Below are 1153433 nucleotides of genomic sequence, written 5' to 3'. Positions count from 1 at the left end.
AACTATTATGTCGTGTCCCTTTAGCACAATTAAAAACTAATGTACATTAAGAAAATAAAAGACTTCTAAATTCAGGACTATTCGGTATACCATGCATTGCTGTGAAGTGAGGGGAATACAAAATAATTGATAGATGATTCTATCAAACTTAGATGAACATTTTCAGGTTGCTAATAATAGTGAACATTTTTTGAGGGCTTCTTACATGAAGCACTTAAATGCACCCACCAACTCCTTCAGCTTGCAGTCCAGAAGAAATGAGTTATATTAGTACCCCAAGTCTACAGCCAGGGAAACTAAATTATAGAGCCTAACCGAGGTCATACCTGTCAGTGGTTGAAAACGGATTTGCACACAAAACCATTCACTTCTCCATCCCAAAACAAATTCTGATTTACTCAGGTAACTGGGTTTTTTTTCAAGTATAGGGTAATACATACAATTCCTTTAAAATTTATACCAAATCTTCCGTGAGAGTTGTGTGTGTGCGTGCATGTGCATGTGCGTGTGTGTGTATTTAGAAGCACATAAGAATCCTGTTCTCTATTATGCATGTCACTGACAAGTACAAATTTGGAAATGCAGCATTGCTAATCCAATATTGGGACTAGCAATCTGGTGGCTTGAGTGATTGATATTCCTGCTTTTGTTGCCGACATTACAGCTTTGGACATCATGGAGTCTTAAACTTTTCACTAGTAATATGGGATAAATTTAAATTTTCACTCACAGTGTGGTGTATTGGAAAGTACACTGATACCAAACCAAATCAAAAGATTTGGTTTTAACAGATGTTACTTAGTTATGTCACTTTGGAAATATCACTTCTTTAAGTCTAGTTATGTGTTCTTCAAAAGTGCATGTTCATAACTCTATTACAAGGAAAACATAAAGATTAATAATATTAGCTTCTTATCTTGAGTTCCTTGAATATGGTACTCAATTAGTATACTCAACATTTGAAAATTAACATTTAGGTATAAAATTATAAACTATAAGCGTGCATATCTGAACAAATACTGCTTTCCAAAGTAAAAATAACTAGACCAAATTGTTTTTTAACAAGAATTGCTTCTTTATTCTAACTTTAGGAATACCACCAAGAGAGGGAAAGAATTCATTACCATAGTATTTACTTTCTCTCTTCTCTTCTTGCACACTGCGATGACCCTCCTTACTCCATCATTCTATCATCATCTTGACAGTCCCCAAGCAATATTTCATCCTTCCCTTTTCATCACCATCTTTATTCTGTACATTCCTTCAAGAAGCAAAAACAACTCTCTCCTCTCATCACAAATAATTTAAGAAATCCCTATACATATGTAAAGACAGCCTGTTCAAGTTCTCTCCATAACATCTTCCATTTCCATGCAGTTCTGTTTCAGTTGTTGAATGTGGGAACTTTGGTTTCAACCTATTTCAGAATATCATTTTATACATGGTTATTCATCATCTGCTTTCAGGGAACATGATATTCTCTAATCAGTGAAGAAACATTAAACTATGTAGGGATGGTCCATTTAAGTCTTTATAGGTCAACAACACACTCCTTAGAGAGCTAGTCAAAATATCATGGTGGTTAAGATGAAAGTATCATTTGGGTAGACTCTTTAGATTTGCAAATATCAAATTCAGTTCAATGTGTTGAATATGTTTCCTGACTACTTCCAGTTTTCTCTGTATGGTCCATGGCTTTCTTCAGGCTACTTTTTTAACCAATATAACCCTAGTTCAACTTTTTGACTAATACTACCCATTACATAAATTAAATACCTTGAGTTGACATTAAAAAATAAAACAAACAAAACTTCTCCCTAATAAAACCATTCTCTTAAAACTGTTATATACACTTTTTCATCAAATCTAACAGTTTATGCTGGGCATCTGCTTACACAAATTGAAAAGTACATTTTGGAGGCAAAATTTTAAATGGTGAGTAGACCTAGTGAAAAATGAGAAGGCACTGTGGTGATTCCTCCTATCCAGAAAAATATTACTGACTGGTGGAGTGAGCTATTGTAACATGTTATGTGGCCCTGCACCGTTACATAAGAAGGGATCCCTGGCATTCTTAATTTTCTTTGCAAATTTCTCTCCCACAAAAGAATGAGATAGCTAGAAATTTTCTTTCTTCAAAGAAGGAAATGGTGGTCCTATGGCTTCAACTACTCTGCCAAATGTTTCTTCTAGGGTGTCTATCACCAAATTCTCAATTTTGGGAAATGCATGTGAGTGGTTAAGTTAGAGAATTCATTATTCATTCAACTCATTAAAGCAAGGTAGGAAGCAGTTTGACAAGATTTTATATTACACCTTATATTTTTCTGTGGTAAAACTGGAAAAAGCATTTGCATATTTATATTTACTGGACTAAGAATGATTGCATGAGTGAAATCCAAACAAAACAGCCTCTAACATTCTGTCTCCTTTAAAAAGAAAGCTAAGCCAGGGTGCCTGGGTGCCTGCCCTTAGTTCTAGCTCAGGTCATGACCTCAGGGTCATGAGATCAAGCCCGAGTCAGGCTCTATGCTTGGTGTAGAGTCTGCCTGAGATTCTTTCTCTCTCTCCCTCTGCCCTCCTGGCTTGCACTCTCTCTTTCTCTCAAATAGATAAGAAAATCTTTTAAAAAGAGAGAGAGGGAGCACTAAGCATATCAGCGAAACTGGCAAACACATAAGGATGTTCTTTAATCTTTGAATATTATAAAAATGTCCACAATGTCATCAATGTGAGGGTTCAAAAAAAAAGAGAACTCCAGAATTGGCAATGTTGGTCTTTAAGAGGTACCGTGTTATTATTTTCTTTCATTTCATCGTAGGTTTTCATTTGTAAGGTTTTGTAAAAGATGTATATGGAAGAATCCACAGGTACGTTCAGCAAAAAAAAAAAAAAGTAATAATAATAACCTTAATAAAAATAAATGAAGACATCTATCTGACAAGAGTCTGTACAATGTCTCCAATTAAGCAAATCTTCTCTTTACAACTCTATTCTTTACAACCTATTATAGTCACTTAGTAATTGTTATCAAAACAGGCCTCTTGATTAATTTATCTGGAAGAGTGGTTCTTATCTTCTTTTGGAAACATAGTACTTCATGTTTTAACTTTTCTCAAGGACTGTAACTCTCAGCAATTTTTCACTAAATCATCTGCAAAGGACTCTACAAGAAACTCCAGATAGGAATTCTAAGCAGATTAAGCCTTTTAATTAATTATTTTTCTTTCAGTGGCTATTAGCTAAGGGATACGGCTTCCAAATATTTTAGTCTGATTTCCTCAAAGCCAGGATACTTACTTTAAGATGAGGAAAAACAAACACTTAACACATAAATTACAGAAATGCTAGCTATGAATCACTATATCTTTCTTTCTGCCTGGTCTAAATATCACATTTTCAACTAGCAATTTTAAGCACTTGAGTACAAAATACAGAAGTAATTGTTCCTTGTGCTTCCCATCTGCAAACTTTTTCACATACTGAAGGGTTTTGTTGCTCGGTTTTACTGAATTTACTTTTTTCATTCACCTTGGCAGAGACCCCATAACCATCAGCAGATCCATTATTAGTGTTTTCCTAATTGACACTCAGTTTCCCATTTAGGTTTATGAAATAATTTCTCTGCATGGTTCCTAAAGAAAGTCCTATTTCTGTACAAACTCCAAACGGTATTTATCAGAGAATTATGTAGAAAGAGTATTTGTTTTCTTGTTATATAAATAACTTGAGAACTAAAAATATAATCCATTACATAGGTAAAGATGGCTTAAGAGCAATTGTTTTCTGAGAACACACTGCATCTTCTGTAAGTTCTTTGATGGCCTCCAGTCTCCGTCTGGGTGGGTTGCATTCCACTGCTCATGTACTCAGGTTTTGTATTTAATTCAAATGTCACCATTAGGGATGTTGATTTTTCAGTGTTTTAGTATTGGAGGCCCAACAAATCCACAGCCAATGAAAACTCATTCTTTTAGTTTCGTGCCCAAAATATATCATCATGTAACTTTAAAAGATCATAGTTTTTATTGCAATATCAGATGGGCTAAAGTTTATTACCCAGCACCCCCCACCCCCGGCAGATTAGCCTCCAAGTCCGTACCAATTCATTAAACATGCACATCAGTCACCAGACTGCAGCATAATTTATTGCAATTAAGCACTTCTGTGTTGGGGAACCAAAATAAGATTGTCCATTATCAGTGCTGTTAATGGTTTGCTGAACACTTGCCAGTTCATTCACCCCACCCACCCTTCAATAATAAAATAATTTTGACAAAGGGTCCATGTTTCAACATTTTTAATAAAAACAAAATAGAAAAACCATCAGTAACTGAGCAGTAAAGTTTCCTCTCTCTTTCTTCCTTGCCAAAACTAACAGAAAGGAAAATGTCACTCTGGCATTTTGCCAAAAAAAGAGGAAATTGAATGGTCTCAGTTCTTATTCTTTGACTAGTAGCATTGTGTACATAGAATGCTTGGCTCTTGGGCTCATTTTGACAGAACTGAAACACAGATAAGAAGTTTTGAGGACTCCATTCTGCAATTTATAGACCTTGATTCTGTTTAAGATCTTTCAATACCACATAACAAATCAATGTGATTTAGAAAATAATGTTGTTTCTGCCACTGACATAAGCCATATGTGAACTGCTAAGCTACTATACAAGCCACAGCTATAAATTTTGGTCACTTGCAGGAGATACCTTATTATTTGGGGGCCCAAAATAATTCAAACCATTATCATCATCTTGAGTGATGTCTCCCTAAACTGCTGCCTGGTAATGAGCTGAATGAAAGGTCTCTCACACTAAAGGCAGATAGAGCTGTTCTTAAATAAACTTCCCAGGTAATTCATTCAGAATAATAGGACAGTAGCCTCTGACAGACTTTGGTACATCAAATCATTAATGTCCTTTTCACAGATACCACGAATGTAATCTACGGAATTCATATATCTGACGTAGACAATGTTTGATCCAGATAGCAGGGCAATTAGTTAAGAAAAAACCTCAAAAACAAAAAACAAAAAACAGTATGGCAATTTGTCTTCCTGCAGGGAACAAGATGTGTTCTTGCTACTCCATTAAACAGTCTGAATGTCTTACTGAGAAGGAGTTGGAGCGCTCATCATTTTTCCTGGAAATAGCTGTATTAATATATGTGGTGAAAAGGATAGATGAAATAATAAATTTTCCTTCCCTAGGATGGAAAATTTTCTGCTTTGTTATCCTTTTTTTATAGTACATACAAAGCATGGTAATGGGATTCCTTAGTCATTATGGATATAATCTCACATTAAAAAAAATGTAAACTACTAAGACCCTCTTCACACAGAGTCAATTATTCTATTTCATGTATACATACATTACAAAAAATAAAACTACTCAGAATCAGAAAGTATTTTTTAAACATCAAATTCCCTACTAAGCTTCATTTGTAGGGGAAAAATCTATCTGACAAATCAGATGAGATTGGATTAATATCTCTAAAACAAGTTTTCAAAGACTACTTGGGGGTTATAGAGTCTTAAAAGCAGTCTTTAAGAGCATTCTGATATCTTTGCTTTTCTTCTTCTCTTCTCTTAAATATTCATTTTTACCTAAATATGGCCTCTTATTCTACCTATGCACAGAGAGCCATTCACCTGCTTAGCCCATTCCTAAAATGAACTCAAATTCTTCTTTGTAATAATTATATGAAATATACTTAATCACTTTTAATCATTTAATCATTTTAAGCCTTCCAAATTCTAGAAATGTTGTGTTCAAAACACATATCCAATCAATCTTAAATTTCCCTGTATTCTTAAAGTTAAGAATATTTGATATATTAATTATATTATTAATAATATTAACTATTAAATTTACCAAATTAATTATTTTAAAACATATTCATTCTTCAGAACTAAGTATTTTGAGATGGTTGGCCATCTCAAAATATCTGCTTTATTTAAAATGATGCCACAAGAAAACTGTAAGGAGATGATAGATTCTAGGTGTAAAAAAATAAATATTTTTTTAAATTAACCCTATGAAATACAAAATATTTATTGAACTAAGACTTTAAATTAACACCTATCTTCTTATCTTAAAGATACCACTTTTCAAGTCAAAGAAAGGCAGAGAAACAGAGTTCAAAAGTGTCATTTGCTTGAGTTTGCAAATAAAAGATGAAAAAAACTAATTATTATTAATTTTATGAACACATGACATGAAAGATATATAATGTAATAAATAAAAATATATATAATCATGCATATAATACCTTGTATAAGGAACTAAGAGAGAAACAAAAAAAAGTCTAAGATAGATCATTGGATTAAAGTGATCAATTAACATAATTAAAACAATAAAAGAAATATTTGTTAAGGGACATTGTGACATTGCTCATAGCAGGAAGCTGTTAAGGTTTTTTTGTGGATTGAATTTGTCATGGATGGAATTTGAAAGACAAAGATTTGAATGTCAAATGTAGCACAGTTCCCTGGAGTGGAATGTGCAGAATGAGAGTATAAGGCTTGAAGGTGCACCTTATGGGTACAAGGGAGAGAAGCCAAAGAGAGCAGTCATTAAGGTAAAAACTAGGTCAAATCACTTATAAAGAGAAGTTGAAATAAAACCTGATTGTGAAGCAATAGCTTTCTGATTATAAATATGCTTGGCTAGAACATAGGGGGTGAACTGGCAGGAAAAGGCTAACATTAATTTTGGTGGATGTGTTGTAATATGGAGTAGTTCTAAGGAGTGTAGAAAGTCACTATACATTAGAGTATAATGTATATAATGCAACCAACTAAAGATGAGGAAGTGGCACATGATTGCTGCGGTTTACATCATCATCTTGTTTTAGAAGGAATGGTCCTATGTTAATGTTGAGTTTGGGAATCAAGGTGGAAAGTGGAAACCATGCTTGGTTCATTTCCATCCTGGAGAAGGAAATACAAAGGGTGCTGAATTTAGTTTCAAGAGACTCTTGCGTGGCTGAGAACAACACATCAGTCAAAAAACAATAACAAAAGAAAGGATCCCCTTCATAGATGAACGGCAGTTTAAAGCTGATTATCTGGGGCGCCTGGGTGGCTCAGTGGGTTAAGCCGCTGCCTTCGGCTCAGGTCATGATCTCAGGGTCCTGGGATCGAGTCCCGCATCGGGCTCTCTGCTCGGCAGGGAGCCTGCTTCCTCCTCTCTCTCTCTGCCTGCCTCTCTGCCCACTTGTAATCTCTCTCTGTCAAATAAATAAATAAAATCTTTAAAAAAAATAAAATAAAATAAAGCTGATTATCTAAGGATGGGTAGTGATTGTATGTCCTCTCTCATATATATACCTCAATGGTTAAGTTTATGTGAGATATGACTACAGGTTGGGAGATTTAATTAGAATAAGGGAAACATAATACTATGATTAGGTAGGACCTCACATAACACTACCCTTCACCCATTATGCCTCTGGAAACAGAAAAAGAGTTGAGCCTCCTGAACTCTGGTTTTCCAACCTAATCTGACCACTTCCTAAGCATAAGAGTAATATAACATAAATCCTAAGAGAATGATACTTACTAAGACCTGCTATAGAGCTGGGGGAAGAAGCTGGCAGGATAGACGGGCTTCAGGGAATGTATGGGTATGTCTGGAAGTTAGCTGACAGGAAGAGGACTTTCCAGAGAACCAAAACTGCAGGAGAAATTAAATAGATGCTTACCTGCATTTCTTCTTCCTCCCTCCCGTCTACTTCTGAAAGGTGAAGTTCATAGAACTCCCAAGATCTTGCCAGGAAACGACCTGGAGTTGCTGACACTGAAACACCCTCAGATTCTCCCCCAGCCCTTCAGTCTACTGTAAGTGAACTAACCAACACTTTTCTCATGATCAAATGAGGAAACCCAAACAATGTCAATGGCATCATGGTTTTACCCTTTCAATGAATTTTAACATATCTTCAACACAAGTGGGACAACACCCTGTATAACTAACTAGAGAACTTGAACATTGCCCTGTCTTTAAACACAGAGGTTCAGGCCAAGGACACCAGGGTGGATCTGAGGTCTTTACAACATCCATGAAATCACTAATACACTGTAGAACCAATGGGATCTCACAAACTAAACTGTGCGGAACTCAATTTATCTGCCTCAGAGGAATTAAGAGTAGAGCTCAGTCTGGCAGGATTTAGAACTCTGGTTCCATGAAGTCTAGGTACTAAAGACATTGGGCTGAGCCATCCCCCCAGCTATTATTATGCAAGCCATGTATGGCAGGAAAATGTAATTAAAATCAGAAAATATTTTTTATCATAATTTTATTTTATTGGTGCATAACTTTATGAGAAAAAAATGCTCTGGTGTGTCTAAAATTTTCTTCTCTGGCATTACACACTTCTTTAAAAACACTTGGATAAATAGTGGGTCAGCTCCTTCAGAATTAGGATTGTATGAAAATATTACAAAATAATTTTAGAAGTTAACATTATTATTCTCAAATAGAACTCTGTATTACTAAAATGTCTCACATCTTCCAGGTTAAAATATTTCCCTTGAAAAGTTATGGCAGTGTTTTCTTGTTACTAGACAATTTTAACTTTAAAAAAAAAAAAAGGAGGAACGTAAGCATTTTAAATGAGAATATGGAAGAAAATAAGTAACTCATAAACTATTAACCTGAAAACTTTGCTCCAGAGAAACATTCTTTCCTGCATTCTGTAAATTCTGTATGTGCATGCTTCCTTTCTCCAATTTAATTATAATTCCATGATCCCAACACTGATGTGGAAAGTATCACTGTCCATGACACCTGGAACAATACACTACAAGGGTAGGACCTCAACAAATAGTAGTGATCATCTAAATCCAGGAAGATGTCATTCTTTCCTTAAATTACATATCATTTCTAAATTAACTGCAATGTTAATAAGCTAGAGAATACTCACAGATGTGAAAATATGAACTTAAAACATATGGGAAATACTGTACTCAGATTTTTTTCATCAGTTTTGTTTGTAGATATCAAGCAAATAAACCACATAATTAATTACAAAGAAAAACTGTAATGTCTCCTAAAACAGTAAATAACTGTTGGTCCTTTGTATCAGTGTGAGACAAGAGAAGGGTGAGCAATCCAAGCTGACAGATCCTCCTCCTCAGAAAGCCTGTGCTTTGTCTCAAGTGATTGTGTTTTTACACTGACATCTGACTAAGATGGCATCTGCTCCTCTGGGGATCCACTCCAAGGGAAATAATAACGTCCTACTGTAACGACACCACACAGGAGGCTCAATAAAGTTGTTCAGTTTCTTCAACCTTTTCCCTTCTTCACATTCCACCCCATGCTGGGCGTATATCATTGTAGGACAGATTCATGTAAAACCCCCTCTTTCCCTTTTCCCCCAAAGGACTGCAAGTGGTTCAGTTTTCAAGTTTAAAAAAATCTTTTGCGAAAAGCTGAGGCAGAAATGACAACAAAAATGCTGATCAAACACACAATACACAGTTAACAATTTTTGCCTGACAAGTCACATAGTGAATATAGGGGTCAGCTGGGATTGTGATGCAGATAGTTATTCCAGATAATAAGAGATATGAGTGTGTGTCCTAGACTTGGATGTTCACTGAAGTATTTTTATTGTCCCCAGATCCTTCTTTTGGAAAGAGTATTTCACAACCCTATATCACATTAAAAAGAAAATCATAAAGGTTTTGCTTATTATTAGTGGACTTAATAATCACAGAAATTGTAAGTAATTAAAGATATTTTTCTCAATAAAATTAAACTATGTTCCAAAACTCTTAGCAGCCTCTGAAATATAACAAAGAAACTTTGTTCATTATAATTGCATTCATAAAAATAGAAATTTAATTAATCCCATAGAAATAGGATCACCTTTTAAATCTGATACTTCAACCTGTACTATTTAGACCAGTGTGCTACAGACGTGCAAAGTAAAATCAGAATGAATCAACCAAGAACAAAGTACAAATACCAAGAAGAAGGCAGATGACACCTCTGTTCACTTCTCTCCACACCTAGAACATCTAATGAACCTAAATCTCTCTTTATAAAGTACTTATGACATGAATGAATACTCTACAAACATATTACTAGACTTTTCACTCAGAAGAGGGATGAGATGAAGGGAGTTAAGAATTCTTAAGACCCTCTCCCAATATTAAATTATTCTACCAGATCTAAAGCCAATTTCAAGAATCCTAAACTAATCTGCACTGGAGAGTGTATGTTTCTAAGAGAGAGAGAGAGAGAGACCCAGTCACAACTTCTCACCCTCATCTCAGGGGCGGGGAACAGATGTTATTCATTGTTGGGTATATTATTCTCCTCACAACACACATACACAGATATAGGCTGTAATACGGACCATCTTATAAAATAAAAGAAGCAAACAAAAAATTTTCCTAGGCCTAAATACTCCCTAGGAAACTTCCCTATTTCTCTGTTTTCCTTTCTAGCAAAGCTCTTCAAAATACCTGCCTATATTCACGGAGCAGTGTGTGGCATATTATAGGGCTCAAAAAATACTTGTTCAACAAAAGAATGAAGAATAGCACCGTACTTAAGATGTAGTATCAGTGCTCGCTTCGGAAGCACATATACTAAAATTGGAAGATGTAGTATCAATATATCCCTAACTTACATACTCAATATAAATGTTTTGACATCTGTCACCTATGATGGCAATATTCCGAGCTTAGTGCAACATGAACACGTAGTTGTGGTAGGGAAAGGAAGTATATCCCAACATTATAGTCCTCAAAGAACTTACAGTTTATATGCACAAAATTTAACTACAACACAAGACAGTTTTTGGTAAATGCAACACATATATTTGTTTGTTCATTCCTTCAACAAATATCTGTTGAGCATATCCAAAGAGCCTGCACTAGGAAAAGCAACAACAAGTGGATGGAAATAAAAAGCAAAGAGAGACCATAGGGAATAAGCGGCAGTATTCTAGATAAATTTAAGACTTGTGTAAGTGGCAGATTAAACTGGACTTAAGAAAGTTAATGAGACTATAAAAGAAGGAGGATTTTAGTATATTTAGAAAAATAAGAAGAAATAAAAATGTAATATGTGACATTTCTAAGCAAGAGCACCTGAAAAAGAGCAGGCAGTAAAATATCCCATGTAAAGAAGCGTTTGCTTCAGTCACTCCCTAGAGAAGAAAGATATTTTTGTTCTGAATCCATAGTATGTAGCAAAGACACAGACTCCAGAAAATTTATTTCAGGCATGACAGGAAAAAAGCCAAATACCAAGAAAAATATGTTCCAGACTATGACGATCAGATCAAATCATATTTTTATGAAATACTATGTGGGAGCATCCTGCATGGCTTTTTATCCTAAATTTTTTAAAGGCCAAACTAGCCAAGTTTTCATATGGAATTACTGCCCTGTTTTGAGCCTGTAATGGTAGATATTATAGAATTGTCAAAAGAGGTTAACTTCAATTTTAGACCATTTACATTCTTATGAATTTTAAGAATTGCTCAACAGGAATATCTAACATTAACTCTGCAAAGCTTTTCACTTGAGAAAAGTGTTAGATATCTTGTAAAACTACATGGTTTATTACTTGTGACTGCAATTGAAATGCTGCGTTTAGTTTTTTTTTTTTTCCATGAGGAATGTTTGTTTGTTTGAATGTTTCCTAACATGGTAACCCTATGGGTCTGGTAAATTACCTGATTCTCAAATGCTTCTGAAGATTTTATTTAGATCAATACTTGTGTTTAAAAATAAATATGCAGATAATTATCAAGCCAAAGAATTGGTTCAAAATTAACTAAAACATTCAGGAAAAAAAAATGTAAGGAAATGGTGTGTCTTTTTTTCAAGTACATGGACAAATTAAGGGTCACATTAGTAAGCTCTGAGAAATGGTCAGCCTGGGGCTTTGGCTCCTCCTAATTCATCTGAGCCCTAGTGTGGCTGCATTGGTTTGCTATGATGTCTGTAACACTTGCAGTATCTTCAGAACACATTCTCAAATTCATTATCTCAGAAAGAAAGAAAAGGAGGGAGGGAGGGATGAAAGAGAGGGAGGGAAGAAGGAAGGAGAGGGGAGGGGTGGTGGAAGGGAGGGGGAGGGAGAGAGGGAGGGAGGGAAGAAGGAAGGAAGGAAAGAAGGTAGGAAGGGAGGGAGGAAGGAAGGAAAGAAAATAAAGGGTTGGGGGGGGGGGGACACAGCACTTCTCTGTAGTGAGGAAGGATTAGGAAGGGCTGGTCCTAACAGACAGAGAGAGTGGGCTGAGAAGCAGAACACCTATAAATTCACATTTTATTAGCCTGGTTCACATCCTGCTCGACTCCTCCCTCACCCCGCAAGAGAAAATTCCTGTTTACATGTACAACCTCCTTGGGACCATGGAGGAGTATGAATTGTGCTCTATGAAAAGAACTACAGTCATATGTGGGGAAAGTAGGCTTAATATGACCTGTGAGAGCTGTACATCTCCTAATCTAAATTCCTCTTAAGAGATCTACCATCATCAGTCCAGTGAACTCAAACAGGAACCTCCTGTGAGCATCAGTTACTTTCAAAAGTTCTACAGTTAATAAACCAATAAAACTGATAGTTGGGTATGACTGACATTCTTATTGAAAAAAATGAAGACAGACTAGCATGACTAGAGAATAAAGATAGCTCTATATTCTTAATGGAGCTGGATCTTTGAAACTTATATACTGAGTGATTTTTTAATCCCTTTTGTTACATAAGGAAACATTCCTGTTCATATGTATTCTGTACTATAGGAGACTGAAATTAAATGACTTTCCACAGTAACCTAACAGGAAAAAAATGCAAAACTAACATACGCGTCAAAATGTTCCATCCAATCTGTTATCCATTGTGAAGATTCTTAGACCCAGTGACAAAAATGTGAGGTTCGTAAAGATGCAAGTGGTGGAATTCAAATAAGATGTCACGAAGATATCATGCAACTCTACCTCTTGTTGCTTAACTTCTGGTTTCAGGTAAACGGTTTCATTTGAACCACCCTCTACTGACATGAGAAGCCTTAAGGACAGCAACCCATGAGGACAGGGGTAGGAATCTGAAGATGGTTCAAAAGAGAATTTTCTAGAGCCCGTTTTGAAGACCTTTCAAGAAAATAGCAGGCAGTTACCTAACATTGTTGTTTTATATTTGATGTGACTTTAAGGCAGACGGGTTTAGAGTACTTGACTTCTTTAAATCTCTTCTAGCACTTATTATTTTATTTATTTCATTAATGAATATATAGCCTGCCTTGTTCCCAAAGTACTTGCAGTTGCTTAGAAAAATCTACATGGTAAAACAAAATTTTAAATTAGGGAAACCAGGAAATAGAGAAATGAGCACATCTATTACAAAAAAGCCAGAGAATAAGAACTCAGAAACAAATATATACATTTCTGCAAAAGAATTAAAAGGTGAACCATAAATTCAGTTCCAAGTCCTCTACCAGACAAAATAAAGTGAGAAATATAAGTTATAAAATTATCATCGTGCGAAAGATAAAAACATATCAACCTTCCCAGAGAAACACATCTTCCTACACTGAAGTCCACACAAAATTCTCTTACAGTATCTCTTAGAGGGAACACCGAAGAACTCCAGAAACATCACCCTCAGTAATAACCCTACATCACATAGCTCCACAGAGCTGTTTCTTACTGTGGCTGCCTACCATGTTCACGGGAAATTCACGCCAAAGCACAATTTCCTATACGTGGTTTCAAAGGATTGCCAAAACCACACAATCTATGCACAGAGCCTTCTGTTTCCCTCATTTTATCCAGGGGTAAACTTGAATGCCATTTAGCATAATAGATGGACTAGAATCCTTCAGGCAATCTTTTAATATCACTTCTCAAAAACCAAGTTGTGACAAGGGTTACAGTCTCTGACAATACCTTGGAGTGGCTGATCCTAACTGACCGTTTATCCAATCCAGTTCCAAAATCACTTCTACTGGAAATACAAGATACTGGTCTGAATCTTTCCACTCCAACTCCACTGATATGTATACAAAGGCAGTATCTTCAGATGAGGCCCATATTATTTTAGCAAATTATTCTGGTTGGGCTACTAACATACCCATCGAAATGTAGTACACATAAAACTAGAATTTAAACTCCTCAAAAGTGGGGATCTTTGTCCATTTTCTTTAATGCCATCTCCCCAGTGACTAGAAATAACATCTGACATATAGATGATCCTTAACAAGAATTTTTTGTTGTTGTTAGTAACTTGCTAGGAAAATGATAAAAAATAAAGCTCCTAAGAATCAGTGCTACTTAATAATTGAACTTACATTTTATTATTCACAAAGCTTATACTTAGATTTAATAAACAGTAGTCTGTGACATCTTTATTATCTACAGATAATGTTTTATAAATATTTGTACTCAAGGATGCCTTATATTAACTTGGATGTTATCTGGGAACTCATTATCATAGGTGGGAAGCACTGAGTAACAGCTTTGCTTTTATTATTTGGGCCTTAAAATTCATGTCAGAGGATTTCTCAAATTGCCTACCAGAGCTGTGGAGAAATGGTGTGGTTAAAACCAGTCAGTAGGATATCATCTCCACAGACCCACATCTCAGTCATAACTCCACCATGTTCTAGCTGAATGGCCTTAGGAAATCACTTTGCATCTCTGAAGTCTCTGAAAAGAGCATTATTATATGTGCATCAACCAAGTGTTGTAAGGAAAAATGAAATAATGTATGTAAAGAGCTTCGCACATACTAAGAGTCCTTTTGTTAAGTGCCCTTGACTTTCCAACAGACGTTAGCTGGATATCAAAATTGTAATTCATGAGACTGCTCTTGGTTCTTTATAAGAAATCCATTTCATTAGCATCTTTTTCTGTTCTCTATATCAAGAGGACCTATAGTCAGAACATTTGAAATCACCATCTGATTTGCCGGGGGATTTTCTATGGACTCTGACTCTTACAGTGTCCTTAAGATTCCAATTCTAAGTAAATTTAATATCTGGATTTCTCACATAATGCTCATGAAAGCTCATCCCATAAGCAATGCTCTGAACCTAAGGGTATAAAGCAAAGGAAGAATGAATAAAAGACTTTCTATAGTTGTCACAGTTTCCCTTAAATATTAGATACTTAGTATCTACTACTCTACTAGACCATAAAGACAAATAGCATCCTTGACGCTTTCCTGGTAAAGTACTGATAAGCAACATGACACTAACAAATGAGCGTTGCTTTAATATTTTTACCTAATATTTTGTTTAGAAATATGACAATCTAAATAATCAATGACCCTTTAGTGTCTCTGTAACAGGGATTACGATCTCTTTCATCTTTTCCTTTTCTTGCAGCACCAGACAATAGTCTCTTTACTGTAGTTATTAGTACATTAATGCAAATATATCTGACAAGTGGAAAATCTCCTTGTAATTAAATTTCTATTGGACTTTAATGTTCTGTTTTTCCCTAAAGAAAGTTCCTGTTAACAGATTTCAAGCTGTGATAATAGTATTTTCCTCCTATGTTATCAAAAATCGTAATCTGTTTTCTTTCTTGGACAGTACTCAAATAGCTGCAAGATTTAAGAAAACCAGAAAATATACTTTTTTCAAAGCTTGGGTGAATTGTTCTTGAATATCAACTTAGAGTTTTGGTAGAATGAAGAACACTAGCAAACATAATGTAGTAACTTTGAGCTGGAAACTAGTCTCAACAAATGTTACAGTCTAGAAACTGCTGACCTTTCAGAGGTGGATGGGGAAAAAAGGGGAGAGGTAAATTAAAGAAATGGAATTTATATGTGCTTTTAGATCCATAGCCCTTGTAATTTAAGTCATAACTTTTGAATATGATACAAATAAATTCTGAAAATAATCTCATTGAGCTCAACTTGTTTTTGTTTTGACTATTTTACTTAAGCACAAATAGCCTAACCTAGCTTAAATTTGAAATAGCTAATTAACACATTTGTAAGCATAAAATGTAAGCTTCCCCCAGATAACTCCATGTAAGCCAACTGTGTATGATATCCAGTTCCTTCATAAATAAGACCAAGTTCATGACAGATAAAAGTCAATTTTTAAATTCTTATATTTCATATTCTAACACACCTATTTTTTTTAATATTTTATTTATTTATTTGACACAAGCAGGCAAAGAGGCAGGCAGAGAGTGAAGGAGAAGCAGGCTCCCCGCTGAGCAGAGAGCCCAATGCGGGGCTCGATCCCCGGACCCTGAGATCATGACCTGAGCCAAAGGCAGAGGCTTTAACCCAGTGAGCCACCCAAGCACCCCTCTAACACACCTATTTTCAGCCTTTTGCGCTTTTGATTTTTTTGAAAATGGAGCCTCTCAAATAAAACCAGTTTTCTTCAATTCCAGCCAAATAACAATATGTAAAATGTTTGTAGAAAAAAAGTCTCTTGTCCCCTCTGCACCACTCAATACTTGTAAAACTCAGATGTGATAATAAAAAGTGTTGTCAAAACAACTGAAGCCACAGCAGTTGCATAAACTTTAGACTTCATCTAGTATTGCTAACCAAACCGAAAATTCATTTCATAGGCTTTATTAATTTGGCAAGTACTCACACCAACAGGGATGACAATGGACACATTTCTGGTCTCAAACAAACCTGGGGTGGAGAAATGACATTCATTGAGTTGGGGCAAAGAGAAAAATTTAGAATTCGAGGTTTGTGTTTAACAAATGAGAAGAATGGCCCCAGAGAAGTTAAATGGCTCTATCAAGGTGTTAAGTTAGTTTGTCATTATACTGGAACAACAGCCTAACGACGGTTGTTGACTTCCAGACCGTTCTTCAATAGACATTTCTCTTTTTTTTTTTTAAGATTTTATTTATTTATTTGACAGACAGAGACCACAAGTAGGCAGAGAGGCAGGCAGAGAGAGAGGAGGCGAGGAGGAAGGAGGCTCCCCACTGAGCAGAGAGCCAGATTCGGGGCTCGATCCCAGGACCCTGGGATCATGACCTGAGCTAAAGGCAGAGGCTTTAACCCACTGAGCCACCCAGGTGCCCTCAATAGACATCTCTTGCTAGGACATTTTTTTTTTTTTCCTGTCTCCTTTTTTTTTTTTTTTTTAAGGAGGCTCCAGGACCCTGAGATCAAGAGTCACATGTGCTACTGACTGAGCCTGCCAGACACCCCTAGAACATTTTTATTCATAGTTGTTTTACAGTTGTGTAAATAGAGAATCCAAACTGCCCAGATGGAAATCAAGTTTTTTTAAGTATTGGCAAATCTTTCTTCTACTGCATCTGCAAAACTAAATCACAGTCCCTGCAGAGATAAGCTATCAACTCAACATGGACGTCAGGAAAATGTATCTGCAGGACATTTGATGAAAGAAGGATTTATAGTTTATCAAAGCCACTTAAATGGCCAAGTGGTAGGACAGTTCAGAGACTTCTGGTTTTCATTAATAGATAAACTTATAAAACTTGCTCCCATTTCAGAGATGAACTGCCTATTTGTAATCCTTAAACAAATAAAAATAACCAGGAAAGAGACTCAGGTTCAATAGACTTCAATGGACCTGCTTGGGTTATTAGCACTGTAACCAACAGGATGTGCCCCTCAATGAAGACAGAAAATGAACATCATGGAAGGTTCCCGATAAACTTGAAACAAGAATCAACATGGTCTTTGTGACAAATACTTGGCAAATTTTGCCACCACAGTTATTAATAATTGACATATCAAGGAAATATTTCCATGTCTTCACCACTAATATTTCACTCTGCTAGTTCTCATTTCTAGGCTTTTAGTGATCCTCTTTGAAACAACAATTTAAATTCCCAATCTGCTAATGCCATCAGAGAGAGAATGGGCCCTCCTAAAGAATGACTTCCGTGTGCTTCCAACCAGTTACTTCCAGTCAGAAAGCCCAACTCCTAAATTATCAAACTGAATGATGGTCTGCAGCTAAAGACTTGTTTCTGGTACTATATACCCCTTCCATAGAGCTTTCAAGAAAAAATTGCCAGGATAAGGAGATCATATTCAGCAGGATTCAGCATCCCCTGGTCCTGTGAAGAATTAACTTTCTCTGCAATCCCTTCTCCCTTACCCATTCCACACACACACACACACATTTGTTGGTTGGTAGCCTTTAGCAAACTGGGAAAAGATGAGGAACAACCGATATTCAGTGACTTCTAATGGCAGAAATTAATCTCTCAGTGGCAGAATTAAACAAGAAATTTGTGGCCATCAACAGTATAGCTTTACACCAAATGCATGAAAATTCCTTGTTTCCTAAGTGGTTTGTTTAGCAAGCATGTAGAGCTCAAGGCTTTTAATTATAGTCATACCACTTACGATGTAACATCCGGGTAATTACTTAAGGTTTGGGGCTTCATTTTTCTCATCAGTAAAACAGGGATAAAAATAGTACCTACATATAAGGTTATTATACGAGCACAAATGAAATTATATATATTTACTGCTTAGCACAGTGCTCAATAAACATTAGCATTCTTACTAGATTTCTTTTCTTTTTTAAAAAAATTTAAATGATATTGCAAATACTGTGTTTGAGAGCACATTTACAAATCAGACACAAGAACAGAAAATCTCTGTGGCTCTCTAGACCATGCTTCTTAGAATGCATGTTCTTAATGTAGTAGAAGTTATAAGTACTCTTAGGGTATATGTTTATGATATTAAATATGCAGTTACATATACAAATCTTGTTACAGAATAGGTATCTAAAATCATATAATGTAACTAACCTAAGAGTAAGGAAATACAAGGGCATGGAGAAAAAAAGGTTAATACATGAAAAGAAAACTTTAAGTCCACTGAACTTTTTAGAAGTGGGGCATGGATTTGGCTCAGTTTTCTAGCAGCCAGTGCAAAGAAGATAATGTTATTATTACATGAACCACAATGTTTATTTTTTTTTAATTTTATTTATTTATTTGACAGAGCGAGAGCACAAGTAAGCAGAGCAGCAGGCAGAGGGAGAGAGAGAAGCAGGCTCTCTGCTAAGCAGGGAGCCTGATGCGGGGCTCGATCCCAGAACCCTGGAATCATGACCTGAGCCGAAGGCTGCTTAACCAACTGAGCCACCCAGGCACCCCCACAATGTTTAAATGATAGAAACACACTAGATGCTATGGATAGGAAAAGGGGTTTTTTGTTTGTTTGTTTGTTTGAGCCAACACTAGTGATTACTATAACTCTACTAATAGATTTGATCCTAATGATAAACTGTAAAACTGTGTAAGGACAGCAACAAATAATACAATGAATTTATCCATGAATAAATGAGAAGATATTTAGGAAAAGAAACTATATTGTGGAATTTGATGAAGCAACATATTTCTCAGCACTATTAACTAGCATATATTTAAATCTAATATTAAGTACTGCACCTCAGTATTTTGAACACTGGGTATCTTCTTTCCTTATAACTCATGCCTAATATTTAACTCATGTTATATGCATTTAATCAGTACATTGAAATAAGACTTCTAACATTTTGGTAAATTCTCATTTTAGTCTATGCATACCACATTATGTCATGTTCTTCACAAAGCATTCTCTAACAGAGCAATTTCTGAGAAGTGAATGATTTAGGGATTTCCTTAGAGAAAATACATTCTTAAGTTCTCTATCTCTATCTCACTCCAGTTTCCAGTTAAAACTGGATTCTAAAATCTAGAATTTACTCTACTGATATATAAATGTAGAAGATAGTTACTAAAACCTTTAGGAATCTTGCTGGCTTTGTAATATCTAACAACATAATGATCATATTATAATGACATGATAACTCTAAAGATATCTTTAATATAATACTATACACAAAAAGAAGCAAGCTAAAAAAAAAGCAAATTATGTATATTCTGAGGTTTTCCATTATAGATAAGTATATCAGTAAAACAAGCTATAAATATTTTTCTTTGCAGCTGAAGTAGAGCAATAGAGAGTTTTTCCATCATTTTAAATCTAAATTCACACGAGAAATTGTCAATATCTATGAGTTACTGCAACTAAATTCTCTGTTACCTTAAATAGAACATAACATTGGAGATATTTACTGAGAATTCATCTTTTCATCACGTAGCTCCTTCTTTAATGCTTGTTTAGGTTTTGACCAATCAGGATAACTTCAGGACATCTCAGAATAGAGATACTGTTCCTTGATCTTTTACTGCCCAAACTCTCCTTTTATTTACTTATTTTGAGTGAGGGGTTTGGAGAAAAGGACTAATCATTGCTAATGAATTTGGTGCTGGTGAAAAATGCCAGATGGGCAGTCACAGAGACTGAAGTTCTTTTATTCACAGGCTAAAGCAGAGCATTCTCCCTGCTATACACTGCTTTCAGATGGAACTTGGAGTACAAAGTTATCTTGCATTCCCAGACCTGTACAATTTCTTCTTCATTAATCAGCATTTTCACATTTCATCAGGTATCATTTCCGATAGGCATATTCCGGCTACACAGAGATCACCATTTCTCATTACTCATTTCTCAGATAGCTTTGGAAAAATAGGGATTCTACATTAGTGATGCCAAAAGCAGGAAGGTTATATAGTGTTGAAGGAAATATAATTTAGGGAAAACAAAATAACATATACAATGGTCTGTTTTATTCCTTCAGTCGTCTAATTTAGAGCAGATTTATGCCAAACCAGGAGATGGTTTTGTATGTACAGAGCCAATCTGCTCAACATAGGTCATTCCTGATTTAAAAAAAAAAAAAAGAAAGAAAAAGAAAATTCATATCAGCTTATAACAGTGTTCCTGATTTTATGACGAGAGAAATGTTCAATTACAGTGAAATGACAATTGAGATGCCACAACTTTTTATAACTGTTATTTCTTCGGAATGGACATTTTAACTGTGTCTGCAAAGTACTAGCCCCAAAGTCTGAAGGATAGGTTTTTATTTCTTTTAAAAACTAAAACCACCATGGACTTAGACAACTTGCCTGAAGTTACCCAGATAATAAACATAAAGAATCATAATGAACTTGAATCTGCATAAAGTCTATTCCATACAATTCCTCTGTCATCAAATCTGTATTTCCAGACCAAATCTCTAGTCTCATGTGTACAACTATCTTTGAGATATTTTAATTCACTGTATGTCCAAAATTGAATTTAATATTCACTCACTACTCAGTTCCCATTCTGTTATTTATACCACTGTTAAAAATATATTTGGAGTCACACTTAATTTTTTTATCATTTTATCAACCTTAGTATTCAGGCATTCAATTTTCCATATTTTTTCTACAAAACTCTTTTTGGTTTTTAGCAGCTATGGGAATTGTTAAGAAATATACTATTTCAAGAAAAATTTTAAATTACATACCTCTTTAAGTACCATAGTGTCAAAATACATATGGCATTCAAGACTAGAAGGGCATACTCTAAAATAAAAATTCTTGGGGCGCCTGGGTGGCTCGGTGGGTTAGGCCGCTGCCTTCGGCTCGGGTCATGATCTCGGGGTCCTGAGATCGAGTCCCGCATTGGGCTCTCTGCTCAGCAGGGAGCCTGCTTCCTCCTCTCTCTCTCTCTGCCTGCCTCTCTGCCTACTTGTGATCTCTCTGTCAAATGAATAAATTAAAAAAAATAATAAATAAATAAAATAAAATAAAATAAAAATTCTTGTATTTGAGTAGAACAATTAAAGCAGTATTTCTCCTTTTTCCAAAACAACCTTTAATAGTATATATTGCAAAAATGTGAAAAATACCAAGTGGTGTCACAGAAAGTGTCAGCGCTTCCTCTTTCTATTGTCACTACCTCTTCAGGCCCTTCTCACTCAGGTTTGCTACATACTCTGTTCCCTCTCCAACAAGTCATTTTGCAAAGCTTCACGCACTTGACCCTCTTTAAACAAATCTTTTGAAGACTAGCTCCTATCTAAAAAACTTCAGCAGTTGTTCCGAGTCTAAAACACTGCTGGAAAACAAAGACTCTCCATAACCTTGGCTTACCTTCTGTTTCCAGAGTCATCGCTTCTGTGAGCACTCCCCTCCCGCTAGCTATCACAAGTTGCTTACTCCCATCTTTTATGTCTGGAAAGCTGTTGCCACCTTTCAATAACCCCTTTCACTGAGCATTTAGTTAACATGCCAGGTCCTTTATAAGCCCTTCTCCAAGCCTTACTTTCTGCTTCCTTCATGTCTTAAGAATAAAGTTTATACCACATATTTAAACCAAGTTTATAGCACATATTAAACACTTTACTCAGTGCTGTCTTATATCAGTCTCTTTTTATTTTGGGGTATGTTTTCTTGAGACCAGGAAGTGGGTCTTACCACCCTTCTCTTGAGCATTTGAGAGCATACAAGAACATTCAATAAATAGAGCAAGATTAATAAACTGATTTATTGATGGAGATTAATGCTGCCTCCTATAGCAGACATTTATTTTAAACACAAAGAAGTGACTTTTCAAAGATTTCATGAATTTTTTTTTTTTTCAATTCAAATATCAGCGTATTAGGGGCGCCTGGATGGCTCAGCGGGTTAAAGCCTCTGCCTTCGGCCCAGGTCATGATCCCAGGGTCCTGGGATCAAGCCCCGCATTGGGCTCTCTGCTCAGTGCAGAGCCTGTTTCTCTCTCTCTCTCTGCCTGCCTCTCTGCCTACTTGTGTTCTCTGTCAAATAAATAAATAAAATCTTTAAAAAAAAAATATCAGCGTATTAGAAAATTTAAAAACTGCCCAGGATTGAATAAAGTGTGAGTTCTTAATCTTACTAAGTTAGGCCCTGGATTTGGAAATATTACAGTAATTTCCTATCCAGACAACTTCTATGGCTAAAAATATATATATATTTATATTTTAGTCTTAATAAAACAAAACCTCAGTAATTAAACTGGTGTTTATATGTTACTTAAAAGAAATTTGAAATCCTATTGTTAAATTTTCCCAGAATCATGGGCTCTTAAAAACCTTATATTACCATTTAAATAATTGTTAAAAAATATTCACTGCATGATAAAGACTAATACTGTTCCGTACATTGACTAACTTTATGACAATCTACTGACATCAAGATTTTTTTAAATTTATCACCAAATATTAGCACTTCACATATACCTAGCAAGGTTTGCAACACTATGAGAAAAGGAAATGAGCATATGAAAATACAAAAACATGAAAAATGAGCCAAAACAAATCTAAGTTTTCACAAACATTATAAAAAGCATCATTTTTTTTTTTTTTTTACCTGAGTCTTATTGCCTGAATCTCTGTTCTGGACTACAAAAGTTTTAATAAAGTAATATATAAAACAATAAATAAAGGAGATAAAATACCTGACGTTTATATAAGCAGATAGTTCAAATCTAATTCTATCATTAATAGATATGTACCTTGGACAAGTTCATTAACATCACTGAATTTTCAGTTCTTTAATCAAAAAAAAAGAGAAATAATTCTTATCTGCAATCATGATAAGAATTAAATATGATAGTATGTGTGAAGTGTCTAGAGCACTGAATTGATGCACCTGAAACACTGATATTTTTATTGTCCTTATCAGATCAATAAGATCTTGAAATAATCAATGATCTAAAACTGGGGTTGATCTTCTACCACTTCAGACTTCCCTATTAGATATTTTTATACACTTTCCTGAACTCATTGTTCAGCTCTGTAGCTGAACCCTACTAGAAGTATGAGTATTATTTCTAAGTGGCAAGAACATGGCATCTGTTTCCAGGTTATTCTTCACCTGCCGAAGCAAACCTCCTTGCCTATTAGTAAAGACTTCCTCACCAGATTAACTCTGGGTTCCCCAGTCCTCAGTGCTTAACTCTCCGGTGTCCTCAAACTGTTTGTCTGCACTTGTTTTCTCTCCAGTATGATAAATCCATCTCCCAGAGCCCCACTTGGGTCCATTAGACTTGGAACTCGACTTGACCTTTATCCATACAATGCCACAAGCTTTTATTATCTGCACTGCAATTTACCACTTTTTAAGTGACCGATTCCATATAATTTAGAGCTCCTTTTCTCTCTTATCTTCCATGGCAGGGCTGCAGGGATTAAAAGACAAAAGAAAGGTAACCAGATTCTGTAGATCTCCAGGAGTTTGAACACATTATTCCACCTCCTGGATGTACAATCATCTGGATATCTGTTCTACTTGAAAAATCAATAATCACAAAAAATAGATAAAAGAACTTAAACTATATCACAGTGAATATTAGATTCACCTAGGGAGATTTATAAAATGCTTCTGCTTGATCCTAGCCCAAAAGAGTAAAATAAGAATCATTTGGGAGCCAGTGTCCAGAAAGAAAGAGAACATGAGCATATCTGCTTACTGAGGGTTTCATGCATTCTTACTGACATGGCCACTAACCAGCTTCCATCTGAGCAGACTGAGGTTTCAGGTTCTTGCTATCTGAATAGACTGAACAGTTCCTGGGCAATGCCATTACACATGCGTGTTTTCAGGGCTCTGAGGGAAACTCCTTGGCAGGGGCTGTGACAGATGCTAGGAGAAGAGGTAATATAAAACCCTGCAAGTTTGATTGGCTTTTATTTTAAGACAAACTAAGTCAACAAAATGCATTTGGGAAGATTAATTTAGTCCATGTTTTGTTCCTTGTGATTAAAAAAAAAACCTTATCTGAGAATTGCTGTGAAACTTTCATGAGTCCCTTTGACCATTTTGAGACTTCAGTAAAGTAGAAAACGAGACCATTTATTTACCAGAGTGATAAAACATGGACACTTCACATGCAGTCTCCATACAGTTTTTCTTTAAACCGCCTAATGGTTTCTTTAAGGTGCAATTTAAGGAACTGATACCAATTCAAGTTATTTGAGCCGTGTTTATATTAAGACTTGGTTTCCTTTCTTAAGTACTTTAAACATAGTAGGTTCAATGGCGCGCAGAGCATGCAGACACCCAATAAATGCTTTTTGATGATGATAATGATGAAGTTGATTTTAACTTGGGTGTTCCTTCGCTTTACTTAACACTGAACGTCTTACTGAAGATCAGACCATAGATTGTCTTATCAGTTCTATTTTTTCCTCAAAATTACACAATGTGGCTGTTACATAAGTCTAATTTGTTCTTCATCTTCATTTTCTCAGTGCCAAATTTAAAAAGGCTGGGATGGTGCCTTTTCTTAATCCAAGCTGAAATCTTCTATCAGTAAGACAGGTAATACATCCTTTTAGGCTCTCTGCCTTGTTTTTCTTTTCCTCACTCCCCTGATCTAACTAAATAGCTGCTCTTCTGTTTAGAAGCAGTGTTCCCACAGGTAGTGCTATGAAAGGGGGCTTGGGAGTCAGAGGTCAAAGGACTTGCTTTCATGTATGTAGCTCTAACTGTAACCCAATGCATCCCTTTCGCCTGAGCAAAGCATTTGTCTTCCCAGCATGAATTGTCTACATGCAGAACAGAGTGGGACCCTGCATAATGCTGGAAGATCCACATTTGGAGAGTCAAAACTCACACTTGAGATTTAACTGTATTACAGTTGATGAGAAAACAAATATTGAGTCATGCTAGTACTGCATTATACTTTGAAAATACTAATTGTCTTAAGTTCCAAAGAGTGGATCTCAAACGATCTTACTTGGCTACAGACTGCAAGCAAGAATGAGCTATGTGCAGCTAGCTGTTGCAGTGGCTTCCCTATAAAACAAAGAATAGCCAAAAACACTACACAGACCCCTTCCAATCAAAGAGCCTAAGCTTTAAAAGTTAACTTTACTGCCTGATTCTGAAGTTTTCATTTTCCTTGCCAGACAGGTTCAAAAAGAATGTCTGTTTTCATTTCATCAAGCTTAATCCATACATAACATCCTTTCCCACTATTTACTAGACTACAGCTATCAAATGAAGATATGATGTCTGTGTTTGGGTTAGTTACTTTAAATTCTAATGACCATGATGTAATCACTGTAATCAAGAAAAGCTTGTCTGTCTTTAGATTTAGGTCCTTTGCCATTGGCCTGGCACACTTTTGAGCCCTTTCATTAAGCTAACCACAATTTTGCCTAATTTGTAATTATCAGTGAGCTTGCTTTACACAGTCTTGTGGCCCCAAATTAAAGTTTGTTCCATTGGTTTTGTTGTGGTGGTTGTCATTCTGGCAAAACACTTTACAAATATTTGGATAAGAAAACTTTATCAGCAGTACATTTTTTACTATACTGATGTGTTTGTGCAACTTTGAGCTTTTTTTTCAAATTATGCATTTTTTTACAATTATATCTCAAGCAGAGATTCTCCTCAGCCTCAGTAAATGTTTAGAAAAACCTGGACATTTAGAAAGAAGTAAGTTGAACAAAAGATGAAAACTGTAATGAGTATATACATGAATGTAAAATGTCTTCCTTAAAATCTTCATTTCTTCGTGTTTTTTAAACAATTAAAGTTTTCGTAAATAAAATGGAAATCATATACATTTTCCTAGTACAAAGAAAGTATAGCTGTTGTAAAGAAAACCGATGGCCCTATTCTAGGTACCAACTTTCAAGAATTATAAGATTATTCCTTTGGTTGCTCACTAAAAAAGAAACATAAGACCCTCTTTCTCCTTTTTCCAGAGGAAAAAGGTACTTGCTAATGAATTTGGAAATCAAAGGCCATTAAATGATTTTGATACAAATAACTATACAGTTGATAAAATTTTGCTATTCAAATCCACTTAAAGCTCATTTCATCAGTAATACCCTAGATGGCATCACCATTTAGCTACTTTCCTGACATGTCCCTAAACCTATGAAAATCAGTCCCTATAATTATTTTGAACACATGGGATAGATTCTTTCTTTTCTTTTCTTTTTTTTTTTTTTTTTTTGTCTTCTAGGTTGCAAGGTGAGTAGACCAAAAAGGGAAGGAGAGAATGATTTAGCTGCTAAGCAACAGATTGGCAAGGACCAGGGATTTTTCTTTTTTTTTTTTTTTTAAAGATTTTATTTATTTATTTGACAGAGAGAGATTACAAGTAGGCAGAGAGGCAGGCAGAGAGAGAGGAGGAGGAAGCAGGCTCCCTGCTGAGCAGAGAGCCCGATGCGGGACTCGATCCCAGGACCCTGAGATCATGACCTGAGCCGAAGGCAGCGGCTTAACCCACTGAGCCACCCAGGCGCCCGAGGACCAGGGATTTTTCAACTAAGGCCTGATAAGCTTTCAGTAGTGTCCTGGGAATGTGATAGAGAGAGGGAGTATTCTTGAACTCCCCTGTGCCTTTTATTCCACTTCTTTTAAACTGAAAGCTGTGGAGCTATTCAAATAGGAACATGAACAGTTTTTCTTCACAGTATGTAAATATGACTGTGGAAGACTCTAAACCTTCCAGTTTCCTGTGATGCCTTTACTCCTTTGCCTCAGCAATGGCAGAATTATGGATAAGTGTTCATCACTAACCCTCATAGGATACCATCCAGCAAGGTTAAGTAATCAACCCACATTAATTAATCACTAGGTTGGTTGAAATAAATGGATTGCCAAGTATACTCTAGTACAATAACCTCTTGGTAGATGCAGCTTCATTTTCCCCAATTAAAGTAATTCATGAAATCGGAAAAAAGGAAGAGACAGCAGCATTTATTCAGCCTATTTAAACTAAATTCTCTTTAGAACTGATTTCATAACTCGTTTTAATTACGTAATACTTTAAATGCCTGATGTGAATGGCACCAATAGAGATAACTAATTTCAGAATGGCAACCGTGGCTTAGTCCCAGGAATCTGAGGGGACCAACAATTTTCCTAGGTGGGAATGGTGGAAACTGAAATAAAATACAGCCAAATATGATGGATATAATAGAGTGTTTAGGTTAATAGGTGTGGTGCATGTCTATTATAAAAAGTTGTTGTTGAAGCCATGCCTGTTAACCTTTAGCCCTGGGGCCTTATTTAGCAGTTAACTTGCTTACCAGCAGGATATCTTTGTGATTTCTTAACTAGGTCTAGGCAGAAAGAAGTTAGTCCTCACAGTGTGACAGGAAAAGAGAAAAAACAATTTCTCATGTTTCCTAGAACATATTTCACATGGCAATAAGTTCTTCTAGAAGAATTCCGGTAAACTGAGAAAAATACCATGTTTTTAATTTATACTATGTGATAAGAAAACAACTCTATCTGTTTCAACATTATCAAGTTTTAAAATGCAAAATTTTGAAGAACCACAGAAGACCAAGAAATTCAAAGAATCATGAAATTTAAGTGTATGCTTTAGGGTTTATTAACCTCTGCTAAATGTTCATTATGTGTTTTTATGTGTGTATACATGCATGAAACTGAGGTGTAAATTGATACAAATTGCATTTGTGCTTAGATTTTGTTTTCAATTTAAATGAATAATTTTTTAAATTGACATTTCAGTGATACCCTTGAAAGAAATGGAGCTATTCTTCTCTGACACAGATCCAGGATTCTGATTCCCTGACCTAAGGAGATACAGATGATGTGGGTAACTCGGACAGATTTCTGGGGCGCCACAGGGTTATACCACATCATCATATCTTCTCCATTATTCTAGTGATCTGTTACTTAATGCCCCAGATGTTTAATTTAATTTATATGTGTTTACACGTTGTACTCCTCAAGATGATGTTATCTTCTCATGGGAATGGATCTCAGGGGCATCCAACACAATGCCCTGGGTATAGTGGCATCGTAAGGAAATACCTGTGGTCTTGGTTTGACTTAACTCTTGCACTCTAAGGGTTTTGTGAGGCTCTGAAGAGACTGGGAGTATTCGTGTGTGTGATTTGCAGGCAAAGGACCTCGAACATCATGAGGAAAGGAATGGGATCAGGCAAACACAAGTGAAGAAATTGTAGCTGTGTTTGAAGAGGAGGAAACTTAGAAGATAATGAAAGGTGAGGCAGAAAATATGGGTTCAGTGGCAACTGTGGGAGGCTGGGGTATAAGATTAAAGCACATATTTATTCTTTGGATGCAGCACTCACAAATCCAATGCCAAAGAGTACCACGGAGCTACAGGTAATGATTGAAGCCAGCCTGGCAGAGACAGAAGTATGGAAAAGTGGAGTATATCACCCACAAAACAGGCACGCGATAGTCAGCTCTAGCAATTAGTGACATTTAGGAATCCAGAAACCACATTGCCAGACTTCCAAATCTTTTCAATAGTAGCCAGAACTCCATTATCTTGTGAAATATTCTAATTTTTAAAGATTACCTTCATTAAAAAAAAAACCTTATAGGTCAAATAAAACATTATCTATAAGCTTGACACAATTCATGGACTATTAGTTTGTAAGTTCCAATGTCTGCAAAGAGGAGTTATGGAAAAAAATTATTATTTTGGTTTTTAAAAGCATAAGGAATGAATTTTTTACTGCCACTTTCCCACAGAGTAAATAAAGGACACAACAGGACATCCCATGACACATGTGGCATCTCAGGTATAGTGATGCTGCTCAAAAGACAACCAGCAAATTTAGCAACTTGCCCAGACCATTGCTCAAAGCACAGATGGCTGGACAGTAGTCCCGGAACATGCTGAGGACATGCAGCTGCTTTACCGAGCCTTTAATTAAGCTGATATTCTTCCAAGCTCCCACCTGCTTGTTGAGGGTATCGCGGGGGAATTAAACTCTGGCTTTATCCAGATTAAAATCCAATCTGATGCACATATATAAACAGTCTCTTTGAGTGGTAGTTGCCATCTTATATGATTCCTGGGCTCCACCTCTCCTGAACCCTATATACTGCCTACATCCACTTATTTTTAGGATAATGTTCCCAGTCCACCTGGTTTCTGGGCACCCTGCTGGCTTCTGTCTCTAAACATCAAAGCTGACTAGCTCTCTGTCCATACTTTGGGCCAAACGGATTCCCCCTGGGAACACGGGCCACTTGAACTTTGTTGATTTTTCTCCTCAGTTAAAACAAGTTTCAGGGGCACCTGGGTGGCTCAGTTGGCTAATCATCTGCCTTACACTCAGGTCATGATCCCAGGGTCCTGGGACTGAGCCCCGCATCAGGCTCCCTGCTCAGCTGAGAGCTAGCTTCTCCCTCTCCCTCTGCCTGCCACTCTGCCTACTTGTGCGCTCTCTCTGGCAAATAAATAAATAAATCTTAAATTAACTAATTAATTAAAAAAAACAGATTTCATACCCAGATGTCTGCAAGTCTCCAGCCAGACCCTGGTGTGATGGTCCATTTCAGCCCCTGAATAGCTTGCCTCATCCCTCCTAAAAGGCCCACTGGATCTCACTTCATCAACCACATCAATCTCCTTCCTTCTCACACTTCCCTGAAGCCAGACAAAAGAGGTTTTCTTTTTATTTCTTTATGTCATATCTGTTTTCCACCATAGAAGTGCCCTGTTTGGGCAAGAAGAAGGAGCATCCTATCTATATCAAGCTCTAAATCCATGTATGGATACTCCAGCCTGAACCTCTGATACCTAATGTGAGCTAAAGAGAAAGGGTTCCCCCCAAACCTGATTCAAGCCTATCACCTTCATGCAAAAAGTCAGCTAAATATTGTCTAAGCCTCTCTTTTTAGAAATATGTCTAACCGTTACACCACCCTTCAACGAAGCCCAAACTGCAGAGACAGGGAAATGTCCAAGCGCCATTGGCATCAAAGTCGTGCATTTAGAAATACAAAAGGGAAAATCATACCACAAATTCCAAAACTTAACCGGTATTCCCTGAGTTGAGTGGGGAACTATAAAAATCAAAATTAAGTGAAGCCACATTCTCTTCATCCCAAATTTACCAAACTCCTTTCACAAATCCTGTTTCTCCAGTTTCTTCTCAAGGCAACTTTTAAACACTCAGGGCTTATACACTGCGGGTCTGATATAAATATGCCATGAACTTTTTCTGATACCAGGAACATGGGTTCTGAGGCTTTTAGACATATTGAACGACTTATCTTTTCACTCCAACTAACTTCTACTCTCTGAATCTAGAAGGCACTCAAAACACAAAATGATTTAATACAAGTGATGTAATGCCATGTATATATTTTAGGCTTTTCCCTGCCAAAGGTCCATTTAAAAAAAAAAGAAGAAGAAGAAAGAAAAAGAAACGATTCTCAGAAGACACTGCACGCGATGAAAGCTATTTATATCCCAACACCACTCCCCCTTCGCTCAAAACGAAAACCTCCTCTTAAAAGCTTGTCAACAAACGTCTCAGAATGATAGAGTAAAGAATCCTTGTTTTTAATGTGTCACAGTTAATAACAATGCTTGCATTTATTGCCTCCATAAAAAACAAATATTCCCTGATCATGTAAACAAAATCAACATTTGAAACCCCAGTGTGTTTATGTTGTTTCAGGAATATACCAGCAAACCAAGATTATGTGTTGAAGGATTTGAGGTTAATGGAGTTAACTCAAGTCCATTCACCTACAGATTTTGAGTGGGTGGAGAAATGAGTGTATAATTTATACTAATTTAAGGACATGGATATATCTTCAGAGTGGTATGTGAAGTCAGTTTCATTCTTAAAGGAAAAAAAGAAAACATACAAAATTTTGCTCAATATTAATCCCTCCCTCAAATTAACAAACTGTTATTGAAATGAAAACTGTGATATTACGAAGAATTGCAACTAATGAATGGACATAAAAATAGCAAACAGCAACGTTTAAGACGTTTGCTGTTCTTATTTTAGAAGATGACTGCACAAAGCCAGCCTAAAGAGGGGGATAAGATTTCACATTTTATTGGCGTTTAGGGAAACTTTATACTCTGTCTCTGGAAAATCAGAAAGGGAAGTGGTTATAAGGAATCCACATAATAATGTATGGGAAAGCCAACTAGAATTTACAAGGGAGGGGACTCTGCTGGTGAATCAAAGAGCTGCCAAGTCACATGGTGCACAATTTATTAATCGTGGGCTGCTCCACCAGCCAGCAGTTTCTCCATTTTCTCCTCATTTATGACTCTATTCCCACTAAGCCAGTAAATTATTTTTGGTGCAAAATATGTGTTATGAGTGAAAACACAACACGGGACAAAATGAGAAGAAAGTAAACATTTGGCAGCTTTCAAAAGCAGATGGAGCAGGTCCAAGACTGTACATTGTCTACATTTTGAGATTTTGATTTTGGCCAGGGAATAGTATTTTGTTGTTAAATGCTACACAAATCTCAGTTTGGTCTTCAAGGAACAAGGACTCAGCATCGTTTTGAAGTCCAATTACTGGGATCTGCTGGCACTAAGAAATGGTATGTGCCCTTGACCCTGCTCCAGTTTCCCACTGTGACTGCAAGTAAAAGAGGTTTATAGACAACTACTGACAGAAAAGATTTTTCCAACAGTCCTCTTGAAGATTCTCTTTAATCACTTCGATAAAGCCAAACATATACGTATTGCCACTATTATGTTCTACCTAGGCAAGAATTTCTAATTAAAAAAAATATAAGGTTATCTATATAAGCTCTTTCTTCAAGAAAAAAAATAAGATCTTTATGCACAGCTAATATTTTAAGGCACTGTATGTCTAAACGCATGAGATTTTCTAAACTTGCATATTATCGTGCTCACTTCGGCAGCACATATACTAAACCTGCATATTATCAAACAAGAGGTTTGCCTTAGGGCTTCTCACCCTGGATGTCATTTTACCCTCAATCCAAAGCTAAGACACTGCTGACTATGGTGATTTGGGCTAAGCTGGTGGTGGAGATGAAAATCCTAAGAATTTATGTAATACTTGTTGCTGTAAATGAAATGCAATGGATTGAAGAAACAGTATTTCCCTTCCAAACTATATCTAATGCTTTTTCCCAGTGACGAGCCTACATGCCCCAAGGCTCCACAGCCTCAATGAATCTCACTGGAAGAGGGCTACAGAAAAGTACCTCTATCTATACCTACACTCACCAGAAAAATAGTCTTTTTTTTTTTTAAACATTCTGAATGAGCACTGTCTGCCCAAGTAAATAATACAGAGTTCTTGCAAAGAGCCGCAAAGTAGTGTACGGCCTCGTGGCTGTTGGGCAATTTTCAGTGCATCTCCTCTTGTCAGTTGTGTTTCTGAGAGCAAGTACTTGCAGATGTTCCGCAGACTGCTCCAGTTCCCTCTCCATATCCCTTCGCACCCCCAAAAGGAGTTTGATTCTCCAGTCACATACACTCTCAAATCCCTTCTGTAACCCTCCTCTATCTTCACCCACTTTCTCCTTCCTCATGGCTGCTGTGGACTTGTGCCAACTCTCCCCGGGGACTGTCCCCATCTCCACTTTCACTCTCATCCCTTCCCCCTTCTTGAGGAGTCCTGCTCTATCCTTTTCACTTCTCTTTCACTTCTGCACTATCTCTACTCCTTGTGGACTCCTGCCCTTAAGTTACAAATGCAATCAAACCATCCTTACACACAACACCTCTATTTACCCACTCCCCAATCTCTTCAAAAGTTTGCAATATTCACAGAATCTTAGACTTCCGGAACATTAGAGTTGGAAAGAAACATGAAGATTTTTATTCTAATTAAATTATATTACAAATAAAGGGAAAATCCCATGTCCTTGTTAGTCTTTCCTCTATGCTCACAATTTTAACAAATCCTTTCAAAGGTAATGAATGATTCACAATTATTTTTACTTAGTCTTTTCTGGTTTTGCTATTTTTAGTAATTGTTTCTTCTCATTTCCTCCTGATTACCCAGAAAAGTATATTTATTCCAACACAGAGTCATCTAGGATCATCCCAGATCCACACAGCTATCACCAGCCTTCCCATCAAATTTCTACCCCAAATTCTTAGAACCATCTATGATTCCCTTCTTCCTTTCATTTTGTTATAAAAATAACAAGAAATGTATCCATTCTGTCCTTCTTTACTGCCCTTATGGCTTTCGCTTTCTCTTTATGAACTGCTCTAACAGGCTCCTAAACAGGATCTTCATAGTTGTTTTCTATCCTCCCCAGTGAAAATCTGATATTGTCACTTTACCCCTCAAACCATTCTTAAGCATAAAGCTCCAACTCCCAGTGCAGTTGCCAACTAAATACACTATAACACCTAGCATTCAAAGCCCTTCTGCATCTGGTCCCAATTTTTATTTCAAGTTCATCATTCACTGGTGGGTTTTTTTTTTAATAAATAACTTAAATTGTTGTCAAAATGAGGGACTAGATGTTCTATAAATATACCCCATGATTCCTACCCATATACCATGCCCCTCTCTATTACATCCATTTCTAGTTTCCTGTACTTCTTTCCTTCACCATCATCCCTGTTAACTAAAAGATTCATGCTCTGGCAAGGTGAACCTCAAGGAGCATCTCACTTGTGTAGCCCATCCTGATCATTCAAAGAGAATAGAGCTTTCTCTCTTTGGAAAGTCATAGCACTGCACATTCCAGCTGATGCCATCTAGGATATTCTGTCTTATCTTTGAGATACTTGGTCCTTGCATCATTCCTTTCCTGAGAGTAAAACTGAGCCTCAAAATTGATTTTGTTCCTTCCAGAATTCTTAGCACAGTGTGTTGTGTTTAGATAATCAGCTGGGTTTAGGTGTTGTCTTACAGGTTCTAGAAAACTCAACATGTTTTAGACTAAACATTCTTCCCACACCCCAACTTGATCCCTCATGAAAATTTCTCTTTACATGAAATACCTAGACGGGGCTAATGGTTTCACCAGTCATTTGGTAATCCATCCCAAAAAGCTGAAAGTCTTCTTAAATTTCTTACCTTTCAGCATAATTCCCACCAATCATTCACACTGGTAAACAAGTTTTGTTGATGTTCTATTCAAAATTCCTTATTTTTTTTAATATTTTATTTATTTATTTGACAGAGAGAGAGATCACAAGTAGGCAGAGAGGCAGGCAGAGAGAGAGAGAGGAGGAAGCAGGCTCCCTGCTGAGCAGAGAGCCCGATGCGGGACTCGATCCCAGGACCCTGAGATCATGACCTGAGCCGAAGGCAGCGGCTTAACCCACTGAGCCACCATATTCAAAATTCCTTATTAATCTCTCACTTTTTTTCCGTCAGTGCCCCTCTTAGATCAACGCCTCAGTATTTCTTACCTTGACTATTGCCATAATCTGGAAACTATGTCTAACATCTCCTTTGTAACCTGTCTTCCAAGCTGCTACTAGGGTAATTTTTCTGAATAACATAACTGTTTTGTCCTTCCTCAAATCTTTCCAGGCTCCCTATAATCTAGAGAGGAGTATTCAAATTCTTTGAATGGCTTACAAAGTCTTTCACAATCTGGCCTCTGCCTTCCTTTCCAACATCTTTCTATTTTATGCCACGAGTTTACATATATCATGCAAACATAAAAAAATCCTGGGATGCCAGACACCCTTGCTTAAGTAAATCTTATTCATTCTTCAAGACTCCACTCAATCCTCCTTGTGATGCACATCATAAAAGTACACAACATAGGGGGAAAAAAAGTACATAATATATTCCTTCTCTGTCAAATCACATAGTAACAGTAAGTTTACTTGCCTATTTTCACCATAGACAGAATCCCCCCAGAGGGGAATATTGTCCAATTTTAGTTCATATATACAGAATCTAACAAAATACCTGGAATATAATATAATATCTGTAGAAATAAAAATGTATGAATTAAAAGCAAGCACATAGTAATTCAGTTCTGATTTATGTCAAACTACATGTACTTACAATAGCCTGTTTATGAGTTCAAAAACAAGTAAAATTAAATAAGGTATTGTTTAGGCATACCTATTTAAGCTAAAAGTAAAAAATAAACAAGAATACAATAGGGGTGTCTGAGTGGCTCAGTTGGTTAAATGTCCAGCTCTTGGTTTGGGCTCAGGTCATGATCTCAGGGTCAGGAGATCAAGCCCCACCTCTGGCTCAAGGCCCAGCATGGAATTGACTTGAGATTTTCTTCCTCTCCCTCTGCTCCTCCCTCTCTCTCTCTCTCAAATAAAATGAACAAAATCTTTTTTTAAAATGTGCCCATTCATGTACCAACAATGATAGAGTGTCATGAGCCCAGGACTGTGATTAATCTAATTTATGGGGGTGTTCGGAAACCATGTTAGGCATCAGATTTCTTTGGCTAATAATCAACAAAAAAACTGAAGTAGTTATTTTAATATTTAGAGCATAATAATCATGTTTATTTAAAAGGTGATGTTTTTATAGGAAGATGTACTTTTTTACTACATTCTTTTTGCTCAATAGTGCCATTGGGAAAAAATATGAAAATATGACAGAACAGACAGACCACTACAAATGTGACCATGTAGGAAAATATATTTACCCTCAAGTTCAAATTTGTATGTGGACATTTACCTATGAAATGGATCGCTTCTCTGAGGAAAAATTACAAGAGAAAGAATAATCACAATTTAGTGTTTGCCTGGATATGCTATTTAGATTTATTTGGTTAGTCATCAAGCACTTAACTGAGAAACAGCTATATTCCAGGATACATTAGATGCTGGGGATACAAAAATAAATAAAACAGGACTTCTATCAACAAAGAGCATACACAGGCTAAAGCTTTCTTTTGTGTCACATTTGTATCTTGGAAAATAGGCAACTTGATAGAGTGTAATTCATAGAAATAATTTTCTCTTTGGTCCAATTCAAGTGAAATTCCAGAAAATTTCTGAAATGTTCTTTAAACCAATTGAACAGAATGAATTGTTAATGATACCTTAATTCCCAGCATACAAATGTTTTTTCTTTAATTCTCTAACACAGAATCTGATAATTTTTAAACTATCATTATAGGCTGATTCTTAGAAAATTAATAATAACTGCAGCAATAGTAATTAAATCTTTAAATTATATCTTTTAAGTCTTATTATTCAGTGATTTATAAAAGGGAGATTTATATAATTTATTTAAAATGGAATATTAACTTTGGTCCATTTCACAGTGATTTTGCAAACATTGTTTAATATAATGTGAATCAAATTGTAAGTACTGATTTCTTATTTTCAAAATTTTTTATAGGCTTTTTTTGAGATATACACAGTACACAGCCATTAATTGTTTATTATTGATATCATACATAAGAAATAAAAAGTGATATAAAACTTCACTCAAATGACAGCAGAATAAAATATATGGCTTTTGAAGACCAGAAATGTGAAAAAATATAATAAAACTCCCTAAGATTTTATACCAAGTAATATTAACCTCTGGGTAATATGCATGGGGGGAAATATTATATGTTGTGTCCAGTAAAGTGAATAGCATAAATGAGTTAAAGATTCAGCTCAGCATTGTTTTATGTAAGTAAAGAAAGTGAAGGATACAGTGACAAAGTACAAAAGTTGGGATTAAGGTAAATGATAAATGGTCTGAATCTTTTTACTTTTATTTTACTAGTATTTAACATGTATTTCACAATTACCATATGATTCACAGGTGACATGCTCTGGAGGGGGAATCCATGCTTAGGAGATGAAAAACTACATTTATATAAAATAACTCTTAGAAGTGGCATGTATAGCTTAAGTCACCTAAGTCATCAAAACTTCATAAAAAGAAAAGAAAAATAAAAAGAGAGAAGAAAGGAATGATAGTTTTGTTGTAAGGATAAGCCTATGAGATTTCAGTGATTTATCATAATGGAAAGGCAGTGAGTAAAGAGAGAAAAATGAGAGCCTTAGCAGAAAGTACTTAGCATAAAACTTCAAAGAGACTTTCCATAATGTCTATGATCCTAGTTATAAAGAAAAAAGAAAAGAAAATATCCATCTACTTAAATCTAAAACAAATGGTCATTTATATGGCATAAGTACTCTTTGTCCAGGCAGGAGGGTCAAACCTTAGAAAAGAAAGAAGATAACGATTCCCTCTTTAGAGCACAAAGAAAACTTGATTTCATGGTTACACTTTCTAATGTTAGGGATGCAATATCTGAGCTTCATTATTCTAAATTCTCTGTGTTCTCAGTTTTGAGAACTGAACAAGCCAAATCCATACACATCCTTATGATTTACATGGGTACATTTGTTTTTATTCCCAACCATAATATATCACTAATTCTTAAGACATCAGGAGGTAAGAGAATATAGTTTTGATTTCTCTCAATACCTTCATGGGCTTTTGACCACAAAAAGTGACTTGTGATGACTTATAAAGAGTTGGATATTATTTTTTTTAGTTGAATATTATTTTAAATGTGAACTGGTGAATTCAGCATCCTTATTGCACCTTAATTTTTCAGAACATATAATATATATCAGTCATTTAATCATCTTGGCAATGTGGTGACATGCTTTGTTATATTACAAATAAAAACACGATGACAAAAAAAACATTAAAAGACTGACCTAAGAATTCAAACATGTCAAAGATGAATGTGCCAAAGAAGCCAGGCTCTATTTGACCAAAAAGTACATTTTGAAAAGACTTGAAAGCTTCTCCCATTACTGTCAGGGGTAATTCAGATGACCATTCAGACTCATGTCACTAATTTAGGAGACCTGTCTTGGGAGGTCACCTCTATCTTCATATTGTGAGTCAGTGTCATGTAACACTGACCTAGTATTTGTGTTCTCCCTCATGCTAGCATCAGATGATCACACACCAATGAAAATTACACAAATAGTATGTATTGACTCTGGAAAGATGAAAGGCAAGATAGATTGAGTCATGATGCCTAAAATATACTTGAAACACCTCAGTATAAAAAATGGGATATAGTGCATACATAAGGGCTCAGCAAGAAAGCATATTTGCAAAGTGGTCAAGAACACCCAGTCTTAACACAGAAAGATGCAGCATATTATGAGAATGGGCCAAAGCCAAGAGGTAGCTACGCATCCCTCCTAAAATTTCTGTCTTTGATCAATAGCCAAAGTTTGGCTAATTTGATTCCTGAATATCTAAAATGACTTTTCATTGGTGAAACTAGTGACATATCTTGTTAATCTGAGTGATGAAATGAGCATTCATTAGTGAAATTAGAGGTAATCTAGATGTATGAATTGCCTAACATAATTTATAGTTTTGCTACTAAAAGTGGGGTCCAGTGTCCAGCAGCATAAACATCACCTGGGAGCTTATCAAAAATATAAAATTTCAGGTTCCACTCTAGGCTTGCCATATCAGAATCTGCATTTTAACAAGATCCTCAGGTGATTGACATATACTAGTTTAAAAAGCATTCTCCACCCTTTATGAGCCAGCTAAAAATGAACTCAAAGAAGGCCTATAATTTATACCCTTAGGAATACTGCCTTAAGCTCAAAACTAAGGGGTCTGTTCAGTCATAACTTTGGCCTCTGTTGACCAAAAGAACCACATAATGCTGTTCTGGAATTTTGTGTCTGCCTTAAGTAAATCTTACATTCAGAATGCTAAACAGACTATATAACAGGGCAGGGACTGTGATTCATGAAACTAAAAAATGAGCTAACTACACATCCAGGAAAGACTTACTTTATGCGTATTATCTCAGTCTAATTAATTGACCCTTGAACAACACAAGCTTGAACTGCATGGATCCACTTATACATGGATTTTTTTCTATAAATACAGTACAGGGTTGTAAATATATTTTCTTTACACAAGATTATCTTAATAATATTTTTTTCCCTAAATTAGTTTATTGTAAGAATATAATATATAATACCCTTAATGTAGAAAATCAGAGTTAAAAGACTACTTAGGTATTTGGTAAGACAGTCAATAGTAGGCCATTAATAGTTAAGTCTTGGGAGAGTCAAAGTTATATGCGGATTTTCAACTGCACCCTTAACCTAGGTTTTCAAGGGTCAATTTTATAATAATGCCCCATTTCACTCTCAAAGATTTCTGGGTTTACATGATAAGTCATGTGATCAATCTTACTATCCGGTCATAAGAATTTTCACTTTTGTGCTTGATTCTTAATAATAGGCTCCCACATTGATAGTTTTTATTATGGACCTGTGGGGTAGGAGATGGGGAACTTTTCCTTTTGGACCTCTAGCATCTATAATGTCTCAAAATTATCAGTTTGTTCTGCTATCCTGATATGTCATCCTATCAAAAAGAATTATCAAATACGGTGAAGGTAAACCCTAGTAGGTAGGTTTAAGAATATAAAAGAAACCAAATGTACTTTCAAATTTATGGTCTGCTCCCGTAACTCCTTGAGTCAGTTTGTCTACAGAATGTTTTGTAAATTTAAAAATAAGATGGCATAGCATTTCCTTTCAATTTGTAATTTGTTCAGTTTTCTAAGAGCTTTTTAAAAAAAAATTATAGGGGCGCCTGGGTGGCTCAGTGGGTTAAGCCGCTGCCTTCGGCTCAGGTCATGATCTCAGGGTCCTGGGATCGAGTCCCTGCTCAGCAGGGAGCCTGCTTTCCTCTCTCTCTCTCTGCCTGCCTCTCCATCTACTTGTGATTTCTCTCTGTCAAATAAATAAATAAAATCTTTAAAAAAAAAATTATAAATAGAAAAAAAAAATAAGATGGGATAGAGGATGCTCTAGTTCCAAAATAAATGTGTTGATGTGGAAGTAAATCAAGATTAAATTTTAAAATGTCTTAACCAAAAAATCTTATTCCAAAAAAAATCTAAAATACTTATTTATCCAGCCACATATATGTTAGTATTAAAACAACCACTAGAATCACATACATTTTAGCCAATATTAAACCTTAAGCAATGTTTTGAATCTCTATCATAATGTCTTACAATAGTTAAATTGATGGAATTAAATTCTTCTTAAGTACAAAATTCTTAACAAAAAATTTAACCATATTATCTAAGCGAAAATGCAAATTCAAGGCCAATATTCTAAATTTTTGTTTTCTGAAGTAAATAAAATGGTTTGGAGCTCTCATTTAAATAGATTCTAGATCTGTGGTACAGTTTTGGCAATGATAAGTTTTCTTGGTACATCAATGTTACCATAATGGTTAAGGAACTTATGAACATAGCATTTGTGGTAGCCAGTTTACAATTGAGAATCGAAAGATGCATTTTCAGAATCATAAATAAAGCTAAATACCCTCTTATTCAAGAGAAGGAATATCCAAAACCTGACCAATTGTACAAGGATCCCAATTAACGAAGACATTTCTTACTAGTGTGCAGGCCACTATGTGATTACCATACAATTGTGGTAACAGATCTCTGTAGACTTACTATCTTAGACAATGCCCTTTTAATCTCAGTGAGTTTCAACCATTTTCACATTAAACGTGGCAAATTAACTTGAACATTAAGCAAATAACCCACAAATTTATTTATGAGACAGGCTTACCAACAACAAAATGGTAAGCTGATTGAAATACTGTATTGACTGGTCATAGAACTTTATCAAAAAGATTACATTCCTGTGAATACTGAGAAGTCAGGAGAAAAAGCTCACAACACACTGAGTTACAAAGCTGCAACTGAATAAAATGCAAAGAACCGTCGGTTTCTCATTCCAACTCATGGCATACTCATCTCTGAATGGTTCTATATTAGTTTCTATTGGAAATGTATAAAGCACTGCTGTCAGAGCACGGATAATTGTTTATAACTGATGAAAAATGGCCATGAAACACCACAAAACAAATCCATCTAGACAACTCTGCAGTTGTACCAAAATGTAAAAAGAAAGGAATACAAAGAACTGGAAAATATAATCACTTAAGATTCTTTGCCTCATCAGCAATTAATGCACAGTTTAAGAGATAAAGAAATGAATGACAGTTAATTTCTCACCACTCCCATTATAAGCGCCATATCAAACATACTGAAGATTAAGTTGCTAGGAATGCCTTTCAAATCCCAGATTTATGAATATAAATTACTTTGCCCTTCAATTTAGCGAGGGAAACTAATGCACATCAATAATATATATTTAAAATCTGCAAGAAATGGATACCCAGTAAAGAGCACTAAATCACAAGTTAGGAGATATCATAGGAGTCTCACCTCTACTCAATTATTCTCATTTTATTCTTTTTTTTAAGATTTTATTTATTTATTTGACAGACAGAGATCACAAGGAGGAGAGAGGCATAAGCAGGCCCCCTGCCGAGCAGAGAGCCCGATGTGGGGCTCAATCCCAGGACCCTGAGATCATGACCCCAGCTGAAGGCAGAGGCTTTAACCCACTGAGCCACCCAGGCGCCCCTCTCATTTTATTCTTAACCATGGGAAGACTAGGCTGTAAGTAAGTTCATAACCTAAATGACGACTTACCGATCATATGATCTCAGGCAAGTTACTCACCCTCCCTCTGCCTCACACTGCTCATTTGTTATATGGGCATGACATATAATAGTTTTGATCTGAATAGTTAAGTGTGTTCATTCATACAATGAGATTTAAAACAATGCCTTGGCACACAGAATATTTAATAAATACTATTAGTATATCTTTGACTCTGTAATGTACTTTGTTTTATAAAAATTTTAAGACAAGTGTTTCATAACAAGTATAGACTAAGTTTCCCCCTCCCTCTACAAGCTCCCTTGAGTAGATCTGACTTCTATGGTCCTTAAACTCCAAAGAATATATAAATTCATCTAAACTTCTGAAAATCACAGATAACAAGACAGTCATCTTCAAACCTTCTATCTTAACATTGCATGGTTGAAGCAATCATAAAGTAGTCCTATTTAAACTAGTTATTTTGGGGGATGCCTGGGTGGCTCAGTTGGCTGTCTGCCTTCCTCTTGGGTCATGATCTCAGGGTCCTGGGACGGAGCCCCGTGTCAGGCTCTCTGCTCAGTGGGGAGTCTGCTTCTCCTCTGACTTTCCCTTTGTGCCCCTCCTTCTCTCTCTCTCTCAAATAAATAAAATCTTTAAAAAAATAAACTTCAATCTTTTCAAACAGAAAATGTATCTACAAAGAAATACCAAAGGAATATATGATGCTACAAAATAGCTGTAACATATCTAGGTACAAGTATAATCATATAAAAAATTGAGGGGCTATAGAAAAGCAAATCAAAAATTAAATAATTGAAACAAACAGAACTCTGAAGTAGAAAACAGAGGTCACTACACTTTAAAGTAAAGCATGATAGAGATACTTCAATAGAATGATTTGAGAATCACTACTCAAATGATAAAAAAAGGGTGGCTTTTTTAACATTTATATCTCCATGATCTGTGTGAATAAACTTAGCCCATGGATTCTACCAGTGACGTGGCTGTTGACTTGATTTAAGTCAACTCTGGCACTGGAGGCTGAGAAATTCCAGCTGTCATTCTTGACAAACTGCTTCTTTTGTTGAGAGGTTCTTCTCTAAACTTGCCTTTATGATAGTTGAGACATAGCAATTTTATTATAACCAAAGACTCAAGTTCACAGGTTTTTGTAAAGCCATCTAAATATGCATCAGTTTTATCTTTGTGAAAAAAATTGCTACTAACACTATGTACTTAAGAAAGCTCACAGTGGTTTTGCCCAAGAGGAAAACATTGCTTTTGTCACCACACTGAAAGCAAAAATACCTTTAAAAGACCTTAAAACAAAATGTCATCCATCAAATTCATCTTACTTAATTAGAAGCTAGTCATAGCTGTCTGGCAATGTGAATGTCTAAACTGATACGCATGAGATTTTCTTATATAAGAATTTTGTATAAAATATAATCATATTAAAACAAACAAAGACTTCTTATAAAGGAAAATCTTGGTCTGCAGAATTATGGAGATAAATCAAACTTCAAGTGGTAAGCAGAAGTAAGAGCTCACAAAAGTTTCAACCCATCTATAGGTCAAGAATCTGATGACTAGAATTCTACTGTTGGTATGGATTCAGGAGATGAGAAACATGATGTGCACATCATCTTTAATACAGCCTGAAAATCTACTTCCTCCTTGAAAAAAGAACACACAGCTGTTGAACCAGATCTAGAGCGGGTTCTAAAAACTAAAAAAAAAAAAAAAACATAAAAAAAAAAAAAGAAAAAGATAAGAAGCAGATAAACCAAAATTCCAGGGAGGGATCAAGCATGAGAATATAATCCAAAAGTACATTATTTTGTTTTCATCTTGTTTTTATTGTTCTTGTACAGCTTTCTTTTTTTAAAGTACAAATCCTTGGGCGCCCAGATGGCTTAGTTGGTTAGGTGACTGGCTCTTGATTTCAGCTTGGGTCATGATCTCAGGATCCTGGGATCCAGCCCCCTATTTGTCTCTGCTCTCAGTGGGGAGCTCCTTAAGGAGTCTCTCTCTGCCCTTCCCCTGCTCACGCTCACAATCCCTCTCTCCCTCTCACCTTCCTTCTAAAATAAGTAAATAAATCTTTAAAAAGAAAAAAAAGAAACTACAAACCTTTTTAATTCAAATTGTTAAAACTACTTTTTCCTAAAATTGTAACTAAAGATGAAAAGAATTGTATATTTTATTTTGAATTTTACTCCTCACTACTATATTCCCCAACAGAACCATTTGATAAGAATAAACTCAGAAGGAAGAAGTGGCATGCAATGATGAAGAAATAAATTATTATTAAATATTATTAAATTTATTATTAAATTAAAATTATTAAATAATTATTAAATTATTAAAATGTTACTAAATCTAAATAAGTATTCACTGATAATAAGAATAATCATAAAAATAATAATAGTAACTTATTTGGAATAACTTAAATACAAGGCATAATGCACAGAAAGACTTACGAATAAACAATTTTTTAATTCCCATGGTTGCCTTTAAGTAAAACTAGAACCAAAACTTAATGGTGAGCTTGCTCCTTACTTGTACATTCAACATACACATAACAGAATCACCAGAAACACCAGCAACTATGACAATACTTTATTACAACAATTTTTTTTTTTTTAGATTTTATTTATTTATTTGACAGGCAGAGACCACAAGTAGGCAGAGAGGTAGGCAAAGAGAGAGGAGGAAGCAGGCTTGCCACCGAGCAAAGAGCCCTATATGGGGCTCGATCCCAGGACCCCGGGATCATGACCCGAGCCGAAGGCAGAAGCTTTAACCCACTGAGCCACCCAGGTGCCCCTATTACAACAATTTTAAATTAAAAGGAAAATAATGTGGATAAATATTAAGTCACTTCAGTAGCAAAGGCTCTTAAAAACACAGATTTAATTTAAAAGGCAGCAGAAGAGTTGTATGTGACTCAAAAGAACACTGAAGTCAAGTTAATTTGCAATTTTCTACAAGGTTATTAAAATGACCCAGAAAGAAGGTTTTTGGTACACATTATTTTGCTAATACAAGCAAAAAAAAAAGAAAAACCTGTCTATATACCTATTTAACATTCATGTGTATATATTTTATTTTTAAAGAAAGCTTTACCTTTTTATTTTTTTTATTTTTTTTTTAAAGATTTTATTTATTTATTTGTCAGAGAGAGAGCAAGCGAGAGCGAGCACAGGCAGACAGAGTGGAAGGCAGAGTCAGAGGGAGAAGCAGGCTCCCTGCGGAGCAAGGAGCCCGATGTGGGACTCGATCCCAGGACGCTGGGATCATGACCTGAGCCGAAGGTAGCTGCTTAACCAACTGAGCCACCCAGGCGTCCCAGAAAGCTTTACCTTTTTAAAAAAAGATTTTATTTATTTATTTGAGAAAGAGATACTGAGGGAATGAGTGGGAGGAGGGGCACGGAGAGAAGCGATCTCCCTGAAGAGCAGGGAACCCAACTCGGGATTCAATTCCAGGGCCCTGGAATCATGACCTGAGCCAAAGGCAAACACTTAAAACTGACTGAGCCACCCAGCCACCCTGGATCACCCTTTTAAACTCAGAGCAGATGTCTATGATTTGTCTATAGGTATACATAAATATTTGCTGCATGAAAAAACATATAAATATTTGCCTATGGACTCCAGGAAATAAACTGAGGGTTTTAGAAGGGAGGGATCTGGGGGAATTTGTGAGCCTGGTGATGGGTATTAAGGAGGGCATGGATTGCATGGAGCACTGGGTGTTATATGCAAACAATGAATTATGGAACACTACATCAAAAACTAACAATGTACCATATGGTGACTAACATAACATAATAAAAAATTTTTTAAAAAAAATTTTCCATAATTTTAAAATAAATAATAAATAAAAGTAAGGGGAAACTAATACACTTGAAAAAAATAGTAGAAAATAGGAGGAGGAAAGTAGAGTAAAGGCATTCTTGAGTTCTTTTACTGTAACAGAGAAGGATTAAAATGTGGACTAGGGGCATCTGGGTGGCTCAGTGGGTTAAAGCCTCTGCCTTCGGCTCGGGTCATGATCCCAGGGTCCTGGGATCGAGCCCCATATAGGGCTCTCTGCTCAGTGGGGAGCCTGCTTCCCTTCCTCTCTCTCTGCCTGTCTCTCTGCTCACTTGTATTCTCTGTCAAATAAATAAATAAAATCTTTAAAAAAAAATAAAATGTGGACTAAATTCAGGCTTCTTGAGTCATATACAAATATTTAATTCTATAACACTAGATAGAAATAAAAGGTAGGGAGATATCATGAGAAGAAAGCAGAAACTACAATAAAAATAGTTGAAATTATTACAAACATCTCAGCAATTATAAGTATTAAAAAGTCACTTATCCATTAAGAGAGAAATAATTTTAGTCTAGATTTAAAAAAAAAGAAAATCCGTGTATATTCTGTTGACAAGAGTTTTGCAAAAATGAATGGCCAACACACATAAATTAAATAGAAACATACAGAATGGAAAAGAAAAAACTAGTAAGTGTTACTTTTTACACAAATCTGATTTCATAAGAGATGAATAAGCATCTATACAGAAATTATTTAACCACAGGAAAGTTCAGCAAGGTTTCTGAATTAAAGGTTAACATGCAAAAATCAACTGCGCTGCTATACAGGAGCAACAAATAATTGGAAAAGGACCATTTTAAAAATATGTAAAGTCTCTAAAAAATTTAATCTGAGATTTCTCTATTCAAAAATAATAGAAGAAAGGATAGACATATTATTTGAATAACTATAAAGTTTTTTACTATGTTCATATGTTTCCATATATTCTCTGATGGAAAAATTCAGAGATTCAGTATGTTAAAGATACTGATTCTACCCAAATTAATCTGTAAGTCCAGTGAATTTCAGTTATAATTACAAAAAGGTGTGTGTATGTGTGTGTGTGTGTGTGTGTGCGCGCGTGCATGTGTGTGTATACAACATAATAAGCTTTTCTTAAATTATTTTGGAAAAGTACAGGGCAAAAATAATCAAGAAAAGTTTAAAGAAGTAAAACAAAAGTGACTTGCCCTACTAGATAACAAACCTCATTATAAAGTTAATTTTTTTTTTATTTGACAGAGAGAGAAAGAGATCACAAGTAGGCAGAGAGGCAGGCAGAGAGAGAGGAGGAAGCAGGCTCCCCGCTGAGCAGAGAGCCCCATGTGGACTCCGAGATCATGAAGCGAGCTGAAGGCAGAGGCTTAACCCACTGAGCCACTCAGACGTCCCTCATTATAAAGTTAAAACAAAATTTAAATGCCTGATAATAATTTATGTTTTAGACAAATCAGTCAGAACAGAGGACAGATACTTATACATTACATAAGAACATATTAAATCACAGAGGAAATACAATTATAAATGAAAAGGAAAGGGTATGATGGATAAGTAAGTAATGGTAGAGAAGTCTGCTATCATAGAGAAAAAAGTTAGATTCTGAATGTATACCATCCATAAATGTAAACTCCAGATAATCTGAATATAAATCTCAATATGAAAAACAGAACATCAAAATTTCTAAGAAAATATAAGAGGATATATTTATGACCTCAGTATCAGAAACATTTAATACCATAAAAACTAAAATTCATAAAGACATATTTTGGCAAAAATGATCTATCGCAACTTTATCAAGATAAAAAGCTTCTGTATAGTGAAGGAAACAATCAATAAAACCAAAAGACAGCCTATGGAATGGGAGAAGATATTTGCAAATATCACGTCTGATAAAGGGTTAGTACCCAAAATCTATAAAAAACTTATCAAACTCAACATCCAAAAAAATCAAATAATCCAGTTAAGAAATGAACAAAAGACATGAACAGACATTTTTCCAAAGAATACATACAGATAGCTAACAGGCACATGAAAAGATACTTAACTTCAGTCACATCAGGGAAACAGAAATCAAAACCTCAATGAGATATCACCTCACACCTGTCAGAATGGCTATAATTAACAACAAAATAAATAATAGGTGTTGTTGGGTGTGCAGAAAAAGGGGAACACTCTTGTACTGCTCATGGGGATGCAAACTGGTACAGCCAATCTGAAAAATAGTATGGAAGTTCCTTAAAAAGTTAAAAAAAGAACTACCCCATGACTCAGCAATTCTATTACTAGGTATTTACCGTGTGTGTGTGTGTGTGTGTGTGTGTGTATACACAACATCTTCTTTATCCATTCATCAGTTGATGGACCTTTGGGCTCTCTCCATACTAAATACCTAGTAATACAAAATACAAAGAAAACAAAAATATAGATTTGGAGGGGTACATGCCCCTGATATTTATAGCACCATCATGGATAACACACAAACTATGGAGAGAGCCCAAAGGTCCATCAACTGATGAATGGATAAAGAAGATGTTGTGTGTACACACACACACACACACACACACACACACAGAGTGGAATATTACTCAGCCTTCAAAAAGAAGGAAATCTACCATTTGCAATGACGTGAATGGAGTTACAGTGTACTATGCTAAGCAAAATAAGGCAGTCAGAGAAAGATAAGTACCATATGATTTCACTCATATGTGGAATTTAAGAAACAAAACAAATGAACATGTGGCAGGGGTAAAGATAGAAAGGGTAACAAAATATAAGAGACTCTTATTGACAGAGAACAGAGAGTTGATGGAGGAAAGTGGGTTAAATGGGTGATGGGTATTAAGGAGGGCACTTGCTATAATGAGCACTGGGTGTTATATGTAAGTGATAAATCACTGAATTCTACTCCTGAAACCAATGTTGTATAGTATGTTAACTAACTAGAATTTAAATAAAAATAAAAAGAAATATTTTGAGCATACAGTAAGTATTATACTAACTACCTATGAAGTAGGTATACTGTTATCGCCATCATACAAATGAGGCCCAGAGGAGTTAAGTTGCCTAAGGTCTTAGGATTTACATGCAACCAGGACTTGATCCAAAGCCCATGTTCTTCATAATCATTTTATTTTCCCTACTTGACAGTTAAAATGAAAAGCTTCAGTATGCCATAAACTTAATTTAAACATAATCCAAAAACTGAGAGAAAACTATCAACCCCTAACCCACAAATGAAGACTATAAAAAACACAAAGAAACCTCACAAATTAATTAGAATAATGTTTCTGTAAAGGTAGTCAGATATAACAGTAATCATAGATATCAAATTAAAGCCACAGGGACATACTATGTTGGCAAAAATTTTTAAGTATACCAAAGCAAGTATTCGTGAAGAGGTGAAGAGACAATTTCATAGACTGCTGATAACAGTAAAACAAAAGAACTCTTTTACAGTAATCTGGCATGCAGAAATACTGCAGGTCTAATGATTTATAGCTTTAAGGAATTCAGGATATTCCTTATTTTTTTTTAATTTTTTATTTTTTATAAACATATATTTTTATCCCCAGGGGTACAGGTCTGTGAATTGCCAGGTTTACAGCACTCACCAAAGCACATACCCTCCCCAGTGTCCATAACCCCACCCCCTTCTCCCAACCCCCCTCCCCCCAGGAATTCAGGATATTTCTTACTCAAGTGGATGTATACAAAGATTTTTACCAGATCACTTATAATATCAAAACTTTTGAAAGTTAAGTCTATCAACACAAGAAAAGATAAAAAATGCAGTTTATCATACACAGAATGCTAAATAACAATTAAAAATAATGCATAGTTAGTGAACACAAATTCATCTAGAGTATATAATGTTGAGTGAAAGACTGCTGGAAAAAATATAGTATATCTGCATTAGTTTTTAATAAAAATTAAAATACACTAAAAACACTGTATTTGTAAAACACACAAATATGTTTTGATTTATGATATTTAGTATGGTATTTATGATAAATAAACATGGTATTTATGATAAAAATACAAAAACCAAAAAGATGGTTGGGAGGAAAACAAACAACTTCAGGATGTTCATTATATCTGGAAGAAAAGGGCAAAGAACAGGTTCAGAAGAAATACAAAGGGTGCTTCTACTTATCTCTGATACCTAAACTTTAAGCATAAAAGGTTCGAAGCAAATAGGACCAAAAATGTTAGCATTTAAGAAATGCATGGGGTGCCTGGGTGGCTCAGTGGGTTAAAGCCTCTGCTTTCGGCTCAGGTTATGATCCCGGGTCCTGGGATCGAGCCCCATTTCGGGCTCTCTGCTCAGCAGGGAGCCTGCTTCCTCCTCTCTCACTCTCTGCCTGCCTCTTTGCCTACTTGTATCTGTCAAATAAATAAATAAAATCTTTTAAAAAAAAGAAAAGAAATGCATGTATGGGGCTGCCTGGGTGGCTCAGTGGGTTAAGCTTCTGCCTTCAGCTCAGATCATGATCTTAGGGTCCTGGGATCGAGTCCTGCTTCGGGCTCTCTGCTAGGCAGGGAGCCTTCTTCCTCCTCTCTCTCTCTGCTTGCCTCTCTGCCTACTTATGATCTCTCTCTGCCAAATAAATAAAACCTTTAAAAAAAAAAAAAAAAGAAATGCATGTGTGGTTGAATAATGATTTTCTCATTCTCTGAAATGTCCTATATAACTAAATTATTTCATAATTAACTTAAGTTGGTTTTAAGAAGAAATGTGAAGGAGAAACAGAACACCTTTAAGTTCCAATAAGAAAATCATATAAAATTATTTTTAAAAGTCACAAGAAAGAGACATTTAAGCCACCTAAAAGTTAGAGAAGTAGAATGGATGAAAGTCACACCTTTCAAGTAATTCTCCATAAATATAATTTCCATTTTTCTTTAGATAGACCCTTTGATTACTATTAGACTGCAAAGGTCCCAAGGTTTTACTCTGTGACAAGATAAGAAATATAGATCAACTTTGCTGCCAGTCAAAGGGAGATCTCTAGGATTTAAAAGGAGACCATATCAATATTCTCTTAAACAAAGTGAAGCTTAAGAGGTACATTAGTCATTAGTCTTCATCCCCATTAACACCCTCAGGAAATAATTTGGAGTTAACTTCAAAGCATGAAACAATGGAGAATAAAGTATCAAATGGTTCTATATCATAAAATATAGATATGTATATTTTAGCCTATATAATTCAATAGAAATCAAAGTTACCAAACTATCATTGTAGACATTCTTTTAAATGAGAAGTCTGAAGAAATTCTGACAAAAAATTATAATAATTATAAAAACATTATATATAAAATAATTAAATAAAATTTTAAAATAAGGGGCACCGCGTGGCTCAGTGGGTTAAGCCTCTGCCTTCAGCTCAGGTCATGATCTCAGGATCCTGGGATCGAGCCCCACAACAGGCTCTCTGCTCAGAAGGGATCCTGCTTCCTCCTCTCTCTCTGCCTGCCTCTCTGTCTACTTGTGACCTCTCTCTCTGTCAAATAAATAAAATATTTTTTAAAAAATTTAAAATAAAAAATAAATGATAAAATAATAATAAATAAATAATAAAATTAAACTAAGTTAAATTATGTAATAATATAATAATAACCTGGGCAATGAGATCAGTATTTTACTCTAAAGTATCCACATTTAAACAATTTTAAGTCCTTGTGCATTTTTTCATACAAATAAATAAAATGTGCTCTTAGATATAAAAAATAAATGCACATCTCTAGTGAACTTCATAGATCCTAAAGGCAGTTAATTTCTGAAGGATAATGAGTAACTATGGTGATTAGGTTTAAGTTTGGAAGTTTATCTTAAGATATATCTTTAAGATAACTCATTTTTTAAGTTATTCCAGGTTCATTTTAATAAATTATTGTTGTCAGTATTATATCAGGAATACTCCCTCTTGATTTCTCAATAGTGGGCAAGAAAGAGAGGAGGAAGGCTTGAATTCAGTTCACCTGCAAGCTGCAGTTAGTGATTTAATTTAAAAAGAAGTGGAACGGGGCGCCTGGGTGGCTCAGTGGGTTAAAGCCTCTGCCTTCGGCTTGGGTCATGATCCCAGGGTCCTGGGATGGAGCCTCACATCGGGCTCTCTGCTCAGCAGGGAGCCTGCTTCCACCTCTCTCTCTGTCTGCCTCTCTGCCTCCTTGTGATTTCTGTCTGTCAAATAAATAAATAAATCTTTAAAAAAAAAAAAAGAAGTGGAACTGCAACATAGCTATGTTTTATTCCATTGGAAAATATTGCCTCATTCATCAAAGAAATCTTCCAACCTGTGCTGACAACCACTGCAGCATGATGGTGCAGGTTGTTTTAAGAATCACTAACCACTGTTCTATATAAGCTCAGAAAGTTTAGTTTAGTGTTTCTCAAAGTGTCCTTGAACCACCAGCACCAGAACCATCTAGCAGAGTTGTCAGAAATGCTAATACTTGCACATAACACCACATATTTTGAATAGGAATCTCTGGAGAGCTTAGGGGAAATCTGCATATTTTATACATTTTTTAAATGAGTTTTTATTTGAAAAAATGAATTTAAGAACTGATCTATTGGCGGAGGGGTGGGAGGTTGGGGTACCAGGTGGTGGGTATTATAGAGGGCACGGCTTGCATGGAGCACTGGGTGTGGTGAAAAAATAATGAATAATGTTTTTCTGAAAATAAATAAATTGGAAAAAAAAAGAACTGATCTATAATTAGCATCTAATTAATAAATAATCTGTAATTAGTATCAGAGAAAAGAAATTGATGTTCATCCCATTAAACCAAAGTCTTGGAAGTAAAGTAAGAAAAAGAGATATGTAGTTTTTGTTAGGAGGACAGGGGTGTTTTCCATTTAAGAAACTTCTAATTTACTAAAGTACTGTTGCTTCCACCTGAGCAAAGGTACTTCTCTATGAATAAAAATAAGCATATTTTAAAAAGAAAATTTTATAAATTTGCAACTATTAGACCATTCTCCGAGGGCCCTGTATGATGAGTATTTTGTAATCATGAAGTGTTTTGTATTACCACTTCTGTAATACTATAAGATAATTATTTTTATATTATGTACCCTAATACAATATAAATGTTAGGATCACAACCTTCAGAGAGAAAAAAAGAATAAGCCAATAGTAATTAAGGTCTATGACAGTTATCTAAATTGGTAAGAGCATGAGAATAAGAAAACAAAATTAAAAACTTCATCTGATCCACTAACTTTGAACAATGTCTTAAAAATACAATTCTTTATATTTATTGCAACATTATTTACAATAGCCAAGATATGGAAGCAACCTAACTGCCCATCATTAGATGAATGGATGAAGAAGATATGGTATATATTATAATTATGCTAAATGAAATAAGTCAGAGACAAATACCAGATTTCACTTATATGTGGAATCTAAAAAATAAAACAAATGAACAAACAAATAAAAAAATACAGAAGCAGACCGATGAATACAGAGAACTGGTGATTACCAGAAGAGAGAACTGATGTTTTACTTATTAATTACATTTCTGTACTCTATGTTTTCCATTTAGCAAATAATGGAAATGTCTTAAAAGGCACAATACCTTCATATACGGGCAGGAAATAGAGGGGAGTAACTTTTATTAAAAGAAAGATTTTCATAGAACATTTCCCAACCTCATTACAAGTAGAGCATGCCAAAAAAAGGGGGGGGAAGGCGAATGTGAAAGAAGATACATATCTATAGAAAATGAAACAAAAAAGATAAAAAATACATCAAAGTAATGAGTAAACTAAATAGTATATATGTAATATATATAAATACACAGTAGATCCTCTCCTCTTACTATCACTTTATATTTAAAGAAGGTTCTCTGGGAAGAACATGAAGTTGCTTCTTGTTTATGTCCAATTTGGAAATCTCTGCCTTTTAAGTGGAATGTACAGAACAATTACATTTAGTGTATATACTGAAATGGTTGGAAAATTACTAGTTGTTTTATATTTGTTTTATCTACTCTTTGTTATTTCTTTCCCTCTTTTCCTATCTTCCTTTAGATTAATTGAAAAAAATTCATGTCTGATTACATTTTATCATCACTATTTGCTTTTTATCTAAACTCTATTTCTTTAATGGTTGCTCTAAGGATTACATCATACACATTTATTATGGTCTACCACTAAATATCATACCATTTCATATATATTGAAAGAATCTTAATACAATTCCATTTATTTTCTCCCATCCTTCATTTTATTATTGTCATGTATTTCATTTTTTAAAAAGATTTTTATTTATTATTTGACAGAGAGAGAGATCACAAGTAGGCAGAGAGACAGACGGGGGCGGGGGGTGGGGGAAGCAGGCTCCCTGCTGAGCAGAGATGTGGGGCTTGATCCCAGGATCCTGGGATCATGACCTGAGCTGAAGGCAGAGGTTTAGCCCACTGAGCTATTATATACTAAAATCAAGTATATAATATAGACAAGAACATGACTTAAAGTTTTGTTTTTTTCTTTTTAAATTCAGTCTCTATTAAAATCTATACGGAGGTGCCTGGGTGGCTCAGTTGGTTAAGTGCCTGCCTTTGACTCAGGTCATGATCCTAGGGTTGTGGGAATGAGTCCCACATCAGGCTTCCTGCTCTGCAGGCAGTCTGCTTCTCCATCTGTCCCTCCCCTGCTCATGCTGTTCCTTGCTCTCTTTCAGAGAGAAATAAAATCTTAAAACAAACAAACAAACAAACCTAGAAGACAGTGACCCATCATTTTAAAATCTACATTTTTTATTGAAGGATAATTAACATACAATGTTATATTAGCTTCAGTTATACAGTATAATGATTCAATAATTCTACACATTATTCAGTGCTCATCAAGATAAGTATACTCTGATCCTTTGTAACTATTTCATCCCTTCCCACACCCTCTTCCTCTCTGGTAAACCAGTTTGTTCTCTGTATTTAAGAATTTGGGTTTTTTGTTTGTCTCTTTTGTTTATTTGTTTCTTAAGTTCAACATACGAGGAAAATCATACGGTATTTGTATTTCTCTGACTGACTTAATTCACTTAGCATAATACACTTCAGTCCCATCCATGTCATTGCAAGTGCCAAGAGTTCATTCTTTTTGATGGCAGAGAAATATTCCATTGCATATACTTTTAACATTTCTTACGGTACAGTTCTGCTGACAATGAGTTCTTTCTGGTTTTGTCTGAAATGGTCTTTATTTTTCCCTCATTCCTGGAAGATATTTTTCTGCATATAATTCTAGAATGACAGGAGGTTTTTTTTGTTTGTTTTAGTGTTTTAAGAAGTTGCTCTGCTGTCTTCTCACTTGCATAGTTCATGACAAGAATTCTGATGTCATATTTGTATTTGTTCCATGTGTATAATGCCTTTTTTTCTCTGTCTACTCATAAGCTATCTCTTCATTATTTTTTTTAAGATTTTATTTATTTATTTATTTGACAGAGAAAGCAGGCAGAGGAGAAGGAGAGGGAGAAGCAGGCTCCCCACTGAGCAAGGAGCCTGATGCAGAGCTTGATGCCAGGACCCTGGGATCATGACCTGAGCTGAAGGCAGACGCTCAACAACTGAGCCACCCAGGCGCCCCTCTTCATTACTTCTTTATCAGGTATTTGTTTATGATGTGACCTGGTGGGGTTTTCTTCATCTATCTTCTTCTTGGAGTTCACTGAGTCTTTGGAACTATGGTTTTACAGTTTTCAACAAATTTGGAAAATTTTTGGTCATTATTTCTTTTATAATTTGTTCCCCTACAGCACTTCCTTCTGAATCTTTAAAATTACATGCATTAAAATACTTAATACATCCCAAGGTCAATTTTGCACTATTATTTTTACAGATTATTTTTCTTTGTAATTTAATTTGTATATTTTTCATTGCTGTGTCTTCAATTTGAAAGAAGTTTCCTACAAGGCTGACTTCAGTATTCTTCAAGGCCTTTGGGTATATTTTTCATTTCAAGTATTATATTTTTCATCTCTAGAAATTCATTTGAGTTTCTTCATATCTGTTTCTTTCTTCTTTATATTCTTTTCTTTACCTTCTTGAATATATGTAGTGTATTTATAATAGCTGTTTTTCCATCTTTCCCTGTGACTTCTGTCATCTGGGTCATTTCTGGGTCTATTTCTATGGATTAACTCTTCTAGTCCTTCTAGACCATATTTCCCAGCTTATTTGCATGCCTGGTTAATTTTTAATTTGGTTCCAGGCATTGTGAAATTTACCTGTTGGGATTTTTGTTGTATTCCTTTAAATATTATTTGATTTTAATTTAAGGATGTAGTTAACTTCAATAGAATCATTTTAACCTTTGAGACCTGCTTTAATCTTTTTAGAATAATTTGAGAAAGGCCTCTATTTGAGTGTAATTTTATTTTGCTACTAATTCTCACTTCTGAGAATTCTACCCAATGTCCTATATATTAGGACATTTATTCTACCCAATGTCCTATATATTAGGACAATTAGGAATATTTTCCCACTTTGGTTGGTAGCAATGTGGATTATTTCCAGTCTTGTGAGAGTTCCAGAGATTGCCTTGTCTACTTCTTCCTGTTCATTTCTTACTTTCATGTATTTTACTCACAAATTCGTGCAGAACGGTGCTCAGCTAGAACCTCTAAAGGATCCCATGCATATATTTGGAGTTCTGGTCTGTCCTGCTCCCTCATATTTGCTATTTTGCTCCACAAATTCTAGGTGACCTGAGCTCTTCAAATTCTCTCTCCCCAGCTTCATAGGCCTTCTAAACATTGTTGAGGTTTCTCTTAACACAGCACCCCAAGAATCAACGCCATGAGTTAAGGAATTTGTAAGATTCCCATACTTTGTTTTCCATCTCCTAAGGATCAGTATTCTGTGATACCTTTTGGCCACTGCCTGAAAACAAATGTTTCATCTATTTTGTCTGGTTTTATACTTGTTTAGTGTGAGAGAGTAAATCTGACCCCATTATTCCATCATACTGGAAAAAGGAAGTCTATACTGTTTCTTTTTCTGTGTAAGGCACTGAATGTTTTTAAAAAGTATAACTTTTAAATGAAAGGAATAAAAGGTATGGATAGGAAATATAGACAGTGGTATTGTAATGGTGCTGTATAATAACAGATGGTAGCTACACTTGTGAGCATAAATAGCATAACATATAAACTTATTGAATCACTGTGCTGCATACCTAAAATTAATTTATGTAACATAATGTAACACTGTGTGCCAACTATACTTCAATTTTTTTAAGTATAACATTAAATTTTAAGTTTTTTATTTCTATTTAAGTTCTTATCAATGTACAATAAATTTTCAAATAAGATCTGCGAGAAAAACAAATGTATTTTGAAGCTTATTGTCATTGCATATTTAAATCTTAATATGTCTTAATATGTAGTCAAAATGTTATACAAGACTGGTTTTCTTTTAGAGTCAAAAGGTATTCTTAAGTTCAATTGTATTTTCCATTTCCAGTGGAAACTGAGTTATTCAAATTCCAAAGGTATTTTCAATAATTCCCTTTTCCTAAAATGCAAGCAGAATTGGACATAATGCTGACCTCTAAAAAGAACTCCCCTATAAAGGATGACATTTTTAAAATTCCATATCTACTGTGGACTCTTCAAAGTTTTCATCTTTGTTTTTTCATTAATTATATGACAAAGTCATAGAGAAAAAGAGGAGCAATGACTACCTATGTTGGGTCTTTCTATTGTTGGTTCGTCATAAATAAGGGATAAAAGAATTTTCCATTCATCTCAGGGCTTAAGAGTAAGAGAAGTTAAATGTCATCAAATGTCATAGGTGAAAAGGAGATGTTTTTGTGTAGAAAGGTTTATTTCCAAATAAAACTATATCTGCTTGGGCTTTTCAATCTCCACTGCAAATACAGAGATAGCTATGTAATTTCCAGTTTGTACCAGCAAAATATAAAATAGAAGCTACTTGTGGTATCCTATTCAAAGGAGGATCATCTCATCATGCTTGCTTATTTCACCTTGTTTTGTTTTGTTTTCACTTTTGAGGCTTTTTTTAAAACAAGCATGAAACATTGTCTTTGTCCAGAAAATTGGAATGAATCCACTGAGTCATCCAAAAAGTTGAAAAAAAGAAATGAACTGAGGTAGACCCAAGATGATTGATCCCTTGATTTTAAATTCCCACAGCTCAATCTAGGTCAGCTAAACCTTAATCTTTCATTTACAGAGTAAGTGCTTTTGAAACACATGTACTAAGAAAAGATTGTCTGGCAGAGAATGGCGTGTTCAGCGGTTGTGTAATATGCTATAATGACATTTTGATTGTGTACTACACAAAACTGTTATGTCATTACGAAAACACTAGGCAACATTTGTCAAATCTAAGAGAAGGAGAAATTTCAAAGTTGCACCTATAATTAGTGCAGTGTGAAATTTAAAATACTTTCATTTTTATTCCCAGACCAGATTTTGAAAGTGGTCAGTAGGACTCTTCCAAGACTTTGGATTAAATTAGAGGGCACAAACATTTTTTCTTCATCTTTAAATGACAGGAAAGGGAAACAACTTCTCAATTAGGACAGACCTTAGGTATTGACTAGTGACGATGGTTACAAGACTGTTAGCTGCTACTCCCAGTTATTGTTAAGTCCCTTGATATAAGACTTTACTAAAATTATAGGAGACCCATGGCATCTGAGTAATTGATCTTTCCAATTTAAACTATTAGTAAAACAAAACAAAATGAATCTTTAAAAATTCCCAAAAGGCTATGAAACTAAGGTATATTTTTCTGAGTTATAATTTGAATCACTTGGACTTAGAGGCTGGTGTATTAGTGAGTCTTGGTGTCCACCCAAAGTTTCTATACCTCACTTCAGTTTACTGATTTTAAGGTTTCATTCCTATCCCTTCTCCAATAGTCTTGTGAAATGAATAAAGTATTGTTCTGTGGAAAATCCCAAAGAATAAAGAGCTAGCCCTGTTGATAGAAATTAAAAGAAAATGGAGGGGTCTAAAAAGCAACAGTTCCTAAGCCAGAAAATTAAATCATAGATAAATTAGAACACACAAATGAAATGTGATGGTTATATGAATAAGTTCACCATATATTATGTACGTTATTAAGTACTAAAAAAAAAAAAAGAAAAGAAAAGAAAAACTAAGGAAACTACTTTAGCAATTACTTCTTCCAGTACAAAAAATGGTCATTAAATGAGATAAAACTTTAAAAGAAAACTTGTGGTGTGAGGTTATACACAGGCCATACATAATTCTAAATGGAAATGTAATTGAGGAAAAAGCCAGAAGCCTATATAAGCACCCTATAAAATAATGGGTGGCATAGGGCGTGTATGTTTTAGAGATGTAAGGAATTAGAGACTGTCCCTAAAGTCAAGATTAGCTGATATGGAAATAAAATGTTTTTGCTTACATGAATCCCTCCAGTGCTTAACCCAGGAACCATCAACACCAGCCAGAGTTACTATTTTAATTATGCATATTCAGGTAAGTTCATGATTAATGTTTCTTCAGAAATGGTGTATTTTATTGGCATTTATTGCAAAAGTATTTGTAAATGACGTCAGTGCTTTATTTATGGCAACATTATGCTTCTGAGGAGGTTCCTTATATTTTTCAGTTTTATGTTGCTGTTTTTTATGGAGGAGATTATAAGGTAGAGTATTATTTTCAGATTTTTCTTTACTAAATATGATGGGATAAGTTCTGTAGAAATAGCTAGGTTTTGTGGCACACTTAAAATTTTAAAATAATTTTTAAATAAAACCGGTGATTAAGATTTGAATATTTGTAGCTATGATTTATATTATGTATTCAACAGCTCAACTTAATATGCAGAATTTGAAAAGTAATATACATGAAGATTTCATTTCTATGATTAAATTCATAAATAGTTTTGAAGAAATATAATAACAAACTAAAGACAATTCCACTCAAATACAATCAGTTTTACAGAAAGTCAGGGGAAAAAAAAAACGCTATCTCAGTCCCAATATCTAAGACGGATTAACACCTAGAGAGCCATTCAGAATGATGTTAAATAATAGCTTGTTGATGAACATCAGTAACATGTGTAACACATGTAGCCCAGATGTCAACTGTCATCCACTCACGTCTTAAGATCTCAGCTAGATTATTTGACTACTCACTCATTCCACGTCCTTTAGATGAGTAATACCTTTCCAAACCTCTGGTCTTTCTGAGCAGCTGCTTTCACAGAATGAACTCAGTTTTGGATTACCTGAATGTTCTGAGTGTTCTGTACCTGTCTACACTACTTCAACCCAGATGGTAAATCCAGGGCATTCTGTAATTTCTTTTTCTTTTCTTTTCTTTTCTTTTTTTTTTTAAGATTTTATTTGAGAGAGAGAAAGAGAGAAAAAAATGAGCAGAGGGGAGGGACAGAAGGCGAGAGACTGAGAAGCAGACTCCCCGCTGAGCAGGGAGCCCCTTGCGTTGCTCATTCTCAAGGACACAGAGATCATGACCTGAGACAAAGGCAAACGCTTAACCAACTCAGGCACCCAGATACCCCAACATTCTGTGATTTCTAAGAAGTCAAAACAAAAGCCACTCGTTCAAAATATGGGTCTGTCCTCACAGGAATATTTCCTCAAGAGAGGGAAAAGTTTACATTACAACCATGTAGATAACTTCAAATAGAAAATTAGACACAACTGTTTTCTTAAAGGCTCCATCCACCTATTTCTCAGAAAGTATCCCATTCAACACTTGTCTCTTTACTCAACCATAGGAAATTTGGAAATTTGGGAAGAGTTCAGCTAAATGATTCTGACTCGGGCTGTGGTTTCAGACAGACAGCAACTGGGGCTGCAAGCAGGGAGGACTGCCCATACATTTCTCTGTTTTCTTGAAGTCTCAGTGCTTCCTTGTGCAGTTTTTCCACATAGGCCAGTGGGTACTTCCTCACAGCATGAGAAGAGTTTCACTCTGAGAAACAGGGTGTCACTCTGAGTGTGCAAGGCATTGAGGTAGAATCTGCACCACCTTTTATGACTAGCCTCAAAAGTTACAGAAAAGTCACTTCCGTATAGTCACAAGTCCCTCTAAGTTCAAGATGAAGTAATACAGACTCCCTTCTTGAAATCACAATGTAAAACCAAAGCATAGGATAGGAGATACTGTGGCCATCTTTGGAAAACACCATGTGCCACAAACATTTAATTATTTATCCTAAATTCTTACTCAATTCTTCTAAACATACAGTATCAAATATAATAAAGTAATATTTACATATAAATATGTTAATCTAACATTTTATTAACATTATGAGTTGAGTTCTTTTAATCACTAATGGAATATTTAAAGATCTGTAGAACAAACAAGAGCATATGTCTTGTACAAAATTAATAGCATCATTAACCTGTCTACGGGGTAAGACTGGTTCAGCTGCTAGAGCTTTAGTTAAAAGCATGTTAAAGTCACTAGGCATACAGAACCTAGAATTAGATCTACCAGTAGAGGATAATGGCCTAAATTCCACTGTAAGCTCTGTGTCCTGAGGAAGATGTTTAACCTTTCTGGAACTTTTGGTTTGAGCCTTGCTAAAATATGCTTTTTAAATAAGTTTATAATGTTTTCTCCTTCTTTCACTGCATATAGGCATCATTCATTATCTCTTTCATGGATGAGGCAATAAAACTCAAGGAGATAAACTATCTGTCTAAAACTTAAATCAGTATCAAAAGTAAGACCAAAACTGGGCTCCAAGTTCACTACTCTCAAGCATACAACCTATTTGATCAAAACAACAAATACCAACAGGTGAATACATTATATTAGGTTGTATCCAGAATAAAATTAGAGTGGCTACAAAATTGAATGTACATTTATATCTGCTTTATTGATAAAGTCATTAATTACTACATTTCAGCCACACTGAAAATAAGTCAGTGCAGGCCTGAATCTGCCTGGATTTGTGTCTGAAGCACGCCGGCAGACCCATCTAGAAAGTTGTATCTGTCTCTGTATATATCAAACTAGACTGACACAGTCAACCCTATGTATTTTTGGCATATTCTAAAGGGTATTCTCCGTACACACTTAATCTGTTCTTTCCCCATCAGCCTGATAATATATGTATATTTGTTTACAGAGTATATTAACTGCAGTTATTATGTTATATTTGGATGATGATGTACCAATACATAATGTAAAAGATGTGCTCAAATGCCAAAAAGGTAGTAAGTTTGAATGGATTTGGCAGTCTTTGCATACAATAGCCTTCTTAAGAATAAAAAAGATATCCTTTGGATAGAATTAACAATTAATACTACTTATTGTCTTCTCATTTTAAAATATGACATAACTTTAAAAGTTAATTAATTAATTAAGAAAAGAGAACTTTTGAAATCCCCTCTGTCACCTATGCACGTCACTCTAAGGGCAGAGCTATGTACACTGCAGCTCTTTCTTGAAACAAAAATTCGCAAGGGCTCTTCAGTGTAATTAAGGAGGAAAAAAAGTAGATCAACATTAACCCAAAGAAAAACAGAAAACTCGGAGAGACATCAATGATGGAGAAGGCTGCAAAATGTATTAACTAACCATTTGCACAAAAGACTTCAAAGATACAAAGTTCTACCAGTGACCTCTTTAGAAATGCAAGAAACATTTAATGTTTTGTTATGAAACTCTCTTGGGCTTTCTCAGTACATAACTTCAAATACTAAATTGTTTTTTCCTTTTTAAGAAAGGGGAACCCTCCTACACTGTTGGTGGGAATGCAAGCTGGTACAACCACTCTGGAAAACGACATGGAGGTTCCTCAAAATGTTGAAAATAGAACTACCCTATGACCAGCAATTGCACTACTGGGTATTTACCCTAAAGATACAAACGAAGGGGCACATGCACCCGAATGTTTATAGCAGCAATGTCCACAATAGCTAAACTATGGAAAGAACCTAGATGTCCATCAACAGATGAGTGGATAAAGAAGATGTGGTATATATACACAATGGAATACTATGCAGCCATCAAAAGAAAAGAAATCTTGCCATTTGCGACGACGTGGATGGAACTAGAGAGTATCACGCTTAGCAAAATAAGTCAAGCAGAGAAAGACAACTATCTTATGATCTCCCTGATATGAGGAAGTGGTGATGCAACATGGGGGCTTAAGGGGGTAGGAGAAGAATAAATGAAACAAGATGGGATCGGGAGGGAGACGAACCATAAGTGACTCTTAATCTCACAAAACAAACTGAGGGTTGCTGGGGGAAGGGGGGTTGGAGAAGGGGGTGGGGTTATGGACATTGGGGAGGGTATGTGCTTTGGTGAGTGCTGTGAAGTGTGTAAACCTGGCGATTCACAGACCTGTACCCTTGGGGATAAAAATACATGTTTATAAAAAATTTAAAAAATTTTTAAAAAATTAAAAAAAAATAAATTGTTTTTTCCTTTTTAAAAAAGGTAGTCTGGATATTCATTACAACTATGGTTACTGGAGTCAGACAGACCTGTTTTTGCATGTCAGCTCTACCATGTATGAGATGTGTAACTCTGGTCAATTAATTTGACCTCCCAAGTCACAGTCACCTCATCACCAAAATTAGAGTAATAGAAATAATGTATTAAATAAAATAATTCACACAAATTTCTAATAGCACTTGACACTTGGTGTCAGTAGATACCAAGTACTGTTCTTGCTCATAACAATACTCATAAATATAATATTGCCTAACTGGATATTCTGAATAATTCTAAAAGATATAAAATGGAAATAAAAGATATAATTAGAAGAGAAAAAATTAAGTGACTATGCTTATTGACCATTATATAATTTATGTAACTGGAATTCCAAGAGAACTGAACATATCCTAGAATTATGAAAGATTAGAAAAGTGGCCAGGTCAATGAAGAAGTCAAACTCTCTCTCTTCGTAGATGACATGACTCTTTATATGGAAAACTCAAAAGACTCCACCCCCAAACTACTAGAACTCATACAGCAATTCAGTAACATGGCAGGATACAAAGTCAATGTACAGAAATCAGTGGCTTTCTTATACACTAACAATGAAAGTACAGAAAGGGAAATTAGAGAATCGATTCCATTTACTATAGCACCAAGAACCATAAGATACCTCGGAATAAACCTAACCAAAGAGGTAAAGGATCTGTACTCGAGGAACTACAGAACACTCATGAAAGAAATTGAAGACACAAAAAGATGGAAGACAATTCCATGCTCTTGGATCAGAAGGATAAACATTGTTAAAATGTCTCTACTGCCTAGAACAATCTATACTTTTAATGTCATTCCAATCAAAATTCCACAGGTATTTTTCAAAGAGCTGGAGCAAACAATCCTAAAATTTGTATGGAATCAGAAGAGATCCCGAATCACTAAGGAAATGTTGAAAAACAAAAACAAAACTGGGGGCATCACGTTACCTGATTTCAAGCTTTACTACAAAGCTATGATCACCAAGACAGCATGGTACTGGCATAAAAACAGACAAATAGACCAGTGGAACAGAGTCGAGAGCCCAGATATGGACCCTCAACTCTATGGTCAAATAATCTTCAACAAAACAGGAAAAAATATACAGTGGAAAAAAGACAGCCTCTTCAATAAATGATGCTGGGAAAACTGGGCAGCTATATGTAGAAGAATGAAACTCGACCATTCTCTTACACCATACACAAAGATAAACTCAAAATGGATAAAAGACCTCAATGTGAGACAGGAATCCATTAGAATCCTAGAGGAGAACATAGGCAGTAATCTCTTTTGATATCAGCCACAGCAACTCCTTTCAAGATATGTCTCCAAAGACAAAGGAAACAAAAGCGAAAATGAACTTTGGGGACTTCATCAAGATCAAAACCTTCTGCCCAGCAAAGGAAACAGTCAACAAAACAAAGAGGCAGCCCACGGAATGGGAAAGATAGTCGCAAATGACAGTACAAAGGGCTGATATCCAGGATCTATAAAGAACTCCTCAAACTCAACACACACAAAACAGACAATCATATAAAAAAATGGGCAGAAGATATGAACAGACACTTCTCCAATGAAGACATACAAATGGCTATCAGACACATGAAAAAATGTTCATCATCACTAGCCATCAGGGAGATTCAAATTAAAACCACATTGAGATACCACCTTACACCAGTTAGAACTGTCAAAATTAGCAAGACAGGAAACAACATGTGTTGGAGGGGATGTGGAGAAAGGGGAACCCTCTTATGCTATTGGTGGGAATGCAAGTTGGTGCAGCCACTTTGGAGAACAGTGTGGAGATTCCTCAAGAAATTAAAAATAGAGTTTCCCTATGACCCTGCAATTGCACTACTGGGTATTTATCCCAAAGATACAGATGTAGTGAAAAGAAGGGCCATCTGTACCCCAATGTTCATAGCAGCAATGGCCATGGTCACCAAATTGTGGAAAGAACCAAGATGCCCTTCAATGGACAAATGGATAAGGAAGATGTGGTCCATATACACTATGGAGTATTATGTCTCCATCAGAAAGGATGAATACCCAACTTTTGTACAACATGGACGGGACTGGAAGAGATTATGTTGAGTGAAATAAGTCAAGCAGAGAGAGTCAATTATCATATGGTTTCACTTATTTGTGGAGCATAACAAATAACATGGAGGACAAGGGGAGATGGACAGGAGAAGGGAGTTGAGGGAAATTGGAAGGGGAGGTGAACCATGAGAGACTATGGACTCTGAAAAACAATCTGAGGGTTTTGAAGGGGCGGGGGGTGGAAGGTTGGGGGAACCATGTGGTGGGTATTAGGGAGGGCACGGATTGCATGGAGCACTGGGTATGGTGCAAAAACAATGAATTCTGTTACACTTAAAAGAAATAAAAAATTTAAAAATAAAAAATAAAACAAAAACAAACAAACAAAAAAGAAAAGTGGCCAGGTATAAGAGAAATGGATAAAAATAACAGCTTTTCTTAATAAGTTAGAATAGTTATTATAAAAATATTTCATTCATAAAGGCAACAAAATTTCCCCAGAAGAATAAATGGAAGAATACAGATACAAATTTGGAAAGAAGAAGAAAGGGAAATTGATCTTAATATAAGGATGGTAATAAAGTTGTTTTAACAACTGACAGAAACTATTATCAGAAAATCTCAGTCTAGGAATACATACTTTCAATCACATTTATGAGTTTAATATATGACAAAACAAATATGAAAAAATCAGTAGCGAAAGGACAGAGCACCAATACTTGTGAGGAAAGCTATTTCAGAAATAATCAATTGAGGTCTTCATCTGTGTAATGACCACAAGCCCATTAACTGCCTCTGCAGCTCAAAATATCTCCCCTTTCCTGGTAACTACCATTCTCCTGGTTCTTTGATATGGAATCTGATCCACAGAGAATGAGCTCCTCGAAGCCAGGGTTCATCCAATGCGCCCTTGTTTCGGGGCAAACTGAAGTACCATATCCAAACTAGAAAAATAGGGTCACTTTAGTAGAATTTGGGTTGGGAGTATAGAGTTAGTCTTTCTCTGGATGATTCACTGGGAGAAGGAAGTAGAGAGAACACATGAGGAAGATGAGGAAACACAATGAGAGCACAGGCCAGAGAAGAAAAACAGCAGAATCCCAATGGCATGCCTACCCTGGATCCCTGTCTCTGCCTGAAGTGTGACTGCATCCCAAATGTGGGTTCTGTGAAACACCCCACTATTAATAAGAAGCAATCTAACTTTTGAAAGCTCTAAAATTCTTGTGACTTGCATCCAAATATTCATAAATAAAACTACCTTATCTACCAAAATAAATTCCAAAAGAAATACACACTAAATTTTAGAATGAAGCATAAGACAACCATAAAAATATTCCTCTTGGGAAGGTAAAGGACATTCTAAACATAAAAATTCTACAAAAACAACAACAACAAAAAAAAAAAACTTCATACTTGGTCTTTCATACATATGCAATATTACTATGATTATAATCAAATAATGAACACGGAAATTACCTGCAGCAAATATGATACAACTATACAGAAGATTTTTTATATTTCTGATGTAAAAAGAGCTCTAAAATATGGAAAAATATACTAACATCCAAAACTAAAAGCAGGCAAATTAGAGATGAACAGACAAATCAGAGAAGAAATATGAAAGATCATTAAACACAAGATCATTAAACACATGAAAGATATTCTAGAAATGAAAAGGAATGCTTTCACACTTAAAATGCGTATTAGCGCTGGTTTCTCTTCAGATCATATAAATCTTTTGCCTTTTTAAAACGCATATTACTGTGTTAATATTGATATACAGAAATAAGTTCTCCATGGCTTGTAGTACTGTCAGAAAGTAAATGGCTATATCCACGTGGACAGAACTAGAGGGTATTATGCCAAGTGAAATAAGTCAATCAGACAAAGACAATTATCATATGGTTTTACTCATAGGTGAAATACAAGAAGCAGTGCAGAGAATCATAGGGGAAGGGAGGGAAACCTGAATGCGAAGTCATCAGAGAAAAGAAACTCTTTTTCTTTTTTCTTTTTTTTACATAAAATGTATTATTTGTTTCGGGGGTACAGGTCTGTGATTCATCAGTCTTATACAATTCACAGCACTCACCATAGCATATACCCTCCCCATTGTCTGTCACCCAACCACCCCTTCCCCCCAACCCTCCTCTCCTCCAGCAACCCTCAGTTTGTTTCCTGAGATTAAAAGTCTCTTATGGTTTGTCTCCCTCTCTGGTTTTGTCTTGTTTCATTTTTCCCTCTCTTCCCCTAGGATCTTCCATCTTGTTTCTCAAATTCCTCATATCGGTGAGTTTATATGATAATTGTCTTTCTCTGATAGACTTACTTTGCTTAGCATAATACCTCATTGCAAATGGCAAGATTCTGGCATTTTTTGAAGGCTGCATAGTATTCCATTGTATATATGTGCCACATCTTCTTTATTCATTCTTCTGTTGATGGACGGCTAGGCTCTTTGCATAGTTTGGCTATTGTGGACATTACTGCTATAAACTGGTATGCATATGCCCCTTCAAATCACTATTTTTATATCTTTTGGATAAATACCTAAGTGCAAATACTGGGTTGCAGGATAGTTCAATTTTTTGAGGAAACGCCATACTATTTTCCAGAGTGGCTGCACCAGCTTACATTCTCACCAACAGTGTAAGAAGTTCCCTATCTCCACATCCTCACCAACATCTGTCATTTCCTGACTTGTTAATTTTAGCCATTCTAACTGGTGCTGTGGCCAATGTCGAAGAGGTTACTGCCTGTGTTCTCCTTGAGTATTTTGATGGATTCCTGTTTCACACTGAGATCTTTCATTCATTTTGAGTCTATTTTTGTGTGTGGTATAAGGAGATGGTCCAGTTTCATTCATCTGCATGTGGCTGTCCAATTTTCCCAACACCATTTGTTGAAGAGACTGTCTGTTTTCCACTGGACATTCTTTCCCGCTTTGTTGGCCATAGAGTTTCAGGTCCATTTCTGGGCTCTCTGTTCTGTCCCATTGACCTATTTGCCTGTTTCTGTGCTAGTACCATACTGTCTTGATGATTACAGCTTTGTAATAGAGCTGGGAGTCCAGAATTGTGAAGCCAACAGCACTGGTTTTCTTTTCCAACATTCCTCTGGCTATTCAGGTTTTTTTTTTATGGTTCCATACAAATTTTAGGATTATTTGTTCCATTTCTTTGAAAAAAGTTGATGGTATATTTTATTGCAGTAAATGTGTAGATTGCTCTAGGCAGCATAAACATTTTCACAATATTTGTTCTTCCAATCTATGACCACGGAACGTTTCTCCATTCGTTTGTGTCTTCCTCAATCTCTTTCATGAGTACTTTATAGTTTTCTGAGTACAGATTCCTTGCCTCTTTGTTAGATTTACTTCTAGGTACCTTATGGTTTTGGGTGCAACTATAAATGGGATTGAATCCTTAATTTTTCATTCTTCTGTCTTGCTGTTGGTGTATGGAAAGGCAACTGATTTCTGTGCATTGATTTTATATCTTGACACTTTACTGAATTCCTGTATGAGTTCTAGCAGTTTGGGGGTGCATGCTGGTTAACGTCTTTATTACCTAACCCTGAGCACCACTTGAAATATTTGAACTTTAGTATCTACATCAGCCAAGTGGGAATAATTACATCTGCTCTGCACCCCTCACATGACTATTATGAAAAACAAATAGCATAAGTCAAAGCACCTTTTATAAAGTGCTATAAACGCAGATCGCTACTAGTGCCTGGCACGCAGAAGGCACTTAACAAATGTAAGTTTTCTGTCCACTTTTCTTATACCCTATATATTCCCTCATTTGTAAAGTGTGCAATGGGATAAATATGCAGGGTGGAGAGGAGAGTTGATATCCAAGAATCTTCCCCCACCTTCCAGTTTGCATTTTTCCATGAAAGCCAAATCTCTTTTGCAGAACAGGGCAGTGGATTATGCAGTACAAATAGCCAAACCAGTAGCTTGACCGATTCAATGCTTACTACCTGGAGCAAGCGAGGCAGGTGTCACAGGACACAGTACTGCCCCACCTGTGTGCTGAGAGGGTAGTTATGCTTACATAAAGAACTCCTGGGAATTTAGAGCCTCCAACATACCTCTGCCCAGCTTGCTCCCCTAAGAAAACTGGAACCTTAAATACACAGGGATTTCAGATGGACCCAGAGTGAGGTATAATACTACCTGCTGTACTCCCATAGGTTTCCAAATGTCCAAATTTAACTCAATAAAAAGGGGCCAAGGAATGATAAACTACTTGAGAAAGGCACAGGACCTTCTCAATTTAAAAACTGTATTGTTCCCTCTTTTGTCATGCAGTTCGGAATATCCCTGACTCTGTCCCACTCCTCCTCACCACCTAACCTCTGCCCCCTCCTTCTCCCGCAGCCCTTGGGGAAGCATATGCAGAGTACAAGTTCACCAGTGCCCACACTTCCCGTGCTCTGGCCTTGACCCTATAGCAATTCTTCAAGACTCAAGACAAGAGCCTGTTTCTTTATCCAAATTACTAGAGCCTGCTTAAAACGTTGGGCAGCTGAGAATGTAGCCTGTCCCCACAGGGTAGGAATGTATTAACCACCCTATAAAAGTTATTTTTAAAATTATATTTAAGGAACAGCAGCTGGAGAATAAAGAAAAGAAAGGCAAAACACAATTCCTTTATACCCGGACTGCTGTCCCTCTCACACCAATCTCCCATGGCTCTCTGTGGGAAATGCATCCATGAAAATGCTTTAAGTCTGGCCTCCCAAACTGGAAACTGGAGAAACTAAAAATAAAACAAACAGGAAATGCAAAAATCCTTTTTGATCAGATTCTTGTAGTTATGTTGCTTAATTATATTAAGCAAGTTTGACAACAGGCTTAGAATTCTTTCTTTGGATTTGGAGGGAATTACCAAAAAATTAAAGAGATATTAAAATACCACCATATATAATGAGCTCACTGCCATTGGGGAATTGTTTCCTATCAACAAACTGTAGATGTTAATATGGAAGATTTTCCAGGAACTCCTATCCTATGGATAAGAGAGTAATCACTTGAGTGAAGCGAAAAAGAAATTTAGCGAACTACAAAGCCATGAAATAAGTGAATATTAATGTAGTCTGTGTTTCATTAATCTCTAAATTGTGAGAAAAATAATTCTGCCTCTCACTGCTTTTTTACTAACACTGTATTTGCAATATATGATGGCAATTTGTTTGTTTTTAAGAAAACAATGGACTGCCAGTTTGGAATTCACCTCAATTCGACAAGATTTATTGAGAGCACCGACTGTGTGTGAAAAACAGTTCCCACTTCAAGGAATCTACACAATTATAGGAAGAAAACATATGCATGCACACAGGGAAATAAATACACAAGATGCAAAGTGGTATGAGCTGGGAAAGGGAAAAACACCACATCCAACTGGAGATCACCTTGAGGAATGGGTAGACTTCTGACAGAATAGGAGAAAACAGTAGAAGCAAGGGCAACAGTGGGAAAGGAGTGTGCATGTCCAGAAAAAAATAATAAGTCAACTCTCGGCAGCATGAGAAAGGGAGTCAAGATTTCAAAGGAAATTTCTTCAAAGAAAGGAAGGAGGGAAGGGAGGGAGAGAGGGATGGAGAGAGGAGAGAAAGAAAGAGAGAGAGAAAGAAAGGAAAGGAAAAAAGAAAAGAAAAGAGAAACAAACTGATAGAAGAGAGTGGCACTGGTCTAACAGAATAGAAGAGGATAGAAAATAAGAAATTCTGTTGGGGTTATTGTATATGGTTATCATTCATCTTTAAGATTTCAGTTTCAGTAGAGGGTTTAGAGGGGAAAGCTAGATTATAAATTGAAAACAATAAACCTGTGAGGTCCTAGAGCAACAATTTAGTGTGTTCCTACCTCATGTCAGTGTATGAAGCAAAGAATTAAGGAAAAAATAGTTTAATGTACATGAGTGTTAAGGTTAAATGAGTTTTATTGCATTTATTTAGGTTATTTATTCTTATGGAATGGATAACATGAAAGCAAAAAGAAACCAGAAAGAAAGAAGAAGGTATAGGATGACGGCAAAAGAAAAGTCATGTCTTAGTGGTAGCAAACTGAATCTAGAGGATTGTTAGTCTTAATTGACAAGGAGATACATCTCGTCTTGAGTCAAAAGTGTTGCGGTTGGTGGAGATACACAGATTTCTTGAGAGGGAGAGGATAATAGCTAAGAAAGGTCATGGCAGAAAGCACCCATCTCCTGAGCAGGGTTCCATGAGTGATTCCTATTAATGCTTGACACCCTGGAAGTAGGAGTGTTACCAATAGTGAAGGATCCCCAAGTACTAGAGAAAGCCCTGTGAAAATGACTGATCATGGGGCCAACAAAGCACATGGAGACAGAACAAGGGTAAAAGACCAAGAGGATTTTGAGTCCACAGAGTGAAGCCTTAAAAGATCCGTGACTAGAGGGTACAAATGTAGATGGCAAAACACTGAGATTAAGATGATTTAGAGTTTAAAGAGAGTTTTGGTTGGGCCCTCCCTTACTGCAAGGGGCGGAGTGTTAACACAGTGGGAAGGTCTACAGTGGATGGTGACATTCTTCTCATCTGAGGCTTCAGGGAGAAGCTAACTAACACCAAGGGATTAGAGAGAAGGCCAGCTAATGAACCGGGGGTAAGGGATGGCCTAAACTTGGATACCAAATGCAAATACTGAATGCAGAGGAGTAAGCCAGCATTCAGAGAGCCAATGAAGTAAGACCCTAGTGGGTAAGAAGCATTCCTGAGGACATGCTTGGAGGAACAATCAGTTACAGCACAACAGGAACAGAGGCCCACCAAAGAGGCAAAGTAGACTCAACAAAAACTTTTCTGTGCTCTAAAGAGGCTGAAGTAGGATGAAGGGAAAGGGTTTAAGTAGGCAAAAAGCTGTAAGATCAGAATGCTAGAAAGTTCACTGATATAGGCCTTATGACATCTCCAAAGATGATAACTGAGGCATAGCGGAGAGACTATTTTAGCAGACTTAACAAAAAAATAGATTTGAAAGAGCAAGGTTCCAGGGTGCCTGGCTGGCTCAGTCAGAGTAGTATGTGACTCCTGACCTCCAGTTCATGAATTCAAGCCCCACACTGGGCATGGAGCCCACTTAGAAAATAAATAAATTTAAAATTAAAATGATAAAAGTAGTGCTTCAATAAATATTCTTATTTTAAAAAAAGAGAGCTAGCTTGTGAATTTGAAAAAAGAAAAGAAAAAGAATGGTCACAGTAGAATAAAAATTATTTAGGTATCTCTATTTATAACAGGGTATTATATAATTATACACTATAAAATGTATTTTACATAACAATGTTTCTCTACAGTTACTGACATATCTATAAAATAATTAAGAAATAATGTTACTGTGAATTGCATAAATGAGGAGTGCCTGGGTGGCTCAATCAGTTCAGCATTCTACAGCTTAGATCATGATCTCAGTGGTAAGAGATGAAGCACTGCATGAGCTCCATGCTGGACATGGAGTCTGCTTAAGATTCTCTCCCTCCCCCTCTGCCCCACCTCACCCCTCCTCCCTTTCTAAATAAATAAATAAATAAGTAAGTAAATGTAGTCATATTTGATGATGCTAAGAGAAAATAAAATGCTGTCATTCCAAGAAAAACAGTAATTTCAAACAAAAAAATTTTGAATTGTGACTGAATTATTTTGATTAAAACATAGAAAGCAATTATTCACATTTTCTGGGAACTAAAGAATGATTGCTTTTTTTTTTTTTTTTAAGATTTTATTTATTTATTGGACAGACAGAGATCACAAGTAGGCAGAGAGGCAGGCAGAGAGGGAGGTGGAGGCAGGCTCCCTGCTGAGCAGAGAGCCCGATGCGGGGCTTGATCTCAGGACCCTGGGATCATGACCTGAGCTGAAGGCAGAGGCTTAACCCACTGAGCCACCCAGGCACCCCAAAGAATGATTGCTTTTATTGATTTACTTTTTTAAAGAAAATAATTTGTCTTCCTGAAGATATAATATCCAAAGGTATAATATCTTCCTAAAGGTATAATGTAGGCTGGAATGATTTTCAAAAATTGAACAGTTTTATATTTTATAAATTATACAAGATAAAATGTGGGTTATATGAATTATATAGCATACATACATTCAAAAATTAAAATGTAGGGCACCTGGGTGGCTCAGTGGGTTAAGCCTCTGCCTTTGGCTCAGGTCATGATCCCAGGGTCCTGGGATCGAGCCCCACATTGGGCTCTCTGCTTGACGGGGAGCCTGCTTCCCTCCTCTCTCTCTCTCTCTCTCTACTTGCGATCTGTCTGTCAAATAAATAAATAAAATCTTTAAAAAAAAAAAAAAAGAATGGGGAAGGAATGAAAGGAACAGAGTGCTAAAGAAAGAAATCCGCATACTCAAAGGTCAGAAACTGAACTGGGGACTCACACTTTTTTTTTTTTTTTTTTAAATGCTGTAAGAGATTGAGTTCAAAGAGATTATTCTGGCAGAAGTGGCTTATGAGTTCAGCCTTGAAAGACTTGGGTTTTTCACAGTAAGAGACAGTGAAAGAGCTTTCTAGGCAATAGGAGTGTAGGTACAAAGGCAAAATGCTCCATTGCTGAAGAAAGTTCAGGCTGCCTATGCACAGGGCTGGGGAATGAAAGGTCAAGGTGGGCATTGAGCCCAGGCTGCCAGATCCGGATGCTAGGCTAAGGGCTCCAGGTTCAAATGGGGACAGAAAGGACCTGGGTTTTTGGTCTCAGATCCATCTAGCCTTAGCTGTAAAGCAGCCTCATCTGGAGTACAATTTTTACTATCCTCACCTGGGTATAAAAATAGTGCCTACCCAGGGCACCTGGGTGGCTCAGTCAGTTATGCGTCTGCCTTCGGCTCAGGTCATGATCCTGGGATCGGGCCCCACATCAGGCTCTCTACTCAGCAGGGAGCCTGTTTCCCCCTCCCTCTCTCTGCCTGCTTCTCTGCCTACTTGTGATCTCTTTCTGTGTGTCAAATAAATAAAATCTTTAAAAAAAATTAAACTGTAATTATCAAAGTGTTTCAGGTAATAATACTTGGAACATTTGCACATAATAACTCATCTCATCTCCATTGTGGTTAATGTTGAAGTGCTTATACTGTTTTGTAGCTGTTTCTCTTCCCTAGAAAAGCAGCCACAGAAGTGCAAATGACAACCTATGGGCATGATGCACTATTCTCCAAGACTTAATGAATTTTTATAGTTATTGAATAAAACACATACTTCTACATATTTACTAAGTGCTACTGATTATATACTAGAAGTACCTTCCATGTTTCTGTTAAGAATAGGCTGAATTATCTGTACCCCAATGTTTACAGCAGCAATGGCCACGGTCGCCAAACTGTGGAAAGAACCAAGATGCCCTTCAACGGATGAATGGATAAGGAAGATGTGGTCCATATACATTATGGAGTATTATGCCTCCATCAGAAAGGATGAATACCCGACTTTTGTAGCAACATGACGGGACTGGAAGAGATTATGCTGAGTGAAATAAGTCAAGCAGAGAGAGTCAATTATCATATGGTTTCACTTATTTGTGGAGCATAACAAATAGCATGGAGGCTATGGGGAGATAGAGAGGAGAAGGGAGTTGGGGTAAATTGGAAGGGGAGGTGAACCACGAGAGACTATGGACTCTGAAAAACAATCTGAGGGGTTGGAAGTGGCGGGGGGTGGGTGGGAGATTGGGGTACCAGGTGGTGGGTATTATAGAGGGCACGGATTGCATGGAGCACTGGGTGTGGTGAAAAAATAATGAATACTGTTTTTCTGAAAATAAATAAATTAAAAAAAAAGAATAGGCTGAATTGAATTTTTTGAATTATTTTAAACTCTGCTGTTCAGAAATTATCAATAGAAATGAAATGTTACAAACTGTCATAATAGAACATGTGCATTGGAATTAGCAGAATAGAACTAATGAGGGTAAAAACACATGTCCAGTTTAATAAGTAGAATCTGGAAATAACACACATACTGACAGGCTCCAATAATTATCAAACATCAAATCTATACTAGATAGGCAGCCTGGTAAGCCAGTGGGTCCAGAAGATAAGAGAGACCACAAGAACATTACTACAAAACAAAGTCAGTGAGTTATAATCCACTGACAGTAATTATTTCCTTCTTGATCTGCTCTATCTTATTGTAATAAGGGAGTGAAATAGCCACAACGATGACAGAATACATAAACAAAATCTGCCTCAGTGTTGCACACATTTCCAAGTGATATGAAGATCTTCATCAGAACCTAAAGAATTCTAATAGCCAATCATTGAGGCTTCTTTTCATCCATCTTTCAGCTTGACATTTGACATCAGCAATCACTCCCTCATAATGCAAATAGTCTTGGCTTTATTTTTTGCATTTTTTCACACGAGTCTGACTCCTTTTCCAAGTCCTCTTTCCCTGGTTTTTCTACTTTCAACTCCAATTATAACTCCTATATCTTGTTCACAGTTTCTCCTTTTATTCATTCAACACATATTTATTAAGCTCCCATTGTGTGCTTGAAAGTGGTCAAGGCACAGATATAATCAAAACATATTTAATCTTTGTTATAATGGTCTTGACAGTCTAATTGGAGGGGGAGTGAGAATGAGAATGTGCATTAACAAATACACAGATAAGTCATACTAAATTAATGTAGTACATTGATATATGCTCCACCACACAACTGCCAATATATATATATATGCCCAAGTCTTAATCTTCAGTACCTACGAATATGACCTCATTTGGAAAAAGGGTCATTGCAGATATAATTAAGGATCTAAAGATCAGGTCATCACAGATTGGGGGTGTGGGGAAACCTCAATTAAATCATAAGTATCTTTACGAGAAGAGCTTATATAATGTAGTAAGTATGCATTGACCTGTGTTAACAGTGACATGATGGAAACAGAGATACTCTTCACAACTCCATCAGTGTTAATTATAAGATGAATAAAAGAAAGTTCTTTGTTCAGTGAATAGCAATATGTGAGGTCCATTATTATAAGGTGTGACAGAGTCTGATGCTGTTCTGACATAGCTCAATAGGTTGTTTGGGAGAAAAGAAAGTTAAAACATAACATTTCATGACATGGCTATTAAAAATGTAGATACCTACATACCACCCACGCTTTCGGGTCATTTTAGCACTTTCGCCACAAAGCTGAGATCTGTGAATGAGATGTATTAAGAAAATCTCGAGCTCTCTCCTTTGAAAAGAGAATAAAAGGAACAAAATTCTCCACACACCCTGTTTCTCCCCATATTTACTAAATGCTATTGTGGCAGGGCAATCAAGATCACTACAGGATCACTCGAAAGTAATTAATGCCATTGTGAGAAAAGGATGAATGTCTTACAGTCTGTGCCTTGGCCTGGTTAGGAACACATCTAAATATGGAAAAAATAGCAGTCATTATTTCTAGGAGTAACCATCTTTAAAACTATACCATAGGTTCTGGTAAATTTATGGTATAGCTCGATTTGCAGTCCCCATTTCTTTGTAATTGGTCAAAAACAGCAAGAAATTGTTTTTTTTTTTTAAATCATCTCAGCCAAAGTGAAATGAAAATTATATTGGTGATATGGATAATTTGCCCATAAATTTGTGGCCACATTTTAGGCACTCTATTATAGTTTTTAAAATGAATGGGAGAAAATGACTATTTGAAAAAGAGAGAACCATCACCACACAATCTCACCAGTGGATCTAAAGTCTACCAGCACAGAGTCAAAAAAATTGGAACTTCTTTCAGTTCAAGGGCTCTACTTTATATCTTAGGACTCCAATAATTCAATTTTGTTTTACTCACAATCTCATATGTTATCTTTAAAATTGCTGAAATTAGGGGTACCTGGGTGGCTCAGTGGGTTAAAGCCTCTGCCTTCAGCTCAGGGTCCTGGGGTCAAGCCCCGCATCGGGCCCTCTGCTCAGCAGGGAGCCTGCTTCCACCTCTCTCTCTCTCTGCCTGCCTCTCTGCCTACTTGTGATCTCTGTCAAATAAATAAATAAAATCTTTTTTAAGAATTGCTGAAGTTAAAAATAGTGAAAAGCTGATGGAAACTCTTTGTGGATAAAACATGTATTTTTATTAAGCTACTTTATTCCTGGCAACTGTTTCGTGGTATGGTGGTGGTAGCATTCCTTAAATGCCAACATTCTGCTGGTACTGAACATTGGCACTTTTTATAAATAAGGACTCTAAAGCTAATCCATGTGAAATTCCCACCTCGTGTCTGGTAGATTGCATAATATCAGGGCAGCTGAATAAAATGCTAGAACCTCGTAATGAATATGCTGATTTAGAGGTAGATTATCAATGTACGTGCCTGATAAAAGTTTAGTGGAGAAATCTGTTTAAATATACAACCAACGGTATCTTAGTTTCTCAGTGTCTTCGGGTTTAGTTAGCTTGCTAGCTAGTGACTTAAATTAGTCTCTTTTGTGAATATCCTCGTCTTTCCAATTTCTCTCCTTTCTTACCTTTCTTCATGATGTGACTGGGAATCAAGAAGGTATATGTAACTCTGCAGCACCAGCCTCCTCAACAGCTCCTTTTTCTCCCCTGCAAGCAACCAGAAATTTGTAGATCTTTCACATGGCATGAACAGATTATGACCAGGAGTGTAGTTATTGGTTCATCCACCTAGTAAGCCTTTTCTTCCAATTGTAGCCAGGTTTTGAGCAGGAAGCTATGTTTCTGCCAGAGTCTGAAGCTTTTCTGGATAATCCTGAATGAGCAGACCCCTGATGCCAATGCATAGCCTCTCCAGTCATAGCTACATGTTTGCCCACCCTCTTCAATGCTTAACCCCAATACAAGACCTTTTGCATCTGATTTCCTCTCCCAAATTCCCATCTGTTCTGTTCTATGACATTTAGCATCCTGGATGTGTTGACATAATTTAAGGGATTTTGAAAATTCTTTAACTCTCTTAATAGTATATTCTCCTACAGACGTAAAAAAAAAAGCATCAGTACTGTCCCTCACTATCCCGTCAGTCAAGGTATCATGCATCTAAAAATATAACTAATTGAATCCCCAATAAACAGAGAGATACTGTTTGTACTATATACTTTCTCAATACTGAGAAACTTCCCAAATTCAAAGAGAAGAAAAGCCTTGAAAATGTTCTTCCAGAGATGATCTATCACTTCTGGGGGTAGAAACATGATGAGTGGCTCTAGAATGTCATAGCATATCCCTTAAAACTGTTTCAAGGGAAACACTACATAATAATGACCAAGAGTTGATGATCATAATTAATGACAGCACAAAGATATAAGAAATGTACACAGTCCCTGCAGAAACTCACTTTCCCTAGTAACATATGTGGAGCCTGTTACTAAGGCTGATTCTATGGCCACAGCCTAGAACCACTTGATCAGAACATTTTATTTATTTTTTATTTTATTTATTCATTTAAGAGAGACAGAGATAGTCGTCACAGAGATAGCAAGAGAGGGAGAGAACGTGAGTGCATAGGAGAAAAAGAAGCAGGCTTCCCACTGAGCAGGGAGCTCAATGTAGGGCTCAATCCCAGGACCCTGGGATCATGACCTGAGCAGAAGGCAGATGCTTAACCAACTAAGCCACCCAGGTGCCCGTGGATCAGAACATTCTAGAATGGAAGCAGGTATTATCCATTTTAACAAGTTTCAGGGATGATTCTAACATACATCTGTTAGTATCTCATGAAGAGTTAAAGACATTCTCCCTTCCCTGGAAAATTTATGAAGCCTGAACTCTACTCCACTGGACTTATTCTGATCCAATTTTTGGTAACTTGCTTGTCAGAGATTAGAGAAAAGGGATACATGTGTTGGATTCTAAATAATGATACAAATAACATTACTTTGCAAAACTTGGGGCGCCTGGGTGGCTCAGTGGGTTAAGGCCTCTGCCTTCGGCTCAGGTCATGATCCCAGGGCCCTGGAATCGAGCCCCACATCAGGCTCTCTGCTCCGCAGGGAGCCTGCATCCTCCTCTCTCTCTCTCTCTGCCTGCCTCTCTGCCTACTTGTGATCTCACTCTGTCAAATAAATTTGAAAAAAAAAAAAAACCTTTGCAAAACTTACTATATTATGTCCCCAAAGCTCTGATTTATTATTATCCCTTGCCATGTAGCAAATCTCAATCACTAATGAGTAATCACTTATTGAATTATATCTCATTAAACATGAAGACTGTCCTTGAAGTTATTGATAATTTAAGTCTTTATGTAATGCACAGTTTATCAAATTCATATAATGACTGAGTGGCAAAAGTATTTGCTTTCATGTTAACAGGCAACAGAAGGCTTCAGCAACTTTACCTTAATATTTTAAGGTAATTTCAACTATTGGGTTTTTTTTGTTTTGTTTTGTTTTGTTTTTAGTTTTTATCTTTGAGGTGTAAGGAACAATGTTATATTAGTTTCAGGTGTACAACATAGTGATTTGACAATCTATACAATATGCAAGCTCACCATGATGAGTGTAGTTATCATTTGTCACCACACAATATTACTGCAGTATTAGTGACCATATTCTCTATGCTATATTTTTCTAAAAGTTTATCTTAATTTTTGATGCATCTGCCCACACTCACACACACAACTCACCTATACACCTCTTATCCCTATTCTTCAGGCTTATTCTAACATCTTTTTTAAGTATCCCAAGATCCAGTTTAATTATTTACTTTTGTTAATTTATTTACTTTTGCTTTAATTATTTACTTTTATTTATTTTACTTTTGAAAAGCCACCTCTCAGCATATCTCCCCAGAATTTAGTTTTAAGTTTATGTGCTGTTAGAAAGAAATATTTATCCCTCACTATTTAAATTTCCGTAAGATAAGACTTCCACTGAACATTTCCAGTCTCTCTCTATCCTCTAGGAGAGAAGCAGAGGATAGAAAGATGTACGTGATTGAGAAGATGTGGAACAAGAAATTGACCAGGAGCAACTCAGCCTCCTCACTTCCTTTTGAAAACCTCCCTGTCTACAATGAGCAGGCATTCTGGTTTGCTCTTCCAAGCCACACATTTTACAAGACAAGAATTCCCATGGAGGAAAGTCTGTGGCTGTTTAAGGCTGTCTGTAACTTAGTGGGTAAGCCTAATTCTGAAGATCAACGATAGGTATTTCGTCATTGCCACATCCTGCAACATATCATTTATCTGCATTAAGCTCTTATTGTGACATCCATCTGTCTAAATGGTTTGTGTCTATCTCTAAATTGGCTTTAAACTCAGAAGGAAAACAAAAGTAACATTTATTGTATTCCTTCAAACCCCAAACCTATTACACAATTTAAGTAAATATATATCTAATTTGTAGCATACAGATACTCTTCTTGGCTTTTTCCTCCTACTCCTCTTTATCAACCTTCTACGTAGACTCCACATTTACATTTAAGAAAAGCTATGCAGGAGTCTGCACTTGTAGCTAAAATATTACAGAGTAAATGCCACATAATAAATTGGGAGGTTAAATGAGGCAGCAACATGACAACATCTTTTTTTTTTTTTAATCTTAGTCTAGGATTATTAGTAATATCATTAGGGGAGAATTTCCATTCCCCAGTTCTTTTGTTTCTCTGTGAAGAAGATACTATTAGAGTAAAATACTTTCTTCTGTCTGAAGGATGAAGTTATGAGGGAAAACCCAAGAATACATCACCCAGCCCTTCTGAATCCTGTCCAGTGTTCCTTGATAAGGAATATTTGGGGTGGTGGCCTGTGTCTTTACACAATCTCTTGTGTGTGTGCAGGTAATTGTGCTGAAGATTGGGTACAGTGATATGAAGCCTGTTATTTCCACCAACCCAAGCTATATTCTCTATAGTTCTGTCCAGAATTCAGGACACATATTAATATCCAGTTTTCCCAACTCCTGTGCCTACTGGTTGTTTTCAGATCAGTTGGGAAAGAAAGGGGAGTGTTATTTATTAGGTGTCCCCAGGCATCAACAATAATATTACTTTGCATTTAAGCAGGTATTTATTTTTTTCATTCCTATAGTGTCAGCACCTAAAATAGTGCTTATTGCACATTAGGCACTCAATAAATATTTGCTGGATTTGTTGAAAGAATTGGAATTTCATCATTTTCATACCTAAGGCAGTGACAGTGATATATGCCTTCAGTTTTTCAAGGGAAAGACTCAGAAAATATGAGGAACAGAAGTTCTTCTGGAGACATGTATATACCTTTGAGACTAAAAGCTTTTTAATCATTTACATTAACCATGGCCTTCATGGTAATTAGAACCCTCTCCTTATTTCTGAATTCTGTTCCTTTCCATTGGTTTGTCTTACCCTCCTTGCCTGCTGCAACCTGACTTCCTCTGCCTTCTGGTCTACATGTCAGAAAAGGTTTGGTTTCCCTCTATTCAACAGAACAAGAAGTGCTGGCTGGAATCTGTTAATTCCAATTCCAAATATGCCAAATGAACATGTAGTTGGCCCTGGTTAGACCACTTACCCACCCTAATCAGCTGTGTGAGTATGGGGTCAAGGGAAAGGAGAGAAATAAAGAAAAGTTATATTATATGGCTCTAGACATGGGTCGTCTTGCCTCACAGGAATAGGAAAAATATATGTATGTATTTGTAGTTTGCCACCCAGCAATATCATATCCATAATACATTTAGATCAGTAGAGATAAGAAACCATGGATATCAAAAAAGATTATCCTACTTAGGAAGACATGTAAAACATATCTAAACGCTAACCAAATATTATCTGATTATTAAAGTGATAAGTAATTTTAATTTCTTTTTATTTTTCTATTTTTTCTGTTTTTATCAGTTCTATTTATTTTTATATTTTTAAATTTTATAAATATGAATTACTTTTATAATGGCAAATACATTAAAACAAATATGTCAAATAAAACTAAATAATAAATTACCAAAGATTACTAAATAAATTAACCTTCATTTATTGTTTCATCAATAGATGTTCTGAAAATGTGCATGCAAATTTTAAACTAAATTTAAAATTTAAGAGAGTATTTGCAAAGTATGTGCACATTCAGTAAAATATTAAATTTAGTATACACAAAGGATTGATACATATTATAAAATTAGAATATTAATCTGTTAACATTCACTTTGCTATCCTGTAGCAATAAGACAATCTTTAATTATTGAGAATAATTACTAAAGCATGATGGAAAAGAAATTTAGTTAATAAAGCATTTTTCAGATATAAGTGCCAAATTTTTTTTTCTAGGATTGTAATAATTACTAAGACTAAAAAATTAATGTGATAATCATTTTAGGCTTATTTTTATGTCTTTTTTAAACAAAACAAAACATTCTCCTTAAAATCATAGAAAGTGTCTTAGAAGACAGTAAATAGGCAGTAAATATAGACTGCTATATGGAAAATATGTACATAGCACTGTAGCTAGTTTTGTGCATTTTTTAATGAATTTCCATTAATGCCTGAATTAATTGTTCTACAACTGAGTATTAGTACACAGACTGAGGCCAGAAGTCAGCTAAAATAACACTGACTCAAAAAATGGGAAACTAGGTAGGATCTCTAGCTCCAGATTATTTCATATGTTTAAAATCAATTTCATAATCTTTATTCATTGATTTCAAAAATATAAAATGTTATTTCATATACCCATACCAATAAATTGCAACCTCATATTTCTTAATCGATAGAATCATAATTGAATTGCATTCAATGAATCTGCCTTTTTAAAAAAATATTTATTTATTTGAGAGAGACACAGCGAGAGAGGGAACACAAAAGGGGGAGCAGGAGACGGAGAAGTAGGCTTCCCGTCAAGCAGGGAGCCCAATGCAGGACTGGATCCCCGGTCTCTGGGGTCATGACCTGAGCCAAAGGCAGACACTTAAGGACTGAGCCATCCAGGTGCCCCTGAATCTGCCATTTTGATACTCTTATAATTACTGTGGTTTCCGTCTTGACAAAATGGAGATTCTGCTTCTTGGTTGTCCATGAAACTCTAACTGTAAATTATCTCTAAAGCTTGTGATTGCACCCAGAAGGCCTATGCCACGTTTGATAAGGCTCCCACTGTACAGGGAAAGATTACATTTTGCCAGGTGTAACTTGCTCCACAAGTAGACTTGCACAATTAGGTCTTGGAATTAGCAGGGATCACACCTATGTTCAACAGTTTTTAGATCATCTAAGGGCTGTGAATGTCTCAGAAAAGCACTTTCAGGGGGGTGCCTGGTTGGCTCAGTCAGTTAAGGCCTGATTTTTTTATTTCACCTCAGGTCTTGATCTCACCGTTGTGGGATGGAGCCCCGAGTTGGTCTCCATGCTCAGTGTGGAGTCTGCTTGAGATTCTCTCTCTCTCCCTCTGCCTCTGCTTCTGCCCTTGCTCATAATCTCTCTCAAAATAAATAAAATCTTTAAAAAAAAAAAAAAGAAAGGAAAGAAAAGCATTTCAGTTTTTTTACTAAAGTCTGTAGGACAGCTGGAGTTAGCAGTAATAAAGACAGATAGTAAGAAAAAAGGCAGGCAAGAGGAAACAACCCTTAAAAGGAAAAAGACCCCATCCTGTTATTCTAGACTTGACTCAATGCCTCAGCTCTAAGTCTTCTTACTGGAAAGACTTACAACTTGTACCTGATGGAAAGGAAAGGAAGGCAATGGCCTTGGTTGTTCCTATCCAGGCCCCTGAGGCCAGGTCAACAACCAGGAGCATATTTAAATAAAGACCTTGATCTGGTGGCCTGCTGCTGGCCTGCATGTCTTACCGCAGTGGCGGCCCCAGCCTTCCTGGTCCCAAACACTAGGAAGCACCACCTTGGAAAAAGCCCTTCAAGCTTTTCACGTGAACAACTACCTGATAGGTAGACAAAACCCTGACTGGGTGACAGGCACATGAAGGGTTAATCAGATTAAAACAGCCCACTCCAAAGAGCCCATAAAACCCCCTAGATTTAAAGTGCCAAATTGGCAACCCTAGGTCCACTCCCTCTCTGGGAGCTTTGTACTATTGCTCAATAAACTTCACTTTGCTGCCCACCACTCTGTCTGGTCTACCTCTTCTTCCTTTGAGGCAGCCCGACAAGAGAATTGCGGGCACCAAAGGAAAAGAAATACTGTGACAGGCCGAAGAAGGGAAGTGGGCTCTGACCACACACCTCGCACGATGGGGAAACACACAGAGAACAGAGGGTATTCCCCACTCAGTCCTTCACAGTGTGTACCTTTGTGTTCAAACAGAGCCTTCCCAAGAAATGGGACAGGGCTTGGACCTGGGTGAAATCATGTATGTTCACTCTGCAGTATGACACGGTTCTATTTGTTATACCTGGGCTATGCTGCCAGTTTTCCTTCAAATTAGAAACCAAAGTAAAATTCTGAACTTACCTAATGGAAAGACATAGTCAGTTGTGTTTCTCAAACTCAACTGCAACCATTTTTTTTTTCCATGCTCTATTCTGTCTTTCCCCCCCAGGAGACTTTTTCTTCTGATGCTGGAGAGCAGGGGCAAGGAGTGCGGTGGTCCTTTCACTTTTACACCTCATTAGTTGAGGGACCGCTACCCAGAACTGCCAAAAGATGTCACTTTGATATCCAGATGACAAGGAAAACTAAAAAAGTTGCATAGGGGCACATGAAGCTAGAGGAAGGGATTACATAGATGTTGAATTCAAGATTTCTATTCCCTAGTCCAAAAGACAGACTGATGGCAGAGGCCCAGGAATCACTGGCCTTAAGCCCAGAGCTGAGCTTGTTAAAGGGTCCAACAGTGACCTTGAACACAGATCTAAAATCATGTGGGTTTGGGAATGGGAAAACACCAAGGCCTTTCTTTCTTTTTCTTCCTCCCCTGCCGCCCCAAACTCCTAGAAGCACAGTTTGAGCTTCTCTCCCTGTGAGCTCCAAGATCTTGGGCAGATGTGATCCTAGACAATTTCTTTCAAAGAGTCTATCAGAGCGATAGCATTATTTGATATGGCAGTTTTGAAAAAAGAGTAATAATATGTTATTGCCCAACATCAGTTTTGTAAAAATTAAAAAATAATAAGATGGAAATGCTAGAAATATAAAACCCATCTATTAAGTTTTATGCCTACCGTGCTTAAAATTACACATTAATCCAATTTGCAGAGTTGGTAATCTGATAAAAATAAACAAAGCTCATATTTAGATATGAACTAAATTCCTCCATCTGTCAGAAAGCAACTACCACTTAAGCTGCTTTTTCACTGAAATGCGTCTATTTCAGGTCTTGCAACCACTAATGTGCTTGAATCATAAAATGAAAAAGCCTAAAATTTCATGTAAGATAACCTTTCCTCAGCATCCAAAATACTTTGCAATGTGATCCTCTTTTTAGTTTAAAAATCAAACTTTGGTTTACATCAAAAGCAGTTATGAATAATGAAATTGCTGTATGGTAAGCTTGGAAACAGATCAGAGCAGAAGTGGGGGAAGTGGATGGAAGAGTGCCCTGACTTCACAACTTCAATCCTGTCTCCCCAGTCAGGCTGGATTAGTTCAGTGTTCTCCTTCCCTCCCCTATTCCTAATCTGTAGTTCCATCTTTCTCATCCAGAGGCAACGAAAATAATAAAGTTCATTAGGTAATTATTTCATGCAAATCATTATGTTAAATATTAATTAATTCTCACAAATCCCCCCAGGACGTTGGTGCTATTGTTATCTGCACTTTAAAGATAAGCAAATGGATATACCCAGAGCATTATTCACAAGAGCCCAAAGGTAGAAGCAACCAGAGTCTGTTGACAGATGAGTGGCTCAATGAAATGTGACACATACTACAAACACACACACACGCACACACACACACACACTCTCTCTCTCTCTCTCTAGAATATTATCCATCTTAAAATCTGGATTTGCTGGATTATCTGCTATTTGCTACAATGTGGATGAACCCTGAGAATATTATGCTAAGGGAAATAAGCCAGTTACAAAAATAAAAATAATGCATGATTCCACTTACATAAGGTACCTAGAACAGTTAAATTCTGGAAAGAGAAAGTAGAACAGTGGTTGCCAGGGCAGAGACTGGGGGGCGGGAAGGAGAGAGAGAGTTGCTGTTTAAGGGGTACAGAGTTTTAGTTTTGCAAGATGAAAAGAGTTTTGGAGATTGGTTACGCAGCAACCTGAACGTAATTAGCATGAACTGTACACTTAAAAATCATTGAGATGGTAAATTTATTTCACTACAATTTTTATAATATTTTAAAAAGATAAGCAAAATGAGAGACACAGAGGTTAAATAACATTAACTTCACTTGGAAGTTTTGTGTTACTACAGATGTTATACCAAAATGGTTTTAATAATTTTTAAAGTAACTTAAAATTTTTTAAAGGAAATACATTCCTGACCAACATCCAGTCACCCACTAATTCTTACTGATTCAACAGGTAAAATATTCTTTATTTCTAAAAAATTTCTAAAAAATCTCTTCCTTCCTTATTACCATTGCTCCTGCTTTATTCCAGGATGTCATCGCAGGGAGCTCCACGTCACTTCCTGTCGTATTTTCCTGTATCCAGCAAGACCCTTCATTCTAGACTGATCATCAGTCCCAAGACTGACATCCTTCAAATGAAGTTTAAAGTTCCTCATATGATATACATGGTCCTTCCTGCCAAGCACCTGCTTTCATCCCCTGTCTCATCTCATACCACGATCACTGTTCCATAAGCTCCAGACAAAACCAGCCCTTTGGAGGACCCAAAGATGCCACATTGCTAATCAACTCCTCTGTCTCTGAATATGCTCTTCCCTCCACTCCTTACCTTTCTCACTGAAAAATATTTCCCCTTATCCTTGAAGAATTATTTCACAAGAATCTAGTCTAGGAAGCCAAGTCTACAAAGGACTCCCTCACAAGAGTTTTACAGAATGCAGAAAGTGGATGAGTTTTAAAGATGCTTCTATAATCTCCACCTTGTTAAAGAGAATAAATATTTACTAACCAGCACAGAAGAACTATTCAGACAAAAGAAAGAGATTCTAAAAGAAAATAATTCAAAGTCAAACTCAAGGGTTGGTCAACAGGAAAAAAAAATAATTTGACATAGACCAGAAAAAGAGAAAAAATTCTATGCTACTGCAACAACACAACACATTTGAGGCTTTCCACAGAGGCTCAATTTTTGCAACAGGACAGATGATACCCTTTTCCTTCAAGAAAGGGTTAAAAAGAATGCTGAGTCCCTGAAAACCCTGAGGACATTATTAGTCCCAAAATGAAGAAATGCACATTAGCAACTGACCACTTCCTGCTAAAAAATACAAAGACAGCATAATGAAGAACTGCTATGTCTAATTAAGAGCAAGATAAATTTCTGGACCACATATATGAGATGTGAATACAAGTTAATCGTTAGTTAATCAAACCCACCAACTGCTATCAACTGCTACCTGACTCCACCTGGAAGGACACGTGACTTACACGGGAGGAGTGAACACAAAAGAATTGGAGGATGCATTTCCAATAATTTCAAAGTCCTTACTGGAAAAACTGGAGGACTTGAGGGCCTAAGTGGCATTTTCTTTCCCTCCAGTTATAGGTCATGAATTTAGAAAAAAAAAGTAATAATGAGGTTGAAAAGTAGCTTGAGTCAGATCATAGAGCAAAGAATTCCAAAAGATTTGGAGTTTACCCAATAAGTAATTAGGAGCCATTGAAGTTCTTTGCAGAGGAAAGTAAATTTGCATTCTACCTTATAAATTAGACTCGCATAAATTGAATTTATGGAATCAATTAAGTGTGACATAAATGTCTCCAGAATCTATTAAAACTAAATCATTTTATGAGACTTGAAAGACAAAGTATTAAATCCTGAGTGGCAATAACTCTGCTAAGCTTTATTGGACCTTGAAATCATTGGCCAAATATTCTTCAGTCCCCTATACATCACTTTTTATTATTTTTTTTAATCTAAAATGCCTAAGGGTACTTACGACTAGTAAATGCACATCAAATCATACATGTCTTGCAGAAATGTGAGAACAATGCCCACCTCCAGTTCACTGTTCCTACTAATAAAGGTAATACAATAGGAGCAGTAACAATAATAGGGTAGTAACACAGCACAGGCACATCTACCTTTCCTGAATTATAACTCAGGAAATGGAGAAGTATCATCTCTTATACTTAAAGGGCATATTTGGGAAATGTCCATTAAAATAAAGATTTATACCAGTCACAGATTTTCCTATGGGCCTTGAGGAAGTAATAAGGTATAACAAAGATGTTTATGTCTGCCAACTGGAAAGGATATGACATGTTTTAAAAGAAGCACTGGAAAAAAAATAAATAAGTAAGAGATACACTGACCATAAATAAGTATGAATTCATACTTAAAACTGAAAGTCTGGGGGTGCCTGGGTGGTTCATTTGGGTAAGTGTCTGACTCTTATTTCAGCTCAGGTCATGATCTCAGGATTGTGAGATTGAGTCCTACGTCAGGCTCTGTGCTGCGTGAGGAGCCAGTTTAAGATTCTCTATCCCTCTGCCCCTCCCTCCTTCTCACTCGGCTCTCTTTCAAAACAACAACAACAACAACAAAAAACCCTGAAAGTCTCAATATAAATCTGTTCCAAGACCATGAGAACAGGATTATTTTAAACAGTGTTTAATGATTCTCCAGAAAAACCCCAGTGAGATTAGAATGTATAAATAATCAACACACTGTTTCTAAAAGGATATTCATTATGGGACCCATAGATTCTTATGGTTGATATCTGTGTAGGGGGCAAAGGGTCAGTATAATGTTTTTCAATATACGGGCATCACACATCTGTCAAATGTAATATACCTCAGCGCTTTTCCTTTTTTTTCTTTCTTTTTTTTTTTTGAGAAAAATAATAGTTTTAATTTTTTCCCTAATTACCTGAAAGCAAATACCAATGGTTGATATCTGTGTAGGGGGCAAAGGGTCAGCATAATGTTTTCAATATTTTTCTTTTTATCAGCTATTTTCCATTCAAAGTGAAAATTGTAAATGTTTGAAATAAAGAATTTCTAAAAATGAAAAAAAAAATCCACTGAAGCCAAGGAACCAGAAGGCCTGGGATTGGTGTTTATAAACTGTTTGCCAGTAGAAATATTTCTGGCCCAAATTTTATCACAATAACAGCTCAACTGCTATATATACAGCTCTTGCTATATGCCCGGTACTGTACTAATACAGAAAATGACAGACAGATTGGTCAGCAGACATACCTTTATTCCATCTCCATCTCTAGCAAGCACAATCTTTGTAACATCCTATGTACTACGTACTTACTACATTTATGTGAGAGGAAAGAGACAAGAGATACTAAATAACAACCACCACTACATAGGGAGGAAATGGCAAGGTTGAGATTTACTTCTAAGTAGACTGACTCCAGAGTCTACTCCCAACCACCAATTTCAATGGTGCTTCTATAAAGTGTTCATTCCACTTCACCGTCCTCTGTGCTTATATATACACCCTATACATACCTCCAGAGTGATGCTTCTCAAATAACGGTAAAAGAACAGTATATGTGTGTATATATAGCAACATTTTATTTAAAAATATATATATATATACTATAGTTATAGAAATATAATATAGCATCATACTAATATTAATGTAGAGATATAAGATATATCATTAATATATAAATAATATAAATTACTGACATATAGTAATATATTGATATAATTATTGTATAATTTTCAGTAATATAATCCAAAATCCTCTGTGAGCCCATTTTGGGCAGAAAAGATCATTGTTTTACATCTCCTTGTACCCATATTCCTAAGATAATGATCAACACATCATATACACTCAAAGAATATATATCTGCTAATGAAAACCCACGTAAACAGCAGAGCTACTCACTACTGTCAGGTCCTTCCACTTGCTAGGTTGGCATTCGTATTGTCTTTATGACACCTGACTTTCACCTTCAACTTCTGAACTCTGATCCCTTTTCAAATTGCTATCCCTGGAACTAAAGCAGTGATAATGTAACACCTGCTATTTAAGGACAACAATGATAATAATAACTACAACAAAGACAGGAGTTAACATTTACTGGGCATCAACTATGATTTCAGTCCTTTTTACCATGGGATGTCACAGTGTCTGGGCTCTATGCAATACAGAAAGGAATTTTCTCTGAGTCTGGTCTGCATGGAATCCACAACTTCCATCCAAAGAGCACTTGAATATGAAATGCTGATTCAGCATTCAGCATTTACTCAAGAAGCACCTGAGAGAAAACTGTAGTTCTTTGTTCTGTGAGAGAATCTACAACTTTTCTTTTTTAAAATCAATCCATAGTTCTTTCTTCTGTGTCACAGAGTATCATCTTTAGCCAGAGTGCATTTAATTGAAAGCAAAATCCTACTGCTTAGAATTTTAGCTAACATTTCAACCTACCTTTGGAATGCAATTAGAGGCAGTAACATTGAGTCACAATTTATCTCAGTGTAATGACTTCTGGCATATATATATATATAATACACAAATATTAAATATGTATATATATATATATATATATATATATATATATATATTATTAAAGAATGAGACCAAGAGCTTTCTTCTTCACAATTAATATTTACTAAGTCTCCAGGGCTGAAATTACCTCAGTCTTTTCCTTCAAGGCTACAATCACAGCTGTAGTGTTTTTCCATTACTATAGCAACCACAGGAATGCAAGCATTGTGTTTCCTTCTCTGTCCAAAACATATAAAAGGGGCCAAAGTAGCAACAACCACCAGGAGACAGATAAATACCCTAAAAAATAGTCATAATTAAGAATTTACATTTATGGGAGTATTTTGAAAGCACATCTGACTTCAGAGTACTTAGATCATTCAACTATGACAAAATACATATTCATTCACGTTTATTGAATCAAGATTCATTAGTCTCATTTACAGAGACTTTCCACAAAGGAATCCTAAATTTACCAGTTTTGTCTTTTTGTCTAAACAAATGATAGAAAAAAAAAATCCTGCCCATTAAAGTTATAGAGAACTTTCCAAATTACATAAAACAATGTCTTATTTATACCCAAAAGGGAGCTAGAATAGGACCAATGTATAAAAAAAGTTAATGGGTTGATCCCCAATTTTGTTTATACTTCAAAATCATAATAATAGTAAGGACATTCCTTCATGCTTACAGTTGTATTTTTAATCTAAATTCATTATAAAATAACACAATCATGGTATTTTAAAAAGAACTCAATGGAACTTTCAAACATCTGACTCCCTTTCTGTATATCGATGGCTGTGACTTTAGAAGTCCTCAGCCCAATTTTTCTATAATTAGGCTAATTTTAAGGTGAAAGACCCTTGGCATAAATAACAGTATTCTTCAATGTAAATCAGTAACTTTAGGCTTTGGACATAAGCACATCTGTAGATTTGGTTCCTATATATATTTGGGGAAAGGAGGGGGGAGGATTTAAAATATCCTTCTCCATCACCTATTCTGATCTCGTTTCAGAAAAAAAAAACCGATAAAAGGATAAAATGATGATACATAGGTAAATCGATAGATACCCCAGTTCTCACAAAAAAAAGGTTCCCATTATTTAGTAATTGTGGGGCTTTTTCATTTCCAAGGAAGAAATTGGCTACCCCAATTATTTTCTAAGGACACAAATATTAAATATGTATACTAGCCCTGCCAGTCTATGTAGGGCTCTTCCTTGGAAGACAGACTCCAACACCAATATGTATAATTTACTGAGATAAGTGCTATAATAGATGCACTTGTAAACACATTGCGTTCACCAGATGAAGGTATGATTTTAGGCACAGAGAGCCCAGAGGAAGAAGTATGCCAGAAGTTGAAGCAGAAAGTGAGCAGGGAATGGGAAACTAGAACTCAGTGACAATTTTTAAAAGGATAACTGGGGAGGGGCTCCTGGGTGCCTCAATGGGTTAAGCCTCTGCCTTTGGCTCAGGTCATGGTCTCAGGATCCTGGGACTGCGCCCCGGCATTGGGCTCTCTGCTCAGCAGGGAGCCTGCTTCCCCCTTTCTCTCTGCCTGCCTCCCTGCCTACTTGTGATCTCCCTCTCTCTGTCAAATACACAAATAAAATCTTAAAAAAAAAAAAAAGGATAACTAGGGAGATGGACTGTAGTGAGGAGAGACTGTAGAAAAAGAAAGCCATTACAGTAAACCAAGGAAGAAGTTAAAGAATTTAGGGTAAAACAGAGGAGATTAATTATAAAGATATTTAGGAGGGAGACTTCACAGGACTTACTTACCTTGGATACATCTCAGAGTCAATAAAATAGACCAGTTGAAAATAACCATGATAACTTCTTTTTGTTGATATATAATTAACATATAACATTTTATTAGTTTCAGATATACAATATCCCTGATACACAATATCAGTAGTTGTGTATATTGAGAAACAATCACCACAATAAGCTTAGCTAAAATCCATCACCTCACATACCTACAATTTTCTTTTCTTATGAGGAGAAATTTTAAAATCTACTCTCTTAGCAACTTTCAAATACATAGCACAGTATTACTACAGTCACCATGCCATACATTATATCCCCATAGCTTATTTAATTTTACAACTCGAAGTTTACCTTTGGACCATCTCCATCCATAATAAGTTTTAACTGGAAAAACATAAATGGCAGTATATTAAACTTTGGACAAACTAGATTTGTCCAAAAAATTAGGTGTCAGATTCTCTACTTTGTAGTACCCTTCACTCATCTTTCACTCATTATGCTCTGTCTTTGCTTTCTATTTTACCCTTAAGATAGTTTAAATTCGGTTAGTTTAATACCTTCAGTAACTCACACTTAACAGAAATGGAAAACACGTTACCAAAGTAGTCTATGTAAAAAATACCACAGAAAAGTAAACAAGTAATCTCTTGGATTCTCAAATAAACCAGGAACTTTAAATATTTTATAATTATTTTTCCTTAGTCCTTTGACTTCCATTCCTTCTCAGAGAGAAGAAAAATACTTTTAAATGTAGTAGTCTGGCATTTTTATAATATACTTTTAAATATTAAGGAAAGAATAGCATCTCACAATCACATTGTAGAGGGAAAAAATACTTAGTTTTTTTTGTTTGTTTGTTTAAATAAATTCATTTTACTATGTAGTAGTTTAAGAAATAACTATAGGGGCATCTGGGTGGCTCAGTCAGTTAAGCATCTGTCTTCAGCTCGAGTTGTGATCCCCGCATCCTGGGATCAAGCCCCAAGTCAGGATCCCTGCTCAACCTGCTTCTCTCTCTCCATCTGACCCTCACTGCCCCACAAGCTCCTGCTTGTGTGCACTCTTGTTATCGTTCTCTCTCTCCCTCCTCTCAGTTAAGCATCCAACTCCTGATTTTGGCCTAAGTCATAATCTCAGGGCCTTGGAATAGAGCCTTGCAATGGGCTTGCTTCATACTCAGCTTGGAGTCTGCTTGAGGATTCTTGCCTTCTGCCCCTCCCCCCATGCTTTCTCTCTCTCCCTCTCTCTCTCATAAATAAATCTTTTTTTTTTTTTTTTTTAAGGAAGAAATGGGGAGCTTGAGTGGCTCAGTCAATTAAGCATCTGCCTTTGGCTCAGATTATGAGCTTGGGCTCCTGAGATCAAACCCCATGTTGGACTCCACACTTAGCAGGCTCCCCCTGGCTTTCCCACTTGTGCTCTCTCTCACTCTCTCTCTCAAACAAATCAATAAAATATTTTTAAAAAAAGAAATACCTATAGCTTTGTAACATGACTACATAACATCACTAAAGAAGTTTCTGCCTTGCTAGGACAAGGTAAGACAAAACTATAATCATATGATCTCACTACTATTAAAGCACAAGAAAAAAAACAGCATATTAGAAAATATAAGTATGTATCACATTCTCTATCCTACGTTCATTCAATATTATGCTGTTATGATTTATATTATTGTATGCTATTCTAACTGCTGCATTGTAATATGTCATTTATCACATTTCTTACGTAGTGTGCTTGCATTAGACATCTAGTTTTCCTTCACCTCCCTGCTACCACCACAATACTGTAAGAAACAAGACTTAATTTTGCTAAGTACTGTAAGATTGCTTTCCAGATTACTTAGGTCTATGCTTTAATTAGCAGTACAAAAAATTGGGTCTTCCCAAAACTTTGCCAATGTTTGCTAGTGACTCCCTGTCTTAATTTCTGCCATTCTGAGTGAAGTGAATGATGATTTTTGATATATTAATTTGTATCTCTTACATTGCTAGTAAGTTTGAGCATCTCTTCATACACCTGAAAGCCATTCATAGTTCCTCTTCTATGAATTGCCTAGTCATGGTAGTTACTCATTTTGCAATTTGGTTCCTATTTTATATACTCATTACAGAAATTAAAGCCGATGTATACATAAAGGCCCCACGTTTTACGTAGATAACTAAGAAGTTTAAGCATGCGACTATGTAGCAAAGTACCTGCCTGTGAATAGGCTTGCAAAAGTGCTTTTTGTTTTCCTTTCTAACTTAACCTAACAATTGTAAAGCATTATTTATCAGAAACTTTATTCTTCAATATTCACATTGTCTGAGAATTTACACTAAGTGAAAAATTCAACTGAGAATCTACATACAGAGCATTGAGAATCTCTAAAGTTTCCAACAGCAGAATAGTGGAGTAAATTCTTTAAGAAGTATATGGTAGAATATACTGTTGCCAATAAAACTATAGTTACAAAGATTGTATAATAATTCATTTCAGAAGCATTTACTGAGAGCTTATGGAATATCAAGTGCCACAATAGGTGCCAGGAATACAGACATTACATTTCAGCTCCACACAAACAGCCCAACATCTAGTGAAGAGAATACATATGCAAACAATTATTATAAATTCTTTGCATACTGTATAGACATGCTTTCATGCAATGTGCTATGAGAACTCAAACCAGGAAAACTCTGCTGGGTGAAAGGAAAGCGCTTTGAAGAGGAGTCTAAAGTCCAGCTGAATTTTAAGGGATATACATTTGTCAAGTGCCCTGGCAGGGGAGGGAAACTGCATCCTGGGAAGAAAAGGAAAGCATATGCAAAGGCACTGAGGTGTGAAGGAACATAGTCTGTTTGGGGAATTCTCCACTGTTCTTATTACTACAATCCTGGACAGGTATCCAACTCTTGCTGAAGTGAGAATGGCGGCTGGGAAGATACACAGGAGGCATGTGATGAAAGATTTTTGTGCCCTTCTTTGGAGGCCCCCAGACACTGGATACATAACTACCAGAGGCTTATAAGCGCAGGTATCAGGCATGGGCCTGGTAGTAGGGGATGTAGTGGTGTACCAGACAGACAAACCTCTACTGAAAAGTATGAAGTGAAGAACTGACAATCCCACCTAGTATTTCGGTGGTTAATCTATCTAAGTGCACTGTGGAATAAAGAGCAGAAATTGAAGCATACAAGCTAGTTACATTACTAATAGATGTAATAAACCAGACCTGAACTACAGCAAAAAAGTTGTTCTGATATAACTATGCGAAGCAAACTTGCAGATACACAGTGCAGTAATTGACAATCATCTTATGAAGAGTACTTCATAATATAAAAACTTTCAAGTGAATGCTCTAATTAATTCTTACTGTGATCTCTGTGAAAAATACTATCATTGCCTCCATTTTTTAGGTGGATACTGAGCATCATTCCATTCTTCCAAGGAATCCTGGACACTAGAACGGGGATGCTATCTGAATTCATTGATCTGATATTCATTCATTTATTCACCAAACATTTAATGAATAACTTGTGCTGTGATTGAGATACCACTCTGTGATCTGGGTGAGTGGGGTGGAATTCCAACAAAATAAGCCTTCTTCCTACAAGTGTCTGCAGTCTAGAGACAGAAACAGATAAGCGAACAGCCAATTACAATGCAGGGCAATGGGCGTTCTGATAAGGGCTAAGCCAGAACTCCTGTCTGCTCAGAAATATGTGAAGCATAATAAAGACATAAAGCCAAACCAGAAAGGAAAACCCATTGTATGAAGGCTAGCAGGACTGGAATTTTATTTTCTTAGAAGTCACTTAACATTGCTATGACGGCACTTCTACAAGACTAAAGTCAGATAAGGAAAAGAGAATCATCCTCAAACACAGAGCAAAGATGACTTCATGGCGGCCATTTCATTTCTTTCCAATGACAGAGCACACAGAAACAATATATGTGGTAACTCACAGATAAATATCTGAAACAAATGAGACAGCCATATAGAGTTTCCCCCAGTTTAAAGAGCTAAGTATTTAATAATCAATGCCAGTAAATAAACTGAAGAGGTGAAACACAGTAAAATATCAAGAACTAAGGAAACTGGATAAGGTAACATTGTTTACATTAAAGGATAACCATGTCAAATTGGACTTAATTACCAATGATGCCTACAGCTTTTCCAGCTTCATTATAATTGAAATCATTCTCCACTTCTTAACCAAAATATGTTTGAGAATTTGTTTTGTGATACATAAGAACATCATGCTAAACAGTGTCAATTCTAGACTGCATTAAAAAAAACAAATTCATTTTTCATATTACATGAGGGTATTATCCACAGAATTCTCAAGTAAATTAAGAATTAGAGTATTTTGCCTATTAGCGGTAAATAGAAAGCTTGGGGTTAAGGAAACTGGGGGAAGAGGTGGTTGGGATGATTGTCTGGAAGACCAAACCATTATTTTACTATTAATTTCACTATTAGGTCTTGCCTTAGTAGAACAAATATTGATGAGAATGTTCATCAATACAAGTCTGAGGGACAACATCTTTTGTCTTTGATGAAGCCATGGTGGACTTTGAAGAGAACTGGAGTTGCAGCTGGAAAGTCCATGTTTGGGTCTACCTCTTGCCAGTTGTGTGTCCTTGGGCAAGCCACTTAATAGCTCTGAAATTCAAATTCCTCAGGCAATTTCACATAAAGTTTTTGTGATGGTTAAGTGAGATAACATGTGCCAGCGTTTTCAAGACAATAAAATATCACATAAATATCAGTTATTTATTACCCTGTAATTGCAAAGGGCATTATTAAACTCTAATCAAAACCAAAATGGTTAAGTTTAAAAAAAATTCTTGACTAGATGCAGGCTTCATCTGCTTTCATTACCCTGTCACCTCATAATATTCATGTTGAAGATTTTTTTTTTGAAGATGTAGGGTTATAATTGATGGGGTCCAACAGAACACAACCCAGAACTTTGGAGAACAAGGAAATGATTAACATTTTTCAAGTACTACAGGGAAACTGTAGTAATTAAAGAGTATGTTTTCTGAGAATTTCGATACTCAAGACCTCTACATAATTAACTATTCCTCTGTCCCTTCTTGGTTTGGATTAGTAATTTTACACTCTTCTTAAGCAAGAGAAACAAAGGTTAAGTGACTGAGAGAAAGCTGAAGCTAGAAACAATCCTTAAATCTTCAGACTCTGAATCCAGACCTGTATTAGCTATGTCACAATAAACCTTTCAAGTTGCCACTGACTCAAATAAAACATCAGCCCACTTGTACCATTGTTCCTTTATCTGTTGTGCCTATTTGAAATATTACCCTGTTTCATAACAGATAAAGAGAGTGACCTAAAGCAGGCACCTATTCCTTCCACTACCACCTCTGTACCTTCAGAGATGTAACCACATCTAAAAAGCCTCCACGAGAAAACTCTGTGAAGAAAAAGGGCAAATAAAGTACTTCTAAGCACTACAAGGAGAAAAATTTTAGGGGGAAGTTTTTTCTCATTAGATAGAGTCTTATAATTGGCAAGTTGAAGTTCTAACAGGGGTAACACTAATTGTTCTTTTGAGTTCCATCATAAGCCTATTTCGGGGAAAATACATGTTCTCTGGTTACTACATAAGTAGTTCCATTATAGGCTCAGAGATACAAATAACAACAGCAGTAATAATTACATAGCACAGTCTGTGTGTCATACACTGTCCTATGCGTTTTATATATTACCCCATTTTCCCTACATATCACCAACACTATGTCCAGGGTACCAAAAGAGTAGCCAATATTTATCCCACTACTACCCTTCAGTAACAATGTTAATCTTCAGGAAACTCTGAAGCAGCTCCTAAGGACCAGCTTCCTGATAGATACAAATTCTACCCTCCTAGCAAAACCACCATCTAGAAAACAAGCAGATCGATCTTAACCCCTTCTACTGAGTATTTAGAACCAAAAGGCAGGAGACATCCTGAGGAATAAAATTTTGTGAGAAATATAAGAAAGAAATTTCCCTCCAGGAAATATACAAATGAGAACCTAACTTTTCCTGCTCAAATTGAGGGAGGTCAATGAAATCCTACTTACCCCAAGTGCAAAAGGCTTTTTGGAGTACATAGATTTTTGCTAAGTGTTAGCAGAATCATTCACATTGAAAAAACATCTGTTTCCCAAAAAGTGCACTTATTTGTGCCATAGAAAATAGGAAGAGAAATAACTAGAGCCAGTAGAAATACAGGCACAATAGCTCAACACTTCACAGATGGCATTTGAGCAATTGCAGACATAAACAGAACACTCTGCAATGAGGATATGGGCTCGGGTTCAAGGAAGAGAGCAGCATGGGGGTCTGTAAGATGTGTGGGCCAGTACAGACCCTGGAAGTGAAGACTCAAAGCCAGACTGATGACCAAAGGGGGTCCTGTATGACCCTGTTCTCCGACAATATTCCAGTGGGTGAGCAGGTAAACAGCTGTCTGTTTGCTGTTCTGTTTTGTTTTTATTTCTTTTAACTTAAAAGTCGAATTTGGTTGTTTAGAAAACTTGAGGGTGAATTCAATTCATCTCTAACCAGTCTTTGGCTGAATTTAGGGACTGACTGTCATATACCACCTTTGTGTCTTGTTCCGAAGAAGACTTCCCCAGCCTGTTGTGACAACCAAAATTGTGGCCACTATTTTGAAAGATCCATATGGGGCAGAGCAGGCAGTAGCCCTTTTGAAAAAATGGTTTTCTTGAATCAGCATACCCTTCTTGTTTATATCCTGAGCACAGAGTATGAAGAGAGAGGAGGGATTACTTGTATTAAGCCCATAACCCTTCACAGAGAACGAGACAAAAATTCCTGCACAAAAGCAAATGCACAACAGTCTGACCTAATTCTGAAGCAGTTTTAATTAACTTGTAAACTAAACTTGAAATAACACCCAGCCTCATCAGAATTATAACTTACTTTTTCACTCCATGACACTATGTTGAATCTAGAAATAAAGGGATAAGGGCACAATTTGCCTTTTGAACTGGCCAAATGTGGCTGATGTGAATATAAAATAATTCCAAAACAGTAATCATAAAGCTTTTTATAATTATTAAAGGCTATATCAGAGGATAAAACTCCAGTTACTTAATTCCATGAAATATCTACTTTATAATGCTAAATGCAGGTGAAGTATATTATTGTTGCTATTTAAAATAAGATGAAATGTTAAGTTCTTAGAGACTGCAATAAACGGTGGAACCACATTTTCATACTTATAACTCAATATGACTATTTCTACAGAATAAGAATCTGACTTAAGTTGTGTAATCATTTATAAGGTCCCAATGTCTCCTTCCTGGCTCTCTTCTCACCTCTCAAATGTCAAAAACACATTTCCTGACACAGCTGAGATGCATGCCAGCTCCCTGTCAAAGAAAAGTAAGAATGAGAACTTTGACACAATGGCCATCAACAGCTCTCTGTGGACTGCCACTGTTTGGAACCTGTTTCTCTCTCTGGTGATGAAACATCTTGGTCTGGTGCCTCTCCTCTCAGTCCTATATCCTTTACAAGCAATAGTTTCTTTGTGGGACTTTTCAAGGTTCCAAATAAGCCATGCAATTTGTCTCTACTCTCAGCCACTACTTGGTTTTGGAACACAAACCCTTTCTTAAGATGATCAAGCACTAAAATAATCAAACCCTTAATTGTCTAGCATTCCTGTAATTCTGCAGTGACTGGAAACCTAAAAAAAATATGTACCCAAGGAAATAATCCCACTTATAAATGTTAAGCTTAGTGAAAGTTTAGGAATAAAACAATAAATAATGGGAAACTAAATTAGGAAAAAAGCAATGGGGTTTTACTTTCAGGGCTAAGTAGGGCTGTATCATTTTGCCTTGCCATTTTATTTAGTGAACTCAATGTTCATTTATTTACATAACTAACATATGACCATTCAATAAATATTTGCTGTTAGTATTTGTAGTAGTGACTGGGCATTCAGGTACCCCTAAATGGGAGTGGAAACAGAAGCAGAAGAATGGAGAAATACATCGTATTGTATATAATATAAAAATATTCAGGGCTAAGTAATAGTTATTCCAAAGAGATATCCATTGGAAAAATGTACTGTGTGCATGCTACAGACGGTAGCTACATTTGTGGGAGCACAGCATAACTGTAAATAAAGATAATGAGTTGTTATGTTATACAACTGAAATTAATGTAACATTGTGTCAACAATACTCAAATTTTTAAAAAATTTAAATAATAATAATGAAAATGTTACTTGTGACACCTTGTGTCAGTGGAGAACTAACTCCATGGAGAGGAGACCCTGACTTCTTGTTCTCCGTTCACATCTGAATTAAGGGGAACACTGCCTGATACATGTAAGACCTTGAAAATATGCTGAATGAGGGGTGCCTGGGTGGCTCAGTGGGTTAAAGCCACTGCCTTCAGCTCAGGTCATGATCCCAGCGTCCTGGGATCAAGCCCCGCATATGGCTCTCTGCTCGGCCGGGAACCTGCTTCCCTTCCTCTCTCTCTACCTGCCTCTCTGCCTATCTGTCTGTCAAGTAAATAAATAAAATCTTTCAAAAATATGTATATATGCTGAATGAATGAATGCAATCACTCATACTAAAACTTCCTGTGAGATTCACAGTACACATGAGCTAAATCAAAGACCCTAAGAAGTCCTGCTGTTAAAGAAACCTATTTATGGGGCACCTGGGTGGCTCAGTTGGTTAAGCATCTGCCTTTGGCCCAGGTCAGGATCCCAGGGTCTTGGGATGGAGCCCCACATCAGGCTCCCTGCTCATCAGGGAGCCTGCTTCTCCCTCTCCCTCCGCCCCTCCCACTGCTTGTGCTCTCTCTCTCTCCTTCTGTCAAATAAATAAGTAAAATATTTTTTTAAATGAAATGAAACTTATTTACCTTCTTTTTTATCCTACAATTTTTAAAACTTCCTGACACAGAACACTTTTTTGGGGGTGGGTGGTAAATCACATTTCAAGGAGCTGATATGTTAAAAAATGTGTCTAAGGAACAGGAATTTATGGACTATCTATTAAGTGCAGCATACTGCCCGAGAACATACAGACACAATTTGTATCCTCAAAGAGCTTAGTCACATGGTAAGACTGATATATATCAATGAGATATATACATGTATATCTCATTATGATAAAAGAAAGACCAAGGTGAAACATGTGATATTTACTATCACATTTAAAATATACTTATATACTTTATATATTATACTACTATAATATATTAGCATAACATAGTAACAACTATTGCATCTTACTGTCATAATCTATTATAATTATAATATTAGACAAATAACACATAAATTTTATTGAAGGCTAGAGGCTCTTATAGTAAAACCAAATTTACAGAGGGAGAGTAACAGGAGCAAAAACATTTTTTAAATGAACTCTCAGTTTAGCATAAGATTTTTGTGAATTAAATATATAAAATGAAACAAAATTCCATTTTTCTCTTCTAAATCTTCCCACTTTTCCATTATATACAAAATCACCTTGAAATCAGATCATTCCAATGGCATTTTTAAAAGATTATTTATTTATTTATTTGACAGACAGAGATCACAAGTAGGCAGAGAGCCAGGCAGAGAGGAGAGAGGGAGAAAGGGGGAAGCAGGCTCCCTGCTGAGCAGAGAGCCCAATGAGGGGCTCAATCCAAGGACCCTGAGACCATGACCTGAGCCAACCCACTGAGCCACCCGGGCACCCTATTCCAATGACACTTTTAACATGTATGAGTCATAGCATCTTATTTTTGAGTCTGCAGCATTAGCTAGCCATCAGTTAGTATAAATTCTCAATCACAAGATGACACAAGATGACACAAGAAATGCCTGGTTAATTATCTTTTGCTTCCTTGCTCATGTTATACACAATATTGTTCTCAGAAAAATCGAGAAAGTTGACACAAACACATATATTCCAATATGCACAGCTGCTCAGAGGTAAAACTGAAACTAAAAGTTTGAGGCATTCTAACTGCAAGCACTTTTCTGATGCTCATAGAAAGAGCATGTCCCAATCATCTGCTATCTCTAAAGCGTTACTCAATTTTTTTTTTTTTTTTTAAATACCACTGTTGAAAATCCTAATGGAACAACACCTCTATAAAAAGGACTCAGGGCTTGGACTTAACCAAAAATGAGAAGCAGAATTCTGGTCCTGGTGGCAGTAGACACACATATGGGTCATAATAACAAACACCAATGATTACGTCCACATAGCTTACAATACATGTCCCTAAAAAAAGTCGTCCACATAGCTTACAATACACGTCCCTAAAAAAAGTCCCCCACAAGATAGAAGAAAACTAATCTTTGTTCATCCAGTGAGCAACTATATTCTAGATGCAGTGTTTGAATCTTTACATCCATGATACCATGTAGTCCTCCAACAATATTTACAAGTTCTCATGATACCTTAATTAAAAATACAACACAGGTGTGGAGAACAATGGTGACCATTTTCAAATCTCCTCCTCACCCAACCAAAATAATAAAATCAACAAGCGTTAAGAATTAATCCACACTAGTCCCATAGCTTCAGCATTAGATAGACCACACTCCAAGTTCAAATTACACATAAGTAAAAGAAAGAAAAAGACACATTCCAACAGAGTTTCTACCATGTGTCCATATTGCAACCACCCCACACTGTAACCAGCCTGTGGATACAGAGAACAACAGAGGGGAAACTGAAAAGGTTCTGTGAAAAAGCAGGGGGTCTACTTAGAGGAAACGTGGGCCAAATATCCCCAGGAAAAGGAAGTGAAACTATAAATGCAAAAATGATGTAAACAGGTGTGGAGCTGGTAGTTCATGGGCCTGGCAATGGGGAAGGAATATGGAAAGTCAAGGGAAGAGAAGTGGCAAAACTCACAGGAAGTAACATTCTATAGGTATTCTATAGGTAGGGGATGAGGATGGGCGATCATAGAGAGTTTGGGGTTTTTAATGGAATTACATAGTTTTGGTCATGAGACCATCCACAGAAGGATACATTTTCAACTCTGGCCCCAATCAGGAGTCAGAAGAAGTAAAATATTCTGATACCTCAATCTTTCCAATCACAGCAGAGGTATATGATCAGAGAACAGACTCTCCAGTTAGAAAGTCGACCTGCAGTACTGAACAAATGAGGGAAGTCAATGCTGGAGAAATAAATGGCTCAGGATACTCCACAGGGCTTATGAAGGGGAAAAATAAAATAAACACTTCCACAGTGATGGTATTAATCAATATTTAGAGATCTCAGAGCAGTTGCAGTAGTAGAGACCAAGTATTTTCTGCAAATAGAAATAGGATCCACTGAAAGAAGCAAAAAGGCATACAAGAACATGAGATTAACAAAATCAGGAACACACAGAACTAAGATCATAAACACCTGTGTAAGACCAGAATCGAACAAGTCTCTTATCCATATTCTTTCTTGCGCATATCTGTTTTCATCAATTCCTGAATAAAATGACTTGAGGTTTGCAACATTTTTTCTCTAAGTTGTTATAAAATATTTGGTTAACTGAATAGAAATCTACATTACTGGTCATTCTCAAAGATTATGCATATCACCTTCATGAAGTTCTGGATTAAAGAATGTTTCTAAATATTTACATTCATATGTCTGGGGTTGTGTGAATTCTACCTAATCACTATAATCATATTTTGGGGCCCAAAATATGGGGTCAGGAAAGCCAGTTAAGTGACACCCTTCAAAAAAAATACCTTAGCCACATTTGTTTGTTTCCATGTGTTACTTGTGACACCTTGACTTGTTAAGAATTTTAACCGAAATGGAAAGCAGCTAGTTTTGCAGAATACAGGTAACGATGTGAACAAATTTATTTCCATGTATTTGCTATGCATATCCAATTACAGGCACCTATTTTAAGTTCATAAGATAAAGATATTTCTTTGTTTTCATCAAATAAAGTTTCATGCAAGACTGAATGAAGGGTCTATTTGCAGGAGACTGTTTTTGCCATTGAAAATTCTGTCTTCTTCAGGCATTTGCTGAATGATGCATTAGCAGGAGCTACAAGGGTCACATTGTTTCACACCAAATAGCCTCTACACTTTGATTCATATATCACACATGTTCTGTTTCTTACATTTCTGTTTTCACACCCACTACCAAAGTGCAAAGGGATTTGAAGACAAGTACCACAGTTTTCTAACTGTCAGCTGCTTTGGTTGTATTGATGGAGGAAGTTATGGAACATGTAGAAAATAGAATCAAGATTAAGGAGATCATATTTCTGGTTTATGCCCTGTGATGCAGTGAAGTTCACCAAGTAACAATTACTCAAAACATTCATTTTAGATCATTCAGCTTCACTAAAAATCCCTTAAGTTGGCAAATACAATTTTTAAAAAATATTATTTATTCTAGAGAAGAAAGAGTCAGAGGTGTGACTTCATGGAAGGTGAAGGAGGCTATCAATAACAATAAATGGTTGTTACACAGAAGGAACTGATATATAAGTCTCCTTATCTTTTGAGAAAGTTAAAACAAGGAAGTGAGTTTAAATGACTCCAGGAAAGTTTACTTCTTATAGATACGGAGATACAATAATGAGGATGGTAACATACTTTCTTAATGATGTTCAAAAATACATGTGCATTCTGCTAATGAGTCCCGAAACTTTTAGTAGTTATACTGCCTAGTGATTCTCAGATTCTAAAAAGTTAATTAAACAGATAACCTTAGGGAGTCTTGCCTAATACTATTAATTCACACTTTATAAATTAATTTAGATAAATTCCTAATCGACCAAATGAATAGGTTAACACATGTTCACCTCCCTAATTAAGGTTATAAAATTAAAATAATAAAACTAATTTTATAATGGAAAGGACCCTAGTAACCAAATAACCAAATAAGCCCTTTAATTCTGTAGAGGAGGAAGTAAAGCTAGAAATATTTCAGACCTTTCCTATACTACATAGAGTAATAACTAATTCTGTATAGATCAGGAATCCTGGTTTCCAAGTTCATGTTTTTTGCCACTACACCTCATCTGCTACTCTATCTGAAACTACAAATTTATTATATGGACTTACTGTTCTTTATCCAGTCTACCTTGGAGGCAACCTTCCTAACCTCCAGAGTGTCTGGGAAAAGACTTAAGTATCTGTTCTCACTCCACTGCAAAATGTTTTTTGCATAATTTTTTAATGACCACCGTGGAGCACGTAGAGTGAAACAACAAAAGCAGTACTATGTCAAAGTTAACAAAATGAGCACGAGAAAAATCAAATAGAAAGGCAAGGAGGTGACTTAGGCACAAATTAAACCAAGTTTATGATGGAAGAAAGGAGAGGGTGACCAGAGACCAGAGAGCACAACGCCAAAAACATAGGAAGCACTAAATAAATATTCTTAAATAAATCAAGAGAGCAATACAGAGTAAATGGTATCTACAAAGGACAAACATGTGGATTCTTATACATTCTCCTTTTATCTTTCTATACTACTTCACGATTCCTTAGCCACAGTTTGCTATCCACTGAACGTCTACTTACCATGTGACTCTGCTCTATCAGATTCTACTTTTCATTTCTCCTTAGCAAAAATAGTCATGGAACACAGCTTAGTACTATTATCTCTATTCAATTACATTCTTTTTTTCAACTTTATCAAAAATCTGAAAAACCTATCAAAAACGCTGTCTAGTAAATCCGCAGTTAGTTAACCTGTCCAATGAAAAAATGCTTTGCAAACATATTTTTGACAAAGTAGGAAAAAGTTCCATATACCTTTTTATTATATATGTACATGCACGTACAAATCTGACCACCCAAAGTAGATGGAGGATAAAATATTAAATAACATTTAGCATACAAAACCACTTCACCACATCTCGCCATTACAAGTGGTTCTAAACATATATTGACATAAACAAAAATTCTAATTTTTCCAAACAAGGGTTTAATTAAAATAGAAATTTGGTGTTCAAAAATCATTGGCAGTAAATACTAGGGTTTTTGATGGCTAGAATATTTGCCTTTAAAGAAATACAAATCTAAACAGAAACTTTAATTTGTCAAAGAATAAAGTCAAAATCCCACTGTTATGTGGGATGAAATCCTTAAAGCATTTTCTAAACATTACAGGTAGATAGCCATGATGCTACCTTCAAGTAATCACTGACCACCTGGAAAAGAAGGAAAACAATCACTCTTAAAATGCTGAGGATCTAATCTCAAAGGGAGGCCAACTGAAAGCTCTAAAGGAGGGCAAAAGACTGTCAACATCAGCAAAGCTGTATCTAAAAGGCATCTCCATCAGTGTGGACTTGCCTTGGATAGTCTGAGGAGCTACACTGTTAGCGCCTTTCTTAGGCCCCTCAACAGGAGTTGGAGAGGATGCAGAGGAAGGGGAACCCTCCTGCGCTGTTGGTGGGAATGCAAACTGGTGTAGCCCCTCTGGAAAACAGTAGGGAAGTTTCTCAAAAATTTAAAAATAGAACTACCCAAAACCCAGCAACTGTACTACTAGGTGCTTACCAAAAGGATATAAAAAATACAGATTCAGAAGGGTACATCAACCCTGATGTTTATACAGCATTATCAACAATAGCCAAACTATGGAGAGGCAACTCAAATGTCCATAGACTGATGAATGGATAAAAATGTATTTTATTCATACACACACACACACACACACACACACACACAATGGAATAGTACTCAGCCATCAAAAAGAATGAAATCTTAACCATTTGCAATGACGTGGATGGAGCGAGAATGTATTCTGCTAAGTGAAATAAATCAGTCAGAGAAAGACAAGTACCAAATGATTTCACTCATATGTGGAATTTAAGAAAAAAAAACAGATGAACATATGGGTGGGGAAAGAGGGGGGATAATACACCATAAGAGTCTTAAGGACAGAGAACAAACTGAGTGTTGATGGAGGGAGGTGAGTGGGGGATAGGCTGGATGGGTGATGGGTATTAAGGAGGACACTCATTGTGATGAGCACTGGGTGTTGTATGTGATGAATCACTGGAATTCTACTCCTGAAACCAATACTGTACTTAATGTATTTTGACTAACTAGAATTTAAATAAAAATTTAAGAAGGAAAGAAATTTTGAAATTGAGTTTTTTAAAAGATTTGTTTATTTATCTATTTATTTGATATACAGAGAGAGAGAGCGCGCGCACAAGTGGGAGGAGTGAGAGAAGGAGAAGCAGGGAGGCTGATGCGGGGCTCCATCCCAGCACCCTGGGATCATAACCTGAGCCAAAGACAGACACCTAACCAACTCAGCCACCCATGTGCTCCTTGAAATTGAGTTTTAGTGTTTCTTTTGTTTTTAATGTTTTCTGGTTGTTCAGAAAAACAGAGTACAGTGCAGTGTCCCTCAGCTTCTTCCCCTAAACAAGCACAAGATCCAGACCGTCTCTGCAGTTGCCCAACACAAGAGATGAACCCAGGCAACGGCAACTAACTACAAAGGAAAGCTCTTCAATGTTAGGTCATCTCGGATAGCACATGTCTTTGGAGGGGACCAATATACCAATATCTGTATTTTCTCTTGTGAACAGTGACTGGCAAGTCTAAGCATACCTAGAGTCATCTATCTTCTTTAGACTAATTTATTTTAAATTAAAGAGAGATTCCTAAGCTTCTGAGTCATTTGTATTAATTTATATATATCTCTCTCCCTATTTATGTTCAACTAAAGAAGGTACACATACACAAAGAAATTTCCCTCTTGCCACTTGAAAAACCTAAAACCATCTGGTTAGAGCTATAAATTTAATTTACATAGGGCTCTATTCTAATTAGTATTTGGTGAAGAATTACAAACAGACATATCTAGCCTGAAAGATAATTCTTTGCTATGGTCTTTCCACATTGCACACATCACCATTTTTCCTTATGCATAAAATACTTTTATTTATTTGAAAAACAGCACAATTTTCATTAGTAAAAAGTAGTCTAACAGACACCATGTAATTCATAGGGTCCAAGTGATTTCCAGAAAACACACATACCAATTGAATACCTGAAAAACAGATGACATTACCTAGGTCCTTTATCAAAAGGCTCCTGATTGATTTTTAAAAGGTATGCCCCCAAACCATCTCACAAGTAATAAGGCTACAGCAATCTCCTCCATAATAGACACACCAAATCCTGCTAAATCCTACCTTTAAATCAAATATTTGCATTTAGCACACATGTTCTTGTCAGTGACTGTTCAGCGCTCAGAAACATAATCTAAATGGAATTCAGACAACTGATGACGTATGTCTATGGAGGAACCTGTATAAGTTCAGAGGACTTAGAGCAGTGCCTTCAAAACCACCTTGATGTAATCACTGGAATTATTATTATTTTTTTGCCTTAACAACATATATGAGATTCTTTTTTAAAAAAGTCAGACAGTGGAAGACATAATGGTTTATATACAACCTGTATTCTAATGTCCCTTAGTTTTGCATGAGAGCCATTCTTAAGGAGAAAAAAACAAAAACAAAAAACTGAGTGAGAAGAACTGATAGAATAAAGGAAATATAAAACCTTGATTCTTCCCCTCTGGGTATCCAGGATCTCATATGGTTCCACATCCTCCACAGGTTTTTGATTTTCAAAGAAAGGAATGTGTATCTTACCATGTGGTCTCTATATCCAGGCACAAAATTATGTTCCTATGTGATTTAATTAAATTCCCTTGAGTTAAAAGATAACTGAAATGAATTTATATTTGCTTTTGACTTTTTCTACCACACTTTTTTTAGTAGTAAGAAAATGGAATTTTTGTTTTCTTATTAACATGGGGATGAGTTATCTACACCTACAAAGACCTCACATTCCCCCTTAGAGTGAGTGGATAGCATTGCGTACCCGCTACACCTTCTAGAAAGAAGCCACTGGGTGTTATACACAACTGACAAACTATTGGAACACTACCTCTAAAACTAATTGAATACTACATCTGAAACTTTAAGTTGGCTAATTGAAATTAAATTTTTAAAAAAGAGTCTTTCCAAATCCAAGTTTTCCAAAATCTTATTTAAAAATGTATAATCCCAAATAGGATTTACCTATTTGGCTAATAGGTAAATTTACCCTTTTCTCTACCTTCTTGGTCCCTGTTGAGCACAGTGTGTGACCTCAACAGAGAGAAAAATGGATTTTTTAAATAAAATTAACTAATCCAGATGCTGGCAGATACGTAGGAAGCTGATGGAAGGACTGTCAAGCTAAAGGCAAAAGGATAACATTTTATCACTGATGAACTCCCTGAAGTCAAACCCAACTTAAATGCACTTTTCTTCTCTATTCACCACTATTTATTACCATAATTTAAATGTTTTTGGCAAAACACATGGCATAGCTCCATCCGTAGCTCAGTAGCCATCTCTCCTATACTGGGTCTTTCAACCCTGTTTTGCTGTTTTGTGTCTCTCTACCCTGCTCCCTAATGATATTTGTGCTTTTATCTTTTACCTACTCCCTCTTTAACAACTTTCATTTATCTTTAAAAGTGAGGATAGACCAAAAAATAAACTACTTAAATAATAAAATAAAACAAGGACAGACAAACCAATATTATGCAACAAAAGCGTAAAGTGACATCATGGTCACAGCTACCGCAATTTTGAATGTGCTGTTAAGGTTTCCCTTCATTGAGACGTTTTACACACAAAGAAATTCTAAGTAACTACAAAGGAGAATCCAAGGAAGAAAGACCCAAAGATACGACGAGGAATTCTGTAAGACTTTTATGGTAAAGCAAAGAGGGGGTTTTGTTCTTAGCCCTTTAAAAAAATAAAGAGTAATCACATTCTGAAAGAACAGCATATCTATATTTAGAATGTATAGTGCAAATGAAATACACTGGGAGGATCAACACATGTTAGGAACAGTATAAAATGCAGCTTGAATTAATAACGGTTTGGATCTATTTAGTTATGCTAAATTGAAATTTATCTACAAAGTGAACTCTGGTTTCCTAAGACTATGGTTTAGATGCATTAAATGTTTAAGCACATCTCGCACTTAAATCATGCTCCTGTGGCTTAAGGGTACCGATGCTCGTGTACACATGCACGAAGCAGTGAAGTTAGGAACCACAGGTACACATTTATATTTTTAAATCAAATTTAAAACTGTGAAAAGTAACTTTTCTATAAATATTTTTTTCTCTAATTTCTATCTTTGCTGTTGTTGCTTCCCTCTCTCAATTATGGAAACTTAAGTGCAATTGTTGCCAACTTCAGGCATAGAAACCTACTCTCAGACTCACTGGTGTAGTCCAAGGTTGCCAAAACCTTATTTAAAAATAGATTATCTTGGACGCCTGGGTGGCTCAGTGGGTTGAGCCTCTGCCTTCGGCTTGGGTCATGATCTCAGGGTCCTGGGATCGAGGCCCACATAGGGCTCTCTGCTTGGCAGGGAGCCTGCTTCCCCCCTCTCTCTGCCTGCCTCTCTGCCTACTTGTGACCTCTCTTTCTCTGTCAAATAAATAAATAGTCTTTAAAAAAAAAAATAGATTATCCTGATGGTGATCCGAGCTTGCTTTTATGCACATCACAACATAAAACACGCTCATCTTTCTTGCAGCATGTGTGTGTTTGGGATGGAAAGTCCTCTGGAACAGGTCATTTCCTGTCACAATCACTTATATTTTGGCTTAGTCAGAGCACTAACATTTGCTTCACAGGCCCTCTCCCTTACCAGATCAACTGCAAGCTGAATGCAGTTCTTTTAGAAAATGCGGAGGGCACAGATTGCATGGAGCACTGGGTGTGGTGAAAAAATAATGAATACTGTTTTTCTGAAAATAAATAAATTACTTTGATTTAAAATAAAAAAAAATTAAGAAAACTAAAAAAAAAAAAAAAAAAAGAAAAAAGAAAGAAAAAAAGAAAATGTGGAGTTTCCTCAGAGAGACCCAGTGGCGACTTACAGGATTGCTCCTACAGCCGGAATAATGTGTGGAGGGATTCTTATAGGCCACATCATGGCACCAGACAAGCAACTAGCAGTCACTGCTGTCCCTAGAAAACCACAGTGACAAAGCACTGTTTTTGTGGGGCCGTGTCAGAATGAATTTCGGCTACCAGTTCCTGCCTCAGATACCCACGATTCCTCATTTCACCCCTTGAACCTAAGCTTTACTATAATGTGATGATTTGGCGAAGAAGAAAGTGTCCCCACATGAATAGCATCCTGGGCTTACACACAAATATCTCTGGTTACTAGAGCTTTGCCTTCACACTGGGATAACTTCTACCTCTAACATTTCAGCAGCACTCACTGAATTGTTGATACACTGAAAAGATGGCATCTCCTTCTCTGTGCAGCCCTTTGCCAGCCTCCCCAAAATTGCCATGCTGTATTATATAATACTTCCGTAGCTAGATTCCAAGAATTCTATAAGCTGTAATTTAATCCTAGGGAAACCAGAGGATATTAAATGATCTAAACTGTCTTAGCCAGAAATCTCTGATTTGGCTGCCCTTTGAAGTTTGTATCTGAAACTTTTTGATGTCTTAATATTGTTTTAGAAATTAGGGGGGAGAGTTGACTTTGTAAATCATTTTAGGATTGCAAAAACGACATTATGATGATGAATGGCATAAAGCTTTAAAAAAAAGTTTCTCTGAATATTAAATTAATCGCAAACCAAGGCTGTCTAACATTAGCTCCTGATAACTTAGAGATCTTGTGGCATTCCAGATGCTCTATGAAACAGAAATATTCTGTCTTTATTATGAGCACCTTTCCACATCTGCAATTCTGTTATACAATAAAGTCTTGTTCTTTTGTTGCAAGATTGCCCTGGTTCATTTTTTTATTATTAATTTAAACCATGTGGGTAAAGGGTAATCCAGTAAGCCATAGGATTTCAGATCAGAGCTTTCATACAATCACATGTAACACCAAACATCTGGATATTTAGATGGATAGGGATAGGAAAAAAATTAAAAGAACCAAAGCATTGTTTGAATGAATAGCTATTAATTGTGTATAATTTTATACACTTTGAATATAACATATTCTTAGCATACCTAATACAAACAGTGGTCAGATTATAATAGAAGTTAAAAATCATAAGCCAATTGCATCAGCCACATATAAATACATAATAACCAAATAGCTTTCAGTGAAAAGACCTTAAAATTATTATAAATTGCTTAAGTAACCTAGAATCACTTTTATTACATCTAAAAGCAAGTTTAACAATCCACTTAAAGAGAACCTAATATACAGTTTTCTTGGAGCTCTAAGTCACAAGGTTGTCTACTTAACATAAAACCTGACTCAGAAACAGTTTCCCTCCAAGGCACATTACTAATGATACACAATAATTAATATTTACCTTCGTCTATTTTTTGCCAACCCCTGTACTTTTCCTAATTCTACTTCCATAAGAGTTTTGATAAAAAGGAAATCACGATGATGTACCATTGGAAAAAAATCTTCTTTCAAATTTCTATATTTTTTTCAAGGTACCTAAAACTTAGGAAAAATAAATAATATAAAGGAGATTTTTAAGAATCTCACTAACGAATGATTCTCTCCTGTGTTTTAGAAGTCTGTTTAAAGCAAAGCAAGGAGGTACACTTAAGAAGCAAAACTTGTCATGCTTACTAAAATACTAGATTAATATTGTTTGTATTAAAATAAGACCCAAGAATAGTAAAATGTCCTATTTGGTACCAAAGAGGGAGGCATAATAAAGTTAAACCTAAAAATCATATAGAATTATATAAAGTGCCTATTGCAGTCCAGATCAATTTATTTCCAATGCATGATGCAGACACCAAGGCAGCTCTTCTAGAAGGTTTGCCTGAATGGATGTTATTTGCATTCTGTAATCCAGATGCTGTGTATTTTACTGCATTTGCCAGGTGCGGACATTCAAAAGTAAAAAACCTAAAGATCAAAGAAACAAAGCCTGATCTTGTTGAAATGTTTAGCCACAAGTCATTCATACAAGTAGAGACTTTTTGTTTCATGAGGTGTTTACATCCTTTGTTGTTAAAGCTATTTATTACCTTTGAAAACAGTTCACCTTCCTTTTTGGAATACTATGGAGTGTGATAAGGTCTTAATGTGTGTTAAGGGAACATCCATGTTTGCAAGGGCAACCCCTACCACTATTACTTACAAAAATAAATTCAATCTTTTGGGTTACAATATAAAAACAGGTCAATGTCTTAACAAAGAGGAACTCAGGCCCATTAAGTAATATGTGATAAATATGGAAACAACAAAGCTAAAATACATGAGGGGGGGAAAAAGTTCTAAAACTCAACTAGCTCCAAAGGTAGTTAACAAGAGGGGGCTGAAGCCACAGGTTATAATGTCTGCAGTAGTGTGCTCTTTTTCTGAGAGGTCTCAACAGAGTTGACCCTCTAAATCCAGCATCTCTTTATTCCTTAATTCAATAAGTATTTACTGAGTACCTGCCTTCTGTATGCCAAGCAATGTATACACCAGTGAAAACAAGCTCCCTCAAGGATCTTACAACCTACTGGAAGAGATAGATATTTTTTCAGCAGCGTAGGAAAGGCAGGTGTTAGACTGAGCAAAGGTCAGGCACAAATATTAAGGAAGGATCTAACCTTTTAGTCCACCTAAGCAGACTTCCCAGAGTGATTTCTATTGCCAGATTAAAAAAAAATAAACATTGCATATCAGTGAGAGAAGGGGATGGGGTGAGGGACCCTGGCAGGAGGAAAAGATGGGCAACTTCCCAGAGATGACGCAAGCCAACAAATATATGTAACCACACGCAGAAAATGAGGACTCTAAGACAAGCAATGGGGAGAGGTAATGTATGAAAAGAAAAAAGAAAAAAAAAAAAAAGCAAAACTCCAGATCATGAAGAATTTTATTTCTTTTTTCATTTCTACCATCCCAGGAAGGGAAAGTCATCTCAACTCACCCTGTACTGTTCCTTACTCAGCTCAACCTTAGGTAAGAAATTCTTAGGTATCATCTGAGAACTATACAGTCCTCAATACACGATACATCTGAGAACAATACAGTCCAAAATACACGATAAACATTCTTCCAAAATACAGACTTATTCTATTTTAAATGAAAGAAATACACATAGAACACTTTACACTAGCATTCAAATATTTACTACTTACTCAAGAAAATATGTATTTTTTTAATCTTTAAGACAATTGCAAATAGCAAGGGGGAAGGACTGGGATCCCACTGGACCCATTGCTCAAAAATAGAGAAACTGTGAACTTAATCTCTCTGTAAATAAGCTTTATACCTGTTACCTTTTATTTCCATTATTATTTATATGGTGATAAGATTAATATTAAGAATATGGCATTGGGCATCAAGCATCTAATATCTGCCACACACTCCCCTGAGGTTTTCATGAATTCTCTATTTGCTCTTCACAATAAAGACTTATAAACTAATTACAATCATTATCCTCATTTTACAGAGTAAGATATTGAGTGCCAGTGATCTAAGTAGATCACAGGTCTGATAAGTACAGTTCTAGGCTCAAAAGGAGGACAGTGGAAAGTATACAAATATGCAATTTTAAATTTCCACATATTCTTTTTTTTAAAGATTTTATTTATTCATTTGACAGAGAGAGAAAGAACACAAGTGGGCAGAGTAGCAGGCAGAGGGAGAGGGAGAAGGAAGCTCTCCGATGAGCAGGGGGCTGGACATGGGGCTTAAACCCAGGATCCTGGGATCATGACCTGAGGAGAAGACAGATGCTTAACAACTGAGGTACCCAGGGACCCCAGTTTTCACATATTCTGATAATACACACACAGTCCTAGGTAGATAAATGAATAAAGATTCATCTCACAAAACAAAAATTTCCCAGGTCTATAGGGTCTCACAGAGAAATGTTTGCTGTTCTCTCGGGGATGATGAAAGAACTCCTAAGAGATACATACTCTCTGGCATCATAAAAATAGAATCATTCTCGGGCTCATCAAATTCATCCATGGTTGCAAATACATTTGTCTCTTTTTCTTTCTGGGCTTCTTTCGCCAATAGGTCACTACAATAATTAGTTGCAAACTCAGTCCAATCCTTTAACATTCAGCATATCATAGATAGAAATAAAATATTTTAGTAAAAAGAGAGTCCATATGGCCACACTGACACATTTTATTTTAAATAAAATTACCTGTAACACCCCATAAACCTGAGCAACAATTTGGAGATCGGGTGTTCCTAATATCTATTACTGAATATTAATCACTTTCAAAACTTAATGGCTTAAAACAATTATTATTTCACATTGTTCTGTGAGCTGACTGAGTTCAGCTGAAGTGGTTCTTGTTTGGGGCCTCTCATTTGACTACAGTTAGAGAGTGGCTGGGGCTGGGATCATCTCAAGGCTTCTTCACCCATGTGTCATGTCTGGTGCCTGTGCTGAAATGGTTGGAATAGCTAGGGGCTAACTAGATACCCGTCTGGCTCTCCATGTGGCCAGCCGAGCTTCTTCATAGCATGATTCTCCTGGCACGGTCAACCTTCTTACACGGAAGGTGACTGCACTCACACTGAGCATGCCAGGATGTTATAATTAGAAACTACCAGTTTCTTAAAAGCTAGAGTTGGAAAGAGACACAAGGTCACAATGTCGTACTGTCCCGATCAAAAAAGTCCCCGAGCTCACTTAGATTCCAGAGGTGGGGATGAGACCCTACCCCTCAATGAAAGAAAGATCAAGTAATTCGTGATCACCTTTAATCTATGATACTAAATTCTTTGCTGGAAATAAAGCCTTAATCTCTTTATATTCTTATTTTTAATTAATCTATTAAGATCTTGAAATTTATTTTTTTAAATGTTAACTTCTTAAATGTCTAAAAGGAGAAAAACAAAAAGTACTGAAATTCAATATGCGTAGTCATTGTTCATAGGAATAAAGTAATTTATATTCTCTTAGAATTTTAAGTTTGAATTAGCTTATAACTAGCATGTATGGTTGACCAAGGGTTCAAATGCACTTATTCGTGTTAGTCACTAGTCTGAAAATTTGATGGATGGTGTTATTTGGGGATGAAAACTTCAATTCAGTTCAGAAGAACTGGCAAAGATGCCAAGATTCAAGATCAGTGGGAAGAAAATGGCAATTCTTTCATAGTACTTAAAACTATTTTGGAAAAGTAAGAATTTATGATAGACTGCATAGCAAATAATATGCTCCTTTTGAATGATTTTATAATGATAGTAACAATTTTCATACACTTCCATAGGAGAATTTTTCTTTCCGTAAGTATTTTTTAATGACTATTTATACAATACTTGATATTCACACAGAATTTGAACCATGCTATAATGGCTTGATTCACTTCATTAGTAAGTCTGTGGGAAAACCAGTGGCCCCTTAATTTGGGACTAAAAGGTTTCTTCCTATAGCCTTTAATTTAAATTCCCAGGGAGAAACATAGGATATGACTCTTTAAAGTTACATATATGAAGTTAGGTTATCTCAATCCAGTTTTAACAGCACTGTTTTTATGCTGAATGCAATTTATGATCCAATCCACAAGAGACACTGTGCAAAGACTGTTGACAATAAGACACAGGAGCGCTATGAGTCCACCACTGGGAAAGAAGACAGATAAAGTGTATATATACATACTATAAACTACTGTGTCACAATAGGGAACATATTGAATAGATATTTAAAAAGTAACATAGATCTTAAAATGTAATGTTGAATAGAAAAAGAAAATTATATCTATATAATGATAAAATTTACGTAAACTAAAAATCCACACAACAATATATGTATAGTCTTTGCAAGAACAAATAAAAACACAAGGATAAACCTTAATCACTCTATAATTGCTCAAAGGGTGAAGACAGAGGAGGGAAATTGCAGATGAAATGGGGGAAATGACTTTTTTAAGTAAACAAACAGAGAAACTTCGTACTGGCTAATAACATGATTTGCTACAAGCTCGGTAGTTGTGCTTGATTTAGTCTTTTTCACCAAATAAAACAAGTTATGACCCAATTACTGTCATCTAGTTTTAAGTTACAAATGATTAGATATTATAGATTCCTTTCTATAGATGGATTAAATACTACTACTTATTGGCTAAATGCCATATTGGACAAAGGAAACTATTAGAACATCACTGCATATAAAAATCAGTCATATTAAAATAATTTTTAATATGGAACCAAAGGGGAGCCTTCTAGAATCTTCCATGATCTATTCACACCTTCCCAGCCCAAGTTAATGGGCTATTTAAGGCATATTTTAAAGGTTGGCCTATGTCCAAACAACTGCTTTAAGAGATTGACCATAAAGGTACATTAAGTTAGAGAGGATTCTCAGAATAGTGGAATAGTAAGCACCAGAAATCTGTCTCCCCACCTAGACTACAATAGCACTAGCAAAATTTGTCTGGTGCAACTATTTTGGGACTCTGGAGACCAAGGAGGGTTTGCAATCCTTAAGAGAAGGGAGGTCAATTGCGGTTAATTTTGGTCAATTTCAGCTCTTGGCACAATAGCAGCAACCTGGTGCCTACTTCCCAGCCACATAACAGGCAGCCATACAGGCATTCCAGGAACAGCTTGCACACAGTTTCTAAAAACCACAGTGGTTAAAAGGACTCTGTCGTCCAAAAATCAGGGATCAGTATTCTGATTACTGGCTGCTGCTTCTAATCACAAAGACACAGACAAAGAGGCAGGTGACCATTTCTGCTGTAACTCCCCCCACTACTGCAAGCCCTTGCCCTATAAAACTATTAGAAGAAAACATAGGGGAAAAGCTTCATGGTATTAGATTTGGCAATTATTTCTTGGATATGACACAAAAGGTACAGGCAACTAAAGAAAAAGCAGACAAATTGCACTTCATGGAAATTTAAAAATTATGTACATCAGAAGACACTATCAGAAGATTAAAAAAGAAACCCACAAAATGGGATATTATATTTGCAGACCATATATCTGATAATTGATTAATATCCAGAATATGTAGGTAACTCCTAAAACTCAACAACAAAAACCCAATTTGAAAACCAGGGAAAGGACCTGAATAGACATTTCTCTACAAAAGATATACAAATGGCCTATAAGCACATGAAAAGATGATCAACTTCATTAGTCATTATGGAAATATAAATGCAAATTACAATGAGATATTACCTCATACACCTTAAGATAGCTACTATTAAAAAACAAACAAAAAATAACAAGTGTTGACAAAATGTGAAGAAATTGGAACCCTTGTGCACAGTGGGTAGAAATATATAGTTGCTGTGGAAAGCAATACAGTAGTTCCTCAAAATGTTTATACAGTATTGCTGTGGAAAGCAATACAGTAGTTCCTCAAAATGTTTAAAATAGAATTACTATGGGCGCCTGGGTGGCTCAGTGGGTTAAGCCGCTGCCTTCGGCTCAGGTCATGATCTCAGGGTCCTGGGATCGAGTCCCGCATCGGGCTCTCTGCTCAGCGGGAGCCTGCTTCCTCCTCTCTCTCTGCCTGCCTCTCTGCCTACTTGTAATCTCTCTCTGTCAAATAAATAAATAAAAATCTTTAAAAAAAAAAATAGAATTACTTTATGACCCAGCAATTCCACTCTGGGTATATATCCAAAAGAATTGAAACCAAGGTCTTTAATGCTCTCATTAAATGAAAATGAAATATTCATTTCATTTGTACATCCCCGTTCATAGCAGCATTATTTAAAGTAGCTTAAACATGAAAGCAATTCAAGTATCCATCAATGGATGAATAGATAGATAAAATGTAGTACATACATACAGTAGAATATCATTCAGCCTCAAACAGGAAGGAAATTCTGACATGTTACAAGATGGATGAACCTTGAGAAAACTGTGCTGAGTGAAATAAACCAGTCACAAAAGACAAATACTATAAGATTCCACTTAAATGAAGTACTCAGAGTAGTCAAAATCATAGAGACACAAAGTAGAATGAAGTTGCCATAAGCAGAGGGAGGGGAGAATAGGAATTTATTGTTCAATGGGTATCGTGTTTCAGTTGTACAAGATGAAACAAGTTCTAAAGCTAGATAGTGATGATCCTTGCACAATGTGAATCTATTTAATACCAGTAAACTGTACAGTTAAAATGGCTGAGACGGTAAATTTTACATTATGTATATTTTACCACAGAAAGCGGCCGGGTGTGGTGGGGGAGGAGGTAGGCTCATAGCAATCACAGATCTATTACAACTCTTGAAATACAGCTAAACACACACCAGTTCCTTGATTGAAGCCAGACCAGTTGCCTGAGAGTGATTTACCATGGCTATTGGCTTTGCCTTCTGGCCCGTGTTTAGAGCTGAATAACTTTCTGTCTGCTTCATGTCTATAGAAGGCTGAAGACCCACAGACCTCTTTTCATTTTAAGGCGACTCTACTCTTAATGTTCTAGTATATGTTCTTTAAAAGCCAGGTGGGTTTCTTGCCTATCAAATAAAAATCCATACCACACTGCATATGAATGAGCTAAAGCCAAATCACCAAGGAAAGGTAAAGCATATTTATGACATAGCTGGATAGGTGTGAGAATTTATGTTAAAACTGAAACTTCATAATGTAGCCAATAATAAAGCTTTTATACATTTTTCTAACATGGACCTATATGCAGAAGATTTTAATTGTTGTTGATAGCATTATGTAAATTGGCTGTAAATCTAAAGGAATTTTGAAGAACATTTTGTTGATGTTGATAAATTCAAAGTTAATTTTACAATGGATAAGGAAGATGTGGTCCATATACACTATGGAGTATTATGCCTCCATCAGAAAGGACGAATATCCAACTTTTGTAGCAACATGGACGGGACTGGAAGAGATTATGCTGAGTGAAATCAGTCAAGCAGAGAGAGTCAATTATCATATGGTTTCACTCATTTGTGGAGCATAACCAATAGCATGGACGACAAGGGGCGTTAGAGAGTAGTAGGGAATTTGGGTAAATTGGAAGGGGAGGTGATCCATGAGAGACTATGGACTCTGAAAAACAGTCTGAGGGGTTTGAAGTGGCGGGGGGGTGGGAGGTTGGGGTACCAGGTGGTGGGTATTATAGAGGGCACAGCTTGCATGGAGCACTGGGTGTGGTGAAAAAATAATGAATACTGTTTTTCTGAAAATAAATAAATTGGGAAAAAAAAATTTTAAAAAGCAAAAAAAAAAAAAATTTTACATTTTGCTATATTCTTGAATGCAACATTGTCACAAGAGTTATCACAAGAGTTAGTGAATTTATTTAACTTAGACACAAGTTTAAAACTGATGTTTTTCCTTTAAGTTCATATCAATTCTTCTAAAAACTATGAACCAGTTTTATCAATACGAATGTAAATGCTAAAGGAAAATGACTTGTGTTTTTAATTAAGTTTTTGGAAAACTTTAAAGTGTATTCTAAACAATTGGGGTATATAAATCTTCTTTTTCAACTGGAAGTTTTCTAAAATTTAAATACAGATCAAGTCTATTCAGTGAAAATTTAGTGTCCAACTTGAGATGTGCTATAAGTATAAAATCTACATTGGATTTTAAATGCTTAGTACTTAAACACTTAGAGAATTGGAAAGTATCTCATTAATAATGCTTCTATTGACTAACTATTGAAATGATAATAATTTGTCAGACTGTATTAAATACAATATATCATCAAAACTAATTTCACCTATTTAATTTTACATGTGGTTATGTGTCAATTTCATATTTATTTTTTTTTTTTTGAGATCCAAATTTACTCTCCACTACCTGCTCTGTAAGCATAGACTGGATTCTTTTTTTTTTTTCTTTTTTTAAGATTTTGTTTATTTATTTATTTGAGAGAGAGAGTACAAGTGGGGAGAAGAGGGAGAAGCAGGGAGCTCCCCGATGAGCAGGGAGCCCGATGTGGAACTCAATCCCAGGAGCCTGGGACCATGACCTGAGCCAAAGGCAGACACAACTGACTGAGCCACCCAGGCGCCCTGGACTGGATTCTTAAAGCATTTTGCCTTTACAGTCCACGTGCTTCCAAATTTTGTCTGAGGGTGTTAGACGCTGCAGGATAAAGGGGACTCCTCTTCTTGAGGAGCTTTTGGTGTTTACCTTGCTCTTGTGGCACAGTTATCAAGAGTATGGGTGTTTGAGGACATCTGGTGGTGCACTGTCCCAGCCAAATTTCTAGAGTACACAATCCTTCAGCAACCTCAACCATGAAGTAGCGCCCCCCCTGCTAAGGTTACCCTTCTTTGAGTACTCTCCCTCAGCTCTAGAGTACCTTTATAGTTTTCCTTACATTGTCATAGCTACTCTTCCTTCTTAGCTCAATAATTCTTTATATTAAACTTTCCCTGCTTTAATTACCATGTGACTTGTCTCTCCTGATTGGACTTAAACTGTTGTAGGGTATAGGCACAGAATATTTTTAATAACATATGTGGCTTGTATTATATTTATTTAAGGTACTGTTGTTGTAGAGCATACAACTAGAGAAGGCAGGGGGAGAGAAAGTAGCAGAAAGTTTTGAAAACAACGATTTAAATTTTTAAATTACATTTAAATGAAATTGAGAATTAAAAAATAATTTCAAGCTTCGAAAGACAAATGAAGTGCTTAAATCAAAACTTCAGAATGGTACTAAAATATGAATCTACTTATTAAGATTCAAAGATTTTGATTGAAAAAGTCTGGAAGTCTTACCTGAAAAGTCACAGTATTTAGCCCACTAAAAGGAAGTTTAAGCCATACCTCAACTGAAGAGAAGAATGGCGAGGAAGAGATAGATATGAAAAAAAAGGAGGGGGGGTAAATTGGGAAGTTTTTATACAAAATAGATATCTTTCGAAAAGGCCAATGTTATGTCAAAAATAATACCAATTTGTACAATTAAACCATTGTCAAAATAAATATGAATATCTGAAAAAAATGGTTTACCCCTTACAAACTTCTAGTCCAGATCTCAATTAGCAAAAATGAGCACAAATAAAACCACATTTTAACTTTCTAATGTGAATTTAAGTAAGCAACAAATATTCAGATATAAACAATCTACTGCTTAGAAGTCTGTGATATTCCTTAGAAAAAAGGAGTAATCATTATTGCCTATTAAGAACTGTCCCACCAAATGAAAGTTGGTGCAGCCACTTTGGAAAACAGTGTGGAGATTTCTTAAGAAATTAAAAATAGAGCTACCCTATGACCCTGCAATTGCACTACTGAGTCTTTACCCCAAAGATACAGATGTGAAAAGAAGGGCCATCTGTACCCCAATGTTCATAGCAGCAATGGCCACAGTTACCAAACTGTGGAAAGAGCCAAGATGCCCTTCAACAGATGAGAGGATAAAGAAGATACATATAGGTCCATACATACAATGGAGTATTATGCCTCCATCAGAAAGGATGAATACTCAACTTTTATAGTAACATGGATGGGACTGGAGGAGATTATGCTGAGTGAAATAAGTCAAGCAGACAGAGTCAATTATCAAATGGTTTCACTCACTTATGGAGCATAAGGAATAACATGGAGGACATTAGGAGAAGGAAAGAAAAAGTGAATTGGGATAAATCAGAGGGGGAGATGAAGCATGAGAGACTGTGGACTCTGAGAAACAAACTGAGGGTTTTGAAGGGGTGGGGGATGGGAGGTTGGGGGAGCCAGGTGGTGGGTATTAAGGAGGGTACGTATTGCATGGAGCACTGGGTGTGGTACATAAACAATGAATCTTAGAAACTGAAAAAATTAAATTAAATTTTTTTAAAAAATTAAAAAAAGAACTGCCCCACTGAACTGTTTAAACTTAGGCCAAATCTCACTGACTGTTCAGACAATACTTAATACTGTCTATATAAGCAATGTTATAATCATGTTGATTTCATGTTTGATGGGAGACATATCTAATACTATTTCTTAGTCAAAAAATCCTAATTAATTTTGTTCTGTGTGGTCTAAAAGTGCATTTAGAGATTTCAACATAATAACTGAATATCTTCAGAATGTGAAATGAAGACCATCATATCAATCAATAACAATAGTCAGCAAAGGAATGGAAGGAAATTTTACAGGAATGTCAATTCCACAGCACTCCAACTATAATTTCAGTCATGCAAGGACCAGAATATTAAACCATCAGAAAAATAATCCATAAGAAAGCTGCTGATTCCATGTTTTTTGTACTGAATAAAGTCCTAAAATTATGTTTCAGAAAGTTTGTTTAGTATTATGTAACTACTTTGGTTATGTGGTTTTCATATTTTTTAGTCTATTTACCAAAACCACTGGTCCTACATTTAATTGCTCATCACACAGAAAGCCTTCCTAAGCTTCTGAAATAATAGAATCACACAAAATTTCATCAAAGTTTAAGATGAGAATTGCATTAAGTTACATATAGATGATAAATGTAATCAAGATTTTTTTTAACAGGATGCTCTGTGTGATCCACTAAAAAAACTAATTTAAAATTATGACATAAAGGTCTTTTCCAGAATTACCAAAATCAGTTAAAGCAATTACAAACTGGATTTCACAATGCTCTACCCACATTCAATGTTATAAACATAATTTAAACAATAGTGTACCAAGCAATCTCAATGAGTTGCTAGTGGCACAAAACCAGGACACTGATTTCAAGGAATGTATAATGGGACATCATAGGCCAGAATTCTAAGCTGATAATACAACTTAAAAAAAAAAAAAAAAGATTTTATTTATTTATTTGTCAGAAAGAGAGAGAGAGCACAAGCAGAAGGAGTGGCAGGCAGAGGAAGAAGCAGGCTCCCTATGGAGCAAGGAGCCCAAAGTGGACACTGGGATCATGACCTGAGCCAAAGGCAGATGCCTAACAGAATGAGCCACCCAGGGGTCCCTGATAAAACAACTTTTAAGGTTTTGGGAATTCCAAGTCTATACCTCAGGAACCCGGATCCATTCTCAAGCCACTAACAGCCACACTGTTCAAACCCACTGGTCTGTGATTCTCACTTTTTGGTGTGTACCATCAGTATTCTGAGTAATCACACCTCCCATCAACTCTGGAAAGTTAAAGTAGCTCAAGGGGAGTTTTGCTTATTAGTAGTTCAAGGGGAGTTTTGCTTATTAGCGATACTCTATTATATGTACATGTGTGGGTTTTGTTACTTTTTTTTTGTACAAGCTTTATTGAAATGTAACTGACATATAATTCACTGCACCTATTTAAACACAATTTACCAAGATTTCACATAGCTGTACATCTCTGTAAAACTACACTGCACTCAAAATAATAAGCATATCTATCACCACCAAGTTTCATATTGTTTTCCAAGTCCTCTCTCCCAACCACATACCCTCATTCACTGGCCAGCACTGACCTGCATCAGTTATTATAGAAAAGTCTGTATTTTCCAGAAATTTATATAAGTGGAATCATAATCTATGTACTCTTTTTCGTTCTGTGTTTGCTAGCTCAGATAATTATTTTAAGATCCATTGTGTTGTAGTGTGTATCAATAATCCATTCCTTTTTATTACTGAGTAGTATTCCATTGTTTAGATATACCACTGTTTGTTTATCCATTCATCTGTTGATGGACATCTGGATTTGTCCACTTTGGGATTATTAAAGTAAAGCTGCTATGAATATTCATGTGCAATTCATATGCTTTCATTTCTTTCGGGTAAGTACCCTGAGAGTGAATAGTTGACTCATTTGGTAAGCATATGTTTAACTTTCTAAGAAACTGCTAAATTATTTTACAAAATAGTCATATCATTTTACATTCCAAATGGCAGAATATGAGTTTCAGTTTCAGTTTCAACTTTTTTTTTAATTTTTAATCTTTTATTAACATATATTATTAGCCCCAGGGTAAAGTTTCATCTTTCTTATTTATCCATTCTGATAGGTATATAGTATCTTATTGTGGTTTTAATTTAGATTTCCTTATTGATTAATGATGTTGAGCCTCTTGGTTTTCCATCACAAATATATTTGCTTTATTAAAGTGTTTGTCCAAATTTTTTCTAGGTCCAAATTTTTTATTGTGTGGTTTGTTTTCTTAACAATTGAGTTCTGAAAGCATTTTTAATATATTCTAACTATACTTCCTATGTGTTCAGATATGTAGCTTGTAAATAGTTTCTCCTAGCCCTGTGGCTTGTCTTTTCTTTCTCTTAAGAATGCCTTTTGAAAATCAAAGGTTTTCATTTTGATTAAGTCTGATTTATCAATTTAGTATTTTTATGAATCATGCTTCTGCAGTCAAATCTCAGATGTTTTTTGGATAACTAAAGATTACAAAGATTTTCTCTTACTTTTTTCTAGAAGTCTTGCAGTTTTAGGTTTTACATTTAAGCCTAAGATCCATTTTGAGGAGCATTATATTTCTCTACACATAAATTAACTATACTGATGAAGAAATACATGAGGCTAGGTCAGTGGCCAATGTTACAATCATAGGTTGTGTGATACAAAGATTTTGAGAATTGCTTTAAAGTCCTACAACCTGGGGCACCTGGGTGGCTCAGTGGGTTAGGCCTCTGCCTTGGGTTCAGGTCATGATCATGGGGTCCTGGGATCGAGCCCTCCATCGGGCTCTCTGCTCAGCGGGGAGCGTGCTTCCCCCTCTCTGCCTACTTTCTTGTAATACCTCTCTCTCTCTCTCTCTCTCTGTCAAATAAATAAATAAATATAAATTAAAATAAATCCTACCACCTGAGATGTTTCACGTGTTTTTTACTCATTTTTTTGTTTTAAATAGCAAATTCAGTCCTTATTGCTCTACCTTGCCCAAAAGTCCTCTACTATTTTTTTTTAATTTTAGTTATTTATTTGAGAGAGAGAGAGCGCACAAGCTGGGGGAGAGGCAGAGGGAGAGAGAAGCAGGCTTCCCGCTGAACAGGAAGTCCAATTCGGGGCTCGATCCCAGGACCCTGAGATCATGACCCAAGCTGAAGGCAGACTCTTAACCTACGGAGCACCCAGGTGCCCCTACTCTTTCTTTTTTAAGAGAACTAACAATACAATATCTGTCATTATTTCCTACCTGAAGAACTAGAGGTGGGGGGGGAAACAGAAGGATGTGGTACCAGGGGTGTGTAGAATATCTCACATCAAAAGAGCTAGAGGCTAACCGTGGTCTATCCCTGGAATTCAAAGAATACCCAAGTATGTGCAGAATAAAGAGAAAAGGTAAGAGATGAGCCTGGAGAGGATGACAGAGATGAGATTAATGAAAACCTAAGTCATATAATGGATTTCTAATTCCCTCCTAAGAATAACTAAAGTCACTGAGAGGTTATAAACAGGATAGCTGTGATTAGATTTGCAATTTGAAAAGAATCACTTTTAGTTACAGAGTAAAAAATGACATGCATTATAATGGGGTAAGAAATTCAGAGATCAATTAGGAAATGTGAAACATTTGGAGTAAGTCAGGGGTATAGGATGAAAGGTTCAGAGTGTACTGTGACCAAAGGCAAATAATCAGGAACAAAGAAAGCATATTCCTTACATGGTTAAGAGAGAGCATGTGAGGTTTAATGGTACATTAGAAGATAGAGGAATATGGAAAGTTTTCAATGGTACAGGGAATAGAGTTCATATTATATGAATAACAAAATTAAATATTGAGCAAATTGAAGGTTTTGTGTTAAAGAGTATCAGAGAAGTTCTTTAGGTTAGTAATAATATGGCCCATGGGCTAAAGGAGATGAGGGTGAATTTTAAGGACTTTGGAGATGACTGCAGGTATTGATTTAAAGCAATATGAGGTTTGGGCAGATGTGCTAAAATGGGGATTGAAATCAGAACAAAAATCTCTTTATCTAGTTTTAAAGCCTCACAATTTATCCACAGTCACTCCATTAAGCCAACCCCATTTCTCAATTCTGTCATATTTATAGATGATTTTCTTATAAACTTAAAATATTACTCAGCCCTCAAAATGTTTTATGTATTTTAAGTATGTTTACTATACTACTTTATAATACCTTCTATATTATGCAGGTCATTTCTGACTACATTTAGAATTATTTCAAGCCACATCATTCTGATTAACTTTAGCATCTTAATTATAAAAATCCTATCCATCTATTGATTTATACCCTAGCCTATTTAAGCATTGAATAGATTAATGACAACAAACTGATTAATATTCAAAAAAAGCAAATTAATGTCTTCATGACTCTAATTATTTATCAATGAAGGCAAAATGATGAGAGACTGATGCATTTCCACTTCCCTTTATGGAGAATATTCTTAGGAAATCAAGTTCTGAGGTGAAGAAAATATATTGTGTACTAAAATTTGAAATTTAGTTTTACCTATTTGATTCAAAAATTGCATTATAAAACAACTACTGATTTTTCCCCTCAGCCTAAATTAACATTATTGTTTTCAAAACCAAAAAGTTACATCACATCAATGAAACAAATGCTCAAGTTCAATAAAATTATCACCACCGACTTAAAATTTATAAACGACAATTCAGTAACTGTACAAGTGAATATACATCCTTCAGTACACTGTGTGTGTATAATGACTGAAACCAGATTCCACTAAGAAATGATTCACCAGGGATGCCTGGGTGACTCAGGTGGTTAAATGTCTGCCTTCTGCTCAGGTCATGATCCCCCGTTTCTGGGATCAAGCCCTGGGTTGGGCTTCCTGCTCAGGGTGGACCCTGCTTCTCCCTCTGCCACTCCCCCTGCTTGTACACACTTGCTTGCTCTCTCTCTCTCAAATAAATAAATAAATCGGGAAAAAAAAACAAAAACTAAAAAAAAAGAAATGATTCACCATACCCCTGAAAGTCATTTAGAGGATGATCTGATACACAAACATAGCACATTAATCTAAGTATTAATCATGTCTTGGCCATAAAAGAGTGAAAGAAAACACCCAGCTTCAGTTGTGGTAACCAGGCCTTTAAGCATCAGATTCCCAACACTTGAAAGGTAGATAAAATGGATGTAAAGAATTTTTTTTTTTTAATTTAAGTGATACTTTAACCATTAACTTACAAAACCAGGGAATCTTTGATGTTCATAGAAAGATGAATGGCTAAAGAAAACATGATAAATATGTACAATGAAACATTAATCGGGTGTAAAAAAAGAATGAGATCTTACCATTTGTGACAATACAAGGAACCTAGAGGGTATTATGCTCAGTGAAATAAGCCAGAGAAAGAGAGCATATGATTTTTTAACATGCAGAATCTAAAACACAAAACAGACACAGAATCATAAACACAGTAACAAACTGATGGTTGACAGAGGGGAAGGTTTGGGGGGATGGACAAATAGGTGAAGGGCATTAAGAGGTACAAACTTCCAGTTATAAAATAAGTCACATGGATGAAAAGTACAGTGTGAGGAATAAAGTCAATAATACTGTAATTAATGTCATATAGCAACAGATGGTAACAACCACTTCTCATGGTGAGCATAGTTTAACATAGAGAACTGTCAAAGAGCTATGTTGTACACCTGAAACTAATATAACACTGAATTTCAACTACATTTCAAAAATAAAAATAAAAATATTGAACAAATGTTAGCTGTTATTATTATTAAAAGACCCATTCCAGGGCACCTGGGTGGCTCAGTGGGTTAAGCCTCTGCCTTCAGCTCAGGTCATGGTGACCCTGGGATCAAGGCTGCATCCCTGTCTCTGCTCAGCAGGGGGCCTGCTTCCCCCACCACCACCACCTCCCCCGCCGCCTCTCTGCCTACTTATGATCTCTCTCTATCAAATAAATAAATAAAATCTTTTTTAAAAAAACCTATTCCATTTTTTAGTACAAAATCTATCTAACTTGACTTTAAGATGATCACATTTTTATATGTACAACTTACATAAAGTTTCAGAGGCTAACAGCGCAACACAAATATTCCAGTTATGTTATTATGGATTCTAAATGCATCTCATCTTTCTTCTTGTTGACTGAACTATTCTATTAGGAATCTAACTTTGATTAAACTCACATAACGTGTGGTCAGAAAGAAAGTAAAATCAAAGTAAGACTTCACTATTTCAGCAATATTGCTTTCCTAATGCATGAATTCAACTGTAAGTGCTTTAGAGTCACCTGGGGAATTCAAGTGCTGATTTAATTTTTCTGGGATATTATCACATTATCAATCGCTTTCAATCTACAGCAATTCCGAGATGTAGATAGGATTGAGAACCACTCTCAGGTTTAACCCATGAACCAAAATCTTTAGCATATATAACAATATACTGGACAGGGCCACCTCTGTCTACCATTAGATACTGTCATTCCATAACTCAAGGATGGGTCCAGAAATCTGTCTTTTAACGAGCAGGTCATTCTGAGATAGATGGTGTATAGATCAAGCGAGAATCACTGTCCTAAATGAGAAACAAGCTTCGTATTTTTCTGATCCGTTTAAGGCCTGTCTTAAGCACAGATTCCCAGTCGCAGAGGAAAAATAAGAGAGTCAGGAGAGGAAAATCAGAAGCAGGGTGACATGTGAATGCTCCATAACTTTCATAACTTCCACACAATGTAATGAAGAGCAGTAAAAAAAAAAAGAAAGAAAGAAAGAAAAGAAAAGAAGAAGAAGAAGAAGAAGAAACCCAGGTGAGTAGAAGTTCCATCTATGCAAGCTGTATCCACTAGGACTCTGATCCAATAAAATGTCATAGAATCTGCACCAGAAACTACTTCCCCTTGTGAAGTAAGATGGGGACTAGAGAGAGGCCTCGTGCTCTTCCTAAATACTAGTGTTTTCTTTGTATTACTATTACTACAAAAAGTCTCAGTTGATTCCTTCAAGACTCTAGTAGCACCCTATGAACTTTAGTTTTTCATAACTTTAAATAAGATTCTGAAGATGGCCTATTTTAAGATATAAATGTAGGACTTCATTCTACAATGATTCCAACATTCATTGAAATCAACCTTCTCTTGTTAGAGAACGAAGACCCTAAAATGCAACATTCCAGATTAATATTGTACTAAAGTAAAAATAATCCACTGCTTTACTCGGGTACTACTCACAGCCTATCTTATCAGAAAAAAGAGCTGCTCCCTCTGGGTATTCATGAAAAGTGAAACTGACTATTTAAATGTCAGACAACGCCTTGATCTGGACTGGGACATACTAAGAGAAATACTTAAGCGGGACTCGAACGCATACCTTGAAAGAGAAAAGACACAAACAAGAGGTAAACATCAGATGCACAATATATAGTAAGTTCTCAAAAGTATTGTATCATAGGATGACCGCTCCCTCACTGCCCGTCAAGGTGGGCTTCCACATCACGGAAATGGACCAGTCCCGGTCCGACTCCTTCGGACAGGTGCTGCTGCCGCCGCCGCCCACCGCCACGCCTAAAGCCCAGTGGTCATCCTGCTGCGCCGCCCCAGGCCGGCGCGCACGATCAACCCGAACCTGCTTTCGCCCAGCGAGTTTGAGCACCGCAAAGCAGTGCCCATGGCGCCAGCACCTGCGTCCCCTGGAAGCTCCGTCGTCTAGTCCCTAGAGCGGTGTCCCGGGAGGCTAGGAGGGGCCTCCCACGTTTGTCTGCGAGTCCCAATCCACCCTGTACCCGTCGGGCCCCCGCCTGCCACCCCCGGCTCCGACTTGACCCAGCACGCGGAGGGCTTTGGGGTTCCCGCCGCGACCCGCGGACGACGCCTCAAGTCCCGCCCCCCTGCCCACCCCGCCCACCACATGCATGGGGGACCCCGACGGCGCGGTGCGGTCGCCGCCACCACCCGGGCAGGCCTGACCAACAGAAGCTCTCCGCCGTAACCGGAAGTCCCTAGCCCGTCCCGACCCCCGCACTTCCGCCCCCAAAGCCACCTGAAGACCACTGCCAAAATCCCGGGGCTGGCCGATGCGTACCGAGCGAGTCGACCAGTCTGCGGCCAGACCGAGCGCGGTGAGCTGGGAGGTGGGCGCCCCTGTCCAGAAAGTCCTCAGTCCCAAAACGGCCTTGAGGCCCGGGTGGGTCGACAGCCCCGCCCAGCTCCCAGTCTACCTCAACCTGGTTTACCTGCCCCGCGGGAGCAGCGCCTACTAGGCGAAGGAGGAGCTCTTCGCCCCGCGCGCGCTTTGCTTTACGAGCGGCGCCGAGACCAAAGCACGTAAGAGGGCATGCGCAGGCGTCCCAATAGTGCTGCCCCCCGGGGGAGCCGCAGTGGGATTGGGACCTACAAGATTCAAAAGTGGGTCACCCTTTTTGATTTTAATATCATAATGCGAGTCATATATTGCCTAGCGGAAAGGAATATTGATCATGAGATCTGAGAGTCAGTGAGTAAAAGTATGGCAAGAAGAGGAGCAAAATGGGTAGAAAGAAAAAAGGTAAAAAGGCATAATATGGAATGCTGAAAAAGTCTAAGGCCTTAGAGACCCAACCATTATAATATTGTGTGTGTTTGGCATGTTTATTCACAGATGAGAGAACGCGAATTGACAATGGCTAACAACGTAAGATATTGCTCGCAGTGTTGTTACTTTATTCTAAGGGCAACACTGAGCCAGCTCACACTTTCCATATACTTTCCATAGCATGCCAAGTTCAAACCTGATATCCAAACAAGGTCAAAGTTACCACACTGTGAGCTACAGTTAGAACAAAACAAATCATGAAAAAAAAAAAATTAAGCTATGGAGTACAGATAATTGTCAGAAACTTTAAAAAATACTCGACCATTTTCCTTTTCTCCAGGATCTTAACAATTTAACTCTAGTTTCTGATCTTCCCTGCTATCTTCAATTGTCTACCATATTATAACAGTACCTTGTAACGAATTGAAAGAAGTTTAGCATACACTTCCTAGTGGATTCCAACTGAAGATAACCAATCTGGAGATAATGGTCCCAAGAGCCACTTCAAAGTCAACTGACCATAGAGAAGAATAACAGATCAAACCATAGTGCATAATCATAAATAAACTAAATAAACCCAGGTAGGAGTAACAGAGAATAAATTTTAAAGCCTGGAGATATAAAGAGATAAACCGGGACTGTGTACATTGGTGATATAAGGTGTGAGGAGATTTGAGAATAGATCAATGGATATGGAGACTAGTGTGGCAACTTAATTTTAAAAGTCTTTAAGTTAGGGCACCTTGGTGACTCAAGTTGTTAAGCAGCTGCCTTTGCCTCGGGTCATGATCCCAGGGTCCTGGGATTGAGCCCCACATCAAGCTCCCTGCTCAAAGGGGAGCCTGCTTCTCCCTCTCACAAGCCCCCTGCTTGGATCCCCTCTCTCACTGTCTCTCAATGTCAAATAAATAAATAAAATCTTTAAAAAAAAAAAAAAAGTCCTTTAAGTTAGTAGTATGTGGGTGAGCCGTTGTGGCCCTAAAAGATAAAAGTGAACCCGGAGTGAATGTATTGAAAGAGATCTAGAAAGAAGAAAAAAAAGTGTATAACAAACCACTTTTCCAAATAAGATAACTGGTATGATATTAATACCACTTGGTTGGGATGAAAGAAAATTTATTTTAAAAATTGGAATTTTCTCTTGCCATAGATGAACACTTGTGAGAGTGCTCTGGAGAGTCATCATCCTTCAGGACCCACAGAGATAATGACAGTCATGGCTTCCACCATGATGATGGCTTTCTCCATCCATGATACTAACCAATATGGAGATTCCATAATCCTCAAATGATAGCTATAAGAAGCCACAAAGAGGCTAAAGACAGTGGCAGGATAACCAGAAAATCCTGCCCAAGGAAGGCTGATGAGTCAAGAAACAGGAAAATGGTTAGGAACCATTTCACTTCAAAGTTTCACTTTGTTAGTTTTGAAACAGCCAGCATTTTTAAGCTTAAGTAAATCACTTAAATTTAGAAGAGATAATATGGGACAGAAATAAATCTAAATGATACCCTTGGTATCCTTACTTAAAGAAAGTTATTTAATGAAAATATCTAGTGAACCCAATACAATATCCTTCACTGAAGAAAAAAGGTGATTAAAAGCATCCAAACTCAATGCAAATGAAATTAAACATGCAATTCTTCAGACTGAAAATTATCAAAGAAATAATTGTGTTAGACTCTGTGCTGATATCAGAAATATAAAGCCATGAGTTAATTGGAAGCATTTTAGAGAGTCTTCTGCATAAGTCTCTTGTAAAAAGGAAATAATATATGCATAGCATTTAATATGTGGTAAATATTCAAAAACATTTATTATTAATACTATTGCAAAATGGTGGGGGTTTTGTGTTTTTTTTTTTAATGGTGGGGTTTTTATAGTTGTCTTAGAGTTTCTTGGGAGGGGTAACTCCCCTGGATCACTCACAGGTGACTCCTGTGAAAGTTAAAGAGGGAGGGGGAACAGAATTGAGCTGCCAAGAGCTTGAGGCCATAATACTTATATGACATCTGTGGGGAGAAAGAGAGGAGGAATGAAGACAACACAGTAAGAACATCAAACTATGATGCAGACCTGAAAAAAAAGCTCTGCAAACATACTAGGGAGCAAATATCATTTTATTAGGAAGTCCCACATTAGGTAGAAATGGCCAGGATCTAGTTCCTTCTGTGCTGAGGCTAACCAGAAAGAGTATAGCCTCACCTTGAATGCTGCAGTGATTCCTAAGGCACCGAGGATGGAGCGTGTTGGCTAACTGCAGTCCTTGCAGCTGAAAAAGAAATGTAGTCCATGCACTTCCATGGTTACCACTGCAGTTCATATTCTAAGGAGGGAAACTGAAAGTACATAAGTGAAGAAATAAATACACACTGTGCCAGATGTTTTGTGTGCTTTGGGGAAAGATAAAGCAATGCAAGAGGGTTAGGGAGTACAAGTGAGAGGAAGTACTAGTTTCTATAGGATGGTCAGGAGTGCTTCTCTGATAAGCCAGCATCATCCAGGGGCCTGAAGGAAGAGAAGGCAAGAGTTATGTGGATGTCTAAGAAAGGAGTTTTGCAGTCAGATGCAACAGAAATACAAAGGCACTGGGACAGATTATGTGCCTACATGTCTGAGGAACAGCAAAGAGACCAGCATAGCTAAAGCAGAGTGAGGAAAGGGGGAATATAAGAGATGAGTTCTCATGCGCATTCAAATATTTATTCAAATATCACTTTCCAATCAGACTGTTACATGATAACTATGTAAAAAACAACCTGTGGGGTGCCTGGGTGGCTCAGCTGGTCTGGTAACCGCCTTCCACTCGGGTCAAGATCCCGGAGTCCTGGGATCGAGTCCAGTGTTGGGCTCCCAGGGAGTCTGCTTCTCCCTCTGACCTTCTCCCCTCTTGTGCTCTCTCTCAGTCTCTCTCTCAAATAAATAAATAAAATCTTTAAATAAATAAATAAAATAGCAACCTGTCACTAACTTTCAGTATTCATGATATCACTTATACTAAGCAGTTTTTTCCCATAGCACTTACCACCCTCAACACCAGAAAGAATTTTTTTGTGTTTCCAACTTGTTTACTGATACATATCAGATTCCTACATCAATGCCACAAGGGTCAAGCATGTCATAGGCATTCAATAAAAATTTGTTGAAAAAAATTGTATAGTGTATTTTTAATTTAGTGTGCAATGCATTTAGTGTATAATAGAATAACAGATTATAATTGTATATATTGATGCAGGTAGTACACTCTTATATATAACATTAATTTTAAATATAATTCATTTTCTTATAAAGTAGGAGTGTCTTTAAATAAGTTAAACCAAATCAAATTGTCCATTTTTTTTAGGTTAAAAAATAGTTTGATTTTTGGAAGTTACATATGTTTCAACTTAATATTTTTCCCATATCATAAACAAATAGTATAACATGAAAAACTTTTGAAAAATTATTAAATTGCAAAGTCACACATATAGTGTTTAATCTCCAAATATACAAAGAACTTATGGAGTTAAGGATGACTATCAAATCTATAATGTTTATTACTAAAGAAAGTCGTTTTTAAAAATAATGTGCAAAAATATAGTATAGGAAAGGAAATGAAAAAGGAAATTATTTGGAGTAGTAGTTTATAACATCCTGAGGGATTTTTCTTCACACTTCTTTAGTTTTCCACATGTTTTTCAAAAAGAAAGACTTTGGAAAGGGTTCAAACAACAACTAATGTAAGATCTAATATGATCTAATATAATAGAAAATTTGGAAAATACATTTATTCCAAAGGCTAACTGAAGTGGAACTATTTTGTGTGAAGAGGAAAAACCTGAGACAAAAAAAAATATCTGACTTTAAGCCATATTTATAAGTGATACTTTAAAAAAGATATAGGGCTGCTTGGGTGGTACAATCGGTTAAGCCTTCATCTTTTGGTTTCCCCTCAGGTCATGATCTCAGTGTCATAGAATCTGTTTGAGTTTCTCTCACACTCTCCCATGCCCCTCCCCCTGCACACACACATTCTTTTTCTCTCTCTCAAATAAATAAATAAATATTTTAAAATAGATATAAAGTAGCATATCACACCCAAAAAGCAAATAACCTAGTAAGAAATGGGCAGAATACATGAATAGACATTTTTTTCAAATAAGACATACAGATGGATAACAGATACATCAATATCACTCATCATCAGAGAAATCAAAAACACAATGAAATATCACCTCACACTGGTAAAAATGGCTAAAAATCAACAACACAAGGAACAATAGGTATCAGTGAGGATGCAGAAGAAGGGGAACCCTCTTGCACTGGTTGGTGGGAACAAAACCTGATGCAGCCACTCTGGAAAACAGCATAGAGGTTCCTCAAAAAGTTAAAAAATAGAACTACCCAAAACCCCCAGCAATTGCACTACTAGGTATTTACCCATAGGATACAAAAATACAGATTCAAAAGGGTACATGCACCCTGATGTTTATGTCAACATTATCAACAATAGCCAAACTATGGAGAGAGCCCAAATGTCCCTCAACTGATGAGTAGATAAGGAAAAGGTGTGTGTGTGTGTGTCTATATATACGGATATATCTGTATATATACTTATATATATGTACACACACGTACACACACAATGGAATGTTATTCAGCCATCGAAAAGAATGAAATCTTCCCATTTGCCAATGACATGGATGGAACTAGAGTATATTCTGCTAAGCAGAATAAGTCAGTCAGAGAAAGACAAATACCATATAATTTCACTCACACGTGGAACTTAAGAAACAAAACAGATGAACATATGGGAAGGAGGGGAAGAGAAAAAGAGAGAGGGAAACAAACCACAAGAGACCCTTAATGACAGAGAACAAACTGAGGGTTGATAGAGGGTGGGGGATGGTTAAATGGGTGATGGGTATGAAGGAGGGCACTTGACATGATGAACACTCTGTGTCATATGTAAGTGATGAGCCACTAAATTCTACTCCTGAAACAAATATTACACTATATGTTAACCAGAACTTAAATAAAAATTTGAAAAAAAATAATAACAATAAAAATAGCATATCTATCTGTTCAATCTTTCAAATCATTGTCTAATTTTTTGGGTATCAACAGAAAACACACCAATAAATAAAGAGCTCTGAGATACACTGGAAGTATATTTTTTTCTTATATATTAAGCTGAATTTGAGAGGTACAGCTCTACTCTGTTAGGGCATTTCAAGTAACAGTTTTCTGTTGCCCTGCATTACCTAGGGCAGGATTCAGCAACTACAGCCTGAGAATCAAATTCTGCTGCCACCTACTTTTGTAAGGAAAATTCTATTGGAGCTCTGCTACCTCCATTCATTTATGTATTTTCTGTGGCTGTTTTCACCTTACAGTGGTAGAACTGAATAGTTGTGACAGAGATCACATAGCCTACAAAACCTGAAATAGGTACTATCTGGCCCTGTATAGAAAAAAGTCTCCTAGCTCTTGCCATTGGGTGTTGTCCTCATCTACATGGTCAGTGCTAGCTCTCCACCAAAGAACCCACATTCCAGGATAGGGGAAGAGAACAAAAGACCAAATGGAAGGAAAAAATTGCATTTCCAAAGACCAACTTGAACTTGCACATATTGTGTCTCATTTACTCTATGGTCATGGGTTAGACATGCTCAGCAAAAATGCAGTGGGTCAGAAATGTGCCCAGCTAACATATGTGTGGGTGGGTCTGTTACTAAAAGGAAAAAGGGTAAATACATACTGCAGAACGCTAAGCAGTTTCTGCCACAGATATGGGGGGCGGGGGAGTGGCAGTACAGTTGGAAATAAGAGTAGAAAGGATAAATCTCTTGAAACATCGCCTTCATTGAATAAATGTTCATGATTAGGAGCACATCACAAAGTAGAAGCCTGCCTTTCAGGAATTTTGCCTCTTCCTTACTTATTCCTAGTGAAATGTAATTCACCCCAAAACTGGTAATGCTTGTATTTTAAAGAGCGATCATCAGCGCACCTGGGTGGCTCACTCGTTAAGCATCTGCCTTTGGGTCAGATCATGATCCCAGCATCCTATGATCCATCCCCTCATCAGGCTCCCTGCTTAGCGGGAAGCCTGCTTCTCCCTCTCCCACTCCCCCTGTGTTCCCTCTCTCTCTGTGTCTCTGTCAAACAAATAAATAACATTTAAATAAATAAATAAACAAAAGTAAAGAGGAGATCGTCATATTTTATATTTGTTTTCTTTCAGTGACGAGAAATATGCCTTCAGTATGGGCAAGGGTATCGTTAGCCTGGTATGTATGCCTCCTCTGCAGAGCCTCTTCTTACTCTATAACACACCTCAGTGTAATTGCAGTGATAGTATCTACAGATTCAGTTGCTTCAGGAGCATTTTTACACCTCCTTTCCCTCTTCCTGACACACATATTCAACGTAAACAAGATATGTGCTCACTAACTAGATATTCATTTACATGCTTGAATGCTTTATGTTAGCAAATCCCCATAAGAGGTATCCCAAGGAATGTGAAGATGGGTATATTAAATAGGGCAGAGTCAGCAACTACAGTTCAACAGTTAAATCCAGCCCACTACCTGATGTTGTAAATAAAGTTTCAGAGACCACAGCCATTCTTTTTCATTTACATATTGTCTATGGCTACCTTTATACTACAAAAGCAAAGCTGAGTAGTTCCGCAGAGATTGTACAACCTGTAAAAAGCCTCCATTTCTATTTTGCCAATTAAAGAGGAAGTTTGCCAATCCCTGAACGACGGCATTCTGAGGAGTCCGTCCTTTCATTTGAACTCAGGATTATAAATAGAATAGCAAGAAGTTAATTTGAAGGGTCAGCAAGAATTTAACTCTAAGTATAGACAGACCCTAGAATTGATATTTATATTTCTTGAAATTTTTTCCTGGAGCTTCTAAGGGCAGAAAAGGTACTGATTTCCTTTGGAAATACTTTAACAAGATGAATAATGAGGATTAATGGTTCCGTCCAATGGGATGAACTGTTTCATATCATTTATATAAACTTACTACATCTACTATGTATATTTACTGTGAAACCAAATATCCACAAAACCATTTTTTTTAATTTTTTAAAAGACTATTTATTTATTTATTTGCCAGAGGAAGGGGGAGAAAGAACACAAGCAGGCAAAGCAACAGGCAGAGGGAGAGGGAGAAGCACGGTTCCCACTGAGCAGGGGGTCCCCCATATGGGGCTCCATCCCAGGACCCTGAGATCATGACCTGAACCAAAGGCAGATGTTTAACCCTCTGAGCCACTCAGGTGCCCCTCCAAAAAAATTATTTGAAAATTAGAGATGTTTCAAAATCACTTATTTCTGTTTCACATTTATAAACAAAAAATAGAGTCAATCATTACAACTTAGATTTTAACATTTTTGCTCTAACTGTGTCACCATGATTAGAACCTTGTAGGATAAACCGACGTTATTGTGGTATAAGCAGAAGTGTTAATCTTGGGATTTTTTTTTTACCTTTTGGGGTATTTTTTAAAATTTGGGGGATTTTTTTATTGCTACAGACATAAGACATTTTAAATAAATTCCCTAATACTTTAATATTGTTATTTCAACCCAATCCTATGCATTGGGTTCCATTAATTTTGTTGCATTCTTTTGTGATAAGGTTATTGAAATATTCATACCTTTCCATAAAATCATGAAGAATTTTAGTCCAAGAAAAATGTTTCAAGTCCCATGATAGCTTCTGACACCTATTTTATTAAATTTTACTTTTAAATATTTCTCATGTTTCCCTTCAGTAAGTGTCCTAATATATTCTGTTGTCAAACTAGATTCTTACAATATGAGGTATTTAATCCATTTACGTTTGCATTTAAAAGAGAAAAGTCATGAGAAATATTTAACAACTACAAATCAATGATAAAATATGTCCAAATACTGAATAACACATTAAGTTAAACAAGAACTAGAAAGCATGTTACTGCTTGTCAAAACAAAACAAAAAAACAATTCTCCCATTTAGTTATCCTTTAGCTACTGCTGAAATTCCAATTCATTTTTTTTTTTAATTTCTGTCTTCTCTTTGAAAGAAGTTGAGTAAAAATCAATAGGTAATCGTAATCAAGGACCTCATATTCATTAACATCTTTCAAGAACATATACTTCAATTCTTCTCTGCCTGAGTTATCACAATGCACATTGGAGCATAAAGAATAAATGCAAGAGAAAAGAAAATCAACCACAGGACAAAAGAGCAAGGGAGAACACAGACACAAATGGGTTAAAAGAACGAATGCATGAGAGAAAAGGAAAAATTCAAGACGATACTGCTTTAATAGTATCTAGGAGTACACAGGGGAAGGCTAGGAAGAAAATTGTGCTGACCTGTAAGAAATTGGCTGTTTCTGGGAGCTGTCCAATGTACTAACGGAACGGCCACACAACTTACCTCCTTAGTAGGAATTGTCTTCAGGGATTGTTCCTTGAACCAAGGCATCTCTTTACTCATCTTTTACAGCTATTTCTTCTAAGCCATCTTTAAAAGGATTTTCCAATATATTACTCTGCCCTTCCGTGACTTCTTAAAAATCCCTACACCGAATAAGTAAGTAAGTATAGCCAGTGGCAAAAAAGGAAATATGAACCCGTCTTTGTTAAAATATTAGAGATAATATGAAATCAGTAAAATTTCATTTTCTTATACAAAATTTTAAATTTCCTTTCATCTCAAAAACATGATCTAACGATAACTTTTAAATCTCCCTTAAATTGAACTCATATAGTTTCCACTCTTAAGTCCTGTAGGGCAGCACAAATCAATGAGGAAAACAAATCAGAAGGACGTGAGGATTTATCTTTGTTCACAAATACCGATGGGCAATTTAAAAGTCGAAAGACTTCACAACAGAGGGCTGATCGACCCATTGGCCTATCAAAGGGTAAATCGCATTATTGAAAGGAGATTGAAGTTGTTTTGTTTGGGCGCGGGGGGTGGGGTGGGGTGGGGGCGAGGGTTTGCTTTGCCCCCCACGCTGGGGTTACATAGTTAAATACATTCAGAGAAAATATTAGGAGCCTTCCCCCCCCCCCATTTTATTGCCATCATAACTTTTGCCCTGAAGTAATTTCTTCCACTTTACATGAGTAGGAGATAAGTAGGGAAGGGAAATTCAAGTATCTGTTGTTAGGGTGATTACAACAAAACGGACTTTAGAAGTCGGGTTTGTAACACCGCAGGAGAGCTGTTTCGATGCTCTGGAAGGAGAAAGCCGGTTCCAACAGCGACTCTGGGGAATGCGCTCTCCGCCCCCACCTACCGTGCTTACTTAAGCTAATGGAAGATCCTGCCTTTCAGTAGCGGCTGCACTGGGATACCAGACAAACAGCTCCCCTCGACCCCTGGCAGACAGGGCCCCTCTTCAGGACATCATTAAAAGCACATGCACTTATTTCACACCCATTGGCAGCCTCCGGTGGCAAGACTCAGGACTCCTACTCTGAAGCCAAGGAGAAGCCAGAGTGGTGGAAAACATCCTCGCTTTGAAAATCCAAAGCTAAATTAAAAGAGCTACATGAGATAAGGAGCCTGAAGAATATTAGTTGGCTGCGGGGATGAGGAGAGGCACAAAAAGCACAGCAGGTAAGAGGCTGGGGGTTGTTGCCAAAGTGTCCCAGGTGGCTCATGGAAAAGGATCTCAGAATTGGAGGCCTGTCCCTTTGAGACTTCCACGCGTGCTCAAGCTTGTCTTCTTCCATCAGTTTCGAGACGACGACATTGTCAGAGCCTTCCCTATCGGTGCCACTAATCCTGTTATCATCTTGGTTATAAATATTAATTCCCCTGGCCTTTCGGTGATGGTGCCGCGTCAGATTCAGAGCTGTTAGGAGTCTCGCCCCTCGCTGCAAGAAACCGATGCGAGGCAAGGCCAAGCTGATGCGATGGCGGCCCATCCGGAGAGGTGCGTGGACGCCAGCGTGCTGGACTTCGTCGCAGACCTGTCCCTGGCCTCCCCTGGGCACCCTCTCCTCTGCGACTTCGCAGCCGGGGTTCCCTTTGGGGACCCGGACCTTGTGCTCCGAGAGGGAAGACGCAGGAGGCTGGCACACTTTGAGGAGGAGGATCCAGAAGAGGAGGGCGAAGTAGACGAAGGGGAGGAGGAGGAGGAAGAGGAGCATGGGAGAGGCGCCTCCCCGCTGGGCCGTCCCAAGAGGAAAAGGGTGATCACCTATGCCCAGCGCCAGGCAGCCAACATCCGCGAAAGGAAGCGGATGTTCAACCTCAATGAGGCCTTCGACCAGCTGCGAAGGAAGGTGCCCACTTTTGCTTACGAGAAGAGGCTGTCCCGAATCGAGACCCTACGCCTGGCCATCGTCTACATTTCCTTCATGACCGAGCTCTTGGAGAGCTGCGAAAAGAAGGATACCGGCTGAGCCGGAGCGGGAGAGAGGTGTCTGCGCCCTCCTCCCGGACGCGCGCGGGCTTGGCGTGCGTCAGGACCCAGCAGGGTGTGGCCGACAGGCCAGGAGGGACTCTTCAAGGCAGAATGTCTGGCCTTCTGGAGTTTGGTTCAGGGTTGCGAAATCCCCACAGCCCTCAAGAAGTGGCAGCCGTAGAGTTAATAGACACGCGAACGCTCTCAATTGGAGTCTGGGGCAGGGGCGGGCGGGGCGCCTTACGAGTTCGAACGCGCTGGGGCTATAAACGCGAGCGCCGGGACACAGCTTCGGCCGGCCTGTTGGTGAGGAGCTAATCCTCTCCCCAAACGGCAGATTTCCGGGGCTTCTGTAGAGTCCAAACTCTTCTGTTTTCTTTAAAAAAAGAAAGGAAGGAAGGAAGGAAGGAAGAAAGAAAGAAAAGAAAAAATTAAATAGATGTTCTTACTTTTTTTTTTTTTAAAGCCTCAAGATTCAGTGTTGCCCAATCCCCAATCCCGGGCAGGCACGCCGCTCCCGCCCGCGCGTTTAGGGGACACCTACGACAGAATCATTGGCAAAGCGTTCGGGTGCGGGTCTTCAGAGAAGCCAAGGGACTCCGGACCTCGGGTCTGATCCTCTTTGGCTCGTCTAGAGACAGAAGGAAGGAGATGACGGAAGGAGAGTCCAGGGGACAGGAGACCCCTGAGAAGGGACATCATTCTCGCCTCTCTTCCCCTTAATTTCCAGAACCAGGAACCTTGTTCGGGTCGCTCCAGGAGACCAAAGCTTGACCCCGGAGGTGGACCGAAGGAGCTCGGTCTCAGAGGGCAGGAATGCTCCCAGGCTTGCCCGGATCCTCGGCTCTCCGAACTTTGGCCGCCGAGCGGGGCTTACCCCCTGCGCTTCCGGGAAAATGACCCGGTCTTCCCAGGTGCAGCGCAGTTTGAGTGCGCACTTTACAATTTTTAGCTGTAGGTAGAAAAGAAAGCTTTCTTTCTAGCTGCATCTAGGAACAGGCAAAGCAAACACTCCATTCTTCGACTTTGGAAAATGTATGTGATGGAGAGGAGGTTTGAAGCAGGACCTAGGTGAGAGCCTACCTCCAGTTTGGACCCTCTGCCACTCCATGGTTTTGCTTTCTGGGCGACCTGCTAACACCTGAACTGGGGTTGTTCAGATAGGAGTAGGTAAGTGAGGAGAAACCTGACTTAACAAGTACAGCCTAATCATAAATTCAGAAGTTCGAAAGGATAAATCCTAATACTTTATTTTGCCTCTTCACATCGCACACCTTTGCACACACACATACACAATACACACGCATACAATTCTCCCTCTTTACCTTTAGGAATATAATACATTTTTATTAATAAGTACGATATACTCACCCTAGAAAGTTTGGAAAACATAAGTTAAAAAAAATTTAAATCACTTCACAATGCCATAGTTAGCATTTTTATTTCCTTTTTTCTTTCTGTACAGATATAAATTAAATACACTTAACAAATTTGAGATACTTTTGGATACAGATCTTTTTCCATTCAGCAATACAGAATGAGCACCTTTCCCCTGGCTTTAAATACTATTCAAACATAATTTTGATTACTGTATTTTGTCATAACGATGTATCATAATTTAATGCCAGTTCTTTACAAGTAGATAGGTAAGATACTTCCTTTAAAAAAAAATGATGCAAAGAGCATTCTTTTAAATGTCTTCTCTGCCTGTAGTAATTTCCTGGTATTAGGTAACTAGAAGTATAATTTCTTCATCACATGAACATTTAAGTTTGTGGCTACAAATGGCCAATTGTCTTCCCAGGTGGGTTTTGCCAGAAAACACTCCTGCCCACCAGCACTGCAGTGACTTGCTTGTCTCTCAAGTGTCTTCATTTAAAACTTGTCCTAGTTCTTCTATCTATAGGAACTGAAATAGTTCTGAAATGACCACCCTACCGAAAACGATTTCGTATTTTGACTGTGTCTTTTCACCAGGACTTTTTCTACTTCTACCATACGATCTGTATACACAGGTAAAAGGGGGAAAAAATGTAACCAGACAAGATTAAAAAAAAAAAAAACACAGCAAAATCAGGGAGTACATTTTTTATTCTCTAGTGCCTTTAATAAAATGAACTGAAATTTGGATAATGACTCCTACGTCAGTCTTATAAAGTAAAACTACTCATTTTTCTAGACAACATTTTGGCTAATGAGACTAACATTTCTTTCTGTATTTTTAAAGATAAATTTAAAATTACTAATTTTAATATGTTGGAAGGACATAACTAGTTACTTCTCAACTTTTCATTAAACAGTATTCTGTTTCCCAACTTCTTTTGGACTGCTAGTGGCTCCATCAATACTTCATGTTTATCCAGTTATTTATTTAATTGGTTAAAAAATATGTTGACATTTTATGTATAGTGTGAATGGGTTCAAAATCTAACGATCTTGCAGACTCTCTCTTCCTTCTCCCACATAAAGTCCTCCTGAGAATTAAACATAATGTAAAAAAAAAAAGAAAGAAAGAAAGAGAAAAATCTATGAGTGTTAAGTTTTTAAAAAAATGATTCAACGTTAGGAATCATCAATATTTTTTTGAAAACCAGAAATTAAAAATAAAAACACTGTAGACAAAAGATCTCAAAATCACTGGGTCCTAAAGAGTAAATACAAGCATCCACCATCCTTAATCCTCTCCCTCATACTCTGAACCATACTGTCCTATTTTTAGTAAGCACTTGATATCCTACAGTGAATACCTCTTCAGTGTAGTAAATAATATGTAGAGATTGTAAGCGGAAAAACAATTTCATCATTATCACTAGAAGATTTATGTCCACAATTCTTGAATCTGTTAAAGTGCAAATGTTTTGCTCTTTGTAATTTTTTATGTTTAGAAGCTGCTTTAAAATGTAAAGTCCCTTAAGACATTTTCTTAATCATTGTACTGATAGAATAATTTGAAGCCAAATAAGGATTATAAACACTGAGAAATGGCTTGACTTATTTCTCACATGAAATCATCCATAGAGATCAGACACGATCATCTGCATCTAGAACATGAATCTACTATACCTCCATGTCTTGACACCCAACTTTTATAAGCAATGTGACAGTTGTAGTTCTTTTTCAATCTTTTCATCTAAGATCCATAAATTTAGTGTACTTTTAATTTTTTTTACTGTAGTTGACACACAATATTCCATCAATCTGAGACATACAACATAATGATTCAACAACTCTATACATTATGTTACGCTCGCCACAGATGCAGTTACCATCTGTCAGTGTAATATTTTTAAGATCTATTTATTTAGTTACTTATTAGAGAAAGAAAGAGAGATAGAAAGAGAGCTTGAGCGAACGTGGGGGGCACAGGGAGAGGGAAAAAGTAACCCAATCAAGCTGCTCTGGGGTGAGCACCAAGCATAACATAAGGTAGGGCTTGATTTCAGGACCCTGAGATCACAACCTGAGCCTGAGCCAAAAGAACCAAGAGTGAGGTGCTTAACCAATTTCACCACCCAGGTGTCCCCAATGTACTTTTTAGTACAACTGCTTTTAGTATATAACACATCCTATGTTAAAATATATTATTCTTTATCTTTTAAACTAACATGAATAAAATATAAGTAGATATTGGTTTTTTAATACCTTCCACCAGTTAAAAAATCCTAATGTCAATTACTTCTAGAAAATTCTAATAATGTTTTTGAAATCTAAAAGTTATTTGAACATTTGGAATCTAAATATCATTTCAGATGCTGCTTGGAGGCAATTTTATTTATATAGAATTCACTGACTGAAATCTGCCTTTTGGTCTCAAAGTTCCCCGTACTTATCTGGTTACTACTAGTATTCAGACACATAAACCAAGAAAAGATCTAAATGAAATCACATTTGAGACATAATCAGACTTTCCAAGGAAAGTAAAAATAATCAAAGCCTTTGCCATCAATAGGCAGCTATTCAGGGCGATCATCTTTTACGGCTGCCCAATGTGAAAGCAGATTTTGGCAAAATTAGCACTGAAAACCGAATATTATGCTAGTACGCGTGTAACTCCTGCATGAACATACAATTAAAACCCTTGGATTGGTATATATTATTGCATTTATCAGCCTTTCCATCACAAAAACACGATGGTGGAAGGTTTATAGCAAAGCTATAAAAATTCTGATTTGAAATCTGATAAGCAGAGTTTAGCATAACTCTCTTCTTAATTACAAGTCTCAAAAAAAATTTCAAAGGTAATGAGGACACTTAAGTACATTTTACATTTGAGCTTCCAAACTGGACCTGCAGTTTGAAAAGCCAAGAGATCGTATTTAATACAAAAGGTAAATTATTTTGTTTTTATCAAAAATAACTGGTAGATTAATACTGAATTTAAGTACTAAAACCACTTTTTATAGGGTGATATTATTTCATTAAATTATCTTTAATATAAAGTAGAAAAATGTTTAAGTTTTATTATAGATACCTATCTGGGGGCAAGTTCACTCAAAGGTTCCTGAACTTTGCCAACATTCTGGGTGAAGTTAGTCCTAGTTTCTGGTCAGTGACCTCTCTTCCTGTGAATCCTGCACTAAAAAAGTTTGCAAAACAAGAATCAGCAGTTCTGACCATTTTGTTTTGACTTTGGGGTTTCTTTGAATCCAAAGCTCAAAACCAAACCTGGCAGAGGAGGATAAGGAAAGGAAAGAGGCCATGCAAACTGACATGAATAAAATACCGGAGAGATGGAAAAAACTTCAAGTGTCTATAAACCAAAGCCTATAAATTTCCACAAATTTCTCTGTGACCCCAAATTTTTAGTTCTGTGCCTGAAACATGTTCCATAAAGAAATAAAAGGAAATGCAAAGAATAGTATGGATGTATTTTTACAAACTCTTTATGGTTAATATTTGGCAGAATCGCACCCTTAATCTTGCAGAAAGTAAGAACTTTTAATGCAAAACCAAAAATTTAATAAATATGATGGAAATTATCATAATAAAATGACATATGGCTACTTAGTGCTTTATGGTTTTCAAAGCACCACTCACAAACCTCCTCTCATTCGATCCTCCCAAATGGATTTCAAAAGCATCTAAAGTCTCTCTATCAAATTGAGTCATCAGTGTACCATCTTAAAAATACATTCACTCATTGAAATCAGCATGATACTGAGATACCTAAAGAGGGCCAATGGTCACGTATAAGCAACACATTACTTTGAAAGATATTATTTCCAAAGATCAAAAGCACCTTAACACACTTTGTGGATGATAAATTGTACAAAAGGCTAGTAGAGTCCCGCTCCCTCAAAGGCCGAATTTTACCACCTACTATTTAGGGCTCTGTGAAAGAGATTTCCACCTGCAGTCAACATACGTAGATGACCTCAAAGCAGCTGTTACAGACAGCTTTTTATAATTTCCAGTCTTCAAAAGGGAGGAAAATATCTATGAGAATTTGGAAATAGATCAAACAGTTGGTGCACAATAAAAGGCAATAGCATCAAATACATGTGTTTGAATGAACAAATGAATGGAATATGATTATACAACTATTTTACTGCAGATAATTTTGTGATTTCTCCAAAACTTAGTAAAATCACAAGCTGTATTTGTTACCAATCATATCTTGAACTGATGATATTTAGTCCTGTAGTTTAGTGAAATGTTGGTTATATTTAATCCCACATTTAGTGAAATGTTAGAGAAGCTAGAAATGGTCTCAAGGAGAAAAACCAAATAACTGAATTATTAGGTCTAGATATAGTAATATCTATAATCCTATTTATTATATTGCTTACTTATATGACAACTCATGTTCTAAACACTGAGTTAAGTTCTTTCCATGACTATTAGAGTTCAAATAATAATTTTAGGATATAAACACTATGGTTATCCTAGCAGTGATGAGGACAGTATGGAATAGAGAAGTTAAACAACTTTCCCGGCTCAAGCAGCTAACAAAGAGTAAAACTAAGATTTATATCCAGCCAAGGATTTGAGACCAAATTCTTAGGGATTGAGGTTATTTGTGAATGAGTATATGGTTATTGTTTTTAAATAGAAATGATATGGTAAAAATACATAAGTATTCTTTATCATTACTAAGGATCAGAAATGTGGACATGGGTTTATCATGTAGTAAAGGGATATAGTTTCTGCAATTAGATTCGTAAGGTGGACTACTGGTGTAGGTTTTTGAAGAGGCCTTGAAATAATCTTCTATGGATATTTTAAAGCCAAAACTTTCCTCTAGTGGTTTCAGGGCAATCCTGCCAGAAGAGAAGAGACAAAATTCTTTTGGTGAACATAATGATTATAAACACAAGCTTTGGAATTTGACAGAAGGGGGTTTGAATTGCAAGTACATTACATCATGTTATGGAAGCTAGGACAACTTATTTAGCCTTGCTGACCTTCAGTTTATTCATTTTTAAAATAGGAATAATAGGGGCGCCTGGGTGGCTCAGTCAGTTATGCATCTGCCTTTGGCTCAGTTCATGATCCCAGGGTCCTGGGATGGAGCCCCACATTGGGCTCCCTCTCAGTGGGGAGACTGGTTCTCCCTCTGCCTGCCACTCCCCCTGCATGTGCTTTCTCTCTCTCAAATAAATAATTAAAAAAAATAATAAAATAGGGATAATAATATTATTCCCCCAGTAGGGCCCTTATGAGGATTGACTAAAATATGTATGCATAGTAAATGGTGTATCAGCATTCAGTAAATGGTACCTACTATGAAAATATTCATTGCCTTCAGCATCATCACCATCACCATCATATCCCTTCCAATTCTACGGCAACAAAAACTCTATCCAAGGCATCACCTTTAGCACCAATGGTAATATATGAAAGTACAAAATATGTAAAAAGCAGAACTCTACAAAGTACTTTTAAGTAAATTTTTTTTTTAAAACGAGATAACATTTTTTCCTCCAATATTTTTTATTCCTGAAATACATGAATGTCAGCATTTAGCTCTGGTCCATGCATCTTTCTAAGGGGAACAATACACACCCAACAGGAAAAGAGAGATCAGAACCCCCTCCTTTAAACCACTACTGCAACAGCAGATATATTATAAAAGAAAGGATAGGTAAGTGACTTTAAATCTGAGACAAAATGATTTGAATTCATTCAGAGAAGTTCTAGTCTATCAGCAGCCTAGACATTACATTTAAGTATGTGTTTTCTTTTTTTTTTTTTTCAGGTACTATTTCTTTTTAAGTATGTGTTTTCTAAATAAGTGTACATTTACTCAAATCCAGTACTTTCTGATGGAATAGTTCTGTATCTTAATTGCAACTGTAGTTGCGATAACCCTACGTATGTGATAGAATGACATAAAACTGTATCTTTTTACACCAATGTTAATTTCCTAGTTTTGATATTGTAGCATAGTTATGTAAGATGTAACCAATGGAGAAAACTGAGTGAAAGCTACACAGAACTTCTCTACACCACTTTTGTAATGTCCTGTGAATCTATAGTTACTTCAAAATAAAAACTGAAAAAAAATCAGTTAATAACTATGACATTCATTTGAACATATAAAGCACCTAGCAAATGTAAATTGTAATTATTTTAGGGAGACATTCACATGTACTTGATTCTTATCCTGTTCTACAATTTTTCTTCAAGTGTTTCCTGTGAAAGTAAAGCCAAGTTTTGTGCATGGTATTATGTGTATCCTGGAATGAAAATCAGGACTCCACCCATGAAGGTCTTAGCCAAGAACTGATTATCTGATTCTGGGTTCCTTAGTTCATGCTGACTTCCTTGGCCAGATACATTCTCAAGTATGGATTTGAGTGGTGGAAGAGTTATATATCCTTATTCTGCCACTTACTGGATTAGATAATAACTCACTTAAAACATCTGGGCTTCAGTACCAGTCCCGGTCTGTGAAGTAGAAGTAATAAACAGAGTTAAAGTATCAGAAGAGATCTCATAAAGTGCTTAGTACAGTGCCTCATACAAAGTAAACATTTTGTGAATGTTGTTATTGTTATTTTTTATGCTATTTCAATGTTGAATGTGTATATAGAGCAAAATGACAATTCAACCTTTTAGAAAGGCTCATGGAAACACATACAAACACAGTATTAAATTGCTCCTCTTAAACAGAATCAGCTTTTAAATAGCATGGCATTTGTGCCAAATTTAATCTGCCACCATAATAGCAAATTTTGCTAAATTTTGTTTTTAAAGCATAGAAAGACCCAGCTTCTGGTCCATAACATGTAATCACAATCTTTGATCTGTCAGGAAGGTCACTGTAAACCCTACATTTCTAATATAACCTCTAAAATTAGCATATAAAGTTTTTTTATATGAAAAGGTGATACCAGAATTGGTAAATCCTCTGGGAATTTATTTTTGAGCAACTTCATCTTGAAAGTTGTGGTGTTGGTAATAGTAACTGAGAAGTGGTACTGCCTCAATTACTAACCAGTTATGTACTCCTGACCTAGACAAACACGAAATACGAAAACCTGAAACTCAGCTCAGTCAACCAGGAATGGAGTACATAATCATGCTTTGTTTTAGGTTCCCTGAGGGACACAGGAGTCCCCGTGCACCGAAGAAGGTTAAATGCTACCTGCTTTCCACAGAGGAGACTCAGAGAGGAAAAGAGAAAAGGATCCTCCCTGGAGCAGCAGAGAAGGAAGTTAGGTCTCAAAGTGCACTCTTGGACATCCTGTGTTATTTCTGCCATTTACATTTTTTTGAAAATTTGGCACCTTGCTTTATTCTCTTTATTCAGAGATCTTTTTTTGGCAAAATATTATACCAAATCTTTAGAAAGTTTTGTACACTTTGGCCTTGATTTATTTGCAATTTACAAAGGAATTTTTGAAATGATAAAGTTGGTCTGAAATTACACATACTTTCTCAACATTTAAAAATGGGTAACCAAAAAAAAAATTAAAATAAAAAAATGAAAATGGGAGCACCGGGTATCTCCGTTGGTTGAATGTCTGATTCTTGATTTCAGCTCAGGTCATGATTTCAGGGTCCTGAGATCAAGCCCCATGTCAGCTCTATGCTCAGTGAGGAGTCTGCTTGAGATTCTCGACCTCCCTTTCCCTCTGCCCTACCCCATCGCTTGTACTAAATAAATAAATAAATATTTAAAAAATGAAAATGGGTAATTCTTTTTTCATATCCACTATTTTAATTTTTTTCTTCCTTACATAAAAAGATAAAAGGATAATTGTCACATCTTACTGCTTTTAAAAGCTTTGATTCAACTTCAAGTGGTTTATTTGAGGGATGGTAAACGGCCTTCTGAAATTAACTAAAAATTTTCTGACTTATGGAACAGACTTAATTTCAAATATTCTCACCATGGGTTCATACTTTTGACCAAAAAATGTGGTAACTGTAGCTAACAAGTATTTGACAAGAAGTGGTTTTGTTAATTGTAGATCTTATTGAACATGCCACACCAATTCTTTCATCACTATTCGCTTGCTTAATCTCACTGAAGTCCATTAAAATTAGAGCAAATGAGCTCAGTTAAAATATACATACTGAACGCCACTTTGTTTCAAGATGACACAACCACAAATTAAACTTCATACCCTTATTAGTATATTGCATTTACTCAAATTCAATCAACTGCTTCTAAAGTTAACATAAAGCAGGCTAAAAAAATGCTCAGGACCCAAAGTATTACACAATGAATCACAGCAAAAATCTTCCCACATTATATCCACATGAAAATACACATCATACCTCAATGCAAACCTCAAGGTCCTTACCCAAGACATCTCCAGAGCTTCTCTTTCTAGGTTATAATCCCATCCTTCCATTGTATGGTTCACATACATGCAAACATGCATACATGTAAAAATATATGTATCAGAATGCCTTCACTTGTATTTTAGAGTGGATGGTGCATATGTATATTTTTTCACTGCTAGCTCCAATCTTAAAAATGGTTTCAATTTGGGCACCAGGGTGGCTCAGCTGGTTAAGCAACTGCCTTTGGCTCAGGTCATGATCCTGGAGTCCCAGGATTGAATCCCCCATCAGGCTCTCTGCTTGGCAGGGATTCTGCTTCTCCTTCTGACCCTCTCTCTTCTCATGCTCTCTCTCTCTCTCTCATTCTCTCTCTCTCAAATAAATAAATAAAATCTTTTTAAAGAAATGGTTTCATTTTTCTTCACTTTCTTTCATACTTTGGTAGTTTCGCTTTTTTTTTTTTAACTAATTGCCATCTCTTTCTTGAATATTTCCTACGTCATAATATTAATGATTATTGAACATTTCTAACTTTTTTTTACCAAAATTCAGGGGAGCATCAGTGTCTTTACATATATTGAAAATAAGCCCAGGAATTACTCCAGTTATCAACTAAACATTAGCCCCATGTAAGTATATCAGATCTGAATATAATTACTAAGACTAGCAGCCAGTAAATTGTAGAAAAGAAAGTGTCTGGAATTGCCATTCGGGAAACCTACAGAACACTCATTGATTAGATGAGGGTCATTTACTCAATGAGAAAAACAGAATTTCCCTGGGAGCAGAGCTACTTCCTCTTGGAGAGATTCAAGACTATCTGAAGTTCAGGTAATTTACCGTATCAAGAAAGGTGTTAGAAAAGATTCAAGAAAGCTCTCTGAACTTTGGCTCTAGTTGGGAAGATCTAAGCTGTATTTTACAACATTAGGACATTTTGTGGATTGTTACAACTTGCTTACAGAAATTTCACAGGTAAGAATTTAGCCTAGGAAAATAATTCTATGTACAAAGATGAGATTGCAAAAGATGCGTCTAGGTATTATTCATAATATTGAAATTGAGAAAATAACCTAGATAACTGAAAATATAAGTCCTTAAAAAAATGTAAGTCCTCGTTTTAAATTGTTGTGGTCAGTCAGGGGTACCTGGGGTCTCAGCTGTTTAAGTGTCTGCTTTCAGCTCAGGCCATGATCTTGGGTCCTGAATTGAGCCCTCTGTTGGGCTCCCTGCTCAGCAGGGAGCCTGCTTCTCCTTCTCTTTCTGGCCCTGCCCCCAACTCGTGGGCATGCTCTTTTTCTTTCAAATAAATAAATAAAATCTTTTAAAAAAACAAAATAAATTGTTGTGGTCCTTAAACAGATGAGGTATGAAAGAGACTGGGCTGTGGAAAGATGATTCCAATAAATCATAAATGAAAAAGTATAATTTAAGGCATGATTTCATTTCTGTTTCATATGGGAATGTGTGGAAATGCATATGGGTATGTATGCATATCTTTATGTATATAAACATAAATGTTTATTTTATACATGCTATGGGAGAATTGGTCATTTTTGTACTTGTATATATTTTTCCAGTCTTCTAACATTCTCTTGTAGTCAGAAAAAGAACATAATTATTTTAAAACAAGAGGGACCATATCAAACTAAAAGCTCTGCACAACAAAAGAAACCATCAAAAAATCAAAAGACAACCTAAGGAATAAGAGAAACTATTTGAAACCATCTATCTGATAAGCAGTTATTACCCAAAATATGCAAGTAACTCAAAACTCAATAGCAAAAACACATATAATCCAATTAAAAATGGACAAAGGAAGCAAATAGAAATTTTTCCAAAGAAGACCTACAAAGGGCCAACAGATACACGACAAAGTGCTCCACAGCACTAATCATAATGGAAATGCAAATCAAAACCACAATGAGGTATCACCTCCCCACCTGTCAGAATGGCTGTTATCAAAAAGAAAAAGAAAGTGTTGGCAATGATGTGGAGAAAGAGGAACCCTTGTGCAATGTTGGTGGGGATGTAAATTAGTATTATCACTATGGAAAACAGCTTGGGGGGGTCCTCAAAAAATTAAAATAAAACTATTATATGAGCCAGCAATCTTACTTCTGGGTAAATATCTGAAGGAAATGAAATCACTATTTGGAAGAGACACCTGTGCCCCTCATGTTCACTGCAGCATTATTTACAATAGCCAAGATATGGAAACAACCTAGTATCTATGGACAAATGGATAAAGAAAATGTGGGAAATATATACAATGAAATACAATTTAGTCATTAAAAAAAAGAAGAAAATCTTGTCTTCTACAACATGTGATGGATTTTGAGGACATTATGCCACAGGAAATAAGTCAGACAAATACTGTATATTCTCACTTATATGTGGAATCTAAAAATGCCAAAGTCAGAGAAATAGAGTAGAATCATGGCTGAAGGGAGTTGTACAGCAAAGGAAATGGGAAGATGTTAGTCAAAGGGTAAAAACTTCCAGTTATAAATAAATTCTGAGGGTCTAGTATACAGCATGGTGACTATAATTAACAATACTCTATTAGAGACTTGAAAGCTGATGAGAGAATGTATATTGAGTGTTACCAAAACAAAAAAAATAATAAAATTATTTTTAGTCAAAAATAGCCACGCAATACAAATTGTGAATTATATTCTTAGTTGTTTGTCAGGATGCTGTTACTTAAGTAAGAACTATTGCCTTCTAACTCTAAAATATTTAAAACGAGGTATTTAATGTGCTTTGATAAGATATTCTGTAATATTTTTCTTTGGCTCTGCAGAGCATAACATTATCAACATACTAGAAGGCCCTCTCATGCTTCCCACCAATTATTGTCTTTTTCCCCTACAAGGATATCCAGTAACCTGATTTTTAACAGCCTTGATTAGCTTCCCAGTTTTTCTATTATTTTATATGAAGGAAATCATTAGGTTTTGGTAAAAGAGTGCTTTTCAATTATAAATCTGTCTTCAATAAAACAAGTATTCTGACATTCTTCCCAAACATACAAGAGAAGTTGAAATTAATTAGAAAGATAAGAATAAATTTACCATTAAATACAGAGTTAAAAATTAAAAGGAAAGTACCTAGCAAATATGCACTTTAATTTTATTGACACTGAAATGGAAAATGCAAATGGAAACTTTAACAATGTTTTGAGCCTTCTTAAACACAGCTGAGTTCACCCGCAATTTACACACATACACACACACATATACAAGCCTAATAAAAATAACCATAGTAAACTACACTAATTTCTAAGGAAATTCCTCATTTTTAAACAATTAGCACCACATTTTTCTTCCTATTAGCCCCATAGGAATTACAATGCATGTATGAATGCATGTGCATATGTCTTGTGTGTATTTGTGTGTGTGTGTAAATTGTTTAATGTTTACTTCAACATTTAAAAGGATACATTAGAACCAGATAAGCATGAGCCTCAAAACCACAGTCATATGCATATTCATTTTCATGTATTTTTCATATTCATGTTTGAAAACTGCTATATATTAAAAGAAAAAATTCATTTCTAATATAATTTCAAATTATTTCAAACTTGCACTGCTTTTAATAACTTTTATTGTTTTTAACATGTGACATTTTATCCCCATTAGCAATAACAGATGTCTAATGCATTAAAAAGGAAAATCCTGCACATATGTTGAAATAGAGGACTTTCCTGAAAGGAAAGCATGTGCTTTGATTTATATTAGTCAAAATTTAGATACTGTACTTGTGCTATTTCAGGAAATGAAAAGGTGAGGAAACAGTTATATACTAGTAAACCAGAGCAAAAGTCTCCATAGAAACCAAAACAGTTCCAGTGGGAGCCACACAAGCTAAGTTAATACCTAGACTATGGTCATATTAGCCCCTAGAGAGCTAATCCGTACAGAAGAAAACCCTGTCTCTTGGTTCGTTGTGTTACATAGTATTTACAACTCTTTTGTTCACATTTAATTGTTAAAAACTCATCAGTCATTGACAGAATGAAAATCTGGGTGAATGCTAAAGAGAAAAGATCACAAGTGTTTACTTACTCTTCCCCAAATCCATTATCTTCACTGAGTCAAAGGGAACACAAAGGGCAAATTGAAAAATAACAAAGGATAAATCCCATGTTATTTATTTGGCCAATGTTTTGCCTCAGCTCTCACAAGCACTTCTGTGGACTTAGCTCCCCACTGCAGACAGTGCCATGTGACGAACCACAAGACAGTAGGGACAGCAATTAATTGATTGAACAACTACTATGCTGCCTACAAATACTATGTCACCCAATCCTTACAAAATATTATGATGAATATTAATAAATCCACTTTAAGATTTTATTTATTTATTTATTTGACAGGTAGAGATCACAAGAAAGCAGAGAGGCAGGCAGAGAGACAGAGAGAGGGAAGCAAGTTCCCCACTGAGCAGAGAGCCCAATGTGGGGCTCGATCCCAGGACCCTGAGATCATGACCTGAGCCGAAGGCAGCGGCTTAACCCACTGAGCCACCCAGGCGCCCCAATAAATCCACTTTAAAATAAAAAACCAAGTTAAATTAGATAAAATATCCTGTCCAAGCTAAGACAGTGTTGGAACTAGATTTTGACCTAGTTGTGTCCTTCTCTAGAGGTAACGGTGACAAATGTTGCCGTAATGGAGCTCTATGCCCTGTCAGTTAGCTGGAGGACAGCATACACTCCTTGCAAACGTGGCCTAGCATTGTCTGTGCGTCCAGTTTGGTAAGGAAATTTTACAAGCATAGACTGAAGGACTTCTTTAAGAGTTACCGTCAATTCCTATGGTTTCAATCTATACCAACTTTCAAGAGTATATTTGTTGCTAGTAGGATGGTTTGTATTTCATGCGATTTGTATTTTGTTCCCTTACTCTCATTTTCTGTATTATTATTGCTTTGTGTTCATAGAGTGTGAAAGAAATCATTTCTTGCATCTATATTCGGCTGTTTTCTTAGATGCTTCAGAAATATGTCTCACATGGGGCGCTTGGGTGGCTCAGTGGGTTAAGGCCTCTGCCATCGGCTCAGGTTATGTTCCCAGGGTCCTGGGATCAAGCCCCGCATCGGGCTCTCTGCTCAGCAGGGAGCCTGCTTCCCTTCCTCTCTCTCTGCCTGCCTCTCTGCCTGCTTGTGATCTCTGTCAAAATAAATAAATAAAATTAAAAAAAAAAAGAAATATGTGACACACTTGTACAGCTTCGTACTGGCTAATACAGTAACAAAAAGGCTACCACCTCAAGACCACATAATCCTTGGTATTTCCTCCATGTGATGCATTTCATTAGTCTCTGGTTCATAATTAATCATAAGATAGGCTGTCAGCTAAAGTACCCTGTATGTGATATTTATTGTATTTATGGTGCTTGGGGAACAAAGGGGTGGTGTGGAATACATAAGCATTAGACAAATCTGTGTTTTGGCAGGTGTGTCCTACTAATCAAACTGAATATCACAACCTTTGTGCTACTGGACAGAGTTACTGTCCATTTTTTTCTTTTCTTGTTTACTTGATTTTCTTACTGTTTAGCAAAATTAAAACTAAATTGAGATGATCCTCTAAATGCGAAATGTTAACCTTAAAACAGAGAAAACTTGCTTGTAAGAGTGTCTATTTCATCATCTCCACAAAAGAAAAACACAACTTACAGGCTGAAACTAAGCCTGGCTCGTATAAGACATAATTTGTCAAGTTATAATGCCAAGAAACCCAAAACAATGTCAAGAGCAGCAGCAAGGTCAGAAATGCCAGGTCCTACTTATAAGAGGACAGTGTGGACAAACCCCAAGGAAGCATTTTTTAAGAAGAAAGGGTACTATTCAGACTACCCTAAACTATGAATCTGAGGGTGGCTGGAAACGTTTCACGGGGGCTGATGGCAAATTTACTACCGAGTGGATCAAGTGGCAAAAAGAATTGAATACAATTCTCAGATTTATGACATTTAATTCAAAAATAGAGGTTCTCCTGAAATAAAATTCAAACCATTGGGAGAATTTCCATGTCAGAAGATAAGATTTATAACATTTTCATCATCAGCTTAAAGTATAAGGCCATTCTTATGTCTCTGATTTTGTGGATGTTCTTTGGATTACTTCACTATTGCATAAATCTGTTTTTCCTTCATACTGACTGATTTGCTCTAAGTCAGTTGTAGTTGCTTTTTAATATTTCTATATCATTAGTAATTGGCTTTCAATGTATGACACTGTATTACAGTTCTACTAGCTCTTCATTGATCATTCATGCCACAAGGATAAGTGGTTATGTATAACAAAAAATAAAATTGTTATAGATCAATCTTTATTCCCTTCACTTCTCTCTCCCCACATAGCTTCCCCCCTCCCCGGCCCTGTTCATGCTGTTACTCTCTTGGACTCACTGACTGAATTTTACACAGAAGCGTATAAAATTAAAGGTTTCTTTTCTAGAGTCTTTCCTTTTGTTAAAATGCATGCAGATTATGTTTCCTATAGATATTTCAGAGAAAGAAACATGAAGACATATTTTACTCCATCAGTGAAGTTAGTGGGCTACATAAGTATCTCCTTTGGGGGAGAGAGGTTGACAAAATGATCAAGAAGGTGCACAATTTCCTGACTCCTCTTTCCCCAGTCAGCGTGCATGGTCATTCTTATGCATAGCCCTGAACTAGGTAAGCACACAAATGTCATAATGAGCAGAGAGTGAAAAGCACCAATTATGTAGGCTCAGTTTACATTTAAATTGGACTGGATCGAATTATGTTTTCTTGCTCTATTCTGCATCCAGTTCTTGTGCTAACTTTCATTACTTACTTCACAAAAATCTATCAAATTATATATTGGATGCTTACTATGGACTTGACTCTGTTTGCAACACCATTCTCTTATTTGGTTAAGATATCTTGCCTAAAATGAGCTCACAGTAGAATGTCCCTCATTCATCCAGCTTGTGCAGATACTGGATGAGATATATGGGAGCCTTAGAAATACTAGTTATTGTGATAGAATAGAAGACATGTAGCTAATATATTTTAAGTTCTGTTGTAGCTTACACTTCAATGCCCTTAGGTTGAGACTGCTGGGAAGAGGTACATTGGCAGGCTGAGTAAAAGGGCCATACACCTAGCATGCAGACTATGATGAGGTCTGAAAGAGTAAATTCTCAGGTAAGAGCTACATTGAAGCCAAGATTCATGACTGTTTTTGTTCACTACTTGATAAAGAACCTGCTAGTTATCTAAAACTATCCATTCTCCCCTTCCTTCTTTAGCAATAGAAACTGTGAAGGTTGCATTTGATATGGCTATCCAGCTAATGACTCTATTTCAGAGGCTCACTTGCAATTAGTTGTGGCTATGGGACTATGATCTGGTAATGGGGTATGAGCAGTAGTCACAAGTAATTTCTAGATAGGGCTCTTAAAAGAGGGACATGTCTTCCCTTGGCCTTTCTCCTTTCTCAATGGCTAGAATCCAAAATTGAAATGATACCTGGGGTGGCCTTGTGGTCTATGAGGTGGAAGTCATATTTTGAGGATAATAGAGTAAGAAGTTAAATCAACACGGCTCAGCCATTGAGCCAAACCTATAACACCTATCCAAAATTTTAATAAGGTAAATAAACCATGCTGTTTAATCCACTTTATTTTTCAATTTCTTTATTATAGTGTCATATCCTACTTAATATATCTCTTCCACCCAGGTGCCTGGGACAGTGCCTGACACATAATAGGGTCTCATTAATTGTGCCCCATGAAGGGGCAGAATGAACTCACACTGCACAAGTTTTTAAGCCTGAGACCCAGGAGTACACACAGGCAAGGACTATGTTAAAATTGTCCTAACCATAATAAGCTGATATGAGAGAGGGAGTGCTACACATTATGCCTTTCCCTTACCTGTTTATAACACACCGCAGTTCCTCATACCCTAGTTTCATCTTACAAGGTATCATTCTGAGGGTTTAGAAGGGAAAAACACTCTAGCTCTACAAAATGAAAGAGGGAATGAAATGGAACAGAATAGAAATTAGCTCATGTACATTATAAAACACGACTCAAAGTATTGTCATTCTGTGACAGTATAAACAATTTAAATTTGAATGCAATACAATGTTAAAAAAACAGTTATCTAAATTTAAAATTTTAAATCATAAGAAATTAAGCATGCTTTTAGTTCATCTGTCTTTTGTGACTTTCCCTTTGACAATGCAGATGTGGGCTAATAGTACTAAATTACAGAAAATGGTAACTGTTAATTGTTATAGACTTGTCTCCAAATAGGGGCAATAAAGCTTTTAAATTAAGTATGTTTTCCATTTAAGTTATTGTTGGGCTCAATGGTTTTTGCAACCTGGATTACTTCATTTGAGTATCAAGTTTCAGGGAACACAATCTCAAAATCACTTCTCAAGAACTGTCAATATCTCAGCTAAGAAAGACAGTATTGGGGCACCTGGGTGGCTCAGTGGGTTAAGGCCTCTGTCTTCGGCTCAGGTCATGATCTCAGGGTCCTGGGATTGAGCCCCACATCCAGCTCTCTGCTCAGCGGAGAGCCTGCTTCCCTTCCTCTCTCTCTGCCTGCTTCTCTGTCTACTTGTGATCTCTGTCTGTCAAATAAATAATAAAAAAAATTTTAAAAAAAAGAAAGACAGTATTTAAGTATTTACAGAGGATAACCAGAAGTAGACATATTATTAAAGACACTCAAAAATCTATGACAGGACTAAACCACAGAATTAGAAAGAAATTACCCTTTAGTAAAGTTATTTTTAGTTAATCATTTTTGTCACCATACTATCCTAAACCTATGTTAAATAACATTATTTTCAAAAAAGGAAGAGCCCTGTGTAACTTGTTGGGTATTTAATATACAGATATTGTCATATGAAACTGAATGCTTCCTTTTCCGATTAACTTAAGCAAAAAGAGAAAAAAAATTCTTTCAGGCAGGTCACAGTATCAGGAACAGTTAGACTTCTCCTGGACTGTGTGTGTGTGTGTGTGTGTGTGTGCGTGTGTGTTTCCCTTATGGACCCTAAGGATCTCACAATTTTTTGTGACACTTGTTCATATCATATACTAGATTTCTTAGAGCCAAGTTTTTGGATCCACCATTAAAAAATACACAGAACAAGATAACTAGCCTACTGGAATTCCTGACATCTTAACTGTAAGTCAAAAAAAAAAAAAAAACCCACCACAGAACAATGCTTATATTTTACTTTATATCCTTGGTTTCGTTTGGTTTTTTGTTTTGATTCATTTATCTTGCTTATTTTTAATATAGGTCTTCCTACTGACATTTTTCTCTTTAAATCTTCTACCTCAAATCTTTTTCTGGAATTGTTACTTATAAATACATGAATTTTTTTTTTTTAAGATGGTCTTGTTTAAGAATTTTTTGTTTAGTTTCACACTTAATCTTGTCGTTTCTATAACAACTGGCTGGACTTAGGTTGCTGTATTTCCTTGTATCATTGCTCACCACATTCTTGTATCATTCTTGGTAACTTAAGAATACACTTGACCTTTTGTTGTTGTTAAGAGGAAAATGGTATTTTCTGAGTCTTTCCACACTTGTCCATATGTTTAAGTGTGACTTTGGCTGGTAATGTGAACTTGATGAGCTATGACATTCTTTTGGCATGTGTTCTTATGAGGAAGACCTACATAGCCCTTCTTTTTTAAATGAATAATCTATGTTCTCCATCTGAATGCCTATAGGATGGTTTCTTTATCTTCTTCAACATTTTTCTGAAAATAGTAATGGGTGTGGGCCCATTTTCATTCAGTTTGCTTGGAGTGTGCCATTCTATTCTGTGAACTGGATTAACTATTTTTCCCACTCTGGAGAATTATTTTATGTCTTGCATTATTGATTATTGCTTCTTCTTGATGTGTCCTACTTTCTTCTTGGAAAAATGAGTTATCTCTAATCTCATAAATATCACTCTACTTAACATTGTACTGTCCCATCAACCCCCATTCCCCTTCTGATTATTTTTTCTCTACAGAATAATTACCATCTTTGGTTTTTCCACTCCTCAGCTCTTCCTCACACATACTCCCATCATGATCTCCAGCATTATACAGCTTCAAAGGTCACTGATACACTGTTATATTCTGAATTTTACCTCCAGTCCAGATGTCTCTCACAAACCCCAGACTCACAAGTCCAATTGCCACCCAGCAATTCCACTTGGATTTCTAACTGACGTCTCAAACTCAACATGAAATGTGCTCCACCACAGCCTTCTCCATCTCAGTAATTGCCAATGCTCCCCCTATTTTTTCTCAAGCCCTGAGGTCCTTCTTGATGCCCTATTTTTTCTCAAGCCCTGAGGTCCTTCTTGATGCCTCCCCCACACACCTCATATCTTATCTTAAGCGAATCCTACTGGATCTGCCTTTAAAAAATAGCTAGAATCCAGTCACTTCTTTCCAATTCTAACTCTATTGTTACCATCCAGTTTATGTCACAATTGCCTCTCACCTAGATAACGGGAAGGTTCTCCTAACCAGATTCTGTTCCCCTCAAAGAAAAGCCCATATACCCCATAGACCTTGGCACATTGCTGGGTCAGCATTATTTCTTCTACACGGGGATGTCATCAAGTGAACACTCCTGAGTTCTGACACCTGTGGTGGAGTGATATCTTCATATCGTGACTGGAATGGACCACTTCTTAAATGGTTGTGCCATCCTGAGGAATCAGAAAAAAAAAAAGTATTGATGTGTCAGCAAAGAACTAACTATCCTCCCCATTCGAACTGCCACAGCCTCAGATTGGGTACTTCCCTCACTACTTTCTAGCAAATATTTCATCACGCAAACCTCCAGCTCTCTGTAACAATTAGGCTGGAAGGTCTTCCTTGTCCTGTAGCTCAGGGTCAGCTGTTCCAACTTCTTTGCAAAAGAAAATAAAACAGAGAATTTACAGATTTTTTTTTTTGCTTTACTGTAGTCTTTTACCTCCTCACCAGTATTTGTGCTAGTGATGCTATTAAAAAAATGCTAAATATGTGTGGGTATAGACACATACACACACACATACATATATGGGGCATATATAGCTATAGCAAGACTAGATATGTTTATTGAACAACTTCAGAGTCCAGTTAGTGGCAATATTTGATTAAATATCTGTGGGAGGAAACAGTCTCCAAATTTGTTTATTTATTTATTTATAAAGATTTTATTTATTTGTCAAAGAGAGAGAGAGAGAGCACACACACAAGTGCATACACAAGCATGGGGAGCATCAGGCAGAAAGAGAAACATGCCCCCTGCTGAGCAAGGAGCCTGATGCGGGACTCAGTACCAGGACCCTGAGATCATGACCTGAGCTGAAGGCAGACGCTTAACCAACTAAGCCACCCACGCATCCCTCAAAATTAGTATTTTTAAACTAAGTGTTTGTAATCTCTGATTTTTGAGGAATACATAATACTCCATTTTACTGTTCAAGTGTATTAGCTCAAATATGAGGTTAAGATAACACTGAAGTAAATTAAGAAATATTTAACCTGTGATAGTACCTGCATTTTTTGTACATTTCTAAAGAAAGTAATAATCAATAAATAAGTATTTATGGGCTGCCCATTTAGCACATTATGGAGCCCATGAGGAATTTGGGAAGATTCTGGTTTCTTAAAACAATTAGGCATCTCAGGAAGAAAATAATAATAAATGAAACAGATTCCAATATGAGTCACTTAACACTAAGCTGTGCAACAGGTAGTCTCAATGGTGTGAATGCTGGAAATACCATCTCTGTTGGAGTTGTAAATACACCGCACCCAAACTAACTTCCTACTACCGTGAGAACACCCAGTCTGTCAGTCTGGGTAGGAGACTGTACTCCACATGATCACTTGGATGGTGGAGAGGGTGCTCTGAGAGCAAGAGATGGATTAATGATGGTTCCTAGGTTTTTAGGCTAAGCAATGAGATAAATAAATTACTGAGCTTATGGGAGGAACAAGTTATATGAGAGTGACAATAAGTTCAAGATGTCTGTGAGAAAGTGTCATATCAAGTGGACACTTGAATATGAATCTTTAGCTCAGACAACATACCACCTACTATGGAAAATGGAGGTCATATGCCTCCTGTTACCATTTCTTGGTAGCAAGGGCATAGATAAATTATTGAACCTCCTCCAATTAGTGTCCTCACCCTGAACTTTGAGTCCTCAGGGAGTGAGACAGGAATATAGGAATAGTTGCTCTTCAGACAGAACTGGATCATCAATTATTTTCCTCATTTACCCTTTAAACCCTTTTTTTGCACTTAGAATTGAATGCAAATGCTACATCAACATCTACAAGATATGCACAACTTAGTCCTTATTTAAAATAATAATATCAAACACATATCAAGTGCCAGGCACCATTTTAAATACTCATGACAACCACTGATGATGTACATATTCTCTCTCCTTCACAGGAAGCCTGGGGGAGTAAGTAACCTATCTAAGGTTACACAGGTAGTGAGAAGTTGAGCCATATTTGAACCCAGGCTGACTGGCTCCAGAATGTGGGCTGTCATCTACTACACTGTTCTCCATGACTATTCTATTCTATTCTGTTTTTAAGTGTTCCAAGATTCATTGTTTATGCACCACACCCAGTGCTCCATGCAATACGTGCCCTCCTTAATACCCATCACCAGACTCACCCATCCCCCCCTCCAAAACCCTCAGTTTGCTTCTCTGAGTCTACAGTCTCTCATGCTTTGTCTCCCCCTCTGATTTCCCCCAATTCACTTTTCCTTTCCTTCTCCTAATGTCCTCCATGTTATTCCTTATGCTCCATAAGTAAGTGAAACCATATAATTGACTTTCTCTGCTTGACTTATTTCACTCAGCATAATGTCCTTATGATCATTCTTTCTTGTCAGAGAAGGGAGAAGTGCTCTGGACTTCTAAAATGTCTTCTAGCACTAGCAGTCTATGAGTTTACTGAAGTGCCTTTTTTATAAGTAGTTTTTCCAGTTATGCAATTGTAATGTTTTAAGAATTTTATAATAAATTAAACCAAAAATGATTATCTAATTTAATCTAAGGAAATGACATGGATTCTTAATCTGCATTCTATTTATCCTATCCTATCTTATCCTATCCTACTCTCCAATAATACGATCCTCTGTCATGCCTATTAACTCAGGGAAATGACAAAAGCTAAAACACTTTGTGACTGAAGCTTCTGTTGCTGATGCATTCACAAATAAAATCCAACAGTCATTCTGTTTTACCAAAGCTGGCTGTGAAATTCTCTCTCTCCCATTTAAAATGTATATTAAGAGGTGCCTGGGTGGCTCAGTGGGTTAAAGCCTCTGCCTTGGGCTCAGGTCATGGTCCCCAGGGTCCTGGGATCGAGCCCCACATCAGGCTCTCTGCTTGGCGGGGAGCCTGCTTCCTCCTCTCTCTGGGCCTGCTTCTCTGCCTGCTTGTGATCTCTGTCTGTCAAATAAATAAATAAAATCTTTAAAAAAGAAAAAAAAAGTTGCTTATGACTACTCATGGCTATTTTTATTTTTCTCAGTCATTAAATGCTTTTCATATTCCATGGGAACAGTTCCATTCTTGAACAGAACTACATCTAAATGGTTCCATTATAATTAAAGCAAAGAGACTGTGATTAATATTTGCTCTTAAAACACAGCTGATAGTGAAATAGAAGAGTATGGCTTCTTTGATAAACATTGTTCAAGGTTCTAAGACCTTGGCAGACACCAAGAGGATGAGACAAGACCAGTCAGTGGGTTCTTGTTTCCTCACTGTCTCATTGTGCTCTATCTAGAACTGAATCCAAAAGAGAGAAGGGGACATCAAACACATTGAAGTGCAGGCATGGAAGGCTCAGACAGGCCTTGGAAAAATGGCAAAGGCCTTAGTACCACAATCATTCCTTTCTTAACAACTTTCTTTGACTTTCGATCCCAGCTTTCCAATTTGTCCCAGTGTCCTTGTCTACCCTGGGGCCCTCCTTTCCTGAGGAAAATGTCATACAAACGAATTCACTTAAAGGCGTTAGTGAGTTAATGTGTTACCTCACCTTGAGGCCTCTGCCTTCCGATAGAGGAATCTGGAGAGGACAATGCCAGGCCCCAACTTAATGACTTACCAGTGAAAGGTTTAAAGCATGACTATGGGAAGAATCAAGTGGTTTTAGAGGAAGCCTCTCCTGCTCCCCTTCAAACCACTTTTCGGCTTATTTTACTCGTTTTTGGTACAAAAGTTTAGGCCCACAGTTGGCCACAAGCAGTTTGCAGAAGGAAACTCATTCTTGTCACTTAGGAAAATGCTTGCAGGTTCCAGATACTGCCAAATTGTGGCGTTAAAAGCAGTCACAGGGTGCCTGGGTGGCTCAGTGGGTTAAGCCGCTGCCTTCGGCTCAGGTCATGATCTCAGGGTCCTGGGATCGAGTCCCGCATCGGGCTCTCTGCTCAGCAGGGAGCCTGCTTCTCTCTCTCTCTCTCTCTCTCTCTCTCTCTCTGCCTGCCTCTCCATCTACTTGTGATCTCTGTCAAATAAATAAATAAAATCTTTAAAAAAAAAAAGCAGTCACAGGCAAAACTTTTTTTTATCTATAAACCTGTCAGATGAGATAATTTCAAAAATGCTTTCAAGTTTATACATTTTTGAACTTTTTTATATTACTGATGCGATTCCTTCATTTGATAGATGAGGAAACTAATGTTTCCAAATCTCCCTGAATCCAGCCCTTTCCTCTCAGATTCATTCTCCTGTTCACATGCCCCATAGCTATTACCATGTGTAAGTTCTCATATGTAAATTGATGTACTTACATAATGTATATTGTGGGTTGATACAAGAATTTCCAAAAGATAACCACATAGCTGTCTAACCCATCCCCGTACTGTCTGTTCACAGGGTGATACTTCTAGAATATAAATCTGATCGTGTCCTTTCCTTACTTAACATTCTTCAGTTTTCCCAACTGCATTTAGAATAAAATCCAAATTCCTTAGCATGGCACATCTAAACTTTGTGTCATTTAAAGACGTCCTCACACCCCTTCCTTCTCCAGCCCTGTAAGACTCCTCCCAAGCCCCCGAGCAGGTCACACAGGCTCCTGCAACCCTGCCTTTGCCCATGCTGCTCCCAGAGTCTTTCCTACCTTCTATCCAGGCGCCCGTCTAGAGTAAAGCTGAGATAAAGGGTACTTCAGAAACATTGCAGTGTATGCCTCCTGTAATATTTATGAATATTCACTTCTGCTGAGGAGAATGGAGGACATGAAGCATAGAAATAAGGCAAAGAAAATAGATGACATTGCGTATGGAAATAAGTAACAAAAGGACATCTTAGATATCACTAAAGTAAGTAGGAAGGGACAGAAAAACTATGTAACATCAAATAGCCATGGGGCTCTCAGAGAATTTCGTATTCATGAGTTCTTGGGCTCCCTGTTGGTAACGTCCTACCTGGGCCTCTTGTTCTCTGGCCCAGAAAGATTAAAATCCATAGCTGCTCAGAAGATAAGAGCCAAGTTCTGGCTGTGGACAAGACCATTTGCCGTCTGTAATAAAGCAAGTTATTTGACCTCCAGGCACCCTCCATCACTGCTCACCCTTACCTTGGACCTCTTTAACCATCCCATCAGCAGGGAAGGCTGACAGAGGGACAGAGAGGGAGAGATCACTGTGAACCTGTGTACTCCAGGACCTGGGGAGCATGGACCGCCCTGCATGCTTGCAACCTATTCCAGTATATTAACCTACTTGACTTCCTTTTCTTGCTGTATGTTTTGAGTTAATAAACCATGTGACATGTGCCTTTTAATTTGGTCTGTGGGCTTATGTTTGGGACAGAATTCCTGGAAGTGTAGCTGGAGGCTCCCATGGCAGGGAGGTAATTTCCCAACCCAGAAAGCCACCTGTCATCTCAGACCAGGTCCACAGTCCTTCCTTGGCACTCTGTGAAAACATCTATGACAGCAGTTAGCTCTCCATGTTACAAAACTGCTTTCATATTTTACTTCTCATTTGACTGGGACATCCTTGATGTCAGGGACTAAATCTTCTTACTGCAAGCACCTAGCGTAATTAGAGACTGACCTCTTTTTGTTAAAGAGTCAAAAAACATGTTGTAAATAATTAGTGCCACTTGAAACCAGAATTCAGGTCTTCAGAATGCACCATCAGACAGAACCAGAACCTTACAGTCTCTCAAGTAGGGAGGAGTGAGAATAAAATGCATCACTTAAAGCTATGTCTTCCCAGAAGTATCTGAGGTGGGGAAGGCAAAGGTATTGATCTTGGCTAACGACAGGGAAAGACCGAAGTCAAATAGAAAACAAACGATGAGCTAGGATTTCTAAAATCCTACCAGGGTTCAAAGCCTTTTGCACAGAGTAATGGCATCAGTGTTCCCCAGGTATCTTCCTCTCCGCCATCTTGAGAGGCAGGAATGACAACATATATCATCTTCACTCGAATTCTGGATAGATCATACCCGTTAGATGAACACTAACCTCAATTAAAAGTTTCATGGCCCTCCACCCAGTTCCTTATGTCTTGTTAGGACTTCAGTGAGAGTGACAGGGATTTTTAAAATTAAATGCCTATACAGGGGGCGCCTGGGTGGCTCAGTGGGTTAAGCCGCTGCCTTCGGCTCAGGTCATGATCTCAGGGTCCTGGGATCGAGTCCCGCATCGGGCTCTCTGCTCAGCAGGGAGCCTGCTTCCCTCTCTCTCTCTCTGCCTGCCTCTGTCTACTTGTGATTTCTCTCTGTCAAATAAATAAATAAAATCTTTAAAAAAAAATGCCTATACAGAGGGAGAGGTAGCTACTTACAACACTCTCTTTGAGCAGAAACCGAGGCCAATAATCTTGGTACTTTTCTGCTTCCCACTGAGCGCAATTCTTTCTGTCTCTTGTGATTTAAGCCTTTTATCATTGACCCCCACATATGAAGCCTCATTCTTTTTCTCTATCAGTCTCGGTCAGTTGTTCCAGCTCTCTCTTTCACTCTTTTCACATTCTTTTCGCTCTTGATCTCTTCCTTATTTTCACTGTTCTTTCCTTCTTGTCTTTTTCTCTTCTCTTTCCAGCTCTTTTGGTCCTCCAGCAGGGTCTCAGAAAATGTGATTAGGAAAGTACCTGCAAGAAGATACAAGTGCAAAGCAAAAGCATTGAGTTCCAGAGGACGCCTGGGTGGCTCAGTGGGTTAAGCCACTGCCTTCACCTCAGGTCAGAATCTCAGGATCTCAGAATCTCAGGATCTCAGGATCTCAGGATCTCAGGATCCAGCCCCGCATGGCAGCGAGCTCTCTGCTCAGCAGGGAGCCTGCTTCCCCCTCTCACTCTTCTGGCCTTTCTGCCTACTTGTGATCTCTGTCTGTCAAATAAATAAATAAATAAATCTTTAAAAAAAAACAAAGAAAAGCATTGAGTTCCAAATGAAGCAGGGATTTCCCCAGCCGGGTTGGCACTCACACTCTACCAGAACCCAACCATAAAATTCTTCTTGAGAAATATCAATACATGATTCATTTTAATGTACTATTAATTTACAAAGTAATTGGGATGCTCTGAAACTTTTTTTGAGAAGTAATAAGAAAGAAGAAAGTGATCTTGCATTAAACAGTGTGCATAATAATTTGGGGGAAGTGTTGGGAGTTGGTATCTTAAAAATGTTCTTTTTCCCTATCTATGAAAAAAAAATTAGTTCTTAACCTATAATATGCATTAAAATATAATCGGCAATCATAAAACATAATTTCCGTGCATTTTTTCCACGTAAAGACATTCTAAAAGTTAAAATTAAAAATTCAAACTTTCAAAGGTATTTTGGAATAGTCACATATTTAAAAAAACTGTTTTACATTTACATTTACATTGTTTTACATTGTTTTACATTGCCAAACATAGTTCTAAAATTGAGAAAGCAAAATTCCAGGTCACTCAGTTTTGTACAAAATTCTACTAATGTAAAATAAACATTTTCCCTTAAAATGGTAGTTTTTTGATATATTTTCATAAATGTTTTTCTTTTGCATTCTACAATAAAGAGAAAAGAGAGAATCTTCCAGAAAACCTAACGTTTGAATGCCAACTCATGTATATTTTTCAATTAATAAAAGTGACCTAAATCAAACAATCATACCCAAAATGACAGTCACAGATTGTGCAGTACTTTTGCTATTTTGTTAGTTTTCTTCCGTAAGTTTCTTTAAAAACAAAGTTCTGTAGGAAATTGTGTCCTCTTGTGGTCACTGGCAAAAACAACATGTTTTGTGCAGGAAGAATCAATCAAAACAATGGAAATAGGATTTAAGGCTTCAGGAAAAGCCATTTGTGAAAAAAGGAAATCCCTTGAAATGCAGAGAGAGGAAAGTTATAAGTAATCAGAAAAGCAACTTTATCTGGAAAAACACAAAATATAAACCATTAGATTTAGATTTAAATTGCTTGATGATGAAATAGAGAAGATAAAAATGCTTACTAAGCAGGAAGCCTGTGGCCATGATACAAGCCTCCATGAATAACTACATATTTCTTCCATTATTTCTTCAGTTATTCCAGAAGCTCCTCAAAATAGGTGAGAGTGTATTTCACCCAGGTTAACCGGCAGCTAGGAAGGACATGACCTCTCTAGCCTGTACAGCCAATAAGCCAATAAAGGTATGGGGGAGGGGTGCGGGAGGCTGTTGAAGACTCCGTTCTTTCCACACGCAGATTCCACTCTACGTGCAAGTTCAGCCTATCATGCTTCTTTGCCTTATCCTCATTTGGAATGCAGAATGTCAGATATTTTAAAGATTAATTTATTTGAAAATTTGGTTTGCTCATTTGAGGTGCTCTTGGCAACTCAATCTCTTATGCCATACTCTTTTTCATTTTATTTCTGGACTGAAAGTTTCCCGTTTTATAAGTTTAGTTCCTTAAGGGGTTCAGAAGGAGAAATACAGAATCAGTGAAATTCATGAATTAAACTATTATTAAGAGAAACAGAAGGACTTATTTAGCGAAGGAGTTCAAACACCATTAAGGCTGCCTGTGTTGCTACGAATCTGCTCTACACAGTCAGAGAAATCACTTGTGCTGACACAAACTTTATATTCTGCTTTGATAACATTCTCTTACTTCACTATCAAACTAGGCAATCCCTGTGGAGTGTTCAAAACGAGATGAAATCTAAGATGTACACTCTAATTCAACTGCAGCCTTTTCCAATTTGCGCCCCCTTCTGTGTGAATGCTCCTGTGCTTTATTCATGCAATTCAGAGAAATTATTTCACAAAACTCTAAGCCAACCTGCAGGTGGTAGATCATCCCAAGACTAAGAAGACAGACTAGGAACACATTCAAATACTCACCTTTTGTGCAAACCCAATTCCAAAATTTACTATCTTGCCAACAGTTCCATATAGCGTATAAATGTTTCTTTTCCTTCTCTAAAAGTATTTATAAATGATTGTTGCTAAGAGAATGCCAGTGCATACACATTCAAACTGGAAAAGTACAGATACGTACATACTTACTGCATATGCTCAGTATGAGATTCCTAACTTTGTTTCTCCTAACAGTATTTTTTTTTTCAATTTTTAACACAGCACACATTCCTCAGGAAGGACTGCGAACATGCCAAGTTTGCAGTTTTGAAAACAAAGCTCGTTTTGAAATATCCGAGTGCAAAAGAAAAACTTTTTTGTTTTCAGTTAATTTTTTTTTCAGGGAATTTATTTTAGAAGTAGACAAAATGATTTAATTCCAATTAATCCAGTATTCCCAAAGAAGGTAGTTCTCTACTACCGTCCTTCAAGTCAAGCTGAGTTCAGCCCCAAAGGGAAATTTCTAAAACTGTTTTTAAGAGCCTGAAATTAGGATTCTCGAACTAAGTCTGCTTTCCCCAGCAAGTGTGGACAAGAAAATTGTTAGATAAAATGTTAGGTAGGATACAGCTACAGATGAACAGGGTGGGACAATCCGGCCACGAAATATTACAGTTTGCAAAGCAGGGAGTATCAAGCCCCAGACATTCTGAGAGGTAATTCATTTGGCAAACCACAGCCTTCTGCTCAAAAAGTAACATGTAGGCACTCAGAATCCCTCTCATTCTCATCCTCCACTCCTTCGAAGAGTTCAAGAGAAATTTCTTCTCAGAACTAAAGTCATTCATTGTGACTCTGTCAGGAAGATTCCATGCTGAGATGGTTCTGGTTAGGTCATTCATTTTAAACTCTCTTATTATAAGCATTCTGGCATCCAGGGCACGGCCTCAGCCCCGGGGGGATCCCTGGTACCCAGTGGCCAGGCAGGCACTCTTCATCCCCTAGAAGTTTAGTGACCTGAATAGGGTTCCGTTCACTTGTTTAAGAACCGGTCTTGGAGACTGACGACTTTACAAGTCCAGCTGGCTAAGGATCCGGAGCTGCTGTGTTTTTGTGGACTCGATTTCTCCTCCAGCTCCTGCCCTCATTTCCATCCCCCAACCCCAAATCCCCTTGGTCAGGTAAGGTTTCCTTTTACACTTTGCCCACACTTTCCTGTCTTGCTTACCCATAGCCACAAAGGAAAAAGCCCAATTATTCAATCTCTTTAGTTTTAAGAATTCCACTAAAGGGAAAAGAAAAACAAAATTAAGATTTGGGATTGATTTTTAAAAAGAGAGAGATGTGAAGGTGGAAAATTTTCAAGATTTCTGCAACCACCTTCAAATAAAAATTGTGGAATAATCGGCAATTCAGAGTTATAAAAGAGAACACTTTGTAGAGTGTGGCAGAATTCCTGCCTTAGTCTCAGCTTCCAAGAGATAAAATCCTGAAGGCGGGAGATGTAAACAAAAGGGTGACTTAACACAGTATGCTTGGTTTTAAGGATACCTGTCTGCATACTGGTAAGTGGAGGTATCCTTAATTTTCAGACAGGATCTCATTTTAAATGAGGGCAGCGCCTCTCCAGGCAGACCAGCTGGCACGCTGTGGTCATTGTTTCTGAATCTTTGTAAAAATGGTGATAGCCAAATCCTGCAAGTTGCCTCCAAAGAAGGCACAACCCCCGTTGGACCCCCACGGGAGAGAGGGATGCCTCTTGCCCTCACTTCCACCGCCCCCCCCCCCCAAGTCTGAGCCCTTCAGCCAGCTCCAGGCGCACCAGACCCCAGGGTTTCCGGACTGAAACTGTGAGCCTCAGCGGGGCACAGCCACATGGCCTGCCCTCCAGTCTCCTGGGCTCCCTCCTCCTCCTCCCCACACCCAAAGTCGCCACCCTCGGTCAGGCCCAGAATGGGGCCTTTCGCTCCGTTAATTCTCATCTGACAGTCCAGTCTGGGGAGAGCGTGAGCGGAGGGCGGCCTGCGCAGGGCACACAACCTCAGCACCCCTACCTCCCCCCTGAAAACCGACTACTGCTTTTGACCTCTAGTTTGCCTTGCAACTAACGGATGAGCACGAAACGGTTATTCTATCCCAACTCGTTCCAAAAAAGAGAAACAAGTCTGGCATTGCAAAGAGGGGTTTCTCTTTCCAAGGCTTTCCTTCCAGCCCACCAACTTTTGTTGGCTCCTCTTTGCCAGAATCTGCATTAACACCCTCTTTAGGGCTCTGGGGTTCGTTGTTGTCAACCTATTAGATAGAATTGCTTAAAATATACAAGTGTCCAAGTAGCTGGAACGCGTTTGGGTCACACGCAGCGTAACTGCCCACTCCACCTCCTAGGAACGAGGGGTGGAGGTCTCTCACAACCATCAGGCGCGTGTGTTTGGGGGCTTGAACTCCATCTCTCTCTCTTACGAGCCTACCTTTAGAGATCACCATGTGGGGCTTTGAGAGTAGGGTTGGGATGAAGTGCCCACAGGGTCCTCCACCTTGGGCTGGCAGGTTAGGAGATCGGGGCCGCAGCGAAGACGCTGCACTGTCCCTCTCTGGCCCCGGTGCCTTCTCCAAGGACAGGACTGCCTGCGGAGAAAGCACGAACTGTCGCTAGCACGGTTGGAGGTGTAGACTTTTGAGTGGTAGGAACCTTTAGATCGGGTCACTGTGGAGGGAAAAGGAAGGCCCAGATGCTTCTCAGGGAGGGGTGAGAGCAGGCCGGGGAGCAGATCCGCAGTCCCCGCGTCGCGGCCACGTCTTCAAAAACGCCCACGAGCTCAGGGCCAGGCGCGGCTGTTTGGCCTCTGCGACTCTGGGGGCCCGTCTACCTGGCTACTGGGGGGAGCTGGGCGGTTGCCAGTACTCCTGCCACTGCCCCCACCCCAGCCATCCCAAAGCGGCCCCACGGACCTAGAGGGTACAGGGGCGAGATGAGACATCACCCACTGCGTAGAAGCTGTTGCTGCCGCTGCTGTCACAGCCACTCCGGGAGGAACTGACACCGGGCACCGGGGCCGAAAGGTCCCCTCCGGCCGCTTTCCGGGGCTGCGCTCGGATGCGGGGGCGCGGCCCGCGCGCTGCGGCGCGGAAGGAAATCGCCCCGCGCCCGCCTGCGGAGGGCGGCGGAGAGGGAAGGGGGAGGGCAGCGAGGAGGCGGGCAGAGGGGCCGGCCGCCGGAGCCAGGTCGTTTTTGAATGGTTTGGGAGAACGAATTGTTAGACCCTGAGGAAGGGGGGGTGGGGACGGAGAAGGGGGGCTGGAAAGCGGAAACTTTCCTATAAAACTTCGAAAAGTCCCTCCTCCCCACGTCAGGCCAATGACACTGCTGCCCCCAAACTTTCCGCCTGCACGGAGGTATAAGAGCCTCCAAGTCTGCCGCTTTCGCCCAACTCCCAGACACCTCGCGGGCTCGCCGGCACCGGCAGCGTTTCCGAGAGGCCGAGCAGGGTGTGCTTGCGGCCGTTGGGCGCCTTCTTTTTTGGACCTCGGGGCCATCCACACCGTCCCCTCCCCCTCCCGCCTCCCTCCCCGCCTCCCCCGCGCGCCCTCCCCGCGGAGATCCTCCCCGTCCCTCCTCCCGCTCCCTCCTCGGCGGGCCGCACCGCCCGGGCCGGCGCCGCGCGCGGGGGAAGCTGGCGGGCTGAGGCGCCCGGCTCTCCTCCTTTTCCCGGGCCGCCCCTCTGCCCCGGGCCTGCGAGGCCGCGCGTCGCCACCTGAGAGATGATGCAGGACGTGTCCAGCTCGCCAGTCTCGCCGGCCGACGACAGCCTGAGCAACAGCGAGGAGGAGCCGGACCGGCAGCAGCCGCCGAGCGGCAAGCGCGGGGGGCGCAAGCGGCGCAGCAGCCGGCGCAGCGCGGGCGGCGGCGCGGGGCCCGGCGGGGCCGCGGGCGGGGGCGTCGGAGGCGGCGACGAGCCGGGCAGCCCGGCCCAGGGCAAGCGCGGCAAGAAGTCTGCGGGCGGCGGCGGCGGCGGCGCCGGGGGCGGCGGCGGCAGCAGCAGCGGCGGCGGCAGCCCGCAGTCGTACGAGGAGCTGCAGACGCAGCGGGTCATGGCCAACGTGCGGGAACGCCAGCGCACGCAGTCGCTGAACGAGGCGTTCGCCGCGCTGCGGAAGATCATCCCCACGCTGCCCTCGGATAAGCTGAGCAAGATCCAGACCCTCAAGTTGGCGGCCAGGTACATCGACTTCCTCTACCAGGTCCTCCAGAGCGACGAGCTGGACTCCAAGATGGCAAGCTGCAGCTATGTGGCCCACGAGCGGCTCAGCTACGCCTTCTCGGTCTGGAGGATGGAGGGGGCCTGGTCCATGTCCGCGTCCCACTAGCAGGCGGAGATCCCCACCCCCTCGGCAGGGCCGGAGACCTAGGTAAGGAACCGGCGCCGCTGCGCCCCTTCGCCCCTCCGCCGCTCAGGGGGCAGACGGACTGACGGCCGGGCCGCGGCTCCCCGTCCACCTTGCCTTCCTCAGCTCCTTCTCCCACCCCGCTTTCAGCCTTCCCACCCAGCCGGGCTCCGCCACCTCCACCCCCGAGCTTCCCCGAAAAGCAGGTCGGTCCCGCTAGGGAGAGGGGGATGCGCCCTGCTAAGGAGTGTACGTGTGCGTGAGTGTGCGTGACGGACAGCAGGGCGGACGGAGAGCGATTCAAGGGTCACGGGTGTAAGGACGGCTTTCTTGCCAGCGCCTCCCTTTCTTCTGGCTTTAAGTTTTCGTTCTCCTTAAAACAAATGCTTCCAAATTCCACCTCCTCCTTCTTTCCGCCCACCCACTTCCTCTTGCCCTTGGGCTGAAATCCTTCCAGGTTGTTCAGCGTAATTTCTCAGTAGTGGTGATAAGAACAGTGCTCCCTAGTCTTAGCAAGCAGCCACGAAGACCTAAACAATAACCTACTTTCCCCCCTCTCCGGGTTTTTGCAGATGTCAATGTTTCCAGAGAAGGAGAAAATGGACAGTCTAGAGACTCTGGAGCTGGATAACTAAAAATAAATATATATGCCAAAGATTTTCTTGGAAATTAGAAGAGCAGAACCCAAATTCAAAGAAACAGGGCGTGGGGCGCACTTTTAAAAGAGAAAGCGAGACAGGCCCGTGGACAGTGATTCCCAGACGGGCAGCGGCACCACCCTCACACCTCTACATTCTGATAGAAGTCTGAACAGTTGTTTGTGTTCCTTTTTTTTTTTTTTTTTTGACGAAGAATGTTTTTATTTTTATTTTTTCATGCATGCATTCTCAAGAGGTCGTGCCAATCAGCCACTGAAAGGAAAGGCATCATTATGGACTTTCTCCATTTTAAAATGGTAACAACCAGAGGAATTTTAAGAACGTCTTTAGAAATAAAAATACGGGGAGCAAACTGACTTGCAAAATCACAGTCAGTTGATTCCTTTTTACAGCCTTCCTCTGAGAGAAAAAAAAAAAAAACTTAAAATACAAAAAACAACATTCTATTTATTTATTGATGACCCATGGTAAAATGCAAATAGATCCGGTGTCTAAATGCATTCATATTTTTATGATTGTTTTGTAAATATCTTTGTATATTATTTTTCTGCAATAAATAAATATGATTGAAAATTTTAAGAACCTCAGAGTTTGGTCTATATTTTTAAAGCTCAGGATTAAGCTGGAGGTAAATACCTGCTTGTTTAACTCTGGAGGCACCCAGGAGGGAGGGGGGCACTAATATAAACAAAGCAGTGAAAAACGCAAATAAACTAGCTACTGACAGGCACAGGCATGTTATTTAGAAAGACAGCTTTATTATTATTCTAGTTTGGTGTTCAGTGGGCTTTGTAGCATCTATCCTTCATCTCTTATCGTGTCCCCAAACGCAAAAACTTAACAAGTTTGTTACTCACTTCTCTTGCTTATATTTTGAGGAGGCAGCTGTAAAACAGTTAAACGCAAACAAGCAATATGAAGCCAGCACTATTTTCTCTTGTTACTGTGTATTTTTGTCATGCCCTCTGCTGTGTGTGAGGATTTCTAAGTAATAGGTTCATTGCACTGAAAGGATGCACAAAGTTATTAAAATGATCTATTTCTGTACACATATAAATCAGTAGGAATGCATAGAAAATAATAAAGTTTACTTCAGCAGTAAAGGTAATTCCATTTGCAAAGGAATTTGCTTAACTTTTTTCATGGATGAAAATGATATTTAGTGTCTTGTTTCCTTAAAAGAAAAACCAAAGTTAATATTTTTCCATGTTGATGGTACCATTCAGGAAGCAGTCTCCTTCTTTATATATAAAGAACATACAACTATGGAGTAACATACAATAAACAAAGAACCTGAACTTTCAGTATCTTCAGTAACTATTGGAACAATCACAATTTTAAGTACTAGAGTTATTCATTTTCTAGTGAGCCCATTAGCAAATATATTTTATTCAAAATGACACAGAATTTTTCCCTGGTTACTTATAGGTATACAAAACCTGAAGTTAAGTAAAACAGTAACAGCAAAACAAATGGGACTTGATTTTTATTTCATTCTGGTTATTTCTGAGCCAGGAAAATACTGGCTTTTATAACTACTATCATTAGAAGTAGTAACTTTGTATTACTTCTTAACTTTTACATCTAGTTGACTGCATTCAGGTGTAATCAGGGAAGCTTTCAAACTGGAAAATTATTTTGCTGTCTAATTCAAACAATGGCTATGGCAAACAACGGTATATGAATTCAAACAGATCATGTTTGCTCAACTCAGATTGAGGTTGTTATTGCCTGAAGGTTTTTGTTTCCCTCCCACACATCATCAGAGAATGCTGACATAACAATATTGTAAATTTACTATTCTGAATATCTTAGACCATGTTTTATGATTAGGAACCTGTAGCATTGACTTACACACTGAGAGATTAATGAAGGCTTGGGGAATTAATTTTTGATTTTGATAGTCCTTTACCAAATAACTACATGAGCCGGGAAAGTGATTACGTGTGAGTGTACTTGTAGGGTGTGGGTATGTTTGTAGAGAGAGAGTGTGTGTGTGTGTGTGTGTGTGTGTATGTTTGAGAGAAAGAGAAAGAGTGTGTGTGTGTGTGTGTGTGTGTGTGTGTAGGGTACAAATGTAAGGTGGGTACCCTGGAAGGATGAGGGAGAGCATCAGGGTGGTAATTCTCTCTTCTGTGTGTATCATCCTACTACCTCCATTTTCTAAACTGTTCATGGAGGAATCTCCTTGTTCACTAGCTTGGTATGACTATTTGATATTTCAGATTTCTTGGTGTACATCAAGATGGAGCTGACCATCATTGCTGAGAAGGTAATCTCTCTTATCTCTGATGATATAAAGCCCAGAAGTTTCAAAAAAACTTACCTTTTAAAAATTTTTTGGTGTTTATTCTCTTTACATTTCTCATAAGAGAAAACCCTTTGGAGAAAAGCAAATGCCATATTTATGTTGCTAAACTGAATATAGTATTTCCCCCTAGATTTTCAGGGAAATAAATAAATGAATGAATGAAAGGTGATGGATAGCTTTACTTTGAATGAGAATAATTCATGGTGGAAATATTAACTATTAGAATACAATTTTCAGCTTCCGTTTGTATTCCCAATGTCCTCCCCCCTATATATGCCAATAGTAATTCCTTTTTAGAAGAGAAATAAAGCCACCTGTGTTTCTCTAGCTCTACCATTATTTCCTGTTTTCATTTTATTTTTGCTACCTATTCTTATATAAAGGACAATTGGAATGAATTACCTCTGCTTCAGAAGTGAGAATTTAATGTGGTGGCTAGACCGGGGAACTCTATCCTTTAGCCAGAATGCATTTACTGGAGAGAAAATGCTGTATAAAATTGCCTTAGGTGAATTCTAAACTACTGAGTAAGAATGTGCATCTATGTAATTTTTTAAAAATCTTTTTAATTTTGTTGCATTGATAGCCTTCCCTCATAAGAAAGCAGTACATGTTTGTCCTCATATGAGAACATATGCACACATTTCTAAGCACATGCACAGATGATAATTCATGCACAGTTGCAGGTACCCTCCCTAAAGTGGTACATATTGTTAATAAAATAACGTTAAATAGCAGAAACTCACATACTGCGTGTACTTTTTTCCCACACTCAACAACGGCACAAACTTCTTGATCCTTCAGTCTTCAGGCTCATGTTCATAATAGAGCTTTTTAAGGGACACTTGGCCTCTTGCAAAAAAGTCGAGCATTTTGCACATTCCACGGTTTGGCAAACTCAGAACTGGTTATTTTCTCTAGACCGGTATCAAGTTCTTCTCAGGCATATGATTTCACTTGAAGTCCTGCCCAGGAATCCTTCAAAGTGAGCGTTTGTCCCGCTCTCATGATGTCAGGCGGTTTTCCCTGCATCTGTAATTTGAAGAAAAACAAACAAACCTGCGGGGAACAAACGCCACGGAAACCCAAACAGAACTCCGTGGGGAGCGGGAGTCTCACCTGCAGCGGGCGCGGGAGGGGGGCGCCGGCCCAGACTCCCCTGCGTGGGTGGCGGGCCGGTGCCACACGGTGGGGAGAGTGACAATGTCCGTGTCCTCCTCCAACTGCGTGGACGCCCCGGGTCCCGCGCCTGGCTGCTGCGCGGAGGCGGCGGTTCCAAATGTCAGCGGTAGCAAAAGGAGCAGCAGCAACAGAGTCAGGCAAAGGCCCAACCTCAAATTTCCAGAGACAGGCCTGTATTAGCGACAAACAGGGGTCGGGCGGGGGATCCCCAGGGGCCACTTTTCCAGAATTTTCTGCGTGTGTGTCGTAAAGTGTGCCCCACCCCCAGCACCAGCGAAAGTGGAAGGAAAGTGCACCGGCAAAGTGGAAGGAGAAATCGGTCACCTCATAATTTCTCAAAGCCGGCAACCCCACTCTTTCCCAAAAAACTTGGAAACCGAGACCTCGAAAATGCAGACAGGATTATTAATGATCCTTATTTACCGAACAGCAAAAGATAGACCCAGTAAACAGGGCATGGGACACATTTGCCGTTTGCTTTTGTCCCAAGGCCCCAGGACGTGAGCCCACTTAATGTTCTTAGCAAATCAAAGCACGTGTCCTTTGAAGAAGGTGTGTAATTGGAGTTTAAGGCATGTATGGAATTCCCAGATGTCTATAAAGTAAGAAGGAGCATGTGGCAGGTCACTGGAAGGTGGGGCAGGTTAAAATCACTGGCACAAAAGTCCCCCCTTTATACTCTCCTTCTTTATAGGGGCCAGGGAGATAAACCTTGGGGACCCGATGGGACAGGATCATCATGGATATCCAGCTTCTCCTATCAGAGTCCTAGTAACCATGGCAAAAAGCACATGGTCAGAAAACCTCAAAGAAAACACTCAATTATAGCCGGGATTTCGTGAGCGCCCTGCAATGAGATCGTTTGGGGTTTGCTGCAGCGCAGGCCTCCAACGGCTGTCCTTCTTGTTTACGTGGACTGTTTTCTTTTCCTTCCATTCCCCAACCCCTCCAGTTTGTCGGTGTGTACTTATGCGTGAACAAAATTCCAGATCAGGAAAAGAAAAAAACATTTCTAAGACCATTCATCCCAAAGGCAGCCTTCTTAGGGAGAGGGGGAGATTACGAGCAAGTGAAATTAAATGTCTCTAAAACACGCAGTTTAAACATCTACCAGAGAGAGCGAACGTTCGATGAAAAGACAACCATCAGAATCAGCAGCACTCTTTTTTTGCTATCACTGAAGAATGTAGAGATGTATAGGAGACTAAGCGCGAGTTTCAATATTGCTTATTAGGCAGTTTTGTTTTGTTTTGTTTTGTTTTGTTTTTGGTCTGAAGCCGGAACCGAAGGCAATCTCATTTTCCTCCTTGGGTTCAAGATGGTGCCCTCATTTACCTGCACGGCGGAGCCAGAGGCGGGAGATGTAAGGATGGGGTCGCCCCAAAACGCTGGCCTTGGCCAAGGTTGGCGTTGGGAGGGGGGCGATGTGGGGTCCCAGGAGGCTGGGGGCCGGAGCGTGGGGGCTAGAACAAAGCGCCACCGAGGCAGGCGGGAGGGCGAAAAGGACCCACCGGGGGTGATGCGAGTGTGACAAGTGAAAAGTTAAGCAGGTACCTGAAGGAAGTTTATCTTGCCCAGATGTTAGGGCTTTTATGAAATGTCACGTGAAGAGAACAGATGTACGATTTGCAAATGGGGCCACGCCTGTAAATACAAGGAAGGCAAATGCTTGGAGGAAAATCCAGGCATCAATCATCAACCTCCTTTTCTGATATCTATTTTCTCCTTTAAATACTTGCTTCCGGAAAGGGAAGACACATCTTCAATCGTTAGGTTCCTCCTCCAGGAGAGGTCACAATCTTATCCCTTCCCCAGCGCTCGCTCATCCCCTAGATGCCTTAGGTGCAGAGGGTTGGGGTGGCTGGCAGATTTCTTCCCTTCCCCCCCTCGCGCTAGCCTTCTTCACGTTCCCCATCCCCCACGGTTCTGTCTTGCCTCTCGGAGACTTTTGATCCTGAGAAACGTATCGGGTCTCGGTTTGGAAAAGCTGAAACTAATCAATTGCCTTTTTGAAGGGGTAGAGAGTGATAAGAGGGAAGGAATGCCAGGACTGACAGACCCTAAACCTCCAAGATGCTCAGCTGGTTTGAAAGATGAGCGGGTGATCCCTTCCTCCTGGGGCCGGGTCCCAGGCTCTGGAGATCTTTACTGCCATTGGGTAGGGCTTTTACGAAGTTAAATTATCGGTTTGATTGAGGATTCTTTAAAATCATGTGTACAAATAAGAGGCTCCCCCCTCCCCTGCCCTTCCATGCAAGAAGGAAGCTCAGTTCCTAAACAAAATTAAAATGAATTAGTAGTTGCCCAGTTGTGGAAGACAGTCCGATTCCTTTCTCTGTTCTAAGAGAGATGTTCATAGAGGCTATTGTGAATATTAACGAGTGGCTCCGGCCGGATCTCTGCACATATTAAGGATTTAAATATTTGTTGACAATACCTTTAAGACTGTACATTAAATGAATGAATTGTTCTGTGCTCTTCACTTAAATGCAACATTATTCCTAAGTCACTGTTAAATTGACAATTGCACCTGGCTTATAGTTATTATATAGCTGCCCATACAGCTCTGTACTTTTTAAAAATTAAAAGTTGGGGGTGTTTTCTTACACAATATTAAATCTAAATACACTCTCAGAATTTATATTAATCTTCTTTGGGTTTCCAAAGAATTGAAATAAATTCAAAATGATCACATTAGCATTAAGGGTGACAGTTTTAAAAATGCGCAAGACCAGATAAACAGACACGTCTTTTCTCTATGGGATTTAATCTAAATACCCATCCTGCCATCCCTGAAGGAACTTAACCTTGATTTATTACCTTTGGGTACATAACGTATCTGGTTATGGCCCCTACAGCGTCCTGGAGGAAGACCTCAGATCCTGCCCCTCTGGGTTTGCCTAGCCAGGATGAATGTTGGGTTGAACTCCAACCCTCAGATTCTCATAGGTGTTGCTTTGGGGCTTCCAGACCTCCATTTCTAAACATACTACTGGACACAATAGTCAGAATTTCTTTTCCTCTTTTGTTTCTGAAACAACACCAATTAAAAGAATTGTTACTATTGTTGAAAGCCAACATGCAGCAGAAAGAGACGGAGTCAGTACTGCATGTTAAGTAATGATAATGAACCCTTCAGAGAGGTGCGTTGATGAACCCCTACAACCGTGCTCCAATCCTGGGCAGAACCCGACCTTCCAGAGCAGCATTCTTTAAGTGTCCTTATAAATCCCTGTTCCATTATGACAGAAGGAAACTTGTTAGTCTCTTGCTAAGGTTGCCTCTCCCCTCATTCTGCCCTTGGCTTCTCTTGCTACCCCCATCAACACACACCTTCTAAAACTTAACTTTGTAACATATTAAAGAGACCTGGAGCAGAGAATCCTTCTTCCTCTTCCTTCTGTCCAGGCCTCCACTGAGTGAAACTTAAAACACATCTCATAGATCAGTTTTCCTTCTCTGAAGTTAGGCACAGTCCACGACCCGGATTTTCAAATAGCCCAGGCTGGAGTCTGCAATATTTAATCCAGTCAGCTATTAAATGTCCTCCAGCTAAATCAAGAGTATAAGAATCCGTGGTGGGATAATGATACCAACCAAGAGCAGTTTGGTAAAGGAAAGGGGGGCTGGGAGGGGGCACGGACTGCAGGGATCCTTTGATTTGGAAAATCCTGTTTTTAGAACTCCCGTCAGAGTAATAACAAAGCAAAGAAACATGAAAGAGCAGCTCTTTGTTCCAGGATATGGTTTTAATGAAATACTACTAACACACACACACACACACACTCACGAAAAGAAAAGGATCTACTATTAACAACCGCTTCTGAGACTCCGCTTTTCCTTTACCTATTAGGGACTAGCGGGCTGAGCAACGTGATCCCCCCTCCCCCTTTTCTGCCGCCTCTTTCCCTCCCTAGTTAAGCCGAAGTGATTGTTCTGATGAGTCCCGGCCAGCACTGAATCCGGGACCACACTGCCCTCCGCATCCGGGCTCCAAGTCCCGTCTCCGAGCAAAGCCGGCCCCCGCGGGAACCTGACTGCGAGGGCTTTGCCTTCTCCCTTCCCAAGGCGGGCACCCGCACTTTGGGAGCTAGTTCCCCGGGTCCCTGGCTGGAGGCCTTCATAGAACCCCAGCACATGTGGCACCAAAGGGATAGCGTGCCCCAAATCTGCCTGCCTTGGCTTCCAGCTGACCCTGCCCAGCGCTTTTTTGTTGACTTAAAACATCCGGAGGGACTGCAACTAATAGAGAGAACGGGGCTGGGGGCAGGGGAGGAGAGCGAAGAGGCAGGGGGTGGGGAAACACCAGAGAAAAAGCAACAGCATTTGGGAAGGGGGGAGCAACCTTTTAGGCAGCGGGAACGGGGCATTTTAGCAGCCGCGTCTGTCATCTGTAACAGTGGACAGATAAAAACCGTCCCAGATCAAAGAGGTTCGTTCATAAATCACCCGTAAGAAATGGATTGTGAGGAGTAAAAGACACGTGTCCAATAATCTCAGCCCTGCGGTCAGCTAGCTGCCAGCGCCGCTCCTAACTCCCCCTCTCGCGGCACCCGCGCAGCGAGTGCGTCTCCCGGCAGGGGATGTATGGGGTGTCGGGGGGGGGTCTCTCCCTGCTAGTAGCACCCCGCTCCCCATCCGCCAACCTCCTGCCCTCCACCCCGCCGCCCCCTCGCTTCCGCCTTAGACGCCCGGCTGGGCCATCCCTGCTCCAGACTTGAGATTTCAATAAATCGGTGGACTAGATCGACCAAGGAAGTCATGGTAAAAATTGGAGTCTTCATTTCTGAGGCAAGAAAGTTGCTCTCTCAGAGTCTTAAGCATCCACCCCTGGAGGTCCCTCTTAGTGTCCTTGTCCCTCTGCTGATTCCTCTGGAGAGAACTCGGAAATTTATAGTGTTACGGTGCAAACGTAACTCAGCCCGGAGAGGGAGTTCAGCAAGAGCAGGAATGGCCTGGGCGGGTGTTTTCTGTTGGGAGTTTTCGAAGTTTCGGATGAACAGTGCTTCGCGGTCAGGTTTGCCGCACTAGCGTTATCCGTAAAGAGGACTTGCTGTCCCTAAACTAGGACCCACCTCCCCAGCTCGGGACTCTCTCGCACCTGCTCCTCTCCTGGTTGAAAACACAAGCGAAAGCGAATGTCCAGCCCCGCGTTCTAAACTCTCCAGCCAGCTGTTCCGGCGACCCCAGAAACGCGTACTGAGCGAGTTTAGAAATGCTGTGGTTGGCCATCCCCGAAAAAGCAGCCGACAAATCTAAGACAAGATAGAGCTGGTGAATTTGTGCGGGGGATTTACACCGACAAATACCTCTTACTCCTTCCTTCTCTCAAGTTTTAGCATCCTCCAGATAAGTAGGATTTTGCTTATAATAGGTGTTTATGGTTCCAGGAATTGCACTTTGATCTAGGATTTTGGGGGTGGAGTGTCTGAGGGGTCTCTAGACGCTTGTCTGATTTGAATGCCTTTCAGGATGATTTATGGCAAAAGGCTCCTTTCTGACACTTCCAGATGCCAAAGCTCTTACCTTCCTGAAAAGGGTGAGGAAAACCTGCTTCCAATAGCAGCGAGGATGGGAGCTGGCGCGCCTACCGCGCCACCCTGCGGGTCACCTTAAACTGGCAGTGTGCACCATCAGCCTTCTGGAGCCCCTGATAACCTTTCCCCGCCTTCCAACTAAGGAGGAGGGAGAGACCTTCTTTTCTGATGACCAAGCTACAGAGGGAAACCAAGTCACCGTTGTAAAGTTAGTCTCTAGCACTTAACTCTGTTTTACGCAATCAACCACCTGCTCCCGTCCCGTTGGTGGTTTGGTGTTAATGCGATTTGACCCCCAAATGTGAAGCGGGGCGGGAATAAGCTCTCCATTGGGACCCCTGGTGGTTTCACCCGCCGGCCTAAGCCTCTGGTCGAGGCCGCGTGGATCGAAATCTTGGTTCCCGCGGGGCGGAGGCCCCGGCAGAGCTCAGAAGCAGGCGGGGCCTCGGGGCAGGGTGGTTGGGGCGGGGGTGGGGTGGGGTGGGGGCGATGTCTTTCCGAAAGCTTCCCGCAGTCTCAGGACCGTGAGGCGAGGCCAGGAAAAATAACCCTCCCGACTCAATTACTGCGGGCTCCACCGTGAAGCTGAAAAGCTGAAATGTGCGCCGCTGCAGGGGGGCAGGTCAGACAGGGCGGACGCCATTGCGATTTTAGGGGACCCCCTAGGGCCCGCGGAGCTGAGAACGCGCCGAAGACATTTGTCAACCTGAAGCTAAACGTGGGCCCGACCTGCAGTAGCCTCCAGCAGACGCTTTTCCCAGTGGAATCGACGTTTTCCAGCCGTTTCTTCTCCGAAATGTAGCAGACTGGGGACGGGGGAGGAGGAACTTTGTTTTCTTCTTTCCCAAGGTGAAGGCAAATTAAGGAAGGAATTAGCCGCGCAGGCTTAAAGACGAGCGGTGAGGAGGGTCGAGGCCAGGGCACCGCTAGAAAACGTCTGCTTACAGAAGAAGGTTTAGCCCTGAGTGATATTCTGGTTATTTGCTTAGAATCCCACAAGGCTGGGAATCTGTGATATTTGGGGGAAGAGTGTTTGACTATTTCAGTCTTGCTTTGACGAGTCTCCACACTCCCTCCTCCCCTTGAGATTAGTAACTTGAAGGTCAGCTGTTTGCTTTCCCAATTGAGAAGTAAACCTGATTTCCTGGGTTAAACAGAATGGATTAACTCAAGAAACTTTTTTAAAAAAAGTATTTTCCAATATACAAGCCTTCTTCATTCTTTATAACATTACAAAACAAAGAACCAGATCAGAGTTTATTGGTTTATGCAGAAACCATCCTGATTTGATAAGCTTAATCATATGACAAAAGACATACCAATTATACTTCTCCTCTCTAAGGGCAACCTGAGAGTTCTTGAAAGTCACTGCCTTCTTCCTTGAGTCCCAGTCACTACATCAAAAGACTCAGGTCACCTCTTGTCTTTTCTGTATGTATATATTCAAGAGCATAAAAATATTAAATAAAAAACTTTTCCAACTTCAAACCTATCAAATGTTTAACAGCTGAAGGATATTCATCTTTAGGAGGCAGGCCAAAATGTCAATAAAAATTTAATTATTTCTGAAACATATGGGAGCACTTACAAGACCCAAAATGTGATACTAAGTATTGATATTGAGAGGAAACCAAACAATATACTTTCATATTTGCTGGTCAAGACCTTATACCCTGAAAAAGTTCCACAAGCCACAGAAATTTTTATTCTTCCTGACAGGGTTTCTAAAACTAGCATGAAAGACAGGTTGGTGGTCAAAGGGGTCATCTGTATTCTGTGTAAGGAAAAATTAGTGTTGAACTCTTATGTGTTTGGCATTTATTTTCTGTAGAAAACTGTCTGTGATGTCTATGATAGTAAATAGTATTCCAGTAGGTAATGGAGGGAAGTGCACACTGGTGTGGCCATTTTTTATTTTTAATAACTACCACGAATTGCTTTTCTGAAATGTTTCATCCAAAAATTGTTTCCAGCTTACAATTCTGCCATATTGAGAGCTAGCCCTTTATGCTGGAAGGTGACATTGGTGGTATTATTTCAGTAGTTGGCTGTGATGAACAAGACTGATATGAACTTGGAATAATCTCCGAAGTATAATTAGGGTCTCTTAGGTAACTACTTTTTCCACTGATGAGCTCTAGCTTATTTTTCACTTATAGCTTCCGTAGGACTTTTGATTTCTAAAAAATGACCTCAAACTTCAGTTGTTGAATTGGACTTTTGGACCAATCCTCTGATAAACCCCGATAGTTGGTTTGATTTTGTTGTCATCATTTCCAGTTTCCCGTGGGGTTCACTTCATAATGCCTTTAGGAGTTTCTTTGGGTACCTGGTTTTCTGCTTCCCTAGACAAGAGGTTCTTAGTGTCAACATTAGCCTGGTGGTGATTTACATACCTTCCTTGACTGATAACCCATTTAATTTGCAGCGAAGGACTCTGGAGTTCAGACTAGAGTGTTTAAGGTATTTGCCCAAGACAAACTGGGCCTAGTATGTGCTCATTTCTCTACTTGGGAGCATGGTTTCAAAATTCCAACCAGGATAGTAAACTCCAGAATTGGCCCGAGTATAAGAACTACCCATTTTTTTCTAGCTGATCAGGTATTCCCCAAGACTCACTATTTTTCTCTTTTACTACAGTTTTGCATAAACAAAGCAGATTAGTAAGTGAGGCTGGATACCTCCCTGCATATAGATGTAACAGTTGATAAAGTATAAAGACCAGCATCCTAGTTAGCTGTTTTATCCTTTCATTTCCTAAGAATGAAAATAGGTATTTCTTTATTTTTACTAATATGAGTACAAATATGAAATTACAAATTATGAATTACTTTATTTTGATTTTTACAACTACTGATACAAAGCCTTGTTTGTGAAAAAATGCCCCGAGTCCATTATTTTTGTCTCTTACAAGGATAATTACCACTAAGAATACTCTTATGAATTCAAGACTGTTGGAAAAAGAAAGATAATTTAGCATGTGCAGAAACTGTCTGTTGGGCAGAAAAACCAGGAGTGTAGTTTGCCCCATGGAGTGATCATGGAATGAGGCAGAACCAAAGGAGAGTGATCATAAGTGGGTTTTCCTATTCTGTGCAAATGATCCCAGAGGCCTTTTCAATTTGTGATCTGTGATGCTATTCTTATGTCTGACATGCTTTCTTAGTGGGTTTTATTTCATGAGTTACTGATGCAGGGGACAATTTGAAATCAAGTTGCGGGTAGCATCATTCTGGAAAGTAACTCCCTAGGTAAAAGAGTGTGAGAACCTTCTTGCGTGTAGAGCCACAGGTCACTCTCATTTACTCCTGTGAATGATCTACTCAATTGTCTGATAGTCTGCCTTGAGTTAAATATCATGTAGATCTGCAGAGGCTATTTCAAAATCTTCACTCTTCCCCAACCAGCTGCGTGGCTGGCCACTACGACACTGCCTTCAATTAAACAGACGTGTGATTTTTCAGTCAACAAACATTTCTTTGGGCCCTCTCGAAAGTCTAAAGTCTATGTAGCAGTGACTGTGTCACGTTCATCATAACAAAGAAAGGAATCTCTAATCACAGAAGGTTGGTCTCACCTGTGGATATTGGTTGCGTCTGTGCCGAAGGCCCCAAGAGGTTTTCTTTGATATTCTGGGGGAAAATTAGGGCCCCCCCCTACCTGTGGAAGAACAGAAGTGGAGAAGCAAAAGTGGTTCACTCTGCATTTCGCATTCTCAGAGTGGAAACTTTAGAACAGAGATTAAAAGTGACGCTAGGAACATTTTCTTTTTGGCCTTTGTTACTTTTCTTTCTTTACAGTGCACATTCATTATTCTGTAGCAACACCCTATAGAATATAGTTGCTTGTTAGACTAAGCTTTTTGTGCCTATCCAGCTCACTAGTAGAATCCCAGCATTTTGCTTAGCACCTGTCACGTGAGATTTTTGCTGATTTGAAAATCACCATTATACTATGAGAGAAACCAAGGTAGAGATGCAGAATTCACATCTAAAAGAATGCCCCTCCCCAACGTGACAATATGACAGTCCCATACTACGATGGTGGGGTAATTCACATGCTTCTCTCTCAGGTTTAGAACGCAAACCCAAATAAGCACAAAAGTAGACATATATTAAGACAGTGAGGTTCAGGCATTCACTATAACTTCAGTATTTTAGAGTATCTTTCTGTATGGAGTCCACAGCTGTCATTTGCCTGTATGATTTCTTTGTGTGAAGAAGTAAAGGGATCCCTTTCTTCCAGGGCTTCTGGCTTGCCTCTCAGAGCAGGGCTGACTTCAGGTCCCCATTACCCCATGGACCAGGTGCCCTTGTTCAATGAACATCCCTCCCGATGGTGGGTAGCAGCCTTGGCACCTCAAAAGCAGTAATTGTGAAATTTAATAAGAAATCTGGCTTGCTTGTTATCAGTACATTTTCCTGTCTATGAAATTGATTTCACTGTATTTCTGTCAAAGACCCAAATACAGAGTCCCCACGTGTGTCTCTTAACCAAACAGGGGCAGTTTATCCAGAAGGCTCTCTTCTGGTCCAGCCAGTTAGAGTTCCATTTTCCTATGTTCCTGGGCTCTACAGAGCTCTACATCACCCCAGCACCTCCTAAAACAGTATGAACACTAGTAACTAAACAGTGCACATCAATCAGTATTTACTGAAAAACTGAAACTCCAAGTTACTTACTTATTGTGTATATATACATATACATACATTATTCCAAACCCAAGAGTGGTGGTTTAGGTATTTAAATATAATTGATTATGAATTGGAGAGAGGTATTCTAAAACTATTTTAAATTTGGCATGATTCGTATGAATGGAGAAAGCCGCTTCTCCACCCCATTCTTCTCCTGCCTTCCCCCTCACTCCAGGGATGCGGTGAACTTGTGTAATTTAAGGCAGGTGGTCCACGCAGTAGGCTGACCACAGAGGATGAGAGAGTGTGCATTTGATACCCTGACTGCTGCTCTTTAATAGACTTTAAATACACTATGACTGTTATTTGGCTTTTGGCTATTACATTTATTTTCACTTTCTTTCAAAGGCTTCTCTCTTTCATTTTGTCATTTTCCACACACTGAAATGCAACCCAGGTCCAATGGCACCAAATGCAGAATTTATCTATATTGTCATCAAATTAAATGCAAACGCAATATCAAAGGAGGGCAGAGGGCACCACTATGTATGGCTCTTGGATGCTGACAGAAAATGCATGCATTTTTCTTTGCCTAGGTAATAACAATACTTTATTTTTATATAAAGCCTTTCATCTGAGAATCTCAAAGGCCTTCAAGATGTCTTTTGGGTCTGGCATTCTTCAATGGGCTGCCCTTTGTCTCTTTCAGTAAGGAAACACTCCTGCTGGACGCAGCTTCATAACTGAACTTGCACTTGACTGTGCCCACTCAGGGGTCCAAGGGCACTGAGTGTTTCTTGAATAGATCAAACAAATGACCAGTTATGACATTCTCAAAACAACCCTGAAGGGAAGATGGTGGCAAAGGTGATTATCTAATTTGCAGATGGAGCAGTTGTGACACAGCAGGTTAAGTGACTCACCTGAGGGCACACAGTGGAGTCTTTGTTACTGCTGGAAACAGTAGTAACATCTACCAGACCATTAGCATGGCTGTGTTTTTTTGACATCCCACCTATCTGCTCCTTGCCCTTTCAGGATGAAAATCTCTAAGAAATGGCACTCCTGTGCGCATTAAAAAAAAAAAAAAAAAAAAAAAAAGTTCCAATGCAAGGAAGGAGACTAGAGTAGCAACTTTGGAATTGTTTAAGACAAAGAAATGTGTGGGCCTTCTTCAGGAAAATCAGTGAGTCTAAAATATAAAAAAAAATCCCTTGCACATAGAAAGTGGAAGTATGATCTTTAAATTCCATTCCTTATAAGTAAGAGAGCATGTGTTGATCTCAGCCGGGAAGCATGAATTTAATGTGTTTCTGCGTGTATATATGTAAATTCTTTAAGCTATTTGCACATTTTAACACTTCAAAGAATTTTTCATTTATATCTGATTTATAACTATCTTTTTCTTTCCTGAAATTTTGTTTTGCTCCTCATTTTAAGCATAGTCACTGGCTTCAACATCATAGTTATTAATCTGAAAGAGGCTTGAATCTGGATTATTCTTTGGCATCACTATATGATTTACTGTTAACTCCATGTTTGACAATTCTGACTGTGATATGCCAGTTAACATGTATGTTTTAATATCCTCTAGGGACACCATCTTATAATTTACTTTTAATTTTAAAATTCAGTGGGGCAGGGATCCCAACTCTGCTTTTGCAAGTAAAGCCACTTCTGGATTTTATTTCAGAGGGAGTATGTATATGTATTTTTAACAGAGAAGATTTAATAATAAATGAGACTATAGTTTACACCTGAGCATAACTGTACATTTGAAACAAAATAATTTACTAAACAAAAGATTTATTTGTTTCATTTTTCTTTCCTTCATCTTATATTCCTTTTGAGTTTCTAACATGGAACCTACCTTTCCAAGTGAAGGATTATTACCAAAACAAAACAAAACAAAAGTTCTGGAGCAATTCTAGTATCATACATCCCACAGCCAGCATCAGTCCATCTTACTGTCAATTATCTATAAAAAGAAAACTATTCTGGGTATGTATCTTTCTATTTTTCTAAGTTTAGAAATTTTCAGATCCAAGATATGTAATTCAGAAAGTTTAGAAAAAGCTGTTCCTTATATAACATTGGTTTGACCATATCAGGGGTAGAAATCTCTGTGATATGCCCATTTCTTTATCTGTACATACCATCTAGGTTCTCAGCTTAGTTTTGATCTGCTCCAGAAGAAATATGCATAAACAAGCAGGAGTAATGATGAAAAGAAGTTAAAAACTCGATGATCTTATTTTGCCTGAGTTTGAGAGTCTAGAATCTGTACTGCATCTTGTCACTATCAGTCTCTGTCTTCCATGAAATCTCAATTGCTTTGTGCTCTCTCTACAAATGAAGCCACTTTGGAGAAAGAAGGTGAAGTTTTAGCAACATGAAATGAAGAAAGATACTTAAGATTTTTTCCTGCTTTCTTAGATAATCTAAGCATGGTTTTTGCTCTTCTGTCTCTTAGAGCAATCAAACCCTAAATGCTGGTCTTTTTTTTTTGGCATATGTATCTGTGTTTTGAGGTTATGAGGTCTTCTTGCATTATTGATTTGCCCTAAATGAAAGTTCCATGTGTGATGTATAGTTTAGTTAGCTTAGGGTATAAATGAAAAGAGAAGAACAAGTCTAGCCTAAGCTCCGCCACTTATTAGCTATGTTATTTGCCAATTAACTGAATTTATCTGGGCATCTAAGATTGGGGAAAATGGTAGATTACATCACAAGCATTATCATTCTGTCATTCTATGATCTAATATCTCTGATGATGCTTCAGTAAAATACAGTTTTAAATTACCATTGCAAACTAACTTATCAAGACATTTTCTGTTAGATGCCAAATTTTAAATCTACAAGATTGATTAAAATGCTGTATTTTCTAAATAATTTTGACTTAAAAATTGTGAAATAAAGCATTATTTAAAAATCCAAAAATTCATTCTAAACTACAAATTACTAGACTTAAAAAAAACAAAAATAAAAAACTTGAAATCTGGGAGCAAATGCAAAAGCAGTGGTAAGTCGATAACATCTCTGCTTTTAAAAGTTATTTGCTAAAAGCTTAACTATTATTTTCTTGTTGAAGGAAAATATTTGTTATTTATCCCTTAAATCAAAGATTATTTCTATCTTAAATCATTCATAAGATATCTTTACTCGTCGATATTAATCTTAGTCAGTAGTTCATAGCTATGGTATGTCCATGAGAGACAATGAGTATGTGTTTACGTACAATTAGCATGCTTATTACTGATAATGAAAATGATGAATACAGGAATGTATATTGGTTTCGAGGCTTCTTTAAAGTATTAGTTCACAATTCTTCACCAAAATTTCCTTTTTCACATATGACATCAAAGTAAGGGTTTATAACTTGAAACTTTTCTTGGGATTCATTCTCTGAAGTATTTCTGTTTCTTGTTTTGTTTTGTGGTCACTAACCACAGAGAAATTTGTCTTTTTTACATACGCTGGAAATAATTTACTGCTTTTAGAAATATTAAACCACAAAAAAAAAAAAACAATGTTAAAGAAACATTATGGGTCTGCCGAAGCCCTCAAAAAACCAGGAAATTGAGAGTTAATGTGGAAGCCCTGATTTGGCTCTACGTCCAAGGGACTTTAGACCTCTGAAGAATGACAGGTATCACCCAGCCCACATACATGCAAATATTAAAAAAACAAAAAACACAGTATTAACAGGAGAATGTGTTAGAGGGCACACATGATTAGTGCAATTTATCCGAGACATTAATATTCACATTGACTTACCATAAAATAATACTCTTCATAAACATTAATTCTTGCCTAACCTTAATCCATAGAGAAAAATCACAAATTCAATAGCCTTCTTGAATGACAATGCAGATTTTGATTTGTGGTATTTAACGGTATGAACTTGACAAAAATTACATTCTCAAGTACTGTTCACTTGTACAATCTTTGCATTTCGTGTATGGGGAAACAATGCTTTCAAGTGCATCTGTTTTACTGATTTCACTGAAGAGGCCAGAGATCCAGGTTATTCACAAAGATTAGGTCCCAGGAAATAAAGTCTCCTGTACGTACATAACACAGAATGCAAAAGTTCAATGGCAGTAGTGTGTATATATTTTTAAAGAGATGTTTTCCAAACATTATCTTACATATAATCATGTAGAAACTGAAATTCATAAGTTAACTCAGAGCAAATTTTTATTGATGAAAACACTTAATAACATTGTATTCAAATAAGTTAAATGATGTGACACTTTTCCTCAAGAACTTATACTTGCCTGTTGTTTCCATTTTAATATTTAATTATTATTTAGTGCAGAAAATGTATTTTGAATTTTTAATGAAAACATCAATTTTAAAATTGGTTTTATTTAAAAAAATATTGAGTACATTATTTATTATCACAATTAAGCCTAATTTATAGCAAATTACATCACTCTATTCAATACAATGCTTAAATTTTTAAAATCTATAAATAGAGACTACTAGTTCCTGTATTATAGATATACCCTTGATGATGTCATTCAAAATGAATTGTCATATAACAGTAATAGTACAGTTTTAAAAGTATTTCTGTTGCACTGGAGTTTTGTCAAAATAATTAGACAGTGGTAATTAATAAATTAATGTATTGCTTCATTTATCATCATATTGTTTGCTTTCTTTGTAAATGAAAAAGAAAGGTGGTAAGAACTGAATGTATCACTTAAAGTAAGCACATTTGGAATCTGAAAGATAAAGACCTCAATCAGAAAGCATAAACTGCTTCCAATTTTAATTAAGAAAAATAATTTTTGTTTTTTGATATAAACATTACCTCATCAAATATGTTTTTTTTTCATTTTAGAGCTCAGTTTTAAAAGCAGATAGACTGTGAGAATGCAACACAATGGATGATATATTTAAGAAGTACTAATTTCTCAGTATACATTTCAATTTATTGAACACCGATAACTCGCCTGCCTACACGAGTGATTTCAGAACATACTGGTAAAATAACAATCCTTTGGTGAGACACATTTAACAACCTATTAAGTTGGAGTTAAATTATTTTTATACTTCTAAAAGGATTAACTACTGCAGTCTAAAAACACTTTCCACAGGGATTGAATTTTTACACATTAGTTTAGATCTAATGTCTTGCTTTCTGTACTTGAACATAGAAATGTTTAAGACACATTGCTGAAAAAAGATTCAGAAACACAATTATAATTTTTCACCTGATAAGTTCCAAATTATGGATTTGATTGGGCTGCAGTTCATGTATAAATAAGTGAAATTATTCAACCTACTTTTTAACATAATTTCCCCCCATAAGCACAGGAAACACGTTACCAGGCAGAAAAATTAGTGCAAGAACAAAAGTTGTCCTAACACACTCCTAAAGATTAAACTTTGTGAGCATAAAAATCACAGCTTTACAAATAAAAATCATTTTGCCTTTCTATTCTGGGTTTAGAGGAAGACATTTGACACATTTACATGGCAAACTTAGTCAATGTTTGGAAATGCTTTGTAGTGGCCAAAAGCTGTGCATTTCCTTCTGTTGACCTGATTTTTTTCTTCCAATAAAGTTAATTAATAGAAGATGCATCAAACAGGATTATTGCAGATGTGCACATACTGCAGTGCTAATTGCTCTTATATTTTACAATCCAGTCCTGCACATGCTTTAATTTATATTTGCCTGAGTTTGCTTTTTAGAGTGAATTAGCGGCACTCTGCCACACACTGAATAGTAATGGGCTTGCATCACTCGATTATCTCAGATGTGTTATTGTCTAGAATCCATGCTCCTAATTTCCTTACCACCCACACCCATCTCTTTCCTCTGGTTGGAAGGCTGATTTGTGTTAAGAAGGGACCACCAAGCTATTAACTCTAGGACATAACTGGCATTGTTCATAGAGAGCGGGGCTTATGATCATATCACATTTTAACTCTTCCACCAGCATTATCCTTGTTTCCCCAATGCTTTCAAGAGGCAATAACTCCAAATGCCTCGCATGGAAATGATAAACTGCCTGTTGTGCCTTTTCTTTGAAGGAGTTCTCCTGCAGAGTATCATATTTAAATAAATTGCCATTGAGTTTAGCAAGCAGCACAATCATGCCCATTGAGGTAGGGTCTTTTGATCATATTTTGTAATGCAATCAAGGATCACATGAGGATTCTCAATGAGCAGGCCAGCCTCGCTGTGTGCTAAATAGGCGACAGGAGAAAGAAAACATTAATTGCTCTGAATCCCACTGACATAACAAAGCACACCTGTGTCCCAGATACTCCAGACCCGAAGGCGGTGGTTACACGAATGACCAGGGTCACTCTTTTCACTTGATTGGTCAGTGATTTCAAACTACCAGGTTAAAAAAAATGCCGATATATTCATATTGTCAAAAAGGCTAAAATGTGTGCATGTAAGCACAGCATTTATGTACTTTTGGGTAACGGAATGTCCTAGACAGGAAGCAGGAGACGTGGGTTCTAGGCCCACCTATTTGCTGACTTCTCTGCCACTGGTCTCCTGCGCTGTCTCACCCTCTCAGGTACAGTAACAGCCTACTTAGGAGAACAACTGTCTTGAGGGTTACATGAGAGATTGTTGAGAAGAACTTTAGAAATAGAAGGGACTTTACAAATGTGCTGTTCTGATAACTGTGTGGATGTGTGTGGTACAGACTGTAAATGAACGGTGTCCAATTCTCATGACCTCTTTGCAAACATTTTTACAGTATTAATGTTTCTAGAAAAGAAAAAAAAAAGGACTTAGGGGTCTTTCATCTACCAAAGATAAAGAGGCACTAGTAGGGAATTTCTAACTGACAGATTAATTGAGGAAACTTGGGGACACTGTTGAACTTCAGTCAATGGATTTAAAAACAGGCAGCAGATGTGGAAGTGGGGGCTTGTAAGGAATTTCCTGCTCTGCTGGTCCAGCATTTCGACTTTCTGTTCAACTCTAAGATATCAATGAGAAAGAACTAGTCTATACCATTCCAAATCATTTCCTGCTGACAGATACTGTTTATTAACCTGTTACCCTCTCTGCTTTTTTTTTTTTGATGACACAGGAGTGAAATGAAAAAATCAAGGAAGTTATTAATAAACATAAACTTTTTTCAATCTCCTCTAAGATAGTTTTGTAGTTCCGATTTATCTCCACCCCCAAAAATAGGATATAACTTTATGTTGCGTTCCAGTGAGATCTCAGAAATCAAAATGGAAATGCCTTTTTTTTTTTTTCTAGAATGTTTCTCTCCTTTCATAAAGAAGAAATGTGGATGTCTGGTCCTAGTCTAATACCTTACCTCTCTGCCAAAAGGGAATAAAAAAAAAACAAGGGGACCGAAGTAGGAAAGCACATCTTTGGTCCTGAAGGGTAAAGACTGAGGCTCCTAAATAATTTTTTTTTTTAAAGATTTTATTTATTTATTTGACAGAGAGAAATCACAAGTAGGACAAGTAGGCAGAGAGGCAGGTAGAGAGAGAGGAAGGAAAGCAGGCCCCCTGCTGAGCAGAGAGCCCGATGTGGGACTCGATCCCAGGACCCTGAGATCATGACCTGACCCGAAGGCAGCGGCTTAACCCACTGAGCCACCCAGGCGCCCCTCCTAAATAATTGTTAAAAAATATTTATAATTCTACCTCCTTATTATGAGTTGAAGTCACATAGCCTGAAAAATAAATGACTGAGAAGGCAAATAGGCTATGTGCCTTTCCTATTACTTTAGAGCCTATGTTAGTTAGCTGGGGCTGCCATTAGAAATGATCACAGGCTGGACTGAAACAACAAAAATGTATTTTCTCACAACTTTGGAGACTAGAAATAAAAGTTCCAAGTGTGGCAGGGTGGGTGTCTTCAGAGGTCTCTCTCCTAGCTCGTAGATGGCTGTCTTCTCCCTGTGTCTTCACATAGCCTCCCTTCTGTGTGCTCTTAGGGCCTGATCTCCTCTTCTTATAAAGACACTGGTCATTTTGAATTAATAAGCCCACCCTAAACACCTCATTTAATCTTACCTCCTTAAAAATTCTCTCTCAAAATACAGTTACCTTCTGAGGTACGAGGAGGTTAGGACTTCAACATGTGAATTTGGGGAGGACAAAATTTGGCCCATAACAGAGCCCCTTTTTGTCCGAAGAGTACTGAGAAAGTTTGCTTGAAATCCTTTGAAAAGAAATATCTTCCCTCAAGTCCTATTGACATTTCAGAAAAAATAAAATGTATTCAGTTTACAATCCTGCCAATACAGGTGGGATTTCTGGGAGATACAGTAACGATATTTGGATTTAAAAAAAAAAAAAAAAAACCCTCCACAAAAACCACCCAGCTGGAGAAATTAATCAAAACCTAAATTAAGGACACCTGGGTTGCTCAGTTGGCTAAGCGACTGCCTTTGGCTCGGGTCATGATCCGGGAGTCCTGGAATGGAGTCCCACATCAGGCTCCTGGCTCCATGGGGTGTGTGCTTCTCCCTCTGACCTCCCCCTCTCATGCTCTCTCACTCTGTCCCTCTCTCTCTCTCTCAAATAAATAAATAAAATAAAAAAAAACCCTAAATCAAAATCAGAAGTGGATAATCCACTAAATGACAAAAATTTAAATAATCTAAGAAACATTTTTTTCATTGTGTAAGGGAAGAGCTACTTCAAATATCTGCTCTTTTTTTAGATGGTTCCACACAAATAATCCACAGCCCCAATTATAACCCTGTTTTATATTCCCCTATAGCCTTTGTTTCTTGCCTCTCCAACCTGGTAGCTCTGCCCCTGTCATTCCCACCCCATTTTGCAAATGTAAATTTTATGGAAAGTGTTGTCTGTTTTGATCACTTCTATAACCCCTTGATAGCCATACAATGAAAGCTAAGTAAATATATCTCGAATAAGTAGGAAGGTTGTTGCTAAACATTAGGGGCTAGGAATTTGGAGCTCCAAGTTACTCTCTATAGCATCTTATACTTTGTGCATTGCAGGAGCAACAAAAAATAATCTGGGTCTCCTGTAAGTGTTATCTAAAGCAGATCTTTATAAAGACTCAAAAAAGTCTGGGGCAGTCTCAGTCAGATCATGGAATGTTTTGATTAGTAGATATACCTGTGAGCCAAACACTTTATCAGATAAAAAAATCAGTTGCTTATAAGACAGCAATATCCCATCCATATCACATCACCTCTAATTCTTAAAGTAATCCACAGAATGATGTATATAATCTTCATTATACAAATGATGTAATAAAGTTCAGAGAGGTTAAGTAACTTACCGAAGATTTCACAGCTATTAACCGACAGAGCCAGGATTTCAAATTAAGTTTGTCAAGTTCAAGGCCCCATGACCCCACCCCTACGCAACTTTGTTTCTACTCAAAATGGCCACTCTAATGGGGTTGGGACACATAGCTAGTTAGAGCCTGGTAATATTTTTAAGTATCCTGCTTTCTTAGAAGGATAAAAGAATCGTTAAAATACTACTCTTCTCAGTACAGTCAAACAAAAATATTGGCTTGTTGTTATAAATACAACATGTGTAATTAAAAGCTGGGTGGTATTTTCTGAAAAGAAAGGAAAATCATCCATCCTTTCTCAACCGATTTTCTCATAACTTGACTTCAACTAACCTTATTAATCAGGACAATGAAGAAAAAAATTCACAAGACCCATGAGTCAGCCCATTTCAGATTCTCAGTGTCAGCATATGGCCTCAAAGCCCAGACGCAGTATTTTCACATGATGCATCTTTGACTATTTATTACAGGGGAGGCAGGAGAAGAGGAAAGCAGTCTGTTTTGTTATCCATCCAGGAACACAGTTAATTGTCTTCATTCCCAAAGGCAACTTGGCAGTTTTGGGCTTGATGCCCACATTGTTCAAGCTGCGTTTGTTCTCACGTCTCCAGAAGGGCTTTTAAAAAAATATTTTAAATATTCCTGTTTCTTCATGTCCCCTTCCCATCCTCTAGAGAAATCGTTTAAATCATACGATTGATCTAATTTAGGCAGCAACTCTGCTACGGCTCTTCAGCAGGGAGACTTGTTTTCTTTTAACTTTATGGTACTTTATATAGGACCCTTTAGTCATTTTTATGTAATTTGTAGCAGTCTCCGATCCCAGAGTCTCATCTGTTTTTTAAAATGCTTTATAAATTGAATATTGTGTACACAACTGAAAGTCTTTCTTTCCAGCCATAAGCAAAGTAAGGTCTAAATTTTTTTTAAAAAGGTCTAAAAATAAATGTTCTTTTCCATCTATATTTAATTCTAGTAATTGGATTTTAATATGGGGTAGAAACGATGTGCTTGGGGTCCATGTGTATACTCATTATATATAGAAGGTTTTCAGTCAATGGTTGGTGAGTTGAACTAATATGCTGGCCATGTGGCTGTTCACTTGCCCAGACCCCTCTCTCACTGTCACATATTTGTGAGGCCCGTGGCCTCCAAAGTCTGTTTCCTTTGATTCACATCTCCCCTGTGGCTACCCAGCCATATGATATTTTGCAAGGCGCTCAATCTCTTTACACTTAGTTACCCCATTTGTTAAGTGGACAATAAAGGTATGTGTCTCGAGAGGGTGTGCAAGTTAAATACGATTACCTATCCAGGTAAAGGATTTAGACCAGGGTCTGTCACATCACACTTCCTAAAAACTCCTTGGTTTTGTTATTATTGTGGTTACTACTATCACCACAGAAGATGTGAAAAAAAAAAAAATCACTCTTCATTTTTGAGGAAAGGAAGAAAAGCTCTCTATGGACTCTTCTCCCAGTGGTTCTGTGTATGTTTGGAGCTGAGAATCCCTCAGCTTTCTAATGCCAACATGGCTGCCTCACATTTAGCATACAGACTTGCTACCCTAAATCTAAATTTGTTGTTAGTTCTGCCCACACTTTAAGTCCTGTCCCAGCCACTCACAAATGCAAAAGAAAGTGTATGCAGAGAGGGTGGAAGGTTGGGCCTTCACTCCGAGATAACAGCAGTTCACTGGGATGAATGGTTTCCCCTTCACCTCTTCCCCTTCCCCCAGTAAATCTGATTTACTCACAGTAACTCAGGAGCAGTTGAGGTAAGGATGACTGTTCCTCAGCAGTGGAAAACTGTTTCTGACTTCATAATAATAGGAAGGTTCCTACTGGGTGGAGGAGGATGTAGGCTGGGTCACTTGATATCTAGGACCAAACTTGATTCTAAAAGTCTCTACGTTGTTGATAATTTTCAAAACCTTAGTGACTACTCAAAGTTTAAGGGTAACAACAACCACAAAAAGCCCTATTTCATTGGTTACTGACCACACGATCTGTCCTGCCTCTTTAAGGAAGGACCCTCGTGGTAGCCCTTCTCACCCCCCACCAATGCCCCAGCCACAAGAAAGAGAACTAGAGCAGAGCAGGGCATGGGTGCTATGTGTTACTTGACATATGGCTAAAAACTTCAAGCGTTTGAACTTGCTATCTTGCTCATCAGTGTCACATGTAATCTACTTCATCACTCAAATCAGAGGAAATAATATGTTCCGCATTTTTACAAAATGTAGGACTCCCTTGCAATTCCTGAGATCTGAGTTTGGAACTGGAAATGAACCTTTCCAGAACTAAGTTAAAACTAATGTTGTCAAGCACAGCATCATGGTTCAGAGGGAAAAAAAGGAAAACATCCAACTAAGGTTCACCACGTAAAAGATTTGCCAGTCTCTTTAGTCATCAAGGGCCTCCTTAGAAACCTTGTTGATGAGTTACATGTAAAGGAATTATAAACAAACGTATTATTTTTTTTAAAAGATTATTTATTTATTTATTTATTTGACAGAGAGAGAGATCACAAGTAGGCAGAGAGGCAGGCAGGGAGAAAGGAAGGGAAGCAGGCCCCCTGCTGAGCAGAGAGCCCTATGTGGGACTCAATCCCAGGACCCTGAGATCGTGGCCTGAACCAAAGGCAGTGGCTTAACCCACTGAGCCACCCAGGCGCCCCCAAACTTATTATTAACATAAGACTTCAAAGGGAAACATATTGGGCCGTGTATTCTTCAAATTTTCTAAATATTGTTCAGTTTTACAACTGGTTGGTTTGAAAAGTAGATTTTTTTTTTACAGCATTATTGAACAATAGTTCACAGACCATACAGCTCATCCACATGAAGTATACAAGTCAATGATGTATTCACAAATATATATATATTCACAGATATAAGCTAGGATTACCACAATTTTCTAATAGTTTCACCACTTTAAGAATAAATTGTTTATCATTTAATGGTCGCCTCCCAATGCTCCCATGCCCACCAGCCCTAAACAATTAGCAATCTACTTTTGTATTTATTGATTTGTTATTCTAGACATTTCAAATAAATGGAATTATGTATTATGTAGTCTTCTGTGACTGGTTTCTTTCATTTAGCACAACGTTTTCAAGGTTCAATGATGTTGTAGCATGTATCAGTATTTCACTCATTTTTATGGCCAAATAATAACCCATTGTATGGATGTACCGCATTGTGTTTTCTGTTCATCAGCTAATGGAAAATTGGGTTCCTTTCCACTCTTTATCTATTATAAGTAATACTGCTATAAAAACGGACAAGTCTTAGTTTGGAGATATATATGCTTTTATTTTCTTGGGAATATAGCTAGGAGTGGGATTGCTGAGTATCATAAGTTTAACTACTTGAAAACAAAACAACTATTTGAAGAACTGCCAGAGTGCCTTCCAAAGTGACCTTACCATTTTACATTCCCCCCAGCAGTGCATAAGGATTCCAATTTTTCCACATTCTTGTCAGCATTTGCTATAATCTGACTTTTTGATGGATAATTTGACTGTGTATGAAGTACAATGTCATTGTGATTTTGATTTGCATTTCCTTAATGGTTAATGATGTCAAGCATGTTTTCATGTACTTTCTGGTCATTCGTGGTATATCTTCTTTGGAAAGTTGGGTTATCTCTGTGTTATTGAATTTTATGTGTTCTTTATATATTGTGGATACAAGTCCTTCATCATATCTATCATTTACAGACGTTTTTTCACATTCTATGGGTTATCTTTTCCTTTCTTGAGTGCCCTTGAAGCACAAAAGTTTTAAATTCTGGTAAAATCCAATTTACCTATTTTTTTTCTTTTGTTGCTCATTCTTTTAGTCATATCTAGTAATTCTTTGCCAAATTCCAGGTCATAAGTATTTATCTTTTTTTTTTTTTTTTTAAGATTTACAACTTATTTTCGAGAGAGAGAATGCACACAAGAGAGCACAGGGGGGAGGGGCAGAAGGTGAGGGACAGAGAGAATCTTAGACAGGCTCCACACCCAGTGCAGAGCCCAACATGTGGCTTGATCTTATGACACTGAGATCATGACCTGAGCCAAAATCAAGAGTCGATTGCTTAACTGACTGAGCCACCCAGGTGCCCCTCATTATGTTTTCTTCTAAGAGTTTTATATTTTTAGTTCTTACACATATGTTAATTTTTGTACTTGTTATGAGGTAAGGGCTCAATTTCATTCTTTTTTGCATGTGGCTATCAAGTTTTCCTAGCACCATTTGTTGAAAGAATTATTTCCCCAGTAAGAGTCTTAGAACTCTTGCTGAAAATCAGTTGTTCTTAGACACATGGGATTATTTCTGGATTCTCAGTCCTATTTATTTGATCTCTATGTCTACCCTTATGCCACCACCATACTGCCTCGAATAATGTTACTTTGGAGTAACTTTTGAAATTGAGAAATGTGAATCTTCCTAATCTGATTTTTTTTCAAGATTATTTTGTCTACTTCAAATCCCTTGATTTTCCATGTAAACATTGGAATTAGAATGCCAATTTCTATAAAGAAGTTAGCTGGGATCTTAATAGGGAGTGCACTGAATCCATACATTAATTTGGGAAGTATTGCCACCTTCATAATATGAAATTTTTCAATTCATGAACATAGAGATTTTTTCCATTTATATAGATATTTTAAAAGTCTTTCAAATATGTTTTGTAGTTTTCAGAATAAATTTTGAATTTCTTTTATTAAATTTACTCCTGAACACTTTGCTGTTTTTGATATTACTATAAATTGAATTTTTCTTAATTTCATTTTCAGATAGCTCATTGCAAATTATAGAAACACTATTGATATTTGTAATGATGCTGCAAACTTAATGAACTCAGTTATTAGTTCTTTTAGTTTGCTTGTTTGTTTTTTTAGTAAACTTAGAATTTTATATAGACAAAATCTGGATGTCTTTTATTTCTTTATAGTATCTAATTCCTGGACCCTCCAGTATAATTTTGAAAGAAGTGGTGACAGTGGACATTCTTGTCTTGTTACTGATCTTAGTTGGGGGGGAGAATATCATGCTTTTTCATATTAAGCCTCATGTTAGTTGTGGATTTTAAGTAATGCCTTTTATCAGGTTGAGAAAATTCCCTTCTATTCCTAGTTTGTTGAAGTTTTTATCATGAAAGTGTGTTAGATTTGTCAAATGCTTTTTCTGAGTTTATTGAGATGATGTGTGGTTTTGTTTGTATTCTATTGATATAGTATATTGCATTAATTGATTTTCAGATATTAAAGCAACCTTGCATTTCTGGAATAAATCTCACTTTGTCATGATGTATAATTATTTTTCTATGTTGCTAGATAGCTAGTATTTTTTGTGGACTTTCATATACATATTCAACAGAGATAATTGGATTAGCGCTTTCTTGTGATTGTTTGGTTTTGGTACCCAGGTAATACTGGCCTCACAGACTAACTTGGGAAGTATTTTCTCCTTTTACATTTTTTGGGAATACTTTGTGAAAATTTGATATTAATTCTTCTTTAAATGTTTGGTAGAATTCATCAGTGAAGCCATCTGAGTCTGGACTTTTCGTTGTATATGAATTTTTGATTACCAGTTGAGTCTCTTTACTTGTTAAAGTTCTATTCAAGTTGCAGATTCTTGAGTTAATTTTGGTAGTTTGTGTCTTTGTAGGAATTTGTCTCTTTCAACTATGTTTTATAATGTGTTAGCATATAGTTTTTCATAGTATTCTTTTGTAATTGTTTTCATTTTCTGTAACATCATCAGTGATGTCCCCTCTTTAATTTCTGATTCTATTAATTTGAGTTCTCAGAATTTCTCTTGGTTAATATAGCTTAAGGTTTGTCTAACTTGTTGATTGTTTCAAGAACCAGCTTTTGATTTCATTGGTTTTTCTATTCTCTATCTCATTAACTTCCACTTTAATCTTTATTATTTCCTTTCTTCTGCTTATTTTAGATTTATTCACTCTTCTTTTTCCAGTTTCTTAAAGTGGGGGATTATTTTGTTAATTTGTCATTTTCCTTTTTTTACATATGGGAATATACAGCTATAAATTTCCCTGTAGGCACTGCTGTAGTTGTGTCCCACAAGTTGTGGATATGTGTCTTCATTTGCTTTAACTCAAAGTATTTTTTACTTTTCCTTTTGATTTTTCCTTTTGACCCACTGGTTAAATAAGAGTGTGTAGTTCCATTTTTGTTTTTATGAGTTTTCCAAATTTCTTTCTATAATTGACTTACATTTTTAATTCCACTGTGATCAGAGAACATACCTTATATTACTTCTATTCTTTCAAATGTATTGAGGTTTGTTCTATGACCTAACATATGGTCTATCCTGAGGAGTGTTCCATATGAACTTGAGAGGAATGAATATTCTGCTGTTGTTGGATGAAGTATACTACAGATGTCTTTTAGATCTAATTTGTTTATAGTTTTGTTCAAGCATTCTATTTTCTCGTTCTGCCTAGTTGTTCTATCCATTATTGAAAGTGGGATATTAGAGTCTCTATTATTATTGAGTTTTCTATTTCTCCTCTGTCAAGTTTTACTTTATGTATTTTGGTACACCCTATATTAGGTGCATATATGTTTATAAAATGATTTCATTTTCCTGGCGGTTTTACCCTGTTAAAATGATAAAAATCTCTCTTTTTATCTCCAGCAATATTTTTTTATTTAAAGTGTATTTTGGGGGCACCTGGATGGTTTAGTCAGTTACGCATCTGACTTTGGCTCAGGTCATGATCCCAGGATCCTGGGAACCTGATATGGAGTAAGGTGCCTGCTTCCCCTTCTTTCTCTGACCCTCCCCCTCCACTCATTCTCTCTCTCTCTCTCAAATAAATAAATATAATCTTTTAAAAAATGAAGTCTATTTTACCTGGGATATTATAGCCACTCCGGCTTTCTTGTGATTAGTATTTACATGACATATCTTTTTCCAACTTTTACTTTCAATCTATTTGTGTCTTTGACCTTAATGAGTGTATTCTAAAAACAGTGTATAGTTGGACTGGGAATTTAAAAAAATCCAGTCTGACATTTTCTGCCTTTTGTTTGGGTTGTTTAATCTCTTCACACTTAATGTTATTATTGATATATTGCATTTCCATCTGCCAATTTCCTTTAACATGTCTCGTGGCTCAGTCATTAAGCATCTGCCCTTGGCTCAGGTCATGATCCCAGGGTCCTGGGATTGAGCCCCGCTTTGGGCTCCCTGCTCAGCGAAAAGCCTGCTTCTCCCTTTCCCACTCTCCCTGCTTGTATTCCCTCTCTTGCTGTATTTCTCTGCCAAATAAATAAATAAAACCTTAAAAACAATTAAATTGTGTCTCTTTTACATCACTTTCTTTTGCATTAAGTAAAAAAAAAAAAAAGAAAGAAAGAAAGAAAGAAAAAAACATTCCCGAGTGGTTTCTTTTAATGCTACTTTATACATCTCAACTCCTCAGAATCAGACTTACACTAACTTAATTTCAGTGAGATATAGAAACATTACTCCTTTAGAGCTCTTTTCCCTTTCTTCCCTTTCTGTGATACTATTATTTTGGTTATTACAGCTATAAATGTTACAAACTAACCAATATATTGTTATAATTATTGTTTTGTATTGTTTTATGACCTTTGAAGAATCTAAGAGAAGACTAATAATGTGATACTATGATAATGATTTAAAGGCTTTATAGATTCTTACTTTGATCATGAACTGATTTGCAGGATGCCATTTTCTCCTTTGAGCAGCCCTACTATGATTGTTTGGTTGCTATGGTTCACTGTTGTTACCATTTAATTGCTCCATATCTCATATCGTGTGAATTCTAAAGCAAAGATTTAGATACCAAGAAGGACTTAAGCTACTTAAATGCATCTTAATAATGATGGGTTTAAATCCATAATGCACCTAATCATCAAGATATAAATTAGTTCCTCAACCAGTTGTCTTTTGTGGGTAAAAAAATAATAGAAATTGACAAGTTAGAGGAAACTTTGGATTTTTATTAACTTTTTGTTTTGTTTTGGAATAGGAATATCATACCAAGTATAAAATCTATCTTGTGCCTTATGAAGCAGTGTAAGAAGGTAACAGTGTAAATTCTGTTTTCTGATTTCATATTTTTCCTTCTTAACTACCTTTACAACTTATGACACCTTCCAAATATTATTGTTTTCCTCCTCCTCAACCTGAGGTATTATATTCTATTCATCTTGGCTCCTCTAGAACCTAAAAAAATCCTTAGCACATAGTAGATGCTCAGAAATTGTGTGTTGACTATTAATGAACACTTTAAATTTTGATCCTTAAAGATGTGGATCTTTTTCCCCCCAAGAGGTTTTGAGGGGATCCCAATTTTATGTCAAGGTTGATGCTATTTGAGAAAGTGCAAGATGACGCTTTTATTTCACATCTCCTACTAAATCTCAGCCATGTGATGACTATACTCCTACAGAAACCAAGTGTGTCCCCACAAAATTGATTCTATTTGGTGACCATATATGGTAAGAGGCACAAATGTACAGAACTGTCTGCTCAGCCTTCAGTATATGTGGAGATAATGTAACAGGAGAATCACTAGGTAGGAATAATGGTCAAACTAGGAAGGTGTTCTGGATTCTGTAGTTACGGCAGAGAATCAGGCAGAATGGCTAGTAATAATTAAACTTAAGAAGAGTGAGGTAATAATAGTGATGATGGTTGAAGACAGCACGTGGTGAAGTTCACAAATGGGAGAATAGAACACTTGCCTGGGTCTGTGCATAAAGCTTCTGCCTCTCCAGAGAACAGGAGCTTTATGAACAGATTGAGGCAAGAACTTGAACACTGACTGACACCACAAAGAGGTGTGAGTTTAGGATACAGATTTTAATCACCATCTGGCATGTGTTTTGAAGACATCAATCAGAGCATTAAGGAACAATTTACATTTTACATACCATAAAATTCTGCTTTTTATATTTTTTAACTAATGTTTCATTTAGTGAAATGGTTTTGTTTCGTAGTCACTTTTCTTGGAAGGAGGTAGAAAATTAACCTTTAGATGCTCCTCCTAGATGTGTTTGTTAACATATTTAACTCAAGAAGCAGAACAGACTAGTGATTTAGGTGTTTTTATGTCTTTTTACTGATGAGGAAAAAGAAGTCCACCAAATTTAAATAAAGCAGTCAGTCACATAGCTAAGCATTAGTAGAGTTGGGATTCACAGCATTCTATTACACTACAGATAACAAAAATAGGAAATTCATAGACTTCAGCTTCTACCATGAAAAAGAAATTAGTTCCAGTTTTGCTTTATTGCTATAAACAACTAGAAAAGTCACCATAATATATGAAGCCTTCATTTTCAGATGTTGGAAAGCAGATAATACAGGACTATGATTTTTGAGAGAAGGGAAACAAAGCGCATCAGCTTTCTGCCTGAACTTTTCTAGACAATGAGGTAGAGAGGAGGAGCCCAAGAAGAAAGCAATAATATTCCCTAGCAGAGAAGAAAGGAAGTGAGAGTTCTGGGAGCCTGAGGCAGCTCAAAATACAAGCTACCAGAGCGGAGGTAGCTAAATGAAAAAAGAGCATAGGAGTCTGCATAGGGGGTGTCTGGAATCTGGAATTATTAAACCATGCTTGTATAGGACAGAGCTTCATGAGGTCAGGCTTGGAACTACTGGGAAGCTGTAAGCTGAACAATTCCAAGAGTTTACTGTGGAGTGTTGGATATCTGGGTTCCAACTAGATAGAGATCTTGCTGAACACCTGGGGCATTCGGTTTAATGCCCAGCACTAAATATTAAAATACATTGCCTTAATAGTAAAGCTGAAACAGATATAAAGTAAAGGATGCTCTAGACCTTCCACAACGTAACCTGAAACAAAGATTTGAAATGAGAATACTTGACTGCCAAACAAAACAAAGTTCAAAACTCTTTGAAGAAAGACAATAAAATTCAATCAACAGCAAAGTATGTACAATGGCAATGGAAAATAGAAACAAAAAGCTGTAAAGCTTTTACTTTTTTACATGATGTGGTGTAATACTACCTGATGATAGACTCCAATGTTAAAGATGCATATTGTAAATTCTTGAGCAACTGTTAGAAAATTAAAACAAAGCAAAAACCTCGTCATGATCCCAGGGTCCTGGGATTGGGCCCCATATCGAGCTCTCTGCTCAGCGGGGAGCCTGCTTCCTCCACCCGCTCCACGCCCCGGCCCCGTCTCTCTGCCTGCCTCTCTGCCTACTTGTGATCTCTCTCTCTCTCTTTGTCAAATAAATAAATAAAATCTTAAAAAAAGAAGAAAAGAAAAGAAAGAAAGGAAGGAAAAAAAAAAGATAAAAGAAACCAAAAACCAAAACTAAAAGATGTATACTTATTGGGCCAAACTAGGAGATAATGAATTTAAAACAAAGGAGGAAAAGAGAAAAAAAAATGATTAAATGAAAAAACAAAAGATAGGAAAAATAGATAGGATGACAGATTTAAACCTAATTATATTAGTAATTATGTTAATTAGAGTCTAAACATTCAAAAGAAAAGGCAGAGATTTGGAGTGCCTGGGTGGCTCACTCTGTTAAGCATCTATCTATTGATTCCACCTAGGTCATGATCTCAGGGTGGTGAGATCTAGCTCCATACTCATCAGGCAGTCTGCTTAAGATTCTCCCTCTTCTCGGGGGGTGGGGTGGGGGTGGGAGGTTGGGGTACCAGGTGGTGGGTATTATAGAGGGCACAGCTTGCATGGAGCACTGGGTGTGGTGAAAAAATAATGAATACTGTTTTCCTTTTTGAGAGAAGGGAAACAAAATAAATAAATAAATTGGAAAAAAAAAAAAGAAAAAAAAATTCTCCCTCTTCTCTTCCCCCCACAGTGCATGTGAATGCACACATACATGTTCTTTCTCTCCCTCTCAAAACAAAACAAAACAAAAACCAAAAACTAAATAGGAGTGTTTCATTGGCTCAGTCATTTAAGCACTTCGACTCTTGATTTTGGCTCAGGTCATGATGCAGGGTCCTGAGATCAAACCAAGTGTGGGTTTCCACATTCAGTAGGGAGTCTGCTTAAGATTCTCTCTCATCTTCTCTTCCCCCCCACTCACTCTCTCTCTCAAATAAATCTTAAAAAAAAACCCACAAAAATTTATTTATGTATTTATTTTTAAAGATTTTATCTATTTGTCAAAGAGACAGTGAGAGAGAGTGCACAAACAGGGGGAGCAGCAGCAGAGGGAGAAGGAGGCTCCCCGCTGAGCAAGGACGTGGGATCATGACCTGAGTCGAAGGCAGACAATGAACTGACCGAGCCACGCAGGCGTCCCCAAAATATATTTTTGGAATGGGACTCAGAAAAAGAAAAGGCAGAGATTGTAAGAATGAATTAAGTATATACATCTAACTATGATGCAAATTAAAAGAAAAGAATTATATGAAGAATTATATGAAGATTTTATGAATTATATGAAGAATTATATGAATTATATGAAGAATAATATAAAGCAAAAGAATGGAAAAAGGTATACCATGAATACACTTAAGCAGTGTAGTGATTGTATTACTATCTAATGAAGAAGACTTAATGACAAGGAGTGTTATCAGGGGTAAAGAGGGTCTATTCCATACTAATAAAAGGGCTAATTCCATCAAGAGCACCTAAAATTTCAAAATGTGTCTGCACCTAATAACACAGCTTCAACATATCTGCTTCTACTATTGACAGAACTGAAAGCAGAAAAACAGCAATCCACAGTTGTAGTTGAAAATGTCAGTAATTTACAGAAAAGGTTCATAGGAAATCAGTAAAGATACAGAAGACTTAAAAAACACTATGAACTAAGTGATGGTTAATAAAACAGAGTAACCATCAACAGTAGAACATATACTCTTTTTAAGAGTACATGGAACATTCACCAAGAAAGACCTTATTCTCAACCATAAAATAAGCCTCAAAAATGTAAGAGAATTGAAATCACATAGATTCTATACTTAATTCTTACCACAATGGAATTAAATTGATACTGAATAACAAAAAATACTTCAAAAATAACCAAATGTTTGAAAACTAAGCAATCCTCTTCTAAGTAATCCCATATGTCAAAGAACAAATCACAATTACAAAATACTGTGATCTGAATAAGAATGAAAACAAAACATGTAAAATTTTGTGAGATCCCATTAAAGCGGTGTTCAGAGGAGAAGTTCTATTTTTCAAAAATTAGTTTTGTAAAGAAGTAAGATCTAAACTCCATGATCCATGTAAAGAAGACCAGAAAAAAAATCAAACTAATTCCAAATTACGTAGAAGAGAGAAACTAGGAAAGAATAAGTATCAATAATACGGACATCAGTAAATAAAAAAATATTCAGTGTTTTTGATTTAATATTTCCTTCATTCTTAAAGTTTCCTTCTCTTTGCTTGCATTACCTTGTGTGTCATCTGCTTTCTCCACTAGAGTCCTTATATATTAATTATAGTTACTTTTTTTGTTCATGTTTTCATTTTTAAAAAATTTTTTTTTAAATTTATTTTCAGCATAACAGTATTCATTGTTTTTGTACCACACCCAGTGCTCCATGCAATCCGTGCCCTCTATAATACCCACCACCTGGTACCCCGACCTCCCACCTCCCACCCCTTCAAAACCCTCAGATTGTTTTTCCGAGTCCATAGTCTTTCATGGTTCACCTCCCCTTCCAATTTCCCCCAACTCCCTTCTCCTCTCTATCTCCCCATGTCCTCCCTGCAATTTGTTATGCTCCACAAATAAGTGAAACCATATGATAATTGACTCTCTCTGCTTGACTTATTTCACTCAGCATAATCTCTTCCAGTCCCATCCATGTTGCTACAAAAGTTGGGTATTCGTCCTTTCTGATGGAGGCATAATACTCCATAGTGTATATGGACCACATCTTCCTTATCCATTCGTCCGTTGAAGGGCATCTTGGTTCTTTCCACAGTTTGGCGACCGTGGCCATTGCTGCTATGAACATTGGGGTACAGATGGCCCTTCTTTTCACTACATCTGTGTCTTTGGGATAAATACCCAGGAGTGCAATTGCAGGGTCATAGGGAAGTTCTATTTTTAATTTCTTGAGGAATCTCCACACTGTTCTCCAAAGAGGCTGCACCAACTTGCATTCCCACCAACAGTGGAAAAGGGTTCCCCTTTCTCCACATCCCCTGCAACACATGTTGTTTCCTGTCTTGCTAATTTTGGCCATTCTAACTGGTGTAAGGTGATATCTCAATGTGGTTTTAATTTGAATCTCCCTGATGGCTAGTGATGATGAACATTTTTTCATGTGTCTGATACCCATTTGTATGTCTTCATTGGAGAAGTGTCTGTTCATATCTTCTGCCCATTTTTTGATGTGATTATCTGTTTTGTGTGTGTTGAGTTTCAGGAGTTCTTTATAGATCCTGGATATCAACCTTTTGCCTGTACTGTCATTTGCAAATATCTTCTCCCATTCCGTGGGTTGCCTCTTTGTTTTCTTGACTGTTTCCTTTGCTGTGCAGAGGCTTTTGATTTTGATGAAGTCCCAAAAGTTCATTTTCACTTTTGTTTCCTTTGCCTTTGGAGACATATCTTGAAAGAAGTTGCTGTGGCTGATATCGAAGAGATTACTGCCTATGTTCTCCTCTAGGATTCTGATGGATTCCTGTCTCACATTAAGGTCTTTTATCCATGTTGAGTTTATCTTTGTGTACGGTGTAAGAGAATGGTCGAGTTTCATTCTTCTACATATAGCTGCCCAGTTTTCCCAGCACCATTTATTGAAGAGACTGTCTTTTTTCCATTGTATATTTTTTCCTGTTTTGTTGAAGATTATTTGACCATAGAGTTGAGGGTCCATATCTGGGCTCTCTACTCTGTTCCACTGGTCTATGTGTCTGTTTTTATGTGAGTACCATGCTGTCTTGGCGAACACAGCTTTGTAGTAAAGCTTGAAATCAGGTAACATGATGCCCCCCATTTTATTTTTGTTTTTCAACATTTCCTTAGCGATTTGGGGTCTCTTCTGATTCCATACAAATTTTTGGATTATTTGCTCCAGCTCTTTGAAGAATACCGGTGGAATTTTGATTGGAATAGCATTAAAAGTATAGATTGCTCCTGGCAGTAGAGACATTTTAACAATGTTTATCCTTCTGATCCAAGAGCATGGAATGGTCTTCCATCTTTTTGTGTCTTCTTCAATTTCTTTTCTGTAGTTCCTCGAGTATAGATCCTTTACCTCTTTGGTTAGGTTTATTCCCAGGTATCTTATGGTTCTTGGTGCTATAGTAAATGGAATCGATTCTCTAATTTCCCTTTCTGTATTTTCATTATTAGTGTATAAGAAAGCCACTGATTTCTGCACATTGATTTTGTATCCTGCCATGTTGCTAAATTGTTGTACGAGTTCTAGTAGTTTGGGGGTGGAGTCTTTTGGGTTTTCCATATAAAGAATCATGTTATCTGCAAAGAGAGAGAGTTTGACTTCTTCATTACCAATTTGGATACATTTTATTTCTTTTTGTTGTCTGATTGCTGTTGCTAGGACTTCTAATACTATGTTGAACAAGAGTGGTGAGAGTGGGCATCCTTGTCGTGTTCCTGATCTCAACGGGAAGACTGCAAGCTTTTTCCCATTGAAGATGATATTTGCTATGGGTCTTTCATAGATAGATTTGATGAAGTTCCAGAATGTTCCCTCTATCCCTATACTTTGAAGCGTTTTAATCAGGAACGGATGCTGGATTTTGTCAAATGCTTTTTCTGCATCAACTGAGAGGACCATGTGGTTCTTCTCTCTTCTCTTATTAATTTGTTCTATCACATTGATTGATTTGCGAATGTTGAACCATCCTTATAGCCCAGGGATGAATCCCACCTGGTCATGGTGGATAATCTTTTTAATGTGCTGTTGGATCCTGTTGGCTAGGATCTTGTTGAAAATCTTAGCATCCATATTCATCAGTGATATTTGTCTGGAATTCTCCTTTATGGTAGGGTCTTTGCCTGGTTTGGGGATCAGGGTAATGCTGGCTTCATAGAAAGAGTCTGGAAGTTTTCCTTCTGCTTCAATTTTTTGAAACAGCTTCAGGATAATAGGTATTATTTCTTCTTTGAAAGTTTGGTAGAATTCCCCAGGGAATCCATCAGGTCCTGGGCTCTTGTTTTTTGGGAGGTTTTTGATCACTGCTTCAATCTTGTTACTAGATATTGGTCTATTCAGGTTGTCAATTTCTTCCTGGTTCAATTTTGGGAGTTTATAGTTTTCCAGGAATGCATCCATTTCATCTAGGTTGCTTAGCTTATTGGCATATAACTGTTGATAATAACTTCTGATGATTGTTTCTACTTCCTTGGTGTTTGCTGTGATCTCTCCCTTTTCATTCATAATTTTATGAATTTGAGCTTTCTCTCTTTTCTTTTGGATTAGTGTGGTCAGTGGTTTATCAATCTTATTGATTCTTTCAAAAAACCAGCTTCTAGTTTCATTGATATGTTCTCCTGTATCTCTGGTTTCTACCTCATTGATCTCAGCTCTAATCTTGATTATTTACCTTCTTATGTGTGGAGTTGGTTTGATTTGTTGTTGATTCTCCAGTTCTTTAAGGTGTAGAGACAGCTGGTGTGTTCTGGATTTTTCAATTTTTTTGAGGGATGCTTGGATGGCTATGTATTTCCCCCTTAGGACCACCTTTGCTGTATCCCATAGGTTTTGGACTGAAGTGTCTTCATTCTCATTGGTTTCCATGAATTGTTTCAGTTCTTCTTTGATCTCCTGGTTGATCCAAGCATTATTAAGCAAGGTGGTCTTTAGCTTCCAGGTGTTTGAGTTCCTTCTGAACTTTTCCTTGTGATTGAGCTCCAGTTTCAAAGCATTGTGATCTGAGAATATGCAGGGAATAATCTCAGTCTTTTGGTATCGGTTGAGTCCTGATTTGTGACCCAGTATGTGGTCTATTCTGGAGAAGGTTCCATGTGCACTTGAGAAGAATGAGTATTCTGTTGTTTTAGGGTGGAATGTTCTGTATATATCTATGAGGCCCATCTGGTCCAATGTGTCATTCAATGCTCTTGTTTCTTTATTGATTTTCTGCTTCGATGATCTGTCTATTTCTGAGAGAGACATGTTAAGATCTCCAACTATTAAAGTATTCATATCAATATGATTCTTTATCTTGATTAACAGTTTTCTTATGTAATTGGCTGCTCCCATATTGGGGGTATAGATATTTACAATTGTTAGATCATCTTGGTGGATAGTCCCTTTAAGAATGATGTAGTGTCCTTCTGTATCTCTGACTACAGTCTTTAGTTTAAAATCTAATTTGTCTGATATGAGAATCGCTACCCTGGCCTTCTTTTGAGTCCCATTGGCATGAAAGATGCTTCTCCATCCCTTCACTTTCAGTCTGGGTGCATCTTTAGGTTCAAAATGGGTCTCTTGTAGACAACATATGGATGGGTCCTGTTGTTTTAGCCAGTCTTCAACCCTGTGCCATTTTATGGGCGCATTTAGGTCATTCACATTGACGGTGATTATAGATAGATACGTTTTTATTGACATCGTGTTACCTTTGAAATCTTTCTTTCTGTAGAAAGAAAGAATATTTCTGTTCAATGCTATTCTTGGGCTTTTTCCTCTTTTATAGAACCCCCCTTAATATTTCCTGCAGTATCGGCTTGGTGGTTGCATAGTCTTTTAAGCCTTGCCAGTCTTGGAAACTCTCTATCTGATCTCCATCCATTTTGAATGTCATTCTTGCTGGATAAAGTATTCTTGGCTGTATGTTCTTCTCATTCAGTGCCCTGAATATATGTTGCCAGCCCTTTCTAGCCTGCCAGGTCTCTGTGGACAGGCCTGACGTTATTCTGATGGGCTTTCCTCTAGTACATAAGGATCTTCTTTGTCCTAGCTGCTTCAAGAGGTTCTGCCTACAATTATAATTCTTCATTCTTACTATTAGGTGTCTCGAGGACTTTCGAGAATCTGTAATCTTGGGGGGAAACAATTCGGCCTCTAGTACATGAATGCTGGTTCCATTCAGGAGATTCGGAAAATTTTCATGAAGAACTTGTTCCACTATATCTTCTAGACTTCTTTCTTTCTCTTTCCCTTCAGGGATTCCAATAATTCTGATGTTGGAATGTTTCATGGCATCATTTAGTTCCCTGATTCTGTTTTCGTGGCTTCTAAGCTGTTTGTTCCAGGCTTCCTCCTGATCCTTTCTCTCTATCTGTTTGTCCTCCAGATCACTAATTCTATCTTCTGTCTCAGTTACTCTAGCTGCCCACTGGCATCTTTACTTTAAATTCTCTCTTCTGTTCAATAATTCAAAATCTGTGTCATATCTGAGTTGGGTTCTAGTGCTTGCTTTGTCTCTTCAGACTTTATCTTTTTGTCATGCTCTGTGATTTGTTGTTGTTGTTATTGGTATCTGGATATGATATATCCAGTAACAGGACCTGAGGTAAACAGGTCTTTAGGGTGAAGTTTTATACTAACATTAAACATTAAACACACCCCAACTAGGAGTTGTTTTTTTCTTTTCTTTCCTCTTGGCTTCCCAAAGCCATTGTTTTTTCAGTTTTCTTTGTTTATTTTTTTCTTGGTTTAAGGGTGGGAGTGATGACTTCTAATCTCTTTACATTTAGGAGATAGGTCCAAATCTTATTCACCGAGATTTTTAATTTTGGTTATTGTAATTTTTATTCTTAAAATTTCTGTTCAGTTATTCATATATCCTATTTCAATATTGAGACTTTCTGTATTTGTTTCTAGTGTATTTCTGGTAATTGCTCATTGAAACGTTTAAGTGATGGCTGCTTGAAAATTTTTGTTAGATACTTCCAACATTTGCATCATCTTGGTGTTGTCATCTGTTGATTGTCTTTTCTTAGTTTGAGATATTCTTTATCCTTTGCATGACATGTGAGTTTTGATTGAAATCTGGATGTTTTGGGTACTGTGTTAGAAGACTTTGGATTTTGTTTAATTCTTGTGTTCTCTAAGGCCTTCTCTGATACCACTACACTGGGTGAAGGAAGCTGCCACATTATTACTGCCAGGTGGCAGTGGAAGTCAATAGTCTACTCCATTGACACCGATGGATAAGGGAAGGGGGTTCCCAGTAGTCCTCCACTTATACCATTCTGCCCATTCCTTGGGACTTAATGCCAGTAGTTGGTCTGCCTTCTTCTTTCCACCTTCTTATCTGTGTTTTATATACAGCACTCGTGCTTTTTAATTGAAGAAAATCTAACCATATCCTTGACTCAAATGGCATAACTTCTAAATAGAGGGTCATATAATAATTTGTTCCAAATTCTTACTCTCTGTATATGAGTATTTTCAATTTATAGACATAAATTGAAAAAAAAAGGGGGGGGAATCAAGGTCATAAGCAATGGGTAGTAGAAAAATAAATATAACTAAAAAAAATTCAATCCCCCTTCTAATGTAGATTTTAAAAAGTTCCAACAAAGCTATCCTGATTGCCAAATGATGTTGAAGGGCATATCAGTGATATTGACTCATTCCCTTTTGGGCCAATAATAATAGTTATTAGATTTCTGGGTGTTTTAAATTTTTTTTTGAGGAAATGTGAATAAGAATTTACATTTAAAGATATTTGAAAAAGAATTAATTATAATATCAAGAATAGGATTATCTTTAATATCCTATATTAGAAAATAAATAAATTATAGCACCCATCCATATGTTGCAATATTATGTAACAAATTATTTTTACAAAGAATTTTTAATGATACTGAAACAGTTATGATATAATAAGTGAAAAAAGCAAAATGCAAAATTGTCAGTATATTTAAACTTAGCTATGCATTTTTTAAGTATTTCTAGAAAATACTTAAAATATGGGATAATTATGGGTATTTTTTCATTTTTTTGTGTTATTGCAATTGTATTACTTTGCATTCCAATGAAAGTTATGTTTATAGCAATGCAAAATACACTCTATACAAAATTCTTTTGCTATGACCATCAAATTTTGAGTTGGTATATTATAAAAACATTTTAGATGATTTGCCCAAATTGCTTTGTTTGGGGCTCATGAAAGCACTAATTTCATCAAAATATTAAATGTCTGGTTAATTGAAGAATTCCAACAATTTCTCATACTATTCTTTAAAAATTTGGTTTGTATCTAGGTGTGCTTAACATTAAAAACCAAATTCCTATTTGTATCCTTCTATCTGTACTATGGAGCATGAAGTTCTACAATGTGGAGGAAACAGGAAACTCTAGAATTATCTTTTCAATATAGCAGAATTTATTGTCTAGATTTTTTTAATAAAACATTTAATTGGTGGATACTGTTTAAATGCTAACACCTTGCTAATTGTCAAATTTTGACATTGCTTTGTTTCTTGACCTTTTTTTTTTGTTTGTCTTATAATTGTATAGTCATTTTGGACAGCAGTTTCTATTTAGTTTTTATGCTGTAACATGGATCTGCAGCATATTGGAAGAGTTCTCTAAAATGTTCTTAACATAAGTGATTTTAAGTAATGTTAAATTTTCTAATTGATTAAAAAATTCAGGATAATTTAAAAAAGGACTTAAAACACCAAAATCTTATAACATCATTTTAGATATTATTATAAAAGAAACACACACACAAAAAAGGAAAATATGAAAAGCAGGTAGTTTGAAAGATACCATGTTAGAATTTCAGGTAGCAGGTCTTATTTCTTCTGAGCCACTCCTGTCCCAGAGGCCCACAGATATTAATTGTTCATAACAATAACACTGTTAAAATTAATTATTCATTTGTACACTTTTTCATATTCATTAGGGATAGATGTTTCTGATATGCACATCAATTCACATATCACTTAAAACACTCCAAGGATTCCTGTCATATTTCTCAATTTTTTTCTCTAGCTAGGTTTTTTCCCCCCATTTTATGATTAATTGTATTATAGTCCCATGTTCCATGTATTTACCCAAAGAGGAAATGCCCCTGATGAAATATGCTTCCATAATCTTCCTACACCACAGAGTAGTTTCCAGTGAAAGATTCAGAGATGCAAAACTAGAAATTGGAAACAAGAAATTGAGACTAGTAATAACTGCTATTTGTTTAGTATTTAGCACTTGCTTGTCACCTTGTTGACTGGTTTATAAGAATTCATTTATCTAATCATCAAATCAATTCCATGAAATAAGAAGTTGAGGAAAATGACAAGTACAGAGCTTATGAAACGGATTCAAGATCAACATGATCAGTAAATGCCATACCTTCATGTGGAAACTGACTCAGCTTCAGAGCCCAGCCTTGTAATCACTCAACTGTGTTAAGAGCCTGGAAAAAGGGGCGCCTGGGTGGCTCAAAGGGTTAAGGCCTCTGCTTTCGGCTCAGGTCATGGTCTCAGGGTCCTGGGATCGAGACCCCCATGAGGCTCCCTGCCAGGGAGCCTGCTTCCCTCTCTCTCTCTCCCTGCCTCTTTGCCTACTTGTGATCTCTCTCTGTGTCAAATAAATAAATACAATCTTAAAAAAAAAAAAAAAAGAACCTGGAAAGAAGGCTGAAGGTTAAGAAACTATCTAATGTCTTGCTCTTCTTTTTGTCAGAGATTGGACCTATCACACAAGAATTACTGGTTCATTCAATAAATATATTGTTAACAAATTCTGACCAATAAACAGGATCTCTATAGTGAGGTCTTAGAACACACCCAGTTTCATGCTGAAGAGGAAGTATTCATCATACAGGAAACACATGAAATCAGCTTGTTTCACAGGCTGTGGAATAGTGGAATTAAATGTGTTGATTAATAATAACATGTGCACTTCAAACCCCTCAGATTGGTTTGAAGTGGCGGGGGGTGGGAGGTTGGGGTACCAGGTGGTGGGTATTATAGAGGGCACGGCTTGCATGGAGCACTGGGTGTGGTGAAAAAATAATGAATACTGTTTTTCTGAAAATAAATAACTTGGAAAAAAAATAATAATAACATGTGCAGTAAAATCACCTTAAAGACATGTAGAAATGTACAAGATATGTCAGTCAGTGTGCTTGGTAGAATGAGATAATAGAAATATTATGGCCTGTAGAATACAAGTTATAGCTTTTCTTTACTCACATTGTGAGTTTTGACAAGGTACCCTCAACAATCCCTAATTTTTCACCACAGCATGGCCTCATAATGCCTTTTGGAAGAGTTATTATGAGGATTAGTGACAGGGGTTTAAAACCTAATTGGCATAAAAAAAATTTAAAAAACCTAATTGGCATCTGATGCACAATAAATTTTGGTTATTATTATTTGTATTCTAATAGGCAACAGGTAAAATTTGCAGAATGAGGGCTCTATATAGACTTCTAATATCAAGAAAAGATGTTTTGTATTACATTGGGCAAGGAGTCACAGATGCAAATGCAGATATAAGCATAAAAGGTGGTGATCCATATCCTAAAATGAACAATTTTCTCAGTATAGAAGGGTGTACTGATAATGTGTATATGTAAAATGACAGCCTTCCTTTCATCAATCATCCAACAGTTATCTAGAGCCTAATTTATTCTAGGTGATAGAGATATACTCAAACTCCCTACACATAAGGCCTATAGGTAAGAGTAGTTTCCAAGGAAAAGTAATTGGGGCATATATTCAAGTCAAGCCATTTGTAATTGACTTGTTCCGATTGCAAATTGATAGGCAAGACCTGCTTACAAAAAATGAGTTTTACTTAGGGCTTAAAAAACCATAAAGTAAAATGTGATACTCATGAATAAGAAAATGCTTAAAATTTAAACTTAATTTATTAGACTCTGACTTACTTTTTTTTGAAAATGTGAGAATCATTAAAAAAATTAAGCCTGGGATGTCTGTGTGACTCATTTGGTTAAGTTGCTGCTTTAGGCTCAGGTCATGATCCCAGGGTCCTGGGATCAGAGTCCCACATCGGGCTTCTTGCTCAGAAGAGAGCCTACTTCTCCCTCTGCCTGCCCTTCCCCCTGCTTGTTTTCTCTCTCTCTCTCTCTCTCTCTCTCTGACAAACAAAATCTTAAAAAAAAAAAAAAGCCAACTGATTTGTAAAGTGGATTATTTCTGACTGAAGATCTTGATGTGTAAACACAGTGTATTATATAATCTAATGGTTAAGGTTATACTTATAATAGATGATCAAGTGATTTAACATAGCAATTTATATTTTGCCCACATAGAGTCCAATGTAAGTGTTTATGTAAGCAAATTAAGGCACCTAGGCTCTTGACCCAACTATATCATCTTCAACCACATTGCTTCCAAAGTCACTACATGATGGGAAAAAGCATGGGAGATTTTTATCTGCAGCCCTGGAAGTGGTGGGCCTCCTTTTCAACCACATGCCAGTGGTGAGACCTTTCTACAAGGGAGACTGTGGTCCAGGTAAATGGTATTCAAATTGTGGTTTGTGGACTGGCTGCCCATCTAAAACTCCGTGTTACTGATCTTTGGTAAGACAAGGAACTTGTTCTGGATGCAAATCAGCTGTCACTAAGGACACTGTTGAGTATGGTAACACTTTTCTTGATGAGGGAAGCAGTTTGTAGATTTACATTTTGGTGCACGCTTCTAGAAGTGGACTGGCACTTTGAGTAGCACTAGCTTAGCTGTGTGCCCAGGAGAGAGAGGAAATTGATTTGGCCCCAAATTAGCCTATCTCTCCTAAATCCAGCTAAATAGTTCAAGTAGACATATTTGTGGGAGTGATAATGGGGTCTGGGTTTTTAAATATCTTTAAGTTCTTTTAATAGTAAAATATGTTAATTAGATGGAAAAATAATTTGTAAGAAGTTATAATAATGCCCTTTGACAGTATGAAAGCATATTTAGTATTTTTTCATGTACCTGTTAGCCTTTCATATAAATCTTCTTTGAAGAAATGTCTATTCAGGTCCTTTGCCCATTTGGTTTTTTTGCTGTGGAGTTGTAGGAGTTCTTTATATATTTTGAATATTAACTCCATATCAGATATATGTTTAATACCTATATATATCATATATATATTTGCAAACATTTTTCCCAACTCTAGACTGTTTTTTCACTTTATAGGTCATTTCTTTTGCTGTGCAGAAGCTTTTTAGTTTGATATAATTTCATTTGTTTATTTTCGATTCTCTTATTTGTGCACTAGGAGGCACAAAAAATATCCAAAAAATCATTACCCAGGTCCATACCAAGGAGCTTTATTCCTATGTTTTCTTCTAGGAATTTCATGATTTCGGGTCTTACACTGAAGTCTTTCATCCAATTTGTGTTAATTTTTGTAAGGGATATAAGGTAGGGGGTTAGTTTCATTCTTTTACATATGAATAGCCAATTATCTCAGCACCACTTATTGAAAAGATTGTTTTTTCTCCATTAAGTCTTCTTGATTCCCTCAAATATTAATAGACTACGTATGCCTGGGTTTATTTCTGGGCTTTCAATTCTATTCTGTTGGTCTATTTATTTGTTTTTATGCTGATATCATACTATTTTGATGACTATAGCTTTATAGTATAGCTTGAAATCAGGAAGTGTGATGCCTTCTGCTTTGTTCTTCTTTCTTACGATTTCTTGGGCTATTTTGGGGTCTTATCTGATTCCATATAAATTTTAGGAGTTTTTTCTATCTCTGTAAAAAATGCCATTGCACTCTTACAGAGATTGTATATTGAATGTATAGATGGCTTCTGTTAGTATTGACATTTTAACAATATTAATTCTTCCAATCCCTGAATACAGGGTACCTTTCCATTATTCTGCGTGTTTTTTTTTTTAATTTCTTTCATCGATGTCTTCTAGTTTTCAAAGTATAAAACTTTCACCTCCTTAGTTAACTTTATTCCCGAGTATTTTGCTGTGTTTCATATTATTGTAAGTGGGATTAATTTGTTTCTTTTTCAAAAAAGCTGTTCTTAGTGTATAGAAGAAGTGCTGATTTTTACATGTTAATTTTGTATCCTACAACGTTATTGAATTCATTGATTAGATCTAACAGTTTTTTGGTTGAGCCTCTAGGATTTTTTATATATAAAATCATGTCATCTGCAAATAGAGATAGTTTAACTTATTCCTTTCTAATTCTGATATTTTTATTTCTTTTACTTGCTTGACTGCTCTAGCTACCCCTGTGGTAGGACACATGGGGGAGTTGTTAAGAGAGAAAATCCTATCTATGAGTTCTCATCACAAGGAAAATTTTTTTTCTTTTTTCTTTCTTTTCTTTTTATTGTATGTTAGTTGAACTGATTATGGTAATCAGTTCACATTATATGTAAATTAAACTATCATGCTGTAAATCTTAAACATACACAGTGGTGTATGTCAACCATGTCTTAATAAAACTGGGCAAAAAAGCCACATATTTAGCTCAAAAAAATAAAAACATGACCAAATTAAGAATGACTTAAGATAAACAATAATATGGATTCACTGTAATTGTCTGCATGGTAAATTTTTAGAATCAAGTCTTATGATCATTTAAACAGGTGGCAGTTATGTTATATATACTCATACAACGCATGTTAAATGAGTTAACTCAACTACCTCATATTAAATCAAAATAAGTCAAACTCTGGATACTAAAAGATGCTACAAAAGGCCTTAACAGATTTGGAATGAAGAGTTTTGCATTCTAGACTTAGAGGTGTGGCTAGCCAACTGTTACCAGACAGAGTGAGCATCCTTGGTGGGACTGTTGGTGGCAATGTCTAGATCAGAGTTTCAAATGGGTTTTAACTCATGTGTTAGTCCAATGCAGATGTCTGGGAGTGTTAGGGTTGAGAATTCTGAAGCGGAACTTAGGCCCACTGGCAAAAGGACCATGATCGGTAAGAGATGTCTGCTAAGGCTGGAAGGATAGAAAATACTTTCAAATGAGATATTTGGATATCTCAACTATATAATTTATCAGGCTCTTTATATTTCTAAAACAAGTGTTCTTTTGAAGGGTTTAGACATAACTATACTGAAGTATACCAAAGGGAGGATATGAGATAGGGTATGCATAATTAAACAGCAAAAACAAGGAAAATGGAGATGTTTAGAGAGTGATTTCATTTGTTTGATGAGAATTTTCAAAATACAATTATGTCCATGTTTAATGTTAGCACAAAACACATTACAAGTTTAAATGTCTCTTGGATTAGTCACCATTTTGAATTACCCACACCCTGTTTCTTTCTTTTAATGTGGGGAATCAAGTTTTTCTGGATAGTATATTGTACCACTGTTGTAACCTATTAACTGGAGCATGGAAATGAACGATCATAATAATACTTGCAAGAAATAGTACTGCCATGTCTAAAAAAAGGAGTGTATGTAATACATTTAAGAGGGAAAAGTGACTTACACATTATAGGAAAAAGTATCTGCAGATGGAATTAATGAAATAGGATTTAGGTTGCACACGCAGATGATGTTTGACATTCCTCTTTAAAATATCTCATATGGAAAAGCCAGTCTCTTCTGGTTAATCTGGCTCTGATGTATCCAGTGAATTTAATCAAGATTGCTGAACATTTACATTGGTCAAAACTATATTTTAAGATTTTATTTTTTTTTATTTGAGAGAGAGAGAGAGAACATGAGCAGGGGCAGAGGGGCAGAGGGAGAGGAAGAGCGAGAAGCAGACTCTCCACTGAGCAGGGAGCTGGAGATGGGGCTTGATCCTAGGACCCCGGGATCATGACCTGAGCCAAAGGTAGACACTTAACAGACTGAACCACCCAGACACCCCGGTCAAAACTATCCTGATAATTTAGTATGAAATGAATCTCTTGGTCTCCCTGGGATAAAAAATTTTAAGGTATAATTTTTCTTTATATTCCTAAAAACTACAGATTTGGGATATCTGAGTGGCTCAGTTGGTTAAGGGTCTGACTCTTGATCTCAGCTCAGATCTTAATCTCAGAGCCATGAGTTCAAGCCCCACAGTGGGGCTGGATGTGGAGCCTACTAAAAACCAAACCAAAACAAACCAAAACAAAACCCCATGCAGAGTCAAGAGTCAGAAAACCCAGATTCCAGTGTGAGTTCCGTCATGATATGGGCACATCTTCACCTGTGAAATTAGTTAATTCAAACAGATGCTACTGATACTCATGCTGTCCTATGTTTTAATCACAGAACACCAAGAACTTCCTGACTTGTGATTTTAGGTAGAAATTTTGAAAATCACATGAAGGCAGAAAGCTAGAGTTCAATAGTAATAGTCTGTATTTCTTGCCCAATACACTCAAGATGTTAAGCCAGAAATCCCAGAGCCATCTTTTATACTCCTTCAAGTGGAATCTATTTCTTCCTCAACCTCTTTGGACTTCATTTTTGGGTGTTTTGGAGTGACAGGCTCATTTTGGTAATTTTGGAGAAAATGTCTGCCAAATACTCATGTCTGAAGGACTAGTTTGTCTATAGTCAGTGAAAAAAAAGACCCCAATTTGTCTTTTCCTATCTCTTCTCTTGCCCCATAGACTTAGCAGAAAAGAATGTTTGTTTTTACGCCCATTATTTTACACAGAACACATGTTCAAAATATGCCTCTGATTAAATACTGCATAGTATTTTGATAGTATTGATATACCAGATCAAGTTAGTCAGATGACCTTTGTCCTAATGCTGAAGTATACAATACAGAAAGTCACCTACTATCTATTTTAATTTACCTAAATGAACATAGATGCTTCTGTTTTACATATCTATGTATATGTACATCTATCTATCTATCCATCTATGTATCTATCTAAATGTAATCTCAGCTGAGGAGAAACTGCATCTCCCCAAAGAATAATGGGACAATGAAGACTGAACAGCCAAAGCCTCACCCTGGTGGATTCTAATGTTTAAAGAGGTAAAATAAGAAAAAGAATGTTTATAATCAAGAAGGTTTAAGCTCTCCTTGAGTTTGGAATAGATACAGGTGTGAACTTGGACACAGGACAGTGACTGGAAGCTAATATCAATTCCGAATAAACGAGAAAGAAAGAAAATATATAATTTATACATACATATGTATACATATATATATATAATTGTTTTTTTTTAAAGATTTTATTTATTTATTTGGCAGACAGAGATCACAAGTAGGCAGAGAGGCAGGCAGAGAGAGAGAGAGAGGAGGAAGCAGGCTCCCTGCTGAGCAGAGAGCCTGATGCGGGGCTTGATCCTAGGACACTGGAATCATGACCTGAGCTGAAGGCAGAGGCTTTAACCCACTGAGCCACCCAGGCTCCCATATATAATTGTTTTTAAGCAACATTTATTTAAAGGAGTTGTATTTCTCAGAAAAATGTTTTCCTATAAGAACCTTTGTTTGCTTAAGTTCTAAATACACCTCTAATTTTGCTAAGAGACTGAAAATTATTCCAACCACTAAAAAGAAAGAATAACTATGTAATGTGATAGAGGTGCTAAATATTACTTCAACGACGATCAGATTCACAATATAAGTATCAAATTGGCACACAATATACCTTAAATTTACAGAATGTTGCACGTCAAATATATTCAGTAAAAAAAAATAAAGCTAGGAATGAACTAGAGAAAACTAATTAGGAATTCTAGTCCTTCTATTTAAATATTTTCTTATTTTGGATAAAGAGATTTAACATTTATTTTGTGTTATAAATAATTTATACTATTTTGAAATAGTATAATTTATACTATTTTGAAAAGCTTTCTGTTATAAAAACAAATAAATCTCAAGCATGACCCCGACATGAATATTTTTGTTCAGCATTACAGAAAAGATTGCTTCCTATTATTTAATTTCCACAAAATCCCAAGTGAAATCCTTTAACAAAATTTGAGATTTCATATTTTTTAATCAGAAAAAATATCACGAGTAATCATGTGTATCATGAGAATCTAAAATAGTCCATTACATGAGTTGGGTTAATTGATAAATATAATAATTGGAGACAACATGTGTCATTTCTTCAATTTAAATTGATAGAAAGGTCTTGAAAATTTTGTTGGCTTACTTTCAAAAGTTTTGTAGACATTACACTGAGTATTAATATTGTTGGCTTTATTTGAGATATCTCTATGAAGGTAAAGCAAAATGTAGAACTAAGCACCTTACACGGGAATTTGATCAATGCAGACAATGCAGAATTTTTCCCCCAAATTTTTCCAATTTGGAAAACTGCCTCCGCCTTTCTTTCCTTCCATCTTTCCTCCCTTATCCTTCCATCCTTCCTTCCTTCCTTCCTTCCTTCCTTTCTTCCTTAATTCTGGTAGATGAGCAGATTGCAAATGTCTAAATAATAGCTATTGCTTTGGGATAACTGGAGTGTAGAGTGGTGTGCATGTGTGTATAATCCTCAACCTAATTGTCATATTCTTCAATTTTCACTTTCATCTACTAAATTGAGTGAAAAGTTGGAAATGTGAAATTTTTCTATAAATAAATGAATCATCCAGGAGACTTGGTACTGTTAAATGAAATAGTGTAGGAATAAAATCCAAACTTGTTATTCCTCTTTATTCACCTTAGGTGTTCAAAAAATGTGGATCAATGCTAACACCATACTGACCCTTGTTAAAGTCCAAAGAACCCATAGGTACAAAGGAAAATCAAATAGATTAAGGCTTGCAATTCACCTGGACTTCTATTTGCTGTGTAATCTCAGGCAAGTTACTTAACCTCTTTGAGCTTCAGTTCTCCATTTTAAAATATGAGTAATAACAGCTTGTGAACATCAAAGGAAATATCATACATTTAAATACATAATATAGCCCCTGACACAGCATAGACACTTGGTGATTTTCATTCTGTTCTCTTATATTTTTCAAGATAATATTCCAGGTAAAAATTGTCTTAATTAAATTGGTCAGCTCTTAGTAACTGGAATTACAAGGTAGCAGTGGGGCTAAAATAATAAGAAATACCTCCAGTATCATAGGAATTGAGAGTTTATAAAAGTAAAAGTATAATTTGTGGACCTATAAGAAATTTACTCTTTTAGTAGGAAAGCGACACCCTTCAATGATTTTGGTTGCTTTCTGATATATCAGAATTACTCTCCCAATTAAGTGGCAGTTACTGCCATTATACATCATTATGTTTAAAAGGAGTATCTGGAAGATGTCTCAATTAGACAGTCCTCCCAATTAAGTGTGTCCTATAGGTTAATAGGAACCACTTCCTCTCTCTTGAATAGTGCTATTTGGGAAAAATACCTAAGGCCCAATCATTAAAAGGTCAAAATTATGCTTCTCAGTTAACACTCCATAAAATGGAACTGGGAAAATTGGCCATGACTGCTGTGGTTTTTGTCAGTCTGGCTGCAAATGCATCAAGACAACTACATTTGGAGTTACAGTAGGATGTACACTAGAGGCAAAATAATGCATAGGGAGATCAGCAACACTCCTTAAAAGGGCCCCAAACTGGCAACTGTTGGAATAATTCACCCCAGTACTTTTATTCAGGTTTGATACAATTTATAAAATAATTTATGATTGAAAAAATAGATAAATTGGAGCAAAAAGCAAACTCTGAGGTGATGAAGTCTATAGGTAGAAATTCACAGATTAGTGAGTTCACAAATAATCCCATTGTGTTCAGTACAAAGCACTTTTCACTGTGACATTAACCATAAAGACACAGGAAAATATTTTCTGGCCATGAAATAGAAGACACTGAACACTCCTTGACTGATATTACCACTAGTGTCTACAGATACTGGTGATTCTTAAGTCAGAAACCTGAAATCTGGTGTACAAAATATATAGATTACAAATGCCGAGGTTAAATGTTTTGGATCCACCTAAGAGATAGTGTTTCACTCGACTTATACTATCTTAAACTGTTTATAGTCTGGGAAGAAGCCACTGAAGGCAAACATACTGTGCTTTTTCTGAGCTAAGCTCTCTATACAACCTTTCATTTCTTTGGCGAAGAGGATAAATAATTTTCAAAGACAAAGATGTATGAGAAAGACTTTAAAGATGAATCTTTCCCCTCTCCCTGCAATCGAGTCTCTTCAGTGCACACATACAACAAGAAAATACAAGAGGAGAACATTTCCCAGGAATATAATGTCATCTTGCCAAATATTCTAAAACATCACAGGATATTTGCATCTTTGAAATATCAGCACAACTGCCAAGAGTAGAAAATAGTAAAAAAGTCTAAAAAATAGTCATTTTCTTATTATGAACTTATAAAATTAGATTTTATATCATTATAAGGAATGTGTATACATATTACATGTGACAATGACCTTTTTACCTATTCACCTATTTGCCTCTCAATAGCTCAATCTACTTCTTGGTGTGTTTATATGCATCCTGAATATGCTTGTAATAAAGCTTTGTATATTCTGTGTAATTTTCTTATCTCAAAAAGCAGATGTCATTTTTCAGACCTAAGGAATATGACAAAAATCTTGGTTTCTTCATTTGGCAAATTCAATCTTTTCTGATTCATCAGGTAATCATGATTCTTTATTGGCATTTTGTTTCTTTGTCAGAATATACACACATGCATACTTGACAAGGAGAAACTAAATCAAGAATAACGCTGTACTGTCGATAAGACAGGACCAATATCCTGGGGAATCAGGGATCCCAATCTCTAGACCAGGTAAAATCTTGGCAGTTAATGTGAAGCATTTTAGTTGGATGGCTTACTAGAAAGCTCCAGGGATGTGAAAATTTAAACCAAAACCTGTATCCCTATCTTTTTAGAATGGTATTCCAAAAATCATGCCCAGTGGCACCATCTTGGAGCCTAACCTGGTGTCAGGAGCTTGTTGGAGCAGTACGGTGCTGCTCAGACTTCATTTCATGGGAGGACACTTAAGCCTGCTATCAGCAGACAGCCTCCAGTGTCAGCCCTTTCAAAGTTTTCTTCAGCTACAGAGGACTATCTGGATTATCGCCATATTTTTCCCCAGGCAGCCCACATCCAATGACTTTTCAAAGTATGATGATAAAAGCTCAATGCTAGATAATTCTGAAGGACTGTTCTAATTTCAGATCTCCTTGTAAGTTTGGCTTAAGTTATGTAGAGGCTACATCCAAGTTTGACTTCCCCTCTGGCCTGTTCTCCTATCTCCCTTTCCCTCCCCCAGGTATTAATCCCCTAAAATGTCATCTCAGCCTCTATTTCCAGAGACTCTAACCTGCAACAAGTACAATACAAACTTGTTGATTTTCTGGGTTTCCATATGTCTATTTGCTCTTTCTGTTTGATTGCTTATTTTGTGTTTAGTGACTTCTGTTAGATACTACCTTCCTTCTTACAACTGTTTTGCCCGAAGATGTCTGTCCTTCTCTTTGAACCATGTAGCAAATCCTGTGTTCAGAGGCTAGACACTTTTGGTTCTATAGTACTATCCTTATCTGAAATGAACTAAGTAAGATCTGTGCCTACTTACAAAATGATTATCCATAAATTTACTTATCTCATTTTTTAAAAAGATGGATTAAACTGCACTTTCAGGGGTAAATTTTTATGTAACAGAACTTCTAGAATTCAAGTAAAACACTACATTTTAAATAATATTTTGCTATTTCTAATAAACTATTTTAAAAGAGCCAAAAATTAATGAATTAAACATCCAGCTAGAGAGCCCAGGGAAATAACAGAAAACTCCCAAAGAAAGTATAAATAATTAAAATAAATAAGAGCAGAAATTACTGAAATAGAACAGAGGCCAGCAACTGTAGCCTGTGGGCCAGTTGGCTGTTTTTGTAATAAAGTTTTATTGGAACATAGCCACACCAATTCATTTAGTATTGAACATGGTTGCTTTCATACCACAATGTCAGGGTTGAGTAGTTGTTATAGAGACCATATGGCCCACACAGTTGAAAATATTTACTATCTGACCTTTACAGAAATAGAAAATGACTATGATTCAGAGAAATAAAAAACAAAAGTTTGAATCTCTGAAAAGACATATATTGACAAACTTTTTTTTTTTAGTCTGATTAAGAAAATGAGAGAAGACAAAAATAAGCATTGTTAGAAATGATAAAGGGGTCATAAACAATGTATAGTAAGAGGAAATTATGAAGAAATGTAAGTCATTAAATGTGAAAACAGCAGCAGTGACAAATTCCTAAGAAGGTGTAACTAACTAAAACTGTTAAAATATAAGACATATGAATGGTCTTGATAACCATTACAAGAAACTGAGTTAGTAGTTAAAATATTTCCCAAATAGAAAACATTAGGTCCAGATGGTTTTCACAGTCAAGTTCTTAAGACACCAAAGAAACAAAAAAGCTGATATTATACAATTTTTTTCCAGAGTAGAGAAATAGAAAACACTCCTCTACTCATCTTAAGTGGCTTAAGTAATTATATTCCCAAATGTAGATGAGGGCACAAGAAAGGAAAATTATAGGCAAATCTCACTTAGAAAGATAAACACACAAAAATGTATTCTGCAATTAAATATGACTATTTAATGAAAGCTTAATTCCTACTTTACCATGGATTTTTTTCCTAATTAAATCTATTTTCTTTCTTAAAAAAAAAGATAAATGTAAAAACTTGATAAAATACTAGCCAAAACTCCCCTCAATTCTTGTATTTAAAAATAACCCATGACATAGAATTTAGCATTAGAAAATAAATTACCAGTCATCATACTGACACATGACAAAGAAAGTCATATGATCATCTCAGTAGATGAATATGAGAGCTAATTTTTTACCTATTAACTTGACTGGGTCATTGGGTGCCCAGATATTTGGTCAAACGTTATTTAGGGTGTTTCTGTGAGAGTGTTTTGGATTAGATTAACATTTAAATCAATAAACTGAATAAAGCAGATGTCTTTTATAATGTCAGTGGGACTCATTCAATCCACTGAAGTCCTAAATAAAACAAAACGCTGACCCTCTGCTGAGAAAGAGAATTCTCCTGACTGATATAGTTCACACTGGAATATCAGCTCTTCCTCCCCAACATCAAACAGGTACTGACTTTTCCTGTTTCTGCAGCAGTCTGTCACCTTTCAGACTCATACTTGAACTGTGATGCTGACTGCAAATTTTGGACTTGCCAGGCATCCTAAGTACATGAGCAAATTCTTATTCCCAATTAATATATAATTTCAATTAGAAAGAACAGGTGTTGGTGAGGATGTGGTAGGTTGCGCTATTGGTGGGAATGCAAACTCATGTAGCTACTCTGGAAAACATAATGGAGGTTTCTCAAAGTATTAAAAATAGAACTACCCTAAAATCTAGCCATTGCACTACTAGTTATTTACCCAAAGGATACAAAAATACAGATTCAAAGGGATACATGCACCCTAATGTTTTTGTCAGCGTTATCAACAATAGCCAAATTATGGAGAAAGCCCAAATGTCCATCAACTGATGAAATGAATAAAGAAGATGTGGTATACATATACAATGGAATACTACTCAGCCCCCCCAAAAGAATGAAATCTTGCCATTTGCAATGATATGGATGCAGCTAGTGTGTATCATGCTAATCAAAATAAGTCAGTCAGAGAAAGACAAATACCATATGATCTCACTCATATATGGAATTTAAGAAACAAAACTGATGAACATATGGAAAGGGGAAAATAAAAAAAGGAGAGAGGAAAACAAGACATAAGAGACTATAAGATAAACAACAAACTGAGACTTTTTAAAAAAAAGATTTTATTTATTTATTTGACAGAGAGAGAGATCACAAGTAGGCAGAGAGTCAGGCAAAGAGAGAGAGGGGAGGAAGCAGTCTCCCTGCTGAGCAGAGAGCCCAATGTGGGGCTTGATCCTAGGATCCTGAGATATGACCTGAGGTGAAAGCACAGGCTCAACCCTCTGAGCCACCCAGGCGCCCCACAAACTGAGACTTTATGGAAGGAAATTATGAGGCTTGGGCTAGATGGGTGATGGGTATTAAGGAGAACATTTGTTTTGATGAGCATTGGGTGTTGTAAGTGATAAATCACTGAATTCTACCCCAGAAACCAATATTGCACTGTATGTTAACTACCTAAAAATTTAAATTTTAAAAATATATAGTTTCAATTCAATTACAGTAAAAACTTCAGATGTCTTTTTATAGAACTTGACAAGTTGATACTAAAATTTATATGAAAGAGTAAATGACCAAGAAATGCTAAGATACAACTGAAGGGCAAGTTGGTAGGACTTGCTTCATAAGATATTAGAAGTTATTATAAAGCTACAGTAACTAAGATAATGTGATATTTGTGCTAGGGCTAGAAAAAAAATGGAACAGATACATATACAATAGGAGAAATGTATAAGAATGTTTGCAACAGTACTATTCACATTAGCAAAAATATGGAAACAATACAAGGGTCCATCAATTTGACAATGAATGAATGAAATACATTTATATAATGGAATATTATACATACAGCAACTGAAATGAATGAACTACTGAAACATAAAACAATATGTAATGTCAGCAATCCAATATCACATGAAAAAGTGTCAAAACTACAAACATTTTGTGCTTTTTACAAATTAAAAAAAAAGGGTGCCTGGGTGGCTCAGTGGGTTAAAGTCTCTGCCTTCAGCTCAGGTCATGATCTCAGGGTCCTGGGATCGAGCCCCGCATTGGGCTCTCTGCTCAGTGGAGAGACTCCTTCCTCCTCTCCCTCTCTCTGCCTGCCTCTCTCTGCCTACTTGTGATCTCTCTCTGTCAAATAAATAAATAAAATCTTTTAAAAAATATAAAAAACACATTATAAAAAGAACTAAAATAAAGTATACCTCTAAAGATATTTATGGATGTACTAAATCCATAATAAAAGTAAGACATGGGAAGAGGGGGAGGACCAAGATGGCAGATGGTCCTAAATATCAGGACCCAGGAGTTCAGCTAGATAGTTATCAAACCATTCTGAACCCCTACAAATGCAACAGGAGATAGAGAGAAGAAGGACAGCAATTCTAGGAACAGAAAAGCAACCACTTACTGGAAGGTAGGATATGCAGAGAAGTGAATCTGAGGCAACATCTGGGAAGAGAGACTGCGGGGGGAGGGGCCGGCTCCCAGCAACTGGTGGAGCAGCGGAGCACAAAATTGGAACTTTTAGAAGTCTGCTCCATTAAGGGACGTTACTCCAGAGGCTAAGTGTGGGTGGAACTCTCATGCGGAGAGTGTGGTCTCAGGTTCCTCCGGGTCACAGAGTATGGCAGAGCTCCCAGGTATCAGAGCAGGGAGGCCAACTACGGAGACCAGCCGAGCACTGGGCTCTCAATTCAGGGTTACCTTAAACTGTGATCCAATGCACAGTCAGATCACTGCTCTTCCAGCAGGGACCGAAAAAGCAGTGAATTCTGGGAGATCCCCTCCTTCCTCTCTATGAGAAGCGGTGTGGGAGCACGGCAGGAAACTCTGCTGGCTTTGGAGACTCCAAATGGGGCCATGCACCAGAGATAGAAATGCTCAGTCACAGGCTGGGTGAGCACAGAGTGCAGCCAGAGACCAGGAAAATGGGAGGAACTGACAGCTTTTCTCTGAAGGCATATTGAGGAGTGGGGCCCCGAGCTCTCCACTCCTCCACACTGGAGATTGGGAGGCCACCATTTTCATTCCTATCCTCCAAAGCTCTACAGAAAGCGTTCAAGGAACAAAATCTCTGAGAGAAAACCTGAGTAGATTACTTAGCCTGGCCCCTGGCAAGGGCAGTGCAATTCCACCTGGGGCAAAGACACTTGAGAATCACGGCAACAGTCCCCTCCCCCAGTCCCTCCAGCCAAGATCAACTTCACAGATCAATGAGAACTACTGAACTCCAGATCTAGGGGAAAGCAACACACAGAATTCATGGCTTTTCCAACATGATCCTTTAGTCTTTCAAAGTTAAATTTTTTTAATTTTATTTTTTTCTTATTCTATTTTTAAATTTTTCCTCTTTTCTATTTTCTATTTTAATGTTTTTAAAATATTTTATCTTTTTTTTTTTTTTTTTTTTTACAGATTTTATTTATTTAGTCGACAGAGAAAAACACAGTGAGAGAGGGAATACAAGCAAGGGGAGTGAGAGAGGGCCAAACAGGCTACCTGCTGAGCAGGGAGCCCAATGTGGGGCTCAATCCCAGGACCCCGGGATCGTGACATGAGCAAAAGGCAGACACTTAACAACTGAGCCACCCAGGCATCCCTAACTATTTTACCTTATTAATACCTTTTTAAAAATCTTTTAAAATTTTCATTGTTGTAGTCACATTTTATCCTTTCATTGTACTTAATCTTATTTTTTTGTATACATATAGGCTTTTTAAAAAAAAATTTGGGATACAATTTATTTCAATAGACCAAAATATATCCTAAATCTAGGACATGGCTTTGTTCTAGTCTCTAGCTTGATCACATTCTTTCCTTTTTTTTTCTTTTTTCAACCAACTTCTTAACTTATCAATTCCTTTCTTAGAATCTTTTTAAATTTTCATCTTTATAGTCATATTCCATCCCTTCATCATGTTTACCCTTCTTTTTGTATATGTATAAGTTTTTCTTTTGTTAAAATTTTGGGAGGTAGTTTCTCTAAACAGAACAAAATACACCCAAAATTACACGTGTGGCTCTGTTCTACACTCCAGTCTGAGATATATATATATATATATATATATATACACACACACACACATATGTATATATATATATTTATATATAATATAATATAAATATCACATATAATATTATATATTATATAATAATGTAATATATATTACATATTTTATATTATATATGCATATATATGTATATGTGTGTGTGTGTATATATATACACACACACTTTTTTTTCTTTTCTTCTCCCTCTCTTCTTCCCCCAATTTTGGGTCTCTTTTAGTTTGTGTATACTTTTAGTGTATATTTACACTTTTAGTGTATATTTTTAAAAATTTTTATATACATTTTTATATTTATATATAAAAATATATTTATATATAAAATATTTTATTATTTATATTTTTATATTTTTCTGGGGTTGTTGCTACCCTTTTAGTATTTTGTTCTCTTATTCATCTATTCTTATCTGGATAAAATGCCAAGGCAGAAAAACTCACCACAAGAAAAAGAAAAAGAGGCAGGACTGATGGCTAGGGACCTAATCAATACAGACATTAGTAATATGTCAAAACTAGAGTTCAGAATGACAATTGTCAAGGTGCTAGCTGAGCTCAAAAAAGCATGGAAGATATTAGAGAATTCCTTTCTGGAGAAATAAAATCCCTTTCTGGAGAAATAAAAGAACTAAAATCTAACCAAGTTAAAATTTTAAAAAGCTACTAATACAGATGTAGTGGGGGAAAAAAGGGCCATATGTACCCCAATGTTCATAGCAGCAATGGCCACAATCACCAAACTGTGGAAAGAGCTAAGATGCCCTTCAACAGATGAATGGATAAAGAAGATATGGTCCATATATACAATGGAGTAGTATGCCTCCATCAGAAAGGATGAATACCCAACTTTTGTATCAGCATAGATGAAACTAGAGGAGATTATGCTGAATGAAATAAGTCAAGCAGAGAGAGTCAATTATCATATGGCTTCACTTACTTGTGGAGCATAAGGAATAACAAGGAGGACATGAGAAGAAGGAAAGGAAAAGTAAATTAGAGTAAACCAGAGGGGGAGACAAAGCATGAGAGACTGGACTCTGAGAAACAAACTGAGGGTTTTGGAGGGGAGGGGAGTGGGGGGATGGGTGAGCCTGGTGGTTGGTATTAAAGAGGGCATATATTCCATGGAGCACTGGGTGTGGTGCATAAACAATGAATCTTGGAACACTGAAAAAAATAAAATAACATTAAGATGTTTTAAAAAAGCTATTAATGAGGTGCAATAAAAAATGGAGGCTCTTACTGCTAGGATAAATGGGGCAGAAGAGAGAATTAGTGGATATAGAAGACCCAATGATGGAGAATAAAGAAGCTGAGAAAAAGAGAGACAAACAACTACTGGGCCATGAGGGGAGAATTCAAGAGATAACTGATACCATAAAATGAAACAATATTAGAATAATTGGGATCCCAGAAGAAGCCATATTGGAGAAAATTATAGCAGAGAATTTGGTGAAGGGAACAAGCATCAAAATCCAGGAGGCACAAAGAACTTCCCTCAAATCAATAAAAATAGGTCCATACCCCATCATCTAATAGTAAAACCTACAAGTCTCAGTACAAAGAGAAAATCCCGAAAGCAGCTAGGAGAGGTCTGTAACATACAACAGAAGAAATATTAGATTGGCAGCAAACCTATCCACAGAGATCTGGAAGACCAGAAAGTACTGGCAAGTTATATGCAGAGCACTAAATAAGAAAAATATGCAGCCAAGAGTACTATATCCAGCTAGGCTATCATTGAAAATAGGAGAGACAAAAAGCTTCCAGGACAAACAAAAACTAAAGGAATTTGCAAACACTAAACCAGCCCTACAGGAAATATTGAAAAATGTCCTCTAAGCAAAGAAAGAGCCTAACAGTAGTAGACCAGAAAGAACAGAGATAATATACAGTAATAGTCACCTTACAGGCAATACAATGGCACTAAATTCATATCTTTCAATAGCTACCCTGAGTGTAAATGGGCTAAAGGCTCCCATCAAAAGACACAGAGTATCAGAATGGATAAAAATACAAGACCCATTAATATGTTGTCTACAAGAAACTCATTTTAGACCCAAAGACAGCTCCAGATTTAAAGTGAGGGGATGGAAAACAATTTACCATGCTAATGGACATCAGAAGAAAGCTGGGGTGGCAATCCTTATATCAAATAAATTAGATTCTAAGCCAAAGACTATAATAAGAGATGAGGAAGAACACTATATCGTACTTAAAGGGTCTGTCCAACAAGAAGATCTAACAATTTCAAATATCTATGCCCCTAACAAGGGAGCTGCCAATTATATAAACCAATTAATAACAAAATCAAAGAAACACATCAACAATAATATAATAATAGTGGGGAACTTTAACACCCTCCTCATGAAATGGACAGATCATCCAAGCAAAAGATCAATAAGGAAATAAAGGCTTTAAATGACACAGTGGACCAGATGGACTCACTGGACTGACTTACTCCCTTGGTGTTTTCCTCCAAATATATGATTTCATTTATTTATTTTTTTACAGATGTTATTTATTTGTTTGATAGAGCATGAGTTGGGGGAGGGGCACAGGGAGCGGGACAAGCAGACGCCCCACTGAGTATGGAACCCAACATGGGGCTCAATCCCAGGGCCCCAAGATCATGACCTGAGCTGAAGTCAGATGCTTTACCTACTGAGTCACCCAGGCATCCACCCAATGTATGATTTTAAATAGCATCTGTATTTTGATGACTCCAAATTGTATACTGCTGACCCAGACATTTCTCCCAGCTTTTACTAGTTCATGGGTGCCAGTTATTAAATATTCAGGTATTTTACAATCCATTCTTCAAAACTTTGGTAGCTTGAGATTAACCATAGTGGTAGTATTTTACCTGTTAATAAAACCTACCCTAATGAACCTATTTAAAACTGCAATTTTCATACTCTTCCTCTTTAACTCCTGATTCTCCATCTCCTGCTCTCTTTTTTTCCATAGCACTGTCACCTAATATCTTACGGTTTAATATATTTGTTGACTTTATTATTTGTTGACTACCTCTGCATGCTAGAATATAAATTTACTAGGAAAAAGGTCTTTGATTAGTTTATTGTTATAACCCAAGACAATATGTGACATATAGTAAAAACTAAATAAATATTTGTTGATTGAACAAATGAAAGAAAAGGCAGGTGCTTTCTCTCACTGTGGGACAGGCATAAATAAAAATTACAAGTAACTCTCAATGTTGTTACATCAAAAACTTTAACTTGAATAAATGGCACAGTGAGGTCAATGACTTTTCAAATTGTTTGAAAGCAGGGAGCTTTCCTAGTCTTGACCATTACAAAATTATAAAGAACATTAGAGTTGAGATACATCAAATTATACCTTATTTGTACATTTTTTTCGTTGTTTCATTGCTGGGGTTTCCATTAGCAAAGACTGGACTAAGTATAATGTTCACTGCAGACAATTTCACTTAGAGGCAACCCAAAGAAAAATGTATGTATATACATGTTACATACCCCAAATTCCTATACTCCATTTGATAGCCCTTTCTCTGAAATTATGTGTTTATTTACTCATTGTCTGAAGCACCTATTTTCAGTTTGGCTAGGTATTTCCACCTAACACAGTGTTTAATGGACTTACGATTTTTGGGTCTTCCTAATGGGTAACTGAGCTTTCAAATGACTCCAGAATGTTGACCTTGAAGAAGACATTTGAAAATATAAAGTGATGACAAAAAAAAAAAGCACCTCATAAATAATGTGATCATACAACTGTTTCTTGATCAGATGTCATTGAGATATCTTATATGCTAGTGAAAGTGACTTTTCTTTGCAGTATGCTTTTAAGTGTTCCTTTATTGTTCTCTCATGCACTTTCTAGTCAAGGGATAGTATAAAGTCAATTTCAAATTGTGATTTGGGAGGCTGAAACACTAAATTATACCCACTTAAATAATTACATTTCCCTGGCTTCAAATGATAATAAAACAGATCAAGTTCAAGTACTTTGCTTATATTCTTGTCCAATATCAGGAAAACAAATAACACTTCAGAAATATTAAGCATTATATTCATATTTTTTTCTTTTGGGAAATAATAGTTTATATAAACTAGAAGTTTTACACAAAAGTATATCAAGCCAAATAGGAGGAAAGTCTTTTACAAAGTTAAACATCTATAAATGTACCTTACTCTTATTTCCAGGGACTTTGAAATTCTATTAAATACTTAAAATGCCCTAAAAGAATCTTGAATGTGTCTCTCAGAAATTGTTTTTTTTCTCTTTTTTTTAAATATAGAGAAGATCCCCAAATTGTTATTTCTTTGGCTGATTACAATGTCTGTGGGGGAAATATTACAGATTAATAAAGTAAAGCCTGGATTGAGAAGGGATTCATGCAAATCAGATGCATATCAGAAATAGGATTCAAAATGTTTTGTGATGAATACACTAAAGCTGTGAACCTTCTCATAAATCTGACACATTAACAATTTATAATCAGTCAGGGACCTTTGTTCAATGAGTCTCATGCTTACAGAATTCCACTGCTCCTAAGTTCTTTTTCAGACTATGCACAGTCATTTCTGCCAACATTACTAAGGACTCTTTACAAAATTGTAGGTATTTATTGTTCTAAAGTGTATCATAAAATCTTAAAGCAACCTGCTAGTCTAAAGTCCATGATATTTCATGACTTACGCAAATACCCCAGAGTTGCTGCAAGTCATTACTGTGGGCCCTCAAAATCCAAAGTCACTGAGTCTTGTTCAGGGCTCGAGCTGGATAAGATGGATCTTGCTGGTACCCAGCGGCAGGGTCAGTAAAGGTTTGAGGGCTTGTGATTTTTAGTTTGATAAATATATTGACAAAATTGTCTGCCAGTTATTATTGTATGGGTTGGGTTCTGAGACATTTAATCAGTTAGAAAGATATCCTGCTGCAGATAAGTGAAAATCTACAGCATAAAAATCATGGGTTTGGGGCACCTGGGTGGCTCAGTGGGTTAAGCCTCTGCCTTCGGCTCAGGTCCCGGGGTCCTGGGATTGGGCCCCACATCTGGCTCTCTGCTCAGCAGGGAGCCTGCTTCCCTTCCTCTCTCTCTGCCTGCCTCTCGGCCTACTTGTGATCTCTCTCTGTCAAATAAAAAAATAAAATTAAAAAAAAAATCATGGGCCCCCCCCCCCTTAACATGAAAGTCAGTGGTAGGCTGTCCAAGGCTGAGGCAGATGTTCAACAGCACTGTCCAGGATGCAAGCTCTTTCTGCATCTTTTGTGCATCGGTGCCCTTAGCATGCTTTCATCCTCCTGCTTGTCATTTCTTGGTGGCAACATGACTGATGCACTAGCAAGCATTATGTCCATAATCCTGGCAAGCCGAAACCAAGAGGGACACAGATCTATGCCAGCCATGTCTGCTTCTTTTTATTGGGAAAGAAAAAGCCTTTCTAGAAGCTCAGCCCAGCAGACTTATTCTCACAGCTTATTGGCTAGAAGAAAGTTGCATGACTACTTCCTGATCAGTAAGTGACCGAGGAGAATCAGACAACTACAATAGTTCAGACCAAAGGAGACTGGCTTCCTGGCTTAGGGGAAGAACTAACAGTCTCTGATATCAAGGTACTGCAGGCATCACCTGAACAATCTAGGGTTCTGTCAGTAGGCAAAGGTTATTGGATATTGTATAGGCAATGGGCAGATATTTTCATACCCACAGTTCTGCCTTATTCATCCTCAAATTAAACTGCTAGCATAAGCAAACAGCACACAAAGCCAAAGAACAAAGCCAGCAAAGGTTGGCTGAGAACATGCTTAGGCACCCACTTTCATTCAATCCCTAGGTTTTAGGTATGAAGGGTTCTAAATGATATTCAGATTTATTAATAACTTGACTTAAAAGTATGTCTCAGTTCCACTGTATAAATAAAGTACAATATTCAAGACCTTGGCTTAGATTCTCCTTTCTGACATTTATTAGCTATGGGGTTCTTTGAGGCATATTAAATAAACCTTAATGTTCTCATTTGCAAAACAGAAATATCATCATTTATTTGGGGAACCTATATCATAGTTTGAGTATAAGGATAAAAATTTTTAATTGCAAAAATGCCACAGAGTCTGTCATTTTAAAGTGCCTAAAAATGTTTGTAGTGGCTCAGTTATTAGTATTGCTATGTTCAGGACTTATTGCATGAATAAAGTGACCTCAACTCACCATCACTATGTGGTATGTAAGGTGGTAGGAGCGGGGAGAAGCCATAGTACATCCGTATCAGAAATTCTAGCCTCAGTTAAGTTAGCAGCTGAAATTACTAATTTTTTTAAATATTAGCCTATTGCTCACTTATCATGTAATTACAAAACTTAAGACCAAATAAACACTTCTCAACCAATTGGGGATCTCATTAGGAATCAGGGGTATTCTAGGAGATTTTAAAGACTAGAGGAAAGTGGGATTTTCTTGCACAATATATCAAGGCAATTGCAATGTACTTTGCAGTGTAAAATTTAATGTGAAAACAAATTCCTACCAATAAATAAACAATATTTATGTTTATACATACAATATTTATGTTTCTACATATAAACCAAATTCTGAGCTATTGCCTATAAAGAAAAAGCCCATTTTTAATGATACTCTTATGGCAGTCATATTAAACCTGGAGGAGATGCCGCCCTCAGCCCACTAACCAAGTCACTGGATAGCCTCATTTCCAAGTTAACATAGCAGAAATGATGTCTGGTCACCCATCATAAAAGCAAATCACATAAACTTACCATAGATCAAAGATAGAAAGAAAAATGAAATTCTTCAAAGAGCAAAAGGAGTTACATATGAAGGACAGAGAGCCTTGCAGGAATTTACATCGAGGGACTAGGACAGTACAAGCATTGGTGTTTTTTAAATATGATAAAAATAACCCTCCCAACTAAGCATGATTTGCCACAGGGATTTCACTCACTACTACCAAAAGATCATTGAGAGGAGAGCCTAGACAACCAACAGACTATCCAAACTTTACTGAACATCGAAGTATAAGACATTATGCAAAGGTTGTGGAGGATAAGTTTTATATTTGGTCATTTATTAAAATTTATTAACCAAAGTTAGTGCTGAAAACTGCTAAGTAATTGCTTTCTGTCTTTGATGCTAAAAATGTAAAATCTGTTATAGTTTTTATACAAATTTTCCAAAGGATTAAGAAAGGAAAACATTTGAAGTTACAGAACATTCCAAAGAGTGGAAGACAGCTTGCTTGGATTTTCTCTCAAACTTGAAAAAGCTAATTATTACATGTGGGAAAAGACATGTGGAAATAGTATGACAGGGCTTCCCTATGTTCACTACTTAGAGAAAATACACATCTTTATATAAAATGTGCTCCTTTCCTATTCTCCCCAGTGTTCATATAGTTTCTGTGTTCCCAGTTGAAAATCTTTCAACTTGTCTCCATCCGTCTGGATAAGAGTTCCTAGCTCATAATCCAGTTCTTTGGTGCAGTTTTACTAACATTCATTATGTCAAGAGAAGTTATTACTGCTTTCCGTTCTGTGACATCATCTTCCTCCAAGCTGGCCTCTCTAAACCAACACTTTGCAAATCCTTTTGTGGTAAAGAGTGCCAACAATTTGGGCTTACTCTAGTCAAAAAATTGGTCTTCTAAACCCTTCCATATCCAGCAGTTATTGTCCTTCCCACCCAGCACCCTAAGTAACAAACCATTCTGGCCAGTCATTCCTGTCTTCCAACATGTTTTCTTACCTATTCTTTCCATCCTCAAGCCACAACATCAAATTTCTTTCAGTGTTGGGGGCGCCTAGGAGGCTCAGTCCATTAGGCGTTTGACTCTTGGTTTTGGCTCACAGGGTTGTGAGATCAAACCGCCTGTCGGGCTCTGCACATAGTGGAGTCTGCATGTCCCTCTCCCTCTGCTCCTCCTCACTCTCTCTCTCTCTCTCTCTCTAAAATAAACAAATAACATCTTAAAAAAAATTTCTTTCAGTGTTAACAACCAGTGCCTTTTTTTCTTTTTAAGGTATTATTTATTTATTTGACAGAGACACAGCGAGAGAGCGAACACAAGCAGGGGGAGTAAGAGAGAGAGAAGCAGACTTCCCGCTGAGCAGGGAGCCGGATGTGGGCCTCTATCCCAGGACCCTGGATCGTGACCTGAGCTGAAGGGAGAGGCTTAATGACTGAGCCACCCAGGCCCCCCAACCAGTATCTTAAATGTCTATCTTTTATGGTCACACCTGATGGATCTGAGAACCTGAAGGTCTAATGACAGCATGTTGGAGAATTTCCCCATAGCAGCATAGGCTCTTTTCTCTGAGGTAACATGGGAGTATTTATAGGATCCTATAGAGACCATGCTTTTCCCTTGTCATCCAACCCAGGAAATAATCCCCTGTTAAGAAATACTTAATATCTGAACCATGAGAGACTATGGACTCTGAAAAACAGTCTGAGGGGAGTGAAGTGGCGGGGGGTGGGAGGTTGGGGTACCAGGTGGTGGGTATTATAGAGGGCACGGCTTGCATGGAGCACTGGGTGTGGTGAAAAAATAATGAATACTGTTTTTCTGAAAATAAATAAATTGGAAAAAAAAAAAGAAATACTTAATATCCTATTAAGTAGTACTTAATTTGCTGAATTCTTATTGACCTAACCATAAACTGTAGCTTATTTTTTCTTATCTTCCATATATAAAATTTTATGTAATTTCTTTTCCTTTTCTTCTTATCAATTTGCCAGAGCTTAAACATTAATTATCCATGTACTGGATGCTTAGGAGACCATTGAGTTTTGAAACGGCAGTAGGGATAACTGATCCCCTCGTAGCCAAAAGTTGTATTCCTAACTCCAAAACCTCTAACCAAATAGTAAAGTTAAAAAAAAAATTAAAGTCAATATTTAAGAAGGATGTAAATTATTTAGTTGTTTCCTACTCATATTATAATTAATTTCCAATGCTATTATTGAATTCACATGCACTTACAAAGTGTTTTAAATATCAATTATCACAACTGGAGGTAGACCAATATTGGGGTGTCCTATACTAATTACTGAGGACCACTTCAAACTGATTTAAACCATTTCAATTTGTTTTAATATTTTATTTGATTTACATATTCAGCATTTTATTTAATATTCTACTTTAACATTTTAAAACATTAACAGAGTGTGAGGTAAACCCATTTTCTATTAATAAATTTTATCTTCATAATTAGGAATGTGTTACTTAGAAAATCAAAGCGACAAAACGACATTTCAAATTTGAGAATATTTGAGATCGTTTTCATTTCACAAGTTTTCCATCAGTCGTTATTATATAGCATCAGTCGCTCATACTCACTAAAGATAGACATAATGTTTAAATTTTCTTTCCCACCATCTGCCCCACCCCCAGCCTCCATAGCGCCAGGCATACCCTATTTTTCCTCTTTTTTTTTTTTTAATGATTTTCTGAACTAAATATATTTTTTTGGAGACAAATGGTCGCCATGTTCAAATGAAAATACGAATCACCTGTTCCTGGTAACCTGGCCTGAGGCTAGTGACTTCAGGAAACTATGGCTTTGTTGGTTGCAGGAATTAGGACCTAGAGTGAGCGGCACCACAGAACCTACATGTATCTGTGGCAAAATTTTTCCATAGAGACAGGCTAGTGAGGGTAATGAGTGTGTTTTATTTCTACTCTGGGGTGCTCTCTGTTTCAGGGACATCAGGGCCAATTGACCTTTTGCCAGTTATGTAAGAAATCCCATGTGGAAATCTGTATTAGCTGGCATCATATTACTATTTTTTTCAGTGATATTTTAGTACCTTTTATAGTTGGCTTCCAAAGCAGCTGCCTAGTTAGACTACCCCCTAACATGATTCGGCTCACAACAATCATAGTTACCGAATTAACATTCTGGACAGTACTTCCTTCTAATGGCAGGAAAACCCCACTGTGGTAACTGCCAAGGGCAGAAGCTCTTTGTAGAGAAATCCCACAGTGGTGTTATATCTATCATACATTAATCTGCACAGGCTTCACAACTTCTTAGAACCTTGGAAAGCAAGACTGCTTCTTTTTGTGTGGTTGGCTTCAAATGAAATCATTCAGTAGATCATAGATTTTCCCCCTATATGAATAGATGAGTATAGGGATTTTTTCCACTAAAAATTCTTGACTCAGTGCAGATGAGCAGGAAGAAAAGAGATTTCATTTTTCTACTAGAAGAAAGGTTATTAATCGTAGCAAAGAGTAACATATAGCTCCTCCTTTTGAAGATTTTTCTACAGTCATGCTATAAAGCAGGTTTGTTCTTAGCTCTTTCAATCTTCTTTTTGAAAGTGTCTTCTCCTCTCCTGGTGTTTTCCTTCAAGTATTCATAGGTATTTCTGCCTTCTAAGTTCTGTTTTTCCACAATACCCCTGTGGGTAGATGAGTTTAAATTTAATGCATGGTTTTCTTAAGGGTATTTGTCTTTTTCCTTATGAAGTTAAAAACTTTCTTTATTTTAAATACATTGCCTGCTGTAAATGATTGGGGGTAAATTTAGGGCAGACGGCTGAATAGCTCTGATGACACAGTTTAGGAATGACTTTGGCACTGAGTCCTGTTTAAGAGTTTGCCAGAATTGAACATCACATTCTTACCGTAGCCTCCAATACGGAAACCAGGTTTAGAGAAATGCTGAGACAAAGCAAAATGGTTTAAAATTTGGTGAGATATTTGAGAATACAAAAGGAATCTTCGTCCTTCCTACCAGATATGCCAGTGGCTTTGCAAAGATCGTTGTGTGGGACACAGACTATTGATAGTGATACTTTTGATTAGGAATGTTGAAGGCACTCTCCTGGCCCCATTGATAGCAAGCTCTTGGAGACAATTACCCCGACTGGGACCATTGTTGCGGTTGGACCGGTCTTGTGCTTCTTACTATGAATGCAGGATATACTTCAGCAAAAATCAGCAGGATACTTAAAAGAACAAGATTATTACTCATAAAGGAATAAGGGATTTCTTATCCTCCAGGGAGGGTACCTGGCATGTCTGTGGTCCATACTGCAAGGTCAAGAGTTAGAATGTGCAATTTGGGGGCTCTTCTTTTATTAGGGCCTGAGATTGGAATGTCTAAGCTTTTTGCAAGTTCACTCTTTATTGATTAAAGCATGAGAGCAGAAATTGGGGAGCAGGAAGGAAGAAATGAGGTCACTCAAGTGGTCTAAGTTACCCACGGTTTTGTGAAAGTAGGACCTTCAGGGTAGGGGACTGGGGAGCTCATTTGTTATCTTGTTGCTTTGTTAGTAGCTGTGCCATGTAGCTGGCAATAGGTCTGTTTAAGATAGGTATCTTTTGCATTAGGTGCTTCAGTAATCCAATGCTTAATGTTTAGCATTTAAATACTGTAATCAAAAAGCCTAACGTCAAGCAGTACACTATACCAGAAGAACATCTTTCCATGTGCTTATTGGTCATTTGTATATTTTCTTTGGGGAAATGTCTGTTCAAGTCTTTTGCCCATTTAAAATCAGGGTTAGTTTTGTTTTTGTTTTTGTTTGGTTCTTGAGTTAGATTCTTTATATATTCTGGATATTAATTCCATATCAGATACAGGAGTTGCAAATGTTTTCTCCCATCCCATGGTTTGTTTTCTCACTCTGTTGATAATATCCCTTGATGAGCAAAAGTTTTCAATTTTGATAAAGTCCATCGTCACAATTTTTTCTCTTGTCTGTGATTTTAGTACCATATCTAAGAAATCATTGTCAAATCCAACAACACAAAGATTTTCCTTCTGTTATCTTGTAAGTGTTTTATGGGTTTAGCTATTATGTTTAGGTCTTTATCCATTTTGAGTTTATTTTCATATATGATGTATGGTAAAGGTCCAAATTAATTAATTAATTAATTAAATTTTGGTAGCACACATTTATTTGATTCAGCCACATTTTGCAAGGTAAACCGAAACTAACACTTCTGTGTTACTTTCTAGCATTTAATTTTTATTATATTAGTCACCATACGAGATGGTTATCCACTTTTCCCAGTACCATTTATTGGAAATATTGTCCATTCTCTGTTGAATGGTCTCGCACCCTTGTCAAATATCATTTGTCCGAATATGTGCAGATTTAGTTCTGGGCTCACTATCTTATTCCATTGATCTATATGTCTGATGTCATGCTTGTACCACAGTGTTTTAATTACCAGAGCCTTGTAGTAAGTTTTGATTTTAGGAAATAAATATGTCATCAGTGACTGGATATCATTTTAATATCTTCTTTTCTAATCTGGTATCTTTATTACTTTTTCTTGCCTAGTTGCTCTGGCTAGTATTTCCAGTAAAATGTTGAATCAAAGTGGTGAAAGGGAGCATCTCTGTTCTGGATTTAAGAAGAAAAATTTCAACCACTGAATAATGTGGTGATTAATTTTAGGTGTCATCTTGATTGGGCTACATGGTGCCCAGACATTTTGTCAGTCATTGTCTTGGAGTGTTTTTGAGGATGTTTCTAATTAACAAATGAATCAGTAGACTGAAAAACTCAGGTTGTCCTCCCTAATTTGGGTGGGTCTCATCAAATCAGTTAGAGGCCTAACTAGAACAAAAATGCTGATGCTCCCATGAGTGAGGGGCATTTCTTCTGCCTCATTGTTTTCACATGGGGACATCAGTTTTTTCCTACCTTCAGAATTAAGCTGAAACACTGGCTTTTTCTGGGTTTGGAACCTGTTACCTCTCAGGCTGGAATAACACCCTAGTCTCTCTTAGGACTTCAGCTTGCCAGATGTAGATATTGGGATTTGTCAGCTTCCATAATCCTGTCAGTCAATTCTTTATAATATTTTTATATGTATATATTTTATTGGTTCTCTTTTTCTGGAGAAATCTAGTGACTAACGCCAGTATGATGTTGGCTATGGGTTTTCATATATGGTCTTTATTATTTAAAGTAGGTCACTTCTCTTCCTAGTTTGTTAAAATTTTATTATGAAGGATGTTGAATTTTGTCAACTGCATTTTAAATATGAATAGAGATGAACATGTGGGTTTTCTTTCCATTCTGTTAATGTGGTGGATTACACTGACTGATTTTTGTAAGTTAAAGTATCCTTGTATTCTAGGATTAGAACCCACTTGGTCATAGTGTATAATCATTTTAACACTCTGTTGAATTTTGTTTGCTAATATTTTGTTGAAGATTTTTATGTCAATATTCAAAGGGAATATTTGTCTATAGTTTTCTTTTAGCATCTTTGTCTGGCTTTGATATCAGGCTGATGCTGGCCTCATAAAATGAGTTAGGAAGAGCTCCCTCCCCTTCATTTGTTTGGAAGAGACAGAGAAGGAGAGATGTTCTTTAAATGTTTGTTATAATTCATCACCGTAGCCATTTGTTCTTGGGTAAAACACCTTATTGTTAGAAGGGTTTTGATTATTGATTCACTCTCCTTACTAGTTATAGGCCTATTCAGATTTTCTGTTTCTTCATGATTCAGTCTTGGTACATTGTATTTTTAGGAATATTCTCTATTACTTATCGGTTATCCAATTTGTTGGAGTATAATTGTTCACATTATTCTCATGCTTCTAAAAATCGGTAGTAGTATCCTTTCTTCTATTTCTGATTTTAGGGTTTTGGGGGTCTTTTTGTTTTCCTTTGTCAAGCTATATAAAGGTTTGTTAATTTTGCTGATTTTTCCAAAGAACCAACTCTTGGTCATGTTTGCTTACTCTGTTTTTTTTTCCACCCCCTGTTCTCACTTCTATTTATCTCTGCATTAATCTTACTATTTTCTTCCTTCTGTAAGCTTTGGATTTAGTTTGTTCTTCTTTTACTTTTTGTTCCTTAAGGTAAAAAGTTATGTTATTGGTTTCAGACCTTTCTTTCTTCTTTTTTTTTTTTTTAAGATTTAATTAATTTATTTTAGAGAGAGAGAGTGAGAGTTTGAGTGGGTGGGAGAGGGAGAGACACTCTAAAGCAGATTCCACACTGACTGCAGAGCCCAATGTGGGGCTCCATTCCATGACTGCAAGATCATAACCTGAGCTGAAACCAAGAGTCAGATGCTTAACTGACTGAGCCACCCAGGTGCCCTGAGACCTTTCTTCCTTTTGAATGGAAATATTTAAACTATAAATTTCCCTTTTAGCTCTGCTTTAACTGTATCCCATAGGCTTTCATGTTATCTTTGCTTTATATATTTATGTGCTCTGATGATTCATGTAGGTATATTTATAATTATTATATCTTCCAGGTGAATTGACCATTTAATCAGTATAAAATGTTCTTTGTCTTGTGACACTTTTTGACTTAAAATCTAATTTTTTCTGATGAAAATATAGCCATCTCTGCCCTCTTTAGGTCGCTATTTGCATGAGATATCTTTTCCTATTGTTTCACTTTTAGCCCATGTGTGTCCTTAGATCTAAAATGTGTCCCTTTAGTTGAAGATGACACAAACAAATGGAAAGATACTTCATGTTCATGGGTTGGAAGAATTAATATTATTAAAATGTCCATACAATCCAGAGCAATGTACACATTCAATGCAATCCCTATTCAAATAACAACAGTGTTTTCTATAGAACTAGAATAAATAATACTGAAATTTGTATGGAGCCACACAATGCCTAAATAGCTAAAGCAATCTTGAGAAAGAACAAGGCTAGAGGTATCATAATTCCAGATTTCAAGATATACTACAAAGCCATAGTAGACAGAAGGGTATGGTACTGCCACAAAAACAGATGCATAGATCAGTGGAACAGAATAAAGAGCCCAGAAATAAACCCATGTTTATATGGTCAATTAGTCTATGAGAAAGGAGGCAAGAATATACAATGGGGAAAAGGTAGATTTTTCAATAAATGGTTCCGGGAAAACTGTACACAATACAGTTGCATACAGTTTCTGGGAAAACTGTATACAAAAGAATGAAACTGGACCACTTTCTTAGACCATATACAAAAATAAACTCAAAATGGATTAAAGACCTAAAAGTGAGACTTGAAATTATTAGACTCCTAGAAGAAAGCCAGTAATTTCTTGACAATGATATTAGCAACATTTTTCTATATATGACTATGTAGGAAAGGGAAATAAAAGCAAAAATAAACTACTGGGACTAAACCAAAATAATAAAAAAAAAACTTTTGCATAAGGAAATCATCAACAAAATGAAAAGGCATCCTACTGAATGGGAGAAGACTCAAAGTGGTATATCAGATAAAGGGTTAATATTCAAAATATATATAAAAAAACCTATCAACTAAAAGTAAAAAAACCATAAATAATCTGACTAAAAATGGGCAGAGGACCTGAATAGACATTTTTCCAAAAAAGACATTCAGATGGCCAACAGACACATGAAAAGATGCTCAGCACAGTAATAATCAGGGAATTGCAAATCAAAAGCATAATGAGATACCACTTACACCTGTCAGAATAGCTAGAATCAAAAAGGCATGAAATAACAAGCATTGGAGAGGATTTAGAGAAAAGGGAATGCTTGTACGATTGGTGGGGGTAAAGACACTGTGGAGAACAGTATAGAAGTTCCTGAAAAAATTAAAAATGGAAATATCATGTGATCCGTAATTTCACTACTGAGTATTTACTGAAAGAAAACCAAAACACAGAGTCAAGATGGCGGAGAAGTAGCAGGCTGAGACTACCTCAGCTAGCAGGAGATCAGCTAGAGAGCTTATCTAAAGATTGCAAACACCTGCAAATCCATCGGCAGATCGAAGAGAAGAAGAACAGCAATTCTAGAAACAGAAAAACAACCACTTTCTGAAAGGTAGGACTGGCGGAGAAGTGAATCCAAAGCGACGGGACGATAGACCCCGGGCGGAGGGGCCGGCTCCCGGCAAGCGGCGGAGCAGCGGAGCACAAAATCAGGACTTTTAAAAGTCTGCTCTGCTGAGGGACATCGCTCCGGAGGCTAAACCGGGGCGAAGCCCACACGGGGTCGGCGTGACCTCAGGTCCCGTGGGGTCACAGAAGGATCGGGGGTGTCTGAGTGTCGCAGAGCTTGCGGGTATTGGAACGGGAAAGCCGGCTGCAAAGACAGAGCCGACAGTAAGCTCGCAGCTCGGAGTTGCCTTGAACCGGTCGCAGGCTCGGTGAGCTCGGAGCGCGGCCGGAGGTTAGGCAGACGCGAGTTACTAGGAGCTGTTCACTGAGGGCGCACTCGGGAGCGGGGCCCCGGGCTCTCGGCTCCTCCGGGCGGAGACCAGGAGGCCGCCATTTGTGTTCCCGTCCTCCGGAACTCTACGGAAAGCGCTCAGGGAACAAAAGCTCCTGAAAGCAAAGCCGAGCAGATCACTCAGCCCGGCCCCTGGTAAGGGCAGTGTAATTCCGCCTGGGGCAAAGACACTTGAGAATCACTACAACAGGCCCCTCCCCCAGAAGATCAACAAGAAATCCAGGCAAGACCAAGTTCACCTACCAAGGAGTGCAGTTTCAATAGCAAGGAGAGAGCAGCAGAATTCCAGAGGAGGAGAAAACAAACCACAGAACTCATGGCTTTCTGCCTGTGATTTTTTAGTCTTACAGTTAATTTTTTTCTTTTTCATTTTTTTTTCACTTCTTCTGCTAAAAATTTTTATAACTTTTACCCTTTTCTTTTTTAACGTTTTTTAACTAGATTATTTAATATATATATATTTTTTCTTTTTTATACTTTTCTTTATTCATTTTCTTTTTTTTAATTCTTTTTCTTTTTTTTCTTTCTTTCTTTTTGAACCTCTTTTTATCCCCAAATCAGAAGAGATCCTAATCTCTTCAATCTTTTTTTTTCTTAATTCTTTTTTAAATTCTTGATTGAATTTTTAATTCAATCTCTTTTTTTTAATTCTTTTTTATTTTTTTTCTTTCTTTCTTTTTGAACCTCTTTTTATCCCCAAATCAGAAGAGATCCCAATCAGAAGAGATTGGGAGATCCCAATCAAAGGAGATCCCAATCAGAGGAGATCCCTCACCCAATCGTGAGGGAGGAGAAATCCCCCCTCACGATTTGGGATCTCTTCTGATTTGGTTAAAGCATATTTTCCTGGGATTGTTGCCACCCTTTTAGTATTTTACTTGCTCCTTCATATACTCTTAGCTGGACAAAATGACAAGGCGGAAAAATTCACAACAAAAAAAAGAACAAGAGGCAGTACCAAAGGCTAGGGACCTAATCAATACAGACATTGGTAATATGTCAGATCTAGAGTTCAAAATGACAGTTCTGAAGGTTATAGCCGGGCTTGAAAAAGGCATGGAAGATATTAGAGAAACCCTCTCCAGAGATATAAAAGCCGTTTCTGGAGAAATAAAAGAACTAAAATCCAACCAAGTTGAAATCAAAAAAGCTATTAATGAAGTTCAATAAAAAATGGAGGCTCTCACTGCTAGGATAAATGAGGCAGAAGAAAGAATTAGCGATATAGAAGACCAAATGACAGAGAATAAAGAAGCTGAGCAAAAGAGGGACAAACAGCTACTGGACCATGAGGAGAGAATTCGAGAGATAAGTGACACCATCAGACGAAACAACATTAGAATAATTGGGATTCCAGAAGAAGAAGAAAGAGAGAGGGGAGCAGAAGGTATACTGGAGAGAATTATTGGGGAGAATTTCCCCAATATGGCAAAGGGAACGAGCATCAAAATTCAGGAGGTTCAGAGAACGCCCCTCAAAATCAATAAGAATAGGCCCACACCCCGTCACCTAATAGTAAAATTTACAAGACTTAGTGACAAGGAGAAAATCCTGAAAGCAGCCCGGGAAAAGAAGTCTGTAACATACAATGGTAAAAGTATTAGATTGGCAGCTGACTTATCCACAGAGACCTGGCAGGCCAGAAAGAGCTGGCATGACATTTTCAGAGCACTAAACGAGAAAAACATGCAGCCAAGAATACTATATCCAGCTAGGCTATCATTGAAAATAGAAGGAGAGATTAAAAGCTTCCAGGACAAACAAAAACTGAAAGAATTTGCAAACACCAAACCAGCTCTACAGGAAATACTGAAAGGGGTCCTCTAAGCAAAGAGAGAGCCTACAAGTGGTAGATCAGAAAGGAACAGAGACAATATACAGTAACAGTCACCTTACAGGCAATACAATGGCACTAAAATCATATCTCTCAATAGTTACCCTGAATGTTAATGGGCTAAATGCCCCAATCAAAAGACACAGGGTATCAGAATGGATAAAAAAACAAAACCCATCTATATGTTGCCTCCAAGAAACCCATTTTAAACCCGAAGACACCTCCAGACTTAAAGTGAGGGGGTGGAAAAGAATTTACCATGCTAATGGACATCAGAAAAAAGCAGGAGTGGCAATCCTTATATCAGATCACTTAGATTTTAAGCCAAAGACTATAATAAGAGATGAGGAAGGACACTATATCATACTCAAAGGGTCTGTCCAACAAGAAGATCTAACAATTTTAAATATCTATGCCCCCAATGTGGGAGCAGCCAACTATATAAACCAATTAATAACAAAATCAAAGAAACACATCAACAATAATACAATAATAGTAGGGGACTTTACCACTCCCCTCACTGAAATGGACAGATCATCCAAGCAAAAGATCAACAGGGAAATAAAGGCCTTAAATGATACACTGGATGAGATGGACATCACAGATATATTCAGAACATTTCATCCCAAAGCAACAGAATACACATTCTTCTCTAGTGCACATGGAACATTCTCCAGAATAGATCACATCCTCGGTCCTAAATCAGGACTCAACCAGTATCAAAAGATTGGGATCATTCCCTGCAAATTTTCAGACCACAATGCTCTGAAGCTAGAACTCAACCACAAGAGGAAGTCTGGAAAGAACACAAATACATGGAGACTAAACAGCATCCTTCTAAAGAATGAATGGGTCAACCGGGAAATTAAAGAAGAATTGAAAAAAATCATGGAAACAAATGATAATGAAAATACAACAGTTCAAAATCTGTGGGACACAACAAAGGCAGTCCTGAGAGGAAAATATATAGCGGTACAAGCTTTTCTCAAGAAACAAGAAAGGTCTCAGGTACACAACCTAACCCTACACCTAAAGGAGCTGGAGAAAGAACAAGAAAGAAACCCTAAGCCCAGCAGGAGAAGAGAAATCATAAAGATCAGAGCAGAAATCAATGAAATAGAAACCAAAAAAACAATAGAACAAGTCAACCAAACTAGGAGCTGGTTCTTTGAAAGAATTAATAAAATTGATAAACCCTTGGCCAGACTTATCAAAAAGAAAAGAGAAAGGACCCAAATAAATAAAATCATGAATGAAAGAGGAGAGATCACAACTAACACCAAAGAAATACAAACTATTATAAGAACATACTATGAGCAACTCTACGCCAACAAATTTGACAATCTGGAAGAAATGGATGCATTCCTAGAAACATATAAACTACCAAAATTGAACCAGGAAGAAATAGAAATCCTGAACAGACCCATAACCAGTAAGGAGATTGAAACAGTCATTAAAAATCTCCAAACAAACAAAAGCCCAGGGCCAGATGGCTTCCCGGGGGAATTCTACCAAACATTTAAAGAAGAACTAATTCCTATTCTCCTGAAACTGTTTCAAAAAATAGAAATGGAAGGAAAACTCCCAAACTCATTTTATGAGGCCAGCATCACCTTGATCCCAAAACCAGACAAGGATCCCATCAAAAAAGAGAGCTATAGACCAATATCCTTGATGAACACAGATGCAAAAATTCTCACCAAAGTACTAGCCAATAGGATTCAACAGTACATTAAAAGGATTATTCACCACGACCAAGTGGGATTTATCCCAGGGCTGCAAGGTTGGTTCAACATCCGCAAATCAGTCAATGTGATACAACACATCAATAAAAGAAAGAACAAGAACTATATGATACTCTCAATAGATGCTGAAAAAGCATTTGACAAAGTACAGCATCCCTTCCTGATCAAAACCCTTCAAAGTGTAGGGATAGAGGGCACATACCTCAATATCATCAAAGCCATCTATGAAAAACCCACTGCAAATATCATTCTCAATGGAGAAAAACTGAAAGCTTTTCCACTAATGTCAGGAACACGGCAGGGATGTCCATTATCACCACTGCTATTCAACATAGTACTAGAAGTCCTAGCCTCAGCAATCAGACAGCAAAAGGAAATTAAAGGCATCCAAATCGGCAAAGAAGAAGTCAAATTATCACTCTTCGCAGATGATATGATACTCTATGTGGAAAACCCACAAGACTCCACTCCAAAACTGCTAAAACTTATACAGGAATTCAGTAAAGTGTCAGGATATAAGATCAATGCACAGAAATCAGTTGCATTTCTCTACACCAACAACAAGACAGAAGAAAGAGAAATTAAGGAGTCAATCCCATTTACAATTGCACCGCAAACCATAAGATACCTAGGAATAAACCTAACCAAAGAGGCTAAGAATCTATACTCAGAAAACTATAAAGTACTCATGAAAGAAATTGAGGAAGACACAAAGAAATGGAAAAATGTTCCATGCTCCTGGATTGGAAGAATAAATATTGTGAAAATGTCTATGCTACCTAAAGCAATCTACACATTTAATGCAATTCCTATCAAAGTACCATCCATCTTTTTCAAAGAAATGGAACAAATAATTTTAAAATTTATATGGAACCAGAAAAGACCTCGAATAGCCAAAGGGATATTGAAAAAGAAAGCCAAAGTTGGTGGCATCACAATTCCAGACTTCAAGCTTTATTACAAAGCTGTCATCATCAAGACAGCATGGTACTGGCACAAAAACAGACACATAGACCAATGGAACAGAATAGAGAGCCCAGAAATAGACCCTCAACTCTATGGTCAACTAATCTTCGACAAAGCAGGAAAGAATGTCCAATGGAAAAAAGACAGCCTCTTCAATAAATGGTTGGGAAAATTGGACAGCCACATGCAGAAAAATGAAATTGGACCATTTCCTTACACCACACACAAAAATAGATTCAAAATGGATTAAGGACCTCAATGTGAGAAAGGAATCCATCAAAACCCTTGAGGAGAACACAGGCAGCAACCTCTTCGACCTCAGCCGCAGCATCTTCCTAGGTACATCGCCAAAGGCAAGGGAAGCAAGGGCAAAAATGAACTTTTGGGATTTCATCAAAATCAAAAGCTTTTGCACCGCAAAGGAAACAGTTAACAAAACCAAAAGACAGCTGACAGAATGGGAGAAGATATTTGCAAACGACATATCAGATAAAGGACTAGTGTCCAAAATCTATAAAGAACTTAACAAACTCAACACCCAAAGAACAAATAATCCAATCAAGAAATGGGCAGAGGACATGAACAGACGTTTCTGCAAAGAAGACATCCAGATGGCCAACAGACACATGAAAAAGTGCTCCATATCACTCGGCATCAGGGAAATACAAATCAAAACCACAATGAGATATCACCTCACACCAGTCAGAATGGCTAAAATCAACAAGTCAGGAAATGACAGATGCTGGCGAGGATGCGGAGAAAGGGGAACCCTCCTACACTGTTGGTGGGAATGCAAGCTGGTGCAACCCCTCTGGAAAACAGCATGGAGGTTCCTCAAAATGTTGAAAATAGAACTGCCCTATGACCCAGCAATTGCACTACTGGGAATTTACCCTAAAGATACAAACGTAGTGATCCAAAGGGGCACGTGCACCCGAATGTTTATAGCAGCAATGTCCACAATAGCCAAACTATGGAAAGAACCTAGATGTCCATCAACAGATGAATGGATCAAGAAGATGTGGTATATATACACAATGGAATACTATGCAGCCATCAAAAGAAACGAAATCTTGCCATTTGCGACAACATGGATGGAACTAGAGCGTATCATGCTTAGCGAAATAAGTCAAGCGGAGAAAGACAACTATCATATGATCTCCCTGATATGAGAGAGTGGTGATGCAACATGGGGGCCTAAGTGGGTAGGAGAAGAATCCATGAAACAAGATGGGATAGGGAGGGAGACAAACCATAAGTGACTCTTAATCTCATGAAACAAACTGTGGGTTGCTGGGGGGAGGGGGGTTGGGAGAAGGGGGGTAGGGTTATGGACATTGGGGAGGGTATGTGCTTTGGGGTAAATTGGAAGGGGAGATGAACCATGAGAGACTATGGACTCTGAAAAACAATCTGAGGGGTTTGAAGTGGTGGGGGGGTGGGAGGTTGGGGTACCAGGTGGTGGGTATTATAGAGGGCACAGCTTGCATGGAGCACTGGGTGTGGTGAAAAAATAATGAATACTGTTTTTCTGAAAATAAATAAATTGCGAAAAAAAAAAGAAAACCAAAACAGAAATTTGAAAAAATATATGCATCCTTATGTTTATTGCAGCATTATTTACAATAGCCAAGATATGAAACCAATCCAAGTGTTCATAGGTAGATGAATAAAGATGTGATATATATATAATGGAATATTACTCAATCATAAAAAGGATGAGATATATGTGTGTATACATATGTATATCTCATGTGTGTGTGTATCCTGGGAAATTACTCAGTCATAAAAATATTACTGAGTCCTTTTGCAACAACTTGGATGGGCCTAGGGAGTATTATGCCAGATGAAATCAGTCAGAGGAAGACAAATACCATAAGATTTCATTTATATGTAGAATCTAAAATCAAACAAATAAAATAAACCAAAAAAAAAAAAAAAAGCAGAAACAGATCCATAAATACAGAGAACAAACTGATGGCTGCCATAGGAAGGGGGTTGTAGGGATGAGTAAAACAAGTGAAGTGGCGGGAGGTGAGAGATTAAAAAGTCATGGGGATGAAAGATACAGTGTAGAGAATTTAGTCAATGGTATAATTGTGTTGTATGGTAACAGATGGTAGCTACACTTGTGGTAAGCATAGAATAGTTTTGTCAAATCACTATGTTGCTATGTCATACACCTAAAACTAATGTAACATTGTGTGTCAACTACACTTCAATTAAAAAAATTTTTTTAAATAAAATAAAATGTCTCTCTTACAGACAGCTCATAGCTGGATCCTGTTTTTGTTGTTTTGTTTTTAAGATTTTATTTATATATTTTTCAGAGAGAGAGAGAGAGCACTCACAAGCAGAGAGGAAGCCAGAGGCAGAAGGAGAAGCAGGCTCCCTGCCAAGCAAGGAGTCTGATGTGCGACTCGATCCCAGAATCCTGGGATCATTACCTGAGCCGATGGCAGCGGCTTAAGCAACTGACCTACCCAGGCATCCTAGGATCTTGGTTTTTTTTTTTTTTTCTTTTTTTAACCCATTCCACCCATGTATATCTTTTGATTAGGAAGTGTAATCTTTTTATATTGCCAGAGCTTTACAATTTCCACTGTGCTCTTTCCGGCCCAAGGGAGGGAATTAGGAATTCACCCCATTGTGGACTGAATGTGTCCCTCTCCCAAATTCATATACTGAATTCCTAACCTCCACAGCATGGAATTAGAAGTTGGAGATTTGGGGAGGTAATTAGGTTTAGATTATATAGGCCATATAGGTGGAGACTTCATGATAGAATTAGTGCTTTATTAGAAAAAGAAGAAACAACAGAGTTTCCTCTATCCACCATATGAGGATATAGGAAGAAGGCAGCCGCTTTGAAGTCAGGAAGGAGGCCCTAACCAAAACCCAGTTATCCCAGTGACCTGATCTTAGACTTCTCCATGTCCAGATTTGTGAGAAATAGATGTCTGTTTTTTAGTCTATAGTATTTTGTTAAAGCAATCTGAGCAAAGACAAGCCACTTCCTCCTGACCTGCAGAGAATTGTGCAAGGATGTAAAGGAGCTGGGGCAAAGGTGAAGAGAAGCACCAGGAAATTTACTACCATTCTCTGGCTTTTTCTTGATTGGGCATTTGTTTGGTTGTTGTAATCTTTAGCTGTTTTCCAGAGTACCTATAAAGTTATGTTAGTCAGTCTGAGGATGTTTATTTGATAATTTGGTAAGGGAATGAAGCCCCAGAGCTCCCTAGTCCAACATCTTGCTGATACAAACCCTCCTTTCCATAATTGAGAATGTTAATTTTGAGAAATGAGGGATAATGTACACTGAAACCAAGTATGATTCCAAAGTTTGAAAGTTGATCATCGTTAATACAATTAATATTTTAATCATTTTATAAAAATGCCTAATTTCTAATAATTCATAAATTTGATTCCATAGTTCACCATGTTCACTGTCAAATATTCTGAAGTATCATGATAAATAGCCAAGTTTCATGCCTAAGTATATATACTATCATATATACAGAGACATTCCTGAGCAGTTACAAAATATGGTTTTGTAATAAGCACTGTGTTTTTTCATATATAACAAATGCATTATTTCCTTGTGCCCAAAATGCAAATTTGCAAATTGCATCCAGGAACTCATCAAATCTGCTGGATGAATTATGTAATTCAATTTGGCAAAATTTTTGCTCACAGTACAAATAGTTTTCTTTGGTTTTCTTGGATTCTGTTCTAAGAAGGAGGTAGCTGGAAAAAAAGTGAAAAATTACAGGATATGATTCATAAAAATCCCACATCTTTTTTGTGTGCTTGTACATTCTTTTTTGAAGGAAAATGTTTTTGTCCCACAGCAATGATTTCTCTTCCTTCTCAGTAAGTACTCTTTAGTTGGAAAGATACCCATGCACAACATATCCAAGGTATTCAGAAAGGGGTAGCCAAAATGAGAGGAAGACACATGCCATTTAGCATCTAGAAGAACATGTAGCATATTCATTAAATCCTTTTTTCACCAGAAAGGAATGTGAAGCCTGAACTTTAACATGGCCACAGTATGTACTAGAGAGCAAAGAAATGAAACCTCAGCTATGTATATTCCTGCCAAGCATTAGCCCAAATCTGTTGCTCTCTGACATGTGACGGGTATCTATTTCCCCATCATTTTTTTGAGAGACAAGAAAATGATATCCATGTAACCCTATCCTAACTTCTAAGGTTCAGACAAGTGGAACTCACTACTATGCCATCCTCTTCACATTTGCTACCAACAGTGAGATTAAGCACATACAACCCAAAGAGGGACTACCAGCACTGCATTGTCATGGGTAGATTTCAGAGCGTTGAAACAACAGAACGTCAAAACAACTCCTAATTAATTAGGAGTAATTAAATCTCTGCGGATAGCACAACTGCTTCTAACCTCCTTTTCTCTCTTGAGGTAGTCTGCAAACTCTTAACATTTTAGGTTTGTGAAAACCCTTACATCAGTAACTCTATGAAGAGTGAGGGGTTCTCTTAAGCAATGGAAGACCAGCGGTTTCAGAAACCAAAGCAACAATTTCATGCATATGAAGAATTCATGGAATAGCAGAGCTAAACAGAACTGTGGAGATCAGATATCCAGTGCTCTCATTTCACAGAAAGAGCCCGAGACCACTTTCAGTACTGTCAGTGGGAAGGACCAGTTAAACAGTAGCAGTTCCTCTGTAAAGATCAAGAAAAACCAAATGAGGAATTCTTTTAAATGTATAGATAAATTCGCCAAAGCCTGCTGGTGAACACCTCCAAGCACAAGTAAGGAAGAAAGCACTGAAAATAAGAGTGGCGTGTGGGTTGCCATGCGCTGATGCTGCCACGGGCGTGAAATCGGGTCATAGGGATTTGCCAGGGTATGTAACCCAAGGGGTTATGCTTTAATACCTATGCAAAGATGAACACTTGGGACTTCCTGAGGCAAAAAAAAAAAAAAAAAAAAAAAAAAAAAGGAACTGAAAAACCCATCCTGCACACACGTGCTCACAATTAGGGAGGATCTTTGAAAGGGCGGTTCCCTAAGTGGTAGGGTAGACTAAAAATTACAATCGCCCATGGACAACAGAAGGACAAGGAGGCTGTAATTTCTTTGTGAACACTGGGTGGGAAAAAAATTTTTCCTGATGATTGGTAAACTTGCACACAGATTTGAGACTTAAACTCAAATTAGTTATAAGATCAACAACCTACAAGCAGCAAAATGAACATCAAGATAGTCCTATAGAGTAAAACTCCTGAGATCCATGCCAGAAGAAAATCCAAAACTGCTCAAAAGGCATATGTCCTCAATGCAGGTAATATGGAATTTCCACTGGTAGAAGCCCACTGAACATGAATTCACAACAAAACATTTTCAAAAGAATAAATAAAGCAATTTAAATAATTCCTGAGTACCTGAGATCATAGAGAACTCTGATAGAAAGAAATTTGGCAAACATAATGAAATATCAGTAATTATTGACTATTACTATTGTCCCAAATAGAAAAAACTAATAATGAGTGCATTAAAGCTATATTATAAATAAAATCAAGGTTCAAAAAAGTGAAATTAAATACTAGACAATGATAAGACATAAAATAAAATAGCATATATAGGAATCAGTGCAATTTAAGGCTTTTGTATTCTGTAAGAGGAAAGTACAGATGGATAACTAAGACTAAATGATGTTAAGTCAAATATATTTTAATATTATATTTTATATATTATTTTTTAATAATATTATATTATTATTATATATTTTAATAATATAAGTAACCTCTAAAATGATAGAAATATAACGTGTAATTTTCCTAAAATAACAGAAGTATAATGTTTAGCTTTCAAAGCATTAAAGAGAAAAAATAAATTAAGGCCATCAGATAGAAAATTTACCCAATATCACAAGCTAGTTCATGGTAGAAATTGGTCTGAAGACCAAAAGTTTGGATTTCCAGTTCTGCATTTTCTTCTCTGGGAATACTCTGGGAATACATCAACTGAACTTGAGAGTAAACAAGATTTATATAGTTGGCTACTTTTATAATTGTTTCTTTTTTTTTCTTTTTAAGATTTTTAAAAAATATATTTATTTGACAGACAGATATCATAAGTAGGCAGAGAGGCAGGCAGAGAGAGAGAGGAGGAGGAAGCAGGCTCCCAACTGAGCAGAGAGCCCAATGCGGGGCTTGATCCCAGGACCCTGGGATCATGACCTGAGCTGAAGGCAGAGGCTTTAACCCACTGAGCCACCCAGGCGCCCCTAAAATTGTTTCTTAAAGCTCTATATACCTGAGTTTGCTTGATCTCAACAAAAAGGACGGTGATTTTATAACAGTTTATAGTATGGGGCCCCATATATGTTTCCCATATATGTTTCCCATTCACTTTCCATTGAGCTTAAAGAAGTAGTGAAAAGAAGGGACTATTTCACTGTATCTAGCAATCCTTTTATAATATTCACTAATTGCAAAGCAGTGTTTTTGACTATGTGGGATTGCTGGGTCTTGAGAGAAACATACATGTAACTATAAGAAAAAAAGAAGTTAGAATGCATTTAGTTAAGCATGGGCTGAATTTTAAACTGGGGAAATTCAAATTTCACAGTGGCAGCCAAGTTTGTTGGCTTTTTTATTTATAAAAAATTTTAATTTATTTATACTCTTTTTTCCGATGTACCACTCTCATCGGACTGTATTTATACAGCACAGAGACTCTGTATAAATACAGTCCAATGAGAGTGTACAGCCTATCAGGATTTGGGGTCTGATCAAAGAACTAAGAGTACCATTTATCATTATCACTGCTTTAAAAAGTGAGAGAGGTTGGAAATTATGTTTCGTTAAAGGGCAAATGAAATAAAGCAGAAATCGTTATTGAAGAACATGATTATCTGGGACTTGATGCACAGAAATTAAAATTAACTGATTAGAAAAGCAAATAATGACAAAAATCCAAATGCTTACAATTTAGGAAGCAATTTTTCTTTTTTTTTTTCCTTCCTTCCTGCCTTTCTTTTTCTTTTTCTTTCTTTCTTTCTTTTTTTTTTTTTTTAAGATTTTACTTATTTATTTGACACAGAGAGAGAGCACAAGCAGGGAGAGCAGCAAGCAGAGGGAGAGGGAGAAGCAGACTTCCCACTGAGGAGGGAATCCAGTGTCCTGAGATCATGACCTGAGCCAAAGGCAGATGCTTAAACGACTGAGCTACCCAAGCACCCCTAGAAAGAAATTTCTGAGGGGATTTTTAGGGTCTCTACAAATTTAATCTCCTCGTTCTAATTCTCAACATTATATACTTTTAACTGAATGTTGACATTAGGGATGGTAGACATTAGGGATGAAAGGGACAATAATAAATGCCCTAAATCATATCGACCTTTTTGATAGATCTTTGCCCAAATCTTCCTGTGAATGTAATTTTATGTAATTTAGAGAACAAATATCTCTCCTATGTATTGTGTGTCTGCCTCTATGTCATAATTCAATGGAGAAAGGCCACACTTTGTTTAAAGCTTTAGTATCACACAATTCTAAACCCAAATCCATTCTTTGGTAGTATTTCTTTTGTAGCTATATAAGAGGGAGTTCTCATGAAAGTTTCATTTCTTTTATACAGTCATATTGCCAATTTTCTTGTTATTCTCCTTGCTATTATGAGAACAAGTACTGAATACATGTGACATATTGTAGGCATTCAGTGAAGGCTGGTTACATTGAATATAATTGTTTGACTAGCAGTAAAGAAGATAGGCTTTTCTTTCTGGCAATTAAGCCTCAATTTCCTTATCTATTAAATTATTACTCTCAAGGGAGCGTTTTGAGAGATAAATGAGAGCCCAGACTAAGGGCTTAATAACTATTAATATATTTATTTAAAAAATAAGCAACTAAAATAAAATGTTTAGCGAAGGAGAAATCTTAAGAAGAGCACACTAAAAATACAGATTCTTTAGGGGGAAAACCTCATTTAAAATGGATATAAAATCTTCATAGCTAATCAAATCTTCATAAATGTATAATTTATTAAAATTAATTTTATCACATGATTAAATTGATTTACTTTATGACATCTTACGTTTTCAAATCCTAGACTTTTGGAATGATTATTTTGTGGGAAAAAGCACAAAAATGTATGTGGGACTATATCAAATTTTACATGTACTTTATAAGCTTTCAATAGGAAGTTAATAGTCCCTTTTCTAAATACAGTAAGGACTCAAAACATCTGACTTAACCTAAGTGCAATCTTTCCTTTATTGTATCTCTATCTTTTTAAATGCTAAAAATGGGAATTCATTCACCTCCATCTCTGAATCTTGTTCCCCTATTATTATGACATGTGGAAGAGCAACTATCAGTCCTTTCCAAAGTACTTATTAGGATATGTGCAGAATCATCCAGTTATGGTCAACTGGAAGGAGCATGGGAATTGATACTGATATTACAAAGCTGTAATTATAATATTTGGAAGTATTTTAACTCAAAAAATTCCAAAAGTGTAAGTAGTCAAAGAAATTCTTTAGTCTTCTATTTTTAACTACAGACTAGTTTTTAAAAATAATACACTCATTCTCATTTTCAATTACTCTTTTTTCACCATGGAAACTTAAAAGAAACAAAGAACCATGAAGTAACATTTGCCATTTGATAAATCTCATTAAACCAAAGGTGTTTACCATTGAAATCGACTCTACCCACCCACTCCAACTCAAGTTTATTTTCTGTTAGACAAAACATTACTAAACTTCCCCAAAAGGAATCCAAGCCATTGTCCACTGGAAACAGTTATATTTTAGACTGTTAAACATTACAGGGGGTTATAAAACACAAAAATAAGTTTTGGTCTTGGAATAGATTTCAAGAGTTTTTGAAATATGTATTCCAAACACATCTTAGGGTTGTTGACTAGATTAAAGAAAGATGTTGAAATGGGGGGGGACTGTTTTGTAACTTGCACTTACTGTACAAACCTAGCCACAATTACCAAATCCACTCAAAATGATAATTTAATAAAATCATAAGGTTAGCAGAGACCGAGCATATAGTCTATTGTGAAGGTCATAGTTTTATAGTTAAAAAATATCTTTAGTATGCCATCTTTGCCATATCATGTATACCATTTGGAGAGAGGAGAGACTTTAGAGCCAGATAGACGTAGGCAGGGATTTAAGCCTATCTCTTACTATCTGTAACCATGGGTAAGTAATGAGTCAATCTTTTTCATGCTCCATGCCTCATCTGTAAGTGGGAGTAACGATAACATGATGTAGGGGTCATGTGATGAATAATGTAATTCAGCTATAGTACAGTACAGTACTATAGAGTACTCAGTAACAGGTACGGGTTTGGGCTCAGTACAGTAGAGTAACAGGCACGGGTTTGGGCTTAACCAGTGTGATTTATGATTCTTTATCCTGACCAGCATATTACATTCAAAGAGCAACTCTGTCTTAACCAACGTTTTCTTTTTTTATTAATTCTCCCTTAAAAGGGAGAAATAAAGGGGGCTTATTTGCAAAAAAACCCTTGCAGTTTTTGAAGCCCTTTTGAAAGTGGAACAGTATATGTCACAATAATTTATAATTAATATTTTATTTATTCAACAAATACTTGTCAAATATCTAGTATTCAGAGTCTAATGGTGAACATAAGGAGGTAGACAAATAAGAACACTTTTATTTCAAACAGCTTTTATTCACACTAGGACTAGAGGAAAATCTAATTCAGTAGAAAACAGAAGACAAAGGGGGATCTTTCATCCTCTTTGAAGGAGAATCACAACATTAATAACATTGACAATAATTTGGAACACACCATTGAATTATCCATTCAATATTTTCAAATACAAAAAAGGAATCAGAAAGAAGGTAAACATTCCATGAGCATGTTCAACAATGATATTGTTATTAGGTATTAATCCTTTATTAGATAATTATTTTTCACATCTGGGAAAACATCACTGGCAGCACAATTTTAAGAAAAGAAGTTTGGCAACATGTATTTTTCTCAGCAGCTCTGGATGACAGATTTTGGTGAATGCTAGCCAAAAAAATTAAGGGCAAAACCACTGGTGCACAGAGGACAACAAAATGATCTTATTACAGAAACAGATATCAGACCACAATAGAAAAGACATTTTCATTTTACACAAAGCCAGAAACACCAGATTATTGGCATACACATCAACAAGCCTGATCTAAAGTGTTTAATCATGAGAGTAATAAATATTGGTTTCCTGCCTGCCCTGCCTACCTTGTTTAAAAATACCAGGATCTTTGCTTTCAAATGACACAAAGTGACGAGGCTATAATCTACAAAATAATCATTCACTTGTAACAGAACTCTTCTTATGCCTAGCAACCACTGACAGGGCAATTTCATATAACCCAGCTTTTGTGGAGACAGGCACTGACGCTGCTCCTCCAGAAAAAGTTTAAGAATCTTAAAATTTAGAAAAAGCATTGGTAGATTTTATCTAAAAACATTTTTTTCATCCCTAAGAAAGTGTACTTCCTCCTCAGATCTCAGAATTCCTATCTCCTCAGTTGTTTTATTACTTCATTTCTACTCAATTTTAAGTTAATAAAAGCAATAGCCTGAAATTGCTGCAAGATATCAAGTGTCATAAAATGCCAACTCTAAGAAAGGGCACTGAAACGAAGCCTGAAGGACATGACTACATTGTCCCACAAAACATTTGACCCTCCTTATTTTCTTTGATGTTGCAACATTTGCCTCTAATGTGCCTAAGGCCCAAACAGAAAAATAAAAGAGCTCCAATTTTCTTTGAATAGTCTGGAAATAATATCTTATTTCCAAATTATATTGATTTAAAATTACACTTCTGCCATTTTTTTTCTTCAGGTTAGAGTTTATGCCTCTGAGTTTGACTCACAAAGGCATTATCCAAAGGGCAAGAGAAGTGTATATACAATTTTCTTTATGTGATTACTAGTACAACACAAGTAGGCAGTACCGAGAACGGTGGAAAACTATATTGGAGACCAAAAGAAAAATTTTGTATTAATAAAACAAAATACCAGGTCCAAAATTGTAGACCAAAAGACAATAACTGGACCTATATTTTAAAATAAGCATAGTCAAAAAAAAGTCAAGTGGTTCTTGAAAAGGAAAAGGTAAAAAGGAAGATAAAGAGTATCCATCAGAGTTTACATAAATAGGCATGAATCAAAGCACACCTAGAAGTGTTCAGAAAATAAGTTGCCAAGGTTGTTTTTACTTAGGAAATATAGAGATTTAAGAGATTACTCTGATAGTTTAGATACGGCAATTTGGTATTGGCAGTTGGACAAGGGAAGGAGAGAAAGGTGGAAATGATTGGTTAGGAAGACTGGCACTGTATGGTGAATTCATCATGTATTTGCTAAAAGTTCTAGTTTGAGAATTAAGATGGTTTGAGAAATTGTTACACCCCTATTACTCTATTATCGAGATTAAGCCCCAAAAGCCCCAGATCAACAGTCTAAGTTTCAACAGTCTGACCCAGCTATTTCCAGCACATTTTAATTGACTCAGTTGTTGCATAAACCATTATGTAAAACCAGCCATGTATTTCATTAAAAAAAAAATAGACTGAAGCTGATTTGGAGAAATCAAGTTCTAGAGTCTTATATGAGTAAGCCATGTTCATCTAAAATATTTATACAATGGACCACATGACAAGCATGCTTTGTTTCATGAAGCAGTTGATGGACTAAAAGCAAGGAGTCACGGGCTATGATTTTCAATGTAAATATGACTGGGAAAAGAAGACACACATAGGCACTTCCATATTTTACTGATGGTGTTAATTCAGGTGATGTAATACTCATAATATTTCATTCAAAAGGCAGTAAATAGTATAAAATACTGCTGGAGACCAAAATAGAATTGTATCTTCTGGGAATACAAGAGATATTTGAAGAAGATCATGGCCATGTTGATGACCAGTTTTGAAGACGACAATAAAAAGCCTCCATTTTTTAGCTTAGATCATCTGGTTTTCATTTCTTTTGGAGGTGAAAATGCCCTTTTTATGGAATAGCTGAACAGGTAGGCGTTGTTCCCTACTACTTTTTTTTTTTTTCTCTTATTTTCTCAGCAAGTGATTTCATTCCTAGAAGCACGAAAAGAATGTTAAGATAGATGCCACTAGAAATGACGATGTCAAATTCTGACAGAGTGATTATTTCAATCTCAGAATGAATTGCTTTTAAGACAGAAACCTTTGGCTTGTTTGTTTTGTGGCTGTTAGACATTTAATACTTTCACTGAGATAAACTGAGTGTAAACTTTCAAAAGAAAAATAGTAAGAAATATTTTAAATAAACCATACTAAAAACATAGATGCTGGTATAAAAAATAAGTATAAAAGTACTGATTGAAGAGAAATTTTCTCCCAGGAGACTTTCCACATGGTCATCCTATTTTATTTCCATATGGAGTCTGTGAAGAAACCCAGTAAATCCACAAAGCTTTATGAATGACCTTCGGAAACAAAATAGTACTAAACTGTTAGGAGAGACCAACCCTACAGTTTCTGAAATTACGTGAGGAGTTGTCCTGCTTTCAAATCCACTATACTTTCTTTCTTTTTTTATAAAAAGGTTTCAAGTAATCTCTACACCCAGCTGGGGCTTGAACTTACAACCCCATGATCAAGAGTTTCACACTCTACTATCTGAGCCAGTCAGGTACTTCTGCTTATCTTCAGGGAGAGGTATGTGAAAGTTTTGCAAAGGGTTATAGTCAAAACTGAAGGCAAGGTTTCAATTCTTGTGATTGTTAATGAAATGTGATTTGTAACAGTTTTTCATGAGTATCTCTGTTTTCTCTAAAAGTGGATTTCTATCTCTAATATCGATGTTGTAAATTTGTTAAAAATGTTTTAAAATATTTCATCTCAAAATGTTCTTCCTATTTACTAAGCAATAATTAAATAGCCTCAATTACCACTTGAAGTCCATTTTACTTATTATCCTAATAAAATTGTCTATTTTTGAATTCTATATGCAACCCTGGATTGTACTATATAATTGAGAAAATTTTCTTTCTGTACTTATTATCAAAACATTTTAAAGCCCTATGATTATTTACGAATTGGTTTCTAAAAATTCATCAGTTTTATTCATCATGTATGAGCTATGAGATTGTGAGAAAGCTTGTGTATTTAACCTTCAAAGTATGGATCAGAAAGATATATTATTGATAATATTTATAGAGGAGTTCTAATAACCTATTATTATGAGCAATAAAAATTAAATATGTAAGTGAAGAAAACTATTACCACGTGAAGCCACCCTTTTAAAAAGTGCTGGTCTATTTCAAAAGAAGCATTGATATTCTCCAAAAGCCTCCATTCTGTCCCTGAGGGCTATGCTACAGCTTGTAACGGTCAAATCAAAAAGCACTGGCATTCTGTTCTTACAACTACATTCAGCTGTGATTAATCCTCTCTATAGTTTATCTGCCTCTCCGAGTATCCTGAAGACCTAACCAACTGGGTACAGTATCACATGGGAGGATGTGTGATAAACTCATTAATGTGTCATGTATTAAATTTAAATAACCATGGAGATGTCCTAGCGATTTGGCTTTATCAAGTTGATGGTTGTGTATAGTAAGTGGCAAAATTATTATAGGCAACTTCAGTAAATTAGTATGCTTGCACTGTACGGTTTCATTTTCTTGTTCAACATCTAAAAAATATCTGGGAGGACTGAAAGTAATAATTGAGATTTGTTACTATCAAGTTGATTTTTAAAAGTCTCAATTACATTCCCAATTAAAATAGGATATAAGTTTCCTTGTTGGGGCTGGGGGTTCCTTTGGCTCCACTACTTGGTTTTCTGTAAGTAAATCTCTTCAAGCGATTACAGAAAATAGAAGAGCTAACAAATATGACTGGCACGAATTTCTCTGAAAATATGAACTTTTTTGCAAAAATTACTATTATGAATCTAGATTGACCTTACCCTTATGTAATAAAACTAATTTTTACCTAATACTGAGTTACATACCATTTCAGATTTCCTATTTCAAAGGGTGTCTCAAATTTCTAAGATGTTAAACCAAGTCTTGAGCCATTTTTGTATATGTAATAAAAGTCTTTAAAATTAAAATGGTAATCCTAAGAAAACCGAATGCATGAAAAATATGGTCTGACTGTATAACAAAAGGGAGTTATATAATTCTACTTGAGTGAGATCTTTCATCTTTGATTTACAGGTTAGAGTCCTCTTTAACTAAAACCATATTGTTCTATATCTTTCATATCATGGCCTTCCCTAAAACCTTGTTTTAATTAAGGTTTCTTTCAGATTTCTGAATAAAAGCATGACAATCTTCCCTTATGGGTTTAATATATCCTTTGAGTTAGGAAAATATATAAAAAGAAACATCAACTCTTTCAAAAGCATTGTCAGATATTAAATACTGCGAGGTATTCTACATCAATGTCTTTAGGTGTTTGAGTTATATATTGAAATAAAATTTAGGGAGGCAGGGGCATAACCTACTTATATTTAGTAAATCGCTTTTCATCTCAGAAATAAATGTCCTTTATTTTTAGCCTCTGACATTAAGGCAACATGTGCAAAGGTTAAATATGTGTTTTTTTGTGTGTGTTTTTTCCCCACAGGAAAGCACAACTTTGAGGTTAACACAATTCAAGGTGACTTCAAATAGGCAATGCCTTCATTAACACATTTTGAAGATCTAGAAAATTCAGTGATATTGCTTCATCTCGATGGTGTCTCAGCTAAAAGAACACATCACACCAAGCAACTGTGTTAACCTGAAAAGTTAAAAATAATGAAATACTCAAATCTCCTGAATAGCCAGGGAGATTATGGGTAATCTTTAGCTTTTCTGTAAGGAAGGAAGGATGAAAGGTAAGAAAAAGCATGTGCTGGAGGAAAGAAGATGGAAAGTGCAAACTAGGTTCTTGATAGATTTGGAAAAAAAAATTAAGACCATCCTCTGTGGAACATATGCTTAATACTACTTATCATCAAAGAAAGGGACGTATGGGGGGACCGGAGACTTCATCCTCAAATACAACTGGAAATCCCCCACGTGTGAGAACACACAGAGGGATGTTAAGGAAATAGGGTTCTTCTTCTAAAAAAATGGACATAAAATACTGCACCATTACATACAGTATGTGAGGGTCCTCTGGCATTTGGACTTTGAGATACAAGATGGTTTATTCTATTGAAAAAAGCCTCATCCCAGTTCTTCCATCTTGAACTCTTACTAGCAAGAATTGAACCATGTGTTTAAAACAAAGGCCAAAAAACAAACAAAACAAAACCAAACCACCCCTGCAATATGTCGGGAACTGCTGTCCATTCATAGCTGAAAACAAATCCTGTCAACAGTTTAAGACTGACAAAAATGATCCAATAAGAAACTGATCAGAATGTCAGGAATGCGTATTTTTCAGGTTTTGCCCAGAATTTCTCTGGCTGTCATAGCATCCATAATAATTAATAGTATCTAATGCCATACTGGATGTTATTAGTTTATACTTAGGGCCTGGCAGTGGGTCACCCAGCATATTAAAAGCATGCTGGAAGCAGTTTCTTCCAATAGTGGTTTACCGTAACTTGAGAATCACAGCGGTTACGTTTTAGGAATCTTTAATGCCCTTTCAAGTCCATCCAAAGAACAAGTGAAGCTGCTGTTCGGAATTTTGTGCCCAGTGTTTACGTTACATCGAATCTGTGCCACCCAGGCAGCAGACAAGACATGTCTGAGGGTGCTGGGTGGGGGGATACACAATGATGTCACACACAGGAAATATGGGGGTGGGGGGCTTGGCACTTCACAGGGCTGGCTCCTCTTCCATAGGCTCACCAGCAGTTCTGTAAAAATAAACAGGCAATCAGAATACGGCATAAGAGTACACAATGACATTGTAGATTTTCATGCATAATCAAAGCTGATTTTTCAGCTCTCTCTGATGTTTATTTGTGTTATTCAGTTATCCATAAATAGAGTTTCTTTCCTAGGAAGTATAAACAAATGTCAAGTGGAAAAACATTTTAGATCCAAGCAATCATTGGAAATGTTCCTGTTTATATTAAAACATGTCAAAATATTTTATAATTCTAGATTCTGAAATGTACATGTTTTGTGTCTAGTACAGTCCAATAATTTATTGAAAAAATTAACTACAATATTTTATTTTAGAAGCAATCACAATGATTTCCTATGGAACCAGTTTGCTAATGAGAGCAAAGGACCCAGCTCGCTTCTGGAGGAGACTCACCAGGGCTCTAGTTTTTGCTTCTGTGCTTTCATAACTGGATTGGCTGCCTGCCGGAGGCATTTCAAATCAAATTCTGAATTTGATTAGCAAATCGCTGCTACAGACCCAACGTTTTTACAAGAAATGCTCTATGGTAGTGTGTAAATAGTTTTTATTTGACATCATCTGTGGGGTGTTCTGCTCAGGCAAAACCAAAACTAATTGCTTGAAAATTTATACTTGATATTTAAACTTAATTTAGTAACACTCTGAGGGTGTTTTAAGGCAAACTTTTAGAATGATTTTTAATTTAGTCAAAGGGACAGATTGTAGCTGAAATACAAATACATTGAAGCAGTTGCATTGTTGAGGGAAGAGAGAACTGGGATTTGAGGTACTAAGAGAATTGAGTTTGACTCTGAGCTCTAGGATTTGCTAATGTTGCCACTGCTAACATTGTAAATATACTGTTAGTGGTGGCTTCAGTTCAAAACCATGGGGGAAAAAAACGTTCCTAAGAGAATTAATGAAGTTAAAAAAAAAAAAAAGGAAATAAAGTTCACTTGTAAATAATAAATACTATGAGACATTACTTATTTAATATTTTGGATTTGTCCCTTTGTCATCTAACACATATACAAAATTATGTGAATGGCACAAAGACACAGAGTTATGTCTATGCTACCACAGGAAGCTAAGGAAACACAGTATTTGGTGATGGTTCTTTTTGGGTGGTTGAACAATAGATAGATGGTTTTCATTTTCTTTTTCATACAATTTGTATTTTCCAGTATTCTATAATGACTTACTTTCATATTAGAAAAAAAAATGCCATGTTTAAAACATGGCTGTTTATGAAGACTAACTATTTAGCAATGTTTGTTTATAGATTTATAATGGAAAAAAAGCCAAGACTTCTATGCATCTATAAGTGGTTGCCATTTTAACTTGGTGTTTTTATAATAATTTAAAATATTGAAATAAAGTTTTTATCAATGAGATGGTAATAAAAAAAGATTTTAATGCATTCTCTAAAGAATGAGAAGTATCAGTTATTCATTACTTAACATTACCCAGAAGAGGGAGTTCCACGAGTCCACGTGGAGAACAAAACAAAACAATCATGTCTTAGGTAGTCATAGCCTGACCAAGAGTATACTGGATAAGGAGGCTATGGGAAGGTGTTTAGAGTTGCTATATAAGGTAAAAGCTATTTAAATGAGTCATAATCCTACTAAATCCTCGTTCCAAACTAAAATTATCAGCATTCTGAGAAGAAAATTCCTAAAGAAAACATTTAAGTAGCTAATTTATACATAACATGCAAACTTATTTACATCTAAGAATATGTGGATAATACAGGTGTAGAATCCTCAAACTAGGTACTCTAATGGAGACTGAGTTTTCCTAATTTCTTCGAAAGCTTTGAGACCCAACTGACATACATTATATAAATTTAAAGTGTACAATGTGATGATTTGATAACACATATATATTACAAAATGTTTACCACAAAAACACATCTTTTACCTAAGTACCATTTTGTTGTTGTTGTTGAGAACATTCAAGATTTAATAATAGAGCAACTTTCATGCATACAATACAGTACTGTTAACTATGGTCACCTTGCCTTACATTAGATCCCTGGAATTTGTACCCTTTAACCAACATTCCCTATTTCCCCTAACTCCCCGCTCCCAGTAACTATCAATCTATTCTCTGTTTAATTGACATGTATCATTGTATAAGTTTAAGGTGGTTTCATTTACATTTATTGTGAAATGATTATCATAATAGGTTTAGTTAACATCCATCAACTTACATACATATCAAGGTCAATGTTTTTAGATTTCACATATAAGTGAGATCATACAGATAAGTATTTGTCTTTCTCTGTCTGACTTATGTCACTTAGCCTAATGCCCTCAGCTTCACTCACGTTGAATCTTCTCTCTTATGGCTGAATAATATTCCATTGTAAATTTAAACCACATTTTCTTAATCCATTCATCCATCAATGGAGACAGGTGTTTAGACTGTTTCCTTGTCTTGGCTATACTGAGTAACGCAATGAACATGAGACTGCAGATATCTCTTCAAGATAGTGATTTTGTTTCCTTTGGATATATACCTAGAAGTTAGACTGTGGTATCACATGGTAGTTCTACTTTTAATTTCTTGGGGAATCTCCACCACCACCATTTATTATCTCATCTTTTTTATGCAAGCCATTTTAACTGACATAAATGATGTCTCATTATGGTTTTTACTTGCATTTCCCTAATGATAAGGGCTATTGAACATCTTTTTATATGCCTGCTGGCCATCTATATGTCTTCTTTAGAAAAATATCTGTTCTGGTCTTTTGTCCATTTTTTAATCAAATTATTTTTTTGCTATTGAATCATATGTATCATGGTTTATAAATACATCATATATCACATACATACATGGTTTGTAAATATTTTCTATTTCATAGGTGGCCTTTAAATTTTGTTGATTGTTTCTTTTGGTGCACAGAAATTTTTAGGTTGACGTAGTTACACATGTTTATTTTTGCTTTTGTTACTTTTTCTTCTCTTAGTCATATCTAAAAAATCATGGCAAAAGACCCAAATCGAGGAGCTTTCCTCTATGTTTTCTTCTAAACTATAACTATGTTTATAGTTTCAGGTCTTTAAGTTTTCAGTCTATTTTGAGTTAATTTTTGTGAGTGGTGTAAGATGGGATTCAACTTCATTCTTTGCATTGAATATCTAGTTTTCTCAATATTGTTTACTAAAGGATTATTGTTTTCCCACTGAATATCCTTGGCTCCTTTGGTAGGTATTGGTTGAGGGTTTATTTCTGGGCTGTCAGTTCTATTCCATTGGTCTATGAGTCCGTTTTTTTATGACAGTGCCATACTGTTTTGATTACTGTAGCTTTGTAATACAGATTTAGCTCAGGATATGGGATGCCTTTGTTCTTTTTCAAGATTGCTTTAGCTATCAGGGTCTTTTTTTAAAAAAATATTTTTTATTAACACATAATGTATTATTAGCCCCAGGGATACAGGCCTGTGAATCGCCAGGTTTATACACTTCACAGCACTCCCCATAGCACATACCCTCCTCAATGTCCATAATCCCACCACCCTCCCCCACCTCCCACCCCCCACCAGCAACCCTCAGTTTGTTTTGTGAGATTAAGAGTCTCCCTCCCAATCCCATATCAGGATCTTTTCAAATTCCACATGAATTTAAGGATTTTTAAAAATTATTTTTGTGGAAAATGCCACTGGAATTCTGATATGAATTGCACTGACTCTATAGATGACTTTGGGTAGTACAGATACTTGACCATCATTAAATCTTCTCTCTGTCTTTTTCAATTTCTTTCATTAGTCTTCTTTTTGGTATATAGGTATATAGATCTTATTTTGTATTTTGAAAATTTACTGTAGTGGCTTATTAGTCTTACTAGGGTTTTTTTGTGTGTGTGTGTGTGTGTGTGTGTGTGTGTGGACTCTCTAGGATTGTCATTAGCAAACAGAGACAATTTTACTTCATCTTTTCTTGTTTGATAGCTTTAATTTCTTTTTCTTTTTCTTGCCTGATAGCTCTGGGTAAGACTTCTAGTACTGTGCTGAATAGGAGTAGTGAGAGCAGGTACCCTTGTCTTGTTTCTGATCTTAGAGGAACAGAATTCAACTTTTTACTACTGAGTATGATGTTAGCTTTGGGAATGTCATATATGGTTTTTATTATGTTGAGCTATGTTCTTTCTATATCTAATATCTTAAAAGTTTTTTTTTTATTATGAAAAGATGTTAAATAATGTCAGTTGCTTTTTCTGTCATTATTGAGAGGATCATATGATTTTTACCTTTCATTCTAGTAATGTGGTGCATCACAGTGATTGAAGTGTAAGCATTCAACCATCTCAGGGATAAATACTGTTTGATGATGTTGAATTTTTTTTTTTTTTTAAGATTTTATTATTTATTTATTTATTTGACAGAGAGAGAAATCACAAGTAGGCAGAGAGGCAGGCAGAGGGGGAGGGGGAAGCATGCTCTCTGCTCAGCAGAGAGCCCGATGCAGGGCTGGATCACAAGACACAAGATCATCATGACCTGAGCTGAAGGCAGAGGCTTAACCCACTGAACCACCCTGATGCCCCATTCTTTTTTTTTTTTTTTCCCTTAACTTAATTTTATTTTTCAGTGTTCCAAGATTCAAAGTTTATGCACCACACCCAGAGCTCTATGCAATACATGCCCTCCTTAATACCCACCACCAGGCTCACCTAACCCCCCACCCCCACCCACGTCCCTCCAAAACCCTGTTTGTTTCTCAGAGTCCACAGTTTCTCATGGATTGTCTTTCCCTCTGATTTCCCCCAATTCACTTTTTCTTTCCTTCTCCTAATGTCCTCATGTTACCTTATGCTCCACAAGCAAGTGAAATCGTATGATAATTGATGCTCTCTGCTTGACTTACTTCACTCAGCATAATCTCTTATTCTTTAAATGCATAGCTGAAAGTGCCAGTATTTTGTTGAGGATTTTTGCATTAAAGTTCATTAGAGGTATTGGCTTATGATTTTCTTTTTTTGTAGAATCCTTGTCGTATCTGACTGTGGGAATGAGGTAATATGGGCTACATTAAAATAGGTTTGACAGTGTTCTCCCCTCTTCAATATTTTTGACAAGTTTAAGAAGAATTACTGTTAATTTTTCTTTAAATGTTCTAGAAGAATTCACCAGTGAAAAGATCTGGGACTGAATTTTCTTTGTTGAGAGGTTTTTGATTACAGATCCAATCTACTTACTCATTATTGGTCAGTTCAAATTTTCTATTTCTTCAGGATTCAGTCTTGCTATGTTGTAAATTTCTAGGAATTTATCAATTTCTTGCAGGTTATCTAATTTGCTGGCATATAACTGTTCTTAGTAGTCTCTCATGATACTTGCATATGTATTGTTAGTTGTAATGGGCCCTCTTTTATTCCTAATTTTATTATTTGAGTCTCTTTTTAAAAAAGCAACTGAATTTTATCTTTTCTGTTTTTAAAAAATTCTTTATTTCCTTTATTTCTGCTGGTTTCATTTGTTTCTGCGGATTTTTGTCATCTTCTTCTGATAATTTTGGGCATGCTTTGATATTTTTCCTAGAAGTTCTTTAAGGTGTAATGTTAGGTTATTTATTTAGGCATTTATTGCTATAAATTTGCCTCTTAATACTGCTTTTGCTTTATCCCATAAATTCTGTTATACTGTGTTTCCATTTTTGTTTGTTTCAGGATATTTTTTATTTTCTTTTGGTTCCATCCTTGATCCATTAGTTGTTCAAGAGTTAATTTCCACATTTTTGTGGATTTTCCAGTTTTCCTCTTGTTATGGGTTCTAAATTTCATACCACTGTGGTCAGAAAAGATATTTGTATGTTTTCAGTTTTTAAAAATTTGCTAAGGTTTGTTTCCTGACAGAACATGTGGTTTGCCCTGGGGAACGTTCCATGTGCACTTGAGCAAAATGTGTATTTTCCTGCTGTTGAATGAAATGTTCTGTACATGTCTGTTAGATGTATCCATTGTAGAAAGTGAGGTATTGAAGTCTCCTTTTACTGTATTGTGGTGTATTACTCCCTTCAGATCTGTTATATTTGCTTAATATATTTAGGTGTTATGATGTTAGATGCATAAATAATTGTTGTACTCTCTTAATAAGCTGATCCCTTTACCATTATATAATGGCCTTGTTACAGTTTTAGACTCAAAGTCTATTTTTTCTTATATAACTACCCCTGCTCTATTTTGGTTTCCATTTGCATGGAGTATCTTTTCCATCCTTTCACTCTGAGCACGCGTGTGTCACATCCTAAAACTAAAGGAATCTTTCGTAGGCAGCCTATAGATGGATCTTGTTTGTTTGTTTAAATCCATTTAGCCAGGGGCACCTGGGTGGCTCAGTGGGTTAATCCTCTGCCTTTGGCTCAGGCCATGATCTCAGGGTCCTGGGATCGAGCCCCACATCGGGCTCTCTGCCTGTGTCTCTGCCTACTTGTGATCTCTGTCTGTCAAATAAAAAAATAAAATCTTAAAAAAAAATCCATTTAGCCACTCTATGCCTTTTTCATGTTATTCATTATCATCCTTTCTTTTCAGCTTACAGAACTTCTTTCAGCCTTTCTAAGCCAGGTATTGTGGTGATGAACTAACGCAGCTTCCGTTTGGGAAAATTTTTATCTCGTCTTCATTTCTGAAGGACAACTTTGCTAAGTAAACTATTCTGGCTGGTAGGTTTTTAATTTCAGCATTTTGAATATATCATCATACTCTCTCCTGGCTTGCAAGATTTTTGCTGAGAAATCCACTGACAATCTTATGAGAGTTCCTTGGTATGAGACAATTTTTTTCTCTTGACACTCTTGACACTTAAATTTCTCTCTTTGTCTTTGATTTAGACAGTTTTATTATTTTATTAACATCATTTTGGATTGGAATTTTGGGCTGACCTACTAGCTTCATAAACTTGGGTATCTAAATCTTTCCTCAGGGTTGAGAAGTACAGCCACTATTACTTTAAATAAATTTTCTGTCACCTTCTCCTTCTGGGACTCCAATAATTCACAGATTGTCTTAATGATGTCCCATAAATCCCTTAAGGGGTTTCTTCATTCCTTTTAATTCATTTTTTACTTTTTGCCCCTCTGACAAAATAATTTCAAATTATCTGTCTTTGACTTTATTGATTCCTTTTTATTTGGTTCAGTCTGATATTGAGCTCTGTACTGAATTCTTTGATTCAGTTATTGTATTCTTCAGCTCCAAACTTGACTATTTACTGTTTTCTGTCTCTGTTGAACGTCTCATTTTTTTATTGTTTTCCTGATTTTTGTTGAATTGTTTGTGTTCTCTTATAACTCTCTGAGCACCTTTATAACAATTATTTCTAATTCTTTTTCAGCCAATTCATGTATCTTCATTTCCTTGGGTCAGTTACTAAAAGTCTACTCTGTTCTTTGGTGGCGATCCCTGTGGCTCTGTGTCTGGGGCAGAAAGGCACAGTATTTGGTTGGCTCAGGCACCTCAGGTCCACCACTGAAAGCTGTGTTGTCTTTGGTGAGCACTATGCTGGCGGGTGGGGAGATGCTGAAGTGACTGCAAAGGATTTTGGAGTCCTCAGTGTCTTCTTCAAGTATAGCACCTAGGGACTAGGACAGGCCACTGTGGTGGCTAGAGTTGGTGGTGCACACCCTTGGCTGCAAGGACACTGGGTCCTGGCACCAACTCCTGTGACTGCAAGCCTTCCCAAGGTGCACAGCACTGGAAACCAGTGCTGGGACTCAGGCTGGTGGGGTGCAGGTACATAGGTGGAGGGGCTGATGCAGTTGAGCTCAATGGTGCAGGCTAGTCATAGGAGTCAGGGCTAGATGTGGGCTTCGATTTTTGGAGTATATTCCTATGGCTGAAGGGTCTCAACACAGATATGGGCATGGCATTGAGGCTAGAGATGTGAGTTGGCCAAGGGTGTGCAGGTGTACAGTTGGAAGGGCTAGCTGCATGTGGGCTCAGCAGATCAGGCAGTGACAGAAAGCAGGGCTGAATTTTGTCTTCTGGCAGTTGTGGGGGCCATGACTGTCAGTATGGACTCCTATGGCTGAAAAGTATTGCCATACGTGCATTCATGGCAGTGGAGGCTGGTGATGGGAGTCCGGCCAGCATATGCAGGTGCAGAGCAGGAAGGGCTAGCCCTGAGTGTGTGCATGGTGGTGGGTCAGTGGCAGGGTCAAGGTTGGCATCTTGCACTGGTGTAGCCAAAGAAGCTGCAATGGGCTGCTGGTATAAATCCCAGGCTGCAGAGGCATGGGTGGCAGAGGGAGAAAAGAGGGAAAGACCTGGATAATTGGTGAGCATGTTGAAAACATGTGGGGGAAAATCCTCAGTGGTAAAATCTGCAGGGGTCTGAAACAGCTGTTTTGGACATTGGTTTCTTCACTGGTGAAAGCTGCTGGGGTCCTTGTAGAACATGTCACTAGAAACCATGATCACTGCCATTGCATATCTGGTACTGGTAGCCCCCACCCTTCTTCCTTGTTCCTAGCCATCTCTATATATCTCCATTTTGCCAATTCTCTGGGTGGGTGAAACTGAAGTGTTTTTTTTTTTCCTGCAGTGTCCCAAAAGGCTGGGGATGCTGGTCACTCACTCTGCTCTTTCTTTCCCAGCAAGGAGAACTCTTTCTAGCTCAGGCCCTCTTGGTGCTGAGTAGTGTGAGTCGGGAGGATGGGATGACTCCGGCAAAATGAAACCGTTCTTTCTTCCCTTTTCGGGCCGTTATTCTGTTGTTTATTTTCCACTCTGTTGTTTTGTTCCACTCTGTTGCTAAAGTTTCTTGAGCGGACTTCTGCGCTCTCCCAGAGCTATATTTTTGCACTGATAGATGTCCAATTATTGATCTTTGTTGGGAGACTAAAGCTCAGGTCTCTGCTCTCCCATCTTAGTGACATCACTCTCCCGGCTTGCATTTCACTATTTCTAAATCAAAGCAATAGCAAGATTGTCTTTTCCCCTATACCCAGGACTCAGTTGTGGCTGGAATTTCAGAGAAAATAGTGTGTAGGGAAAATGTCCCAGGGGTCAGAGATGTACGTAATAAATATCTACCCTTGGTGAAGGATCTGTGCATTCTCCAGATGTATAAGGAGATGACCAGCCCGGGCTCTGAGGACATGAGTAGGGTAACTACTGTGCAGCCCACACTTACTGGCAAAAATGGATCCTCTTCTGTAGAAACACAGGGACTTTCAGGTACAATATAATATAATCTTTGCATCGGATGCTTCTCTTTCTTCTTCTCCCTTCAAAATCATTTCATACTGACCACTTTTTTTGAAAATAGTCCACTTATAATCCCCACCTTCTACTGAGTCAAATACACATCCACATAACTGACCAATTCTCTCGGTGTCTTGCTGCATAGAAATAGTGTTAGTAGCAAAGCAGGTTGGAGAAACTCCTGGATTTCAAGGTATGCTCTGCATTTAAGTCCCAGCTCTGTCACTTTTTAAAATTTAACTTTGAGCAAGTCCACACTTCTAGATTCTCAATTTTCTCTTTAAAAGTTGAAATGGCCACTGACTTGCTCTTAGGCTTAACTGAATGAGGTAATTCAAGAGAACATGCTTTATATACTGTAAAGTGTTTAACAACTATAGAAGAATTGTATTATTTATATCTGCCATTGTGATGATTTATAGTATCACAGCTTTCAGTGGAGGTGTACTGTCTTTATTGAATTCCTACCCTTATGTAACTATTTTATATGTCTACATATATCTTTAAAAAGATCATTTTTTAAGGAAATCATCTTCATGAAACACTTAGAAAGTCAACTGGTGAGGAATGACCTTTTAATGGTTATTTTGGTTAAAGACTGAGAAGCAATGCTCTGGAAATGTGGGGGTTTCCCACTTCCATCATCTATGTACACACACCAAACTTACCTTGATTAACAAAAACAGAGTTGTGGAAAGAGATGGGGAAAAGGAAGAGATGCAATTTTTAGTTTTGAATTTAATTTCTTTTGTAATTAGGTAAGATGGAGACACAGTAAGGTCAAGAATACATATAAAATAAAATCTACAAAGATAAATTTTAGTTCAATAGTTTAGCTAATTGAAGACATAAACTTCTATTAGAGCAAGCCAACTTCACAGTGAACACTGATCATTTTTCATCAATAAAGGGCAAAGATTACACATATTTAAGAGAAAGATCTGTTCAGTCCAGCAATCACAGGTTGAGAAAACTTCTATAAATATAAAGCAGAAAGAATTTAACTTGAGAAAAGATATAGCATAAAATTAAATTATTGCATTTTCCTTAAATTCCTGTACATTTCCTTAAATGTATTTAATTTCTTATGATTTTTAAAACAGTATTTATTTATATTAATAATGTCATTTAATATGACATGTTTTTTCTTGTTTTGTTGATTTAATTTAATCTCCTTTATATCTTACTTTCTCTTCCTTCTCCAAGGCAAGAAATCTAATGCTATATGTACATTATTTTGTTGGTAAGGTGTTCTTCAGAGCTTTATATTATTGTTTCGTGGGCATATATTTTTATTTTATGTAAATTCTATTTTTATACACATATATAATTTCTGATGCTTAATTTTCTCACTCAGTATTGTATTTATTAAATCTTTCAATGCAGTTATGTTTATCTAGTCTGTACCTGTGAAGAACTACATGGCATCTCCACGGTATACATCTGCCACGTTTTAACTACTTACTCTCTCAATAATGGATCTCAGGTTTGACTCCCTCTCTCTACCCACCATGAATACAGCTATAGTGAACAACTTAGTACATGTACTTTAATGACCCTAGATGAGAAAGTCTTCAGTATATACATATAGCACAGGGGCAGGATTATTAGGTCATATGTTTTGTGTATAGTAAATTGTACTAAATTGCTTTCCAGAATGGCTGTCATAGTTTTACCTTCCCATAGCCTCCAAAGTTCCACATATCTACTGGTTCTGACATTTCCCATGTTACTGAATTTTTCACTGACTCAAACAATAATAGGCTGAGTGTCTATTATACACCCTGGCTCTGTTCTAGGTATTAGAAGTATAGAGGAAACACAGAAAATATAACAGGGGTATCTGATCTCATTTTGGGATTGACGGTCAGTGAACATTAACCAAGAAGAGGAAGTGATATTTGATCTGAGACCTAAAGGATAAGTGGAAGAAAACAGAGAGGCTAGCATAGGGTCAGTGGGAGGTAAAGGAAGATAAGTATTCCAAACAGAGGGGAGGGTATTGCCAAGAGGCATGATGTGAACATGAATATGGGTCTTTGGAAAAAATGTTAAAACCACAAGAAGACACTATTACACACCCACTAGAAAGGCTAAAATTTTTAAGACTCATTTTATAAAGTATAGGTGAGGACATAAAGCAACTGGAATAGTCATTCATTGCTGGTGGGAATGAAAGAGGCACAATCATTTTGGAAAGCAGTTTGGAAGTTTCTTACAAAGCAAAACACATGGCTTCCCTGTAGCTTGGTGATTTCGCTCCCAGGTATTTATCAAAGAAAACTGAGTGCTTGTGTTCACAAAATAAAAACCTGAACAAAAATTTCACAGAGACTTAGGTTCCTCAAAAAATTAAAAATATAATTACCATATGATCCAGCAATTCCAGTTCTGGGTATATATCCAAAAGAATTGAAAACAGGATCTTGAAGAGATAATTGCACACTCCTATTCATTGAAGCATTATTCGCAGTATCCAAGAGGTGGAGGCAACCTAAATGTCCATTAATAGATGAATGATAAAGAAAATGTGGCATATACCTACAATGGAATATTATTCAGTTCTAAAACGGACGGAATCATGTCATATGCTACAATATGGATGAATTTTTATGACATTATGCTAAGTGAGGTAAGCCAGTCACAAAAAGGCAAATACTTCATAATTCTACTAATATGAGGTACCTAAAGCAATAAAATTCTTAGAAACAGGAAGTAGAATAGTGGTTTCCAGAAGCTGGGGGAATGGGGAAAAGAGAAATTGTTGTTCAATAGATACAGAGTTTTAGTTTTGCAAGATGAAAAAGGTCTAGAGAGATGTTGTACAATAATGGGCATACACTTAACACTTGGTCTATACACTTAAAAATGGTTCAGATGGCAAACATTATGTTACATGCTTTTCACCACAATAATAAAAAATTTTCATAGCAGTTTTATTTATAAAGCCCTAAATGGTGGAGGACCTGAATAGATATCTTTCTAAATAAGACACACAGATGATTGACAGGACATGGAAAGGTGTCTACATCACTAATCACCAGGTAAATGCAAATCAAAACCACAATATGACACTATTTCATATGTGTTTGAACAGCGATTACCAAAGACAAGAAATAACAAGTGACAGCAAAGACGAGGAGAAAAGAAAACCCTCGTGCTCTGTTGGTGTGTTGTAAACTGGTGCAGCCACTATGAAAACCAGTATGGAGGTTCCTCAAAAAATCAGAAATAGAACTACCGTAAGATCCAGCAATTTCACTTCTGGGTATTTATCCAAAGACACGACAACACTAACTCAAAAAGATAAATGCACCCCTATACTCACTGCAGCATGACTTACAATAGCCAAGACATAAAAGCAGCCTAAGCATCTAATAGTGATGAATGGATAAGAAAAATGTGATACAATGGAGTATTAGTCACCCATAAAAAAGAAGAAAATTGGGGCACCTTAATGGCATAGCTGGTTAAGCATCTGATTTATGATTTCAGCTCAGGTCATGATCTCATCTTTCATAAGACAGATTCTTGCATGGGGCTCCACCCCAAGCATGGAGCCTGCTTAAGATTCTCTTTCTCACCACCCCCGCCCCTCCTCTCCTACTCCCCCATCTCCTCTCTCTCTAAATAAATAAATAAATAAATACATAAATAAATACGTAATAAAAGAAGAAAATCTTGCCATTTGTGAGAACCTGGATGGACCTTGAGGGCATTATGTTAGATGAAATAAGTCAGATGGAGAATGGCAAATGCTATATGATCTCACTTATTTGTGGAATCTAAAACAAACCTCTGAACTTACAGAGAAAAGACTAGTAGTTGCCAGAAGTGAGGGTAGGGGTAAGAGGTAGGTGAAGTGTGTAAAAGTAGTCAAAAGGTACAAACTTCCAGTTACAAAATAAGTAAGTCCTGGAGATGTAGTATATAGCACAGTGACTATAGTTAATAATACTGTTATTTTTTGTTCGAAAGTTAAGAGAATACATGTTAAAAGTTCTCCTGACAAGAAAAAAATTTTAACTATGTGTGCTGATGGATGTTAACTAGAGTTATTGTGGTGATTATTTAAAAATATATATATATATCAAATCATTGTTTTATACCTGAAAGAAACACAATGTTATATATCAATTATGTCTCAATAAAAATCCCTAGTAAGATTAATAGCCCCAAGGGGAAACAAGCCAAACACTGATCCACAGGTACATGGATAAACAAATTAGTGTGTGTTTATACACTGGGATAATGCACAATAATAAAAATGAACAGGGTGCCTGGGTGGCTTAGTGGGTTAAAGCCTCTGCCTTCGGCTCAGGTCATGATCCCAGGGTTCTGGGATCGAGCCCCGCATTGGGCGCTCTGCTCAGCAGGGAGCCTGCTTCCTCCTCTCTCTCTGCCTGCTTCTCTGCCTGCTTGTGATTTCTGTCTGTCAAATATATAAATATCTTTAAAAAAAATGAACAAACTACTGATGGACAGATCTCAAAAACATTATGCTTTGTGGAGTAAAAGAAGACAGATAAAAAGCTGTATGAACTTCCAATTTCTTTAAATGAAATTTAAAGTTTGGCAGAACTAATCTACAGTGTTAAAATGAAAAAAAAATTACCTTTGGAGAAAACAGCACTGACTAAGAGGCATAAGGAAATTTTCTGGGTAAGGGAAATGTTTTTGATCTTGTTCTGGGTGATGTTCATTTGAGTGCGGAATAGGTAAAAAATCTTTTGGTTTGTGTATACTATTATACGTAAGGTATACCCCAATTTGAAAAAAAGAAGGGAAACAAGTTCAGTGTTGGAACACAGATCAGAAAACAAAGAGGAAAGATTTCAGATATAATGTACAAAATCAAGAGAAGGGTTTGATCATGGAGGGCTTATGGGTCCTGTTGAGAATGATGGTCTTTATGCTAATGGAAATGGAAAGGCACTGAAGGTTTTCAAGCAAAGGCATGACAGGATTTGCTGTCCAATTGTGTTTTGTTTTGTTTTTAAGAGCTGATTGCCTGTGTAGAAAATGAATTGGTAAGAAGGCAAAAGTAGATATAGCAACTGGTAAGAAAACTACTACTCTAAGAGTTTGGATAAGCAAAGAAGGTACTTTGGACCTGCTGTCAGTAGAAGTTTACAAAAATAGAATTGCTCAAGCTATTGTCTCTATCTCAGATACTTTTACTCTTGTTTACTAGGTGAAGTTCTATATATTTTTCTACCCTGGCTCTGTTGTCCTACTCTGTGAATTGCTCTGCTTTTCTAGGCCCGTGATAGGTCTTCTTATATTCTAAAGCTCAATATAGCAAATTACTTGTCACTTATTATAGCTGGTTGTTCATGTCTACTCTTGCGGTAGGAAGAATAATAGCTCCCAACAATGTCTATGTTCCATTCCCTGGAAGTTTTGCATGGCAAAACTCATACTGTAGATGTGATTAAAGTTAAGTGCCTTGAGATGAAGAAATTATGCTAAATCATCCTAGCGGAGCTAATCTAATCACGAGTCTTTAAAAGCAGGGAATCTTTCCCAGCTTATAAGCCAGCTTGCCCAGCTTCCTTCCTTCAGTCAGAGAGAGACATGGTAAGTGAAGAAAGGTCAGCAGGATATAAAGTTGCTGGCTTTGAAGACAGAGGAAAGGGGTCATGAGCCAAGGAATGCAGGTAGCCTCTAGAAGCTGGAAAAGACAAAGATGCAGATTCTCCCCTAGAGTCTCAAGGAAAGGACCCAAGCCCTGCCAACCTCTTGATTTCAGCCCAGAGAGACCTGTGCCAGCCTTCTGATCTTTCTGTCATTTTAAGTCATTAAATTTATAGCAATTTTTAGAGAAACAGAAAACCAGTATATGAACATTTTGAGGACTATGAGGAAGCTTTGTGACCCTGCCTCTCAACAATTTTTAATCAGAAAGTGTTTAAATAAAGAATGGACTGGATATTCTCCTTCCTCATTCTGCAGGTTGGAGGATAATCCTGTAATGTCGGCATCACTGCCAAGATTTTCTCCCTCCCTATATACAATTCCTTTCTCCATTCAGATAGATACTTTGCCCCCCCTTATTATGTTTATTCATTCAGTCCATATTTATTATAAGAGTACTATGGATTCTTATAATCTGAAAGTTGATATTGTCAATTAGTACTATAAAACAAAATAAATATAAAACATTTTGAAAACTCTTATAAGATATAAAAAGACTGGTTATCTCAGAAAATACAGTAAATCAAGAGACAAGAACTGCTCAGGTAATCATTATAAAATGTTACGTTATCATTTCACAACAATATTTTGTCTTCTGTTTTTGGATTCATTCATTCATTCATTCATTATTTACTACCTACAGTATATTAGGCATTGTGAAAGTCTTGAGTTAAGCCAGCTAACTGAAGATTAATTAACTCAATCAATTTATTGCTTAGAGATTATTTGTCAATTTCTTGTTATTAATGATTGTTTTAATGATTTAACCCATGAACAGTTAGATGCCTAGGTACAGCCTCTATATTCTAATATAGATCACTGGATGATGAGCTATGTATTTAAGGAGGAAAAAAAATGGTGGAAGAATAAAAATGATGAAAAAATAATAAAACCAATCTTTATTGAGTACTTACTATGTATCAGGTGTTGTGTTAAGACATACTATTTTATTTCACCCTCAAAACCTTAGGAAATTCCCCTTTCATTTTTAAAGACAAGGAAAATAAAGCCCATGAAGACAAGTAACTTGTCCATGATTGCACAATTATTAAGTTGAAGATGGGATCTGAACCTCTGCAAGTTGATTCTAGAGTCACACTCTATTCTTCCTTTGTAGTGGGAAGAAGACAAGAGTGAAGGAGTAGAGATGAAGATGAGAAGATGGGAAGCTAAAGTTATCATGCATCTTATTTTACTTATAGTTCTATTCAAATATGTTTCTTTTTCCTTATAAAACACTTCTTTAAAGAATTCAGAATGGAACCCTGAATATATAAATGGGCACTGGACTGAATCCCTATCATATTAAGTCAGATTTCATACAGGCCCCATCCCCTAACCACATGGTAGGCACTAAAAACAGAGATAAAAAGATGGTCCCAAAAGGAGGAGGAAAAAGAAGAAAAGAAGGGACAGATTATCCTTCCTTTTATCAGGAGCCTCCAAATCTTAGGCCACCTAGCCCACTTTTCAACTGTGACTTTCTTGACACTGGATGAAAATTAAGAATAATGTTTATATTGGAATGTTTGCCTGGTTAGTTAAACAAGTGCTCAAAATAAAATGATCATAGAGAAAAATCAGAAATCTGCATAATTTATACAATATTTAGCTTTTAGAAGCCTTGGAGACATAATCCTAAGAAATGGAAAACAAAGTTGTTTTTCTAGGTATACTAGACATGAATGTGTATTTAATAGTTGTCTATATTTCTATATACATTTTCAGATTCAGAAAAATGTGGTTATTAATGTCCTTGGCATACGTTATAGGCCATTAAAAGTTAAGGTAGAAGATACCTGGGATTTTCCAGCATATCATTATACTTCTTTAATATTCATGAATAAGACAGTTACTCCAAAAAAAAAAAAAACAACCCAGCTAGACTTGGAATCATATATTTTCTCATGCTTTTGTATTATATAATGATATGAAACCATCTCATTCATGAGAAAAGTTGCCAAAAGTTGAAGACAAAATGATTAAACAAACAACCAGACTAGATTGTACTAAGAAAATCTAACGTGATTCACACTATAACCAATAGGTCCAACTGACATTTGAAAAGTGTAACTTTTAGTTTTCGTTTTGGTTTAAAAAAAGAGAGAGAGAGATAAAGAGACAGGATTTCCTGAGTATATATGTGTTCCCAATAACATAATATTAGATTATCCTGAAGTTCTGATTTTTTTTCCTTGATTTTCAGCAGAGCCTGAACTAGTATTCAAGAATAAACCTAAATACTGCACTGACCTTTTCAAAGTAGAAGCATTTGAAATAGATATCCAACCAATGTAAACTATAATCTTTTAAAGGTGCGGTCTCCCACTAAACAAGAAAAAACCTAAACCTAAAAAAAATGATTTTAGGTTATTTAGAAGTTAAATGCTTCTAAGCACAAATATATATGCTATATGTGATCACGTCTAATGTTTAAATATTCTTTGAACATATAAATGGATCCCATTTAATTTTTTTGTCTTCTTTTTTCTGATCCACTAATTTTTTCTTTCTTGCTCAAGTCTTTGCCACCTGATAATTGTGTTTTGAGACTGTATTTCAATTAATCATCCCCCAAATGTATCCCCACATATCAGCCTTTTTCAAACAATTTACTCTTCATGGTCCATCAATAAGTTGTAAAAATGAAACGACTGTTTTCACTGTGTTGTCATCTCCCTCTTGCCACCCCCCCCAAGAAAAATGAACAAAAAATACTTACAATGGTTCTTAGCCAGGAGCATTTTATCCCTTATTCACTAGTGGTAAATGAGTCAGATATGAGTTGGCCAGGAAAAGAGCTGCTTTACCCAAAATCTTAGTACAAAATGAGTCATCTCACTCCAAGCACCAATATATCCTCCAAAATAATTGGCAAGAATTTCCTATAAAAAGAATCTTGCCTTCACTCTTTTCCATCCATTTAGTTTTCTGATTTTTCTAATTTTTAAATTTCTTGTGTACTTACAATATTACATTCATAACAAAGGCCCAAGAACATTTCCACCTCTTTATCTCATTCTGAAAGTCTTTCCTGTATTGAGTAGGGCGACAATTTGAATAGCATGCCTCTGGAAAGAATAAATGTTCTGTGGCTTTCAAGGTTTCTCTCTCTCTGACTCTCTCTGATGAAATTCATGCATGGTTCAATAGACATGCAAAAGTCAATTTTAGAAGAATTTTTCTTTTCCTCTGCTGAAAAAGTGAGTGCAAAGCCGTAGAAAATAATTCAAGCAAAACTATTTTTCTTTCCCTAAGAAAAAAATCAAGCAAAACAGATATAATGTGTCTAATACTGATAAACAAATATGAATCCAGGCCATAAGCATCAACTCTGTTTCCCTACACATCAGAACATTCACATTCCCATTCTTTGCCACCAGAGGAAGCTTAAAAATCACTGTGAACCAAAAAAATAGATAGATAGATAAATAAATAAATAATCACTGTGAACTGAAGCTGGGGTTAAGTCCCTGCAGATTATCAGAAGTCAAACACACCTTTTACCTGACGATAAGTAAGCACGCTTATAGAGCCAATTCCTGCCAAAGTGCTGAGATTTTTATATTACTTGGGGTGTATAACAGAATTTCTTATTCTTAATTATTCTAAGCAAAATTATTTACAACTCATTTCACTCAGGTTGGAATTTAGTTTCATTTCTCTATATTAAATGAATTCTAAATAATAGATATACTCCTTTTATATCCAGCACTAACAGATGTTAGTTTCCTCAGTTTTATAGCCCTCAGATGACAGACAACTAACTGCATTTGGCTTTGGGAATAATTGCAACACCTTTGGATTATGAACTTGGTTTGGTTCTTAGCTGGGAACGGCAGGGGGTTAGTTCATATTATCAAAGATGTAAAATAAGTTTTCCTTTATGTTCCAGATGCCCACATGAAGATGTCTTCTAATAAAATATTGTACAACTATTTTTTTTCTATAGGTAATCTGGTCTTTAAGTGGTTATAGTAAGAAAAAAATACTTGCTTAAAAATGAAATCTCTTATTCAATGCATCTCCTGCTGTTGACCAAAGCAAGATGTTAAATCCATTAAACTCTGAATATCCAGTAAAAGCAAGAAAGCTAAAACTGTTTAAATTGTGCATTCTTGGGAAAATTGCCAACTAAGTACTAGGTAGCAGGATCTGTGTAATTAATGGTGATGTTATTGACAGAGGGAATATGATTTCCTTCTCAGAGCAATTTCGAAGTGCAAGCTGGCAGAACTTCAGTAAAGCCTCACCTGATTCATTTTTAAATTGAGAAAATGTGACTTTGAAGACAGCCAGAGAAAGCACCAATGTTTATATATATGTACATTTGTGATGGCTTTGATTGTAGCAGACTTAAAAAAAATCCTAAACATAGCATTGTCTGTATGATAGGATGATGAACACTAAAATGCACAAACTGACAAATATTTCTTAAAGGAGAACAAGCAAACCCAATCTTAGGTTAATATTATTTTTCATTTCCTGAATGCTATATTCATATGAAGACTAATTGGAATCAACTTCTTCTTATCAGAAAGTGGAATAAAATCAGACTCAAGAGTCCATACATTCCTTTATACAAACTCCTGTCTCCATTGGAGGCACCTTCTATCTTTACCCAGTCCTTGGGTAAAACCCAATCATAGAAAGAGCCTGTATGTATTTAGGTTATCCAACTGACTAGTAATACTTCCAGCTTCCTCTCTCCTTTTTCCACTTTGTTATAGCAGTAATTTTGAAATGATAATAGAAGGAAAAAGATTATCTGGAAAAACAGAGAGAACTAAGGAAAGAAGTATAGCACACGTAGCTCTTTTCCACAATGATTTGCATTTAAATTAGCCAATGAGGAGTGATTTCTCTCACCATGTATCTCATCCACTCTAATTCTCTGTGAACTGCAACCACATGCTCCAGTTCTGTGTTTCCCATGAAGAATGAAACAAATGAATTCTTGGTGGCCTATAGCATTTGCTGTAGAATCTGTGGCTTTGAAGAAGACAAGTGGTGGAAGTGGAGGAGACAGGTGAAGGAAAGCCTGGAGAGAGGTTCACAAATGCTAATGATGAGCCTGGATGTTACTGACCTTAATGACTCCCCCATGTTGGATCCATACCTGCTATCTTCTGAAGCAAAGGGCTGTTCTACATCTACCGTCAGGGAGGCCAGGGCAGAAACAGTCTCGGTCTCCTCCTGCAACTGAGTCCCAGCCAAAGCACAACCCCTTGGCACAGCCACCATCCTTACTGACTTCCAGTACTTGCCTAGGAAAAAAAAAAATGCATCATACTTTAATAGGAATTTTAAAGCAGTATTAATCAGAATACTTATATAGATCCAACTCAGAGCAGTTGTTAAAACGATCTGTGTTATACACAGCTGTAATTTGGTTTCTTAAATGTTATGACTAAGTCTTTTTCTCAATCTAAGAATGCCAAGTTGTGAAGTACTCATCGTCCCGAGCCCAAGTCTCTCCCTCGCTTAGAAGATAATAAAGTGAGGAACAGTCCACGGTCTAATGAACTCACTATCAGACTGACAGCTGTCTCTACAGTTAAGTAATAAACAAACTCTGGGCATAGCGTCCTCTGGGAAACCATCAAGAGACTAAGAGGTAGAAGTCTTATGGAGAAATTGAATGAAATAGTCATGTTAAAAATTGCTACTTGAGCTATTACCTTTTTATAAAAAAAAATATGAGGTTAGAATATTAAAGAAAAAGAAAAGCCCAAAAATGCCAGCATGAATCGAATGGCAACTTTGCCAGAACAATCAGGTTTGTTAGTCCTGGATGTTCTTTCTTTCTCAACCCCAGGGTGTGTACTAGAACAATAATTGATTTAAAACTTTAATATATGCCCTGGCTGATGTTGGCACCCTTCCATATGTCAGACGGAAGTTTCATTTTTTGAGGCAGGGAAGGGGAGTAAGAGGAAAAGAGGAGGTCATTTCATGAGAACATGCCAGTGGAATAAACATGAAAGAGAGAGTCAATGGTTTTCTCGTAGCCCGAAGCTATTTTTTTAAGTGTTGAGTAGTTCGAAATCAAAGCAGGAGAATCTTCCTAGGTGGTGACATGACTTACTAGGTTAGAACTATCTCTGTAGCCTGACCAGTGAGGTAGGAATTTGACATGGATTGGTAAGGAAGATAACTGGGTTCTGGACCATGCTCTGCCACTGACTATCCTAGCATGTAGGTAAGATTCTCTGGCACTTCATATCTGCTTCTCAAAACAGGGGAATGATCTCAAATCCCTTCCAGCTCTAACTAACATTTTGCATTCGGCCTTTCCTTATCTTACTGCCTTAAAACAGAATGGATGTCATATTAGTGAAGGAGACTCCGTCTCCCCAACTACTTCCCATGCCAACAGAACCTTCTGACAGTTGTCCACTACAACTTTACTGGCTGTAATTACCTATTCTTCCCTAAGTCTGAGAATCATAAAGCTTTCAATTTGGACCAAATGATAGCAATTATAACTGTGAATCAACTGTGAATAAACCCAATTACAACTGTGAATGAACTGTGAATAAACCCACATTTTGAGGTGTTGAGGACATAAAGATATTTCCCTCGCACCAAGAAATTCTGGGTCTAAATGACAAGACTCTGTGGAAAAGGCCCAGGTGATCCTCAGAGGAAGTAAGTAGAACATATACTTATGATGGTGGGAAAGTGAGAGAAGAGCTGGCTGAAAAAAAATAGTACTTAACCAAGTATTTGAAAGACCATCAGAAGTTAGTCAACCTGAAACAGAGGGAGGTGATGGTGGTGAGGTATTCCTAGCACAGGAAATAGTGCACATAAATGTGCACAGACTTGAGTCTCAGGTCTCTGTGGGCTTCTTTTTTGGGGGGCAGGGGGAGATGTGGGTACAAAGTCCACTGCTAGGAACTACTGGAATGTTTGAAAGTCTTGAGTGCGATGAGGGAGACTGTTGCAGCAAATATGTGCTAATTAACACACAATCTTGAATAACATGCGAATGATCTTGGACTTCAACTTGTAGGTATAAAGAGGGCAATTTTAAGCAGAAGAGGCAGGCGATCAGGTTTAAATTTTTAAAAGATCCCCCTGGACAGATTATGGACAATGAACTGGAAGGTGATGAGAGTGATGGCAGGCTCATAAAACTGGAGACAAGTGCTCACTGAAGAGGAGGAGTAAGGAGTCCACTAAAGATGGAGGCCTGAACTAAAAGTCAAGATTTCCAGATTGGAGACTACACACGACCCAAAGAAATCACTTGGATCACTCTGGGGCACAATTCCCACATTTGTAACATGATAGTGAAGGGCTTGATATAATGAAGGGGTTCTCCCTGCTGTAATTCTCAGTGATTGTGATTTTTCTGATCTCATGTTATGTCTTACTCTTGGATGTTAGAATGAATTTGTTTTGGAAGAAAATCTTACTTTTCTGTGAGTCCATAAACCCATGAGGAAGTCAGTAAACACTTGCTTTTACATAATATGGCACATCTAGAATAACGATGGGCTTTAATTTTTAAGCATTGTACTTTTTCCTCAAGAAGAGAATTCTTGGCCATAGACAAAACAAACATCTTTACTCCCTAAACACAATTAAGACAGAAGGTAATGAATCATTAATAATGATTTTCAGCAGAATGACTGACAATGATCCTTTAACATTTAGCCTTTATGTATGTGAGTAGTAAGAAAGATTTTAAATAGCTAAGACCTTTTTGAATAAAATTTAATGTGTATAAAATATCCTGCTAAGTTAAGATTAACTGTTGGAAGTTTGGTTTTTATCCAAATGTATGAGGTTTCTGACTCAGAAATAACCCAAAACTTTGAATTCAATATGGCCTCTGGTGAAGCCTATAAAAACAAAGGAAATATTCTACATTAATAATGCATTCATAGACTACTATCTCTACTTGTAAAGGAGAATAATTAAAATGAAGTGGGTATAGCATAGACTGTGCAATATGCAGCCAATTCAAACTCCAAATTTATGGGTTGTATTTTCACAAGATGAGTAGTTTTTTTTTTCATTCAGAAACATATGTGCTAGAAAATCCTATCTGTTGGCATGAGAATAATATGCTTATTAGCACACAAGAGAAATGAACCAAGGTTTACTGCTAGAGTATTTAAAAGCTGCTATTTATAGAGTAAGATATTAGAAACCAGCAACCACTGGGTTGCTCTCCTAAAGCAATAAAACTGTCAAAAGAGACTGGTTTTCCATTAAAACTGGTCATGCACACTCCTTTGGTCATATCCTCTATCCTTATTTGTTTTGCCCACTAAATCTCCCCACTTTTCAGCACTTTCTTTTATCTTTTCTTTTTTCTTTTCACTTTCTTCCTCCCTCCCTCCCTTCCCTTCCCCATCCCTCCTTTTCTTTCTCTTTTTTTCCTTCCTTCCCTCCCCTTCCTTCCTCTTCCTTCTTTCCTTCCTTCCTTCTTTTCTTTTCTTCCTTCCTTCTTCCTCTCCTCCCCTACCCAGCCCTTTCTTTGCTTTTCTTCCTTCCTTCTCCTTCCTCCCTCCCTTCCCTCCTTCCTTCCTCTTCTCCCACCCTCCCTCCCTCCCTCTCTTCCTCCCTTCCTTCCTCTCTGACTACTTAGCCTACACTATTCTTTATCTGATAAAGGCAAAGGAAAGAATGAATCTAAAATAAAGGTAAAAACTAGATAATGGATGCAGATGGTCAAGAATTAGAGGGCAGGCCAAAGACGGAGTTACTGGGTCAGATATGAGCCAGGAGAGGACCTCTTGCAGGTACTGAATAATCAGACTTCAGCATAAACCACATTGTTCTCGGTAATGAAAAATTTAGAAAAAAAAAGTATTTGCTGACGTACGAAGGTCTGTGTTAAAAATAACCCAACTGTCCAAAGTTTTACCAACCAAAGCCTCTGACACTGCAAAAGCCTCCTCATTCCAGAAACCTCACCCTTCCCCTCACCATTCTGGGGGCTAAGAGTCACTTCTCAGACTTGTTCTTATGATTTGAATAATAATGTCTTTTGTTATTACACACCATGTTCTCATAGGACAAGAAACTGGTAGTAAACCTTTTCCAAGCCTCAACAACTTCAGAGATTATTATCACCTGGGACTAACAAAACACCTCACTTCATGGATTCTCCAGAGTTCAGAGCTTCCTAATAGTTTTTAAGATAGGTTTTTAAAGCTAAATGGAGAAACTTACTGCATTCCAAAGCATTGTATATATGAAAAATAATTGTTCTGAAAGTTCGTATATCAAGAGTGATCAGGTAGTTTTCATCCAAGTTGGGGTAATTTTAAGCTTAAAATGGGGCTAAAAATAAAAATTATATGTCATTGAAATGCTTATTTATTGGTCAACAAATTGTTTTCATCAGTAGATCTATAAAATATAAAATAGCCCTATTCAAAAGTTACTTTCACAACTAAAATTCATTCTTAAAAAAACAAACATTGAATAATTCATGTGTGCCACAGCACGATAACTACTTCATATTGATCTAAACATTAGAAAATAACATAAGCAGAATTATGATTGCTGATAAATAATCACGTTAGTAAATTTTGTGGCCATATTTCTCACTGACAGAATATGATTATATTTTTATGAAGAATGTTTCAATGTGGTCTAAGTATTTTAGATGTTTTCATAAAATTGCCTGCACTTCAAAGCGAAGTTTAACAGTTAATTATTTTTGAAATTGTGGCATCTTTAATTACTCTTCTTAAGAGACGATAGTGTTTTTGGTTGACAAATACTGTCTTTACAGGTGTAGTACTATGTGGTAATTTCTGCTAACGTGGAACATTTTCATTTCCAATTTTTAAAATACTGAAACAAGTCACTATTTCACAACAAATATTTTCATGACTAATGTCTTTTTCCTCCTTTTCTTTTTATTTTTTTTTAAAGATTTTATTTCTTTATTTGACAGAGAGAGATAGATCACAAGTAGACAGTAGGCAGAGAAAGGGGAGAAGCAGGCTCCCTGCTGAGCAGAGAGCCCGATGTGGGGCTCCATCCCAGGATCCTGAGATCATGACCCGAGCCAAAGGCAGAGGCTCAACCCACTGACCCACCCCGGCACCCCTTTTCTCCTTTTCATAGGTATCTTTCTTTGGCAAACATTTTATGTAAATCAAGCTTATCAAGAAAGTTGTCCTTATTTTTGATTCTACAAAATTTTGCTTACTAAATTTAGATGCTACAAAATCATATGACTTTTCAGTTTCATTTTATTCCAGAACAGAACATAAATTTATGCCACTAAGAATAGGAATTTTATCAATGATTCTATGAAGAAATAGACACCTCTGAAAGCCCAATTACAGATTTTCAAAATCAAATCCTATGGTTTGCATGTTTATCCTCAACTTGTTCATTTATTCCTTTGCTTTTGTAGGGATTAATTTAAATGTTTTTCTTTAAATTGATCAGAAACACTGTTTCTGTAACTGATTTTTTTTTAAAAGATTTTATTTATTTACTTGACAGAGAGAGAGAGATCACAAGTAGGCAGAGAGGCAGGCAGAGAGAGGGGGGGAAGCAGGCTCCCCACTGAGCAGAAAGCCCAATGCGGAGCTCAATCCCAGGACCCTGAGATCATAACCTGAGCTGAAGGCAGAGGCTTAACCTGCTGAGTCACCCAGGCACCCTGTAACTGATATTCTTTAAAAGTTTCAAAATCTAGTATTTTTCCTTCATTTCATAACTATTTTTTTTATCAGCTTCACTGAGTATAGTTTACAGTCAATAAAATTTATCAATTCTAAGGGCAGGTTATGATGCATATTTGACAAATGTGTGCAGTGATACATATAACGACTACCACAATCAAAATACAGAATATTTTCTTCAACCCTTAAACCTCCTTTTGGCCCTTTTGAGTCAAGTTCTTACCTTCCTTCTTGGCCGTTGACAACCACTGAAATTCTGCCACTGTACATTTGTCTTTTCTAGAATTTCATATAAATAGAACCATATACTCTGCAATCCTTAATATCTGGCTTCTTTAACTTAATGTAATACTTCTGAGATTTAAAAGATTCTTATCTTTTTCTTATCATCTCTATTTTTGTTTCTTTGTATGTAATATGATTTTTCTTTTTTCTGGATTCTTTTAAGATTTCATTATAATGCACCTCAATGTGATTTTATTCATGTTTATTCTGCTTGAGACTGATTGAGCTTCTTGGATCTGTGGATTTGCAGTTTTCATCAAATTACAAAACCTTTTCCCACTATTTCTTTCTTTATTTCCCCCCACTATTTTAAAAAATATTTCCCCAACTGCTGCCTTTTCTGGGACTCGAATTATAGATGTTAGCCAACTGATGCTGTCCAATATACCACTGATATACTATTTTTCATTATTTTTCTCTCTATTCTTCACTTCAGTAGTTTCTATTACTTCCTCAACTTCATTTTTTGTTTGTTTATTTTGTTTTGTTTTTGTCTTTTGTAGTATATACTCTGCCATTAACCCTTCCAGGGTACAAAATTTTTTAAATTTCCAATACTGTTATTTTTGATCTCTAAAACTTCCATTTGAGTGTTTTTTAGGTTCTTCAATTCTCTCCACATTATGCTTGAACTTTCCTCTTCATGTTAGGAATAATTAACATTCTTGTCTGCTAATTCTATCATGCCTTGAGTTTCTGAGTTAGTTTCTGTTTAATTAATTTGTCTTATATTTCTAGGCCATATTTTCTTACTTCATTGTATATCCAGTAATTTTCATTTGGATGCCTGACATTGTTATTCTGAACATATCTGGTTATTGAATTTTGTTGTGTTCTTCGAAGATGGTGGACTTTATTTCGGCATGTAGTTAAATTACTTGTAATTAGTGAGATCCCTTTGAGGCTTGCTGGTACTCTTTGTTAGACTGGCTCCAGAGCAGGTTTTAGGGTAAGGCTAATTTAGTCCTAAAACTAAGAGAAAACCATTTTGATATCTCTGTATGTTGCCTTATGTATTACAAAGTCTCTCCAGTCTGGCTATTAAGAATGCAAACTATTCCTAATCCTGTGTAAACTGGTTGAATTATTTAACCTATTGGTTTTCTCAGCCTTTTGGAGTTTCACCTCATGCATGTAAAATAAAACAAATGTTTAAAGAAACTTTTGTACACATACACAGAGTTCTTTCTGGGTGCAAGAACTTCAGCTCAAATATTCTTCTCAGATGATATGATACTATATGTGGAAAACTCAAAAGACTCCACTCCAAAACTGCTAGAACTTATACTGGAATTCAGTAAAATGTCAGGATATAAGATCAATGCACAGAAATCAGTTGCATTTCTCTACACCAACAACAAGACAGAAGAAAGAGAAATTAAGGAGTCAATCCCATTTACAATTGCACCCAAAACTATAAGATACCTAGGAATAAACCTAACCAAAGAGGCTAAGAATCTATACTCAGAAAACTATAAAGTACTCATGAAAGAAATTGAAGAAGACACAAAGAAATGGAAAAATGTTCCATGCTCCTGGATTGGAAGAACAAATATTGTGAAAATGTCTATGCTACCTAAAGCAATCTACACATTTAATGCAATTTGTATCAAAATACCATCCATTTTTTTCAAAGAAATGGAACAAATAATCCCAAAATTTATATGGAACCAGAAAGGACCTCGAATAGCCAAAGGAATATTGAAAAAGAAAGCCAAAGTTGGTGGCATCACGATTCCGGACTTCAAGCTCTATTACAAAGCTGTCATCATCAAGACAGCATGGTACTGGCACAAAAACAGACACATAGATCAATGGAACAGAATAGAGAGCCCAGAAATAGACCCTCAACTCTATGGTCAACTAATCTTTGACAAAGCAGGAAAGAATGTCCAATGGAAAAAAGACAGCCTCTTCAATAAATGGTGTTGGGAAAATTGGACAGCCACATGCAGAAAAATGAAACTGGACCATTTCCTTACACCGCAGACAAAAATAGACTCAAAATGGATGAAGGACCTCAATGTGATAAAGGAATCCATCAAAATCCTTGAGGAGAACACAGGCAGCAACCTCTTCGACCTCAGCTGCAGCAACGTCTTCCTAGGAACATCGCCAAAGGCAAGGGAAGCAAGGGCAAAAATGAACTATTGGGACTTCATCAAGATCAAAAGGTTTTGCACAGCAAAAGAAACAGTGAACGAAACCAAAAGATAACTGACAGAATGGGAGAAGATATTTGCAAATGACATATCAGATAAAGGGCTAGTGTCCAAAATCTATAAAGAACGTAGCAAACTCAACACCCAAAGAACAAATAATCCAATCAAGAAATGGGCAGAGGACATGAACAGACATTTCTGCAAAGAAGACATCCAGATGGCCAACAGACACTTGAAAAAGTGCTCCACATCACTCGGAATCAGGGAAATACAAATCAAAACCACAATGAGATATCACCTCACACCAGTCAGAATGGCTAAAATTAACAAGTCAGGAAATGACAGATGCTGGTGAGGATGCAGAGAAAGGGGAACCCTCCTACACTGTTGGTGGGAATGCAAGCTGGTACAACCACTCTGGAAAACAGCATGGAGGTTCGTCAAAATGTTGAAAATAGAACTACTCTATGACCCAGCAATTGCACTACTGGGTATTTACCCTAAAGATACAAACGTAGTGATCCGAAGGGGCACGTGCACCCAAATGTTTATAGCAGCAGTGTCTACAATAGTCAAACTATGGAAAGAATCTAGATGTCCATCAACAGATGAATGGATAAAGAAGATGTGGTATATCTACACATTGGAATACTATGAAGCCATCAAAAGAAATGAAATCTTGCCATTTGCAATGACGTGGATGGAACTAGAGGGTATCATACTTAGCGAAATAAGTGAGTCGGAGAAAGACAACTATCATATGATCTCCCTGATATGAAGAAGTGGAGATGCAACATGGGGGATTAAGGGGGTAGGAGAAGAATGAATGAAACAAGATGGGATTGGGAGGGAGACAAACCATAAGTGACTCTTAATCTCACAAAACAAACTGAGGGTTGCTGGGGGAGAGGGGGTTTGGGAAAGGGGGGTGGGGTTATGGACATTGGGGAGGGTATGTGCTATGGTGAGTGCTGTGAAGTGTGTAAACCTGGCGATTCACAGACTTGCACCCCTGGGGATGAAAATACATTATACATTTATAAAAAATAAAAAAACATAAAAAAAAGAAAAAAACAATAAAATGTAGATGCATGGTTATTTTACCTACATAAAAAGTCATGTTTCATAAAGTGATACTTAATTGCTGAGTTGCTTCCTGAAAGCAAAGGGAATACAGAATAGGTAATAGAAGAAGGTAGTTATAAATGCCAAATATGGCCACATGATGAGTTACAGTAACAAGGAATATAACTGGTAGGAGTATTTCCTCATTATTATTATTAATATATTTGTATGCAAATATCTTTGTTTTCCTCCATCCTTTTTTCCCTTATCATATACCATAAGATGTATCAGCTTTATATCATAGTATTTCATTATTGTTAACTTTACATCATAGTATTTAAGATATGGGATATTGAGAAGAGCAAACATTCAAAACTGTAGCTATTCTTCTGGTAAAGTGCTTAATGTGTTTTCAGTTGTAGTCTGGAAAGTTGTATCATGTTAGACAGAACTATGATTTTGTCATTGTCTATACATGGAGATGAAGTACGGTTTAAGGAGATGTGTATGGTGCCAAGTTGACAAGAGGTGGACCTGTGATGGTTAATTTTTATTGCCAATTTGACCAGTTAAACACTTGTTTTAACTATTTGGTTAAACTTTGTTTGGCTAAACATTATTCCGAGTATGACTGTAAGTAACATCCATGTTGCTAAGTAAACATCCATGTTTCTGGATGAGCCTAGCATTTGAGTAAAGGCTTAGTAAAGCAAATTGCTCTCCGGAGTGTGTGTGGGGCTCATTCAGTAAGTTGAAGGCCTCAATAAGGGAGAATTCTCTCTCTCTGTCAGTCTTCAAGGTGGGACATCAATCTTCTTTTGTCTTTGGCCTCAGAGTAGAAGTTAAATCACCGGTTTTCCTAGTTCTCAGGTCTTTATACTTGGACTGGAACTATGCCATCTACTTTTCTGGATCTCCAGCTTGCCAAATGCAGGTTTTGGAATTCTCAGCCTCAATTACAACTTCATGAACTACTGCCTTAAATATGTATTTATTTGTATTTATATTTGTTATAGTTATTGTTAGTTATATAGAGTACATCTCTCTGGAGGATCCCGACTAATACAGACATGGAAAAACCCAGGTGAACTTAGAACATTTTGTGATGCCGGAAACTAAGAAAGTGCTCACAAGAAGACAAAACCATTTCAAAAGGACACAGGAGACACCCTGAAAGAGCTCCAAGTGACCAGAGCTAAAATAGCTTGAGTAACAAAATTAATAATGTGAAGAAAAAAGGACAGCTTCTCATTACAGGTAATTCCCAAATAATAACTTCTAAGGAGTAAGGAAAAAAAATTAGCATTGGAATACCAGAGTAATAATTTTTTTTAAAGATTTTATTTATTTATTTGACAGAGAGAAATCACAAGTAGATGGAGAGGCAGGCAGAGAGAGAGAGAGGGAAGCAGGCTCCCTGCTGAGCAGAGAGCCCGATGAGGGACTCGATCCCAGGACCCTGAGATCACGACCTGAGCCGAAGGCAGAAGCCTAACCCACTGAGCCACCCAGGCGCCCCCAGAGTAATAATTTTTGCAGGTAAGATCCACAAATGGCTGCTAAAATGATTAGACAAAAGGTTGAAAAGAAACAGGATATTTTCATAATTGCAAACTATTTTTCCAAAATATTTATTAATTCCAAAGGGAAACATGGTAACATCACATTAGAGAGCTCTTTAATCAAGTGATCAAGGTTACTCTCACCAATAATAGGATATACTGACATTATGTTCCATGGATCCGAAGCACTAGGCAACTGTTTAACTGCTGTGGTAATCTTGTCCCAAACGTACATCCTCACTTTACTCATGAGGAAACGTCAGAGAATATCAAGCTGAAAGATGTTCATCTAACTAAGTGACCAGTACTCTTCATAGTATCAAGCTCAAAAAAGGCATGGAAAGACTGAGGATCTGAAAGACGTGAGAAGACTGAGACACAACAACTGAATGTAATGGGTCATAGACTGAATCCTAGAATAGAATAAGGAAAATAGTGAAAAAACTGGTGGACTCCAAAGAGAGTCCACAGTTTAGTTAATAAAATTGTATTACTATTAATTCTGCATTATATATATATGTATATATATATAAAATATATTTTGTATTTACACGTATATATATGAATATATATTATATATTCTGTAATTCTAGTTTCTATAACTGTGCTATAGTTATATAAGATTCAGGGAAGTTGGGTAAAGGTCATATGCGAACTCTGTATTATACTTGCAACTTTTCTCTAAATCTAAAATCATTTCAAAATAAAAAGTTTAATAAAATCACATTTTAAAATCTGGCAGCAGAAAGGCCACTGATGACCATAGTGAGAATGCAACCAGACTAGAAAGGTTCTGACAGGGATTGGAGCTAAGAAGATGCGTATGATTAGACAGAAACAATTTTCAAGACTTAGAACAATTTTCAACTCTAAAGGGTTGAAGAGAAATGGGTGGTAAGCTGAAGGAGTCAGGTAGCTGGAGTTTCCTTTGTGTTTTTGTTTTGTTTTGTTTTAAGATAAGGGGTATTTTAGGATGCTTAAATGTTGATGGAAACAAACAGTTCAAAAATGGCAGTTTGGGAGCTACAGTTTAAGGTTTGTTGCTTAGATTAAGGGGGGGTAAATGTAGGGTGGATAGAGGTTTGAGGACAGAGAAATGTGAAAGAGTAGTTTGAGAGATAGAGCAAGCTGACTTGAGAAACATAGCAGGATTATAATGGGTCCATTTGAGTTTGATGATCATAAATTTACAGGAGGCCAAACTGCTATAATTCAGGACAATCATAAGCAGACATGTTTATTTAGGTCCAGTGTTGCAAGAAGTTTTCTGTAGAATATATCAAGGGTTTAGATTTTATTAGATTGGTAAAGTAGAAAAGTAAGATTTTTAAGGCAGATTGAAAGGTAGAAAGGCAACTGAATTTAAGTGTTATTGTTCTCAAGATGGATGTAAAAGTGAAGAAAAGAAAGGAAAATGAATTAAAAGAAATGAGAAATGAAATGAAATGAATTGAAGAGTCTTAGGTGTGTGGGTTGACAATTCTATGGCATATGGGTCTGATGTATCCCTCTCTGGCAGAGATATGCCTGCCAGTACTGGCTTGAGATTTTTTTTTCCCCTCAAGGTCTACTAAGACAGTAACAGATGGTCATCTGCTCTCCAGGCTCCTACTATTTCCTTTTTCATTCTTTATTCCTATGAGTGTATGTCTGAAAAACAGAACAAAAACTCTCTTTTTTATTATCTTAGTGCAGTTCCATGGAGGAGTGAAAGTATATGAGTATTTTTAATCCATTATCATTACTTAAAAATAGTGCCCTTTCTCCATTTTAATGCCAAAAATAAGGCTTATTATTTTCTTTTTTTCTCTTTTCTGTTAACTTTCCCTAGCGGCCTGTGCCCTTGTGTACTTGATTTTATCCATTTATTTAAATATGTATATATTTATTTGAATTCATATTTTGTTGAACTTGATCTCTGCATATACTGGGGTCTAAATTAGGGATACTTATCCTCCAGGAAAAAAAATTGCATTTGCTTCCTTCAGAATTTGGAATGGACCAAGATAAAACCTCTTTGGTACCCATTAAATTCATATCCCCAACTATGATGCAGACCTTAGGCCTTCTCATGCACTGATATTATCATCTGGTCCAGGGATATTCTCCCTGTTTGTGTTACTTTCTCTATTAAATTTCAGCTTATTTCTTTTCCCCCTCCTATTCCTTTACATTCTAGTAAGTCTAGTAATGTATTAAAATAGCCTGTTTTAATGTAGGCAGAATCTATCATATTTTAGGAGAGGCCTAGTTTAGTGTCTATCCTGGGATACCTGGGAATAGGAAATGTGGTAAAACTCTGTTTATATCTGTGAAGAAAGGAATAGGAGGTCATATGATTTAACAGAAAGTAGGCTTTGATAGCATAGTCACATCAGAGTTCAAATCTTGGTTTTACTGCTTGCCTGTGGAAAGACCTACAAAAAGAGACCTAAACTTGTTTAAGCCTTAATTCATTAATGAACAAGATGAGGAAATTAATTATGCTATTTATGATATGCATATGACTAGATATAATATATATAAATACCTAGCAAATGATCTCCTGAACTTGACTTTCTAAACACGCCTTATCTCAGTGAATGGAATCAAATGTATGTGTGAAGCTAGTCTGGGTGTTAACAGTTGACTATATAATCACAATGCATTCCTATTCTTAAAGAGTGTTCAGTCCTGGAAACGCATAGTTTTATTTATTCTCATAGTTTTATTAGTTTTGCCTTGGCAGAACATGAGTGAAAGAAAAATCATAATTACAGAAGCAGTTGGAATTTAAAAAAAGTCCAGACAAGACTCTACGAAGATAGCATATTTTCCTTTTGGTTTTGGTACATTCTAGTATTAATGCTCTACCAAACAATAATCGGAATCTCAACATTTCAAGAGAACGGTTACTTAGAAGTTCAAAATCAACTTTCAAAGACCCACATTACAAGTGTGACCTGGCTCTGATGCGAATAAGGGTTGGTGGGGTTAATAGTAGGAAAATATTTAATGCTGCTTTTCTTCAATGAAGGTCTGCCTGGCCTAGGTCTGCAACGTCAAGGCCTCTGTCTCAGCCAAAAAATCTATGACAAATAGCAGCTCACACCTGACAACAGTCAAGGTTTTAAACTCAACAGGGCAGGGATTTGAAATTCTGCCAATCCTTGCATTTTTCTGTGATTAGATGTATTTTGCAAGTTTACAAGGGGCTCCAAAGTAGATTCATAGCTCCATGGCTCCTTGTAATTTGGAACTACCCTTCTAGAACTAACTGACTAAACCTCAATTTACCAGAACTTCCAAAACTCCAAATCTTCAGTTAAATTAATTTTTATCCTAAACATGTCATTTTTTGAAGAAATGAAAAAGGTATATATAAAAATTGCAAAAAAAAAAAAAAGAATTATTTGTGAGACAGAATAACATAATGGTTAAGACCATAGACTCTGGAGCTAGATGGCTTGATTTATGATATTGCCTTTATTCACTTATTAAATGTCTAACTTTGGGGAAGTTAACTAACCTAGATGTGCCTCAGTTTACTTGGCTGTAAACTGGAAATGAAAATAGTACCTACTTCATAGGGTTGTTAAGAAGATTAAATGAGTTAATTTTATATTCATAAGAGTGCTTAGAACAATACCTGGCATACCGAAAACACTCATAATTGTTGAGTTTTTTGATAGCAGCTTACAGGATTTGTGTTGTGTAAATAATTTAATCTAATATTCCTTAATAACCTCACTGTAGTAAAAAACTGATACTTAGGATGGTCCTGCCTTCCCTGCTAAATTCAAGCACTTTAACAAAAGTTCTTCTTTTTTTAAAGTAAACTCTATGCCCAACATGGGGTTCAAACTCACCCCATGATCAAGAGTTGCATGCTGAGATAGGACAAGATGGCGGGGTACTAGGAAGAGGCGTCTTTTCAGCTGGTACCCCAAAGTGAGCTGATTACCTACCAAAGAACTCTGATCACCCATGAAATCAGCCTGAGATCAGAATTATACACGTCTGGATCTCTACAGGGGCAGAAGACGCCAGTGAGCAGGTAAAGCGGAATGGGAACAGCGGACTGATATCGGAAGATAAACAAAAGGGGGAGGGAGCCACCAGAGGCGACCGGTGCAAAAGTAATACCCCGATACGAGCGAGAGTGCCCTGCGTCTGGGGACCAGCATTAACTCGGAGACTGGTTGAAAGCACTCCAAAAGAGCAAAGGATCGCGGGGGCAAATTGTGGGAATCGGGGCGGCTAGGGACAGGGGCTTGAGTCCCCAGTCCCAGACGGCCTCCCCGGCGCGGAGGCAGAGAGAGTGCGGCGGAGAAACCGGCTCCTGGTCCCTAAGCCGCCAGCGCGCCCCAGAGCGCGGGGGTTCCGGCTCCTGTGAGGGGATGGGAGCCGGTCTGCAGAACGCGCGCTAGCCCTACCACAAAGCTTGAGATGCGCGTGCACGTCGCTCCAGCTCTCCTGGGTTTCTAAGGCCCTGGGGCGCTTCTTGACCCGGGCCATTGTTTCAAAGTCTAAGCCGCGCGCACGAAACTCTTCCCCGGACAGAGGCGCGCAAAAGCCCAGCCTGCGGCTTACGGACCAGCGCCCCGTTCTCAGTGCCCCAGACGCGCGCCCGACCCACAGCCGCCTCTGAAAAGAGGTGCGCGCAAGCCGGGCACTCCCAGCCCCGGCCAGCGGCAAAATCTCAGTGTGCGATCGCTGCTTGGAACCTCTGCTTGGAACCTCTCTGGTGGTCAGGAGCTCCCAGACAGCCGCCACTGCCTTGGCTTTGGGGACGAGCAAAAGATCCTGCGCCCCCAGGGTCTTTAACTTGGAACCTGCACTGCCAGCGTCCAAGGGGGAATTTATTCAGCTTCTGCACCCAGACTGAGGCTTCTGAGACGGAGATCAGGAAGTGTTCCAGGGTGCACCTTGACTGCACCAGAGTTGATACATCCAGCTACATCTGTTCAGTCTTCTCCCACCAAAATGACTAGGAGGAGGAATGCCCAACAGAAGAAAAATACAGAGGATGGACCTTCCGCAACAGAGCTAACGGCTATCAACATAGACAATATGTCGGAAAGAGAATTCAGGCTAACAATTATCCAGGCAATAGCTAGGTTGGAGAAAGCCATGGATGACCAAACAGAATTGATTAGAGCCGAACTGAAAGCGACCAGACAGGATGTTCACAATGTTAGGGAGGAGCTTAAAGCTACCAGGGAGGAGGTCCACAATGCTCTCAATGAGTTCCAATCCAATCTAAACTCTCTCAAAGCTAGGGTAACTGAGACAGAAGATAGAATTAGTGATCTGGAAGACAAACAGATAGAGAGAAAGGATCAGGAGGAAGCCTGGAACAAACAGCTTAGATCCCACGAAAGCAGAATTAGGGAAATAAGTGATGCCATGAAGCGTTCCAACGTCAGAATTATTGGAATTCCTGAAGGGGAGGAGAAAGAAAGAAGTCTAGAAGATGTCGTGGAACAAGTCCTTCATGAAAACTTTCCGAATCTCGCGAATGAAACCAGCGTCCATGTACTAGAGGCTGAACGGTCTCCACCCAAGATTATACACTCCAAAAAAACATCACGACACCTGATAGTCAAATTGAGAAATTATAATTGTAGGTATAATCTCTTGAAAGCTGCCAGGGCAAAGAGGCTCCTTACTTACATAGGGAAGCCCATCAGAATAACGTCAGACCTGTCCACAGAGACCTGGCAAGCCAGAAGAGGCTGGCAAGATATATTCAGGGCACTAAATGAGAAGAACATGCAGCCAAGAATACTTTATCCAGCAAGACTGACATTCAAAATGGATGGAGAGATAAAGAGTTTCCAAGACCGGCAAGACTTAAAAGACTATGCAACCACCAAGCCGATACTGCAGGAAATATTAAGGGGGGTGCTATAAAAGAGGAAAAATCCCAAGAATAGCATTGAACAGAAATATAGAGACAGTCTACAGAAAGAAAGACTTCAAAGGTAACTCGATGTCAATAAAAACGTATCTATCAATAATCACTCTCAATGTGAATGGCCTAAATGCACCCATAAAACGGCACAGGGTTGCAGATTGGATAAAACGACAGGACCCATCCATATGCTGTCTACAAGAGACCCATTTTGAACCTAAAGATACACGCAGACTGAAAGTGAAGGGGTGGAGAAGCATCTTTCATGCCAATGGGACTCAAAAGAAGGCTGGGGTAGCGATTCTCATATCAGATAAATTAGACTTCAAACTAAAGACTGTAGTCAGAGATACAGAAGGACACTACATAATCCTTAAAGGGACTATCCACCAAGATGATCTAACAATTGTAAATATCTATGCTCCCAATATGGGAGCAGCCAATTACTTAAGAAAACTGTTAATCAAGATAAAGAGTCATATTGATATGAATACACTAATCGTAGGTGATCTTAACATGCCTCTTTCAGAATTAGACAGATCATCGAAGCAGAAAATCAATAAAGAAACAAGAGCATTGAACGACACATTGGACCAGATGGACCTCATAGATATATACAGAACATTCCACCCTAAAACAGCAGAATACTCATTCTTCTCAAGTGCACACGGAACCTTCTCCAGAATAGACCACATACTGGGTCACAAATCAGGACTCAGCCGATACCAAAAGACTGAGATTATTCCCTGCATATTCTCAGATCACAATGCTTTGAAACTGGAGCTCAATCACAAGGAAAAGTTCCGAAGGAACTCAAACACCTGGAAGCTAAAGACCACCTTGCTTAAGAATGCTTGGATCAACCAGGAGATCAAAGAAGAACTGAAACAATTCATGGAAACCAATGAGAATGAAGACACTTCGGTCCAAAACCTATGGGATACAGCAAAGGCGGTCCTAAGGGGAAAATATATAGCCATCCAAGCCTTGCTCAAAAAAATTGAAAAATCCAGAACACACCAGCTGTCTCTACACCTTAAAGAACTGGAGGATCAACAACAAATCAAACCAACTCCACACATAAGAAGGGAAATCATCAAGATTAGAGCTGAGATCAATGAGGGAGAAACCAGAGATACAGTAGAACGTATCAATGAAACTAGAAGCTGGTTTTTTGAAAGAATCAATAAGATCGATAAGCCACTGGCTACACTAATCCAAAAGAAAAGAGAGAAATCCCAAATTCATAAAATTATGAATGAAAAGGGAGAGATCACAACTAACACCAAGGAAGTAGAAACAATCATCAGAAGTTACTACAAACAGTTATATGCCAATAAGCTTAGCAACCTAGATGAAATGGATGCATTCCTGGAAAAATATAAACTACCAAAATTGAACCAGGAAGAAATCGACAACCTGAATAGACCAATATCTAATAACGAGATTGAAGCAGTGATCAAAAATCTCCCAAAAAACAAGAGCCCAGGACCTGACGGATTCCCTGGGGAATTCTACCAAACCTTCCAAGAAGAAATAACCCCTATTCTCCTGAAGCTGTTTCAAAAAATTGAAGCAGAAGGAAAACTTCCAGACTCTTTCTATGAAGCCAGCATTACCCTGATCCCCAAACCAGGCAAGGACCATACCAAAAAGGAGAATTTCAGACCAATATCACTGATGAATATGGATGCTAAGATTCTCAACAAGATCCTAGCCAACAGGATCCAACAACACATTAAAAAGATTATCCACCATGATCAGGTGGGATTCATCCCTGGGCTACAAGGATGGTTCAACATTCGTAAATCAATCAATGTGATACAACAAATTAATATGAGAAGAGAGAAGAACCACATGGTCCTCTCAATTGATGCAGAAAAAGCATTTGACAAAATCCAACATCCGTTCCTGATTAAAACGCTTCAAAGTATAGGGATAGAGGGAACACTCCTGAACCTCATCAAATCTATCTATGAAAGACCCACAGCAAATATCATCCTCAATGGGAAAAAGCTTGCAGCCTTCCCGTTGAGATCAGGAACAAGACAAGGATGCCCACTTTCACCACTCTTGTTCAACATAGTATTAGAAGTCCTAGCAACAGCAATCAGACAACAGAGAGAAATAAAAGGTATCCAAATTGGTAATGAAGAAGTCAAACTCTCTCTCTTCGCAGATGACATGATTCTTTATATGGAAAACCCAAAAGACTCCACCCCCAAACTACTAGAACTCATACAGCAATTCAGCAGCGTGGCAGGATACAAAGTCAATGTGCAGAAATCAGTGGCTTTCTTATACACTAACAATGAAAATACAGAAAGGGAAATTAGAGAATCGATTCCATTTACTATAGCACCAAGAACCATAAGATACCTGGGAATAAACCTAACTAAAGAGGTAAAGGATCTATACTTGAGGAACTATAGAACACTCATGAAAGAAATTGAAGAAGACACAAAAAGATGGAAGACCATTCCATGCTCTTGGATCGGAAGAGTAAACATCGTTAAAATGTCTATACTGCCTAGAGCAATCTATACTTTTAATGCCATTCCGATCAAAATTCCACCGGCATTCTTCAAAGAGCTGGAGCAAATAATCCTAAAATTTGTATGGAATCAGAAGAGACCCCGAATCGCTAAGGAAACGTTGAAAAACAAAAATAAAGCTGGCGGCATCACCTTACCTGATTTCAAGCTTTATTACAAAGCTGTGATCACCAAGACAGCATGGTACTGGCATAAAAACAGACACATAGACCAGTGGAACAGAGTAGAGAGCCCTGATATGGACCCTCAACTCTATGGTCAATTAATCTTCGACAAAACAGGAAAAAATATACAGTGGAAAAAAGACAGTCTCTTCAATAAATGGTGCTGGGAAAACTGGACAGCTATATGTAGAAGAATGAAACTCGACCATTCTCTTACACCGTACACAAAGATCAACTCAAAATGGATAAAAGACCTCAACGTGAGACAGGAATCTATCAGAATCTTAGAGGAGAATATAGGCAGTAATCTCTTCGATATCGGCCACAGCAACTTCTTTCAAGATACGTCTCCAAAGGCAAAGGAAACAAAAGCGAAAATAAACTTCTGGGACTTCATCAAAATCAAAAGCTTCTGCACAGCAAAGGAAACAGTCAAAAAAACAAAGAGGCAACCCACGGAATGGGAGAAGATATTTGCAAATGACAGTACAGACAAAAGGTTGATATCCAGGATCTATAATGAACTCCTCAAACTCAACCCACACGAAACAGACAAACACATCAAAAAATGGGCAGAAGATATGAACAGACACTTCTCCAATCAAGAAATACAAATGGCTATCAGACACATGAAAAAATGCTCATCATCATTAGCCCTCAGGGAGATTCAAATTAAAACCACATTGAGATATCACCTTACACCAGTTAGAATGGCCAAAATTAACAAAACAGGAAACAACATGTGTTGGAGAGGATGTGGAGAAAGGGGAACCCTCTTACACTGTTGGTGGGAATGCAAGTTGGTGCAGCCTCTTTGGAGAACAGTGTGGAGATTCCTCAAGAAATTAAAAATAGAGCTTCCCTACGACCCTGCAATTGCACTCCTGGGTATTTACCCCAAAGATACAGATGTCGTGAAAAGAAGGGCCATCTGTACCCCAATGTTTATAGCAGCAATGGCCACAGTCGCCAAACTATGGAAAGAACCAAGATGCCCTTCAACGGATGAATGGATAAGGAAGATGTGGTCCATATACACTATGGAGTATTATGCCTCCATCAGAAAGGACGAATATCCAACTTTTGTAGCAACATGGACGGGACTGGAAGAGATTATGCTGAGTGAAATCAGTCAAGCAGAGAGAGTCAATTATCATATGGTTTCACTCATTTGTGGAGCATAACCAATAGCATGGAGGACAAGGGGCGTTAGAGAGTAGTAGGGAATTTGGGTAAATTGGAAGGGGAGGTGAACCATGAGAGACTATGGACTCTGAAAAACAGTCTGAGGGGTTTGAAGTGGCGGGGGGGTGGGAGGTTGGGGTACCAGGTGGTGGGTATTATAGAGGGCACAGCTTGCATGGAGCACTGGGTGTGGTGAAAAAAAATAATGAATACTGTTTTTCTGAAAATAAATAAATTGGGAAAAAAAAAAAAAAAAAAAAAAAGAGTTGCATGCTCTACCAACTGAGCCAGCTGAGCATCCCAAATTTCTTCTTCTTAAGTCTAATATTTTTCATCTTCCTCTTCAAACCATTTTTTCTTGCACCGTTCCCTATCACAGAAAGTGACACCACCATCTACTCAGTTGTCCAAGTCTGAAATCTAGAAATCCATTAATCCCCTCCATGTCAATTAATTACCATACCAACTCAATTCTACTTCTGAATTAAATTGCTCATCTATGACAATAAGCAATGCTAAATCTTCTGTCCTTACTGCAGGCATAATAATCTTTTGAAATGCAGATTTGACCATGCTCCTTCTCTGACTGAAATGAATCCCCAAATCCTTATGAGTTAAAAGTTCCTTCCCAACATTGTGGGTTATCTCTTATTCTTCTCCCCTGGATTGCAATAGGATAAAAATGGAGGAGAAAGGAAAAGAGAAAGAAGTAAGAAAAAAAAAAAGATAGAAAATCAAAATAAAATAAGAAGGAACAAAAAGAAGAAAACTGAGTCTGGTTTAGGATTTGGGTGTGGAGTCAAGAAGCTAGTAAAGCTTTTAAGATGATTCATGTAGCACATATTGCAATACAGGGGACAACTTTTTAATTGGTGTGCATAGCCCCATGAGGTCAAGATATTGGACAGTTTCCTTACAACAAGATATGTATACAAATTCCTTACAGCTTAGAAGCAATCTGGATTTTCTTCTCATTTGTCTGGTACAAATGCCCTTTCTCCTTGGTAAGGGGGTAGATAAAGGGTATTAGGCTAATGGAAGGAATGGCTGAGAATGGCATTTCACTTAAAAAAGACAATGGTTTTCTCCTTAGAACAAGTCTTACTTTAATAGCTTTGCTTCATTAATTACTATCTAGATCTCTTGATTGCCAAGAGAACTGAATTCACTCCTCTGATTATCCACTTAGTAGGTACATCAACAATGCCTATATTTTATTTTACCAACTAGTTATTTCTATTGGAAATAGAGTAGAAACTAAATCAACTAAATTAGCTTGCCTTTGTTTGCTTTTAACATCATTTGTTACTTCTTTTTCTTTTCTTTTTTTTTTTTTTTTTAAGATTTTACTTATTTGTGAGAAAGAGAGAGAGAGAGCATACCCACAAGGAGGGGGAGTGGCAGGCAGAGGGAGAAGAAGGCTCTCCACGGAGCAAGGAGCCTGATGCGAGACTCAATTCCAGGACCCTGTGATCATGACCTGAGCAGAAGGCAGACACTTAACCTACTGAGCCACTCAGGCATCCCATGTTACTTCTTATTTCATTGTGGTGCTTGAACTAGTGGATACTGACCAACTAAGTCAAATACCTGGTCACATGGTATATTCTGCTGCAATGAGAAAATCCTATCTCTTTTCATACTAGCCTCAAAAGCTGGGTAAATTCAGAGGACCACAAATTCACTTCTCATTGACCTAAATAACTGTGTGTATGTGTGTGTGTGTGTGTGTGAACAAGAGAGAGAGAGAGAGATATTTAGCTATACTGACAAATTTTATATGCTGGAAACATGGATGTTGTTTGACAAGAACATACATGACAAATACTCTCCCTTCCTCATTCTCATTCTGGCCTATTTAACCATTTTGCTATGATTGGCATAACAAGGAATTCTAAGAAGACCCCAATCCACTAAACAAAGGAAGAATCCCTAGAGTGGGGAAAAGATGAGTAGGGCAGATGGGAAAAATACCACAACCATTTTTAAAAAATGATCCTGATTCTTATTTCCCATTTTGTTGCCACAGTAGATCCAACTTAGTAGAGTAGGATGCAATTCCTCTTGAAATTTCTCAGAAAAGTTAAGTGGCTTATTCATCACGGCTTGTGAGTACTGAAGTTGCTGTCATTTTTAAATCCTCTACACTAGTGTTTTTCAACTTATCAGCTCCAAACCATTGGAGGGTTGCAGCAAAAATTTTAAAGAATCCTCAAATCCTTGTGTACATATATATTTTTCTTGATCTACAAATCAAAAGATGTTATGATTATCACTATTATCATGCAGGAGATCTAGAAAATTGGTTGACACTTAAAAAGAGTACTCTTCTTACTAAACATTTAAATAAATAAAAGGAAACCATGGCTCTATACTTGTGGTTTTCATATTTTGGGGTTTCACAGATCAATATCAATATCATTCATTGTATGTTTTAGAATTTAAAATTATAGTCTTTCAAACTACATGAATTAAGTTTTATGGGAAACTCACTTCATGATTCCTCCCTTCAAAATCAGTGAACATGTTATCATGGGCCAGGACTGGTGTGAAAAAAGGCATTTGGGAACCTTGCTTCTCACCTTGCAATGCAAAAGAAGGGAAGAAGAGTATAATAGACTCTATAAGTTGTTGGGATGGGTTTTAGGAAAGGAAACATACATATGAGGATCATTTATCCTTCTCTGGGCTGACTCTTACCTGGCATCACTTGTTGGTGATTACAGTCATCAGCCAACAATTAATTTCAGCTCCAAGAATTGCCGCCTCAAAGATTAGAGACAGAAATGGTAGCTCACAAGTAATTCAAATTCTTTCTAACTTAGAAATGATTCATCATTATGAATGATGGGATTGAGTTTTGACAAAAAGAAGACAAAAAGAGCTCACATATATTTTGCCCATTCTTCTTTATCTTTTCTCCACATGGGTTAGCCAAGGAGTATAATTACCTTTGTTAGTTAAAAAAAATCAACTTGGGCTAAGAAAAATAATGTGGCAAATATTGAAAGATAAGCTGTTTCATCCATTCAGTAAATATTTGCACAATGCCTACTATGTGCCAGATACTGTGCAAAGAATTCAGCAATTAAAAACAAAGAATATCAGCAAAAACAAGCCCTGCTATGAAAACACACAGGAAATGTACCTAATCTAGAATGACAATGAAGGGATATACAGCTTCCCAAAAGAGAGAACATCTGAGCTAAATCCAGAAAACTTAATAGGGATGAGGCAAAACACCTGCTAGAGTGAACAGCATGTGCAAACATGAAGCTTCTTGACCTGATCATCTCTTTCGTCATCTCAAAAATGGCTGATCTTTGTATACATCCACCATCTTGAGATGAAACCATAACCTGACCTGTCAGAAGGGGTCTTTATTACCTGTCAGAAGGAATGGTTGCCCTGCTGTACTGCCTTGTAAGGTCTTTTCTTCTGGGTTAAAAGAGTAAAACATAAACAACAACAGGACAACAGGGATGGTCCTGCTGCCAAATATTCTCATACATGTGGCCAGGCAAAAGGCCAATGTTAATCACAGTCTCCAGCACCTGCATACCCTCAGCTGGGGGGCTCAGTTCTCAAAGAGAAATTCATATAAGGCCTGTCAGCACCTTGCTGTCTGCCTCAGGACAAGGCTATCTAGGAACTTGCCTGAATGTTTCCCACATGCTACAAATCCTGCTTCTCAACATTTACATAGTTTTAGGATACTGTAGTCTCAAACTGTAGCACAAAATAATCCTTCACAACCTGTATTAAGAGGTAGGCTGAAATTCAAACACCTCCCAAAGTTAAAAGGAGGCACCTGTGTGATGCTCAGAGACATATGTGAAGAGAAGGTTCTTCAGTTAACAAAGGCTACCTTAGAGGCAACCAGTGCAGCTGCAAAGGTCTTCCATGTACCTAAGAGTCCCCATGTTTGGTTCAATGCTCTGTGGTCACCTTCCTGAATTATGGTAATTTTTTTTTTTAACATGGAAGCATTCACACATTTTCATTTTGCACTGGGATCCAAATTATGTGGTGAGTCTTAACTACTTTCCCTACCAAAGAGGAAATGGGGAGCCCAGTGAAGGGCCTGGATTCCTATAAGAGCACTTAAAATGGAAGACTGGTTATAAAACAGAGAAAGGTAAAAGTAAGAGCACAGTTTTATAGTTTATAAGGAAATTTAGCATTGTTTGCTAGGACAGAAGCCCATAATTTTAATTTCTCAAGCCATTATAAAATTTGGTACTTGGAAACACTGACTTTAATTTTATTGCTTTATGGACCTAATGCAGCCCCTTTCTGTTTCTGTAGTCTGGAAGAGTGGCCCCAAAGACATACAATTAAATGGTCTCAAAAGATACACAATTCACAGAATGACATAAAAAATGTACCACATAGTGTCAAAGCCAAAGTCTGAAACAACTTTCTCTGTAGTGATTTCTACTCTATGTCCCAAATGACAAGAGATCACTCTCATATTTGTCTTTCTCTTTACCTCAACTCACCATTCTGTTCCTTCTCAACCACAACCTTACTTCTTTCTCCCTAGGGTGATGTTAGTATCATCATACTTTCTTGGCAAGTATCTTTTCACATCACTAACCTTGAATTTTATCAGGACTGACTGCATAATTTGCAGGGCTCAGTGCAAAATAAATGTGGGCCCCTTGCTCAAAATTTTTTATACAAATTTAAGATAGCAATAGTAAGAGCATTAAACCATGCAAAGGGCCCTTCTAAGTGTGGGGCCTATGTGACTACACAGCTGAACACCCAAGAAGCCAGCTCTGAGTCTCAGTGGCCAAAATTGCATCACGTACCCATTCCTTAACCAATCACTGTTAAGTGGGTTGTCTAGTTTAGCCTTAGACTAAGAACTGCTCTCCTGGAGCTGGGCATAAATTCGTTTTCCCCTGTATCCGGTGACAAAGATTCATGAGGAAAACCAGGCTTCTTTTGAGTAGAAGTGAGGAAGGCATTGTTGCTGAGAAGCCAACAACATTTACTACATTATATGTCCATGACTAAGAAAGGGGAGGTTTTCTTCAGAAGCTCCCTTTGGAGCAAGCTCTGGTTCCTAGGGCCTTGAAGATCAAATCCAACCTACTTAAATCTGCCTACTCTTGAGTCCCAGGCTCCCATGCACTTCAAACCTCTCCTCTGCTGCCAACCCTTTTTACAGGTACCTGCAGGGGTGAAAAGATGTGATTCCTGTCCTCCTGATCATTATCCTCTAAGGAACCAAGACTAAGAGACTATAAAATACACAAAAAACTCAAATAATAGAAAAAATTTAAAGAAAAATGCTAATTAAAATCCACATGGTATTGCTAAGAGTTTGGGGGAATATTGGATTTACAAGCTAGGTACAATCCTCACTAGGAGATAGTATTTGCAGGGAGGGGGGTTGGGTGAGCCTGGTTGTGGTATTAAGGAGGGCACGTATTGCATGGAGCACTGGGTGAGGTGCATAAACAATGGAATTTTGGAACATATACACATACAAAAAATAAAATAAATTTAAACTAAAAAAAAGAACATACTTCTCCATGAAATATAATATTCATAAATGTTAAGTTCTTCCATAATTTTACTTTACTAGATTCATAGAAAAATAAAACTAAATAAAATTTAAAAAAATAGGAAAGGAAAAAAACAGTAAATGATTGCTGAATTCCAACATCATTAGGCGATAACTTATCCTTAGTTAAATTAGACAATATAATCAAAATTTCTAGATTATTTCATTGTTTTGGACAGACACTTAGTGGTGGTAATGAAAAAAAAAATCCAAGTACTTGGAAAATGTGAGAAATACAAGATTTTACATCTGGAGCCTCTGAGTTATCAGTTAAGGTTAGATCACCACATTAAGAGCAAGGTAGTAATACATTTAGGTGTGAATATATAATATGTGCAAATTATAATTCTAAATATGTTTCTCATATTTGGAAACTCAAATATGTTTTTCATGTGCTTTCATTTTCAGTGTAAGTTTAATTAGTTGTACCTGATTAGAAATTAAAAAGAAACTTTAAAGACATACTTTGAATTTCAATGATCTTCTGTAAAGAAACAACAGCATTCATATTCGGGGTTTGGTGGAGAATATCTTCGGCAAGTGGCTCCAGCTGCAAGAATAGTAGATAATAATGAGCAGAATATTATGACTTTATAGTAAATCTGAAAGAAGCAAAGCAAACTGAAACAATCCCACCCCAAAGCTTGCTTGAAGAACTAGTTAATATTTTCATTTTGCTGATAGCAGTTCTGAAAGTACAGCCAGTTTTATTTTCTGTTTTGCAGCCATGTAATTGAATTCCAAGGGGCTTTTCTATTGGTCACAAAACTAATCTATGAAGTCCGTGAAGCAGGTGCATGTCTGTGTATTATTCATTAGAAATCTGAGTTATTTGTGTAATTTTTGTAGGTTCTTTACAAACCAAATTCCATCATGTCTGTATATGCAGCTGGGCCCTGCAAACAAAACCTCAGGGAAGTTGCAGTACACAGAAAGTGGGCAGTCTATTATCTGTACTTTTGCAGTGTTTTTATATTCAACCACTTTACACTTCTGGACACTTCACAATAGAAAGCCATGAGACACAGCTGCTCTTAGCCAACTGCTATTAAATAAATGGTAGAGAAAATGTTCAAACAAAACCAAAGCTAAATAACAGTGCATTTTAAAGGGAAAATAACTGTGCATTTTCATTTAACTTCTACTGTTCTTATAACTATGCAGATGTCCATGTGGAAACATGGGACGAATTCCTGCCTTGCAAATATATAATGATCTTCTGGAATTACACTGATTTTTCAAGGACAAGCATAGCAAACAGTGCTTTGCAAGAAATGAAGAGGAACTTTAAGTAATTTATGGAGCGTTTTGGCAGAACTAAATCTGATGATACACCCTGGGAATACCTTGATGATATAGCTTGGTATACAGCACCAGGAACTGCATAGCCAGAACATTTGCAAACAAAAGGAAAGTAATAATAACAAAGGTATTAACAAAAAAAGGAGCTTTCTTAGAAAGTTTAAAGTCAATAGTCTCAAATTCAAACTGATGGTCAAATTATAATATGGCATGAAAAGGAACCGATGTCACCACACACTGTACTGAAATAGAAACTCAACTGTCTCTTCATCTGAAGAAAAGAACCTAAAAACTCAGGAATTCCAAGTTTCTACAGCATATGTGAGTGAATCTTCCCCCCAGGGTCTCTCTGAATTGATTATTCTATACTTCAGTCATGGAATCTAAAACAATAGCACCTTTCTTCCAGATGCCATAGGATAACCAACTAGCTTAGGGATATTTATACATGGGTAAATTCACTAAATACAACTTTCAAGAGTGTTTTTCTTAGCTGCCAAAGAAAAACCTTTAAAACATCAAAAGGTTATTTGCAATACAGTTTAGTGAGAAAGAAAGAAGTGTCAGTGTAAAGGCTATGTAATCTCAAGTTCTTCCAATTTTTAAAAATATTTTTGAAAAATCTGGTATTTTAGATAGTATCTTCAAGAATATGTTATCCTAGTAACAAGCTCTTAACTCAGAGAAACTAATGAATCATAGGCAGAATGATACTTGGAAAACTTATTCCAGAATTAGATAGTGTTGAGCTATCTTGCTTATAAATACTCTTTCCTTTCACTCTGTCTCAGAGATTAGAGAAAAATTTTAATAGAAATCAGATGGATTTTACTAATAAAACATTTTGAAACATCACTCAGTGTTCAAATATCTAAGAACAAAAGAACGAGGTGATTTCAGAATATAGCTTTCAAAAAGCTTTTCTGAGACATTAGAGTAAAAACGCTGACAAACTGAAAGGTGCTGGCTACTGCAAAGAAAACTACAGGAAGATCATTAATGTAAAAACCTCACTTCTGGAACTCTCTTGCATTGAGGTTTGTGGGCTATTTTTAAGACGTGGGTTATGCAGGACATAAATGTGATTCAGAGTACTGAGAGTAAAAATACAAACAACTCTAATTTGGAATCATCATTTGGATACGATAAAGTTGTGTCCACTTATAAAAGCAACCTAGAGAATTAAAGCAATTACACTGATAATTTAAACCTCCCAAACCATTTCCCTGCATGTTTTAGGTGAATGCCATTTAAACTTCAATAAATTGCCCCAATTTTCTTCATTTTTGAGGGTATACACACAGGGATGAATTCAGGAAGTTCTCAAAGTAGGTTCTTTATTTTTTCTTTGGTAGCTCTGCAGAGAAGGTAATAGGTAATACTCTGAACTGACAAGAAGGCAAATGTCATTGAGAGTCTGTTTTCATAAATTAAAACCTTGATAGAGGGACCACAGAACTGAGTTGTCTTTTCTAGAGTGCTGATTTAATCATTCACAATTAATGTGCTTGCTTCGGCAGCACATATAATCATTCACAATTAAAAGCACTAAAAACATCTGATTAAAGCAGCTATTTAACAAATATTTATAAGTATTGGTCATGATTAGTAATCTAATAACTAACTGTAATGAAATAATGTTAAATGAATAGTCATTTTTCTTAAATTTGGGCAAAATCATTGCCTACTGAAGCTAATCAATGTTAGAGTTATTAAAAAATAAGGATGTATTTTATGTAAATCAGAGTACTTTTGTATTTAAAAAAAGATAAAGCCGATGCAGATGTAGAAAATATCTCACACCCATCATGCTATTCCATCAAGTAATAATTATTATCAAGAGTAATAAGACACACTAGGTAATTTTAACACAATCTCTTGACACATGAAGTTCTCATGCAGCTTTATTAGGTCTAAAGCTTAAATGCAACCATTACTTATAGAACTTTATAGAAATTTTCTGACTCAGCGACAGGGACATTTATTTTTCTCCATTTTTTACACAAAGTGGCAATACCATATTGATGTAGTTCAGATGTTTGGTAAGTTTTACTTATCATGTAATTTCTAAGTATACAGCTATTTTGAAACACCATAAAATTGTGACTGTTACAATGTAGTAAATAAGTAATTTTCATATTCTTTAGAATCAAATCATTTTAAATAATCAAAAGTCATTTTAGTTGGCTAAGATGCATTTATAGAAATAGGCAAGAGTATCCCTGGAGAAGCTCCTGAGTAAGAGTTTTAAAACTCACTCTGTACTCATGAGACATGAAAATCAACTTTATTATTTTCATGATTCAGAACAGAACAAAGCTAAATAAAGATTTTGCAAATCAGTACATGAGGATAGATGTATATGTTAATCAAGCAAAGGATCTAACTACTCTCGTTAGCTTTTATGTTTCCCAAATATGTCAAGCATTTTCACACTTTTATGCCTTTATTTGTTCTATTTCTGCTAAATTCAATTTTCTCTATCCTTATTTGAATTGGTGACACCTTACTAAATCATCCAAAGACCAACATAAACATTGCCCGCTCTGTGATATCTTTTCTAAAATTCTGATAGAGCAAATTACTTCCATCTCTGTGCTATCTTTCCACCAAATATTCTTGCTTACTCTACACATTATTGTGGTAAGTCATGTCTGTCATTTTCTATTTTGTTGTGAGCCATTTAAAGGCAAAGATAGAACTTGGGATAAGGTGGGTATTTTTAAAATGTTGAATGAATGAAGGAAAGATTAATTGAAAGAAAACGTGACCCTCCAGAGCTAAGAGACTTAAGTGGACCAGGCTCTCCCTCTTGCTTGCCTGCTATAGTTGGGGTATGGTTTAGAGTGAAAGACTAGGAAATACAAGTGATAATTCATTTTTAAATCAATAAATTGATTTTAATTGATTTTTAATTGATTTTTGAACTTTAACTGATTTTTAAATTGAGTATCAATTTCTTTCTTTTTTTAAGATTTTATTTATTTGACAGACAGAGATCGCAAGTTGGCAGAGAAAGAGGGGGAGGCAGGCTCCCCGCTACACAGAGAGCCCAATGTGGGGCTCAATCCCAGGACTCTGAGATCATGACCTGAGCCGAAGTCAGAGGCTTTTTTTTTTGAAGTCAGAGGCTTTAACCCACCGAGCCACCCAGGTGCCTTGAGCATCAATATCTTTAAATTTATTAATTCCAGTAATGTATATATGAATAATCTTGTATAGACTTTCTACGTACACAATTATATCATCCATAAAAAATAATAGATTTGTTTACTCCTGTCCAATCTTTTTATTTTTTCCTACCCTGTTGCACAGTCTAGAACCACTGTGCAATGTTAAAACAAAGCAATAAGTGAGCATCTTTGCCCAATTTTTGATTTTAATGAAAAATTTCCATATTTCCCCCTTAAATCTGGTGCATACTGTAGAACATTTGTAAATATCTTTTATCAATTAATAAATTTTCCTTTTATTCCCAGTTTTTCGAAAGTAGTTATCATAATGGGGTGTTTAATTTATTAACTGACTTTTAAGCATCTATTGAAATGGCATACTTCTTCATCATTCTCTCAATGTAACAAATTATAATTACTTATTTTGGATTTTTTTTTGAAGATTTTATTTATTCATTTGAGAGAAAGGTGGGGAGAGAGAGCACAAGGGAGAGGGGAGAGGCAGGGGAGAAGCAGAGTCCCCGTTGAGAAGGGAGCCAGGCTAGGGCTGGATCCTAGTACTTGGAGATCATGACCAGAGCAGAAGGAAGGTGAATAACCACTGGAGCCACCTAGACACTCCTTATTTTGGAATGTTAATATGTTCCTGGCTTAAATACAACTTTGTTACAGGTTTTTTTGTTGTTGTTTTGTTTTTAATTTTTAATTTTTTATAAACATATATTTTTATCCCCAGGGGTATAGGTCTGTGAATTGCCAGGTTTACACACACAGCACTCACCATAGCACATACCCTCCCCAATGTCCATATGTTATGGGTTTTCAAGATACTGACAAATGGCTAATATTTTGCTTAGTGTTTTGGCTGCTATGCTTATGAGCAAGGTTTTCTTATGATAGTCCTTTCTTATAATGTTAAGTTTGAGGAATCATATAATACTGGTCTCAAGAAATCAGCTGTCAAGTGTTCTTCCCATCCTCTCCCTCCCTTTACTCTAAAACAGTATAAATTATAGAATTCACCGACAAAGCTATAGGGGTCTAATATTTTCTCTTGGTAAGTTTGGCATTCAAGATTCAATTTCATTAATAATTACAGTGCCATTCAAATTTTCCATCTTTCTGACTTGGTTTTTGCAAAGTTGTATTTTTGTAAGAAATTTTCCATTTCAAGTAAAATTTCAACTGTTTTTTTACATAACAATTTTTCTTTAATACATTAAAATCTGTTAATAAACCCCCCCTTTTTCATTTTGAGTACTGGTAATGCATAACTGTTCTTTGTCAATCAGTCTTCCTAGAGCTCTATCAATTTTGTTAATTATTTCAAAGAATGAAACATAGACTTTTACAAATCATATATTATACATTTGTTTTATATTTTATTATCTCCTCTCTTTATACTTCTTTTGCTTACTTCATATTTAATTTATTGCTTTGACTTTTTAACTTCTTCAGTTGTATGTTTCTCTCTTTACTTTTAAATTTTCTATTCTAATATACACATTTATAACTTTTATATTTCCCCCACATTCACTTTATATACATGACACAAATTTTAATATTTTGTATTTTCATAATCATTCAACTCAAAATATTTTCTAATTTTCATTGTGATTTCTTTGGCTCATGAGGTACACTGTATTTTGAAATTTCCAAATAAGGTTTTCCAATTATATTTTTATTTCAAATTATGTAACTATTTTTTTCAGTTTTGTTTTTATACTTCATTTTATTTTACATCATTGGTGTCTTACTTTTATTTTATTTTTCAGTAGCAAGAGCACTTAACATGAGATCTAACCACTTAACAAATTTTTAAGTGTACAATACATTATTGTTGACTATAGGCATAATGTCATAGAGCGGATCACTAGAGCATAATTATTCATCTTGCTTGACTGAAATTTCATGCTCATTGATTAGTAACTCCTCATTTCTCTTCCCTTTGGTCCCTGACAACTACCATTCCATTTTCTGATGCTATGAATTTGATTATTCTAGATACATCATGTAAGTGGAATCATGTAATATTTGCTTTCTGCAACTGGATTATTTCACTTAGCATAATGGCTTCAAGGTTCATTCATGTTTCACATATTGCAAAATTTCTTTCCTTTTAAATGCTGAATAGTATTCCATTGTATGTATAGACCACATTTTCTTATTCATTCATCTGCCAGTAAACATTTAGTTTGTGTCCACATCTTGTTCTTGGTAAATAGTGCTGCAATGATCATGGGAGTGTTATCTCTTCAAGATCCTGATGTTGATTCTTTTGGATAAATATTCAAAAGGAGGATTCCTATATCATATGGAAGTTCCATATTTAATTTTTTGAGGGCCCTGTATACTGTTTTTCAGAGCATTTTGCATTCCCACCAACACGAATGCAAGGGTTCCCTTTTCTTCACATTCTTGCCAATACTCATCTTGGGCATTTTTGTTAACAGTCATACTGATAGATGTGAGGTGATATCTCACTGTGGTTCTGACTTGCATTTATTGACAATTGTGATATTAAGAATTTTCTCATATACTTTGTGGCCATAATATGTCTTCTTTGACAAATTTCTGTTCAAGTTCTTTGTCCATTTTAATACTAGGTTATTAGTATATTTTCCTACTGAGCTGTTTAAGAGTTCTTATTTATTGGAGAGATGAACATCTCATCAGATATATATGGTTTGCAAATATTTTCTCCAATTCTACAGATTGCCTTTTCACTCTGTTCTTTCTTTTCCTGTACAGCTTCTTAATTTGATGTAGTCCTACTTGTTTATTCTTGGTTTTGTTGCTGTGCTTTTGGTGTCATACCCATGAAATCACAACCAAGACAAATGTCATGAAATTTTCCCTGGTTTCTTTTAGGAGTTTTTTAGTTTTGGATATTACATTTAAATCTTAATACGTTTTGAGTTCATTTTTGTGTATAATGTAAGATAAGGGTCCAATTTCATTCTTTTATAAATGGATATCCAGTTGTCCCAGCACCATTTGTTCAAGAGACTATCCTCTCTCCATTATGTATTCTTGGGACTCTTGTTGAAGATTAGCCGATCACATATGTGCTTTCTATTCTATTCGTTTGGTCTACAAATTTGTCTTTATGGTCCTGCCATACTGTTTTAATTACTGAAGCTGGAGGTATGAGGATGCCAGCTTTGTTCTTCTTTCTCAAGATTGATTTGTTTACTTGTAGTCTTTTGTGGTTTCTTATGAATTAAAGATTTTTGTTCTATTTCTGTGAAAAATATCCACTGAGGTTTTGATAGGGATTGCACTGAAATGTTGATCACTGTGTGAAGTTCGGGCATTTTAACAATATCAGGTCTTCCAATCCATAAACAAGGAATGTCTTTCCATTTGTTTGTGGTATGTAATACTGATTCTGGTTTAATTCCTTGCGGTAAGAGGTTATACTCTCTATGAATTCAATTATTTGAAATTTATTGAAATTTATTTTATGCCCCCAAAAATGGTTTGTTCTTGAAAACATTGTAAGAGTCCTTGAAAGGAATGATACTCTGTAGTTACTGAGTATGGCTTATTACATATTTCAATGAGGGCTAGTTTATTAAAGTATTTAAATCTATATACCTCATTTTTATTGTCTTCTTTCTCAATCAGTTTCTGAGAGGTATGTTAAAATCTGTACAAATGCATCAAGAAACACACATAAAATCTATTATAACATTGTACATAATGGCCCCCAAACTGAAAAATTCCCTATATTCATTAAAAGTAGAATAAATTTTAAAAATGTAAGTAGAATAAAGAAACTATGGTATTTTCCTATTCTTTTTATGAAGTGTAGTACTATATAACTACAAACGAATGAATTATAGCTAGTTGCAATAACATGGATGAATCTCACAAACATCATATTGAGCAAAATAAGTTATATACAAAGAGATATATATATGGTTTCATGTATATAAAGTTAAAAAAATAGGTAAATATATTATGTTAGAAAATAGGAAATTGGTTACTTTCAGAAAAGAGAAAGGGAGTATTAATTGGGAAAGAAAATATGGGGCCTACTGAAGTGATGAGATTTTATTTCCTGACTTGGTTGATGATTATATATGTGCTTGATTTGTAGTATTTCATTGAGTTATATGTTCATACCTTATACAGTTTTATGAATATTATACTTTACAGTCAAAGACATTTAAAAAAGAGTATGTTTTCTGACATAAGGGAATAGGGAAACTAAGTCTGGTTCTTGAGTCCATATTTTTTCTTCTATACTATCGTGCATTTTAGGAAAACAGTGAGACTATGAGTGTTTCAGCAAAAACAACAAGTTGTATTCTAGATACAGGCTATGAATTCACTTAAAAAGGGACTGAGAGATGCACTATAACATGCAAAGCAACACAGAAAAAATTCAGAAAGGGTTTAGTTGTCAGGATCAAAGAAATTGCAGAACTTTGGAAGAACATGATGATCAAGACCAAGAGGATAAGGAAGTAGTTTGCCATATAGACCTGACCTTCCAGGCGGATGAACTATTATCAATTCCCCAGTGAGGATGGATTGGGGGTTAAAACTCAACCTTCATTTAACTAATTGTCTTAGAGATGTTTGCAATTAGCTATACATGTTTAATTTGATTGCTTAAGTAAATCTGGTTATAATTTTATCTACATTGTGATTCATGAGTCACTTTCAAAATAATCCCTTTTATTCATTTGAAGTCACTGAAATCCTTGACCAAACAGATTGGGGGGGGGGGAACTAAATGAGGATGGATTCCATTGATAATCAAGTTACTACACTGACAGACTACTAAGATTATTCAGACTGAGTCTGCCTGAATCGTACCTACATGTGGATAATGAAGGGTGATATCACATGGCAATAAAGAAACATCTCTGGCCAAGAGGAATGATATAAATCTAACAAGTCTTATGAGAGTATCAGGAAAACCAGGAAACAAAGGGTAAGTCATGACCATGCAGCCCACATAAGATATTAAAGGCAACTTGAACAAAATAAGAGGGACATGCAGGCTAAAATCTGAGATTATTATTGAGGTTATTGCTCTATTTAATGCTAGGGTTACCATAACACTGGGGCACCTGGGTGGCTCAATCAGTTGAGTGTCTGACTCTTGGTTTCTGCTCAGGTCATGATCTCAAGGGTTGTGGGATGAGCCCAGCATCAGGCTCTGTGCTAGAGGGGAGTCTGCTTGGGGATTCTCTCCTCAAACCTTCTCCAACCCTTCCCCCCACTGCCCCCACCAAATCTCTCTCTTTCTGTAAAGTAAATAAGTAAATACTAAAAAAAAAAAAAAAAGCTACCATGACACAAAATATCAGCTAATGAATGGAAGAAGGAAGATTATGAAGAAGTCCCTCTATTCATTATCATATTCAAATAGTACCCCATATTTTCTCTGATATTGAACTATGGCAAGTTTGGACTTAGTGGCATAATTAAACACCTGTAGTAAGAACTAGCTAAATAATTAAAAATGAACTTAATGGTGAAAAGGAGGCATAGTGGTCTATTGGGAAGAGGATAATGAATACAATAAATTGGATAATTCACACTATCAATATTTTTAAGCTCTGAGGTAAGATTATAGATGTGCAATACAATGTGAAAACATTTCAAACCACAGGCGAGTTAGGGAAATAAATAAATAAATAGGTGCATGTTAAAATGAAGTTTCAGTAACATTGAAGGGAAGTCTGCTCAGTGCTTTATGTGTAGTTTCCTAACACAATGCCCATAGTTTAGATATTAACTTTTATAACAAAGGCTTAATTCATTCTATATGCCAAAAACCTTGTTTTCTTGTCCTTGTTTTTCAAATAAGCTTAAATTTGATAGTTATACTTGGTAAGTCAACCTGTTTGATTGTCTTCGATCCTATTTTTTCTCCTCTGCATGTGTTTTTAAATTTTCTCTTCTTTAATCTAATTTGCATTTTTAAGTTGCTTTTCCTTGGGGTTTTTGTTTGTTTGTTTGTTTAGTAAAAAAGATTTGTACTATACTCTTTTCCAATGTCAATTTTTCTGCTAAGAAGACCTGTTTCACATCATGTAGCAGTGGTGTGCTGGTAAATGTTTAACAGAAATAGCTGTAATTTGTAGCATTTGCTGAATTCCATGCTATAAATATTCCCACAAATGCCTATTTCAAGATACCAGTGTGATGTGACTGAACTCAGATATGAGTAGAGATATACACACACTTGGCTTTCACAAGCCACTGAGAGCTCCAACATATCACCGATAGACTATTGTTCTGTTTATTGATAATCAGAGGAAAACTTTGCCTAATGATTATTTCCTTAAGAAATTCTTTTTTTCTTACATGAGAGTCTGTCTTTTTCAAAAATTACATACTTTGTTGTTATTTCACCCCAAAGTATGGTGCTTATTTATGTCTTCCATATTTTCCACAGAAATTCCAATTCCTTATCATATTCCATACCACTGATCCAGCCTCATTATTTACTTTTATTCCATTCAAAGTAGCCTTTCCTCTGCCAGAAACAAAACAAACCCCAAACAGAGCCACCCACAATTTCAAGAAGTCTTAATGTCTTTACCTATGTATTTTTACTATAACAGATAAATCTTTTCCTTTGATTTTTGCTTGTCAAAATCTCATTTTTATTTAAGACCAAGGTTAAATGTTACCTCTATTAAAATATTCCTCCATCCTCATAGTTAAATACAAAAGGTCCTATATTACATCCCTAAGGTATTTTGTTTATATTGCTTTTAATGTTACTCGTATTAGAACTTTTTGGGGAAAAAAAAAGATGTCCAATAAAAAACTACTGAATGAATGGGAAGATAAATGAATGGTGAAATATGTCTGTTTCACCACTGAAAAGAAATGCTTTCTTTCTTTTATTGGTAATTGGAACCCTATGAAGTATATAGGTTCTCAGCCCACATTCCTTTTAACACCTTCTGGAAAGCCTAAAGACAAACAGTATATAACATCTACATGACGGAGTTTTGAATTACCAGTTATCTTCTACTTTATTTGGCCTTTGCTAAAACAGATAACAACAACAAAGTATCCCCATATCACTTTGGCTCAACTTCTTATAAACCTTATAGAATATAAGAAATGTAATATCATAGGCCATATCTACAACAGAAAGTATCTTTAAATAATATTTTCCAAAACATTTTTACTCTCTTTATTCCTATATTCTCTTTCAGAAAATGGATAGGATTCAGTCTAAGAAAGAAACCTTAGAAAAATGTTTTCTGAATTATCATACATTGTCCCTGTGTTCAATTCTCCCTTTCTCTACTCATGAATTCCAACTATTTACGAGATTATAAACTTTGCCAGATTCACACCAATTCCCCAATGGCGTCAGTCATACGTAATCTAAAGGATGAAAAGATGGCAAAACTTCTTTATTTAAAATCTAAAGGAAACAAACCCCTGACCAACTTGGAGAGTACCATCTCCAGAGTTCACCTCAGGGGTAGTTGTCAACACCTATTAGAGTTAATTCAAGGGACCTTTTCAGCATCCTTAGAGCAAAAAGTCACCTTGGGAAGATATCAACATATACAATCAGTAAGTGTAACCACTGCTGCTGAAATCCAAGTCAGAAAAAAAGCAGCTGAGCCACTATATAGAAGACTGCAATTATTATAAAGAGGAGGGGAAGGGAGAAAAAGGAACAGAGGAAGGCAAGAAGGGAAAGTGGGAAATAAAAAAAGATAGGAAGGTAAAAAAGGAGGGAAGAAGGGAGGGAAGGAGGAAGGAAGAGGGGCACCTGGGTGGTTCAGTTGGTTAAGTGTCTGCCTTTGGCTCAGGTTATAATCCCAAAGTCCTGGGATTGAGCCTGCACCAGGCTTCCTGCTCAGTGGGCAGTCTGCTTCTCCCTCTCCCTCTCCCTCTGCCCCTCTTCTTGCTTGTGCTCTCTCTCTCTCTCAAATAAATAAATAATAAAATCTTGAAAGAGAGAGAAAGAGGGGGAGAGAAAGAGGAAGAGAGGAAAGAAAGAGGGAGGGAGAAAGGGAGAAGAAGAAGGAATGAAGGAAGGAGTAAAAGACCAACCTTAATAAGAGTGAAGGAGATGTAAACAAAGCTATAGTCGATATTATAATAGCATCATATGGTGACAGATGGCAGCTACATTTGCAGTGAGCGTAGCGTAACATAGCAAAAGGCTGAATCACTGCTGTACCCTTGAAACCAACGTTAACATTGTTTGTCAACTCTACTCAAATAAAAAACATTTAAAAAAAAGAAAAAACATGCCACAGACTCAACTATAAGGGCTGAACCTTTAGTACCGGAGGCTGTAGCATCATCCCAACAACTTCCACATTGACAGCGTTTGTTTTTTTCTCTAACAAGCTTAAAACAGTCATTTATTCTGTTTTGACAGGTGGCCTTTTAATGGCCATGTTTCCAACTTACTACCCAAGGCTCTTCCTACTATATGTCCTCCCCTTTCTTTAACCTGCCTAAAGTTTTTCAATGTTTTCGTTTTAGATTCCATAGGAATGCCAACAGCTTAAGCTTTTCTCACCTCTTGGAAACATTTCCTTCAGGGGAAGCAACCCAGGGTGCTGTTAATTGGCTTTGCATAACAGTAGGCAAATTTGTCCTTAAATTAACTGTGCCACTGTTTGCTGCCACCGCCACCAGCACAAATGCAGACTACCAAAATCATCCCCCCCAAGAACCTCACACATATTTCTATTACTGATTCTAAAAATGATGCAACTATTTGCATAAAGACCTCTGATGCCATTCCAAGCAGCGTGACTCTTCTGATTTAGATAGTCACTTCAATTTCTTGCAAACCCCAAGCTAGTGTTTCTAAGGGCTTCCCTGAAGAAGTTCAAAAATATTCATCATACACTGATTGGACTGATAAAACTAAGTTCTGATCTTTGCCAAGAAAAAGAAAAAAAATGCACGTATGGTATGTCTTCAAAGTCAGTTGCCTCAAGGAATTTTCTGTACCATGCTTAAACCAGTTTTAATCCAATACTGTATTATTTTGACTGACCTTGTGCATATTTCTTAAAAGGACAGGTAAAAGATGTTTTGGTAACTAGATCACTCTCGTGATAAAAAATATTTAAAAGGAAAAATTCCTATTTTGGTTGCATCACTCAGATAACTTAATTTTTAAAAAATTAAGTTTTTTTTGGTACCCATCTATATATTTACACTAAGATGAAGAGCCAAAAGTTCCTGCTGATTTTATAATTCCTTTGAGTTATGTAATACATATTATTCTGCTGATAATAAGTCATATGAAGCAGGATTTTGCTATACTGACATGGCCTGGCCAAGAACAACAAGGAAAAGAAATAGCATTCAAAAAACTGGCAAAATGTTTATGAATTCTAATCTTCTACACATGAATAAATACATCTGACAAAGTGCAGAGTCCCTCAAAAAGGCCCTTCTTGACCTTCCTAATTTGAGTTCAATTGCACGTTCAGTGTTGAGAAGCCAAGGTAGGTTCTGCCAATGTTTTAAGCTAAAGCTTTACTACATTTTGCTATTTGTAAAAGTGAAATGCCAGATAATAAGTTATAATTGCCCTATTAATCACTTGAAAAGGGAGTTTGGAGGGAAACTGGGATTTGAAATTGCAATAATTGGTATTTGAAAGATTTTTTTTTAAATTCTCTTACCTAGACCTTACTACATAAAACTACTGTGAAAACTACATGTGTGCACTTTTTAAAATGATGAGGTACATGCAATATGCCTTATTATATATTATTTTTTTCTAAAAGAATGAAATTTAAAACTTCAATGTAGTCATGCTGTTAGTCATGATGACCTTTGAACTGGAAAAAATATATAGAAAGCCAGACCTTGGATTATAAATTATATTGTCAATGAAAGTGAGAAGAACTCTTTGTTTCTTAAGTTGTTTCAAGTATTACATTTTCATTTCCTTTTTTCAAATGAATTATAATGCACAACACACATGTATTTTTCTTCCATTTTTCATTAACAAAAAAAAAATCTTTTTTTTCCTAAGCTTTGTTCCTCTGCATACTGATAGATGTGACACACCAAAATTTACCTTTCAAAGTTCAATATACCAAATCCATCTGTTTCCCTTAAAGTATCTTGTGGGGAAATTTATAATCTTATTTATATTCCAAAGAAACCTCAATGGGAAAAAAGATATAGAAAATCAAAGATCATTTAAACTTGTCTTCCTTTAGTTCATGATACACAAATTTTAAATTGTGCTTATGCAATTAAAGATAGTCAATGAAAGAAGACAAGGTGGTATTTAGGGTATTATAATAACTAAAGCAAATTTACTACAAGATGTCCAGATATTACAGTTGATTAAACTGTCAATATAGCCAAAAATAATCATTTCAGTTGTAATTTACTGGAATTTTTGGTGCCTACACATCCACATGGGCATGTTTAAGACCGACCAATGACATTTTTATCCCTTCTTCTATCTCAAGCCTGGTCTTTTAAAAATGCAGAGAAAAGGTACAGTAGGTTTGAGAATAGGGCCCAAACTTTCAATTAGGGGACACTGTTCTAAAGCAACGTCACTAATTACTCTACAAAAACAGTCTGTTTGAGCTCTCGGCATAGCCCGTATTATAAAATGACCACAGACATCCCAGTCAAAAGGTCATATAGTGGAAGGAAGGTACAAAACACAACCATTTAGCTTTTTAGTATATTCAGACAAATTAAGAAAACCATGTAACTCACACAACTGACTAGAATGTGTTCTGAAATAAGTCATCTCTTAAAGAAAGAGACCACACCAAAAAAATTATTCCACTCTCACTGGAAATCCTCCCTTGGAAGAATAAAGTAGGCCAAGTATAAAGATTACTAGCACAAAGAAACAGAATCTCATTTGAATGAATGTGCTCAAAGAGAGCCAGTGAAATCCATAATTTCCTTTCACATAGTTGGAAAAGTACTTGGCTTTTGCAACTGGGTAACATTTTTTTCTGAGCAGGTCAATCATCCATGGAGCCACAATCCACAACCTACTGTGATTTTCTGCACATCTGGCATAAGCTTTATAATGTAAATATTAAAACCAGTCTGCTTCTCTAAAATGTTTCCATATTTAAAATCAAGTAAGTTGAGACTGTAGGTGAATATGCAAAATATGTTTTCTGGTAGGCAAATAGAGCAGCTCAACATTAACTGACAAGACAGAAGTAGCATTTTTTTTTTTTTTTGCATTTCTTTATTGCCATACATGCAAAAAAAAAATGCCCAGCATTATTTTTTAAATTATTTGTTCACAGGAAACTCAGGACTCTAATATTTGGAAAATATTAGACATTCTGAACTTTGTGTGATCTGAAATAGCAATGCACTAATAATAATAATCATTAGATGGCAACAGCCTTGAGTTATTGTGCTGTCTAATCTTATACAACAGAGTAAAGACTTAAAGATTGCTCAAGTTTTCTTTCTCATCTTTTCCTTAGTACATATTTAATTCAATAGATAAGGCATAATAGTCATGTTGAAGTACTACAGATTTGTAAGATAAAGATGACAATAAAACTTAGGTGTTCAGCATGTGGAAATAAAAAAAACACTTTTTCCCCCTTCATAAATACCACAGACAAAAGCGTAAGTCACTGTTAAAATATAATATGAATGACAAATTTAAAAAATGATTTTATGTTTATTTTGTAAGTGGTCATATTGTAAGTTCATGAAAAAAGTTAAAATATATAAAACAGTATTAACACTTGTATATATTCACTATAAAAAATAGTCACTCTGGAAAACCGTATGAAATTTCCTCAAAAAGGTTAAGAAGAGCTACCCTATGACCTAGGAACTACACTACTAGGTATTTATCCAAAGGACACAAAAATATGATTTAAAAGGGCACATGTACTTCAATGTTTATAGCAGCAATGTCCACAATAGCCAAAATATGGAAAGACCCCAAATGTCCATCGGCAGATGAATGGATAAAGAAGATCAGGTGTGTGCACACAAACACTTTATATACAAATTACATATACTATATATAAAATGGAATATTACTCAGCCATCAGAAAGAATGAAATCTCACCATTTGCAATGATGTGGATGGAACTAGAGTGTATTATGCTAATCAAAATAGGTCAGTAAAAGAAAGAAAAATACTGTATGATTTCACTCACGTGGAATTTAAGAAATAAAGTACATGAACATTGGGGAAGGGAAGGAAAAATAAAATAAGATAAAAACAGAGAGGGAGGCAAACCATAAGAGACTCTTAACTATAGTAAACAAACTGAGGGTTCCTGGAGGGGATATAGCTGGGGGTATGGGGTGATGGGCATTAAGGAGGATACATGATATAAGGAGTACTGGGTGTTATATGCAACTGATGAGTAACTAAATTCTACCCATAAAAATAATAATACACTAGACGTTAACTAAATTGAATTAAAAGAAAAAAAACAGCTGTGAAGATGGTCACTGAGATCAGGAAAGCAACACAGGAATGAAGTGAAAATGTCAAGAAAGAGATTGAGAATATTAAAAGGTACCAAACAAAAATCATAGAACTGAAGAATAAAATAACTGAACTGAAAAATTCAACAGAAGAGTTCAAGAGCAGACTAGATAAAATGAAAGAAACGATAAGTGAATTCAAAGACAGGTCAGTGAAACTCAACCCGTCAAAATAGCAAAAAGAAAAAAAAAGAGAGAAACAGTAAAGATAGCTTAAAGGACTTACAGGATACCACGGAGCAAATCAAAGGAATTACAGGAGTTTCAGGAGGAGAAGAGAAAGGACAGAAAACTTATTTGAAGAAATAGTGGTTAAAAATTAACCTCACCCTGGGAGAGAAACAGACATCCAAATATAGAAATCCCAAAGAGTACCAAATTAGATGGATCTAAAGAGACCCACACGAAGGAACATTAAATTTTCAAAAGTTAAAGACAGAGAGAGAATCTTAAAAATACCAAGAGAAAAGCAAATTATCACAGATAGGGGAATCTCATTAAGTTTAAGAGTGGATTTCTCAGCAGAAACCTCAGCAGAGACCAGAAAGGAGTGGCATGATATATTCAAAGTGCAGTAAGAAAAAACTGCTGATCAAAAATACCCTACCCCAAAAAAGCAGTCATTAAGAAGTGAAGAATAGATACAGTTTTGCAGACAAACACAAGCTGAAGTCTTCATCAGAATTAGATTGCCTTTATAAGAGTTGTTAAAGGAAGTTCCTCAAGCTGAAATGAAAGAATACTAATAACATAAAATGTTTGAAAGCATAAAATTTACCGATAAAAGTAAACATGTAATTAAACTCAGAATACTCTAATATTATAATGATAGTGGAAAATCACTTATAACTCTAGTGTAAAGTTTAAAAGACAAAAGTATTAAAAATAGCTATAACTACAGTAATTTGTTAATTGAATACACAATATAAAAAGTTATAAACTGTGATCTCAAACACATAAATTGTGGGAGGGAAGTGTAAAAATGTAGTTTCTATATACATTAGAGTTAGGATGTTATCAGCCTAAAATACACTATTAGAAGGTATTTGCAAGCCTCATGGTAACCAAAAGCAAAAACCTATAGAAGTATGCAAAAGACAGAGAAATCAAAACATAACACTATGGGAAATCATCAATGCACAAAAAAAGATAGCAGGAGAGGAAGAAAGGACTATGTAACTGCCAGAAAACAGTAACATAGCAATAGTAAGGCTGTACCTATCAATTCTTACTTCAAATTTAACAGACTGAAATCTCTAATCAAAAAACATAGAGTGGTTGAGTGAATACAAAGATAAGGCCTAACTATATGCTGCCTACAAGAGAGTAACTTCAGATTTAAGGATACACAGACTGTAAATAAAGGGATGGAGAAGATATTTCATGCCAGTGGAAACCAGAAGAAAGCAGGACTAAGTATGCTTATATCAGAAAAAATAGACTGTAAGTTAACAACTGTAATAAGAGACAAAGAATGTCATATTATGACAATGAGGTCAATTCATCAAGAGTATATTACACTTGCAAATATGTACCAACACAGGAGCAGCTAACCTTATAAAGCAGATATGAACAGACCTGAAGAAAGAAATACACATAAATACAATATTAGGGGACTTTAATACCCCACTTTCAATAATGGATAGGTCAGCCAGACAGAAAATCAATAAAGAAATGCTGGACTTAAATGATGCTTTAGACCATATGGACCTAAAAGACATATACAGAACATTCTACCCAACAGCAGAAGAAAATACATTATTCTCAAACACATATGGAATATTCTCCAAGAAAAATCATATATTAGGCCATAAAACCAGTCTCAGCAAATTTTAAAAGACCGAAATCATTCCAGCAAATTTTAAAAGACCGAAATCATTCTGACTACAATGGCACAAAACTAGAAATCAATGCAAAAAGAAAACTGGAATACTCATAAATATGTGGTAATTTTTAAAAAATATTTTATTTGTTATTTATTTGACAGACGAGATTACAAGGAGGCAGAGAGGCAGGCAGAGAGAGAGGAAGGGAAGCAAGCTCCCCAGCGAGCACAGAGCCCGATGTGGCATTTGATCCCAGGACCCTGGAATCATGACCCGAGTCGAAGGCAGAGGCTTTAACCCACTGAGCCACCCAGGTGCCCCAAGGTGGTAATTGAACAACATGCTCCTGTACAACCAAGGCATCAAGAAATGAAAAGAGAAATTAAAAATCTTGACACAAATGAAATAGAAACACAACAGGCTAACACTTATGGGATGCAGCAAACAATATAAAAAAATCAATGCAACTAAGAGCTGGTTTTAGGAAAAGATATACAAAACTGATAAACCTTTAACTAGACCAAGAAAAAAAGAGAAAAGCCTCAATTAATAAAATCAGATTTGAAAGAGAAGACTTATTACAGAAATCCAAAGGATCAAAAGAAACTACTATGAGTAATTATACATCAATTAATTGGATAACATAGAAGAAATGTATGAATTCCTAGAAACACAAACCCTACAAGAAGGAATTCTGAAGAAACAGAAAATATGAACAGACCAGTAACTAGTAAGGAGACTGAATCAGTAATTAAAAACCTCTTAAAACAGAGAAGTCTAGAATCAGATGGCTTCATTGGTGAATTCTACCACATATTAAAGTGCTAATATCCATCCTTTTCAAAACTGAATAGGTGGTAACATATCTGAACTCATTTTAGGAGGCCAGTAAATCCCAGTTACCAAAGCCAATAAAGGACACTACAGGGAAAGTAACTGTAGTCCAATATCCCCGGTGAACACCTGGTTGAGATGCAAAAACTCTCAACAAAAATATTAGCAAACTGAATTCAACATTACTTCAAAAGGACCATACATTGTGATCAAGATTTACTGCAGGGATATAAGAATGGTTCAACATACACAAATCAACCAATGTGAAACAATATATTAACACAATGAAGGATAAAAGTCACATGATCATCTCAACAGATACAGACAAAGCAACTGACAAAATTCAACATCTTTCATGATTAGAAAATTTCAACAAATTCAGAACAGAAGGAACGTACTTCGACATAGTAAAATGCCACATTATGACAAGCCCAGAGCTAACACCTTACCTAAGATCAAGAACAGGACAAAGATGCCTGCTTTCACTACCTTTATTCAAGATAGTATTTTAAGTATGATCTAGAGAATTTAAGCAAGGAAAAGAAATAAAAGGTATACAAATTGGAAAGGAAGAAGTAAAACTATCTCTAATTGCAGATGACACTATATATATGTAAAACCCTAAAAATTCCACCACAAAACTATTAGAGTTAATAAACAAAGTCAGCAATGTTGCAGAAGGCAAAATCAACATAAACAATCAGTTTTTATGTATCAACAATGAACTATCTGAAGAAATAAAACAATCCCATTTACAATGGTATCATAAACAATAAAACATTTAGAGATAAATGTATCCAAGGAAGTGAAAAGTCTACACACCAAAAACTACAAGATACTAAATGAAAGAAATTGAAGAAACAAGAACAAATATGCTATGTTCACTGATGAGAGGAGTTAATGGTAATAAAACATTCAAGTTACCCAAAGCAATCTATAGATTCAACCCAATCCTTATTAAAAGGTATTTTTTTATAGAGATAGGAAAAAAATTCTAAAACTCATATGATACCACAAAGACCCCAAACACATGAACGGATCCTGCAAAAGAACAATAGTGCTGGAGTCATTACATTTCTTGATTTCAAATATACCACAAGTAATCAATGCACTATGGTACTGGTATTAGAAACAGACACTCAGATCAATGGAAAGAAGAAAGGGCCCCAAATAAACTCATGCACATATGGTGGATTAGTTTTCAACAAAGGATCCAGGAATATACAATGGAGGAATAGTCTCTTCAACAAATGATTTTAGTACAAAAAAGAATAAAAGTGAACTCCAATCTTACATCATACACAAAAATCAATTTAAAACAGATTAAAAATGTAAATGTAAGATTTGAAACCATAAAATTCTTAAAAGAAAACATAGGGGGTAATCTCCTTGACATTAGCCTTGACAATGTTTTTTTGGATTTGACACCAAAAGTAAAGGCAACAAAAGTAAGCAAACAAACAAACAAAGTGGGAGTACATCAAGCTTAAAAACTTCTGGACAGCAAAGGTGAGTAAAATGAAAAGGTAACCTATGGAACAGGAGAAAATATTTGCAAACCATATGTCCTGTTAGAGGTTAATATCTAAAATATACAAAGAACTCATACAATTCAACAGCAAAACAAAAAACGAACAACAGCAAAAAAACAAAAACAAAGACAAAACCCCAAATAAGCCAATTAAAAATGGGCAAAAGGCCCAATTAGATGTTTTTTTAGAGAAGACATATCAATGGCCAACATGTACATGAAAAAGGTGATCACTATCAGTAATCATCAGGAAAATGCAAATCAAAACCATAATGAGGTATTACCTCATGTATTATCAAAAAGAAAATAGATAAATGCTGGTGAGGATGTGGAGAACAGGGAAAGTTTGAGCAATGTTGCTGGAAAGGTAAGATGTATAGCCACTATGGAAAACGCCAAGGAATATCTTCCTCAAGAAATTAAAACTGCATGTTTTATGCTGTATGATCCAACAATCTTATTTCCGGGTATATAGCTAAATGAAACAAAATTACTATCTTGAAGAGATATCTGTACTTCAATGTTTATTGCAGAATTATTTACAATTGTCAAGGTACAGAAACAAACTAAATGTCCATCAACAGGGGTGCCTGGGTGGCTCAGTCATTAAGTGTCTGCCTTTGGCTCAGGTCATGATCCCGGGGTCTTGGGACAAACCCCTGCATCGGGCTCCCTACTCAGCAGGGGGGTCTGCTTCTCCTTCTCCCACTCCCCCTGCTTATGTTCCCTCTCTTATTGTATCTCTCTCTGTCAAATAAATAAATAAAATCTTTAAAAAAATGTCCACCAACAGATAAGTGGATAAGAAAATGTGGTGTATATATGTGTATGTATATATATATACACAATAGAATATTATTCAATCTTTCATAAAGAAGAAAATCTTGTCTTTTTTTTTTAAAAAGATTTTATTCATTTATTTGACAGAGAGATCACAAGTAGGTAGAGAGGCAGGCAGAGAGAGAGGAGGAAGCAGGCTCCCCACTGAGCAGAGAGCCCTATGTGAGGCTCGATCCCTGGACCCTGGGATCATGACCTGAGCTGAAGGCAGAGGCTTTAACCCACTGAGCCACCCAGGCGCCCCAATCTCATCTTTTTTGATAACATGGACAAACATAGAGGGTATTACACTAAGTGAAATAAGCCAGACACAGAAAAAAAAACATTGCATGGTATCACTTATTCTGACCACTCCCCCACTGAAAAAAAAGTAGCCGAACTTGTAGAAACAGAGGATAATAGTGATTGTCAGGGGCTGGGGGTGGGGGGGAGGGGAAAAGGAGATAATAAGATAAGGGGAGTAATAAGGAGAGGTTGATAAAAGGTTTTAAACTTTCAGTTACAAGATGAATAAGGTTTGAGGATCTAATGTATAACATGATGACTATAGTTGACAATACTATGTTATGTAATTAAAATTTGCTAGGAAAGTAGAATTTAAGTGTTCTCACCAAACAAAAGAACAAAGGTACAAACAAAAAGTATGTGAGGTGATGAATGCATTAATTTCATTTCAAGCAAGGAATCATTTCACAATGTATACATATATCAAATCATCACATTGTACACTTTAAATGTATTACAATTGTGTCGACCCTATTTCAATAAAGATGAAAAAAATTTTAAAAGCTTTATTTTCTCCCTTGAGCTAACACAATCCTATGGAAAATCTCTTTGAGATTTTGAGAAAATTTGAGAAATTTTCTTTGAGTTGTTTGTTTTTCAGTGTTTCAGTGATTATTAGTTGGGTCAATATACAAAGCGTTTCTCCTTCCAAGAGTTATCTTATTTACTGAGCTCATGAATAACCTGACTGAGGGAAGTGATATGTAGATTAATTGGACAATAGTTATACCATATGACAGGAGCACATGTAAACTTCTCCTTAAAAGCTTACCTTCTTTTTTAAAATTGTCAGAGCAACATTGTGCTTTCTGATTACATGGGATTAAAAAAAAGTGCATGCATACAATCCTAGTCCTTTAACCCTACTCTTGTGTAATTTTTAATTTTTTACCTCATTTCCTAGAAGGGCATTTACACAGGCTTCTGAGGCATCACAGATGGCTGTGAGATCATGTCCTCCTTCTAGAGCCAACACCACGTGTCCATCAGCCAATGTCATCAACTGCTTCGTCAAATGACCAAAGCCTATCATAACACAAAGAGAATATTTCAAAGTATTAAAAGAGAATATTACTAGAATCTAATATTGATTATTGTGTGTCCTTTCTCAACATCTTCCATGGGTGAATTCATTTAATACTTACAATAACTTAATAAATCAGATTCCGTTATTGTCTGTATTTTACAATTATGGGAACCAAAATCTGAGATCCCACAGCTAAGACGTTTAACAACCAAAATTTATACCAAACAATATGGCTCATCACCAGTGCACAGTAGTGCCTTTCACAGCACATTCTATATGTACCTGGATGAAAAATTTGATGGCATTTGGCAAGTGTTAATAAGGTAAATAATTTCCTTTGGTTGATTTTTGTTTCTTGTCTCCATCATGTCTTACCTGATTATAAAAGGAAGTTTTTTTTTTTTTTTTTTTACCTATCACCTCAAATTACTTAACTATCACATCAGATTTCTTTTTTTAAATGAAGCTTTTTTTTTTTTTTAAGACTTTATTTATTTGACAGACCGAGATCACTAGTAGGCAGAGAGGTAGTCAGAGAGAGAGAGGAGAAAACAGGCTCCCCGCAGAGCAGAGAGCCCTAATGCAGGACTCCATCCCAGGACAGTGGGATCATGACCTGAGCCGAAGGCAGAGGCTTTAACCTACTGAGCCATCCAGGCACCCCTATCATATTAGATTTTTATAGATATAATTTTGATTATAAAATAGTTGATAAATGGGGGCGCTTGGGTGGCTCAGTGGGTTAAAGCCTCTGCCTTCAACATAGGTCATGATCCCAGGGTCCTGGGATTAAGCTACGCATTGGGCTCTCCACCCAGCGGGGAGCCTGCTTCCTTCCCTTCCTCTCTCTCTCTGCCTGCCTCTCTGCCTACTTGTGATCTCTGTCTGTCAAATAAATAAATAAAATCTTTAAAAAAAAAGTTGGTAAATGTAAAAAATAAATAACACCTATATATATTATAAAGTATAATGATATGAGAAATACCTGTTCACTCACCTTTCAATTTAAGGAAAATAATGTCAGTAATACTCTTGAAGCCCCTTGTGTATTTCTATTACTATCTCTCCTCCTCCCTATGGGAAATTAGGATCTTGACTTTGTGTTGATAATTCCTTTGCTTTTTTTTTTTTTTTGAACTTTATAAAAATGGTTTTATATTTTCACAACTTGCTGTTTTCATTCAATATCTTGTTAGCTCACCTCTGTTGATAAATGTAGCTATAGTTCTGTGCTGTCTAGTAGGCCGTATTATGAGTATAAAAGAATTTATTTACCCAATCTCCTGATGACAGATACTTGGATTTTTATTACAAAACTCCAAAGCTTTGTTATTAAAAACAATGCCTCCAGAACATTTTTATAGCACTTCTGTGGCTCACATGTGCAATAGTGGACTAAAACCACTGAGGCTTAAAATCTGCTAAATAATACTAGATTATTTCTTAAAGGCTATAAACTCTACTCTGAGAAGCAGTGTATGTAAGAATTCCAGTTTAGTCACATCCTTGCCAATGTTTGGTACAATTTGCCAAGCAAATGAGTGAATAATGGCATCTTACTGTGGTTTCATTCAGTTCTAGGAGGGACCTTACTATTTCTACATTGAATTAAAGCTTTTATTATAAATAGATGTTAAATTCGTTTACACCAAGATGAGATCTTTTCCTATAGTTTCATAGTTGTTGTGAGTCACATTAATTAGTATTTCTAATTTTAAGCCATCATTAAATTTATGGAGTATAATAAGCTTTATTGTGATGTAATTATCTATTTTGTACACAGCTGAAACTGTTTTACTACTGCTTTATTTATGATTTTTTTCAGCATTTTTTTCTATGTTCATGAATGGGCTTAATCTATAATTGTCCAGTCCTGTATTGGCAATGTTGAATTTGATGTGGTCAGGATCACCTTCTTTTTATTATATGATCGTAAAAAGTTGGGTAGAAATCTCCTGGAAAACCATTTGAGTTTTGTGGGTTTTGAGGAAGACTTTTAACTACTGATAGAATTTCTTTAGCAACTATAGGGCTACTTATGCTTTCTGTATCTTCATAAGTTATATTTTTCTAGAAATTTATTTAAGTGTTCAAATTTATTGACCTAAAGTTATTTATTTATTATCTTATTTTGAAATTCCAATAAGATGTATGTGGTCATGGTCGTTATATTCTCAATGTCTCTTAAGCTTTATTTCATATTTTTTGTCTCCTTCTGTCCTGAATTATAAGTATTTTTATTTCATATCTACCTTCCAGTCTTTCTTTCTCCACATATGTCTAATCTACTGTTTAACATTTCTATTGGTATGTTCATTTCAGTGATTATACTGTTGAATTCCAGGTGCTTTATTTGGTTAGGTTTCATAACTTTTTAGTTATTTTATAGTTTCTTACTCTTTGCTCATGGTTTTAGTTCTTCCTTTTATTTATTTACCCATAATTATTTTATATTCTGTATCTGTTATTTTAAGTCTTTATGGCTTAGTTATTACTATTTGTTGTTTCTGCTGATTCATCCTCATGATGTCTTAATCCTCCTCTGTTATCTATCTATCTAGCTACCTATCTCATACACATGGAACTTCCAATGTGAGAAGTTTTTGAAGACTGGACTGATCTTGATATCTATTTTTGAAACCTGGATTGGGTGTCATTTTGTTTGCCTCTACTGGATGGCTGGGATACTATCACTATGAGAAATTTAAATTCTTAGATTGCAGGGGCTTTGCTTTTTTAATGCACAGTTATTGTAAATGTGGATCCCTAAAAACCTGATTACAAATAATCATGTAAAAAATGAGATTTCCCCCCCTTTTGTTTTCATTGCTTTTTCAATTCCCTCTATTCATAGCTCTAGCTAAGATATATTTGTTGTTTTTAGAGAATTTTTTAAAAGATTTTATTTACTTATTTGACAGAGAGAGATCACAAGTAGGCAGAGAGGCAGGCAGAGAGAGAGAGAGGAGGAAGCAGTCTCCCTGCTGAGCAGAGAGGCCGATGCGGGACTCAATCCCAGGACCCTGAGATCATGACCTGAGCCGAAGGTAGCGGCTTAACCCACTGAGCAACCCAGGCGCCCCATATTTGTTGTTTTTATTCAGCAGTATTTCCTCTTCCATTAACCCTTTTTCTTAGAGTTGGCCCTTTCTTATTCCTTTCTTTATGCTGTTCTCCAACAAAACTTCTCCCTTCAGAGGCCCAAGGCTTTGACTCCCTTTTTCAGCAGTAGTCTATTAATAATGTTCAAGCTCTAGCCAGTAGAAGACTTTGTGATAGCCCAGGGCAGTCAACAGCCACAGTTTTATCTGCTTACATTCCTTCATCTTTTTGGAAGTCATTCATAAATTTAAAAAGTAGTTTTGCTATTTTCATGTAGCAGTGTTTCAGGATGTATAGGCTGCCAAATATAAATATCTCTCATTCAACATTTAAAAAGTTTTAAAATTGCATCCAACTTGCCCAATTTCAAGGACAAGTGCAAAAAAAAAAAAGATAAATGAAAATAAATAAAACTATGTGTTCAATATGGCATTTCATTTTTTTTGGTTTTGTTTTGTATTGTGATTTACTTACAAAATTTCACCAAATAATAGTAAGTACCTTTAAAAAAATTGGCATCAGTCCTATAAAGGACATTAAGGTAATTCTTAAGCCTACAAAAGTTGCCTTAGTACCAATGTTCCTAGGCATATTATTTTAACTAAAATCTGACTCCAAAGCCCACATATAGTTTCTGATTCTACACATTCAGTTTGAAGTATAATCTAATTAGATTGACAAGAGGACCCAAGCAGTCCTATCAATGTCTATAAGAGGTGTATGTTAGGCTACTGATCACGTCCCTCTAGTTGTACCACCATTTATTTATAATGGGACAACCGAGTTACCCTATTGTGCTAAAATATGATTCCTCTGGAAAAACAAGGAATTATCTAGATAAGCTAGACTGGTCAATAGGGTGAGTAAAAAGTGGCTGTCAGTAGTGAAAAATGGTTTCATTTCTTTGAACTTTTTCCTTTTCTGGACTCATTTTTTTCTGATTTTGAAGGCTTTGAAGATTTTGTTTTTTTCTTGCTCATTCCACCAGTTTCCATAGAGTCTTCATCAGATTGAGTGTCTTCTTTATTTAACTCTTCATTGTTTTCAGAATCCAGTCTCTGGTTTGTCAGAAATTAGGATACATATATGTGGAATTGAATGCAAGTGACACTCTGGAGTAAGAATAGTTTCAAGGACATTGTTGTTCAATCAGTGAATGATACCAATATCACCAGGTTTTATTCAACCTCTCAACATGGGTCAAGTGGAGCAGCCCATTCAGTAAACACAAAACATATTCTCACCATGGATGAAGTTGATGGCATGTCAGGAAATGAGGACAGGGAAGAATTCAGGAATTAATTGGCCTGATAAAGCATACAAAAATTCCCATTATTAGTATGTGCAATGATAGAAATCATCCCAAGATTCAGTCTTTGGTTCATTATTGCTTTGATCTTCGCTTTCAAGGACCCTGAATTGAACAGATTAAGGGTGCTATAATGTCTACTGAATTTAAAGAGGGTTTGAAGATCCTCCTTCCAGCTATGAATGAAATAATTTTGGGAGCCAACTTATCAGACAGGTTTTACACAATGTGAGGATGTGGTGTGCATGAAGTAAGGCACTGACCTACGACCAGGTCAGGGATGATTCTCACAGAGCCAAAAAGGATATCAGACTGCGCTCATTTGATGTTGCCTGGAAAGTGTTTGTAGCTGGAGAGGAGACTGCTCATTTGTCACTTGTGGACAAGTCAGAACTCTTTTTTCAAGATCATTTAACAATACCCCTCTTTGTCCAGGAGAACTACATACGTGTGAAGCTTGCAGTTTCAGGGGGTAACATGAAAAAGCACCTGATGCTTTTAAGCAGAGCAGCAAATAGCATATGTGATGATGACCTAGTGGACCATCACATGCAGAGTAAGCAAATCTGGAGTTTTCTGCCCACACAGGCTATTTATGCCAGTGTTCTTCCTGGAGAGTTAATGAGGAGGTACATGACCCAGTTTCCTACCTTCCCAAGCTGGTTGGGGAAGCACTCATTTACCAGCAAACATGATTGTATTGTGAAGGACCCTGCACTGCACATGAGTCTCAGAGCTTATTCCAGAAAAAGGACTGTAAATGTGGGTTATCTGTCACATAAAAGGAATGTACTTGTCCAGCCCATGCATGACCTCACAAGGGGTAGAAGGGGTACAGGATTATTATTGCTCTTATAGATTCCTACTACCTGATGAAAGAAGACTTTGAGAATATCATGGAAACTGACAGCTGGGGAGTCCTAGTCCGTTCTTCAAGCTGGATCACAAGGTGAAAGCAGCCTTCAAAAGAACTTACAATAAGGAAGTCTACCTTAGTCCATATTCACTTCAGGCAGTAAAGATACCCAGGCACAGCATAGGCCTGGCACTGGCATTTCATTTTTTTTATATGCTTGAAGAACTTGCAAGGAATAAACATTTAATTTTTAAATCAATTATATTTTTGATAATTAATGGACTATTTTTTAAGAGCAGTTTGGGTTTAAAGAAAAACTGAGCAGAAAGTACAGAGAGTTCCCATGTACCTCACTGTCATTTCCTCTAATACTAATATCTTGCATTAGTGTGGTACATCTGTTACAAATGATGAGCCAGTATTGATATATTACTGTTAAGAAAAGCCAGTGGTTAGGATTCACTCTTTGTATTGTATGGTTCTGTGGGGTTTGACAAATGTATAATGTCATGTATCTACCATTATAGTATAATATAGTGTAGTTTCACTGTCCTAAAAATCCCGTTCTCTACCTATTCATCCTTCCTCTCCACCACCAAACACTTGCAAATTGATTACCTTTTTTATCTCTGTAGTTTTATCATTCGTCAAATTTTTTAGCTTCTTGTTATCCATTCTACAGTACAAAGAACAATTTTTTCATTTTCCTTCATTTGTACGGTACTTATAATATTTAGAATATTTCTAAATCCATATAAATGTGAAAGAATAATCTTGAATATGGAAGTGCACACTCTGCAAGCAGGCCTGAGCTACTTTCAAACCTGATCTCTGTTCTTCTTTAAAGCCCTGTGGTCTTTGTTTGAGAAGAAAGGAATTCTCAGAACAAAGTTGATAGAACTAAATGAAAGCCTATCAAGTATTGAAATAACTAGACCTCCCAACCAAACTTAGTTTCTTTAATTTTGGAACAATAGAATAATATAATCTTCATCTTTGGAATGCACTGAGATATCCACCCAATAAGCTGTAACTGTCCAGAATTTCAGTTCTGCTCTAGCACTTGAGGTTAGCCAAAAATAGATTTAACTTCCCCACTGCCTTGAAGCACTTCATTGTTGATTCTATCCACTTAGCTATTTTGATAGAAGTCAAAACGGTCGTTTTATAATTACTGTATGTTTCTAAATAGCTGGCAAAAATTATTCTAAAAAGTATTTTAAAATTAGATAAAAAACTCTTTTCAGGTATTATAATGTTCCTCACTTTTTATGGACCTCATGATGATACCAATAAGAGTCTTTTCCATGGGCCACTCAGAAATGAGTATGGCCATACTAAACTCCCTATATTCTTATATGATTACTATAAAAAGAATGCTAAGCTTTCCGAAAACGTGTAATGCAAAGTTTTGTTATCTAATGCTTAGAAATGTTCAAAGCTAATGGCACGTAGTAACTAGTTCCATTCCAGAAAATTTAAAAAGCAAGAAATACTCAGAATACTTAGAGGCAAAAAGGCAAATATTTCTGCTAATCATATTGTTAAATATTCAGAAGTTTTTTTTACTATACTCTAAACCAGGGCTATAGTGAGAACTTAAAACACAATAATAATAAATTGAACCAGTATGCCATATCTTTCATACTAAAGGGTCCTAACAATTGAGCATTCAATGATCTAAAGTCATTACTGAGCAGATCAAATCACATGGATTTAGAAAAAGAGAGAGAAAGCCTCAAATCTGATTTAAGTTCACTCTTTCCCCTGGAAATAAAAAAAAAAGTCCCATAAAATACCAAATTTAGATGGGATAGTAAAAAGTGGAAGGAAAGAATGGAATGAAGCTAATCTTTGATCTCTATCCAAATTCCTCTTTCTTCTACCTACAGGGTTTATTTCCATTCACATGTTAGCCATGTGATTTTGAGCCACAGACTGAAGCAGCTGAACTTTTGAGTTATGCATGCACAAAAGATTCAAGTGAAATAAAGAAATGAATTTCTGTGCCCTCTCTTCTACTCCAAGTAAGGAATTCAAGAAAAACTTTTTAGCCTTGTTAACTGGATTTCTACTGTGTCCATTACTGTTGTACATATATATATGAGGTACTTAAAAAGCCAAGCATGGCTATTAATGTCAAGGTATTATTTATCAGGACATGTGAGATAAAAGTTTCAGTGGTGTGCGTGTGTGTGTGTGTGTGTATAACATTTTTAATAGGCATAATCGCAAGTTGCATTTAGTACTTTTTACTCCTATCTTCACAAAAGCTCACCCAGCATGTTACGATAAACTTAACCTGAACAGTTGAAAAATTATACTGAGACCATAACTAGCAATATAAAATATAATATAAAAACTTTATTGTTTTTATAAGGGGGTTGGAGTGTCCTGAGTGTCAGGGCTATGGGAAAGAAGTGATCAAGTAGAAAAACGCATCTATATAACATGCTGCATCTCAGGCCCAAACCATCACCAGATAGGGTGATATCACCAGACAGAACAGGTTCTTAAGGTTTACATATATACCCTTAGCTTCTGGATTATTTGTGGGGGGATAGGGGGTAGAGGAGCCTGTGGAGTAGCTACATGGGCAGGCTCAGGTTAGTTACTGAAATTGATATATATTGATATATATATAAATTGATATTGATATATCAATAAATATATATCAATAAATATATTGATATATATTGATATATATATAAATTGATATATATTCACTGAAAATGAGACCTGACAGTCTTCCCCACTACTTACTGCACTGACTAAAACAGAATTCTGTAAGTAATATTTTTTCAAAGTGAAATTTGGCACCTTACACTCTTGAGGAAGTCTTCCAGAATGAGGCTTTAACAAAGTACTAACACAACCATACTACTACTACACTAAAGAATCCTGCATGCAGCCTGGCTGTTTCAAAAAGCATTAATTTAATTTAATCTAATCAGCATTAAATTACAAGAATGAGAATGAAGCTACATTGTAACAAGTCATTTCTTTTCATGACCAGACAGCTGAAGTGGTAACTACCAAGAATGAAATGCCACTGAGAAGAGAATTGGAAGGGCATTTTCCCTTAGAAATCCTGTTCAGTTCTGTTGATTTACTAGAAGCAAATAAATTGTTTCCGAAAAGAACCATATAGTAAGTTGTAAATATGGTTGTGGTTCAAATTATCAGTTTCAATTTTATTTCCTGATATTCTATGGGTTATTACTCCTGGCTGTATGTCATATTGTGTCAGCATTTTTATTAGTTCAGAAAAGTTGTTCGAAATGAAAAGCTGCTCAAAGGAGTCTGAACAATTAAACAATACAATTAAAGTGTATTTAATAACCAAGTTATAGGTCAAAAAGGATTCATTCTTCAAAAGTATGTCTCAAACACTTCTGTCTAATGTTTCCCAAATAATTCCCAGAATATAGTGGTAGTGAAAGGAAACACTAAGTAGCTTTATTTTAATTTCCATAAAAAAACTATTTTGAACACCAATATTAATACAAGTTCATTGTAGAAAATTTGGAAAATAATAGAAAATAATGAATAAACAGTAAATAAAATAGTATTTTATATCTATGTTGTCATATATTATATAAATGTATTATCTAATAATAAATAATAAATAAAATAGTAGTAAAATAATTGTAATATATACAATTATAAATCCATAGTCCTACCAACCAAAGATTAGCCAATTCTACTTTTGTGGTATTTCATGTTTGTTGTTTTATTTTAAAAATAAAGCCGTATCATATTATAACTTTTTTTAACTTATACTCACAAATGTCTGTAGTGAGAAACATTTTTTAAGTCCTTTACAATATTATTTTGAATGTATTACTATAACAATAATACTCTGTTTTAGATATTTAAGTTGTTACTAGGTTTTCAGTTTTGTATATGATTGCAAATAATATCCTCTTTTATGGTTAAAGTGACTACTTCATAGCATTTATTTGACACCAGTATTATTATATATTATTTTATAATGGAAAGAGACCTGTTCTTTTCACCGTCAACTTTTCTCTCCTTTTTTTAACTTTTCTTATCAGTGGTGAGATAAACATTAATAGTAAAGCATATAAAGGAAAAACAAGAACAAAGTTCCCAAACTCTATATATATTTCATTTGTTTAGATGTATTCAGCAATGCCTGTTGTGGATAACTGAAACATTATTATCAAAGCCCAGGGAAATGAGATATACTCCCAGATAACCTGTTTCTTTTATGAAATTACAAAAACTACTGAATTGGAATTCTCTAGGGAAGTTAAGATGGAGAGAATTCTGTTGTACAATGAGGAACTCTCTCCAACCCACAATTTAGTTACCATTGCTATTTTGCCATCCTGTAACAGATTAGACTCTAGAATCAGCAACCAACTACCAGAGAAAGTACCTGGGTCATGATTCACTTGATTATACAGACAGACTATCTGGTTATACAGACAGACAGACAGACACACGCGCGCACACACACACACACACACAACACAAAGTGATTGATTAGACAAGTAATTTTATTTCTACTTATATTAATCTCTTAACTTTACTGATGTCAGTCCCCACTGCAAGTGTTTCTCCACAATTATTTTTTTTCTGCTGAGGAAAGCTTCAAGTTAAAAAAAACAACCGGATGACAGAGGCAATCCTCACCCCCATATCCGTTCAGGAGAGGTAGTGGAGTACTGACAGCTCTTTGAAATAGTGACAACCTATTATGTTATTGATTTATATAATTTTTGTAACTCTGATATAGTTAAAAAGTTTATTCATTTTTTAACACTTTAGTGTTAGTCATTCATTTTTTAACAGTTTAGTTTCATTTGGGCCTGAAATGTTTGTGAAGACCTCATTGCAGATTCAATATCCTAGGGATCAAAGGAGACACAATTTTGTCCCATTTTAACTTGAAATTTAATTCTGCATATCTACTGGCATAATTTTTATAGTTAAGTCTAGAAAAGATCACTGAAGAATTCATACAGTTAAGTATAATTAGAGAAACTGTAGCCATTTTCTGCTCTAAACCCCTTCATTATTAAGTTGCCATACTGTTTTTGGGAAAATGCAGTCAAACTCAAGTTGAGAGAGAAGTTTGGGTAGCATGTGGCTGTCTCATGTATTGTGAGACTCTAGCAGGACTTCAAAGCAGAATCTGATTGTTACAGATGGGAAGAATGCTTTCCACAGAAATACCTTTTTAAGACTCATGGTGCTGTAATTCATATGGTAGGCACTTGTGATTCGTTCCTGATGATGTTGGGATCATTAAACTCACAAAACCATTGTCGCTACCATAAAATCCTTTCATCTATAGCCAAAAAGGTTTATTTCATGCAAATGAAAAATTTTCATTAAAGTATTACCTTAATAATGGGCAAATATATATATATTTTTTGGTCATGTTTAAAATGTAAATTTATGAACATATTCTGAAGATTCATTTTATGTTAAGATCTTTATTTGATGTTCTCAGACTCTCTCCAAGTTCACTGAAACCGGAAATCAATTTTAGAAGAAATATGGAGATTATTATCATTAAATCTTTCAGTTGGCTTATTCTAAGCAGCCCTATAAATATTGCATATGTTTTAAAGAAGGTACTTTCAACTATTTCAGTCAAAGATAGTCCTGGAGATGAGTTTATACTCTCGGTATCTTTTGGAAAAAAAAAAAAAAGAATAGTTGGTTTATATCTTAAAGTCTGAGACAATATAAAAACTTCAATGCCATTATTTCTGAAAAACAAAATTGGAAAACATTTATCTTGAAGAATTCCTGCAAATAAGATAGCAAAACGGTTGACTGGCATTTTGACTATCCATCCATCCATCCATCCATCCATCCATTCATCCATCCATCCTGTATCTACCCATCCATCTCTCCATCTATAATCAACCTACAAATCAATAATTATTTACTAAATTCCTACTATGTGCCACAGTTTTATATATAAATTTGATATTTCAAATAGATATGTGAACTTGTTTTTTTCACCTGTAAATATAACTAAGGATTATCTTACCTCACAGATTTGAAAGGAGTATCTAGTCAAAAAAAGGCACATTAAAAAAAAAATAAGTACCATACATCAAACAGAGACTGGCACATAGCAGTTTTTAATCTTTTTTTAATATAAGATTTCAATCATGGAATTTTAGAACAAGAAATGAATTTTAAGATTATATATTCCAGACTTTTCATTTTAAGGATGAGGAAACTAAGATCCAGGAAGGTGAATTATAAAGGGAACAGTTGACAATATAATTGGGTTGAGAACCCAAAGCTCTCAGTGAGTGTTTCTTACCATTCAGCCAACTCAATAGATATTAATACTGCCCATATTTTCAGACATGATCTTTACTTCAAAAGGAACTTTAAAAAGAGTTTCTAGACACCAAATTGCTTTTACAAATCACTGCTTTGGTGTGTTAAATGTAAACAAACCAGAAACATGTGGATTAAATTTCCCTTAAAATCACAAATAAAAAACCAGTGAGGGAAAAAAAAAGAGTCACTAGAAAATGCTTTTGGACATCATAGGACCATTTCTTCCTACCCCTCAACAATTTTTTTTTTTTTTGCCAAACCCCAATTGTAATTTGATTTGCCAATCACTAGTTTTTACTGCTGTTTTAGATAATGCATTAAACACATGGGATTTATCCTCTCACCAATGCTCATGTATAACTGGCCAAGTGGGATGAAACAAGAGCAGAACAAACTCATGCTAAGCAATGATGATCCCATTACAGTAGTTTGCACTACTCAAATTCAACCCGTCTTTACTGAGCTCATACTGTAATTGTTAGGGAAATACACAGATTAATAAAATATAGTTCCTGACTCCAAGAAACTAAAATCTTAGAGGCAAGTAGAGATAAATAAAATTTAACATGAGAAAGATAATTGTTATAGTTTTTTAACAAAACTTAAGAGTTGGAAGATATACATCTGCTAAGAGAAACTCAAAAGATAATAGGACATACTCAAATATTTACATATTATACATTGGTCTATCTTTGCTTTAGCTTTTCATTTCTGATGCAAGAATAGTAATGTTGGTTAGTTTCAGAGAAATAATGTATGTAAAATGCATCCATCTAGTACTTGACACGTAGGCAGTATCAGTTAACTATTACTTCCTCACTCTAGGCCATTAACCCTCTCAATTATTTAATAGCTCTGTTAGATAAATAGGCATTATCACCTAGATGGTATCATGTTTTTCATTTATTTAGTTTTTCAACTAGTAAATCTAGTTCTAGAATACTCAATTGTGCTTACAAAGAATCATATAGATCATACTTCCAGTAAACAAAATAGGGACATCAAAAATAAGTCTGGTGGACAGCAACTGATGTTTCTAGACAATCCTGCTTTTTAAAACTTATTTAAAAACAGTAAATTGCCAAGAATTGATTGACACTTACAAATCTAACATACAGCTTAGTACATGGTAGGTGTACAGTATTTGTCTATCGATAGAATGAGTGAATTTGGAATTTGGAATGAATATATTCAGGTGTACTTGATTGCACTGAAATTAGTAAGGTAAGCAAAATTCTCAGAATAACTCCCAATAACTCTAATGACTCTTACTTTGTGTAATCCCTTTCTCTTTGAGTGTGGGTAGAACCTATGTGTATTATATATTCCTGTGGTATGGTAAAAGGATTTTTAAGTTGAATAAATAAACCAAAAGGAAATATGGGACAGTGTTGAGCAGAAAGGAGGTGGATATATAACTTAATCATATGAACCCTTTAAGAGCAAGGAGTTTTCTCCAACTGGTCCCGTAAAAGGAAACTGGAGAGATAGATCTGAAGAATAAGAAAGATCTGATGTATCATTATTGGTTTGAAAATGGAGGGCATCATGTAAAATGGAATGGTGGTAACTTTTAGCCAGCAAGGAAATGGGGACTTTAATTCTGTAACTTCAAAAGACTGAATTTCAGGGGTGCCTGGGTGGCTCAGTCGTTAAGCATCTTCCTTTGGTTCAGGTTATGATCCTGGGTCCTGGTATCAAGTCCCACATCGGGCTCCTTGCTCAGAGGGAAGCCTTGCTTCTCCCTCTCTCATTCCCCCTGCCCTGTGTCCCCTTTCTCGCTGTGTCTCTCCCTGGCAAATAAATAAATAAAATCTAAAAAAAAAAAAAAAAAAAAGACTCAATTTCAGCCAGCAACCTGAATGAACTCAGAAGAAGGCTCTTCCATTAGAATCTTCAGAATAAGGAGCCAGCTTGGCCGATCTATCAGTCTTGTGAGACCTGAAGCAGAGAACTCAGTTGTGTGTCTCTAGATTTGTGACCTACGGAACCATGAGGTAATAAAAGGGTGGTGTTTTAAGCTACTAAGTTTTCAAGTATCTCTGAAAGTACCTCAAGTCTAAGAAAGTTGAAACTACAATTAGACATCCTAAAATATTTATCCTGTGCAAGTCCTTGGACTTTGCATAGATATTTCATTCAATCTTCAAAGCAACCTCATGAGGTAGCTACAAGAATATAAAACTTTGTATAGAGGAGCAAACAAAGAGAAACTGAGTAACTTTTCCCCGGTCACACAACTAGAATATAGTAACGTTAGGACTCATCTCAGGCTTTAGATGAGATTAGATTACTGCCTGTTCAAAATAAGTGAAAAAAAAAAAAAACAAAAACAAATAATTTTTTTAAAAATAAAGCATCTTTGCTTATCACTTAGAAGACAAGGTAAACAATGTGTGTCACCACGTGCCCAAAGTATTCAACTGTTTTCACCAGTTCTTCACCGATTTTCTCCAGTAAATGCCAAGTGTTAGTAGTTGAGGAGTAAGACAGGTACCTTGATAATGCTTGAACAAACTGTCTATTGGATTTGGGGAAGGTGGGTTGTTGGGAAACAATAAGGTTGTGATCAGATTCTACAAATCAAGTCACTGATGCAGATTTCCCTTATTAGCCTGAACCAAAGCCAAAATCGGGGGTCATTCTATTTAAAAGAATGTGAGAACTCCACTCCTGGATGAGCCTAAATTTATGTAGATCAGGGGACCTTTCTCAAGCAGAGTGATTTCTAGAATTGTGGACTCTTCTAAAGAATTGAGGGCTCTTTAAGAGGTATGATCACTAGCCACACCTGGTTGGACACTGCAAGGCTTTTCTAATTAATATATCTTATATTTAAAAAGTCTGGGAGGTCTTACATGCCTGAAAGAGTATAAAAGTTAGGAGAAGATTCTGATCATAGAGATAAGAAAGCATGACACCAGAAAACTCTAGGCTCACTCACATACAGCAGGGAGCTCAAAATGCCAGTCACCCATCCACCTGTCATTGACTTTTTACAACCTTCAGGATTATACACAAAGCCGTAAAGACATGGTTTCTCTCTCCAACCCCATCTTCTACCATTGACCCACATTTAGTCTTCCCTTGACTTAGGAGATTATGAGCTATACAATTTGATGAATCAAATGTTGCCCACAACATTTATGAGCTTGTGCTGATGAAATAACCTGTCCATGTTCAGTCAACGCCTACTCGTCTTTTAAATTCAGCACAAGCAACATCCTAAACCTTCTGCGAAATGTAGAATTATTTCTACATGCTGCCTTATACATATTGATCTGTATATATTCCCAATTCGTGAGTTTATCCTACCAGGGTATAAACAGGGGCAGTGTCTTGCCTGGCTTTGTATATCCCTTTCTCATAAAGTGCTGGGAACTCTCATGTTAATTAAATGGCTGATATATAAATAGCAGAGTGACACAAAGCTGACTTTATGGATCTGGATGCACGTGTGATGATAGCTAATTTAGATAAGACTTATTACAGGATAGGCTCTGTGATAAATACTTTAAAACTTATTTAATGCTCAACTCCCCCCACCCCTTCTCAACACACACATAGACAAAAGAAGTATTTACCGTTTTGACACTGTAGACATAACAAAACAAACATAGAGAGGTTAGATACATTGTACAAGGTAAAAAGCACAGGTAGGATTTGAACCCTCTCACTGTGGAGTCCCTGTTCTTAGACTATAATACCCAACCGTGTGTAATTAGAGTCTAGGATGATAAAGGCATTCCTTGGAGATATTGTGGGTTTGGCTCAAGACCACTGCAATAAAGCAAGTCAAATGAACTTTTTAGTTTTCCAGTACACATTAAAGTTATTTCTACACTATACTGTAGTCTATGAAGTGGGCAATAATAGCATTTCATCTAAAAACCCAGTGTACATACCTTAAATAAAAACACTTCATTGCCAAAAAATGCTAACGACCAACTGAGCTTTCAGCAAGGCATTACCTTTTTGCTGGTGGAGGGTCTTTGCCTAGATGTTGATGGCTGCTGACTGATGGGCATGGTGGTTGCTGAAGGTTGGGTGGTTTGGCAATTTCTTTAAATAAGACAACAGTGAAATTAGTTGCATCGACGGGCTTGTCCTTTTGCAAATGGATTTCCCTGCAGCATGTGGTGTCTGATAGTATTTTCCCCACAGGAGAACTTCTTTCAAAACTGGAGTCAGTCCTCTCAAACCCTGTGGCTGCTTTACCAACTAAGTTTATGTAATCTTCTAAATCCTTTGTTGTCATTTCAACAATCTTCACAGCCTCCTCACCAGGAGAGGATTCCATCTCAAGAAATCACTTTCTTTGCTCATCCATAAGAAGGCACTCCTCATCCATCAAGTTTTATCATGAGACTGCATCAATTCAGTCCCATCTTCGGGCTCCACATCTAGTTCTAGTGCTCCTGCTATTTCTACATCTGTAGTTACTTCCCCCACTGATGTCTTGAACCCCTCAGAGTCTTCCAAGAGGGCTGGAATTGACTTCGTCCAAACCCCTGTGAATGTTGGTATTTTGACGTCTTCCCCCGAATCACAATGTTTTTTTTTTTAATTTTATTTTTTAAAATTTCTTTTCAGCTTAACAGTATTCATTGTTTTTGCACCACACCCAGTGCTCCACGCAATACGTGCCCTCCCTAATACCCACAATGTTCTTAATGGCATGTAGAGCAGGGCAACCCTTCCAGAAGGTTTTCAATTTACACTGCCGAGATTCATCAGAGAAATCACTATTTATGGCAGTGGCAGCCTTGTGAAAGGTATTTCTTATACAAGAACACTTGAAAGTTGAAATTACTCCTTGATCTACAGACTGCAGGATGGATACTGTGTTAGTAGCCATGAAAACAACATCCACCTTGTTGTACATTTCCGTCAGAGCTCTTGGGTGACCAGGAGCACTGTCAATGAGCAATCATGTTTCGAAAGGAATCTCTTCTTCTGAGCACTAGGTCTCAACAGTGGCTTAAAGTGTTCTGTAAACCATGTTGTAAACAGATGTGCTGCCAGCCAGGCTTTGTTGTTCCATTTAGAGAGCACAGGTAGAGCAGAGTTAGCATAAACAGTTAGCTCTAGGATTTTCAAAATGGCAGGTGAGTGCTGGCTTCAACTTAAAGTCACCCACTACACTGGCTCCTAACCAGAGAGTCCACCTGTCCTTTGAAGCTTTGAAGCCAAGCACTGATATCTCTTCTCCTGCTATGAAAGTGCTAGGTGGCATCGTCCTCCAAAAGAAGGCTGTTTCGTGTATGTTGCAAATCTACTATTCAGGGAAGCCACCTTCATTAATCATCTTTTTTTTTTTCTTCTTTTCTTCATTAATTATCTTAGCTCCATCTTCTGGAGAAGTTGCTGCAGCTTCCACATCAGTTGTTGCTCCACCTTGAGCTTTCATGTTACGGAGATGGCCTCCTGCCTTAAACCTCACGAATCAACCTCTGCTAGCTTCCCACTTTTCTTCTGCCGCTTCCTCACCTCCCTCAGTCTTCACAGTATTGAAGACTGTTAGTCTTGCTGTGGCTTTGACTTCAGGGAATGTTGTGGCTGGTGTGATCTATCCAGAGCACTAAAATGTCCTCCATATCAGCAGTAAGGCAGTCTCGCTTTCTTATCATTCACGCGTTCAGTGGAGTAGCACTTTTAATTTCCTTCAAGAACTTTTCCTTTGCATTCACAACTTGGCCAACAGTTTGGCACAAGAGGCCTAACTTCTGCCTTACCTTGGCTTTCACATGCCTCCTTAACTATGCTTACTCACTCTAAGTTTCTGAGAGATGGCAACTGTTCCTTTCACTTGAACACCTGGAGGCCATCATAGGGTTAGTAGCTGGTCTAATTTCAATATCATCGTGTCTCAGGGAATAGGGAGGCTTGAGGAAAGGGGGAACGATGGGAGAATGGCCATGGATGGCACAGTCAGAACCCATACATTTATCAGTTAAGTTAACCACTTTATATGGGTGCTGTTCATGGTGCCCCAAAACAATTATAATAGTTAACATCAAAAGCCCCTGACCACAGATCACTACAATAAATATAATAATGAAACCAGTTGAAAAATTGTATTACCAAAATATGACACAGGAACATGAAATAAACATATGCTGTTAGGAAAATGGCATCAATATACTTGACAGTAGGTTGCCACAAATCATCAAGTTGTAATTTCACATTATCTGCTAAGTACAATACAGTGAAATATAATAAAATGAGGTATGCATGTATTGGAGAGCAATTTTTGGAGAAAAGTGAAGAATTGCAAGGCACTGAAAGATGTTATGTTCTTAAAATACACCTACTATAGAATATCTATTGTCCTTTCTCTAAGAACTTTAAAAAAAAAAAAAAAACCTGTGGCCAGTGTAAGTAGAAAATCATTTTAAAAAACTAGTAAAGAGGAATACCTATGAAAGAAGTTCAGGTTCAAAGAAATGGAACAGACCAAAGAGAAAAGTCAAGTCTTCTTGTCACAGACTTTTTTTATATACTGTAATATCCATAATGAATTTCATAAATTTATTTTTATAAAAAGTGAAACTAGAATGCCATTTCTTCTAGAGGACTAAATAAAATAGTACAGCTGATCCATTCATTTCAGAAATCTTTGTTGAGAAGCTGCTATGTAACAAGAACTGTGCTGACTAATGAGGATATAGTTCTGAGTACAACAAAGACAGTCCCTATACTCATATCATTTATTAACTAATATTAGTGAAAGCTAACATTACCAGGCAACATGCTATTTATGTGAAATACATTATTATCTCATTTATTGACCATATAACTACCCTAATGGGAGAATGAATTATAAAGAAATTAACTTGCCCAAACAACACAATCAATGGCAAAACTGTAATAAGATACTGGCTTGTTGAATCCGGGACTTGTAGTTTAAACCATTTGCCTGTGTTTAAACCCAAATAATACTGAAGAACTAGTTTAATGTATTAGTACTATAGAAATAAGCTTATAGACACATATTCATTATGTATGACTATTGGTAATCAATTCTTAATGAAAATTAATCATCAAATAACCCTTTTATTCCACTCACGTTTTTATTTACATTAATAAAAACTAATTTTCAGAAAAAGAAATATCAACTTTGATTTTTCTGATATTATCAATTTGAAAAGAAATATATTACCACCCCCATCACTATCACTTCCTTCTTCTCACCCATCCCCACCAGAAAAAACACACCATAATTTCTTTTCAAATTAACTAAGCTGTGGAACTAAGCTTGCATTTCAACTTCAGTATAGATTAATTCATGGCAGTATTCCCCAAATTCTGCTCAGATAATGATGGCCATGGCAATATTTATAGCTACTATTGCCAAAAAGTTGATCTAGTAGTTTGTCCTACTTTGTGGTTACTTCATGACTATTTTTTTTTTAAATTGATATTTTCAATGAGCACAGTACCTAACACATAGTACCAAAAGTAATCTGGTCTTTACTTCAAACAACAAAACCTCCACTACTGAGTCTCAGTGTATAAATTTTCCACAGATGGATGCCTATAAACAAGAGAGATGATAGTTCATCATGAGTATCAGCTAAATTTTAAAGGTTTGTTAAGTGGTAGAAACCAAATAATTCTCTTCTAAGGAATATGAGGACATGTAACTCATTGCCAAAAACATTCCTTGGAATTCCAATTCCCAAATGACCTAGGTTTTTCATTTCAAGACAAAAATACCTAATTTTAAAAGATAAGTATCTACCCTCGGGGCCAAACTGATGATTTCTCATTTTTCCTACTATAAAAAGAGAATCAGAAACTCTCTAAATTACAGGTTTCAAGCAACCATTTAATTTAGATTAAATTAAGGAGCAATTATATGTTAAATAAATATGAAATGGCTCTGAGAGTATTTGTTAAAGATTAAGAATTCTGTAATACTGGCTTCTGTTACACACATTTGCTATTGCTGATTTTTAAAATAAATCACCATTTAATTGAAATACTTATAGAACATTTATAAATGAAAATAGCATTTGGCAAAATCTGTAAGAATCTAAAAAGCTCAGAAGAGTAGCTCTTTAAGAAGTAGCCCATCAACAGTGTGACAGAAGATCTGTGGTGCAAACCTGGCCAGGATTCTATATAATATTTACGAATGCCATGATTAATTTTCCAATGTGGACCCAGAAAGGTTTCATTTTAAGTATCTGTTATAAAAAAATAATATAAATGATTATCTATTATCAAAGTGGTTTTGGTCTATAGGATATCAGTCCCACTTGCCATTAAAAAACCATTGAATGAAGTAAAGGTAGATGAAAATATGAACTACCTTATAAATCCATCAGGCACTTGAATATAACTATCATCCCTTGGGAAAAAAATTAAATATTCCAGCGCATAATGCATCATGGCTTTTATCTTGCATTTTTCCTGTTTTCCCAAGTTGGAATTGTGGGAAGTGAAAAAGGAGCTTTCCTTTGATCATGCTAGAAGTCTTGAATTTTAAGGCAGTTTCTTTGTTAATGAGGCTCACTATCCAACTTATAGAAAATACTATAAAAACTTCAGCATTGCAAAGACAGAATATTTCAGGGAAGGCACTTAAGGGATCTGAAAGACGACAAGACTGGAATATTCAGAGAGTGACGTAAGCAGAGGCCAGATTCAGTATGGGTAGATCAAAGATAAAGAGGAGTTGCTAGGATTTTTAGGATTAGCTGGGTACGTATAAGAACAAATGAAGGAGCATAATCTGTTGGTAATTCTAGAATTATTAGAACTAGGAGGTCACGGACATCTTTCAACAAGAGTTTGTAATGGGATTAGGCAACTGATTTTCAGACTAAAGATAATCACAGATGCACCAGGCTAGAAGTCAAACTGGAATAGACTTGGGATAAGCAGCTATTGGGTCTACTGCCCCTCCCTTAAAGTTTCAGTTCAAATTCACCAAAAACAGTTAAAACTTCAGGATCTAGATATTAACAGCCAGCCCTAGAGCTTAAAAATTGTGGGAATTTTATTATGATGTAACCAGTGGCATTTTTCTTAATCCTGTCATAAGTGTTATAGCTTCAGGAAAAAAAGCAACTAGGTACCTCAAATTGCCTAATAATAGATGACATAGAAATTTAAAGTAACTATTAAAGGAATATGGCTTTTATCATAACCATTATGTCTCAGAAGAGCTGTGTAACTCATCGTACTTTCAACCTTAAATTCATTAAAGAGATATTATTTCTCTGAAGAGATAGCCAGATGTTCTCTGCCAGCTGCTTAAATCCTCCCAAGACATTTGCTGATTCTTACTGCCTAAAGAAGTTACCAGAAAAGATTACCTAGTCAGTCCTGTAAAGCATCAGTGATAGCACCAATGTGGCACCACTGATTATGAATTTGGAGAACCTTAATAAAAAATTACAGTGGATATTATAATATAAATTATAGTTCAAGTTCTCTGAGCTGCTGGGTAAAGCAAATTTTCATCTCCATGTTTTTATTTCTCTAAGGATCAAATAAAGGTCTTGGACTAAGTCAGCATCTCTTAAAAGTTAACCTCTGGCTAAACATAATCATATGGGTATTTATTAAAATGCAGATTCCTAAGCCTAACTCGCAATCAAGTTAGAATCCAAATCCCTGAGATGAGACCCAGACTCTGTATTTAAAGTAAGTCCCTCAACTGAGGTCTAAGTGCTGTCTGACTACAAAATCTGAAGATTCCTTCATGCTCTGCCATTTGGATTGATTTCTTGATATCTCTTACAATTTCACAGTAGTTAATGATTTAAGCCTACCAAAAACCAAGCAAAACAGATCCAGTTTATTTTGTTTATCAATAAAACAAACAGGTATAAAAATAATAGAGTACATTGGTGTTCCAGGTTTGGGCTTCATGAAATAGTAGAAGAGGTAGCGTTTCAACCTGCCCTTTCACCTCTTCCCTGCCCTGAGATGCATTCCAACCTCCCTTTTCTCACTAGTCCTCATGAAATGCACTTTCAAGAAGGGCTCTCACAAAGTGAACTTATGTCAGTGGATTATCCAAGATGCTTTCGAAATAGGGGTCCCAGCTCAATACTTAAATACTCAAAAAAAGTGCCATACTCAATATAAATTAAGTAACTTTTTTTCTGGAATTACAAAAGACTATTTCCATAAATAAATAAATAAAAGACTTTTTCCTATATTAGGAAGATTTCTCAAATGGAACCATGTCCTGGCTCTCCCAAACTACAGTCTTAAAGGAAACTATTTTACTCATATTTAAGATCAAACCTCATTACTATCATTTTGGTTACTCTTATTATAAATTATAGAGTAAAAAGCCAACACAGAGATGAGTAGTTTAGGTTATACTGATATAGTTTAGGTTATATTGATAATAGGCAGCTCTCTGGAAACAATCATTTGCAAAATGATACATAAGTACCCTTTTGACTTACGTTTCTAAAGATAAAAAAATGTTCCCTAAGCACACTGGATTTCCTTTATAATTAGGTCTTTCAATTAATCATGACTTATTATTTATTAAGTCAAAAAATGAGGAGAGTTTTCTGTGTGGTACTTGCCTCTTTATTACCTACTACTCCAAAGTGCAAGGCTTGATTTGAATAGAGGATCTGAGACAGTATATAATTAAACAAAAAGACTTGGGTTATGTCCAAACAACCAGAGAACTAGATTTAAGAGGCCATGATTCTCAATGGAAAATAGCTTTTCAGCTCCTGGGATTAAAACAAAGCTTATTAATAGGAGAACTCTGGTGAATTTCAACTGTCATCATCACTGAACACATAAGGAAAAGCAGGTTCTTAGGACACTTATCATTTCAGCTGGTTGATTCAATCAAATAATTGGGTCTCCTGAAGTTTTTGTTAGTTTTTGTTTCTGACTGAAAAAATGGAGGTAGCAGCATCTTTAGGGATAAATGGTCCAACTGGTTGTGTGTGACTGTATTATGCAAGAATATGCTAACTTTTTAGTGTGGGAGAGACAGGCAATAAGTAAAAAAAAGTAATAAGAAGATGGCTATCTTAGTGGCTTAACTTCGGGGCAATTTTTAATGCAAAAAAAGCATACAATTTTTTTGTTTATTCTTAGCATAAACAAATGAAGAAAATTGTACATAAACAGATATATCATTTAAATACACCCACTTATAGAATATCTCTTGAATGATACTCTGGTTTTCTGTATCATTAGCCCCCCGACCCCCGGCTTTATGAAACTCTTTTCTTAACTGGCCTTGTGCCATCACACTGTTAACTTCTCCTCTATCCTCTCCTCCTCTGAATCTCCTAGCCAGCTCCTTTAGCTCCTTTACCTGAGAAATGGTTTCTCCCAATATTCTGCCCTCAACACTCCACCCTCCTTCTGCGAACATTGTCCTTGAGTGTATCTTTTCACTGTCATAGTTACATCCATTCACCAAGTAAAGAATGAACTCTCCATCACTACTCTCCTTTTCTAGATCTAATTCTCAATCACAAATTACCAGTAGAGCACTTCTTTGTATATTTCAATCTAATCAACCAGGTCTAAATATTACCCATTATCCATCTTCTAGTTTCACCTCCAAAAATCCCCTTAACATATGCAAATGATAATGCTCAAACGACCTGGCTGGTAATCCAAGCCCCCAAATGCTATACTGTCAAATTGCTGTCCTAGATTGGTTTTCCTTATGCAGAGTGCATTGGATAACAGATTTGGGAGTTTGAATTCTATTTCTCTCTCTGTCACCAGTGTCATCTCAGATGTGTACTTTAATGTCTCTGAGTCTCCATTCCTTTTCTGTGAACTGGGGATAATAATACTTGAAGTTATGGTAAATACATGGAAAAATGTACTTATCTACTTAAGCACAATGTGAGGACAAAGTAAAGCCCAACAAATGGTTGTAAAGAACAAATGTGAGACATTTGCTTGTGTCCTTCTTTCCATCTGCTTTCTCTCCTCCTCACATCTGTGTGTAACTCATCACTGAAGAGCCAGCTCAACTTGGAGAAATTTCCTTGATCTCTACACACTTTGCCTACAGAATACCCTTAATCAGATACTGTCTTTTCTTTTCTTGTGTGTGTGATATACACATATCAGCTAGTAAGCCAAAACAGTAGTACTGACTGAATAAATCAAATGCCATTATTTCCCATACTAACTAAAGTCCAAAGGACATTTAGATTTAGCAGTACCCATGCTCAAATTTGAGTTTTCAGTAATGACTGACTGTAAACATTGGCATGTTTGAGCCAGGGAGATCAGTGCTTTGGGATTTTCTATGCTCTTTCCTCAGGAATGTAGGCAGATTTCATATTTGTGAACTTTCAAAGTATTTTATTTTAGGTCACCTTTACTGTCTCTTTTCTGTCTGCCACATGTGCTCATAGAACTCGTACGGGAATGTGAAATCTGAAGTGCACTGTCTCCTTCACTTGGGCACTATATAATCTCCAAATGTAATTTCATATGAACAAAGTGTGGACTCTACCCCAGCAATGCTCAGGAAAGCCTCTCAAGGTCCGGAAATAAACATTCTGGGATACTCTGCAGGCCAGATGTGCAGACTACAAGATGGCATGTGGGAAAGGGGAGAAAGAACCAAGTCCATTAAATCTAGCATATTCCCAGGGTGGCTTACTTTTCAAGGACAGGGAGGGGAAATCCTTTGTCCCTGGCTGCTCTTTGCCCACACGTCCTGGATGTTTGTTAATATTGTTTAAAAGAGAAAGACAGAGGTAGGTTTAAGAGTAATAGCTCTGATAAGTAGGTAGAAAGCAATCCCTAAGCAGCCCAAAGTGTTTATGGGCTTGTTTTTCTCTGAGGTTCAATAGCTTCTATATCCATTTCATTAGTGACATGATAGAATTAACCAAAATTCAATGACATTTTGCTGTATTATCTTCAGCAAACTATGCTGCCACTATGAGATGTGCTGTACTCACTACCTCATTTGTGAAACTAAGAAATAATAAAAAGAATTGTTGTAGATGATATTGAAGTGCATATACAAGTCTCCCTTAGTGAAGGACTAATCTTTCCCCCCACATAACAGAGCTCTTCAAGTCAAACTCTAATTACTCTCTTTGGCACTTAAAGAAATGGCTGCCAAATTTCTGGCTGGTGACTGACATTTCATATCCACGCTAGTGCACTTTCAAACACAAACCATCCCGAGCCTTTCTTTGTTCTTTGGAAATGTCTGTTTCCGTCATCCCAAGAAAATGCAAGAACAGCCAAATGCAGGTGTTTGGGCATGGCCTAACAACTATGGTGCTTTGTCTTTTTAGTTTTTTTTCTTTTTTCTTTTTGAGGAGGGATCTGTTTTAATGTACAGAAGAAGTTGCAAAGACTGATACCAAAGTCTTGACATCCCTTTGGCTGTCTGAAACTCCCTCTCAAGTTCATGGGGATTCTATACTCCATAGGCCCAGATCCATAACTGTTAAATGAAGAAATATCCAAAAGAAGACAATTTCAGTTAATAAGAAAAAAAAAAAAAACCCCTTACTACAGAAAAAGTGATTTTGTTGTTGTTGTTCCTGGAAAAAATGGGAATTTAAACAGAACATTTATTTCGTTTTAATTTCTGGGCTGTCAGACATCAGCTCAAAGCCCTGATTCGGAACACATGCGAGGTCCCTTTGAAGTTCTCGCTGCCTTTTTAAAAAATGGCAGAGAGATATAAAGAAATTAAACTGCAACATAATCATGAAACAGAACTTCTGGACTCCTGATTTACAAATCATCATTAATACATTATTTCAGGACTTCATTTTCAAAGCTTCATTGTGGTGCATACATTTTTATAATTTTCTTCCCGTTAAACTCAAGCTTCAGCTATACTTTTCCATCCAAAAGAAAGCATTCTACTTTTATTTTAATCAACTAAAGATAGTTTATTGTGGTTTTCTGAAGACAAGAAAGGAACTGGAAAATTTACAACAATATATTAAATGGCATCTTTCTGATAAAGGCATTGCAATATAGGGTTTAGCTCTTAAAATACCCAATTCTCTTGGCACAGGACAAAAATGTACCTTAAATTTTTAGGCAGTCCAAAGAAAATATCGACTTTGTTTTCATGCTTTAATTACAAACGATCCTTACCAAAAATTTCAACTTTAAGGATCCTGAATAAAAACTGCATTTCAAATTTGGTCTGGTAGATGTCACATTTAAACACACACACACACACACACACACACACACTGATTTCATGCTGTCATTCGCTCACTGGTCATACATATTATTTGAACAAATTATGGAATCTTATAAATCAGTTGCCCCTCTTAAATCTATATGCAAGTATGAACAGGCTAAAAGATTCTCAGTCCCTAAAGTCATTTTCCTTATTGTATATATATTTTTTCTGTAATCTCTTACTGGTTTTATTCTATTAAATATTCTAGTATTTATACTCCCAAATACTGTTGTACTTTATTCTACCTCTTTCCATTTTTAAAATGAAACTTTCACTCCAGGGTTTATTCTGTGCTATAACATTAATAGTCAAAATTTCAAAAATTCATGGTTTTTATCCAATGTATTGACTTTCAATACACTTTCAAGGAGTACTTGTCCTATATTATTTCAAGTTCCAACTCCATACAGCAAGGTGATATGGGACGTTGAAAGACCATCCTCATCAGTGATCAGCTCATACTGATTTGTGAGAACTGGCTGCCAAATTTTCAGAAACTTTGTAAGCTAGCCATTATTAAATATCAGTACAAATGTATTATAATTGAAAAATTACATTAAAAACAAAGATATTAATACTTAAGTTATCACATGCTAATATTTTAGTACTTTTGCTATTGTTTATGCTCCTGATGTTATTTGCATCTATTGTATTGATAGGTGAAAAAAATATATGATACTTTGCTACTGTAAATATCAGCTTGTGAAAGTGACTTCACATTGGTAGCTTAAATTGGCTAAGTTGGAATATTATAGCACAGACCTACTTGGTTTTTGTTTTGGAGAACTAGTTTTTATAAATTTATCTGTATAATATTAATTGTCCTCTATACCTGAATCATTCACAATAACCAATTTAAAATTTATAATAATCACTTTATACTTTATCTTAAGTATTTTAATTAAGAATTGGAAGCTGGAGTTTATATTTGTTAGTTACACTTTTTGGGTAAGGATTGAAGGGGAGAATAGGAATATGTGAAACTATTTCTACTATTTCTACCTGCCTACAGCTTGAAACTCCTCATACTTCCTTAATACTGCCTATTATTCTTTAATCCCTTGACTGTTATTCAATGTATCGATTTTCTTTTTATATTTCCAACTTCTAGGATTTTAATTTCTCTTATGCCTAGAATAAAATTGCATTTTCACATCTAGTAAAACACCTCTTAAACCTTTAATGAAAACTTACAAACTCTTGATGTCAACAGTAATTAAGAAGGTTGGTATAAGATTCCTCTTATTTTCTGGCGCAGGATCAGGCACATGTGGTCCAAATGAAACATAAAGAAAACTGTACATATATAAATATATATTTTAAAAGGTGTGGGGAATAAAGTATGTATTGCTATGTCATTACCTTAGAATCTTGGACTGTAAGTATCTAGAAGGGAGGTACCAAGTATGTCAAGTAGCCTAATCCCTTAAGTATTAAATAATCATCAGATGGGTTGCCAAACTTCCTCCCATTCTACTTTGACAAAGGCCTCCATCTACAAATGAAAAACATTTCGATGTCAAGTAGTTTAAATTTTATTATTCTGATATGAATGACTGTCTTGAATACAAACAGATTTTAGACATAGAAAATTAAGATCTCTTCCTTCAGAAGGGATGTGGAAAAGATTTGGATAAGAACTGGAGAAAGTCTGACCATGGAAATTAGCCATGTGTTGAAAAGACTGCATTATTTATACATACTGCTATAGCCTTTAGTCTAGCTCTCAAGAATGCGAGATTCCCCTCAATGCCCAAAAGAGAATTTTTAAGCAGAGAAATTATTCATTTGTTGTGCTACAACTAAATACAACTTTTTCACTGAAAACTCCTCTTTGGGTAGTTTTCTAATAGTATTATTAGTATTATTTATAGTGCATGGTGGTAACATTAATCTACACAGGCTACCTAAGCTCTGGTATAACATTTTGAGGGAGCCACAAGCATATCCTTAATGAAAATGGAAGACCTAAGTCTCAGGCCTAACTAGGTTCAACACAAATCTGTCTCATCCTAAATGCTAGCAAGAGAATTATTCTAGTTTTTATTAGAATCATTGCAAGCAGTATCACATACAATTTAACAAAAAGTTTTTAAATCAGACTAAACTGCACACTATCAACATTTTGGATCAGTTAATGCTTTGTTACAGGGAACTGTCCTGTGCCTTGTATTATGTTTAGCGACATCTCTGAGCTCTACCCACCAGATACTAGTAGCACCAACCAGCTGTGACAACTGCAATGTCTCCAGTATGACAAATATACTCGGGAATGCAAAGTCACCTTGAGTTGAGAACCACTGTAATAGACTTATTTTCAATGAAAATGTTAATCTGACATGGAATGCATTTTGTAAGTTTTTTATCTATTGATAAAGAAAAAAGTCCCATAATAATAGGACTTTCTCTCACTTATTGGATATTTCTGTAGTTTCCAAAGAGTTTTAAAACATTATCTCATTTTTTAATTCTTACAACAACCTAAGAATATAAGTTTTTATATCAATTTTCGTAGATGAGGAAACTGAAAATAACTTCCCAAAGATCACTCAGCGATTATCCTAGACCTAAATATATTTAATTCTAAAGTTCCCAGTTACATATTCAATGGAAAATTATTAAGCTTTGACTATATAGAAGCAATGTAACTGATATGGTTCTTAGCTTTCATATTAGGCTTACTTCTAGATTATGAAGCTTTTTCTTTTTCCTTTTTTTTTTTTTAAAGATTTTATTTCTTTATTTGACACAAAGAGAGATCACAAGTAGGCAGAGAGGCAGGCAGAGAGAGAGGGGAGGAAGCAGGCTCCCCGCTGAGCAGAGAGCCCGATGCAGGGCTCCATCCCAGGACCCTGAGACCATGACCTGAGCCGAAGGCAGAGGCTTAACCCTCTGAGCCACCCAGGCGCCCCTAAAATATGAAGCTTTTAAAAGACTATACATACATTTTTGAAGTACCAACTATTCCATGTAGCATCTAAGAATAGGTTCCACATAAAGTTTTTTATACTGCCTTATAACATATAGAAGAAAAAAACTTGATAAAAATTATCTCTTCCTTTAGAATAAAATACATTATCATGAAAATAGCATTATAAAAACAACTAACATATACTGGGTGTACATATTATGTCTACACATTAATATATATTATGACATATATTCTAGGTATACCTTTGCTCAGAACCAGTTCTACAGAAATCACCTTTAACTCTCACTTTCAAGGTTCTTTTGGATCTGGATGATGCGGAAAATGACTCTACACTCTTCTACCTACACTGAAGATAGCATTATTCTAACCAATAGGTCACTGTATTACTAAGAGTAAAGTAAACTGTAGGAATATCTCATATATTATGCATGTTGCCCTTGGTAATTTTATTTTCTTTGCAGGATTACAGATTCCATGTCACTGGTTTGCAGGATACTGATGATCATTTGTTCATACTTCTCCAAGGAATTACCTAGCTATGACTCCAAAGGTCTGTGACCCTTCTCATAAGAATAGTACGCTAAGATATCATTGCTGGATTCTACTTTGCTATTTGAGGTTGTGATAGTTAAATTTTGCCAATCAAATAATATGACATGGCAAAATCTGTGGGAGAATTCCTAAGCTGGCGGTATGAATCAATTGGTAATAACACGAATGATAGTATCTTGATATGCATCACAGCATCTTATGATGTGCCCCTTGTAAAAAACTTCTTTAGACAAAACTTCAACACCTAAGAATTAAGTAATTAAAAATTTCAACTATAAAATTTCCTATTATTCCTCACTTAGTGACAAATGTTTTTAATGTATAGTTAATCTGGACACTATCTATTTTATCTGGGAAACATTTTCCAAATCAGAGTAGTCTACTGATTTTTATGAGAACCTCTTTCCTCCTCCTCTATGTTAAACTCATTTTTTCCCACTCAAACAAAGTTATAAAGAAAAAAATTCAACTTTCTATGTTCTGAAGGGCATTATGGTGTGCAGGATGAATTCTCCACCCTTGGGATCATTTGGGTTTTATTGGAAATTATTTCCATAGAACCCACTTGCAGTTTCTAAGCTTGGTGATGCACATGGAGTTGGGTTTCTTCTTTTCATGTGAGGATGCTCCAAATGTGAAAAGGAAAAAAGAAAATCTTCCTGCTATCCATGTTCTCTCTTTCCTGAGGTTCATACACAAACTGTCTCATCTTTAGGACAAAAGTTCTGGTATTCTCTGATCCATCTTAGAGCTTTCCAGAGCTTTAAAACTTTAAGACACCTGTTAAACTATAAATATCCCACCATCCTCACCATCTCAACCCTGCTGTATGCTGGAGAGAAAAACGGGCTTTCCAAAGTCTATGGAAAAGAGCTCTGGATACATCTTCACTAGCTCTGTAAGAGACAAGGTAACCTTAGTATATATCCACCTACTCCAAGATGCTATACTACACCCTCAAATGCCTGCAAGCCAGTAAGAGACGTAAGGCAAGGTCATGGTTTTTAACAGGACAGAGAAAAAGGGATGAGCAAAAGAAGAGATTCCAAGAGTATCACAAGCTGTCAACAAGAGTAATTCCAGCTGGGAAATTAGGAGGCTCTTTAAGGAGCAGATATTTTATGCTGGAGCTCAAAGATCAGTACAGTTTGGCCAGTGAAAGTGAGAGAAAGAGCTCTGAAGGCAGAGTATATATACTGGACAACTTATAGAGGAAGAAAAAGCAGAGGATTTGAGGTTATTCTGCTAAGTATAAGGTCTTTATGCAGAAGAGTGCAAACATCACAGTAAGGGGAGTTTGTAAACAGCACAGGGAATATCTTGAATGCAATTTTTTCACAAACCTGACCTATATCTGACCATCTAGATTTGAAGTGATTTTCTGAAAGCCTAAAGTACTCACTTTAGTCAACCATTTATCAAACAAAACACATAAATTCGTAGAATTTTCGCAGTGGAATAAATCCAAGTATACAGGATGAAAATAAGAGTAAGGTTTGGTTATTCTGTCTTTTATTACTTTAAAATAGAATCTATTTTTCCCAGAAAAACAATCTATTGAGATACTAACTAGTGCTTCTTCCTCTCAGGAAAATAAAAAGATTTTCTTTCCAACCCCTCATCCTCCCAGTACACACACACACATGCACACATTCTCTTATTCACAGGGAAATCACATACAGCCTTTGGGTTCTGAGTGTAAGGTTCTTCAGTCTTCAGAGGCTACTGATGATGTTTGTTGTTCAGGGGAAAAAAAGAAGCTGCCAGGTACAATAATCTCCATTGGCATTTGTTTGGAAGTCCAGCCCTATTAGGACCATTTAATATAGATCATCACCAAGGGTGAGGAAAAGGGAGACTAGAGCTTGGTATAAAGTGAAACTCGCTGGGAAAGTGGGGTGGCTCAGTCAGTTAAGCTTCCATGTGATCACCAGTGGTGATCTCATGGTCATGAAATTGATCCCCGCCTGGGGCTCCACTCTCAGCACAAGGTTCTAGGCTCAGCACTGGGCCCCAGTTCAGCATGGAGTCTACTTGAGATTCTCTCTTCCTCTGGCCCTCCCCTCCTCTAAAATAAATAAATAAATCTTTAAAGTGAAAGTGGTCTAATACCAAATACTGTTTCACATAGATGGAAGGGAGAATCCTAAACCTAAAATAGTCATCATGCCACTTTCTGTCAAATCACTTTAATTTTGCTTTAACCCTTACTGCTACCAGTATTATCTATTTTTGTTTGCTGTCTTAATCCCACACTCTTATCACTCCCCAAAAGTAAGTTCTATAAGGACAGTAAATATATCTTTTTATGTTCATACTTGCATCCCCAGCAACATTATTTGGGGTTTCAGTAGGAAACAGATGGCTCCTCAAAGAGTATGAAAAGAGAGTTTAATAAAGGGGCTTTTTACTGAGACAGAAGCAACACCTGAAACAAGGGAAAGCCATTGCAACCTTTAAGCATGAGGGCAATGAAAAGAAGTAAGAGATCTGCAGCTGAAGGGAGCAAAAGGTCATGTGATAGAGGCTATAATGTTAGGCAGAAAAATGTAGCCCTTGTCCAAAGTCAGGTAGAAATAGGAAGGGGTGCCTCATCCTCTAGACTCCTGCCAATAACCTCAGTGGCCACGGTCATCTAGAATCAAGGGGCTTGGTGCCTCCTAGGGCACCTATTAGGTTGGAAAGTGGATATGGAGGGACTAACAGAGAATACTGCACACATTTAAAATTCACTAAATGAAAAATAGGTTCTCCAAATGATAGGGAGAATTATCTTCTCTTATCAGGAAAAGGCAGGAGAGCTGATAGGAAAACAAACATTTTGACATAAACAGAGCACCAAGAGTTTATAAAATTGGGAGCTAAAGGAGAACGAAAACGTCCCTGTGCCTTTTCTTAGCACAGAGTAAGTGAAAATACTTGCCTTCAAATGGCTCACATGAGTTGGACAGTGAACAGCAGCAACCATGATGGACTAAAGCCTGCAGACCCCTCTGAAACTTTTTAAGCATGTAACTCTCTTCGATTTCATTCAAGTCTAAGCATGACTTCGAATATGGTTAGAGAGCCTCCCACTGAATTTAGCAAGGGTGAAACTGTGAGCCAGATAAAATTTTATTTAGAATAATAAACCAGTGCAGTATTTTATAAATCCAATGATTTAGAGCAATTTCAGTCCTGCTATATAGTCCCTATTCTTCCAAATAGGCTTGAATCTCCATCAGGGCTACTGTGGGTTGAATTCTGTCTCCCCAAAATTCCTATCCCAATATCTCAGTACCTCAGAATATAGCCATATTTGGAGACAGGATCCTTAAAAATAGGACCTTAATCTAATAGTACTAGTGTTATTATAGGAGAGGGAGAAACATTTGCAAACCAAGGAGAGTGGATTCAGGAGAAATCAGACTTGCTGAAATCTTAGTCCTGGACTTTGAGCCACCAGAACTATGAGAAAATAAATTCCTGTTGTTAAAGCCTATAGTATTTTGTTATGGCAGCTCTAAGACAAAGGGCTAAGACTCCATCCTATGTTAACCATTAACTTTATCATCATAACCGTTAACTTTATCATCACAGTGGTGGAATGGTGCCCTGACCATGACAGCTACACTGTGAATTCTGTGACTTGTTAGCTGTTCTGCCTTATTCTTCTTTTCTAATATATAGGGAGTATGAAGAACACTGAATCTTTCATAATTATCTTCTACCTCCATTACATAAAGATGTGAAGTAGAAAATAAACCTTACTATTTTGGTAAATTTCTACTTCTTACTAAAGTAGAAAATAACCTTTATCTATTTAAAATAAATAGGGAAAATTATATTTTTTATCTAAAATATTTTAAATCTTGTGTTTATTCCAATTTTGGGGTATTGTTGGAAAGATAGGAACTGTGCCTGTTGTAATTTTAAGTATTTCAGCTTCAGACATCAGCTGAATCTCTGTTCCCAATCGTAGCCAGCATTATTCTGATTCTAGATCCTTTGCCAGTTGAATAAAGGTCACATAGAGGTGAGCAGAATATAAGGTATCTGGCTCCAATTCTACGTGAAACATTAAAGTGACTCCAGATTGATAAAATAGAGAGAGGGAACAGCATGCTGCGCTACAAAGATACCAAACCAGAGTGAGCCAAACAGTACATTCTTGACTAATGGTGATTGGCAACGAAAGGGAGAAGAGCCCTAGGAACAAATAAAAGCTCCATTTTGATATAAGATATAGTTAGGACATATGAGAGCATTTGGAAGAAAGAGGACTGAAGACATGAGAGTAAACAGCTAGCAAGAAGGACAAGTAAACAGTTAACATTTTCCACAAAAAAAGGAAAACTTACCTTTTTATGATTAATTACTGGAAGTCAGTGAGATAACGGTAAAAGAGAAAATTAAGAAAGTTAAATGAAATTCTTTATGGATGTCCTCAGAAATTCTAAGGAAGGAATATTTTGATGGCCATTTTGGAGGTCATTTTGAAGGAGTGACAAGAGTAAGAATAAATAAGCCTGAGAGAATTATTACAGATAATTATTACAGATTATCTACAAGCAAACCATGGATATATTGTGAGTCTGGTTCCAGAACCACCATCAGAAAGCAAACAACACAATAAAGTGAGTCAAAGGAACTTTTTAGATTTTCCAGTACACATTAAAGTTATTTCTACACTATACTGTAGTCTATGAAGTGGGCAATAATAGCATTTCATCTAAAAACACAGTGTACATACCTTAAATAAAAACACTTCATTGCCAAAAAATGCTAACGACCAACTGAGCTTTCAGCAAGGCATTACCTTTTTGCTGGTGGAGGGTCTTTGCCTAGATGTTGATGGCTGCTGACTGATGGGCATGGTGGTTGCTGAAGGTTGGGTGGTTTGGCAATTTCTTTAAATAAGACAACAGTGAAATTAGTTGCATCGACGGGCTTGTCCTTTTGCAAATGGATTTCCCTGCAGCATGTGGTGTCTGATAGTATTTTCCCCACAGGAGAACTTCTTTCAAAACTGGAGTCAGTCCTCTCAAACCCTGTGGCTGCTTTACCAACTAAGTTTATGTAATCTTCTAAATCCTTTGTTGTCATTTCAACAATCTTCACAGCCTCCTCACCAGGAGAGGATTCCATCTCAAGAAATCACTTTCTTTGCTCATCCATAAGAAGGCACTCCTCATCCATCAAGTTTTATCGTGAGACTGCATCAATTCAGTCCCATCTTCGGGCTCCACATCTAGTTCTAGTGCTCCTGCTATTTCTACATCTGTAGTTACTTCCCCCACTGATGTCTTGAACCCCTCAGAGTCTTCCAAGAGGGCTGGAATTGACTTCGTCCAAACCCCTGTGAATGTTGGTATTTTGACGTCTTCCCCCCCGAATCACAATGTTTTTTTTTTTTAATTTTATTTTTTAAAATTTCTTTTCAGCTTAGCAGTATTCATTGTTTTTGCACCACACCCAGTGCTCCACGCAATACGTGCCCTCCCTAATACCCACAATGTTCTTAATGGCATGTAGAGCAGGGCAACCCTTCCAGAAGGTTTGCAATTTACACTGCCGAGATTCATCAGAGAAATCACTATTTATGGCAGTGGCAGCCTTGTGAAAGGTATTTCTTATACAAGAACACTTGAAAGTTGAAATTACTCCTTGATCTACAGACTGCAGGATGGATACTGTGTTAGTAGCCATGAAAACAACATCCACCTTGTTGTACATTTCCGTCAGAGCTCTTGGGTGACCAGGAGCACTGTCAATGAGCAATCATGTTTCGAAAGGAATCTCTTCTTCTGAGCACTAGGTCTCAACAGTGGGCTTAAAGTGTTCCGTAAACCATGTTGTAAACAGATGTGCTGCCAGCCAGGCTTTGTTGTTCCATTTAGAGAGCACAGGTAGAGCAGAGTTAGCATAAACAGTTAGCTCTAGGATTTTCAGAATGGCAGGTGAGTGCTGGCTTCAACTTAAAGTCACCCACTACACTGGCTCCTAACCAGAGAGTCCACCTGTCCTTTGAAGCTTTGAAGCCAAGCACTGATATCTCTTCTCCAGCTATGAAAGTGCTAGGTGGCATCGTCCTCCAAAAGAAGGCTGTTTCGTGTATGTTGCAAATCTACTGTTCAGGGAAGATGAATACATTACTACCTTCATTAATCATCTTTTTTTTTTTCTTCTTTTCTTCAGTAATTATCTTAGCTCCATCTTCTGGAGAAGTTGCTGCAGCTTCCACATCAGTTGTTGCTCCACCTTGAGCTTTCATGTTACGGAGATGGCCTCCTGCCTTAAACCTCACGAACCAACCTCTGCTAGCTTCCCACTTTTCTTCTGCCGCTTCCTCACCTCCCTCAGTCTTCACAGTATTGAAGACTGTTAGTCTTGCTGTGGCTTTGACTTCAGGGAATGTTGTGGCTGGTGTGATCTATCCAGAGCACTATAAATGTCCTCCATATAAGCAGTAAGGCAGTCTCGCTTTCTTATCATTCACGCGTTCAGTGGAGTAGCACTTTTAATTTCCTTCAAGAACTTTTCCTTTGCATTCACAACTTGGCCAACAGTTTGGCACAAGAGGCCTAACTTCTGCCTTACCTTGGCTTTCACATGCCTCCTTAACTATGCTTACTCATTCTAAGTTTCTGAGAGATGGCAACTGTTCCTTTCACTTGAACACCTGGAGGCCATCGTAGGGTTAGTAGCTTGTCTAATTTCAATATCATCGTGTCTCAGGGAATAAGGAGGCTTGAGGGAAGGGAAATTGGTGGAGTAATCAGAACACACACAACATTCATCAGTATGTTTGCCACCTTATATGGGTGGGGTTCATGGTACCCCAAAACTCAATAGTAACATCAAAGGCCTCTGACCACAGATCACCACAACAAATATAATAATAATGAAAAAGGCTGAAATATTGTGAGAGTTACCAAAATGCAACAGAGACACAGAGCAAGCAAATGCCGTTGGAAAAATGGTGCCAAATAGTTGTTCTACATATTCAATCTATAAAAAAAACACAGTATCTTGGAAGTACGATAAAGTGAAGCACAAACAATGAGGTATGTCTGTAATTTTGGCCTAACACTATTGCTTAGGTTCTATGCAATGGATTTACATGAACTATGAGCAAAGCTTAGTTGTTAGTTCTGTCTTATAAATGAGAAATCTGAGGTTCAGGTAGGTTAACAAGTGGCCTAAAGTCTCATATTTTACAAAAGGTGGAGTGTCAGGACCTAAACCCAGTCAAGTTCTACAAGCCTTTGTTCTAATTAACCACCAAACTGAAATTCTATCAATTCTCAAAGAGTTCCCTTTTTCCAACTGTGATCAATAAACTTTGGTCTGAACAGGTACGCTGTTTGCAAATAAGGTCACACCAAGAAAATTACTGAATATATTTGTTCATTTCCCTATTAATAACTTTATATAATACTTTAAAAAAAATATATATCAGACTGACCTTTCCTACAAGGCAAGGGGTTCTCTGCAGAATTTTTTTTTAACCTAAAGTATGATATCATACATAAATTAATGCTCTTACTATGGATGATTATACTTTTTAGAAAACACTACAAGGAATGGTATCAGTGAGTCCTGGATTCAGAAAGCTTAAACATTTGGGGTAGAGAAATGTTTTATTTAAAATAGCGTGAAGTTTATTTTTCCCAACATTTTCTATTCCTTGGGTACTAAAATCAAAAGTATTTCTCTTTTGTTTATGTGCTAGTTTGATTACTTAGCCAACTAATTATATTCTATGAAATCCAACAACATGTTTAACTGAGCTAAGTATATTTTTATTTATTTCAGTGATGGAATTTATTCAATCAACTATTTTCCCCTGCCCTTGTCAATTGTTTCAGTTGCTCAGAGGCAATTCTATTAGGAATGAAATATTGTTAGAGGGGGGTTCTCAAAAAGTGCTTTATCTTCATTATATTAAAAATTCTATTCCAAACGAAACTTTGGGGAAATCTGTTTTACTGACATACTTTACTTTCATAGTTTTGTTTCAAACACAGGGAGTTTTTCCTGCCAAATCCTCATTTTTCTCCTTTTTGGCAAAAAGCTCTGTTCTGGAAACTGTTCATTTTCCCCCACCCCTCAGTGGATCTCACCATGATGATTCTCTTTAAGACACATTAGAGGGCTTTCCCCTAATCCGTAATTTACTAAACAGCCCCAAGAGTGAGAAGGACCTTCACTAGGATCTGATTAAACAAATGTTTAAAGCCAGTAAAATGTTTTCAAGTTGCAAGAGAAAGCAGCATTAGTGCACATTCCCAAGGAGGGCAGACACTTACTTCACTTTTCAGTCATTGTTTAGGATGGAGTATATTCTTTTTGAGATTAGTTGCAAAGGCTTCAGTCTCTAGGAACAGTCACCCATAAAGATAGCACAACACGACTGTGACTTAAGCTATTTCTACACATTCTAGAGCAATTTTATGTGTAACCTTCCTCTTCCACTTTAAAGCATTATTGAAAGGGTAGAAGAAAATTAAGTAAGACCAAAAAGTTTGTGATCAAGTTGAATATGACTTACCCCTGGGAGAAATGAAAAAGAAAACTACTTGTTTAATATAGTAGATTAGAAATGTATATGTGTAAGTCTAAGGGTAAAAAAGGTTAAACATATTAAAACAATTCATAGAGCTTATTTTTATGACTAAACAGGCTTCGTTATGAAAACAAGTCTATCAAATGTTCAGGAAATGGTTAAAATGAACCACACTGGTTGAAATACAATTTGATAATAGTCATATTTATATATGCCAAAATATCCATTATATCCAGTGAAGAGGTGGCTAGCAATGAAATGGTTAATGCAATCATTATCCACAATCATGGAGATTCATTTATTTGAGGGGGGGAAATCCCCTAAAGGCATGAGATTCTCCCAGTTGACTGATAATAACAAACAGGCTAGCTAGAAACAAATGGTCATACAATCTCCACTACATAATGTGTTCAATAGATGTAGTTTAAATATCAAGTCTAGCTTTTCTTTTTCCTAATGTCAGCAATACAGATAAAGAAAGGCCTTAAAGAAGGAGCTTTTAAAAGTTTGAGATATTTCAATTCTGCCTCAGCGAAAAATGAAGGAATTAAAGGAAAAAATATATTATTCACACACACTCTGACACACACACACAAATGAGCATCTGATCTGCTGCAGTATGGGAGCCCTGGGAATAAAGCATCTTGTTGGGAATCTCTATAGTATTTTATTAAACAATCATGATTAATGTCACAAAATTTAAGCAATTTTTGAAAAAAAGTCAAAATGTGCCACAAAAATTCACTTGATTGTGCCAGTGGGACTATTTCCTAACATAGCCTCAAACTTCAAAAATAGTATAAAGCATGCAAATGGAGTAAGGGGCAGGGTCCTTCCATTTCTTCCCAAGTATATTTGATTTATTTAACAGAAAAATGTTGGGAAAATTGTGATTCTCATTAACATGAGAAAGGAGCTTCCAATGATGTCTATACACTGGGTTTTTCACATGTTGTTTTTCCCAGGGCAAGGGAGGTATTCAAACTTCTTATTGGTTCATGTCACCAGTCTGTAACCCAGATTGTAACTTTTAAGATGTTATCTCCTGGCTGCTCAGATAAACAGCCCATTATGTTTTTATGGTAGGCAGTTCTGAATCCTCAGGGGATTAGAAGATATTGGCTGGAGTTTGTGGTTCCCTGTTAGACTATCAAGGGGTTCATGGGATCTTGCTTGGACTGTATCTTTAAGCAAACACCTCTCTCATAATGGTGTCTCGCACTGCCTTCTTGGCCATGGACTTCAAAAGCTGATTGCAGGGAGAGCGAAGAAGGCAATAACCCTTAATATAACAGAACTAGCCTAGAAGGGACAGACAGGGCAAAGGTAAGGCGTCTCTGAGGTTGGCATTTGTGAGTTTAGCCACATGGGGTGAATAGAGGCCATCTGTTCTTAAATCTGCTAACTCATAGTTTTCACACCATCCCAGGATAAAGTACATTTCATGGTTACTGCTCAGTACTGTAGCACTTTCCCAATGTTAATGATACATATTTTAAGTTTATTTATCTTTGTTTTCTACATAAAGATAGTATGTGTAGGTGCAAGCATGTGTACGTGTGTGTGTATATATATGTTTGGGGCATTTGAGTTATTCTTTCCAGACTTAAAAATGACTTATCACAATTAAAATGAAACTCAAGTATGCATTTAGAAAATGCATACATCCTTTGGGGAGGGAGAAAAGAAAACCTCTGAAATGCTCCAATTCTTTGCTTTCTTTAAGTACATTGTGTGAAGAGGATTTTTATTTTATTTATTTTTTTTATTAGAGAAACTCCATGTTTGAGATCCATAGACAGAGGAATGCCCTCTTTGGTTATCTTTCAAATAGTTACGCATATTATCAACTATTTCAAAGAATACACATTTAAAAAAATTTATTTAAAATTAAAAATTTTTTTTAAATTTTATTTAAAAAATACACAAAACATTCTCACTTTTGAGATCTAGAAATAAGAAATAGGAACCTGAATTCTCCTGTTAATATCCCTTTATTCCTTTTTAAAAAGATTTTATTTCTTTATTTTAGAGAAAGAGAGAGAGAGTGCATATGTGAGCAGGGTGGGGGGCAGAGAGAGAGAGAGAATCTCAAGAGACTCCCTGCTGAGCATGGAGCCCAATGCAGGCCTTGGTCTCATGACCCTGAGATCATGATCTGAGCCAAAATCAGGAGTCTGACACTTAACCAACTGAGCTACCCAGGTGCCCCTCTTCTGTTAATATTTCAAACCCAATATAAAATCATTTTTTATATGTCAGGTCATGAAGAGTATGTAGCTTATTAAACATTAATATAATTTATATGGATATCTGCCTTTATCTGTACTACTTAGCAGATATAACAAATTATACTGAATAACTCAAGACTTATATATTGTTTTTTTTTTAAGATTTTATTTCTTTATTTAACACAGAGAGAGCACAAGTAGGCAGAGAGGCAGGCAGAGAGGCAGGCAGAGAGACAGGGGGAAGTAGGCTCCCCGCTGAGCAGAGAGCAGGACGCAGGGCTCAATCCCAGGATTCTGAGATTATGACCTGAGCCGAAGGCAAAGGCTTAACCCACTGAGCTACCCAGGCGTTCCTTATATATTAATTTTAAATATTATTAACCTACTATACTTAAACTAATTATTTCATAAATTAGCTTAGCCACTATCTGTGCCTTCTTTTTTTTTTTTTTTTTTTTTGCCCCTGTGTCTTCTAAAGTATTAATTAAAATAACACTAATTTAAATTTTGGAATAAAACACATAATTAAAATTTCCATCCTCCAGACCTTATAAAAGTATGATTCATTTAACCAAAACAAAATTAGTTGAAACTTGCTATTAATGAATGACCGTATTTTCATATCAATGTCTTTAATATAATCTAGCCTAGGCTGCCAGATTCTTCATGAATCTCAGTAAATATAATGAAAAAGAAGAAAACAAGTTCATGTTTAGGTATAGGAAACATGAATGACTTTCAGAAAAAGTGATGTCAGTGCTAACACCAAGGCCTGGGTTAACTCAATCATACTGATTGTGATTTACTATATCAGAACTCAGTTCAAATCTAAACACAACAAAGAAAGTGCCATCTATTAATGGGACACTGAATCAGCATTTTGATTCTGAGAGAGAACAGTCGATAGCTCATCCAAAAGTTGTGTTTTCAATCAGCAAAACCATAGCAAATATATCCTAAGATTAAAACATGATTTCTCATTAACAACAGTTTACATAGTAGAGATTCCAAAACCTAAGGCTTTGGAAACCTTCCCTACCCAATAACATCTAACTCAGCAATCTTCTTACCTTTTTGGTAGCATAATCTTAATTGAATGTGAAAAACTATATGCTCTCTTGCATATTTAAAAGGGATGTCTAATATTTTTATGAACTAGTATTTTTTAAAAGGTGCATTTTAAACATACTATATAAATGCTTTAAAAATATTTCCTCAAGATATTGGACCACTTGATCCAGCTTATTCAAATTATGGAAAACATCCAGCATAGAATGGAATTGGCAGTACCAGTCCTCTTTGTCATAAAAATCAACTAAATCAGGCTTAATTTTTTTCTTGCCAGGAAAAAATTTTATTCCATTTTTCCACTCAAATATTGTGAAAGTGAATCTCAATATAGGTAGAAGGATAGCTGGCTGGCTGGCTGGCTGGATACATGGATAAATAGGTAAGACACGTACGTAGGTAGATGAGCAGATACATACATATGTACATACATACATACATATATAGAAGCAGCCTTCTTGTTGAGTTTGCAACCTAAATAAAATGAGATGTTGCCTCCTTCAAGACTGATTACTAAAACTCACTTTGTTTTGTGGCCACAGGAAACCCCCTTAGAGATAATCCATTCCTTTAATCACTTTCCTTCTCATATTCCAAGTACTTTGTACATGAGGCCACTCATTATTTCCTTGAAAATACAATGTACCTTGGGGCGCCTGGGTGGCTCAGTGGGTTAAGCCGCTGCCTTCGGCTCAGGTCATGATCTCAGAGTCCTGGGATCGAGTCCCGCATCGGGCTCTCTGCTCAGCGGGGAGCCTGCTTCCCTCTCTCTCTCTCTCTCAGCCTCTCTGTCTACTTGTGATTTCTCTCTGTCAAATAAATAAATAAAATCTTTAAAAAAAAAAAAAAAGAAAAGAAAATACAATGTACCTTAAGGATTCTTTTCATTTATGTGTCTGTCCCATTTGGCTGAGTACCACTGAACATTTCATGCCATACTTGAATTACCTTGTCATCAGTCTTTCCTCAACCAGGTAAACTGATCTACTTCCTCATCTGTGTTCCCACAGGTTACTCTAAGTATTTTATATTTATATTGCCATAGTTGAATACATGGAATATTAAGAGAGCAACCTTAATATTCCATGAACACTTACCATATTTTAAAGACTCAACTTTAAACGTTCTTAAATGAAACAACTGAACCAACAAATGATTCAATAATTGAGAACTAGTTCTACTGAGACATGTCTGAAATAATGCTTTGCAAGGATAGTAGCTATGAAGAAGTTCCTGCTCCAGAAGAGGTGATTTCTTTAAATGTACAAAATATATTCTGCTAATTTCTATACATACAAAAATTTAAATGTTATCATCATCTTTTTTTGTTTCTGAAGAGATTTTTTCATATGATACATTTTAAGAATGACCGTAAGAAGCTGTAAGTAATCTAGACCGTAAGTAATCTAGAAAGACCACACAGGGACATGGTCTTTTAGTAAAACTATTTCCATGACATTGCTCCCAGTGGCAAAGTCCCTTCAGAGGAATGGGGGAGCAATATTAAAAGAACAACCAAATTTAAAATGATATTTGGATGGGGAGCAAATACATTTGACTTATACTCACTTCTAAAATCTAACTGTACCCATTTAACATATGTAACAATTAACAAATTTTATTTTATTTTAAAGATTTTATTTATTTATTTACTTGAGAGAGAGAGAGAGAGAGAGCACAGTGGGAGAGTGAGAGGGAGAAGTAGATTCCTTGCTGACAGAGAGCTCAAAGCAGAGCTCCATCCCAGGACCCGAGATCATGACCTGAGCTGAAGGCAGACACTTAACTGACTGAGCCACCCAGGCACTCTGCAAATAAAATTTTAAAATGGAAAATAATTTAAAAATATTATACGGAGAAATATAGCTCATCAGTGATCTTTTCTGGTTGCCAAAGCAAGCAGCTTAATCAGGCCTTCTCCAGTAGAATATATTAAAATCAAATGTAAACTACAATTTGATCATTTGGTACTCCGCAGATGAATTTAGCAGAAGATAGCAGAGCCCCCACAGCATGCTTTAAACAATTTATGGTCAATTAGACTACTAAATTTTAGAAGTCACATGATATTTATCTATTCTTCTATAGATACACTCTAAGAAAACAAAGAGAAAGGGTGCAAAGTCCTAGGGTTTTGAGAAACCATGAATTCTCCCAAGTCTTTGAGCATTTTTCAGATTTCAAAAATTACTCAGTAAATGAACATTTGAAAGACCTTATTACTCTTTCCTCACAGGAGAGCCAAATTTCAATATACATCTAACATATGACTTATATTTACATATTTATTTATCAGCTTCTGTTATAAATAAGTATGTACAAAAATAGCACTAAAGCCATTTCTCAAAACTTCAGTCAGACCAGCTTTTATTCAGCCAGCATATTTTTCCATGATTTAAATTTTAAAAATAGTAAATATTAGTGAAAATAAGCTTTGAGACATTCTAAGACATTACCAGTTATGATTTTACACTAGAAAAATATTAGCACCTGCATTTCCTTTTTAAAATTTTTATTGTTTTTTTCTTTTTCTTTTTTTTAAAGTAAGCTCTACACCCAATCTGGATCTTGAACTCACAACCCAGAGATCAACAGCTGCATAGTCTACTGACTGAACTAGCCAGGTGCCCCAGCATCTGCACTTTCTGTACTGAATGATGCATGTTGCTAAATCTTTTAGGATATGTTAGAATATCTTAAGTTATCTTTAAGTACAGAGGTAGTTTCTTTGTTCATGCTTGTGGTCTCAGAAACTGAGAATGAATTTTCCTCATTAGATGAGTTAGCTTAAGTTATCATCATCATTGTTTCTCAACAGATTTTTTTTTTATTATTAAAAGTTTCAGTAATAGAATTTGCACTTCAAAGGTACTGGGTCAGAAGTTGTAACTCTGAACCAATGTTGTTTCTTCCTTAACAAGCCACAGGTACTGAAGAGTGACAGGGTGACCTGTTTTCACCATCACTAACAGAATGATTTTTTTGTACAAAAGATCTTTCCACTTAAAAAATAAAATCTTGTGATACACTATGAAAATTATCTGGTCTGACATTGAGTTTTTATTATGCTTTGTGTTACTCATGAGAAACAAGAGAATCATGCTCAAGAATGAAAAAGAAAACACTTAAGGGGATCTGGGCAGTTTAAGCAGCATGAGTGAAATAAAACACCAAACAGGATGTCTCCACTCCCTTTGAACTTGAGGCATCCCATGGACCTTAAGCTACTGAATTCTCTGGTTAGTTATGTGGTGCCAGACATTCAGTGTCACTTAATGAAGATAAGTTTTTACCTTCTACTTTTAAAGGTAATGGTGAATGAATCCTGCCTAACCACATTAAGTGTTTTATCAGGGTCTTTGTAAAGTTAGAGAAAATGTGCACATTTTTGTTAGGTCTTAAAGTAAGCAACTGTCCACTTTCTAGTTTGTGGGGTTTTTTTTATTTGGGAGTTTTATTTATTTATTTATTTTTCATACTGGCTGCCAATAAATCCTCAAATCAGTAGGCAGAAATATTTTCACATTTATATTTCAAGAATAAACAAAAATATTTGTTCATTTATTTGGAAAATTAAGACTTTAATGAAAAATAAAATTTAAATTCAAGCATTAACTGATTTTATCTCATCAAATATTTGCTTTTATCATAAATAACACTTGGAATTTCCTACTTACTAGAAAAGTATCTTCTTGATTTTTCTCTTTGGCACTAATAAAACCTGTTCCTGCTCTTTTTTGAGATTTCCCTTGTTATACAAATAGACTAATGGTTTCTTTATGGTAGTATATAGTCAAGTAGCATAGAATTGACACCTGAGACACAGTCTTTTGGAAATGAACTCAAAAGAAAGTGACTAAGCCCGATGAAGTAGTACTTAGTAGTACCACGTTTGTATTTGGAATCCTTACACAGTAAACTTTGGGAAATTGGGTGGAACAAAAACTTTGATCAAAGATTTGACCAAAATTTTGATCAAATGCAAACCCCAACATTGCGGGCGCCAGGGTTGCTCAGTGGGTTAAGCCGCTGCCTTTGGCTCGGGTCATGATCTCAGGGTCCTGGGATCGAGTCCCGCATCGGGCTCTCTGCTCAGCAGGGAGCCTGCTTCCCTCTCTCTCTCCCTGCCTGCCTCTCCAACTACTTGTGATTTCTCTCTGTCAAATAAATAAATAAAATCTTTAAAAAAACAAAAACCAAAAAAACCCAACATTGCACTGTCTAGGCTCACAAGAGAATAGGCTGAAGAGATCTATCTGATGTTATCTGAGGGGAATGTGCTCCCCTATTATTTTTTAGTTTTAAATTTAAGTATCAACTTACGTCATTCATCTTTTCAAATTTTTTGTCTTTCATAAAGAGATAACATTCTAAATCAGAGAAAATATACATTGAATCAATTAAAATTTAAAGTAACTCCCTTTGTGAAAAGATCTTTAGAATAGGATTCTCTTATCCTAGAGATCTAATCCTAGAACAGGATTCTCTTTAGAATACTGATTCTCTTTTATGATCATGCCCTGGTCCCTTTAATCAGCAGTAAGTAGAACACTTCTACAATATCAATTCCAAGCATTCTCCTTTTTTATCATCCTTTCATATCTTTTCAGTTTACTCCTTCTACTACCTCAACTGCAATAGTTTTGGGATCTGCAATTCTTTGATCCAGTCATTTTTTTCATTTCTCTTATCCTCTTACATTTTTCATTTCTATCTTTTAACTAGATGAAATTTCAAAGCAAATCAGACAAATGCTTCCTTGTCTCTTCCACTTTAATTAATCCTAGTTAAACTCTATTGTTCAGTGTGGCTGGTGAAAATGACACAGTTCTGCTCAACTGTCTCCTTTGAAGTGAAGTCCATAAAACTTAGGTGGGCCCTTAAAGTTGCTCTATGCCATCTTCTCCTAGTAGATTCCCTTTTCTGCTCTCCTAACTAATTATGTGTATCTTCTCTTTGGTCTTCAGATCTCCCAAATTTCCTCCCCATTTTCATTCTCAGTGATATCCTTGGTTCCTATTTCACTATAGAAGTCAATCAGAAGTATATTTCATAAATCTCTTACCAGTATGTTCATGAACCTGCCAGCATCTAGACCCATGTACTCTTCTTTCCTCCAGTTACTATGGATAAATTCTCCATGTAACTAAGGTCAAATCTTGTATTACTACACTAGATCTCATCCCCTTCATAAATTCAAGGACATTTCTCCAGAAATTCTTTCCTCTCTCTACAACTACATCAAGATTTTGCTTTGTATGAAATAATTTCCAGCATAAATAAATATGCTGTTACTTTACTAATATTGGTTTTTTTTAATACTCACCTACTCTCCTTTCCCCACTCATTGTTAGATTTATATAATTGCTTTAAAGCAAAATTCCTCAAAAGATGAATGGTCTTTCTAAGCAGTCAATTCCTCTCTCTCCTCCAATTCTCTCTTCTAATCAGGCTTTTAATTAATCAAATCCTCTAGTGATAAGGTCAGCAGTGGCCTCTGTGTTACCAAATTTAATGGCCAGTTCTTATTTTGCTTGCCCCACTGACAACATCTGATACAGCTGATTACACTCTTCTCTTTGAAACACTTACTTCAGTTGAGTTCAGGACACCATGCTTTGCTAGTGAAAACCAGCCGCTCCTCATGTGGCTCCTTCTCAGGACTCAGATGTCATAATGTTGGAGTGGCCCAAGTCTCGGTCTTTAGATCTTCTTTCCCTGTACTTGCCCCAAGGGCATCCCACCTGGTCTCAAGGTTTTAAAAACCATCTGCATGCTGGTAACAATTATATCTTTAGGTCTGACTTCTATCCTGAACTCAAAGCATATATATCCAATTGCCTTCTGGATAGCTGCACTCAACTGTCCAAGAAATATTTCAAATCTAATGTGTATAGTGCTGAATACCTGATCGTCCTTCCCCATTTCAATTAATATCCCTCCACAGCCTTCCCCATTTCAGTTAACATCAACTCTTTTTTATCTAGTGCACAGACCCAAGACCTTAGAGTTATCCTTTACTCCCCATCCCCAGATGCTAGCAGATTCAAAATATAACCCTTCTTCACTTCTTCCTCTTTCCTTCTCCCTTGATGACCGACCTCAGTCCTAATGGCCTCCCTTGCTCCCTGAGCACTCTAAGGAACCCCTGTCTCAGGACCTTTGCCCTATCTGTTCTCACGCCTACAATGCTCCTCTCTATGACAGTCTCACAGCTTGTTTCCTCATCCCCTTTGGGTCATCATGCAAATGTCATTTATGAGTAAGGCCATCCCTGATCATCCTTTTTAAAACTGCAAACCATACTTCTCCTAGCATAACATGAACCTTTCCCTACTTCAATTTTATTCATAACATATAAAATCTTAATTACTATATGTTTACTTACTTTGTTTCATCTTTAACTACCAGAAAATGCTCTTCAAAAGAACTTTCTGTGATAAGGCAAATGTTCTTTATCAGTGCTGTCCAAGGTGGCAGCTGCCAGCTACGCATGGCTACTGAGCACTTGAAATACATAGTTCAATAAATTTAAATTACACTTAAACTTGTGTAATTGCCACATGTGTTCAGTGGGTACTTTATGACAGCTTGGCTTGGGTATATAAGCTACATTGGTACAGGGAGTTGTGACTTACTTCGACTGATGTAGTAGCCCCAGGACCATGGTATTTGGTTGATGAATGGAGCAGAGGGTACATGTTAGCTCCCATTCACAATGCCACCCCTTTGTGCAAAGCACTAATCACACAACTACAGGTGGTCACCCTGAAAAAGTGACTGGGTTTTGCAGGTGCAGCTTTCTCTCCTTTCTGATAGCACTATCAGTGTCAAAGGGTTAAAACATGGTAGGAGAGTCTTAGATATGGAAGTGTATGCCCATCTCTCTCTACAGTCACTGCCTTAATGATAAAGTTACTTAGAACTCCTTTATCTTTTTTTCCTTTAATCACTTTGACTACTTCAAGCCTTATGTAGGCTTTCAACAGAGCTTCAGAAGAAAAGACAAACGTGAGAAGCATCAATTAACAGCCTGGGAGAAAAAAAAAATTTAAAAGATGGGACATAAACTTAAGCTCCTTAAACTCAACAGTAATTATCCTTAAAATAAATCTCATCTCTCCAACAAGAAAGAAGTTTCTTCAGTCTTACATGAGGAAGACTTAATAACACTGTATGTCTGGAACAAAATCAAATACATTTTCCTGGGCCCTCTAAATTTGTTCCTGTGAAATCAATCTCCTTTTCCCAGTTTGCTTATCTTTTCATAAAGCATGATAAGAGAATAGGTACACAGGGGCAGGGTATACCTCTTTCTGTCTCACAGGAAAAGGCACAAGTCTTCATGGTGGAGAGTTTTGTGCTCTCAATATACAAAACAACCTTCCAGGAGAGAAGAGAAAAGAATGGAAATAGCAGAAAAGAAATGCAGCTATTTCAGCCAAAGGACTGAACTTAATAAACTTGGATCTCTATGATGATGCAAGTCCTAGACATGTCCTGTTCCTTGCCCCAACTTGTTTTCAAGGTCCATTTCTGATAAAAATATAGAAAGAAAAATATTTTTATCAGCTCTGAAACTAGGCCACCTGTGAATTCCAGCAGTAGCTTTTTTATAAATCAGACCATCTCTTCCCTTTTTTATACTTTGGTTTCTTCATCTGTAAAATGAGAATCAGAGCAATATCGCTTATCTGAAAGTACTGCTATAAAGATTAAAAAAGTAAATATAATGTGCTTACCATAGATTATAAACACTTATGAAATGCATACAGCTCTATTGTATATCTACATCTATATCTATTCCATATCTAAAATAGATAGTAAATTTTAAAGCATTCTATTAGTTGTTTCAAATGTTTCATCTTATAGGTGAGGACTAGGGACATCAACTTTTTTTTTTTTTTTTAAGATTTTTATCTCTTTATTTGACAGAGATCACAAGTAGGCAAAGAGGCAGGCAGAGAGAGAGATGGGGAAACAGGCTCCCTGTGGAGCAGAGCCTGATGCGGGGCTCCATCCCAGGATCCTGGGATCATGACCTGAGCCAAAGGCAGAGGCTTAGCCCACTAAGTCACCCAGGCACCACAGGACATCAACTTTTTTTTTTTTTCATTTTTTTTCAATTTATTTATTTTCAGAAAAACATTATTCATTATTTTTTCACCACACCCAATGCTCCATGCAAGCCGTGCCCTCTATAATACCCACCACCTGGTACCCCAACCTCCCACCCCCCCTGCCACTTCAAACCCCTCAGATTGTTTTTCAGAGTCCATAGTCTCTCATGGTTCACCTCCCCTTCCAATTTACCCAAATAGCACCAAGAACCATAAGATACCTGGGAATAAACCTAACCAAAGAGGTAAAGGATCTGTACTTGAGGAACTACAGAACACTCATGAAAGAAACTGAAGAAGACACAAATAGATGGAAGACCATTCCATGCTCTTGGATCGGAAGAATAAACATTGTTAAAATGTCTATACTGCCTAGAGCAATCTATACTTTTAATGCCATTCCGATCAAAATTCCACTGGCATTCTTCAAAGAGCTGGAACAAATAATCCTAAAATTTGTATGGAATCAGTAGAGACCCCGAATCCCTAAGGAAATGTTGACAAACAAAAATAAAGCTGGTGGCATCACCTTACCTGATTTCAAGCTTTATTACAAAGCTGTGATCACCAAGACAGCATGGTACTGGCATAAAAACAGACACATAGACCAGTGGAACAGAGTCGAGAGCCCAGATATGGACCCTCAACTCTACGGTCAATTAATTTTTGACAAAACAGGAAAAAATATACAGTGGAAAAAAGACAGTCTCTTCAATAAATGGTGCTGGGAAAACTGGACAGCTATATGTAGAAGAATGAAACTCGACTATTCTCTTACACCGTACACAAAGATAAACTCAAAATGGATAAAAGACCTCAACGTGAGACAGGAATCCATCAGAATCCTAGAGGAGAACATAGGCAGTAATCTCTTTGATATCAGCCACAGCAACTTCTTTCAAGATATGTCTCCAAAGGCAAAGGAAACAAAAGCGAAAATAAACTTCTGGGACTTCATCAAAATCAAAAGCTTCTGCACAGCAAAGGAAACAGTTAAAAAAACAAAGAGGCAACCCACGGAATGGGAGAAGATATTTGCAAATGACAGTACAGACAAAAGGTTGATATCCAGGATCTATAATGAACTCCTCAAACTCAACACACACGAAACAGGCAAACACATCAAAAAATGGGCAGAAGATATGAACAGACACTTCTCCAATCAAGACATACAAATGGCTATCAGACACATGAAAAAATGTTCATCATCATTAGCCCTCAGGGAGATTCAAATTAAAACCACATTGAGATTATCACCTTATACCAGTTAGAATTGCCAAAATGAAAAAAACAGGAAACAACATGTGTTGGAGAGGATGTGGAGAAAGGGGAACCCTCTTACACTGTTGGTGGGAATGCAAGTTGGTGCAGCCTCTTTGGAGAACAGTGTGGAGATTCCTCAAGAAATTAAAAATAGAGCCTCCCTATGACCCTGCAATTGCACTCCTGGGTATTTACCCCAAAGATACAGATGTCGTGAAAAGAAGGGCCATCTGTACCCCAATGTTTATAGCAGCAATGGCCACGGTCGCCAAACTATGGAAAGAACCAAGATGCCCTTCAATGGATGAATGGATAAGGAAGATGTGGTCCATATACACTATGGAGTATTATGCCTCCATCAGAAAGGATGAATACCCAACTTTTGTAGCAACATGGACGGGACTGGAAGAGATTATGCTGAGTGAAATAAATCAAGCAGAGAGAATCAATTATCATATGGTTTCACTTATTTGTGGAGCATAACAAATAGCATGGAGGACAAGGGGCGTTAGAGAGGAGTAGGGAATTTGGGTAAATAGGACATCAACTTTTTAAACTGATATTTAGTGTCTGAATCAGGATTAGAACAAAAGTCTCCTACTTCCTAGTAAAGTACTTTCTAATACACCACTCTAATTTTTACCATGTCCCCTTATTCCTTTTCTATTGTACACACCTAAGAGTAATCACACCTAGGAATATTAGCAGCAGAAAGTGTGACTTAGATTGCAAATAGGAAGCCACTTAATATTTCACTCTTCACGTTTTCTTCTTCTCCAATGTGGCAGTCACCACACAATTCAGGTGGCAGTGTTCTTGCCACCAGAGGGAAGAGATCTGTTCATACAGAGACCTGCCAGGCTGTTTTAATACCAGTGCCTTTGTGCCCTGTGAAAGGTAACTCTAGGGCTGCCCCTAGATAAATAAATGTGGCCAGTGTAAGGTATTTTAGCTTCCAGATGATAAAACTTCAAAGCCTTTGGATGATCTACTTTATTGAAATCAAGAACTGACTGCAATTAACTTTCCTCTTGCCAAAAACCCAAGCACCACCTCTGAAGACAGTCATGCAAACAGCCCAGCAGCAAGCACACTGGAAAGAGTAAGAAGCTGGACTCTCCAAAAACCTTAGGCTATTACTTTGGACTGGCTCTTACTAGTTATTAAGTCTGGTACTCAATGATTTACTCTTAAAATGCCTGCAGTAGTGTCTTTTCCTAATTGCTGATCTCATTTTGCACCCTAGTGCCAAATAGCTCCCCTGAGACTACTGAGTAAAACAACAGGAAAAGTTCCAATAACCATCACAATTCTTAATAAAACACAGCTCTTAAAGTAGACAACCTTCCTGGAACCATCGCAAGTAGCCTGACACTCCTTTCTTTGGGCACCTCATGTGCCTGTCAGTTACTGAAGTTAGCTGCATTTAATAAATGATTCTCACTGCTAGCTACTTAGATGATAAGGTGATTTTAGGATTTCTTACACAGGAACTCTTATATAGATGATTACCCTAAAACAGGAAGTAAATATTGTGCATAGGGATAGTGTTATGAGGAGAAATCTTTGACTAGAAATAACATCTGAGAAAACTGTTTATAGTACATTCAGAAAGCCACAAATAAATGAACATAGCTGGCAACTCTTTTTCAATATGAGATAAGCAATTCTAAATGCACAAATATGTGCTATGAAACCCAGCTCAGATAAACCAGCTAAAATGTCCTATACCGTTAGAATTAAGTAAGGGTTGACAAAAGAAGTGAAATCTTCAGTACAATACCTTGGGCTAAATGGTCCCTCTGGCCTTACTTTTGTCTTTTCATCACTAGCTCCACCTATTCATTTTCAGATTGTATTGTGGTTTCAGAAAGAGAACAGTAAACATAGGCATGATCCATCATAGATGGTCAGTGATTTGGTAAAATAATTTCTTTTTTAAAAAAATTTATCTAGTTGAGAGAGAGTGAGTGAGTGAGAGAGAGACAGAGAGAGAGAGAATGAGCTGGGGAGGAGCAGAGGGAAAGGGAGAAGCAGACTCCCCAGTGAGCAGGGAGCCTGATGCAGGGCTGGATCCCAGGACTCTGGGATAATGGCCTGAGCCGAAGAAGGCAGATACTTAACTGACTGAGGCACCCAAGTGCCCAAAATAATTTCTGAAATAGGTAGTTGGTTCTCCAGTTTATACATAAATTCTACCAAATCAGAGATAAAAGGAAAACAGCCTGTATCAGGAGGCTCATCATAGAGTCTGAGATTCTCTCACTTTCCCTCTTCCCCTCCCCCTACATGCTCACTCTCTCACTCTCTAAAATTTTTTTTCCCAAATTTCAAAGTAACTAAATATTTTAGTATTTATTTTCATATAAGTCTGCAAAAGTATTTTGATATGTGAATTCTGAATCTAGTTCATGTGTGTGAAAACAATAGTATCCCCAAATTTAATGGGTACAATATCATTGATATTTCGTTACATTTGGAGTGTCATGTATTAGAAAGCATTTTTTCATTTATTTCCATTATCTCATTTGATTCTCATAGTAGCCTTACATTTAGCCAAAAGAATATAATTCATATTATTTCTGTTTGAGAGACAAGAATATTAAGATACAGAAAAGTGAGCTGGTAGCCAATTAGATGCAAACTATAAATCAATTAACTCCAAATCCCGTGTTTTTTTCTTTCTGAAACTAGCCCAGTAGTTCTCAAAATTTGGTTCCTAGACCAGAAGTATCAGTATCCCCTGGGAATTTGGAAATCCACATTGCAGGCCCCATTCCAGACCTAATAAATCAAATATTCTGGGAGTGGGGCCCAGCAAGCCTAACAAGGCCACCAGATGATGCTGATGCCTGCTAGTTTGGAAACCACTGTACTACATACACCACCATGGCTCTCCAGTTCATTTAGGAAGTGTGAGAAAAACTTCCTGTAGGTGAAGAGTACACTTTAACTCCTTATAATTTCTTTAATAACTTCATTACACACACACATGCTAGTAGACAATTCTTAGTCACATAGCTGTGGTCCATATGCTTACAGTACTGGTACAGATCCTATGACATTACTTTACAAATTATCTGAGTACCAGATTCTATTCTGTATTGATTTGTAAAATGAACTGGAAACCAACTGTTTTAGTTAAAGTGATCATCAAAATAAAGGGTCAGATGGAGAGGTGACTGGGTTTAACTGGCTCAGTCAGTTAAGCTCTGCCTTTGGTTCAGGTTATGATCCCAGGGTTCTGGGATTGAGCCCTGAGGAAGGCTCTCTGCTCAGTGGAGAGCGTCTCTCTCTCCCTCTCTTTTGTTCATGCACTCTCGCTCTCTCTCTAATAAATATATTAAAATATTTTTTTTAAAAAAGGGTAACATAGAGATTTCAGACCAAGGAAAGACAATTTTTGTCTAAGCAAAAAGCAAACTCATGTGAACAGAGTCTACTAGCATAGACTCAGTTTGAGATTCTCTGCCTCTCCCTCTCCTCTTGCCCATAGCCCCCCACACAAAACAAATAAATAAAATCTTAACAAAAACAAAATTTTTCCCTATAATTTTTTTGTGCGTGTGTTTTGTATCCTTATTTTAATTTTTTATTTTCTTGCAATTATATTCAAGAAATATAAGGAAGAATATATTCAAGAAATACTGGAAGCCTAGAGAGGGAATATAAAAATGGATATCTAAGCTACCATTTTAGTAGGGCCTTTGGGATTTTTAAAACACCATATCAAAGAGCAAAATAATATATTTTATTGAATCTAAGATGCCATCAAATGCAGCACAAAATAATAGTGACCATTTTTTATATACCACTATGAAAATTTAAAGAAAAACAATTAACACTGCCAATCCAACAATGAAATGCCATCAAATATAAGAGGCATCGCAATTCAGGAATGTTAAAATATGAAAAAGTGCATCTTAGTACCAATGAAATACAGTCCACACTTTACAGCTGCAACTGGCATCCTCTTTCAGGACAAACTCTGCTTATGTATTTTCTTTTCAAATGCAATGCTGATCTGGCGCCAGTTATGGTACAGTTACAGTAACTGCGCTCCTCAAAGTTAAACAGTAGTCATCCTAGCCCAAGGATTGTTTCATGACATCAGTAACTAAGCACTATAGATGGGAAATATGCCACAATTTGGTATCTGAATTGTCATGTGGTGTAAGGGAACAGGAAACTGAATGAGAAAATGAAGGCAGGATAATAGTAAAACATGAAGCACTCACTGAATAAATCTTTTGGCTATCATTTCAAAATACAATCATTCCCAAAACTAATTTATTTTTTAAATATGCTGACATTTTCCCTCTTAATTAACTATGTTGCTTCTCTATGTTGACTGTTACAAGGAACCGTGTTGCCTAAGACATTTACGCATATAATATAAATCTTCTGTAAATCCAATTCTCTCTCTTTGCAGGGGGCCATGTCTTTGCTCATGAATACAACAAAGAGACTAGCATGTGGGAATTTTGAGTCAAAGACTAAGTCCCTTACTAATTCTTATGCAGAATATTCCATGAAAAATAGCAAATATTATCTACAAACTGGTTAGCTCCCATATATTTGGAAAGCTTCGCCTACTGTTTTGACTTGGAAAATTGTATACAAATAAGAAATTCACTGTTGGGAAAATTTCCTTTTATTTTCTGTATTTGCATACTTCAGAATAAGCTTCTACAGCAATTAAAAATCCTACTCATTTAAAATATTTTTAATAACTTGTTGAGTCAAGTAGAAACTATGCTAAGCTAGAATTTAAAAGACATGAGATCAAGTTGTGGTTTTGTTACTCTTATCTGTTATTAAGTGAGCAAGTAACTTAATTTTTCTGTCACTTTTAAAAATTTAGGAATATAAATTTCTGCTAAATCATCTTAATGATTTCAGGGTAATAAGGAGATCAAAGAATACAAAAATGCAAAAAAGTATGCTTTATATATTTATCCCATTTAATCATAAAAATGAAATGAGATAATGCAGAGTAGTGAGTATAGTGTCTAACACAGAGTAAAAACTCAAAGATTGCCAGCAGGTATTACTTTATCATCTACTAACAACAACACACCAAGATGAAATTAATGTCCCTTTCCAGGGAAGAAAAGAACTTCAAGAAGTTGAGTGATGTTCCTGTGGTCATTCTAAGGGCCCAGGCCAGGATTATGATTCATCTACTGGATGACCAGATTGTATTTTCAACTTCAGGGCCATAGAGCCTTCCACAGTCACTGATAGGATAGCCAACTGGGTTAACTTTGTGTAGAAGATCATCTTTTCAATTTAAATTTAATTTACAAAGTATTGTTGGAAAACACCTGAAAATAATATTTTATTTATTTATTGCATGACTTCTAGTCCATTATTTCCCTTAAAGTTCAGATTGGACTTGAAGAGTATTAGCACACAACAACATCCTCTCTGCCAATTTTAACTGGAAAGGAAGGGGTATGATATACAAAGTATAAAAAAGTAAAGAGAAGAAGCAAGATTAGTTGTTTGGGTATATGTCTGTCAAAGACAAGGGATGTGGAAAGTGGTGTGAAGAATAGTTACAGAAGGTAGAAAGAATTCTTTCCTTACTTAACTATCTCCCTCCATGTTTATAAGTATTACATACTGCCATGTACTTTTTAAGTAATCTCTGTGCCCAAGATAGGGCTCAAATTTATGACTCTGAGATCAAGAGTCACATGCTCTACTGACTGAGCCAGCCAGGTTCCCCCAAGAGCTACATACTGAAAAAGAAAAACAGAAGTCCAACCTGACTAAAAAAAGTCAGTGTCATATAAAAGATCTGTGAAAGGATATTCACTTCAACATTATTTATAATAGTGAAAATCTAGAAACATCTTGAATATCCATTAATGGGAGAATAGACAAAATACATGATGGTATGTGTCCATACTGGCCTAATACAAAGAAATTAAAAGGATATATAAATATTCATGAGTGTAGTTCAAAACAATTTGAAAAGCAAAAAAGCAAGTTCCATAAACTATATGAACAGAATGATAATATTTACCTTTGCAAGATATTGTAAATCTAAAACCATATTCACTAAAATACTATTTTATAGTGTGTGTGTGTGTGTATGTGTGTGTGTACTGGGAAGAATACAGATTATGACAGTAGTTAGAAGAGAAGGGGAATAGGATTTAGGGGCAGTGATTAAAGTGCAGCTCACATTCATTTGCAAATTCTATTTCTTTTACAAACAAAAAGACTTGGAACAAATATAAAAATATTTGGCTAATATATTCTAAACAGTAGAAGAACCAATGAATTTGTTATATAATTCTTTTTATTACTCTTCATTTTTAAACTATCCAAAATTTTTTTTAAAATTTGAAAATCAGTGTGTAATGTTATTTTTTTTATTAAAGATTTTTATTTATTTATTTGACAGAGAGAGATCACAAGTAGGCAGAGAGGCAGGCAGAGAGAGAGGAAGGGAAGCAGGCTCCCTCTTGAGCAGAGAGCCCGATGTGGGGCTCGATCCCCAGGACCCTAAGATCACGACCTGAGCCGAAGGCACAGGCTTTAACCCACTGAGCCACCCAGGTGCCCCGAAAATCAGTGTGTAATTTTAAACAAAATTTCTGAATTCCCAGATTGCATTAGTTTATCCTCTCTAAAAGGAAGACATATTAATATACAAATTATTGATGCAAAGCTTAGTAATTGTTTATAATGTCTGTTTGACTTCCAGGTACAAGACATGGAGATCTTGCAATGTGAGACATATATGAAGTTTGTTTTACAGATAAGAAATCTTTGGATAAACCAGAATGCTCAATATTTTTTTCCAGGATTGCTTCAGAGATGAACTATATATAACAGAATAACTACACCAGGCATAATGTGAGAAGTAAATCAGGACAAAAACAAACTACACTTTGCCTCAAAGTAAAAATTGTGTATGTATATACGTGTGCATGTGTAGGTGCGTGTGTGCGTGCGTGCTCGCGTGTGTGTATTCAAAGAGCCTATGGATCCCTTCTCGGAATGTTTTAAGTACATAAAATAAATGCAAAGTAACAAACAATACTACATTGAAAATATACCAAACTAACAAAATATGGGGGACAGTAATGGTATAATACATGTAATCCTATATTAATGAATCAAATAACTAATTGGGCAACAGGTCTGATACATACTATCACTTCAAAGTAATGATGAAAGCAACTGGTCACTGGAACTATGTACAAAACAATAAAGTGATATGAAAATAGCTATCATTCCTACTGGTGATAAAGTCATCCACTTTACCTATATTATCATGGTTTGTTGCCTGTATTTATAATGAAAATAAATACCTTCTTGAATTCACACAGCTAATAAGGGGCAAGTAATAGTTTAACTAAAAAACAGTAATGTAAGTTTTTTCATCGAAGCTCATGAGTCCTATGAGCTGTGGACCCAAATTTAAGAACCTCAGAGATAGGAGGAAGAGTCAAGATGGCGGAGAAGTAGCAGGCTGAGACTACTTCAGCTAGCAGGAGATCAGCTACATAGCTTATCTAAAGATTGCAAACACCTGCAAATCCATCAGCACATCGAAGAGAAGAACAGCAATTCTAGAAACAGAAAAACAACCACTTTCTGAAAGGTAGGACTGGCAAAGAAGTGAATCCAAAGCGACGGGAAGATAGACCCCAGGGGGAGGGGCTGGCTCCCTGCAAGCGGCGGAGCAACGGAGCACAAAATCAGGACTTTTAAATTAAAAGTCTGTTCCGCTGAGGGACATCGCTCCAGAGACTAAACCGGGGCAAAGCCCACGCAAGGTCAGCGTGGCCTCAGGTACTGCAGGGTCACAGAAGGATCGGGGATGTCTGAGTGTCGCAGAGCTTGCGGGTATTGGAACGGGGAAGCCGGCTGCAGAGACAGAGCTGACAGTGAGCTCCCAGCTCGGAGTTACCTTGAACCGGTCGCAGGGTCGGTGAGCTCGGAGCATGGCCGGAGGTCAGGCAGATGGGAGTTACTGGGCGCTGATCTCTGAGGGCGCACTGAGGAGTGGGGCCCCCGGCTCTCAGCTTCTCCGGGAGGGAGACCAGGAGGCCGCCATTTGTATTCCCGTCCTCTGGAACTCTATGGAAAGCGCTCAGGGAACAAAAGCTCCTGAAAGCAAAGCCGAGCGGATCACTCAGCCCGGCCCCTGGTAAGGGCGGTGCAATTCTGCCTGGGGCAAAGACACTTTAGAATCACTATAACGGGCCCCTCCCCCAGAAGATCAACAAGAAATCTAGCCAAGACCAAGTTCACCTACCAAGGAGTGCAGTTTCAATACCAAGGAGAGCAGCAATGAATTCCAGAGGAGGAGAAAGCAAAGCACGGAACTCATGGCTTTCTCCCTGTGATTCTTTAGTCTTGCAGTTAATTTTTTTTTTCTTTTTCATTTTTTTCTCTTCTTTAGCTAAAAATTTTTTAACTTTTACCCCTTTCTTTTTTAACGTTTTTTAACTAGTTTATCTAATAGATATATATTTTCTCTTTTATACTTTTCTTCATTCATTTTCTTTTTTAAATTCTTTTCTTTTCTTTTTTTTTTCTTTCTTTCTTTCTGAACCTCTTTTTATCCCCTTTCTCCCCCCTCACGATTTGAGATCTCTTTTGATTTGGTTAAGCATATTTTCCTGGGGTTGTTACCACCCTTTTAGTATTTTACTTGCTCCTTCATATACTCTTATCTGGACAAAAATGACAAGGCGGAAAAATTCACCACAAAAAAAAGAACAAGAGGCAGTACCGAAGGCTAGGGACCTAATCAATACAGACATTGGTAATATGTCAGATCTAGAGTTCAGAATGACAATTCTCAAGGTTCTAGCCAGGCTCGAAAAAGGCATGGAAGATATTAGAGAAACCCTCTCGGGAGATATAAAAACCCTTTCTGGAGAAATAAAAGAACTAAAATCTAACCAAGTTGAAATCAAAAAAGCTATTAATGAGGTGCAATCAAAAATGGAGGCTCTCACTGCTAGCATAAATAAAAGAAAGAATTAGCGATATAGAAGACCAAGTGACAGAGAATAAAGAAGCTGAGCAAAAGAGGGACAAACAGCTACTGGACCACGAGGGGAGAATTCGAGAGATAAGTGACACCATAAGACGAAACAACATTAGAATAATTGGGATTCTAGAAGAAGAAGAAAAGGAGAGGGGAGCAGAAGGTATACTGGATAGAATTATTGGGGAGAATTTCCCCAATATGGCAAAGGGAACAAGCATCAAAATTCAGGAGGTTCAGAGAATGCCCCTCAAAATCAATAAGAATAGGCCTATACCCCATCACCTAATACTAAAATTTACAAGTCTTAGTGACAAAGAGAAAATCCTGAAAGCAGCCCAGGAAAAGAAGTCTGTAACATACAATGGTAAAAATATTAGACTGGCAGCAGACTTATCCACAGAGACCTGGCAGGCCAGAAAGAGCTGGCATGATATACTCAGAAACTAAACGAGAAAAACATGCAGCCAAGAATACTATATCCAGCTAGGCTATCATTGAAAATAGAAGGAGAGATTAAAATCTTCCAGGACAAACAAAAACTGAAATAATTTGCAAACACCAAACAGTTCTACAGGAAATATTGAAAGGGGTCGTCTAAGCAAAGAGAGAGCCTACAAGTGGTAGATCAGAAAGGAACAGAGACAATATACAGTAACAGTCACCTTACAGGCAATACAATGGCACTAAATTCATATCTCTCAACAGTTACCCTGAATGTTAATGGTCTAAATGCCCCCAATAAAAAGACATAGGGTATCAGAATGGATAAAAAAAAAAAAAACCCATCTATATGTTGCCTACAAGAAACTCATTTTAAGTACAAAGACACCTCCAGATTTAAAGTAGGGGGTGGAAAAGAATTTACCATGCTAATGGACATCAAAAGAAAGCAGGAGTGGCAATCCTTATATCAGATCAATTAGATTTTAAGCCAAAGACTATAATAAGAGATGAGGAAGGACACTATATCATACTCAAAGGGTCTGTCCAACAAGAACATCTAACAATTTTAAATATCTATGCCCCCAATGTGGGAGCAGCCAACTATATAAACCAATTAATAACAAAATCAAAGAAACACATCAACAATAATACAATAATAGTAGGGGACTTCAACACTCCCCTCACTGAAATGGACAGATCATCCAACCAAAAGATCAACAAGGAAATAAAGGCCTTAAGTGACACACTGGACCAAATGGACATCACAGATATATTCAGAACATTTCATCCCAAAGCAACAGAATACACACTCTTCTCTAGTGCACATGGAACATTCTCCAGAATAGATCACATCCTCGGTCCTAAATCAGGACTCAACCGGTATCAAAAGATTGCGATAATTCCCTGCATATTTTCAGACCACAATGCTCTGAAGCTAGAACTCAACCACAAGAGGAAGTTTGGAAAGAACCCAAATACTTGGAGACTAAACAGCATCCTTCTAAAGAATGAACGGGTCAAGCAGAAAATTAAAGAAGAATTGAAAAAAAATCATGGAAACAAATGAGAATGAAAATACAATGGTTCAAAATCTGTAGGACACAACAAAGGCAGTCCTGAGAGGAAAATATATAGCGGTACAAGCCTTTCTCAAGAAACAAGAAAGGTCTCAGGTACACAACCTAATCCTACACCTAAAGGAGCTGGAGAAAAGAACAAGAAAGAAACCCTAAACCCAGCAGGAGAAGAGAAATCATAAAGATCAGAGTAGAAATCAATGAAATAGAAAAAAAAAAAAAGAACAAATAAATGAAACTAGGAGCTGGTTCTTTGAAAGAATTAATAAAATTGATAAACCCCTGGCCAGACTTATCAAAAAGAAAAGAGAAAGGACCCAATAAATAAAATCATGAATGAAAGAGGAGAGATCACAACTAACACCAAAGAAATACAAACAATTATAAGAACATACTATGAGCAACTCTACGCCAACAAATTTGACAATCTGGAAGAAATGGATGCATTCCTAGAGACATATAAACTATCACAACTGAACCAGGAAGAAATAGAAAGCCTGAACAGACCCAAAACCAGTAAGGAGACTGAAACAGTCATTAAAAATCTCCAAACAAACAAAAGCCGAGGGCCAGATGGCTTCCCGGGGGAATTCTACCAAACATTTAAAGAAGAACTAATTCCTATTCTCCTGAAACTGTTCCAAAAAATAGAAATGGAAGGAAAACTTCCAAACACAGTTTATGAGGCCACCATCACCTTGATCCCAAAACCAGACAAGGATCCCATCAAAAAAGAGAGCTATAGACCAATATTCTTGATGAACACAGATGCGAAAATTCTCACCAAAATACTAGCCAATAGGATTCAACAGTACATTAAAAGGATTATTCACCACAACCAAGTGGGATTTATTCCAGGGCTGCAAGGTTGGTTCAACATCCGCAAATCAATCAATGTGATACAACACATCAATAAAAGAAAGAACAAGAACTATATGATACTCTCAATAGATGCTGAAAAAGCATTTGACAAAGTACAGCATCCCTTCCTGATCAAAACTCTTCAAAGTGTACGGATAGAGGGCACATACCTCAATATCATCAAAGCCATCTATGAAAAACCCATCGCAAATATCATTCTCAATGGGGAAAAACTGAAAGCTTTTCTGCTAAGGTCAGGAACACGGCAGGGATGTCCATTATCACCACTGTTATTCAACATAGTACTAGAAGTTCTAGCCTCAGCAATCAGACAACAAAAGGAAATTAAAGGCATCCAAATCGGCAAAGAAGAAGTCAAACTATCACTCTTCACAGATGATATGATACTCTATGTGGAAAACCCAAAAGACTCCACTCCAAAACTGCTAGAACTTCTACAGGAATTCAGTAAACTGTCAGGATACAAAATCAATGCACAGAAATCAGTTGCATTTCTCTACACCAACAACAAGACAGAAGAAAGAGAAATTAAGGAGTCAATCCCATTTACAATTGCACCCCAAACCATAAGATACCTAGGAATAAACCTAACCAAAGAGGCTAAGAATAAACCTAACCAAAGTATTCTAAGAATACTCAGAAAACTATAAAGTACTCATGAAAGAAACTGACGAAGACACAAAGAAATGGAAAAATGTTCCATGCTCCTGGATTGGAAGAATAAATATTGTGAAAATGTCTATGCTACCTAATTTACACATTTAACGCAATTCCTATCAAAGTACCACCCATCTTTTTCAAAGACATGGAACAAATAATTCTAAAATTTATATGGAACCAGAAAAGACCTCGAATAGCCAAAGGAATATTGAAAAAGAAAGCCAAAGTTGGTGGCATCACGATTCCGGACTTCAAGCTCTATTACAAAGCTGTCATCATCAAGACAGCATGGTACTGGCACTAAAACAGACACATAGATCAATGGAACAGAAAAGAGAGCCCAGAAATAGACCCTCAACTCTATGGTCAACTAATCTTCGACAAAGCAGGAAAGAATGTCCAATGGAAAAAAGACAGCCTCTTCAATAAATGGTGTTGGGAAAATTGGACGGCCGAATGCAGAAAAATGAAATTGGACCATTTCCTTACACCACACACAAAAATAGACTCAAAATGGATGAAGGACCTCAATGTGAGAAAGGAATCCTTCAAAATCCTTGAGGAGAACACAGGCAGCAACCTCTTCAACCTTAGCCATAGCAACATCTTCCTAGGAACATCGCCAAAGGCAAGGGAAGCAAGGGCAAAAATGAACTATTGGGATTTCATCAAGATCAAAAGCTTTTGCACAGCAAAGGAAACCGTTAACAAAAGACAACTGACAGAATGGGAGAAGATATTTGCAAAGACATATCAGATAAAGGACTAGTGTCCAAAATCTATAAAGAACTTAGCAAATTCAACACCCAAAGAACAAATAATCCAATCAAGAAATGGGCAGAGGACATGAACAGACATTTCTGCAAAGAAGACATCCAGATGGCCAACAGACACATGAAAAAATGCTCCATATCACTCGGCATCAGGGAAATACAAATCAAAACCACAATGAGATATCACCTCACACCAGTCAGAATGGCTAAAATTAACAAGTCAGGAAATGACAGATGCTGGCAAGGATGCGGAGAAAGGGGGACCCACCTACACTGTTGGTGGGAATGCAAGCTGGTGCAACCACTCTGGAAAACAGCATGGAGGTTCCTCAAAATGTTGAAAATAGAACTACTCTATGACCCAGCAATTGCACTATTGGGTATTTACCCTAAAGATACAAACATAGTGATCCGAAGGGGCACGTGCACCTGAATGTTTATAGCAGCAATGTCCACAATAGCCAAACTATGGAAAGAACCTAGACAGATGAATGGATAAAGATGATATGGTATATATACACAATGGAATACTATGCAGCCATCAAAAGAAATAAAGTCTTGACATTTGCGACAATGTGGATGGAACTAGAGCGTATCATGCTTAGCGAAATAAGTCAAGCGGAGAAAGACAACTATCATATGATCTCCCTGATATGAGGAAGTGGTGATGCAACATGGGGGCTTAAGTGGGTAGGAGAAGAATAAATGAAACAAGATGGGATTGGGAGGGAGACAAACCATAAGTGACTCTTAGTCTCACAAAACAAACTGAGGGTTGCTGGGGGGAGGAGGATTGGGAGAAGGGGGGTGGGGTTATGGACATTGGGGAGGGTATGTGCTATGGTGAGTGCTGTGAAGTGTGTAAACCTGGCGATTCACAGACCTGTACCCCTGGGGGAAAAAATATATTATATGTTTATAAAAAATAAAAAAATTAAAAATTAAAAAAAAAAAAGAACCTCAGAGATAGAATATGTCTACCAAGCATTCATCTACCTCTACTACTAAACAGTTTCTTAAGTCTGCTCCAGGTTGTAAAATCAGACAATCTAGTACACTAGTTTATATGTAAAAAAAGTATGCACAATTTAATAAGAACAAGAAGGTGGGTCTACATATTTATAAATGGGCTTTCTGCATCTATTTCTGCATTTCAGAAGTGCTGTTTATTTTCTGATTTTCAACTGTATTTTAGATAGTTTAGTTGCTTAAAATGCATCACTGGACAACTTATTCTGGATCAGAGTATTAATAATGTCACAATCCAAGCACACCTCAATATACAAAAACAAAAAGCACAGCTTTTACGCAGGGAGAACATGAGTTATCCTCATCACAAAATAATAACATGTTATTTTCTTTTAAACCATTTGTTTAAATGGTTTTAAGCCATTTGTTCCAGTCAACCCCAGATTTATTATAATAAAGGAATGCATATGGATATGGAAATAAGATGTTTCTTACCAAACTGACTTTTGACTGAAGGGACCACCCACAACTATTTACCTAGAATCTTGCACAGCTTCCTAGGATATCTGTCTATCCTCCCCCCTTTTTGTTCAAAGATTTTATTTATTTATTTATTTATTTGACAGACAGAGATCACAAGTAGGCAGAGAGGCAGGCAGAGAGAGAGTGGAAGCAGGCTCTCCGCTGAGCAGAGAGCCCGATGCAGGGCTCGATCCCAGGACTCTGGGATCATGACCTGAGCTGAAGGCAGAGGCTTACGCCACCGAGCCACCCTGGTGACACCCCTCCCATTTTGTTCAAATAAGAATCTCAAACATTTTCCAACAAGTCACAGTATTTGTGTTGTATATTTTGTGTTCAAATACATTACCTAAGACCTTTCGTGAATGTTTAGAATTGTTGAAACAAAATCACCAATATAATTTAAAACTTTCAACTCGCAATGCCTCAACACTTATTCCTCAAGTTGCTGGTATAATTTTTATCTCTCTACTCTCCCCTCCCTTTTTTTTTTCTGATTAGGAAACTAATTTGATTACAAAATTAGTAAGGGACAAGTTGAGACTTGAACATAGATCTTCTGGCACCAAAATGAGTTATTCTTTACTCTCCTCTAATTTTTCATCTTTATTTCAAGTTTATTATTTAAAGGATTCACTCTCCCACTCTACTGCTTTTCTGAACAGAAATGAAATGAGTTACCTTACCATTTAGATTCTAGTAGGTATTAACAGCAGGAATTCAGTGTTTTTGTCCAAAACCCATTGCTACAAGGAAACCATGACTTTCCCCTTTAATATTTATATTCTTTTTAATACTATTTCTATTAAAGGGAAATGTTGTACATGTGACCACTGTCAGAAACACAGGTTTGTGATAATTAAAATATTATAGGAGATAAGAATACTAAACCTTGGAAAGAAGGGGCACACCTACCCAATTCGAGTAGCATCAAATATAGAAGAAAGCCTCTGACTTGCTTAAAAGACAATGAGTTCATATAGCTTTATTCATTTTAAAAAGAAGTTATTTAGAAAATGTGCCAGGCAGTGATCCAGCTCTGATGACACAGCACAGAAATGTGTAAGAGAGGTTAATCTGATGGTAGCTGGATGGGAAGATACTCTCGTTAAACAACTGTACGTAATATTCCCCCAGTTTCCATCCTAATCTAAAAGAACTGAAACTCTTCAGCTTAAGGTTGATCTTTCATGAAATGGCATTTGGTAAATGTTTTCCAGACACTCCTTTTCTCCATGCCTGTTTGCTATGGTCTGAAATTCTATCATGAAAAGATAAAGCATTGATTCCACAATTACAGATAAATAATAAAAGATGCAACTACCAAACAGAACTATCACATTAGCTGAAATACACTCACTTTTAGAAAGTGTATAATTAGGTAATGAATACAACATTCAAGTGAATGTGATCAGGTTCTTTCTAGCAGAGAAAATTAGAGACAGAGGATAGTTATGGACCTATTAAGAGAGGGCTAGAATCATCAGTGAGAGAAAAAGAAAAAAAGTCAACTTCACCAAAATGTAATTAATTCTGGCTCCATCTGCCTTCAACTCTATGGACAAATAAAATGTGCCAACAGAGGACATCTTAAACCACACACTCTGTAAACACAAGGAGTTGAAACACATATTATAAGCTGATGAAGTAGACCAACATAACCTCATATACCTAACAAGTTAATTTGTTGGAACTATTTGTTGACTGGCTCAACACTCAACTTTTTAGAGACTTATTTTTGGAGGATTGACTAATCAAGGAATTTTTTGTACTTCCTCAGGAAAAACACAAAGCTAAGAACGAATTCATTTCTATAGGTACCTACTTCACAAGAGTGCTCTTTCCTTGTCAGACAGACATTCACAGTGGGATAAAAGGAATAAGAGGATAACTTAAAAAGGATAAAACATTTTATCAAAAAGAAGATGGTAATTCAAGACTAAGATATGTTATTTTATTTTTTCCCACCAACTAATGGGTGTTTTTTACTTGTCCAAATAACATTTATTTATTTGCTGAGAGAAGTAGTTACTATCTCAAAAACTATAAAAATACCCTCTGAAAAAAGATCACTTTTTAAAATCAGACATGGGGTCACCTCGCAATAACTTCTGAATTATTCTAAAGAAAGGAAAATCATTTTTCACATGATAAAAGAAATTTGCATATAGTTTACTATGTGAAGCCAATGAAAGGAGAGAACATATAAATGTCTTGAAAAGGAAGAAAATATACATTTTTCTGCAAATTAACATGAACTGAAGAAACAATTTTTTTTTTTAAAGATTTTATTTATTTATTTGACAGAGAGAGATCACAAGTAGATGGAGAGGCAGGCAGAGAGAGAGGAGGAAGCAGGCTCCCTGCTGAGCAGAGAGCCCGATGCGGGGCTTGATCCCAGGACCCTGAGATCATGACCTGAGCCGAAGGCAGCGGCTTAACCCACTGAGCCACCCAGGCGCCCAAAACAATTTTTTTTAATGTTGACAACACCATAAGATCAGGGATGCTGCAATATGATGATTCAATTTTGTTTCATTTTATTGTTGGAACATGGCACTTAATTGTCGTGTTAACCTTCTTAAACTGTAACCTAAAGATATCTAGATCTGAATGAGAATATTTTTAAAGGACACGCTGATAATTTCATGGTAAAGTTTGATGTAGTATTTAGGGTAGGACATAAAGATACTTATTCCTTTCAGTGTGGGCCTTAGTCCTGGTGGTTAATTGAAAAAACAGATTTTAAATAATGAATTCAGACTATTTCAAACTTTGGCATAAACAAATATGAATATTTTTGTTGTAGAGAATATTTAATATGTAAAAAAATGAGGGGAGAAGAGAGGAAAGAAGAAAAATAGTACTAGCCAACAATCGACTTTAATTTAAATCACCTCTATGGCTGCACTGAAATTTTTGTCATAGCATCAAACAAGTCTTCAAAAAAAAAAAAAAAAAATCAGATAACGAATTAGATATCTAAATACAAATATAAATGAAAACACTAGTTGTTTTGACTTAATTTATCTTTTACTTTTAGGACTATTAAAATTATTTTAAAAGATTTATTTGATGTGCTAAGAGAGTAAAATTTTAGCATCTGTGACACAGTATCTAAAAACCACTCTCTCAAATCCTTAGACATTCTACTGGAGCAAGGGTGAGTTTAGGTGAAATGGGAAAACATTAGGTTATGAATTTTTTCCGTAATTTCTACCTATGTTTTACTGTAGTATTTAGCCCATTTCTAGCTTCATTTTGAGACTCCTCGGAAATAGAGATGACTTCCGGCATAGGACAGTGAAGGTCCAATAGTAATTGCCTATGGAGAACTTTCAGACCAAAGCAACATAAATGCATCTGCCACATGGTTAGAAAAAGAACAAAAAGACCCAGGGGTGAGCTATTTGGGGAGCAACTATACAGCTGTCTATTAATCCTAACCTCTACCTAGTTATGGCAGCATCTCTAGAAAATATGGCTGGTAAACTCGGGCCTCCATGAGATGATATGTACAAAGAGCCGCCCAGTTGTGATGCTCTGTGGTTGTTCATTTAAGTATCATGGGACTAGTCAGTGTCTATCACAGCCTGCACTTGGGGAGTTAAAGGTCTGCATCCAACTACTCTGTTCTCAAGCACTTTACAAAACATTTTTCTCTTTAGTGGAAAAAATCCAGTGAAAGCCTCATACAATTTTATCTAAATATGAATTCAGAATAAATATTTTTAATTTAACCCCAATTATTTCAGATGGTAAAATGAATTAGTTTTCTCATCGATGCAATATGTGAACTGTTTTAGGTAGTCTCTACTACCTTCTCTTGACTTCTAGGATTTCCTTTCCTCATCGTGTATCTTTTTCCTAAACTGTAAGTACTCAGAGAGGGACAGTTATTGAATCAGTTAAAATTTATGTCTGTCTATTTTTCTTAGGAAACAAATCATCTTGTAAGGAAACATGGTCTGTTGAGTAGAAAAGACACAAGAAGGAAAAACAGATAAGTAGGGGTGAGGGATTGAAGAGATTATAGACAAACTTAACTGGAAAAATGAAGAGCATACCCCCAAATGGATAAAGAAATACAACATAATAAAGGTCTCAGTGCCTTCTACTGAAGATAAAAGGAGTATAAACTATGTACCTTAGGTCTATGACTAAAAGAAACCACACTACTACTACTTTTTCTATTCTACTTTCCAAGATGATATTTGATATTTGAACTCCACTTGGCAAAAAATGAACAAACAAGCAAACAAGAAGATTAGTTCCTTCCAGCTAGTTCTGAGAAATGGACTCATTTGCATATGAATCTTCCTTGCCTCCTGGCAGGAAGAAACACCCGATTACAGACAGTCCTCCTTCTTGAGGGAGAGTCTTGTATTTAATGGCAAGGAACACCTTTTCTAGATTTCTGTCTTTGCTCCATGTGTTTTCCATTGTTTGGGTATATATCAACTTGAAGTATAAGGTCTTCTTTTTATTTAGACTAAACTTGTCACCAGTCTTGATGTTAATTAGGATGCAGCAGGAGACTGACTTCCCATTAAAGTGGAGAGGAATTCCATGAAGAAAGAAAAGGGATCATAAAGACATCTGATAAAACCAAACACCTCTCTATTCAATTTTACAAACTTGTGAATTATTATGTTTTGTTTGTGTTTGTGGAGTTGCCTCTTTCAATGTGTTTTCAATAGACGGCAAGGCACCAAAAACCATGGGTAAATAATAGAAGTTAAAAATAGTTACTACCTAACAATGTTACTGGAACAATTAGAGTGCAGAAAACTCTCTCATATGAGAAGCCAACTAAAAACAAAGGTTGGCATGATGCTGGTTCTTTGGTTCTTTTCAAATTAATAAAACACACTTGCTCTAAACTCATCTCTCTCAGTTAAAACTATTTGGGTTGTTTTGATTTGTTTCCAACCCCCACTAAAATACACAATAATGGATCCTTTGTGCAATTCTGCTTTTTTCCTTCTTCTTTTTTATATATATCCAGAGTACTAGCATACATTTGTATGCATGGGCTATACATATGCCTTATTTTCACACTCAGAGAACATGGGAATTATTTTTGAAGAAAGCCTCTTTCTAGCCAGATTCCATTAGGTCACATTATTCAAATGCAGTATAACATAAAATTCATTTGTTTTCATCTGGTGTCTAGTTGTTAAGGAACAGAGCCAAAAATTTAACCTTTGCAACACAACAGAAGAGGAGTAGAGAACCTGAGCATTGTCTATGGGCATATACAGAGCTTCTGAGCAAGGGGAACTACAGTTTTGTATTCAAACCTAGAAGACTACAGCATATATTAGGAAAAAGGTATTTTTACCATATGTGCAATGGAATAAAAACAGTGACTTCCATTCTCTCTTCAAAAACCCAGGAGCTTTTCTAGACTCATGACCTCTGAAGTCATTTAACATATTTTAAACAGAAGTCCTATCACTTCTGCCTTTAAATAACAAAATCGGACTCCTGAAAAACATAAAGGTTCTGAAACGTCCCATCAAGTTACCAAAGGAAACAATTTAACTTTGTTTTTCTTAAGGGCAAACATCCTTAAAGAGAGATGAATCTGACAAAGCAATAAACACAATCTGAATTATTTTCAAAAAGCCTTACCTAAGTTTACTAGACACTTGTAAAAGGTGCTATCTATTTTAAAAACCTAAAAGAGATTATTATGTTTTAGCATTTCATAAATTTCTAAAAGATATACTCACATTTTGCTGTCACTTTGTAACCCCCCAGAGGAGGGGCATGGCCTTCTAATGCATCAAATCCAGCGGAAACTAGGACCATGTCTGGATCAAACTCTTTGGCCACAGGCGTCACTACAGTCCTGCACAGTAAAAAGGCAACCAGTTACACATGGGAATGGTGAATACCTTTAAAGATTGTGCAATGAAAATGACTTGGCACATCCTCAAGAAGTTCCCAAGAAAGAAAAGGGAAAAAGAAAATACTATTTGAACGGGTCAAAAACTTATCATTTCCTTACTAGTGAATCACTGTTATTTTAGCATCCCAATTCAGTCTTTTTTCTTTCATCTTTTCTCTCTCTAAATTAAAAAAAAAAAAAAATGTTTTGCAGGTACATTCTAAGCCCATCACATTACATGCACATCTGTGGCTGTTTTACCCCACTGCCTATAAAAAAGTGCTTCTTCCAAGGGAGTGACTAATGTTTTACAGAGGAAAGTCAAAGCTTTAGTGAAAACCCGGCTTGCTCCAGTTAGTGAGAACTTGGTGTAAATTTGAACTATAAATTTCTTTTGAGAAAAAGTTCCTTTTCCAACTTAAAAAAAATTTTTTTTTAAATATTTGTCATGGTAGGGGGTAATTCTTGCAAAGAAAAAAATGCAAAATTCCTTTAATAAAATCCAGATTATAATGTTAAGTGAGTCCAAGGTCAGAGACACCAGGAATGTGTTAGTCTCATCCATGACAGCAACCCCTGCTGGCCTTATTCAGACACTTCAGCATCTACCTCTTCAGGCTTCTCAAATCACCCTGACCCCTTTTTCCTTAGTGCTGGATTTGAGAGAAAATGACTAATGGATGCTACTGAGCTTTGTAAAATTAAAAAATTAATGTAGGCTTCAAGACCAACTGTCATTATTATTTAGACTCAAATTTCCAAAGACTATTTAATAAGAGTGGGAAAGTGCACACAATAGCAGATTTAAAGAGTGGTAAGGTCTCTGCTGTGTGTTTAGCAGAAATAACTGAACTAAATATTAAAACTGCTATCCTTAAGTAGTGACAAAATTGAGTTCTTTTCATTTTTTTATGTTTGCAGATTTCTCCTATTTTTAAAGTGACCACATATTAGTTTTACACTTAAAAATTTAACAAGTTGTTGTTGAAATTATAAATCAAAAAATACTTATTTGAAATTCATAAATGAAAAAAATAAGAAATTCATAAATGAATGAAAAGATAGTTCTCAATTTAGTTTTTTGAGGATTCTTCATACTTTTTTCCATTGTGGCTAGACCCAACAGACAATTCTACCAACAGTACATAGTTTCCGTTTTCTCCACACTCGTGCCAACATCTGTCGTCTCTTATATTTTTTATGTGGGCCATCTGACAGACCTTAGGTAGTATCTCATCATGGTGTTAATTTCCATGTCCCTAATCATTAGTGATCTTGAGCATCATTTCATGTACCTGTTGGTCTTATGTATATCTTCTCTGGAAAATGTCTATTCAGATCCTTTGGTTCATTTTTAAAAATTGGGTTGTGTTGTATCTATTGAGTTGTATGAGTTCTTTATATGTTTTGGATATTAACCTCTTATCAGATATATAATTTGCAATTTTTTTCCCCATTCCATGGGTTGTTTTTTCACTTTGTTGATGGCTCCTTTGCTGGGCAGCATCTTTTTTAGCCTGACATAGTCACACTTCCTTACTTTTTGTTTCTTGCACTTTAGATATTATATCCAAGTAATTGTTACCAGAGCCCATGTTAAGAAGCTTTATTCCTATGTTTTCTTCTAAGGGTTTCATGTTTTCGGGACTTACATGTAAGTGTTTAATCCATTTCAAGTTAATTTTTGTAAATAGTATAAGATACAGGTTCAGTTTCATTATTTTATGTGTGAATTTCCAATTATCACAGCACCATTTATTGAAGAGACTATTCTTCCTTCACTGAGTATTCTTGGCTTCCATCTCAAATATTAGTTAACTGTATATGCTTGGGCTTATTTCTGGGCTCTGCATTCTGTCCCATTGTTCTATTTTTCTGTGTGTGCATGTGTGTGTGTGTGCGCGCGCACATGCTAGTACCATACTGTTTCGATGAACATAGCTTTATAGTATAGCTTGAAATCAGGAAGTGTGATGCCTCCCACTTTGTTCTTTCTCAACGTTTCTTTGACTATTCAGGGTCTTTTGTGGTTCTATATACATTTTAGGAGTGTTTTTTCCATCTCTGTAAAAATTGCCTTGAAATCTTGATAAGGATTGCAGTGAATCTATATAAGGTATTTTATTATTTTTCACACTATTATAAATGGGATTATTTCTTTTTCAGAAAATTCATTGTTAGTGTATAGAATATGCTACTGATTTTTGTATAATTTTTGTATCTTGCAACTTTACTGAATTCACTCATTAGATCTTTAAAAAAAACTATTTATTTGACAGAGAGAGTACAAACACATGGAGCAGGAGGCAGAAGGAGGGAGAAGACGACTCACTGCTAAGCAGGGAGATTGCTGTGGGGCTAAATGTGGGGTTTGATCCCAGGACCCGAGGATCATGACCTGAGCTGAAGGCAGGCACTTAATCGACTGAGTCACCCAGGCGATCCTGTGATGTCAGTTTTAACATCTCCTTTTGCACTTATAAGTTTGTTGATTTGGGTCTTTTCTCTTTTCCTTAGTCTAGATATTGTGTTTGTCACTTTTGTTTGTATCTTTCCGAAGGAGCAACTCTTACTTTGGTTAATCTTTTCTATTATTTTTTTCTGTTCTCTATTTCATTTATTTCTTCTCCAATCTTCATTATTTCTTCCATTCTGCTAATTTTGGACCAAGTTTGTTCTTTTTCTAGTTCCTTAAACTATAGAGTTAGGTTGTTTATTTGGTATCTTTCTTGCTTTTTAATGCAGATGTTTATTATTTATTTCCTTTAGAAATGCTTGTGCTGCATCCTGCAGAGTGTGATATGTTGTTTCCATTTTCATTTATCTGAAGAAAACATTTTATTTCCCCCATTAATTTCTTCTTTGATTCACTCATTTTTCAGGACAGTGTTGTTTAATTTCCATGTGTTCATGAATTTTCCAGGTTTCTTCTTATCATTAATTTCTAGTTTCACGCCATTGAGGTCAAAGAAGATAATTGGTATGACTTTAATCTTCTTGAATTTGCTGAATTGTATGCGGTCTAATGTATGGTCTATCCTGGAAAATGTTCCATGTGCACTTGAGAAGAATGTGTATTCTGTTGTTGTTGGATAGAATGATCTATATACATCTGTTACATCCATTTGGTCTATAGCATTTTTCAAGTCTGTTCTTTGCCTATTGATTCTGTCTGCAAGATCTACCTATTTTTAAAAGTGGGGTATTTAAAGTCCTCAACTATTATTGAATTACCATTTATTTCTCCTTTTAGCTCTGCTAGTTTTTGCTTTATATATTTAGGTAATCTAAGGATGGATACATAAGGAGTTATAATTATTTTATCCTCTTGATGTATTGACCACCTTATCATATATAGTGACCTTCTTTGTCTCCTTTTTGCCATTTTCAGTTTAAAGTCTATTTTGTCTGATATAACTACTCCTGTTTTTTTATGGTTACCATTTGCCTAAAATATTTCTTTCCATTATTTCACTCTCAGTCTATGCATGTCTTTAAATGTAAAGTGAATCTCTGTTAGGCAGAATATTGTTGATTCCTTTCTTTTTCTTTTTTTTTTTTATTTAGCCATTCTACGTATTTTAATTAGATAACTTAATCCATTATATTTATTTTTTTAAAATAAAAACATTAATTGAAGTATAGTTGACATAGAATATTAAATTAGTTTTAAGTGTTTAACAGTTGATTCAACAATTACATACATTAGGAAATGTTCATCACAATAAGTGTATTACAATATTATTGACTATATACTCTGTGGTGCGCTTTTCATCACCATGGCTTTTTTATTTTAAAACTGGGAGTCTGTATCTCTTAATCTCCTTCACATATTTTATCCATGTTTAAAGTAAATATTGATAAGGCATACTATTGCCATTTTGTTCTATTTTCTGGTTGTTTTGTAGATCCACTGTTCCTTGTTTCTTATCCTGCTGTCTTTTTTTGTGTGTTTTGATATGTTTTGGAATCAGTATGCTTTGACTTCTTTATTGTGTTCTTTTGTGCAATTACTATAGGATTTTCCCCTGCAGTTACTATGAGCCTTACAGAAATTATCTTAAACTTCTGACATTCTATTTTAAATCAATAATAATGTCAATAGATTTCATAAAATTAACATTTTTATTTCTCTTCCCCCTCAATTTCAGTTGATGTTACAACTGACTTTTTAAAATATATTGTGTAACTAGTAACAGAGTATTGTAGGTTTAGCTATTTTTACTATGTTCTTTTTTTCTTTAACTTTTAAGCTAGAGTTGTGAGTTATGTGCCACTATTAACATATTGCAGAATCTAATTTTGGCTATATATTTACCATTACCAATGAGGTAATATTACCTTTTAATTTTTTTAGGTTGTCAATTGTTCTTTTACTCCCACTCAAGGAACGCCCTTAAGCATTTCTTATACGGCAGGTCTGGTGGCAGGTCTGGTGGTAATGAACTCCCTCGGCTTTTGTTTGTTCAGAAACATCTTTATCTCTCCTTTGTTTCTGAATGACAGCTTTACCAGGTACAGAATTCCTGGCTGACAGCTACCTTCTTTCAATATTTTGAATATACTGTTCCATACTCTTCTGGCTTGAAAAGTTTCTCTTGAAAAATCTGCTGATTGTCTTATTGGGGTTCTCTTGTATGGAACGTCTTCTCTTGCTGTTCTTAAAACTCTGTGTTTTTGACTTTTGACAGTTTACTTACAATATATTTCAGTTTATCCCTATTTGTGTTCAACCAATTTGGGTCCTTTGGGCCTCATGAATCTGGATGTCCACTTCTTTCCCCAGGTTTGGAAAATTTTCAGTATTTATTGTTTTAAATTATATGTTCTGTCCCCTTTACCTTCTCTTCTCTTTCTAGAATTCCCATAATATGAACATTGTTTCTTTTCATTGTGACCCATAATTCTTACTGGCTTTTCTTTTCTTTTTTTTTTCCCACTCTTTTTGCACCTCTAGGTAATTTCCAATACCCTATTTGTTAGGTCATATATATTCTTTCTTCTGCAATGTGGAGTCTACTTTTGAAACTCTTTTTTGAGTTTTTCAGTTCAGTTACTGTGTTTTTCAATTCTAGGATTTTTTGGTTTTGATGGTCATTTCCTTGCTGACCTTCTCATTTTGTTCATGCACTGTTTTCCATAATTTCTTGAAGTTATCTGTGTCTTCTTGTAGTTCACTAACCTTCCATATGAGGATTATTCTGAATTCTCTGTCTGGCACTAGACAGATCTCCATTTATTTATAGAGACAATTATTGGAGCTTTATAAGTTTCGTTTGGTAGTATCACATTTACTTGGATTTTTTGTAAGACTTGATTGCTTATGTTGGTATCTGCATGTGTGAGTAATGATCCTCCTCTCTCAGATTTTATTGTTTTGCTTTGGCAGAGACTATTCTTCACCAGTAAGCTCAGTTTGGGTCTGCAGGTGTGTCAACTGGTAATGTCCATGGGCAGATGGGGTCTGCTATTATGGTCTGTTTTGGGGAAAGGCAACTGTTTGAGCTCTGAGGACAGGGATGGGGAGGTGTGCCACTGGCTGAGAACAGCTGGGTAAAACTGCTGCTTGGTTCCCCACCCATGTAAGGCTATAAGTTGGGCTCCACAGTGGCCTGGATTCTCTAGCCCTGGCAAGGAAACATTATGAGAACAAGGGCCTGAATAGCTTGTTTGGCACACTGAAATTGTGTCCCCCAGGGTTAATGAAGATGAAACTGGCAGAAAATTTACAGCTTGGTTTCAAAGAACTGTTTCCCCAGCTACTGTGCCTCTCAGACCCCACTAAAAATCCACTAGGTGTCTCTGTAGAAGCCTGGACTCAAGGTCAATGGATAGTATTCTAGCTATGAACATGCATTGTATGGCCCTGCATTCTTTACCTAAGATGAGCCCAAACCTTTTCCAGTTCATACCAGCTCTCAGAGCATAACCATAACTCCTTCTCCTTGTCCTAAGATAACCTCCTGATGTCAAAGAGCTGAATTTTGCCTTGTTCTGATGTTAAGTGAACATGTGATGTATGTTACATCCGTTTACTAAATGTGCACGCTACATCTTTTCTTATGAATACTTATAAGTTTCCTTGCCCTTTTAAGTCAATATGTGTGTTGGGGCACTTGGGTGGCTCAGTCAGTTAAGCATATGCCTTTGGCTCATGTCATGATCCCAGGGTCCTGAGACTGAGCCCCGTGCCAGGCTCTCCACTCAACGGGGAGTCTGCTTCTCCCTAACCCTCTGCCTTCCCCCCAACTCATGTGTGCTCCCTCTCTCAAATAAATAAAAAAAATACTTAAAGAAAATCAGTATGTGTGTGATCTCAACTTCTATAATTATAAAAAGAAACTTGTTCTCTTCCCCTCAGGGAGGTGGATTTGAGGCTTGCCCTTCCACACCCATCTCCTCATTTGGCTGCCTCTAAAATAAATCATTCCCTTGCTACATACCTGATATATCAGTGATTGATTTTATTATGCATCAGGCAGATGGACCTGCATTCAGTTACAGAATCAAGCCAGAGTTTTCTCTGGTCAGTTGAATCTACCAGTTTTGCTCTGCAGATGGGGAAGCCATGGGCCATGCTCAAGTGCCACATTTTTAAGTGCTGTACTAGGGCTGTTGAACAGGCTATGCAATTTCCCATGTGCTCTGGTTAGGTTAACTGGTCAAACAGGCTGAAGACTGCGTTCAGCTATAAGTAAAGATAAAATTATGTTCCCCACAATGGGGCAGAAGGAAAAGCAGCTTGAAAGCTAAGTATAAAACTCTTTGTTGTCTTAATATAAGCCAATTAGCAACCTCCAAATCCCTGATCATATATGGCCACTGGATTTGCTATGCAGACTATCATCTCTGCCCACCCATCTCATGGTTTAAGTGCCACTGTGCTGCACAGTCTCCAGGAACTAGCTTTAGCTTTTCTCGCCAGATAGGACAGAAAGACACTCTCTATAGTAGGTGAAACTGTCTCAGCTCCCTTGCCTGGGTGGCAGTGGGGGGGCCAGGGTAGCTCCAGACAACTTTCAATTTCCCAGATAGATTCTATCTATCAGAAAGGTCAGGGAACTACCCTTAGCCTTGGATATGAATTAATTCATCTTTCTGTCTGTGTATGATGGGAAAGCTCCACTTCTGGTACTGGCTTTGTTTTGGGGGCAATCAGCTCTGCCTGCCCACCTCTCAGGATAAATGCCTTTGGGCCATAACTTCCAGAAACTGTCTCCAGCTCTTCTGGTCAAATGGGGCCAGAAGATACTTTCTGCAGTGGGCGGGACTGCATGCAATTCAACTCCTTGCCTGAGCCTTGGCAAACATGGCTCTAGGGCCTACAAAACTCCTTTGAGGATCTGAATCAGTTGGATCTATACAGCATCTTCTCTGGTCAGAGTGTATTCCTGACTTGGTTCTGCAGATGAGCAAAACCACTGGTAGGGACTACTACTTGGGTACTGCAGGTATGAATGTGGGCTGCCCAAATCTGTGTTGTCGTTGTTGCAAGACCCTCCCTTCTCTATCTACCACAGTCAGATTCTCAGTGGTTGTGCCCCACCCATTTCTCTATAATCCCTGTGGTGTGAGATCAGAGTAGGGGCTCCTGCAAAACAATCCACAGTGTTGAGGTATTGTCCCCTCTGGATTCTCTTTTCCCACTAAAGAAACCAGAGGCTTGGGGGAGACCTCTCTGTGTGGTGATGTGCCATCCTGGGTTAAGAGCAATGTGGTTAATGTGTAGCCACTTCTCTTACTTTTCTAATGCAGTCTATCTTGGTCTCTGTAGTGCAATGTAGTGCTTCAGTTTTACCCCCATGTTCTAGAATACTCTCAGTGGTGTCTTTTCCTTAAATACTTGTTAGTTGTTCTTGTGAGGGGGAGCAAAGTCAGGGACAACCTGTGTACCCATGTTGATTATGTCACTACTTGGGAAACTTGTCCAAATTTAGAATCTCCTATCCATCCAAACTGCCAATCAAAATTGAGAGTAGAATAATCAAGCTTCAGACATTCAAACCCTTAAAAAAAAATAGTATCTCAAAAACTTTTTAAAAAGGTGGGGGCAAGCGGCACCTTGATGACTTAGTTGGTGGAGTATGTAACTCTTGATCTCAGGGCTGTGAGTTTGAGACCAAAGTTGGGTACAGAGATTACTTAAAAAAATAAAATCTTGGAGCACCTGGGTGGCTCAGTCGGTTAAGCATCTGCCTTCAGCTCAGGTCATGATCTCGGGGTCTAGGGATGGAACCCTGTATCCAGATCCCTGCTCAGCATGGAGTTTGCTTCTCCCTCTCTCTCTGGCCCTCTCCCCCATTTATGCTCATTCTCCCTCACAAATTAATACATAAATAAAATCTTTAAAAAAAAATAGGGGTGCCTGAGTGGCTCAGCTGGTTAAGCGTCTGCCTTCGGCTCAGGTTGTAGTCCCAGGATGCTGGGATGGAGCCCCGTGGTTGGCTCCCTAGCTCAGCAGGGATCCTGCTTCTCCCTGCCTGATGCTCCCCCTGCTTGTGTGTCTGTGCGTTCTATCAAATAAATAAAATCCTAAAAAAAAAACCTTAAAAAAAAATAACATCTCTCACAAATATTTTCATAGGAAGGTACTGGCTGATAAACTCCATTAAAATGAAGGCATAAACTATGAAAGAATAAGACACAAACCATTCACGCTGTCAAAACATTTTTTAAATGTGTCAATTTTTGCCAAAATTCAAAGAAACTTACTCTTACTTTAGACAAAATAGGAGAAAGGTCTGTGGAATGGAGTAGGTTTCATTTTAATGCAACTATTTTGTTGATAAAGATATCTTACCCACTTACAGGAAAATTAGATCTATTTATCCATATATCTCAAAATATATAGAATCTACTAGCTTCCATCTGAAGAAAATGTCACTTTTATTATATACATCATTCCTGAATTCACAAAAATGGTTCTTGCAATTTCACACAGGCTTTCAAAATGCTCTATCTTGCAGGACTAATCCCATATACTTGAATTTACTCCAAAAATTTTTTAAAATGGAAAATGAGAAAAACATACATGCCCAGAATTGTGTCTAAGTGGTAGAAGTTTGCTGAATGAATTAATGATGCATAATTCTAAGAGCTGTGATGCTATGCTACCATATATGCTGTGTACTAAAGAAATACATGGTAACAGGTGTTTAACAGTGGTATTGGTAAGGTTCAATCATTTATTTCAACAAGTATATAATGAGTGTCTACTATGTTACAAACTCTTCTGCCTTAAAGACATGCTAAATTTTGAACTGAATCTTTATTTTCCTATTGTTGACTTCAAAGTATTTCATGCTCAGTTCTCTGATAAACTGATGAAACTAAGATACCACAGATCTCTTATTGTGGCAATTATTTTAGCAATGTATGTGAAAGTGTTTATGCTCTTCTGTTTATGCCAGTGTAGACTGATTTTTAATTCAAAAGGCCTATAACGTCTGAAAGATTGATGAAAGATTAAAAAGCACATTTGGGTAAACATAAATAGGAAAAACTGTAATTTTTCTTAAATAGAACAAATCCTCAAAGGCATTCATTTAAAATTTTATCTGAACCATTAGGTTTTCTGGTTAAAGACAGCAAACAAAGTATATGTGTTTGTCTCCCATCTTTCCCTATATCCCACTGACAGGAAAGCATAAGAAAAAAAATTATATATATATATATAAACATAAATAGGAAAAACTGTAATTTTTCTTAAATAGAACAAATCCTCAAAGGCATTCATTTAAAATTTTATCTGAACCATTAGGTTTTCTGGTTAAAGACAGCAAACAAAGTATATGTGTTTGTCTCCCATCTTTCCCTATATCCCACTGACAGGAAAGCATAAGAAAAAAAAATTATATATATATATATATAAACATAAATAGGAAAAACTGTAATTTTTCTTAAATAGAACAAATCCTCAAAGGCATTCATTTAAAATTTTATCTGAACCATTAGGTTTTCTGGTTAAAGACAGCAAACAAAGTATATGTGTTTGTCTCCCATCTTTCCCTATATCCCACTGACAGGAAAGCATAAGAAAAAAAAATTATATATATATATATATATATATATATATATATATAAATTCATGATTTTAAATATATATCAGGCAAACAGTCATAGAAATAGCTTTAGGTATGTGTATGCATGGGTTAGTATGTATTTCCTACAATTAGTGGCAGCCTAGTAGCAAAGAGAACCATTAGTACCCAGATCTTGTTTTCTAATATAGATCTCCAATAAAAGGATCCAAGGATCCTTGGAAAAGTGGTTGATTCCAAGACTGTGTTAGGGAAAACACCAGCTATTTCTGAACATCTTGTGGTGATAGAAAACAATGAAATGCTCAATTAAAGCTAAGAACATGTCAATAGGGCATACAACTTAATGTTAAGAGCTCTCAATGGCCAAATCTATGACAATCTGAGGAACAAAACAACAAAACAAATAGCAGTATTGGACTATAATCAATAGAGTCAAGTAAGTATCTGTGTGTCTGCAGAGAGACTAAAAATAATGGAATAGAGAAGAAATAGCTCTGCCTTACAGAAAACTTTCAGGTAATAAGTATAAAAGAAATGAAGGAAATAGAAAATCACTGTTTGAATAAGACAGAAATAACTGGTGCAGGCAAGGGCCATGGAAGGATGCTGAAATTACTGGGTAATAGTTTGCAAAGAAAGATACTGTTTGCATAACATCTACCAAACTATCTTTCCCAAGATATTCTAAAGAAAAAAAAAAAACTTTAAAATGAAGAAATCTGCAGATACCATAATAAAGTGATCAAGGTTAATATCCCTTATGATAAGACATGTCAACATCAATAGTCCCTGATTTGATACATGAGAAAGGCTGACCAGTTCTATAGTATTCTTGCAAAAATATACATAACCTCAAATCTAATAATGAGAAAACATCAGGCAAACCTAAATTGAAGGATATCTGACTAAATAACTAACCAGTATACTTAAAAGTCATGGCTAGAAAGAAATAAGGAAAGATTAAGGAATTGGTACAGATTGGAGGAGACTAAGGAGACATGACATTTAAGTGAAGTGTAAGATTCTAGATTGGATCCTACAATAGGAAAAGGACATTAGTGGACAAACTGCAGTCTCATATAAAATCAGTGACCTAACAGTATTGTATAAATGTAATTTCTTGTAAATATATAACATCAGGGGAAACTGAGTGTAGGATATATAAGAAGTTAGTGCTACCCTTACAACTCGCCTGGAAATCCAATAGTATTTTAAAATAAAGTGTTACCAAGTATCAGAATACAAAAAAATAATTTATGACAACAAAAAGAGGAAAGAAGAAAAAGAAGGAAAGAAGGAAAAATTTATAGATTTTTTTTAGAAAAGATATATTTACTTATTTTAGAGAAAGAGTGTACAAGTTTGAGGGGTGGAGAGGGAGAGACAGAATCTGAAACAGACTCCCACTGAGTGCAGAGCCTGATGCTCGCTGTACTCAGGGCCTGACACAGGACTGGATCTCAAGACTCTGAGATTATGACCTGAGCTGAAATCAAGAGTCAGACACTTAACTGACTGAGCCACCCAGCACCCCAACAGAGATTTTTAAACAAATTTCTAGAAGAGAGAAATTGACTAAGTATACACTGAGGGAAAAAAAAAAAAATGAAACAAACAAAAGCTACTACCCTGCATACACCCTCATGGGACCACAGAAGAAATGGGAGATAGTCCCACCCAATGGAACTCCAGTAAAGAATCATGTGTGGTAAAAGAAAAGAGGAAAGACTGAAAAGAAGAGATTGAGAAAGCAAAAGCTTCTAGTGTAGAGTTGCCCCCAAACAGTCTTCTTTATTTTGTCATTTAGGGAGATTCAGAGACCATGAACCATCTTTTGGAATGCTAACCCCAAAGTGGGGCTTGGTGGTCCACGTACTCCATCCCACACCAACTGACACAGAGCTCCCATTTGACCCTTTATACAACCACAGGAAAATCGGACACCAGTTACTACTTTCAAAAAACCATCAATGGCAAAGAAGAAATTTCCTGGCATATAAGGAGCACCAGTAGTATAAAGAAAAAAAAAGATTAAAATAAATATAAATAACTCTGAAGAAATCAGAGATAATTCAAGCAACAGAAATAATAACCTCAAAGAGATTCAGAAAAATATTTTATCTTTAAAATGCAGACAGGCTGATATGAAAGAGAAACATCAAAGAACAAAGGAAGCAATTAATGATAAAAACTACAATTGCACAAACTAATAGAAGCTCTGAAAAAATAAAATTAAAGTAATTCCTCCTAAATGGAAGCAAACAGACAAAACATAAGTGGGAAAATATGAAACAAAAAGGATTAATGCAGAAGTCCTATCTTTAAACATCAGGATCCCTAAGAATGCTGATAAAGAGGGGAGGAAATTTTCAACTAATAACAGAAGATAATTCTTAGGAACTGAAAAATGACTTAAGCTACATATTTGGTAAGTCCAACTGATGCAAAATCTTATGCATAAAAGCATATACATACTTTTATACATATTCTCATGAAACTTCAAAACCCCAGGGATCCTTAAGAAAGAAAAAAGTCATACTCAAAAGAGATCAAGAAGGAGACTTACATCAGAGTCCCAATCAGCAACAGTGAATACCTTCACACTCTGAGGGAAATTATTTTTAAACTCTAATTCTGCTTCTAGCTATTACTACTAATATTCAAGTATGTTAAATTGAATAAGAATACTTTAAGACATATAAGGACTCAGAAATTTAATTCCAAGACACCTTTTCTGAATAACTTATTTAAGAATGTACTCCTGTAAATCAAGGAAGTAAACCAAAGAAACAGAGAAGCATAGGACTAAAGTAGTGTTATGTATCATAGGAGAATGATAGATCCAAGGACCTGATGATTTGTATGTGTATTTCTTTGCTAGAAAACAAACTACTAAAGCAATAATGACAGCGTATCTGCCTTCTCATCTCCAACTGACTACTGGAGATTCTGTCACAGGAGAAACAAATCACAAATCCCATTTTGATTTTATTTCTGTGAACTGTGATTCTTTTTTATTTTTTTTTAAGATTTTATTTATTTATTTACAGTTAGAGATCACAAGTAGGCAGAGAGGCAGGCAGAGAGAGAGAGGAGGAAGCAGGCTCCCCGCAGAGCAGAGAGCCCGATATGGGGCTTGATCCCAGGACCATGAGATCATGACCTGAGCCAAAGGCAGAGGCTTTAACCTACTGAGTCACCCAGGCGCCCTGTGAACTTGTGATTCTAATTCAGAATCTCCCTAGTTGGAATCAGATCTCTGGATTTATTTCGTCTCTAGTCAATGGTAAAAAAATTGATTGCACTGACATTGAATCATGTGCTTTATTTAGGCTGAGTCACGCTAGTGATTTCCCATGATTCACTGAGGTATGTGTGAAGTAAACATACACAATGTTGTCCACTCAAAATGCATGCTCAGTGCAGGGGAGCACAGATTTGGCTTTGAGAAAAACAAAAAAGTTAGATTCTTCAGCCTTAAGTGCAAAATTTAAAAGCTTTATAATCTACAGAATTATCAGTATTGTTGTAGACTTTCAGAAGTCTTTTATCGAGCCCCTGTTGTATCAGAGGCACTGGGACTGTGTTCAGATTCAAAGATAAGAACAAATTGTAGTTCTGCCCTAAAGGAGTTCATAACTTAGCAGGAAACATGTTTTTGCAGTATGGCATGGCACAAGCTCAGTCATAAACAATGTACCAAAAGACAGAAGGGCAGTCAACAGGGATGAAGAGTATAAAGAAAGTCCTCCAGAAGAAAAAACATGAAAAGTGAATTTGGACATTAGTGTAAGAGGTTGGCAGGAAGAAAAAAGTAGAGAGAGCAGTTCAGGCAGATGGACTAGCAAGGGAAAAGCTGTGGGCATTTGAAAGGGCATGGAGACTTGTGACAAATGCTTTGATATGACAGGAGCCTATGGTACATATGGGTAGCAGTAGAAGAGAAGGTTATAAAAGGCATGCAGTACCAAGCCCTGGATGAAAGAGGACCAAGAGAGCTTAATGTTGAAGAAACCAGAGGCCATGAGATGGTGGTGACAAGTGTTTCAGGAACTGGAAAGTTGACTGAAGTATAAGTGTATCACACAGTTCATTCAATTTATTTTCTTTACTCATCAAACCTTTACCAGCTTCCTGGGATATTCCAGGCACTACTGTAGGTAGGGTTTATAGTAAACAAAGTCCCGGATCTCTTGCCTTCATCGAGTTTACATTCTAATAGAGGAGAAAGTGTATAAATAAACAAGAAAGCACATAAGTAAGGGTTACGGTGAAAAATAAACATGAAATCATGGGAGATGGTGCAAGTTAAGTATGGATACGGAGAAGGCCGCTCTGAGCTGGTGACAGTGGAACATAGCTGCATTGTATGAAGTGAGGAGGTAGGTCAAGTGATTTATGGATGAAAAACACTGGCCTGTGGGAATAGTAAATGCACAGGACTTGAAGTGGGAGATCTTTCGTGTATTCACAAGGACCACAAGGAGGCAGTTATGGCTGATATCAAATGAATAAAGGAAAGACAGTTGGAAATGGAGTTAGAAAGTTGGCATAAAGCCAGATCACACAGGTCCTCATAGGCCATTGTAAGGACTTTGAGTTTCATTCTGAACAAGAAAGGAAATTGAAAAGTTTTGAGTAGAACAGTGACAAGATCTGATTTATATCATTTCTGTTTTCATCAACTAAGTATTTTAAAGTGTCTTTTAGAATTAAGAGGTGTTTTTGACTTCTGAGGCAGCAGATTCTGATATAATTCACAATGGCATATTATAATCATGTAAATATGAATTACAGGTGAAAATACAAGCCTATACTTTTCTTTGTATTTTGATTGTAGGTTACCACTTAAACGTATCAGATTATAAAACTGCACATTTTCTTTTTTTTTTTTTAAGATTTTATTTATTTATTTGACAGAGAGATAGAGAGCACAAATAGGCAGAGCAGCAGGCAGAGAAAGAGGGAGAAGCAGGTTCTCTGCTGAGCAGGGAGCCCGATGTGAGACTCGATCGCAGGACCCTGAGATCATGACTTGAGTTGAAGGGAGCCACTTATCCAACTGAGCCACCCAGGTGACCCCAAAACTGCACATTTTCAAGTGGTACAAGGACTTCTGTTCCTTTTAGATTTTTCTCACAAAAACAAAATGCACATTACAGTGTGCATACTTTTTCATCCATCTGTATATGTTTGTTCATGAAGAGCAGAAGAAGGATGCTCCCAAGAAAAACTCATTAACAGTTCATGCTTGGACAAGTGATGAAGGCAGCATATCAAAAACAGCTGCTAAACCGATTCTAGGCAGTGCTTGTGCCTAGATTGTGCCTCCTGTGCCTCAGGATGTCCCTCAGCACCTCACTCATCACTAGACTAGCCCCCTTTGGGGGATGCACCAAGGGAAGGGATGTTATGCATATTTGTGGAGAAGGTCAGCTCTGGAAGCTCTAAGCACACCAGGTATACTGGTGTTGTCTACCAGACTCACCAGTCTCAACTTCAGTAACTCCTGCTCTTCCTCCTTAATTTCCACCTTCCATTTCCTCACACACCCAAAAAAGACACACTCACACATATATTGTCCCTTTCTATCATCACCTTCTGTTTTCTTTATTGCCTCAATTTTTCATCTTCAGCAGTTCCCTTTCTCTTATACCCATCTCTAGTCCATTATGAAAGTCTTTTGTCTACACATTCAAACTATATCCAGTAACCTACCACATCTCAACACTTCCTTTGCCATTACCCTGGCCTGTGCCAACACCTCTTATCTCAATTAGAACAACAGCCTCCCAGGAGGTACCCCTATTATCTCTTTTACCTACTTTGTACTCCATTCTCAACAGGGCAGCAGGTTGTTATGTTTAGCATATCAAATCCCAGCTATTTTTCTCAGGGTAAAAATGAAGGTTTTTAAAGTGACTCGCAAGTCTCTGCACAATGAGGCTGCCCAGCATCAATCTGATCCCATCTCTTACAACAGTCCATCAGGACTCCATTCACAAACAGTATGGATATATTCTGGCCATCAGGATTTTTACACTGGCTACTCCCTCTGCCTGGAGTGCTCTTTCCCAGATGGTTAACTCCCTCCCCTCCCTCAAATCTTTGCTTAGGTATCATGAACAAAGGGCAGTAAGACCTTTTCCTGATGCTCTTTCCCACACTTACCCACCTCCTTCATTCCTAACTTTTATTCTGCTCTTTCCCCCCCATAACACTTATTATCTTCCAAAGTGATACATGATTTACTTATTATGTTCACTATGTATTTTTTATTATCTGATTCTCCCCAGGAGATGCAAGTTCCCCAAGGGAAGAAGTTGTTTGCCTCTTTGTTGAAAGATGTATCCCACAGACCTAAAATAGTACTTCCCACATGGTGGGTACTCAATAAATAGTTGTTGAATGGAATGCCAAATGATAACCTCTCTGGTTTTTCATGTCTTTGGCTCAGGTTTTCTTAGTCCCTCACTCTTCTTCAGCATCTGCACATTTCACAAATATATTTAAAATGCTTCTTTTAGTAAAAGGCCATCTACATTTCTTTTGTCATGTCATTGTATATGAACTTTGAGTCTAATCATCAAATAATTCCAAGTTCCTCTCTTGGCCAGCTGGTTACAAAACTGTCCAAGCAAAAAACAGAATAGGGATAATTATAAGAATATGCAAAAACCCATTTAATTAATATTTAATCTAGACATTATACTAATGAGAAAAAAAGGAAAAATGGAACTAAAAAGTCTTCACAACTTCAGAAGATATATGTGGATTCTATTTCCTCATATAATGTTCTGTTTTCCTCTCAGGGATCTATATGGCTTTTTCTGCCTCAAAAATTCTGCTCAATATGAATTTCCTCTTATCTTAACCTATTTTTGTTGACCAATTTAGATATGATTCCCAGTGTCTAATTGTTTTATATTTGTACATATTAAGCATTAAAATAGGAACTCTGTCAGTGCAAAAGACATTATTCTCTGACCATCTTGCTTTGATGAGCACTACAACATTTCATGAAAGAGAGGGAGAAAGGGAAAGGTGGGGTTCTACAAAAGCCTTCAAAAAAGGGGACCAAATTCTGCAATGTTTTCCACTGCATACCACCTCAAAATTGAATTATCTAGCTTTGGTGTACAACTTTAATGAAGTAGGAAGATTGATGGACAACCAACTCAATAATACCTGGTTTCTGTTCTTGCCACTGGTTAATTGTAGGACCTTAGTAAACTGTCTTTCCTCAGCTATCAGTTTCTTCAACAAAAAGAATGGAGCTTCACTTAGATGGTCTCTGAAGTAAATGCATTTTAAAAGAATGTTTTTAAAAGAATGAAATTTTGATGAGAACTATGTATGAATAGCACTTTAAAAGCATAATAATAGGTCTAAGATCTCATATCACTTCATTTTAATATGTGTGTATATCATAATACCTCACAATATATTCTAACAGGAACATGTATATTCTAACCAAATATGTGCATACATGTACTTAATGCAATAATATTTATATATTCCTAGTCTAAAAAGTTTATTCTTTTAATTAGACCTCCAAATGTGACATTTAAAAAAAAGATTTTATTTATTTTATTTGACAGATAGAGATCACAAGTAGGCAAAGGCAGGCAGAGAGAGAGGAAGGGAAGCAGGCTCCCTGGATGTGGGGCTCGATCCCAGGACCCTGGGATCACGACCTGAGTGAAGGCAGAGGCTCTAACCCACTGAGCCACCCAGGCGCCCCCAAATGTGACATTTAATAAGTTTATATTTCTTCAGAATATTAAAATGCCAATGCTAAGTTTAGAACTCAGTCATTAAAAAAGAATGAAGAGTTGAAGGGGCTAAGGGACTTTCCTTACCTAAGATGTGTCATATGAACAGTAATAGTTCTTACTGATTCAGAGATATTACTCAATGTGTCTTTGAACTGAGAGTTGGGAAGAAAATCTTTCCAAATAGTCTCTCTTCCTGGCTTTGGGACACTGTCAGTGAAGGTCATGTTATTATACTCATAGTACTATATTTTCTATTCCTCTGTATATGGAATGATGCTGGCTTCCTAAGCAAAATCCTATACTCGGGCATAACAAGCTGGGCAAAATTATAAATTGCTAGTTTATCAAAATGGATAAAGTGAATCTTATGTAATTACCATATAGAAACATAGTGGTAATGGAATTAACAGATTTTGCTTTTGTTGAACTCTATGTCAAAACTCAGTCTAAAAAAAATTAACAGAGCAGAATTAGGAAACTCTGAGACAGGATTAGTTTGGAGTTTCTAGAAGTCACTTATGAGCTAATATTAAAATTTTATTGAAATAAACCTTCTTTCACTTTGAAATATAAAATGAAATGCATGTACGTTTAAAAATGTCCCTTCCCAGTCACTATGAAAGTATATAGATACCATGTATTTTAATATGCTAAAACTGTGGCTATAACTTTGCAATATTGGTTTTCAAGAAATATTTTTTTATTTATTTAAAGATTTTATTTGAGAGAGAGACAGTGAGAGAGAGCACAAGCGGGGAAGAGAGGGAGAAATGGGCTCCCAACTGAGCAGGGAGCCCCATGCAGGGCTAAATCCTAGGACCCTGAGATTACAATCCCAGCCAAAGGCAACAGCTTACCCAACTGAGCCACCCACCCCCCCTCAAGATATATTTTATTATGATTCCAAATGTGGGTCTAGTAACTTGTGGATGATTTTAGGTGTTAATTTCCTAAGTATTGCTAAATCAGTTCTTCTAAATTTATAAAAGCTAGCACTCTACCACTATCCATTGAACAAAGGACTGAGTCCTAGGTAACCAATGCTGAGCCAAAACAGAAAGGACCAATAACTTCTCTAGGGTAAGGCACTAGAACTACGGATTCCTTCTTGAACCCCTGAAGAATCGCCTGGGCTTTCCCAGAAATACATTTCCCCTTATGGTTACCATGATTACCTACTGTGGACTTTAAGCTCTAACTTCTCTTATGCCTACCTTATTACTTCTCCCTCTTCCTTTCCATCTTTTCTTCCCTCTTCCCCCTTTCCTCCATTTCTTTCTAATTTCTTTTCTCTTTTAGACCAATTGGTTCTTAGGACACGGACATAATTTAAGAAGGCTTTGAGAAAAAATTTACATAAATTGGAACAAAAAGTTTTCAATTTTGTTTCCTTCGGGAAAGACCAACTGGACAACTGAGGTAGAAAGTATATTTAGAGAATATAATCCACATACTCGGGCAAGAGAGCCAGAACAAGCCCCTGCATCATGTATCTTTCCAAATCTTTGTTTATTTTCATTTCTATAGCAACCTTGTGGTTGTAAAACATTGCCATAATGAATGGAAAATAGAACACAAATGACAGTAAAATGTTTTTATAACTCAAATAGCAGAGGATTGTTTAGAGAATTTAGAAAGGCTTTTTTTTTTTTTTAATGGGCTCATAGCAGGAAAATTGTCTACCTAAGTCAATAGTAAATTTCTCCTCCAGAGGGACAATAAGATGCTTGAGACACGTGCATTTTGGAAACTTAATTATGTGCCCATTTCTTGTTATTACTTTCTTTATCCAAAAAATCCCTAAAGAGATTTTACTACCATCAAATCAGTCATAGGGATTTCTCTGCTTTCAGTGGGGTGCAATGTGGAGCTTAATGCACATATTGCATTTCCCATCACCTTATGAGCACAGAATATTCTTTCTGTAAAGTTTCAAATGGGCCTCTCTTTGGTCTTTGCACAAATGATTGCATTCCATAAAATATTACTGCATTAAGCCAAAGGGCCCTGGCTAAAATTAAACTCAATATCCTAATAAAATCCAATCTAGAATATGTGTGTATATATATATATATATATATATATATATACACACGCATACACACACACTTAAAACAGAATGTTAGCTTTTATATTTCTTCTCAAAAGACAATGAAGCTTTGTAGACATAAAAAGAAGGAAAAAGAAAGGTCAAACTTTACTGTAAGTAAATGTTCTGTGGTTTATAGAATTCACAAAACAAATTACAGCATGACATCCTTTTCAAGGAACTGTTTGTGTCTTCGGAAAAAGTGTGTATTATTTTTGGTGAAGTCTACCTTTTGATGTGGCCTTTCTGAGGAAGGCAGCATCATCAAGATTTTTTTCTCTTAATTGCGTAACAATACAAGATGAACAAGAAAAAAAAAGGCAAGCTCATTTAGTAATTTAAATCCCTCAGGCACAGCCAGAAAGAGACTGAGAAGGAAAGAACTTGGGAACTGAATGGAGTTCTGAAATATAGTGTGAGGATGTCTCCTCAATCAGGAGACTAGCCCCAAATCAAGAAATTTTAATTTTACTTATATCAATGACAGGGGAGTAAAAGTTACCCCAAAGCTGAAGAAATAGTTCATTTATGGTGAAGGCAAGCTAGCTCTTCTCTTCTAACAACAACAATAAAATTACCAGTCATTCTGAAAATGCACCACATGCCAGGACCTGAGTTACATAGCTTACATTATGTCTTGTGCTGGAATACCAATAATAAACCTGAATTTATGTATTTTATTCACCCATTTTATAGATAATTAAACTGAGATTCAGTGAAGTGAAAAAGATTTTGTCAAGTTGATTTGGCATATAACTGCCATGAGTGGGATTCAAACCCAGATCTACCTTAATCCAAAGACCAGGCTCTCAGAAACCTGACAATCTCATTGTCTTTTAAATGTATTACTCAATGAAAAGTTATGTTTTTAAATGCCATAATTCTATGAAGAGATGAAGGCATATCATGTGTATCAAATTAATCATTTCAATGTTTCTGTGAATTAGAACGTACGCCCCGTTTTATAGCAGATAATAGAAATGAGACTGTCTGTGAACATTCACAGAAACTTATTTTCAGGCACAATTCCTTTTTTTTTTTTTTAAGAATCTATTTATTTATTTATTTATTTGAGAGAGAGAGAGAGAGAATGTCACATGTGTGCCTGAGTTGGGGCAAGGGCAGATAAGGAGGGAGAGGAAGAGAGCATCTCAAGCAGACTCTGTGCTGAGTGTGAGCGTGACACGGGGTTCCATCTCATGACCCTGAGATCATGACCTGAGCCCAAACCAAGAGTCAGGCACTCAACCAACTTAGCCATCCTGGTGCCCCTTTCAGGCACAATTCTAACCACAACATTCATTCTACCAATAAATTTCGACTTTCCATGGTGCCTGATAGAGTAAATAATATTTACTATTTCTTTAGTTATGACAAAAAAAATCACCAATGACTGTCAGTTGGATTAGCATGAAAACAATTTTTAAGTATATACAAACATTTGACATACAAATTAAAAAACACGATGATCATCTATTTTTCCAAATATCCAGAGGTCTGGCTCCATATACACAAATAGCTAGATATCTGACTAATTAATGACATTTTTAAAAAACTAGATGCTGTAGTGGCAGGGAAGTGCTCCTATAGTGATATAGTGACAACCTGAACACGTTGGTAGGACCCAAGATTCCAATGAATTAAAAACCTGAAAATTAATCATCCTTTGTGAGATATACTTATTTTAAACCAAATAAACCTCTATAGTCATCTACACAATAGCTGTACATGCTCTTATCAAAAAGATTAGGGAGGAGAGAAGTCAAGATGGTGGAGAAGTAGCAGGATGAGACTACTTCAGGTAACAGAAGATCAGCTAGATAGCTTATCTAAAGATTGCAAACACCTACAAATCCAACAGGAGATCGAAGAGAAGAACAGCAATTCTAGAAACAGAAAATCAGCCACTTTCTGAAAGGTAGGACTGGCAGAGAAGTGAATCCAAAGCGACGAGAAGATAGACTGTGGGGAGAGGGGCCGGCTCCCGGCAAGTGGCGGAGCAACGGAGCACAAAATCAGGACTTTTAAAAGTCTGTTCCGCAGACAGACATCACTCCAGAGGCTAAACCGGGGTGAAGCCCACAAGGGGTCAGTGTGGCCTCAAACCCACAGGGTCACAGAAGGATCTGGGGTGTCTGAGTGTCGCGGAGCTTGCAGGTATTAGAACGGGGAAGCTGGCTACAGAGACAGAGCTGAGGAATGAGCTCTCAGCTTGGGGTTACCTTGAAGCGGTCGCAGGCTCTGTGAGTTTGAAGCGCAGCCGTAGGCCAGGGAGATGGGAGTTATTGGGCGCTATTCTCTGAGGGCACACTGAGGAGTGGGGCCCCGAGCTTTGGGCTCCTCTGGGCCAGAGACTGGTTGGCCGCCATTTTCATTCCCGTCCTCCGGAACTCTACGGAAAGCATTCAGGGAACAAAAGCTGCCGAAAATGAGCCCGAGCGGATTACTCAGCCGGGCCCCTGGTAGGGGTGGTGCAATTCCACCTGGGGCAAAGACACTTGAGAATCACTACAAAAGGCCCCTCTCCCAGAAGATCAACAAGAAATCCAGCCAGGACCAAGTTCACCTACCAAGGAGTGCAGTTTCAATAACAAGGAGAACAGCAGAATTCCAGAGGAAGAGTAAGCAAAGCACGGAAATCATGGCTTTCTCCCCATGATTCTTCAGTCTTGCAGTTAATTTAATTTTTTTCTTTTTCAATTTTTTTTTCTTCTTCTGCTAAATTTTTTAAAACTTTTACTCTTTTCTTTTTTAACATTTTTAAGCTGGTTTATCTTATATATATATTTTTTTCTTTATTCTTTTTTTTTAATTGGTTTTTTTTTTTTTTTTTTTTTGAACCTCTTTTTATCTCCCTTCTCCTCCCCCAAAGATTTGGGATCTCTTCTGATTTGGTTAAAGCATATTTTCCTGGGGTCTTTGCCACCCTTTTAGTATCTTACTTGCTCCTTCATATACTCGTATCTGGACAAAATGACAAGGCGGAAAAATTCACCACAAAAAAAAAAGCAAGAGGCAGTACCGAAGACTAGGGACCTAATCAATACAGACATTGGTAATATGTCAGATCTCGAGTTCAGAATGACAATTCTCAAGGTTCTAGCCAGGCTCGAAAAAGGCATGGTAGATATTAGAGAAACCCTCTTGGGAGATATAAAAGCCCTTTCCGGAGAAATAAAAAAAACTAAAATCTAACCAAGTTGAAATTAAAAAAGCTATTAATGAGGTGCAATCAAAAATGGAGGCTCTCACTGCGAGGATAAATGAGGCAGAAGAAAGAATTAGTGATATAGAAGACCAAATGACAGAGAATAAAGAAGCTAAGCAAAAGAGGGACAAACAGCTACTGGACCACGAGGGGAGAATTCGAGAGATAAGTGACACCATAAGACGAAACAACATTAGAATTATTGGGATTCCAGAAGAAGAACAAAGAGAGAGGGGAGCAGAAGGTATATTGGAGAGAATTACTGGAGAGAATTTCCCCAATATGGCAAAGGGAACAAGCACCAAAATCCAGGAGGTGCAGAGAACCCCCCCCCCAAATCAATAAGAATAGGCCCATACCCTGTCACTTAATAGTAAAATTTACAAGTCTTAGTGACAAAGAGAAAATCCTGAAAGCAGCCTGGGAAAAAAAAGTCTGTAACATACAATGGTAAAAATATTAGATTGGCAGCAGACTTATCCACAGAGACCTGACAGGCCAGAAAGAGCTGGCATGATATATTCAGAGCACTAAATGAGAAAAACTTGCAGCCAAGAATACTATATCCAGCTAGGCTATCACTGAAAATAGAAGGAGAGATTAAAAGCTTCCAGGACAAACAAAAACTGAAAGAATTTGCAAACACCAAACCAGATCTACGGGAAATATTGAAAAGGATCCACTAAGCAAAGAGAGAGCCTAAAAGTAGTAGATCAGAAAGGAACAGAGATAATATACAGTAACAGTCACCTTACAGGCAATACAATGGCACTAAATTCATATCTCTCAACAGTTACCCTGAATGTTAATGGGCTAAATGCCCCCAATAAAAAGACACAGGATATCAGAATGGATTAAAAAAAAAAAAACCCATCTATATGTTGCCTACAAGAAACTCATTTTAAACCCGAAGACACCTCCAGATTTAAGGTGGGGGGGGGAGGGGACAATTTACCATGCTAATGGACAACAGAAGAAAGCAGGAGTGGCAATCCTTATATCAGATCAATTATATTATAAGCCAAAGACTATAATAAGAGATGAGGAAGGAAACACTGTATCATACTCAAAGGATTTGTCCAACAAGAAGATCTAACAATTTTAAATATCTATGCCCCTAACGTGAGAGCAGCCAACTATATAAACCAATTAATAACAAAATCAAAGAAACACATCAATAATAATACAGTAATAGTAGGGGACTTTAACACTCCCCTCACTGAAATGGACAGATCATCCAAGCAAAAGATCAACAAGGAAATAAAGGCCTTAAGTGACACACTGGACCAAATGGACATCACAGATATATTCAGAACATTTCATCCCAAAGCAACAGCATACACATTCTTCTCTAGTGCACATGGAACATTCTCCAGAATAGATGAAATCCTGGGTCATAAATCAGGTCTCAACCGGTATCAAAAGAGTGGGATCATTCCCTGCATATTTTCAGACCACAATGCTCTGAAGCTAGAATTCAATCACAAGAGGAAATTGAAAAGAACCCAAATACATGGAGACTAAACAGCATCATCCTAAAGAATGAATGGGTCAACCAGAAAATTAAAGAAGAATTGAAAAAAATCATGGAAACAAATGATAATGAAAACACAACAGTTCAAAATCTGTGGGACACAGCGAAGGGAATCCTGAGAGGAAAATATGTAGTGATACAAGTCTTTCTCAAGAAACAAGAAAGTTCTCAAGTACACAGCCTAACCTCACACCTAAAGGAGCTGGAGAAAGAAAAAGAAAGAAACCCTAAGCCCAGCATGAGAAGAGAAATCATAAAGATCAGTGCAGAAATCAATGAAATAGAAACCAAAAAAACCAACAGAACAAATAACGAAACTAGAAGCTGGTTCTTTGAAAGAATCAAAAGATTGATAAACCTCTGGACGGACTTATCAAAAAGAAAAGAGAAAGGGCCCAAATAAATAAAATCATGAATGAAAGAGGAGAGATCACAACTAACACCAAAGAAATACAGATAATTATAAGAACATACTATGAGCAACTCTATGCCAACAAATTTGACAATCTGAAAGAAATGGAAGCATTCCTAGAGACATATAAACTACCACAATTGAACCTGGAAGAAATAGAAAACCCGAACAGACCCATAACCAGTAAGGAGAGTGAAACAGTCATCAAAAATCTCCAAACAAACAAAAGCCCAGGGCCAGACGGCTTCCCAGGGAGAATTCTACCAAACATTTAAAGAAGAACTAATTCCTATTCTCCTGAAACTGTTCCAAAAAATAGAAATGGAAGGAAAATTTCCAAACACATTTCATGAGGCCACCATCACCTTGATCCCAAAACCAGACAAGGATCCTATCAAAAAAGAGAACTATAGACCAATATCCTTGATGAACACAGATGCGAAAATTCTCACCAAAATACTAGCCAATAGGATTCAACACTACATTAAAAGGATTATTCACCACGACCAAGTGGGATTTATTCCAGGGCTGCAAGGTTGGTTCAACATCCGCAAATCAATCAATGTGATACAACACATTAATAAAAGAAAGAACAAGAACCATACGATATTCTGAATAGATGCTGAAAAAGCATTTGACAAAGTACAGCATCCCTTCCTGATCAAAACTCTTCAAAGTGTACGGATAGAGGGCACATACCTCAATATTATCAAAGCCATCTATGAAAAACCCAATGCAAATATCATTCTCAATGGAGAAAAACTGAAAGCTTTTCTGCTAAGGTCAGGAACATGGCAAGGATGTCCATTATCACCACTGCTATTCAACATAATACTAGAAATCCTAGCTTCAGCAATCAGACAACAAAAGGAAATTAAAGGCATCCAAATCAGCAAAGAAGAAGTCAAACTATCACTCTTCGCAGATGACATGATACTATATGTGAAAAACCCAAAAGACTCTACTCCAAAACTGCTAGAACTTGTACAGGAATTCAGTAAAGTGTCAGGATATAAAATCAATGCACATAAATCAGTTGTATTTCTCTACACCAACAACAAGACAGAAGAAAGAGAAAGTAAGGAGTCAATCCCATTTACAATTGCACCCAAAACTATAAGATACCTAGGAATAAACCTAACCAAAGAGGCTAAGAATCTATACTCAGAAAACTATAAAGTACTTATGAAAAAAATCGAGGAAGAGACAAAGAAATGGAAAAATGTTCCATGCTCCTGGATTGGAAGAACAAATATTGTGAAAATGTCTAGGCTACCTAAAGCAATCTATACATTTAATGCAATCCCTATCAAAATACCATCCATTTTTTTCAAAGAAATGGAACAAATAATCCTAAAATTTATATGGAACCAGAAAAGACCTTGAATAGCCAAAGGAATATTGAAAAAGAAAGCCAAAGTTGGTGGCATCACAATTCCAGACTTCAAGCTCTATTACAAAGCTGTCATCATCAAGACAGTATGGTACTGGCACAAAAACAGACACATAGATCAATGGAACAGAAAAGAGAGCCCAGAATTAGAACCTCAACTCTATGGTCAACTAATCTTCGACAAAGCAGGAAAGAATGTCCAATGGAAAAAAGACACCCTCTTCAATAAATGGTGTTGGGAAAACTGGACGGCCACATGCAGAAAAATGGAACTGGACCATTTCCTTACACCACACATGAAAATAGACTCAAAATGGATGAAGGACCTCAATGTGAGAAAGGAATCCTTCAAAATCCTTGAGGAGAACACAGGTAGCAACCTCTTCAACCTCAGACGCAGCAACATCTTCCTAGGAACATTGCCAAAGGCAAGGGAAGCAAGGGCAAAAAGGAACTATTGGGATTTCATCAAGATCAAAAGCTTTTGCACAGCAGAGAAAACAGTGAACAAAACCAAAGTACAACTGACAGAATGGGAAAAGATATTTGCAAACGACATATCAGATAAAGGGCTAGTGTCCAAAATCTATAAAAAACTTAGCAAATTCAACACCCAAAGAACAAATAATCCAATCAAGAAATGGGCAGAGGACATGAACAGACGTTTCTTCAAAGAAGACATCCAGATGGCCAACAGACACATGAAAAAGTGCTCCATATCACTCAGCATCAAGGAAATACAAATCAAAACCACAACGAGATATCACCTCACACCAGTCAGAATAGCTAAAATTAACAAGTCAGGAAATGACAGAAGCTGGTGAGGATGTACACAAAGGGGAACCCTCCTACACTGTTGGTGGGAATGCAAGTTGATGCAACCACTCTGGAAAACAGCATGGAGGTTCCTCAAAATGTTGAAAATAGAACGACTCTATGACCCAGCAATTACACTATTGGGTATTTACCATAAGATACAAACATAGTGATCCGAAGGGGCACGTGCACCCGAATAATTATAGCAACAATGTCTACAATAGCCAAACTATGGAAAGAACCTAGATGTCCATCAACAGATGAATGGATAAAGAAGTTGTGGTATATATACACAATGGAATACTATGCAGCCATCAAAAGAAATGAAATCTTGCCATTTGCGATGACGTGGATGGAACTAGAGGGTATCATGCTTAGAAAAATAAGTCAATCAGAGATAGACAACTATCATGTGATCTCCCTGATATGAGGAAGTGGAGATGCAACATGGGGGGTTAAGGGGGTAGGAGAAGAATAAATGAAACAAGATGGGATTGGGAGGGAGACAAACCATAAGTGACTCTTAATCTCTCAAAACAAACTGAGGGTTGCTGGTGGGAGGAGGATTGGGAGAAGGGGCGTGGGGTTATAGACATTGGGGAGGGTATGTGCTATGGTGAGTGTTGTGAGTGCATAAACCCGGCGATTCACAGACCTGTACCCCTGGGGATAAAAATATATTATATGTTTATTTAAAAATATATATATAAGAAATAAAAAAATAAAAAGATTAGGGTGTAAGGGTTCACAATTCCGCCTCAGGCAAAGACCTTTGAGAATCAGTAAGAGAGGACCCTCCCCCAGAAGATCAGCAAGGACATCCAGTCAAGACCATACTCACTGATCAAGGAGAAAAGTAGAATTCCAGAGGAGGAGAAAGCAAAGCATGGAATTCATTGCTTTCTCCCCATGATTCTTTGGTCTTGCAAAGTTAAATTTTTTTAATTTTATTTTTTTCTTATTCTAATTTTTTTGACTTTTCCTCCTTCCTCTTTTAATGTTTTTTTTTAACTAGACTATTTTAACATACCTTTCTAAAAAAATCTTATCATTATTATAGTCATATTTTATCCTTCATTGTATTAACTTTATCTTTTGTATACATTTAGGGTTTTTTCTTCTAAAAAATTTTGGGATACAATTTCTTCTAATAGATCAAAATATACCCTAAATCTGGCACAGGGCTTTGTTCTAGTCTCCAGCCTGTTAATTCTCTCCACTTTCTTTTTTCTTCTTTTTCCAACCAACTTGTCATATCAATTCATTTTTTAGAAATTTTTTAAAGATTTTATTTATTTATTTGACAGAGAGAGATCACAAGTAGGCAGAGAAGCAGGCAGAGAGAAAGGGGGTGGGGGAAGTAGACTCCCTGCTGAGCAGAGAGTCAGATGCGGGGCTCGATCCCAAGACCCTGGAATCATGACCCCAGCTGAAGGCAGAGGCTTAACCCACTGAGCCACCCAGGAGCCCCTAGAATTTTTTTTTTAATTTTCATCTTTTATGGACATATTCTATCCATTCATTGTATTTACCCTTATTTTTGTATATATATAAAAGTTTTTCTTTTTTTAAAATTTTGGGAGATAGTTTCCTCTAAGAAACCAAATACACGCAAAATCAAGTGGGTGGCTCTGTTCTACTCACCAGTCTAATATATATATATATTTTTTAATTAAAATTTTTTTTTAATTTCTTTTTACCCCCTTATTTCTCCCCCCAATTTGGGGTCTCTTCTGATTTGGTTAGTGTACATTTGTCAGGGGTCTTTGCCATCCTTTTAGTATTTTATTCTCCTGTTCATATATTCTTATCTGGATAAAATGACAAGGTGGAACAACTCACCACAAAAAAAAAGAACAAGAGGCAGTACCAAAGGCTAGGTATTTAATCAATACAGACATTGGTAATATGTCAGATCTAGAGTTCAGAATGAGGATTCTCAAGGTGCTAGCTGGGCTAAAAAAAAAGCACGGAAGATATTAAAGGGACCCTGTCTGGAGAAATAAAAGCCTTTTCTGGAGAAATGAAAGAACTAAAATCTAACCAAGCTGAAATCAAAAGAGCTATTAATGAGGTGCAATAAAAAATTGAGGACCTTACTGCTAGGATAAATGAGGAAGAAGAGAGAATTAGTGACATACAAGACTAAATGATGGAGAATAAAGAAGCAGAGCAAAAGAGAGACAATTACTGGACCATGAGGGAAGAATTCAAGAGATAAGTGCTACCATAAGACGAAACAATATTATAATAATTGGGATTCCAGAAGAAGAAGAAAGAGAGAGATGGGGGCAGAAGGTATACTGAAGCGAATTATTGTAGAGAATTTCCCTAATATGGCCAAGGGAACAAGCATCAAAATCCAGGAGGCACAGAGAACCCCCCTCAAAGTCAATGAAAATAGGTCCATGTCCTGTCATCTAATAGTAAAACTTAAAAGTCTTAGTGACAAAAAGAAAATCCTGAAAGCAGCTCGGGACAAGAAGTTTGTAACATACAATGGTAAAAATATTAGATTGGCAGCAGACTTATCCACAGAGACCTGGCAGGACAGAAAGAACTAGCATGATATATTCAGAGTACTAAATGAGAAAAACATGCAGCCAAGAACACTATATTCAGCTAGGCTATCATTGAAAATAGGAGAGATAAAAAGCTTCCAGGACAAACAAAAACTAAAGGAATTTGTAAACACCAAACCATCCCTATAGGAAATATTGAAAGGGATCCTCTAAGCAGAGAGCTTAAAAGTAACAGATCAAAGGAAGGAACAGAGACAATATACAGTAACAGTCACCTTACAGGCAATACAATGGCACTAAATTCATATCTTTCAATAGTTACCCTGAATGTAAATGGCTAAATGCCCCAATCCAAACACATGGGGTATCAGAATGGATAAAAAACCAAAACCCATCAATATGGTGTCTGCAAGAAACTCATTTTAGACCCGAAGATACCTTCAGATTTAAAGTAAGGGGGTGGAAAACAATTTACTGTGCTAATGGACATCAAAAGAAAGCTGGGGTGGCAATCCTTGTATCAGATCTATTAGATTTTAAGCTAAAAACTGTAATAAGAGATGAGGAAGGACACTATATCATACTCAAAGGGTTTGTCCAACAAGAAGATCCAACAGTTTTAAATATCTATGCCCCTAACATGGGAGCAGCCAACTATATAAACCAATTCATAACAAAATCAAAGAAACAACACTGACAATAATACAATAATAGTAGGGGACTTTACACCCTCCTCACAGAAATGGATAGATCATCCAAGCAAAAGATCAACAAAGAAATAAAGGACTTAAATGACACACTGGACCAGATGGACATCAGAGATACATTCAGAACATTCCATCCCAAAGCAATAAAATACACACTCTTCTCCAGTGCACATGGAACATTCTCCAGAATAGATCACATCATGGGTCACAAATAAGGTCTCAACTGGTATCACAAGATTGGGATCATTCCCTGCATATTTATTTTCAAACCACAATGCTCTGAAGCTAGAGCTCAATCACAAGAGAGAAGTTGGGAAAAACCCAAATACATGGAGGCTAAAGAGCATCCTACTAAGAATGAATGGGTCAACTAGGAAATTAAAGAAGAGTTGAAAAATTCATGGAAACAAATGATAATGAAAACACAACTGTTCAAAATCTGTGGGACACAGTGAAGGGAGTCCTGAGAGGAAAATATATAATGATACAAGGCTTTCTCAAGAAACAAGAAAGGTCTCAAATACACAACCTAACCCTACACCTAAAGGTGCTGGAGAAAGAACAACAAAGAAAGCCTATACCCAGGACAAGAGAAATCATAAAGATCAAAGCAGAAATCAGTGAAACAGAAACCAGAAAAACAACAGAACAAATCAATGAAACTAGAATCTGGTTCTTTGAAAGAATTAATAAGATTTGATAAACCGCTGGCCAGACTTATCAAAAAGAAAAAAGAAAGGACCCAAATAAATAAAATCATGAATGAAAGAGAAAGATCACAACCAACACCAAGGAAATACAGACAATTATAAAAACATATTATGAGCAACTATATGCCAGCAAATTTGACAATCTGGAAGAAATAGAGGCATTCCTAGAGAAAAATAAACTACCAAAACTGAACCAGGAAGAAATAGAAAACATGAACAGACCCATAACCAGTAAGGAGAGTGAAACAGTCATCAAAAATCTCCCACCAAACAAGAGCCCAGGGCCAGATGGCTTCCCGGGGAATTCTACCAAATATTTAAAGAAGAATTGATACCTATTCTCCTGAAACTATTCCAAAAAATAGAAATGGAAGGGAAACCTCCAAACTCTTTTTATGAGGCCAGCATTACCTTGATCCCAAAACCAGACAAAGACACCATCAAAACAGAGAACTACAGACCAATATGCTTGATGAACATGGATGCAAAAATTCTCACCAAAACACTAGCCAGCAGGATCCATCAGTACATTAAAAGGATTACTCACCAAGACCAAGTAGGATTTATTCCAGGGCTGCAAGGTTGATTCAACATCCACAAATCAATCAATGTGATACAATATATTAATAAAAGAAAGAACAAGAACCATATGATACTCTCAATAGATGCTGAAAAGGCATTTGACAATTACAGCCTCCTTTCTTGATCAAAACTCTTCAAAGTGTAGGGACATAAGGTACATACTTCATTATCATCAAAGACATCCATGAAAAACCAACAGCGAATATCATTCTCAATGGGGAAAAACTGAGAGCTTTTCCGCTAAGGTCAGGAACATGGCAGGGATGCCCATTATCACCACTGCTATTCAACATAGTACTAGAAGTCCTAGCCTTGGCAATCAGACAACAAAAAGAAATTAAAGGCAGACATATTGGTAAAGAAGAAGTCAAACTATCACTCTTCACAGATGATATGATACTTTATGTGGAAAACCCAAAAGACTCCACTCCAAAACTGCTAGAACTTGTACAGGAATTCAGTAAAGTGTCAGGATATAAAATCAATGCACAGAAATCAGTTGCACTTCTATACACCACAAACAAGACAGAAGAAAGAGAAATTAAGGAGTCGATCCCATTCATAACTGCACCCAAAACCAAAAGATACCTAGGAATAAATCTAACCAAAGAGGCAAAGAATCTGTACTCAGAAAACTATAAAGTACTCATGAAAAAAACTGAGGAGGACACAAAGAAATGGATAAATGTTCCATGCTCCTGGACTGGAAAAACAAATATTGTGAAAATGTCTATGCTACCTAAAGCAATCTACATGTTTAATGCAATCCCTATCAAAATACCATCAATTTTTTTCAGAGAAATGAAACAAATAATCCTAAAATTTATTTGGAACCAGAAAAGACCTTGAATAGTGAGGGAATGTTGAAAAAGAAAGCCAAAGTTGGTGGCATCATAATTCCAGACTTCAAGTTCTATTACAAAGTTGTCATCATCAAAACAGTATGGAACTGGTACAAAAACAGACACAAAGAACAACAGAACAGAATAGAAGGCCCCGAAATAGACCCTCAATTCTATGGCCAACAAATCTTCGATGAAGCAGGAAAGAATGTTTAATGGAAAAATGTCTCTTCAACAAATGGTGCTGGGAAAATTGGACAGCCACATGCATAAAAATGAAATTGTACCATTTCCTTATACTACACACAAAAATAGACTCAAAATGAATTAAATACCCCAATGTGACAGGAATCCATCAAACTCCTTGAGGAGAACACAGGCAGCAACCTCTTTGACCTCAGCCACAGCAACATCTTCCTAGAAATATCGCCAAAGGCAAGGGAAGCAAGGGAAAAAGGGAACTATTGGGACTTCATCAAGATCAAAAGCTTTTGCATAGCAAAGGAAAACAGTCAACAAAACCAAAAGACAACTGACAGAATGGGAGAAGATATTGGCAAATAACCTATCAGATAAAGGGCTAGTATCCAAAATCTATAACCTTAGCAAATTCAATACCCAAAGAACAAATAATCCAATCAAGAAATGGGCAGAGGACATGAACAGACATTTCTGCAAAGAAGACATCCAGATAGCCAACAGACACTTGAAAAAGTGCTCCACATCACTCGGCATCAGGGAAATACAAATCAAAAGCACAGTGATATACCACCTCACACCAGTCAGAATGGCTAAAATTAACAAGTCAGGAAATGATGGATGCTGTCAAGGAAGCAGAGAAAGGGAAACCCTCCTACACTGTTGGTGGGAATGCAAGTTGTTGCAGCCACTCTGGAAAACAGCATGGAGGTTCCTCAAAAAGTTGCCAATAGAGCTACCCTACAACCCAGCAATCACACTACTGGGTATTTATCCTAAAGATACAACTGCAGTGATCCGAAAGGGTATTGCACCCAAATGTTTATAGTAGCAATGTCCACAATAGCCAAACTACGGAAAGAGCCTAGATGTCCATCAACAGATGAATGGATAAAGATGTGATACACACACACACACACACACAATGGAATACTATGCAGTCATCAAAAGAAATGAAATCTTGCCATTTGCAATGACATGGATGGAACTAGAGGGTATTATGCTGAGGAAGATAAGTCAATCAGGGAAAGACAATTATCGTATCATCTCCCTGATATGAGGAATTTGAGAGGCAAAGTGGGAGGTTTGGGGGGTAGAAAAGGAAAAAATGAAACAAGATGGGATTGGGAGAGAGACAAACAATAAGAGACTCTTAATCTTACAAAACAAACTGAGGTTTGCCAGGGGGAACACGGTATGGAGAGGGTGGTTGGGTTATGGACATTGGGGAAGGTATGTGCTATGGTGAGTGCTGTGAAGTGTGTAAGCCTGATGATTCACAGACCTGTACCCCTGGGACAAACAATACATTATATGTTAAAAAAAAATTAAAAACAAAAAACAAAACAAAAAAACCTCCAAAAGATTAGGGTGCCTGGGTGGCTCAGCGAGTTAAGCATATGCCTTCAGCTCATGTCATGCTCTCACAGTCCTGGGATCAAACCTTAAGTCAGTGGGAGATTGATTCTCCCTTTGCCCCTTCCCCTGCTTGAACAATCTTTCTCAAATAAATAAATAAATCTTAAAGAAAATATTAAAGTTACTTTTTAAAAACTTTACAAGTAGTATATATTTCATAACCATTTTAAAATTGGTTTGTCACATTTCCATTTGAAAACAAAGCTAAAGCTGGATTTTGACAAGGTTGTCTTACTCACAGGTTTGTTTACTTGTTCACTCATGTACCCACCATATATATTCATTAAAAAACTACACTGAATCTCTTTGCCAAGATGTTGGATTTCATACTATAAAGACAGGCTCCTATACTTGAGGAGCTCACATAGTATGTATAAAATAGAGCTGTAAACACATTTCCCTCAGTTCAGAATGATAAACTCTCTGATATGGATATAGATTTTTGCTCTTGCATTTCAAAATAGGTACTCTAAAAAATATAGCTATGCCTGTAGACACAGAAAAGGAAGTTATTAACTGTCCCTAGAATATAGAGTTAAGACTTTATAGATAAAATGACATTTCAGTTGGCTTGCTTAAGCAGTGGCTTGGTGTGTTTCAAAATTCTCAAAACACAACCAAGAGCAAAAAAAAAAAAATTTAACTTTGTAAACACACATACACGTACAACTAAAAGTTTCATAAAACAATACTTACATCTTTACATTTTCTACTGTGGTCTATCCCAAAAATGCTAGTCTTGACCCACAAAATTGACTTCATAATCTTTTAATATGTTGTACCTCACAGCTTAAAAAATACTAGTTTAGGGAAAGAAAAGCAATTACCCATCTGAAGAAAATAATTGCAGACAAAGGGAACAGTTTGTGACAGTCATGAAATTACTGAAGACTTAACATGTAGAAAAATGGTAAAAACTTCAATGAAGTTGAATTATGACACGCATGGGAGTGAAGAGTTGAAAACTGAATTAGAAGAATCAAAGAGAAAGAGGAAAAGATAAGGCTGAGAGGTAAGAGCAAAATGTAGAACTAGACTGTGAATAACCACACTTTTATTTACTTCTAAGGAATATACAGTTTTCATGGTGTGACAACAGTGATCCAGCAGAGATCACTAAGGTGGAAAAACAGCATGCTACCTTTGGTCTAGGTAAAAGCAGTAATGTGGAAAAAAGAACAGAATGCAATGAGAGGAGACAGGAAAATAACACAGACCTTAGCCATGGAGATGGATAATAAGAAGCACCATTAAGAGCTACTTGTAGGAAGAGATTCCAGTTAAAAAACAAGAAATTACAGCATATAATGCTAGAAGAGTTTTAACAAAATGGGATGGTGAAGATGAAATACAAACTAAAAGTTTCTCTCATTTCCAAAATTTAAAGCAACCATGTATAAGGATTCATATATTCAACTAAATATTCTTAAAAATTCAGAGTTACCAAAAATCACTATTAAAAATTGGCATATAGGGCCATCTGGCTGGCTTACGGAGTTAAATGTCTACCTTCAGCTCAGGTCATGATCCTGGAGTCCCAGGATTGAGCCCCAAGTTGGGCTCCCCGACCCACAGAAAATCTGATTCTCCCTCTGCCTCTCACCCCACTTGTATTCTCATTCTCTCTCTTTCTCAAATAAATTAATCTTTAATGATTTATGTAATGAATTAATAAATGGATTTGAAAAAAATCCGCCTTATTATTAGAGAAACATAAATTAACCAAAAAGTATGCCATTTCCCTCTTAACTCAATTAGAAAAGATTTATTTTTATTTTTAAAATATTGTTTGCTGACATATCAGATAAAGGGCTAGTATCCAAAATCTATAAAGAGCTTAGCAAACTCAAAACCCAAAGAACAAATAATCCAATCAAGAAATGGGCAGAGGACATGAACAGACATTTCTTCAAAGAAGACATCCAGATGGCCAACAGACACATGAAAAAGTGCTCCACATCACTCAGCATCAGGGAAATACAAATCAAAAGCACAGTGATATACCACCTCACACCAAGTCAGAATGGCTAAAATTAACAAGTCAGGAAATAACAGATGCTGGCGAGGATGCGGAGAAAGGGGAACCCTCCTACACTGTTGGTGGGAATGCAAGCTGGTGCAACCACTCTGGAAAATAGTATGGAGGTTCCTCAAAAAGTTGAAAATAGAGCTACCCTATGACCCAGCAATTGCACTGCTGGGTATTTACCCTAAAGATACAAACGTAGTGATCTGAAGGGGCATGTGCACCCAAATGTTTATAGCAGCAATGTCCACAATAGCCAAACCATGCAAAGAGCCTAGATGTCCATCAACAGATGAATGGATAAAGAAGATGTGATATATACATACAATGGAATACTATGCAGTCATCAAAAGAGATGAAATCTTGCCATTTGCGATGACGTGGATGGATCTAGAGGGTATTATGCTTAGCAAAATAAGTCAATCAGAGAAAGACAATTATCATATGATCTCCCTTATCTGAGGAATTTGAGAGGCAACATGGGGGATTTGAGGGTAGGAAAAGAATAAATGAAACAAGATGGGATAGGGAGGGAGACAAACCATAAGAGACTCTTAATGTCACAAAACAAACTGAGGGGGGCTGGGGGTAGGAGGGTAGGGAGAGGGTGGTGGGGTTATGGACATTGGGGAGGGTATGTGCTATAGTGAGTGCTGTGAAGTGTGTAAAACTTGTGATTCACAGACCTGTACACCTGGGGCTAATAATACATTATATGTTTATAAAAAAATTTTTAAATTAAAAAAAATTAAATTAAATTAAAAAAAATTTTAAATATTGTTTGCTTATTTATTTAGGTTTTTATTAAATTCCATTTAGTCAGCATACAGTGTAATATTAGTTTCCAGTATACCATCTAGTTATCCATAGAGATTTTTTTTTAAACATATATTGGTAAAAGTGAGTTGAAATTGGTACTCATATATGTTACTGGTGGGGTATTTCTTGGGATCATTTTTAGGATTTTGGGGGGAAATCAAGTGGTGGTTTGTAACAAGTACAAAAACTTATCACATCTGTTGACTGATAATTCAACTTCCAGCATTTTTTCTTTAAGAAAAACAACTAGATTTAATGGAGACGAACTTAATTCTGGTCAACATTTAAAATAATGACAGTGTGAAAGCAGCCTAAATGCTCACCCTTAGAAAACTGACTCAATAACATTATGTAGCTATTAGAAATTATATCTTAATTAAACCTAAATAATAGAAGGGTTTATAATCATAACTTGAGTTTACTTATGATTTTGTTTTGTTTGTTTTATTTTGAAGATTTAGGACACAAGTAAAAATGGTTATATTGTTGACTTAAATGTCGAGGCACCTGGGTGGCTCAGTCAGCTAAGCATCCAACTCTTGATTTCAGCTCAGGTCACAATCTCAAGTTTGTGAGACTGAGCCTGGCACTGGGCTCTAAGGCTGGGTGTGGGGTCTGCTTGGGATTCTCTTTCTGCCCCTCCCAACTCTTTCTCTAAAAACAGACAAAGAACCCAAAAAACTAAAACAAAAACAAAACCCACAAGATTTTTAAAAATGCAGGGGTCAAAATACATATAAAAGATTAAAAAAATGCAAAATTATTATAGATTATACCTAGATTTTGTGATTCTAAGTATTTTTTATTTTACTCTTCATACTTTCATTTTCTACATTCTCTGTAATAAGTATTACCATCAGAATTAGAGTATAAAAGATTTATCAGCATTAATTATAGATTAAAATTATAATCAGCTCATACAACATTTATTAATATGCAGTTTGTTATTCTGTTTTCTCCTTCATTAAATGGGGATGAAAAAAATACTACCTTCCAGAGTTTAAGGGATTAAATATATAAATATAAGAGATTAAATTTATGAGAAATTGCTATTTTTAAAGTATACATTTTTATGAAAATATTATATGTATTTTTTTCTATTATACATTTTCTAGGAAGGACCTTCCATTGGTATCATCAAAATGGCTTCTGAATAACAAAAAGTTCTCTAATCAGCATTTGCAACCAGAATCAAGAATTAAATACTGGAAGTCTTTTAAGGATCCCAATTTCACTTTCCCAAGAAGAACACAATTTTAATTAAGACTTATTATTTACTCAAACTTATATTTATATTAAATATGGAAGATTTTTAATTGTCAAATGTATCCTAAAGTCATAATACAATTTTTTGTGAGAAAAATTATAGGTGGCAAATTCTGTGTATCTCCGTTTTCCAACTTTTCTCTAACATAGTTATATTCTTATTAGCAAACCAAACTATGAATATGAAACTTCCTATTACTTAGATCAAGTTCCTAGATACATAAGGAGCTTAAGACAGAATGTTGAATACTCTACTTTCTGGGGAGAAGGAAGAATAAGAAACAGAAAGCAAAAGAGTATGAGCCCTTAAAATCACAGAAAGAGATCCAGGAGCCCACAATGCTATAAAAATCAGAAGGGTACAGATTTCAAGAAGGAGAATGTCAAATTACTATGAAATTGAGAAGGATGATAATGGCTAAAAAAAAGTAAAAAATGAAAAATCATTGGCACTTTGGACTTGGTGAACATGTACTATCCCAAAGAATAGTTTTAATAAGAATGAAAGCAATTTCAGTAAAAGATGATGACATACGAATAACACATATAGTAAGTTATCTGCATTATAAAGAGAGTTTGACCTAAAACAATTCTATATCAACATTCATTTACAGTCCATTATAAGTGTATATTACGTATATATCAGTCTGCATCCCCATGAGTTCTATAAAAGCCCCAGATGCCAGTCTGAGGTAGGAATATGAGCAGAGAGATGTCCTGGAGAACAGAAATTCTCTGAATACAGTCCTTTTGGGTAGTCTGGTCTGAAGTCTCAGCATTGTTCTTTGTCATCTGATTTCCAGGAAGATTTACATTTATGTGACAGAACTGTGATACACTAACAAGATATGTAACTTTTAGAATATATTATACTTCATAATGTACAAGGGTAGCTTTCAGAAATGTACTTGTGGTGATTTTCCATTTAGAACTGGAAATCAGGTCCTTTGTCAATTAGCATATGCTTTCTTGAAGAAAAAAAAAATCTCTTTAGAACATTTTCTAAGATGAAAAAATATCCCAAAATGTAGGAGACCAGAAAATCTGTATTTGGCTACTGTTGTGATAAAAAGAAATCATAATTCTTACACAGAGGTGAAGTACTTAGTTGATTAGATCATTAAATGTATATTGATATTTCCTATTAAAAATCATAAGTAATATAAAAGCAGAGTACATAGTAGGAAAACTTAATCTAAAATTTTCTCTAGGTATTTATTGTAACTACAGTGGCCTTACTACTTTGGGAAGCCTATTTCAAAACAGTAATGATAAGTGCAAATGGCACTTAGCTTGTGTCAGGCCCTATTCTAAGTACTTTACTTAAATAAACTCACCTATTCTACACAGAATCCCCAAAAGTATTTCTATTAACCTTTCCTAGTTTGTAGATGTGAAAAATTGAGGCACAGATGGCTTAACTAACTTGCCCAGGGTCAAATGGCCAGTAGTAAGTAAAGGAGGTATGAAACCAGGCAGTCTGGTTTCTGAGTTCAGGCTCTCAAACGTTTAATTAGGCAATGTGTTTTATAACACTGTGGCAAACTAGAAAACTGGTTCCCTGTATAGAGAAGTTTGTACCTGAACTGATGTTACATTAGATTGTACTGTTCATATTAAATAGAAAAAAAATGTTAACAGAAAACAAGGATTACACTGCTATGGTACTTCAAAGGAAAATGCACATGAAATTCTTTGTTTCCTGCATTTATGTCAAAAACTAATAAATTGAAATTAGGTTAAGACACTAATACATTTGCAGAAAATATAACTCTTTTGCCCATTCCCAAGTTCAGTTTAAGAAAAACAGAAGTTGTATCTAAATAGTTTCTAAAATCAATCAAATAGATGCCCTTTGGAGGTTGTTTATACGGAGTAGCCATGAGTGGTAGCAGGAGACTGCCATGTGGTCAACTCTGTCTGCTCCCTGTAATGACCAAAACAGCAAAACACATTCTGATTTTTAGGGTTAATTCAAGAAATGGATTCTGATTTTGGGGTTAGTTTAGGCGTCAGATTAAAAATCTAATCAGTTACAACTGTCTCTTGGGAACTGTAAGCTTTATACAGCTTGAAACTATGATACAATATCTCTCAGGATGAAAACTATTATAAAAGTACCTCCTTTTCACAACATACATTCTAAGAACAGCAGGATTCAGTCCCCTAACCAAGAGCCCCGGTTTGAAGATCCAACAGATGTTGGTCTGTGTGAAAAGCAGCTATCAGCTCCACTAATGTGGTCTGTGCTGAATTCTTCGTAATTAGACATTTATTCCAGTGCAGAGTCAAGGTCGTTAGAGTGAAAGGCTGTAATGCTTACAATTATATTGCCCCTCATGTTTCTCTGCATGAAGTCAAGGAAGAAAGCAGCACACAGAAGTAAAAGAAGGAATGTTTCTATTACTGCAAAGGTCTCCTGTATCTATAGAAGCTGGGAAACAGACTGAGTCAGTAGTGGAATCGGCTACCCTCTGGGTAGATAGCTGGACCTGGATTTGGCTTAGGATCCCCTTCCTCTTTTTTCTTCCCCCCTGTGCAAGGGAGACATGAACAACGACAGAATGGCAAGCTACAAAATAAGGCGCTAGCAACCACAGCCTAATTAAATTTAACATATTTAAGTAGTGAAACCACAAGCAGCTGAAAAGGAGTGTTCAAGTTCAGCATGGCCACCATTTCTAAACACAGTGGGTGTGATAAACTATGAACAGTACCTTCAGAAGACAAGCAGGAAAGGAGCACTCATAGTGAAATCTTAGAGTACAACCATCTCAAATTAATAGGAATAAGAAAAGAAGAGCTGTTGACAATGGGCCAGGTTTAAGAAAAATTATTTCAACTATTTTGTCTAAATAGAGAAAATATGCATTTATGTCAGGTTCATGAGAACAGCCACTAATCAATTAGTAAAGCTTTCAAACTTCTCTATAATAACATAATGCTGGGCAAGATAGATCTTTGGGGGATGTATATTTAGAAAAATTTGCTGTGTGTAATCTAGAGTTTAAAATGGAATACTATGCAGCCATCAAAAGAAACGAAATCTTGCCATTTGCGACAACATGGATGGAACTAAAGCTCTGGCCTTGAAGTCAGATAATCTGTGTTTGAAACTAGGCTCTGCCATTCTCTGGCTGTGTGATGGAGGCATGTCCTTTTGCTTTAGATTCTGCCTTTGGAGAGTAGAATGTGGTGGGATTAAAGATCCCTTCTAGCTAATTTCATCTACCTCTGAAATCTGACACCAATCACTTCAGCAACCAATTGCATCAGTTTTCCTATTACATTACAAAACCATTATTTTAACCTATGGTGACATTAGAAATATTTAACAATCACAACAGAAGATCTGACCAATTTGTACAGACACTGCCTTCTTTGGGGTTTGAAATGCACTGACAAATATACTGACCAAAAAAGCTAAAATGTCAATGACCATAAATTAGAGCAGTTGATATAATGGCATTCTCAATTTTTGTTTTTTCCATATTGTAGTGGCTCCTTACTCCCATCCATGTTTTAAGAAGTACCCCTGAGTTGATTATTTACTCCTCTACTAGCCATTTTATATTTTCCTCCATTAATTTTTTCCTTTGGCATTTCATATTCAAGCCTTTACACTCTGTCCTTATTTCCTTTCATGTTTTTTCATTTGTCCTCATTTAGTCATTTTTATGCTTTCTTTACTCAAATAGTGACCCTTCTTCTAATCTCCTTTTCTAATTGATAATACTTTTAATATTTTATTTATTTATTAATTTGAGAGAAAGCATGTGTGAGAGCGGGAGGTGGGGGTGAACAGAGTGGGAGGGAGAGGAAAAGGGAGAGAATATAAAGCAGACACTGCATTCAGTGTGGAGCCCAATGCAGGGCTTGATCCCGTGACTCATGAGATCATGACCTGAGCTGAAACCAAGAGTCTGCCACTTAGCCAAGTGAGGCACCCAGTTGCTCGCTAATGGATAATACTCTCGAAGCATCACAGATTATTTTCTATGCTGTAGGATCAATAAGAATTTAGATCCTTTTTAAATGACCAGCATCAACATCATCATGATAATTATCACTACCATGAGACCCACAAGATTAATCACTTACTTAATATATATATCTAAGATATCTAAAATAAAACTATCATTTTTCAGCTCCTAATGTATGTAATGATATAACAACCAGAGAAGAGAGCTAAGCATTTCTCAGGAATGTGTTATATAGCTGCCACCTCACTTACCAAATACATATGGCTATATCACATTAGGCAAATTTCTGGTACAGATCTTGTGAAATGTGCCTACAACAATGGACAAAGGGATTTTTTAAAATAAAAATTTTACTCCGTTTTACTTTTGCAGTCTTGACTTTAAAGTCTCCCCAAAATAGATTACTGCTAACTTGTACTAGTGGAATTAAAAGTATGTCAGTATGGTCCTAGCAAATTAACTTTTTCCTTGGCTAATTCTGGTTTTCCTAAATGTCACAATCAACCGAATAAATTATAGTTCAATAAATAGTAAAGATAACCAGACATGTGAATTATTCTTTGTCTAATTTTTTTTTTCCAGATAGGTAACTTCTGAGAGAAATCCAATCAACTGATTTTGAAAAAAAAATCTATTCATCTGGGGGCACTGGGGTTGCTCAGTCAAAATGTGATTCTTGATTTTTGATCAGGTTATGATCTCAGGGTCATGAGACCAAGCCCTGCACTGGGGTTTGTGTGGAGCATGGAGCTTAAGATTTTCTCTCTTTCTACCCTTCTGCCCCAGCTCATGCTTGATAGCTCTCTCAAAAAAATTTTTTTATTCATCTGATTTAATTTCCATGAATTTTAATTACATAATAGTGCCATGTAGGGACAGGCATATATACAATAATGAAATCTAATAGTTGAAAGATTATTTCTGTTGCTTTAAGTTCTGCTGAAATGATTTGTTTGATACTTCCAATACCAATATCAGAACCTAAATTCTTAAATCATAACATTTCCTTTTTAAAAGATTTTATTTATTTATTTGACAGAGAGCGAGCGAGAGAGAGATCACTAGTAGGCAGAGAAGCAGGTAGAGAGGGGTGGGGGTGGGGGAAGCAGGCTCTCTGCTGAGCAGAGAGCCCAATGTGGGCCTCCATCCCAGGACCCTAACATGATCTGAGCCACCCAGGTGCCCTTAAATCACATTTTCAAAGTTACCTTAAAGGTAAGGATGACACATACTTTGTTTCCAATGAGGTCATAAGGAGAGCTAGTATCAGATTTATAATGATGTCCTGAATATATTTTGAGAATCATGGTTTCAGGATCAAATTTTCTGAAGCCAGACAAAAGAAGAGTCTAAATAACAGAATAAATCATCTTAGAATTGATGCTCACTGTCTGATCTTAATGGTTGTCCAGAATTTTCAGAATTGGTACAGAACCTCCAAACTTTTTTTTTTTCCTAATGGACTTAACCCTACTCAGGGTCACCTACACGTTTATTTTGTAATGCATTAAAATTTTCCTTGTTTTAATAAATACATTCATACAAAAGTCCTGGACATGTTTAATATTTTTTAAAAGAGACTGGGGATGTCAAGTACATTTTCTGTTTCATGTCATTAATACAGATCACTCGGTTAAGATGAAACACCTTACATGTGAACCTCATTAAAGCAACACTACCCCTTCTAAGGAAAGTCAGAGCCAGAACAGCTCAGGGACCTGTTTCACTCAAGATTTTGGACATTTTCACAAACAGGTGCAGACTCCTCACACCAAAACCAAAAGAAAAGTGTGTACTTCCCATGCAAACATCGGTTGCTCTTACCACCCCCATCTTGATTTGTACTGTTATATTTGAACTCATGTCATTATTTTCCCTTTATGGGTCCTTTCTATTCGTTCATTCATTCATTCATTCTCTCATTCATTCATTCATTCTCTCATTCATTCATTCATTCATTTCAAATCTACCTTAAAAGACACTGGAAAGAGAGGAAAAAAAGAAAGAAAGAGAAAAAAAAAATCCTCTACTTTGATCTCCTTGGTGCTTGCCCTAGGATGAAAAATGTACCCCTGCTGAATTTTTATATCAAGAGCATTCTCTGGCTATACAATTTCTCTGAGAAATTTTCCACACTTGTAGAATGTCTCTGCTTCCCATCACTGGCTCGCATAGCCACTAATTTTATCTAAGGCTCATTATGTGGTATGTTGCACACCATTTCATTCAAAATCATGTCAATCCAAGGTATTAGGGTTACACATACCAAGGCATATTTACTATAAGGCTTGTGAGGCTTAATTTCCAGAGCCCCTTAGTCACACAGACACTTTCCAAGGCCCTATACCTAGTTTTGAATTTTTCCTTCGTATTCTTTTTCCGAGAGTCCCCATGATTATGTAAGATTGAGACACATAAAACAGTGTCTGCCCCCAGTAGTAATGCTAACATGCCTGTGTTGTATGAAATTATCCTTCCCTGGATGCTTGAGGAAGTGGGGCCTGTTTATAAGGCTTAAGTTAGCAATCCTGTGTTGTTTTTCTGCATGGTCAATATCTCAGGCTTTGTTCATTCTCTGTTTCATAGTAATTTTCTCTCCCAACCAGGACTGTAAACCTCTCGGGAGGCTGTGGGGTACTTTCGCATTTTCCTTCATAGCAACTAGGTTAGAGCTGAGCTCATATTAGGTCAGTTACTTATAAGGCAGCTTTCTGCACATCCACTGCTTATGACACATGCTCCAAGCTCCACAGGCTGAACTGAGACACTGATCAGGCAGTCAGAATAAAGCCATGCCATTTTTATATCACTGAGTAGTCATGTCAGGGAGAGCTTTGTCTGGGGACAAGTTTCCAATAAACCCCAGTTTCTATGGTATTTTCCCCACAGGCATACCTGCCTGCCAGAAAGGAAGATGACATTGTTGAATGGTTAGTCTTGTATTATAAAGAGGGAAGAAAGTCTAATGAATCTAAGCATTCAGAAAACCAACTTTGAGGGTGCCTGGGTGGCTCAGTGGGTTAAGCCGCTGCCTTCGGCTCAGGTCATGGTCTCAGGGTCCTGGAATCGAGTCCCACATCGGGCTCTCGGCTCAGCAGGGAGCCTGCTTCCTCCTCTCTCTCTGCCTGCCTCTCTGCCTACTTGTGATCTCTCTCTGTCAAATAAATAAATAAAATCTTTAAAAAAAAAAAAAAAGAAAACCAACTTTGAGCTGATGTTTTTGTAAAAGAAAGAAAATGGAAAATAGTTTGCTTTCATAAATATATTTTAAAAGACAGAATTACAGACATTCCATGCTAACAGAATTGTGAAAAGCTGACTGGATGATGTAATATAAGTCAATACACTGACTAATATTTCAGAGGAATTATATCCTATAAATCCAGGTCTTAACCTTTTACATGTACCCTTTGAAAGTTAAAAGTGCAGTTTCATGGGAAGGCAAAAAAAGGATAATAATTATCAAGAGATAATCGTAACACCAGAGGAACTGTGGGCAGGCACTGCAGCCCAGCTCCTTGGAAGAAATGGGCAAACCGAAACACTGCAACCAGAAGTGGCTTCTTCTCAGTATACTTATAAATCCATTCAAGTTTATCTTGGGAGTCCACTCAGTTTCCCATTTTGAATTAATGGTAAGGGAACATTCAAGCTTTTTTCTAGCCCCAAACCTAATTTCCTGTGTGATCTTATAAGTAACTTGTCCAATGTATAAAAATGTTTAAGGACAAAAAAAAAATTATTTCAATAGATGCAGAGCTTTTGAGATAAAGGAGACACTTCTTTGTTATGCCGGGTCCAAAAAAAAGCTATTGATGGTTCATGGAAGGAAACATTTTGTAGGTCTAGTCAATGAAATAATTCTTCTCTCAACTGTCATTTTGGAGAGAGAATTGTCGCACATCTGCCTTTCCCAGAAGAAGAAGTACAAGAATCTGCATCACATTTGGAACATTGCGCCTTCCAGTCACACCATGGTTTCCTAAGCACATCCCACATCTAGCATATTGGAGTCAGGCTCAATTTAGCCAAGAAAGGCTACATTCTTTTGTATTATTCAAGAAAAGTATTTTCTTTCTTTCTTTTTTTTTTCTTGTCTCTATTAAATGTCATAAAGGCTCACTGTCATAATACTATTTCATGTCTGAATTCTTTGATAGAAAAAAATACTTTTTTTATTTGTATTTTTTTATTTAGGCTTTTTTCCTTTCACTTATATAATTCAACTTACATGGACATCTTACAGACATTGGTTGAGTATCTATACATACAGTAAAATGAAAGTGCATTTTAAGCAAATGATTAAGGAATCTGTTGATTTATTGATTTGCTAACTGTAATATCATTTGAATAAATATCTGATAACCACAGTTGTGGATTAATAAAGTTCAAAATATCTGTACATCTAGAAACATAACTTTAGAAACAAAATGACATTGCCACACCATGATACCACAGGGTCCACTTTCAAAGCCACTTTTTTTTTCAACCAGAAAAGTAGTATGTTTTAACATTTACTGTCTTATTTCAGGTGTGCTCTCTTATCATGAAAGATACTTGATTAAAACTCTCCCTTACTGACATAAAGACAAACTAATTTCCCCCCTTTTCCCTCAGCAAAACATAGTCATGAATAACAAATGAGGTCTTAAAACTTTGTTAAGTCCATAAATGGATTTACCCATAAAACCAATTATATGTTCACACTGCAATTAGTTGCTATTTGTAAGAGTTAAAAAGAAACAAATCCATGTTTTTAATGTGTCATATCTGATTAAAGTAAGCTTGGGAGATATGTGCACATATTTAAGCTGAAACAAAATATATACAGTGACTGTAAAATATAGCCAATTTGCTATAATTTTGAATGGCAGTAACTTTATCCTAAGAAAATTCACTGGATGATTTAATAGTGATATCAAAGAAAACTGACCCTCTTTTCCCTTTCCCTCTCTTGTTGATTCTCTGTTTCTCCTTCTTTCTTTTTTGGTGTTATGACTCTATGCTATCTAAGAAACACTCAGATACAACCAGAAGAAAATGGAGAATATGGGTCACCCAAGTGCTCAGTTTATCTAATAATGTGATATACTATAAATAACATGTTATGGAATATATTGTATTTATTTTTAATCTGATTGTGAGAATTATAAGGGTAAATGTATTTACTTTTATTTTATGTTAATTAATAATGAACTGTTTACAATGTTGTTTGTACCCTGTATGTCAGAATTTCCCAAACGATGTTCTGTTGAGTGTTAGTTTCTGTACTATTTGTAATTATTTGGAAAGAAATAAACTGAGGAGCAGGGCATTCTATATTTAACTAATTTGAGGAAACAATACATTAAATAATATAAGATTTCCTTAAGATGAAAAATTATTCAAGTCTTAAATTTGCTTTTGCAAATTATTTATCTTTAAGGGGAGATTTTTTTTTCACCACAGGATATTTTTATTGTTGAAAAACACTTCCTAGCATTCCCCTGAATCTAGTGTTTAGCACAATGTACTGTGGAAAATCCTTTTATTGGTATCTCAAATTTAGAGCCATTACTGTGTTGTTTGGTCTCCCAAAGATCTTTGTGGTAGATGTCTTCTATCTGCTCAGGCTGCCATAACAAAATACCATAAATTGGATGCTTTAAACAACAGAAATTCTCACAATTCTGGAGCCTAGCTAGCAATCTGAGATTAGGGTGCCAGCATGTGCGTATATGCACTTTCCTCAGTGCCTGCACACAGGGGTAGAAAGAGAGAAGAAAAAGCTCTATGGTGTTTCTTCACTAATCCCATCAGATCAGAGCTCTGCCCTCAGGACCTCGTCTAACTCTAATTACTTTCCTCATCAACCCAACTTTAAATACCATCGCACTGGGGGTTAGGACATCAGCAAATGAATTTTGGGGAGAAAACTTTTAATCCAAAGTAGTGTCTAATGAAAAAATAAATATTGTCAATTAGCTGAGTATTCTAAGACTTTTTTTTTTTTTTTTCCTAGTGTGAGATGATATCAGGTTCATCACTGCCAGAAGTCTGTCACGGACTCCTTAATTTCTTTTAGGAGAGATTAGAGAGTAGAGGCTCAGTTTTGTTTCCTAAGGCTGATTGCCCTGGGTTCTCCATATGGTTACCTAGATAGAACCATATCCTTACGGAGAACTAGTCCAGTCCAGCCTGTGCACAAGAATACTCAGAAAGGAGTACTGGATGAATGGTCACCAGGATCATGCATAAAATTAGAATACAGTAATGTCAAGTTTACTTAAATAATGAAAAAATAATTAACTTTTTATTTCAAAAGGAGCCAAGTCAGTTGGTATCATTCATGAATTTCTTACCCAAAAAGTGATAAATAGGACAGGAAATAGGCCCTGATTCCATGTTCCTTGTTATGCCACGTGCAGGTCTCCTCACAGAGGGCTAAGGGATGAATAATTATTACTTCATTAAGATGCATAAACCATTTTTCTCAATTGGACCAAAAGAGGAATAGCAACAAGCTGCAGGAGGATGGGCTCCTTGGTGACACTACAGTCAACTCCTAAGAGGGAGACTACCTCGATTTTGCTTGCTTCTTGGTTTTGGAATGGATCAGGAACATTTTTGTGTAACCTCTTTGTGAAAGACTCTAGAAGCAGGACTTTGTAGAGTCCCCCGAGGAATCTTTATTCCTCAGAGTGTCAGGACAATTCTCACACCATAGAAGAGTTCCTCACTTATTTCCACCTCAAAGGGGCATTAAGAATAATCCTCCTTTTAAAAGAATCCAACCAGACCTTTTTGGTGTGATGATTAACTGGGAGGTATTGTGTGTGTTTGTTCGTATGTATGTATGTGTATACATATATATATTTTTTCTCACTATATCAGGTGCAATCATTTGAGCCCCTAAAAATAAATGTTCTTTCTGCAAAAAATAGGCACAAACAAAAATGTTTTGAAAAGTAATCACTTGTTTAAAAAATGGAAATTGGGCTTCTGTGTTGTAAGGAATGTATGTGCATAATGGTGAAATTCAACACTGGTAAATGATCTGACTACCTCAAAGTGAAGTTTTTGCCTTCCTACAGTGGCCTTTAACCCTGTCCTTTCCTCCAATCTGAGAAGAGCTGATGTTGATGGAACATATAATGGCCCCTTTCCTGTGTAGTAAAGTCAGCAATAAAGCTTAGTAATTAAGGGTACCAGGGAGGCCCAGCCCAGCAGGCTAGTGGTGTGGCGAACACTTTTAGAACTTCAAACAATATCAAAGTCACTAAGAAACGGGCCTAGCTCAGTTCTGGTTTGAATTAAGCCTCACTTCCACACGCACTTTTCAAATCCAAGCTCAGACAAGAAAGCCAAGGCCTTCTGGATTTCATTAGAGCCAATTATCTTATCTGTTTCATCTCAGGCCTGACCCTAAGGCTGGCAAACAGCTATTCAGTGCATTTGTGTGGTTGTTTGAGAAAGCCTCCAGTCAGCCAATGGCCCGAGGACCTGCTAATTAAAACACTGTTGCCCCCCTGCCTCTAGTGATTAAATATTTTCAAGCTTTTGTAAATAATTTTTCCATTCTTTGCCCCAAGCCTCAAAGGTCCAATACATGCAGTAATTTATTTAGTTTGTCAGAGAATACTGTTGGAAATAGGGTCATAATGGAACCTTTGGAAATTTTTATACGTCTTCGTACTTCTGAAAGTGACAGTTTATAAACCAGGCAAATGTGTATACTGTTTCTGATGTAATTATGCCCTAATGGCCTTTCTCCTTTTGAAGTGATATAGTGTATAACAGGCTTACATTTTGTCAATAATCATATTTCCTCAAATGTCAACATGATATCTAGCATCGGAATTTAATGAGATCATTTAAGTCCTAGAAATTATATCAAGGTATAGTGCCTTCGAATTTTTTGCCTGAGGGTGGGTCACAGTCACAAAAACTAGTTTGGGAAGAAGACTAATCGAATTCTTGCTTGCTCTCTATGGCAAGCAACAGCTAAAGAACACAATGAATTCTTTCCAGAACAAACTTCAGAGAAATCAGTGAGTGATAATATGATGCTGCTTCAGAAATGAAAATATTCAACAAGAATACTGAATTAAAAACTTTCCCTTAGACCTAATTTATATACAGTCACAGTGATCTGAGAATTTTAGGATGATACCTACCTCACAACTGCATTGTGGGGAGGAGGACATTAAGAACTTCCTTTATAGCTCTGACATGCACTAAAGCACATAGAAAGCCACTACAGCCCTCCTAACACACGGACATCCCTGTCTCTGTGTTTCTCAGGCTTCATATGGCCACAAGCACCGAAGTGCATGACGCTCCAGGCCAGCATGGACCAAACACAAACAGAGACTGTAGACACAACATACAGACATCTTTCTTCCCTTCTACCCTGGGCACAGCCATACAGCCTCACAGCTCTTCTAAGCCAATCTAGTCATGTTTTATTGGAGAAAAATAAAAATTCAGGGTTTTGTTTGTTGTTGTTGTTCTTTTTGAAGTATTATAAGAAAAAATGTCAGCAGGCTCATTAGCTGCATCCAGTGTTCACTAATATACCTATGAAAAACAACTATGGCACTGAACAGCACTGTTTCTGTTGTTCTTAAAATGACACTTCGGTCTTATCCTAAATAATAGGCTTTTAATAAAAACATCCACCAAAGGCAAACAATTAAACAATACATAAAGCACCAGGGGGCAACCTCGTGGTTTAGTTACAGTCTGGAGCCATTCCAGAGGAGAACATGTGGGTATTTTACAAGGAACAATGCACTTTTCCAAAGTTATTATAAAACAACAAAATTTTAAATTGGGCCTCATAAGTCCTTCAACTTTGGTACAGGATTTCATGCTCAGCTCTGATAATGGGAGGAAATCTTTAAATAACGAATTTCTTTAAAACCATGTTTAGAGAACTGTGTCAAACATATTATACACAAAAACATACATACACACATATATATTTATTGCATATATGTATATACATATCCATATACATACATTTATCTATATATAAAGCAATGATATATATGTATGTATACATGTATGTATGTACATATAGCAAGTATTATTTATAATGCAATATTGATATATATCACAGCCATTTTAGAAGACAAAATATTTCTTAAGTTGTAAAAAAAAAAGTTACACTAGTAAACTCTAGGTGAGTCATCCTCCTTCCAATTAATTAAATATTTTTCTCTTGGATTTTACATATAATTATTTGGTTTTTATTGACTATCATAGCCTCAAAAAAAAAAAAACAAACTAAGTGGAATATATTAACAAACTTGGGCAGACTTCAATTCTCTGAAAAATTCAGAATGTACTCAAACAATTTTTAACTAAATCAGTAAAATATGACACACACCAGATTTTATTATTTCTAAACCTGTCTTTTTCACCTGCTATAAATTATACTGGTGTAATTGTATTTATTGGCAAGTAGGCATCACTGAATAATTTCTGCAAAGTTATTTTCAATCTAGAAATCCTGCACTATAAAAAGAAATTAACAGTATCAGAAACTCGCACAAAGGAGAAAACTTGGATGCACAGCAAAGTCAGGGGCCTGATGTGGTAATTTTAACAACTAAGAGACTTTTTCTGAAACTGAAAGCAGAGGGTCAAGTGACCAACTTTCTTTCTGTTACAAAACTTTTAAATTATAAATTTATGTCCACTCCATTTTTGCTCTGAATTGCAAATAAACTCCTCTTCACCATTTTGCCTTTGACTACTATTCAAGTAAAAATGTTCATTTGTTTGTGAAATTTAGTCTGTTATAGTAACTCCAATATGGCTTTAATTTCAAGAAGTTATGAACCAACAAAAAATACACATCCTAGGTAACACAGTATTTTGTTTTCAAGTACAACAATATGTATCTTTAATAGGTCAGATAATGTATAGATGCTCTTTTCTTGCTGGACTTTCCCACAACTGTCCTGGTATGTAAAATATCTCCAAATTGAAATGTAGGTGGATTTAAAATTCTGCTAAGATTGAAAGGTGACTCAATCATCCATTGTACCTCTTCTTCTACTCACTTTTTAAATTGCAAAATATAATGGCACAATATCATGGAAATGTATATGCAAAACATAATGGAAGTATAAAGGCAAGAAAGTTATTTTGTTAAGACTTTCCCATTAGAAGTTATGTAGTTCATAAACCCACAGCCCTCCACAGGGTTTCACAACAGCAATGCTGCTCTTCAGAGTAGATGTTTAGACAACCAGTCCCAAGACTGTGGTGCCCACAAGAAAGATGGGCAGATCTGTGACAAATACAAGGAAAAGTCCTCACCCTCTAGAAGAGTGCCAGAGGAGTTTAAATGTCTGCATAAATGAGAACAGATGTTCATTTACAAGCTTCATCTACATGACATCAAATCATTGAGATGAAGTCCGGAAAACTGAGTCTATCATCCAGATGTCTGATGTCATGCAAAGACTTGGACTACTTTCTGAAAGTCCTACCTCCCAGAAAATGGTGTAAACTTCAGCCCTGAACCTCAAAAGTAGTATCTGAACAGATTTTCTGTGAACAGCAGTTTCCCAAAGATGATTCCTCTACCTGGAAAGGTTAATAAGTGAATTTTTATTAGTGAACATTATATTTATCTCATTCTCAAAAAATGAACTATAAATTTTAATTTATGGTATGCTAAAAATTTTATCTCTTCTTTCATATTTAGTATCTCAATAAATTTAGTTATAGCAAACTTTAGGTATAAAATCATGGAAATGAAGGGGTATTATTCAGTTTTAAGAAAACACATCTAAGGGAAGCCTGAGTGGCTTAATTGGTTAAGCAGCTGCCTTTGGCTCTGGTCACGATGGTCATGATCCCAGGGCCCTGGGATAGAGTCCCATATTGGGCTCCTTGCTCAGCAGAGAGCCTGGTTCTCTCTCTGCCTGCCCTTCCCCTTTTTATGCTTTCTCTTGCTCTTTCTCTCTCTGACAAATAAAGAAAATCTTCAAAAAAAGAAAAATTAAAAAAAAAGAAAACACCCAAAGGCATTGAAATTTGGTTAACAAATAGCTGTCCAATGAAATATAGAATAAGTAACTTCTATTTGGTTTTATCTTACCAGTAAATGAAGCATAATCTTAAATATTCACTAAAATTGTAAAAAAGTATGACTCCAGAGTTTAATTATACTTTTATAATAATTAAATGCATAATTCCATTTTTACAAAATGATGTATTTATGCTAATGAATTGATCTGAGTTGTTCAACAGTGCAAAAGATCTGGCTTAAAAAGCGCCATAATATTTCATGGAAAGCTTTCACCTTTTGATATCTCTGAGTATTACATATATGTTGAAAGGATTCTGTGCAAGGCAAGAGTTTTATAATCCATTGTTCCATCTTGAAAATAAAAACAAGTCATTTCTAGACACACAAATTGCTGTCTTTCTTAGAACGGCTAGCGAAAAGATTCAATTGCACATAGCTACTCTTTTAATTAGTCCTTATTATTTGGAAAACTGTACCATTGTTACACAAATTCCTAGAAAATTTTGACTTTAAAATCTCTAAGTCAGAAGGGAAAAATGTTGTCTTAAAATTTTTACAGTGAATCTGACCTTTTAAAATAATAATAAAAACTACGTTGTAGCATTTGAACTACTTTAAATAGTTCTTCACTGAAGATAATATAATTCACCTTTCAAAACTTCAAGCACCTCAAGATACTTCCTGGACTTTTTACCTGAGCTCTATACTGTCTAATAATATCATATCTCTTTGATGCTCAGCTCAAAAATGAAGTTTGCAAGTTTTCTAAGGAAGACAGGTGTGCATAAGATCACTTTACTCCCAGGGTCAAAGAGCAGAATTCTAAGGGTATCTAGAGACACACACCTATAGAAATTGTAATTTTTTGATGAAAATTGGTACAATATGTTACACAGATGAAAGAGAAAAAAAGTATTGTTAAACTATACTTGAGGCTAAAACTAAAGAGCAGATAGAAGTGACAGCTTTCTAAAATTTATTCTTATGGATCTTTTTCTCCTGACCTGTTCTGATAAAAATTCTCAAAACATTTCTACATGCTGAATATAAAGAAAAGAATCTGGACAATGAGTAAAACTGTTGCTCACACCAGAAATAAATTCATATACATTGCTCTTCATTGAAATAAAATACCAATAGATGAAAATCATTACTGCTTTGTTCCCAAGATTGATTGACAAGTTCGTATTTGAAGCCCACATCTTCTTTATTAGCCAAGTCTTTTAGAAAGAGAAAATGTGGGCTTGATTTGTGAGCTATGATAAATGGTCTGGGAAAGATGGTAGTAGGGCCAATTTGATATGTACAGTATTTCATATTGGCAAATTGCTTCAAGAAATTCCACCCTCTTTCCCAAAATGTCTTCAACATCCTTAGGAAAATACATACTATCATGAGCATAATATATGTGGTTGTCACTAACAATTGAGAATCCATTCCAAGACTGGGAAACATCAACCACAGCTCTTATAGACAAAAAAAGACCCCAAATCATTTTGCAGTATTGAGTATGATTTTTAGATGACAACAAATCATTATTTATTTCAAAACTGAATCTAAATGTTCATTTATCACTCTATATTCCATTAAATTTTTATTTGGTATTTCTCCGGTTCAATTATATGCTCATTTCAAAAAAATCTAAATGTATACATAAAAAGAAAATATTTATTTTAACAAAGAAGGGAAAAATATATTTCCCATTGTAAATATTTTGGTTTCAAAAGGAAGAAAAATATATGGGTTTCATTCCATAGTCTCCCTTATTATTTCAGATGAGGTAGGAAGCACAACGAGAAGTGGCTTGGGAGTTATATGATACAAGGGTAGTGAATATCTAGGGCTTATTTTCAATTTTAAAATAGTACTACCAATTTATATGTCCAAATGAGACGTTCAATAGATTAAATGCATTTGCAAAGAATTTTTCACTACATTATTGTTTTGTCACTCCTACTCTTGAAAGAGGAACTTTAGTTTTAGAGCTTAGGGCCAAAGGAGTCTGTCTCCACATTCACACTTGTTGCCACTGAGTCCCTGATCATCATTTACCAGCTGTGTGACATCAGGAAACCACTGAAACTCAAAAAAGGCTTGGTATCCTCATGTACCAATTGTAAGCACTCAGCTCAACTACTTGTAAAGATGAAAAGAAATGAGCTACTAGCAAATATTAAGTCTTCAGGGAATAGTCTATATTACTATGCTATTATTATCATTATGTTGTTACTTCTTTGATATTACTTTCCCTTTTCTTAGCATTAAATTATATTAAAATATAAATAACAGACATAAAAATATTTACTTAGTTGTTATTACCAACAGAAGAGAACATATTTATTATGATCTCATCTCATTTCTTCTTTTTTTTTTTTTAAAGATTTTATTTATCTAAACAATCTCTACATCCAACATGGGGCTTGAATTCACAATCCCAAGATCAAGAGTCTCATGCTCTACAAACTGAGCTGGCTAAGCACCCCTCATTCCATTTCTCAGACAAGATTTAGCAATCTCTTTTTCAACCTCTTGCATATGACAAGAATATTTAGATGCCAATGATCTAAAATTTATTAGAATATTAATGATATTTTTGTTAAGATAGTGAATAGAGAAAATAAAATATTGTACTTACTAATGTGCCCTGACCAAATTATCTCCAATCATTCCATGGTAAACTAGATCTGCTGATTAGCTAATGAACACTTGCTCTACAAATAATGACAATAAAGGGCTCAGTGCTTTGCTTTCAAGCTAAATGTATCTTCTTCATTTGCCACAAGTGGGGTAGGAATCATGGAAAGCCATGATTCCTACTTTTTTATTTTATTTTTTTTAAGATTTTATTTATTTATCTGACAGAGAAAGACACAGTGAGAAAGGGAGCACAAGCAGTGAGAGTGGGAGAGGGAGAAGCAGGTTTCCTGCCAAGCAGGGAGCCCAATGTGGGGCTTGATCCCTGGACTCTGGGATCATGACCTGAACCAAAGGCAGATGCTTAACAACTGAGCCACCCAGGTGCCTCCATGGTTCCTATTTTAAAGATGCTACATTTAGAAGAGAATCTAGTTTGATGAACTGAGAATAACTATGCTATCTGGCCAAGCTTCCAGTCAGTCTTGTTTTAATGGATTTTCAATTTGCTTTTATCATTAAAGTAAACAGGTATGAACCAAAGATAGGTGAAAAAGATACAGGCTATAAGGATGGTGTATGTAGTCAAGTGATTGGAGTGCTTTGATGATGTAACAAATATGTAACAACTTTTTAAACATTCTACTTTTGTTATGTGGTTGAAGTATTTTAGCAAAGGCTACATTTGCAAGTACAAATATTTTGATTAGTGATACTTCGTAAGTCAATAAAGAAAAAATAGTTTATAAAAACATAACAAAAATTTCAACTAGATATATATTTTCTAGATTAGAAAACTCACTCCAATCCCCTTTTTCACTTGGCATACTAACAGTCCCAGAGAGATAGAGTCATTCAGAATTTTTCCCTGAGGTAAATATTCCTGAATAACTGGTATTTACAGATCCTTTGCCTTTTGGAAATCTTCACCATCAATACATTAATTATGGTACTAAAGACTATAACACACTGGCCTGGAGAGTTGTTATTTTTTAAAAGATTTTATTAATTTATTTTGAGAAAGAGAGAGAATGCTTGCATGCAGGAGCTGGGGGGAGGAACAGAGGAAGAGGGAGAAACAAGTTCCCTACTGAACAAGGAGCCCTAAAGTGCTGCTACTAGATCCCAGAACTCTAGGGTCATGACTTATGCCCTAAGCCAAAAGCAGACACTTAGCCAACTGAGCCACCCAGGCAACCCAAGAGTTGTTATTTTTTAAATCACAACTTGTTTGAATCTAAGGAACTCATACCAATAGTTCTATCCCACTCTTTTAACTAGTTGTCATAGTGTGCCAAATGAGTCATTTATTATTTCAACAAAGGCTTCTGAATTTAAGGGGTTTGTATTTTACTTTTTGAAATTAAAAAGCCACAAAGGGATTGTCATTCATTCATTCATTGGATAAAACAGGCAAATTTCAAGAACTGCTAGTATCTTACTTCCACACTGGAAATTGCTACTCACTTTTTTAAACACTCAAAGATGCTGTCCTCATTAAATTTAATTAGGAGCATGAGCTATTGTCTCCTGTCCACTATGAAATATTTAAGTGCTTTTATATAAATGATCACTCCAACATTTGCAGAACCCTTAAAAAATTCATCTTTAGAAAAAAATGGTATGACCAGTGCTCTAGTCACTATAGATGAGACAGAACAATTGGAACTATATATATATATATATATATATAAAATGTCAGATATCTTCTCTTCATTCAATAAATATTTTTGTTGAATACCTTTAAAATATACATACATATATTTCACTTCACTTTAAAATATACATATGAATATGTGTGTATATATATATATGATTTTTTTAAGAGAGGGAGTGTGTACGAACACGGGGAGGAGTATAGGGAGACAGGGAGAGAGAGAAAAGCAGGCTCCTTACCCATCATGAAGCCTGATGTGGAGCTCCATCACGACCCTGAGATCATGACCTGAGCCAAAATCAAGAGTCAGATGCTTAACTGACTGAGCCACTCAGGTTCCCCTGGAAACAATATTTTGAAGTGATTGAAACAGAGAGTGCTTAGCAGGCATTCGACAAAACATTTATTGAATAAAGAGAAGACATCTGACATTTTAAGCAAATGAATGGGTGTTCAAAGTTCCTTATAAAGTTCTCGAAGGGCCAAGAGATAGTTAGGTTTTGGACTTTTGCTAGGTTTACTTAATACCAGGGGTTTCCAATGACACTGTAACCAGTACCATTCCTTCTTTCTTTGACTCATTCATTTATTCTTTGATTTATTCAGCCAATATTATTGAACAGTTCCTTTTTTGCCATGCTGTGTACTAAACATTTATGACTTAGACTTGGGGTGAAGGTCTTACATTTTGGTAAAAGTTCACTGTGCTTTATCACTCTTTGGTCTTTTAAATCGTGAATAGTAGAAAAGAGCAGCAATGTGGTGTGAAAGATTTTAGAGATATAAACTGAGTTCACACCCTGGCCTTTATAATTAGAAGTTCTGTGCCTTATACAAAGCACTTAAGAATTAGCAATAATGTTTAATAATAATTTTTTAAATGATTTTATTTATTTATTTGAGAGAGAGAGAGAGAGAGCAAGCATGAGAGGAGAGAGATCAGCAGGAGAAGCAGACTCCCTGCTGAGAAGGGAGCCCGATGTGGGACTCGATCCCAGGACTCCAGGATCATGACCTGAGCCGAAGGCAGTCGCTTAACCAACTGAGCCACCCAGGTGCCCCAGCTATAATATTTATAAAATTTCTAATCTAAGACTTGGCATGTAAGAATATAAGACCTCAATCAAAATGTAATTATTTTATAAAATGGTAGGCTTGGTGGCAGGAAGGAAGGAGACCCCCAGGACTCCCTCCCACCCTCCTTTATTTATTTATTTTTTTAAGATTTTATTTATTTGACAGAGAGAGAGACAGCACAAGCAGGAGTAGCATGCAGGCATGCAGAGTGAGAGGGAGAAGCAGGTTCCCTGCTGAGTAAGAAGACTGATGCAAGGCTCTCTCCCAAGACCCTGGGATCATGACCTGAGCTGAAGGCAGATGCTCAACCATCTGAGCCACCCAAGTGCCCCTAAAATGGTAGCCTTGGAATACCTTTTAGTTCCACATAAAAGATATTTGACATTAATGAACATTTTAAAAACTCAAGAAAAATCTTAAATATATCCTTCAGTAATTTGGGGGATAACTTATAGCAAACATGAAAACTTTTTGTTTGCTCCAATAGTCTTTTTGCTACAGAAAAAATACATAATAGAAACAAGAATAATATACATGATAAATGTAGGTTGGTAAAATAAGCAGCCTCCTTATATCCCCCTTAAGCTTCACAGAGCGAGGCTTTCCCTTCAAAGATACTTATCGCAGTCCAGAAACAATTAAAAATTAAGAAAAAAGAAAAGGCACCATTTACTTTTCCCACCATCTCCATATTGTACACCCACAAAAGATGCCAAAAAGATCTCCAGTTTTAATACTGGTAAACAAGGTAACTACATGATATTACGAAGCATATGCTTATAAGATAATACTACATCAAAAATTATATTGGGAGTATATTTCACTAAAGCCCCAGATTAGAAAGGAATTTATATATTCCCATTCTTTGCCAACAAAAGTTTATGGAGTATGATCTCTATTCCTGCCAGGCAATCCCACCCTTATGCTCTTAAGCCAAGAGAGCAAGATCATTTCATGTGTAAATGCTTTTCACAGTCTATTCTCTCTTTCTATTATGAGTACCTCCCACTCCAATTCCTTTACCCCTTGAAAACCCCCACTCATCTTTGAAAGTACAGTCTGAACAATACTTCCTGAACAATACTTCCCTTCAGGAAGAGTTCATCATTTTATCCTATGTCTAATCATACCCATTTTCTAGAACAGTGAGTATCACTTCTTTTATGATTTTTGAGAGCAAGTCAGCTCAAAATTCCAAGTGCTCATCACTGTGCCTGGAATACAATCTGCTGTATGAATCTTTTTGAATGTATGACTTATTTTCTTGATTCCTCTATGAGAAGCTCCCAAGTACTTCTAGTCATACAAGTCGAACAGCAAACACAGTATAGTTCAAAATTAATTATTATGGTTTAAATCTGGTTCTTAAATAACTATGAACATTAAAAGATGCAGTTTTACATTTCTGCAGTTTATCTAAATAATACTGCCTCCTCTAATTAAGCTTAGAAATGGTAACTGCACTGGAAACTATAGAAAAGTTTGCTAATATAAAGTGTCCACATTCAGGCAACAGGAAGGTACCAATCTTGAAGATATTAAGTCACTTTCAGGAGCCCTGATTCACTTAATTTTCATTCAAAAAACATAACATATACTTAATATATGTTAATATGTTACAATATATGTTATATAATATATGTTATAATATGCTATATGTTAATATACTTTATTATAATTAATATTGATACTTATTTAATTATTTAATAAAATTGTTGTGTTCAAAGGGGTTCTTTGTAAACATTCTTACCCATCATTCACTTTGTGATGTGCGAACAAGTAGTACAAAATATAAATTCTCCTTCCCTGCTGGGTATGCATAATTCATTTTTAAGTAAAGCCATAGTACCCCAAATAGTATTATGATAATAAAAAACTAAGAATTCTGTATTATAGATCAGTGGTATATAATCATTTGTTACAGGAAGATTGAGAACTTAATGTATCATGCAAGTTATCAAGTTAACTTGGTAAACAAATAAATTCATATGTGATATAATATTAAAGTCTATTATCCCATTAGAGTTCCTCTAAGATACGAATAACATTTAAGTTGCAAATATAGGTAAACAGAATTTATAATAATGAAACTCCCTTAATAATTAATATTTATTATTTATTCTCATTTCTTAATAATAATGAAAGTCTTCTAATGAAGTTTTTTTTAGTTTTGTTGTAAATTAACCTAAAATATCTTCATAGACAACACAAGTCTTTAAGTAAAGTTATTTCAGCTATTTTTTCTATAAATAGGGTATATATTTGAATATAAATATATATATTTTCGAAGTAAAAATCTGGAATGTGTGTAGAATTTTCCTTAATATCCCAAAACCAAACCAAATATATTTACTTTCAATGTATTTTCTTGAAAAAAGCGATTTTCTATCATTTTTCCTAGGCCTGTTTTCAAATGAAAAATGACTCTCAAATGAGAAACTTTAAGTATGCATTATATATAGGACAGCAGAAACTCACTCACACTCACTTAGAAAAAATCTCCCTATTATTTCCTTACATTTCAAACGTATTAGCAATAGGATATTCCCCATTGGGAACTTATAAATGATAAATTTAAAAATAATGCTTTTAAGGTTTCTAATATAGTTGTTGGTTTTTGTTTTCAACTAAACAAAACACCCCAAAATCATGCATTACCAAAGGGTTAAAATCTCCTAAAATCTTGCAAGTGGCTATGTATTAACACAATCTGATATTTCTCTGTAAAACAGTCCTTTCCAAGGACTGAAAATATTTTTTTAATGCTAGACAATAAAATACACCTTTTTCTAAAAAAAAAATGCAATATTTAAAAAGAAAGCTTTTGATTTGTTGCATTACTTGCTTAATTTTAAAAGTTCCTTGTTTAGAAGGACCAAGTAGCAAAATACACTATATATATAAATATACATTTAAATTACTCCCTGCATTTTGTACAGAAACTGAAAACAACTAATTAATCAGTTGATGTTTAATGTGAGAGGTAAAATATTTTATGAAAGAGAAAAGTCATTTACTCTCCCATGAAATGAGATGCCTAAGCCAACATTCCAAAAGCAAGCTAGCTCTGCAGAACCAAGAATATTGAGTGGTGCTATATGAAAAATGAAATCTGTAGTCCAGTGAAGTTTGGGAAATGCCTGTTCAACAAAGTTATGTGGGTAATGAAGGCCTTATCAGAGCATCTAATATGCTAATGTCCATTCTAAATGACAATATTGCTAGAATAGGCACGAGTTTCCAGAATTATTTAATAAATTTTTTCCCTTTCTCTTTTTGGCAGAGAGGGCATAGCATGCCTGGGCCATTGGCCAATATACCTGTACAACTACAAGTAGGTCTTGATGTACCTTTTTTCTTACACATATTCTTTATGTGGCTTTGGAGCTATATTCAGGTCCCAAAACAAAATGTTTTCTGACCGTTTAATGGAATGGCTCCTTTAGCCACTTTCCCTTATTTAAAACTTACATTTCTCTTTTACACTTGGTGTCGTTTCAGTGGACATTTCTTTTCTAATTTGTTAGTTTCAGAAAAAGAAGTACCAACCTGAATGCTTCAAGGTACTCTACATCTCCCATGGGGGGATCAAGGCCACCTGTCCAGGCAATATTTATATTGTATCCTTCCCCAAGGCCTGTTCCAACCTAGGAAGAAAAAAAACAAAAACAAAAACAAAAAACAAACAGAAAACCCCACAACACAGTGGGTAGAGGAGGGTGCAGGGAAGAAAGCAAAAAGAGAGGAAAACAAACACATGTGAGCTCTTGAAACAAACATCAAACAACATGTCAAATCAGCCCAACCTTGCTTGACAACCAGTGCTCTGGGTTATGCACTTGTTCTGCACTGGTTCTTGGTCCCATGGGACAATTCAGTAATCTCGTGTAATTTAAAACACCAGCAAAGGACAAGAAAATTAGGGGTAATCATGCAATGCAATTACCTGAAAGATAAAAATAAAAGTGGGGCTCTAAAGAAATAAACCGAACCTCATTTGGGGCTCCGCTGCCAGGGAAAAAGTTCCCTTCATCATAGCGATGGAGTGAAATATACAGGATGCTGGGGTCAGCATAAAAGGCCTGCTGTGTACCATTTCCATGGTGAACATCCTACAAGGAAAAGAAAACAGATGACAAATACTGTCATGTTAACTGCGTGGAGACAACTTTTCTTATTTCTAGTTCCCTTTCTACCCCACCCTCCTTCTCATTTTCTGTCTTCTCACTATGTCCCTCCTTCTTTCTCCCGTTCAGCTTGCTTCTACACCACCCCCTTTACTTCCTGAACTTTCAGGCAAATTACCCTTTAATGCACTCATTTTTTAAACTGGCTTCTAAAAATCAGGAAACCACAGCGAACATGCCCTGGAGACTCCAGATGAGCAGTCATTGAGAAAGCCCAGTCCTTTGGTACAATTAGATATTTATACACCGGCCCTTTGTACTCTTTGCTTCAGTGATGGAATCTCGCATCCTGTTTTATGGAGGAATTTTATGACTTATTAACTGCCAACAGTTCATAACCCCTCAGGCTTAATTAACTAGCCTCATTGGCCTCTGAAGAAAGACTAATGTTTAAACTACAAACTAGTATTCTGCAGAAGGATCTATGGCTTACAGAGCATTTTCACAATTCTTGACAGAACACTAAACATACATGTATGCATTGATTTGCCAAGTCCCACCATTAAGGTCAAAGGCTTTGCAACCAGCTGAGTAAATTGGCCTTCTTGGAGCATTCAGTTCAGTTAGCAATCCCTCAGCAGTTAGAATTACTTCAAAAGAGACGCCAGATGCAAAAAAGACTTCATACTTTATTTTGGTAAAATCGTGATGGCAAGAGTTGAAGACACAGGAGCATGAGCTCATCAGCTATTAAATCACTTGGGCCACGAAAAAAGATGGCACAGAGCTTCATGCAAACTTGTCCAATCTACCTAATTTTGATATTCTATCATGGCTCTCCTCCTTAGCCTCCTTTCTCTTCTTTTTTGTCCCCCCACCTCCATACCACACCATCCCTAAAAAAAACAAACAAACAAAAAAAACCAACACCACACCCCTATATCATTAAAATGAATGAAAAAATTCTTAGGACATTTGTATATAATAATGATTTAACTCTTTACAGTTATTTGCTGGTTCTGTTGTTTTATGATATAGACATATGCTGGAATTGCTGAAAGAGATAAAAAAAATAAAACTAATAATAGCATTTTTGAAAATGTCTTCACTGGAGGACCTCAAGTGTTAAGAATCTCAAATAATATGTTTCCTAGTATCTCCTGAACAAAATAAAATAAAACAGAAATTGAATCTATTTCTTACACTCAAGGCCAAACTTATAGCCATCATATATTAATTTATACTTAATATTCATTACCTCTTTGATCTTGTTAGCAAATCTGTGAAGTAAGGTGGTGGTCATCACTGCTCCTTACTGAGGTTTATATAACTTGTCTTCACCTCAATCTCTAGTCCAAAACTCCCTCACTAAATACCACCAAAGCCTCCCTTCATTGGATTCTGAAAGCCTGCATTGAACTTATTATCCTCTTCTTACATTATACACATATCCAAAATCAGTTAAGGAATCATAAAATATTGGGGAAGGTATGCAACCAGAAATTTGTTATGGCTCAAGGCATACACATCAGGGGAGAAAAATAACTTACTGAAAATATACTAATGCCTGGATTTCTGAATGATCAAAAAAATAAAAAATAAAAAGAAGGCAGAATAGCAAAACTATTTTCCTTTACCTGAACAAAAATGAAACAAACTCACAACATCTTTGAGTTTGCTACTAGGTACCAAGAGGGTAGACAAACAAGATACTACGAAAAACAACAAGGAAGAAATGTCTGCATTTTTACTACATGATAGAATTTTTAGTCAGCATTGTAAGAAAAATTTGCTCTGGCCCTTAATGAGTCTACACTTTGAAAACCAGAAAAATAATGCCTTGATTACTTATATTTCTGTAGTGATGCTGTGATGGTTTATTTAAAAAGGTCAAATAAAAGATGAAGAATTGTCTTAGATATAAAATCATTTATTTTTGAAAAACATGTTGGGTACTCATTACATACACTTCTGAATAAGAAATATAATCTTGCCTATATTCTAGTAAAGGTTCAACAGACATTATTCATTAAAATACATAAATCCATTCTGAAAATACTTGGATAATCTTTGGTTTCATGTTCATATTCACAAAGTATTTAGGAATAAAGGTAAACCTAAATATGCCTTCAGTTTTGGGCAACAATTTATAGTGTAACCTTGAGAATACTTTTTCAGCTTTCTCTGCTGCAAAATATTTATAAAAAGTACTTACTACTCAGGTACGATCTCAGAATTTTCTCTCTATAACAACAAATATATACTAAACTAATGTAAGAAAATTGTTGGTGACTGTGAGGAATTACGATGGTAATGAGATGAACTGAAATACTAAAGGACTCAAAACTGACCTTATTTCTAAAATATACTGGGAAATGCTGAAAAATCATTTCAATATTTTTATTGGTTAAAAATATACTGTGTTGGGGAGGGTATGTGCTTTGGTGAGTGCTGTGAAGTATGTAAATCTGGTGATTCACAGACCTGTACCCCTGGGGATAAAAATATATGTTTATAAAAAATAAAAAAATTAAAAAATATATATATACTGTGAAAATTTATTTTCTATAAGGATTTAGAGCCAATATATTCTCATTATAATGTTAAAAGAGCTTTAAATAAATCATCTATTTGACTAGCTACTTTATCAGTTATAATTATTTAGTATAGGCACTTTTGACAATTATTAAATTTGGTGCTTAACTAACAATGAATTTACCCAAAATCTAGGCCACATGATGTGACTTTTTAATAAATTAAGTCTAAAAGGTATTATTTTCAACTGAAAGTCACAATGCATAAAGGCTACCTGAATCATACATGCAAATCCTACTTTCGGGGATGGTTCATGTCCCAAACACAATGAAGAATCTTTTGTGAGTTGAAAAGCAAGTGCACCTGCTCCCTTTCCTCACCAATCTGAATGTCTCTGGACTCTCCCCAGAAAGAGAACTGGAATGAATAAGCTCCACACATCAACTAGAATCATTCCCGCCCAAAATATTCAGTGCCCCTGAATTTGGCTGTGGCCCCAAATAAGAGGTGATTTAGAGCTCTGGCACTCTATATACTAGGCATGTAAAAATGCTAAACTAGTTGCTGGACAATGGAGTAGCTTTGCCCTCTCTTGGCCCAAGAATCTGTGGAGTCAATTCACACTGATCAGCTAAAGTAAGTGACTTTGGGTATGCAGGAATTAAATTCTTTTGCCATTGAAGAACCTTCACTTCTCCTTTGCTAACTTGCAGAATAGACCTGTCAGCCAGGGAGAACGGATGTTTCTGCGCCACGTGGCATTTTAAAACTTCCTTCTCGGCAGCTGGAAGAAACAAGGGAATTTCCTCAAAGTATCCCTGCAGCTGCAGAATTTGGAAGACCTGAAAGTAAGAATATGCGGGCTGGTGGTGATCTCAGAGGCAACCCTTTGGACAGAACTTTTATTTAGAGGATTTGAAACAAAAACTTCTCCTCTACTACAGCCTGCTGGGAAATCAGTATCCTTAATGATTGGATAACAAAGCAAATTTACAATCAAAGGCCAGTAAGCTTACAGGACACTCCTTGGAGCTTCCAACCAACTTATTTTATAAATCATATCGAATTATCTAGAGCAGTCTTGTATTAATATATAAGAATATAAACATTACATATTTAACATAGATATATAATAAATATAAAAAAAAACTTTACAGACCAATCTATCACAAGCAAGCCATTTTAGCTCCTAAGACTGTTGTATAATTCATTACTTTAGAGTTTGGTTATCACAAATGTGCTTTCACAGAGACTCTTAACAATTACTATCTCCATAGAACCATAAAATGATAGCAGAGTAGATTTCTTAGGAAGTAATACTAAAAGATTTCTAAGGATAGGACAGTTTACCAATCTCCTTCCTGCATAATTCTGACAAATTTAGAAAGCTTAGAAAAATTTCTCCACAATCCTTGGTCTTCATCTGCTATCCTTTCTCTAAGTTCTTGGCTTATGTTTCTAGCAGAAGTTATAGTACTAGAACTATATTAAATTACTTTAAAAATTTACTATGTTAGAATCATACAAATCTATAAATACCAATTAAAGAAAATGTCATTTTGTATGTACATAGGTATAGAGGTACTGATGTTCTCATTTTTATAAAATTTTAAGACCTTTAAAGACCTTGCTTTTGTAGTATATCTAGGCCTTCAACACATTTTTTTTAATGGTGAACTATGACCTTTAGTGAAACTCTACCATATTTGGAAAATACATGCAAAGTTCTTAGCACCAAAGTGCTTGTGGGTAGCGACACTACAGTATGTGGAAAACATCCATTCCTACCAAGCATTAGAAATGGTTATCAGTCTTTCATTCCTTTTATCTTCTTTTCAACTCAACTAAGTATTTCTTCACATGACTTTGTTCGTACTTTCTAAAACCCTTTAGTTTACTTGCTTAACTGAATCAGAGGGCTGGATGGTGAGGCCACGACTTCCCAATAAGATTTAATTATGAGTGCAGATATGAACAAGATTTAGACTATTAAGCCTTGCACTTCAAAAAAACTTTTAACATATTTTGCCTTTAAATCTTTTATCACCTGCAAAAATTAATTAAGTGCAGATGTAGCAGGTTCTCTTTGGATGCCAGGGTTCATTTCCTGTCTATGCTTTGTCAGACAACCTATTACACCTCCTCGTGAACTAGAGGCAAACCGAAAACGGGGCTCATAAATCACCAGTCAGCTCTCTTTCGCCCTTTCCTGGGTTGGCCTTTTTGTATGGGGCAGATCTCCAGCTCATTATTCATGAATATACTATAGACAATATGCCAAGTGTCATCTGCATTTAAACAAACCATTTGTTAAGCAAATTATAACTCTATTGTGTAAGAACGCATCATGTTAAAATGCAAGACTAATCTAATGCCTCTGACTTTTAATCACTCAGGGTTCCTGCCGGGAGTCATCCCAAACTGGCATACATGATCTCAGATCTTTTCAGAAAGAATGACATGCTGACTTGTTTTAATAATACCACTGTTGCACAACAAGCAACATGATTGCTAACCAAGGGAAATGGCCAATTGGTTACCAAAGCAACAGCATTCTTTCCAGCACATCTGACTATTTAAAGTCTATATTCTGTAGGGAAAAGTAAATTCAGGTTCTGTTGGGTTATTTTAACTGTGGAAGTATCAATTCATTTAAGGATCATAAAAGTTGCCCTGATCTGCGCCTTCTTCTCATTAAATTGCAGTTAACACCATGAAAGTGAAACGTGAATGTTTATGGTTTCAGAACTGCAATCTTGAATTTAATGAGTTTCCACATTCAAAGGAAACACACCCGTCAGTTGTTTGCAAGCGCTAAAAGCAGGACAACCTAACAGAGAAATACAAATACACTCCCTTTTATCTAGAGTCACTGAAAATGCAGCTCTGGCCAGGAATACATACCAGATCTACAATCAATATCTTGCTTATATTTAGTTGGTCTCTCAAGTATTTGGCGGTAATTGCAACTGAATTAAAAAAGCAGAACCCCCTGTGGAATAGAGAAGAACAGAGAAATAAGAAAGCAAATCAGCCAGGAAAACCATTATAAATAATGTTCAGAGCATTTTTTAAAATGCTATATGATCTCTGAAGCCATAAATCTGCTTCTGGGAGTACCTTGCAAGATTTTTCAGTCCATCTGCTAACAATTAGAGGCTTCAGAGACATGCACGGGGCAGGTGACCGCCAGGAACCGTGGTGCTTAGAGATGGGCAACAGTCCCTGGTACTTACATGGCTGTGGATTCTTCAGCATGATGGCCTGGGGGCCTTACAACAGCAAACCCATTCTGTAAAAATAAGACAGGTTTTCAATGCTCAGATATGGGAGGATTGCCTGGATCTCCATGTACTACAGAGCATCAGGTATGCACAAAAAGATTCAAGTCTCTAAGAGGCCTTCAGAGCTTCTTTTCTTGACCCCACTGTCTTTTCTGAGAATGAACAGAAACAATATATATGATAACATTTTATCAGATCATGTCTCATAAAGAAGGCTCCTACAGAGCAAGGGGAAGAACAGGGATTCAGGAATTGTACCTAGCTGGCAAATATATATATCAGCTGTTATACTAGCATGATTCATTTTCAAGAACAACTTCTTATTTTATGAAAACAACATCCTACAGAGGAAGAAGAAATTCACTTTGGTGCAGGTTTGGGTTAAAATTTGGAAAGACCAGGGAAGATCCAAAGTGAAAATTCTTTAGCTGGATTCTCTTAATGGTTATTTCCACTCCATTGTCAGCAAAATGATAAATTTATACTCACACACTCACATACACACAAAAGAAACCCAGAAAGGTGAAAAAGAGAACAATGGAAGGCCCATATTTCTTCTAGTCTATAAATTTAGCTTGGATGACTGCCAAGACTTGCAACTTTATTGGATTCCCTAAGTCAATTTTTAGCCCATGTTCTGGAATTTTATAAAGAATTCCAGGGCTGAGTAGCAATCAGATCTATCCATGATCAAGGAATGCCTTAACCTCCAGATTAGTTGGAATGCATCACGGAAAGCTGAAGTAACCTCAGCATGAAGGCAAGGAACTATAAATCCTTATAAAGCCAGCATGCTCAGAAAAGTTGGGTTGCTAGACATGAAAAAAAAATCATTCATCAGATGGTTCACACCACCTTTCACTTAACTCCTAAGATCAAGTCCTCCTAAGATCAAGATTCAAGTAACATACACAAAGATATTTCTTTAATATAGAAACCTAAAACTTTTGAAGTGATTTTAATATACCCCAGGGGTATTTTTTTCCCACATCTTACTACAAGCATAAAGATAATATCAAGAAAAATAATCTATTCCCTAGGACTTTAAATATACATAAATTTTTCTAGGATGTATGGTGACCAACATACAACGATTAATTTGTTACACATTTTGATGAGCATATACATAATGATAATCTCAGAAGCAAACTAGAAGTCAAATAACACAATACCAATTTTAAATGTGGGAATTGTGATAAACATAATTCCTATAAGATAGTATTCTTAAAATACTATCTTTCTGGCAATAAACGACTAATATGAGAGAAACTATTTAATGAACCACACAAGACCAAACAGATTGAAATTTTAAGATTGAAGAGTGACACTTTAGTGTGCTAAAGGAATTCTGAGGATAGATTATGATAGGTGCAATATATCTTCCTAGGAAGACAACAGGATGAAATAAATAAAATACAAGCAATGTAATTAGCATGTAATGAATTTCTGTAATTGGATTCATAATACTAATGATCTTTTACAATTCAATTAAAACAAATATGCTTTTTAAAAAAACTACTATATTTTACAGGGAAAGGGCATGGAGAGACAATACAAAGAAGAAAAATTTCCAGTGATCAATAAATATAAGAAAAAATATTCATCAAAATTAATAATTAAACAAAAGTAGATGAAAATCCTAATGGAAAAACACTTCTTCACCCAGGAAACTGGATTTCTTTTTTCAATACTCTATGCTAACAATGCAACGGTACTTCATAACTCACAAATGCTGCCCAGGAGAAGATAATTTATTAAAGCATTCCTGGAAAATAATCCATCTCTATATATGTTTAGAGCCTTTAAAAAACATTTACCATTTCAATTACTAATACACTTAAAGGATTTTTGCCTTTAAAAAACATTTACCCATTCAATTACTAATATACTTAAAGGATTTTTGCCCTAAAGGTGTTACTATGCTTGTAGGCAAGCATTTATATAAAAGATGTTTTATTTACAATAGGAAAAATGGAAATTACGTAAGTTAGCTAATACTAGGAGAATGTGTAAGTGAATTATGGTAAATCTATACCATGGAATATTAGCCACTAAAATTTTGCCATTATAAATACTGAGTAGAAGAGAAAGATATCAACTTTGGAAGTATTAGTGTTAAAAATAACAGACACATTATGATATCGCTGAGTGATAGTATTGCATGGTTATTTTAAATTTATAATTTCATATTTTTTGAAAATGGTTTTACAATAAACACTATTTCATAATGAAAATGTAAAACAAAGAGAAAGTTGAAACGTACATTTGAATTTGTCTTATAGGAAGAGCTGTGGTCATAAAGGTAGAGAAAAATTTTAAAGGATATTCTGGGCAGGAGGGAAAAGAATGACATGGCTTGGACGAAAGGATTTTAGAAAATATTGTTTATGAATTTTATACTGTATACCAACTGGAATTTAAACAATAACTTTAAAAAATAAAGAATTTATTTAAAAAAATCAACCTGAATAGAAATCATGTTAAGAAACAACATGGAAGAAAAATCACATAAATAATTAGCTAGTTTATAGAGGGAAAAAAGTCAAATAGTATTTGATTTCTATTTTTCTCCTCTCTCTTATAGCCAAATTCCTTGAGAAAGGAGTGTGCCTTTCACTTAATAATTTTCCAAAGTAACCTCCACCATTCTGCTAAACTGCTTCTAAAACTGTTTCATCTGGGGTTGAAAATTATCTTCTTGCAATAACAAATCTTTTCCGGGTCATTACGACTCTGATCCACCCTAAGCTTCCACTGTGCTCTCATTAATGGCAAACACCCCTACATTTTCCCTGTCTTTTCTGCGTGCGCCCCCCTTTCCACAGCCAAAGCCTTGAAGAGGGCTGCTTCTTCCACAATCTGCTCAAGTGGTAGCTGCTTCCTCTCTCACACCATGCAAGCCTGCATTCAGAAAAGACGGAACTGGTGTACTCCCTGTGTCTCATTGATGCTTTGAAACGTAAAACCCAATGCACCCACCCTCCACAATACTTTCTTGTAAGAAAGGATTAGATCACACTCAGAGAGAAAAGATAAACACAGTTAGATGACTGAGACTGAGTCCTCAAGCAGTCCTGTTATACTAGAGGAAATGTTAGTCCTCCTAAGATCAATTTTACCACCTACAGTTAGGAACCCATCCCCTCCTACTTTTCCACCATCATTTACGTTACGTTTTTCTCACTGACATACTAAATTCATATTAAAATTCCAAATTATATATATATTTCATTCAGATTTAAATAAGCTCATTTTCATCATCTTGAAAATAAAAATTTATATATATATATCAAAACAATACAAATATATACATATGTATAATATACTATGTGCCTCTATCCTTAATCCCACTGATCCCTCATTTCTACACTTTTCTTCCCCTTTAGCAAGCAAAATTCTTGAAATGGTGGTCTACCTTGCTATCTCCTTTGGCCTCACCTCTGCCTCAATAACCTATCTCTAATTTATCTTCCACTTTCTTAGTTCATTAAAGAAGTTTTTACTAAGGTCACAAATGGCTCCATGTCACTAATTTCAAAGACATTATTATGCTCTCAGACTATGGGACCCCTGGTCAACTTTAAACACTATGGGCTACATCTTCATTTTAAAAACACTCTAAAATAAATAAATAAATAAAAATAAAAATAAAAATAAAAAACCTAAAGGAGCTGGAGAAAGAACAAGAAAGAAACCCTAAGCCCAGCAGGAGAAGAGAAATGATAAAGAGAAGAGCAGAAATCAATGAAAAAGAAACGAAAAAAACAATAGAACAAATCAACGAAACTAGGAGCTGGTTCTTTGAAAGAATTAATAACATTGATAAACCCCTGGCCAGACTTATCAAAAAGAAAAGAGAAAGGACCCAAATAAATAAAATCATGAGTGAAAGAGGAGAGATCACAACTAACACCAAAGAAATATAAACTATTATAAGAATATACTATGAGCAACTCTATGCCAACAAATTTGACAATTTAGAAGAAATGGATGCATTCCTAGAAACATATAAACTACCACAACTGAACCAGGAAGAAATAGAAATCCTGAACAGACCCATAACCAGTAAGGAGATTGAAACAGTCATTAAAAATCTCCAAACAAACAAAAACCCAGGGCCAGACGGCTTCCCGGGGGAATTCTACCAAACATTTAAAGAAGAACTAATTCCTATTCTCCTGAAACTGTTCCAAAAAATAGAAATGGAAGGAAAACTTCCAAACTCATTTTATGAGGCCAACATCACCTTGATCCCAAAACCAGACAAGGATCCCATCAAAAAAGAGAGCTATAGACCAATATCCTTGATGAACACAGATGCGAAAATTCTCACCAAAATACTAGCCAATAGGATTCAACACTACGTTAAAAGGATTATTCACCACGACCAAGTGGGATTTATTCCAGGGCTGCAAGGTTGGTTCAACATCTGCAAATCAGTCAATGTGATACAACACATCAATAAAAGAAAGAACAAGAACCATATGATACTCTCAATAGATGCTGAAAAAGCATTTGACAAAGTACAGCATCCCTTCCTGATCAAAACTCTTCAAAGTGTAGGAATAGAGGGCGCATACCTCAATATCATCAAAGCCATCTATGAAAAATCCACCACAAATATCTTTCTCAATGGAGAAAAACTGAAAGCTTTTCCGCTAAGGTCAGGAACATGGCAGGGATGTCCATTATCACCACTGCTATTCAACGTAGTACTAGAAGTCCTAGCCTCAGCATTCAGACAGCAAAAGGAAATTAAAGGCATCCAAATCGGCAAAGAAGAAGTCAAATTATCACTCTTCGCAGATGATATGATACTATATGTGAAAAACCCAAAAGACTCTACTCCAAAACTGCTAGAACTTGTACAGGAATTCAGTAAAGTGTCAGGATACAAAATCAATGCACAGAAATCAGTTGCATTTCTCTACACCAACAACAAGACAGAAGAAAGAGAAATTAAGGAGTCACTCCCATTTACAATTGCACCCCAAACCATAAGATACCTAGAATAAACCTAACCAAAGAGGCACAGAATCTATACTCAGAAAACTATAAAGTACTCAGAAAGAAATTGAGGAAGACACAAAGAAATGGAAAAATGTTCCATGCTCCTGGATTGGAAGAACAAATATTGTGAAAATGTCTATGCTACCTAAAGCAATCTACACATTTAATGCAATTCCTATCAAGGTACCATCCATCTTTTTCAAAGACATGGAACAAATAATCCTAAAATTTATATGGAACCAGAAAAGACCTCGAATAGCCAAAGGAATATTGAAAAAGAAAGCCAAAGTTGGTGGCATCACGATTCCGGACTTCAAGCTCTATTACAAAGCTGTCATCATCAAGACAGCATGGTATTGGCACAAAAACAGACACATAAATCAATGGAACAGAATAGAGAGCCCAGAAATAGACCCTCAACTCTATGGTCAACTAATCTTCGACAAAGCAGGAAAGAATGTCCAATGGAAAAAAGACAGCCTCTTCAATAAATGGTTGGGAAAATTGGACAGCCACATGCAGAAAAATGAAATTGGACCATTTCCTTACACCACACATGAAAATAGACTCAAAATAGATGAAGGACCTCAGTGTGAGAAAGGACTCCATCAAAATCCTTGAGGAGAACACAGGCAGCAACCTCTTCGACCTCAGCCGAAGCAACATCTTCCTAGGAACCTTGCCAAAGGCAAGGGAAGCAAGGGCAAAAATGAACTATTGGGACTTCATCAAGATCAAAAGCTTTTGCACAGCAAAGGAAACAGTTAACAAAATCAGAAGACAACTGACAGAATTGGAGAAGATATTTGCAAACAACATATCAGATAAAGAACTAGTGTCCAAAATCTATAAAGAACTTAACAAACTCAACACCCAAAGAACAAATAATCCAATCAAGAAATGGGCAGAGGACATGAACAGACATTTCTGCAAAGAAGACATCCAGATGGCTAACAGACACATGAAAAAGTGCTCCATATCACTCGGCATCAGGGAAATACAAATCAAAACCACAATGAGATATCACCTCACACCAGTCAGAATGGCTAAAATCAACAAGTCAGGAAATGACAGATGCTGGTGAGGATGCGGAGAAAGGGGAACCCTCCTACATTGTTGGTGGGAATGCAAGCTGGTGCAACCACTCTGGAAAACAACATGGAGGTTCCTCAAAATGTTGAAAATAGAACTGCCCTATGACCCAACAATTGCACTACTGGGTATTTACCCTAAAGATACAAACGTAGTGATCCAAAGGGGCACGTGCACCCGAATGTTTATAGCAGCAATGTCCACAATAGCCAAACTATGGAAAGAACCTAGATGTCCATCAACAGATGAATGGATAAAGAAGAGGTGGTATATATAGACAATGGAATACTATGCAGCCATCAAAAGAAATGAAATCTTGCCATTTGCGACAACATGGATGGAATTAGAGCGTATCATGCTCAGCGAAATAAGTCAAGCGGAGAAAGACAACTATCATATGATCTCCCTGATATGAGGAAGTGGTGATGCAACATGGGGGCTTAAGTGGGTAGGAGAAGAATAAATGAAACAAGATGGGATTGGGAGGGAGACAAACCATAACTGACTCTTAGTCTCACAAAACAGAGGGTTGCTGGGGGGAGGGGGGTTGGAAGAAGGGGGGTGGGGTTATGGACATTAGGGAGGGTATGTGCTTTGGTGAGTGCTGTGAAGTGAGTAAACCTGGAGATTCACAGCCCTGTACCCCTGGGGATAAAAATATATGTTTATAAAAAATAAAAATAAAAAAAAGACACCTTAACATAAAAAAATAAATAAATAAAAATAAAAATAAAAACACTCTCTTCTCTTGGTTTCTGTGATTTCATGCTCCACTGGTTTATTTATCTCTTTCCACTTCCTAATCAGTCTCCATTGAATGCTCCTACTCCTCAGCTTGCTCATCAAATATTAAAATTATTCATGGCCCAGTCTTAGACTTCTGTTTCTCTTCTTTCCACACTTGCTTCCGAGGCAATGCCATCACTCTTGTGGATTCAGTTACCACCCATCATCAGATACTTCACAGATTTCTATTTCTAAGATAAGCCCTCCACTGAGCACTGGACCAAAATTATTAGCCCACCTACTCAATATCTTCACTTAAATATTCACTTGGAAGTTCACTTCAAATTTAATATATCCAAAATCAAACTTCTGATCTTCTCCTAGCCTTCTCTAAGTTACTAATGATTCATCCAGTGGCTCACGTCAGAGACCCATGAGTTATCCTTAATGGCTCCCTCTCCCTAACCTTCCTCCATTTCACTTTACTTTATTTAGTTAGTTATTTTTTCATGACCAATTCCTGTTGATTTAATTCTAAATATCACTCAAATCTATCTACTTAAGTCTATATCCACTCCTTGGCTATTTTGCCTTTTGAAGTTCTGCTTTTCTCTCTATCATTCCTCCAGTAATTATTCTTAGTGATTTCAATACCATACATACAGACACTCTGTTCAATATCTTGATATTTCAGTTCTGATTCCTCGTCTTCAATGACCCTATCTTCCACTTACAGTCATATTCCTAGACCTTGCCATTTTCAATAAGACATCTATTCCATAATGTCAAACATCCTATTCTCTTACTATCCTAATTTCCAGTTAATGCCCCAACTACAACCAAGACTTCCAATTCACTGACCTTACTGAACTTTTGCTACCCTTCACTCATCCCTATCACCATATTCCTTCCCTCTTTATCTGGTTAGACTTCAGGGTCCATCACTGTATTCACTTCCTTGCATATACTTTTAGATATCTTGTACTTTTCTCCCCCCAGTATACTCCCCTGGTATATTAGGGCACTCAGGCTACTATAACAAAGTACCACAGGCTGGGTGACTTCAACAACAGAAATTTACTTTTCTAGTTCTGGAGACTGAGATTAAGGTCCGAAGTTGAGATTAAGGTCTGGCAGAGTTAGGTTTGTGTTAAAAGCACTCTTCTCAGCCTGCAAATATCTGTCTTTTTCCTAGGGTCTTTATATGGCCTTTCTTCTGAGTGTACACACACAAGGCTAGGGAATGAGAGATATCTAATATCTCGTCCCCTTTTTATAAGAGCATTAGTCCTATCAGATTAGGGCCATACCTCTACGACTTCTTGTCACCTTTATCACCTCCTCCCAGACCAAAGGTCTTCAAATACAGTCACATTAGGAGTTAGAGCTTCAACATTATAAATTTTGGGGGCACATATATCCAGCCCATAAATACGTCTAGTCAGTTTGTCCCTTTCTTCCTTCAACACATTCCTCTGATAAAATTACAAAACTAATTAAATATAACTCACATCTGCTCTCTTCCTGCAACTAAGCCTATATAAAAATGACATAACTGGTCTTCCTATGAAGCCATGATTACAAACCTCAGATAGGCTCTTCAAGATGCCCAGCAATCGTACCACATGCCTTAGCCAATTAACTCTCTATTTTAGGAGAGTTATTTCTACTTTCTTCTCTTTCTTCAAATCTCCATTAACCCCTGCTCATTTTTCCCCTTTGCTGATGACCTAGCTTCTTATTTCAATTAAAAAATAGAAGCAATTAGAATAAAATTTCCTCATCTTTCCATAATCAGATCTAACCATCTACTCCTACCAGTCCCTGATCCTAAGAGCAATTAATTCCCTGTGTACTTAATCCCACTGTCTCTTACCTATTCAAAAACACCTCACCTATACTTTTCCCTTTCCCCCTGTAATCATTTGTTTCCTATATTGAATTGTTGCCTTGACAATAAAAAACATACATAAAAGCCTTTCATCTTAATAAAAACAAAATAAACAAGGCAAAGTGACAAATAATAGCATTATACTATATTGCTATCATGTACTATATAGTATATAAAATAATGCAAATACAAATGTGATAAATAATAAACTCTAATATTTTATTACTTATTTAATCCTAACATCATCTGAGGGCAGATAACATTATTATCCTCATTTCACGAATGACAAAATCAAAGCAAAAAAAGATTAAAGAACTTGCTCAAGGTTCATACCAGCAAGAGGGCTGGGATTCCATCCTAGATGGTCTAGGACCTGAAAAAAAGCATTTAAGACTAGCCACACTGTACAACCTGGCTTTGCTTACCTCTTCAGCTTCATCTTGCACCACCATCCACTTTCCTTTCTCCACTCCAGCCACAGTGGCCTTTTGGTTCCTCTAGCGTGCCTGTTTTCCTAGCCACAGGCCTTTGCACAGGCTCCTACTTCATAATGGAATTCCTTCCATTTCTATACCCTCTTCCTTTACCTGGATAACATATTTCAGCTCCATTATCTCCACAAAGAAACCATCCCTGAGCCCCTGCAGGTCAACATCAAGATCCTCTATAATACGTACTTAGCGATCTGCCAACACTTGTTTCTGAGAACTCCTCTTAGTTTATGACGACGTACCTCTTAGTGTGATTATTTGTTTTCATTATTTTCAATTATTGTGACTTATATAATTAATGTCACATCTATACTCCCCATAGTGGGGTCACCCCTTTATGACTTGGCTTACCATTTTATCACCTAGACTTACATAGTGCCTGGCGTAAAGAATGATAAAATACATTTGTGAATAGATACTACTCTGGCTCTTATCCCTCTGGCGATTCCTTTGATTTGCTCTTGGCTTTAAGTTCTCCATTATCTCAAAGGTCCCAACTTCTGCATCCCAGCTTTTTGTGGGAGTTCACCTATTAGAAACACATAAAATACTCTGTTCCTTACAATTAATGGAGATTTTGATTTGATTAACTACAGTGGAAAAATGTTTCAAATGAAATGATAATTCTTACAGAAATGTCTGACTTTCACAGTGGATTCTGAATGGAATTTGTTTTGTATTTTTCTGTACCATTGTCTGACATAATGGTTTATTATATGGGATACCACTTGAACCAGTGTTTCCCTTGGCTCAAGAATATATATTTCTTCAATGAATATTTTTCATTGAGCCTTTTTAATCATCAATTTACTGTATATTCCAAAACACTCAATAATCTACCAGCTTATACAACTATAAGAAAACCTATATGCAATAAAGGACTCAGAGGCTCAGTTTATTATTTTCTCATTTAATGCTAATAATAATAATTTTCGTTTTATGAAAAAAATTGTTTTCTCAAATATTGAGGTTTGTATGATGTTTTCACTTCATCTGATTTTTTGAGCATCTCAGAATGTGGTAGTAAAACATACCTATCTATATAATTTTGAATTTCTTTCTACTTTACTTCATAAAAAAACTCCCTGCTTTACATTTTATTCAGTTACGAAAAGTACTTAATCTAGGCAAATGAAAGTTAAAGTACTTTTCTGTGATTTTATATCAATTTAAGGGCAATGTAATTTTTGCCTTAATAATCTGATTTTTTAAATCTCTTTTCTTTCAAGTTTTAAATTCTCTTCAGTCATGAACATTACTAATCATAGAGCTTTGGCAGTATTTTAGCATCACTAACAGTAACAATGTTTCCAGGGTGTTCTCACAACCATATTTTTGTTGTGGTTGTTGTTATCTAGATCAGTATTATGGATGTTTCCTCTTGGTTCAAGAGGAGGATGTGTTCTCTGATGTCATCATATGGGGAAATGCGGGAGACTATTTGCTTCCCATACACAGCCAAGGAAAGGGAATCTAGGACATTGTCTATATGTAAAAATGGATTTGAATGAGAGGGAAAGGAATCCAATCATTCTAGACTATACTCTATTTTTGTAACTCATGAAATTTTCTTTTTCTGGTTAAATTTACCAAAATGTCAAACTTCATGTATTTGTTATATGCATAGTAAAACCCTCACCAGGCAAATAAAAGGTGGGAGTAAGCAAATCACTAGAACCACTTTAAAGTGTGTGTTTTTTTTTTAAACCTCACCTAAAGTAAAATTCTTCTACATAAGCTACGAAGTTCAAATTCTTCTACATAAGCTCAGATAGCCATGGCACATATGAAACCGAAAATCTGGAGTGTAAAACAATCTGATCATTTTATTAGTTGCATTCATGAGGATGGTCTCATGGATAGGAGAAATGTGTATTTTCATTTTGCTAACATCCCCAAGTATGTATTCAATGGATAGTAAAGAACTACTACTAATTCCAACCTCTGTAGAGTAATTTTGGTTTCAGAAATCATGGAAAATAAAGGCCTAATCACCACTGACAGGAGTAACATAAAAGTCAAGAACACGTTGTATAATAGAATTAGCCAATACATACAGAATCCAAAAGAGAAAAGCAAAGATTCATACACATTCAAAAATATTAAGCAATGATCTGGACTTAAACTACATAACAGCCAGTAGTCCTGTTAGCAACTTAATAATTCTGATTTATTCTTTATAAAAACATAACTGCAGTACATAGTACTAAAGTTCTCTGTGATATTAATAAACTGACAAGAGATTGTGTTTCTTTGTTAAAAGTAGTTTAATCAAGTATTAGATCTTTACTTAATCTTTAACTCTATTCTGGGACACTATAAGAACAAAATCAAAGAAATCTGTCCTGCTTAGAAAAATGTTTTACATATAATGTAACTGCATACTATCCAAAGACTAATTGAGCATGTCAAACAAGCTGACTGAATTCTGTTTTAAAAATTTCTCTTTTAGTGCACTGCTAGTTTAGTACTCAGTAATTACCTCCCAATGTCTAAATATTAACACTAAAATGTTTCTAAGTGTATTTATGCATCAATCCTCATTGAAATACTATGTATCAAAACCAAGCACAGCTTGGAAAAACTCTACAGCATGTATTTCCAAATAAAGATGTGATGGTTGAATTATTGCTTCTAATATAGTTGCAGAATTAGAAATTTATATGCAGTGGTTTACGTGCCCAAAATATTTCATGAGAAGCCAAAATCCCAGCTACCCCAGATCCATAACGCACCCATACTGATGCATTATCAATTTTGAAAATGACTTTAAGAAACATTCATTTATACAAACATTTTTAAATAGTTAGAAATATTTTAATCTACTTTGATATTCAGTAGTAACTATAATTATCAAATATGTTGGTGAATAAACTATTTAGCGCTAGTAAAAAGAAGTGCTGAAAGCAACTAGAATCTGAAATTTACTTGTCTATTCTAGGCTAGCACAACATAATCTCCCAAAAAATCCATATGCTCTTAAGTGCCCTTTTTAACATCTCAAGAAATGTGCTTGCCAAGTGTACAAGTCTTTTATATGATGATCAAGAGTAATAAAAATAAAGCATGCATTAACTGGTTTGACATACTTTAAAATTATTTATAGTAATAAATTTGGGATTCTTTATATTAAGTTGCATAGGGGGAAGAAGTCAGAAACATGGTAAAGATATAATGCTTTTGTAAGACTTCATTGGATAGAAGGTCCTAAAGTTTTCCTATTACAGTAAGCTTTTGTTTCTTAAAAATTACGATTATGTTGTCTGTTAGATCCTGTTTTAGTTGTTGTATGGGCTTTTTTCCTTCCTTTGTCTCTCTTCCTTCCTTTCTTATTTTCTTTCTTTCTTCTCATTTTTCCTTTCCTTTCCTTTGCTTTTTTTCTGGTGAAGCAGGGTAATATTTGTTCTAACAGGATTTAAAATATAAATACTACTATTCACCTTGTCACATTAAGTACTTTATAAGTATTTCCTTCCCTCTGGTGTAAGTAAAGTGGAATAAGGCAAAAATGTCAATCAAAATTCTCTAGCACCTTGTGAAATATCTATGATGGTTTGTATGAATTTGCGGCTCTGCCCCTCATCCAAAATGGTGCTGGTTACAATCAATATAGTGGTATGAGGGTCCATTCTTTCAGCTAAAGAAGCTGAAAATTGTTCAATGGAAATTTTTCACATTATCTCTGTTGATATCACTAAATGTTAAAATTTGGAGGGGAAGATCATACATAAAAGTTGAATGAATATTCCTTCCCTCCTACCACTTACTCCCTGATACTGGATTTAGGGATTTAGATTATTGGAAACCAACTCAGGAGCAGAGAAAGAAAAACAGTCATTCCACCTGCCTTGCTTTCCCCACTTCTGTTTACCTTGTAGGAACTTGTGAAGCAATTGGCTCAGATGTCCCTTTTCAGGAATGGCTCAGGCACAGGAGTGCTAAGAAGATGTTAAATACCTGCAATCTCAAGTTGACCAAGTTGGATATGATATAGTTTATCATTTTTTTAAAAGATTTTATTTATTTATTTGACAGAGGGAAATCACAAGTAGATGGAGAGGCAGGCAGAGAAACAGAGAGGGAAGTGGGCTCCCTGCTGAGCAGAGAGCCCTATGCGGGACTCGATCCCAGGACCCTGAGATCATGACCTGAGCCGAAGGCAGCAGCTTAACCCACTGAGCCACCCAGGCGCCCCTAGTTTATCATTTGTTCAACATGACTTATACCAGCTCCCACTAAAAGCTCCTAATGAATAGTAACTGTGAACCTTTTGTGTATTCTGAGGTCTTCCTCTTCAGCTAACTAACATCTGTGATGAAAAATAGTCCCACATGATTTACAGCTTGGCAACAATAATGTGAATAGTAAATTCCCCTCCCAGGATTTAATTTTTTAGAATAAAATTTTATTTAGAAATAAAAAGAAAGGCATTAGGTCTTCTAAACACTGTAAATAGTTGGGTTTATCCTATTATGCCTATTTTTATGAGAAAGAGAGGATCAAATTATGTAATCTCAAAGACCTACTACTGACAAATGCTAGACTTCATCTACTTGTATTCAATTTTACAAGTCTTTAAAAAGCACAGTATAACAATTGTTAATTCTATATATAAAACATTAAATCTAGTTTTGTGATTCCTTCTGAAGGGAAGGAATAGAATAGGATAAAATACTATATTGCATAATACTTGAACACTAAGTTAAGAGGTATCTCCTAATTATATCTAAACCACTTATAAAATTTGACATTGAAATTAGTAAATCAAGGTCAGTCTTCTGGTTGCCTTTTACAGCAATTCACTGGTATGCATAATATTTTGAAATATGCCAATATAGTCCTCAAAACCAGTTAACTTCAACTTTAAAAAGGACTTTCTAAAAAGACAGTTTGCTTTAGAATCAATGCTATTAATCTACAGCCTCTGAGGAAAGGAAATTTCACAAAGAAAGTTTGTCTCCCGCATAGTAGAATCTGGGAGGTTAAAGGAGGTAGGGAGATTTGCCAAGAAAACAATAAGGGACATATGGGAATACCATTTTGTTTCTTTGAGTGAGCTCAAGGGAGCCAGAAAAACAGGAGCCCAGCATTAGCAGTTTAACTGAACGGTGGACCCCAAAGCATATGTGCAGCTGCCAGCCCTGCTCCCTGAAGAATCCAGAAGGAAGAAGCTTGATGACAGAACTGGAAAACAGTTCTTAGGAAGCCTGGCATCTGTGGCCCATAATGCCTACAGCCTTCATCCTGGCAAAGATGTAGCTACAGATAGGAATAAACTCAGTCATGAAAAACCAGTCTCCTGGTAGAAAAGAGACAAGGTATTTGATGGTGCTTATATTACACATAATTTAAGTTGTGCCTGGTACAAAAATAGTAACAATGGATCCACTATGAAGTAGTTTCTATTGGGAGGTTGGGGGGATCATCAAGAGAGGCTTGGTAAGGCAAAAATAACCCACCTAAAAGCTATTTGTTTAGTTTTTCAATCAGTGGTTTCAGCTGACACCAGGTCCAACAATTCAATTCCCTGAACTTTTTGAAACATGACTATTTTTTGGACCAAACCGACCAAAAAAATCAGGTACTTTTCATTATGTAAATAGAATCGCAATATGAAAAACTGTTGAGAAAAAGGAATTAGGGCAAAAGAGTTTTTGGTTTAGTTTTGTTTTTAAGAACCAGAAAAAACAACAACAACATTTTTTAAGACAGATGATCATAGCCTTCTGTGAGGATAACAGCATAATATAATAATATGACATTATAATAATAGTAATCGTTATAGGATATTATAATATTATATAATACATAAATAATATATTATATATAATATATATATACTATATAACATAGGATATAATAATAATATTCATATAATAAGATAATAGTAATGAACACACCTGAGAAGAGATGACTGGGGGGAACTTCTGTCATTATACTTTACTTACATCTTACTACAGTCGATTTTCATTCACTCAATGGTGGTTCTACTATTCTTGGTACCTTTTGGTACATACATATATTTATTCAGTTAAATACATGAAATTTCAAAAATTTTAAGAGTAGCAATGTACATTTTGTAACTAGTACCTAAATGTCTGGGTTTTTAGGTAGATTATTTTAAAATCTGGTCATATTATTCTAACTCTAATTGTAAATTTTCTTCTTTCATTAAATTCTAATTCTCCATGACCATATACTATAACTAGAACAGATAGCAGCAATTAAATTAGTCATTTCAATCAAAAGTAGACAATTGAGTAAGAATTTCAACCAAAGGGGCTCCTGGGTGGCTTATTGGTTAATTGTCTGACTTTGGCTCAGGTCATGATCCCAGGAACCTAGGATGGAGTCCCACGTCAGGTTCCCTGCTCAGCGGGGAGCCTGCTTCTCCCTCTCCCCCCTGCTCATGCTCTCATGCTAGCTCTCTCAAATAAATAAATAAAATCTTTAAAAAAGGGAAGAATTTCAAGCAAAGAAATTAAATTATGTAGCATTATGTACATAACAGCATTGTCTGGAAAAAACACCTAATCAAATGACCACACTTCATTTTACAAGTTTTATGTATGAAAATGAAATTTATTACCATATAAAATTACAAAGGTGTAAAATACTTATGTTCTCTAAATGTGTATAATACATGTGATTTGGACACTGGTATCAAAAAGCAAAACAATGTCTTTTGCAGAGACTGAAAAAAGGAGGACAGTGACCATCTGTATTATGCATAAACTGGCAGGTATCAAATTTAATACTATCAGAGATAAAAAAATAAATTAGTTAGAAGATTTTTTTCTCATTATATGTTATTTGTGCTCTATTTTAAATATTGAAGTGAAATATCACAGTATAAAATGTTTTAAGTAAATGCACAATAGACTAGAATTTATTTCAGGAAGCATTCTTTCCCATCTAAGTTATTTTTAAAATAACTTTAGGACTAACTGAATGAGTAAATAGGTGTCAGGCACTGAGAAAAGCTCAGGAAGGTTTAGAGGGGACAGAGATGTAGATTGTTAAGAGTCTGAGGGCAGATGCAGCAATTTTTAGTCAGTATGAGCTAAACCACATACAAGTAATGAAATCTGGACAGTCCAAAGCCAAGAAACAGATGGAAAGGCTGGAAATAGGCAGATTCAATTACCATGGAGCAGGCGTTAAAATAACAAACTAAAAATTGAAATATTAGCCATCAGAAAAGCAGATGGGTAAAATAAAAACCTAGAAAGAAGCAGATTGTGCAGTGGGAACACCACAGGCAGTCCATCTAGGCAACAAGTCTTAACTCCTAAGTAAACAATCTGAGTAAACAGTAGGCTTACCTTTTACTTACTCTAAGGGTTTAAGTATTTGCATGTCATTTTTCAAAGCTGTAAATCAGTCCGTAAGTTGACTAATTTAAAAGTTTTCAGAAAAGTTGAAGCACTTAGGTGTGAAAGGCGATGAGAAGGTCAAGAACAAGGTCGTTTCCCATAAAAGTAAACATGTAACTGCCAAGGGTTCTCCCTGTTTTTGATGTTTATATATCCATTCAAAGAGGATGTGCTGAGAATATATTGCTAACATGCTTGTAATTTCCTTCATTTAAAGTTGAAGAATCAATTAGAGAAGTAAATTAATGGGACCTGTTCTAATTACTGACATATACGTCTTATGAGAATGAGAGATAAAATTTGTACCAAGAGAATTTCAATGTACTCTCAAAAATACATTTGTTTTTAAGAGCCAGACGTAATTAGAAGGAAGAAGGATGTACAAAAGGATGGCCTGCAAAAGTAATAATAAATCACTGAACAAACAAGCAAAAAAGTATTTTTATTTCTTTCTTTCTAAGAGAGAGAGCACAAATGGCAGGGAGATGGGCAAAGGGAGAGGAAGAGGGGGAGCAGGCTCCACACCCAGCCCAGAGCCCAATGTGGGTGTTGATCTCAGGACTGTAAGATCATGACCTGAGCCGACATTAGAAGTCAGATGCTTAACCAACTGAGCAACCCAGGTGTCCCATAAAGCATATTCTTCTTTAAATCACTGAAGAGCTTTGGACACAAAGATTTTAAAAGAATTAAATCCTACAGAAAACAAGCCCTTTCTAGTCTCCACTGATTTCTGAAACACAATGTCTACTATATAATCAAATATCACAAGACACGCAAAGAAGCAATATTAAAACTCTTAATCAAGTAAAAAATAAGGTAATAGAAATATACCCACAAGGGCCTCAGATATTAGAATTTTCAAATAAAGAGTTTAAAATAATTATAATAGGTTAAAGAACCTACAGGAAAAGATCATGGAGAGAAATACAATGGTGAAGGGGAGAATTTCAAAAGATATCTGGAAGCTGTAAAAGAGTACAAAAAGGAAATCTTAAAAGAGAATAATAAACTGTGTGAAATGAAAAATCATTTTAATGGGATTAACGGCAGGTTGGACACAAGAGAAGACAAAAACAACAAACTTGAAAACAGGTCAAGAGAAATTATCCAAATAGGTGTAAATAAAGGAGAAAAAGACTAAACAAGATCAGGGGTGCCTGGGTGGCTCAGTGGCTTAAGCCGCTGCCTTCGGCTCAGGTCATGATCTCAGGGTCCTGGGATCGAGTCCCGAATCGGGCTCTCTGTTTGGCAGGGAGCCTGCTTCCCTCTCTCTCTCTGCCTGCCTCTCCATCTACTTGTGATTTCTCTCTGTCAAATAAATAAATAAAATCTTTAAAAAAAAAAAAAAAAGAAAAAGATCAGCACACACTCTAAGACCAGTGGGACAGTGTGAAATGATAAAATAGACATATAATTGGACTCTAAGAATCAGAGGATATAGAAAATGTGGTAAATAAAGTATTTTAAGAAATATTACTTAAAAGCTCTCCAAATTTTATAAAAAATTGCAAGCTATTGACACAATACACTCAATGAATTCAAGCAAGATAAAAACAGAGAAAACCATACCTAATCACAAAACTACTAAAAAAGAGAAAAATAAAAAGTCTTGAAGCCGGAGAGGAAAAAAAAAGATGCATTAAGTCATTAAACAGGTTAATCACCAAAGTGAGAGCTGATTTCTCATCATCAATTAAAAAAAAGGAAAAAATAACACTGGAAGGATATCTTTAAAGTGTAAAATAATAATTAACAAAATTTTTTATCAAATGAAAATATCATTCAAGGATTAAAGGAAAAGAAAAATACTTTCTTATAAACAGAAGATGAATCTGTTGTCAGTACAATTGTAATACAAGGAATGTTGAAGGAAATTCTTTAGACTGAAAGGAAATGATACCAGATGGAAGTCTGCATCTGCCCACATGAATACAGAGCACCAGAAAGATTAAATAGGCAGGCAAATATAAAAGATATTTTATAAATTATCTTTATATTACATATGTATACCCAACTGATTCTCTCTGACACACACACACACAGAAACAAACACTTTAAAAATTTTTCAACTACTGAAGCAATAGAAATGGTAATTTGTTATGAAGATCTATACTATTTGTAAAAGTAAAATATCTGATAAAATAATACTAAAGGTAAGAGGAGATAAAGAGAATCACAGTAAATAAATCTCAGTAAGTATAAAATGCTTCAAGTCACACAGAGCCTATTTTTTCTGACTCTGACAGAACTGAATTCCATATCAATTAGAGAAAGATACACACAAAATCCCCAATTAGACACTAAGTAATACTCTTAGAAAATACATTTCGGGTCCTCTCCCCATAAGAAAAAAAAAGGGTCTGAGCAGATGAATTACTAGTAATGACAATGAATCAGTAATCAAAAACTTCCCAACAAACGAAAGTTCGGGAGCAGATGCCTCACAGATGAATTCTACAAAACATTTAAATAAGAGTGAATACCTTTTCTTCTCAAACTATTCCAAAAAATGGAACAGGAAGAAAAACTTCCAAATTCATTCTATGGGGCCTGTATTATCCAGATATAAAAACTAAACAAAGTCACTACAAAAAAAGAAAACTATAAGCCAATATCTCTGATGAGCAATAGATGTAAAAATCCTCAATAAAATATGAAGAAACTGATTAATAACAATTAAAAAAATCACAACAATCAAGTAGGATTTTTCCAGGGATGCAAGAGTGGTTCAATATTTGCAAACCAATCAATGTGATATATCAAATTAAAAAGAGGAAGGATAAAAGTCTTATGATCATCTCAAGAGGTGCAGAAAAAGCATGTGACAAAATAGGATATTTATTCATGATAAAAACTCTCAAAAGAGTAGGTTAGAGGGAACATACTGCAACATAATAAAGGTCATATATGACAAACCCATAACTAACACCATACTCAATGGTGAAAACTGGAGAGCTTTTCCTCTAAGATTAGGAACAAGACAAAAATGTCCACTCTCACAACTTTCATTCAACAGAATACTAAAATTCCTAGCCACAGCAATCATCCAAGAGAAAGAAAGAAAAGGCATCCAAAATGATGAGGAAGAAGTAAAACCTTCACTATTTGCAGATGACATGATATAGTTATTTCAAAAAAAAGAAGAAAAGTAACCTTAGACTCTACCAAAAATTCATTAGAACTAATAAATGAATTCAGTGAAGTTTCAGGATACAAAATTAATATAGAGGAATCTGTTGCATTTTTCTATACTAATAATAAAGTAGAAAGAAATAGAAAAAACAACCCCATTTATTATTTCACCAAAAAGAATAATATGCCCATCAATAAACTTTACCAAGGAAGTAAAAGAGACCTATACTCTGAAAACAATAAAACATTGAGGAAAGGAACTAAGGAGGACACCAATGAAAGTATATTATATAATTATGAAATGTAAGAATTAATATTGTTGAGATGTCTATATTACCCAAAGCAATCTCCAGATTCAATGCAGTATCAAAGTACAAGCAGTGTTTTTTTACAGAACTAGAACAAGTAATACTAAAATTTAAACAGAACCATAAAAGACTCTGAATAGCCAAAGAAAACTTGAGAAAAGAACAAACCTGGAGGAGTCACAATCCCAGATTTCAAGATATAATACAAAGTTGTAGTAATCGAAACAGTATGGAACTGGCACAAAAGTAGACACGTGGATCAAAAGAACAGAAAAAAGAGCCAAGAAATAAAAACTCATGCTTAAATGGCCAATTAATCTACTGCAAAGGAGACAGGAATATACAATGAGGAAAGGACAGTCCCTTCAATAAGTGGTGCTGGGAAAACCAGAAAAGCTATATGCAAAAGGATGAAACCGAACTACTTTCTTACACCATGCACAAAAACCAATTCAAAATGGATTGAAGACCTAAATATGAGACATGAAATCACAGAATTCCTAGAAGATAACATAGGCAGTAATTTCTCTGACATCAGCCTTAGCAACATTTTTCTAAATTTTTCTAAATGTCTCCTTGTGCAAGGGAAACAAAAGCAAAAAATAAACTACTGAGACCACACCAAAGTGAAAAGCTTTTGCACAGTCAAGATCCAAAATATATAAAGAACTTACATAACTCAATACCCCAAAACCAAATAACCCAATCAAAAACAGGCAGAAGACTTGATTAGATATGTTTCCAAAGAAGACATACATATAGCCAACAGACACATGAAAAGATGGTCAACATCAAGAATCATGAGGGAAATGTGTATCAAAAGCACAGTGAGATATCACCTTATACCTGTCAAAATAGCTAGAATCAAAATGAAATAACAAGTGTGAGTGAGGATTTTGAGAAAAAGCAATGCTTTTTTTTTTTTGGTTTGCTGGTGGGAATGTAAATTGGTACAGCTACTGTGGAAATTAGTAGAGAGGTTCCTCAAAAAAATTTTTAAAAAATCATATGACCCAGTAATTCTACTACTGGATATTTACCCAAAGAAAACAAAAAACATGAATTTGAAAAGACATATGCACATCTGTGATTACTATAGCATTGTTTTACAATAGCCAAGCTATGGAAGCGACCCAAATGACCACTGATAGATGAAATAATAAACAAGATGTGGAATACAGATATAATGAAATATTATTCAGCCATCAAAATGAATGAGATCTCACTATTTGTGATAATATGAATAGACCTAGAGGGTATAATGCTAAGTGAAATAAGTCAGACAGAGAAAGTCAAATACCATATAATTTTACTTATGTATGAAATCTTAAAGATAAAGAAATCAACCAACAAACAAAAAATAAGCTCTTAAATACAGAAAACACTGGTAGAGGGGTAGGTAAACAAGATAAAGGAGTACAAACTTCCAGTTATAAAATAAGTAAGTCATAGAAATGAAAAGTACAGCATAGGGAATACAGTCAATAATGTAATAATGTGCTTCAGTGTCAGAAGAAAAATACCAATGAGTAATATACAAAATTATTGAATCAATATGCTGTACATGTGAAACTAATTACAATATTGTATGCTAATTGTACTTGAATAAAATAGGAGGAAATGGGTAATTATTTGAGGAAATGGCCATATTAATTAGTTTGTAGCAAAAATTTCACTATGTATATCAAGTCCTTGTGTTCACCTTAAATGTATAGAATTTTTATTAAAAACAAGAAGAAAGAAATTTATAGCACTAACTGTCCATATGGGGGGGGGGGAGAAAATCTTGTGAAAATAAGTAAAAGAAATCTCACTTAAAATGGATTTGGGAAGCCCTGAAAGTGGGGGGGGGGGGAGGTCTCACACACTACCACTAGTCCCAGGAAGCATACCTCACACTCCAAAATTGGAAGAAGCTTATTTTACATATCCCCGTAAGAGGAAGGAAGAATTTCTCCTGGATCTGTAACAGCCCAGCCAATGAGAACACAGCAAAAAGCCCCTCCCAGCTTCCTTCTTTTCCCTATAAAAGCAAACCCCCCTCCTCTCTTCTCTAGATTTGCTCCTGGTCTGCCACAGTTTCACTGTCCCAAATTGCAATTCCTCTGCTAATCCTTAATAAATGAATTATGCTGGTAAAATAACTGGCTCTTTTGTATTTTTAAGGTCAACAGTCTCAAGTCTATGACCTCAGCTTTTTCCCCCTTAAAAAACTAAAACAAACAAACAAAACTAAAACAAAAATGAAGAGCAAATGAAACCCAATGTAAGTAGAATAAAAGAAAATAGTAACAATGAAATCAATGAAAGAGAAAACAAAACAAAAAAGAATATTAATTAAAACAAAGGCTGGTTCTTTGAGAAGATCAATAAAATTGATAAATTTCCAGCTAGGATGATCAGGAAAAAAGGAAATGCAAATCATCACTCTCAGGAATAAGAGGCGACAAAATTATAAATTCTATAGATAAAATAGTAATTACTTTGGAGAATAATTTGTCCTTTTCTCATAAAGCTATGCAAACATTTAATCTACAATCCAATTATTTCTCTTCTAGGCGTTTACCCATGAGAAATAAAAAGATATATCCAGAAACAGACTTGGAAAAGTATCTTTACAACAACTTTATTCATAGTAGTCCAGAACAGAAATGAATTAACAAATTGCATTATATTCGTAAAATGGAATATTACTCAGCAATAAAGGTTAACAAACTAAATGATATATGGAATAACACAGATGTACCTCAAAAACATTATATATGTGATAAGAAATAACATAGGAGACATTGAGAGAGGGACAGGAGAAGGGAGCTGGGAGAATTAGGAGGGGGAGACGAACCATGAGAGCCTATGGACTCTGAAAAACAATCTGAAGAGGCGAGGCGGGGGGAGGTTGGGTGAGCCTGTTGGTGGGTATTATGGACAGCACATATTGCATGGAGCACTGGGTGTGGCACATAAACAATGAATTCTGGAACACTGAAAAGAAATTTAAAAAATAAAAATTAAAAGAATTACAAATAAAAAAATATTTATGTGAAATAAACCACACAGAAAAGTCTACATACAGTATACTGCCTTATATACAAAGCTCACAACAGGAAAAATTAGGTAGCTATGAGACTAACCACGATCAGTGTTTGTCTATACTCGAGACCAACTACCAAGGCATATGAAACTTTCTGATTAATTTTACAATTTGTGGTGGAAACAAGGTATATATGTATCATACCCTTGAAAATCTGTACATTCTATTCAATATACATTATATCTTGATTAAAGAATAAATCATATTTTTTTAAATGTCAATGATTACTAGACAGTTCATAATCATATACAGTGGGAATATTAAAGAAGGAATCTGAGTTTTTAATTGCTGTTTGTGGTAAGCAGAAGTTCCCCAAACGATGTTCATGTCCTAATCCCCAGAATCTTTGACTGCTACCTTAAAATGACAAAAACACTGCAGATAAGATTACCGTCAAAGACCTTGACATGGAAAAGGCACCCAGCATTATACAGGTGGTCCCATGCAAATCATATGCATTCTTAAAAGGTGAGACCCTTTCCCACCTGTGGTCAGAGAGAGATGCAATGATAGAGAAGAGTTCTATGTAGGGGCTAGGTGCAAAGAATAGAGAGAGGCCTCTAGGAGCTAAAGACAGCGCCCAGCTGACAGCTAGCCAGAAAATAGAGACCTTACTGCTACAACCACATGGGAATGAATTCTGCCAGTATCTGTTTAAGCAAAGTAACTGTACATATCTTATTGGGCTAAAATCAAGGTGTCAACAGGGCTGCAGTGTGACCTGTATACTTTTTCTGACCTTTAGAGCTGAAAATAATAAATGTGTCTTGATTTAAGCCACTAAATCTGTGGTAATTTGTTATAGTAATAATAGGAACTGGGGCACCAGGTGGCTTAGTCGGTTAAGTGGCTGCCTTTGGCTCTGGTCATGATCCCAGAGTCCTGGAATCAAGCCCCGTGTTGGGCTCCCTGCCCATTGGAGAGTCTGCTTCTCCCTCTCCCTGTTGCTCTGCCTACTTGTGCTCTCCCTCCCTGTCAAATAAATAAAATCTCAAAACAAAACAAAACAGTAATAGGAGTTAACACTCTGGTATATTAAATGGGCTAAATTATACAAAGGTAACAGCATTATTTTTGTCCCAGTACTAACCTTTCTTCAGTCTTTGTCTGATATAGTTCACAGCTTTTTAGCTATAGAAACCATTTCATCTTTTTAGATATTAAAAAGTCCAGCTTAGTCTAATTAAACTCTCTAATGTCACATCTAATATAAAGCTATCCTCCACTGACCTGTTGACCCACAGAATCAGGGACCAGTCGTAGATTCAGAGTATACTGAAGGAGGAGGCTATATAATTTGTAGTTTACTTGTTTTCCTTTCATGCCTAGCTTATGGATCCTCCAGCTCTAGAGAGTGGGAGAATAAAAAGGATAAAGGCTGTGAATCAGCAGAGCAATTTGGAGATCTCTTCTGGTTCTTCAAAAGCCCTCTGTCATGGCAAGAATCCAAATTCTTGTCCTTCTTTCATTGGGAGCATTCACAGGTTCCTTAGAGTTACTGTCAGTGACCTCCACTCTTCAAGGTTCACTAATGGAGGCAATGTACTCGTTGGCTGACCTTCTAAGCCTCATCAGCTCCTCCTCCCATTTCCAGTCTTATTCTACTGGGCAAGGTAGTGAAGGAGGTGGAGACTGGCCCTGGAAGGTAGACCTCTTTGGTATGATCCTTGCAAAATGATTCAAATTTGGCTTCCATCCAAAGTGTCCACTGCCCCACAAGCAGAAAAAAAAACCCTTGCCCCACCAACAGTGCCAAGTATCACAGCTGACCCCTTTTTCTTCAATCTGTCTGCATGGCAGTTTCAACCAGCTCTCCACTTTGCATTCTCCAGGAGACAAAACTTAGGCTTCTTCTATCCTTATCCAGCTTCCAAACTCCTGATACCTATGTTAGGCTCTCTAAGGAATTTCTTCATTCCCTACTCTGGTGGTAGTGTAGAGTGATCCTAAAAATTTCTGTAATTCAGCATGCATCAAGCTAAGGACTCTAAAGCCATTTCTTCCATTTGTAGATTTGGATTTCCTTTGACTCCTTCCCCATCTCTTACAGATTCAGCTTAAGCTGAGGGAAGCCCAGGAAGGGAACAGAGCAGAGGAGTCAAAATACTTACAGGCCTTTTGTTTATTTTTTTAAGGTTGTATTTACTTACTTACTTACTTACTTATTTATTCAGAGCATGAGCAGGGGAAGGGGCAGAGACAGAGGAATAGAGAATCTCAAGCAGATTCTGTGCTGAGTGCAGAACCCCACTTGCGGTTCAATCTCACAATCCTGAGATTATGACCTGAGCCAAAATCAAGAGTCAGACACTTAACCAACTGGTCACCAGGTGCTTCACTTACAGTCCTTTCAAAGAATTTTCCATTAATCATATCTCTGTTATCTAGTTCTTTGTTATATAAACTAACTGTAGGTCTATTTGACTATATTTTAATAAATTCATTTAAGTCTTTCTAGCATATGTAATTAATAACCATTGTCCTCAGCTTGGGACCTTGGACAAAATTGGAGACAACACAATTATTGCATTCTATACTTTATTTGTTGTATGATTTCAGGATGGAGAGTATGTATTTTAAGGAAGGCCAAACTGGGGGCACCACGGTGGCTCATGTGTTAAGCCTCTGCCTTCTGCTCAGGTCATGATCTTAGGGTCCTGGGATCGAGCCCCCCATCAGGTTCACTGCTCAGCAGGGAGCCTGCTTCCCCCTCTCTCTCCGCCTGCCTCTCTGCCTACTTTTGATCTCTATCTCTCTGTGTCAAATAAATGAATAAAATCTTAAAAAAAAAAAAAAAGCCCAAACTGGTAGCAAACTGAAGTGGCAATGCAGCTTTCCTTATCTATGATCAGTATTTAATGTCCCTGTCCTTATCCTGAAGCCTGTCAGAAACATACTTCTAGTTTTTATGCTACTATATATACAGATATATATGTATGCTATATAATATATATGTGGGTACATACTATTATTTTGCCTATGACTATCTCTCTAACATCATCTCCTGCAAGGACCTCTGCAGATAACTCAGATCCAGAAACATGGGTTTTCTCACAGTTCCATAAACAAGTTAAAACTTATTTACTCTACCTGACAAGAGAGATTCTATACTTGCTTTCTTTGTACAGAATATTCTTTCCCCAAATTTCTACATGATTCTTTCCTATTTTATTCAGCTCAGATCTCACTGTCTTGGTATTTTCAGTATTTATAGTAGTTCTTAGCACATAATAGGTGCTTAGAACATATTTATTTGATAAATTAGTAATTAAAATCAGCAACTTTCAGTTTGATGAAGCTGACTTATCACAAAGTATCATCATGGAGTTGCATTATATTTCAGTTTTGCTAATATATATTTTTAACAATTTGAGTCAGCAAAATCTACTACTAGATCCATGGTAAGCAAAATACAGAATATCAAAGCCAAAAAGAAGACATTATAAACAACCAGAGAGAAAAAGACACAATAGCTATAAAGAACTGCAACTGACTGGCAATTGATACTTTCCATATCAAAACTGGAAACAGGAAAAGCATGGAGAATCTTCAAAGTACTGAGAGAAATGGTTAACCCTGAAATACCTTTCAAGAACAAGGGCAGACAGATATTACAGATAAACAAAAAGTGAGAAATCATCACTAAAGAAAATACTAAAAAAATGTGTTAGAATAAAGAAAACAACTACAGAATAGAGGTTTCAGATACAAAGAAAAATGGCGAAAAGAAAAAATGGTAACTATGTGGTCAAGTATAAAGAAACACTAATGGTTTCAAACAGTATAATGTCTCATTATTGATTTTTTTTAAAAAGCTAAAATACTGAACTATAATAGCATATATAGTTAGGACAGGATAATTGCCTTTAAGCATTCTAAAGTACTTGTACTGTTACTAAGGGGCATGGAGAGAATAATTAAGTTCAGGCTTTATTAAGCAGGTTAAAATTTAAAAGAAAATAATGTGTGTATTAAAAAAAAAAAACTAGAGGTTATACAGAATGAGAAAAAAAAATTTAACTGAAAACAAAGCAAGGGGTGAAAGGCCAGGGAATACACAACACACGAATAATAGGGCAAAGAGAAAAATGAAATACAATGAAAAAATGCATTTGCTTATACTACTACTGATGTTAAGTAAAGACTAATTGAGTTTCTTAGTTAAAATATACAATCAGATTACGAAACAAAATCCAGTGATGAGCTATTTATAGGAAACAGACCAAGTACATATAAAAAAGAGAAAATTTATAAGTAAAGGGATAAATGATGAACAAAGCAAATGCTAGGGGGAAAAAGGAAGTAATGTTATATTAATATTGTACAAGTATAACTGAGAACAAAAAACCTTACTTGAGATAATTGTTAAATTATTAATAAAAGGTCTAAGAAGGATATAACAGTATTAACTTGTCTGTATCTATACCCAAACAACTATAAGGTAACACTTCATACCCACAAGATTGGCAAACATTTAAAAATCTAAAAATGTCAAACACAGACAAGAGTGAGAGCAGTGGTAGGGTCTGAAATTAGCACAATGACTTTGGTATTTGTTTTCTATGTGTTATCTTTTTTTTTGTTTTTCGTTTCCTCTATTACTGCTTCTTTTAAGTTAAATACTCTATAGTGTACAGTTTTGCTATTCTTACACATTTTCTTTTATAATCTTTAATATATTTTTTGAGTTGTTTTCTCACTGGTTGCCTAGCGGCCTATAATTAACATTTAACAATCTAGTTTGGACATGAGCCAAATTTCACCAGTATCAAAAAACATTGTTTTGGGGAGCCCGGATAGTTCAGCTGATTAAGCATCCAACTCTTGATTTTGGCTCAGGTCATGATCTCAGGGTCCTGAGATCAAGCCACACATCAGGCTCTGCACTCATCAGGGAGTCTGCTTCTCTCCCTCTCCCCCTGCCCCAGCTCTCATTCTCTCTCTCTCTCTCTCTCTCTCAAATAAATAAAAATTTTTTTAAAGGAAGTTTGTTTTGTAACTCCATTTCTCATGCTCTCCTTTGGGCTGGTATTATCATACAAATTACATCTTTATACACTGTGTGTCCACCAACACAGATTCATGGTTATTGTTTCATGCAGTTGTCTTTTAAATCTGAGAGGATAAAGAGAGTTAAAAACAAAAAATACAAATACACAAGCATTTATACTTATTTACACATTTAATCTTACTGGTGTTTGTTATTCATCCATACAAATTCAAATCTTTCTTTGCATGTCTCAAAATTTTATGTTAAAAACCAGGCATTTTTCAACAATAATATGGCAATTCTGGAAATCAGATTTTCATCCTTCCCGAGGGCTTGTCACTGTGGTTTTTTTTTGGGGGGGGATTTTCTTTTCTTTTTTTTAAAGATTTTATTTATTTATTAGAGAGAGAGAGAGAGGACAAGCGGGGGTGGGGGAGCAGCAAAAAGAGGGAGAGGCAGGCTCCCACTGAGCACAAAGCCCAACATGGGGCTCAATCCCAGGACTGTGGGATTATGACCTGAGCTGAAAGCAGACACTTAACTGACTGAGCCACCCAGGTGCCCCAGACTTATTTTCTTTATTGAATTAGAATTATACTATGTATAAAATAACAACATGTACACAGATTATATGTCACTGTTGTTTTGTTTATTGCCTTTCCTGAACTAATTCTATAAAGTCTGTATTCTATCTTTAGTGTGGCACAGAAGTCTCTGCTTGGCTAATTTAGTGGTCTGTAAATGACTGGACAGAAAGTTTCTGAAATGCTTGGCACCAATAGTGTCAAGACTTTTTCAAGGGTGTATGCATGTGCATGTGCGTGTGTGTGTGTGTAAAACACATTTTCAATATTCAGCCAGGCAGTTGGCAATTCTACCTTGGCCTTCACTTCCTCTTTGAACAGAGTCTGAAAATCAGACTGAGGTGAGAGCTGGTCTCAGGTCTTTCCTGAATGTAAACACAGCTCTATCACTCATGTGGCCTTCTGGATTCCTAGGTATCTGATGGGGCTCTTTGTAGCCCTTAGCACATCTCATTTCCCATTTTTTCCTTAGAAGCTTTTGGTTCTCCACTGTTATCTGCCACTTCAGGTAGTCATGAAGTTAACCAACTGCCTTTAATTTTTCAAATAAAGACAGTCTTCCAACCAGGGTCTGGTACAGAAGCACCAGACAGGCCAGTAATGAAAATTCTCAGAGAATGAGGCTTTGAAGAAGCTCCAGGCCCATTCTGGCCCTTCTGGAGACTGCCAAGTTACTGGTTTTCACTGAAAAACGCAGGCTGTTATTTGTTAAGGCTACTGTGGAGCTGGAAAGGGTAAGATGAGAATAGGGTGAATTAAACCACCATAAAGCTCACTGTTCTTACCAAGGTTCAGCTGGTTTTGTTTTGAACACATGCTTCCTGAGTTGCTGGACACTTTTGGTTGATTTCCAGAGTTCTTAAAAAATTTATCTTGACAAATTCTGCCAGTTTTGTCAACGATTTTATGGAGAAAAGATTTTCAGAGGTTTAAACTGCCATTTTTTGCTGATGTCATTGTGGCAAATAACTCTGGAATTTGACTTTACATTACTTACTGAAATTTAATGTGTTTCTAGTGTAGGAGCTTGCCATTTTATTCTGAGTAATGCCACTGTGAAATAGCAGGCCTGTTAAAGACTATCCGTAGCATATTATTCAAAAGAACAAAAACCCAGAAATTAAAACGTCCAATAAAATAAACAAATTATGATGTACAAGGGAATACTTCTCCACAATGAAAATGAATGACTCAGAACAATATAAATTCATATGAATAAATCCTCATAACATGACTTTAAGTGAAGGGAAAGATATCTGAGGAATAATATATTTTATAATAAGATTCCATTTTTACAAAGGTCACAACATATGGTAAAAACTATCAAGGAAAGGAAAAGAAATAATTTTAAAAATACAAGAGATTAATGATTATTTCAGAGTCAGATAGAAAGAGGTAAGTATTAAGAGAACTTTAATAGGGTTAGCCAAGTATTATTTCTTAAGTTGGATGAAAGGCTCATAGGTGTATAGCTTATCATTACAGTCTGTAAGTTATTAGTGTAACTTGTCTTTTGGTATGTATCAAATATTTTATAGTAATAAGAAGAGAATCTAGACCATTTGAAAGAGATGGCTTCAACCTTTTATTTTCCCCCCTTATATATTTGTGCTACTTCTATAGGAAATTCCTTACAGAGTAGCTGAAAAAGAACAGAGGGTTATGAGATTTACAGCCTTTGCCATTTATTAAACTGTATACAGGATCTTTACCTGATGTCTCTGAGCTGGTATCCTTTGGTGGTACTTTCTTTGAAGGCCATCGTGAGAATTAAGACAAATTACAGGTAAACTGCCCAGCCAGAAGTAGGTACTCAATGAATAACAGGACTTATTAGCAACAAGACATTACAATATCCATTTAAACATTAAAGCAATCCAACCATCATTCAGATAATCAGGTGGGGGGTTTTTTGGGCAAAAATTTCCACAAAAAACTAAAGCAATTTTTATTTTTATGATGGTATTATGGCATTGCTAAAACAGCATCAAAATGAACCCTTAGAGTAAAACTTGGGAAGTTTTGGGAACTTCTCAAAGTTGGGAAGTGTTGAATTATCTTTTTCAGCCTTACTGAGGTATAAATGACAACACTTGTATATACTTAAGGTATAAAACACGACATTTTACACCATTTTTTTAAACCAAGTATTGAACTATTTGTAACTTGAAAAAATACTCATCTCTTAGAGCTATATCTATTTCTAGACATAATTTCTTAAATGTCCCATAGAAAATAAAACCATTTTAAGGTAAGTATTCTTACAATTACAGTTTCCAATACACCTAACATTTCAGCATTTTCAGAATATTTGTGTTCCTTAGTACTAGATTCTGAGAAATGGCCAGTTTTCGCATCTATTGATTCCAGAAATTTCCACTTGTGTGAGTGTGTTATACATGAAGATATACATGTATATATTGTTAAAAGCCTAGAAAACTTGAAAGTCCCCATAATTTCCACTGAACTTCACTAGGCATGTCATTTCTTTGTAAATACACCAATTTACTGCCATAGTTTGCTGCACATGGTCTATTTAAGCATTAAAATGAAACCCACTTCCTCTGCCTGGTTTATTCTAACTCCTTCAGGCCATCAGAACCTTCAGGAGAAAAACAGACAGAACCTGTCAACAGTTAGGGGTACTGTGATCAAGTTCAGTATGAAGTAAAAATTCCAGGTAATCACATTTGTCCTCAGCATTTCCCTTTCTCATACACACTTATCTCCTAGGTCCCCACTCTCTATGACTTCAGTGACTTAAACCTCCAGCTATGTCTCACTTCGCAGGTCAGCACTCCATTCAGGCCACCCTATTTGAAATAAAGCTCTTAATTATTCTCCGTTTTCCAGGCAAAATTACTGCAGTGTCACAATATACAGAATTATAATATGCCAATGTTGTCTCATGAAGTTACATTGATTTACTAGGACAATGGGGGTGTAACATGTAAGAAATAAATGTAGATGCTGAAAACCAAAAATGAAACACTGAAGTTGTTTTCTTTTTACATCTCTTATCAGAGGCTAACTTACCAGTGTCCTCAAATAAGCTTCCCTGTTTTCTTCGTAGATCTGAATGAAGTGATGACTTCATTCAGGCCATTAGTGTTAATGGTCCTGGCGAGCAAGTGTACCAGCCCTGTCATACTGGAATCTGGGACAGGTAGACACTGAGTGACATTTCTGGTTAGCCAGAAGTCCTTAAACATGGTTCTCTGTATTATTCACTGTGGCTTCAAATCATTTGTCACTGTACCTTTCCCATATGGCATTCCCATAGGCATCCCAAACTATTTGCAACCAAGTGGCTCAGAAAGATAAACCAGCTGCTGTATATCAAATATTCACGAAAATAAGTTGAAATTAACTTTAAAATATCTACTATTTGGTATGCCATAGTATGTACATTGAGAATCAGATCTAATTTTATTTGCAAATAGCTCAGAATATCAGCACCATGTACAACCTTCAACATTATAAATTATCCCCTGGTGATTTTGCAGAATAAGAAACTGAAGCCCAGAGAAGTTAAGTGATTTGCCATCAATGACATACTTAAGTAGCAGAGTTTGGACCAAGATTTCTTGATTTTTAGGCTGGCTTTTTCTCTATTCTTCTCTCTCTTTTGAACTATACTGCTGATTTGTCAACCAAGGGGGAAAGAGTTTGCATGAATTCTTGCTCTTAACATAAATAACCAATGTTAATACAGCTGGTGGTCAACATGTTCATGCTGTATGTTATTGACAATTTGTTTGGCTATTTTAAATAGCTACCTCCTAAAAAAAAGAATTAGGCTTCTGTTCAAAACTCTTCATATATACATTTGGCAATTCTGCATTCTGTGAAGCTAGTAACAAAGATGATTTTGAGTGTAATATGTGGGTATTCTACTTGAGACTGTTTCTGAATTATTGACTAAACTCCCACAAAATCACAACAGTTAGAAATTATGCATGCTAACATAATCGTTTTGTTATTAAGTAGCTCTGTGCCAGTCTTACCTTTTAAAAATTATAATGCTGTGGCTTAGCTGCTATATATATTTTTTAATTCTTTTGAAAACAAGACCTTCAAACATCATTTTTTTAAAACGCCAATTTATTGTGTTACAAGTGATATTTTAAAATGGAGGAATTATTGCCAAAATGCTACCAGGAGACAGCCAAAACCTCTCCATAAGGCTGATTCCTTTCCTCTTTCCAGTAGTTCATTACCAAAGGTAAAGACTGAGTAGTATGCACCATATTAATGACCCCATAAATCCCCTGAAATGAGCAGTTAATGTCCTGATGTTGAACAAGTCAACTACACAGAAGGCATGCATATATATTTTTAAAGTACAGCTCACCTTTTCAAAATTATATTTCTATTGGTTCTGACTTCTTAAAGAGTTAAACTAAAGGCTTCTGGGAAGACAGTATATTGCAAAGTGTACCTTCTTTCCCTGCAATTTTTTTTTTTTAAACCACAAGTGGAACAGTCAGGTGTAACTGAATCAAAATTCAAAATCCTAATTAGATTTTACTTTAGATTAACAAAACTTGTGGTGCCTATGCTGTTCACATTAATTTCCCATCCTTAAAATTGCTAAAAATACCAAATCAAACACCACCCAGATTTCCTTATGAAGTGTGTGAACTAGTGCATTAAAAAGTCATGTTAGCACCAACAAAGTTTATAGGGGCAACTGCATTCAAGACGCACATGGCATACCTTTAAATAGCACTGTTAAAATACCAAATAAAATGTCAACGTCCGTCAGGTCTCTGGCTTTTATAAATTGTTTAGACTGGGAAACGCTGGGGTTTAGACATTGTTCTTTTCATATGATGTAGAAAAGAAGAGACCATAAAAAGAAAAGAACAATAAAGCGTAGATCATTTTTGAAGTTCTTTCGTGGAAAAACATACCCTGGATCATTACACTTCTAATCAACAATTTCCTTCTTCCTCCCAATCCTTCCCGTCTGGTATTTACCTTTCTCCCCCACCCCTCCCTTCCCCTCTCTCTGGGTGGTATTCTGAGCTTATACATAGTATTCAGTAATCATATTTTTTAAATTGCTTCAAAAGAGAATCCCAGGAGGACATGACAGACATGTATATACTGGGTATTTTTAACCTGGACCATAGTTTTACTCACCATTTCTGTACTCTTAAAAACACACCAGAGTGCCCTGACCACAGTTTCCACAAGAAGAGGAAGGCCTTATGAGCAAAATCCCCTACTATCTACCTACAGATGAGTTATTATCACACCTTAGCGGCCATCTTCCTGCGCTCTTCCCTCCGCCCCTTTCCTTTTATTAGCACACCACACTAACCACAATTCCCAAACAACATCACTGTTTCAGCTTCTTCTCTGGATTTCCCACACTTAATGCAACCCAGACCTCACCTTCAGCTCTCCTGAGGCCACTTTGGAAGCCAGCTCGATGACACAGCCAACAGCCATGCGTGCAGCACCGGACGAGTGCAGCTCATTCCAAATGGTGTCACTGTCCACCTGAGCAAACAGTCAGCACAGCCCCAAGAAAGAGAGAGGGAAAACAAGAAGGAGAACGAATAGATGAAACAGGAAAGGGGTGGGGGGGAGAAGGGAAGAGAGAAAGAAAGCAAATTTGTGAGGAAGGGCTGGCAGGGTAACAGCCTAGGTACAATAACATTAGTCTTCCATCCCGGCCAGCTGAAAAGACCTTCTGGACACGGCTTTGCTTATACTTTTTCTCTATACTGACTTCTCCAATGGAAATACATTCCTGCCATGCCTCACTGCCATTCCCTGTTTAGATTTCTCATTACAAACAGTATTACATAGGCTGGATCTGGCATAGTTACAGGCCTGCTAGAAACCAGGCCCCAGTAGTAGATAGAGCAAAAGCTAAGAGCACTTAGCTATACATAAAAATCGGATTTGCAAGTGCTAGAGGGGAAAAATTCAAATATCCTTCTGGCTGCAGGTTTACAGGGAGCCAAAGACAATTATTGGGCAAGTAGAAGTAGCAGTCAGGGAGTAGGAAGTAGCAACCACAGTTCAGGTTCTCCAACTGAATGGAAGGAGTGTGTGGTCCTCACACTTAAAAACATTCACCAAATTCAGCTGCAAGGATCAATGTGATTTTCAAAGTAGAAGCTTAAAATTTCTAACATTTAGTACAGTTTAGCAGCTGGTCTTAATGTAGATTGGTATTATTAAAATTGGTTAGGCCATGAAAATACATGGTTGCTTATATAAGAGAACATTCTTACTAAAACAGAGCACAAACCAATATTTTTGATTTACCTTTATAAAATGTTGTTTAACTCTTTTTCATGCATGCAGTAAGATAACATATAATAAGGACAGGAAAAGTATAATAATAGTGGTCTATGATGATCATACGTTACATATTTTAATGTATAAAATATTTCTTAATATAAAAAAGCAGAATCAAATGTATGAAGTCTAAACTTATGACACAAATTACATGTAGCTGTAGGAAAAGTAATAAAAAATTTGTGACTATGCAAATAGCAAGACTTATTCAAATGGGTAAAAGAAGGGAAATCCCACACAAAATAAAAAAATTTTTTAAAGAATTAAGTTTAAGAAGCCTAATGACATGGAACAAATACAATAAATAACAATTATACATATTCACAATGCACTACGCAATTTCCTAAGCATTTTAATGTGACTTTCTCATGAGATTTTACCAACTTAAATTCTGTCAAGAGCAATGAAGAAATAATAAATGAGAACAGAAAATAAATACATAAATAAATAAAAAATTAAGATCTCTTCAACAACAAAAAAGTGGTGAAGAGAGAAGTTTCTGAATCAAATTGTCAGGGTGAAGTTACAGCTTCACTGCTAAAACCTGAATCATGGTGGGCAATTAATTAATGAATGTCTCTCTGCCTTGGTTCCCTTTCTAATGACACAGCAACTTTTTAAAGTCCCATCTGCATATGATTTTGGTGAGGATTAGATGAAAAAGTGATAAGCAAATCTTAGCTACTACGATTTCGGTTACTATTATACCCATTTTATAATGCCTTATACAAAGTAGAGGCCTTTTAAGTGTTTACTGAATGAGCACACTATGGCTTAGAGAGGCTACTCACCTGGCCTAAGGATCTTCATACAGAACCCTGACATTAACATCACATATCTTTCTACCACAATCCTGAAATAACCCTCAGCTTCTAAGAATATTAAGCCCCTGTCATAGTCAACATCATCGGGTTAATACTACCAGCTAAAAAATAAAGGAATCATCAAATGGAAAATGGAATCTAATCATCTGCCCTCCAAATTAAGTTTTAATTTTACTGAACAATGTAAGCACTTATTTGAGCTTAATATAGACATATCCTTGAGGAATATGGTTGCTCAGGATGAAAAATGAACACCAACATTTACATTGTGTTGCAGTTTTTAGCCAATTTTCAACTATTACAGAGTTACAGGTGCCACAGAAAGTCTTCATTGATCAGATCTAAAATTATTGGGAAGGTAAGGAAACATAAATCAATAAATCCCAAAGACCTACTGGGTGAGTCAAAACCATATATAATTCCAAACCCCTTTTTACTTGACTTTGGAGTACACTCAAAGTTTAAAAAAAAATGAAAAAGAAAAAGAAAGAAAAATCAATCAATCAATAGAAAATTTCCTTCCAAAAAGCTATAAACCTACACTTGATTAGAAAAATATTCCAACACATAGGAACAATGCCTCTTTAATCATAATACTGAGGGGCATTAGATAGCCACAAATAATTCCAAAATGCACCTTTTTATCTTTCTAGTTTCCTGGAAGTATTCTTATAGATGTAATATTCTGTGTCTATGTCATCAATTTTGGTGTATAAACCTCTACTAATCAAGATACTTATTTTAATTCAGATAACATTTGTTAGGTACCTACTATGTAAGAGATGCTAAGAGTTACAGTATATGGGAGTTATTTTTATCATAAAGATATGATTATTGATAGTATATGGGGGTTATTTTTATCATAAAGATGATTATTGATACATGGTAGGCACATAGATGCTCAATGGAATGGATACCTGAGATTTGCCAAGTATCCATTATGGATACCCAAAATTCAGGCTTATCCCTAAACAAGTGCTCCTTAGGAATCTATGAAATTTATCATCCATTTATTTACTTACACTTAAACATAAAAACATTTATTTAAATACGTCAACCAGTTTTATGTATAGTTTATAACTAAATGGTAATAATAGTCAAGATTTTGCATATAATCTATTCATAAACAGATAACTTATTTAATTCTAAATTTATTAACAGATGTTGTCTTAGCTCAGCTGCCGTAACAAAATACTATAGACTGAGCAGCTTAAACAACAGGATTTTATTTCTCCCAGTTCAAGAGGCTAGAAATCCAAGAAGGTGTCAGCCAGTTTGGTTTCTGGTTGAAATTCTGGTTCAGTTCTCATCCTGGCTTGCAGGTGTCTGCCTTCTCACTATGTCCTCACATGGCCTTTCCTCAGTGAGTGCACGTGGAAAGAAATCCCTCTCTTTTCCTCTTCTCATAAGACCACCATTCCTATTCAATTCAATTAGGATCCCATCTGTATGACCTCATTTAACCTTAATTACCTTCTAAAAGCCTTATTAAATTAAATCGCATCAGAGATTAGGGCTTCAATATATGAATTTGTGGGGAAAAAATTCAGTTCACAGCAAGGTTATATCCCAAAAATACGTTTATAAGTCAATTTATAAACATGTTTTCCTAAGATATTATATTCAAAGTGTGTTCCAGGACCACTGGCTACCAAAATTAGTTACTAAAAGCTTCCCACATGTATTTACCATGTTATAGTTTAATAAGAACTCCAAGGGTAAGAAAGCATGCATGGCTCATGAACTCTCCTGACTATAATCTCTGTCACTAGAGGAGACGCCCAAATCTACTTCCTAGTATTCTCAATGGCAAAAAGTATTTCTTCTCCTGTTATGTCCCTCTCATTTGATGGAGATATTGCCAAAACTTCTTCCTGCATTAGTGATAGTGTCAAGAAGGTCACTGTCATACGAAAAGCTCTGATTTTAACAGGTGTAAGACCTTCTGACAAATTCTAGGTAAGAAAGGATGGTTGATTCCACTAATTGTTGGTGGTTCTGGCATGAAACAGGATACTGAGTGGCTGGAAAAGAAGAAAAAAGAGCAAGAAGAATTAGATTTAGGTGGGATATATGAAAACAGGATTAAGAAGCTAAGATGGTAATACAATGATGGTGAAAGTAGAGACCAGAAGAACTTAGAACTGTAAAACAGGTGCTCTAGCATTTGAAAGCTGAAGGTAGAGAAATTAGGAAAGTGATGCAGAGTTGGCTCTGGATATGGAAAATAATTGTAAACAATGTAACCTGTTCAGATAGGTCCTGGAAAGGGGAAAGAAATGGTAGTGGAGCAGAAAGCAATCCTGCTAACTACACTAGGTGGTTATTAACATCTTGCTAAAGTTGTTAAAACATGCAAAGCAAATTCATAAAATCAAAACTACTATAATTTAAAAAAAAAAAAAACATCGTGCTTGTATTTTTTTTTCTTTCTATACACCATATTTACTTCCCCTTAGCCTCTCCACCAATTTATTCTTCAGCCTGATATGTACTGTGTGTGTGCACAGGCACACATGTACACATATGTTAGGAGGCAACAGTATACAAACTAGGGGAGATTAGGATTGATACAAAAGAGATGTGAAGAAACTGACATTCAAAATGGGATTTTGCATAAGTACACATAAAAATCTATTTTGTGGCCAGAGGATTTTTTCCAAATTCTTTTACATAACAAGAATTAAGCTGATGGTCTCAGATTATAATCTTACATTGTGACAGCATCAAGACAATCCTACCATTGCCTTCTGATATTCAGCAAAGAGATTCTTTCTACCTATGACAACCAGGCCTACAGTTTATTGATTTAGGCTTTAGGACAGGATTCAATAAGAGGAAGAAAGAGCCAAAAGTAATCCCTTCAGATCCAAAGAGATTGGAGAAAGGCAAACAATCCAAAGGTGCAGCAGAAGCACCCCACCAGGGAACCCCACCAGGCTTCATCTTGCAGTGAAATCAGGAGAAAATCAGCTGCTTCAAATGCTAGGCAATTAGGAACAATAAGATGGACCAGAGAAATTGCCACAGAAGCCTGAAGATTCGGAGGACAGCATAAGCATCCAAGAACCTCATCAGGTCTCCATCACTCCCTCATATATCCAAAAGCCATCTTGGAAGAAGAAGCTCAGAGACTGAGAAATTACCTAAAAAAGACTGCATCCAATAATAGTAAGTTGATCTTGAAGAGATGAATATATTAGTAATTGTGGAAAAGAACAATGTAATTAGGAAAAATAGAGCATATTTATCACACTTGAGTGAGCATGACTAATTGTAATGTTGTGTTCCATTTTTAAGGTCAGAAATTTACTCTGCTAGATGACAGGGAAAAGGTCTAACCAAGATACTGCACAGAAGTCCCAAAGGATATGCTGTATAAATGGCTAGTGGTGTCTAACTATATTTTAGAATTAATGTGGCAATATGCCACTTACTGCCCCCTCAGATTTCATCTGGAATTTCTACCAAGCTTTTGCTTATAGAGTATTCTGAAAAACATTATGCTTTCAAACTTTCAAATATTTCTGTATAAATGTACAAAACATGAAGGCAGCTTTAGTAGTCTGCTGAGGAACTATCCAAAGAGGCTCTGTTTTACTGCCAGAATTAAAATCTATCAATTTGAAAATAGCCCTCCAAAAGTTCAACTCACTTATAAACATGTAGAGGGGTGTAGACCTAACATGTATTGAAAACTCTGGTTCAGAAATTTTAGGTAAGGCTGTCCCACAGTAAGTCTTTCTGTAGATGAAGCAAATGTGGTGAGAATAGGATGGAAATATACTCTAGAGTAGAAAAATGTGCAAGCTTGGCTGAAAAAAAAGACTAAGCCATCAGAAGAGGAAGCACAATTCTGAAAACACTACAGAACATGGAACTGAGATCCTTCTAGCCTTTATTTCCAGAGCCTCATGTCTATTTAGTAGGTAACAAGGGTAAAGAGATGAAAAAAGCTGTAAGCAACAACTGAAATAGGCAAAACACTTTATACGCTGTTAAAAAATGAGATTAAAGCAAAATACTTTGGTATCAATTTGAAAAATTATGTTAAAAGATGGAGAATGTCACATTCTCCATTTCATTACTCAGAGAATTGAGGGAAAGAAGAAAGGAAGAAGAGGAAGGGAAAGAGGGAAAGAGAAGGAAAGGGAAGGGAAGGGAGGAAGGAGGAAAGGGGAAAAAAAGAACAAGTGACAGGAGAAAGAGTCCAGCAATTTATAAGCGCATAGCAATTATTCATATTGGTTTCCTAAAATAGCTAAGATGCTGTCTTTATAGAGGCATAGAGTGGAAGAGAGAATAAAGGCCCAAAAAGGACCAGTTATATACCTACTCATAAAAACTTAGCACTAGGTAATATTATTCACATCTGAAGGAAGAACATCATGTTGTAATCTCTATATCTATAAAAGAAAAAAAGGAAGATTGCTGAATCAAACTTGATCTATGAAACATGAATGGTGGAAACAATTCATTCACTTGGAGTCACAGCAGAAAGCAATTCAGGAAATAGAGGAAGTGAGAGAAACCTAAGAAGGACATTTCAGCTTTTTCATTTTTATTATATATTCCCTTATTCTATAAAGCTCTGGTCTATATTATTTATAAGTAACAATGACAATAAAAATAATTGTTATAATTACAGAGAAGTTATTAAGATTCGGGCAGTAGGCAAAGCTCACTGCCTAGATAAACTCATATAATTCTTACAACAAGCATTGGCATAGATGCTATTATTAAGCACTTCTGTAATGAAATTCAGAGAGGTTGTTTACCTAACAATTAGTGTAGCTGGAATGAGACCTTGGAGAAGAAGGGTGTAAATTCTTAATCCATATATATAGCATATTATTTTATGCTAGTAAAATAAAAATCTAAATAAACTAAATTAAAAATGAAAATATTCTAATTTTATTTATAGAATCAAAGGTCTTCCTAGTGAACTATATCAGCTAAGACCTAACATCAATATTTTATCTTTAAAGGTTTTAAAATTCTACCATATAAAATTGCTAAAATATTAAAAATATTCAAGTATCACAAGTTGTATCTGGAGTAGTTGGGCATTTTCTAAGTTGTTTGCCATTACACTAGCAGTAGTTACCACCTCTCCCCACTCAGGGGTCATTTGGGAATTTCTAGAGACATTTTTGGTTATTAAGACTGAAGGAGCAGGTAAGCTTCTAGCCTCTGTTGGGTAGAAGCCAGGAATGCTGCTAAACATCTTACAGTGCAACAGGACATTACACAAAAGAAGTATCTTGCCCAAAATGTCAAAGCCAAGATTGAGAAATACTGCCCTAGAAACACTGAGACCCTATAAATAACAGCGCTACCTTCTTCATATTGGCTGCTAGAAATCTCAAAGTAAAATTTGTTGTCCTTGTCTAGTAAAAATAGTAGCCACTAGAAAACACAGTTTAAATGCTAATCTCCGCCCTAGATCACTATATTTTCATTTTGTATGATGACACCTACTTTGAATACACACATGTACACACACACACACTTCATATTTGTTTTGAAAGCTGCTTTAAATCCTTTATGGAATATGGCAAGAATAAAAGGAAAATATAGAGAAAGAAGAATAAAAAGCAAAAAGAGCAGAGAGAGAGAAAGCCCAGAGAGGATGCAGAGAAGAGGAGAGAGAGGGAATAGGGAGGAAATAGTTTTATATTTTCATTGTTCTTTTTTTTTTTTTAAGATTTTATTTATTTATTTGACAGAGAGAGGGGGAATACAAACAGGGCAAGTGGGAAAGGGAGAAGTAGGCTTCCTGCAGAGCAGGGATCCTGATGAGGGGCTCAATCCCAGAATCTTGGGATCGTGACCTGAGCCAAAAGCAGACGCTCAACAACTGAACCACCCAGGCACCCCTCATTGTTAACTTTTTCAAGTTGTGTTTTATTTCTTGCCTATTTTTGGGAATACAACCAAAAATGGTTTTTATCAATGTTGTTCTTTTTCTAAATTTATCCAAATAATTCTGTCTCCCGAACAGAACTGACACTAATATAAACTTATATTAAAGGGGTTGTTCTGTCCTTTTCAGTTTCTTCAGTTTCACAAACGGTAGTGACAGAACCAGGAAAAACCTTTCACAGGTCCCATTCTTTTGCTTCAATCTCAATGTATTTTTCCTCAGACATCAGTGAAATTTCTTCTAATGATTTCAAAAAAGAAATAATTACATATCAGTGATGAAAGAAAAGATCAAGGACATCATAAGATTATTGGCATCTATACCAAAGGGGAAAAAAAAAAAAGAAACAGACAAGTTCTACCTATTAAAAATCAAGTCTTTGAGAAAATGTTTGTTGATGAGAATGTTGGGTTTGTCCCCGCACACATGTAAGGATGGGAGTAAATGGATAGCCGGCTGCCTTTGAGTGGTCATGAGTCATTCTGTTTAGTGAAAATGTCTAAGTGTTATTTGTGAATATATCCACTCTTCCAACCAAATGTTCACTTCCTTTGGAAACAGATTTTCAGTATCTGAAAGCTGGGTACAATATTTTAAAAAACCACTGCTTTCATAGTTTCTTTTACTTCACTCTGAATTAGGAGCATGGATTAAAATAACCAAAATCCACGGTCAGAATTTGGCAAGAAATCAAGATGTTTCCTGAGTGCCACTCCCTCCCCTTATTCAGAAGGCTCTGTGCATGTGCATATCCTTCCGGTAACCACTTAATTACTTTCAGTTTTTTCCTTTTTTAAAAAATTGTTTACTCTGAGACTGGCCACACAAAAATGGAGAGCAAAATAAAAGCTAATTCTCCGAAAGCTCTGTCACTGAATAATACACAGAATTTGTGGTTTTAAATAACAACAGCAAGCTTCCCCCTAAATACTTGCTCAGATCTGCAGCAGCTATAATTTAAATATTAACTGAAGTGTGAAGAACCTCCTTGGTGTTAAGGGATACTGGTGATCCTTTATATAGACAAATAGAATCCATGAACAGGAAAAAGCACAAAAACATAGCTTAGAGAGGCTTACATATAGAAGTGGTACAAATTTGGGCTCAAGTAGCAGCCATATGTTTAAAAGACTCCAGAGGTAAGACTGGGTAATGTAGATATAACATAATGTAAGGCAAATGAAAGGCGGGGCCCTTGATGTAATATTTCAATCTTAAATATTGAGAATTCCCCTCTTAAAAACTCCCCGGCCATGCTAAAAGAAACTTATCTATGTGCTAAATATGGCTTCTGGGGTATCAGTGCATAACTTTTGCCGTCTAGAGTGATTTACTTCTACACAAAGTTTGAAAATTCTGAAGTAGGAAATGGAGAGTTTAACTACTCTAACTCCTAAGGGTGTGTGTTTATAAAGGATTCTAGCTTTGCCTGAGGATAAGACCAGAGGAATGATGTTCAGGTTAACATTTCAACTAAATGCTACAAATACTTACAGCACTACACAAAGTTTCGTTGCACATTAAAATTTGTTACTTGAGAAAATATACAATGGTGAAACACGCAATTCAGCAATGTTTTTAAATTACTTTGAAGCTTATTAATCGCAGTAACGCCTACAGGCATTTAAAAATGTAGCCTCATATTTCTGACACATCTACCCTAGTAAAAAAATGCTAAATAAATAATTAATTAGTTAACTGTGGGGGAAAGGTTTGGAGCTAAGGTCACAAGTCAGGCAAGTAACCTGAACAGACTAATACAGGGGTAAATGAATTCTTGTAAAGAGGAAAGAGAAAATAAAGCAGAATAAATATTAAAGAGATAATGACTGAGAACTTTTAAAAAATAGTAAAATCACAGATCCAAAAGATTCAGATTATAACTAGAATAAAAATGCCATTAATTCATTTACACAGACAAAACTACACCTAGAGCATCACAAATGCTAAATTCTTAAAAAAAAAAAAAATTGAAGGCAAGTCAGAGGAAAGGACATATCACATAAAATCCTGAACTAGGACAGGAATTCTGGCACATTTCTTAGCAGAAACTATTTAACCCAGATGACAATGGAGTGACATCTTCCAAGTTTTCAAAAGAAAAACAATGTCAATCAGAATTCTAAGCTAATAAAAATATCTCAAAAAAAATCTTTAAAAGGTAAAATAAAGATTTTTCAGAAAAGTAACTGCTTAAGTATTATACTTCCATCAGACCTGACTTACAAAAAATGGTAAAGAAAATCACCAAGGAAATGAAGAGTGCTAAAAATGATAATAATGAAGGCATTCATGTAAAAGAGACCTTTTTCCTTATTTTTATTCTTTAAAACATTGACTATCTAAAGCAAAAATAATAAAACTTTTGTTGAATGGTTTATGGCATATGTAAAAATCAGATGTATCACAACAAAGTATGTAGAATGGAAGGAGAAGACACAAACTGATATAGGATTTTAATATATGAAGTAGAATAATATTATCTAAGACTAACTTTGATATGTATTAATAGGGATAATGCTAGAGAAACTACTAAAAATACAGACTAAAAAAACTAACAAGCCAGTAGTGGATATAAAAGATATAATTTTTAAAAATATTCAATACAAAGAGAAGCAGAAAAAGAAAAGTGAAAATATATGTAACAAAAATAAAACAAATAACAAGATGGTCAATTTAAATTCAACCATAGCAAAAACTACTGGTCTAGAATACTGCTACTCAAAGTGTTGCCCATGGAACCATGGTGGCCCCATTCTACAAGATAAAAAAAGCAAGCATTTAGCAACTTCTACAGCAATTGTTTAGAATTTTATACCTGTTCAATCCAATAAGAATGAGATTTTATTCTGTATTTTTTTGTATCTCATTTTTAGTAATTCTTTTTTATTGCATTTTATAAAAGCACTGCTTAATGACAGGAAATAAGTAAACAAAATCTTGTTCTTTAAAACAGAATAATTTGAGGAGCTCTGATTTCATAGAGAAAGGACACTCTTTCCAAACTGTACTCAGAACTCTATTTGAGTAAGAGAGGTAGAAAGAAAAGGTTAAGCCAGAGGTAAAATTAGAGATGTGTGTTAGGGAGGGTGTCTGGGTGGCTCACTCGGTTGAGCAACTGACACTTGCTATCAGCTCAGGTCATGATCTCATGGTCATAGAATCAAGTCCCACATCCCGCTTGGTTGGCGGGGAATCTACTGGAGAAAATTTTCTCTCTTCCTCTCCCTTTGCCCCTAGCACAACTTGTGCATGTGCGCATGCACACTCGCTCTCTAAAATAAATAAATAAGTGAATCTTTTTTTTTTTTTAAAAGAAATTTGTGTTAGTTTTTAAATTACTGCCCCCACCCTTTTTAAAAGATGGTAGTTATTTATTTGCAAGAGAGCGAGAGAGACAGAGGTGGAGGCAGGAGAAGGACTCTCAAGAGGACTTCCCACTAAGTGCAAACTTGACAAAGAACTCAATCTCTCCACCCTCAGATCACCACCTGAGCCAAAACCAAGAGTCAGATGCTTAACCAACTAAGTCACGTAGGCACCCCATGTTAGGAGTTTTATTAATAAATCATCCTGCACAAGATAAGTCATACACTAAGAGAGAATGACTACCAATAATCTGTCTAGTAATTCTACCAATAGCTTGTACCTAAAGGCCTTTGTAACCCCAGAATTCAGAGAAATTTTCAGGTTTTCTGATAAGCGTCTTTAACAGACATTCCAAGGAGCCAGTTTTTGGACTCCTCTATCTTTTTCCATTCTTTTGGGTGCTAGCTTTAGCAATGGTTTCATCAATGTTTAGTGCAATATCTATTTATCTATTATAAATATCTATTTATCTATTATAATATCTATTTATCTATTTGGCTGACTTTAAGAGTTAGACCTTAAAATTATCACTTAACAAATTGTTCAAACTTGGACAAGTTTATTAACCATGCTCTAAATAAAAATGGAGATGAGCTCTAGGTAAAAACGGAGATGATATCACCCTCTTCATAGGATTATACTACCTTTGTCACAGGATTATTATTAGCATTAAATTAGTCAATGCATTCAAAGTGCTTAATATAGTACAGTACAATAGCGAAAGCAGTAAGCTCTCAGTAAATGTTCAATAAGAAAAAAAAAAATTCCAGGGTTTTGGTTCCAACATTACTTTCTATTCTGCCACACATCAAAAACAAAAAATCATCTGTGATAATGCTGCAAGCCAGAAACTACTTATAATCAGAAAGCGACTTTTTTTTTTAGCTGCATATGGATCTAGTTCAACTGGAGTTTCCTGAATGAATGCTGGCCTTTTCCAAGCACATCCAGCGTAGCTCAATCATTGGCACCTGAAATAAAGCTATTGCTCTGAAATGCCACACGTGATAGAAATTAAGCTACCTGTACTGAAAGTGGATGTGAAAGTATTTAAAAGGAAAAGAGGATGACTTAGAAGAAAAGGAATTTAGGCACAGTTTCCTTTGTATAATCTAAATGCAGCTTGTTCATTCTTTTCGGAAATATTCCCAGAGTTAAATACAATACGAGTTTGCCCATTAACAGAACAGGTTTCATATGCACCGTGCATGGTTAATGTGGTACAATGATTCTTCCACGGATGCCTTGAATATTTCACTCTGAAAGCTGGGAACTAAAACTCCTCAGCCAATACTAAGCAGTTGAATAAGCAGCTGCTGCTATGCTATGCTGCTGCTTGGGCCACGGGGCATTTCTGAATAATTGAGTTTAAGCTTAAATAATGATCAGATGCCCACAGGAACCTCATGAGAGACACCAGACTGAACAAAGAAACAGGTTTTCATCACAGTACTAATTCTGTGCCATTTTAGGCACACTATATAAAAGTTAAAACTATGAAAGAAACTAAGCATTTTTTTAAACTTTTTTATTACAACAGGTAAAGTGTATCATTTAAATTAATCATCCATTATGGATCAGCTATTTCTGCAGACAGTATCCTGATTTGGTAACTTAGAAATTATATCTTTAAATCACTGAAATCATTTCAGCTTGATTTAATTTCTGAGAAACTTCAGTTTTAATTTTTCTACACAGCTTATTCTGTTTAAGCTCTATACAGTATGTATAATGGCATCTGCAAGTCAAATTTCTTATTTTTTGTTTTAGGAAATAGAATAATTACCTTTCTTAAGAGGTATATGAGAAGTTCAATATTTTTCTATCCTTGAGCCTCTACTCTTAGGGTCTAGAGCTGAAGATTCCAGTATATATTTTCTTTCCAGGAAGAGTAAAAGTGGGGGTGGGAGTAGAAAAGATTCAGAGAGAGAAAAGCCTAGTTTGTTAGTAGATTCAGTGAAAGAGACAATAAACTCAAATTAATTACCCAAAAAAGCATCAAGTGAACATCTCTGGTCAGTATCTAAAGAAAGATGTAGGAGACAGACTGGAGCACCAAGTAAGTGCTGGACACTGTCTTAATCATTTTAGGAACATTACCTAATTTATTCCCCATGATAGCCTAATAAAGATATTTTTAGTCTCTTTTACAAAAGAGAGCTTAGGTAACTGGAACAGTTACAGGGTTAATAAAGTACAAACTGGGGTTTCAATCAAAGTCAATCATAGATATGGATATTGTTATGGATAGCATTGTGCTCCCCCAAAATTCAAATGATAAAGACCTAACCCCAAAGTGACCATATTTATACACAGGGTCTTTAAAAGAGGTAGTGTGATTGGTATCCTTAGAAGAGGAAGTAGAGGAAGAGACACCAGTGATGCTCGCACACACACACACAGAAAAAGTCATGTAAGGACACTGAAAAACTGGCCATCTGCAAACCAAGGAAAGAGGCCTAAGGAGAAACCAATCCTGCCTACAGCTTAATCCTGAACTTCTAATTTCTAGAACTATAAAAATACACATATTTTTAAAACAACGTAGAGTTGACCAAATATTCATTGCTGTCAGGGATAGGATAAAGGCACATATTTTTCTACCCTGGGCATTAGCATCTCAAGAAAAAAGGGGGAATGATTATTTAAAAAGTTAATCAGGTTTTTTTAAGTACCTGTTTTTGTTTTGTTTGTTTTGTGTGTATTTGTTTCTTTTCTGTTCTCTCTGGATTTCTTTGCAGTATAGGCTAGTTATATGATGTTCCAAATGCAGGATGACTGTGAAGCTTGGAAAGCCATCCATTTTGACTTCACTGGGGTATTTGAGCTATTGTTTAGGAACATCTTATATTTATATAGCTGTTAGTAAACAACAATTTGTTGTTTAAGCTACCCAGTTAGTAGTATCCTTTTATGGCAGGCTGAGCAGACACATACAGATATGAACTTAAAAAAAAAAGATTTTCTATAGTGTGTTCTACAGATCTTTTCTTAATGATAATGTTAAGTGCCATTAGTGCAGGGCTATGGGTGTCCTCAGGGTCTGACACATAATAGATCCTTAACAAATGTCAAGTGAATTAATGAATAAATAAAAACAAGTTAATTCTGTGTAATATATTTGACAGGGTTTGACTATGGCTAAAAATTCTGAAATGTGAAATTCCCCTCCGTACTGAAGTCCTGCATTACATCACTAATTTAATGAAGAACACTTCTCTCTTCGTCAGTTAGCACCACACCTAGATTTATAGCTTTCATTTGCTAGCAATAAGTGCCTCCTTCCTCTGGCTTGACAAACAGCAACATCTGGGGTGCCACTAGTGTCCCAGACCTCTGCTGTCATGGTTCACCCCTGCTCCTCATAGAAACTTCCATGTCTCATAACTATTTGCCCAAAGAAGACAAGCTACCCATGCAAGTCTTTTTTTTTTTTTTTTTAAAGATTTATTTATTTGAGAGGGAAACAGAGAAACAGAGAGCAAGCAAGTGTAAGTGCGGAAGAAGGGACAGAAGGAGAGGGAGAGGATCTCAAGCAGACTCCCTGCTGAATGCAGAGCCCGTTTCAGGGCTCAATCCAACAGCCCTGAGATCATGACCTGAGTCAAAATCAAGAGTCGAACACTCAACCAACTGAGCCACCCAGGCATCTCATCCCTTAAGTCTTAATCAACCAGATGTTCAGTGTCAAACTAACTGGAGGCTACTATCTGATATTTCCAGAAAAATTGATATCTTTTAAAAAGTTGATTTAAATTTGGATAAAGTATTACCACACAGTAATGCTATATTTGATCCCCAAAAGTGATGAAAACCATGTTTCATTAATCACCTCTACTTCAGAGGTAAATAAATGGAGGCCCAGAAAAATTAAATGATTTGCCCATTCACAGTCACATAAGATCTTTTTTTTTTTTTTTTTTTTTTTAAAGATTTTTTATTTATTTGTCAGAGAGAGAGAGAGGGAGAGCGAGCGAGCACAGGCAGACAGAATGGCAGGCAGAGGCAGAAGCAGGCTCCCCGCCGAGCAAGGAGCCCGATGTGGGACTCGATCCCAGGACGCCAGGATCATGACCTGGGCCGAAGGCAGCTGCTCAACCAACTGAGTCACCCAGGCGCCACAGTCACATAGGATCTTGTCACTCAAAGTGTGGTCCATAGATCATCAACACTGACATCCTATGTATGGGGTGTTTGTAAGAGAGCCGAATCTCAGGTCCCATCCAGTTCTACTGAATTAGAATCCATATTTTAGAGTTAGAGAAACATTTTTTAAAAGATTTTATTTATTTATTTGACAGAGAGAGAGAGAGTGAGAGAGGGAACACAATCAGGGGGAGTGTGAGAGGGAGAAGCAGGCTTCCTGCTGAGCAGGGAGCCCGATTCAGGGCTTGATCCCAGGACCCTGGGTAAGGTAATGGCTCAGGTAATGGTTCAGGTAATGATCTCAGGGTCATGAAATTGAACCCCATGTCAGGCTCTGCACTCAAAAGTGGAGCATGCTTAAGATTCTCTCTCTCCCTCTCCTTCTGCCCTCCCCCTCCACTCATGTGAGCTCTCAATCTTCTGCAAAAAAAAAAAAAAAAAAAAAAGAGAGAGAGAGAAAGAAAAAACGGAGAGGCTCAGATAAGTCAAATCATTACTAAAAGGGAGATTGCAATGCTGATTTCTCTGACTCTAGGTCTGGACAGAAGAACATATCCCTTAAAATCATAAAACCACTCAGTGTGAGTTCTGCCATTATGTAGGTAGCAATACTTCAAAAACTCTCAAGAGCCCTCTATAACTCTATGTGACTTTCACTTTTTCCTCCCATAAGGTAATGCTGAGAGTCATATTTTTGGGTTAAGGACCTATGGTATTCTTTATTGTATTTTTTGGATGGCTCTGCAGCCTTTAATTCTGTGCGTTCTCCCTTCTCCCATGTGATACAACATGCCAGTTCTTTGAATATATATATTCATATGATGTTAGATGTTCTGCTGAAATCCTGAGACTTTTGAAATGGAGCTGGGATCGATTTATGATGACAATGGGTGGGTAAACCCACATGCTTTCTCTCTTTTGTTCAACACTGGGAGGAACGCATGAATGACAGCCCATTCCCTTGGGATCACTTGTAGGTTATAATGCCCACACCTTAGCTTCTTTAGTCATGGTGAGATGAAAAAGAAATAGTGTGGCTATAGGAAGGACCTTCAGAGTCCAAATAAAACCATGGATATGATGAATGAATACTGTGACCGATATTCCATATGGAAAGAAGGCGTGAACTATTAATGCAGCAGCTGGAAGAGACAGGGGGCATGCCATGTACGTTAATACTCTACCACAAACCCCCTTCCAGTATGATCAAATGCTTTCTGGCAGCCCTACTGACCTTGCATGTACAATTGCTAAGTCACTCTTCATCTTCAGAAAAGTATCCCTTTGCTGTTTATGTGCCAGTGATAAGAATAAGTACAGGAACATATTTTTTGTGACAACGTGCTACATCTTGAGACTCTAAGGATTCTTAAGGTACTAGTGGACTCAAGGATTTGCCAATAATGTATCAATTTTTGTGCACTATGTGCTCAATCAAGGAATCTAAGAGTCCTTATGATTGTCAATCACAGTAATCGCTGGTCAGTCCTACTAAGACTACATTAGAGATACAGCCAAGCAATACCACCTCAGTATTTTTTTAATCTGATGAACATACTGTGGAAAGGATACTTCATAATATGCTAATCCTTGTAATCACTAGACAGTACAAGTTAGAGCCCTGTTCCTACCACGACAGCTTAAAAAAATTACTCTGACCCAGTAGATGTGTGAAATAAGATTCTCTTTAACTCTTCCCACAGTAGTTTGGTTCAAGGGCAGAAGTTTTTCACTGTTCTCTAGTTTGAATTAAAATGCTGTACAGAGGTTCGTAATTTTTACCCCGAATTAATGATGTCTGAGTGCATGGATTTAATATTTCATAGGAATTACAATAAAGAGAATGCTCTTGGTAAAAGAAATAATTGTGCTTTCTTATGGCTAAAATTATTCTCATTTGGGAAATGAGTGTTGATAATCATATGAGATTGACATTATGGTGAGTTTTGAGTGTACCGTACTGGGGTTAAGAGCTTGAGAATGAGGAAATTTCTACTTCACCACCTAACTGTGTGACTTGAACAAGTTACTCCCCTCTCTAGAATAGGAGGCCTCAGTTACACCTTTAGTAACAAGACTTTTGGGAATGCTGTAAGGATTAAAAGATGTGAGGTAGGTTATCATTGGAAGCTGCATGTAAAGAATGGCTACTCTCTGATGTGAGACTGAATTAGTCCAGTTCTATGAAAACCAATAGGTATGCTTTAAAGTGTTCTCTGGCCCTGCTGAGGCCAGAACATCTCACCTAATAGATCATCCCCTCATTAAGTCAACCTCCTGGATCAAAGTTAAGCATTATAATTTTACTTAGATGTTTAGAGTATAGCCCTGTATAGCTTAGCTATAACTTTTTATTGATTCACTTCATTTAATACTGAAGATACTGACTATCACAAACAGAGAGTTAATAGAAAAATACAGGCCTGGACTTCAGACTCCAAACTCTGTATTCCTTGTGCTATATAGCACAACACACTATTGGTCATGAACAAAAGAGAAGTCATCATACTCTGCTTCATGCATCGAATGGGGTCAATAAATCAGTTACCCTGAATCTAGCAGCTCAGATATACATCAGTAAGAACCAGCTAGAGATAACTGAGGACACAATATAATAGTGTCTGCTAAAGAAGCAGCTAAAATGTACATGAAAAACTACTGGGAAATATAACACAAATGTCACTGCATTTGCAATATACTTGAAAATGGGCAGGTGTTAGAGTATTGTATCTAATTTTCAGCTGCACAATTTATATAGGAAATGATGTCCAAATAATGTTCCTAGGGACTGGGAACCCCCAAAATGCTGCTAAGATCCGGAGCTACCCAGATGTCTCACAGCCACAGCTTGGATAATTGCGCCCTCACTTTCAAGCTCCTCCATACCTCCAAAATCAGATCTTAAAAGAGATTTCAGGATCTCAAGGTGTGACTATAAATCTATCACACCCCAATCCAGGAGTCAAAGAGGAGGCCAGAAATTCTATGTGTTCTAGATACAGCAACCCTACCGCACAAGATAATCACATCTTCACAGGCAGGAGTGAAGATGGGGACCCAGAACTCTGAGCAGTCTTGACAAACCTACTCTGGTGCCCCTATTATTCCTCCTTAATTAGTCACCACAAGAAGCCAGGACTCCCAGGTCATCCCTCACTCATCGGTGCTAAGCTCCAAAAGGCAACACTTCCCATTAATTACCATTTCTATCCCCAGATTCCATACCATCTTCCTTCCTTGCTTTCTTTTCTGCATAACATTCATCATTTCACACATTTATTTGAACTAATTCATATTTATCTGTCCTCCCTACAAGAATGTAAGTTCCACCAGGATAGAACTTTTCTTCTACTGTACTCATTACTATACTTACAGTTCCTGGCTTATAATAATCAATCAATATTTATTATGTAAACAAGTGAATTAATGAGTGAGGTAGGTTCCAGTGAAGTTGAGGTAGCTTCCGGAAGCTGTAAGTATATTAAGTCTAAAGCCAATTAGTATTGGGTATTTGACTTCTTTCATACTTGCTTTTAATAGAATAGTTAGCTGAACCTGAATAGTGCACTCACTAGCTCTCGAAATGAAGAAATGATGCCTCTGTCAAAGAAAGCTGAGAAAGAAAGACTGTCTTGTACAAATATTCTATTAGAAAAATGACTTTGGATCTTGTTCAATGAAATGACCAGATATTTTGCCTTCAGTCCATATCACCATGGACTCCCAGGTCTCTCTCACTAAAGGTCATGAATATAAAAGAAGGAAGATTAACACAAAGTGGTAAGTATAATAAGGGATATGACTGAGAACTGAAAAGAAAATAAGAAATTTAAAAGAAGAATATGCAGCTAGAGTTGCTCCACACTTAGCACATAGGAGTCTTTCAATACCTGTTTATTCAATAATTGAATGTATAATGTTGAAATGTCTAAAGGAGAGGCAATAGGTTAAAGGGAAAAAAGAGTAATCTCTTTAGCAGCGAAGAATTTCACTAAGTTCAGGCCTTGCTTTTTATTTCTTTGAATGGAAACACTTCAAAATGGTACAGGATCAGGGGCGCCTGGGTGGCTCAGCGGGTTAAAGCCTCTGCCTTCAGCTCAGGTCATGACCCCAGGGTCCTGGGATCGAGCCCCGCATGGGGCTCTCTGCTCAGCAGGAAACCCGCTTTCCTCTCTCTCTGTCTGCCTGCCTCTCTGCCTACTTGTGATCTCTGTCTGTCAAATAAATAAATAAAATCTAAAAATAGATAAATAAATAAAAAAGGAGAAAGAAAAGACCAATAATATAAGTAATCTACACACACACACACAAAAAAAGGTACAGGATCATTTTAAAGGATATCTACATGTGTCCACAGTAAATGCTAATTAGAGACCATATGCACCGTATTATTTAGAATATGGTAACAAAATAAATTAACCAAATGATTTTGGACGCATGCATTCTCAAAGACAACAGTTTTTTAATAGTCTTCATTAAAAAATTTAAAAAATATGACTAATGTATGCTTTGTTGCTAAGATAAGTCATTGTTAAATCTTTCAAGTCCTTAATTTTACTTGTCATTTTAGATCTTAAAATAAGACCTTGTATAGTAATAATGATGCTGCTAGCCTAGGAGTCAGGAGCTATTGGTTCCACCCAGGAGTTCTGAATGATTAAGTCTAAGGAAATCTGCCATGAACTGTTGGTTATGGCTCAACCATTCAGTAAACAAGATAAACAATATAAAATATAAACTATATTTTAGTTTATTTCAGTTTTGGATTTTGAAAGAAAATGATATAATATGAAAATTTAGAAGTTACACTTTACTAAACTTTGTCAAAATACTTAACAAAGACAAATCCAATAATGTACCAATATTCTGTATTAGATATTAGCTTATTATAGGGATGAATATCTGCATCAGAAGTATCCAAGGTAGAAATATGACAAATGAAAATATTAATGCAGTTTTTTTCACATCAAAGTGAAAAGGTGAGATGGGACAGGATTTAGCTGCATTCCAAGCTGCACAACTTAAAAGCTGACCAAAGATTCCTTTTTTCTAAGTAATTTCATTTCCTTTCTTAACTCTAAATATTCATCTAAACTCAGGCCTTATGTTTTCTTGATGGCTGGAAGTGGGAACCAGTAGATGATTGTATATTCAAATTCATTCAGGTACTTTTTAATTTCTCGGTACTTTTTAATTTTTTTGTTTCATTGAACTATAAATTTCTTGAATTCAAAGCTTAATGTTCATCAAATCCATTTACCTTTAGCAACAGGAGAGTTTTAAGTTGCAATTTCTTTAGAGAAATCAAATTATAGACCAGAGAAAAATTACAGAACAAGAAATTCCAGAAATGGATATATTTTCTTCTATGCAACTGAAAGACTTGCCATTAGAACTTTTTTTTTTCTTTTTACTGTTATTGGGGAAGACCCAATGTAGTGTAATGGGTAAAATAATACAATGATAATAATGTAGTAGAAAATAGCAGGCGACTTTCTTTTGGTTAACAGTATTGCTCATTCAGTTTTTATAGGTGTTGTGGTCCTGAAAATGTAAAAAACACATGTGTAAAGCTTTGATGATGGCATTTTTAAGATATCTCATGTTGACAAAGAAAGAATTTTAATAGCTGTCTTATATTCATGTGTACTTGAAATAAGAAAATGAAAATGGAATTTCAAAATGTGTCCTTTCCATAAAATCAAAGCAACAGAAATTTAATCACAAATGAGATACTACAGGTACGTGATTTAAGAAGGAAGATAAGGTTTTCATTTCTAATTGTGTCTTCCCTGCAATGAACATTAGACATTTAAAGATTATATAAAATTTTACATTTTGTAGTAAACATAGAGTTATGTATATATGTTTATATCTGTGGGGCAAGTCATCTATTTCCTCACAACTATTATTGAGTATATACCATTAGCATAATCTACACAATATTGGAAAAGTCCTTTGTTATTTAGAAGGAATTTCCTAGCTTGCGTAATATTTTGTACTGTATTTTCCTTAGCTGGGGCAACATCATCTTTTTGTGGAATCCACAATATGAAACAAAATTCTGAAACAATTCCATTAGGGCAGCTTCTTACAAGTTTTACTTTTTCCAGGTGCTATGCAGTTCCTGCTAGTATCATTTGCATCCAGTTTAAAACTAATGAAAATTCACATAGGAGAAGGGGAGATGTGGAAAAGACGGATCCTGAATCTTAGTTGATCCTGTTTTGGAGGGAAGAGGGCTGTGATGCATCTCTGATAGCAGGAGTGGAGGAAATGAAGCGCTGATTGACAAACCAGGTTTGAGCTGAGCATTAATACAAGAAAATCAACATTATCCTGATTAGTACATGTAAGAAACACATGCCACCCCCACCTCCTTCTGCAGATGTAACAACAGGCATTGCATCTCCTTAGGATAACTGGGTGGGAATAGCACATAATGCATATACTTATGATAAAAGGAAGGGGCTCCTGACTCAATACCGAAACTTCAGAACGTACATATTTTGGCATAAACAGTAGGTTTTGTTGTTGTTGTTGCTTTAGGGAATAAAGATTCCTTACTAATCAGCAATACCTTAGTATGATTATTAAAAATATGGTGCGTTATTATGGCCTAAACAATTAATGCCTAGATATGCACCCCCCCACACCCCGCACATATCCCTTCCCACAAACTCATACAAATATGTTCATCCTGAAAATCATCTTGAAAATTTATTTAGCTTATGACTACTTATATAGTCCCCACAAGCCCCCTCCTCCGTGTTCCCATAGCACATGTGTCCAAATCAGCACAATGAAGAGGCTATAAGCAACTAAGAAACGTGGTCTCATTTAGTCTTTGCATTCCCACACCTTATCTAATGACTTGCAAAAAGTCGTCTTTTTCAGCTCTTCACTTTTCATATGATGGCATATGTTATGCCTTCTAAATTACTGATTATGGTTCAAAGAAGACCACTCTTTGAATAGCAGGAGAAGAATGTATTAATCAAATATTTCTGTTACCCTGAATTTAACTGTATGTCTATAGATTTGGTCATAAAATTAATCATTTCCTGATATTATAATACAAAAGAGAAAGTCAGAGAGGTCCTTTAAAAGACTTGCCATTAGAACTTTTTTTTTTAACTGTTATTAGGGAAGACCCAATATAGTGTAATGGGTAAAATAATACAAAGATACAAATGTAGTAGAAAATAGCAGGCAGCTCTCTTTTGAATGTATGCATATAAAATATTTATATGTAAGTAAATTTTATATATCAGAGGAGAGAGCTTACATTTTTAATCTGACAGAATGAAAGAAAGCTTGAGACATTTCATCCAAACCTGCCTCCTGTACAGTAAGTATAGTTAATACATAACTGAAATGTCTGCTGAAAACCTCAGGGCAACTGAAATGAGCCTTAAATTACCTCCCCATAACCACCTAATCCTTCTCCCCATCTCCCCCTTTCCAAATCACAAAAATGACATCTCTAACCTCCACAATGTGTCAGATATAGCAATAATCAAATAGAATATAGGCAGAATAAAAGTTTGTAATAAAAAGCCAGTTTCGTGTTCACAGATTGACTGAGTTGCTGGTGGAGAAGGTACCTTGACTAAACCTCGTAGAGCCTCATTTTTTTGGCACATCTTTGACCAGTTAGGCGGTCCCAGATTCTGCCCATACTCAGCAATTCCTCATTCCTCCTAGGGAATTGTTCTGCCTCTTCTACAGCTCCTCCTCCACCAATTAAGGGGTCTGACACTGCCCATTGACCACGTTTATTTTTCTGCCTTTTGGCACCAGGAGCTTGTCTTTTGTAGGATATAAGTAGAATTCTCTGCTGTCTGCAGGGCTTTCCCCAGGGAACAGAGCATGAAACCCAAACTTATATATAAAATCATATCCTGTTTGCAAACATCATATTCCCTTTGCTTCTCACTAATCTGGTCCTATAAACCCCAGCACAGCTTGAGAGCCCATTCCTCATCTAAACAAATGCCATAAGCTCCTTTATACTTTTACAACCATGTCAAAAAATAATATTGCCTGCCAATAGTGATGTGATTGGAATTGCCTCCTCCGAGCCATAAAAGAAGTGCAGAGTCTGTTATCAATTTCTCTAAGTGTATCAAGGGAATTATGGGTCGATTCAGTTCCAAGTTATAAATGACAACTCAAAAGCCGCAGAAGCGTTTGAAGCTGGGAGCTGATGACGACATTATCATAAAAGCCTGCTCGTCCTTGCTTTTGTGGGTTTTTTTTGTGGCCTATCAAGTGAAGAGGGAAAAGTAAAGCTGAGAAATGATTTCAAGATTTCTTCACATAGCAGCAGGTCAGATGGCCAGAAAAATGATCACTATTTTTAGTGATAGACCCTTAGGAATGAGTATTAAAGTGGTCCTGCGCTGGCTTTGTCCAGAGTCCCTTAATTATCTATTTCATTAGATGATGACTAAATCCTGGGATTTGGTAAAATGCTCTCTGCGACTGATGCATTTTCTTGTACTGCAATCACACACTAATGAGAAGTGAGTCATACCACAGTAACAAAATGAGAACCAAACACAAAGGAATTAGAAATGCTTGTGAATGTTGCTCAAAATGCAATTCTGGAAAACGTACTTTAAAGCACCTTAAATACCATTTGCCCATTGAGCAACTTAACCAACTACTGGCAAATTATCACAGGCAAAGAGTACACTTATCATGATAAGCACTGGATAATGTTTAGAATTGCTGAATCGCTGTATTTTACACCAAAAACTAATATAACATTATATGTTAACTATACTGTAATTTAAAAACTTTAAAAATTATCACATGGAATTTTAGGAGAAAATTTAGTAAGTAGGGATTTTCTGATTTTACAATGTCCCTGGTAGTCTTCCCAAAAGCCAGTCAATCCATTAGCTTTCAGTAGGTATATAATTAAGCCATCCAGTAGCAGGATATAAATTCTAGGGACTAGAGTTTACTTATTGGGGAGCACTAAGTATTTTGGAATTTAAGTCAATCATGTGAACTGGAAGAGTACCTTAGCACAAGAGCAATTTTGGTGTTTTCCCAGTTCTCCGAAATGCCCCATGTTGTGAAGCTGGACCACTCTCACGTCATACTGGCTCTCTTTGTATATTTAATATGTCTAGGACTGTCCCCAAAGTAAAAATTTAGATGGTACAAATCTAGAGGATGTGGGACGCCTGGGTGGCGCAGTTGGTTGGACGACTGCCTTCAGCTCAGGGCGTGATCCTGGAGTCCCGGGATGGAGTCCCACATCGGGCTCCCAGCTCCATGGGGAGTCTGCTTCGCTCTCTGACCTTCTCCTCGCTCGTGCTCTCTCTCACTGTCTCTCTCTCTCAAATAAATAAAATAAAATCTTAAAAAAAAAAAAAAAAAAAAAAGAAGAGGAAAAAGCTCTCAACTGAGCTGTTAAAAAAAAAAAAAAATCTAGAGGATGCAGAGTTTCTCTGAGGACTTATATCAAAACCCAAGATCTGAGGGGCTAAAAGGTTTCTGAATACTTAAGAACACAATTTGGTTTCTGGAAAGAAAAAAAAAGGTCAAATCAATCTTGTTCTCTAGGGTACCAACATGGACAAGCTTGTGCATGCACATGCACACATCATGCATGTTCACACTTACTTGGACCTACATAAAACCACCAGAAGACCTTCAGAAGACTAAGAGGTCAATCTGATAAACAGAAGTGCCTCTCTCCAGCACTCTACAGAATTGAAGTCCAACTAATCCAGTCTTCCACTTTCTGCCTCTGCTCACTGTAGCTAGATTTATATACTACCATTGCTGCCACCAAGGTTAAAGTCAGTGTTTGGGGACATTAGCAAGGACTTAATTTATGATACTGACTATGCTTTGTGTTGGACATACAGGGACAAAAGCAGTACTCACTCTTCATTCCTTGGGCACTTCAAAGAGTTCACTAGAGCAGTTCCAGCTGAAGAATAAGAAGTTACCTTGGTACAGGTTTAGAGCAGTTGAGTAACAAGTACTTTGTGTTCAAAGACAGTGTAGTACAGGTACAATCCAAGTCAGACTTGGGAGATGGATCTTAAGGAGATGTCCTCATTTCAGGTCTGGGTCATGAATTAAGAGTAAAGGAGTGGGAGTATGATGACAATCACTCATTTAAGAGCCATATCATGTCACCATCATGTATCCCCCTAATTAGTTATTAGCTTTGTTTCATTCGCAGGTAATCAACCACTCTCTTAAAATGAGCACTTGGGATTTTAGAAAATAAGCCAAAAACCAGTGATACCTATTTTAAAGTCAGTTTATCCTCTGCTTTCACAAATGATTTTTCAAGTTCCTGGCTTCACAGTGGGTTTGCTAAAAATAAGGAAGGGTTTATGTAGGATGATGATTGTCTTGTGCTCAGGGTCAAAAAGTGAAGCTCACTGTTGAGCTGCTACAAAACGGACCATGCTATACCAGTCACATTGTTGCACTGCGAGGCTCTAGGAACTGTGGCCAGCCTGTTGAATATGAAAACCATGGAAGGACCTAAAGAACTCTTTTAGAACACCTACACATGGACATGCACATCAACTTCACACTTTTTTAGCATTTTACCCTTTCCTGTGACTTCAGGAAAATGACATCCGTTCTCTGAGCCTTTAGTTTCTCATCTGCAAATTAGTATTAATAGTAAGAACTATTTTACAAAGCTCTTAAGAACCTCAGTTGTATGTTAGCGAACTGTAAAATCCAAGCAGATATTGGTTATTGTAGTTGCCATTCTTATTTCTAGAAAGGGCAGAATCATAGGTGAAGGACTAGAAAGATAATCCTTGTGAAGTCTAGAATCACTAAAATGACAGAATTAACTTAAAATATGTGGGATTTCCCTGTATAAAATTTAGTTATAGCAAAATATTGCCTAAAATATGACATACACAGTTTTTTCCCTTCAATGTCCAAGAAGCCCAATTGATTTAAATTCCTCAGTGCTTGAAACCTGATCTAGAATTATACAGTCCTAACATGACTTAACACTTAGTTCTACAGGATGACTTTGTTACTGCTAAGGGTTAACTTTAAACAGATTGCAGGTTAAAGGATGTGTTCTAATTATCCACAAAAATGTAGACATTTTTCTTCACCTGTCATTGGATTCAGACAAATTTGTCTTTGAAATGTGGTATAAATATCCTGGGTCAAAAAAGGCTTTGTTAATTACTCAAGACAAAAATGGCCCTAGGGGTTCACAAACAAAATGTGCTACAATGCAAAGCACTTTGTGAAGGTAATGCTATTTTCATCAGGAATATAATATACTTGCATATTCAGTGTGACTCTATTGAGAACTGAATTCTACTGCAAAACTGCTAAACCTTCTTTTATTTCCCCAGTTACGTAAGTCTAGCAAAGCTAGCTTTATGGCATGTGACCTGTGCATTCACACAGAACCCTAGAATTAGAAGGGCCCAACAGTTAGACTAATTCACTGTGTCGCCATCTTGGAATTCTTAATAAATTTTGAGCATGGAGATCTGCATTTTTACTGGAAACTGAGCTCTACAAATTACTTAGCCAGTCCTGAAGTCTAGGATAACTTTTATTGACACATAGCCTGAATAGATAAATCAAAAGAGATATTTTGGCCATTTAAAACAGTAAACAAATTCATACTTACCCCAAGTCCACCACAAGGTAATGAGGAAAAAAACTTTTGAGAGGCATCACCTATACATTAAGAAGACATGTAAAAAATAAATCATAGGGAATATAATTGTAATTTTAAAAATTTTAGTTTATTAACACATAATATCATGTCACATAATATTTACCACTTGATTTAGAAGAAAATTAATCAAATTTTAAATAGGTACAAACTTAAAGCAAATGAATTATTACTATATATACAGTCTATTGCCCCACATGAACAAACATATACTTACGAAATTAGAGTCTCAAAAAAATTTTAGCAGCCCTACACATCATTTAATATATCACAACATCTCATATATATATATATATATATATATATATTTATTTTACTTAAAATAATTCAGCCGGTCTCTCAGGATATCCCTCTTAAAGTGATGTTTTGAGCTACAAGTTTTTGAAAAACACTGTCATTTTTAAAATGTTTTAAATATTAAAACATCTACTCAAATACACAGACTTTCAATTTCTACTTCAGATATAACTAAGACAAAGTATACTTTAAGCCTCTTCAAAGTCCACATTTTTTAAACAAGTCAGGAAACACTATAATAAGGATAGTCTTTTTGGGAAATCTATATAATGTAAATAGAAATACATCTTCTTTAAAATGTATACCAAGGTCTTGCTTGTGACTGTCTCTAAAAAAAAAAAAAAAAAAAAAAAGAATTGGCATTTCATGGAATTTTTAATCATTTTGTTTACCTACATTTTCATTTTCTACAGTATCTACATTTAATAGAGTAAACAAGAATATTCACTCCTAAACCTCCCTGCAAAGTAATTAAAGGAATAGACAATGATAATTTCTACCCCACATCATTTGTTGTACTGATGATCAACAAAATGAAAAATAATGAAAATTGAAAATAGGTTTGTGGCAGACTTCACATGACATGTCAGCAAAAGTCTAGCTAGATTTTGTTGTCAAAGAAGAACATTTTTTTTAACTTTTTTTTGTAAACAATAAATTGTGTTGATTTTTCAAATGTAATTGCCAATGGATGGGAAATGATAAGGAAAAATTAAAGTGCAAATGAAAACATAAGACCTCTCATACATATAAAGCTAGGAAAAAAAGAAAAAAAATAAGAAATCAACAAAAAAAACCCAAGGAAACCATGGAAAAATTTTACAACTAGAATAATGACATCAATAAAAAATACATTAAAAGAATTTATGGATAGCCTGGAGAAGGGCAAAATTTCTGTAAGTGGTTGTTGCTCATAACAATAGTTCTGTATTCCTGAATATTCTGCAAGGATGTATTAGTCACACGTGAAATTAAAATATATAATATTGTATATTTTAACCTTTGAACTCTGCATTCTACAGCCAGTGAAAAGGGATAAAGGTGATACTGCAATGTAATAAATTTAAAGTACTTTTTAAAAATCATTAAACTCTAAGAGAATAAAATAAATGATAAGCTGCTTAAGAATTTTTACTTAATAATGTTTATAATACTATAAAACAGCCAAATAATCAATAATTTAAATTTAGTAATGTGTAAAAAAATTTTAATGCACTGAATTGACTGGATTTATTTTATTTTATTTTTTTTTAAGATTTTATTTATTTATTTGACAGAGAGAGATCACAAGTAGGCAGAGAGGCAGGCAGAGAGAGAGAGAGAGAGGAAAGCAGGCTCTCCGCTCAGCAGAGAGCCCGATGCGGGACTCGATCCCAGGACCCTGGGATCATGACCTGAGCCGAAGGCAGCGGCTTAACCCACTGAGCCACCCAGGCGCCCTGGATTTATTTTTTAATAATGGTACATTGCCTTATCCATGGACTCAGATCTAGCTAGCTACAAGATAATGATAACTGAAACAGTTATCCTGAATAACAGGAATATCAATGCAAAGGAAAACCCTGCACCAGAAATGATTGGAGAAAATGTTTTTAAAGTGTCACCTTACAGGGCCTAGAGTATTTAAAGAGATAAATGATGCCCATTTTCAAATCTACTCATTTTATAAGCTATAGATATCTCTCAAGATACAAAGACTGATAGGTCTGGTCATAACAAACTTTTGTTTAAATCCTTCCTCCCTAACTCCAGAACATAACTATCAAAAATAGTAAAATCATTTTAACTCAGAAAATCTACATGCACAATGACAGATACCAACCCCTCTCCCTCTGTGCTGGGCAAGACTGGGGGAGAAAGAAAGATATATGGGAGTGAAAGAAAGGGTTAAAGAGAGGGAAAATATCTCAGTGATTATAAATTTCTACATATTTGTACATAGCAACTTTAAACTAGTCTTTTAGATGTAAGTACAAAGCCTCAAAAATTCAAATTTCATAAAAAAGAAAGACAAAAAAATAAAATTAAATAACAACAACAAATTTCATAAGGAACAAAAAAAAGGAGGAAAAGTTGAACTTTTAAAAGAATGAGATTTTTTAAAAATGAGATTATTCACTTAGAATTTGAATTAAGGGAAACAGCTAAGTTTCTGGATTCACATGAGGAACTGAAGTAGTTCAGAGGTATTATCAAAGTTGAATTTAGGAGCACCTCCCTGACTCAGTTATTTAAGCATCTGCCTTTAGTTTGGGTCATGATCCTCTGGTCCTGGGATGGAGCCTTGCTCAGGCTTCCTACTCAATGGGAAGCCTGCATCTTCCCCTTCCTCTGCCCCTCTCCCCAGCTCCCGTGTGCATGCGCATGCGCACTTTCCCTCTCTCAAATAAATGAAATATTCCCCCAAAAAGTTGAATTTAGTGCTTAAAATCAGGATGTAACAGTGCAACATCCCTATTCATCTTTACTCATGTAGCCTGCACACAATATTGAAATTGTTGCACCGATCCCTGAGAGGTACCTATGGAACTCCTCATGTGTATCTAAAGCTAACTTAAATCACCAACTGTACAAGTATTATCCACATTGAGTGCTAAAAACTAATGAGATATATGGCCAATTTATTTAAATTAAAACTGTAAAAACTACCAAGATATGGAAGCAGCCCAAGTGTCCATCAACTAATGAATGGATAAAGATGTGGTATATATAAAGAATGAAATATTACCCAGCCATTAAAAAGAATGGAATCTTGCTATTCACAACTCCATGGATGGAGCTAGAGAGTATAATGCTAAGTGAAATAAGTCAGTGATAGAAAAACAAATACCATATGATTTCACTCACATGTGGAATTTGAGAAAACGCCTGTGTGGCTCAGTCATCTAATCGTTGGACTCTTGATTTTGGCTCAGGTCATGATCTCAGGGTTCTGGGACTGAACTCTGAGTCAAGTTCCACTCTGGGCATGGAGCCTGCCTAACTAAGATTCTCTCTCTCCCTCTCGGTTAGCCCCTCCCCTGCTCACTGGCTCTCATGTACATACTTTCTCTCTCTCTCCCCTCACTCTCGTTCTAAAAAAAACAAAAATCAAGCAAGGAGAAATAGAAACACACAGAGAGAGACAAAACATGAAACAGACTCTTAATTACAGAAAACAAACTGATGGTTACCAGAGAAAGGGAGGGAGTGCATTAAATAGGTGATGGAGATTAAGGACTGCACTTGCTATGCTAAGCACCTGGTGTTGTACAGACTGCTGAATCAATCACCATATCATAAACCTGAAGCTAATATTAACACTGTATGTTAATTAACTATAATTAAAATAAAAACTTAAAAAAATGGGGATGGGTATAGTCCAATACAGCTTCATCAATGGACAGTGACAAAAAAACCCTGTTAAAAACTCAACAACTGGTATTTGGTGTTTTCATGGCAAACATACATGAAAAAGACCTTTGTCCAGGTTCTAATTATATACTGGAATTCACTTTTAAATCATCACATTTTAAAATGATGTATTTGTTGACTATTTTGAGAAAAGTGGTTTTGTTCAAAAGTGTCAAATTTCATTAAAATTTGTATCGCCATGTTTCATAACAGTTTGGACTTGAAGTTTATTTCTTCATTTCTTCTATAGATATGTCCTTTATCTCAAACACCTATGTGTAAGTTTATCCCAATTAAACCCAAATTACCTACACCTATGCCTAAGTTGATTTATCATTTGAAACCATAGTTAGAATAAAAAATTAGGAAGATTTTCTACTATGTTAAAAAATTATCAAGGGACGCCTGGGTGGCTCAGTTGGTTAAGCAGCTGCCTTCGGCTCAGGTCATGATCCCAGGGTCCTAGGATCGAGTCCCACATCGGGCTCCTTGCTCGGCAGGGAGCCTGCTTCTCCCTCTGCCTCTGCATGCCTCTTTGTCTGCCTGTGCTCGCTCGCTTTCTCTCCCTGTCTCTGACAAATAAATAAATAAAATCTTTAAAAAAAAAATTATCAAAATGGACATAGCTACTTTTCTTTAACTTCATGAGTATTTTTACCTTTTAAAACCATGAAAAGTTAACATTCAATTTACTTGATCTTTGTAGTAAACTAGATGGGATTATTAATTCATGTTAAAGTAAGGACACTTATTAAACAGTATCCAGAGCAAAAGAAGTACTTTATGTAAAAAGATGTGAATGTTCAAAGGCTGATTCCTTCAAAAGAAATTGGAAAAAAAAATAGATTATTTATGTTTGGACTGACTTGCTTTTACATTAACATGTAACTTTAAAAGATTGATGTAACTCAAAAAATTGAGTAATCTTTGTTTCCATTTGTCATTTTCTCTCCAAGCTACAACTACCCACCCTACATGCATGCATATGCTCACATACACTCACCCATATACCTTTACTTCATCAATTTAGAGATGCCTGTCACTTGTTTTAAGAAGGCAGAATGGAAGCATTATAATGGTTAACTTTTTTTTTTTTAATATTTTATTTATTTATTTGTCAGAGAGAGAGAGAGGGAGAGAGAGTGAGCACAGGCAGATAAAATGGCAGGCAGAGGCAGAGGGAGAAGCAGGCTTCCCGCTGAGCAAGGAGCCCGATGCGGGACTCGATCCCAGGACGCTGGGATCATGACCTGAGCTGAAGGCAGCTGCTTAACCAACTGAGCGACCCAGGCGTCCCTATAATGGTTAACTTTTAATTTCACTTTATAACTGCTTTACAAGATGCCTACCTACACAACATATACTTCCTTTTGTTTGTTTAAGATTATTTACTTATTTATTTATTTGAGAGAGAGAGAGAGAGAGAGAGAGCGTGCATGTGCACATAAGCACTCAAAGTTGGGAAGGGGCAGAGAGAGACAGGAGAGAATCTCAAGCAGACTCCATGCTGAGTGAGAAACCCAAAACGGGGGCTTGATCATGACCTGAGATGAAACCAAGATTTGGATGCTTAACCAACTGAGCCACCCAGGTGCCCCCATATCCTTGTTTTTGAACTCCTTAGGGTCAGTTAACATAAACCATTTATAAACAGTACTGAATTAGGTGAAAGAGTCCAATATTTTGGATCTGATACAATAGGTTTATTTGAAAGAAAGGGACAAGAGAAAGTCCTAAAATGCCTTTTTAGTTAAAATACTTAAAACATGATCCTTGTAGCATACATTGTCATGTCATGTATTATTTCATTATAAAAGATTAATGAATTTAATATAATTAGTATTAACTGTTCTGGCTAAAATTAGGCTTTGTCATAAACTTTTCTGAAATCTGTTGTTTTATCACTCATGTAAGTTTATGTCTGAAACATAAATTTTATTTTAAAATCTGATGGTAAATGTATGAGGATTATATATTAATTAAAATTTATATTTATTAATTTCATACTTTGCCATCTACTTTACTATTTAATTCCATAGTTAAGGCATTCATTAAATAGATTATACCAAGATTTAAATAGCAAGATGCCTGGCTGGCTCAGTTGGAAGAGCATGCAACTCTTGATCCTGGGATTGTGAGTTTGAGCCCCACATTAGGTATAGAGATTACTTAAAAAATAATAAATTTTTTAAAAATATGCAATCTTAACTATAAAACACAGTGTTCTAGCAGAGTAATAAGGAGTTTTAACTTAAAGTAAGTTGGTTCTATGCCCTTTGTTTGTTAAGATCATAGAAAAAACTGAAAGACACAAAAGAAATTGAAAAGGTGAAGTTTGCATAAAAATGTGAAAACTTTTTTTTCTTTTGTTTAGAAAGTAAGCATTTAGTTTAAAAATGTAAGCAAACAAACTCAACAATGCAGCCATTCCTGTAGGCTAAAACATAGTGAACAAATACTATTCAAATAAAGGTTAATTTAAAAGTAAACATCATTGAACTTGCATTATCATTTTTTTCTAATGCGAGATTTTCTTAATCTACACTGGCTTTTATTGTAAATGACTCATTCCACAGAGCTGTTGGAAAAGCTGATTTTTTTTGTCACACTGCTTGCCAAGTATTTTGAACTGACAACAGCATTGACTAATGATAGTGCTGGAATGTGCTGTTCTCAGTAGAATGGAGACCCATACAGACCTAGGAGTGTCCTGGGGTCCAGCTTCTGTCCATCCAGGGGGTTGGTGCCATACAACAGTGAGTGATGTTCAGAATGAACAAGCTGTATTTCCTCCAGGCTGGCTTTTCGACCTTGGATTCGCTGAAAGAAAATGGGAGAAGCCTACAGTACTCCACTGACAACATTTAGAAGAAACTAAGACCCAATTCACATTTAAGATGAGTAACAATGAACCAAATTTCATCATGCAGGAATGTGACACTGATTTGCTTTGGAAAGTACCATACTAATATTTGAAAAATGGAGTATTTGCAAGGTTCAGATCCTATGGATTGCTTATGCCTAACTGAGTGACTGACATAAAGCACAGTCTTCTTTGGCATAAAAAATAAATCTATAACAAAAAATCAATAGTTAATTCCTTCATAAAGTATCAGCTTAAAAACAAACAGCAGATTAAAAAAATGAAAAACAACAACGACAACAAAAAACAAGGGCTACTGTTTGGCTGAGAAGTAAATTCATTAAAATATTATTTACACTCACCTGTAGAAGCTGTTGGAATAAATTCTTTATTATTTCTTAAAGAACATAAGTACCAATAGATTTTAATGTATTTGATTATCACCAAAATGCTGATCACTTCATATGTGTGCACCTCACAGAGTTATTAATCTAGATCAATGTTTCAAAGTGTGTCTTATGGGGTCAGTAACATTTCAAGAACGGTTCATGAACTGTCTGTGAAGAGGTCTATATAGAAATTCAGAGTAAATATTTAGAAATTTTTATAGTAATTGGAGGCACACCTGGGTGGCTCAGTCGTTAAGAAATTTTTATAGTAATTAGACAGACTATTTTTATGTCTATTGGATCTAACATAAATTTGGGTATCTTCTATTTTTATTTTATTTTTATAGTAATTTAATGTCTTTTATAAAACCACTAGTCTGTGACAGAATAGAAATTTAACAAAAACAAAAACTGCTGTTTAGCCAGAGATAGTCCGACACACTCTAGACTCAGTCAATATTTTTATGCACATGCTAGGCAGAAACTTGCACTTCAACTAATAAAGCCTGGTCCTTCAATATAGACAAAAGTGTACATTAAGTAAAACTTCAGTTAGTCAATATGCAAAGTATTCTTCCTGGCCACATTTCTCAGTTGGCAAAACTACAAGCCCAATAAATATGCTGGGGATGCCTCTGTGGCTCAATCGTTTAAGCATCTGCCTTTGGCTCAGGTCATGATCCCAGGGTTCTGGGATCGAGTCCCACATTGGCTTCCTTGATCAGCAGGGAGCCGGCTTATCCTGCTGCCTGCCACTCCCCTTGCTTGTGCTCACTTGTTCTCTCTTTCTTGTTCTGACAAATAAATAAATAAAAGCTTTAAAAAATAAAAAATAAAAAATTTTAAAAACATCATGCTGGCATATGAAGTTAATCAGCTGTGCTTTTGAAAATTGCTGTGCTTTCTAAATTAGCCAGGCCATATTAACATTTCACTTAAAATATGTATTACAACAAGGTACTTGTAATATAATTCTTAGCATCTTCTTAGTAGAGAACTACACTGAAATTCAAAGAGAATCCACTCAGGGAATGCTGTCCTCTCATGTTCCTGACAATGGAATCACTAGTTGACAAGGAAATATCAGGAGACAGCAACACCTCTCTCAAGACCAGGACAATTCCATACTCAACCTCCCTAATTTAAGGAGATATGGTTGCTGTTGATGTTAAAGAGAATAGGCTAGAAAAATCTCAATATGCTAACACTTCCTAGGGGTTTACTAAGTAGAGGGCAGAGCTGTGCTTGTCGCAGAAAATAAATCATCATGTCACAGTGAGAGAGGATTGGTAGGAGACCAAAGCGGTAAGAATAAGGCAGTAGGAATGAGGTAAAACAGAAACTTTTTGACACTGTGCCAAATAAACAAATTTTTATGGAATTTTCTTTGTCATAGTATTGAAGTTCCCAGTTTTTGAAACCCAATTTACATTCCTAGGAATATACATTCCTAAAAAAATTTTTAAATCCTTTAGAGAAATCATTTCCAGTTAGGTGTTGAATGATGAAATTAAACCAAAAGTAATGCAAAAGATGAAGGCAAATTTAATGATGGCAACTTGGTCAACCACTGCTCTGATCCATAAACAAACATGTTACTAACATAGGTGGCTTGCTGGTAAACACCAAACTCAGAAGTATTTACGGAAGACCAGAACAAAGAAAGAGAAGTGGCAAATAATGAGATAAAACAGGCAAGAGAAAGTTCAAAGAAATATTAAAGGTTAACATTTTAACTGTGAGATTTCAGCTGATGGAAAATCCCCCAAGATAAACACTGGTAACTCCATGGTCTGAGTCATCTAAACTTGGAATGAGCACAGCACTGGAAACCAGACTGCGGTAACCAGTCTTAGTCTGGCAGAATAATGAACAACATGAAATAATAGGGCTTCCAACTCTCCTTTCTGTGAGTCTATGAAACTGACAGCCACTAACATTTCACATGCTGATACTGTGAAACATCTATATCTAAAACAATGTCAGTTCTATAGCTAACAATCAAACCCATGTTTTGACTACTACCATAAAGTTCTGTCAATTTTTTTCCCTTCCCTTTTTCTAAAGATATTTTTTCAACTTTAAACTGAATTTTTGCCTCTGGCATAACATTAAATACCATTAATAATAAACATATCTTTATGTTTTCAGAGACTAGTCACATATATTTACATACCATACACTTCATGCTTGCCCCAACTCCTTTCTCATTCTCCCATAATCCCACTAAGCATTTATGCTGAATGCTCAATCACACATTTCAAAAATAATCTGCTAACAAGATTTAATTATTGATGGTAGCCCAAATGCTGATAAATCATAAAAGGACACCTGTTGAATCTCGGTTATCCTCTTGTGTAATATCACAAGATAGGACATCTGGTGCAGCCTACTTAGCACTGACTTACTCAGAAAATACTCTGCTCTAGTTTCCACTCTTGCCCTACCTTTCACTATTAAAATGTAACACAGTTTCCAAGTTTGCACTTTGATTTCTTTGTGTCCCCCTTCTCTGCTCCCTTATGACTCCAAGGAAGTATTTTATACTGGTTCTTTTCATTATTTAGAAAAAATTTCTTAAAAAATAATTACACCAAGTATACTTATTTTTGAAAATCACTGCTCTTCAATGAATGCTAAACAACAAGCCCTACAAAGAGGACGTACATGTTTCTACAAAAAGGGAGCAGTAAAAACCAACTCAGTATGAAAAATGTTTCTACCTGGAGAAATGATCTGGAGAATGCATGTTTTGAGATTTATATCTCACAGGGGGACTGCTGTGGGAACCTGGTGGATGACTAAGCTGAAAATTCTGAAATAGCAATAGTTTTCCTTCCTAACACACAGGATCTCCTGGAGTAGTTCCATTTTGTGTCACTTTTATCAGATGTCTTAAATTTGTCACATTCAACTTTTCCTCTCAAATTGAGGTTCCCAACTGTTCTCTTTCTGGTATTATCATCAGCAATTTATTATATATTTATGCTTAAATATAGATATTTTCATTTAAGCCCTTTCCATATTTTCTATTTCCCGTGTAGCCTTTATTCTTTCATTCCCCTCTCATGATGCTCTCTTGAGTCAAAAGTCAACAGTATAATGAGTCACAAAATGGGATAAAGTGCTCTGATAATTGTAATTTAGGGAGATACTGATTTCCGTTCTCAGAGATACTTAGCTTGCAGGATGTCTATCTAAAGTCATCTAAGATTCTGACCAAAAGGATTTTTGAGAATATTTGAGTATATTTGAATATTTGAGAATATTTGAGTATATTCTGAGTATATCTGGACACTCAATGCATATAAGGGATGGCATTCTTCTGGGTCTTTCTTGCTTGAAATCCAAATATAGGTCTTAAATACCTTACCAATATATGCTTAGGAAAGAAAACGTACAGTTCTTCTTTCAATTTCCCAATAAAGAAGCCCTGTGATGTAGGATGTATTCACTATAATATTTTCATTCTCTGTGACTTGCATTCAAGCAACTTTCTTCCCTGAGAGTAGTAAAGAAACTAATGTGCAGAGTACCTACTCTTAGTGCTAAGCACCTGGGTATATGATCTTATTTAGTTCAGAGCCCCAAACAGTCTACATTCAGGTTGGAAGTTTGACTAAAGTTATGTAAAATGACCATATCATTGAGTCTCACAATACACCATGGTTCTTTCCTAAAGAAATAGTCTTTCTGAAATAAAGCCCGTTAATGCAACCTGATTATAAAAGGAATGTTCTGAACATGAGTTACAAAGTCATACTGTGACAGGATAAAATGCAGCCTACCCACCCCACCCACACACAGAGCACACACACGGCATACATTCATATTTTTTTTTTCTGCCAAGGAGCAGGGGAAAAAGGAAACAGTTCTATTCCTTCCCCTCCTGTGTTCAAAGCCTGGATTGAGGCCAGTGTCCTAATCAGTTCTCATTGGCCCTGGAGGAATCAGAACCTTTTGTAAAATATAATAAAGGGCATAAAATCATGATAAAATGCATGAAAAAGCAGTGCCTTTGGTTAGGGAACTAGAAATAATTTAGCAGAACAGATGGATTGCATTGGTTTGGTATTATTGAGGACATGAAAGGGCTCATTTTGTGGCAGTTCCAAACTAAGAGAAAATGTCCAACTTAAATTTGACAAGTCAAAGTACCTGCCTCTGCTGGGGGAGACCCCATTTTCTTTAATCATTTTCAAAGTGGTGATATATTAGGCAACAATTTCCCCTGAAATATTTCATTTTCTGAAGATATTTCATCCAGTGTCCCTAAATATAGGGATGCTTTTTTATTTTTTTTTCTACAAAAATTCATCGGGTTTCAGACTTTGAAAGTTAAAGAGTCATAAATGACATAGGAGAGTCAAAGTTACCTTCTGTTACAAATTCCATACTTAATATTTAATGGATCAGTTCATGGCCCATTCATTTTTCTTAATACATTTCTCTCTCTTAAATGAATTTAAAAATCTGGTCTCATTTCTCATGCCCAAGTGTATCTACTAGTGTTTTCAAAGGCTACAACCAATTGTTTATTCAAATTTTACATAAATTTACTACATAAATTTACATAAATTTACTACAAATTTTACATTCAATCCTCGCAACTGTGTTCTTTCCTTCTAACATCCCTTGTGGTCCAATAACCTTTTCTTGTCAGAGATTTTCTTACAAAGGGAGTGAAAGAAGGAAAGAGGAAATTAAGCAGACAGGTAGTCCAACAGCCTGTGGTTCTTCTGTCAGTCACATGGAAAGAAAATAAACTACAAGCCAAGAGCTCTGAGTTCTAGGTTCTGACTCTCACCTATCTTTAACATGCCCATAGCTAGCTATAACACACTTTTCTGGACCTTTGTTTCTCTATTTATATAAACATTAGGCGGTTGGACCAAATTACTTTGACATCCCCCTTTAGTCCTAAAATGGTAGGATTCTGTGTGAAATAGTCTTAAACACAAAAACCCAACAAAATATCCTTTAATTTATAGATTTGTCTCAGGCAAGCAAACATAATAATCAGAGCAATAAATTACTATGGTTGAGGCAAGAGAGGAGATCTCACTATGAAGGTTTTCAAAGGAATACTAGCTATTTTTTGAAGCCAATTCTTATATGCTTAATCATAACTGAAAAATAAAAGTATTTCTTAGAATTCACATCACTATCCTATGGTAACTTCAAAGTAATGAACACTTTTGCCAATTTTTAAGTTTGTGTATGAAACTTCTGAGTTAATACTACCTGTTTCTTAGATTTATAAATGTCAGCTTCTGTTACTCTCCCATCTTCAAATATTTGACTCCATTAACCTTTGTGTCTCTACTTCATTAAGCTTTGTTAAGAAGCTCAGTTTCTATTGCAGTGATTTTTAATATTATCTGCACCTCGGAATAAGCTATGGAAGTTTAAAAGATATTGCTACCTGGGTCCTATTTCCAGAGCTTCCGATTAACTTTACCTGGGGACAGCCTGGGCATCGAGACCACCGTGTGGGTTTTAATGGGCATCTTAGGTACAGAACTACAGGTTAGATGGAACTGTCCATTCATTCTGCTCTTAAGTGAATTCAAGAAACTGACACTCTACTAACCCACATTTCAAACTAAAGAGTAGTTACAGTAAATGGTTATCACAACGAATGTTGGGAAATAAAAAAGTTTTATCTCTTCTTCAAAACTAGTGCCTCCACTTGCTTGTAAAACTGTGATTCAGTCATTACAATTTATGTAAAAATATTTCAGGGTTCATAGAGCAGTTGGAAAAGCACTTGAGAAAAATAGCAAATCCCATCCAATAATAAAGGTCTGAGTGGTAAAAAGTATATGTACTATATATTTTTTAATGTTTTCTTTTCACTCATTTCAAAACATTATGCTCATCAAAAAAGTAAAAAATGTTACCCTTTAGTGTCAACTGCTCAGTTTTGATGATTTCATGTAACTAAATCACCTACATTATCTTGTAAATAACTATAAATGAACATTTTATTGGTTTGAGTTAAAGGAATGATATTTTAAATAGTAATTACATATGAAACAAATTTTATCACAATAAATATACTTTAGAATTGCAATTTTCAGATGGTTGAAAAACATGTAACTATTCATTTTTGTTAATAGGCTTTAATGCTGCTATTTTTAAAAAATCCTGTATCACTTTCCAAATGGACTCAGATGGGCAGCCTGTTTTCTTTCCTTTTGTTGGTTGTTTTACACATTAATTCTTCCTTTTTTGCAAAAATAAAAATCAAACAAAAAAATTCTAAATCATCTTTATTCTGATTATAGGCTGCACAAGTAATTTTAATGTATTTATCTGCCTGGGTCAACTCTATGATTTACAAATATCTCTCAGAATAATAACATCATATACCATGGTTTACTCGTCACATCTAGATCATTTGTACTACTTCTCAAGACTGCCATATCCTTTAGAAACAATTCACAAGACTCCCTTACTGCTTTGTGGTTAGATTCTAAGACACAAACACACATACAAAAAAAAAAAAAAAAATGTTTTGCCAACTAAACAAAACAGTAAGCTGTTATGTGCTGCCATCTAGTTAGATTACTCTATAAAACAAATGTTTAATGAACTGAATTAAATTGCAGTATTTAGCGTTTCTGACTAATGTCAGAAAACCTCCACATTCCAAAAGTATTTCTCCAAAGAGTATTATATTTATTTAGATTTGCAAAAGGTCTTTTAAAATTACCTGTATGTGCAGGAAAAGCATGGGACCATAGCCTTGAGTTTCTTAGCATCTTAAGATTTTACATTAAAGCTGCTCTCATTGGAACTGCTGAGGAAGTCCCAGAAGGGGCAACAGTAGCTTGGTTTCAGGTCCCAGAACTGTTTTGTAATTACTTTGTGTTGGCACTTGAATAAAAGAGTTAAACATTTCAGCACAGTATGTTGCTTATGGTTTTTACTTATGAATTAAGCGAAACAAAGTTATTCAATATTAGTCACAAAGAGCCAATGCAAATTCCACATAATATGTAATCCAACAAAAGCATTATAAAATGTTATTATTCTCAAAACAAATGTGAGAGCAAGCAAATGTCTGTGGGTGGCTTGGTGGGGCTGAGAGTCATGAACATTTCTGGAAAAACAACGGCAAGTGCATTTCTAACAGACGATGGGTCATTCTCTGCAATTTTTTAAGCATAGAAAAGCACATTCTTTTTTTCAGGGCACACACATTTTGAAGCCTGGATACCTAATTAAAGGACTTGTTCCTAAAAAGGGCACCAAATGACCCCTCCAGATTCATTTCTTATGGTGATAAGAAAGCTGCTGATTTTGCTTTTTGCTCCCAACAGAATCACTAAACTAAATATGAATGATTCAATAGGGGAAAAAATTAAATAGTACTGGCATGAAGGACTACTAACCACCTCAATTTAAAAGAAAACAACAGTGCCACGTCATGCCAAAAGAACTTAACCCATGTTACCACTGTAATCTAATATAATGAAGACTAATGTTTTCTCTGGCTGATAATCAGGACTAGGAAGCACAACCAATTTACACTATAGCTTATAAAATAAAAAAGCAATAGGTTTACTAAATATCCTAAGAATTTCTTCTGCTCTTAACCAAAGAAAGTGCTATGTTCCAAATGAACTCCTTAGCCATCTAATTTCATACGATGTCAGAGCTGGAAAAGATCCTAGCAAATATCCTTCCTAAGAGCCTCATCTTACACATGGGAAAGTCAAAGATCAGTAAGGTTAAATTATTTGACAAAAGTATACAGATAATTAATGGCAGAACAAAGGTCAAATGTAATGTTGAACCATTTCCCTTGAAGGAATCCATTTTGATTAATTTTCCTAAATAAACTGATAGAATACATAAGTCTGATTTGTGGATCAGTCTATTACTTTGAAACAAAGGACGACTTTAAATGTTTTCAACTTGCCATCTTTTCTATCATATCATTGTTTAATTGCAAAATTGACTATTCTGTTGGTTGAAGGAAGCTGACTTTTCTCTGAATGCCAATAAAATTGAGAATCCTTACCATTTTTCCCAGTGAAACAGCAATCCTAAAATGAATGTGAATAAAAACAGAAAGAGAACTAAATCTTTAACATAAAGTCTGGAATATTTCCCTCCTTGAATTCTAGCTATAATATTTCTACTTCTATCTCTTGTTCAGATGGCGCTTCTGATGCTGTCAAGACTATGAAGACAACAGACCACAGTTTTTCTCATTTTATTTCTTCCCCAAGCTCAATCAATAAGAGTCTTTAAAATCACTGCAACATAAACTAGTGAATCAAAACCCCTGGCAATTTTGTGATTATATATTTATTTATGTGATCATTTGATTAATGTCTGCTGAACCCACCAGACAGTAACCTCCTTGTAGGCAGGGTATGCATCTTTTCAGTACTGCATTTCCAGCTCATAACACAGGAGGCTGGAAAAATCAAAATTTTGATATACTGTTTTTTTGAATGGATGCATCCCTTTAAAGCGTGGCGGCCAGATCAGCAGTCTCAGGATTACTCAGATACATGTTAGCAACACAAATTCGTAGACCTCACCCCAATAAGACTCCACTACTGCTGAATCTAAAACTCTGAGTCTGGAGCTTCATTCCCAATGATAAGCTAACACTTGAGTACCACTATAATAATAAATGAATACCACTTACCCAGCCATGAGTTTCTGCTTGCTGGCCAGCAATACATCCCTAGAACTCTGTTGATTCCTTCACTGAAAGCAAAGGCTAATCACTAACTATGGGTAGCTACACAAACCTGGCATGAAATAATGTTGGAAGACAGCAAATCACTCTCTGGATGTTGGGGGAAAAACAAACTGACCCAGCTTCTAGGTGTTGTATTCTTATTAGATTATATCCTTTTCTACAAAATCTAATAAATCCTCTCTCCTTTGAGACAACTGAGCTGAGTTCTTACTGCTCACAACCAGGTCAGAAATTTGTCTATACATAGCTTAGGAAGGAGTGATAACCTAGACACAAGGGCTGGTACTCCTATCTCTGGTGTCTTAGACACATAGATTTTACCCTCTCAGTAATGCATATTCTAGATATAATCAAGCGGGGGGAAAAGCTGCACTTTAACTTCCTGATAGTCTTACCTATGCAAATTTAGAAAGAAAGGTTTCATTCTCCTTAAGCCCTTCAGCCACCCTGGTAAATATTCATTAATATCCAAGCTGAAACCCAAATGGAAGATACTGTCATTGGCCTTTCTCTTTAGAAGGTTCATAAACACTAACCAGGAAACCTGTTAGCCTATATAGGAAACTTTCTGCCTTTTTAACTGGTTAATACACCCACCATATACCTAGCCACTTGCCACTTATAGTATACTTCTCTCCTGATTTTTCAACAATTGACTGTATTGAATTTCAGTGAATTGCTAAAAGGCTTGATATATGTTTCTGTCATTTTTCTCTTCCACGTCATTGAAACTTTCAAAATAATTTGGCTTGAGACAGAAAGGTTAACATCCTTGAAAGATGATTTAATAATGTATTAATAAATGTGCATATTAGATTTAACTTGTCAAATCAAAAACTTCAAAAGAAAATCCACAACAAACATGTATTATTTATTTTATTTGCATTTATTAGAGAGAGTACTGGCTAAGGAAGTAGATTCTACTATTTCTGAGTGGGCTAAATTGGTTTGAAATAATCTCTGTATGTTCCCCTTTTTTTTTTTTCCCCAACTCATCCAATAGAAACAACCAGGAAAAAAAAACAAGCCATATTTCTTGTGGTTCTGTTTATCCCTTTTGTTACTTTGTTTTACTTTATTTTATTTTATTTTTATTAAATTGATTTATTTTCAGAAAAACAGTATTCATTATTTTTTCACCACACCCAGTGCTCCACGCAATCCGTGCCCTCTATAATACCCACCACCTGGTTTATATAGAACCTGAAAGTCTCTGGAAAAGGGTAATGTCTGTTTGTTACAGATCATTTTTAAAATTCCACTTTGAATATTCCTAAAAACATTTATACACAAAGATACATCAAATTCCTAGGTATATTAAATTGTCTTTTAATGGTTTTAGAAATTCCATTTACGATTAGGTCAGCATAAAGTCATAGATACCAGATAATATAGGAGCAAATAAATATATTATGAGCAACGATTTCATCACTTAAGAAATCAAACTGGTGAACTGTTTTCAAACAATGTTAGCAGAAAGAGTGTTTTACTTGTATTACTGTGAAGTTATGGATCATACTTCTGTGCTTGGTCTTCATTAAAAGCAAATCTGCTGATCTGGGCTTTCAAGTGCATTATTTGTAACTGTGTGATTGTTTACCAGAGAGACACTTATTTAGCTGACTGGGCTGAGGCTAGACTCACTCGCTCTCATCAGCCCCTCTATACTTGTGCCATTTCACCCTTGGACTGATATCACATCAATCAGTGCTGTTTTGTAAATTGAATTTTATGCTTTCAAATAATACAGGACTAAAGTAATGTGATGTATAAGGAACTGAAAAAGAAGACTGATCAGAAATGGGTAACAGATTTTTAAACGTTAAGACTAGTGTGAGCTATATTACATTCCATTTATTTCAGCACTTTGCTCCTTCCATAACCAGTATTCCTTCAGGTAATACATTTAAGGAATACCATAATCTAACAATGCATTTGAATACTGGGATCTACCACTGTTAATTGAAGTGGCTGGGGTAAGGCTCCAGGATATAATAAGGACCTGAAAGTGAAAAAATATATAAACAGCAATGCCTTAGTTGGCAAAAGCACAGAAAAAATGCCATGCTGGAAAACATCTATAGTTAATGCAAAGGTGAAACAAGAATGTTCACATGAATCAATGTTCATTAAGACCAGTTCACTACAGGTAATACTTTGTTTACTTCATACAGGATTGTGTAGACGACAGAGTGGTTTAGTCTCCAAACTGGTGAGAACTAGATTGGATTTCCTTCACTCATTTGCAAAGACTGACAACAAAACCAAAGAGCAACATGTTAAACTGTCAGTCTGTAATAACAAGGACTCTATTTGTCTTGTGAAATTCTGTAATTCTAGTCCCTAGAACAACGTTTGGGACATGGTATAGACCCGGGGCGGGGGGAATATTTTTGATCAATAAATGTTAAAGTAATGTGAAAAAAAAAAAAAAACCATGGGCGATATTTTTCTTTTAAAAATGTCTTAGACTAGGGACGCCTGGGTGGCTCAGTTGGTTAAGCAGCTGCCTTCGGCTCAGGTCATGATTCCAGTGTCCTGAGATAGAGTCCCACATCGGGCTCCTTACTCGGTGGGGAGCCTGCTTCTCCCTCTGCCTCTGCCTGCCATTCTGTCTGCCTGTGCTCGCTCTCTCTCCCTCTGATAAATAAATAAATAAATAAAATCTTTAAAAAAATTAAAAAAAATAAAAAAGTCTTAGATTCAAACATAGAATGTTAACTGGGTCTTAGACAACAATGGATATTTACAGCAATTAAATCAAACAGCTGCTGTTATATAATTTGCAAAGTTGACAACAGGAACCTTTTGGAATTGATACCATTTTTACTTCTGAAGGTCTAAGAAATAGATTTTTCAAATGAAAAATGGGAGTTGAGGAATCTGCAAAAGTGAGTCTAAAGAAATACCAATAAAAAGTACTCAAACCTCTACCATAAAAATTTAAGAACATCAACCACTTTAATTAAAAGAAGTGACTTTTCTTGGTAAAAGGACAGTTAATCTTTAAATCCGGTCATTTTAATGGGCAAATTTGGCATATATCTGAGTTCACAATATGGTTTATAATAAGAAATAACAATTACTTGGCACTTAACAGTTTGTGGAGTTTCTCAGAAAATTAACTCAGTAAATGACATGTATTTGGAAACAACCATGCTACCACGCATACCAAAAAATGCTGTTCAGTCCATCAATTTGGACTGAATCCCTACTATGTGCACAACCCAGAGTCAGAAGTGCTGTGCTACCAGGATCAATGATGGTTCATCCATGATGGTGTCTGTATGCCAGCATTAACATTTTCTGCTATCACCCAAATGAATACTAGCCTCTTTATGTGACATTTAAATAAGTAAAAGAGTATAGCAAATTGAGGATTACCTCACATTTATTTAGCAGCCCAGTTTCTTGTAGCCGTGACCAGATGCTCTGTATTCGTCCAGCATGCTCAGGGTGGGTGGTGGAATTGCCACAAATGCACTGGTGTTTCAGCATCAGGGGGTCGTAGGCAATTCCTTCAGGACAAAGAAAACACTCAAGACTGAGTAAGGATACAAGGTAATGACATGTTAGATGACAATATGACTATTCCAAAAAAGATATTCTTTTAAAAATAAATTTACAAATAGAGAAATAGTACATATTTGCAAATTCCTAGCACATAAGAACTATTTAGTCCTGTGTATCTGGATATAAATGCAAAGAAGTTTAACCCATGGATTAATCAGTACTCAGACCCTAGCTTAGTAAATCTGTAGTGATGAAGATTATAATATTTTAAGAAACTTCATATTTTTTAAAAAAACTATAATTTTACCAGTATCTTATGAAGTATGTTTAGACAGATAATTCAGTTAAGGTCAAAATTTTATCACTGAACCCACAAAATAAGCTGACTCTTTAAATTATGAATTAATTTCATGAATAATTCTAGCTTCACTTTAGATCAGGCCTTGTAGTAAACTAGAAAACTTTACAACCACTTGCCTATTCTGCTTAGCAAGTCCTTCAGAGTTGTGCAGTTTCCTCCCTACTTATTGTGTTTTTCTCAAAATTTATGCCAATCTGTAAGCAATATGGATATTGTAGACCTTATAATATTGTGGGACATTTGAAGGGTTTCTCTAAAAAAATGAGAAAGTAAAAAAAAAAAAAAACAGTGAATAAATTAATTGTACTACCTTCAGTAGAGATTCCACAGATACTTAATTAATAAAATCTGCTTTTAAATTATCATGAGTTAACATTTCATATTTTAGTTAGACCCTATGATGAGAAAGATTTTTAAAACTCTGATGAAACAAACTATTATGGATACATAAAATAGGGCTTTTAAAAGCAACAAATTATATGATAATTATAACTATGGTTAATTTTGAAAAGATTTCTACCCTTAGTCCAATTCCTTGGGGGAAAAACATGCTACTTACAAAACTGCCTGACATAAGAAATCATTTAACCAATCAAATATTCCAACAAATTACCACAGAAATACATTATCTGGGGGCATGGAGTGAGGGCAGAAGAACTCAAGATCAAAATCAAAGGGCAAAAATAAGTATCTGTTCAAGAACAGATGAAGACCAGTAATTTGTACTGTAAGGTAAGTTTAATTAATGCATTTTATTTACTTTTTGACTTACAATCTCATGTTAGAGGAATGTTACTCAAGAGGAGAAAATATTTATCTCTGAATTATTAAAATTATGCAGAATAATGACATTTGTATTTTGAAATGATGTGGTAAAAATTCTGTCTAAGAAAAAAAATGTTACTTTGCTGGTCCAAATAATATCCAATCTTAACACTCAAATGCCTTCAAAATACATCCCTATGCCACTGACTCACATTTTCATCATTAGTGCTGATCGCTCTTCTAAGCAGTACACTTGCACACTTGTCTATGCAACTGCCATCCAAAATCTCCATTTGGATGTCTAATGGTTTTTATAAAGTAAGAATGTCTCAGATTTGAGTTTATGATCTTAAGCCAAACACAGTGTCCCTCACTTAAGTAAAAGACATCATGAGCCACTGTTGCTCAAGCAAGAAACCTCAGTATCCTCTGGACAATTCCTCTCCAAAGAACCAACAAATAGTGTTTGTTTTCCCTTCAAAATACAGCTTGAATCACTCAATTATCTCTAGCCCAAATCACACACAATCCAAGGTACTATTATCTCTAATCTGAACTCCTACTAAAGTATTGTAACTGGCTACCTGACTTTATTCCATTTGCCACACCACAGCTACCTTTGCTTAAATCCTTTGGTGACTTCACTGATAAGACTATAATTTCTCAAGGCATAGAATATGATCTCCCTGATATGAGGGAGTGGTAATGCAACATGGGGGCTTAAGTGGGTAGGAGAAGAATCCATGGAACAAGATGGGATAGGGAGGGAGACAAACCATAAGTGACTCTTAATCTCACGAAACAAACTGTGGGTTGCTGGGGGGAGGGGGGTTGGGAGAAGGGAGGTAGGGTTATGGACATTGGGGAGGGTATGTGCTTTTGGGTAAATTGGAAGGGGAGATGAACCATGAGAGACTATGGACTCTGAAAAACAATCTGAGGGGTTTGAAGTGCCGGGGGGGTGGGAGGTTGGGGTACCAGGTGGTGGGTATTATAGAGGGCACAGCTTGCATGGAGCACTGGGTGTGGTGAAAAAATAATGAATACTGTTTTTCTGAAAATAAATAAATTGGAAAAAAAAAAAAAAAGAAAGGCCCTTCCCCACTTCTTCAGCTTTATCTCATATACTTCCTCCCTTGATCTCTCTTTCTCCTCCCACAAAAGCCTACCTTCCATTCTTCAAAACTATCAAAATCATACCATCCTTGGGATCTTCATACATGCTGTTCCATCTAAGACCAAAATTCTTCCTTCCTGTCCCCCGTAACTCCAGCCCTCATTTGGCTAATTCCTATTCACTCTTTAAGGCTAAATGAAGGTCTCTAAATTAGATCTCCTACTTTATGTTATCATAGCATCATCTAGGTCTTCAGAGCATTTATTACAATTATATAATTGTATAGTCTTGTTAATTGTACATTTTCTTCACTATCTGTTGAGCTCTATGAAAGTAAAGACTAGAGTTACATTATTTACCTCTGAACTCTTAGCTTCTATATACATGCTTGGAATACAATAGGTCCTCCAAAGTATTTTTAGTGAAATAAAGGAACAAATGTAAGAACTAGGGCACTTATCTCCATTATAAAGTCTTCCTTAATGAATCTAACTGGTAGATCTTCTTGGAATCCTGAAGTTTTTGTAGGCTTACTTCTTTAGTATTCAATCTTTTATTTTATATGCCTTACCTTCCTACTGGCAAGTGCCTCTATTACAGGTATTTAAGTTACTCAGTTTTGTATCTCTGCATGGCATTTTGCACAAAAAGATGAATAAATATATTTTTTAAAGATTTTATTTATTTATTGGACAGACAGAAATCACAAGTAGGCAGAGAGGCAGGCAGAGAGAGAGAGGGAAGTAGGCTCCCTGCTGAGCAGAGAACCTGATGCGGGGCTTGATCCCAGGACCCCGAGATCACGACCTGAGCCAAAGGCAGAGGCTTAACCCACTGAGCCACCTAGGTACCCCATGAATAAATATTTAAAATAAAGTCAAGGGACGCCTGGGTGGCTCAGTTGGTTAAGCAGCTGCCTTTGGCTCAGGTCATGATCCCAGCGTCCTGGGATAGAGTCCCACATCGGGCTCCTTGCTTGGCGGGCAGCCTGCTTCTCCCTCTGCCTCTGCCTGCCACTCTGTCTGCCTGTGCTTGCTCTCGCTTCTCTATCAATGACAAATAAATAAAATTAAAAAATCTTTAAAAAAAAAATAAAATAAAATAAAAATAAATAAATAAATAAATAAAATAAAGTCAAAAGATGGGGCCTGGGTGGATCAGTTAGTTAAGCGGCTGCCTTCGGCTCAGGTCATAATCCCAGGGTCCTGGGAACAAGCCCTGCGTCGGGCTCCCTGCTCAGTGGGGAAACACTTCTCCCTCTCCCACTCCCCTGCTTGTGTTCCCCCTCTCACCATCTCTCTCTCTGTGTCAAATAAATAAAATCTTTAAAAAAAAAAAAAGTCAAAAGGAAGATACACAGAAAAGGCAGAAGAGAAAATAGGCAGTTATAAAAGGTAACATTCAAAATTTAAAGATTTATAAGACATGTCTTTACAATTCAGATACATCAAGTATGTAAGTTGCTATGACATAAGAGGAACTGTTCAATACATTTTCTTCCATCCTTTCTCCCTCCCTCCCTTTCTTTTTTCACCATGATAAGTGTACTCTTTAATCCCTATCACCTGTTTTCAACCATTTTCCCCACCAACCTCCCCTCTGGTAACCATCAGTTTGTTCTCTAAAGTTAAGTCTGTTTTTTTGCTTGTCTTTTTTTTTTTTCTTTTTTCTTTCCTTTGCTTGTTTGTTTTGTTTCTTAAATTCCACATATGAATGAGACTACAGTATTTGTCTTTCTCTGACTTATTTTGGTTAGTATTATACTAGCTCCATGCTAGTTGCAAATAGCAAGATTTCATTCTTTTTATGCTGAATAATATTCTATTGTATATATATATTCAATGTATATATATCTATATACAATATACTATCCAATGTATATATGTATTCAATACACAATATATACAATATATATTCAATGCACCATATGTGTGTGTATACGTATATACGTGTATATGTATATATGTATACACGTATATACGTATACACACACACGTTTTCTTTATCTTTTCATCTATTAACGGACACTTGGGCTGCGTCCACAGTTTGGGTATTGTAAATCATGTTGCAATTAATGGGTGCATATATCCTTTTGAATTACTGTCTTTGGTTTTTCCTGGGGGTAAATATCCACTTGTGTGATTACCAGATCATAAGGTAGTTCTATTTTTAATTTTTTAAGGAATCTCCATACTGTTTTTCACAGTGGCTACACCAGTTTGCATTCCTACCAACAGTGAAGAGGGTTCCTTTTTCTCCACATCCTCACCAACAACTGCTGTTTCTTGTTTTGTTTTGTTTTAGCCATTCTGACAGGTGTGAGGTCACAACTTATTGTAGTTTTGATTTGCATTTCACTAATAATGAGTGATATTGAGCATCTTTTCATATGTCTGTTGGTCATCTATGTGTCTTTGGAGAAATGCTCATATCGTCTGTCCATTTTTAAATTGAATTGTTTTGGGTGTTGATTTGTATCAATTCTTTATATATTTTGAATACTAAACCTTTCTTGGATATGTCATTTGCAAATATCTTCTTCCATTTAGTAGGTTACCTTTTAGTTTTGTTGATTGTTTCCTTTGCTGTGCAAAAGGTTTTAATTTTTTTTTAAAAGATTTTATTTATTCACTTGACAGAGAGAGAGATTACAAGTAGGCAGAGAGGCAGGCAGAGAGAGAGAGGAGGAAGCAGGCTCCCTGCCGAGCAGAGAGCCCGATGCGGGACTCGATCCCAGGACCCCAAGATCATGACCTGAGCCGAAGGCAGTGGCTTAACCCACTGAGCCACCCAGACGCCCCAAAAGGTTTTAATTTTGATGTAGTCCCAACAGTTTCTTTGCGTTTTTATATTTCTCTTGCTTCAGGAGACAAATCCAGAAAAAAGTTGTCAGAGAAATTACTGCCTGGGCTCTCTTCAAGGATCCTTATGGTTTCAGGTCTTACATTTAGGTCTTTAATCCATTTTGAGTTTATTTTTGTCTATGGTAAAACAAAGTTGTCCCATTTCTTTTTTTTTTTTTTTTTTAAGATTTTATTTACTTATTTGACAGAGAGAGATCACAGTAGGAGAGAGGAAGGGAAGAGATCACAGAGAGAGAGGAAGGGAAGCAGGCCCCCTGCTGAGCAGAGAGCCCGATGCGGGACTCGATTCCAGAACCCTGAGATCATGACCCGAGCCGAAGGCAGCGGCTTAACCCACTGAGCCACCCAGGCGCCCCGTCCCATTTCTTTCTTATGCACAAAGCTGTCCAGTTTTCCCAATTATCATTTGCTGAAGAGACTTTTTCCCATTGAATATTCAGTCTTCTTTTGTCAAACATTAATTGACAATATAATTTGGGGTTTATTTCTAGGTCCATTTTTAAGCCAGTACCATACTGTTTAAATTACTACCACTTTGTAACATAACTTGAAATCCAGTATTGTGATACCTCCAGTTTCATTTTCATTTTTCAAGATTGCTTTGGATATTTGAGGTCTTTGTGGTTTCACACAAATCTTGGGATTGTTTGTTCTAGTTCTGTGAAAAATGCTGTTGCTGCTTTCATACAGATTACATTAAATCTGTAGTTTGCTTTGGGAAGTATAGGCCTTTTAACTGTGTTTGTTCTTCCAATTCATTAGCATGGAATGTCTTTCCGTTTCTTTGCATTGCCTTGAGTATCTTCCATCAGGATTTTATAGTTTTCAGAGTACAAGTCTTTCACCTCTTTAGTTAAGTTTATTCCTAGGTATTTTATTGGCTTTGGTGCAGTTGTAAATGAGACTATTTTCTTACCTTCTGCTGTATAGGAATGCAACAGACTTCTGTACATTGATTTTGCTTACTGAACTCATTTACCAGTTCTAATCAATTTCTGGTAAAGTCTTCAGGTTTTCTATTTATAGTGTCATGTCATCTTCAAATAGTGAGAGTTTTACTTCTTCCTTACAAATTTGGATTCCTTTTATTTCTTTATGTTATCTAACTGCTGTGACTAGTACTTCCAGTTACTATGTTGAATAAGAGTGGTGAGAGTAGATATTCTTATCTTGTTCCTGATTTAGGGGAAAACCTCTCAGTTTTTCACCACTGAGTATGATGTTGACTGTGAGATTTTTTGTTTTTATTTTTTGTTCTATATTATTTATTTGAGAGAGAGTGAGAGAGGTGGAGGACCAGAGGGAGAAGCAGACTTCCTTCCCACTGAGTAGAGAGCCCAATGCAGGGCTTGATCTCAGGATGCTAGGATCATGACCTGAGCTGAAGATAGATCCTTAACTGACTGAACAACCAAGGTGCCCCTTCTGTGAGTTTTTCACATAAAGTCTTTACTATGTTGACATATAATAGACCTATTTGGCAGATCTACTTGGCAGAGGGGTTTTTAACATGAATGCATATTGCACTTTCAAATGCCTTTGACACAGAGAAATAATTAGATAGTTTTTACCTATTATGGATGTGATACATTGCATTGTTTTGAGAATAGTGAACCACCCTTGCATCCTGTGATTAAATCCCACTTGATCATAGTATATGACTTTTTTTTAATGTAGAGTTGGGTTCAGATTGCTAATATTTTGTTGAAGATTTCTCCATATATATTCATGAGAGATACTGGCCTTTAGTTCTCTTTTTCTTTTTTTTTTAAAGATTTTATTTATTTATTTGAGTGAGAGAGAGCATGAGAGGGGAGAAGGTCAGAGAGCGAAGCAGACTCCCCATGGAGCTGGGAGCCTGATGTGGGACTCGATCCCGGGACTCCAGGATCACGCCCTGAGCCGAAGGCAGTCGTCCAACCAACTGCGCCACCCAGGCGTCCCTAGTTCTCTTTTTCTGTGATGTCTATCTGGTTTTGGTATCAGGGTGATACTGGCCTCACAGAATTAATTGGGAAGTTTTCTTTCCTATTCTATTTTCTTGGAATACTTTGTGAAGAATAGGTATTAATTCTTCTTTAAAAGTTTGGCAGACATTCTGACTGGTGTGAGGTGGTATCTCATTGAGGGTTGGATTTGTATTTCCCTGATCCCGAGTGATGTTGAGCACTTTTGGCAAGGATGTGGAGAAAAGGGAACACTCCTACACTGTTGGTGGGAATGCAAGCTGGTGCAGTCACTCTGAAAAACAGTACCACAGTTTCTCAAAAAGTTGAAAACAGAGCTACCCTACCACCCAGAAATTACACTTCTTGGTATTTACCCCAAAGATACAAATGTAGTTATCTGAAGGGGCACATGCACCCAAATGTTTACAGCAGCAATGTCCACAATAGCCAAACTGTGCAAAGAGCCTAGATGTCCATCAACAGAGGAATGGATAAAGAAGATGTGGCATTTATATATGTAATGGAATATTATGTAGCTATCAAAAAATCAAAATCTTGCCATTTGCAATGACATGAATAGAACTAGAGGGTATTATGCTAAGCAAAACAAATCAATCAGAGAAAGACAACTGTCATATGATCTCACTGATATGTGGAATTTGAGAAACAAGGCAGAGGATCAGAGAGGAAGAGATTACTGATTCAATCTCCTTACTGATAAATGGTCTATTCAAATTTTCTATTTCTTTCTGCTTCAGTTTTGGTAGGTTGTATGTTTCTAGGAATTTATCCATTTGTTCTAGGTTGTCTAATTTGTTGACATAGAGTTTTTCAAAATATTCCTCTGCAATTGTCTTAATTTCTGTGGTGTTGGTTGTTATTTCTTTTTTATTTGTGATTGAGTCCTTTCCTCTCTCTCTCTTTCTTGGATCAGTTTGTTCAAAGGTTTATTTATTTTGTCATCTATTCAAAGAACGAGCTCCTGGCTTCATGGATCTCTTCTATTGTATATTTTAGTTTCTATATCATTTACTTCTGCTCTAATCTCTATTACTTCCTTCCCTCTGCTCGTTTGGGATTTTGTTTTTTTGTTCCTTTCCTAGCTCCTTTAGGTGTAAGATTGGGTTGTTTGAGATTTTTCTTGTTTCTCATGGTAGGACTGTATTGCTATTCACTTCCCTCTTAGAACTTTTTTGATGCATCCCAAAGGTTTTGGAATGTTATGTTGCCATTTTCATTTGCTTCCATGCAATTTTTTATTTCTTCCTAGATTTCTTGGTTGACCCATTCATTGTTCTGTAGCATGTTATTTAATCTCTGTGTATTATTTGTGGTCTTTCCAGATTTTTCTTGTGGTTGATTTCTAATTTCATAAAACTGTGATCAGGGAAGATACATGGTATGACTTCAATCTTTTTTAATTTCTTGAGGCTTCTTTTGTGGCCTAACTTGTGATCTATTCTGGAGAATGTTCCCTGTGCACCCAAAAAGAATGTGTATTCTGCTGTTTTAGGATGGGATATTCTGAATATGTCTGTTAAGTCCATCTGGTAGAGCATGTCATTCAAAGTCACTGTTTATTTGATTTTCTGTTTGGATGATCTGTCCTTCTATGTAAGTCGGGTGTTAAAGTCCTCTACTATTATTGTATTACTATTGATTATTTATTCTATTTTTGTTTTATGTATTTGGGTACTATCATGTTGGGTGCAAAAATATTTAAAATTGTTATATACTCTTGTTGGATGTTTAACATTTTCAACTATAATTTCAAACTACATAAAAGATATATTAATGATAACAGACACAAAAACTACAGCATCTCTCATTGTGAAAACATGTTTTCTTAAGACTAGAGATTTTAATCAAGTTGGTTAATTTTTCTATTTCATCTCTTGACGTACCTAACTTTAGCTCCATAATACTGTTTCTCTTTTAATAACATTTTCTCCATAAACCACTGCAAAAAATGTAATAAAACAGGTTATGGTACCTGGAAGTTATTGCCAAGTATCTGGAGATTATAATACAAAGTCCAGAAGCTCTTGGAAAGACACCTGAATTTAAGGAGAAATAAATAAAGTGTGGAACTCTAAACATCCACTTACTCATCTTAATGATGTAACAATGAGGTGTTAACAGGTAGAGTGCAAGGTAAGACTTTAACCTCATCCTTCATCTCCATTCCTTTCCTCTTTCTTTTATTCAGAAACAAAGATCTTCAGTGTGAGAAACAAGCCTGCCCTTTTCATTGGGATTCATATGGAATTCTACTTTTCTTTGACTCTTTCTGCCCTACTGGTTACCGTTTGCAACATAAGCCAATGGATCAATCTCTCTCTCTTGATCAGTTTTAACAAGAGTTAAATAAGGATTTGGGAAAATATACACAGGAGTCTTATCATAAAGTCTTTAACTGTAATTTAAAGCCTAGAAGTTCATTTTCCATCAAAAAAGATTTTACTACATTTTCTAGATATGCTTAGACTCTACTTTCTCTGGCATTCAGTTTTATTAAATAAGTTTTTGAAGCACCTACTATCTATTTTTTCCTTTTCTTAATCATTATTTGTAGTTAAGTCATTATTTATCCACAGAAACCATTCCTGTTTAAAGGTTTATATCCAGTGTCACATTATACTGTTAGGTTGAGTCTATTTCGGTCTATGAGTTAAGCTGAGTCTAGAATCTTTAATCCTAAAACACCTAATCCTGATTCCTAATTCTTAACATTCAACTTTGTATTTTCTTTCTGGCAATTGCCTGAGGTTTTACACCTTCTCAAGGTATCTGCTCAACTACAGTTATTTAACATCTTACAGGGCCAAAAGACAGAGATTTAACAGGATACATATAGATAGCATGATATCTTTCCTGAAAGATGTAAATGCAATAAATAGTCACTGGATGTTCATTATGATCTGGGTGCCAGAAATTTTTTTTTTTTTTTTTTTAAGAAAGAGCACTCTTTTTATTGGAGAGGGCTTTTCATATGACCAACAGATGAAGGCAGCCCAGTCGCATCCCGCATATCACACTCAAAAAGGAACATAGGAGTGGTATACTAGAGACAGAGCTTCTCAAGTGTGCTTCCTTGTATTTTTTATAAGGAGTATTTTCCTTATTTTAAGTCTTTATTTGTTACTTTCTTTCTATGTTCTCTCATGGCCATCAGACCAGCTTCTATACAGACTGCCTTGATGTTGGCACCAGACAGGTCATCTTTAGCCATGATCAAGTCGCCCACAGTTACATTATCAGCTAGCATTATCCTGCTTGTGTGGACCTCAAAGATGTGCTTTGTAGTGTTTTCTTTGGGGAGGAAGAACTCAATCTTTCTGTCAATGCAGCCTGGTCTAATAAGTGCTGGATCCAAACTTCCTATTTGGTTTGTGGCCATGATAACTTTCATGTCACCCCTTGAGTCAAATCCATCCAACTGATTCAACAGTCCAAAACTGTTCTAGTCCAAAACTGAATTCCTCTCTTACCACTGGCATTTAGTCATACCTTTTTGTTCCAATTGCATCAGTTTTATCAATAAACATATGGATGGTACATGTTCTTCAGCAACGCAAAACAATTCCCAAATGAGTACCTAGGCATCACCTAGGTACTTCTGAGTAAGTTCAGAGCCAACCACTTTCAAGAAAGGGGCTAAGGTTTGGTTTGCTACTGCTTTGGCTAATAAGGTTTTACCTGTGCCAGGTAGATCATATAATGACCTCCTTTGGCGTATTTATACCCATTTCTTCATCAATATTCAGGATGAGTAGAGAGGAAACTCCAGTTTCCTGAATTTCCTGGATTTGGTTGACCAACCCCCCAATATCAGCATAGGTTTCCTGAGGGCTCTTTTCTACCTTCATCACTGTGACCAAAGGATCCCTGTCAAACATGAGCAGTGGATGAGTATGACTGAGCAGCTTGGTTCCAGCAGATGTTGTCTTTTACAAAGCAAAGAATGCTGATGTAGTGCTTTGAGCCCACAGATATAGACATGATGGCATTACGGTCACCAGTGATCTCTTCCAAGGTTCCTAGCCATGTGAGGATCCCTCTCAGATCACCCATCTGATCTTTCCTCCTCTTACTTTTCTTCTAAAGGCTTCATTTTTTCCTGGTTTCTAATGAATTCTTCCTCCATGAGAAGGTAGTCTTTAATTCTAACTTCAACAATTTTAACAGGCACTGAGTATGAGGTGTCACCAGTGCCAGCTTGCTGGCAGCATCTGGTCCCTTTGTTTTCTTCTTCTTTCTCCCACTTTAGTTGGTACAGGAGGTTTGGATTTCTTGGTTTTTTTGTCCTTGTCACGTTTCTTGCCAGCTCCAGGGCCATGAGCACCACTCTGACTCTGATCCATCTTGCTTCAGCCACTCGAATCCTGGGTGCCAACAATTTCATTTTATTACACTTAATTCATGATCTAATAGTCAAGATGAGGCATGTATAAATATAGTTACATGACATGTTTCTTAAAAACTCTGTATAGTAAAAAAGAAAAAAAAAATGTACGGGGCTAGGAGGTCAACCTCTTAAGAATATTTTTTCAAAAACTTTAAAAAGACCTGAAATGGGTGGAATTACTAAAATGGATATTAAATGCTATCTTGAACCAAGGGTCATTTCTAATAACCTCCACTTCAACCTACAGTTAGCTATTATACTTTTTATTCATAATTCTAGTCTATCCATAAAGCTTACCTTGCCTTTTTGTTCTTTTTTCTTTTCTTTTTTGAAGATTTTATTTATTTATTTATTTATTTCACAGAGAGAGAGAGACAGTGAGAGAGGAAACAGAAGCCAGGGGACAGGGAGAGGGAGAAGCAGGCCTTCCACTGACCAGAGAGCCCAAAGCAGGGCTCAATCCCAGGACCCTGGGACAATGACTTGAGCCAAAGGCAGATGCTCAACAACTGAGCCACTCAGGCACCCCTTGCTTTTTTGACTATATCTACTGTACTCTTTATATTCTAATATCTATAATACTTGTTATAATAGCTTTCAACAGGTACACGTAAATGAAATTACCTGTTTAATTATTAATTGAGAAACTTGATTTGTCCAGCAAAAAAATAAAAATATCCAAAAATGATTGTTTAAAATTTGCTAAACTATGTCTCTGAGTAGATAAAAAGAATTTCTAAGACTTATAATTTTTATGTAAATCATCCTATCAAGAGTATCAGACAGCTAGAAGGGAAATTGATGGAAGAAATCCCACCTTAGGCTTTCCAACTAATACTATATGAGCTAGTCTGTTGAAACCTAGGAACTGAACTAGTATTGTCATTCAACAGCATAGCCAAAGAGGAGATTCAACCAGCATATAATTGGAAAAAAGTCAAATCAAACAGAATTCACTATACTTGCTGGCAAATACCTAGAAAGATTTCTCTATATTCAAGAATGAGTGAGCAAAGACATACAAAAAAATACAAACAAAACCCAGGGCCTATGAGAATAAGCTACAGAAACTGTAAAGGGAACATCATTCCTACTAGTTAGATCACTGACTATGATTTACTATAGGAACCAAAATAAAATTTTAGAAAACTTTTTGACATCCTCAAATGTCAAAAGACATTGGCCCTATAAAATCTACACTGCAGGCAACAAAACAGGAATTTACATTTCAAGAAACCAAATCACTGCTACTGAATATAAACTTAGAGATGTACATAAGGAAAGGAAAATACAGAAGTCAGAGAAGATATAGCTGAACAAAAAGTTGTGATTTCCCTCAAGGAGGAATTCACAGTTATTAAATGATAGGAATAATTAAAGAATTTTTCCATAATTAGAAAGAGACATGTATATGAGCATGTAACTGCAAATGTTCATCATAAAGATGATTTGTTTGTTTAATTAACAAGACAAAGAAAACATACTATAAGGCTACAGAAAAGAATTAACAGGCAGCCCACAAAGGGACTTCATACCAGTATGAATTCAGACTTCCTGTCAAAGCTAAACTGAAACTGTCCAAATGCTTAAGCATTTGACCGTATTTCTAGACCTTTCAGACAAAAAGAGATGTGCCCCAATAACTCTGTGTCCAAGTATGTGTGAAGGTAAGAAGGATGACACTGTTAGACATAAAAAAGTCAAAAAATTAAAAATATAAATATATATAAATATGTATAGATTATATATTTACTTATAAATACATATGCTATATGTTATGATATAATGTATGTGATCAAGTTCAATTAATCATCTGAATAAACAAAATAGCTACTTTTACCATCTTCAGTGAGATTTAGATGAGCAATTTTTCAAAGTTTTTCAGGAGAAATTTCAAGCATGTATACTGGAAGACATTAATTTCAAAACTGATTATCTTCCCAAAAGAAATTTTCCTTACTCATAAGCTTAAGGCATTTTTCCCAAAAGAAATCAACCTCTCCATTCTGATATAGGTGATCAGAGAAGTTGCTCTGAGAGGTCTTAAAGTACACACACACACACACACACAATTATACATATACACATAAACTTACAAATACACACATACACAAATATGAATACAAACACACATATAACTTTTCTTCTGTTAAAGACAGTCACATAGGAAGAGGAAAACATACTGAAGATAAATCCATATTTTACTTATGGTTACCTCTCAGTGATGGAATAATGGGTGATTCTCCTATACAGTTTTCTAGATTTACCAAATTGCCTTCAATGAACATATATCCTTTTTCTCTAGTTAATAAAAATATGCTACCCCAAAATTTCACTTAATGTACTAATGATATTTTTTGTAAAATTTTAGGTAGTTCATGTCTAATCACTCTCATTTCATTCAGTTCATTTGTTTGTTGATTTACTTGTTTATTATACAGTAAATATATACACTAAGCATTTTCCATGTGCTAGCCATGTACCTAAGTACTGGGAATAGAGAAACAGAAAGACAGTCTCTTTCCTCATGGAGAGACCACTGGAACACAATGCCTGAAATAAATAATAACAGCATTTGAGGAAAAATCCAGTTTGTTATGAGAGATCAGAATAGATTTAATTTGGATTTAGCTGACCAAGCAAGGCATCCTGAAGGAAATAACATATAAACAAAAACAGGGATTAATTGGAGCCTGACTAGAGAAAATATCTTTCATAGGAAGGAAGGAAGGAATAGAGGGAGGGAGAGATGTTGGAAGGTAGGCCAGTGCTGCTATTCTCACACTGAAATGTTCAAATGTATTTCATTTTCCATCACACTGTTTTACCCACTAAGCACCAGTTTAAAAATTCTTTTAACTAAATTATTTTTAATGGCTTTCACAATGCTGGTTCAGTTTGAGTAATATAATCCTATTCACATTAGATACTGACTAACAAGATAATATTACAAAGAAGGAATTTCTCACAGATTCTGTAAAGCAGCCTAGGGCTGAAAGACAGAAGATCTTAAATTGTACGGGGTGATAGGAAAGATAAAACCAATCAATTCATTTGCCATTAAAATTTTGTTTCAGTGAATCCCATTTGGTACAACTATGTCATATACTATCAATGACCTGTTGTGAGTCATGGTCAAGCCTCATTTCTGTTAGGAACAGCTGAGCAGAAGAGACAGCTATGGTAAAAAAGACAAAATACACTGTCCTTTCCTTAATTACCAGAATTCATATACACAATAATTCTTGGCTTTAAACAGAACAGAAAACCCACCTCTTAAATTTAATATTATTTTTAAAAAAATATTATTACTCACTACAATATAACATAAAATCCCTTTAAATGAATATGTGGCAACCTGGCTCTACAATACATTCTTCCTTATCACTAGCAGCATCATGATCGTAAGCTCTTCTTGTCCATCCTAGAAATGTCCTTACCAGGCATTCTGTAAGGCCACCAGGTAGTCGCTACATATTAGTCCATTTCTTGGTCCATTCAAGTCCTCAGAAGAAACAGACTGAACACTTTATCTTTCAACAACTGACTAATTCAGACAACTTCCTCTGGGAACACTGATTGGTTCTTTTCAAAAAGGGAGTGGTATGGCTGCTTTATCTGGCTGCTGAGAATCTACATGGAAGGTGCAAGTTTGAAAAGGTATGCCTTGAAAATTATGTGAGTTAACTATTAAATAATTTAAGTTACAGCAAGAAGTACAGCTCTCACAGGACACGTGTGAGCAAATCACCTTTACGAATTATTTGTTTTCTACTCCTTTTTAGTGGAACAGCTACTGAGTACATGAGACTGTGTAACTTTCTTTTGAAAAAAAAACAAAGAAAAACTAAATATTCCCAAGGAACATACTTGAATGTCACTTTTGATTTTTGAATGCATCTACAACAAATAGATATTAAAAAATCAAATGAAAAGGAATTTAATGCTACTTCTAAAAAGAAATAAAGATACTTCTTTTCAAACATACTACTTACGAGTTCACCTTTGAAATCAAGATCATTAGAAACACTAAAATCTTGTGCATTTTTTTTTTTTTAAAGAGAGAGCAATCACACATATGCATGTGAGTAGGGGAAGGGGCAGAGGGAGAGGGAGAGAGAGAATCCTAAGCAGATTCCATGTACCTGAGAGGGGACTTAATCTCATGACCCTGACGATCATGACCAGAGCAGAAAACCACTTAATCAACTGAACCACCCAAGTGCGCCTAAAATCCCATTTTTTTAAGTGTTTTTTTAATCACTAGCCAAGAAATGTGCCCTATCAAGTCCATTAAACATGAAAATAATCTCAAGTTGATTTTCCTACTTGTGTTTGGAATACAAACTCTGATAAATACTAGGATGCTGACATTGTAAGAAAGAAACTAATGATCTAAAATGACCCAGCACTTGGTTTGAATGATTAGGTTGTTTGTCATGCTTATGTTAATAGGTTTATAGTCCAGTCTTTCACCTGGGCTTTTTTTTTTTTTTTAAAGATTTTATTTATTTATTTGACAGACAGAGATCAAAAGTAGGCAGAGAGGAGGAAGCAGGCTCCCCGCAGAGCAGAGAGCCCGATGTGGGGCTCGATCCCAGAACCCTGAGATCATGACCTGAGCCAAAGGCAGCGGCTTAACCCACTGAGCCACCCAGGCGCCCCTCACCTGGATTTTTCTAAGCCCTAACAACTCTGTCCATCTGGCAACACTGTTTTCCTCAACTTGTAGTATCATTCTAATATTCAAGGAACGTGCTTTATTCATATTGAAAGAACATCTAAAAGCAGAGGAAAGGCCAAAGCATGTCAGGAAAGGGCCACTGCTCTTAACTTAGAAAAGAAAATCAATAGGATTTCAATAGCAGACAGTAAAATACATGGGAACAGCACCATGAAACTTTATAATTAAAGTTCACTTAAAAATTAAGGAAATGATTTTGAGTGAGTGGAATTGTCATTATGACAAGATGATTACTGCTCTGTCTTCTCTGAAAGTTATAGCTAAATAAAAAATACTTTCAGGAAAAAGAACTTAGAAGAATATAATTCTTGAAGGCTACCGATCTGAATGGCTACTAAAAGTATTCCTCTACATTATATATCTGGTTTTGAGCAAACACTCTCTAAAAATGAAGGCGAGAATCAGGCATGACTGATCCAAGAAGCTTCTGCTGACACTGGGTTGTAGTCCTGGGTTTTCTGCGATACCAGGGCAGGTCTGCTATGCTCTCAGAAACAGAGGGATCCAAGGCAGTGGGTAATGTGGTGCAAGAAATATATGCAAATATACCCAGCCTATAATGCCTACGATGGAATGCTCGCTTGTGGTATAACACCTTATAAAAAGCAGTTCCTTTGCCTACTTATTAAAGAGGTCCCTCAAAGTTAAATAACTTGGCCATTCCATTCATTGATTTTTAAATAAGATGATATCAAGGCTTGGGAATGTGATTTTAGAAAAAGTGGTTTAACTTTTCCAAACACAAAGGGTTACATGAGGTCACTAAAGCCCAAAAACAAACTCTGAATCCTGAAAATTGATTCAAAAATAAATCAGATAACCTGTGAGAGCCTTTGAGAGAAGGTGCACATGAATATTCCCCTTACTGCATCCAAGTTATGGGCCCCTTAGGGATACAGTATCTTTCATTTGATCAGCTTCAAGTTTGAGAACATGGATATCTTCTGGACCCCAGTTTTGTGACGACAGAAAGGAGTATTTATCCACATGGATATTTACAGCAGAGTTCCTATGGAGAGTGAATAGCACCCCTTTTTTGTGTATGTTCCAGACTTGACCTTCCTCTGGCCTTGGAATTATCTGGTTTGTTTTCCTCTGTAGCCAGGTTCTAAAATATCAAACACAGCTGTAGGCAAAGGAAGAGGCTGGTCAAATAGCCCACCCAGAGGTGCCATAATAAATAGAAATGGAACTAATGCATGTAGCATTAAACAAGGTTTGACTTGGCACCACTCTCTCCCAGGAGTCATGTGTATGGCAGGTCAGAAGAAAACAATGAAACAAACAAAACAACATGAAAAACAAACTGGGGGATAGGCATGCTTTAGAGTCAAATGAAGCTGAACATCATAAATTTCCTAGTGGCCACGACAACTAGGAGGAAGAGATGGAGGAACATTGCTAAAGAATGTTGTAGGGATTTTGTTTCCAAAAGGGACCTATGCACCTGTTGATGTGTTTTCCAGGCCCTTGAATGATAACAATTTATGAGGCTATTAATACTAAGCCCAAGATTTATCAGATGTGCTGTTTGTCTTGTGGCCAATATAACCTCATAAAATTTGGGTTGCATTGGGTTAAAACAGAGTGTTCTGCTATTGGAGTTATTCAGAGCATTTAAATCGCCTAATCCTACAAGAACGGTGCATTTAGCCTGCCTATTAGGGAGAGTCTTTAGGGATTCCTACCAGTTGCAGAGCCAGGCTGGAGGGGGCCGTCCATTGCTGGATGAGGTAAAATGGAGGCAGCAGGGGAGGAATGTGTCCTGGAGAAAAGACGATGTTTCTCTAATCCATCCATGCCAACCACAGCCAGCTGAGCTTGGTGCACTGAGAGCGCACGTGTGTGCTGGGGCTCCAGGAAGGGCTGTTGCCAAGAAAAGAGCACAGCAGAAAGAAACATGAGACAAGCATTGAGGGAGACACTGAGAATGACGTGTAAACAAATTAAGTTCATCAGGTCAGAGACATAATAAACGGTGTGAAGGAAAAAGAAAAAAAATAGAGAGAAAAAACAAGATCTAGTTAATAAATCCATTCAACAGATGTTTTCACACTGACTGCCAGGGCTGTCTGACTGGCTGAGGAGGAGGTGATGGCAGGAGGCCTGTCAATTTGAACTGATTGAAAGAAACAGACCTTTAACCTCAAGAGGAACATTGCCTTAGATTCATTTCCTATCTTGATAGCAATGTTTTGAATATCGCTCTAGAATTTTTGCAACACAAAGTAGGAAAACAATTTAGCTGCTTTCAAATTGCCAATAAGGCTCAATACTGAAAATTCTATCTTGAATTTACTAATATTGCTAATAAAATTTAAGGGAGCCTAAAAATTACCAATTAAATGGCTATGTTTTAATACCTTTCAATTTTCATATTATGGTATAATCTCAATACTATAAAATATATATATATATAAATATATATGTAATCTCAATACTATAAAAATGTTTAGTTTCTTTAAAGAGCATTAAATATATAATCTTGGTGATTTAACAATTTTAACATTCTTCATGCTTAAGTTATCAAATCCAAAAGCCAGGGTTTGGAAGTTCCTGGAAGATGCACTAAGGCTGCTTCTCTGTCTCTAAAAAAAAAAAAAGGCAATTAAGTTACGAAATCAAAGAGCCAGAGTTTGGAAGTTCCTGAAGATTCACTTAGCCTATTCCTCCATCTCGAACAAAGACAATCTCTAAAACACAGACAGGCAGCTAATTTACCTATCAATATTACATAGAGAATATCTTCCCTCTTCTTTAAAATCATGGAATTCATAACCTTCATGCTGCTTTTTACACTTCTTTCCTTTTCCATATTCTGAACATTGAAAATAGCTGAACATTGATCCAAAAGATGATTACCACATGCCACAGATAAAGAAACTGATATTCCAAAAGATTAATAAAGTTTTTTTTAAGTATAAGAGTAATATCTTCTAATTTTAAAATTTTACATGACTTTCTGCTTTGATCTACCTGGATAGCATTTTCTCTTTCAAGACTTGATACACACATCACTCCTCCTTAGTGAGGATTTGCCTTATCCTTCCTGTTACTAACCTAACCCAACTGCTAGTACCCAACATGCGCCATTATATGTGACACTTGTATTTCTATATAATGCAAGTCTTGTTACCTCCTAGGTGTATAAATTACCCACTTAGAATGCTAACAAATCTACATGCAACACAACTGTATTCAATGCATACTGCATCATTTTATATCATCACAACTTCCCCTGTATATGAGTTAATGCTGCATATAAATGTGAAACTTATGATTATAAATATATAGTTATAGACCATAGGCTAAGACTACTCAGTTTTCAAAAAATAGTAATTATTTAAAATTAATTTTAAAATACGTTATAGTTAACATATATATATATATGTTGTTACTGCTGTTTTGCTCTAACTGAACCATCAATCAATTGGAAGACATTTGTCACATGCTCAGGCTTTGAGCACTGGCTTTGATAAGGATGGGTTGGTCAGGATCTAGTTCTAGTTATAATAGGTTTAATATTTTGACAAGAGTCTAACTCTCTTGTTTTCTTGAGTGTCTCCATCTTCAATGCCCTGAGGATACAATAAATAGTAAGGTTGACATGGAGTTGATACTCAGAGGGAATGCAAATTTATAATTATGACTTCGGGAATTTTCTTTGGGGAAAAGGGACTTTGCTGCGTATGATCTAAAATGCATGGGAAAAAATATACCTGAATGTAATCTCCATCCTTTCTGTCTCTTCCTACTGTAATCTCTTTAACCCTCATCTAACCTAATGCCAAAGTCCATTGATTGATCACCCTATTTCTAAGACAATCCATCGTATTCCTTCCTGCAAGAATTCTCTTCCAAATACCCTCTGTAAGGAAGTCGTCACAAAACTCTCTGAAAAAACGAAGGTTTAAAGAACTTCCTCAGCCTGGCATTTGGGCTCTCTGACCTGAGGGTACCTGCATTCTCAACATTATGTTTTCTATTCCTTTTCTAGGTTCCAGCCAAATCCTAACTACTGTATAACAAATGTTCTCCCCAGGAGTACATTCTGATTATTATGTTGAGCCTTTTTTATGTTTATTACCTAGTTAGGATACAGATACTAAGTATTTCTAAGTATAATGCAATTATAAATATTATATAATGAGTGCTATATAAGATAAATGCAGAGTGCCATGAAAAAATGTAAAGAAATATCTGATACAGAGGTTGAGGCAACTTTCATTTAAGAATGTGATGTTTAATTTGAGTTGTGGAAGACAAGCTGAATACATATTATAAGCAATCATAACACAGTAAAACCGAGGAACGACGAGTGAAAAATATAAGAAAATAGAGACAAGACAAAACAATTACCAAAGGACAATACTCTGAAATTATTTAGTGTTGGAGCCAAGAGATAATGAAGGAAATGAATGATTTCGGGATTATTTTTCTTCTGTACTTTTATGAGGCTTCCAAACTTTCTACATACCACCCGTATTAAAACTTTAATTAAGAAAAATAGTAAATGTTTTTAAAAATAAACAGTTGAGACTTAGACCCAAGAGCAGACATAGGTCAAATATTTTTGAACCTCTACTTCAAAAAGGACTAAAGAAGAGAGAAAAGTTCTTTCACTTTCAAAAGAGTCGACTACATTATACACTTTTACAAATGAAGTATGAATTTTAATGTATGGGGGAATCTTGACTATCCAGCAAGACACAATTTATTATGCTGCATATCTGACATCAAAGTATCACAAAATGGTAAGCCACTTTTATTTCAGATGGGTATTGCTCCTCAGCAATAAAAAACTTCCTGCTTGATGCTGAAAAGTGAGGTAGTATTTTCCTATTATAGCTGGAATAGACTGAAGTGTTTCACTAAAGCTTTTATTTCTATAAACAATTTTAATGAGAGGTAATTTTGTCCATGGTTATTTTTCATAGTTCTAAGTATAAAAGTATATATTTCTCTGCTGTGTTGTCAGGAAAAGTAAAATGTTGAAGAGTACAAAACCCATTGTTATTAAAAATTAGATGGATACCCAAGTTAAACTTTCATCTATTGACCCCCAATGAAAAATGCCCATTAAGTGAATAATAACTCTCTCACTTCAAGAAAGCATTTTTGATAATTTTTTTTTTAAAGATTTTATTTATTTATTTGACAGTGAGAGATCACAAGCAGGCAGAGGCAGGCAGAGAGAGAGGAGGAAGCAGGCTCCCTGCTGAGCAGAGAGCCCGATGTGGGCCTCGATCCCAGGACCCTGAGATCATGACCTGAGCCGAAGGCAGCGGCTTAACCCACTGAGCCACCCAGGCGCCCGATAATTTTGTTTTTTTTAGATTTTATTTATTTGACAGAGATCACAAGTAGGTGGAGAGGCAGTAGAGCGAGAGAGGAGGAAGCAAATTCCCTGCTGAGCAGAGAGCCCGATGTGGGGCTTGATCCCAGGACCCTGGGACCATGACCTGAGCCAAAGGCAGAGGCTTTAACCCACTGAGCCACACAGCCACCCCAAGAAAGCATTTTTGATTAAAATTTTTAAATATACTATATTGAGTCTGTTTCCTCTTTTTTTTTTTTTTTTTTTAAGATTCTGTTTATTTGCCAGAGAGAGAGAGCACACACACAAGCAGGAGTGGTGGCAGGCAGAGGGAGACACAGGCTCCCCACTCAGCAAGGAGCCCAATGCAGAACTCAATCCCAGAGTCCTAGAATCAGGAGCAGAGCGGAAGGCAGATACCCAACGGAGCCACCCAGGTACCTCACTGAGTCTGTTTCTTAAGCATATATTAGTTGTCCTTTTTTCAGGTGATTTAATTGGGGATTTGGTTTCAACTGCTTACTTTACCAGATGGTCATTCTGGGAAATTCTTTCAGGTTACTGAGATGTGTAAGTCAACCTTTTGTTATATGAAGTAAGTTGTCTAAGGCCACTATGCCTGAACATCATCTGTCTCCCCCCACTGATAAAAATTGTAAATTACCTTCACAAAGGAGTTATTATGCACCTATTTTGTAAATTCTTTTATAAATTCTCTTATGCCTAATAAGATGTCAATGTTACTGAGGTCTTGGCCTTTCTAAATCATGGGAGACAGGGATTAAAAGTAGATAGGAAAGGTCTTAGTTCTCTGTATGAAAAGCACAATGTGGGCACCTGGGTGGCTCAGTGGGTTAAGCCGCTGCCTTCGGCTCAGGTCATGATCTCAGGGTCCTGGGATAGAGGCCCGCATCGGGCTTTCTGCTCAGCAGGGAGCCTGCTTCCCTCTCTCTCTCTGCCTGCCTCTCTGTCTACTTGTGATCTCTGTCTGTCAAATAAACAAATAAAATCTTTAAAAAAAAAAAAAAAAAAAGAAAAGCACAATGTTCTCCCTTAAAGTGAAATATTTATTTGGGGGTGGCTTGTTAACAGAGATTAAGAGGTAATAAAGCCCCTAGGCAGAGGCAACTTGAAGGTTCTATTTTTTTGTAATAGCAGTGATTTTTCTTTACATGTGTTGGGTTTGGTTTTGCTTTCTTGTTGCCATTGCTCAGGGACCTATTTCATGACTTCTGTGTTTTCATTTTGTTTCAGATGGTTACATTTGGTTCCAGACATGTGGGTGGTTGCTAATTATGTGCTCTGATCAATATCATTAGGCAACCTCAGCAACAGCCAATACAAAATTAAAAATGATACTGTTTAATCTTTGAAGTAATCATAGAAATAATCAGAATTATCTGAATTACTTTAATAAAAGATATGACCTGGAAGAAAAAAAAAGGTTCATGGGAAAATAATTATGAAAAACAGTTAAAATTCTATTTCCAAAGTTATTTCTTTAACAATGTATGTTCCTTCTTTTTTGGCATTATGAGCAAATTTAATTTCTTGATTCACAACATTTTGAACTTCAGAAGTCTCGCTTTTCAGAAAATTAGAATTGTAGATATCCCTAGAGCTTATCTTATAAAATGCCAAGGGCTGGTGGAAATTTACATCTTCTAAAGTCTTTGTATTATTCAGGATGGGTGTGGGTATGTAAATACTGGTTAACTTAAGACTTTTTATTAACATGCATGTTAATAATTTAAAGATAGTTACTAAATAAATAAAAATTATGCACATAACTTTAAAATAGACAAAAAAATCTTGAAAAAGAGAAATCGGAACCCCCCTGCACGGCTGGTGGGAATGCAAAACAAGTGCATCCACTCTGGAAAACCTCCCACTGAAAGGTTTCTCAAAAAGTTAAAACTAGAACTATCCTACAATCCAGCAATCACATTACTAGATATTTACCCAAAGAATACAAAAATACTAATTCAAAGGAATCAAAGGGATACATGTGCCCCAATGTTTACAGCACCATTACCTACTACAGCCAAACCATGGAAACAGCTTACATGTCCATCAACTAATGAATGGATAAAGAAGTTGTGTGTGTGTGTGTGTGTGTGTGTGTGTATAAAATCTACAGTGGAATAATACTCAGCCATAAAAAATGAAATCTTGCCACTTTTAACAGCAGGGATGGAGGTAGAGAGTATTATGCTAAGTGAAATCAGTCAGAGAAAGACAAACACCATATGATTTCACACATATGTGCAATTTAAGAAACAAAACAAACGAGTGAAGGGGGAAGAGAGGAAAGCAAACCAAGAAACAGACTTTTAACTAGAGAGAACAAACTAATGGTTAACAGAAGGGAGGTAGGTACGGGAATGGGTAAAATAGATGATGGGGATTACGGAGTGCCACGGTTGTGATGAGCACTAGTTGTATGGAAGTGTTGAATCACTATATTGTATACCTGAAACTAATATTACACTGCTGTTAACTAACTGGAATTTAAATGAAATTTTAAAAAAGAAATAATTTAAATTTATGAAAATATACCATATTGATTTAAAAAAAAAAAAAGCAAAACCAAGAAGAAACCAACCTAAAGTATTTGGAGAAAAAATGATGGAGAAAAAAAGGAAGCACTGAAAAAGCTGAACAATATAATTCATAAAAGGAGATGCCAGAAACAAATCCCAAATCCCTACCTATTATTGAACATAGTTGATGTGAAGGTACTCAATTTACCAGTTAAAAGGTAGAGCGAGTAAAAGTGAATTTAAAAGACAGAAAGGCTTTATTCTTTGGCAGAGCAAGTTTACATTAAAAGGTTCTATGAAGACATATAAAAAATACTTAAAAAGGGGGGGGAAGGGAGAGGGGGAGGAGAAACCTTGCACAGCCACGTTGAAAAAGAGACAAAACAGACCTTATGAGCAAAATATTAGAGAACATCTAAGGGTACGTATAAAATAATATGAAAGTTTAATTAAAAACAACAACAAATTTAAAACCTAGGAATATTGGCTCAAAATGTCAGGAGCATAAACTGGCAGGACTATAAAGAAAAAAATGAAAAATTCACATCATGGAAGGCCACAAAACAAAGTAGGATACAGACTTGAATAACACAGTTCTCTAGCTTAGAGATATATTAAATTTGTAAAAAACAAAATATATTCTTTCAAGGACATATGTACATAATTACAAAACTTACCCTATAATAAAGCAAATGTCAACAAGCTTTTAAAAATTAGTACTTATAATGGAGTATTATTCAGCCTTAAAAACAAATTGAGACATGTACAACAACACAGATGAACCTTAAAGGCATTAGGCTAAGTGAAATAAACAAGTCACAAAAGACAACTACTATGTGATTCCACTTACATGACATACCTAGAGTAACTAAATTTATCAAGACAGGATGGTGGTTGCCGGGGGCTGGGAAAAGGAGGAAACAGAGCCGTTACATAAAGGGTAGAGTTCTAATTTGGAAAGATGAAAAAATTCTGGAGAGAAATGGTAGTGATGGTTGTGCAACAATGTGAATACACTTAATGTCACTGAACTATACCCTTAAAAATTGTTAAATGGCCATTTTTTTGTTACATATATTTTACTGTAAAAAACAATTATCACAGATCATGTATACTGAGCACACTGTAGTCAGAGATATAAAGTGAAAGGAAAAGATACACTCCATGATAGAAAGAATTAATATAAAATTAGCAATTCTTCCCAAATTAATTTTAGCATATTTCAGCTGATTCTAAATTTTGTTTAGGAGATAAAAGTAATATGAATTCTGAACATAAAGAGTAAGTTGGGGAGATAGACCAAACCAGAGAATTATATATACTAAAAGCTAAGTCATTTAACACAATAGATATTTATAGATCATAGAATAGAGTATAACAGATTAGCAGAATAGAACAGAGTACAAAAGGAGACCCATGACTATATGGAAAATCCATATATAACAAAGATGACCTACAGAGTAGCAGTTAAACAAGGAATGTCAACACATGATGCTGGGAAAACTGGTGATCCACGAACACCAACAACGAATTTAGATACCTATCTCCTAATCATGCAAAAAACAACTGAAAGGTGTGGAGAATATCATTCTTAAGTCAGGGAAGAAAAGGAGTTAAAATACTTGTATATAACATGAGTCAGTAAAATACAAGCCACTGTTGAAAAGAGAAGAGACTGAACAGGTTAGAATATACCCTGAGAATCTACTAGGCCCCAAAACTGGAGCTTGCTGCTTGCTGTCCCTCCACTGGGGCCTAAAGACTGGGGCGGCAAGAGGAGGGCCCAGGATCCCTCCTCATCCCACGCATTGCTTTGAACAGACTCAAGCTCACAAAGCAGGCATCACTTTAGGTTCTGACACAAGTTCATAAGAACTCACGGTTATGTGCTAATTAGATCTGGGCCTGGGTCCAGACCACTCAGCCCAGAAGAGAAGATAAATTGCGGGTAAAATATTTGCAAATATTTATTGGATAAAGCATTTTTTAATGTCTGCATTATATACATAACTCCTAAAAATAAATGCGACAGAAAAATGGACAAATAGTATGAATATGCAATTCCCAGATAATGAAACATTCCATAAGCCTACAAACACATGAATAGAAACCACCTCAGTGATAACTTAAAAAATGCAAACTAAAACCAAGAAGGGATACCATTTTACACTCATATTGATTCAAAATTTGAAGTCTGACAATACCAAGCATTAGTGAAAATATAGAGCAAGAGAAACTCAGACTGCTTCTAGGAGAATAAACTGTTAGACCTACTTCAATGAACAATCCACTAATATTTAGTAAAAGTGAAAATGAACCATAAATCTACAGTGAAACTGGTGACTGAAAAAGCAAGCAAAAGCATGTATATGAAGTTAATCATTTAAGTTAAAAAATGTGCAAGTGAAGAGCATATACTGTTTAAATACGTATATGAATGTAGTAAAAATATAAAGAAACACATGGGAAAAAAGAAAGCAAATTCAGAGGAATAGAAGGGATAAAACAGGAGAGAGATACAGGTAACTGCTGTACAATAATATTATATAATAATGTGACATATACCATATGATGTACATTATATGACATTTTTAGGCCGATATTATGTTCATTTTATAAGTTTTATTATTTTTTCTGTATATAAATACATCTAAAGTAAATTTTAAAAGTTTAAAAGTTGCCATATATAAAACACCACAATATTATTCAACATACAATGGTTTTATTGAAAAGGTAAGTTTTTATATGGAAGAAATAAAGATTCATTGGAAAATACAAAGAATGAGTGAAAAAGTAAGAGTAGATGAGAAAAAATAAAACTATGAAAATGTTATTTTTTATTAAGTCTAAATATGCTAATTTAGGGGTACCTGGGTGACTAAGTCGGTTAGGTGGCAGACTTGATTTCCCCTCAGGTCCCGATCTCAGGATCCTGAGATATAGCCCCATATCTGGCTCTGTGCTCAGCAGAGAGTCTGCTTGGGATTCTCTCCCTCTCCCTCCCCCTGCTCACTCACTCTCTCTAAAATGAATAAATCTTCAAAAAATTTTGAATTTTAATTTACTTTGAAGTCAATATATACCCATAAAATATAAATTAATTTGTACCAACTTTCACTGATAAATGAATACAATAACATGTACAATTAAGTACATTTTGTCTTTAGAATTTTAACATATTATTCAATTCATCTCAGTGAAAGAACAATGATACTCAAGGGACAGAAATGAGAGCCGAAGGATGTAAATTGGGAACTTAAAATGAAGATTTGGGACAGAAAACATATTTAAGTTTGCAAATTTTGGGAAAAATCTAAAAAGACAAAGATAATTAACAGTAATTACTTCTAAACACTGATACTATGATAGCTTTATTGATTGCTACTTTTTCTTCTATTTTTCAAACTGTCCAATAAGCATACATTTTAAATGTTTTTTAAATGTTTTTTTAAGAACATTAAAGTTTTTTAAAAATGTTTTACTTTCTGTAAGATCAGTATTTTAATTGATTAAATATGCTAAGGTGGGGTGTATGTGTGTATTTAAAGTAAACAAGAACTGATATTAACTCAGACTTGGACAAGGAAGGACTCTTAGATACAAGGTACCTATGAATAGAAACCCCCACTGCACTGCTACTATTCCAGTCCCAGACTTAGAGCCTGGAACAGAACAGGACGTCACTTAATTTTGTGTTTGAAGAATGTATATATTACATCATAGAAATAGGACTGCTTCTAAAAAGAGAGAGAGAAAAACCAAAAAATAAGACTCTTAATTACAGAGAACTGATTGTTACCAGATGGGAGTGGGTAGAGGGATGGATGAAATAGGTGATGAGGATTAAAGAATACACTTAAGATAAGCACTGAGTAATATAGAGAATTGCTGAATCATTATACTGTACTTCTGAAACTAACATATGTTAACTATGTTGGAATTAAAATTTAAAAATTATAATTAAGTAAATAAAATGATAAACTAGGAGAAAAATTATATAACTGCTTTTATATTTGAGAGAAAAATATGACTATTTGACTGAGCTGCTAAATCTACATCATTTTTAAACGTAACTTAAATTTCTTGTTTTTCTTCTTCTCAATGTACAACAAAATTCTTTGCTAAACCCATCAACAACTCTAGGTCACTAAGATATCCTATTTTGTTTTAACTCACCAGTGTATTAGAATAATTACTTTATCCTATTAAAATCATGGTTAGAATAGGGTGATTGAAATGAAGTTCCAGAGAAAGTCTACACTAATGCAGATGATACTGGGTGTGTACAAGTAATTTAGTATTACCTTAGGACCTTAAAGAAAGGCTGAGACACTGGTTGATGACATTTGGCTAAACAGTGGTACAGTGAGGAATAGAATCCAAATATGGTACCTGTGAGCTGTAGTCTCCAAGTGGGGTACAAAAGAAAATAGTAGCCCTTCCGCTGCTATTTAAAAGACAGTTCAATGGAGAAAGAACAGTCCTTCACCAAACATAGCTGGTTCAACTGCATAGCCACATGCAAAAGAATGAAACTGAACTTTTCTCATACCATACACAAAAATTAACTCCAAAAAGATTATAGAACCAAAGTTAAGAGCTAAAATCCTAAAATTCTTTTAAGAAATATAGGAGTAAATCTTCATAGATACAAGACCAAAAGACAAAAGTGACCCTCACAGCTGACAAATTAAGAGATAATCAGAGGTAAAAACTTTTCTTTCAGAAGGACACCACCAAGTAAACAGACAATCTACAAATCAGAGAAAATATCTGCAAACCATATACTGGGTAAGATATTTGTATCCTGCACAAAAAAAGAATTCTTATGCCCCAATAACAACAATAATAAAAAAAAACCCACCCAATTTAAAAAATTAAGTAAATTTCTTTAATAAACATTTCTTTAAAACAGATATACAGGCATAATACTCCATAGTGTACATGAGAGACTATGGACTCTGAAAAACAATCTGAGGGGTTTGAAGTGGTGGGGGGGGGTGAGAGGTTGGGGTACCAGGTGGTGGGTATTATAGAGGGCACGGATTGCATGGAGCACTGGGTGTGGTGAAAAAATAATGAATACTGTTATGCTGAAAATAAATAAATTAATTAAAAAAGAAAAAAACAGATATACAGGAGTGCCTGGGTGGCTCAGTGGGTTGAAGCCTCTGCCTTCGGATCAGGTCATGACTGTCTTCAGCTGCCAGTGGAGGCTGGGATCAAGCCCCACACTGGGCTCTCTGCTCAGCGGGGAGCCTACTTCCTCCTCTCTCTCTCTGCCTCTCTGCCTACTTGTGATCTCTGTCAAACAAATAAATAAAATCTTAAAAAAATTTTTTTAAACAGATATACAAATGGCCAATAAACACATGAAAAGATGCTCAACATCATAAGCTAACAGGAATTTGCAAATCAAAACCACAATGAGAAATAACTTCACAACAACTATACCGGTTTATAATCAAAAAGATATATAATAGCAACTGTTGGTGAGAGTGTGGAGAACCTGAAACTTTTCATACACTTGGTAAGAAGGTAATATGATGTGGCCACTTAGGAAAGAGTTTGGCAGTTCCTTAAAAAGTTAAACAATGAACTAACATATGACCTAGCAATTTCAATAACATGCATATACCTAAGAGAAATATATTTCACAAAAATTTAAACATGAATGTTTACAACATCACTATTCTTAATAGTATACAAACACCAATCAACCGATGAATAAACTATGGTTTATCTATGCAATGGCATATTATCTAGATGTACAAAAGTTAGTTTTTTGTTGTTGTTCATTTATAAATACACAATCTTATTTGCCATTTTCAGGGGAAATACAGGCATTAAACTGTAAACTGATAAAATACGAATACTTAAAAATGTATAAATATCCCCTCAAAATAAATGATAGTAAACTCAATCTTAATATCTTTTAATTTAAAAACCGCAAGCCTATCCATTAAGTGAGGGTCGTAAATGAAACAACACTAAATGACCGGAAACACCACATAAGCACGGCAAGGCCTCCTCCTCCTCCAGGGACAGTGCTGGGGAAATGGGTCATCTGGTGGCTAAAAAAAGGTTGTGATAAACTGCTGAAGCCAAACATTTAACAATATACAAGAGACTTTACGTAACAGAGGTAAGTCCTCAATTCTGGAGAGCTTGGTTAACCAGATTATTGGCAAAGGAAGAGAAAACAGAACACAGGCAGAAGTCTCAGAAGCATTTGAAACCAGAGGTGTAAGAGCCTCTGACCTACCTGTTAGCAGTCCTGGTGGTCCAATGAGCACAACTACCCTGCGAAGCTGCAGGTCAAGAAGCAAAGCGCTGCTCCTGCTAAGCCAGGTCCCCTTGATTCCGAGTCCCTACCAGCAGGTGACAAAGGGCTGTTCTCAAAGTACGCGGACAGAAATTTTTAAAGGAATCCTAGCAGCTTCAATGCCATGTCCCATAGGCAGAGCCCATGCAGGTTGGTGTATGAAGTCTCAATCATCCCAGAAATACCAAGGAGAAGTGCAGTTATACAAAGAAAACAGTAAAGTGCCAGAAAGAGACACTTGTGATACACTGTAAACATCCAATTTCATTGTGGCCTGTCTCTTCAGCTACAGAAGCCAAGTGGTCAGGCCTCCCAGGCAGAACTCCATTCCTGAGGAGGCAAGGACACCAGCTCCTCCACAAGTCCCCGAGGCGGTTGAGGCAAAACTACTTCCATTTAAAATGATTAACTAGCTCAATACACAATATAGCCGCACCTTCAGGCATTTCTTAAAGGTAAAAACACTGGATAGGTTATCCACACTGGGAAAGGAGAGATACAAAAAATCTCTCGTCTGGGAAAATACAAATCAGAAGCCCTGACTGCTGTTCCAAGCCAGGGTCCTGCAGGAGGATCCTGGCTCTGAAGAAGGCGGCCCAGGCCTCAACGCAGAGGCAAAGGAGCTAGTGAAACACGTAAGCTGCTTCTGTCTTCAGCTGCCAGTGGAGGCTGAAAAATGGCCAACTGATCGCACCTGGCAGGCAGAGCCGACTCCCTGGTGCCCGAACAGGTAACAAGCAACCACCTAGACCCCGGGGCCAAGGCGCTGTGGCCATCTACCACCGAAGCCCTGGCAACATTCCACACACAGTTTACGTAGCACTCAAAGTGCTGCCCTTTAACGATCTTCCAGCTCGGTCGGAAGCGTCCTGGCGCAGGTCTGTGCGGCACCTGGCAAACCAGCAGAGGCCCCCACCCGGATGTCCGTGTGGCCTGCAACCCTCCTCTTTTGTGGGGACGCCCGGCCTCGCACAGCGGGTCCCATCTCTCACCACCCACCTCACATGCCGCAACAATTCACAACCAGATTTCTAGCGAAACTGTCAAAAACAGGTTTCTTTGCACAGCCCGGGTTCTTCGACACGCCAGTTGCGTCGGAAAGGGTAAAACGTTTCTTCCAGCTGCCAGCACTGTGTTCGCATATCCTTGAACCTTATCCTTGTAAAATCCTGACTCTCTTACTGGCCTCACCGGTCATGGCCTATGGGGAGTTATGCGGCTCCTTGGACACCAGACAGAGGCACCTGGCCTGGTCTTCACTCCCGTGCCTGCAGGAAGAGCCGCTGCTGACCAGCTGCTCCACCGTCCAGCCCTCGAAAGCCATGAAGACCACCGGCGTGAGCTCCTCCTCCCGACACGGAAGCACGCGGTGCACGGCACCTGGGATGTTTTGCTGTCTCCTTCTCTAATTTTATCCTTCACAAGTCTCATTCCTGAGGAAACAGAATCCCGCTTCCTCCAACACTCCCTACTCTGTCCAGTTCAGCACAGGTACCACAACACTATCACAGCCTTGTCCGAGGCTCGGCCGGATGAGCCTGGCACAAATGGTACAAGGAAGATTTCCGGTCGCACAGCATCTGCTAGGAGGTTAGGAAATAGGTTCCGCCTTCCGGGCTTTGGAGGTCCTAGTGTTTGCACCTGGGACCCCGAGCCCCGCCCTGCAGCAACAACACAGGCCGCACCTTCCCAACCTCCCCCTTCCACTCCCTGCCCTTTCCACCCCGCCCAGAGCCACCCCAAGGGACACGGCCTGAGGCGGACTGCGGCCTGTGCCTGCAACACTAACTAGCACACTTCTCCGCCAAGATCTCCGCAAGCCACACCACGGCGCCACAGAGAACACCTTCCGGTTCACGGGGTGAAATGCTTCCAGGCGGACCAAAGGTACAAACTTTCACAGCCCCTGCGTGGGTGGCTCAGTCGTTAAGGGTTCGACTTAGTTTCTGCTCAGGTTAAGATCACAGGGTCAAGATGGAGCCCAGCCTCAGCTTCACCTGATCAGCAGGGTTCTGCTTGAGATTCTCTGCTTCTCCCTCTACCCCAACCCCCTTTCTAAAAAATAAGTCTTTAAAAAAAAAAAGGCACAAACTTTCAGTTGTAGATAAGTCCTGGAGATGTAATGTACAGCATGGCGACTATAGTCACTAATATGTATTCAAAAGAAAAAAGTAATGAAATGCTGATGCATGCCACAGCATGGATGAATCCTTGACAAAATTATACTAAGTAAAAGAGGACAACCACAAAAGACCATGTTTTGTACAATTCCATCTACATAAAATGTCCAGAACAGACATTTTTCTTTTATGGAGACAGAAAGTAGATTCATAGTTCCCTAGATTAGAGGTGGGGAATTACTGCTGATGGGCACAGTTTCTTTTGAGCTTGAGGAAAATTTTCTAACACCGACTGTGCTGATGGTTGTACAGCTGTGTGAATATATTTAAAACCATTGAATTGTACACTGACGTGACTCAGCTATATGATATGTGAATTATATCTCGATGAAGTTGTTAAAAATAACTTTTTTCATCATAGTGCAAAAGGTTTCTATCCCATTACCTCACAAGATAAAATTTATTTACAAATCATCTTTATTTCATTGTTAGCTCACCTTTCTTAACTTCTCCTTTTGTACATATTCTGTTAACATAAATAATACATTGTTGTGGTGATATGCTTATATAATTTGGAGAGATATATTTTTACATCTGTTTATATATCTATATAATGATTATGTACATAAGTACCTGCTAAAATATTTGTATTGCTTGTGATTTTAAAAAGTTGTAGACCATAAGAGTTGGCAAGTAAAATGCTCCTTTTTAAAGTAAAACTTTGATAAGATAGAGGGTACCTTCAACAAATACATAAGACTGCTCACTATTCCCCTTCTCCCATAACAGTGGGCAGTAGTATTTTTGAATTCTAGAGTGGCACCCAGTCCAGGAGAAGCTGGAATAACAAGCTTGTGCTCAACAACAACAGAAAGCACTCACTATTTCTATACTAACCTTCCAGTTCCTAGTGGTGGCCCCTTGTAGCAGAGGTCAGGCTCCAGGTAGATAAATTATTGCTCCCACGTACTCACTGGTTGCTTCCAGTGAGGTCAGGTCAGTCTCACTCCCTTCTTCTCAGGTTCTTCTCCTTCCAAACAAGTCTTTGCTTAGCATATTTTTCATGCCATCAAACAGTATACAAAAAGGCACAAAGGAAAGGTAAAATTTTATATGTCAAATATTGTCCTCACTTTCAGATCATGAGGAATCTATAAACAACAATGTATCTCACAAGGCAGAGCTGTTGGTAGCTGAACACTACAAAATTTTCAGGTAAAGCATCACCAGCAGAATCCGAAGGAATCCTTTTCAAGTGTAACCACCTATATACACGTGCAATGTGAGGGTGTATGGTGTAGAGTTAAACCATGGTTCTGGATCGAGGCTTAGAGGTTTATTTTAATACTATAAAACTGAACCTATTTGACAACATTGTTCCTCAATTAGTTGGAATGTTGGGAAAAGTTACTACATATATGCACAGTATGTAAATTGCTTCCGATGCATTTATAGACATCCTCAGATATAAGAGTTCCAGAAGAAAATACATTACTAATTTGTTTGTACTTTGCATTTATATCTGTGGTTCCTTTAGAAATGTTTAAGATCCAGCCCCTTTGCAGTGCTCTTAGAAAATGACCGTTTTAAATCAGTGGGGATTTTACTCCACTACAGAATACAAAAGAAACCACATTTAAATTTTGAAATTAAATAAGTAGCTAGTCCATAATGAGTAAATTCTTTCACAATAAAAAGTAAAGAAAACAAGTTATATTTTTGTTCCTTTGTTTGCTTTTTAGCTTCTACATTTTTACAATTGCCTGTAGAAAAAAAAATTTCAAGAGAATAGATTGAAATTATTTTAATTACATAACAGCCCAGAGGAAGATGAAATTGTGCAATGGCCTAGACTAGCACCCTCTGTCTGGTTGATGGCCAAAGAACAGTGCAGCTTGAACAATAGAGCGCTGGTCTAGAAATAATAGCCTGAAGATAAAGAGAGAAAAATAGGGGTTTCTGTTGACTATGATGAATCTCCTGAGCATTTCCTTTATTCCTCCCCTTTGATAATTAGAGTCCAGATATAAAACAAATCATAATGAGAGGGATGACAAGCAATATAAATCATTGCTATTTAAGACACATGAAATAGATGGATTTATTTTGAATAAGCGTTCTTAGTTTAGGTTCTCTGGACAAATTCTAGTGGATATAAAACCCCTGAAATTGTGCAAAAAGTTGCGTAAGTATGTGCATCTGTGAATTTTTTGGAGACAGTCTGCAACTTTCATCAAAGGAATTCTGAGTTTTTAAAAAATGGTAAAAATCACAGCTCCTTAAAAATGCAGTAAGTAGCCTTAATAATATCCCACTAACTACAACTTTTAGGTTTCTCTATTAATAAACCAATTTTATGTCCTGAGTGGATTTTTTTTGAACCTATGTGTTTAAACATATAACAAGGCAGGTCAAGTAAGTAGGGTGAGAACTCCTACAGAATCAGGCATTTAAATTTTATACTTTGACCTCTCAGCCCAAGAAAACATCTTACCAAACTCAACGTTAGGAGAACCACCATATTTCACTACCAGCCTCCAGATCCAATTACATGTGTGCAAATTAACAAATGTCAAGTTCTAGAAAATGTGTGATTTTATGTCCATTTCACCCTGTCTCCAAAAGCATGCATATGTCAAAGGCAAGATACTCCATTTCTCTTTTGTCACCAAACTAGAAGTCAGTCATTGATAGCTCCCTGCTAAAATGTTTGCTTACAAAAAAGGAAGAAAAAGAATATTGTTTAGCCTGTATGCCTTCTGGCATTTAACCACAAGCATCCTCTTAAAACAGAAAACTTTCCTCTTAAAATAGACAAGTGTTTGAAAAGGCACACAGATCAACCTGTAGCATGTAAGAAAACATCTTAAATAAACACTTGTCTCTATAAGTCAGAGTTGAATATTGCTGTTTCCTCCATATCTAGACCTTTAACAATAATCCTAGGATCCATTTGCTAAGATAAACATAATGTAATACACCTCAAAATACTTTAATTTTTGAAAGGAGTGCTTTTGTAACTATTTCCTCAAACCTAAGAAATACATACCACAAAAAAGCATTGTAACTTGAACAATTCTGTAATTATTTCTTGACTTTGGTGGAATTTAATGAATTAAATCTGTTCACTCATTCCCTATATTAAGTGTCTAGTAGATGTTGGGCATCCTGTTAGAAACCAGAAGATACAATGATAAACAAAATAGATATAGACACTCCCCTGTAAAGTCTGTAGTCTAGTGAGGGGCACAAATATTCATCAGTTCTGCACAAATAAATAAAAAGGAGCAGCAGAAGTAAGGGGTATAAGAGACTCAAGAAAAACTTCTCTAAGGAAGGGATATATGGGGGCGCCTGGGTGGCTCAGTGGGTTAAAGCCTCTGCCTTCGGCTCGGGCCCTGATCCCAGGGTCCTGGGATCGGGTCCCGCATCGGGCTCTCTGCTCGGCGGAGAGCCTGCTTTCTCCTCTCTCTCTGCCTGCCTCTCTGCCTCCTTGTGATTTCTGTCTGTCAAATAATAAATAAATAAATCTTAAAAAAAAAAAAAAAGGAAGGGATATGTGAACCAAAAGATGAAGAATGAGAAGGATTTAAGTTGACAGAGAGGAAGAAGAATGTCCCATGTGGAGGGAACAGCATGTTTAGAGTGGGTCTGGTGGTAGGGCACTTGGTAAGTAGCTTGGAACAGGTGCAGGTCAGTATGGAAATTTATAATGATAGGAGACTGCAGGAGCATGTGGAGTGAGACTGTACAGAATTTGCATCCTATCGAAAGAGGCTGAATCTTAATCCTAAAATCAGTGGCAAGTCAGTGAATAGTTTTAAGCTCCCAAGAGTTTAGGCCTAGGAATTGGCCTTTTAGTGGGGTGGCTAAAAAAAGATTCATACTTTGAAAGTATCATTCCAGCAGAATAACTCATATTTTATGTAGTGTGGATAACTTAATATTCATGCACCTTCCTAAACAAACTAAAGTTATTAAAAAGAGTAAAGGCTCCTAGGTTTGTACTCCAAACCTATCATTTTGCAAGTGTGAAAACTGGGGGAAATTTACATAACATCTCAGAGCATCTTTATAAAATGAAATAATAATGTGTATCTGATGAGTATTTTCTTTAAGCTAAAACTGACTCTCTATTAACAAAATAACAGCCTGTTGTTGGGTCAATCTTATACCTTATGTCTGGTCTCATGACTGATGTCACAGTCTCAAGATTGTTCAACAACATTTGCCCACTTCAGCAACCATCAAATATAGCACTTCTCAGATTCCATGCTTGTTTAGCTCCTTTGCCAGAATTATACACATTTAGTCTTCTTACATGTATCTTATTACATAGATCTTTATATGTATTTTATTTGTTGTATGTATTATATATATTTATATATTTACATATATATTTATTATATGGATTTTATTACATATGTATCTTCTTACATATATCTTTATTGTTTTGCTAAGATTTTATATTTATAAAGCTTCTTGTATTAAAACCCTACATAGTTATCAGGATAACAAGACAAAGCTTTATAAATCTATTGTGATGTCTCTTTCCTTCATATCTTTTAACTCTTGGTTTCTAAAACATCCCTGGTCTTAACTCTCAGGGGTCAGTAGCTTATCAGCTCACATATCATGCTTATCAAAAAACTATTAAAATTACAACACTACCTTAATTAATAATTTGGCCCACAGTAATGGACGGTGTGCAGATTCTGCTGAGTGGTCTCACTTGGTGCCATAAATTGTCGACATTCACCAGGAGCCAAAATTTCCTTTATTAAATTCACTTGTCACAATTACTTCTGAAGGCTGTTGCTCACTATATAGGCATATCAAACTCTTCAGTCCTTCTATACAACTTGTGTTGTTTTAGTCTTAACTTAGATTAACTGCAGCTACCTACTTTAGTAGTGTTCATCAAATGGAAAAATGTGTGTCTTATTAGAATGAGATATCCTTTTAGGTCTCTTGATTTTTTTTTCAGAATATTTTATAGTTTCTGAAAGAGCATAGTGGTTAAGGAGTATGGCATCTAAGGCTAGATTGGTTGGATTTGAATTCTAGCTCTGTCACTTGTTAGCTGTGTGATTCTTGAAAAGTTAAATTCTCTAAAACGAAGATGATAGTACCAAGTATGTTATCGATTTTCGTAAGTGTTGAAGTAGTATATTAATATACACATTTTATAATGGTGCCTAGCATATATTGAGCATTATGTAATGTTAGTTGTAGTTATATAGTTGTTATCAATTACAGCAGAGCTTATCAGCAATAACAGACATTGAAATTAATTATTTTAAAAAATAGATTTATGATAGTTTTTTTTAAAAGATTTTATTTATTTATTTATTTGACAGGGAGAGACACAGTGAGAGAGGGAACACAAGCAGGGGGAGTGAAAGAGGGAGAAGCACATTCCCCGCCAAGCAGAAAGCGCAATGCAGGGCTCCATCCCAGAACCCTGGGATCATGACCTGCATCAAAGGCAGATGCTTCCCAACTGAGCCACCCAGGTACCCCTGGAATTAATTCTTTAAACTTATAATGTAGAATTAATAATAAAGCAATGTTAATTGCACTTTTGTTAAAACTCTCAGTTAAAAATATTTAATCAAGATAGCATTTTGTTAATATTTTGACGGTATATAAGAAGGCCTTTCCATTTGTAGATTGAAATAACAAACTAGTACTTGAATTGGTACAATGATCATATTGCCTGTGGAATTTTATCAGTGTTTATATCAGAAATGACTATTTTCATAAATTTTACAAGTTAAATGCTAATGATTCTCAATTTCAAAAAGTTTTCCCAGGTTTCTCCTTACAACTGATCTTCAATAATTTTATCTTCCCTGAGATTGTCCTGTTTGTTACACTGCATGGTTTTTAAAATGTTTATTGATCAGCATTTATTCATTCCTACTTCAGTGTGTACTCACCAATCAATAGATATCTTTTTAAAATCCAAAAGGAGATATAGCTATAATAACTTAGTATTAGCAAAAGAACCTTGCAATATCTAAAAAGAATAAATGCATAATATAGTGCTTTAGACAATGCTTAAAATTTTAGTTTAAGATCCTATCTGGTATTATTTGGTTTTAGGATAACATGTTTAATTCCGAATAGAGTGAGCAGAAACAATGCACATTTCACTAACATAAATTCCTAGCTTACATGAAAGAACTCTTTATTTTATCTTTCTGAAAAATATAAAATATTATGCATACTTATGTACATATTATTAATAAAGTATCAAAATTGCTACTGAAAATTATATTTATAAAGTAAATCAGAAAATGTGCAATAAGTATGAATAAGGTATTTAAAATGATTATGTTCAATTATCACTGAACTTACTATATTTGATTGATTACACGTCAATAAACATGCTATACCTAGTGTTAATGGTGTGACATTTTATCTGCTGCATTCTTCACCAAAAAGAATAAATAACAATTACTTGTTCAAAACTTGTTCACAGTTTGTTCACAACTGAGTAAAAGCTAGACTAATTCTCATTATTATTAGATGGTAAGTTTGCCATTAGTTTTACCTGGAGATTTTAAACCACACGTCTTAGAAAATGGGGTTTGAAGTCAGGTGAACGGAGGAGGTTGCAGTAGATGAGGGAGGAGAAGAAAACTGAAAGTGTGTTGTTAATCATCTTTAGGAGTTTTAACCTCATTTTTAATGCAGTGAGCATTCATTGACATGTTTTAGAAGGTGAAAGAGCATGGTTATATTTGCATTTATGGAGGACATAATACTTCATTTTAGTTGAATGGAAACTGGAAGACTGGTTGTTGGCAGGGCTGATGAGTCATGACCAGTAGGCCATTGGGTGAGCCGCACATCCTTCATTCTACCTGCCCAACAGTCCCAGAATCTGTGGATATTTGCTTTGGTTGGTATGAGTTTAACTTTGCATTTGGTGAAGAGAAAAAGAAGAGTTCTGGTGGGTTATGAGAGAAAAGATGGGACAAGATGACAAATGGAGAGGAGTAAACAGGTCTGCCCTCTGATTAGCCCTACTGCATAGTTACTGGAGCTCCAGGAGACCAGGCCTTCAGTAAAAAGGTGAAAGATCTGTTTTTGTATGAGATTTAAGGTACAAGGACTGTTCTTTTGGGCTTCCTGTGACAAAAATGGGTCATAAAGTTTGAAAGAAGGCATTTTCTTGTTTCTGGCAGGAAAGAAGTCATTTAAGACTATAGGAAATGAAGGGCCTTTTGGCAATCTGATGATTGTAAAGCTTTGAGACCCAGGGATGTGGCAACCCAAGTGGTGGTGGGCATGGCAGATCACGGCAGGAGTTGGTGGTTTTCAAGTGAGTGTGGACTCATTCCTGAACATGTTAAGTACTAGAGGGGTATTGAATCAGGCTCTTATTCCAGAGTTATGGAGTTGGGGAATATCATGACAGCAGACAGTGGGTAATTGATGCAAATGTGACCTATTTACTCACTAGTCAGTCACATCGATTACAAATGGACCCCATGAGTCAGACTACCAGAGACAAGCAGGAGACTCTATTGTAATCCAGCTGACAGTGCTGGGTAGCCAGACCTAGGATTGCAGCGATGAGTTGAAGAGGCGAAGATAGACCTAAGGGATATTTAGAAGCAAGAATCAAGATAATTTGATGAATTGGGAAAGTGTTCCCTACTTGAGGGAAATGGGGAGCAATGACAAAGAGCATGGATTCTGAAAGCAAACTGTTTTGAGGTCATCACTCAACAGCTATAAATGATAGGGCAAATTACTTAGCTTCTTAAAACCATGGTTGTCCCATATTCTGAATTTGTAAGTTTTGAGTAACAGTATCTATTGCTAGTATCTAATAGAGATTTTCTTATTAAAATTAAAATGACGGGCACCTGGGTGGCTCAGTGGGTTAAAGCGGCTCAGGTCATGATCTCGGGGTCCTGGGATAGAGCCCCATATCGGACTCTTCTCAGCAGGGAACCTGCTTCCCCCTGTGTCCCTCTGCCTACTTGTGATCTGTGTCTGTCAAATAAATAAAGAAAGTCTTTTAAAAAGTAAAATAAAATAATTAAATTAAATTAAATGAGATGATCCACCCAAAATATCTAGCAGTGCTAGACATATTCTACACATTCAGAACATATTAAAAATTATTACCAAACTTGCAGAGAGTATTCAAATTATGAGTATATCAAATTTTTAATTTTAGAAAGTCCTATTAAATATATGTTATTTACCACTGTTAGTCTAAAATCATATTTGTATGTATAAATATACCTACATATGCACATATGTACAATTGGTTTATGTTCATCACTGAATAGTAATAAAATATGCTACCTATACTTTTTTCTCTATTCTATGTGCTCTCTACTGTCATTCAAACTCAAGTGGCTTTCCTTGTTAGGGGCATGGCACATAAGTTTTCACATAGCTCATCAAAGAGCAATTGATCCACCTCTAACTCCTGGGCACAAATGCTGGTCATTCTTTTAGAAAAACAGATGTATCAGCAATGATACTATCATTAATATGTTGATTGTTAATAAGCTAATATTCTGAATATTGAATTGCCTTTAGGGTTTGGTTATACATGAATTTTTCCTGCCAGAATGTGTATATATGTGCATATACACATATGTCTGTATGTATACACATGTATGTATGTATGTTGTGCTTTTGTGTATATCTGTGCATGTATGCACATGTGTAGGTATGTGAAAATAATATCTTGGAAGTGAGATGATATAAATTAAAAACTTCAAATAATTAAATAAATACAAAAGTGATGTAAGATGAAACATTAACAAATTGTGATCACAAATAATCAAACTCCTTCTTCCCTGATATTTCTCAGAAGACAGCTCTGTGTCTAGGAGGACCCTGGCAAAGCCCTGACTTAAGTCTTGGGATGGAGTGAGGAATAGAATCCAGAGAAAGGAAGGTGCCCTATTACTTGCATGATAGTCCCTGAAATTCCCCTGTTTGCTTCTAAATATATGAGAAGGGTGAGCCTCTTTTGTTCATCATTAGATGCCCCTGAGTCACAAATACAGATATTTCACAGTGCTCAATAAATATTTGTGAATTAAGGTATAGTATTCAGAGTTCCAAAAACTGAGTAAATTTTTAAATTTTAATCTAATTATTTAAAAAGTACCTTGTTTAATAGATATAATTGAACCCACTTCCCAAAGAGAAAATTGTTCTTTTTTTTTTTTTTTAAGATTTTGTTTATTTATTTGACAGACAGAGATCATAAGTAGGCAGAGAGGCAGGCAAAAAGAGAGAGAGGAGGAAGCAGGCTCCCTGCTGAGGAGAGAGCTCCATGTGGGGCACGATCCCAGGATCCTGGGATCACAGCCTGAACAGAAGACAGAGGCTTTAACCCACTGAGCCACCCAGGCACCCTGAAAATTGTTCTCTTATATGAAAGTGACTTGTTCATGATATACAGCATTTAAGTATGTGGAATTGAAAAAAAGGTCCAGCGTTCTTTTTGCTTGGTTGGGAGTCTCATTTAACAACTATATTATTTAGCAACTATGTTATTTTCTTAATAATATTTCAAATTATACACATGTACCTCTGTGTGTGTATATGTATTTGTGTGTGTGTGTGTGTGTGTGTGTGTAGAGACAGGGTGGGCGGGAAAAGAAAGGGAGGAAAGAGCATACTTTAATCTACATTGATTTTTTTTAAGATTTTATTTATTTATTTGACAGAGAGAGATAGAAAGAGCACAAGCAGGGAGAGCAGCAGGCAGTTGGAGAAGCAGGATCCCTGCACAGCAAGGGGCCTGGTGCAGCACTCGATCCCAGGACCCTGGGATCATGACCTGAGCTGAAGGCAAACACTTAACCCACTAAGCCACCCAGATGCCCCAATGTACACGGACATTTTATTGATTTTGTGAGCTTCTATGTTCCACATATAACTGGAAGTTGAGTTTTCACCGCCAAGTGAGTGACCATACTAGCTGGGATTGTCCACAGAGACAGCAGCTGACCTATACTTCTGACCTCTATCTGGCACTCTTTCCTGCCTAGAATCTCCCCTCTCAGTTCCCCATTCTCAGCCCAAAGTTCTCCTTGTTGAAGTTCTCTCACTCCCTGTCTACCATTAATGCAGACTGTAGACCTCACTGGGACTTCCATTCCCTTCAGCCCTCTTCTGGCTTTATTTCTGTCCCTTTCTAGCATAAACTACATTATCACTTCAAGCACCCAGAATACTGGTGATTTTTCAGGGTCTTTACTCAGATCTGCAAACTCCTCATCAGTCTCACCATGTGCTTTATTTTTCAATTGTTACAGAGCGCAGCCAGAGAAAGCCACAAGTTACAACAGTAGGTGCCCTTCATTAAAAATTCAGTCTTAAGCCTCAGCTGGCCTCTCAAGTCAGCTGGATAATCTGGTTCTATGTCCCAAGTTCCCTTCCTCCCTCTTTCCCCTTAGCAGCCCTTCCAAATTCCCATCATTCTCCGTAAACCCTTGACCCCACTCAGCAAATGACCTCACCTTCTACTTCACAAAGGAAATAGAGGCCAACAGACAGCAACTCCCTCAACTTCCTGCCCCCTCCTCTACATTCTTATCAGCACCCACATCCATCCTTACCTCTTTTCCTCATTTTTCAGCTGAAGCAATGTCTCTCCTCTTAGCCAAAGCTAATCCCACCACCTGTGATCTGGATTCCATCCCCTCCCGCTCCCTCAGGGACATGCTCCATCAATCATCCATGCTCCTGTATCTTCAGCCTCTCTTGGTGTACTGGCTCTCTCCCTTCTCCACACGAAAATGCTCTCTTTGCTTCCAACTCAAATAGACACACACACACACACACACGCACGAGCGCGTGCATGCTCCTTTCCGCCCCCCACCCTCAAGTTACTGCCAGAACTTTCTCTTTTCTTTCTCAGCCAAGCTTCTTAAAAAAAGAAAATTTCCTCTGACTTTCAAAGGAATACATGCTCATTTTAGAACGTTTAGAGAATAAAGATATCCAAAGAAGAAAATAATAATTGTCCATAATACATACCAACCCAGATGACAACTGTGAATATTTTGTTTTGAATTTTTTGTTTTTTTCTCTCCCTATAAAAAAATTGGGTATCATACTGCATAAAGGTTTGCATCTTGCCCCCCCCCCCACTCACTGTGACTGCTTTTCCATAGTCTTAAATACTAAATATCTCTTAGTGGTTGTTTATTATTGCATTATATATGTAACAATTTAAATACCTTCTTTATTAGACTGTTAGACTGTTCTCAGTTTTTCTCTTCTATAAATAATCATAAACATGCTTCCTGAAGACAAACCCATGCTTTTTCTCTCCTCCTACTCACTTTTCTGCCTAAGACAATCTGCCTTCTACCTCCTTCACTTGGAATTTTGCTCATTGAAGTTACCAATGACTCTTTACCAATGTTGAAGAGATTTTTCTGGTTTATCTCACTGAGGTTTGAGGCACTTGACATTGTTAGTGATTATTTCCTTGAAATAATCTTCTACTCCAGAATCCAAGAAACAGTGTCCCTATTTTCTACCTTCCTAGGTCCTCCCTATCATCCCTTTGTACATTCTTCTTCCTGGTCTTGTCTTAGAAAATTGGCTTTCCTGGAACTCCAACACTAGCTCTTGGCTCATTTTCCTACACTTTGTTCTTGGGGATAATCAGTGACTCATCCCTCACTCAGTATGCTGTTGGTTTCCAACCTGCCTACCCAGTTGGGCTTATCTCCTTTGGGGAGCCTTTTCTACCTCTCAGTCAAGCACTCTGAATTCCTTCTCCTTTTCTAAGCTTTTGTGGAATCTTAGCCCTAACTCTCTCATGGCATGCATTGCTTTTAATGTAACTGTTGGTGACTTGCCCTTCTCTTTCCACAGATTCTCAACCTGTACTATTGACATATAGGGCCAGAGAATTCCTTGTTGTGTGGTTCGGTCCTATGTGTTGCAAGATGTTTAGCAGCTTTCTCCTCTATCAACCAGATGTTAGTAGCAACCCACTACAGTTGTGATCAATAAAAATTTCTGAAGATGTTGTCAAATTCCCTTGAATACAAAATCTCCCCCAGGTTTGAAACTACTGGGGGCTTTACAAGGGTTGCACCTGTGTATTCATTATTTTTTGCCCATCCCAGTGTCCAGCATTTAAATGATGTCAAAGAAATATGCCAAAATTTAAGGTAAAACTGAGAAAAATAAAAATAGGAACAGATTATTCTTCTTACAAGAACATTCCATTTTTATTGTCAACTATCAAGCAAATATTATATTCTTAAGAAGTTTCCTTGATCCATGATAGGTATTGAAAATCAGCAAAGTCCTTAACCTCAAAGAGCTTACAATTTTAGAGGAAGTAAATGAGGCAGACATGCAGTCAGCATGCATAATGGATATTTAGTTATACAAACAAAATGTTTAGTTTGCTGAGGCAGTTTGGACATTTTATTACTTCTCAGGGAAAAGAAAGCAAAAAAGGAAAACTTCGAGAGAAGCTAGACCTCTTATCGCATGGGAACAAAGTCCTTGTTGGTGCAAAACCAGGAGAGATGGGGTGTTTCCCAGGCAGATGGGAAAGACTGGGGAAAGAGGTCAAACACATGGGTCAGGGTCTAGGTCTTCAAGGACACAAGTTTGCCCAGACATAAAGCAGATTATTCCTCTGAACTATAGGATTAATTTAGCTACTGAGTGTAGGTTCACGTTTCATTCCAGTGAAATATGTTATATTGCCCAAGATGTTTTAAATTAATTAATTTAATTAGTAAGCTTGGATATATGTGTTCCATTAATCACTGGCATTTGAGAGGGCAGACCTATTTCGATAAGCAGATGTGAGCAAGTAAGAGGAGTCGTGCTCCACAAGTTCTCCCAGGTCTTCTCAATAGGAGCAAATTTTGCTCCCCAAAGGACATATGACAATGTCTAGAGACATTTTTGTTTTTCCCAACTGGTGAGGAGGTAGAGAAGCGTGCTACTGTCATCTAGCAGGTAGGAGTAAGAGATGCTGCTAAAATAGTAAAATGCACAGGAGAGCCCCACACAACAAAGAATTATTGCGCTGACATTCTGGAATGTCAGAAGCGCTGAGGTTGGAAAAGCCTCATGTTTATGGATCCATAATACCAATTAGCAAGTTAAAGGATCCAGACTCCTGCAGTTAAGCAGGTATAGATAGATAGATACATAGATAAATTTAAATTAAAAATTAAATTAAATTTAAAATTCATTCATTTATTTAATACCTTTAAGCACATGATCTCACTAGATTATTTTATCACACACCTTGACAGTATACAATATATTGGGTATAATATGACTAAAATTAAAATATACTATTAAGAATAATTTTTCCTGTTTCTTTTTATTTTTCAGTGTGACTACTAGAAAATATAAAATCACATATATGGCTTGCATTTTATTTCTGTTGGACAATCCTTATCTATCTGTTTCTTCTTATCAATAATAAAGTACTCCAGTTCCTGTAAAATGTTGAAAATCTTTTTGAACCAGTGGTAATTTATATTTTACTCCTCCCCTCCCCATCTTAATTTATTATACTGGAGCCTAGTAATTAGTTGCTGGTCATTGGTAAGCTATCCAGACTTTTAAAAAAATTTATTATTCAAACTGTGTATATGCAAGAGAATAGCTCTTCTGCTGCTCAGATGTTTAAAGTCAGATTTGGTATTTCAGCAGCTATTGAAATCACTAACTTTTTTATACTTGGAGCAAATTCTTGCTTCTATACTTGCTTCTAATCGTATTTTTTCCTACTTTTGAAATAACTAAAAGGAATAGAATATCAAGGTTGAAGCAGATGAGAAGGTCACTTGAGAATGTCCAGTTGTCACCCATGGTTGTGGTTGTCAATGACAATGTGTCAGTTATTCAAGGAGCATCTAGACCTACAGCTACAGTTTAGTTAGAATCACAGTTTTGGAGGAAAAATGGATTGCAACGGAGCTTTATGTAGTACATGGAAGAGCACTGAATCTTAAAAGTCACGAAGGGTAAGGAAGAGTCCACAATACTTCCAATATTCCTAAACAAGGAAAGTCCAAAATCTTCCAAAATCAACAGTCATGGAGGAAGAGGAAAGTGAACAAAAGTCAGAGCAGCGTAAGGGCCGTGACTTTGGGAATCTGGGACTCCTTTTCTGTGTGTGGCCAGTTCAGTCTTGCGAAGGCTGTGCTGGCCTGGCGGAGCACACAGGTGTCCCTCGGTCCTAATGACAGCGAGGAGACTCCCAGGCTCTCAAGAGGATTTAAGAGATGACACTTGCATGGAAGCAGGGTGTGCTGCCTGTTTCAAAGGGCTGTTTTTGATGCTGTTTCTCTCTCAGCCATCCTCCTCCCCCGGCCCAGGAGTGGCAAGGATGCCACATTAGTCAAGGCAGGACAAGGTCAGGACTTGGCCTAGGATCTGCTTGTGGGAACATACAGAAGGAAGTGGCTGAAATTAGTAATGGACTGAATGTGGGCCAGCATTACGGAGAAAGGGGAGACAAGGGAGGAGCAGCTCCGGGTCATGTTTATATTGCTCGATCTAGAGGAGAAAGTAGGAATACCACACTGCCCAGGAGGGGAGAGGGAGGGGGCGTCTGTTAGCGGACACTGCAGTTTTCGGCACCCTCCCTTGTCCCCCCACGCACCTTCCTTCAGACCTGTCTGCTAATTTCATCACATTGTTTTCTCCCCAGCTCTTCTAATTTGAAGTCCTTTGTAAATATGTTATATTTCATGTATTTGCTCACTACATCTTAAAAAACTGCATCATATTGAAAAGATGGAATTGGGAACATACCAGTGTGTGCCTCTATGTGGAAAAGTGGGCAAGAAATTCAGACAGAGAAAGTCAACATTGATTTGCTCTAACATATCTTTGTCTTCTTAAAGATCAGTTACTAGGGCGCCTGGGTGGCTCAGTGGGCTGAACCCCTGCCTTCGGCTCGGGTCATGATCCCAGGATCCTGGGATCGAGTCCCCGAGGCGGGCTCTCTGCTCGGCAGGGAGCCTGCTTCTTCATCTCTCTCTTTCAGCCTGCATCTCTGCCTACTTGTGATCTCTGTCTGGCAAAAAAAAAAAAAAAAAAGATCAGTTCCTAATCTGCACAGTTGGTCATCTGACAATGGATTTCTACCCTTATTGTGACTTTTTGATGTATTCATTTTAATTTCAAAAGTTAATTATTTGGGAAAACTGTGTATCCTGATATATGAATGTGCATAACAACATGATGGAAATAGGAAGTCAGGGATATTGTTATTTATATCTAAGTATTTTATAAGTGTCCTTTTCCATATATATATATATATATATATATATATCTTAGAAAATACTAGAACACCTTTAATTTTTTGGTTTCCTCTGAGCTTCTGTTCAGAAATAAAACACTAAGTATTATTTTATGTTGAATGAACATTAGAAAATCAGAATTGGGTTTTTTCTATTATGAAAAAAATATATACTCAGGGTGTCTGGTTTTCTTTGATTCAATTTGGAGAGTTTTAGGAAAGAATAAAATGAAACAGGTTTTGAAGAGGTCACTGAAACAGATGCTATCTACCATGAACTGTTTAATATTTTCTTGAATTCTTAAAGCATTTGTCATTTGAATGGAGTAAGTGTAGGACTCATATAGTATGTGTGGATTTCAAAATATGTGATTGTCATTCAAATGGAGTAAGTTTGGGATTCATATAGGTTGTAAGGATTTCAAAAGATGTAACTTTTCTTTACTCTTGAGCAGGAAGTACATACCTTCCACACGAACGTTTAAAGTTAGGCAACAGCTCACTAACTGTTAGGACAAAACCACAATTTTTGTTGCAGACAGCAAAATGTGGACAGAGATTTTTGACAAATGTCAACATGAAATGTTAATTCTAATTGCTCCGTCGAGTTGTCCTTAATTTGTGACAAGTTTGTTACAATGCAGATTTCCGAGCTGCCACAGCCCATGCGGGAATTTCACCCTGTGAAGTTCCCCAGATACACCCTCCTTTCCGTCTCACCTCTTTATTCCTAATTAGCTTGTCCCTGGGTTCTCTCAGGGTAGCATTATGGTTGTCCTGAAGTGTTTTTGATTCGGACCCACTGACAAATTAAGCCATCCAGTGTTTCGCAAAAACACAAATTTAAGTCCCCAAATTGGTAAAGCCCTACAGGTGGCATCCCAGACAGTCACCGACTGTCATCCTGCTCACCACATCCTCTCTCCAGAGGTGCTACAAGCACCCTCATACCTGTAAACTCGCTTAAGGTTTTGGCCTGTGTGTTTTAAGTTCTCATCATGGCCCCAAAGTGCCTCTTTCTTCAAGTAATAATAGCACGAGGGCCAGGCAGAGCAACCCAGTTTATCAGTGAGCAATGGAACTTAGCAGGTCTCTGAAAAAGGACACACAGGAGAATTGCAGAGGAGGAAAGAACCACGGAAAGATAGGTCTGATGCTGGTGCCGACAGCCTGTCTGTCCCTTTCCTTGGGCCAGCAGCATTCAACTAACCCAGAATCACGTCTCCATCCTTGTTCCCAAATTGCCTAACATGCAACTTATCAGGAACGTTTCAACTGCTTTCAATAGTTGAAGTCAGTAAATAGGAAGAGAAAGGGTAAAAGGGGAGGGAGGAGGAAGGCAACTAACGTTGAGACTTTCTATGTACCCTTTGAGTTGCATTTTTGACTTCACATTATCCCTATATCCCAATGGAAGCACAGAAAATCAGAGGATTTTGTTCAAGGTTATACAGTAATTAACAGAGCCAGAATTTTAACTTGTCGGTTTCCAAGACGCATGCTCCTTTTTCTACATTCTCTCAGATAGATTTATGGGAAATCACATCTACATGAGATCACAGAATTGTGGGAATCTACAAGGTCTTTGGACAACTCATGGATAGTCCATATTTATTTCATATATAAATTAGTCATGTTATTGGGGGATACCTTTACCTACAAATTACCCAAAATGATTCGGCTATTTGTAATTGATTCTGATAAAAAAAACAAAAACAAAAACAAAACAAAACAAAAAAACCCCCACAATTTTGAAACAGCATTGCATTTTCTGTTGGGGGGGGGAAATATATATATATATACACACACTAGCATATACTATATATACATACATATATATATATATACTAATACATACTAGCACTATGAAACTCAGCTGGTTAGTATTTACATATAGTTTTAGATGAAGGCAGTCTCTAAAAGGTAAATGATTTTATTAGTAGCTCTTAGATCTAAGATATAAGCTCTTAGATCTAAGATATAAGCTCTTAGATCTAAGATATAAGCTCTTAGATCTAAGATATAAGCTCTTAGATCTAAGATATAAGCTCTTAGATCTAAGATATAAGCTCTTAGATCTAAGATATAAGCTCTTAGATCTAAGAGCTACTAATAAAATCATTTACCTTTTAGAGACTGCCTTCATCTAAAACTATATGTAAATACTAACCAGCTGAGTTTCATAGTGCTAGTATATAATAAATTGTTATTTTTTAAACAGATGGCATAACAGGATAAATCTCTATGATAAATAAGAAAACTTAAAAAAATGTCTTTTTGGCACGCCAGATCACAGTTGTGTTAAAACACATGTATTCATTATTCTCATACATATCTCAAGTGACTAGAATGATAGGCCAAAGCTGGGAGAAAGTCTCATTCTCTCACAGGGTTGGGTTTTTTGTTTTGCTTGGTTTTGTTTTGTTTTTGCTTAAAGAGGGGAAAAAAAAAAAACACTATGCCATATTTCTTTTCAAAAACACGTTTCTATATATTCAGGTTTATTGATCCTAGCATAAGCTTTGCAGAAACACAAATATGACAATTATTAAAATTTTAAAATTATGTTCTATATTTATGTAATCGAAATGTATTTCAGAAATTAGGAAGATGATGGTGATATAAATGTAGAGTGAAACATTCCTTCCTATGTAGAGGTCCTTAAGTATTTTCCTCCCATGGTGACTCTGATCTTGGACAGCTGATGTGCTTTGACCATTGAGATAATAATAAATAGCCAAGTATGACAGAAATAGACACCTAAAAAGTGCTTGTTTGCCCACTGGAGTGTGCCCTTCCTGGTCACTGAGAGCCATTATGCCTCCCTGTATAAGCACACCAGGGCTGGCCCCCTGGAAGATGAGAGACTATGTGGAGAGAGGCCCGGGCATTTCCAGCCATTCCAGCTTTCCCAGAGGAAAGAGGAGGGAGGCCATCCTAAATGATTCAGCCCTACCTGAGCTGGCTTCTAAAAGACGAACCACCAGATGATCAGCACGTTAAAAAGAAATAATTCATGTTTATTGTCTTAAGCCACTGTGTTGACACTGGTTTGTTACAGAGCAAAAGGTAACCAACTCAGTACTGTTCCTCCAAAAATGTAAATATAAATCCAACTAAGACTTAGATCTGACTGAAAACTGTTACTAATTCACAGAGCTAAGAGATGGCTTCATCCCTAATCTCATCTTGATAAACAAATTAGCTGTCTGTTTTCAGGAAACTGAATTCTAGAAAGGCAATCCCACTGTCACTGATCTTCATGCAAAAGGCTGCAGGGGACAAAAGGGGGTTTCAGGGAGTGTCAAATTAAGACTGTAAAGACAAGGCAACTCATTCATAAGATTACTGTGTGTTTCACAGAAATACAAAGGCTTCAAAAATACTCTCTCTGCACCTCTCTGTCTTTCTCTCTCTCACACACACAGCTGTGCAAGTAGAGGAAACATTCAAATTCCCTAATTGCTCTAAGACCTCAGAATTTTCAGAGCTGTTATCTTTCCAAAAAGGAGACATTTTTTTTCTTCTTACAGCATCCAGTGCCAGAACAAGCTTGCCTGTTACTCTGTCACCATCATCTGTGAGACTATTTCCTTAAATGGGTATTCTTTTTAAGGTATTCTGGCTATTCCAGAAAAGCACGATTCTGAAGACTATTTAGTAGCATGAAACAATGCTTAAGTGTATATATAAAAAAAAAAAACTACAGGATTTTACATTTAGGATGAATTCAATTTTATATGAATCCTATATATTTTACATATAAAATAAGCAAAAATAAAAACATTTTAAAAATATTTACCCAAATAGTAAAGGACTTTATGGAATGGAGATTTTTATTTTCTAGTTTCTAGTTTTCATCCTCAATGGTATTAAAATATATACATAAAATATAAAATTAAAAATTAGCATAAGCTGGAAATCAATGGGGGATTATCTTAATATATAAAGTAATATTCTGAGAACCATTTAGGGAAAATAAGCAAGAAATTTAAATGAAATTACAGACGACGGACATTGCCAGGAGTGCGTACGTGTTCATTAGAGTAGTAAAAGCCAGTACAGATTTCATGTAAATAAATGATTTGATTGATAAATGGAGGTGCACGCCATCGAAGTACTTCTAAATTTTGTCATCTTGTTCATCTATACTAATGTTTTTTAATACACACTTCTTCCTTGCATTAAGAATCCCTCATTGCGAACATAACAAATTGCTTCGCTTCTCATTAGTCTTCTGCCTTATTTCTGTCCCTGTCCCAGTGCATCTTCCTCTCTCTTAAGATTCTAACGTGCAGAGAATCGGAGAAGCAAAGAAATTTTTTTAAAGCAACTCATTTAGTCATTCAAATGTTTGTAAATGTTAACCATTACTCAGACTTTCAACCTAAGCCGGTACCCTAGAAATACATCCACACAGTCCCCCTCCCCATTACTGACTATGCTGAATACTTAAGCAGTAATGGTGTTAAGAAATGCAATAAGGCATGAACCAACGGTTGCCCAGGCTGACCCAGGGCAGGACAGAGTCTGCATATTCAAGATTCCCAATTGACTGCAAGGCCATGCAGTGTGGGCTCTTCAGGTCCTGAAGAATAACAGATTCTGAAGATGAATTCTTGTACAGTGTTAAAAAGCCATCTTCCCCAAAGGTGTAAGTGAGAAGTTTATTTTTTCCTTCACACAGGATGACTTTAGGAAACGTGTTACTAACATTTTCAGCCTTATTGCATATTGGAGAGTACCCTTTCTTACTGGAATGTTTTGCAAATGAAACGTGACTTGGGTCTTGAACAACGAATGGGAATAAGAATAAGAATAATGAATATTGTAACAGAAAAAAACCGAAACCGGAGTTGCCTCCTCCCTGAACGCAATATCCACCTATTACTGACCACTGTGACCTTTCTGGGAAAAGGCATTTCCATTGGATAGGGCAGTGGCCGCAAGGCAGCAAAACACCACTCAGAGTAATTCTTTACAGATGCCAGGAACCGGAAGTTTCAAGGGAAAAAATGAAAGCCATTCACTCTTCCAATGACATAGGCCTTTGATACCACAAAGCCATTTGGGCTCAGAGCTCCAAGGTCAGGAAGGCACGTAAAGATTGGTGATTAGAGAAATACTATATCAGCAAAGTGTGGCAAGCTATTAAAAGAAACTATAGCTTTTATGATTGTGTCGCTGAAGCTCCCCAGGGCTATTTGTATTAGATATTGAGTTAAGCATAACTTATTTAGTCCCAGCATTCCAGAAAACATTTTGATGTCAGCTACTGCAGGAAAGTAAACACAAAGCAAAGGAGGAAACAGAGCTGATCTCAAACAGATAAAAATGGCGTAATTTAATTTTCTGAACCCGGGCGTTTTAGAGCATTAAGAATGAGGAATTTCAGAAGGTCCTTTCAACTTGAAAAATAAAGTTTACTTAGGCATGTGGTGGAAGGGGGAGAGAAAGAATACAGAGCTTACATTATCAACTCATTGAGCAAGTATTAACTTCCGACCAAAAAATATTTTTGATATACTTAGCGAATGGCGTCCAGGGTTATAATCTGTGAGGATGGTAACACACACACTTCCCTCCTGAGCCCGTGACTTGATAATCATGTCAGTTTTGTTTGTGCCTCTTCTCCTAGAGGGTCTAATGTTAGCATTATTCGTGACATCACTGGTTCATGAGGTGTCTAGCATTCACTGCACACTTCCACGACTATATTCTTTTTTTCTTAAGACAAGATTTTAACACTGACCATGCTCAGCATGTGACAGCCAACCCGAAAATGAAAACGCTGGCAAGGATGAGCATACCAAAAAATCTGTTCAATTCCATTTGAACCAGAGAAAGGAATGCTCGAACGCATACCCTTAGCTCACGCCAAGATCCCTGAGAAGAATTTCCTTACAGATCCTGTGAAGACTGAGCAAAACCTGGTAACTCAGAGGACAGAGTAATAGGCACCCGAAAACATTAGGAATATCAGTGTCGGCAAGACTGACCACTTGAAACAATCTTAATATAAATGGCATTGCCGTAGAAAGGAACCGGAGCAGGGACATTTTTACTTGGAACATTAGATGTTATCCAAAGGAAGGAATATCTGCCATCTTTGCAAAACAGCTAGGTAATTAGAGAAAGAGAAAGAGAGAGAGAGAGAGAGAGAGAGAGAGGAGGAAGGGGAGGAGGAAGAAGAAACATGCAGAAATGTTAATAGTGCTTGCTTCTGGGGAGTGTGGGCTTATGGGTGACTTTTCTACTTCCCTTTTTTTGCCACATTTTCTGCAAATACTATGTACTCCTTCTGAAAGGAAGAGAAAATGAAAGAGGAAGAAAACCCATGAATGATAAGAAAGCACACAGGCCTCTAATGTAAAAGACATGCCCCATGATTCCATCTCTCGTGGCCCAGGCCTTGCCATGACGAACCTGTGCTTCGACATGATCTCAAAGAAATGCGCTAGGATTTACCAGCTGCTGAAGGGAAATTGCTAGACCATTTTTAGAAGGCTGTTCCCCCAAATTCAGTATTTGAGACTTTGCCTTCCTCGCTCAGTCTTTTGCTCTCAGAACTCTTAAGAGTTCTTGCATTTGTGTCTTCCCTAGCAAAGGAACTCTCCTGGTTTCTTTCACTCGTTTCTCCTCAAAAGTTGTTTTCATTTCTTTGTGGCAAAACTGGTAACTCCAGCAAATATTCTGTAAATCATCTCTCTTGCCCAAGGCTGATGACATTCCGGGAGCATGTGAAGATGACCACTGCTGCTGTTTGGCTTGATCATTGTCTGTGACAAACGGTTGTGAAATGTTGTCAGAACCACCTGCAGTTGTGCGGCTGTCCAATTCCTCACTCGGGTAATCATAAGAATGACCTCAGGCTCATCCCTGTTGTGGTTATAGAACGCTCATATCACCACATAATACACGATATGCTCTATTATACTGCGTAATAAGCACAGCATAGAATCTGTTATATAAATATGCAACTACAACACAGTTTTATAATTTGTGGTGAAGTTTAAGATAATGTAATTATAATTGTGTGGGCAATCTAGTCCAGTGATTAGTTTGAAATAAATGGTTTAATGAAATTATCATTTTGGAATACTATGTAAACAGAGCCAGCGAATGGTCACCACCTGAAGGAAGAGGGTAAGGAAGAGGAAAAGAAAGGATATTAACAACAAAAGCAACCTGTCATATTTTAACTGTACGTTTCATAAGGCAGCATCTGTTAGGAGAAAAGCTATTATAGATTCTAACTTTCAAAAGTAAAACTCCAGTTTGAGTGCCCTCGGCAAAATTGTCCTACGTGTAATACAGGAACGGTTCACTACCTAGGTACAGTATATGCAAAATACTAGCAAAATAAATAATAGTGTGAGAGAAAACAGAGGTATTATTCTTCAGGCAACTGAATTTTCTCAAAAAAAAAAAAAAGGAACAATTCTTAAGGGCATGCTTCTCTCATTTCTATTTCTTTTGGGTAGTTTTAAAGAAAGTTCAGGTGAGGATAAACTCCTGTTGGACAGTCATAAACCAACCATTCATTGTACAGTCAGAATGCTAAGGAACACAAACCTGACATCAAGGTAAAAATAAACCCTGTATCTCTATCGTTGGCAACATTTTGAAAACACCAGAGAGATTATCGAGCGAACTGCTCATTCTTTTACCATGGCTCCCTGAGTCCCATTCTGGTCACTGGAAGTGTCACGAGGCTATATAACAGGCTCCTTCTGTGTATCTCAGGGCAAGCATCCACTTTCGGAATCAATCTACTAAAATGTTAAGTACACACGGACTGTAGCATGTAAACATAGTCCTCATCTCTTGTTGACATTTGATGTGGATAGTATTTGCTAAATAGCATGGCAGAAAAAGGTGGGGAAACACAAAGCTCCCGCATAATTTTAGTATTTCCTCTATGTGCGTTATCTGGTGTCCCCTCCTCAAAGAGTCCACCTATAGACCCTCTAAGGATTCTTTTCTAACTTGAGTGGTGGCCCGAAGCACTTGTGCAGATGGAGTTGATAATGGCGCCATCACTTCTGCCCCATCACCCCACAGAACACCTGTTGCCCCACCAGACCGAGTTTCCTCCATTCGTCCTGGTTCAGGAGGAGATCTAAGATGTGTAACTGGTTTGTTTAGAATCATGCTTATGCCTCTCTTATGTCCCTGGTAATTCCATACGTACAGCAACCTTGGAAGGAAATACTACTTCGCTCCTTTAGGTAAAGCATCAAGAAAGCTTAGGGTTTTAATAACAACAAAAACAAAAGGTCACCCTCACGCCTATTTAAATGAGAGAAAACAAGGAGTAGAAGGAAGGACCTATCAAACATACCTTCTTTTATTAATACTTTTAAATAGCAAAGAGACTCTCCCAAGGGTACGGCCCTTTGAAGATAAAGGTCCATTTGCATAAACTGAGGGGCCTCTTTAATGCAGTTTTCATTATCTTGACTCCGAAGTGACTGATGTCAAGATCAAGGGAGTCAATCAGGGCAGATACACTCCAGGACACCCCGGAGAAATAAATCAGCCCATCCTCTCCACTCAGGAGAGTCCCTCTCCACGAAAGGGATTTGTGAGTCCCCTTTCTGAAACAGGAGGCCAAGTTCCATTACTGTGAGGACTGACTCTCATCCCTTAGAAGTCTCTCATTCTTTACGTTAATTGGGGTCCCCTGCCTCGGTTATCTCAGAGGCTAATGAAGTTTGGAGACAAACCAGTTCTTGACCATGTCTTGCCCTCTGAACACTCCTGGGAAACTAACCCCATCCAGCCTTTTATCTCCTTATTTTAAAGACAGAAAATTAACTGAAGAAAATGTGTGCACGGTCCCTTGGGGAGTGAATGTGGTCTGGGTCTTCTTGTGAGAAGAGAGGGGCACAGGAAGGAGAAATCACCACGGTTCATTAGATCCTATGTGACAATTCATCCTCCCTCAGCCATTTTCTCCCATCTGCAAAGGCACGTTGGCCATGAATTGTCTATCTGTTTGCTTTTTCTTTACTTTGGGAAAGTGTCTACATGGCCTCTGTAATCTGATGTGTTACATGGTGCAGTGGGCCTACCCAGTCACCATAGGGGTAGGTGAATTAAAAATGTCATCGTTTGGTCTTTATTTCATAAGCTTGACTTAGTGCTGTTTTCACTTGCAAAATACAAACGTGAAAACTATAATTTATTATGGTACTAGCAATTCAAGATGTTTTGCTTGGATCCTATGTGTACCACCGGTTACCAACATTCCAGCCTATTTTGCTTTAGTTGGCTACTAGTTTACTACCCTCAATTTCATTCTCTAAATCTGTGTTTAAAAACAATTTAACAGCACTTTGATTCTGTTTGGAAAAGCAGCTATGGGTGCCCTCACTGATGCACAGCAACATTTTAAATGTGATTAGTAAAATGTCATTTTAAGGCAGATGACAGAGAGCAAATGTCTTCATTAGTGATTCCTTAATTCTACACATGCTATTTTATTAGAGTAAATATCGGAGGTATTCGTACACTTCAGGAGTGTATGAAGGGGTTATTTCAATTATAGGCATTGGAGTGGTCTTGAAATCCCAGTCTCCTTGAAGTCATGAATCCTATTGCTAGAAGATTCAGCCTCCCTGCTCTATGAGCAGCCCCTACTGGACGACTAATCAATTTGTGCTGTTGCTGGACTAGAAGCATCCATTCTTTCTCATTTTTATCCTTCTCTCTCAGTGTGCTGAGGGCAGAGAGGGATTTTTTTGCTTTTCTCTTTAAAAGTAAGCTGTGTTACTTTCTTCTCTGATAATGAATATTTAGTAGAAAGTTACATCACATAATCCTATAAAGACAAACTGACCTGAAAATTGAATGATGTTATGCTTACTAAGTAATTCATTTAGAAATCTTAAATTGAATCTCTTCTCCCATTCAAAACTATTTTCTGTACATAATAATAACAGAATCTTGTTAGTTTTAATACGTGAATCCTAATAACTATTAGGAATATGTTACAAGAGACTAAGTATAAATAAAGATATATTTGTTTGATTTGGTGATCTCTCCTTTTAACAAAAAAATGTCAGAGATGACCCTTATTGCTACATATTGGTTACTATGGGTCCAAGGGCTTTAATACTATCTACACTGATCGAGTTTTAATTCTTTGCTACTATATAAAAATAAACTAGTGTACATGTTATGCATATCTTATCACAATATAAACATTAAAAAGCCAAAAAAAAATCAGTGTATAAAGCATCATACTGCTAACATACTTATCACCAGATAGTGAATATGCCTATTTTCTTTACTGCCAACATCTCACTATAATATAGGGTGTTTGTTTTGTTTCCAAAAAATGATAGGACAAAAAAATTCACTATTTGCTAGTATCCAAATGATATACTTCCTTTTTTAAGATAAACTACGAATAGGTACTTTGATAAAGTGCTTGCATTAGATACCTGATTGTCAGCCCCATCAGATGCTTTAGGTACACTTTTTATCTGTAAAACCAGCAAACAACCAAACTCAGCCATACAATGCCAAGAAAATATTGTACTAATCAGATCTCCAATAACTGTCTGTGGCCAACAAAGTCTCTGGAATAAGGTACTAACAAGAAATGCTAAACTTTGTCTAAGATAAACGAACTTAGAGCCAAATCTGTTTTTTTCCACATGCCACAAAACAGTTAAGAGAGATGGTTTGGTATAGATTACATTTCACTTCAGCTGTTCGATACCTGAAGACCAGGACTGAGGAATTCAATGTCCTATGTAAGTGGTTCAAAAAGTAAGTTCAGTAGAACAGCAACATTTGGAAAAATGTCATGGTCCTATTTTTTTTTTCCCCAAAGACTTTATTTACTTATTTGACAGACAGAGATCACAAGTAGGCAGAGAGCCAGGCAGAAAGAGAGGGGAAAGTAGGCTCCCTGCGGATCAGAGAGCCCGATGCAGGGCTCTATCCCTGAACCCTGGGAATCATGACCCGAGCTGAAGGCAGAGGCTTTAACTCACTGAGCCACCCAGGTGCCCCCATGGTCCTATTTTTTAACCTCAAGTTTTACAGAAATAAACTGCTTTGTTGCAGGACTTCTCAGATCTATGCATTTCCTAAAGTTCATTGGGTGTCTCCCAAAAGCTTCCATATGATTCAAAGTCTCTTGGGAACATCTCTCTGGACTCATGTTTGGAAACACAGTTGGGAAAATTCTCTCTAAAGACATCCAGCCTTTCTACTTTATAAGCTCTTAATGGAAGTGATACTTCTATCCTTTCCAACCTGCAGTTACTGTACTGAACATCTACTCTGTAAAGGGACCTGAAATACGCTGTCCCTTCTAAAACTCACCGTATTGGTCTTAGGAGATGAATATTACCTACTCTGTCTCAATGAGGGGGAACTATGGACTCAGAGCTTAAGAGGTCACATGAGGGGGCGCCTGGGTGGCTCAGTGAGTTAAGCCGCTGCCTTCGGCTCAGGTCATGATCTCAGGGTCCTGTGATCGAGTTCCGCATCGGGCTCTCTGCTCAGCAGGGAGCCTGCTTCCATCTCTCTCTCTGCCTGCCTCTCCATCTACTTGTGATCTCTATCAAATAAATAAAATCTTTTTAAAAAAAAAAAAAAGAGGTCACATGAGGAGTGAATGGCTAGGATTTAAACCCAAGATGTGCTGATTACAAAATCCACCTCCTTTCCCTTACACTGTGTGGCACAAATTGTTCCTTTTTGGCAAAACTCGTTAGTGGTTCCTCTGGCATGTCTAGGTCATGTAACTTCATCAGGCTCAAGATGCTCTACCCAGCATTAGCAACCCTGATGGTTTGATCTTTGACCACCTCATACTATGGTAACTCAACGTGAATTTGTCTAGCATGGAAAAATTAGCACATTTGATGCTAATTTTATGTAGAACACTATCCATTCTAAAGAACTGCCATTTATAACACATAGGTAAGATGAAGAATGCATACATGTTAAAATGGTAATCAAAGAGAAATGTGGAAACAGTCAGAAGAAATTTGTGTTAGAGAGCAGTTGGAGACCAGTGTTCATGTCAGAGGTGGTTTCTGTTTTTCTCCCCTTTACCTACAAGCCAAGTACTACAAAGTCAAAAACCATCAGACAACTCCGTCTACCTCACAGTAACAAGGTATCAAAGCCCACAGAAACATCAGCATGTAATTTAGGTTATGTTCACTCTTCGGCACTAAAATGAATATAAGATTGGAATGAGCAACACAAAGTGACCAACCCGCCAGAAAAGTTTTGGGAAAACATATTCAAACTTCTGGGTCATCTTGGTCATTGCTTAGCATTAACTGGGACGTACTCCATGTTTATAAAGTAGAGAATTTTTTTCCTATTGGTGAACAAAAGATGACCCTCCTATGCACAAAACAAATTTGAGTCCACAAATGGATCTGAATGCTTTGTTGTTTCTGAGATCTACCAAAAGTCCTACCTACTATGCATGTGAAATTATTGTAACCCAAATAAAATGAGCATTTTTCTCAGAATTCTCTAAGAGAATTCCACAAGAGTCATTCAGAGATAAATATGCATTAACAAATATTTTATAATATCAGTAATTGGTTTTTTTTCTTTATAATTCCTTAGTGGAAAACTATAATCACATGTTGTAAGATCACATGGAAATATACCTCTGTCATGAGTGAGGGCAGGTGAATTCCCTACAGGAATTAAACGACTCTATTATATAACTTTTTTAAAAAAAAAGATTTATTTATTTATGTGACAGGCAGAGATCACAAGTAGGCAGAGAGGCAGCCAGAGAGAGGAGGGGGGAAGCAGGCTCCCCACTGAGCAGAGAGCCAGATGTGGGGCTTGATCCCAGGACCCTGGGATCATGACCCGAGCTGAAGGCAGAGGCTTTAACCCACTGAGCCACCCAGGTGCCCCATATTATATAACTTTTAATAAGAAAAAAAGGCATGATGCCAAAACTTGCTAGTTGCATACCCTATGTCTCATCTGCAAAATAATTTATATAATAAATTATTATAAAAACAATTTATAAAATATTAAAACTTTATAAAATTTTATAAAATATAAAATATATTTTATAAAATTTTATAAAAATATTACAAAATAATTTATTCTGTTCAACCTAATTTAAAGAGACATTTCTCTCTAAATAATTACAGTTGTCTTTTCTCTAGAAAAAAAATAATGTATAATATATATTATAGCAACATTTTTTGCACAAGTGGTACTTTACCAATTTGGCTTGGGTGGAAATAGAGGGCTCCTTCTCATTTTCAGAACAGCAGCAAGAATATAAAAAGTGTTCTAAGTGGGGGGAACGAGAACACAGAGACTTCTGCCAACATTAGAGAATTGCCTGGAGGGAACGGTGGTTCCACAAGGGAAGAACTGGCCAACAAGTTCTGCTCACAGCTGCCTCTTCAGCCCCAGTATGCAAAGGAGAGTCAAAGTTCAGAGATAACATTTTCTGGTCAAAAGGAAAATAGAGTATTCCAATATTCCTATCATACCATCTATAAACAGCTGTGGGGTATGATGTGCAAATAGCTGAGGTCCATAAACGCAAACGGAAGTCAGTGCATTTTCACATATTGTTGCCAGCAACGAGTTCTTGCAAAAGCTCGAACGTGCTTCTGTTCTCATCTGGTCTTCTTGAATGTGAGGTCTGAATGAACATCTCCTCTGGTAATAGCTAAGGGGGCTCTTGCGGAAAGAGCTGGGGAACAGGCCGCCACGTGCGGGAGGAGCAGACCTGGCAAGACCGCTCCCTGAGCATCAGTGCCTCATTCCAGTCCCTGTCTCTATGCCTTTCTTAAGGGTGCTCAGCCCATTTGATGAAGTACTGCTGTTTGATGTCAATAAATCTTGGTAAGGGGAAAAATTACCCACACAAGAATGTCTTATTCAACACTTTAGGATGAAATTTGTGCCCTCCCTTATATGATAGATGCAAGAATGCAATTCCATTTCTCAATAAAATGTGGACACTTTGGATTATCCCCTCTCCCTAGATGTAGTATTTTAAGTCAACTCCAGCCACAGAAAAATACACAGCCAACTAAATCAACAGCATCCAGCTTAAATCCAAGGAAATTAGGCATTGATGATCCAAATGGCTGCAGGTACAACATGACCGGTAAACCCATCGGGTTCAGCACTAGTCCTTATGGCTCCGTGGTTGCCCAAATTGGCTAGAGCCAACATTGCAGTAAAACCATAAGCCAACAAAAGCTTTAGCCTTAGTGTGAAAATTTAAAAAAAAAAAATTAAGAATATCAAGCACTTTCTTTTGGTTATAATACATCCAATGTTTTCTAAAACATTTCTGTTGGGATCTTTTGGTTATAATTATTTCTTCTCTCTCAATCGGAATCATTCCACACTGACCCTTTAGGTCCTCTGCAGCAATTACCATTGACCCTTGTGACATTGCTTCTCAGCTGTATCCTACTAGAAAAGCCTACACAAATTCCAAATTTCTGAATTTTGAAAATCGTAACGGAGCCCATAGTAATCTCTGACATCTCTCTACTGCCTCCCATGTGTTAGTTTATTTTTTTCCTCATGTGTTAGTTTAAACTCACTATTTATTCCATAGTGAGAGAAGAAAATGTATTCATGGGGGCTTGTTACAACGTTTGGAAGAGGGAATTGCCCCAAATCCAAATTAAGCATTTCTTCCTTGAGGTTCAGACAGCCTCTAGCAACAAATTTTCATGTGCCAATGGTATTTATGCTTATTTTTCAATGTAAAATATGGTGCAAACCATAGTTTTAATTTAGCTGCTCCTACATATTAGTTTCATTTTATGTGAGAGAATGCAGGTTTAAAGCAATAAAGTGAAATCATTTTTAAAGTGGACCATAATTGAGACTTCCCTTAAGTTAGACTAATTTTCCCCTTCTTTTACTGAGTCAGTGAGGTTTTAATTTTTGTCAGTGGAAAATGGTCTGTGCCAGGTAGCTAACAACAGTTCAAGTGTCTCATGGAAAGATATTTACTTGTCTTAACCTTTCTTTGCAACTGTTAGGGTACTTGTCATTTTGACTTCCTTTCGGCTAGTGACCTCTGCCCTGCTCCAATTTAAAGATAAACTGAGAGACATTTCTTCTGGATGTGTGCTTATTCCAGTTTTTCAGTGGAACCAGGGAGAATCTGGCTGCCCTCACTGTCTACCTCCTATTTGAGAGGACTTACGGGATAAGTAATTTAGTACTGGAAGAGGGAAATTCAGAAAGAGCAGGGAAAAAAAAATGATGTGCTAGTTCTTAGAAGTAAGCCCAGACAAATCAAAATAAGAAAAGGAAAACTGTGAGAGATAATAAGAAATCTTTCACGAGTTAGCTTTTATCACATTTTATGTGAGCATATGCGGTAGTATTTTTCAAATAATTGTTTTAGGGGAGGGTATGTGCTTTTGGGTAAATTGGAAGGGGAGATGAACCATGAGAGACTATGGACTCTGAAAAACAATCTGAGGGGTTTGAAGAGGCGGGGGGGTGGGAGGTTGGGGTACCAGGTGGTGGGTATTATAGAGGGCACAGCTTGCATGGAGCACTGGGTGTGGTGAAAAAATAATGAATACTGTTTTTCTGAAAATAAATAAATTGGAAAAAAAATAATTGTTTTAACTAGGTGACTAGAATTGGGGTTAAGCGAATCATCTTTTGTACATCTTTTTGTACATAGTGTGTTTCTATACCAAGTCTCTAAACAATAACACAGAACACTATATAGAAGTTTAAGGATAAGCATTTCCTATGTCACCAGTGGCTTTGTACAGTAGCATCTTTCCTTCACCTTATCCCGCTGAGAATATAATTCTTGGTGTTGCTTTTGAAATCTAATTGTTCTCTTGTTGATAAACTATGGGAATTGATATTCAAGTGTGATCAAAATGATGACAAGAAAAACAATTACTCTAAATAGTACACACTATTGCCTAATACATACCATATACATGGATCATCACATACATAATGTGTAGGTGTGTATGTATGTCTACATATATAAGCTCATACATATATTATCCTTTTCATTCCATTTGTAAATTATATAGGCTGTTTGTGGGGTTTCTATGGTTTTGTTAGCTTGTAAAGGGAAATCTGATAGGCAGCTCACTCCTTTACACATTACATTATGGAAAAACTCTACAGAGAGCATCTAGCCAGACTTTATAGTAGATAATGGGGAAAATTTATAGCATAAAGACTAAAACGATCTTTATTACAGGAGACCAGACCTCAACATGCAATGGGGGAAAGTGTCTCCCTTGTGAGAAAACATAATAAAATATGTCCATCTAACTATCTGTGAAACCCTGAAGAAATACTGGTTTCCCCCCTTCCCTCCCTTTCTGAATTCCTATTGATTTGAGTCAGGCTATCTTAGGCCACTAATTAACCTTCAGGCCTTTGAGGTCAACTCCTTGGATCTGTTCTTTATATACCAAAATGTTTTATTTCTCAGTGAATGTTAAACATACCTGAATATTGACTATATGTAAAAATATTGATATACTGTATCTGCTAAAATGCCTGGAGTTATAGAACTGAATAAAAAATTCACTAAAATAACTTTGAATAGCACAGGTGTTATTTACCCTAATACAGAAATTTCTTTCTCATCAATGGGAGTTCTTTTATCGAGGGGAGTTCTATGACAGTATCAATGATAACTTAAACATACTATCATAATTAAGGCTTATCTTTGAATATTTGTCATTTCCAAAAATCTTAAACTAGTCTGTGGTTTTGCATGCAAATGTACATGAAGGGAACCAGCATGACAAGTTGAGTGGAAGGTTTATTTAAGCTATAACGACTGGAAGCAATTGAACTAGGCCTACTTACTAGCTTGTACACTGAACAGCTTACTGCTTGTGATGGAAAATGTGCTGACCTAGGAAATGTGCACATAGAGAAGTAAACTTAACAAAGCTAGAAGGTTCAAAAGCATAAATATTCATTATTTATATTAAGTCACAGGGCATTTGGAAAATTCAACCTTTAACTAGTTACATTATGAACATATAAGCTATTATAGGTATATCATATGTACCTAACATATTTATCTAATAGCTATTTGTATATGTGACTTATCCTTTCACCAGATAATAAACTTACTAGAGCCAGGCAGGATCATACCCACCACCTAAACAAGGTCCTGCATGTTACAGAGGTGTAAGTAATTTAAAAATGTAGAAATGAAGATTGAAACTAGCTTAATTAACATTATTTTCTGAGTATCTTTACATATAAAGGAGAGAGGATTCCAGCCTTCTTTGTAAACCTAATGTTCTTTTTTTTTTTTTTCTTTTTAAGATTTTATTTATTTGACAGACAGAGATCACAAGTCGGCAGAGAGGCAGGCAGAGAGAGAGGAGGAAGCAGGCTCCCTGCTAAGCAGAGAGCTCGATGCGGGGCTCAATCCCAGGACCCTGAGATCATGACCTGAGCCGAAGGCATCGGCTTAACCCACTGAGGCACCCAGGCGCCCCTAAACCTACTGTTCTACTACAATAATTAAGAGGAGGGGGGAAATGACTTTGTGTAAATGTTAGTAGACAGAATTAAAACCACACAATCTACTGGGCAGGCTATGGATATTTGAGCCAAGAATTCATGCTAAGTTTAGTATTGAAATTTGTGGGAGATATATATATATATATATATATATATATGGAATGAACATATAATCAAATTTAGTAAATTAAGTAAATTTCACATCAAGTATGAAAAGTAAGTATTGAAGAGTCCAGGATCCCATAAATGACATTTTGCATGTCTTTCGAGCCATGGCCACTAAGTTTTATGAACGAGAGTTAAATAGATGAATTAAAAGATGGTAAGGAAGGTATTTAGCCAAAAGAAAAAAGCAGGGCCACAACTGTGAAGCCACTCATACAAGGACTTCCAGACTCCTAATAGCTTTTGTCTTTCACTTTTGACTTTACTTTCTCTAAGTGCTAGCACATTTTCTTCAGAATAATTGGAAGGAAAAAGAAAGACTTGGTTGAACCATTAACAGACTAATAAATAGCTTTCTGATTTGAAGATGAAGGAGGTATATTTTTACTTGACTCGGTAGTCTGTGTCAGATCTGAGGATTTGTTACAGATTACCACAAACTGGCTGCGAGGCTCCAAGTCCTCTCTCAGCCTCTCTGCATTAGGACTGGGCTTAGAATTTGAACTCAGTCCTTTTCTAAATGCCTGACCTAAGGCAACTGTTTCGCCATTCTGAAGCCTCCATTTCTTCATCTGTAATTAAGAGATGGTGACTAACTGATATAAGTTATGTTACATTTATATAATATAGTATACATATGTGTGTGTGTGTGTCTATAAATGTAAACTGCTGGCCACTGTCTCTGGATTTAATTAAGTCTCAATACAGACTAGCTTTTACTGTTGTTATTGTCACTATCTAATATCCCTGCCAATAATAACATTTTGGCCTTCTGTACTCTTTTTAATGCTGGGCCACACTGCCTTTGCATATATTTTATAACTAACTTAGTTGTATTGTTTTCACTCATGAAAAATATCAAAAACTGTCAGCACAGAATGCATTCCTCCTACCTCCCTGCCTTTATGTAGAAATCTATTGGTCAAGCTTGGTTTAAAAATGCTAAATCAGCATTCGCTTAGGTTTTTTGTTTTTTGTTTTTTTTAATTTTAAGCATTTGACAAGACTTTTTTCTCCTTAACCTGTTACAATCTTGAAGGAAATTATGTGAAAGGAAAAGGAAAAAAGGAAATTAAAAAAATAAGGTGGACATTCAACATTGGTCTACCTGCCTGATAGCTATCAATGAAAGTATAAATACTTCTCATCTTTGTATGTCAGGTTGGGGTACATACACACACACATTGGTATACAGATATATATACATGCATACATATGTTAATGTATACACATCTACCTGTTTTTTTATCAAATTATTTTATAAGCCAACTATCTTCTGGGGTAGGGAATAAGATTCTCAAACCATTGAAGCGTAAGTGTGTCAGCTTTTTGGACCTTGATCTTATTTTTAAAATTAAGAGATGCATTATTTAAAAATTGCATGCCTTTCTCAAAGGAGATCCAATCATTAGTACATAGCAAAAGACACCTTTAAATCATCTAAAAAGGATCGACTGCCATGTTAATCAAGGCTCTTTCAGTAACTCATTGTAACTTTCCTAGCTGCCAATACTATTAAGATTGTTTTGCTGATCTGCATGAGTTAGTGATTGAAATTCTTATCAAAAAAAAAAAAAGAAATTCTTATCTGAGAGTAAAAACGAACTTCAAAATTTTAAAAAGTTACATAATCACAGTTAACAATAGTCAAATATAACTACATCAAATGTAAAAATTTCCATCAGTAAAGAAAATAATCAACAGAGGAAAAAGTCTACATACAGAATGGGATAAAAATATTTGAAAAGCATATATTCAATAAGGAATTAACATTCAAAATATATTAAGAACTTGTACAACTCAACAACAACAAAATAACCTGATTTTAAAATAGGCAAAGAATTTGAAAAGACATTTCTCCAAAGAAATATACAAATGGCAAAGATGCATATGAAAAGATGCAAAAATTACTAATCATCAGGAAGTGAAAATCAAAACGGAATAAATTATCACCTCATACCAAATATAATGGCCACTGTCCAAACAAACAAACAAAAAGTAACAAATGGTGTCAAGGATGTGGAGAAAATTAGAATTATCCTATGATCCAGCAATCCCACTTCTTGGTATATATCCCAAGAAAATGGAAATAGGATCTCAAAGAGATAATCGCACACCCATTTCACTACAAATTATTCACAATAGCCACAAGGTTGAAAAAAATCATATATACATATATAGAGAAAGAGAGAGAGTTAGTATTACTCAACCCTAAAAATGCAACTCTGCTGTCATATGCTATAACATGGATAAATCTTGTTATAGCTAAGTGAAATAAACAAGTCACAAAAGATAAATAATGCATGATTTCGTGTATGTGAGTTATCGACAATAGTCAAACTCACACAAACAGAAAATAGATTGTGGTTACCAGGTGCTGGGGTAAGGAGAAAACAGGGAGTTGTTCCAGGGGTGTAGACTTTCAATTTTGCATGATGAAAAACTCTATAGAGATCTTTGTACAGTAATGTGCATATAGTTAACACTACTGGGCTGTACACTTACAAATAGCTTATATGTTAATTTTTTTTAACTATGGTAAATAAGTTCTGTAAATGAAAGCATAATCACAAAATTTCACAAATGGAAAACTCAACCCCAGGGGCGCCTGGCTGGCTCAGTCGATAGAGTATGCTACTCTTGATCTTGTTCAAGCCCCATGTTAGTATAGAGATAACTGAAATATAAAATCTTTTAAAAAAAGGAAAAGAAAAAAGAAAAAGAAAACTCGACCCTAATATCTTGACTCAAATTTTGATAATTCCAGTTTGTAACAACAAGTTGAGTTGAAATACAATTAAAAATCGATTTCTAAAAAAAAAAAAAAAAAAAAAAATTTGATTTCTGCCAACAATATCCTTCCATTTTAATGAATGAGTGAAAAAAGGCAAAATCCTCAATTTTCCTAAAAGAAACCGGCGATGTCTTTGATAAATCTTCTCCACTGACATAAAACAAAAATATCAACTATTATACGTCTCAGTGGCGCTCCCTCTCAGAGTAACTCAGTATACAGCAGAGACCATGTGCCTGTGGCGTAGAAACCTCAAGATCTTCCCTATACTCAGTCTTCAGGAGGTCTAGGCACAAGATGTCAAACCCTTTGCTGAACTCTGAGTTGTACTCACAGGTAGCAATGGTCCTTGGACAGTTGACGTGAGTTATGATCATAGTTCTGCAACTTAAGAGCTAGAACATTTTGTGCTTTATATATATTTTTACCATGGTAGCACAAATGACACTGTATTTTCTCCATTTGTTTACTTGTCCATTTCTCCAAGAGACTGTAAATTTAGAAGTCCATATGGCTACCTCATTTATCTTGCCATTCTGTGGTCGTCTTCTCATTCCCTGGCTCAAGTCCCAAGCTCAAGTAGCTGTTCAGTACACATGGATTGAATTGGCCTGAACTATTACTGATTATATATAAACTGAACTGCAATTTAAAAAAACAGGTGAAGGACTCTGGTTAATTTACGTACCTAGCCACATACATGTAAGTTACATGCAATAAAATATTAGGCTGATATGTAAAGAAATCTGAATTAATGTTTCTTACAAGTCAAATGATTGCTTCACTCTTTTGACATAGGTGCTTTTATTGACATTCTTGGAAATATCTATTTGAAATTGCATAGTTACTTCCCCCATGGTTAATTTTTTTGTAACATAAATTAGAATTTTATAAGGGTTTGTTTTTAAAAAGAAATCAGTTTATATTATTTAGTGCCTACATTCAAGTTTCTTCTTTCAAGTTAATAATGAATACTCTTAAAAAACCTTAGGCAGATCTCTCTGAATTAACTCCTACCTCATTACTCATTTCAGACTTTACTCATGTTCTACTTTATAACATTTTCAATAAAATCGCAATACTGAAAAAGAGAGCTCTATGAGAAATTGCTGTGTTTCAGTCACAAGTTCATTCTCTATAGAGAATATGGGCATTCCTCAATATTAAAAATATATTCATTCTTAAAAAGTTACCACCACAGGAAGTTTTCTTATATAGATACTGCATAGTAAAATCAATGTGTGGTGGTGTATGGATGCCCTTGGGGGGGGAAAAAACACACTCTAAATATGTAGTTAAAATAAGATAAAAATCAAAAAGGAATCACACATAGAGAATGAGAGAATATAACAATGGATCTCAAAATAGAAATAATAATGAGAGATTTAAGTGCAGTTCCTCTGAAGGACTGATGCTGAAAAGCCTTAGAAGATTAAAAGCAGAGCTTTCACTTGGCTGTTGTTTGCTTGCTCTTAAACAAAACACAAAATCCCTGCAGCTCACAGGTCCCTAAGAAAATTTAGGCTTGACATGGGTGATGGCAGCCATATTAACCATGGGGTCATTATAAATGTCTACATTGTGAATGTAAATTATGTTGTAGGAATTATGTTGGCTAAGAGGATTTACATATTTAGGTTTTGATGTCCTTTTCTTTTCCATTTAACATTTTTATTTAAAAAATAATCAAAAGGTAAGGATCTTCTCTGCAAATTATATCAAAGCGAAATATGCCAATTATTCTTTGGAAAATTCTGAATCTATCAGAAAGCCATAAATATATTAGCTCTGGAACAAAGATACTTCCTTTGAGACTGATTGTCATGTATTCAGTATAGGTCTGTCCCACTGGTTGCTCCAAAGGCCAGGAAATGTCAGAGGTTAGGAGTTGTGTCTTGGCACTTAGGACAGTAGTACACACTGACTAGATGCTCAATGTGATTGACTTTAACTCTTGGAGGACGTGATTAAGTCCATATGCAAATCCTCTTGAAGTTCTAAACTGTGCATGTGTCTAAAATTAATTAAGAATCTCAAATATGGGACTCCCAATTTTAAAATATGGATATTCAGATAGATTTATCACACTGGACAAGTCACTTTGATTCAGAGAAATTGCTGTTAATTCAGCTGGAAGTTTAGGCAGATGTCTTCATTGCAAATCAGAGACCCAAGCTGCAGTATGTATTTTTCAATCTCTTTCTTTTCCAGTGCTCTTCATTAATTTTAAAGCCTGAAAAGTATTAGGAATATAAGAGTGACTGGAATCTGACTAAAGAGAATTTTTAAAATTTGAGCATATCAATTAAAAAAGAAAAAAATTTAAAATGTCTTTGACCTTGAAAGGGAGACTAAAATACTGGGAAAAATCCTTGAAGTGACTAAATGCGTTAACCACCATCCTTTCTATGAAAACAAAACTAAAATATCCTTATCCAAAATAGCCAATGAAATATTCTCTTTTTCAACAGTAAATTCACCAACAGATTTAGAGATTTTGCAAGATAAAGAAAATCACATTAAACATACACATGAACCAATAAAAGAAGCTTGATTTAAAATGACAGTTTGGCAGCTAAGTTGGGGTTAAAATGATTCAATGACAATTGTTTTGAATTTCTACTAACACAGTGGTAACAAGCTGACTAAAAATTTCCGACGAGAAAATGATAATATTCTCCAGCCTATATTAAGCACAAAGAGCGACAGCTCTTCTTCACTTCCTTTTTTTACCTTCCCAAAGCCAAAATGTTATCATTTTGTATAAATGAAAATCAAAGCCAAATGGGGAAAATGCCAAGATTTGGCTGAGCAAATAGTCAAAACTTCAGTGGTTTTATCTGCAGCACGCTGAGCGACCAAACAAAGCCAAGATATTGTCCATCTTTTTGACAGACAAAGAGTCTCTGAGGTCCAGAGTGACATGCCCGAAGGCTGGCACGTGATTGGGCTAATTAAATTAAATAGCAGGAAACAGCTTTTCCATATGCCACTGCCTGGCCACACACAAACTGTAACAGTAAATCTTTTCTACTACTCAAGGAAAAACGTAACCATTAAAAAATATACAGTATCAACACATCATCCCAGAATCAGAAGTTGAATATTCACATAACTTCCCTGGCCTGGACTTCAATGCCAGAAGTCTAAGAACTTCCTAATTCACTTCAGGGAGCCATCCAAAAGCCCATGGTAATTAAAGAGGATGAAAAAGACACACACACACACACACACACACACACACACCCAGCCACATCCACCAAAGTTTATCAGCCTTTTAAGCCAATATTCTGATTGCTTTGAAAACACACTTCTCCACTAAATCAAATCAAAACCTCAATACTTCTGAATCCAGGTTAAAATCTATTTTCTACCACTTTTATATCCTCCCTCCCCATTACCCAAATCCATTGAAAAAAGCATAAAACCTTTGTAGACTCTTGAGAAAACTCTTCTCCCATGCCACCCCCTACCCACTTCCTTACCCAATAACATAACTTTTTCTAAGTTTGCCAAAGTGCTTCTAGCTTTTGGTTAAGACAACATTGTTTTAATATTATTTTAAACTCATCCAAATTTTAATGTTTCTAGAAGAATGTCCCTGCGTTGGTAGGTGCTCCCCATTTTTATCTCATGGTTTTCATTAGCTTTGATTTCTACTTGTCAACTTAGATAAAGAAGCACTGTTAAGGAAAAAGAAAGGCAAGGAGACTGCTTCACAGGGATCCTGTATTAGAAAATTGCAAGGTAACTTCATAGAGAGACAGAAAATTCAGAATCAGTGCAGACCATGGCTTATCTATTTAAACAGAAACATTGAATATATAATACAATATACAAACTGTAAGTGATACTTAATTTGGGGGGAAATTATGGTGGCCAGTATTCAGATGTTATAAATATTCCATTATGCTTTTTCTAACTGAATTTAAGGATCTTCATTAGACTATTTCTTACTATATTTATAATCTATTATAGATTATGCTATAATAAAGTTATAGCATAATCTTTAACTACAAAAACACACCCAATTCATAGGGGTTCCATATTACTCAGAAAAAGAAAAAAAAGAAAACTGGAAAGGAGCAGGTAAAGAAAGAGCTAACCTTCGAAACAGATTTGAAAAGTTTTTTGAAAACTAGTCAGTATTATTATGTTTTACTTGGTTTATTACACATGATTGTAGGACGCCAAATGTCATCCAATAAGCATAGGTTGGCAATGCCCATTTCAGTCTGTGTTTGTGTATATATGCCAGAAATCAATATGCAATTGTTATCATTATTTCTCTCTGTCTGCCTTAAAAATTTGTCTTTGAATGTGAGGATGACCAAAATCCAAGAAATTCAAAGCCTAGGAGAAAATGGTCAAGCCACATAGAACTGACTTGGTAGAAGCCGGTGAGTGATCAGCTTCTAAAGTAAAACCAGGCCTGAGTGAGCAGAAGCAGTCCCCCTCTCATTCTTTGCCCCCTCTCAAAAAGCTGTATTTCTCTCTTCACACCTTTCCCGAATCTCATGCTCCCTTCTGTATCCTCATTCTTGCCACAGGTCCCTGGGCTAATATTAGTAACTTCCTAGGGTCACCCATCCCTTTAAACATCCAGGACAGTCAATAGATGCCCCGAAAGCAGACAAGTTAGTGGGAGAAAAACAGGTTGAGAGTCGAGTCTTGGAATGTTCAGGTGATCGATATTCGTTAAAGAAAGATAACTAATTTAAATAGTCTGGCATCTAATGAAAATTGAGTAAACATTAAAAGGAGCAAAAAATAAGAACCACGTTCAAGAAAAAAAATTAAGCAGCAGTAGCAGACACAGAAATGGCAGAGACAATAGAATTAGCAGTAAAGGGCTTTAAAATGAATATTATAAATATGCCCAAAGACTTAAAGGGAAACATGAATACAAGAAAGCCATAAATAGAAAATATACAGAAGAACCAAATAAAGTGTCAGAAAAATACACTATTTTAAAGAAAATTTGTTGGATGTGAGTAAATGAAGTTTATTTGCTAGAAGAAAAGAGTATAGCAATAGAAATTATATAAACGGAAATACAAAGAGAAAAAATAGTAAGAAAAAAAGTGTACAGAGACTTGTAGGGTGATATCAAGCCATCGACTCTAGGTGTAATGGGAGTCCCTAAAGAAAAGAAGAAGAAATATTAGAAGAAACAATGTCCCACACATTTCCAAAATGTAACAAGTACAAACCCACAGATGCAAGAAGCTCAGTGAACCAAATGAAGCAGGAGAAAGAAGAGAGAGAAGGAAGGAAGGAAGGAAGGAAGGAAGGAAGGAAGGAAGGAAGGAAAGAAAACCTGTATTAAGCCAAAGCCAAATCATAAACAGGTTGCTGAAAACCAATGACAACAAGATCATCTTAAAAGCAAGCAGATGAAAAACATACTGCATGATTTTAAGACTTGCTATAAACCAATAGTAATCCAGGTTCTGTGGTCTTGTTGTAGTTAGACATAGAGATCAATGGAATAAAAGGAAGAGTTCAGAAATTTGCTCACACATATACGTTTAGTTGATTTCCAACAAAGGCATCAAAATAATTCAAAGGAACAAGCATAAGCTTTTCAAAAACTGGTTCTTAAGAATTTAAGACACCTGTGTAAGATAGTGAACCTCAGCCTTTTTTCACATCATACAATAAAACCGTATGGCTCAAAATGACTTTTTGCCTTTAATGTAAAAAATACACTAGAAGAAGAAAACATAGAAGCAAATCTTTCTTAGATTGGGCATTGAAGGATTAACCGGAGAAGAAAAAACTGATAGAATGGGACACATCAAAATTAAACCATTCTGCTCTGGAAAATAAAAAGCTATAGGCTAGTTGAAAACATTGACGACATATATATACACGCAACGGGGGCTCCTGGGTGGCTCAGTGGTTAAACGTCTGCCTTCAGCTCAGATCATGATCCCAGAGTCCTGGGATTGAGGCCCTTGTTGGGCTCCCTGCTCAGTGGAGTGCCTGTTTCTCTGTCCCTCTGCCCGTCCCCCCACCTCATGTGCTCGTGCTATCTCAAATAAATAAATAAAATCTTAAAAAAAAAAAAAAAAAACTTGCAACAAAGCAGAATCAACAGTTTACCAAAGAAGTTCTACAAATGGCCAGTAAGCATATGAAAAGATGTGCAACATCATTAGACATCTAGAAAACACAAAATAAAACCACAATGAGATTCTATTACACATCCACTGGAGGGCATTATCATAAAAAAAACAAAACAAACAAACAAACAAAAAAACCCCAAATCCTGACAGTACCAAGTGTCAGTAACAGGAACTCTCTCATATCTTGCTGATGAGAACGTAAAATAATAAATAACCAAAAGTAATTTGGCAGTTTCTTACAAAGGTAAACAAATACCTAACAACTCAAGAATTCCATTTCGAGGTATTTACCAAAAGAAATAAAGACAAATATCTACAAAGACTTGAACAGAGTATTCAGAGCAGCTATTAATCACCCACACCGGGAAATAACCTAAATTTCTATCAGCAGAAGGAGCATCAACAAATCACAGCATATCCATATCATGGAACACTACTCCGTAATAAGAGAGGTCTGTTATTACTGGTACACTTCATGGATGGATCTAGAAGCATTTGCTGACTGGGGGAAAAAAAAATCCAGCCAGAAAATATCATAGATTCATTTTATACAATTTGTTTATATGAAATTGTAGGAAAATCAAAACTAACACTAATGCATGGTGACAGAATACAAAAGAATGATTGCCTGGGGCTGAGGGGAGAGTTGGGGTGGGAGCTTGATTAAGAGAAGCAGGAGGGAACTCTTTGAAGGGATATAAATATTCTATATCTAGATGGTGGTGTACACATTTGTCAAAATTCATCAAACTGTACATATATAATGACTGGGTTTTTCTATATATTTTCAATAGAGTAGATTAAAAAATGAGTAAGATTTAGAAAGTTAAAGTCACGAAAATAAAACCCTCATTTCAATTCATTTAGCTCAACGTCTTAATTTAAATTATTATAGAAAGAAAAAAAAAAAAACCCAGGACATTAGAAGTTGAACTTTTTAGAATCCCTGGGGGAGCCTCTTGGGAAAAACATTTTTCATCTGCCTCTCTACCGGGAAGAAAATTATGTTGAGATACATACACATACATAAAGGCATACAATATACTGTGATAGTTGAAATTTGTATGAGGTAAAGAAAATTTAAGAAAAGAGAATCAAGTTGAATATTTTCCTGAGTTTGTCAGAGGATTCACGCAATAAAGCAAAAAAAAAAAAAAAAAAAAATCAAACCACTTAAAATATGTACCAGAAAACTGAATGTCAAATTGACTTTGATTGGTGAAGTATAAATACAGAGGGATTTGATACCTCACCATCATAACCAAAACATATCTAGGATGCTAAAAAAGAGAGTGTGAAGTAAGCTTATTCTTTATCATGTTAAATGGAGGTAGAAGAGCGGGGACGGACGACTGTTCAAAACGAGGGAGCCATTTACTAAGATGGAGGCATTGACGCAGGATTTCTTGCTCCCAGATGGAACAAGTTTAACATTCACCCAACTAGAGAGAGTAGAAAAAAATCCTCCCACCCAAAAAAAGATTCTCAGAGCATTTGTTAAAAAGCAAAGACACAGAAAAGTTTCTTACTTTTTTTTCCCCTCTTGATTCCAAAGAAAGGCAGAGCCCAGTGCAAATGGAACAGGAGAATCCCCGGGGTCCTGGGCCAGGCCAGTTCTTTGAGGCCTGCTTCCTGCTTGCCGGCTTTGGTGCAGAGGATGGGGCTGGGAATTAATGCCGGAGGAGAGCTGGGCCTCGACAGAGCTTATCAGAAAACTGTCTCCCTGGCCGAGATATTTTCTTAATGATGAATGAAATCCATGTGGGGTCAGTCATACCTGGTGTTGTTTTAAATTTGATGAATCCTTAGTTGAAACCTTTAAATAAGTCCTGGGGCTCTTTCTTTGGTCGCTACAGGAGGTGGAAGGAAAGGGAACCTAGAGGAAGAGTATCTTACTCACAGAGTCTCGCAAAGGACATTCCAACCTGGGCTGTTCCTCCACAAATTGTGAAGGGGCTGCAGCTGAGTAGGGTCTGGACTGCCTCCTGCGGTGACGTGGGCTCTCCAAACATTGCTCTTTTCTGTGGGCAAGGACACGAACACGGTGGGGAAGCAGGGATCTAGGGCTCTTAATTTAGTGATGAGAAAGCTTCTCACTATTAAAAAGTTAAACTGAGTCTGAGACAGGTTCCTACTTGGAGTTCCAAGAAGTTCTTAGTGATGCTGCATTAATACTGACATTAACGGCAGCAGCTCATTTTTACTCTGGACCAAGTTTCATACCATATATTATGTTATTTACATTGATTAATCCATTTAAGCTTCACAGCAAACCAACAAAAGATGACAGTGTTATTCTTATTTAACAAATGAGTAAACTGAGGCTGGGCACAATTAAGTAATTTGCTCCAAGTGGTGCTGACAGAAGATGACGACGAGGTTGGAACACCTGTGGTCTATTGCATCAACATTGTAACCACAGGCAGTTCCTCCCACGGATCTCAAAGTCAAGGAGAAATGCCATGGTTTAAGTTTAGTGTGTATGCAGTCAAAACAACTTATCAATATCCGGTTACACTTCTCTTTATTTAAATATGCATAAAGATGAGGTTGATTTAATCTCTAAGATTAATATGCATCATTTTTTCTTCTTTCCCAAATATACCCTTCAAAAACTATCTATAGAATACATGGATATAGGGGCATCTGGGTGGTTCAGTGGGTTAAAGCCTCTGCCTTCAGCTCGGGTCATGATCTCAGGGTCCTGGGATGGAGCCCCACATGGGGCTCTCTGCTCAGCAGGGAGCCTGCTTCCTCCTCTCTCTGCCTGCCTCTCTGCCTGCTTGTGATCTCTCTCTGTCAAATAAATAAATAAAATCTTTATAAAAAGAAAAGAATACATGGATATAGAAAAAGTAGTATTATGAAACCATGAAAATTATGTTATACTGTATTTTTATTTAAAAATGTGTCCTGCGTCACCTAGGTGGCTCAGTTGGCTAAGCCTCCAACTCTTGATTTCAGCTGAGGTTGTGATCTCAGGATCATGAGACTGAGCCCCTAAGTGGGCTCAGCTGAGCCCCTCCATGTCTGCCCCTCCCCCTGCTCATGCACATGCACATGCTCACTCTCTCTAAAACAAATAAAATCTTTAAAAAAATAAAAAGTGTCCAGTATTTCAGTACAATAATGCTTCATATAGAATACAAATTATGACAAATCAATTCAGTTTAGGGAATATCTAATAGTAAGTTTACCAAGAAAAGAATTTCCATCATTAACCCCTGGCTGGAAACAAAAATTAAATAGTAACTATTAGCACTAGAGCCCATGTAAAAAAAAGTATTACTAAAGCAGACAATTCAGCACAATAAATAGTCCAACAAGTAAAAAATCATTCTATATTTCACATAGAAAACAAAAGTGAGCCTGAAATCATTACAGAAGAAAATGTCCTTTAGCCATTATGAAATTTGAAAGAAAGAAATATAGAATAAAACCCAGCTCTGGGTGTTATATGCAACTGATAAACTGTCCAATACTAAAACAACAACAACTAAAAATCAACAGCAACAAAAAATAAAATCTATGGGGCGCCTGGGTGGCTCAGTGGGTTAAGCCGCTGCCTTCGGCTCAGGCCATGATCTCAGGGTCCTGCGATGGAATCCCGCATCGGGCTCTCTGCTCAGCAGGAAGCCAGCTTCCCTCTCTCTCTCTCTGTGCCTGCCTCTCTGTCTACTTGTGATTTCTCTCTGTCAAATAAACAAATAAAATCTTTAAAAAAAAAAAAAATCTATCAAATGAAGGTTAAGTAAGCACTTCATGGGTTCTTGGTGTGGTACAAGGAACACTGTATTTGCACTGGCTTCAAAAATCAAAAAGACACGACAGGTATTAATGAAAGAAAACTTATAGAGTAAATTATGTGGAACAAATTCCAAGTTGACTTAAGAGTTAGGGTGTGTTCGAGCAATCAGAGATGGCATAAAGGAGAGCATAGCACAGTAAGTTTTAGAAAAGGGAGTTAAAGTCTTTCCAGATAGTGAAAAAGTTCGATGAAATTCACGAGGTTGGGGTCCCACGCTAGGAATTTGCTGTGCATGAGTAAGTGATTCAGAATGGGAGGATGAGTGCTTGGTCTGAGAATGAAGGCAGAATTATGAAACACCGTGGCACCATTTAGATGAAACAATTAGGTAGTTGTTGTAGGTTCTGTTATAGAGAAGGTGAAAACGGTATTGGTTTTTACAGTAAGTTACTGAATTAGTATAAAGATCACACTGATGTGGAAGGATGCTATTGCAGTAATAAAAGAATGAATTTGTTTCACTATGAATGTATTGACAGAGGAAAGCAGAGCCAAAGAGAAAGTAAAGAGAGAGGATGGCTTGCAAATCAGAAACAGGAGTAAAAATTGCTTATAAGAAATAAAGGACCATAAGTGACTCTTTTTTTTTTTTTTAAGATTTTATTTATTTATTTGACAGAGAGAAATCACAAGTAGACAGAGAGGCAGGCAGAGAGAGAGGAGGAAGCAGGCTCCCCGCTGAGCAGAGAGCCCGATGCGGGACTCGATCCCAGGACTCTGAGATCATGACCTGAGCCGAAGGCAGCGGCTTAACCCACTGAGCCACCCAGGCGCCCCATAAGTGACTCTTAATCTCACGAAACAAACTGTGGGTTGCTGGGGGGAGGGGGGTTGGGAGAAGGGGGGTAGGGTTATGGACATTGGGGAGGGTATGTGCTTTTGGGTAAATTGGAAGGGGAGGTGAACCATGAGAGACTATGGACTCTGAAAAACAATCTGAGGGGTTTGAAGTGGCGGGGGGGGGGTGGGAGGTTGGGGTACCAGGTGGTGGGTATTATAGAGGGCACGGATTGCATGGAGCACTGGGTGTGGTGAAAAAATAATGAATACTGTTTTTCTGAAAATAAATAAATTGGAAAAAAAAAAGAAATAAAGGAGAGGAAATAATCAAAGGTGATTTCATGATTATCTGTCCAGTGTCTAAAGAGTGGTTCTGTTAACAGAAATGGAAAGCCAGATAAAACAGCACATTTTATAGAGAGTGAATTCAAAAACTTGGAGATGCAAGTGGAGAGATAAGAGATAAGAGTCTTTACAACTGCTAGTATTAATAAAGCACTTGATAGACTTCAAGTTGTCTTTAAGGTTAAGAAAGAGATCTTTAAACCCTTTAATCATTAAGATGTGCACATCTCTCCTAACACTATCATTTTATGGGTCTGTGTTAGACTGAGGAAGAGCAATAGAAATATTCTGGCACGAGCAAATATTAGTTTGTTCGGGTTCGATAGCCCACCTATGGTCTAAAATGATGTAGTGAGATCTGTTAACATAATATAAAATGAGAGGAAGATGAGCCAAAGCAGCATTCTATAATAGAAAAAATAATGTGATATAAAAGAAAAGAAAATCCATGAGCCATCAATGCAAGCCACACATATAATATTACATTTTCTAATAGCCACATCAAGAAAGTAAAAGAGATAAGCTTAACTTTAATGATGTTACATAAGCTAATATATTTAAAATATTAATTTAAGATATAACCAAATAAATCATTATTACTTAGATATTAATATATTTCTGATACTATGGCTTTGAAATCTAGTGTACATTTTACACTTACGGCATTTCTCAATTTGTACCAATCACATTTTAAATTCTCGGTTGATATGAGTGGCTACCAGTTTAGAGGGTACAAATACAGGGGTCCTTGCAGAAATGTTGTTAACAAAGGCACATGGATCAAATCAAATTTGCAAACATGAGTTCAACATAAAATTTAAGTGCCAAGTAGACATGAGCAAAAATGAGTAACCAGGATAGAATTCTGTAATATATATGAAGAAAAATAACTCTGGTTTAGTTTTGAAGGGTCACCAGTGAAAAGCCATTTCTTAAAGGAAAGACAAACTTAACATTTTCTTCAGTTTGTATTAGATACAATAAAGAGCAAGACTGTAGCATTTAAATGGTTCATTGGGAGAAAGAGAAAAGGGACAGCCTTAAACCCAGGAAGCAACAAGAGATATCAAAAGAAGTGGCAGACAAGCAAGGCGAAGATCAGCTAGAAATCAGGAAAACAGAGATGATCCATGAGAAGGGGGAGCCCAACAGTCAGTAAGTTCTTCTCCCTTTAAAAATAACACAAATGGAAGGATATTTTTTTGAACGTGTATATAACTATAAACGGATCAGAGATCTAAAAGTAAATGCTAAAATTAGAAACCTTTCAGAAGGAAACATGGGTGTACATCTTTGTGACACTGGATTTGGCAATGGTTTCTTAAATATGACACCAAAAGCACATGCAACAAAAGAAAAAGTAGCACTTAACAAAAATACAAATGTTTGTGCATCAAAGGACGCAATCAAGAAATGAAAAGACAACCCACAGAATGGGAGAAAATATTTGCAAGTCATATATTTGAGAATTTCCAATTCATATATTGGATATCCAGTAAATATATTTAAAAACTCTTACAAATCAACAACAAAAAGAAAACTAAGAAGCCGATTTAAAAGTGGCTTGAAGACTTAAACAGACATTACCCCTCCAAAAAGACACAAATGTCCAGTAACTAAATTTAAAGATGCTCAATATTATTAGCAACTAGTGAAATAGAAATCCAAACAACAAGCTAATACTTCATTCACATCCACTAGGATGGCTGCTATATTTTAAAAAAGGAAAATAACAAGTGTTGGAAAGGATGTGGAGAAACTGCAACCCCTCTTATCCTGCTAGTGGGAGTAGAACATAGTTCAGCCTCCGTGGAAAACAATATGGCAATTCCTCAGAAGTTAAACAGAATTACCACAACAATTTCACTCACTCATACCGAAGAGAATGATGTATGTTAACATAAAAGCTTGCACATAAATGTTCATAGCGGCAATACTCATAAAAGCCAAGAGTGAAAACCAAGTGTCCAACAACTAATGAATGGATAAATAAAATGTAGTATTATTCATATGATAAAATATTATTCAGCCATAAACAGGAATGGAGTACTGAAACATGTACCATGTAAATATGCAGACACACTAAAGGCCACATAGTATATGATTTCATTAATACCAAATGTCCAGAATAGACAAATCCATACAGACACAAAATAGTTATATGCGGTTGCCAGGGTGGGAGGGAGGAGAGAATGGGGAGTGATTGCTTAATTGCTACAGGATTTCTCTGAGTTGATGAAAATATTCTGGAATTAGTAGTGATGATGTCATAGCATCATGAACTAAAACCCACTATATACCCAAACCCACCGAATTACATTCTTTAAAATGGGCAAAATGGTAAATTTTATGTCATATAAATTTTATCTCAACAACAACAACAACAAAACAAAAAGCAATGTGCAACAAATAGCTCAGAATTTGTGAAGAAAAATAATTCGCCGAGTCTTGGTGGCTACTCTATCAACAGGCTAAGCAACTGTTTAAATTAGAAGAGAGAAATAAAAGGACAGATACTACCACAGCAGTAATAGCAGTAAAAATAGCAGTAAATATTGTGAGAAGAACCTCTAGCTGAGTTAAAATGCAGACGAAACAGAACCATCGACCAGAAATATGAGATAGTCTATTTTGGAAACTATGAATGAAGAGTCCAGGGAGCTTAGGTAAAAGCCATTAAAAGTCAGGCCATATTTCAGGAAGTGGTTTAGGGCCCCTGGACAGCTCCAGATCTTTCTCTCCCAGTCAGACTCTCCCAAAGGGCTTTAAAAATGTAGACTCCTGGGCTCTCTGTCAGGAGAACAGAATCAGAGCCTCGGGTAGGTGTGGGCAGAATTCGAATGGCCAACAGCATTCCTCAAGAGGACTTTCACGCATCTTTCAAGTGAAAAATCACCTACCAAGACAAGAGCTCAAGACATGTCTCTATTTTTCCTTTCCCGACATTTTCTACAGACTGTTTTAGGTCAGAATGGTTATCAAGTGCATCCACCCTAGGTCCAAAAAGGTTTTAAAAGACAGCGTCCTAACTGCTTCGAAATCGGTATTTGGCTTTGGTTGGGGAAGGAAGGGAAGTGGCAAAGGACAGCTGTGACCTAGTTGATATCTTTTTCCTTTTCTCCCCCCAGAAAGTTAACCCCAAGGGCAGGCATTCTATTTCACCCATCCCAAGACTGGCTCTGGTGGGAAAAAAAAGAAACTCACCAATTTTCATGATGCAAACGGTTGAACATCATGTGTCCAATCGTCATTCTGCTCATCTATGCATTAGACCAAAAAAAAAAAAAAAGAGTCCTAATCTCCTACTTTATAGCAATGATTAAGAGAAAATTGATTCAAAACAGCTTGGAAATGGTGATGGGGAAGAAGGAGAGAGAGAGAGAGAACTGATGATTTAATAAAACTGGACAGATGAAAAGAGTTATTGCATAAATGCTGTGGGGTAGTAAAGGGAGAGAATAAGGACTCCAGTGCCAGAGTGCTTAGGTTCAAATTAGAGTTAGAGTCACTAATTGGGTGACCTTGACCTTACTTAACTTCTTTGTGCCCCAGTGCCCTCATCCTTACAACAAAGACAATAATATCTAACCCATAATGTTGTAGTGAGGACTAAATGAGTTGCTAGACGTGTATGTTTCCAATAGTTAAAAAAGTGAGTCTTTTTGTAAATCAAGATGGTCCCAAAAGGTTGCATTGTCTAAACCTTACAGTTTATAAGCCTTAAAGAAGGTATTATGAAATCAGAATAGAAAACCTTTCAAATCTAAATTGAGAAGTTCTAAAAAGTCACATTCCCAATATCTTCTTTTATTTGGCAGAATTCTTTGATTGCCCTCCCATGCTTTAAAACCCAGATGGAGGAATTATCAATAATAAAGGGAATGGTAATCTACCTCTCAAATTCTTCTCTTGTATCTCCAAATTCTTGATTATAGCTGGTTATAATTTGTAGACCTTGATTTATCATTGTTAATTCACAATTGCATACCCACAATTCAGTGCTTCCATTATCACATAGAAATGCCAAATTTAAGTAAATACTGTTGTCTACCTATACATCCATTGAGTACTAGTTCCAAAAAAAATGGTTAGTATCTGAATTCCTTTTTAATATCCTTTAGAGAAAAAAAGTATAAAATAAAGTAAAAATTTCTTAAAGACAACCTTTTTCAGATCTATGAAAAGTAAGTCTCCATTTCAGCAGCCACCTTCACCAATGAGAAGGTGGACTTTTACTGCCAGAACTGAAGGCTAATGTTTATTTACTGCAAGAGTTTTTTTTTTTTTTCTGAAGAGAAAGTTTTTAACATGAGATTGATATTTTTTATTGAAACCTCCACTTTACGCATCAAAAACCAGATATACACTTTAAAAGCATTATTTAATTGGTTCCTCCAACTCTTTTTTGAGGATCTCTGGTACCAAGTGAATCAAGTTTATAAAAGTCCAAAGGCAATTTTTAGGAAATTATAACTAATGATATTCCCACAATTCTGACCAAATTATCAGGCTTATGGCATTTCGGGATGATAATCCATGTTGTAATAGTCAATGATATTAGCTCCAGAATTCTCAATAACCTAATGTAATATTGTTGTGGTTTAGAATAATTTTAATTTGTATGATGCTATTAAGGTTTAGATTAAGGGAACAAAAACACAGCAACACATTATGAAGTACTGACTGACTGACGTTTGCTAGCAACTGACCGGACGAAGAGTTGGGTATGTCATGGTGCAGGGATGTCTACAGCCCAGTTTCCTTTATCTGAGCCAGACCCCTTGTGCTTTACACTAGTATTATAAGAATTGTTTCCACAGAAGGGGAGGTCATTTAATTAGTTTTTTTTTTTCCTTTTTACATTTATGTGCTGTTACTTTATACTTGTAGGTCAGGCTGTCACTATAATAGATAAAATTATTATGATACATGGAGAATTATTTATTTTGATAGTTATTGAGTGCCTGTTACACTGGAGGGATTATGTTAACCTTTTTAAAAATGATCTTTTTAAGTTGAGCAAAGTTAGGAATTAACATTTATTTATATAAAATTTTATATTTGGAAATCGACATCAAACATGATAACATATCATGAAAAAGAGGCCACACTGGGAAATGGAAAAGGCAACAAATTTTACATGTGTTTGCTATTTGATAATGGCTGACATAAATAGTTTAAAATCATTGTTGGGTTAATTATTTTTAATGGCATAAGAAATAACTGCTCAAAATATCTTCATTTTCTTGTTTCAACAACGAATGGCAATCGATTTTGGTATATGAGACCTAGCGCATCAGCTTCAGATCCGATTAAGTATACCAAGTTTACACAAAGCCAAATGTATGAAAGGGGATCTTTTAAAAAAAACTTTATTTGAGAAAGGAAGAGACTTATAACAGAAGGCAAGAAGGAAACATACAAACAATATATTTACAACACAAAACAAGAGATCACCTTCAAGGGTGTAAATTATAATAAATACAGTAGATTTGAAAAGAGACATTTATCAATTAATTCTAAGATGAATTAAGTCCAGCTTTCTTTTTCACTGGTTCCAGGTAGTTTCTTGATTAAATTCAAAGACTATCAAATTCAAACAATTAATGTCCACCAACTGTACTGATGAAGCTCTCTCAAATGACATTATAAAAAATAGGTTTTTTTTTGTTTGTGATTACATATCTTTGAAGTAATATTATACAAAAGTCTGCTCAGCCACATGTTCCTCCCCAAATAAAATGTATTTTAAAAGATGCACTATCCCTTTTTTATGAGATTGAAAAAAGACTTTAAAGAAAATGAATATTTATGAGATGGAAAAAATATACAATTTTATCTTAGGAATGCCATATTTTTAATGCAAAACAACTGACAAAGAATCATTTTAATCTTAAGGAATATACTAACCAAAATATGGTGCTAATAGGAAAAGTTGCCTATTATAGGTATTTGTCAAATTATCAGAAGGACTTTCATTATATGGAAAAGTTTTAAACTTTCTAACTTCTAGTTATGTTAATTTAATTTGAATGGAGACTTTTTAAAAAAGGATAATGTATCTTTAGCAGTGACTTTTTTTAAGAAATATTTTTAAATGTCACAGCAAAATGTAAACAACACGTGCCAATAACATACAGTTGTTACAATGTCTACATTTGGCAAAACCGCTGTATGTCCTTTGAAACAGGATACTACACCTTCAAATACCTTGGATTTAGAAATATAAATATTTTAATAGGAAAAAACCTCACAAAGATTCTAGGTCAATTTGGATTATCCATATTAAAGGGGTCTTAATACAACGAATCTTTAACTAGCTTAACAAAAGTAAACCTATAAAACAAGGTAAACATATCAAAAGGGAGTATGAAGGAAATGTTCCAGTGAAAAGCTTCCTTAACAATTTCCCTACTTGCGGTGTTATTTTCTTAGACAATAAATCAATTCATAGAGTGCCCTTTAAAAACAGAAAGAGTAAAACACTATCCTCCGTTTTTTTTTTTTTTCCCCTACATTCCTCATTACATGAATCACTTGGACTTCCTGTTTCCACAAGGCATTTCCTGTTCAGCCTCATAGAATCAGTTTTCTGTAGGAGAACAGCAGGAACCTGACAAAGAACGGACTTAAATAAACAGAGTCTTCTGTTGCCTTCAAAGTTGTTTGTATTTCATAGCATCAAAGGACACAGTCCTTCTGAAGGTGCATTATATACAAGTAGATTCCGTTGTTAAACCTAACTTTCCTAAATTTTTATTTGCCAAAGTGGTATGGTATATGCCGAGTCACTATGGAATTCTATCTAAGAGATCCTAGTGATATGATTATAAAATATGATACACCCTCTTCTTTTAAACATGATTGTGACTTCGTATCAGATAATGATCATACCATTACTGTGTTTTCTACAATTGTAGATACAATATAGTATCTGATTGGACCATACTGCTGCACATTATTTCTGGCTATTATCTGCAACAGCTTCATTTGATCTTTTTCGATAGACAGTGTCATCAAATAACACAAGATAAAAGTAAAATGAGCAGTGCTAGGTGACACATAATGTAATATTTAAAATAGTGCTGTACTTTGCAATCTATATATTTTAAAACCACCTCTATTCCTAATATTTTCAATTGCATTCTATACAATAACCTAAGGACTATTGGCATGGTAACCAGAACATTTAACTTAACAAAAAAGAGAGAGGAAGGAAGGGGCAGACTACCTTTAACAGTGTTCAAGACTGTAGTATGATACATTATGTACAACACTGTGAAAATTGAATTCTACATATCAAAAAAAAAAAAAGAAGAATAGAACGTTTCATTGATCAGACTGGGTGACTATACCCAGCAGTCACTGATCTCAACAGAGAAACTAAAAACAACAGTGATTTCGTTTTCCTTAGAATTAATTGGTGTGGCAGGCTTTGGGATGAATTTAAAGCCTATTAATTACTTGTATACTTATGTAGTATAATTTTAGTGTAACAAGTATTTCCTTACCAGTGGAGTTTCAATGAAACCTTGATATCTATATAGAAATCAGTATATAGAGAAATCTCTATATAGATATATCTGCATTAAGTAGAATCCTTAAACACTAAAATCAAATCATTCAGAAATATAAACAGATAGGAAATAATATCCATTTACCAAAACCGGCAATGCATTTCATATTCAGATAATGACTTTAATTACAAATCCTGGAGCTAAATCTTTGCCTATTACCTGTTGCATAAAAGCAGCCTGCTCCCCAGATTCCATTTCCTGGATCTGAGCATCTTCATCACTGTCCACTGGTTCCTCCTTGACCTTCACCGCCCCAACTTGTCCCAGTGTGTCATCCACACAAGCACTGCTGTCGCTCCTAGTGCTGTTGCCACTAGAGGGCGCTCTGTCTTCCTGCATCGCCTGGTCCCCCTGAAGCTCTTCCTCCGCTTCCTCGAGGTGACTGCCTGGTTGCTTCAGTTGTTCAATAGATTTCGAAAGCAGCTAGAAGAGAGTGTTCAGGGGTTCAAAATTCAATAGTTCTTGGTGGTAACAGAGAAGCAAAACAAACTTTCATTTCTAATGACTCTACTTCAGTACGTTCTGGTTTCTAGTTTCTGGACGTCAATGGCAGAATGAATATGTATGCGACAAACTTCCTCAGTGATACTACATCTGAAGCAGCCCCATCCCCGCCAGATTGTGTTGGTGTGGTAGGCAGAGGACGAGGTCTCTGAGTGCTTTCTTTTCATGGGTCACCCTTTCACACACTTAGAAAATGGTGGGGGAAAGGTAAACAAGCGTTTTCAGCGGGAACTATGAAACTTTGATAAGTGCAGTTCATACTGAGACAATTTAATCCAAATAAACCTGAGCATATTCTTTTTCAAAAGAGAAAATGGGATGGAATTAATGGAAAGGTAATGAAAACCTTCCACAATCTCATTTTTTGGACAGATGTCAGCCCCTATAAAATATGAGCACAAATGCCTTGTCTGTCTAGTTTTCCCATACCTGAATGGTCAAATGATAAAACACCTTCTTATATATACCGGTAAAACATGGAGATATTGATTTGGAAATCTTAGACTTTAAAAAGATGTGGGATTTTGGGGCACCTGGGTGGCTCAGTGGGTTAAACCTCTCTGCCTTCGGCTCAAGTCATGATCTCAGGGTCCTGGGATCCAGCCCCGAATCCGGCCCTCTGCTCAGCAGGGAGCCTGCTTTTCTCCCTCTCTCTCTCTCTCTCTGCCTGCCTCTCTGCCTACTCGTGATCTTTCTCTGTCAAATAAATAAATAAAATCTTTAAAAAAAAAGATGTGGGATTTAAAAAAAATTGTCATAGCACTAAAAATGTTTTATGACTATATCCAAATTAAATAATAGGAAAGAAGGAAGTATTTTTAATCTGAAAATTATTTATACATTTTCTTTATTTTATAAATTAAATTGTACTTTATCTTCAGAAGTGTATGAATTAACTGCTCAATGATTAAAAAAACAACAAAACGAGAACAGACCCTAACTTAAACAGCAGCAAAATATCACAGTATAAAAGCTCAATAAATGGGGTAAAATTCTCAAGATGATTTCATGTCACAGTAGGTTTCTTGTTTCGATTCACAATGACCACAGTGACTGATCATCTGCAGATCTCAGATCTTGAACTGTGGTTTCAAGAGTGACTGGAGTTTTCTGTTAATTCAGTGCCCATGTGAGCAGCACACTTGGAATACAACGGCTAAAATCATGAATACCTATTTCTCTTGGTATAGCTTAAGCTTACTGTCCCCCCTCCACACCTATGTTTTTAAGACTGAACCCATGCTTAGAGTTAGAATACCAAAGTACTCCAACTCTGAAGGCTGTCTTACCCTCTTTAGACTAATAGACTTTCTTCCAGGTCACATAACCTCAAATGGCTGTACATATACCGATGAAACCCTTCATTTTCACTGTCTGTAAAATTATTGGGGCGCTTTCCTTCATTTGTGCAACAAATATTTATTGAATGCCAACTAGGTTCAAGGCACCATGCTCAGCATTGGGAAAACAGCCATCACCTTGCCCTCATAAAGCTTATAGTTTAGTGTGTTAGAAAGGAACCAAAAGATAAATTTATTCATATTTTCAAGTATGGTAAATGACATGGGAAGAAGCCCAGGGTATTACAAGAGCACACACAAGCTGCCACACGAGCGGAACTATGGGTGGTTAAGGGAGCTTTCACTGAGAAGGTGCTATGTTTAGGCTGAGACACGAAAGAGGAAGGATAGACAAGGAGGAGTCATTAGTTACATGCGCGTGAGGGGTTGAGATAAGGGTAGAGAGCATTTCTGGCTGAAGGCACAGTGCATGCGCTGGAAAAGGGGTCCAGTGCATTGGAGGAAATGAAAGGCCAGTGGGGTTTGAGCACAGGAAGGTGGGGAGAATGCTGGAAGATGCTGCTGGAGAGAGTGACACAGTTTATAATATGTTTGGGTTGAGAATAAGACTCTAGAGAAATAAAATACAATTTTGGATAAAGCCACAAATAAAATGTAAACACCGCCAATCTTAAGTTAGACATAATCAAGCGAAGAGAACATATACCAATCAAAATTTATGTCAAAATGAAGAAGTCAATTTAAATATTAATTTCCTCTGTGCTTACAATCCTAACATCTGTTGTTCTGGGGCTATCAGCATAAGAACAATCATCCCATTGTGCTTTAAATGTCTCTAAGTACTTTTTAAGGAAACTATTTGCAGGATTTTTGTATCCATGCTAATTAGCTCTTCATAACATAAATACATAATACCCTGCACATTGCTGTGATTTTGGGGTAAGAGACAACATATTCCTGAACTTTGACTCTACAACTGAAGGATCCCATGTAATCAGCTGTTAGAAAAAGAGCATGTGACACCATAGGAAAGAGGTAGGATTTTAATAGAAAAGTCCCAGTCTGAGCTGGGACACCAGAGATAGGGACTTTGGGTGACAAGTATCCACCTATTCTTCAGAGAGAGAGCTCATCAGTCAACCCTTACCTCTATGGCTCACCTCAGATCTCAGACAGAGATTCTTGTGGGGAGAAGGACTGACCTAAGGAAAGGTATTAGTCAGGTGAAGGAGGCTGCAAGAGCCCCTTGGAGGGACAATCTGCAAGCAGACGGCTGCAGTTCATCTTCTGGGTGGATGCTTGGTGAGCTGTAGAACATTTCCCTCTCGCTACCAAACCTTAGCAAGGAAAATTCATGGGAGCTAGTGCATCAGAGCTGGCGGACCAAGGACACGTAGGAGTCAGGCAGACACCTCTGGGAGGTGTTCAGAAGTTCCTGCATGTAAGAGTCTCTGTGGGGAAGATAGAAGAAAACCATATGGGATGTGTGGCCATGAGACAGGAACTGAGGGGGCCGTTCATGAAAGGTCCATGAGGGAGCACGTGACCACTGTTCTGGAAAGGTCCCATCAAAAGTCCCTGCTTACTGAGGAATGACTCTGCAACTTCCATGTTTGACTACAGGGACTATTCAGTTACCAAGAGGGAACTGCAGATACCGCCTGCTAAGTAAAAGGAAAGTCTATTGCTATTTCCTTCTCAGTCCCAGTCCCAACATGGCCCCTCACTACCTTGACTTCCTCACATCCGATGGTCTTTTTCTCTGCTCTACCTCAGCGCCCAAAGCTGTGATCATACCCTAGCCCTGGTCTTTATTGGTAGCTGTACACTTTCTTAAATCAGTTTCAAACATGATGTCTTTTTGGTTCCTTCTCAGAATATTCTGACCCCAACCAGTCCTAACGCATTCTTGCTGCCACCAATTCCCCACCCCCCCACCAAGTCCAGTCCCCTTGCTGGACTAGGCTCCATTCTCCATTATTAAAAATTATTCCCTTGGGGCGCCTGGGTGGCTCAGTCGGTTAAGCATCTGACTCTTGATTTCAGCTCAGATCATGATCTCAGGGTTTGGGATTCTGTCCCATGTTGGGCTCCACCCTTAGGGGGAGTCTGCTCTCTCTCTCTCTCTCTCTCTCTTTGTCTCTCTCTCAAATAAATAAAGAAATCTTTTTTTTTTTTTTTTTTTTAAATCACTCCCTTACATGGTCTTCAATTCCCCTGCCCTTTTGAATACGAGTTTTACTGGAAAAGTAAGACTTCCAACCTCAGTTAATACTACAGCTCTGCCAAACCCAAGCAGCTGAATAAGCTGGGAAACAAACAAATGAATTATCATCATGCTGAATGTTTCTCTTTAGATTCATGTGCAAAACCCTCAAAAGGGCCCTCAGTGCCTGGCAATCCTACCACATTTCTCTAGTTAATTCACTCCCACTCTTTCAATGATGATTTCAAACTACCTCCTCTCTCCTCAGACCTCTAAAATCCAGACCTCTTCTTCACGACCTGCTGTTACCTGTGCTTATTATTTCACTGAGAAGCAGAAGCCTCTGAAGAGAAACTCAACATCCTGCTACCATCGCATTTCCCAAGCTGCCCGTTCACCCTTGCTCCCATTCTTCTGAAAGCAATGTCTGCACTCTTATCTCAGCCAATCCCTTGGCTTACGGTCTGGATCCTGTCTACTCCTGCAATGATCCACTCTGTTCTCCAACACACATTTCCCCTCTCTGCTGGAATATTCTTATTTGCACATTTTCAAAGTGATTTTAAATAAAACCTCCCTTGCTCCCCCCGCCAACACCATTATGTACCTCCCTTCACAGCAAAACGCCTTGAGTTATCTCTCTTTACTGACTTCATTTCTCTTTTTCTGTTCTCTTTAGAGTTCACGCCAGCAAGGCTTTCATCTGCACTATTTGACCGAAAACTCTCCTGTTGAAAGTCAGTAATGACCACATTCACGCCAAATCCAGTGGCAATTTAATTAGGATGTTAATAAGTGTCAGTGAAGGTAAAGCACTTCACAAAGGCCACAAAGACACAATCACAGAATCTTTGATGGTAAGAGGCTGGTATTACAACAACTAAAGACCAAACTATGTGCTAACTCTTGGTATGTAACTTTCCACAGATACCAAGTAGGTTAAAGAAAATCTCAAATAGTGACCAAAGGCTTAGTGTTCACAGAATATATCATATGTACATTTTAACAAAAAACCTTCTGACCTGTTAATGTATTTCTGAGGTCGCAGATGTAACCCAGAAACCTCATCGTTTAGTCCATGAATCAGTTTTGGTCAGTATTGACAACCTCATGGACACAGATGCATATATAACAATGTTCCGTGTGCAATAAAGAAACAATGCCATTTATTCTAGTCAGTTCCTTTGGCTTCATCTACACTTGTGATGTACTAAAGGAAACATGAAGGAGAAAAGTGCCAGAATGAGTAACGCTATGATAACTGGGCAAGACGGCCAAATGGCAAAATGATCTTCCAAGCGCAGAATTCCTTGATGGTTTGTTAAAAAAAAAAAAAAAAAGTTTCTTGACATAAAACAGTAAATTATGAGTACAGACTATATACATATAGTATATAAATGTAGTCACTGGAAAATTTCTAATAGCATTCTTCAAACCCTTATTTTATAAAGAAGGAAATTCATGTCCAAGAGAAGCTGAGCCATCTCCAAAAACCAACAAACAAAAAAGAGTAGAAACCCAGAATCTTTTTTATACCCTTCCAGTTTGCATTCTACTCTGAAGCAGCCATGTTCTGATGGCAACTGAATTAATATAAATAACTCCAATGTCTCCCCCAGCTCCAAATTTGCATATTCAGCTGCTTCCTTAACATTTTCCCTTAGATCTAGAATACCTAATAGGTATCAAAAACTTTAAAGAGCTCAAAGAAACCCTTTATTCATCTCCTACTTAAATGTATTGCTCACCTCGTTTTCTCATCTCAGTGAGCAGCAATACCCAATTGCACAAGTCTTGTCCTTGTTTCTCTCTGGCTCATCTTTTTGCTAAATACCCGAAAGCCTAATTGATGTTCAGTAACAGCAGTTTGACATTTTCCTTCCCAGGTCATGAAGCAAATGATAATGTCTACATGAGCATTAACTACCACTTTTTCACCATCTCTGAAATGAAATATGTGCTTTTGCAAAGTTTCACAAAATACAGAAGTGATATATGGGGATCTCTGAGAGATGGTTTTGCAAATTGTAAATGCAGAGAAGGAGTTAACCTACACTTCTTACTCCAGGTATCTGATGAAAGCTGTTTTTCTTTAAGCCTGCAAATCTGCCAGCGTGGAAAAATTAGCAATTAACATCAGCAAGAAAAATCTATAGACCAAAGTCACAGAAAACCTGCCTGCCGGGTTTAACTTATTTTAGGATTTTTAAAATAAAAAAATTACTTGATGTTGTCTGTAAGTTTCTGGCTCTTTCTGAAGACATTCAAGACTCCAATTGTGTTGTGTCGTATGTGTTTTTGAACTTCAAATGTGACCATTACAAACACGGTATGGGCGAAGCCCCTTCTAATTTGTACTGTCGCTGAGTGGCCCCAGATGCAGGGAGGAGCTGTCTGCTTACTCTCAGTGGGGTAGCAGAGTCTCCCTTTGGTTGAACATCTGGAGGTGATCCCCCAGCAAAGTTGAGCGGTTGCCTTGCTGGCTACAAAACACAAGACGAAACATCTGTGTGACAGATAAATGTGCGAGCCTGTGTGACTCTCGGCCGAGGGCCCATCTGTAAAACACACCGTGTGTCATTCGTCTGACACCAGGTGCACTACTTTGGTGGGGAACCCAGCTGAGAGGAAGATCATGGCTGTGCTTCTCCTTCTCCTTCCCTTTCATCTATGCTCTTCCTCATCTGTCAGTGTTTCTCATGTTCTCCCTGCCACTGACGGCGATCATCCTGAACACCAAGAACGGAGTGGCCAATCCATGACCGCTCTGGGCTTGTAACACACACACACTCCTCCGCACTCACAATGACATGCTATAGACCGGGCAGGATAATTTATCTATGTTTCAAACATCTTTAAGCGTGATCATTCCATTCTTGTCAATCCCTGCTAGGCTCATAATTATGGCAGATCCATAATTTCGATGTTTTATATTCCATGTTAAATATCATATAGTCTACTGGCAAACGATGTAGAATTCATGAAATAATATTTAAAGGCTGTGCTGCTAACCTTTACACATGAGCACATTAAGCTCCTCTGTGTAAGTTACACTGTTTGAGAAAATCTGGAAATCAACATAAGTGTAAGTGCTATCGAATAAAGTATCTTTAAATTCCGTATTTTGAATTTTTCTCGAGGAGATCTTTCACGTCCCCACAAATATCTTCAGGTTTGGAAGGGTAACTAAGAACAAGAGTGTATGAAGACTAAGTCAGTTACTGATGGACATCTGGTTTTCTGAAATTGTCAACAACCCATTAAGCACAAGTGTTTGAATGTGATTATTAAACTATGCAAAGTGACCTTCAACCCAACTCATCACTTTCTTATTTTGCCTCAGATTTGAAGACAGATTTTACTTGGGGAATGGCACGAGTTTTTGTTTTTGTTCTTTTTTTTTTTCTTTTAAATAAATGCAAAATTCTTCTTTTGGAAAATGAAACCATTCCCTTAAGCTCCAAGGAAACTAGATTTTAAAACAATGATAAAATTCTGTCTCAAATCACAAATAGATTAGGTACGTACCAACTGTTCTCAAAAACAACATGCAGAGCATGGAGGGCTTTCAAATTGAGAGGTCTACTTAGCGAAGCACTCCCCCTCAAGCCAAAATACTCTATGCCATTTCACTTTTGTGCATTTTAGGGAAATTGCCAGAAGAACACAAACTAAATAACAAGAGAGAAATATTTTCTAAATATTGGTTCATTATTCACACTAATTAAAAGTCTAACTGAAAAATCTCCCTTCTTACCAATATTGAAGAGATATAAAACTAATCTAGGGGTGAAGTGAATTCTTAATAAAAACATGTTTGGGGGCGCCTGGGTGGCTCAGTGAGTTAAGCCGCTGCCTTCAGCTCAGGTCATGATCTCAGGGTCCTGGGATCGAGTCCCACATCGGGCTCTCTGCTCAGCAGGGAGCCTGCTTCCTCCTCTCTCTCTCTCTGCCTGCCTCTCTGTCTACTTGTCCTACTTGTGATTTCTCTCTGTCAAATAAATAAATAAAATCTTTAAAAAAAAAAATAAAAATAAAAACATGTTTGTCTGTATAACTTTAATGGTTGTCTAAAACAATGCCTGCAATTAAAATATCCTTTTTCTGGTTTCAAATCACACTAGTAATTCAATAACTTAGACAAGTGTTAACTTCTGGAAAGGCTACTGAAAATTTCCTCCTTTCAGTGTTTCCAGTGAGTTAGAGAAAGTTACCCACCTACTCTTTCATTCATTGGACAATTTTTTATTGAGCACTTACTATATGCCACACCCTGAGAAGTGCCATCAGGCAACATCTCAGAGGAAGAGGCAGAAAATAAGCAACTGAAGACTGGAACTTAATGTGTAGAGAGTGATGGGGAAAAGGGTGAGCATCTGTGTCTAATTTGTATGGGCAGGGAAGGACCCTCAGAAGAGGTGATGTTTGAGTGAAGAGAGACTCCAATACCAAGATGGAGTTATGAGAAGATCTGGTAGTTGAACATTCCATACAGAACAGTGACTAACACAACTGCTGGGGCTGAAATGACATTCCCCACAGACTGGAGAGGAGGCCAGCAAAGCTGAAGGTCAGTAAGTAAGGGAAGGGTGTGGGAGATGAGGTCAGCAATGGGGGCAAGAGCCAGATCTTGACAGCCTTGTAGGCCACAAAAAGATTGGATTTTATCCTTTGACAATAAGGAGCAACTGGGGAGTTTTAAACAAGCTCGTGACATGATTTGATTTGTATTTGTAAATGATTACTCCAAGTGCTATAGAAGATTAGATTGAGGTAGGCAAAAGTAGAAACAGAAAGATCAGCTTTCAGAACATAAATCCCCAGCAAGAGAGTGTAACAAGACTTAACCAGAACACAAATGAGCTATTTTTCCTTCTTTTACAACACTTTGTAATCTTATGTCTTTTTATTACATAATAGCATTCCCCCCACCAATAATCCCCTTTCCAATCTTCAGGTGATAGTACACTTTCTTGCAAAGATTTCTTTCTTTGCTTTTTAATGGTAACGTACAGAGGCACAGTTAAGGAAAGTCACCGTTGGTGATTTTGGACTAAGCCTCAGAATAGACAAGATCTCAAAGCCAATGATCTTCAAATCAATTGATTCATAAACATCTCCCTTTCTCTCCACTGATCGACCCTTGCTTTGGTAATCTGGAAAGCAGCACAAGCTCTATTTAAAAATGGATGACCAAGAATAAACCCCAGAAAATAATGGCCACATGGAAATATGGGTCCCAATGTAGCCAGATTTTCGATTTTTTTGACAATGCCAGAAATCCAGATTTGTATTTGAAATCTTCCTGTTTTTAAAGATTAACCAATTAAAAAAAAAAAGACTGACCAATAATTGAAATGCTTGTTAAGATACTAGGCAAACCAATGAACAGCAGTTCAGTGGAATGGCTCCAGTCCACAGAGTGTCCGCCTATGACCTCTGAAAATAATCCCTTATGGCCCTTCTTACTTCAACATTCTAGGGTTTAGATCATTTCGAGCTGATGTCTGCCTGTTCTTAAAATATGCCATCCTTCATACTTGTGAGTTGTTTTATGTTCTCTACATGGTAAAAAAAAAATCAACTACTTTGCCAGGGGTTAGAGGTAGGGGTTGGGATTGACTACAAAGGAACGACACAAGGCAAATTTGGAAAGGGAAGAAACTGTTCTATATCTTGACTGTGGTATTATGTGACGATAGGCATTTGTGAAAATTCAGTGAATTGTACAGCAAGAGGAATGCATTTTGCTGCATAAATTATACCTCGCTAAATAATTCAATAATTAACAGTAATACTGTTCCAAAGAGAAAACAAGGTCTGCTTCATGATGAATACAAAGGCTCAAGCTGGAACCAAATTTAGTGGTTTGGTTTACAACAAAGTAGGCTGATGCAAGATTGAGGCAAGTAGGAAATGTGTATCTTGGAAATATTTTAGCACTTCCAGAAAACCAACATTTTCATTAACAGAATAAGGAAAATGAAGCTATTAGTGCTACAGAAGAATAGAAATGCTGCATTAAAATTTAGTAGTGCTTACCGTGTTCACGAAGCACTTTCAGTACATCTTTTCATGCACTCCTCACTATAAACCTCTAAAACCTGCAGATTAGAGAATTACTGGATGAGGAGGTTCAATACTTTATCAAAAGTTGCAAAATTAGTAAATAATTCTGCAGGACATCATACACTTCTCTTGGCAAGGTCATCAAGCATTCTAGATGTTGCATTTCATATGAACTATTCATTATATAGAACATTCTTTGACTAGAATGATATGTTTGCAGGTCTATGGGTCATTCAAGGGAAAGAACATGCCTTCCTATTTTCATTTTTAGCATGCAGCATAATGGTTGCTAGCAAATCTTTGTGGAACACCATGAACAACTCCATACCAGGAAATTATTTTTTAGAAGTGATTTTTTATTGCTGGTTGATACAACTAAGTTGATAGCAAGAGAGTAAGGGTGCATTTAAGATATGGGAGGTTAGCCCTGGATGCAATTCTGCCTGAAGGAATGGGAATACTCTAGGATCGTATGACATTTCAGGGTCACTCTAACCTCTGAGATTTCATATGTATTTAGACAAAGGGCAGGAAGATACAAGGGACAAAAACTAAAATCAGGACTTTATAAGCAACCAAAATCTATAACAAAGAGACTGCCACACATTGCTGGTTTTTATGTCCACAAATCACTTAGCTTTATTAAAAATTCCTTAGTAAGACTTAATTATTTCATCCTGTCAAATGAAACTATTTGTCAAGGTTGAGAAACAACCGAATTATTTAGCTTCCCTTTCCCTTTGAACAGCCTGGAATCAACATCAGTCAAACTATTCACATGGCTTAATTCCCCAGATATTTTTCTTTCCCCTATTTTCTTACCTCATAGTCATGTCCAACTATTGTTTTTCTCATTCAGTAAAAGCGTCTCTGACTAGATGAACAGTGCAGAGTGAAAAGGAAAGGTCGAGGTCCTTCCCTTGGTCTTTGAGTTATGAAAGCAACACTGGGAAAGCTTGTGAATGTTACCCATTAATCCACTGAAATGGTCATTTAGTTTCTTTTACAAACACGGGATTTCATCACATCTAATAATAAAGCAACAAGCCATTTTCTGTATATTATAAACCATCAACTTGTAATTATGTAGTGAAATGCTTCTCTATGAATTCCCTGTGATGATGTAAGCTGGGATGGCAGTAAGTGGTTTTCTTGAAGCTCAGCACATACCTACACAGATCTATTTACATTGGGCTAATCATGTCGAAATAACATCTCTTTAAGGGCAAAGTCGAAGTTTCTTCTATAAACCTCTATAGATAGATAAATAATCTAGGGGTTTTTTTACTGTTATAAAATTAAGACTGCCTTTCGGTGCCTGCTAAAGTTTTTGGACATACTATCCATCTAATGGGCAAAATGTAATCCTAAATTGTTGATTAAAGACTCTGCCTGGAAACCTACTGTCAAACGGAGAGAGAGAAATTAAACCTGACAACAGTAATGCCTACTTTCCTAAATGAAAGCCCAGTTCAAGTTTCTACTCATCCATTTTTCAAAACTTAAAACAAGGCATTTTCCAACCACCCATGGATTAGATGCCAAATTTGCATTTCAGTTGAACTTGATGAAGTCAGTAGACTTTCAGCGTCAGGCTCCCTCAGAGCTCTTATGAGAAGATTTTTCCCCAATCTAAAAAAAAAAAAAAATAATAAAAATAACAGTTTTGCAATGTCAGGGCCTGGCCATACAGCACCCACTGTTGGGAAGCTTTACGATCCAGTGGATATCCGAATGTCCCCCCATGAGAGCCACGTAGAGAGGCTTCCGACTTACTAATCGGATGGAGGGCAATGTGAGAAAAGTTGAGCAGTGGGGTCAGGAAAAGGAGTTTCTTCATCTTGACAAATCCAAACCAATACCAAAAATTAAGACATAAAATAAGATCATCCTCCTTTTTTGTTTGTTTGTTTGCCTTGCCTTTAATTGTAAGCTTTCTACTTTGGGCAAAAATAAAATTAGGAAAATGTTGTCTTAGGGTGCTTGGTTGGCTCAGTTGGTAGAGCATACCCATGATTCTTGATCATGTGACTCTTGGTCTTGGGGTTGTGAGTTCGAGCCCCACATTTGGTATGGAGCTTACTTACAGTAAAAATGTATTTAAAAAAAAAAAAAAGGAAGAAAAAGGAAAATCTTGTCTCTTGCTCCATGATAAAAACAACACTAAAATCCTAAGTTTAGGTTCAGGATAGACGTTTGGGTCATTCAACCTATGTCAGAATTCCTGCTCTGTCAACTGCTGGTCCTGTCATGTTGGTCCACCTACTCGAACCCTGGAAATTAAACTTAGTGGGGCGCTGGGATGGCTCAGTTGGTTAAGGGTCTGCCTTAGACTTGAGTCATGATCCTGGGACTCTGGGATCGAATGCCAGGGTTGAGGGGCTCCCTGCTCAGCGGGGAGACTGCTTCTCCCTCTCCCTCCACTGCTTCCCCTGCTTGTACTCTCTTGCTTCCTCTGTCAAATAAATAACATCTTTAAAAATAAACACAACTCATTAAATTCTGTGATAATAAAAAGAGTGAGTTGTTAAGTTTGAGAAGATGACATACATAACAATGCTGGCTTGGTGTCCCAGTTTACAGTGGCTCCTCCTTGTAACAGGGAGCTGGTATTTGGAAAAGATACCCAAAGTACCTTTGGAGAAGGTGTGGGAGGATGCATAGCTTTTAAAAGAAGGGGAGGGAAAGATACCCTTGGAGTAACAGGCGTAGCAAAGAGCAGAAACTGGCTCATGGTTCTCCACTAATCACACTTAAAATGTGAATCTTCTCACAAGGAAGCCATGGTTAGAAGTACCTGGGTTAAAATAAAGCTAATACATAACAAATAACATGGAGGACATAGGGAGATGGAGAGGAGAGGGGCGTTGAGGGAAATTGGAAGGGGAGATGAACCACAAGAGACTATGGACTCTGAAAAACAACCTGAGGGTTTTGAAGGGACAGGGGGTGGGAGGTTGGGGGAACCACGTGGTGGGTATTAGGGAGGGCACAAATTGCATGGAGCACTGGGTGTGGTGCATAAACAATGAATTCTGTTACGCTAAAAAGAAATTAAAAAAAAATAAAGCTAATAGAAAGCATTTCCTTTGGTGTTTGATAATAGGAAGTGTGACTTAAAAAATGTAAATTTTCTGGAATGCTACATCTTTATAGTTGTTGTTCTTCAAATATATCTCCTTGGAAAAATATGCACTTTGCTCAATAGTGCACAAAATAGTTCTATTTTAGAAATGCCTTCTGGGATATTTTATAAGGAAAAAAATCACACACACACACGCACGCTATGTTTGTGTTGACCACAGGCAGCAAAGAATATGGTCCCATGGGCTGCTGTGGATGGACGATCGGGGACAAGGAGTGGATATGAATCATGAGGGGGTCATGAAGACTATGTAACACTGATGTGAGAAAATTATCTCAAGAAAAAGAATAAAAGAGATACTATTCAAAGAATCAAATTCTCTTCTGAAAACTCCCCATTTGTTCTATTCCAGCACTTGAGGAGAATTAGATTCATGCCTTCCTTGTCAGACATAATATCTACCTGCTTTAATAAGGGCAACAGGGACATCTGCTTGGCCTCTCCTTTACTCAGCTTGTCTTAGATATATTTTTATTATGACAAAATAGCACTCATGTCAAAATGCCTAAGTATCACAGTAATAAATATATAATAAATACTTATATCTACAGTGAACCTTGACATATAGAAGATATCATCACATGATTTATGTGGGTTTTTAAAAAAGGTGTTGGCTGATATCCAGTCAAAGGAATGCATAAGATATTTATCACAGAGCATATTACCAAGAGAGAAAGAGAGAAAGAAAGAAAAAGAACAAGCAAGAAAGAAAGAAAGGAGAAAAAAGAAAGAGAGGAGGAGGAAGGGAGGGAGGAAGAAAGGAGGATATAAAAAGGACAAGATAACTCAGAGAGGTAACTAAGTAAGTCTTGTTTTACTTCCTCAAAGAAACAATTTTCTTCCACATGTCCCCTATCCAAGTACTTAACATACTGTATTACTGTTTACTCTGTTTACTGAATATTTCATTCCTCTGCTCCCCACACTGTAAGCTCCAGGAGGACAATGAATGTTATTATTCTCTTGGTGCCTAAAATTGCATCTGGCACAAAGCAAGAATTCAATGAGTTGCTAAATGGATAAAGTATAATAAATCAGTATTTCCTTCAAATAAGTACTGAATGAAGAAGTTTCTTGAAATTTCTGCTCATGTGGGTTTGATAGAATGAGTACCAAAAATATGGGTACTAGAAAAATTCTAGTTAAAGTAGAAATTTAGTGTGCATCAATGCTATTCTGTTAATACTATAACAGAAATGATTTAAAGAATGTTTTCATTGGGTAGGGGGCAGAAATCTATCCAAATTATCTCACAACAAAAATGAATGAAGACACTGAAGAAAATTTCTGTATATCATTCCAATAGTGATACAACTAGAGATTTGCCCTTCTATTAATTAGGTAGTGCTTGGAATCCTTCAAAAATCATAAAAACGGTCAAGTAACTTCAGAGTGTTTTGCTTTCACTAATCACAGTCTTATTTTCCAGAAATTCTGTTGCAATATTTAAACTTAGAATGAGCCCAGAAGAAAATTACCAATACCCTCTTACTTTTTTGTTTGCCATTTTGTATCTATGGGAAAGATTCGTCTTTAGAAAGCCTTTTAAGCTTCCAATAAAAAAATGAAAGATAACTGGGAAAAACAACAGTCTTCTTTTGATGCTAGTATAAAGAAACTCTTGGTTTTTTGAAAAAACTCACAAGTCATCATTATAAGAATATACCATATGGGGGCGCCTGGGTGGCTCAGTGGGTTAAGCCTCAGCCTTCGGCCCAGGTCATGATCCCAGGGTCCTGGGATCAAGCCCCGCATTTGGCTCTCTGCTCAGCAGGGAGCCTGCTTCCCTTCCTCTCTCTCTACCTGTCTCTCTGCCTGCTTGTGATCTCTGTCTGTCAAATAAATAATAAAAATAAAAAAAAATTAAGAAAAAAAAAGAATATACCATATGATAGTAACAGAAATTTTTAAATATATTTCTCATTTTAAATATCTCAAAAAAAAACCAAAACAAAACAAAGAAACGTGCAAGCCATGACTTTCTTATGGCTAAACTTCTCAAAATACTTTCCTTGAAAACTGAGTATTCAAACTGATGGACCAGAGAGACAAATCATTCTGATGGGTTTTCCACTCACCTTTCTAGCTTGTATAACAATGCAAATACTATGTAAATCCATCTAGCTTGTATAACAATGCAAATACTATGTAAATCCATTCCAGTCGTATTTCTGCTAAACTATTAAATACTTACATCCTAACTGCATGAGACAGATAACTATGTTATGACATACACATTTCTGCTGTAAATGTCATTAAAGTAATAAGCAAGGGGTAGGTAAGTTGTTTAGTATGATTAATAATATTTATGTTGTAGAGTTACAACAGGCAAGAATGACTGCTTTCATAAATGCACTCAAACAATAGCAAGATATTAGAAAGTTTTCAAAATTTAGTAAGTCAATTACTGTATATACTCTGCTCTGAAAAGGACAGCTTTGCTTTTAATTCTTCTAAGGATTATTAGCAATTCCATTATATCATTAAAAATTCCATAGCAGGAAGGACAATCATATTTCATTGGATACAGGTTTAGAGATAAATCTACTTGGTTTTTTCTTCATTGTCATTGCATTTTTTGCTTCTCCAAATCTTAGAAAAAGAACCATAAAAAAAGTTGAGGGAGCAAACGGAAAGGACATTTTCAAATACGTTATCTGCACACCTACGTCTTTATGTGAGCATGTATTTCCTGCTATAGTAAGTTGCTCAAGAACAGGACCATGTTTTTATGATGCCAACTATTTGGCTCTAATCTGACATGACTCAATACAGATTCATGTGTTATACCAGGAAAAAAATGATATAAATTAAAGTTTCTGTGGTTATTTCTCATCAATGGTCAACTCAAAATGGTTAGAGTGTAGCTAAATATATGACCATACAGAAACTCTTTGGTTTTGGCATCTAAGTTATGGCCCTCACATAATGTGAAATAAATGTTTTCATCACCTCATAGGGAAGGGAGAGCAGTAACAATTCATTTCTTGATAATTCTATTGTGAATACTTCAGAATAGGGACAGAAATTCAATATTTTCTTTAATAAGATTCTTCTCTGTTCCCTTAGACAATTGAGGGCAGGTGAAATATTTTCAAACTCTGGAGAATACCCAATGTGCATATGCCATTGGACCAAACATATGGAATACATACTTGGAGAACCGCCAACAAGAGACCTGCTTGAGTAATCTAAACACCCAAGCTGAGAGGGGTTAATATATAAAGATCAGCTTTGTACTTTGAAGTTTTCTGGACTTCATTTTGCCTAATTAAGACAAGATTTAATAATCAAACCACTGTACAAACATGTACCTGAAAGTATAGGTTTGTTTCTAATTTTGGGAAGAATTCTTAACAGATTCCAAGGAATCAGCTCCACATGGGAGAAGGTCTCTGATAAGATTTGCTTTTCTCATTGCTCAATGCAAATGCCTGCTTTTCATCTTGGTTTCTTCCATGTGACTGAGGTTAGCATCCGCCTGTCAAAATCTCAAGTGTGATACTAAAATATAAAGATTCTGTTATCAGCATACCCCAGAGTCTGAAATAATGTATTCCAAAATATTCTTTAAAGTATTCCTAGGAATCTAATGAACTTAATTCCAGATCAAAATATTATGAGGCAATGGGGTGGGTGGGTGGCTCATTCAGTTCAGCATCAGACTCTCGTTCTCAGCCCAGGTCATGATCTCAGGATTATGAGACTGAGTCCTGCACTGGGGTCTGCACTGGGCATGAAGCCTGCTTAATATTCTCTCTTTCTCCCTCTTCCTCTGCCCTTCCCCTGCTCATGCTCCCTTGCTCGCTTGCTCTCTCTCTCTTTAAAACAAAACAAACAAGAAACAAAAACAAAACCCCAAAAACAAAACAAAACAAAATATTATGAGGCAAAAGGTAGGATTCCCAATTTTTCTTCCTTCATAAATTTTTCGCATCAGTCACCAGACAATTTACGTAGTAAATTTATGTAGTAAATACGTTGTAGTTTTAAGTAGTGCTGAGAGACCACAAAACAAACAAGCCAAACTCTACCACAATATAGCAAACAATCACAGAGTCACATTCAAGTCAATGAGTACCAGGCCACTCTTACAAGAAGGAAGTTGGTCTCCTCCAGGGAGACTGCCTTGGTACAAAATAATTTTATAAATTTAGAGAAATGTCGTAGCAATAACAGCATCAACCTGATGGTATATAAAGAGCATGTGGTATCATGGACTGCCATGTGCAGTGTAGTAAGAGACAGCACGAAAGACAGTGGCCATGGCCATCCATCGCCAGCGCCCATCTCCCTCCCCCGCAACCCCCACATCATCTTTGAAGGCAGCAAAGGGCTGGGCTGTTCAGTTGTATGGTGCTCAGCCCGAGCTCCCTTCCTGGCTCTGCCTGTGAGAACAGAAAACCTCTTGCCCTGCCTGCAGAAAAGTGAGTGCCTGATGAAGAACCCCTTTCTCCTACTGCCATTAGAAGGGTGATTAGACCTTTACCCATGAGGCACTGCTTTGTTTCTGTCACGATGCAATAAAGCTCTTCCGCAGTAAGCCAATTTTTAGCTACCTTTAGTAAACAGAATGGCGTTTCTTAATAATCATACCTCTACAGATACTTGTAGATGATACAGTAACAAAGGATAGGATATGAACCATGCTGTTCATAGAATCGTGCTATCTGGGACGATGATCATGACAATAACATGCCCAGGAATGAGAAGACTCAGCTTTGTAAACCTGTCATAGAGGAGGGTAATGTCAAAACTGAGTAGACGAGTTTGCTTATGAATTCACAGAAGATGTTTTACGGGCCTGGCCTGCCTGACGTTGTTATATTGTAATCACTGTTTCTTTGTGGTTGCCTCAACAGGAGAGCACCTAAGGATGTGGTGAGATACGGACAGCAGCTTCCCACTTGGCCACAATAAGGCTGCCAGAAAATTACCACACATTTCTGAGAAGTTGCTTCAAATGCAGTTTGGAATAAAATGGGGCATGCTAAAAAATAGATAGAACATGGATACATACAAGTTGCTGAGAAATAGTTTGTGGGCTCACCTTGTATCTGCCTGCACCTGTGGGAACTTTTTGAGTTGTCAATCCACCACCTTCAACTCTGCCCCAAGCCTATTCTATGAAACCAAAAAAATGGGGCTCTGCACTCATGTGCCTGTAGGTGCTTCTGAATTCAAACAGGTCCTCAATCATAGAAGCCCTCACCAATCAGTTATCTCAGTGTTGCTACAAACATGCTGTGAATGTAATGAGGGTAAAAATACTGATATTGTGATGCTGTCCCCAGGGCTAGGATGGCAATCTCCTGTCAACGATGATGCGGAGATACCGACATTTTCTTTCTGTGTGCCTGGACCAGAGAAGGGAACCCCACTTTCCCCACTGGTGGTTGTGACCTCCTGACTTTGACTTGGGGGCTTACTTTGTTCATGTGGATCTGCTGCTGGTATTGCTTCTGCTTCTCCAAGAACTGCTGGTGTTGCTGCTGAATGACCAGCTGAGCCAACGTGCTCTGAGGCAGAGGTGCAGACTGGGTTCGATTCAGGGGCCTGTGACGGGGTAATTTGTGGGTACCTCTAATGCCAGGGGAAATTCTCTCCTTTGCTGCCAACGGAGACTGAGGATGTAAGGGAACTCCACCTGAAAAAAAAATATATATACATGTACACATATGTACAATTTTGCTTAGGAATAGACAAACACACACACACACACACAAAACCCACAGAAAATAGATATAGGAGATAAATGTGATGAAAACTAGTGATTCTACCAGGCACACATCAGAAGAAAGCTAGGCTGTAGGGGATGGAGGGAGAAGTGCCAGAACACCAGACAGGTAAGCACCTGACTGGTGACTCACCAGTCATTGGCCTCAGTATGTATGAAGGTTAAATAAGGTGCGGTGTTTCCCCCCACCACATGTCTAGAGGAATAAACAGGAAGAGTAGCCTTTCCCACAAGACCAAGACTCAGGGACACCCTTGTGTGACGCTTTCAATCTTTAGGAGGGTCTTGAGCTAAAAAAAGACCTTATGACAGATCACGGATAAATCAAGCCCTAAAATGATCCACGAATGGTGTCATGATTATTTACCAGCCACGAGAAGCTTCTGCTGTCGCATTTGTTCTTTCAATAAGAGATGCTGCAGGAGTGCTTGGTGGCTGCTGTTGGGTTTTCCCTCTAAAGCAACGTGGGGATGGCTTGAAGTCGCTGGGATGCTGCCAGCGTACTGCCCAGGCAGAGGGACGCCTTGTCGGAGCGTCTGGGTCTCACACTTCTGTTTTTCTTTGAGTGAATTCGAAGCCTGTGTCAAGAAGTAACAGAGATGGTAATCCTCTTTCACCCACTAGGTCTGCACAGCATTAGCGTAGTTTCTTATTCTGTAATTCTCCCTCCCTCCACCCAAAAGAAAACCCCATCTGACTGATAGCTAAGTAAGGAAAATGTATGACGGCATGTCTTTTTTTTCTTCTTCTGATTTTTTTTTTTCAATTGAAGTGTAGTTGACATACAATATTACCCGCGTTTCAGGTGTTCAACATAGTGATTCAACATCTGTATATACCAGATGTGCTCACCCTGATGAGGGCTGTCACCATCTGTCGCCAGACGAACTGATTACAATCTCACTGACTGTATTCCCCTATGCTGTATTTTTCATCCCTGTGACTTACTTATTTTACAGCTGGAAGTTTGTACCTCTTAATCGCCTCCACCTCTTTTGTCCAACAGTGTGTCTTTTCAAACCAACCAAATTATTGGGTGAGAAATAAAAACAGAGTTGAACTATTGGAAATAAGTTAGTATTGAGTGCCGTTGTACTGAACATAAAGATTTCTTTTCCACATTGAAAATGATGCTAATTTTAGGCTTAATAACTGGGAAGTTTATTTAAAAAATGTTTTAGCATACTGTTGAAGTAAAAAGGTATACTGGCAATGTAAAATGGATTCAAATTGCTAAACTAATGACTCTATCATAGCAGTGAAGAAGCTGGAGATAAAACTGTCTGTAGCTCTGGAGTTTCAAGCAAAAGGAGCAATTCCTCTAATAAGCTCACAGAGCTATAGGGTTCTAATATTTAATTTTTAAAATAAAATTCTTCAGCCAACCCAATGAAAGGTTATATAAAATATGCAGGACTTTGACTTAAACATGTATTTTGTATTAATTCACAACAGATCCCCAAATCTCTAAATATTGAAAATGACACTTCAGATACTTTTGTTTAATAACATAAACTATAAGTGAAATTAGATCAAATAAAAATGCTATTAAGAACTTGAAATGTATGATAACACAGTAATAAGGTAATAATAATTATATCATCAATAGTAATAATGAATTATCCTATTCAAAGAATTTAATGAATGGAGGTAATTTTGGTATCACAAAAGCAGAAGTCTAATACCTCAAAATTATGTGGCGTGTTTCTTTTCAAAACTCATGTTTCATCTTTCAAAATTACTGTGCACCAGGGAAGCAAAGCAATTTTCAGTGATGGAGAAATTGAAGGACAAAGAGGTAAATGGTTTGTCTTAGTCACATGGCAAGTCAATGCAATGTTTAATCTAGAAGTGATTCCTTCTCCTGGCTTCTTTTCCTAAAAAATTTCCCACTATTCAGTGGGGAAATGGAATATTAGAGATCCCTTTGCCAAAGCAATGCTAAGCTTGAAAAATTAATTGTGATGGCCTCATCCACACCAAAATGGAAGCAAAGAAAAATGAAACTTCAGTCCAAACCACATTGGTTTATTCATCCAACGGTACCAAATTGTATTACCATTGAAACATTAAATGGTCTGGCATTAGTACTTGGTCCTTTGGGAAAAAATTCTCTCTGACCACATTAAAAGTGTTGTATGTTTGTGTTAGCTGGTAGGAATGACTTAGAACACGCAAAAAAGGGTGGACATAAAATGTTTATTCATGTGTCATAAGAAGCTTTTGTGTCACTATTTGCTTATCATCAGAAGAAGAGGAAATAAAAGAATAAAAGAAAAACTAATTTTTAGTAAGTGGAAATGTGAAAACATCATCCATGAATATTTATGTTCAGCTTCATCCGTAATTCCTTTTTTTCTTTTCATGAGAACCAACCATTTGCAAATGCTTCATGTGAAATTTCAAGGGGGTAACTGAAATCAGTTTATTTAAGCCTTTCGTCTTCAATTCCGGATATAAAACAACATCCAAATCCTGCTTTTTCCTCACTGGTGTAAGATTACTATATCATGTAAGATAACATTCCACTCTATAAAAAATACCAAATATGGGGCGCCTGGGTGGCTCAGTGGGTTAAGCCACTGCCTTCGGCTCAGGTCATGATCTCAGGGTCCTGGGATCAAGCCCCGCATCGGGGGGTCTGTGCTCAGCAGGGAGCCTGCTTCCTCCTCTCTCTCTCTCTGCCTGCCTCTCTGCCTGCTTGTGATCTCTCTCTGTCGAATAAATAAATAAAATCTTTAAAAAAAAATACCAAATATAACCAGATATCTTTTAGACTGATTACATAATATAGATTGAACTCAATTACAAAATTTATAATTTTAAAATGTCAGTACAGGTGTGCTTGTGCATAAATTAGCCCACCATATAGAGGGCTTAAATTCTGAAAACAAATGAGGCACAAAATGGTCAACTTTTAAAAAATTGCCTGGTGTGGGCATATTGTAAAAGACGTGAATTTGACTGCTAAAGTCTGACAAAATTGGTGCCAAGGGTTGAAATAAATTTCTCTTTAAACCCAATGTATCACATGACTTCTGTATAAGTACAAGTTAATTTACTCACAGTTCACGGATGAATTTTTCCAGGGAAAGAGTACAAGTCTTTTACAATGGCTAAAATTTATATTATTTAGGGGAATATGTGTAAAATAACTATTGCTATCTTCTGCTAGTAGGACAATTACCTCCCAGAGATCCTATTTCAGATGTCAGGACTTTTAAAGTAATTGATTCACTCTGAATCTCCTGGGAAGAATTTAATGTTGCTCTTAGAGAGGTTTTCCAGATATGTATTCCTGAGTACCGCAGAGTCCATAACTTAAATTCCGAAAATAAAGTCATTCACAAAATAAATTCTATAAACATATGCTGCTTTGCTTTGGAAGCTATGACTCTCAATACTGGCCTGGGTTGAGTCTTAGGACTGCTACTCAATGGCTCTGTGACCTTGGGCTTTTAAGTATTCCACGTCTCAGCTACTTCTTCAGTAAAAATGTGGCCTGTAATCTCTGTTTCATGGGACGGCTCTGCAGAGGTACTAAGGTAATAGATTTGGAGGTGCTTTCTTTTCTAAAACCTATAAAACATTATATAAATGTTAGTTATTATTTTTATATGTAGTAGATACTGTGGAACCAGTGTAATTCTTTAATTTGAAATCAAACTGAACGTCTCTGCACAACTCAGAGTGAAGTGTGTGAATTCTAGGAGAAGCGAACTCTACCAAGTTTCCCTGAAGTCTGAATATATGAGAAATGCAAGAAGGGTTTCCCTCCAACAGTATCCCTCAGGTCGCTGTGTAATGACTCACGTTGAGCTGTGTTGGCACTGCCGGAAGTCCCAAGGTAATGTTGGGCAAAGAGGGAGAGGTATAAAGACTTAGCAGGTTCATGGAATCTTCATGAATTAGAATGCGTTGCTGGGACACCATTTGCTGTTGGAAAAAAATGAAAAGACAGTCTCAAAACATTATTATATCATAAAAGTTACTGTAAAATGTTCACATTTCAGAAAAAAGATTTTATATTATCATAATTTGTCAAAATAGTGAAGTATTTTAATTGTTTATTTTATGATTTCTGTATCTGAAAGTTACATGTAAAAATTACAATAAAATTGTGCTCATTAGACACAATGATGGAATCTGAAAGAAAGGGCTTCAATGTTTGGTGTGCAAAATTCTTTTTAAAATTCTACCTTTATCAACCATAGTCCATGTAGCTACCATCAGTTGGTAAAGTACAACAATTAAAGTGACTAATTCCTACAGGTGTATTTTTGTATTACTGAGTGATGAGTATGTATCTAATACTGCTAGAATCATTATCTTTATATAGATTAAACATCACTTTACTGATGGGAACACTCACACAAGAAAATCTTAGATTAGATATCACCATATAGGACTTCTATAATTAATAGCATGGTTTTTTAAATATAAAATCTATGAATAGACAACTCCGTGTGTGCATGTTTAGGTCATTCATATTCAGAAGCTAAGCTAAATGCTAAAATGTTACAAGTTCCCTGTGCCACAACAGGATTCATTTACCTTGAAAATACCTTGAATGTTTTGGCATCACAGTCCTTTTTACAACAAATACCTTTTCTTAATCCAATACTAAGAGTCATGTTTTCCCACATGTGGCCTAATATGGTTGCTTGAATTACATTTTCTGTTTAACTCTTGCTTCCCTCCCAGAACTCTTATACAATAAGAGGTACAAAGGTCTTATTAGACTAAGGAACTCTGGCCCGATATGGTCCCCAAGGGAACAACATCCCTGAAAAAGAATACTCCATGTAACAGTATGACACAGTGACTGCTTTCTTCCCAAACAAAAAGCATATGGGACTCCAATAATAGACCACCTCCAAGAGGGATATTGCACACACGGGCTTTGACTAAAGTAAATATAATAACTTGTCAAGCATGTTTGGGGGAGCTGTAGATTTTCCCCTGGACAAACCTGGGATATCAATTAACTGGGGAAAGTATCATGTGCTAATACAATGCAACCTCAGAATGTCACTGAAGAATGATGCGCCACCAAAACACAGGATGTTATTCCAAAACATCACCTCAATCATACGTTTGTTTGGAGATGAGTCGTAGCCTTAACATAATAAGAGCAGAAGGTTAAAGGAGATTTTTTTCCTCATTGCAACTTGGAATTCCAAGCTAAGTCAGATTTTGTTTTTTCTCAAAAGAAAGTCAGATATTTGTGCATGAACACCCAGAGGCATATTGAAACCTTTAACATTATACTGACTTTAGATGCAACCCTTTACAAAATTAAGGTTGTCTAAAATGCCACTGAATGACGATTGCTGGAGAGGATCTTTCATCATTACAGTGAGATTGCATGACTTTAGGAGCTCTGAGTAGCAGTTGCCTATTTGCTCTAATTAAAAAGGCAAGCTTTTATTTTGCTTACACTCATACGCTTTTAACATTAATTTCTGGTTTGGAATATACGCTTGAACAAGAAGAATGTTAGAGGAAGTAAAAAATATTTTAACTAGCTTATTAGCAGCAAATAGTAATTTACAATAAAATGGTACTTCATTCACTTATCTGTTTTCAGAGAAGAGAAATATATGTGGAAAAACAAGCACTTCAAGTGATGTATAATATTCATTCCAGGTTGTATCTGCTTATCACAGCACTGAGACTGGACATGCACTGTGGGAAGGGCACCAAAGCCACACCACGAGTCTCACGAAAGAGGCCCTCCTCGTTTCCCAGAATGAACTTCTGCAATATCTTCCCACTGCATCCCAGGAAGCAAACCTACACTAAAGTAAGAAAAATATTTCTTCTTGGATGTAATGACAGCAGCAGCAGACTAGCTGCTCACGTGGGCTTTGATAAAAGTGAAGACATTCGGGAATATTCTTACTATAGGATTAAACAGCTAAAGTTTCATATCGCAGTTGAGTGGCTCCACTCCCTCTAACAGCTTACTGATTTTCAGCCCCTACTGTGTGCCAAGGACTTTTTGGACATCAACCCATTCTTCATAGGCATTCTGCGGCTCTCATTATGCTTCAATTATGAAGAAACTGAGTGATTTCCTTAATTCCCTTTCCCATTGGGATCCGCAATACAACTTTTAAACTGACCAAAATTTGTTGTCAGATACTGGTGTAGAAGCTACACAGCCCTCTCTGCCACCGTTACTGAAGGATACGGGAACCATAAAAAAACGTATGGGTGTAGGGGAAGCTTTAGAGGAGGAGAGGAAGCAAAATCATATCCTGAGGCTAATGGAAAAGAATAAATGTGTGCAACTGGGAACCAGCTGACCTGGGCATGAGAAGGAAGTGAAAGCCCTAGTTACTTTATAGACTTGAGAGTCTTCAAGTCATGGAGACAATTCCTGAGGAAACAAGGGAAGGCTTGCGTCCTTCAGGTTCACTTGGTACATAGCTGGTTCTTCCCACAGAGACTAACTGGTATAGTATTGTTCCCACAGAACTTCAGGGACTTGGACATTATTTAGTTTACTTCCTTCAATTACAGACAAAGTAACAGGCACAGCTTTTTCATAGGACGACTAGAATCACAAATGACTTCACAGACCTGAAAAAATGTTTTCCTCAAATTATCTTCTTTACATACAACTTTCCTCAATACAGCTTTTCGATCAGCATAGTCTATCTGTTCCAGGTTAGTGTTTTCTTAGAGCCAGAAGCTGGAGTTGTATTTTCTCTACACTGCTAAAAGAGTGTGGACACACTTGAAAGCTAGCGGAACAGGTGGTGAGAGATACCAATTCACTGAGAAAATGAAGGATCCTGACCAGTATTCTTACAAGACTGGAAGGTTACCCCACCTTAGTATTGTGGTGAGATCACAAGCATTTTCAGGCAAAGCCAGGATTTTTTTCAGGAAGCAGTTTTGAAACGGATCCAGCCCTGAAATCAAAGCTGTGCTAAAATGCCAACGTTTTACATCTTAGAACACGGGGAGGATGGTTTTAATCTAAAAATTTTTCAGAACCAGAAGCTATTGCTGTAGTGAGATAAAATGGAAATATTAAAGATATAAATGACTATCTTTTAACATTCATGAAACAATGAACCAGTAACAATTCAGCTGGATTAGCAGTGTGGCATTGGATGGTAGACGTACAAAGATGTCCTACATGACCAAGTTCATGTGCTAGTTAGTGTACAGAAGAGTAGAAAACAAACTCCTATGACCTGTGAGAATTACTGTAATTAGAATAGAGTTCATTAACTTCAATGGCACTGAGCAGGGTGTCAGTTTTTTATCAGGCTTTGATACACCAGAAGGAGCACAATGTGGAAAACAGGGATAGGACGGAGTGAGGTCTTGGGTCAGGGGAGACTTACTCACATCTCATTAAAGACCTTCAAACTGTTTTCTCACCATCAGAGCAACTGGAATCCCATCTTATGGATAATATTTACAATTCAGATAAAGAAAATATACTGAACAATTATATGTCTCTCAATAGAGCTATTCATTTTGCCATTGAAATCAGGAAGCTATTCATTTCAATGAAAAGACTCAATCTCTTACAAAAAGAATACTGGTAAAAATTAGAAAAACACAAAATCTCCATGTCACTGGGATCTAGAGAGGTAAAAACCTCTCATATCACTGGTGGGACTGCAGACTGGTATAGCAATTCTGGCAAATAATTCAGGACAATAAAATAGTTACGCTATATACCGTGACCCCAGAATTCTTCTGCAGGGAATTATATCCTCAAGAAATTCTCTCCTTAAGCTCTCATTCATCATCATTTAGGGTGATGTCCCTGAGTATGTACTGAAGCAGTTTTTAGTGATGGTGAGAGCTGGAGGCCACTGGGGCATCCAACCGGAGAATGGATAGGTACAATGGAGCACTGGCCACCATGGATTGTTACCATGATTTAAAAGCAAACTATTAGGTATGTGCATCCAAAATGACATGACTAGGTCCAAAAACATGTGCTTAGTGATAAAAATAAGAAACGGAATACGACTGGTAACACTGTGCCATTTATACTCACTAAAATTCTTGGATACAAAGCAGAAAATGCCTATGATGTAGAGAGCATACAAACAAAAATACTGAAGAGAATGACTGCCTATGGGGACAAGGAGAACGGAAGTGGGGACAGGAGATACAGAGGAAGGAAGTGAGGAACAGAATGGAAGGAAGGGAGGGAAGGAGGGGAAAAGAATACTCTTCTCACTCTGAAGACAAGTCAACAGATGCCTTCGATAGAACACGAGTTAGGTAAATAATCACCTACTTTTTAAGAAGCTCATATAAAAAGTGGATATAGAATTTTAAATTTAGGGGCGCCTGGGTGGCTCAGTGGGTTAAGCCGCTGCCTTCGGCTCGGGTCATGATCTCAGAGTCCTGGGATCGAGTCCCGCATCGGGCTCTCTGCTCAGCAGGGAGCCTGCTTCCCCCTCTCTCTCTCTGCCTGCCTCTCTGCCTGCTTGTGATTTCTCTCTGTCAAATAAATAAATAAAATCTTTAAAAAAAAAAAAGAATTTTAAATTTACTACATGTTCAAAATTAACCTACAATATGCACAACCATCAGAAAAAGAGTGTCGGTTACCCACAGAGTTCTGGTGAGGGGCGGTCGGGACTGGTGAATGGAAGTGTGGTCTCAGTGCCCTGCACCCAGCTCTACCGCTCACTGGCTTGTGACTGGCCAGCTGCCCACCTTCCCTGGACGTCAGCTCCTTGGGCCTGAGACAGAAGCACGTCTGACTTGCATGATCGGGCAACACCTGTGTGTATTAGGCTGGTATTCAGGAAGACAGGCTTGTAAACCCCAATGTGCTGCAGGTTTAAAAGGCCCCAGACCCCCAAATTAGACTTAAAAAAAAAAAAGAGAGAGAGCCACATTAAAAATTAAAAACAACAACAACAACAACAAAACTAAGAAAGAATTCCAAGCCAAAAAAAAAAAAAAAAAGAAATCTTAATCATGTAATACTTCTTACAGTTTTCACTGTAATTTTTTTAAGTAGTATTCATTTTCTCTTATCCTTTCGACAGCCGATAGAAAATGAACAGCTCCACACGATGCAGAATTTTTTTTAGAAACTTAAATCTCTAAGTTTTTATTTTTGCTGAACATCCAAGGATGTACTACTATGAAATGATCTGGTGACAAGAAATTATCATCTGACAGGGCTCCCTCTCCATTTAAAAGGCACTGCTGAGGTGCCTCGTTAGCGCAGTAGGTAGCGGGTCAGTCTCATAAAAGGCACTGCTGAAGGTCTCATTAAAGGTCTTGCTTTACAATATTGACTCATGTTATTCCTCCTAAATGATTCTTCTGTCATAGCAACCTCTTCTCCCCAAAGATGGGGGGAAAGCATTTTATTTTCTGCCATCTAAAACCCTGGCTCCACACCCACGCAGAATGGAGCATAACATTTACAGCAAATGTCACAACAGCCATTACGAAACAATAGGTAGATGAGTCATGTGAGCTGGGGGCAAAACAAGTGACATTTCAGATGATTTCAGAGTACTTAACATTATTATTAGAATCCTTTTAAAAAAATCATTTGTATCTGCTGGGGAAAAAAAAAATATGATTTAAAAAAAATAGCATAGCAGAGCCAGCCACTAATGTTCAAATAGAAATAAACCAGCTGCTTGGCTACTGTTAACATAGCTATCAAATAAATCTACGGAATCTAAAATAATGGTGTTGATATTCGTGGAAACATCTGAAGCCACAGGCCCGCAGTATTAACAATAAAGTAACTAGATAGGTAAAGACGTTTCTGACTGGAGCTGGAAATAGAAACTCCTGAGGTTTCAGCTCCCCAACCAAGTTTACAAATGAGTAAAACAAGGAGCTCCAACAATCCGAGTTCAGGACTGAGCATATGCAAGAAATAGAAGAGATGGAACAGAAGTGGTCGGAGCAGATGGAGACTCGCTCTCACATGTGATTCGCTGGCTTGGAGACAAACATGCTAATGAGTTTTCCCTCCTAAGAGTCAGTATTGATAACAACAACAGAAAATGAACTCCTTTCACACTTCACAATTCACCATCCGCCTTCCCAACACTGATTCCTTACAACAACGCTGTTGGAGGAGGCATGGCTGCCGTTCACTAGATAAGGAATCTAAGGTCAGGGGCAAGTTTAGCGACTTAACTGATGATGACAAAGTAGCTGGTTTCGGAGCCAGGTTCCTGGGGAGCCTTCTGAATGGAAGACCCATACGTTTGAATTCACTGTGCCATTTCCTCAGCGGGGACTTAGGAGTAAATTCTCCTCCTACTTCTGTCTTCACCTCCAGCTATGTTATGCAGGACATGTGAATTATAAGCTAAAAATTTTCTTTTTGCCAAAGCCTCAACATCAGCCTGAGATATAGCCTTACTTTCCTCCTTCCTAAGCAGTAAAATGGAGTAGAATCCCATTCATGGGCTCTGGAAGAATTAGGTGACGTGCTTTTCTACTTACAGGTCACAGAATAAAGAGTTCATACAAATGTACACTGTTGAACTATTTAAAAATAAAAATTCACTGGTGTTATTTAACCGAAGATGGTAGAATACGCCTATTTTGTAAATGGTAAAGTGTGAAACTAGCTTGGCTTTTGAAAGTACAGTTGATGATGTATATTTTTTCACGCCTTGAAACTATTTCTGTTGATATGAAATTACACACTATTGTGAATCTTGCTTCCAAGATGTCTGTAAAACTCTTACTAAATCCGAAATGATTGTTAATCAAGAATTGGCAGAAAATATTTGTTTTCCTTTTTCCAGTTTAGGTACAAGCATTTTGTGTTACAGAGCTAGCATATTAATTTGTTGAGCGTTTCCGTCTGAATTCTGCTGTCTCTTTAGCTCTCCACTATGAATTACGTTACAGACCTCTGTAAATGGCAATGCAGCAGAAAACCACATGTTAGCCATCAGGGCTGAATTTTTTGTTTTGGGCCACAGAGAGGCTACCCATCAGTGCATAAAGGTCTGCCCACCTGGCCTTTTGGATCATAGTTCAGGCACACAATTAATTCATTATGAAGTAAGTCACTGCTTGCTTTTGAACTAGTCTTTCCAGCTTTGGAGGTGAGTGTCCTGTCACTGACCTGAAGAAATACCTCTACTGTTTCAAACCCCATTAAATCACATTTCCTTCTGTGTGTGTATGTTGTTTTTTTTCCCCCCTTACTGGTGGGGTGGAAGGAAAGGTCCGTAGTAACAGAATGTTCAGTAAGTAGATGAAAAGGTAGGGCATTCTAAACAGATTATTTGTGACAGTGAAGGTTTTAGGAATAAAAAATAGATTAAAACAACATAAACAAATTCCCTTAATTTTCTTTCTCCAATGTATTTTGAAATTTAAAGATAGGATCTCATGATCTGGGATATTCAATATAACAGGTCATAAATAGTTTGAAGTAAAGAGAAAAATCTCCCCTTTTCCATTTATTTCTAATCTCAGAAATATATATTTCTTGGTTGTTCTTCTGTGTTGTACTAAGTACTATATTCATAGATGTGTATTTATAATGAAAGAATACATATATCTTCCTCTTGAGTAACAAACCGTGTCTCTCCCCACCGTCCCCACCTTGGTCCCTCCAGAGAGGTAATCATCATGCTAAATTTTGTGGTCATTACACCTTTAACCTTTGTAAAATACACTTTTACTACCTATGCTTTCATGATCAAGAACCCACACTGTTGTTTCTGAACCTCATAAAATATTATCAGATACTCTAAGTGGTCTTCTACACCTTGTAGCCCTAACAACACATTTCTAAGAATCATACATGCTGTTGAATGTGGTTTAATGTGACATTTCTTTTTCCAGGGCCACAGAATTCATCTAGAGCTGATTCAGAATCCAGACCCTTTAGTGTTTCTGCTATTACTGAGAATCACATTCTTCAAACTGAGAGGCAATGGAAACCTAAAGTTTTTAGAACTGCCTGTGACGAAGTTGTTCTTTTCCTGGAAACTGACTGAAGGGTCACAGACAACTGACCAGTATTGACAAATAATTGCACTAACAGAAATACAATACCTATAACCAATAGTCCAAGAATCCAACTTACATCTCTGATTAAAAATATATTTGAAGTACTTATGCTATCTCATATCATGTTTTAGAATGGATAATGAAAAAGGGAAAAAAAACCATGAAGAACAAGAAATAGATGAAGGATCTGGAGATAATGTTGAGGCCTGTATTGTTATTCTTTAAGTAGCTGAAAGCTGATCATAAGCAAGAGAATGTCTATCTCTTCTCCCCATTTTCCTCGGAAAATTGAAGGAAATTTTTGAAATCTAGAATGCAGGTATATTCCTCTAGAGAGGATTTATATTTGCTTTTCCAGACACCTACAAGCCCTAACAAATCTGGGCACTTTAAACCAAAATAACAGTTTGAAATTATAGAAATTTGGGCTATCACTCCATGCAAAGACAAGCTTCTGGTTAAAACTTTTCAGGGAGAAATCCTGTGCCTGCTCTGGTCTGCATCCAGACACTTCTGGGGGTGGGGTGAGGGACTCACCAACATAGTGTAGACATGAGCTTTTGAAATTCCAGCTTAATTTCATGTTAGATTAGCCTCCTTGGTCACTACTGAGCCTGCCTTCTATCTCAGGTATTGTGAGGCCCTGAAAACAAAAACTCAAAACTGAAGTTATACAGGGGCCCCTGGGAGGTTTGGTCAGTTAAGCATCTGCCTTGGGCTCAGGTCATGATCCCAGAGTCCTGGGATGGAGCCCCACATTGGGCTCTCTGCTCTGTGGGGAGACTACTTCTCCCTCTTCCTCTGCCTGCCTCTCTGCCTACTTGTGATCTCTCTGTCAAATAAATAAATAAAATCTTAAAAAAAACCCCAAACAAACAACCCCCTCCAAAACTGAACTACGCAAATGTTCTCAGAGCAAGTGAAACCCTTAACTTAACAGAAATAACCTTTGGTTTTCTGCCTTCAATTATATTTTGGCCTGGTAATTTTACAATTTAGAAATAATTTGTTATAAGTGTGTATGTATATGAAATTGTAGAGACACAGATATTGGCATAATGTACAGAAGACACTTCTGTCAAGCGAATTCTCTCAAATCAACTGAGTTGTCTTAGGAAAGAGCAAAGGGAGCTCCTGTAAGTAGAAGTATGCTAGCAAAAGTTTGATAATTACACATCAGGAAAGCTATATAGGTGATGCAAGAATCAGAGATTTCATCAGTCTCTTTCAACCCTAAGTTACCACGACTGTATCAAATATGAGGAAAGAAAGACGTTACAGTTACATATGAGAAGTTATTGTACCAGCTTTCCCTGCATAGAGCAAATCATGGTAAGGAGGCATTACATTGACAGAAAAGAAAAAACAAGCATTTCAGTCAATTGATGGTGTCTTCAAAACAGTTGATTCCCTAAGAATGGTTATTTCCAGACTGCTGCCATGGCTTAGCTTAATAACAAAACTATACAGAAGAATTCTTGTTGACTCACAAATTTATCTTTCTCTATTCTTATATCACTGGTTTCCATGAACTAGGTGTTGAAAAACAAATGTTATAATGGTTAACTGCATACAATCAGATCCATTTCCTTTAACATTTCATTCTTCAGGAACAGAGTTCATATCTTATTCATTTTTATATTCCCATTGCCAGGCAAAATGAATGGCACTTAGTAGGTCCTCTGCTAATGTTTGCTCAGTAGAATCCTATGTAATACTTAAATTATTTTTTCATTACTCTCCAGGGCAATGGATAAAACCTACTTTGCTAGGCTGTTCTTCTGAGAGGTTTGCACAAAGTCTTTTTTTACTTGCTTTTGGGTCTACCCCCACCAGAACAACCAAGAACCAAACCCAACACTACCGAGTTGCACAACTGCTGGGCAGCGTCTTCAGCATCCCTAAGAGTTTTTTTTTCTGAGAGTTACATTTCCTTATTTCCAAACAGTAATTGTCATCCAAACTCGGTAAATAAGATCAAGCCTAATTCAATTCCATACACGATAAGCCTATAAGAAAAATAACTAAGAACAGGTGGCTTTATACTTCAGAAATATCACTTTGTTTTATAGGGCTATTCAAGGATCTAATTTTTAAAAGAACCAAAATAGTAAGAGTCTTACCTCAGCATGAGGAGTAGGTGGCAAAACCGAGGTGTCGTTTTCAGGAACGTTTCCAGCTGGCCCATTGTTTGGTGAGCTGGGACCAGACCCTGGAGAGCTGCTACTGACGGAAGATTCTGGAAGACATTGGGAAGCACAAGCCAATTCATGAAAACCATACAAGGATGAGCTTTGGTGATACTGTAAGTGACATAGAGCATCAAACACTGTTTTCCCCACTATGGGAACAACAAGCCCCATGTCAGTCCACAAAAAAGACTGTGACAATTTTTGAAACATTTCTGAATTCTGCTACCACTTTTCTCCCTGTGTTTTCACCGTTAAGATACAATGCAGTACTCCAGTTTCTAGATAAGTAAGAATAAGAGCTAGAGAACATTATAGAAGATTTTGATGAGAAAAAAAAAAAAAGGACATGGGTGTAAAATTCTGAAACACATCTTCTCCCTGCCTTTCTGTCTATATATTTTGCTTGCATATTGATCAATCCGATTTTTATCTTTGATTCTTTCTTATTTGCTTTTCTTTTAATGAGAAAAATACACATTAAAAAAAATACTTCAAGGAGCTTATTTTCTCTCAGACTCCTAACTCTGGCCTTTCCTGTGTGACTCAATACCGATTTCTCATTAATGTCTCATTTTCATATCCTGTCTTTAAAAAACAAAAACAAAAAAGTACTTTTCTTACGTCTGCCTTGTCAATTTAAAGTCATTATTTCTGTCTTTTGGTGCGATATTCAGACAGAAGTATTTCCTTATGTAGAAATCACTGCCATGAACCTGAGAATTCTAGGCCACAAGTCCATGCTACAACAGGATTCTACAACACGGGGAGGCAGGGGAGGTAGCAACTGATTTTCTGGGAACACTGAGAAAATCTCAGAGAAGAAATCAGATGGCAATGGGTGCTTGAAGGGAAGTAGAAGTAGTTCATGAAATGGGGACAGCAGAGAGGAAGGGAGTGCAGGAGAAGGCACTGGGAGGGGCCACGGCTGTGAATTGTTAAATAACATGGCTTTGGTGGGAAAAGGGGCAGAAAACTGTGGAACTTAAAAAACAGGGAGATAGCAAGTGGTTCCCATGTCAACTGTTGGGAGGAGAGGGGGCACAGGATTTGGAAAAAGCAGGTACTTGAGCCTAGGAAATGGGGAAGGGAGATGCAGAGTTGGGAGAAGACCCACAATAGCAATTATCTGCTCTATGACGCCACGATGGTCTCTGACTACAGGAAAATAATTAGCTTGAAGATCTAAACAAAGCTCATCCACATTATGTGAAAGCTGGCAGAGAAAGGTGGGGGTGGATAGGTGAATAAATCTGTCTCTGGTAGTTCAGATCCTCCAAAGACATTGATAATAAGTACAACATACTAGTTTAAAAAAATGTACCAAAGCGTCCACAAGTCCTAGGTCAATGACCAGAAATGTGCATCAAATAAACATACAAGTCCCTTTCTGAAAAATATGGTATTTCAAAAATAAAGAGACGTGAGAGAAACTCCAGCAAATTATCATCTCTTTAAGTTAGAATTAAGTATCACCCAGATATGCACTGAGCAAAATTCCACTGCAATGTGACATGTGACAGTGGGGGAAAAGTTACCATCAAGAAGAGATTGATAGGAAAATAGAAGAGAACATTGGGATAAATAAATATGCCCTTGGATTGATCAGATTCTAAAGCAAAAACAAACAAAAGAAGCAAAGCAATGTATATGGCTTTCTATTTTCATCAAGTTTTCCTGTTATGAGGGAGCGTACTCTCTCCAATTAGAAAAATCTTTATTTACATTAGGCAATTGATATGTTCATCTTCTTTACATTAAAATAGATTCATTTCCCCAACTCCCCAACCCCACCAAGTACCTCTATTATGAAAGCTTAATTAAGATTTTTATTTACTTAGGTACAAATCTGTGTTCTGAAAAAAAAAAAAAAAAAAAAAGGTCTGCAGCTCTCAATTTAAATTGGTCCAAATTAGTGATTATATTTGATACTGAAAAAAATATACTTTGGTAGAATAATATTCATTTATTTATATATGCATTTATTTAACATTTCTTATCTGTCAAGGAAAAATTTTCCAACTAATACTTTTCTTCAGATAAAGATTTTTTATTAAATCTGTATTAAATTTATTAATCTACCAGGAATGAGTAGGAGACTGCACATTTTGCTTTTCCTAAATAACTTGTCAAACTACCACATTGCATTAATATTCTGTACTTTTCTACTCCCACTTCCACAATCTTTTCCCTATTGTCTCCCCAAAGTAGGTGTTCTTATGGCTACAGGAGATACAGAAAACAAATAATTTTGGAAAATTATTACCCTTTCCTGCTAAGGACAAGATCTGACTTGACTACACTGGTATAAGCACAATCTTCCGTGAGAATGGGAAAAAAAAACGGTTGCCGATTACCACTTCTCTATGGATGCAACCGAAGGAAATGACCAAATACAACGCATGTAGGTCCAAGTAGGTACTTGATAAACAGTAGTCGGTATTATTATTTTGGCTAGCCTTTTTGGTTCTTGTATCCCTAAGTCTTCTCTAATTTCAGATCAGGTACAGCTGGGACCAGAAAGCTTTGTAAGACATCAGGTTGAATTTCCTAACCTGTTCACCCCACCACTAACCAGGCAGCTAAGAAAATAAGAACGCTTCCATTGGAGACTAGTGAAAATGACAGTTTCTTTCCCTTCCTAAAAGGCAATATATCCCCCTCCTGCCATAAGTCCCAGTTCACTAGTAAACACATAAAGTCATTTATGAGCTCTGTGAATTTGTTGAAAAGTCAAGGTTTTGCTGTTCCACATAGTTTAATTTTCCCAGATGTATTTTGTACATTCGTGTCTGAGTATGGGGGAAGTGTTCCTCTCGGACCTCCCTCTGCTCATTTCTGATCAAATTTCATTAAAAGTTATACTCTTCTGGTTGGCATTCCTAAAACGGACTGCCTGTTTCTGAAAAGATGAAGGTGAACTTTGGCACTCCCTAGTTATGCCTAGATTGACACACAGTTCTGTTTTTCATTCATTTCCTGTTTAACACAGTTGGTGAATGCATGGCAAGGTTTACTGAGCTACTTGTGCATGTTCAATATAATTTCCTTTTAAGACATGTTTCTCCTCAAAATAACTTTTAATACGCAACAGCCATATTTATTCTACGCTATTTATTTTCATTCCTCCTACCAGCATTTTTTAGTGTATGTCTGCACAGTCCTCAATTACCTGTCACCTCAAACATTCGCTTCTTGAATGAAGTGACAACATTTCCATCCTTCCGCCTGAGTAAGGGGCTGCTTCTCCTCTCTGCCACTTTCTGTTTTAACCTGGACCGCACCTTCAAGTTGGGCTCAGAGGCTGGGGATTGAGACAAAGAAAATAGATAAAAATTAAAAAATAGAGAGCCAGTTGTTCCTGTGTATAAAAAATGGCTCATACTTTTCTTGGTTCCTTCTCATCTCAAATTAAAATCCCAAGCATGTAAATAAGGCATTAACTCTAAATGAATTAAACAGACAAATATAGTAATTATTTCTATGAAATCTACTTATCTAAATGGAAAGTGAAGAAAGAGTAAAAATATAAGTTTTCTACTTATTTAAGCTGACAGAACTGGGATTGCTGGGAAGTTTAATCACTAAATATGTTTGGGTCAGTGTAAGATTTATTATACGTCATTGTCAGCTCTTTTAATTCTCTCAAGGGTGAAACTCAATACCCACAAAAACAGTACCCTAATGTGATTTTAGAGACTCTGGCCTGACTTCTGGTAATAAGAAGACACCTCTGTAGCATACAATTTATGTCTAATTCTGACTTCTGGAATATTTATTTGTCAGTAGTCTCTAGCCTGAAATCCTGGGAAAATATACTTGGTATCATAACACCAAACCAACTAGAGTTGCTATGAATAAGCCTTTCTACAGATTTAGTACACAATCAAGAAGAGAGAAAGGGTGGCCAACTCTTAGAATAGAAAGTTCTGAGTAAGGTTATATACTCCAAAGTACAAATGCAGATTATTCCTACATAAGTTATTATTATTTTTTGATTAAACTATTCTAAACAGTGATGTGCTATAATTTAGTTATTATGGATTAGATTTCTACATAATTATACTCTAGAAGAATGGAAACATTAGATTGAGTCCCTACATAGTACAAATTAGTGTTGATCATGATAACAGTGCTGGGGGGAGGTAATGGAAAGAGGGTATCCCAAGACAGCTAGCATTCACAGAATGATTTCTATGTCCACTACTGTTCTAAATGCTTTGTCATTATTAACTTGTTTAACCATAATCTCTTTATATTTGATTATATTAATGAGGAAACCAACACACAGAGAGGGTAAGTAACTTGCCCAAGGTCTCATAGGTGAAAAGAGATGACACCATGATCTGTATCTAGATAATCTAGCACAAATCTACTCTTCTAAATACTGAAAATACTGCTACTCTACCTTTCCTCATGTATGAACACCCTAACAATTATAAACCATTTCCCAAAGAATTCCTAATCATCTCAGATACAATGTTATCATGCAGCCAGAGTTTTTGATCAGTGAAAATGTTTTCTTCGAAGGAATTTTGTATTTTTGCCTGACTACAAAGGCTATCAAAGTAGAACTTACAATCTTTTCTTTCTTTCTCTCTTCTTTGCTTGTTTTTATGTTTAGACTTCAAACATCTATACTTTAGTTTTGTCTTTTTCTTTTCTGTTTCCCTTCTCTCCAGCTCGACCCCTGGATTGAGAACCCCTGCATTCTAGGCTTACTTGGAATAAGGCAGGTGAAATAGGAGCTTGAAAGAAATATTCAATTATGAAAAATAAAACAAGTTAATTTGTTGGTGTTATACACCTGATTCTATGGCTGAAAACAGTGAAACAGGGCAGCTTGAAAATACTGCCAAGTGGAAGAGGGAGTGGGCAGAGAGCAAGACTAAGAACAAGAAGCTCAGTGTCTGAACCCCTGAAATGTATCATTTTCTGGGCCCCCCACCTTGAGGCAAAGAAGGTTAATAGTTTGGGCAAAGGACCAAGGACCTTCCAGACTTTCTGGGAGTGTCAACCCACTTTATCTTAGTAGAGATTTCTGAATCTGAAATATTAGCATTGATTCCCCCAGGATTAAAGGGAGAAAAATGGAACTGTATTAATTCACTTAGATTTACCTGTATATATTTATTTTAAAATTCCTTGAAACACTCTAGTTTTTGTCTCTAAAAAGCTGTCAGTCAGTAAATATACTCATCTGAAACCAAGAAAGGAAAGGAAGAAAGGAAGAAATGAGGAATCTGGGCACCTGGGTGGCTCAGTGGGTTAAGCCTCTGTCTTTGGCTCAGGTCATGATCTCACGGTCCTGGGATCGAGTCCCGCATCTGGCTCTCTGCTCAGCGGGGAGCCTGCTTCCTCCTCTCTATCTCTCTCTGCCTGCCTCTCTGCCTACTTGTGATCTCTCTCTGTCAAATAAATAAATAAAATATTAAAAAAAAAAGAAATGAGGAATCCCTATGTGCTAACTATATCAGTTTCCACTGTAGCCTTGCTATAACGTGAAGACAAAAATAAGAAAAGATTCTTAGACTTTAATTTATGATGAGGCTTAAAGTATTAAATGCTACCGACTTGCTGTCCAGAGGAAGTAAATCAACTGATTTATCACTGTAAATGGGGTAGAAAGTACACTATGTTTTCTGTGGGAAGAGGTGATGTTGAGTCTACTTTCCAGCTATGGGATATTCAGTGAGACTCTAGTGTTTTCTGATCCTGACCCTTCACTTATGAAACCTGAAAATCTAACACCTTCTTTATTCTAGAGTTACGGTCATCTGATTAGAGACCTGAAAATAACTGTGAAGATCTGGCTGAATTCAAAAGGGAAGAAACGATTTCTGGGACTTTAACTATTGCTATTCCTGCTAAGGGTTACAGGGCTAGGATTGAGAGAGCCGGGACCGGACCCCAAATCCCCTGGTTCTCAGTCCAGTCTTCCTCCCTCTCCTCACACACTGCACCAGCTGGGGCTGAGTTTCTGCAATCAAGACAAAAATGTGCCAAAAGCTTGGAAAAACAGCATATGCCATTTAAACATTCTATATGAAACCTAGAATTCCATAAGCTTTTTAGCAAAAAATGACTTTCCAGGTCAGCACATAGCTTTCAGTCTCATATTTGTCTGCTGAAGAATGGGCTGGATATACAGTTCTTAAATTTCTTTCAGAGGTCAACACAAAAAAACTGAACACCAGACTGGGAATGAGAATTGTCTGCTCTTGTTTCTATCAGCTACTGAAATCAATAATCTTAAAAAATTCATAGTCTCACTGAATGTCCATTCATTGATGCAAATCAGCTACAGGTTACTAGAAGTATACAGAGGACACTGGCTTTGGGTGAATTACTTTGTTTCTTTAAAGTTCAGTTTTTCATGTTAAATTGGGGACAGTTTTTTCTTTTCTTTTCTTTTCCTCCATGGATTCCATTTTCCTTCTGTGTCTGAGCCCACAGGACTAAATCCTGGGGTTGCATCACTCCAATCCTTTGCTGGTTGGATTTCATTTGGGCTCACCTACTGTAGGACTTTTTAGTGACAAAGGATTGAGGAGGAAGGAGGAGCCAGGGTATCCTTTGCTCTTTGTGTTATGGTGTTGTTCTGTCTCTTCCTGACTTCATCTCTGTCTAGAGGCCTCTCCATGCTTCCAGCTTTCCCAACACCCCAGGAACATTATCTCCTCTCCTTGCTTTTTCAGCCCTTGGGATGGGAATGACTTCTCACTACTGATATTTTCTGGGTGCCATAACATCCCTAAGCAGTTGTAAGTTGTAAGTAAATATTGTGTAAGTTCTATTTCCTACCAAGGCTCCCATTCACAAAGTCCCACATTTTTGCAAAGTTATTGTAGAATCAAAGAGATAATGTCTAGTAGAGCATAAACCAGTGGTTCTCAGTCAGGGGAGATGCTGACACCATGGGATGACTGGCAGTGTCTGCAGAGATTTCTGATGGGCCATGTGGGGTACAGCTATTGGAATCTAGTGGGTAGAAGCCCGGGAGGTTGCTAAACATCCTATAATGCCCAGGACAGCCCTACAACAAAGAATTATCTGGACTCAAATGTCAGTATTGTCAAGTGTGAGAAACCTCGGGGTAAGCAATCAGTAAATGGCAGTTGTTAATGACTGTGCTACACAGGGATGATCAAAGGAAATAATATTATCTGTTAACAATTCTTAAAGAGGATGTAGAAGAGTAAGAAAGAAAAGAGTATCAGAAACCAGGGTGTACTACAGGTTGCTTAAAAATATTCAATATTTCAATATATTTTATACTTACAATTTATTTGTAAACAATTTCTAAAGATTTATTTATTTGAGAAAAAGAGAGAGAGAGAGAGCATGGCATGGGGGGTGGGGGAGTGGGGAAGGAGAGGCAGATAGAAGGGAAGGGAGACAGAATCCTCAAGTAGACCCCCGGCTAAGCGCAGAACCTGAACACGGGACTCAATCCCATGACCTGAGCCCAAATCAAGAGTCAGACACTTAATGGACTGAGACCCAGGTGCCCCATGAAAATATTTTTGATGCCACTGGTTATTTCTAAAGAAAGCAAAACAAGTCAACTTCATGCAGAAAGATTTAATTCTCAATCTTCGGAAGGATACTATCTGAGGCATTGTGCTATTTTTGTCTTTATCAGTTGAGGACGAAGCTTTTTAAAAACTAGGAATCATTAATATTCTGTAAGTGTAAGAGGAATTTATTTTTTCAAAATACACAATACACAGCTTTTCTAAGTAAAGGTCTATATCCACTGGTTCTAGTAAAAAGTTCTGTCTGCATTTCAATACTGGTTTTGAACCACCAGAGACATTAGTATCTCAATGGTGAGAGTGAAGGATGGAATGATAGATAACCATCATTTAGTTCTTGCAATGCTTTATAAACTAGCTCCTAATATTTCAGAAGCCCACACACCGAAGCTCAGCATGATAATATATACCCAAGGAGTCGAATTAATGACCTATTGTGCTGACTCAGTTTGCAGTTAGAGTTAATTCCGTTTTTAATGCTCTGGTCTCCCCAAAGGCTGAAGATTTCCATTCCAGTGACTTACTAATGGGATGCTAATCCACAAGAGCCCAGAAAGAGATCACTAACTGGGGAGACATTCTGCTTGTATCTCAATGTTATTTCATGCCTAGTTGCACTAATTGCCTTTCTATTTTTACCCCACACCCATCACTCTCTACATCTCAATTAATCACGGAAACAGAAGGCAAGCTTTTTAGTGTGTGTGCCCATCTGAGTGCCTTTGTCTGCTGAGATGAAAACCCTGCATGAAAAATTGATCATCATTATTTAAATGAAAACAATCAATATTAAAATAAAGAGGACAGACTTGAAAGCTTTTGCTCTCTTCATTTCAAAGAAATTAAGAAGGGAACAAAAGGAACAGAAAACATATGCAAGATGCCTCACGAGATAACTCTATTTCAAATCTTACTTCTCCTACTGACTTCCATGGTGCAGAGTGAACTCAGGCATGGCAAGGTAGGGGCAATACCACCAAGAAAGAAATAGGAGAGTTAGGTAGCAGAAGCCCGAGTTAAACAATTAGGATTCCAATAGTAAGTGACAAGGTCCACACTTGTCATTTCACTGAAAGATTTGGTGTGAGTGTGGGGGTGTCGATTTTATACACGTACACACACTTACGGATATGGAAAGTATTTTCTGCAGAAGCAAACAGGTCTCTGACACCAAAAAGACCAGACTCAGATTTCAGTGCTAACTTTTCATGGACTAACTGCAACCCTGGGGGAGCTGTTTGATCTGTGAATCATTTTATCATGTTTCACGGAGCAGTAATGATGCCTACGATATGGACCTCATGCTGCAAAATTAAAAGAGTGGAATAAAGTGCTTAGTTGAACTGGCTGTCTGTTCAATAGATAAATGTTGAATAAGCGAGTGTTTAATATAGTTTATATAAAAGACTAAGGAACTTATGTTAAAACAAAACAAATAAAAAAAGTGGAAGGACTGAGAGCTACAGCTGGTTTACAGCCTTTGCCTAATGCAATGTCACCTATTAAAAACAACAACAAGAATAGCAATAGTCCTTTTTCTGATCTTTTACTCAGTGTATTTAAAACCCTTTTTTGTGGGTGCCTGAGTAGTTCAGCAGCTTAAATAGCTGCCTTCAGCTCAGGTCATGCTCCTGGGGTCCTGGCATCAAGCTCCACATCAGGCCCTTTATGCAGCAAGGAGTCTGCTTCTTCCTCTCCCTCTGCTGCTTCCTCTGCTGCTCCCCCTGCTCGTGCTCTCTTGCTCTCTCTTGCTCATGCTCTCTCAAATAAATAAATAAAACCTCCTTTTTTTTTTTTTGTAAAGATGTTATTTATTTATTTGACAGAGACACGAGTAGGCAGAGACGCAGGCAGAGAGGGGGAGGAAGCAGGCTCCTCACTGAGCAGAGAGCCCGATGCAGGGTTCGATCCCGAGTCGAAGGCAGAGGCTTTAACACACTGAGCCACCCAGGCGCCCTAATAAAGAAATAAAACCTTAAAAAAGAAACCACCCTTTTTTGTTGGTAATTGACTCCATGTATTTTCCTTAGTTTTTTAACTTCCCTGTTTATAATTACTATTTAATTTAGTTTTCTGTCTTAAATGAAGAATGATTGCCTACTGTGTGCATTTGTCTCTGTTCACTTTTAATCCTAAATTACAAATATCCTTTACACGAATAATTTAGACAAAAATTCAATACCCCATATCATGGTATATAGAAGTTGTTCATTCTCATTCGAAATGATCATTAAGGACAAAAGGAAGACATTTCAGTTGACGGTCAATAATACTCTTAATTAAGACAATTATCAATCAAAATTTAGTACTAGGTTAATAAGTGTATCTTTATACTAAAAAATATGTATATGTTCAACGATTTTACCTGAAGTGCACATTTAGCACTGTAAGTACAGGGGAAGCTGAGGGCTCTATTGCCAACTTCAGATGCCTTCTCTGGCATTGTCATTCTTCCCTGCTATGCCAGATATCTGTGGATTCGTCCACTCAGCCTCTCTCTCTCCTACATTTCTCCTGCTCTCTCCTACCCACAGGGCTACCTTAGGAGCTGCCATATTCCAACACTCCTGTCACTTGGAACAAGGCACATAAAACCTGTCATTCATTCATTCTCTTTTGAATGCCCTTTAGAAAAATGAAGTTTCCTGCCTGAGTCGCTTCTCTCTTTTAGACTAGCTCATAGGAATTCATGCCACTGTGAACTGTTCAATTAAGTAATCCGTAAAATTATGAAAATACAATTTGGAGACACAGGTTATTCTCTAATCTAGTTGATCGAAAGATACAGGTTACTCTAATTAAAACTTTTCTTAATCAGACAAAGGCTATATATTTTCAAAGTTAGCATTCAGAATAATACTACAAATCCAACATAACTTCTGCTTTTTTTTGGCTCACATAATATGGACCTTTACTGTTATGAGTCAGATTTTATACATTTTGGTGTTAGGGAGCAAAATTTCTAACCTCACTTTTTCTAATTATAACCACTTAACAATATGTAATTCATATTGTTATTATCATATAATTCAGATATACAAGTTTTAAAAAATAATTTCTTTGGTAATCTTAGCTTCTAGTAACTAGCCATATTTATGGTAATTTATGAATGCGATTTCCTGGAGAAATTATATACTATTCTTTTTCACTCAGAAATATTTTATAGCTATCTATCTATCTTCTTATTCAGAATATACCAAATATATCTATTTATTAAAAAAGAATTATTCTTTTTTCAAAAGCATACTGGTAAGTATTATTCACATTGCTCAATTCATAGTGTGGTCTTCTGAAGTGTTTATTTTATAACAACATTTGTTGCTGTCTTCCGATTATGTAGGTCATATATGTTCAATATTTTTAGAAACGGGACAAATTGAGTTTAGTCTGCTAACATGTTTCTTTTGTGCTTTGTACATAAAAGTGCTTGAAAATGAGAATCAAATTTTATTTATGATCATATACTGTTTGTTCATTTAATAATGTATTATGAGAGTCTTTTCATGGGTAATTATATATTCTTTAGATTGATTCCATTGGGGCCTGGTTGGCTCAGTTGGTTAAGCAACTGCATTTGGCTCAGGTCATAATCTCAGGGACCTGGGATTGAGCCCCACGTCAGGGCTCCCTCCCTGCTCAGCAAGGAGTTAGCTTTTCCCTCTCCCCCTGCTCATGCTCTCACTCCCTCTCAAATAAATAAACATCTTAAAACTAAAAAAAAAAAAAAAAAAAAGAGAGAGAGAGAGAGAGAGAGAAAAGAAAAAGATTCCATTTACTGTTTTCCCTTGAAAGTATATTATGAATCTTTACACAAGCAGTTACACATTCTTTTAAAAATACCTTATATGGTTATATCATATATTATTTAAGTTACATTTACATGTGAGTATGCGATATCTTATTTAAACATTTGGTAACTAGGGACACCTGGGTGGCTCAGTTGGTTGGACGACTGCCTTCGGCTCAGGGCGTGATCCTGGAGTCCCGGGATCGAGTCCCACATCGGGCTCCCAGCTCCATGGGGAGTCTGCTTCGCTCTCTGACCTTCTCCTCGCTCATGCTCTCTCTCACTGTCTCTCTCTCTCTCAAATAAATAAATAAAATCTTTAAAAAAAAATAAATAAACATTTGGTAACTGGACAGTTAGGTGATCTGCGATGCTGCTTTGGAAGATGGCACAGTGGCACATATCATTGTGAATCTGTGTAGGCATCTGTCAGTATTTCCTTCCACCATTTGACATGGCAGTTTAATTCTAGGTTCCCCACAACTGAAAACAACAACCACCACCTTGTTCTGATTAGAAAAATGCTAAAGGGAATACAGAGCAAAGAGGATTACTGAGTTTTAGGAAGCAGCTCAGATCAGCATGGAGGTCTAACAGGTCCAGAAGAGATTCTCAGCTCTCCATGGGCATTCTCCCTCAGTATTCAGGGATGCTTTATCTGTGAGCCAGAGTGGGCACCTCTAAATCTCAAGGACCCACTGAATTTCCTCATACTAAGAGCAGTACTCTACGCTGCTGGGTAATCCCATTCCCTTTTTCATACCAGTGTTTTTCTCAAATGCCTAGTGCTCAGCTGGCTTCGTCAACACTTAGTAAAAATTGACTGAATGAATAAATGGACATACAGATTGCTACTCATTGCTAGATTTCTTTTAATACTAGGGAAAACAGAAGAGGAAATAACAATTTTCTTTGAATTTTTAGGACATTTAAAGTACAAATTCCCATTTTTTAACAGATACTTTAATCAAACAGTACAATTCTGGACAGGAACAAATTATATTAAGTTATAAAACATTTCATCACTTTTTCTAGTTAAAGAGAAATCTTTTTATTTAGTTGGTTCCATTGTTTAATGCCACCTAATTTAGAGCTGTTGAATAACAACATTGAGAACCTAGGCAGCAAGTTCCATGAGGGCTGGGAATGGGTCTAGTTCTATTTCAGTGCTTATTCAGCACTTCGGCTATACCAACGACATAGAATAAACCCATTAGCTACTTATTGAATTAATGAATCAGTAAATGTGAAAAAGCGATGTTAAGTGCTGAGGCAAGTGCCTCACCAATATAAAATAGAAAGCCTTTGTCTCCCAGGTATTCATGGTCTTGCAAAAATGAGTGAAAGACTAACAGTGGTCAATGCCATATGATAAGTAGAAGTACAGGCAGCTTGTGGCTGAAAGGCAGGGAGGGGACAGCCTGGGGACTTTGTGAGATTCTGACAGGCAGAGGTGGAAGGCAACCTTGTCTAGCAGAAAGTGCTGGCAAACTGAAGGAATAAAGATTAAATATGCTAACAAGGTGGGGAAGGGATACTAAGTGGAAGATAAGGCTTCAAAGAAATGTCAAGCAAAATTTAGCTAAATTATGCAATACTAAGAGAAGCTGTTCAATCTGTATCTTCAAACTCCCTCTCTCTTTGTGTCTCTCTTCTTAGCACGTAGTCATGTTGGCATCTTGCCCATTCAAAAAAAAAAGCCCTCCTGAGATATAAATATTATTAGCTACTGTCTGTATTTATACTTTAATTCAAAGCAAAGTTGTTTTTTGTTTTTTTTTTTTAAGTAGCCTTACACTTGCCATCACCACTTCCTAACCTCAAACCACTGGAATATGGCTCCAACCCTCCCTGCTTCACTGAAATTATTCTACCACACATAGTACTCAGAAGAGTCAATGTAATAATTTTGTGTCTATTCTCAGTACTTAGCAACTGCATAGACTCATGGTGAGTCTCAATAAACAGTTGCTGAATGAATAAATGCAGCTTGGGTATATCCAAGCATGAAAGGTAACTTAATTAAAGGCTAGGTTTCAAATTTTATTGAGAAGAGAACTAGCTGAACTTCAACTTTTCTAATTTCTAAGAATTTCTTGATGCTGAATGTTATGGCAAGAGGTCTTAGAGATCAGATGTGGAATGCAGAAGGAATTTCATTTTTCTGGCAGGCACCAAAAATAACATGTTTTGGATTCAAGGAAATCATAATCCCCTATAGCCTAGAATACCTTCATATGTATCTAGACATATATATCTAGAATATTTTCTTTTACATGCTTCAATTTTTCAAGTATAAAATATTTACAAAGTAAAGACAAATTTTGAAAATCTGTATTTTGAAAATGCAGCAAAATGTTGAATTATCACTTTAATAAAACAAGCTAGATTAGGAGCATATTCAGTCTTCTTCAATCCAGTTTCTAATAAAGTCTATAATAAAGTCTTAATTCTAAATTAGTATTTCACAACTTAAATAATGTTCTACTTTGGGGGAAATCTGAATTTATAGATATATTTATATCTTTTTTATTTAAAGGTTTCTTTAGTTCTAACATTTTACCCTTATAAATAAAAATTCAGAATACATCATTCAATTCTGTTAATACTTTCAGTAATGAACTAATTCCTGCCTATGCATGAAAGAAATTATACCATGTGCTTTACAGTTTTATTTGCTTTCTTTATTAGATGGATCTTTCATATATTCTTTCAAATAGAAGTGTCATGAAGAGTAGTTTTATTTGTGACGTTAAACTTTTTAACACACTTTCTACCCAGACACTTCGTAAGAGCTTCATGTGTAAACATAGATGTGAACTGATTTCCTGACAGGGTGAGGACCTTCTCAGGGGTGAGATCATGCACTGGGGCAGCCCAGTATTTGATAGGAATGCAATTTCTCCTAGAAAACCACCTCACAGTCAGGACTATATGGCCCAGAAATTAATACCTATCACCTAATAGCTCTTTGGATATCACCATAAATCTAAACTTTTTCGTTCTTATTTGTGCTCTCAGCACGAACCTTACCTGATCACATGCATGAGAGTCCGGTGTTGTTCCCAGCCCTGAATCTGCCACTAATGCTGTGATGGGGGCCAAGTACTATGCAATGTCTCTATGCTTCAGTTTTCTTGCCTGCAAATGTGGGCAATAATATCCATTCCCTTGGTTTTAAAGAGTTTGAAAGTATTGAAGAGAATGATACATGGTAAATTTAGTAAAATCACTATCTAATCTTAAATGCCGTAAATCTTATTTCCTTCAAATATATGACTTTTTTGGTCATATTTTTTTGATATATAGTTTTTGTCTCTGATATTTATCTGAAAATTTTCAGTTTATTTCCATAAAACTATAAAATCATTGTTTAGCTTGTTACTTCATTTGTGTCATTTTCTTCTGACATACCCAGTTTACAGCCAACGAAAAATAATCACTTAGTCTCTTTCCTACCAAATAGGACTCTGAATTACATTCTTAAAAATTCTTTGATAGCGGTGCCTGAGTGGCTCAGTCATTAGGCGTCAGCCTTCAGCTAGGGTCATGATCCCAGGGTCCTGGGATCAAGCTCCCTGCTCAGTGGGAATCCTGCTTCTCCCTCTCTCACTCCCCCGCCTGTGTTCCGTCTCTCACTCTCCCTCTCTCTGTGTCAAATAAATAAAATCTTTAAAAAATTCTTTGGAAAAAGAATCTTCCTATATTTTTGAATACCTAATGAGAGGTATACTAGAGCTCCTATTTTACTCTATACATTTATTTATTCATATAAGATATATTAACTCAGTGCCTATTATGAACTCTCTCTGAAGATACATGGGATATAATAGTCAACAAGCCACAGATATCATCCTGAAAGAATTCTCAGCTAAGTAGAGAATTCTAATTTTTTTCAGTGGGTTAAGCAGCTGCCTTCGGCTCAGGTCATGATCTCAGGGTCCTGGGATCGAGTCCCGCATCGGGCTCTCTGCTCAGCAGGGAGCCTGCTTCCTCCTCTCTCTCTCTGCCTGCCTCTCTGCCTACTTGTGATTTCTCTCTGTCAAATAAATAAAAATAAAATCATTTTTTTTAATCACAGGACCCTGAGATCATGACCTGAGCCGAAGGCAGCGGCTTAACCCACTGAGCCACCCAGGCGCCCGAGAATTCTAATTTTAACATAGACATATGTACACAAAGATATGTCCAGGTGTATTGGGGCATACATATATCTGGAATAAGGAATGGAGTGAGAGTTTAGGGCAGCCTGGTGGGTGATGGAAAGGCACCAAGAGAAGCTTCACAGAAGTATGTATCAGCTGAGCATTTTCAGAAACATATGAACGATTCAAGAATACACTTTAGGAAAAGCAGGAACCATTTGGAAAACCAGATGTGAATGGCTTCTGTAAACAAAGGCTTTTTCAAAGGACTGCAACTTGTTTGGTTCTTCGGGGACACACTGTAGAAGATAGAGTAGGGACAGGTAAGAGGAGGTTAGAGCAGGAGTGAGGTGGGAGGAGGAGAAAGTTTGTGAATGCCAGTAAGGACTTCAGCCTTGAAGGTGACAGAAGAGGTATCATGTGATTCTTAAGCAAGAGGGTAGGAAGACTAGACTTAAAATTTAAAAAGACAGAGGGCTGAGTGGACAAGAGTATGTTGGAGTCAGAGAATGGTCAATAACCGGAATGGGCACTGAACTGCCACAGAAGGCATGATGACAGAGTGGAGGCTGAAGGGCAGTGATGGCAGGAGGCTCCCTGAGGAGATAAAGGAGAACCAGTTGCCCAATGTGTCTTGGGCTTTCCGGATTATGTCACAACGAGGAAGGTAGTTCCACCACTAGTCTCCTCAGGGAATCACACTGTTCCGTTCAGTTTAAGTGGCTTTTCGGTCCATCTCGTCATTCCCATATATATTTATTTAGTGTTTAATTACTACTATTTGGAACTGTTAACTGCTTCAATGCAATTTTGAGCCTTGAGGTGCAGTCGCTAGTCTATTTGGCCCTTCAAAACCCGAGACACAGCCAGTTGCCAGGGATCAACAGCACCGGTAAGAAAGGGTCGGCACACGGACTTCTGATCAACAGCACTGTGTCCTTCGCACAGCTCAAACACTCCCTGGCTTCCTGTTCTTGTCCCGTTTCAAAACCTTCTAAGTCATTTAAGCAGGTCTTGTTACTAATTACTTCCCTTGGCAAATTTTTGATTTTGTAAACTTTACAGTTCGAGGATGTTCTTGGTAATTCACTACTGCCTCAATGGAACACACAGCTTTATTGTCTTTGTTATACCTATTTATAAGAAAATACTCCTATCCACTTCAGACTGATCTAAAGGAAGTATTTTGCCTCTAGATATATTAAGGTCACCCCAGAACCTTCTCTAGACAAACCTTCAGTTATGCACCTTCCATTAGCCAACTTTCTCTGGATGACTCTCTGGATACATAGACCTCAAACTTCAAATAAAATGGTGGAGAAGTAGTCAGTCAAAGGATTCTGTAGCCAACATCATCCTAAAAAAAACTCTAAGTTAGCTGTGACAGGCAGAATCATGCCTCCTCGGCCAAGGTAACTGTATCCTATTCTCCAGAACGTGTGACTGTTACTTTACCGGGTGAAAAAAGAATTCAGGTTGCAGATGGACTGAAGGCTGCTCACCAGCTCCTGTAAAGAGGAGATTATTCTGGATTGTCCAGTTGGACCCAGGAGAATCACAGTGGCATTTTGAAATGCCAAAAAGAGAGGCAGAGGAGTGAGCACTGGAGCAATGCAGTTCAAGATTCCACTAGTCACTGCTAGCTTTGAAGCTGGAAGGGGGCCACAAGCCAGATAATGCAGGCAGCCGCCAGCAGCTGCAGACAGCAATGAGATGGAAGGGCCCCGAGAGCCTCCAGAAAAGGAGGTGTTTGGTTGCTGACACCAGAGGCAGACATTATGAACTTTTGACCTCCAGTACAGTAAGATCATAAGTCTGTGTATTTTTAAATTTTTTTTGTAAAGATTTTATTTATTTATTTGACAGAGAGAAAGGTCACAAGTAGGCAGACAGAGACAGAGAGGAGAAGCAGGCTCCCCAATAAGCAGACAGCCTGACTTGGGCCTCGATCCCAGAGCTCTGAGATCACGACCTGAACCGAAGGCAGAGGCTTAACCCACTGAGCCACCCAGGTGCCCAAGTCTGTGTGTTTTAAGCAACTAAGTTTACAGTAACTTATTACAGGAGCCATAGGAAGCCAATACAGCAGTCTAATGAATTCCAGGGTGGGCAGTGTATAGGAAGTCTGAATATTCCCAAATATTTGTCCTGACTAGATTGGGTTTTACTGTGCTATATTTTTATGGCATTATTTTTAGGTAAGCAAGTCAGATATTAAAGAAAGCTTTTAAGGATAGATGCCCATCACTTAGCAAAAAGCCAGGACAATAATTTATTTAAAATTAGTATTTACTATTTTAACAGATTTAATTTTCTAAAAAAGGTAAAGGCTTTATTGATATATTTTCTTACTTGTAGAAAGATTCAAAGGAGGAAAAAAAAGGCAAAAATAGAGCTTTTTCTCTTTAAATGTTTTTCTGTTAAAGATCCATGAGGGTTTAAGTTAAGGATCATTTCTTCTCACCCTATAATGCTAAGAATACTTTGTATGTATTAAATAGCCATGCTAAGCAAGCAATTTCCAAAACTCACTCGGATAGGAACATTTTATTTTATTTCTTTATAGGTTCCATTTAAGATATTAAATTATTAAGCCAAATAACAACTGTATGATAAGGCCCATTCTTAAGAACAATTTCCCTTTTTTAGTACAATGGAAGTTAAAGGAGGGGAGGGAAACCAGTTTAAACCTCTAATCAGCCAGTAGTTAATTAAAATATTTATGCTTTTATATATGATCTTCATGGTATGAGATACAATTCCAGGCTCCTACAACTTAATCAGCTGAATAGAAAATGTAACGTTCCATCTGGTAAATCAATTTAAGAGACATAATTGTGCCCCACCATAACTCAATAAGACACTGAGGAAAACCATTGAAATGCTATTTCCTTTTCTTTAAAAGAGAATTATGTACAATTTCAGCATGCTTTGCATTTCTAAAACTTAAAGTCAATAGGGAGGTATCACTCTCCTTTACATGAGTTTCCCATGAGAAAATCAACAGCAAAGTATAAAGCCTGTGCTGTTATTCCTGAAACACTCTATAATAATAACTTGGCTTTAACCAGAACATATTATTTGGCAGCTAAAACCTTTAATTAGAGTTGTGGTTTGAACAGATTTTCACTGAATTTATGTTCTATCAGGGCTCAAAGAACAGCATTGTTTTTCTTACCAGTTTATTCTATTTCAGGTGGTTTGAATGTTGTACTTCAGCTAAGAGTAGTGGAAAAAAAGAGAATGTGGCTGATTCTCATTTAATTGGTTTTAATTATGATTCCATGTTTCTGAAGGAGAACTAATAGCAGTCAGGTAAGAAGAGAAGGATGAGATACTCCCTTCAGCAATTATTACCTGAGCACTTGTTCTCTGCAAAGTTGTACACTAGGTATAAGGGAAGAAAAAATTATATATCTAAAAAGATGATTCCTACTTTAAAAAAATGAAAGAGCTGCACTTAGTGTTGGACTGGACAAGAGAGGAGAAAAGACAATGAAGCCATGGGCAGAGGTTTTAGCAGAACCAAGGAATCAGGACACGCCTTGAGGTGGAAGATGAGAGAGTCCATTTTTAAACCCGGGAAAGTAACAAGAATTGCAGGACACCTTGGGAATATCAGCCTGGAGTCTGCAGAAAGGTTGAGAATTCAAGATGTAGATTTCGACCACAAATGGAAAAATTTGAAGGAAAAAATGAAGATGGTCCTTGGTCAGTCTGATCACTGTATGAATGAGGAAGCTGAGTTAAACCCCACTATCCGAGCACTCACTGATTTAAATAAGTAAGAAGTAGTTAGAATGGGTAAGAACTAGAATTAAAACCTTTAATAGGGTGATGATATTTAAAACACAGGAAAATTAAAACTATGGAACATGACACAGAGAAGAGACCACTGATGGGAAATTCCGTCTTGTGGGCTGCAGGCATAACGGACATAGCAATGCAAACAGAGATGAGAAGCAAATGATTGGAAGAGCAGCAGATAAAATTTAACTTTAAAGGAGAAAGAGAGTTGGTCAATGGGGTCAAAAGCCATGAAAGACAGGACAAAGAAAAAAAAAAAAAGAAACCTAAGAAGAAGCCACTGATTTAGAGATTTTTAAGTCACTGGTGTCCTATGAGAATACTGGTAAACAAGAGAAAAAAAGAGCTAATTCAGAGGATACACATTTCTGTAACATCATAACCTCGAGGAATAAGTTAGGTAGAATGGATGCCCAGTAAGTGCTATTCTGAACTTAATCATACAGGTAATGATGGAATAGACTCAAAGGTTGACAACAAAAGGGGGAGGGAAAAACGAGAACAACTAATGTGAATTTTTATTTCAGACAGTCATGGCCTCTTCTCATGCGCCAGCATCTCCATTTCCTCTCCTGGTTCTCATGTCATTCATCCCTAGGATTTATTCAATTCTCATCTCTGGATTTTAAAGCTCACTTACAAAGAAGTAGAAGGTATTAGGATATTTACAATACCTATCCTTGAAAGATCCAAACTTTGATTTCTCTTCTTGCCTTCTGTAGCAAAGAGCTCTTCATTCTCGAATTCTCTACCCCTTTACACCTTCTTTTCTTTCCTGGGTCCTCTGAGCTTTCTTATTTCTCTCATTCTCTAAACAATCATATGCATGTCCTCCCTCCCACCTACCCCTGCTCTCTGTTTTTCTGCCTGTCTCTCTTTTACACACATACACACAAACACACAATTTCTCTTCTAAATGGCTCAAAATGCTCGAAACTTACTAAGTTTTCTGTGTGACTCAATGAAAACTCCAATTCTGAAATTTCAGTCAGTTTATTGTCATCTTTCCTTTGTTTGTCGTATTCCTATCTTCATTAGTATAATCAAAGTACAACTCATCAACTTTGTTCTCAACATCTTTATATCCGTTGGTTTTAACATTTTTCCATCTCTAGTGAAATCTACAAGGCTAGGCTAATACCCACACATTTTGGTGTCAAAAAGATTGGAATTCAAATTCTACCTTTGTTGTTTACTAACTGTGTAACCTCAGATACATTTATAAGCTCTCTGAATGTTTATTTTTATTTTTACGGAAGTGATTTAGCTAAGCTCTGTTTTCCATTCTTTTCTTTCCTTCGGACCTGCATACAATAACCTGGGATCCATCTTTCCAAAGCTTTTCTTGTTTCATTCTACTCCCATGCATGGAAATGCACTGTACTGACTTCTTTGGTCCTCTTCTTACACCAGGCTTTAAGAGAAAGAGAATTCCTACAGACTGAGTCTCACAGGGGCTTGTATCATCTGGTACTACATCATCTGGCAAAGTTTCCCCCAATGGTGACAAAAAAAGTCATCTACCTTCAGATGCTCACTCCTGCTCACCCCTTTTGTGCTCCTCCCCAACTCTCTACCTAACCATTGCCTCCGATATGCTGTGAACCCATTCTCTCCACGAAGACTTCCCTCCATACTCTAGCATTTACTCCTTGCTTACACAAGTCTAAAACACCATCCTCTTAATCACATAATATCTATATCCATATCAAATCTTTTAGGGGAATAAAATGGGTAATTATTTAAAAAAACAATCAAACGAATGTATAAACAGATATGACTTCTGTTTTTATTTATTGCATGTGTCTTCACAACTAAAACCATTATGAAGGCAGAGAATTTGTTTAATAGAGCATCAGATGAAGGCAGAGAATTTGTTTAAAAGAGCATCAGAGTCAAAACAGCATGATACCAAGTGATAACAGGACCAAGGAAAACATTTCTGGAGTTTTTCAAGGTATAAATTTTATGTTTTTACAAATTACAAAATCTCTGAATTTGGGCATTTATCTTTAGGAATATTTCACTATTAGCATTTGCACACTCAAATGTCATGTATGACCATTATTTCAGGTTTTTCTTTCCCTGTTCCTGAGAAAAATGCTTTTAATTATTCATGTTATACTACCTTTAAAGGAATTTGAAGATTCTCTCAATAAACAACATAAATAAAATAGGCAAATTAAAAAAAAATAAAGTTACCAACCATAGATTAGTGCCCACACATAATAGACATTTTCTTTTTCTTTTCTTTTTTTTTTGGGGGATTTTATTTATTTGAGACAGAGTGAGCAAGTGAGAGAGGGAAGACACAGTGGGGGCAAGGGACAGAGGGAGAAGGAGAAGCAGACTCCCCTCTGAGCAAGAAACCCAACTCAGGCCTCAATCTCAAGATGCCAGGATCACGATCTAAACTGAAGGCAGACACTTAACCAACCGAATCACCCAGGTGCCCCAATAGTAGACATTTTAAATCATTTTAGTCAGGGATGAAAAGTGAAGCAAATTTTATAGGGTAAAGTCTGAACCAGAAAATATACTTCTAGAAATCTATCCTGTAAAAATAATAAGCCATTTGCCCAAAGATGGAACTTCTATAATATTTACTGCAAAATTATTTTAATAGCAGACACTGGAAATACCTTAAATGACATTTAAGGTATTTAGACATTTTCTTTTCTTTTCTTTTTCTTTCTTTTTTTTTTGAGATTTTATTTATTTGAGACAGAGTGAGCAAATGAGAGAGGGAAGACACAGTGGGGCAAGGGACAGAGGGAGAAGGAAGGGCTATAAATAAGCCTTTCTGGAAGCCCTGCTGGAAGGCTATAAATAAATTATGGTATAGCTGTATGCTAAATTATTATTTACTCAATAAAAAGACATGGGAGATTCAAATTTGATTTTAAAAGACATCATAAGGTGAATAATATACTTATGGTTCCAACACAGAAATTATGGTTTTTTCTAAAAAAAAAAACAACAAAAAAAAGAAATTATGGTTTTTTCTATTTTACTGATTTAGGTATTTTGTACAATTAAGATGGGGACCTTTTTAACAAAAAAATAGTAAATATATGATATAGTAAGCCAAATAAACAAGTAAGGAAAATTTGTGTGTAGGCTAAGGATAGCTTCTTCAGTTGAACCAGTTGAATAGCTTAGCTCTGACGATGAGAGCAAAGGAAAAATATATAGAGCTGTTATCATTTCAACAAGTAAGTATATTAATTCTTTAAGAGAGAGAAATATTATCCTAGTAACATCCAAAAGAAAATTATTTTGCTTGAATGCATATGTAGTGGTAATGGAAAGATAATGCATGCATTTTTTTTTTTCTTGAAGAATTTATTTACTTATTTGACAGACAGAGACACAGCGAGAGAGGGAACACAAGCAGGGGGAGTGGGAGAGGGAGAAACAGGCTTCCCGCTAACAAGGACCCCGATGCAGGGCTTGATCCCAGGACTCTGGGATGATGACCTGAGCCGAAGGCAGACGCTTAACGACTGAGCCACCCAGGCTCTCCAATGTATGTCTTTAAGGAACATTTTCTAAAAGCTGAAGAAACAGTCTTCATAATTTTTTCTTATAATTATATTAAAAATATATAATAAATGTAAAAGAATAGTTTCTAGATGGCATATTTAAAGATATATAAGGTATCTCTATAAATTCTTATGTATCCACAAGCTTATTGAACTCCCTAAAACAACTAGTAGATTTCAAAAACAGTATTTTCTTGTACAGTGATGGCAAAGTCATATTCTGGCACTAATTTTATATTTAGAGTTTCTCGGAATTCCATAATTGATCAATAAATTAGTTGTTATATTTGATTATAGCAAATGTATTTGGAAATTCCAACTTAAAATTACATTTTGTTTCTGGAAGAGTTTATTTTAAAAATGTTTAAATATTTGATGCAGAAAGAATACATCAATTTATGGTTTTAAATAATCTGCTTTCAAAAGGAAATGTCTGTACTAGTTGGACTTACAAAGACTAATCCAAGCTCATATGCTATTTCTAAATTTTTTAAAAAATTTTATTTATTTATTTGAAAGAGAGAGAGCACAGAAGGAGAGTGAGATGGAGAAGTAAATTCCCCAGTGAGCAGAGAGCCTGCCGCGGGCCTTGATCCCAGGACCCTGAGATCATGACCTGAGCTGAAGGCAGACGTTTAACCAAGTCATTCAGGTGCCCCTCTAAATTATTTTGAACACTACTCATCATTAGACTGAAGTTAAATGATAATCAGTACAATCTAAATTGTGATAATTCACTACTTTTTATTTGGATGAATCAATGTAGTCCTATAACTTTAGCATAATTGCCTTTTTCAATGATACCAGGCAGATACCATTTATTTATGTATAAAACATAGGGATTGAAAGGCCAGATTTCACGGTCTTCGAACCCAACACTGCACTTCAAACCTGGTGTTACACTCACCCATGTAAATAAAAAGAGAAGTGAGGAAAATCACTGACCTCTCTGTGACTATTCCCTTGTCTAGAAAACTACTGAAAAACAAGGAGATGCATTTCAAGGGTGACTGCATAGAATCATTAAGATATATAAAGAAGATGCTTACAATTGTTTCTTGCACATAGTGTTATCTATTACTTCCACATAAATCTAACAGCTGTTAACATTCCCCTCAAAATCATTATTTAATAAGCATATTTATTAAACCCGTATAAGTTATTTCTGCCAGTAGTAATCTCAAAATCCGTAAGTTACCCACTTATCCCTTACCAACTATCACAGCAAGGGAATTTGTTGTTCTCTTGTTGATCAGTGTTTTACTATGGAGCAACACAATGTCTGAAGGTGGTAAACATCATCATCATGTAATTAATCATCATTCTCCTCTTGATATGACAGTCTGTATTCCAAAAATGATTTATATCCCAAAGTTCTCAGTGCATTTCTCTGGCAAAAATTCATTTCATAAACCTTGCAGGATCATCTTCCATAATATTTTGCAAAATGGGGGACATGAAATCAATCTATTGTGGTGTAACCAGCATTTTAAAATAAAATAAATAGAATAATAAAGAAACTATTATACATGATAAAATTATTGCAAATTTTTATTTGTTTTTAGGATGTGTGTGTATTCCACACTGTGCAGTAGGTCATAGCTAAAAAAATTTTGAAAAACTCTGATGTACCACAGAAAAATACTGTGATCTCTATTGTTGAGACCAAAAAAATATACAACACAAATCCTGCCACTGAGTAAATTTCGTTATTACAAAGAGAGGTGTTTACATGGAAATAACATAGGTAACAAAGGAAAATTAAGGGGGCTGAATTGTAAAGATTTCAGCATCACGGCTTCAGAAGAAAGAGGATTTGGAAAAGCTTCCTACAAATTGTAGTGCTTGAGGTGACTTTTGAAATGAATAGGAAATTCTGACCTGAAGAGACCACTGAAGAAAGTTCCAGGGCATGTCTGACAATCACGTAATATTTTGAACAAGAGATTTAATAGGATCAGATCAATAACAAGGAACTGGTTCATGGAAAAGATCAACAAATTTCCTAATCCTTTCATCAAGAAAAAAGAGAGAAGACTCAAATAAATAAAATCAGAAATGGAGGAGAAATAACAAGTGATACCACAGAAATACAGAGGGTTATAATAAAATGTATGAAAAATTATATGCCAACAAATTGGACAATCTAGAAGAAATGGATAAATTCCTAGAAACATACTACATCCCAAAACTGAATCAGGAAGAAGTAGAAATTTTTAACACACTAATTACTAGTAATGAAAGTAAACCAGTAATCAAAAAACCCCCAACAAACCACAACCCAGGACCAGATGGCTTCCTGGTGAACTCTGCCAAACATTTAAAGAAGAGTTAATACCTACTCTCCTTAAACTCTTCCAAATAAATAAAAGAGCAAAGAAAGTTTCCAAATTCAATCTATGAGGCCTGAATTACCCTGAAATCAACTACAAAAAAAAAAAAAAGAAAAGAAAAAGAAAGAAAACTGTAGGCCATTATCTCTGATGAACATGGATGTAAAAATCTTAACAAAGTATTAGCAAACGGAGTGCAACAATACATTAGAAATCATTATGATCAAGTGGGATTGATTCCAGGGATGAAAGGGTGGTTCAGTATTTGCAAATCAATCAATGTGACACATCATATTAATAAGAGAAAGGATAAGAACCATATGATCATCTCAATAGTTGCAGAAAAAGCATTTGACAAAGTACAACATCCATTCAGGATAAAAATTCTCAACAAACTACACACAGAGGGAGCATATTTCAACATAATAAAGGCCATATATGAAAGACCCACAGCTAAAATCATACTTCACGTGAAAAACTGAGACCTCTCAGGTCAGAAACCAGACAAGGATGTCTGCTTTAACCTTTCTATTCAACATAGTACTGGAAGTCCTAGCCACAGTGATCAGACAAGAAAAAGAAAGAAAAGGCATCATAATTGGTAAGGAAGGAGTGCAATTTATACTATCTGCAGATGACATGATACTAAAAAGAGAGAGAGGGAGAGAAAGAGTGCTAATAGAATCAGAACTGCCTTTTAGAAGGATGAATGCTGGTCACAATTTCATTCTCAATCTGGGCCATTTAAAGAGCAGCTATAAATTCCATTCAAACTTTCAGGGTAAGCCTGTGAGGCAGTCTCCCCACCGAAGTAATCCATCTCTCTGTAAGAGGGATGCTTTCAGGGTTGGTACATGATCTAAGCTATTCAACTGAATTAATCCTGGGAATTTATCAGAACTGTTTGGTAGAAAGTGCCTGGTTTTCCTATTTTTGTTAAGCAATTAAAAGGCAGGTCTAGGGCTCTCCTGGGTTATCCCTGTCACCATTTGGAGAGAGCATTACCATATGTAACGTCCAGCAGCACTAGTATAGGAGCTCATACTTCTAACAATAACATGTGATCACATTGAACTAAGATCTAAGCACATGGAAACAAACAAACAAACAAACAAACAAAAACTTAGTTAAAAGAAGCCCTCCAGGGGCACCTGGGTGGCTCAGTTGGTTAAGCGGCTGCCTTTGGCTCAGGTCATGATCCCAGAATCCTGGGATCGAGCCCCACATGAGGCTCCCTGCTCAGCAGAGAGCCTGCTTCTCCCTCTTCCTCTGCGTGCTGCTCTGCCTACTTGTGGTCTCTACCTCTCTAATAAGTAAATAAAATCTTAAAAAAAAAAAGAAGCCCTCCAAATCCCCTCCTCCTCCCCCTCCTTCTTCTTTTTCTTCTTTTTTTAAACTAAGCTAATTTGCATTAGTTTCTTGCTACTTAAAAATTAAGAGTCCCCAAAAAGTCTCATTCTATTCAGACTGTATCTCTTTGGGAGATGTGATTTCAAAATTCTTCTAAGGCTGTGTCCAAACTCAAAAGGAAGGGTTTGCTGTGACTGATGAGTGATATTTCCCTTGGGCACCAGAGAGATTTTGCCATGTGACTCAGGCTGTGTTTCTGCCTGCCTTGGTCTGTACTCATGCTGTTGTATGGGATGGTAAATAGCTAGCTCCATGTGATATTTAAATTTAAATTTATTAAAATTTTTCAAAAAAGTTATCTCCTTATTAGGCATACTAGCCACATTTGTGTTTAATTTCAAGTGACTACACCTGCCTCATGGCTAGTGAATTAGACAACACAGATACAGAATTTTCCCACCATTATTTTCAAAGAACCACATAAATACAGCTGTAGCAGGCTAGCAAATGCTGAGAACTTGTTCCATGTTATCTACTTTAAAATATATATAATAAAATTAAATTGGTGATTTCAATTAAATATGCTGACTGCTTATAACTAAAAAATTAGTATTTCTGTGTCTTCTGTCTGTATTTTTTGGGGGGTTTAGATCTTTGCTTTTACTCAAGAATGTTCAAAATCTGGGGGCACTTGGGTGGCTCAGTGGGTTAAGCCCTTCAGCTCAGGTCATTATCTCAGGGTCCTGGAATCGAGCACCACATCGGGCTTTCTGCTCAGTAGGGAGTGCTTCCCTCTCTCTTTGCCTGCCTCTCTGCCTACTTGTGATCTCTATCTGTCAAATAAATAAAATCTTAGGAAAAAAAAGAAGAATGTTCACAATCTGGAAATGTAAAATAATAGTTCCTCAAGAAATAAGATGGTCCAAATACTAAAGTAAGCTAATTTTAAATCACCCTTTCAGGAACCTGTAGATATACCTTACTCTGAAGACTGTGAGCTCATTAATGGCAAAAATCCTTTTTTATGTATATTGATTTCTTTACTACCCACTAAGATATGAGGCACGCATAAAGTGTGGTTTGTCAGATAAGGAATGAATACCTCATAAACACACTCTTTGACATTTGTACCCTCTAATTGGGAAGAACAAGATAAAAACGTCAGTATGAAATATGATATCTAATAATTAAAACACAATTGCCAGCTTTTATAGCAAAAATAATAGTGATATGAGAATACAGATAAGGAAAAAGCCAGAATACAGTTTTGTTTTTTTTTTTAAAGATTTTATTTATCTATTTGACAGACAGAGATCACAAGTAGGCAGAGAGGCAGGCAGGGGTGGGGGGGCGGAGGGGGGAAGGGAAGCAGGCTCCCCGCTGAGCAGAGAGCCTGATGCAGGGCTTGATGGCAGGACCCAGGGATCATGATCTGAGCTGAAGGCAGAGGCTTCAACCCACTGAGCCACCTAGGCGACCCAGAATGCAGGTTTTTTTAAAAAATGACTTTTGAATTTATCTTTTTTATTGATAGGTGGTGAAGAATGTTTAAATCTTGAGATAAAAATAAAAATAACAAGCTCCAAAGCAAATGGTTCTAAACAAAGAAGAGAAGGGGAAACAAAAATAAAGTGGCTCTAAATAGGTAAATTAAGGTCATTTGATGAAAAGCCTAGCATACCAGGATAAACTCTTATTAAAAGCTACCTTAATACTAAGGTTTTTGAGCAAAAAGATAATGGTTTCTTCCAGATTTATTTGCCATAAAGGACCCCTTCATTTCAAAGTAACCCTGTGAGTGGCTGAAAACTTTAAGAAAATATAACTGCAAACATCTCATCACTTACTTTCTGTCCTCTCTTAATTTATTTCATTAGATATGTCTAGAGATATATAAGTGCATATATTTTCATGGAATCTTTCCCCCAGTGTTTCAAGTTATAAAATTGTGAATATTACAAATTAGGAGTCTTTTTTCAATCATTCTCATGATTATACAACAGATGGCTAAATGCTTTTAAATCTTAATTATTATTTTTTGCCAATTTCTCATTCCAATCTTATCTAAAATGTCCTGCCTCTTTCTAATTGAGCATTTTATGGGGAGTGAAAAATATGTCATTAGGCTTTGTTACAGTTAATTATAATGAATTTGAGACATAATTCTGCAAGAACACCATCATTTATTTCTTATTTATATAGTCTTCAAATTATTAACTTTTTTTTTTTTTTTAAAGATTTATTTTATTTATTTATTTGACAGACAGAGATCAGAAGTCGGCAAGAGGCAGGCAGAGAGAGAGGAGGAAGCAGGCTTCTCACAGAGCAGAGAGCCGATGCGGGGCTCGATCCCAGGACCCTGGGATCATGACCCGAGCCGAAGGCAGCGGCTTAATCCACTGAGCCACCCAGGCGCCCCTATTAACTTTTTTTTTATATTACTCTTCATGAAACATGATATTTCCTTCTTAAACTTGTACACAATCTTAGGAATCATTTGCTCCAAATCTTTCCTTTACCTCAGAAATCTGAGATCCAAAATCATGAAGTCCTGTGTTTAAGGCCGTATATTAGTGACAAGGTTAAGACCATAGTTCTAGAGTCCTTTTGGTATTCCAAGTCTTGCATTATTACACCATCTGGCTACAACTACTAATTCCTACCACAAATGCCATACCATCATTCCTAGTCACTCATACAGGTAATATGTACAGAGACTGCCATATATCGGGCACTTTCCTACAATACCTTTACGGCTTATCATAATTCTGCAAGGCAATTATCTTCCATACTTGACACTTGAAAAAACTGAGGCTCAGAGAAGTCCTTTTAACTTGTCCACGGCTACATAGCTCTACGTGGTAGCCCCTTCCTAGAATTCTCAGCCAGATCTAACTCCAAACTATAAGATTACTTTCGATGCTTTGTCTTTCTAGCCTATATCAGCTTTTTCATAGTAGTTTCCCCCACAAATAAACAATGTGAGTTAGATTTTCAAAGTTCTTACAAGGTTGTTTAATTATCACACAATTTGCAATTGGTACTTGCTCTTGGCTCTAAAGTAGTTATCATCCATATTGCACATACAATCTGTGAGACCAGCTTCTTGTTTATTGAATTGTGAAACTTAAACCATTTTGTTCCTGGATTCTAACTTAATCGCAACTAACTTTTGAATATACAATTCTTAGGAACATTAATATCTGTGTTTTTAAGTCATTTTTATATAAAAGTACATATAAATTTATATTTTTTCTATATGACAAGAAATCTTATCATTCTAAACCATTTAATTCTTAGGTAAATACCACAGTAACTTATCAATGGTAGCATGCACAATCACTAAGAAAAACATGCAAACGCAAAAACCACTGGTGGTTGAACTATGAAAATATCATCCATTAGAACCATTGAGATTATAAACATGTTTGTTTAAAAAATGAGCATTTTAGTTTAAAATAGCCAACTTCGGGGGCACCTGGGTGGCTCAGTGGTTAAGCGTCTGCCTTTTGGCTCAGGTCATGACCAGGGTTCTGGGATCCAACCCGCATCAGGCTCCCTGCTCAGTAGGAAGCCTGCTTCTCCCTTTTCTACTCCCTGTTTGTGTTCCCTCTCTCACTGTGTCTTTCTCTGTCAAATAAATATATAAAATCTTTTTTAAAAAATAGAAAACTTTTCATAATTAAAGTGATTAGATCTATCAGAAAATTTCTTTCAAAAAGTAAAATTACCTATGTGGAAAATGAAATTCTGTTTTAAAAGGGAACTAAACTCTAACTTTTGGAGGGCCATGATTGGTTTTTCTTACCTTATCATATCTCTAGAGTTTGATATAATGAGGAAAATAAGAAAAACACAGAAAAAAATTCTTGTAATTCCCGAATCTTGCTAACACACTAGTTTATACACCATCCCAAACCAATGTTTCATCAAATATATTTTCAATGTACCAAAATCAATAGGGTGTTGGTTCCAATTAAGGAGAAGAGAAATATGACATACAGAAGAGGGCATAGAATAAAATATCATAGAATAAATCATTAGGCAAAGACTTCAGCACGAAGTATTGGATTCCTTCCAAAATGTGATTTAAAATTATTTCAGCCTATTCTGTCATAGTTTTTAGCACATGGATTTGTTAGTCATGACCAAGCTGAGAAAGACAGTCAATCATTTATGCTAATCTTTAGAACATCTATTATAATTAATTGGTAAGAATTATATTGCTTAAATATAAATCTGTCACCTCAAAAAGTTGGAAAGTTGTGTTTAAAAATTTTTTTTTAATATTTTACAGGTTTAAACGTCAATGGCAGACTTCTGGTATCAACTCTAACATGTAAAGAGTTTGGAAATCTTTACTTCCATCCTCATCACAAGAAAAAAGCTGAGCAAAGTAAAAAATCGAAGTGGTTTTCTTACAACCTTCAGAGAATAGAGGTCTCAGAGTGCTACTCTGAAATCTGGAGAGCCAGGAAAATACAGAAAATCACAGCTGAGCTCAGCTTACTGGAAGCAGAAGCCCACTGGAGCCAGTAACCGGTAGGAACCTCTAAATGTAATTTTGATGAGTTGCTGGAGGCACAAACTGCTGGAGATAGATACAGACTAGCTTGCTTGACAGTTAAAACCTCCAGGGGTCCAATCTTAGCGAGGACCTACACATTTATGGGTTTTACTTATAAGAATCCAACCAGGTTTTCTCAAGAGAAGATTAGTGAAAAGTCCCCTCCTACACAAATGAGGGCATGGGGTAGGGATGGAAGAGGGGAGAAAAGTAACCATTTTGGAAACACGCTCAAGGGAAAAGTAACAATTTAAAAATACATCCAGAGGATTTTACTTCACAAAAACTTGCCCTAAAAATATTTTACCAGAACTTTATCTGACTGGGATGGCAGGGCAATTTTTAAAAATGAGATTTAATTACAAGATATAGAACCTTGATGCTCCCCAACATTTTACCACCATATCAATAGGGTCCCAACATAACAACAATAGATTATAACTGAAAAAGCTGTAAGACAGCCTATTTATGAAGACTTTTTAGGGTAATCCTAAGAAAGGGGAAGAGAACAGATAAAACCAACTAGAGGACACTAAGACTCTGTCAGCTACAGCTAGGGTAAACATTAGATGCAACCCACTTCCAGCCAGATTAACATAAGATCTCACACCAAAATCCTCACCACTCAGTTTCTATTTTCTAATATACCACATCCAGCTTTCAACAGAAAATTGCAAAGCATGCTAAAAGGTAAGAGAAAACACATTCTAAATAGAGACAAAGCAAACATCAGACCAGCCTCAGATATGGTGATTCTGGAATTATCAGAGAGAGAACTTAAAACACCTATCAGTAATATGTTAAGGGCTCTCATGGAAAAAGCTGACAGCATGTTAAGAAGGTAAATGGAAGCAGAGAGATGGAAACTCTAATAGAGAATGAAGAGGAAATTCTTGAAATCAAAAGCACAGAATGAAGAGTGTTGTGATGGATGGGCTCATCAGTTGACTGGAAGTGACTGAAGAAAGAATCAGTGATCTTGAAGACACATCAGTAGAAACTTCCCAAGCTGAAAGGTAAAGAAAAAAAAAAAAAAAAAAAAGAACATAATACCCTGGAACTGTGGGACAATTACAAAAGCTGTGTACTGGGGATCCTAAAATAACAAGAAAGAAAGGAACAGAATATTGGAACAATGGCTGAAATCCACAGGTATAGGAATCTCAGGGAACATAAAGCAGTATAAATATCAAAAGCTAAACACCTAGGCATATCATATTCAAACTACAGAAAACCAAAGACAAAAAGACCATCTTCAAAGAAACCAGAGGTTATTAGAAAGCAACTTGCCTAAAGAGTAACAAGGATAAAGATTATATCAGATTTCTCGTCAGAAACCTTGCAAGCAGACAGAGTGTAGCAAAGTGTTGTGTAGCAAAGCGAAGCAAGAAAAAACCCCCAGCAACTTAGAATCCTGTATTAGGTGAAATCATCTTTTCAACATGAAGGAGAAATAAAACCTTTCTCAGACAAACAAAACCCAAGGGAATTTGTTACCAGTAGACCTGCCTTGCAGGAACTAGTAAAAGAAGGTCTTCACTCTGCCTGCCTCTCTGCCTACTTGTGATCTCTGTCTGTCAAATAAATAAATAAAATCTTTAAAAAAAAAAAAAAAAGATCTTCAACAAGAAAGATAAGATACAGGTCAGAAACTCCTATGTATGTAAAGGAAGGAATAATGACAGAAAAATAAAATATTTTATTATTCTTATTTTTAACTGATCTAGTAGATTATTCAAAATAATAATATCAACAATGTATTGGGTGATTTTTGCTTATAGAAAAAAATGAGATGAATGACAGCAAGGATAGGAGGGAGGAATTGGGAATGTACGGTGCAGTGTTATTTGAAAGCAGATGCAGCTTAGCCACAAATATGTATTTCAAACTCTAAGGAAATCACCAAATAAAATTTATTATTATTATTATTTTTTTTACCAAATAAAATTTTTTTTAAAGATTTTATTTATTTATTTGTCAGAGAGAGAGGAGTGAGAGTGAGCACAGGCAGACAGAGTGGCAGGCAGAGGCAGAGGGAGAAGCAGGCTCCCTGCCAAGCAAGAAGCCAGATGTGGGACTCGATCCCAGGACACTGGGATCATGACCTGAGCTGAAGGCAGCTGCTTAACCAACTGAGCCATCCAGGCGTCCCACCAAATAAAATTTTTTAAAGAGGTACAACTGATACACTAAGAAGACAGAGAACATGGAATCATATAATGGTCAATTAAGTACAGAGAAGCTACAAAATGAGGGTAAATTAAAAAAATAATAATAATAAAGACTAAGTACAGGATTAGAAAACAGTTACACACACATGGTGGTAATAATCTAACGATATCAATAACCACTTCAAATGTGAATGGTCCAATACACTAATTAAAATAGACTGTCAGAGTCGATTTAAAAAAAGACCCACTATATGTTCCTATAAGAAAACTATTTTAAAAATAAAGACACAGGGCACCTGGGTGGCTCAGTGGGTTAAAGCCTCTGCCCTGGGCTCAGGTCATGATCCCAGGGTCCTGGGATCAAGTCTTGCATTGGGCTCTCTGCTCAGTGGGGAGCCTCCCTTCTCCATCTCTCTCTTCCTACTTGTGATCTCTGTCAAATAAATAAATAAAATCTTTAAAAAAAAAAAAAAGACACAGATAGAGGCACCTGGTGGCTTAGTTGGTTGTGTCTGCCTTCCGCTCAGATCATGATCCCAGGATCCTGGGATAGAGCCCCAAGTTGGGTTCTCTGCTGAGAAGGGAGCCTGCTTCTCTCCCTCAGCCCCTCCCCTGGCTCATGCTTACTCTCTCTTCTCTCTCAAATAAATAAATACAAATCTTCAAAAAATTAAATAAATAAAGACACAGATAGATTAAAAGTAAAGGGGTGGAGAAAGACATAACACGCGAATACTAGGAAATTACAAATTAATACCAAAATGGGAATCTATCATATACCCATTAGAATGTTCAAAATCTAAAAACTGAAACTGAAAATACTAAGTGCTGGTGAGTATGTGGAGCAACAAGAATCCTGATCCTCAGCTGGAGGGTGTGCATAATAGTGCAGCTACTTTGGAAGACAGTTTGGCAATTTCTTACAGAACTAAACATAGTCTTACTGTAAGATCTAGCTATCATAGTCCTATGAATTTACCTAACCGAGTTCAATACTTACATCCACATAAAACCTACATGGGAAGGTTTACAGTAGACTTATCCATACTTGGTAAAACTTGGAAGGAGCCAGGATGTCTTTCAATAGGTAAATGGATGAACACACTGTAGTTCCTTTAAACAACACAATTATTACTTAGCAATAGAAGAGTGAGCGTCCAAGCCACAAAAAGACATGGAGGAATCTTATATGCATATTGTCAAGTGAGGGAGGTCAGTCTGGAAGGCTACGTACATTATACCATATGATTCAAACTATATGACATGGTACAGAAGGCAAGACTATAGAGACAGTAAAATACCAGTGGTTAACAGGGGTTGGTCAGGGGGAGGGATCAATCGATGGGGCAGAAAGGAGTTTTAGGGCAGTGAAACTACTGCATTATATTGTAATGATGGACACATGTCATGATATTACTCTTGTGTCAAAATCTATAAAACTTTGTAACACTAAGAACAACCTTAATGTAAATTATATACTACATTAATAAGAATGTATCCAGTGGTTCATTGAGTATATCAAATGTACCACACTAAAGCAAGATGTAAATAAGAGCAAAGCCTGGGCTGGGGGTGGGTGGTGGGTGGAGAATAATCTGGAAGCCCTGTACTATCTGCTCAGTTTTTCTGAAAATCTAAAACCATTCTAAAAATTAAAGTCTCATAATTTAAAAATAAAGTCAAGGGCAGAAATTAAAACTCAGTTTGGCCCCAGTGAGCACAAAGCATCAATTAGCGTTCCTCCTATGTTAGATGACAGAAACAAGTCTGCTGCTATTTTTGGACACAGTATTTGGCTCTGAAATGCCAGAGAAATAGAAAACTGACAAAACCCTTTATTCCAGTGTTGACATTAGTACTGCAAGTTGTACAAAGCTTAAAAAGAAGGCTTGTCACTTTCTCCCCAGTTACTTGTTTAATCAATCAATGTGGCAGAATGTTAGACCTTAAAGACCTTCCACAACAATAAGAGATAGAGTTTTAACTTGATAAAAAGAAATGAAACTGAACTCCTTCTCAACTAGAAACATAGAACTAACGACATACTCCCTAAATCCTAGGTATGACCCTAAGCTCATTACAGCAATACTTCATCAAATTCCTAAAACAACTGTATGAACCAAATGCAATAATTATTCCCATTTTGCAGATGACTGAGTCATAGGCTGAGGAGGTTCAGTACATTTCCTAAGACTGGGGATCCAGACTTCAAACTGGTAGGTGGATTCAAAGCCTGTTGCTTCTGTGCCACACTGCTTCTTAATTCTGGGAAAACTGGTGTAGTTTTATCCCCAAAAGATTATTCTAATGATTTTAAGCAAGAGTGACTACAACAGTAGAACTAAGAGTACTAAAACAGGTAAAAATCCTCCAGTTTTTTTTTTTAGTCTGGAATAAGATTCAGAGTGATATTTTTACAAGTGTAAGTGTTCTTTCATGCTATCTGTATAGAAACATGTGCGCATGCCCATGCGTTCGTGTGAGCACGTGTTTGTGTATCATGAAAAAACACAGAATTAGAGAGACAGAGGAAAGAAGAAAGAGAGATTTTAAAACATAAGGAAAAGGTGGGGGGCGGTGCTGGGAGGCTTAGTGGGTTAAGCGACTGCCTTCAGCTCAGGTCATGATCCCAGGCTCCTTGCTTGCGGTGAATCTGCTTCTCTCTCTCCTCCCAGCTCAGTGCTCTCTCTCTCTCTCTTTTTCTAATAAATAAATAAAATCTTAGAAAAAGAAAAAAGATTAAAAAAACCCTCCTCGTATTAATTCTGGATTATACTAACGTGAATAGGTCACCAAGGTACCAGAACATAACTTCTAACTGTTATTCTGAGGGAGATTTATAAAGCTATCTGTCTCACCTCTGCCTTCTCTCCAATTTACTCAGTGTGGAAAATGACACTGGCCTTCCAAAACCTTAACTTATGTTTGGACCTCTTCCATAGGAGTCTGACTCTAGTGTTGCTGACCATTTAAGATGAATATTTCAGCGGGGCTGGAACAGTCCGCTTGGCCTGAGCCAAGCTTTCTATGGCTTGCATGCTTTAAGAGGTTAATCTAGCCCGCCAGTTCACTTTGTTCAAAAGTATTAAATGGAAAGACTGTAACATTCAAAGAAAGGCAAAGCTCACTAGGTAAGACCCCAATAATATAATGGAGCATAAAACCTCTAGAGCTTTTTACCATAACATTTTATGAAACATACGTACACACTCACTGGAACAGAATCCAATTCAAATGGTTCTGCAGGTCAATTCAAAGTCAGCACATATGCAGTATCTTTGGGAAAAATACGCATTATTTCAAAAGTGCCTGGACCTAGATGCTTCCTTTATTTTATAGTTTGTTATCAGTCTAGAAATATACTGTATTAGGGGGGAAAAAGGTCACCTACCACAGTATAATATAATTTAGCGCCAAAACAAAAAGTTCAATAAAGTAGTACAAATTTCAGTATCAACAAATCTTTGTGTTGCAGAACAAAAAGAATCACAGAAGGTAATTCTAAAAGGAAGTGCTAATTTTAAGTGTGGGTGATAAATATAAAAACTGAAAACAATGATCTCATTCTCAACTTCACAACTAATTATGAAATCCTTCAATGTGCACTGTGAAAGGAGCAAAAGAATCTCAATTCCTACATTTAAAAGAAAAATGAATTAGGAACGGGCCTGATTAGAGCCACCTATTTTGTATTATTCTGATGTTTCCTAAATGCTAGGCGCAACCGTGATCCTCCTAAGGGGAAGGAAGTAAAGGTCTACTTTGCATGACAAAGGTCAGATTTCTGCAGACAAATGAGACCTCTTTGATTGACTGTTCCTAGGTTATCACTGGCTGGCTGGGTCCTAGGAGGTCAAGAGAGGTTCCAAACTGTGCTCACTGCTTAAGGGAGACACCCCTGGGGCCACTTTAATCATTTTAAGATCATTACAACTTTTCTTATTCTGGTTCCAGCTCTCCTCCCTTAAATCTTGCTAATGCATACTGGCAATTCAGTCCTGATGTAGGTTAAAAAGAAATTGGAAGTATTCAGTACTATGTGCAGATGGATCCAAAGAGAATCCACTCATTTAATAACTTCTTTTAAATCTAAGATTGAGTTCAGTGAAATTCAAGTAGACCACAGAGGGTGATAATAAGGCCCCAGTAGGAAAAGCTGACTCTGTTACAGCTGTCCTGATATTTACACTATGTCATCGATGCCAATGCTCCAGATTTCATTTTATACAAGGTAGCTTAATGCAAAAAAATCTTCGTTTCCCCAATCATTACGTATGTTTAATTGTAATTATTATAATGTTTTACTTTTTTGTAATAGCTATTAAGTGATAAACACACAAGAAACGCTGAAATAAAAATCATCACTTGACTGCATTTCAGTGCTCTACTTAGTGCAAATATATGTCTAAACTTTCTCAGTGGACTGGAAATATATCAAATGGACCATATTGATAAAAGTAAGAAGAGTTCTGTTCTGCCTATTTGTAATTAATGAAGGATATCTCTTAAGTACTTTAGATAATGTGTACAAAACATCTGTATTTAATTATATCGTCCTTCTCTTAGATGATGGGAATTGAATTAAGAAATATTTTGAAACCCCTATGCAGATATAAAGGTATTAATGGCTGTTCAAGAACTTCGTTGGTACAATGCTTGAAGAGTTCAGTTTTATAAATCAATGGCCTGACACTTCATTAATATCAGATTTTCAATTTTATAAGGGGAATTACCTTAAAATATTAGGCTGATACAGAAAATAGAACATGAGCAAAGACAAGGGCTGGATCTTTTCACTATTACTATGTATCACACAGACACAGAAAATGCCTTTTCTATTAGTGCAGATCTGAATAAAATTTTGTAACGTATATAGTGAACAGGGTTTCTCGTTGAATTCTGTTGTGGACTGAGAATTTTTACAAGAATAAATTAACAGCTCGCTAGTCATTCCTTACAGAGAAAAAAAAAAAAAAATCCTAAACTGTTCTCATGGAAACTGGGACACAGAGTATGGGTTTTCAGTACTTGTTCTTAAGTATTGAAAAAGATCAGATTTTCTTTCTGGATGCTTTACTGGTTCCAAATGCCACTTCTTTTCAAAGTCAGTGTCAGCTCTGCAGTCAGTTTTCAGTCTCCCAGTGGTAAGAATATATTCAAAGGCTGTGTGCACAGCAGGGTAGAAGTCTTTCTCCATGAATGTAACTATATCACTCATCAGTAACCTCCTGCCATAAGGGGACTTATGTTTTCTTTCCTTTTAGTGACTCCTCAGGCCCTTGAATGCCAGTCACTGCCCTGAGACCTGGGGCAATAGTCACATAATCTCTGTCAATAGTTCCTACATAAGCCACTGGTGCAACTAAATGTCAAGACAGCAGATCAAAGTCGGCACATTCTAAAACTCATGTCCTTTATGGATCAATTTTCATAAACTATACTCTGTGTTTTAGAAATACATGGAAGCTCATTCTTTGCTTTCTTCCTTTTAACCCAGACAAGTTTATTTACATGAGAGGCAATCTGATTTGTACATAACAGTGTGAAATTCTATTGCAATACATAAATCTTATTCTCCTCTTTGCATAGCCCTCTGGAGGTATTTTACTTCTTGGAAGTATTTTACTATACCTATTGTCTTATAATAGAAATGCAAAACTCCTTGGGCTATAAAAAAAAGAAGGCAAAGACTGGTTTGCAATACTTCACCATCCTACCCCAGGGCCTGGTACAAAAGATGGTAGGTAGTACACTCCTACTTATGATGGATTTTATTTTTAAATCTTCATTATGCTAAGGTAAATTATGATAGACAATAGCTTTAGCGTGTGTTTTACAATCTATATCTATTTTTGTTATTCACGATTGCTTGGGAAAATGAATATAATTATTGGAAAGCATTTTTGCTCTGTAGGATTCAAATACAAACTACATAGATCTAGTCTTAAGTAAACCTGAGTAAACTACAATGGACCAAACTATCTTCTCTGAATATCTTTTCAGATAGTTCTAGATACAAAGATTTTAAATTTTACTTATTTTCCTTAAAAAAAAACTGTACTTGGAAAACATAAGATTTAGAACAGAATGCACAACAATAGTATTTATGTTTATATCTACCTGAACTTTAGATATATTTATTACAGAGGTAAGAGCATGCAACACATTAAATATTCATGTATCAGGGGTCTAAAAATGGAGAAGATGAGCAAACAAATACTAGCCTTAGAGCCAGAAGGTGGTTTACTAAACTCCAAATAGAAGCTTCATTGTCTCAGTTCCCCTAAGCAAATTTTTATATAATTACATGAGATCATTAGGTACAAAGCATCACTCTGAGTTCTCCTGTAATCTGTGAGACATTAGGCAAGTCACTTACTCAGAAGGTAGCCTTGGTCTTATCTGTTTCACCACTTAAACAATTAAAATTTACAAGTGTTAAAATGTGTAAGAAAAAGAAAGTTTATTATTCCTATTTTTGCAGTAAATGGCTGAGACCAAAGGAAAATTTAGATAAATGGGGGAAATTACAGAGGTCCTCATTAGTGGAGAAGATTTAAATTTTTGGAGAAATCGAATATTTATCTTCCTTAATTCTACTCTTTGTTGGCTTTGTTTTCTAATCCCACTCATTGTTGGATTTGTTTAAAATCCAAATAGGTGAACTTTTAAATTAGAAAAGATACTTTGATTATATCCTGAATCAACTGGTGTTGAAATCGGGGGTGTACGTGTCTGCATGCACATGTTTGTTTGTGCTAAGGGGAGGGGTGGAGGGGGCAGAAGAGCTGTGATGCAAATCCTTTGGCTTTCCTCTAGAGGATGGCCCAACAAAACTACAGGTACATTATGAAAAAGCAAGTGGAGTCTTGCTAAACCAACTTACCAGTTTTTCGAAGGGGGAAATCATCCTTCGTGTCCTGTGCTCCTGGTAATGTGTATTTGTAGGATGGAGATGTTCCACTCAGGGGTGGAGAGCTTTGATCCAGTGACGTGTGGTGGGCAGCCCTACCAAAGAAAAAGAGACTTCACCATTTGCTCTGGAGTTTTTCCTGCATGTTGGTCAGCAATAATCAGTTGCACGTGCTGTACATGTGTCTCAGCTGCCTTTATGTTCTTTCTGTCCAGTGTGTGCAATCACAGCCTCACAGAACCACGTTCATTTCAGCAGTATGCTACAGAATGTTGCAGGACCCCCAAGAATGACCACTGTGTGTCCGGTCACTCACTTGTACAGACCTTGCCTCACTAGCAGAGAATTCACCAAGAGCCCGAGTTTGGATCATCTGAGATCACTGTGGATTTCTCTTAGGTGCCACACTTATGGAAAATTCACCACCCAAATCCTTTTTAGTCAACAGGGTAGAATAGCCAGAGTACAAGTAAACATATAGAAGGAACTTCATTTGCAAAAATTGTTAGGTAATACACAGAAGTACAAGAAGGTGCTTTTCTACCATAGCGAAACTACCTTTATCACAGTCTTAGATGCCCTGGCTTGAACAGCACTTCCAAGGTAAAGGCTGGCAATCACGTATTTCCCCAATATGAAACTAGTTTTTAAAAATGTTTCCTCTCCCCTACATAAATATAGTGAAAGAGGTGAGGTTGTACTACTGGGGAGGAGTTTTCAGAACTGAATGTCAATTATCCAGTGGACGTGAACACCCACAACTATGATATGTGAAGAAAACAACCAACAGGGAACAGTATCACCACCAGCATGGTGATTCTACCAGTATCGTTTATCTGAATCACACATTCTCAAAAATTAACTTGTTTAAGGACACTTCATCTAGCCCTAACTGGAAAAAAAGTATTAAATTCAGATTCCATAAATTAATGATTTATGGTGTCTGGCGTTGGACCCTACTGAAGTTCAAGTCAGCACAAAAAAGGATTGCTAAGTAAATATTTAATATACCCAAGGGGAGAGCTGAAGAACTTTCAGCTGACATGCTGTTTGCCTCTAGTTAGTTGTTTCCCACTTAAAAAAGGTATTGCCTCTTCTTAAAATGAGCTTTAACCTACAAGGAATATGAATTAGTTACAAATTATGTATGTAATTTTAGGCAACAAAGTAGTGTTTATTTCTAAATACTTTGTGATGTTAACTGAACATCTGAAAATTTTCCTCAGGGACTGGCTTCTCAAGTCCACTGACATGCCTGATAGAAATTACATAAACCATTAAAAAGTATTTATGCAGCACTCTGGAATCTGCCTTGGTCACTTTTTTTTTTTTTTTTTTTTGCATGCTGAGAAGGGCAGATACTTATAAAACAGAAGTATAATAACTCTTTAACTAGAACTCTTGGGATGCTTACAGTTTCAGTATAGAGCAATCAAGTATATATTCCCTTATCTTTGATGAGCTGAAGAATCAAAAAAGTCTAAGTCTAAAACCTGATGGTCATTCAGTAAACATATAAAATGATAGAAATGAAACTACTGTCTATTATCCAAACATTTGCTTATCAGTGTTTGTCCTGATTTTTAAAACACCACATTGTTTCTATTTTCCTGAGAGGAGAACTGTGTATCTCATCGTTCTCTTCACTGGACCTGGGGAAACACGGCGTCCGTAACAGCAGTGTCTGATGTTGTCAGCTGGTGTGTGAGAGAAGTCAGTGTGTTCAGCTCACAGTGTGATGAGAAATGAAGTCAGATGGTCAGGGGTAAACTTGTCACAAAGACTCCGCTTTACTTCTTTGCCTTAGTTCTCTTTCTTTTCCCTCCCTTGTCTTCCTGCCTTTTTTTTTTTTTTTAAGTCGAAAAGCTTCTGGTCTTTTAAAAATAGCTCAGATCTCCACCTTCTATCGAGCCAAGTAAAATAAAGTCTCAACCTGCCAAATCTTCAGAAATTATTGTAAAGATATCAGATGCACCATCTGAGAATAGAAAAATGCAAAATAGGAACTAATTTCTATGCCCCACCCCACATTTCTGTTACTCATTCACCAAAAAACATTATCTACTTCCTTGCCCTCAAGATCATACTTGCTAACATTTATTAAGCACTACTCTCTGTTGCATACTTGACTGTATTATTTCATAAGACCTTTCTAGCAACCCTAGAGGGCAGGTACTATCATGACCTTTTCACTGAGAAGGACGAGAATTCAAGGAGCTTGTCCACCGCCACAGAGCTGAGAACTGGCAGACCCCGGTCCAGTGCCCAGGCTAGCTGAGCACAGAACCTGTGTTCTTGACCCCTGGGAAGGAAAAAGGCCAAACACTGAACATACGTGTACCAGAGCTTGGGATGGCGGCTCACGGAATGATTTTTTCCATTTGTTGGAGTGTCTTTTGTTGCTGATTTACTCAACAGGAATTCTTGAAGCTTCTGCTTTACTTCTGTACTTGCCACTGCCCCTGAAACACACACATACAGAAACAGATGTTGATGTGGGGCTTTGTCTTTCCGTATCTCTGAAGTATTTAGCAAAAATTAAGAAGTAACACCACTGGTCACTGCATATGAAGCTTTCCTACTAAAAGAAGAAACAAGAGTCTAAACAGGCTTTTGAAAATGGCATAGGTAATGTTTTGTAACTACTGCTCAAACCGCCAATTTTCAAAGGACCTTGGACGATTTCTTTAATTGCTTCTGCAGAAGGGGGAGTCCCAGAATTAAGAATAATTTTTTTCCTGAGGTAAAAAAAAAATGAGGAATAAAACACTGCCTTTTAAAAATCAAGAGTCTTAGGGGACCACATAAATGATTGAACACAATACAATGATCTTCCTGAATTGCTAGTTTGAAAAACTCACGTTTTAAAAAACTCTTTTGAGCATTAAACACATAGATATCACTGACGGTTTCAGTTCTAGGCATCTGATCTTTAGTGCTACATCCTGAATTTGAACTGACCTCAGACAAGGGAATTATTTGGATCTGTCTCCCTCTTGTGGATAGTTTTTTTTAAACAAATGTTCTGCCTTAAATCTTCCCTAAGTCCGGGGACTCAAAAACTAGATGGAGGCAAAGGCTTGACTTACAGAGCAATTATTACTTGAGCAGAAGGAAGGTACAGTGAGAAAATGTGGAAGTAAGTTTATTAATAAAACAATATGGCATGGCTAGATTGCTTTAGTAGAAACTCATTTTTAAGGTTCAAAACAACAGAAATCAGTATCTCTGCCAAACAATGCTCGGTGGACTTCGCCGAGACACTGCAGACCGAATGCAGAGAGATGAGATGTGAATGTCAAAAAAGTTTTAGACGGGGGTCCACAATTTATTCTTTAACTAAATGCAGACAGTTTTGACAAGTTTATTTTATTTTACTTTTGACAAGTTTAATTCCACTCCTTATCAGGCTTCACTCTGAATGACGACAAGCTCAACAGGAGGGGAGAGATGCATCTTTTACCCCTGGTGCCTCTTACTTTCTCGTCCTCTATCTTTGCCTCTGAGAGGAGGAAGCTGCTGTTCTCTGCGGTGCCTCTCTACTTCCTGTTCTTGCCTCTGCTGCTCCAGTTTCTGCTCCTTTTCTAGGAGTTCTTGTTGCTGTTTTATGGCTAGAAGTTCCTGTTGCAACTTGCGAGAAGAGAAAGACATGAGAGTGTGCAATTTCTTTAGGCTTCATTGTCATCACTGACCCAAATCAAACTGTTAGGAGCTTCTGGAACTTGTTTCTGTTTAATTTACATTTTTACTCACTTTTTTGGTAAATTATTGAAATCTAAAGACAAACAACTAATTCCACAGACGGTCTTCATGTCATCAATCAGCAAGTTTTTAGGTAGCTTCATTAGCGGTGCCGCCCCACCAAAAGCCATTCCCAAATTTGATCTAATCTTTACTTCCCTGAGTAGCTTCTCTTTGTAATTCTGAAATATAAGAAACAGGCAAAGGCAAAAATGGCCCAGAACTCTGTTCTATCAAGTCCCTCCCATTATAAATAAACAACTGAAATCTTTATTTCTTATCCTGAGAAATGGTATGAAAATATCAAACCAAAGGAATGGTGAGAAATGAGTTAATTTAAGGGCAGTCTACCTGAAACAGAATAAATGTTAAAAATTTCAAAACCTGGGGCATCTGGGTAGCTCAGTTGTTAAGCGTCTGCCTTCAGCCCAGGTCATGATCCCGGGGTCCTGGGATCAAGTCCCTAATCAGGTTCCCTGCTCAGTGGGGAGTCTACTTCTCCCTCTGCTCTCTCCCTGATCATTTCTCTCTCTTGAATAAATAAGTAAAATCTTCCAAGAACAAACAAACAAACAAACAAACAAAAACTTCGGGGCGCCTGGGTGGCTCAGTGGGTTAAGCCTCTCTGCCTTCGGCTCAGGTCATGATCTCAGGGTCCTGGGATCGAGCCCCGCGTCGGGCTCTCTGCTCAGCAGGGAGCCTGCTTCCCGCCCCCCTGCCAGCCTCTCTGCCTACTTGTGATCTCTCTTTCTGTCAAATAAATAAATAAAATCTTAAAAAAATTTTTTTTAAAAACCTTCAAAACCTTATAGAGAATGTTCTTGGATTAATGTATCTATACATTCATGGTAGGCATGTCTCTCAAAACAGCAAAAGCCTAGTTCATTCATCCAGCAGGCAAAAACCTTCTGATTAGAGATGGGTCAAAACAAAATCATTTCCATTAAAGTACTGTCAGGTTGTCTGAATCCCTTGACTTTAGTTCCAAACAATAGGTAACATTAACATGAAGGATTTTTAAATTTTTTTTTAAGATTTTTTTTAAAATTTATTTGATAGAGACACAGCAAGAGAGGGAACACAAGCAGGGGAAGTGGGAGAGGGAGAAGCAGGCTTCCCACCAAGCAGGGAGCCCGATGCAGGGCTTGATGAGGGGCTTGATGAGGGGCTCGATTCCAGGACCCCGGGATCATGACCCAATCCAAAGGCAGATGCTTAATGACTGAGGGACCCAGGTGCCCCATAACGATGGATTCTTAGTAACTGTCTTGACATGTCCATTTTCTCTCAGATGAAGAAAGAGGTATCTGTGAATAATAATAAATGTGCTCACTGTGGAGTAACTAAAGATTTTGAGTTCTACTTAAGCTCATATTACTAGATATGAAATCCAGGCACCTTACTAAACTACTCAAAGCCCTGGTTCCTTGTACATAAGAGAAGTTATCTCCATCATATAACATGTTCAGAATGCACATGAGATTTAGTTTGTAAGTTTGAACCATTCTAATTTTAATTATTATTACCGTTTTTAGATCTCAGTCATAATGAAGTTGGTGTAATTTATTGTTTATATTAGATTCCTAAAAATCTGAAATTTATGCCGATAAGTAAGAGAACAAAACCAAAAATCTTTTGGAATGGCATCAGTTACTCTGGAGTGAAAGGAAGCCAACTTGGCATGGCAACCATGACGGCCTCACCTCTCCCTGAAGGATATGGTTAGAAGCATTTCTGGTTACTCTTCATATTAAAATCTTGGCATTTTGGCTCTGATATATCAGTCCCTTATTGGAAGACTTTAGATACTGCACTGTAAAAGAAAACTTTATAACTTCACTTAAACTCTGCCTTAAATATTAATTTTATACAGCTACTGGGATTGGTGAAACTGCTTTCAACAGAAGCCCCAATCAAATTGAAATTTAATCTATCTTAGGAATATAGAAAAGCACACAATTTAATTTCCATAGCTACTGTTCATTATTGAAGACTGCAGGACTGACACTGGAAAAAAAAAAGAGAAAGAACGAAACATCAACTGCTCATTTTCAGATGTTCTGATACACGACACAGGGGGACGATGTGGTAGTTCTGATGGCAGACAAAGCAAGACTACAAATCTTGGAACAGCCATTTACTGGCTGTGTGGTCTTGGGTAAGTTTCAGTATTCTCTCTGCCTCAGCTTACTAAGTAGAAGAATGGGATAACAACATCTAATTTAACAGATATTGATTACAGAAACCAAAGATTCAAAATGCTAATATAAGTAAAGCTTCATGTACTGTGTTCCTCATAAACATAAAATCCAAGTGAATGTTAAAAAAAAAAATCAACTCAGCCCTTCCCATAAAAAACATAAAGTAAAATAAAAAAAAATTTTTTTTAAAGTAAAAAGCTTCCTAAACTTAGAAGGAAATTTAAAATAGATCTTTAGTTTCTGAGAAAACAGCCTATGCCTTTGGAAAATCCTTTCAAAAACTAAATTTTCCTTTTAGCTATCTCAGAATCCTTTTTCTGTCAAGAGCCTCCTCTTTTCTGCTATTTTCTAGATGTCAGCAGACCTACTGTATTACTTTGTTTGAGCTAAAGTAATACTTAATTATGTACTTGTTACTATTAACCTGTGAGTAAAATAGAACAATACGTTACTTCAAAAATTTTCATGTTAATCTTTACAACTACAAAAGATACCAAATATAAATGAAAAGAAGCATTACTGTTGTCCTGTATTCAGTGTAACACGAATCAGTACCACAGCAAAATGAACAATATAGGTACTTTTTTTTTTTTTTTAAGATTTTATTTATTTATTTGACAGAGAGAGATCACAAGTAGATGGAGAGGCAGGCAGAGAGAGAGAGAGGGAAACAGGCTCCCTGCTGAGCAGAGAGCCCGATGCGAGACTCGATCCTAGGACCCCGAGATCATGACCTGAGCCGAAGGCAGCGGCTTAACCCACTGAGCCACCCAGGCGCCCCATATAGGTACTTTTAAAAGTATGGTGAAGAATATAAATTTTATTCATTCATCATTGTCATCTTAACATGCCAAGAATGAATGGAGAAGGAAATCTAAACATCAGTGCTCCTGATATTTTTTCAAGGGTCAACTAATAATGCTTTAAAAATAAGTCAAGGAACACTATATCAAAAACTAATGATTTACCGTATGGTGACTAATATAACTTAATAAAAAAAATATGTCTATAAACTAAATGAAGGTTTCCTATTCTACAAAAAACAGCCATGAGCTACTGGTTCCATATGAGACCCAAAACAAAATCCCTACTCTTAGTTTTAAGGTATCATACAGAATAATAAATTGCAAGGGTTCTTTTAGTAAACTTTACTAAAGAAGAAAACTGTGATGTTTTATATCAGATGTCAAAGTTTTTTTTTGGAAAAGAAGATAAAAGAGGCCTTTCAGGCTAGGAAAGTGTATCTTAAAAAGGATATAGGGAAGAAGATAGCATTTTTACCTTCTCAGACACTAATATTAACGTGGTAATTTTTTATAATATAAACATAGATTGGTTAACTATATTAATCTGGCATTAATGTGTTTGTATTTAACATGCAAGTGAGTAATAGATCAAGTATCTAGAACCTGTAATTTATTGCATTACTAAGTTAACATGTATTTACATCATTTTGAAGGACATAGACCTAAAAATGGGAATTTTATGTAAGTATTTGCTGACTTTTATTACTGTCATAATAAATTCAAACTAAACATCTACTTAATCAGACCAAAATAGCTTTATGTTTTAAATGTCTTTGTCAAGAATGTGAAAGGCATTTCCCAAATAAAGCTAAAGCAATATTTATCTGAAAGAAACAAGAAGAAATTGATACCCAGATACATCTAAAGTGACTTGATAACAGAATAGTCTATCATAAAAAATTCTGGGACATGGATATATTTCTCCTAGAATATTTTAAACAATTTGGATCTCAAACTATCAACTACTCCCAAAATTCTTTCAAAAAATTCTTATCTGCAATCTATTAAGCTTATATAAAAAGTATTAAGAACATTTGCATCAGTTTCTTCATATGTAATTCTCTTGAACTTTTATGTTATCACTTTAAATGTATACATTATAAGGTCTTCTTCAAGGGGAAAATTAGGATATATTCAGAATACCCTTTTGGGGAGGCAGCTGGGGCAATGGGTGAAATAGGTGATGGGCATTTAGGATGAGTACCGTGGGATGTAGGAAGTGCTGGGTCACTACACTGTACACCTGAAACTCATATTACCCTGGCTGTTCAATAACTGGAATTTAAATAAAAGCTTAAGAAATCCACATATAAACCAAAAACAAAACAAAAAAGACTCTCCTTTTATCATTTCTGATAAGTAGTTTGTGCAGATCCTGTAAAAATATAAAATGGTTCTTCCCAGGCTCATGGTTCTTCTTGGTAGAGAACAGACAGGGCCAAAGAACAAAATCATATTGAAGACAAACTCAACAGAGGTTGGAAAGTTGCTTTTCCCTACTAATGATGCTGTACACTAACGGATGAGAGTGAGAGAGCCCCCCCTCTGCCAAGAGCAAAGCTTGTTTTCAGTCAGCATTCCTACTACTTACCCAAGGTACTCACCAGTAAAATCACAATTTCTTTCAGGCCATCCTCCAGCATCTTAATCATGGTGAAACTCACCTCCCCCACCCCCGTCCCAATGTTCCTTGTTATGCCCACGTCCTGCTGCAGGCTTCCTGGGTGAAAAGGTCAGAGGCAAGGAAACATCTGCTACCTTGATGTGTTCCTGGAGCTGAGCCTGGTGCTGCCGTGTCAAGTTCTCATGTTGTTTCTGAAACTCGGCGATCAGGAGCTGCTTCTGGATTTGCTGCTGTTGCTGGATAAGGAGTAACTCTTGCTGTAGTTGCTTCTCACGGACAACAGGATCCACCACAGGCATCATCATCCTGAGGTCGGTCCTCAGGTCTAAAGGTGAGATGGGCTCCAGGCCCACGGGAACTTCTGACTTCACATCCACTAGAGAAACAGGAGGAAAAAGAAAGGGTGGGAGGGCATGACAGAGGATAGGAAATGAGTATGTTGATTTGGAAACAAACAAAAAATAAAAAACACCATATCCTATATGAACAGATTTTATGTCAACAAGTGTAGTCATTTTTACAACGATCATAAAAGGTCTTTAGTGTATCAGTTTTGGTAAAATGGACCATATGCTAACTTTCACCCAGCAAGTCACTTTCATGAATCTTCTGAATTTCTTTTTTCAAAGAGATGAATCCTGCACCCACCACCACCACCCCTGCCCCACAAAAAAACCAAAAACCAAGAACCACAAAGAGTTGAATCCAGTTATTTCCTGGTATCAAAGTCATTCACAAAACTTACTCTACTGGACCACTTAGTAGTAAGTTAGGCAAACTTGGGACAAAAAAATGCTACTCTACTGAAGAAGAAATGCCAAGTTATAAGTGAGAAATTTCTATCACAACCTGATTTCCACACTTGCAGGCAAGTTAGTTTGTAATCAGAGTCAGAAGATATATTCTAAGATATATTCCTCAAGAATTAAGGAATTCCTTAAGAAGAAAGCTTTCAACAATATATCTGTGGGGCTGTTGGACCTGGCAAAGAACAAGTACAAATCTGCATGCTAAGATGTTGAAAATGGTGAGTGGATTAGTTAATCAACCACAAGTGTCCGGTCTTTCAATGATGATAAACTATATTTCAGTTACCTTATTCCTAAGGCATAAAAAATGATGAGGAAGCTTAAAACAAATCAAACCACCAGAAGGACAAAGACTAATGAGATGAATTAATTTGACAAGAATAATTATAAGATATTTAAATTTTAAAAAATCGATAACATATAAAAAATTCTTACTACTTCTATCAGATCATTTGTAGGACAGTAGAAGCACAAAAATTCATAGACAAGGCAGATAGGAAGTAACAACACGGATTTGTTAAAAGAATTAACTGGGATAATCCACTCTAAGGACTTAAAACATACAGAACATTTCTCAATAAATGCTCTGGGTTTTTTCAATTAATAAAAATGGAATTTTCCTGTGTATGAAAATAAATCAACACAGTGTGATTAACAAAACAAAAATATTAAGAGCAAGTATGCAAATAAAATTGCATGAGATTTTCATTTAATACTAGAAAATAAAAACACTAAAACTTCTAGAAAAGTGGAAAAAGAATATAGAGGAATACAAATAATCTTTATTTTTTTAGAAGATTTTATTATTTATTTATTTGTCAGAAACCGAGAGAGAAAGAGAGAGAGAGAGAGAGAGCGCATGTGCACAAACAGGGGGAGCGGCAGGCAAAAGGAGAAGCAGACTCCCCAGTGAGCAACGAGCCTGATGCAGGATTTGATCCCAGGACCCTGGGACCATAACCTGAGCTGAAGGCAGATGCTTAATGACTGATCCACTCTGGTGTCCCTAAATAAACAGTTTTTATTTTTTTTATTTTATTTTTTTGATTCTTTTTTTTTTTAATAAACAGTTTTTAAAGATCTACTTTTACTAGTAAAGAAATGCAAATTCTAAGTCAAAGTAAGGCATCATTTCCCAAACATTAAGTATCATCTGTACGATCCATGTATATGCATATGTGTGTATAATACCCCATTGTGTGGTGTAAGCATTTGAACAAGTAGATAATTACATATCGCAAGTGGTATTACCAAATGATTAAAGCTTCTGAAAAACAACTTGGTGATATGCAGGAAGAATCATTAAATATTCTACCATTTGATTCAGGTTTGCCAACTGTAGGAATATATCTTAAGGAGACAATAATTACGGGAAAATACAGTTCAATGTCATGCTGTCCACTGAAGTATTATCATTTTAATTGAAATCCACCAACTACAAGGAAGCATCGAAGTAAAATATGTCACATCCATATGGTGGAAAAACACATAATCATTAAAAGTAATGTTTATGGGAACATGAAGAATGCTATTACAACATTAAATGAAAAAAACAGTAATAAAAGTGACATATACCCTCTGATAACTCTTTAAATAAATACAACTTAAGTCAATACACATTCACATTTATGGAGAGCCTTAAATTCTAAGGAATGTAAGGTTTGGTAGGAAAGCAAAAAAGACAAAACTTCCAGCCCTCTTGGAGCAAATCTTCTAGTGCGTTTTTAATTGTATCAGTCTCTGAATCCTTGTAGCAAAGACTGGTGACATACAGAACAGAACATAGTTCTATTTGGAGTGGAAAGAGAAATAATTTCCCCTTCTTTCTTTTCTGTATTTTTCCAAATTGCATTTAATATTCTGACTACTACTGTAAGTAACTTAGATTTGTAGATTCCAGGTTGGGAACTACAAAGTTAATTTTCCGAGTGGATTTAAGAGCTATTTTCAGTGAGTCGAGAAAGGCTAACAGAAATCTTGTCTGTAGAAGTTAAGGCTACAAATACTGAATGAAACATTAATGTCCTTACTTATCACTTGAACTGCATATGTGTACAGGGCATGTGGTATGCACCTGTGGGTGGGGCGGGAGGGGGCGCTGGTATCAATCTTGGGTTGTGAACCCTGGTCAACTTTTCTTTTTTTCTTTTTTAAGATTTATTTATTTATTTATTTGACACACAGAGAGAGAGAGAGAGAGAGAGAGAAAGATATCACAAGTAGGCAGAGAGGCAGGCAGAGAGAGGGAGGAAGGGAAGCAGGCTCCCTGCTGAGGCAGAGAGCCCGATATGGGACTCAATCCCAGGACCCTGTGATCATGACCTGAGCCCAAGGCAGCGGCTTAACCCACTGAGCCACCCAGGTGCCCCCCTGGTCAACTTTTCAACGTATTGATCAGAAGCTTGCATTGATGGTACTACACATGTCACTTTAACGGAAATGGTAAAACGATTAATAAACCATAGTTTGGTGGACAGTGTCTTCTAAAACACTGATATTTATGAAAAGGAGAGATAGTAATTGTGACAAGTTTGGGATTAAATGAGAATGATGGCCTGTATGATTTCGTAGGAGCAGAGTCTGTTGTAGAACTTTCAATCAAGACTGTGGAGTAACACGAGATTTTGAGCATTAATTTATAGAGTTGGTATAATTCCAACCAAAAGCAATGACTGTTAATGATATATTTCATTTTTGCATTACAAAGGCCAAACTACAGCCTCCAGTGTTTACATATGGAAATCCTAATAAACAAAGGTCAGAACTAACCCTATAAAGACAAAATGTAGAATTTCAGGAGACCTTGGGGTCTTTTCTTGTTGTCATTCCTCCTATCCATAAACTGTGAACATCAAATCCCTAAGAAACCTCTCCCACAAAACAAGATAAGGGGGAAGAAAAGTCCCAGAACTCTCCAAACAGCTATTGTAAACCTCAAAGGGTAATTTGACTTCTTAACCTGCTATCCCAACAGAAATGATTGTGTCTAACTGCTTGCCTTTGTTCAGAGACTAATCACTAAATTGTGAAAAATCACCCTCGACTTACAAAAACTGCTCTTGATTATAAATAATTGCCCAAGACTGAGAGAAAGCGGCAAGCAAGATCCCAGTCTTTCATCCAATTTATTCAGCAGCAATCCACATTCCATTTGTCTAGACTAAATATAGCAGCGTTTATACAAGAAATCAATAGTGCTTGCAGAGAGGAGAGCAAAGGCATGAATATTTCATCAAACTCAGAGAGAAATGGCAATCAGCAAACCGTATAGGTCATCTTTGGCCTGCTGGATTAGTTCTTTTATTTGGACAATAGCTCATCTCTGGCTAATCATAATCATATCATAACCATTCTTTCTATTTTTAACATTAATTGCATTGTGGGTGACAAAGACTCATCGTATTCCAAAAGAAATGATGGATTTTTCTTACAGCGTCTGTGACAGGCTAATAAGCCTCCCCAGGACTAATAATAGTAACACAAGACCAGGGCTGAGTTTCAACAAGTTACAGTTACTTTCATATCATGAAATGTGAAAGAAAGGGCATTGTCTACAGCTGCTGTATTATAATTAGAAATAATCAACTTAAAAGAAAAAACTAACAACCAATTTTAACAGTGAGGAAATGGAATCATCTCTATTCATAACATCCTTGTCTAGGAACATCGAAATTTCTTATAAATTACTTTGAACAGGTGCCAGTGATACATAAGTTAGAAAGAAGTTGATGCAACAAACTGTAGATATTAGAGCACTAGTTAAAAACAAATCATGTTTTCTTAACAGATCTCAATTACTTTAGCTTGAGACCTCATAACTTTATTTGGACTCACTATGATTGTCTGAGATTTCAACTACATGCCAACACATATATATGTTATATTTATATTATTATTCTAATACCAAATGCCCAGTTAAAACATTTGAAAATATATATTAACTAGTCTTAATTATCACTTTATAAAGCCTTGTTCATTCTTCCTCCAGTGTCTTTCTTAATCATTTCTTTGATAGTTATTTATTCTTCTGTTTAGCCTTAATCAAGTTATGCAATTTTGTTTTAGAAATAGTTTTTAGTGAACATGGAAACAAAAATCTCCCACATCAAAATAAAAATCTCAAACCATATAATCACATCTATTTAAGCAATACCCACTTTATAGTTGTAACTTAATTTCTTCAACAAATTTTTAAAAATATTTTTAAAAGTGTTAATTCAGTTTGAAGGATAACCTAACCACCATAGAGTATTTAAATTTTCACTTTAGATACTGTTATTTATAGCACAGGTAAGTAGGGAGAATTTTCATATGTTTAAGACCAGAAATCTTTGGTTGCTCTTTGTCAGCTGACTTACAAACAAGAATCCATTATTTTTAAGACTGTTTTAGGTGAACAATTTACAAACCCGATGGATGGAAAAATTCAAAGAATGCCTATTTTTGACCATTTACAACTATCACAACTATAGCCGAAGACTTCACTCTCCCCCACTGAAATGAGATCTCAAAGTAGTAGTGTGCAAACTACAGGTTTTCACAAACCATTGGCACAGGCGCAATCTCACCACCATTTTTGGTGTCAACTCAGCTAAAAGTTGTAACGAAAAAATGCAATAAAAACTAGCACCATGTTTATCTCAGTTCATATTCATAGCTACAGCAGCTGCAACTCGGCATCACCAGCAGCGACAGCATCACCAATGCTGTCCAGAGCCAATTTACATGGAAATTACGTTCTTTACACCAAGGAAATTGTTCTCCACAACCGCTGGCAAGTGGACATATCATCTACAAGTGCTAGAACTGGGGAGAAACAAATGTTCTGATCATCTGGTCAGCTATCATAAGCCGTTCTCACTGCGAACCTTCTTGAACAAAAACTGAAGATGACGTCTGGGGGAAGGGTAGATGACCATCCATAAGTAGCACATTACAGTCTTTGTCTAACTATCGCGCTGTCAATCCAATCCTGAGCAATCCTAAAGAGTTGGCTCTGCAATGGGGGATAGATTCTAGCTTCCCTGCCACTTGTCATGGTTATTTTGATCACTGAAGAGTTTTTTTTTGTTTTTTCTCAGGTAGAATCTACAGATTTGGGGAAATAAATGAAGAACTCAAAGTCTTTTTTCTTCCGTCAACTCCATAAACTTGATTTAACCCCATTCAAATCCCTTCAATATTCCCTTTTTCTGAAATCCCGCTAGCACCTCCCACCCCCTTCTAAGAATGTTTTGGAACTACACATACACAACTTCATAATTTTATTTACATTTTTGTTCCTTATGTCCTATTGGTTATATCAGAGCACAAAACTATCTGATGCTTGTTTGTATCTTGTTTATCTAGTACTTTGTCTTAATAACTATATTACAGCACAAATTCTTAAGTACTATACTATCTTAAGAAAGTATCAGAGACTGCTTAGGGCTACACGTATCTAAAACAACATCATAATCATTGGTTGACATAGTTTTTAGTTAACCCCTTTATTCAGCAAGTATTGGTAAAGCCCTATGAAATAATAAAAAAAAAAGTTTTTTAGTCAGCAACAGAAGTAAGGAAAGCCTTCAGAGAACTCGTATCTTGCTGCAGAAGGTCAACCCATAAACTTTGGTAGAAAACATGACACATGAAAGGCAATGATGTTGTGTTCCAGAATCCCACCTGGGTCCTCTTCTCTTTTCCCACCAGGACTGTCCATTGTCAGAAGAATCATATGGGAATGAAATTAGAAATGCATGTGCACATATGCACACATATACACATTCCCAGTTAAAATCCTCAAGCAATTACTTATTAGGTCTTTATTCATTGCTTGAATTTCAGATAAATATTATTTGACTGTTTAAATTATTGATAACTGAATGAGTTTCCAACAATACTAAGTATTTGAAAAAAAAAAGACTTCAAATATTTTTCTATTTAATGTGCCTTTCACATGTCCCAGATCCCAATGTACCCTTAAAACTCAGAGTACTGACAGGTGACATCCACCAAAATGGGGTGGGAACCCGAGTAAAATAATATTAACCCACCCATGCTGTTTGTCTTAGCAGGGATCACCAAGAACAAGCCAGAGTGCAGAATTATCGAAACAATAAGGCTTAATTTATAAATGATCACCCCGTGTTATATTATCAGAAATTTTGGCCAGCATTTGGTAGGCTCAGAAAGTTTTCATCTCAAATTTGAAAAATGAAGAATTAAATTACTAAATGTAAATAGAAAAGAACAAATCCTCCTGAAGTTACTTAATCAAAATTCTTTAATATTTCATCTAAAATAGCCAATAATTGGTTTAGATTTTTTAAAAAAAATCTTATTTATTTATTTTTGAGAGACAGAGAGAGGGAGGCAGAGACAGAGGGAGAAGCAGTGGGACTTGATCAACTCCCAGTGTGGGACTTGATCCCAGAACTCTGGGATCATGACCTGAACAGAAGGTAGACGCTTAACCCACTGAGCCACCCAGGCGCCCAACCAATATCTGATTAAAAAAAAAAAAAAGTACAGGACACCATTTATTGAAGGCTTTTCATTGAAATGTGTCATGTCCTTTCTGTCTTGGAAAGCATATTTTCTCTGAATAAGTAAATTAGTAAATTTGAGTGTGCCTAACATCAAACACGGGAAAGGAAAAAACAAGTAATACATTCTCAGCCTGGTGACAAAGCTGCCCAAATGTCCCTTTAGTCATACAAATATTCTTAGCTTCCACTGTCTACTTATGACAGCATCATCATGAAATAAAAAAAGAACTAGAAAATTATCGAACATGAAAAGAATAATTTTTATAACAAGAATTATTTAAACTGATTAGTCCGGAAATATAATTCTCCCTCCAAATGATTCCGTTCAAGTTATACATGTCTTTAGTTTCTTCAAGTGCATGCATACATGGCATAAATGAAAAGAAAATAAATGCAAGAAGCAATCTGGGCTTTGATTTACTATTCTCTTATTTCCCAGGGGTCTGAACAGGAAACAAAAATAACCACAAATGACTAAAATTTCAGTAGGCCTTGAAATATCAACATTTAAGTTAAAGAAAGCTAACTTTTTAATCAAAGCCTTACTATTTTGATTTACTTAATTCAAATTCCCTCTCTGCAAATATGCTTTTGAATTAAGCAGTCATAACAAACCATAACACAAACATGAATTGCCAACTCATTTGTAATACCCACTTAGTTCTAAACTATTGCAGTGTTTGCTAGCTCCTCACTATTTGAGAACCAAGTAAAAGCTTCATTGAGCTTCCTGCAGTATGGAAACAAGATCAAGCCCATTTCTGTGACTTCCAGGTAATATGAGCTAAGCACCTAATCCATATTACTTTGTAATTTGAGATAAAAATTTAACCTGACATAACAGTACCTGTAAATGAACCCTTTAGTAGATAGGAAATCTTAGTGTTTTAAAATAGAGAATATAAATATTAATCCAGAAGCTTATTTATTTAGCCACATAGAACACTCATCACCTGGGACGAGCAAACTGACTTCAACAAGAGTTACAATGAAGGGGGGACAGACTGTTTCCTTCACCATGGATTTTTCCTACAACTTACATGTTCTTCTAGGTCACAGATAATAATTCACTTGTTACTTTGCAAAGGGCTAACAGTACTTCCTTCTTATTATGAAAATCTAATAGCTGAAGCAACAGATTCCTTCTAACTCCATGTCATCTGACATGTAAGATAAATTCAATACCTAAGTTTCAGTTTAATGAATACCGATTGACTAAATACCTCTCTCAGCAGATACCCCTCTCTAACGACACTCTTCAGGTCCCAATTACATTTGTGTATTCAGAAAATACAATTTTTTCAGAGAACATATCCCCACCCTTCTATCAGGAACCCTTGTTTGTGGAAGTATGCAACTGTGTTCTTTCGTGATAGAGAAAAAGAACTTTGATTGGTTCTTGTATCCTGCCAGGAAAATTACCTTTAACCGGTGGGGGGGAAAAATTCAATCTTTTCTGAGAGTTTCAATGCTTAATATATTCAAGACAACAAAGTGTATTAAAAGTGCAGGAAAGCGGGAGGGGAAAAAGAGCAGAAATGCCAGGCATGGTGCTTCCCTTCTTTTCCTCTTGGCTCCAAACCACCTTTTCCTTTCTACCCTCTAATCTTCAATCCTGCAAAATGAGAACAGGATTTCAACCAATTCACTTTCTTTCTTTCTTTTCTTTTCTTTCTTCTTCTTCTTTTTTTTTTTTTTTTTCCTTCTCTAGGTCTGGGTTGTTTGCTAAGTTCTAAGGAAATCTTTATTACAAAACGAAAATTCTTAAAGTCCCACTAAACCCTCCTAATATAGGATTGCACTGGCTTTTAAAAATACATTTCTTTAAACAGCTGGACACTTTCTTCAAATAAAATTTTATGAATAGCCCCAACATATAAAACCAGCACAAGCAAAACTCTTCAGGAGGAACCAATGTCTCTCACCCACTAGCTTCCGCTCTGGCTCCTTCCCCTGGGAATCCAGGCTCCAAGGAATTCAGTTTGAAAATCACTCTTCTAACGACATTATTTCTTTATTTGCTGAATTCAAATCAGAGGCAAATTATATTACTGCTCTTTCAAAGAACATGCATTACTGTTTTATGGAATTATGGGAATTTGGAATTTTTGAATTGGAAATAATAAAGTTTCACTTTGTACACACAATTTGGGGGAAAAAGTAAATGTTAAAAAATAAAAAATTCATCTAACATTGCATAATTTCAAATCTAGCCAGACAAATGCATTGGCACCTGTGTTTATGTTTTTGCCACATGGTGACACCACTTTTGCTCATAAGTAGAAATACCCACTATCCTTTGTCAGGAAGCAGTTTGAATATGTGAGTTTTAAAATAATTATGCAAGCCTGGAATTATGCAAAGTTTTCAGGGCTTGAGCATTCTAATAAAATGTGACTTCCCTATGCCGGATTCCAAATTTGGCTTTCTAAACTTGGTTAAGAACAAAGATACCATAATGTTAGTCAGTCTGGAGAGTTGCTTTCTTTTAATTTAAATTATGAAGCCAACACCAATACCAGGGCTTATGATGTGCCAAACACTGTTCTGAATGTTTTATAAAATAAATGTTAATTCATTTATTCTTTTGTACAACACTATAAGAGTTTGGACTCTCCGGGTACATGGGATAGACACGATTATGCTCCTTACTCACAGATGAGGGAAATGGAGGCCACACAGGTACTTGGCCAGAGTCAAATAGCTACTAAGTGGTACAACAAGAATGGGAACAGACACCATTCGTTCCAGAGTCCACGATCTTAGCCACTGCACTCTCACTAGGGAGTTCTACAAAACAGGTATCCAATTTAATCTCTGTGCAATTCTGGTTGGCATAGACCTTGGTATAAATGAGACTGAAAAGTTTTTTGTCAAAACAATATCAAAAAAATTTTTTTTTAATTTTTAGAGGTAAAGAGAACAATCTACTTGTGATTGCCAATACATACAACAGAGAGATTTGTAGTAGAACACATTTCTGCGTATTTTGACACATTTGTGTATTTTCAGGTGAGTTCAAAGCATCTTTTTTAACACCTGTGTTTCGATGCCTTTTTAAGAAACAATTCTGTATTTAGGAAGTGCAAATTTGGTATTTCATCCTTTTCTTTTAGCCATCGAAATTTCTGTTGAGTCTAGACAATTTTTTTTTTTAAAAATCCATCTAACTTTCCAATCTGAATCCACTCACTCACAGGTAAAGAGTGCCTAATAATGAAGTTATCCTTAGTACTTGATTAACTCAATCCCCTTGGATTGTATCAGAGGTGGAGATACGGACTCATAATTAACTGTAAATAGTGTTAATGAGATTTAAATGTGTCCATAAATTTTTAGATTACTTTTTTAATTGAAGAAAGTACGTAGTAACAAAAAGGAAGAGGCAGCTGTTTTTTGACAGTGTGAGAAAAGATTTGACAGGATAGACTGGGGTGGCTTTTTTCAGATTTCAGAGCTTTTTTGGTATATGATTCCCTGTGCCTTATGAGGGATGATCTGCGGCCATTAAGGCACAACTTAGAAGATAAGTGAAGAGTCCACTTCAAAGAAAGGCATGAAGTTGTCAAAAAATCTGATTAAAACATATATATATGTACATATATATATGTAAAAATAAGTAAAAATCAGTATATCTGTTTCTGTGCATTAATTAAAAACCCTCATAATCTGGCATAAGAAAGTGTAATAATTTTTCTCTGTTGGTTTCTATTTAATTAGATGTCATTAAAATTTCTATTTCTGGTAGAACTCATAGTATGTGTTTATAGGAATGGCCTGTATTCAGAGAACTGTCAGCATTACAAAACGCTTCTCAATATTTTAAGCACAGCTTTGAGATGATCAGTCTACAACTTGAAGTGGTACACTTTGTACAAACAAAGTATAAGAAATAAGCTATTTAAGGTATTAAAAATAAAGAGGATTCCACAGAGCAGGGGTCAGCAAATTATGGCTCATGGGCCAAACCCAGCCAGTCCCCCGCTTTTTTTTTTTTTTTTTACCACCTATGACCCAAGAATGACTTTCACATTCTTGAATGGTTTAGAAAGAAAGAAAGAAAGAAAGAAAGACAAGACACATGAAGATCATTTGCAATTCAAACTCCAGTGTTCATAAATAAAGTTTTATTGGAACACAGGCACTCTTACTCATTTGCACACTGGCTATGGCTGCTTTCGCACTACAAAGTCAGGGGTGAGTGCCACAGAGGCAGTATGGCCGGCAAAACCTAAAATATTTACTACCTGCCCCTGACAGAAAAACACAATCCTATCAACTGCAGAGAATCTAGAGTCTATTTTTTATTGTCACACCGTGATATTTCCCTGTGATAAACAAATTTCGAAGCCGTCTCCCTATCCTCTACCCTACATAAATAGGAAGCAGAATAGGCTGACAAGGAAAACACCATGTAAAAGAAGTTCCAACATATTTCATTGGATTGGTATTTTAGTTTTAGGCATTGTTGCTTGTTCTTCACATTAAGCAGTTAACTGGAAAACAAAAATATAAATAAGCATGATGGCATTTTTAAGTGAGCACTAGGTACTGATGACTAGTTACAATTTCTGCATGAATTCTTTGCCTGTCACACAGCAGCTTTTTTACTATCCCCAGTTTGAAGGTGATGATAAGGAACACCAGACAGGTTTAAGTTAATTTTTGTAAGGTCACGTAGACAACATCTTTTTTTCAAGGTGCTGTTTTATCTTTCTTACTTAAATTGATGGTAAATATTAATTTAGAATGATGTTAAATGAAAGCCACTTTATTTTATGCCATACTAAACAATTCAGATAGGTTTTCCTTCTAATTTATCTTCTTTCCATGAAGCAGGGTTAACATGCTCTGCTAGATCTAGAACAAGTATTTGCCCAATTGAAATTTCTTTTAATAAGATAAAGAACATAGACTGCTCCCATCTGCACAGCAGTTGCTATATAACTATATAACTATATTATATATATATATATATGTATATATACATATTTTCAAAAGACCAGGATATTTTATACAAATCAACATTTGAATGAGTTCAGGAAAGGAATGTTTAGAAATTACAGGATATTGTGCTTATTTGACTTTAAAATTTTTCTTAATAATGTGTGGGTTGATTTAGCTTATACTGAATATTTAAAAACCTTGAGGTTTTAAAGAAACATCACATGTACCTCAAAGCTACAATAATACTACTACAAGGTTGGCTATTTTGCCCTAGTGATAGATCTGTAGCCAAACCACTAAAGAAATTCAGTGCCTCAAACAAAATAGCCCTTTAGTTAGCATTGTAAGGGGGGAAAAAAAAAAACTTAGGGAAAAAAACAGTTACCCAAATGTTCTTCCAGATATTAATATAATTTTAAATTAATGTAACCCAAGATCATAGGAAATACATTGCTAATCATAGAGCTTAGCAAAGCCATTCTGAATCTGATGGTTTCAATTTTATTTTCCACAGAATTCATAACATAATGCAGATCAGACTGGGAGAGGAGACTCAGCAGCTTGAGAACTCATTTGTTAAACAAAAATTTAAGTCCTAGTTTTTTTAAAAAAACGCTTTAAATCAATGGTTTGGAATCTGTAATCATTGAAAGAAATTTTAAAAAGTAAATATTGCCTTGGTGAAACCAAAGATAAAGAGAGAACAAAAACGAGATGCAATTTGTATTTAACCTAAAAGAAATGCACTTGTATAGGGGCTACTCGGGTTTTCTTTCCCTGCCTGGGTGCAGGGAGAAGGAAGGAGCTAGAACCCCATGTGATTCCTGAGGTCAGTAAGGAAGTGAGTTCAACCTGCTGCGTTAGTCACGTGTCTATTTGATTTATGTAGGCTGTTCAATAGGGTTTCTTCGTTTCAAGGTAAAGTTGGCAGGAGGCAAGATTTAGTCAAAGCCAAGGTTCAGAAATTTCTGGGCATGTCTGGAGAGCAGGTGGGACTGGCACAGCAGATGTCCATTTGCATAAAAGACTCAGGCACCTCCTAAGAAGAACTCATCTTCAGAAAAGAGGAAGCCAGGCCTGACACACTTGACCTGATAACCAAGCCTCAGCGCCTGGGGGATTCTGACCGTGCATACACAGTTTCCTCCCGTCTCTGTGCACCCTCACCTCCTTGTCCCAGGGTATAAACATCATTTCCACCTTTTATGCTGTTTTGTAAATGCTTTCCCCAAACTCATTGTTAAGATCATATTGTTAAAAACATGTCTGTGGGGGCACCTGGGTGGCTCGGTGGGTTAAGCCTCTGCCTTCGGCTCAGGTCATGATCTCAGGGTCCTGGGATCAAGCCCCACATCAGGCTCTTTGCTCTACAAGGAGCCTACTTCTTCCTCTCTCTCTCTCTCTGCCTGCCTCTCTGCCTACTTGTGATCTCTCTCTCTCTCTCTCTCTGTCAAATAAATAAATAAAATCTTAAAAAAACAAAAACAAAAACCATGTCTGTGTTTTACCTGACTCAGTCATGGGGCCTCATTGTTTTAGAGAACAAATAAATGTATAAATTAATATATCAGTCTTCTTTCTGTCACTGGCTCATGCCCAGTATCTCGCCAAAGGATTGAAGCAGAATATGGCAGAAAGAGAACTGAGTTTGCAGTTCTGATCTTGCTCACCCTATTTCTGTGAGACTTTGGGTCCTCTCATAGAAAACAAAGCAAAGAGGCTGAAGTGATGATTCTCAAGCCTCTTTCTAGGGCCAGGGCTATTCTCTCCCCACCCCAAAATTATATAGAATATAAATTAGTTTCTATCAGAAAGTCTACCTCATGAGGGAGGCAATTACTGTTGGCCTTCACTGACCTCCTTGGGTAAATCAATAACCAGCAGAGCAGATTCTGACCAGAGAAAAGAAGGGGTCTTAGGAGAAAAGAGAAGAACTCCTACCAAACAGGAGAAAATGATAGAGAATGTAAAACAGAAAGTCCTTTAGAAAAGATTTATCTAATTAAAAATTATCCTAGGGCAGGGTTTGCCTAAGATACAAAACCCAATTATGGTCAAAACTGTTTTATTCCTTGATTATGCTATTTGGAAACTTTGCCTCAAACCCTCCATTGTAAATAGCAAAACATTAACTTTCCATTTTCTGTTTCAATGAAAACGTCTTTTTCTACAAGAGTTGTTTCTTAGTGGGGTGTAAGGAACAAAAATACCTACATTTTGTAATTCATTGCTTATAAAAATAAGAATAAACACTTTCCTCACAAATGATACTACAGAGCAAGACAATATCCAATTTGAGAAAAATCAGGTATATTATTCTGATTTCTATGAAATGTGTTAGATATGGAAGGCACGCTCATTGCTTAATAAAATCACAGAATATTGCCAGTAATTAGGAATTAAAATTAAAAAAAAACAACTAAAGTTGAAAAATAAAACTGAAAAAAATTACCCATAATTTAAATATCTTAGAATCTCCTTTTTTGGTTAACATAAAAAGATAACATTACTTACAAAGTCTCACAGAGGTAACATTAAAGCCTCATCACCGGTTTATTTTTATTATTTCAGGGCATTCAGAGATGAACCAAACCTTTCTTTTTTAGCTAAAATATCCCACCCCTCCCTCTCCCCAGCAAAGTACCCTATACTGTCCAAAGCATTTGGTCCTGTTTAATAGCTAAAAACTCTTTTTTCCCACCTCTCTCTCGTTTGGCTCCAAGTCAATGCTGTTTTTCTCATTCCAACTGTTTTGGACATATGCTGGCCCAACTAACAATGGTAAACACAGCAAGCTGTCTCTGATATGGTGCTGATTAAGTCATCTTGTGAGCAAGCAGAGTTTGGATGTTAAGATGCTAAGAAAGAAATGACTTTCAGAAATTCTCCTCCCTTTGAAAAATATTTAGATTCTCAATTTTAAATTATATGATAAACAAACCATGGGATACTTTGGAAAATACATTCTTCCAACGTCGGCTTAAGCGTTTGAGAGACAAAGAAAACTAAGACATGCTTCTTATAGTCACAGATTCTACCGTTGAAAATTCAGGATAAGGGGTAGAATGGGGAAGAGTGGAACCCAAAGGTGGGCTTAAAAATGAGAGAATGGCATTTCCTATGTGTTACAGGAAAAGAAGGTATGAAATTGAAATGAGGAATACTTTGAATTGTATTTTAATATCCTATTGGCAAAATACTAGTACAAAAGTAGTACCTTAATCAATAGAATTAGGAACAAAGACCCAACCAACACCACAAGCATGTGGTCCAAATGACTGGAAGGAATATAAATATTGTAGTGCATGTAATTGTTATTTAGAATGAAAGTAATTACTTTTTAAAAATTAGCATCTTAGATTCAGTTTTTATACATTAGAAGTAAGCACTTGTTTTTTACTTAGCTTAATTTGTATATGATGACTTCCCCTCATTATGCAAATGGAATAGATAAAACCAAATTGTAAAATAAAGACAGGAATGGGTCTTCCTTAAAAATACATATGTCGGGATGCCTGGGTGGCTCCGCCAGTTAAGTGTCAACTCTTGATTTTGGCTCAGGTCAAGATCTCAGGGTTGTGAGATCTAGCCCTACATCAGGCTTCACGCTGGGCATGTGGCCTCCTTAGGTTTCTCTCTCTCCCTCTCCCTGTGCTCCTTACCTCCCAATAAAAAAAATAAAAATAGAAATGAATAGGTCTTTGGAAGCCTAAGCAGAGCTGGCAAGTCAAAAATAGGACCACTTCAAACTTAGTATCTCATTTGTTGATCCATAAAGCTCTCACCAAGTTATGACTACAATTTGATAGCCATGAAAGCAAGGCAGATTAATTCATTTATTTTTTTTAAAAGATTTTATTTATTTATTTGACAGACAGAGATCACAAGTAGGCAGAGAGGCAGGCAGAGAGAGAGGAAGGGAAGCAGGCTTCCCGTTGAGCAGAGAGCCTGATGCGGAGCCCAGGACCCTGGGATCATGACCTGAGCTGAAGGCAGAGGCTTTAACCCACTGAGCCACCCAGGTGCCCCAGATTAATTCATTTATAATCACAACTTTTCTTCAGTTGTATTCTTGAAACTTAAATCAGTTTTCTTTTTTTTAAAAAAGAATTTATTTGAGAGAGAGAGAGCACAAGCAGGAGGAGGAGGGACTGAGGGAGGAGGGAAAGCAGACTCCCCATTGAGCAGAAAGCCCGACACAGAGCTCGAACCCAAGACCCTGGGCCCATGACCTGAGCTGAAGGCAGATGCTTAACTGACTAAGCCCCCCCGGGGCCCAACTTAACTCAGTTTTCTTATTTCCAAACTATGCAGGCCCTGAACATAGAAAAGGCAAGGACTCATTGCTATCAAAAGATTTACAGTCTAAGTAGGTTGGGAATCTAAGGGAAGAGAAGCAAGAAAGTGAATGGATGGTATAGAATATGGTAAAGGCAATACCATCTGAACAGACAGTCAGTGATGTTGATAGGTGCCAATTTTTGAGCGTTTTCTCTGAGAAAGGTATTGTGCTAACAAGCACTTTATATTATGAAATCACAGAGAGAGGAAAAAATAATCTGTCTGTAGGGGTTATAAAAAAGGTTTGTGAGTACAAGATATTAGAGGCCAGTAGATGGGGAAACAACTAGAAGGCTAAAGCAACAACAAAAAAATATCACAAGAAAAGCATTTAATAATTAGGGCTGCCCAACATGAAATAGAAAGAAAGGGATGATGCATTTCAGTAGAGTCAGCAAGATTTGAAAACCAACTGGATAAAACAAATAAGAATTCTTTTTATAGTATCACTGATATGTTTAAGCTATGGTAGCAGAATTACAGCAATATTGAATTTTTTATTTATTTTTAAGTCAGGGAGCAAAGAAACACGGGATTTTTTTCTTAAAGGAGCAAAATCTTCTGACAACAAAAATGGGAGCACATAAATGACAGTATACTATTTTCTTAGTAATGAAAATTCCCTAACTGTACAAAGCCACATTATAATAGGTTTAGAAATTCTTGCAAGCTTTTGATCAGTAAATATAATCAGACTAAATAAAAGTTCAGTAAAACATGAACTACATAAAAATAATAAAATTATTTTTTAAGTATAAAATTCTTTTTTATTTTTAATTTTTTATTTTTTATAAAATATAATATAATAGAAAAATATAATATATTTTATCCCCAGGGGTACAGGTCTGTGAATCGTCAGGTTTACACACTTCACAGCACTCATCATAACACATACCTTCCCCATCTTTTTTTTTTTTAAAGGTTTTATTTATTTATTTGACAGAGATCACAAGGAGTTAGAGAGGCAGGCAGAGAGGGAGAGGGAAGCAGGCTCCCTGCTGAGCTGAGAGCCCGATGTGGGACTTGACCCCAGGACCCTGAGATCATGACCTGAGTGGAAGGCAGCAGCTTAACCCACTGAGCCACCCAGGCGCCCCAAAGTATAAAATTCTTAATAAAAAGAACTGTGACACTTGTACATGACATTATAGATCATTTTGGAAAGAAATTTAAGGGGATCTAAATAAGTGGAAATACATCCCATGTTTATTGATTAGAAGGCTTAATATTACTAAGAAATAATACACTCCAAATTGATTCACAGATTCAATGCACTCTCTATCAAATTCCCAGTCTTATGTTGTTTGTTTGAAGGAACTGACAATCTGAACTTAAAATTCATATGGAAATGGAAATGAACAGCATTGCAGAAATAATCTTTGAAAAGAAAATACAGCACAGAGATCTCACACTGATCTCAAAACTCACTACAAAACTACAGTAATCAAGACAGTGAAGCTCTGGCATAAAGATAGATGTGTCGGGGTGCCTGGATGCTCAGTGGGTTAAGCCTCTGCCTTCGGCTCAGGTCATGGTCCTGGGATCAAGCCCCACATCGGGCTCTCTGCTCAGCAGGGAGCCTGCTTCCCCCACTCTGTCTGTCTGCCTCTGTGCCTGCTTGTGATCTCTGTCAAATAAATTAAAAAAAAAAAAAAAGACAGATGTGTCAATCAATGAAAGGGCACTAAGAGTCCACAAATAATGTCTTGTATTTATGGTCAATTGTTTTCTGACAAGAGTATTAAGACAATTTATAATAAATACCTAGTCTTTTCGACAAATGATACTGGGACAGTGCAATATTTAGACATAAAAAAAATGAAGTTGGAATCTTACCTCCCACCCTACACAAAAAAATGAACTCAAAATGGATAATAAACTTAAATATAGAGCTTAAACTATAAAGTTCTAAGAAGACAACATAAAAGTAAATCTTTGTGACTTGGATTAGGCAATGGCTTCTTAAATAGCAAAATCAAAAGCACAAGTGAAAAAAATAGATAAACTTCTCTACCTCAAAATTAAAACTTGTGCTGAAAATAGTAGCATCTATCCTCAGAATGGAAAAGCATACTTACAAATCATATATCTGATAAGAGTTGGTATCGAGAATACATCAAAGAAGCTTCTAAGAGTTTAAATTCAAATGACCCAATTAAAAAAAAAATAGACTAAGGACTTGAAAAGACAATTCTTCAGAGAAGATATAAAAATGACCAACAAACACTTGAAAAGATACTCAGCATCATTAGTCTTTAGGGTAATGCAAATTAAAACCACTGTGAGATACCACTTCATACCTACTATAATGGCTGTAATCAAAAAGATCAGAAAAAGTGTTGACAAGTCCATATGACCCCAGCATTCCATTTCTATGCCTATATAACACATCCACACAAAAACATATATATGGACGTTCACAGCAGTATTAGTCATAAAAATCAAGAGAGAGAACAACCCAAATGCTCATGAACTGTTAACTAAAATGTGGCATATCCATATAAAGGAATTATTATTCAGCACCAGTAAAAATAAATGTAGTATTGATATGTGCCAACATGGATGAAGCATTCTTCTGAGCAAAGGAAGCATCACAGAAGACCAAATGTGGTATGGTTCCATTCACATCAAATGTCCAGAATAGATAAATTTATAGAGACATAAAGCAGATTAGTGATTGTTTATGGCAGGGCCGGAGGAGTAAAATCAAATGGGAAATGACTGCCAATAGGTGTGAGTTCTTTTAGGGTAGACAGAAGTATTAAAAATTAGATTGTGGTGATAGTTGCATGACCCTGTAAATCTATCAAAAAAATTTAATTCTACATATTAAAGGAGTGAATTTTATTTTAATTTTATCTCAATTAAGTTAAAATAATCTAAAACCATTATCTAAATATACTGAGATCCAGGAATAACAGAAAGTTAATATACAGAAAAAGATATTTCTTCGTTTCAGAAATACAAAAGGTAACTTAAAAACTATTGTTTCCTCTAGAAATTTTAAAACTGGATGTTGTCAATGCCTTATTAGTGTTTAGCAATCTAGTGGTGAAAGTAACATTTTTAATTCCATATGCTTTACTACTAGTTTCTTTTGGAGCAACATGGGTGAAAACATCGACTTAAAATGCCACAACACTGACTCCAACTTTTTAACTAAAACATCAGGTTTTTCAAGTAAGAGAAAAAAATAATTCATTTTCTGACTCCTTTCCTCCATGACACTTTGCGCTTTTCAGGGCTAACTGATAAAGTATGTAGGGACACATGTGGTTGGCTTCATGGGTTCCAGCCTCTTAACTGAAGAACTACTTCTTTTCTAATGTTTGGAGGAGAGCATGAGACTAGGTGAAGTCCCAGTGAAATTTCTCAACATGTACTTACACTTCCAAGGCCTTCTTTTCTGCCCCTTGCCTTCCCTTTAACAACCGCTCTCTCCTCACCCACCTCATGCTCCCATCTCTGACTCCAGGCAAGCTGAATCCTATGGTCATTACAATTCTCATGTTATCAAAAATATTTCACCTTTGTCCATTTCCCCACTATCAAAACACAACTGCCCCTCAGCGAGGTTGCTTCATCTGTGCAGTGATTACTTCAAAAATACATAATGTTGATCACGTGTCAATCACTACACAGAGGGACAAAACATCGAACATGGCACAAAGTTGGACAAAACACTGAACAAGGCACCTTCAGTTACACTATGGTGAGGAAGCATAATATTAGAGATATGCACAGGGCGTCCTGGGAGCACTTGACACAGCCACGTTTTCGAGTTGGGCATATGCAGGAAACATCAAGTCTATTATTGTCCTGAGAGGTACAGAGAGGATGTTGGTGGCATTGTGACAAATGTCAAGGAAGCAGAAGGCAATATTACATGACAAAGAGCTTGGGACTTTAAAAAGTTAACATTTACTGAGTGAATATTCAGTTACAGAAACTGTATTAATGTTTTTAAGTCTATTTTGTTCAGTTAATTCTCACAACTTTGTAAAGTCTTTAGTATCACAATATCCATTTTACAGATGGAATCTCAAGGTTTGGGTTATATTCCAACCTCAGAGTCTTTCAGCTGAGAGGTAATATATATGGAAAGCTAAGCCAAATCAGTTTGAGGCAGTTAGGAAATGATTTTTTTATAAATTATCTGGATGAACCTTGAAATTTCCAAAAATGTTTGACAAGTTAATTTTTAAAGTAACTAACAAATAAAATATTTGCCTTTCAGAAAGAAAGGCAAAGTGATTAAAACAAATGGTACATGAGGAAAATGTATTTGTCATTATATATTCCCTGGCATATTTTAGATTTCAGATCACATTGTATAGTATTGATTCAAGTGAATAAATTATCAATCAGAATAAGTCCAGGAAAATATAAGATTTGAGTCACTTGACCCATCTTTGGTACTTACGCTTATTTTTAGGTACTGAGGCCAGCATTACTAACAAGCAAGTAAAAAACAAATAGATCCTAGAATATGATATATGAATGAAAAAGTATCTCACAGACCAAATGAAAATTGAAAAGAAGTTATATTCCCAAATCTATGACTAAATTGTTGTCTCTATTTTGGCTAAGGCCCCAGGAAAATAGGCGTCAACTACTCCCGCATTTTAGACCACCCATGCAGGACGGCAAAGGAACAAACTGACAACCAGCATGGGCATCTCAACACTGTTGGCTTCTCAACACTCAACGTTGTAAAAGAGTTGCAGTAAAACTGGCCAAGGAGTTGGAGAAAAGAGATGGAGAATTCTTGAGAGATAGTGTCAATGCATTTCCCCATCTTTACCCCTTCCTCCTTAGTGACGTAAGACTTACTTGTCCCTCACTTTAAGATTAGTCCAAAGGGCTTCAAAGAACACACTTAAGAGAGCTTGCTAGGCTAGGCTTCCTGAAGTTTTAGAGATCAGGTGCACGGGTTTCTGACCCACGCCGAAGAAATCTAATGGATAAAAACTAGAATTGAGAAGGTAGTTGAAACCTCATGGGAAAAGATGGAACACCTGATCAATAGGTCTAAAATGTGGGTGTATCATGGAGACCAGATGTGGACCAGGAGAGAAGGACAGTGACAAGACTGGCCTTGGACTGTGATGGAAACTTCCCAGGAGGGATAACTAATTAGTCAAGGAAAAACCTTCAGCAAGAATATCCCAAAGATGGATAGGCTTGTGTCCAAAGTGTGAAGGAGCACTTGTAATTAGCCATTTGTGGGGTGCTTCACTTAGTTCAGGAACTGGGGGTGAATGCACCCCCAAGGGAAAGAGCCAGCCTTAATCACCTGTCCAAAGCAAGCTGTCTGCTCACAGGGGAATTCAACATGTAAGACCTTTCCTGCTTTCTTATCTCTCTTCACTGCCCCTCCCCCCACTTTACAACTGGATCAAGCTGGTAGAGGAGGGACAAAAGCCCAAAGCTGGGGAAAACAGGGACAATGGCCACACACCTCTCTTTCATTGTATTGCAGGCTCACCCATGAAGCTGATCTAAGTTCAGAAACTTTTACTTTGAATGAAGTTTTACTGTTACACTGATAATTACTGAATGAAACAATATAGGGTTAAAGTGCCTTGAAGACCTCTGATGATTGGAGAGGGACCAGAAAAGTCATGGGCGTCCAGTTTAACCTCAATGTTGGGTCATACAAACCTCTCTGGTGCTAGTTTGAATGGGAAGAAGGGAAAGAGACTCAAGTTGGTTTTCTGTTGGCACCCTACAAATTCCACATGCTTCCTATCAAAGTAAAAATAGTTGTGATAAAAAAAACAATTAGGCCAAAGAGGGACTAAATCTACCCCTGACACTGACATTATCAGAACCAAACGTTAGTGTGTTAAGAAAGGCACAACCTCAATTTTCACACCTGTAGATTTGTCCAGATGGTGTATAGATTTAGAGGATGGGTCCTGAAATACCGTCATGAAGCGAGCCCTGATATACAGCTTTTAGATGACGGACAGAACAATGCTCTCAGACACCATTCTTGCCACCTTTTACCTGTTATGTCTCTCTAGTTCCTTTATGTATCATGGCCTGTGAAACAAAGACCAATAATTGGAAATATGCTACATTTAGGAATAGGTCATATGCTTTATTTTTAGTATCAGGAACATGAGTGTGTTTTCTGAGGATTCTGAAAATAGAGTATGTTAAACATGACAAGAATAACCATCATTAATGATTGGGTCAGAAAAGATAACTGGTTACATGAAGTTCTGCATGACAAAGACTGTATCCAGTAATTTTGGTTGGTTATGAAAAGAATCAGACTGAAGTTTAACAAATAAAAAGAAATTCTTTAAAGAGCTTTTTGAAATGTTTAAAGTGTTTGTGCTTACTAATTCCAGGTCTCATATATTTTAAAATGTTTTTAATGTTAGAGTCTTTCAAGTTTCAGCAGGTGGTAAGCACAATTTTAAAAACAGAAATAAACACAAGTGAATGCTGAAACTGAATTAAATATTTATTAAGCTCATAATATGCCAAAAGCCCAATACGAACTACTAATTACGTGTAAATAAGTAAAATGTTATCTTATTTTAAATTATTAAAGTTAACAGTATGTTCGCAAAATAGTGCAACAGTAGAAAAGACAGTAGAAAGACAAATCCCTTTTCCTCACTCCTTACTGCTTATTACTTCTCCTAGAAGAAATCCTTAAGAACAAATCCCCATTTTTTTTCCCCCCTGTGTTCTTCATGAAGTCTATCCTTCATGAAGTGTTTTGTTTCTATCCCTGGTGTCATAGATAAAACATACCATTGCTGACATGAAGAACAAGCATAAGAATTATATTTTTATTTTCATTTATAATAGAGAAAATTTAGGAAGAGAGGACTTTAAAATATACCAGAAGTATTCAGGTTACATATAAAGAAAAACTTACCATCTTGCCATTGCTTTAAAGTTGTCAAAGTCCCAGAATAAAACACCAAAATTATCTGCAGAATCTCCTTTGACCTACATCTGCTTTTTAAATTTTAAGTCAGTATCACATGGAGAATACATCTAGAATGTTGAACTAACAGGACTCCAAAATAGATTCTTCTGGATTTAAAAATAACTATAATCTTACTATTCCCGAAGTAGCTGGAATGGGAGCGCAGAATAGTCTCTCTTCACTTATAACTAAATGCTAATGAGATCCATTAAAATCACTCTTGAATCTGCTTGGATTCTCAGGTAGATTTTCTTGTTACAAGATATTCAGAACCCCTCTGAATAAATAGTTAACAGCTTTCTGAATTTACCATATAGCAAGTAAATGAAGATGGCTAAGCTTATAAGAAATCAGACAGTACTTATTAGACTTATTTAATTACTCCAAGGAATGATTTAACACATTACCCCTAACACGGTTCCAAATGAGGTGGAATCCATTCGTTTTCTGCTGAATTATGTAGTACTACCAACAATTTAACAGACACGTGAAAATGTGTGGGGGAAACACTCTGAGAAACAGAAGTTTTATTGAGTTAAATATTAAGATAAGTGACAGTAAATTTTAAAATATTCAATTTACTTCCAGAGGAACATTTTTCCATATGCGGTATTTGGCTGCTGACTTCAACACTGGAATGAGACAGAAATCAGGGAACCTAATTAAAGACTGGGAGAACATCTGGAAACTCAGTAAATATTATTTAGATAGTAAAGATTCTTTGGACTTTCAATTCCATATGACAATACTGTCATAAGAGAATTTAACCTTCTTCCAGTTTTCAGCCAAAAAGTAGGATAACTGACATTTATATCTCCCTGTGCGAGGTATACCTTCTCTTCCATCTCTTATTTCTGAATCCCCAGCACTCAAGTCCATGCTCTACAAATAATTATTGAATGAACAAGTGAATGAAAGACTCAATGAAAAGTAATATTAAGGAATCCAACTTTATGTTGAATTTACACAAACTCCTGTGACCATTTTTGCATATATGAAATTTGTGTTCTTATCCTATCTTTACATCAGACATAATATAACCCCCTCCTAACATGTATTTCTAGCATGAAGTGTTACTTAAAAAAGAATACAGCCATCATTTGCAACTATAACTTTTTAAAAAAAACATTTTAAGGTTTTATATATTTATTGGGGGGAGGGGTAGAAGGAGAGGGAGAGACAATCCCAAGCAGACTCCACACAGAGCACAGAGCCCCACATGGGGCTCAATCCTACAACCAGAGCTGAAATCAAGAGTCCGTTGTTTAACCAACTGCACCCCCCAGGTGTCCCACACCTATAACTTTTTTGAACTGCTTGAGACAATATCCCAAAACTTTTAAAACACATACTTAAGTGATCTTTTAATAGAATTATTGGTGATTTATACTTTCTCCAAATGAAAACCATTACATATTTATTTAAAAAAAACCAAGAAAACAATAAATATTCCAGGATTTTACCATTTAGAAACAATAAAGGTGAGATCTACTTGCAGAATATATACATAATGAGACCAAACTATGGAAAAAAAATTTTTGAACCTTGCTCAAACTTTTTATTATTATACTTGTGAAATGGGTATTGTGGAAAAGTATGAAATAAAAATAAAAATCAGAAAATATAAACATGAATTTTTAACACCCAGAAGTTACCATTGTTAACCTGTTAACTGCTAAGTGTTAAGATGTAAATATATCTTGTTGGATCTTTTATGTATACATATATCCACATATATGTATTTTTGTGTGTATATGTGTATTAAAAGAAGATAATATACTCATATTATTTTGTAGATATATTGTTTTTCTAGGTTAAGTAATCTTTACCTTTTATTTTAAAATAATTTCATCTCATATAGAAGCCAGAGCATATTCATACACTATTTCCTCAAATCATCCATTAGACTTGGTTTGTTGAAATTAGCTAAGGCCCCATTTTTATTACCCAGATTTGATGAAGACGTCCCTATTTTTTTGCTATTAGTAACAGTGCTGAAATGGAGACTTTTGTGCATAAGCCTTTTTCTATAATTAGAATTGTTTCCTTAGGAGAGGTTCCCAGAAATGGAATTAATGAATCAAATGCCATGAACTTGTAAATCTCTTGATACCTACTGCCAAATGACTTTCCAAAAGCACTGTACTAAATTACATTTGTAATAGCAGGGTATGAGAATTTTCTTAAAATGAGCATAGTTAAAGAGTAAAGGAGTCTTTTGAACAGAAATTTAATTTGATGTCAAGAAACAACAAAACTACAAAACTGATACTTACATCATTTACCTGTCAAGTTCGAGTCAGTTTATTAAACATGTACTACACACATAGAATTTAACTAGGTACAAAAGGTGCACAGCACAGTTCCTGTTCACAATAAGCATACAATCTATTGAGCAGCTATAATCCCTGCCAAGATGCCAGTATAATGTTGGAAGACAATGACAAAGATCTACTCCAAACCTTATATGAACAAACACGGGAATCACCCAACCCAGCCTGAGAAAAGAGAAAGTTAATAAAGGCTTCTTAAAAGCTATAACAACGTAGTTTATCTTGATGATTAAGTAGGAGGTAGCCAGGACAATTAAAAAGTAGGGAGAGGGCATCTGCATGGCTCAGTCAGTTTTAAGTGTCCAACTCTTGATCTCAGCTCAGGTCTCAATCTCAGAGTGGTGAGTACAAGCCCTGCACTGGGTTCCATGTGGGCGTGGAGCCTACTTAAAAAATAAATAAGTAGTAAAATAATAAGAAGTAGGGATGAAAAAGATGATAGTCATAGCAGAAGGATCAGCACGAGTTTTCCGAAGAAACTCTAACATGGTATAAATAGGGGCAACTGCCCAAACTTTTTTCCTGTCTTCCCTCAGCTTTTATGTTAAGTATCATCCCTTCAACAGACTTCAAGCACCAGAGTTCTATAATCACTTCTTATCCATGGAGAGCATACTTTAGCCCCTCCAACTGTCCTTAGGAGGAAGGAGAATAGTTAACAGCCTCTCTAGGGGACATACGGTAAGTATATGAATTTATTTTTCACGGTCAAAATAACTAATGACACTATCGATATTCACTGATCAAGGGCCAGGGAAGTTTAACGTTCCCACACAACAAAGAATGGTTCTTCCGAAAAGGCCAACAGTGTCCTTAAATACTGAGCCAGACTGTAAGTTCCCTGGAGACAAAGATGGTATTCTACCCCTTACCCTCATCACACCTAGAACACCTACATACATCATAAACATACAGTGAATACCTCTTGATAGATTAAAATGAAATCAGCATAATTTCAAACATAAAATGTTCAGAACAACCCACCAAGTGTCTTATTATTTACGACGTATGTGCATCACCACGAAGGCCATTGCCAGAGAAAGAGGATGTCGGCTCCTGCTCTGTGAAATAAAAATCAATGGCAGTCAGCCATCTGTTTGCATTAGCAGAGAAAGCAAACCAGCCTTAAGTCCCTCTATCACTTGCCACGGGGACAAAATTTCCTAGAGACATTCAAGATATGTGAAAACTTATTTTTCAATCATTGTGGCTCTAATCCCCTACCAATGGTCACCTGGACTGGAATCACAATCTTCTGAAGCTTGAGATTTAACATGAGGGCTGGACAAAATGAGATACAGGTACAGTTTGTTCTTAATTGTTTCATTGGACTTTTTGAAGTCTGTAGCATATATGACCCTTAAAAGTTTCTTCTTAAAACAAAATTGCCGTGATTTATTTTTACTGAATCTTTACACACCATTAAAACACAGTCAGTTAGCCTTTAAGACAACCATACCGCTCTTGGGGAGAAAACACCCTAAAACCCCAAGGTTCTTAAGATTTTTATTTTACAATAAAACAGGCCACAGGCAAATAAACACAGTTCTGAATTAAAAGTGGCAGGAGCATCAGGTTTCAGAATTATCGTAAAACAGGAAGGTTGTGAGGGTGTAACATAGGATGAAAGCTGCCTCAGCCCTGGAGCCTTCCTGCTGACGTGGGCCATGCCAAGATACACAGTGGTTTACACACAACACAAACACACAGCAAGGTGCATGCGCACTATACTCGAAGGAGTATCTGGGGTAACTCTTATCTTTCATAAAGTCCCCTTTAAAAGTAGAAGATAATAAAATAAAAGGTTCAAAGAGTTAACTCCACTAGTTCTGAAAATAAATTGCCAGTACATTTGGATTACAAATGGTTTTCAAGTATGTGCATATTAGCAGTTTCTATTAAGGTAATGCCATCTGGGAGAATAATCTCTCCTTGATAATTCTACAGACACACATACATACGCTGAAATGCCTGGAAAAGGTTATACCTCCAGTTTTAGGGTCGAATTTCTCTCTGAACAATTGCTTTGAGACCACACCTCAGAGAAAAACGAAATATCTACGTTGGTAAATATGACTCAAAATATATGCTGTGGCCAAGAAAATATACATTGTGGTAAAGAGTGCTGTACCTACAGTTAGAGCCACATTCCAATAAAAGGAGTGTGAGAATGTGCCAAGTGGAGGTAGCAGTTAAACTGCTCACCAGAAAAATAAAGAAAATGGGGTCATTATTTTTCCTTCCCTGAAATAAAGCAGCAGCTTCTGCTTAGTTTGGAACAGTCACTGTAAAAAGGGAGGCTTGTATTTATTCAACTCTGTTCTCAGCAGTGCAGTTCATTAGGTTGTTTTTTGTTTTTCATATTTCTTTTAAATTTTTTTAACATTGTTACAATAATTTGTGGGTACTGTAAAGCTTACTGAGGGGGTGGCAACTAGGGCTGTTAGAATATAAGCAAAAGGCAACACAAATACATGAAAATTATTTTCAAAATACTGTGTAGACTCAAAAACAAAAATTTTTTAAAACTGGGAAATCTAGCCCTTTTCCTAGACAGCAAAATTGCATTACTAGTCTTTTTCACCTATAATCCTCCAGTGCTTGGTATGTGAATATTTGATATCCTTAAATAAAACAAATTCCATAAGAAGGGTGAAACTTCCATGTGTTAGTCACCACTTGAAATAAATTCCTATATAATTTTAATCACATTTATTACAAAGAAGTATTTGAAATTTACAAGTCAAATGCTTAATCTTTGAACACGCACAGGAGCAAGAGAAAATAAAGCACAAAAGTAGTTTTATTTATAAAAGATGCCAATAATAACAAATATAATAAAGGTAAGCTTAATTTCTTTTTCCTCAAATAAATACACATAAAATACATTTCACTTTAGCCTCCCATAACAAGTGTTATGGACATCTTATTAAGGTATCACACCATCATTTACTGTAAATAATGGGTCAAGTGAATACAGAATCACCATAGAAAAACTATTAACCCCAAACATAGTTCTTAAAGCAATTAAAGCAATGTTGATTCTGTTTCAAACTTGAACAACAAATTAAGAATTAGTATACTAAATTTTCAACAAAAATATGATGTTTCACACTATAACAATAGAATTAAAAAACTAGAGGTTCAGCAAGATTGAATCCGATCACACGGAGTTGCACTGATGGTAACACATATTTTAGAATTGGATCTCTTTTGATACACATTCTTTACTTGGCTTGGAAGATACTACATTCTCATATTTCCTCCTACTGGACTTGCTGCTTTTTCTTGGTCCTCTTTACTGGTTCCTGTGCTCCTTGCTGACCTCTTAATTCTGGAATTCTCCATGGCTTAGTCCTTGGTCCTTTCCTCTATGGGGAGTGACTCCCTTGGTGAGCTCATTTAATCTCATCATAAATATCATTATGTGTTGGCAACTTGAAAATATGTGTCTCCAATCTGGACCTCTAGACTCATATACCCAGCTGCCAACAAGCAATCTTAATTTGTATGTCTAAAAGATATCTCAAAGTTACCATGTTTAAAAATGAGTTCCTGATTTTCCTCTCAAACTCACTCCACCTGTAGTCTTCTCCATATTGGTTGTTGGCAACTCCCTCCTTACAGTTGCTGAGGCCCAAATTTTGGAGTCATCTTTGCCTTCTTCCATTCTCTCTCGTTCTACATCAATTTCATCAGAAAATCCTATTGGCTCTATCTTCAGATACATATTTGACATATATGTATGACCATTTCTCTAACTTCTGTAACTCCACTGCTAACAAAATAGTGTAAGTCAACATCTCTCTCAACGGGATTACCAGGGTCCTAGACTAATTCAGGTCACATGATCCTCTGCTGAAAATCCTATAGTGGCTAGCTGTTTTGTTGAAAGTAAAAACAATTATTCTCATAAGTCCTATGTGAACAGACCTTTCTTTTCCTCCCTAACCCCACCTCCAATTAATCTCTCACTGACTGTGCTCTAGCCACACTGGCTTCCCTCCTATTCCTTAAAACATTCCAGGCATCTCCCATCTTAGTTCCCAGAAAACTCTTCCTTCAGATCAATTTGTGCTTTAATCCTTTATCTTCTCACACAGCTTCTTACAACTTTCCCTCCATTCCCCACCCTGTAACTCCCATCTCTTGGCCTTTTCTCTGCAATACCTACTAACTGATATTGTAAAGTTATAAAGGTATTAATTGTATTCTATTTCTGACAACCCTTTTTAGGAGGTAAGCTTCAGGAGTGCAGCAACTTTCGTCTGCTTTGTCCACTGGTACATGTCAAACCCTCCACAACAGTAGTACCTGGAAGATGCCAGATACTTATTAAATATTCATAGAATGGAATGAATGGGAAGGAATTGGGAAATCTTAGAACAGAATGGTGTGGAATGGAATGGAATGGGATTGGATAGAAGAACAGAATAGGCCGGTACAGCAGTTGGCTCTCCTGCTTTGCTATCTACTCTACTTAATATCGCTGACCCTGCCTTTGTTTCTAATCTGTAAAACAAAACATAACAAAAACAAACAAAATAACCCAGCTGAACAGCAAAAGAGCGATGGGATAACTATAAGATGACCTAGACTTTTCAAAGATGCCAAATATCCAAATTATAATCACAATAAAACTGATTTATAGTAAAAATATTGCCTTTCTAAAACCTAAAGTACTGCTCTGAAGGCCAGAACCAGTAAGGTTCTGCATATTCCTAAATGAGAAAAGTAAGAAATCTCAAAACCATACACAAAGACCAGTGATTTGGGCCAGAATAAATGAAATGACCACACCTTACTTCATTCTTTATTCTTTTTAAAGATTTTACTTATTGATTTGAGAGAGAGAGAGAGAGAGAGCATGAGCAGGAGGGGAGGATCCCCAGGGAGCAGGGAGCCTGAGGCGGGGCTCAATCCCAGGACCCTGAGATCACGACCTGACCTGAAGGCAGACACTTAACCGACTGAGCCACCCAGGTGCTCCTACACCCATTCACTTCAAAGTAACCCTTTTCCAATAAGTAATAGTGTAATACAAAGTATGGCTTAAAAAAAGAAAACCATTTTATTTTGAAGCCACAGAGAATTGCAAAAATTGAACAGAGAGGACCCTGTATACTCTTCACCCCATTTCCCCAATGGTTACATCTTACATAATAATAATATTTAATATCAAAATCATTAAGTTAACATTGATACAATTTTATATAAACGGAACCATACAGAATGTGTGTGACTTCTTGGGATTAGCTTTTCTCACTCAGCATAATGTCCTTGAGATCCAGCCAAATTGCTGCCTTATCAATAGCCCTTTCATGAAGCACCTGCGTGGCTCAGTTAGTTAAGCATCTGCCTTCGGCTCTAGTCATGATCCCAGGGTTCTGGGATTGAACCCTGTGTCGGGGTCCCTACTTAGTAGGGATCCTGCTTCTCCCCCTCCTTCTTTCATGCTGTCTTGTGTGCTCTCTCGCTCTCAAATAAGTAAAAATCTTAAAAAAAAAAACCAAACAGTCCTTTCATTTTTATTTCTGTATAGTATTCCATGGTATAGACCTACCACACAGTTTGCTTAAACATTAACCTGTTGAGGGACGCTGTAGGTGTTTACTGTTTAGACCTATTCCAAATAAAGCCGCAATTAATAATGTTGCACAGTCTCGTCTGTGTGTGTGAACATAAGTTTTAATTTCTCTAGGATAAATTCCCAGAAGTACAATTGCCAGGTCATATAATAAGTGTATTTTTATATGTTTTAGGAAAAAGCCAAACTTTTTCAGAGTGGCAGAATCATTTTACATTCCTATTAGCAAAATTGTATGAATCCAATTTCTCTGTGTCCTTGCCAACATTTGGTATTGTCATTATTTTTAATTTTAGCTGCTCTAATAGGTATAGATTGATATTTCATTGTGGTTTTAGTTTTATTTCCCAAATGGCTAATGATATTTAACATCCTTTCATGTGCTTATTTGCTACTTGTATATTTTCCTTACTGAAATGTATCTTCATGTCTTTTGCCCCCCCCCACTTTTTTTTTACTGTTGAGTGTGGGAGTTACTTACAGATTCTAGCTATGAGTCCTTTGGTCATACATGTAGTGGCAAGTCTTGCTTTTTCTATAGTCAGGGTCTCACCCATAGACTCCTAACATATACACTTATTAAAGCAATGAACCCAAGAGCTCATTACAAAACAGATAAAATTATACAGAAATGACTGATAAAAATTATTTTTGTTTTCGCCATTAGTTTGTCATTGTCCAGTAATATTTTTAAAAACTTTTTCTCCTTTCTGCCCCAAAAAATTAAATACAAAAACAATTTTAAATAAAAATATGTGCCAATATACATGCTTCATCATTCATGTACACTAATTCTGTAGATGCATGTACTGTGTATTAGGATAAATCCATAACATACATACACAGGCGCATGCATGTACACACATTATTCTCAGTTTTTATATTCATGGAACAAAAGCCTGAGGGTCAAATCTTGTCCTAGTGTCACTTGGTAGAATACAGACCCATGGGTTTCCTGTTACTAAGGTCCAACAGTAGCTCCTATTTTACAGAAAATAAAACTTCTCTCTTACTTAAATATGACAAATACCTCGCATTCTTTCTGATAATGAAGAGTTTTTTTAACATGAATTCTTTGTTACAAAATTAAAACCTGTCTATTTTAGCAAGCGCAACCTGTGTTTATGTGAGAGTTTCCAGTTCTTGTGTTTTCCTTAAGATTCTTTCAAATGTTAGGTCTTCTGCTCTTTCAATCACAGTAGTTCTCCACAGCAGTTACAGAGAGATCATCAGCATTGCATTAGCAGTTAGTGTCTAACCAGGGAAACAGAACAAAGGCTAGCTACCCCAACAGAATAAAATGAAAATGATGGACTTCACTGGGGAAGTACTGGAAGAGACAAAACAGAAAACAGAGGAAAATAAGGTAACCCAGAGATTTAATAAGTACGACTATCTCAAAGATTGGAAAAACTAAGAGAAGACAGAGTACACTAGAGCTCAGAAGTTGGCAAGAGGGAGCCATAAATCCAGAAGGCCATCACTGTGCCACCTTTATGGGCAACAAAACCAGGACCACAAGATTGGTTCTGAGACCATGGAGAAAATGGAGCCATTTGGACTGATTTGGAGCCATTATCTATACTGGGACCATGGCAGGAAGGGCTTCCTGAAGGATAGGGCACAGAGTGGGGCGAGGAGTGGGAGGTATGACAGAGCTTTGTTGTCTGCCTTTCTATTTCCACCCAATACTTCCCTTTGGCTAAACCAAGAAGGAGACGGTTGCCAAAGGATCATGGGAAATGATGTGTACCAGCATCAGCCCCATGCAAAACAGAGCACACAGCAGGGCAAGGGAAGAAAGTGACCACTGGAATAGTGATGAGAACGAATGTATGGTAAACTGAGCTGAGGAAGTCAAATAAGCCAGATTTCAGAGTCAGGCTGCATTTTAGCAACTCTATAAAAAGATTCAATAGAACTCAGTACTACTATGGATATATATTTAGTCCTATTGATAACCCTGGAGTACAATTATCCATGGGGTCTATGATCTCCACTTCTCCCAGGCTGGCTGTAACAACTGAGCAAGACTAAGGAACACACAAATGGACAGAAGTTTCCCCGTGAACACTCTTGGGTGGGTAAAAATGGACTGTGCCCCGAATGACATGTGATTCTCCAACTCTGCTCCCACTGGGGCCCTTTCTGTGAACGTGTTTACATTTCCTAATGCACTACTGTTTCACACCATGGAAAATACCATCATACAACACAAAATGCCAAGGAAACTAAAATCTGGTTTATTTTAAAATGGTATGATTTTCTATCGGCTTCATCCTAGGCTGTTTAAGTCAAACAAAAGAATGGGAACAAGGAAAAGGAAGGTACCAGAATGGGTCAGGTTGAAAGAGGAGAAGCTACGGTCTACTCAACATGTCCTTTAGGGTCAAGTGCAATGGTGGCTACTTGCCATTAGGTAACTTGCCTAAAACTTAAATCAACTTTGAGAGGTAAGAATGTTTATTCCAGGTTTATAGATGAGAAAATTAAGAGTCAGTGAGGCTGAACACCTTGCTCAAAATGTCTCTCACCGAGGGTGGGATGCAGGGGGCTATTTACATTCCTTACAAAAAGCCAACTACTGTCTACTACACCAAGAATGTTTCTGTGACTTTATATGCTTAAATCATATTTTACTCTGAAAAGATTCTTTTTTACTTGAAACAAAATAAAATTCCTAAATCTAAGGAGAACATGTCTTTCTAGCATCTATGTAATCACTAGGCAAGGGCATGTAGTGCTTGGCAAAAGGGACAGGAAGAAAAGCATCCAAAAATTTAGGAGATATTCAAATTATTCTCTCTTACATATTCCTACAGAATAAGATCACAGTTGTGTCAATATGCATAATGTAAGTGAGAATAGAAATTTGTAGTGGTAAAAAATAAGTCAATGTAATCTGAGGAACTAAACTTACAAGCACTAAAATCAAGAAACTGCCTTCTAGAGACTCATAGTCCAGAGAGTAAGAAAGTCAAGGTGTTCTTTTTTTCCTCCTCCATGATTCTGACCACATACAAATAAGGGGATACTTAGGGGATCTCTTAGTGTACAGTGAACTAATAGATAGAATTTCAGTAATTACCATATCATTACCTTGACATTATGGCGCAGACAATGATGATGACTTATTCATTCATCTCTTGCTCACCATTTTATAACCATTACATTTCCTGTAATCTCCACATGGATGTTCACTTGGCATTTCACACCTCATACTTGGACGAAGGGTGTGCTAGGTGCTGGGACTGCAAAGTACTAACACGTGGTATCTACTCCCAAGGAACTTTTTTTTTTTTTTTTTTTTTTATTTGACAGAGAGAAATCACAAGTAGATGGAGAGGCAGGCAGAAAGAGAGAGAGAGAGAGAAGCAGGCTCCCCGCTGAGCAGAGAGCCCGATGCGGGACTCAATCCCAGGACCCTGAGATCATGACCCGAGCCGAAGGCTGTGGCTTAACCCACTGAGCCACCCAGGCGCCCCCCAAGGAACTTTTTAAACCTAACACAGCGGTTCCCAGCTTTCTCCTTAATGGTGTCCTTAGCATCTCAGTATTATTATTATTTTTTTTTTACCAATCCCCTAAGCCACAAGAAATAACTATCAACTGAGTTTACTGATTTGTCAGGTCTAAACAGCTTAGTAACTATTTTTGTCCTAACATTGTGGGCACTATACAACTTTTCAAACCTTGGAATCAGATTAGAAACCACCACTTTATTTTCCTATTCCAGAATAATTTTTACAAAGTACTTGATTTTTATCACGGCAATTTCCAAAATCCAAGTTCTGCAAAGCTATGATGTTATTAAACAGAATGATGGAACACTGGGTGATATTTACGGGAAATTGCTGAATCAGAGTATTGCACACCTGAAACTAATCTAACACTGTTCACGAGCTAACTAAAATTAAAATGGAAACTTAAACAAATAAAATATAAATAAAAGGATAAAAAGATTGAATGTTCACATTTCAAACTTCCTGGAGCTACTATTTCATGTGGTGTGTGACTGATGTCTTTGTGGGTCCCCTCAAAGTTTGAGATGTCCCACAGCACTCCTGCAGGTCCACTCTGTGGAACCTAAGCACATACTTTGCAAACTAAGTCTCTTCTTAACATAGGCGCTGTGGGCATTGTTTGTTGGGTAATTCTTGTTATAAGGGCTGCTTTCTGTATTGCAAGATATTTAGCAGCATTCCTGGCCAGCACCCAGAGGATCCCAAGAGAACACACTCCTTTTATTTGTAACAATGAAAAATGTCTCCAGACATTGCCAAATATCCTTCAGAGTGCAAAATTGCCCCCCTTTAAGATTCACAGGTTTAATGGAAAGCATAGACAAGTAAATGAATATTTGCCAAGGGACAGCATAACATCTATGATAAAAGAAGCCATTTGACAATGACCTTCCTGGTGCCAGTCCAGTGGTAAAGTCTTAAATGCATCTGACTCATAGGATTACCCTCACTTTCTTAAAACTCTGTCTCCTTTTGCTGCTGCTAATACTGCACACTTATAGTTTTCTGTTCTCTCAGTAACCATTGCTTCACAATCCTTTGGTTGGATCCTCCTTCTGGACTTTCCATGGTGGAATGGCCCAGAGCCCAGACCTCAGATCTTGTTCCTTCAGTCTCTACTCACAGCCATGTCAGTGGACATGTCAGTACAATTACTTTATGTACTCTCTATGCTGATGATGCCCAAATTCCTATCTCTGTCCATACCTCTCCTAAACACTCCTGTCCAACTCTTCCCTCAACATGCCCAGGTTGATGTTTGGTTGAATTTTAACACCTAACAAAGCCAAAACCCAATACCATGTTTTCATTCCTAAACATACTCTTCACCAAGTGTTTACCACAGAAGTAAATACCATGAACATGCACCCAATTATTCAGGCCCAACGGCTCAAGTGTCATCCTTGAGGCTTCTGTTTTTCTTCACCCTAGACCAAATCTAATGAATCTTGTCAACCCTATCTTTAAAATAGCTTTCTTTTAATTAATTAATTAATTTTAAAAATTTTCAGCATAACAGTACTCATGATTTTTGCACCACACCCAGTGCTCCATGCAATCCGTGCCCTCTAAAATACCCACCACCTGGTGCCCCGACCTCCCACCCCCCCGCCACTTCAAACCCCTCAGATTGTTTTTCAGAGTCCATAGTCTCTCATGGTTCACCTCCCCTTCCAATTTTCCCCAACTCCCTTCTCCTCTCTAACTCCCCATGTCCTCCATGCTATTTGTTATGCTCCACAAATAAGTGAAACCATATGATAATTGACTCTCTCTGCTTGACTTATTTCACTCAGCATAATCTCCTCCAGTCCCGTCCATGTTGCTACAAAAGTTGGGTATTCATCCTTTCTGATGGAGGCATAATACTCCATAGTGTATACGGACCACATCTTCCTTATCCATTCGTCTGTTGAAGGGCATCTGGCTCTTTCCACAGTTTGGCAACCATGGCCATTGCTGCTATAAACATTGTGGTACAGATGGCCCTTCTTTTCACTGCATCTGTATCTTTGGGGTAAATACCCAGGAGTGCAATTGCAGGGTCATAGGTAAAAAAATCTTTCAAATTTGATCACTTCCACTCACCTCCACTACTGTCACTTGGATGCAAGCCACCATCAACCTTAACTCACCACTGTGACTGCCTCTGAGTATCCTTCTTCTACTTTTACTTCTAACACTCCATTACCCATACAGCAGCAAGGAGGGTTTTAAAGCATAAATAAGATCATATTACTTCCCTGCTTGAAACCACACTTGGAGTAAAATCCAAAGACCTTACTATGGCCTGAATTTGTGATCTGGATGCCCCTCCGGTCTCATTTCTCATGGATCCTATCTCATAAACCCATTTTCTGTTCCTGGAAGGTATTGAGCAAGCCCAGGCCTTTTATATGTGTTATTTCCATGCCCAGAACGCTTTTCCTTCAGATATTTCTGTTGCTTGTGAATGAAACCAGAATATGTTATCCCCAAATATGTCTCTGTGATATAAAAATTATTTTGAGCTGAAGGCAATTAAGAAGCAACAAATGCAGGAAAAGCTCTCTCAACCCTCTGCCTTTTTCGCATGAAGGCAGGATATAAATTGTCCTTTTCCTGGAAACAGACTCTTATCCCAGAGACAGCACAAGAGGAATCTGCAAACACACCTTTCTCCATTAGTTTTCTCCTATATATTTACTTTCCTACAGTTTGTGACCCTCGGGAGCTTAAAACTACTATCCCTACTCCTATCATTTTTCTACAACTTTATTGTTCTTTATTGAATAATCTTCCTTAGTTATTGTTGAAGATAAGCTGGAGTTCTAAGTCACCACTTTGAGTTACTCTTTGTTAACGGTTTCTCTCTTATGATGTACACTATGCATTAATAACTTTTTCTCTTGTTAATCTGTCTTTTTAATCCCCAAATTTTTGAAGATGGGTAGAAGTAAAGTTTTGCTTCCCCTACACTCTACACTTAGGTACTCGCTTCTTCCAAGTCCTGCTTAATTGTGTCTCTTAAGATAAATTTATTTTTTATGGTTTATTTGTTTACATTCTATCTTCTCCATTGTAGTGTACACCCCCTTGAAAGCAGGAAATTTTTATCCCCCCCCCCCAAGACTATGGCCATTACTTAAAGTGGTACCTGGCATTTAGTACTGACTCAATGTGTATTTGCTGAATACAATAACAGTAGGATGGCTAAAGGCATGAGTGAGCTGGTCTGCATGCTATGCTGCAAGAATAGAGAGGGACAAAACATTTGAGTCTGAATGGATTGATGGTTAGGAAAATCTTCCTAGAGCAAGTGATGCTTTAGCTTCATCTTTAGAAGATGAGAAAAGCTAAAGGGGAAGAAAAGCAATCCAAGTTGAGAAAATGGGTTGGTGGGTCAGTGCTCCATGAGTGAAGCTACAAGATCTGTTTAGGAAACTGAGCAGGTGAGCAAAGCTGGGGCCATGGGGCAGCAGTCCTCAGCCATTCCATATCTCCACATTGTGAAAATTCACCATTCACAAGTCCAACAGAAAATCTTTCATGTGGTTCTCAAATGCAGATGCATGCCCCTCTACTTAGGGTATATCAGAATCTTATAAAGGGTGGAGGGTGTGAAACTGTGAAGAAAGCCTAGGGAGAACAAGTGCTTAAGTAAGTAGGCAGCAACTGGAGTACATGGGTGCCTCTGTCAGTTAAGCATCTGCTTTTAGCTCAGGTCTTGAGATTAAGCCCTACATCATGCTTCCTGCTCAGTGGGGAGTCTGCTTGTCTCTCCTCTCCGGCCCTCTCCCTGCTCTTGTTCTCTCTCAAATAAATTAAAAAAAAAAAAAAAGTAGGCAGCATTTGTCAAAAAATAACTTTAAAAGGAGAGTGTTTATGTGTGCATATTCCTACATACCTGAAGATTTTTTTAATTACCTTGAAAGTGATGGGGGTATTTTGAACCAAAAATTATCATAGTCAGAGAATTTTCTCAATTTTATGAATAGTATTTGAAAATGTGATACTACACATTATGTGACATAAATACACCATGAGTTATTTTGTCAGTCTTCTATTACTCAGTTCGTAAGTTACTTCTGATTTTTGTAATCATAAGAAAGAGTAATCAACATACTACTTTATTAATTTTTGAGCATATTATTCCTTTAGGATAAATGTCTAGAACAAGATATACTATTAAAAGCTATAAATATTTTAAAGCTCCCATATCTTATGCCAGAAGAGCCTCCAGAAAGAACATAGCTCTCATTGTTCTCCCAAAAGTTGATCAGTGCCTTTTTGCCACACAGTCATCAATGCGGAGTATTTTTAAAATTTTCTCTAATTTAATACATTTGAATACTACTTCATGATGATGTTTTTTATTTTCTGGATCACTAATGATGTCGATCATTGTTCTGTATGTTTTCTATCACTTGTACATCTCCTTAAATCATCTGCATACATCCTTTGGAAAGACAGATCTTGGGAGTTTCCTGTATTGCACAAATATCACTAGCACTTAACAGTTTTCAGTTGTTACTACAAACATTCACTAACTTAAGCTACTATGGGCAAGATGGTGTTGTAAATGTTTTAAAAGCATCAGTTCATTTAATCCTCGCATCAGTCATATGAAAGTGGTTTTACTAGTGTATTTATTTACAGATGAAGACAGTAAGGTATGGAGAACTTAGTAGCTAGATCAAGTTACAGAGCTATTAAAGGACAGAGGTGAAGTTTGCCTCAGACATATTCTTCACTTTTCTGGAGGAGACTACTTGAGGGGAAAATGAGGTTAATTTTGTACATATTGACTTTCATGGGGCTATAAAATATCTAAGTTAATGGTTCTCAACTGGGGATAATATTGTTCACCGGGAGATATTTGGCAATTTTCTGGAGATATTTCTGATCATCAAGACTGGGGAGGGGTGCTTTTTGTATCCAGTGGGTAAAGGCCAGGTCTGCTGCCAAACAACCTACAAGGCAGAGGGCAGTCCCCTACCACAAAGAATTGGCCAGTCCAAAATGTCAATAGTGCTGAAGCTGGGAAACCTCCATCTACGTGGCTAGATTTAATACGGAGTCTGGAATTCAGAAAAGTGGTCTAGGTCATAGAGATTTGGTACGAACGATCTAGAAGCTCACCATAAAAGGGTGACATTTTCATGTAAACATATGCTGCATGCTACCTCTCTGCTCACCGGCAGCTTGTATCAAGTTTATTATTAAGCTTTCAGAATTAAACTGACTCTAAAAGCTGAACATTTAGCCACACAAAATTCATTTACAGAGCACCCTGTTTTTCAGTAATTGTACAGAGAAATTAGGATTCCTGTTCTTGTTCCAAAAACAATAATGCAAAACAAAATCCCATATAATTATTATGTTTGTCACCAAAACACTTGCAAGCAAATGGGGTCATTGCTGAGTAACACAAAATGGAGTATTTTAGACAAATTAGGCGATTCCAACAATAGGAAACACAGAATTAAGGGAAGAATATATTAGAATTACAACAACAACATAAACAAACAATTAAGACACACTTTGAAACACTGGCTAATGAGCTACCTTGTAAAAGGATTATTGCTATGTCATGTCGATAGCAAGGCATACTTGAAGGTTCAAAGACTTTCTTCAGGAACTTAAGTGCTACTTTTGCTATTTTGGAATCCTGGCTGGCAGGCCATGTTGTCAAGGTCACGTTCTGCTGGCAGGCAAGAAAGTTAAAGGTACTGGCCCATGCACATTAGCAAGGGGCACGGTGCCAACTGGAGGGCACAGTAAAGGCCGGGCGCGTCCAGAATAATAATAATAATGAAAGAGCATTATAACTGGTTGCATTTTAAAGCAGTTTTTCATAAAAATCAGGGTTCCTTGGATATCTGAAACATTTTGTGTTTCTTTCCAGCTAGAAAAATGAAATGACCATGACTACAGAACCCATGCACTTTAATGGGGTGGAGTGTAAGCTCTGGAGTCAGATGCCTGGATTCAAATCATACTCTGCCACTTCAAACCAGTTGTATGATCTTAGGCACATTATTTTAAAACCACTTGGTGACTCAGTTTCTTTATCTCTAAAATGGGAGACATAGCAATATTTATCTCCTAGGGTTCTTGCAAGAACCATGTGAGTTAATGAGAAGTTCTTATAAACATTTTACATATATTAAATGCTCACACTATTGAGTATTTTAATATAATTTTTGCATTAGTCTGCCTGGACAACTGTAACAAAATACCACAGCCTGTGTGACTTAAATAACAAACCAAACTTTATTCCTCACAGTTCTGGAAGGTCAGAAGTCTGAGGAGATTGAGGTTTTAGTGTCAGGTACACTCTGGGGGCAGTGTCTGGGGGTTTGCAGAAGGCTGCTTTCTTATTCTCTCCTCACATAGTGGTTGGAAGGGGGAATGGTGGAAGGAAAAAGAGAGGGAGTACTCTCTGATCTCTTCTTACAAAGGCACTAATCCCTTTATGAGGATTTACCCTTATGATATCATCTAAACCTTATGATTCTTAATAGAATCACCTTGAAGGTTAGGCCTCCAACATATGAATTATGTTATGCCGTCCAGAATAATTTTGAAACAAACAAAAATATTGCGGCAGCTAAGTTCCTTTCTTAAAGATAACAGTCTTAAGTCACAGACAAAGAATCCTCTAGTTCTACATACCTGCTTCATGAAAATTCCCTATTTGTCCAAGGATGTTAATGTCTACTCTAAACTTAGGTTATCATAATTTACTTTGTTTAATATAATACTGACAAGATCTTGAACTATTATGTAAATACCTCATGCCATTTAACTCCTCATATGCTTATACCCTGATTTCTTCAAAGGAATTTTTTATAGTATGCTTTGGCCTGGCTTGACATAAGGACTCGTTTTAATATCAGAATATGCCAAGTCCTTGTGTGCCTCCAAGCCTGATGCGTCATTAGGAGTCAGTGAATATTTGTTAAATGAAAGAAGAGAAATACTGAATCACATTCTGTTGATTTAATGATGACAGTATTATACATAAGAAACAAGGTTCTCACTTTATAATTCTTTTCTTGTATCTTATAGTCTTCCTATTTGCTTTTCTTTCTTTCATTTTATTTTTTCAAATTGGCACATGGTAAAGTGGTATCTTTTGGTGTACAGGTCTATGAATTTCAACACATGTATAGATTAATATGACTATACTCACAGGACACAAAACAGGTCCATCACCCCAAAAACTCCCTTAGGCTTCACTTACTCCAACCACTGGCAACCAACAATCTGTTCTTGGTCACTGTTTGACTTTTAATATTAAATGAAATTTTTTTTTTTTTTACTTTTTCTTTTGGAATTATTTCAAATTTGCAGACAAGTTGTCGAGATAATACATCAAGTTCTCATATAGGATGCACCCCACTTGCTCTAATATTAACATTGTACGTAGCCTTGGGACATGTGCCAGAACTAAGAAATTAACATTGATAGAATACTATGAGGTAAACTACAGATTTTACTTGGATTTCATCAGTTTCCCATTAGCATCCTTTTCACTGTTCCAAGATCCAATCCAGAGTGCCACGTTGCATTTAGTGGCTGTATCTCACTGATCTTCTCTGACATGTGGTGGTTTCCAGTCTTTCCTGGGGTTTCATAACTTTCACGCTTCTTAAAGATTACTGCTCAAGTATTCTGCAGAAAGTTCTTCGATTTGAATTTATCTGACATTTTTGCATTATTAGACTGAGGATATGAATTTGGGGGAAGAGCACAAAAAGGTAAATGCCTTCCTTATCACTCCCACATAAGTACAATATCTTTACACGTACCACTGGTGATATTCTCTTTGATCTCTTGGTTAAGGAGGTTTCTGCCAGGTTTGTCCCCTGCAACATTAACATTTCCCCCCTTTTGTACTCCATTCATCGAGTCTTTAAATTTAGAACCGTTAGTAAGACTACACTACTATTAGCATAATTTATCTACAACCCTATCCTGTGAGAGGTGTTTTGCATTTACTCCTCGGCATATCCCTGAGACAACTATTATCATCCTGATTTCATAAGGGAATTGAGGCTCAGGGGAATTAAAATACTGCTTCACTAGTAAGAAGTAGAAGCAAAATCAGGTCCACGAAGCGCGGAATTCCAAACACACGCTCTCTTCTTACCAGACAGCTCTTTCATCTACCCCCAAACAAATATCAGTGAAAGTGAAGCAATAAATTCCTGTCACTGTTGTCAAGTATGCAACTCACATATTTTACTTCTCCACTTTAACATACCAACATATTTGAACTAGCGTGTTTATTTCGTAAGGCTGTGGCTGGGCTGTGTGATAATTAGCAAACTGACAGACAGGACCTGTCATTAGTGGGGATACCAGACAACATAGATAAACATCACCAAGTCTGGGAAGAAGTGGAAAGTGAGATCCCATGGGAGAAGGAAAGAGAATACATGACCAGAAAAGAAATTCAGGGGTGAATGCCAAAGAAGTATACTGAAAATAATGGCAGAGAATTGTCAGGGGGGAAAGTACCCTACCTCTCCTTTTCCCGTCGGATCAAGGCTACAGCGGAATGAGTGGCCTACAGCAAAATAACTCCAGGATAACATGCGGGGCACAGCACAGAGCCAAGATCATGCCAGGTGCTGAGAGAAACAGAGCCTGGGAGTGTGGAGGCCTGGAGGTGTGGCCAGTCAACGGAGGCCTCAGGAAAGATGCTGGGCCTCCTCTTTACCTGCAGTTAAAACTGAGATACTCAACTGTAGGATCTGGGCATTTTCAAGAGTTGTAAAGTCTGTGGGCATTTCATGGTTAAAAACTCAGATATCTGTATCTGTATCTCCCTGGCCCTTCAGCACCTCCACCACCACATCATTTTTAGGTCAGATTGGATTAGACTTGTTTTCCTTCTGTAGGCAAAGCCCAGTGGTTTTCCTCAGATTTAAGGGAATTCCCAGGACCTCACAGTATTATGGCTACTTCTGGCTCTAACTTCCTGTCTCCACTAAATTACTGTTCTCTGCTCCGCATTTTTCACTCTTATCCATGCCCTGGCATCGATCCTGTTGTTAGCGTAAGGGAAAAGAAAAAAAAAAAACTATCCTTTTGATCCCTATAAAAATAAACCCACTCATTTGTGGCCTTTTTGTGGTAATTTGATTTTATTGTCAAGTGGGGGAGAGGAGTGTAGCATAAACACTGTAAAATATGAATATGTGACACATCAATTTCTTAAGTTCTTTGGTTTCATACTCTCATTACTTTTCCATACCTTCCCTCCCATTCCACCTCTTTTTTCTTCAGTTCCACTCCTCTAGGAACAACAACAGATATATTTCTTCCATTCTCCTGGCAGAGAGAGTTGGCTCTCTCCTACAGCAGTCCAAAAATCCACCTCTCAATTTCTTCCACGTTTCTTTTCTTTTCTTTTCTTTTTTAAAGACTTGATTTACTTGAGAGAGACAGTAAGTGAGTACAAGTCTTGGAGCAGAGGGCAAAGGGAGAAGAAGGCTCCCCGCTGAGCAAGGAACCTGACGCTGGACTTGATCCCAGGACTCTGGAATCATGACCTGACCCAAGGGCAAACGCTTAAACCAACTGAGCCACCCAGCTGCCCCACTTCCCCTTTTCTCAGTTAGAAGATGAGACTGCGGGAAGGGAAAGCCTGGAGGCAAACTTTATTCCAGTTACACCTCAAATGCTAGCTTTACGATGATTCCCATTAACCACATGTCTGTAGAAGAGCAAAAGTATGCTTTGTCCCATAGAACCCAGATAATCCCAGGAGGGTTAGGAGAGTGTGGAAATATGGCAGCGAGAATGACAAACTGCTGGAGGAGCCGAGAAAGTGTGTACACAGACATGCTCACAGTATCTCATGCCAGTATTTCTGTCCTAATACGTGTGTAACTTTTTTTTTAAGTTTGAAAGTTTCTACAGAGAGTAGTAACTATATGATTAGCATCACTAATACTTTCACCAGTAAATTCTCATGAATTTATGAGGGCTTAGGCAGGAATTGTATTGAGCATATTAAGTTAATTATCTCCCATTTTCTTGAAATTCAAGCTTATTTTTTTCAAGCATATGTTTTAATTAACACAGTAACATCTTGGATATCAGAATTGTAATCAAATGAATCATTCTGCATGGTTTAAATTTCTGTGTAGGTAAAGGTCAAATACCAGAACTGTACTAGATGAGCTATTTTAATTGGAAAAACTTAAATTCTCATTTTCTTCAACAGAATATATTGATATAACTAAATGTCTCTTCAGTGATTGTGGGTCATCCTGAAAATTAAATATTTTACCTTTTGTACACAGAACACCATCCTGTAGAAGAATAGATAACTGTTCCCCAAATCTAAGTGGTCCTTCCGTCATTTGGGTTCTCTTAAACTAGGCAAAGCTTTTAGTGCAAGTGGTTTATTTGAGAGATGATTGTATAAAACACCAGCAGCACAGTAGGGAAATGAAATAGTAACGGAAGGCAGCCAAGAATAAAGCAAATTACAACTAGGGACAACTGGAGCTTCATCCCTCTAGGGAACTCTGGTCGCCAGGGCACAACACATTCTTTAGACTTAACCAAGGGGTAAGGAAGCTGAGATATTTACACATCAACTCCTGTCAGTCATTGGTTGTAGGATACTTCCTGGTGGCATTAATTCTCTGGCACTTCAGACCTGTCATGCACCTGTAATAGGCATCTGGTGTAGGCTTGAGCTACCAAAGAAAACTCTCAGGCCAAGGGAGAACTGTGCTGGCAAAAGCCAACCATAAAAATGAGAAAGCCGTAGGAGATATGGGTGGTGTACCTACACTTTCTGCTACAAGTTCTTTTTTTTTTTATTTTTTTTAATTTTATTTATCTATTTGACAGACAGATCACATAGGCAGAGAGGCAGGCAGAGAGAGAGAGGAGGAAGGAGGCTCCCCGCTGAGCAGAGAGCCTGATGTGGGGCTCGATCCCAGGACCCTGGGATCATGACCCAAGCCGAAGACAGAGGTCTCAACCCACAGAGCCACTCAGGCGCCCCTCTGCTACAAGTTCTTAAAAGGAATTTGAGTCCCTTTGTTTACCACTTCTAGTTCTGTCTGCTTCGTTGTGGTTGATCATTTCAGATTGTTTCTTACCTGCTGGTAGGCTCCCCTCTTACTTTCTTATGTTTTGTTTTATGAGCTCTGTGTATTTAAAATGCACATCTCAAAAGCTATTATAATTAGTTATGAAAGAGAATCATATGCTTTTTTTGCTTAAGTCCCCTACAGACTATTCCCCAGAGAAGCATTTGTAGACCGAAATGCAAACTTGGGTTTTTGCAAAGATGTTTCTGATATCTTTGTGTTCTAGCATTTCTTACCAATAAAATGAGATTGCTGAAGAGTTGAGTTCTAGAAAGAGGAACTATTACCAAAGAAAGGAATGCATGTAGATATGAATACATAACTGAAAGAGTTCATAAATGTCCATCACAAAATTTAATCTTATGACATTCTCATTAAATTTATGATGTGGATCATAATGAGGTTCTTCAGTAGTCTATTTTAGGAAATTTCTTGGGAAGGTTTCAATACTATTATCTTAAAATACCTCATGTTACAAACAATAATAAGAAGAACATCAACAGTAATAGGCATGACATTAATTTGGGGTGACTTAAAAACTGTATGACTTCTGAATAAAAATGGTGGACTGGCCAAATACATTTATTTCTCATCCTTTCAAAATACCATAAAATGTCAGTAAAATAATTAAAATTCTGTAAGATTATAATAATAAAGGTGATGAAAGAGATCTCAAAACTGAGCAAGAGAGTTCAATGAAATTTTAAAATGGACAAGTGAAATGAACAGTGATAAATAGCCCCATTGAATGGAGATAGCACCACCAGAACTAAGTGCCGGGAGGAGGTACCATCTGCTCATGCCACAGAATCCCTGAGAGATTCAGAACTTAGGAAGATGAGTGGTCAGGTGCTGGGTCCAAAGCAAGGGTGCTGGTTTAAGGTCTGATTACAAAGCATTTAAACTGCCATGTCCTCTCCAGAATAGCCAAGAGATTTCTCCCCATCTCCAGGTCTCTTTTCAATCTCCACACCTACCACACCTGTTACCTCTACAAGACGAAAGATTTCTTCCCTGGATGAACTGAACGGAGAGGGAACCCTTGTCCTAGGAGAAAACCTGAGATGCATAGAGAGCTGGAAAGCAGCAGATGAGGTGCACATCTCCCTAGTCTACTTGCCAATCTACTTGCTGAGTGAGCTCTGGCAGCTAAGTATCTTCCCATCCAACAGAAGCCTACAAGAGTTCTCTCTGGAGACACTGAACAACTCATGAGAAGAAATCTAAAGACACTGGTATGCAAGGATTCCCCAAAACACAAGCACACAAAGACAGATACACTCAATCAAGGAGCTGCTAACAACTCAAGCCTCCCACACAGGAAGCCGTCCAGTCCACAGTCACCACACAAATAATGAGCTTCTACTGAGCAAATGCACACTCTTAAATATGAAAGCTCCCAACATGCAGGCGAGATCAAAACAAATGTTAAGCGTGTGGGGGACAAAGCAAAAGCATAAACTGCGGGTAGAAAACAGAAATTGGATTAACTTTAATTAATATTTTCTATCCAAAAAAGTTGCCTAGGACATGAAAATAAGAACAGTATGCTCTGATAAAGGAATGTTCTTAAAAAGTGAATAACTTTTTGAAGCACTGGAAAAAATGAGGCTCCAAATTGAAAGGTTCCACAGAATACCCAGCAAAATGAATAAAAGGAGACTACGGCATATGAATGTGAAATTTTAGAACAGAGATAAAGAGAAGAGTCTAAAAAGCTTCCAAAGGAGATGAGGAAGCCACATAGAAAGGGAAGAGAATCATACGGGGGCTAGAATTCACAATGATTTTCAACTGGTGCTCTTTGCCCAGCCACATAAATGTATTAATAATAAGGAGAGAAAAATGACGTGTTCAGAAAAACTCAGTAAATATAAGCTATGATAAAACGTTCTTCACAAAAGAAAAACCAATGAAGAAGCCATAATGATCTAAGAAAGAGAGGATTGCCCAAGAGAACAGCAAAGGAAATGTGTAGGATGAATGCCATGCATACAGAGTAACCAGCTTCCAGGAGAAAGAGTTGGAAACTCCAGGACAAGACACAGCAGAAATGTTGCAGGTTTGGACGGTATTTTTTATAGACACATGGCAGAGATATTTAAGCCCAGAAAACCATGTAAACTGGGGGTAAATTTATAATAAAGGCCAGAAAAAGGGCAGAATGGAACAAGAGGAATGGTTGATTCAGGAGTAAACATTTAACTAGTCATATGAATACTAGTTGACTTTACTTAAGATTATAATACGGCCCCTCGAGTGGGTGGGGAAGAAATGTGCATGCAGGTGCCCCTGTGTGTATATGTGTGTGCGTGCATCTGCGCATGTGAGCATAGCATGGGTACATGGTGGGTGAACATAGAAATGGATATTAGGAGGAAATTCCTCATTTCCCCAAGCAGGGAAAACAATAGATAATGCTTAAAATTTATAAACTCAGAATTTCATATATGAGTACATTATTTAGATCTTTTTTTTTTTTTTAAGATTTTATTTGTCAGACAGAAAGAGAGAGAGAGAGCACAAGCAGGGGGAGCAGCAGGCAGAGGGAGAAGCAGACTCCCTGCTGAGCAAGGAGCTTGGTGTGAGACTTGATCCCAGGACCCTGGGATCATGACATGAGCCGAAGGCAGATGCTTAACTGACCAAGCCACCCAGGCACCCCCATTATTTAGAACTATCAAGGTCAAAGACCAGAAGCAAGAGCAACAACCGGTAAACGTAGCTGTCCCTGGAGACTGAAGAAGAAATTGGAGAGATGCAGCAAGTGACTGCTACTTTTATTATTCTAAGAATTGTTACTTTTTAAACTAAATGCATGCCTTATTTTAATTTCTAAAAATTTATACAGAATTAATATATAGCACTTTAGTAATTTTACTTGTCAATTCATAAGAGAACCTGAAATTCAAGTTAGTGCTTAAGCCCCCACTACAGTTAATATCAGAGCTGAGAGAGAGGAGGGATAAAATGGATGTTTATGACATTCCATAAAAATTGCATTACTTAATAAGAAAGTACAAATTAATTTTCAGAACTGGTATATTTTAATAAATAATTAAACCACTTCTTTTCCCATCCCTCTATGTTGAAATAATCAAATATTTTAGTCCAGTTAGAATGATACGGTCAAGAGAGCTGTGGATCTCACTGTAGACAATAGTATTCCTGGACACAGAGGCGAAAATGTGATCTTTCAATTTGAAAGTATTGTAATTCTTCAGATATAAAGCAGAAGAGCAAACAAATGCTTTGAGTGAGAAAAATCCATTTTGCAATATTCCTTTTCAGAATCACCAACACTTTGACACAATGCAAAGAGTCCATTTTTCATCATTCATCAGCTTTTTAAATGCATGTCCTTTGCTTGTATATTGAAACTGAGTTCAGTATAACTCAGACAGTACATTGTGGTTCTGGGAAATTAAAGGCATAAGTTTTGCTTACACAAGCACATAAAGACAGAATGACATTTTTACAGTTGATGAATCAAAAAGAAAAGTATGAAAAGAACAGAGGACTTTTTCCTCCCTATTTCCTTATTTATAAGAAATTCATAAATTTAGCTATTAAAGATCGTCAAAAAGCAACATACACACCTTGAGTTAACTTCAGAGCTGCTTGATTTTTTTTTTCAACCATAGAAAAAGAGATGATTTTCTTTTAACTTTGTAAGTTTCCAAATTTCTTTAAGAGTCTATTTCTTATTTGGTTCTGAATTATGTGCACATCAGAGAAAAGAATTTGAAGAAATTAAATTATCATTTAACAATTTCTCCAGTTTATGTCATTTGCTTTACCTCTTATTTTCTCAATTAAGATAGCACTTTGATGGGACACCTGGGTGGCTCAGTCAGTTAAGCGGCTGCCTTCGGCTCAGGTCATGATCCCAGGGTCCTGGGATGGAGCCACATACCAGGCTCCCTGCTCAGAGGGGAGCCTGCTTCTCCCTCTGCCTGCCTCTCTCCCTGCTTGTGCGTTCTCTCTGTCTCTCCCCCCATCTCTCTCTGACAAATAAATAAAATAAAAACCTTTAATTAAAAAAAAGAAAATACCATTTTGTGTGTAACAACTGTCCTTAACAAAGCACATTTATATGGTGTTTACAGTTTGCCAGTCTACTATATCATAGTCTTACCTACATTCCAAATCATTCAAACCTGCATACACCACAATAAACTGAAGACCAGTAAAGAATCCTATTATTTGTGGGTTTACTGAGCACTAACAAAAATGTAAAATAATAATAGGGGTGCCTGGGTGGCTCAGTGTGTTAAAGCCTCTGCCTTCAGCTCAGGACGTGGTCTCAGGGTCCTGGGATTGAGCTCCAAACTGGGCTCTCTGCTCCGTGAGGAGCCTGCTTCCTTCTCTCTCTCTGCCTGCCTCTCTGCCTACTTGTGATCTGTCTGCCAAATAAATAAATAAAATCTTAAGATAAAAATAAAATAAAATAATAATAATAATTGGAAAAACTAAGAACAATGGTAACTATGTTACGAAGTGGGGGAAGGAAAAGAAAAATTAGTTATTCTCATTACCATGCAATAAGTCAATAGACAATGTATAAAGTGAACAAATCAAACATCTATTTAAAGTTATAGATGTTGTTACTGAAGGATAAAAGTCAGAAAATGTTAAAATTGGCTAACATGGGAAGCAGGACTGGGCCTAAGGTGAAATGGGATAGAGAACAAGTTTCTTTTCATCATAAACTTCTCTATACTGATTGATGTAAATTTTTAAAACTATGTATCTATATTTCAACTCACAACACTTTACAAGAACATGCATTTTATGTACATGTATTTTTATCTTATACACACATACATATATAAAATTAAGCACCCAATACTTTTACCAACATGAAATACATCTTCACAAGTTTGTAACATTAGGGGAAATCCCTTAGAAAGCTGGGTGCACCCAGTGTTGAGTTTACAATGCATAACCAATAACCTATTTCTGAACTTTTTATAAAATAAAAAGTTAATGAATGTAAAATAAGAAACTTCATACCCTTTTAGAGACTTCTCAGTAAGTTTCTTTTTTCGTTTTTTTTTTTTTTCCTGGAATATTTTGCATTCGTTGAAAAATTCCCTGCCATCTCATTAAATGTATAAATCATTCATTAGAGCCACACAGCAGAAGTGGCTTTTAGCAAGGGTATCATTTCTTTGTTCAGCACTAGTAAGTAAAACATTGTTTATGTTCTGAAGCAGTCATGGGGTTGGCTAATTTCACATAAGCGAGTTTCCCTCAGTTTGGGGAGCAGCTTCCACAGGATGTTAACAATATTATTTTCAGAGATAATATATATTATTTCAGAGATAATATATATAAGTGCCCCATCCTTAAAGCATTAAATGTCTATTTTATAAAAAGTAATTAGAATATAAATTAGATGGGGGTGCTTGGGTGGTTCAGTTGGCTAAGCATTCTACTCGATTTTGGCTCAGGTCACTATCTCAACGTCCTGGGATCAAGCCCTGTACTGGGCTCCACGCAAGGTGTAGAGTCTGCTTGAGATTCTTTACCTCTCCCTCTTTCCCTCACCATACTCATGTGTGTGTTCGCTCTCTCTCTCTCTAAAATAAATAAATACGTCTTTAAAAAGAACGTAAATTCAGGGGCACCTGGGTGGCTCAGTGGGTTAAAGCCTCTGCCTTCGGCTCAGGTCATGATCCCAGGATCCTGGGATCAAGCCCCAATTGGGCTCTTTGCACAGCGGGGAGCCTGCTTCCTCCTCTCTCTCTCTCTGGGTGCCTCTCTGCCTACTTGCGATCTCTGCCAAATAAAATCTTAAAAAAAAAAAAAGAATATAAATTCAATCAAATTTCATAACTAATCTAATTTTAGAGGTAAATAATGTCACAATAAATACTGAACTGTACCACATTGAATCAAGCCTTCTTAAATTGGTGAATTCAAGTAGTCCCAGTCACTTTTCTCAATAATATATGAAGGCACTTCCTTCTTAACTGTAAGACTAGTCCATTGACTTAATCTGTTTTGGCATCTACATTGGAAACCTATAGGGAAATTCACCTGTTAACTATCAATTTCTCCAAACTAAGTGGTTGATACCAACAATGCAGAATGGACAAAAGTACTATCTCTGTTCTCATTCTGGTCTGGACCATCGCCCTCCTTTTATATTGGCTGATTTCCTACCACCTTCTGATTTGCTTTTAAGCCCTATGTCAATTGATGACCTTTAGATGAGGAAGGAAAAGGGGAAAAAGATGAGTTATCTTTTTTTTTTCCCCTGAAAGGTTACCATAAAAACATTTCACCATTACTTGGACAATTCTTTTTTCCTTTCTGGTTATTTCCAGTCTCTTATTCTCAATTATCTTCTTGGCTGAAGGAAATTTCCACTCATTGCTATTTTGTTTAGCTCTTTGAAACCCTCTTTTATTGAATCACATAAGAAAAAGGCTTTACATCCAAACAAACATTTCATGGGACAAAGACATCAAGCAAGAAAACAGAAATAAGGGTACCTGGGTGTTCGGTAGATTCAGCTTGGGTCATGATCCCAGGAATCCCGGGATTGAGCCCCATATTGGGTTGGGCTCCCTGCTCAGCAGGGAGTCTGCTTTTCCCTCTCCCTTTGCTCCTGCTCCCCAGTCCCCAGCTCATGCTTTCTCTCTCTCTCTCAAATAAATAAATAAAATCTTTAAAAAGAGAGAAAATAGAAATGATACGCAAGTACCCTAGAAAAACTCTGATGACTGAAATGCCTATTTCACCTCAGGTTTTTCACTTTGGTTTTCCCTTTGGGAATGTGTATCATTCCAAATATACATGCTCTAGACCAGGCTGAAAACTGATGAAGTTGAAAGACAAAGAAAGATTACCTTCTAACGCTTCGTGTTCTGACAGATGATGAGCTATATTCCGTACCAAATCCCCACTCTCACTGATTCCTATCTTCTTGTGTATCTACCACTACCATGAAATGTATTGTTACTCATATTATACTGCAAATTATTTATACACTGGAGACATTATACCACTTTAGAAGTGATTTCCTAGAATAAATCCAAAAAGAATGCTCCTAATATAGGATTATGAGTTGGTTAAGTCAGTTTTAATGCTCTATGAGAGACTACTGAGCAGTCAATAAAGGGACAGAGAAGAATAAGCATTAGTCTTATTAAATATATCTCAGAATTCTGAGTAAAGCACCAGAAAGTCCATTCAGTCTGAAGATCCAAAAAGAATTTATTCCACTTCCTTCATTAGGCTTATAAATATATTGGTTTATGTTGATACTCTTTTTGTTTTATATAAGTTGCTACACTAATATGCTACACTATACTTCTTATACACTATACAGTATTCATCATTTCTAGTTATCAGCACCAAAAATATACTTTCTGAAAAATAAATTAATTTTGACTTGAAATTATTTTAGAAAACAACTCATGGAAACTATATTTTGTATAGAAGACCGTTTCCATAAAATATCAGAATAGCTTTTTAAAGTAAAATGTTTTTTATGGGGCACCTGGGTGGCTCAGTGGGTTAAGCCTCTGTCTTCAGCTCAGGTCACGATCTCAGGGTCCAGGGATCGAGCCCCGCATCGGGCTCTTTGCTCAGCGAGGAGCCTGCTTCCCCCCTCTGCCTGCCTCTCTGCCTACTTGTGATCTCTCTCTCTCTGTAAAATAAAGAAGTAAAATCTTTTAAAAAAATGTTTTTTATCGTCCAAAAAATTATTTTTTTACTCTCTACATAGAGACATACAGAACAAACATTCTAATAAGTTCAGAACTCAAAAAGTAAAGTCATATTAACATTTTTCATCATTTAAATTCCATATGAATATATTAAACAGGAAACTCATAGATTTTTATTTTAATAAAAGATTTTTATTTGGGGGCATGGCTGGATGGCTCAGTCGGTGAGGTGTTTGTCTTTGGCTCAGGTCATGATCCCAGAGTCCTGGGACAGGGCCCTGCCATGGGCTCCCTGCTCAGCAGGAAGCCTGCTTCTTCCTCTCCCTGCCACTTACCCTGCTTTCTCTCTCTCTCTCTCTGTCAAATAAATAAGGAAAACCTTAAAATTTTTTTTATTTTAAAGTTTTTCAATTTAATTTGATTGAATAATTTCTGTAAAACTTATTTACCAAAAATTATTACCATTTTGTGCAAAAATATCAACTTTTTATCCTAATTAAAACTCTCAGAATGACTTTTGTATTGTGAACCCTAATTTGGAGAGAACCAAAACAGATATTTTTTCAGTATTATCACAAACCTGACAACTTCTTCATTGAGCCATAATATTTCTTTCAGTAACTTTTAAATCTAATTTTGTGACATTACCCAAAGATACCCAACAATTTTCTCAGTGCTTCAACATTCTTTTTCAATAACGTGGATTTACTTAATTAGACATGAGCCCAAAAAGCCAAACGAGGAGGTGGTTAAATGGGAAGAGAAAAGATGGCAAAATGTAAATCATTCGGCTTTAAAACTATGCGAAAGCCCTGCAAGTTTTACTCTCCAACATTTTTTTAAATCAAAAATTAGTAAAAGGTATAGTTTCAAAGAGTGAAAGAAAGTATCAGAATTACTACCACTCTCTGACCCCTCTCTCTTAATGTTCCTCCATCCTTTTTGTAACTGTGGTCCTAGAAGCTGCCCGATGAGACTCCTGTGGAAACGATCTTTTGCTCTCACATCTGTGTGAATTTCTTTGTATAACCTCAAGAACTCTTCAACCTACCATTCCTCTAAAAGTTTATCTTTTTCTCTACCAAATCATTTTGCAATTGCTGTCTTTTATTGTTATCATCTCTAGAATGGAGAATGTTGCTCTAAATGCTGGCTTATCTTTCTTCCAAAGACATTTTTGCCAAATTTCTTATTGACTAGACTGAACGCTTTTTAAAGCTCCCACCTAAGACCCCTTCGCCTTTGAATTAGTTACTATCCCACATGCTCCCGACTGACCCCATGTGTCCTTTTCTCTCAGGCTGTACTTCAGGATACTGTTAAGATCCAGTTGAGTTTTTTCTTTTCTTTTTGAGTTATGTAGGCTATCCTAAGTCACAGATCCTTTGTACTACAAATAGAATGGATACAGTTAATTGAAGGCTCCCTGCTGCTGTATGCAGTCAGCTACGGAGGTCGTCTGGCATCTCAGCGAGTTCTTATAACATGGAGCCCAAAGGCAACTTTAATTCCTCTGATGCCCTTATGAGATTAACTTTGATAATATGTTTGGCGACACATTGACAAGAATTGGCTTTTTCTGCCTTTTACATCTATTGTATTACAACTACTAGAGTCTGAGTCCTCAGATGTAGATACAGAGTAGTAATAAAGGTAGTGTCAGTTGAAATACCTGTGACAAATTTTCCACTTCTCATAAAATACCATCTTTTAAAATATTTGAGCCTTTTCACACGGGGTGGCCATTGAGTTCTACTAGTTTATTTTGCGGTGTTCGCGGCACGGTCCCGTTGGTGTGGAAGGGGTCAGTGGAAGGACCTAGCCATCACTCTAGGAGACACATGAATTCCCAGACAGTAACTTAAAAATAATACTGTATCGTTCCAATGAAATATCATACCTCAAGAAGTTCATACCATAATCCATGATATCCTTTGGGTTCCCTTCCCATGAAGGTGGCAGGCTTCCAGAGGGAAGCGATTCTTTGTGTGCCCCATCCACAGATAGGACCTATGCCCAAGAGCCCCATCTAGTAAAGTGCGATGGCTGAGTGACATGGAAAGGCACAAAATGGAGAAACTACAGGACCTTATGCCTCAGGCAGCAAGGGGATATGGACGGCTCAAGAGGTGGCAATGGCGGTTAGTACTTAAAGTCAGGTGAACCAGAAATCATATATGGTAAGTAAGAGATCCTTGCAGGAAAACAGTTTAGGAGCTGCATGTTCTCAAAGTGGAATGGAACCGAGGCCAAAGAACCCCAACTCCAGAAAACAGACAGTGCGGCCTCCTACTCTGCTCTCAAGGCCAGACTTAATTTAAAAAAAAATGGCAGTCCTATATTCATAGAGTATTCCTGCATTTATCATGTCATCAATATATTCTGTTTCAGGAGCATATCTTGTTTTATCTTTTTAATATCTGTTTTTTTTCTTTTTTAAAGATTTTATTTATTTGTCAGAGAGAGCACAAGCAGGAAGAGCAGCAGGCAGAGGGAGAAGAAGGTTCCCCACTGAGCTGCCCCCCCACCCCACCTTGCGGGATGCAGGGCTCCATCCCAGGATCCTGCAATGATCATGACCTGAGCCAAAGGCAGACACTCAACTGACTGGGGCACCCAGGCATCCTGAGCATTTCTAATTTTAAATGATACCCTACATTATACATGAGAAAAGGGGAGGTAGGAATATATAAGGTAGCTTTAAAAAGAGGTGAAAGAGTAACTTAAAAAAGGTAAAACAACTCAGTGTTGACAAAAACATGAATTGAGCAGGATGGTTTAGAATGAACATTATTTAATATCCATATGGATTATTTTACTAAAGACTGCAGATGCATTACAGTATTTTGGAGAGAATTAGACTTATTTCCTAAACACTTAAACTTCATAATTTTAAAGGTTTCTCCTCTGCGATTACCAAAGTGATTAAGAACTTTCAAGAAGGGAAAGAATCAAAGAATCAAAGACTGTTATTTCTGTCATTTAAAATATCTACCCCAATGACACTTTTTATCAATTCTTTATTTTAAGTCCCCAATATTATTTGCTATATACTGTATATTTGATCCCCGTCCAAGTCATTACATGTGTTAACACATTTGCTCTGAAATTAACTGTAACTTAGTAATTTTTGTCCTATAAGAGCAATTGAAGAAAGAAACTATAACATGCAAACCTATGAGGCTTTAGTGACCTGGGCTGTTTTACTAGTTTTTTCTAGTTCAAAATGAACAACATACTAAAAACTTACATCTATCACTATTATTAAACCTTAAAATGATTTTGGAGTCTCCTAAGATTTCTTAGATGGTATATTAAAAGCATTACTCTACATTTAGAAAAGCAACTTTCCTTCTGTATGCGTATTTTCTATCTTCATTTCACATCATACATATTGAAATCACTAAATTTTATTACAAACACCTCCTACCTGAAATCTTTTAGACAAACTCTCCATGTATATTTTGAACCCAGTGTTGAGATGGTAATATTCCATTAAGCAATGTTATAATTCATATCTACTCACTCCAACCCACTCTCTAAATCTCTGTCTGGGTCTCTCAATCTCTGAAGAGACCCAGAGAGAGAGAGAGAGAAAGTACACAGACCTACCCTCTTAATGTTCCTCCTCCCCCAAGCTTGAACTTTGTTTTCACATGCATTACTACCCTTTAAAATCTTATGCCATTAGTCTTAGATATAAATAACTCGAACCCCAACATATAACATACTGCTCTCCTGAAGCCAATCTTTGTATGAGTTGTGTCCTTGCCTTAACTTAGACGAACTACTGAGAATAGGGACTGTGAGCGCCTCTCAACTACAGCTCCGCTAGCAGGCCTCATCACAAAGTAGATGGGTGGCTGAGACAATTTCGGTTCCCTTAAGTCAGAAAAGGCAAAATTAAAAAAAAAAAAAAAAGTAAGACAAGGCAGTAGTCCACATCTGAAATTTACAACTGATTAGTAACTCTGAGGTTCAAATCCCTGCATAACTTGGGGTTTTCTTCAAGTGTAAAAAATGGTTAACTTGCAGTTCCCAAAGAAAGACAGCAGTTAATTACATATGGATTATCCTTCTCATATTCACTCTATATGTAAATGTATGTATACATGTAGATGTATGTGTGCTGGGTGTATGTGCCAAGGCCCCATTTCCACTTATCTCTCATACTTGATTACTCTGACAATAGCCAACCCAGCCAGATGCTGAAGTTTCCATAGGATGCCTTTTGTCTCTCTACACTTTCACTGCCTAAGGTTTTTCTACTCTCCTCCTTCATTCCTTCATTCAGTAAAAATCAGTCAATGCTCCATTCAAGGTCCCACTGTACATTTGTCAGTCCAGATGTGTAGCAAGACAAGCAATGGGAAGAAAACACTCACTCACACACATGGATTTCAAGTTCCATGAAGGCAAGTGTACAGTAGTCTTTGTTTTGTTCCCTCATCGATCTTAGGCACCTACGGTGCCTGGTACATAAGAGGCACTCAAAAGATACTTGTCAAATGAATGAAAAGTGGCATTGCATTTACCCAGTCATGAATGCTAGAAATACAAGAGTCATTTTAGGTACCCCCCAATTTTTGCATTAATTTTTGATTTCTCTATTTGTGGTTCTTCCAGTTCCTTCTCATTGTTCTGCCACTATTTCTGTCCAGGCACTTAACAGTTAAAAGCCTATATAATAGTTACACAACCCATTTTAAGGAGTATCCTGTCCGCAACCAAAATTACATTTCTTTTTTTTTCCCCCAATATTTAATTTATTTATTTGAAAGAGAGAGAGAGAGAGCGCGCGCATGAGAAAGAGAAAGAGAGAGAGAGAGAGAGAGAGAGCATGAGCAAGAGGGTGGGTGGGCAGAGGGAGAGCGAAAGAGAGAGAAACAGACTCCCTGAGCAGCGACTCCACTACAGGGCTCAATTTTGGGAACCCTGGATCATGACTCGAGTGGAAGGCAGATGCTTAACCAAATGAGTCACCCAGGTGTCCCCAAAGTTACATTTCTATGAATAAAATATTGCTATTTGCTATGGTGTCGATGGAGCTAGAGGGCATTATACTAAGCAAAATAAGTCAGTCAGAGAAAGACAAGTACATATGACTTCACTCATATGTGGAATTTAAGACACGACACAGATGAACATAGGGGAAGGGAAAGAAAAATAAAATAAGATAAAAACAGAGAGGGAGGGAAACCATAAGAGACTCTTAACTACAGAGAACGAACAGGATTGCTGGAGGGGAGGTGGGTGGGGGGAGGGTTAAATGGGTGATGGACACTAAGGAGGGCACTGGCTGAGATGGACACTGGGTGTTGTACGTGAGTGAGGGCTCACTGAACTCTACTCCTAAAACCAATACTACACTTGAGGTTAACGAATTTGAATTTAAATTAAAAAGAAAAAAGAAGTAGTATTTCTGATCATCAGCTATACAGCTTAGAATCCTTCAGAGGTTTACAACCATCATCTGTGCACAGAATTAGAGGCCCCCAATCATATGTCTCCTGCCTGTTCTGTAACTTCATCTCCTGCCATGGCAACATCACAGATCAAGCCCTTCAGCCATTCTCAAGCACACAGAACTTCCCTTCAACGATCTCCTTTGAAACGCCTCTCAGGCCCTCCCCATCTTGCATAGTCTGGCTTTGGCATATATTACATACTGTTTACTTTGTCTCTTTCCTAAACTCTAGACAGTGTGCTCTGAAGCAAGACGTAGCAACATCCACTCCAGAATAAATTCAATGGTCATCCCTCAGCGCTTCTTGATTTAAATAGTGCAGCTTCTGTGAGCTCAGTTTCCTTGCTTCTTTTTTCCCCACCACCTACAAAGAAGGTTCTAGAGAGGAACAGACGAAATATCATACATTGAAAGTTCACCGCACTTAATACTCATAGAATGTTATTATTACTTGATCCCCTTTCAGTTGCCTCATGTAGAAGGTCTAAACAGGTGGGGCAAGTAATAAGAGCAAGGCACTTTGTACGTTTGTTTGCTTGTACGCGGCCCGTTTCTTACTTCAGTATTAGCAAATGAGCTGTACGATGCTTCTAAGTGAACATTAAGACACTATGTATGTCCTGTCCAATTGTAGGTCTGGGAAGAATCTGACTAGGAAAAAATGCTCAATCCTCAGGATCAAGAGAAGAAATGAAAACGTGGCCAGAGATCTGGGAGTGTCCTCTGAGTTTACTGTTAGAAGGTTCTGGCTCCTCGGAGTCTCTCAGCCTGAAGCCTCTCTCCTGGAGTCCTCCACATCCATATGTCATCTCTGATAAAAGTCCATCCCTCTATCTAAAGATGTATTTACTTAATCAGACACTTTATGATTTAAAATCTTTCAGTGTGTGGCTCTTACTTCTGAATGGCCCTAAGAGTTTTTTTGTGCTTGGAAGAGCCAACTTAGCCATTCACAGAGAGGCAATCTCTCTATAAATGAACAGATTTCCACACGTGGGCTGTAATATATGCATAACACATTTCTCTCGGTGTTAATTTTGGTCTAACATCCTCCTGATGGTCTTGATTACCTTGGAGACTTACATCCTGTGTTCATATATACGTAGTTGTTAGTCACTTCTACTAAGTTGCCTTACCACCATTTCTCAAGAATGATAATAGAAAACACAGTATTTTAATAACTCATTTTTCCTTTCAATAAATGTTTATTCAATCTCCTGTTTCAAGGCACTTTGCTAAGACTTAGTTAAATCTAAATCCCATGTAAAATAGGCAAATTCTGTGAAGGTCCAGAGTAAAAATAACAGAAACCCTTTGAGGATACCCAGCAGAAAGTTTTATTAATTGAATTTCTATCTTTTAATTTGTAAGTAAAAACGTAAGTATCTTAATATAGATTTCCTTTAACTGGTTTTATTATCTTTTTTCTAGAAATTGGAAGTCCTAGACCACTGTTTATGATCAGTCATATTATTTATACTGCACTAATGCAAATACTGTGTGAATCAACAGGATTCTGAGAAAGCAATAGGATACGAATAAACATGGTGAGACAGTGTGGCAATAAATGCCTTTTGGAGTAGTGTATTAACTGAATAGTAACAGTAATAATTAAAAAAATTGGAATTATTAAAAGCTTTGTCTACTTTGCTTATTTTATTCCTGGTGTGCTAATCACATAGATGCATAACTGGGCTCTGATTCCGTGTAAACAATCTATGTTGTGACAAATTTCAAGGCATCTGGTTAAGTCAGATATCTCCCTTTGGGAATTAAAATGAAACTAGAAGTGTTTGCTCTTAAAATCCGTACCCTAGTAGATAGCATCCAACACAGAATCAAACATCCCATCTAATTTTTCCAATACCATGTTTCCAAAAGGAAATTACATTAAATTCCTCCATTCAAAATGCAAAAAGCAAGACATCCAAGAATGAGATTTCCAGCAGAATGTAATTTTAAAGACAGGATTTTTTTTTCCATTACTGGAGATATCAAACATTTTAAAAGCCTGTTCTTTCATAATTGGATTCCAGATCATTATTTTTTTGGCCAAAAAGAAAGGTTTTCTGCATTCTTAAAATAATTAGGCAGGATTTCAAATCAAATTATCCAATTTCAAAGCTCTATTTTTCTCTCTAAAATGCCTGTTAGGGAAGGACTGCTGATGACTAAGCTCTGTGTCATTCTCATGGCTTTATTAGGAGAATGTTCTAAGTCCTTCACTTTCTATGTAATCAGAACTATAATTTCTTCAGGTTATTTTAAGACCCAGCTATGGCTAAAGCAGGAAACTCAATTTTATTCTGAGCTCTAGACATGTCGACACAGCAGAGCTGGGCTCCAGCTCTCTGGGCTATCTTCTTTCATAAACTTTGCTTGGTGTCGGACCAAGGCTCCAGGCTAGTTGTACTCCACTCTCTGGATATCGGGTAACTCTTTCCAAGACAGTGAGGGTAGTAGGACTGTTATTTTGGAAAATGTGTGTTGACATATCATCACTCGACAAATGAAGAGCTTAGTTGTCCAGAAACTACTACTGACTCTTCCTCACATCAATTTGAAAACCATACTCAACAGAAGGGCAGTTGAGAAACCAGGTGCCAGAAACATTTGATAAAAAAGCAGAACAGAAAGCTCTAACTACACATGTCTACTTTAGTTCATCATATTCCCTTAGAATTTTATAACTTAATTAACCAACTCTATTTAAGCAGACTGGCTGCCTCTAATTATGCTAAAAAAATTTCTGTGCTACAAAGTGATATTAATAGTGAGTGACATTTCTGCAAGTAACAGGTAACCCATTTCTACAACCATGAACTCTATCTAAAGTAAAGAAAGAAGAATAGGACAGTATCATAAATAGTAAATAATAATTATCTGTAAGAGATTGTCTTCAGAAACAAAAACAAGACATCATTACATTGGTATTTTGATCTATACCAGAAGGCTCTCATAGATATGCATAATTAATCCTTTTTTAAAAGATTTTATTTATTGAGAGAGAAAGCAAGCACGAATGGGGGAGGGAAGGGACAGAGGGAGAGGGAGAAGCAGACACTCCACTGAGCAGGGAACCCAACATAGGGCTGGACCCTAAGACCCCAAGATCATGAGCTGAGCTGGAGGTAGATGCTTATTAGCCCACTGAGCCACCCAGGTGCTCCAGACATGTATTTTTACTGATATAAATTTATTAATACTTTCAATTTTAACAACACACTGACATAAAAATTCCTTCTTGCTTTAAATTTTTAGGAGGCTCTAACAATTTATCTTTGCTATTTTTTATTCTAGCATTTTTTCTTTAGATTAAAATACTCTTATTTACTACTTTTCTATTGTTCCTACAACAGTAACATGACAACATCATCATAGATCTATTAATTGAGCTTACCATCTTCATGTATACAGTTACACATTAAGGGACTTTTTTTCTCCACTCAACAATATATCTAACCCATTCTTCCACATTAATATACTTAGACATTATTTATTAATCTTAATGACTATATAGCATTTCAGAGTATGGATTATGGCAATTGATTTTTATATTGTTCAATACTTAAACCACCTTCAATTTTTCATCACAATAAATAATGGTGCAAATAAATATCCTAGTATACAGATTCTTGCACATTTGCACATTTTGTATAGCATTTACATAAAATTATTGGATTGCAGAGTATGTACATTAAAGATTTTGATAGTACTTCAATTTGTGATTCTCCAAAATTTCACCAGCATGCTCTTCCACTAATATGAGAGTGCCCTTTCCTCTAAGCCCTAATTAACACTGTGTACTAGAAGTCTTTTTATTTTCACTAATTTAATGGATGCAAAATCGGCACCTCACTGAGGTTTTAAGCACGACTGAGAATGACCATCTACTCATTTATAATATTGGCCATTTTGGGTTCTTTCTCTTTGAATGTGTTCTTCATACCTTTGACCATCTTTCTATTGAGTTACTGATATTTTTCTTATTGATTTTATATAGTTTATATTTGCACTTTACAGATCTTCACTTTTTGGGTGTTAGATACATGTCAACTCTTTTCCATCTGTCTGTCATTTACTGAAAAATAGTGGCATCATTTATCATGTAATTTTTTTCTGACTTAGAATGCCAAGTCAAACGTCCCTCTTTTTTAACTCTCTCCAGATAGGATTACACTGACGGAGATCTTTCCTAGAATGAATTGCAACGACCTCACTCATAAGTTCGTTAATAGAAATGGAAACATTTTTCCCAAGGCATAATATCTAAACTATAGCTTCTGCTAGCCTCTTTTTCATTTTGATCAGTGAAGTAAGGCCTTGTAAAACCAAGCTTTAGGTTCATTCTGCACAAAGAGTTTCTCAGTCTCTTAACGGAGCCAACAACTGTGTGATAACCTAGTAAACAAGGCACTGGGCTTCCTGATGAAAAGGATTCATTCTCCATCATAAAACTGCTTTATGGGGGGCACCTGGGTGGCTCAGTGGGTTAAAGCCTCTGCCTTCAGCTCAGGTCACGGTCCCAGGGTCCTGGGATCTAGCCCCGCATCAGGCTCTCTGCTCAGTGGGGAGCCTGCTTCCTCCTCTCTCTCTGCCTGCCTCTCTGCCTATGTGATCTGTCTGTCAAATAAATAAATAAAATCTTAAAGGAAAAAAAAAACTGCTCTATGGGGCAGGAGATACATCTTGTAACCTCAAATATCTAAATTCATATGGGAATAAACATTTCAGATGGATGAAGCTTCTCTCTTAAAATATTATTTTAAATGCCATTTTACTGTTTTAAGGGACTCTTCCTTGATTAGCTATATCCCTGCTTTTAAAGATGCCCACAATACAGAGAACACAGGACCGTCAGTTCCTGCTTTGTGACAAGGAGGTTCTCTAACAACGGCTTGTTAGGCACAATGGCGGGCCTGTGAAATCAGGCTGCTTTTTTTGGTTTTAGTTCTAGTTCCACTGTTTCACTATTTATGTGTGTGTTGCGGGGGCCTGGGGGGGCATCTTTCTAGTTTGTTGGTGTGCATTGTGGCTGTGGGTAAACTTAGCTCGAGTACCCTCCCTGTTCCTTTAATGTGTGCCTTCTGATCTCAGGTCTGAGAATCCAAATAGCCACATCTGCTATCACTCTTAAAAATGACTATTTCACTTTTGTTGGGGTCACACATTTACTGGAGAATTAGACAAAAAATGGTCTCCTAAGAAAAATGCACGTACACAAATATATTAGTATATGGTCAAATTTCCAAGGATTCAGGGATTGCCTAAAGCCCATTCATAGATCCCTTGTGCTCTCCTGGTTCTTTTTTGGCTCACTTCAAACTCCTGATTTTGGTTCATATCGAAAAAGTTTCTGTGGCACCTGGGTGGCTCTGTTGGTTAAGTGTCTGCCTTCAGCTCAGTTCATGATCTTGGGGTGCTGGGATCGAGCCCCATGTTGGGATCCCTGCTCAGTGGGGAATCTGCTTTTTCCTCTCCCTCTATTCCTCTCCCCACTCATTCTCTCTCTCAAATAAATAAATAAAATCTTTAAAAAAAAATTTCTGAATAACTGAATCATTAATGAAAGTCAGTATGGTTAGAGAAGACTAATCCCAATAAAGTCAAGCACTGTGGGAGACAGTAAACCAATAAATGTGAGAATATGTGAATATGAATAATGCCTTTTTAAATGCCCAATTAAAACATATGAAGCATGTGGGGGCGCCTGGGTGGCTCAGTGGGTTAAGCTGCTGCCTTCGGCTCAGGTCATGATCTCAGGGTCCTGGGATCGAGTCCCGCATCGGGCTCTCTGCTCAGCAGGGAGCCTGCTTCCCTCTCTCTCTCTGCCTGCCTCTCCATCTACTTGTGATTTCTCTCTGTCAAATAAATAAATAAAATCTTTAAAACAAAACAAAACAAAACAAAAAAAAACAAAACAAAAAAAACCATATGAAGCATGTGATTATCTGACGATGGTGACATTTTCTCATGTTATTTCAAAAGGGAAGACAATGAAAACTATGTGTGCGTACTGTATAGCACTGTAAATGTGAGTATGAAGACTGAAAAAAGAAAATGAAGAGGGTCATTTGTATTTTTAAAACAAAAACTTGTACTTTAGCCAGATGAGCTGTCATTCCAATGACTACTTCAGAAGTAGTCAGGAGTTCCTTAGCATGTGAAAGATTCTGTCCTTACTGCCCTGTTTCTTGTCAAATTTGCATCAGAAGCCCACTTTTCACTCCGTTGTCATAATCCTGGCAGAAAACAGATGAAAGGAATGGAAAAAAAAAATGGAATAAGAGCCTCTTTCATTAAGAAACCTGGGTTTTACCCATACTCCTCTACCTGCAAAGTCTTGTCCTTAAAGATTGACGAGTTGAGCAGTGAGAAAAATCTGATGAAAACAAGGACACTAAAGGCAGTAGAAAATAGCTAATTCTTTAGAACAAATGTGTAGAGGAAGTGTGACGGCAGCTGGGCAAGACTGAGCATGGCAGAGAGGAGGAATGGAAAGGAGGAAATGACTCAAAGCAGTCTCTGCATCTAAGGACCTTACCTTTTTGCTCATTCATTCGCCAAGTTCTGGGTTCTTGATTGGTATCATGCAAACAATCACACACACTTCACACCAGCCTACAAGTGGAGAGTAGTAAGGAAATATAACATCCTTGGAACTCGCTTTTGGAAGGCATTCTTTGAACTTTTCTCATTCATACAAACAGGCAGGTGACTCATTTCCAACCTCTAAAATGAGGTATCTGTGGAACCTCCAAATGGACAGTGGGAGTTGTAGATACAGGTCTAAGACTTAGGAATGAGGTTGGAGCTCCAGGTGGAGATCTCTGAGTTATCAGCATAGAGCATGGAAGTAAGAACCTGAGAGTAGCCTCTAAAAGGGAAGAATGAATCTATCTAGCCCATAGCCAACAAAAAACCAGGGTCCTCAGTCCTATGACCACAAGGAGCTGAATCCTGTTGACAAGATGGAGGATCCTGAAAAGGACCTCAAGCTCCAGATGAGGACCTAGCCCTGGCCAACATACTGTTTTCAGCCCTGAGAGACCTGAGGACCCCACTGCCCATGCCTGAAATCCTGAGGCACAGAAACTGAAAGGTACTTAGTAGATGATGTTAGGAAGGAAGGAAGGAAGGAAGGAAGGAGTCAGAAACCTGTGAAATGAAGCAATCATGAAGGTGAAGCCCATTAATTGACATCAATGCCCATAAAAGCACCTGGTGCTCCATATAACCTTTCCAGATGTGTTTGTCTTTAAACATGATTTTTTTCTATGTGTCAGGGTGCCAGTTTTGAACCAAAAACTTAGGAATCAGACTATACATTCATGTTTATTCAAAAAGAAATAAAAATGTATAGAGAATGCTATTTTTTTAAAAAAAAGAAGTCTAATATCAGATGTTGGTCTTTTAAAGTAATCTTTCTATATAATTTTTTACTTTTATGCTAAAAGTTGCTTGATTTTTCAGCAAAGCCAGATCAAAAGTTCATTTACCATTATCCTAGAATTTAAATTTGACATAAGTAAAAACACTCCCTAGGGCTCTTTTCTAAAAGCAATAAGGAAGGCTGAGTTAAGTTTTTCCTGTTAGTGTTTTCAAGGAAATATGATATTTGGTAGGACTGTAAGTTAACATTTTTTTTTCTGAAAGATACTGTAATAACTTCAGCAATCCAGAACATATTAAAGCCCTAAGCATTTGGCCTCTTATTAGCCAAACTACATTTTCTATGGCTATGAACTTAAATGAATATATATTACACACAAGAAATCCTTCCTAAGAGTCTTCTGATCCTTACTTTAGAAACCAGAGTAACTCGATCATTTGCTTTTTTTATTCTCTAACTACAGTGCACATCCTAATAATTTAGGATATCAGATGTGATCCACTAGAAAGAGGCCTACAGATGGATGAAAAATTTAAAGCAAAATGCCATTTTTGTCTGAAGGAAATAGTTGCCCAAACCCTAGTCACTGAAGGATATCCATATTCAAAATATGATATAATTAATTTTCATAAAAATGATAATATACCCTTAATAAAAGTATCATAACAAAGAAAGAGAAGATCTTCCTTAGTTTTATATCAAATCAAATATTGGCTTTTAGAATATATTCTTTATATATCTTTAGGTTTATATAACCCAATATAATGGGACTAAAAACATATAAGGTACATATGTAGCTTAAATATCAGCTGTTCAAATGATTTTTTTTTTTTTAAGATTTCATTTATTTATCTGACAGAGAGAGATCACAAGTAGGCAGAGAGGCAGGCAGAGAGAGAGGAAGGGAAGCTGGCTCCCCGCTGAGCAGAGAGCCCAATGCGGAACTCGATCCCAGGACCCCGAGATCATGACCTGAGCCGAAGGCAGTGGCCCAACCCGCTGAGCCACCCAGGCGCCCTGTTCAAATGATTTTCAATTCATTCATTCATTTAGTCATCCCACAAACATTTGTGGAGCGATTATTACATGCCAGGCATTCAAGGTCTTAGGTTTGTTTATATGAATTTCCAAGGTTTAATTAATTCAGAGATTTCATTTTTATTTTACAGATACTTTCTTAGATATTAATGAATGGTTCAGGGATGGAACCAATTTTCTCCAAAATCATAATGCATTTTTATCTCATGCCCAAGACAGAGTACTGATTACCATGATTCTGTTAACCAGCTATAACTCTTGGTCTAGAATATTGTAGCTCACCGAATGTATACCAAATTCTACCTCATACACCATTAATACTTAAGCCGTAGATTCCACATAAGAATGTCTAACGCTGTGGAGTTAGAAATCTTTGCAAACTGGCTTTCACCAACTACCCAAGTAGCTAAAAAAATTTTCATTCTCAGAGTACTGAATATTTGTGAATGACTGATGTGTTTTTGGCAAAGAAGTGAATACTTCAGTAAGGCACACTATATTCAGCAATGAGATACACTTAACATATGAAAGAAAAATTTCCATGCATTGCATTTCAAAAGATTGGAATGAGAAAGAAGGAAAAAATACTGTTGTTATCTTGATTGCAACATGTAGCTCTGGCATCATTTAAATATCACCCAGAGAACGTGTAAAACCCAATAAGACTCTAGAACCAATAACCAATATAGTCTCTCTCACTTTCTAAACTCTAACAATATTAACTATAAACCTGAGGTTTAGAAAAACTTATTAATAGAAAAGTTTGTTTCTAAGGACTGCGTAGTACTTAGTCCAACATACTATTTCTGCAAAGATAAGAAGTTTAATTTAAATACATGGTCAGAAAAAAGATAGGTGGAAATGATGCCTTATCTATTTAACAACTCACTTGCAGCAATTAAATATATAAAGTGTTAAAATTAGTAAGAAATTTGAATAAACTTTCTGCTTCTTTATAATAACTTCTGTTACAGTGTTACCCAAACCGAAATTATTACTGTATTTATTAGTCCAAAATAATACTTATTTTTAAAAGTGAAATGCAATTCTAAAGATCAAGAAAATTCAAATGTAGTCATGGGGCAAAGAGATAGGAAGGAAAAAAAAATGAACACTGATGATAAAGTCTTATATTTCTGATTAACAGCAAAATGATAATCTTCATTACTAAAATGGAAACAATATCTGGTTCTAAGCTACAAAAGGTTAGTACGTAGTCATAGTTTTCCTTCTGCCTTCTATTACTATTAGAAGAATAGCAAAGGAAAAGAGAAAATTAAAGCAATTATAACTATAATACATGCATTATATATGTACACACACACACAGTGCATGCACGCCAAAGAGACAGGAGGGAACTGTTCTGATTGCTTTAAACTACCAAACTAAGCTAAGGAAGTTCCAACATTTACTGAATAGTTCTTTGTAAATGGGTCTGACCAGTGCTTTTGTGAATAGATAAAACATTCAAAACCAGTAAAGCACTAGCACAAGCTTCAGAAGAAAGTTATAACAAATCAGAGCAGAATGAGTTTCTAAGTCTAAAATATGTAGTATTGAGGTGCCTGGGTGGCTGCCTTCGGCTCAGGTCACAAGCCCAAGCATCTTGGGATCAAGTCCTGTGTTAGGCTCCCTCCTCAGTGGGTAATCTGCTTCTTCCTCTCCCCCTGCTCATTCTCTCTCTCTCTCTCCCTCACTCTCTCAAATAAGTTAAAAAGCCAAACTTTAAAATATGCAACTGAGAGACTAACACATTACTGTGGCAATTTGTCTGCTCCATCAAAATTACTTTCGGAGTCCAAGAAAGATGATGCTATGACCTGATCCATTTCTAATGATTAAGAGGGAGACTCCCCATTTTTTAAAGCTGGTAGGGACCTTAATAGTAATCTAGGACCTCCCCTCATGGTTGATAGATGTCAAGACAACTAAATTACCTATTTTCACACAGAGAGTGCCGGACCCTGAGCTAAAATCCCCATAAAGTGTAGCTCTGTGAGACTGGGGGCTGGTGTTTTTTCATCGGTTTCATTTTTCCTGAACTCTTTTACATACTATTACTAGGTTCATAAAAACACGAATGAACATATAAAGTGATACACCGAGTTTTTTAGCTATCACATCTACTATGCCATGCAGTATTTAAACTGTTCTTGCATACACTGGGATTAAAATTACATTCAGCATATTTCTGGTATGCATGGACAAATAAAAAGGTAAAGAATGTTCTGTTCCCTTAGCACTCAAATGATGCTTTCTAAAAACAAATGACTAGATATTGGTGTGTGAAGACAATGAAATATGTAGACCAGGAAAGGCTTGTGAAATCATCTGTTAAAAGAGTAGGAAAACTAAGTCATTTTCAGTTTGCTGGAAAAAGCAGTTTGGATGCAATATTCAAAAGGTCCTTCCCAGTGGCGTGAAAGTCCACACTAGCCTTTATTCTGAAAAGAGCCAAATGTATTTTGGATTTAGGGGCCTTTGCACTGGCTGTTCCTTCTATCTGGAATGCCTTTTCTGGGCATGGCTGGGCTCTTCAAGTCACTCAGGCCTCAGCTTAAAAGTTATTTACTCATTGGTATTTTTACGGACCCACTAGTAGTATTTTGTGAGGCTTTAGGATGGAGTATCTACCTTTTTTCCTTGACTAAACTGTCATCTCTATTTCAATCAACAGTACTCTAAAATCTGAATCTTTTATTTAAATCAATCTCAAATTGTCTTTTGCGAGTCAGTGAGCTACACAAATATTAAGTACTTCTGTCACCTAATTTAGTTAAACGTAACTAAAATTCTTCCCAAAACTTAAAAAAAATTCCTTCTCATCCCTCTGTAAAAATGCAAGACCCTGCATACATTACACATTGGCTTTGTAGAAGTTTAAATTGTAACCTGTCTAACTGAATAAAAATGGTATTATAAAAATAGATATTTCGGTGTATCATTTGACTATGAGTTTATAAACTGAATACATTAATTGTTCCCAAACCATTTAATTAATAGTATGTCCTCTGATCGTGGTATGTGATGCAATTCTGTCACATGAAAAGTTATTAATAATAACTCTGTATTTTGGTCCTTTGATCTATTTGTCTATGTCCCTTACCCAACCCATCATTATTAATAAGCTTTGTATGACTTCGTATCTATCCTTCTTCTCCTCATTTGTTTTTCAACAAAACTGCCACTTGTGCATTTATTCTTACAATGAATTTTAGTCAGTATGTGATATTCTCTGGTACCATTTTAAATGACCTTGCACTGACCTTCAGTGCACCTATAAAGCACAGAATTTGATATGGGGCTACCAATGAGGCAGAGAACTAAAAGGCTGATAGAACTTGTGTGGAATTAAGACTTACTATTTACTATATAATACCATTTAGTACATTTTATTTTTGTATGAAGCATGAATTATCTATTTCTTAAAGATAGTTGGCTGTTTTGATGACAAGGAAATTTATAGACTGAATTGGGAATAAATGACCTTTTAAAGACAGTCTTCCACTTTATGAACAGAGTATATCTCAAGTTCATTCAAGTATTTTTTTTTTTCATTCAAGTATTCTTATTTGCTCTTCAATAATTTTACCAATTTCCTCATCAAAGTTTCAGTTGCTAAGTAAATGGTATCATCTTTTATCACATTTTGTGTGATCTTTTAAATTGTTTTATGCTGACCTTGTGCTGAGTAAACAACTCTTTTTTAAATTTCAAAAAAATTTTTTACTTAAATTCCAGTTAGCTCACATACAGTGTAATATTAGTTTCAGATGTAAAATTCAATGATTCAAAACTTCCAAACAACACCCAGGGCTCATCATAAGTGCACTCCTTAATCTCCATCACCTAGTTCTCTGAAGAAGGCATACAGATGGCCAAAAGACACATGAAAAGATGCTTAACATCACTCCTCATCAGGGAAATACAAATCAAAACTATAATGAGTTATCACCTCATACCTGTCAGAATGGCTAAAATCAGCAACACAAGAAACAAGAGGTGTTGGCAAGGATGTGGAGAAAGGGGGCCCTCCTGCACTAATGGTAGGAAGGCAAACTGGTTCAGGCACTCTGGAAAAGAGCATGGAGTTTCCACAAAAATTAAAAATAGAACTACCTTACAACCTAGCAACTGCAATACCAGATATTTACATGAAGAATACAAAAATACTAATTTAAAGGGATACATTCATCCCAATGGTTATAGCAGCATTATCTTTAATAGTACAACTATGGAAACAGCCCAAGAGTCCATCAACCAACGAATGGATAAAGAAGTTCTGGGGGGTGTGTGTGTGTATAACGGAATACTATTCAGCCATTAAAAAGAATGAAATTTTGTGTGTGTATAATGGAATACTATTCAGCCATTAAAAAGAATGAAATTTTGACATTTGCAATGACGTGGCTGGAGCTAGTAAGCATCATGCTAAGCGAAATAAGTCAGTCAGAAAAAGATAAATACCATATCCTTTCACTCATATGTGGTATTTAAGAAACAAAACAAATGAAGGAAGGGAAGGGGGAAAAAAGAGTCCGTTTCTTGATTTGCCTCTCTCAAGTATAGAGAACAAACTGATGATTACCAAAGGGTAAGTTGGGAGTGAGGTGGGGATAGTTTAAATAACTGAACTTGAATTAGTTTATTTTCCTCTGAAATTCTTATAAATCTTAGTGTATGTTCACGTCTTGGAACATTGACTAGAATCTCCAAAGACAAACTTCCTGATGCTAACAAAAACTTTTAATTTTACCAGTAAATACAAAGTTTCAGACAGTGTTTTGTGTGATAATGCTTACTTTCTTCTAGTCTCAGTTTACAAAGAATTTCTATCCTAGAAGAGTATTGCATTTTACTGAATATGTTCCTCTAATGAGATGATCATATTATTTTTTCATTTAATCTATTAACAGGGTAACGTTCACTGATAGGATTTTCTCCTTTAACCATTCTCTCATTCCTGGAATTATATCCCTATAAAAGAAAACCCATAAATGGCTAGTAACATATGAAAACCATTCAACTCTACCAGGAACCAGAGAAAGTAATGCTGTGCTATTTTTCATCTCTCAGCTTGGCAAAAATATCCAATGATGGCAGGTATATGTGAAAAATAGTTCTCACATATATGATTGGTGAAGCATGAGAAAAATCTCTACTACATACTGGTTCATTGTCCATGGAAGTTGACTGGAGGCAGTAGAAAATCAACTAAAAAGATGCTCTCTCTCATGTCTACAAAGCAATTTAATATACTTTCTCATGATCTAAAAATCTGAGATTTCCCTAGAATGAATTTAAACAAGTTTTTCTAAAGTTACATTCACATTCAGGTTCAGGACTATCTTCTGAAAAAAAAAAAAAAAGACCACTGATCTTTCTAGTCCAATGATACAGGAGAATTTTCATTTAATTATTGGGATAATGGACAGTGAGAGTTGACTCTTGATTAAAATGTGAGAGAAGTGATTACAGATTAACAGCATTGTTTTTATTATGTTTAATTACCTCTTGCCTGAGATTGTTTATATTGTTTTCCTTCTTACAGTACCAAAGTAGGTTAACTTGGTACTCAAATATTTTTTTTTAACATTTATATATTTACCTTTCAGGAAAGAAAACAGATGATTGAAATCAAGTAACTAAATTTATAGTTGCAAAAATCATAATCTTTGGAAATTTGCTTTAACTAATTCTTATTAATGCTTAAGTAATTTATTTAACTAATTCTTATTAATGCTTAATGCTTAAGAATGAGAAACTTCTAAATCCAAAGCCAACCAGCTTTGACTTGTGCCATCTCAATACAACTGTTATAGCACTTAGATACCTACCTATGACTCACGATGATGAGAACACATAATTGGTAAAGTCAGGGAGAGAACACTAGCAAATATTCATTCCTTTGCTCTACGAAGCTGAGTTCAACAGCCCTGTCACAAAATTTGGCTTTATTATTCAACCCCTTTCTTGGCCCGCATTATAAATATATATGCCAGTGAACTAACTCTGTTATTTTTCTGAGCCTTAATGACTTCATATACCCTTTCTTGTGCTGAGTTTTAAGGCTAAACCAGAGCAAAGACTACCCAGAAAAAAACCTGCATCTTTTCCTACTTATATTACACGTATTCTCTTCACTGTTCCTCTCCCACTTGGACATGAAAATATTTATTTCATTCTTCTCCTTGAATAACTGTGTTCAGAGATTAATCCACTCCTTCCATCTGTCTTTCTTTAATAAATCACTATGTGAATTCCCTGTCCTGACATTTTACTTTAGATAGTTTTTTAAATTACTGATCCTCTTGGCATTTAACATTTGGTTATTAAATTGTTTATCAAAAAATCTTTTCCAGTGCCCCTTCTCAAAAAATATAGCCAATTAAACAATACCTGAATCAATGTAGAATGAGTTCTTAAAAAGGGGTAAAACTGTTCAAATTGATACTACTGTCAACCAGAAGAAATCTATCCATTTTTGTCTTATCTAAGAAAACTGTCTCTACATAAAAATTTCATGAAGAAGAAAAATGGGAGATAATGTGAAACAGTGTTTGAATAATATAAAAGTACACCTGTAATCATTTTCACAACCAAATTTATTCTCCTTGGACCAAAAAGAATGCATTTATATTCAAGCAGTCTTAAATTAACTATTTCATACTTAATATGTTGAATGCAAACACATCTCTCATGAAATTTCTATTGGAATTATTGATTAAAAAATCAAGTCAAATAAGAATATTACAAAACTCCTTCCCTAAAAATAATTGAAATATTTTTAAAATCATATACATAAGTCAAAGCACTGGAGGTCATTCTTGACTTATATTGTACAATGAATGGTTTCAATTTTTTAAAAAAGATTTTATTTATTTATTTGAGAGAAGAGAGAGTGAGAGAGAGCATGAAAGGAGAAGCTCAGAGGGAGAAGCAGACTGCCCGCGAAACTGGGAGCGCCATGCGGGACTCAGTCCCAGGACTCAGGGATTACGACCTGAGCGGAAGGCAGTTGCTTAACCAACTGAGCCACCCAGGTGCCTGAATGGTTTTAATTTTAAGCCAAAGGCTCTGACATCCCAAGAAGTTTACAGTGCTCAAATTTACAAAACAACAAATCAAAAGCCTGAGGATTTATTTTCTACATACAAGAAAGAATCATTTTTTAAAAATAAAAATTTTATAAAAACAGACTCTGATACCACTGTACTCTTTAATCACTCATTCATTCATCTAAAAATAGTCTCAGGGATCAATTATGTGCTAGGCACTGTAAGGAATTAAAATAGAAGTAAAACATGATCCTTTTCCTCACAGAGCTCATAATATAACTAATGAGGGGGATGGGGACACACATACACAAATAACCACACTGTGAGACAGAAAGTGGGAATTTCTAAGATAGTAATAAAGAACTATGGGGGAGGGGATGTGGGGAAAAGATACATAACTGGGAAATTGTTGCAGGGGTTGGGGGAATTAGAAGACATTTGAACTGTGCTTTATAAGAGTTAGGATTTCTCCCAGCAAAGATTAATTGGAACAGAGCAGCAGAAGGGTATTTCAGAAAAAGGAAATAGCTGGTTATTAGTGTACACACACACACACACACACACACCCCACATACCCACCAGATAAACCAGAAATCTGACCTAAAAATTCAGTTGTGAAGTACTCAATAATTGAAATGAATTGATTAAATGAGACAATCCTTGTGGGGGTGGGGGATGTGGTTATTAAACATTCCCTCAAGCTACACACTGTGAAGCCAACAAAGCATGTAGTCCAGGAGTTTGGCCCAGTCCCAATATTCTTGAGGCTAAAGAAAATGGTAGAGGATCTCCTTCTCCTGGTTCCCTCACGTACCCACTGATAAAGGCTTCCTCATCCCTTACAGAAGGCAGAACTCAGTGGAGTTTAAAATAGCTCCAGAACACTTCCTGCTCTATTCCAACTGTGCTTTCATTCCTTTTGACTTAGACCAATTGGAATGTTGAGGGAAAACCCCATGAGGCATCAAGCATGTGAGATCATGTGTCAGTCCCTCAAAAATGTTTGTCCATCCTACTATGTGTATCCAACACTTCCCTACCCATGAGAAAGCAGAACATGTGGGGGAAATAGCTTTTAGCACATTGACGTTTCCCCCTTTTTAAAAACAGATCTAAATATTTCCTTATTCAACTTTTGTAACAATTAATCACAACTCTATCCACTTCCAAACACTATGAAGACAATGTATTCTAAACATTTTGTTTAGATGTTACACTTCTATACATCTACAACAAAGTTGCTATTTATCCCATGATTTCCATGAATTAAATACTGGGTACATTGTAAAGGCTTAATACAACCCATGTAATGAATATTGTATTACATAACCCCTTAAAGAAGTGTGCAATATTGTAAATTTGAGAAAATTTTTACAGACTTTTCTTCTAACTTCAGGGGATGAAGATATACTGTTCCATTCTTTTTAGCCCCCAGGGAAGAGGAATTCGTCACTTCACTAAACTCTAGGATGGCTCATACTGTTTGGGTAAGAAGTTTAGGCATATTTGAGGTTAGAGCTGGAATGCTGGGCAAAGATGAACCTTTGGGAAAGAACCAAGGTAAGTGGTTAGAAAGGTCCGTAATTCTTGCCAATAGCCTCAATTCTAGGGAGAGGTCTCCTGTTTCCAAAATCTGTCTGTGGAAAATAGAGAAAATCTACAGCTAACAGCTTTCCCCTGGCTTTCTCACCTACCCACTGATAAAAGCTTTCCCATCTCTTACACAAGACAGAGGTAAGTGGAGGCTAAAATAGCTCCCGGGCACTTTCTGCTCTATTCTAACTGTTCTCATTCTATTTGTTCTAGATCAAATGGAATGTTGAGGGAAAACCTACTTCTATTGAGAAGACATTCTTTGTATCTTAGCCTCCTCAAAAGGCTTTATTGAATCCTCTAATACAGCCTTTGCTACTATCAATCAATTTCTATCTCATTTTTCTTTTATTTTTTCTTAGTACTTACTAGTGTCTAAAGTAGGCTTATCCATCCATTATTCAATTGAACAGTCAACCATAAGTCTCCTGATTTGTTTCATAGTTGTATCCTCTGTGACTAAAACAATACCTGGTACATGGTTGGCTCTTAAATATTTTTGAGCAAAAAAAAATGAAGAGATGAATAACTATTTCACCTCAGCTTCTTAAACTTTAAGCAATTACATCATCTCCCCAAACCTTCAACCTGCTAATTAAGAGTGGTCGGGATGCAATAATTTCCTGCAATTTCTTCTACTTCCAATCCTCTGAATTTATTTACATCAGTAATTCTTTGAGAATACACTTGAATTGCTGTGTGTTTCCTGTTTGTCTGTCATTTTGCAAGTTCCTAATGGTCTGTGGGTTTCTTATATTGTATACAAGCACAAGAAGATTTATCTTTTAAAAAATAATATGTTTTTCAGTAAATAATTCAGCAATAAAGTTATGAATATTCTTATAGAGCTCTAAGTTTTCCATTCTAAAGCATTTCAATTAATGTGTAACATGAAATGTATTACCATACCACTTTAAGATTTCATCATCTAGCAACAATGAGTGAATAATCAGGAAACACAAAATGCAAATTTAAGAGAGTAAAATCCTAATTCTAAAGCAATAAATCAATTACCAAGATCTGAATTAAACTTACAGTCTAAGTAAGCTAAGAGATCAGTTCTCGAATGTGAAACTGTATTCCCTTTTACATGAAATATGTTGGATTAAACACGAGTTAGTTATACCAAAACAGCTAACAGAGGCTTCTACCTCCTTTTTTTATATACTGAAATTTTTTGTCTAATCTACTTAAGTCAGCACCTTATTAATTATAGTCAAAATATCTTTTATAGTTAAACTTCATATATTATTACAATAAAGTCAGAAGCATAGATGACATAATTTTACTGGTATCATAATTTATTACTAAGTGTTATTTATTATGTACATTCGCTTATTTTTCTACACTGTATAACCAACCCATATATTCACTGTATTTGTAACTTTTTTTTTTTTTTTTTATAAACCATCCTTTAGACCCAATCTTCATGGAATTTTAAAAAGCACTGTATATCTTTTGGAGGAATTTTAGAGAATTTAGATTTCTTAGTTTTAAAAAAGTTCTAATTATATTCTTAATAATAGAGTCATTCTTGCAAAGTGAAAAAAAAGTGTGTGTGTGTGTGTGTGTATTAAATGCCATTTTCCTTGGAAGGGTCAACAACAAGGAGCCCTGTTTATGAGCCATATTAACACCAAACAGAGAGCTTAGCCATGTCTGTTCCTAAAAATAAACTCTGTATGTCTCTTGTTGTCATCATCAACCAGAGTCCTCAGTGCTCTGTGACAGAAAGCATCAAGGCTGCTTCTCTGCCTTTCCACAAGCATTCTACATCAATACCCCAAGTCCTCCCTTTTCTGTCAAGGTGGCAGAGATAAAAAGAATTCTGCAATCACCCTAAGCACACATTTAAACATTATTGCCCCTTAAGCAGACAGTTATCATGTTGTTTTGGCAGCAGGAAGGAATCTGTGGTTTCACTTGAATGTTATTCTTCTTTATTTAAACTACTAGAAATAACCCAAAAATGACAGAATGCTCTTTCTATAAATAATCATTCCAGTGTAGAGTTATATTAGGAGGTAACTCAGATGGCACGATAACGCCTAACAAGCTAATCTTAGACCTGCGATGCCATAAGATAGAAATACCCAGGCTAAGAATAACTGACCCAAAGGAGTCAGCCTGCTAAAGAGAGCTCCAGACCAGTGGGCATCTGCAGATTTTAATGCATTTAATGATCTCCTGAAAGCTTCTTTCCCCTGGAAGGCAATAAATTTTGTTGGTCATTAACTTGACAATCAATAATGCCGCCACAATGTACTCATAGAGATGGCTCAAGATTCTCACAGCCAACAAGATTACAAAACTTAGTTGATGGAAATCCAGGCATTGGCTCTTGAAAAGCTGCATTAGTACCTAACTGGTGAATTTAATGCATAGATTTAACTCAAGGTAAAGATAAATGTTGCATCATGTTGGTACATAAAAACATCGCTACCCAGTTTTCACCGAAAATATTCAAATTGGACCCATATTGGACCAATATACACATTAAAAACAGAGTAAAATTTTGTCAGCTAGATTAGTCTTTTGCCTTAAGAATGTGACATAGTATGTTGGGATCAGGATTTGAGAGGAGACACAGACTTGATTGACGCCCTATCCATCCCCATTTCTAGCTTAAGACTGAAGGGGGGATGTGGGTGTAATTCTAATATTTTGGTCAAAAAACACACTGAACCCCATGGGGCCAACATTTGGGGGAAAAAATAAACCGAAAAGGTTCTTCAGCTAAATTACATTAGTAATAATGTGCTACTCTGTGCATACCTTACCTTTACGACTTATAAGATGTCCTGCAAGTATTGGGAAACATGCCAAATGCTTTGGGGATACTGGTTCTGTCCACAGTGTGTACTCATTCCACTGCATTATCAAGTCTCATGGAACTTAGGAGGCTGCCTGGACTCTCTCAGCCCTGGATAGTGTTTCTTCCCCAATTTCATTATCAAGCCCTGGGAATGTGAAGTAAGCTCCTCTACCAAGCCTTTCAACACTGTTGCCTGTTTGTGTCTTAAACCTCCCCAGACTAAGAAGTAAGCCTATACATTTATTTATAAATATAGACGATTCCATATTTTTAGCACCAGATAGGAAACATATTCTCCTATGCAAAATATCTTTGCCTTTGAGAAAAAGAGGCAGAGACATGGTAAACAGGAACAGAGACATGGCAAACAAACCAAGTTCAAACCCGACCCTGCCAGTTCCTAGCCATGATCACCATCAGTAAGTTCCTCTGAACCTGTTTCCATTTCTGCAAAATATGAATACTTCTATAACCACCACAGACCTCTTCAAATCCCAGGAAGGATTAAATGATAAAACAATGCCTGGTACAGAAAAAGCCTCTGAAACATTAGCTTATTATGTTAACAAGAAGAATGACAGTGATAAAAAAATGATGAAAACATAGGGCTTCAACCACTGACCTTCTAAACGGAGATGAAACAATTAGATCAGAGGGGAATGTGGCAGAAAAACCATGAAAATGATAACTGATTGTGATATGTTTTTAAATCTAAAATGAGTGGTTCTTGACACAAAATCATACATTGAAAACACACAATTGAATTTTATTCATAAGCAGGTTTAAAAAGTACCCTCAGAGAGAGAGAGGGAGAAGCAAACCAAAAGACAGACTCTAAACCACAGAGAACTGTTGCCCGAGGGAAGGTGGGCGGGGATGGGTTGAGTAGGGGATGAGGATTAAGGAGTGCACTCCTCAATGTGATCACTGGGTGTCGTATTTAAGTACTGAATTGCACACCTGAAACTAATACTACACTGTATGTTAACTAACAGGAATTTAAATAAACTTTTTAAAAAGCACCATCAAGAGTAAAATTTAAATCATGTTCAATTCACCAAGAGCTTTTCTAGTTCACCTTACATGCAGTTCCCTGAAAACTTCCTGGGTAAAAACTGTTTTTACTAATGTAAGAAAGAACTCCTAGGCCACAACGTAATTTAATGGAAATTCAGTGAAATTTTCTTGGTTATGTTTTGTTTTGTTTTGTTTTTAATCTCAAATTTTAAAATTTAAAACTATTTTAACCCAGTTTGGATATATGTCATGCCCTCGACACCCACCAAAACTTACCTCAAGCCATTGAAAAAGACTTCCACGGGGCTACAACTGTGTCAATACTGAATATAAACTATAAATGAAATGTTTCAATGTAAGTGGTAGGCCACAAGGGGAAGAAGTTAAAAAAAAATGAAGTTCTGGGGTATTTCCAACCTTATCAACATGCAAAGAGATTAATCATAAGTAAATGACTAGTTACACTCTGTGGTTTGGTAAATTTCCTTCTTCCTTAGATGTAATTTTCATTGGATTTAATTATTGGGTATTTTAAAAGCACTATATATTAAAAAACCTATCCCTTATTTCACTATGGAAAACTGAATACTAAAATAATGAACAGAACTGATACTCTTCCAAAACACAAGAATTGCTTAGTTTTGTATTCATGAACCATAGCATCATAGAGTAACCCTAAACATAATGTTTCTGATAATATTTAAAGTGTAGGTCATTTAGTATTGCAAAAATTCATTTAAATTAAATTTGTTTTGTGCAAGTGACTTAGTAGGGGTAGAATGGAACTAGTAGATATAAGGTATTTTCTCATTCCTTCATCTCTTGATTGTCAATCTCCCAAAAGGAGAAAAGGGAAAACTGCCCATAGTAAGGACACCACACATCCAAGCCAACCACTGGCATTTCATCTTCATTTCAAGAATGGGACAGACCACAGCACTGCCACTCTGATTTGAAGCACATGCCAAAATATCTTTGAATTTCATCTACAGAAAGCTTATTTTTAAAGTCATTTTCATGGGCTTTTATTCCAATTAAATTGTTTTCAAAGTATTCCAATTCAGAAAAAAATTGTTAAAATGCAGTTACTATTCCAGATTGTTAAAATTGTTCATTACTCTGAAGATGTAATAATTATAACAACATACTGGCAAAGAATTGCATTTTGAATATTTTAAAAATAAGCCTCCTTCAGTGTACTGCAAAGTTTATACATTAGATAAATTTCCCTTAATATTTTCTGTATTCTTCAAAGCCAACATTAAAGGAATATTTTACTCAAATTTATAATAAATTCTAGTAATACACTAGTCTACAGCATTGGTTTTCCTCTTCTAAATAAATGATTTACAACCCTAGAGAGATCCAGTGTTCTTCCATAACTACTCTTTTTAGGGTTCCTTCTAACAACAGACAGTATTAAGAAAGGTTTTCTATTCAATACCAATAAAAAACAAATTATTAGTGTTAAAATGATGCATATCTTCATGAAAATGAAGTAACACCCACAATTCAACTGAAAGAAATCGCATGGTCTACTTCCTTCATTTAATTATTTATATCTTGAGAAATACAAACCAAATAAAATTACAAAGAAGGGCGCCTGGGTAGCTCTGTTGGTTAAGCATCTGCCTTAGGCTTGGATCATGATCCCAGTGTCCTGGGATAGAGCCCTATATCAGGTTCCTCGCTCCCTCCCTCTCATGCTCTCTCTCATGGTCTCTCTCTCAAATAAATAAATAAAATACTAAAAAAAGAAAGAAAGAAAGAAAGTAAGTTAGTTCCAAAGAAGAAAATTCCAATCACCAACATACACACTGTAGCAAATACTGCTTGTGCCCTGCTAAGATGCGTTATTCTCCGCCTTTCTTCTTCCTAAAAAAACCTAAAAGGTGAGCTGCAGCATCGACCCTTCTAGGTTCAGTATGACCTAGGAGCTCTTGCAGTAGTCCCATTCTTCTCTCTGTGACTGGCTAATACATGGGGCAGATACTGCTATTCTGTCCAATAAATTATGAAGGATGATTTACTGGAGAAATTCAAGGTAAAACTTCCTAAAGAAAATATCCAAGGAAGCAAAATGTCTCTTCTGTGTCTCCAGATTTGGTCTTCCATAAATAGACACGTCAACTCGTGTCTTCTGGAGAAAACAGACCTATGACGACACCAACTCCAAGGCCAACAGAGAGGAGCGGTTTGAAGGATCTGATACTGTTGCCATTATTGACCGTTTGGTGCTGCCAACTACTCTGCTACTTCACTAAGGGATAAACTTTCTTGTGTATCACTTTGGGGAGGATTTTCTGTTACTGCAACAGAAGACAGCCTAATTTACCTACTATTTACAATTAAACACCATGAGGATTTGGGCACAATAGCTTTGTGGGTGGGTGTGTAAAAAAACCCTTCATAGAAAATATGGGTATATTGTAAAAATTCATGTAAGATGAAAAAGCACAATGGAAACAAAAGCACCCCCACCCCAGCAACAGGATCACCACCACCACGTACACGAAACTTTCCCTGATTTCTTTCCATCTATGTATTAATTCTTCTGGGAGATGGATAAAGAAAATAACCCTTCATAAAAGTGAGATCATATCATTGATGTTATTTTTCTTTAAAAGATATGAAATTTAAATGATTTTAAAAACTGTAACTGAAGGTACCATAAACATCCTAAATTCTTTCTTCGTATATGAGGTATCATTTCCAAAAAGATCTTCCAAGGGCTAAAGAAGGAAATTATTTTAAAAATCAGTGTTTGCGCTCTCTCTCTCTCTCTCTCTCTCTTTTTTAACCTCTGTGTTTCTATTTTGGGCAGCAGGGAGTCTGTCCTTGCGCAGAAAGAAAATATCAGCACTTTCACACATCCCTCCATCTCTCCTCTCTCTAGTGCCTCATATTGGTTATGTTTATGAACATCGCCCTACTTTATAAAATTTGCTTTCTGTCCTGTAACCAAAGTCTTATATGTGTTTAAAACAGATTCACTGTTTGCCCCATTAATCTTACTATGTTTTCTCTACTTCTCAATTTCATTTTTTGCTTTTACATTTGTCTCTTCATTGTGTGGGCTTCATCGTCAAGCAGTCTAGTTCATGTTTGGAAATTTCTGACCTGCCTACCCATTTTCTCTCTATTATAATAACCCTTGCCTGGACGGACCATCAGATTACACTTCTCTTTGAACACCAAAGATTTTTCTTCATTATCCTCTGCCATTAAATGTTAGAGATTCTTGATAGATCTTCTTGAATCCCATATATACCCTTCCTCCCCACCTTACCCCACCACAGATCTTTGCTTTACCTGATGAACACCCCAGAAGAATTATTATTTGAAAATCAACAGCCCATTAGGATATGACTCTGTGATGAACATTTGCAACAAACTGTCCTTAAAGAGGAGAGTCCTTTCAATCTATCCATTTATTTTTTCTTTTCTGATGAAATAATCTTTCATCTTTTCACAAAATCATCTTCTGTTTCATTGCTTTAGAATATCAGCTTCAGGGGTATAAATAACCTCTTTGTTATGCTGCCATTGTCTTTCTTATTAATTAACTTCTCCCCAGTTGCTTGGGTCCATTTTCCTTTTTTCATTCCCTGTGATTGTCTTGAACCTTTCCCCTTTATTGGTAAAGGATTTCACTGATGTCTGTTCTGCTTCCTGCTATTTCTAATGAATATTTTTGTTCTATAATTACCATGGTTTTTTCATTTTCAATTTGTTTCACTAGATCTAAAATATCCCTTTTCATCTCAGGCTATTGTTTTATCATCTCATCTCTGAGCTCTTGTTTTATGGAATTTATGTTCTTATTAAGGAGCTCTATTTGTGGGGAGCAATTATTAGACAATTCCATGGATTCAGTAAATTGGTGTTTTCTTCTTGTGGAACATCTAAGATTAGTTGGAGAAGGGTGTTTTGTTGAAGAGAACTATGGATCGTTTTCCCAATTTAGACTGTTGCTCTGAGGCCTTCATTTCTTCAGTGAGGCAATACTTGTCCTCATACCTCCATTTTGCTAGTCTCTTTCCCAGAATCATTTCAATTATTTCTACCTCACAAGATATAACAACAACAGCAACAACCACAAAAGCTGAGGCTATCTACTCAGTTTACTTCTCTTCAGATCTAAGAATGTTAGTGAGAATTTTTAGGAAGTCATGATCTTGTCAGTAAAATTCTTAGGAGGCCTAGGATGCAGGCCCTGTTAGGTCTCTCTGTTCGGATCAAAACCCCCCTTGACTATTAGCTTTTGAGATGTTAGGTCATATCATTTTCTGTACACACTTAATGCTGAATATTGTACCCATGCCTGTGCCCGCATTCATGTGTGTGTGTGCGTGCGTGTGTGCGCCCGTGCGCATGCAGGGTGAACGTTTGCCAACTTAGACCATTCTGGGATCTCTTCGGTATCTATCAGTGGTGAAAAATTATGTAGCATATTTTCAAATTCTCATTTTTAAAATCAAAATCCTTTGAAATCCTTTTAAATTCAGAATCTGGGTTTATTTTAGTCTTCTGAGGCATTTTATTGAATCTTCTTTCTCAATGGATGAAACAGTCATTCCACTGGTGTCGTCCTCAGAAATATAAAATACTCATTCTTGTCCCCATCCTCAATGGGTCTATTTATAACCAGCTTTCTGATCACCACCTATCAGATATTCAAATTGATAACAGCCACCTAAGTGAAGATAACTTGAGTTAGAGAACAAGCAAAAGAGTAATTATGGGAAATACCAGAAGTGATTCTTGACATGACAGGAGCATTTCACAGACTTACATTTTCATAATTAGATTCTGCTTTCCAAGTAGACATAAATGGCTACTGAATCTAAAATGTTCCTTTCCCCTCGACAATGCACACCAAAGGGGGGAAAAAAAAGATTCCGAAAGGGTGAAGATATGTTTTCCATAAAAGAAATTCAGGATTTAGATTTAAATGCTTTTCTTTTATACCCTAAAATAAGAATACATAGTAAAAATATGAGTTTTCCTTATTTTAAATGTATTTTACATTAATGCTGTACAAGCTCTAGGAAATTCTTTTACAGTAATTTTTCCAATATTGTCTGGACAGTTCTGCTGTCCAACATGTTAAGCAACATGCCTGGCTAAAGGAGAACGCCCCCAATTCTGCCAGCTACTGCTAAGTGACCTGAGTCAATATTTGTACATGCTTCAGTTTCTGCCACAGTTATCACTTATACTGGCCCACACAAGTCACAAAAGTAGAGACTGACCTAGCAAAATGGGTCACTCATAATGAATTCCAAGATTCAACTCTATAGAGCTTTTTAACTAAAAACACATTAGCAGCTTATGCTGTAGTACCTAGTTCTACCTAACATGTCTTGCCTAGCTGAGTCAATAATTGGGGAAAAAAAAAAAAGGAACCAAAAATATTTGCAATTCAACAGTCTATAAAGAACTCTGAAGAAAATCATCTTTATTAATGCACAGTATCCAGTTTAACTAAAATAGAAAATGGAAGTTCAAAGCAATAGCTAACAACAAAACAAAGCTTTTTAAAACAATTAATCCCAAGAAATCTGCTATTGGGTTTTCACTGTTCAATTACATATTCTGCAATTCTTTGTGTTTGATTATTACATAATGAAACATTTTACAGAATACACATGCACACACGTGCATGCATGTTTATACGCACACACACACACAAGCTGCTCTGATTTACAGTCACAATTTGCACAAGGAAAAGACTGGTTCTTATCAGACCAGGGAAACAAACAAAAAAAAAGTAGCTGGTGTATCAAACAACCAAATAAAACTTACTATCAAAACAAAACATCACCGTTCCATGTAATATACCATCAAATTCATCTATCTAGTTTGTTTGGCAAGATAGGGCATGGTACTGAAGAGCCAGAAGCCCAGGTTCACTCACTTAAAATATAGTTATAATAATAGTGAGCCTGCACTTTAATAACATGTTGTTAGATCTGAACCTCATATGAATGCCAAGAGGTAAACAGAGGAAATCTTTATTGTTCAGTTTACAGATGAGTAACCAGTTATACAACTGGCTTTCGCTAGAACACAGAGCTCTTGACTCCCAGAACAAATAGCGTTCTCTCCACCACTCTGCACAGCTACCTCTTTCAGATCCACAGACTCCATCCATTCCTAGGCATGTCAATCATACCCATGCCACTGGTCCAAAAGGGGGTGGAATGAAATTTGTAGATAAATTAAGACAAACACACCCCAAATTTAGCAATTGACTTAAAGAAAAACCCTATTGAAATGGGTCACCAGGATCCCCATCACTTCCTCCTACCCATACATCCGTGATACTCAAAGTTTACTGCACCTTAGGTTTGCTCGTAAGATTTTAAAAATTCCGATATTCAGGTTAGTTCCCATACCAGTTAAGTCAGAAACTCTGGGGGTATGACCGAGGCTTCAGTATTTTGTAAAAGATTCTTGATGACTCCAAGTTTGAGAGCCAGCGCCTCAGAGGAAGTACACAATAAACACTGGGGGAATTGAATTTAAGGCCATATCATATTGAACAAAATCAAATATTACACAACATGGTAGTACAGATGCACAGGATTTCATACTTCAAATTTTAAAAATAAACAGAACCTGGAGTTTTCTTATTTCTACCAGACAGGTTTGGGAGTTGATGTCAAACTACACCACTTTTCATTTAATAGCTGGTGCTTGAAGGATGCTTCCCTTCCTGTAGAACCAACAGCCGTATGGACAGTCTGAAGTACTTCCCTGCTTGAAAATATTATTGCCTTAGTGTCAGGAAAATGGCAATGTCAATTGAAAAATGGAATAAAGTTACATGTGATTACCAAAGACATTGAAAACAGGGAGGCTTGCAAACACCTGTAGCCTGTGGCAAGAGTTTCAGTGTCAGCAGCCAGTCCCTGCTGGAAAGACACAGCTTTGTTTCTACCATGTGGAAGAAACATTAAACTTGCTACACAGAGGCAAGGACTGAAAGGATTAAGTGTAGTACTGAAAAGATCCCTAAAATAGTTATTTTAAAAAAGTCGATCCATATTTAAAAAACAAAACACTAAATTAAGCGACGAGTTCCATTTGAGACCCACCCGCCGACCCCTCCCCAAGCTTTTGTCAACTTTACAGCCACAATGACCATAGAAAATAAACTGTATTAATAGAATTGCTTCAGATACGTTTGCTTCAGATAAGCGGATACTACTAATTAATAGAATTCCTGTCACATAAGTACAAACATCTCAAATGACACAAAACCGATCTCTTAGTCTGAGTGCAAGAAAATAATCGGGTCAGGAGAAGTATCTCAAAATCATCACAGCTGACCGAGGTTTAAAAGAAAACTTGCTTCAGACATAGAGCCGTAAACGGGAAGGTGCTCAGCACTGAGCAGACATGGTGCCAACCTGTGGAATATTTCTTTCACGTCTAGCTCTACCCCAGCAAACGCTCCTTTATGTTGCCTTCTTTGCAGGGAGATCTCTGTGGTGATCTAGACTCAGGATTAAGCCCACAAAGGAACTAAAAAAGACGTGAGAGAGACCTTGAAGCCAATTTAGACGGAATCATTCCAAAGAGGATGGAAATTTTAAAAAGCCCCCAAGCTTTAGGAACTGGCTGTAGGATTAAATATGAAGAGCAACAATTACAACTAAGTGATACGGCCAGGAGAGTCTGCTCTTTTCACAAATAGAAATTGATAATGCTGACAAGCTTGATCTCCCCCAGCACATTCCCTTGAAGGCACAAGTACAGACGGCTGGGAAACAAGAATCTGTTACTGTTATCCTTTCAAGGGCCACACCTGCATGTAACACCTTTATGTGTGTGCTATGCCGTCCATCTGCCTGACAACGCTAGACTCTCCAAATGTTGTTCGAGAAAATTGTATCAACCATCTGCTAATAATAATCGTATCCCACCACTAAATAGTTTTCTTTGGGGCTGATGAGAGAAAGCCGCATTGAAAACTACCTTTGCAACTCCAAGCAAACCCATTTTGGAAGGCAGGTCTAGAAAGAGCTGTGTTTCTGGAGGCACACTGTAAATCTAAAAGCATCAGGCTAGCGCAGGCTGCAGTCCAAACTGAAGGAAGCTCCACTCTGAACTTACCTGATTTTACAAGTCCCATTAGAATCCCTTCCCATCAGCACAGATCTCCTTCTTCTAGTTGCACAGTAAGGCAAAGCACCCCCAACTACATTTCACTTATCTCAGTCCCAGCTTTCCCCAGAAGCTTTGAGATTTCATTCAGAAGCTGTCGTCCCTAAACACTGAATATGCACAGAAACGGTAATGGAAGGGATCTAAGTTAAACCCTACAGACGCACCAGGAAAACAGCAACATCAACACCAAAAGCAGCAAATCCTTGAGAGGTGCTTTCTCTTAGCTTCATTTCCCAAGTCAGCCTCCTTTCACACGTAAAATGTCTCAGTTATGGAAGAGGAGCTTACCTGAGCTGATCATACTGTGCATTCTCTGCTGAGCCAAGAGCTGCTCTCGTCCAGCCACCCCATCTGAGGAAAAACACGAGTCACTCTCGTAAATTGTCTGCAGCATATTCCAATCACTCTTACTTCAGCTACATGAAAGATTCATCGCTGCTCAGTGCACGGGCCCCAGGAGCTGCCCTCCCTGGTCCTCCCTCCTCCCCGAGGAGAGGCAGCAGCCGACCAACTTCAACAATGATTCCCTTGCTGTTAAGGTGGACATACACTTCTCTCAAAGACCTGGACACTTTTCCTATGTTACCAACCTGTGTACAGAGCAGAAAGGACCGAGTGGATGCTATGGCTCTCTGGAGTTTAGGTTCTCCCGGAAACTAAAAGCAGGTGGGAAACAGGAATGTGCTTCGGGGTTATTGCTTTGTCAGAATAAGTAGAAAAATATTAACTCTACCCACGAGAAAAAGAAACCAATTAAACCTGGCTTATAGTTCTTCAGGCTGCTAGAGTTTCGTGGCAGGAATCCTGAGTCCTGCAAGTGGCTTCGGCCGGCGCCCTTCTATCTGTGTGTGTGTGTCTCTTCCCCCTCTCTGGTCTCTCTCTGCTCAAGTTGGCGAAAGCTAGTGATAATCCATTTGCATATGAATCAACAACGGCAGGGCCCACAGGCACAGAAATAGAACAATGGTCGGCCTGAGCCAAAAATAGGTCAAGCATGGCCGAGTGATTGGAGCCTGCATTAATGCATTTAAAAATACCCCAGCAAACCCAGCTGTCCAGCCTCTATCTTTCAAACCATAATTCTCTATTGCAGGGCCTTAAAAGCAATTAACTCTTTCCTCCCTCCAAGCTTGCGTTACACACTGTATTTCCACACGGGAGATTCGCCTCCAAAGAAAGGCAGGCAAAAAAAAAAAAAAAAAAAAAAAAATTAAGAATCATAATTCTAAGAGGGCAAATGCACATACATTTAATTTCATTTTATTTTTATAGTATGTGTTTTTGGAAGAGAGAGGAGAGAAGTGCAGAGCTCTGTATTGGTTCTAAAATAATACTGGAAGCTTTTGCTCATAATGTGGTTTCTGCCTCACCCACGCACAGCAATCCTGGTGTTCTATTTTTGTTGCCTGTTTCTCCGGCTACACTGCAGTTGGCTGTAGCACTAGAAGCTTTTCTGCCTTCGAGTTTCAAGACTGACAGGAGATTTAGTAGAGGTAGTTTCAGAAAATAAGCACACCCCAGAATAAAATGTTTATGAAGAACTCCCTTGATTTTTTACTTGCTATTTATGTAAGGCAATTGTCCATTTCACAAACCCTAACAGGATCTCAGTACCACCTCTCAATTTTATTGCATCCAGTTTCTATTCTATCAAGTTAAAAAGAAAACATAGCTCAGATCTGAAAATGTCCCCTCTATTTCAGCCTCTGAGGCTAAATTCAATGTGGAAAAGAAAAAGGAAAGGAAGTGTGGACACTATTTAATGGATAGACGCAGAACCACTGAATATAATGTATACACCTGTAGATCAACCAATAAATATGCTGAGTCCCCAGCTAGGAATATTCTGCATTCACCTCTATCTGAAAGACAGACCCCACTTTTCTATAGAAATAGCATTTATAATAGAGGATAGGCTCCCAGACCAACAAACATTGTGGCATTCACCTGTAGAGTAAATGAACTGTACTAGATACTGCCAAACATTATATAGTCTCTGGTGGACGCTTATAGCAACCATTTCTCTATGAGAAATAAATTCTGTATCACAAACTGGGTTGGAGTGTCTAGCCACTCCCAAGGGCATACCCAAAAGTGATAATCCACTAGTTCTGAGAACTCTTCTCACTTTTCTAAACTAGATCAGCAGGGAGAATGTCATTCTTGGCATATTCGTAGCAATAGAGAAGGAAAGGGGAAAAGCAGAGTGTTTCAACGTTCCCAGAACAATCAGATGAAGGAAGGATCTTGGCCAGCCACAGAGTGTGGGGCAGGGGAAAGAGAACAAGGGGACATAGAGTTCAGGTGGAAGGGAGGAAGACTGTTGAGTCGTTAGGCAGATAACCCACGGCTGAAGAAAGTGGCACTGAATTGTCCTTCTTTCATAGATTAACTTCTACCTCTTGCAAAATTATATTCTGACCGATAAGTTGCAAAGTTTTTAAAAAAGAAGTTATTCCGAAGTGCATGTGATTTAAGTCAAAACAAGAAAATCCTCTGTTCCTGTCAGTCAAAAAAAAAAAAAAAATCAATTCCATTGATATTACAACTAAAACTTTGACTCAGTTAAGAAATCATTATATAAAATTCAAGAGATGGAAATCCTGTGGAGTTGGCAATTTATCTCAGGGATGATGGACCTGAGCATCGCATTTTGGACCTGGGGGGGAAACTTAGAATTTGCTACAATGGTGTTCAAACTCCCTGTCCCTCAGGATGCTGGGGAACCTGGGAGTGGACTCACAGCACTCTCCAAAAGAGGTTCTTCCCCGAACCACCACAACCTTCCTTTTATTTTGTTTATACCGGAACATGCAAGAGTTCCTTTGAACAATAGCTTCTCATAGTAAGAAGAAATCCACTCATTTAGGACAAATGAGCTCCCTATTTTAGACACAAAGAAAGTAAAAAAAAGGTGTGCTGAAGGTTAGGAAAGGCTAGGAAAGCACTCATTAATGAATTTATGACAAAGGGGACTTGCTTAGTCTGGGGCAGGTGGTCTCTAACGCAACAGGCTTCCCATCACATTCTCAAGTCTGCCAACCTGTTCGGGGATTATTATCAGAGAGATTCAGAATAAATTATAACATGATCTAGTGAAGAAAAATAGAGCCACCCAATGTTTCAGAGTGGTTTTAAACAGAATATGCAAAACTAGTGATAAACATGTAAGAGGAATAACATAATCTCACTAATGACATAATAGACATCCTTTTTCATTTTAAATTTAAATCATATCCTCAAACCGCAATTGACAAAAACAGTTTCCCAGCTTTTATCATCATAAAAAATAAAATAAAACTCCAAAAGAGTGAGTTAGTAATTATCCTATTTCTCAGAGGTTCCAGGAAAAGGCGGTCCACATAAAATAATGCAAATGTGACTTCTTCATGTTGACCAAGTTATTCCACTTGAGATTTATTTACATTTCATCCCACATTTTTTCAGTGTTTGTTTATTTGTTTTTTCTGTTAGCAGTCTTGTCTTTCACCTCTTAACAATGAAAAGTTAGTTTCAAGTGAAAAAACATGGGACATTTATCATAAAATAGGTATCACTTGTTTCTCAGAGGAAAAATAAGCATCATTAAAATCACCCCAAGTGTATTGATTACCACGGTTCCATTAACCAACAACTTCAATATTAAGACTACTACATGATTCCTCTCACATCATCTCAACAATGTCTGTGAAGAAATGTCACTAAGTTTCTTTTTGGGCATTTATAGAACCAGTTTTTCTGACTTGGAAAGAAAGATTTTAAGTTCTATAATAGAAAAACCATAGTAAGCTAACTCAAATGCCAGTCTAGAATAAATAGGCATTTAAAAAATGTCAATATAATAAACGTTAATTCAATTTAGTAAAAATGTTGGAAGCTGATCTAAAAATCACTTTACATTCATTTTACACTCATTCAATAATTTTTAATATAATCTACTGTTGAAAAATGAAACCAGTCTAATTGTTTCTCAGTGGTTTCAAACAGAATATGCAAAACTAGTAATAAACCTATAAGAGGGACACCAAAACGTCATTCGGAAGTGATTATGACAATACCAATGCTTATTAGCAGGTATATAGGCAAAATAAAAAGATGTATAAAAAACTATCTAGGGGCAGCTGGGTGGCTCAGTGGGTTAAGCCTCTGCCTTCAGCTCAGGTCATGATCCCAGGGTCCTGGAATCGAGCCCCACATCAGGCTCTCTGCTCGGCAGGGAGCCTGCTTCCCCCGACTCTGTGCCTGCCTCTCTGACTACTTGTGATCTCTGTCTGTCAAATAAATGAATAAAATCTTAAAAAAAAAAAAAAAACTATCTATATGGCATCGAGGTATTTCCAGAAATATCCTCAGACCCCTAGCTCACAATGACATTTTCTCAAACCAGTCTTAAGTGCTGACTACAGACCCACTGGAAAGAAGCAAAGAAGGTCGCGTAATCTGATTTATCCTAAAACAATAAGGTACCCTCTGCTCATCTGTAATCAGACGCAGACTTTTCATGCAGCATCAAATTCCATGATTCTGGAATCTAGATGCACTAAACTTTAAAACTTGTCTAAACTATTAATTGCACTTTATAGGAAAGCTACAAATTATTCACCAATACCTCTCTCGTTCCCTGATGCATTCCCGATGCATCTTCTCCCACCCTCACGTTTCTCAAACTACTGTCAGTTATACCTATTTGCCTGTAGGCGGTAGACTTGGTACCCACAGACTCCCAAAGAACAGGGAATATAGAGTATAGTATACTAATTTTTCTTTATTTTTTTTTAATATTTTATTTATTTATTTGACAGAGAAAGATCAGAAGCAGGCAGAGAGAAAGGAGGAAGCAGGTTCCCCGCTGAGCAGAGAGCCCGACGCGGGACTCGATCCCAGGACCCTGAGATCATGACCCGAGCCAAAGGCAGAGGCTTTAACCCACTGAGCCACCCAGGCCCCCCCTACTAATTTTTATTTCTAATTCAAAGAGCTTCTTTATCTGAATTTTCTATCTCTTGGAGGAACATCACCAATTCCTATTAGACAATGAATATCCAATTTACAGTGATTCCTCTCCGCTGAAACAACCTAATTGGTTACCAGCTGGTCTTCTAATAAGGAAATCTTGCCTCCACCCAAAAGCAGTAACTCTGGGTCTGGGAAAACACATCAGCAAAGAAATTCCAGGGAGACTGTTTGATATGAAAACAAAGCAACATCGACAAAAACTCGGTGGCCTTGATTTGATTGATAATAATTTCTTCTCTAACTTTTCCCTTCAAATGGGAAGTGTTGATCCGTGGTTTATGCTGTTTCTAGGGGACTACAGAGTATCAGGGTCACCTGGGAATTTGGTAGAAATGCAATTTATTGGCCCTTATCCAAGATCTACTAAATCACAGTCCCTAGGAGGAATCTGTACTTTATATGCCCTCCAATTCATTTTGACACACAACAAAGTGTGAGAATCGTAGATTAGATCAACCTTTCCAAAGCAATGATTAGAGGGCTAAAGGTAAATGGATAACGTATCTTTTGTGGACCCAATTTTAAACTAGCCAGTATTACTAGAGAACACTTTTTCCAAATGAAAATCATTAAACAAGGTAAGAGACTGCTGAAGACCCTGACCTTTCAAGGTATAAAAAGGAGGATCATCCCGAAAATGATCTCTGTGATGGCAGACGAGACCAGCATATACACTTAGTATGATAGGGATGTGGGCACTGATCTTCTTCACTAAGCTATGTTGTTCTAGGTTCTGTTTTTCTAAATATTTGCCAGTTGCACATTAGTCCCTCTATGCAGAGCTTAGAACAGCCCGTCCAGGAGGAGAATGTATTAACGATATAATATTCTACATGTAATATTGCATTGTTATTCATTCTACCTTGCATTGTTATTCATTCTACCATAGTATCTTATTAAAAGTTCAATAATTAACTTCAAATCAATAATAAATCATAATTTTAAAAAGCTAGGTGCATGTCTGAAAAAAATATATTTTATTGAAATCAGTGAAATGTAATTGCATATCTATTTTTTGTCTTTATTTTTCTTGGCTTGTAGACAGGTCAAAATCAGACTGTAGCAGAAATGATCTCACAGGACTCCTTTATGTGGTCATCACCATCTAGTATAATCTGAGCAAACAAAGTATTTAATATCTTTTTTGTAGTATTTTAAAGATATTAGTCCAAAGAAATTAACATAAAAATGCATTGCGGGTACTACACTTTATAGTATTGGATCTAGTAACTGCAGTGATGGCAGTTTCTAGAAAAGTCTGGTTATCAATTGCATTGGCTCATGTCCATATGTTCTATTTTTAATTGGTAAATTCCATTGATTATACCACTCTGACTCACAGTTCTGAAAGAAATATAGCTTCAGTTTTAACCTTCTCTCCCTGCAAAAGTCACTTGAGAAACTTACAACAGTATTTTTTTTTAACACTTTGTATCATGGTACTCTAAAATTATTTCACATAGAAAAACTATTTCATATTGTGTATGTACCAATATGCCTGAATGGAAATATCAGTAAGCATCAACCAGAAATCTTGCTTTTGCTTTAAATGGTAGGTAATGGTTCACACTGGTAATCAAACATCATTTTCTTTCTAACAGCATCGACTCTGAAATACAAACCAACCTTGACTAAACTAACCTATGTTTACTAAACCATGTATGTAGAAGATATTTATGAGACCAGAGAGACTCTAGATAGAGATCTTAGTTTTAAGACAAAACATTATTTTTGGCTACAGGACTATGAAAATCAAAATTCTGGAAGAATTCCAGTTAAGTAAAATTAGCATTCTGAGCTTCACTATTTGGTATGCCTCCAAAATTTAATTTTATGTTATTTCACAAAGTAAGTGTCCTTCTTATGTAGCCACACCTTAGTATTTATCATCTTACAAATAAAAGGGATTCTGATCACCAAAACTCAATAGTGATACATAACAACTGGATGAACACTGTATTTGAGAGCTAGGATAAGACTGATTTCCACATGCTAATAAGTATAGCAGACATTTAAAAAAAAAAATCAACCCAGAAATGTCATTTCTTGCCACAAAGGTCAAGCTGATATTTACCATAGCAAACCACTACCTATCACCACGTTAAATCAAGAGAATGCGAGAAAGCTTGCCACTGAAAATAACATTTTTTGATATTGCAATTAAATTCTGACTTAAACGATCTAATTGGATGCCAACTACCATATTTAAGAAATAACAAGCGCCCAACACTTATTTTTTGACTGATCAAAAATATTTATAGCAATGGTGTATAACTAAAGTACAAACATTTGCAACTAGCCATACCACTAAGTTTATCAGACATCCCATGGGTAAGGAAGGAATCTTTGCTATTTCAGGACTGACTATTTCATGTAACAGATTTTCTTTTCGTGAATATTTGTCTGATAGATATTTTTCTATCCTTTTACTTTCATCCTTTGCATCCTTTAAGTATGGCTTTTACAGATACCAGATACCTCTTTATTTTCCCCCTTTCATCCCAAAGAAAAGTCTCATGTTTGGTAACTTCACGGAAAAAATAGTGGCCCTTGCTGTTTCATCATCTTCTCTAGAGCCAAAAAAAAAAAAAAAAAATAGTCTATTTTATCTTTCAAACTTTTGGCCATGTTACTTCCTTGGCAAAGCCTTCCCTGATCTAAGCAGTCATGAATGAGAAGACCTAACTCTATCCTAACTTCTGTCATAATAAGAGTCATTGGCTATTTCAACAATTGGGCTCCATGTGTGTTGGCCATGCTAGGTATCAGCAAGCCAGGAAGAGAACCGTCATTCACTTACATGCCTACTGCACCCTGCCTAGCAAACAGTAAGCGCTCTCTATGATAAGGGAATCTATGTAAATACACATGATGTGTTGATTTTGCACAGGTAAGTGTCAGGCAAACAGTTTCTATCATCTTATGCATCAGCCATTCCCATCTCACCACCCATCTTCCCCCAAATCTATCTCCAGACTTCGTTTTCCTATCTTGGGAGGTTACCTCACACACCCAATGCCAACATCACCCTGGTCAGATAAATACGATGATGACATCACACACAATACTTTTCAGGACAATATGGTAACCAATAATAAGATCTGTATCATTATAAATTCTACCATGCTTTATTTTCCTAGGAGTAAACACAGGAAATTAAAACATTCAAGATCATAGAGAATTTATTCAACACATTTCCATTTTGACACTGAAACTATTTTTGCTGAAAAGGAGTTTTGAAAATGTCCACAATTGTTGCTGTGCTCTTGAGGCTCTCCAGGCTCTTCTAATGATGGCCAGCCTGGATCCAGGACACAATGACAGGACTCTTCTGAAAACATCAAAGCTCTAATCAAACAAGTCCCACTTTATATTCTCATTGACTCGAAGATTCCCTTTTAGTTTTAAAGGGCTCCTACCTGGTCTTCGTCTTTTGAAGGAGGGGACTTATGTTCACATATTTTCTAAATCAGAGATAGATAGATACTGGAAAATATGGAAACTTCAGCATCAGATATTAAGTTATACTCAATTCATGAAAAACGTAGAATACCTTTCATATGAAAGGCAACTACAGAACACCCTACATGGTGTGACTCATGAGTGGAGAAGGGGCTGTGGATTCAGATGGAATTTGACTGGAATCCCACCCTCTGTCACTTAGTAATCAGTTATAAGCTGTAGAGCTTGGATAAGTTACTTAACCTTCCTTAGTCACAATTCCTTCACTTAAAAAAATATTAAACTCGGCGTCAATTACGGAGCACCAGAGCACTGAGATCAAGACCTTGAGAGGAAATGGGAGAAGAAAAAGGCTGAAAGAGAACACGTCCTCTACAGTTACCATCTGGACAAAATATTGGCTCTATTTGCAAGGGGCTTTAATGAACAAACCTTTAACCAAGATGTGATCTTTATTTTATCTGCGTTTAGTGTTGCAGATGAGTTGTGAACCCAGCTGAGGGAGGAATGCCCGTCAAGTACTTCCTCGGATATAGGATAGGATTGCTACTTGACAGGAGGACCTTCACATCGCAGCTAACAGTGCTTTCTGCTACATAAAATTGGTTTATATGCTCAAATTAGTATCTGCTGAATATTGTAGTAAAAGTGCTTCATGACTGTCATCTGTGCAGCTTAGAAATAAGAAAAAAAGAAAATACACATCACATCTGATAGGAAACATATACCACAAAGCTATATAACTAATATATGCAGAAAATGGTCCTGAATTATCATACTTTCTAAGTCCACGAGAGAAGAAAATACTCATGTTGCGAACTTTGTGTGTTCTTGGTTGATACTGCTTACGGAAGGGTTTGTGGAAACATTCACTGAGTCTCTCTTCAACTTCATCCTTCTGCCCCCTCCATGCTCTGCCTATTCTCTCACATTTTGTTCCTCCTACGCCCCCCAAACATATGCAACAAAAAAGGGAAGGGCATACTAATTTCCCCAAGTCATATCAAATTAATAAAGACTAAGAAATCATGATTACAAAATAAGCATAGCTAAAATTTTAAGAAGTTAACGTCTGCACGGTTGCTTTAATATTTAGAAATATGAATATGACATTTCTACCACTATGGCAAGAATATAATAGGTACTCATTACCCTGTAGTTATTATTATTATAGCACATTATTATTTTTTTAAAGATTTATTTATTTTTATTTGAGAGAGAAAGAGAAAGCGAGCACGGGAGCATGGAGAGTGGCAGAGGGAGAGGAAGAGAGAATCCTCAGAGCAGACTCCCCGCTGAGCATGGAGCTGACCAGGGAGCACAATCTCACAACCCTGAGATCACTGCCTGAGTCTAAATCTAGAGTCAGAAGCTTAACCTGCTGAGCCACCCAGGCACCCCTTATAGCATATTATTAATACGCACATCAAAAAGCAAATAATCGAGGGCCTACTTAGATGTCAGTATTCTGAACTGAAATAATCCCTATTCCCCAAAATAAGCTATAATATTATAAAACAGAATAGAAAAGCCACTAGTTTCTGTTATTTCCTAGAGGAAAGAAATGAGTACATCAAGTTAGATAAGAAAAATTAGAATGGAAACTTTCATCCCTCTCCGGGCTGATAAACCATGTATATTCAACAAGTCATTGATTTCTAACTGGAAAATAAATGGAATTAATGAGCAAGACGTGATTAGTTTGTGTCAGGCTATTTGCTACGCTTACTTTCTGAGGTCAACTCAGATATTTTATTTTATAAAAGATTTTATTTATTTCTATTTGACGGAGAGAGAGAGAGGGCATGGACATGCAAGCATGGGGAGCGGCAGGCAGAGGGAGAGGGAGGAGCAGACTTCCCGCTGAGCAAGGAGCCCCACAAGGGGTTGGAGCCCAGGACCCTGGGATCATGACCTGAGCTGAAGGCAGATGTTTAACTGACTGAGGCACGCAGGCGCCCCTAAGTCATGTATTTTAATATGGGAAACAGGGAATAATAGCAACACTCACATAAAACAGAACCTTCACGAGGTACAACAACATACATCTGTGTTTGTGATTTAATCACAACCTAGGAGTATCACCAAACCACAATGCATTCTCCCTAGCTAATGTTTTCATTCCAGATGGCAGGGACTGTCTATTTAAAAATCAATAAGCTAACATTAATTATGTCACCTGAAACTGTAACAACCCGCTTTTTGGTAATGAAGTGGAGCCTGTAGTCTTCCTATTTTGGCTCTATCTGAAGGAAATTCTCAACAGTACTTCCTGTAAGTAAAAGAGACCCCTTGAGAGCCAAATTCACTTATTTTATTTTTTTTTAAGATTTTATTAATTTATTTGATGGACAGAGACCACAAGTAGGTGGAGAGGCAGGCAGAGAGAGAGGGAGAAGCAGGCTCCCCGCTGAGCAGAGAGCCCGATGTGGGCCTCGATCCCAGGACCCTGGGATCATGACCTGCGCTAAAGGCAAAGGCTTAACCCACTGAGCCACCCATGTGCCCCAAATTCACTTATTTTAAATACAAGACTTTACTTGGATGAAAATTTACTACTTTTTGATTATTTAAAAAATGAATAATTATGTATTGACTTGATGGAGCCCAACCCTAGTTAAAGGAAACTGGAGTCTGGGAGTAATTAATATTCTGAAAGCTAAACAATTAAGAAATTTTCAAGTATAGGTTAATGCTGTTCCCATTAAAAGTAAGGGAGAAAATATTAGTAGTCAAGGACATTTAAAACTCTGAGGCTTTTCATTTTATTTAAAATATGTAGTTGGGGCGCCTGGGTGGCTCAGTGGGTTAAGCCGCTGCCTTCGGCTCAGGTCATGATCTCAGGGTCCTGGGATCGAGTCCCACATCAGGCTCTCTGCTCAGCAGGGAGCCTGCTTCCTCCTCTCTCTCTCTGCCTGCCTCTCTGCCTACTTGTGATCTCTGTCAAATAAATAAATAACATCTTTAAAAAATAAATAAATAAAATATGTAGTTGTCCCTTGGACAACATTGGTTTGAACTGCACGGGTCCACTCATACATGAATTTGTTCTGATAAATATAGTATTATAAATTTGTTTTCTCTTCCTTATGATTTTTCAATAGCATAGTAAATTAGCTTGCTTTACTGTAAGACTACAGTATATAATATATATAAAACATACAATATGTTACCTAAAATATAAAATATGTTTTAATCAACTTTATGTTATCTGTAAGACTTCTAGTCAATAGTAGGCTATTAGTAGTTATGTTTTGGGGGAATAAAGAGTTATATGTGGATTTCTGACTGCAGGGGTGGCTGGTACCCTAACTTACATGTTGTTCAAGGGTCAAATCTACTTCACTTGAAATGGGATAATCATACACAGAGCATCCCAATTAAAAAAAAAATTGTAAGCCAGTATGAGAGATAAGAAATAAGAACTCATACTTATTATCAAGGTCGATGCTAACATGGCTAGCTTTGTGTCTCATGGTATAAGATTAGTTATATTTTTAATATCCGGTCATTAGAGTGAACCCAACGTAGTCTTTTCACTACTGTCATATAAATTGTGGATTATCATAACATCACAAGAATGTTTGAATCATTAAACATAGAGTACACTGCCTGTCAGACATCCCAAGGTGTATGGTTCAAATCAGTTGATAAGAAGCAGCAAGATTAAAAAGGTACTCAAAATTATAAAGCTGTGCCATTGAGTATAATGTACATGCAGTCATGATATCTGATCAGTTTCTGTAATAACAAAATCTATTAACTTGGAACTTCAACATAATTACCAATGTAGCATCATTCTTAGGAAATCAGACAGAAAAGACAGGAAGAAACTGATTTGTAGAAAATTTTAAATGACTATTAAAAAAAAAAAAAAAAACCTCCTCCAGGAATTACTATGTACATTCAGGAGCAATTTGGACTTTCCAGAATAAAACTTCTTAACAACTTGTGACCTGGATGAGAAGGCACAGTGGATACCCTGCCCACTCTTCACTCCAAGCCCACTCTTCCCCAAATTGTCCTACGCTCACAATAATGAGGTCGAATGACACAATCCATAAATGAAAACACCTCACTATCAAACAGATCTCCTTTTTGGGTTCATTTTTCTTGTGATTTGTTTTGTTTTTTACCTTGCCTCATTTTTTCATTAGGCTGTTCAGGACTACTGTAGCCCAACTGTATCTCAATGCTTTTTAAAATGTCTCGTTGCTTAGGGGAGCTTGGGTGGCTCAGTTGATTGATGGTTTGACTCTTGCTTTTGGTTCAGGTCACCATCTAAGGGTCATAAGATCGAGCCTGGCGTCAGGCTCTATGCTCAGTGCCAAGTCTGCTTGTCCCTCTCTCTCTGCTCCTCCCCCACTCAATCACTTTCTCTCAAATAATTAATAAATAAAATTTTGGGGCACCTAGGTGGCTCAGTGGGTTAAAGCCTCTGCCTTCAGCTTGGGTCGTGATCCCAGGGTCTTGGGATCAAGCTCCCCATCGGGCTCTCTGCTCAGCGGGGAGCCTGTTTCCCTTCTTCTCTCTGCCTGCCTCTCAGCCTACCTGTAATCTCTGTTGGTCAAATAAATAAAATCTTTTTAAAAAATTAAATTAATTGGGGGCTCCTGGGTGGCTCAGTGTGTTAAAGCCTCTGCCTTCGGCTCAGGTCATGATCCCAGGGTTCTGGGATCGAGCCCTGCATCGGGCTCTCTGCTAAGCAGGGAGCCTGCTTCCCTCTCTCTCTCTGACTGCCTCTCTGCCTACTTGTGATCTCTGTCTGTCAAATAAATAAATAAAATCTTTAAAAAAATTTAAATTAATTAAATAAAATCTTTAAAATGTCTAGTTGCTGATCTCTCTCTCATTTCAGCAATCACTGTCTGTTCTTAGAGACAGGCATTCACACACCATCCTCTGATGCCTTTGTTTACTTGCATACAAATTAAAAATCAGTTTTCTTCTTGCCCCAAACCTAAGCATGTATTCCTGAACCATTAATGCTCATGCTTCCACCTTACACTTCTTTCATCTTTCTTTGTAGCATCTATGAAATACATAATTCAGTGTCTTTTTCTCTGACTAAAGTTCTTACTGTGAAAACTGTAGCAGTAGCAAAAGTAATCCATCTGACCAATTTCTTTAAAAAAATAGATTAGCCTTTGTTCTGCTTTAAATTAGAAGAGTTTCCTATGTTTATACAACAAATATTGTTTCCCTTGACAAATACTGGTCCTTTCAAAGGGTTCTTAGGAAGAAGGGGGTTGGGTGTTCAGGCAAAGTGAGCAGGACCAGTGTGGCAGTGTGTAAGGGACAGTCTGGGAACTGTAGGGCCAGGAACACCCGGCTGTTAATGTTCACTCTCGAACACCATGATCTTGTGGCCCCAGAATAGACATATGTTTGAATACAAGCACTGTGTCCTCAAAAAGATGCCCTACTTCTCCAGAAAAAATAAGATAAAATAAATAAGGGCTCAACATGAATTAGGAAGGAATACTATTCCCCCATAACTATGAAGGAGTATTCTGGAAGAAAGACATTCCTTTGTAATTCTTGTTTTTAATCCTCTAATACTATTTTTTATACTTTAGTCACACCAGTTTCTAATAGTGAAAGAGCAGAATATCATCTCAAGTATTTTGTGCTGCAAGACAACAGAAATCAAAACAAAAATACAAAACAGTATCCAGACAGGGGAACATAGTTAAAAAGATAACCCTGGAAGGTGGCAACAAGAGACACCTATAACAGTGTGAGACGTATGCTGGCGTCCGTCAGAGAATGTCAGGGGCCACGGTTCTGCTCCTGCTTCCAGTTCAGACTCCTCTTCTTCTTGCCAGAAAGAACAGAATCTGATCATTTCTGTTGCTCCAGCTTTACAGAGGAAATGGAGAGCAGGATCAGAACTAAAGAGGCTCTTGGCTACCTGCTCATGCCTTGGGAATACACAATTTACAACAGGCATTTGATGAACATACTGGAGAAAAACTAACTATCTCCCTTTAAAAACGGTAGCAGTAAAAAAAATAAAAATATAAAAATGGTAGTGGTGAAGACTTGGCACTGAAAGTGACCCACGGGCAATTACAGACACACAGACTAATCATTTTTCTGCAAATAGTAGCATGGGCCTGACATGAGGAAGTTAACAATCAGACAAAAATCATCAGGCCATAACGGGGCCCCTCAGAATAGACAGTCCCGTGTTCCGGCCATGCAAGACAAGAAATCCAGGCTGGACTCAGAGCCACGCAGTAAAGGTGAGATAGGAACTAAAGATTCCCATAAGGAGCCTGCATTTGTCAAATATAATCCTGCCTACTTCCATAGTAAGATAAATCATTGTATGGTTTATTAACACACATTAAATCATTTTATGATCTTCCTAAAGCCCTGAATTTAAAAGCACTTTTCTAGGTTTTTTCAAGGATGCTGGGGTAAAACCTGACTACTAGACACAGAAAATCTGCTCCTCAGAGTCAACAGAGCTAAGTATAACCTTATAAATTCACGCCATAGCATTCAGGAGTTCACAGCAGTGTTTGGTTAAGAACACACATTTGAGTCACCAACCAAAATAATATCCAAGTAATAACCAAGTAAGTGAAATCCTTTATTTATACTTTTTGAACTCCATGAATGAAATGACAGGCCACTCCAGTGTGTGCCGTAGCATGTCAGCTATAACATGATAATTACATTCCAAAGAAAATTTGTATTCTGTTAATACACTGTCTAGATAACAACCTTATGGGGCGATAGGGTTATCAGCTTTGCTCAAAACCTGTGTTAGTAAAAAAAAATAAATACATAAAAAATAAATAAAAAAAGAATTAAAAAAAAACTATGTTAGTTTGTAGCTTACCATCTTCATCAACACCATGATCATCATCTAATATTATCATTAAAATTTATAATTATTAGTTGAGGAAATAAGTTGGATACCTAGCACCCTGACCCCCGAAACCAAAAGCTACAGTTCAGCTTGGCCAGAGGCTATCAAGGTGGATGGATAAATGCAGGAGACAACACAAAGGACTCTTGTGGAGGAGTGGTGGGGGCTGAGCCCATGCTGAGACAGAGGGCGCCCTGGGGCAAGGGCTGCATTTCAGGGGGGCCTTGGAGGAAGAGCATTTTGCCATGAGCCAATGATAGCCGAACAAGGCTGGGCATGTGCACTGGTGGTGAGGGACGGACAGACTGCAGAGATGCACTGGTTTTTAGTTTCTTAAATTCAGTCAGCATGGCCCCTGTAGGCAATGTAGCTTTTTCCTTTCCTTTTTAAATTCACAGTTACCATATTTCTACTCTTCTGGTTTCCTACACTGGGGGAAAAAAAAATCACACATGAACCAGCATCCACTTTACATTTTTATTATCCCCTATTTACCAATCGTGTTTGATTTCATGTTTGTTACAGGAGCATGAATTGTCACAGAACCATCTTAAAGCTTGACCACCGCAAAGCTCCCCTCACTTTCTCTCATTCAGTCCATGGCTCTGACACACAGAAGGTGTTTTCCTCAGTCGACCACAAGCGCCTCAGACAGACTCCTCCAGATCTAGCCCTCGGATGCCTCTTTTTCTTCCTACTCCCCCATCCTTCCTCGGAACTAGCAAATCAGGAAGCCCATGGCCCATTGGACGGGGAAAGGCACTGACTCCTCTTCAGGATTAGCTTGTCTGGCTTTAGAATATTTTACAAGGTCCCTGATTGAACTTCAGTGGAAACCTCTTGTTATCTTCGAGGCAGAATGGTACAGGGAGAAGCCTACGACTATATGGCATTCCAGGTTTAAAACCTGGGGCTAGTTATTCTCAGTTTTATACATGTTGGCTATTGTTACCTACACCTAATAGAGTTGTTGCATTTGTAAACAGTAGTTGATCAGTAAAATAGTAACTAATTATTATGTCTTAAACCCTCGATACTGCTTACCTTCATCTTAAACAAAATGGAAACAAGTTGGTCAGCAACAGATCAAAAGAAAAAAATAGAATGAAGGAAACTGTGTTACTAGAAACAGGCAATTCATAATTGTAAAGAAGTCAGAGGTTGATTCATAAAATTAAGGATAAGGAAAATCTTCACTAATATTATGAGGATTTATAACAATAAATTAGCAGAATTAAAACTTATCCAAGCCTTGTAATCTAGTATAAGTGAGGATTGGCATACATAAGCCTTCTTACACACCTCAATATTATATAATAAGCTATTGGCATCTTACATGATATTAAAATGTTAACAATGTTAATGAAAGCCTTGAGTGATGGTTAAACTAGATAAAGTGCACCCCATTTAAGAAATCATAGATGAAGGGGCATCTGATTGGCTGAGTTGGTTAAGCACCTTTCTCTTGATATTGGCTCAGGTCATGATCTCAGGGGTGTGCCACTGAGCCCAGCAACAGGCTCATGCACTGGGTATGGAGCCTGCTTAAGATTTTCTCTCTCCCCATCCTCCAGCTCTCTCTAAAAATACATAAATAAATAAATATTATTTTTAAAAAGAAATCATAAATAAAAGACAAAAGGTAATTAATATTGAGATAAATTGTGTCCAAGGGTAGAAAAAAATCAATATTTAATATTAATATCCTTTTTTACTCCATAAGCAAATTCTAAAGTTTGTATGGTATAGCAAAGCTCCAAGGAAAGTCATAGCAATTTTGAAGGAGATCAGAATGGGAACATGGGCCTTTCTGTCCTTCGAGGCATATCTGGTAAGCTATTATAAAGAGAAGCATCATTTGTTCAGATATAAATTAATCTGCAAGTTAACAGAATAGAGCAACAAAGAGTAGGCACACTTATGTATGGAAACTTTATTTATGGCAGTTCTAGGACCCCAGAGAAGTGGAGATCTTTAATAAATAGGGCTAAGATAGTTGGTTCTCTATGTTAAATTACTGCGGGCCTAGATATTAGATCTTTATATTAAATAATACACACATAAACACACACACAAATTAACTCCAAGTAAATTGATGATCTATATACAAAGAGCAAACTTAAAAAAAAATGAGGAAAAAAAATGTAAAGGAGTATGTTCAAATCCCCAGATTGGGATAGAAATTGTTCAATAAGACACAGAAAAACACAAATCGTTACAAAAAAAAGATGGATATATAGGACATAAGAATATAAGTGTTGTGCAAACAAGCCATTAAAAAAAAAAAAATTAATGATACATTGAGAGAAAACTTTTACAGTGCATTTAATCAGCCAATGATTAGTATTCAGAATATAATAATAATATTTACAAAGCAGTTAGATAAGATATAACCAATAACAAAGTAGACAAGAGATAAAAATAGGCACTCACTAAAAAGGAAATGTTAATGTGCAATCTATATATAAAACATGTTTAAGATTACTAATAACCAGGAAATAAAAAATTAATCCCTAACAAGGTACAGTTATATATCCAGAAGACAGGTAAAAACTGAATCTAATAATACCAAATATTAATAAGACTGTTGAAAAATAAGAACTCTTACACATTGACAGTGTAAGTTTATTTTGTCACAAACATTTCATTTAATGCAGGCTAGAGTTTCTGAAGAAATTACCATTTGAAGTGGCAACACTTTGTGTTTTCTAAGGCAACTAAATATTCATAAAATCCTAAGTGGAATCTTGGCTAAGCTTACCTTTCTCTTTTTTTCTTTTTTGGCTTAATTTAAACTAAATGTATTCTTTTCAAGATTTTCTCATTGTAATTCTGCTATCAACAATGAGAAATTACTATGGCACCTGAAATAAAAGTTGATTTCCAAATTAAGTAATGAAACATAAAAGGAAAGAGCTAATGTGCAGCCCATCATCTTGAAAGCACAGCATAGAATTAGTAAATGCATAAATTGCACTTAAAAGTACAGTTTCTTTTTCAAAGATGATTACTACTTTAAGAAAAGCTTCATAACTGTTGATAGCCCTCAGGTAATTAAAGTATGGACTGATCTTTGTCTCTAGTTTCAAAAGCAAGAACCGCTAAATGCAGAAAGAGTCATGATAGGCAAACATATTTTTAACTTAACAAAATGAAAACTACTGAAACTGTTATTTAAAATATCTGAATAAACAGACCACTGGCAGAAAGGGCAAAAGGTAGTTATGCTCAGTAGATGGGTATTAAGAGAACAAGGAAAACGTAGTTACTCTAAAGTTTTCTTGATTTTCATGAATGTTTGAGGATCAATTTACGAAAAATGCAAATATTAAAAAACCAACATAACATTAAATTCAGAAAATCTTTTTGTAATCTGTGAAGTGATAAGACCCTCACCAGTTTATTTTCGAAGATTCACGAATACTAGGCAGTGTGACCAGAAATGAGTTTTGAGACTATCTTAAACTCTTCAATTACACACATGCATTTTACCAGGAAAGAAATACTTCTCCATATGGACATAATTGGACCTTAATAAAGACCCCATCTCAATCATGCTTTGCATACGTAGTCTTCAAATTCCTGAAAGAAATAAATATGGAGTATTTGTTTGCTTGCTTATACAGAAATGAATTAATTCCTCTGCTAGCTTTGGTTTAGAAAATTTGACACAATGGCTATTGGGCTTCCTTGGACAGCTTTTAGCCACACCTATGATCAACTCTTAAACTCTAAGCTAAGTTCATGGGGGTCAGCTCAGTTCTCTGAGGCTGTAATTATCCCCCTCACATTCAAGTTCTTGGGGAACTCAACTAAGATAATATATTAGTTCAGAACTGACTGCAATGTAACCAATGACTTGAAGCTACTGAATGAAAGATTCATCAGAAGGGATGTTTCTTTTCTCTCTGGAGTCAGAGAAAGCACGGAGCTCAGCGGTGAGCAGGGTTCGCACCCACCTAAGCCATGCTCCGGGGCCAGGGTGTTCAGGCCCAGGCCCTGGAAAATTCCTGTCATTAGGCATAGGAAATCCCATTTTTCTTAGCAGCAGAATGTTTCCCTAGGAATGATTAGGTGACTATTTGAAAACCGATTTGGCATGATAGATGAGATCTCCAGGTGGCAAACTTAAATAGCAAAACTTTGGAAACAAAAAAAAAAGGGTTTAGCTAACTGCAGGCTTTGCTTTTCTTGGTGAGAATACAAAACTGGAGCCAGAGTTTCATTGTTCAGAACAATACAATATATCCCAGCACTGTGTGGACAAAGAATGAAAAAAACAAAGAACAAGAGAACAAGAGAGAGAGAGAGAATGTTATTGGCTGCTAGGAAGGAATACTGGGGAAGAAGTAAAATATTTAAGTGGAGTTTTTTAAATGAAGTTTTACTGTATGGTATTTGTTGGGCTCTCCTCTCTTACTCTATAGCAGTCTGAAACACTAATACTTTAAACCCAAAAGTGTAAGGAGTTAAATTTGCCTTTTTGGGGAATTATAACAAAGTCCAGAGCCTGTCATACTGGTTTTGGGGACAGATCCGAGGCTCGCCGTGGTGGTCTTGCCACATCTGTGCTCCACAGGGCCAGACCCATCCAGTCATGTTATTAAACATTCAAACCGTATAACTAACAAGCATGGGTTTCAGTCAACATTCTGCCATCATCCTTCTAATTATAATCTGGTTTCCCAGAATTTGCTGGTCAGAGGTCATGAGGGTCTTGTCCCCTGGAGAAATACTTTTCATTGAGACTATTCATTTGACATTCTGGTTGAATCCATTTGTCTTTGCGGGCATTGCTGATGTGAATCTGTCAAGGTGATATCATCCTGTGGGGACATGGTGACAGACCCTTGCAGTTAATACAGCTACCTATACCAAAAAATCTTTAATTAGGGTTTTCTATAAACATTAACCCTGCAGAGTGACAAAATTTAAAGGTAATACCTGCTCCTTCTATTTAAAATGCAACAGCACCCAAAATCAAAATTAAGAAGTTCAAATTGGGGCTGTAATAGAGAGAATTCTTTATTTCAAAGAACTGGCCTGTTACCCATAACAGAGACCAAACACGCAATGGGAGGTTTGTCTTATAAATACATAGTTGAGTTTCAAGAGGCAAAACCTAAAGCGTGCTACAGAAAAAAACAAAAAAAACAAAAAAACAAAAAAAACAAAAACCCACATGTAAAGGGACTCTATTACAAATCATTGTATCATACGACATTCCTCAATAGGGCATTTTAATTTTAAGGTCACATAGAGCTACATGCCGAGGAAATAATGCTGAAATCGCAATGGGACGCTCCAGAATACTAGTGATCTTGGTGGACTTTGCTGATATTTTGTTGTTTATGACTGACATTACAGAAGCTAGAGCCTAACACAGTCATTCCAGAAGAAAATTTCCCTGCAATGAACAAAGCCCTTTTGTGCTTCTGGTAAAACATGACTCCACTAAGGCAATTAGCTGTTTTAAAAATAAACTAATTCATTTTGGAGATCTGATGTATAATTACGCAGCTGCATGGACTGGGGAGGCATGGTGACTGGCTGGAGTGTTAGTAAAATTAGAAGAAAAAAAAAAAAGCATCACCATGCTGACAGCTAAAGCACTGATTTAATGTCCAATTGCCACCTTTGCATTATGAGGAGCTACAGAACGAAACTCTTACTGAAATAATACCAAAATTTCTGATAATGATAGTACGTTAACTCCAGGGATGGAGGGGATGGTGACTAAAAATATTTATCCAGAGCCTTGCTTTGAAGAAGCTTGGCATTCTCTGGAAAATCAACTCTTACATCTCCACAAAAATATGACTCAGAGAATTTAACTCACTCATTCCACAGACAGAACCATTCTGTACTCCTTCTAGAAGCAGAACATTTGGTGATATGACACTTGTGTGCATTCAGGGGCAGTCACCAGAAGAGGAAAGGGCTCTTGGTCCATTTTCAGAGATTTGCTATTAAGGAAGCAGCTTCCTTGGGCAGGAAGATCGAGGCCTGGCCATTAAACAGAGCAGGATTCTCCCGAGTTTTTTGGGCAAGAGGCTCTACCTGATCTTGACATTGAACCTGCCCTTGCCTGCAGCCTCAGCGTCCACAAATCCCACGGGGTAAATTCACACCACATGATGAACGCTATTTTAAAATTCTACTAACACTGATTTGACTGCCTTTCAATTACATTATATACTTCTCGTGAGGTGAAGACAGCAATATTTGCACAGTGTCTTTATAGACTCTTTCTGTTGGCCCTTCCTTCCTTCCTTTTTAACCTTTCTTTCTTTTCTCCCTCCCTGTCTTTTTGTCCTTCCCTCTCCCCCATTTTCTCTCTCCTCTTCTTCCTCCTTCATTTCCTTCCCGGTCTCCACCTCCCTTCCTTTCTCCATCAGACTCATAGCATTTTCAATCATTTTTCTTCCTCCAAGCATTCCAGATTCTTGCCGTGAATCATGTTAAATATCACTGTTTTTGCATCTCTGACTTCCAGGTTCCTAGTGTTTCTTTTATTAAGAAGTAGTTCTCTAATATCCTGAAACTAGAGAATACTAATATCAGCTCAAGGTAAACATACAAAATAATCTTTATTTATTTCACACTTGCTTTTAAATTATGTGAGAATGTAAAGGTTTATTAAAATTTGGCGATGAACCTGCCTCCTGCCCCAAAGGAAAAAACTGTAGTTCAAAGACAATAAAATGTGTACAAATAAAGGAATATATTAAAATTCTGTGGTTATAAAATTTTACTTTCTCAGTCTCATTTTAATACATTCTAAAAATTAGATGCAACCTTTATTTCTCCAAATTTCGTTTCCCTAGGTCTCTGATTTCATCAGCTAAGCAGAACCTTCCCCAGAGATGACTGTAGCTAAAGTTTCCCAGAGAAACACAGATGCTGCAGGGGCACCTAAGGGGGCAACCTGCAATGAGAAAGCACAACTCCCGCCTCGAATGTTGCTGATATTTTGCTCAACACGTTATTTAGATCATGTAAAGCTTACAGAAAAGGTATAGGAATAATGCAAAGAACTTCACATACCTTACATGCAGATTCACCAATTTTTATCACTGTGCCACAATATGTTGCTGTTTCAAAATTTAATTTAACTTACACAGAATGTTTCCATACATGCATCCACAAAAAAGATGGGAGATATTACCAAGGCTCAATATCTCAGTGTCAGACAGAAAGACAGAAATAACCTTCCCCAGGCAAATACTGGGATGCCATCCCCTTCCTCAATGTCTTCTGAGGCAGCCTAAAATAACACAGGATAAGAAGCTGAGAAGCACGAGGGCGTGAGAGTTAAGAACTTAGTTATTTTATTTTATTTCTGCATTTTAACTGATGTGTGTGGAACAGCATAAATTCACACAGGAACATTCTCATTTATTCTATGTTATTTACCGCAGGGCTGATACAGTATAAGATCCCTCTTAGACTCTGTCTTACCCAAGGAGATCAAAGAGTTTGATTTTCAAAGTATCTAAAGACCATTTAAAACTATTTAAAATAATTTCACCTGCAGGTTGATCCATCAGTACGAAGCTCTAAGGAAAATATTATAACAAAACTCTACAATGAGAAGTAAACCAATTATCTATTGCAATAGCTGTGAGTAATTACACATGCTGTCCAAGGAGAACTTTTGCAGGAGGGAAGTCAAGGTCGCCAGAGAAAACTGGACACACCTTTTGTTGCCACATTTGCCTCAGAATTTTCCAAATCAACTCCTCCTTATAAGGTCAGAAGTCGTTTTAGTTGCTTACGCCACTAAACGTGCAGCACGTTTTGGACCTAGGGTTGTGCACGTGGGCACATGGGCTGTGAGTACACAGACGAGCAGAGAAGAACTATTGTCCTATAGAGATATGTCAGACTGATGTGTATACAGGTCCTGCCAATTGAGCAGAAAATGGAACTGGTTGGGTCTTATAAAAGGATGAAACAAAAATAAATAGCCTGAGTTAACGTCAGAGGTATGCACGCCTTGTGCTAAGTAAGGTTCTAACATCATCACTGCATGTTGTCTCCTCTCAGCCTAGTAACATAATCTGCTGAGTTCTGCAAACACAGAGCTGGCAGAGATCATGAGAAAGGGTGACCCAAGAGCACAAGTATAAAAGTATAAAAGTATAAAAGCAGTGACCAATTCCCAATACCCTTCTTTAAATGGGTATTTGTTTCTGGGACCAGAGATTCAGCCAGTCCAGTGACCTTAGCTCCCCATAACCCAAAAGATACTGACTGCTTAACTTCGTTCTCACTGGCTTTGATATAACTCACATAGGTGCATCTGTCTAGATTCCTGTGCGTATGAATGGCTGTGCATCAAGGATGGTTTGGAAATTGCAAAGTGGCCTGAAGTTATGCATTTGTTTAATGAGTACCCAGAAAGTACCCCAGGCACTGCTCTCAACATCTGGGATAGGTTGGAGACAAAGTCTATACTCTCATGGAGCTTATATTCTTTATTCTAAACAATAAACAGGTCCACAAAGAAGTGGGATCCGGGATAGTGATTACTGTAACATTGAAACAAAATACAGGGTAATGGGATACAGAGTAACTTGGGAGGCAGGGACCATTTAGAAAGAGTGATAGAGCAGGCATCTCTCTTGAGCTGGGATTCCCTCTGCTTCCCAAAATGAAGAAACAAGCCTTGTAAACATGTGGGAAAGGCACATTCTAGGCAATGGGAACAGATCTCTGCTGGTGGAACTACAGCCCAGAAAGGAGTGGCAAGAGGGAAGAAGATGCTCTTGGAGGGAGGAGCAATCCTTGCAGAGCATCTGTCAATCCTTGCAGAGCTCCACAATGGAACTCAGACACAGTTTGGAGGGTTGGGCATGGGCACAGGGATGGGCCTTTAAGTGGGAAGGAACTCCATTCTAAGAGCCCTCATGTTGCAGAGCATGTCCCGGACCATGCTGGGGCAATGCCTGTCTGGGTGGCAGCTAATCGGGGACAAAACTAGAGGTGACTAGATTAGACGAAGCTGTCTGAATATTATCTGTGCCATTTCTTACTGTGGAATTTGATTTGAAAACTGCCAGTAACAATCTTTTCTTGGAAGTAGGCAGGGATAGATAGTATAAATAAATATAATCGAAAAGCAAAAACAGGACTGAAAATCAAATCTTCCAGCAAAAGGCAGTGAAATCAGGGCTTCAAATCAAATCTTCAGGTCTAGAGGAAGTTCAAAGCAATTACAGAACACCATCCACAGCAGAGCGGCGGTACAGAGAGAAGTATTGGCATGGACCTGTTAGAGGTCTCAGCATGGTTTGTCTTAGTAGTAGAATGTAAAACATGGCAGTGGGCTTTAGAAAACCAGAATCCAAACAGTCACTTAGAGGTTATTTTTAAAAGGCACCCGAATTAGCATGTCTAAACTACTTGAGTCTTTCTAGCATCTCTTTATCCCACTCCCACAACCTTCAGTTAATGGTTTTTGATTTTCTTTCCATGGGGTGGATACCTAACAGGACCCCCAACGCAGGGACCAAGTAATGAAACTAAACAGCAGGCACCTGATTTTAGCTGAACAAATCTCAGTCTGTCTCCAGGAATTTGAAACCAGCACAGAACACAGAATGTGCAAAGCCAAAGAGGTAGAAAAAGGTTAGGAACTGAGTTCTAGTTGGATGGCATTCTAGAGAGAGGGTACAGAGAGCCCTGTTGTGGAATTCCCACCTAATTCATTTTCCTGATAGATACTTGGTTAGTTGGTCCTATTGATTTCAGAAGTTGCTGAGAGCAGAAAAATTTTTAGCAAATATCATTATCAATGTTTATAAATGTCATCCTGCTTTGTTGTCTGAACAACAACAGACTTGAGGGCAAGATACATAACCCCCAAATTACTCGAAAGCAATGGAACACTGGATAAAAGACAAAAGATACAATGTAAAAGCAGGAAATCTGTGGCTAAGACACAGTTACCTGGATATCAAACACAGGGAGGGTCAGGCCACCTAGAGGTAGGGCAACATTTTATGCCGAAAGCACATTCGGTTCATTTGCAAATATTTATCAAAATACCTACCCTATGCCAGAAACCTACCCTATTCTATTGTCAGTAGCTGAAAATACAGTAGTAAACAGGGGGGAAAAGGTCCTTACTCTCTTCAGGTTTCCATTTTTAGACTTTGACTCAATAGAAATTTTGCCTACATACTTTCTCTGTCAATTATTGGACACAGAGTTTCCACCTGATAAGCATATGATCTACAAACTTCAGAGTAGTCAAGCTAACCGGAAATCCCTCAGGGATACTGTTTTAGAGACAAATTCCAGCTTCAGGTATTCATTCTGGTGGGAATGGAAATGGAAATGAAAGGAAAGTTCCCAAACTTGAGTAAAAAGAGTACATAGTAATAATATGGCAACTGGGTAACCATGAAAATTCCAAGGGCTTTATCTCGGAAGTCTGATTCTGGGAGGTATGAGAACCAGGTCTTTGCAATATAAACGAATGCTATAAATCAGGGGTAAAGGAAACCATGGCAAATTTCACCCTCTGCCCAGTTTTCCAAGTATTATTGGAATACGGACACACTCATTGGTTTACATATTGTTTATTGTTGTTTTCCTGTTAAAAAGCAAAGTTGAATAGTGACAGAAGACTGTACGGACTACAAAGCCTGAAATATTTAATATCTGAACCTTGTTATAGAAAAAGTTTGTCAACTCATACCTTGAGAAATTCTCAGGTAGGCTATCTAATGTCTGTCATGAAAGCTCCTTCTGCTTCTGCATTTTAATATCTTTTCAAAGAAATTAATTTTAATTTAATACTAAGAGACAGAAAACTCCATAACTGGTCAAGCACAGATACCCAAGGAAACATAAAGAGAATCCTTGCAAATTACAGTAGCTTAAAACCAATGATTGTTTTTTGATTCTCCAGTTTAAAGAAATAACATGCTTGTTTTAGAAACCAATGAGCATTTATAAAAGTACTACTAATTAGCGATACATAGAGATCACCTTGATTAAATTTCTGAAATATATCCTCATAGTCCTCCTTATAATTGGTTTATTAAATTCAAGAAGATACATATGTAGGTGATACAATTTTATTCTCAAAGTTGATGTTACCTATAATTCATTAGTTCTAAAATAAATAAAATGAGTAATACACCTATAAGTTCTGAAGTTTCCCCCAATAAACTGAGCTATACACTGGAAGGGACCGTAACTCTTACTCATTTTAATTTTCACAGCAAGCAGGATCCAACCTGGTATTTAGTCGGGACTCATAAAATGTTGATAGAATGAATGATAAAGAAAGCTACTAGACAATTATGTTTCTACATAGGTCCTATTCGTGGGAACTTTGTGAATTGCCCTCATTCATGAAGTACAATGTGGTTCCATTAGGTTGTTACTATTGAACACCTACACACTTTCTCTTGCTCTGGTGAGCTCCTTGTTAGATGTGTCACCCTTTAAAATGTGTTTTTTCCCTTGCTAATGTAAGTTTTTCAAGGTCAACCCACAGTTTCCTAAAATAACAATATCTCTGGTGTTTCCCAGAAATAGCATATACAAATACAACATTTAAAATGGTTCTTTGATTTGTGAGATTTGTACTTGATGGTGAATAACAGTAAGAAGTTCCCAGATTTGAACATGAGAATGCTATGTTCTTCTCCAGAATGAAAATGGCAGATTATTATAATAAGTTATCACTCTTCCTCAGTCAACACTGTAACTCTGTTGATACATAGATCCCATACACGTAAGTAGTCCTCTGAACAAAAATCTTCTCAGCTCTTTCTCCTAGGTTTTGATTTGGTCACACTGGCCCCTGAAGTAAAACTAGAAGTTACAAAATCTTGGTGGTCATCAATGGAAAAACTCCGAGGTCACCACAACTATGCTTGGGTCTGAATCAATAGAGAATAGGTTAGTATAAAGGTTGAGGGAATGTCCGGGTGATGAAGAATCACAAATAAAAATCTGGAATAAGACAGATACCAAAGGTAACAATGATCTCATCTTTTTAAACACATATAGTATGACAATACAGAAATATGCTTTAAATTTACTTTTGCATCACCTGTTTCCCACCAGGTCTGGAGCAGTCTGGAGACTCCGTGGAGATGAAAAATAACCAAACACTTTAAAAATGAAGATAACTCAAGAATCATCAAGCACTAAATTAGGTTAATGGTATTTTCTCATCTTTAGAGATTCCATTCATTCATCATTCATGAATTGATTTTTTGTGAGAAATAAATATTGGTTTCTAGCCCATGCCAGGCTCTTTGCTAATCTTTTGGGATAAAAGAGACATCATATCCATCCTCATGGAGTTTATAAGCTAACCAGGAAAAGAGATATTTAAAAATTTACTCCTCCTAATGGCTAAAACTAAAACAATTTGAATAACAAAATAAGTAAAATAGTGTCGGGTTATAACACAAAGAGAAAAACAGGAATATAAAAGAAGATATAGCAAACACTTCACACATATTACAAAAGGTTTTCTTAAGAAAAGAAAAAGGAAACATTTAAATAAAATGGACAAATTCCTAGAAAGGGAAAGCATGTGAAACTGATACATGAATAACTAAGAAAATCTGAACAGTTATGAAACCATTAAAAAAACTGAACTCATAATTAAAATTTTTTCCACAAAGAAAAGTCCAGGCTTTATCAGTAAACTGTACCAAAAAATTAATGAAGAAATAACATTAAATTCTTCCAGAAATAGAAAATTTAGGGAACACTGACCAACTCATTATGTAGATATAGATCTCTTATACCAACTCTAACTAGAGGATTCCAAGACAGGAAAACTGTAAACTACCATCATTCATGAACACAAGAAAAAAAAAAAAATCAGAAAATAGAAGAACTGAAATCCAGACAAAAATAAAAAGGATAGCTTCAATTTCTTTCTTTAGTTATAGGGATATTCTAATTAAAACCCAAACCATATTCCCATTGGCATAGCTAAAATTACAAAGCCTGATGACACCAAGTATTGATAAGGAAACAGAGGCACCAGTCCTCTCCTGCAATGCCAGTAAGACTATGAACTGGTACAACCACTCTGGAAAACTGTATGACATTGAGTACTAAATTTCAGTGGACTCATACACTATGCCATGACAAGTCATAGGGTTAAAAACAGTATTCCTCAAGGTCCATGAACAGGAACATTCTATCAGAGTTACTCATGATTGGTCAGAATTGGAGTAGAGTGGGTCACTGAATACTGATACAGGGGTGGAGTGGATACTACAGAGCAACGAAAATTAACAAACTCAAGTTAAAAACAACACTGTGGATGAATCTCACAAACATGGCGTGAAAAGTCTGGTCACCAGAAAAAGTATACCAGATCTTTTCATGTATGTGTCATATGAAAACAGGCAAAATGAAATGAGATCAATAGAAATCAAAGCAGAGGTTACTTATAGGGAGGAGGGCAGAATAGGGACTGGGAGGGTACCTGATGGCCACATTACAAAGTGGGTCATCTGTGGGATTATAACTAGATGTTCACTGAGTACTTTTCTCCATGTGGGTTTTACGCCATTAAAAAAAGTGAAAACAACCGATAAAGGGGTCCTGACTTTTACCAGCACATTTTAATAACAATGGTATTAAACCTGGTATCTGAATAATTTTATTATTCTGGTATATATAAAGGATAGATGAGAACAGGAAGCCTAGATATGTGAAAAAGGATAAGAGGCTGTAACAAATAATCTATTCATCAGGGACAGATCAAATGCTGGAGGGTGACTGTGGATAAGGAACTGCTAGAACATTATTACTTTAAAAGTTAAGATATATCGTTTTACAAAAGAAATTTACAATTTCCAGCCTATTCTTTTTTAAAAGCTAAGATTAGATGCTTTAAACTCTGAGGTTTCTGATAGATACATAGATAGATAAATAGGTAGGTAGATAGATTGATAAGTAGAATTAAATGATGAACAGGCGGATAGTATTAAATGATCATTCTAACTACTCTGTCAAACAAAACTACCTCTTAATACAATGACCATGAGCACATTACTCCACTTCTCCAGGCCTCAGTTTTTTTCATCCTAATATAACACTTGGGAGGAATAAATAAGATAATCTATGTAAAATGTTTAGCACAACAGCCCTTACTGCGAGCTATCATCATCATCATCATCAGATAAAACTGAATAGAGTTGTATTAAACAGTTTTAGCATCATAAATAATCTTTAAGTCAAATAATTCAATTTAATCAAAATGTATTACTTTTTCTTAAACAAAACAAGTCACAAGCATTCAAACATTACTGTTTGAATCGACCCTTCAGCCAGCCTTCATCTGTACTTTGTAAGCAATAAATGGGCAAGGAGTCTTATTTTTCCCCCCTAAAAGACTGCTTTTGGTAAAATTCTTCAATTCCACTTAATTCTGTGGTTAGACAATACTGATAAGCTCCCCAAATAAAACAAATCACAGATGATTTGGTTTTGGTTGATTGGGGAACAAAAATCAAATAAGAAAATACACTTTTTTCCTAAAGGATTAAGAAAAACATTGTCAGTAATGCAATGAAACTGATACTAAAATAACTAGGGCAATGTCTCTTTAGATGCTACCCTAGAGCTACTACTAGTAGGCACTGTCACTCCTAAAAGGTGACAGTTCCAGTTCAGACTTGCCCGTAAAAAAATAAAATGAGAGAAAATGCATTTACTTTGTCTAGTACAAACTGAGGTGTTATTTTTATATAATAAAAAATCAGAATCCCATAATCTGATAGCACAGACCTTAACATGGCTGCTAACCAGATCATGTGCAAATGTCCTATTACTAGGTTACAATTTTGTAAACCTTTTAGGAAATATTGGACTTAACCAAAACTTCTTGAGCTTTTTTGGTCTTTTGCGTTCACTGTAAACAAAATATTTAGAAATCCTTCAGTTACAGAAGAATCATTTGCATTGAAAGTCCTCTTTGTTATCACTTTAATTTATACTTTACTAAAATTACCAGGGTCTGCCTAACAGACAGAAAAATAGTTAAAAATTTTTATTTTTAAATTTCATCAATTTTGTAATTTTATAGGATCAATCTGTGTCAAGAAAAGATCATTTACATTCTAGAAATCAATTTGGTTTTGATTTCCAGCATTTAATCAAGTACTTAGGACTCAAAATTTTTTCTGACCACAAAGTCCCTGTGTGTCTGAGAGAAGTGTATGTGTATATTTATACTCACTCACACACACACACACACACACACACACACACCCCTTTTTGTTAGACTCTGTCTTGACTTTGTTATTCTTTTCCACAGCTAATAGAGTTCCCCACAGAAAGAGTGCCACTAATTTAATTTTCTCTTTTGGCTTTTTCACTCTTCTCTAGAAACCATTGTTTATTTTCCAGAGTCCATTAAACAGGTTGAGTTGAAATGTTAGTCACAGTAGAGCGTTCATTTGTTTTTATTTTACAATTTTTCTGTTCAGCCTACTTTACAAGAAAACACAGTAGCCTTTCTCTCTTTTTCTATAAGTTAAGGAAAATCCACTCTTGACACCATAGAATGAAGCTGAAAACCATAAAACACAGAAACATAGGAACTTTGCCCCTCCCAAGTGCAGCTGTCATATACTATCATTCCACATAATTCCATATAATTGAACAAATAATTGTTTACTCTGCCCTGCATCCAAGCCAATTGTCAAAAGCTTTGTTCCCTTTATTATTTCACTGCAAGCACCAGTGCTACTGGTATTATGTGGTGGTAGGCTAGAATTAGACCTTGTGCTCACAGACTACTCCGATTATCAGAAGCAAACATAAAGTATAATCCTTTCACATTAACTTCATCATAAGCAGTGTGCAAACTTAAAGATCTGAAATATTTTGATAGAGGAAAATCTATGTGGTTTGAAGATTCTGTAGGTTTGATGACTGCCTTTCTCAAGTATAAGGACTGGAAGATGGGCTGTAAGATAACAGCAGGCAATTTCCTTCCATTTTAATAAGGAAGTTATACAATGCAGCCCAAGGGGGCACACCATCCTCAGAGAACTCTATTAGGCTTCAGCACAATCCCCCAAATCTAGACTCGTAAATGTTATTTTGTAATTTGAACACCGTGAAAATTAAATCAGCACCCTAGGCGGGCTGACTCACTGGCAAGGGAGCAAAAATTGGAGGCCAAGGGCCATTTTCTATGGTCACCATTAGTCAAGTATAGTCAGTAAAATGAAGCTTAACTGTTAAAAACAAAAAACAACAAAACAAAACAAAAAACCTGCCTCTCCAAAAAACAAGGTCCACAAAAAAACGTGAAAAGTAAACCATTTGAGCATGTATACTACCAAAAGGCAATTTTATTTATCTGTTCAGCATTTTCTTAGATAATTTTTTACAATCTCAATATTAATTTTTGCTTCCTCCACAATTTCTACCCCACTGGAGTATCTTTTTAAAATCATCTGGGAGCAAAAGAGTTAATTCTTAACCCTTTAAAGTCTAAGTAATCTGTTAAGATTTAGTAGGAAGTAACTGACCTCAGGCACATGCAGCTAAGAAGAAAAAGGAATCTGGGGTCTTCTGTAAGCCGTGAAATAAATACGGAGAGGTAGAAAGGCCCAAAGACACACCTAACCAACCTGAAAGTCTTGCTCAGCTGAGAACCCTACTTCTTAGCATCATGCGAGCTCCTAACAGCAATCCCTTGCAGTAGCCCATGGCAGAACTGGGTCAGGCGTGTCTTGGTCAAAATTGGTGCTGACCACAGCTTTGACTAGTGGCCTGGGAAAGAAAGTTACCCTCTTATGCTCAGTTCAACTCCAAAGAAACCAAAGAAACAGGATGAGGTCTGGCTTTACCAAGGAAGAAATACAGCAGCAGCCAGAAAAACAGTACTTACAGTAGGCATTTTTAAAATGATGAGTTTACATGGAACTCCATTTTTCTTTCATTGATCAAAAGTATTAGGGGGCACCTGGGTGGTTCAGTGGGTTGGGCCTCTGCCTTCAGCTCAGGTCGTGATCCCATCATGACCTGAGCCAAAGGCAGTGAGTGACTTTAACCTACTGAGCCACCCAGGCACCCCTTCTTTGTGGAAAGATTTTAAATCTTTTTTATTAATTATTTTTATTAACATATAATGTGTTATTAGCCCCAGGAGTACAGGTCTGTGAGTCATCAGGCTTACACACTTCACAGCACTCACCATATCACATACCCTCCCCAATGTCCATAATGTAACCACCTTCTCCACTCCCTTTTTCCCCCCAGCAACCCTCAGTTCATTTTGTAAGATTAAGAGTCTCTTATAGTTTATCTTCCTCCCGATCCCATCCTGTTTCATTTTTTCCTTCCCTACCCTCCAAAACCCCACTCTGCCTCTCAAATTCCTCATATTAGGGAGATCATATGATAACTGTCTTTCTCTGATTGATTTATTTCGGTCAGCAAAATACCCTCTAGTTCCATCCATGTCATTGTAATGGCAAAAGTAAGGTCTGTTAGAGTAGCAAAGTCAGGTTTAGTAAGAAAAAAATCCTTCATGGGAGTGGCAAACATGAGCCAACATCTTTGGTCCTCTCTCTGTTACTGATTTGGGTAGAGGTCAAGGGTTTAATAGATATTAATTTGAAGTTTCGGCCAACTAAATAACAAATACCTTTTTATTTCAAGATATTCTTTTGCTACTCTCAGTCATGAGGTAGAAGACGGCAGTAAGAAACCAATATTCAGGGCGCCTGGGTGGCTCAGTGGGTTGAGCCACTGCCTTCGGCTCAGGTCATGATCTCAGGGTCCTGGGATCGAGTCCCGCATCGGGCTCTCTGCTCAGCAGGGAGCCTGCTTCCTCCTCTCTCTCTCTCTCTCTGCCTGCCTCTCTGCCTACTTGTGATCTCTCTCTGTCAAATAAATTAAAAAAAAAATCTTTAAAAAAAAAAAAAAAGAAACCAATATGCAGTCAAAAGGATTGGCTATGAGCTTTTAAGTCAATCCAGTCTTTGTAAATTTGTATCCCATCCTTACAAAGACAGTAAATCTTACTTGCTCTAGGAAAAAACCAAAAAGGATATTTAAAATATTAGCAGGTTAGTTAGTACTAGTATTATCACAAAGTGATGTGAATTCTATATTTATTGATATAGTTTGGAGTTCACATAATTAGGGGGCTTTTCAGTTTCCTAGTAACCATTTTCTTTCAGAAACATTAGCCATATTTCCCATATGCTAATCTAAGTTATCAAGCCTAAAAGAGCTCTCCTCTCGCTCATTAGACAGGACTCTGCCTAGTTACATTTTTCATTTCAGTATATTCTTTTGATCATTTTCTGCAGAAAGTCACGGTCAAACATCCACATTTTAGTTACTGGCACCCCAACAATGACGGGGTGACTGCTCCTTTTGATAATGTAACACTTCCCTGGGGCAGAATGCCAAAGATTTGTCAGCACAACCGCACCTCCTCTTTGATGGCGAAGCAGCAAATGTCACAACACAACAAATGTGATTCAGCCCTAACATTTTTATAAAACCCAACGCCACCCAAGGCAAGTCTGCCCATATACAACCTCCAAGTGAGAGAAAGAGCACCGTACTCTTCAGTGTCCGTGTGTGCATCTATGTCTACACATAGGTCCTATTGAGACACACACACACACACACACACACACACACACACACACACAAATTTAGAAATTCTTACTTACCACCTGAAAATCTGTGAGTTCAAACACACAGGGGCCAGTTTAGCAATACTATTGACCAGTCAATAAAATGGAGCTCTTTGTAAACTTAGTATTTTTTTTTTTAACTTACCAATGCCTTAACGAGGATATCAAATTCAGTTGGTAGGAAAGAAAATTACTTGGAGCAGAGTTTTATAACATCTAGTTATGAGACCATTAAGGCCCAAATGCAAAAATCAACCAATTTATAAATATGATGGGTCACTTGCACAGAGACAAGCAGTCACTATCAGAAAGAAACAATGAAAAGCCCAAGAATAATGAGAATATTCTTTTTTTTTTTTTTTCCGGTCCAGAATGTTTATTGAAGAGAAACCTGGGATCCACTGTTGACACTTGCCCCACTAACTTCCCCTCAAATATTCAGTCAGTCACCAGATCCTACGGATTCTATCTCTTGACACTCCTTCCTTCAGCCTCCGTCAGCCCCCATGCCATGCCCTCTGAGCTTGCCCCAGCCGGTGCCCCACCCCTCTCTGAATCCATTCAGGCCTGTCACATTCTGCGCTTTCACGTCCAGCGTGAAAGCTGCTCTGTGTGGAGCAGGCCTGGCTTTTGTACCTCTCAGGGCCCAGAGTGAGGGCCACTTAGTTTATTTTGCCAGGCGAGAATATTCTTTTTAAAGCCATTGTTTGGCAATTAATTTTAGAAGTTAAAATTTCAAAACAAGGGCACCTGGGTGGCTCAGTGGGTTAAAGCCTCTGCCTTCAGCTTGGGTCATGATCCCAGGGTGCTAGGATGGAGCCCCACATCGGGCTCTCTGCTAAGCAGGGAACCTACTTCTTCCTCTCTCTCTGCCTGCCTCTCTGTCTACCTGTGATCTCTGTCAAATAAATAAATTAAATAAAATAAAATTCAAAAGGAATTACCTTCATAATGTCCCCCAAATTTTACTCCACAACTCATTCCTTGAAACAAACGCCTTTTCCTTTTCACTTAATGGCTTTTCTTTCTATTTTATCATAAATTAAAAGGTGAGGCAGTAGAAATTGAGGGGGAGAAGAGTAAGCCGTTCACTCAACATACTATAGGAAAAGTGGTTGCAGGCGGCACACATATCTTCTGGGGTCTGGAAAAAAACAAAGCAAATCAAACCAAAACAAACACGGGTATTCTCTCCTTGTTCATTAGAAAAGGGTGAAGATGAGGCGTGGATGTCTGAACTAATCAGAACCTCTGAGACTCCATGATCATCTGCAAGGAATCCTGGGAAAGGAAGTCTCATTTTTCCTACTAGTTCAAGATCTCAAGAAGCATGGGCACTTGAGCTGTTCTGCCACCTGGCTGTCACATAAAACCTGAGCACGAAGCCAACACCGCAGTTCTCAAACAGTGGCTAAAGAACACCCAGCACCAGTTCTGTGAATGGAATACAGCTCTATCTGAAGCAGGTTCCACAAGCTCCAGGGTTTTTGTTTCTGTGAGCCATATTCTTTTTTTTTTTAATTGATTTTTAAATTTTTTTAATAAACATATAATGTATTTTTATCCCCAGGGGTACAGGTCTGTGAATCGCCAGGTTTACACACGTCACAGCACTCACCATAGCGCATACCCTTCCCAATGTCCATAACCCCGCCACCCTCTCCCTATCCCCTACCCCCGGTCCCCCCTCAGTTTGTTTTGTGACATTCAGAGTCTCTTATGGTTTGTCTCCCTCCTGAGCCATATTCTTTTAACTTCAGTCAGTGCGTGTGGGACATTTTAAAAATCTGCCATCAAAGAGATCGGAAATGGCCCATCATTGCTCCATCTTCCATTTAAAATCTGAAAAGCGATTTTGACGGATTTAGGTGAGGCACTTTAGCAATACTTTAGACTCATCAACAAAATGCAGCTCTCTGTTGACTCCATATTTTTAAAAACTCACTGATGCCTTAACAAGGAGAGAAGGGGTTGTTAGTCCCATTTCATAATCATAGAATGAGAGAAAGCGGAGAGAAGAGCTAAGCAGACTGGCCACATCGTCTGAAACTTAGCACAGTATCAGTCATAACCTTAGTTTCTAATATCTGTCACCAGCTCCTTTTCAGGTTTGTGAATCTTAGGAATGAAAGTGGTGAATATATATGAGCTCAAGAGCTAAAGATGATCTCAGTAACAATAATGCCAGTGGGTTAACTATGTTATAGGATGACATTATCTCCACAAAACTTATTCTAGTTTGCCTATGCTTACTTCACAACAGATATCAATGCAGAAATGAAACGTGGGAGTTATGTTTATATAACACGTTATTACATTTTTATCCCAAGGAAGTTTGGGATATAGAAACCCACAAATATTCATTAATAGGTTACACCTGCCTTACAGGTAAAAAAAAAAACTGCTTCTGCTTTTAAGAATAATTTCTTTGCTTCTTTATTTTATCCTTTGGTTTTGTGTTTTCTCGTTATGGCTGATGTTTTCAAAGTTGACACTCATTGATGATAAAGGAAAATTTTAAAACAGCCAGGAAAACACTTTCTAAAGATGCTTTATGGCTCTCAGTAATCTAATTTGTGGGAAATGCAGAATGGAGCACCACAGAGTGCTTTTCAATAATTTATGGTGGAGATTCATCTCCTAAGTTTAGAAACATGATTTGTGACCCAACTGTGCTGTGAACCTATTTGTGCAATTAGACGGCTGGCTACAATCCTGAACCTGGCCCATTCCTCCTGCACGCTCTTCTGGGGCTGCAATAGATTCCTGGAGCCATCCCTTAGAAAATGAATAAATGAAAACAGTTATTTATACTGTATTTTAAAAATTCTACTTACTACTAAAGCACAGAACTGGCTGGTAGATTTTCATTGTTAGAATTTTTCCTTCTGAGTTTAGAGGAGAAGAGATAAACACCAATACAAAATGATTTTGTTTTCATTTCATTTTCATGCTTGAATACTGGAGGATTTTTTGATCATGTAATGAAATCAATGTCCTGACTAAAAATTCACTTTAAATGGGAAAAGGGACTAAGAATATCACAGCTATAAGTATTTCTAGTTCTAGTATTTCAAAGTTTATAGGCTTTACAAGATTCATTGAGTGAGACTTAGCATTGAGAAAACTATTTTAAAAATAATCTTGAACTTAGAGTGAAAAAAGTCAGTTATTTATCTTTTTGTATTTACATGACTATTCTTAAGTTGTAGAATGTTAAGTTTCTTATAACAAACAGGAAGAGAGTTGGTCTTTTTCCTACATTCACTTCCACATCCCTCACTCTGTTTTATTATCCAAATTTTCATCTTTAAGTGAAACAAATAGGCATTCAGCTTTAAAAGAAGAAAAAGAAAAGGAAAAATCCAGACAACAGACAGCTGTGAATTATGTATGACCTGTGTCCTCTGGGACAATAAACTAGAAATCAGTTAAGAAGAAACTAAATTCTGATGCCATCCTCCTCTATTTTTAGGTAAAAGAAAACTTTTAGTTTGAATATTTGTTGTCAGCAAGAACTAACATCCACAATGAAAATTTATTTATACTGTTCTATTTTATACAGTCACCAAAAAAAATGATTATATTTAACCCAGTCATGAGATCAATGGAATTGTTAAAGTAAACTTGTATAATTAATTATCAAATGCCACTTTTTTTAGGAAAAATGCTAAAAATAACAGCTACACAAGAGGCAGAAGGCAATTTTATTTAATCAGGAAATTAGTAAAGCGAGTTTCCTGCTATCCAAAGGTCGTCAAGTGAGTAATAAGTAAAGTACAAGAATAAAATTTCATTTTGCCCTAGTAATTTATATTTTTAAACTGTTTTCATGAATATATTCCGTTGGACTTAATGTAACATAAAAAAGGATCTGGGAGTAAAAGCCCAAATACTTGGGTTTGACTTTCAATTCTACTAGCTTTGTGAACTTGAGCAACTAATTTAAACCTTCTGAGCCACAGATGCCTAAAATGGAAAGTGGAGGCAATACTTGACCTATTTATATTACCAAGTTAAGTATCTGAAAACATAGCACTTTGCAAATTGTAAAGCATTATTCATATATAAAATACTGCTATTATAAAATTTTTTTAAAGCTTTAATCTCAAAACTGTAGTGACCCATCTAAAATTAGGCAGTTAAGGGCGCCTGGGTGGCTCAGTGGGTTAAGCCGCTGCCTTCGGCTCAGGTCATGATCTCAGGGTCCTGGGATCGAGGCCCGCATCGGGCTCTCTGCTCAGCAGAAAGCCTGCTTGCCTCTCTCTCTCTGCCTGCCTCTCCATCTACTTGTGATTTCTCTCTGTCAAATAAATAAATAAAATCTTTAAAATAAATAAATAAATAAATAAATAAATAAATAAAATTAGGCAGTTAATTACACTGCCCAAGAAGGGCTGCAATTCATCACCTTACGAATTCAAAGGTGTTTTTTGAGCTGAAAAAATTTTTAAAAATTTCTAATCTTGTAAATCTCTAGCATTTGCTAAGATTAATAAATAGATGAATCCTAGATTTTTTTTATATCTAAACTGGTTTTTAATTATTCTATAATTAACACTGGGAAGTTTTAGTAATTCTATAATTATTAATTTAGGCAATTATAGTTTCTGAAAAATTTGTTTGCTTTCATATTAGATTATGAGGCTCTTGGTGCATAATCTAATTCTGAGAACCTCTCTGTACTTGCTATTTCTGCAATTGCATTGGAAAGGATTACTGTCTCCATGTATTCAAAGCTCAGGAATCCCTTCCCTTCTGTTTGTAGGCAGTCTAAATGGACTCTGGTTTTCATCTATAGGTTGCTTAGGCAAGTGTATCATTTAAACTAGATCTTATTCATACATGTTCATAATTGAGTCTCTGCTGCATACAATAACTGACATTTACTTAAAGCATCTGTAGGAAAAACTATGGAAAATACAACAGCAACAAAAATATTCTATACAGTGACAGTGAACCAGTTAAACTAATTAGTCAAGGAAAGCTTTTGACCAGAACTGGTAAATATGTGTCCAAATATGTGGGAGACCCCAAGCTCCCAACCACTAGGACAGCACTCCCAGATAAGCATTACTGATATCTTGCCGCCAAGACTCAGCCTCTTTCTGAACTCCAGCAAGCTCCTACCAGTTCTATAGATTTGACATGCAAGGAGAAAAACATTTACTTATTTTTGTATTAAACCATCAAGAGCCTGCAGGAGCCTATAGGGTATATAATTTTTATCTGTTTACCAGATGAATTTTATCTCCAGAATTAACACACATTCCCCTCTGTGTCAGTGCTGATGTTGGACTTTACTGTTTTTATCATTATTACACCTTGAAATAGATTAATATTATCAGAAATAACCCAGGGTGAGAAATGCATAAAAATAAGAAGCAGATGACTATCTTCAATAAAGAAAAAGATAAACTGCAAATTCCAGTCGGACATACAAAAAGCATTTTTTTTTCTCTTTTTTTACTCAGAACTCAGGAACAGAGACATTCCTAAGGAAAATTCTGATAAGAAGATATAAATTTATTCAATGAGTACCTTATAATTTATGTTGTAAAAAGTCCCACAGCAATGAGGAAAAAAGTGAAAGACGATTAACGTGCATTGAGAAGCAAGAGTCACTCTTTCTTGGCTTTTTCTGTTGGAGTGTTATAATAGCCAAGTCCAAATTTATATTCTATACTGATGCTACTCACAGGCTGCTCGTCACATGCTCTCCCTGCATGAGTGAATGGCAAACCTACCTGCCTGTAGTGGCCCATAAAGTTCCCTCGACGAATCAAGACCAGACTTTAGCTTGTTAGCCCAATTGTATCACAAGGGCCTCAGCTTCAGCTTCTGAGGGTCACTTTTGATATTTCTGGTTGTTTTCTAAGAGTATCATTTTTACAGGTTTATCCTGACCAATGTTCAGACTGCCACTTCCACTTTGTACTTTGGCCAGAGTCCTAGTGCTCATTTTGGCCTATTTCTGCTCTCGAAAGATTGCTGCACAAAGCTCAGTTTGCTGCCATGGCTTAGCCCAGGACTCAGGTCGCTGCTTGATGCTCCGGTCACATCACTCCTCAGTCTGCCGCTGGCCTCTATCCTGTAATGGGATGACCTTCTCTGGAGCTCTCATGCCACCCTCACAAACAAATCAAAGCTGCTGATTAATAAAGCAGATGCTGACTCCATCCTTCAGATACCTCCCACCGCACAATTACTTCAGATGTAATACTTTTGTACTACATCTCTTTTAGGTTCTGCACAAACCTTAACACCCGGGATATGCATCTACTGTAAGCATTGCCAGATTGGGGCAGATTCAGTGAAACCACCACGCTATTCTCAAACCCACAGTTCTACAATCTGTAGTCCTGGTCAGCTGGTCTTCCCTATTATTTATACATATCTATGTATGCACACAAACATACACATATACATGTACATATATAATCCACATGGAAACAGAAATTACATGTAACTCCACTGCTGTCTTTCCCCTTCTTGTTACTTTCCCTTCATTTTGTATGTCTTACTGCATTGTACTCAAAGGGGAAATGTAAGAGATATATGACCAAAACTCTCCTTTTCTTCTGATTAAGAAACTGACCAATCATGGGGTGGTTCAGTTGGCTGAGCCTCTGACACTTGGTCAGGTCAGGTCTGACTCTGACTCTCCGCTCAGGTCATGATCTCATGGGTCATGGGAATGAGCCCCAAGTCAGGTACCACACTCAGTAGTAGGGTCTGTCTGAAGATTCTCTCCTCTGCCCGCTTCACACTTTGTAAACGTGCATGCGTGCTCATGCTTTCTCTAAGATATATAAATCTTAAACAAACAAACAAACAAAAAAAGCTGACCAATCATAATATAATTTCTGGAGCTTGTCTCTTCTCAAAAACATAAAGAAAAAGAAGCATAAGGTAAAAATTTTGTACTAAATAATAATTTTAGTTATGGTATACCTATGAAGAAATAGTGGAAGTACAACTGAAATTTAGACCTCTGTGTTCAATAAGAAAAAAGGAACTCTTGAAATAATAAAGCATTTCTTAAAGTCTTAAATTTATTTACATATGGTTAAGTGAAGAATGATAATGATGGAATCATAGGTTAGTCTTACAAAATAGCTGGATCCTTCAAGGAAGGTTACTAAAAGTGTCTACCCTGTAACTAGCACTGTGCAAGAGTAATGAAGGATAAACATAAAGTGTACATGCTCTGCTACACATTCTTCCATCAATGAACAAAGTCACTTTTGGAGACATCTTATCTACCATTTGCCAAAAGTAAAGGCTCCCAGCAATATAAATGGTGCTGATCATCTATTTTTAAAGCAGAGGCAAAGTTGGTAAATAAATATCAAACCACAGGAGTTGAACCAGTAATCCTAGATAAAGGGTGTAATAATTAGAATCAGACACCATCATACACCAATAGCCTCATTTAGTAGACATTTCACAATATTCTTGTTGATTTTGCTTGCTCACATGTCCTAGGCGATCAGAGTTTGAAAGACTTGCAAACATAGTAATTCATTCCATAGACACCTTTAAAAAGCCTACTATTTGTCAGGCACTGGCAGGGCAGTGTGATTCCCCTTACTTTTCCACTAGCTTCAGCTTGAATGTTTCCAGTAAGGGAGTATACTCTTGGGATATTTGTTTCATTTGTTAGCATCTTTGTTAAAAAGTATTTCCTCAATCAGAAACAACTTAAATTCCCCAAATTAAGGAAATGGTATTACATTTTAGTACTTCCAGTCAATGAAATATTTCCAATTGAAAATATTGAATGTCATGGAAAACAGCTATGTATATAAATATATATAAAAGAGTAAAATATATATAAAAAGTATGATGTTGGATATATTGTAGGTATAAAATGGAGACTTTCATTATCTGAGATAGTAGAGGCAGTAATAAATTTAAACTTCACAATAAACTGGGGAGGGAGAGAGTGAAGAGGGGAGGATCTTTTCTCAAGTTCTCAAAATTAAAATAGAAAAATAAGTTGATTTTAACATGTTTAATAAATTTTAGTTATACTTACAACTCTGAGTTCCTTCTTATAACGGACAGAGAGTGAATTAATTATTGTGCTGGGGTGTGAGAAAGAGTAGTGAAGTTTTTTTTTTTAATATAAACTCTTTTTATTCTAATGCTACATATATACAGAAAAGTGAGCAAACCATAGGTGGAAATCTTGGTGAATTAACACAAAGTAAGCATACCCAGGAAACCCACCAGAAAAAGAAATAAAACATTTTGAAAACCACAGCACCTCTCCTCATGCTTGTCTCTGTTACTAATCCCGTCTAAGTAACGACTACTAGCTGGACTTTCATCACCATAGATTGGGTTTGCTCATTTTTTTAACTCTATAAAAATTAAATTATACACTATGCACTTTCATGTCTCACTTCTTTCTTTCAGCATTATATTTGTGAGGTTCACTGATACTGTTGTACGTAATGATGGTACATTTACTTTCGTTGCCATATGATGTTCCATTATATGCATATATCACAATTTATCCATTCTAATTTTGAAGAACATTGTTTTGTTTCCACTTCTAGGCTATTACTAATAGAACTGTTATAAACATTCTGTACATGTATTTTTGGTAAGCACATCTTGGTGCACACACTTCTATTGGGTATGTATCTAAAGGCCTGATGCTGGGTCATAGGGTATGAATACATTCAGATTAAATATAAACTGTTTTGAGTTTAATTGTATCAGCAAAAAAGTTGAATTCCATAAAACAGTCTGCAGTTTTACCAACATGTTCTAGGGCTTTAACAATTTCCCCAAGTGTTTTCTTACTCCCCTGACATACAAATTATTTTCCCTATCCCTCAAATTTTTTAAGCATCAACCATGCGAAATATCTTGCTGGTTCCGTCTTACCAGACTATCAGCAGGTTAAAGTCTAACAAAATTGCAGGAACTTTGTTGTTCAAACATTTTCCCAATATCATCTCAACAAGTTAATAAGATCCTGCAACTTTTCCAAACTTTGCACCATATTTGCATTATATTTTTTTATATTTTTATTTTTGAAAAGAATCCTTTCCAAAAATTGACAGAACACTGGCCAAGAAGAAAACTGACCAAAAAGATGAAAAGAAATGTTAAGTAAGAATATTTGAGTGGAAGTGAGTTTTATAAATACTCTATTTGCCATGAAATAATATCCTTTTCTTCAGCCTAATAGCTGGTAGAAACTAAGAAGGAACACTCAAATAACTTGAATACAACGGTATGTATAAAAAAAATCTTGTAAGAAAATACACCAAACTATTTCTTGATGGTAGTATCCAAAGTGACACTTTTACTTTAGTACTTTCTTTCATTTGTACAACAAATCTTCATTATTTATATAAGCAGAAAATATCCATAAGGGTTAGACTACAAGTGAAATTTCCTTCCTTTTCAACATCTTCTCATCAGTCTAAGTTCTGCTTTATGTAAATACACAGAATAAATTCAGCTTATTTTCCATATAAACTCTCTTGAAATAATTTTTACTGTTCTGATTGTTTCTTTTTCATGGGACAAGACCTCCAGATCCTCCTACGGTTCTTTCTATGACATGATTTTAAGAGCTTGTTGTGATTTCACTACTCTCCTTTGGACATGCTCTAGTTGTGTTCTTCCAGATTTATATTGTCCTAGAAATACGTACACAATAGGAACCAAAGAAATCAAACCTGACAACTGCGTTAAATTTATGGTAGCCTTCCTAGATGCACAAGGTAGTTAATGATAAAGTTCTTGCTACAACATTCAGTCTGGATAGTAAATTACAGTTTATACTGTATTTTATAATATATAATATACAGTGTATACAGTTTATACAAATAAAAACATTTCTCCTGTTCATGAAAACAACACAAACTTTGTAGTTTAAATTTTCATGGCTAAGATCATTACTCTGATGTAATCGAAATTTTAGACTACAAATTAGTAATAGCAGTGATGGACGTAACTGCATTTCTGCTTTTCCCCTAAATGGACTAATAACGCAAAGAGTCCTACAATGGTTAAATTCAAAACATTATTTTTTTAAGATTTATTTATTTGAGAGAGAGCAAGCATGAGCAGAGGAACAGATGGAGAGAAATTAAGCAGACTTTGCACTGAATGTAGAGCCCAACACAGGGCTCGATCCCCCAACCCTGAGATCATGACCTGAGCCAAAATCAAGAGTCAGATGCATAACCAACTGAGCCCCCCAGGTGCCTCAAGTTCAGCACATCTTAATTTCTTCTGTTTTATAAATGGTATAACATCATTAAGTATTTATTTTTAATTCTAAAAACAAAAAACCAGTAATATTACAGACCATAATTTTGACAAGGGGGATATAAATGTTTCTGTGAAATATAGGAATATTAAAATAAACAGCAAGAGGCATATCTTCACATAAAGGTTATTTTAGGTGTCAATATATTTCATCATTAGTCATTATAAACTCTCCTATTTTTATTTTCATACCACTGATTCATATCTATATTTTGGATTTTTTGGAAGGTCAATGATGTCATAGATATAATAGGGTCAATAAACATTGTCATTATTTTAAATACACCAATACTTTTATATTATTTTTAGGGTTGTGAGAAAGAATCTATCAACACATGGAAATTCAACATTTATTTAAACATTCAGAACTTTTGAGAGAAATGTGAAGCTCACAATGTCATAAACATTCACTGGATGATATGTACACAAATATTTATTGAGGCAATTTTTTAGAAATAGAGAAAAATTGAAGACAGAGTGAATACTCAATATTAGGAGGAAGGTTAAGCATATGGATAAGATGCAGCTATTAAATTGAAAGTATTACAATTTTCTACATATGAGGTTGCACTTAATATTTCATAGAATTTTAAAAAAAGTATCTTGCAGAAAAATATGCCTATCTCTCTCTCTCTCTCTCTCTCTCACACACACACACACACACACAGAAGCACATTTGTAAATGCAGAGCAAAAAGTTTGGAAAAAACATATTATTAAGTGCTTTCTACAAGAAGTGGAAGTATAGGGAAAGAGGAACTTTTTTTTTTTTTTTAAATTCACTCATAATATATTAAAATACAGTTTATGCGGAGACCAAATTAAAGGAGAAGATTTGACTCCAAAATGTACCTCTAACCTTTATTTTCAAGGCTTCTCAAATTTATACTAAATACATTCTTTTTTCTTTCTTTATTAAACCTACCCCCACCTCAGCAAATGAAAGAATAGTGACCAATACTGATGAATGGCTGGCTTCAGAGCAGTGATGTCATGTACAACAACCTAGAAAACCATGAATAAAATCTGAATATAACAATAAACTATTTATTTTTGGCAATCTTCTGAATTCCAAATTAGATACAGTTCTCTAACTTTAGTGGAAGCTCTGTGTATGTGTCTGAGAGTGTGGGAGCCAACAAAGGGTAGTGTTTGTCCCACTGAATTTAAATGTCTCTGCATATTATCCTCTTGGCTGGCCAGATGACAGAGGCCCTTGCCAGTCCTACTCTTTAAATAGAGACCTACACTTTTTAAATAGAGCTTACTTGTTCCAGAGAAAGGTTTTCTTTCCTTGTGCTCAAATTTTACTCTTTAAGGAGCAAATGAGCCTCTCTGCCATCAGTAGCTCATGCACATTCCCAGGATGTGTTTGACTTACGAGCCGGTTTCTGTTCAAAAGGTTAAATTAAAATCTTTTTATTCTCTACTTTAATTTCCAGCACCTAATGAAAAGGTCAAACCATTTTCAGGATATTTCCAAATATTGCTGTCAACTATCTTTTCACCCATTTAACTATCCATGCATAAAAGGTATATTTGATTCGAGGAGAGCTGAAGTTTCAAAATAATGCCTTCATTCCCAACCGTCTGTAAACAGCTCACCTCCAGGCATTTAAGAACATATAGGTCTCGTTATAACACACAGAAAAACAACTGCTGGTGCAGATGAATAGTATTAGGTTAAAATTTTCTTTAAAAAAGACTCAGAAAGCTCTGTGAACATCCACACGTATAATCACAGGTACTTTCTTTTTCAAGGGTAGCATGTGTAATCTAAAGCACAATGATGGGAGCCATCCAGTCCTATATATTTTGGCATCATGTATACCATCACAACGTAGTCACAGCAATTATGCAGTCAGCAGAAAATGGGCAGCTTCTCAATATGTAAAGTCAATTAAAACCATCATATAGAACATAGTGTAAACATATGAACAAATTACCCAACTCATTCAAAATATATTCCAGTGGAAAATGAGGAAGTAGTCATAAAAAAAGTTCAAGGAACTCAACTATAATTGAATTAACATTATTATTTAAAGTTGTGACTTGAACTAGTAGAACTAATTTCACCTTCCATGATTAGTGAAAGTTGATTACAGTTGTTAAATATGTAATCTATTGCCATGATATGATTATTGTCTTAAGAAAATGCAAAATTTATTTTTCTGTAGCTCTGAATTCTTGTATCACTGATATGGCTTTTGCAGCCTCTTGCTTTCTATAATACATACATTGGCAACTAGGCATGACCTTTTCAGGTCATAAAATGATTATGCTCTTGGGTAATTTGAGAAATTCAATTACAGGTAACATTTCCAGCCCCGAATCTTGCATTGGTTATATAAATGAAAGAAATGAGAAAGATAATTCTTAGTATATATGAATTAAGTGCATGAAAGTCACGTTATGACCAAGATTATTAATGGTACTAGATGATAATGAACAAGAAGAGGGGTCAGCAAATCCCCACTTTTTGAAAAATGACAACAGAATAGCATTACCGTTCACAACTTCTATTTTGGTACCAAACACCTATCTTAACATCACAGTTGACACTATTTTATTGATTCACTAGTGCCTCTTTTGGGCATGGCAGAGTTTGAAAAACTATTAACCTTCAAGGAAAAAGACATTATGACAAAGTCTAATAATCTGACTCTATTGTATCTATAATACCATCATCTCATTCCATATACTTAAAAAATGAATATATTTGGAAATAGAACCTTAAATACTAAAATAAGTATGAAACATACAGTGTTTAGAGGGTAAAGTACAATGATTAGGTTTTCTTCTTTTCCTTAGAAGATATGCCACTCAGTATGTAGAAAAATATATACTGAGGCATCTACTTAGAGATTTCATTACTGCTGTTGATAATAAATCACCATCTTCATTAGTAGCTACAATAGCCTGAATGAAGCTTTTCTTTTCTCCTCTTGCTGGATAGATACATACATACGTACATCCACAAATCATGGAAGTTACTTGTATGTGTTCATGTGTGTGCATACAAATCTAAACTGGGTAGGGGATCATCCAAAGCATTTTTAGGTTCTGAATTCTATTTTATACATGAAGGATCCTACTCTGCTGATTAACATAGACATTAAACACTAGTTTTAAATACCCGTACACACATAAACACACACATAATCTTGAAAGCCCATGACCATTATTTAAAAATAACATGTTTTTGGGTCCCTGGCTGGCTCTGTCAGAGGAGCATGCAATTCTTGATCGTGGGGTCATGGGTTTGAGTACCGTGTTGGGTGTGGAGATTACTTAAAGAAATAAATATACATATATATATATATTTAAAAATAACCATGTTTTTAAAAATGAACCATAACAAGCACCTGAAAAGTCAAGACTTTTAAAAAATGGTCCTCAATGATAATATTAGTGCTTATTTCCTATTGATTCAACTCTATTCCCTTCTTTGATGTATATGTATATGTTCTCTGTACCATAACTAGTTTTTAATCTAGTTTTATGTGGAAGGTGAGATTTTTTTCAGTTCGTCTTCTTCAGTTTAATTTTCTGTCAGATAAAATACAGTTACATTAAATTTCTAAATAATTTTCTTTAATAAAAAACTTTCTTGAGATGAATGAAAACGGAAACACAACATACCAGAACTTGTGAGATGCAGCAAAAGCAGTCCAAGAGGGAAGTTCATAGGAATAAACAATGACATTAAAAAGCAAGAAAGATCCCCCAAAACCTAATTCCACATCTTAAGAGAGTAGAAAAAGAACAAAATGAGCCTCAAGTTAGCAGAAGAAAATATGAAATGCTAGAACAGAAGTAGAGAACAGAGAAACAGAAAAGATTAACCAAACTATAAGTTGGTTCTTGGAAGAGATAAACAAAACTGACAAATCCTTAGTTAGATTAACCTAAAAAGAGAGAAAGGACCCAAATCAACAAAATTATAAATGAAAAACAAGACATACAATGGATACAGAAGTACAATGGATCATTACAGGCTAATACAAACAATTATATGCCAACAAACTGGACTACCTAGAAGACTTGGAACAATTCCTAGAAACATATAATCTCTCAACACTGAATCAGGTAGAAATAAAAAGTCTGAATAGATCACTTGCTAATAAGGAAATTGAATCAGTAGGGGCGCCTGGGTGGCGCAGTGGGTTAAAGGAGATTGAATCAGTAATCAAATATCTCCCAACAAAGCCTAGGACCAGATGGCTTCATTGGTGAATTTCATTAAACATTTGAAGAAGAACGAACACAAATCCTTCTCAAAGTATTCCAAAAAATTGAAGAGGAGGGAATTCTCCTAAACTCGTAGACACACGAGAAAAGAAAACTACAGGATAATTGATCATAATCAAGTGAGATTTACCCCGGACAGCAAAGATAATCCAAACATATGCAAATTAATAAATGTGATACGTCAGATTAATAGAATGAAAGAAAAGGATCATGTAATCATCTCAATTGACACGGAAAAAGCATTTGACAAAGTTCAACATCCATTCACGATAAAAACACTTAAAAAATTAGGCATATAAGTAACATATCTCAACATAATAAAGGTCATATGTGATACGCCCATAATACTATACTCAATGAAAGGTTGAAAGTTTTCCTTTAAGATCAGGAACAAGATCAACATGCATGCTGAGCAATGAGCAATGTACAGAATTGTAGAATCATATTATACACCTGAAACTAACATAACACTCTATGTTAATTACATTTCAATTTAAAGAAAGACACGAGTGATTGTTTAAAGGGAAAAAAAAAGATCAAAAAGACAGGATCTTTAATCTCACCAGTCCAACATAAAACTGGAAGTTCTAGCTAGAACAATCAGGCAAGAAAAGGAAATAAAAGGTATCAGAATTAGAAAGGAAGAAGTCAAATTGCCTCTATTTGCAGATGACATGATTTTATATACAGAAAATCCTAATGATTCAACAAAAAAATGTTAGAACTAATCAATGAATTCAGTAAAGTTGCAGGATACAATAGTAACATACAAAAGGATACAAACAAATTGATTTCATTTACAGTAACATCAAAAGCAATAAAATACTTAGGAATAAATTTAGCCAAGGAAGTGAAAGATCTGTATGCTAAAAACTACAAACATTGGTAAAAGAAATTCTTTTTTTTTTTTTTTAAAGATTTTATTTATTTATTTGACAGAGAGAGATTACAAGTAGGCAGAGAGGCAGGCAGAGAGAGAGAGGAGGAAGCAGGCTCCCTGCTGAGCAGAGAGCCCGATGCGGGACTCCAGGACCCTGAGATCATGACCCGAGCCGAAGGCAGCGGCTTAACCCACTGAGCCACCCAGGTGCCCAGTAAAAGAAATTCTTAAAAGACACAAATTGAATAGAAAGATATCCAGTGTCCATGGAGGATTAATATTGTTAAAATGTCAATTCTACCAAAAGCTATCTATAGATTCAATGCACTCCCTATCAAGATCCCAATGGCAATTTTTACAGAAATAGAAAAAATAGTTCTAATATTTATATGAAACCACAAAAGTCCCAGAATAGCCAAAGAAATCCTTAAAAAGAAGAACAAAGCAGAAAGCATCACACTTTCTGATTTCAAGCTCTATCATAAAACTATAGTAATTAAAACAGTATGGTATAAAAACAGACAAAAAGAAAAAGGAAAAATAATCAAGAGCCCAGAAATAAACCTATGCATTATCCATTCAACTAATATTTGACAAAGGAGTCAAGAATTCTCAATGGGGGAAAGGATAAGCTCTTCAGTAAGTGGAGTTGGGGAATTAGATATACCCATGTAAAAGAATGAAACTGAAGCTCCTCCCTTACACCACTCACAAAGTTAACTCAAAATAGATTAAAGACTTAAACATAAGACCTGAAACCAAGAAACTCCTAGAAGAAAACAGCAAGAAAGCACCTTGACATGGGTCTTAGTAATGAATTTTTAGGAATCCCACCTAAAGCACAAGCAACAAAACAAAAAATAAACAAGTGGTACTAATAGCAAACTAAAAAGCTTCTGCACAGCATAAGAAACCACCAACAAAGTGAAAAGACAACCTACAAGATGAGAAAAAAAATATTTGCAAACTATGTATCCAAGGGTTTAGTATCCAAAATATGTAAAGAACTGACACAAGTCAATAGCTAAAACAGAACAAAACAAAAATCCAATTTAAAAAGTGAGCAAAGGACCTAAACATATATCTTCAAAGAAGATATATGAACAACAAACAGGTACATAAAAAGATGTTCAACATCACAAGTCATTAGAGAAATGCAAATTAAAACCATACTGAGATATCATGTCCCATATTAGGATAGCCATCATCAAAAAGACAAGAGATAACAAATACTGGTATGGATGTGGAGAAAAGGGAGCCCTTGTGCATTGTTGGTGGGATTCTAAATTGATACAACCAAAAAACAGTATGAAGGCTCCTCAAAAATTTAAAAATAGAGCTATCATATGATCCAGCATTTCCACTTCTGAAAATATATCCAAAGGAAACAAAAACACTAACTTGAAAAGATATCTGTACCCGCATTCTCATAGCATAGTAGTCGAAACACGGAAACCTAAGTATCCACCGATGGCGAGATGGAAAAAGAAACTGTGGTATATACATAACATAGAATATTAATCAGCCATAAAAAATGAGAAAATCTTACCATTTGCAACAACATGGATGGACCTTGAAGTTATTATTATGATAAATAAAATGTTAGAAACAGGAAGACAAGTACTGTATGATCTCACTTAATTTGGAAACTTAACAAGCGAATAAACCACCAAACTCACAGAAAAAGGTATCAGATTTGTGGTCATCAGAGGCAGACAGTAGGCGGGGAGGCGGAATCACATGAAGGTGGTCAAAAGGTACAATCTTCAAGTTAGAAGACAAGTGAGTACTAGGGACACAGTGCACAACAGGATGACAAAAGTTAAACTGTTGCCCAATATATTGGAAAGTTGTTAAGAGACTAAATCCTGAGTTCTCATCACAACGAGAATTTTTTTTCCTTTTCTTTTTATTCTAGCTATATGAGCTGATGGATGTTACCTAAAACTATAGTGCTGATCATTTCACTGTAGATGGAAATCAAATCACCATGCTGTACATCTTAAACGTATTCAGTGATATACATCAATTATTTCTCAGTAAAACTGGAAAAAACAAATTTCCCTGATGTCCTAGACACAAAATTAATGCTGAAATGTAACTTATCTTCTCTCTGTAAAAATTTATGATCAAATGCAATGAGAAGAGTTTCTTTCAGAAAAAAAAAAAAAAAAAGTCAAGTCAACAAACTACTTTAGGTGAAGGAAGACCTGGCTAGTGATCCCTGAGATTCTATCTCATTTCTATGGACGTGAATGTGTATCAGGGCAGGGACTGCTGTGAATTTGTTAGGGTAGCAAATCAGGGGCTTCCAGTGAGTTGTGTTGATTCAGGAGAATAATTCAGATATAAGGACTCAATCAGCCATCAGTCTGAGTGCCTGGGGCATACACTGTAGCTGAATGTCCCAAATAGGCCCCCTTGTGAATCGTATTAGCCCCACATCAAAGTCACCTTCTCTAGTCTGAAGCTGTACTTTGTGGCTGGGGTTGGAACTGAAGGAACCTCTGGGAACATGAACAAACCAGCTGCTAATTAACCAGACACTATCTTGACTCTACGACCACTGAAAACTCTAGAGAGAAGGGAAAAAATACAGATTTCCCATGGCACTACAGCATAGAGAATTATAAATAGATATAGCAAAGCGACAGTATGGTGTCAGATACTTCCACTCAAAAGGCTAAACCTGGGCGCCTGGGTGGCTCAGTGGGTTAAGCCGCTGCCTTCGGCTCAGGTCATGATCCCAGGGTCCTGGGATCGAGTCCCGCATCGGGCTCTCTGCTCAGCAGGGAGCCTGCTTCCCTCTCTCTCTCTCTGCCTGCCTCTCTGTCTACTTGTAATCTCTGTCAAATAAATAAATACAAAAAAAAATCTTTAAAAAAAAAAAAAAGGCTAAACCTATTACAGACATAGTTTATTCAGATTACTCGGAGAATTATACTATTTCAGATAATGCAAGCTCTTGTATTTCCATCAAAAATGCACCGTATTCAACTGACTGGGGGCCCCCTAATGGAGACGAAGGTGAGCACAGGAATACAGTGAACAAAGTAGGGGCGGGTGGATGGGGAGGGTGATGTACGATGATCACAAGAAATACAAGCCCTAGCTCTGGAAAGTAGGCTAGCAATTAGAGAAAAAAACTGTGTACTTGGCTTTTTCTACTGTCTCAAATTTCTTATTTACAAGTCTCAATGTGAATGTTAAGGGTAAATGAAGTATTGTATCTTCTAAGAAGGATAAGTGTGACGGAGAAAAAAATGAGTTCTTCTCATCCAATCTCCACAGCTAATACCAGGGTAGAAAATGCTAAATGCTGATGGGAAAGAAACCCTCTGAATGATATTGCTGTGCATTAACATAGTCATTGGCGGTCATCCGTCATCTTTAGTTTGCTCTCACTTCGCAGAGTCTCTGAACTGAAAATCTGTGACAATTTCCCCTCTGTGTCTCTATAGCTCTTCTAACGGTGTAAGTTCCTCTCGGTAGAAGATGAATGGAAGGAGAGTGGAAACTTGGTATAAATTTGCCTTCTTTTGTCTCAGGTTTCTAAAATGAAGTCTTCTGAGATCCTCACCTCAAAACAGGTAAATATTGAAAAGTATCTTGGGAATGTAAGATAATTTGCAATATATATTATGCAACAGGAAAAGTAAAAGCTAAAATAAATCACAATATATTATTTCCAAGCAAGTATCATACTGCTACATAGAAAAAATGTATATTTTAAAAGATTTTTTATTCTATTCTATTTATTTGAGAGAGGGAGCATGAAAAGGGAGAGGGACAGAGGGAGAGGGAGAAGCAAACTCTCTGCTGAGCAGGGAGCCAGCTTCCAGACCTTGAGATCATGACCTGAGCCCAAGGCAGATGCTTAACCAACTGAGCCACACAGGTGTCCCTGAAAATACACATTTTGCATGTGCATATATGTGCACAGTTGAATACTTTTAAATCCTTCTAAATATATATACTTAAAAATTTAATATCTTATATTGTCTAATGAGTACTAAAATATTAAAAACTCATAAAATGTAAAGGTAAACCCAAAATGGAGGGAAAGACAAATAACAAATGCCCAAGTGAAATATTGCAATAAGAGCTGACAGATGATATGGGCGTATGTGATGTACTACATTAAAAAAAAAAAAAGATTGGATGTCTACCTAGCACTGGACATGAAAGAGCCTATGATATTGCTTGGAGCAATACAATGATATGCTCTTAGACATATAAATGTATAAATGTTAGATCTTGAAACAGCTGAGTCAAGATCTGGGTTACTCCTCCAGCATTTATGAAAATCTGTTATCACTATACCCACTCTATAGATGGAGGAACAAGGTCCAGAGACGTTCCTTGACCTGTTGCCAACATCTCCAAGAGCAAAGAGTAATAGTAAAGTTGGAACCAAAAGCAACATTTCCTTTCCCCTAACACACTGAATGGACTTAAAAAACATTAATCAGGAAGACTGAAGTTCAAGCAATTTTCAAGATAGGCAGTATTTAAATGTAAGATGATCAAGGCTCAAAAAAATCCATATAAGGCTGCAGCAAGAAAAAAGGATCACATAGATTACAGAGTTCTGCAAGTTTTGTCAGGTCTGGTGATTATGGCAAACACAGTAGCTAGGCTTAGAGAGTTACCAGCATCTGAGAGAAACAGAAGTAGAGACAGAGAGAAAGAATCTAAAGCTTTATAAGTGATATTTTTCTTATGATGTACTATGTGCACTCGATACTCAATCCTGTGTTTAAATGCTGGTCTCAAAGCCAACTAAGTTGATTTCTCAATTGGTCTCCTTGTCAGTGAGAAAAGAGTCATAATGAGGGGTAGGACCTCTCAAGTTGTTGGACCAAGAAATGTCCAGGCTTTTGTAGAAGAGAGAAGAAGAAGGCAGTAGTAGGCATATCATCATTTTTGGTGGAGAGGCTGTTGGGAACCTGATAAAGTAGAAAGGAGACGAGCAAAAGATTTTGAGTCTTTGAATAACTAAGAGATTATAGTAAGATTGACAGCCAATCAGGGTTTAATTTGTTGCCTTGATTTAACCAATTTTAAACATTACAAAGTTTAACATTATGAGGACGTCAAACTATAATCTGCTTCCAGTATTTATATAAGACTATTTTTAGAATTTATGAAAATGAGAGATGAAGAAAGAGGCAGAATGGAAGAAATGGAGTCACAGAGAGCGAATGAGAGATGGAGAGACTAAAACAGCTCCTGTACGTGACATCCTTCCATTTTAATTCTCTGGGATTACCAGAAGAGAAATATTTAGCTTTATTCAAAACCAACAGATCTAATAAATAATGAACTGTCCAGGATAAATTAACCAGTTGTTAAATGGGGCTATTTAACGCATCCAAAATCACATATGATGCACATTCTCTGTAAGTCTGGATACTAAGGATGAAGTAAGAGCATGCAGGCACACACTTTGTGTGTGGTAGCTGCAGTATTCAAAAGTAATTTTTGCACTCACTGATTCCCTTAGAGCCTAACATCGCTGTGATGTAGGCAGGGATAATTTAGGACTTCTGTTGGTTTAAAAATACTATTAAAAGTTTAGCCTCATAAAGTTAAAGCAATTTAGAAGTTTAGGGAATAAAAAGTGTAAGTAACTCAGTATCCCAGGGCTAACAACTGTTAAGAGTTTGCTGTGTCTCCTTCTAGACACATTTTCTACACACACACACACACACACACCATATATATAGCATACAATTTCTTTTCACTTTTGCAATCTTAGACCTTTCCACGTCTAGATATATATCTCTATCCCAGTCTAATGACAGATATACCATAACTTAACCCTTCTCCAATTGTTTTGTGAATATAAATAAAAAGCCTATAATGCATGAGTTTGAATAAATGTATAAATATTTCCACACCATAATTAATTCTACAAATTTGGGTTGCTTGCACAGTATCACATTTAAAATTTTGAGATGATAAACTGGCCTTCTAAATGTTTCCAATAATATATCTGAATGCCCTGTTTCTTATACCAATACCAATACAGTAACACCAATATTCCAAAAACTTTTACCAATGCTTCAGGGTGAACAAGAATAACATATTAATTTTTCTTCTTAAACCTATGTCATATGTTTATTGGTCATTTGCATCTCTTCTATGAATCATGTTTGCATATCTCTTTCTCCATGTTAATACTGAGCTTGTGATCTATACGAACACTTTATATATAACTTATATATTTGTGATATATGTTTACACATTCACCCAGTATTTAATATGTTAGGTATATTATCTATTAGTCTACAACATGTGAAATTTGCAAACTTTTTCTTTATGCCTTCTGAAGTATATATTTTGGTGATGGGAATTTAAAACAAACTAGCAAACAAACAGATTACAGGTGAGCAACTACAGACTCAAGGGTTTAGCTGACTCGGCCATGGCCACGTAGGTATATACTGGTGATTTTGGGAGTCTGACTTTAGTTGGCTAAAGTTTCTCTGGCTAGAGCTCAAACAAACTACAGTAACAAAAAAGCCGTATGATATTTTTGGCAGGCTTTATTTCAAGGTTCTTGAATATATTATACATATATAAACATGAACACATACCACACACACATAACCATACACTTTTAAAATTCTTCTTTTATTCTCACACATAAAAGGCTACTTTCTACAGATCATTTTAGCTTCAGATGAAGTGAAATTGAGTCTAAAATCAATTTTAATTAAAATCAGCTCAAAAAACTTGATACTGGATTGCCAGTGTTAGGAGGAGATTTGCAGAGTTTTAGGTAATAAATAAAACCTCCAGTCCCCTTGAAAGAAAGCCTTAGAAATCCCTCTTGCCTCCCATTAGCCTCATCCTGAAGAGAATCATTAGCTAATAGTATGTATGGAAGTGGAATTAGTATAGTTAGATTTTTCATCAGTAAATGATATGAACCAGAGTTTGAACTTCAGGACCAGCATGCCTATTATGTCTGTCATATCAAAGCTATCTCTTACCCATCTTGTCTTTCCTCCATAAGTAAACAGTGCTACACCATCATCTACATTTCATTATCAGGCTCCTCCTAAAACAAGGATAATCTGGAGCTACAATCTGTGCGTTAAAATAAAGCCTCAGTTGGCAAATGCAAACTTTTTATCAAAACATAATCTACTGAGTTTACAACTCAAAAGGTACAACCACTTTTAGCAGATGTTAAATGTTTTACATTCTTTTCCTTGCAAAGAAGTTAACTGAAATATTTGTTGTATGTGTAAGGCATCAAATAGTCCCACAGGACAATTCCATGATTTAAACTCAGTAAGGCAGATGGATTCCTAAAGGTCTGCATATCTTGAAATTAGTGTGAAAACAACAACATATGAATTTTTTTAATGAAAAAATGAATAGAATGAGGAATTTTTCCCTCATTTATCATACCATTTTTCACAAGAGTTCCTAGTAGGATTATACCAACTTTCAACAACTACAGATTTTTCCCATTAATATTATTTACCTAATCATTTGAAACAGGTAACCAAAAAATAATATTTACACAATTTTATTTGAAGTAGAAATTCTTCTCAAAAACATAATTTCAGTTGAATTTAGAATGAGCAAGAACACTTAGGACTCTAGCAGTAATAGAGCCTATAAAATTTACTTTTTTAATATATTGCTTCAATATCTTCAGAAAGTAAGAGCCATCAATAGAAGCATTGCACACTTATTACTATTTGTACTATTATACATTGTGTGATAGTATAGCATTACTATTAGTATATTATTAATAGCACATAACTATTATTAGTACTAATTACTATAGTACATATAAGTCTAGTTTATATAGTCCATATAACCACAGATTTTGATCTCATCATAACATAGCCCTTCTTTCGAGATGTTTCAAGCGCACAAATTGAATATTCAAATTTCCAACATAATCCTCGGTGTTCGGTAGATGGAAAGTAGCATTATTCCTTATTCCAGGTGAAAATGCAAAAAAGCACATTAGAATGCTTTAATAAAGGCCCCAAATCCAAGAGATTGGGGATAATTTGTATCCCCAGACTTGTGATGAAAAAACCTATGTCAATTCCCACAAATGTTTCTCCATTCATCTATTCAGCATTTACTGAGCATCTGCCAGGTGCAAAGCTTCAGGCTAGGCTCCAGAAATCCAAATAAATAAGTGAAAATCTATGTCCTCATGAGAGTTCACAGGCTATCAGAAAAACAGGTAAGTATAACAGTTAAGCAAGGACGTGGTTCTACTCATCAGAGAATGGATAAAGGAGCTGGTAGGGGGTACAAATAGCAAGAAGGCATGGATGCATATTTTATTCAGGACCCTTCAAATAGCACTTGCCCACAGAAAATGTGAGGAGGACTACGTAGGAGGTGAGGATGAAGAGGTAAAAAGGACACACTACGGAATTCTCACTTTATGATGTAGGCAATGGTGTTCTTTCAGCCCAGTGTTCTTTTTATATATACCAAGTTCTCAATAAATCCTTGTTGAATACACTGACTGAATGATCTTTTCATAACAGGTAAAGAAATTAATGCCAAAGTACAAAGAAATATATAATTCACAGCCATACTCAGTATTGCAAGTATTATACAGAATTGAAACCCGTACCTAACTCCATTCTTGAATACAGCAAGTAGCTTTTCAATGATTATTTATTAAGTCATCATAGGAGTATAAAAGAATAATAATAATATTGGCAGCAACAATATATACAGCATTAAGGATTTATTATATGTATTTAAGCTGTCTGTTTTCAAAGACCATCACAGCTACGATCTTATTTGGTCCTTGCTTGATTTGGAGTTCACAGTGTTACTGTGGATATAGTGCATGTACTAAAATTACCCACAAAATTAAAGCATGACAGCTTTTGATTAGGTATCAAAATTGGTGTCATAGACTAGGAAGGAAGAAATGGTAAAATTGCACACGTATGGTATAACCATATCATGGGAGTCAGTTCCCTAATTCTCATGGCTTCATCAGGGTGGGGCTCTTGAAAATGTAAGAGAAGGTATCCAAGGAATCTCGCCCACTTCTGTGACCTCACAGAAGTTACAAAGTCAGAGACTTTGCCATTTAATATATTATTTTGTGTAATCACTATATCTAATCATTAATTTATTTCATCCCTTTGTAGGTTCCTTAAGGTCTGATTTTGTTACATGTTGTATCAATAGTGCTTCATGCATATAGAAACAGTTTCTAAAACAGTGTGTGCATCATAAAGGCAAACTGTGGGTTGTAGACCAGGATGGGATGGGAGGAGGAGAGGAGGAAAAGGGCAGGGGTGGGGAGGAGAGTACAGGAGGAGAGGAGAGGAAGGAAGATAACTGTGTCATGGCGAGGGCAAGGTTAGGCTGGGCTAGAACAGAATAGAATAGATCAGAGTGTACTACGTATGGTGAGGTTATTACATAATGAGGCTTAAGTTTTAATTATATATATGTGTACAAGTAATCATAATTTTAAAATTTTTATTAGTGTAGGTTGTGGCCCACAGGTTTGAGAAACACTAGTTTAGGAGGAAAAGTATAAGCTTTAAATTCAGACTGGGTCAACTTCCAGGTTTGCTTGGCTGGCTCTATGATCTTTGACAAACGAAATCACTTAGAAGACTTAGTTTCCTAAAATTGAAATAAGGATGTGAAATAAGGATGATATTCTTCAGATTATCGAACTGTTACAAATTTAAAATTTTAATGAACTAATGTATGAAACACCTATAAGAATTCCTAGGGTGCCTGGGTGGCTCAATCAGTTGAGCGTCTGACTCTTGGTTTCAGCTCAGGTATTATCTCATGAGCCAACCATCAGGCTCTATGCTGGCATGAAGACTGCTTGAAATCCTCTCTCTTCCTCTCCCCCTGCCTCCCCCACCCCGCCTTTCTCCCTCTCTTTAAAAAAAAAACAAAAAACAAAAAAAAAGAATTCCTAACACCCCAGAAGTAGTCATAAATCACCAGTATTATTTTATGGTAGTCCCTTAGATAATTTTACTTGAATGCATCTGAAATAATTCTCTTAACATTTCTGTTAATAGTGAAAACATAATCTAAAGAGAAATCCAGCCTACTGAGAAGAGTTTATATTTGATGTTAGCTCTTAAGACTCATTGGAAATGTATCTAAATAGCATAGGAATTCCATGATTTGGTTCAGAGAAATTTTGAATTTCTGCCTCTACAAGTTTGCATTTGCATTAATTCTTGATTCACCTGCAAAAAAGGGGGAAAGTTGTATCAAAAATGTAATCTATATCTCCCTTTGTTCTTATTGCAAACATTACATTATAAAGATAAGCTTAACTAAACACACACTGGTACACACACAAACTTTCATTGGCTATGTGCAATTGAGAACATAAAAAGAAGCACCAGTATCCAATGGAAAGTAACTTTCCTATAAAAATGAAAAGATGGGTAACATATTTGTAACCAAAGAGAAAAAAATACATTCTTGAGATATAAGCACTTGGCCAAGTTAAGAAGATGGTATGGAAAGAACTTTTCTATAAAAATGGAAGGATAGGTAACACATTTATAACTAAGGAGAAACAAAAATTCACACTCTTGAGATATAAGCACTCACCTGAATTAAGGAAGGTGGTAGTAGGAGACATAAAACAAAAAGAAAGATAAAAAGGAGAAAAGAGACAAATTTCTTGTGAATTTAATATTCTTTTTTTTTTTTCATTCAACAAATTGGAAGTTATTTATTGAATCCCTACTTCATGAAAGATATTCTAGGCAAGGGCAGGGGGGATGACACACTGATTGCAAAATAAAGTCCTGCCTCCCTGAAATTTATGTCCTAATGCAGGGTAAGAGACTACAAACAACTAAATAAGGACACACCCTACTGGCTGTGATAAGAGCTGTGAAGAAAGCAGGGGAGGAGAAAGGGAAAGTGGGGTGGGGTGTAGTAGAGGTAGGATTGCTGGTTTAGACAGAGTGGTCAGGAAGAGCCTCCCTAAGAAGGTGACAGTTGGGCAGAGATCTGAAGATTGTTGCAGATATCTGGGAGAGACGATCTATGTATCTAACGAGGAGCAGCAGGAAGTACAGAAGCACCAACTAAAGAGTATGCTTGGCATGTGGACAATACAGCACAGAGGTCAGAGTGGGAGGAACCAGTGGCAGGGGACAAGGGGACAGTGAGAGAGGCACAGATTCTTAAGGGGTCCTGGGATGCATTTCTGCTTTTTGCTCTGAGAGAGATGAAACGCTACTAGAGGGTTCTAAGCAAAGGCGAGGCACAGGATGGCTTCTGAAAGATCACTGAGGCTGCTGACTTTGGAATCAACAAGGGCAAGTTGGAGGCCATGGAATTTGAAGCAGAAGCAAGGTCAAAGAGAAAGCTACTGCAATAATCCAAGAGCCACAGTACAGGCCAAGATTGGCAGGATTATAGTAGAGGGGGAGCAACCAGGATTCAGGGATAGGAAGAAAAGGCAGAAAAAAGAGTCAAGGAAGATTGCCCGGGTTAAGACAAGTGAAATTCTAAAATGAAAGAATGAACAAGTAATTTTAAAAATAAGAAAGGAAAGGAAGGAAAGAAAAGGGAAATGAGAAAAGTAGATTTAACATGCCAATATTTACACTTACAGAACTCAGAGTACGTTTTATCCTGCTAACAACCAAGTGTTCACTGGCTGTTGCAGGTGGGTGGTTAGGCAAGGTCCTGCCATGGAAAAGATGAGGCTCTGCGCATGAACAAGCACCCATGTTCCTTTAAGGGCTTAACTTACTACAAGAGCAATTTAGGAATAGAACAGAGCCTTCAATTTGAAATAGTTATTAAAGGCAAAGCATATTAGGATGTTGTCGTGCCTGCAACAATCGGTTCTTGCTCTCCAGCTGGTTACTGCCAGCCAGGCAATGAAGGTAATTGTAAGGATCAAAGAGCTGAGCTCCTACCGAGAAGCAAGTGCATACGTTGCCAATATTTCATCATTCAGAGCTACATTCCTTCTTCTCCTAATATGAAAGCTATAAAAGGAAAAGAGGGGGGGAAAAAGCCTCTGAAAGTGCTATTGTTAAGACCAAAAACTAATTAGTCATTGCTTCCCAAAGTGTTATGTGAAATGTCTCCAGAAATAATGGTCTGCTTTCTCAGATTTTATAGGTTTGCTGAGTCTAGTGTTCTCTGGAATTTCCTGTTTCCCTTGCTAGGGAAGATTGAGTAAACTTTACAAGTCATCTTGAATAACACAAACCTTTCAATAAAGGCAATCATTTGTGGATTCATAAAGTATACAACTAGCCTTGAAATAAGGATGAGAAGCGTAAATAAAAGCAATCCCGAGATTGTGTATATGAGTGTGACTCAACTTTTTGGTTATTATAGGCCTGAGGTAGTCATTTTACACTCTTTGAAGATGATGAATGAAAAATTCACATTTCCTTTCAGGGTGTTCACATGTCAAATAAATTATGGTCTTAATATCATAACCCAATGCCCCTAATGTTTGTAAATAATTTGCAACAATTCGACCGTTAATTACGTAACTATCTCTGGATTAAAAAGTTGCCATTTGATATTAAGTACCATTGTTACTTAGAAATGTTAGAAATATTCAGATTCTATGCTTCTCACTAAGGTTTAGAAACAGTATTAGCATTTGTATAAATGCTGTCACTGATATGGAAACTCACTTGGAGAGTGACAAATGACTTTTGCACAGCAGCTGCCTTCAGAGGTTCCCACGTAGAAAAAATAATAAATATTTGACATTTCTCTTCTAAAGCTTTTGATGTATACCAATCCATTCCCTGAAATTACTCAACCTGATTTAGTCACATAATTATGCCTGGCTTTTTCATAAGAAGGATTATACATGTGTTAATACCAAAACTCAAGTGCACATAAATAAGTCTTCAGGTCTGCCATATGTATCTACATATCACTACTGCACTAATATATAGGGGTATATTCCCACTGAGAGCTAGCAATTAGTGTCCCAAATGAAAAAGTATTTCTCTTATCAAAGTTGAACAATATATGCTGGCTGGGTAGAAGGCAAGTTGATTTGAATTCATTAAAAAGGGATATAATTACTTAAGTACAAAATAGACCTGTGATAAGACATAGGATGATTCCATCTATATACATAGGATCACAAGAATAATATTGAAGAGACTTGTAGTTTATTCAAGAAAAAGCCCACACCGTGATGAAGCCTGCCAGGGAAAAACGTTCTCTCAAGACTTTCTATAGATGTAATGTATAATGAGTATTTAAATTTTAATTCTCCAGAAATACAACCCCCCTAGCACTTTCTACTTCCTGCAAAAGCACCAATAATTTAGTATTGATTGGAAAAGGAAGACCCTTCTTTGGAGCCATGGATAAGACTTAGTTAAATGTTAAACTGTGCCGCAGAGGTTATCCACTCTGTACTCTGAAAACACAAAATTCTATTTAGCTGACAAACTTTATCAGAGGAAAATCAGAAAGCAGCTCTCTCCCCTACATGTGGCACCTTCCCACTCAGCTGTGAATGGGGAAATATGTCATACCACCTTTAGCTTTGTATTTTTTCTCTTTCATGGTCAAATACCTGCTGAATAATCTTAGCTCTTATTCAGTAGTTTTCACAACAGAGTTGTCACACATTTCAGATGCAAACTGTCATTTTACAACTATTTCTACAATTGCCTGAACAAAATTTTCCAAAACAGTTTTGTTAGTACTTTTACATTTAAAAAATTTTTAAATCTATTTAAACACAGTTCTACAACTTCTCTCCAAATTCATGTCCAAGTAATTTTACTAAAACCAAAGGTTTAAATTACTAAAGTGTTTTTATGACAAAAAAAAAAAAAAGATGGGTAATAAAATTTTTTTCACAAATCTTTCCTGGGTAACCTAGAGAAATCTTTGTCACATAACATGAGTACCATGTAATTTGAATACACACTAAAATGATCATTAAAATATATCATTATCATTGTTATTGCTTCTTAATTAGATGATCATAAAATATATCATTATCAATGCTATTGCTTCATTTAACTACTAATGACTAAGGACGGAGAATACTCCTTAGGTTTTTTTTTGACAACCTTGTTGTAAAAGTCATATAGTCATGCAATATCTAAAAGGCTGACTAGAAACAGTGCTAAATGCCTTCCCCTTCTGAGGGATGTTATCATTATACAGGATAAGAAAAACAATTTTGAAAAATAAAAATTTTCTTATAAACATTATGTATCAGTAAGCATATAAAGCTACAACTTCTAAAATTTATATCAAACTTTATATTTTTCTATTCATTCTGTCCTCCAAATATTTTTTTTAAAGATTTTATTTATTTATTTGTCAGAGAGAGTGAGCACGGTAGACAGAGAGGCAGGCAGAGGCAGAGGGAGAAGCAGGCTCCCTGCTGAGCAAGGAGCCCGACGCAGGACTCGATCCCAGGACGCTGGGATCATGACCTGAGCCGAAGGCAGCAGCCCAACCAACTGAGCCACCCAGGTGCCCCTCTGTCCTCCAAATATTAAAGGAAGATTAGTACTTTTGCTATTATAAAATGTGACTAAAATAACCAAATTCAAAGTGAAGGAAGGCTCTATTTCCTCAATTTTTATACAGGAATTTAATTACTATATTGATAGAAAGTAGAGAAAGGGAAAATCTACTGTGTCTCAGTGACTGTTATGTAATTTGTAATTACATAACATTATTTATAATAATTTATAATTACTTGATCTTCATACCAACCTGATGAGGTAGATATAATTACTCTCATTATACAAATGAGGAAAATAAGACCCAAAGACTTTAAAATAACAGACCAAAATGTACACAGTCAATAAGACATAGGATTGGTATTTGAGCCAAAATCCATCTACTTCCAACTACTTTTTACTACACCATGATGAAGGGGGATGTTTTAAAAAAAAAGAACTCAGAAGACTGTCAAGTGAATAACAGTGAACATTTGGAAACTGTCTGACTTGAGTGAGAAGTACCTTTTATTGTTACATTAAAGATCAATAAAGTAGAATACCATAATTCCAAATCAAGGAATGACAAATTCATGTTTCAAGATTAAGAGTGAATATAAAATCATAACATGATATTTACAAGTAATATATATCAAAAGGACTTACATAATTAAGAAGTTCTCTTTAATTAATTAATTAATTAATTAATTATTTTAAGTAGGCTCCATGCCCAGCATGGGCTTAAACTCATGGTCCCAGGGTTAAGACTGGCATGCTCTACAGACTGAGCCAGCCAGGCACCCCAGTTAAGGAGTCTTCTCACTAGTCAAGGATATATTTATATTTTGATTGTGCCAGATAGTATCCAAATGTGTTTGCAAATTTCCTTCCTCCTTGTAAATGGACACAATTCCTCCCAAAAAGAGATGGAGTCCATTCCTCCTTTCCTTGAAGCTGAGCTGGCCTTGTGACTTGCTTTGGCTCATGTACTCTGGTGTGAGTAGTACTATGACAGTTCTGAGTGAAACGGTTAAACACTTATAGCCTTTAAGATGCCTAGTACCACAAAACCTACACAAAAAAGAAAAAGATGCTTAGTACCTCCAGCTTTCACCCCCTTGAGATCCAGCCTCTGTGAAAAAGCTTGGCACTATGAATGATAGGAGTTCACATGCTAAAAACGAACGAGAGACCCTCCTGGACTTGCCATCTTCAGCCCCAGCTGAATGACAGCAGAGCAGAGAAGCCAGCCTGCCAAGACCTGTAGAAAATGCACAACTAAGAGCAAAAACTGATCGTATTTTAACTCACTGCATCTTGGAGTGATTTGCTACACGTAAAGTGAAAATGAATATAGTGGTTGATTAAATCTGCTCTTTAAGCTACCTCTGTAAGCATCTTGTAACATCTTATGAATAAAGCTTTCTTCTAAAGGGACACCTTACCGTTTACAATGATGTGGATGAAACTAGAGGGCACCATGCTAAGCGAAATAAGTCAATCAGAGAAAGACAATTTTCATATGATTTCACTCATATGTGGAATTTAAGAAACAAAACAGAGGATCATAGGGGAGGGGAGGGAAAAATAAAATAAGATGAAATCAGAAGGAGGCAAACCATAAGATAATCAGCTATAGGAAAAAAACTGAGGGTTTACTGGAAGGAAAGGTGTTGGGGGATGGAGTAACTGGGTGATGGGCATTAAGGAGAGCACTTGATGTAGTGAGCACTGGTTGTTATAGGCATCTGATGAATCACTAAGTTCTACCTCTGAAACTAATAATAAACTGTATGTTAATTAAGTTTAAATAAAAAAAATTAAAATAAATAAAGGGACATCTAGTACCTAGAAATGAAACTCTCTCAACATTGTAAGAGAAGCAATAAATTAGAATTACTGATTTTCTAAAAGAATTAAGCCTTAAACTAGATAGGATATATAGATATATATACACCCAAAAGGAGAAAAAAAAAAATCAGAAGTTATTTGTTCAAATTTTTCACTAAGCAAAGGCATAAGTTTGAAACATTCATAAAAATAATCAAAGTCTTTTTTTAAATAAAAACAAAAGATAACTGTTCTGAATAAACTGTAGTACTCCAGGTAATTGGTTGTTAAGAAAAAAAGAACAAGTATTAATAAAATCCACTAGTTTAAACCTGTTATAATTTTAGTAAAGTGTATCTCAATTACCCAATAGCCGTCTGCTATAAAGTGACTTTTGATAGAAAACTGATGTCTTTGCAGCTATTAGCTCAGTAGAAACCTTTCCACATTAGTCTTTGGAGGCACACACAGGACTATGAGATTGGAAATTTTAAGACTTAGCCCCTCCCTCCTCACACTCAGGGCTGGGAAGAAGCAGTGGAATTATTAACATGAAATTCAGATAGGAAATGAGTCTAAAGAGAGGAAAAAAATAACCTTCAACCCAGTGCATTTTGAGGTTAGTGGCAGCTTTTTTTTTTTTTTTTTTTTAACACTAATGACAGGTTGGGCTGTAGCCTGCTGCTACTTCTTTCTCTCTCCAAGTCCAAACCCCACGGTGATTCCTTCCTTTCCCATGACCTATTGCCAGACTTCTGCTTTCTTTCCCCACAGGCTTAGTTTCCCCCTCCTTTGAAGATTCTGTTTTATAAAATCAATGCTTCATTCTTGCCTATAAGAGTGCTCTTTGGAGACCACCGTTAGTAGTCAATTGACGGAAACTGGGCAGAGGAGAGTTGATTCAGATCTTCTACATGTGTGTAAGTTCATAATCTACTCAATTTGCATATGCATTCTCCAAGCAGGTCATCTCACCTGTCAAGATTAAATCTGTTAGCTGCCGATGGTTTCTCCTTTCTATCTTTGCTCCCTAGCGATCACTGCCCCATAATTTTTTAAATAAAATGGCCTAGGATTGCAAGAAGTGATTCGATGGGGGAAACCGAGGAGAACGAGAAGAGTTTATTCATAGACTGTTTCTCTCCATTTCATTGTCTGCTAGAAGATGAATTCTAGGAAAAGAAAAAGTCTTTATTGTACTCAGAGAGCGAACATACTAGAACTAAAGCATGCACTTCCAGATGTGAGAATGTGTCCTCTTTCCATCATCTGGGAAAGTAAGCACAGTCAAAGTACAATGAGAAGATCTATATTTAGACACAGTGAGAAAATGCAAGAATATTCAGTAGCTCCTAAAAATAGATTACAACAGAGAATGACATTATGCCAGTCACAGAAAACCCAGGGTCAAGGCATTAAAGATATACCCAGACTGGGAGCAACCATCACGGGGATCCCTTTTGGGGCCGGTCCAGGGCTCAGCCTCCACAAACAATAACAACCAGACTTTCAAGATTTAGTGCTGTCCTTACAAGAGACTGTTTTCACTCAGGGGCCCTCATTAATCTTGTGCATTCACCCCGAGCCTAATCACGTGGCAAGCTAAGGTTAAGAGTCTGTTCTTGGGGAGCTAACTGCTTACTTGTGAGGTAAACTCACTCATCCATGACACTGAGCTACCAAGAGGGCAGTGAAAGAAATAATTTAGGAAATTATGCCCTGGAAGTTTCACGTTATGAACATGTGAATCTGTCTTCTAGCTTCAAAGTTTGGAAAAAAAGTTCCCTGTATCTTTCCAGACATAAAAAGAACTGTGCTTTTCTTTCTTTGTTGTTTTAAGAGATATTATACCAGCTAATTGTAAGGCAAGTCTTGAAATATAAAATTTGGGGGAAACTGTTTTGAAATTTACTCATTTCTTAAGTAGCCACTTTCAATCTAATTCATTCTGTAAAATTACTTATGTGTGAAATAATTTCCTAAAAACACTACAGAATTAGCCAACACAATGAGATTTCTATAGTTTGTGAGTAAGAGTTATCATTCAGAATATACAGACATGAAGGGTAAACTGGAATGGGACAGAGTAAAGAAGAAATTTTGAATAGCAAAAACGAATGCAAATCCAGTTAGCAAGTTGAGGTGATCTAATGGGTGTCTAGCCATGTCCAGATTATAGCAATAGCTTTGCACGAGGCATCTTCTCTGCCTGGAAAGCTTTTCCATCAGATCATTGCAGAGTAAGTAGCCTGTTTGTCATTCAGGTATCTCAGCCTTTAAATGCCCCACCTCCTTGGAAGGCCCATCCTTGCCTGATCTAAAGCAGGCTTCCAGGCACTCCCCATTACTTTATTTGTCTTAATTTCTCCAAAAGAGTATTACTACCTGGTAGAGTTTGTTCATTTTATTCACTTCTGCTCCAGCTCCCAACTAAAACATGAGCTCCATAAGAGAAATCTTATCTTTTCATTTTTCACCACTCTAGCCCCAGAATCCCTTGGAATGTCTGGCAGAGATTAGGTATTTTATAAAATCTGTGGAGTCAACACATAATCAAAGGAATGGATGCCTTCAGAAGGGCTTACTTTGTTTGCTGCATAAATTTTATGAGTTTTTAGTAGATACAGAAAAATCTGTATCAAGAAGAAACTTTGGTATCTCTGATATAAGGCTGTAGCTAAACCCATAAAAAGAGCAGGAACTCTGTTTATTGTAGATTAGTCTGCCAGGCCCCATACTTCAAACCCAGAGTGATTTACTAAGATTTTACTGTTAGAGATGACATGAGCATACTAAACTGATATGGTTAGCTCCAGCAATCACAAAAAAATAGCACAACAGAAGTCAGTGATTTCTGCAAACAAAATAACTACAGGAAGTACACCTATTCCTGGGCCTGAAATTCAGACTTCATGTCAACAGTCTAGAAAGATAAATAAATCATCCCGGGTAATCAGATAGTGTGCTTGTCCCAAGTGCGGGAAAACTACATTTAGGAAGAGAATGTTTGTTCCTGCCTGGCCTCCCAAACAACTCTGGCAATTTATCTCATCTCAGTGGTTTATAGGTTTTGTTTATTTCATTGAGGTCCACCTCTCTGTCCTATACATTTCTGTAGAACAGCAGATCTTTTCGTTTTTACAAAATGGGGGCTGTTCTCCCGGTGCTTGTGCCTGAGGCTGGAATCTGCAGGTGCAGGCCTCCAGGATTCATGGGCAGCCATCCCTGGAAAGTTGCACCCTTCCCCAAGTGCAAGAAACAGGCTGCAGAAACTTTCCCCAGTAATGGCGTATGCTTGTAATTTTTAATGAACCTACCCAGTGACATATCCTTACAGCTATTTTCATAAAGAAACCAGAACATTTTTATAAAAATGGAAATATTTTTAGGAGATGTTAGCAAAAGAAAAGATTTATTAAAAAAAAAAGGTTTCCCACCCTCTTCAAAGGTTTAAAAGGCTTATTTCAACAACAGAGTATAATTTATCATTAGCAGCATTCTCCTCTGTATAATAACGAGAGCAATAAATAATACATAAAATGGAGTCACTGGCCCTTCTTTGGAGATTCTGAAGGGTGTCTGGAGAGGGACACAGTGCCACAGTTTTGAAAACACTAAAAAGCCTCTTCTCACTTGGAGTCAGGGGAGCCTGGTCTTTTCCTGCCACAGACCTGAGTCGTATGTACAACTTTCCCTTAGCTGTGACATTGCGAGCAATGACTTAACTTCTTTAAGACTTCATTTCTTAAAGAACAGTGATAACCACCTCCGAGAGTAATAAATTTTGAATATAACCTATTTCTTAGTACATCAAAAAAGGACACTTGTGTTTGTTATTATTACTCTGATTAAAATGTTATTATCATTATTAATGATATCCTTGAAAAGGCATTTTTTTCTCAGTGGCTGATGACTAGTTTTGTGTGTCGACTTGACTAGGCTGAAGGATGTCTAGACTGCTGGTAAGATATTCTTTCTGGGTTTGTCTATGAGGGTATTTCTGGTACAGACTAGCATTTGAATCCGCGGACTGAATAAAGGATGCTCCCTGGCCAACAGTGATGGGCGTCATCCAGTCTACTGAGACACTGAGCAGAACAAAAGGCAGAGGAAAAGATGAATCTGCTGTTTTTAGCTTCCGATGGGGCATCCATTTTTTTTTTTTAAACATATACTGTGTTATTTGTTTCAGGAGTACAGGTCTGTGATTCATCAAGGCTTACACAATTCACAGCACTCCCCATAGCACACACCCTCCCCAGCATCCACCACCCAGCCACCCTATTCCACCCCGCCACCCTGTAACCTTCAGTTTGTTTCCTGAGATTCAGAGTCTCTTATGTTTTGTCTTGGTCCCTGGTCCCATCTTGTTTCATTTTTTCCCTCCCTGCCCCCATACCCTCGTCCTGCCTCTCAAATTCTTCATATCAGAGAGATCATATGATAATTGTCTTTCTCTGATTGACTTGTTTCGCTTAGCATAATACCCTCTAGTTCCATCTACATTGTGGGGCATCCATTTTTTGTTTTGTTTTGTTTTGTTTTGTTTTCTGCCCTCAGACATCCTGATTCTCGGGACGTAAAATTCAGACCAGAACTTTCACCATTGGCCTCCCCATTCTTAAATCCTCAGACTCAGACCGAATTACATCACAAGCTCTCCTGGCTCTCCAGCTTTCAGACAGCAGTTCATGGGGGCTTTCCACCCTCCATAATTCAGTGAACCAATTCATATAATCAATCTGTTTGTACATATACAATATTAAACATATACATATATATTTAGTACTGAGTTTAATTTGAAATACAATTTTACTTTTTATTTTTATAATGCAGTGTGCATTATGGCATCTCAAAATAATAGATTGCAAATCAGAGAGTCCAAGGTTTTGTGTGTATGTGTGTGAGTATATGTGTGTATATATGGATATCTGCACACACACACACATACACACACACACACACAGAGCAAGAGATCTGATAGACACATAGATAGATCTCCTATTGGTTCTGTTTTTCTGGAGAACCCTGACTAATACACTGGCCATATGTTCATGACAAAGAGGGATGGGATCAAGTCAATTCCTGTTTTCTGGTCATACAATAAAGAGGAACAATGTTGGGAAACAATCAAAATGAAACATCAGTTTCCAAATAATGTTTGTAAGTAGTGAGGAAAAAACTAACTTTCATATCTTCTATGGGGTAGAGAAAAGGAGGAAATATAAAGATGGCCCAAGCTGGCCATGCAGATATATTCCACTGTCCACAAAGTTCTATGAGTTGTACAGGGCAGAACTCAAATAAAAGAATGCTTGAGAAATAATACTTGCTTTCTTGAATAAAGTTTTATGGTAATTGATACTTGTAAATTAAAAAAAGAAAGAAAATAGGTAGAGTTAACATATTTCAGCATGCCAAACAGTCATTTCCAAACTGTTGGCATACCTAGAGCAGGAAAACAAAAATTTTATGAGGAATCAACACAGGACGGATTACTTGTACGTATATTTACCAGATAACAACCTAAAAAATAATCCTTACTATCCATCTGCTATCACAAAAAATCAATAAAGCATGGAATTTTATCACTAAAAATGTAGGAAGGACATGGTAAAAAATAAAGTCTTTTAAAAGGAATAAGCTTGGTTTTATGAAAAATTCCCTATGTTTCCAAGGTCTGGTGAAGTCATCCTTAAACAGAAGTACTCATCCATGGATATCAATTTGGGAACCACCTACATAATCTGTTAGATTGCCTGCAAAAATTTTATTTCATGAATTTATTGAAGAGAATTTTACATGTTTGTGTGGCTGTAGTTTTTTGGTTTTTACGTTTTTATAATTTTTATGAACAATTTTTTATTTTCTGAAAGGTAAAAAATAGTATAAAGCTTTATACTAGGATTTATTCTCCTGAGTTTTACTCTCTGAGGGTGAATTTCAATATCCAGCTTCAAAGTCTTTGCACTTCAGCTCTCTATCAAGCAAGAAGGAACTTCTGCTTTCAACTTAGATGGGAGGAAAAAGAACGGAATTCACCCTTCTGCCTGAAACAACTAAAACCCTGAGACAGACAAAACCCCAAACAAAAACAACGGTTTTTAAGATCTGAACTCAAGGTAACACAGGATACTAATCCTAAGAGATGGAAAACAAAAGAAGGGTGCCCTATAGTTGTCCATGTTTGTTACCTAGATGTTTCCAGGTGATGCCACAGGGAGGAAAAGCCAAGAGGAGCCTGGTGGTCTACTAGACGTGAGGAGACAGATCTGAGATTCCAAGAGAAGGGCAGCTCATGTTTTCAGGACAGAGTACCAGAAAGATAAGGGCTCCAAAGAGCTAGAATTCTGAAAATAGATGAAGGGTTTCTACTAAAGATTCATCTGAGTACCAGTCAAAGGACTAGCAGGTATCTGTGAGGAAACTGCTTGAGACATAGGAAAGAGCCACCTGAAAACCCTAGAAGTAACTGACCCTAGAGGTAACAGCACACACACAGGCTACAAATGGTGCCTGCTCCCGTTACCCAGGCCACTGTAGTATCAGTAATGAAAATAATTAATCCAAAACAAAATACTCATCTAATCCTTATTTTACTTAACTTATTTATTTGACGGAGAGAGATAGAGAGAGAGCACAAGCAGAGGGAGCAGCAGAGGGAGAGGAAGAAGTAGGCCCCCCACTGGGATCATGACCTGAACTGAAGGCAGACACCTAACCAACTAAGCCACCCAGGTGCCCCCATACTAACCTGATCTTGCCAAACAAATCTTAAAAGCAATAACCAAAAGACTAAAACTGTTTACACGTAACTCTACTGTTTCCTAGAAAAAAGCAAGTTTTAAAATAATATAAAAATACCCAGCACCCAACAAGTTAAAATTCAAAATGACTGACTTCCACTAAAAAATTAGCAACCACTCAAAAAACATAGAGAAATATGACCCATGGTGAGAAAACCAACTAACTGAAACTGACATAGCACTGAAACAGATGTTAAAAAGCAGGCAAGAGATTAAGACAGTCATTAAAACTGTAACCCATATGTTAAAAAAAGTTAAGTGGAAATATGGAAGATATGAAAAAGACAGGAACTGAATTTCTGGAAGTGAAAATTATAATGTGTGAAACAAAAAATATACTAGATGGCTTAAATGGCCTAACAGATAGTGCAGAAGAAAAGATTAGTAAACTTGAAGGCATAGCAATAGAAATAATCCAAAGAGAAATACAGAGAGAAAATGATTAAAATAATAATAATAAAAGAATCAGTGGGCTACGGAATAATGTTAAGCAGCCTAATATTTGTATAATTAGAATCCCCAAAGGAGATTGGAGGGGGACAGACAAATATGTGAAAGAAATTATCCAAATTGATGAACTCTCTAAGCCCACAGATCCAAGAAGCTCAGTGATCTCTAAGTGCAAGAAGCATGAAAAAAACTAAACTGAAATACATCATAATCAAAGTACTCAAAACCAGGGATAAAGAGATTATAATTTACTAATCCAGAGTAGTACATGTACAGAGTAACCAAGAATGAAAGCAGCTATCTCACTGGAAACATTATGAGCAAGATGAGAGTGGAGAAAGAAGATACAAAGATGACATCATTAGAGATTCTATAGATATTACAAAAATAAAAAGACAATTTTATGAACAAACTTTTTCAAAAAGTTGGATGATTTATAAAGGAAATGGACATATCCTTTGAAACACTAACAACCAAAGTTCACTTAGGAAGAAATGAGTAGTCTAAATAACCCTATATCTATTACAAAAATAGACCACTTTGTTTAAAATATTCCCACAAAGAAAACTGCAGCTTACATGGCTATAGTGTGAATTCTATCAAAAATGTAAAGAGAACTTACTATCAAGTCTATAAAGGTCCTACAAAAAAGATTGAGGAGGAGGTAATACTATCCAACACCTTCTATGAGGCCAGCATTACCTTATCATACTAATGCTCAATAAGGATATTACTAGGAAAGATAAATATCCCTCAAATACATAAATTCAAAAATTCTAAATAAAATTTTCATAAACCAAATTAAATAATATATAAAAGGGATAAAAATATATCATGTGAGGTAGGGTTTATCCCAAAAGTGCATGAATGGTTTAACATTTGAAAATCAATCAACGTAATTCCCCATATTAACAAATGAAATTAAATAGATATAACAATACATTAAAGATAGAACAATAATATTTTTATGCTAAGAATCCACAAAATATATGCAGATACCCTAATTTGCTTCAGGATCAAAACTTTTAAATGATCTCTGAGAGGAATACATTTGCAAAACATTGAGTAGATATAACCCCTAGAAAAATCTGAAACTGATACTGTAAAATTTCCTTCAATACTGCTTTCAGGCAGTTCCTAGCAAGGAAGGAAGGAAGGAAAAGGAAGGGAAGGAAAGGGGGGAAGGAGGGAAGGATGAAAGAGGGAAGGAGGAAAGGAAAGAGAGAGGGACTCAAAATAAGACAAACCCTGAATAAGTATTCTTTTAGGAGATTAAATTTTTCCTCTAATCATTATGAGAATGAAACAAGCCTAAAAGATAAATAATGTCAGAGATTGGATAAAAACCCAAAGTGCCTCACTAATCATTTCATCTGTCAGCAGCTAAGCGCCTCCCTTCGACTGCCCCTGGGCCAGGGTGTGAGGGCTGTACAGACTGAGCAGTGGTCCCTGAAGGGTACACGGGAACCGGTGAAGCAGAAAGGGTGATGTTGAGAGGTCCTAGCAGTGGTTAATTATTAGACATTATGGAACTATTTCAGTATTTTAACAAACGGCTCAACAGCACCAGCGTGAACTGGCTGAATGTTGGCCCTATGGACATGCTTGTTTAGACTGAAAAACATACATATTAAGCAAATGAGAACCACCCCCAGTCCATCAGCATCACTTCTGATCTAGGAAGTAAGTCCATTAGAGAGTCAGGAAAAGCAGTGTTCCAGGAGCCTGCTCATCGGAGCTCTTGCCCAGCATGGACCACTTAGCGGCAGTGGAAATGCTGTCAGGTGACCTGATGCCTCTCCGCATCAGTTCTCTCACCTTGTGAAATAGGAGACAGAGACAGGAAAACAAAGAGGAGAGAGACAGGGAACTACAGAGTAAAGAGAAAAGAAAGAGGTGGACACTTTACAGAACGCAGAGGCAAGGGAGAAAGCTTTGGGACACATGGTATTGGGATGAAATCCAAGGGATTCTCTAAATAATAATAGATTATTCTCTAAATAAAGAGGGAGAGAGCAAAACGTTGAGATACAAAATATCAACATTCACCTTCTTCTATTTTCCCATTAAATAATAAATTCAAGCAGGGTAGTCCACAAAAAAAATCACAAATAACCTTTCTCCTCCTTCTTTTGTCTTTTTAAAAATTGTTTATTTCACTGAGCATGTTTTTTTTTTCCAAGATTCATACATGTTGTATCCTGTATTAGAAATTCATTCTTTTTTTTTTTTTTGAGAGAGAGAAAGACAGAGATAGGGACAGAGAGCACAAGTGGGGAGGAGAGGGAGAAGCAGGCTCCCCACTTAGCAGGAAGCCCCATGTTGGGCTCCATTCTAGAATACTGGGATCATGACCTGAGCTGAAGGTAGACAGTTAACCAACTGAGCCACCCAGGCACCCCAACTTCATTCCTTTTCATGGCCAAATAAGATTTGATTATATGTATATACCACATTCTGTTTATCCATTTTTTTTCTCTTAAATTTTTTTGAGATTAAAAATAAAAATTATGGGTGCCTGGGTGGCTCAGTGGGTTAAAGCCTCTGCCTTCAGCTCGGGTCATGATCCCAGGGTCTTGGGATCGAGCCCCATGTTGGACTCTCTGCTCCTCGGAGAGCCTGCTTCCCCCTCTCTCGCTCTACCTGCCTCTCTGCCTACTTGTGATCTCTGTCTGTCAAATAAATAAATAAAATCTTAAAAAAAATAAAAATTAATATTTACCATTATATTAGTTTCAAGTTTTTAACATAATGATTCAATATTTTTGTACCTATTTTAAAATGATCACCAGTCTAGTTAACATCCATCACCACAAAGTTACAAATTTTCTTGTGAGGTGGCCTTTCTTCATCATTCAAGTTATATTTTTTATTTTTTTCTAAGACATGTCTGTATTCGCTATAACAAATGTTCTTTTCTATATATGAGTCAATGTCAATAATTTTAATACATTGCCCACATACTTTGTCTCCTCATTAAAGAATAGACCATGTAAGGGCACCTGGGTGGCTCAGTGGGTTAAAGCCTCTGACTTCAGCTCAGGTCATGATCTCAGGGTCCTGGGATCCAGCCCCACATTGGGCTCTCTGCTCAGCAGTGAGCCTGCTTCCCTTCCTCTCTCTCTGCCTACTTGTAATCTCTGTCTGTCAAATAAATAATAATAAAACCTTTTAAAAAATAATAAATAAAATCTTAAAAAAAAAAAAAAGAATAGACCATGAGTTTCATAAATCAAGATGCAGAAATTTGTGCTATCTCAGAGGTCACTTCTATACTTATAATTTATTTCTTACACATATCTAAAGATACTTTAGGTAACTTAGGCAATCTATTTTTGGCCAAGGCAAAAAAAAAAAAAAAAAATCAAGAGTGATGATGGAAGAGACAAATCTATCTCCCACTGTTTCATAAGAACAAGTATAAGAGTTCCTTTGTTGTTGCTGTTGTTCCTTTAATGGACATCTTCCCCAATCCTAAATTTAAGAACTTATCCTGTGAATCTTAGAGTAGTGACATTATAAAATATAATGCTTATACCTTTGCTACATCTTTTAAAAAGCACAATGAAAGTAATTTTTTTGTTTAATAAATGAAAGAGGTAATGAAAGTTCTGTTTAGCTCAAGTATTTTTCAACTTTTTGTTTCAGTACATTTAAAAAGTAAATGCTAAATAACCACATTTTAAAATGCATTAAATATTTAATATCTAGCAGCACTCCAGTTATGGTACACCTCAGTCTTAAAACATTATTTATTTACTTCTAATTTCTTCCCTCTAGCCTTCTAATTTCCTTTGAAATGAAGTTTCTCATGTGTGGTCTTAGTCTGAAGTCAGTTTATTGGCAGTTTCATTTAAATTTTATCATGACTGGTTTATACAATATTCAAGGCAAAATACAGAGTATTACACTACACTCAGCTGAACACTAAGACACAGCATTTCCATGGAGTTCACCATTATTATCTCGTAACACAAATACTAAATATCTTGAGTTTCAGGCTGCATAAACATTAGCCTCAGTTCTATAGAGATAGGAAATGTTATTTTACTCACTTAGGTGTCTAAGTAGACAGAACATTGATTCCCTCGCCTATACATCATACCCTTTATTGTTATCTATTCCTCTAAGTATCCATTTATTTAGAAGATTTCCCCAGCAAGCAAATTTTGTAACATAAGAATTAACATGGTTTCCTATGTTTTATAAACAGAGACACATGTAATAGTCAATAGAGCTTTTAATATATATGAGAGAGGTTATCATCCTCTACTAATGTAGCAAGAAAAAGTGAAAAAGCTCAACAGGTTAAGTCCTGTGTAGCCCTAACAGAAGTTAAGGCATTAGTGTCAGAACCTTTAAATATTAATGAGAACACACAATTTTACGTGGGTACACTCAAGGAATCCAGAGATGGATTCTGGGCAGAAATGGTTATTTCTCAGAATTCTGTTCTTTTTCTTATAGTTTTTTTAACTGGACCTAGGGAATCAGTAGTATATATTGTAGTCACCACAACTTCTTCCTCAAATTAAATTTGCTGTGTCTGCAATTCCTCCTGCTCTACCTTCCTTTTGTGATCCCACTGCATGAAATACCAATTCACGGTGGAAATATTTATAGGAGATTATATACGATTATTTTGCATCTTCTTCAAATTACAATGACACCTTCCCTATTTGGTCGATAGTTAAAACTAACGAATGCTTTCAAATAATATAGTAATAAACATATATTATTGACTCAGAAGTTTTATAATTTATTTAAGCCAAATCACATTTTTAATTAATCTGAAGATGGCCCTATTTTAAAACCCTGAAGTGACATTGTGATAATGGGGTTGAAACTGTTTCATATTACACGAGTTTCTAAAGTTTTTCAAATTGATACTCTTTTAAGTATAAAGAAATGATCCATTTCATTACACTATTGTTTCAAACTCTCTCACACTTTCACTAGAGTCTTCATTTTTGGACTGCCCTTTCTTCTAACATGTACATAACTCTGATCTCACAGTCGAACTAAGAAAACACAGGGCTGTAAGTCCTATTGCCTGTGCATACACTTTTTATTTTGTAACATTTGCTTTGTTTTCTGCCACAACAGTAAGGAGAGCTCAAGCTGCAGAGCAAGTCAGACAGGGGTATGAGTCTCTTAGCGACACACTGCCTGGCCCCTTACCACACCCCACCTGAACTTCAGGGTCCTCATCAACAGGAAGTTAAATCACTTCTCCATCATGGAGGGCCTATAAAACTAAACAGTCAAACTAAACCACGGTGAGGCCCATAGCACAAAGCTCAGAGCGAAGCTGCAAGCAGGCACTACCATTATCCGTCACAGTCTGAGGAAGACTTCCTTCGCTGAAACCCGCATCTTGGCTGGTAAGCTCCAGTATACCTCTGACTAGTACACTCCACCTGTCTTTTATATAAGTTATTAAAGTGTTCTCGGTGAGCTCTTTTTTTTTGTTAGTTTCTTTTTCATTTTTCTGACTAGGAAATAAAGAATATATACATAAAACATATCCCTATTACTTGTTTTTCAATAAATGTTTCTCCTAGATAGGCAGCATCTAATGAAAGGCCAAATCCTGGAAGTAGGTTCCAGTAACTCATGTAGAATGACTGGGATCTTTCCCAGAAGGGAGTTGCCCACCAGCACTCTGTGTCTACACCAAATACCCCAAGCTGAAACTCCTGGCTTATTAGCTTATTAGCACTTAGCAAACATTGACAGGCAAGCCTATGCTGCAAACTGCTTCTTGCCGAGCAGCTTAGCGCCTTTTCTCTTGGCAAGAAATAGATTTCCAAAATGAGGCTTTGATTCTCAAATACTTCCTTGACGGAATTATAATTCTCTAGAGCTGCCTTTTTTTTTCCCCCCTTCCTATCTTAACATCTTTCCTACAAAATGGAGTTTGCTCCCCTCACTAAAACAGGGCACTTTCGGTAAGGCTTATATTTACCACATTTTTTAAAAGGCTATTTGCTTCATAAGAACATCCTTTGGAGTACTTTTTCAATTAAAAAAAATTGAGATGGAAACCTTGCCATGAATTCCTATTCTCACACTCTTGCATTTCATCAGGTCAAAAGAAACTAAATTTTTTTCTTCCTGAGGAAAAATATACTTAAATAAATATAAAAGTAGGTAAGGTGAAAAGAACAAATATTTAAGAGTTATATTCCTTTCAACTTTATTGTGTTTGTTGCTTTTTAGTCATACACTTGAAAATGAGATTTTAAAAACTAAACTATTTTTAAAAAGCCATAAAGTTGATTCTTTAATCCTTATAAAAATATAGTTTCTTAACAGTGGGGTGTGTGTGAGTGTGTGTGTTTGTGTGTGTAATTGTCCTGCTCAGGAAGCATTCCCTTTCAAAACAAGATGCTATACGTTCTGAGCGCAGAGTTTTGAAGGTTCTTATGACTGATGTCAGAATTAAGAGCCCCAACAGGATTGCCCATCCAGCACAATTTTCCTTCCTCATCATTAACACTGACCAATGTCCTATCATTTTTTTAAAGGAATACATTTAAGGAAAGCTTCTGTTTTTCTTTCTCTGCAACAAATAAACCTTCAACCTAAAACATTATATATTCACCAAAAGAGTGAAAAAAACTAATAAAATCCAGTATTTCAAAAGAAATATTTTGGATCATAATTTAACACTAAGAGAAACCAACAGAAATTCCCCCAAAAATAAAGAAAAATGTTTAATTAATAACACAGGATGGAAATAAAACAAATATTTTCTATAGTTAATTTCCCTCCCTTTTCTTAGTTAAAATAATTCACTTCATTATGTCTCTGCATTAAAATAAGCTATAATCCTAATTAAAAAGAGCTACCAAGATTTGGGGGGAAAATATTAATTTAGCCAATATTTGTGGGTTCCTTCCCACCTCCAAAATCACACAGAAAACATATGAATGTATAGCTTCCAAAAAAATACAATCATACCACTTTTTCCACAATTTAGTTTATTGTGTGGAATCATATCCCTAACCACAGTATATGTCTTTATATTTGCTGATAAAAAAGTAGACACAAGAAAGGAAATATGCTAACATTTTAATATAACACAAGTGTAATTAAGCAAACACTGTCTTCTAAGGGGAAAGATTAAAACATCAGATTTACAGCATTTCATGTGGTAGAAGCAACTTCTGAAATAAGAGCAGTTTCTGAGGGCTGAGAGGTGAATGCAGACGGTGTCACTAAGCTTTCAGTTAGTCTCAAAGAGGTACCACTGTGGCTAATTATTTTCTTCTATGCTTCTGTCTATAAGCATTATACTTTTCACTTTTCTATGAAAAAAGACCCATAGTTAATGAGAACCATAAAGATTCCTTAATCAGCTTATATTGTGAAAGAGTATTAAAGTCTCCACTTTCACAACAGGCACATGAAATACACACTTTTATGATATATTACTAGCACAGGAACTTACATCTCTCTCCCCTTGAACCACCTGCAAATTTTAATAGTCATGTATCGCCAGGGTACCAGAAACTCATAAAAGTTTAACCTGCTAATTAACAAGTAGGTAAAGTTCCAGCCCTGTACCATAATTCGTTTGCTTCTAAAGCATAGTCAGCAAAACCTAGAAAATATTCCCTTGTTGTTGTTTTTTTTTTTCCAAGGCAGCTATATTCCAGGCGTGATGCCTTATCAAGGTCACCAAGAAGTAAAAGCACACAAAAACAAATAAAAAACCATGTCTTTATGGAGGGCATAAAGTTAGTGAAAATGTGGAGGTTTAAAAATGGATTTGATTATCTCCAAAAAAAAAATCGCTACCTGATGGATTTTATTTGGACTCAGTCACTCTCGCTCCAAATTCAATCCGTTCCTTTCCTAGTGTGGCTTCACTATAGGTCTGTGCTGTTTGTTTTCTTCCATTCCCTAGAGGGTGCATTAGAAATTATTATACATTAACTAGGACTGTTTGTTCCTATGTAAATATCCAAACTGTGAACCCAAATGTGGGGCCCATGAAATACAGAAATCTAAAGAGAATACTGCAAGAAAGAAAAAAGCTTAACAATTCTTTCCTGTAACAATGGTGATGGCTACTAACGACATTCCAATAAGATGACTTCAGGCTATGTAAGTTTCATAAACGGCCCATTAGTGTCAAGCCCTTGGTCTCAGTCCCAGCACAGCTAGCCATACAAGGAATTACTACCATATTAAGAAATTGGTTATTTTTCTGAACTTACAATACCAGGCAGAGCTATTTTCTTTTTCTAGTGTTTTATTTATGTGAACTAGCCTCCTAAGGGGGTAATTAAAAGATTTATACCAGAAAGCTAGTGGAGGTATTATATGATGTCTGACTTTTCTAAGTAAGAGAATATCTACATACATAAAGGCCAACAGACAGACACAAGTTAGGATGTGGTTCATTCGTTCCTTCTTATTTCATTGTGTGCCTTCTATAACATAAGAACAAGGTACCGTAAGTACGTGATTAAAAAAAACAACAGCAGCACATTCCCAGCCCTTATATATCTGGTCCTCTAACGAGCACAAATCATTAGGCTGGTTCTTCAACATTTGCTGATTTTAACAGAATTCATTCCTTTCCAGAGTCAAATTCACAGACTAAGAAGAAGAACAACAACAACAACAACAATAACTAGCACACTGAGTACAACTTTGTGCCACATGGGATGGAAGAATTCTATGTATCATCTCATTTAACTCTCCCAATCATGCCACAATGCAAATACTATTTGAGCGCAACGCTGAGTATCCTGACCAGTAACACACAACTGAATATGACCAGAACACACACCTACCTCTGCTAGACTCCAAAGCATGTGTGCTTATAACTTCATTATCTCTACCTGAAAAATGATTTACGATCCAAACTTCGAGGATCTCAATCTATCCCAATAAACAAATGTTCTTATATTATCTAGACAAAAGGAAATGTAATCAGGTTTCCTTTAATAACTGAGGGTAGCAGCACTGTCTTCCTTAACAATCTCCAGAGCGTAGTCCTAACTGATGTTTAAAAGACCACTTTGCCAGCTTTACCACTCTTCTATGAAGCCAATGCACCCCTGTTACTCCAACATTTAACTCATAAACCCTTCACAGAACTTTGAGAATTTGAACCACATGTAATTTACTAAGTGCCTAGCCTTGGTGTGCTGGGGATCTTGTGAGCCACGGGACTATATTGTTTGGAGATTTTACTTCCTGAACTGACCAGTCATGAAAGGATGGGCATGGACTTGGAATCTCCTGTTCCTATTGCCTGTTCACCCATTTTTAGGTTCTCTGTTTGCCTAAATACTTGCCATTCCATATTTAGACTGTTACAGCAGCTTGAGACCTCAAAATGGAATCAAGAGAGAAGCACATTTTAAATGTACAATGGTATTTGTCCCTGGTAAACAAGGGTTACCTCCTGCAGGGGATGTTCTAGGATTCAAGGAACACTTTCCTTTGGCAGAGAAGTGATTCGTGGGTTACCAAAAGAGATAATCAAATAGAACTCAGAGGTCATTCCGGAAAAAGAGCAAAGAACTCAATGTACAGGTCAGAAAACATACAGATTATGAAAATTGAGTCTTCTATAGTAATTTGATTAGGATATGTCTTGCCCCGAAAACAAGAACTTTAAAGGTAAGAACTAGTTCTATCTTGCTTACCGTTGGTATACCAACTCAGAGTTGGAACATAGTAGATACCCAATAAATGCTTATGATGGAGGCTATTCATTCATTCATTTACTTACATTCGCTTACTCATTAATTCATCTTGCCATTCAATTCTAACAAATGTACAGGGAGTAATTACTGAGATTAGGCACTGTGTTGGACTTGGGGACTACAGAGTCCACAGCCAAATATACAGCAGGCCCTGCCTTCAAAGTACACACAATCTAGAAGAAAAACACAGGAAGTGAAGGAACGTAATATAGTGCTTAGTTATATGACAGAAAGAACTATGGGATCACATGGAAAGAAACAAGTTAAAAAATAGTAAGATCTGTTTTTCCTCTCACCAATAAAATTCTTAGTGATCGAATCCTGCGATTTATATGCCACTCTATCAAGTGATGATTTAACCATAAGAGTGACTGAATTTCTTTATTGTATCTTCTGTATGTCTCTATTCAAAATAAAATGGCGAATTAGCAATATCTTAAGATGTAAGGATGTACGTCACTGTATTTATACACTTTACTGGGAAGCTTACGTCTGTAAGCAGAGTCGATATAATTCCCGCTCCAAATTTGTAAATAAAGAAATTTTGTATCCAACTCGCAAAACATGCAATCAGATGTACAATAAGAAATGAAGTGTAAACATATTTCCCTAGCCACTAATTTGCTATCAAGCAAGGGACTTTAAGGACCAAGCCGGCTCTGACTCACAGCTATGCAATTCCATGATTGTGTTTGCTTAAGCCGCAAGCCAGTGTTTTATATAATCACTCTGTTTAGAACATCAGATTTCCCGTGGATTTTTTTTTAGACTTGCCATGCCACCCAAAATTTTCTCTCTGAGGGTTCATATAACGTATATGGTGTGTTATTGAGCTTGTTCTTGAAAGAGATGCCCAGCCAATGAGAAGGGCATGAAAGCAACCATTCACTCAGCAGTCTGAGGTGCTGCTATATACTAACAAAATTCATTCCAACCATCAGCGATCTTAAATATTAACCAGTCCCCACCTTCAGATTCATTATCCACATTGCCAGAAGAGTGAATTCTCTAAACCAACAATCTTATCACACTTGTCACATATCTGAAAGCTTTCTGATGATACTTCAACAGCTACAGGATAAAATTCAAGCTAGGCAGCTTAGCAAACAAAAGCCTCCTTAATTGGCCTCTATCTTCTACTCAGCCTCACCCCTTACTTCCCCCAATCTTGCATTAAGATGCTTAAGGAATTTACAAAAGAGATTGTCAGGAGAGGAAGGAGACAAGGCAATAAATAAGTGCCACAGAGGATTATATGAATAAAGTCTGATGGAAGTTGAAAGAGGAAACAACAGATTGAGAAAACCAAGGGAGACTTCTTAAAACATAAGTTTAATTTTAATTGGGTCTCTCAGAATGGGTAAAATCTGGATAGGAGAAAATGGAAAGAGGATCAGAGAAACACCTGTATAAATAAATCTCAGAAGTAGGTAAGGACAGATTGTGAACTAGAAGCAGTAATCCTGGCCAAGAGAAGTGTAGGGAACTGAAGAGCGTGGAATGAAAATGACGAGGAGGATGGGAGAGGGCTTGGCGCATGGGGTTCTTTGAAGGCTCATACATTTAATGAGTGTAGTCTAGAAATGCACGTAAGGCAGATTTTCAAGCATGGCTTCAACAAGAGGAAAGAGTATTGTTCCTTGCTGATCTAGTGCTGATGAGGCATTTAGTTTTTTCCTGGCACCGACACACCCACTCCAACCCCAACACTTGAAACAGGGCTAAATGGGAGCCACTAAGTATTAGGATGCAAAGAATAAAGACCTCAGGTTAGAGAAGGTCAAGAAGGGCTGGGTCTGTTGCAGGAGAACAGGGCCACACCAACTCCCAGCACTTCTGCTCCCACCTCTTCTCCCCAACTACTGAATGGTGTAGACGTCTGCACAATCTTGTGAAGCAATCACGTCCAACAGATGTGTGAAGATTAAAGAGGAGCTGTCCTTTCTCTGAGTACAAATCTCTTTCACAGCCCCCTGGAGGACACCATCAGACCATTTTATTTGAGTCTGTTAGTCTATAAATTCATTTGCCTGTAAATTCATATCTGCGTCACCCTTTAAATAAATGTGCAATATTTCATAAAAATTCCAACTCCGAGTAGCATTCAAAGAACAAATATTTGACATGCCACAGGCAAAAGGGACTAAAGAGTAACGAACGCTGGGCAAAATATAAGATTTATTTCCTCCAAAACAGCCACAAAATGATTAAGTTTAGATTTAAGAATTTCCCATCATTTTCATACCACAACTAAGGTTTCCCAGCCTAGTGTACACAAATTGGACTGCTGTGTTTATTTAACATCTGATAGCTTAACCTAAACACTCAGGCCCTGCTCCATTAGGAAAAGAAAACCTAAGAGGAAAGTTACTTTTGCAAAACGCAGACTTGATTTACATGACACAATCTCCAGTTCTGGAAGATCAGTGGAGGCTGCTCTTCCTTTTCTGGGGCCTCGGGGCTACCTGCTTCCGTCACACAGCTGAGTTCTCCTTCCTCCGCCTCGCGCATCCAGCGAGCCCTGATTCAGCTCCAGCCTCCTCTACTTGAGTCACACAATGCCACATCTACGTCAAAGCAGAGCTCTCAGATTTGTGTGACTCTTTGGTCATTCCAGAAACTGGCTCCTACCTTCTTACTTACTCTCTTTGGCTCCCATCCACACCTCTTGGACACTCTCTCAGTCAATGTTCACATATTCAAGGTCATCTGATGTGAGGAAACAACACTGCCAACCTCAGGGCTCCCAGAATTACACACTTGTCTGAGTCCACACCCAACCCCCACACCTGTCTCCCAGATCAGGACGAGGATGTGTCCTTGTCAATCACTAGCCCAGCCTATCGCAGAGCAGGGCACTGGCAACAGCAATGCACTGGTAACCTTACACGTTTCTAACCTGATGATTCAAAGGATCTCACCACAGGCCTTTACTTTTTGGTTGTGGTTGTTAAATTGAGTCTAAAAGGGGGGAAAATCAGTTCTTTGTCTACATCTGCCCAAAGCCTTATAATTGTTTTTGTCTTTTTGCCTTCATCCAAGACACGGCTCCAAAGCAGCTCATTCTTCCTGCTATCTCATGTTGTCATCTCTGAGGAGTCATACCTTCCATTGAAATAAAAATAATCAAAGAAAAACTCACCCATCACCTCTCCAGATCCCTGCAGTTTCTGATTCTTCGCTTGGCCTCTGGGGGGAACAGAACCCGTGTAAGGGTACCCTGGGCGGGTCTTCAAACAAGGGTGGTAGAAGGTGGATCTGCGACCCCCGCCCCCCACCCAAACAATATTGCTGTTGTGCGTCCTTCACATTCCCCAGCCAGAAGAGGTAGAGAAAGGAATAGGACTCCAAGACTATTGGATCCGAGCTGCCCACTACACCAGTGCCTGGCCATGTACTGCAGCCCTGTTCCCCGCTTCTCTCCTGGAAGGTGGCCTGTGAATATCCTGGAGAAAGAGAAGGGATTTGGTATCCTGTCACACTCTGCAAGGCATACAGCAAACCCTCTGCTGAGGCTCAAGGGAAGAAGCTCGATTTTTCTTGATTAGAATGTTCTCCTAATGCTCCTCTGAGAAAATGTGAGGCTTGGGGAAAAGGAGACTTGCGGAGGAGTACATTTATTTGAATGACAGCCATGTTCTGGGTTGCTATGATATATGCTGCCACACTCACATTTACTACTATGAGGTGCCCTTGTCAACAAAACAACAAATAAAAATTGAGCTTTATTGTGTTTTAAACAATGAGTGCCATTTGCATCCAGCTTTTAAATCTATACTTAACCAAAATTTTCCATACCCTTTGGTTTTTCCTTCTGTACCTTTTATATCTCGAATTTTCTGTCGTAGTAGTGAAGATCTGAAAGAAAAAGTGTCATTTTTTCCGTTTTAGTGATGCTGGGGATAACTCTCACCCTTGTAAATTTGGTACAGAAGGGTGGACTTTTCAGTTCTCCCATATTGTTTTACTCAGTACCACCTGATAAAAAGCTTATAGAAATTAGCTTTGCCACACACCACTGACCTGCAGAGTCATTTTTCAGCTTCATGAACAAGTCCAAAGGAGAGGAAATTATTTTTTATTAACCAGGTACTAAAAACTAAAGCCTTTTATAAGGGTTGCTTGCTTCTTTCCACTGAGACCAGTAGGCAAAGGAAAAGAAATCCAACTGCAATAACTTTGCCCATAGGCAGCTTTATTAAAATCTATAAGGTGAAATTTTTAATAGAATCAAATCATCATAAAATATGTTAGGTATTTATGGTAAATACAACTATTATTATACACCTTCCTCCTGTGACACCACCCTTGGGAGAAAAGGATTTTGTATTTTCAAAATGTGCTATTGTAAGGTGCACTTGGGCTCCTCTAGTTAAGGTCAAGTTGCATTTTCCATTATAAACCCGTTTCCAGGGGTTCATTACTTTGTCATAAAAATCTGCTTGGGGCTGAAATATGGTATAGAGAGTCTTAGCTCAGCAGCACATTATTTTTAAAAATGTATAAAAATTGGCTAAACTCAGTTTAGTCACACTTAAATGATAAAATTATGATGGAAATATATCTCAAAGAATTCAGTAGGCTAACCATCGAGTTGAACAAAGGATCACAACCTAATCTAATGTCTTCTCACTTGTCAAATCTAAGGACCTATAAAGTCCACCACAATGCTTATAAGCAAGGAAGCTGGAAAATATTATAAGCTGTCAAAAGACAAAAGAAAGAAGAAAAATAAATAAACTCAATTCCAAGGCAGTGTTTTATTTTCTGAGGTTTAAACAAGAGTTGTCCAAGGACAAAACCTTAGTTTGTGTCATCGGAAATTATCTGAACATAACATATCTAACATACTGCACAACTACTCCCTTCTGCCCCTATTACCTTTCACATTCCAGCAACCATTTGTACCTGTGTGCACCTGTTCTATTTCCATTCATGCCTATCAGCTCCCTGAATCACCTACTTTCATGCATCTCAACCCTATTCCTTCTGTTCCTTTCTTGTTCTGCCCAAAGACAGGAAACACAAATTTACTTTTTTCCAATATAACACTGACTTCTCTCCTAAGAAGGGGATATGGGGGTGGGGGAGGGCGGCGGCACACAATGAGGGAGGGAAGGCATTATATCATAAGCCAAAAAAAAAAAAAAGAAAGAAAAAAGAAACCAAAGGAATTTGGTTTACAGCAAGATGACAAACATCAGCCTAAGGAAATTCTACCATCTAAATAAACAAAAATGAATCAGGAAAGGTTCTATTTCCAAAGAGAACATGCTAACTGAAGTACTTTTCCCAAGTAAAATTCCAGTATTTAGCAGTCTTTAATGTATTGGCTGAACACAATTAACACCACTAATCAGACACCTGGAATTTTTCAGCCTGGTCTCCATAAATGGGTGTGAAACTTAAGGGCATCATCTCTTAACAGTGCCAGTCAGGTGTAAAAATTAACACCTTGACCTCTATCCTTTAAAACAATTTACAGGGATAGACTTGGGTTCAGATAAAAAGGCAAGGGAAGCCTCAAAGGGTAAATAAAATTACAGCGGAGAATGCATTATGGGAGTGGGGAATAGCAACTCCTCTTTGTTTCTGAACTCTTGGGGATAGGAATACCATATTTGCACATCCCAAGTCTCACCCAAGAGGTTAGTCCATTTATACTACTTGTTCCCTGTACAGCAGCACCTTACTAACACCTGTGTAATTCTTAGCATTTCTGCAATCATCTTACATCTATTTTTAACCTATTTATTGTTTGACTCCCTCACTAGAATATAAATTCTTTAGAAGTAGTGACTTTGTGTTTCTTATTTGTATCTATTCCCAGTGTCTAGTGTCTGCTACACAGTGTTCCTCAATAAACACTTGTGGAAATAAAGGAAAAGGGAACTGGGAATGAGAGGGAGTGTGGGAGAAATAAGAAACAATTTGACAGTCACTGTCAGGACAGTCTACATAACTAGCATAGTGTTAAAAGACTGCCTTTTTCCTACTACCTTCCTAATTGAATAAAAAATGTATTTCAAAAACTATATATGTGTATATATATTTTTTCTCATCATGTGAGAAAATATAATCAGAGGTAGAATCAACTGCTAGAACAATATATAAATTTTCAAAAGGAGGTATCTTTTTCTCACCTAAAATTTTTTTTTCACCTAAAAATTTTTTCTCACCTAAAAAAATTTTTATTAAATGTTACAGAGTCAATATGAAGTTTTACAGCTCTAGAATCTTTGAGGAAAAATTAAAAGCTTGAGGCTTCTTCTCTGAAATAATATAATGGTCTTGGAGGGAGCAGTGGTTGAAAGTTTCATGATAAAGAAGTATTATATGTGTTGGCAATATCAAGTTTTCAACACAGAGAATATATCTTTTATGTCATCATACATAATATCAAAGAAATCCAGTCCCCGCGGAGAACGATCGCACCTCTAGCAGCTAAAGAATGCACTCCTTCCCAAAAAAGTGCGGAGATATTCACAATAATTCCCTTTTGGAAGGCTTACATTGTAAAAATATAAATGTGAAAATGTTTGGCGTAATGCATTTCTTCTGCAATTCCACCATCTACATACACAAAATTACCACATGAAATAGCCACACACATGTGTACCTCATTTTTCAAAAGAGAAAAGGTATAAAGTGAGTCCCAATCCAAATAATCAATAATACTGCTTTATATTTATATAGCATTTCACTCATTGTCTCATTTAAAGAACATAACCTTGTCAAAGTTGATAATTAGCCCTATTTTAAGGTTGAATAATCAAAATTTTAAAAAATAAAATAAAATAAATAAATTACTTGCCAGGTCATACATTTAGTGGCAGAACCATGGTTCAAAGTCTGAACTTACTTCAAATACCATGCTCTGTCCATTTTATCATAGCTGCCTCTGCATATAATAGCATTTCCACACACACAAAAAAAATTCTCTCTTGGTAGGCTGGCAAACATAGTGTAATTATCTATTTAAATTCACATTGTAGACACACAGATCAATGGAACAGAACAGAAAACCCAGAAATGGACCCACAACTATTATGTCAACTAATCTTTGACAAGGCATGAAAGAATATTCAATGGGAAAAAAGTCTCTTCAATAAATGGTGTTGGGAAAATTGGATGCTGAGCAATGTGCAAAAGAATGAAACACATCACTTTTTACACCATACACAAAAATACATTCAAAGTAGGTGAAAGTCCTAAATGTGAGACAGGAAGCCATCAAAATCCTAGGGGAGAACACAGGAAGCAACAGCTTTGATATAGGCTGTAGCAACTTTTTACTAGGCACATCTTTGGAGGCAAGGGAAACAAAAGCAAACATGAAGTACTGTGACTTCATCAAAGTAAAAATCTTTTGCACAGTGAAGGAAACAATCAGCAAAACTAAGAACACAACTGAGGGAATGGGAGAAGATATCTGCAAATGACATATCAGATAAAGGGTTAGTATCCAAAATGAACAAAGAACTTACCAAATTCAATAACCAAAAAACCCAAATAATCCAGGTAGGAAATGTGCAGAAGAAATGAATAGATATTTTTCCAAAGAACACATACAAATGGCTAACAGACATATGAAAAGATGCTCAACATCCATCACCGGGGAAATACAAATCAAAACTACAATGAGACATAACCTCACACAGGTCAGAATGGCTGAAATTAACAAGACAGCAAACAACAGGTGTTAACAAGGATGCGGAGAAAAGGGAACCCTCTTTCACTCTTGGTGAGATGCAAAATGATGTAGTCACTCTGGACAATAGTAGGAAATTTCCTCAAAAAGCTAAAAATAGAGCAACCCTACAACCCAGCAATTGTGGTACTAGGTATTTAAGGATACAAAAATACTGCTTTAAAGGGACACCCCCCGCCCCAGTATTTACAGCAGCATTATCAACAATAGCCAAATAATGGAAAGAGCTCAAGTGTCCATCAACTAGGGAATACATAAAGAAGATGTGGTATATATATGTGTGTATGTATATACCACACATAATGGAGTGTTACTCAGCCATAAAGAAGAATGAAATCTTGTCATTTCCAATGACATTGATGGAACTATTACGCTTAGTAAAATAAGTCAGAAAGACAAAGACCATATGATTTCACTCATACGTGGAATTTAAGAAACAAAACAGATGAACATGGGGGGAAAAAGACAGGCAAACGATAATATAGACACTTAACATGGAGAGCAAACTGATGGTTGTTGGAAGGACGGTGGGTTGGGGAGGGGTGGGTTAAATGAATGATGGATACTTAGGAGGGCACTTGTGGTGACAAGCACTGGGTGTTTTATGTGACTGATGAATCTATATTCCACTCCTGAAATTAATTTTACACTATATGTTAAGTACCTGGAATTTAAATAAAAACTTGAAGAAAGATAAATAAATAAATCCACATTGTAAAATTAGTATCATTTTGATGGAAAATTTTCTGTAAATCGTATCGACTATCATATTAATCAGATTATTGTTAAATGTCCCAATATTTGTATACTTACCTCAATAAAGCTTTTGTCTTACATTGTTTAATTATGGTAAATGAAAATTTAAAAATTAAATATAGGGACGCCTGGGTGGCGCAGTTGGTTGGACGACTGCCTCCGGCTCAGGGCGTGATCCTGGAGTCCCGGGATCGAGTCCCACATCAGGCTCCCAGCTCCATGGGGAGTCTGCTTCGCTCTCTGACCTTCTCCTCACTCATTCTCTCTCTCACTGTCTCTCTCTCTCAAATAAATAAAATAAAATCTTTAAAAAAAAAAAATTAAATATATAACAATTTAATAAATCCATAAATAACTCTTCTGATTTGCAAAATGTTCTTTGATATGAGAAATTATACACACTCACACATTCAGCAGTTCTCTTAACTCTTCACCTTACTGCATCCTAAGTAAGAGGAGCCCTGTTACCACATGGCCTGTTGGAAACCTATGAAATATAGTTCTTACACAGTGAGTTTCCACTCAGCAAAGGAATTGAGTTTTGTTTAATCGTATTCAATTCTGGAATTTGCTTCTGAATAATTTGTGGAACTTTACATGCACGTCCCATTCCCTTTAACTCCTGAGTCAGAATTGCCAAAACAGGGCCCTTATATACATATTTTTAAAAGAACTCCACAGGGGATTTCTGATTAGGAATCAAGATTCAGAACCATAGCTATGAAGTATGATATTCGTTTCCTCTGACAATTTTTTTGAGAAAATATTTGATGGCGTTATAGAAAGAGGATACGGAGCGGTATCTCCAAGGATTTCAGCCTCTGCCCCCTCCCAGCATTTCACGATCTCTCCCTCACGATAAGCACAACGTTCCCAGCCTCCATTTCACTTTGTTAAAATCAACAAGGCACTTATAGAATTTTAGAAATAAACTTAGGATAGGTTCCCTGCTTGAAGCGTCCCTTTAACAAAGAAGGTATGATTGGAAAGGATGGCTTCCTCCGAAATACTGAAGGTCCCCTGTAGAACTACGAAGTGAAGATTATTTAAAGACAAGTACACAGAAACCTGACACTCATTTTTAATGGGGAGGTAGACTGTTGTTTATTTAGCTTTTGAAATCTATCCTAAATTTGGCTTTATGGAACTAAAAAAGTCTAGCTTTAAATTAACAGACTGCTTTCTACTGTCCAAGGGATAATTTGAACTTCACTGAGACATGTCTATGAATGGAAATAAAAATAACTCACATTAAACTCTAAGTACTTCCCCACACGCGTTTCACTTGCCATGAGGCCATTGTTCCATGCGTTGCTTTTAAGCAGCCTGTAGGAAATTTTCACTGAAACAATTTCCCATAACCAAGGAAAGGAAGGCCAAAATGATTTCACTTAAAAATACATATACTTCCGAAGCTTTCAGCATCTAGGGTATTAAAAACAGCTCTGTCAGAGTAGCAGGAATGGGAAATGGGAGGCTCACATAATACTCTAAAATTCGTAGCTTTAATTTTAGCTCACTCTTCTGTACTTCTAAACAAAAATCTACTCCAGATAAAGTCTTCTGCTCCTTGTTCCCTCATCTCGTCCTCACCTCTTCCATTGTTTTAAAAACTTCATTTTTTCTAGAGTTATTGGGAAATAATTGACCTACTTCCCTGTATAAGTTTAAGGCATGCAACATAATGGTTTAATTCAACACATATTGTAAAATGGTCACCACTATTGGTTCAGCTAATATCCACCTTCTCAAACAGATACAATAAAAACAAAGAAAAAAAGGGGGAAAAAATTCTCCTTGCGATGAGAACTCATAGGATTTGCTCTCTTAATGCTTACCAACATATTACCCACAGTTGTGTTAGCTAGAGCCATCATTACATCCTAGTACTTATTTATCTTATAAGTGGAAGTTTGTACCTTTTGATGACTTTCCTCTAATCCCCCCTCCTCCACCTCTGAAAAACCACAACCTGATCTCTTTTTCTATGATTCTGCTGGTCTGTTTAGCTTCTACACGTAAGTGAGATCATACAGTATTTGTCTTCCTAGGACTCGGTTCACTCAGCGTACTGCCTTTGAGATCCATCCATGTTGTTGCAAAGGGTAGCATTTTCTCGTAAAAACTTAACTTTAAAATCTTTTAATTTTAAGCCTAGAAACGTTTCAAATATCCAGAAAAGCAACAAAATTAATGAGAAGCATGCCTGATTTAAAACAGATTAATATTTCACCATATCTGCTTCTTTTTTTTTTTTTTAAAGATTTATTTATTTATTTATTTGACACAGAGAGAGAGAGAGAGAGAGATCACAAGTAGGCAGAGAGGCAGGCAGAGAGAGAGAGAGGAGGAAGCAGGTTCCCTACTGAGCAGAGAGCCCAATGCGGGACTCCATCCCAGGACCCTGAGATCATGACATGAGCTGAAGGCAGCGGCTTAACCCACTGAGCCACCCAGGTGCCCCTCACCATATCTGCTTCTAATCACTTTGGCTATCCCTTCTTTTCGCTCTCCAGGCCAAATCCATCTTAAGGAAATGGCCCTGACTGGTTCAGGCCAAAAGATCTCTCCTCCAAAATTCCTTTCCTTCTAATTCCAGTTTTAACCAATTTAACATTTTATCTCTTGGACAAGATAGGTCTTACAAACTTTACTAGTTTAATTTACCATGCCCGTTGGCCTGAGTTAATTTTTTTTCTCGCCGACCCTCATGTTTTCTCTCTCATCTTGAGTCAATTTATGTTTTTCTTTTTGAAAGCATTCATTTTATCTAAGTTTTGAGAAATTACAGTACACAGTTTTACCTATTTCCTTATTATTTTAAACCCCTAGCGAAGCATTGTTACAACCATTCCCATTCCTAATAACATTTATACATGCCTCCATACTTTTTCATATAAATCTTGGTAGAATTTTAGATATTTTCAGTAATTTTTTCCAGTCATGTCAAAACGTACATTCAGCACTACCCCCCAATCCTGTCCTGCCTTTTGAGCCTTCTAGTAGACTGAATGTCAATCTAGCGCATAAACAGCTGGAAAGGATGTTCAATTGTTTCATTTAGCCCTCCTCTGACTCTTTTTTAGGCTATGTTGAGACCCTCCAATGGGAAAGTGAAATGCCATGTCTGCTAGCAAATTAAAAGCATGAAACATAGACCCCCCCCCAACTCAAATGACTTCATTCTCTGCCATTAATAAGGCAGAATATTAAAAAATGTCAATAATAAAATGGAGCAGTTATTGTTCTGCTGAGAAGCTGGAGAAACTGAGCCTTCAGCTGATCGTGGTGAACCGGAAACCAGAACTGAAGATCTCTAGCTGCCAGGCCAGGCCTTGTCTAGGCACAAACGGTGAAAGATCTTAACAGGTATCCTGTGGAAAAGGTAAAGCAATTTCAGTTTTTATGAGCAGCAAAAAGCAGGGTACAGAATACACTGAAGCGGAGAGACATTAGCAGCCATTATAAAACTACTACAGGAACTCAGAAATGACATGCACGGTGGCTGGCCTAGGAGGTGGCAGGCAGAAAAAAGCAAGAAGCCAGAATAAAATCAAACAATCGAGAATAGAAGCAAACCTTGAGAGTTGCTAGGGACCAGTAGCTCCTGTGAGAGACAGGACTTGCTGACCTTACTAGGATCTTATCTCAAATTCTGAGGAAGCCTCAGGCTGGCTCAGAAACCTCCTCTCCGGTTCTAGCTGCAGAGTCCTGGGAGCAGTCAGCTACCAAGAGTCACATGAACATCGTCTCACTATTATCGGGGAATTACTTGCAAATGTAACTCCATTTCTTCCCAAAAAAGCCAAGGAAATCATGGTCAAATGTTTGAACAAATTTTTGGTTCTCATGCTTGTCTCATTCCCCACTGCCTCTCTTCTCAATCGTGTATGCCTGTGTGTGTGTGTGTGTGTGTGTGTGTGTGTGCCTGTGTGCCTGTGTGCCTGTGTGTATGTGTGTGTGGTCTCTGTTTCTCCAAGGGCAAGCACAACTGAGATCTAAAAATATCTTATTTTTTTCAAAACAACGACACTAATTGATATGTGTAGAGAACATGTTATTCGTGTTCACAAAATGCCAAAATAAATCTTAAAACTATATCCTCAGGAAGTCACACAGTCTTTAAATCGTGCAACCATGGAGACCAACTTTTACTGAACTCCTCCTTTCCTTTGCTACCCTCATAAAAAGCAGAATCGTTCCATCTTCAGAATATCCCATGATATTAACATTAGTTCACAGTTCCTTCCTCACCATTGGTCCTTTACCATGGAGTCAGCAAGTCCAATCGCCTCTCGGATACTCCTTTCTCCGTCTCTTATGCATACCCTTGACCACATAAACTGCTCTCCATCTTGAGGCAGAGATCACTAGCTAATTACTAAAGGCTTCTCTCCTCCTACACATCTCAGGCCCCCCCTTGCGCTGAGATGAAATAACAGCATATCCAATGGCGAGTGAGCAGACGTGACCTGTGTGTGTCCGGCTCTGGCCTCTACAGAATGACCAGGAGCGCCCCACCATTTGCAGCTCCCTTGGACTGCCTCGGCAACAATGGACGCCATGTGCAGAAGATCCTGAAACTACCACCCATATGGACCCGCAAGGGACTCCAGAGAGGAAAGCTGTTGTGCTGATTTAAACTCCTTTAAGGAGGACTCTTATGGACTAAAGACTGTTAAGAACTCTTATGTAAGTGAGAAATAAATCTTTACTGTGATATTCCACTGACGTGTAGTCTGTTAGCACGCCGAGCCTAGCTTAACAGACAAATGAACTGACAACTTGAAACAGAATGAGACCATAACAAAGAGTCCGAATTTTCGTATTAGCTTAGTGGCCAGCATCAGGCATCAAAATACCCAGATACACAGCAACTGGAAAGCTGGAGATCTGTGCCACACAAGCAAAACACAAGCCTACAATGACTCAGAGAGTAAGTGCCCTGTGAACTTGCAGCTCTAGGGGAAGCAGTCCACAGAAGACCCCGACATCAGCAGGGGTTATTCATTCCTTCCTGCTTAGCACAAGGTATAACAAGAAAGAGACGAGCTTAGGCAAAATTAACTGGTTTGGAGACAAAAATGAAAGAGAGTAGAGAGTCTAGAAACGCAAAACTTTGCAGGCTAAAAAAAATCAGACCACGTCTGATCTCCAAATAGCAAAAATAAATATAAGTTCATATTTGACCAACGCTGTACAACAGCATCCATTAAAAATTCCCAACTGAGCAAAAAGACTTTAGGACAGAAACAAGTCTACAGCAAACCCACCCTGATGACTTGCCCCAACCTTTGTTCCGGATGGATTCAAGGAGGCCACCACTGAACGGAGAACACAGCACAGGAGACCGAAGGAAAGAAAAAGACCGAGTTAGGAACTGTGTTTAGAAAATCACTGACCTAACCAGAAGCAATGTATCAGAAGCCCTCTACATTTCTGAAAGAACTGCTAAAGCAACAAGGAGCCTACTGTAAAAGACCTAAACTATCAGATGAGAATTCCCATAAACTCTGAAGCTGGTCGTCCAACACCCGTCTTCCTTCATTTCTCTTCTCTCCTCACAAGCTGTACAAAACAATACTGGGACTCCAAACATGGCTTGTGGGGAGTGAGCTCCGAAAGCTACATGACCCCCACAATAGGCATCTTCTTCCTCACGTTCATGGAGGATCGTGAACATGGGAGAGCTCTCCAGAGGACTATGGCAGGCACCACTAAGAATATAAATAAAATATTCTGGGAACAATTTGGGGAGTAGCATCATTTGATTTTGTTAGTGCCACAAATACACACACCAAGGTGATTTTGGTCAGAATATCTATCTTGTTTCCGTAAAACATATCTATGTAGTTAAATGAAATAAAGTCTTTTCTCCTGGACAAGATGAACCCCACACGTCTCCTGTGTGTAACTTAAAATAATATTATAGAATTTAAAAATAAAATTTCAGGAATCCTTTGAAGTACAGAAATCACTCAGTTACTGCAATCTATTGTGAATAGAAGTTTTCTTTTCCTTTTTCCCCCGCCATGGATATTTTTTTTTGCCCCTACAATCTACTTAAAAACATACAAAAAACATGAAGGTGTTTTTCAAATGAGTTGATATAACCTGTTTTACTCACACACACATAGTCCCTAACATAGCATATAACCTCTTCATGCTATTGGAATTAGTATTTAAAATAGACAAGGAAGGAGATGCTTTTGTTCAATCATTTATCCTAATATGGATTACCATTATTGTCTTATTTATTTTTGCCACTGATAGGAAAGATTTTTTAAAATTCGCACTGCCTTACTTATTTCTAAAAGTCTAAAGATAAGCAATGTTCCTACACCATTGGCTTGGCTAGGAGTACTATTTCAGTTGGAATTTCTCTCTGTTCAGCCTACCTCCTTCCTCATTTTCTACAAGTAGTCAAAATAGCAGAGTATCACTTTTGGAGTGACATGGCATTTCAGGAAAAGCCCACACGACAACTGTTTAAAATATTCTCTGCAAGCCTTTGACTGAGAAATACAACACAGGCAATTTAGAAAACGGCTTTAATTGTGCTAAGATTCTATAATAGCAGAAGAGAATAAGAAGTGGGATTTTTTTTTTTTTAAAAAAATGGACAGGATTATGAATTCAGCATTTAACTGAGCACCTTCTATGTGCAAGACTTCTTACTAGGTCCTGGCTGGAAATACAAACATGAGTAGAGCAAGAACATTTATGAGCAGAAAAGATGTCACAGGACATCCCATGTCACAGACCCATCCCACGCCAAACACAGGAAACGTTAAGGTTAAAAAAACAGATCGTCTGAAGCTAGGAAAGAGATAGACACTCTTTTGAGCTGAAGATATACACTTCCTCTTTAGATCTTCCATCCTCAGAAGCTGAGGGTCACCGGTCCTTATCTATCAGCACAAACAGATCAGAGACTAATAATCTCCACAAAAGGCCAGACACAAGGGGGTGCAAAGACATGAAAAGACGGACAACGGCTGGACTGGGGGCGTGGGGGAGGGAAGAACAGGGTGAGATTGCTAAATGGATAGGACCCATGAGAGACATCTCTGCCAAAAGCAGAGAACGGATTTGACCACGTGGTGTGTCCCAAAAGAGTAGTACTCAATTCCGCGAGCAGAACTCAGTCAACGAGCTGAAAAGGCTAAAGAAGGCAATCTAGAATCTTCTTCACTCTGGGGACTGAACACGAATGGTAAGTTGAAGTTGAAGAGACTTCAACTTAGAGGCCATTTAAAAATAAAAATCATAAAATGAGATTCCTAGTCCAAGGGATTCAATGACAATAAGATCCCATTTACAGATGTCAACTGCAGTTAGTGTTAAGTAGAAATCAAGTGAGGTGAGGAATGAGGAATTCCAGGGAATGAGAGAGAGAAGGAGGGGTGCCTGGGTGTTCAGGTGGTGAAGCGTCTGACTCTTGATTTTGGCTCATGTCATGATCTCAGAGTTCTGAGATCACGCTATGCAACGGGCTCTGGTTTGGGCCTGGAGCCTGCTTAAGATTCTCTCTCTCTCCCTCTCCCTTTGCCCCTCCCCCTACCTTAAAAAAGAAAGAAAGACAAACAGACAGACAGACATGGGAGAACTGCAGATAGAAGCTACAGGTGCGACAGGTGCTCAGAGAATATAAGAAGGCTGTCAAAGTCTTACCTAGGCTGGCAAGAGAACTGAAGAGTTTACACGAGTGTACGGTGTCAGAGGTACAAATAAGCGATCTCTAGGAGTTCACAGTTAGTGACGGGGAAAGCTTCATTGATGAGTTAAGCTGGGCCTTTAAGGCAGATCGGATATTACCAGAGATACGGACAAGGAAGATAAAGGAAAGGAAATCAAAATCATGATGACCGAAAGAAACAGAAAATGAGTAGGTATCATCAACTGAATATTTAATGGTATAATTTTGCTGGAACAAAGGATACACTAAATAATAAAAGTGGCTTGAAATGTAGCCTTGGGCTAAACGGATTGTGATTTCTTTTGACAAGCAATGGGGAAGCTACTAAAAGTTTCGTAAAAAGGGGGCACCTGGGTGGCTCAGTGGGTTAAGCCGCTGCCTTCGGCTCAGGTCATGATCTCAGGGTCCTGGGATCGAGTCACGCATCGGGCTCTCTGCTCAGCGGGGAGTCTGCTTCCTCCTCTCTCTCTCTGCCTGCCTCTCTGCCTACTTGTGATCTCTCTCTTCTCTCTCTGTCAAATAAATAAATAAATAATCTTAAAAAATAAATAAATAAAACAAAAGTTTCGTAAAAAGGAAAGAGCTTAGTGAAAGGTCCTGTGGTAGGGAATTCTTTCCACCAGTTCTTTGAGGATATCTACAATGGCTGCAATGTTCTAAAGGGTGCTTAAAAATAAAAGAATCAGAGTCTTCAGTCCCTTGGGTTTGTCTGTGCAGGTTGGGAGGCTGTGACATTCACAAGCATGCTGTTTAGAAGGTATTCTCTAAAACCAACTTAGAAGAAAACAGTGATCAGCAAATAGTTCTAGGGGAATAGTATCTTAACTATGACTATACTCCTTAGTCAATCTGAAATCTGTTCTAGTTAGTGAGAGGTTTTCAAACACTACTCCCCTCTGAAAAGAAGCAAGAGAAAAGGCCCCAAACTCAGGCCAGAGAACAATAAAACATATCAGTGGTGACATACACAAAATATATTTCAAAATACATCCAAGTTTACTTCCGTATACTAACGCACCCTAGACCCAAATTATAAGCTGGCTGTATTCACCAGCATACTAACATAAATGTATTCATTTCTTATGGTGCCATTATCCAAAAGGGAAACAATGGGCTTTGAGACGTGCACATGCGGAGAGAAGAAACCTTCACTGAATGTACACCTATCTAGTATAATTAACAGTCTCAAAATACTTCTGCACTTGAGAGTGCTTATTTCTTACCTGGAGCTATAATGCATATATTTGATTTCATCTCTTAGCCTCTTTTTGCAGCAAGAGGCCTATATGACATAGAATTAAAGTCTCCAGAATGTCTGTAATAAGGAAATAAACCTTTTCTGTTTCAACACTAACACTCCTTGCACCCAGAAGAACTCAAACACAAAATTTATAAGATGGTGGGCCGAAAAAAAGAAGGATCAAAGAACTACCTTCAAGCACAGACTCAAATCAAATTTGCAAGTGGTAAATAAGAACAAAATGAGCTCACTTTTTATCAACCCTGATGTTTGGTCTCCAAAAGCCTAACATCACCTATAAGGAGAAATGCATTTATCTTTTTATCCCCTTGAAGGACTGAATGGGAAATACATGGAAGGAATGAGAGACAGAAACAGAAAAATAAGCCCCCTTCTGCTATAAAAAGATCAGTCCTGAGTTTAAACTTACCTTATTTCTTTCTTTCTCCTCAGTTCTGACATCAAGCAGGAAAGAGACCTATAACTGATACTGGTTACCCTACAGGATCTCCCAAACTCACACTTGGGATCCTAGCTCTGCCACCCCTACTAGATTGATTGTGGGACATTTCTTCAATATCACTGAGCCTCGGGTCCCCGATGTTTAAAGCTGGAATATTATTACATATTTCAAGAGACTGTTCAGAACTCAGAAATGATGTAGGTAAAAAGTATCAAATATTAGAATTTTTAAAAAATTTGTTTCCTATATTTCCCTTCTTAAATGATACATATTCTTTTTTAGAAAACAAGTTTATTGTAGAAAAAAAATTTTTTTTAAAGATTTTATTTATTTATTTGACAGAGAGAGATCACAAGTAGGCAGAGAGGCAGGCAGAGAGAGAGAGAGGAGGAAGCAGGCTCCCTGCTGAGCAGAGAGCCTAATGCGGGGCTCGATCCCAGGATCCTGAGATCATGACCTGAGCCGAAGGCAGCGGCTTAACCCACTGAGCCACCCAGGCGCCCCTGTAGAAAAATTTTTTAAAGTTACCCATAATCTCCCTATCTTAAATAAATGGCTATAAACAGTTTTATATATTTCAGTTTTTAGTATGTGTATGTGAGAATATACACATATTTTCAAATAATATTTTACAACAATATTGTAAAACATGTCCAATATGTTCTGTAACTAGTACTTCTAAGATTTAGAGAAGGGAAAGTTTGCAATAATGTCACCTATTCATCCTTTTATTGATTTCTTCCTTCACTTTCATGCTAAAAAGACCTTCTTTGCTTTGATGTAGGATAAATATCTACATTATCTTCAAGCTCGTTCCTGCTTTCTTTTTTTACATTCAATCTTTTGATCCATCTGGAATTTATTTTAGTATATAATGTGAAGTAAAAAACTAACTCTATTTTTTTCCAAAGAGTTCGCCAGTTTTTTCCAGAATCATTTCCGAAATAATCTTTCTTTTCTTTACTAATTTAAATGCCTCTTTTATCCTATACCTGAATAGGGTGCCAACATATTTTAACCCATGTGGCTACTCTGAAAGCCTAATAGTGCCTGTCTAGCGTATTCTGAGCTCATGTCCGGGCCCAGCAGGGGAGGGTGCCCAGGTCACGCCGCAATGGATGTCTGCCATGGCAAGGAAGATGGGAGGAGACAATGGCTGTGCCACAAATATGCCATCCTGGCACTAGTGAATTGGCTGCTGTGTTTTTCAGCTCAGTTCTATTGCAGCTTCATGATATATTTTGACATTTTGTAGCCCAGGTGCCCTTTTATTTCCCTTCTTAATCAAATTATTTATGGCGGTTCTTTAAAGTTTATTATTCCAGATGAATGTTATTCTCTTTACAAGTGTCTCAGAGAATTTCATTAGGATTACAGTAATAGTATATTTATAAAAAACCTAAAGATAAATGACATCTGTACAACAATGAGTCTTTCTAGCCAGAAACTTAAGTTGCTCCATTTTGTCATGCATTCTCTCAATTAGAAATGTACATGTTTATATATATGTATTCATACATGCTACACATACACATAGGTACACACACTCATAGCCAGGTTTCACATTATATGTACATCATTTTCTTATTAGGCTTTTCCTATAATTTTCTTTTTTAAGATTTATTTATTCAACAGAGAGAGATCACAAGTAGGCAGAGAGGCAGGCAGAGAGAGAGGGGGAGAAGCAGATTCCCTTCTGTGCAGAGAGCCTGATGTGGGGCTCAATCCCAGGACCCTGAGATCGTGACCTGAGCCAAAGGCAGAGGTTTAACCCACTGAGCCACCCAGGTGCCCCAAGGTTTTTCCTATACTTTTTATATTATTTATTGTTATTGTGAATGGAGGTGCTTGTCCATTACATAATCAATACGATTATTCTGAAACTGTTATATGTATTTTATATCCTCCTAACTTACTAATTACCATGCAATTTCTAATAATTTTTCTGCTGATACACTGACTTCCTATGTAGACAATGACATATCTGAATACACAAAAGCGCTATCTAAAATTTCATTTCCTTTAAGAAAAAAGATGTGGGGGGATGCCTGGGTGGCTCAAGTAGGTTAAGCACTTGACTCTAGATCTCAGCGCAGATCTTGATCTCAAGGTGGTGAGTTCAAGCCCCACACTGGGCTCCAGGCAGGGCAGGGGCCTACTTTAAAAAAATAAAATAAAATCTTTTTGTTATCATCACCGATTTACCACTTTATGTAATACACTCCATAGACACAGATTGATTACAGTGCCTAGAGCAGTGCTTGCCACAGAAAGATGTTCAATAAATATTTGGTGAATGACTGTTGCTTGAAATGAAATAATCCCCCCAAATAATGGGACTGTCCTCTTCATATTTCTAACAGTTTTATCTCAAAATTCTGGTTCTAACTCAGTACATTGGCTAGAACATGGGGTTAGATATTTTTTTGTGTTCTTTACTAAGAATGTCCATGGTAGTTCACTCTTACATATGACTGATGCTTAAAAATTGAGTTGGGAATAACTTGCTACTGTTAAGAAAGCATTTTGCTATTACTAAATTGTTTCTTTTCTCCTTTTTCTTTTTTTCTTTCTTTCTTTCTCTTACTTTTTCTTTCTCTTTCTTTCTTCTTCATTTTTGTTTGTTTTGAAATAAAGAATGGATATGAACTCCATTTAAGAGATTTCTTAAAAGAAGATTACCATGAAGGTTTTCTCCTTTGATCTACCGAGGTGATTTACTATTTCAATGAAAGTAATTTGGGGGGGAAGGAGGTGTTCAGGCCACCTTGAGATGCTGATATTAACACTTTCCAGAAAAACACCACTTTTTTGGTGTTTTTAACCAAGTCTGTATTTAACTTCAGAGAACCGCATTTGTATATAAAATGTGAATAAAAACAACTTTGTATTTAATACCTTTTAGTAAAAAGGCATTAAATTTTTTCATGAACTATCCAAGAATGCATACACCTGAGGCAAAAAAACATGAAACAATCAAACCAAAACATGTAAAACATTAAAATATTTTCTAGTATTAAACATGCTGCCAAATTCTGAAATAAGACCCATAATATCAGGGTGTCTTTTTTTTTATCCTAAAATTTACTCTTCAGTTTGTATGCTCTATTAAATAATTTCTAATAAATATTTTGTTTTGAAAATTATTTCTTTCATACTCTTTTCATAGCATTATATACTTAAATTTTTAAATTGAGTAGTTTATCTTCATTCTTCCTTGATAACAAAACATAGGTCTGAAATTTGCCTATTAATTTTCATTTTATCCTATCCCGTACATTTTGACACATGGTCTCATCTCTGCCACTATTTTATTTTGATTGCCTTTTTGAGTCAAAAATTAAGAAAGGTGGTTTTCTTTTGTTGTCTCCAGTATTTTTTATTTAAAGCTTCATTATTAATTTCTACTTCATTACTTTGTGTGAAGACAATGTACACTGTGCTCTTTCCAGTTTGAAATATTTCTTCAACCACATTAATTCCTCCAAGCCTTTTCCCAAACCATTTGTCAAAGACCCAGAATAATTGGGTTTCCATCATTGTTAATCTTCTTTTTCAAAAGCTTTACTTTATAAATACGAAGAAACAGCTTTATAGAACCACAGAGCTGGGAGTAACGATATTTGGGGGACCCCAGGAGACAGAGCGCTCTTTCTCTCCAGATGAGGATCACTTTTGCAAACAGTGCATTTGTTTAAAAAAGAACCAAATAAAGTCCCCATTAGAGAAGCCTATAGATCCTTAGTGTGAGTTCTTCTGGAATGGTGATGAAAACCCATATGTAAACAGATTCCAACAGAGCAGGACTTTAGCCTTCCTTTCTACTCTGAGGACCAGATCTGTGCCAGGAGAGCCCATGGGCAAAGGAAAAGCCCTGTAGTCATTGGCTGCATCCTTCTTCTCTGTTCAGACAACTCTCTTCTATTTAATCATGGACCCCTAGCAAGGTTGAACTTATAACAAGGTAACTTAAAACAAGGTAAACTTATAACAGCTAATGTCTTAGTCTTTTCCTTGGTACTCTGAATTTCCAAACTGCCAACAATGCAATTTAATCAGTGCAATTTAATTTGCCACTCTTTTGTTTTCAGTATATAAAATGTCACAATTGTGGTTTCACTGTGGATGTATCTTTAACGTATATAAAATAAGCTGATTTTTCTCATTTAATGCTTTTCTGACTTATAAGTCTATGAGTTGTTAGAGTAATTTCCATATTTGTACTTAACTGATACATTGTAACCCATCATTATTTGATTTTAAAAATACACTGTGTCACGGGCACCTAGGTGGTGCAGTCTGTCCCACACTTGACTCTTGGTTTCAGCTCAGGTCGTGACCTTGGGGTTATGGGACTGAGCCCCATTTGGGCTCTACACTCAGAGAGGAGTGGGCTTGGGACTCTCTCCCCCTCTTCGTCTGCCCCGTCCCACAGGTCCCTCTCTCTTTCTCTAAAATAAATAAATCATTAAAAAATGAAAACATATTGTGTCATTTTTGTTTTAGACCTTTTGAAAAGAGGCTATCTTTAAGCCTAATATGAGAGAGTCTCTTTGTCTTGAAAAATGGAACTGTGATGCATCTGTATTAACTGGCATAATTTATTTATGTACTGATTGATTGGTTTTTTAAGTTTATTTATTTAAGTAATCTCTACACCCAGTGTGGGGCTTGAACTCAGGAACCCAGTGTCAATAAGTACATGCTCCTCCAGCTGAGCCAGACAGGTATTTCTAACTGGAATAATTTAATGTCTCATTTCACTTAAGGATTAAAGACTTTACTTCAGGAACTCAACTGGTTTTAGAGCAAGATTAAAATGACTTATTTTACTCATTCTACTCCAGGTGAGGAAAAGCATGAGGGACATCATTCTAGTTTTTGGTGACTTTTTTAGTGAAGAGTCCTACACATGTAATTCCAAGGGTGCTCCAAGTAGTATGAACCAATCCATTAAGAATTCTGCAGTCTGTATTGAATGGACACCCCTCGGATCTGTTAAAACTTTTAACAAGGTAAACTTATAACAGCTAATGTCTTAGTCTTTTCCTTGGTACTCTGAATTTCCAAACTGCCAACAATGCAATTTAATCAATGCAATTTAATTTGCCACTCTTTTGTTTTCAGTTTATAAAATGTCACAATTGTGGTTTCACTGTGGATATATCTTTAAAGTATACAAAATAACCTGATTTTATATACTTCATATATACTTCATATAAAGTATACTTTATATACTTTAAAGTATATAAGCTATGGTTCAAACCATAGGTGAGAGTCAGGAAAGAGAGACAATGTAATTATTTCCAAGAATGCTCTGTGAGCCCCAGAGAAACAACTACACAATAAAGACAACAATCCTCCCAGTGAAATACAAAAATAAATATTGAAAAAAATTCAGTAAACTTGTGACAGGTTTTGAAACAAAGACAAAAAAGAGAGGCATACTTAATCTTAAATTTTAAAAACTGATTGTGAAGTTAAGATTTTTTGTGTCTCTGCTGAATAGAACATAATTGGTGGGCTACCCGATGCCCTACCTAACTCAGTTTAATTTCTGATATAGAACAGAAGGATCCATGAAATCTAGTATTAATTTCCCTAAGAACGTGCTCACAAACTAAGTAAGCTTCTTATTGCAAAATAAAACAAATACTTGTTTCTCCAGTATACATGAATTTGGGGACTTCTTGCTACATTGGCCTACTTAAATGTTCATTCTACCGAAAGAATTGCTAGCAACCAAATGGCAACCACTAATGTAAGACAATAAAGTTACAATTTCAATACATACTTAACAAAGAATCAATATAAGCTTACTAGCAACATACTAATAATAATGTAGCTGTTAGATTCATTATCTTAAGTGCATCTTCTATTATTCAGAGAACCGAATTTTTGAGTGCTGATTAAAAAAAAAAAAGAAGAAGAAGGATCCCATTGCTAAACCAAGAAGTCATTTGAGTTATGAAGTTATAAATTTCAGTAACTGTACCTCAACTAAAAACATAGATCCCTATGTGTAATAAGAATAATGATTTTTAGATTAAATCTTTCAAAAAATAAGCTTCAGTTTTATTTTGGTGTTTGAATAAAACTGATGTGCCCGTAGATCAAATAACCAATTACAGTTTTAGATAAAATTGAATTTAGAGAAGGCTTTCCATATTTAGTTCTACTAAAAACAATACAGATGTCATTTAATAAAAACAAGTTCCCTTTGCTATCTGCATTATCGCTTCAAGTGCTTAGACATATTGAAATAAAGCCATTTTGTTTTGTTCTGGTATGAGCTCTGCTTTTATAAAATTCATATGTTTATTCCAAAATAGAGACTATGCATAGACATAAACATATTTATATGCATATAAACACATATGCATAAATAAATATATATGTATGTTAGATATGGATATATATAAAATTTACTTTACTCAGGTAAACATCCACAGGAAAAAAGATTAGATTACTAAAACTTAACTATCTGTGGTTAGGATCTTTTTTCCTTAATTATTCTTAATGTGAATTTAATCCACACTTAGTTATTTTTATCTGGCATTATTACAAAAACAGTATACTGTAATATGATCAGCAATGAAAAAATAAAATAAATATATTTTCTAAACACATATGAAAAACAGTTTGGTAGGGCTCCTGGGTGGCTCAGTTGGTTAAGCAACTGCCTTCGGCTCGGGTCATGATCCCGGAGTCGCAGGATCAAGTCCCGCTTTGGGCTCCCAGCTCCACAGGGAGTCTGCTTCTCTCTCATGCTCTCTCTTTCTCTCTCTCAAATAAATAAATAAAAATCTTTAAAAAAAACAGTTTGGTAAAAGTAGTATTATATAAAGACACATATATATAATATATACACATCAACATATAAATATGGATTCATATACACACTAAATTATTTATTCTCTCGGAAATTTAACTGTGGCATTTGTGTTTATGCTAAAAATTACATTGATGTTCGCTCAGACATTCATACAGTTGAAACTCTTTTAACTTTTGACCTCCTAGCTACTTTAATATCTTTTGTATTTTCCTAAATCTGCACTAAATCACCCAGTCATATTTGCTAGTCCCTGAGTACAATCAGCATGAGCTCACTAGACAAAGAGTGGCACCTAATTTAGCTAATAAGTCCCTGTGTTTCTTCAAGTCTCCAGATTTACTAGTTCGGTTCCACCTACTGAGATATCTGAGCCCTCTTTTAGGTTTTCTGGAATGAAAGTTAAGTACTTTTCAACATGTAAAGTTGAACCTCTTCCATGTTCCCTTGTCTATTCAAAGGACCAAGTTTCTACTTCAAATCTTAAGAACAAAAGATGAAATAATAAAAAGCAAAATCCTTATCTTTATATGAATAACTAGATTTAAAAATGCTTAAATATAATGACATCTTTAACAATGAATCATTATTACATTATTATCCCTGGAGGATGAAGCAGGAAAGATTGATCAGAATAGCTGCTCAATATGTATCTGTAGCCTGCCTGATTTACTGAAAGAATAAAATATGCTGAACTGTGGAGGCTGATATTTAAATTTCAAATCATACTAGACACCTTCACCACATTCACTCAGATAAGAGGATTTAGGACTTACTGTGAAATTATTCTTTATTACTCTTAAACTTCAACCAAAACAAGTATCATACATATATGTGGACACTGCATATATTTTCCATTCTTTTTTTTTTTAAAGATTTATTTATTTGACAGAGATTACAAGTAGGCAGAGAGGCAGGCAGAGAGAGGGAGAGGAGGAAGCAGGCTCCCTGCTGAGCAGAGAGCCCGATGCGGGACTCGATCCCAGGACCCTGAGATCATGACCTGAGCCGAAGGCAGCGGCTTAACCCACTGAGCCACCCAGGCGCCCATATTTTCCATTCTTAAAAGAAAAAAAAAGTGCAGGAAATTTTTCTGAGAAATAAAGAATATAATTAATAAATATTACTGACTAGTAAAAGACCTACAACATGAACTAATGCTCATTTTAAAAAGAAACCTCTACAAAATCTGGATATCAATTTTTTAAATTTATTTATTTATTTGAGAGTGAGAGAGGCAGAGAGAGCACAAGCAGAGGGTGGGGCAGAGGGAGAGGGAGAAGCGGACTGAGCCCAGGTCCCTGGGATCATGACCTGAGCCAAAGGCAGACACTTAACCATCTGAGCCACCCAAGCACCCCCAGATATAAGTTTTTCCTGTTTTTTTTTTTTAAGATTTTATTTATTTATCTGACAAAGAGAGAGAGATCGATCACAAGTAGGCAGAGAGGCAGGTGGGGATTGGGGGTCAGCAGGCTCCCTGCTGAGCAAAGAGCCCAATACAGGGCTCAATCTCAGGATCCTGAGATCATGACCTAAACCGAAGGCAGAAGCTTAACCCACTGAGCCACCCAGGCACCCCAGAAGTTTTTTTGTTTTTTTGTTTTTGTTTTTGGTTTTTTTAAGAAGGAAAACATTATTGATGAATTAGAGTGACTGTAAAATAGAAATTCTAGGTCAGAAATGAGCAAAATGTGGGCCCATCCTAAATTTCCAGGCAATTGACTTGATCTTAGCCTCAGCATCACTGGTAGCTCTTTCTTCAATCAAGCAAAGGGAAGGGAACATTACATTAACATCACAGTTAATAGCCAGAAGCTAGAGTCAATATGATGCCAGAATTACTTCATGATTTCTGGGATCCCAAAGCAAAAGAAATATATAATAATTCATTCAATAATTCAGCAGTAAAAGTGGAAATATGTATCAATTTGGGATGGCAGAGTATGCAATATGGTGAAGATGATGCATCAGGGCATTCTGTGTGTGAAGCGGGAGGGAAGTATACATTTTTTCTGTGGGTCAAAGTTATGGCATGAGAGCAAGTTTAGTATGATTTTTTGGTAATATTTATGTGCCAGATGCAGAATTGTTACAAATGTACATTTTCAAGTCATATATAGAAGAGAAACTCGTAATTCTACTTCCAGACTGATTTTATTTTGGTGTGGATTGTGATTGAGCAGAGCATAGTGTCATTTGGCCCCAGCAACGTCAGTGTCCTGCTCTAAATGCTGCCTTTCACAGCGACCTTTCCCTGCAGAGCCTCGCTTCTCAGACCATCTTCTCCTTGGGCTCATTCCCAAGCCCTGGTGCTCTTCGCACACAGCAGCTCTGGGCCAGGAGTCACAAAGATCTCTTGGCCTCTTCTTGAAAAAAAGAAGACCCACCTTACCAAATACTACCTCTCAATGTCAATAATCAAAGCATTTTTTATAATCTTGCCTATTCTGCATTAAAAATAAACTGTGCTACACAGACATTTGCATGATATAGTCTTTTTATTATTTTTCACAGGCATTATTTTATTTCATCTTCCAAAAAAATGACATCAGGATTAGCATGGGAGGACAGATACTAATGCCCTCTGTCTATAAGCGGGAATTGAGAGACGGTTGTTAAGTGGCACAATTAGAGTCATATAACTGGTTAGGGCCAGGAAGGATTCAGTTATAGACCTTAGGTTCTCACATCCTGCGCTCTCCGGGGCCAGCCCTCCACCAGCCCGGGGAAGTGTGAACACAGTTCCACACCAGGGCTTGAGGCCGATGAAAAGAAGGGCAGACGGGATTAAAGCATCTCTTGTCCCTCAGTAGGTGCCAGGGCAGGGGCCCACCTGCACCACCTGTGTGGGGGCCTGGCTAAACAGAAAGGGGAGGGAAAACTTACAGATAGCCTGCTACACAGCAAGCCCATTATATAAACAATCCACTTCATTCTTGTAAACAATGTTAAAGTAGATGTTATCATACCCATTTTACGGAAGAGGAAAATAAACCTCTGTGAGGTTAAGTGATCCTGTCCAAAGCTACGTAGCTAATAAGTGGAAAATGAAAGCTCAAAACCAAGTAAGCCTAACTGTTGAACTTCAATGCCCATCCTCTTTCCTTGCAACACTGCTGTCTCCTACTACATATGCTAAAGGGGCAAGAAATAAAGAAAGAAATTTGGAGTATAATATAAGTAAATATATAATTATATAATATTATATATTTATGTTACAAATAAACATCTAAATTTATTTACAGAAATAAGCTCTATTTTCAATTTATATAAATGTATATGACAAATATATAAACACATTTATAACATAAATATATATAAATATAAAGGTAAAATATTGTATATTTAGATATACTTATAGAATACACAAAATAAAGATGTTATATATTAATGAATTATTAATTATATATTGTTACTATATATAAAATACAGAGAGAGAAAATAGTTTAGTGAATAAACATTCATTCAGATTAGAAGAAACACATCTAACAGAGAACTAGTCACATTTTACTTCCACTTAATTTTAATAATTTTTATGTTCTAAAAATTTTATAATACTAATCTACAAACACCTGCCATTTTTTTTTAAGAAATACTCAGGTTAAGTACCCAATAATGAAGTGTTTTTCATATTTCTAAAAATATCAAATATCAACCACAAAAAAAAATTCTGAGGTTCACAAGTATAAGTTTACCATTTCTCTTTAAAAGTAGCACGTCTTAAATGCCAGAAAAAATACATTGTGAATTTTTTCCCAAAACAAATGATATTTCAAGGCAAAGCTTTAAAATGTCAATGATTAGTAAAGAAGTTACCTCAAGAGTTCAGGTTTTCATGTGTTTCTTTCAGAGCTCCTTCAGTTTCACCTGGATTTCAAGAGAAGTAGCGTTGCAAATGTGGCACTTACACCTCATTTCCTGGCAAGAATCTCTAAACTACTATGAAATCCCATTAAAGTAGAAAAATGTCTTCAATTTTCAAATAAAAGAAGTCCATCAGAATTGCTGAATTACTTGGACATAAAATTCAACAGAATAGTAGTTCATATCATTGTGAAGACCCTCCAAGCCTGAATATTTATGTATCCTAATGATCCCTTAATTAAGGTAGGTGGTGTGATTAGTCCCATTTTAGAGATGAGTAAACTAAGACACAGGGATATATTTAAATGATCCTTTTATCTTTCTCATGTTAGAAAAAATATATTGGAGGCCCTCGCTAAAATTTTCCTGAAACAAGACAAACTTTGCATAAATGATAACTTTAAAAAAAAACAACCCACCTTTGCTTACTATGTTACAAAAGCAAAATGCTCATTAGAGCTCAGCTAGAAAGTACTACAACTGCAGATTAAGAACTCAAGTCTTTTGACTCCAATTCATTTACATTTTGAACCAAAATTAAGCAAATATTGATTAGACATGGAATTTCTAGTTAAAATCCAAGACATGAAATTTCTAGTTAAAATCCAGTTTGGAGCAGAGAAATCAGTTAATTGCTCAGAACCCTGGTGCTTGTAAAAAATGACTTATCCCTCTTATAATCTATAATACATAGCTCCTATCATAGCATCACTAACAAGATCACCAGTGCCATTCAACGCAATCAAGTCTGCCGGAAGCTATTCGGCTGGTTAAGAAAGAGTCTTCTATGGGCCCTAAGAGATCATGGACTAGACAAGGTCTGGACTGAGCCCAGGTCTCTCATGATTAAAACTGCGCCAGAAATCATTACAGCTCTGTCCCTCTTATCTTCACTAAAAATGTTCTCAACCTTTCAAGAATGAGGCTTAGAGTGGGAAAGGGTGCCTATACTAAGTCAAACCTTTAAGGGGTCAGAACTTTTAACTTCTGAAGTGATCTTTAGCTACAGGGAAATCCAGACCTGGCAATCAGGTTACTCGTGCCTCACGGGGTCCTCTACGGCCGGTTCAGCCTGGGCTTGTTCCCAGGATTAAGAAGCCCTCTGAAGACCAGCTGGGCAAGCCAGCACTCTGGATGACTCACTGTGTCCATGTAATTTGTTCTATCTGGACACTTATACTCCCACAGGTGTAACCACTGTGCTCGATCTTCCTAGCCCACATTGGTTCTCAAATCTGTCTGCTTTTTGGAATCAGCAGGAAAGCGTTCAGAAATACTGATGCCTGGGCCTCACTGAAAACTAAATCAGAATTTTTTAGGTGAGAGCTACCTTACCGGGCTGTCTGAGCTCATTCAGATTCCATGAATGCCTCATTTGTAATGATAAAATAACTAATATATGATCATCAGTGTCTTTGGAGACTACGGCTCAGTTCCGATTCAAAAGGGTCCCAGAGTAGGCATAAGATCTGCCCTTATCCAGATTAAGCAAAGACATATGACTAATATCAAAAGATCTCTGAATTCTGGTTTGGTTCACCACCAGATGAGTTAGTGTGGGAAATGGAAGCATTATGTATTTTCTTGACCTTAGCATCATGTCAGGGGAAATCGAGTCAGAGTCCTTAAATTATCTTAGGTTCTCCAAGAAGGAAAAAAAAAATGCCTTCATCCCATAATTATTTAAAAAGATATGAGAAAGGAGAGGAAGGTAGTCTGTGACTGAATACAACAATTAATAATTTACCCACTTTTTTCTGCTTTTGTGCCTGTATAGTACTTTCAGTGTAATTAGTTCCTGATTTTATTTGGGTTTTTAATAGAATTCCTAGTACATTCTCACCCACGTATTGCAATAGATGTAACAGATATTAAAACACACTTGCTATCTTATACTAAAATAGTCAATGAAATTTATATATACAAAAATGATACTTTATCCCAAGCATTCATTTAACTCCTTTAATCAGAATTTTAGGGGAAAAACTTCATTAAAATATGTATCTTGCTTCTCAACATTAATTTTAGCAGTTAATAATAAAGGTGCTAGATGCTTTCTACAAAATAAATAAATAAAAATCTCCTGCACCAACACATCCACATTAAAGTTGTTTTTGAAGGGGAAAATGTGTATCTACGTATTGTTAAACTGAAATCCATACCTCGATTATTGCCGCCGAGCAACTGGCAAGGTTTGTTTAGCAAATTTCATGCCAAGCTTCTGAAGTATGCACCCTATCCCTCTCCACACATAATTCAATATAAACACTTTTCTTCTGACAGACGTTTTGAAAGATCAAAGTGCAGAACAAAGGCAAAGAGTGACAAGAAGCGCAAGTTCTGGACCATTGAGATGAATGGATGGATTAGCCAGAAAATTCACGATGACACCTTGGACCTGCAGAAGTGGTTCTGTTTATGTGATTACAGTTTCAATGCTTAGGAGACCCAAAGCTCTAAACAGCAATTTTCCTCTTTGCCCCTACAGGAAACCCTGCAATATTTCAACAAGCTCATCCATCAGTGTCAATCAGTGCAATTCACCTGACATCTCATTATAGGCTTTAAGTAACTGGATGTCATCTAGAAGAGGACAAATAGTTCATTACACAAACCATTATGGACCAAATAGAACCCTTATGCAAAATGCATCAAACAAAATCCACGATATTGCCGGCAAGGGCTAGATAAAAGTCAAATAAAATAAACGGACTATTGTGAAATATGCTTCTTACGGAGCACAATGATCCAATTCCCTCACACTTATGATTTACAGACTTACATTATAAGAAGCAGTGTTGAGCTTGCTAAACAAAAAAATATGGTTTTATGCATATATACTTGAAATAGAGAATTCGATTAGGAGTGAAGTTTTAACTACATGGACTTCTCTGATCTGGGGGTAGAAAAAAAGGAGAATGTTTGGGTTCACTAGCTGGACTTCAATATTTTCAGCAATTTCCAGCCACCCTCTAAATTAATGTTTTCAGCAGTGTCGTATACCATCACGTTGATTCCAGAATATGGCAAAACATCAAAATCCTGGCCAGTGTTACTCCTTTCACTGCTAGCTTGAAAGGATATGCAATTAATTATATTGCAGATTTATGGGATTCTAACTAGAACCACACTGACTGGCTTGCTAGTGAGCACAGGAAGAAGGTAACCCACTTGGGGCTTGAAGAACCTAGAGGAGCACATGCACAATGGTTTGCAAGAATAAATTACTTTCTTAATAGCTTATGCTCCAGTCTATTAAAATTCATACTTTTTTTTTCCTTTTCAGTATCATTATCTCTGTGGACAAGTTCTACTGTAGTTATTAAAAAAGGGAGGGAGGGGACCTTCTTGTATCTTTTTAAAAGACTTTTTAAAAGTTTTAAAGATTTTTGAAAAAAAAAAGAACTCTTCTTAAATATGCTTTGAAGCTACAAAAAAATTACTGCATTGGCAGGTGGAGGGAAAGTTGACCTTATAATTCCTTCCTACCCTAGAATGATTTAAAGATTCTCTATAAACCTTTTCTCCCCCCTCCAAGCAGCAGTTATACTAATGCAAAGACTCCCATTTCAGAACGATGGCAAGGACAGACTCCGACAGCAGCACACTTTCTCAATCATCTCTCCTTGATCGACCATGAGACACTTTTCATGACTTGCTCAGCACCATTCTGAAAAGATTTTTTTGAATAAGAATCCTGATCCTCTGGTGTTGATCAGTCTAGTGTACAGCCTCCTTCAGTGCAAAGCCCACAGCATTTAGGGGAAACTTATTCCATTCACAATGAGAAATCCCACCAAAGGAGTCATTAAATCAATAAAGAGTAGATATGGAGCTCAAGATAAAACATTCTCCAGATTTCAGGATAAGGCTTTTAACTTACAAAGATTTAAGAGAGAAAATGAAAGAGAAAGAGGAAGGAAAAAAAATAGATCCTCTGTAAGTTAACCCTCTTGTTTCATTTCCAGATAACATGATAAATATGTTGCCACAATATTCTCAATATTGCTACAGAAAATGATGACATAAGCTGATAATTACTTTTTTCTTGCATTTCAGTTCACCAAAAGGGAATTTTTGAAGTATAAAAATGCTTTACATAAGAATCTCAATATTCTACTGTTTAATGAGAGAGATGGGCTCAAAATAATTCTTTAGCAACACCTAAGATTTCATGTCGAATTCAAAAAATCAGAGGAATACATAGCATGACCTAGTCAACTGTTTTTATGGTTTGAGACATGGAAAACATGGAAGTATTTTTCACTTTAAACACACAAAGGAACAAAGAAAGGTACCAAAACAAAGGGGGAAAAATTAAGAAAACTCTAAATGTCCCATATGTAAATAGTGTGAAAGCACTTAGCCAGGGGGTGGATGTTGAGGAGCTTAAAAAGTGGGTTTAGTAGATTTTTTAACTAGTAGCAGAAGGAAAAAAAGGATAATTTGTCATCACTGTGTCTAGATATTTATAAAGATGCTTGCCAGTAATATAGTCAAGCATAAGGGTGTGATCTACATGGTGAGTTCAACAATTACAACCCCTATTCCTGATCAGAGGCACCATAAAAAAGCTCCTCCTTTTCTGGCACTGCCCCTTGGTATGTGAAGGCTTATCCACTTTTCCTTCCTTGAATATATGTTTGAAACCTGGATGTCTTTTCCCCTTCAACGTAAGTCAAGTGTCTCATCATGAAGCTCAGACACTGGAAAGTCTAAGTCCTTACAACCAACACAAGGCAGCAGAATAGAAAAAGCATGAAATTAAACTGATGGTCTTTTTTTCTCCCATAAAATTAATCTAAACTTTTTTTCCCAGAAAATAAAGCACATCTTCACAAAATAATATGTTTTGCTTTGTAAACAAAGAGTTTATGGGAGAGGCAAAGTTCTCATCAATGATACAAAGTAGAGTCCTCATACAGAACCACGTGTTTGATATACAATAAATTTGATATATGGCAATGGTAGCACTGGAGATCACTGACTCGTCTGGGACCCTTGATTAACCATGTGGAAAACAAAAATAAAACTGGATCCCCACCTCATACATTTACACCCACACACAAAGTTCCAAGGTAGATTTAAGGGTAAAATATGATAGGTAATTTTAATTTAGAATAAAACACAGTAAGACATCTTTATGACTTTTCCTGAGAAAGAAAACAAGACATAAAATAGTATTAATTGTTAAATAAAAAATAACAAATTTGAATCCATTAAAATTAAAAATTTGTGGGGGCACCTGGGTGGCACAGTTGGTTGAGCGTCAGACTCTTGATTCATCTCAGTGTCACGGGATCCAGCCCCACATCAGGCTCTGCCTGGAGTCTGCTTGGGAATGATTCCCTCTCCTGTCTCCCTGTACCCCTTCCCCTACTCTCTTTCTCTAAAATAAATAAGTCTTTTAAAAAATTAAACTTGTGATTATCAAAGGACACTATAAATCAAGTGCAAAGACAACCACAACTTGGGAAAAGATATTGATAACATAAAATTGGCACATGATTGTATCAGATTATTCCAACAATTTCTATAAGTCAATAAGGGATAGAAACAACCCAAAAGAAAAACAGACAAATGAGGCTTTTCCTAGGACAAGGAACACTATGTTGAATAAGTACCTCCAAAGACACTCAATCTCATGCTTATTTGGGAAGTGCAAATTAAGACCACATGAATATCTTCCATATGACAAAAATTAAGAAACCTTAATATACAAGTGTTGGGGAAAATGTGCAGCAACAGGAACTCTCAGGCACTGAAGATAAGTGCATAAACTGGTTCCAAACATTTTCAAAAATAATCTGAAATTATAAAATTTTATGTACCCATTTTATGACACAACAATTCCACTTCCAGGTTTACCCTGGGGAAGAAAAAAAAAAAAAAAAAGAACCTACAACATGTACCAGGAAACATGTATAAGCAGCATGTTCAGAGAAGTATTAACTATAATAGCAAAAACGTAAAACAATGTAAATGCCTAAGATGAAAATAGATAAGCAAAGGTGGTCTGCTCAAATCATGAAATTAATAAAGTGCAGTAAAAAATGAGTAAGTCCTAGCTATACATTATAACCTAACAATGAATTTTAAAATAATATTCAGTGTAAAAAAGCAAGTTGTAGAAGATTGCATATATTATCATGCTATGTTTACGAAGCTCCAAACAAACCAAACTAAGGATTGTTTTGGAATATATACAGATGCAGTCTCTTTAAAACAAACAAACAAAAAAAAAACATGAGATACATACTTAATGGGAGTAGTTATCATGGAATTGGACTGGTGTAAAGCACAGAGTACTGTAAGTACGGATAATGTCCTTAAGTGGGGTGGTGGGTTCAAAAGTAATCATTTGATTATAAATTACATGTTGCATATTTTCCCGTATGTATAAAACTCTACACTGAAAAATTACAAATATAATTGTAATATCTAATGCTAGATTTATACATATAAAGAGTGAATAAGCCTGCATACCTGCTCTGTTTGATTTCTAGTCCATCTTTACCATTTTATGTCATTCAAACTTAGAGAGGAGATATTAAAATGTCTGATTCTGTTCTCTTGAATCATAGGAAGAACTGGTGACCTTGGGTCCATCTTCTTGCATGGTGCAAAAATCAGTGGAACTAAGTAAAAACTGTTCCTTCTAGTCCCATGGCCCCTACTCAGCTTAATTTGTTATCACCCTGCCCCCCTTAGTATCTGAGTTTGCAATCCCTTAGAATGCACTAGAATTAACAATGGCTCTTTCAGAATGCTGGAATCAAGTATTATTTTATTTCTTCTTTTTGCTTATCTGTGATTCTTACTCTTCTACTGTGAATATCTATTACTCATGAAAAAGAAACACAAGCATTATTTTGATGGGTATTGCAAGAAAAAACGAAGAAATTTCATACAAATGGAAAAAGAATGAGAAACAAGCTTTCTAGAAAGGTAGCAAATGATACATGTTAAGAACTGCGTGTTAAAAAAAGACAGCCAAATTTATGACATTTTAATGAACATGATTAAAAGATTTTCTATAGTTTTTTTCTTTTTAACCTAAATAAAGCAAACATTACATAGAAAATATGGCTATTTAACTAAAAGCATCACTTTCACATAAAAAAAAGAGCCAATTCACTGGAATTTCAAACTGAGAATGGAATATGAGTGAGGTCAATAGCTATGAGCTTTCCTTTTAGAAACCAAGTTAAAACTTTGTAATGGCAAAGATGGAAAGCTGCCTTGTAGCAACGACCTACAGTTCTGCCAAAAAATGTCATCATCTGTCAGCAACCCATGTTCTTAAATTTTCTTGAAGAATAGAAAGGAAAAGGTGATTATGGAATTTATGTATCCCACCCTTTGGCTCTTAGCCCTACTCTCTTGGAGTGTATTCATGTGAAAGTTCACTAGCCAAGGAGGTTCTTGGCCAAGTGTGACTGAAAGGCCAGAGCCCATGGAAGAGTAAGTACAAGTCTTGATTGACATTGTAGCAAGTTATTTTGGGGCAGAGATCTTCCACTGGAGCAAATTCTAGGTCGTATATCCAAGACGATTTTCATGATCTAGAAACCTTTATTCCCAAGGTCCAAGGCTATATTGGCCATTATTTTCCCCTACCACTTACAAGATACTGACAGCTCATAACTGACCCTGTGCTTTGTGATGGAATTTCTACTTCCATGAGTCACTTGGTAAAGAACTTCTGCAGAAGCCTTGCCTAAAACTATTCTGCAAAGCAACACCATCCATGATCCCTTTTCCTTTACTTTATCTCCATCACATGATACCTAAAGCAAAGGAAGTGAAGGAAACAAAGAATTATAGTATTGGGATATGAGCATGAGAATACCAATGTACCATTTTATTTTCAGTCCTAATCCATAATTCTTGATTGTTTTGTATGCTCACAAAAAATTAGAAAAGAGTAATTGACAAACAAACAAACAAACAAACAAATGGAACAGGGGTCCCTCACTGGCTCAGTCAGTGGAGCATGCAAGTCTTGATCTCAGGGTTGTGAGATTGAGCCCCACATTTGGTATAGAGATTACTTAAAACTTAAAAAAAAAGTAATAAAATCTTTTGAAGCAATATAAAAGGGGGAAAAGAACTAATATGAGATAATACAACAGACATTATGTTACATTCCTTCAATTTCTCTTGAACTCTATTTGGAAATTACTACCATTATTTCTATGTTAAAGATCAGGAAACTGAGTTTTTCATTCTAGGAATAAATTAGCTATAATTTACTGAATGACCAGCAAAGAACTAGTAAATCTGGTGTTCAAATTCCGTAATAGGAGTTCTTCCCATCAGACCGTACTTTCTAGAATATGGAATTGTGCAAATTCAGGCTTTACTTGCCTCTGCTTGAAACACAGACTTCATAGTCACGCATCTAAAAAATGAACTCATTGCCTTATTCCTTTGATGGCATTTCCTATTCCTAGGCTAAGTATTACTAGAGAAAGATCAAATAATGCTACAAAGAATGATTTACCGTAAATTCATGTTAAAGTTATTCCCTTATTTCTACTCAGTAATCTTCAGACAATTCTAGCAGATCTATGCCGGGGATGGCAAATGTGTGGAGCATTATTCCACTCCTTCTCCCTGATCACCAACGTCAGGAACTGCTCATCAAGCATAGCTCTTTCCTCTGCATACTAAGCTGGCCTCAGAATCCTTCTCAGCACATCATTCCATGAAGCCACTACCAATCAATCAGTGTTAGCACTGAGTCTAACCCCAGTCCTACCTCACTCACCACAATAGCTCCAAATCTATCAGAACACCAGTTACTGAACCTACCCCTGCTGTGTTTATTCCCAGCAAGTCGCCCTGCAGCCTAGAAGGCATCTAATTAGAACACATTTATCTTGCCCCTTCTTGATCTTAAACTCTTTCCAATCTCTGCATTTGTCTAAGAAGAGGTGCTTTTCTCAAATTCACCATTCAGCCATGTTTCTCCTTTCTATCCCATCTCCCAGTCATCCTTGCCTTCACATGTTCAGCCTTCTTCAGCCTTTCACCCACTAGGTGCTACTCTACGCCTATGTATAAACACATGCTCCACAGTTTCCTCCTCATAAAAATAAATGATTTTCCCTTGAACTCTGCTGCATTTCAAGTGAACCCCTTGGGGATCTGGTTAAGCTGAAGATTTAGATTCCTTGAACCTGGGGGGCAGGGCAGGGGGAGCTGAGATTCAGAATTGCTACCAAGCTCCCAGGTGAAGCACACGCTGCTGGTCCACAGACCACACTCTGAGTGCCAAAGCTGTATATACCTCTCTCATTTTTGAGTCACTCTCTCTTCTTTTTCTTTTACAATTTTATTTATTTGAGAGAGAGAGAGAGAGAGAGGTGCATACGCTGGGTGAATGGCAGAGGGAGTGGGAGAGGGAGAAGTAGGCTCCCCACTGAGCCGAGAGCCCAATGTGGGGTTGTGCCCCAGGACCCTGGGATCATGACCTGAGCTGAAGTCAGAGGCTAAACCCACTGAGCCACCCCAGCGCCCTTTCTACCTTCTTTTCTAAGACACATCCGATGCTGGTTCCCTCCATGTTCTGATTGCCTTTTTTCTTCTTCCTTTACTGACTTCTCTTCTCCTTCCTTGGGAATATTATTTCTAATATTAATAAAAATAACAGTATTCTTTCGAATATTTCTTATGTGCCCATTACTATGCTACAAAACTTATATTATCTTAATTCTCAGAAGAATCCATGAGAAGTTTTTCATTTTAAAGATGGTAAATTGGGGTATCATCTCCAACACTACATAGGGAGCTGGGAGGGGGATTCAGCCCCCAGCAATTTAACTCAAAAGCCTGGGAACTTCACCTCAGCCATCCGGCCTCAAATCCAAAGCAGTGGGTAAGCCAGTGACGCCAACTTTGCATATTGGAAGTAAGTGGCTTAAAGTGATGAAGAAGGTGAAAAGGCTGCTGAAAGGCAGACTGTGAACTCCTGCAGGGTATCTGGTAAAACAACACGGGAAGGGGAATGGATTGCTAGTGCAGAGTAACCTGATACAGCCCATCCATTCAGAATTAAATTTCCGAACCTGGGGCATCTTTAGGAAAAGCTGGATTCTGAAGAAAAATATTCATGGTAAGGCATTTCACTAAAAAAATCAAACTCTGGGGCAGTTCATATCCTTACAGTTCAAGTCACTGGATCAACCGACACAGTGTAATGTCCTTTATAGAAAATGCAAAAAAGCAGGACTCTCAGAATTGAGATCCTCCACACACAAAATGAGGAGACACCTGGCAATGTCTTATGTCTCTATTTATGCCTTCCTCAATGCTCAGTCTATTGGCCTTCTCTAATTAATCCTTATAACACTGCACTTCTGAGAGGCAAATTAGAAGCAGAAAACATCTCCATTTTATAAATAGGAAGCAGATGCAGTGACTTAGTGGTACTTAGTAAGTCAGTAACAGAACTTCAAGTCAAGCCTAACTTAGATTCCACTAATTTATCTACACAGCACAGCACCAAATGTAAACTTTAAAAGACACAAAAACAAAAACAAAACCCCACAATTCCTCCTTTATTAAGACACTGAACAACAACAAAAATTGTTATTTTGTTAATCTAGGCCAAATTCTGCAAAATAGGCAAAACTGGGCCAGTTCTTTTTCTAGGATTAATAATGTTTCTTCTGAAACACAAAATTACTAGACAGATGTCTTGCCTATTAATCCTCACAATTAGCTTTAGAAGTACCTGAGCTCAGACACCAGGAAGTTACAAAAGATATATACCTCATTTGACATTAAGAAAAAGTAAAGAAGGAAATTATATGAAAATCCATTGTGGCTAAAATAAAAGTCATGGATTAAAGGCTTTATGAAAAACAGCCTTATTAAATTCTACCCTTCCTTAAAAGAGATAAATAGAATTAGTATAATTAATGGTTGTAATTACTTTCATAATGTACTTTTCGTGACATAAACATTCTTTAATCAATCCAAAATGCAAAAAATGCTCATTAGTGAGTCTACTATTACAATAACCTTTATCAACACATGTCTAAAACTCATACCTTCCAGTACTTGAATCAAACTAGAATAAATGTTTTTCCCCGTAACTTCTACACTTTTGGTAACTGTCAAGCATAGATTTTTACTAGAAGAAAGACACAAACTAAACATAACAACGCATATTTTCTGACCTTTAAAAACATGTCAGAACTCTCACTATTCAGGATTGCTCTACCTTCAAATACAAGACTCACAAATAATTCTTCTGAAGAGATAAGTGCAATATGAGAACAGTTACATGGAATTAAAATCAACCGCGTGATTAATTGATGTATTATGAAAAGAGAAATTTCACCATTCCTAGGCCACTTCTCGCTCATTTCTTAAAGAGAAATCACTGCTTTTTTACTTAACATTTGTATTCATAATAATTCCAAGCTATTTATATCTGTACACCATTGTTTGTGTATATTGCTTTTTCAAGCCTTTCATCGCTTCTCAGACTTTTGGCTAAGATCAAGTGCTTTTTCAAGCCTTCAGAAATCTGAAATCCTAAATCTTCAAATTTCTCAGTGTTGAGAATCTTCATCATGATTTTGATGATTGGGCCACACTGTGTTTCCAGTTACTAAGAAGCATATTTTTTATTAAAAACCAGTTTCTTCTACATATATAACATGAACACATACCGGTTGGCTCTAACCCAGTCATATAGGGCAAAGACGGTTGCAGCACATAAACATCATAGATTTCCATTCTGTGACAACAGAATCCTTTAATTGCCTCAATTCTGTAGTGAAATTTGGAAATGAGGACTGGAATATCATTATTGCTGAGAGTCCACATAGCTGAGTACGAAAGGTTAGATCATTTGCAGCCTCACAGCTCATTCCGTTCTCTCAGAAACAATTCATAATCAGTGAGGAGAGCTATGGCTCCTAAGAGAACTGGGAAATTCACTGGTGCTCTATTTGTTCCCCACAAAGCGACTCCTCGGGAGCAGCAAAAGCTAGCTCAAGACAGTAGCCAGTGCTGAGTCAGCACTTGTCCTTGAACCAGAAATTCCAGAAGGGTGGGAAGCTGGCAAGTAGAGAAGGGAAGAAATAAGGAGGACTTGTAGGAAAAGAACATATCATATACTGACAATGCGTCTCCTGAGTGTATCAGTAATAAATTGGCTTTCTTCCAAATGTTTCTCTCTTTCTCTCTCACTCTCTGCAATAAAGGAAACAGTACATTAAAGTGTTTTGTGGTCTATGGACAATTTGGAAAATCACACATTTGCAACACTATTGCTCTATGAATTAAAGTTAAGGTCTTTTCCTTAACCAGAAGTAGTATTAGCTACATAGTCAACAGAACTTCTAACCCTCAGTAAAATTTTATGTCTATTGAAGCAGTTAAAACGTTTCCAAAATAAGAGAAATGAACATTTCTTTTGGTTTCCCTGGTGTAATATAACTGAATGTAATTATTTACCAAATATACAGAATGAGAATATTTAAACTGAAATTTGATTTAAAAATTTAAGTTCTGCCTTGGGGAGGCAATGCTACTCAAACAAGAAATCAACATGTACTAGATGAGTTGTTTTAAAGGGATGGAAAGCAGTGGTTTGAATAACTTCAGGAAAGAGGTGTGAGTAGAATAAAAGAGATCAGTTGCCGTCTAATTTCACTTACCTGTGTTTTGTCTGAGATCTTCAATGAGCACCTATAACTTTAGCAACTTAATATTTTAAGAGAAGAAAACCCAGTTTCTCTCCTTGCTATGCCTGATAAGAAAAAATAAATCCCTCCAGCTTTTGGAAACTTTACTATATTCTATAAAATGCATTATGGTTATTAGTTATAGGGTAGAGAGAAAAAGAATCAGCTAAGGGAAAAAAAAAAAAACCTTCGCAAAACTAAAATATTTTCTTTGAGTTCTCAGAAGAGAAGAAACGCCATTCAGCTCCTGGGAACCAGATGAGTTCTGAATGTGCCTAAGGAACTGAAAAATTTCTTATAACTGTGACATGTCACACAACAGATACCAAACAAGGATGACTCTTCTGCTACATTTCAGATAAAGTCAATCTATCAGTCAAGAATTATAGACCAAAAAATGCTCTAGACACCATGAGAGTAAAGAATTAAAAGGAAAGAAATCATCCCAGCCCTTGGAAATTATATGCTTTTACTGGTGAAGAAAGACAAATAAGTAAAAAATTCTTAGCAATGTAGTGTATAATAATTTTGAAATGAGTGGGACCAAGAGCACTCTACTAAGTAAAGGAAGAAATTATTCTTTCCACAAAGAACATGGGAATCTTCAAGAAGAAGAGGAGACTCCAGTAGTAGAGACTTGGAAGAAGTAGAGACTTTATTTGATTAAAGTGATAGAAGAAGGGCGTTGGATCAGTTTTCTAGTTCAGGATGATCAGTGAGAATGCATGTGCCTAAAGTTATAGCTGAAGTCAGGAGCCAAACCTAGCTCTGTCGATTCTAGAGCCTGTGTTCTTTACTACTCAAGGATACTAACAGGGAATACGTGAAGGGAGGAGGTCCTTACATGGTACCCTCTATTGGGTTCCTAAGCATAAGCACCATAACCGAGGCATGAGTGCCTTTGTATCTGACAGCTCTTATTTAACATATATTCAAACCACAACTGTCTTAAAGTCAAAGTCAAATGCCAGCAAGACTCAGTTAGGTAACACATGATTTGAGGGCACTGGGGAGCTCACCCCAACTGTGAGATGGTTCTTGAGAATTAGTCATCATTCAGTAGCAGTCAATGGTTGCCATGGCAAAAAGCAGCTCCATATTTATGGATCTTTGATTTTTCAAAATCACATGGAAGTGAGATTTTTACATTGACAATTCAAAGGGTTCTAAAATTACTAGGTAAGGCAAACAAAATATTAAATTCGTTTGGGTCGGGTCACTACCTCAGCATGACCAGACAAAAGTTCATTTCTACTCCAATGTCACTAACAGAGAAATGCTTTTCACATGTCTTTCCAGTTTCTGGCAAAGAAAAGAGTGCTCAGAAAATGGTATTCCAGGGAATGGTGCCTAAAACAGTAACTCCTATGTTCCTTACAAAATAAATACCTTGTGGCACCTGCTGACATATTTTGTGTTACATTCAGCTTAACAAATAACTTGAGTGATGAACAGGTTCTACTGAGAGCATTACCAACACTGGTATATTCTCCATACATGCCAGAGAGTGTTCTTGGTGCTTTCTAGACAAGAACTCTTTAAGGCATCCCGAGAACTATATATTATTATTCCCATTATACAGAGAAGACAACTGAGACAGACACAGGTTAAATAACTTGCTCAAGGTCACAAAGCTAGAAAGCTCCAGAGGCAGAATTTGAACTTAAGAAGGCTGGTCCAGAGTCTGAGCCCTTCACAACTATGGGCACAACCTTCCTAAATCTAAATGAGGACAGTCAGGGGTTGATGATACTATGGAGTTAAACTGCCCTCTGGTCCCTCAGAGGTGCTGTGATGACATACATGATGCTTTTATTTTTAGCATTAATATCATCTTAACCACCTCAGCAGGAAGGAATTTTGTGTGGTAGGTATAAAATATCTCATATGTTGTTTTCCATGATCACTTTGCTCATATCAAGACCACCAATATATATTTATACAACTGTGAGGCATTATTCACAAATGTAAAAGTTCGTATTATTTTAATTTGCTACTGAAATGCATTAAGCTTTGATCAATGCATGCTCTACTGACTGAACCAGCCAGGTGCCCCCCGATATTTGTGAACGTAAGTACACGTATTTGTAGATGTACATATACAAAGTCTCCTGGAGGTCATAATATTATTTAAAGGTGGGGTGTGGGGTTTTTGTTTTTTTGTGTTTTTTTAATGTTTTAACCCTCAGTAATCCATTACTGTATTTGATTAGAGGAGCAATTCCTAACAAAATAATATTAAGGGATATGTAAACATACCTACCAAGTTCTTAGTGTTCTCATCTACTCCCATATTTCATCACCAATGTTTTAAAAGTTCCAGCCCTCAGAAGGAGAAACACTCATTTGAAGATGTTTGGATTGCCTTGGCTTTTTACAGTCAATGTCAGCTTGCATAAAACTAGAAATACAAGTTATTAATGTTTCCAAAAGTACTTTTAAATATCCCATGAATCATTAACAGCTCTCTCTCAATGTAGCCACATTTAATAAGCTGAAAACTATACCTTTAAAGAAAAAATAAAAGAACTTTTTCCTCTACTCCCAATATGCAGGTAAAAGTCAATTACAAAATCGTTTTAGTCTCGATTACTGCAACTGCCTCCCAAATTTTCTTCGGTATTCCTTTGAGCCCATGTCCAAAAGGACAGACAGAATGATACTTCTGAAAACTAAATGAGATGGTGACATCACTGCTTTTCTTTTGCCCTTCAAAGCCATCACCGAACCTAGAAACAAATCCATGCTCCTCACAAAAACCTTTTGGACCTGCCCCACTACCCCTCTCTCCACATTTTAGCCCACTTCTTATAGATACATGCTCAGTTCTGAGAGTAAGCTGAGCGCTTTCCTGGTTCAGGGTCTTCTCATACTCTGTTCCACTGATAGAAAGCTATCCCCCCAATCTTTTATTGGCTAGGGCCATGTGAAGTCATTTCCACAGAAACATTCTTCCTGACTACCCAGGCTTAATTTGATCCCTAGAGTTATTCTCACTGTCTTCTTCCTCCTTTGAACTGATTTTGATTCATGATGACGCCTTTCCTTTTTGCTAATCTGTTGTTTGGGCTGTGTCTACCACTGGCTAGAATTGCACAAAAGCAGAAACTGTGTTTGTGTTTTTCTTAACGTGTAGGTGGAACGTAACAGAATGCCTAGAACACAATAAACATGGAGTCAAAGTTTAATAAAAGAAATGAAAAAAGGAGGGAGAGAAGAGAAAGAAAGAAAAAAGGAGGGATGGGAGAAGAAAATTTAACCACTATATTCATGCAAATGGAATTTTTTTTTATCATTGGACTGGATGTGAAGACAGTCCAGAAGATTCTCAATTTATTTCTTACTTTTATTTGTCTATTCTTTTAACATAAAATCTGGGCTGGATATGTAGGAAGAATTCCAAAGTAAAGATAAGATACAGTGAGTAGAGCCTAAAATTGTTTCATATCTTTATAATAAAATCAAAGATTATAAATCTGGTGTGTTGATAAGACCCTAGAACAGTACAAGTTTCTGTTTTTTGGATTTTTTTAATGCAAAGACCATCAGGAAAAGACCATCACTTATGTGTAAGAGGGGACTAGTCATTACTTTAAATGACCAGAAGGTATAGAACTTACTACTAATTAGCTTAATCTTTCAACCATATTTGTTGATTTCTACTGTATACAAGACTAATAATAATCATTAAATGAAAAGAACAGGGGAAAAACAATCTTTAGATAACACAACTCAAAAAAATTTTTACACTTTTTTTAATACTTGCAGATTTTTAAGTCCTGCATTCCTAATTATCCATACATTCATCTCTTCTTGAAGCCTAATTTTTCCAGTGTAACTTTACAAACTTACAAGGTTTAGGGATTCATATCACAGTTTCCTGGATCTCCCCCCTCCTCTCATGTACAAATACTAATTTTGTTCTTTGACTTTTGTCTTTACTTTAAAATGAAGCTTTCTATAAGAAAAATGTTGTGAAAGTCTTAAGTGAAATTATTCCTATATACCACTGTAGGTTAGGCCAAAAGATGTTTCTAAGGCATAGATATTCAGAGGTGGGACAGCAGACAGAAAGGAAGGGATGACTCAGCCCAACGCACTGCTGAGGGAAGGGCCCTCAGCTATCAAGGTCCTCACACAAACCCCTGAAATCTGAAGGTTCATCTAAACCGATGTGGCATCACTGGTAAGTGCAAGTCACTGCAGTTTGCTGGAGGAAGTTAAGGTCTCCGTGAAGAAACTGGTCTTTCTAATAGAAAAACACATGTGCTGCCCTCTAGAGGCTGTAAGAAAAAAAATGAATCAACCTGAAAATTGTGAAAAAGGAAAAAGTAAAGGGAAAGAGGAGAGAAGACGCTTATATCCATCTTTACTGTCCTTCTGATCTAACACATTACAATTAGTGTCCGACTTTAACTTTGAGAAGTAAATTAATATTACCTGGCGGAGATTCTGAGTCTTATGTAAACAGCTCTCTCTGAAAACACAACTGTGGATCTTTTTCTAAAAAAAGAGTTTCATTTATTTATTTGAGAGAGAGAGAGCATATGGTGGGGGGAGGCAGAGGGAGAGAAAGTCTTACTCCCACTGGGTCACTGAGTGCAGAGCCTAACCAGGGCTCCATCTCAAGACCCTGAAACCACCGCCTGAGCTGAAACCAAGAGTCAGTCACTTAAACAACTGCCACCCAGACGCCCCTTTTATTAACTCTTTAACAAGCATTTTTTTTTTTAAGATTTTATTTATTTATTTATTTGACAGACAGAGATCACAAGTAGGCAGAAAGGCAGGCAGAGAGAGAGGAAGAAGCAGGCTCCCAGTTAAGCAGAGAGCCCGATACAGGGATCAATCCCAGGACCCTGAGATCATGACCTGAGCCGAACGCAGAGGCTTTAACCCACTGAGCCACACAGGCACCCCGTTTACATGCATCTAAAAGCAATTTTGGGGTTCCTGGCCGGCTCAGTAGGTTAAGCTTCTGCCTTCAGCTCTGGTTATGATCCCAGTGTCCTGGGATGGAGGCCTGCTTCTCCCTCCCCCCGCTCTTGCACTCTCATGTGCTCCTGCACTCTCTCTCCCTCTCAAATAAATAAATGAAATTTTAAAAAATAAAATAAAATAAAATAATTTCATTGAGAAAACTTACCCATTTTGGGGGGTATAATTCAATGTTTTTTAAAATTAATTTATTTGGCAGAGAAGAGAAAGCGCGGGGTGGGGGAGGTGCAGAAACAGAGGGCTAGAGAAACTTAAGCGGACTCTATCCTGAGGGCAGAGCCAAAAGTGGAGCTTGAACTCAGGACCCGGAGATCGCAACTTGAGCCAAACCCAAGAGTCCAACACTTAACCGACTGCACCATCCAGGCTCCCCAATGATTTTCTAAAATACATTCAATAAATAAAGATAAGTGAATAAACTTACACCAGGTTATACAACTATCCCCATAATCTAATTTCTGAACTTCACCATCACACCCAATAAGATCTGCCTTGCTAACTTAAAGCTAATACCCATTCATGCCCCAGGCCCAGGAAACTGCCAGTCTGCCGTGGATCTCTAGAGATTTGCCCCCCCATTTCACTTTTGAAATATGGAAGTCTGGAATTAAATATTCCCTAACACACACAAGTCGTCTTTTTTGTAATGTTTCTCCTTCAAACTGTCCTGCATTGATCAATGTCATTAAGTGGGAGTTGAATCCCTTATCAAATGAAACTTTTGTGGGAAATACCTATAAGTATCTACTATTTCTCAATGTCTCAATACAGCATATGTTTAACCTTCCATAGTTTTGAAGGTGATGTCAAATCTATTTCTAATGTCTATATAAAAATTAATCATGAGTATAGTTTCCATGTGCTGCACAAAAGTCCATTTCAAAATAAGATTGCACATCTTAAAGTTTGATAAAGGATTAATGGTTATTATATTTGTCTTTATTTAATATGAGCAACCCATTTTTAACTGACAATTGAAAAAAAATCTTAAAACACTCCCTCCTTTGGTAATAAGCTTTTAAAAACCACCATTTTTAATTTGTCAAAAGCTTTTTTATGGACAATTAATTTTCTTTTTTGTGTAGAAAGTTGACACACCATGTTACATTAGTTTCAGGTGTACAACATAGTTATTTAACAAGTTTATATATTGTGTTATGCTCACCGTAAGTGTAGCAACCATCTGCAACCATGAAACATTATTACAATGACTATATTCTCCATGATGTACCTTTTATTCTTGTGACTTACTTGTTCCATAACTGGAAGCCTGTATCTCCCACTCCCCTTCGCCCTCTTGCTCAACCCCCTCCCCTCAAGCAACCATCAGTTTGTTCTCTGTATTTATAGGTCTGACTCTGCTTTTTGTTTGTTTCATCATTTGTTTTGTTTTTTAGACTTCACACATAAGTGAAATCATATGGTATTTGTCTTTCTCTGTCTGACTTATTTCACTCGGTCTAATAACTTCCAGGCTGAAAACATTTTAATCCTAGTGGTGTAACCCAGACTCCTCATAGAAACTGAGATTCCCTCGAGAGCCCAGATTCTCAGGACCTGTAGCTCTACTCCCTTCTCTGGAGCAGGAATACCATCTGAAATTTACCATGTTACCCTAGGCAGGGCGCTTACTTTTGTGTACCTCAGTTTCCTCATCCGTAAAATGGAAATAGTTTACGTGGATTTAAAAGAGCTGAGATATGTACCTTGAACACAGCCCAGAGTGCTACCTACCATCAACACAATCAAAATTATCTGAAAGTTATTTTACCAAGGATAATTACCAACATTTAAAAGTGAAGAATGGATCTGTGGTTGGTAGCAGAAAAATGACTAACAATAGGCAGACTGAGGATTCTGAATCATCAATTTATAATTATTTATATCTTATGCACTGTGGATCTTCAGGGCCAAGCTGCAGTTTTGGTTCACTTCCAAGCCTAAGGACCAAACCAAGAGGAATTCAAAGGCTGGTCTCAAAGAAGACAACAACGCACATCAGGGCACATCAGGGCATATGTGCCAACAACATGCCAATGCCCTTTAATGCTTTTTGTATGACTTTTTTTTTTTTTTTTTTTGCCTTAAGAGTTTTTACTGCCTTCAGAGTTTTTCCCTCACCTTATCCAACTGGTAAACTGCCTACTTCACAAAGATCAGATTATGCAATCACAGCAAGGTAGAAATGGAATAAATTTAGGTCTGGATAAATAAAATAAATCACACCGAAGAAGCAACCAAAGATGGGTATCAATAGTTTGATTTTTAGGTTTCTTTTTTTTTCCCCTAAGCAATGTATGCTTTAAAGCATTATTAAGTTAGGAACAGTACATATCTTTGTGAATCCACTTTAATTAACGTAACAAGGCCTGCTGACTTACCTCCACCAAGGGCAGTCCCTAAAAACACAAATCGGCACATTAATTGCGATTAATGCCTCTCCTTTCAAGCACCAAGGAGCAGTTTTATAAACAGCAAAGTGTGTTAATTTAAACAAAATATAAAATACCAATTCTTTCTAGGTGGTAAAGCTTGGTCTGCATATTTTCATTATTACATAATGGTTACCTTTAGGCCATAAACTGTGAGGTCATAGGAAGGTCACCATGAAGTGGCAAATGTAATAAGTGGGAAGAAAAGTAACTAGAGACCATATTTAAGATGACTTTTTCCTTAGCTGGGTAAATGAATGTTCTTTTAGTATAGCTCATTCAGTAGTGCTGCCTTAATATAGGTTTTCTTTTTAAACCACTCATCTATACTCTGTATCATAAAATGTCTTAAAAATTCCTTTCTAGAGCTTTTGCTCTCCCCCTTACAACACACAACCCAGAATTTGCTATGGCTCAGGAAGTGAGATTTAAGTTAACGGTTAAAGCCATCCTTCACTTAGAACATGTATGTACTAATATACAAAAGAAAAGAATTATGAGAGAGGTCACTGTTCTGACCACGAAGAATATGTTAAAATAAATAAGAGGAATAAAATAAAATGTCCAGGCTCTCTGTGTTTCTAAAGGACTTATCCTTTACACCAGCAGTTAGTAAATTAATACAAGGCATTGGTAATTTTAAAAGCTGCGTACCAACTACTTCACTACACAAAAGTACAAAGTCTGTAGAGGCAGAAAATAGCTTGAGATCTTTCTCTCCAAATGTGTTGGTCAATGTGATAACTGTTTTTCATTTATATACTGTTGATACCCAAGATACAGCAAATAATGTCATCAATTTCCTTCAATTACCTCATAAAGGATTCATTTGCACTCAGGGAATAAAAAGGTTGTGACAGTAGCTTCAGGATCACTCAGCAGCAAGAATCAACATTAATAACTATTCTCAGAGGCACAGAGGGAGGAAAAAAAGTCATTTACTTAACATTCTTTAATTCTTTGTGGTATAACAAGACTATGTCATGATTTAGGGTCGAAAAGCACAGTTCTTTTGCTCATGAGAAAAGCCTTTCATAATCTACACATTTTTCCTGACACTTGGAGTTCTGAGATCTCGGGCCACCTTTAAATGCGGTATCCCCCTGCTGACAGCTCTCAAATAGCCTTCAGAGGAAAAAGAAAATCCCAAGATTACTTTACTCCTGAGACTCCAAGCAGCCTGGGCCTTACTGCATAAAGATGTCTCTTTATACAAGAGTTAGATAGTGCTGAAGAAAGTAACTTCTGTATGCCTTTATTTTAACACAGGGTCATGGATAGCTCATTAAGCATTCTTCCTCTGGTTTGATTACATAAAGAGTTGGTTTTGTAATATAATAGCACGGGAAGGTCAGTATGGTTATGAGAGAAACCTTAGATGCTGTGACAAATCCAGTAACTATCAGGGTATTTTGTTCATAAAAGTGAAGCATTTCTCAAAATATTTTGCTGATTTGTTAAGGTACTGGGAGATAGTATGCTGGCTGCCAGGCTGACCTTCTCCGTGACACTAGACAGTGTCAAAGGATTTGACAACTGTACAGTTCAACTGGCTGGGCTGTCAACAGATTTTCTTAGAAGATACAGATTTGTCTTTCAGAGTAAGGTGGAAACCAAAACAAGGATATTTAAAAGCTGAGCGGCACAGGTATCGGCACTAAGGGGTTGGGGCGAAGACAAATACCAGCGGGCTACCTACTCATGCACCTAGCTTCAGGAATTTGGTATAAGCAGTGCAGATGCACTTTTCAGGTAATCCTCCTACCCCCACCCCGCCCCCAGGCCCCCGACCCCGATCCAGCAGTCTAACCATCTTAGCAGAAACGACTTTCCTCTCATGTTAATGTCTCCTCAGAGTCTTTAACACAGAGAGTGATTCACATCTCTCAAGGCCAGGCGTCTTGGAAAGGAACATCAGAAGTTTCCAGCTACCTGATGCTGTGGCGACAAATATAGAGCCGCACTGCCCTCCAGAGGTGATTCCTTGGCAGAGACCCTTCATGGGCTAACGTGGTCAGGACCCAGTAGTTATGCTAATGTCATCCTCTCTGCAACTGTACTCCTGCCTTCTCAAATGCTCTTTTAAATATATGCCTAAAAATCAGTAAAAACCTACTGTTTTCCCTTAAGCAGAGTATTACATTTTCTTGGCTCTTCCCTCTCATCTCCTTTCCTTTTGTCCTTTTCGAAAATAATATTTGCTACAGCTTCTGTTACATGTTAAATATTAATTTTTCTGATGCTTCAGAGGGGCCTGTTTATTCATGTATATTTTTCAGAGACATCAGACTAAAGAGGCAGCCTAGGGAAAACTCAGCTGTTCGGAGAAGCCTCAGAAACGACTTGAGGGCATCAAAGGAGCTCTGGAGAAACTGAGTATTTTGGAATCTAATTATATTGTCATCACTTAAGTGAAACCTGAAGGGTGCCCACAGCTACTGTGAGAAAAAATACACATTTATTTTGAACACTTTTCTTTTTGAGCTTTTATTCTCCATAGTTACATAAACCACTTCTGTCTCACATGCCACCTCAACTAAGGGACAGTTTTGTGGATTGTCACTTTCCCTTTATTCACTATCAGTTCAAAATTTTTGAGACTTAAGGCAAAGCTAATAATTTCATGATAAGAATTATAATAATCAGTATGACTCAATGACTAATGACTCAAAACACTCAAGTGAAAAACAGCAACCCTCAGACATTGAACTGGGAAAGTTAAATTCTATCTCTTTATAGAACAAATATTTACATAGGGATTTGCAAATAACAACTTAATTATCTTAACATGTTTGATAAAAGTATTATTGTTACTATTTACCTTTTACAGATAAGACACAAGGGACTAACATTGCTCAAGGTCACAGAGCTGGGATGTGATGCAGCTAAGAGTCAAACTCAAGTACTTTGGCTCCTCAGTCCTGGTTCCTGAAATTGAACTTAACTTAAATCATAACTTAAATATACAGATTTTTTTCCTGCCACATAAAAAAAGCATTAATAAAATAAAATAAAGTACTTTAAAATAAAGTCTAATACTTAAAGTCTAATACTAATAATTTAAAGCTAATTCTTTTCAGGGATGCTTATAAAAAATACAGGGCACATAGAAAACTTTAAAAATATTAAAACCCTGATAGATGGAAATACAGTATGAAACAATGAAATTGTAAATCAGCTTTTTGATGACTTGTAAATATTTACTAGGTCACTATCATAAAGGGATGGAATGAAAGAAAATACTGAAACAACAAGGAAGAATTTTAACTATCTTCTCCGAAAAATAAAAGCAAATTATATAAGTAAATCAGCCATTGGCCTATCAAAGTCAATATCAAAAGCGTATTTTAGCTTATAAATATCATGCAGCTATTTGTCATTTTTCAAATAAATGATTGCGATTATTTTTCCACAGTAAAAAAAGAAATGCAAAAAAACCCACATGATTTATGATGAATACTAAATTCATTTTTTTGAAAGAACAGTTAATACAAGACTTTAGATTCAGTCATAGCAGAAAACATCACAAACTGAGTCATTTAACTCAGAGAGGGATTATAAAATGCACTTCAATACAGTATACATTTCCATATAATGTAAAAAGACCATGAACCAACTAAGTGTCATACCAACTAAAATACCAAATAAAATTTGAACAGTGGGGAAAAAAAACGCACTTCAGGTTGAACTTAAAAAAAATGTTCCTGCACCAAGCGTAGGCGAGCCAGCTACCCAGCGGCTGGGATCAGAAACTTAAAAGCCCCTGAGAAAGCAGGTCGGTAACAACAAAGCAAATGCAGTCCATGCCCAGTGTCGTTATGGGGATTAGACGGGGGTCACCACTTCACGGCAGCACCTGCACAGCTATGACATAAGCTTATATCCTACATAAATCATACCCCCTCTGTTTTGAAAGAAAATAATAAAAAAGTTGTTGCATGTCTTTGGACCTTATTTCTGGGAAACTTGGATTTTTCCCTTGTAGCTATGGAATGTACTAACCATCCCCAGTGGGATACACTTAGAAATCCCTATCACAGAACACACGTATAAATATCCACCAAGCTGATTAAAGTGATGAAGAAAGGGAGAGTGAGAAGGAAGGAAAAGCAGAAGGGGAGACACCTGAAAGAGGAAATTAAAATCCCAGCACTGATGAGACACATAACTGACCAGCCAGTGATAAAAGGAAATCAAAATCAGATGACCATTGCTGTTGACAGTTGCTGAACACTGCTTTGCACAAATGCCAATGAATCTGGTGCACGATTAGTTCCTGGGCCTTTTTTTTTTTTTTCGTGGAATACAAATACTCCAAATTCCTGCCCCCCCCCCCAAATATACTGCTTTTCACACCCTAGTATTATCATTACTTGAGATCAATGAAATGATGTTTCTAGAACTTACTTGAGAAAACACATGGTGACTGCGCTTACATCACTAGATTATACACATGTACAAAAATCTGAACAACCTATAGATCCAGCTTCCTATGGGGAAAACCTCAGAGTAGAAGATAAAAGAGTAAGAGTAAGAGATAAAGAAACACTAGAAACCTACTGAATTAGCACTACCATAATTTTATGGTAATACTACTACTACTACTACTAATGAATGATGACCAGGGCTGGGAAACAGAAGTACTGCATCAGCTGGTAGAGGGCAACGTTTAATCCTCACATGCATTCTAATGCTCTAGCTTCTAAAGGAAAAGCAAGACACATGTACTGAGTATTTTTAATACTGAAGACCAAAGAGTGACTTGAGTAAGGGGTCTTTTAAAACACTCTTTTATTCTAATATTCTACCTAGAAAGATATTTTCCTCAGAATGATGATATTCCTGTTTGTACAAAAAGTGAAATCCAACAACGTAATTTTTGGTCAGAAACTCTTTTGTGAAAAATATAGCTAATACAGGTGATGTTAGGATGACGGCCAAGACACATCAGTGAGGCTTTAATGTAGTGAAAATTATAAAATCACTATTACAAAGAAGATCAAATATGTCCCTCCATTCAATGTTCAGTATTTAAATATTTACTGGGTCCCTGTTCTTGAGGACTTACATTTACTGGAGAGAAATATAAATTTAAAACCCATAGTAGAGATTAGCTATTGATCTCTGCTACAGAGAAAAAATTAGCCAACAAGACAAAGGAGCCGTGTGTGTGTGTGTGTGTGTGTGTGTACACTCACTAATTTAAGGTAGTCTGGTGAGGCATCTCTGGTGGGATGGGGAGAGCTGTGTGGTATATCTGAGGCCAACAGCAAAAGGAAACCTCCTAGAACATGTAAGGCATATCATGTGGTGTTTTGGGGGCCTCAGGAAGGAGTGACTTTCACTCGGAGTAAAAAGAAAGCCACTGAGCAACAACATGAGTACTGCGTTTTCCAGTTTGGGGGAAAGTAATTGTACTCAAGCTATAGGAATAGTATATAAGGCACAGCGGCCAGAATTTGCGCCTAGAGACTGGCACATCTGGATTAAAATAATTTCTGTTCCTCAGTGTTAGAGCTGAAAGACCCTGTCCTAACTACTGCATTTCTCATCCTCCACATGAACGGCCTAATCCCTATACTGCGTACAACGGTGAGATAAAATAATACAAACGGCACCTAAGATTGTTCCTGGATTATAGTAACTGCTTAACAAATAAGAACAGACATTTGAATAGTGTTGTAAGCAGCTGGAAGATGTGTTTGATGTGAACTTAGGCAGGATATGCACAAATTTTAAAAGGACTAAAGAGAAGATGGAGGGAGAAAGTTGATGTTAGACAGGCTTTGAATCTTGAAAGATGCTAAGGGGTCTTGACGTCTAAATAAATCTCCAAAAGATGTCAGTTCAGAACAACAGATGTTCATAAGGAGTCTGATGTCCAATACAAATATCTAATTCGGATAATTAAATCATTGTCCCTAGAGTAAGTGATGAATAAAAATAGGGGTATTGCTCAGTAAAAATTAAGTGTTTCTTAGGGCAGATCTAACTGAATCCTCCCAATAACTTAGAGTAAGATATTAAACTTATTTTTAAAATGAGTAACTGAAGTTTGGGGAAGGTAAAGAAAATGCCCTAAATCACACATCTAGCAAATTATGCTCACAGCCAGTTCATAGTAAGTGCTCAATAAATGTTTCTCAGATGAATATATGAAGCTTTACTCCAAATATCATATCTAAATTATTGATATTGCCTCTATAATTTATTGAACCAGATAAGTGTTTCCCAAATTCTTCCAACGATTCAGAATCATCTGGGGCGCTTGTGTTTTCCCCTGTTTCCCGCTGCAGGACCCAGAATCTCTTGAGGAGAAGCCTAGAAATCAGTATTTTTAACAATCCAAGCTATTCTTATGATGTAGAGAATCTTGGGAAACATCTCACTGGGTATTTACTGCATAAGGGCTTTTTCTAATCTGTAAATGCCACCTAGCTCTCTTTCAGAAAGTAACAATATATGACCCTTTCAAACCCTCCACCTACTTCAGAACCCAATACTTAATCTGTCTATTTTGCAAGGATAGAGGGCCCTGAAATACAGGTATAAAACTGTTGCAGGGTCTTAACTTTAAGACCCCTTTGTTGATTTTAGCTGAATGGGAATAAACACACTATACATGGGAGCTGTCGTTCTGCTTTCCCATTTCAGGCTGCATATCCACACAAATGTCTAAGGAAGGATTTTCTAGTACTGAAAGTTTTCACAGACTTCATTATAAAAACCATCCTTCCCCTAGCCCCTTGCAGGGGGTGGTAATCAATGTCTCATACTATGTAGAAACTTTTCTTCATGTTTTCTTCCGGGGTAACATAATTAAGGGTGTTGCTGAAATGAAACCCCCATTTCCTTTACTTTCTGGTAGGAGTGGGAAAACACTCATCATTTGGAAAGTCTTCATTATGCTTTAAAAAATACATATTGCCGGGGCGCCTGGGTGGCTCAGTGGGTTAGGCCGCTGCCTTCGGCTCAGGTCATGATCTCAGAGTCCTGGGATCGAGTCCCGCATCGGGATCTCTGCTCAGCAGGGAGCCTGCTTCCCTCTCTCTCTCTCTGCCTGCCTCTCTGCCTACTTGTGATTTCTCGCTGTCAAATAAATGAATAAAATCTTAAAAAAAAAAAAACAACATATTGCCGTGTATCCTGGCAAGTGCTGAATGGTATGCACTCTGCAGTGCTAGTAAACTAGGGCAAGGTTAGACACATTAAAATGGTGAAAAACTATTTTTCACAAAGCTTTGCGTTTGAAAAATGAATTCTATGAAACACTTATTTGAATTGGTACACAGAACAAACAAGAGCAACTTTTTTTTTTTTTAACTCCCCAAACCATGGTATGATGTAAAGAAAATGACTGATAGGTATGACATTGTCTTTGTGACACCAGATCCTCCTGGGAATGGCCCCTTGGGAATTAGGAGAAACTGGGGAACACTGTTTAGAACTTGGAAATGAAGTAAAGTGGCAGAGTGGATATTCTACTCTCCTTGGACCAAGAAAAATGATCTGAACGGTTATCCTCTGGCTCCCAAGCAGTAATGGGAAACTCCCATCCTCTCTTGCTTTGAGACTTCAGTGACATTTATTAACGACATTTATTAATGATGAGAGTCACTAATCAAACATACATACCAGTGTCTACCATAAATATATAAAATTTGAGTCTCCCAATCCCATTGACCATTAGTTATTACAAAGCAGCCACATCCTACCGATTTCAAGAAGATTCTGAAAATATGTTTTTTTCTTTTAATGACAATAAAAGAACCATGTGAAAGTTACAACTCTTTCACCAAAAATAAACAGGTCTCAGGAAATATTCATTGTCTTCTTTTAGTCCAACACAAATAATAGGAAAAATAGAAAACGGTGATGTAATTGGAGTTTTAGTATCCAACAAAAACAAAATCAGAGGCTGAAAAAGCATGTGACAATACTTGAGATTTAAATTATCTAAATTTTCTCATAAAGAAATAGTCATAGAGATTTAATGGCAATGACTGATACTTGTTTCAAAGAACTGTGGAACTAAATTACTTTGAAATCACCTAGCTCTATTCATTTGTAACATCAAGCTATCAATTCCAAAGGTTTTATGAAGTCTTCTAAAACAAAAACACTTGTTTTCATTTTAACACAACTACTGCTATCTTAAGAGGAAAGAACTTTCTTCATTATGAAAAAGAACATAATTTTTCTTTAGCAAATGATTTTTAATTAAACTAGATTGAATTCAGAAATTCAGAATATTTTTTATATTTTTCTCAATTAGCTTTGTTATACTTCAGTCTCTCTAGAAAAACTTTAAGAAAAGTAAGTAAGTGTGTAAAGTCTTAAAACATCTAAAATTATATGGTTGCTGCTGTGTTTAGGATGTAAATACTACTCTACATGAGGCTTTCAGAGAAACGAGACAGAACCATTAACTGGAATTCTTAGAAAAGATTCAACTCTAATGCATGCCAAGGGCCAGCAGGGGGAGTAAAACCCCCAAAGTATGGATAAAATAAAAGAAAAATGCTAAATGGAGGTACAGGTGGGACAACCTGGAAAGAATCAGTCACCCAACCAAAGAAGGAAGATGAAAAGATTCTTTAGGGCCTTAACCTAGAGATAAAAGGATTTTAAATTATCTCTCACTCACCTGGTGACAAACAAATTCACCTCTTTCTACATATATTCTCTCTTCATCGGTCCACTAAGACCTCAAAACCTTGTCATCTTTTTTTATCTTCTGTTGATTAACAAAGAGAACAAACTGCCCTTCTAGCAGATAATCATATACTTGTATTAAACAAGAATTCATTCACCTAGCAATTTCTTGAAATCCACTGTGTGGTCAGCTAGGAGAGTAAGGATTCCTGTATCATTGACCTCTTAACCAGGCATTTATTCTAGCACATGAGAGAGAATGATGCGTAACCTGATCTGCATGAATTAACAATTCTGGAAGTACGGGTGAGGGGTAAATTTCTAAAGGCAGTGAAGAAATAAACCAGGAAAAAATTTCTGGCAATAGGCTAAAATACATTCCATGTTCCTCATGTTTAATTTGAAGACATTTTATGCATAGGAACAGAGTATTATCTAGAAGAAAGGAAATTCTGGCCTTTAGAAACATAGTAACTCTTTCAGGTCACAGAATTATGAATGCATCCAATTAAAATATTACCTATCACACCTGCATCTACTACCACCTGACAGGTGTTTGTTGGCTGGTTATTTCACTCACTAAGACTCACTAAGGCAGTGAAGAGCTACAAACTTCATCCTCTCTTATATGCATTAAGCTGTAAAGCCATCCAAAAAAAAGGTAAGGTCATCAGGTTTTAGCAGAGATGCCAGATCACCCAATTCTAATTATGCAAACTTCCTGTTGAATGACCTCACAGATTACCCTTTAATAGAAGACATTCTTCATCAAAAACCATATCTTCTTGTGGATTTTACTTATCAACCCTCAGAGGTTGGTGAAAGAATTTTTTCAAGTTAAAAAGAGAGTTTTGCTAGAAAATCTTCAACTGTGCAGTTAACACTGAATTTGATAAACAGTACATTCCCAGTAACAGCCACCAAAATTCCAAGTTAAATCTGTGCCCTTGGAACAATGCCAAAATGCCACAGCATATTTGCACTTTGAACAAATTGCACATTTTTAACTCCTATTTTTTTCTGCCAAAACAAAGGCTCAAATATGCAGATTCTATCCTCTCTGAAAACTTTACAATGGTAATTTTGGATGCAAAGAAAATGCTTTCAAAACCAACAGAGTGATAGATTGATTTGCAACTTTAGTTTTAATACCACCTGAACTATTTCTGGAAATCATATATGAAAACGGATACTGTGAAATTGTCACTACTATCATCATCTGGCTTTGAAATTGGGCAATTTTATTAGATCTTTCTTTGCTAGTTGGCCAATATCCTTAACCTCTCAGCCTCAATTTTATTATCTGTCAGATGTTGATAATAATACCTCGAAGGCTTGTTGGAAAGACTCAATGAGATAATAAATGTGTCTAACCTAGTTCCCACCGCATAGTAGCTAATCAATAAATGATACCCCTACCATTATATCCTATTAGGCATTATCACCTACTGGGTTCAAGACATTAATCATGATTTGCAAAACTTAATAACTTAAAAAAGACATTTCTAAGCTTTCACTTACCATCTGAAAAATGCCTGATTTAGGGCATTATATTAATGAGAAAACTCTGTTAAGAAGTGAATATTTTCTCTCATATATATCTCATACATATCTCATATCTCCCACTCTTCCCCACAAATAATTACTCATGAAGACCCCCAAGAGAGTTGTGTTACTGCAAAAAATAAAGGTTCCCCATGTTATTTCTGGATATATAAGACTACTTTATTTCTTTAGTGGGTACCCTATCATAAACATCATCCTCTCCTACTTTTTGATAAAACAATACTGTAATTCTTTCTAGTGGAAGTAAATACATATATAAAGCTAAATTCGTAAGAACAAAAATAATTTTTCTTAGGACAATAAAGATTAGTACAGACAAAAATCTATGTTTAAATGGTGGTTGTTTTACTGAATTCAAATAGAGAAGATAAATAACTCTCCCAACTAGGACCAAATTTATTTCTTATGTTTTATCTTTTGCTATCTTTTTTAAAAGAATATATTTTACAGGTGCCTAGGTGACTCAATCGATTAAGCAACCGCCTTCAGCTCAAGTCATGATCTCAAGATCCTGGGATCAAACCCCATGTAGGGCTCCCTGCTTCTCCCTCTTCTTCTCCCTGCTGCTTCTCCTGCTTGTAAGTCTCTCATTCTGTCTCTCTCTCTCTGACAAATAAATACATAAAACTCTTACAGGAAACTGAAAACAAGTAACTCTTTCCCAAGGTAGTCCCAATTTGAGACTGGCACTACCCAGCCCTAGTAGCACCTGGGTGGCTTAGTCAGTTTTAAGTGTCTGCCTTCAGCTCAGGTCATGATCCCAGGGTCCTGGAATAGAGCCCCACATGGGGTTCCCTGCTCAGCAGGGAGTCTGCTTCTCCCTCTCCCTCTGCCTCTGGTCCCCACTCATGCTTACCCTCTCTCACTCTCTCAAATAAATAAGTAATTTTTTAAAAAAATAATGTATTTTAGTCCTATCCTATTGAAAACAAAAATATGCAAATACTAATTTGGCTTTTAGATTTAATTTTGACTTAAGGTATAGTTCCTTCTCTGCACTGTCAATGTTCTGCAAATACATAGAAACAGCTGAGCTGCACACGCCATATATGTGGGCGATTCTTCTATAGATAATCTGAATGCTATGATGATTTGAAATGTGCCTAATATTGTTTCAATTAAATTGTGTCTAATGTATTACAACTATGCATTAAAAATTTATATTCATTAAATTCCCTTGGAGGTTTTAAATAGCAACTTACTAATTACCTTCCTTGCAAAAAGTTCATAAGACATGAAGTATTTACTATTAAATAGCTTCTATATTTTACCTTAGGGAACGCCAAAATGTTTCCCAAAGCATTGAGTTTCCCAATGTTTCCCAATAACTTTAGTGACCCAAGCATTTAAAAAATGATGAGTAAGATACCACAGAGATATGTAAATCCCAAGCTGCTGAGTTTGTTTTGATTAAACAGCCCAGCTTTTTTTTTTTTTTTTTGAGAAAGACAAAATTAAATGTGCATCTCCCTTTTCAAGAGAAGATGGTAAGCAATTAGAGTATAGAGATGATCTAAATCACAAATAAATGACTTGATGAGTTGTTACTGGGAATCTTTTGTCTAGATAGGGGCTTTTATTCTTAGAAGAGTATTTTGAGCACCATATTGAGTGTCCTTGACAAAATTTCCCTCAAGAAAACCTAGCTGACAATATTAATTCTTTATGTTTTTAAAGACGTGTAATTCTTTTCACATATTCGGTAGGTCCCCTTAACACTTTGCTTACAAAAAATATAAATATTAAGCTTTTTTTTTTAAAGAGAAGTAGAAAGTGAATCAAATTAAGTGGACATACATTTAAAAGTGAGAGACTTTTTGTGTGATTTGTAACAGAATAGAAATAATAAGGCAAATAATTTATTAGACGCTTTCTATGTGTTTTAAATGTTTTACACTGTTACCTCATTTAAATCTCTCAACAACCTGGAAAATGGGCATGACTATAATTCTAATTTTATAAGTGAGGAAATTGAGGCACATAGGGGCTGAGAAACTAGGCTTCTTAGTTAAAAGGAGAAAAATAAAAATTTAGGACATCATTCTTAAGATACCAAAATTACTATGAATCAGAAACTTCCATTTCCTGTCAAAATGGAATAATGGACTCTTCACCTGAATCAACCAAAAAAATGGACAAAATGTGTGAAACAATGGTTTTAAAGCACTAGAACATCAGGCAACAAAGCACAATGATCCCTGAGAGATGCAAAGTATACAAAGTAGGCCCAAAGATTGTATAGCTTAATGTCTTGAAAGGTTTTCTGGTAATGGTACAGTAAGTACAAACCCAGAAAGAACTCAGCAGACTTCCAGAGGTTAAGAGACAAAGCTGAAAAGTCTGAGGACAGCAAAGTATTCACAGGACAGAGTACTAGAGAGAAGCGTGTAGCATTAGCAACAGAAGGAATTCTAGAGCTATACAGGACTTCCCTCAAATAATCATTAATCTCAGTTCATATGTGTAAGAAAACCATTATAAAAGATTAGAAGAAATAGTCCCGAACTGTCACAAAGAGCTAGAAAGAGTGTTTATTTTTACCAACCAGACAGGAAAGTCTCATGAATAAGGGAGAAATGAATACAGTAAACTGAAGGGGTTTCCAACAGTAGTGAGAAATAATAAGCTGTAGACTCCAGTAATGTCTCATTGGAACCAAAAGGATAAAACAGTTTTTAATAACTTACCCATGTCCTTGAATGGAGCCCAAGTATACTTAGAGGAATACAAAAAATATTCAGCATTCAAGAAGGTAAAATACACAACATTTGGCATGTATTAAAAATTACCAGGTATGCCAAGAAGCAGGAAAATATGACTCCAACTATGGAGAAAAGTCAACCAAAACAGACTCAAAAATAACAGATGAGTTAGAATTAACCAAAAAAACACCATATTAAAACAGTTATGAAATGATATCCCACCTGTTCAAAAAATTAAGTAATGACATGAAGATGTTAAAAAGAACCAAATGAAAGTTCTAGAAATTAAAACTACAATGTGTCAAATAAACACTATTGGATGGGACTAACAGTTGATTAGACATTTCAGAAAAAAGATCAATGGACTTACAGACATAGCAACAGAAACTACCAAAATGAAACACATAAAGGAAAGAGTTTTTTTTTTTTTTGGAAAGAGAGATTTTTAAAAATAAAAGAGCATCATCAAGACGTGGGATCATTTCATGTGGCTAAAGTAGATGTATCTGAAACTCCCAAATGATGAATGATATTTGAAGAAAAAATGGCCCCCAAAATGTCCATATTTGGGGGACCTGGGTGGCTCAGTGGGTTAAGCCTTTGCCTTTGTCTCAGGTCGTGATCTCAGAGTCCTGGGATGGAGCCCTGAATTGGGCTCTCTGCTCAGCAGGGAGCCTGCTTTCCTCTCTCTTCTCTCTGCCTGCCTCTCTGCCTACTTGTGATCTCTGTCAAATGAATAAATAAAATCTTAAAAAAAGTCCATTATTTGATGGAAAACATACGCTCACAGATCCAATCAACTCAATAAACACAAAGCAAAAGAAACATGAATAAAGCTACCACAAAGACTATTAAAATCAGTTGTTCCAAAACGATAGTAAAGAGAATAAAAATTTTAAAAACCGCCAAGGGGTGCAGAGAATGGGAGGGTGGGGAGAAGGCACACTTAAAGTACAGAGGAACAAAGGTAAGTCTTATGACAACATACTTCATGCTAGAAACATTGTAACCAAGAAGATAATGCAAAAAACATTTTTAAAGTACTGATAGAAAAAATATATGTATCAGCCAAAACATAGTGTTGAAAGTGAAATAAAGACTTCTTTAGACATACAAATGCTGGAAGAAGTCATCACCAGTACATCAGTATTCCAAGAAATGTTAAAGTTCTTCACATGTAAAAAAAATGATATCAGATGGAAAAATCTGATGATCTACAGAAAGGAACAAAAAGCACTACATGGAAAAATAGAAATTTTTATTATTTAAATTTCTTCTAAAAATAATGTAATGTATAACTAAAACTCATAACAATGCAGTATAGGGTTTATAACTAATGTATAAGTAAAATTGATGACAATAATATCATAATGGTCAGGAAGAGGTAAATACAAGCATACTTTTGGTTAAGTTCCCATACTATATATGGAGTGGTACAATATCATTTGAACACAGGCTTTGATACATTAAAGATGTGTATTACAAACTCTAAAGGAAAGCTAAACAAAGTTGTAGATGACAAGCTACAAAATGAGAAAAAAAAAGCGGTAATTTTTAATTAGAGAAAAGAAGTAAAAAAGAGCACAAGAAAAACAGTAATTAAATAACAACATGGTAGATTTATACCTTACCATATCAATAACCACACTAAATGTAAACAGTCAAACATTCCAATTAAAAGGCAGGTTGCCAGATTGAATACCAAAACGAAGTTCCACTAAATGCTGTGTTCAAGATTATTATTATAAATATGACACAAATAGGCTGAAAGTGAAAGGACTGGAAAATATATAATAACACTAGTCTAAAGACAGCTGTGACAAAAGCAAATTTCAGAGCAAAGAATACTACTAAAGATAAAAATTATCATTTCATGGTAGCAGAATCAATTCATCAATAGGCTATATCAATCTTAAATGTTTATGTTCCTAGTATCAGAGCTAAATAGAAAAAAAGACTAATAAAATTCCAAGAAGAAATAGATAAATCCATAATGTAATAGATTTCAAAACTCTTTCCTTTACAACTGACAGAGTAGACAGAAAAATCAGCAAAAATATACAAGATCTGAATAACACTATCAACAAACTTGACTTTATTAACATTTATAGAAAACTCAACAGTAGAATACACATTTTCTTCAATTACATGTGAAATATTTGCCTATGAATGTGGTACCATATTTGGTGTCACAAGTCAAAGCTTAGTCAATTCAAAAGGATTCAATTCATTCATTATATTCTGACCCAAATATAATATAATAATAATAAAATAATAAATGAGAAATCACTAACAGAAATATAGCTGGGAAAATCCTCAAATATTTTGAAAACAAATAAAACACTTATGAATTATCCATGGGCAAAGAATAAATCAAAAGGGAAATTAGATATGAACAGACACTTCTCCAATGAAGACATACAAATGGCTATCAGACACATGAAAAAATGTTCATCATCACTAGCCATCAGGGAGATTCAAATTAAAACCACATTGAGATATCACCTTACACCAGTAAGAATGGCCAAAATTAGCAAGACAGGAAACAACATGTGTTGGAGAGGATGTGGAGAAAGGGGAACCCTCTTACACTGTTGGTGGGAATGCAAGTTGGTACAGCCACTTTGTAGAACAATGTGATAAGAAGAGAATATTACCAGCAACTTTATGCCTGCACATTGGAAGACCTAGATGAAGTAGGAAAATTCCTTAAAAAATACAAACTACCAAATTCAAGAAGAAATGGGTAATGTGCATAACACTGTATCTATTAAAGAATTTGCATTAGTCATTAAATCTTCCTGTAAAGAAACAAACAAACAAACAAACAAAAACCCTCCAGGCTCAGGTGGAGTTTGCTATTGAATTCTACCAAATTTTTAAGGAAAAAAGAATGTCAACCTTCAGAAACTCTTCGAGAAGACTGAAGTGACTCTTTCCCAATGTGGTCCCAGTGTGAGATTAGCATTACCCTGATACCAAAATCTAAAAAACACATTACAAGAAAAGAAAATTAAAGGGTACTGGGTGGCTCAATTGGTTAAGTGTCTGCCTTCTGCTCAGGGCATGATCCCAGGGTCCTGGGATTGAGCCCTGCATCAGGCTCCCTTCTAAGCAGGAAATCTGCTTCTCCCTCTGCCCTCCTCCCCTGTCTGCCCCCCTTTACAAAAATAAATAAAACCTTAAAAAAAAGAAAAGAAAATGACAGACCAATATTTCTCAAACAGAAACCATCAGTATATAAAAAGTATTATATACCCTGACCAAGTGGGATAGATCCCAGGATTGCAAGATTGACTTACATCTGAAAAGCAATTAATGAAAGACACCATATTAATAAATGACAAAACCATGTAATCATCTCAAGAGAAGCAGAAAAATACTAAATCAATTCTTGATGAGCTATGCGGAAACAGGTGCAAATTCTCAATGTATCTAACAGTAAGTGTTCCTCATATTGTCAAATATTTACTAAGTATCTATGCACTGGAGCCTAATTCTTGGCTCAGAAAACATTAGGAAAAAAGAGACAAACCCTAGCTTCAGTACGGTTTATATCTTTGTAATTGTTGTCATTATCATTGTAACATCATCATCATTGCTTTTACTCTGTTCAGATCCCTCTATGAATAGTAATGGCACTCTACCACACGCTTCAACTTGCCAACATACTAAGTTGCCATTGCATATCCAATTGATTTTACATACATACTTTGTTTCATCAGAGGCTTTTGCACATTCTGTTTCTAATTTCTTAGACCTGAACTACCTTAAATACAATAATTTTCTACTTCCCTTCTTGTTTAAATAAAACAAAGGCTCTTATCTCTATGATAGTTCTAGGTAAGAAAAAAAATAATGAAAAATAATAATCCCTTACACTTGCATAGTGCTTTATAGTTTTCAAAGCATTTTCATATTGACTGTATCATGATCTCATTTGAAAAATTCTATGAGGTCACTAGAGAGAATAAGCATTATTTTTTTTTTTTATAGATGAGAAAACCAATGCCCAGAGACATTAAGTGATTTATCCATAATTCACAGCCATGTAATTTCTTCACAAACACAGATGCTATTCTGAAAGAATGTTTTAAAGTTTTATAAAGGACTGTTAAAAAAATAACCTTTTTAAGTTCTGTATTAACTTAGTTAGAAAAATAATCATCTCAATCAATTTATTTAACAGAAATGAACTCAAAGTGCTAAAAAGTATTCTGGATATTCTTTTACCCAATTTCAGTAGAACTGCCTCTGCACAGCTGACAGGAAGAAATGAAGAAAGGTTTCCTCTTCTATAAATAAAATACAGAAGTTTGAGGAGGAGGGGGGCACTTAAAGTTGGTTGATTTGCTGTTCCTCTTTTAAAAATCACTAAATTGCATGTGAAAATAATTCAACATACTAAACTGCTCATGGATTTCTCCAAATGGTTGCAAATCTCTGGAAAACAACCTTATTCTGTTACTATTTCTGCAATAAATTATATACATTACAAAATAATGTCATTGGAGAAAAACCAACAAAAGCATTAAGAGATTATGTTTCTAGGCACATGCAGAGCTCATTTTACTTTAATTATACAGTTCTTTAATTTGGTAATTATAAAATATTCCCTGACAAAATTAGTTTTAGTTATAAACTTAGGCATGTAAATTTCATAGAGCTACCACTTTTTCTGACACACTGTCAGAATGTCACAGTTTTTAAATAATGACAGTACGCGGTATGGCACACCACTACTTTTTAAAGAAATACATCCACAAGAACTTAAATGTTCAGTTGGCTTCCTCAAAAGAAAAAAACAGATGAGGAATAAATAGTGGCAATAGTTTGCCTGCTTATGGAACATGAAATTAACAGGATAACATTTCAAGTTTCACGCATCATCAGCCCTACTATGTATATCGATACCCACCTCAACTTGAAGAGTGACATTTTAGAATGATTTAACATGAAATTAAGCTAGCAATTATAATTGACTCTCTCTCAAATAGCTAGAACTGCAACCAAATTTCTACCAGTTTTATTCCTTAAGTTATAAAGAGAAGGATGCTAAATAAATTCATAATGAAAAGTGCCTAGGTTAAAATGAAGATGTTACTTACATTATTAAATATTGTTAACATTAGGCTAACAAGCTTCTGTTTACAGAATTCACTGCACAGCCCCTTTTTTGCTGAGCTGTACATATATATGTGGCTACATTTGCATCAGTGTTTGAATGTGAACACATAAAAAGTAAAAAAAAAAAAAGTTAAGATACAACAAATCGGTAATTGTAATTAGATAAACATTTCATGAGGAAGTCGAAATGAGGCTATACCAAAATAATAATAATAATAGTTATTTGAACCTAATGTAATATAGGCTATGTGCAATTATTGTTCCCATTTTTCAGATGGGGAAACTAAACCACAAGAGGTTAAAATATTTGTCCAAGGTCCTATGGCTTGCAATCAACTGAGTGAAAATCTGGTCCCAGACATGCTGACTAAAGAAGATGATTCCCTGATTTTCCTAAGGAAAATGATTGTTTTGAACTATATATTTTTATAAATATTTTATTTGTTTAATTCATATAAACAATAAAATAAACAAGTAAAAAAATGCCAGCCACAAAATGTCTGTGTGGCTGAAAAGCTTTTTGAATTATACTGTTTTATGACTAACAGACACTCATCCCTTACATTTGGATTAGCCCCCCAAACATAAAATTCCCTACCCCACCACTGCATCTGGCATAATCCCCTTCCCCACTCAACTCTTCTGCTGATAGGGAGGGAAAGTAATGATTTGGAATCACCCTACACACAGCGTAACCCATAGTCCTGCCCTTTTCTTCTTTAGTTTCTTCTGTGAGGGAATTCTAATCATTCCTAGAGAGATCCACTGCTCAGTGTTTATCCCCAGCCCTTACCTGAGAATAAGTCTACTTTCTCTATTAATCTCTTCCATAATGTTCTTCCTAGACTTTTAAAATTGACATTTCTCATTCTCACCCTTTCCTCCTCTGGTCCCAGTAGACTCTTAGAGGCTAAGGAATTAAACGTGGAACCACAGTCTTCTGCACTGGACCAGGCTTAGCAGTAAATCCATCTGTATCAAGAATGCCATGGGCCTGGTCTGACCTTGAAACATGTCCTTGAGCAATCCAGGATGAATCAGAAGGTGGGATCTCTCACTGTCAGTCTTTACAGCCGAAGAAGACTGGAATCTTGGTGGCATAAAGACTGTGCAAGACTAAGAAATGGAAAGAGTCAAAATGAACAGAGTCCAAAAAAAAAAAAAGGAGAGACTGATTGAGTCTAAAGGAAGAAAAAGGATCTGTGGTAGAACAAAGATAGTATCTTTTTCTTGTTTAATTGATGTAATATATTGCTTTTCTCTGAACCCATTGATAACTTGTCCTAAATTTTCTTCTGTTCCCTGCATTAAAGGTATTTCTTCTGAGTCTTTCCCTTTTTCCTTTTCATTCCTTCATTTGCTCACTACCTCCCTCTTTCCCTCTCCTTTCTTTTTTTCTCTCTCTCTTCCTTCCTTCCTCCTCCTCCCCTTCCTTGCTTGCTCGCTTGCTTCCTTCCTTCCATCCTTCCTTCCTTCCTCTTTCCAGTTTGAGAAGCTTAATTTCTCTCTTCTCTTTTGAAACATCAGGACTTCAGGCCACAAATGGAAAGCAGGTTGACAATTCTTACAGTCAGTAGGTAGACTTTCACCTAATCCCCAGTTTATCAATCTGATTCCTCACCCCCAGCTTCCCATATCCCAGGTGTCCCAAAGTCTCAAAAATCTGTGGAATAATTTCTTCAAATAGGTCTAACACTATTGGGCAGGAAGAAGGGTAGTCTCCCTACTGTGTAGGATGGTGGGGCAAAGAAGGGAGAAATGATCAAGTGACCTGATTGCTACTTAAATAAACTTTCAAAGAACCACTATATATAGTCATTAGCCTCAACCCCACCTGTAATCCCTGGATCCCTTTGAGTTTAGGGGAACAAAATATCTTGCTTCTCAATGTCACTCTCCCTGTAGACACTGAGTTTGAGTTTCCTCCCTGGTTCTAAGTCAGTGCTCTTCCCATGTTCCAGAAATATGTTGGTATCCCTTCTCTGTAATTATCTCCTCTCCTACTGTCTGTCTAACTCCTATGAGTTCATACTTTTAAATGTTTATTGTTACTTTAATGGAGTTTCTGGAAGTAATAGAAATAAATACATGTTTTCACTATTGTACTTGAAAAGCTTTGATATTTTGAAAAAAGTAATCACCACCAATAACCTTTCATAATATATGATCAAATACAAGAATATCCTCGTTTTGGCAAGAATGCCTCTGGCAATTCACTCCCTGATTCTGTCTGATTGATATTTTCTTACATAATGAAGGTTATACTATGTCTAGTTTATTAATATTTTCCCCTAGCAATACGAATTGACTTTTGTCATGTTTTTTATCCATCTCTAGTGAGATTTTTTCTTTTGATATACTTCTGTAATTAATTACTAATGCCACTAAGTCACCACCTGGCTGAGGTGAATCATTCCTTTAAACGATTGCTAAGTTTAATTTGTTACATTTTACCTAGACCTTTTCCCTATATATCCATAGTAGAACTGGTGTGTAGATATGTTCTGCTAAGTTTTAGATTCAAGATTATGTGACCTTCAAAAATATTAATTGGGAAACTTTCTATCAACTTCTATTTAGGCAAATAAGAATTTACTTCTTAAAAATTTGAAAAGCTTCCTGGTACAAACGTTTTGAGATATTGCAGTTTTTTACTCCAAAATTATAAGTAGTCAGCCACTAAAATTTTGCCTGCTATCAAGTTTCATAGAGAATGAGCCTATAAGTTCTATTTTTATTAAAATTTGTATTTCATTTCAACTTCTTTATTTGTTTTCAAAATAACTTTGCTTTACACTCTTTCCTAGTTTTATTTCCAAAGATTTTAAAATTATTATTATTATATTTTAAAGATTTATATGTTTACTTGAGAAAGAGAGAGAGAGAGAGAGAAAGCAGAGAGGGAGAGTCAGTGGGAGAAGCAGACTCCCCGCTGAGCAGAGAGCCGGATGCTGGAAGCCATCCCAGGATCCTGGGATTGTAACCTAAGTCAAAGGTGGGTGCTTCCCAGATGTTACAAAATTATTATTTTTAAGAACGAGCTCTTGGATATACAAACCCCCACCTTTCATGGTTTCTTTAAATTTTGTTTTTTATCTCATCCAATTCCCCTTAATATTGTTATGTTTAAATTTTATATTTTAAAAAATATCCTAAGTTGTGCTCTGCTTTTTATAGTTTAAAATGAAATAATTTACCACCACATATTTGCCTGTGAATGCGGCTTTGCTGCATTTCAGAAGGGTTTCCCCCCACCACTGAATAATGTTTTTATTTTCTGAATGACTCATAATTGCAGTTTTAATTGCTTCTAACCCAATAGTTCCAAATGGCTTATTTCTTCCAAGTAATTTTTTATCTTGTGTTATAGCTTCCTGTTAATAATTTCTGGTTTTATTATATTATAATCAGAGAATACGGTCAACCTAATATCTTTTTTTAAAAGATTTTTATTTATTTATTTTGTCAGAGAGAGAGGGAGAGAGAGCGAGCACAGGCAGACAGAGTGGCAGGCAGAGGCAGAGGGAGAAGCAGGCTCCCCGCCGAGCAAGGAGCCCGACGTGGGACTCGATCCCAGGACGCCGGGATCATGACCCAAGCCGAAGGCAGCTGCCTAACCAACTGAGCCACCCAGGCTTTTGGCACACAACTTAATCCCTAAGAATACAAGAAACTAAATCTGGCATAATAGATAGGCTTCTCGCTCTCAAGTAAATATTTTGAGTCAGGATCTTTATGTAAGTTTATCTTTTCACAATAGATGTTTCGTCAACTTCCAACTTCTGAAATACAGCTTTCCCAGTATCTTATAAGGTGTTTGTTGATTTCTTTGCCCTAACAAAATTATAGCTCATGGTCTATTGTACATGAAAAGGAATAACTTCCTCTAGTTTCAACACAAAAGACAAGCCAAAATGAGAAGTGGTGTTTTAACCACTTAAATAACCACCATCTTGAAGTTTTTAAAAAAATATTTTACAGATGAATTAATGGGAATCTACAAAGGCTTAATGACTTGCCTGCCATCTCACATCTAGCACAGAGTAGCCAGGGCAGAAAAAAATTTTTGGATTCTTCTGCCATAGTCCCCTTCCAATGTGCTCTCCCCTTTTATTGGCCCAATTATAGAATATATTCATAAATCTTGTGTATTTCTCATTAATTTGGTTAGAACAATTATATGGTAGAAGAGAAGCAAAAATTACGTTTAAGGTACTAAGGAGGGCACATGGGTGGCTCAGCCAGCTAAGTGTCTGATCCCAGAGTCCTGAGATTAAGCCCCATATCTGGCTTCCTGCTCAGTAGGGGAATCTGCTTCCCTCTGTTTCTCCCCCTGCTATGCTCACTCTTTCTCAAATAAATAAAATCTCTTTTGAAAATAAGGGAGATTTTTAGATTTCTTTAAAAAATAGGGAAAGGATTTTTAGAAAACACACGCACACTTAAAAACAGCTACAAACTGTAGACTTGTGAAAAAATAAAAAATCACCTTTGAGATGGGGATGAGGAAACCTCTCAGGGGAACTCTGGTTACGTAGGCCATGTTATAATATTTACTGGTCAGTCTTGTCTCCAGCAGACTATTTTAGTCATTAGTTTGAAATGTTTAAGTGAGGAAATAATCAGAAAAGTTATTTCATATCTGTGTAACGTTCCCACTCCTCTCCTAGAAAGAATTTTTATTAGAGCTCCAAAGAAAACAATGGGCACTATTTTTAAACAGGCCTAAACTTTTAAATTTATGTGGTCAGGGGAGATGTACTGAGCCTGACAGAAGTTTAGTGTGTGGGTTCCAGTCCTGGTTCTGTGACCTCAGCATCTGTGACTTAGCTCTGTGACTCTAGGTGTTTCTCTAGACCTCCTTTTCCTGAGAGGCTGTGCACAGATGGTCCCTACCATGTCCCTGAACTCAATTTTTGTGAAATCTAACTTTGCAAAGGATAGTGTCCTTTATTTCAGGTAACATTTATTCAGAATGTACTAGGTAATAGATAACAGCATAAGAAAGAGGAGTTCCAGTCCCTACCTACAATGAACGCACAGTCATCCACTATTTCTTCACCTCAAAGAGGATGACTACGTTATTATATTTAAAATAGTCATGCTTATTAATATATTTTTCTTGTGCATGCAAGAAGCATTTTGTAACTTCTCTGAGAATTACTTAAAGGCGATAAAAAAAGAAAAAGCTAAATATTTCTGTTACAGCCCGCAAGCTATAGCTAGGTTCAGAAAGTTACATTTTACCACACACCTAACAAAAGGTGGTGCTATATGCCTCAGCTCCATTTTTGTCTGTGGTTGTCAGAGCTATTTTAAGTTTTAATTGAAAATACGTATTTCCTAAAAATAAGTTAACTGAACATATTGCCTTTTCTTTTTGGTTTTAAAAAAAAACCCAAACTTTGTATTATGCCAATAATGTCAGAGATTAATAACAAAGGTAAAAGATAATTAAGCAGGGACATTTAAAATAAATGGAATTCGAAATGTACTGCATGCCTGATTGTTTGCCTAAAATTAAACAACTCATCTGAATATGACTGATGGGAATGTTGCCTGAGGAACAATTTAAAAAGTGCAACTCTGGTAAGTTCAATCAGGGTAGGTCTCTTCTTATTTTCCATTTGCCTTTTGTTATTTATACCTGAAATGCAAAACCATATGATGGGTGTCTCACCTCCACTTACAGATGGTGGTGACAGGGAAATCAATTGTTAATTGGTCAGCTCAAACGTCTGTGCTCCTTCCTCCTCGATCTTAAATTTCCTTATGATCTCCTGAGGATTATTTTGTTTTTTTGTGAGTAAAACCCGGGATGCCACAGTGCTAAACTTACAACTTTGCCATTTGTTTTAGATTATTCTTCCTACATGCTCCAATTTGCATAGCTTTATTGTTTTGTAGATTCGAGGCTTGTGAATTTATTACCAAGGCACCTGCCAGTGTTACTGTATTTAAGGAACTGTCAGCAGTTTCTATTTTGGGGTTCTAAGTTGGCTACAAAAATTCACTCTGGGCTGAATTTTGGCATGTGTTATAGGGTAGAAACGAAGAGGGAATTATTTTTAGAAAAGGGGGAGAGAGTAGTGGGGAAATAGTTTTTTGCTTTTTTTTTTTTTTTGAGGTATAGAAATATAAAATAGAAAACAGAAGTTAATGGTTTCAAAAGTATTCTGGAAAATTAACCCTCTTGGCTTTTCTGAAGTTAGTACCTTTTTCAACCTATTAGTGTACACTGCAGACTCATGCCTTGAGGGACTATGGCAAAACATTAAAATTATCTTTTCTATTTACAGGCAAAATATCTTGTGTATGCATTAATTTTAATAATGTGACAGCAGTTGTGGGGGGGAAATCACCCATTTAGTGAAGACTAGACTAGAACTAACAAGTTTCAGATTCCTGACAAAGAACTAAACATCTGAAGTATGACCTTCAAGTGTGTCAAAAGGAGGTTCTTCCTATTCTTCTCCACTCTTGCAACACATAATCACTATTAACACAGAGTTTCACTAAACTGGGAGGAATCTCTGAGTTTCATCTAACTTTGAAACCTTGTCTCCAGAAAGAGTCTTCACAATCCAGACCTTTATTTGGCAAGCAGAAAAAGAAAAAAAAGAAAAAAAAAATCCAAGATCCATCAGCATATCTGAAACCTTTATAGAATACTATAATCAGAAACTTTTATTTTTCCAAAGCATCAAGGCATGGAAGATGAGTACCATGCCCTTTCTGTTACCCACACTCATGTGAGAGAATATATAGAAGGCACCGCTTGCATGGAGCACTGGGTGTGGTGAAAAAATAATGAATAATGTTTTTCTGAAAATAAATAAACTGAAATTGGAAAAAAAAAGAATATATGCATACATATCTTAGAATGAGGCAATAAACAATAGTTTATACTTTATACCCAATCGATCTTAGAAGTAAAATACATATTATTTCCAAGACAAAATGAGTAAGAATCTTGTAGCTAGCTAGATGTTGTATCAATTAATAAATGTCTTTTGAGCACCTTTTGGGGCAAGGCCCTAAGCTAGAGAGTTGGGTTAGTAAGGAATGTAAAACTCTGGGGCATGGATGAAAGTACAATGTGAAATGAAGAAAAGAATGGGAAGTCTACAGAAGACATCATCTGCATCCAAACACTGTCTATGGGAAGTATACTCTAGTCCACAGTTTTGAGCAAGCTGGTCCCTCTGGCAGGTGCATCAATATTGTAAAATTGGAGACACTGACATAATCAGAGACTTACATCAAACACCAAATCACACAATCCATCCCATTCTCTCTTCAGACCTTACTCTCCAAGTAGCCTTTCAGTTATAATTAGATTTTCCCTGTAGAGTAACTTTCAGTGAGTCAGCACTGAGTAGGCTCACATCTGCATTTTAAATCATTTGGAGCAAAGAATTCTTCTTATAAACCAATATATTTGCATTTGGAGTTACACATTAATATTGTGTATCATTAATTGTGAGTTTGGTTAATGAAAGCCTGTCCCTGTGTAAGAGTTCTAATCCCAATATGCTAACCAAGTAAGTGCCTAGATCTCCATTGCCAAGGCCCACACATTACTGTCTAGGAGTCCAATCCTGACACATGACAGGAGTTTAATGAATGAGTAAAGGCTGAGCCACACTGTAAAAGCCCTGGAGGGTAGCCTGGCCTCTCCTGGTAGCCCACTCTAATTACTATTTAGTTTTTTTTCTCCAATTTCAACAGGAACTAAAAAGTTCAAAGAGAAAAAGAGTCATGGTTTGAATTTTTACAATTTCATTTTATTTTAATGAACTCCAAAAATAAATGAGCTAAAGCAAAAAGGCTTCTAAACCATACCTCACTTCCACTCTGATGTTTCCAGTCTCATAAATACTGCTTAAATAAATATCCTTTAAACCACGTTAGATGTTTTTTTTCCTATTTCTATGGCAGCCTATTGCTGAAAGATACCTTAGAATACCAACCTCCCCCTTTACAAAAAAGCAAACTGATGTGATTATTTCATCTGATCCTATAACAATAAAAAAAGGAAGTAAGTACCAAAAGTAGATTAAAATAACCAAGAAGTTGTTCCTCACTAATTAAAATCAGGAAGTTTGGTTAGTTGGATGTTATTAGGAAACAAAAAATTATTTCAGAATAACTCATAATGTATTTTTTGCTGTTGATCCAACTTTGGTTGATATAGGCTCTTCAAGTTTATCCTCAATTTTCTGGTTATTAATAGCTTTAATTAGCTTTTTCACATTTATGGGATGATAATAAAAACAGCAAGTTCCTCAGAAATATGTATTTTTCTATTAGTTTTTGTTTTCTTAAGCATAAAAATTTGTACCCCAAGAGTGAAGTGTTGCCTATTTCATGTTTTGTTTTATTATTGTTTTAATTAGTGTAACATTCCATGTTCTGGCTGTTAGTATCAAGTTTAACCATATGTAACTGCCGTATATGTAAGCCAACAGTGGTCAAATATCAGCAATTTCATAAGGCTCAAACTAATATTTACTAAAAAATGTAGTTTTTACTGAAAATTAGTTATAGGATGACATTATATTTTCTGGTCAATTATATCTAGTTTCTTCTTTCTTTCTATCTAGTTTCTTTTCCCTCACTCCTTCCATTCCTCCCTTCCTTTCTTTCTTTATTTCTTCCTTTCTCTCTCTCTCTCTTTTTTTTTTTTTAAAGTAGGCTCCACACCCAGCACAGAGCCCAACACAGGGCCTGAGATCAAGACTTGAGCTGAGATTAGGAGTTGGTTGCTTAACCAAATGAGTCATCCAGGTACCCCTAAATCCTGTTTCTGATATGTAAACCAAAAATAGAATATGTCAGTATGAGGATTAAATTTAATTTAGGAAATTAACTCTGCTTATCCTAAGAAATAATTTGATTGCCCTAAAAACAACTACTTGTAATCATACAAGCACTCTACTTGCTAATCAATTAAAAATAAAGAAGAGATGTGTCCTTACTAAAGTCCAATAACTACTATGTCAAATGTAAAATGAGCTCAAATAAAAATCAATGTAAGAATTCATTTATAGATAACTTTCACATATCTCTAGGGTGTTTAATGGGTCACTGACACATAGGAAAGGGGGGGCATCCCCCTACTCTTAATTGTTTTTATAGATACCTTGAGGTACTCTAAATCATAAAAGGGTGAAATGATGCAAAATAGGACACTGAGGAGAAAGATCTATGTTTACCTCAGTGATCTTTGTTTACCTCATTCATTAACAACCTAATAACAGCTGTCTCCTAGATGCCAACTGTGAAGACTTCAGATTTCTACAAACTCTCCAATCTACAAAAGGCAACATAACTAGAAATAAATGACTTTCGAAGACGACTTACATGAAAAAATGTAGCTTATACAGTATACAATTTGTAACTAGACCTTCCTCCAGAATTTTTAAAAATCTAAACAGTTTAAAAGTGCTGAGAAATCCAAAACATATATTAATTTTGGTGACAGACCACATGCATTGTGAACAAGCTCCTCTTCCTAATCAGACCTTTTGTTCTGGGGACCAAACATGAGCCAGCATGTTTTACTATTTGTGACAAAATCAGAAATATATAAATGATGAAAAGAAATTGAGAACTGATAGTTAGCTCCTAGACAGAACATGATCTATCCACCACATTTGCATGAAACAGCTGAGAAAATAACTGCTTCTCAATATCCCTTTATAAATTATGCTTCTGGGACATCTGGGTGGCTCAACTGGGTAAGCACTGTACTCTTGATTTCACCTCAGGTCATGATCTTAGGGTCATGAGATTGAGCTCCAGGTCAGGCTCTGTGCTCAACACAGAGTCTGCTTGTCCCTCTCCCTCTGCTCCTCCCCCTCGCTTGCTTTTTTTCTCTCTCTCCAGGAAATAAATATTTTTAAAAAATAAAAGTAAATAAATTATACCTCCTGCAAGCTCTCCATGTCCAAAACGATTTTTATTTTTTTAATTTTTTAAAAAGATTTTATCTTTATTTATTTGACAGAGAAAAACACAGTGAGAGAGAGAGAACACAAGTAGAGGAAGTGGGAGATGGAGAAGTAGGCTTCCCGCTGAGCAGAGAGTCCAATGTGGAACTCAGTCCCAGGGGTCCAGGACCACGACCCAAGCCAAAGGCAGACACTCAATGACTGAGCCACCCAGATGCCCCCCAAAATAATTTTTTAAAAATCCTACAGGGCATCTGGGTGGCTCAGTGAGTTAAACAATCTGTTCCTGATTTCAGCTCAGGTCATTATCTAGGGCTCTGTGCTCAGCAGGGAGTCTGCTTGGGGTCTCTCCCTTCCTCTCCTTCTGCTCCTCCCCTGGTTTGTGCTCTCTTTCTCAAAGAAATAAATAAAAGTTTTTTTAAAAAATCCTAAGAATGTTGTCATTTGTAAGACAAATGTATTCTTTCAGGTAATTTTACTGAAATACACATTATTTGAAGAACGTAAGTAGGAATTTTTAATTTGAAGTTCTGAAAAGTAAAACCAAAACCATTATGCCAGACAAAAATGCAGTTTGAAATAAGACAACAGGTCCTTATGTTTACTAGTAACAAAAACAATATTAACTAAAATGAACCATGAACAATTTCAGTTCTACGTCAGAATCTTACTGGTTGAATTTGTCACCAGAAAACTGTTTTCACTATTTACAACAACAGTGTATCAAGAATAAAACTCGGCTGAATTTATTTACTTTTGTGAAGCACCATTAGTTACAGCCAGTGACAAAATCAGTTAAACATTCATTTCAAATTATTATTTTTGCCTTTATTACACTAGGTCATGTGACTGTACCACAAACTGAACTGAAATACCCCCAAACTTGAAAATTTTATGCACTCAATTAATTTTCTTTTATTAAGCTTTTCATTTTAATTCCTATATAGTTAACATACAGTGTTGTATTAGTTTCAAGTGTACAATACGGTGATTCAACAACTCTATACATCACCATCATGGTCATCATAATAAATGTCCTCTTAATCCCCTTCACCTATTTCACCCATCCCCCCACCCATCTCCCCTCTGATGTGTTTATTTTATTATTTTCCTTTTAATTTGTATTTATTTATTTGACAGAGAGAGACATAGCGAGCAAGGGAACACAAGCAGGAGGCAGGGAGGGAGAAACAGGCTTTCTGCTGAGCAGGGATCCAGAAGCAGGGCTTGATCCCAGGACCCAGGGATCATGACCTGCAGGGAAGGCAAATGCTTAACAACTGAGCCACCCAGGTGTTCCTGATGTGCTTTATTTTAAATGAGTACCCTCAGTTAAAGTTATTATTTTTATCAACAAGAACATTTTTTACTTGAAGCATACTTCAGAATACATGGTTCTGAAAGATATATAGATATATATATAGATAGATAGATAGATAGATAGATATAAACATTCCATCCAAGAAAAATAGAATACATATTTTCCTCAAGTACACACAGAAGAATCCCCTGGTTAAATCACATGAAAAGAGACATAACGAATAATACAAATTGAAGAAGACTGAAATCATACTAAGTATATTTCCAACCACAATGGTATGAAAGTAAAGATCAACAATAATACAAAGATAGACAATCTACAATGTAAACATTAAATATTTAAATATGTCAAAATCAAACAACACACTACTGCACAAGCGGCGGGCCAAATGAGAAATCAGATGGCAAATCAAAATACATCTCAAAACAAAAGAAAAAGAAAACACAGTATTCCAAAACCCATGGGACACAGCAAAAGCAGATGTTAGAATGAAATTTATGTCATAAATGCTCTTATTTAAGAAAGTTCAAATTAACAACTTCACCTTACACTACAAGGAAACAAAATAAAGAAGAAACTTAGTCGAAATTTAGTAAAGGAAACAATAACCAAGGGGGGAAAAGAGCAAATGCTTGTGTTGTAAACTCAAATAAAATGCAATGATACCTGTAATATTTCTGAAACACCTCAAATTCAAAGCTATCAGCTTTTGCATAAATCTAACAATTTCCATTTCATCAGGGGAAGGGACTGAATCATTGAATTTCATGGAAATTATTTGTCTTAACTTTTATTCTGTTTCTCCTTTAGAATTTTTTTGGTTTTTGTCTTTTTTTGAAGGTGGTCACAGTAGAATCACGAGTCCAGTTTCTCTTAAATCCCACACATACATATCTCTGTCTCAGATATACTAAGTGATGCCAGTCTTCTTCTAGAGTCTAATAATCTCTTTAGTTCATTTTGCTACTAAAACTTCCAACAATATTAAGTCCATTATAACAATTATACAGTGTTTAGTGATGTTCTTTCATTAATTGCTTTATTTCTGGCTGTTCTGGTAACTGCAATGGTAAACTTGGCAAGATAAAATCAGTACTAGTTAAGAAGAATAATTAATAACTCAATGTTTTGTTCATAATGTCAGCAGAGGAAACTGTAGGCCATTTCTTTGTTTTAATCATTGCTTTTAAATTCAAAAAGTAGGGTTTTATTTTCAAAAGCACTGAACGCCAAGAATTAAGGTAATTATAACTATTTCCACTCACATGCTTTGTCTTGATCTTTCTCTGAGGAGTCTATTTTATCTCATAGACTTACACTTACTGGGTCATTTTTATTACCTTTTGATATTTCTTGTTCCTTTTCTGCCAGGCAATAATTCAACTTGTACTTGTTAGGTCAATTGTCCTCAATTTAGCTCTGCACTTACATACATGCTAAGTTCTGCAGTTTACACCGTTTGGAGGAAAGCAGAAAAGGAAGTGTTCATTGTAGCTTTAAGAACTTTCAGACTTTATCAGTCAGAAATGAAACTTTAGATACTATTTTCAATTCGATCTTAAAACAATCTGTGGTATTTCAGCATTTGGAGTGGATGTCTCATGTCACTTATCACATTATACCCTGCATTATAATTATTTCTGTAAATACTAAAGTTGTTTCAGGGACCTCTAAGCTCCATAAGAGCAAAAGCTATTTCTTATTCATCTCTTTACACTTTACAAAAATGCCCCAAGTTTGAGGTGCACACAAATCACCTGGGAATCTGGTTAGAATGTGGATTCTGTTCAGCAGTTCTGGGATGGGGCCTGAGGGTTGCAATTCTGACCAACCGCCAGGTTTGCTGATCCTGCTGATCAGAAAGCCACACGGTCGGCAGACAGGTAGACAGCACCGAGTCCAAGCCATGAACCACTTACAGGTATTTCTTTTAATTTTCCTTGAGAGAAATACCTGATTAGCTTTGGTAGAAAGCTACTGAGTGCCAACAATGTACCAAATACAGCTAATAACTCTCACGTCTGTAGGAGGTAGGTACAATTTTATCTCCATTTTACAGGTAGGGAAATTGAGGCACAAAGAGGTGAGGTAATTTGCCAAAGTCACTGAACCCACCTCTGCCTGACTCAACGACGTCAGCCCTGAATCACATCACCATGTTTCCTCTTAGCATCTCAGAGCCAAGATAAACGAGGTCGCCTGGGACACACTCTCTCCCCTTCTCTCTCAGAGAAAATCTTCCCATCCATCAAGGCCTGGCAGGTCGCCACTTCTCCAACCTCCCTCCATTGTGTGCAATTTCCCCATTTCCCCTGAGGCTCTGGGGATACTTGCGGATCCTGTGAGTATTACAGTTATTTGAGTGGTGTCCTCTCATCTTCCTTGCCAGGTGTCAGAAGCTTAAGAGATGGAATTTGGTCTTACTCAATTAGTGACACCCCAAAAGTTAGAACATGGGAGCTTTCATTTTTACAAGATTTATTTATTTGCGAGAGTGAGCAAGCAAGAGAGCATGAGCAAGGGGAGGAGCAGAGGGAGAGGGAGAAGGAGTCTCCCCGATGAACATGGGGTCAATGCCTGGACTCCAGGATCACGACCTGAGCCAGAGGCAGATGCTTAACCTAAATTAACCAACTGTGCCACCCAGGCACAGACACAATGTCCACACACCACTCCCAGGGATTCAAATGTATCTGGTCTGGATTAGAGCCTCAGCACCAACATGTTTGTGAAACTCCGCAGGGGATTCTAATGGGCTGCCAGGTGAGAATCCTGGATCAGATCGTAAAACTCAAAGGACATGATGAAGGCTAGGATGTTCACTCTGAGGGAGGTGGTATCTTTTGGAGGGTTTTGACAAGCTCCCTCTGGCTGATGTGTTGAGAACAGTCAACAGGGGGACAAGTGTAAAAGCCAAGAGCTGGGCTATCAAGTAAGAGGCCACTGTAATAAACCACCTAGGAGAAAACCACAATCAAGACCAGGGGAGTGGCTACAGAGGTGATGTGAAATAGTCATAGGTCTATATATTTTTTCCATGGTAGAGCCAATACGAATTTAAGACCAACTATATGTGAGTCTGGGAGATAGAAATGGGTGAAGGATAATTCCAAAGTTTTAGGACTGAACAACTCAAAGACTTGGTTTGCTACTTACTAAGAGACTTTTGAAGGGATAACAGGTGTACATTTGACACTATTCATTCCAGAAGAGGACCAACTATCTCTGAGGTCAGTATTATAATGGAGGCTGTTTTTCAATAATGAAGTTCTTTTCCCCATCATATACTCTCCTTCCTGATGTTCTTCATGAAACCTGGTCCCTTCTCTTTCCCAAACTCCAAGTTCTTCCCAGAGTCTTCCTTTCCTCTTATAGATTCTTTTCCTAGCTTTTCCCTATACTTACTGGATGATGTTTCCCCAGAGGGGGCACCCTTCTTGCTTCTTCCTGCTTCCTGAGACTAGCTGCTATTTTTCTCTCCCACAGCAACCTCACACTTTGCCCTCAATCCTGTTCTTAAATCCTGCTTACTCTTATCCCTATCCGTATGATTTTGTCTCCTGTACCCCTAACTGGAAAAACACACTGGATGCCCCTACCAGCAACCAGCATGCTCCACACCAGCATATTGTCAAGGTAAAAATAAACAAACACTCTGTCTCTGTCTAGAGCATCATATTTTCAGCATGAAAATATAATCTTCTGGTAAGTAGGAGATAACAGCTGCAGTGTATGAGAAGTGATATGCTCACATTAAGTAAACCCTGAAAATTATTTTCCTTGACAACCAAAGATGTATCTAACCATATTTCCAGAGGGAAATTGTCCTCTGCAGTAACTAATATGGTAATCCACAAAAATTTGCTACTCTGTGATAGTCTACGATCATGAAAATTACACTCAATACCTCTTCATTGATATCTAAAAACACGTTTTCCTATGCCCAAAGTCCGTGATTATGAAAAAGAAACAAACTGAATAATCCAAATTGTGTTGCTCACATTCAAATCCTGACATACTAAACTAGAAAATATAATTTTCTGATTACGCCACAACTTTATAGATGAACAGTGTCTGAAGCCGTTAAATCTACCACAAAGAAGGGATGATTTTAATGTTAGCTTTACCAATGGATGAGATTTTTTTTTCCTACATGTCACTGTCAGAAGATGTTTTAAATAAAAGGGAAAGGATCTTAGAGGCTTAGAGAGGTGGAAGCTATACATTTCTTCTACTAGAAATCTTAAAGGAATTCTCACCTGAAAGACTATAATAAATTTAGCTAGTTTGAAATGTTATATACCTTTTTGAAATTGAGACTAATACATAATGGAAAGCAGAAATGCTTCAATTTTGCCTTGCTCTTTATATAAATTCTAAATGAAGTATTCACAGTTACAGCTCTCCAAGTTAAAAGAAATGGGTAACATTTACATGGTTCTATTGTACATCAAGGCACACAATTCGATTGGAACTTGGCTAAGGTGAGAAAAGTAAAGTTAATAAGGCAATTGTTCATGTGCTACCTAAATCAGACAGGAATGTGAACTTTCCACAAGACACATTATATAGAGAGTTAGTCTCAAAACGACTAATCTCTCCAAAACTCACCAGTACATACCATTTCAATAGCGTGCTCTAATCCAAATGAAGCAACCATTTTCATTTTAAATTAAAACCAATAAATTTTTAATTTAATTTAATTTCCAATTTAATTTTATTATTCCTATCCTTCTACAATACACACACACACACGCACACACACTTCTTTTTTAAAGCTTACAAAATAACTCTGTGGTTAAAATGGAATGATCTTTAGCAACATTAAGGCATCACCCCTATTTAATGTGGCCTGTTCTTGAGTTTACCATCAATTCTGAGATCGTCTTCGCTTGCCCTTTTATCTCACATAGCACATGGGATTGAGGGTTCAAAACATGTAAGACAGGTAAGAAGATGAATGAGGTAGGAGGACTGATGATGAAAGGAAAGCATGAGAAGATCATGAAGACCCGAAGACCTGAAGGCTTGGATTTAACCAGAAAGTAAAGAGAAAAAAGGGAGGAGACAGAAAAAAAAAAATTGTTGTAGATACTAAGAATGATGTCCGTCTGCGCCACTGCTTAAAAACCCAAGTCAGATCTGACTGTAACAGTAAGAAAATCTCATATGAAATTTGTAGAACCTCCTTAGACCTTCAAGTGTGGATAGTAGGATCTATTAGTTTGAACCATATGAAATTGCCTGACCTACAAAAATCCCCATTGCATTTGATTCAGCCTACAACAAACATCAGCATAGTCAATGCTAATTATTTCTGCTCTCTCCTCTTCCCAAGCATGACTTAGATAAGTATGCTGGAAAACGGGCAATTAGCAAGTTCCTCTAGGAGGCTATGGGACTGCCAGAGCTCACACTGCTAGCCATACATGGAATAGAGAGCAAAGAATCAGAGTTTACCCCCTAGCCCAGGGCTCCTTCCACAACCCCACTGTACCAGTGGGAGGGCCCAAAGAGAGAAACAAAGTGAAAGGAAGAGCAAATGTCAAACTTATCTGCACGCTCCAAATTTTACTGAGGGATGAAATTATTTCTACCAAAATAGAGTACCAGAGAACAATGAATAAAAAATGAGTCAGCAGAAAGAATGACAGTTCTCCCAAGTGCTACGAGTTAGTGGCATTTTTTTAAAGAGTAAATCCCAAGTTTGTCAAATTCAAGAGTCCTTTGCTGGTGATTAGTTAACATGACTAAAAACAAGGGATAGTTTGAAAGCTACCCATTCGACCACAACACATCTTTCAGGGTTGGACAGGAGAGCCAGGGCAAAGGATCCTACACCCTCAGTCATTATCACTGTCCTAAAAAATAAGAGCTCATATCATTCACAGCACAGTTCCTCCTTTAGCTGAAAATTAAAGACAGATTTCCAAGTCCCATGGAAGCATTCACTAGTGGATTTAATGAGACATCAACCATGGAGCACATCAAGGAGAGAAAGATAAAGAATATGATCAACTATCTGATCAACCCAAATCACTCATATTAACAGATAATATGGGCCAGAGAAGAAAAATGCTCAAAGTGGATTTGAAAGATCTTCACAGATGTCTTAATAGCCTCCAACTTGTTGAAAGAATTTAATAGGATGTTACTATATACATTACTTTTAGGATCACTGGGCACCTTAATGCAGCTGAAGGTCCTCAAGTCTTTTCTCCCACAGATATACTGATGAGCTTGTTCAAAGCTGGGCAGCTTATGGGGAGCAGCAAGTGCTTGAAAGCACTTGGTCTGCAGAGTGAAAGAAATCCCCCCCCCCGGCCATGAGTCATTAAGGTTACAAAATTTGGAACTGAAAATCAGTCAACAATAACAACTACAACAACAGATACACTAACTAAAATAGACTGTATATCTGAAAAAAAAAAAAAAAAAAAAGAGCATTACTCTTCTCACTCAGTTTGGGCTCCAAGACAAGAAAATCAGAATGTCATGATTGTCTGCTATTAATGGCAAGGCTGCTATATTTTTTTGTAAAGATTTTTTAAAAATTTATTTGAGAGAGATTGAGAGTGAGAGCATGAGAGGGGAGATCAGAGGGTCAGAGCTCCACAGACTCCCCATGGAGCTGGGAGGCCAATGCGGGACTCGATCCCAGGACTCCAGGATCAGAACCTGAGCTGCAGGCAGTTGCTCAACCGACTGAGCCACCAAGCCCCCCGCCAAGGCTGCTATTTTAAATTGCAAAGAAACTTTTCAAAAGTTTTAAACAATGGCTTCACTAGTATTTAGGCCTTGCTCTAGATGGCAAATACATCTTTACCTCTTTTTCAAAATTGGGTGGCTAAAAATTTTTCTGAGGAATACAATAGAGGTACCTCATAAATGTAGTCTTGTATATTTTTGCTGGAATGAAATTACAAGCAATATACTGGTGAGTTGTAAACGTCAAATAAAGAAATTAAATTTAGCATAGTGTTTACAATGGTGATTTCTCATTGCAATAATTATGGGAACTCATAAAATTTAGGCTTTGTGAGAAAAGCAGATTTGTTAGACTTATTTTTAAATTTATGGGCATCAACAAATAGGATAGTTTCCAAATATTTTATTTGATCTGATTTTTTAAAATCTGGCTGGCAATTTGCTTAAAGCATTCATAAGTTTCCATTTTATTGGTGGCTAGATGAGCTTTTATTAGTAAATACACTGTCTATTTTAAACTGTTTCTTTGGCTTTAGAGTTTACATTTGAAATGTATAAACGTAAAAAAGAAAGAGATAAGTAAAATCTATTTTAAGCTTTGAGAGGCAATTTTGGAAGTTTTACTGAACCCCAAACTAATCAGCGCCAGCCACAGAAACCACACTTTTCATCAGCAAATAATAAAGAGATAATAAAGAGAAAGTACCAAAAACTTAATATTGTACATTGTTTTTGTTTCAACCATCAAACGTGTTGAAGGTTATTAGCTTAGAACTGTAAAGCAAACAACAATCATGACAAGCACTCTTAGACTAATGTATAATGTTTATTTACACCAGCACTTGTCATACTTTTATGGACAGAGGATCCTCCTCCTTGCCACCAATGTGGATTCAGGTTGAGGAAGTCTGGGAGGAACCTGCGAGTCAACATTTCTAGCATCTTCCTGTGTGATGCCAATGCTGCTGAATGCTGACCTGAGGTCCAACTTGGAGTAGCAAAAATCTGTTACGTATTGAGCACAGCACTAGGCATATATTTTTACACATAATCCTCTCCTATCAAATAAGGGAATGGAGTGAAAAAGAGGTTTCATACAAGTGGCAAGTGATAGAACCAACAAACTATGAGCCCAAGTCTCTTTGAAACCAAGACCCCTTGTCTACAATATTTCATTGCCCTCATCTCTCAAGAAGACTCTCTCACCATCAGGAGGGAATGCTGCATACAAATAACCTGCTAATCCAAGATAAATGGGTTCAACTCAGTTCTAGAGCAGTTTAAAATTCAGACACTCAGGTCTTACCACCTCACCTTATCCCCCATATATTTCCTTTCTGATAAATGTGGTAGGAACTGAGAAGTGTAAATATTTTCATCATCTCCACAGTGATTCTGGAAATCACCAAAGTTACTCATCTGTTATGCTGTCTGAAGAGAAAACCCACTGCAATTAATGTCATCTGCATTCCATTTGTTACTGAAAATGGCAAATATGAGGCTGATCAAGTAAGTGGACTAGAGGGAAACCATTTCACCTGTTAAAAAAAAAAGTTAGACATTTATTTAACATTTTCTCTTGGATGACAACACACAAATTGTAATCTTTCAATTACTCTCCAGACCTGAGTTATAGTCCTTTGTATTTCTCCCTTATTTCACAAAAGGCTCTAATCCAACAGATGCTGGCACCTCCAGCAGATGTATGCAGGAAACCAGTCCATTCTGAGAGCTTGCTCCGAGGCCAGGACACTGGGATGAAGCTGGCTCTGATATGCTCCTTTTCCTCTCTACTTTTATGCTATCACAACAGCAAGCATGTGTCATCAGAGAACAAATGATTAGTCAGAGCTCCTCCTGATGACCATGCTATTTTCCGGAGCTCAGTTAGATAGGGCAAGCTTCTCTCCCCTTTCCACTTTTTCAGAACTTTTCAGAAGAACCAACCATTGTAAAGGGTTTTTACACTGGGCCATTTGTAAAAGATGGCATAATAAAATACAGGAAGAAATCTTACCACGACAAAACTAGTTTAACAAAAAGAAATGAAACAAATACTGGGTTTTACACCATCAATTCTCCCCAAAGTAGGAAGTTCCATCAATTTTAACAACAATTTCACAGGTTTCCACAAGTTTTTCCCCTGTCTCACCATTACTTTCAGGCAGCTGTTGATTCAGTAGCATTTGGAGAAAACAGATTCAGCACCAGGATAGCGTGTCATCAGGGACAAAGCGAAATCAGTCACTCAATCCGTATTTGGGCAAGATCCATGTAAGCATGACTCTACCATTTCTGTCTGCATTAGAAGTGACCAGATATTCATATACCATTTTTGTTCTCATGTCTTCAAAAATCTACTTTAAGATTCAAGTTTATCAGACAGAAGTCCAGCATACTTTATATACTTTGGGTAAGGGGTTGCTGATAAAGAGAAATGCTCCCAAAAGAAGATAACAAAGTTACTTCTTAGAAAAATAATAAATCCATGAACTATTATTGCTTTAGTTAAGAAACTCTGGCTGTCAGAAGTAAATATAGGACACAAAGCACATCTTTCATTCGCTATTACACACATAGGAATATTTTTAAATGGATACTATTTTTAAAAGAATCCTGTTCCAAAGAGGACTCATAGGGATTCTGGGGGGTACAGTGCAGCACAAACCAGCACATAAAATATTAGTTCCCAACGAGAAGATTGTAAATGTCACACTTCTCAATAGGTTCATATTTACGTGCATATTTTGGCAGATAACCTCCAACTGTGTGCAAAATTATCAATGAAATTATTCATTAATATGACACGTAAGAGTCCTGACTAATAGAAACATGTCTTCTATACACATTGCGTAGCATCTGCTATTCAGTGTGGCCCCTGACCGAGCAGCAGCAGCAGCAGCCTCACCCAAGAGCTTGTTAGAAATGCAAAATCTCAAAAATAAAAAATAAAAACAAGAAAAAAAGAAATGCAAAATCTCAGCCTCACCCCAGACCTACTGAATCAGTGTCTGCATTTTTTTAAATTATTCTTAAGATTCTATTATTTTATTTTATATTAATTATTTTCATTAACATATAATGTATTGTTTGCCACAGAGGTACACGTCTGTGAACTGTCAGGCTTACACACTTCACGGCACTCACCATAACCCATACCCTCCCCAATGTCCATCACCCAGCCACCCTATTCCTTCCCTCCCATGTATCTGTTTTCTAACTGAATCCTCATAACGACCCTAGTAGCTAGATATTTTTCTCTTCATCATTACCACTTAATGGGTGAAGAAATAAGAAATATAATAACTTCTCCGAAGGTTATATAAACAGGAAGGGACAGATTCAACAAAAGCCCTGTTGTTTCTCTCAGTTGTGTTGTCTTAAAGCAGAATGTCTTCATTCAGAGCCCACAGATAGGTGTTGCATAGTACGCAAAGTTCAGTGCACCTTCCTCATGATGAGGTTCGTCACCTTCCACTGATTTGTCAAAGAATTCTAAGATCCAAAACTGTTTAACAATTACTTCCTGAAATCCTTGTAAATATGTATAGGGGTAAGTGACCTACAACAATTTTTCTTTTTTTCTTTTTAAGATTTTATTTATTTATTTGACAGAGAGAGACAGAGATCACAAGTAGGCAGAGAGGCAGGCAGAGGGAGAGAGGGAAGCAGGCTCCCTGCTGAGCAGAGAGCCTGATGCCATGCCATGCGATGCAGGGCTCCATCCCAGGACCCTGAGATCATGACCTGAGCCTAAGGCAGAAGCTTAACCTACTAAGCCACCCACACACCCCAACAATTTATTTTCTTAACATTAATACTTTATTCCTTGAAATTTGAAGAGGGTCAGGACAAAAAAGTCATATTACAAGCAGTAATTCACATTTGTGCATTTCCTTTGAAAAACCTGTGGTCATGCAGTTTTTCTCCCCTGCTTATTTTAGGATGCTTTAGAACTTATATAAAAGGAGAAATGAAAATGAAGGACACTCTGTGCTGAAACTTCTAAGTCTAACTAAAAGTTGGCTCATCACTACAGATTTTTTAAAAACATAGTGGTAAAAAGCATCACTATTGGAATTCACCTGTTATCTAGGTTTGAATTTGAGCACTACTGGGTATTATATATGTAATCTTAAGCAAGGCATGTGGTTTCCTAAACCTTAGTTTCCTAATGGAAAATGATGATAATGATAGCACCAATCCCTATCCCTATTGTTTTATGATATAAGATAATATAAGCAGTGGGCTGAGTGAATTGCTTGGCAATGTAGTAAACACCCAAAACTGCAGTCAATTATTACTAAAAGTGCTGTATCTTATCAGTGATTGTTATATTATAAATAGACTTACTGGAGTTTTTCCAGGGTCCAAGAAAGCTATTCAGCAGGTTTTCTAATCTTTATAGATAAAAGGATGGGCATTTAAGAAGTGAGCACTGGCTTAAAAGCAAAGGGAAGGAAAGGAAGAAGAAACTTAAACTAGTTTCAGGTTTTTTTTTATTATTAATCAGTGGTTCTCAAAGTATGGTTTCTTCTTAGAAAAGGCAATTCTCAGGTTTTTCCCCCAAACCCACTAAAACAAAAACTCTGGGGCTGGGACCAGCAATCTACTTTACTTTATAAGTCTTCTAGCTGATTCTGATGCACTATAAAATTTGAGATGTGCTGATATACACGAAAAGGAGCCCCGAGCAAGGACAAAGATACTCCACCCAGTTTCTGAAGGTCCATCTTTGGTGTGTGGACACCTGAAGATGTAGTTAAATCTCTTGTGATTTGGGACAAGGCATCATAAGGATCTTCCGAGGCAGAGGAAATGTGCACCAGCATGAAGAAGCAACTCTTAATTTCCAGAAGTCAGGGTGTTTCCTCCTACACACTTCTCCACCTCACCAAAGGGGATTAACGTAATCATTAAGTTATGTAGTGCTGTGAACATTTGCATCAAAAGGACATATCCCCATTTTCTACAGAAATAAATGTCAAGTCTCTGATCCTAGCTGAAGGCTTGTATTTTACTAGGGCAAAATGCACATCTGTTCAGGTTTAAAGCAGAGAAGTGTTTACTAACAGGAAGGAGAATGAGAGAGTATAAAGCACGGAGGTTAAGAGTATCGATTGCGAAGTCCTGATGCCTATTTTCCTAACCCAGATCCCTTAGTTATGAGCTCTGAGACATTGAGCAATTACTGGATGACACTTTGCCCCAGTCACTTTAGTCCGAGGAGATAAGAACAATAGTAACCATCTTCTAAGATGCCAAGGATTAAAGGAATTCACATATGTAGAACATACAGAACGGTGCCTGACACCTAATAAGTGCTCAATAAATGTTCATTTTTAAAAAGGTAGATGAAACAGAACAAAAAATTTGGGCCTCCTCTTTGTTACTGGTCTTATCAAAAGGAATCCATTCTCTTCAATCTTGAGGTTTAGACAAATGCCTTGTTTTCATACTCTGTGTGACACCCACAATAAGGTCACGGTCTTTATATGGTCACTGTTACTTCATTATTTCACATACTTTTGCCAGGTTTTTTTTGACCAGATTGCTAAGAACCACTGAAGACAAAGATTTCTTAAGTTTTCTCACATTCCCCATTCTGCCTTCCCTGTAGACCACCTAAACACATATTTATCTGTGATAATACAACATGAAAAATAAAAGTGTGGATTACAGAATACAAACTTCAGAATTCATTTATTTTTAACAAGACAGCCACAAAATTAGAAATATATTTATGTAGCTTAAATAATCCTAAACTTATTTTGAGTTTATTGCTAAAAACCCATTGTAATTTCTATAGTATCAAGCATAACCATTCAACCCAATTGTTTCATGGAGCTAGAATCAAATCACCTTCTTAAAATATTGTAAAAAACCTACTCTTCAATAACATAAAAATGTGTTTATGACATTGAACATAAAGACCGATGAAGGTTATACTATACAGCCCTTCTAAAACCTTTAGGTTGTTTTACTGATGCTCCAACAGAGATAAAAAAGAAAGTTATTACCTGAAATAAAACCTCAGCTTCAATTTACTGCCACATTTCCAGGCATCCCCTATCAAACATAACTATAAATAGTAGGATCCTCAAATGGCAAGTCCAGTCTAATTTATAATTTATTTCCCCACTATTCCTGTCTTTCTGTCCTGGAACGCCTCAGCCTGAAAGAAATACCATCAAGTTTTACAAGCTGGGTTTAGAAACAGTCACTGCAGATCCACTGCAAATGGGACATTGTTTCCTTGGCTGGACTGTGATGTGAAGATAGGGTAGGCACATAACTATCTGCAGAATACAATGGTTTCCTGGCCCACATTTTCCTCCCCTCTCCCTCACATTAGAAACAGTACAGCTATGAGTTTCTATAGAACTTGTCACCAGGGAACTGTCCAACATACTGTGGCGAAGGAATTATTTCACCCTGCAAGAAAAAGAGGATAGGAGGATACTAAAAAGAATAATCTCGTGCTTGGATGCTGGCCATCTAATTAAATTCAGAAGGTTATTGATTCTGTCCACTTAAATTAACTTTAATTTTATGTATAACCAAATTATAGATTCAAGTGAGCCAATATATATCCCTGAAACGCCTCCAAAATGTATCGCGTGTCACTAAATAAAATTTCTGAAGTAAATATGATTGAAGACTGACTTGGATTTTTTATTGTTTTTAAATTTAACATAAAATTCCTAGCACAAAAGGATAAACTAAGGCAGTATATTACGTTTAGCAGAGGCCACACAACTTAGCAACAAAGAAAACAGAAACTTTCTAAAGCTCATTAAGGGTATGTTATTATTCCAGAGATTTATACAATAGTTAAGAGCAGCATTTTAAATTAAATTCACAACGTGTGTAATAATCTGTCACCTAACTCATCACACATTATAAAAGCATTTACATATATTAAAATCCAAATATTCGAAGTTCACACATGGTGACAAGGATATCAAATCTTGAATCCTAAATTTGGATAGCCAGTATCTAGTTAGATATTCCACATCTTTACTAAATGCTGAGCAAGAGGAAATGAACTACGTATTTGGATCTGTGCCTTAATAATTCTCAATGTCAGGTCATAAATCTCCTGACAGAAAAATATTAAATTCTAAAATCACTTCTCAAAGAATCTCCAGCATTGTTTTCTTCAGACTATTTGCTACAGAGCACCAATTTTATCATCTCTGACTTAGTGTGGATATAATGGAGTCAGAAAAAACACAGGATAGACCAAATCACTTATCCATACAATTCCACTAACTTTCCATTTGACTGACTTGCAGATCTATTTCTCATATAATTATCACTCATTAGTACTAAATATTTGTCTCTGAAATTGGTTTAAACATTCTTAAAATGCAAGGATGACAGAAAATGCAGATGATGAAGAAATGTTTTCTTTGTAAAACTGAACAGTTCCCAGAATCGTCTTTGAAGAACAGGAAAGGGAAATAAGCAACCAGGCATTTAAGAAAATACATATCTTCCATATAATTTTCCAAATTTCCATGAATTACAGGAAAATAAATCTGAAAAAGTTTTAATGTCTGTGGAGAATAAAGCAGATAGAACTTTCAGAGCACACAACATTTTGTCCTTCTAGAAATTAACGTACACCGTCCCTAATCAACCCATTAAAACTGTCAGTAAATTGTGTTTCTTGAACTCTTTTAACAGGACCATTTTAATCTTCTCAGAGAAGACTGTGTAGGGCAAAACAAAGATTTCTTACCATGATTAACGTTCAGAAGCTAAAAACAGACATCCAAGAAAATTGAGATCAAGCAACTTCCTGACAGAAACTGGCCTAATTCAACAGTCTGATCTTTATCAGTCCTTGCAGAAGACTCAGTGGGCTATGAAGATTCTACTAAGAATAAGGGACCCCACAGAGATCACAGAGCCCTATGGGCACTATACTTGTGAAAGAATCAGGCTTGCAAAAGATTGGAAATTACCTAACATCTGTTAATAAAAGACCTGCTAAGTAAATTTTAGAAAGTCCATACAATGAAATACTATGTAGCTGTGAAAAAGAAAGAAGAAGGGAGACTTCTATATATGGAACTCTGAGAAATATGGTAAGGGGAATAAAAAACAGGGCACAGAAAACGTGTTATGACATGCTAATATTTAATACATACATGTGTACTCACACATACCCACACACACACAACATGGCATTCTCGAGGACCACACAAGAAACAGGGAACAGCAGCAGATTCTGGAGTGAGGAGAGGCGCAATCAAGGAAAATGGGGAGAGATAAAAACTGCTCCTACTTCTTTGAATTTTGTACTGTATATCTCATACATAAAATGCCATATACAAAAACATTTAATGGCACTGATGAGAGGATAATCCGTATTCAAAAATGTTCAGGCAAGTGAACAGTCCTTCACATCTGTGGAGCATCTGTGTGCCCCACAAGGAGTCAGGACAAAAAGGCCCATGGTATTCCCATGGTTTCCATTTCATCTTTTCCTCACTCACCGGGAAGCTCCACATAACAAAGACTGTTTTAACTTTGGATAAACATCTTTTCCACCCACACTGTTCCTTGGATTGTTTCATATAAATTTCCCGTGGTAGCACAAGGAAGGTAGTTGGGTGGCAAAAGCCATTTCCCTTCTGTATTAATCTTCATCAATCTCTTTACAAAAGCTTCCCAGAACAAGCATGCATTCGCAGTAGAAAAGGTGCCTGCATTGAAAAGGCAGCTCCAGAGCCAGTCCCTAGCCCTTTGCTTCTAAACCCTTCCATAAAGAAATACTGAGGCCAATACTACACTGATACCCGTATCTGAGAGAAAAATTCTCCATTTGGTGCATCCCTCCTTGACAGTACTACAATCGGAAGGTACTGAGTAGAAAAGACAGAGCAAAGTGTTGCGAGTGAGGACTTTGAAAACAGACTATCCAAGTTTGAACCCTGAGTTTGCCACTTACAGTGGAAACAGGCAGCTTACATCACCTCTGTGTGCCTATTTCCTTCTCTGCAAATTATGGGTAATAATTCTACCTAATCTGATAGCACAACTTTGCATTCTTCAGGTTGCAATCCATTAGTGTGAGTAACCAAATCAATTTGCTGAGTCACAACATTTCTTTAATTAAAGGATACAGAAAAACATGGAATAGAATAAGGAAGAAAATAGGAGTTTTAAAAACATAGTACAAGTTGATCGTGGATACTTTTCCATTCATATATAACATATAGACTGGGGGTATATGTGTCCTGTGTCTCAGTTTTTCATTGGGGGTCAGTTCAAACGCTTAAAAGTCTATTCCAGTTGACTAAGGAAAAAAATGTATTAATAAATACCAGCACTTAGTACACTGACTAGCACTTAGTAAGCACTCTAAGGATGACCTCTTGTAAACTTTATTACAATAAGAGTAATCTATTTTTGTCATCATAATCATCTGCAGAGCTCAGAGGTAAATAAGTAAAATCAATATATAACTGATGGCTGCAAAAAATATATAAAAATATAAATCTTACTAAAATTTAATCAATGATATTAAAATATACTGAGAAATAACTGTGAATGATCTCTTGGAAAATTAAAACAAATAAAATGGGATGAAATAATATAGTAAGTTTGTGTACCGTAGTTTGGGTAAGAAAAACATTGAATTTAAAGAACTTCAACAATCTGGTGAAAATAAATTGTGTGTGTGTGTGTGTGTGTGTGTGTGTGTGAAGAGGATACTTACAGGTTCATAATGACCTGGAGAAAATATCAACTTCTCATTCTTCTGTGTTTGCAAAGGAACAATCCATTATTACTTCTGCCTCTCAGCTGCAGGAATGTACATAAGGAGGGCACTGAATCTCATCACAGGACAGAGATCCCTCCAACTCTAGATGTTAACTCTTGTGCACTGAGACTAGATGGAAGGGGTTAACATGAGCATCATGTTAACATGAGCATCATTTACTTCTATGCTTCTCACTGTAATTTGAAAAATAAAAGAGGCATTCTGATTTATACATATGTTCCTTGGGAGTCTGGTGAGCAAGAAGCTACGGCTGAGGCACAGACCAATTCTTTTTTTTTTTTTTTTTAACTGACCAAACCCAATTTCAAGACCACCTGACTAGAATGATATGGACACACTAAGAGATCCTGTCACCCTGGGAAGACTTCCTGGGCCACCAAACATTCTCCTCCAAAGCAAGATGTATCCCAGTGGTTTTTTAAAACTGTGTTTAGTGGCAGAACCCAACATTAAAACTTATGATATCTGAAACAGAAAACCAAGCTTCCCCTAGTTGACAAAGTCATGAGGGGAGCCTGGGAAACTTTTCCCGATCATTCCCCAGTAATTCCTTCCCCTTCTGGATGGCAAAATTAAAGGAGCTCTGTGAGATAGTTTGAAAGCCTCGATTCTATCTCGGTAGCTCTCAAACGACAGCAAGCGTCAGAAAGATCAGGAAGGCCTGATGATCAGCCATCCCCAATGAACACAGATGGTTGAAGGCCAGGGGTGAAGCCTGAGAATGTGCACTTCTTTCAAGCTTTCCAGGTGATGCTGATGATCCTGGTCCAGTGGCCACACTCTGAGAACTGCTGCCCTCCTCAACACATTTGCTTAATATAAGTAAAACAAGAGTCACCTATATTTTACTCCTTTGCAACTAATCTGGAAGTTTTAAAAAATACCTTCATTACAATAGCATTCCCCAAAATTCAAGACATAAAAGTATTTGTATCTGAGGATTATTTTTTTCAACAAAGCAGTTTTTAAATCCTAGTGATGTAGCATCTCTAATGGAGAACAAACTCACTAGGGCATGAGAAGGTTCTGATGAAGTGCTATAAAAACAAATTTTCCTAAAAGTTCTTTAGGTTCTGTTTGCTTGCAGAACAATAAATGTTCCCTGTTTGGAAATAATCCCCAAATGTTCCCTCCATTTAAATTGCATGAATTCTTAACATACATGCCACGCATACTGTAATCTGTGACTGAATGGAGGCCTTTCTGTTCTCAAGGAGAATGGAAGGATGTTATTTTCAGGAACAGTGAGGCTACCTTTCCCATTTTTTTCTGACTGGCAAAATACTGCAATAAAGTATTGCTCAACTCAGACTGAAACAATTTTCCCATCTGTCAAAATATTTTAAATAGTATCAAGCTGGTATTACTTTGTCAAAACATTTCATCAGAAACAGTATCTAAATTTAAACAAGCAGTTCCTCGAACTATGTAAGTAAGGTGAATAAACTGTCACCGACACAATATATTTTGGGGGAAATCTGCAGTCTTTTTAGAAAGACCTTGAAGGAAATGGGTGTTTAAACCAAGGATAAATGTACACTGGGTAGAGAAAAATGAATACTGCATAAAGGGCTGAACATTTCATTGTCCTAGAAATGACATACTTTGATTCTTTCCAAAACAGTATAAAACAAGCCCAGCTTTACAAATAATTCTGCTCACCCTCAGTAATCCTACGATTTTGAAATAAAATATGAATAATATGATTGATGTAGAGACCTTAACTAGCATGAGGACCTTGGGATCTGGAGTTAATCTCCTTCTCATCCATGTGACCTGGTACAAGATTCCTAATGTTTCTGGGCCTCAGCTCCTACATCTGCCCACACAGGTAAAACCTACCTTATAAAGCTGACTTAAGTTATGACACTAAGAAGGCATCTAATGACTCAATGACTCAATATATGTTTTCATATTCATCCATTAAAAACTCAGAATAATCTCCACAATTTGAGTTTAAATTGGGAGACAGTTTGAATAAAAGGGAAAATAATGGCTAGAGAGTTTTCATATCAATAATATATATATAACTTACATTCTGGATTTATATATTCTCTAGTTCTTTTTGTTATAAATCTAGCACACAAAAAGCACTAACAGAATATTCTTTCCAGGTCAGACCCATCTAAGATTTTTCCATAAAGTAGAATTTTCTCCAATTATCTACAGATGCTACCAAAACTTTTGCATCTTAAAGGAATTTAAAATTCACTCGTATGTCTTAAATGCAGGTCACCTATCACTTTAGGAGGAAGTATGCTATATTTGTAGCAAATATTACTGTTTGCTATAAACTCTCCAAAGTTTAACTACAGACCAGCATTGAACTTTGTTCTCATTAAGAAGAATTTCCTTTCTTGTACCTAGTTAAACAAACCTACATGACTATGAATGAAACAGGGTGAAAACAGTGAAATTTTTTCCTCTTTGATGTTTAAAATATTCTATGTAGGCTTGGTTTTAAAAATTTTACATTCTAAGTAATCTAGATTGCTGGAACAAAGTTCATTAGAGGAATTAAGAAGTCTTTAACCATCAAAATTGTTTCATAACACTGTTAAAATGTTTAAACTAGTTGGAAATACAAATGTAAACTAAAGCAAAGTCCTGAAAATTTTACCTAAATTGAGGAAATTTTTTTGCATGAAGTTTTTTTAATCCTTCTTCAGAATTATAACTTCTAACAGAGACTAACTTATTTGTAACATTTTCATTTTCATATGTGTGTGTATTTGCCTGCTTCAGAAATAATTCTCTACTTGTACTTTTTGCATGACTTCAAGTATTTTAATTATCTAGAAAGTACAGCAGGCCAGGTAAAGAATCACAGACTCATAGCTTTCTTTTCACACAATGATCTTTGGTGTTAGCAACTGATATACATTGTTTTTCTGTGTGGGATTACTGTTTTGAAAATATCACTGTTGATTGTTACAATTTTCTAATTGTTACGATTGTTACAATTTTATAATGTCAGAAAAGGTTTTTGGAATCCAAGAACAGCTAAGCACCTACTGTGAGAAAATGACACAGTATAGCAAGAAGAGCACTGACTTAAAAAAAAATTTTTTTTGACTGTTAACAATTACCATTACTTCCAGAGAAGTCAAGTTCTAGTGATTATTGTACCAAGAGTCTTCTCTATTGTGAATCAGGTAGAAGTCTCATTTATGCGCATGCCTTTTGTTGTCTTCGACTGATCAGTGTCAATGTCCACGCAGATGGAGGTATCAATTACTTGCCCATGGACACGAAACTCAGAAGTGGGTGAACCCAGGACGTATGGCTTCAAGACAGGTAGTCTCACCGACCCTCTCAAAGAGTTTACAATCTAGCTGGGGACCCAAGACATAAGCACACAACAAGTTTAATAATAAAAGTGAGAAATAACAACTCAACTAATTAATGCAAGACATATCACAATGTGAACTGTGCAGTGAGGACAAGGCGTGAGGTCACTGCTGGTTCAAATGACCATAAAGAGACAGCTGCATTAAGAGGACTCCTAAAGCAGACACGTAGAACTGGAAAAATTTGATTTGAGACATGTTTCACGTGTCCAGAATAACAGGAGCCAGAAAGAGCAGAGTGAGTATACATACAACACAGTTGAAGTGAAGGATTGCTATTTTAGAAAATACTGATGAAACTAAATAGTTGAAAAGATAACGAAAGTCTTGAATTAAAGTCTGGTTAAGACTGGCAGGAGGTTAAACTTCCTTTCCAGCACTAGTATCCATCCAAGAGTCGCTGAGTAGGGAAGTGCCCTGATTAAAAGGTGTTTGAGAAAAATATTCAGCAGTGGCATAAAACCTGGTAGGTGAGGAGACCCCAGAGCTGTAGAAAGGCTTCAGAATCTACTGGTCAATTTCAAAGACCCCTAAATTACTCATTGTTAGTTAAATGTGTCTTACTGCTCTCTGTTATTTTCTTACAAATGCTACAAACTTCAGAACCACATAAATGCAGTTTGGGAGCATGTCTAAAGCTGCTTCACTAAGATCTGCTTCTGAAAACATGCTATAGTAGATGCTATTGATGGATTCTCCCACATCTACTTGCCTCTACCATGCAGAAAATCCTGACCAGACTTCAATTTCCAACTGCCAGTGCCTGTATTTCTTTTCCAGTGGCCAGAAGGGCTGGGGACATAAACCTCCCCCTTCACCGCCCCCACATGCCCAACCCTGAGTCCTGCCCAGCAGTCCTCAACCAATGACTAGAGTCAAGAGTTGGCATATAAATATCTCAGTTCCCTCCCCTGAATAGAATATTTCTGATGTGCATGTTGTGCATTTTCCCCCTCAGTTCTCAGTAGAATTAAGCTTTAGTTATCCAGCATAGTTAACTTACTTGGTATCTTCCCCCATACACACTGTCACCCCCACTGTCTTCCACTCTCTTTCCCATTTTCCCTATTAGAGTTTCTTGGACTATTTCTAAATAGTTTAAATTTAATCTTTGCCTTGGAGCCTGCTTGGGGTGGGGATGAACTCAAGCTGGTGTTTCAGCCTACTCACCTTGGCTCAAGTTACTTCTCTTGTTCTAACAGTCTCTCAAGACCCAGAAAGTACCCCTTTAGCCCCCATCCATATTCAAATTTTCCTGAGCAGCTCAGCTCATTGAGCCAGCTTCCCTTCCTGAAACTTGAAACAATTATACCTTTACTTTTATGTGTTCTGTATCACGTGGTGTGTTACCTATATATCTTACCTTCTCATCTACTAGGCACTCACCTTAGGGATCAGAAACTTTGCTCCTCTTTATCTTCCATAGCATAGAACAGACTTCTATGCCATTCAAATGGCTACTAATTACTACTTCTCTATTGCCTTACAGAGCAGAAAACCTGCTGATAAAAGAGGAGTCATACTTTATTTAGCTTAGGATTTAGATATGGTTCTCTGGACACACACGGTTTGGCAGAATGAGAGAAAAGGACCAGCAAATCTGAATCTAGCTTTCTGGCATCTAAGCAGAAATCCACTATTCCAAAACATGTTTCCAGTTTCCTAGTTTTTCAAGGTTGGTATAGAATGTAGAAGAAACCAAGAAAATTCATTTCTCTTTTACTCAAACCTAGTATCATTCATACATTTTCTTATTCAACAAATTGTTTATTGAGCAACTGCTATTGTCAGGCATTAGCATAGCAGACCAGTACATACCAGAGAGAAAACAAGGTTTTTGCTGTGTGTCACATACAGTTGAGGGTACAAGTGAAAGAAGATAAAAAAAAAAAAAAAATAAGATGAGAATTATAAAAAGTGAGGCCATGAAAGAACAACACAGAGTCCAGTATACAAGAATGGCCAGGAGGGAAAGGGGCTGCCCAAATGGTCAAGAAAGGTCCTTCTGCCCTAAAGAATAAGCAGATAAGCAAGAAATATTATTTTTCCTAGCAGGAAACATCACTTAGAAATGCAGGCTCTTAAATATTTTGCCCTATTCCAATAACACTGAGGACCATGTTTGATGAAGACAGATTCCCTAACGGGGGAATATGGAAAAGGGAGTGAAGAGCATAGACGAACATCCAGGAGAGCACATTGGTTCTGACAGATCTTCCATTCAGAAACCCACACTTCCATTCTGTTTGAAAATTCCTCCTGGGGAAGTGACAAGACTTAGATAGGTAAAACTAGATTACCACTCTGTCTCCATTGATATTGACATATGTTCTTGAGTTACTAAGCATTAATTTAATGTAAAAGGGTAGAAAGTGTTATGGCCCATGGATTTATGATAATCTAAGATTCAATGTTCCATATCTCCTTCTTGTCACAGAAAAACTACTTCTCTTCAACCTTCATGCAGCATTTATACTGTAATGTCTTGTCTATGTATGTGTCTTCTAGACTATTAACCTGTAGAATCTGAAGAAAAGGACAGCCTTGAGGTCCCCACAGCATGATTCATTATATCTGACCTATCCAAGACCCTCAACTAGTGTTTGCCAAATGAATTAGTAACACTCTCAGTATTTACTGAATGTTTAGTATTTTCCTGGCACTGTGCTAATTGCAGTTGGTACTGCTTATGATTGTGAGCTCTGGAATCAAACAGCCTAAGATTAACACTTGAATGTGTCATTACCAGCCCTAGACCTTTGGAAAAGTAATGTATAATCATCATTCCTCAGAGTTCCCATTTATAAAATCCAGATAATAATCCCTAGCTTATAAATTGGTCATGAACATTAAATGACAGAACACACTTAGCATTGTAGCTGGTATATTGTAAATGCTGAACTTTTTTTTTAAGTCTTGCTTATTTAAGTATTCTCTACACCCCACATAGGTGTAGTGAACTCACAACCCCAAGAATCAAAAGTCAAATGCTCTCCTGACTGAGCCCACCAGGTGCTCCTAAATGCTGAACTTCTGAACTCTTACATAATCCCAAGATAGTACCATGTAACACATGAGGGCACTGAATCTTGGAGACTCAGATCACATTACTCATAATGGCAGAGCTCAGATCAACCAAAATCTATGGGACTCCATATCAGTCAGGGTTTAACTTAGCCTGTTATATAACAAAGAAACCAAAAAATACAGTGGTTTAAACAACAGAGAAGTTCATTTTCCCCTTGTGTAGCCTTCCAGATTGGCAGTGCCCTTAGTGACCAATACTCTTTTCTCCTCTTGCCCTGACATTTCCAAGAAATGGTATGGTTGAAGCAGGATCAAAACCACCTAAAGGTCTGGCCAGTAGGAGAGGGAAGAACACAAGAGAGTAACAAGCAAACATCTGAAGGCACAGATCCAAGAAGTGACACACATCACTCACAATCTGTTTTTAAGAACTCAGTCACATGGCCACACCTACCTCAAATGGGGACTGAGAATTACAAGGCCTACCTGGCCAGTCACGTGCTCATGTGCAACTTCATTTCCAAAGAACAAGGGGGGAATGGATTTTAGTAGACAGCTAACAGTCCCTACCTACCATGGACTCCTACCCTATGCCTTTTACCATAAAGAATTTAAGATCTCATTCCATAACTACCCCATTGCCATCTTTAAAAACTTAACAGATTATTATGCTAGCTACTTGACTATGTTACAGTGGGGATACATTTACTACACTCTTAATAATTACATGAGCTTGTGTTCTGCCCTTTCTGTGAAAAACCATCAATCTCTTAATGGCTAATTTATGCTATTGCATCCAGTAAAATTATATGCTTTTAGGAGAAGGTGCCAAAGACCAATTGACAAAAATCACCCTTAATATTATATCTGTGGGAAATTAGGATCCCCCACAAAAGTTACTTAACTGAAGTCTGAAATAGTCAGAGCTAGTAAATCATCCAGATATAGAACCCCAAAAAGAGAAGAGAATGAAACTAACACTTGTTGAATGCCTACCAATATTCTAAGAGCCTTAATTAATTCAAACAAGTAATTCCTGAGCACTCACTATGCCATAAACACTGTGCATTACTAGAGACCAGACACTGTCTATGCCTTCCAGAAGGTTAGGGTCAACTTTGACATAAATTATTTAATTTTACTTTCACTACCACCTTAACAAAGTAGACATCATAAATGAGAACTCAGAAATGTAGTCAATTTGTGAATGTCACTCACTAGTTAATGGTATCATTTAAAACCAAAATCCCCTTGGCTCCAAGACCAATTCCCTTTCCATAATGTCCTGACTCCTCACTCAAACCACACCACACATATCAGCAACGACTTAACCCAAAACGAACATATCACACACTTAATATCATTATCTGAAGTTTTTCTCATTTTCTGACTGAAATGATGCATAAAAACTACATATGCCAAGTGAGTCCCCACTGGAGCCATGATTAGAGAACCGTGCACATGGGCATACGTCACAAGTGGCAATTAAGTGCATAAAATCAGCAGCACTGACCCAGGAGTGTAAACAAACAAGCAGACTGGGGAGTATTATTAATCACATGCACACTGTCTACTTAATTGCAGCTTGAGCTCTTAAAAGTTAGAAGAGAAATTTCCCCTTAAGGAAATTTCCAACTGATGGTAAGACCTCTGTTTTCAATATCTCAGTATTTTAGATAAACATATGACAATACATATGATTTCAAAAGCAGCAGAATCACCAAATATTTAAATGAATTACTTTGTCAAATATATAAGCAAAAAATCCTGCTAAAAGATTTATACAAAATCCATTTTCTTTTATACTGTATTTTGTCGTAGTGGAGAAGGAACAGGGAAACACAAGACCTTACCATCAGAGAACACCTAACTAACAAAATAGATCTTTTCCCATTGTATCATTTGATCACCCTCATTATTAAACATTAGTACCTATTTGGGAAATAGGAGTACGGGCTGGCAGATTTACTTTGATCCCTTTGTCTCTGTAGCATTAAGTTACAAGTAAAGATACATGGTGATGCACTCTATACACACGTTTACTGTTGTACATTTTATATGTAAATTCATACATTCAAATACAGTAGAAGTCACAGTTTTGGTCTCTTTCTATATTTAAATGCTTGGATAGTAATACGGAAGAAAAGTATTAAGTTGTTTACTATTCCCAGTGGGATACTAAATGAAAACTAAGTAAGTCTCTGGAATAAAATAGAGGATTAAATCAATTTATGCAAAAAAAATCTGTGTCTAGATTGTTTTTTGCTGTAACTACATTTAGCATAAGGTTACAATAAAGACAACTTTGTGTTCTATTATAAAATTCAACTTCAACTACCATTAACTTGCTCCATCTGAGAATATAGACATTATATCTTCAAATCACTTACACAACAGCTCACAATATTATTACCTTAAAATGTAATTCTGATGCTTATATTGAGAAGCTGGAAAGTTCCAACTGAATGAGTTAACTTGAAGGAATATTCTTTTAAGCAATTTTATACAGAATGAGTATTAAATGGTCATCCAAATGTACATGCAATAAACATTTTCTTTTTAAAAACTGTAGTGCAGGGGCGCCTGTGTGGCTCAGTGGGTTAAAGCCTCGGCTCAGGTCATGATCTCAGGGTCCTGGGATACAGCCCCGCATCAGGATCTCTGCTCAGCGGGGAGCCTGCTTCTCTCTCTCTCTCTCTCTCTCTCTCTGCCTGCCTCTCTGCCTACTTGTGATCTCTCTCTCTGTCAAATAAATAAATAAAATCTTTTAAAAATAAAAATTAAAATTGCACTGAAGGAAAAAGTGGTTTCACCTAAAGAACAAATACGTTTTCATTTCTTAACTTCAGTTTTAAAGAAACAAATTAATTTCTTGAACTCTACTTAATATTTTTGACAGTATTTTTCTCAGCCTGGTTCATGAAGAATTGTGTGAGTGCTTCTTTATTAACTAGAATCCATAATTTCAGAGTTTTCAACTGAAGTTTCACAAACATTAATAAAATGACTGTTGCTCCTAAAAGTAATTTTTTGTCAGTTACATATCTGAAATCCTATTTGTCTTCCAAATTATGTAAGCATTTTTTTTCTAGTAAGCACAGATCAGGCTGTGCCAAGCTTTAGTAGAACCTACTGTTTACTTAGAATAGTTTTGAATATAGTATAAGAACTTTAAAATTTATATTTATTAAGATATTTATTTAAGATACCTACAAACAGAAACACAATTGCTTCTTATGGTATGCCTTATTCTTATTTTTAAAAAAAAATCCCACCTATAAATGAACACATTGCTTTATAATCTTTTTTCTACTTAGCATACAGAAAATATTTTCAATGTCATGACATATTCTTCTGCAGTGGCTTATACAACCTTCTTTTAAAAGATCCTTTGGTTCACTGTGTTTTTTCATTAAAGCACTGGTAAGTCAAAGGAAACCTGATTCTTACAGAAGTATGCCTTCCACCAGTTAAAATCACATCTTACCCTTGACATTCCATCTGGAGAAACACTGCTCTAAGAGGAAGAAAACTTGACTTCTAGGGTGGTGATACCTGAACTCCTGGGAAGTTACTTAATATCTCTTGGGACCTAAAGTATTTCATTGGCAAAAGTCTAGATAATAAAAAATATCTAACTTGTCACAAGAGTCTCTTGAGAAGCCTTCAAAATTTAACATCTATGACTAAAATAGGCAGCTCACTGGAATCGAGCAGGGGAGGAGTGTTTGCTAAGGTGAAGGCGAATGGCGGGGGGCGGGGGTACTTTCTCTGTGCAGCCTAGAGCCCTACATGATTGATCCTGCAGACTTCTCTCTACATCAGACCAACCATATTTTTCAACCAAGCAGGAGCTTATTGCTGCCTTCTTGAGCTGGCACCCACCCATTTTCCAAATTGTGTCAAGCCATGCATTTTATTCAGTGACAACCTTTCTTCCTCTAAACCCCTCAAGATGAACAAACACTTTCCCCCCCAGACTGTAAAAAATCAAATTATGTCACCTAATTTCAAGGAAAAGATCTGCCATGGCAGCCAGACCAAAAACACCATTTGTATGCAAAGAGAGTTAAAGTACTGGAAAAGTACCCTTGCCAGTAGAGTGTGGTATCATTAAACACAGAACTAAATTTGAAGCAGAAGTAGTAGAAAAAAATATATCTTGAAATGTGATAGGGTCCATTACGCTTCTTGATGAGATTACTTGCCTCTCCAATACATTACCCAAAGGCGCTTATAAAACTGAGGGAATATATTACATTGGAAGTATCAGGACTTTCTAAGTAGGTCAAATTTTGAAGTAAAAAAAATACTTCAAATTTTATGCAGTGTTACAAAAAAAAATTTAGGAACTGTACAGTGAAGGTGCTAATCACTTTTTAAAGTAAATTAAAAAAAAAACCTCTTACTCTTGCATAAACATTAAATGTATCACTTTAAAATGCAGAGTCACACACCTGAGGCTGTTCTTTCACTGTCATCTTAATTCAGTTTTTCATAATAAACTGAATTTTAATTATATAAATATCTTTATTCATTTGAAACTTTAAAAAGTTGGGTTCTAGAAAAGCCCCAAATCTAACTCTTAGCATTTTGAACTAACAGATTCAGTACAAGCAATCAATATAAAATACTTTTTCTCCTTCTTACTGGGTTTTCATTCATGGTGTTATTACAGAACAGAGTTCTGGTATAATGTTTTCAATAAAATTTTAGTTTCCTTATAGGTAATCCTAAAATAGCAGCTTTACTATTTCTGTAACTTTTCATATGGGAATATTGAGACATCTAGCAGCTGCCGCATCTGCCTAGTGCCCCACACAGCAACGCGATTACGTAAAAACTGATTTAAAGACCCATTTAATTAACTCAAGTACAAGTTGAATTTTTTTTTTGAAAGTTAACTATTTTCAAAGTAAAAATTTCTTTGGAACTCATCTCCAGTGGGGCACCCGGGTGGCTCAGTGGGTTCAGCGACCCACTCTTGCTTTCGGCTCAGGTCAGGATCTGGGGGTCCAAAGACTGAACCCACAGGTGAGTGGGCTCTGGCTCAGGGCAGAGTCTGCAGCAGATTCTCTCACTCCCTCATCCTCTGCGCTTCCACCTACTCATGCACATGCGCCAGCTCTCTCCAGAGATAAATAAATAAATTTTTCTTTTAATCCTCTCAAAATGAGTGCCTGGGTGGCTCAGTGGGTTAAGCCTCTGTCTTCGGCTCAGGTCATGATCCCAGAGTCCTGGGATCAATCCCTGCATTGGGCTCTCTGCTTGGCGAGGAGCCTGCTTCCCCCTCTCTCTCTGCCTGCCTCTCTGTCTACTTGTGATTTCTGTCTGTCAAATAAATAAATAAAATCTTTTTAAAAATTAAAAAAAAATCAAGAAAAATGTAAAAATATAGACCTTTTCATTTCTAATGTTATGTTGACAGAGGTTAGGATAAATATGGACCAAAAATATACTTGTGAAAATAAATACTACTAACATAGACCTGCCATGTTAATATATCATCTGCCATGATACCTGAATAGTCCACCCTTAAAGCACCACTTTAGTTGCAAGCAATGAAGCCCCCAATGAAGATACCATCTGGGCGTGAATACATTATGCCAATAATAGCGTATTGTGAATTACTGTGAATAATACAGACTTGACACATTAGCATCAGTAACTAGCAGGCCTCTGAGAAAAGGGAATGTAGAACTCTAACAGTTGTGTGTGAGGGAGGAAAGAAAAGTGAAATCCCTCAGGTTTAGGCCCTAACAGGTTGGAAAAATGTTCATGAAGGTTAAAAGAGAGAAAAGCTCTAAAGGAAGAGAAAATGTCTTTAAAAGATTTTAAGACCAACTTTTTATTTTGAAGAGGAAGAAATTTAAGATCAAAGAAACGAACAAAAAGGGAAATGGTGAATGGCAGACCTGGAAACCAACTTTGCTGATGTTACAATCGGCCTAGCACTGATGCCTCTTTGGGTTTTTGGGATAATCACCCTCTCAATCAGCGGTAAAAAGTTGTTCCAAGTCATATACAAATTACGAATCAATCCATATCATATTTACTGTCACAACCTAGTTTTGAATGTTAATCGACTACAGTAATGCATACCGTAAAGCCAGAGGAAGTATATGGAATAGAAATAAACTGATAGAGCATTTTAAAATAAAAATAAACAAAAAGCAACAGGAAAAGTTCATGATTTTGTCCCTTAATCTCAACATTATCTGTAGGCATTCCCCAAACGTCGTATGTCTCTTTTCCTTTCATGCAGTCTCTACTCCCATCCCACCCTAAGGACCCTCAGACAGCCATCTCCAGTTCTGCCATCTTGACCATGATTACCCCCGCTCTGGAACCGCCCTGAGAGAGAAACTCTTCAGTGTCCTGCTGCCAGGACACGGGCAAATCCAGATAACGAATACGGTACCTCACTCTTCCTGAAGGAAGGCACAGATACAAAATCAATCTCACTCTGTACATTCCTTGTCTCCTCTCCTTCTCTGTGTTTGTTAAAAAAAACCTCCATTGTATCATCATGTTTAAAACACTGTCCTTTTGATCTTGGGCTCATCCTTATCCAGGGGCACAGTCAGTCATAAAAGAGGTCTATTTATTTCTAATGATGTCCCTGTCCTCACCACATGCCTACGTTTCTCAGTCACTGAACTTGTTTTATTCCTTCCACCCTTTGCCTTGGAAGTCCATCCTAAAGGCACAGATATATATATTTTTCTTAATTGTGGTTACAAAAAACAAAACAAAACAAAAAAAAACCAACCCACACAGCAAAAGATCTACTTTCATAACAACTCTGAAGTGTCATGTAAAGTATGTTATAAGGTATTCACTATAACTCCAATGTTGTACATCGAATACCTAGAACTTTTTCATCTTGCTTGACTGAAATTTTACACTTTTATACCTGTTGAAGAGCAACTTCCCATTTTTCCCTACCCTTAACCCCTGGCAACCACCATTACAGCTTTATTTCTCTGTGAGTTTGACTCTACGTCACTTGCATAATAAATGGAATCGGGCAGAATTTGTCCTTCTGTAACTGACTCATTTCACTTAGCATAAGTTACTTAAGGTTACTCCGTGTTGTAGTATATGACAGGACATACTTTCTATGGGGAAATAATACTCAAGAGCATTTATGCCACATTTTCTCTATCCGTTTTGTCTGTTGATGGCCATTTAGGTTGTTTCTGTCTCTTGGCTATTGTGAACTGAATATTGCAGTGAATACAGGAGTGCTAATACTTCCGTAAGATCCAGACTTCAGTTCTTTTGGATATGTACCCAGAAGTATGACTGGTGGATCATATGGTAGTTCTAGAACCTGCATACTGTTTTCCACAGCTGCACCATATTGCATTCCCATCAACAGTGCATAAGGGTTCCAATTTCTCCACATCCTCACCAACATTTGCTATTTTCTGTTTATTTTTTTCTTATTGTCCACCTAATAGCTGTGAGGTGATATATCATTGTTTTGACTTGTATTTCCCTGATATTTAGCAATAGTGAGCATCTTTTCATACACCTGTTAGCCATCTGTATTGTCTTCTTTGGAGAAACAGCTATTCAAGTCCTTTGCCCATTTTAATCAGGTTATTTGTTTGTTTGCCAACGAGTTGTAGGAGTTTCTTACATTTTTTGGATATTAACTCCTTGTAAATAAGATACGTGGTTCATAAATATTGTCTTCCATTCTGTAAACTGCATTTTCGTTCTGTTGATGGTTTCCTTTGCTATGCAGAACCTGTTTATTTTTGCTTTTGCTGCTTGTGCTTTTGGTGTCATATACAAGAAATCATTGCCAAGAGTAATGTTATGAAGCTTTGCTTCTGTATTCCCCCCCCCCCCGGGGGAGTTTTATAGTTTAACTTCTTAGACTTAAGTCTTTAATCCATTTGAGTTCATTTTTGTGTATGGTGTAAGATAATGGTCTAATTTCATATACACAGGCATATGAAAAGCTCTAATTTTAGATCTTCTTTACCTATACGTACGTATGTAGTAAAACTTAAACACAAATTAAAGAACAATAAACAAAAATTCAGAATTGTGTTTACTCTTCTGGGGTGGGGAGTTACAGAGGAGACAGCACTGATAGTGGTTATATTAGTTACCTAAGTTGGTTATATGTACCTAGTATTTCATTATATTTATACATACACATAATTTTAGATTATTTTATAATAAAGTGAAAATAAAAATTTTTACTCTTTTTAAAGGGTAAAAAAAGTAACTTTATCTTTTTTAAAAAAGTGCTTTTTAAAAAAATGAATCTAATAAATTTAAAACAATTTTTTTAATTCCAAAACTTCCCTAATATACACCAGCATAGGAACTTTACTTAAAAGGTTCCAGCTCGGGACGCCTGGGTGGCGCAGTTGGTTGGACGACTGCCTTCGGCTCAGGGCGTGATCCTGGAGTCCGGGGATCGAGTCCCGCATCGGGCTCCCAGCTCCATGGGGAGTCTGCTTCGCTCTCTGACCTTCTCCTCGCTCATGCTCTCTCTCACTGTCTCTCTCTCTCAAATAAATAAATAAAAAATCTTTAAAAAAAAAAAAAAAAAAAGGTTCCAGCTCTGATGTAAAAAGTCTAACATCCATTGGGTGGAGCACTGCCCTCTATTTCTAACCATGTAGATAAATTCTATATTGAAAATTAATTCTACAGAGGCAGTTCATACAAATGTACTTTATTTTTATTTATCCACTTCTTTCTACCAAATCTCACAATGACAGCAAAGTTCAAAAATTACTTGCTCGCCAGCTTACTGAAAACACAGATAATGAACAAAGAGATCCCCACTCTCTAATAGAAAATCTCTTGTCAAGAACTACTACTGCCAGTGCCTCATGGAGGTGCTACGTGGGGCTGCATCATCGTCCGTGTTGTTTCCCAACCTCAGCACTATTGACATTTTGGGCCAAATAATTCCTTGTTGTGTGAGGTTGTCCTGGGTATTGTTGGATGTTTAACAGCATCCCTGGCCTCTTCCCACTAGAAGCCAATAGCACGGTAGTCCCCAGTTGTGATCTTCACAACGTCTCCAGCCATTGCCAAATATTCCCAAAGAATACAACTGCCCCCTGGTTGAAAACCACTGCCCTTGGTGAATGACACACTCTAGAGAGAGGTGCCCTTAGCAACAGCACCCAGCAGCCTGGACAGTGGAAATACAAATAGGAAAAAAGTGCTAAGTTCAAGTAATTTACACATTAAGGGAAATTAATTTAGACCAACACGAATAAGATAATTATCATTTCCTTGATTACTATACAGCTACATGAAAATAAAATAAGGAAATTTATAAATATACTGCCACTGAAAACAACATGACTCCAGTCTTCACTGATATACTCAGTCAATAACAAAACTGATTGTCAATATGTCAAAATGCAATATGTCAAAATGCAATAACATTTTAAAGAAATTAAATTTTCTGTCTATTGTGTGCCAATAAGCTCCACATTACTAAATCCCATGACTTTTTTTTTAGTAATTTATTAGCTCTTTAATTAGCATTAGATATGAGTAACCCTTCATTTCTCCTAAATAGTCTATCTTTTCTGTATTCCATTTTCTCTGACACCTAACCGTCCATCCCCTTCACTCACCAATTCTCCTCTACCTGCCTTCTAAATCGTGTTGTTTCCCATGGTTGGGTACGGAGCCCTCCTCAGCTGTTCTCACTTCATACCATCTCCCCAGGAGATCGTATCTATTTCCAGATCTTCAAATACCATCTATCTATGTGCCATCAGTGGCTTCCCTGATGTACTCCCTTCAACGTTCCAAGAGCATTTCTATTGAAATGTCCAAGTCTGCTCACCTTTCACTTTGCACCATCCTCATACGTGACCTTCCCTAGATCCAGCTGTTCATGCCATAGGATCAGAATTAACATTTTCCTCACCCTTATTTTCACATCGAATTATTTATCAAATCCTAAGTCTTATACTGGATTTCTCAGTTCTGTCCACTTCCTCCTTCCCCACTGGCACTACTTATTTCAAGCTACTAAGAGTTTTCTAAACTGTTTCTATGTCTTTTGCTTTGTGAGATCCTATTCTCTACTTTTTAACTAATTTAAAAGTAGTATTCAGATCCTGCAACTTCCAGGGTCAGCTTTCAATCATTTCTTTTTTTTTTAAGATTTTTTTTTTATTTGTTTATTTGACAGACAGAGATCACAAGTAGACAGAGAGGCAGGCAGAGAGAGAGAGAGGGAAGCAGGCTCCCTGCTGAGCAGAGAGCCCGATGCGGGACTCAATCACAGGACCCTGGGATCATGACCTGAGCCGAAGGCAGCGGCTTAACCCACTAAGCCACCCAGGCGCCCAGCTTTCAATCATTTCTGATTACAGTTGTAACAATATGCAACTTCCCCTCCATGACCTAATAGGCTCTGCACGATCTTGATTCTGTTACTTACACCTCTAAGCAACTCTCCCGTTTTTAAACATTTCAACCATGATGGCCTTTACTCTCTTCCTCAGAGAAGTTAAACTCCTTACCACTTGGCACATGCGACTTAGAAAGTCTTTCTTGTGACTTAGAAAGTCACAAGAGAAAGTCTTGTGACTTGGAAAGTCTTCCCTGTGACTTAGAAAGATCATTCTATGTCACTCAGATTCATCTTAAAGCCACCTTTTGATAGAGACTTCCCCTGATCCCTCAAACTATACACTGAATACTATATAAATTTTTAACATGTGTCATATTATACAATTCATAGAAAGCCCTTATGAGTTTGATATCATTTTATAGGTAAAGAAACTGAGGCTTAGGAAGGTTAGTAAGATACTCCAAATCACAAAGTGAGAGAAATTGCGCCATGGCTCTCTGATCTCCTATTAACACACACATTCTTTTTCCCAATGTTGTCAGTCCAATGAAGACAGGATATATTCTATGAACTAGAGCTTCATTCACTTCCTGCAGTTTTGCTCCCCCACTAGTCTGTAAGCTTCCTGAGGGTAGAAGCTGTGATTATTAATCTCTAAATCTCCAGGGCAGGTGATACTCAAAATTTGTGATGAAGGAGTCTAAAGAACAAAAGAGAGACAGACAGACAGACACACAGGACTCATCTCAAGGAAAAACAAATGCCTTTTTTATTCAAGACTTTTAATAAAAGATCTAACCCCCAAAACAGCAGTGACATAAAAGCAGTGACAAATATTAAAGATGAGGACAGAAAAAGTCCATTCAGAAGCATGAGGACACTGGTATCCCATCACTGGCGGGGGTGACCAAAGCCATCAGAAATTACATTAGTACCTAAATAAGGTGACCATGACAAGCCAAATGGCTGTTCTGCCTCTGTGTCTAACCATACAGAGATACGGAAATTTCCAACTGTGAATCCTTTACAAATTATCAGCTATGTGTTCTTATGAGATAAAGACATTAGAGAAAACACAGGTAATGGAACAGTTCTGCAAAAAAATGGTTTGTTGTCACCAGTACTAACAAGCCTCTTTGCTTTCTCAAAAATTTAAGAATCCAAGGATGCTTTGTAACTATGATCTTTTCCAACTTTACTCCCTCCCTGGAGCAGTTGCAGCTCCTTTTATCCCCTACTTTCTCTGCAAAAAGATAGCAGGATTTCAAATCTCTTCCAATGTTTTTATAAATAAAGCTTGGCTGATCCTATCAAGATGACAAAAGTTCTGTAGCCAATGAAGGAAAAATAAAGATGAAAGATTGCTGAATGCACCCCGATTGCCTGATAAGAGAAGTCAATTATTTTATATCTGATATTCTCATTTTTAGCTGGAAATTCCAGACAGTGTCCCTTTCAGGAAAGGAAAACTTTTTAAAACACCATTACTCCCCTGGAGGTGGGGGGGGGGATTCTCCAAAGTTGTGAAATTAACCTCTTCCTTCATTCACACATTTGGTTCTATTTTTACAGTTTTACCAGTAATCTAAAAGAAAAAGCACTGAAAGTCAATCCCAGGTTTTTTAAAATGTCTGACAGTGCATGACCCAGTTCTCTTCAGAACCTCCCAGAAGATTCAGCCAATTTTTATTTCGGCAGTGCATCAGTGTTTATCATTTGTTTTACAACATGGTTGCATGTTCTTAAAAATTGACGCAGATGAATTTCACCCATCGTTTACAAAAACTCAAGAGAGACAAATGGCCTTAAAAATTAAATCCACCACTGAGGCATGGTTAATTTACTAAAAGAGCATTTCTTTTTTTCCCCCTCTTGGTTCAATATTTACTTCCTTACAGCAGTAACTCCACCCCCACCCCACCAGCCTCTTTATTTGTCAAGATTTCTGACAAATTTCCAGCTTATAATTAGGCATTATGAACATTCACTGTGGGAAATCTATTGCTAGACAAAAGCTTTTCCCTCCATTTTGGTTTAGAGAAACAGTGATGACTTTCACCTTGGGAAGTCTAAGAGCAACATCATGGATGCATTTTGACTGCATATGTATGAACAAACTGATTTCTTAGGGACAAATGCTCTAACAAGTGATTAAGTCAGACAGATCTGAAACAAAATCCTGGTTGTCTCTTATAGCTGGGTAATCAAAGGCAAGCTGCTTCATCTCTCCGTGCCTCCGTTTCATCATCTATAAAATGAACATAGTAACACTAAATTTCATGTAGGAATACTAGGGGTATTATATGAGAAAACCACCCAGTGCCATGCCAGGTACACAGTAAATGCTCAGTCAGTAGCAGTCATTAGTACTTATGTTAATGACACAGAGTAAGAATTTCCACAGAGTAGGGGAAGGTCCTCACCTCCCCACTTGTGGCCATCTTCATAATTTCACCATCCTCATTACTAATGAGAAAAGTATCTAGGCAGCTTGCAGCCCTGGAGTAGGCCTACAGAGTTCTGTCTCTGAGAGAAAGGACAAGAGTTCAGATGTGAGGCAGCCTCCCAGGCCTAGCAGCATTGCATACATCCAATGACAATACGTCCTTTCTCAGGGATGAGAGAAGCCCATGACTCTCCCCTCAACTTGACTTCTCCTTGCTCTGTGAGCAGAGACAAATTTCTGTTCCCTCTTCCTCAGAGAAAGAGGATGGAAGACACAAGCTCTGTACTCTTTTCAGAGAGAATTAATTTGGTGAGTAAGGGCAAGGAGCCCAAGAGCAAGTAAGATGTCTCCATGGACACTTTTCCCAGCCTCACATCATCAAATAATCAAAAGAAAATAATGTCAGAAAACAAACAAGTATGCTCAGACACATGTTTAGCATTCTGTCTAAACAGAGCTCATCCCTTCTTTCACTCTAATCATTTCAGCAAACAGCTGTGGAGCTAACAGAGTGAGCACTCTCTGTTCTCAGCACCTTGCCAAGTCTTTACACGTACAAAGGGTCTCATTGTCTCCGATCCTCAAAAAAATCAATACTTCCGTTTATCTTCATTTTTTCAGGTGGGAAACCAAGGTAGAAAAAGATCAGGAAGCTTCCTCAAAAACAATGGATTGCATGGAACCAAAATTTGACCCCAAACTGTCTAGCCCCAGAGTCCACAATCTTTACTACTCTCCTCTAATCCCACTCCCATTGGCCAAACAACTAGAAAGTTGATCTTGCTTTTTTTGACTCAAAATTCAGCTTTCTGCAATGACATTTCTCTTAAACTTATACTACTGAATGGACAGGAACCTTGAGGAGATTCTTGGCCTCTTTCACTTAACGTTCAGAATTGGCATATTTAAAATATTGCAATGCTACAGGACTAAAGTGGGGAGCATGCCACAGAGGTGAGCATGAAACGTGGACCATGAGTCCCTAACTCTTGAAGCTGTGTGACAGAGCATGGGCAATCTAGGCACTGTGCACTCTACTTCTGCTTGTATTTGAGATTTTCCATAATAGAAAGTTAAAAGCAATGCAAATTTAAACCACAGGCTAGATAACTAAAGACCTTAAGCTGTTTCAGAACCTAGAGGGACATCTGGGTTCAGTAACTCAATGATTCTACTGACAGTTACAAAGTCTGGATTGCAAGAACTAAGAGTGCAGGAACTTTCAAAAATTATACTAGTACAAGAATACTGCCCCCCGAGTTTGACTGTGACCTATGTGGGACAATGAAGATATTGCAGGAGTTGAATCTTCTGCCCATTCATGTTTGCTGTTCTTGGAGCTACTGCTGCTGATCGGAAAACCTTCTGCTTCCCCCTTCTCGTAGCAGGTTTATCTTTCCACAGCCTACACACTACTAAAGATGATTTGCATGATCAAACTTAAAAACTTCTACCCTTTATCGTTTTTACAGTTCTTCTAAAAGATTAAAAGGAAGAAACTTACCCGTTCTGCTGTACATTCCCTCTTTGCCAAAGTGAGCTGTGGTTTCGAAAACTAGCCCAGTCCTTCTGAACTTTTCTGTATCCGTTATAATATTAAAGAGCCACAAGGAAGGGAAGTGGTTAGTCAACTTGCTAATTTTATCAGTCCCTCCCACTGGTTAAATAGTACCTGATGCTACGGACTCAAAATCAGTTTTCCAGCTCACTTCTGTGCTACAGCACGACTTTATAAAACCGTCTAACTTGAGGGGAAAGAGAGTGACAATATCTAGTTCGTAGGCATGAGACAGTTAATGAATGAACATTTTATTACTATTAGTAAGAAGCCTAACAGACTACAGAAATCAGTGATTTTACAAAATGAGGAGGAGGAAGAGACAGAATGTCTGTCAGCTCTATACTCCAAGCATACTCTCAGCTGGGTGGGAAGGGAAGGGATTTTTTAATGCAATCAGAGGACGTGTGGGAAGTCACTGGTGTTTCATTTGTTGATAAATTTTCTGTCCTGGAGTAAAGCCAGTTTGCCAGATATAGAAACTTCCACAACCTGGGGCCCTGGCTTAGACATTAGCAATTAAAACAGGACCAAGTAGCAGACATGTGCCTCTGGACGAGGGAAAATTAAATAAATGTCTTCTGAAGAAATACTCTGACCTGTTTTCTAGGTTGTAAATACCTGTAGTAAATGAAAAGAAAATATAGCACCTAAAGACAGATTTTAATGAAATAAAATAATTCTGATCCAATTCAGAATTGAATTTTGTATAATCCAAAAGATTGCAATATACAAAACACTGTTACCCCAGAGCTTTGTAACACATAATTTTCTGAGCTATTTCAATATGTGGCATTTGAATTAAATCTGGAGTACTCACTGGGAAGTGTATGTCCCACTGTATCAGGAAAAAGATTTTCCCCAAATCAAAACATTATTGAAGTTCACTAACCCTTGCCTTTGATTGGCTGAGTAACTGAAAATGAGTCCCTTCAGAGAACTTCTAGAAGTTTTATATAATCACATGTGGTGTTGGTGATACAAGATGCAAGAAGAGTGAAATTTGGTAAACTAAGGGAAGCTAAGGAAGCTAGCAATTCATTGCAGTCATTTCTCCTTTCTTAGTATTCCCCCTACTCACCTAATCAAACAAGGAAAGGAAAAACTTTGGAGAGCTATTGAATTTATTTTCCATCTCCGTAAGTTTGTTTTCTAATTAGAGCTAAGAAAATGTACTAGACTGAAGTGAAATACTACTCATGCCTTGTTCTGCGATGCCAGCTACAAGTTCCTTGAAGAGCAACAATTGCATAGTTTAGGCCCTCAAGGTCATATCTTTGTATCTGAGTTTAAGAGGAGGAGAAAATACCTAAAATCAACATTTCACATCCATGACTCTCTCACTTACATGTGTAGCTTCTGCATCTTCAAGGAAGGAAGAGGAAAAGACACAGAACTCTTGAGCAAAAGAGAATTAACTCTCTTTGTCAAAAAAGAGCCTCCCCAGGCTTCTACATTGAGGTAAAATTCTTCAGCCTCTTCCAGAAGCCTTTCTCCATTCAAACATACCAACTTGCCTCCCTCTGAAATCCTAGGGCATATTTCATCATCCTCTCAGTCTAATGATAGATTATTTCTATGTAGTATCTTTCTAAGACTGTAAGCCTCCTCAGGACTTAGATACATACTTAGATACAGAGCACTAAGCTCATCAAGCACAAAGCCCCTCCCATTTAAAACAAGTATTTTGCAATGCTCTTTTGCTAACCTAAAATGAAACTCATAGATTCTAAATCCAACCTCTATTCAGTATATTTTTCAAAATCAATAAAGAGCTCTGACACATGAATATTTACACGTCTCAGAAGTCCTCCAATGTTTGCCCTACTACCCTGTGAATAAATCCTGATGAAGAGATGTAATAAGAAGTAGTCTTATAAGAAAAGTAGGCAAGTGAAAGACTGGACAGCTGAGTGAGCATGAGAATAAAATCCAGTGTTAAGACAAGAAGCAATGAACCAGACTTATTAGCACATTAAGTAAAAGGAAAAATAAGATTAACTGAAATCCAAATAACATGCTAAGGCAAATCGCAGACCACAGACATAAAGAAAACATGAAAAATGATTACTATTCCTTGTAGGAGCTGAGAACTATTCCTTATTCATAAAAGATTTCAAAGGAGCATGAACTTTCCTTTTTTCAATACTGAACAAGGGAACTACAAATGCATACAGATAGAGCTGTGTATGTTGGTGAAAATACCATTAGCCATGTTGTTGTCAGTGACATGATTTTCCAAATGGCAAACAATTCGTCATAGAACTTCTAATAATAAATGTGAAACTATATGATAGTTGTAGTCCTAGAAAATCAGTGTGCACCAAAATGGAATAAAACAGTTTTTATATGTGCAGCCTATTTTTGTTTTTTAGGCTCAAATAATTGTAAACAGGTGTTTCACCCACGATCCAAAAAAATAACTGAAATGCATAACACAAAAATTTTTCCACGTGTAGCAATGTCCCTCACATTACCAAACCCTCACATCCATGAGACTAGCCCACTAAATACTAGAAGCACCCTTTGAACATTGTGGCATCTAGAAAACATTCCCATTATTTTCTGACCCTTGCCTTAGAGACCAGGACAACCTCATTAACAACTACCACCCTAGAAAATCCACTATCCTTGGCAAACTCACCTGCTTCAGAAGTCAGGCAGGAACATCAAGAAGTGAAGGAAACATTAAATAAAGACCACAAATTTAGGTAATGTGGGCTACCATCAGCTTCTATCCACTGTGATCCAAAGATTATGAGTAGTACAGAGCCTTCCATCCTTCAAGAGAAAGTAGACATCCAGATTTCCTTTTTTTTTTTTTAGGTTTTAATTTATTTATTTGACACAGAGACAGAGAGAGAGCACAAGCAGGGGGAGCTGCAGAAAGGAAAGTGAGAAGCAGAGTCCCAGCTGAGCAGGGAGCCCGAGTAGGGTTCGATTCCAGGACCCTGAGACCACAAACTGATGCTTAACTGACTAAGCCACCCAGGTGCCCCTGGACATCTAGATTTCTAGGTGAAATTTTGTTTCAAAAGATTTGTAACACTCTTAGGATCATACACAAATTTTCTACAGGCTAACATGATCTCTAACATTAACTACTTGGTCAATTAGAAAAATAGCAACATTTATAAAATACGTAATGTCAAAGATATGATATTTAGTGTAACAAGCAGGTGACCAAGCCCTTTGATCTCATTTTGTAAAAACAATTATACATGACTTATATAGGACTGACTCTGGAGTATCTGCCAACATGTTAACAGGAATTCTCTACTGATTAATTTTTCTAAAATGAACACATAAGGTTTTATAATAAGTAATAAGCAACCAAAAGTATACTTAGTTTTAAAACATTAGAGGACAGTAGCTATGAAAATTTCTTTGAACACAATCAGAAAGGACCACAGTTAAAATATACAAACAAATAAAATTCCTCGCAAATACAAAATTCTGCTCCACGTCAAGCGCTGGTTAAAGACCAGATATAAAAATTAAGCTGCCTGCAAATCAGAAGAAGGATGTGCCCAAATAAAAGGATTTATTACCTTGTGCTCCAGATAATCAGATATTATTTTATCTCGTTTATTAGACAGCTGGAGGCCACACAGGCCAGCACCTAAGACTGAATGTGTGACAACGAAAACACTCAAATAACTGTTGATTAAAAAGATCTAGGGCTTTAAAAAAGTAAAAAAATAAATAAATAAATTTCCCTATAAGCTAAATAATAATAATTTTAAAAGTTAACCTTTAAAATGAAGGTGCTTTAATAATTTAATTATCTTTTTCCTATTTATAAAATTAATATTAGAAGCTAAGTCATGTTTGAATTCAATAAAATTATTTTATTAACTTCTTCTAAGGCTTAAGAAATACCCTCTTCTGGGGCGGCTGGGTGGCTCAGTCAGTTAAGAGTCTGACTCTTGGTTTCAGCTCAGGTCATGATCTCAGGGTCCTGAGATTGATCCGCAAGTCAGGTTCCCCACTCAGCACAGAGTCTCCTTGTCTCTCTCCCTCTGCTCCTCCCCTTACTCACTCTCTCTCTCTCTCTCTCTCTCTCTCTCTGGAATAATAAATAAAATCTTAAAAAAAAAAAAAAACCCTCTTCTTTATAAGCCAGTTTATCCTTCAATCTGTTGAAGACTTAGACCTTATTTTTTCCTCAAATAAAAGCTTATTTTCTCCCAAATTAGAAACATTTCAAATCTGGTCCTCTTAGGGACCAAACATGACATTCTTGAAGAATAAGCTAAGATCTTGAAAAATCATACATAGTAAGACCATTTAAAATGCTCAGGTATACACACTCAAAATTCTGCAATCACTACTGATTTGGGGGGAATTTATAAAAATGTACCACCAGGCTGTATAGAAAAGAACTTTTAGAATCATAGAAATCTGTGTGGAAATGATGATCCAATTTTTGGAAATGTTACTTTTTCTTGTTAGAGAGTAGAGTCATGCCAGTGCTTACTTTGAAAGGAAATTCACCCTTTCTCCAGTCTTCAGCTATATGCTGACTAGAGCTTCAGTCTTTAAATATGTTTTCAAGTTTATTCATTTCCATTCTGCAGAATCAGAAGATTATACAGTTTGTGAACTAGAACTTTCCTTTCAGTTATGTATTTCAATTTTGATGACAAAAGCAGATGTTTGCAGGTTTGAAAGTTTTCTAGTTCAACACTGTTGGGGAATCCAGGGTAAATGCAACAGTTACCACTTGCCCAGCATAAAAGGTGATATGAAAATCTCATAAGAATAGTATCATGTAGCATGTCTTTCTGAGGAAAGCATGCCAGATGTAGTCTCTTTAAAAATGCTTTAAGCATTTGACTAAATTTGCTGCTAAGGTGATTATTTTTAGACAAGATCTTGCTTACTGACATATATTGAAATAAAATTTTTAAAACTGCCATTGAATACAATATATTTAATACTTGCTGGGAGGGGGTGTGTGTTTGTGTGCGTGTGCGTGTGCGTGTGTGTGTGTGTGTGTGTGTGTGTATTCCTCAGTAAATAGGACACACAGTATTCAGCTTCACGAATAATCAAATAAATGCAGATTGTGAAAGATTAACATTTTTACTTTCAGTTGAGGCTAATATAAGATGATGATAAGCGTATGAGGTGAAGAGTATTCTCTATACTACTGATAGGAATGTAAATTGGTAAACCCTCCCTGGAGGAAAAAATTGTCACAGTATATCAAGAATCTTTTTAAAAGTTCATGCTTTTTGGGAGTGACTCTAAGAATCATTTCTAAGGGGAAAAAAAAGATGTGAAATGATGATTTATGTAAATGAATTTCCATTACACTGTTATTTTAAAATGTTGTTGGACACAAATTGTCTATATATGCCCAATATAAGGAGAATAATAAAAGAAATTAGGGTATAATTACATGACAGATTATAATACAACTTTGACAAATTAAGATATTAAAAATATTTAATGATGCTAAAAAATTTATAATACAATGTTAAAAGGATACAAAAACATTGGTGTAGTACTATCTTGGAACACAAACATACTCCATTCACAGCCTTCCACCTTATACATAAAATGTATCCACATACTCAAGAGAAAAAGACTAAAAGCCCAGTATGTGAAGAATAATTCTCTCTGGATGGTATAATTACAGGTAAATTTTATATTCTTTTTACCTTTTCTTTTTGGCCAACTTTTCTACTTTGAGCATCGGGAAAAAGATATTTCATAAGTCTGAAGACATCAAAAAATTGTGCAGTACTTTTCATGAATTTCAGAATCTTCTCCATTATCACAGCAGCCTTTACTTGGTCTTTTGGCTTCAAAAGTATTTTTTATTGTTACTTTGGCTTTGTGGATTTCTCATTTTATTCCTTGATAAAGTGAAGCTTGCCTGGCAACTCAGACAATTTAGGGTGAAATCAACTTTATGTCAATGTGTTATGTTATGTTAATGTCTCAGCTGGTCATCTTAGCTACTCCACACAACTCAATTACTCTTAAAAACAGACTGCTAAAATCTACACCCAATTTAGTGCAAAAGGAATAAGCAAATTTTTACCTGGGATAATAGTAATAGTGTTGAATTTAAATCAAGTGAATGAGAAAGGAATCCATCTTCATCTAGTCTCCACAACACCAAACACCTGAAAATTTTAACTCATTTAATGATCTCAGTAATCTTGAGGGTTAAGTTTTCTTCCATCTATTTCACAGATGAGGAGACTAATTTTCCCAAAGCCTGATAAACTGACCAAAGTCTCGTATTTGGTAAGTGGAGGACCAGAACTAACTACAGATAATTTTGACTATAAAATCAATGTCTAGCATATAAGAAAAAAAATTTTTTTTGGACTCCAGATAGTTCACCTGTAGTGATCTTAAAATTACAGACAACTTAAAAAAAACAAATTTTTGAAGATTATGAAATAAATTAGATTCCAAATAAGAACAAAACATGCTTTTGTTCTCTGCAGTTACTATAATGTAAGATGAAATAACCAAGAATTGGCAAAAAAAACCAAAAAAACAAAAAAACAAAAAAAACCACACAATTGAATATATAATTGAGATGATGTTTTCTGAGCCAAAAATCAAAACAAATGACACAGAAATGGTCCCAGAGTCTCATGCTTCATGTAGCCATCATTTGTCCAGTGTTTAATGGGGATTAAAAAAAGTTTAAATTAGCAGATCTGTGCTCCCTTCGGCAGCACATATACTAAAATTGGAATGATACAGAGAAGATTAGCATGGCCCCTGCGCAAGGATGACACGCAAATTCATGAAGCGTTCCATATTTTTGGATGAATGGATAAGGAAGATGTGGTCCATATACACTATGGAGTATTATGCCTCCATCAGAAAAGATGAATACTGGGGCACCTGGGTGGCTCAGTGGGTAAAGCCTCTGCCTTCGGCTCAGGTCATGATCCCAGGGTCCTGGGATCGAGCCCCACCATCGGGCTCTCCACTCCGCGGAGAGCCTGCTTCCTCCTTTCTCTCTGCCTGCCTCTCTGCCTACTTGTGATCTCTGTCAAATAAATAAATAAAATACTATTTAAAAAAAAAAAAAAAGAAAAGAAAAGACGAATACCCAACTTTTGTAGCAACATGGACGGGACTGGAAGAGATTATGCTGAGTGAAATAAGTCAAGGAGAGATAGTCAATTATCATATGGTTTCACTTATTTGTGGAGCATAACAAATAGCATGGAGGACAAGGGGAGTTAGAGAGGAGAAGGGAGTTGGGGGAAATTGGAAGGGAAGGTGAACCATGAGAGACTATGGACTCTGAAAAACAATCTGAGGGTTTTGAAGGGGCGAGGGGTGGGAGGTCAGGGTACCAGGTGGTGGGTATTATAGAGGGCACGGATTGCATGGAGCACTGGGTGTGGTACAAAAACAATGAATACTGTTATGCTGAAAATAAATTTTAAAAATTTTTTTTAAAAAAGGTAAAAAAAATTAGCAGATCTTACATATAATTTGTAAATAATAAAGAAAATTCACATTTTTTTAATTTAAAGGGAAGATTTTAACTAATATACAAGTCATACATTGTCAAATCAAATAACAGAAGAAATATATGAGGACAGAAGTAAAAACTGCCTCATCATCCGTACAACAAAAATAGCCATTGTTGATGTGGTAACCTCCCATACTTCTTTCTATTCACACACAAAACACCATAGTGGTACTTAGGAAAATGAAGGCTGGTTAAATTGGCCAAGTGGTATAGTTGATGACATGAGACGAGGTTTGAACAGACATGTGTCCAACTCCCACAGGAGTGTTTTTTCTACCTCTCATTTGCCTAGGGTAGGGGGATGGGCAGAATACTCCACAGACATAGAAACTGAAGTATGGCATCACTTTGTCTGTTTTTCATACTTTTCGAAAATCCAAAGTCTTAGATGGTTGACTCTGCCCTTTACTACTACTTCCTTTGAGCAAATCACTGAATTTCCCCAGGCTGACCTGTAAATAATGATGTTAACTTCCAAGAGGTCTTAAAGAGTCAATGACTCAGTCACTAAATGGAATTAAATTTTAGCACTTAAAAATCTCTGTTTTAGAACGACACAACACTCAGCATAAAAATGCAATGCTAACCTTTAGAATTTTAAATGAACTAATTAAGATAACATTTGAGCCATGTGTACTGTACAATGCAATCCATTCTGCAAAGAGGAACAGATAATCAGTTCAACAAATAATAGCCCGCTGTTACACTTTCTGTGGCATAAACTTCATATTCCACCAAGTTTAAAAATAAATCTTTTACTCACCTTTGATTTACTCTCTCTTTCCTTACGTTATTACTATGCCCTACTATGGAATGCCTCCCTCTACTGGGTTAAAGTGTACCTTGAGTATTAGAACACTGAGGATCAGAAAAGGGTCAAAGAGTTCCTCATGTTCTTTATTTGTTTCTAAATACAGTGCCTAAAAACCACCTAGATTTTCCAACATTTCTTTTGGGACCTTATTCCAAGGTTGAGAAACTTGGATCTTTAAAACAGTCCTAGGTTCTAGCTGTTTACACAGAGACTTGTGTTGTACTAAGTGAAGATTATACCCTGTACCAGGCAGCGAAAAGGAAGTAGTGCCCAGATCCATTTCTTACCGGCCCATTGTGAAATGCAATTACAATATCCTTTATTTCCTGGGATACAAAGGGACAAGTCCCTCACCAAGTCATACACAAGCCAAATGACCTGCATTCCTTTAAAGTAATTTCCACCAAGTGATAATCACTTTCCCCCAGTGCAAATATGTGACTTCCCTTTCTGGAAATGGTCCGGGGACCTTGCAATGTCTTGTTTAACAATAATAATTGTGTTTTTTCACTCCTGTCTATTCCCCTAAGAATTAAACTGTTTTTATTTCTCAAGACTAGGGAGTCTCAGGGACCATTTTAGGATTTTCCTAAGAAATATCCATAATATGCTACCACTAACTCAATGTCTTAGAAATGTTATTAAGTGCTCTAGCCTTTATTTTCTTATTTATAAAATGGGGCTAATAATGCCTATTTCACAGAATTGTTGTGAATATTAAGCAAGGTCAATTACAGAAAGGGCCAGCACATTGTAAATGGTTAAAAATTGATTAACCACAATACTACAAGTAAGCATAAATAATATTTATATAGTTTTCTCTTCTCTACTCTGAGGATATTATAATGACTCTGTGTGTGTGTGTGTGTGTGTGTGTGTGTGTGTGTGTGTGTTCTTTCAATATTTTTTAAGGTGGCTGTAGGCTCACTCGGGCACTTTTTCTACAAGCTTTACCTTACGGTTTTTTAAATCCTTTTAAGATCCATAATCCTATTGAATCAGGAATAAAATGTATACTTAGTTTCAGGCAAACAATAGTTCAACAGAAGCCCTTCAATTTTTAATTACTCCCTCTTTCTTCTTCAAGTTCACTCCTATTCTCTGATTTTTTAGTCTTGAAAGCCAGTCAGGGTACATTATTTATGTTATATTCAGTAGGGAGGAAAAGAAGAAAAGGAATTTTATTCAGGACACTAACTCTAACCTTGAAATGTTATTTTCTGAACATTTGTTCTGCTCACTGAGCAATTTTTGTCTTCAAGTCAGATGTCTAAATACAGTGCTTGAGCTCTGCTTAAAGGCTAAAAATATAGACTTCGGCACAAGGTGATGGTTACAAAAGAAGGTGTTTAGAATATGGTTCAATAGAAGCTAAGGTAATTGAGCATTAGCTATATAGTTCAGCCTGAAGAATTTCTGATCTACATTGAAGCTTTGGAGTCAAATCTCAGGCCATTATCCTTTGAAATACATTTTCCTTGAAAAGAGAGTCAATTAAGTAAGTGGTTTCCTGAAATCCTCCACCAAGTCCTCAGTTTTCATCATTCGAAGACTGATAGTCATGGAAACCTTTGTCAGCCTTTCTCTCTCTAAACAGAGTACCTATAAAAACATGTTCCACCAAGCATACTGAGTCTGAACAGGAAAACTGGCCACAAAGCTCATGCAGTATTTCCCTCCTCTAGAGAACAATCTGAGGATAGAAGCCAATGAATAATTATGATGCTCACTACATGGCCATCGTACAGAAAGCTTATTATCCTCCAGGATACAGAGATGACTGCGACTCTATTTCAAACTCACAGACAGAGCTCTGCTCTTCAATCTCACACTTGGTCTTCCTCAGGCACACTAAAAATAAAGCATCGAGGTTGGGATGGGAATGGTAAAATAAAAGAAAGAATTATCCTAGAATGGATAAACCTGACTCTGTTTTCCAATGACAGTGAAGACCTTTTAATGTTTAAAATTTTATTCCTTTTGAGAAATTGGAAAAAAAATTGGATGAAGAAAGGGAGATTAGTTTACGTAATAAAAATTTTGATGTTCTCATGAGGCAAGTATTGCCTGAATGAGTGAATGAATGCAATGAGTCATAACAATACTAGAAAATCTCAGTACATTATCATGAAATCCTCTTTAAGTATTTATTTTAAATATATTTCATGAGGCTATCCCAACCTTTTTAATACTTTCTCTCCAATGCCTAGAAATGCAACAGAGGTACTTCTTTAGCAAGTATTTGCTGAATGGATGAATATTTTCCTTTTCCTTCCTTTTTAACTTTTTGATCATTTTTAAGGTTAATGCACAACAATTACTTTCTCAAGCCTCTGAGAATTCCCCTTTCGACACTAGACAGAAGAGATAAGTGAAATGGAATCATAATCCCTTACTAAAATTTTCGTGTAAAAAATAGTAGTTGGCCAATTTACACATAGAATGTGAATTAAGCCTTTGAGAAAACTAGCTTCTAGGCAACATTTGTCCTTATTAAAAGGGTAAAATGCAAACACACATTCATACTGGAAAGACATTTGACCAATTTTTTGCATCATCTTCATCATGAAGTCATTGGGTAGAGAAGATCAGAACATAAAAATTTCCCTAATCATTTCATTTATTCTTATCCCATAACAATCAGAATTGCCTAACCACTATTTTTTAGTAAGAATAAGGGTTAAATTGGTAATATGAAAGCCAGGTAGGCAGATAGTGAGACAAAATAGCTAACACAGGGACAAGAAAAATTATATTCTAAAGGAAGCCTCTATCTGGACTATGTTGTGTCACATGTGTTTTAATAAAATGTAGTATATTACATTTGAATGTTTTTTATAAATAAGGTTTTACTCTATTAGAATGATTCTGGCAGAGTTTAAGTTGTTCTTTATTTTACAGTGAATTAAATTTTATACATATCTGAGATAGCAGTCCAATATCTTTCAAATTTATCTCTAAAATGACATAAAGTTTACTTCAAAACTTGGAAACTTCTACATCCATGTTTCTGAGTTTCCAGATTGGACTTTCGGAATGGAATACTCACTACTATAGCAGAGGTAGCTCTTGTTATGGGATTAAAATGTTTCAACAGAAAATTTAAAAAATCACTTTTCACTCTCGCGCTACACCAAACACTTCTTCATACCTTCCAAAGTGACCTTTTAAAATCGAATATATAAAATGCATAAAAGATTATGTCTCTCTTCATATGCACATATTCACAATATCCTAGGGCATTACTTCACCAGGAAAATTCCTGATATTTTAAAGTCAATTTTAAAACAAACAAAAATACTTAAGAAATAACTGCATCTTATAGAATTTTAAGTACTTCTCTTTTACCATGTTACATAAAAGGCATATCTAAATTTAGACATATGTAGATAAACATGCCAATCCCTGAAAAACCCTAGACCACAGAAGTTCTAGGGAAAAGTCTGTATTATATTAAACATGAGACTCCATTTCCTTGTTTTGAATTATTGGTGCTGCTGTGGCAACAGCACAATAGAGAACTTTGTTGCACTCTCAGCAGAGCTATTTATATTATTTAACCTCTTCCCTGGGAGTTCTTCCTCTACTGAGTTCTTCCATTATTTTAATAAAGCAGTCCATTCAAAGATTTTTTTTCAATTTTTTAAAGTCATTGCTAAATGTGAACAAACAACACATGCCTTTAAGCTGTTTAGGGCAAACATCCTAGACACGAAGCTCATCTTTTGACATGTTTTAAGTACCAAAATACCCATTTAACAGATCATGGAAATAAAAGGATAATTTCTTGTAACTGAAAGGAATGGCATATGATTTCTAAATGCTCTAAAATTTTACCAAAATATCCAGAAATGGGAAACTGTTAAGTCATAATTAAAACACTTCAAAGGAGGAGCTTTCTACAAAATCGAAGTTCAAGGTGGTATTCCTTCCAGATTGGAGGATGTTGCAAGTGTAGGGTTAAGCAAGTGTAGTGACACAGACTGGGAAAAAAAAATAACCATAAACTTTAGTTCCATAAATGCACACATCATAAACATTTTTTTAATATGTATCCTCAAGAACCAGTAATATTAACCAAACAAAGAGAAGAATTCATCAATGAAATTTAAATCGGTGACCTTTTAAACCATGAACATTTTCTTTGGTTAGAAAATTGGCCATTTAGTTGGATCAAGGGTAGGACCTTTCATGAAATCTTTTGAACACAGTAACTGAAATTTAGGTCCTATCTCTGGAAATCAAGACAACTGAAAGAAGTTGTTAGGTACTGAGAAAATGAGGTAGGAAATATAACTACCCGTGACTCCTCTCCAATGACTAAGAAATGTCTGGAGTAGAGGGTAGTGCAAGGCAATATAGCAGAGTAAAGCAAAGTGGAAGCAAAGGACTATAAATACTATACATAAATGAAAATTCCACCTTTCTAGATTTATTGGTCATTTCCTGCACAGACCTGGTCTCCATGTACAAGGAAGTCCCCATTTTTCATCAACTGGCCAAGACCTTTCCCTCTTCTATCCACTTAGGCTTGGTGTTCCACCTGTTTGCCCTTCCCTTCTTTTTTTCCTGGCAAATGTACTTGTTTAAATATTTTTTTTAAGATTTTATTTATTTATTTGACAGAGATCATAAGCAGGCAGAGAGGCAGGCAGAGAGATAGAGGGAAGCAGGCTCCCACTGAGCAGAGAGCCCAATACGGGGCTCGATCCCAGGACCCTGAGATCATGACCTGAGCTCAAGACAGAGGCTTAACCCACTGAGCCATCCAGGCGCCCCAACAAATGCACTTGTTCAGACTTAGATCAGTTATCTTGTCTGTCAGCTCCTCAGTGTCACCCCATTCAAGAGAGCTCGTCCCTGCTTCTTCAATGTCACGGGCCATCATCCCTACTTCTGCCTGAGTGCTCCCATTTTATCATTATGAAGGTGTTTTTATCTAGTTCTCTCACTCAAGTCAGGGCTCCTCAAGGGCAGAGTCCACAGAAAACTCATTCATTCATCCTTGTACCGTTTCGTTTTTTTTTTTTTTAGAACTGCTCTATGATTACTGAACGACTATAATAATAGTATCAAAACAGACTTTAAATTATTAATAAAAAACCATAACATGTTTTTAAAAATTACAACCTTCCAAAGTGTTTTATGATGTGAACTTGCTCATACAATAGAATGCAAGAAGACATTTAGGGTCTAAAAGAAAAATAATAAGGATGCAAAAAGAAAAATTTAGGGGAAAAAGACAAAGAAGCCACTTTTGTCACTGTCTGCTATGACTATGACCAAACTTAGTAAATATTCTCCTATAAAAACATTTGAAGTGAATATTATAAAGGCTAAATGAATAAGCATTATTTCTGGTTTTATATTTGGCTCATAAAAAAAGTAAATTGGGTAAGCTGTCATTCCAACTATTCATTATTCCTTTATAAAATGTAACACCACCCACTTTCTATGGAAAAAAAATCACATATTCTCTCTTATTAAAACCTATGCCCTCTAGAGGTGCTCTGTCAAGCTGAGAAATGGCATGTCAGGAGACATAATATGCTTCAGAGACAGATGTCCCTATTCAAAATGCATGTACAATGATCAATCACAATTCAGAACAGTCCTGAAAACTCAAGTGCCACACTTAAAAAACAATTACAGAAAGACATGTTAAAATAACATCAAAAAGCTTGATACATGCTGAATGCATTACCCAAGAAATTCAACAGAGTATTTGTAGAACGTAAAAGGATTTTGTTTTGCTAAGTTTCCACATAAGAATTTAAAAAGTACAGTTAGAGTAAATACTGTGCCAAAGTCCACACCTGCTCTTGGGTGAACTCCCCTTGCCTTATGCTACAAGTTAGCCTTTCAATATCCACACCTGGCCTATCATTAATTTCATTTCAAGTTTCATAAAGAATTTAGTTCTTGTCACTCGTAAGCAGGCCTTTGATTTTATTTCATAAGTGTGTAATCTTAATACAGAGCAGTGTAAACATATTTTCGAGATTACAGGATTATACATGCCTATCTCATTCATTATCAAAAAGACATGTAATATTCCATTGCATGAAAATACTCCAAATTATTTATCCGTTTTCCTATTGATGGATATTTGGTTTTGATTCTAGTTTTTCAGTATTATGAACAATGCTGAAATAAACATTTCTGTACATGTCTTGTGTACACAGGAGTATCTCTGTGATATACCATCCAGTGGCATTGCTGGATGGGCCCTAATAAGGCACACAACTTGACTACATACTTACGAATATACTGCTCTCATAAGTGGTACTAATTTACACTTCTCCCCAGTATGGTAGAATTTCCTACCGCTCCACATTCTCACCAATACTTGGTATTGTTGAACTTTGTTATTTTGTCAGAACAATGGTTATACGTAATTGCATAACACTGTAGCTTCAATTTGCATTTCCCTGATCATGACTTTAGGTTGTTTAGTGGCCATTTAGATTTCATTTTATCAAAATTGACTATTCTTATTTGTCCTGTTTTCCCTGGGTTACTTATTTTTCTTTTTGATATCCTGAATGTTAATCATTTGTCATATTTATGGCACACATATCTTTCCCCAGTCTTTGACTTGTTTCTTTTTCTTTCACTGAACAAATTTAATATTCATAATTATTGTTCATAATTATCAATCCTTTCCTTTGAGATAGTGTTTTGTATTTTCCTAGAAAATTCTTCCATTCTCTGTATCATATTTTCCAAATTCACATTTAAATGTAAATCCTTAATTCATTTGAAATTGCTTTTGTGCTTTTATGAGGTAGGGATACAAATTCAATTTTTTATCCCAGTACCATTTATTGAATAACTCATCTCTTTGATGATCAACAATGCCATCTCTGTCATATATCTGGTTTCCACATATAAATTGATGCTTTCTTGGCAATGTGGTCTAATCCATTTGGCTATGCATCATGTATAATATTAGGGTTTTGTAAGAAGTCTACATATGTTATAATGCCATTCTTCCCATTTTTTTCTCTTTTTATTCACGACTCTCTTTTCTTTCCTTGGCCTTTTATTTTTTCACATAAACTTGAGAATTAGCTTGTTGAATTCCATAAAAAAATCTGTTGGGTACTTGATTAGAATTCCATAACTCAATTTGAGGAGAATTAAAAATTTAGTAACACTGAATATTTCGATTTATGAGGATAGTATCTTTCTCTATTTACTTAAATCTTCTCAAATGCCTTTCATTAAAGATCATCTTTGTACAAAAAGGTATTTTTTATCTTTTATTTGATTTATTTCTAGGCTCTTTTTTAGCATGTGCCAAATGTTACAGACATCCTCAATTGTATTTTCTAACTATGGAAATACATTGTCTTGATCTTTGTATCCAGCGCTCATTATACATTCAGTGCTCCTTGTATGCATTTTGATTATGAATCAATGAATGACAAAATGTTGTGATATTTACATAAGAAATAAAATCCTGTTACAATGATAAACCATAAACATACTATTGGGCATTATTTTGTTTTCATTTCAGTTAAGGTAAAATTAACATGGGGGAAAATTCAGACAAGAATTAACTAAAATTTTAGAGACAAATTTCAGAAGAAACTAAGGGCGGGCAGAAAGTGTTGCAGAAGGTAACATTCCAGACATCAGGAAGAGAAAGCTAAAATCAAGGGTGAAACATTCTTAAACATTGTTTTAAATATGATTCATAATAAGAGGTATAAAAGTACTTATTGTAGAAAAAAATTATCCTTACATCTTACTGACTCTGTGATGGAGTTTTACTATAACACACACACACACACACACACACACACACACTACTTAATTTTAAATATATTGTGTACATATTCAGTATTTTAAAATACCTATATATTGAAACCTGTTCCTCTGAAGAACCAATTAATATGTTTACAAGGTTAACATATAATCAAGAGACTGAAAGGAGTGTTAATTTCCAGATGTGAAAAGTGCCCACCCAACACTGCTAAGGTTTTTAAGTAATGCTTCTCTTAACTGGAAATGTTTGATCCGAATGTGATAACTATACTTGTAGTATGGCTAGCACTCATCTTAGAAGAAAATAAATAAATATTGGCAACACTGCTATTCTTTAACAATTTACTGCATTACTAAAATTCACATTTCCAAAGTTCTATGTAATCCAAATCAGAACTTTTGGTGGTAAAAGAAAAACAGCATTTGATGCCCAGTCATTGTTCAGCAAATGCACTATTCTACATTACCTGAGAATTGTTTCTTATGCATTTTACTCTGTCCCCCCTCAAAGTCTGGAATTTAGATTTCTTACTTCGTTCAGTCACTCAATGATTTATCAAATATTTATCAAATTCAGTCTATATGCTGGGCACTTTAATACATTCTAAAAATATATTAGTAAATGGAATGTGCCTGGCTCCCAGTCTCACAGAGGCTTATGGGCTCCTGGAGGAGACAGATGTTAACTAAGAACTCACCATTCTGTATTGAAGTGTTATGACAAGGGAAGTGCGAGGTGCCATGAGTACAACTGGGGACCGGAGAGAGAAGGCATCATGGAATGCCCATCTTGAGGAAGTGTTGCTAAACTAAGGCTTCAAGAAAACTTGGGAATTAGGCAGTAAAACAAAGTGTTCAGCCTGGGGGAAAGTCATGGGGTGCACAAAATTTCAGATCACAGCATTTCTAGGATCCAGGAAAATAAAGGGGAAACTAATATCAAATATTTGTTGACTTCTCACTCAAAATACATGGCAGCCTGAAATATAAGGGCTTTCTGGTCCAATGTGATGACAAGGAGGCAGAAACGGGAACTAATGTTCTAAGCTGTGGATCCTCTCTTTCCAAGACAACATGTCCATACCTAAAATGTACTTACACAAGAAAGCTGGGATTAATTCACAAATAGCTCCAACACAATCTCACTTTAATATACACATCTATACCAAGTGACTATACAGGTATACAGTCACACATGTGAGATTCGAATAACTCAGATTTCATTATTCTTTTAAAGTCATATACTATACACTTGCAGCAACTATATTTCCTCCCCTAATTATAATTTCTACAAGGAAGTTTTACCATATCATGGCAAGCAATAATGGTAAGAGATGATCAATAGTACATAAGGATGTTTGCAATTCAGACAAACTTCACAGAAATTATTTCTTGAACATTCTGTATAATTATTAAATACACTAAGTATTCTTTACAGATTATGTGTAGTATAGCAAATCAATGTTGATGCTACATTTGTTCTTATCAAATCAACAAAATTACAAGAAAATTTGAGTAACTTAATTTCAAAAAAAGTAAGTAAAGCTTTAAACTTACTTTTTTGTCTTTTCATTAAAAATTGAACAAAATGCCAATTTGAAGATACAAAATACACTCAAACGTAGCTGTTTTCTATTTTATTTGGCTTTTCTAAAGACCAAAGAAAAAGAAGGCATTGTTCAATAATGATTCAGAAGGTGCACATAAAATCTAATCATAATGCCAGAAGCAACCATGACTAATAAGACAGCATTTCCCTTCTTCTTCTTTTCACTTAAAAACAATGCATTTACATGTATGTGTACATACATATGTATTCAAAAAATCATTCTTTAAGTTTATAAACTACTTTTTATAAAAACAATGTCATTTAAAAGATTGGTACATGACCCATGTTATGAATATATAATATTCCACAGAAAAATTAAAAATGCACCATAATGACTTGGCTATTTTCTACATTAGTAGGGCATTCAGATATTTTTCTGACTTTATTTGCTTTTTATAAATATTGCAGCATTGAATCTCTTTATTTCATGCTTGTTCTACTAATAACATGGAAACTTAATGGCAGAAAAAGTGATAGAAAAATAAACCACCTTTCTTCCCTAAATCATCTATTTAAAAAAAATGTATACAAACATTTATTCAAGTCCAACTCTATGCCAGGCCCTTTGAAAGTATGGAGGACACAGAGATGAGTAAGAACAAACACACTTGCCAGGAGGTCATTGTCTATCATAGTCACTTTCAACTGGGACAATTTTGCAGAGGACATCTGGCAACAATTGGAGACATTTTTGATTGTTACAGTGTAGCAGCAGAATGCTACTAGCATGTATAGATAGAGGCCAAAGACACTGCTAACCATCCTGCAGTGCACACAACTGGCCCCTACAACAAAGAATTATCGAGTCCAAAAGTTCAATAGAGCAAGTGTTGAGGTTCAAAAACCCTGTTCTACTCCTTTTTTATAGTCTAACTCTGTCTCAATGAAGAGTTCATCTCTCCTCAATGACAACATTTAATGAGTTATACCAATGAACAGGTACAAGAACAATTACCATGAAACTACATATTTAGGTCAACAGAATGGCTGAACCACAAAAAGCCATTCCCAGTTTGACAAGGAGGCACAATGGTTCATATTTCAAATACAATGACTCCATATATTGATCAATGAACCCTGAAGCCTGGCAAGTGTGAAGATTTTACATCTGGAGCATAGATCCCTGACTCTGTTCAATGTGGCTTCTTCTACTCTCCTTTCAGACCTTTAGAGTTTAGGATTATCTCAGGCAAGAAAATGAAAACAAGGTATTTTTAACTACCTGCTCAATTGCTTGGAAAATTACCTCTTAAAACATTTAAACACCCACTTCTCATTTTTTCCAAAGTCCTAGAGTAGCCAAATGATATTAATCACTGGAATTCCTTGATGAGAGATGTAATTTTTCAAAGTTTAAAGAGTTTGTTTTATTGTTCAAGTTGTTTATTTTGGAATGTGTGTGTGTGTGTGTGTGTGTGTGTGTAGTATGTGGATATATAATTATCATTAAATACTGTATATGTGTTACATATAATATATACATTATATACAATATATACTTATGTTATATAATACATAATATTTATACATTATAGAACATGTATGCATATTATAAATAATATATACTATATTATATATTATATTATACTATACTATATATTGTAATATACTATATTATATATTAAATATATACTGTATTATATATAATATGTATAGATATATACATACATCTGCAAGTCAACCATAAAGTTGCTACAAACCCTGCAGCATTATCTTCTCTGAAATTCTAGAAGATTCAATTTTGATAGACCCACATGAGCCTTCAAAGAGCAGCAAACTCATCACAGCAATTGAAATCTAAGTAATTATAAGTTCTTCAACTACAAATGCAATATTTATTAGGCAAAAGAATCCTGATTTTGGGTAATGCTGTATATAATGAGATTGTACATTTCCTTTAATCTTCCATTTGTTCAAATAACCATAGCACAGCTGGTGGCAATAAAAGCTACTCAATTGTTTTCTCACTGTCTAAACTTGGAATAAATGGTCCAGCTCCAGAAAAGAAGTTGTTCTTTTGTCTGATAAGTTCCTTTCAAGTGGTTATCAATTTAAGCAGAGAAGACAAAGCAGCCCATCAGTAAATACCTCATCAGATAAAACATCAAATACCAACCACCCGCATTACTGAAAACACTGGTTTGGAAAATAAACAAGGGCAAAATGGCTCACTGCTTTTAATCAGTGTAATGAATACCATTAACTCAAACTGCAAACTCCCTATTCACCAGAAGTGAATTATTTAGTTCCAATATCTTTCCAATGGTTTCTTTTTCTCTTTAAACTTTAATTAAAATCAACCACATCTGAAAACTGAGGATCCTGAGCCTAAGAAAAGATTTTCAGCAACAAAAGCTTTTTTAAACTTAGGTTCTGGGAACCTCTCTGGCATTTGAAAATTCTTCAGCTCAGCTGGAAATGCGATTTGTACAACTTAAACATTCATAAAGGAAGATATAAAATTCAAGCTCTTCAACCAACTTTTGTGAAAAAAATTCTTTGTGCTGAATACCATGAGTACATGATAAATAAGGCAGGCATCAAAGAAAGTATCAGCTCAAGAATTTTGTTTATCAATTGCATGTTTGTCAATGAAACATGGAACTGATAACTTTTTGAAAACAACGATAAAATAAGGGCACCTGGGTGGCTCAGTCAGTTAAGTGTCTGCCTTTGCCTCAGGTTGTGGAATCAAGCCCTGAATTGGGCTCTCTGTACATCAGGGAGTCTGCTTCTCCCTCACAATCTCCCTCTGTGCTCTCTCTTTAAATAAAAAATCTTTTTTTAAAAGAAAATAACTATAAAATATACAACATAATTAATATTTTTAGAAGAATCTTACAAAAGCTTATATACCATTCTCTTTGCTTTCTGAATATTCTAATAGGTTTAGTGTAAATTATTAGCTCTATTAAATATGAGTTCTCATGAAGATATTAATTGATCAAAAATGTATATTTTCAATTATTCCAATAGCTATGAGTACTACCAATATCAGTTAAGACTGGCTGTGTTCATTCCTGGTGCTCAGCATTCTACAATTCAGTACTAAGTAGAGGAATCGTAATATTGGAAATATACTATAAGAATGGCTTCATGGGTTTTTGTTGAGATTTTCATAGTATGTATCCAACTAATATTTATTGTCTACCACATACAAAGTTATGTAGAACATAGAACCAGAAGCACAAAATATTTCCTGTTGAGGAAACATATGACAAAGTGCCCTTTATAGAATATACTGGACACCATGGGGAAATAAGCACCCAGACTCAAGGAATGTGCAGAGATTCTCTTTCTGATCCAACTCTAATTCCTGTGTGTTGAACCAACCCCACCACAATAGTTAAGAAAACAGCTATCAACTATGAACTAATAAAATATTCCTCCTTGGCAGGTACTTTGACTTTTTTAAATAAATGTCTGATTTTCAAACTTAAAATTGTGTGAAAGAAAGTAACATGACCAAATAGTTCACAAGTCACTGCTTCCAGCAACATTTTTGTGCTTATCATGATTTTTGCTTTGGTCTCCCTTCCACAAGCATGGAGATTATTGTAAGCGATAGGGTATCCATTCATTTGAAACACCCAGTACTGATTTCTCCTTAATCTGAAGAAAGGGAGAAGTTTTCTTTGAATGTTTTCAGGATCTATTTTTTTCACTACCTAACACAGACTGAAATTAAATCAAATTCACCATTTATAGTAAAAAGTCCTCATCATTCTTCAATAAGCATCATCTCTTAAGTATATGTGCTCTGAACTTAACAATGCATCATGATGGAAATATATAGATACTCCTCGGCACAATGTTTAAATATCCCTATAACAACTAAACAGTTTTCCCTTAATGGCACTAATGTATATGACAAAAAGTAAATGAAAAAGATTTGGGCTAAATACCACTGAGATGTAGTCAACATTTTTAAAGAATATATAGACCTAAATTCCTAAATTCACTTACATTAACACTTTCACTTACAATCTGAAATTTTTTCTAATTGAAACCTAAATTTGAAGAAGGGCTTTGAAATGTCAGTAAGATAGTAATTAATTAGAATGTAAGAAATAAAATTCATATAGTAGGTGTATGTGGGTAAGACTGCCTTAACAAAAATTATCCTTTCTAAAATAAGAATGTGTCAATTCTTCAAAATGAATGAAAATGAATTGCTGGCCTCTACATCCATGTCCTTCTTACATCTCCCCATACCTCATTTCATGATCATTAAAAAAATACTTTCCTTGTATAATTGCAAAGTAAATTTTTTTAAAAACCATGATGTGTCTATGACTTCTTTAATTCATTAATAATTATATATGTATGTTAAATCTGTTTTGCTTATCCTTGACACATTGGTTATTTAAGAGAGTGTTGTTTAATTCCCAAGTATCTGTGAATTTACCAAATTCCCTTCTGTTTTTTATTTCTAATGTCATTATATTGTGGATGGATAATACACTCTGCATAACTTCAATCCTCTTAAATTAACTGAAACTTGTTCATAGTCTATCTTAGGGAACAGACCTTATGCACTTGAGAACAATGTATAATACATTGCTGTTGGCTGGAGTGTTCAAACAGATGTTTGTTAGGTCTAGTTGGTTTAGAATGTTATTGTTATTATAATCTGCTATTTTCTCATGTATCATCTGTCTAGTTTTTCTATTCATTATTAAAAGTGGGTGATACGGTATCTCACTATTATTGTTGGATTTTCAATTTTTCCCTTTATTCAGTGTTTGTTTCATATAATTTGTGGTTCAGTTATTAAGTACATTAATGTTTATAACTGTTATGTCTTCTTCATTGACCATTGATCATTTTTTAAAAAGGTTCTCTTTTGCATCTAGTAAGAGTTTTTGTCTGATATTTGTATTCCCTTTCGCTACTGGTAGCATGCTGCTTCTTTTCCCATCCTTTTATTTTCCAACTGCTTGTGTCTTTGAATCTAATATGTTTCTTAATACATATTAGATATCTGGTGTTTTCTTATCCATTCCATCAATATCTGGCTTTTAATTAGTTTACTCAATCTACTTATATTAAATAAGTTACTAATAAAATAGAATTTATGTCTGCAATTTTGTTTTCTATGTCATGTCTCTTGTTCCTCTATTCTTTCTTTTCCTTGTTCCTCCATTCTTCCATTACTGCCTTATGTTATGTTACACAGATATTTTGTAGTGTACAATTTTAACTCCCTTGTCATTTTTATAAGTACACTTTGTTCTTTTTAATCCCAGGGGATTAAAATTATCTTAATTTGCAACAATGTAGTTCAGATTAATACCGATTTAATTTCAACATGATATAAAACTTTTGCTACTATATAGCTTTGTTCATTCCTCCCTCCTTTATGTTATTATTGTCATATACATTACTTCTTAATACACTATTACCCATTACATAGTTTTATAGTTACTGTTTTATGCAATTATCTTTTAAATCAAGAGAATAAGAGTTATAAACAAAAATACATTTACATAGTCTTTTATACTACCTACATAGTTACCTCTAACGGTATTCTTTATTTCTTCATGTGGGCTTGAATTGTGGTCTTGTATCCTTTCACTTCAGCCTGAGGAATTTCTTTAGTTGCAGGTTTGCTAGTGACAAATTCTGTTTTTGCTTATCTTGCAGTATCTTAATTTGTTCCTAGAATTTGAAGGATAACTTTGCTGGGTATAAAATTCTTGGTCGACAATCTTTCAGCACTGAGTATGTCATACTACTGCATCTGTCCTTCATGGTTTCTGAAGAGTAATCATCTGTCAATCATACTGAGGTTTGCTTAATTTGATGAGTTTCTTCTCCTTTGCTGCCTTCAAGATTTTCTTTGATCTTTGTATGACCAGTTTGATTATGAGGTGTCTAGGTGTGGGTCTCTGAGTTTTTCATACTTGGGGTTTGTTGAAATTTGTGGACATGTAGATTAATCCTTATCATCAAATTTGGGGAGTTTTCAACCATTATCTTTAAATATTCTTTCCGATCCTTTCTTTCTCTCCTTTCCTTCTGGAATGTCCATTATGTACATGTAGGTACACCTGACAATGTCCACTGGGTCTCTGAAGACCTATTCATTTTTCCTCTTTCTTTTACTTATCTGTTCCTCAGCTCAAATAATTTCAATTGATCTATCTCCAAGCTCACTAATTCTTTTTCTACAAACAGCTCAAATCTGTTAAGATACCCTAGTAAATTTTTCATTTTGGTTATTGTGCTTTTTAACTCAAGAATTTCTATTTGATTCTTCTTTTTATAACGTCCAACTGTTTATTGATATTGTATATTTGGTTGAGAATACATTGTTCTCACACTCTCCTTTAGTTCTTTAAACATCGTTCTCTTTAGATTTTTTTTAACATATTTATCATAGCTGGTTTAATTCCTTTGTCTAGTAAGTCTAATGTCTGGGCTTCCTCAGGGACAGTTTTTATTGACCTCCCTCCCATGTATGGGCCATACTTTCCTTTTTTTCTTTCTTTTTATGCATATATATAGTATATTTTTGTGAAAACTAGACATGTTGAGGTGCTTGGATGGCTCAGTTTGTTGAGCATCTGACTCTTGGTTTTGGCTCAGGTCATGATCTCAGAGTCATGAGACTAAGCCCTACCGAGGACCCCATGCTCAGTGGAGAGTCTGCTTGAGACACACTCTCTCTCTATTCCTCTGCCAGCCCCCCGACACTCTCTCTCTTTCTCTAAAATAAATAAATAAATCTTTAAAGAAAAAGAAAAAAACTAGACATGTTGAACAATATAATGTGGCAATTCTGGATATAAGATTCCTTTCTCATCTCCAAAGTTTGTTCTTTTGTCTGTGTGATATTGTTATTGCTTCTGCTCCTGCTACTTTTGCTATTGTTTGCTCAGTGAATTTTCTGAATTCTCTGAAGTTTGTATTTTTATTTGCAGTCACTGAAGTCACTGTCAATGCTCAGTCAACTGGTGATCAGCTAGTTTTTAGACAAAGACTTCCTTAAATACATGAACCAATATGTCTCCCAGATTTTGTTAAGTGGTCCTATATGCATGTGGGGACAAAAATTCAATGTTCTGGTGGACAGTTTACAACACTTAGTCTTGACTTCCTCTTTATACAGAAACTCAAGATCAGCCAAAAATAAAGATTAGGGTTCTCTCTGGTCTTTCCCAGGCATATGCACATCTCTGCACATACCCCCTAAAGCAGATCCTGAAAAAAGTTCCTTTGTTGTATAAAGGAAGACACTGAATCATCATCAATATAAAGTCTTATGTGACCCAGAACTTAATTTACTGTGGATATGTCCTTTACCATTAGCTTGTATTTCTCTGTCTGGCTCTGAATAAGTCATGGTTTTATGCTCATCAGAACAAACTTCTCTCTGCATATCTGGTAGGTGATTTAAAAACGCAGAATCCAATGCAAGCATTAAAAGTCAAAATGTTACAAGGTTGCATATTTCAATAAAACCTTGAAGATGATAGGGTTTGGGAAATACCAAAGTGCTTCCCTCTTCAAATTAAAATTCTAAACAGTTGTACAAAAGCTCCTGAATTCAGCATCTTCTGTACCCCACTCCCTAGACAGAGGTTTCATGGTTTTCACACATGCTCAGCACATATAGCTCATTTAGAGAAGGGCTTATAAAACCATACATTTTGACTTCAGAGGCTTTTCCAGGGACCCTCCTAAGAGAGGATAACTGAATTTTTCCAGTGCTGCTTTCTTGTACAGAGATCATCTTACAGGTTCTCTTCATGAGGATGAGAAAGAGCTCAGCATTATATCAAACACACCTAATTCTTCACTAAAAGTCACCAGAGACTCTAAACCAGGACATTTCTGGGATCAATCAGTTATCTTTCTATTTTGTCCCCAGATATAGCTAGATAAAAAGGAATTAGCCAAATAAGAAAGCTATCCTTGGAACTTGATATATCAAAATCAATTCATACATTTTTAAAGTTCCACTTGACTAAATTTCCCACAAATTGAGAGCCTGCTCTTAAGATAATTCATTGGATATTATGTTATGCTCATAAAAATTAACGGGTTGGTATTTCACATGTGGATACTTTTAGTTAATAAATAATATCTGGCTTAACATAAGCTGACTGATGATTACATTTGGATGCCATAGACCCTTCCAAAGGATTTTATTTAACCTGACAAAATGTTTAATTTCTGAAATAAATAAATTGACTCTTATCAAATGATACACAGTTATGGTAAGAGGTCATTACAATACTACTCTATTTTCAACTCCTTGAAAAGGAAAAAAGTCTCAGGAATGGGAAAATCTATTAATGAAATGTAAAGTGCAAATTTAAGCACAAGAAAGACAAAAGGTAAAGTTCTCAGGTTAACAACCATTCAGTTATGTTAAATTTAGTATGTGTTTAATTAGGCTATTAAATGTGTATTTTAATGTATCACAGGTGAAATGCAGAGTAGTTAATGTTTCCATGAGAATTTAATTTCTACACTTCCTTACTTTCCCATGTTTAAATATGCAACCTTTGAGTTGGGTTAATATAGCCCTTTGCAGTTAATTGCTTTGTTTTGGTTTTATTTTAAAAAGCAAAGAACAAAGCAACTGCCTGTATTTAGTATTATTCATGTTTAAATGGTCCTTGTTGGTTTTAAAAATAATACCTTAGCAAGAAGAAAAGACTAGAGGATGTGTTTATATCTTTGCTAGCACCAACCTGCTTGAGTAGAGATAATTTTTAAGCCAGGCTGTATTAATAAGTTGCAAATCATCATGTTAAAATAAATCAAAAGAAATGATCATTTAATTACATTTTATTTATAGAAAATATAGCCACAATTGATACATTATATCCTTCTTATAATCACTAATTTACTTCTGTAATAAGAACAAGAAAAACTAAAGAGTAACTTTTGACTTCACTGACTCCACTCTACAGAAATTTATGACCACCATCAGAAAAAGGTAACAAAATTTCTCTTCTTGGTGTTTATGAAAAGACTATGCCCCCAAAACCTTAGCTATCTTAATCCTCTGCTTGTTTTCTCTGTTAGCCATCTACCTTTTTGTTGGTACACTCTGTATACCTTAAATACAGAGTATAAACCTTATTTTACAGGGGGAATGAAGATGAGACTTCTTCCCATTAGTCCCACAGAGTTACAGCATGATGGTTTCTGGACCTGTGTGATTACTCTATACTATATCACCCAGTCAACTGGATTATGATCCATAATGTGGGATCCTTAAGAATCTATTCCCAAGTAAGTGGGAGAGAATGGTAGTGCTGGCTTCAGAAAAGCTGAGTAGGGTTCCCCTTAGAATACATTTTGTTAAGTCAAAAGCAGCTATAAAGTTGCCCAACATGTCTACTCCATGTCTTAGAGCCATAAAATATCTACCATAAGGCTGGTTCAGTTGATTTAACATACTGACTCTACTTTCTCTGCACACAGCTGTTGATCTAGCTCTGGGTGACTTCCCAAGCATAAGCTTAGCCATCCCAGCAAAGTCAATGTCCAGGAAGAGAGCACTATAATGTCCCAGGTCAACCTATTTTGTACAGCCATGCTCTTTGAGAATAAATGGCCTGGTAATTCATTCTGTCCTAGTTACTCATTTACTTCTACCCTTACGCAGTAACCAAGCTTTTAAAAGCAAATCTAAAACCCAGCTACACCACATTGTAGCTCCATGACTTTGCATAAATTGTTAGTTCCCATACACCTCAGTTTTCTTATCTCCAAAGTAGAGAAAAAAAGAACTTCTCCTAAAACTGTTGTGCTGACTAAATGAGATAATGTCTTTAAAGCTCTAAAAATGGTGCTGCCAATGAATAAGCAGGCAACAAATACTAGCTTTCTCCACAGCAGTATTATAAATACTAAGAAAGCATTATCAAAGAACACATCTGATTAGCAGTGCCTCCACCAAGTTTAAAAGGCAACCATTGGGAACTGATGAAAGGCATAGACCAGATCTGACTTCTTATAGTGATCTCCATTCACTGTTCATTCAAATATTTACTAAGCATCTGAGAGCTAACTAGATTCCACACAGGGAAAAAAAAAAAAAAAAAAGTTGACAATTTCTCTAAAAGGCTTACATTACTAGGGGAATAGAATACAAATACACACATCATCATGACTGGGGGACATCATAGCCAATGCCAAAGGATGTAAAAGTGCTTAAACACGGGGATCTCCAATCTGGTAACAGGGATTATGACACCATGATATTTCTAAATAAATTAAGATTGTTTTATTCTGAATATATTCCTTTGATAATATTGGACTCTGAAGGAGATCTCAAGGGTAAATATCAAATGCCTTTATTCAGTGAATGTTTACTGATAGCCTATTATGTGCTAAATACTTCACTCCATTAAACCTCACACAACACTCAGGGATTAAAAAAAGAAAAAAAAAAGGCTTGTCTTTGTAGATCAATAAAATCTTATTTGTTTTAGGGGAACAATGCAATCAGTCTATTTTGACAAAATTTTAATCCCTACTTAAAAACTTCCTAAGGAAAACTGCAGGATTCACCTCAGTTTGTATTAACTAAAAAGTATTTATTCTAAAAGATGTGAATCAAATTAGTACATTGTTTGAAATACTGAAGTTGAATGCAGAAGCCTACTGATTTATAAGACTATTTTTGTCACTTTTTAAATGGCTTTCCTTTTCGTTTTTCTTTTTCTTAAGAACCTGCATTTTAAAAGCATACACTGGATTTAGGACCACACAGACCTTGAGTTAATTTGTTAGCTAAGGCAAGTTATCTGCACCCGTTTCCTCCTCCGTAAAAATCTGTAAAATAGGAATTCGAATAACTACCAGCATTTTTCTTGTACACTGTGGTTTTTTATTTCATTGTGTCAACTTGTTTACAACTAAATCTCCCTTACTAGATTGCTTCTTAGAAACAGATACCAGGTCTTGTTCATTTTTACATTCCCAGAGTACTTAACATAGTGCTTCACACATGGTAGATAATAACTAAATTACCTAAATGTCTAATACGTTTCCCCTTTCTTGGATGACAGTGAAAGCATCAGATCTACCTTTAACCAGTAAAATAATATATTTTTATATCATGTACTTTGCTTTTGATTGTTATGGAGATAATCTCCGTATCCAATGCCACATAAGATTTAGTTAAAACTCAGGTAAGAGAAATATTCCTTTAAGGACTCCTGGGTGGCTCAGTCAGTTAAGTATCTGCCTTCAGCTCAGGTCACGATTCCAGGGTCCTGGGATTGAGCCCCATGAACCCCCACATCATGCTCTCTGTTCAGTGGGGAATCTGCTTCTGCCCCTCCCTCCTGCTCATTATCTCTCTCTCTCTTAAATAAATAAAATCTTTTTACAAAAAGAGAAATAATATTCTTTTAATTTTTACTTATTCATTTTTGACAAATAAAAATTATAACTACTTAAGGTATACAACATGATAATTCTCTGTATACATTGCAAGGGACTACAACAATCAATTTAACTAAATAACTATTACCTCCCATAGTTACCACTGATGTGTGGATGCGTGGCATACAATACCTTATTATAATTTACTAGAGTCCCCATGCTGTACATTAGAGCTCCAGAACTCATTCATCTTATAGCTGACAGTCTGTACCCTCTGATCGATAAAAGATTATCTGAATGTCCGATAAGTCATCTTAGATACTTGAAATCATTGCTCCCCTGTAATCCCCTCAAGATTCTGATTCAGTAGGTCTGAGGTGGAGTCTGAGAGTCTGCATTTCTAACAAGCCCCCAGGTGATGCTGAAGCTGCTGGTCAGCAAACCACACTCTGTTGGCTGGCTCTAAATGACTCTTAAAGTTTGTGCCTGGTGTTCATTATTTGGTCTTTGCCAAAGTGTTTTCCTGGACGCTGCTTCGGTATTAAACAATTAGGCAAAAGCATTATAAAGACATACTTTTGAAAGTCCTAAGACAAGCTTTGTCCTATTTACGTGGATGTTTTTGAGGACACTCATTATTTATTATGTTCTGTGGGGCTTCTCTAGGAGAACTTAACACAGAGATTTCTCTCTGGACTTGGTATTAGAAAGAGCGGGGCTTCCTTCTGTGCAGCTGGCTTGTTCTTACATCACAGACAGCACCCATCTTACAAACCTATGGTGTTTTTCTCTTTTTTGTGGCTGCTTGAAAACCCAGAGACAGCTTTGTGGGCCCTTTTTTACAGAAGATGAGTTGTACCATAACACCTGTTTTGTATGTGCAACCTCATCTTAAATAATTCATCCACCTTTTTCTTCCCTTATTACCTACTGGCCCTGATTTCATTACTTTTTGGCTTTTGCATTATTATATTTATATCTTATAAACACACCTAAAATCCTGTTAGAAATGGCAGAGGAATGGAAATTGAAAGGGGGGGAAAATGACAGATTTTAAGCAGAAAACACATGCATCACAGTTCTCAGACATTCCATCATCTATTACACAAACTACAATGCACCTTGCTAAAATTTTTTTTCTTTAAAAATTTATTTATTTGAGAGAGAGAAAGAGAGCAGTGGAGAGAGGGACAGAGGAAGAGGGAGACAGAAACTGAAGCAGACTCCATGCTGAGTACAGAGCTCAATGTAGGGCTCCATCCCACGACCCTGAGATCACGACCTGACCCAAAACCAAAAGCCTTTAACCACTTAACAAACTATATCACCCAGGCACCATGCAGCTTACTAAAATTTTTATTAGCTGACTTAAAGTTATTTTAAAGAAAATTAGAGTTTCAAAAATCTTTGCTATCATTCCCATTACTGATGACAATTGGGACTGTCTCTTAACCAATAAAACAGAACACAAATTGGAAAGGTAGGAATGGCCCATCACTGGCTGCCTGATTGGCTTAAAGCTCTCTAAGGGATATGTCATCAATCTCATCACTCAGTCTGGAGGTAAAGAGCCACTGCAATTCTTCCACCAACTTCTCTGAAATCCAGTTACAGCTATGAACTCCTACAGAATTTCTTTTCTTTTTCTTTATTCTTTTTCCTTCTTTCTTTCTTCCTTTTTTTTTTTTTTTTTGAAAGAGAGAGAGAGAGAGAGAGAGAGAAGGGGGGAGGGGAGAGGAACAGAGAGAGACAGACAGACAGACTCTTAAGTAGGCTCCATGTTCAGCATCCCGATTGGGACTTGATCTCACATAATTTCTCACTAAAATTATGACCTGAGCCAAAGTCCAAAGTTGGGCACCCAACCATCTGAGCCACCCAGGTGCCCCAGAATTTATTTTTATACTATTTTTTTGCTATCTTCCCCAATGCAATATACAGTGTTGTTATTTTAACATTCATATTTATAAATTTTGTCTCTCACTTTATCTAGCACCCAACTTCCCATGTAGTCAGAATCAATATTACTTTTTGCTTATTAAGTAACAGCATTACTATTTTTATGTAGGAACCCTACAATAGCAGGTACTGCATAATAATCTTGGATACTCAACATAGAGGTAAGAAATGAAAAAAAAACAACAACAACTAAAAATCTGGACTAACAAAATTAGTTATTCAAATTATTAAGAAAAGCCCTTTCTGCTAGCATGGCAGGGTTTCTGAGGAGCAACTGTAACTATGACATCACCTCAGCAGGTAAGATTTTTAAAATAATGCTTTCAAAGCCTTCTTAATCATTTCACTCCGTTGTAGAAACCCACCAAAGTTCTAAGTCCAAAGTTCTAAGTCCAAAGCTGTCTGTAAAGCTGCTTGGATTTTAAGGCTATCAAGAGTATGGCCACAACCTATTTTTCCAACCTGAGTGATTTTCCGTGGTTCTTTTACATATTTAATTTTCCAGCCAAAACAATTCAATTACTTAAGCTCAAACGGCTTCTCTATCATCCCCTTATCTTGCTTGTAACATGGGTTCTGCCAAAAGTACTGTCCATGCCTGTCACACCTCTAAATCCTAGCCATCCTCCGAGAACCAATGAAAACGTTCCTCCTTCATGAGAATGTCTTTCCTTAGAATGGAATCTCACTCTGCTACATTGATACCAGTTATTCTGTCTCCTGAATCATTACAAAATACTGCTTTTGATTACATTGTGTTTTTTTCTGTATCAGACATCTGCTAACTGCATAGATCCCTGAAGGAAGTTAAGGCTACTTTTTTTTTTTTTTCAGATTTTATTTATTTATTTGACAGACAAAGACTACAAGTAGGCAGAGAGAGAAGGGGGAAACAGGCTCCCCGCTGAGCAGAGAGCCCAATGAGGGGCTCCATCCCAGGATCCTCGGATCACAACTGGAGCCTAAGGCAGACGAAGGCTGAGGCTTTTACCCACTGAGCCACCTAGGCACCCCAAGGCTACTTTTTTGTTAACATTCTAAAAACACTACCTTACTACCTTCAACCTAGTCCTTAAATGTCTACTGAAGGAATCCATCAACAAAATCCTGGTAGCCATGTACCAGCAGATCGTGGTAAAGCAAATTAAGTGTTATTTATTTATCTGTTTGATATATGAAACAAGTCTCTTTTAATCACACCTACCATTTATGTGTGTGTGTATACGTATGTCTTTAAGTATACATTCATGACTTTGCAAAACACACATTTCTGTGTGTTTAGTCTGCATATTCCAGTTTGATTAATCCTGAAAAAGGTTTCTTTCACAGAGACTGATAAGAGCTACTCATAAAATGCAACTCTACATAATAGTACTCACCTTGGTACTATTGCCTTTATAGAGCACTTAAAAATTCCTTTCAAAGTACAGAGTGCTCTAAATTACAGGATTCAAATTATTTTAAATGTGTGATTAAATATGCTATAAAATTATTCTTCTGAACACTTATTTTATTTGTTAAAGAACATATGTTCTTCCTCAAAATAACTTGCTATTTTTGAACTATTACTCAGCCACACACACTTCCTACAAGCAGCAAAGGTTACCTCACATAAACCTTGATTTTACAATATTTGAAAGACTTTCCTCTGAAAATTCATGAGTCATAGGTGAATGAAAGGGGCAATCTTGGAGTTAATTTTTCCTTAACGGAACAGTCCTGAAATAAACCCCTTCATAGACATAATTTTGTTTGCTTCACAGCAATGATGAAAACAAGGATCAGTATTCTTTCCATTTTTCAGAGGATGCAATCAGGTCTTAGAAGAGCTACATGAATGGTCCAAGGATTCGAAGCTAATTAACGGGCCCCAACTCTTTACACTATCACAATTAGTGTAAGATTTGAGGTACTGATTAGTCACCTTTTGTTTCAGTATGAAATGTCTTTAGATAGCCACTTCTTTAAATATAGCTGCTTCCAAACTAGCCAATGAATGTGTTATTTTTCTTCCTTCTCATTATGTTTTTGGTCATTCCTTTTTCATTTGATCCACTGACCTTGTGTTAAGTTGGTAACTTTTGAAGTATATCAAAAGATCAGAGAAGTTTACATCAAGGTACCATGCTTAAGCACTGGCAGAGGCAGTGCTGTGAATTTCTAACCCATTTCCTTTTCGTCCAGGGCATATGGCCAGTTAAGTACGACCATGTGATTAAACTATAACCAAGGAAACGTAGTTAGTCAGAAGTGGTGGCTAGTACCTCCAGGTCTGGACTAAAAGGGACACCCTTTGAAGCAGTCTTCCACACTCCCCTCTCTTGTTTACAGGCCAGATACAGAGCATCCCCTGGGGATGACGAAGCCTTCACTGACAGTGAAGCCGGGCAATGAAGAAGCTGGAATTCCTAAAAAAAAATGGGGAGAGTAAAGGCTCCCAACACCTGCCCCACTACCACCAACACTAATTTGAACTGCATGATGACACGGTAAGAAATAATCCTTTATTGTACAAAACCATCAAGATTTAGGGCTTGTTAGTTACATTCATCTACCCTAATTTAAACATGAATGAATAACTATTCCTCTTTTACTAAACATTCTATAAACAAAAGTATGTGATTTCAAGTATAGATTCCTCAGCTATTATTATGTTTCATAATCAATGAAATGCTTTCATGAGTTGCTTTAGTGTAAGGAGGCTTGAAACAAAGAAATAAATCCCAAGTGTTAAGTAGTGGATTATACTATGTATGGATATACATAGCTCCTTCAAAACATGACAACAGTAAAGTATTCTTAAGTCTGGTATTTTTAAAGTCACTCCTATATCTCATGCACTTAAGGATATACAGAATATACATACAAGATATATACATGGGTATATCCTATATATAGGATAGAGTACATTCATTATATAGAATAATAATTCAATTACTCTATTAAAGGGACATTTCGGTGGCTCAGTCAGTCCAGCAGCTGCCTTCAGCTGAGGTTATGATCCTAGGATTCTGGAATGGGATCCCACATTGGGCTCCCTGCTTCTCCCTGCTTCTCCCTCTGCATGCTGCTGTCCCTGCTTGTTTTCTCTCTGACAAACAAAACCTTAAAAAAAAAAACTGTTAAAAACCTAAGATTTATATGGATAGCGCTCACATTTTAATGGCAAAGCAAATACTATTCATCACCCATGAAGACAGGAGAATGGTGATACCATTCCCAACTTTCAGATAGTGACCTATGGTTCCCCAGACTATTTCTGGAACTGGTTGCACTGTACTGACCAAAGCCACCCCTGTGGATTTGAGTTATCGAAGCAAACAGTTGTAGTTAACAATTTCTCCCATTCCTGGGGCGCCTGGTAGCTCAGTGGGTTAAGCCTCTGCCTTTGGCTCAGGTCATGATCTCAGGGTCCTGGGATAGAACCCCACATCAGTCTCTCTGCTCAGCAGGGAGCCTGCCTCCCCCTCTCTCTCTGCCTGCCTCTCTGCCTACTTGGGATCTCTCTCTCTCTGCGTCAAATGAATAAATAAAATCTTAAAGGGAAAAAAAAAAGAGTCCAACAATTTCTCCCATTCCTGCCCTCGAATATTTTATAATTTTTTTTTTTTTAAGTCTAAGTTACCTATTGAAACAAGAACCTCATGAAGGCAGAAAATCCTAACTTCTCCACATTAGATATTGCACTGTGGTAGCAAATACTGATATTCTCAAGACCAGCTTACTGGTACATGAAACCATTTGCAATATGTAAAAGGCATTTTCTTTAGTGATAGAAGGAAAAATCAAGAGGAATATGAAAATGTAGTACATCATTTTTGGAAAGCACACTCTCAAGGGACATGCGGATGTATGCCTCACCTAATTTCCTTCCTTTAACTCATACCTCAATGATAACAAAGCAAGTTTCTTATGCTAACTTCATAGTAACTTGCAGAATTGGGAGACATCTAAATCTGTAAGCCACACAGACCTATAAAGCCCTTCAGCTATTATCACTCAGAGTTAAAATACATATACCTAACGTAAATGTTATGAATGGGAGTGACAGCGTTGACTTGACACAATATTAAAAGCTGCCCATCCATTTTTTAAATTGCAGGCAAGGTCTTACCTGAAAAAGTTCGAAGGACCAACTGCTAATGTTGTTTCCATCAATGTCACAAAATGTGTTCTTAGAACCTCCCCAACCGTCTATCTGACCCAAATTCCACCCTAGAGCTTAAAAATTTTGATATTTGGGTGGTAACTCATTGACTAAAAAATATTTATTGAGCACTGACTGTGTGCTAGGTCCTTAACAAGTGCTAAAGCCACAGAGTAGTCAAATAACCTTGCGTGCCCTCCGTTTGAGGACGGATTTAAAGAATAGGCACATCTTGGGGCGCCTGGGTGGCTCAGTGGGTTAAAGCCTCTGCCTTCGGCTCGGGTCATGATCCTGGGGTCCTGGGATCGAGCCCCACGTCGGGCTCTCTGCTTGGCGGGGAGCCTGCCCTTCTCTCTCTCTGCCTGCTTCTCTGCCTACTTGTGATCTCTCTGTCAAATAAATAAATAAAATCTTAAAAAAATTAAAAAAAAGAATAGGCACATCTTAATGTGCATAACAATGAGAGAAAATGGGATGATGGAAAGACAAGTGTTAACAATTACCAATAGCAACAGAAGGTTTCAGAAATACAAAAGCTGGGAGGTTGCTGAGTTTAATTCATTCTCTCAGCCTCTTGCTGAGGATTCAGGCAGTACTGGAAGAACATGCAAGATGTATTTTTCGTTGCCCAGGAAATGTTTTCTGTTCTACTAAAACACTACTTTCTGTTGGGGGAGAGATAATCACTTCCTCTAAACCCAATACTGTTTGTTTTTCTGTTCCTTCTGATTTATCTCACATAAACCCAACTTCAATGATAGGATAATTTAGAGAGAGAGTCTTTTCACAAATGTTAGACAAGTATGATTTATCAAAATATAGGAGTTTTTCCTTCTTATTTCAATAGGCCACTGCTGCTCCCATTCTTTTTTTTTTTTTCAAGATTTCATTTATTTATTTGACAGAGAGCGAAATCACAAGTAGGCAGAGGCAGGCAGAGAGAGGGGAAAGCAGTCTCCCAGCCAAGCAGAGAGCCCGATGTGGGACTTGAGCCCAGCACCCTTGGGATCATGACCTGAGCTGAAGGCAGAGGCTTTAACCCACTGAGTCACCCAGGCACCCCTGCTGCTCCCATTCTTAAAAATCTTATTGGCATGGGTTTCTCATGCAATTCCATCTATATAACATGTAGTTCCCTCTTTTGTTCTCAGGAGATTGTTACTTTCTTCGGAGCTGGAAAAACATGACTTTTCTTTTCATTTCTTCAGCTGCTAGGACAGAATCTTGCCTGCAGTTAGCAGACATCTTCATAATGGATGAAATCCTTATTTTAAAAATATTTACAATCTCTCATCTTAGCTTTCTACTTACAAAGGGGCTAAAACCTATTCATTAAAAGAATGATTAACAGGGACGCCTGGGTGGCGCAGTTGGTTAAACGACTGCCTCCGGCTCAGGGCGTGATCCTGGAGTCCCGGGATCGAGTCCCACATCAGGCTCCCAGCTCCATGGGGAGTCTGCTTCGCTCTCTGACCTTCTCCTCGCTCATTCTCTCTCTCACTGTCTCTCTCTCTCAAATAAATAAATAAATAAATAAATAAATAAAGAATGATTAACAGATATAAGAAAGAAATATTAAAACACTAGGTATCTAATTCTTAATGACTTAATTGGTGTTTTCTCCCCCAAAAAAGAGAAAGATCATTCACTGATAAGAAAGAGTGAAATTGGGGTTGGGAGGACAGATGGCTGTAAAGAGCAGGAAACACTGAAAGGTTTGTCAACTTACAGCTTATTAAATTTTCTTTTAGGAAAGGATTAGTCCTTTATTTTATTTTCTTAAGTTTATATATTTATTTAAGTAATCTTTAAACCCAACATGGGGCTAAATCTATGACCCCAAGATCAAGAGTTACATGCTCCCTCGACTGAGCCAGTCAAGTGTCCCTAATTTTTTTTAATTAAGATTTTTAATTTTAATTCCAGTATAGTTAACCTATGATGTTATGTTAGTTTCAGGTGTACAATATAGTGATTCAACAATTCTGTATCTTACCTGGTGCTCATCATGTTAAGTGCACTCCTTAATCCCTGTCACCTATTTCACCCATTCCCCCCACACCTCCCCCTCTGGAAAACCACCAGTTTGTTCTCCATAGTTAGGTCTGTGAGTCTGTTTCTTGGTTTCTCTCTTTCTCTCTTTCTTTGCTTCTTTGTTGTCTTTTTTTCTAACATATGAGTAAAATCATATGGTATTTGTCTGTCTTTGACTGACGTACTTCTCTCAGCATTATGTTCTCTAGCTCCATCCATGTTGTTGCAAATGGTTGTTGCAACAACCTTTTTATTCCTTTTTATAAATGAATAATATTCCACTGTGTATATATACCCCCATTTTTTTTTTACCCATTCATCTGTCTATGCATACTTGGGCTGCTTCCATAATTTGGCTACTATAAATAATGTTATAATAAATACAGGGGAGTACATATCTCTTTGAATTAATATTTTTGTATTTTGGGGATAAATAGTAGTGAAATTCCTGGATTGTTGGGTAGTTCTATTTTTTAACTTTTTGAGAAAATTCCATACTGTTTTCCATACAGGCTGCGCCTGTGCATGGGCATTCCTTTTTTTCCCACATCCTTATCAGCACTTATTGTTTCTTGTGTTTTTTATTTTAGTCATTCTGACAGATGTGAGGTGATACCTCATTGTAATTTTGCATTTCCCTGATGATGAGTGATGTAGGGCATTTTTATGTGTCTGTTAGCCATCTGGATGTCTTCATTGGAGAAATGCCCATCCGTGTCTTCTACCCATTTTTAAATGTATTATTTTTTTCAGGTGTTGAGCCATTGAACATAAGTTTTTTAGGTATTTTAGATACTAATCCTTTATCTGATATGTCATTTGCAAATATCTCCTCCGACTCTGTAAGCTTTTAGTTTTGTTGATTGTTTGCTGTGCAGTACCTTTTTATTTTGATGTAGTCCCAATAGCTTATTTTTACTTTGCTTCCTTTCCCTCAGGAGACATATTTAGAAAGATGTTGCTAGAGCTGATGTCAGAGAAATTACTGCCTGTGCTCTCTTCTAGGATTTTTATGGTTTCATGTCTCACATTTAGGTCCTCAATCCATTCTGAATATACTTTTTTATACAGTATAAGAAAGTGGTCTAGTTTCATTCTTTTGCACATAGCTATCCAGTTTTCTCAACACCATTTGTTGAAGAGCCTATCTTTCACCCATTGCATATTCTTTCCTCCTTTATAAAACACTAATTGGACAATATTGACCATACAATAGTAGGTTTATGAAATTTTTATCTGTTTTAGAACTATATCCTGAAATAGGAAAATATAAAGAATATAAAATATTAAAGACAAATTAAGATTTCTTGGGAGTTTTGTGATAACAGATATAAGAGCTTTTAACCCAACTGAATCTGTATGATTCCAGCTGCAAGAAGTCTGAATTTTAGATTCAAAACTAGAACTGTAGATGATATGGGGTAGAATAGTGATTATTTGACTTAATTACAAAGCAAAAATAAGTCACTTCTATTTTCAATTGCTGCAGAATAATTGCCTTTAGATATTTGTTTGAATAATCCAAATGATGCTGGATAAATGTTGACTGAATGAATAAATTAATTATTGAATAAATTAATCTAACTCTTTGAAACACAGCATTTAACACAATGATTGGCACATAGCAGATACCCAACAAATGTTCACTGAGATTGACTCTCCATTCCACAGCCTGGTAAGAAGATGTTTTCAGAACCATTTCTCTCAGACTTTGCTAGCATCTCATATTTCAGCCGCATTCATCTCATGTAGTGCATGAGAGAAACTGACCTCCATTAGAAATATTCAGCTTGTAAGACAGTTATTGAATGAGAGTAGAGTAGCATGCCTCAATCCAATGAAATCCTACATTTTCAAGCACCCGTGAAATTATCCATTAGTGTTTATAAACACTCATTTGATACTTACAAAGGTAAAGAAATAAGCTAAGCATGAAAGAATGTGCCAGAAGATGTTCTGGAAGTTGTTGGCTCAAAAACGGCATACAGTATCAGCCAAGTTCCACATTAAAATATCATATCCAATGAAGGCAATTTTCCTTCCTCTTTATCATACAGCTCCTTCTCAGAAAACTCTGATGATGTAAGAGCACAAAACTAGTTAAAACAGTTTATTCATAACATGAATATTAGTGGTCTGATGTTTATATGCTTCTCCATTACTAAAACATGGAAGAAAAGTTAAATTCTTTTCACCTCAGCAACTTTAGAACCTATTTGTGATTTAAAAAATTAAAAACATCAAACAGCAAATTCAATTAGTAAATCTGCAATTGCTTTTTTAATCTTCCATATTTTAAAAATTTAATTATCCCAGACAAAACTTTATTAGCTAAGTTATACATAATACATTTTTATGTACCTAAATATATTAAAGCATTGTAAAGGCCTTAAAATAAGCACAGAATACAATTTCCTCTGTTTCCAAGGGTCTGGAAGGAAAGACTATTCAAATTCTTCCTGTATCTTCAAAGTCTCCACAACATTTAAATTTTCAAAATCTTCTTAATTTTTATAGAAATCAACTAACCTACAAGAAGCACATGAACAAAACATTTACTGGATAGTCTTTAAAACTATTTGTATTTTTTTTATTTTTTTAATTATTTTTTAAAGATTTTTATGTATTTATTTGACAGACAGAAATCACAAGTAGGCTGAGAGAGAGAGAGGAAGGAAAGCAGGCTCCCCGCTGAGCAGAGAACCTGATGCGGGGCTCGATCCCAGGACCCTGGGACTATGACCTGAGCTGAAGACAGAGGCTTTAACCCACTGAGCCACCCAGGTGCCCCAAAACTATTTATATTTTAAAGCATTAAGTTTATTATTAGTGGTTCAGAAGAAGAATCTCTTCAGATCAGTTTCTTACTCCTCACTATCTTGCCAACGTATTTTTCTTTTTAAACGATAGGGATCATCCTGCAAATCTTTGGTAAAGAAAATGGAACAATATTTTGCAAAGGCAAGTATCACTCACATGAACTAACCACACAATCCTAAAACAGGAGATTGTAAGATTTCTAATGACAGTGAAGAGCTAAAGGACAGAGTACTGCCCCCATTTCCTTCCACTCTTTGGCATGAAAATCCTCTAAATACTTATCTCTGCTCAGTGTTCCAAATTTCTCTTGTCCCATATTCCCTTAAACCCACTCTAGTCTGACTTACAAGCTAATCATTCCACATAAGCTGCCCACAACCTGCTAGATCAATACTCAGTTCAGCAGCACCGGTCTCTTAGGCACTCTCTCTCTCCTCCTTGGTTCAGTCTTTTCACTTGGCTTTCCAGTTACTACTCATCCGTGATTTTTCTCCTGCTTTGGTTCCTCCTTTTCTGGTTTGTTCTGTACCCATCACCATTGAAGGAGGGTATGTCCCAGCACTCAGGACTTGGCCTTTTCTCTTTACCTGTTCACTTTTAATCCCTCAATGACTGCTCCCACTAAATGGCATTAAATACCCTCTCTATGCTAATGACCCCTAAATTTGTATCTCCACTCCAGGCTGCTTTTCAGCACCCCAGACACAAACATCTAACTACTAGACATTTTTGTTTGGATGAACAGTATCTCAAACTCAATCTGCCCAAACTGTTCCTGGCGTTCCTCCAAAAACTGTTCTGGCTTCCCCGTCTAAGTTGATGGCACTTCTATCCTTTTAGTCACGTAAGCCATGATCACTGGATCAATACTTGACTTCACTTTCCACTTTCTATCACACCCCAAGTCCAGTTCATCTGCAAGTCCTGTTGGCCCTTACTTCAAAATACTTCTAGAATTCAATCCCTCCTAAACACTTCCACTACTGCCAACCTTATCTGAGCCATCTTCTTCTTCTTCTTCTTTTTTTTTTTAATGTTTTGAGAACAGTTGACACACAATGTTACATTCATTTCAGGTGTACAATACAGTGGTTCAAGTTCTCTATATATTATGCTAGGCTCACCACAAGTGTGGTTACCATCTGTCACCATATAGCACCATTACAATACCACTGACTGTATTCCCTAGGCTATTCCTTACATCCCTGTAACTTACTCACTCCAAAACTAAATGAATCTTCTTCCTTCCACCCTTGTCACACATTCCCCCAATCTACTCTCATAGAGCATTTCCTTCTTCAGCTGAAACTCTGGAATGGTCCTCCACTTCATTCAGGGTAAAAGCCATAGTCCTTACAATGGCTTAAAAGGGACCCAGTTCTCCCTTACATCACTTTCTCCCCTACCAACCTGTGTGACTTAACTATGCTCCAACCCACAACGGGTTGCTCCATTACTATGCTCCAATCCACTACCCACAAAATGCCATGTGCATCTGTAGAAATAGAAAGCAGATGAGTGGTTTTCAGGGTCTGGGGTGGGGGAGGAAAATTGGTGAGATGACTGTTTTACGGGTATATGGTCCCCTTTCAGGGTGATGAAAATGTTTTAGATCTAGATAGTGGTAAGGGTTACACAACAATGTGAATGTACTAAGTGCCACTGAATTATACACTTTAAAATTGTTAAAATGATAAATTTTATGTGGATTATACTATTTTAAAAAAATGCCAAGTACACTTCCAACCTTTGTAGTAGGTGCTTCTCCTGCCCAGAGTGCTATTGCCCCAAATATCCACTTGCGTAACTCCCTTCCATCCATGTCTTTGTTTAAGATCAAATTCCCAATCAGGCCAACCCTGATCACCCTATTTAATGCTGCAAACTGCTCCTTACTCTGTATATCCCTTACCCTACTCAACTTTTTAATTTTTTTGCCACATCACTTATTTTCTAACATAGTAGATCACATACTTATTCAATATAAGCATTGTTCATTATCTCCTTTGCTAGCATGAGAGCTCCAAGAGGCAGGGGTCTTTGCCTATTATGTTTAGGGACAGATTCCAAGTGCCCAGGTAAGTGCCAGGTGCACATAAGCAGTCCATAAATCTCCTGTGAATAAATGCTCTTCAGTGTTCCTGGAGATGGACAAGGACTGAACCAGTTGTGGTCATTAATTAATTTCTGGAAACTGTTTAACTGAAAACTGGAAGAAAATACACATGTTTTTAAAAAAGGGAAAGAAACCCAAAACCATTATTTTAAAAAAACATTAAAAATTTTTATTACTATTTTTTAAAACAACTATAACAATTTATTCTGATTTACTTAAAAAATATATATATTAGGCCTACTCTAAGTGAGGCAATTTTCTAGATGTTAGGAATTCAACGGTGAACAAACAGGCACGATACTTCCTCTTCTTAAGTATAGTGGGGATTTTATGGCAAATTCATTGTGGCAGAATAACCCCCTGAGAATGTAAGTTAGCCTTCTTTTTCACAATTTAGTGTCACCAAGGAGGAATAAAAGATTTTTTTCATCCGTGCAACCCTTAGAAGTTAACCTTAAAAGCTACCCCAGTATTCTTAAAGTTGGCCTTGTCGAGTGATGGGTCTGAAAAGAAGTTTTAGCTCGGTGACTGCCCCAAAGACAAATCCTAAGGGGGCCTCTGCACAGTAAGGCCAAACCCCATGGGGCTCTTGAGCTAGTTTTTGTTTGAAAATGGAGGAGCAGCTGAGGTCTCACAGTTAGAAGTGGCCCCATCCCTTGGGTCAGGGTCTGTGGGGGGGGGGTGAGTTCCAGACACTCTGAAGAGATAGGGATTTCAATTTTGTAGGGTATAAGATACACGAGCGCATTTGACGCCACAGCTTCTAAGGAGACAGTACCTCATGGGTTGCCTGCTGGCAGCCATGAGGGAAAAAGAATTAATACCAAGCACTAAAATTTTGGAAGCTGAAGCAAAAATTTCCCCAGCTGTCCCTGAGTGAAACCAGCGACCAGTGGAGCCACCCAAACCAAACTGACACCACATGCCTAAGTAAGAGCCCGGAGAAGTGACCAACATGGACTGAGGATTGAGTCTCATCCCAACTCCATTTGCTAGAAGCAAATAAACCTCCAGATGCTCAAACTCATGTAGGAAGAAAGGAGAATCTCCGAAACCAAGTGATACTCACTTTCTGGTCAGTCTTGATTACGAAAGAAAAACCGAAGACAGAAGTCTTTCAACATCTGACTCAGCAGGAAGAAGGCGAGGATATTATACCATTTGTCTGTAACTGCTGCTGTAACTAATGTAGAAAGTAACTTGTCAAGAAATGAATGGTGACTTAACATAAGATGAATGGAAATCTGTTTGCATTTTGCAGTAGTTTTAATACTTTTCTAAGGAAAACAGCACTTCATTTCAGTTGCCAATATGTATGGTTTGGGGTTTTGTTTTTGTTTTGGGTTCTGGAAATTTTTTGTCCTATTACTAGCGCTGCAGTTTCTGTTGCATATAAACAATTCCATCCCTACCGCTCCAGCAACCCCTTCCCCTCCTTCATAATTTGCTTCCAAAAAATTTTTTTTTAATTTTTTATCCTTGTTTAGCTCTTCACTTGCTCATATTTAGGACATTACTTATTTTATTTTAAAAACTTACTTTTAAGCTCTTTCCTCAAAGAATAAAAAGCCTTACTGTCATGCTGGGTTATTCAGCAACAATCTATTCCCCTCCATGGGATAAACTCAGCCTTCACCCCATAGTTTATCTGCTCCGGGAGCTGGATTACTGCCTCATAAAACAGCACAACAGTACTATTATCACATAATCATTATCATTACCTCACTTGCAGCCATACAGATCCTTCTAATCCTGAACATCTTGCCTCTCGAATCTTGCTATAGCTATTCTCTCCTGCTGTGAAACTGGTGTGTTCCATTTTCACAGAAGCTTAATGTAATCACAAATGGAAAAATAAAATACATTTTTTAACTAGGCTGCATTTATTGATACCACTGTGTTATACAGCAATTTAAAATAGCTCCATATTTCATTCCAGTAAACAAAATAAAGGTGGAGGTGACAGTGAGGTTTGATCTTTAGCCTAGGTCCATGTTTTCTCCTCCAGTCTTACCTTTCTGGCTTTTGTCCTATGCTTTAGGACTGACTCAATGAGACACTCCCATGGGGGGACTCCTCAGTCAGTAAAGGAAATCGTCCCCACCTCGAGTGGAGTTTGGAAGAAGTGCTGCCATTCTACTGAGATTTGCCCAGAGCCTAAGAAGTCATGGCTGTTTAATTGGAACTTTTTGTGTTGCTCAGGAAAAGTTACAAGGGATATCCAAAATGGGTTCCTTCCCTGATCACTTTGACAAAAAAGGGAGTCATTCTAACTCTATGAGGATGATAACATAATCCATGCATTTCAAAGCTTAAAAAAAATAGGAGGACATTGGGAGATGGAGAAGAAAAGTGAGATGGGGGAAACCAGAGGTGGAGACAAATCATGGGAGACTGTGGACTCTGAGAAGCAAACTGAGGGTTTTGGAGGGGAAGGGGGTGGGGATTAGGTGAGCCTGGTGGTGGGTATTATGGAGGGCACGTATTGCATGGAGCACTTGGGTGTGGTGCATAAACAATGAATTTTGGAACACTGAAAAGAAATAAAATAAAATAAAATGGAAAAAAAAAAAAGGGCACTGAACTTAAGTGCCACAACTAGAGAGAAGAACTAGAGAAAAGAAAGTTAAGAAAAATTTTATACCACCATCAGTAAAACCAAATCATCAAAGAGTCCACATTTCTTTATGTACACAGAACTTTTTAATGTATATTTTCCCACCTGGTATTTGTTTTTAACACTGATAACACAAAATTAGGAAATAAAAACACACATTAAAAGAATGAATGAACGAGGGGCACCTGAGTGGCTCAGTAGGTTAAGCCTCTGCCTTTGGCACAGGTCATGATCCCAGGGTCCTGGGATAGAGCCCCACATCAGGTTCTCTGCTTAGCAGGGAGTCTGCTTCCCTCTCTTTCTCTCTCTCTCTCTGCCTGCCTTTCTGCCTACTTGTGATCTCTGTCAAATAAATAAATAAAATCTTTTAAAAAAAATGAATGAATCAAACAGTGAAAAAAGGAAAGAAAACTATGATCACCATAATTCCAATCAATCTGAAAATTAACTAAGATATCTCAATCAGTATTTCAGTGTCTAACCTTCCACATCTTTTCATATGCAAATAGCTAAAATGATATTTGCTTTCCCAAAACTGAATCACCCAGGATGTATTGTTCTGTGCTCCTTTACTCACTTAACAATAAAGCATTAAGACCTTCTTTAACAATAAATGTGATACAGATAAATTTATCTTTTCTAATGAGACTTTTCCATTCTAAGAGTACATAACACCAAGAAGTTCATAGAAAATGAACTGCACAGGGCGCCTGGGTGGCTCAGTGGGTTAAGCCGCTGCCTTCAGCTCAGGTCATGATCTCAGGGTCCTGGGATCGAGTCCCACATCAGGCTCTCTCCTCAGCGGGGAACCTGCTTCTCTCTCTCTCTGCCTGCCTCTCCATCTACTTGTGATTTCTCTCTGTCAAATAAATAAATAAAATCTTTAAAAAAAAAAAAAAGAAAAAAAGAAAATGAACTGCACAGATGTGGGAGCCAAAAGAAACATTTAAGAGAAATATGAGGGAAGTGCCCAAAATGATGATATATGGGAAAAATAGAAGGCAAAAACAAAACGAAATAAAATTTAAAAAAAAACATACAAAGCTATGAAGTATATACACATGAAGTACAACTTTCATCGATGTTACTCTAAAACACAAAATAAAAAGAAAATACTTCATACTGACCCTAATCCTTAAGATAGAATTACACAACTATCTACCATAAATTTCTCTATAAAGAAGAAAAAGAAGAACACCAGAAAAATTGAGCAACTATAGAGTGATGGTGATACCTTATCAGATTAAATCATTTCAGGGGTTTAAATATCCCTAAGTTTCCTATCCAGTCATTTTTTTTTTTTCTCAAGTCAATCAGACTCCTGCTTCTTCCAGGACCTTAGGGCTTATAATATCTCATAAAATTCTTCCATGCAAAAAGTTTATAAGGGTTAATAAGAAAATGGTAGCTGTAAACTACAATTTCAATTCCTGAAGCTGTATCAAATAACTACATACTCCAGAAACTGGGCTATATGTTCAGAAACCTTCTCATGGAACAACAGCGTACTGGGGAAGAACAGGAATCAGAAAATTCTAAGTCAGAGAATGTGACAGAACACTGTATACTGAGGAATGACAAGTAGAAACCTCAATGGCTCCCTTATCATGGCCTGGAGGAAAAACAAGATTTAGAAGGAACTGAGATGGGGAGAGCATTCTCATCCTTGGAAACCAATTCTTCAAGGGCCATAACCTAAAACTCAATCCATGCTTAAAAATTTGCTAAAATCCCAGAACTCAACTGACATTATATAATAGAAGCTTCCCAATCTCCTGACAGACTCATACTCTGCCTTATCCTCCTCCATAATCTAGCACCCTTCATGGCATAGACTGGAAAGCTATTGGATTTTAAGAAGCAAGTTCAACTCTGCCATTAGGTGTGGTCTGTACAGTGAGCAACAACATGCAGTCAGGTGCACAACCATGACGGTTCTCAGGCAATTCAATGTCAGGGAACATGGAGAGTTGGCATGTAAACATGGGTGAGCCAGGCAACCAAAAATTAGAAAATAATACCAAAAATGGTGTTGACTTAGGCTTTTAATTGAAAGATAACACTGCATTTGAAATCATTAATAAAATAGGAGGAAGATTTTCTTTATTCTTTTGTCTTACTATGACACTGAGGCCTACCTATTGTGGAGACCACAAAGCAGCAGCCTGTGAGAAGGCCACAGTTCATTTCCTAGAGACAGCTGTAAACAACACCTGAAACAGCTAAAAGTCAGGGAGGACACAAACATTACGAGGTCCGGGGGAGGGTGGAGAGAGCTTTAAGTAATGGAAGGAGAAGATACCTAGAAGGAAAAGATACCTTCTCTCTGCTTAACACCAGGGAAGACTATAAACCCATCTATGGCAATAACAAGACATTCCCCAGAAAGAATCCCCAGAGAGAATGTTAGTAGATCACATTTTCATTTGAGAAGTGATGCACTCTCTCTGAATTTTCAGTATATACTTAGTTTTGTAGAATACTAATTAACAAACTAAATGACTAAAGAGCATAGTTGATAAACAGCATAGCTTGAGCAGAAAGTATTTGTATTTTGAACTGGCCCACATTTTAGCCCCAGCTAAGGAACTCACAGGCCCTTAAGACCAGATGGGATTGCCTCCTTCATTCCAGGCCTTTCCTTGGAAGCCCTTCGTCAGTCAGTCTCTCTCTCTCTTTCTCTCTCTCTCTCAATCTCTCTGTCTTTTAATGTCCTAAGTCTCCTAAGTATATCTCCTAATTCCTGGAGTAGAGTTTTCATGAACTGGACCCTATATCCTCCTACGGTAGTGTGTTATGAATTTCAGATGGTTAGGGAAGGTCTCCAAGGTAAGGTGACATACAAGCCAAGACCTGAAGGAAAAGAGGAGCAGCAAGTATTGCAAGTATCTGGATGAAGAGGGAGAAAGAATGCAAAGGCCATGGAGTAGATGTGTGTTTGCAGGGTGCAAGCACCAACAAGGAGGCTAGGGTACAGTAAAATGAACAAAGGATAGGGTTTAGGAGATGAAATCAGAAAGGTGGGGAATGATATACCACTGTAGAAAGAAGGGGATTCTGTTTTGAAAAAGTAAAAAGCCACTGGATAGTTATGAGCAGAGGAATAACATAAAAAGACTTTTAATAGGAGTACTCTGGCTATTGTGTGAGACATTAACCATAAGGGGCAAAGGTAGAAATAGAAAGTTAAGTTAGGAGATTAATGTAAGAGTCCAGGTTATATTTTTTTCTCAGAGAAATTCTCCCACCAGCTGTTCAGAGAATGGAATAAAATATTTTTCACATTTTCATAGTAAAAACAGATACTTGAATAACCAGTACATTGCAAATTACAAACGACTGCAATCTTTTAAAAAAGTTTCAATACGAAGAAGGGCCTTTTTCAATAGCAGAACATGCAGCATGGAATAGAAGATCATCTCACAATGCAAACCCAGAACAACAAAAGATAATACCCAAACACATATGAAATCAAAGAGTCTAACCTAGCCAAGGCTTCCATCAGTACCCGAGTAGGAAGAATGGTGAGGAATACCATGGTAGTTTTGATTGTGCAGTATTTGCAGTTACAAATCCAAGAAAAAGGTAAACATTTTTTTAAAAATTTACTCCAAAATGCCCATTTAGATCCCAATAGTATTTTCACGTTTACCTTTATAAATTTCCGAGTTAAAAAACCTCTTGTGGCATTATTAAGGAGATGTGACCAGAACATGGACTTGAGAAACACTGGGATTTGCTGTCTTGGAAGATGTTCAAATTATCCAGAGAAAATACACAGCACATATCATAGTTAAGGCAAACTATACAAAGAGTACTTCTTTTAAGAATGTTACCTCTTACATTTCATGCAATATTCCTTTAAAGGTTGTTCATCTTTATTTACCTTGGAACTTTCATCCTGTATTATGATAAAAGGAGATTAAAATTCCGGGAACTATTAACTGTTCCCAAAAGGCACTCCCATTCTCCTGTGGCAACTTAATATATTTGAAGCTGAGCCCATTTTTGATTAAACTATAGGAAGACTCTGCCAGGTCTCTACAAAAATTTATCACTGTATTTCTCTTTCCTATCATCTGAAATGTTTTTGAAGAAAATCAAAGGTACCTCTAAAATAGAACTTTATTTTTAACTTCTTTTACCACTTGAAAAGAGCAGGGTTGTCAATGACGCTGATCTATGGGTGAAGGGAAGAAACCAAGGTGGCCAGGAAGGCAGCTCAAAGTTTTCACAAAGTCCTTGGTCAGCTTTTATGTACATCAAAATGAAACGTATGGCCCCTGGTGACTGAAAGCCTTCACAGGCTCACAGCCTCTCTCTCTAACCTCCCTTCATGCGGCGTGGTTCCAGGGGCTCTTCCTTTCCAAGTCAGGATTCATATTCCTCCTTTGTGACAGTACGGTCTGTTCAAAGTAACCCAGATAAAATGGGGTTCCTTCTAGTTCTCATGGCAGTTTAAACGATTTTAAAGGGATGTTATCCTTCTGCTTGCAATAATTTTCATTTTCCTCCCGTGTGCTGGGGATATTCTATTACCTTTTATTTTGGGCATTGTCTTTTGCAGAGGGGTGGGGAGGGGGTGGGAAACACCAAGTACCAAATTTGACATTTGGAAGCCTTTTTGATAAAGTAGGCAATTTCCAACTGTAAGTGAAAGGCCACTGAAAAATCTTTAAGATACACTTAAAATACCCATTAGCAGGAGAAGGATCGTACCAGGGTTAGAAATTACGGGAAAAACAACTTGTAAGCATTATCATTATGAAGCTGAGTGCCTAAGGCAATGTTCCTGACCATCACACAAGCCAGTGATTTGCCTCTGGAGTCTGTTCCACACCTCCCTAATAGGCCTAGAAGCTACAGACAATTAATTATTAGATTATGTAACTCCCACTGCTGGAAGTTAGCGGAACAGTGTCTGGTTTTACTGAAAGTGTGCTGCTTTTCAGCTAGGGGTGCAATTTCATCAGCTCACTCATCTGCGTCTTCCTGCCACTTAATCCCGGCTTCCTAGGGTTTTTCTTTAATTGGCTCAGCCACCTTCTACCCTCAATCAGCCTGATTTTATTCTTGGGTTCCCAGGTGAAGATGACCGAATCTGAAAATCGTGGCACCCAACTCCTCTAGCAGTGTCAGATGTATTTATCCAACTAAAATCTCTATATTTAGAGGGGCTGTCTTTCTGGGATTAATGAAGGCACATCTCGGCAAGCATCTGAAGTCTATGGAGTGTGGGGAAGTACCAGAAGAACCACTCACAAGACCAGAGTTAAGGTCTTTACAGAGCTCTGGAAAACACACTGGTCAAAGAGGCAAAAGCCCTGACTTGGATAAAATTTATTTGACCAAATATTTTTGCAGGCAATGCCAACACTCTAAGCCTCCCTCAGTTTACTTATCTATAAGTTGGGGATGAAACCACCTACTTTGAAGAGTTTCAGTCGGAGAAAAAAATGAAATAATAAATGGTAAAATGTTTTGCACACTACAAATGCTAGAGAAATTGAGGGATTAGGGTATTATTGGTATTCTCATAACCTAATTTCCTTATCATGGTAGCAGTAAATAGCTCTTAAGAACTTGATGATGTTTTTATATTAAAAAGTTAATTACGAAGACCCTCATTAGCATGTGCAGTCAAGTTCACTGTTCTAACTGGCTCACCAAAATTTCTGTTGCTAAAATAACATGGAAGAAACCACAATAAAATCCTGAATAAATGTTAGTTACAAAGCATCAAAATGTATCAAGGAATAACCAAAAGAATTTGTGGCTGTTGGCATTACTCAACTCAGCTGTCTGCTCCTGTTGCTTTTCTGCCACACTGATTCAGGGATACTATGCCACCTCCCAGGTTTCAACCATCACCTTCTATAAGAAAACAATAATGGGCATATGCTGCCCACCCCTTTCTTGTAGGCTGTAACTCTCAAACTGCCTGGAATCACCTGAGTTCCTTTAGAACTTGCCAATTCTAAAACTGGGTTCACATCAACTGTCTACACTTAGACTTCCGTATTTTTTCATCAGTGGCATCATCAATCTCTCAGTCACCCAGGTGAGGACTTCACTCTTGCTGTCAAGTATCATCCATGCATTATTTTCCTTTGTTCTGGCCATCGACTGCCCGGTGTGCCTTTATCATCTCACTTCTAGGCTAATAGATATGTTTTCTTCCTCTTCATCTCAGAACCCTCATATCCTATTCCTAAGTGCAGGATTAACTTTCTTATGAAACACCACTTTCAGGTATCACACAAATAATCAATTCCCCAGTGCCATGGCAAGCTTTAGAGTCCTACTTGGAGTGATTTTCCTTAATTGAAGTCATTCAACAGCAAGATGTTTCCAAGTGTTCATAAAGTGCATTTAGGCTATGTCAGTAATATGCAACTAGATATCACCAAATCAGTAAAAATACTTAACATGTGCTAAAAATAACTGCAAATCGTGGCTTCTACAAATATTACTTATGTGTACAAGACATAAGTGACTGTTTCACAGGAACTCATAGTAACCAGTTTCCCTGGAGTTCCCCAAAAGCAGCATAACCTGGGATTACCAGCCTATCAGAGATGTGAGATCAACATGTACCAGCAGAATAAGCAAAGGAAATACCTAGTTCTGGTCTTAAGTAAATTACTATTACGATGATCAACTAGTCCAGTTTGTCCAGGGCTAAGAGTTTCCAGGGACAACTTTAAAAACTTTCAACTTTAAAACTGGGGAATCCCAGGACGCCTGGGTGGTTCAGTTGATTAAGTGCCCAACTCTTAATCTCGGCTCAGCTCTTGGTCTCAGGGTCGTGAGTTTAAGCCCCATGTGGGTTTCCATGCTGGGCATGCAGCCTATTTTTAAAAAAAAGGTAGGGGTTGCAAATCTCAGGCAAACTGGGATAAGGTGGTCATCCTGGTTAAGAACACGGTGAGGTACATGAAGCTGAAGAAGAAGCACAAAGCCCAATCAACCAAATTAGGGGAGTCAAAGCCATGGGAAAGAGGGCCAGGGTTACAGTGCAAAGGCCTGGACCAGTCACATGGACCATATTCAGGCACAGTTTACTATGTCAAATGCTTTACCCTCCCAGCCCACAGCTGTACATAATGAGTCTTAATTCAGTCAAGTGTATGAACTACCATCTGACACCACACAAGGTTCCAAGTCTGTGTGTTCACCTCATCTGTTTGGTTCATTCCAGGACAAAATTCCAGGCGCATCCAAAGTGCACACAGAAAACTCGATTTTATAAGCCACAAACCCAGGTGTGTATGCAATGTAAACTATCTTAATTTCTTTGAAACTAAACTTAATTTTTCCTTTAAATCCCCAATTCCAGTTAACAGCAAACAACGTAATTGAGTCACTTCAAGTAAATGCAATCAAATTAGTGATTACTCAATTATTTCTGATTTAAAGTCTGTCAGCTTGGAATGAGACAGTCAGGTCTTCTCTTCTTTAAGATCTTCTGAGCCCTCTGGGGTTCCTGGATAAGACCTAAACTTCCTCTCAAATTTCCACAAGCAAGAGAATCACTTGGCGAGTCAGATTGCTGGCAATGGCCCCACAGTTTCAGACTCAGTACGTCTGGGGTGGGATGCCCCAAATTTTGCATTTCTAACCAGTTCCCAGGTGATGCTGACATGGTTGGTCTCAGGGACCGTACTCTGAGAGCTACTGCCATCCATATAGAGGTCTTCTAGGTGATCTCAGCTCCTCATTAGTTTTTCTTCCATTCTCTGAATTGTCTCCCTGGGAACTCTCAAAAACTCTCAAACGCTCCATGTGGCAAGAAAACAATTGCCAATGAGGGTGGAATGAATGCCTTAACCATCTGGACCTGTGGACAGGTCAAAGAGAAAACACAAGAAAACGTGGGGTTGCAGGAGCACTTCAACTAATACCCCAAAATTATCATTTTGCTACATCTATAGTGTTATTTTCTCAGCACTGTACATATAGCTCCCCTTAGATGTATTCTACAGCTTCAAGTATTAGTGTTGAGTGAAGGAAGATGACTTGACCAGAGTCCAGAAACTTCTAAGTCAGGCTTTACCTCTTAATAGCCAGCCATGTGTCCTTGGGTAAGTTTTTTAAAAATTTGTCGGCTCTGTTTTCTCATCTGTTAAATAAAGACTGATACTATCTTCCCTGCTTAGCTCTCTCTTCAGAGACCTAGTTGTTCAACCTTTACCAGCAGACCACTGCTTACGGCACACACACACTGGACCTTTGGGAGGTATAGTTCCAGTGTCAGCTTGTGAAAAAGCAATAAACGTGTATTTTTCTTTTCCTGTTTACACCACATAAAAATGTTATCATTTGGACAAAATATATTAAAATACATACAAATGTGATTTTTTACCAAATTCTTTACCTGCAGGATTGATTTTCAATCTAAAAGTGGGATAAGAATCATCTGGGATATTTGTTTAAAAGGCAAATTTCAGGGCCTTACCCCCCTCAGTAATGAGAACACAAGGTCTGAAGAAGGATCCCAAAGGGGCATTTTTTTATAAGCTCCAGGGGTATCCCAAACAGGTGGTCCTGAGATGTCACACAGATCTATGGGCAAAACACAAACCCCACATTCTGGCTTTCAAGGCCCTCTACCCACCTGGTCACCAAATTCCCTCTCCTCATCTCCAGCTGCTCCCCAGTGTGAACCTGTCCTGAACTGAAAAGGTACCATCACTGTCCCACAACAGAATCTTTGGAATTTTGTTTTATCTCTTTGCCAGTTTCCTACAATATAGCTTGAAAGCTCTCCAATGTGGACCCTGAGTTGACAAGATGAAACAGATTCCATAGCCTTTTATACTAGCAAACTTAGCAACTGTTTCAAGGGCACATGCTGGCAATGAGTCAGGACCAACTGAAATCTTGTAAGAAGTGGCAGGGAAAGAGGTCAAGGGAGAAGGATGAAGGTCTGTGCATACATCATTCCCCCACAGACTACAGAATAATGCTGAGTATTTTGCCTAAGCAATTTCACTTTAGTCACAAAATCTTACTATGTAAAAATAACTTGTTTTATGAATTAGCTGTCAAATCCTTGGAGAAGTCAACCATGAACAATTTGTTGTTGGTTATATTTCCCTTATTGTCACCATTTAATCCATAGTTTAGTGATTCATGGTTTTCTAAGAAAACTTGTTTGAAGTATAAAGAATGAAATCCGTTAAACCAAGTATGAGCCGAGAAGATTCATTTGTCTTAGGGGTCTCGTCAGTACTGAAACTGCCATGACATAATTAATGGTCCAAGAGATGAAACGAGACTCCTGTTCTGTCATGTCTCCTCTATTTAAGTCTTTTAAAATGAAAAATAATGAGGAAAGGTGTAAAACAAATTGCTTGATGTGCCAAGAAGCAAAATAATCCCATTAAAATAATTAGTATTTCATTGCAAATTATTAAGACACTGCTGTTGCTCTGGAAAAAAAGCTCTGTCTGGGGTGATCCCCTGATATATAGATGTGGGCATCATTTACGACAGGCCATTTGAAAGATGTACTTTCTGAAGCTTGGTAAGAAGCCTCTAGACACGCTTCTCTCAGAATTAAAAAGCTGCTTTGGGCAATAATCTTTCAAAAGTTCTAAACTATTGACAAAATTTATTGTTTCTTTAGTTTAATTAAGAGCCTCCTACATAGCTGAAAGAAGAGTAGAGTACTCAAAACTGAATCTATGTTATGGGTCTCTGATCCCAGGTTGATAGAAATTGTGTATGCAAACATACCAGACTGGAAACGGCAACAGAAAATGATGACAATAGTTGATCTCTTCAGGGATAGGACACTGGGCATTAAATTTTCCACTGCTCAACAAATAAAAATTAAGGATGCTGACATAACTCAACTTGACTCTATGACACAACGGGTCCACAATCTTTGTCCCTGAATGGTTAAACCATTATTTTAATCCAATCTGATTTAACACAATGTACTTTTTTTGAGCAACAACTATTGGAAAGGCAATTTGCTAATGTCTTAAGGAAGACAGAGTCAAGGATTCCTGAGAATCCACGCCATCAGGGAACTTGAAATATAGTGGGGAAAAAGACATGAACAGAAATGACTATGACAGAAAAGTAAAATATAGAGCAATCTGGAAAACACTAGGGAGAAAGTGATTAGTTCCAAATAGGAAAATAGGTAAATATTTTACAGAAAAGATAGGAATAGAAAGAAGGCTGTAATTTTCCTAACATGTGGAGGCTTCTAACAATGGTGGAAAGGTGATCTCAGGAACCGCTAGGGACTACAGTAGTAAGGGGAAAAGCACTGAAGAGAAGTTACAGTCATACTGTGTACTACCTATACTGTAACCCGGGGAGCTCTTGGTTTTATAACCTCTAGCAGCATGCTTGGCAAATAGCAGGTACTCAACATATTTTGGTGGAAGACAATCAAGCCCGATGATAATAAGGAAAAAGAATACCCAGCCAGGACAGCCATGCACAGCTAAGATTCTGCTTAGAAGGTAACTAGTGTTTTAAACGTGAAGGTGCAGGCTAAGTCTCATTTTATATATGCTTAAATGTCATAGTTCATAATTACAATAAGCAGCACAAATCACAAGTGTGCTCATTATTGCATCTTTTTTATTTTTTTGGTGTTATCACAATTTTTTTCTTTTAAATTTTTTTTAAATTTATTTTCAGCTTAACAGTATTCATTGTTTTTGTACCACACCCAGTGCTCATTATTGCATCTTTAATGGAAATTAACTTGCTCTCATTTTTCTACTAGAAACGTGTTATCTAACTTATCAATATGCATCTTTCCATATGTTCATATATGATCTTACATGTTTCTATTAGTTTTAAGAAGGGAATACAAATATTTCTTTGATCCCTGAAGGATAAGAAAAACTCAGAGACTATTACATTCAAATCAAATAGTACTTCAATTAACACATAGAAGTAATAGTTAATTAACAAACACCCTTGGAAGAGGGTACTTAAACCAAAGCCAGTGTAGTGAAAAACACTGTAGTTCCATCTGCATCCATTTCTCCCATTCTCTACCTTTTAATTCATATGTAGAGGCTCTGGGACCTCATCTCTCATGCACCCATCAAAAAATTAAGAATCACTACTCTTGGGGTGCCTGGGTGGCTCAGTGGGTTAAAGCCTCTGCTTTCAGCTCAGGTCATGATCTCAGGGTCCTGGGATCGAGTCCTGCATCGGGCTCTCTGCTCAGCAGGGAACCTGCTTCCTCCTCTCTCTGCCTGCCTCTCTGCCTACTTCTGATCTGTCTTTGTCAAAGAAATAAATAAAAATCTAAAAAAAAAAAAAAGAAGAAGAAGAATCACTACTCTTACCATTCCACTTTAACTATTACCCATTCACTGAAATGAACTCAAAATATTTTGATTTTTAAAGGTCTTTAGTCAGAAATAATTTTTATTCCTAAGAAGGAAAGGCATTTTCTCATTTTAAAGGTCACCTGAAAATTAGGCAATCTACTAAGACTATGTAGCACGTTCATAGGCTGTCCTCAACACTAGCTTATATGATGTTCCTTCTTCGGGAGGAGGGTACAGTCCCATGTGAGGGGATATAGCTTGATCATCATAAAGTATGGAGAAATTCAGATGCCAATGAATTACCCAATGAATCTGTGCAGTGAAAAACCCTGCACAGCTGAACACGGTAGTCCCACTTGAAGGACAATCGACTTTAATTCTTGTGGGATGACTTCGGGAGGGAGGCACAGAGCACATCTCCATAAGTCACAATGGCTCCTTGCTCTTCTGGGACACTGGCTGAGGCTGTTGGAAACTTTAGGGAATAGAAGAGCATATGTTACATGTAAAGTGAGCCTACATCATCCCAGCAAAGGGCTGTCTGCCAGCAGGTCCCTTCCCTCTACGCTTGTCCCCAGCGGATTTTCCTTTCCCAAGTATAAACCAAGCCCCAGTCCTCATCTCCTTTAACCTTAACTGCGGAAGCTTTTGCTCAAGACTAAGATATTTTCAGCCATTTAAAATTTCTGTAATGTGCTCTTGCTTATCTGGAATGCATCCTTCTGCTTCCCAGATTATTTCTGCCTGAGGTTATGAAGTCTCTAACAAATAATTATGTTGTGGGAATGCATTGATTTCATTAATGGAGCTATTACTGCACCCAGTAAAAATGCTGATGATGACAGGCCTTTTAAACCAACTTTTAAAACCACTTTTAAGAGTTTTGCTTATTTGTGCAAGATCTTTACCTACTTTCAAGAGAAAATTTGAGATGGCTTAAAACACAAAAGACCAAAACCCATAAACACTGCTTACAAAAATAAAGAAGAAATGACATAAGAGAACCCAGACTATAGAACCCCATTTGAGAACAACACATAACTGGGTAGCTCAAAAACAAAAACAAAAACCCACAAACAAACAAAAAAACCTAGTAAGTCATTTAGAATAAACACCATTCTGGTGCTGGGATCAAAGAGGAATTTATCACATAAATCTTTTTGTATAATTCACCAGGCAACATAGTGAGCAAGGTCTTTAACAGCAGCTTTCCTAAGTCCTGCAAAGGCATCTTGCAGGGTCAGCTTCCTGTCGATACAACCCGGGCAGCTGCACAGCACCTCAAGACTGGAAGAGCCCCATCTCTGCTTTAGTGCTCTGCTGTTGTTGTCCTGAAATCCTTTATTTTTTAGAACAAGGGTTTTCACATTCTCATTTTGCACCGAGCACTGCAAATTACACAGCCCATTTTGTCATCTTTCATACACCTTCTTCTATCAACCCCTAAATTTCTTGTTTGAGGATATTCCTCCTTTGGCAATATAAAACACAGTACTTGCAGAATTGATCCTACTTTCTTCTGAGTATTGAAAATAATCGCATGGATATATAAAGACCTCCCCAAACAAACCCCCAAACTTAGGTCTTACGAATACTAAACATAAACAATAGCCTTTTTTTATTTTGTAGAAAAAAGAAAAGCCACTATTTTTCTCCCTTCCTATATTAAGCTCAAGACACCTTTCAACAGAAATAATGTATTTCCTGTGGTGTTTTTTAGATGCAGTTAGATGTCTCAGCTCAATCTGTAAAGAGACTTCTACTTTAAAATCAATCACCCAGTTAGATGAAGTATAACGTCATCAAATTAAAAAGTTTTCTCTCTGAATTGTGCATTCCATGATTCTCCCCTTGATCTTCCTGTCTTAAAAAATACAATTTTGGGGGCACCTGGGTGGCTCAGTGGGTTAAAGCCTCTGCCTTCGGCTCAGGTCATGATCCCAGGGTTCTGGGATGGAGCCCTGCATTGGGCTCTCTGCTTTGCGGGGAGCCTGCTTCCTCCTCTCTCTCTGCCTGCCTCTCTGCCTGCTTGTGATCTCTGTCTGTCAAATAAATGGATAAAATCTTTAAAAAAAAAATACAATTTTAAGGTATTCATAGAGAAGTAAAGTATCTTCAGAGGGCATTTTGTATCTTACTCTGCCTTCGGATCTGTTATAATTACTCCTTCCGACCAGAGGGATGGACCCTTAGCTTATTCTTTATGAATTTTGGTGTAGAATTGAAAGATACCTTTCCCATATAGAACACATCAAGTAAAACAGAACTTGGCAGCTGCTGTCCATATGACTGATGAAAACTGTTTCTGCATGTAACTGCACTAAAGGCCTCTATTAGCATGTTAAGTACGGCACCAGAACTGTTGCTGTCGGATGTTGCTCAAGGTACCATGATCCCAGCAGCCCTCCCTCCTAGCTTAAACCACCACAGCCTTCCAAGCACAGTGCTAGGCACGAGACATACCATGGGGCAAGACACCTCAGTGTGCCTGTATCTGAGAATCTAAGTGCATTTTGAGAGGGCAGCATCACCATGCCATGTATATGTGATGGGGTGAAATCACAATGGAAAGAAGCGGAGAAGGTTTTTCAAGAATGTGACATTCAGGAGTGCCTGGGTGGCTCAGTAGGTTAAAGCCTCTGCCTTCAGCTCAGGTCATGATCCCAGGGCCCTGGGATCGAGCCCCACATTGGGCTCTCTGCTCAGCGGGGAGCCTGCTTCCCCCTCTCTCTCTGCCTGCCTCTCTGCCTACTTGTGATCTCTCTGTCCAATAAATAAATAAAATCTTTAAAAAAAAAAGAATGTGACATTCAGACTTTTTTAAAAGATATTTGGTTTTATTACCAACTCATAATGTAATTTAACAGGTGCGGGCTTGTATATGAGGCTCGCAGGGCATTAACTATGAATTAATGAAGCTTAAGCTTAGGGCTCCTGATTTGTCTAGGCACTTTTCAAGAATTGTTCACTCATTTTGTTATTTGTAATTTCGTATCCTTTCTCTTAAAGAGGATGACCCCCACCCTCAACCCACAAAACGTAGGTCCTCCTCTGCATGGGTCATGTTGATTTTTGACTCTCCCCAGAGTTGCTCTCAGAATGACAGGCTCACACCACTACACACAGTTTGTTAACATTAGTTCCATTTTACGAACTCAGGGACTGATAACAGGACTAGTTTAGTAGGCTGCCAGCTTTATCCTGATCGGTCAAATTTCCTCAGACAGACAAAACTCTCCTCCTGAGCTCAAAGTCTTTGCGTTAATTCCAGCCTTCCCCTAGTAAAAACGTAAAGATAACGGCAGGAAGGCACACACATTTTTATGTCGCTTCCAGAACCAAAGAGAGGGAAAGCGTCAAAGAAGAAGGTGTGCTGAAGAGGAAGAAGTCATGAGACTGCAGCTCCTTTCTTGAAGGAGAGCTTCTCCTTTCTTGGTCTCCCCCCACAGCCAGCTTAAGCTTTCTAGACAACCTCACTGGAGGGAAGGAAACATAATTGGCCTTTTTGTCTCTAGAAGTATTTCCTTCTAATGTCACGGGTTTCCTTTCTAACAAAGAGAGAGAGCATGAGGACTCTTGTACTGGTGAAACTGTATGTTGGGGGATGTGGTGTTACAAAAAAATGCCTTGTAATCAAAGGATTTATGAAATTATCACAAAAAGGGAGTTTTAAGTTTCATTTTTGTAAGTTCATCTGCCTTATTTAACAATGAATTTATCCACAAATTACAAGGCAATTACTTAAAAACAATTATTCTGTATAGGAAGTCACTTAGAAACAGTAAAAATCACAAAATCAGAATAGAAATAGTGAAATCTTTGAGTATTAAGCAGTCACCTTTATTCTACACAACTGTACATGACTAAAGGTGGGTTTAAAGGTGTTTGCAGTTCTTTTGGGAGGCCTGGGTGGCTCAGTCGGTCAAGCTACTGCCTTCAGCCCAGGTCATGATCCCAGGTTCCTGGGATCAATTCCCGAATCAGGCTCCTTGCTCAGCTGGGTGCCTGCTTCTTTCTCTGCCTCTGCCTGCCACTCTGCCTGCTTGTGCGCTCGCTCTGAGACAAATAAATAAATAAATAAAATCTTAAAAAAAAAGTGTTTGCAGTTCTTTTGCCACCAAACATGAACATTTCCACCAGATAAAGCACACTGATTAGGAACTACAGGCTCAAGAAACTAATTCACATGATGCCACTTCTAGCAAAATTTATTTTGATTTATTCTGGAAAGAAATGCAAATAAACCTTTGGAACACATATAGATTAAACAAGATTGCCATGAGACTTAAATATAATTATTATAACACAAGGAAAAGTGAATAAAAATGTATTAGCGCAGTGACTTAGGAAATGAGATATTCATAGCATATAATTCATCCAGTATGACTAACAGGTCATACTGTTTCATATCAGGAGTGCAAACAAAAGTTCTCAAAATATTAGGAAAAACTCTTTGAAAGCTATTATAACATTACACAAAAGCTGTAAAAATAATATAACAGCACTTCTAATAAAGGAAAAATGACAGCAGGCTGCATTGTTAGTTGATGGTGAGGGACCTTTGGCTAGGTGGTACAAGAGGATCTTTAAAAAGACCTTTCTCAAATAGGTTAAACAGTTTTATCAGATATAGTTCCAGGCTCTTTATCTGCACCTAAGAACAAAGTTGATAGCAAATTATTATCTTTTGAAATAGTGCAGCCTTTAAATAGTTGTATTTTGGCAGCATCTAAGAAAAACTGTTGTACAATGCATTTTGGGTACGACTATGTACTTTTAGCATGTTCAGTTTCCATGAAAATACCTCTTCTCAAAAATAAGCTGTTCCTTTGTTCTCCTATATCCCAGGACACTCACAAGATATCACTAGCATCTCACGCTAAAATAGCATCCTTGCTAAACGTGAATTTTTATATGTTCTTTCAAAAAAATTTAAGTCTTTTTATTCAAATAATTGGATGCACCAGAAAACTAAGGAAAATACTCAAGTATTAAAAAGTTTCTATCAGCAGGTGAGAGATCTAAATAAATTTGCAGCACCCCTAAACGTAAATTTATTGATCAATATTCCAAATATAAGGCATTCATAACAGATCTGTGTGTATGTACTCAACTTTTAAATAACTCTACTTGAATATCTTGCCCTTCACGTGCAAAACGTACAAAATTAGGCTAATCTACACATTCTCAGCCTTAAACCTCCTTTCCTAACAGGTCTCTCCTTCTCTCCAGTTTTGCTTCCCTCCAAATTACGGCCAGAATGATATCCCCAATCCACAAATCTGATTATGTTATTGCTCTGCTTAAAACTCTTACCATGTTTCCAACTGCCTTTCATTCACCTGAATTTGGCTCACGACACTCACTGAGGTTTGCTCACAGCTCATCTACCTCTCCACTCTGTCTCATAGTCTAGGCTGTGACCAGCCATGCTGACTTGTTCTGAATGCTATAGATGGATCAAAAATGTCTCTCATCCTGCCTTAAAAGTCTTTCCCAATACTAGCCCCTACTCCTGCATCTTAAATCTCACTTCCTCTGACACCCTAAACTAGCTTATGTTCCCACAGCATTCCGTACTTCCTTTCTCATAAACCCTACCCCACCACACACGCTCTTACTGTTCAGGAGGGGGATGCTTCTTTTCCTACTCTTGAAGTTTCTCTCACGTGGGAGAAGCTACTAGTGTGACACTCTTACTCTTCCCCCAAAAAAGGAGTGACTGACCTGGTGAATTTTTAAAAGGCAACCCAGTGTCATTCTCTCAGGAGAAAAGAATGATTCTACACACAGTGGGCATATGGTTGGCTTCTCAATGCTATTAACATCACAGAGACCAGGTATTTCTCCCCATAAAGGAGCCTGTAGTAGCTCCCAATACCAGAGCACTGTGAGCAAATTTCTCTTAGTATTAGAAAGGGTTTAAGATCAGGAAGCCCACTTGCCCCCTGAGACAAGTCACACAGTTTTAGACCATCTCTACCAGCATAAAGATGAGAATTTTGTTTCTCACCCACCATACTCTTTCCTTTCATTTCTCAGTTTGGTCAGAAATCATAGAGGGACAAGGAGGGGTTTTTACTGAGAACAATCAAACTCCCCAAATTATAATACCTATGGACTGTTTTTGGTAATAATCTATAAACTCTGAAAGATGGGGGATACATGTTTCATTTACTACTGTAGTCCTCACAACCTAGTAGGTGCCTGGCCAATAGTCGGTGCTCCAAAAATTATTGTTTATTGAATAAATGAATGAACAATTAGATGCCATCCTTCCATCTTATCCATTCTTCAGGCACGACTATTGTCTCCTGGGAAGTTGTAGCTACTCTTAAAATATGTATGACTTCCAAATCCCACCTAACATTTTCAATTTAATAAATTCTAGACCTGTGACATCAATCTGATATACTTTAAAAATTTTTATTAATAGCACTCTTTTGAAATAAACTCTAAATTGGAAACAGATGAGCTAGCACATTAAGAATTCACTAATTTGCAGATCATTTTTCTCCATTAGTTCATTGCAGAAAAATCACACATTTAAAAAATAGTTCAAACAGCAATTTCAGCAACATTTTAGACTTAACCTTCACATACTGTAAATTTATCCTATCCCAGAACATACAATAAAGTATAGACATGTTATGGTTAAATATAGTTCAAGATAGTTAAAAAGAGGCAAATGGGCATGTTGGGAAGTAGATTAATGGGTTAATGAATTATATTATGAGTCAAGTTAGGGTAGATTAATTATATTCTGAGAGTTTCTAGAAATCTCCTGTAATTTTAATATTTTTACTGAGTATAAGAACAGCTATTAATATTTTAAATATACTTGCTCATAAATTTTATAAAATTATTACTGAATGTCTAAATATATTATTTTAAAAGGACTGATATATTCCTGAACACGCCTTCTTATTTAAAAATCAAGGGACACAAAATAAAATAAAATAAAAAAAAATCAAGGGACAAGCTCTCCCTCTGAGAAAACAAATCTATAATTTTTATGAAACTTAACAGAAAAATATAAATCATATAATAGAATTAATCTGTCAGAGAATGTTTTTTTCTTGTAAAGTATCTGTTATTTTAAGTGAAGAATGCCTGCATAAACTAATTTGTGGCAACTTCATTTTTATTCATTCAATTATATTTAAAAGTCCATGTATATGCATGAATACATAATTAAACGTTCTTGTAAGATTTGTCTCTAGACTTGAAGAAAAAAATATATATATTCTCAAAATTTGAAAATTATGATGCTACTGCATAAAACATAGTGGAGGATTATATGTCAATAACTTCCTTTTGTATTTATGACAAAAGGGAAAACATTCCAAAAAGAATTGTAAATGAAGATCTAAGTTGTACAGGACAGGAACAAAATGTGCAAATAAGCAGAAGTCTTTTGGCATGTATTTTTAAACAGGAGGTTTTGAAAACTCCAAATTTAGCTTCATAAAAAGAGGTAGTGCAAGTGTGAAGCATGTGGTCATTTTGGCATACGCTGTGTATAACTTCTCTCTTTACCTATATAAGGATATAATAAAGCTTCAGAAATGTGCAAAGCAGAAATCCTCCAGTTCTGTTTATTCACTTTCAGTCAGGTAGTAAAATATCCTAATGTTCCATGAAGAAATCTTCAAAATGCACTGCTAAAATAGCCTGCTAAAGAGAAATCAACAACTCCTTTATTTAGATACTAAGCAGTTTAAAGGAAAGGATCGGTGGGGGTTTGGATTTTTTATTTTTGAAGCCAACTATGTCTGCAAGGATCAGTCAGTTTTACTGAATTTTCATCATCTTTACTTTGTTGCACTTTTTTCATGCTGTCATGCCCCTCTCTTCCTCTTCTATCCCCCCACATCCTCCAACTTCCTTTCAAGCTTCTTTGGGGGAGGGTGTCTCAATATCCTTACTTTTTTTCCATTTCATCTCCTCTATATTATCTTTTCTCCTTTTTCTGATTCCCTCTAGCCTTCTCTCACTACTATAATTATATTATATTTATATAGCCTCATATTTCTTTTAGAAATTCAATTTCTAAAACATTCGCCATTCACTGCTGCTTCTACAGTTCTTGGCCACACTCTGTAAAGAAAATGTAAACTAAGGCCTCCTTTCTCTTGCTTATCTAAGACACAGCCGCAACGGAAGGAATGGCAAAGAGATTCTGCGTGTGATGTGTGTGTGATGTTGCTGTCTCAGTCTCAAGAGAACACCAAACTCTTCCTGGAACAACCTACAGACTATATGGCAAAAGCATCCACAGGGGAGAAAAAAAAAAAAAAAAAATCACACCTTTTGGTAGCCGTATTTGTGCTGACAATTTAAATGTGAAATTCTGCCTATTTCAATGGTGCTACATGACATTCAGTTCGATTTTGAAGAACTCTGGTTTCTAAAGATCACTGGGGTTTCAAATTTAACTTTAAATGGATTTACAGAATCCAAATCAGCCAATAACTATCGGCATATGAATGAAACTGGATTTTCAGATACAAACAGCTCATTAAGTAGAGTCTTTGACCATCAGGATACCAAAACCATTCCTTCCTCTCTGACACTGAATATACAAAAAGAGGACACAAACTAACCTAATAATTACCAAGTGGAAATCAACTTGGTAAACATTAATGACCAGTAACATCCACCACTGTCACAATGCCACGCAGTTATAAATCTGAATAACCAACACAATCAAGATTTGACCTAGAAATACACTTAAATAAAATGTCCACTGTGAAGTGTGTAAACCTGGCGATTCACAGACCTGATACACATTCTATGTTTATAAAAAAATAAAAATAAAAAAATTAAATTTAAAAAAATAAAAAATAAAATAAATAAAATAAAATGTCCAAAACCTAAATGAACTTAATTGTATAACTTTACTAAAAAGGTTTATTTAAAGGATGTACTATTCTCCTGAATAGGATGACTAATATTGTAAAGTTGTTAATAGTACAATTGCAAACTATTCTGAAGAAAGACTTTATAAACTGAATTTAACCTCTTGGTTCTGGAAGAAAAAGTATGTAAGAATCATCAAGAAGAGTTTTAAAGAGAAAAAATAAACTAGACTAATTAAAGTAGTATGATACTAGTAGAGAAATAATATCATTATTAAATCTTTTTTTTTAAGTTTTTTTTTTTATTTATTTGACAGACAGATCACAAGTAGGCAGAGATGCAGGCAGAGAGAGAGGAGGAAGCAGGCTCCCTGCCGAGCAGAGAGCCCGACGTGGGACTCGATCCCAGGACCCTGAGATCATGACCTGGGCCGAAGGCAGAGGCTTTAACCACTGAGCCACCCAGGCGCCCCAGAGAAATAACATCATTATTATAGAGTCTACAAACACAGATGTATATACAAATTTAGCACAAAATGAAAATAAAATCAAACTGTTCTATTATTCCTCACACTGTTAAAATGATGAATTCCACAGGAATTATTGTATTTAAAAATTTATCAAGAAAACAAAAAGTAGAAACAATGTAGGAGGTGTTTTATTTATTTGTATCAGAAATCTTGGGGTTAGGGAGGTGTCTGCCTGCCTGTATTTGCCCTCAATCGAAGCTGTATAACACGAAATAAATTGTTTATCCATCATCTATAAAAGAATGATTAGCAGTATCTTATTCATGGATCAAATGAGAACAGGCTCATCAAATGCTTAGGTGCCCAAAAACATTACTTATGGTTTCTATTCTTAGCATAGAAACAAAAGCCAGAAACCATAAGCAAAAGGAATGATAAATATGAATATATCAAATCTTCAAGATTCTTTTCCAACAAATATCACAATAAAAGTAAAATTCGAAGTATGTAATGATTTACAATGTATACAAGGATATATTAAAAGCTTTTTAAGCTGAGTGGCTCAGTGAGTTAAGCATCCCACTCTTGATTTTGGATCAGGTCATGATCTCAAGGTGGTGAGATCGAGCCCCGTGTTAGGCTCTATGCTGAGCATACAGCCTGCTTAAGTTTCTCTCTCCCTCTCCCTATGCCCACCACCCCTACCCCACCTCTCCCCTCCCTCTCTTAAAAACAAACAAACAAACAAACAAAAAACCCTCTTTAAATCAATATGAAAAATAAGCACCTTCAGAAAATTACAGGAAATGTCGTAAACCAGCTGTTCCCAAGAGAATGTAAAGGCCCCACAAACATATCACTAATAATCAAAGAAATAATATTTTTTCTTCTGATTAGCAAAAATTGATTATTCACAGATCAGCAAAAATTGATTATTCATAATACTATAAAAGAGTAAAGCCAAAAAAACTTTCTCTTGCAATATGATGAGACAATAAAAATTGGTAAAACCTTTTTAAAGAGTGCCTTATAAATGTGTATGCATTTAAATATTTAAATTTAAATATGCTCTACCTTTCCCAACAGTTCTGTTGGCACAAATTTTGCCTAAGGAAACAGAGAAGTACAAAAACATACAGAACAGGTATTTTTTTCACAGTGTTGTTAAAATAGCAAAACAAATCAATAACATAAGAGGTAAATCTATAATTACTAATGCAGAAAAAGATCAATAGGTCAGCATTCAGTAAGAAAAACAAATTGAAGAATAGCACTGGCAGTATAATCAATCTTATTTCAAACATATGTAGTGGCAATATAGGTTTATAATTACAAAGGAAAGTTCTGGAAGAATACAAATTAAACTGTAACCAGTGGTCATCTCAGTAGGATAAGATTATAAGAAGCTTTCACTTTTTAATTTATATTATTAAGTATTGTTTGAACACTTTTCAATATTTAAGAATTGCTTTGATAATATGGAAAAAAAAAGACCTTTCCATTTTGGAAAAAACAAAGGATTAAGAAACTCTTAATAATTATTCTCCTAGTCTCAGATTCTCACATAATGCTAACAACTACCTGACTTCTTTTCTTTTTTTTTTTTTTTTAAGATTTTTATTTATTTATTTGACAGACAGAGGTCACAAGTAGGCAGAGAGGCAGGCAGAGAGAGAGAGGAGGAAGCAGGCTCCCTGCTTGAGCAGAGAGCCCGATGCGGGGCTCGATCCCAGGACTCTGAGATCATGACCTGAGCCAAAGGCAGAGGCTTTAACCCACTGAGCCACCCAGGTGCCCCATTACCTGACTTCTTAAAACATTTTTTGCTTAGGTTCAATAAGGTCCTTGTCAAGAATTAATAGATACTTAAGTGGGAACTTCCTCTTTAAAAGAACTACAATTAGAAGAGCCACTTATAATAGAATTCACAAGCATGTTTCTTAGAGTTTAACTTGCAAGTAACATCTCCACGAGGACTTGAGAATTATAATCCACAGCAGGGAGGACAATTTTTTAAAAAATCTTAGTAAGAAGGGGTCTAATTTAATCTGATTTTCAAATTGTTTTTTATACTTTAGAAGTGAAGGACTTCCCTATAGCCTATAAAACCTGTGCTTTGCACAGTAATTTTTAGGAGAAAAATAATTTTTTCTCATTAATGGTAAACAAATCCATTTCTTTCAGAAACTAGAGTTATGTGAAAAATTCATAATTAGGATAATAGAAACAAGATACTCTTTTTTTTTATCAATAAAGAGTATTCAAATATTCTGGAAAGCAAATATTTTGCATTTTCCATGGTTTTTAAATTTTTTACTAAAGCAAGCTCTAACTATATTTAAATATGGAAGGCCACCACCCAATTTAGTGAACAATTTCACTTCCTCAGGAAGCAGAGGAACAGCCATATGACTGGATATTATACCCCTTACAAAGAATTAAGCTGGATTCCTCTGAGAAAACTAACTTCCCTATCTCTGTGGCATAAAAAATGAACATTACTTGTTCTTAGTTTAGAACTCATTTCTCCTGCCAAAATTGTACGTCCCTCAGATTCTCTTAGGAAGCCTCATGTTGCAAAGCAGAGCATTCCACACCAACAATTTCCAGATACCTGATTTTGAGAAAGTTTAATGCACACATCTGTAAAATGGGAAAACATCACCTGCTATGTAAGGATGTGTGAAAACTAAATGGGATGCTGAGGCTAATGTTAATGCAAAATACAACAGAAGGGCTTAAAATATGCTACTTCCTTTTCAGCTTATTTGTAGCCAGGATAATTAAGAGTGAGCATCCCGAGAAAGAAGAAAAAATTGTGAAATATTACAGTAATTGTAACTGTATAATTATAGTTCTATGATTTTCGAAGAATGTGTTTTCTCATCCTACATGTAAAAGAAGGTGCTTAAATTTTGAAAAAAATGAAAGTGAAGTCACACAAAGGTAAGTGGCCACTGACCAACCACTTCAGAGTTCAGTTTCCCTTTCTTTGTTATAACAGTAAATTCATAAAGGAACAAAAACAACATACCACCAGGAGATCTTGAACAAGAGAGAAGTGATGGAGCAAGTGTTTGGAATCTGGTCACCTCATTCCTGGGTTATTGGGCTTTCAGCGAGCATCTTCCTGTCTGCTGCATCATGTCTAGATTAAAGTCCCTCAAGCCCTAGAACCATGACTTCTCTCCCGCTCCAGAAGTTTCAGTGATACTCTGATGTCTGCTTAAGTTTTCCTGCCTGAAAATTAAGGTTCCAATCACACTTACCCTCTCCATACTGAATCTCAAACACAGATTCTCTAGCTGAGGTTAAGTCTGTTTACTCCCAGCAAAACACCACATGGATATCGGTTTCTGGGCAGGATTCATACCGTCCCCAGATTTAGAACACTCCCTGTCACTTAGGTTTTGTGCAAGCCAATCCATTCTTCAAATCCAGTTCAAAACGTATCCCTCCCTCAGCAAAATCATGGATGTGTATGGATTTCTACATTTAGAGCCAGTTCCACAGAATTCATCACATCTACCAGTTTCATTTTTCTGTTCATAGTATTAGTCTATGACTTGCTTTGCCTGGCATGGTCAGTTCAGAATAGAGTCATGGCTAATACTACTATATTTTGAATTCTTTAGAAAACCTTTATAAGGATAATAGCAGCAAATTTCTTCATGAGTACAAAAAGATAAGTATTTGTCCAGGTCTCCCCTCACCCATCACATATGTTCCTGGTCAGGATTGGCATAAACGTAATATTCACCCAAAAATCACTGAATTCTTCTCTTTATTTAGGTGTGGTTAAAATATCACTTTCCAAGAACAGTATACATTTCTATACTTATTCTTGTTACTTCCATACATGCACCATGTACTATGCATGCCAGGCATCATGTAGATAGCATGTAATTCTGAAAACAATCTAGCAAAGGAGGCACTTTTGTTCCTTCTTTACAGATGAGAAGATGGAGACTGAAAGGGCCAAGGTCACAGAGCAAGTAAGAGACCTGCCTATCTAATAAGGCCCTTGGGATTGCATGGTTTCACCCCTATACTTTCCTTCTGTCTCATATTTGACCTTACCTCACTATCTCAGCTCTTAATGACATTTAAAGTTTCAAACCAATTATTATCAAAAGGAAATTTTTTTGAGATCTGTAAAGTTGTTCATAGGGTCCAGTTTTTTGCATATCACTGAGAACGCCAGTGATATACAAGTGCTGGTCGGGAAGACTTTTCAAGTAAAAACAGCCATGAGAAGGCTGAGAGAGTTGTTTTTTTGTTTTTTGTTTTTTGTTTTCTGTTTTTTAAAGACTAGACAAGTCTCAATTATGCTTTTAGCCCTGGACAAATGTTCTTCGACACTCACCAAATTTTGCAGATGGCTGACAACAAAAGTAAAAAAAGCATCTTTTCTCACTCTTAACCCATTATTCCAGCAAATGTTCAAACAATAAAATATAAGTTAAGGAAACTTTAGTAACCATCAAACAAAGTCATCAGTATTTTCAAAGTGACTCAGTCATCTAATTATTTTCCGTATTTCCAAGCTCACTACAGAACAGTCCCATTGTGTAGCCCTAAAGCAAAAGTCCAATGAAATATATTTTCAAAGAAAATAAACACAACGTTTTTAATGAAAATTACTTGTATCTTTAAAAGTAATTACAAGGAAGATCTACTTTTAAAAATCGGGAGAAAAATATGTAGATTCAAAGAGAAGGATGTCAAAATAATTCTCCTACCTTATTAACTAATTCAATAATAAAAATTAAAACTACAGTTAGATACTATGTTCCCTATCAGCCTCCTTTTATTTTTCAAACATAGTAGCTAGTACTGATGACCAGATAAGAAGCCAGACAATTTTTTATTACATCAACAGGAGCACAGATTTAATACAAACTCTTAGAGAATATTTTGGCAATATGCATATAAAGACTTCAAATGCTTATATGTCTCAACTCAGCAATAACATTTTTAGGAATTTATTTTAGGTAAATGGTAGAAGATGTGCTCAAGAATTTATGGGCAAAAAAATTAATAAAGAATTTATAATAGTCAAATACTCAAAATGACCTAATTATAAAACAACATCAGTAGATTGTTAGAAATAAATTATGGCATGCCTACAGAATGGATGCTAAGCAAATATATAAATATCCTATTTTAGAAACACTATTTCATAACATGAAAATTGTTTACAATCTGCTGTTATGTGAGAAAAAGTTAAAAATAGCATGTACCCTAATTTGTTTTTTAAAAATATTCAAGGTCATGTCTTCATTGGGAGGGGAAAAAATAAGACCCTGGATGATCCACTCTGTGTGGATGGTAGACTAAAGGTAATTTTTATATCCTGAGGTCAGTGTGGTGACTGGATTTCAGGGAGACCCATGGGCCCCCATCTCTGACATTCACTCCCTTGTGCTGTAAGTTCCCACAGTGTATCAAGGTTGGTAAAGTAGGAACAGTGAAATCCCAAAGGGATAGTATATCACTTCTAGGGGCAGTTCATGAAGATATTAGATCTTCTACTTCAGTCTCTGCAGTTTCTGGGATCACGCCTCTCTGGCAGCAGCAAGCAGCCCTGTAGAGAGGTCTACATGGCAAAGAAACTGAGACCTTCTGCCAATAGCCAGTGAGAAACTGAGCCCTCCAATCAATAGACATGTCAGTGAACCATCTTGGAAATGGGTCCTCAAGCCTTGCTCAAGCCTTCAGGTGACAATAGCTTTCGAGAACACCTTGATTGCTACTTAGTTAAGACACTGATCCAGAAAAGCCCAGATAAGCACTTCCAGATTTTTGATTCTCAGAAACTGTGAGAAAATAAATGTTTGTTGTTTTAAGTTATTCAATTTTAGAGTACACAGTAGTGGTATTTAATAAAGTGTCCAAAGTATCCAAAACTCTTTGGATAACTTGTACTACTTTTAAAATTAGAGGGTGCCTGGATGGCTCAGTGGGTTAAAGCCTCTGCCTTCAGCTCACGTCATTATCCCAGGGTCCTGGGATCGAGCCCCACATTGGGCTCTCTGCTTAGCAGGGAGCCTGCTTCCCCCCCTCTATCTGCCTGCCTCTCTGCCTACTTGTGATCTCTGTCTGTCAAATAAATAAATAAATAATCTTTAACAAAATAAAAATAAAAAATAAAATTAGAAAGAGAACAAAATGTTATTTTAAAACATTAGACATTGTCAATGTAACCCTGATACAGATCTTAAGATTAACTTCAGTGACAATTTTTCAAGGTAAATATTTCCAAAGGATCCTTACACAGGTAACACCTGTACTAGTACAGCAGCACAGAGATACTACAAATGAAATTCTCCAGTTACAGTAAACTTGAAAGCCTAAAAAGTATCTGGAAAGGTTCTTTGCAAATAAAGAATAAAATAAATTAACTAAATCTTCAATGCAAATAGGAAAATAATTTTTTAAGAGAATAAGCTATATCTAAGGAAAGTGGAGAAAAGAAACACTAAATATATAAGCAATTATTTTTTTAAAAATAGTAAAACATCTACATTCTAATAAATAAATAAATAAACCCAAAGGTCTTTGGAGAGAGAAAGAAGCAAAAGCTAATGTTTGTTCTCAGGAGACAGAGACAAAAAATAAAATGAGAGATAAAACCACTACTACCAGGGGCACCTGGTAGCTCAGGTGGCTCAGACCATTAAGCTTCTGCCTTCATCTCAGGTCACAATCCCAGGGTCCTAGGATGGAGCCCCAATGTGGGTTCCCTGCTCTGCGGGGGGTCTGCTTCTCCCTCTCCCTCTGCCACTCCCTCCCACTTGTGAACTCTCTCTCAAATAAATAAAGTCTTAAAAAAAAAAAAACCTACTACAGAAAAGATTAAAAGAATTATAAAGAGTGCTATGTATAGCTTATTGCTAAAAATTTTTTTAAGTTTTGGAGTGCCTGGGTGGCTCAGTCAGTTGAGCATCAGACTCTCGGTTTCAGCTCAAGTCATGATCTCAGGGTCCTGAGATGGATTCCGACTCCAATCTCCTAAGTCAGCTGGGAGTCCGTTTGAGATTCTCCTCCCTCTCCCTCTGCCCCTGCACCACCATACCCCTCCCACCCCCATAAGCATGCTGTCTCTCAAATAAATAAATCGTGTTTTAAAAAAACAAAAGATGAAACAACAAAAATGTTTAAAATTTTTTTTTAAGATTTTGTTTACTCAGTGGAGAGAGACCACAAACAGGAGGAGGGGCAATGGAAAAGGAAGAAGCAGGCTTCCCACCGAGCAGGGAGCCCAAAGACAGGCTCAATCTAAGGACTCCAGGATCATGCCCTGAGCAGAAAGCAGATGCTTAACTGACTGAGTCATCCAGGCACCCCTTAAAAAAAATTTTTTTAAGTTTCAGCAAAATTAAAAGATTCATCCAGAAGAGAAATATATATCAAAGGAGACCAAGAATTCTAGAAAAAAAATGGAAGTAAACAACTATTGCCATATAAAGTTTCCAGGCCGTGATGATTTTTTTAAAAAGGTTTTATTTATTTATTTGACAGACAGAGATCACAAGTAGGCAGAGAGGCAGGCAGAGATAGAAGGGAAAGCAGGCTCCCTGCTGAGCAGAGAGCCTGATGTGGGGCTTGATTCCAGGACCCTGAGATCATGACCTGAGCTGAAGGCAGAGGCTTAACCCACTGAGCCACCCAAACGCCCCGGCCATGATGATCTTAATATGCTAGTTCTTTAAACACTGAGGCATAGAAAAATACAGGGATTTTTAAAAAAATCTATTTTAGGGTGTTCAAGTAATCCTCACATTTCTGCTAGCTGATATGGTAGCCTGTGTGTTTGAAAAAGTTCCCTTCCTCAAGATACTTCACTACCTTCATCTACAAAACTAGGTGACAACGTGCAGATTGTATGATCATAAATGATTTGCCCAATAACCCTGACACTGAAACCTGAAAAAGAGCTGACAAAACAGAAAACTACCGGTGTTATTTATGAACACAGAAGCAAAAGTGTTAGATGAAATATACATCAAACACAGTAGGGTATTAAAATAATAATAAAACATGTCCAGTTGAGTTTATTTCAGGAACTCCAGAATGATTTAATATTAGGAAAGCTACTAATAAATTTATGACACCAATAGGTCAAAAGCAATTAAAACAGAACACTCCCTCAAAAAAAAAAAAATACACAACTATCTAGATATGTGTCCCTGGGCTAGCAAACCAGGTTAGTTTAATGTAAAGTTAGTATCCTATTCAGTATGTAACAGAGTTGTTTTCAATGGTGTGAGATGTACATACGCCCATCACTAACATTAGAATGACAGCATGATGCCTTACCAATGCAATAACAAAAGAGCTAAGAGTTATAAATAGTATAAAGGAAGCTTATATGTGCACATAATGTGGTGGATTATCTTTTAAAAAAAGAGATTTAACTTATTTTGCTTCTTTCTTTCCCTCTTCCTCTTCTTTCCCCTTGCACGATCTCTCTTTCTCTCTCTCTCTCTCTCTCTCTCTCTCACACACACACACACACACACACACACATTCATGCACCTCATACTGCTCCACACCTAGAAATAAAATTATGGTTATCTAGTGAAGAAAGAAAGGAAAGAAAAAGGTCTTCTGAAAAGGTACAGGACAAAAGAAGCCTTAGTAAAGAAATTATACAATTCTAGATAGCCATCTTACATATTAATTTGATATACCAAGATGAGTGATATCTCTATTTTCAAGGAACAAGATGTGTTTCAGAAACTGTCTAAATATGTATTTATATGACTGACAATAACAGCTTGGAATATGCCAGTGGAGCCTAAGGGTCTATAACATATATTTTCAGCCCAATACATGTCTATTCTTTCAGAAGACAAAAGCAACAAAGTCCCTCATTGGATAAAGAGAACAGAAGATTTCCCTTCATCTACCTTCTTTGGAGTCCTAAGCTCCAAAAGTTACAATATTCTGGGACCACATTTTAAGTTCTGTGAATAAAGTACCCTTTTAGTGCCAAATGTCAAAAGCTCTTTGAGGACAAGGACACAGTCATTTCTTTCAATCCTTAACACTTCCTTATTAAATCATTTAAGCAAAACAGACAACTTAATAAGCTACTAAACCTTCATATAGGGAAAAAGGAATAATGCACCCACATTATAGACAATAGATACATGTGACAGAGATCACTTTCCACCTATCCTTTTCCATTCCATGGCATCAACAACAGGATCTCACACATTAACAGAAAATTTAAATATATTGACTAAATCAGCCTATTGCATCGTTCCGAGTTATATCTGTCCACACAAAGAAAATACTGAAACTCTAGGTGGTTTATGTCTCCCATCTAATGACGTTAAATGCTTTGCTCAAATGGGTCAAGCAATAGCAGATTGCACATTTGAATCTGTATCTTAAGTGACAACACTATGTAAGATATGAAAAAAAGGGGGTTAAGTCATTGCTTAAATATAGAATTTTATAAGAGAACAGCCTGCTTGAGATCTCTGTCTGTCAAGTGAATAAATTAAAAAAATCTTTAAAAAAAAAAAAAGAATTTTATAAGAGAACAGAAATGACCACTTGATTACCAAGTAATATTTTTGATCCATAACCACCTTTCACTTCTAGGAAATGGCAAATAACATCAACTGTTTGCTAACAGATAGCATAAGCCCTATTTTAAGCCATAGTACTTAAGTACAAGCTTTTCTATCATTTTATGTTACCTTTCAAGAAAATACTTAATGGTTCCATATGTAAATAATTATAACAGTATAATCTCCCCAAATGGCCAGAAATAATAAAATGTTTTCCATGATCCTCAGTGTGCTGAATTCAGTGGACAGAACTACAACCCAGAAGTCTTTATAATTAACGCTTTGCTTTATTTCCTGCTGTCTGTGAGATAGTGTATAGGTATGAACTGCTGTATTCATTACTGAATTTCATGATCTTATTGCTTAGTTTGTTAAACACATAAAAGCAGGATGCAGATTTGGTAAATATGGTGACCATTTGCTTCCTACGCTGTGTCATATCATCCAAGAACTTACTAGCTTCTCAAAGCACTACGTGTCAGTATCATTCTTAACTACATATTGGAAAAGCACCAGAATGAGATTTTCCCTATTGATAGGACTTTTACTTTTAAAGCATATTAGTTACAGTGTATCTAATGAAGTGGAGTGAGAGAGATGAGATCTGTTCACATATTAATCTGAGCTTAAAATAAATTCTAAGAAGCATCACTGTGTTATATAAGAATGGACAGAGGCATGTGTTTATCTCTGGAAGAACAGCTATGGCTAAGTCGAATGCCACTTTTCATAGCTGAATGGGTGGAATTAAAGAGCATGAGTCAGACAGACCATTAAAACAACAGTAGCTTCAAATTCTGACTCTGACACTTTCTCTATGATGTGAATAATTATACTCCAAAGCCATCGCTTCCTTATCTGTAAAACAGGATAAAAATATATACCCTGTAATGTTATGCTGTTGTGAGGCTTAGATGCAGTAATGTATAAAGTGATTAGCAGAGTTCCTGGTACTACAGTAGGAGTAAATAAACCTGCAGCTACTATTATAATGAAATTGATGTTCTAACATCACTAACCCTATAGATGAAATAACCTCTCCTCTTTAAGCTAGGGGAGGGGGAAAAAACCGTTATGTGCTAAATTCACAATGCTGAAAAGCTTCGAACTACGGAAAAATTATGACACAAGAGATCCTTCCAAGGTGCTCAGCAATCTATTATTTGAGGCTGATAGATGTCCCAAGAAATAGGGAACACTTCATCACATGTAATGGATGATCAAGGCCTCAAAATGCTTCTCCAAGAAGTGGTGCCACCAGTGAAAAACAGAACTGCTCATTTCACATCTCTTAAAAGCAGGCTGTATCTGACCTTAGGTCTTCAGAATGTGAATAGCCCAAACATTTAGCTTTGCTGTTTTATCGGAGTGAGAACTGGATGAAATTAGAATTCAGCTAATATTAGTGACTATGTTTACAGTAATCTTCAGTCAATGAGAATCAGTCATGGTTACATCAACTAATAAAGAAAATTCCTTCTTAAAGATCCCATCCCAGTCATGAAAGTAAAATCTCAGAAATACCATATTAATAATGGTTTGTAGGTAAACAATAATTTAATAACTATTATTAGAATTTATAATAATTAGAGCTATATAGAAGAAAGTGAAACTAGCCAAACCATCTTTCCACAGGTAAAACAAACATATTTATAAAATACGGAAAATTATGGACCCTCACATATACACTAAATATTTTTTTTTTAAATGGAAGCGTATGTCATGAATACTCCTTATCATTATTTAAATGCCAATCTTAAAAATTAACCACTGGCATACAATAAACCTTGAACAGTACTCTCTCCTGTGAATAGGAATTTCTTTTGAAAGTATTCTTGGTCTTACCCTAGAGGGAAAAATTATTAAAATAAATTAACATTTTACTGGGTCTCTAATTGGAAGTGGCTGTTCTCAACAAATATGTTTATCAAACAGTGTGACTGGCAAAATGTATTACTGTAGCTGTAGTTATCCAAATTACATGCTGTCTAAAGTAAAAAGGGCAAAAGCCATCTGGCTCATATAACTTGCATTTTCTAGACAGCTTGCAGCTGGTTCTGATTAAGCAGCATCTCAGAACTCCAAGGGATCTATTTTTATCCCTGGAAGTATATTTTTAGGGCTCACACATCCAAGGCACACGGCATTTGCCTTAATAAATGAACAACTACCTTCAATAAGGAAAAGGTTTACATAAAACCGTGGATGGTCTTCAGCTGTACAAGATGGGCTACAAGTTGAATATGGCAGTCTAAAACCCAATGTTGAGAACCTCCTCCTCTTTGAATGTTCCAAGAGAGGAACACAGAAAAGACACCTCATGTGTCTTATGAAATAATTAAAAGAAGACAGCTCAGGGCCCCCCAGGGGAGGCTCAGTTGGTTAAGCATCTGACTCTTTATATTGGCTCAGTTCATGATCTCAGGGTCCTGAGATGGAGCCCCATGTCGTGTTCTGCGCTGAGTAGGGAATCTGGGATTGTCTCTCTCCCTCTCACTCTGCTCCTACCCCCACTCATACACTCTCATGTGTGCACTCTCTCTCTCAACTAAATAAATAAAATCTTTAAAAAATAAAAGATAGCTCAATAAGATATTTGGTTGTATTATCCTATTTATCCTAAGAAGTTGGTATAATTACTAGCCCATTGTACGGATGAAGAAACAAGGTTAGAGAGGCAAAATAACATGTTCAGTATAAAAAAATGCAGTGAATAATGCAACTAGGATTCATCCTGTCTCTTCTGGCTCCAGGGTCTGAGCTCACCACTGACAGGGTTAACAATGGATTTCAGTAATTCACTTTGTCATAATAGAATTTAGTAATATTGTATAATGAAGTAATCATAAAGGTTTGTGGAAGAAACATTAGACACTCTAAAACTGAATCTTATAATAATAATAAAGATGGTGAATAATAAATAAGGAAGTAGTTTTCTTTTCTTTTCTTTTTTTTAAGAGGGGGTTAGAGAGAGATGGGGAGGGGCAGAGGAAGAAAAAGAGAGAGAATCTTTTTTTTTTTTTTTAAAGATTTTATTTATTTATTTGACAGAGATTACAAGTAAGCAGAGAGGCAGTCAGACAGAGGAGGAAGCAGGCTCCCTGCTGAGCAGAGAGCCCGATGTGGGGCTCGATCCCAAGACCCTGGGATCATGACCTGAGCCGAAGGCAGAGGCTTTAACCCACTGAGCCACCCAGGTGCCCTGAGAGAGAGAATCTTAAGCAAATTCTACATTCAGCAGAGAGCCTGGCATGGGGCTTGATCTCACAACCCTGAGATCATGACCTGAGCTGAAATCAAGAGTTGGACTCTTAACTGACTGAGCCACCCAGGCACCCCTGTTTTCTTTCATTTAAATCTCCATAGCAGTATCCCTCATCATCCTATTCATCATCATCCTAATCATCAAATTAGAACAAAGATGGTCTTGGATGCTAGATAAAAACATTAAAAAAAAAAAAGACAGATTGCTGAAAAGATAAGCATTCTAATTTTTATATTCCTCTGTCTAAAGAAGCTCAGTCAGTGAATCACTGATCTCACTAAACAGCTTAATCTTTTAGAAACTGAAAGATCCTCTTCCGAGAGAATCCTTGAATCTAAACCTTTACCTCAGGCCACTTCCCCCTTTGCTCCCTCCCCTGCCAGGAGTCTTTGGTGCTTCAAATATCCACTCCCTCCCTCCCCCTCCAGAACTCCACACCTTTGCATGGCTTCTCCTCACTCTTCCTTCTCAGCTAAAGGCTTCCTCCTGACTTTCCTCACTCCTTCCCCATTATATACTCACACAACACACTGCACCCACCCAAACAGAAATAATCACAAGGGCCATACTTTGCATGATCAAATCTGTGCTTTACATTGCTTTAAACATTGTTGATTGATGTCCTTCCAATTGGACTTCAGTGTCCATCATTATAGGCGCCAGGTCTTCATTGTACATTTTCATCCTCAGAACTGAGCCCAGTAACCATCCCTCAGAACTGCTCATTGAATGCATGACCACAGAACTCATTCTTCCCAGGCACAGACGCAGTAGGTATTTCTTTCTATTCGTCACCCACAGACACCAGCAGACCTCTCTATGTAACTCTGTCATACAGACCAAGTCCAATCACAGTCACAGATACTATGACTGTATCAGAAGGAAATCATGAGGATGCCAACATCTTCACCACGTACATTCTCATGTACAAAGGCAAAACTCAAAAAAATTTCAGATCTCTTTGACACTGGACTTCCCTCAATATATCCAGCACTCTTAGGCTCAAAACAAACACCAGAAACTCATCCACTAAGTACTGTATTTGTACTCAAGATACAGTATGAGGGGCTGAAAATCTATTTTTTTCTTTTAAGTCTTAGATTTGCAGAAGCACCTGGGTGGCACCATCAATTAAGCCTCAGACTCTTGGTTTTTGGCTAAGGTCATGATCTCAGGGACGTCAGCTGGAGCCCCACATCAATCTCCATGCTCAGCAAGGAATCTGCTTAAGACTCTCTCCTTCTCCCTCTGCCCCTGCTCTCTCTCTCAAATAAATTAATCATTTTAAAAATGTCTCAGATCTGTAATATTGGGACTGGAGTCAGTGGGCTTCTCTGATGAGTGGATTTTTACACAGGCACAAAGGTGGTAAAGCACAGCTCATTAAGGGCTTTGTAAGCTGCTTTAAAATGTAGGTGAAATGTTGTGTAGATGGTTACTGATGGGATTCTCAAATCATTAATCCAAGACTGACATTTTCTCCTTTTATTATTAGACATTCTCTTTCCACAGCTATAGTTACATGCTTTTGTGTTTCCAGGAGACTCTGCATGCATTTTAAGTTAAGTATGGTCATTTTCACCATCAGGACTTCAAAGGAAAGGCCACCCTGTATAAAAATGTTAGGGAGTGTTTCATTCCTATCCTTGACGTCATTGCCATGCTCTCTTTACAAATAAATACCTTCTGATGGTAAAAACAGATAATAATGAATGGTTGCCAAGTTTCCTCTCCTCCGGACTGTCATGGAGGGTTAAGTGTTAAGATGATGAAGGTGGCTACAAATAAAAAGGTTCATTTCATTATGAATAAACAAAAATTGTCAATTTATAACATGAAAACTCAGGCCCAAATTTAGAAGGGAAAGGAAGAAAATCTCAATTTAATTTACTACCTTGAGCTGACAAACACTACACATATTAACTTAGTTTTGGTTCCACATAATAAAGCAACTCCCAAAAAACAAAACAATACTTTCCTGATTCTGGAAGTCTGTGTGTCATAGGTTGCAAAGAAAGAAAAGGAAGTGACTGGTTTAAAATAGGCCTGCTAAGTGACTCAATTAGATTATATTGAACTCTTTTCAACATCCTTTGGTTCTAAAGGTAAAATGTGGGTTCTATTTGAAAAAGGCTTAAAATGATGTTACAAGGTGATTTACGTTGCAATACCTGAAATAAGAAAATCTCTTAGCCAGAACTTACATTTTTGGTTTTGGTTGTTGTTGTTTTTTTAAGATTTTACTTATTTATTTGACAGAGAAAGACACAGTGAGAGAGGAAACACAAGCAGGGGGAGTGGGAGAGAGTGAAGTAAGCTACCACTGAGCAGGGAGGCAATGCGGGGCTCGATCCCAGGACCCTGGAATCATGACCTGAGCCGAAGGCAGAGGTTTAACGACTGAGCCACCCAGTTGCCTCACTTATGTTCTTCATTAGGTAAGTGATAACTGCCCAAAGGTGATGGTTCTCATAAGCAATTTACTGAATTTGAATTATTTGAAAAGTAGCTATCTCATTATACATTGAGTTTCTCCACTAGACTATAAGTTCCTCTAGAGTCACATCTATATCTTATTCAAGGGGAGCACTGAACATAGCAGAATATCTGGATTTTACAAGGTGCTCAATAAATGTCTGATGAGCACAATTAAGTGTGAAAGAATTCCCACTATATGCTTCACTATCCTCATTATATCAGATAGAATGTTTACAGTATATATTACATGTAGTTGTCCTTAGTAGGCAAAAAGAGAACTAACACCAGTGTAAAAAAAAAACAAAAAAACTACATACTTTTTTTCACTTAAAAAACTGCTCCCCCTTCTGATCTGAACCGAAGGAAATTTGAACCAACTCTTCTTACTGTATACCGTCAACAACAATCAGAGCTGCATTTCAGTGATTCAATTCCACAATGTGGTGCAGATAATAACTGCGGCCTTACATTCAGCTCACATAATAGATGATTACATTTTACACAAACATAATTAATAAACAGAGAGCAAAGTGTATCTTAAGTAAAAGTCAGAAATGCTTAGCAAGAGATATGGCGGCTCTGGAAAGAATGCTGCTTTCAAGGTCAAAGACTTGGGTTTTAACAAAAAGTCAGCACTTATTAGCAATGTGACCTTGGGTTAGTTTCTCCTTTCTAAAATAAGAATTCTCCTATATTAAATGAGGACCATAAACTATTTAACTCGTCAAGTTACTATGGGAATTAATGCATGATAAGATAACAAGCTCTTAGCCTGGCACTTGTTATATCAGTAGGGGATCAATAAAGTTGTAGCAAATCAGAATGTAAAAGATCACAAAACCAAAAAAGTCACTACCTACCTCTTCCCATTAAAATACCCATGCTTACAATTCTGTTTGGGTGGTAACATACCAGAAGGATAATGGAGCTTGGAAATAATTCCTCATAAATAAGGAAAGTAAGATTTAAGGAGAGGAAAAGTAGCTAACTAAGGTATGATAATAATTACTTATGCATATTCAATAGATTAGGACTTAATTAAAGGGAAATTAAGTTGTATACAGTAAAAAACAAATGCAGGGGGGCCTGCATGGGTCAGTTGGTTAAGCATCTGCCTTCAGCTCAGGTCATGATCCCAGGGTCTGGGATCGAGCCCAAGCCCCACAAGCCGCACAGCCAAAGCGGGGAGCCTGCTTCTTCCTCTCCCTCTGCCTCTCCCCACCCTTTAATGTTTTTATCTAGCATCCAAGACCATCTTTGTTCTAATTTGATGATTAGGATGATGATGAATAGGATGATGAGGGATACTGCTATGGAGATTTAAATGAAAGAAAACAGGGGTGCCTGGGTGGCTCAGTCAGTTAAGAGTCCATTTTCCTGATAATTTCTTCTTTATACTTCTGCTCATTATTGAATTGGATACATTCTTATAAAATGTCTCAGATCATCTTTTTGAATGAAGAAGTACATAGATCAAATATAAACACTTGGACTAAATGTATTATCAAGTGTCTGCTACTCTTCTCCCTACATTTGAACGTGCTCTGAGGTTACAGAACTTGGACCACTAAAATCATTTCAGCATGCCTCCCAAAAGAGAATTTTTAGAAGGCATCCATTTATTCAAGTCAATGGTCCTATGTATCTTTAAATTATTTTTTATGATTCACATAGGAAACCAGTTCTTCATTAACTTTTCATCTCATGTAACCACAAGAATAATCATGTAACTGGAAGGGCTGAAATTCAAGGAGTCTCTCTGGGAATATTTATCCCCCCACGTTTCTTTTCTTTTTTATAATGGGATCCTGGCCAAAAGTGTTCTCGTACATTAAAAAGAATTACACAAAAGAGAAAGTCCAAAGACAGTCATCCATTGGGATTAGTTTATTTATGTCACTGAGGTCCTGCTTACTCCTGACCTAATCTGTCAATACAAAAATATTTTTAAATAAAGCATACGTTATAAAACAGAAATAATGAAATGAGCTTTATTGTGCATTTAAATAGGAGGGTTTAAACAATTGATGTACATAGAGTTCCAGAAATGACTACTCTTTGATGTGTGTTTATGTTTTATTTTCCAAAACTCCTGAATGCCTTTTATCCCCTCTTGTCACCAATTAACAGCTGCAGTGATAGAAACTATAATTCATATGCCAAAGATGATCAGTCTGAAGTTTCCATGGCTATAGAACACGGATTGTTTTCTACAATTTCAATCAGGTTTTCAATCATGTTTCCTTGGTTCAAGAATTTCTCAATGACCTATCATCAGTTTCAAAAATTAACATCAATAACCCATCTACATTTGTTTTAAGTGTATGATAAATCTAATCAAATCTCAGAAGTATTATCAATGAATGTTTGAGAGCCCCCCCAGAAGAAGAAGGAGTATGTGTTCCAATTTTTCCTTGAGTACTAAACCAAAAACAGATGCTTTTTTAAAAGAAATAAATCAAAGGCAGAATTACATGGAGACTATCACAATAATATTCATAACACGTACGTGATGAACTTGAAATTCATCTGAGAAATATTTCATATTAAAGAATGCTATAGAACTTAATTGAGAAATAAATAAGATACAGACAATAATCCTAAATGAGATTATAAGATTAAAAAATCAAATGTTCAAATGTTCAAATTTTATAGACATACAATAGCAATTACAATTAAAATAAAACTTTTGTTAGTTTTAAAAATAAACAGGTGAAAATATACTACTCTCATCTGTGCTACCAGAGTCCTGTATTCACCTCTCTTTTATGGTTTTTATCACATTATAAATGTGTCTGAGGGTTTTTTCTCATGTCTGTTTTCCTGGAAAGACTTTGATTACCAGGGGTGGGGAAACTAGGTAATTTTTATTTCTCTTTCCACACTTTTTCTGGTATATCATAGATGCTCCATGATTTCTTTAAAAACAGGTCGGAGCCCACTACATTTAAAACTTATTATAAAGCCACAGTATTTTTTTTTTTTTTAAGAGAGAGAGAGTGAGAGCATGCAAGCACAAGGACAGGTGGGGTGTACAGAGGGAGGGGGAGAAAGACAATCTCAAGCAGACTCCAAGCAGAGGGCACACCTCAAGGAGGGCTTGATCTAACAACCCTGAGATCATGACCTGAGCCAAAACCAAGAGTTAGAGGCATAGTCAACTGAGACACCCCAGCGGCCCTAAAGTGTTAATAGTTTAAATATATGGCTTTGATACTTATTTTGAAATACATCAACAAATAAGAATAGAAAGTCCAGTATAAAATATCTAATAATATATATGAATATAATAAAAAGGAAATTCAAAACAATAAGGAGTGGGAGAATTACTTAATAAATGATAATGAGAAAACCAGTTGGTGATTTGAGGGGAAAATGGGTCAAAATTTACACCATGTAATATAATACAAATGTGGGGCACCTGGGTGGCTCAGTGGATTAAAGCTTCTGCCTTCGGCTCAGATCATGATCTCAGGGTCCTAGGATCAAACCCCGCACTGGGCTCTCTGCTCAGTGGGGAGCCTGCTTCCTCCCTCTCTCTCTGCCTGCCTCTCTGCCTACTTGTGATCTCTGTCAAATAAACAAATAAATAAGTCTTTAAAAAATATATACATATATATGTATACATATGAATACATAATACACATAATACGAATGTCTCCTCTTTCATTTTGTGTGTGTGACTGTATATATATATATATATATGTATAAATATATGATCTAGTTTATAAAAATTAGCAAGAAATAAAATTGAGTATTTTTGAAAGAATAATAGCTTTCTAAACCTTGAGTCAAAAAAAAAGAGAAAAAGATGTAAATTTTTTGTAACAGTTTAATCTTTAACTTTTACTAAGAAAAGTAATAGTTGTGGTAAAAGGAAAGTAACATATTGCAGAAATATTTATAAATACAAGATAACAAAGGTTTTTTCCTATGTTATAAGAGGGGATAAACAATCTGACAGAAAAACAAAATTCTGAAGAAAAAATAAAGAAATAACATGGACATGCACGTGGGAATCAAATTATTAAGTGCACATTAAAAAAAAAGAGCATTCAAGCATTTTATTTACCCAAGTGAGACAAATTAAGGCAATGCTGAAATACCATTTTACATTTAACTAACAAATATAAAGTCTAAGAATAGAATTATCCAAGTTATACAACACTGTCCTAATTCTTAGAAAAATAAAACTGATAAACCCATACATTACAGTTGGCAATTTACAGTAGAAAGCACTTGACAAAATACTTCAAAAGGCATCTTTTTAAAAATCACATCGTTTGACCCATGAAATTATTTGAAACTTTTAACCTCATAATGTCAAGGCAGAAAGCTTAAATCGAATAAACAACCACCCACCAAAAAAGGGCATATTTGAACAGATTTTTGTGGTGACATAATTTATAGTAGCAAAACATTTTAAGTCTAAATCTTTAACATCAGAGGAATGATTAAGTCAACTACTGATTATCGGAAAACCACTCATGGAAACCATTCATTAAAGAGTATAATACATGAAAAGGGCAATTTATTTTTTTTCTTTTTTTTTTAAAGATTTTATTTATTTATTTGACAGAGAGAAATCACAAGTAGATGGAGAGGCTGGTAGAGAGAGAGAGAGAGAGAGAGAGAGAGAGAGAAGCAGGCTCCCTGCTGAGCAGAGAGCCCGATGCGGGACTTGATCCCAGGAACCTGAGATCATGACCTGAGCCGAAGACAGCGGCTTAACTCACTGAGCCACCCAGGCACCTATGGGCATTTTAAATTGAAGCTGAATATGATGTGAAACCAAAAGGAAGCAAACTGCACAGGTTGGTATGGTGAGAAATATCTCCCTTCTGTTGGTAATATTATTTATTCTATAATTAAACATTTTTTTAAATGGTTAGATAAATTATTGGTAGATGTTCAAAACTAGAAGACACAAGGATCATATATAAGGCCAACGATAAAAACAAAATTAATTTCTCTGAAAGAAAATTACAGTTTCTGAAATGCAGTACATGCCCTGGCATTTAAATGGAGAAAAGGCTAAAAATAATGGGAAAATTACTACAGTAAGTAAATGAAAGACAAAATAAAAATGCCTATGGAAAGTATTCGTTCCATGGAGATCAAGGACTAAAGCTGAGTTTAAGCTAAAAAACTCTAGTTAATTGGTCCATTCAAAGAAGCTAGAAAACAGGAAAGAGAGTAAAAAGACAAAATAAAATTTCCCCGTGACTAATTTTTTTTCACTTTCCCCCACCAGTCAATCCCTCTTAACTCCTTTGCACCAACAGTAGCCCACTGGTGTCTAACGACAAAAAGCAGGGTTACAATCAGCTTTGTTTGTGTACATTCATCATTTGCAAACAAACTTTAATATTAGCTTTAAAAAGGAACACTGAAAAAGAAAAAAGGAGGGCGCCTGGGTGGCTCAGTGGGTTGGGCCGCTGCCTTCGGCTCAGGTCATGATCTCGGGGTCCTGGGATCGAGTCCCACATCGGGCTCTCTGCTCGGCAGGGAGCCTGCTTCCCTCTCTCTCTCTCTCTCTCTGCCTGCCTCTCTGTCTACTTGTGATCTCTGTCTGTCAAATAAACAAATAAAATCTTTTAAAAAAAAAGAAAAGAAAGAAGGAACATTGATGCAGAGCTCTGGAGAAAGGACAAGCTACACCTTAAATCTGTATAGCATCATTCACAACATACAGTGCTCCTTCTCATTTCAGTTTCATTAAATGGAATAAAAATGAGAAAATTTGTTATGCCACGGGTGTTCACACAACTCTACCAGGATCAGCCACTGTGTTGAGACACATCTGGTGTGCCAGAAACAAACTAGGAAGTGGTGTGTAGGAGGAAAGAAAATTAAAAGTTGTCAAACATATTTCTTTAGGCACTCAACATAATCTGTTATTCTAATTATTTTCCTGATATTGATGTAGCCAAGTTAATTATTATACAAACTAAAGTAAAACTTTTAGGTTCCCCCAAAACTCTTCCTTCACTACTTTTTACATGACATGTCCATATAACACATCATACACACAAACACATACACACTGTATTAGAAAATTTTTCTCCCTGGGGTATTTTATGCCCCCTGGGTATTAGATTATTCTGTATTCCTTGAAAATACCCAACAATTTAATGCTTATTTATTTGTTAATAAATGAAGGACTATTTCCTCAATATTTCCCTTCTAGTCTGAGCAACTATGACTACAAAACAATTTTAGTGCCAAAACCAGGGACAACAATGAAGACAACTATACACAGTCTGGCAGTGGGAAATAAATTGCCTGAAATGATCAGCTGATTTCACACAGACAACAAGAGTCCAGGTTTATTTATTAATATTAAATTATACAAAATTAAGGTTCATAGTCTTTTTTTTTTTTTTAAGATTTTATTTATTTATTTGACACAGAGAGATCACAAGTAGACAGAGAGGCAGGCAGAGAGAGAGAGGGAAGCAGGCCCCCCGCTGAGCAGAGAGCCCGATGCGGGACGCGATCCCAGGATCCTGAGATCATGACCTGAGCCGAAGGCAGCGGCTTAACCCACTGAGCCACCCAGGCACCCCAGGTTCATAGTCTTTTGATGCATAGTTCACCCTTAAAAATGCAAGCCAGGAATAAAACCTCACAGAAGATCTTTGTAGTCCAGTTTTCCTAAAAAACAGTGTTCTAAGAAAAACTCTTAAAAATAGAGGTAAACACTGATCCACTAGCCCAACTAGGAATGTGAAGACCATTCAACAGCTAAGATAATATAAAGCACATATGATGTTTCAGACACTGCTCTAAAGTGCCTTCCAGGTATTTATTTCACTTACTTCTCACCATACTTTTGAAGGCGATAGCATTAATTAGTATGCCCATTGTGCAGATGAACAAACTGCAGCAGAGACGTTGTGAAAGTCAGTTGGTGGAACTGAGTTTCAAGCCAGGTCCTTTGGTCTCCACTGTGAGTCTCCTCTGGCCCAATGCCTCCCATTGTGCACCATGACTATCTCTGTCCTACTCCCTGTGTCCCAACTTCTCAGTTCTCCCTGTAACAGAAACTTGCCAGGCCCACTGAGTGGGTGATTCACACAATGTCTGTTCGACCACTTCTTCAGAAACAATTAATTTTACAGGTGATGGTTTCAATGCCAAGAAGGCACTGAAACATCTTAAATCTTAACATCATAAAACTTAAAATCTGAAATCCACTCTGCCATTCAGTACCTTTTTATCTAAATGCCCTCCAACCCACTGAAAGGAAGCTAAAGCCAAGTGGGCATCATACTGGGGTGGAATCTGCAAGTGTCCAGAACATTACCATGTTCGATTACATTTAATTGACTTCTGAAAGGAGTCAGTGTCTACACACAGGTGCAACATGTTTTACAAGGCAAGAAATCCTAAAGGAAAAAATCCCTTAATAGGAAGGATACTGTTACAGGTTCTCTAGGCTGCAGCAGGTAACTATCTTAAACTGTTAATGTATAAGGTAAAGAAGAGATGATCACTTAATAAATATCTGGGGGGGAAAAAAAGTCATGAAATCTAGTAGCTACTTAACCTACATAAAACTAAAACCCAACTAAAAATGGCCAAGACAGTCTGTGACTTGAAATTTTACTCAATTCAGACCTGGAAGAAGACAAAAGCAAAACAAAGTAAGATCATTTGACTCTGCCTATAGATACATGGGAATGTATTTATTAAAATATAATGGTGCCTTCTATAATACCCACCACCTGGTACCCCACGGATTGCATGGAGCACTGGATGTGGTGCAAAAATAATGAATACTGTTATGCTGAAAATAAAAAATATATTTAAAAAATATATATATAATGGTGCATGCTGCAGAGCTTAAGCAAAGACAGCAGATCGACAGGTGAAAGTCTTCCCCCAGCTTTCTCTTAAAAATATCAGAAGAATACCCTGGTGATGACAGAGAAGAGTTCTTCATTTCCCGTTATTGAGAATATTCTGAGCATATGTTTAAAGCACTCTCACCAGCCCTGCTTAATTCCCATTTATTTTACTCAAATGAAAATGGTCATTTGCCTAGGCTGAATTCACTACCCTTGCTTTTTCAACTCTATTCAGGACAATAACAGGGAGCATGACTCATGATGCAGAAGGAAAAATGTAAACAACACTGGTATCAAAACGGGAGACAGGAATGGAAAGGCAAGAAAAAAAGAAGACAAGACAATGACACCAGAAAGTGACCTACTTGAAAAGAGGGGCTTCCTATGTATCAATGGAGGGCTGCTCTCATTGGCCAGAGTCCTCGGAAAGAACCCTGGTGGCAGGCCTTCGCTTCCAGTGCAGTCTCTCAGAGGTGCAGCCCCGGACGGCCCTTCCTGAGAGTGGTCCTGCATAGGGGTAGGACAGGGACCTGCGCTCCACACTTCTCCATCTGTGACTGGGTGTCTAAGTTCCGTACAGAGCTGTGGGAGGCTCGGGAAGCCAGCTGCAGCCTTGAGTCCAACATATGGTCCAAAGTCCAGCATTATTCGTAAGAAGGCAGTAATTTTGTCCCCTTTCTCTATCCTACGTTTATTTCTTGATGGTTCCAAATGCGAAGCAAATGGCAGAGTATATAACACTTTGAAATCCCAACCAAATGTAAAACAAAATTTTATTTTATTTTATTTTATTTATTTATTTGGCTGGTCTTCCAAATCCACAGGAAGTATGGACTTATTTTAAAAGCATTAAGGAAAACTACCTAAAGATACAAAATCTGAGACAGGAACAGGGGCAGATCGTAAGCATTACCTGGGGCAGAGAAATGGTTCCATAGACCAGCTCTGCTATAAAGTGGTCATAAGTTCCAGCCAAAGCTTCCTGTGCCAACTAAGTAACTGGGCCCAGCTCCCCGAGTGTAAAATGAGAGGACCGGACAAGGCCATCTTCAGGGCACCTACGGGCACCAACATTCTGTGATGTTACAACTAAAATTAACTAGCTTTGGCAGTACTTTCAACGTGAAAAATGAAAACCCACATCTGTCCCACATCCTAAGACTGAAGTCAACCCAGAGCCAGAGAAACCTCTCTTTCAGAAAGAAGAAAATGTTGATCTACAGTAACTTCAGAAACTGGTGAAGAAAGAAAATAATATACTAAGAAATTAAAACAGGACATTGACCTCTGTGAGAAGATCAGATACAAGAAGAGTAAGTACTGCACTAAGGGAAAAGTAGTCTTTTCTTGTATTATTTTTAAAGTAGGTATGTCCTTGGAAATATTATTCAAAATATTGAATCCTCAATTGCCTAATGGTATTAGTCCACTTCCAAAACCCAATAAAATCCCAAATTAGCTTGCAGATGAATGATGGCTTTAAGAGTTTATCCAGAATCCAGTGTGATCCTATAGATGGTATGGGCCAAACTCCTCAGAAAATGCCAAGAAACATTTGAGCCAGGCCAAAAAGTGCTGAAACGTTCCACTGACACAGAACCCACAAGTCAACATGAAGCTTTCACTGGAAGATACAGCCTTTGCATGCAGTTTTCCAGGGATCCAGCCAAAACTCAGAGATCACTGAAAAAAGCTCTCAAAACCAAAATGATTCCAAATAGAGGTTTACATGGCAGGGAAATTCTGAATGGAAATTTATCCTTCACAACCAATGGATTCAATAGCTGATCCCATTATATCAGAGGATTTTAATTCTTCCTGGAAATTCTCTACAAATTACAGGTAACCGCAGTCTGAGCAGAACTTCTGTGTATTTTTAAACAAGTCAATTGTTTCAATGAGATAAGTACATTATTTCCACCAGACAGATAATTGTTTTCTTGTTCAATTGCATTACATTTGTGTATCCAGGTATAAAATGTTACAAATGGAAAATTACTGAGAAGCAAAGCAGTCATTAGTGTGACCTATAAATGGAGCAGAGATGTCACAAAAGTTTTGCTAATGCTTTTTTATGTTCCCAAATATATATTTTTTACTTTTTAATCTCTTCTATACCTGACCACAGAGCAAACAGCAAGAGCAGATCTTCATGCCCATACACAACACAAACAGAACTAAGATGTCAGCTGACCAACAAGAATGACTAAGTGACTTGCATATAAATATACACAAAAGTAAAATAAATTCAAGGATAAATTACTCATCTTCATAAGAAATCTAGAAATTTGGGATCTCTGGGAAGTAAAAATAAATAATTTTCAAGTATCATACTGGAAATAGGCAATATTTCTAGATATTACTTTGTAGGTAGAGGAACTGTATCAGAAAATTACATATCTGTTTATTGTTGTTACATTGTCTATTTCCTGACAGAATTCGTATCTATTAACTGTCCTCAATTAAGAAAAGAAAAGCAAACAAAAAAGACATTAAATACCAAAAAGAATCAGCACTTTGTTAGTTAAAGGCAGGTTATTTTCAGATGGAATTTTTTTTCTTATTAATTATTTTTATTAACATATAATGTATTATTTGCCCCAGGCATATAGGTCTGTGAATCATCAGGCTTACACATTTCACAGCACTCACCATAGCACATACCCTCCCCAATGTCCATAACCCAACACCCTCTCCATACCTCCCTCCCCCAGCAACCCTCAGTTTGTTTTGTGAGATTATGGTTTGTCTCCAGATGGAATTTGCACAGAGATGATCACTGAGAAAGAATGACCACAGACAGCGTGGCCTTACATACCAGAAAGTATGAAGGTAGACAATTAGAATTATAAACCATATCTAACTCACTATGCTTATCCTGGGGGCCCAAGTTCCATTTAATAAAGAAAACGTCTTACTTATGTTAGTATTTTAATGCCTTTGGATTAAAGCTTATGGCACCTATTCCCCATCTGTTCAATAGTTTCTGTATCACATATATTATATCAACATACACGCTGTACATTTTTAAATAGAAAGATCATATTTTTTAACTTCTTAGAAATTCATTATATTTCAAACTGTACAGTCAAAAAATTGTTAAAGGATATAAACTACAATTTAAATATCACACATTGATCAAATACCCAAAACTGATTAAGAACAGGTATTATGAGATTTTATGAGATTATAGCACACATCTAGAAACACATGAGGAGGTGCAGTAGAATGCTGAGTAAGGCGTGGTAATCCTACAGGGTCGTTGTAACCAGTGATTCTTATCATTTAATAAGTTGATTCTATGAGAAGATTTTAAAAGTTAGAAGACTGTGTAATAGAATAAAAATGCCGTAAGAACTGAAATTTCTTTACAGCATAGGAGTTTAAGGAAAAATTCTGCTTGTGTGTTTTCATTTTCTGTTTTTTTTTATAGCTATGTTAATTTAAAGCTATATAAAATAGGATTAGGCCCTCTATAAAGAAATTTTTTTTTCTAAATATTTTATTTATTTATTTGACAGACAGAAATCACAAGTAGGCAGAGAGGCAGGCAGAGAGAGAGGAGGAAGCAGGCTCCCCGCCGAGCAGAGAGCCCGATGTGGGGCTGGATCCCAGGACCCTGAGATCACGACCCGAGCCGAAGGCAGAGGCTCAACCCACTGAGCCACCCAGGCACCCTCTATAAAGAAATTTTTAAACACACTCTTAATATTTAGGAGGAAATGTGTTAGTTCAAAGATGCTTTTAGACAAAGTTACATAAAAATTTTGATTTATTTAATATGTTACAATATTCTGATTAATATTAAATTAATAAAAACTTCCCCAAAAGTGATGAGAAAGATTTGCTCTAAAATTTATTTTATGAATTTACCCAAGGCCACTTCTGCAGCTTAGAACAACTTTTTGACATGTACATACTTTTCCCAGAATTTTTCAGCTGTAAAAAAAAAAAGTCCTAAAAGTCCTTAAACCAACCTTCTTTTTTTTGGAAAAAGAAATCAAAGTCCTAGGAATTAAAATGAGAAACTGGATTCTATATGTCTACTTAAATGCCAAGTCAAGATTAGAGCAAAGAAATCCTAATTTCTGTTTCATTTTTCATTTAAGGTGAAAAATAAAAGTGAAGTAATGGCCTAAGAGATCTCACAAATCCAAAGCACCACCTTTAGAACTGGGGAAACAGGAGTGGGGAAACCACTGCCTTCATGGAACTTACACTGTCACACAGGAGACTGACAAACCCATGTCAAGAGTGGACTCTGTCACCAACTAGGTTTTTGTGTACAGACTCTTCTATCTTCTCTAGGTTCCTACTTCCCACCTGACCCTCTGCTCCTCTCTCTCACTCCCCTGTGGGCTCTGCTCCGCCAGGTGACCTCTGTTCACGGACTTGTCCAGGATTCCAAGTTGCCACACTCCTCCCAACCCACCAAGCTACCTACCTTACTACAAGCACTTCAGATAATTTCACTGGAATCTCCCATACCACTTCAGAGTCAACAAAACCAAAACCGAACAGAGGCTCTCTCAGAATTGACTGCCTATTCCAACTTCCCCTGTTGCTACTAGTATGATCCTCCAGAATTCTCAGCCCCAAATCTTAACTCATCTTTAATTCCTCCCTCACCTGTAGCATCTGGATCCAGTCAGTCTCCCTAGCCTATGTGTATTAGTCAGAGTTCTCCAAGAAACAGAGACTTATTATAAGGAACCGGCTCATGCAATACGGAGGCTGGTAAGTCCGTCATCAGCAGAGCTGGTGCCTGAGCTTGAAGCTAAAAGTCAGCAGACTTCAGAAGAACCAGGATGAACAAAGGTTCTAGTTCAAAGGCTGCAGGCGGAATTCTCCCTTATTTGAGGGAGGTCAGCCCCGTGTTCTATTCAGGTCTTCAATGAATTAGATGAGGTCCACCCACATTGTGGAGGCTCAATCTGCTTCACTCGGTCTACAAATTTAAATGTTACTCTCAGAACAGAACAGAGTAACAGAAATGTTACCCTTACAGAAACACCCAGAGTAATGTTTGACCAACTATCTTGGCACCCAGTGGCCTAGCCAAATTGATGTCAGATTAACCATCACATCACGGTTTTACTTTTCAAAAGTCACACTCCTTTTTCTCAATTCGCAGTCTCATTCCCATCACCTCAGTTCAGGTCTTTATGACCTCCTACTGGTTTTCAGCACAAGGATGTAAACCAGCCCCCTCCTCATCCTTCAGTTCCCACATCACTAGATATGCTGTGGACATGTTTATTTTCAGAATTGTTTTTAACATAATATCATTCCTGTTCTATTACTTAATTCACAATGACATCTTACTCTAAATAGATCCAATTATTTTTCTTACAATATATTGTTCTATATAATCCAGCCCTACTTGCCCTCTCCTAATTTATCTATCACTCTCCTTCTATCACTCTCCTAATTTAGAACTTATATTGTAACTGGCCAAAAACTTAACTATCTTTTCCCACTTATCCAGACCCATCCCTTCCACAATGCATCCACCTTCTCTGGAAAGCACTGTGCACTCTTCTTTGCCTACCTCAATTCCATCCCTCTGCCAAGGATTGTCTCCAGCTACAATTCCTTTCTGAAGTTTTCCTAATTCCCCAAACTATATAAATCTTTTAGTTTTCTACTCCTCGTGTTCATTTTAGATAAACATAAGCATTGCTACTCTAAACTACTCTGTCTTGTTCACGAATTTCTATCTTTCTTTCTTTTTAGAAAGTGAGAGAGAGAGAAAGAGAAAGGGAGATAGCACGAATTTGGAGGGAGGGGCAGAGAGAGAATCCCAAGCAGGCTCCATCCCCAGCACAGAGTCTGACACCAGACTTGGTCTCACAACCCCGAGATCATGACCTGAACCAAAATCAAGAGTCAGACACTTAACTGACTAAGCCCCCCAGGTCCCCCTCACGAATTTATTTCCACTGCACATCCCTTTCTCCCTAGTCCCCATTCTCACCCGATCACCTCCAAATACACATCTGTTTATTTGGGGTTGAAAAATCTTGGAATCTGTTTTGTGCCAAGTACTGTGTAAGGCAGTAGACATACCAAGAGGTGTTGCACCCAGAAGCCTTACAGTCTAAGATGAGAGAGATAATTATTGTAATAATTAAGGAGCAACGTATTGCATACTAGAACAAAGGTAGATACAAAGCTCTAAGGGAAGACAGAGAATATAACAGAAGGAGAAAGTAAATTGGCTTAGTCAATGATGTGGTACAGGATAAATTCAATGGGAGTAAAGGAAAAGGCACTTCAAGTACTGAAAATAACCAGTGCAGAAGAATAAAAACAATGAAGAACACACACACACACACGTGCGCATATAGACATATAAATGTATACACATACATATATATGAATACATATAGAAAGAGACACACACATATATACATGTATATTCATAAAGGGTGAGATGAGACATTTACCATGATGGCAAACAAACTAGATATTCAGGATCATACCCCAGGCATAGAACTGCTGAAAAACAAGAGATTAAATACAGCAAAAGAATCACTAAATAATAGGAACAGAGCCCCAGAAACAAAAATATCTGTAATATTGAGAATGCTAAGTCCAGATCTTGAGTGGAGCAGAGGAGAAACAGGCATAGCTGGAGCATGGAGCCACACCACTCCGAACCAAGGCAGTTGGAAGTCCCTAAAATATAAGTAAAATTTTATTTGTCCCTTATCCACGATAATAAAGAACAAAAATTTTTCATAATTCATTTGACAGCAACTCGAAGTTCATCTGGCAACAAAAACTGGCCTCAACAAATAGGAAGCTATTTATTATCTTTATCTCATTTAGTATTATTATCCACGAATTTCACTGCAGAAATAAACATTAAATGATTTTATTATGAGGAACTGTCCCAAACCCATTAAAAGTGACATGACATAAGGAGAGCCTGGGTGGCACAGTCAGTTAAGCATCTGCTTGGGCTCAGGTCATGATCTCAGGGTCCTGGGATCAGCCCCACTTCAGTGGGGAGTCTGCTTTGCCCTCTCCCTCTGCCCTTCCCCCACTGCTCATGCACACTCTCTCTCTCTCATAAATAATAGAAATCTTTAAAAAAGTGATATGACATTAACACAGGAATTATGTTCCATATACCTTTTAAAAATCTGATAAATCCTCAGCTCCAAAACACACCTGACCCCTGGGGTTTTGGATAGGATTCTATGGACCTCAGATTTTGAGATTCCACAGAATGAGTCAGATAGACAAAGAGCTCTCTTGCCCCAAGAAAGGTTTTAGAGTTCATGGAAGATCTATTTAGAACTGCTTTTGTTAAATGGAGGATAAGTTCTCAGTGCCAAACACATTCTATCATTGACCACCTTTTGTGATCCATGACAAAATTTATTTTACTTATATAATATTAGTTAAAAACAGAAAATAAACTGCCAACCATGGACTCTTACATCAACATTTTTACTCCCCTTATAATGCCAAGAATGCCAAGGAAAAAAAATTGTAAAACAACATTCTCTTTGCCTCCTATAACCTTAATAGATAGTTTCCTGGAATTGTCTATTCAAACAGAAAATTAATTTCCATGCACAGCTGGAAATACCACATTGGCAAGCGAAGAAAACATCAAACACCAGTAGATTAAATAAAAAGTGTAAGAACTATAAAGACTCAACAAAACAGAATTTGCTCAGTAAGATGGTCCTATGAGGACAGCTTTTCACCATTTATTTAATGTATGAATACATCTCTTAAAGTGAAGTAGCAGTAATCAAGGAAGCTTTGGATCCAGAAAAACAATGAGAAGATTATATCACTCAACCAGTTTTCCTTTTGTTGTATGAAAGGAGAGAAGGTTACACTCCCTTTGCCAAGGTCCTTGGGCCTGTACGCCACAGGTACAGTAAGATACTGCACCAATTTTGTGGCTTCTCATCATGGCTAGGTTTTGTTTTTTTTCCCTACTTTGGGATGATAAAAAAGTTCTGGAGACACAGTTGGCAAATGGCTGTGCAATAATAATGTGAATGCACTTAATGACACTGAAGTGTACATTCTAGAAGGATGAACACAGTCAATTTAATGTTATATATATTTTACTGTGATAAAATACAAGTTCAATAATATACAAAAAGCTCTTGAAATCAATAAAAAATAAAGTCTAAAGGAAACATATGCAATGGGCACAAACGAATTCAAAACAGAGGAAGAAAATCCAAAAAATACATGGAAAAATGTTCAAAGCTACTAAGAAGAATGCAAGTAAAAATGATGACATATGATCACATGTCATCTTTCAAATTAATTAATGAAGATTAAAAAGATTTGAGACTCAAAAAAAAGAAAAAATGCAGCTTTTCTAGACCTACCAACAAAATGGGGCCCTGTTTCCATGTTGCCCTCCACTGGCTTCCCTCCTGGGTATCCCTCTTCGTACTGATGGCCATCAGGACAGCAGGCTCATGGTGCCCTCTGGGGACCACTCCCTGATACCCCACCTGCATTGGGCAATGACTGGTATGACCAATACCCAATTAATAACCAAATTAAACAAAATAATACCCTTTGTACAAACCCTTCAAAAACATGAGACAGAGAGGCAAAAAACCAGAACATCACCTGCAGGAACTATAACAAGCAAGAGGCAGTACCGGTGTGGGAATGACAAAACCACACATAGCATCCAGACCGTCTGCCCCCTGGGCTCTGCTGCCTTGATTCTCAAGACATCGGAAGAAAAAGTAAAATCCCCCAGCATGGATGCTTTATAAAGAACAACAGAGAGAAATTTCAGTAAAAATCAATGTGTTATGAAAGCAAGAGAGAGAAAAACCTTCCACATGGACTTGATCCCTGCAGGATGTCAAAACATGCGAAAGGCTGGGCTCAGGAACATTTGTAGACCAAGCATAATGGGATTCCAAAGTGGCACACTGCATCCCAAGACATGGAGCTGCATCTCTGGGATCTTTGACCAACAACCCCAAACCACCATGTCTTTCAGTACAACTGCTAGGATATCCCACAAGCAAAGTGAGGGATCACTTTAATTAGCTACATATAGGAGGAAGTACTTAGATGGCAAACTACATGGTATAAAACAGCTCAGTAAATACTTGTTGAACTAACACACGTGGTAGAAGCTAATAAATAAGACCTGTATCTAACTGATGACATTTATTAGATTATTATTCCAACTTTGCATGGGGCGTAACTTGTAGAGAATACAGGAGCAAAACAGGAAAACTTCTACTCATGTCCAGTTGGCATCCCCAATAGCAACCAACCGCCAGCATTGTGCTTATAGGCTCCTTGGAGATTCATTTCCCCAGAATCAGCATCTCTGACTCATTTTCTAGTGACCAAAATACAGAAATTTTTAAGTACAGGAGTGAAACATAAATGATGCAAAGGTGATCAAAACAAAGATGTTAACAGAAGACAGACCTGATAATACATAAGCCACCTCAGAGAGACCCACTCAAGTAAACCAGAAGCCAGCCTCTTCTAATATCCTATCTAAAAAATGAGAGGATTCCATCAGCAGCTTCCAATCTCCCTCAGCTTCTACTCACATCAAAAACGTATTTCATATTAAATGAAGTATATTTATACATATATAGAAACATACTTATCTATACAAAATGCAAACATCATTTTCCCAAGTTAATACTGAATCTTACAACACATGTGCACCCTGGTATCTTGTAATATGGTCTGTTCTATTCCGTTGATTAAACTCAACCTATGAAATTGATTCCATCACCCAATAAGAGTTCATGACATGCAGAAAACATAGGACTAGATGATTTCTTTCCAGCTCATTAAAAGAAAAATCATGATTTTACTTAGATGCAATCTAAAAATATCTACCACTCCTAAATACTAGTTCCTCAATGATCTTTCTAAAGCTAATTCCTGAATGAAATGATATAACCCCTGCAACATTTTTGCCTCCTTTTCCTCTTCACCATAAATACCCATGACCCTTTCCACTCAAAAGTCTTTAAGTGATTTTTCCGGGGTGTACAACCACTGCCACACCTCATGGCAGAGGTGACTGCAAGGGATTTTGCCCCCAAAAAAAGTTAGACATTTACCAAAGGAACTTTCTTAGCTCATAATAAAATATATTTGAATCTTTGTAAACCACCAGACAGTCACTAAGCAAAAGTCAAAATGGAACTCAGGCGGCAGCAGCAAACCACATAAATCTTGATTTTAATTAAATGAAAGATATTTCATAATAGCTGCATTCTCCCTTCAAAACTACAGAATTTGTTCCCCGAGATAAAATTATTCTAACTTTCTAGAATAGCATCTTTGTCACTTTTGTAGATTTTCTTAATTGGATGCCTTCTGTTGTAAGACCCCTCCCCTTCATCCCACCTCATTTTCACCATTTTTAGTAATGACCCAAACTTGCGGGTGTGCAGGGATCTCTGGTGAAAAATGAGCTGGCTTTGAGTCAAACAATACCTTCCAATCACAACTGGGCTTTTTTTTTCCTGTATAGAGCTAGGGAAAGGTTGTGTTTACTTCTTCCCATTATAGCTGAAAACCATCTAAAACATTGTCTCCTCAAAGGCATTACAATCTAGACATGGAATGCTAACAGCATCATTTGCGCTTGTCATTGACTTCAAAATGCTTTATTCTGTAAACCTTGTCTTGGTTTCTAAGTCCACAGAGTAAAGAAGAAATTCCAAATGTATTTAGTAGTATTTGGATATTTTATTCATTACAGTTTATAAAATAAAATGGAAAACCTCAAAGCTTTAAATTTAAAAAGCACTTTGATTCATAAATATAAAAGAAATATTAATGTCAAAAAATTAGGTCCATTGTAATCCTGTAATCAAAGCAATCTGTGTCTTTTCCAAACTTGGCAAGCCACAATTTTATTTTTAATTTTTGAACTACTAATTCTAGAGGAAAAACAAACACCATTAACTTCCTCTTCAGTCACTAGCTGTCCGTGCCATGTGTTTTTATCGCTTCCTGCCACAAGGAAATACGTTTGAAACAAAGAATGATATTCAAAAGAGAGTTCTTAGGGTGATTCCAAAGTCATTCTTTCAGGAATTGAGAAACAGTGTAAACATATTTAAATAATAGTGCAGAGTGATAAAACTATTCGGAAAACCTTCACATTTCTTTTATTATGTGCTAATCCTCAAAACAAGTCTGCCAAGGTTATTTGAGAATAAACTGAATCGTCAAGTTAAACAACTTTCCTTCACCAACATAGCTAATAAATGGCAGAGCTAGAATCTAAATCCACTGTTTCATACCCAACCTCATGGCAGAAATTATATCCTACTGCTTTCCTGATGAATCTTTTGATCAAATTGTAGGTTTTTATTTTAGGTCTTTTTAGCCTATTGGTCTAAACTATCGCGGGTTTTTGCGTTTGAACAGGAAGGAGAGCCTTCACTGAGGCTATAGATGATGATAAGAATGTGAAGATGGATTCTACTTCCTCGGTTGTGTTCTACACTTATTTATTGAGTTCCATGTTCTAGGCAGTACACTAAACACTGGGGATCCTAAACAAGAATGTTAATTATAGCTCTTACTCTAAGTGGTTTGTAAGAAATTTAGAAAGGAAACTGTTTTAATCTGTTCAGGTTGCTATGACAAATTATTGGGTCATTCGTGTGTGTGTGTGTGTGTGTGTGTGTGTGTGTATTTTCCCCCCCTCCTCATTGTTCTAGAGGCTGGGAAGTCCAAGATCAAGGTGCTGGCAGATTTGGTATCTAATAAGAGTCTTCTTCCTCATTTGTACATGACCATCTTCTTGCTACATGCTTACATGACCATTCTTGGTACATGTTCATGGAAGGCCTTCCTACAAGGGTGCTAATTCCATCATGAGGGTCCTACTCTCATGACCTAACCTAAACTTAATTATGTCCCAAAGGGCACCATCTACATACCAATACATTGAGAGCTAGAGCTTCAACATACAAATTTTGGGGGACATGAACATTCAGCCCATAACAGGAACCCAACATGTAAAACAAATCATCATGATCAGTTTGATATATGTAATTCCAAAAACACAATCACTTAATTACATTCAATAAATATTTATTGATGGTGAAAGGGAAGTACATGTTTGACAGTGAATGAAATCCATGAGATAAATCACCTTCATGTCTCACAAATGAGAAAACTATGGTTCAGTAATGATAATTTGTCCAAAATCAAAAAGTGAGCAAGTGAGGGAGACTGGATTTAAACATGAATCTACCCAGCTTCAAAGCTCAGTCTCTTTCTGCTCCAACAGGAGAGCTGTAACCAAGGGCAACCACAGCCTTCCTCACTGCCTCTTCTAGGATGTGTATAGTATGGCTCTCCCTACCAAGAAAGAGAATAGCTCCAAGAGCCAGGTAAAAACACACACAGCATGTATAAACCCTCTGAAGAAAAGATGAATAAGGCCTGAATGATGATACAATAAAAGCAGGTCAGGGAACTAATTAAGGGCACATATCCTAAAGTAGCTTGTCGCACCTGTAAAAGAGAACATTCTACCTAGTAAATGGTAGAGCCACTGGTTTCATGGCAGACATGGTACCCACAATAATTCTTTAAAAATATTTCATAAGCTAAGTAACAAGAGAATAAAGATACATACATATTTGAAAGTTTAAATTAATATTAAAAGTTATTTTAATGGTGAAGCAGACCAATCTGGGATGGAGACACAGATCTTATTTACCTTTCTTCAGCTCTGGAAAAAATCACTATGACTCAGTGAACATTAAGGCTGTAGCAAAATTTTAAGGGTATACATCTTTTCTGGAACTTTACATGGTGGGTACTTAATAAATATGCTGTGAATGAATGGATGCAGGCATGAAAGAATGTAGCAGGATTCAGATTAATTGGTCACATTCAGAATGTGTAATTCCATATCCCATTTTACTTGGGGATTTTGAAATTATTTCCTCACCTTCCAATTACATGTCTACCCATATTTACTTTCAAGCTTAATGTGTATAAGAGCCAAAGGAGCTAGACTTTTTAGTTTTCCGAAACCAAGTAACTACTTGCTAATATTTCACTTGCAATTTTTGAAATTTGGGATTCATAAAAAGAGAATAAAGAAATCTATACCTATGCAGTGTAATAATGCAGAAAATCTTAAAAACAGGTAATTTGGCCTATTTGTGGTACAGAATAGGAAGGATAAAGAAAAAAGAAAAGCAGTGATCTTTATTTCAATGTACTATTTAACAGCCATTTCAATGATAATGTAGAGGTTTTACAGAACAATATCTCTACTCCATCTTATGTTCTGGTCATCGGTTTCCTCTTATTTCATAATCTTATTATTAATGTCATTTATCTTGTAATACTGGGAATCTTTTTATAAACCAGATTATATCACTTTTTGTCAAGACAAGCAATATGTGTGTATATATGAGCCTATACACATACACACATGTATATTCATATACATTTATATAAATGCCTATAATCATTTATACATATATGTAACTATATACAATTATATATGTATATGTCTCTCTCCTGGGTGTGTTTTCTCTCTCCCTCCCTCTCTCTTCCATATATACATACACACACATACAAGTGCACACGCACACACACAAACACACACATAACTTTATATAGAGAAATTTATATAGAGAAATTAGAAATTTATATATATATACTATATAGTATCATCTATAAATTAGAAGTTATAGATAATAAAATTATATACATAAATTTTATATATAATTTGAAAATGAGATCATCCATATATTAACTAAACATTTATTTACAAGTTAATCTCCTTTATATATTCTATACTTGCTCACATAAAAATATGTCAAGCTCACACAAATATGAGAAAATCCCCTCTCCCAAGAATTCACTTTAATTAATTTGTGTCTGGGTTTTTTGGCACTTGGTTTGCACCAAGTAATATGTGTAAAAGGATGGCCAGGAGAACCCGGTGGAACTAAGTGTCATAATGTCAGACAGTACTGGCTGTTTTCCTAAACAGTCAGTGGTAACAAGAGTCCCAAGGTAGTCACAACTACACACCTGTGCTCTGAGACTATCAGAGGACAAGTTTTACCATGCCCCATCAGGCCTCATAGACCCCCTAAGGCTTCTGCTAGGTGGGTTCAAGTGGGGCCTGAGAACTTGTATATTAATAAGCCCCCTGGTGACTCTTAATCAGACAAGCCTGAAAAACACGGCTATCACACGGGGGAAGGGGTACATTGAGAGAAAAGGCCAGAAATGTGGTTTGCCCTAGACTATGGACTCTGGAAATGCTTTATGAGTACAACCATTTTTTACAGACCATGGCGAGCCATGGAGATTTTTGATGAAGGAAATAATTAGATTTGTGCTTTAGCAGCAGTAACTTTACTAGGCAGCATTGCACAATTAGGCTGAATGAAGGAGAGATTAAAAATAGACCAGCTGGAAGCCTATGACAATACTTGTAGCCAGAAGCAATGAATGCTAAAGGTTGGCAACAAAAACGGAAAATAGTGTCAATCAAAATCCAAGCCAACTTGATGTGGATCAGAACAAAGAAAGAGTTTCAAAAAAGGCACCATTGTTTTAAGCACAGGTGGCTAAGGAGATACCTATGATGTTCATAGAAAAAAAGAAGGTCAAAAGGATTTAGACTAGCTGCAGTATTTGAATTCATAAATGTGTGATTAAAAGAAAGACCATTTGCAAGGGCAGGAAATAGGGTTTCAACCTCAGTTCTACCATCTCCTTGCTAGGAGGTACTAGACACATCTTTTAAGCTCTCTAAACCTAGTAAACTCATTCATAAATAACACTAGTAAAACATATTCTGTAGGACCGCAGTGGAAAGTAAATGAAACTATACATAACACTTGATCCTTAGGTTTGTGCTTAACAGACAATTTCAGTTTTTGCCTGTTTTTACTTTCACTGACATTTTCTTTCAATGACTTAAAACCATTCCAGATACACAGTAGGCACTCAATATACACTTGTTGAATGAATGAATTACTACTGCTATTACAATTCTATTGAAGACTGGAAAACGATCATGGGATTTGGCCATTAGATGGTAATTGGTGCACTCAGAGACTGCTTAAATGCCTAGGGGTTTTGAACACTCGAATGAAATAAAAGTCCAAGTGTTTGCTCTGGTGAGGACATTTGAAATCAAGTGGTACTGGAGAACAAAAGTTTCTTCGAATTTCATTCATTTGGTTTTTCTTTATTCTGCATGTTAAATCAATAAAAGCTTCCAGTTAGAAAAGTCTGCTTTATCATCCTTAACAGTTTTAAGAACACCTTATCCTTTATTTAGAATTTACAGTATATGATCTCATTTAATCTTCAGCCCCTTGAGTTAAAGAATTCGGTTACTACTTGTCTTCATTTCTATTTTAAAGAAGAGAAAACTGAGAATCAGGGAAGATGAGTGACTATTAGGGCCTGAGTGCAGGAGTGTCAGAAGCAGGAATTACACTGAGGTCTTTGGATCACAGGTTTGCTGAGCCCATTCGTGTTATTTCAGATGTGCTCTCTTCCATGCTTCCTCCCACACTGTTTTCCCTCCTACAGTCTGGAAGTAAAGCACGGGGAAGAGTGTTGCGAGCCTGAGGAAGTTGTGAGAACACTGCTCCTTTCTCAAAACCCAGCCAGCGCCAAAGAGCACCCATCCTCCTGTGAGGCCACTGCCTGTCAAGATTGCTACGATGGCAGTGTACCTGTTCCTTGTTGGCTTCAACAGAAAAAAAATCTGTTGCTCTCTTGGGAAATTTCAGGACTGACTCTTCGGAAAGTTGCCCTGTAAAAATGACACATCTTTAAGTCTGATCTTAACCAGGTGGTTAAACAGAAAAATTTATTTTCACATTGGGTTATTACTACTTTGTACCACTGCCCATAATGTTGACTGCTTGAATTCATATCCTGGTCCCATCCCTAAGTAGATGCACAATCTTGGACTTCTATCTTATCTATGTCTCTGAGAGTGGTTTCTCATCTTTAAAACATGGATATTCTGGAAAACAGCCCTCACTCCATAGGGCTTTCATTATATAACCATATATAAAGCTTTGGCACACTTAGAATTTGAACTATAATGAACACTCAACACATGGTCTTTTTTTTTTTTTTTTAAGATTTTATTTATTTATTTCACAGAGAGACACAGCAAGAGAGGGAACACAAGCAGAAGTGGGAGAGGGAGAAGCAGGTTTCCTGCTGAGCAGGAAGCCCAATGCGGGGCTCAGTCCCAGGGGCCTGGGATCATGACCTGAGCCGAAGGCAGATGCTTAACAACTCAGCCACCCAGGTGCCCTTACATGGTCATTTTTACTCACCAAGGTGTGGTATCTTAGTCTTACAGGGAAAGCTATTCAGTCCCAGAATGAACAAGATATTTTGCATAAAGTAACCAAACATGACGTCGTAACAGTAACCTTCTTTATGGAGAAAAAAGTATACAAGATAATCAATGAATTTTTCATTGACTGAAACTGCCACATTCATTCCACCAACTTTGAATTATTAATTTGTAAATTAACGCAGATTTTCAGTTCATAAATTGGAATGATGGAGAGAATAGCTAGACCCACAGTTGAGATTCAAAAATCTTAAACATAAAAAACAGTGAGTTTAGAAACACAGAAAAAGGGTTTTTTAAGCATATGAATATATATTCTCATGTATCCTTATAACAATTAATATCTAAATGAATTTAATTTGCATCCCTTCAAAATAGAAGCAGAGTTCAGTTTTCATAACTAGTAAGACATTATTTCCTTTCTTAGGAGGTATATAGCATCTCCTAATTATAATCACAGGAGGTTTAAATGAATACCCACACCCAGGGCTAACAAGAAGACCAATTAAATCAAAATTGTTGAGGCTGAGGGTCCCAGTTCAGATTTTGTTTTTGTTTTTTTTTTTAAGCTCTACAATGACTTTAAGGCATAGCCCAAACCGAGGATCATTGGCTTGCCCAATATCTTTCAAACAGAATGATGGACTTTTTTGCCTTGTTGATTGCTGTCTGTAGATAAGTTGTTTTACTTCAAACCATAATACTGCTTATTCTGAAAGATAATCTAGACTTTTAATCCAAGTTAGATTTCCCTTTATTCTAATCAAAAGTCCCATTCCATTAACTTTCCTAATAACGTTAGGTGGGAGGAGTTACATAAGACCACATTATACCCAGCACTCAATTACAGCACTAGAAAAAAACAAGACAGGCAGGTTACAGATTAGGGTTCTGAGGGCTCTGTAGTATTTCTTTAAAGAGTTTATGTATGGTGCTAATTTGGTAGTAGCTGGAGTTATAAATCAATGAGAATAATGTGATTCTAAGAAAACCAGCACAAGAACTACAGCCTTGTAACATTAAAATATTTGACACAACCACACGGCTATTCTGAAATCCTTTGCATTCCATACCAGAAACCCCTCTAACGAATAATGCTGGATCCAGATTGTAGACCAGTGGGGGTTAAAGGAACCAGAGAAGCACAAGAAGCCTGATCTGGTTATACTGGCAGGGAACAAGAAAGAATATAACTTACATATTTTGACAGCAATAATTTTATTTTTTTCCTGTGTTGTTTCATAGTGCTTTCTTATGCATGCTGTATAAGAATATGGAAGGAAATGAAATTCCAGGCACTCTGAGGGAAGCAGGAGGAAAAAGACATCCAACAGCCAAGACACATCACCATTTATGTGTTATTTATCCTTTCAATAACTTCGTTTACCAATGGTTTAAAATGACAGAAATACTGGACTACTCTACATATCTTCTTACACTGGCTTAACGTTCTCCACAGAGCAGCCCTCTTCCACTCCTAACATGGAGTAAGGTGCAAAAATGGAATCCAACAAAGAGCCCAAGGATCTGAAACTAAATCAGCTCACAAGAGGAAAGAGAAGAAAGATTTGTTAGATTTGTCTCTTTTGAGTCATTCAAGTTATTAAGTAGAACCTTAGGCACAAGTGGAAAAATTTAGAATGGAGAAATGAGTTCATTTGCTTCCTTAAATATCTGACGATTTTTGTTTTGTTTTGTTTTGCTTTTTTAATGAATTCTGTGTTAAGTGACCAGCAGCCTTAAAGAAGGATAAGATAATGTCCCTGAAAGTTTCAACGTGGCTTAGTCCTTGGCCCTTTCCTCCTCTTCTTTTTTTTGTCTTTTAATTAATAAGGTCATGCTTGCTAATTTTAAGCTACCCATTTTTTTTTAAGATTTTATTTATTTATTTGACAGACAGAAATAACAAGTAGGCAGAGAGGCAGGCAGAGAGAGAGGGAGAAGCAGGATCCCTGCTGAGGAGAGACCAACACGGGCCTCAATCCCAGGACACTGGGATCATGACCTGAGTCGAAGGCAGAGGCTTTAACCCACTAACCCACCCAGGTGCCCCTTCCCATGTTTTTCTTCTCTTTCTTTCTTTCTTTCTTTGAGAGAGAATGAGAGAGAGTGAGAGAGAGAGAACATGAGAGGGGAGAAGGTCAGAGGGAGAAGCAGACTCCCCATGATGCTGGGAGCCCGATGTGGGACTTGATCCTGGGAGTCTGGGATCATGACCTGAGCTGAAAGCAGTGGCTTAACCAATTGAGCCACACACAGGCGCTCCCCTCCACATGTTTTTCAACTGTGACCTTTCTTTAGATGATTCTTACATTCCTCTCCTCAGGACCAAGTTCTCTTCATCAGCTCTACATCTCAAGCTAACCTCCTGATGACCAGCAGAATGGTGGTTAAGAATACACACTGTAGGAATGCTCAGGTGACTTGTCAGTTAAGTGTCTGCCTTTGGATAGGGTCATGATCTGGGGGTCCTGAGATTGGGCTGGTTACCTGCTCAACGAGGAGTCTACTTCTCCCTCTGCCCCTCCTCCTACTCATGCTTGCAAGCTCTCTCTCTCAAATAAATACGTAAAATCTTAAAAAAGAAAAAAAAAAAGAATACACACTCTAGAATTAGGATGCGTAGTTCTGAGTCTCTGAGTCCTAGATTTGTTCCACTCGATTTACTGTGAAACCTTGATAGAGCAAGATTCTTAACCTCTCAAGGTCTCAACATCCTTCTGTGTAAGGTAGGGATAAGAAAAGTATCTACATGTCAAGAGTTATGAAAAGAGTTCCATGAAATAAAGAAAATAATGAAGCCCCTTGCTTGTAGGTAAAATTCAGCAAAAGCTGACTATCTTTTCTATCAATATCACTTACTCGCACTATTCTATGATCATTCTTGAACTTCATAGTTATTTTTGCTTTTGTCTTTCAGTCAATCAATCACCATATCCTAGCTATTCTTCTTTTGAAACACTTAAAATAAAACCTTCCCTTCCATTTCTATTTTTCTCACTGAAGCCTGCTTCTAATATTTACAGGATATAGATTAAAACTGTAGATAGAGGTCCAGCTATCATGTTTCTGAACTTTTAAAAAGTGTACATCAACCTATCAGCTGTTAAATAAAATTTGGTATACCCTACTACCTTTGCTTAAAGACAAGGTTTAAATTTAGATTTTCCAGATGCTTCTGGATTCCAGGCCAGAAAGTCTGAGCAGAAGGAAATTTTGTGCCTAAATGTGGACCCTTGGCTTTAGCCTCCAGCCATGACCACCCATCTTCCCTAATCTTGCCCACGTCATCTTTTGAAATCTTATCTATCTATGAGGGACATTTCAAATACTTCCTACATCCAAATTTCCCTTGAGCCAGATATGAACTCACTCTCCTATGAGTACCCAAATTATTTTGTTTCTATATATCTTAATGGAACTTAAAACATTCTGTCTTACATTTTTAACAGTACCTGTGCCTTTGTTTTCCTAGTTATGGGTCACTTCTTGACCAGAGAGTCCCTGTGCTCAATGCTAGCAGCATGTAAGAATTTCTCCATTGAGCCTTTAAAAAAAAAAGACCTCTGGGCTCTACCCAAAATCAAACATGAGATGCTGTGGGGAGTAGGCAGGGATATTTTTCCAAAGCTCTATTGTTGATGTTGACATGCAGCGAATGTTGATAAGAATTGTATAAGATTATAAATTCCTTGGAGGGCAAGGTCTATGCTTTATTTTGTACTCAACAAATTCTTTGGAATTGAATTTAATTTTTCCCTCCTACAAAACACTTTCTGGTCCACAGGCTGCACATACCTTCTATAGCTACTGAAATAATTTATGAGCACTGAGGCGTGATGGTGACTTGTGTTCCAGAATTATGTAAAAGGAGACATACAAAAGAATTAATTTTATAGCCTGTATCAAACTATCTCTTTTACCTGTATCTTTGTGTTTACTCTGTATGGTACATCTTACTGACAAAATAATGAACTTATTAAAAGTATGGTCTGTGTTATTCTTAATACCTAGCACAGTGTTTGGCATATACCTGGCATGAAATAAGTCTGGTGACTGGGTGAGTGAATGAGCAAATGCATGAACAGAAATTACAAACCAGCAAGACTTGATAAATTATTTCAGTCAGGTGTGGGGAGGGTGACTAACGACCCCTCAAAAGATATCCATATTCTCATCCCTGGAATCTGTGATTGTTATCTCATTGGTCGAAAAAGGGGGGGGGGCTTTGCAGATGTGATTAAAGACCTTGAGATGGACAGATCATCCTGGATTACCCATGTGGGTCCTAAATGCAATCACATGTATCCTTCTAAGAGGGAGGCACAGGGATATTAGACACAGAGGAGAAGGCAATGTGACCATAAAAGCAGATATTAAAGTGATGCTGCCACAAAGTAACACAAAAAAAAAGCTAGAAGAGGGGAAAAAAAAAAAAAACAGATTCAGAGGGGGAGGGGGGACCCACAAGAAGACTGGCATGGCGAATGGTGTAAAAATGCATCAAAAGGTTAAGCAAGGCAACACAGTCCTTTACTACTGGAGATGGGACAGAGTAGGAAGGTGGCATAGACGGAACAAGTGGGGTGGCATAATTCCATTTGCTCAAAAGTGAACAAGCTTGAGACAGACACATTAGAAATTGTGATAAAACGAGTAATGATGCGTCTTCTCACCAGTGTGGAAAGACCTACAGACATCAGTGTTCATGGTGACATTCACAAAAGCATAGTTATAGGTCACAGCTGAGAAAAAAGCACAAATTTGTATATAATAATTCTAAATGAACACTATCTGTTTTAGTATCTCTTTTATAATTACATCTTTTATGTATTGATATAACAAACGCATGACATATTTTCCAAATAAAGAAACTGGGACGAAGAAAGATTTAGTGAACAGCAGACAGATAACAGGTAACACTTGTTTCCAGAGCTGAGCTTCTGTTGAAGTCCTTGGGCTTTTACCAGTAACTTCAAATATGCATTTGTGTAATTTCTCAGTAACAGATAAGATAACCAAGAATTCAATGCAAAAGATATGGATTGACTTAGAACTGATGAGTGTGAATACTTTTTTTTTTTTTAATGGAGTGAGGGTAGAGGTAGAGAATGATAAAGAATATAAGGAAAGCAGAAGCCAAAAGACCAAACCTCTTCACCTTAAATATTGGTTAAGAACCTTTAACCACAGCAGGATGTAAACATTTCCATAATGATCCTAGAGTTATAACAAGCAAAATAAACAATCCAACCTTAACATGTCCCAATTCCCCAAGGACCCCAGGTTCAACTTGTAGTTTAAGAATTAGTCACTCATTTAGACTGAAGCAAACCCCTGTGGATTCAGGGAGTTTGCGATCAACTAATGGGTTATGGCGTTATTGTCAGTGGATGTTACCCCACAGGACGCTGGACCATTGCATCACTCAGGGTAAAGACATACTTCTTTTGTGTGTGACAAACAAGAACCTACCCAAAGAGGTTCCACAGGGAACTGTGAGGGAAAGATATGCCATGCTTACCTGTTCCACATCTGTTCTTTCATTATCTTTAGAAAAATGAACTTCCTGGGCAGAAATGAAAGCAACCTCACATGACTAGATAAATGCCAAGTAAGAGATCACATCATCCATCTAGTATCGTGCAGCAACAATGTCAAATAATAAAGCCAAGTCACATCTTCAATGGAGACACACAGAAAATTTAGGATCCTCATGTAATCTTTATGAAGACTTCAACTACCATATTAAAATGCTATGAGTTCATCACTTTAAATGAGAAGACTTGAAAACATATAAATGCCATAAATTTTAAACCAGCTGTTTTCCTTTATACATACTGCACAGAAAGTCTTTGGAAACCTATTGCATAAAAAACATTACTGTTAATAGTACCGTCTGCAGAATAAATTAATTTTTAAAAGTTTAAATGAAGTAGGACCAAATTTAAAACAATTTGCTGCTTAACCACAATTCAAAATCCTTTTACTCTTTCTTCTATTCTTAACTACAGTGTGTATTTTTCATGGGGCACGAGGTAGCTTATAGGTATTGGAACAGGGAGAGTCCAAGTTACTAGAAGGCAAAAGGCTGGTCAGTCGGTCTCTACAACTGTGCTAGCTAAAGTAGCTCTAAACTTAAGAGACTTCACATTTAGGGAATTCAATAGGTGGCCACAGAGGTCATAAACAATAACCACCCTATTGCCATGTTTATTGTTCAAGGTATAGGGAAACCACCCTAGAAGGACAAAAGCATTTTAGTGGGTAGCACTGAATAGCTCAAAACCTTCATGAAGAGGTAAAAGGAAAAGAAAGTCAACAAACAAATAAGAAGAAGAAACAAAGGGAAAGTTCATGATTTACCACAGAGATCAAGCAGCTTCCTTTGGCTCAGATATTTTCAACTGCTTCCTTTCCCTCCAAAGACAGTACATCAGCCTCCTCACAAAATGCCCTTTGTTCTTTACTGATTTGGCTCGTTTTATGTGCTAGGCAACATATTAGCTAACTAATCAAGCAACCATGAGTAAAATCACCAATTGTCTTATTTTATATTTAAAAAAAATCTTAGAAAAAGGTCTTTTGCTTTCAAAAAGCTTCATTTATTACTGTGCTATGAATAAGAAAACCTCCACCTCCAGGAGATAAGCTCCATATCTGGTGAGGTAACAGATGTGGGAGGAGCCCAGGATCGCCAAGGAAGGCTTCACAGAACAAGAAGTTCAAAGAACGAGATAGAGCCGCCTTGAACAATAAATAACCAAGTGAAGGTGTAACAGTATGAAAGAGAGGGCACTCCCAACATGAGGAGTTCCATTCAAGGGTCTGCAGGCAGAAGAGCAGGACCTGGGGAAGGCACACAGCTCCATGTCCTGACCAGAACCGGCTCGTGGTTTATTGAGGAAAAACAAAGACAAACATGAAAAGGGTCTGGAGTCCTTATGTACCTCAGGGAGAGGTTATGGAGAGTCTCTGACATTTCTCCAACAGGGCAGTGACTTGGTCAGTTAGGGTAAAGGAGAAGTAATCTCAGAGGAGAAAACAGACTTGCTACCCAGAAGTTCAAAGCCAATCTATTCCTTCTTTAGCAACTTTATAGAAATTGAGTTTATGTTCCAAGGGCATTTGCTTTATCCAATCTCCCTTCCTTTCTTTCTCTTCCTCTTCATATATTTTATTTTTTTTAAACTCATTATATAAATCCCAAATCCATCTAGGCAGGATAAAAGAAAGAAAGAAAACTAAGGTAAGAAGGCAGATGGGTAGGCGGGCTATCAGTTCTCCCAACAGAAGGGGAAATGAACTCTACTTTGACATATTTTATTGAAATTCAGAGATTCGATAGCACACGTTATCCAACACAAGTTATAGTATGTATTATTTTTCCTCTTTCTATAATTGGCTTCCTGACTTTTTCTACTAATTTCCAGCTCCTTTCACTAAAATACTATTACCTTTAAAATCTGTTTTCTAATTTATTGTTTCACTTTAAACATAACACCAAAATAATATATATTAAATTCTCCATTAAAAGTGAAGCACATTAGTGGCATAGATACATAGAAACATAAAACCACCCAGAAACAATTTTTACAGCTTTGAGCTAATTAATTTCCAAAATATCCTTAATCATAACATTACTTTTAATACATGATGAGAGGAGACAGATTTTCAGGAAGAATGATTTCATAATCACTGAGTTAATAATTTATTTCAAAAGACAGTACTCCCTGAATGATAGGAACCACCCCCAAATGTCCACGCCCATGAATACATTGGACAGGCATTTGAGATTCCAGCGACATACCCAAACAAGTAACTACAATGACTTCCTATACTTTTTTCCTACCAGATAAAGAGTCTAAAAAGAGGGGTTCTAGTAAAGTTCTGGCTTTATCCATTTGTACAGCAGTCTTAGATCTGCAGAAAGCATTTGGAATCTCAGAATCAAAAAAAACAAGTGAGGTAATCCAACAGCCTTTCCTGTAACAAAAGACCCAGGTATCACCAGCTGTCATTTAACATGTTTATATTCTCAGAAAATCCAAACCCATTACCGGGTTTTTCTTAATACTTTGTACCTATGTCATTTCAGCATTTCTTTCTAAAGAACATCTCTCTCTGAGGTCGAAGTTAAAAGATGAGCGCCTGCATAGGTTACCCTAGGATTATCTGCCCTCTCTTATGACTCACAGAATTCCAAAGAGGGCAAAATTATTAGGGCAAATTCCAACTTCAAAGGAAATTCCCCAGCCAGGCCAGTTGCCAATGAACTCTAATATCAATACAAAGAGAAACTCTTCTTGGAAGTGAAGAGTCTGGGAGATAAGGTTAATTAAGCCATGCCCGCTGAGGAGCAACCACCCACTGTAAGAGGAAAGAACTTTCTTCATGTAATCAAATCCCCGAAAGTAATCATGAAAAAAGACTTAAAACAATTTCATAGACCACCTCAGAGTTCTTCTACTCTCTATAAATCAATATAAGAGTTTAAGGAAATACTCACCAATCAATTAAGTCACAAGTCTCTTTTGGGGGTGTATTAAAGTACCTCTGAAGCAACGTACAAATCTACATATGAGACACGTGTAGATAAAAGGTATTGATCATTATTTGCAAGGATAGGCATGAAAAAAATCAAAGCCATAATAATCGCTCACCTATTAGAAACTCGGGATTTTTTTTTTTCAGAAACTCAGTATTTTATGAATCTATATAACAAAGATAGAAAGAACCAAGAAAATAAAGAGGATGGGAGATAATTAAAATGTAATTGCAATACTTAAGAAAAAAGAAACATTTTGCTCATAACAGAGAACACTGTGCATTTCTTCAGAACTTAAAGAATTTATTCTTATCTTACTAACGATTTTATTTAACATGGTTCTTTGCTTTCTAACCCTATAACAAATTAGAACTAATAAATTATAAATGGAGAAGACTGCTCTGTACACTGACACTCTTAAAAGATAACCAATTAAAAATTAAATCAATAGAAAAACATAGAAAGTAAAGCATTTGAGTATTTAGTGGAACTTATATGGTCCTACATACCTCTATATTCCCTAAGACTTATTATAACATTGCAAAACAATCTCACACACAAATGTACATGCACAACCCTGATATCATTAACAGCAAACCCCAAAGTATACACAGAAAAAGAAAATTCTGTAAAGGCCAATATCCTGTTATAAACAAAAGGTTGACCTTGTGTTTTGTGGAGGTACTAATATTTGCTCTTGGATCTTCAAAACTAAAGTCTAGCATTGTTTTATAATTGTCCTCATGAAAAATCAGTGTAAAACAAGTGTTTATCAACCACTGCCTATTTGACCTAGATTTTCATCATAATATTTGAAACTACAAAGTTGTTCAAAAATGTGATGCAAATATGCAATGAAGAGCAAATGTTAAGAATGGGGACTATTAAATTACTTCTTCCTCAGCATATATTTAACTATAATTTCAGATAAACTGACGTGACTTTTCCCTTCTGCACACAGCCTTCAGCAGCAGCTGGTATGACTTTTATACACTAATTAAGGACATATAATATTCTATACTATGCATATTATTCCCATTTTCTGGAAGGTTCCACTAACAACAAGAACTTGAATTTTCCAGTAGCTACACAGTTTCACTCTTTCACATTATTCACAAAGAAAGGCTTCCTTAACCATCTCTTAGAAAATGTAGAAAGCTGATTTTTCTCTAATTTCACTGTTTCTATCTCTTTAAGAATAATACTTAGCTTTTGACTCACAGGGTTTGTCAAGAGTACATTATGAAATACTCCTACCTCTTGAAAGCAATGCTGGCTTTGCACTCCCAGGTGTAAATAGTCAAGACGAATGGGGTAGGAGCTGGCCAGCTATTCTCACCAAACATGTTTCCTCCTCTTCCTAGACCAGTGCTAGACTCCTTTTCCTAGTCTCCTCTGTAGTTAGGTGGGGTTAGGTGACTAAATTCAACCCAAAGACATGTGGGTGTGCCTATGGAAACATCCACATAAACCCACTTCTTCCATTTCCCTTCCATCAGCTTGATCTAGAGATGTACATTGACCTTGGAATCCAAAAGCAGAAGGCAAGTCACAAGTCAGAAACTGTCTGGGGCCTGAATCACCACTAGAATCACCACGAGCCTGCCACTCAGGAAAGTCTTTTTCATCTTTATGTGAGGAAGAAAGAACCTTCTTTTCTGTTTGAACTACATTATGGGGATTCCTTTAGCAGTGCTATGGACACAGTAAGAATTATATAATGGACATAATAAGAATTATATAAACTGAATTACCCACCAACATTATTTGTAAAAAGTAAAGTTGAGAAGAAATAAATGCACAAAATAAATTTAAATTGAACATTTTGGTAAAAGATTTGTGCCTCGGAATTGGAGAATAAATAAAATGCTCTCTCTGGTTTATGTTTCAAACTTGAATATCAGATTGAGAAGTTCAGAATTAGCAATAGCAAAAGAATGAGTCAGTTAATTACAAAGTTAAAGTAGTCAAAGAAAACCCAAAATAATATTTAATACATTTAACCTTCCTTATTTCCCACCAATATTGTACTCCCATCATATTCTGTTATAAACCTTTAAGAGACTGATATAGAATATTCTTCTTGAACACAACTTGAAATAAATAATTAACTGGGAGACTGAAAATGTTTTAGTTATATGGAGCTTATTGAAATGGGATTTGACCTATTATTTCATTAAAAAGCCAACTGGTCAGACTCATCCGGGAAAGCCATAACCTACTTCACTTGTCCTATGACTCTATTTCATTTACCATTCATTTTCTACAGTAACATAGTATGAACGAACTGTAGAGAAAATACTCACTTGGACATTTTGATATTTGTTTGTAGCTTTGTCCTGGTTTTAGTTCCCTACTTAAGGACTAAATGGCACCACAGTGGGCAATGCACTGGAGTAAAAGTGGTGAATCATTAAAGAGTTCGTAAATTTTAAAAACAGGGGCAGGTCTTCTGGGCCCCATATGCTTCTAGAAAACCCAATGTTGTGCTGTATTAATTGAACCGTGAAACTTTTATTAGTCCTCTTTAAAAATGCTTGCAGTGAAGCTTTTATTAATGCTTGCCCTCAAATTGTTTATACTACTTAGCATTTCCATAACAATTTATATTTCAAAGAACTTTTTGATCACAAGTTAAATCTACTACATTTCTATAAGAGAATGCAGCTGCTTAGCAAAACAGAAGCATAAAGGGAAAACTCAATTAATTTTTGCCTAACATTTGGCAATGAGAAAAGGAACAGAATATTAGATCTTCCCACAAACCTTAACTTCTGTTTGTATAAGCCCAGTCTTCTCACTCCATACGGGTGGAATGATTGTTATAAGTGTTCTCACAATGGTGAAGAAAAGAGAAATTAGTTACCTTTATACAAGGGCTTTGAAAACTAATGTTACAGGATTTTGCAAGAGCTATAGCAGCTCTACTATTCAAAGTCACGTAGATGCCCACAAGGCCACAGCATTGCCCAAGATCAAGAGGCATCACACACATTGTGTTCTATGTTTCAAAAAATTCCTTTGGCTACATTTTTGTCAAAATTACATTATACAAATTAGATCCATCAAAAGTAAAAGTCATGCTGGAATTATTCTAAGGTTGATGCAGCTTTTATTTATTCACTCTTAAAAATGTCCAGGCTTAAGTTATGTTTTCTATATTCTTGGGATCATACTAAAAATCTGATCTAGGTTAAAAAAGATGAAAATCAGTTTTGACTTGGGATGGGGGATGTCCTCTATCTATATCTTTGGGTCACCTCCACATAAAAACATGATGGCCTTGGGGAGCCTGGGTGGCTCAGTGGGTTAAAGTCTCTGCCTTCAGCTCAGGTCATGGTCCCAGGGTCCTGGGATCGAGCCCCACATCGGGCTCTCTGCTCCGCAGGGAGCCTGCTTCCTCCCCTCTCTCTGCCTACTTGCAATCTCTCTGTCAAATAAATAAATAAATAATCTTAAAAAATAAACAAAACAGGATGGCCTGGACAGCAGAGAATACATATAAAGGCAAGAGAATTTCCCCACAAATTATTACCTCCTAGAGTTTTCAATAGCACTAGCTTTTCACTTAGCAGAAAGCAAAATCACTGAGTTATACATTAGCTCACAAGAGAAATACGTATTTCTACATTGAGATAGGATTTAATGATGTATTTTTGGTTTTTCTAGAGTCTCCAAGTGAGAAATTATAGTGTTTGTTAGACAGATTAAAAAACACTTCCACACTTTGCCAAGTCACAGTGAAGAGCATTATGCAATCTGTTATCTAGTACCCTCTACCCAAGTCAACAGCATAATTCTCTTTAGGGGAGGAGTCTGAGAATCTGTATTTAAAATAAGAGTCCCATGTGATATTTATTAACTGACATGTTTGGAAAACTCTAGATTAGATGAGCCCTAAAATCATTCCTTCTGGGATTTGGCAATCCTGATAAAAATTAAATTACTAGAAATGTCATCCACACTGCTGTACAAAGGAAATTAACTTCTGTTCCTATATTTATTAAAATAATACGCTGAATGGACCAAAACTACTTACTCGTCTGTGTCTCCCACTAAAGAGTGCTGTCCACAAGGGCAGACCAAGATTTAGCACTCTGCATCCGTACTGAGTAACACAGAGCCCGGCACAAAATGCTTGATGAGCTTTGAATTACTGACTATCGCAACTGACGCAGCTAGCTGCCAGTCTCATCCAGACAGTCCTCCCTCCATTCAAGCTCTTCAGTGCCCAAAAAGCAACACCCAGTGCTCTAACTTAGAACATTATTGAGGCACCAAGATTAAAATAAAAACCAGTGAATTCTATATTCAAAAATCAGCACTCATTGTTTGACTGAATACATGATCAAGACAGCAATATTTAGTACTTGATATCAACTATAATTGAACAGGGATGGAGAAGTTTTATGGGGAAAACAAGAATTCACACGATCCCCGAACCAATTTTCAAGACAAACATAAATACTCTGTCCAAAGCACTGACTATTAAAGAATTTCTGGAATAACTGGAGTGAGTCTATTTTTCTGGTGCACAATAACTCCTTAGAGCCCTTGGCAGAACAAAAGCAAAACAAACGGATGGTGATTGCCTCAGGGCAATTTAAGTCTCTTTTTCGATAGCTTTTCTTTTCTTTTCTTTTTTTAAGAATATGTAAGAAAAACACTTTTTCTAAATCAAAAGATTAGGTTATTTCTCACCAGTAGAATATATATGGCACAATAAGATACAGGCTAATAATAGCAGAACAATGTTTTCATGTTTATGGCCAGAACATTTTCTTTTACGTAGGCAAAGTGCATTTCAGGTCTCAATCATAGTTTGCATTTGTAATATATAGAAAAGATTCCCACCCACCTGGCCCATTTGCTATGACATCCCTCAATTCGTATTTCATTCATAAAAACTTCCCAAACAGAATTAAGACCTCTGTATGCTGCTCTCAATATAGCAGAATATTTTTTAAAAAGTACTCAGGGAAACTTTAGCGATTCTAACGTCCAATGAACTTCACTCAGTAGTTGTCTCATTTATCACCCACTTTTTCCCTTCTCCTAACTGAACAAATATCATGGCTGGCAAGAACTTCCTGATTTAAACAGCAGCCTCAAAGGGTATTTTCATATTATAAGATCAATATTCTTGAAGGAAATGCTGATTTCAACTGTCAAATTTTACCACTTGTGAGTCAATATCGGGCATATACAGAATTAATCTAAGTATTTGGTATTATTTTACTTTATGTGTTTTTTTTTTTTAAAGATTTTTATTTATTTATTTGACAGAGTGAGATCACAAGCAGGCAGAGAGGCAGGCAGAGAGAGAGGAGGAAGCAGGCTCCCTGCCGAGCAGAGAGCCCGACGCGGGCCTCGATCCCAGGACCCTGAGATCATGACCTGAGCCGAAGGCAGCGGCTTAACCCACTGAGCCACCCAGGCGCCTACTTTATATTTTTTTAAAGAGTCCAAAAAATTTGTCCATCTTACATACTACAATACCTTTATATATATGGAAACTCTAAATTAAAAAAAAATGCTACAGGTTATCATCCTGAATATAAAAAGTTGAGCTATACATCCTATTCCCTCCTCCTCCATATGGACCTCGAAGCAAGGATTCATGTCCACTTTCTACAAAACAATCTATGCTGGGTAGACAATAAGACTTCTATTTAACTTAACAAATAGTTTAACAAATCCCCTTTAACCATGTCTGTTTCTTCTCCCTCCGGAGGGGTTAGGTATATGCACGCTCTGTTTTCCTTCTCTCTTTTACCACACAAAGTTCAGTAACGTTACTTCCGACCACTGGCCCCTTACATACCCACACCATGCCTGTAGCTTTCTTGCCCAGTATGCTTTACCTTTTCAGCAGTTATCTCAATAGCAACAAAAATCTCACCCTTCTCCACACATCAGCCAAGAAAACTAAAAGTGGTATCACCCTTACACCAACATTCCAAAAAAACACAACTTTTAGAATGAAATTAGATGTGATATGGACCTACCTGAGAAATCCTCTAAGGTGCCCATAGTTCACATTAAGTATAAATATTTCTCTACCCTGTTTATCTTTCTGTTCTTGGGTCCACTTTTCTTTAAGCATGTAACATTTTTTTTTTTTAAAGATTTTATTTATTTATTTGAGAGAGACAGTGAGAGAGAGCATGAGCGAGGAGAAGGTCAGAGAGCGAAGCAGACTCCCCATGGAGCTGGGAGCCTGATGTGGGACTCGATCCCGGGACTCCAGGATCACGCCCTGGGCCGAAGGCAGTCGTCCAACCAACTGCGCCACCCAGGCGTCCCAAGCATGTAACATTTAAAAATATTTATTACATACTACTGACTCTCTTCTTTAACTAAGGTTGTCAAAATATTCCTGTATTCACTGCAAGCTAGCTACCTTTAGATAGGCTTTGATGGCCTAAATTGGAAATCTAACCATTACAATAATGTCGTTAATGGGATTACGTGTTTCTCATTACAGACGAGTGGGGCCAGGTGTAAAGGTGTTAGACAAACGGTAAATAAACTAAACAGACACTGAAATTGCTACACTTGCACTCTTTAAAAGTGATTTTCATAAAATGAGCGTAATTATAATTTGGATCCAAATTTTTCCTGTCTAGTTTTATCCTTCATTAGCCATGATGGCATCTGCATTTTTTGGTCCATTTCAAGATTACATATCTTGGTAAAGTTGCTGTTTCAAATGTTTCGCTTGGATATAACTGTTGTCACTGACATAAATTCTATTGGCTCATCATTCAGTCTGCCCCATCACTCTTCTGTGAGGCCAGTATGGGAGGTAAACCGACAGTATGGGGAGGATATGATAGAGGTGGGTGGAGAATGAAGGGACATGACACCATTGTTTTAAATATGTAAAAAGTCTATTTTCCGGTCTGGAGAATTAAAGACAAACTCCTATATAAATTTTAGATCATAATTTCCAGAAATGAAGGAAGTTTTCTGCCAGTTCTGTACTTAGCCAATTTGTTCCTACTCATTTTTGTATGGTTTTTCAACACATTCCATCGCAAGAAAAGGGGGGAAAAGATATTTGACTACAATGGTTCTAAATTAAATGACTTTTTAAAATTATGCCATTTTGAAACATTAAATTTAAAATAAAATTATATTTAAAATGCAATATATACAAATATAAAATGCAAACATTTTAAGTTAGTAGATTTAATAGATTAAGAACTTATGTTAATCTTACTAGAAAGGATAATAACAGTATGCTACAAAGGTGATAAGCAATATAGCTCCCCCACAGGGCTGTCTATGGGGTGCAGGTGGGGCAGAGAGCAGCAGGGGAAGGAACAAGTATAGCAGGCTAGATCAGTGGTTCCCAAAGTACAGTCTCCAGGCAAATAACATCACTCGGGACAACCAGTAAAACATGAAATTCTAGGGCCCCACCCTAGACATTCTGAATCAAAAACTACGGGGATGTGGCTAATTTTTATCAAGACCTCCCAGTGATGTTAATGTGTGAGAACCATTGGGCTACGGGGACTCAGAGACAAACAGCCTAGGCAACTCTTCAACTGTTTACTCAGGGGACAATGCCAATTACAAATAGTGACTTTAACTAAAAACTCTGGAATATCTTTACTATGTCACTTGGAATCAACAGTCACAATTCTATCCTACAATAATTTCCAGTTCCATATTCAACCTACAAGCTGGCAGGCAGCCCGCTGAGAATGTGAGGAAAGGTTGATGAGACAGTGGAATATCAGAGCAACATATCTGGGCGTGGCACTCCATGGATCGAAAATCTTGGCAAAAGGTTTCCTTTTGTAAATCCTGAATATAATATTATACCAGTTTCAACCTTGGGAGTTGGATAACTCAAGGATATCAACACACTAAAAGGGTTATTTTTTTTTAAAGAAGAAAATAGAAATAGAAATAAATTATCCTATAATGATCCAAGCAGAAAATTCTTTTTACAATTTATCCATGATTAACTCATGATATCCAACCCTACTCCGTCATTCTGAGACCTGAATTATGTTTGCTCCAAAAGTGACACTCTGTTCCTACAGGAATGGGTGTTGGCTCTGCTTATCACAACACTAAATGAGCCACATATTACACTAGACTCAGAGGAAGCAGGTGTCGAGATTATAATTAAATACATATATAGGAAACAGGAGTGGTGGCAAAGAAGGCCAGGGAGGAGAGATATCCTTCCTGTGTGTCAAAAAAATGGAGAAGGTGTAAATCCACGAGCTGCTTTCTAAGCCCCACAGCACAATTTAAAAGCATACAGACACGTATTAGGTCAGAAAGACTATGGGTGTGAATTAGATGCCTACATCATATTTAATAAATATTAATAACGTCACAAAATCCAATCCAATGCTACATTAGGAGCAGAAGGATTAAAGCCTGGTGCTCAGATAACAATGCAAATGAAATTAGTGCCTGGAAAGCAAACCGGGTTATGTAACAGAGGATTAGCTATAGAATATAAAATTCAAAATTCATCATATTAACCAATCTTTGTCAGGAAAAAAAGTCCTTTCATGACTTAAACTGATTGCTTTGAAGCAACACAAAGCAATGTCTTTCATATAAAATCTGTTAATAGTTTAAGAAGGAACCAGACTGACCAGGCTGCACTGGCGAGCTCATCATGGGACTCTGGAGAAGGACGAACAAGACGGGCTGCAGACTCACAACCTTCCCTTAGCAGTCAGTGTTGGTCCGGGAGGGGCTGGCAGAGGAGAAACCTAGAATGGACAAAAAAATTAGATGTGTATGATACAGGTTTTGTCAAGCCACATCGGAAGACAGAGAACTGGCTTTGCATCTCAGCTCAACCCCAGGGGGGCCGTGGGTCTTTGAGGCAGTCATACCAACCTCCCCAGGGTCATACGTCTTCATCCATAAAAAAGCAAATTGACCAGTCATGCTTTAAAGCACAGAAATATCAAGAATATCAAGGAATATGATAGGCATGGAAGGAATCTGTGAGGAAGAAAGCACTTCCCAAAATTATAATTAGTTTCCTGTATACTATTCACTTGAATTTGTTTGCTGTTATCATTACTATACAAATTAAAAATATCTTTTGGAATTTGGATGTAAGTGTCTCATTGCACAGTATGATTAAACATCACTGTCAAAGATTTCCTTCTAGGGACAGGAGTTCTTAGTGAAAAGAATGTAATGGATCAAATTAAGGACCAAGTAGGTCATGAACTGTAAGAGTGAGAGAAACTCCCTATTATAATTTCCATTTCTTCTTGAAATCTTTTGTAATTTTGTTCCAGCCAGAAGTAGTAACAGCCATAGTCCTTCTAGGAGTGGCACTTACAGGATGGACTTCTTGAAAGGAATTTAAGGGACTTTCAGCTTTTAATTTGAATGTAGTCTCACTTTTAGATACTTCAGCAAAGGAAAAGCAAATGGAAGGACATTTTCCTCACAGTTTACTGGAATGTCAAAGTTTAAAAAAAGAAGAGGAAGAAGAAGGCTTTAAAATTGTACTTAATGAGTTTCTTACTAAAATAGTATATCCCAATTGCACTATTTTTATAGAAAGAATGCTGTAAGACTGAGAATTGTACTTCTTTCTCTTGAGGATCCAACATATTTATTGGGACTTAATTTCCCATCAGTATTTTGAAAGTGTTATTACTATTTTTGCCCAAATGTATAAAGAAGGATATAAATACATACTTCCTTTGAAGAACTATATAACATCATCATGAACACCTATCATACTTTGAGTGGTCTCTACATAGAAATAGGCTAGTAACTAAAACAGTTAAGCAGGAGTCATCAGCTAAGCAGGCTAATTCTCATCTTATCTTTGGTCCTGGAAATGTATTCAAATTTAGTAACAATAAAATGTATACTTTTATAAGTCTCCTTCAAAAATGACAGTGATGTGCTTGTTTTTTACTTATTTGCACCTAATTACACTGATAGCATTATTTTAAGAATCTGAATTTCCATGTTGATGAAAAACCAGTATTTCTACCCCAAAAAAAGATGAAAAATGAAAAGCAGAAAACTCTTTTGATTTCTGTATTAGCAGAAGCATAGTGACACTGGCTTTGAAATGAAAAGATGTCAATATCATATTTTAAAGTAGTAACACTCATGTGTATAGTTCTTTAGAGTCACAGAGTACTTGCAGACACATTGCCATTTTAATACCATTTTCATGTCAACCATGTTAATAGAGACTAGTAAATCTCCCCTCCCTTTATGGGTGAGAAAAATGAGGTATCATCTACTTCATAACTAAAAGGTAATAAAACCAAAATTGAAATTGAGTGAGATATGAATTTATAGACTTTAAAATTAATGAATGTGGTCTTTGAAGATTTTGACATTTTTACTTTTTTACACTGCAGTCTGACATATTTCATAAATGCTCTTGATACCCTCTTCTCTTCCATCAGGGGCTGAGTTAGTCTGTGTTTAAAAAAAAAGTCTTAATCTATAATATCACTGTGTTCAACTAATACTTGTTTATGTACAAATACAACTCAATTTAACCAACAATTTCCAAAAGTTCAATTGGGATAAGAGTAAAGCCAAAGTTTTGCTACTTATCCACCAATCTAAGGGCGCCTGGGTGGCTCAGTTGGTTGGGCAACTGCCTTCAGCTCAGGTCATGATCCCGGTATCCAGGGATCGAGTGCCGCATTGGGCTCCTGGCTCCACAGGGAGTTTGCTTCTCCTTCTGACCTTCTTCCCTCTCATGTTCTCTCTCACTGCCTCTCTCAAATAAATAAATAAAATCTTTAAATAAAATAAAATGAAAAAGTTACTTCTTTTCCACACACCTGCCATTTATTTCCCCAAACATACATAACAAATGTCCATGACATGCTGATTCATGGCTAGTTACATAATTGTTGGGTTTTGCCTTCACAGTGCTAGACCTGACTTGCAAAATGCATCTCTGATGGAAATATGAATTTGACTTCCCAAATAGCATTAAATATTTAAAATGTAAACTACTCTCTCTGCCATTCAGCCATGCTAATAACTGCCCAATCATGACATACTCTTCTAATATTATGAAAGTCTTGTTATCTGAATACTGTAAAAAGAAAATATGCATTTTCTATGTTGATACATACTAGTTTCCACTTACTGCATCTCCATTCCCGATGAGCCACATTAAACCAAAATTATCATGATGACTATAGTAGTTGTGTAACTGAACTATGGTCATTTAAAAATCTTTCCTAAAATGTTTCAGGAGTATCCATCCTTTATACATACATGCATCGTGTGAGTGTAAATGTGTGTATGCACATACACGCACATCATCAACTAAAGAAACTTCTCTTCCAGGGCAGCTGGGTGTCTCAGTGGGTTAAAGCCTCTACCTTTGACTTAAGTCATGATCCCAGGGTCAGGCTTTCTCTGCTCATCAGGGAGCCTGCTTCCCCCCCCCCCCTTTCTCTCTGCCTGCCTCTCTGCCTACTTGTGATCTCTGTCAAATAAATAAATAAAACCTTAAAAAAAAAAAAAAAAAGAAAGAAAGAAACTTCTCTCCCCTCCTGGCCAACAAAATCAACAGATTAACAGCCTTGTTTACACCTTTTAGGGACAAAACTGATACAGAATTCTACACAAATTAGGACAGTTTTTAAGCTGCTTAGAAAAGTAAGAGGAGTCAGTGAGAGAAAATCTGTCAAGGAGAATGGGCTATTTATTCTTAAATCTTGCTATACTTCTTTATCCAAATGAGCCACAGAGAAACACACTGTTTTCTTAGAATGGGGAAATTTTCCCGTAGTACATTAGCCATTCTTACGATAAGCCTGATGTGGAAATAATAGGAAACTGGCCTTCAAGTGGGTAGATAAATGAAAAAAAGAAGAAAAAAGCAAGGAATACTGATTGTGAGTACAAATTATCCAAGCAGATACTTGCTTTCAATTAATAGTTTCAATTAATTTGCACATTAATTTGTCCATGCTGTAAAAATATATACATGAACATTTAAGGAGATAAACACAAGCACAGCAAGAGCAAAATTGCTGCTATGAATCTTTTACCTATTGAGATCCAAGAATGGTTATTTTGGTTCCTGAAGCTATTCTTTGAGCTACACAAATCCAAAATAGGAAACTAGGAGTCTTGCTTCAAAAAGATCAGTTCTGACAGGAAGTTGCTCAGCTGCCTAGAAGTAAGTTACTGCTATAATATCTTGGGAGGGTACAAAAGTCCAAGGGGCTGACATCCTGCAATGCCCTAGCTTGCCCATGCAGACAGGGAAAGAGAGAGCACTAGCACATTCCAGTGCCCCAGCCCACAGTGCTCTCGTTAACAGCACTGTGGGGTTGCTTCCATAGGTCCTTTAGCCATTCCACCTCCATTACCTGTTCCATAGTAATCACATGGCAAATCAGCAGAACCTTACAGACCTAAAGAATTTGCCCAAGGATGATCTCTTCTGAACTTCTCAACAGTCCTTTGGAGTATACTAATAAGCCATTATCATTTCCATTTTACAGAAGAGGAATTGGAGTCTTAGAGAGTTTCAGGGATTTGGTCACAGACAGGTAGGTGGTAATATGGAAGGGCTGGTCTTCTGACTTTTAGCCAAGTGTTCTCTGTAGCATCACAACAAATTACAGGCCACTCTAGCTGAGCTGCTTAAATAGCAAGATTGTGTCTACATATACATTACAATTTCAGTAATGACTCATTAAGTAACAAGTCTCCTTTATTAAAGAACCTTTCTAGCCATTGAATAGACTGAACTCAGTCACAAAAAAAACAACAAAATAAATAGAAAATTTGGAATGAATGTCTACATGAACTCTCACAGTTTAAGCTTTCATGACCTTAGACTTCATAGTCCTATCACAATCTTTTTTGGTTTTTTAACTACAGTCTGAGCTTCTTACTATATATTTTTTCTCCTTATGGACAATTGGTATTATTTTGGACAATGTGTCACTAAGAAAACAATGCTTTTGTGGGGGGGGATGGGTGACTGGGTGATGGACATTGGGGAGGTTGTGTGCTATGGTGAGCTCTGAACTGTGTAAGACTGATGAATCACAGACCTGTACACCTGGGGCAAATAATACATATGTTAATAAAAAAATGCTTTTGTAATTTTGTAACTAACGAAAACTATATCTCTCTAAAATATCTTTCTGAGAAATAAGGCAACCTGTAATGCACAGCTCAGTCTACAAAGCCATTTACATTCATCTGCAGGTCCTTTCTTTTCTTAGTTGGAATGATTATAGCCTCAATTCCACTAAAGAGTAGGTCGGCTCCATGAGTTGACTCAATTCCTAACATCTACTGTAAGAGAGTTTATTGGTCTAATAAACCTACTGTGCCCGGGCACTGAGTATCATCAGACCCACAGTCTCTCTCTTATGCCTCAGAATGTGAAATTCTGTTGTAATTTTATCTTTAGAGGAAAACACTAGAAAATTACTCTTACTACAACATTTAATTCAACAAATTCTTAATTAAGTACGTACAAAACATTCTATTACTCATTTTGGAAACCCCAGATTATATTTCACTTCTCTGATTCTTACATTTTCCACAAATAATCACCAAAGCCAGTACATTAATGTCTTAAAAATATCTTCCATATCTGGGCCCTCCTTTCCATTTCAATGAATGCTACCTTGGCTTAAGTAATTATTTTTTTAAGCTTTTGTTTATTTATTTATTTATCTATTTATTTGAAAGAGAGAGTGAGCAAGCATTGGGGGAGGGGGCAAAGGGAAAAGGAGAGGGAAATAATCTCAAGCAGACTACACACTGAACATAGAGCCCAATGAACGGCAGAAGCCCAATGCAGGGCTCGATCCCATGACCCTGAGATCATGACTGGAGCCAAAACCAGGAGTCAGACACTTAGCTAACTGAGCCACTCAGGTGCCCCCCAAGTAATTATTCATTTTAGATTCTTTATCAAGCCTTCTGTCTGACATCCCTGCCTCTAGGGACCATCTGAATGAATGAATGAATGAATGAATAAAATTCAGTGACCTGCATATTCTCCACTTGGTATTCATGTTCCTTCATAATTCTTCTTCCCACCCCACTTTCTCTCCTTCCTTCTTTGCCTCACACATAAGTCCTGTGTCTCCACGCAGCCTATCATGATGTTCAACATTATAAAGGACGGCTGAGACACAGGCACCAAATAATCAACACAAACATGACCTGAATGGCTCTAGTGAAGCACATCGCTGACTTTGTGTCCTAATCAATCCTGGGTAGTACCACTCATACTCAAATTTCCATGTTTTAGTACCTCTTTCTGCACAGGATACTAACATCTCCTCTTCGTTACCTCCCGGACCAAATTCTTTAAGACCACCTTCAATGAGAATTCTTAACCAGCTACTCCAAGTAAAAGGTCAGCTTCCTCATCTATATTCCTGGTGTCTTGTACTATACCCATAAGGACACCCCTGGTGTTAGATAATAATAACCTCTCTTATGTTAGCCAAGTACTTTTATCCACCCTAAGACTATGTTCCTCAGTTCAGGGGTTGTACTGTGTTCATCTCAGTAATCCCCACACCTAGCACAGCACCTGAAACATATAGATCCACAATAAATACTTGATAAATGAGTCGACAAAGGGGAAGGGCTAAGCAAATGAATCTATAGTTGCCTAGCTTTAGGGCAGAATCATTTAATGTTTTAGTATGGAGCTCTGAAGGACTAGAACAAAGTTCTTGGATTTGAGTCAGAAAAAAAGTACTCTACAGTTTGGGCCACTACCTAGGAAGACTAGACCCAGATGGGGTGGATACCTTCATGGATCAGGGGAAGGGACCATACACCAAAAAACAAATTTTCCTATGAGTGACGTTATTATCCAAGATACCGTCATTTTCTAGGCTTTTCGACTTAAGTGATTTCTCAGATCTCTGGAAGGGTTCAGCTTTTCACCTTACTAGCCTCAGCTTTTTCTCTTCTCAAGGAAATCCATTTCTTTATTAGACAAGCTCTATAAACTCCACAATTCTATCAAAATAACCAAACCACTATTCACCAAGACATAAGAGAATGGGATATAGAGACTTAAGAATCCTTTTTCCCCTTCAATTCTAGTAACAGAAGCAGGACTGTACAAATAATGTTCCTGACGATATTTAAAGTTGTCTTAAGCAACAGGACCCTGGAGACCCTGAGGACTGGGAAACTGAGGGACATAACGAGAGCCACACTAAAGATAAAGTCACGTGATTTAACCTCACCTGATACCACAGCAGACACTGGGTGCTCCAAATCACCAAACACACTGGTAAACACTGGCACATCAGCTCCTTTTGGTTCATTCTGGTCTCTGGGCAGTTACCTATGCAAGACTCCCCACCTGCTTGGTTTCACTCCCCACCTGCTTGCCGGATGTTTGCTGACTTCACCTTTGAGCACAGCTAAGAACAGAACGTGTCACCCAGAGAGCCACACATCTCACATGCATTCTCCGTGCTTACATTTTGAGAGGAAAAAAAAAAAAGCCCCACTCTAAGACTTTTAGGAGAGCCATTTAAGCACAGGCTACAATGTAGGTGTAATATAGAGCAGGGAATGCAGCTTGGGAGGTTAGTTATGCATGCATTTTGCATATTTAAGATGGAATTCAGTAGTCTATACTATAAATATAACTCAATGGTAACATCTAAAAATACATAACACAATCAGGAGTGGTCTGCTGGTTATTTCATTCCATAAGAAGTTCTGCCAACTACAGTACCTGCACTAATAAAACAGACCTTTTCTCAGGACGGCTTGTTTTTTTGTTGTTGTTTTTTTTTAAAAAAAAAAAACAAAACATTGGGCTTAGCCCCAGGGACTCCAGTACCCAAGGCATATCCTAAATGGCTTCTATATAATGAGAACCATTTTATCAAAAACTCTTACTGCACTGATTTTTATTGGATCATCTTTGAAAAACCCCTACCTGCAACTTCCCTCCTTGGACAATAGGGAATAGGGGAGTCACAGCCACCATTATCATCAGTTTGAGTTTAAAACTAGAATCACAATACCCAGAAACTGCAGGACATACAAGGCTCCTTTTCAGTCATGGCAAAAGGGTTGTTAGAAAAAGAGCTTTGTCTACCTGTAAATACGCGCGAGACAGAAGTCCAAAATAGAATTGTGAAAAGGAAGTAATAGTCGAAGTGAAGGAACTTGTAACAGACAACCTCTGATACCTGGGCAGCAGGAGGGCTTTGTAACTCTTACACTATAACCTTCCCTGCAGAACACTGCCCGATCAAGCATGCTTAAAAGAACCTGGCTCCCGGTCTACTCCCTTGCCAGTGTGGAGGCACGGGTTATGATCAGCTAGCCAAACACAAAAGACCTTTATCTATCGCTGCAATTTCGATTGACACAGTTCCCTTTTCCAAACTTCAATATTGAATACATTTTTTTTTAATGTCTGTGATTTCTTTAATGCTGCAACTCACCTCTTGAAGATCTGATAATCCCTTCATGCAGCAAATTGCCCATGTAAAATGTCTCACTAGCTGGGTGGTATGGAAGTCAATTAACCTCTCTGAGCCTCAGATGCTTAAACATGAATTATTTAACTCACCAGGTCGTTGGGAGGCTTGGAAAAAATAAATGTAAAGTCATCGGTAAGGAGAAAGTCACAAAAATGTTGACGATTATTATCATTATTAGTATAGGAACTGCGTTTTACTTCAGGCCAAGTTCCATCCCAGGAGGAATCTGCGATACACGGTGTCTCTCACCCTGGAACAGTTCTGAGGCACAGCTATTAATCTTTCTCACTCCACTAGGGTTACAACAGGGATCTAATTACTAAAGCTCTTCTCGTTTCTTTGCTTCTTTCTTTTAGAAGGCAAATGCGCATTCTATGGAAATACAGTGTGTCATCCCTTGCTTGTGAATATATGCTATTTACCTTAATCTTTCACTGACTGATGTTGCGAAGATATTTTTTAAATCACTTCTTGGCTATTGATGGAAAGGAAAACATAAGCATATCAAAAACAGTAAGTTAGGAACCATTATCATTTTGTAGAAATCAGAAAGGAAACAAGAAGTATAGTCCCTAGCACTGTATAAGTCCTTCTAAAAAGAACTTTTCTATTGTTTCAACAGATTACTTTGGGAACTTCAGTAGACTCTAAGGCCTCTCCCCCTATTCTGAGGAGGATTTCACAAATAATTTTACCCACTGTTCTATCTATTGCTGGTGGTCAGTTCGATTTTAAGCCAGCCAAGACGTATCTCCAGACACAGACAGACAAGCACCTGAGGGGAAGAAATGACAGCAGCAGAATTCCCCGCACAATGAAGAAGGGAAACAGGATGAGCCATGAGCCACGCGGGCCGCTGCCAGAATTGGGCAGGTGTGCAGGCTATCTTCCCAATCAATACACACATTGTCACTGATTCCGTTTACTCCTCATTTTCTATCTTTGACCCTCTTTTCTACTAGCCTTCTCCAGAGCCTCTTCCAACTGAACAAGTCATTTACTTTGTTGACCTCTTTCTGAAGAAACACCCCCCTTAACTAATGAGTTGAACCAACCTCCCACCTTCCATCTTTGTCTTCTTCTTATCTCCTCCCAAAGAAATATAGTTTATACCTAAGACTTATCTCGGTTCCTTCCCTCTCGGGTTCTTTTCTTACCTAGGCTTTTTCTTTCTCTACAGAGGCTTTGTTTGAATACACACTGATATCTTAGGAAAACCCTCAATTTCCAGAATACATGGATATGTAAGAAATAAATCATTTCTTGAACTTTACCCTACCAATTATTACTGACTTTTCTGACACAAACCTCGCATTTATATTCAGGTTAAGATGAATCCAGGTTCAGGGTATGTGGGTGGCTCAGTCATTTAAGTGTCTGCCTTCAGCTCAGGTCATGATCCCAGAGTTTTGCTCTGTGGGGAGCCTGTTTCTCCCTCTCCCTCTGTGGCTCCCTGCTTGTGCTCTCTCTTGCTCTCTCTTCTGTCAAATAAATAAATAAAATCTTTAAAAAAAAAAAATAGGAAAGTTCAACCCAGGTTCATGTCACATAGGAACAACAGTTTTAACGATGCTTGAATGTAATGTGTACCTACTAGGTGCTCACTAGGAAGGTTCAGTACAGAGCCCAGAAGGTAGCTCGGATAGTTCCTGCCTCACAAATTTCACACCCAGGATCTCCAATGGTGTGATCCAAGGACTCCCCTGAAAATACAGATTCAGATACTTGGCACTGATCTAAGAACCTCCTAGATTAGAATCTTTGGGACAAAGGCCCAGAAACAGTGTTTTTAACAAGCTTCCACAATGATTCTTAACTGAGCTAAAACATGAGAACCACCACATATATGAACAATTAAGAAATAAAATAACAAAACAAAGAGAGAGAGAGAAATACGGTGAACAAGTGCACTGGCTTTACAGTCTGATTGACCTTAATGCATATTGCACCTTTCTGATTTTCTTACTGCGTTCTCACAGGGAAATTATTTTACTACTCTGACCTTCCTTTTGTTTCCAGTAAGTTGCTGACTCTAAGACCTACTCACAGGGACAAAAAACAATATATTTAAAATACTTAGCACAGTGCTCAACCAATGTGAGATATCGTTCTGATAGTCAGGGCCCCTGCATTGCAAGTGGCCCAGGAACTAGGAAACACTGTAGGCTTAATAGGCATCATTTCTTAAAAGGAACAGGACATCTCAAGCACAAAAGACCTTGGAAGCTTTCCCTGGACTTCAGAGGGAGAAGGGAGAAGGTGCCTTAGAAGAGCTGGCATACAGCTTTAGGGTACTGAATGTTATTCAAACACGTACAGTTGGCCAACATGTCCTCCTTCCTGTGAAGTTTACTAAGTCCTAACCTCAGTGAATTGTAAATAGCGTCAAGAAACAATTTTAAAATTACCTTGCTGTGTCCTTCAACTATTTCGTGATAAAAATTGTATTTGTATTCCCATACCATAAATTATTTTCAGTGTTAAAATAACCCTCCAAGTTATCTCAAGCTCTGTGCTCCTAACAGGATGTTGGTAGTTTGTTTCATGCAGCACATTCCATTCCCCAAAAGATGACAGAATTTTAAACAGACTGCTTCTCAAGTACACCATGTTCTTTATATACAAAGTGATAGTGCTGACTCCCGCCAGGAGGATATTCTGGATGGTGACACTATTATTGCTGATGGGTCACAGGTTTCCTACCATCCCTAAGAGGAACTGTGTGAGAGACTTCCAGTGAGGGCCGGGTAGGCTGACTTTAGCCAAAATGAAGACTGACCTGCTCCAGGAAGCTAGCCGGCTCATGACAGGATCAAGAGACTTGATCCCATTAGCAAAACACACTGATCAATTAAGCCAACTGACTCTGAGCCAATCTTATTAAACCTCATTATTCCTATGAAGAATAAAGACCAATTCCTACTCCATTTCAAAAAATGGAGAGAAGTTTCAAATAACAAAACTTGCCAAAATAAGTTAATAATTACTGAGTATATAAATACAATCTCAGAACTCAAACTCTGCACTCAATCCACAGGACATTTATCTCCTCTGAGTGAGAAACCCTCCTTAGACACTAAGTATCTGCATAAAAACAAAGGGGCTAAACCAACTCATTTTACTGCAGGCAACTTCTATTAATGTCACATAGGGGAAGAGATGCAGCCTTTGCTTTCATATTCCAGTTCTGCAGGAAAAAATATTCACATATATATGTATATATATATATACACACATATTAAAATAGACTGAGACAAATCAACACATATAAATAGCTCAATGCAACATCTGTAGCAGTCCTTAAGATTGTATTAAAGTCCTTGCTGTTTATCAGGTTGGTAAATCATATCAGCTCCTATTTATTTAAATTGCCAGTTGCCGGGCAACGACATCTTCTGTCAACTGTCATTCACTCTTAAGTTCCTCTGCAACACTCCTTTAAGAAAAAAAATAGTGAAAAATCCTTGAGATGCTTATTTTGGGCATCAGAAATGCACTTAATTTTATCCCTGAGCTTAAAGTCTGAGACTTGAGTAATATTGAGAAAATAAACATGTTCAGTGAGTTGGAAGAGGGCCAGTATATGGTACAGGTAGTGATGTGGGTGAGTACTCAGACAGAAAAGTTGAGAGATTCTGTGAAAGGAAGTTTCTCTTTTGGAACCTGGTCCACAATAAAGGCATGTAAGTGACAGAAGCTTTCCAAAAGAAGATATGGACTCTGGGGAAAATAGGTGATTCTCAACAAAACTGATGTCTAGTCATTTTTATAATCATGCAGTCATCACTGAAGGATGAATAAGCATTATAGTCACAGGAATCAACCACTCCTTGCTTCTGACCAAAAAAAAAAAGTTACAAATAAAATAATGTACTACCATCTCATGAAAATTCTACTATGAAAATATTGTTTTATTTTCTTGGATATAAATTGGCATCCATTTTCTTACTCAGCACAAGAGTTAAGTTGTCTAGCAATAGTGTAAAACTTCTCTTCAAGGTTAGGTAGACTCCTCAGCCATGAAAATAATATAATGCAGTATTGATGCAATTCACTGTATCAATACAAGTAGTTCTAGAATTGGGGCTCCCTGTCTCTCTGGGCCTTAGTTTTAAACTACATCACCCCCTGAAGTTTTTCTAAGCAATAAAATTTCATAAACTCATCAACCTTTCAATTATACAGTTCTCAACAGTCACAGCCTACACAAAACTGAGCCAACCCAATAAATCAGATTTGTGTTGCTACATGTCACAAACACAGAAACATGTACATCTGGAAACAAAACAAAACAAAAAAATATTAAAAGAAACAATTCACTTTGTTGCACAAACATTTAAAAAGCAAATAGGAATATCTTCATGACTTCAGGTAGGACAGTATTTCTCCAAGACAAAATTTGTCAACTTTGAAATTAAAACCCTTGTGCAATCAAAGAAGCTCTCAAAAAGGGTAAAGATAAATCACATTGAGGAAAAAATATTGCAGTGCAAATAACCAACAAAGAATTAGGAACAGGAATATTTTAAGAACACCCATGAATCAGTAAGAAACCAAAACAAAACAAAAAAAAGAACAATTTGGGAACAGGAAAGGAATGGGCAATGAACTGAAGGGAGAATTTCAGCAGCCAATGACTATATGAAAAGATGCTCAATGAGATACCAATCATACTCATCAAATAGGATATCATTTTTAAATCGTATAATCCTAGTGTTGGCAAGGATATGAAACAACTGAAATTTCTACATTTCAGAGAGTATATTCTAAGCACATACCACTTAGAATAGAAACTTAAAACTATGTAGTTAAGAGGAAGATTTTAGTACCCTATGACCTGTGGGAGGCAGAATAATGATGCCCCAAAGACGTTCATGACCTAATTCCCAGAACCTGTGAATATGTTACATAGCAAATGGGGTAAAGGTTGCAGATGGAATTTAGTTTGCCAATAAAGTAACCTTAAAATAGGGAGATTATTCCAATTATTCAGGTGGCCTCAATGTATTCAATAGTGATCCTAAATGGGGAAGACCGAGGCAGAAGAAAGTCAGATGGAGATGTGACCATGGAATAAGAGAGCTGCAACAATGCCGGCTTGAAAACAGAGGAATGAGGCCACAATCCAAAGAAACTGCGCACTCTTTACAAACTATGAAAGCAAGAACCAGATTCTCCCCCAGGGGTTCTGTAAGAAATACGGCTCTGCCAACACCTGAGTGTTAGCCCACCAAGGCCTGTGTCAGACTTCTAATCTCCATAACTGTAAAAAATAAATTTGTGTTGTTTGAAGCCAGCAGGTTTGGGGCAATTTGTTTCAGCAGTAATACGAAACTAAAAAATGACCCAGCAATTACTCTCACAGGGAAATTCTCCCATGTGACTGCTTGGGCAAAATCAAAAGAATGTTCATAGCAAGATTATTTAGAACAGAAATTTTGCAAACAATCTAAATGTTCATCAACAGAAGAATGAATATATAAATACTGTACTAATATAAAATAAAAGAATACTCTAGAGTAATTAATAAAAAGGACCTTTAGCTAGATGAATACATTTCAAAACTTACTGTAAATTAGTGAAATAACAAGCTCAAGTATTATTTATATAGCATACCCTTTGTAGAAGTTTCAAGAACATACAAAATGATACAGTAATATTTGTGGATAGATATATTATGGCTAACAAATAAATAAATGGGTAAGAATGACAAACACCATACCCCCAACAGTGGCTATCTCTGAGTGACTGAAATGAACAGAGCCCTTCAAATACATCTTAAATGCTTTACTTCATAAAACAAAAAGTCCTAAGGTAAACAGAATAAAATGTAAAGATCTGACAGGACATATGTGTAGACTATTAAATTTATTATTAAATTTATTATTCATATTTTTCTCCATTACTGAAATATTTTACAATAGATAACATACGCTTCAATGATGTGCTTCCCACATGTCCACTGGCAAAGGGGCAACTCAGTTCTCCCCAAGTTCACAGAAAATGATCTCACCCAAGTAAGCATCCCTATTAACTTGCCAATTATATGACAAAAATACCAAAAAGCAAATATCAATATTTGACCCAATTTTTGTAACCTTCCAAATGTACACTGAAGTAAGCAGATTTTTGTTTTCATTTTCATTTTAAGCAATTTCATCTTACCTCTGAAATTCAAGAAGAAATTCACATTGGGAGGACTTCTTCTGAATGTCTCCAAATAGGCATACCCAGGTGTGAAGAGGTCTATTTGTAAGTGGGTATTTATGAAATGGACCATAATAAATATGCTGTCACCTTTCACACCAAAAATTGAGATGGTTCATTTAGAAATACAGTGTTTAAATAAGTTGTCAGATGAAATGATATTCTAATTATCATCATCAAAATCCTCCATCAATATGAATTAATAAGCCTATTTGCCAGAGACCCAAATAAGGAAAAATAGAAATCTCCTTTCTGTGGTTTAATATGTTCCCTTGATTTATACTTCTATTGAACATGTTTCAGTTCCTATTTTTATCTTTTTTAAGTGGCAATTCTCTAAATCCCTGAGGGCATTAAGATTAGGAAATGACTATTCCGCTTCTTAGGAAAATATAAGAAATGAGGGGGTTTTCCATTTTGACTGTTTTTCCGCCTGGACTAAAAATCTTTAACTCTTTTTCTAGGAAGCATCTGTAACTTAAAATACTGGCACTAAATTGTTTTTGCTAGAAAAAAAAATCTAAGAATAATGTATAATAAATATGATTAATGAGAGTAAAAGTATTATGTTACAGTTGTTATTAACATAAAGCTTATTTAACCTTTAAAAAGCCAAGA

General features: G+C 36.7%; 3 protein-coding genes, 2 non-coding genes and 2 pseudogenes across 22 annotated transcripts; 4 read left to right on the top strand and 3 right to left on the bottom strand.

Annotated features, from left to right (window-relative positions):
- Positions 1–141912: 141912 nt before the first annotated feature.
- On the top strand, positions 141913–142404 carry FERD3L (Fer3 like bHLH transcription factor). Its single transcript, XM_044244551.1, has one exon. The coding sequence runs from the start codon at positions 141913–141915 to the stop codon at positions 142402–142404; it is 492 nt and encodes a 163-aa protein (XP_044100486.1).
- A 32713-nt stretch (positions 142405–175117) lies between these two features.
- Positions 175118–176483, top strand: TWIST1 (twist family bHLH transcription factor 1). Its single transcript, XM_044244550.1, has 2 exons — positions 175118–175875; positions 176424–176483. The coding sequence occupies exon 1, from the start codon at positions 175228–175230 to the stop codon at positions 175831–175833; it is 606 nt and encodes a 201-aa protein (XP_044100485.1). The 5' UTR covers positions 175118–175227; the 3' UTR covers positions 175834–175875; positions 176424–176483.
- An 89968-nt stretch (positions 176484–266451) lies between these two features.
- HDAC9 (histone deacetylase 9) lies at positions 266452–1138859 on the bottom strand. 18 transcript variants are annotated; one of them, XM_044246158.1, is made up of 27 exons: positions 819343–819746; positions 819174–819239; positions 818872–818934; positions 730343–730584; positions 725316–725466; positions 724172–724298; positions 721810–721931; positions 684853–684984; positions 681615–681730; positions 671302–671424; positions 667856–668066; positions 667181–667398; positions 648686–648949; positions 579489–579666; positions 561464–561597; positions 548799–548919; positions 542362–542411; positions 515523–515630; positions 481378–481433; positions 481046–481133; positions 475472–475591; positions 475029–475126; positions 412578–412696; positions 341840–341973; positions 319136–319220; positions 292641–292818; positions 284273–284348 (listed from the first exon to the last, which is right to left on the bottom strand). In XM_044246158.1, the coding sequence occupies exons 3-27, from the start codon at positions 818891–818893 to the stop codon at positions 284318–284320; spliced, it is 3228 nt and encodes a 1075-aa protein (XP_044102093.1). In that variant the 5' UTR covers positions 818894–818934; positions 819174–819239; positions 819343–819746; the 3' UTR covers positions 284273–284317. The 18 variants fall into 18 exon arrangements, with proteins under 18 accessions (XP_044102090.1, XP_044102092.1, XP_044102093.1 ...); XM_044246154.1 differs by lacking the exons at positions 819174–819239; positions 819343–819746 and adding an exon at positions 1138740–1138859; XM_044246156.1 differs by lacking the exons at positions 819174–819239; positions 819343–819746 and adding an exon at positions 1016547–1016598.
- Positions 571785–573012, bottom strand: LOC122904882 (annotated as a pseudogene).
- Positions 592986–644200, bottom strand: LOC122905270 (annotated as a pseudogene).
- On the top strand, positions 1023292–1023398 carry LOC122905697. The gene has a single exon (XR_006384391.1). It is a non-coding gene; the product is annotated as a U6 spliceosomal RNA (small nuclear RNA).
- LOC122905801 lies at positions 1113026–1113145 on the top strand. Its single transcript, XR_006384474.1, has one exon. It is a non-coding gene; the product is annotated as a U6atac minor spliceosomal RNA (small nuclear RNA).
- Positions 1138860–1153433: the final 14574 nt, after the last annotated feature.

This window comes from Neovison vison, chromosome 4 (assembly GCF_020171115.1).
Source record: "Neovison vison isolate M4711 chromosome 4, ASM_NN_V1, whole genome shotgun sequence".
In the NCBI taxonomy this organism is placed as follows: Eukaryota; Metazoa; Chordata; class Mammalia; order Carnivora; family Mustelidae; genus Neogale; species Neogale vison.
This window is presented reverse-complemented; position numbering and strand designations above follow the sequence as displayed.

Bases quoted from the DNA above. Each gene is read 5' to 3' on its own strand.
- FERD3L (XM_044244551.1), top strand. From the start codon at position 141,913: ATGGCGGCCCATCCGGAGAGGTGCGTGGACGCCAGCGTGCTGGACTTC.
- TWIST1 (XM_044244550.1), top strand. From the start codon at position 175,228: ATGATGCAGGACGTGTCCAGCTCGCCAGTCTCGCCGGCCGACGACAGC.
- HDAC9 (XM_044246151.1), bottom strand. From the start codon at position 818,977: ATGCTGCAGACAATTTACGAGAGTGACTCGTGTTTTTCCTCAGATGGG. The intron at 681,731-684,852 runs GTAATTGAGGAC...AATGTCTTCCAG, and splicing joins GCGAATGTTTGAGGTGACAG to AATCTTCCGTCAGTAGCAGC. The intron at 475,127-475,471 runs GTTCGGTTTATT...TTTTCTTCCTAG, and splicing joins GCAGCGGAGCCCCAAATGAG to GTTGGAACAGGCCTTGGGGA.